Source organism: Anabrus simplex, chromosome 1, assembly GCF_040414725.1.
Source record: "Anabrus simplex isolate iqAnaSimp1 chromosome 1, ASM4041472v1, whole genome shotgun sequence".
Lineage (NCBI taxonomy): Eukaryota > Metazoa > Arthropoda > Insecta > Orthoptera > Tettigoniidae > Anabrus > Anabrus simplex.
The window spans coordinates 437,806,073-438,959,505 of NC_090265.1; the positions used below are offsets into that span (position 1 = coordinate 437,806,073).

At 40.8% G+C, this 1,153,433-nt stretch overlaps 3 protein-coding genes and 1 non-coding gene across 5 annotated transcripts; 3 read left to right on the forward strand and 1 right to left on the reverse strand.

Moving 5' to 3' along the window:
* Positions 1–87,876: 87,876 nt before the first annotated feature.
* On the forward strand, positions 87,877–805,861 carry LOC136867049 (uncharacterized). The gene is made up of 9 exons (XM_067144156.2): positions 87,877–88,505; positions 619,604–619,691; positions 682,832–682,956; positions 690,444–690,694; positions 707,151–707,281; positions 724,017–724,231; positions 738,901–739,035; positions 764,314–764,538; positions 805,178–805,861. The coding sequence occupies exons 1-9, from the start codon at positions 88,407–88,409 to the stop codon at positions 805,559–805,561; spliced, it is 1,653 nt and encodes a 550-aa protein (XP_067000257.2). The 5' UTR covers positions 87,877–88,406; the 3' UTR covers positions 805,562–805,861.
* A 37,759-nt stretch (positions 805,862–843,620) lies between these two features.
* Positions 843,621–878,395, forward strand: LOC136867058 (protein odr-4 homolog). The gene is made up of 9 exons (XM_067144165.2): positions 843,621–843,823; positions 843,979–844,155; positions 844,241–844,446; positions 851,371–851,545; positions 860,864–861,043; positions 875,905–876,030; positions 876,500–876,590; positions 877,209–877,391; positions 877,470–878,395. Exons 1-9 carry the CDS (start codon positions 843,728–843,730, stop codon positions 877,640–877,642), a joined length of 1,407 nt encoding a protein of 468 aa, XP_067000266.2. The 5' UTR covers positions 843,621–843,727; the 3' UTR covers positions 877,643–878,395.
* Positions 878,396–950,725: 72,330 nt separating this feature from the next.
* On the forward strand, positions 950,726–950,797 carry TRNAH-GUG (transfer RNA histidin (anticodon GUG)). The gene has a single exon. It is a non-coding gene; the product is annotated as a tRNA-His (tRNA).
* Positions 950,798–964,913: 14,116 nt separating this feature from the next.
* On the reverse strand, positions 964,914–1,125,905 carry LOC136867067 (organic cation transporter protein). Of its 2 annotated transcripts, XM_067144174.2 has the most exons (12): positions 1,125,830–1,125,905; positions 1,088,427–1,088,478; positions 1,062,879–1,063,108; positions 1,048,656–1,048,821; positions 1,034,168–1,034,271; positions 1,030,961–1,031,115; positions 1,016,592–1,016,760; positions 1,013,514–1,013,655; positions 1,000,256–1,000,458; positions 988,375–988,526; positions 979,553–979,737; positions 964,914–967,032 (listed from the first exon to the last, which is right to left on the reverse strand). In XM_067144174.2, exons 2-12 carry the CDS (start codon positions 1,088,463–1,088,465, stop codon positions 966,853–966,855), a joined length of 1,725 nt encoding a protein of 574 aa, XP_067000275.2. In that variant the 5' UTR covers positions 1,088,466–1,088,478; positions 1,125,830–1,125,905; the 3' UTR covers positions 964,914–966,852. The 2 variants fall into 2 exon arrangements, with proteins under 2 accessions (XP_067000275.2, XP_067000282.2); XM_067144181.2 differs by lacking the exon at positions 1,088,427–1,088,478 and having other exon boundaries at positions 1,125,830–1,125,891.
* Positions 1,125,906–1,153,433: the final 27,528 nt, after the last annotated feature.

Sequence of the window (1,153,433 nt, forward strand, 5' to 3'; positions counted from 1 at the left end):
CTATTCGTCGGAAGATTAATTTGTAGAAGATAACATCGTATACTTTTGGGACACTTCCTTTTCTTTTTTCCTTTTCTTTTTTGTACTGGCGTTCTTTGATTTTGCATACGCATTTCTAGTAATTAATCTCATCCAGTAACAGTACCTTGGTGATTTCTTACCAACGAGGACTCACAAATGATCATGGGAGTGGGTATTCCTTGAAATCTATGTGAATAATACCTCTAGAACTTAGTTTGAGAACATTTTACAAATTTTTTCCATGCCTTAATGCCTTCTACCTCGTGTTTTGTTTCCAGACCTACACCGGAGTCAGTAATGACACCTTACCGTGGGGAATACATTGTGTAATTCAGCAGAGAACATGTTAGATGCTGTTCACTTTTGTACAATTTGCTTTACATCTTACTGACACAGACTGGTTTTATGACAACGATGGGACAGGAAAGGGCTAGGAGTTGGAAGGAATCGACCATGGCCTTGATTATGGTACAGCTCCAGCATTTGCCTGGTATGAAAATAAGAAGCCAAGGAAAACCATCTTCAGGGCTGTCGACAGTGGGGTTCGATCCCACTGCGTCCTGAATATAAGCTGGGCTACCGTGCTGAGATTCAGTGTGCATATTGCGTTGAGCTGTGTCTTCTGGCATAGTCTGGATCAAGTTTGTTACTTTCATTTCTGTCTCAATTTCACCCTGGGCTTTAACGATATGAATGTGACTAAGGTATGAGCGAGGTAACCAGTCCCTTTGGTGGGTGTGAAATTATTGCTCATAGGGTCGGGTAGTGTATGCATTTCATACGAGTTGGCTGGTTGATAACTAACAGCACCTTCTCGCACAATGAGGAAAACAATGGGAAACTACCTCACTCATTTCCTAGTACATCTCTTCAGTAATGCCCATGTTACCTATGATAGCTGATGCTGGATCTGTTGATCCAACCAACCATTGGGCTGAGGCCTCGCTATAGGCTAGACATGTCAAATGACTGACATCACAACACATGTTTCTCACCAAGGTGGGCGTGGTTCTAATTCCAACCAAAGTATATGGTTTCGAATTCCACATACATAAGAAGATCCCGTGACTATGATCACAAACTCAACAGGCACGTAAAACCGTAAGCTTGCTTTTCATTGGCTACTCTGAACGTGCCATTTCCCAGGTTTTCAATATTTTGCTCAAATATACTATGGAATAGTACCTTATTTTAGATACCAGTGCATTTGTCACAGCCCCCCTAGTCCAAATATAGTGATTAAACCCGACCCTATGAGCAATACTTTCACACCATTCACCACAGGGACTGGCTACCTAACGATTTTTTATTTTATTTTTCTGCGTGACGGGAGTATCGGAGGAGATGTCGGTTCGCCAGTTCTGGAGCTGCCTTTCCCGGTACAGCCCGTTACAGTAAGCTACATGTACTGCTTGCTGTGTGAGGGTGTTGATGTAATTGTACGGGGTAGAAACGGGAAGGAAGCGGCCGTGGCCTTGAGAATGGCACCATCCGGGCATTTTCCTGAAACCAAGTAAAATTATTTCGGGGATGGCTGACGGGAGATTCGATCCCACCTGCCCCACGCATGCAGAATTAACAACCAGTAATTACTGGCCATGCCACAACGCACTGAGTTAATCTGTTCCGTTTGCATCAAGAATGACATTACTAACATCGCTCATGCCATAGTCACTTTCATATCGTCAAAGCTAAGGATGACATTACTAACATCGCTCATGCCATAGTCACTTTCATATCGTCAAAGCTAAGGATGACATTACTAACATCGCTCATGCCATAGTCATTTTCATATCGTCAAAGCTAAGGATGACATTACTAACATCGCTCATGCCATAGTCACTTTCATATCGTCAAAGCTAAGGATGACATTACTAACATCGCTCATGTGCCATAGTCACTTTCATATCGTCAAAGCTAAGGATGACATTACTAACATCGCTCATGCCATAGTCACTTTCATATCGTCAAAGTTAAGGATGACATTACTAACATCGCTCATACCATAGTCACTTTCATATCGTCAAAGCTAAGGATGACATTACTAACATCGCTCATGCCATAGTCACATTCATATCGTCAAAGCTAAGGATGACATTACTAACATCGCTCATGCCATAGTCACATTCATATCGTCAAAGCTAAGGATGAGAATGAGACAGAGAATTGAAAGTGACAAACTTGATCTAACTCATATCAGAAGACACAGCGGAACGTACTCTGCACTCTGAGCAGGACTGCAAATATAACACGAGGTAGGCGTCATGAAGTAAAGAAAAAACGGTAAAATGTCCTCAAACTAAGTTCCAAACGTATTAAGCACACTGATTTCAAGAAATGTCCATTCCAATCATCTTTTGTGAGTCGTCGTTGGTAAAAGAGAGCAAGAAACTCTTACGGGATGAGAATTGTCAGCTGGAAAATAGCCAGAAACTTCAAGTTTACTTTAGAGAAGGGTTTACATAATTCACCACTCCTGAAGATTTCCTCAAAAAAAAAAAAAATATCAGTACAGCGCGTGATGAAAACCAGACACATTCATACTGTTGACACACCGACGAGCCTTATGTCATGTATATCTTGGGCTGTAGCAGTGTTGAAAGGAAAGCTTATCATAATATTTAAATGATGCTCAGTTTTAAAATAATTGAGAAAATAATTGAGATGCATTGTAAAGTAAACTATAGAGTATTACGCCAACCCCGCGGAACTAGAGGCAGTGAGCCTAGCTCTTAACCAGAGGCCCTGGATTCAATTCCCAGTCAGGTCCAGGATCGACAGTGAGATAGCGATCCCAGTCTAGAAGGTGGCGTGCCAGATGTGACCGTGTTGCATGCGACCCGTGCCACTAGCGAGCGCATAATCTGTAACCGTGCCGGATGCGACCGGCGTTGACAAGCAAATTGTCATTTGATAAGTTGTGTCATCACCCAAGATAAGGTAAGCTAAACGAAGTGCAATGCCATTTCAATAAGTCATATAAGCAGCTACTGCCCCTACTTTACATAACACATCTGGGGGAAACTCGTTTTACAACACGAAACATGGTGATGCGTTTACGTCTTTTCCCACCGGGCGAGTTGTCCATGCGGTTAGAGGCGCGCGACCCTGAGCTTGCATCCGGGAGATAGTGGGTTCGAATCCCACTGTCGGCAGCCCTGAAGATGGTTTTCCGTGGTTTCCTATTTTCACACAATGCAAATGCGAGGGCTGTACTTTAATTAAGATCAGGGCCGCTTCCTTCCCATTCCTAGCCCATCGTCGCCTGTCTGTGTCGGTGCGACGTAATGCCACTAGCAAAGGAAAAGATCCTAATTCTCTGAAATTATTTACGACTTAGGCCTACTTACTTATCGTGTCCTATTAGTACCAGGAGTGTCTGAGGACATCTTCAGCTTGCCTGGTGGAGGTCTTTGTACCTGATGCCCGTGGGCGGCCTGCGCGTCTGGATATGGGATTATGATAATGAAGTAGGGAGAGATGAAACCTGGTTTCGGCACGTAGCCTACTCATCTCAAATAATACCAAGGGGTCTGCTCAATGCTTTACGTTGCCATCCGACGGCCGAATCACCATCAAATCTCATCACTCCGTTTGAACACTGCGAAAAGGTTTGGATTTGAATCCAGGCTTTTGGCATGCAATCTAGTGATTAGACACTGTCTACCACCAACTTTTCTACCCTGCCGGCCAACATTCTGATGGTGAATTCTTTTTTCATCCAAGGTAAGTGGCTCAGACGGCTCAGACGGTTGAGATGCTGGTCTTCCGGCTCCAACTTCGCATGTTCGATCCTGGCTCAGTCCGGTGGTATTTGAACGTACTCAAATATGTCAGTTTTGTGTCGGTGGATTTACTGGCACGTAAAATAAGTCCTGCGGGATAAATTCTGGCACCTCGGCGTCTCCTTAGACCATAAAAATAATTACTGGGACGTAAAGCCAGCAACATTATTATATTTTTCTTTGGACCAACGCCACTCGAACCTGCTAACCACGGTGTCAGACCTTTATTTTAGGAACGACCATGTTAGCTACTTATAAGCAATCTGCCACTTGGTGACAGCTCTTAATGCAGATCAATTGTAAGTGATTGATGGGTCGCAAGCGGCACGATGCTTATCCACTCGGTCGCTATTGGCACGATGATGGCTGGGTCGCATCCGGCTCGGTCGCATCTGGCATGTAACCGTCTAGAAAGTCAAGAATAATGGCCAAGGGGATTCACCACGCTGACCAACCATCACTTCTTAATCTGAAGGCCATGTGTTCGGTCGCTTTGTAACCCAGTTCCTGCGCCAAGGAAATTAAAATACCAGTACCAGATCTGGAATCGAACCCGGGGCCACAAGTCCAAGACGTAGATCACTCAGCCACAGTACTCTATAAACAAACAAAAATAAATACTATAAACCATATGGTACCGAGCTCGATAGCTGCAGTCGCTTAAGTGCGGCCAGTATCCAGTATTCGGGAGATAGTAGGTTCGAACCCCACTGGCGGCAGCCCTGAAAATGGTTTTCCGTGGTTTCCCATTTTCACACCAGGCAAATGCTGGGGCTGTACCTTAATTAAGGCCACGGCCGCTTCCTTCCCACTCCTAGCCCTTTCCTGTCCCATCGTCGCCGTAAGACCTATCTGTGTCGGTGCGACGTAAAACAACTAGCAAAAAAAAAAAAACATATGGCGTGTCAGCCTTAACGGCCACTGGGTTACATTCTCTGTCTTTGTAACACTTCAATTTGTTCCTGCTGGCCTAGAAAAACTTCCTACTCGTTCTTAAGGGCTACTCTTCAATACGTTTCCTACTTCGTCAAGTAATAGCTGACTTAGAAAGTGATGTGTAGGAATCTTCTTCCTACAAAAATTCTGACTATTACAGTTTTCATATATATTCGTATACGTTCCGTTGTTCTTTCCTATTAAACTCTTAGGAAATTTCCATTATCTGTCCCATGTAGCCTCCCTTTGAGTCCACAGTTGTTTGATACTATTTGGTACTGTAAGGTTTAACTGTTTATTTGGTTTAGACTAGTGGTGATATGACTCAAACTAATGTATAAATTCAACATTTTTCAGGAATGACTGACGAAAAACAGTCCACATTCAGCAGCTTCACAGATTTTAGAACTTGAACAAATGCAATCACGCTCCGGAGGGAATTACAATAATCTAATCGACATGAAAACACATTGCTTAATGGAAGGAATTCGTCACCAAAAGTGAAACTGATTCAGGGGATAAATAGGCTTCTCCTAGTCCAGTAACTTGCAATTTGCTGTCACACAAAATGTCGTATCCAAAACTATGAGTGCATTTCTATCAGATGCGGATTCTTGTAAAGGCGTGGTTCTTGGTGTTCTGGGTGTTTGTGCTGTCTACAACATTGCTTCAACTGACACACGACACTATCGTCCACCACAATAACACGCAGTTTTCCATGCACGGCAGATACCGCCCACCCTCGTCCGAGGATCTGTCGTACGGCCTGAACCAGTGCAGCAATAGCCGGTGGGACTATTTCACAGCAAACTCCAGCTGGAGCTTTGGTGAACTCCAGTTAAATAACTAGTTATCATAGTTCATTTTAGCTTACATCCACAGTTACTTTCTATGCTCACTGCACGATCTCTAGAAACATCACACTTCCAACCACCACAGAGGCAGGGTTAGCGACAGGAGGAATATCTGGCCGTAAAAATAGGATTAATCAATATTCGAGTCAAAATTCAGGGGAGAATAAGAACAAGAAGAAGCAGGAGTTGCTCTTTTGCTAGAAGTTTAACGTCGCACTGACACATCGAAAGTTTTCGACGAAGCAAAGGTAGGAAAGGGCTAGGATCGGGAAGGTAATGGCCATGGCCGTCGTCAAGGTTCAGCCCCATCATTTAGTGGAGTCGAATGTTGCCAGTGCCTTCACGTCACACCGACATACATTGGGCTTATGGCGACGATGGGATAGGAAAGGCCTAGGAGTTGGAAGGAAGCGGCCGTGGCCTTAATTAAGGTACAACCCCAGCATTTGCCAGGTGTGAAAATGGGAAACCACGTAAAACCATCTTCAGGGCTGTCGACAGTGGGGTTCGAACCCACTATCTCCCGGATGCAAGCTCACAGCCGCGCGCCTCAAACCGCACGGCCAACTCGCCCGGTGAGTCGAATATTGACCATCATCGATGTCTAAACTGGTCAGAGTATGTTGCCTGGCGTTTATAACTTCTTATTCGGACATATTTTGAATAGTTACTTTCTCAGTATTTACATTCAATTCATTACTACCGTCAACACTAGTCAGTCGAACTTTATTTGATAATGTTTACACACATGGGTCTTCGTCTGGGAACTCACTTATCAAAATAGTACTCTTATAACTTTCCATTAGTGGTTTCAATCGTTCTTAATCCAAACTCCAACATAAACATCACAATCGTGTCCAAAGTCGTTCTTATTGAAAACTATTTTCATGTATTTTAACAAATCGCTTCACATTTTAATCCCTAATATACTGTAGGGGCCCATATTAGCCCGTACACTGCTACCGATCTGCCCAGTATCGTAACTAAGCCTTCTCTACACTTCTATTTACATATCCACGAAGTACGATTACTTTTGATATTGCACGACTGTTATCTCATCATTTCCGTAACCGCTTCACAATTTTGTCTACATCACAAGGAACGCGCATTACTTGGCCTATAATCTTCTTCGAACTGCCGTAATAACGCAAGCACCTTATTTTCATTAAAGGCAATCTCGGCGATGCAAGTCCCACAGTGATTAGGGTCCAAATGCGGCAAGTGAATCGCCTTCGGTGATACTTACAACCGTCTCTTAAGACACCTTATTATTCTTAACAGAGTTCCAACTTTTTTAAAGCTATTAAGGTCTCCATCAGGGAACTCGTGCATCAATATACTCTAGAAGTTTCCATTAGTACTTTTAAGTCCTTCTTAAACCACACACAATCACAAACATCACAATAAGTGTCCAGAGTCATTGCTACAGAAAATAGTTTCTAAGTATCTTCATGCTTTTTAACAAAACACTTCACATTTTGATCTCTAGAATAGTGGGTTTTTACAAATCTGGTTAACGTCGCATATAGGTCTTATGGCGAGGATGGGATAGGAAAGGGCTAGGAATGAGAAGGAAACGGTCGTGGCCTTAATTAAGTTATATCGCCAGTATTTGAGTAGTGTGAAAATGGAAAACCACGGGGAAACCATCTTCAGGGCTGCCACTATTTCCCGAATGCAAGCTCGCTCGCTCGGGCCCATATCACCCGGTCACTCACATTTAGCCACCGCCACGCCGTTTAGTCAGCATTCTCTGCACGACAGTCTCAAGTCTGCGACGTTACCGTAGTCGCCTTATTCGTTCTGCAGATGCACTTTCGGTCTTACTCAATCGCATTCGTGTTTACTACTCCCTTTGTGTGGGGCACACAGGGGTTGATGAAAGGTGAGACCGCCGACCATTTTATTGTAGGTCCTTTGTCCCGTAACAGGGGATGGGGGTGCAACCTGGTGCAACTGGATGATTATTTTGGTATTTTACGACATAGTAGTGATAACTGTAGTAGTTAGTTGATACTGTGCGGCAATCATGTTTAAACCCCTAATTCAAGAGTTTCTTTAACAGATTTAAAAGAAGTAATTGGAGAAGGCTGTTGTGTTCAGGATGTCACGGCGGAGTTTTTACGGGGTGGGTTGATGTAGTTGGGTAGGATTTCTTTCGAAACTGTTTTCTGGGTGGATTGGTGTAGCTGGGTGAGATTTCTTACGGATTTTTTCTGGGGTCGTTGATGAGTTGGGTGATATATCTTTCGGGTTTTTCCTGGATTGGTTGATATAGTTGGGTGATGTTTTTGTTCTGGGTGTGTTGCTGTAGTTGGGTGAAATTTCTTTCGGGTCTTTCTTTCTGGGTGGGTTGATGTGGTCGGGTGAGATTTATTTAGGACTTTTGTCTGGGTGTGTTGGTGTAGTTGGGTGATATTTCTTGTGACGAAGTTTGAAGGGAGGATTGACATGCCTTAGTGAGTCTAGTTTCCTGGAAATTTCTTGGAAATTGTTGTAAAGTATGCCAAAATTCGTCGAATTTTAATAAAATGTCTACAGTGTATGCCTGTATATTTTATTTTACGGTCATACATTTCTCTGCTAAATATCTTGGAGACAAATCAAATGACACCTCATTTGTCACTTCATGACATCCACACGGCAAGCTTCACCACGCGGTAACCAACTTTCGATTACAAAAAAAACAAAACAAAAACAAAAAAACCTAACTGGGCGGCCATCTTCTGATAACGTCATGTGCATTACGCAAGTACACCCCTGCACGAATATACAAAATATTATTCGCATCCGTCCGCACCTGCGAATGATTATCCGTGGATATTGTTAATATTTAACTGCATTATATTACACCCAAGGTACTGAAACGGATAGACGTGTTAATAGGCCTGATGCCCGGTACCAAACGCCCTACAGTCACAGGTTTATGTGGGATTTTCTCTTGCGACAACTACCGACGTATTCCTTCCTTCCATTAATTGCGGGCAGGAACCAGTAAGGCTACGTTCAGATTTACGCCTTTATGGTCGCAAGGCTCTTTATTTATCACCATTCGCTGCGAAAGGTCGCCTAACCACAAGCAAAGTAAGAATATACCTGAGTGAAAGTCAATAAACTTCATTATTTTTTAGAAATGATCAGCAAAATTATCCGCACTGCTATGCAGTTTGCATCTGCCTAGACTCTAACTTCGCGGATATCCGCACCCATGTTACCGCGGTCATGTCTTTTGCAATCATACTTCTACTTTACAATTATATGTATATATTTCCGGTATATGTAATACTCTTTGAGCTATAATTACTTTTTGATAGGTATATGTAAAGCGTTAAATAGATTTTTTGCTGGAAATCCGAAATCCCAACGTGAAAGATGTTTGGCGTCAAAGGAAAACGTACTGTGAAACAAGTCAGATACACCCCAAGCATCAGGGCTATGAAGATTGATCTAGTAGCCTGTCTTTCCTAGGTGAAGAATCGCTCTGCTCTTAGGCCTATTCTTTAAAACGCAGTCTACGATTTCAACAAAATAGACCTTATACTTGTTTATTTTAGGTGCCAATCAATTTTGTCAAACTGCACTTTTTTATACTCGTACATTATAGAAGTAGCCCTTCTAAAAGGGATTTTGCTTCGTATTCGTATTTAGAGTGATCGTGTTTAAGGTGCATATTGACATATCTGGCGTTAGTGAATTGCACACGGTTGCTCGATACACATGATAAGTTCCGATGAACACATTTTGAACAAGTCTAACACTTTATGGGCATGGTCGCCGGACAATTGCGGTCTCCGGACATTTGCGGTTACTGCAGCAGGGGATTGGGCCTCATTAGCTTAATCTCGGAGTATCCCCGCTAACCTGCCTGAGCACCTGCTCGCTCCTTGCAGGTATTGCTCTCGCGAGCATTATTTAGAGATTGATACCTTCAGCTACAAACACCATTCTAAACCGAAACGTCCTTGTGTGAGTACTGTAGTGTATTTACTATTGTGTGCTGTAATGGAGTTGACATTTACTAATCAAGGAAATTGAGACAAGAATTTACGCTACCCTCATTTGTTGGACATATGTATTTGTGTGTGGGGACTTTATCTACCATTCTCGGCCATTGTTTGAATTGCCGTTAATTTATGCGCCTGAACTATGCCTATTTAAAATGCATATTTTGCTATTGTTACGTCGGTAGCTTCGAAATGTCTGATTCGCCCAATAAACTAGTTGAAGTGCGCGCGCATCCGGTCTACTGCTTTGAACTCAGCGATGTGCTTCTCTCTTACTGGACGCCAGTCTGCTGCTGGCCGGCCGCCATGACATACGCATTGGGTAAAGCTGTCCTGTGCAAGATGCGGTTGAAAGTTGTTGGAGTGGAGTCTGATAATCCAGGCTAATAGCCATGTGAATTAAGGCATTTGACTTACATGTAGTATAATTATGTTTTAGTGTGTTTCATATTTACCGTTCTTTAGTATTAGTGCGGCCGGAATATCTGTAGGAGTGTACTTCATTGCAAAATGGCCTAGAACGTAAGCTATTGTATTACCGTATATTCAATTGGACACCCAAAGATGTAAGTACAAGTATCATCTTAATTGTGTCCGACTCGTTGGCTGAATGGTCAGCGTACTGACCTTCGGTTCAGATGGTCCCGGGTTCGATTCCCGGCCGGGTCGGGGATTTTAACCTTCATTGGTTAATTCCAGTGGCCCGGGGGCAGGGTGTTCGTGCTGTCCCCAACATCCCTGCAACTCACACACCGCACATAACACTATCCTCCACACAATAACACGCAGTGTCCTACAAATGGCAGGTGCCGCCCACCCTCATCGGAGGGTCTGCCTTACAAGGGCTGCAACCGGTTAGAAATAGCCACACGAAATTAAATTAATCTTAATTGTTTCGAAACTGTTCTACTGCAGGATTATTTGTGGAAGAAGAATGTGAGTAACACGCTATCAGTGACATCTATAATATTTAAAAAATTTCGGCAACGCTGCTAATATTATTTCGTGTCTACTCCGCAACTGTAATTGAAATTAGGCCTACAGTTTATGGACATGTCGGCCACCGTTTATTCATTAAATTAAACTAGAATTTCTTCTGCATCGGACATTTTAATGATATAAATTGTATCTTCAAACTATTAAAATGTAACCTAACGAGATTTTCGTAAATTTCTATATCCAAATTATTATAATGGAGTATATTCTGGAAATTGGTATGTGCGTGGGTGAGAGGCAAATTATTCCATTCCTTTTATTTTACTGAGATTATCGTTGTGCTACCTTTTTCTGTTTCTTAAAATTATTATTATTAATTTAGTTGGTGGATTTCCTTCTGCTTTTCTTGGTTCATATTTGTGGTATCCATTGCACTGTTATCAATGTTCTGAAAGACGTTGTGTGCTAGTATTGTTTTCATAATGGATCATTGTTCAATTACTTAATGGGGTGGTTTATTTCCGGTCTTATTCGGGCATTACCGTTTTTCAGAGCCTCCTAAAATTAAAATTTAATAACCGGCATTTAAATCCTCTATTAATATTTGGATGGAGGAAATGTTAAATTCAAAATATGATACAGTATTGTAATATCGTGGTTGTAGGAAACTGAAATTTGTTTCTGCCATTTCTTGTGGATACTTACGTTTACCCTCCTCAGAATATTAGCGTCCGTTTTTTTCTTTCTCTCTTTCATTATTGTGTGTCATACCTTTATCTTATCTGCTGGCACGCTAATTTTGTGTGGGCCTTGCCTGGTGTTGATGTTTATGTTGGCTTGGTTTTAGGAAGCTGCATGCTTCGTGTGTACCATTGTTTGGTTTTCTGTGGAATTTTAATTGTGTTTCCCTTCGTAATGTGTAAATAATTTGGGAAATATTTTTTATTTGGGTTCGTGTTCTTTTAATTATTCACGTGCGGAATATTTGATTGGCTATCGTTGCCTTCAATGTTCTGTGTGATTCCGTGTTTCTGGGATGATTGAAATCCTTGTGTACAGGGTCTGGAAACAAATTTCAGTTTAGTGAGATTTATTGTAGTACACCCGCTTACAAAAACTCTGGTCAGTGGTGTAATGAATTTTATAAAGCACGGATCCGTTTTAACATTTGTCATTTATTGATTGTAATGCAAGCTGTAGTTTGTAATCTGAGTGTGTTTTCACGATTTTAATTATTTTAAAAATAGACATTTGTCTCTTATTTTAATGAATTGAATAATAAGAATTTTTTCTTTCATGGGGTATGTGTTCTTCTATTTACTTATTTATTACAATATAAAAATTATTTTACGTTGTTATCCGAGTCCTCACTCATAGTTTTATTGCTTTAAAAATTTATTTTAATCCATAATTCAAAGAGGTTATTAAAATTCAATTATTTGTTCTTCAGTTTTCATTCATTAATTTTTAAAATTTTCCTAATTTTTAGTAAAGTTCAATTTATTGAAATTTAATTTTGTTTTCATTTAGTTGTTAGAAATATTTACCTGGCAACACCTCAAGTAGTTAGTTATGATCCTGGCCTTTCTGCTTTATGTTCTGTGCCCTCCACGCTAGTATATTTAATGCTGCTGCTGCTGCTGCTCGATGGTAAGTATTTTGCTTCTGGTGCTCATTTGGTGCTATTTATGGGTTTTGATTATCATTCCTGTTTTTATCTTCATCGGGTTGCAGAAATCGTTGTGCACTTTACAAACGTTATATGTACAGAAAGCATAGGGAGAGTCAACCTGGTATCGTCACCTGGGTGTGTATGAAGGAGAAGAACGAGTTTAAATGTTGGTTGAGGACAAGAGGCGAAGAAATACTTCATACCGTCGTTCATCAGTGTGGACCACCTGAAAAAGCGGCCTTCACAGTGAAAAAGCAGGTTCAAGAGGCAAAGAAGGGGTCAATTGAAGAAGCGACTCCACTATCACAAATTTACGTGCAGGAGTTGGGAAATCTGCATAACAGGGGCTACGACTTTTTCACTGATAGGCCAGCTCAAGAAACTCCAAAAAGAACAATGCGTCGGCAACGAAATCATGCACGCGGACTTCAGGCAGAGCCAAAGACAAGTGCTCGGATAATTCTTAATTAAGAGGCGTTAAGGATGGATAATGGCAGCCCGTTCCTTTTAGCTGACGACGGCATGGCATAAAAGTTATAATTTGTAGTGACGAAAAAGGTAGAGAAAGTCTTAGGCATAGTGCGCAATTTTTTATGGATGGCACGTTCAAGAGTTGCAGCAAACAGTTCGCCCAGCACACGATTCACGCAGACCTTGGAGACCGGAGTGATGAAAGCAACGTTTATCCAGTCGTCTTTGCGTTCCTGCCTAACAAAAAGAAAGAAACTTATATTCGTTTCCTTCACCTTATCTTGGAAGCGGTTCCCCAATGGAATCCTAAGAAAATCACTATTGACTTCGAAGCAGCTACGATATCAGCCATACGAGAAGTATTTCCGTCAGCATAGGTGGCTGTTTTATTTACATGAAGCCAATGTCTGTTGAGAAAAGTACAGGAACATGGCCTGACGAGCGACTACAAGGAGAACGAAGATATGTCTCCACATCCAAGTGTGCACTGCTCTGGCATTTTTGAATCCAGATGACGTCAGTGAGGGGTGACTGGTGATACATTCTTAGGCTCCTTCTACAGAAAATCTTATTGGCTTCTTCGACTATTTTGTAGACGTATCGCTTGAAAACAATGAGATACCAATAATTATGTGGAGCTGTTACAAAAAACGATATCGAATAGCAAATGCTGTAGAGGGATGGCATCACAAGATCAACTATTTAGTTGGAAATCCACATCATCGATTCGACGATTTCGTGGTTTGTTTAAAGAAAGAAGCAGAAGCGACGAACTGCATCTTGAAGGTAAGAGGAAGAAGACGACATATGTGAAGAAAGATGATAGGATTGAAGGAACCCTTAAGAAATATGAAAAAAAACAGCGACATCAGGTCCTGCTTAAAGGCAATTTCTTACCTTCAGGTATTCGTAATGTAAGTAGGCATGTACAAAGGAACAAAATGATAACGACAAAAATGATTTTAATACAATCATTATGCCAGTCCAAAGCCTGGATAAAATGTGATGGGAATCGGCATTTTAAAATATATAATTTACTGGCGACCAAATTATTGTATGTACTCGAGCTTAGAGGTTGTGACCCCCTGTGGGTTGGGGACGCAGACGAAGAATACATCCACGGTATCCCCTGCCTGTCGTAAGAGGCGACTAAATGGGGGCCTGGTTCCTGGGGGCTCACAACTTGGGAGCATGGGTTGGCAGGATCGAACCTGCCAAGTTGAGTAAGTAGAGTCCAGAAGGCCAGAGTCTCAACCGTGTGAGCCACTGAGTCCGGCATTTCTAATTCTTTCCCATACCATTTTCTCCGAAAAATATGTTAGCGTGACGTTAGACTACAAGAAATATTTTGTTTTGCTAGTTGTTTTACGTCGCACCGACACGGATAGGTCTTACGGCGACGATGGGACGGGAAAGAGCTAGGAGTGGGAAGGAAGCGGCCGTGGCCTTAATTAAGGTACAGCCCCAACCAAGAAATAAATAAATAAATAAATAAATAAATAAATAAATAATAAATGAGTTCATTTAATTAATTAACGATGGATTAACTTTTGCTTTTCTAAAACTGAAGGACTGGTGCGGAATAAAAACAGTGTCTTTTACCTTGACCTACCTTTAATTATTCCACGATAAATAAATAGGAACCTTATTTTTTGAATTAGCCTCTGATGTTTGTATATAAAAATTCACTTTTTGGTGTATTAGAGTTTAAATATCAAATATACAAGTTTGTATATCATCGTGATTGTTTATATCGTGGTAGCCGTGGGACGTTTTCGTGACGGTGGTGATTACAGTTATTGTGGTAAAGTAGAACGGTGCCGCCATCCTCCCTTAAAAATAACCAGAAAAAAGTCGAATAGGTCCGACTCTCTTTTAGGGAAAAAGAAGGGAAAGGGAAGGACGGACGTGAAAATATAAGACCACCTGGGCTTGGCAAACGTAGTACCGTGTGGATCGGAAGAGAACAAGAGTTGACCAAGAGAGGCCGGGTAGGAAATAGAATAGAAAGTATTTATTTATCACCTACAGACTTGTATGTTTCCAAAAACATGACATGACTTGTTCTCCACCTTCAGACACACCCAGGTGACGATTTCATGTTCAGTTCCCCTATACTTTCTGAACATATAACCATTTGCCTTATTAGTAACTGTCAAATCCATTACAGCACACAGCAGTAAATACTTACACCAGGAAGTTTCGATATAGAATTTTGTGTGTGTGTGTGTGTGTGTGTGTGTGTGTGTGCGTGCGTGCGTGCGTGCGTGTGTGTGTGTGTGTGTGTGTGTGTGTGTGTGTGTGTGTGTGAAGGTACCAGTCTCTAAATAATGCCCGCGAGAGAAAAATGTTGATCTGCAAGGAGCGAGCAGGAGTTCAGGCAGGTTAGTGGAGATACCCCGAGATTAAACTGATGATACCCAACCCCTGCTGCAGTGACCGCAAATGTCCTGTGACAACTGGGGAATTTCTGTGTGTGGGAACAAGTTTATCTCAATAACCGCAAATGTCCTTGATTTTGTGATGATTGCAAATGTCCGGACACCATGAGCATTGAGTGGGTTCCGTGTTAGGCTTGAGGTAAGTCAATCACGACATGCATCCATTTAAACGTTCAAAGAATTCCTGATGCTATGTCTTTACGTTCTTCGCATCGGTAAACAATCTGCACATTTTTTTCTTTTTAGCATCACACAATCATTGGTGGATTTTCGGTTATATTGGGAAGCTGAGTGGGGGTTTAAATAAGATACAACCCTAGTATTTGCCTATTGTGAAGGTTGCTGACAATGGGAAAAAAACAACTTACAGCTACAAGACCCATATCGCGTAGCCAACTCATTCGGCTTACGTTTTTCAAATGCTACAAGATGATTATATTTATTATTATTATTATTATTATTATTATTATTATTATTATTATTAGCCGGCCCTATGGTGTAGGGGTAGCAAGCATGACTTTTACCCGGTATTTCTGCCTGGATCTGAGGGCTTCTTTAAGGTCTACGCAGCCTACGTAAAAACAATTGAGGAGCTGTCTAGCGGTGAGTTAGTGGATCTGGACTAGAATGCCAGAAATAACGCACGAGAGGAATCGTCGAGCTGATCCTGGGCCACTTCATAATCTGCAGGAATTCCGACTCAGCAGTGATCGATTCGTAGTTTAAGGCCCATCAGATCTGTAGTGGCATGGTTTATTATTATTATTATTATTATTATTATTATTATTATTATTATTATTATTATTATTATTATTATTTCCTCCATAAGAGTTGAAGAACGGCAATGAGAAGTTCCTTACATCCACCGTAGAGAAATACGTTTTACCGCACTACTTTGACGTCAAACGCAGTATCATCGATTTGTAATCTCACACTTTCTGGTGTCAACTCTCTCTACTCGTTTTGTAAGGGGAAGTTTCCACTTTTGGCAGGAAATGTTCTTCCTTTTGTTACTGGTTTTAGCCGGGGAATTCCTTATCTAACTTGTCCTCTTGTGCACGATGTTCCCACTCAAGTACACCGGGTCACTGATATTACACGGAGGACCACCCATGCTGGTGTATCATGTCACTTGTTCTAAAGTAAACTAGCAGCCCCTCTGTGAAGCTCGCGGTGCCTGGCTATGTTTACTTCAAACCCTTTAGCTCCCACGCTACTGCGTCCTGCTACCACTAGAATATAATACAATCGTGTTTAGATCGATGTTTTCACGGCATGGAATAACTTGGGTTGTATCCGTGCGAAGGAGACAAATTATAGAGAAACTTTACGATTGGCGAGGTGAACCACCAGTGACTACGACTGTTCTAATAATAAATAAATGTATTTATAAAAATAATCAATTCGTGCCAGATTTATTATTGAATTTACAAAAGGATTTTTATGGTTTATTTTTTATTTTTAAGATTTTCTTTGTCCGCCTCTGTGGTGTAGTGGTTAGCGTGATTAGCTGCCACCCCCGGAGGTCCGGGTTCGATTCCCGGCTCTGCCACGAAATTTGAAAAGTGGTACGAGGGCTGGAACGGGGTCCACTCAGCCTCGGGAGGTCAACTGAGTAGAGGTGGGTTCGATTCCCACCTCAGCCATCCTGGAAGTGGTTTTCCGTGGTTTCCCACTTCTCCTCCAGGCAAATGCCGGGATGGTACCTCACTTAAGGCCACGGCCGTTTCCTTCCCTCTTCCTTGTCTATTCCTTCCAATCTTCCCCATTCCCCGCAAGGCCCCTGTTCAGCATAGCAGGTGAGGCCGCCTGGGCGAGGTACTGGTCATTCTCCCCAGTTGTATCCTCCGACCAAGAGTCTGAAGCTAAAGGACACTGCCCTTGAGGCGGTAGAGGTGGTATCCCTCGCTGAGTCCGAGGGAAAAACCGAACCTGGAGGGTAAACAGATGATGATGATGAAGATTTGCTTTACGTCGCACTGACATGGCGACGAACAAATGTATTAAAAATTAACGAAGAGCAAGAGCCATCGTCACTGCATTTTCACCAAGGCGTCCACAGTTCAGATTCTCAACAATGAATGAGAAATTTTACAAAAGAAATGTCACACCCTTGTGGTTCGAATTCCACGAATAATTGGAGGTCCTACCGGTATGATCACGATATCAAGTCGCATAAAACTACAAGCTTGCTTTATATAAAAAGAGACAATCCAGAGCAACACTGCAGTAATAACAATAATAGTAATAATAATGCCAGACTGACTGAGTGACTCAGAGGGTAGAGCGCTGGCCTTCTGATCTCAGTTTGGCGGGTCTGATCTCGGCCGAGTCCGGCTGTATTTAAAAGTGCTCAAATATTTCAGTCTCATGTCGGTAGGTTTACCGATGCGTAAGAGAAGTCCTGTGAGAGAAAATTCCGGTAACTCTGCTTCTCCGAAAACCGCTAAAGTAGTTACTGGGACGAATAATAATAATAATAATAATAATAATAATAATAATAATAATTGTACCGGGCGGTACACCTCCACTTCGCTAATTTAAAATGTGCGCCTGTTGAAACTCCTCTGCTGGAGGAAGTCTGAACTTTATTGACAGTATTAATTTTCTACCGTCTCAGAAGATGTCACCACGTGGAAAATTTTGAGTTTTTGAACTGTGTCATTTTTGATGTGTTTTTGTTTCGCTTGAAGTAAGAAGTGTGAACTTTCTCTTCTAGAGGACACTACTGAAGATCTACAATAGTGCAACCTAGTGCGGAGTCAAAGAACTATTTTTTTGGAGAAAATTTAATTTCAAGAGTTTGTTCTTTGTTAAATTTCTTTCTATCATTGTTTAAGTTGGCAATATTTACCCCTTTCTTCCCCTTGTTATGAATGTATCCAATCCCGAATTTCTTCAATTAATTTCTATCCAATCAGATGTATCTTCCCCCAACTTGAATCTGTTGCGGGGTCCTATCCAATAAAGAGTTTGTGGGAGGGTGTTTTCTTTCCCCTAACGCCTAGAAACTTCCGCGAGAGTATTTAAACTGATGATTTTTGGGTCTCTAGGCCACTTCTGTTCCATCTTTCAGTGTGTTAAGTACATAGCAGGGGGCGGGAAGCGCCTCTTTCTTCTCCAGCCGTTCAACACAAGGTAATGGCCGATTAATAACTTCTTTCTTTGCTAGCTCAGCAGTTTAACTTTCGGGGCGGGTTCTAAGCGTTCAGCCATGTAACCTTTTCCTAAAATGTAACTACTCCTTTCATATGTTCTCTTTTAAAACGACATATTGGGATAGAGAGTGCTAACCCTCTCGAGCTCCCACTCACATTGTCTTGAGGTGAACTTATTTTCTCAACCTATTTTTCGTTAATGTAAAACAAATTGTTCTTTTCTTAAGTCACCTCTTTAGCATGGGATTAGCCCTTGTATTAACGGCCTAGTGCCAAGTAGGTCTTACTCAAAGTGTATTTGGAGTGCAAGTTCGCCTCCTCTCAAATTGTTATTTTTAGAGGTCATTTAATTAACCTGCTTTTCTTTTAATAGACCTCAGTAGATTGGGTATTTTACCCCTGTGTTTATGTCCGTTGAGGACAACTTGAAGGTGGAGTTCGGCGTGGCCTGGGAGAGGCTTAAATTTTGAGAGCGAGGGGCTCTTTTGAAAATTTATGCCTCATGGAGGTTTTTCAGTGTAATTTGGAGCAAGGGCTCCTAGGTATGAATGGGGTTTTCTCCCCCTCTGTTAAAACTTGTGTTTGAGGTAAAACTGAGCTGATTGCCCAAGCATTGTGAAGTCAGGGCGCGAAGCCCAAATTCTGTAAATATTGTAACTAACCCCTTTTGAATTGCTACTTTGTACCTGCCATGCTTGTTATTTCTTTGTTTTCGAAAAGAAAATATAACCTTGTTAACTTTTAAATTAATTTTACATTGCACTATAATTTCGTAGCTTGAAACCCATTCACACCCGCACCTTCTTTCACCTCTACCTACCACGGAAAAGTCCGTAACAAGTGGTAGCAGAGCGTGGTTGAATGGGTCTCAATTTAGCCCCTTTTGACGGCTAAATATTGTTTGTTCCGAACTCTAACTATTTTCCCAGTTGCTGGAATTTTTTTGAGTTTTTCAAAATTGGTCTGTCATCATGCCCGGCCCTCGCGATGTTCTCCTTCTTAACTATTTGCGTAAGGAGGAGTTGATCTATGAATTAACTATCAGAAATGTGCAATCTGGAGGCACGGTTGCAATAGACACTAACAAACTTAGAGAGTCCCTTGATTTGCCTATTTCTATCCCCAATTTGGGAGAGAAAGAAATTGACGACTCTCTTTCCACGATCACGGAGAATATTACTGGGCTAGCTTCTGTAGTTAGTTTTTTTGATGAAAATGATCCGTCTCCTAATCAAATTAAGCGTGTGCAAGGCAGGCTATATCATTTTTCGAATAGGGTTAACGATCTGTTGTCTCTAAAACTGAATGATGTTCAGAGGAAGGAAGCTAGTACGCTCCTGGAAAATATTTCCGAATTATCTAGTAAGGTCACTCAATTGTTAACTGGGGAAGTTCCTCCCAAATCTGATCAACCCACCATAGTAAATGCAGGTAGTGAGGAAGCGCCTCCCAAGGGAGAAGTTAATAGAATAACCGTTGCTGCTCAAACTATCCCTGCCCCACTGGACAACGAGTCTGAACGCCGTGCATCGCTGAGTAACATCCGTTCTGAATTAACTTCCTTGCCATTGAAACCTTTACCTACTATGTCACCCGGGTTTAGTAGCTTGCCTCATCCATTGGCAATGTTGCTCAGAGGTATATCTAAGTTTTCCGTTAATACCACCAGTGACGTAATTTCATTTTTAAGATTTCTAGTGGAATTTCAGGATCATGCCCTTGTTTTTTCTCTTTCTCCATGTCAAATCTTGCAAATTATCTATCCGTATGCTATTGGTATTCTCTCTGATAAAATCGTAAGAGCCATTGCCGAACAATCATCTATTGAGGATTTCCATGCCCATTTGCTAGCTAACTTCATCCCTGCTAGGGCCAGGTCCTCCCTTATTCAGAAGTACTATTATCGTGTACAGCGCTTGGATGAAAACTTGGCTGATTTCATACAGGACATTAAGTTTTATACTAGGGTGTTTGCCCTTCATTTTCCTGAAGATCAGATTATACAGGCTATTGTAGAGGGAATTTCACCTCCCTATAGGTCATATTTGTGTTTCGCGGCGTGCCCGCAAACTTTCTCGGAACTTGAAGCATTGGCCGTCTCAGCGGAAGGAGTTAGATACGCCGATTCTTTGCGTGTCGCGAAAGAACCCCCGCCTTCCATTAGTAATACTCGGCCTCCACCTCGCCGATCAGTCACCCCCCGTAAATGTTATGCTTGCGGGTCGCCTGACCATCTGCGCAATAAGTGTCCTCTGATCAAAACTAGTAGGGCAAATAATGGAGCTGGTTCATCACAAGGCTGTATTAAATGTGGGGCTTTATCACATATCGCAAAGAATTTTCCCAATTCGAATAGCACCCCCTCCTGCTCAACTTCTGGTGTAACTTCCAACAACAATCAAAAGTGACTAGTGGCTGCGGCTGAGTCAACTAATTCTGCTTCCCAAGGCTCAGCCCCTGGCAAAAAGGTCGAGAATTCAGGGAACGATAAGTCTTCGAATACATCTTTTGAAGGTCCCAAAGAGTGTCTTAGGATTGCGGCGGATTCCCCCGCACCGGTCCCCTTTCTCAAGATTGAGTTAAATAACGAGCCTATAACAGCTCTCTTAGATTCAGGCAGTGTTTGTTCGATTATTTCGGATGAATGGTATTCTAAATTGAAATCGGTTTGTAAACTTCCTGACTATGTCTCTTCTCCTGTTCAATACGTTTCGGCTAATTCATCTCCATTAGAAATTCTAGGTTCCTTACTGGTCAAGATTCGTATTTTTAAGTTTACATGGAAAATTAAATTGTTTGTGGCTAAGCACCTGTCTTGCCCCATTATATTGGGAGCTGAATTTATTTCTCACACTGGTCTTGTGCTCGATCTCCAGTCTAGGTCGTGCACATTCAAATTTGCTTCTAGTTGTAAAATACCACTATTAAAGTGTAATTCTGTGTCATGTTCTTCTATTTCGCCTACCCAGGATGAGATGTTGTTAGACCTTAGACATCTACCTGAGGAGCAGGCTGATAGTATTCGCAAACTGTGTCAGTCGTTTCCCGAGGTGTTCTCTGATACTCTTGGTGTTACTGACCTTATTGAATACAAAATTGAGGTCACGGATTCGATTCCTGTCCGTTTTCCACCTTATAGGCTATCTCCACCTAAAGTAGTATAATAGACGGGTTCGGCGGCCTCCTCCTCCTCCGGCTCTCGGAAGAGGCCTCCTCCTCAGCCAGTGGCCTCTCACCTCCTCCTCAGCCAGTGGCCTCCCAGGGGCCACCTCCTCCTCCTCCTCAGCCAGTGGCCTCCCAGTGGCCTCCTCCACCTCAGCCAGAGGCCTCTTCCAGTGCTGCCAACTTAACCTAACTAGCGCGAGATAAACAAAGCCACGTGCTTTTTGACAGACAACAACGCACCGCTAACCTCAGTACTGCCATCTTGACGGGCCTAAACCTCAGTAGTGCCAACTTAACCTCACAAGCGCGAGGTAAACAAAGCCACGTGCTTTTTGACAGCCACGTGCTTTTTGACAGATTTGTAAACAAAGCCACGTGCTTTTTGACAGCTGTCATCGACAACAACGCATCGCAAACCTCAGTACTACCATCTTGACGGGCCTAAACCCCAGTAGTGCCAACTTAACCTAACTAGCATGAGGTAAACAAAGCCACGTGCAGCTGTCATCCGCCATCTTTGAGCACAGTGCTGCCCTCTTTAGCTACTTACCTTTGAAATGTGGTGGCGGATAATTTGAAAAATGCTTTTTTGACAGCAGCCATATTGCATCGCAAACCTCAGTGCTACCCTCTTTAGCTAGATACCTGTGGTAGCAGACAATTCTACGTGACAGCAGCCATCTTTGAGCACCGTGCTGCCCTCTATGTGGTGACGGCAAATTCCACGTGCTCTTGTTTGGAAACAAACCCACGTGCTTTTTTTGACAGCTACCATCCACCATCTTTAATCAACAGAGCACAGTGCTGTACTCTTTAGCTAGATACCTTTGAAATGTGGTGGCGGCAATTTGAAAAATTCTATGTGCTCTTGTTGGGAAACAAAGCCGCGTGCTTTTTTTTGACAGCTGTCATCCGCCATCTTTAATCAATAGAGCACTGTGCTGCGGGCAATTTCGTTAGCTGTCATCCGCCATCTTTAATCTAGAGAGAACAGTGCTTTACTCTATGCGGTGGCGGTAAATTCTATGTGCTTTACAAACCTATGTGCTTTTCTGACAGCTGTCATCCGCCATCTTTAATCCAGAGAGAACAGTGCTGCCCTCTATGTGGTGGCGGCAAATTCCACGTGCTCTTGTTTGAAAACATACTCACGTGCTTTTTTGACAGCTGTCATCCGCCATCTTTGAGAACAGTGCTGCCCGGTGACGGCAAATTCCACGTAGAAACAAAGCCATGTGCTTTTTTGACAGCTGTCATCCGCCATCTTTAATCCAGAGAGAACAGTGCTGCTCTCTATGTGGTGGCGGCAAATTGAAAAATTCCACGTGCTCTTGTTTGAAAACATACTCACGTGCTTTTTTGACAGCTGTCATCCGCCATCTTTAATCCAGAGAGAACAGTGCTGCCCTCTATGTGGTGACGGCAAATTCCACGTAGAAACAAAGCCATGTGCTTTTTTGTCATCCGCCATCTTTAATCACCGTGCTGCCCGGTGACGGCAAATTCCACGTGGAAACAAAGCCATGTGCAGCTGTCATCCGCCATCTTTAATCACCGTGCTGCCCGGTGACGGCAAATTCCACGTGGAAACAAAGCCATGTGCAGCTGTCATCCGCCATCTTTAATCACCGTGCTACACTCTATGTGGTGACGACAAATTCTAAATGCTTTACAAACCTATGTGCTTTTCTGACAGAGCTGTCATCCACCATCTTTAATCACCGTGCTGCCCCGGTGACGGCAAATTCCACGTGCTCTTGTTTGGGAACAAAGCTTTTAATCCAGAGAGAACAGTGCTACCCCGGTGGTGGCAAATTCTACGTGCTTTACAAAGCTATGTGCTTTTTTGACAAAAAAAATTCTGCTCTCGAGATACTTACCGAACTATACTCACGAAACTGCTCATCACCTTCTTTCTTCTATGAGTAATAAACAAAAACTCTATCCTGCAAATAAGGAGCGGGAGGAAGGTGATACCTAACCTAAAATAAAAGAATATGCCAATTCTGCATTATTTATTTACATCTTGTATGTACAAGTTTTATCTCGAATCATTTCACCCTAGCGTACTTCTCGATGCAATTCTTGAATGTACAAGTTTAGACTTGTCGTACCAGCGTTCCTCCCCGAATTGTGATGTAAGACAGCGTAACGTAAGTACACACACCTCTAGCATAATGTTTATGTAAAGTAGTACTTATCAATACTACTATGCCCCCAGGCTAGCGTGTTGGTAGAATTTGGAATGACAAACCGTTTACAATCATCGCTATTAAGGGCTACCTTACTAATTAAATGAGTGTACAACTGGTGCTTCTTGCTTCTAATGACAGACATTTGCTTATGCAAAACAGGTGGATTACTTTTAATGCAATTGTTATAGTTTTCAAAACTTAGCTGATTCTGAACGACATTCTTTTTAACCCCCTTCAATCTCTTTATTTGTAATTCATTTAAGAGTTTTATGCAATATGACTTGGATTTAGTACCTACAAATGAATCGATAATATTCCCAGCACATTCATCTTTCATTTTACCTAGAACCTTTTTGTTCACTAGCGGTAGATGATATTGATTATCTGCAGGATAGTTACTCGTATCAAACCTACCCAAGTCAGGCTTTATATCATTGTAATAGTCATCAGTTTTGATTTGATAAATAAACGAATCGGTATCTGTGTAGAGCAATTGCGCATTATGCGCGTACTTCTTCATCATATAATCGTAATGGAATTCATACATGAGTGTTTTAGCCAATTCAAGTACTGTGAAGCCGACGTAGGTAGGTTTGTCATACTTAACCTTGACACGATTCATCTGTATAATAACTAAATTCTCGTGTATGATGGTGCAGCTGTGGAAATTTGGTTTACTTATTAAATAGTTAGCACCATACCTTTTCTTAATATTATCCCAGTTTGTAATCAATTTTACATCAACGCGTTTGTCAACATTCTCCATAGTCTTACCAAACACACTGTTATTCATGAGCTTGTAGAAATCTTTTTCAAACTCGTTAACCGCATTCGTTCTTAAATTATTGTTCAGATCGATATATGGCTTTAGCCACGGTGACTGATTAAATTCTAGTACGCGATGAATTTTGGATAACTTCAAACCATGCTGCAAACACTGTTTTAAATTTCGGTAATGAATGATATACTTAGATTTATCGCATAAATTAGCAATGAGCATTTTCGTCGTTGATGCAATGTACGGGGACTTCATATTTTCAGGGCAGAACGGTAGGTCATTATGAGAAGTGTGTAACTCTTTCGGATACTGTAAGTCAACTTCGAGGAAATAACCTTTATCAGCTTCATCACCTAGGGCGTGTAGCTGTAAAGCATCAATTTCGCACTGCGTCAGCCAGCGGAAACCACTCACCGGTAGATGCTGACTCATCGCCCACCCATACTGATTATTAGCATCGAGGTAAACGATATACCGAGATTCCTGACTGGAATCGAAACTCGGCATGTACTTATTATTAGCCCTCGAATACCGGCCGCTGCACTGACTCAGACCGCCTCGAATGGATGCTTTTATAAAGTGCACCATATCGATATCCGTTAGCAGCTCCAAATTCACACGCGTGTATTTTAACATCGCGTCCCAACTTAACCCAGGTGCAGTAAAATACTGACATGGGTCAAGGCTGTAGGTGTTCATGCAAACACAGCGAAAATTTTCAAAAACATCAGCTAACAAAAGTACATCTGTCTTTAAATATAAATCGGAGTATTCACCCAGCGTTTGAATGTGGAACTGCTCCCAGATATGTTGTGCATGTAAATAGTCATCATCACTAATATCTGCTGAATTCAGCGAGCTGTAAAAGGATTGTTTCGATGGTAAGGCACGTTCTTCGAGGCGGTCTAAGCAGTCGAGATATTCGTAACAAAAAACACCCTTACGCCGAAGTAAATTAAACTGCGCTTCTTCAGGGAAAACGCGTCGAATTTCCGTAAATTGTTCAGGCTGTAAATGACTAGAAAGTTTATCGAGGCTACTCGCCATAAAGCGAAACGAGTCAAGGAATCTCAGTTTTATAGAATGCTCAGCATCTACTTTTACAGACTTTGCAAACGCAATGTACCGCTCTTTATTCTGAGGGATTATATCTACTTTTTCATCCGAAGCTCCAAATTGTGAAATGATGAAATGAGAGTCGTAACCGGATAAGTTATGAAAAATTACAGGGATGAATTTAGGAACTCTATACTTAAGATTACAGCTATAATGAGCGGCACATCTGTAGAAACCAGTTAAATGATCATGATCAAAAACTTTAGGGTCATTTTCGGAAAATTCCCCATCACAAATGCTACACTTTGTAGCACGTTCATGATCATTTAACTGAATGTCGGTGAGTGGCTTCATAGGAATATTACTATTTAGAATACGACCGAGACGAACTGCATCACTTTCAAGTCTTTCTAAAAATACTTTAGCAGCATCATGTCCTCGATACAGCTCTAACTTGTTAAGCGTACTATCGTAACTACACTTGATGTAATACGCGAAGCTATACGGGACATGCATGTGCGTAGTATTAGTGAAAGAGTTGTCAGGATTAGGTGAGCATGTGTTGCATGGCGTGAGGATGGCTTCAAAGTCTGCATAAATCACGAACGGTACCCACATCTGCTTGTGAAAATTTGTAAATTTTAAAACATTATTGCCTGTAGTAGGTATCTCTGTACGTACATGATTGCAGTCATTCTTGGAATGCTTCGTTAACTGATCTTCAGTTTTAAAATACTGCAAGCATCCATCACATAGCCACTTTTTACACTTATCTTTGGATAACTGACTACTAACAAGTCTACCCAGATTTTTAATCCAGCAAAAGTGGCTATTCTCACTGTTTTCAATATAGAGTAAATTAACGTGAGTACTCTTCTTATGACATGTATAATACATAGGACCTACTACAGACTTTTTCTCTACACCATACACATTGATACTAATGTTATTTAGTTCCTCAAAGCGCTTAATATCCTTTAACTGTACGGGAAATTCTATACTATCGAAATTTAGCTGCGTTGAATAGTGTGGATAGGATGATGTTCTCTTAGCTACGTCTGATTTCGCAGGATTTAAAGCCGACATCACCGCCCATGCAAAACATGCTTCGTCATTGTTTTGGATGTTTACAACAGCTTCTTTTCGCTGAATCCATGTCGGCAGCTCGATGTACGATGAACCTCGCATGGGATTGTACTTATTGATGTTAACTTCTAGATACATTATTTCAACTAAAGCCCACCCTGATTCCTTTTCCTGAAATTCCTCGCTCTTAGTTGAAATAATGTTAGAGACATCCCTAAGTACATCACCAAAATTAGTCGACTGACTTATGACAAAATTCTTCGTATTAAATGATTTAATGTCCGTTATTTCGGATTCATCCGTGCTTTTAATGTACAAGGCGAAAAGTTCAAAATTAACTTTAAATAAACTATGATTGGACAAAGATTTAGCAAGAAGCTGTTGTACATCCGGTTGAACGCAATTTAAAAAGTTTGAAGTGCTCTGAAACTTTTGACTGGTGCGAATTCGGTAACTAGCAATCCTACTTTTAAATGCTGTATTAATTTCCTCGATGTTTGCGTTACTACCACTTCTACACGCATTATTTTTATGCGCATTACTCCGTAAGTGTCCCTGAAAATGCGAAGATGGTACATCAGTGTTACAGTGCTCGCAGTGAATAGTTTGAAGTTCATTTTTCCTAGGTTTTTTACTACTAGTACTTTCTACAGCTACATCAGTAGCTGCACGCTTTTTCCCTACTACTACCTGAGGGCAAGTAGATATTTGATGTACCTCTGCTAAGTGAGCCTGGTATTGCTCTACATTAGCGAAGTACAGCCCGCAAACATCACATAAAGCAGATGTTATGCTAGGGTGTTTTGCTTTTATATGACGTGCGAGGTTATCCTGTCTTACGAACGTTGCCTTACACTGTTCGCAGGGGAACATAGTTGGGTTATAGTCGCAAGCAGATAGCTGATGATGTTTTGTTTTTACATGGCGTGCAAGGTTGTCACGTCTTGTGAACATTGCCTTACACAGCTCGCATGGGAACATAGTGTCTTCTCTTTCTTCGAATAAAGTGTTTAGGTGAACAGCGTATGCAACAAGTTCTGAAAAGAGAACAACCAATAGAGATTAGCCTAAAGTTGCGATGTTCAACCTATAGAGGTTGGACATGGCTGTGAGTTAGGCCTATAGCATGAGGATTGAAGAGAACGACTAAAGTTACGATGTTCGGAAGAAACCAAGTTTCAACCTGTTGAGGACAGACATAGCTACGTGTGCGTGTTTGAAATTATACCACGTCTATAGTATGTTGATTAAAGAGAACAACTATTTATCAATAGACTAAAGTTACGATGTTCGGAAGAAACCAACTTTCAACCTGTTGAGGGCAGACATAGCTATGTGTGCGTGTTTGAAATTATACTACGTCTATAGTATGTAGATTAAAGAGAACAACTATTTATCAATAGACTAAAGTTACGATGTTCGGAAGAAACCAAGTTTAAGCCTGTTGAGGACGGACATAGCTATGTACGCACCTCGTCTATAGTATGTAGATTAAAGAGAACAACTATTTATCAATAGACTAAAGTTACGATGTTCGGAAGAAACCAAGTTTCAGCCCGTTGAGGGCAGACATAGCTATGTGTACGTGTTTGAAATTATACCACGTCTATAGTATGTTGATTAAAGAGAACAACTATTTATGATTAGCTTAAAGTTACGATGTTCGGAAGAAACCAAGTTTCAGCCTGCTGAGGTCAGACATAGCTATGCGTGCGTGTTTGAAATTATAAGATTAACCTCTTCTATGACATGCAGATTAAAGAAAATAACTATTTGTCAATAGACTAAAGTTACGATGTTCGGAAGAAACTAAGTTTAAGCCTGTTGAGGATGGACATAGCTATGTACGCACCTCGTCTATAGTATGTAGATTAAAGAGAACAACTATTTATCAATAGACTAAAGTTACGATGTTCGGAAGAAACCAAGTTTCAACCCGTTGAGGGCAGACATAGCTATGTGTACGTGTTTGAAATTATACCACGTCTATAGCGTGAGGATTAAAGAGAACAACTATTTATCAATAGACTAAAGTTACGATGTTCGGAAGAAACTAAGTTTAAGCCTGTTGAGGATGGACATAGCTATGCGTGCGTGTTTGAAATTATAAGATTAACCTCTTCTATGACATGCAGATTAAAGAAAATAACTATTTGTCAATAGACTAAAGTTACGATATTCGGAAGAAACCAAGTTTCAACCCGTTGAGGTCAGACATAGCTATGTGTGCGTGTTTGAAATTATACCACGTCTATAGCGTGAGGATTAAAGAGAACAACTATTTATCAATAGACTAAAGTTACGATGTTCGGAAGAAACTAAGTTTAAGCCTGTTGAGGATGGACATAGCTATGTACGCACCTCGTCTATAGTATGTAGATTAAAGAGAACAACTATTTATCAATAGACTAAAGTTACGATGTTCGGAAGAAACCAAGTTTCAACCCGTTGAGGGCAGACATAGCTATGTGTACGTGTTTGAAATTATACCACGTCTATAGTATGTTGATTAAAGAGAACAAATATTTATGATTAGCTTAAAGTTACGATGTTCGGAAGAAACCAAGTTTCAGCCTGCTGAGGTCAGACATAGCTATGCGTGCGTGTTTGAAATTATAAGATTAACCTCTTCTATGACATGCAGATTAAAGAAAATAACTATTTGTCAATAGACTAAAGTTACGATGTTCGGAAGAAACCAAGTTTCAACCCGTTGAGGTCAGACATAGCTATGTGTGCGTGTTTGAAATTATACCACGTCTATAGCGTGAGGATTAAAGAGAACAACTATTTATCAATAGACTAAAGTTACGATGTTCGGAAGAAACTAAGTTTAAGCCTGTTGAGGACGGACATAGCTATGTACGCACCTCGTCTATAGTATGTAGATTAAAGAGAACAACTATTTATCAATAGACTAAAGTTACGATGTTCGGAAGAAACCAAGTTTCAACCCGTTGAGGGCAGACATAGCTATGTGTACGTGTTTGAAATTATACCACGTCTATAGTATGTTGATTAAAGAGAACAACTATTTATGATTAGCTTAAAGTTACGGAAGAAACCAAGTTTCAGCCTGTTGAGGGCAGACATAGCTATGTACGCACCTCGTCTATAGCGTGAGGATTAAAGAGAACAACTATTTATCAATAGACTAAAGTTACGATGTTTTAGAAGAAACCAAGTTTCAACGAATAGAGGTCAGACATACCTTAAAATCTTCGCGCTGCAAACTGTTACTCGGATGTATAAAATGCGTGCGTTCAAGCCTGAAACTCGAATGATAATATTCTGGTCGTACCTAAAAAAAGAAAAAACATATATGAATGTAGTGTAGGGTACATCATCTAACCTAATTATCTTTACAACTCAAAGTTCGAAAACATACCTTTAAAAAAAATGCACGTGCTGCAGGCTGTTACTGGGATGAATAAAATTGTTGCGTACTTTCGAACGGTACCTAAAAAGAAAAGAACATATATGAATGTAGATGTCTAGCGTAGAAGTTGCTTTGCAAATAAAAAAAAAAGGTAATTAACAGTTCTACCTTACCTTAAGCTGAAGAATAATATTCACTGCAGACGGGAGATGCGTGTGTACGTAATAAACGCATACAGAGAACTGTGAGCACTTCGCGCAGACTGCTGCGGCTAAATATTCTGCTTGTTACCAAGCGGATATGATAATCGCTGAGCTGACAACTGCGGTACAGTCGGAACGAATGCAAACAAGAGCTCCTACCTGCAGGCTGACGTATTCAAACCTCCTGTTGATACCGAGGTGTCAGAATTTAAGAGTTCGATCCTTGGAAAGTTAGCGTGTGATCCTCGACTTCTCGAGGGTACATACGCGGTATTCCTTACCTGTAGGTATTGAGCTAAAGCTAGATCATGTAATGACGATCGCGCAGGCCCCCCCCCTCGCCTAGCATTTACGGCTTCTAGTTCGAACCCGCTATCCCCCGAAGTAGTGAGAATGATTGGAGAGTGTTGAGGGTGATTCATTCGTCGGATGGAGGCGTTAAGCTATGTGCAGGCTCCTTCTAGTCAGGGTACGCGATTCAAATCCTGGCAACTTATACCGTCGGGAAGGGCATCCGGCTAGATCATGCAATGACGATCACGCAGGTCCCTCGCCTAACATTTACGGCTTCCAGTTCGAACCCGCTATCTTCCGAAGTAGCGAGAATGATTGAAGAGTGTTTGAGGGTGATTCATTTGTTGGATGGAGGTGTTAAGCTGACTTCTTCGGTAGGAGTAGGCTATGTCGGGATATCGATTTAAAATCCTAGTCAGGAAGGGCAACCGGTCGTATAAAACTATGGTGTGAGGCGGGGTGTGTGTAAAAGCTAGCAATAAGTAAGGGCTGTTGATGGGGACGTTAAACCTTGTGCAGACTCCTTCGAAAATGATTTTTGAGTACATGACTTGACGGTGATTCATTTGTCGGATGGAGGCAATAAGCCTTGTGCAGGCTTCTTCTAGTCAGGAGTAGGCTATGTGTCGGTACTGGGATATCTAGTTATAAAACCCGCTACAACAAATTTATCGCGTATACTGCGATTTAAAATCCTAGTCAGGAAGGGCAGCCGGTCGTATGGTGTGAGGCGGGGTGTGCAAAAAAGCTAGCAATAAGTAAGGGCTGTTGATGGGGACGTTAAACCTTGTGCAGACTCCTTCGAAAATGATTTTTTGAGTACAAGACTTGACAGTGATTCATTTGTCGGATGGAGGCAATAAGCCTTGTGCAGGCTTCTTCTAGTCAGGAGTAGGCTATGTATCGGTACCGGGATATCTAGTTATAAAACCCGCTACAACAAATTTATCACGTATACTGCGATTTAAAATCCTAGTCAGGAAGGGCAGCCGGTCGTATGATGTGAGGCGGGGTGTGCAAAAAAGCCAGCATTAAGTAAGGGCTGTTGATGGGGACGTTAAACCTTGTGCAGACTCCTTCGAAAATGATTTTTTGAGTACAAGAGTGTTGATGCTGATTCATTTGTCGGATGGAGGCAATAAGCCTTGTGCAGGCTTCTTCAGTGGAGTAGGCTATGTATCGGTACCGGGATATCTAGTTATAAAACCCGCTACAACAAATTTATCACGTATACTGCGATTTAAAATCCTAGTCAGGAAGGGCAGCCGGTCGTATGATATGAGGCGGGCTGTGCAAAAAAGCCAGCATTAAGTAAGGGCTGTTGATGGGGACGTTAAACCTTGTGCAGACTCCTTCGAAAATGATTTTTTGAGTACAAGAGTGTTGATGCTGATTCATTTGTCGGATGGAGGCAATAAGCCTTGTGCAGGCTTCTTCAGTGGAGTAGGCTATGTATCGGTACCGGGATATCTAGTTATAAAACCCGCTACAACAAATTTATCACGTATACTGCGATTTAAAATCCTAGTCAGGAAGGGCAGCCGGTCGTATGGTGTGAGGCGGGGTGTGCAAAAAAAGCCAGCATTAAGTAACGGCTGTTGATAGGAGGCGTTAAACCATGTGCAAGCTCCTTCACCAGGAGAAGCCTACATGCCGGTACCGTGCAGGTTCTTTCGATAGGAGTAGGCACTGTGTGTGTTTTAACCTCTCCGTACAATCATGATAGTTTACGTTAGGAACTTACATAGGCTAAATGCTACACATTCCGTGGCAGAGCCAGGAATCGAACTCGGATCTCCGAGGGTAGCAGCTAACTACTGCACTACAGAGGTGGACTATTTCAGAATATTTTACAACCTTAATTAGTACTGTGTTTTAAGAGCTTGAATGGTACTCACATAAGAAGACGTTCGCGAGTTACAAGCCGCTTATCAGTGTCCTAGCTCAAGGTCGAGCCGGAAGATACGTGTACAATTTCAGCTAACACATGCATTCTACACAACTCGCTCAGAATGACTGTGCTGATACTTCGAGGACTGTAGAACAAATCTATAGCCTACAGTATGCATGCCTCTCACCCGGTAGTCTCGGGTTCGATTCTCTTGGGGATAAAAATGTGTTTAAATCACATGAATGTGTTGAGTTATCCTTCCTGATGCAAAACTAGCAGTATCTAACCTCATAGTTTTACGACCGGTTGCCCTTCCTGACAACTCAGATTAAGAATCTGTTTTACAACGTCTAACACGGGGAATCGGGGATTTACAGCTAGATAAACTTCTTAGATTTTAAATAACGAACTATTGTTTTACGGCCGGATGTCCTTCCTGACTAAGATTTTAAATCGCAAGAATTTGTTTTTAAGACTAGTCGCCCTCCCTGATGCAAAACTAGCAGTATCTAAGCTCTTGGTTGCCCTTCCTGACAACTCGGATTAAGAATCTGTCGAGAATCGGGGATTTACAGCTAGCTTAGATTTTAAATCACGAACTAACAAGAGAACGTGGAATTTACCGCCACCGGGGCAGCACTGTTCTCTCTGGATTAAAAGCTTTGTTCCCAAACAAGAGCACGTGGAATTTGCCGCCACCGGGGCAGCACGGTGATTAAAGATGGTGGATGACAGCTCTGTCAGAAAAGCACATAGGTTTGTAAAGCATTTAGAATTTGTCGTCACCACATAGAGTGTAGCACGGTGATTAAAGATGGCGGATGACAGCTGCACATGGCTTTGTTTCCACGTGGAATTTGCCGTCACCGGGCAGCACGGTGATTAAAGATGGCGGATGACAAAAAAGCACATGGCTTTGTTTCTACGTGGAATTTGCCGTCACCACATAGAGGGCAGCACTGTTCTCTCTGGATTAAAGATGGCGGATGACAGCTGTCAAAAAAGCACGTGAGTATGTTTTCAAACAAGAGCACGTGGAATTTTTCAATTTGCCGCCACCACATAGAGGGCAGCACTGTTCTCTCTGGATTAAAGATGGCGGATGACAGCTGTCAAAAAAGCACATGGCTTTGTTTCTACGTGGAATTTGCCGTCACCGGGCAGCACTGTTCTCAAAGATGGCGGATGACAGCTGTCAAAAAAGCACGTGAGTATGTTTTCAAACAAGAGCACGTGGAATTTGCCGCCACCACATAGAGGGCAGCACTGTTCTCTCTGGATTAAAGATGGCGGATGACAGCTGTCAGAAAAGCACATAGGTTTGTAAAGCACATAGAATTTACCGCCACCACATAGAGGGCAGCACTGTTCTCTCTAGATTAAAGATGGCGGATGACAGCTAACGAAATTGCCCGCAGCACAGTGCTCTATTGATTAAAGATGGCGGATGACAGCTGTCAAAAAAAAGCACGCGGCTTTGTTTCCCAACAAGAGCACATAGAATTTTTCAAATTGCCGCCACCACATTTCAAAGGTATCTAGCTAAAGAGTACAGCACTGTGCTCTGTTGATTAAAGATGGTGGATGGTAGCTGTCAAAAAAAGCACGTGGGTTTGTTTCCAAACAAGAGCACGTGGAATTTGCCGTCACCACATAGAGGGCAGCACGGTGCTCAAAGATGGCTGCTGTCACGTAGAATTGTCTGCTACCACAGGTATCTAGCTAAAGAGGGTAGCACTGAGGTTTGCGATGCAATATGGCTGCTGTCAAAAAAGCATTTTTCAAATTATCCGCCACCACATTTCAAAGGTAAGTAGCTAAAGAGGGCAGCACTGTGCTCAAAGATGGCGGATGACAGCTGCACGTGGCTTTGTTTACCTCATGCTAGTTAGGTTAAGTTGGCACTACTGGGGTTTAGGCCCGTCAAGATGGTAGTACTGAGGTTTGCGATGCATTGTTGTCGATGACAGCTGTCAAAAAGCACGTGGCTTTGTTTACAAATCTGTCAAAAAGCACGTGGCTGTCAAAAAGCACGTGGCTTTGTTTACCTCGCGCTTGTGAGGTTAAGTTGGCACTACTGAGGTTTAGGCCCGTCAAGATGGCAGTACTGAGGTTAGCGGTGCGTTGTTGTCTGTCAAAAAGCACGTGGCTTTGTTTATCTCGCGCTAGTTAGGTTAAGTTGGCAGCACTGGAAGAGGCCTCTGGCTGAGGTGGAGGAGGCCACTGGGAGGCCACTGGCTGAGGAGGAGGAGGAGGTGGCCACTGGGAGGCCACTGGCTGAGGAGGAGGTGAGAGGCCACTGGCTGAGGAGGAGGCCTCTTCCGAGAGCCGGAGGAGGAGGAGGCCGCCGAACCCGTCTATTATACTACTACCTAAAATGAAGGCTCTGAAAGAAATTATCGATCAGATGTTGAAGGATGGTATTATTAGGCCCTCTAAGTCGGCGTATTCATCGCCTATTTTTCTAGTCCCGAAACCCCAAGGAGGCTTCAGGCCTGTCATTGATTACAGGGCTCTCAATCGGAAGGTGGTGTTGCAATCTGTGCCCCTTCCTGACCTTCATTCTTGCTTTTCATGGTTTCGTAAGGCCAAGTTCTTCACTATCTTGGACTTGAATCAGGCCTATAATCAAATTCCCCTTGCCGAAGAGTCTAAACACCTTACAGCGTTTGCCACGGACTGGAATTTATACGAATACAACCGCGTGCCTTTCGGGCTCCCCACGGGGGCAGCTGTGCTCACTAGGCTACTAGATAGGGTCTTCTCCGACATCAAATTCGAGTACTTATATCACTATTTAGATGATGTCGTCGTATTTTCAGAGACTTTTGAAGAACATCTAGATCATTTGCGAGAAGTTCTCGATCGCCTTCGTAAGGCTGGGTTAACTGTTAAGTTGTCCAAGGTTGCCTTTGCTAAGCCCTCTATGTCATTCCTAGGGCATATTGTGTCACCCGATGGTGTAGCAGTCGATCATTCTAGAACACAGGCCATCCGTGATTTTAAACCTCCCAAGGACATTAAAGGTATCGCCAGGTTCATTGGTATGGTGAATTTCTTCAGGAAGTTCATTCCTAACTTTGCTAATAGAGCGGCGCCCTTAAACCTTCTTCGTAGGAAAGGCATCAAATTCGAGTGGGGACCTTCTCAACAAGCCGCTTTTGAAGATCTTAAATTAGCGCTTTGTAATGCCCCTGTACTTGCTATGCCTGATTTCTCGAAGAAATTCATCGTCCAAACCGACGCGTCGTCGTCAGCAGTAGCTGCAGTCCTTCTTCAAGAGACTGAACTAGGGAGGCGACCTATCGCCTATGCCTCTAGGACCTTGTCGGCTCAAGAAGCCAAGTATTCCATCTATGAGCTCGAACGTTTGGCAGTCTTATTCGCCGTAGAAAAGTTCCGTCTCTATCTGGAACACGTCAAATTCGACCTGGAGACAGATAATCAAGCATTAAGCTGGGTCTTAGGTAGGCCGCGTCGTACTGGTCGTATAGCCCGCTGGGCTATTCGTATTTCCGCCTTCCAGTTTGATGTTAGACATATCAGAGGTACCGAAAATGTTGTTGCTGATGGACTCAGCCGTATGTTTCATAACGACGTCGAGACCCACGAACCGGTCGACAGTTCATCACCTCCCGAGTCCATACTATCTGGTGTTAATGCCATCTTAACAGATGCTCCCATGCTTTTTAGGGATATTGAGAAATACCAACGTGAAGATCCGACGCTGGCTCCGATAATGGAAACCCTTTCTTCTGGGGAACATGTTGTCCCTTATGTTCTGAGGAATGGTGTTCTATGTTGCCCATCGAGGCATGATAGGATGATGAAAGTTGTCGTTCCAGCTGTTCTTGTACCTATGATCTTCAAGTATTATCATGAGACCCCATTAGGAGGGCATCTTGGAATCTTTAAAACTCGTGAGAAGATTCGTGAAATGTTCATCTGGAAAGGTATGGACGGTGAAATCCGTGAACTTGTAAAAGCTTGTAAATCTTGTTTGCTCAGTAAACCCACCATGTCCACCAAGGTAGGCCTTTTGTCTTCGCATCAAGCGTCGCGCCCCATGGAACGTCTGTATATCGATTATGTAGGACCCTTCCCCCAGTCAAAGGGTAATGCTAACAAGTTCATCTTTGTGTGCGTAGATGGTTTTACCAGATTTTCTTGGTTATTTCCGACTAAGCTGGCTACCGCTCAGTCTACCATTACCTGCTTAAATTCTATTTTTGCTTCTTTTGGTCCGTGTCAATATATTGTATCTGATAATGCTAAGGCTTTTACATCTAATTTATTTCGTAAATTCTGTTTTGACTTATCAATCTCTCATGTAACTACTTCTGCTTATTACCCTCAACCATCTCTGGCTGAACGGGTTAACCGTAATCTCAGGTCCGCACTTATTGCCTATCATCATGAAGATCATTCCAGGTGGGACACGTCCCTGCATTGGATAGCTTTTGCTTTGAATTCGGCGGTTCATGAATCTCACAAGTTTACTCCAGCTTCTTTGATGTTCAAGTTTGTTCCCAACTCGCCGCTCTCTAACCTCTGGTCTCTGAATGACATTCTACCCGAGACAATAGATCCGGATAACATTAAAGATCTTTGGAAGAAGGCTAAAGCTAATCTTAAAGTGTCTCATGAAAAGGTTAGGGAAAGGTATGATCGTGGACGGAGACCCACCACTTTGAAGGTAGGTGACCAGGTGATGGTCAAGAATTTTGTTCCCGCGGGCAAGCTTGCCCCCAGATTTCATGGGCCATGCATCATTCTCGATTTTCTTACGCCGGTTACCTTGTTAGTAAGCAATCCAGCCACCGAGAGGATATTTAGGGTTCACCTGTCACAGGTGAAACCAGTGTAAATTTTGTGTCAACTTGCTTCATATAATTTGATAGGAATATGAAGGTTATATTTTTTTTTGAGTTCCACTCTTAAGGCATTCTGCTCCTTCTATTTTATTTTATATGCAAGCATTTCTTGTAAACCTCCCCGATTGTTAAACTGCCTTCCTGTCCTTACCTCGGCCATTACCACGCTCCCGTCTCCTGCGTCAATACACACAGTGGCTTGACTTAGGCCATGGATATTTGCACGCCGCTGGCCCCTCAACCTCTCCACAAGCCTGCACCCTCAAAGAAGATGATAGTCCAACACAATTCTGCCGCCAAGCTTTAATGTTTCAGTGCCCCCGCAGCCGCGCGGCGCCGTGCAGCTACTGGAGCTGAGGACGGGCCCCCTCGGCCCCAGCGAGGACGACGTGTGCACGGCGAGCCGGAGCTCTCCTCCCGGCCAAGGCTGATGTGCGGCGCACGACCTGCTACTTGCCCGCAGCCTGTATATGTTCACCGCGGGCGCGGCGTGCTTCAACACCTCTGCTCCCCTCATAGTGCGGGCGAGCGGTATCTCAGGGTACTTGAGGGGTCCGAGCGGCCTCCTTTGGACGCAAGCAGCAACGGCCGGTCTGGCCATCCCACTTGATCACCATCTACTTCATGAACAGATACTATAAGTAATGACTACACTTGGGAATTCAACTGCAATATTTGGTGGACTTTGAAATTTTTTTTTTCCTTCACTTTCAAGTATAAAAAGTTATCTTCAGAAATTCAACTTCTACAAATATAAAGTCTTTACTTCATCTGCAACAACAAATTTTGAAACCAAATCAACCCCAAATTAAGAAAATTCTATAAATTTTTTGGCAATCAATCTTCATACCCACAGCATAACTTGGACCTTGTTTCAAACTGATTTCATGTGTCATCCCTGGAGGAACTTTTGGGGGGGGAGGTCTGTACCGGGCGGTACACCTCCACTCCGCTAATTTAAAATGTGCGCCTGTTGAAACTCCTCTGCTGGAGGAAGTCTGAACTTTATTGACAGTATTAATTTTCTACCGTCTCAGAAGATGTCACCACGTGGAAAATTTTGAGTTTTTGAACTGTGTCATTTTTGATGTGTTTTTGTTTCGCTTGAAGTAAGAAGTGTGAACTTTCTCTTCTAGAGGACACTACTGAAGATCTACAATAGTGCAACCTAGTGCGGAGTCAAAGAACTATTTTTTTGGAGAAAATTTAATTTCAAGAGTTTGTTCTTTGTTAAATTTCTTTCTATCATTGTTTAAGTTGGCAATATTTACCCCTTTCTTCCCCTTGTTATGAATGTATCCAATCCCGAATTTCTTCAATTAATTTCTATCCAATCAGATGTATCTTCCCCCAACTTGAATCTGTTGCGGGGTCCTATCCAATAAAGAGTTTGTGGGAGGGTGTTTTCTTTCCCCTGACGCCTAGAAACTTCCGCGAGAGTATTTAAACTGATGATTTTTGGGTCTCTAGGCCACTTCTGTTCCATCTTTCAGTGTGTTAAGTACATAGCAGGGGGCGGGAAGCGCCTCTTTCTTCTCCAGCCGTTCAACACAAGGTAATGGCCGATTAATAACTTCTTTCTTTGCTAGCTCAGCAGTTTAACTTTCGGGGCGGGTTCTAAGCGTTCAGCCATGTAACCTTTTCCTAAAATGTAACTACTCCTTTCATATATTCTCTTTTAAAACGACATATTGGGATAGAGAGTGCTAACCCTCTCGAGCTCCCACTCACATTGTCTTGAGGTGAACTTATTTTCTCAACCTATTTTTCGTTAATGTAAAACAAATTGTTCTTTTCTTAAGTCACCTCTTTAGCATGGGATTAGCCCTTGTATTAACGGCCTAGTGCCAAGTAGGTCTTACTCAAAGTGTATTTGGAGTGCAAGTTCGCCTCCTCTCAAATTGTTATTTTTAGAGGTCATTTAATTAACCTGCTTTTCTTTTAATAGACCTCAGTAGATTGGGTATTTTACCCCTGTGTTTATGTCCGTTGAGGACAACTTGAAGGTGGAGTTCGGTGTGGCCTGGGAGAGGCTTAAATTTTGAGAGCGAGGGGCTCATGGAGGTTTTTCAGTGTAATTTGGAGCAAGGGCTCCTAGGTATGAATGGGGTTTTCTCCCCCTCTGTTAAAACTTGTGTTTGAGGTAAAACTGAGCTGATTGCCCAAGCATTGTGAAGTCAGGGCGCGAAGCCTAAATTCTGTAAATATTGTAACTAACCCCTTTTGAATTGCTACTTTGTACCTGCCATGCTTGTTATTTCTTTGTTTTCGAAAAGAAAATATAACCTTGTTAACTTTTAAATTAATTTTACATTGCACTATAATTTCGTAGCTTGAAACCCATTCACACCCGCACCTTCTTTCACCTCTACCTACCACGGAAAAGTCCGTAACAATAATAATAATAATAATAATAATAATAATAATAATAATAATAATAATAATAATAATAATAATAATATAATATTAATAATGGTCAGTTTTACTGTTTTCTCTCAGGACAAAAATATTTAAAATACCAGACGACCTAAGAAGCTGCCAGTTTTTAGGCGGATATCTCCTGGTCAAAAATAGATCAGGAATAAGTTACTTGATGATTACAACTTGTCCGAGGTGCTCGAAAAAGGAGTGAGGGTTGGGTGGTAGTGGCCGAAAAAATGAAATTTCACAAGAAGTCACTTCCTTTATCATACATACTTCGTGTTCATTGACTTCCTTCACGTGGTGGAATATAACATCGACATACAACATAACACACTACCAACCGGCACCTAATGTAGTATAACAAAGCCAAGTCCACATGTGCGACACGGTTAGAACCACGACCCCACCAGGAGGTGGGAAAAGCGGAAGCAATGATTATTCCATTGAATGGTCTAAAATATTAAAATATGTGAAAACGTTTCAACAAGAAAGAAGAAGTAGGGGCAGAATGACAGGATTCCAAAGAAATCATCATCATCATCATCCTATCCGCCTCCGTTGCGTAACGGTTAGCCCTATTACCTGCCGAACTTGGAGGCCCGGATTCGATTCCGGGGACTGCCAGAAATTTAATAATGGCAGAAGGGTTGGTAAGTGGTTAAAATGGTACATGCAGCTCACCTCCATTGGCGATGTGCCTGTAAGGAACTGCAACATCTCGGGATGAGAACATCATTATCGCCATCATCGCCGTCGTCATCATACTCTAAAGCAGGGCCTCTCAGGGTGCATGCGCTGTGCACGGTGAAAAAGACGACTTCGCTTGGTTGACCCAGACCCCCACTCCTCGATTTGGAGTAATAGCGCTGTCTCTCTCTTTCCCCAAGCCTGTCTCGCTCGCTCCGCCTGTCCCCCTCATCATCACTTGCTCCGTAGCGCTCCAAATCCGAGCGGAGTTGAGCCGAGCTTAGCCGAGTAGCCCAGAGACGAAGCGTTGGTCCGAGCCGAGCCGAGCGGGACCGATGCACTGTGCACAGGAACTCTGCACCGCTGTTTGCACGCGTGAGATTTTGGGCGTTTGAGAGGCCCTGCTATAAAGGCTAAGCCTAGTCGCACGGCCATAGAAGTCATCTATCTTGAGCCAATATCTTCAACCTAGCGTAGGTTTTGCAGTTCATCCGCTGAATCTCGAAGTAAGAAAATTTGGGTCGTCCTCTTTCTCTTTTCCAAGCAATTTTTCCCTCATCATGAGAAAGATCGTAGCAATGAAATTTGATTTTTTTTCCCAGTTTCTTTGACCAAACTTCGTTTTCCTTCTCTCTCTCTCTCTCTCTCTCTCTCTCTCTCTCTCTCTCCCTCTCTCTTTCTCTCTCTCGCGCGCCCGGTCTCTCTAAGAACTTAAGTATTGCCCTTCGTTAGAGCCCAACTTCCTCTGCATTCTCATGGAATTCAACACTAACAAGGTGCCCATTCCACTTTGAGGTCAGGAAAACAGTTGGTTGTCGATGTCATTACAAGTGATAAGCAACGTCTAGTGCATATTTTTATACCGTGGACTACCGGTAATTCTCTTTGCACCGAGCTCGATAGCTGCAGTCGCGTAAGTGCGGCCAGTATCCAGTATTCGGGAGATAGTGGGTTCGAACCCCACTGTCGGCAGCCCTGAAGATGGTTTTCCGTGGTTTCCCATTTTCACACCAGGCTGTACCTTAATTAAGGCCACGGCCGCTTCCTTCCCAGTCCTAGCCCTTTCCTGTCCCATCGTCGCCATGAGACCTATCTGTGTCGGTGCGACGTAAAGTCACGCAATTAATGCATAGGTCTCAAGGAGTGTTTTTCATTTTTATAGCGCATAATTATCACCTGTAGTAAAATAATATCTCTGCTTCGTTTAAAAGAATGTTATTGCAATCACGTTTTCTTCAGTGAAATGAAATGGCGTATGGCTTTTAGTGCTGGGAGTGTTCGAGGACAAGTTCGGCTCGCCAGATGCAGGTATTTTGATTTGACTCCCGTAGGCGACCTGCGCGTCATGATGAGGATGAAATGATGACGAGGACGAAACATACGCTCAGCCCCCATGCCACCGAAATTAAGCAATTATGGTTAAAATTCCCGAGCCTGCCGTGAATCGAAACCGGGATCCTGTGGCCAAAGGCCAGCACGCTAACCATTTAGCCATGGAGCCGGACTTTTCTTCATTGTTACAGTAGGATTTGATCCACACTGCAACAAGAATGCTGCAAACTTGGAAACGTTAGAGCATGTTGTCGCGAGTCTTCTAAGCCGAGATAATACGAGAGGAATGCATTTTCACTGGGAGCCTAGCCTACCTATGATATAGATGTTGATTCCCATAGGGAATCTGAAATATTTGTCCTGAATGAGCAAATTTATAATACCAATATAAATGGTCCGTTATTGGATATTATAAATTTTCCAGCTAGCTCATTCTTGGTTGCCAGCGTTTCGCCCTCGTGTGCTAGGGTGGGCTCATCAGTTGGTACCTAGCACACCTACCAATACGCTGGCTAGTGCATACCGTGGAGGCCACTGCGTAGGCTAACTGGAGCCACCGGCAGTGCCAATGCACTAAGAGACTTTGTCTCATCACTAAAAATTGATGCCTGCTTGGCCATCAGATGATATAGATGTTGATTCCCATAGGGAATCTGAAATATTTGTCCTGAATGAGCAACAACATCTATATCATCTGATGGCCAAGCAGGCATCAATTTTTAGTGATGAGACAAAGTCTCTTAGTGCATTGGCACTGCCGGTGGCTCCAGTTAGCCTACGCAGTGGCCTCCACGGTATGCACTAGCCAGCGTGTTGGTAGGTGTGCTAGGTACCAACTGATGAGCCCACCCTAGCACACGAGGGCGAAACGCTGGCAACCAAGAATGAGCTAGCTGGAAAATTTATAATGTCCAATAACGGACCATTTATATTGGTATTATAGCCTACCTACTTTACGCCCGAAGTTCGCTGACCTGTTGTAAACTTAGTTGCGAAGGGTAAACGTGTAAGCAGTACAGCCTACTCCTACAGTAGTTGAGAAGTGTGAACGTACATTAGGTATGAACGTGCGGAAGTCTTTTTACATTTTTGAATAATTTAGTTCCGTGATTTTTTAAATTTTTGACTGTGTAAGTTTTCAAACTGAAATATAAAAGGTTAACCGTAAGTGAAAAACTGAAAATAACAGAAACTGGAAAACGGTGAGTCGACATCCAAGCTAGCCTGTGAATTTGGCGTGGGAGAAACATCAGTGAGAGACATAAAGATACGAAAGGTAACACTGATCAAATTTTCTGCTACAGTAAATGCGATCGTTCATCGTTCCGAGAATATTTTAACCTATAACTTCCATTTTACTAGGTTTAAAACAAAAACTGGATAATTTGCGGATTCCGGTGATTCGCGCAAGTTGGTGCATTAATTACCACTGTATATAACATCGTATTATGTCTGTATTTTGTCTAAATATACCTGGTATTTATACCGAACAGAACAAAATGAAGAACATGGCAGGTTCGATCCTGGCTCAGTCCGGTGGTACTTGAAGGTGCTCAAATACGCCAGCCTCGTGTCGGTAGATATAGTGGCATGTAACAGAACTCCTGCGGGACTACATTTCGTCACTTCGACGTCTCCTAAAACTGAAAAAGTAGTTAGTGGGACGTAAAGTCAATAACATTATTAACAAAATGATGTCCTATGTGGTATTCAGTTTAACTGTTGTCAGTTTGTGCGTTACAATATCATGGGAAACAGATAGGTGGAGTTTCATGAAACTTAGTATTTACTGTATGTTTAGGATAAGGTCGAGTACGATCTTAGCTACATGTAATTAAAAAAAGAAACAGGTAAGAGGGCCTTCAGAGAGAACCTAAACATTAAAATCCGGTGTATCTCACTTAAGGTTGGTTTTTGCGGGCAAATTGCTGACGACAAAATTGATTTAGAATCTCTCTTACAACTCCTTAGTTCTACACTGTTTCCTGATACGGTGAGCAACAACGTAAATATCCAGTGGTGGTCGTGTGAAAGCTGAAGTCGAACAACCGGTAAACAATGCTACACTGGGGCGAAACGCTAGTATTTCCACGTTTTAGAAAGCCTAATCACTTAAAGAGCTTAAACGGAGAGATACTATAAGGGTCATCCCAACAAAGTTTTAAAGGTTTTATACATCCGTTTATATTGTTTTAATATTAACCTGAGACGGGATTTCTATACTGGAATTTTATAATCCGTATGAGGGCAGAGAGGAAGGCCTGAAACAAAGAGACAGACACTGATCAAAGAGAAACAATGGCGTGTCGTAATAGATTATTTATTTATTTAATAATAATAATAATAATAATAATAATAATAATAATAATAATAATGCTATTTGCTTTACGTCCCACTAACTACTCTTTTACGGTTTTCGAAGACGCCGAGGTGCCGGAATTTAGTCCCGCAAGAGTTCTTTTACGTGCCAGTAAATCTACCGACACGAGTCTGACGTATTTGAGCACCTTCAAATACCACCGGACTGAGCCAGGATCGAACCTGCCACATTGGGGTCAGAAGGCCAGCGCCTCAACCGTCTGAGCCACTCAGCCCGGCTATTTATTTATTTATTTATTTATTTATTTATTTATTTATTTATTTATTTATTTATTTATTTATTTATTTATTTATTTATTTATTTATTTATTTATTTATTTATTTATTTATAAAGTTATGAACATAGGACTCTTGGTCCTCTCTTACACTTAACCACATATAATGTTTACAGCATTAATTTAAAATATCATGATAATAGTTTACAGTTTATGGGATAAGACGAGTAAGTCAGGTAAGGAGTAACAATAACACAATTAATTACGGTTACTGAAAATGAAAACCTACAACCTGTTTTCCAGTCATGACCGGGTCAGGGATGGAATGAATGAAGCAGATATAGGCTATTAGTACGATGGGGTCGCCACTCCCAAAATGATTTATTAATGACTGATAGATGCTATGAAATGAGAATGGAGAGTGTTGCTGGAATGAAAGATGACAGGGAAAACCGGAGTACCCGGAGAAAAACTTGTCCCGCCTCCGCTTTGTCCAGCACAAATCTCGCATGGAGCGACCGGGGTTTGAACCGCGGTATCCAGCGGTGAGAGGCCTACACAATATCAGTTGCTAATGGAAAGCATCTCAGCATGGGAGCAAGACAGATTGGTGCGCATCCATTTGCACTCAGTCATCCTTACATCACGCTTTTCAGGCCATTCCAACCCAGCGTTTGAGGGCTAGGGAGCTCTGACGCTGCCCCGTGTCCGCCTAGGGCTGAACCCCACCGATCCCTGTCGCTGCGCCTGTGGCGATTTAAGAACACATGCGCTGGGTTGCTGTCTTTCCCTTTTTAGCCGACTTTACGCCCCATCTAACCGAGTAAAATGTTTATTTGAATTAAACTATTTTATGGCGTCCTTTTCTGAACATTTTGAGCTGGCGCCAGTCAAATTTCTAAAGAGAACTATTAATAATATTACAGTTTCTACGTCCCACTAACGACTTTTTCTGATTTTGGAGGCGCTGAGGTGCCGAAATTTTGTCCCGCTGGAGTTCTTTTACGTGCCAGTAATTCTACCGACACGAGGCTGACATATCTGAGCACCTTCAACTACAATTGGACAGAGCCAGGATCGAAGAGAACTGATCAGGCTTCTAAGTAACCCAGTTGTGAAACATTTTAAAGGCTATTCCAGGCGACCCCCTTGCATTTTATAAGAACGCTTCGTACAGAAAGAGTTTCCGCGATTCCGCGAATCGAAATGCAAATTAGATAATATGTTTGGCTCTACATAACTTGATATAGTTGTAGATTCCCATAGGGAACCTGATATGTTTTTCCCGAATGAGTAAATTTTTAATACCAATATTGTTGGACCGTTATTGGACATTATAAATTTTCCAGTTAACTCATTCCTGGTTGCCAGCGTTTCGCCCCAGTGTGCTAAGTTGGGCTCATCAGTTGGTAAATAGCACACCTACCAAGACGCATGGCTAGTGCATACCATGGAGGCCACTGCGTAGGCTACTTGGAGCCACCGGTAGCTAACACGATTTTCCCTAACATCACTTAGTTGCTAAAACCAAAGAAATATCAGGTGTCATCCTAAATGCAGAAACAGGGGAATTTTGTCTTGTATTATTTTTTAAAGCAGATTTTCGCAGTTCTTGAATTAATTCTATGTCTCATAAGATCTGTCGTCCATGCACCTCACTCTCTATCTCTCCCCTTCGGGTTCGCACTCAGCCGCTAGCAGCCGCTGGAGCTGTCCACTTCAAATAGCCTGATTTAACTAAGACACTGGAGAAGCTCTATTTTGATTTAAATAGAGTTAACATCAACGCAACAGCCTCCGTTGCTCAGGCGGCAGCGTGCCGGCCTCTCATCGCTGGGTTCCGTGGTTCAAATCTCGGTCACACCATGTGAGATTTGTGCTGGACAAAGCGGAGGCGGGACAGCTTTGTCATTAATCATTACCCCACAGGATGGCGGCAGGCTTCGATAGCCGGCACAGTTCCTATCCTCGTCGCTAGATGGGGGCTTCATTCATTTCATTCCTGACACGGTTGAATTACTGGAAACAGGCTGTGAATTATCATTATCATAACATGAGCGCAGTGACTCTCTCTTCATTCGCTGCTCATGGTGCAAGTTACAAGCCCACTTTGGTCATTCTAAGGATTTGACGGTGAGTGAATGTAACTCCTAACTCAGTCCGGCCCCGCGGTGTAAGAGGCAACGCGTCCGCCTGTCACCCGGGTTCGATTCACGGCTGGGTCAGGGGTTTTAAATTGTAAATGATTATTTGTTTGCTATTTGCTTTACGTCGCACCGACACAGATAGGTCCTACGGCGACGACGGGATAGGAATTGTCTAGGAATGGGAAGGAAGTGGCCGTGGCGTTAATTAAGGTACAGCCCCAGCATTTGCCTGGTGTGAAAATGGGAAACCACGGAAAACCATTTTCAGGGCTGCCGACAGTGGGGTTCGAACCCACTATCCCTCGATTACTGGATACTGGCCGCACTTAAGCGACTGCAGCTATCGAGGTCGATAAATGATTAATATCCCTTGCCTGGGGACTGGGTGTTTGTGTCGTCCTTAACGTTCCTTTCCTCACACTCAACACTTTACACTTCCTCCATTCGAATTACACGCAGGTTCTTATCACATATTATAAGTAGGGGCAAGAGATCTCTATAGGTCGACGCCCCGAACAAATAGCATTATTTACAAAAAATCCAAACATAAAATAGTCATCGATCTCCTGTCACAGGATTTCCCACTAGCAGCTAATATGGCACATGGAAGCTAGATGGTCCATCGAGCTTTCGATAACTAAACTGAGCATTTTGGACCTCGACGTGGGATGGGTCCTTCCATAGAGACAATTAACCATTCATCTCTAAACTGTCCGGCTTCTTGGCTGAACGATCCGAACATTGACTTTCAGTTAGGAGGGGCCGGGGTTTTATTCCCCGCTGGGTCAGGGATTTCAAGTAATTCCATTAGCACGGGGAGTAGCTACTTTTTCTGGTCCCAACATCCCTGAAAATCATACATCATCTGAATAACACGCAGTTTGTCATACACGGCAGATGCTGCCATCCCTCGTCTGAGGGTCTGCCTCACACCGGCCGCACCAGGTTACCAATAGCCTCACGAATTTATAATGACTGTCTCAAAACTACCTTATTTACCTATATGTAAGAATACCGAAATAAAAGAGAACGTGATGGAAGTTACTTTCAAATCAATCAATCAATCAATCAATCAATCAATCAATCAATCAATCAATCAATCATCTCCATTTAGTGCTGTTGCCCAGGTGTCAGATTCCCTACCAACTTGTTTCCCTAGCTTTTTCTCAAATGTTTTCAAGAAACTTGGAAATTGATCGAACATATCCCTTGAAAAATTATTCCATTTCCTTACTCCTCGTCTTATAAATGCATATTTTCCCCAATTCGCCCTCTTGAATTACAGCTTTATCTTCGTAATGTGATCTTACCTACTTTTAAAAAACTCCACTCAAGCATTTTCGTCTACTAATATCATTCCATGCCATCTCTCCACGGACAGCCCGGAACATAGGCTACCACTTAGTCGAACAACTTGTCTCCTTACTCACAAGTCTTGTAACGGTTCAAATCCTGTTCATCTGTATTATTATTATTATTATTATTATTATTAATAATAATCTCTTGGCACAGGCCAGAGTAAAGTGTAGCTTCCACCGAAGTCCCAGTCAACATCCATGGCTGTGACAATATGGAAGTTGCTGGGGTATGAGTAGTGCTGAGTAATGACATTCAGAGCATGACTAGTGCATCTGAGTGTTATGAAAGGTGCTGCTCATAGGGTCAGTTGTGCTGCAATAGTACTGTCTGACCCAGTGAGGAAAGCAATGGCAAACTACCTCACTCCTCATCTTGCCTAGTACGCCTCATTTTGGTGCTGCCATTGGTTTTTGGGGTTTCCTTATAACCGCATAACCTTTGGTGGTGCTATTTGAGGATCCAACCAGCCTGTGGGCTGATGACCTAACAGACATTATTATTATTATTATTATTATTATTATTATTATTATTATTATTATTATTATTATGATTTATTGTATTCAATGTTATCATCTGATTTCGCTATTTATTAATTATTGAACGCTCACTCCATTTTATTTCATCTGTTATGTACCATACGTGTGTGTGTGTTATCATTAAGGGAATGTGTATACGTAGGTCGAGTCATAAGTCAGGCCAACTATTTTTTTCTCGCGAACAGGAGACAACACGGAAAATCTAAGATATGCATTTCGAAGCGTACGGTATGTACTTGCGTATGATGCCACTAGATGGTGTATGTAAACAACAGTGTGGGTCTAAGCATGACCCCAAGTTCAGTGTGTGAGTGAGAGCGTCACAAAATGGAAGTCAACAAGCAGGAACAACGATCGTATACTAAAATAGCAGTTCTATGCGGCATAAATGCACGTTAATGCCATTGCAGAGCTGCGGAAAGCTCTAGGTGTGCATGCCATGCCCTACAGAACAGTGGCGAGGTGGGTGGAGACGTTCAAACGGGGTACAGTATCAACTGCCGATTTGCCTCGCCCAGGCCGTCCAGTGTCCATGGACAAAGATGCACCGATAATGTGCACATTGTCAATGCAGTTTATTACAATTCCTTTTTGTTGTACCAATTGCGCAGTGCAGTGCGAACCAAACGTCCAGATCTTTTGGACAACGCCATAATCCTACACGATAACGCGACAGCTCACACAGCAGCCATCGTTCAGCTTCGCTTACAACGGTGGAGACGGGAGGTTCTTCCACACCCGCCTTATTCGCCTGATCTGAGCCCATGTGACTATGATCTAATCTCCAAAGTCAAGAAGCCATTACGTGGACAACGGTTTGCTAACAAAGAGGACATCGTAACAGCATTTCGGGGAGAGGTGTCACACGTTAGCGATACACATGCAGCGAATGGTATTCGGCGCCTGAACCAACGCTGGCAAGGTTCGACGGTCTGTAACTAGTGGAGACCTGTTCTTTGTACATAGTCTTGTGTATTTGCTGGCTATACCATAATAAAACAATGTTTACCAATGGACTGTGTTCTCTCACTTTCCTATGAGAATCTCCTGAAGTCAGAATTTGTCTTCAGGCACTGTACATAAGTACATCCCCTATATTTAAAAATGCATATCTTAGATTTTCCGTTTTGTCTCCTGTTCGCGAGAAAAAGAAAGTTGCCATGACTTATGACTCGACCCTCGTACAATGAGATTTGCTGCTTAATGTAAGATATTCATTATGTGAACCTGCGTTTAAGAAGTTGCATTAGGTGGTGTAATACTGTTATATTTAGTGTCGAGTCATACGTCACTGCGTTGAGTGAGAAACAAGAGGAGTGGTCAGAGAGTTTACCCTGCCTGCGGCTATTTAAACATCACGTGCAATACATCGACGCTTGGTTTGAGTTAGGTCATGGACTGATTTACCCATGACGTAGGCGTAAACCATTAGAATCTATAAAAGGGCTTATCTCCCATAGTAGTCAGTCATTTGGATGATGAGGCCTCAGTCGGTCAGTCGGTTGGATGGAGAGTCCTGCTCGCTGGAGAGTCTTATTGTCAAATGGTAGTGAGCGGTCAGATGGAAGGAGACTCTCAGTCAGTCGGTCAGTGAAATAGTCAGTCATGTGGACACGAAGTCTTCAGTGATCAGATGTATTAGATGTTCGGAGTGTGTTCAGTGTATGTGTTCGGTCGAGTTCTTGTGTCGGTTTGGTGACAGCCGAAGATTGAGTCTTCGTAATGGAGACTAACAGTTCGGTGGATTACGTTTAACGTTGATTGTGCAGTGTGATTATATTTTTAGGCCATGCTATATCTCGTTTGTGAAGAAAAATGAATGCCACCAAATTAGGTTTGAGATACCTACAGCCAATTCCAAGTAATACATCACAAGAACACTCAAAGTGTCCAAGGTACTATAATGTGAACCAGTGAGGGATAAATTTCCTGTATGTATGTTCAGTCTTCAGCCCTAAGGCTGGTTGGATCCTCAACAGCTCTGCCATCAGCTGTCATAGATGGCCTAGGCATTGCTGAAGAGGCGTACTAGGGAAATGAGGAGTGAAGTAGTTTCCCGTTGCTTTCCTCACCGAGCCAGAAGTTGCTATTAAATATCAGTCTGCCAAGCCCACTGAAATGCATGCACCAACCGACCCTATGAGCAATGTTTTCACACTAATCAGCAGGGACAGGCTGCATATGGAATGGCATTACTAGCATCGCTCATACCTCAGTCACTTTCATATTGTCAAAGCCAAGGATAAGACAGAAACAGATCAATGAAAGTAACAAAATTGCTCTAGCCCATACCAGAAGACATAGTGCACTGTAAACACTAGGTCCTGCGAGCAAAATTTCCTGTACAGATTTCAATTGTCCGGCCGACAGTATTTTAAATTTAATGCCTAGAGCTTCATTCCGTCATAACTTCAGACATTTATATTGTAATTTCATTATCGCAGCAAATCTCACTATTTCAATTTCAAAATTTAATATATTTTGTTCAGTATCAAGTACAGTTAATTGAGGACATGTGTGGACTAACGACTTAAGTCAGAAAATGAAGCTTTTTCATCTCCGTACAGGCCATGAAGGCCCTTGGAGGGGTGGAAGGTAAAGGCTTCCATTATCCGTAACCTCGGCACTTGGTGAGGTAGAGTGGTTAGCTCTACGCCCGGGCTCCTTTGTCCCCCAGGAATTAACCTGGTACTCGTTTTTGGTGTAGGCTGAGTTAACGTCAGGGCCATGTACACCTCCGGAAGTGGAAATCTCATTTCTTACATTTTACGACTTCTAGACGGGGATTCGAACCCACATCCTTCCGGGCGAACAGAGCACGTCGGCCAGGCAGCCCCTAGAAAATGAAGTTATGGATATTAAAGCAGACATCGGGGATTCAAAATTAATAATGGGTGGACTAAGGACTTAAGCCGGCTTAAGTCCTTAGTCCACCCATGTCCTCAATTGTTTTATTTCATGGTAAAACAGGTAGTCCCAAGTTATAGTTGGGAAACAAACGTCAATATCCTTATCCCAAAACCAATTCTAGGTTATGCTGTCAAAGTAAACTTTATTTTTTTTTTATTTTTTTTTTTGCTAGGGGTTTTACGTCGCACCGACACAGATAGGTCTTGTGGCGACGATGGGATAGGAAAGGCCTAGGAGTTGGAAGGAAGCGGCCGTGGCCTTAATTAAGGTACAGCCCCAGCATTTGCCTGGTGTGAAAATGGGAAACCACGGAAAACCATCTTCAGGGCTGCCGATAGTGGGATTCGAACCTACTATCTCCCGGATGCAAAGTAAACTTATTACCCTACACCCTAAACATATTCCAGATTCTCATACTATTAGGTAAGGGTTATTCTGCCCGAAGGCAGGTCCAAACCTCCGCAGAGGTGTTCCTGAGCCGGAGTTTACGTGCGGTAGGGTGGCCAGTTCCTTTCCGCTCCTCCATTCCCTTACCCCCAACTCCTGACCACGCCCAATGTTGCTTAACTTGGGAGATCTCGCGGGATCCGGTGTTTCAACACGGCTACGGCCGTTCTCATACTATTATTGTTATATTTATTTGTAGCTGGCGCCCTTCATCAATTAACGTATTAGTGTTTCTGGATACTGTATGTGTAATTAATCAGGTAATTACAAGGTGAAAGCCCAACAGCAGGGCATATTTTATGTGGAAATCCGAGGGTAAGTACGAAGTAACACCACATAGTGCGAAGATCGAGTATTTTATATCATGCATATTTAATTATGTTAAGAGTTATAATCACAGTCTTCCCAGCCCAAAGTTTGCAGACATTCTCGTAACACTACTCGCTTGCCGGAATTAACCAAGAATAAATCGTGTACCTTTTCCTTGGATCATTTCCAGTTCTCGTATCAAGCAGTCCTAGTGCGGGTCCCATTCACTGGAACCATTTTCTAATGGGTGCCTTAGCTGTCCTTCACATCCTTGCTAAAACCCTCAAATACCCTCGTAACTATGTGAAGTGATCTTAATTTACAACCCCATTAATGTGATTACCCTAATGAAGATCATTCCTTATATTAACATCTATGAGGTATAGTGATCCCTATCAGGTACATCAACATAGTAATTAAAACTGAGAGGATTTTTACTGTTGGTGAAACTAACAGCCTGACGTTTCTCGTCTCTTTTGCCATCGTCTGCTGTCCACCTCACAATATTGTCTAGGTACTTTTGTAGCCGCTCAAAATCCTGTAACATTTTTACTACTTTATACAGTAAAACATCTTCCGCAAATAGTACAGTTCTTTATTTATGTATGCGTTTATTTATATATAATAACATATAAAGGTCCAATCATTCTGCCATGTGGGACCCCTCTCCCTCTTAATCATTACGGGATCAGATAACACCCCACCTAATCTAATTTTTTGAGTTTTATTGAGTTCTATTTTATAGAAATTGAGCCGCCCATTCAACCACTCCCATGCCTAGTCCAATAGACCACATGATCTACCGTATCAAGAGCTGTGGCTAGGTCAGTAGTGATACACTCCTGAATCTATCTTTGTGGAATTCTACTAGTCGAGCCTTACTGGAGTAACCTTTCCTAAACCCGAACTGTGACTTCTATTAAACCAGCTAGTAATTTCGCAAACGTCTAATATAATCAGAAAGAATGCTTTCGCAGAGCTCACAAAAATCACATGGTGCACTGGGGCTACCATTCTAACCCTCCATTCATCTGGTATCACTACTTCACGGAAATAGTAACCAAATAACTATATACCACTATATCCGAAACCATTGGCTTTAATATGTATATACCGAAAAATCGTATTAATCCCAGCTGCTTTTCTAGCTTTCAACACTTGTATCGTTTTGTAAGTGTTTTTATTATTTTAACGCTACTGTGGGGTAGAAGATAAATAAATACTCGACTGGTAACTTTAAGATTTATTAATAATCACTAATAACTACTTACACATACAGCACTCAATTACACTAGTTCAGTCACACTAATTTACACGGACACTTACAATCAAAACACTACACTACGCATATTCCTAAACTGTCACTCGAGCCCTAGAGCAGTTCACAATGGCTCACAGTTCACTATAGTGGCCGCACACGTACGCAACACGGTCACACAAATCTGTACGTGATACTAAGATCACACACACGTGAGTCTTCTTCCGTTATCCCTCGCGTCGCTCCTACGCCCTGCAATCCCTCGTCGTCCACACGCAGCGCTCCATCGCGTCGATACCGTAGCACGCTGATCCAGTATTCAGCGGTAGGTACACTACACACCTCACAGCACTATTTCACTGACTGCACTCTTCGCTCAACAGTTCTGTCTAGCTGAGTCCACCACTGAACCTGCTATCTTGGGATCCTGAGGCGGTCACTCTACCACTGATCCACAGAGGTTGTTATCAATATGAACGTAGTAACAGAAAAAAAAAAATCCAACTGTACAAGACTGTATAAATTCAAAGATCAATAAAGCACTTAGCTAAGAGATCTAGAATCCCCTCATCCATGTCTTTCATCATGTCAAATCACCCTGCCCATCAACCCACTCCATCAACCTCCCAAAATCGCCATATCTCCTGGCCAGGGAGAAGGCGTTACTTTCTAGGGATGAAAACTTTTCCAACGCTAAGCACCACTGACCTCTCCACTCCAGCTGAACCGAACTACTACTCGTACTGGTCATGCCATCCCCACGTTCATCGCATTGACCGTGAGGGTCAATGCGCGAACGTTTTGGCCCATCGACCTTATTGGTCTTGAGTGCATGTCATTAAATGCTGATCCCATTTCAATAATATAGCTGGTGAGTTGGGATATGTGGAAATCTAATAATCAATCGCTGGTCAGAGTGTGACCAGGCGCACTGCAATCATGTACGCTGTAAGTGCTTGTTGAGCATTTGGTAGCAGCGCGGAGGTGGCGAGGCAACAGTGCAGATGTTAGCCACCCATCCAGTGAGTGACCACGCCCGATGTTGCTTAACTGTCTGTGATCGTTGATCCAGTGCGTGTAAGAAGAAGTCTTAGGTGTTGGGTTGGAGGAAAGAGTTAACAAGGCGACTTGTAGGGAGTAGAGGTGGGAGGGGGGGGGGACTGTTTTGGGAGTAGGGAAAAAACTTGAAAACTTGATGAGGGTTAACTGGGTTACAGGTTCTCAGCTACTCGATCCACCGAGGTGGCCCTGTTGTTGTGGGGAAGACATGATATAGTTTTGAGTGTTGGTTGAAGGGGAGGGTACTTGTACTGGCAAGTCTCACGTGTCGTTTATAGCCAGACAGCCCTTTTGATAAAGATTAGTAAGAATTTTGAAATTGTTGAAACTTAAAAAATTTTAAATAAAGGCCTTATTTATTTGGAATAGTTAATAGTTTTTAGTAAGAACATTTGGTCAGTTACAATAGTTATATATACATTAGAGACTTCGGACACTAGGTGGCCGCGGATGTCTCTGGAGATGGAAGGCTTCCTGTTGGCGATTCTCGTTGTTTTTGGTCATCGCTAACGGCTACAGAGCGACACTAGAAGGAAATCGGCACATACCACTACGAGCTCCTTGTTCATTTTTTTTCTCAATCTGCTCTACGTCGCACCGACACAGGTAGGTCTTGTAGTGACGATGGGGTAGGAGACTGCTAGGAGTGGAATCTAAGCGACCGTGGCCTTTATTAAGGTACAGCCCCAGCATTTGCCTGGTGTAAAAATGGGAAACCATCTTCAGGGCTACCGACAGTGGAGCCTTCATCCTGAGTGAACGCGTAGACGGCTCCTAATAACCCAACTGGGACGTCACTGCCGGTGGACGAGGCCAGAGCAGCTCGCTACACTCAGCTAGGAATACAAGCTCACACCTACAGTGACTCAAACTGCGCGTCTTTTTTTCAGAGTCAAGGCGTGTGTTCTCACTAACAACACATATTCACGAAACCCTGTCCGTGTGACACATGAAGTCTTAGTATAGAGGAAGATATCAATCACTTTCGTCACACAAAGTCACTACCGAAAATTGTCCAGAATGCTAGTTAAAATAGAATGACGTTTCATTGAAAGAACATCAGATTCTATCAAATCACACTCACATATTTAGAAATGTATAAAGATTTATGTTTATTTTTGTTTAAATACTTAGGAAATTGAAATCTGGAACTTAATGAAGTCCTCTTTTCTCTCCACTGTAGCATAGAATGCGAGGTGTTGAAAAACTGTCGCTCTGTCATTGGAGTGAGACCAGCTGGATGGCCAGTCCATTGACCTTCCGCCACGCCCCACTCCCTGGTTAGGTCAATGACACGCTGCATTTTACTTTAAAGTGTTCTATTTTTAATCATCCCATTATTGCTATTATTATTATTATACACGTATTACAGTTATTTTGTAGATTACAGAAGGGCTCTTAATTAGCATCTAATGGACGGCCTCTTATACCGGTTACGCCATTTACATTTGGAACAGTACTATCCGCGAAACTTTTAGTGATAGTTCGGGTCCCTAGTTCTGAATCGGTAGACCTCGGTAATCTTCGAGATTCGTATTGGCAACCTCTGACACAGAAAATATGAACCGATTATGCATCGACGTGAGACATCTGGCGATATAATTGCAATACTTTAAATACTGTTGTTATTTAGACAGCAAAGTCAAAATATAGGTTAAGCTTGAACATGAGTGAGGAAAATCAAAGTACATCACAGGAACAACCTAGAACTCCTACACGGAAACGACGGTTTAGAAAATTCATATCGATCGATCATATTATCAACTCAATTCAGTTTTCATTTCCATTCAGTTGGCAGTATTACGGGAACCACTCTGTGGTGCAGTGGTTAGTGTGATTAGCTGCCACCCCTGGAGGCCCGGGTTCGATTCCCAGCTCTGTCACAAAATTTGAAAAGTGGTACAAAGGCTGGAACGGGCTCCACTCAGCCTCGGGCGGTGAACTGAGTAGAGGTGGGTTCGATTCCTACCTCAGTCATCCTGGAAGTGGTTTTCCGTGGTTTTCCACTTCTCCTCCAGGCAAATGCCGGGATGGTACCTGATGTAAGGCCACGGCCGTTTCCTTCCCTCTTCCTTGTCTATCCCTTTCAATCTTCCCATCCCCGGCAAGGCCCCTGTTCAGCATATCAGGTGAGGCCGCCTGGGCGAGGTACTGGTCATCCTCCCCAGTTGTATCATCCGACCCAGAGTGTGAAGCTCGAGGATACTGCCCTTGAGGCGGTAGAGGTGGGATCCCTCGCCGAGTCTGAGGGAAAAACCGACCCTGGAAGGTAAAAAGAAAAAGAAGAAGAAGAAGAAGGAAATAATTTGATCTTATTATAAAAAGCAAAGCAAAGTCACCTCCGTACAGGCCATGAAGGCCCTTGGACGGGTGGAAGGTAAAGGCTTCCACCATTGTTAACCTCGGCATGTGATGGGGTAGAGTGGTTAGCTCTATGCCCGGCCACCTTTGTCTCCAGGAATTAACCTGGTACTCATTTTTGGTGTAGGCTGAGTGAACCTCAGGGCTACATGCACCACCGGAAGTGAAAAACTCGTTTCTTAAATTTTACCTCTTCCTGACGGGGATTCGAACCCACGTCGTTCCGGGCGAACCGAGAACGCCTTTTTTTTTTTAACTAAGGGCCATTCTCTTTTACATTTCATTACCCAAGATCTCAACGCAAGCGCGCTACATTAATGCATAGTCTCAGGGTAGCGTGCTGGAGTGCGGATACTGAATGCAGGGTTTCAAATCCGAGTGAGGCGGAGAAATTTTACTGAATATTAAGTGGATATAAGAGCCTTCGAGGCTCAGACGGCAGCGCGTCGGCCTCTCACCGCTGGATACCGTGGTTCTAATCCCGGTCACTCCATGTGAGATTTGTGCTGGACAAAGCGGGGGCGGGAAAGGTATTTCTCCGGGTACTGCCGTTTTCCCTGTCATCTTTCATTCCAGCAACACTCTCCATTCTCATTTCATAGCATCTATCAGTCATTAATAAATCACTTTGGGAGTGACGACCCCATCGTACTTTCTTTCTTTCTTTCTTTCTTTCTTTCTTTCTTTCTTTCTTTCTTTTCTTAATCTGCTGTTGTTTCCCATTTTCACACCAGGCAAATGCTGGGGCTGTACCTTAATTAAGGCCACGGCCGCTTCCTTCCCAGTCCTAGCCTTTTTCTCTCCCATCGTCGCCATAAGATGTATCTGTGTCGGTACGACGTACCTCCAGGGTTGGCTTTACCCTCGGACTCAGCGAGGGATCCCACATCTACCGCCTCAAGGGAAGTGTCCTGGAGAGTGAGACATTGGGTCGAGGATACAACTGGGGAGGATGACCAGTACCTTGCCCAGGCGGCCTCACCTGCTATGCTGAACAGGGGCCTTGCGGGGGGATGGAAAGATAGAAAGGGATAGACAAGGAAGAGGGAAGAAAGCGGCCGTAGCCTTAAGTTAGGTACCATCCCCGCATTTGCCTGGAGGAGAAGTGGGAAACCACGGAAAACCACTTCTAGGATGGCTGAGGTGGGAATCGAACCCTCCTCTACTCAGTTGACCTTCCTAGGCTGAGTGGATCCCGTTCCAGCCCTCGTACCACTTTTCAAATTTTGTGGTAGAGCCGGTAATCGAATCCGGACCACCGAGGATGGCAGCTAATCACACTAACCACTACACCACAGAGGCGGTCACAGGAGGATTCAACGATGTATTTTGGATAAACCGGCGTAGAATCATCTCTGTGTTTAATACAGCAGGTGTCGGGCGACAGTTGCCTTTGATGTATTCCCAACAACTAGCCCGCCCTTACACTTCCACTTATCAGCGCGAATGAATTATTTTCGCTCCCATCTCTATGGAACTTCACATTACCCACTATCTCAGTACCGCAGTTTGACAGTGATGTGTGGTCTCCGGGTAAAGCGCTGCATTATGAATGCTGAACGCTGGAGTTCGAATCACAATATGGCGGAGATTCTTTCTGAATAGTAAATGACTCTTTTATTTTTATTTAAGCCAATACATTCATTACGTATAATACGTTTACTACATTGAAAATGGAAATCCACAGCCTGTTTCCAGTTATTTGACCGGGTCAGGAATGGAATGAATAAAGCCCCAATCTATCAGTGAGGATAGGAATCGTGCCGGCTGCCGAACCCCCTCACACTCCTCCGGGGCAATGATTAACGAATTACAGCTGAAATGAAATGATGTTGGAGAGTGTTGCTGGAATGAAAGATGACAGGGAAAATCGGAGTACCCGGAGAAAATCCTGTTCCGTCTCCGCTTTGTCAAGCACAAATATCACATGGAGTGACCGGGATTTGAACCACGGAACTCAGCGGTGAGAGGACGGTGCGCTGCCACCTGAGCCACGGAGGCTACATGTATAATACACTACGCCTAATAAATCAAATTCATGGTACTTACACTTGATTGAATGGATCTTTTACCTCCCTTCCCCTTAGTAAGCTGTTGCTTCACGTCCGTAGGTTTAACCTCAAAGTGCACTACACGTTACCCTTAGGTGGTGCTAAATAACAACAACATTGGCAGTCAAACAATCCTTGGAATCTCCTGGCTTAAAATATATCACAATGACAAGTCCTCAGGGAAACGGTCCTTGTGAGGACCAACAATATAGGAACCTAGGTCGAAGTATTCAAATAATGTAGATCAACATAAGGACTAAGCAGATCAAAGTGTCATTTTTTACCAAAACTACCTCTGGAAAACAATATTTCTGTAATTGCTTTACAGGAAACTAGCGTAGCAAATGAATATCGATTGGATACGAGAGGTAAAATACCAGGTTATGAACTTCTCGATGCAACATTCCTTCATGCATACGAAACTGCAACATATGTACGAAATACAGTAGAGGATGCCTCCCTGATCTCCACAAGCATAAGAGATGATGTCCATTCCATTATAATCAAGACAGGAGATGTTACAGTCACCGATATCTATAAACCTCCTGCTTCCACATGGCCAGCACATGTCATTCAACAATACCCGCCCCTGGGTTTGATGGCATTCACCCTGAATATTTGATACACTGTGGAAAATATGCTAGAATATGGCTAGCTAAATTCTTCTCTGACATCCTGCAGAGGGGGCCTATTCCTCGGATCATGAAGTAGACAAAGATCATTGCTAACCTAAAACCAGGAAAATCTAACGATCAACCCAAAAATTACCGCCCAATTGCTCATCTGAGCATAGTATACAAACTTCTGGAAAGGCTACTCTATAACAGAATTAGTTCCATAATTTTTAGAATTTTCCTGTTGAACAATCACGGTTTCAACCAAACCGTAGCTGTACATATCAGGTTTTGTCACTAACGACATTTATTGAAACTGGCTTCAAGAACAACCGAAAACCCCTGTGGCATTTATTGATTTGACTGCAGGTTATGATACCTTGTGGAAACAAGGACTTATTTGCAAACTACTACGCGTTTTTCCATGTAAGAAGATTGTACGACTTATTGATAGCATGCTCACCAAGAGGAAGTTTTGTGTAGTACTGGGAAATGGCACTAGCAGTGAGAAAACTCTAAACAATTGTCTTCCCCAAGGTTCTGTATTAGCTCCTCTGCTTTTCAACCTGTACATAGCTGATATACCTGAAACTAGCTCTAGGAAATTTGGATATGCTGATGATTGGGCTCTGGCTGTGCAAGATAAATTCATGGAAAACACTGAAGAAACAATAACAGCTGATCATACCACCTTGGGACAGTACTTTCGCAAATGGAGATTGTAACCGAATCCAAATAAAACTGAAGTTACATGTTTTCACCTCAGAAACAAAATGGCCAATCGTGAACTGAAGGTTCAGTTTGAGAACACTTGTCTTGCTCACAACATACATCCAGAATATCTAGGTATTACTCTTGACAGAATTCTCTCCTTCAAGAAACATCTTCAGAAAACCGCTGCTAAGTTACGATCAAAGAACATCTTACAGAAGCTGTGTGGAACCCCCTGGGGATCATTAGCATCTGCCCTACGGTCTTCAGCTCTTGGTCCTGTGTACTCTGCTGCAGAAAACTGCTCAGTGATATGGCTTAACAGTAGTCATACCAAATTAATTGACACTCAGCTGAATCACACTATGGGTATGATATCATGGACAATTAGATCTACTCCCACTTTCTGGGTACCTGTTCTGTCCCATATTCCACCACCTCACCTCCGTCGGGAAAATGCTCTCCTACGAGATTATAAGAAAATAACTAACACCAGTCAGTTGTCAGTCCATGGTGGCATAAATGATGCTCTTATTAACAGGCTAAAATATAGACATCCACCTGTTAGAACATCCAGAAACCTAGCAGACGCTAACATTAATCTGCTTCAGGCCTGGATGCAAGTATGGATATCCAGTGCTCCATCAGAATATCACAATCCGCCATGGCTGAAAAACAAACCAGAGGGTTTTTATCTACCACGGAAGACTTTGACAATCATCAAGAGGATTCGCACTGGCCATGGTAGATGTGCCGACTCCCTCCATAAATGGGGAATACTTAATTCCACAGCGTGCAGTTGTGGTGCTGAGAAGCAAACAGTTCGGCACATTGTGGAGCAGTGTCCTCTCACCGCCTACCAGGAACTTCTGCTCTTGCCTTTGTGTGTTGACTATGTAAACAACTTGAACCTGTAAATATTTCAAACTTTAAATATTATGTATTACTACTGTATTTATATGTAATGTGATGTGTTAGCCATGCGTTAAATAAATAAATAAATAAATAAATAAATAAATAAATAAATAAATAAATAAATAAATAAATAAATAAATAAATAAATAAATAAATAAATAAATACCAAGTATCTCAACGCCAACCCCCGAGAGTGATGTAAGGTCTTGAGGTAACGCACTTGAGAATGGATGCTCAGAACTGGAGTTCGAATCCCAGTAGGGCGGAGAATGTTTACTGAATAGTAAATGAATATAATTTTGAGGTATTTGATTACCACGGAAGTGAAAGGTGCAAATCACCCAATAGGAGCAGCTGAGTGGAAGGTGTCATGGGGGTGATATGGATGGCTTCAAAAACTTAAAAACAAATATCTGAAATATGGTGGATGAGAAAATATGAAGTAAGGAATTTTGGAAAACGACAATGTCCATGAAATGGTTCAGAAGAAATACGACCGGGCGAGTTGGCCGTGCGGTTAGGGGAGCGCAGCTGAGAGCTTGCATCTGGGAGATAATGGGTTCGAGCCCCACTGTCGGCGGTCCTGGTCTTCAGTTTTCTTCCATTTTCACAACGGGAAAATGCTGGGGTGGTACCTTAGTTAAGGCCACGGCCACTTCCTTCGCACTCCTAGCGCTTTACTATCCCACCGTCGCCATAAGGCCTATTTGTGTCGGTGTGACGTAAAGCAGAGTATAAATTTTTAACGAAGGTGGAGTAGGAAAGGGCTAGGACTGTGAAGGAAGCGACTGTGGTCTGAATGAAGGTGAAGTTTTAGCATGTTCCTAGTGAAAAAAATAGTAAATTTCAGAAGACGATCTTCAGGGATACCGATGATGGAGTTCGCATCTATCATCTCCCGAGTGAAATCGTGCAGCTGCACGACTCATATGTGTAGTCAGTTCGTTCGGTAACAGTGTACTTGGCGATGGATGCCACTCCAAATGAGTCCACTGGCACACTTTCACAAAACTTAGCAAGTTTATTTTGAAAAGCTTGTACTCCTTAATAATGCTATTTTAAATTAGTGAAAAGGAAACGTTAGTTTGCTTACGGAATTTAATTTGTGATTTACAGATAGACACCATCTATCTACATACACTTTGATTCTAGGTAGCGCTGTGCGAAACTTTGAGAATAGCACTATGTACCATTAGCGAATAAGCTTTCTCCAAGGAGCAGTCGAAGACGACAGGATGTGTATTTCTATTCTCATAGCATCAATAGAATGAAATAAAATTTGAAGGACTGAAATGTTATAAACAATTCATTTGATATTCATTACATCTGTTGTAACCGTCCAGGCTTCTCCAGCCCTACTAATTTAATATAATATCATTTTACGCGATATCATTTGATATCAAGTTTATCCGCCATCGGCAATTATTCCTAATAACATATTTATTCTACGTCAAGCATTTGTAAATAAGGTTTTTGCATTCATATTTTATATATTATAACATCATTTATTATTTATTATTATATTATGAAAGATAGGATTTTATTATGTATTGGATTTGGTTAATATGTTGAGACATAGTTGTTGTCATTTCATCTCATATTTGTGTATACGGAGAAGGTTATTCTTATAGCGTGTAAAAATTACATGACTCGTGGGTTTAACTCATGAGCCAAGGCTAAGAAACAGCGACCCGCGCGCGAGGCTTGCAAGCTGGTCAGCGACATCATCGCCACGCCTACTGGACTTGTCATGAAAGAAGAGAAGGGGAGTTGATAATTCGATCCACGAATCAGATACTTCGTTGTATATGAGTTTTGAGATTGAACTGTTACCAAGAGTGGGGGTGAGCCCGGATATATAGAGATTCTCACCACGAGAACAACCTAACTACAACTTCTGCTGTGAACCTATCTACAACTTCTGCTGTGAACCTATCTACTATTAGAACATCTACTGTGAACGACGTTATTGATTTTTGAAACAGTGTGTGGTCGCTCCGCGACATAGTTATTTTTGTACAATGTGTTATCGCTTCGATAAAGTACTTAGATGCGGTTATGTTATCGGATCTGCGTGAGACGAAACAAGCTTACGGCTTGTGTTATGTTCAGTAAATCTTCTTGGCGAAGAACTATGTTTAGTTCAAGTCTACGGAATTTGGTACAAGTCTGTACCGTATAAATATTATAGCTCAGTTCGATTGAGATTTCTACTAATATGGAAAAATTCATATCTCTGAATTTTCTCCTCATACGACCAACGCTGATCAGTTTCTACAAGTATAGGGCCAATGTCTAATTTTAAAGACTAGGCAATTAGGGAGTGCTAGTCCAGATAGCCCGTACCATATCAGAGAAGGAAGGAAGGATGTCCATGGAGCAAATTCTACATCGAGAAGAAGAGAACGAGTAACCACGGAAACCCGATGACTTCAACGAAAGCTGCAATTGGCGAGCTTCAATTAGATAAAGCAAGCAATTAGTAAATTCAGTAAAGTAAATTCTAAATCCCTCCACGCTTTAAGGAACTTTTCCGATTCATCTCATTTTTTTGTATAATAAATTCATTTGTATTTTATATTGCGTTAATTTTCTTTCTTAAGCGATACTTAATGGTTAATTATTTAAAATCCTACCCCTGTAATTTAAGTATAAGTCTCTATGCTAGTAAATATAAATTTTAGTACCCTGGCGCCCAAAAATCACATAGAGAAATGGGAAACCATGGAATGTTAATTGTTTCTATTTGCGTGGCAATTTGCAGGCAAGCCACAAATAGTTTATTTGATATTCATGTGTCCCAAGGTAATAACTTTCATCTCCCCAAGTGTCTTGATGAGGAGAGCGAACAGTTACACTGTAATCAGACTACAAAAGATGGCATCTAAAGAAAGCAGCTCAAGTAGCTAATCACTCCACATAAGATAGGCTGCTGTCAAGATAACATGGGCCATGTCTTAAATACCTGACCAATGTGCAGGAGATGGTGGTGGTGATTAATGATTTCATTAAATGCCTCCCTGAAAGTTCGTGGGTTTGGTCCTAGCTGAAGTTGGCGATTTTTGAAGAGTGGATAAAACATATAGGTATTCCCATGTCATAGATGTTGGCGTCTTAAAGATATCTGATGCCGTACTTAGTTTCACCCTGAACCCATGACCTTTGTGCCCTAAGAACATTATGCATTATATAACAATTAAATTAAAAGTTGGATTCTTGATAGCATGGATTTGACACGTGACGAGGGGGTGATTACCTTCGGTCCCACGCTCTGGGGTACGTGACGTCAACCACACGTGTCGACGGCGGAAGAATCTCAAGTCATTTTTATGAACTATTTCAAAGCGCGTGTACACGGCGTGATCACGCCAAGTCAAAAAAATATAGTGCCTATCAAAGGAGGTCAATCATCTCACAAATCGAACCCGTAAAATTTTTAAATGTCCATGAACACTACCGCCAGAAATGTAGCAAGCATGTAGTCACTTTCAAAACTCTTGAAATTACAGTTTAGGTAAGTCAGAAAATTTATAACATTTTTCTTGGCGGCAAAGGGAGAGATCCGAAGAGAGGGGGTAACTGCTATAAATATGAAGGGACGCCATGACGAAGCTTCCTTCTCCGGCATTTGTGATACAAAGCGGACGAAAAATTGTTGAGCTGCTCTGCGAAATCAAACCAACGAAAGTAGACTGAGTTCAACTGCAGATTTTAGCCATTGCGGCTAAGTCTTGACTCCATGACGTGATAGTTTTCTTGAGTGAAATAATTGTAACAGATAGGTCGGTCAAAGTACTGAATAAATTCTAATGTGATTGAGTAATTCGTGTGCGGAAATAATTGTAGTCCATCGTGTGCGTTCAAGCAAACGAGTGAAGGGTATTTTCTTTTTTTTATGCTTTATTCCAGGAAACCTGAAGAAACACAATGATATGTACAGCCATGAATGTAAAAATGGCTAAATAAAATGCCAGGGTCGCAGGTGAGCCCTAAGACGAATACTGGCATGAAGACATGAGGTAGGTGATTTTCCATCTTACTACCTCTTATATCCTGTCTCGTGATTTCTTAAAGTGTATTTGTAAATGGGGATATACGACGCAGTGGTCACCCTACTAAGTTTTGTAAATGTGAGTGTACGACTAAAAGAGTCATTTGTTTTATTTTCCACTTGGATAAAATTTTGAAATTTTGCGAGGGCCGTATAATGTTGTAAAAAGTTATTGAATAGGATTCCGAAGTGATATCACGTCCAATGTAGATCGTCATCCGTGTGAGTGTACTGCCTGTATTTTGTGATGTCAAAGTAAGATGTTCATTCGACGTAAAATTCTTCTGTCTGCAATTTGACGTTAATAATAATAATCCATGGTTACTCATTTTCAATCGAGTGGAAGCGCGCTGTCGGGTGAGTACATAGGGAGATGAATTTGGTCACGGAGAGAAACGTTCTTTTTTTAATGCCCATTTTAAACTGTGTCTGACTGACAATAAAAGATCTAGTAGAATGTTTCAGTCATTTCTCGTAAAAATCAAGTTATTAAATACGATATCATTTATGCGAAGTTATTCATGATTAATGCATTGTGCGATATTAGACGTTGGGATTTCTAGTGGGGATTTTATTCCAGTTCTTTGTCGAGGATAATGGTGGCGCTGGGAAACAGAGGTCAGTTTTGTGAATCAGGTTGGACCTGTCATTGAAGCCGGGACACGGAAGCCCGAGGAATGTTTTATATGAGTTGAGATGAGATGTGCGAATCAGGTTAGAGTCCTGTCATTTGAAGCCGGGACATGATAACCCGAACAATATTTTATAATGTTGAGAATGGAAAGAAATTCATAGAAATCCATAGCGGTATAATTGGCGACGCGTATAATTAGTGTGGGCATCTTGAAGCATATCTGTGCATTTTGTTGGTTAGAATATCGTATTTGTTTAATCATGTCGGCAGAGTTTAAAGGGAGCATTTTGAGAAGTCAGTCAGGTAGAACGGACCGGGTGGTTTATGTAACTGCCAAGCGAGCATGGGGTGAGAGACCTCAGCTATGATAGCGGGAGTAGTATAATTGGATGGTTCGGCCGCCACCTCCACCTCAGGCTCCCAAAGGCCACCTCCACCTCCACCTCAGCCAGAGGCCTCCCAGATGCCTCCTCCACCTCCACCTCAGCCAGAGGCCTCCCAGAGGTCTCCTCCACCTCCCGCGGGAAATTTGAATTTGTAAACAAAGCCACGTGCTTTTTGACAGCTGTCATCGACAACAACGCATCGCTAACCTCAGTACTGCCATCTTGACGGGCCTAAACCTCAGTAGTGCCAACTTAACCTAACTAGCGCGAGGTAAACAAAGCCACGTGCTTTTTGACAGCCACGTGCTTTTTGACAGATTTGTAAACAAAGCCATGTGCTTTTTGACAGCTCTCATCAACAACAACGCATCGCAAACCTCAGTACTACCATCTTGACGGGCCTAAACCTTAGTGGTACCAACTTAACCTAACTAGCATGAGGTAAACAAAGCCACGTGTTTTTTTTTGACAGCCACATGCTTTTTGACAGATTTGTAAACAAAGCCACGTGCTTTTTGACAGCTCTCATCAACAACAACGCATCGCAAACCTCAGTACTACCATCTTGACGGGCCTAAACCTTAGTGGTACCAACTTAACCTAACTAGCATGAGGTAAACAAAGCCACGTATTTTTTTTTGACAGCCACGTGCTTTTCGACAGATTTGTAAACAAAGCCACGTGCTTTTTGACAGCTGTCATCGACAACAACGCATCGCTAACCCCAGTACTGCCATCTTGACGGGCCTAAACCTCAGTAGTACCAACTTAACCTAACTAGCGCGAGATAAACAAAGCCACGTGCTTTTTGACAGCCACGTGCTTTTTTGACAGCCGTCATCCGCCATCTTTAAACTACAGAGCACCGTGCTGCCCTCTTTCGTCACCTGTCATCGGCAGTGCTGCCATCTTGACGGGCCTAAACCTTAGTGCTACCAACTTAACCTCACTAGCTCGAGATAAACAAATCCACGTGCTTTTTGACAGCTACGTGCTTTTTTGATAGCTGTCATCCGCCATCTTTAATCTATAGAGCACAGTGCTGCCCTCTTTAGCTACTTACCTTTGACAGCTGTCATCCGCCATCTTTAATCCAGAGAGAACAGTGCTGCCCTCTATGTGGTGGCGGCAAATTGAAAAATTCCACGTGCTCTTGTTTGAAAACAAACTCACGTGCTTTTTTGACAGCTGTCATCTGCCATCTTTAATCTATAGAGCACAGTGCTGCCCTCTTTAGTTTGAAATGTGGTGGTGGTAAATTCCACGTGCTCTTGTTTGGAAACAAAGCCACGTGCAGCTGTCATCCGCCATCTTTAATCAACAGAGCACTGTGCTACTATCATGCGGGCAATTTCATCACCTGTCATCCGCCATCTTTAATCCACAGAACACCGTGCTGCCCTCTTTATGGCTACTACCTTAAGCACGTAGTAGCGGACAATTTGAAAAGTTCTGTTAGCTATCATCCGCCATCTTTAATCAAGAGAGCACCGTGCTGCCATCTTTAGCTAGATACCTTTGAAATGTGGTGGCGGCAAATTGAAAAATTCCACGTGCTCTTGTTTGGAAACAAACTCACGTGCTTTTTCGACAGCTACCATCCGCCATCTTTAATCAACAGAGCATAGTGCTGCCCTCTTTAGTTTGAAATGTGATGGCGGCAAATTCCACGTGCTCTTGTTTGGTAAACATAGCCATGTGCTTTTTTGACAGCTGTCATCCGCCATCTTTAATACAGAGAGCACCGTGCTGCCCTCTTTATCGTAGTAGATGTAAATTCGTCACCTGTCATCCGCGGTGCTGCCATCTTTAGCTAGATACCTTTGAAAAGTGGTGGCGGATAATTTAAAAAGAAAAATTCTACAGCAGCCCTCTCTCGACGCTAATTGCATAAGATGGTGGCTATACATGACTCCTTAAGGGTGCTTACGCAAGATGGCTGCTATACACAGGTTCTTATGAGACGCCCTTGGGATGCTTGCGCAAGATGACAGTTATACATGGCTCCTTATGAGATACCCTAGGGATGCTTGCGCAAGATAGCGGCTGATCTTATGGGACGGCTTAAGGGTCCTTGGACAAGATGGCTTGAGACGCCCTAAGGGTGCTTGCGCAAGATGGCGGACACAAGATGGCGGCTATACGCAACTCCTTATGAGACGCCTTAAGGGTGCTTGCGCAAGATGGTTGCTACTCTTAGCTTAGAGGCTAACGTGTCGTGATAGTTCGATTCATTAAATTTAGGGCTTAAATGCAAAATGTTAAATATATCGAAAACGGTGCACCGTAGAGCAAAACGGACAAAATTTTTCTGCCTAATACCTAGGTTCGCAGTATGAGGAACAAGAAAATCATAGTCTAATGATGGGATCAACGGTTCGGTTCCTACTTAGGCCCTTTGGCATTTGCTCTGTTTTAGCTTGTATTGAAGCGAGTCTTCGTAACATGATCAGGTCTAGCTATGGTAGAGAGTATAACGTACCGTGCAGGTTCGATTCATTAAATTTGGAGGCTTAAATGCAAAATGTTAAATATCTCGAAAACGATGCATCGTAGAGCAAAACGGACAAAATTTTTCCGCCTAATACGTAGGTTCGTAGTATCAGGAACAAGAAAAAACATAGTCTAATGATGAGATCAACGGTTCGATTCCTACTTAAGCCCTTTGGCATTCGCAGCTATCTATTTCTACAAGATGGTGGCTGCTCTTATGAGAAACAAGATGCCTTGAGACGTCCTAGGGATGCTTACGCAAGATGGCAGACACACAATGGTGACTATACATAGCTCCTTATGAGACGGCCTAGGGGTGCTCGCACAAGATGGCGGCTAATCTTATGAAGAAAGCTAGCTTAGAGGCTACTGCGCAAGATAACAGCTGCTGTTATGCATGTGGTGGAGGGCAATTTGAAATTCTATGTGCTTAATCAACAGAGCACCCTGCTGCCCTCTTTAGCTGAAATGTGGTGGTGGATAATTTGAAAAATTCTTTTGACAGCTATCATCTTTAAAAACAATGGCGACTATACATAGGCTGTTAAGGTCTTATCATTCTCCTCCTCCTCCTCCTCCTCCTCCTCCTCCTCCTCCTCCTCCTCCTCCTCCTTCTCTACCTCCTCCTCCGCCTCTTATGTCAAGGCATAGCTTTATATCGAACAAGTTTAAACCTGCATCGCGAAGGCAAGCGTGTGCAGCGATAACATTATTGTGCATGTTTAGACTTTCGAAACATAAGAAGAGTAGAATCAAACGCTGTACTCGATACGACATGTGATCAGAACATTGATTGATGCGTTCAGAAAAACAAAATAAGTGATCAAGACTAGAATCGAACAATGTACTCAATACATCATATGTTTAGAATATGTCAGGGGATACGCTTGTTCTAAGAAGATCAGATTGAAACATAACAAGACTAGAATAGAACACTGTAATCGATGTTGTTAACTTCAACATGTGATCAGAACATTGATTGATGTGTTCAGAACACAAAATAAGTGATCATGACTAGAATCGAACACTGTACTCGATACAACATGTGATCAGAACATTGATCGATGTGTTCAGAACACGAAATAAGTGATCAAGACTAGAATCGAACACTGTACTCAATACAACATGTGTTTAGAACATGTTAGGGGGTACCCTTGTTCTAAGAAGATCAGAATGAAACATAACAAGACTAGAATCGAACACTGTAATCGATGTTGTTAACCTCAACATATGATCAGAACATTGTTTGATGTGTTCAGAGCAAAAGTACAATTTTGATGATTTGCTTAGTGTAAAATCAAAAACTATGGAAACACACTGTGCACATATCGCGTAGCTAACTCGCTCAGTAAGCAATATTGCAAAACTACAACTTCAATGATTTGCATAGTGTAAAAATCAAAAACACACTGTACCCATACTGCGCAGCTAACTCGCTCGGTAAACGATATAGCCAAAGTATAACTTCAAATTATTTACCTTCCATCATTCGTCTTGTGTGTAAAAATCAGTCGAACAAGTTATCGCATAAACATGGCTGAAAAAAAATCGCGATAGGGTATGGAACCCAGGGGTTACATCTTATCAGAAGGGCAAAAAGGATGAAAGGACTCTTCCTCCTCCTTACCGCACATTCCTTGAAGGGCTAATTGGCTGAAGGGCTAATGGGCTAAAGGGCTAAAGGGCTAATGGGCTAAAGGGCTAATGGGCTAAAGGGCTAAAGGAGCAACAACCTCGTCGGTCGCTATCAGCAAGAACGCTGGAACTTAATTAATCTTTATTTGTAAATGGTTTCATGTTCAGAACAAGGAATGGAAAATCCCCGAGGTGCGATGAGTTACGTTTTTCGAACTAGTGTTTGGAACACTGAACTTTTCAAGATGATAGCAGAGAGTTTAGCAATGTTCTGTTGTTGGATTTTAAATTCCGCACTACAACATGCATAAGGTGGTAGCCTTGAGGTTTACCGCCGTAAAGATGGCAAGAGTGAGGTTAACAATGTTCTGTTGTTGGATTTTAAATTCCGCGCTACAACATGCATAAGGTGGCAGCCTTGAGGTTTACCGCCGTAAAGATGGCAAGAGTGAGGTTAACAATGTTCTGCTGTTGGATTTTAAATTCCGCGCTATAACATGCATAAGGTGGCAGCCTTGAGGTTTACCGCCGTAAAGATGGCAGCAGTGAGCTTAGCGACGCTCTATTGTCCTTCAAAGTGAGGTTAGGGTTCGTCAAGAAGACAGCTGTCAAAAAAAGCACGTGGCTATGTTTACCAAACAATAGCACGTGGTCGTGACGTCACGGTCACGTAGTATGTTGCCTCAGCATGTAAAGTTCAATGTCTACACCTACGTAGTTAACACTCTGCTATGTTCACAAGATTTTTTACACATAACTATTCTTTATGCTTTAAGTTCATGCACATAGGCTATGCTAAGATAGCAGTACAAACACATGCGAACTTTGTACATTCTAATGGAATAAGTTTAGTACTGTGTGCATCATGGATACATGATGTGTGCACGCATTTAATCTTGACTATACGTAATGCTGCTGCTTTGTTTACAAGATTTTTATACATTGCTATTCTTTATGCTTTAAGTTCGTGCACGCACAAGCGATACTCGTACGCTCTAGCAGGAGAAGTTTAGTACGATATTCGATACATACATTATCGATAGGTGATGTGTACACGCTTTAGAACATAGCTCATCTTTATGCTTTAAGTTCGTACACAGGGGTTTGGGATACACAAAAGCGATTGCTACATGCTCTAGCGGAAGAAGTCTAGTACGATAGTCGATGCATGTAAAATCGATAGGTTATGCTAAGATAGCAGCACACTTACATGATTTTAGCACAATCTAGTGGAAAAAGTTTAGTATGATAGTCGTTTCGTGCAAAATCATTAGGTAATGTGTAAACGCTTTGAAACAATGCTATTCTTTGTACTTTAAGTTCATGTGTATGAGTTATGCTAAGATAGCAGCACAACCTAGCGGAAGAAGTTTTGTACGAGAGTCGATACATGCAAAGTCGATAGGTAATGTGTACACGCTTTGAAACATGGCTATTCTTTGCACCTTAAAGTCATACGTATAGGTTATGCTAAGATAGCAGCACAATCTGGCGGAAGAAGTTCAGGGTGATCTGTACACGCTTTGAAACAAGGCTATACTTTGTACTTTAAGTTCATGCGTCTTAGTTATGCTTGCGATAGTCGATGCATGTAAAATCGATAGGTTATGCTAAGATAGCAGCACACTTACACGATTTTAGCACAATCTAGTGGAAGAAGTTTAGTACGAGAGTCGATGCTTGCAAAATCATTAGGTAATGTGTACACGCTTTGAAACAAGGCTATTCTTTGTACTTTAAGTTCATGCGTCTTAGTTATGCTAAGATAGCAGCACAATCTACCTGAAGAAGTTTTGCACGAGAGTCGATACATGCAAAATCGATAGTTGATGCGTACACGCTTTAAAACATGACTATTCATTGTACTTTAAGTTCATGGGTATAGGTTATGCTAAGATAGCAGCACAATCTAGCGGAAGAAATTTAGTACGAGATTCGATGAATGCAAAATCAATAAGTAATGTGTACACGCTTTGAAACATGGCTATTCTTCGTACTTTAAGTTTATGTGTATAAGTTATGCTAAGATAGCAGCACAACCTAGCGGAAGAAGTTTAGTACGATATTTGTTGCATGCAAAGTCGATAGGTAATGTGTACACGCTTTGAAACATGGCTATTCTTTGTACCTTAAGGTCATGCGTATAGGTTACGCTAAGATAGCAGCACAATCTAGCGGAAGAAGTTTAGTACGAGAGTCGATGCTTGCAAAATCGATAGGTAATGTGTACACGTTTTGAGACATAGCTCTTCTTTGTTCTTTAAGTTCATGCGTCTTAGTTATGCTGAGATAGCAGCACAATCTACCTGCAGAAGTTTAGTACGAGAGTCGATACATGCAAATTCGATAGTTGATGTGTACACGCTTTGAAACATGACTATTCATTATACTTTAAGTTCATGGGTATAGGTTATGCTAAGATAGCAGCACAATCTAGCGGAAGAAATTTAGTACGATATTTGATGCATGCAAAATCAATAAGTAATGTGTACCCGCTTTGAAACATGGCTATTCTTTGTACTTTAAGTTCATGTGTATAAGTTATGCTAAGATAGCAGCACAACCTAGCGGAAGAAGTTTAGTACGATATTTGTTGCATGCAAAGTCGATAGGTAATGTGTACACGCTTTGAAACATGGCTATTCTTTCTACCTTAAGGTCACGCGTATAGGTTATGCTAAGATAGCAGCACAATTTAGCGGAAGAAGTTTAGTACGAGAGTCGATGTGTGCAAAATCGATAGGTGATGTGTACACGCTTTGAAACATGGCTATTCATTGTACTTTAATTTTATGGGTATAGGTTATGCTAAGATAGCAGCACGATCTAGCGGATGAAGTTTAGTTCGATGGTCGATGCATGTAAAATCGATAGGTCATGTGTACACGCTTTGAAACATAGCAATTCATACTGCTGCTCTGTTCCCAAGACTTTTAAGCATAGCTAACCCTAATACTGCTCTTAACGACGTCGAGCTAAGGATTGATTACGTGACCGTGACGTCACGACCACGTGCTCTTGTTTGGTAAACATAGCCACGTGCTTTTTTTGACAGCTGTCTTCTTGACGAACCCTAACCTCACTTTGAAGGACAATAGAGCGTCGCTAAGCTCACTGCTGCCATCTTTACGGCGGTAAACCTCAAGGCTGCCACCTTATGCATGTTATAGCGCGGAATTTAAAATCCAACAGCAGAACATTGTTAACCTCACTCTTGCCATCTTTACGGCGGTAAACCTCAAGGCTGCCACCTTATGCATGTTGTAGCGCGGAATTTAAAATCCAACAACAGAACATTGTTAACCTCACTCTTGCCATCTTTACGGCGGTAAACCTCAAGGCTACCACCTTATGCATGTTGTAGTGCGGAATTTAAAATCCAACAACAGAACATTGCTAAACTCTCTGCTATCATCTTGAAAAGTTCAGTGTTCCAAACACTAGTTCGAAAAACGTAACTCATCGCACCTCGGGGATTTTCCATTCCTTGTTCTGAACATGAAACCATTTACAAATAAAGATTAATTAAGTTCCAGCGTTCTTGCTGATAGCGACCGACGAGGTTGTTGCTCCTTTAGCCCTTTAGCCCATTAGCCCTTTAGCCCATTAGCCCTTTAGCCCTTTAGCCCATTAGCCCTTCAGCCAATTAGCCCTTCAAGGAATGTGCGGTAAGGAGGAGGAAGAGTCCTTTCATCCTTTTTGCCCTTCTGATAAGATGTAACCCCTGGGTTCCATACCCTATCGCGATTTTTTTCAGCCATGTTTATGCGATAACTTGTTCGACTGATTTTTACACACAAGACGAATGATGGAAGGTAAATAATTTGAAGTTATACTTTGGCTATATCGTTTACCGAGCGAGTTAGCTGCGCAGTATGGGTACAGTGTGTTTTTGATTTTTACACTATGCAAATCATTGAAGTTGTAGTTTTGCAATATTGCTTACTGAGCGAGTTAGCTACGCGATATGTGCACAGTGTGTTTCCATAGTTTTTGATTTTACACTAAGCAAATCATCAAAATTGTACTTTTGCTCTGAACACATCAAACAATGTTCTGATCATATGTTGAGGTTAACAACATCGATTACAGTGTTCGATTCTAGTCTTGTTATGTTTCATTCTGATCTTCTTAGAACAAGGGTACCCCCTAACATGTTCTAAACACATGTTGTATTGAGTACAGTGTTCGATTCTAGTCTTGATCACTTATTTCGTGTTCTGAACACATCGATCAATGTTCTGATCACATGTTGTATCGAGTACAGTGTTCGATTCTAGTCATGATCACTTATTTTGTGTTCTGAACACATCAATCAATGTTCTGATCACATGTTGAAGTTAACAACATCGATTACAGTGTTCTATTCTAGTCTTGTTATGTTTCAATCTGATCTTCTTAGAACAAGCGTATCCCCTGACATATTCTAAACACATGATGTATTGAGTACATTGTTCGATTCTAGTCTTGATCACTTATTTTGTTTTTCTGAACGCATCAATCAATGTTCTGATCACATGTCGTATCGAGTACAGCGTTTGATTCTACTCTTCTTATGTTTCGAAAGTCTAAACATGCACAATAATGTTATCGCTGCACACGCTTGCCTTCGCGATGCAGGTTTAAACTTGTTCGATATAAAGCTATGCCTTGACATAAGAGGCGGAGGAGGAGGTAGAGAAGGAGGAGGGGGAGGAGGAGGAGGAGGAGGAGGAGGAGGAGGAGGAGGAGGAGGAGGAGGAGAATGATAAGACCTTAACAGCCTATGTATAGTCGCCATTGTTTTTAAAGATGATAGCTGTCAAAAGAATTTTTCAAATTATCCACCACCACATTTCAGCTAAAGAGGGCAGCAGGGTGCTCTGTTGATTAAGCACATAGAATTTCAAATTGCCCTCCACCACATGCATAACAGCAGCTGTTATCTTGCGCAGTAGCCTCTAAGCTAGCTTTCTTCATAAGATTAGCCGCCATCTTGTGCGAGCACCCCTAGGCCGTCTCATAAGGAGCTATGTATAGTCACCATTGTGTGTCTGCCATCTTGCGTAAGCATCCCTAGGACGTCTCAAGGCATCTTGTTTCTCATAAGAGCAGCCACCATCTTGTAGAAATAGATAGCTGCGAATGCCAAAGGGCTTAAGTAGGAATCGAACCGTTGATCTCATCATTAGACTATGTTTTTTCTTGTTCCTGATACTACGAACCTACGTATTAGGCGGAAAAATTTTGTCCGTTTTGCTCTACGATGCATCGTTTTCGAGATATTTAACATTTTGCATTTAAGCCTCCAAATTTAATGAATCGAACCTGCACGGTACGTTATACTCTCTACCATAGCTAGACCTGATCATGTTACGAAGACTCGCTTCAATACAAGCTAAAACAGAGCAAATGCCAAAGGGCCTAAGTAGGAACCGAACCGTTGATCCCATCATTAGACTATGATTTTCTTGTTCCTCATACTGCGAACCTAGGTATTAGGCAGAAAAATTTTGTCCGTTTTGCTCTACGGTGCACCGTTTTCGATATATTTAACATTTTGCATTTAAGCCCTAAATTTAATGAATCGAACTATCACGACACGTTAGCCTCTAAGCTAAGAGTAGCAACCATCTTGCGCAAGCACCCTTAAGGCGTCTCATAAGGAGTTGCGTATAGCCGCCATCTTGTGTCCGCCATCTTGCGCAAGCACCCTTAGGGCGTCTCAAGCCATCTTGTCCAAGGACCCTTAAGCCGTCCCATAAGATCAGCCGCTATCTTGCGCAAGCATCCCTAGGGTATCTCATAAGGAGCCATGTATAACTGTCATCTTGCGCAAGCATCCCAAGGGCGTCTCATAAGAACCTGTGTATAGCAGCCATCTTGCGTAAGCACCCTTAAGGAGTCATGTATAGCCACCATCTTATGCAATTAGCGTCGAGAGAGGGCTGCTGTAGAATTTTTCTTTTTAAATTATCCGCCACCACTTTTCAAAGGTATCTAGCTAAAGATGGCAGCACCGCGGATGACAGGTGACGAATTTACATCTACTACGATAAAGAGGGCAGCACGGTGCTCTCTGTATTAAAGATGGCGGATGACAGCTGTCAAAAAAGCACATGGCTATGTTTACCAAACAAGAGCACGTGGAATTTGCCGCCATCACATTTCAAACTAAAGAGGGCAGCACTATGCTCTGTTGATTAAAGATGGCGGATGGTAGCTGTCGAAAAAGCACGTGAGTTTGTTTCCAAACAAGAGCACGTGGAATTTTTCAATTTGCCGCCACCACATTTCAAAGGTATCTAGCTAAAGATGGCAGCACGGTGCTCTCTTGATTAAAGATGGCGGATGATAGCTAACAGAACTTTTCAAATTGTCCGCTACTACGTGCTTAAGGTAGTAGCCATAAAGAGGGCAGCACGGTGTTCTGTGGATTAAAGATGGCGGATGACAGGTGATGAAATTGCCCGCATGATAGTAGCACAGTGCTCTGTTGATTAAAGATGGCGGATGACAGCTGCACGTGGCTTTGTTTCCAAACAAGAGTACGTGGAATTTACCACCACCACATTTCAAACTAAAGAGGGCAGCACTGTGCTCTATAGATTAAAGATGGCAGATGACAGCTGTCAAAAAAGCACGTGAGTTTGTTTTCAAACAAGAGCACGTGGAATTTTTCAATTTGCCGCCACCACATAGAGGGCAGCACTGTTCTCTCTGGATTAAAGATGGCGGATGACAGCTGTCAAAGGTAAGTAGCTAAAGAGGGCAGCACTGTGCTCTATAGATTAAAGATGGCGGATGACAGCTATCAAAAAAGCACGTAGCTGTCAAAAAGCACGTGGATTTGTTTATCTCGAGCTAGTGAGGTTAAGTTGGTAGCACTAAGGTTTAGGCCCGTCAAGATGGCAGCACTGCCGATGACAGGTGACGAAAGAGGGCAGCACGGTGCTCTGTAGTTTAAAGATGGCGGATGACGGCTGTCAAAAAAGCACGTGGCTGTCAAAAAGCACGTGGCTTTGTTTATCTCGCGCTAGTTAGGTTAAGTTGGTACTACTGAGGTTTAGGCCCGTCAAGATGGCAGTACTGGGGTTAGCGATGCGTTGTTGTCGATGACAGCTGTCAAAAAGCACGTGGCTTTGTTTACAAATCTGTCGAAAAGCACGTGGCTGTCAAAAAAAAATACGTGGCTTTGTTTACCTCATGCTAGTTAGGTTAAGTTGGTACCACTAAGGTTTAGGCCCGTCAAGATGGTAGTACTGAGGTTTGCGATGCGTTGTTGTTGATGAGAGCTGTCAAAAAGCACGTGGCTTTGTTTACAAATCTGTCAAAAAGCATGTGGCTGTCAAAAAAAAACACGTGGCTTTGTTTACCTCATGCTAGTTAGGTTAAGTTGGTACCACTAAGGTTTAGGCCCGTCAAGATGGTAGTACTGAGGTTTGCGATGCGTTGTTGTTGATGAGAGCTGTCAAAAAGCACATGGCTTTGTTTACAAATCTGTCAAAAAGCACGTGGCTGTCAAAAAGCACGTGGCTTTGTTTACCTCGCGCTAGTTAGGTTAAGTTGGCACTACTGAGGTTTAGGCCCGTCATGATGGCAGTACTGAGGTTAGCGATGCGTTGTTGTCGATGACAGCTGTCAAAAAGCACGTGGCTTTGTTTACAAATTCAAATTTCCCGCGGGAGGTGGAGGAGACCTCTGGGAGGCCTCTGGCTGAGGTGGAGGTGGAGGAGGCCACTTGGAGGCCTCTGGCTGAGGTGGAGGTGGCCACTGGGAGGCCTCTGGCTGAGGTGGAGGTGGAGGTGGCCACTGGGAGCCTGAGGTGGAGGTGGCCGCCGAACCATCCAATTATACTACTAGCGGGAAAGAAGTGGAGTTGAGATTGTACTGTAATTCTCGGCCAGGGGATACGTTAAAATGCTGGATTTAGTTGAAAATTCATAGCCGGTAATGATCTAAGTATTGTGAAATACTGTAATTGAGGACGTAATGAACGTTTGAAACCATGAACTTTGAGTATAAGGAACAGAGTAACCAAATTTAGGGTTGTCCAAAATATAGAGCGATGGTCGTGATTGATCGGTTTGTCTGTGAGGGGTGTGCAAAATTCATAATGGTAATGACGAGATATGACATCGTAATTATATGGCGAGTTGTTTGGTTTGTACGTAGATTATTATGATATCCAAGTGTTAATAACGGTTAGGACTAGATTAGATTTTTAAGCATGATATCACGAGATAGGATATATATAGCTGGACATGAATGATGTAACAAATTCTTTTCCAGCCAGATAAACATCGCAATATTGAATTCACATCACAGCTGCGTAGAAAGTTGTGAAGAAACCAGAGTCCGCGGAAATAAAATTTACTGTTCTTTAACTTTTCGATAAATCATTTAAATTTATTAAATTATTAAATTCAGTGAAACCACATTTTGAAATAACTTTAATCAAGCGAATAACTTGGAGATGCATTCTGGAAATTTTAATTTGTTGTCTGGGGAATATTAAAAAATAAAGTAAAGATAAAAGGGACATATCCGAAGGAAATGGATTTTTCTGCCACAAAGTTTGTGAGCATTGCTGTTGTTGTAATTATTGAACTTTGATTGATTGAGCAGTGAATGTGCTGGGGATAGTAAAATGGAACTTTGGTCATCAACCGATGTAACGTAATTGTGTTTAGCCTTCAGCTTAGAAACTTGGATGGTCAGGGGGTCATCAACCTCAGTGACTTAGATTAGGGCCATATGCCATTGTAGCATCCTTTCCTTGCGGTCATCATCCACAATGACTTTAAAGTAACTTAGAAGATTAGATGTCGGTCCATGACGTAGACGCAGGTCACATCGATTCAATTAAGGGTCCATGCCGTAGAACCACTGTGTGGCACACACCGATTGGACGGCCTTAATTATAACCAGAGTCCAGAGTTCGTGTTACGAGGGCTGGACCATAACGAATCACTATGATGGTACATGTGGTCTCACATGGAAGCCGAATTTAAGGATTTCCAGACTTTCCTTTCTTAAATGATTAATAATTGAGACAATGGTTTCTAGTAAGAATGTCCATCAGGCAGTTACGTTAAAGTCTCACTCCAGTGTTCTGACCATTATGTAAAAAATGATTGTGGTGTCCAGTGGACACAATTGACTTCTATGATACCATTGACATGCTTCAGAATTTTCCTGAATAAATAGGAATCTTTTAAACAGACCTTTCATTCCGGTAGATAGATTAGAATTAATGAACCCTACCTTTACCTCAGCAAGTGACGAAGAACCCGAAACGACCCAAGAGACAGATCTCATGAACTTTGCTGATAGGTAAGGAAGGTAGGTATCCCTCAATATGGACCTAAAGGGTTCAACCCGAAAAAAACGAAACTCAGCTATTTGAGCCGTCCAGTAGAATTCCGCTTTCAGAATTCTGCCTAGATCACACCACTTCAGATGGTCTGTAACTCGGTAGCTGCGGTCATATTATTATTATTATTATTATTATTATTATTATTATTATTATTATTATTATGTTCAACCCGGCTTTTCTGGACTGGAATGAAATCAAGGTGGACTGAGGATATCATATTCACAGTCCGGCTCCATGGCAAAATGGTTAGTCGATTCCCGGCGGGGTTGGGAATTTTAACCATCATGGGTTAATTTCGCTGGCACGGGGGCTGGGTGTATGTGTCGCCTTCATCATGATTTCATCCTCATCATGACGCGCAGGTCGCCTACGGGAGTCAAATCAAAAGACCTGCACCTTGCGAGCCAAATGTGTCCTCGGACACTCCCGGCACTAAAAGCCATACGCCTTTTCATTTCATCTTATTCATCATTTGGAAGAATCAGACATGAAGGTAGCGAGAATGTTTGTTGGTACAAACAGGTGGGAACAATGGCAGGTAATTTATACTCCTCCATCCACCTCTCACGACCCTACCACATAAGCCGGTCTATTCGTACAGCTTCAGCCATCGAGTTTATTATTTAGGCATTTATCTCCTCATTTCTAGTCCCCAACTGCCAGGCATTTAGCACTGTCTATCATTTTCAGTAAAATATCCATGTATAGTATGAACGAGAGCGGTGAAAGGTTTCAGCCTTGCCTAGCCTCTTTAACTATCCTGAACCTCAGAACTCACTCTTCCATCAGTTCAAATTCGCAGCTCGATTATCAACGTAAATATTTTTAATTGTCTATAATAACCTACCCCTAACCCCCCATCTTGCAGTACGGCTAACATATTTTCCCTTGGCACTCTTTCATTTCATCCCTGCCTTCCTACTGTATTTCACAATTCCAAATCTAATTTCATCTATTCCTACTGATTTATGATAATATCGTTTATTTACCATCCTTTCCACAACACCGGGAGTAATTTAACTGCCATCGTTTTTCTCCTCCTCATAAACTCGTTCGAGAACAATTTCCATTTAGTTGAGAAAATTTTCGAAATATTCCTCCATTTGACCATTGATCCCACGATCTACGTCACTCATTTACAATTTCCCTCCATTTCAAAAATACTCCATTACAGTCCAAAAGGATTATCTGCCCCTTGACGAAGCCTTTCCATGTTATTCCATGTTATTCCTATGATTTCTTCCCGTACTCTACAGTTATTTTATTTTCACTCTGTTTCTTTCATCTGCGCCTATTTTGGAGCAACTTTTGATACACTTGCTTTTTTACGTTAACAAGCTACGCTGAATTCTTCATTTCACTAAGTTATTCTCTTTTTCCCATCTTTACACACAGGTGTTCCTAGGCGTTGCCTTGCCGTTTATAACACAGCATCCCTGTATGCCACCCATTTACTTTCTAAATTCTGAACCTGGTGACTGTCTATTTGAACTTTCCACTAATCATATCCATGTACTTCTGTCTAAGTTCATCGTCCTGGAGATTTTCTAAGCTTATTCGCCTGAAAACAGAATTAACTTGCTGGTGGGTGGGCTGGGTACGCCGGACTTCCTAGACGGTAACACCATCCTTCAGGCAGGGAGATGTGTATTGGTGATGTGATATTACGGAGGGAAGTTTTTACTACCGGTACTACGAAAACGTTTTCATTCCTCCCCTGAAGGGGGAGGCGGGCCTCTTAGACGGTAACGCCGTCTCTCAGGTCGGAAGGATTTGTTACGGTGAAGGAGATGAAAGGAGGTGACGGGGTTGACGACCGTGGCCTATACTAGGAACAGTCCCGGCATTTGCCTTAGTACAGAGGATGGAAAACCATGGAAAACCATTCTCAGGACGGCCGACGGTTGGGGCCAGCCATGGGGTCCAGCCCTGTCCCGTTTCCCGAATGCAGAGGCGTAGAGCCACAATGGAACCGTGGCCATCCCTCTCCTCGGTTGGCCGGCCAGAGTGCAGATCTGTTGGACCACGAACCAGCCGTGGCCACTTATGGGCCGAGACTCACTCTGCATCTACCGACGGAAAGTTTCTCCTTTGTAGGCCTAGTGATACTCAGTTCACTGCAGATGAGATTGTGGTTTGTATAATCGAAAAATCCCCGGAATAACTGTACATACCTAATAGATTATTTTGAATTAAAATTTATGATATGGCCTATTATGGTGCTGGTACCCCCACCTTCCCATGTGTAACGTTGAATAGCCTTATGCTTTAAGAATGAATTCGCAAACGCTCATCCTATAATCGCACAGAACCGTCGGCTGTCCTGAGAATGGTTTTCCGTGGTTTTCCATTCTCCTGCACTAAGGCGAATGGTGGGACAGTTCCTAGTTTAGGCCACGGCCGCCGCCAACCCCCTTACCTTCTCCGAGCATCTCCTTCACCGTATCAAATCTCCCGGCCTGAGAGACGGCGTCACCGTCTAAGAGGCCCGCCTCCCCCTTCAGGGGAGGAATGAAAACATTTTAGTAGTAATAGTAGTAGTTGTAGTAGTAGTAGTAGAAAGCGATTCCCATTCCTATTTGCTTCCATATCTTCTCCATATCCTTCAGGTCTATTTCCAATTCTCGCACTGTGCCTTAGCACATTGTTGAGCTGGCGAACAAATGAAATAAACCCAAATAGGCCTACTGTAGTTTGTGTGTCTGCAATATCTACAGCAAGTAAGAAATTCTAAATCTTTATCGCGTGACTAATGTAGAAATGGCAAACACATATGATTATCTATTTTTATTTTTTATTTTTTTTTACTCTTCACAGCAATACACGAAAGACACACACAAGTAAAACTGTTCGTAAGATGTGGTAAAAGCTTAAAATATTTAGCCTCGGTTGCGCCTGTTATTTGTAATGTTGTTTATAATAATAATAATAATAATAATAATAATAATAATAATAATAATAATAATAATAATAATAATAATAATAATATATTATGATATAATACCGGTATAATAATATATATAATATTATATTATTATTATTATTATTATTATTATTATTATTATTATTATTATTATTATTATTCCTACATCACTTTTCCCCACACACTTGTGGGATCGTGGGAGCGAAATGTGTCGCGTTCGTGGGCATGTCCCTGTTCTACAGCCAGATGCTCTTCCTGACAACACCCCTATATATTCACTATTGCGTGTTTCTGTGGTGATTGGTAGAGTGGTGTGTTGGGTGTATGTGAAGAAAGATGTATTGACAAATAGGAACAATCAGTCCCGAAGTCAGAGAGATTAACCAGGCACAACTAAAATTCTTGGCCCGTCCAGGAGTCGAACCCGGGGTCCTATGAGTCGAAAGTCTTGATGCTGGCAATTCAGTCAAGGAACCGAACATCTTCAGTCCATATTATACCATGGAAGATCTTGGGTTCTACTAGGATCTCCTCCAGAAGGGTCCGTTAGGGTAGGGTTAAAATTTAAGGAATGTTCCCATAAAACATGGGACATTTAATTTTTTCTGTAATTTCATATATTTCTTCGATATGTTTACGCAGTTGTCGTTTTTAATAAGTGAAATGTGGCGTCAACAAGACTGACGACTGTGAGTGAGGGTGAAAGGCAATTCATAGAACAGGCTCCAGTCAGTCAGCAACCTAACTTTAAGAGGATTACAGTCCCCAAGTCTCTTCAGCTATTTCAACCCTTAAATAAGATTTACAAGTGAAATCAACTAAATGACTTCCTGGAAATTTTCTAACGAGAAAATAACAATGCTAAGCCAGCCAGGGTCTTTCAATTTTTCTCCGACACTTGTCACGAGAAATTTACCTTGTCAATATACGAAGGCTTATTAGGTATCCCAAGTCGTATACCTCTAAAATATTTTACATTTACTTTAACCTCTAGCGACCCCTTGTATCATATATGATACACTGGGAATTTATTTTCTCTGGCGTAATAAACACGGTAAGATACATTATTATTGGCGGAATTTCAACATAGTCAGGAGGAAGAAATGATGGTTAACGGATTTTCAGACGGAAATTACTACTACGAATTACATCTCCTTTCGTATACTCAGTAATGTGGAAACCTCCCTGAAAAATCAGTTTTTAATGTTGCCATAATTATATCCTACCATAAGTTGTTCTCACGGGGTGTACCGCAGAATACAGGACAGGGATCCAGCACTTCAACTGCAGAACTTGAGGTAGATGATGTGAATGAATTATTATTTTAAGCGACTTCGGTAAGTAAAGTTTAAATTTCCTTCTTATACTTATTTAGAAATACCAGGTATGGGTAGACCTCGTTTTAATTTTTAACAGATATTTGGGAGTTGGTAGGAAAGGGAAAGAAATTACCAGTGGCAACACTCGTAACAAGCAATCTTTTAGTTTCACATGACTGATATCGAGACATCAAGTTTTACGTTGCCAGAATGAGTCGTTTATGTAGTAGGCTTACAAGTCGTTCAGCTTAAAGCTATCATTCGGGACAAGGTGGATTCAAACCCCCACCGTTGGCAGCACCGAATTTTTTTTGGTAGTTTCTGATTTTCACACCAGGCAAATACTGCGACTATACCTTCATTAGGGCTACGATCGCTTCCTTCCTAGTCCTAGCCCTTTCCAATCCTAGCTTCGCCGAAAACCTGTAAGTCTTAGTAGGCCTACTACCTTACACCACCCGCCGAAAAAAGTTTAATGTTGAATCCGAACCATAAAGATGTCACATTTCATTGTCAAATCCCACATACATTAACCAGGGTTCTCTGGCTTATTCGAGGAATGGTCATCATACTGGCCTTCGGTTCAGAGTGCTCTGGTTTCGATTTCCGGCCGGCTCGGGGAGTTAATCTTCATTTAGTCAATTCTTCTGGCTCGGGTACTAGATATTGGTTTACATTTACCATCATTTAAAAATAAAATATCACACTACCAACCAATTCAGAAATACGGAATAGTGAGACATAAGGTTAGTGTCAGGAAGGGCATCCGGTATTAAAACTGGGCAAAATCCTCACCAAGTGCCAGCCCCAATGAGTACAAAAGGCCAAGAAAAAAAGCACTGTTTAGGGTTCCAATCGTGGCTACTTTGATGATTAGACAGTGCTGATGTCACTCAGTTACTACGCCTATCTCATTAATGAAAGCCGAATTATGATGGGAAATTCTATGGAGATGGGAATAGGAAACAAGTGATTAGGGAAAATATTCATGAAAAATAATATGAAACTAGGCGATCTTGTTTTGTCCATTATAAACTTAATTTCACAGTTCAAACCTATCGAGGGTAGGACAGAGGGAGATCAAGGTGACGGTGGTTAGCGTAAGATTTTAATTATTGAAATATGAAAGTTGTGGAATTAAACGAGGCTTCAAAGGTAGCTGCAAATATAGGACTTTGGAAGCACTTGGTTCATTCTCAAAAGCTGCAGACTGAACGCTGAAAGGCATAACAATTTTTAAATGAGAATGTAGTCCGCCTCGCTGGCTGAACGGTCAGCGTACTGGCCTTCGGTTCAGAGGGTCCTGGGTTCGATTCCCGGCCGGGTCGGGGATTTTAACCTTAATTGGTTAATTCCAATGGCACGGGGGCTGGGTGTATGTGTTGTCTTCATCATCATTTCATCCTCATCACGACACGCAGGTCGCCTAAAGGCGTCAAATCAAAAGACCTGCACCTGGCGAGCCGAACATGTCCTCGGACACTCCCGGCACTAAAAGCCATACGCCATTTCATTTCATTTCAATGAGAATGTAAGTCTGTAAATGATCGAGATTTAAAGCCGATGTGAGTTTCGAATAACACATTAAAATAGCAGAGAATAATATTGCTGTGACCGAGCCTCCGTGGCTCAGGCGGCAGTGCGTCGGCCTCTCACTGTTTGGTTCCGTGGTTCAGATAGCGGTCACTCCATGTGAGATTTGTGCTGGACAAAGCGGAGGCGGGACAAGTTATTTTCCGAGTAATCCGGTTTTCCCTGTCATATTTCATACCAGCACCACTCTCCAATATCATTTCATTTCATCTGTCAGTCATTAATCATCGCCGCAGAAGAGTGCGACAGGCTTCGGCAGCCGGCACAATTCCAATCCTCGCCGCTAGATGGGGGTTCATTCATTCTTTTCCTGACCCGGTCGAATAATTGGATACAAGCTGTAAATGCTCAATATTGCTGTGAATTCTAGGCAGTCAAAGTGTGCTTCCCTCTCCAACGTCTGAAATCAATAGGCATACTTGTTTATTAGAGACAGGGGACGTAAAGTTGAAAGTTTTTATCCCAGAACACAACATTTTGCAAACATCTGTCCCGATGTGTGGCTTTCTACACGCGTTAACACGTGCAGGTATAAATTCAGGCAATAAATACAAATAATTGGTATTTTATTACTCTGATAATTAACTACTGTATTCACTTTCAGGACCATTAACAGTAAGATCCTCGGCAAGATAAGTGAAGAAGTCTTTCATTTGGCTGGTTATCAGGATCACACTTGCCTTGTGACAATTCACGGTTAAAGGGATGCTCAAAACATTAAATAATAATAACAATAATAGATGTTCGTTATAGATTTAAGTCTTTCAAAGCACAGTGTAAAAGTTTCCGTTAATGAACTAAGCACCTCCACAACACACCATTCATTAGTAACACTCTGTCCTTCTGTACACCGATATCTCTTACCTTGATATTATTAAAAACCCAGTCTAACTATCGTCTCGCAGGTCTTTCCCTGCTTCTCTTTCCCTCAACTATATTCCTAGGTACCCTATCCTCCTTCAGTCACCTAACATGACCCTACAATCCAAGTGGTTCATGAGCACACCGTCATCCACCGAGTTCAATTCTTGTCTTAACCTTTGTTGCGAATACTCTCCTCCTATTTTTTCCACCTGTTCGTAATACTGATTTTTTTCTAGCAATCCTTTTTACTGCTTCAAGTCAGTTACTTTAGTTATTAGTATGGTAGTGGCCATGGCCTTAATAAGGTACAGCCCCAGCATTTGCCTGGGGTGAAAATGGGTAATCCAGAAAACCATCTTCATGACTGCCGACGTTGGGATTCGAATCCACCATATCCCGAACGCAAGCTCAAAACTACGAGACTCAAACCGCACGACCAAATGAAATGTTATGTCATATGGCTTTTAGTGCCGGGATATCCCAGGACGGGTTCGGCTCACCAGGTGTAGGCCTTTCTATTTGACTCCCGTAGGCGACCTGCGCATCATGATGAGGATGAAATGATGATGAAGACGGCACATACACCCAGTCCCCATTCCAGGGTAATTAACCAATTACGATTAAAATTCCCAACCGTGCCGGGAATCGAATCCGGGACCCCTGTGACAAAAGACCAACACGCTAACCATTTAGCCATGGAGCCGGACATAATAATAACAATAATAATAATAATAATAGTAATAATAATAATAATAATAATAATAATCATCATCATAATGCCGTGTGGCTTCCGGAGAGGCATGGTGCCGGTTTTCTTATTTGACGTCCGTAGGTGAACTGCGCGTCGTGATGAGGATGAAATGATGATGAAGACGGCACATACACCCAGTCCCCATGCCAGGGTAATTAACCAATTACGATTATAATTTCCGACCCTGCCGGGAATCGAATCCGGGACCCCTGTGACCAAAGACCAGCACGCTAACCACTTAGCCATGGAGCCGGACATAATAATAACAATAATAATAATAATAATAGTAATAATAATAATAATAATAATGTGGGAAGGAACGGTAATTTAATTATATTTGGAAAAGTGAAAGATTCCCTACCTTCGCAATGTCAGTACAATCGCGGGATGATATAAAAACAAGAGCTGATCAATAGAGAGCGGACAGACATGCGACAGGAGAGCCTAGTAGGAGGAAGTAGAATTTAAACAGTGACCCAACTAACTGCTTGTACGTTGCACAATTTGCGAATCGATTCTTTTTTTAAAATTATTGCCTCAAAGTTGTTTGAAAACTTAAAATCTGTAACGTCTCGTAGTTCCTCAATGCTCTTTGAATTAGCCATCCTTCACCTTCGTGCATTCCCAGTAAGATGTACAATCTACAAAACAGACAATGTGCAAAATAATTTCTCTCTCATCATTTTCATAGACAGGGAATATAGTGTCGAACATACGAACCTGGTCCTCTTAAGAGCACCAGTTAATCCCAGCTGTTCCTCTATATGCATTCCACCAGTCGTCTGCAACACATATTTCGAGCTAGACGGGATTCGACTCCTTTCTGCATTTCATTCGCCATCTCGTCCCAGCTCCACTTCCCCTCCACTGCCCCACCAAGCAGAGCCCGCTTAATCCAAGCCGGCTCATGGCCTGCTGGTTCAGTGCGCGCTCGGCAATCTGGCGGGCAGGACGGCCGTAACGGACGAGCGGGTACTTTAACGTACTGGCGTCCGTACGTCACCTAGCATCACTCTTTCGAGTGTATGGACTTTGGTGGTGAATCTAACCTAAAATTTTTCGTCTGTGATACAATAAAGGATTACTTTCTTTAAAAAAATATCGGTACGAAGATTTCATTTACTTTGGCTTTAAGACTTAATATTATCGTTAAAACAGACAATGAGACATATATCTCAACCGTACTTACTCGTCAGTCATCGATGTTATTCATTACACTGATAGTCGTAACCTGAAATAAAACGAATTTTGAGTAGTATATGAATATTATTTAAGGTTGAATATCACTTCAGTTCAGAGTTATTACGGAGTAATATTGGGACCATTATTATGCACCGATTTCAGTCAAGTGAGGAACAACCGTTGACTTTTATATGTGCATTTTTTTCCTACATACGGCTTCTTCGATAGTATATTTTGTATCATCCTGTCGACTGCTGGTATAGAGACTGTGTTATTAGCGAGTGACATTCGATATCCAGCAACCATGTGTTCTACCACAATTCTGCGCTGTTCCCTATGGCTACTTTTCCTGTGTCACGTGGTCATTCTGGCTGCCGCAGAACCAGGTTCAAAACATAATAAGGTAAGTTAGTTACTAACAGATTACCTTGAGGAAATGTACTTCAATTAATCACTAACATAAGTAGTCTGTTCACTTAAGATCGAAGTAAGACCTACTTTCTTTTATGTCATTGATACATTAAGCGTTCCACGTTTTGTAATTTCATACTCATTGCATGTCATTCATTCCTTATTATTCATATCTATCAGAGTGAGTAAATTTAAATAAATACTGATGTTCATTTACTGTCTAACGTCTAAATGCACTGATTGGTACCATATCTGTCAAAACATTTTGGAGTCGTGTAGAAGTTGAAAAGATACCCTAAAAAAAGTAATATATCATTAACAAGTAAGTAAAAAGGAGAGATTTTTATGTTAACGAATTGTGTTACGAGGTTATGAGAAATCTCGTGCTTGAAGCTGTTCGGTGATCAAAACTCGGATATTCGCATGTTGTTTGGGTCATCAGTCTATAGACTGATTCAGCTCCCCGTACAGCGCTGTCCTGAGCTAACCTTATCATTTCTACTCAACCAACACATCTGACTGTTCCGTATTCATGCCTTGGTCTACCACTGCAGTCTACACTTCCTTCAAGAATTAACTGTGTCTTAGGATGTATCCTATCATTCCATCTCTTCTAGACAAAATTCCCCAAATCGTTCTGCTCTCACCAACTCTATTCTATCTCTATATTTGAGATCCGATCCACCCATCTGAATTTCATCATTCTGCTGTAGCACCACATTTCAAAAGATTCTGCTGTTGTTCTTCTTTCTAAACCAGTTATTGTCCATGTTTCACATCCATTCAATGGCACGCTCTGCACACAAATCTTGAAAAACATCCTTCCTATATGCATATCTGAGTTGAGAAAATGTATTTTCGTAAGACCGTCCTTTTTTTGTGTATGAATTTCATGTCAGCCTTGCTTCTACAATTATTAGTTCTACTACTACCTAAATACCAATATTCAACTACCTCCTTGAATATTTCCTTCATCACCAGACTTTATTCGACTACGTTCCACTACTTTTGTTTGGGATTTATTTATACCTTTTACTCCTCCCCCCCCACCCAAAGTACACCATCTCATTGGCACCAAAGGTATATTTGCTAATGGTGGATCTGTACAGGATCCAACTACTCTTCGGGTTGAGGACAAACAAACAAACAAACAAACACACGGTCCTCCAAGACTATGCCCAACTCTCCCTATTGAAATTTCATGCAGGCTCAGGCTAAATAACAATCTTTTCCTTCTTCCACCGCTTTCCCCACATCTATGGGACCGCAGTTTCTAACTGTGTCACACATGTGGATTTGGTCCAGTTTTACGACCGGATGGCCTTCCTAACGCCGACCCTATGTGGAGGTATGTAATTACTATTGCGTGTTTGTGTGGGGGTTGATAGTGTAATGTGTTGTCTGAATATGAAGAGGAAAGTATTGGGATAAACACAAACACCCAGTCCCCGGGCCAGAAGAATTAATCAAACGCGATTAAAATTCCCGACCCGCCCGGGAATTGAACTCGGGACCCTCTGAACCGAAAGCCTCAACGCTGGCCATTCAGTCGGACAACAGGCTAAATAACAATATTTGCAGCATTCCTATCGCGGTACCAAAAAAAAAAAAAAAAAAAAAAGAGAGGTTAATCCATCAAAGCTCAGCTCAGATTTATGAAACAGGTGGAGGAAAGTTCCTCTATCATCGTCTAATAGTCTTGGTTTTACATCCCGAACGAGTTAGCCGTGCGGTTAGGGGCGCGCAGCTGTGAGTCTGCATCCGGGAGATAGTGAGTTCGAACCCCACTAACGGAAGCCCTGAATGTTTTTCGGTGGTTTCCCATTTTCATACCAGGCAAATGCTTGGGCTGTACCTTAATAAAGGCCACAGCCACTTCCTTCCCACTCCTAAGCCTTTCCTTTCCCATCGTCGCCATAAGACCTATCTGTGTCGATGCGACGTAAAGCAAATATTTTTAAAAAATCCCATGAATAACTATTGACATTAGGGTCGCTATACTGACGTTTCGGTGGCAGTTAATTAACGTATAGGAAGCCAGTAACATGGAACTGTCTCATTTAACGCCTTCTAATGTCACCGATTTCAACTGGGAACGAGCCCGCTATGTTGGGAATAGGAGTTCAATGCCAAACTTAGCGGCTCAGGCGGTAAAAGCACTGACAATGTTGGCATGGTCATTCTAGTGGTCTTGGAAGGTGTTATAATACGTCAGCCTCGTATCGGTAGATTTATCGGCATGTCAAAGAACTCGCGTAAGACAAAATTTCCAGCAACTTGGCGTTTTCGAAAACCGTAAAAATAGTTAGTGGGAGGTAAAACTAACAATATTATCATAATATCAACGACGACATACCGAGTGAGATGTTACGCGATTTGGGTCACGTAGCTGTCGGCTTGCGCTTCGGAGATAGTGGGTTCGAACAGCACTGTCTGCAGCCGAGAAGATGGTTTTCTATGGTTTCAAATATTTCACTGGGGCCGTGTCATAATTGAAGGCCACAGTCGCTTTCTTCCCATTACTTTCCCTTCCTATCCCATCATCGCCATAAGATGTATATGTGCTGGTGCTGCGTAAAACAAACTGTAAAAAAAAAGAAGAAGAAACAAGGATCATCGACTACCCAACTGTCTCGGTGAGATCTTCCTTCTCTTTTCTTCATGGGGCCTCTAAATAGTAGTTCCTAATTAGCATCGACCTCTAAGATCTTTTGCTACCATATTGTTCCTTCATTCCCACCTAGATATACCTGCTCCCTTCACAAAGCTGCAGGTTGTTCTTATTGAGTCTTTTTGGATCGGTGAGGTCTATTTTAATGTCCTACCGGGCAAGTGGCCATGCAGTTAGGGTCACGCAGCTGTGAGCTTGCATTCAGGGGATAGCGGGTTCGAGCCCCACTGTCGACAGCCCTGAATATGGTTTTCCCATTTTCACACCAGGCAAATGCTGGATCTATTCCTTAATTAAGGCCACGGCGCTTCCTTCCCACTCATAGCCCTTTCCTACACCTACGTCGCCATAAGACCTCTCTGTGTCGGTGCGACGTAAAGCAAATTGTAAAAATAATATTTAAAAACGTTAATGTCTTCTCTATAACTCAAAAGACTGCGGGGTTTTGGGAAGAATGGAGAGAGGATGAATAGATATCTGAGGATAAAGGTTTAATCCACCAAACGATTTCCATAATTCCCTATTTCCCAGCCACAGAGAACATTTGACTAGCAGCTATCAGAATGGGTATTTTTTTCATTGTTCGTTATGTTATGTCACATCCACACCACAATTTAGCTCGATGGACACATCCGCTCAGGACAAAGCTCAAAACCAATGTTGAAGTAGCCCTATCAGACAGATACTGGGTAAATGAACATGGTTTTCCGTGGTGTGCCGAAGCCTGTCGTACTCTTCTGAGTCAATGGTTAATGACTGACAGATGAAATGAAATTATATTGAAAAGTGTTGCCGGAATGAAAGATGACAGGGAATACCGGAGTACCCGGAGAAAAACCTGTCCCGCCTCCGCATTGTCCAGCACAAATCTCACATAGAGTTGACCGGGATTTTAAGCACTGAACCCAGTGGTGAGAGACTATCGTACTGCCGACAGAGCCACGGAGGCTATAGGTTGTTATTATTTAAAAATAATCACAATTTTACGTCTTGATAACAACTTAAGCTGGTTTTGGGGACGCTTTCATGCCGGAACTTTGTCCCGCAAGAGTTCTTTTACGAGGAAATAAATATGATTGGCACAAAGCTGACTCATCTGAGCACCTGCCATCAAATGCCACTGGCTCTACCGTCTGAGCCACACAGCTTAGCTATTATTATTATTATTATTATTATTATTATTATTATTATTATTATTATTATTATTATTATTATTATTATTCATTTCGAATCGCCCACCTATGGGGTACGTCAGATCAATCACTTCTTAGATGCTTGTACTCTTTTCTTCTCCCAGTAGTTCTTCATTCTAACTGATCTCCTCCTCCTTTTTTCCTCTGATATATGAATCGGTTTTCTGGGGTTCTTAACTTGAAACCTGTTAGTTTTGTCTTTAACCGAGCTCGATGGCTGCAGTCGCTTAAGTGGGGCCTTGAAGATGGTTTTCCGTGGTTTCCCATTTTCACACCAGGCAAATGCCGGGGCTGTACCATAATTAAGGCCACGGCCGCTTCCTTCCAACTCCTAGGCCTTTCCTATCCCATCGTCGCTATAAGACCTATCTGTGTCGGTGCGACGTAAAGCAAAAAAAAAAAGTTTTGTCTTTGGTCACGGTTTTGGCTGTACCATTCTTCAACATGAGTTTGGTAATCTTAAGATCTCTCAGATCCCTCAGATCATTTTCAACTTGCTTAAACCAATCGGGTTTAGCCGTTTTTTTATTATTTTTTTTCTTTTTGTAGAAGAAGTCAAAGATCTGTTTAGTTAATCTGTCAGGATTCATTCGGAATATGTGTCCATAGAAATCAATCCTCCTCCTCATGGTATCCGAGAGTCTCTCCGACTTTACGTAGAGGGATTCGTTTCTATAAAGAATGTGTTTGTTATTTTAGAAATTGGGACGCATAATCTTCCTCAATATTTTCCTCTCCTTGATTTCCAATTTTTTTTTGGTGGGGATAAATCCGAAACAATCATTTTATACTACTGTAGATAGTTTTTTTAATCGCTCTTACATCAATAGGTTTACGGTAACGGTAGGCTAAAAAGAAGGTTTAGAACTGGAAGGTGGTAGACGTGGGCTTAATTCAGGTTTATTCTCTGTATTTCCCTGGCGTGAAAATGGGAAACCTTGAGAAATTACCTTCAGAGCTGCTGTCTGTGATGTTGAAGTCCCCTATTTCGCAAATACATGCTTACAGTTACTGTACATGACCCCGTACCACGTATCTAACTCGATCGATACTTAAACCTTATCCCTTATATTCTGGTGGTTCTTATTGTTTTGTTGGTGGGGGTAACTGTTTTAAGAACAAGTAGACTACAGATAGGAAGCCATCCTCTCTTAACATTAAACAGAGAAATAATAGAACGGGTCGGACCCTTCGAAGAATGAGGGTATCGGTAAACGATAGGGTGATGAAGGATGTGAAAATGAAAAACACTCCAGATCTCAAGAACCTAGCAAGAGTTGACCACGGGAGGATGGATTAGGAGAGATAAAAGTGAGGAGCTGGCACAAGTAACTGGAATTATCAGAATCAGGTTCGGTCCCCGTGGTCACCCATCCACACTTCCAAGTTGAGAGCCTATGGGGTCCCATTTCAGTCGCCTCTTACCACAGGTAGGGGATGCCGTGGTTGTATTGTTTTCAGGAGAAGTACAACTAGATAATGACATCTTCAATCAGTAGCGGGGAATGGAACAACTCGACGTTTCAAAGACTGAAGGTAACAAATATCAACGGAAAGAAGAGCCACGAACGGGTGAATATGAAAGTCACCTTAGGCCTTTTTAACTAGTAGGATGACCAGGCGAGTTGGCCGTGCGGTTACGGGCACGCAGCTGTTAGCTCGCATCCGGGAGATAGTGGGTTCGAATCCCACTGTCGGCAGCCCTGAAGATGGTTTTCCGTGGTTTCCCATTTTTAAACCAGGCAAATGCTTGGGCTGTACCTTGATTAAGGCCACGGCTGCTTCCTTCCCATTCCTAGGCTTTTCCTGTCCCATCGTCGCCATAAGACCTATCTGCGTCGATGCGACGTAAAGTAACTAGCAAAAAAACTAATAGGATGGGAAGAGAACAAGTGTTGGTCGAGGGAAGTAGAATAGGTAAGATGAATCTGAGGAATCTAGCGTAGCCGGATTGATTGGCTGACTGTAGAGCGCTTACTTTTTAGCAAAAGTTGGTGGGTTCGATCCCGGTTCAGTTATTGAAATAGGCAACCTCAAGTCAGTAGATTTACTGGCGCGTAATGTCATTTCTGTAAGACACACAATCTCGGAGAACCGTATAATTAGTAAGTGGGCCTTAAAACCAATAAAAAGTGAAAAATGTAACGTCGAACCTAGAACAAGTGGAAGCAATGCCAAACTCGCCTGGGGACCCCAATTTGTCACCCAGGCTCTCGAGTTTGAAAGCTCCTCTTTATTCGACTTGTACGAGAAAAAGGGAATACAATGGATGCATTCCATCTGCTACCCATAGCTGACACAGCCGAATTGTTGATGCAGGCTGTTTTTTTTTTTGTTCATATTATGCCGCGCTGACACTGACAGTTATTTTTATGGCAACGATGAGATAGGAGGGAGATATTCAATATTCCAGGTCTCTACGGTGGTGTGTAGTGTGGTGTTGTATGTACATGAATATCTGTATTCATATGATTTCAAACACAGCCCCCGACCTGGAGGAATTAACCAAACATGGCTAAAATCCCTGACCTGTCGGGAAATCGAACCAGGAACCTCTGAATCGAAGGCCACTGTGCTGAACATTCAGCCATGGAGCCGGAGATATACATATTCTCTTTGATGATATTATTATTATTATTATTATTATTATTATTATTATTATTATTATTATTATTATTATTATTATTATTATTATACATCTGTTAAACTGCAGATTCTTCATTAGTGGTAAGTGAACTGGCTGCGATGTTTCTCTCGAATGGAATATTGACAAACCTTTCGCAATATCACGACCTGGATCATGGATTTAATACTGGCAGAGAGAATGCCCTTCACCTTCACCTCGACATCTCTAGCTGTGCAACATATTTTTTATTTCTTTTTTGAATGCAACTCACTTGGTAGTCAGAAATCCAACCTGGACCAACAAGGTGGAAGGCTATTACAATATCCTATTTGAAAATTCTGTTCCATGAAATTAAATGTCATGATGTAGTTATTGTCATGTATTACAGATAATATATATCTAATGCAATTATCTAAGTCTCGATTTCTTCCACGAAATCCTGAGTGAAAGGAAAATAACTGAAGTGAGATCTTGTGGCACTTTTAACATCTTTATTAAGGAAATAGCTTCAAATTTTTTTACTCTTATGCCAGTGCAGTTAGGGTCGCGTAGCTATCAGCTTGTTTACAAGTTTTTTTTTTAATTTTATTTTTTTACGTCGCACCGGCACAGATAGGTCTTATGGCGACAATGGTATAGGAAAGACCTAGGAAGTGGAAGGAAGCGGCCGTGGCCTTAATTAAGGTACAGCCCCAGCATTTGCCTGGTGTGAAAATGGGAAACCACGGAAAACCATCTTCAGGGCTGCCGACAGTGGGGCTCGAACCCACTATCTCCCGATTACTGGACACTGACCGCACTTAAGCGACTCCAGCTATCGAGCTCGGTGCTATCAGCTTGCATTCGGGAGATGATGTGTTGGCGAATTTCACTTTCAGCAGCGCTGAAGATGGTTTTCTGTGGTTTCTCATTTGACACCAGGCAAATGCCGGGTCTGTACCTTAATTAAGGCTACGGCCGCTTCCTTCCAATTCCTAGGCCTTTCCTGTCCCATCGTCGCCGTAAGACATCTGTGTCGGTGCGACGTAAAGCAAAATAGCAAGAAGAAACCTCTAGCAAAAAGAAAAAAAAAATCTGGCTCTGCAACGAATTTACAGTTAGTTCAAGGGACTCGAGCAGAGTGTAATCATTCTACTGTGGTTGTTTGGTTTCTCACTTCAACTTGAGACACCTGCAGGAAGGTACTAAGTAACTTACATGGTTTCCAAACATAAGTACAGTTAATTGCATTACACACACTAAAGAAGGCAGATTTCACTCTTTAAGTACTTGGAGCTGCTGACCAAGGTGTCCCAATGTCACAAGAAGCAACAAGAATAAAAACAACTACTTTGACACTGACATGTTAAACTTCCATTTCTTTCAGGTTTATACTATGTATATTATATCACATTTTTAACACACTATGTACAGGACTACAGCTTTGAGACATGCTATATGGCTTTGATGACTGTCTTACATCGTGCAAGTTGGTTTTCGGAGGAGTTCTTGATCTGAGTCTTGACACCAGATAAGATAAAGTCCAGTTAGTCTAATAGCGATTGCATTACGGAATCTTCAGCAAACAGTCGATCAAAATACCTTGGAGTTATCTCACAGGGCACTGTCACTGACCTAGAGAGAGTCTGAAGGACGGATAAGACGAAGTGACCTTACACGTCACACTGTGCAGCCTGTTGAAGTGAAGTACGTACTAACTTCCGGACAGGGCCACCTGAAGGCAGACCTCTTGTATTCTGCGACATGGACATTGTGTCCGCCAAGGAAGGCAGCCGTTGAAGACAGTCTTGATCAGATGTTAACTAGCCATGCTGCCATGGTACTGAAAGTTAACCCGCCAGTGGTCGCTAGGATAAGAGTAACGCGAGTGGTCGCGCCTTGAGCAAAATGCTCACGGTTTGATGTGACGTGTTTACATAGCAAATACCAACAGATTTCAAGCGTAAAAGTATTAACACATTAAATGAACATAAAAATACACTTGAAATCGTTATAAAGAACACTAACAAATACAAATAAAATTACAAATAGCAATACAGTAAATGGATCCGCCTCTGTGGTGTAGTGGTTAGTGTGATTAGCTGCCACCCCCGGAGGCCCGGGTTCGATTCCCGGCTCTGCCGCGAAATTTGAAAAGTGGCACGGGGTCTACTCAGCCTTGGGAGGTCAACTGAGTAGAGGTGGGTTCGATTCCCACCTCAGCCATCCTGGAAGTGTCCGTGGTTTCCCACTTCTCCTCCACGCAAATGCCGGGATGGTACCTAACTTAAGGCCACGGCCGCTTCCTTCCCACTTCCTTGTCTCTCCCATCCAAACATCCCATCCCCCACCAAGGCCCCTGTTCAATATAGCAGGTGAGGCCGCCTCGCCCTTGAGGCGTTAAAGGTGGGATCCCTCACTGAGTCCGAGGGAAAAGCCAACCCTGGTGGGTAAGCAGATTAAGAAGACGTAAGGTAAGGGTTATTCTGCCCGAAGGCAGGTCCGAACCTCCGCAGAGGTGTTCCTGAGGCGGAGTTTACGTGCGGTAGGGTGGCCAGTTCCTTTCCGCTCCTCCATTCCCTTACCCCTCCACCAACAGCGCGTGGCAACCCATTCAATTCCTGACCACGCCCAATGTTGCTTAACTTCGGAGATCTCACGGGATGCGGTGTTTCAACACGGCTACGGCCGTTGGCAATTTTTTAAGAAGAATACACTAAATCGAAAATGGTTATAACTGTATCTGGAAAAAACAATTTACAACTTTCTAAAATAGTGTGTGGGTCTTTCGCAATGCCCTTTACACAAAGAAGATGAGTTACTATATTTTCAGCACAAGTACATGCAAGCACAGAAATGGTGTCCCGACGTAAACAATCAACACTGCCCCACTCCAGTATTGGAAAGGTTGAGAGTGAGTGAAGGGGTGGTGTTGAAGGCCACTTCAGTACCGAAAAGAAGGGGAAGGGAGTGAACGGGTAGTGCTGAAGACACAGTGTGTGTATTGCTGTACATCCTCCACAGTGCCCATTTCAATCACAACAACCTTGTAGCGCGCTGTCTCCCTGTAGCAATGAGTTAAGCGAGGAGGTGGGGGGATACAATGCTTTGTTTATGTCTGGACTCCATTTCTGTGCTCGGGTGTACGTGAGCGTGGATTTCTTCTTGGTGGGTGTCTGCCCCACTTTGTCACCTTATACTGTAGTCAATAAAACCAAGGACGAACTCAGCATTGGACGAACAGTTAGGACAATTTGTGATGAATGCCATCATTTTAAATACTTCTAAAAATACTAAACTACGTCCTTTTATTTGCAAAGTGTTGACATATGTCTGTGAATTATCTAGCGAATATATCTCTGTGACAATGTGTTCTTTCTTTTCGGGCGTGTTGGTATTCTTTCTATTCCTGTTCGGAACCTGCTTCTGTTGGGTCATCCGCCAGAATTACCTAAAGTTTCACTCCATTAAATTACAACAATTGTAATATTTCAAGAATTCTATTTCTTGGAAGTTTCCCTTCGAATAGTTGTTGATTAGCAATTGCAAGCAGTTGAACGTCTTACTCATATAGGTTTCGGCGACAAAGGGATAGGACATGTCCGACCCAACGGTTTAGGTGGCAACGCATCCGCCTGTCACCCGGCGGCCCCAGGTTCGATTTCCGGCCGGGTCAGGGGTTTTAAATTGTAATGATTAATATCCCTGGCCTGGGGACTGGGTGTCCTTAATCTTCTTTTCCTCACACACAACATTCCACACTACCGCCATTCCAATTACACGCAGGTTCATACAATATGGTGCCAGTAGGGGCAAAAGATCCACATGGGTCGACGGCCCGAACAAACAGCATTTTAAAAAATCGGATAGGACAGAACAAGGGCTGGGAATATCACTCATTTTTTTTCCCTCAGGTCTCGCCATTGCCAGTCTAGTTCCAATTAATCTGTCACATTGTGGCAATCCCAGATCCATGTCCGGCGAGTTGTAATGCTTATGGTAGACTATTTCATTTTTATAGTCTATAAGAAATTTCTTACTTTCATTGACCTATCTGTCTCACTCTAGGCTTTGACAATTTGAGGCCCGGCTGAGTTGCTCAGACGGTTGAGGCGCTATCCTTCTGACCCCAATTTGGCAGGTTCGGTCCTGGCTCAGTCCGAGGGTATGTGAAGGTGCTCAAATTCGTCAGCCTCGTGTCGGTAGATTTACTGGCACGTAAAAGAACTCCTGCGGGACTAAATTCCGGCACTTCACAAACCGTAAAAGTAGTTAGTGGGATGTAAAGCAAATAACATTATTATTGACAATTTGAAAGTGACTGAGGTATGACCGATGCTAGTAATGTCATTACTTATGCAACCAGTACCTGCGATGAGTGGTATACAGGTGTCATTCGGCCATTGTTCGCATTTCAGTGGCTGGGCAAACTGATATTTAATAGCACAGTCTGGCTCAGTGAGGAAATCAACGGGAAACTACCTCACTCTCCAGTTCTCTCCCCTTCACCGACGCCTAGGCTATCTATAACAACTGATGGTTGAGCTATTAGAGATCTCAATGGTCCTCGGGCTGAGAACTCAACAAACAAATAACAAAAGACAAGTGAGCTGGCTACACAAATCGGGTTCCGTAGCTGTGACCTTGCATTCGAGGATAACGGGTTTGAACCCTACCGTGGGCAGCTCAGAAGATGTTTTCCGTGGTTTCCCATTTTTACACCAGACAAATGCTGAGGCTGGAACTTGATTAAGGTCACGGCCGCTACCTTGAGAATCCTAGCCTCGTCCCATTCTTCCGTCGCCAAAAACCGTTGATCTGTTAGTGCGACGTTAAATCACTTCCAAAGAAGAAAGGCAAGAAGCATACAAATAAACTAACAACGTACTAGTGACGTAGGTTATTCGTTGCACTCCTCTTCTCGAGATAGAGGACCGGACTCCGTCTGAGGTCGGTGACATTGGAGGGTGTTTAAATGAACTCCGTGTCGTTGGCTTCTAGCATGTTAAAGAACTCCTGCGGGACAGTCGTCTATTAAGAAGATTAGCAGTTAGATTGAGCGTTAAACGAGTAACATTATTATTAATTATCGCCTCTTTTACTCTCTGACTTCACATAATCTCAATACGTCATAGTTACTTCGCTACAGTACGTGACCTAAGTAAGAGTTTTCTCTGTGGGATGAAGGACATAACAGTCTAAAATGAAAATGTTAATAATAATAATAATAATAATAATAATAATAATAATAATAATAATAATAATAATAATAATAATATCATATCTGAGAAAGAAAGGAAGATCAGAAGCGAAAGGATGAAGAAGTTCTGGGAGGAGGAGAAGAAGAAGAATTAAGTTCAATGTGGTCCATAGGTGGCCAAATTCGGAAATAATAATAACAATAATAATAATAATAATAATAATAGAGTTAGTTGGCTCCGCGACATGGCTCATGAAAGTTGCATTAGGGACATGGTGGGTTTGAAGCCCAGTATCAGCAGCAGCGCTGATAATGACTCTCTGTTGTTTACCCTTTTTTTAAATGCCTTACGTAGCACATACATAGATAGGTCTTATGGCGACGATGGGATAGGAAAGACCTAGGACTGGGAAGGAAGCGGCCGTGGCCTTAATTAAGGTACAGCCCCAGCATTTGCCTGGTATAAAAATGGGAAACCACGAAAAACCATCTTCAGGGCTATCGACAGCGGGGTTTCAACTCACTATCTCCCAGATACAAGCTCAAAGCTGTGCGCCCCTAACAGTTTACCATGTTTACACCGTGCGTATATGAAGGGCGTACCTTAATTAAAAACCACAGCTTCAGCCTTCGCAGTCTAGAAGGCGATGCAAACCTAGAAGATTGCATATTGAATGTTTACGTAACACTTGCTGAGATGATTTAACGACTTATGTCAACATCATAGTTTAGATTTGTAGAATCTCTAAAACCTTACTTCAGAAAATATTTTTATCTTAATCATTTATTTCATATCAGTTTTCCTCATTTTTGTACCTGCTAATTATTTTTAAAAGTGAAATTATTTGCGTGATTTTATATATAATACATTTTTGTTATTATTCTTTCCTAAACTCTTTCAAAGTATATTGGGGTCTGCACTTGGCCTGGATATGGCCCAGTTCTACGGCTGATTGTCATTCCTGTCGCCAACCCTACGTGGACGGATTTAATCACTATTGAGCATTTCTGTAGTGGTTGGTAGAGTCGAAAAGTATATCGTATGTAGATGAAGAGAAGTGTATTAAGTCGAACACAAACACTCAGTCTCCAAGCCTAAGTACACTGACTGACAGAGCAAATGCAACACCAAGAAGGAGTGGTCAGAACTTTATGCCAATTGCAGGGTAGACTGACGTCACTGAGGTATGCTCATGATGTGAAATGCGCCGCTGTGCTGCGCACGTAGAGAACGATAAATGGGACACGGCGTTGGCGAATGGCCCACTTCGTACCGTGATTTCTCAGCCGACAGTCATTGTAGAACGTGTTGTCGTGTGCCACAGGACACGTGTATAGCTAAGAATGCCAGGCCGCCGTCAACGGAGGCTTTTCCAGCAGACAGACGACTTTACGAGGGGTATGGTGATCGGGCTGAGAAGGGCAGGTTGGTCGCTTCGTCAAATCGCAGCCGATACCCATAGGGATGTGTCCACGGTGCAGCGCCTGTGGCGAAGATGGTTGGCGCAGGGACATGTGGCACGTGCGAGGGGTCCAGGCGCAGCCCGAGTGACGTCAGCACGCGAGGATCGGCGCATCCGCCGCCAAGCGGTGGCAGCCCCGCACGCCACGTCTACCGCCATTCTTCAGCATGTGCAAGACACCCTGGCTGTTCCAATATCGACCAGAACAATTTCCCGTCGATTGGTTGAAGGAGGCCTGCACTCCCGGCGTCCGCTCAGAAGACTACCATTGACTCCACAGCATAGACGTGCACGCCTGGCATGGTGCCGGGCTAGAGCGACTTGGATGAGGGAATGGCGGAACGTCGTGTTCTCCGATGAGTCACGCTTCTGTTCTGTCAGTGATAGTCACCGCAGACGAGTGTGGCGTCGGCGTGGAGAAAGGTCAAATCCGGCAGTAACTGTGGAGCGCCCTACCGCTAGACATCGCGGCATCATGGTTTGGGGCGCTATTGCGTATGATTCCACGTCACCTCTAGTGCGTATTCAAGGCACGTTAAATGCCCACCGCTACGTGCAGCATGTGCTGCGGCCGGTGGCACTCCCGTACCTTCAGGGGCTGCCCAATGCTCTGTTTCAGCAGGATAATGCCCGCCCACACACTGCTCGCATCTCCCAACAGGCTCTACGAGGTGTATAGATGCTTCCGTGGCCAGCGTACTCTCCGGATCTCTCACCAATCGAACACGTGTGGGATCTCATTGGACGCCGTTTGCAAACTCTGCCCCAGCCTCGTACGGACGACCAACTGTGGCAAATGGTTGACAGAGAATGGAGAACCATCCCTCAGGACACCATCCGCACTCTTATTGACTCTGTACCTCGACGTGTTTCTGCGTGCATCGCCGCTCGCGGTGGTCCTACATCCTACTGAGTCAATGCCGTGCGCATTGTGTAACCTGCATATCGGTTTGAAATAAACATCAATTATTCGTCCGTGCCGTCTCTGTTTTTTCCCCAACTTTCATCCCTTCGAACCACTCCTTCTTGGTGTTGCATTTGCTCTGTCAGTCAGTGTATTTACCAAACCGCAGCTAAAATTCTCCACCCGGTCGGAAACCGAAGCCGGGACCCTCTGAACAGAAGATCAGAAAGCTAACCATTCAGCCATGGAGCCAGACTTACATAAAACACGTTATCATGTAAAATTTTAAACGAATATTTTCAATACTATCTTTTCTCTACAATTTGCTTTACGTCGCACCGACACAGGTAGGTTTTATGGCGGCGATGGGATGGGAAAGGGCTAGGAGTGGGAAGGAAGCAGCTGTGCCCTTAATTAAGGTACAACCACAGCATTTGCCTTTTGTGAAAATGGGAAACCACGGAAAACCATCTTCAGGGCTGCCGACAGTGGGATTCGAACCCATTATCTCCCGAGTGCAAGCTCACGGCTAACCGCACGGCCAACTTGCTCGGTCAATAGTATTTTAAATAACATGTGTAAGGGTGAAAATAGCGGTAACTAAGCAACAAATATGTAAGAGGATAAGGAAATTATTTCACCACATTAAAGAGGAAAATAATAGAGTTAGAATGTTCAATGAAAACGTTTGCTTGCTTGTTGTTTAAAGGGGCATAACATCTAGGTCATCGGCCCTGAAAACCTTTACTCATAGAGGTAACTTTTCATATTTAGGTTTAAATTAATTGTCTTAGTTACCGAAATGTCCGCATTGAGGCCTTCGGTTCAGAAGGTGCCAGCTTCGATTCCCGGCTGGATCGGTTATTTTAATAGCATCTGATACATACTTCTTACTCAGGGACTTGTGTTGGTTCTTGTCTCAACACTCTTCACTCCAAATTCTGACAACACATAACACTACTAACCACCATAGAAACACGCAATAGTGATAACATCCCTCCACATAGGGTTGCGTTAGGAAGGACATTCGGCCGTAAAACAGGGTCAAATTCATACGTGTTATTCATTTCGCACCCGTGACCCCACAGGTGTGGGAAAAGCGGTTGAAGAAGAGTGTCATTCCATCCACTCTCTGAGAAATACGTATAACGACATTCTGAATATTGTCAGGTATTCTAGAACGTAAAGCTATAAATGATTGAGGTATCGTCTGGAACGAAAATGAGGAAGGAAGTCAGGAAAGGACATCACTCTTCTGAGAAAAAACTGTTATTTATGAGTTCTTGAGCAAATATCAACACGAGTGGTAGAAAGGCAATAAATCACCGGGACCACGTTGAGATGGAAAGAGAGAGAGAGAGAAAGAAGGGTACAAAAGGCACCCCATGGAGCCTTTCAGATAGGACCACTATCACAGTCCTGCATCTGTTCTTTGCAGGTGCCACGAGGAACAGAAGAATAGCTCGAATGTCTCCCTTTCACTCACGTAAAAACTTCTCCTGGGTTACACTACACCTAGTAATATGTGTTCCAACTCTACGCCTGCGTCAGAAACGCAGGTCTAGAAGGTCACGACCGAGGAATATGCATGAGAGTTTACCTATCGATTTTGCTGTAATTTATTATAGAACAGTAGCATAACCGTGAAGACGTATTAACGTAAGGTCAGGAATCCAAGTTAGCGGGCTCTAACCCGGCAGAGATAGTCGGATTTTTGAAGGGCGGAAAAAGCTCCATGTCATACGATGTCGGCATGTTAAAGATCTCTGGTGATGCATTTGGTGTTTACCCGACAAAATTCATTAAATCTCAGCCATAGACGTTCAAGAGAGTTTCGGTTTACTCGGTCTGCCATCTAGTGGGCCTAAAGTAAAACGGAATGTCGAAATTAACGAGCAGATAGCCAGATGTAGTCAAATTGAAATGTCTGCACACGGTAGCTGAGGCCATACTATTATTATTATTATTATTATTATTATTATTATTATTATTATTATTATTATTATTATTATTATTCACATGACATAGCATGAGCAGACAAGCGTACAAATCGATGTTTCACAAATAACTACGTTCATGCACCCAGAAGAACTGAACTGTTTTTAGTTTTCAAGAGTAGTTACCAAGTAAAAGCAAAGCAGTCACCTCCGTACAGGCCATGAAGGCCCTTGGAGGAGTGGAAGGTAAAGGCTCCCACCATTGTTAACCTCGGCACGTGATGGAGTAGAGTGGTTAGCCCTACGCCCGACCGCCTTTGCCCCCAGGAATTAACCTGGTACTCATTTTTGGTGTAGGCTGAGTGAACCTCAGGGCCATATGCACCCTCCGGAAGTGGAAATCTCGTTTCTTAAATTTTACGACTTCCTGACGGGGATTCGAACCCACGTCCTTCCGGGCGAACCGAGCACGCCTTTACCGCCTCGGCCAGACAGCCCCTTAGTTACCATGTAACATTTATTTATTTATTTATTTATTTATTTATTTATTTATTTATTTATTTATTTATTGTGAACATAACAGGTCATGAGTCCCAATCACAATGTTCACGACAAATGTTACTTTGACGTTAAGTGAAAGGAAATGGCGTATGGCTTTTAGTGCCGGGAGTGTCCGAGGATATGTTCGGCTCGCCAGATGCAGGTCTTTTGAGTTGACTCCCTTAGGGGACCTGCGCGTCGTGGTGGTGGTGGTGATGATATGAAGAGGAGGATGAAGTGATGATGACGACATATATACCCAGCCCCCGTGCCAGGGAAATGAACCAGTGATAGTTAAAATTCCCAACCCTGCCGGGAATCGAAGCCGGGACCCCTGTAACCAAAGGCCAGCACGCTAACCATTTAGCCATGGAGCCGGACTTTGACGTTAAAAATACAAACTAACAAAAACAATTTATAGATGGAATAATCTTAAAAATTAATTCCAGTGGCACACAAGTCACATTGCTAGCAACAAATTATTATGGTTACATTACAGTACTAATTAATTCTAATTAAGATTAGTGTAATACTTAAAACAATTATTTTAGTCTTTTCACTTTGGAATCTAATAAATTTAATAATATGGTTTACAACATTTAAACTAGTTATCCCTTTTTAAATTTTTAAATAATCTAATAAGTTATATTCAGAAGTACAGTGACGAAGTGATTACCTGGTATTAATCACAAAAAAGGTAGTTGGAAGGCGGAAGTTGCCTTCTGAGAAGGAAGGTTCTGTACGTATGAGTGCGTACTGACTATTTACATATCCCATTTCCGCCAGATCTTCTCACTACCGAAGTACCAATATATGTTACATAAGATACCAACCAGTAAGATGTAACACACTTCTCTGGCTTTGAGCACGGTGGAAATGTTACTTGAACGTCGTATCTTTGGAGAATTAACCCTTGTCTATATTTCACTTCAAGGTCAAACTCAGTCGCAATTGGTAATACTGCTGTCTTGTTTGGATGTAATGGGCTTTCTAAATGAAGAATGACAGAATTTTGGGTTCACCTTGATCCCAATAAATCAGCTACTTAGTCTCGGGGTTAAATTATAACCCACATTAAATCAATAAACACTGACCAATTCTGTCATAAAGATTTTTGTGATCAGACGTCCATATGGGGATATGGGTAGGTTATAGCAAACACTATGTGATCCCAGAGTGATAATGAGAGTTTGAAGTACCTCGAATCTGTTTACTTTCTAAAGTAAAAAATTCCTTAAATAAAATATTTTCTAAGCACTGGTCATTCCTTTTCATAGACTTATTTAAAATATATCCCCTGTCAAAAAACAGGATGCTTCATTCCAAACAGTGCCGTATGAATTGGCATGCTCAGCTATTTGACAAGTTCCAGGTATTTTTCAGGGTCTAGAAACGTGTCTGCAGGTAAAGCGGCCCACACCTGCAAGGTATGGGTTACTGGACTGAAAAGTGACTTGGACCTCGGAGAGGAGCTATGGTAGCCAAAGGGCTTAGTCACTGGCTTATCTCCGTGGTGGCTACGGATCGAATCACCGAGCTCGATAGCTGCAGTGCGACCAGTATCCAGTATTCGGGAGATAGTAGGTTCGAATCCCACTGTCGGCAGCCCTGAAAATGGTTTTCAGTCGTTTCCCATTTACACACCAGGCAAATGCTGGGGCTGTACCGTAAGGCCACGGCCGCTTCCTTCCCATTCCTAGCCCGTTCCTGTCCCATCGTCGCCATAAGACGTTTCTATGTCGGTGCGACGTAAGGCAACTAGCAAAAAAAAAAAAAAAAAGAAAAAAAAACGGATCGAATCCCGGCCAATATAGGCCCTATGCCAGATTATTAAATAGTTGCGTCCATGTGGTTCGCATCCCACGTAAAACTGGAGGTCCCGGAGGCTATGATCACGATATTAACAGTCACGTTGCTTGCTTTGTTTCGGGTCTTGGGAGTATTTGAGTGCATACTTGTACGAAACTTCATGTACGTAATATATTTTATGCGTATTTGTGCGTTTTTTAAACGGGGGGGAGGGGGGTGGTGTGGTTAACTGGTTGTTTGAGTAAAGTTCTCAACCCAAAGGTTTACTCGATTCTGAACAGCTTCACAATCGGTGTATATAGATAGCCGAAACATCAATGCAGAGGCACACTAGGGTAATAAGGAGCAAGATAGTATCCCGCTTGCTTTCCTCATGGAGTCGGAAGGAATTTCAAGCCCTCGAAAATGTACTTAAAAATCGACCTTATGAGTGGACTTTTAAACCATTTCGGCTGAGATTGTTAGCGACGCCCCTACCTCTGCCCTTTTCGTATTGTCAGCCAAGTATGAACTGAGATGTGTCAATGAACCGATCGAGTTGGCGACGCAAATGCGGGTCGCATAGCTGTGAGCTTGCATCCCTGTGGTTTTCCAGTTAACACCAGGTAAATGCCGAGGCCGTAACTTAATTAAGGTGGAAAGTTGGCGCGACTTTAAACCACCGAAACTTGTGCCATAATAAATTGTGAACTGTCAACGTAATATCTTTATACGATTAAATTGGAGCGCATTGAAACATCCCACGACGTAAATAAATTTCTACTGTGACTTCTGTCTGATTAATCATGGATTTATGGATTAATTTTCAAGTTCTCGTTAAGAAACATGGACGTTAGGGCATATAGTCTTTCCGACGTCTCGATGAATGTAGAAGAGATTTTCTGGTCTTGTAGGACGTAGCCGAATTAGGTTATGCTGGTAGTCCACTACTCACCTTGATTGACTTCAGAGAAAGTGGACCATTGAAAATACCGGACACAGTTTTCCAGTGAAACGTTGAGAACAAGAAACCCAATACAGTCACAGCCTCTAAGCCCGGGAAATAATTTCTATTCTCCCTGGTCTTGCTAAGAAGGTTTCCTCTAACTCCAGTGTACCGAGTTCAATAGCTGCAGTCGCTTAAGTGAGGCCAGTATCCAGTATTCGGGAGATAGTGGGTTCGAACCCCACTGTCGGCAGACCTGAAGATGATTTTCCGTGGTTTTCCATTTTCACACCAGGCAAATGCTGGGGCTGTACCTTAAGACCACGGCCGCTTCCTTCCCAGTTCTAGCCCTTTCCTGTCCCATCGTCGCCATAAGATCTATCTGTCTCGGTGCGACGTAAAACCAATAGCTAACTCCAGTGTCGATGGCTGATTTTGACCATGACTTGTGCGGAGAACTCAGTGTATACTAAGTTGTGGGATCAAATCACTGGAGAGTCACTGGAGTTTACTGTACGAGCGGTCATATGCAGAAGATCCCTGTCGATAGGTTTGCTAGAGTGTTGAAATGCCCAATTTCAATGCAAAATGAGCAGAACAGCCTACAAACCTACGTTTCACAAACATCTGCGCCTGATGGGCTCAGAAGACCTGAACTGTTTTCAGTTTTCAACATAGTATTAATATAAATAGACTAACAATATTATCTGGCACGTATCACCAAAAATATATATTCAAGAGAAAATGGAAAATGCCTTCAGAGAAGAAAGGTCTCATAAATCTGATCGAAATTGAGGGGACTTATCATAATAATAATAATAATAATAATAATAATAATAATAATAATAATAATAATAATAACATTTTAACGAACCATATCCACCTGTTAGAACCATGGTTAACACTTCTCAGCTTTTGTGGATTCCCCATGCTCCTTCATCTTGATGGCGAATACAGTTCCTCTCTCTTCGGAACACCTCGCGCCAGGTCTTCAACTTACTTCTTTCTTGAACCAGTGTCCCAAGACACCGGCCAGGTCCTCTTTCGCTGCAGTTGCACATGGAGAACGAGATATTCTGGTGATAGGCATTCGAGGCAGATGACAGTAAAACATAAGAAGGCGCTCCCTCGTAATAAATTAAAGCTCTTCAAATTTACAGTACAGCTCTGCATTTGACATAAAGCGTTATTCACCCTTAGAGCTTTGACATAGGCCGAGGATCTTCAGTAGGAATTTCCTTTCATTTGAATCCTAAGAGTGGTGAGTCAGGGCCGAGTATTCAGCAGCATATAAGGAAGACTTCAGGACGTGCTACTCTGGTGTAATGGTGGTATTTAGCCTGCCACGAGATCGACCTGGATTAATAAGTGGATATGCAGAGGTAAGAAGCTATTTCATGCGTTTAGCCCAATATCTCAGAACTTCTTTTCATGGTGCATTAAAGGAAATAGTATCTCAAAGTTACTTGAAATGGATCCAGCGTTTCATCATCATCATCATTATTATTACTGTTACTGTTACTATTATTATTATCAGCTCATATACCCGTGCTTCACTATGGAATTCTGCATTGTATACGGAATTCTAGGTAAAATACTACACATATTGCCAGTAAGATTTTATTAAATTGCATTGCTCTTAGCGTTAGCTGAGAAACATCCTGGGAGGTCGTCATACGTCGTTTATCATGTAAAGTCAGATTTGGGGAGTTTTCATTACAATGGCAGGCCACATTTCTTACTGCCAGTCACAGTCGAGTTGGCAAGTTTAGATTAAAATTACAGGCCCCCTTTCCTACTGCCATTCACATTCTAATTGGGGAGTTATCATTATAATGACAGTCTCCCTTGACCGCGGGCAGTCACGATTTAATTCTGCCGTACTACTTTCCCAATTATGTTGTCCAAGGTGGTTGTTGAAGTCAGGTTGTTTTACAAAACATCACCGTAAACTACATTTTTCGTTGCCCCCGTGCCTACAGATTCACAAGACTGTCTGGAAAGCTTGCACGTGAACAGGTTACGTACATCTGGACATGGGAAAAACAATCATCGCTTAAATCCACACCAGTAACTTTTAAAGGCTGCCCCTGAGCTTTGTTTGTTGTCATTGCGAAGCATAGTTTAACGGGAAATTGCAGTCGTTTGAATAAGAAGTGGTAGTCTGAGGGTATCAAAGGAATGAGGCGAATGGAATCTGTTTCTCCCGAACCACATTCCGTGGAGATGGTTGCTTCGATCACGTTACCACGTAAAGACTTCACTTGAAGCCTGGTACCATTACAAAGCTTAGAAGATACCCGATTCCCTGGCAGCATTGTGTATTAACACATAAGTAAGTCTAATACAAATGTTAAATAAAGTTACGGGAAAGAAAATAATGTACATAGATTTCTTTATTTTGTCCCTTTAATTTAAAGGAATTCGATAGATATGGTCCATCATTATTTTTGTTATTATGTAAACTTCTTCTTCTTCTTCTTCTTCTTGGCCTTTTCCTGACTGGCACTTGCTGTAGATTTTGCTCCGATTTTTTTGCTAGTGGCTTTACGTCGCACCGACACAGACAGGTTTTAAGGAGACGCTGGAACAGGAAAGGCCTAGAAGTTGCAAGGAAGTGGCCGTGGCCTTAATTAAGGTACAGCTCCAGCATTTGCCTGTCGTGAAAATGCGAAACCACGGAAAACCGTCTTCGGGGCTGCCGACAGTGGGAAGCGAACCCACTATCTCTCGGATGCAAGCTGGCAGCCGCGCGCCCCTAACCGCACAGCCAACTCGCCCAGTTTGCCCAGTTTTACTGTCAGGTAACCTTACTGACGCCAACCCTACGTGGACGGATGTATTCATTATACCGTGTTTCTGTGATAGTTGGTAGTGTTGTCTGTTGTACGTAAATACAGAAATTAACCATACGAAATTAAAATCAAGGACCCGGCCGGGAATCGAAACCTTCTGAACCGAAGGCCACTACGTTGACCATTCAGCCAAAGAGGCGGACATGAAAAATCTCTCTCCTGAAGAGTCACGTCTAGGGTCAATGGAGCCAACCCGTATCATTTTGTTTTCGTCCGGGATTTTAAGGCCAGATTCCCTTCCTGAAGCCACGCGAGTTTTCAGATAAAAATTTCAACTCAGGATCGACGGGGATTCGAACCTCGGTCTTGCGGGTGGGAAGCCAACAGCAAAGCCATTGAGTTAATCACGATCACCTGTATCAATATTATTATGTAACATGTTCCAATCCATTGGTAATATATGTTAATCGCTTATCATTTCCCTTGCAGCTCATTACGATTTATACGTGTAGTGATGCACAGTGTCCGCCTCTGTGGTGTAGTGGTTAGCGTGATTAGCTGTCACCCCCGGAGGCCCGGGTTCGATTCCCGGCTCTGCCACGAAATTTGAAACGTGGTACGAGGGCTGGAACGGGGTCCACTCAGCCTCGGAAGGTCAACTGAGTAGAGGTGCGTTCGATTCCCACCTCAGCCATCCTGGAAGTGGTTTTCCGTGGTTTCCCACTTCTCCTCCAGGCGAATGCCGGGATGGTACCTAACTTAAGGCCACGGCCGCTTCCTTCCCTCTTCCTTGCCTATCCCTTCCAATCTTCCCATCCCTCCACAAGGCCCCTGTTCAGCATAGCAGGTGAGGCCGCCTGGGCGAGGTACTGGTCATACTCCCCAGTTGTATCCCCCGACCAAGAGTCTGAAGCTCCAGGACACTGCCCTTGAGGCGGTAGAGGTGGGATCCCTCGCTCAGTCCGAGGGAAAAACCGAACCTGGAGGGTAAACAGATGATGATGATGATGATGATGCACAGTACGAGCTTCGATACGCAAGATCATATGGATATTTGTTGACGATAGAGGTAATACGTCGTACAGCCTTCAGATCCTCGAGAGAAGAAACACCAGTTATGAGTACTGCTCCAGGATAGCCATCAACTGAGTAGCTGACCATCTGTAACTGTCGGTCAGCACGTGCCAGCCGCAATTAAGAAGTCCACTCGTGTGGCCACGCTCTGTGTTCTTTCTCATCAGCCACTAGCAATCTCTTGTAAAACATCGAGCTTACAGTGCAGAAAGATTGTTATCTACTGTATGCATACTACACAGATCTGTCAGTCCGTCAATGGCTTCTTTAATCTTCTCATACACAGTAGCAGCTATTGATTTTGAATCGGAAACAAATACTTAATGAAATTCATCATCAGATTCACCGATAAGTCAGGTGAGAAGTATGGACCGTGTAGGTGTAGGCTTGCATTTAGGAGATGGTGCGTTCGAACCCCGCCATCGGCAATAGTGAAGAATTCCCAATTCAATACCAGTGAAGTAGTGGCCCCCTCTGTGGTGTAGTGGTTAGTGTGATTAGCTGCCACCCCCGGGGACCCGGGTTCGATTCCCAGCTCTGCCATGAAATTTGAAAAGTGGTACGAGGGCTGGAACGGGGTCCACTCAGCCTCGGGAGGTCAACTGAGTAGAGGTGGGTTCGATTCCCACCTCAGCCATCCTGGGAGTGGTTTCAGTGGTTTCCCACTTCTCCTCCAGGCAAATGCCGGGATGGTACCTAACTTAAGGCCACGGCCGCTTCCTTCCCTCTTCCTTGTCTATTCCTTCCAGTCTTCCCATCCCCCACCAAGGCTCCAGCTCAGCATAGCAGGTGAGACCGCCTGGGTGAGGTACTGGTCATCCTCCCTAGTTGTATCCCCCGACCCACGCCTCATGCTCTAGGACACTGCCCCTGGCTACGGCCACTTGCGTGTTTCCCCGCAAAGGGACTCCGTGATTTTCACGCAGCTTAACGAAGACACGTGGCCACACATGTGTGTTTGTACGGCGTTATTTTATTAGTGCGTTGTATATTGCGAGTAGCAAAACATCGCCATTGCTCTGCATATTGAAGGTATTCCATTTTTAAATAATAATTCCGTTCTTGCGTTATATGCTGCGTTGGTTGTTCTTCGTCGTCGTTGGCATCAAAGAAAATATTGGACCCATCCTATATTAAGTGACAGGTCATCAAGTGGACAATTTGTGCTCCTACACACGTCTCCCCCAAAACAGCTCCCGTTTCTGTTAACCACGCAACTCTTTTCATTTCCCTGTTTTTGAAGTCTTTGTCCATTGTGTCGTAAAGGCACGGGTACCTTTGTACCTCCAAAATTATCAGTTCACAAGAGCACAATAAAACCGCAGCGTCTTCTTCCCGCAAGTGTGGCCAGACACTGCTGAGCGGGAGAGCGGGAAACACGCAAAGAAAATGGACCCCGGCCCATTCTCGAGCGGGCGACCTTGAAAGCGCGCAGTCGGTGCTGCGCATTTTTAGCGCGGGATTTCCCGCAGTCCCGCTGCGGGAAAAGACGTAAGTAGAGGCGGCAAACTATCGATAGTAATCGCCATCGATATTTTCCGATATTATGAGCTCTACTATCGATAGTAATAGATAGTTTTCAAAAAGTGGAACGAATCATACCATTATGCCCGAAAATAGAACATTTATTGAACACAAGCCACAAAAAATCAGTCGAAAGCACAACTATTTCATGCTATGTAATTTCTGAAATTCAAATCGGAATCACTCATACATTTCTTCAGTGGCACGTTCGAGACATTCTCGGGCTGCACGCGCTTGCCCATAACGTGACCGCCCGAGAAATTCTCGTTCAGCTGCAGTGTTCATTTTGCGATCGCCCGACATTTTCTCGGGTATTGTAATGTCTTTGGAAAAATGTTTTACAGCATTCTCAACAGATGGCAGGAGAGTTTTCAGTTGCTTTCATGAAGTCTTTGACCTAAAATGTGCCTTATCATCTCTCGCCTACATGCAGTCTCTGACAACATATCAATGTGATTTTTTGTCCCGTATTGGCATCAACTCAACTAAGGTTAGGTTGAATGGAGAATCCCACCTTCCAAAATGTTAAATAGTCTTTCTGTCGGCACTGAAGTCGCAGGTACGCAGATATACTTAAATGCACACCTATGAATTGGAACAAAAACACACATTCGTATTCGCAGCTCAGCGCTCGTGCAGTGCAGTCCTGTAAGCACTAAGCCCCGGCTACCAAGAACCTAGCACCCAGAACGCTAGATACTCAGCCGCTAACTGCGATACCTACGCTCCAGTCAAGACATAGGGTTCTACCTGAGAGCCCCTTCACCACGGGAATAGGCCACCTGCAATACTGCCTATTTCAAATCAACAATTGCTAACTGCCACCAACAATAGGCAGAAACTGCAACCGCCTGCTAGCCAAGTTTACGGCAGGCCCAAGCAAACTTGTCAGAGCCCTCAGTGTGGTCACTGGTTCGAGGCTTGTCCCGTTGAGATACGGCAAAACTAAACCTGCTTCGACCGTGCCCACTGAGTGAGCACCTAACAGCGCGCCGGTCCTCTTATTGAGTTTGACCGTTCCAGTGTTTTAACATAAACACCCAAGCTCCCCAGCCCATACCAGCCGTCAGGACCACCTTGGTGGACTGAGTAGCCAAGACACTGACGCTCCCATCTCCAACCATGTCCACGAAACCCCCAACCACTCCCAATCTCAAACAGCCATTAGAAATTCGCGCCAATAACCGAAATACCTGGTATGATCCTTTCATCTTTCCCATACCATATGAGGTCTACCTACACAGCGCCCGGCCCTTTCACCGCCAACGCATATATACAGCCATCCAGCCAGTCATACAACATGTCCAGCTCTTGCAGGAGCTCTCTAACGGATGTATCATTCTATTCCCTATGGATACCGAGGGCAGCTATAGCGCCATATTTGAACATCTCAAAACTCAGAACATCCGTTACAGAGTGTGCTCTGGGTACGCGCCAGTCGCCGAAGCAGCTGCCCAAACTGAGCTGGACGCAACACATACAGAAACTCTGGACACAACACATACAGAAACTCAAACCAACCCTACACCACTAACATTCACCAAAATCTCACAAACTCACCCAAACCATGCACACCAGACAGCGCAGACAGACGACCCACCAATCATCACAGACTCCCCCCTCTCCCCCCCACCAGCATCCGAACCCGGGACTGAGACCCCATTAGTCTCACAACCGAGTACGGAAACACACTCCAGATACACTCAGACTAGGAGCAGGCGTAAAAAATCTGCCCCTAAGTCAAAGAAATCACCAACATCCAACACCAACACCACAGAGACTCGAACCCGCACCCCCTCCCACACAACACTCATCACACAGTGTTTCAATTGCCTTCGTCTGAACCACTCTGCAGCCTCGTGCTCAGAGGCTCAACGGTGTAATCGGTGTGGCGGTCCCCATCGTCACACTGAGTGCACTGTACCACGCGGCCAGCCGAGGTGCGCGAACTGCCAAGGCAGTCACGCCGCCTCATTTCCTGGCTGCCCGTTCCTGAAGAGGGCAATTCGGGACCATTACAGACACGCCAGGCACATACAAGCTCACCACAACACACCACAGACACCACTCAGACACGACACTTTACACCACTTGAACCCAGGACCATCTACCAATGCATACACGAGCCAGCCCTGCCAAGCCTCCCACGCCCTGATCAGCCTACTCACCAAGCTAATAGCAATCCAGGATCAACCTCTACTCCCCACTATGCCTGCCAAGCAACTGATCCTAAACTAAATCCCGCCCAGAAAATTGTCCCCGCCAAGTCACAAGCAGCAAGAACCTGCCCTCACTTCCAAACTAAAGTCTCCAAGCATCCCACCCCCGCCAAGTCAACAAGAACAGGCCCTCACTTCCTAAACTGCACAAGCACCTCACTCCCTAAAGCTCTAACAAAACACTGGAACACTTGGACACCGAGGTGGGTGCACTACAACGAACTGCCGCATTTCTTATGCTGTCTACTTCCAAATTTAAGCTGTATTTTTCTAAATTTAAAGTATCAAAACCAGCCGATACACAGGAATATAAACATATTCCAGCGAACAATCCAGCGGCAAAACCCGGTAAACCAAAGCAACACCGGGCGTGGTCAAAACATGGATGGGTGACCGTCCAAATTTGCCCTTGCCGCTGGCTCAAAGATAAATTTAGATATTTAGTTAACATCCAGCCATGGCACACAACGAATAAGGTTGAATTTCACCATAACACCACACAACCGCACCCACCTAACAGTAAAACTTCCACCATTTTTATTATTATTATTATTATTATTATTATTATTATTATTATTATTATCACCCAAATATATTTTATTCTTTTTATACTTATTTTCTACAACAGGCCAGGTGAGGAGCGCGGCATAGCGCACCGGTACTGGCACCGCAACCGGCACCCCCCTAAGGGGTGTCCAAACTGAAAATATGGGAAATATGGGAATTGGAACAAACTCCTCACCAGTTAACTGCAAACAGCTATGCAATTTCTGTTAGCGCAGAAAATAAGCTAATGAGGGAAAAAAAACTATCGTTGACTATCGATAATAGGCGACTGACTATCGATATATGACGATAGTGGTCGCTATCGATAGTTTTCCGCCTCGAGACGCAAGTGTGGCCGTACCCTGAGGCGGTAGAGGTGGGATCCCTCGCTGAGTCCGAGGGAAAAACCAACCTTGGAGGGTAAACGGATTAAGAAAAGGAAGAAGAAGAAGAAGAAGTACTGGGTCTTTACGTTAATTACGTCCACGGCTACTTTTTAACCCAGTGCTAGCCATTTTCTACTCTAACGTCACCGTAAACATGAATGTATTATCACGGAATTGAACCCCTAAGGTTCCCAGATTCACGTTTGTAACTATGTGAAATATATCTTCAAACTTAAAAGAAAGAACCTATGAAACATACAGCCCATAAAAAGCATTCGCCTGCCAAAACGACTGCTACTCAGCCAGATGGCCTGCAGGCAATAGAGTATAAAGTTATCAGCGTGAAGTCTTCTACAGTCACATTGCTAAAGAACCGAGTCCACTGTCTCGAATATTAGATTGCTCCCCAGATGAACTCACGATTCTGATTGAACCCCATTCCAGTCTTTAGTACAATGTGAACCTGTTTTGAATAGCAGGGAATAGAAGCCAGGCTCTCTGTACGAAAGACAGATATGCTAACCCTGCAGCACGTGGTTGGCTATAGAATGCACCATATTGACTGGTGTTCCAAGGGTTACGTGCCAGATGCGACCGTGCCGGATGCGACCCGGCCATTATCGTGCCAATAGCGACCGAGCGGATAAGCAGCGTGCCGCATGCGACCCATCAATCACTTACAATTGATCTGCATTAAGGGCTGTCACCAAGTGGCAGATTGCTTATAAGTAGCTAACTTGGTCTTTTCTAAAATAAAGGTCTGACACCGTTGTTAGCAGGTTCGAGTGCCATTGGTCGAAGGAAAAATATAATAATGTTGCTGGCTTTACGTCCCAGTAACTAATTTTATCGTTTATGGAGACGCCGAGGTTGCGGAATTAGTCCCGCAGGACTTATTTTACGTGCCAGTAAACCCACCGACACAAAGCTGACGTATTTGAGCATGTTCAAATACCACCGAACTGAGCCAGGATAGAACCTGCCAAGTTGGAGTCGGAAGACCAGCATCTCAACCGTCTGAGCCGCCTGAGCCACTTAGCATGGATTAAAAAAAATCACCATCAGAATGTTGGCCGGCAGGGTAGGAAAGTTGGTGGTAGACAGTTTCTAATCACTAGATTGCATGGCAAAGGCCGGGATTCAAATCCAAACCTTTTCTCAGTGTTCAAATGGAGTGAGGGGATATGATGCTATTGATGGTGATTCGGCCGTCGGATGGCGACGTAAAGCATTGAGCAGACCCCTTGGTATTATTCGAGAGGTTTCACCTCTCCCTACTTCATTATCATAATCACACATCCAGACGCGCAGGCCGCCCATTGGGGTCGGGTAGAAAGACTTGCACCAGGCAAGCCGAACACGTCCTCGGACACTCCTGGTATTAATAGGACACGATAAATAAGTAGGCCTAAGCCGTAAATAATTTCAGAGAATTAGGATCTTTTTTATTGCTAGTGGCATTACGTCACACCGACACAGACAGGTCTTAAGGCGACGATGGGATAGGAAGCGGCCCTGGTCTTAATTAAAGTACAGCCCCAGCATTTGCCTGGTGTGAAAATGGGAAACCACGGAAAACCATCTTCAGGGCTGCCGACAGTGGGATTCGAACCCACTGTCTCCCGGATACTGGATACTGGCCGCACTTAAGCGACTGCAGCTATCGAACTTGACTGCTACTGCCAAACACGGTGGGGACTCCACAAATGTGTGGGGTTGCATGAGTGCGAGTGTTGTCGGGGACATACATACAATTGAAGGTATCTTGAACTACCGTGGATATATTCAGATTCTGAAGGACCATCTTTTCAAAAGTGTAGAAGATATGGTCCTGACTACATGTTCACCCAGGACAACGACCCTAAACACACGGCTCTTAATACCAGGCTCTGGCTGCTTTATAACACACCTCGTTATATGCAAATCCCACCTCAGTCACCGGACTTTGAGCATTTGTGGGATGATTTGGAACGGAACATAGGAAACAGATCTATTGCCAACAGTAATAAGTTGCAGGCAGCATTGTTGGACGAGTGGAAGAATATCACAAGAACAACGACTGAAAAGTTGGTGAAGTCCATGACCTGACGATTGGCAGAGATTGAAAACAAACAAGGTGGCCCAAGGAAGGTATTGAACTCCAAAAGTAACGTCGAAATAGCCGGACAAGTGCATGGACGTACGTATACTTCTTGGAGACCAGTTTACGAACTCTTCCGTTGTTTCTGTCTGTTTTGTCAATGAACAGGGACAAGTGTGTAGTATTTTGTTTTTCCTTGTAGCTACTATAGTCTATACATATAAGCAATGCATAGGTCATTGTCTGAATTTACAGTTTTACTTCAATAAATCATCTTGAATTTTGTTCTAACAGAGCGACGAATACTTTCTGGGGCCACTGTATATATCGACGGCAAGCACCAGAAGAAGAAAAGCTCGTCGAGTTCCTTGCCTACTGCGTAGACCAACGGCTAAACGAACTCCTGAAGTGCCACCTGAATAGGGAACATGCATGATCCGAGGTTTTAATTAAAAATATGCTAATCTGATTCAAAATTTCATGCAGAATTCAAAAATGTGATCAGAATGTACAAATAATAACTCCAAACGTGATAAAAATCTACGAAAATGTCACGTCACGCAAGCACGCGATCTCATTGGTCTGACGTCATCGTACAGGTTGACTGAATTAGCAGACGAAATAACACATAGTGTGCTGTGAGAAGCAGGATACACTTCGCGTATTTCTACTTTACGTTAGTGTCTAGTATGGTTAAATTCGAGGTCTATACATTGGATAATAATCTGAGTGGTATATTTTAGACTTAAAATGAATCCTGCGCAGACAGTGAGGCAGAAAACTTATAAATGGTGTAGAGTTCCGATGTGCAATAGCACATCGCATACCATACCAAACAATGCTTATAAATGTTCCAAAGACGCTAAAACTAGGAAGAAATGGATTTTGGCGAGCCGGAGAAATGCTGGTGATATATCGGAAAAGTCTACAGTTTATTTTTATGTTATTTTTTTGAATATTTTAACGTAAGATGAATTTGTTTGAATTTTCAAATCACTTTTCCATGTCAGCTGTTCTAGTGGTAAAACTTTAAATTTTAATGTATGATGCTTTAGTTAAATGCTTCAATTACATCTTGGAATATGAAAGTAATAAGCAGTGCATTAAATAATACTGATTATTAAAGTATTCTCCAAACCTAACCTATGTTTTGGGTGATCCATGTCAAGATAATAAATCAAAGGGGTTATGAACCATTTTGACAGCTCTAATTCTACCAATATATCTTGGCATGGGACAGTTATGTATGTCTTTATTGAAGAGCTTAATTGGTAAAGAAATTTAGGCTATATCTAAATACTCTATAATGTAACAAAGAATAGGCGTGTACATCATGAAAGGAAACAACGTGTATTTAACAAATGTATAACTCTACACAAAACCAATGCTTGTCTGTTGGGGTCTTATAAGTTAACAATGCTCAATTATAATAATTATCATAATATTAATGAAATAAATAACATAATTGCACACAGGTGAAAATAGTGATGTAGGTGTTTAAAATATTATCCAACTTAGCCTAAGTTTTAGGTTATACAAGCCAAGTCAATAAACCGAAGGGTAAAAATACCGCGCGAGTTGGCCGTGCGGTTAGGAGCGCGCAGCTGTGAGCTCGCATCCGGGAGATAGTGGGTTTTGAACCCCACTGCCGGCAGCCCAGAAGATGGTTTTCCGTGGTTTCCCATTTTCACACCAGGCAAATGCTGAGGCTGTACCTAAGGCCACGGCCGCTTTGTTCCCATTCCTATGCCTTTCCTGTCCCATCGTCGCCATAAGACCTATATGTGACGGTGTGACGTAAAGCAAAAAAAATAAGAAGAAGAAGTAAAAGTCACAGCACCCAAAGACATTCCTGTATTGAGCGACTAAAATGTCACCAGGACACTTTTCTTTCCTGATATGTTCAGCTTGTTAAAAGCCAAATGTAATTAATGTTATTGGCTTCACGCCCCGCTAACTACTTCTACGATTTTCGGAGACGCCGATGTGCAGGAATTTAGTCCTGCAGGAGTTCTTTTACGTGCCAGTAAATCTACCGACACAAGGCTGACGTATTTGAGCACCTTCAACTACCACCGGACTGAACCAAGTTGGGGTCAGAAGGCCAGCACCTCAACAGTCTGAACCACTCAGCCCGACTTGTGAAAACTAGATGAAGTCATATTTATCTTTATCATGTTTAACCTTTTCCCTCCACAAAGATATTTAATTCTCTTTCATGGGCCCTGGAAGTGGGAGGCCAGTTGTCCCAACCATAAATATATATATTTTTTGGGAATGATAGATTATAGCCCTATAGTACTATGATATTTCTTTCTTTCCTTCTTTCTTTCTTTCTTTCTTAATCAGTTTATCCTTCAGGGTTGGTTTTCTCTCGGACTCAGCGAGGGATTTCACCTCTATCACTTCAAGGGCAGTGTCCTGGAACGTTGAGACTTTGAGTATGGTGATGAAACTGGTGAGGAGGGCCATTACCTCGCCCAGGCGGCCTCACCTGTTATGCTCAACAGGGGCCTTGTTGGAGGATGGGAGGATCGGAAGGGATAGACAAGGAAGAGGGAAGGAAACGGCCGTGGCCTTAGGTGCCTGGAGGAGAAGTAGGAAAATACGAAAAACCACTTCGAGGATGGCTGAGGTGGGATTGGAAACCCTTCTACTCAGTTGACCTCCCGAGGCTGAGTAGACCCCGTTCCAGTCCTCGTTTTCAACTTTCATGGCAGAGCCGGGAATCGAAACCGGGCCTCCGGGAGTGGCACACATTAACCACTACACCACAGAAGCGGACTCGTACTATAATGCTACCTATATGTTTATGTTAGTGCTGAAATCCGATTTCTTACTTTACTAATGCTGAAAGCCCGAAAATGTAATGTTATTCTTTAATAGGGGAATCAGTCTAGAAGGAAATGTTGAAAGTGATGTGATATCTATCCAGGTTCGTTGTTATCCTAATACTATGGGTTACAGTACATTGCACGTATATAAAAGACGCAACTTACAAACTTGCTTGTTATCCGCGAATTTCTGCGGCCACAAAAGTCGCATTTTTCAAGAATGATGACATCTACATATGGTAGATTGTCTGACTGTGCTGTTTCGAACCTTTCTTCTGTCATTTCGAAGTTACTCGCGATCATGAATAACAAACAATCGGCTTTTAGCAACGGCTGATGCACAACGGCTGGTAGAGCTCCATGCGGTACTGGATCGTGACGTCACAGCGCGCCGCTTACGTCAGAGGCCGTTTCACTCGCCTTGCGGAAAGGCACTATTAAACATTCTTTTTATGGTAGAAAACAAGGCAACATACCACAATGTAATACGTTTACGTACTATTTCATTTGTGTACTTTCCAAAAAAAATATTTTTGAAAATTATGCATGTTCCCAATTATGGAACTGCTACCGGTGTCGTCATAATACAAGTAATTCAGTAGAAGGGTGTATTCATAAACTGAATAGGGGGATTTGAAGACGAAACTCTAGAGCAGGGCCTAGCACGGTGCAAAAGACGACTTGGCTTGATTGACCAGAGTGCAGACCCCCCACTCCTCGATTTGGAGCAATAGCGCTTACTTTCTCTTTCCTCGCGCCTGTCTCGCTCGCTCCGCCTGTCTCCCTCTGCCCCACTTGCGCCGTAGCGCTCCAAACCCGGGCTAAGTTGTGCCGAGTAGAGCCGAGCTTAGCCGAGTAGCCCAGAGACGAAGCTTTGATCCGAGCCATGCCGAGCGGCACCGATGCATAGTGCACGGAGCTCTTGCGCCTTGATCTGCACGCGTGAGATTTTGTGCGTTTGAGAGGCCCTGCTCTAGAGTGAACGATCTCATCAAGTTCTTAAAATCTGAAGCTGAAAAATCTAATCATAAGATTCTGAGGGCCAACTTTAATTTAGGACTGAAAAGGTGAAAGCTGTCCAGGCAGTTGTATGGAAGATATGAAGAGGATACTGATGTTGGAACGTTTCTTACTACGAGATCTTACGTTCTGAAAATTGACCTTGCCAAAAGGACAATATTCAGGATGTATCTAGATTGTACCGATAAAAATCATCAGGGATGATCTTCGTGCAATATAAATAATGATGGCGGAATAAGATTGTTGGAGAAAGTTTTTATTTTCGCGAAAATTAGCTTACTTTGTTACGTCCCGCCGTATTTGCTGCGCCAGAGCGCAAGTAGTTGCCCTCTGCTCTGCTTCTGGGAAGGAAGGGGACGCTGGGTGTCTGATCGATGGTGACAGAAATAATGCTCCCGAAAAAGTTTCTTCGTTCAACTCGCGCAGAATTCTCCTTGTCTCTTACAGGCAATATCCACAGTTTGTTTATTAAGCATCAGTAATTACACACATAGTCACACAGTAATTAAGACACACTTCTGAGTCAAGGAATGCACCCGATCGTGTATCCTCCCGTCTGTTGGTCTCAGTAACGTTCATTATTGTTTAACATGCGCGAAGATGCAACGGTGTCTGCCCATGATCGAGCATTCCTTTAGTCATAACATTTTAAAAGAAATGGCATACTGAACGAAAGAAACAACACGCCCAATAGTTTTATTAGAGTAAATGTTTAATATTCCCCTTCTTCTCATTCTTCTTCTTCTTCTTCTTCTTCTTCTTCTTCTTCTTCTTCGATATTCACGTAACAAGAGAAGTCCACGGGACTTAAAATAGCCGTTTATCTGGCCCACCACGGCCATCTCCCTGGATAGTGATCATTTGAGTGCTGCGTGACACGAAGAGTGAACTGCGGTGGAGTACCACAGAGATTCTACCTAGAAACAGTAGTATTCCTCACCTTTCAGGCGAAGAGGAAGGACATACGACTTAAGTAAATAGCCATCAACAATGCCGGCCCAAATATTGACACTCAGACCGATGCTGAAATGTGCTCACTGCTGTCTCTGTCCGTCCTCCTTCACGCAGTCGCCTGCCAATTGACACGAAATTTGAATGAAGGGGTTGACGCCGATTAGAGTGCCCGAAGCCATAAATCTGTGCTGCTTCTCTCCCGATGCTTTTTGCTGCGCCATGGACTAGGTGCATACCGTGCATACCGTTGCTGTACCTGTTACGGAGCCATTCTCACCAATTTATACCGCAGACCTAGTAGCTAATATGGACAGAACAAATTGTATACTGCCTACTAGAGCTGGGAAGCGACTGCGCTAAATGAGCGAGAAACGTGAGTTTCCACATCGATCATTATCTCTTTCTCCATCTATCATACAGCCCACTTACCCTCCTTTCCCTTCCCACTACTGAAACACAGCCGCGGACAGCGATCTCTGCTCTGGCAGAGCAAATACGGCGAGTTAGTCAATATGAATCACTCGCCCGGGGTAACAAATAACCTCATTTTCTCCGCCAATCAGTATGCGCCGTCGTTTTTTATATAACACGAAGAGCATCCCTGATTTTTTATCGGTATAATTAAGATACTGTCCGCCTAACGTTAGTACATAACAGGTTACCCATAATGGCTGGGTTGCGGTCATTGGCTATTCGAGTGTGACGTTACACAGGTACCTGCTGACTGATTGCAGGAGCGCTTTCCAAAGGAGTTTAGTGATTGCGATGTGTTTTAACCAAAAAATTATTAGCTCGTGTGTCCTCTATACCTGCTCAAACTGACTTTGTAAATACAGTAGTAGATAACGAACACAATAATGTACGATACAAGAGCTAACCGTGTCGCAAGACCGTGGTTATTGCTAATAGAATTTTAGTGGCCACACTACGCTATTTAAAACCAAAAAAGTATTCTGATTTAATCAAAACTGAACATTTAAACATGACCAATGAACAAACAAGCGAAGAAAAGAATGAACAGAAAATTTTATTATACTAATGTGAATCACCGGGCGAGTTGGCCGTGCGTGTAGAGGCGCGCGGCTGTGAGCTTGCATCCGGGAGATAGTAGGTTCGAATCCCACTATCGGCAGCCCTGAAAATGGTTTTCCGTGGTTTCCCATTTTCACACCAGGCAAATGCTGGGGCTGTACCTTAATTAAGGCCACGACCGCTTCCCTCCAACTCCTAGGCCATAAGACCTATCTGTGTCGGTGCGACGTAAAGCCCCTAGCAAAAAAAAAATTAAAGTGAATCTTACCGTAACTGGTAAGTTTCTTCATTTTCTTTTTCTCCTTGACTTTAATCTCCATAACGTTGACACTTTTGCTTCCACTTTTTCCTTTTTTATCACGTTTAACGTTTTATACGACCATATGTCCTCATTTCCACAAATGTGGCTACCAGATCACTACTCAAATTACTATCACTTGACATATTAAAGAAACTAGGTTCTGTATTAATCCCAACTCTCTTCGGATTGTAAATCCGTGATAAGAACAGAGACGTTTCTCCATATCTCGTACAGTCTGTGACCACTCAGCTGTCGGCTCTGTAAGACCACCGTATGACAGACTTCGAACACAGGACCCCGAACAATACGTACTGTTGTATGTTCCTTCTATGTTTTTTTTTTTTGTTTTTTTTTGAACCTGAGTGTGGATGAGTGCTTTCGTGTTTTTTAGCCATCCAACCTGCAATATAATTCAAACCTTCCAAACCTTCAAGCTCCATTTCAGTGTCAGTTTCACCGGCAAATGTTGGAACAGTATCATATTTGCCTTCATCCAAATAGCTTTCAGCAGGAGAATATTCTAACTCACGGCACGTTATTCCGCACTTCCTCAGCATTTGTGATGAGAGATATTCACCAGAGGTTTCTGTTCGCGTGTTCCTGTGTTTCTCTATTCTATCCGTATTACTTCCCAGAATAATCATCTGAAGACGATAAAGAGCGTTCAGCGGTGTAGGGTGGTCGTAGAATCCTCCTCGAGAACGGATCTGGGAAAACAAATTCTCGAGTGAATCTTGGATCAGTCGGTGGGTAAAAATGTACTTCATTCCTGTATTCTAAACTCCTGAGATCAGATATTTCAAGGAGATAGTCACAAGGATAGCTTTCTGGAACACTTTGCTTAACTTACTTCCCCTTGCAGAAAAATGTTCGGAACACACTCGGCACGAATCTGCGTTCCACTTCCCATCACACCTACATCTTTGGATCCACTTCTTTCTTAGTTCCTCATTTTTTGAGAAACTGAAGTATTGGTATGACTTTTGGACGGATCTTTCCTGGTTTTCACCCAGCTGTTGTTGCACACAGCAACTGTACACCTCGTACCAGGCATGTTTATATGCAACCCGAGAAAAATCAATTCAAGTCCATAAAACAATACTGGCATAGGAAAGCAGCTTTGCACCACAAAGACTAGTCATAGAATGCACCATGAAACTATAAAATCAAAACTGCAACTCACTTGCACATATTAAAGAAACTCACACACTACTCACGTGCAGTTTTACTGCACAGACTTTTAGCGAGATTGGCTGTCAAGGTTACTAATCTTGGCGGTGTCCGACTCCATGGCTAAATGGTTAGCGTGCTGGCCTTTAGTCACAGAGGCCCCGGGTTCGATTCACGGCAGGGTCGGGAATTTTAACCATCGTTGGTTAATTACGCTGGCACGGGGGCTGGGTGTATGTGTCATCTTCATCATTTCATCCTCATCATGACGTGCAGGTCGCCTATGGGCGTCAAATCAAAAGACCTGCACGTGGCGAGCCGAACATGTCCTCGGATACTCCCGGCACTAAAAGCCGTACGCCATTTCATTTCATTTAACTTGGCAGTTGGTAAATGGCTGACGTCATAACCGAGCGTAGCCCAATCCCTCCGAACGCAGAAACCCCTGTTCTGGGAAACCTGTTATATACTAACCGTGCTGTTCGCCTCTGTGGTGTAGTGGTTAGTGTGATTAGCTGCCAACTCCGAAGGCTCTGTTTCGATTTCTGGCTGTGCCACGAAATTTGAAAAGTGGTAAGAGGACTGGAACGGGGTCCACTCAGCCTCGGGAGGTCAACTGAGTAGACGAGCGTTTGATTCCCACGTCAGCCATCCTCGAAGTAGTTTTCCGTGGTTCCCACTTCTCCCCCGAGTAAATGCCGGGATAGTACCTAACTTAAGGCCACGGCCGCTTCCTTTCCTCTTCCTTGTCTATCCTTTCTAGTCGTTCCATCCCCCACAACTCCCCTGTTCAGCATAGCAGGTGAGACCACCTAGGCGAGGTACTGGTCCTCCTCCCCAGAGTTATCCCCGACCCAATGTCTCACACTTCAGTGCACTGCAGTTTAGGCGGTAGAAGTAGAATACCTTGCTGAGTCCGAGGGAAAACGATGGACGGTAAACGTATTAAGAAAGAAAGAAAGAAAGAAAGAAAGAAAGAAATATAATGAAGATACATCCTGTATATCAAGAAAATAATAAATCTGAAATTAAGAGAAGGTGTAAACGTTTGATATGACAAGCTAGTTAATATTGCTACATATTGACCTAGGTCTTCCATTGTAGGCCGTGTACGGTTACCCGTGCGTGTCCATGGCGTCCGTGGCTCACTCTACCCCCCGTCTACCTCCCGTCATGAAGCTGGTGCGAGGCAACAAGACGGCTCACTTCAAAGAGTTGAGGTGCCTATTTAACTCGGAGGCACGCAGTTCTGGCTGGCGCTAACAATGGACTTTTTCGCACTATCACTATAGAATTTTTTTTTTTAATCTCAATGTTTTCGTAAGGTATGGACTTTCGAACATCTAATCCGAGCGTACAAACAATGTTATCATTTTATTTATATAGGTGAAATTAGGCTGAGTGGCCGCGCGTGTTAACGCACTATGGTTAAAGAGATACGTGGGTTCGAACCTTACCGTCGACTGTCCTGAGAGTGGTTTCCTGTGACTGGACGTTTTCACTTCCAGTTAAATGCGGGGACAGTTCCTCTTCATTGGCCATAGCCGACTCCTTCCACCTCCTTATCCCGTTTCATTCACTATAATACATTTCGTCTTCATTAGCTTCTCAACTGAGGTTGGTGTAAGTAAGGGCATCCGGCCGTAAAAGCGGGCCATATAAATCCATCTCAACTCATCCCCGACGCCGTATCAAGAAATGAGACTAACAGGGAAACCCTTCCATCTGTATGTCGCCGATCTGATTGAGATTTGGTACGACGACTTCAGTAGGAATGCTTTGTTCAGCCATATCAAAATCAGATACCCATTCGTAAATTTAGCACCTGTTTTAGGGTGTCAAAGTTTGCTCGTTTAAGCACCGCATAGACAAGAGTGAGAGGCGAGAAGCAGGTAGAGGCGCGGCGGCCGGACAGTTCATGTGTAAGTGCTAGAATAGGGAAATTGAGACTAGTTTTCCACGTTTTAGCATGGCAGCTGCCAATCCAGTTGAATCGAATTTGAATCTCTAGTCAACCAGGATTTTTTTTTCTATTGGCTTTACGTCGCACCGACACAGATAGGTCTTATGGCGACGATGGGACAGAAAAGGGCTGGGACTGGGGAGAAAGCGGCCGTGACCTGAATTAAGGTACAGCCCCAGCATTTGCCTGGTGTGAAAATGGGAAACCACGGAAAACCATCTTCAGGGCTGCCGACAGTGGGGTTCGAACCCACTATCTCCCGAATTCTGGATACTGGCCGCACTTAAGCGTCTGCAGTTATCGAGCTCGGTCAACCAGGAATTTAAGACTTGGTTTTAGGGACTGAAAATGGACACTCTCAACCACAAGTAACATAACTGAGAAAAGTGGGAGAAAATTTCACTCTTGGACACCGTAAAACCCTAGAGTGTTTTCGCCATCTCTAGGAGAATGCCAGAATCACGCGTAAGATACAGTCCACTTCTTTATTGAATCCTAAACGGACACACACACACACACACACACACACACACTCGACTTACTGATTTCATTTTTCAAGCCTATTACGAGGCCCGGCCTGACCAGCTCAAGTTGGTGGGTTCATCCAGGCTCAGTCAGGTGGTATTTGAATGTACTCAAATACTCCAGTCTTGTGCCGGTAGATTTACTGTCTGTAAAAGAACTCCTGTAGGACAAAATTTTACAGTTCGTTGACTTCGAAGACCGTAGAAATATTTAGTAAGACGTAAAACCAGTAACATTATTAATATTACCGTAAAACAAATACCGGTACCACAGAATTAGTAGATTGCATCCATGCAATTACTGATCTTCAAAGATCCTTTTAAGGAAGTGCAGTAAAATTGCTTATAAAACTAAAGTAATGTCAGACTGTATCCTTGCAATTTTTTTTTTTTTTTGCTATTTGTTTTACGTCGCACTGACACAAATAGGTCTTCTGACGACGATGGGACAGGAAAGGCCTAGGAATGGGAAGGAATCGGCCGTGGTATTAATTAAAGGTACAGCCCCAGCTTTTGCCTGGTGTGAAAATGGGAAACTACGGAAAACCATCTTCAGGGCTGCCGACAGTAGGGCTCGAACCCACTATCTCCCGGATGCGAGCTCACAGCTGCGTGCTCCTAACCGCACGGCCAACTCGCCCGGTGCAAATCATTATTAAATTGTCCGGCTCCATGGCTAAATGGTTAGCATGTTAGCCTTTGGTCACAGGGGTCCCGGCTTCGATTCCCGGCGAGGTCGGGAATTTTAACCATCATTGGTTAATTTCGCTGGCACGGGGGCTGGGTGTATGTGTAGTCTTCATCATCATTATTTCATCTTCATCACGACGCGCAGGTCGCCTACGGTAGTCAAATCAAAAGACTTGCACCTGGCGAGCCGAACTTGTCCTCGGACACTCCCGGCACTAAAAGCCATACGCCATTTCATTTATTATTGAAGTTTCTGCTCGTGGAAGATCTTTTCTATCAACATATAGTTTGGGGCTGCCTGGTCAAGGCGATAAAGGCGTGCTTGGTTTACCTAGAAGACCGTGAGTCCACCTCCCTGTGAGAAAGGTGGAACATTTAGAAATTATATATCCACGTCTGGAGAGACATATGGCCCTGAGATTTACTCAGCCTACACCAGTAGTGAGTACCAGGTTATGAACAAGGAGCTGACCACACTGTGAGAACAGTGGAAGACTTTAATTTCCATTACTCCATGGGCTTTACGAAACCTGTACGGGTATGGCTTTGCTTTGCTTACTACCGTATTTATAATACCCTTTGACTTCGTTATGAGCCCTCTCATCCTCTTTGGTCACCTTGTCGATAGGCTGGTGAAGTAGGTCAAAAGGTCTCTGTGTCACAATTGGTGAGTAATGTGGAGCCAAATCGTGGTGTAAATCACCTCCATCAAGGTTCAACAAGAACCTTTCATCAATCGTCGAGAGATCCTTGAGATACGAATTGACCTCGCACATCGATTCTTGTTCCATGAAAGCTGCAGCTATATCGTTCTCTGCCAGCTCAACATCATCTTTCTGCAGCAATAACTTTCACTTTTGAAAATGGCTCTAATTATACGCAGTTTCCATTCAGTGATAAGAGCGTCGTTGTTCCTCGTTCTGTACGCTTCATATACCGTTCAAGTTCGGTGATGTCATCTCGATGTTTATGGCATACGAGTACGTAGAAAATGTTCTTTAAGAGTGCACTAAATTGATGTACTGGAAAGCTTTCCATTTGGATGGTAAATCGTAATCGTTAGGAGCACAGAAGTGTAAATTCATGAAGTGCATTTTGAGTTTCACTGATTTGTAACTTTGATACTTAAATATCAATATTTGAATAAGAAAATTGGGATTTTCTTTTGGCTAGTTCATGATAATTGTAATAATTTGGAAGGGGGTTAAAGAATATAAATACATTCGTTATAAATGCAAAATAACATTACCCAAATACTTTGTCTCTTGGCAGACCAAATACTGCCACTATATCATAGTAGTATGACCTGACGGCCTACGCATATGTCTCAGAGTGTTTAGTCATCATTCGCAATGGTAAGGTTGAGGGGATCCAAGTAAAATAATTGAAATTGTTACGGAATTATCCGTGGAAGGCAGAGGTGAAAGAAGGTGCGGGCTGGAATGGGTCTAACTACAAGTCTTAAAGATGAATTTAAAATTTAAATAAAGGTTATATTTTCAACAGATAACAACGGTTAACAATACTCACTAGGTGAAATAACAAAGAACAACCAGGTACAATGCAACTTCACAAATTCTGGGCTACGAGCCACAAAGTCTGAGCTCTCAGCTCACAACCACAAATTACCAAAGGGCAGAAAACCCCTTCATTACCGGGAGCGTTAGCTCCAAAGACACATATTGGGCCTCCTAGAGGCACATCTATCACATCAGAAAGAGTTAGCCTGCTCTCAATTTCTCACGCCTGTTAAAGGCAACAACAAACATTCCTCAAAACTGCCTCTCAAGGCACAATTATAAGGACACAGGGGTATCTAGTACCCAACCTACGGGGCCTGAATAGCAAATTAAAGGTTAATTAAATGGCCCAAACACAAATATAAATGGAGGCGAGTACTTGCACTTCTACACTAAAGTTTGTTAAAACCTATGTGGCGCTAGGCCGATAATACAGGGGCTAATCCCAATCTATGGAGGTGACTAGTCTGCAAAATAAATTTAACACATTAAGAAGGAAGAGAAAAACAGTTACGAAAACGTAGTCACCTCAAATTCCAAAAATGAAGGGGAGCTCGAGAGGGTAAAGCACTCTCTATCCCCGAATTACAGTTCCAGTTAAGTGGAGTATTTACAAAGATTGAAAAGGCTTACATATTTAAAGATATAGGTTACATATTAAAGGTTTCGAACCTACCCCGGGAGTTAAACTGCGGAGCTAGCAAGAAGTAAAGATGTTAAGAGGCCATTACCTTGTTGAAGAGCTGCTACCTGAAGAACGAGGCGCTTTCCGCCCCCTGCTACATATTCACACACTGAGCAAGATGTTATACAGTAAGAGTGGCCCGGAGACAAGAAAATCAGCAGTTTTTATACCCTCGTGGAAAATTCGAGACCTTTCAGGAATGAGTAGACACACCCACTCAATTTTTATTGGTTGACAGCAAAAACTTATACACAAGGCGATGAAGAAACACCTTATTGGTGGGAAATTAATTACAGAAATTTAGGATTGGTTAATTTCAAAACAGGCGGAAAGGAAGCTTAATATTGCTAACCCTCAAATAAAAGAACAAAATTTAGTAAAGACAAAACTTATGAATACAAAATTTCTCCAAGTAAGTTCATTCCTTCGCACCAGAGTGCATAATCATAGTATTTAGTAGAGACCTCTCTTAGAGAATGTCCACACTTCTTGATCAACAAAAGCAAATAAAAAACACCGAGAGACATCTTCTGATAAGCAGGAGAGTTGATTCAGTTGTTACAGTTCAGGGTACCCCCTGTAGAGGAGTTTCAATTGGCGCAAGATTTGAACTTGCGTCGTAGAGGTGTACCGCCCGGTACAGAAGTGACTGCGAAAGATCCTCTTCCACTTAAAAAACCCGAGGATGATTATCGCCTGAGTAGTACTCAGCAGTACTCTAAACTTACAAAGCTCTCACTTTCCATGAAGAAGTGCAATCTCACGTTTTACAGTTATCTCCCTAGAATCCCACCGCCAGAATATCGTGCAAAATTCCTTAGGTTCAACTTGTAAATGTATCCCTCTATGAGTAACTGTAGTGGAAGAGGATTTGACTGGTAACTCTGAGGCACAGGTTGGTTCAAGAAGGAAGAAATTTCAGGACTTGGGTACATCGAGAGAAGGATCTTACGTAAACAGACGGAACAAGAACTCGCACAAAGTGGTCTGAAGAACGAAGAACCACATTCTCCACCAAACTGGAGTACTATAAATCCGGAAAGGTTGATTAGTGTTGGCTGTGGTCTTAACTGACCGATACATATGTACTACTACTACTACTACTACTACTACTACTACTACTACTACTACTACTACTACTACTGCCATACAGAACACAGTCCCAATTTCGACGGATTACTATGCAGGATGTCTTCCCAGTGTCCCTCACCTTCAAGAACACAGGACAGCCAAACCGAAGTGGACAGAGCAGAGGAAGCTGGCATAAAGCCAGGAAATTGAAGCTTTCTGGGCCAAGAGGAAACAAAAGACCCATGTAAAGAGTCAAAACGAGCTCCATGGCCGTAAATAGGCCAAACTGAGAAGAATAATATAATTGTGTTTAATATCTGTTCAGTTGTTGAAGATTTTAATAGAAACTAGAATGCCGAAATTACTTCCTGAAGACGGATTATGAAGAGCTTTTATATACGAACCGAATTCACTTAAGCATTGGACGCGTGCGATGAGGTACTAATAAATTGGGTTATCTATGTGAAGAAAGTGGACCTGGACTGAATAATAGGTGGTATCCTGGAATTCGCCAACAGCCAAAAGTGGCAGAGAAAACCCCTCTAGGATGGTTAGGAATTGAGGGCGAGTGTGCCCTACCCAAGGCCTTTGCAATAGTCTTAAATTCATTATATATGAATCAAACCCAGGATGATGCTTGCATTACTGAGGTGGACATATGTATTTAAATGCACCTGTATTGTAAGTTTTCAAAAATATTATTCTGTCCGAGTCTGTTAGACAGTTGTAGAGAATATTATTGCTAATAGTCTGAAGGCTACAGTGAAGGCATTTAAGTTCTGGACCATGCCTGAGTGCGGCTGCCCACCTTCCTGCGCTGGACACAAGTAACCTCACATGAGGTTGACTAAAAGTGATATCTTTGAGTGTATAAGTTACAACTGGCGGTAAAAGAAACAAAAACTAACAATGGAAAGGAAACAATGTTCAAGAAGAGGAAGTTAGAACTTCAGAATTTGCCGGTAGTATCATTACCTGAATCTGCTGAAAGCTTAGCGAAGTTGCTAAACAAAATACCTCCTGATCCCAACTTGGCAGGTTCGATCTGGCTCGGTCATGTGGTATTTGAAGGTTTTCAAATACGCCAGCCTCATGTAGGTAGATTTACTGGCACGTAAAAGAACTCCTGCGGGACTAAATTCTGGCACCTCGGTGACTCCGAAAACCGTAAAAGTAGTTAGTCCGATATAAAGCCAAGAACATTATTATTACTAAACAAAATAGACGCTTTCTTGGAGGAGGAGTGTAAGATTTGAACAAAACGAAAATTAATAGATACCAAACAAATGGAATGTACTCCTATCAAACCAGGGGACGCGGAATATCTACTGTGTTTCGATAGAGGACGTCTGACATGAAATCCAGTTGTACATGCAATCAATCAATCAATCAATCAATCAATCAATCAATCAATCAATCAATCCAACACCATTGATCTGCATTTGTGACAGTCGCCCAGGTGACAGGTTTCCTGTCCGTTGTATAGCTGGTATTTTCCCAAATAATTTCAAAGAATGTAGCAATTTATCGAACATTTCGAGCCTCTGTGGCTCAGGTGGCAGCGCACCGGCCTCTCACCGCTGGATTTCGTGGTTCAAATCCCGGTTACTCCATGTAATTCTTTTTTTTTTTGCTTTACGCCGCACCGACACAGTTAGGTCTGATGGCAACTATGGGACAGGAAAGGGCTAGGAGTGGGAAGGAAGCGGCCGTGGCCTTAATTAAGCCACGGAAAACCATCTTCAGGGCTGCCGACAGTGGGGTTCGAACCTACCATCTCCCGAATACTGGATACTGGCCGCACTTAAGCGACTGCAGCTATCGAGCTCGGTGTAATATTTTTACTGGACAAAGCGGAGGTGGGACAGGTTTTTCTTAGGGTACTCCGGTTTTCTATCATCTAGCATTCCAACAACACACTGAATATAATTTTATTTCATCTCATCTTTCAGTCATTAGTCATTGCCCTGGAGGAGTGTGATAGGCTTCAGCAGCCGGCACAATTCCTATCCCCGTCGCTGGATGGGGTTTAATTCATCCCATTCCTGACCCGGTCAAATTACTGGAAACAGGCTGTGGATATTTATCGAACATTTCCGTTGGTAAATAATTCCAGTCCCTAACTCCTCTTTCTACAAACGAATATTTACCCCAAGAATTCCAACTTGTCTTCATACAGTATTATGATTTTCCTACTTTTAAAAACACCACTCAAACTTGTCTAGTAATGTCATTTCACGCTATATTTGCACTGACAGCTCGACGCATACCACTTAGTTAAGCAGCTCGTCTCCTTTTCCCCAAGTCTTCCCAGCACAAACTTTGCAACATTTTTGTAATGCTACTCTTTTGTCGGAAATTACCCAGAATGAATCGAGCTACATTTCTTTGGATGTTTTCCAGTTCTCAAATCAAGTAATTCTGATAAGTGTCCCATACACTAGAGCCACACACTGTTGTCTTACCCGAGATTTGCTCTGTCCTTTATATCCTTACTACAACCACTAAATACCCCCATAACAATGTGAAGAGATCTGTATCGATAATCTGATCTGTGCATTTGTTAAGTTCATAGAAAAATTTCAAGAAACCTGGAATCAGTGAACTACCAAGCATGATGATTGGAAAATCTCTTGGAAAAACTATTGGTTTCAAAGGAAAACTAACATATGTGAGTAGGAATGAGAATTGAGCATCCAACAAGGTCAATTTCATAGATTGAAGTAATCAGTTTTTTAATTAAACTAGATAAACATTGTTGCTAGAGTGTACAGTGACCAGTAGTGAGGAAACAAGGACGATATAAAATGTGGACTAGCATACGTAAACACAGTTTCTCTCAACAAAAGCAGACATTTGCTGACGCCAGTCATAGATTTGCTTATGAGAGAATGGGACCGTAGAATTGCAATGGCCTCTTCCTAAAAAGACTCAGATTTTTATGAATACTAATATAGCTCATGACATGAGATTTCCTTTCCTTCAGATTCCTCCAGTGCAGACTAGGTCGAAGACTTTCCGAAAGATTTTCCTTTCTTTTGCTTTTCTATTTCATTATGTTTTTATCGTATTACTTGTATTGTCGTGAGTGTGCGAGAACATGTTTGGTTCGCCATTTGTGTGGCTATACGTACCTGCTGTGTGTGTAGGGGTCATTTATTTATTTATCGTATGACTACAGATTACAATTAGCCATGTAAAATTAACAATACTTTCTTTATATTATAAATACTACACTAAGATATCTAAATTTTATGACATCAGTTGCCATCAGGAAGTCGGCGAAGTCCCCATTATATGAGCTGGTCTTACAGTCCTGTATAATGAGGCGCATGGTCTGCCTGTCAGCTCCACAGTCACATTTTGGAGATTGTAAGTTAACCCACTTATGAAGAGCATCTGCGCATCTGCCATGGTTGGTCCGTATTCTGTTTAAGGCAGACCAAATTCTGCGAGGCTGTTCAAACGCAGGAGGTTTCCTCGTAGTGCGGGGTAGAGTTTGACAGCTTGGAGGGGAGTTTTCTTGCCAGTTTTGGTTCCAGGAAATAACAAGTTTGAATTTTGTCCTAGTTAATTCCCTACTCGTGATAATTGGTGGATGCCTAGATACTAGCCGGTGTCTTTGTAAATCCTCCATGTCATTATGTATCGGAAGCTGAAGGTTGTTTATAATGTTCTTGTACTCCCGAAGAAGAGCGTTCTTCCGCCGAAGGTCTGGAGGAGGTATATGACTCAAGATTGGTAACCAGAAGGTGGGTGTTGTTCTTATAGTCCCACTGATAGGTGTAATTGTACGGGCTAAGAATGGAAAGGAAGCGGCCGTGGCCTTGAGAAAGGTAGCATCCCAGTATTTGCCTGGAGTTGAAATAGGAGTGTGGGTTGGCGACCGCGGGGCCCTCAGCTGAGTCCTGGCATTGCTTCCACTTACTTATGTCAGGCTGCTCACTTTCATGTATACTGTCCGACCTCCCTTACTCAACTCTTGTTCTTTTCCGACCCCGACGATATTACAGCACTCGAGGCCTACGGAGTCTTTCATTTTCACGTCCTTCGTGGCCCTTCTCTTACTTTGGACGATAGCTTCATTTTTCGAAGTGTGGGTTCCCTTCCACTTTTCCCCTCTGATTAGTGTTATATACTGGATGGTTGCTTAGTTGTACTTCCTCTTAAAACAGTAACCACCACCACCACTCCCGAGTACAACGCTAGCAGTCGTAACTGATCGTGCTGCAACGCACTGTTCGGGACTTCTTCCATTACTGACCTGCCTCCAATATTCAAAGTTTCTGACGTATATTATTATTATTATTATTATTATTATTATTATTATTATTATTATTATTATTATTATTATTATTATTAAATACATTGCAGTTGGTTCATATCCCAGTGGCAATACCCATTGGTATAGTATTGAATTTAAATAAATTACATTACATTGAAACAAAATATTACAAGTAATTACACCAAGACCAGAAATTTCGTGATAGTGAAACAAGAATAAAAAGGAAATTATTTAATACAAGAAACAGAAAGCACGGCAGTTTGAAAACTTACTTGCGTGTAGAGTTACATAGTAATTAAAAGCAATTACATAGATATGTACAGAAAATGACTTAGATTTCGTAATTGAGCGTAACATTACGCATTTACTTACAGGTTCTCTGAAAGTTTACAAAATATGGTGGTGTTAGGGAAGAATAATGTAGCTGAAATGGCTAAGTTTGATCACAGATATTCTGAATCATATTGGCGAGTGAAGAATGATTTGTCGATATTTGACCAGAAAAAGAGACGTTTTGACCCACACTACTTGTTCAGTTAGTTTTGATGTGATGACCATGGCTACAATAGGGATGTTACAGTCTGCACATCAGCAGGTGTATAACATAGGAAAATGCACCAGTCTTTCTCTTGCACATCGTTTGAGCGGAGTAATCCTGAGACCATCTCGTCCGCAACTAGCTCCCGGGTGACCCTCTAAGCATGCCACAAGAACTGGTTCAGCGCTACGTTGGAGGTTGATGATAGCCTCATCACTGATCACACATTAGCGATTCGTGCTGTGCTCGTCAGGTGGCCGGGGGCCATGTTTGCCTTTCCCAGCGTCTCCGAGCCGGTCTGGCGCTGAATGGTAATGAGACATTCACAGTGGCACGCTCTCGCACGGCCACGGGCACAAACGTGATGGATAGTTCACACAATATTCGTGACTTGTGCAGTCAATAAAATGATAATTATTACAGTTACTTTGCAGTCGTTAACGAGTAAATGGGTACCGGAGTATTAACTTCTTTCATTCTCTAGGGGTTCATGAGCCAAGGTTTTAAGTTAATTACAACAATAAATGTTCAAGTGAATTGCATTGCATCGCTAATTCCTTCTGTATTTCCAGTTTCTCCTTTTCTTTCTTTCTTTCCTTCTTTCTTTCTTTCTTTCTTTCTTTCTTTTCCTCTTTTTTCTATACCATTGTTTTATTAACATCCATGTGATCGCAGAATATCTTCCGAGAACATTTGATTGAGAACCTTTTATTCTCATTCTCCCGTCCTACGGACACATTATTTCTGCCCATGAGAAAGAGCCTGATCCTTGACCCATTCACTCGTTAGTATGATTTTATCTCACATAATTATCTCATGATTAACTCCCCATATAAGTCTGCAAATCTGAGAAAGCAGTGAGGGATGCAATTGCACTGTATTCTGATATAAGCACTGATGGATGTCATGATTTGGGGGAGATAATACCAAGGATCATGAAAACAATGTTGAAAGCTCTGACAATGGGGAAACTAACGATCGAAAGTGAGTCAAGCGTGCATGGAAATGGTATACGTACAAGTAATTTTAAAATTTCTGCATAACTAGTTGCGAAATTGGAAGAAAAATAACTGAGCGAATTGGTTGCATGGCATGGGTCATGTAGCTGTAAACTGATTTTCGAACTCTATAGTCGGAAGTCCTGAGGATGGTCTTCCGTAAATTCCACTTTCCATTCCCGGCAATTGCTGTAGTTCAGTTAAGACCTATGAACACTACATTCACATTTCTAGTCCATTCCCACTCCACCATTTTTTTTTTTTTTTGCTACGGGCTTTACGTCGCACCGACACAGATAGGTCTTATGGCGACGATGGGATAGGAAAGGCTTAGGAGTTGGAAGGAAGCGGCCGTGGTCTTAATTAAGGTACAGCCCCAGCATTTGCCTGGTGTGAAAATGGGAAACCACGGAAAACCATTTTCAGGGCTGCCGATAGTGGGATTCGAAGCTACTATCTCCCGGATGCAAGCTCACAGCCGCGCGCCTCTACGCGCACGGCCAACTCGCCCGGTCACTCAACCATTGCCGAAAGCACGCATACGTTCATGCGATGTTAAACACTAGCACAAGGTATGACCTAACATACGTATTTATATGACGAACTACATGTTGCAGTAACACTCAATTTGTTTTCACCTCCAAAATTGGTAGGACTAGCATTATTAATAAAGAGGGCTTGAACGATTTCATGTACATCTGTTATACATTGAGACGCATGTAAGATTTATTGAGAACATCCATGCCAAACAGAGTTTGATCCAGTAGAAAAAACAAAGTAATCTTGGAGTTTTATATGACTATGGATATCCTGAGCATTGCCATGAAACCACCAGTTTTACGTAGAACCCAAACCTGCTATTTTATTAGACCCCCGTATTCTGGCAGGGATTAGAACCGTAATTATTTCTGTTAGAAGCCAGTGATATTGTCACTCGGCTAACACGTTCCCCGATCTCATACGATTAAATTCTTATGTATGTATTCTGAAGAATAAAATCTCTATAAATATTGACGTGTTTTATTTACGAATTGTGTTATGAAGTTCAGTTTTGAAGCAAAGATTTAAACAAAACTTGCTCCAAAGAGGTGAAATGAAACTTTCAACGCAGTGGAAAAATGGTTTTAAAGAACAATATTCTCCAAGCCCCTCTTGATAACCTGCGCCAAATAACGCTCAGTAATAAGCCTCTCTGGCATCTCTCATAGCTCAATATTCGTACGAACTAGTAATTGACCGCACGATATAAGCTATTTTCCGGACAGGTGAAAGAGGCTATTTAATGGGAAAGTTTAAAGTTAGACTTATAGAGATTTTTTTTTCGTGATTTAGCGTATGTGTAATATATTCAATAGGACAAGTAGTCACAGAGCAGGATACTCGGTAGATACAGGCATTATTTCTTGAATTAATTTATGTACGATTCCGCTAGAAAAAAGTAACTTCTCACGGTACTTAATGAAATAGACCTTTCCTCATCGCTTCAATAATTTTCTAAAATTATTCCTTAAAGTTTAATTTGCGTTACTTCTGAATTATTTATGTGAAAGGTAGAAGTAAAAATAGCTACAGTATTGATAATCATTTGGTACAGTCCAAATTTCGGGCTCCATGCCTAACTGGTTATCTTACTGGCTTTTGGTCCTAGGGGCCACAGGTTTGTTTCCTGGCTGGTTCGGGGATTTAAAATTTCATTGGTTAATTCCTCCGGCACGGATCAATGTGTTTGTGCCGTCTTCAACATAAGATAACATCATAGCAAGGGGCTCACAGACGTGCAGGACGCCCATGGTCGTGAAATAGAAAGATTTATACAGGCCTCCCTGGAAGCCGTACCCCATTATTATATATATAATTCGCTGGGGCCATCAAGGACCACGTTAAGTCTTGTTGCATTTGACACTGAACTTGGCCTTCTTTAGAGCCCAAATTTCCCTCATTCTTTGTGAGTGGGCCTGCTTACGCTCCTCTGTCCAAGGGGCACCGTGTCCTCTCTTCGGTTGCTCGTCTCGGTTTAGCCCGTTCGTCAATATTTTCTTGCGGAAGAGATCTCTGTTAAAGGGGTCTTCAGCTGAGATATGTAGCATTTGCAGGTCTTCTTTGGTATTTCTAAACCAGGGAATTGTGGCTTTGGGGTTTGAATCAAAAAAGTGAAAGATTTCTTTAGTTAACTTACTTCTGTCCAATCTTTTCAGATGACCGTAAAATCGTGCCCGTCTTTTTCTGATTGTGTCGGTATTTTCTCTATTTTGCTGTAGACTTCCTTGTTGGATCTCTTTTGATGGATTCCATTTCTGTACTTTGATCCCAAGATTCCTCTCACAATTTTGCGTTCTATTTTCTCCAGTTCTTCAAGGAGTCCTTTGTTGGCATTTAGAGACAGGGTTTCGGCTGCATATAGAACTACTGGCTTCAGAACTGTTTCATAGTGACGTATCTTGGTGTTTTGGGAAAGGCATTTTTTGTTGTAGATTGTGCGGGACGTTTGGTAGGCTATTTCCAGTTTGCGTACTCGCCCTATTATTATTATTATTATTATTATTATTATTATTATTATTATTATTATTATTATTATTATTATTATTATTATTATTATTATTATAGACAAAATTGCGAGTACATGATACGGTTACATAATAATTATCCTACAGCAAGAATGAGACATAGCATATATTACAACGGACCTCTCTTTATAAGTCGTTTCCGGTCAACAACAATTAAATTTTAACTTCCGATGAAATCTCCCTGCATGCACAGATTATCAGGGAACTCAAACGGATTTTAATACAGCATCTGAAAACTTCTGATCAATACAAGGATATTAAGAGATATCGTCATTAAGATGTCATTAGGGATTTTCAAAAAATCGTATTTTTTAAAATGAGGTGAAGTGAACACAGCCACCCAGAGGATACAATTCAAATATCGGAATGGAATGGACGATATTTGCGCCGATTATTTAGAATGGACTACTACATATCCATTCACACTGTGTTATCATACCATAAACAGATTTCGGAGACTATTAAATCTATTAAATCCCTTAACACACATAGTCTTACAAAAAGAATCATCCTTGTTATCTTGGGTTAATTTTGCATTAATTTCACACGTATCGCAAAATAAGTAGTTTCACTTTTAATAAACCTTACTCTTGTATTTTTTAAATCCTCTGTTTTATTATCCATAATCATATGATTCGTTGGAATACCGTATTTACGCGAATAATACCCGCATATTAAAAAAACTGACGCACGAAATTGCGGTGTGGATTTTATTTGAGTCAATGTTGGCATTTTTTTTTAAATCAGCCTTCCTAAAATTAGGGTGCGGGGATTATTCGGTGGCGTATTATGGCGCATTTACGCGAATAATACCCGCACATTTAAAAAAAATGATGCACGAATTTGGGGTGTGGGTTTTATTTGAGTGAATGTTGGCATTTTGTTTTTTCAAAATCAACCTTCCTAAAGTTAGGATGCGAGGTTTATTCGGTGGCGGGGATTATTCGCGTAAATACGGTGTTTCAAAATCACTTCAAAATGTTTCTGTTGCGTTTGTCGTAAATGTGGCAAAATGATACTTTCACTAATTCTTCAAAATGTTATGTTTCTTGCTTGTATTCAAACGGTATGAAGGGAAAATATTTCCTTTAATTTGTATTTTCATACATTTATTCTCCTGAAGACAAAATATCCGTTTAGTTTGCTGAGGAAGTCCGTTGACTTATTGGAGTGAGGTCTCTGGACTATAAGAGATAGAACAAACAAGCCAAAGTCTCGTTTTATCTGCAATCGCAACTGCCGGCATATTGGGCTGACAGAACAAGCCCCACCTGCCACAGCATGCCACGGTGTATTAGCATTAAAGATAAAATAGTTCTAAACTGCTGGGTTACTTTTAAGATTTTACTTAAGGAATTCCAGCAGTTATGTTATTATTATTATTATTATTTTTTTTTTTTTTGCTAGTTGCTTTTACGTCGCACCGACACAGATAGGTCTTATGGCGACGATGGGACAGGGAAGGGCTAGGAGTGGGAAGGAAGCGGCCGTGGCCTTAATGAAGGTACAGCCCCAGCATTTGCCTGGTGTGAAAATGGGAAACTGCGGAAAACCATTTTCAGGGCTGCCGACAGTGGGGTTCGAACCTACTATCTCCCGAATACTGGATACTGGCCGCACTTAAGCGACTGCAGCCATCGAGCTCGGTCCAGCAGTTCTTAAAAGGACAACATCTTGGCGTTCGGTCCTTGGGCTACAGGGAATTTAATCTTAAACGGTTCATTCACTTGGCTCGGGAATTGCTGTCCCCAATATTCCTGCGACTTTTACAACATACACAATCATATTAACAAGCAGTTTCCCACACGCAACGCACTATCCATCTTCGTTGAAGGACTGCACCAAGGTAGCAAAAGCAACAGAAACAAAAATAAGAAACACAAATAAACCACAGGATGCTACAGCTCTCACAGGCTTTGACCTACGAAGGACCTGCAGACCACGAGGTGACGCGTGGTCAGCGTCACGAATCCTTTCAGCCATTATTCTTGGCTTTCTAGACCGAGTCCTCTTATCTCATTGTCAGATATCCCGTCAATTGTAATCACGTGGGCTGAGGGAACCTCGAACCAGCCTTCAGATGCAAGTATAATTCCCTGACCTGCTCGGAAGTCGAACGCGAAGACTCCAGATAAGAGGCAGGGATTGATGTACCACAGGGATAGCCACATGAAATTAAATTTCTTATCACTTCTGTCCTGTGATTAAAATAACACCTTATTTTTATTTATCTGAACTTCATTGAGTCGTAAGGTCCCTCGGTCGTGATGAATGATTTTTCTAGATGGACTTTCTTCTGGTGGACTGCTATTCGCTGCACCTTATCAATGACGCCAGAATGTTTGTACTAATTGGTCGGTATCTGACGCAAAAGGAAGTAGGTACCTTATCTGTCGCAAGGTGAAATTTCACACCTTGTTGATGATTGGTGATAATTATGAAAGCTTATTCAAGAGCCAGTACTTTGACACCTATGGCCGTACAGACTTCGATCCGGCTCGATTATGCAAGTTTTGATGAAGCGCCCGTACTGATGCGTTCATCACTCCGTCCTTTAGATGACCTCGAACCTATGCGAGTAACGGTGTCCAAGTCTCATTTGACTGGCGAGGGACTCCTTGGAAACAACTTGGCAAACGAAATGGAATTCGATGGGGAGCTACCCATATTAATGGGTCTTATGGAAGAAAGAAAGAAAGAAAGAAAGAAAGAAAGAAAGAAAGAAAGAAAGAAAGAAAGAAAGAAAGTAGAACTGGCTGAGTCAGCAAAGGGGATGCATCTGTATGTACTAGGATTAAGTGATATTTGGGTAAGGGGAGATAACGAGGAAGAGAGAGGAGATTATATAGTGTACTTGGCGGGTGTTAAAAAGAGAAGGGCAGAGTATGGGGTAGGACTGTTTATCAGAAATACTATTGCATGCAATATAGTTTCTGTTAGGCACGTAAATGAGCGAATGATGTGGGTAGATTTGGCAGTTGGAGGATTTAGGACGAGAATTGTATCAGTGTATTCACCATGTGAAGGTAAAGATGAGGATGAAGTTGACAAGATTTATGAAGCATTGAGTGACACCGTAGTCAGGGTCAACAGCAAGGATAGAATTGTGCTAATGGGCGATTTCAGTGCGAGAGTTGGAAATAGAAATAAAAGATACGAAAGGGTGATTGTTAAATGTGGGGAAAATATGGAAGCTAATGGGAATGGGAAGCGTCTGCTGGACTTCTATGATAGTATTGGTTTAGCAGTTACGAAAACATTATTCAAGCATAAGGCTATTCGCCCCTACACATGGAAGGCTAGGGGTACCAGATCCATAATAGACTATATCTTAACCGACTTCGAATTCAGAAAGTCTGTTAGGAATGTACGGGTTTCTCGGGGATTTTTCATGGTACAGACTATATGATCTGTAGTGAACTAAGTATCTCTAGGCCTAGGATAGAGAAAGTGAAATCTGTTTGCAAACGAATAAGGGTAGAAGATATCCAGGACGAGTAAATTAGACAGAAATACATGGATATGATTAGTGAGAAGTTTCGTACAGTGGACAATAATCAGGTTCAGAGTATAGAAAGAGAATGTGTGGCATACAGGGAAGCTGTACATCAAGGGAAAGCCTAGGAACAACTGTGTGTAAAGATGGGAAAAAGCAACTCTTGGTGGAATGATGAAGTGAGAGCAGCTTGTAAACGTAAAAAGAAGCCTTATCAGAAATGACCCCAAACAAGGGCCAATGCAGACAAGGAATTGAACGTAGATGAAAGAAACAGAGCGAAACATATAGTTGCTGAATCCAAAAAAAAGTCGAGGGAAGATTTAAGCAATAACCTGGAAAGGCTAGGTCAGGCAGCAGGTAAACCTTTCTGGACAGTAATAAAGAATCTTAGGAAGGTAAGGAGAAAGGAAATGAACAGTGTTTCGGGTAATTCAGGTGAACTCATAATAGATCCCAGTGAATCAGTGGTCAGGTGGAGGGATATTTTGGAAATCTTCTCAACGTAAAAGGAAATCTTCCCGGTGGTGTTGCGAACAGCCAAGCTCATGGAAAGGAATAAAATGATGTTGGTGAAATTTCGCTTAAGAAAGTGGAAAGTATGGTAAATAAACTCCATTGTCATAAAGCAGCAGCAATCGATGAAATTAGATCCGAATTAGTGAAGTATAGTGGGAAGGCAGGAACGAAATGGCTTCGTAGAGTAGTAAGATTAGCATGGAGTGTTGGTAATGTACCTTCATATTGGTCAAAAACAGTAATTGCACCTATCTATAAGCAAGGGAACAGGAAGGATTGCAACAACTATAGAGGTATCTCATTGATTAGTATACCAGGCAAATTATTCACTGGCATCTTGGGAAGGAGGGTGCGATCAGTGGTTGAGAGGAAGTTGGATGAAAACCAGTGTAGTTTCAGACCACAGAAGGCCTGCCAGGATCAGATATTCAGTATGCGCAGGTAATTGAAAAATGTTACGACAGGAACAGACAGATGTTTCGTATTTCTAGATAAAGCATATGATAGGGTACCGAGGGAAAATATGTTCGCTATACTGGGGGACTATGGAATTAAAGGTAGATTATTAAAATCAATCAAAGGCATTTATGTTGACAATTGGGCTACAGTGAGAATTGATAGTAGAATGAATTCTTGGTTCAGGGTACTTATAGGGCTGTAATCTTTCATCTGTGCTGTTCGTAGTTTATAAGGATAATCTGCTGAAAGATAAAAAGTAGCAGCGAGGGATTCAGTTAGGTTGAAATGTAGTAAGCAGTCTGGCCTATGCTGACGACTTGGTCTTAATGGCAGATTGTGCCGAAAGCCTGCAGTCTAACATCTTGAAACTTGAAAATAGGTGCAATGAGTATGGCATGAAAATTAGCCTCTCGAAGACTAAATTGATGTCAGTAGGTAAGAAATTCAACAGAATTGAATATCTGATTGGTGACACAAGGCTGGAACAGGTAGTTAATTTTAAGTATTTAGGTTGTACGTTCTCCCAGGATAGTAATATAGTTAGTGAGATTGAATCAAGTTGTGGTAAATCTAATGCAGTGAACTCACATTTGCGATCAACCCGGATGAAACTATCTTTACATCGGCCTGTTTTCAGACCAACTTTTCTTTACGGGAGCGAAAGCTGGGTGCACTCAGGATATCTTATTAATAAGTTGGAAGTAACAGACGTGAAAGTATCAGGAATGATTGCTGGTACAAAAGGTGGGAACAATGACAGGATGGTATTCGGAACGAGGCGATAAAAGCTAAATTTGGAATGAACTCGATGGATGAAGCTATACGCATAAACCGGCTTCGGTGGTAGGGTCATGTGAAACGAATGGAGAAGGATAGGTTACCTAGGAGAATAATGAACTCTGTTATGGAGGGTAAGAGGAGTAGAGGGAGACCAAGACGACGATGGTTAGACTCAGTTTCTAGCGATTTAAAGATAAGCTGTATAGAACTAAATGAGTCCACAGTACTTGTTGCAAATAGAGGATTTTGGCGACGATTAGTAATTTCACAGAGGCTTGCAGATTGAACACTGAAAGGAATAATGGTCTATAATGGTAATGCATGTATGTATTATTGTCCTTCTATAATAGGACAAACAAGAAAGCATTTTTTTTTTCTGCTGCTGAATTGTGTGGCTCGGCTCGGATGGTGGGTCATTGGCTTTCTGAACCCAGGATGCCCCAATATTGCATCCAGAAGTAGTGAAATACGCCAACCTCGTGGTGGCAGATTTATTGACACAAATAACTCATGCAGGACAAAATTTCCGGAAATCAACGCTTCCGAAAACCGTACAAATAGTTAGTGGGTACTTAAATGTCATGCCATTATACCCATTGTTATGTTTCTGTTTCTGAGCTATTCTTGTGTGCTAGTAATTAACATGTTGTGTTCTGAGAATAATCGTGGAGGATTCAAGTCACTAGCTGTTTACATTTTTTAACTAAAGCCGAATCAGGAACTGATGAAAATGACTGCAACATACAGTGTATAATATCCTTTTTCTTGATTACGCGTATACATTTCATGCATTGCAAAATGTCAATGGTTACTAAACACAATTTCACACAGAAAGAAAAGAAGTACATCAGCGCAGGTGCTAACCTCACTGCTCATTGTTGGTGTAGGCTGAGTAAACGTCATGGGTGTATGCCTCCCCGGGAGTGGAAATATAGTGTCTATATTTTTCGACTTCGCAACAGAAATTGAACCTACGTCCTTCCACGTGAACCGAGTGCGCCCTTGTCACCTCATCTAGAAAATTTATTATTATTAATTATTATTATCATTATTATTATTATTATTATTATTATTATCATCATCATCTGTTTACCCTCCAGGTTCGGCTTTTCCCTCGGACTCAGCGAGGGATCCCATCTCTACCGCCTCAAGGGCAGTGTCCTGGAGCTTAAGACTCTTGGTCGGGGATACAACAGGGGAGAATGACCAGTACCTCGCCCAGGCGGCCTCACCTGCTATGCTGAACAGGGGCCTTGTGGAGGGATGGAAAGATTGGAAGGGATAGACAAGGAAGAGGGAAGGAAGCGGCCGTGGCCTTAAGTTAGGTACCATCCCGGCATTCGCCTGGAGGAGAAGTGGGAAACCACGGAAAACCACTTCGAGGATGGCTGAGGTGGGAATCGAACTCACCTCTACTCAGTTGACCTCCCGAGGCTGAGTGGACCCCGTTCCAGCCCTCGTACCACTTTTCAAATTTTCGTGGCAGAGCCGGGAATCGAACCCGGACCTCCGGGGGTGGCAGCTAATCACGCTAACCACTACACCACAGAAGCGGACATTATTATTATTATTATTATTATTATTATTATTATTATTATTATTATTATTATTATTATTATTATTATTTACAAGCAGAATACCCAGAATAGAACAATAATGCCCTTTGCTTGGATATTTTGAGCTCATCAGTATTGTGTAAACGAGTCACAGTATACTCGATACTCGAAATGGTACTTTTTAAAGTCACATGAGTAGCCTAATTGTGGTATTTAGGATTATGTGCAACTATTATACTGTAGTGTGGAGATAGGGTTACGATGAACTCTATTGTACGTGAAACAGTATGCCATATCAGAGCGTATCGGGCAAAATAGTGAGGTTAGATAACCTGCAGCGATCCACGGATGACGTGCATCAGCGGGTTGCAACAGCAGAATATTTTTTTTTTTTTTTTTTTTGCTTTACATCACACCGACACAGACAGGTTTTATGGCGGTGATGAAATAGGACAGACTAGGATTAGGAAGGAAGCAACTTTGGCCTTAATTAACGCACAGCCCTAGCATTTGCCTGATGTGAAAACCGTGTAAAACCATGTTCAGGGCTGTCGACAGTGGGATTCGAAGTAACAACCTCACAGATAAGTGACCCAAACTACGCGGCCAACTCAGCCGGTAACAGCAGACTTGATTGCGTATTGATATGAGCAGCTATATAATATAATGAGTAATTATTGTCATATCTTGAAGTCGGGTTCGAACCCTCGCTACTGCAATGTTGTTGCCGTGCCACACCCTTCACGAACTTTACTCGCTGTGTGTGGCTCCATCCTCCTTGAGGCTACACAAGTAGCTGTGTGCGGGCCTGTGACTCACCAGGTGGCTACATAAAACCGAACAGTTCGCTCAATTGCTCCTCAGTGGTCGAACAGGAGACCAACAATGTATAGGCCTACATACGTGACATCGGCCGAGTTTTATGAAAGATGATGTCACTCGTACGAAGGGTGGAGAGAGTATATAGAACAGGTGAGTTGGCCACGCCTTACGGGTCATGTAGCTATACGTTTTCATTCGGAAGATGATGATTTCAGAATATTGTGGTTCCGAAGTTTCTCATTTTCTTAAGAGGAAAATACTGAGACTGTACCTTAATGGAGCCCAGACGAAACTTTTGTGAGATACGGATTTGAATTTTAAGTTTATTCCATTTGTATGTACAATAATAACATATAAGGCTGTCGCCAATTTTATCAATTCCGCTGCATAGTCCGTGTATCCAGTATCTGTATGACAAAAAGTATATATAAAATCCCATAAAGTGAGGAACATCTACAGAGAATTGGTTACGTGTTTTGCTGCGGTGTTTTGGTGCAATATTAACCGATTGGGCAGAATTTGGTCCAGTGCGTGTCTGTCTCTGACGCAGTCATTATTATCCTTTTCTCAAACCATTGGTGACATGTGACGATAAGTGGATTGAATATAACATTGTGAAAAAGGAATCATTTAAAGAAAGTCAACCTCCAGTAACAGTTCCTAAATCAGGCCTGCAAGACAGGAAAGTACTGCTCTACACTTAGTGGGATAGGAAAGGTATTGTACAGTAAATGCTTTCGTTATCACAGTACACTGTGCCTTATGGAGTAGTCTAGAACACACTTTATTTATTCATTACTTTCACCGCTCTTTCTGAAGTAGGTGAGAGTTGACAAAACAGTAGTAATGATAGTGAGGGTGATTTACAGAAAAAAATGAAAATTATGCAATGATGCTCTTTTTCATTACTTCCTAAGACATTTGCAATGACGGTCAAAAGTCGTATGATTATTTGCTAAACCGTTTTCGCGGAGAAATTTGTTTCTAGAAAAGCACGATTTGTCCCCATTTTGTCCAACTGGAATAAAACATAACGGGGATGAATTAATATATACATAAAACAATTTGGATTTATTCCATTTTTATGCACAATAATAACATATAAGGCAGTCGCCAATTTTATCAATTCCACTGCATAATCCATGTGTCCGGTATCTGCACGACAAACTCTGAATCCATACGAGTTTTTTTTTCTGATTTGGGAAGGAGCTCGTTGTAATACAAACAAGCAGTGTCATAATTTCTCCGGAAGTAGGATCATCACATCACAATAACGTATTTCTTAAACATGTATCCTCTCCAGAGTACAATATGGAAAGAATTAATTAATGTTATTTGCTTTACGTCCCACTAACTACTTTTTAAGGTCTGCGGAGACGCCGAGGTGCCGGAATTTAGTCCCGCGGGAGTTCTTTTACGTGCCAGTAAATTTACCGACACGGGGCTGTCGTATTTGAGCACCTTCAAATACCACCGGACTGAGCCAGCATCGAACCTGCCAAGTTGGGGTTAGAAGGCCAGCGCCTTAACCGTCTGAGCCACTCAGCCCGGCAAAATATGGAAAGAAAAAATATGTTTGAAATAAATAATTTAGATTACTTATATAAAAATAATTATAAACTAGATCCCCATCTTATCTAACCACGCCATCTAGAGAAAAAGGTAACAACGAAAGGTGACAACGACCGATACGCCTCTGAATCTTTATCTTACAATTAAATAAGCGTAATTTTCTGTCGTATACTTAGGTTTAAGTTTTACGTACCACACAGAAGAGACAATTCAGAAGTAAATACTAGTCACAAAAATCTAATGGTCAGAGCTATTTTCTGTTACAACAAGTAAAGCAGCGATGACAGCACGTTCTCCATACTGCGTAGATTCCAATGGACATTTCTGTATTCATAGCAGAAAGTAGCGAGATACATCACCGCCAGATTCCAACACCAGTTTGCTCAGAAAATGGATCTCTCCAGTTCTCTTCGACTACCCTCTTTTATCCACAAATGTATGAGAGAAGATAATATTTGGTGCGAAAATAAGTTCATTCTGCTTCGCCTGGTGAAGCTGTACACCTGCTACACAGCCGAAGCAGAAAGGCGCCTGAGATCACCATAATGAAGTTTACAACAATATAGGTAGCTGTTCACTCGGTTTTCAACTGTCATATCGCAAGCTCTGGCTATTTTATTGTCAACATCGAAAGTTTAAAGGAGTATTTTAGGCACCTTATAGGCCACTCTGCTTATGTTGAAGATGACGTAACAGATCGGAAATGACAGAAGAGATTTTTGAGATTTCGGTCTGGAAATATTACTTTAAAAGACAAATCCTATACAAGGAGGTCTATGAGTACTGCCGTAAATGTTTTTTCAAGTTGCTTTACCTCGCACCGACACAGACCGGCCTTATGGCGACGATGAGGCAGGAAAGGACTAGGAGAGGGAAGGAAGCGGCCGTGGCCGTAAGGTAGAGCCCTAGCATTTGCCTGGTGTGAAAATGGGACGTAAACGATTTAAAGGATTTAATTAAGTACATCCCAAGGATAACAACGAAGGGATTAGCACAAGAACTATACAAACCCGAACCCCATGGCACTACAGCCCTTGAAGGGCCTTGGCCTACCAAGCGAGCGCTGGTCAGTCCGAAGGCCTGCAGATTACGAGGTGTTGTATGGTCAGCACGACGGCTCCTCTCGGCCGTTATTCTTGGCTTTCTAGACCGGGGCCGCTATCTCACCGTCAGATAGCTCCTCAATTCTGATCACGTAATCTAAGTGGACCTCAAACCAGCCCTCAGGTGCAGGTAAAAATCCCTGACCTGGCCGGGAATCGAACCTGGGACCTCCGGGTAATTTTTTTGCTAGGGGCTTTACGTCGCACCGACACAGATAAGTCTTATGGCGACGATGGGATGGGAAAGGCTTAGGAGTTGGAAGGAAGCGGCCGTGGCCAGCATTTGCCTGGTGTGAAAATGGGAAACCACTGAAAACCATCTTCAGGGCTGCCGATAGTGGGATTCGAACCTACTATCTCCCGAATGCAAGCTCACAGCCGCTCGCCTCTACGGGCACGGCCAACTTGCCCGGTACCTCCGGGTAAAAGCCAAGCACGTTACTCCTACACCACGGGGCCGGCACAAGAACTATATTATATAAAATTCCCTATAGTGAAGAGGATTGGTTACTTGTTTTGCTGCGAAAATTTGGTGCAACATGAATCGATTGAGCAGAATTTGGTTCAGCGCGTGTCTTGTCTGACGCAGTCAACATGATCCTTTTCTCAAACCATTGGTGACTGGTGACGATAAGTGGATTACGTATGATAACATTGTGAAAAATGAATCATTTCAAAAAATGTCACCCTCCAGTAAGAGTTTCTAAACCAGGCCTGCACCCCAGGGAAGTCTTGCTCTTTTTTTTTTCTTTTTTTACAAGTTGCTTTATTTCGCGCCGACACAGGTAGGTCTTATGGCGACGATGGGATAGGAAAGGGATAGAAGTGGTAAGGAAGCGGCCGTGGCCTTAATTAAGGTACGTCCCTATCATTTGCCTGGTGTGAAAAAGGGAAACCACGGAAAACCATTTTCAGGTCTGCCGACAGTGGGGTTCGAACCCACTGTCTCCTGAATACTGGCCACACTTAAGCGACTGCAGCTATCGAGCTCGGTAAGTACTGCTCTACACTTGGTGGGATAGGAAAGGCATTGTACAATAAATGCTTGCGATATCACAGTCATAAGTCGAATGAAGAGCTACATATATTGTTGCATTCTTGGTTGTGATGAACTCGGCAATTTCTCTGCCTCGTCTGTACTGCGGGTGTGCGTTCTCTTCAGACGAATCTTCATGGCTGCACTGAATGAACTTATTTTCCCACCAAGAATACAATTCGTAATGCACACTGTCCTTATGATGGCTGCTGTAAAGGTGTCCCTCTTAAGATGATTTGCTACGAGCAATTCAGTGAGTTTAACGCACTCATATGCAATCCCTCTTTCTGGCTCAATGAGGAAAGCGAAAGGAAAGTACCCGACTTTTGCCTAGAACGTCTCTTCTCTGACGCCTGGACGCCTGATGGTGGAATTGTTGAGGATCAAACTATCCTTAGCATCATGACATTAATAATATATACATAATTTCATGTGGCTATTTCTAGCCCGGTGCACCCCTCGGAAGGCAGACCCTTCGACGAGGGTGGGGGACATCTGTCGTGTATAGGAAACTGAGAATACTATATTTGCGGTAAAAGGTAGTGTTGTGTGTGAACTGCAGGAATGCAGGGGACAGCAGAAATACCTAGTCCCTGAGCCAAGGGAATTAACCATGTAAGGTTAAAATCACCGACCCGACTGGGAATCGAACCCGGGGCCTTTTGACCGAAGATCACTGCGCTGATCACTCAGGGAAGGAGCCGTAAATATTATTATTATTATTATTATTATTATTATTATTATTATTATTATTATTATTATTATTATTATTGTATTTGACCCAGTGCTTACTAGAATGTATTGTACCGGGCTAGTTAGCCGTTCGGTTAGGAGCGCGCAGCTGTGAGCTTGCATCCGGGAGATAGTGGGTTCGAACACCACTGTCGGCAGCCCTGAAGATGTTTTTACATGGTTTCCCATTTTCACACCAGGCAAATGCTGGGGCTGTACCTTAATTAAGGCCACGGCCGCTTCCTTCCAAGTCCTAGCCCTTTCCTATCCCACCGTCGCCATAAGACCCCTCTCTGTGTCGGTGCGACGTAAAGCAAGCAGCAAAGAGAAAAAAAAGAATGTACTACCACCGCATCAAGTAGCTTGTGTAGCAGATGGTGATTCCAGAAATATTCTGATGTACTGGTATGGAAGAGAGTTTACTTGCAGATTAAACTGTCACTGAGATGAAGTCGGCTTGTTTGAGCAAGATAACATAAAAATCTCACAAGAGAAGAAAAAGAAAGGAAAGAAAATTGAGACGTTATCACGGATACTTGAGTTTTATTATCTCGTACTTTAATGGTTGTAAACAGATAGAAAGAGTAATACGTCAGTGGCACAGGTAGTTAGTTAGTTAGTTAGTTAGTTAGTTAGTTAGTTAGTTAGTTAGTTAATTAGTTAGTTCGTTTGGGCTGATGACCTAGATGTTAAGCCCCTTTTAAACAACAAGTATCATCATCAACAGTTAGTTATTCTTCGGTTCCCAATATACTGGATTCAAATCAGTGATCTATTATCTGCATTTGGACTGTCGCCCAGGTGGCAGATTTCCTATCAAATGTTTACCCAGCTTTTCCTTAAAGGTTTTCAAAGAACTTGGACATTTATCGAACATTTCTCTTGATAATTTATTCCAATCCCTTAATTTTAGTCCTGTAAATACCCAATTTGTCCTCTTAAATTCCAGCTTTATTTTCATATTATTATCTTTTGCTCCTGAATCCTCCACACAAGCTTATTCGTTTACTAATGTCATTCCACGCCATCTCCCCGCTGACAGCTCAACACGCGCCACATAGTAGAGCATCTCCTCTCCTTACTCTCAAGTCTTCCCAGCCCAAGTTTACAACATTTTCGTAACACTAATCCTTTGTCGGAACTCACCCAGAACAAATCGTGCTGTTCCTTTGGATCTTTTTTCCAGTTCTCGTAGCAGGTAGTCCTGGTGTTGGTCCCATACACTGGAACCATGCTCCAATTGTGGTATTACCAGAGACGTATGTGACCTCTCCTTTACATCCTTACTACAACCCCTAAATACTGTCATAACCATATGAAGAGATCTGCAACGTTTCTTAACAACTTCGTTTATATGACTACCCCAATGAAGATCATTTCTTATATTAGCATGTAGGTATCCCCATTGGGACTAACGATCATCTCAAAGAAGACCAAGGCCCTAAGGATTAACAAACAAACTAGACCCATTTGACCCTATAGAGGATGTGGATAGTTTCACCTATTTGGACAGTGTAGTTACCAAAGATGGAGGAGCGGTACAGGATGTGTCTCAACGGATATAAAAAGCAAATGGTGCCTTTGTTCGGCTCTATCCGGTATGGAATAACAACAAAATATCTATTAGGACCAAACTTCGCATTTTCCGAAGTAATGTCAAGGCTCTTCTACTATATGGGTCCGAGACCTGGAAAGTGACTAAAGTGATTACCTCCAAGTTGCAGACCTTTGTCAACCGCTGTTTAAGGAAGATTCTAAACATCTACTGGCCGGAAATAATCTCCAATCATGAACTAGGAGAAGGACGGGTGAAACCGATATGGCCATACAGATTCATCAGCGAAAATGGATATGGATAGGACATACGTTGAGGAAAGGGAATGATGCCATTGAGAGAGAGGCACTGGCTTGGAACCCGCAGGGTAAAAGGAGGAGAGGATGGCCCAAACAAACGTGGTGAAGATCTGTACACATGGAGGCAATGGAAGAAGGCAAGACCTGGAGAGAGGTGAAGAGGTTGGCTGGCAACAGGATCAGACGGGGAGGGTTTGTTGATGTCCTGTGTTCCACAAGAAACAACAAGAATTAAGTCAAGTAAGTCAAGGTATCCCCATGAGGTACAGTTAACGCAGTAATTAAAACTGAGAGGACTTTTCCTCTTGGTGAAACATGTAACCTGCTTTTCATACCATTGTCCGCTGTCCATCTCACAACAACGTCTACGTCCCTCTGCAGTCGCCCTCATTCACTACTCTATACAGTATAACATCTTCCGTAAGTAACGTTATCTGTGACTCTAGTTCCTTACTCATGTAATTTCTATATATAAGACAATAATACTGGACTAATAATACCGCCCTGCAGGACCCCCTTTCCCACTTAATCAGTATAGGATCAGATAACACTTCAGTTTCTCTAATTTTCTGTGTTCTGTTTTCTATAAATTTAGCCATCCAATCAACCACTATTGTGTCCATGACCTACCTTATAAAAAACCTCGGATAGGTCAATAGCGATACAGTAATTTCACAAACGTATCTAATATAATCAGAAAGAATGCTTTCCCAGAGCTTACAAATAACACATGTCAAGCTGACTGGCCTATAATTATCCGCTATATGTTTGTCACCCTTTCCCTTTACACTGGCGTTACTATTTCAACTCTCGATTCATTTTGGTATCGCTCCTTCATGCAAACAGTATTCAAATATGCAGTTCAGATATGGCATTATATCCTAATCCAGAGCCTTTAATATATCCTCAGAAATCACATCAATCCCCGCTGATTTTCTAGCTTTTAACATTTGTAATTTTTTGAAAATGTCCTTATTATCATGTGTAAATTTCAGTAATTCGCCAGTATTAGTCTCCTCCTCCACCAGGACATTATCTTTATATTCAACTACCTTTACATACTGCTGACTGAATACTTCTGCCTTTTGTAAGTCCTCAGATATGCACTCCCCTTGTTCATTAATGATTCCTGGAATGTCCTCCTTGGAGCCTGTTTGTGCTTTAGTTTTTCCATTTCTCTCTAAAATATATACGACTGCCAATTTCGTTTGCCATCTTGTTATCCTTATCTGATTTTTTTTCTTTTTTTCTTTCTCTTGCTATTTGCTTTACGTCGCACCGACACAGGTAGGTCTTATGGCGACGATGGGATAGGGAAGGTCTAGGAAGTGGAAGGAAGTGGCCGTGGCCTTAATTAAGGTACAGCCCCGGCATTTGCCTGGTGTGAAAATGGGAAGCCACGGAAAACCATCCTCAGGGCTGCCGACAGTGGGGCTCGAACCCACTATCTCCCGATTACTGGATGCTAAATTCAATTTCCAAGTAAGTTCCTTCAATCTCTTCGAACCTTGGAACCCAGACTAGTTCGATAACATTTGAGCATGCTTAAATACGACAACTCAGAGTGCATAACATACAGACCGTTAAAAGATGACAGGGGGAAGAAGTAATACTTCCCTATATATCTTATGATCTGTAGCAATCGATTTTATATTACCGGTATTATTAGCTCTAGTACCCGGATCTGCTCGGGTACGTTTTTGAATGTATAAATTTAGGATCTGTATCACAGGTTCGAAGTGAATTTTTGTAATTTATTTATTCTGAAATTGATTAATATTTTAATAATTCTTTGTTAGATTTAGTTATTGTTATGTGCTTAGTTTAAGTTTGAGATTTTTTGTTTCGCGTTAGGAAGTCCATCTTATATGGGAAGCAATTGATCCTTTTAAATAAATAATAAAAATAAATTATAACTGTATGCATTTTCACGTCGCGCTGTAGATATGTGCACTATTCCGTCTGTCGTTGGGACTGTCAGCATTCAGTTTAGTTACCCAACATTAATAGCGTACATTTTGGACATTAACTTTTTCACCCCTTCTCTACCCCCCATGTCGATGGAAGATGAACTTAAACTGAAACGGGATCCAGTTTGTCACAATTCATCTCAGCGACCCCGAAAACTATTTATGCGAAATTAATATCGGTCGTTTTTGATAGTTTTTACGAGTCACCCCCTCCCTTACGGGTGCTAAGGGTGTCTTACTACCACAATGGCTGTTTTTCAAGATAGAAAGTTTGGTTTAGAGCTATACTGTAAAATAACACAAATACATCAAACATATCGGTCATTTTGAACATTTTCTTTTTTCAACCCTTCTCACTGTCATGCCCATGGGACCGAACTTGGAATTAAACGACATCCGGGCTGTAACTCTTCATGTCAGCGACACCGAAAACTATGGATTATTTTTATATCTTACCCCCTCCTTTCCCCACACCTATGGATGCTAGGGGTGTCTAACTTCGACGGGTTTGTCTCCTGATAGTGTCATAACTCATAAGTGTACCAAGTTTGGTTGAAATTGTTCCAGTGATTTTGGAGATGTGAATATACACACACATACATCCATATATACTATATATTATTATTGCTATTATTATCATTAGTTGGAAGTTTTCTTCCTTCACCTAATAGACGGACATAAAAGCATTGAGTCCGGAAGCTGACTGATCCTAAAATAGCAACATCGAAGGTTATGCAGTTCAAGGAAACTGGAAAAATGATGCCAGAACCATGATCAGACATTCTAGGCAAGATGAGAAGAGAGATAGTTCACCACTGCTTTCAATACTGATTCAGAAAATGCTGTTCCATCACAATCTCTGACTCCTAGGGGTAACAGTTTTTACGGCATCTCATCTATGGTGTCTCATGTATAGAAACTCTTCCATCGGAGTCGTTCGTTCAGTTCAGAATTAATGATCTAGGGCCTCCCGCCTCCACCGTGCCAACAATTCCTCACAGGGTGCCATGGCCATCCATCATCACCCCGTCCAAAACAAACAGTGCCAGGATCCAGAGGAAGTGAAGGTAATACTGATACTAGCGTAAGATGTATAGAATGTCATTACTGGGCCATGCATTCCTCCGAATCAAACAGTGCACTGCGCGCGAAACGGTCTCATTTCCAGACGCATCTACCCATTGTCTTGTACGGCAATCCCGGGGTCACAATGCTGCTCCTGTGACAGAAATGCTATCATGGTGAAGGTGTGATGTCCTGGAGCATCCACGCTATTCATCGGATATGAGTCCTTATGACTTCGATCTGCTCCCCAAAGTGAAGGAACCACTCAGTTAAGGCCATGGCTACTTCTTTAATGATTATAGCCCATTCCTATCCCATCGTCACCAAAAATCTATCCGAGCTAGTGCAAGCAACGAAACCATCAGCAAAAAAGTCAAAGTTGTTATTGAAAAATTAAGAAATTCTTAAATCATCACAGTAAGGCGTTCCGAAGGATTCGACAGAGGCGGCAGTGCTACTGGCATCCTGCGCCGTTAATATATCTGGCAACGGCTTCAACATGTTGCAGGTGATTACATTGAGGGCTTGTAGGGATATGGTAGTTCTACAATAAGTGGTTCCGTATGTTTAATGAACCCTTTGGTCCATATTGAGGGATACCTACCTTTCTTACCTATCAGCAAAGTTCATGAGATCTGTCTCTTGGGTCGTTTCGGGTTCTTCGTCACTTGCTGAGGTAAAGGTAGGGTTCATTAATTCTAATCTATCTACTGGAATGAAAGGTCTATTTAAAAGATTCCTATTTATTCAGGAAATTTCTGAAGCATCACGGTATGTCAACAGTATCAGAGAAGTCAATTGTGTGCCCTGGACACCACAATCACCTTTACATAAACGTCAGAACACTGGTGTGAGACTTTAACGTACCTGCCTGACGGGCATTCTTACTAGAAACCATTGTCTCAATTATTAATCATTTAAGAAAGGAAAGTCTGGAAATCCTTAAATTCGGCTTCCATGTGAGACCACATGTACCATCATAGTGATTCGTTATGGTCCAGCCCTCGTAACACGAACTCTGGACTCTGGGAATAATTAAGGCCGTCCAATCGGTGTGTGCCACACAGTGGTTCTACGGCATGGACCCTTAATTGAATCGATGTGACCTGCGTCTATGTCATGGACCGACATCTACTCTTCTAAGTTACTTTAAAGTCATTGTGGATGATGACCGCAAGGAAATGATGCTACAATGGCATATGGCCCTAATCTAAGTCACTGAGGTTGATGACCCCCTGACCATCCAAGTTTCTAGGCTGAAGGCTAAACACAATTAAGTTACATCGGTTTATGACCAAAGTTCCACTTTACTATCCCCAGCACATTCACTGCTCAATCAATCAAAGTTCAATAATTACAACAATAGCAATGCTCACAAACTTTGTGGCAGTAAAATCCATTTCCTTCGGATATGTTCCCTTAATCGTTACTTTACATGTTAACATTCCCCAGAAAACAAACTAAAATTTCCAGAATGCATCTCCAAGTTATTCGCTTGATTAAAGTTATTTCAAATGCGGTTTCACTGAATTTAATAATTAAATAAATTTAAATGATTTAACGAAATATTAACGAACAACAAATTTTATCTCCGCGGACTCTGGTTTCTTCACAAATTTATACGCAGCTGTGATGTGAGTTCAATATTGCGATGTTTATCTGGCTGGAAAAGAATTTTACATAATTCATGTCCAGCTATATATATCCTGTCTCGTGATATCACGCTTAAAAATCTAATCTAGTCCTAACCGTTATTAACACTTGGATATCCTAATAATGTACGTACAAACCAAACAACTCGCCATATAATTACGATGTCATATCTCGTCATTACCATTATGAATTTTGCACACCCCTCACAGACAAACCGATCATCACGACCATCGCTCTATATTTTGGACAACCCTGAAATTGGGTTACTCTGTTCCTTATACTCAAAGTTCGTGATTTCAAATGTTCATTACGTCCCCAATTACAGTATTTCACAATTCTTAGATCATTACCGGCTATGAATTTCAACTAAATCCAGCATTTTAACGTTTCCCCTGGCCGAGAATTACAGTACAATCTCAACTCCACTCCTTCCCGTTATCATAGCTGAGGCCTCTCTTCCCCCCCCCCCAGCTCGCTTGGCAGTTACAGGAAACACCTGGTTTATTCACAGTTGACTGACTTCTCGAAATGCTCCCTTTAAACTCTGCCGACATAATTAAACAAATACGATATTCTAACCAACAAAATGCACAGGTTATGCTTCAAGGTGCCCACACTAATTATACGCGTCGCCAATTGATACCGCTATGGATTTCTATGAATTTCTTTCCATTCTCAACATTATAAAATATTCCTCGGGCTATCATGTCCCGGCTTCAAATGACAGGACTCTATCCTGATTCGCACATCTCATCTCAATTCATATAAAACATTCCTCGGGCTTCCGTGTCCCGGCTTCAATGACAGGTCCAACCTGATTCACAAAACTAACCTCTGTTTCCCAGCTCCACAATTATCATCGACAAAGAACTGGAATAAAATCCTCACTAGAAATCCCGACGTCTAATATCGCACAATGCATTAATCATGAATAACTTCGCATAAATGATATCGTATTTAATAACTTGATTTTTACGAGAAATGACTGAAACATTCTACTAGATCTTCTATTGTCAGTCAGACACAGTTTAAAATGGGCATTAAAAAAAACGTTTCTCTCCGTGACCAAATTCATCACCCTAGGTTCTCACCCGACAGCTCGCTTCCACTCGATTGAAAATGAGTGACCATGGATTATTATTATTAACGTCAAATTGCAGACAGAAGAATTTTACGTCGAATGAACATCTTACTTTGACATCACAAAATACAGGCAGTACACTCACACGGATGACGATCTACATTGGACGTGATATCACTACGAAACCCTATTCAATAACTTTTTACAACATTATACGGCCCTCGCATGACTTCAAAATTTTATCCAAGTGGAAAATAAAACAAATGACTATTTTAGTCGTACTCTCACATTTACAAAACTTAGTAGGGGTGACCACTGCGTCGTATATCCCCATTCAAATACAAGAAATCACGAGACAAGATATAAGAGGTAGTAAGATGGAAAGTCACCTACCTCATGTCGTCACGCCAGTGTTCGTCATAGGGCCCACCTGTGACCCTGGCATTTTATTTAGCCATCTTTACATTCATGGCTGTACATATCATTGTGTTTCTTCAGGTTTCCTGGAATAAAGCATAAAAAAAAGAAAATACCCTTCACTTGTTTGCTTGAACGCACACGATGGACTACAATTATTTCCGCACACGAATTACTCAATCACATTAGAATTTATTCAGTACTTTGACCGTCCTATCTGGTACAATTATTTCACTCAAGAAAACTATCTCCTCATGGAGTCAAGACTTAGCCGCAATGGCTAAAATCTGCAGTTGAACTCAGTCTACTTTCGTTGGTTTGATTTCGCAGAGCAGCTCAACAATTTTTCGTCCGCTTTGTATCACAAATGCCGGAGAAGGAGACTTCGTCATGGCGTCCCTTCATATTTATAGCAGTTACCCCCTCTCTTCGGATCTCTCCCTTTGCCGCCAAGAAAATTTCTATAAATTTTCTGACTTACCTAAACTGCAATTTCAAGAGTTTTGAAAGTGACTACATGCTTGCTACATTTCTGGCGGTAGTGTTCACGGACATTTAAAATTTTTACGGGTTCGATTTGTGAGATGATTGACCCCCTTTGATAGGCACTATATTTTTTTGACTTGGCGTGGTCACGCCATGTACACGCGCTTTGAAATAGTTCATAAAAATGACTTGAGATTCTTCCGCCGTCGACACGTGTGGTTGACGTCACGTACCCCAGAGCGTGGGACCGAAGGTAATCACCCCCTCGTCACGTGTCAAATCCATGCTATCAAGAATCCAACTTTTAGTTTAATTGTTACATTATGCATAATGTTCTTAGGGCACAAAGGTCATGGGTTCAATACGTTAATGTTGCCACTACTTTATTTTTAGTCCTCGTATATTGCCACAGCCATAAACGAGACTGGCACTTCAATAGAAGGTACCTGTTGCTCTGGCCTGTGCAAGAGACATATGCAAAAGTATTACATCTATCAAGAAATAACAACAAAGTAATAATTAATAAACCATAACCTTTCAGCGAGTGTGTTGGCTACGCAGTTCGAATCGTGTAGCAGTGAGCTGAAATTTGGGATAGTGGGTTCAAGCTCCACCGTTAGCAGCCCTAAAGATGATTTTCATGATTTTCCCTATTTCACGTCAGGTAAATGCTTGGATCGTAACTCAGTTAAGGCCATGGCTACTTCCTTAATGATTATAGCCCATTCCTATCCCATCGTCACCAAAAATCTATCCGAGCTAGTGCAAGTAACGAAACCATCAGCAAAAAAAGTCAAAGCTGTTATTGAAAAATTAAGAATTCTTAAATCATCATATTTAAAACTTCTACATTAACGTATGGCATTACAATTTATTGGAACTGTTTAATACTGCAAAATTCCAACAAGAGACCGCGAGCGTTAATGAGATACGTGCCTTTAATATATGTCTGGTTTAAAGTCAAAAAAGTCAAGGTGCCTTGTTGTTTCATGTGTGCTGTATGGCACAACTAATTAGGCGCTCAACTCCTTTTCCCAAGGTTTTTGTCGTTGTTGATTGAGTCATCAGTCCATAGACTGGTTTGATGCAGCTCTCCATGCCACTCTATCCTGTGTTAACCTTTTAATTTCTACGTAACTGCTGCATCCTACATCTGCTATAATCTGCTTGTCATATTCATACCTTGGTCTACCCCTACCATTCGTATCTCCTACACTTCCCTCAGAACCCAGCTGAACAAGCCTTGGGTGTCTTAAGATGTGCCTATCATTCTATCTCTTCTCGTCAAATTTAGCCACAACGATCTCCTCTCACCAATTCCATTCAGTATCTCTTAATTCGTGTTTCGATCTATCCATCTCAGCTTCAGCATTCTTTTGTAACACCACATTTTGAAAGTTTCTATTCTCCTTCTTTCTGAGCTAGTTATCGTCCATGTTTCATTTCCATAGAATGCTACGCTTCAGATGAAAGTCTTTACAAACACCTTTCTAATTCCTATATCAATGTTTGAGGTGAGCAAAGTTCTTTTCTTAAGAAATACCTTCTTTGCTTGTGCTAGTCTGCATTTTATGTCCTCCTTACTTCTGCCAAGTAGCAGTATTCATCTACTTCCTTTAATATATCATTTCCTAATTTAATATTCCCTGCGTCACCTGACTTCGACTTCACTCCATTACTTTTGTTTTTGGACTTATTTATCTTCATCTTGTACTCCTCACCCAAGACTGCGTCCATACCATTCAGTAACTTCTCCAGATCTTCTCAGGGTTTTCATTTCCTCTCCTTGGATTGTGAATCCCTTCCCAAATTCCTCTGTCTCTCCCTTTACTGCCTGTTGTGTATGAACATTGAAAAGTAGGGGGAACAAAATGCAACCCGGCCTCACTACTTACTGGATTGCTGCTTCTTTTTAAAAGCCCTGGTTTCTTATCTCTGCAGACTAATTTTTATAGAGATTGTAGATAATTCTTCGTTCTCGGTATCGGATCCCGATCACCTTCAGAATCTCAAATAACTTGGTCCAATCAATATTATCAAATGTCTTTTCTAGATCTACGAATGCCATGTACGTGGGCTGGTCCTTCTTGATTCGATCATCTAAGATCAGACGTAAACTGATCAACTTCCAACTCAGTTTCAACTTGTCCTTCCATTCATCTGTAAATAATGAGTGTTAAAATTTTGCCGGCGTGAGATACTAAACTAATGGTTCGGTAGTTTTCACACTTGTCAGTACCGGCTTTCTTCGGAATAGGTATAACAACATTCTGCTGAAAATCGGATGGCACTTCTCCTGTCTCATACATCTTACACATTAAATGGAATAACCTCGCCATGCTGGTTTCTCCTAAGGCAGTCAGTAATTCAAAACGAATGCCATTAATTCTTGTTCCTCTTTAGGTACCTCAAAGCTCTGTCAAATTCTGACCTCAAAATTGGGTCCCCCATTACATCGGCATCGACAGCCCCTTCTTGTTCCTGAACCATATCATCTACGTCTTTACCTCGATACAACTGTTGGATATGTTCCTGCCATCTTCCTGCCTTGTCTTCTTTTCCTAGAAGTGCTTTTCAATCAGAACTCTTACTATTCATAAACCTACTTTTCCTTTCTTCAAAGGTTTCCTCGATTTTCATGGCTTTTTTTTTTTTTTTTTTTTTTTACAAAAGGGCCCTACAACCAAAGGTACTCACTCCTTCCGGCCCGTCAACATCCACGCGTACCAACCACAGTTTATTTTACGTTGGCCCTCCCCATCACATTACCATAGGTTTCAGGAGTACGTCTGACTCAACCTTAAGGACATTACCGACCTACGGTCGTGCAAGAATAACTGCGCCCTGTAATACGTACCCATGGCCAGTAGACAGTAATGTTCGGTCTTTGAATGTTAAAAGCTTAGCGAAAAATCGTGAGAAATCGTATATATATCCCCATTATGGGAAACCACATCACATGCGAGTGTTAAGCTATTAGCCCCAGTTCTAAAACACTGAACGTAAGTTGAACATTAAAGCTTAAATTTTCTTCACCAATCATAAACGAAGAATAATTCATGCAGTAGAGCGTTAAGGATGTAGTTTCCCGTTGCTTTCAGCCGTGTAGCAGTATCAACACAGCTAAGCCATGCTGAGTGTTATTGCAAGGCCATACCAGTCAATCATCTAGACTGCCAACCTTGTAACTTCCGAAAGGCTGCTACCCCCCTTTTCTATGAACCATTCGTTAGTCTGTTCTCTAGACAGATACCCGTCCGATATGGTTGCACTTGCGGCTCGGCTATCTGCTTCATTGGGACACGCAAGCTTCCCCACCGCGGCAAGGTCACATTGCTCGCAGGGGAGGTTATAATACTGAATCTCGCCACAGACACACACTATATTTAAAAGAGTGTAAATATCCCCTGTTAGTTCGCGCATTTTTCACGATGATAATAATAATAATAATAATACTAATAATAATAATAATAATAATAATAATAATAATAATAATAATAATAATAATATCCACCACAGCGTAATGCGTAATTCCATTGTCGCAATGTCTCTTTAAGACCAGAGCCAGTTAAAAGATTCTGGAACATTATTATTATTATTATTATTATTATTATTATTATTATTATTATTATTATTATTATTATTATTATTGTTCCGGGGATTCTGTGGAACGCAGAGGTGTAAGAAGGTGCGGGCATGAATGGATGGATGGATAGAGAAATCAAATTTTCATTTAAAATTCTATTTTTTTCTTTTTGCTAGTTGCTTTACGTCGTACTGACACAGATAGGTCTTATTGCGACGATGGGACAGGAAAGGGCTAGGAGTGGGAAGGAAGTGGCCGAGGCCTTAATTAAGATACAGCCCCAGCATTTGCCTGGTGTGAAAATGGGAAACCACGGAGAACCATCTTCAAATTCTAAAATTTGACATTTTGTTTGTCTCCTAGGTTTTTTGTCTATTCAGATATTAATTTTTGTTAAACAATAACAAATAACAATAGGACAAAGGTTAGCTCGTGAGCACGAGAAACAATACTAGAGTAGCCTAGAACAACCAGACAACAACGATTTAACAGAACTAGCTTGACGCTGCCAAGTTACAAACTTTACAAGAACACCTTTGCTCCCTTCTATAACTCCTCAAGGAGACTGAGCTTCAAAATACACTTCATTCAAAAAGGAGCGTCTTTGTTTCACATACAAATTTCTCTCCAGGAGATTACTCTCAAACTTTCAGAGGCACAATTAGGTAAGCAACAAACTATTTCCACTGTCTTACTCGCTGGCCAGTCTGCATTGCATTAAATAGGAAATGGAATAAGAATATTTAACAGGGGCAATACATGCCCATTCTACATGGCCTTAGTAAAAATAAAAGGTTAATGTTGTGATGTTTGGGACATCACTGTACATTTTTAATTATTGAACTATATATTTAATTGATAAGATGTATATATTTAATCACTGATAGGTCATTTTGAAATTAATATGTATATATAGGGTTTTTATCATCCATTTCACTCATCACTTCATTTCATTGTATCGCGGCTATAACGTATTCTGAACGAACAAATTATTGGGTAAAGTATTTCAACATCACGCATATTTATAACTTGCAGTAAATTTTCCAATAGCCGTTGTGAGGTGACCAGAGTCAGCAGGCTAATTTCAGCCCAATTCCAGGAAAAGTACGTCATCGAGGTTACGAGAGATATTACCCTCTCCACCTCATGAAAAGACAGTTGACACATTATTAACACCCACTTTTCAAACTCAGATTCGAGACGCTTTATTTCAGCGGGAAAGTTCAGCCTATGTGAATGAACGTAATGAAGCAACGTGATGGATGCACAGCTATACAAGGGAGAAGGGATGAGACCTCGAATCTTACTTGACCATGTGATATGGCTGATGGAAGGAGACTTTTGAACCAATATATACCACCGACAAGGGCTGGAGAGGACACTAACATTCTCACATTCATACTCTCTTTCAGACTCACATTCAGATTCAGATTCGGAGATTCGGACATTCTGATTCTGATTCTCACGCTTGGAAGATACTCTTACTACGATTCTACGTCTACACATCGGAGAAGATTTTAACTTAGTTCACTTCGCATCTGAGTATATTCTACTCAAAAGTTACTCTCATTGGGACTTGTTATCTCAATGACGAGAGGTAGTCAACGGGAGACCGGTTCTGACTGGTATAGGGCAGGAGAGCTTTTATTATGAGTTTAGCTACGCTACTGTTCCGTAATTCGGAAGAATACAAGTGTATTCTCTCCATGAACATAACCCATGGTGGTTTTGCACTTAAAATTAGGACTCATTACGACTTTATGTAAGGAGTACAATAGGAAGTGTTAAAGACAGGAAATGTGGATGTAGGACTGGAATCCAACAACAGATGAGGCAGCCTGTACGAGAGATCCACCCATCTTCAGCTTCAAGACAACAGAGTCTACAGTTGGTGAGCTTATGGCATAAGTTACTGCAAGTCTTCGCGCAACAGTTCATTTTCTTAAAGTTAATTTCATTCACTTTTTCTTTTGCTTCCGTAAGTTCAGATTTCGTTAATACGGCCGTTACGTCACGTTTTTCATCTTAATAAATAGCTGTTTTAATTTGTATTTTATGAAATGATTATTAATGATCCTTAAATTCCAAGTTAGTGTACTTAATGATTTGTGTTCCCTTCACCCCACCCCTGGGAGTTTTTTGAGTCTCATTACGTATTTTTATTTATTATTATTATTATTATTATTATTATTATTATTATTATTATTAATTATCTACTTTTGTTTTCAAGCCATAAGCTTGAAGACTGGCGCCCTTGGGATACTGTTTCTGGAGAAACCATGACATACTTACTTACTTACTTACTGGTCGGCGCTACAGTCCTTGTAGGTCCTTGGCCTCCTTTATCACCTGCCTCCATTCATCTCGGTCCTCAGCTTTTCTTCTCCAACGTTTAACTCCTAACTTTCTAAGGTCATCCTCAACATCATCAATCCACCTTTTCCTGGGTCTTCCTCTCCTCCTCCTTCCATCAAGTTTCCCTATAAACACCTTTTTTACGGTGCAGGTTTCTGCCATTCTCTGAACATGACCGGCCCACCTAATTCTTCCCTGCTTAATTTTAGCAACAATATCTGGCTGGCCAAACAGTCCTTGCAGCTCTACATTTGTCCTCATTCTCCACCCATCCTGCTCTCTTACTGTACCGAATATCTTTCTCAATATCTTCCTTTCCCACCGTAACAGCCACTGTTCTTCTCTGGAGGTCATCACCCAGCATTCTGAGCCATACATAACTATTGGTCTTAGTACTGTTGTGTATATTTTAATTTTTGTATTCCTGCTGACATTCCTGGATTTAAACATATTTTGCAAGCCGTAAAAGCATCGGTTTCCACTTGTTATCCTCTCCTGTATTTCCACGGAGGTTTTATTGTCCTCTGTTATTATAGAGCCTAGATATTTGAAAGATGTGACTCTTTGATATTCCTTCCCATTTAATCTTACTGGGGTCCTTCCTCTTACTCCCTCTGTATCTCCCATCTTCATATATTTTGTTTTGTTTATATTCACTTCTAGTCCTAGGTCCCGTGCTTTCCCTTCTAATACTGAGTAGCTCTCTTCAAGAGCTCTTTCATTTCTTGCAATTATTGCTACATCATCAGCATATGCTATCACTTGTACTAATCTGTTCAAAATGGTTCCCCCTGGGTTGATGGGCAATTCACGGATTACTTTTTCCAATGCTAGGTTAAAAAGAAGTGTGGAAAGTACATCTCCCTGTCTTAGTCCTCTCTCCACTAAAAACTCCTCTGACAGATCTTGCTCCACTCTCACCTTGCATACCGTTGTTTTCAAAGTCATTTCTGTTAATCTAATCAATTTCCTTGGGATTCCAAATTCTTTCATAATCTTGTAAATTTTACCCCTATCTAGACTGTCATATGCCTGTTTAAAATCAACATACAGCTGATGCAGCTGTTTGTCATATTCATAAAATTTCTCTAGCACTTGTCGTAATATAAATATCTGATCCAGAGTAGAGCGATGTTTTCTAAAACCTGCTTGGTAATCCCCTAATATTCTTTCCATCCATAATTCCAATCTTAAGGCTAGTACCTTACCAAAAACCTTGTACGTTCCATCCAGCAAGGTGATCCCTCGATAATTTCCACATACTGCCTTATCTCCCTTTTTATGTAATGGGTAAATTATACCCAATGTCCAATCCTTGGGTATTTCCTCCTTTGTCCAAACCTCCTTAATCAATTCATAAACAGCCATTTCTATTCCCTCTCCCCCATATCTCAACAGCTCTGACTCCATTCCATCTTCACCTGGGGCTCTATTACTCTTTAATGCATTAATTGCAGCTTTGACCTCTTCTAAGTCTGGCTCTTTTACTGATTCCTCTCCCAATTCTCTTTCTTCCCCATCAACATTTATATTTTCCTCCTCTCTATCATCTTCATTATTTCCATTGAGTAACTCGTAAAAATACTCCTGCCATCTTCCAAGCACTTTGCTTTTATCACCCAGAAGGTTTCCATCTTTATCCTTGAAGAAAACAGCTCTTGGTTGAAACCCTCTCTTAATGTCTTTTGTTCTTTCATAGAACTTTCGTACCTCGTTTCTATCCTTCATTTCATCCAGTTCTTCAATTCTCTTTCTTTCAAAAGCTCTTTTCTTATATCTACATATCTTATCTGCTCTTCTTCGTTTCTCTCTATACTCTTCTACTGTTTGTCTTGTTCTCCTTTGAAGCATTCTGTTCCTAGCATCATTCCTCTCTTGGATTAATGTTGAACATTCCTCATCAAACCATTCTGCTCTCTTTACCAATTTCTTCTTTCCCAGGGTACTATCTGCAACTTCACTGATAGTTGTTTTCAGTATCTCCCATTTATCTTCCACTTCTCCTTTCTCCCATAATTCCCCTTTTATTGCCAAAGATTCAGCTATTTTCTTTTTGTATTTCTCTTGCAATTGATCATTTTTTAGTCCTTCAATATTGTGCTTTGCCTTTCTTGTTACTTTTTCCGTTCTTGCCAAATCTATTTTTTGTCTGTACTTGACTCTAACAAGATAGTGGTCTGTATCTGCATCAGCACCTCTGCAGCTTCTAACATCCATAATATCTGATGCATGTCGCCTGTCTATGATAACATGGTCTATTTGATTTCTTGTCACACCATCTGGTGAAATCCAGGTCTCCTTGTGAATGTTTTTCCTAGGATGCCAAGTACTTTTAATTATCATCTGCTTTCCACTCACAAAATCAATCAATCTCAATCCGTTATCATTACTTACTTCATGCAGGCTTTCTTTCCCTACTAAGTGTTTGTACACTTCTTCTCTTCCAATTTTTGCATTTAAATCTCCAAGGATAATTTTCACATCATGCCTTTGAACTTTATTAATTTCTTCCTCCAATTTGGTATAAAATGCATCTTTCTTCTCATCTTCTGCCTCCTCAGTAGGGGCGTACACACAAAACACAGTTACGTTGAAGAATTTTGCCCTAATTCTCACAGAGCACATCCTATCATTGATTGGAGTAAAGTTGATCACGCTTTGCTTTACTGACTTATGTATGAGGAATCCTGTGCCATTACTGCCTGCTTTTTCTCCACTGTACATCAAAATATGTTGTCCAGACATCATCATCCCTTGCCCTTTCCATCTTAGTTCCTGTAGAGCTGCTATTTTCACTCCATACTTATCCATTTCATTCCTTAATACTTTTAACTTGCCAGGTCTCTTCAATGTCTTAACATTCCACGTTGCTAATATAATATCATTTTTCCTTCTCTTTAGCCGTTTTTCTTGCCGGTTCGTCACCAAGTTTTCCAGTCCTGCATTATTCATTCTTAAGGTATCCGTAACAGTTGGTTTTTTTTACGAGGTAGGGGAGTTAACCCTACGCTCAACCCCCAACCTGGAGGACCAGGGTATCACTCTTAGTCTGGATCATCACCTTAGACCTGTCCGGCTTGGGTGGCCCTACCAGGAGCAGATGCTCCCGCCGGCATAGCTCTAAGGATCATTTGACCACGCAAGCCTCCAATAAACACCCGGCAAAATATATTTTGCCTTCGTCAAGGTGGTGATACCTTCGGGAGGGAAACCATGACATATCATTTATTTATTTTAATATTAAAGTGACCCGCCACGTTATAAATTGGTCATACATCTGTGGGCAAAGTGGGTACGTCACAATGTTATTGGCCGGAAATCAAAATGTTGGGGTGTGAACTCTTGCGCGCCTTTGAAATACACTTGAAAAATCCCTAAAACCCTATTTAGGCTGATGGCCCTATGTTACAGAGGCTAAGCCTATACTGCGGAGGTGACTAGATGGAGAGAAAGTTTAAATTACAAAGAAAGAACAATTTTAAAGTTTACGAAATCATAACCACCTCAAGACCAAGTTGAAGGGGAATACACGAGGGTTCCCACTCTTTACTCACTAAGTTAAGGTCTTAAACTAGATCGAACATTTACATTGCAAGATTACATTAAGAAAGAATTTTGAAACCTTCCCGTCGAGTTAGCTTTCAGATTACAAGATGTCTGCCACTACCTTGAGCTGGTGGACCTTCCGGAGATGGATGAGGCAAGCCCTCCCCTGCCTCTCTATGAACACACTCTACTGCTGGACTGGAAAGATCAAAAGACAACATGGCCCGAAAGGTTCCAGCTTTTATAGCGGAGAGGAACGTTCCATAAATCTCTGGGCCGAATTCCCGGACACACCCCCTATTCCCACTGGATAATCAAGTAAATATCAAAAATTCCTGATTGGTCGAACATTTAGAAGAAGTAGGAAGAGATACCAGTGCTAATAATCTCAGAACACAAAGAAGAATGTACAGCACCTCAGTGCTGAAAACCTCAAAATTACAAATTTCTTAGAAAATAAATTCTTCATCCTCTTGCCAGAGGGAGCACATAAATCGACAGTAGAGACAACTGACGATAAACTTTCGAACTCCTTCCAGTAGAGGTTTCACAGTTCGTATTATAGATGGCCTTCTAAAAGGTGCAATTATTATTATTATTATTATTATTATTATTATTATTATTATTATTGTTATTATTATTATTATTATTATTATTATTATGATTTCTTTCCTGCGAACCGACCAAACTTAGGACCACGCCAATATCTCTTCACGTCCTTCTTATCATCCCTTCTTCCTTCCTCTTTCTCCACAGTGCCTTCATTCTTTCAGAATGTTGCGCTCTTCTCTCTTCTGTCCATCTTCCCCCTCTAACGCTCTTTCTTTTCTTCAACAAGAACTTTTATGTTGGAAAGTCTTTTCCTGAATTGGTCTCTATCGCGACATTCTTCATCTACAATTCCTAACCCCTTGAGTTCTTCCTTCATCTGCTTGGCATATCTCCCCTGGCTCTTCAAGTAGTATATTTTATTAAAGTTCGTTTATTTAACCTTGCTTATTATTATTATTCATTAGTTGTGAATAATCCCATTTTGAGAGTGCACGACATCTTTCTATGTGCCTATCCTATCTGTGGTCCATGTTGTCGGTTTGTCCTCTAAGTCAACTTTCCATTTGTGAATATTTGATCTATATATCTCCTTGCTTTTCTTCTTCTTACTATTATTACATTCGAATATCGTTCTTATAACTGACTGTTTATATTGCTACATTGTGTATATTCAATCCAGACGACAGGTTAATTGCCCGACGAAGGAAAGCAAAATGACCCATGGAATAATATCAGCATACATCACTGTATGCCAGGAACCCGCAAGTAACGGTGTATATCACAGTTTATTGTCGCTCGGAGAGGTAAACAAGGTCGTATGATAATTTAAGCAACACGCACAGAGTACGAAGTTGAACTGTACGATGACAAGAATAGAGAATTTACGGTTCTATTTGTGAAAACATGAATGTAAATTACTTATTAGAAATCAACAACGAATTAGCGCTCATATCTTACATCTTCGTCCAGCAGTGAGACGCCAAGCGAGTAAGCTGAGTAGGCTGATGCATAAGCCCGTTTTGACGTCATGAATGAACACAAGGAGTCCAGCAGTTACATAGATTCAGACTTCTAAGTGTATGCATCAGCAAGAATGGAATTTCCCATCTTTGGGAACATTCCCTTCTCCAGGTGATCTCGCCTCAATTCGGAGTTCATATTTTTGCTATTTTTGTTATTTCACGACACTTCATCTCAACAAGCCTCTTAGCAATTAAATTATCCAGTTCCTAGGCCTATGATGTGAGGCTTCTGCAATAGTTTCATAAAACCATATCCGCAGCATTGTCTCCCTTGTCTCTGAGGATATTTGACTGCAATCTTGGGTTATAGTAAGTTGATGTTTTTGTGTATTCAGTAATTGACAAAATAGTACTTAGCCATCTAACAAGGTATTGTCATATCCCACGTTCAGTGTTCCAAACGCTGCTTATACCTTTGTAAAGTAACATTTCTTAGAAAAATTGATTGTTCATCCTTTCACCAGAGGGAGCACATAAATCGACAGTAGAGACATCTGGCGATAAACTTATCGTTAAAATATATATTTCCCTTGGACTGTACTCATAAGACTTTCTACTGTACTTTCTGGTTATTCCTATCTTACGTGGATGTTTTGCTAGTCGTTTACCGTTGCACTAACACATCGAAGGTTGTTTTCGGTTACGCCAGGATGGGAAAAGTCTAGGATTGGGAAGGTATTTGCCGTGTCTTTAATTAAGGTCTCCCTTCTCCCTGAGCATATTCGATTGCAATCGTGGGTTATAGTAAGCTGAACACTTTGGTGTATTCGTTAGCTTTTTTTTTTTTTGCTAGGGGCTTTACGTCGCACCGACACAGATAGGTCTTATGGCGACGATGGGATAGGAAAGGCCTAGGAGTTGGAAGGAAGCGGCCGTGGCCTTGATTAAGGTACAGCCCCAGCATTTGCCTGGTGTGAAAATGGGAAACCACGGAAAACCATCTTCCGGGCTGCCGATAGTGGGATTCGAACCTACTATCTCCCGGATGCAAGCTCACAGCCGCGCGCCTCTACGCGCACGGCCAACTCGCCCGGTATATTCGTTAGCTTAGCCACCTAAGAAGATATTGTCCTATCCCGTGTTCAGTGTCCCAAACGCTAATTGAAGTGCACTCTGTCTCTTCTGTTGTCATTCATCTCAAATAGTCGGCATTACTGCTGTAATTGGAAGACACTATCCCACCAACGACGGGCACATTTTACCCGATTCATGGGGGTAGGGGGCAGCACTTTATATGGATTCGGTACAGTTTTACGGCCTGTTGCCTGGTGTGAAAATGATAAACAACGGAAAACTATCTTCAGGACTGCCGACGGTGGAATTCGAACCCACCATCTCCCGTATGCAAGTTTACAGCTACATGACGCTAACAACGCGGCCAACTCACTCGGTTTATTTGGATGTAATCCACTGTACGAGCGAAACTGAATCGTACACTGCATCGCCAGTTAAGTTCCCTACGAATCGAGTGGGTCAACTTTCGGAGCCAACATCTCCTTAATCACTACAAATTTGAATTCAAACGATAATTTTTTAAGCAATGTTTTCTATTCCTTTTTTCTAAATTCAAAACTCTTTGATCGGTGACCATTTCTATAAGGAAATTCCCATGCCAATTGTTTTGTTTTCTTGTAGACCTACCAAAACAACATTTTGTTGACTTGATTGGCCAAGTTGTGATCTTCAATAGATAGATAGAATGCAGTTAAAATGTCTCAAACAATTTAGTCTTTGACAACACTCCTTCATTTTTTAACATAGACAAAATGTATCGCAAAAAGGTAGATCATTTCTTGCATGTTTTAGCACACTAGATAAATAGGAGAAAATCGGAGCAACACGTTACTGTCAATATATCAGTATCTGAAGACTATCCTTATTCTTTCTGCAAACACTGTAAATGCCGAACGGACCGCGAGAGGTATTTAGTACACCAGGAAAAATGATTTAGAATGCTAAGATGTTTTCCATCCTTCAAAATTTGCCTACCTCGGTCGTGATCGAACCCACGACTCTATATTCCCCTACTAATCCATCGTTCGACTCGTTGGCTGAATGTTCAGCGTACTGGCCTTCGGTTGAGAGGGTCCCGGGGTCGATTCCCGGCCGGGTCGGAGATTTTAACCTTCATTGGTTAATTCCAGTGGCTCGGGGGCGGGGTGTTTATGATGTCCCCAAAATCCCTGCAACTCACACGCAACACGTAACACTATTCTCCACCACAATAACACGCAGTTACCTACACATCGCAGATGCCGCCCACCCTCATCGGAGGGTCTGCAATACAAGGGCTGCACCCGGCTAGAAATAGCCACACGAATTTTTTTTTACTGATCCATCGAACCTTTTAACTTATTTATATTCAGTGATTATGCGTATAACTCGCCTATGGTCCTAGAACTCAGTACCTGAATCAATTTTATTACATTTGACTGGAATGAAATAAAATCTGGCAGTGTGACACTTCCTGTACTGAGGTGCACCAAGCATCCTTCCTGACAACTTAATATGACTTTACATATCTCCATCTGTTCCAGGTCCAACACCCACTTAAATTCCTGCCGTAAACGTTTGTCATAAAACAACGCACCCACTAATAACCGTACGTTCTTCAGAATAGCGTAACACGTGCGTGAAATGAGACACATTTCTACGGACAGACAAGCGCAACCCATCTGCTACGGTCCACTGAGGAAAAAACTAATTTTCGTTGTAATTCAAACTACTGTCGCCGGAATACCAGCTTTTTCTCATACAGTCCAACTACCTATTTCTAAAAACTATAACTCCTGTCAATAAACATTTCCTAATGCTTAATTTTTAGGAGCGCGAGGACCATTGAAAGCCCCAGAATTCGATATCAGTGTCGTTACACGAAAATGCACGTTCGGTTGTGCGTAGTGTTTCTATTGTAACTATTAGCATTACTCTCAAATTGGTTTCACTATATAACAGTTCTTGGTGTATAAAAAGCACAACATACATCGCGTGAAGTAGATGGATATCTATTAAATTCCTCACAGGTTTTAAGAAAACTGCTAGTGTCTATTTACCAATCGTCTATTGCAGCACTTATGGTTTTCATGGCAGAATGTAAGACAGCCACACAGTAAATTCAGTGAGTTTGAAAGAGGCCGCTCATCGCCTATCTGTGTCGGTGCGACGTAAAGCCCCTAGCAAAAAAAAAAAAAAAAAAAAAGGCCGCATCGTTGATATGCTAGAGTGCAATGTATCGTTCCAGGGAACTGCACGTTCGGCTGGGCGTACTGTTCCTACAACCTGTGACAATAAAGTTCGGTGAATAGTCCTGTACTATCAATTTAGATGAACAATGCACGACAGTGACCTTGCTGTTCTTCGAAATAGTCCTCTCCCATAACTGGGATCGGCGATACATGTTCTGGAAACTTTGCAAGAAGGCTTCCTTTGGGATGCTGTTCAAAAGCCTCGTCACGTTTCGTTTGATGTCACGTATATCGTCAAATCTCTTTCCTTTCAAAGCGAGTTTGAGTCGTGGGAATAGGAAGAAGTCTGGAGAATTGAGGTCTGGCGAGTATGGGGGATGTTCAAGTTGCACCACCCCCTTTTCGCCATGAACTGTTTGACGATATTGGCCGTGTGTGGGCGAGCGTTATCATGGACAAAAAACATGAACCTTGTTGTGCGTACTGGGGTCGTATTTGATGCATAACTTTTCGGCTCTGACTTTTTTCCGACGAGGGGATCCCGGAGAACGCCATTCCATGCTTTGCCGTTTAGTTTCAATGTCGTAGCTAAGAAACCAGGTTTGATGCTCAGTGATAATATAGTTCAAGAAATTTGGTGTCGCATCCGCCGTTTCGACAAAATCCTGTGAAGCCTCTAAACGTGCCTGCTTCTGATCGTCAGTCAAGTGATGTGGTACAAGACGAGAACACGTTTTTCTCTTTCCGAAATTCTGGGTAACGATTTGTCGCACGTATTCACAGTTAATCTGCAGTTCATCCCCTATCATGCGCACAGTTAATCGCCAATCGTTCGTGATCAATGTCCTACCTGCTCAATGTATTCGTAACTGACGGCGGTCACCGGTCTTTCGGTACGGGAATTGTCAGAAACACTTTCCCGGCCTCCTCGAAAACGGACGAATCACCTCGTAGACACACTTCAAGGACAGTGCTTGATCTTCCTAAACACGTACCAGCATCGCATGCGTTTCTTCCGGTGTCTTGCCAAGCTTAAAACAAAACTGTGCATTGATCTTTTGGTCGTTCATATTCCTCTTCGGCCGGGCTGAGTGGCTCAGACGGTTAAGGCGCTGGCCTTCTGACCCCAACTTAGCAGGTTCGATCCTGGCTCAGTCCGGTGGTATTTGAAGGTGCTCAAATACGTCAGCCTCGTGTCGGTAGATTTATTAGCACGTAAAAGAACTCCTGCGGGACTAAATTCCGGCACCTCGGCGTCTCCGAAAACCGTAAAAGAGTAGTTAGTGGGACGTAAAACAAAAAACATTCTTATTATTACTGTTCGCAGTTCAGAACCAACGCACTAAACACGCACTGTGTCAAACAGGTCTTACACGGCACACACACGATGTTCAAGTGAACAACGTTGGGAGCAGGTGGTTAAATCCTGCTGCTATGCAGGTGCAGCGTTGTGTGTCGCCATTGTTGCCGGATTGACCGTTCTGACTTAATTCACCGAACTTTATTTTCACAGGTTGTATTTGAGCGGAGAGTAAACAAATAATGATTTGACATAGGTTCTACCACTCAGAGATGACCTTCTGGACATCTGACGCTAACACTTATTAGACATGACATTTCCTATTGTGGGGACATCAGTGTGTGATCGTCCTGCATCACTGGTTGCGTTACTGTAACAACGGCGAGAAGTGAACGTATTTTCAATATTGTGTTTAGGAAAATGAGGGTGAATGAACTATATTTAGATGACTATTTCTTTAACGAACACCGAGCGATTTGACTACGCAGCTCGGGCAACTTAGCTGTGAACTTTAATTCGTGAACTTCAATTCGGGAGATAGTAAGTTCGAACCACACCATCGATAGCCCTGAATATGATTTTCTGTCATTTCCCATTTTCACGCCAGATATATGCTCTGACTGTATTTTATCTAAGACCAAGGCACTTTCTTCCCAGTCCTAGCCCTTTCCTATCACATACTCACCAAAAGACCTAACAGTTGGTGCGACATTAAAAAAACTTGCAAAAAGAGTCTTTACCGTGCCTGTAATGTCTTAACACTAGGTGTATCATTATACTGACCCACATGAATTGCTTTACGTACCAGCAATATACGTCCTAACTGGTAACGATCTTAAGACGCTGTTAGTGGTGAAATTTTGATCTAATTAAGGCCACGGCCACTCCCTTCCCACTCCTAGCCCTTCCCTGTCCTATCGTCGCCATAAGACATATCTGTGTTGGTGCGACGTAAAGCAACTAGCAAAAAAAAAAAAGATCTAAAGAGTCTTAGTCTATAATATACCAGAAGCTAACAACTGTTGCATGCAAACACCCTGAAATACACCGACCTCAGATAGGACCGAACCTGAAAACAGAACGCGGTTGACTAAACGACTGTGCCACTGAGGGTGGCTTCAATACTGCTTAGATGTATTACTTATTTTCTTATCTGTTGTACAACCAAACATACCGAGTCCAATATAATAAAAATAATATTGTTTGAGGACCACTGTAACCTCTAACGATCGTAGCAGACGATATGTGAATGTTGTTTTGATCCTCATATTACCCACAATTTGAAGCGTATTACTCACAATAGCGAAATAATTTTAAGATGTTATGAAATCATTTCACATCCTGCTATACTATCCTTTCCACTTCCTCGAGTGTAACTTCACTGCCATCATTGACCTGCTCCCCATAAACTTGTTTGCTGAGGAGTTCAACAGAAAGGTATCATTTTATGTTGAGAAAATTTTCAAAATATTCCTTTAATCTGTCCAGTGATTCTCTGGGATCTACTATGAGTTCACATGATTTACCAAAACGCTATTAATTTCAATTAATTTCAAATCACTGGAGAAAACCTGGAATCGAACCCGGGTCCCCGAGTACCGAAACCCAAGACACTGACCACTCAGCCATGAAGTCAGACTTTGAATGCCATTACTCAGCATCACTCATACCTCAGCATCTTCATAATCGTAGATGGGACTGAGACTTCAGCGGAGGCTATATTTTGTTATGGCCTATGCCAAGAGACAGAAACAAAGAGAAAAAACCAGCTCAGGCAGGAAAAACTCTATAGAAATAATTTCGTCTGTACGCTTCAATTTTTTTCTTCGTGCTTCGCTCTTCTCTCGAATTAGTTACACACAAGTTGTTTGTTTGTTTGTTTGTTTGTGTGTGTGTGTGTGTGTGTGTGTGTGTGTGTGTGTGTGTTTGTGTGTGTGTGTGTGTGTGTGTGTTAACACGGGAAAATAGCAAAACAAAATTTCTAGAAACTCTGTATTTGAGTTATGTGATGGCTGTTTCTCGCATTAGGCCGTAATATTATTAAATTGATATATAGTGGTGTAACAATATTAAGAGGCTGAAAAGAGAAAATGTTATTTTTTTCCATTAATATTAGCTGTGTCGGAAAACTGCAGGTAACTAACTTTGTAGAAAAATTAACTTCTAATATTTTATGTCTTGTAGCCTACATTCTTACCATATGAGCTATGGTGAAATGAAATGGCGTATGGCTTTTAATGCCGGGAGTCTCTGAGGACATGTTCGGCTCCCCAGGTGCAGGTCTTTTTATGACGCCCGTCGTGATAAGGATGAAATGATGATGAAAACGACACATATACCCATCCCCCGTGCCAGCGAAATTAACCAATGATGGTTACAATTCCCGACCCGGCTGGGAATCGAACCCGGGATCCTTGTGACCAAAGGCCAGCACACTAACCATTTAGCCATGGAGGCGGACACGAGCTATGGTAAACCGGACGTTCACGAATTCAACTTTGTGTTGCAAAGTCCATTATCGATGAGCAACACTGGCATGGGAATATCCTTCAATTGTTATGGTAGTAGGTTAACTAGCAGAATGAATGAAAAAGGTTTGGGGGAATGAGACTCCCTACACCCCTGATGCGCTAATCTCACCGACCCTCAAGAAAATAGCGTGAATACCTCCAGTATCTTCAGCCTCCAAAAGTCTCTCTCCTGGAGTTTTTCCCATCAAATGGGGCCCGCTGCTCGGCTACGCTATGGCCATTTGGTTCTGTCTAGGATGTGTTCAGGACGTCCAAAACACATCAACAATAATATTATACTGACTGACTGTTCGTAAGTGCACTCTGTCCCTTCTCTTGTGTCCGGCCCCAAGGCTAAATTGTTAGCGAGCTGGCCTTTGGTCACAGGGGTCGCGGGTTCGATTCCCGGCACGGTCGGGAATTTTAACCATCATTTCTCTGCCACTGGGGCTGGGTGTATGTGTTGTCTTCATCATCATTTCATCCTCATTACGACGCGCAGGTCGCCTACGGGAGTCAGATACAAAGACCTGCACCTGGCGATCCGAACCCGTCCTGAGATATCCCGGCACTAAAAGCCATACATTTCATTTCATTTTTTCTTCTGTTGTAATTCATCTCAAATAGATGGCATTACTGCTGTAATTGTAAGAAACTATCCCATCAACGACGGCACATTTTTCCCAATTCATTGGGGAGTGACACTTTGAGGATTCGGTACAGTTTTATGGCCTGTGGCTCTTCCTGGCGCCAAACTCATATGGAGGGATTTATTCACATTTGCGTATTTCTGAGGTGGTTGGTACTGTGGTGTATTATTAAGGAAATAAGTGAATTAAAATAAACTCCCAGTCCTCGAAATAGAGGAATTAATCATATGCAGTTAAAATTCCCGGCCTGGCCGCGAATCGAACCCGGAATTCTCTGAACCGAAGATTTTTTTGCTTTACGTCACACCGACACAGATAGGTCTTACGGCGACGATGGGACAGGAAAGGCCTAGGAATGGGAAGGAAGCGGCACGTGACCTTAATTAAGATACAACTCCAGCATTTGCCTGGTGTGAAAATGTAAAACCACACATAACTATCTTCAGGACAGCCGACAGTGGGATTCGAACCCACTATCTCCCGGATGCGAGCTCACAGCTGCGCGCTGCTAACCGCACGGCCAAAACCGAAGACCAGTCCGCTGACCATTCTGCCGGACGTGCAGCAGCTAGTCTTATACATTATGTATTCTCAAATTTGTATACATTAATCCCTTTTATGTCTCTCTAGTTAAGTAGGTCACTCCCTCAGCAAATTTTAAAATGTGGAAGAGCTTCTTGTAACTCTACAGCGCGTAATCGCAACATCTTGAGCATAAGGATTTGTAAAGTGATACATACGGGCGCGTGGGCCTCTGCCTATCTCAGAGTGCACATGTTGGGACCTTCTCACTGCTAGTTCTGTTGCCTGGTTGTTTGCACATTGATAAGACGCTTCTTTATTTGCCGTCGTTTAATACTAAAATATGGTGACGAACTAACAATGCGGAAATATGGAAAGAATTTAGGTGGAACAAACATCTTATCACAGTTATATTCAACAGAGATTCGCCGCGAATAGGGAATATAAAACTGAGCGGTTCGATTCTAGGCTTCCGTTATTTTCCAAGACACTTCTGAGGATATATTTAACTGAATGTTCCCCGTCCAGTCCAAAATCTGACTGGGGTAATATTCCAGTCTCTGTCACACCATTCTTGAAATATCTTAGCTCCAAAACTTCACCAGTATAGTATGTTTTGATAAATTTTACGTCCTGTTACCTAGTCGGGTATCAGAGTCGTTCAGTGCCCCACCACCACCACCACCACCACCACCACCACCACCACCACCATTTCTCCTTCTCTTCTTCTTTTTCCATATCCATTCTAGGAGTTGGTTTTCATCATGGCAATTTCAGGCTTGTTATTGGCGTTTCCGAATAGTTTTGCTGAACACATTTGGTACCAGTCTCTCTGATTCCTTAAGGACACTGGCCGTAACAGTCGGTCAAAAAATCGATTTAAAATGTGTTTCTTAAATTCTCCTGTGTTTTCCTCATCCACCGATATATAATACTATGTTTTCTGAATTTAAAGGTCCTAAATGAGCAATTTAAACATGGCGTCATATGGAACACGCCCACTCTGATAAGAAGTGACAGAGTTAAAGCTTAAAATGATGTATCTATGCCACTGGAAAGAGTAATTAAACGAGTATTTCAATAGCTGGTACCTCTGTTGTAGCTGTAGCCACATGGCTACTTCTGAAAGAAGCCACTAGATGACGGATTTCAGGTTATTTGTTGATAGTTTGTATACAAGTGATTTCTTACACTAGTGATTACTGTACGTACCTGGGAATACGTTTGTGTATAATTTTCATGCCTGTTTCAAGTTTTAATGCTATAATGGTTAGAGCGAAATTATTTGACAGAAAAAAAGATATGTGATTAAAGGGCTAAATAATAACAGATATGTCACAAATGAAGTACCTCAACATGTACTCTGTTACCCCCCTGGCACGGATGAAGATTGCTGGTGTGGATACAGTAGGGCATTAACAACTGGAGATAACTATACCCAGAAACATTCTCTTCCAATGGCTGTCGTGGAAGTGATCGGGCCAATCTACAGAGACTTCTGCAGGAAGGATTTGTCACCAAAATGCCTACATAGTAATGCCTATTGCTCACGGTAAGATGTTTCATAAAATTTGTTGTACAATTAATTTTATAAAAATTTGGCGAAAACAAATTGTGTTGCTCGCGGTAAAATTATTTTATAAAATCCGTGGAAGCATCATCATGGCCATCTATGCAGTCACTTCTGAACTTAGATGAGTATATGCTGCCATCTATTGATAAACTTTTAAACCAAGAATCAGCTGTTCAACTTAGTGTGTTTGATAGTATGGCTCCAACTAACACAGCAAAACTTGCTACTTTAGCTGCCATTATATGTTGTACAGTGGTAAAAAGGAAGAAAAGAAATGCCAGGAAATGCTGGAATCGGGATTGGATCAAAAAAAGAGAAGAAGGTACAGGATTGCTGTCCTTGGTCGAAAATTAGTTGAGGTTAGAAGACCAGCATTCATATAGGAATTCGGCGATTATGTTTTCTGCCTCTCTTCTTGCATTTGTTGTGGTCAAGTGGCGTTTTAACTTCGTACAAACAAGGATATTTCTAGTATTCGTCCAGTAAAACACTAACAGCTTCCTTAGTCCACCCGGATTCTACCATTTTAGAGAGAAGTGTTTGTTTACAGTCGAGCTTCTCACGACGTAGCGGCAGCATCATCGTGATGTCAGCTTCGCTGATTAGTTCGTTTCGTAAAATTAATTTTACCGAATAGAACATGTCCTATTTTATGAAAAGTTTCATCAAAGGTTTTATAAAACTTAAATTTGACCGTGAGAAACAGAAATTGTATAAAATTAAATTATTGTACAATAAATTTGACAGAAAATTTTACCGTGAGCAACAGGCATAACACTCAAAACCGTAATGAGAGTTTCAGTCGCTGCACATGGGAGCGTACACACAAGACTGTGTCTGTCGGCCTTAATACCCTAAAAGTTGGTGTTTTAGATTTTGTATAAATTTCAATGATGTCTGTATGGGTAGGATTAAAGTTCTAAAAAATTCGGTCATACACGTGGACTGGGATACTAGGTCTACATTCTCCACCATTGATCTCAGTCCAGTCACCGAAGGAGAAAAATATGCTTAGCAGCTGACCAAGGAAGCTAGGACCTGGAAAAGGAACTTAAGAGGAAGAGGGAAGGTCAGGAATCAATAGAACAAGGAGATTACGGTGCTGGAGTGTTTTGAATCATGGCGAGGAAGCCATGACACGCATCCATTTAGTTTTTTGCATTTTCCCGCAAGTTAAGAGTTTCTGGTACACTTTTCTCAGAACTACTTAAGTTACAGGCCTGATTTTGTGTAATGTGTTGGTATCTGTGTAGTTTTATAGAATAAATGGAATAAATATTAAAAATAATTATCTTTTCAATTTATAAATTCAAAAATCGTACATTTTAAGAGATAAAAATATTTTTCGAGTTGGTTAATTTTTAAACGGCTCATTAATAATTCTAGAAAAAAAGATCTATTCATTTTTTCAATCCACGTGTTCTTTACATTCTACAAAAAATCAAGTTTCCTTGAGAAGAAAAGTCCAAGAAAGTTGTGCCTAACTGGAGGAATGTATACATTCAAATTCTTTTTACTGGCCATGTTTTCGAACACCCTGTACAAAATCAGATAATAATACTTAATGTTTATTGTTAGCAAATGGCTCGGAAAGGTTAGCTGTTTGGTTAGTGCAAAATTAACAACCATTTTACAAACGGAAATACCAGAAAAATAATTTTAAAATGTGCGCCTTAATTGTGTGAAATAATCCATTGTCACAACCCAGTGTCCTTAACCAGGATTCCATCGGCGTCCTCGACCTTCCATCCTGAAAATCTTCCCTTAAATGACGAGTTGGAGTATTCGAAACTTCCGTTCATTCTTCATGATATGCCCAAAGAATTCCAGTTTTCTTTGCTGAATTGTGTTAAGTCTCTTTTAATTGATGCATTCGGCTCGATAATTATTGGTTAGTTACATCTCATCATGCCGGCCCTGCGGTGTAGGAGTAGCGTGCAAGCCTTTTACCCGGAGGCCCCGGGTTCGATTCCCGGCCAGGTCAGAGATTTTTACATGAATCTGAGGACTGGTTCGTGATCCACTCAGCCCACGTGATTACAATTGAGCAGGTGTCCGACGTTGAGGTAGCTGCCCCGGTCTAGAAAGCCAAGAATAACGGCCGAGAGGATTCGTCGTGCTATTCACACGACACCTCGTAATCTGCAGGCCTTCGGGCTGAGCAGCGGTCGCTTGGTAGGCCCAGACCATTCGGGGCTGTTGCGCCTTGGGGTTTAGTTTTGGTACATCCCATTATATTTAAGTACATCGATAAAGCTATGTGCGTGTGGTATTTATGAATTGAAAGCATAGCCCCTGTGAATCGTAAAACTCGATATCCAATAATTATCGCGATATTAAGAGTCGCTTAAAACTACATGCTTTCTTTCTTCGATACCTCCACCTTCTATTCAGATGCTTTAGTCAACTTACAGAACGCATTTCCGTATAGTGACACAGGGAACACGTACTATTAAACTATTATTTTATGTTACCACATTTAAGCTCACATGAATGTCTACTGATCCTGCGGGGATTCAGTTCCACAGTCGTAAGTTCAAGACGTAAGCTACATTGTCCTCTCAAAATGTAGATTACATTTATTAGTCGAGCAGAAAATTAACCTTTGGTGATAGTGTTGAAAGAGATGCAAAATATAAGTATAATCTTTCTCAAGAGGTGAGAATCACTCTGATAATCCACAAAATATTGGTTTTTACTTTTGTGACGCGAGTGTCCGCCACTTCTGTACCTGCTTTTCCCCACACACCCCAGAGGGGGTGAACTACAACTACCGCTATGTGAAGATGTATTTTAAAGGGCTAGGAATGGGAAAGGAGCAGCCGTGGCCGTAAGAAAGGTATCAACCCAGCATTTGCATGGTGTTGAAGATGGATAAATACGAAAAACCTTTTCGGGGATAGCAACGGGATATTCGAACCCATCTGTATCCGAAGTACAGAGCAAGCAGCCATAACTGGCCGTGATGCTACGCACTGAGCTAACGTATTGGATTTTGTCTGAAGTATAGTCATGTAAGGAAGTGAAACTATGATATAACTGCTGCAGAAAGGAAGAGAGTATAGGACTCCACTCTGAGTTAAACACCTTTACATTCTCCTCGTTAGTGGGTGAAGCTGTAATCATTCCGCTTACGATATGCAAATCACTGCTATTCCCTCTTATCACTCCTACCATTGAATACGCAATCGATTTGAGCAGAGAGCAGTTCGGTGAGGAAGTTTGAGTAGGAAGAAGGAAAGGTTTCGAGGATACCTCTTAATAAATACAGTTTTGCCGAGCAAGTGGGCTATGAGCTTGCATTGATGGGTTCAAATCCCCCCGACAGCAGACGTGAAGATGTTTTTCCGGGATTCCAATTTTTAAAGTAAGCAAATGCCAGGACTATAGCGTTGTTGAAGTCACGACCGCTATCTTCCAAATCCTAGCCCTTTTCCATCTCAGCATCACTGAAAACTTCGATGTGTAACCGTGACGTTAAACCACCAGAAAAAATACAATAAAAATGATAGCGAGAAACCAAGTGCGTCGTATTCTTAACAGTCCTGTACGGATTTTTTTTTGTTAGTTGTTATACGTCGCGCCGACACAGATACGTCTTACGGCGACGATGGGAAAGGAAAGGGCTAGGAGTGGGAAGGAAGCGGCCGTGGCCTTAATTAAGGTACAGCCCCAACATTAACCTAGTTTGAAAAAGGGAAACCACGGAAAACCATTTTCAGGGCTGCCGACAGTGGGGTTCAAACCTACTATCTCCCTATTACTATACGGAAAATTAAGCATCAGACTTTGCATAAGCCTACCTCATCTGTCGTAACAAAACAATTGTCTTGCTCTTAATGTGCATTTGTCCAATACACGCTTTGATGTACACTTGTGTAGTTATATTAGCAAAGTAAAAGCTATAAATTCGTATCCATGTCCCGAGGTGGTGCAGCTATTTTCATCCACAATCCCATTGGAGGTGAACTTCATCTACACTCAACCGCACAAAAATTGGCCGACAAAGAAATATTTAATTTTATACATTCTCAAAACGCGAGGATATTCGTTAACTGAGTATCGGCGGTGGCAGAAGAGGTGATACTTGGAATCCTACGACCTGCACATATTCATCCTGTTTCAAGCAAGATGATTTTGAATGAAACTTATTTGTTTGCGGCGGCTAATACTTGGGCATTTGAATTAATCTTTTCAACTACAACATTTTTGGCAGTACCGAGAATTGAATCCCTACCTCTAAGGAAGCCAGCTAATAGTGCTAACACTTACACTACGGAGGCGGACTACAGTATTAGCAAAGTGACAAGCAGCATTAAAGGTGTAGCGAATGTCTTCATTAAAACTCGTTCTAAAAGCAATTTTTTAGTTTAAAGAATGTCTATCGGCATTTCTTCGGATGCACTGTAGACTACAGATTTATTGTACTACCTTGAAACACACCAAAGGAGTTGGTTTAGCTGTTTGGATCCCGTAGCTGTGGGCTTTCATTCGAGAGATAGTGGAGTTCGAACCCTCTGTCGGTAGCCCTAAGTATGGTTTTCAATGGTTCCTTATTTTTGTAATTTTTTAAATTTATTTGCTTTACGTTGCACCGACACAGAGGTCTTATGGCGACGATGGGATAGGAGAGGCCTGGGAGTGAGAGGGAAGCGGCCATGGCCTTAATTAAGGTATATTCCCAGCATTTGCCTAGAGTCGGGAAACCACGAAAAGTCATCCTCAGGGCTGCCGACAGTGGGGTTCGAACCCACTATCTCCCGGATGCAAGCTCACAGCTGCGCACCCCTAACCGCCTGGCCAACTCGCCCAGTGTTCCCTATTTTCTAAGCGGGCAAGTACTGGAGATGTACTTTAATGCCACGTCCGCTCCCTTCCCAGTCCTAGCCCTTGTCTATCCCATTTCCGCCATGTCTGTCATTGTTAGTGTGACGTGAAACAAGGACTGAATGTTCCCGAACATGTTGTTTACCTCTTTCACGCTAAATGTTCGCATAACGCTTCATTTCCATTTGTGAAGCTACGCAGCCTGAGGCATGCCTCTAGGCAAGCAGAGAAGCAAAAGGCAGGCAACATAGCGGCATGTCACTCGCAGATGCAACTTGTGTCATTTGTACTTCTGCGTACTGCGTTGGCTGCGTGCTTGAGAAGACAGTGATGAGTATATTGAGCAAAGTGATAGTCATAGCGGTAGCTGCTGCCATTTAAGTTGTTATGAGAAACGACAATAAGGCATTCCTGTTGGTTAAACAGAAATTTACGAAGAAAAAATGTCAGTTTTTTGTTATAGAGTAAGGGGCTCTGTTTACCCGAAAGTCATCGATAGATTTCGAGAGATTTTTGAACGCTTACTGTAAGTGGTTTAACCACTCTATATCCACAAATAGCGAACACGATCAGGTTGTGAAACATGCACAACAACCGAAGAGAGTCAAAAGACGCACGTGTCTTCCGGTCTGAGATCGGAAGACTTCCGTTGTCTTGCGTCCATCCCTCGCGTAATCTCATTCATACGTCTCCTCTTCCGTACTGTAGCCTCTGAGAATCGTATTGCATGCGTAGTTGCAGAAATGGAAACTGAGCTTTAGCACATTATACGATGGATAGGCTATATTCTAGGAATTCCCATTGTATAGTTTCTTCACAGGTGCGTGTTCTGTGAGGTTTGCTACAGTGAATCTTGATTTAATTCTAATTCACGTCAGTGTTTCAAATCTTTTCCTGCATGGCTCTTTAGTAAATTGTTTCTTATGTTTCCTACCTATGGTTTCGAAATCACAGAAGTGTAACATTCTATTCATCTTGTGTAGATACCTCACCGTGCATTAACTAGCCAAGAAATCTCTGATAACGTGCTCTTCCTTTCTGTCGTGTCGTATTCTGAGACTCAGAAATCTCCAGTCAATTAATTCTTCTCTCACGAAGTGTGCGTAATAAACAGAGTAGTTGTATGCTGCAACAGTATGAAAAATGAAATGTTAGCACATAATGGTGACATTTAAAGCTACAAATATCCCGTATTCGAAACGATGTTTTAAAGAACACTTCATACCCGTTTACTCGTCAGACTGTATAGACCTATACCCACATACAGTATCAGAAATTTATAAGGCAGGACTGATGGCCATTCTGTGTCAATCTTTTTAATGAAACAACTATTTGAATACAGCCTCCCCTCCTTAAAACTAGCTTCATCATCATCATCATCATTATCATGTCTGACTCCATGGGTGAGTGGTAGCACCGGTCGGGTTGTAGACTATCTCAACATTTCCCTGCAACTAACATACATTCCTCAACACATTGCTTTGCAACGTACATGCGCAGCACATGATACGGCAGATGCTGCCTATCCCTCCAACAAGGATCTCCTAGCCTTAATTTGTAGATAGTCACGCCATAAAGAAATACTCAAACCGATACAGCCCTGATGGGTTTCGGGCTACACAGCGACCGCTACTTTACCTGAATGCCTGTAGCCTACAAAGTCATTAGATGTGATGTGATGTGATGTGATGTGATGTGAAGTACCCTCCCAAGAAACTTGGTGCAGGTACTTTTTAGTTGGCGCGCATGGGTGACCTGCGCGTCAGATTGGCGGTGGTGGGGTAGGGAGAGTGTAAAACCCGGTGTCGGCAAATAGTCTACTCTTATCGAATTACGCCAAGGAGTCTGCTTAAAGCTTAACATCTCCATCCAACGGACGAATCCCCATAAACAGCATCATATGCCCCTACTACATATGAACACTGCTGAGAGGTTTAACATTAAACTCTTGCCGGGCTGAGTGGCTCAGACGGTTGAGGCGCTGCCCTTCTGGCCCTAACTTGGCAGGTTCAATCCTGGCTTCGCCCGGTGGTAGTTGAAGGTGCTCAAATACGTCAGCCTCGTGTCGGTAGATTTACGGGCACGTAAAAGAACTCCTGTGGGACCAAAGTCCGGCACCTCAGAGTCTCCGAAAATCCGTAAATAAAACGTAGTTAGAGGGACGTAAATCAAATGACATAATTTTTAAAATTAAAGGCTTTCGGCACGCTATCTAATTATTAGAAATTGTGTACCAGCCGGCCAATATTCTGATGGAGAAGGTTTTCCATCAACGGGACTAGAACCACCCACTCACGAAAGACCGTATAGACGATCATAGCAACCGGCGGGCAGATTACTAGGTTACGCGTAGTAAGGGCGACGAATCCACTTGATTGATATTGTTGGCTTTACACAATCGATCCCCTGTGGGTGGGGGCGGTAGAATAACACCCACGGTATCCCCTGCATTTCGTAAGAGGCGACTAAAAGGGGCCCCAGGGGCTCTGAACTTTGTAGCGTTGATTGGCAACCACGGGCCTCTTAGCTGAGTCCTGGCATTGCTTCCACTTGTGCCAGGCTCCTCACTTTCATCTATCCTATCCGACCTCTCTTGGTCAACACTTGTTCTCTTCCGGCCCCGACGGAGGCCTAGGGAGTCTTCCATTTTCATGCCCTTTGTGTCCGCCTCCATAGCGTAACGGTTAGTGTTATTAGCTGCCGTCCTCGGGGCCCGGGTTCGATTCCCGGTACTTCCAGAAATTTAAGAATGGCAGGAGGGCTGGTATGTGGTTGAAATGGTACATGCAGCTTGCCTCCATTGGGGGTGTGCCTGACAAGAGCTGCACCACCTCAGGATGAGGACACGAGTTTACTTTACGCCCTTTGTGACCCTTGTCTTCCTTTGGCCGATACCTTCAGTTTTCAAAGTGTCGGACCCCTTCCATTTTTTCTCTCTGATTAGTGATATACTGGGGATGGTTGCCCAGTTGTACTTCCTCTTAAAACAATAATCACCACCACCACTACTTTATAGATCGGAGCCACTAACTCAGTCAGATAACTCCTCATTTGTTCCCATATAGGCTGAGTAGACCTCAAACCAGCCCTAACATCCAAGTATAAATGTTTTTCCTAGCCGGGAATCGAGCTCGGGGCCTCAGATAAGAGGCAGAGAACGACGACGACTAAAGAGTACATGCATTCGCAACAATTTACGGAAATCATGTGTGTAAATACTGTAGTTTCCTAGTGCCCTCTAGCATTTAGTGCCTGTATATTGTACAGTACATGTGTTGTGTGAAGGAGACTTTACTGGATACACGCAGTGGAATATACGTTACATCTACGATACACCTTAATTTGAACTTTCTGCTAGGTCATCAGCCCAGAGGTTGGTTGGATCCTAAAATAGCTCCACCAAAGGTTATATGGTTATAAGGAAAGCACAAAAACCAATGGCAATGCCAAAATGAGGTGTAATGGGCAAGATGAGGAGTAAAGTAGTTTGCCATTGCTTTCTTCTCTGGACCATAAATGGCTCTTGCAGCACACTGACCCTATAAGCAACACATGTCGTAACACTCAGACGCACTACAGTTTGTCTCACCATGTTTGAGAGTTGAAGAAGACAATCGCAATCACGTGCATTCTGAAGTACTACCTGTTCCAAAACATTTCTCTTTCGTTCATTAGACTGTTTCGCCTGAGCAAACCGTTTTCATTTCCTATGTGGAGAACAATACGTCTTTTACCCTTGCCGGACGTAGATTTCAACCCATTCGATAATCCCCTACGAAATCCATCTGTACTAGATTTTATAGTTTCATCTTTCCAACGTGGTGGTTGTTTTTGTTTTGTTTTTGCAATTTGCTTTACGTCGCTCCGACACAGATGGGTTTTACGGTGACGATGGAACAAGAAGGGACCAGGAGTGGGAAGGAAACAGCCGTGGCCTTAATAAAGGTACAACCCCAACATTTACCTGGTGTGAAAATGGGAAACCACGGAAAGCCATCTTCAGGGCCGCCGACAGTGGGGTTCGAACCCACTATCTCCCGACTACTGGACACTGGTCGCACTTGAGCGACTGCATCTATCGAGCTCGATTCTAAGGTTGTGGTGGTGATTATTGTTTTAAGAGGAAGTACAACTAGGCAACGATCCTCTAAATAACACTAATCAAAGAGAAAAAAATAGAAGGGATCCGACACTTCATCAAATGAAGGTATCGGCCAAAGAAAGACAAGGGCCACGAAGGGCGCGAAAATGAAAGACTCCCTAGAACTCGGGAACCTAATACCGTCGGGGTCGGAAAAGAATAAGAGTTGACCAAGGGAGATCGGACAGGATAGATGAAAGTGAGGAGCCTGCCACAAGTGGAAGGAATGTCGGGACTCAGCTATGGGGCCCGTGGTCGCCAACCCACGCTCGCAAGTTGTGAGCCCTTGGGACCTTTCATCTTTCCAAATTGTCTTATTAGTAGTGTGCCCTGTATTTACCCACGTTTCATCAAGGAAATAAATAGATCTACCCTCTTCACGAAATTTCTTAATCTGACGTATACCTTCTTCCTCCACAACACTATTTCATTCTTTCCAGTAAGTGTCCACTGGCGATTTCGAGACACTTAAGTGCCTTTGCTGGTGGGACCTAGTGTTTACAGTGCACTATGTCTTCTGGTATGGGCTAGAGCAATTTTGTTTCATTGATCTGTCTCAGCTTTATCCTCGACTTTGACAAAATGAAAGTGACTAAAGGTATGAGTGATGCTAGTAATGCCATTCCTTCTGCAGCCAGTCCGTGCTATGAAATGTGTGAAAATATTGCTCATGGGGTCAGCTGGTGCATGCATTTCAGTGGGCTTGGCAGACTGATATGTAATAGCAACTTCTGGCTCGGTGAGGAAAGCAACGGGAAACTACCTCACTCCTCATTTCCCTAGTACGCCTCTTCAGTGATGCCTAGGCCACCTATGACAGCTGATGGCGGAACTGTTGAGGATCCAACCAGCCTTTGGGCTGAAGACTAAACATACAAGCGAAGTTCATAATTTTCAAAAGTCTGTCAAGAATTGCATGAGAAAATGTAGGCAATGTATCATCACTATAACTGAAGCTAATATGTTATTAAGAGTTGGTACTTCATTTCTTAAAAATAAGTCGTGAATATTTTTACGGATAATATCTTTCGTAAAATTGTCGTATTTTTCACTTAGCTTTTTCGCTTTGCGTGTTTCCTTAGGCGTAACCAGTTTTCTGTCAACCTTAAATAATTTCCTAGCAAGGTAAATGCTCGCCTTAGAAATATTTGTTACATCGGCCACTGCATGTGTTACTTCATCCAGAGTACATCCTGGATTTTCTTCACAAAATTTGGAAAACACACACACGCGTCTTCTCGCCACTCGTTAGGAGTTGTCCTTTTTTATGTTTAATCACAGACTGGTCTGGTTCACAAATGGTTTACAATTACGGCACTCTCTCTCTCTCTCTCTCTCTCTCTCTCTCTCTCTCTCTTTCTCTCATACTCTCTCTCCACACACACACACACACACACACACACACACACACACACGTCTTCTCGCCACTCGTTAGGGGTTGTCCTTTTTTATGTTTAATCACAGACTGGTCTGGTTTACAAATGGTTTACAATTACGGCACACACTCTCTCTCTTTCTCTCATACTCTCTCTTTATCTCTACACACACCACACACACACACACGTCTTCTCGCCACTCATTAGGGGTTGTCCTCTTTTATGTTTAATCACAGACTGGTTTGGTTCACAAATGGTTTACAATTACGGCACTCTCTCTCTCTTTCTCGCATACTCTCTCTCTCTTTCTCTCTACACACACACACACACACACACACACACACACACACACACACACACATATATATATATATGCACGGACGTTTGCAATTCCAACTAGGCCTAATTAAAAATATAAATAATAAGCTTTGTGTATTATTTTTATTCACAATAAACTTAGAACAAACAAACAAACAAGTAAAGAAGTGCTTCAGATCAGCAAACACCGAGCTACTGGCCTCAAAGAACAGTGTTTCTGAAACAAATCGTCGTTTCCCGCAAACTCTTTCATCAAGTGACTTGTCTGTCTGTTGTAACGTATTATATGTTCGGCTTGTTAAATTTCTTCCAAACTATGTAAGTTGAGCAACGTTAATTTTTGTGCAGATGTTCATATAGGGAGTGCGTACCTAAAACCAAACCTCGCACAGATTGCATACCCCGACTCTCTAACATGGTGAGACAGACAGTTGTGCTCTGAATGTCATTACTCAGCACCACCCATACCCGAGCAGCTTCCATATTGTCACAGCCACGGACGTGACTGGGACTTCGGTGGAAGCTACATTTTGCTCTGAGTTGTACCGAGAGATGGGTGCAAAAGTACTGCATCCATCAAAAAATAATCATATATTGAAATAAAAATATAATTGAAAACTTAAAATACATTAAAAATTAAAAATGAAATCAAAACTAATACTGAATGTGGTCTTTCAGAAGTGATAAACGGTTAGTACAAAACGTAGATGATTAAAGGAGGAATATGTTCAGAAGAGTGAATGTAAAGTGGAATTATGAATATACGGTAAGGAAAGGGTAATGCCCAACTTATATACTAAAGTCTTCGTGACGTTTCATACAAAAGTTGACCTGAAGCATTCTGTTGACTGGTAATAACTTTCGAGGAAGCTGCTTCTCTCTACTATCAGTGACGTTTGGTTGTAACGGTAATATTCGATGAGAATAGCTTCATTAAGAAGTAAAATGCCGCGAAATTCTCTAGATATTAATCCAGTTTAACTTATTAGTAGAAAGTGTTCGAACTAAAGCCAAATTCTGCAATGGTTTGCTAGTATCACAGTCTAGGAATAGCGAGTCTCTATCTTACCCGGAGCCCACACATTTCATTCCCGAACAGGAGGGGCAATTTTACCTGGATCTTTAGACTGTTTTCACGTCTACTCAGCTTACGTGAGAACATTTGAGGAGCTATCTGACAGTGAGATAGCAACCCCAGGCTATAAAGCCAAAAATAATGGCAGAGAGGATCCGTCGCACTGCCGGGGTGAGTGGCTCAGACGGTTGAGGTGCTGGCCTTCTGACCCCAACTTGGCAGGTTCGATCCTGGCTCAGTCCGGCGGTATTTGAAGATGCTCAAATACGTCAGCCTCGTGTCCGTAAATTTACTGGCACGTAAAAGATCTTCTGCGGGACTAAATTCAGGCCTAGTTGTACTTCCTCTTAAAACAATAATCACCACTACCACACTTCGGCGTCTCCTAAAACCGTACAAATTGTTAGTGGCACTGATCTCGCGTCACTTTGTAATCTGCAGGCTGACCGGTGGTTGCTCGGTAGCGAAACAACATCCTGGTGATTATATTTTCTGGTAGCACTTTCATATCAGATAATACTGGGAATCTTCAGAGATGCTTAAATTATGGTATAAAATTTTGAGACAGATAGTCACATTGCTTCGACTTGTTTGTGTATGACTAGTCGAGTTCTGTGTGAACTGATGATTCATCTTCACATGAATAAAGGAAAATATTACAGGGAAGACATTGAATTGTTAATGTTTCCAAGGGATTGTCTCTCCCTGCTTACTCACACCTGATTGTCATTCAACTCTTTACTTTCTGTCTCCATTAATTCTTGGCACAAGCACCACCACACCTGTCTTCACCTCAGCTTGAACTTGCAATCCAAGTACGTTTTATTCCTCGGTATTTACAGATGTAATTATTAGGAGACATACGGCATTATACGTTGCATTTTAAATTATTGTTCTCGTTTACAACTCATGATGGCCGTCAATGAAAGCATTTTATATCCTCGGGCAGTGAGGAGGTGTACCCACAAATGCATTACGGTACAATCGTGTTGCGTATGGCACTCAATACGCATGACTGCAAATCAATCAGATCTACGTTAGGCACTGTTTATCAACAAAACTGTTCTAAATAGCTTCAGGATGAAATATAAGATATGAAGTTGAACTTACCAACCTACCAATTGCGATCAACATCGACCTTATCTGACGGTCATGTTTAAACTTTTAAGAGAATAGGGTAAACGAGGAATTCGTCGAGATATTATCGTAAAAGTTCACACATAAGAAAGTGAATTCTCAAAAGAAAGCACGTATATCAGTCAACTGTAAGATAAAATCCTTCACACACGTTTTTTCTACTTCGTAAATCATGTTATATACTACATAAATACGCTCGAATATAATTAAGAAGAGTCGCATTCACTGATGAATTGGTGATGGTGATAATTGTTTTTAGAGGAAGTACAGCTACAATATGCAACCATCACCTTAATAAGAGAAATGAAAAAGTTTCGACATTTGGAAGAAAATATTGGCAAAAATTAACGAAGAGCCACTAAGGTAGTGAACCCCAGGCTTCACAAACTTAACACCGTCGAGATCGGAAGACAAAATGAGTTGAGCAAGGTGTGATCGGATAGGAAAACTGAAACTGAGGAGCTTGGCACAAGTACATAGAACCAATGAAGAACTAACTAGGGGACCCACGCACAAAGTTGAGAGTACCTGGAGTTGCCCCTTTTCGTCGCCCCTTACGGCAGACAAGAGATACCACGGACGTATTCTACCACCCCGTCGGCCATAGGGTGCAAATACTTGTTGGAGATGCGCAAACAAGATTATTTCTAAAGTTTCGTAGTCTTTTTATGTAAAAGATTTGTTTGTCTTATCAGAAGCACTAAAACTGCCTACGTATAAAATGACAAATTTCACAACAAAGCCTTATGTATATATTAACAACAACAAAACATAAATAGGAAGGAAGGAAGGAAGGAAGGAAGGAAGGAAGGAAGGAAGGAAGGAAGGAAGGCCAAGATAGTTGATTTGGGCAGTGTAGGTGACTCTGTATCGAGCACAGCGCTTGGAGAAGATTCTGCGTTTGTGGTAGTTTATGCAAGTAGTGCGCCGCTCGTGGACGACTGTCCATTCATAGTAAGCCTACATGACTAGTCTCTCCTCCAAGGCAGAACACAGAGAGGGGAATTGGGCAATGGTAAGGATACTAAGCCAAGAAGTACGGTCCAGTACACTACTGCTGTTTGTCAATTACGGTTAATCGAAGTTGGAGGAGAATGCGCATCGTGTTGCGTTGTCTCTAGCTAGAGAATCGAATGTACTAAAAGTTGATTACTGTGAAAGCTACAAGCCTCACTGCTCGACCTTCTTTCTCTCCCGGCCCAGCGTAGACTCTGTTACACGAGGTGCACTCAAAAGCCCGGGTTGTACCCACCTGTTGGTGGGGGAGGTAGAAAAACACCTACGGTACCCAGTGCCTCTCGTAAGAAGTGACTAAAAGAGGCCCTTAGTGCTTTTGAATTGGGAGTATGAACTGGCAACCACGGGTCTATAGCTGAATCCTGACGTTCCTTTTACTTACTTGTGCCAGACTCCTCACTTTCATCTATCCTATCCGACCTCCCTTAGTCACCTCTTGTTCTTTTCTGACCCCGACGGTATTACAGCATAGACTCCTAGGGATTATTTCATATTCACGCCTTTCGTGGCCCTTGCCTTTCTTTGACGATACGTTCATTTTTCGAAGTGTCGGACGTTTTTCATTTTTCCTTCTGATTAGATTTAATAGAGGATGGTTGCCCAGTTGTATTTCCTCTTAAAAATAACCACCATCAACAGATTGCAGTACGAAAAGGTCTCTTACACTTCCACCGTTCGCACTTACACTTGAATTGCGTATGTTATGGGTGTCGCTGAGGACTGTCAGTTGCTGTCTTAGTATACAGTTGTAGGACAAAAATGGTATAAAATCAAATACGATGGAAAGATCAGATGTAATCAGTGACTATCGTGCCAATTTTAGATGTCCATAGCGGTAAAGGCACGTGTTTATGAGCCTAGATAGATACTGCTGAAATGAGTACGGCAGGTAACTCGGTAAGTTGTCCTTAGGAACATGTTTGTGGGTCTTGATGCAGATATCTGTTAAGAAAATTTGATTAATGATGCAATTGTGTAGTTGAGAGTTGAGAAACTCGAAACTTCAGAGTCCCAGATGCAGCTCCATGGCTAAATGGCTACCATGCCCAAAGGCCTCCACATTCAATTTCCGGCCGGGTGAGGATTTGAACCTTAATAGGTTAATTCGTCTGGCTCGGGGTTGGGTATATATGGTGTCTTCAACATTCGAAATCATCTTAGGTAGGGCATCCAGGTCACCTATAGGTAGTCTACCGGAAAAAGACCTGCACCAGGCCTCCCCGGAGGCCATTATTATTATTATTATTATTATTATTATTATTATTATTATTATTATTATTATTATTATTATTCCAGATACATCGTCAGGAATGTCAAAGAAATCACATTCAACTTGAAATTTAGCTTTCTCCAATCACGCTTAGTCATGTTGTGGAGTAAATGGGACACTGAGAAAAGATATAGAAGTACTGAAATCCCAAAATTTTGATACATTCATTGTGTTAGTAAAATGGGCTTGTAGTGTATTACCATAATCTCATTTTCGGTGTTTTATGTAAATTTAAATCAGGACTATCAGTTATTTCTAGACTGCATATGGAAGGTCATTCTACATTATCATCAACCAACTGCTCTGAGCCAGCTAGCTATTTTTTTGTAATTATAATTATTAATTATAACGTAAGCGATTTTACGGCAAAACGATCATTACCATTGTATTTAGGATACGTTAATTGTTCGTTCACCCAAGTTTCATTGAAATATGTCTGATTCAATCCAAGCAGTTCCATTCTTAGTGCCATAGACTGTTTAGAAGGGTGACATGATAGTTAAATAGTATAGTCGAGGACTTGTAACAAGGTGTTCGTGGTTCGAATCTCAGTCAATGCATGTGGGATTTTCAAATATAAATTCGCATCCCTGTAATTCGGTTTCGATGTGAAAATGGAGATCATGTGATCTCTTAATGAATAGTCACGTTAAACGGCAACTTCGCTTGCTCCTTTTTAGGCTGCCTTTACCCCTGCCTTTACTCCTTGGAATTAAACTGGTACCGCTACTCATTTTAAGCGTCAGCCGAGTGAACCCCTTCGGAAGTGAAAATCTTGTTTCTATGTTTGAATGTGAAACTTCGTTCAAATTGGGATCGGGGATTCCCTGCGAAAAATTGATGTGAAGCTTTTCATGAAACAATTCAAAATAGCTCTATACAAACGGGAATGATTCTTATATTGTGTTGAAAGTACAAAACGAGATCACGTTAGCTGACCTAATGTGCATGATGCCATATCAAAATGGCCGCCAAATTAAGACACGTTTTCGGTAGTCGAAAGTCACCTACCGCAGGTTGTACCTTGACGTGTAGATGTCGCGCAGAGATGAGTGACGATATACAGTATATAAGAAAACATCAGACGGAATAGAATCCGACCTAATTAAAGAAGCAATTGGAGGTTTTGTGGTTGAATATGGACTAACTTGAACACACTTCACAAAAATGTCCAAATATAAGACTGATAAGCGGATAAAAGCCTATATAAAACGCATGCGTTAGGGAACTAGACTCAGAAAGGGGTCGAATAAGACCAAAAGTACATCTGCGGAACAGATGAGATGGCTACGGGAGAATGCAGTGCGGCTTCTAGTAAAAGCAAATGACAAAACAAACGAAATTGTTTATCATACACCAGTTTCTTCTCACATCATTCTCCGTTGTTCAATATCATTTTGATAGTTGTTAAACATTGGGCAAACGAACATTTACATCAATGAACAAAATGACTTAAACATTTCTAATTAGAATTTAAAGTACTTTTCTCTATCTTGAATATAAGGAATGAAATGCAAAGAAAAACGAGAAGATAGTTATTAATAGATAGTTATATTGATTTCCTCTCCTTATCTTAATAATTCTGAATATATTTTAAGATAATTTGGACACTGCAATGATACATCATAGTAATAAATTCGTGTGGCTGACCCTCGGAAATCAATGGGTGACCTCTTCCATGGAAAGTAAATTGCGTATCACTGTATTGAGTTTTGAAGGAATTTTAAAGAAAGAATCAGCTCCGAGCTCTCGAGACACAATAAATTATACGCGATAAAATCTCACATCTTGGTCGTAAATTGAGCCTCGGCGTTCCGTGGTCCAAAAACCACAATGCTGACCATTTTACCGCGGAATCGATCGTTATGATATCACTGTATTCTATTCGTTGGCGAAATTATTCCTAAATCCAAAAAAAAAAAAATGTTCTGCCTAAAAGCTAAGTTCAGTGCACCGGGCGAGTTGGCCGTGCGCGTAGAGGCGCGCGGCTGTGAGCTTGCATCCGGGAGATAGCAGGTTCAAATCCCACTATCGGCAGCCCTGAAGATGGTTTTCCGTGGTTTCCCATTTTCACACCAGGCAAATGTTGGGGCTGTACCTTAATTAAGGCCACGGCCGCTTCCTTCCAACTCCTAGGCCTTTCCTATCCCATCGTCGCCATAAGACCTATCTGTGTCGATGCGACGTAAAGCCCCTAGCAAAAAAAATAAAGTTCAGTGCACAAATTGTAATTGCTGCGTGCTCACACAATTTATGGGATGTCGTATCAAGAAAATATTCCATAAATTGAAACAAAAACACAAGGTGGATGAAATTTTATTTGATGATTTCATGAATACCAACACAATACACTAATAACTAAATTTTCTGTTGTAAGTCGTCGGAAAGGGACCCAAGGTACAACCTAAGTAACGATGGGCAGATTACACTACACAGTCATATAAATGGAGTAAATCAACATCAACTGAATTAAATAGAGACAATATAGACATATAGAGGACTCTGCCACTGACTAAGACAAACTCTGTTTCTTTTTTCCCTACTCCTAAAACGTAGAACTAACTCAGGGTTTTGGCGACGATGGTATAAAAAGGGCTAGGATTCGGAAGGTAGTGGCCATGCCATCAATTACGGTAAAGTCCCGGCCTTTTTGTGAAAATTGAGATACAACGGAAAACCATCTTTAGGACTACCTACGGTGGTATTCGAACCCACCATCTCCCGAATGCAAGCTCGCAGCTAGAGGACCCGAACTGCGCAGGCAGCTCCCCCGGCGCAGTAACTTAAAACTGCTTTTGATTTTATTATTACAGAAAGTATTTTGGTAAAAGCAAATCAATAATTTTCGATGCTACAGTAGTTTCTAAGTTGTAACATTAAAACTAGGAAAGTATTACTGATGTACTCTTCCAATTTCATTTTAGCTGTGGACCTATTGTCTCTGTGTTTTACCCCTTAATAATAATAATAATAATAATAATAATAATAATAATAATAATAATAATAATAATAATAATAATAATAATAATAATAATCTAGTCGTACAAATAAATATGTGATTATTTGAAGGTGTCATTTCAGTACTTTAAACGTTCTCAAATTATTTCCGGCAATAGACCTACCTATTAGAATTTCAGTAACGTACCTACGTTATTTTAAAGGCAGGGTATGAAAACATGTCTAATGAAATTAATAAGTAACATGTATTTACTGAAAGTTAAGCATAACTCATTTCATGTGATTACAATTATTGGTAAGGAAATTGTTCACTCAGTCCATATCTTTTTAAAGGTATCCAACAACATGTTAATTTATCCTGATATCCAAATCGCTCAGCATAATGGTGCACTATTGCTAATAAGAAAGGAATTTGAAGACATGAATAAAACATTCTATCAGGATTTTCTGCAGCAGAACCAGGTCACTTACGCTATTGAAGCTGTTAACACCGAGATTTGCATTTTGAATCTCCAAATAGACCAGTATCCAAATCTGCGGTTCTTTGTGTTTGTTCTCTGGTGGCATTTCTATCAGCGGGAATGTTGTACAGACACACGCGTGCGGGACTGGGAGGAGTACATCACGATGTCCCTGGAACCGGTCGGTCCGGGGGATTGAACCCACCCTTTAGAGCCGTCTAACGACTTGTCCGTATCGATTCAGTCAACCTTGAATTAGTGTAGTACATTCATCATCAGCGAGGCTGCTCCTTGAAGGCCTCCGTTCACTTGTCATCACGTCATATGAAGGAGCGTAGCCATTTAAGGAAGTAAGTCACTGTCACAATTTCGAACGAACTTGATCCTTTCAAATCACATCTTTCATCATCGTGAATGACCCAGTTCTGATAAAGCAAGTGCTTGTCTCTGTTACCTTCATCATCGTAGCTTATGAATCGTCGCTTCACCGCTAAAAGGTTGTAATCCACAAAGCTCTTCCTATCGATAATTCTCCTTAAGACTGGTCACGCCTCCCAGCCACATATGGATATGCAGCCCATCAGAACAATGTCCGTTGTGTTCGTTTTCCTATGCCGACGAGTAACCGAAAATGAACCTAACATGCATTACACAATAGGAGTGCGTAAATACGTAATGCAAGCATACATTCGTATAGTACGGTACAGTAGTGTTAATTTTCCTTTACACATGGGCATAGGAAAATGAACACAACAAAATTTGTTCTGGTGGACTGCATAACCATATGTGGCTCGGAGGCGTGACCAGTCTTAAGGAGACTAATCGATAGGAAGAGCTTTGTGGAATACAACCTTTTACCGGTGAAGCGACGGAATTATCACTGACCTTTCCCAATTCCTTGGAGTCAATCATGCAAGATTACTAAGCCCAGTTTTACAATCGGATGCCCTTCCTGACACCCACCGTACATGGACATGTATTCATTATTGCATTTTTGTGGTATTTAGTGTGTTGTATGTAAATTAAGGGGCATGTATTAAAACAATTCAGGGGAATTAATCATATGTGGCTAAAATCCCTGGCCAGGCCGGGAATCTAACCCTCTAACCCTCTGAAACGGAGGGCGCAATGCTGGTCATTCAGCCAAGTAGTCTGACAATTAATGGCCGCTGTACTGACCTGATACAGAGTGATCAGGTATGCTGTACTCCGCGCGCGGTGCTTTTACCTGTGGGCGAGCAACTTGTTCCCTGTGTGGGAAGGAGATAGCTCGGCATGCCATCATATATTTTGTTCTTTCACCCCGATCATTGTTTCGTGTGCGCGCACACGCGTGCCAGCCCACCTTGTACACACCGATGTCGCAGTCGTATTTCAACCGTTCCTAAAGTGCGTGTGTGTGTTTTGTTATTTTCTTAATGCTGTGGTTAGTCATAAATGATGTTATGGCTCGTGTGTTTCCAACGACACAGCGTGTCTATGTAAGATTAATATGTGTTACTCAGCTCATGGAGTTCAAATACTTTTTCTAGAAAGATTTCAGTGTTTACGCCCCAAGCCGTAAAACAGTCCATAATCTTTATAATAAATTTCAAGAAACTGTATCCAGCCTAAGAAACCATAAGGGCAGTGTAGGGTTCTCAACGAAGAAGAATTACCTGGCATTGATCATCGTTAAGACAATAATTCTAAACAAAAATCACTTCGTCGTCTTGCAAAACAAGGAGAAATTTCACATCATTCTGTACAAAAGACTACAAAATGATTACACTTAAAGTGATACAAAATAACTACGCCACATAATCTTTGGTAAGGTGTCCCTGTACATAGTTGCATATTTTTAATGGAGTCTAGAAAGTGCATACAATGGAGAAATAAACTCACATTTAATATTCTTTTCGGACAAGGCCTGGTTCCCCCTCTATGGTTGTGTGTGTGTACACAGAACAGTCGTAACTGCAGTACTGTCAAACCAAACTTCGTACATGAAGTGCCCCTCGATGACGCAAAAATCGGCGTGTTATGTGCCCTTAATGGCAAAAGAATCATAGGACGATTTTTATAAATTTTAGAATTCGACTGGTTCTGTTACTTATGTGAATACCATACTAACCCCCTTTTTCTTCCCTGAGAATGAATCGGCGGGGAGCATGATTTTGCATTTTCAACAGTAATCTGAACTGCTCGCACTGTCAATTTTACGACAGAAATTCAGAAAGCGTTTCCCCCGAACTGAGTTCTTAGTAGGGATTTGTGGCCCACTTGGCACTGCTATTTTTTCGCCTGCGATTATCTTTGGGGAAAATTACAAAATGCCATTTATAAGACGAACCTGCACACCATACAAGAACGGAAACCAATACCGTATTTGTCAGTAAATTTCCGGGACTCTTCAGCTACAGCGAGTGATGAATAATTTCCTAATGAGGTGCCAAAAATGTGTGGAGAATGAAGGCGTACAGTTTCAACACTTCCTAATTTGGTAAATAGTGAACTTAAAATTTGTTGTGTTACTGTTGCATAGTTTACCTTCCCTCTACTGACTTCGACCTGCAGACGGCGAACGAGCACGCGCTCGCCCGCAGTGAAAACACCGTTCGCCGGAATAAAGCATATCTGATCACCTAGCATAATAGTGAATAAGTTTATGATGCTCCTGGGGTCGAAGAATAGGTCTTTGTAAGACAGTTGCCTTGGCGAGGCCTTTGTCTTATCCCGGTAGTCGTGAGGAAACTTATATCGTACGAGAAACTCTTGCGTTCTGAAGTTGTAGACCCAGCGTTAATTTTATGAAATGAGAATTTTCTTTAAAGCCGATCCACTGAAATTGTGCAGAGGAACATACTGAGGTTCACCCTCTTAAACTACACCTCGTAATGCTCCTGGCATAAATAAATAAATAAATAAATAAATAAATAAATAAATAAATAAATAAATAAATAAATAAATAAGATGAAAGTACCTTTTATGAAATATTTTATTTCACCTATTCATCTTCATTCTACAAATCCTCCTGCTCCCACATAATATTCTGGTCTTCTTTCCATATGGTTACACTATCTCAATCTACATTCCTGCTCCTGCTAATCAATGGCTTCACCTCAACCGCCCCTCTGATATTCTCATTCCTTATCCTGTTCAATACTGAAACACCACACCTTCAATTTCTTATCCAGCTTCATTATGATACCCCATGCCTCACCAGCCTCCGTACATTATCGCCTAGACCACAATCTTGCTTAACTTTCTTTTCAATGTTCTATTCTCCTTCCTGTTATAACATTAATAAACAGATAAACTAATGAATTAATTAAGTAAAAATAGCCTGGCTGATTAGCTCAGGTAGAACGCTGACCTGTATTCAAGTTGGCGATTTCGATCCGGCTCAGTCCGATGGTGTTAGGAGGTGCTCGCATAAGACAGTCTCGTTTCGGTAGATTTACCGATACGTAAAATAATACCGAGCTCGATAGCTGCAGTCGCTTAAGTGCGGCCAGTATCCAGTAATCGGGAGAGAGTGGGCTCGGCAGCCCTTGAAAGGTTCCTGACTCTCTTACTAATTTTACAAATATATAAAACTGCATTTAACTTGAAAAATCTGAATATCTGCATTTAAAATGGAAATTATGAAAATTAACATTCATTAAATAATAATAATAATAATTTCGTGTGGCTATTTCTAGCCGAGTGCAGCCCTTGTAAGGCAGACCCTCCGGTGAGGGTGGGCGGCATCTGCCATGTGTAGGTAACTGCGTGTTATTGTGGTGGAGGATAGTGTTATGTGTGGTGTGTGAGTAGCAGGGATGTTGGGGACAGCACAAACACCCAGCCCCCGGGCCAGTGGAATTAACCAATTAAGGTTAAAATCCCCGACCCGGCCGGGAATCGAACCCGGGACCCTCTGAACCGAAGGCCAGTACGCCGACCATTCAGCCAACGAGTCGGACATTCATTAAATAAAATACACACTCGTCGGACCTTGTACTCACACTTACTTCTTACCTGCTTACTTACACATACGTTATTTGAAGGGCGCCAGCTGCCACTCAGTGCAGCAATAATAGAATGAGACTCTTGACTATCTCTAGGGTGTAGGGTAATAAGCTTACTTTTGACAACATACCATATAAGTTCTGGGAAAAGGAGATTGGTGTTCGGTTTCCCCATTAATTTTGAGGTTAGGATATTTTACTGTCATTGAAATAAAACTATGAATTCGTTTGATAGAACAAAATATATTCTTTAAATAATATATAAAAAATAGTGAGTCTTGTTGCGATAAACAGATGAGAATATGAAATTATGACATTGCAACTGAAAGAAACTACGCATGAATTTGAATTCTTCTTGACCGGACATTTAACAATTTATACGAAATATTTCCCTCACTGATTCACTTGACTGTACCTTCAACACTTTTAGTGTAATTACGACGTATTCCTTTGATCTGGTGTTTACTGTAGATGTGTCACGCCTAACTTGGTGGTACATCCTTGTGACTGCTTCTTCTCCATATCATCTGACTTCTTTGTAAGTCAATATGGTATTACCTCATGGCAGGTCCAGAGTTGCCCTCTCTGACTCCATGGTAAGCCCTTGCGTCCATGTCTTCAACTAAGTGACCAACTAACTTTGGCCTCACTCTCTCAATGACCAATGATTAATGGCTCACTGAGTATTCTCCATCTCTCGTTCACACTCGTTGACTGACCGACTGAGGTCTCTTCATCTCGTAGACTTCTTCACTGTTCAGCTTCCGTTTAACTAATGACTGACGCTACAATATGCACCCACCTTTTATAGACGTTGGTTGATACAGCTACGTAATCTCCAGAAATAACAATGACATACTCCCACAACGCCTCAAACTGTTGCATGTAATGGTGAAATCACCTGGGGCGGCCGACTCTCTGAGCGAAATGCTAAAAGCTCATGATGACGTAGCCATGACGTGGCGATGACTTGGCAGAATCGCCAGTAGTGCAAAATATAACAACGTCACATCCAACATCTGATACATCGAAACTCTCACTGTACATGTATTGAGTGTTATTTTACACACACGTATATATGCATACATCTAAGTACAATCCTGCAAGCGACAAGCATTGTAAACTGAATTGAATAAGAATTATAACAAAATAATAGTAATCTCACAGATAAAATAATAATAATAATAATAATAATAATAATAATAATAATAATAATACGGACATAATAATAATAATAATAATAATAATAATAATAATAATAATAATAATAATAATATACATATTATCTTGTAACGGGATTTGAACCGCTACACCCTGAAGATGGTTTTCCGTGGTTTCCCATTTTCACACCAGGCAAATGCCGGGGTTGTACCTTTTTTTTTTGCTATTTGCTTTACGTCGCACTGACACAGATAGATCTTATGGCGACGATATACCTTAATTAAGGCTTCGGCCGCTTCCTTCCACTTCCTAAACCTTTCCTACCCCATCGTCGTCGTAAGACATCTGTGTCGGTGCGACGTTAAGCAAAATAGGTAACTAACGTAAAATAATTCCTTTGGGATAAAATTTCAGCACCTGCATCTCCGAAAACTGTAGATGTACTTATTGGAACGAAGAAAACAATTGAAGTAAATTAATAAAACTAATAAATGAAAGCAAACGCAATTTAATGAAATCAGTCATTTTATTTCGACGAGTGACCTCTTGTTCTCTGTTCTCGGTGAATTGTCAAGTCCAGCCACTTCTATCTTCCTCAGCCGGTAGATCAAGGCGTTCATAAATCTGTTTACAACGTATCGCACTCCCAGTCATTTAGCAGCGGAAACCTTTGACTTGGATTCCGCAGACCGCTTTCGAAAACTACCCCTGCATTACAAACTTGAGTGCCACACGACATAAAGCAGCGTTATTTATTTATTTATTTATTTATTTATTTATTTATTTATTTATTTATTTATTTATTTAAAGGAATGATACGGATTCCAGTCTCGAGAGCGATACCATGAAGAATTTCAGTTACATCACTGAACAATAAAATTGGACGCTTGACAGTTTAAACGCAGTTTCATCTGTACGTAGAAATCGTTTCTCTATCTATACACTTTGAATGTTGTTGTTGTTGTTGTTGTTTTAGTCATCAGTCCATAGGCTAGGTTGATGCAGCTCTCCATGCCACCCTATCCTGTGCTAACCTTTTCATTTCTACGTAACTATTGCATCTTACATCTGCTCTAATCTGCTTGTCGTATTCATACCTTGGTCTACCCCTACCGTTCTTACCACCTACACTTCCTTCAAAAACCAACTGTGCAAGTCCTGGGTGTCTTAAGATGTGTCCTATCATTCTATCTCTTCTTCTCATCAAATTTAGCCAAATCGATCTCCTCTCACCAATTCGATTCAGTATCTCTTCATTCGTGATTCGATCTATCCATCTCACCTTCAGCAATCTTTTGTAACACCACATTTCAAAAGCTTCTATTCTCTTTCTTTCTGAGCTAGTTATCGTCCACGTTTCACTTCCATACAATGCCACGCTCCACGAACCTGATATTTGTGTTTCTTACAGGACAGGACAAATAATGGTATATGTCTGGTTCAGTTAAAATTGTATCTGCTTGTTACAGCATCACAAGAAAACGGATAGGTGGATTTCCACGAAGATATTTAAGTTCAGGATAAAGGCGAGTAGGATCTTAGCTATATGCTGTTCAAAATAGTCAGCAGAAGGACTTCAGAGTGTCCCTAAAACATGAAATTACCGAGCGAGTTGGTCGTGCGTTTAGGGGCGCGCAGCTGTGAGCTTGCACCCGGGTGGTAGTGGGTTAGAATCCCACTATCGGCAGTCCTGAAGGTGGTTTTCCGTGGTTTCCCGTTTTCACACCAGGCAAATGCTGGAGTTATACCTAAATTAAGGACACGGCCGCTTCCTTCCCACTCCTAGCCCTTTCCTATATGATAGTCGTCATAAGACCTATCTGTATCGGTGCGACGTAAAATAATTTTTAAAAAACAACACGCAATTCAGTGTATGTATCTTACAGCTCGTTTTACGGAAATAATGGTAGGAAATGCATTTAGAATATTGTTTAGGAATGTTTTTCTTCCTGTATCTTTTCCTGATAAAGTAAAATAAGTGAAATATCGGTGGTGGACGTGTGAAAGCTTAGGTCCAACAGCCGATAACAAACCCTGTGACGAGATGCAATGGAGATAATCCCGAAATCGTTTTAAAGGCGTTGTACATCTGTCTGTATTTTAATATTAGCCTGGTACTTTGCTTTTGTACTGGCATTTTGCGATCTGTGTGAGGGCAGAGAGGAAGTTCTGTACACAGAGGGAATGAGTGAAGTTCCGTCAGACAGTGATCAAACAGAAAGGGTGAATTTTCGTAATGTCTATCTGTTAGGTCATCAGCCCAGAGGCTGGTTGGATCCTCAGATAGCATCACCAAAGGCTATGCAGTTATAGGGAAACCACAAAAACCAATGGCAGTACCAAAATGAGGCGTACTAGGCAAGATGAGGAGTGAGGTAGTTTGCCATTGCTTTCCTCACTGGGCCAGACAGTGCTATTGTAACACAACTAACCCTATGAGCAACACCTTTCAGGACACTCAGACACACTGGTTGTGCTCTGAATGTCATTAATCAGCACCACCCATACCCCAGCAGCTTCCATATTGTCACAGCCATGGATGAGACTGGATTTCAGTGGAAGCTACACTTTGTTCTGGCCTGTGCCAAGAGATGGATGCAAAAGTACTGTATCCATCAAGAAATGACATCAGGAAGAATTAGCTGACTTAATTTACTCTCTGACCTTAGAATTATCATTGCAGTCAGATTTGAAGTAATAGGAGCGTAACTTCAGTTTAGCAGGAAGAAATCAGAGTGAAACATCGTATCAGTGTTGGTCTTCATGTCGAAAATCCACAGCCTATTTCCAGTCAGTCAACCACATCAAGAATGGAATGAATGAAGCCCCATCTAGAGGCGAGGATAGGAAATGTACCGGCTGCCGGAACCTGTCGCACTCCTCTGGGGCAATGATAAATGACAGATAGGTGAAATGAAATGTTATTGGAGAGTGTTTCTGGAATGAAATATGACAGAGAAACCCGGAGTACCCGAAGAAAAACCTGTCCTTCCTTCGGTTTTTCCAGCATAAATCTCACATGGATTGACCGGGATTTGAACCACGGAACCCAGCGGTGAGAGGCCGGCACGCTGCCTCCTGAGCTACGGAGGCTTTGGTCTTCAGGTTACCAAGATATACTATACAGTGCCTGTATCCATATCCTGGTTCCGGATTTAGAGATGGGTACTCTATCCAGCATAACCAACAACAACAATAATAATAATAATAATAATAATAATAATAATAATAATAATAATAATAATAATAATAATAATAATAATAATAATAATAATAATAAACTAGAGTCTGGCTCTAGATAGATCTGTTTCAGATCTTTTGAGTTAACGCCTTATAGGCGACCTACGCGTGTGTGAGAATGCGACCCTATCTAAGATGAATGCTAATGCTTAAATGGTCCGAACACCCAGCCCGCGAGTCAGAGAAACTAACCAATGAAGGTTAAAATCCACGGTCCGGCCGCGAACAGAACCCAGAATCCCTCGGACTAACGGCTAGTCTGTTAAATATTTAGCCATTGAGCCGGATACGAACAGAAGAGAAACCTTGAAGCATGGAGACATTAAACGGATATCCAGATAGACTGGGGTTCCCAAATGGCGGCCCGCGGGCCGCATGTGGCTCGCGAAACCGTATGATGCGGCCCGCGAGAGCATTTTAATGAATAATATGAAGAATAGTTACAAAAGAAAATGTTGTTGGTCGTACAAAAATGTATTAATTTTTATACCCGGTATAGACCCTATTCTGAACAAATTTGTTTCCGTCGTTTTTAAATATTCACTTGATCTGAATAGACTGTTTTTTATTTATAAAAATTTAAAATACAATTTTCAAATAATGATTGGTTTTAAGACCCAATAATTACTTTTGATGGTTTTCGGAGACGCCGAAGTTCCGGAATTTAGTCGCGCAGGAGTTCTTTTACATGCCAGTAAACTTAGTGACACGAGGCCGACGTATTTGAGCAACTTCGGAACGATCTAACATCGAACCTTCAGAAGGCCAGCGCCTCAACCATCTGATCCACTCAGCCCGGCTCCAAATTTCATTCTTTTATGCAATTGTAACATAATGATTACCTACGTAATTAAAAATTATGAAATCTTTATTTCAATTGAATTATGAATGTTATTTCGTAATAGTACTTCCGTAGGTCTACTATACGCAACATTTTACGAAAATTGGCCTATTAGTGAAGTGCGGCGCTCGAACATGACTAAGGTTTCCAATAAGGCCCTCGAGCCTTAGTCCCATTCCTGTGTAGGAAGTTCAATAAATGGTGGACAAAAATGTAATCGCGCACATACTATGTGAATGTACCGTCAATAAAGGGTACAGCAGCTAGTAACTTCTACCACTAGTAAGAATTTCTTATTATTTTCCACACCGAGCTCGATAGCTGCACTCGCTTAAGTACGGCCAGTATCCAGTATTCGGGAGATAGTAGGTTCGAACCCCACTGTCGGCAGCCCTGAAAATGGTTTTCCGTGGTTTCCCATTTTCACACCAGGTAAATGCTGGGGCTGTACCTTAATTAAGGCCACGGCCGCTTCCTTCCCACTCCTAGCCCTTTCCTGTCCCATCGTCGCCGTAAGACCTATCTGTGTCGGTGCGACGTAAAACAACTAGCAAAAAAAAATATTTTCCACTGTCAGATATTACTGTAACTATTTCAGACTGTTTTATTTAAAGGATGTTGTTTCTTGGAGAACGATGTCTCAAGATGTGATCATTATAGGAGCTACACATTCTTTATCGTTGAGATTTCTATTAGTAACTGCAATGTTCGCTAAAAGATGGTTGGCACACTCGTAAATTTGATTCCTTTGTGTTAAAATGCATCTTTCCAACAGACACTTCGGATTCCATTGACCGTTGAAATGAAAGAAAAAAGTATTGCTTTTAAACTTTCTCAGTATGGTTGTAGTTTCGTACTAAAAATCCCTCCGTAACTATTTATATGATTACGATGAGATATTATACTTACAGTTTAGGTGCCGAGGAGATTTGTTTTGAAATTCTTCTTATTTAGGTATAACTGATATCGCAACATCCAAACTAAAATCAAAGGCAAGCAGTCTTGGTACAGATCACAACGTTCCTTGTCGCGGTGAAAGGTAGCCTCGGCACTAGCAGGGATAGGGTGGTTAGTCTTTGTCCGCAACACGCAATTCTGATGTAGTCTGTGTGACCTGCAGGTTATATCCTCTTCGGAAGTGTAAGTCTTGTTTCGAAATTTTTGAACTTCCTGGCGAGGAATAGAACCCACGTACTTCCGAGTGGACCAAGCACGCTTTATCGCCTCGCCTACGCGGCTCCCGTAACATCCAAACTAGTGCGGCATATTCTTTACTGACAACAATTGGAACAATATTTTAACTTACATGTTTAAAATATTAAGATCTAATTTGTACAATTATGTTTAGTCTCTAATACATACTTCGTATGTGTCTTGTTAACATATTACACAGTAGCCTATATTCCAATTCTTGGCATTGAAATACTGCTTGTTATCATGAAATTGTAAAATATGCAGTCTTATGTTCTCCCGAGATGAGGGTGTAGTGACAAAAAATTGAATCATCTGCACTAACGTGGTGGATTCTCAGTTGTGGTGTTTTATAGGAAAGTTAAGTTAGGAGTTTATGCTGCCCTTAAATGTCTTACCCCTGTCGGTGGGGGACGCAGACGAAGAATACACCGCCTGCCTGACGTAAGAAGCGACTAAAAGGGGGTGACCAAGGGATGATTGAAATAGAACCATCAAACTACTTGTGATTAGTACTATCATGCGGGAACTCCATGGGTCGCCTTTATTTGCGAATGATAGCACTATGTTAGATACACAATAGGTTTGTAATTAGCAGCAGCAGAGAATGGGTTCACTATGGGAGTGCAGAACTTGTGATTAGTACCACTATATGAGCGAAACCGTGGGTCTGGGTTGCCTGTGTTTAGTACCCACTATGTGAAGAACACCACGGGATATTTCGGGTTTTTGTGATTAGTACACCTAGGTGAGGAACACCATGGGTTAGAGTTGCCTATCAGTGGTGCCATTATGTGAGAAAAACCATAGGTCTCCATAGGTCTGGCTGACCTGTGCGACGTACATTACTTGTGAGTAGAACCATAATGTGTGGAACACCGTGAGTCTACGTTACTTTTGATTAGTACCGCAACTTGAGAAATACAATGGTTCTACTTTACTAGCGATGAGTACCATTATGACGGGCCGATGGCCTGGATTTTGGACCCCTTTAGACAACGAGCATCATCGATTCGGGACTGTGCTTTGGAAGCAGTCCCTTGGTTAGCAATACTATTGTTCTAAGATAGTTTCTTAGGGCATTGCAGGTCGGATCCTCTGATTATTTGAAGTTCATAATCATAGTTCATCGTCGTCTTTTTGAATTCTAGTCAGTGGATCGATTTTAGAATTATTTTTAATTTTCAGTATTGTGAGTTGGATCCGCTGATTATTTTAAATTCATATTCATCCATTCATTCTTCATCATCACGTTTTGAATTCTGGTCAGTGGATGAATTTTGGATTTTTAATTGTCATTATATTTCGTCTCATTTTGCACCATTAGGGGCCGATAACCTAGATGTTAGGAAGTAAAATGTGGATGTGCCTTAGCTGGCGAGACCTGCTGTTTACTATATCTTCTGGTATAGTAAGAACAAAATAATGTGTAACTTTCATTGACTTGTCTCCCATTCTTGGCTTACATAACAAGGAAGTGACTAAGGTACGAACGATATTAGTTGGATCAGTTGGTACGTGCATTTCAGTGGTCTTGGCAGACTGATATGCAACATCTAGCTCGGTGAGGAAAGCAACGGGAAACTAATTCACACCTCATTTCTCTTGTACGCCTCATCAGTGACGCCTGGGCCATCTATGATGCCTGATGGCACAGCTGTATATGATCAAACCAGCCTTCAGGCTGAATACTCAGCATACAAATTGTGAATGAAGTTTTAATTCCATATACCGGTACCATAAACTGTAGAGTTATGAACATGAAAGTAATGAGAATTAATGTTATTATGATCATGTGACAGAAATGTATTCGTAATGAAGAGGTAAAGGATATTTTTTTTTTGCTAGGGGCTTTACGTCGCACCGACACAGATAGGTCTTATGGCGTCGATGGGATAGGAACGGCCTAGGAATTAGAAGGAAGCGGCCGTGGCCTTAATTAAGGTACAGCCCCAGCATTTTCCTGGTGTGAAAATGGGAAACCACAGAAAACCATCTACAGGGCTGACGATAGTGGGATTCGAACCTACTATCTCCCGGATGCAAGCTCACAGCGGTAAATGATAAGTTAACGGTAAACACGATGGTTGAAAATCTGTGTATGAACCAGCTTAGTGGTAGAATCACTGGAGTTGAAGAGAGGATTGATTACTTCGGAGAATATTCTACTCCGCTGTAGATGGTTTGAAGAATCAGGTCTATAAAATGATGACTAGTTATCGGCATTGCCAACTCGCTCGCTCATGTGACTCTGGATAATATGGCTGTCATAACCACGAGGATGTCAAGTACATAGAACGTTTCATGAGTCGTGGTAGCGGTGTTATATCGTCCGAACATGTGGCAGCAAAAGCTAGTTTTTAGTTTGAAACCCTGAGGCACATGTTGCAGATTACATCTGTGGGCACGGGTGGCCTAGGTACCAGCGTCTGGCACAGTCAGTGTGCACCCGGCCGGGCTGGAAGATGGGTGTAAGTAAAGTGAAGCAGGCCCCTTAAAACACCCTCCATGCGATTTCGATCACATTCCGAAACTGAAGAAGCCGTTGAATGGAACCATCGTATCATTATATCGGCGGCGGGTCGTACAAATTGACGCAACCAAACCCCCGATGTTTTCAGTGCCTTCGTCATCGTTGGCAAGGATGCGTTGACGCCCTGGGGGATTATTGTGAAGGACGATAGTTGTTTGCAATAGACGCTTGTGCATAATACAATACTGGGAAAAATTGAGTTCCCATCAAATAGAACAAAACTGGCATGAATTCATCAAAGTCCAGAAAGAAGCCTAAAATATGATTAGATCCTAAAAACGCAAATATTATCAAAACAGACTGACAGAAATAGATCAAAATTTCTTGAAGAACAATACAAACCGGGCGAGTTTTCCGTGCGGTTAGGAGTACGCAGCTGTGAGCTCACATCCGAGAGATAGTGGGTTCGAACCCCACTGTCGGCAGCCCTGAAAATGGTTTTCCGTCGTTTCCCATTTTCACACCAGGCAAATAATGGGGCTGTACCTTATATGGCCACGGCCGATTCCTTTCCATTCCTAGGCCTTTCCTGTCCCATCGTCGCCATAAGACCTATCTGTGTCGCTGCGACGTAAAGCAACTAGCAAAAAAAGAAATGAAAACAAGAAACTTTTACAAAACATTCACTGAGGAACTATCAAATTACCAAGAACTTACCAAAGAAACTCTAAACTTCTCGTAAACTACTTCCATGAACGTTTAAACTGCAAACCTCCTGTGGAATAACTCTCATTTGAACAACCTACTCCAAATCCAGATGAACTTAAAAATAACAAAGCCCCAGGGAAAGATGGTATTATCGCTGCAATGTTGAAATTAGGAGGTGAAAGCCTAGCTCAAAAAATTCAAGTAATTCTTGAATACATCTAGGTTACGGAGAAAATTTCTGAAGACTGGAAATGTGTCTTTATTCACTCAATCCACAAAAAAGGGGATAAAACTGACATTAACAACTATCAGTTGTGTATAAAATTCGAGGTAGCGTCAGCCCCAGCAAGCTCAAATCACTGTGGCTGATGAAACTAGGAGAGCAAAGGGCTAGGACGTACAAGGTATCGGCCATGGACTTAATTAACGAACAATCCCAGCACCTGAAGTGAAAATAGGAAACCACGGAGAAACATCTTCAGGTCCTGCTGAATGAAAGCCTAGAACTATATGACGAGGTATCTTCAACATACTTCAAGTATAGTACGCATACCTTTAAATCAACTTGATACGGATTCCTCTGCGAACCATGTGACCTTGACGCGGTGGGGAGGCTTGCGTGTCCCAATGATGCAGATAGCCGAGCCGCAGGTGCAACCATATCGGATGGGTATCTGTTGAGAGACCAGACTAACGAATGGTTCATCGAAAGGGGGGTAGCAGCCTTTCGCTAGTTGCAAGGGCGGCAGTTTAGATGATTGACTGATACGGCCTTGTAATTATACTCAACATGGCTTAGCTGTGTTGATACTGCTACACGGCTGAAAGCAACGGGAAACTACGGCCGTAACTACCTCCCGAGGACATGCAGCTCTCTCTGTATGAATGATGTACTGATGATGGCTTCCTCCCGGGTAAAATATTCCGGAGGTAAACTAGTCCCCCATTCGGATCTCCGGGTGGGGACTACACGAGAGGGGGCGATCATCAGGAAGACGGATACTGACATTCTACGAGTCGGAGCGTGGAATGTTAGAAGTTTGAATCGTTGTGGTAAGTTAGAGAATCTGAAAACGGAGATGGATAGGCTAAAGTTAGATGTAGTTGGTATAAGTGAAGTACGTTGGCAGGAAGAACAGGATTTTTGGTCAGGCGACTACCGAATTATCAACACGAAATCAGACAGGGGAAATGCAGGAGTTGGTTTAATAATGAATAAGAAAATAGGGCAGCGGATAAGCTACTACGACCAGCATAGTGAAAGAATTATTGTCGTCAAGATAGACACCAAACCAATGCCCACCACAATAGTGCAGGTCTATATGCCTACTAGTTCAGCGGATGATGAAGAAATTGAAAGAATATATGAGGAGATAGAAGATTTAATACAATATGTAAAAGGTGACGAGAATCTAATTGTGATGGGAGACTGGAATGCAGTGATAGGCAAAGGAAGAGAAGGTAGTACAGTAGGAGAATTTGGATTCGGACAAAGGAACGAAAGAGGAAGTCGGCTGGTTGAATTCTGTACTGATCATAAGTTAGTCCTTGCCAATACTTGGTTCAAACACCACAAACGACGGCTGTACACGTGGACGAGACCTGGCGACACTGGAAGGTATCAAATAGACTTCATTATGATTAGGCAGAGATTCAGAAACCAGGTGCTGGATTGCAAAACTTTCCCAGGAGCAGACGTGGACTCTGACCACAACTTGTTGGTCATGAAATGCCATCTGAAGTTGAAAAAATTGAAGAAAGGAAAGAATGCAAAAAGATGGGATCTAGACAAGTTGAAAGAAAAGAGTGTGAGGGATTGTTTCAAGGAACATGTTGCACAAGGACTAAATGAAAAAGCTGAAGGAAACACAATAGAAGAAGAGTGGAGAGTCATGAAAAATGAAGTCAGTAAGGCTGCTGAAGAAATGTTAGGAAGGAAGAAAAGATAAACTAAGAATCAGTGGATAACTCAGGAGATACTAGACCTGATTGATGAACGACGAAAATACAAGAATGCTAGAAATGAAGAGGGCAGAAAAGAATACAGGCGATTAAAGAATCAAGTGGATAGAAAGTGCAAGGTGGCTAAGGAAGAATGGCTGAAGGCGAAGTGCAAGGATGTCGAAGGCTGTATGGTCCTGGGAAAGGTAGATGCTGCATACAGGAAAATCAAGGAAACCTTTGGAGAAAGGAATTCTAGGTGCATGAATATTAAGAGCTCAGATGGAAAGCCACTTCTAGGGAAGGAAGACAAAGCAGAAAGATGGCAGGAACATATCCAACAGTTGTATCAAGATAACGATGTAGATAATTTGGTTCTGGAACATGAAGAGGCTGTTGATGCTGATGAAATGGGAGACCCAATTTTGAGGTCAGAGTTTGACAGAGCTGTGAGTGACCTAAATAGGAACAAGGAACCTGGAATTGATGATATTCCTTCTGAATTACTGACTGCCTTAGGAGAAACCAGCATGGTAAGATTATTTCATTTAGTGTGCAGGATGTATGAGACAGGAGAAGTCCCATCCGATTTTCGGCAGAATGTTGTTATACCTATTCCCAAGAAAGCCGGTGCTGACAGGTGTGAAAACTACCGCACCGTTAGTTTAGTATCTCATGCCTGCAAAATTTTAACACGTATTATTTACAGAAGAATGGAAAAACAAGTTGAAGCTGAGCTGGGAGAAGATCAATTTGGCTTCAGAAGAAATGTAGGAACACGTGAAGCAATCCTGACTTTACGACTGATCTTAGAGGATCGAATCAAGAAGGACAAGCCCACGTACATGGCATTCGTAGATCTGGAAAAGGCATTCGATAATGTTGATTGGAACAAGCTATTTATGATTCTGAAGATGATAGGGATCAAATACCGAGAACGAAGAATTATCTACAACCTGTATAAAAATCAGTCTGCAGTGATAAGAATCGAGGGCTTTGAAAAAGAAGCAGCAATCCAGAAAGGAGTGAGGCAAGGCTGCAGTTTTTCCCCTCTCCTTTTAAATGTTTACATAGAACAGGCAGTAAAGGAAATCAAAGAGAAATTTGGAAAGGGAATCACAGTCCAAGGAGAGGAAATCAAAACCTTGAGATTTGCCGATGATATTGTTATTTTATCTGAGACTGCAGAAGATCTCGAGAAGTTGCTGAATGGTATGGATGAAGTCTTGGGTAAGGAATACAAGATGAAAATAAATAAGTCCAAAACAAAAGTAATGGAGTGCAGTCGAACGAAGGCAGGTTATGTAGGAAATATTAGATTAGGAAACGAAGTCTTATAGGAAGTAGATGAATATTGTTACTTGGGTAGTAAAATAACTAACGATGGCAGAAGTAAGGTGGACATAAAATGCAAAGTAGCACAAGCAAGGAAGAGCTTTCTTAAGAAAAGAAATTTGCTCACTTCAAACATTGATATCGGAATTAGAAAGATGTTTTTGAAGACTTTCGTGTGGAGCGTGGCATTGTATGGAAGTGAAACATGGACGATAAGTAGCTCAGAAAGAAAGAGAATAGAAGCTTTTGAAATGTGGTGTTACAGAAGAATGCTGAAGGTGAGATGGATAGATCGAATCACGAATGAAGAGATACTGAATCGAATTGGTGAGAGGAGATCGATTTGGCTAAATTTGACGAGAAGAAGAGATAGAATGAGAGGACACATCTTAAGACACCCAGGACTTGTTCAGTTGGTTTTTAAAGGAAGTGTAGGTGGTAAGAACGGTAGGGGTAGACCAAGGTATGAATATGACAAACAGATGTAGGATGCAATAGTTACGTAGAAATGAAAAGGTTAGCACAGGATAGGGTGGCATGGAGAGCTGCATCAAACCAGGCTATGGACTGATGACTCAAACAACACAACGGATTCATCATTTGTACGGTACAGTATGTATGTCGTTAAATCGTTCTTGATACACATTTGTATCTTAAATTCATTTATCTCTGTTTCTTGAAGACTTTTTCATACAATGAACAAATGAACGGCGCGCAGTTGATCTAGTCAGTCGTACCCTGAGGCGCTCATCCACCTCTTGTCATCTCTCGCATCTCTGAGTGCTGTAATAATTACTTCGCGGAAGAAATGTGTTCGTAGTGACGTAAATAGTGTGCATTGCTCCGAGTGATTCACATGTTTGTCAGACAGTCGCAAGGTGCCTTGGAGAAGGCGAGATAATCGACCTTAAGAACAATATGGTACTCGCGTTGACAAGAAGTTTGGCGAACAAATATAAGACATTCCACTATAATGGGATCAGTTGCGTGAGCCATATAAAAATACCGGAATTTCGAAACACAAAGAGGCAGACTACATTAGTTCTGTTGCTCCTGGGCATTAACAACTTTAAGTGATTATACTCCAATTTTATGGACTGTTGTGTCAAAAGGAAGACTTTAAACTTAATTTTTCCCAATCCTTTCCAAGAAATTGCTACTCAAGCTCAGTACAACCTACTAGATAGTACATTGTATTGTAATGTACACGGTATCGTAGAGTTTTCTCGGAGAAAGGGAGTAATGTTGGTAGGATGGTGTGGTTAGGTGAAACCAAATTAAGTTCCGAGTTATTTCATGTACTTGGCAACGTATTTTCCCAGGAAAATGTCAGTGTGCTAAGTAAAATCAAGGCGCTACGAGATCTCAGTGGTCCTTTACACTATGGAAAAGAAGGAAGTATAATTTCTAGACAAACCTATCCGTATATCGAATAATATTTATAACACTACTGCTGAGCGAAGTTGAAATATAAGTGAATCCAGAAAAGTCATAAACTTCAGGTAAATCATAAGAAAATACATACAACGATTAGTGAAACTAACAGCTTGTATAGGAAGGTAGAAATATAGAAGTAAACAGAAAGTATGTATCTTTGCGACAAGTTTAGTGGTCCCCGGGCCTTAGATTCGCACTTTACTGTCCTTGCTGGAAGAACCTCAGCGTAGAGTTCCCAGACGATTTACTTTAGGAGTGTATGTACGCTGTGTGGAGTGTCTACTTTTGTTCCCTCTCTCTGCTCAGTAGAGTACTATTTTGTATTTATTACAATATCTCTACAAACCAATGCATTAAAATTCAAGAACCGAGTGAGCTGGTGGTGCGGTTTGGCTCACGCAGCTGTGATCTTGCATTCGGGACGTGGTGGGTTCGAATCCCACCATCATCAGCCCTGAAGATATTTTTCCGTGTTTTACAAATTTATGCCAGAGAAATGCTGAGGCTGTGCTTTAATTAAAGATACGGCCGTTATCACCCCAGTCCTATCACATTCCCATTCACTGAGAACCTTCGATGCATTAGTGCGACGTTAAACCAGTAGTAAAAAAGAACCGATGTTCTAAGCACCTCTAGTTAACCACTGGCGCTCTACACAGCTTTCGAAAACATCCCTGCTAGTCCGAAAAATGTGCTACACCTTCTTCGGTTCTTTTGTTTTAATGTGGGCTACTTTACCTCTTAACAGTCCGAGGAATATTCTACACATTCAACGATTCTTGTATTGTGAACAAACTACTTCTCATAAAACTATATTTGCTAGTCCGAGGAATATTCTACACATTACACGATTCTTGTGACTTTACATAAAACTATATTTGCTAGTCCGAGGAATATTGTACACATTCCACGATTCTTGTATTGTAAACATACTACTTCTCATAAAACTATATTTGCTAGTCCGAGGAATATTGTACACATTCCACGATTCTTGTATTGTAAACATACTACTTCTCATAAAACTATATTTGCTAGTCCGAGGAATATTATACACATTCCACGATTCTTGTATTGTAAACATACTACTTCTCATAAAACTATATTTGCTAGTCCGAGGAATATTGTACACATTCCACGATTCTTGTATTGTAAACATACTACTTCTCATAAAACTATATTTGCTAGTCCGAGGAATATTGTACACATTCCACGATTCTTGTATTGTAAACATACTACTTCTCATAAAACTATATTTGCTAGTCCGAGGAATATTGTACACATACCACGATTCTTGTGTTGTTAACATACTACTTCTCATAAAACTATATTTGCTAGTCCGAGGAATATTCTACACATACCAAGATTCTTGTGTCTTCACATAAAAATATGTTTGCTAGTCCAAGGAATATTCTACACATTCCACGATTCTTGTGTTGTTAACATACTAATTCTCAAAAACTATATTTGCTAGTCCGAGGAATATTGTACACATACCACGATTCTTGTGTTGTTAACATACTATTTCTCATAAAACTATATTTGCTAGTCCGAGGAATATTCTACACATACCAAGATTCTTGTGACTTCACATAAAAGTATGTTTGCTAGTCCAAGGAATATTCTACACATTCCACGATTCTTGTGTTGTTAACCTACTAATTCTCATAAAACTATATTTGCTAGTCCGAGAAATATTCCATATATTCAATTGTTATTTTGTTTTTTACGTAGGCCTACTACAAGAGTGTGGCACAGGCTTCATTACACAATACAAATCACACCAGGTTAATACAGTACTAAACAATTATTTTCCGTATTTTATACCACATTTAATTCATTTCGTGTGGCTATTTCTAGCCGAGTGCATCGCTTGTAAGGCAGACCCTCCGATGAGGGTGGGTGGCATCTGCCATGTGTAGGTTAACTGCGTGTTATTGTGTTAGGGGATAGTGTTATGTGTGGTGTGAGAGTAGCAGGGATGTTGGAGACAGCACAAACACACAGGTCCCGGGCCATTGGAATTAACCATTGAAGGTTAAAATCCCGATCCGGCCGAGAATCGAACGCGGGACCCTCCGAACCGAAGGCCAATACGCTGACCATTCACCCAACGAGTCGGACTATACCACATTAATAAGTAATTACTACTGTATAACGTTGACTCGCCTTAGGATGAAAATATAAGCTTGTTAGCTACTGGGCTCGTGGTCAATCGAAATGCGAAAGCCTTCCACTCATCCAAGGATCCTATTTTTTGTTTTCTTTACAATTTTGCTTTACATCGCACTGACACAGAGAGGCCTTATGTCAGCGATGGGACAGAAAAGGGCTGGGAATGGGAAGGATGTGGCCGTGGCCTTAATTATGTGGAAATGGGAAACCACGGAAAACCATCCTCAGAGCTGCCGACAGTGGGGTTCGAACCCACTATCTTCCGAATGCAAGCTCACAGTTGCGCGACCCTTACCACAAGACAACTTGCTCGTCATCCCAGGGTCGTCTTTATATGTTTGGAAATGGCTTTCTTTATAATATTGAAGGGAATTAATTTCACACGTTATTGCTTTCGAAGTGGGATACCGTGCAATGTGCGGTAAGTGAGAGGCATTGCTGGCAATCGCTCTTCGCTGCTTCTTTCAGTACACTTACCACATTTGCAGTTACACTTACGGTGGACACGAATCATTAATATTCCATTCATAAACCTTCGTCCATTTTAACTATACAACTATTGCCTTCTAATGTAACATTCGTAGAATCCTCACGGAGATTTGTGCTGATATTAGCACTTGTTTCTACTGCCGACATTTCTAAACGCAACGAACCTGAAAGCCATGGTAACAAGAAGGTGCCACTTCAAGACTAACACATACCCACATTGAAACTCCCTGAAGTAACTATGTAAATGTTATCAATTTCTGACATCAATGTGTATTAGTCACTTGAAGCAGGGGTGTTGGATGGTGGTGGTGGTGGTGGTGATTGTTGTTTTAAGAAGAAGTTAAAACTAGGCAACCATCCTCTATATAACGCTAATCAGATAAAAAATGGAAGGGTTCGAAAAATGAAGGTATCGGCCGAACAAGACAAGAGCCACGAAGGACGTGAAAAGTACATACACCCCAGAACTCGAGTACCTTAATACCGTCGGGGTCGAAAAATAATTAGTGTTGACCAAGGGAGCTCGGATATGATAGATGAAAGTGAAGAGCCTGGCAAAAGTGAGTGTAAGCAATGCCAGGACTCAGGTAAGGGTTCCGAGGTCGCCGACCCACGCTCCTAAGTTGAGTCCCTGGAGTCCATTTTAGTGGCCTCTTACGACAGGCAGGGTATACCGTGAGTGTTATTCTACCACCCCCACCCACAGGACTTAGGCGTGTCAGAGCCATAATCATTTCTGTTCACCAAGGCAACCGTGGTTCGAATCGTAAGTTAATGCATGCGGGTTCTGAAATGAAGAGTCATGTGAAAATGGAGGTCTTTTGGCTATAGTCGCCAAACCTACATCATCCTGAAAAATCTTCCACACATTGGCTAAACTCCATACAAAATGTTTAACAAGTTAATGTGAGTGCTCGATCTCCTTGGATGAATGGTTATGGTAGGGGCCATGGGATCGATGGCTCAGTGGTTGGAGATTTTAGCCGGGGCTGGTTAATTCTGTGTTTGTGTTCGTCTTAATACGCACCTCTTCATTTACAATCAACACACCACGCTGCCAACTACCACAGAAGCATGTAACAAGGAAGGACCACCAAAGGCATGAAAATGAAAGACCCACCTAGGCCTCTCAAACCTAACACGGAACAGAGCAAAACTTGTCCAAAGGAGGTCGGATAGAGAAAGATGAAAGTGAGGAATCTGAAATAAGTGAAAGTGTTCCCAGACTCAGCTAGGGGTCCTGTGTTCTCAAACATACGCTTCCAAGTTCAGAGCCCATTGCTCTTTTAGTTGCCTCTTGCGGACGGCAGGGGATTAATGTATTCTATCACACAGGTGTGGTGATTGTAGTCGTGGTTGTTTTTATTATAAGCTGGAAAACCTCGTAATCAATATCTCATTCTCTTCGGGGAGATAATGAGGATTCGAAATGAGAATGAAAATATAATCGTCAAGCCGTGATGTCCTACATAGTCGTAATAAATCCCTGAAACTTACCAGCAATAGCATTACTAACCGTTGTTACTTAAGTTGTGTTCTTTCACTCTTCTGCTACCATTCATCTACGTTGGCCGGGCTGAGTGGCTCAGTCGGTTGAGGCGCTGGCCTTCTGACCCCAACTTGGTAGGTTCGATCTTGGCTCAGTCCGGTGGTATTTGAAGGTGCTCAAATACGTCAGCCTTGTGTCGGTAGATCTACTGGCATGTAAAAGAACTCCTGCGGGACTAAATCCCGGCACCTCGGCGTCTCCAAAAACCGTAAAAGTAGTTAGTTGGACGTAAAGCAAATAACATTATTATCATCATCTGCGTTAGATGGCATTATTGCTGCAGTTACAAAACCTAACCCGTCAACGTCCACTCAGCAGCTAGAACTAAAAATTAAAACCTCAGAAACCTGCTTATAACGATAAATCACATATGTTCACATATTTACTTTTAAGAGCAGGGTATCCAAACTGTAATTGTGCAGTGTAGTGTAGAGAAAATTTAGGAATGACATGGTGGTTTCATCTGCCCGGATACGCTAACAGAACACTCATGTCTGGAGCACTGACAACCCTCAAGAGTGGAAGGAAATGCCTCTACACGATCAGAAGATGGGGTTATGTTGTGCCTTAAGTCGGCAGCGTGTTATTGGACTATTTTGCTTCCACGATACCATACACGCAGAACGTTACCGCACTGACATTCTGGAAGCTTTCGCGGCCCAGCTCACTGAGCGTGAGATTCAATAGAGATGGTTCCAACAAGACCCTCCAGCAAATGTTCAACAACATGCAGCGTCGTGTGCAGGCATGGGTGCTGGCCACAGGAGGACATTTCCAACGTCTCCTGTAAAGAAAACTACACTTCAAAAAGTGAATACCTACAACCTGTTTTCCAGTCAGTGACCGGGTCAGGGAGGGGATGGATGAAGCCCCCATCTTGCGACGACGATAGGAATTGTGCCGGCTGCCGAAGCCTGTCGCACTCCTCTGGGGCAATCATTGACTGTCAGATGAAATGAAATGATAGCGGTGAGTGTTGCTGGAATGAAAGATCACAGGGAGAACAGGAGTACCCGGAGAAAAGCCTGTCCCCTCCTCTTTCCAGCACAAATCTTACATGGAATGACCGGGATTTGAACCACGGAACCCAGCGGTTAGAGGCCGACGTTCTTCCGCCTGAGCCACGGAGGCTGCACTGCAGAAAGTACCAATTCAAATTTCAAACGTCCAATTTCTACTCCATAGGTACATTTTCGACACCCTGGAAATACATAATTTACACTTATAAACTCCATAATGCTTTTTGAACATCATTGGGTGTGAATAATATAACCACGGAATCTGAGTTTGCTTCGGGAGACCGATGGCATTCACAATCAGGAATTTCTATGGGCTACCTTACTCCATTTTCGGAGAGGGAAAAGAAGCTTCTGCCTAATGTTACGACGAGGGACAAACAGCGGAATCAAATTCACGAGACCTATGGATTTTCAAGCGGAACTCAGAGCGAAGGTTTATTTAGTAAGTAATGAGGTTAAACCACGGCAGCTTCCGAGGCCACCACTGCCAGCACTGGCGGCAGCCGCGTGCGACAAGGCGAGCGATTTGAGAGGGGGGAACTCATCCGTGGGACCGTTCGGTCGGGTACTCCCCAATCCCGATGCGGACAGCCCATTGGATGTATCATCCCAAACAACCCTCAAGTACTTCAAATATATACAGAGGGTGCGCCTCTAGGCGCATTGGAACAATACATGGCACTATTACATTATGCATAGAGGGTAAACGCTCGAGAAAAGAAGAATAATAATGCAGAATAAGAACATATAAAGAAAATAATACAACACACAAGTCCCGCCGTTCAGAAAGCTGGAGTCTCTACTGTCGGTAGGTCGCGTCGGGCGGCAGGCAATTCCCGGGCGTCCTCACTAGGTCGTCCCTCCGGTTGCTGTTCCACTACGGGCCCCGTGCTGCGGCTGACCGCGGGTGCCCGGGTGGGAGGTTGGAACTGGAAACCTGGCGGCAGGTTGACCAAGTCGTCTCCCGTTGCGTTGGCCACCTGGACCGCCATGTTCAGCCCTTTGTTAGGAACAGGTACAGGATCGAGGCCCGTGTGTAGAAGAAGCGCCGTTGTGCGTGGCCCGATTAGATAGGGCTCGACAAGAGGGCCTGAGCCTCGTGCTGGTCTCGTCCTACAGGTATCGCCGGAACCAGGTGCTTCACAGCCTCAGCCAGTCGATATGCTCGTTCGGGCTGCGGAACAGTGAGGCCCGTCGGGTTCGAGGATGGTGCCAATGCTCTCCATGGTAGGGCGTCTGGACCGTCGTCGGCGTCGTCTTCATCCGTATCCAGGTCTTCAGGCGGCTCAGAGCGGCAGCTAGGGGCCGGGGACCGCTCGGGACCGGTGTGCCGGTCTTGGGAGTTGCTGCTCGAGGCGCTGTACTGTACGCACCAACGTCTCCCAGTCGAGGTTTGCCGGGGGTTGCACGGGAGGAGCAGCATTATCAGATGTGTCTTGGAGTTCCTGGGAATCCGTGAGGTCCGTCCTGGACCTTGTGAGCTGCGCGGGGGCTGGGGTGCCTGCCGATGCATTTGACGATGTCTTTGAACGTGCTGTCTTATCCATTCTTTTCTGCTGACGGAAATAGTGAGTGACACTTGCTTCCAGTTTCTTGCTTTCCGCTGTTTTCTTCGACATTACGTAGATAAGAAGACCTTCGTCCCCCCCGTCACCAGCAGACTGCTCAATCACCAACACAAGATTTGAATCATATTCTTTTCAGTTGTTCAAATGTTAAGAATTATCCTTTTTCCGAATTAGTAAAATAAAACAATTGCTGAGCATTGTCAGTACTCGTCTAGCATCCCCTTAATAATAACACGTGCGCCATTATAAAAATATATGCACTTAGAACATTATTAGTTAAATTTAAACCAAAACTTTTGTACAGTGTATTACGCACAATATATTGTTATTTGTTGTATTGTTGATGGGTGTAAGGTCCATTTGAGACCAAATTCAAACTGATTACATAACTTCAGATGAGATGAGTAGTTCACTCTGTAAGGCATTTGTATTTCATGGCAGGATGGCTGGTTTGCGTTAGTACACGTAGCTCACCCTCATTGGGAGTGTGCCTAAATAGAGCTACACTACTTCGGGACTAGGACACGAGTTTACGTCTTGTACCGGACTGACTTAAGAGGAGACGCTATTGAAGTTTTGGCCAAAAATGACCGAAGAAAAACGTAAATATAATAGGAAATAGTAATAGGAGAGGCACTCCGAACTTCGGGCCATAGGGTGATTATTTTTTCCTGTGCGATCTTCTTCAAAGGTCCTGCGGAGATGATTAAATCATAGCTACACGTCACTTTAACCAGGCACGCCGACTCCAACTTCACCATTTCTCAAAAGATACATTATTTGGAATTTAAAATGCTCCGAAAAGAAACAGTTTTGATTTTATTAATTTTTAACTTCACATAAATGTGCTCATTGTGTATATGATTAATAATTTGTAGCATCCATTTTTAAAACAGTTGAACACTTTCGGTAATATCAGCACGTAAAGAAAACATCAACTGCCTTTGAGATACGATACTACTTATTAACATAATGGTGTTAAAACAGAAGATTTTAATTAATAACATGATACTACAAATTGTCCCTCTGGCCCTTGTGAGTTTAAAAAAGTTTCAAATTTAAAAATAAAGATCGGTGTGCCTGGAGAATTTTGAAAAAATATCATACCCCTTCTCTAGAAGAAAAAAGTAGCCATAATTTCGACAGTACTGGCTCAATTTAATCCGGCTTTTAATTTAATGTATCCGATTTTAATCGTTTCCCTATATTTGGTGTAAATCAAGCTAAAAATAATGAAACCGGGCGAGTTGGCCGTGCGGTTAGGAGCGCGCAGCTGTCACCTTCCGTCCGGGAGATAGTGGGTTCGATCCCCGCTCTCGGCAGCTCGTGGTTTACCACTTTCACACCAGGCAAATGCTGGGGCTGTACCTTAATTAAGGTCACGGCCGCTTCCTACCCATTCCTAGGCCTTTCCTATCCCATCGTCGCCATAAGACCTGTCTGTGTCGGTGCGACGTAGAACAAATACCAAAAAAAAAAAAATAGAAAATTCAATAGGGACCCCTCTTACATATTTACAGTGTGAACATAGCTATTTCTATGTTGTTGCAGAAATTCTCATAGACTACTGAGGAGATATATCAGTAGCTGATCCACTTAACGAAATTCGCTCACACTTTCTCCATAGTCTTTAATAAGCATAAAAATTGGTGTGGATTATACTCCTTTGGAAGACAGAGTGTATAGAATTAAGCTCATTGAAGAGGGAGGCTGTGGAAGTGTTGGAATTCCACTGACTGGAAGAGTGAGGCGCATAGTGCACATAGTGAGGCGCGGAAAGATTAATAGGCTTAATGAAACGAAAGGAAAATATTGATAACACCACCGGAAGTTTTCATTCTTCACTCAGATCGCATACAACTTTAATTCTTTATGGTAATAAATCCTATCCTCGTAAAAGATTAACTTTCTCCTCTCACTCCCACGTTAAGGGCCTGACGCAGTACGATAAGGCAGTACTTAAACATGAAAGAGCCAACAGATCTTTGTTTCATCAAACACATTATGGAGGGGACCCAGTATTGCTCATCCTGGTGGAGGCTGCTGTGTTTCCCTAGCAAGTAAGGCTGCAGTGGAGAACGTTGATATTATTACTAATTGGCTATCCACGCTACCGAGTGACACATGGCGATAATGGTAGAGAATACCGCTTTCAGCGGAAAATGACCCCCTCCAGTATAATTACAGAAGTCTGATCCTTCGAAGAATATCGGCGAGAGGAAGAGGTAGGCCATGAAAGGCGTGAAGGGAAATACTCCGTAGGCCTCGTAAAACTGATACTGCCGAAATTGGACGAGAGCAACATTTGACCAAAGACAGTCACATAGGTAAAAGAGAGAAACCTATCACGAGAGCGTTGTGATCGCCACACCATCCTTTGAAACTGAGTCACTAGGAATTCTCCCTTTTAGTCATCTGTTACAACGTTCGGGGAAAGGGAACGGGCACATGCTGGCATCACCACACCTGACAGGTTGTCGGTCGCCGGGGTCCTAGATAAGAAGTTGACACCGTAAGTGGGCAACAACACTGTCTGCCTTTTAGGTAACTCATTTGTTAAGTCAGGCACGGGATACTGTAGGTGCATTCTAGTCCACATTTCACATGTTGAAGGAGGAAAAGTAGGGTTCCGACCCTTCACGAAAACAGGGCATCAGCTCGGATTGAAAACGCAGAAGCTGACCAAGAGATGTCAAACAAATGAATAAATGAATGAAAATTCAAATTCATGTATTCATTGATCATAATTTGGTAGTGAGGCTAATGAGCCCTTTTATGTAGCATCTACATTGAATAAAATGTTCAGAACACTTATTGTAGGAAATAAAAGGAAAAAAACTAAAATATTACGTATTTATACTGATACAAGAACATAAGTTGGAAATCTGGAAAATAAACTTAAACATTATAGCATAAGCTATATACAAATAATAGACAGTGGTTAACCTCAAGTATGAAGAATGTTGGAATTGTTTAGTGGTTTGCAATAAGAAGTTAATCTAATTATCTTAAATATTGTCAAAGGATATTAATCTATTTACAGCAATATAAATTACTAAGAAAATAACAATAATAGTGAGGGTGAGATCGTGTGTAACAGTGCTGCGTCTTATATCCACTTATACAGAAGACCTGTGCTTCGTTTGTGCCCTCCAGGTAATATTTGTGGCCATCTTATCAATTGCTACATTTCTTCCATAGATAACACTACCTAGAGAGTCACTCGTTATATTTTGCCAAAAGCTTTGTCCTAACTGTCACACATTTTGTATCTTTTTTAATTACTCCTATGGAAATCACGAAGAAGATTTGCACTCTACTAACTATCTCGGCATTGTCTAGGTGACACAGTCTGCCAGTATTGTCAGCAATCTTCAAGACGGGCAATATGAGGCTTTTATACTGGACATGGTTAGCTTGCGTGGGGGTTTAGCTCCGAACTGAGTAAGAGCTAAGCACAACCCTGAGTGAGGGCACCTCAACCCCGACACGGCGGGTTCCAATGGCTGATAGGGGAAGATTCGTAGATATGCAGGACAGGTGTGAATAAGGCTTAGCCAAATAAGTTCTCGCGAATCACCTGAGGTAAAGAGAAAAATGTTAACGGTCTCTACGACAGAAGAGGATGTATCCCAATGGCAGACAGGGCGGAAGAATCGATACAAAACCACTTCGCGTCTGACTTGTAGCAAGTGGCAAAGTGGTCAGCGTCTGTTCACCAGAGGTGCGGCTGTAAACATGCTCCAGGAACTAACAATCCCTGGTTCTGCACCACTAGCTAAAGGTAGAAGATTGATTACAAACAAGCATGACTCGTATAAGTAAAGACATTACCCCAAGGGGACGATCCGCCCACGCTAAAGTGGCAACCAAGCATTCGAATTCTGGGGAGGACTTGTACGAGAGAGTATGTCGGAGTGCTCTGGTAAACTTCCACGGAAAACACACACTTATATTGGTAAATTCAACATTCAGACACTGATTCAAACAATAAAACTACATAGTTTCACAAAAGATCTCACGAAGCAGAAAATCCAAATTCTGGCCCTGCAAGAAACACGTTTCACAGATTCAGAAACGATAGACTACAATAATTACAGAATCTTCAAAAGTGGAACAAACAAGAAAATTGAAACCCATCAACAATAGACTTATGACTTTAAGAATCAAACACACCAACAAAAGCTGCATCTTTATCAATGTCCATGCACCAACAAATGATGATAGTACAAAAGAGCCGGGAGAAAATGGAAAGATTCTGGGAAGAGCTTGAAAGAGAGATGGCCAAATTCCCAAAAGATTATGTAAAAATTCTACGCGGTGATTTCAATACACAAAATGGAACTGCGTATGGCTTTTAGCGCCGGGAGTGTCCGAGGACAAGTTCGGCTTGCCAGATGCAGATCTTTCGATTTGATGCCCGTAAGCGACCTACGCGTCGTGATGAGGATGAAATGATTGGGACGACACATACACCCAGCCCCGTGCCAACGAAATTAACCAATTATGGTTAAAATTCCCAATCCTGCCGGGAATCGAACTCGGGAACCCTGTGACCAAAGGGCAGCACGCTGACCATTTAGTTATGGAGCCGGACTTAAGTGCACAAATTTACAGGGAACGAAAATGCAAGAAGTCAGTAGCAGGCTATCCAGCACACAGGTTCACCAACAAGAATGGCACATGTCTCATTGGGTTATGCAACAAACAAATTTAAAATTATGCAACTTCACTCCAGAAAAATCCCGTAAAACAGAAAAACATGGCGATCACCCATCCACCATTTAGGAGAATTTCAGATTGATCATGTGGCAATATCATATGATTATCAGAAGAAAATTCACGATGTGCAGTGCGCAGAGGTGATAACATCGATTCGGATCATAATTTAACCAGGATTAAAATTAAATTCACACCCAAAAGAAAATTCATAAGGAAAATGCCGATGATCCCAAAATAACAGAAGAATGGGAAGAACAACCTGCAGAGAATTGGGAGAAATTTCAAAATAAGATCATGAAAACGGCGAAAGATCTCATCCCTCTCCACAAGAATCCAAAACACCCTTGGTGGAATCAAGAATGTAAGAGCGCACGAGAAGAAAGAAGAAAGGCATTTCAAAACTACAATTGCACCAAATGAGAAGAAACAAAGAAGAAATTTTTCGAAATTCGATAACAAACGTCTAAGATTCTAAGATAAACGGAAATACGTCAACAATTAACTGAAGTCAATTGAAGACGATTTCAAAAATTACAACACACACGATTTTTACAAGACCTTCGCGAGCCAAATTAAATGGCTTTCTCCACGGAACCTTTGCTTTCTGAAACAAGATAGTAAATTGGCCTTAAAAAATAAATAAAATTGCCAGAAACTAGCCACGTATTTTTTACATCTTTTAAACTGTCCAGAACCTACAGAGAGATTCCCAAAAAAAAGCAGCCAGAAATCATACTATAAAATTCGTCACGGCCAGCACAAGAAGAAATGTATTCACACATGAAGATATTGAAAAACGAAAAAGTATCAGGGGAGGACGGAATTGTAGCTGAACTTTTAAAAAATGTAGGCCCAAATTCATTCAAAGAAATTACACAAATAATTCAAAACATTTGGAAAACTGAAAAGCTCCCGGATGACTGGAAGATTTCTCTCATTCATCCACTATATAAAAAAGGGTGATAACTCAGATGTAAATGTTTACAGAGGGATCTCTCTTGTATCTGTCATCTACAAACTTTTATCATCATGTCTCTTGCAGAGAACACAAAAGCAATCAGAACCCAAATTAGCTGAATAATAAGCAGGATTCAGACCAAATAGGTCATGCCACGAACAAATTGTTTAACCTCAAAATATACTCAAAATGCGAACTCTCAGACAAAAACCCCTCGTGTGATTTGTAGATTTGAAAAAGGCTTACGATTCGATCGACAGGCCCTCACTTCTCCAAATTCTAGAAGATAGGGAACTGGATTGCAAAACTCGAGAACTCATGAAACAAACACTGACTAGCACGAAATCTAAAGTGAAATTTATAGGGGAAATCTCATAATACTGCGACATTCAAACAGGAGTGACACAAGGTGATGGACTCTCTCCTATTCATTTCAACTTCGTCCTAGACAAGGTTATGGAATAATGGGAAGAAGAACTGAAGAAATGTGAGTTTTGGAAGCCAATCTGACTTGGCTTTCCCAAAGATAACCTCTATATATCATAGCTCGCTGTTGCAGATGATCTGGCGACACTAATAGAGGATGAGGAGACTGCCGTTAAACAGCTCTAGATACTTAAAGATAGTGCAAAAATGGTGAGACTGCAAATATCATCCGAGAAAACTAAATTCTTATCTTCAAATACAGATATCAAGAGACTGAGAACAAAATATGGTACAATTGAGAGAGCTCTTTACTTTAAATACCTCGGAGAATTTATCATACCGACAGGCCTTGAAAATATCTCACAACAAACTCGTCTCCAAAAAATTAAAAGAGCATTAGGGTTAGTACAGAACATCTACGACAAAAAATGCATGTCAAGATATACCAAAATTCAACATTACAACACAGTCATAAAACCAACAGTCCTTTACGCAAGTGAAACACTGGCGCTCGACAGAAAACAGGAGCTTGAAGATTTTCGAAAAAAAAAAAAAATTATTTTAAAATTAGATTCCAAATACCAGTTTTCAGATTTTTAGTTACAAGTATCCTCATAAAAAGGGTTCAACCACTTTTTCACTTTCTTTTACCCCCCTTAAGTGGATTTTCCGAAAACAAAAAGTAAGTGTTTCTTTACTTTTAAAGGGGATTCCATATGTCAATTTTCACCTCTTTAAACCGCTTTTCGAGATATATATATTTTAAAAATTCTCCCCTTACCGACGGAATATTAAAAAAGTCCCTTAGTGAGCATATCGTAAAAAAATTTCTTTATTTCCAGTAGTCTTGGCTCGGCAATGATGAATCAGCCAGTCAGAACATGTTATTGTACGTATATTTTACGCTTCAGTGAGAGAGATGTGAGAGATAAATGCAACAAAAGCAAACTCTGTTGGAATTCTGTGGTTATCAACTCCGACTTGCAAAATATGAGTTCCGGGGATGTCAGTTAGGGTGCAACCAGATACTCCTTGAATTGTGTTTACCACAGTGTGTCCAAGATGTTGGAATTCAATGGAAAACTAATGAACAAAATCATGTAGAGCATCAGGCCCTCTGATTACCAGCTGAAGAAAAAGAAACGAGAGACTGAGAGATCCAATCCATCGAAGAAAGGTCGTAAAAACGAGATTTTTAGACGTTTCAAGTTAAAACTAACACCATCGATGTCGGAGGAGAACAGACTTACATTTCTGGTACATGTATGTGGAAGAAATGTAAAACTCAGCTATGGTCCTGTGCCTGTAACACACGTCTCGCAACTTCAGACCCCAAGATATTAAATGGGTAAGCCTATATTCCATTCCAGTCATCAGCCTCACAGGGCTGACTTTCTAAATCTTATCAGGAATTCATCCCAATCGATACCACTGATACCAACTTCGGCAGACAAGAAGTACAGTTTATTTATGTCTTCCACGCAAAACTTCAGCCGGGTATGACGAATGGTTTTGTAGCACCAAGAGGAGGGATATCGTGACCACATATCGAATATGTGTTATAATAAAAATAAAAAAATGTTATTTTACATTACACCATTTCCCTGGTGTGAAAGATGGGAAACGACGGAAAACTATCTTCAGGACTGCCGACAGTGGAGTTCGAACCCATTATCTCCCGAATGCAAGCTCACAGCTGCGCGACCCTAACCGCGCAGCCAACTCTCGGTATAATGTATTTACCAAATAATAGTTATGATGTGAATTCCTCCCATAGTAAAATCAAAAGATGCAGGATTATTATATCAGTCAGGTGGGTCAATAAAGTATCATGACGTATAAAATGCATATTTGGGTCTAACCAGATTTTAATGCGAGAAATGGAAATAGAATTACAGGACATGAGAAGGTACAGTGTCTCAAAAAGTATCCGGCTCTCCCTCGGGTATCAAGTTTAAGGATGCACTGTATATACTTGGCAGAAAAGAAAGTAATATGGTGCGCACCTCAACACATTGTATATTGTGACGTAGGTACAAAACATACGTATTCTAGATACCTTTTCTTTCAACGAAAAATAGGTTTGTCGACTTTTGTAAAACGCTTGACCTGAGACACACTTTGCTTAATGATGTATGTCCATACTATCTAAGAGGTTCCTGAACTATCCTTAGGAATCATATATATAGCCATTGAGGAATTCATAACCATCATGGTCTACGTATGAAAAATTCGAAGGACTCTGTTGCACTGTTATTTCGTTACAACGTACATTAATCCAAATCATGCAGTCGCTTAAGTGCGGCCAGTATCCAGTATTCGGGAGATAGTAGGTCGGCAGCCCTGAAAATGGTTTTTCGTGGTTTCCAATTTTCACACCAGGCAAATGCTGGGGCTGTACCTTAATTAAGGCCACGGCCGCTTCCTTCCCATTCCTAGCCCTTTCCTGTCCCATCGTCGCCATAAGACCTATCTGTATCGGTGCGACGTAAAGCAACTAGCAATCCAAATAAATTATGTTTAACTGTAAGCGCCCTGCTTTTCTCTCTTTTAAATACCAGATCATAAATTAATTAATTTGTTTTGTAAGATTTGCAGTTTAGACAAACTGCAGTTATGAGGAAAGCAGAATAAACACTTTGCTCAAAATGAAAGTACAAAGAGAGAAAAATATTCATAATTAAACCACGAACAAGTATTCGTGTGCTATGCATAAAAACATTTCAGAGGGTCTGGTTCTACAATCTTAATACTTGGTAGGTTACCCACTTTTACTTTATTTCCTGTAACTTTCGTGAGTTTGATTTGAACAAGTTTTCTGTTGTTTCGGCAAGTATTTTCCTCCATTCGCCTAATTCCTTCTTGAAACCATATTTGTTCGAGATGTTGTGTTTACGAATTCTTACTTCCAGAGTATACACAATTTCTTAATGGGGTTGGTGTCCGGTGCTTATGGCGTTGTTATACAAAATGGCGTGTTGTACAGCAACAGCAATTTTTGTTAAAGATTGTATACGCAGAATCGTTATCTTTGGTGAAAACATAGTCTTCAATAACACCTATATCGTTAATACTCTTGGGCAGGTTACACTTGTGTTTGTGGACCATAGTACCATCGACGAAACATAACTTGTTAACAGAATTGACACCCAAATACCCCAAAACAAGGCTGGAACCACCACTATGTTTACCTGTGGCTGTGCAATTGTTCGTGTTTAGTTCAGAGTTCATTCTCGCGACTCTGTTTCTCACCCATCTGACTTGAAAACGTTGAGTTTACTTTCAAGCGCAAATACAACGTTGCTCCAGGACTCATGCCTGCCTTCTTTTATGTTCCCCATGACACATGTAAGTTGCTATTGTATTTGCTTCTGGCTAATAAGAGCCTTTTCTTCGGGCAGTTCAACCATTATATTCAGCTTACTAAACTTACTGCTTATTGTTTGTGCTGTAATATGCTTCCTAATTCCTGATCCACTTCAGCAGCTACCTTTGGAACATTCATTTCCGGGTTTACTGTAACTTTTCCAGCTACGTTACGTTTCTTCGTTCTTAGACGATACCAGTGACTACATCTCACTCTGTTGTGATAAGCTCAAATTTGACGAAACCTCTAAATGTTGGTCCCAAATGTAGTGAGGGATCTCATTATGAATTCCCTTACATCTTCGAATTATTTTCCCTTTCGGAAAATGCGTATTGAAACTTGTCTTTCTGCTTCAGTTGTTTCCTTATTTATTCATCCCATTTTTAGTTCAAGTCTGTCACAAAATGTTTTAATGATGGGAGCAAGCTGACTACTCCCTTGTGTGAATGGGAGCCGTGTGGTTCACTGCGTATAGATCACGGTATTTGAGTCGACTAGACGAATACTTGTTTGTCGTGAAAGTCTACTTGCCTTACAATGAAAGTGTCCTGATTGTAAACAAGAAAATCGATCCCATACTTTAATATACAATGAAAAGTACACACTAGCAGTTAATTCTTCATTTGACATACATTATTAACAAGACAATATAATAGATACCAAACCATACGTCATAGCAGCTGAAATTTTGCATGGAACATATGAATAATCTGTACTTCTAATCTGCAGAGATTCATCTCTGTATTGATTGGGAAGGGGTCCTTTGATTGATCTCTCCATACTCCTTACCCCTATAGATTAGTGTTGGCAGGATCATCGAAGAGTTCGTTGTACATCTGCACATTCCTTAAAGCCAGTTTACGCGGATAGGGTAATCTGGCGAGTACTTAGTAGAGTACAGTAGAGTATCTAATAGCGACATGTGTCTAAGTAACTCTACTCTACTATCCCCACAGCCGTCAATATAGCTCTTGCTGTAGCACTTTAACCGTGTAAATGCGCTGTATTCAGTGGAGTAGAGTAGCTGGTAGAGTGAGCATGCTGGGGGGTTACGTTGTGTCAAGTGTGAAAATGAAATTCATGAAAGATAAAACTTTTCAACTTCACATTGAAGCTATATGGCGAATATGGGTGCTTCTGGAATTTAGGTTGAATAAATTACTGAAAGAAAAACAGGACGTCCTTGCGTCTGCGAAAACTGCTCTGTGAAATATTTCAGATGACCAAGTAAATTTCTGTCACCTTGAGGTTCAATATTGTTCGGGTTATAGGCTACCAAAGATTATCATTCTTAATTATACTGAATATGTGTTGCGGATCAGTATTTCTTGGACAACATCGCACATTGCGGTTTTCGCAGGCGCAACGAAGATTAGGTATATCGCTGTGGCTGAAATGGAAAGAATAGAGATGAGGGCTTTGAAGAGAACCAGTTTTGAAATTCTAGCTGAACAACTTTAACCACACCACAATACACTATTGTCTACTGGGTGTGCCGGTCTGAGCGTCTCAGATGGTTGAGGCGGTGGCCTTCTGACCCCAATATGGCAGGTTCGATCCTGGCTCAGTCCGGGTGGTATTTGAAGGTGCTCAAATACGTCGGCCCCGTGTCGGTAGATTGATCCTTCAGGACCAAATTCCGGCACCTTGGAGTCTCCGAAAACCGTAGAAGTAGTTGGTGGGACGTAAAGCTATTATTATTATTATTATTATTATTATTATTATTATTATTATTATTATTATTATTATTATTATTATTATTATTATTATTCTACTGTGTGTAAACGGTCCTTGAGCTAGTATGGCAGAGTGGACGGTAGACTGCATTCTTCTTACTACTCAAAACAAATGAAATAGAATTCATTTGAGAAAGCTGTGGTGCGAAGAAGTACGGAAAAGTCTTTATTTTGCTAAATGTTGCGATAGTTGGACAGAGCGAGTTGTCAGTTTATTCCAAAAAGTTCAAAATCAATCATGTGAACGTCAAAAGGTTTGTAGGGGGCGTTAAGGCGACCGAGCGTCATGAAGCGAATTCCACGCTACTGGAGCCGCAGCCGAGCACGCCCACTGCCCGAGTGGTGGAAAATGATTGGAACACAGAGGTGTGGATACTGATCACTCTGGTGATGATGAAGAGACTCTGGTACACCCTTCGGCGCTCCCACGACTCTGCGTGGTAAAATATACATCCATTCAATTTTCGCGCGTAATATTGACCGCCAGTCTCGTTATATACGGTTTTTTCGTCACACACCCATTGTACACAGATATATAAATTTGTTCAGAATTAAGAAATATGTCAAAATAATATTTAAAACCCATACTCCTGATGTGCCTCCTTGGCTCAGGTGGCAGTCCGCAGGCCTTTCACCGCTGTGTTCCGTGGTTCAAATCCTGGTCACTCAATATGAGATTTGTGTTTGACAAAGCGGAGGTGGGACAGGTTTTTCTCCGTGTACTCCAGTTTTCCCTCTCATCTTTCATTACAGCAACTATCTCCAACATCATTTCATATTTTATCTGTACCGGGCGAGTTTGCCGTGCGGTTAGGAGCGCGCAGCTGTGAGCTCGCATCCGGGAGATAATAGGTTCGAACCCCACTGTCGGCAGCCCTGAAGATGGTTTTCCGAGGTTTCTCATTTTCACACCAGGCAAATGCAGGGGCTGTACCTTAATTAAGGCCACGACTGCTTACTTCCCATTCCTAGACCTTTCCTGTCCCACCGTCGCCATAAAACCTATCTATGTCGGTGCGACGTAAAGCATCTAGCAAAAAATCAATCATTAATCACTGTCCCAGAGGAGTGCGACAGGCTTCACCAGCCGGTATAGTTCCTATGGATATGACCCCTCCTTAGAAAACAACTTGATTGCATCGGCAAACGGCTGAGTCATGGTCGCTAGATGAGGGCTTCATTCATTCTATTCCTGACCCAGTCGAATGAATGGAAATAGGCTGTGCATCTTCATTTTCAATACCTATCAGGCGGTGCGTTTTCTATGTAATAACTTGCGGTCATCACCCACGACACAGCCATGTTCGAATTTCAGTTCAGTAATCTGGATACCACGTTTAACTCTAAAATCAGTTTTCTTCCAAAGTCAGTCAGGCTTGAAAGGATTAAAATGTGCAGAAAATACCTCTTACTGTTTAATGTGACCAGGCTGAGTAGCTTAGATGGTAGAGCGCTGGTCTTCTGAGCTCCAGTTGGCGGATTTGATCCCGGTTCGGTCCGGTGGTATTTTAATGTGATCAACTTCACTTCGGTAGTTTTACTAGCACGTGTGTCCGACTCGTTGGCTGAACGGTCAGCGTACTGGCCTTCGGTTCAGAGGGTCCCGGGTTCGATTCCCGGCCGGGTCGGGGATTATAACCTTAATTGGTTAATTCCTACGGCACGGGGGCTGGGTGTATGTGTTGTCTTCATAATCATGTCATCCTCATCACGACGCGCAGGTCGCCTACGGGAGTCAAATAGAAGGACCTGCACCTGGCGAGTCGAACCCGTCCTGGGATATCCCGGTACTAAAAGCCATACGACATTTCACTAGCACGTGCAAGAATTCCTTCGGGATATCATTCTGGCACCTCAGTGTATCTACAAATTGTTAAAGTAGTTCATCATCTTCTTTGCATTTTCCCATTTATGTAGGGTCTGCCTTCTTGCAATGTTTCCTCGACTTCAATCGATCCCTAGCGTCCTGAGGGCTAAGTTTGGTGAGCCGCATGTCATCTCTCACCCTATTCAGCCAGCATGTTTTAGGTCGCCCTCGAGGTCGGCGACCCTCCACGTTCTTTGCAAATGAGTTTCACTGCTACGGAGTACATGCCCATACCATCGCAGACATAATTCACGCATTTTCTGTGTGACTGGGGCAATCTTAAATTTCTTCCGAACAGCATTGTTCCTGATATGGTCTAGTCGAGTTAGGCCATTGGACCACCGCAGCATCTTCATTTCCACTGCATGAAGTGCCTGTTCGTGCTTCGATGTTGTAGGCCAGCATTCAGATCTATGGAGGGCCACCGGTATAATCACTGTGCGGTAGATTTTAGATTGTAGATTCAATGGAATTTTATTATCACACAGGACGCCAGTAACTTGGCGCCATTTCATCCATGCGGCGCTGACTCATGTCTTCACATCAGGAATCGTACTCCAGTCTGAGGTGATGCATGACCCAAGTTATTTGAACTGGGTCACTTTATTAAGTTGAACCCCACCCACAGTGAATTGTTAAAGTAGTTAGTGGTGCAAAAACCAATAACATTACCGGCATTAGTTCTTTGCGGGCTTAAAAATAACTATTTCGAACGTAATATTTGATTAAGCGTACATATACTTTTACTTTGGGGCTGCCTGGCCGAGGCGGTAAAAGCGTGCTTGGTTCGCCCGCACGGACGTGGGTTCGAATCCCCGTCAGGAAGTCGTAAAATTTAAGAAACGAGATTTCCACTTCCGGAGCTGCACATGGCCCTGAGATTCACTCAGCCTACACCAAAAATGAGTACCAGGTTAATTTCTGGGGGCAAAGGCGGCCGGGCGTATAGCTAACCACTCTACCTCATCAAGTGCCGAGGTTACGGATAGTGGAAGCCTTTTCCTGTACGGAGATGACTTTGCTTTGCTATATTTTTACTGTATTACAGATTAGGTAATCTTATTATCACAACTCGTAAAGCTCCATGTTCAACCAGTAAGGTCTGGCGAGGTACTGTTACAGCCCTTGTTGTGTATGTTGCTGCGGTCCAGCGTCGTGCTGGCTGTATGGCGCTGGGATATCCGACTCCTGAACAATGAATGCGTCATAACAATAGCATGGAACAGTAGTATCGAGTTGCTGGGAGCCACGCTCGTGGGAAATTCACAGGGTCAAGGTCACTGCAAGTGATTTATCTTGCTTGGTGAAAGTGCTGTACTTGCGTCAGTGTGAGGTCAACTGAGGCTAGATATTGCCCTGATTTAATTGTCCTCTGTCCTCTGCATTCTGCGCCGTTCACTCACTCCAAAAGCGCAACCATTCAACAAGTGCGTGCTAGCCTATTACTGTGGCTTGTTCGATCTATTATCCAGTCTTTAATGGTTGTAACCCTGACAGAGGACTCATAGTTAAGCGAAGAAAAAAGTGTGCTATAAAAGCTTACGAAGCACAGTTTTTCTCACGTAAGGTGATCAGTTCATGTTTACCTTAATTAGTGTTCTATACTGTCGTCCTTACCGGCACAGGTTCGATTTCCGAGCCTGTCAGTGATTTGAGATTGATATGCAGTGTCTGATTTATACACTAGTTTGTTGGCACGGGAACAGGATGCCAGATTTTGGGAGGTTCAAAGTTCACCAAATTAATGATTTATCATTACTGTTCTATAAAAGAATGGTATTTTAATGTTAATTATTTACTTTTTAAATTAAATAGTTACTGCATAATTAAAAGGTAAAGACAATAAGCATCTCATCATATTACTTAAACGTTTTCACAGATTTTAAAATAGTTATATTAGTTTCTTCAGTTTTCGAAATGTATACTGTTCTAACGGTCCTATTATCCTTTTCATTTATTATTTCATAATCTTACGATATGGCGACTCCGGAAGCAAGAAACCCCAAGGTTCTGTTCTTGGTCCCCTTTTGTTTGTCCTCTATATAAATGATATCTCCTCTAAAATAAAGTATAATAGATATCACCTCTTTGCCGACGACCTCCAAATTTGCTGCCACGTTAATATAAATGATATATCGAATGCAATAAGGGATATTAACTCCGACCTTCAACAACTCAGTGTGTACGCCAGTGAAAACTCTCTCCTCCTCAACCCCCAAAACACTCAAACAATTATTATCGGTTCTCAGAAATTATTAAGCATCATGTATAAAAATTATGCTATTCCTCCGGTGACATTAAATGCCACTGTAATCCTGTTCAGTAAGGAAGTGAAGAACTTAGTTATGACCCTGACTGAAACTCTTGACTGGTCTGCACACGTAAGAAATACATGTAGAAAGATGTACGCGACGCTACACCCTCTGAAACGACATAAGGACATTTTGCCACAAGACGTAAAGATAAAACTACTCCAAACTTTGATACTACCAATACAAGACTACTGCGACATTGTCCTCATTGATGGAACCCGTGAACAAACTATGAAACTTCAACGAGCATTGAACTCTGGTCTTCGATTTGTTTTTAACTTGAGTTATGATGCTCGCATAACCCCTAGCTACACATTTCTTTCCTGGCTGAAACCCGAGAGGCGACGGAAATTCCACGTACTTACGTTGATATATCGAACTCAGAAGGAAAATCTACCCAAATACATCTCTTCAAAATTCCATTTATTATCCTCATTCTATAATTGTAACACTAGATCTGGCACTTCCCTCGCTATTCCCGTCAACCACTCTTCAATATATAACATATCCTTCGTTGTGGCTGGGTCACGACTTTGGAATTCACTCCCAGCTGCTGTAAGGAACTCAAACTCAATATAGAAATTTAAGACAGCATGTAGAGATTACCTGTTGAATACCGCTGATTGTTTCGTGTGTATGACGACGTATGATAGGTTGTGTGATTATTATTATTATTATTATTATTATTATTATTATTATTATTATTATTATTATTATTATTATTATTATAGTGTAATGTACATAATATTTAGCTTCTTACTCATGTACATAGATCACTTTTATGGCCATACCGTACTTATATTTCCATTTGCTTTATTACTTATTGTGTTCTCTTTATGCATTGCTTATCTTTTCCAGTTTGTATCTTACTTTTTATGACTTGTCTCTTTCTCATTATCTATACGCTCCGAATTTTATTCTATTTTACTTGTTGAACTCTGCTTTCTTTCTTCATTATATGTTGTCCAAATCTGTAATTTTTAGCTTATCTTCGATTTTATGATAGAATAGTACATTTCTTTTATATATGTAATTATCTGTAGATTAATTATGTGGTTAAGTGTAAGAGAGGGCCACGAACCCTAACTTCGCCACTGCTAAAGTCAATAAATAAATAAATAAATAAATAAATATTATAAATTTGTGTGTTTCAACAGAGTAACGAATTTGTGACCAGTTAAACAGAGCAGTAAAATGCCTATAATACTACAATTTGCCTTTATGTAGATATTATTATTTTAGTACCAAATATAGTCCAAAAGCATGTTTTTATTACTTCATCTAACCTTACAAAAGCCGATTTTATATCAATAATTAACTACTCTTAGTACTTGATCTTTCAGTTTTCTTACAATCCTGTAGGCTTCACTTTTAATACTGTAGGAGGGGGGTAGGAAAATGGGCTGTGCCCAGGATGCAGACTTGCCTAAATCCAGGCTTGATGGCATTGCGCATGTAGGTGGCAGTAATTGTTGTTGTTTAAAGGCGAAGCACTATCACATAAATTTAGATTTCATCATATAATGATGATGAAGGGAATAGCCATAAAAGGCGTGAATATGAAATGCTTCCTTAACGTAACACTCGTACCTTCAGAGTTGAAGGATTCTTGGGGCATTGCACACGGAGTTTGTGGCAATGTAACAACTTTTCTGGCTTATCTCCCTAAATTATGGCTTTGCTGGCGAGATGTAGTGTTTACAGTGCACTATGTCTTCTGGTATGGGCTAGAATAAATTTGTTACTTTCATTGATCTGTCTCAGTCTGATCCTTGGCTTCGACAATATGAAAGTGACTGAGGTATGAGCGATGCTAGTAATACTATTCCTTATGCAGCCAGTCCCTGTTATGAATGGTGTGAAAATATCGCTCATAGGGTCAGTTGGTGCATGCATTTCAGTGGGCTTGGCAGACTGATATGTAATAGCAACTCCTGGCTCGGTAAGGAAAGCAACGGGAAACTACCTCACTCCTCATTTCCCTAGTATGCCTCTTCAGTGACAACTGGGCTGTTTATGACAGCTGCTGGCGGAGCTGTGGAGGATCTAACCAGCCTTCGGGCTGAATTATCAATATACATATTCCCTAAATTGACGTCTTAGATATCGTCATGTTCAACCATATTTTTGACAAAAATACTTGTGACTGGAGGTCATGTGAAAATTTGCGTCATTACTTTAGCGATACAAAATGTGTTACTCGGTTTTACCCAGCAACCGTGCAGGATGCGATATGATTGGGTTGTTCTTCGGTGCGCGAGTATGTGTCACAAAATTTTCAGTTACGTTCTTCCTTCGTTTTGGTATTCCTGTTTTTAAAAGATCTAGATGTTTTACGTAATTCAATGTCAACAGTAAATCTCCATTTATACGCTACATGCAAAAATAAAAACCCTCTTGCGGATAGCAGTACAAGAGGACTTCAGAATTAAAAATTACGTATATATGTTCATTTTATGCTGTAAACAATGAATGAAAATTTGAATGTCATTAAAGTACAGAGTGATCGCAAAGTCCCATTACCCCCTATGTATTACATAGATGGTAATGAATTCGTGTGTCTTAGTGTTAGGGGCCAACGGCCGTAGCCGTGTTGAAACACCGGATCCCGTGAGATCTCCGAAGTTAAGCAACACTGGGAGTGGTTAAGATTTGGATGGGTTGCCATGCGCTGTTGGTGGGGGGGGGGGGGGTAAGGGAATGGAGGAGCGGAAAGGAACTGGCCACCCTACCGTACGTAAACTCCGGCTCAGGCAAACCTCTGCGGAGGTTCGGACCTGCCTTCGAGCAGAATACACACTTACCTTAGTGTTGTGGGATCATGGCAGAGGACAACTTTGAGGTAGTGTGACTATTCGTTATTATTTATTTCAGGGTGTCTGTGTATACACCATCATTTTCATAACAGAGTATGATTCTCCTCCATGTACGATGTGAAATTATCCTCAACATTGCTGACGTGATGGTAGTAAATGCACGTCGAATAGCATCCTTAGGTTCGTCAACTGTCTCGTAACGAGCGGCAGCAACCTCCTGTTTAATGAACCCCCATACTGCATTATCGCAGGATGAGAGATCACGACTTCGGGGTGTCCACTCCAAAAGCACAGGCAAATGGACAAAACCACGTCCAATCCATTTATCTGGCAATACATCATTGAGATATTGAGATATTCTCTAACCTTACAGTGAAATCATGTTGAATATCTCTCATTGACTTTCCTGTATGCGGTTGTTCGTGAGCCCACGTGCTCATTACGATCCGTTCCTCCATGGTGTAAGTGGACTCATCCGCCATTATTTAGATGTATATCAACACCTACAACAATAAGAAACAACAATTTATTAATATCAGTGCAATACACAGGAAACAATATCTATGTAATGCGACTTTGTGATCACCCTGTACATTACTATCAATTTGATGCTGTTACTATGCGATACCCCTTGTTCTAGAGCTGCTGTGGCAGCCTGCAGATGCTGAAGGAATTTAAAAACCCGAGAGAGTTAGTTGGGCGTGAGGTTAGGGGCGCGCAGCTCTGAGCTTGCATTCGGGGGATATTGGGTTCGAACCCCATTGTCAGCAGCCCTAAGAATCGTTTTCCGTAGTTTCCTGTTTTCACACCAAGCAAATGTTGGGGCTTAATTAAGACCACAGCCGCTACCTTCCCACTCCTAGCCCTCTCGAATCCTATTGTCGCCATAAGACTATATATCTGTTAATTATTTTAGATGTGTTTAAGCAAGAGAGCACCTAGAGCCCTAACTTCACCACGAATAAAAACGAATTGATTGCTTGCTTGCTTGCAGACCTATCTGTGTCGTTGTGACTACGGACTTTCTCTCTATGGATGGCCAAGACTGAGAAACATATCAAATAGGGGCGTTAGAATATAGACAGTCGATGTGATTTTTCGAGCTGTGGTGTGAAGTAATGATGGATGATAGTCACTAAAAGACATATAGAAGGCTCTTCCATCAATGATGCACCATACTCTAGATCAGGGCCTCGCAAACGCCCAAAAACTCACGCGTGCAAATCGAGGCGCAAGAGCTCCGTGCACTGTGCATCGGTTCCACTCGGCTAGGCTCGGACCAACCCTTCGTCTCTGGGCTACTCGGCTAAGCTCGGCTCGGATTTGAAACGCTACGGAGCAAGTGAGGAAGAGGGAGACAGAGGGAGCGAGCGACACAGGCGTGGGTAAAGAGAGACAGAGCTATTGCTCCAAATCGAGGAGTGGGGATCTGCACTCTGGGCAACCAAGCGCAGTCGTCTTTTGTACCGTGCACAGTGCATGCACCAGGCGCATGCACCCTGAGAGGCCCTGGTCTAGATAACTGATTATTTCATTCGTGGTAGTTTCATATGTTCTGAGTGAGTTTCCCTCTTTCGATGCACAGATCCTTGCACTTGTAGACCCCAAATTCCATACAGACGTGCCTCGAAAGTGATTCGTTAGATGCAAATAAATGAATTGTTGTTGTTTGAGTCATCAGCCCATAGACTGGTTTGATGCATCCCTCCACGCCACCCTATCCTGTGTTAACCTTTTCATTTCTACGTAACTGCTGAATCCTACATCTGCTCTAATATGCTTGTCATATTCATACCTTGGTCAACCCCTACCGTTCTTACCGCCTACACTTCTCTCAAAAACCAACTGCACAAGTCCTGGGTGTCTTAAGATGTATCCTATCATTCTGTCATCTTCTAGTCAAATTTAGCCAATTCGTTTCAGTATATCTTCATTCGTGATTCGATCAATCCTTCTCATCTTCAGCATTCTTCTGTAACACCACTTTTCAAAAGCTTCTATCCTCTTCTTTCTGAGCTAGTTATCGTCCACGTTTCACTTCCATACAATGGCACACTTCAGACGAAAGTCTTCTAAAACATCCTTCTAATTGCTATATCAATGTTCGAAGTGAGCAAATTTATTTTCTAAAGCTACTCGTCCACGATGCAACTAAAATGGCATGCAACTTCGATTTGAGCAAGAAAAGTTGAGTGGCTTCGTGTAAACAGTCATGCAATTCGAAAAGTTGCACGCGCCACTCGAATTCTGCGCAACTTCCAAGTTGCGTGCAAAGTCAAAAGTGGCATCGTGTACACAGCGAAAGAGAGGAAGTTGCGCCATCTGAAAGTGGCGTGAAAAGTTTAGATCATTTTTGTGGCGCAACTTTCTGACGTGGCCGTCTGCTGTGACATTATACTGATGTTTGAGAGGTTCACACTCGGGAATAAATTAACGTAAGTACGTACCTGTATATCCTTTATTGTAAATGAAATATAACATGCCTCAAAATAGATACCCATCTTAGTAATAATTGCATAATTTACGTAAGTTCATTTACACGTTACAATGTCTCAGAACACGAAATGAACGAGGGAGATGACGAGAAAGCTGATATATTTAGTTGAAACACAATAATGTTTATGGAAGGTTGAGGCAACGGACTACAGAAATAAACAAAAACGGCAGAGAGCGTTCATCATGATGTAAATAGCAGCACAAACTTCAGATATTACACGTGAAATAGAGCATGTCGATATCAATGACTGATAACTGTCACCTGTAACAAAACAAAATGTAGGAAATTACAATAAGCTAAAAGAAATGATTCCTTATGTGTACTGTATAAAATCCATATTTTTTTAAAAATCGGCGTACCTGTTGCTAACAAGGCGATCCGTTGGTGATATTCATTTTCTCATTAGTGTGTCTTTCTTTTGTACCAACCGCGCTGCTCTTCTCAGCAGATATTCAAAATCAGCCGCTGACTTTCGCAGGATATTCTTGCAGAAGACTTGGTCTCCCATGTACAATTCCTGTAGCAAGTAATTAACAACACCACAATGTTCACGGCCTAAAATCCGTTCCCTCATCCAACATTTCCGTCTCGCTCTTTCTCGTCTTTATTTTCGTCGCCATAATAAAATCAGCGATAAGCAAGCCGCCGATAACACCTCACCAGAAGACATGCTTGCTACTATAAACACTCACATCCGTTAGAACAGCTGACTAGGAAAGTTGCATGCGAGAAAACTTGCGCCACTTAAATAGCGTGGTGTAAACACTCGGTGCAACATTTCCTTGGGCGCGCAAGTTTTCGTGTTGCGCAACAAGAAAAAAGGCAAACTTGTGTGCTGTGCGTAAACAGGGCCTGCCATTTTTCTTGCGCTACACAAAAGTTGCATGCAAGTTTTGTTGCATCGTGGACGAGTACCTTTAAGAAAGGCCTTCATTGCTTGTGCTAGTCTGCATTTTATGTCCTCCTTGCTTTTGCCATCGTTAGTCATTTTACTACCCAAGTAACAACATTCACCTACTTCCTTTAAGACTTCATTTCCTAATCCAATATTCCCTGCATCACCTGACGTCGTTCGACTGCACTCGATTACTTTTATTTTGAGCTTATTTATTTTCATCTTATATTCCTTACCCACGACTCTGTCCATACCATGCAGCAACTTCTCCAGATCTTCTGCAGCCTCACATAAAATAACATCATCGACAAATCTCAGGGTTTTGATTTCCTCTCCTTGAATTGCGATTCCATTCCCAAATTCCTCTTTGATTTCCTTTACCGCCGGTTCTATATAAACATTGAAAAGAACAAACTGCAACCTTGCCTCAGGCCTTTCAGGATTGATACTTCTTTTTCAAAACCCTCTATTCGTATCACGGCAGACTGATCTGTATACAGATTGTGGAGAATTCTTCGTTCTCGGTACCTGATCCCGGTTCAGAATCTCAAATGCCTTGGTCCTATCAACATTATCAAATGACTTTTCAAGATCTACGAACAACATGTATGTGGGCTTGGCCTTCTTAATTCAATCCTCTAAACTAGACAAAGTCAGGATTGCATCACTTGTTCTTACATTTTTCTGAAGCCAAGTTGATCTTCTCCCAACCCAGTTTCAACTTGTCTTTCCATTCTTCTGTAAATAATACGTGTTAACATTTTGCAGGCGTGAGACACTAAACTAATGGTGAGGTAGTTTTCACGTTTGTCAGCAGCGGCTTTCTTGGGAATAGCTATAACAATATTCTGCCGAAAAGCGGATGTCACTTCTGCTGTCTCGTACATCTTACGCACTAAACGGAATAACCTCGCCATGCTGGTTTCTCCTGAGGCAGTTAATAATTCAGGGAGGATGTCATCAATACAAGATGCCTTTATCCTGTCAAGGTCTCTCGAAGCTCTGTCAAATTCTGAGCTCAAAATTGGGTCCTCCATTTCATCAGCTTCAACAATCTCTTCTTGTTCCAGAACTGTATCATCCTTACCTTGATAAAACTGTTGGATATATTCCTGCCGTCTTTTTGCCTTGTCTTCTTTCCCTAGGAGTGGTTTTCCATTTGGGCTCTTAATATTCATACACCTAATGTTCCTTTAACCAAAAGTTTCCTTGATTTTCCTGTATGCAGCATCCACCTTTCGTAGGACCATACAACCTTCAACATCCTTGCACTTCTTCAGCCATTCTTCCTTAGCTGTCCTGCAATTCCTATCCACTTTATTCTTTAATCGCCTGTAATCCTTTCTGTCCTCTTCATTTTTTGCATTCTTGTACTTTCACCGTTCATCATTCAGGTCTAGTATTGCCTGAGTTATCCATTGGTTTTTAGTTGACCTTTCCTTTCTTCCTAACATTTCTTCATCATCCTTACTATCTCATTCTTCACGACTGTCCATTCTTCCTCTATTGTGTTTCCTTCAGCCTTTTCAATTAATCCTTGTGGAACATGTTCCTTGAAACTGTCCCTCACACTCTTTATTTTCAGTTTGTTTAGATCCCATCTCCTTGCATTCCTTCCTTTCTTCATTTTCTTCAACTTCAGGTGGCATTTCATGACCAACAATTTGTGGTCAGAGACCACGTCTGCTCTCGGGAAAGTTTTGCAATTCAGCACCTGGGTTTTGAATCTCTGCCTAATCATAGTGAAGTCTATTTGATACCTTCCAGTGTATCTATGTCTCATCCATGTATACAACCGTCGTTTGTGGTGTTTCAACCAAATATTAGCAAGGACTAAATTATGATCGGTGCATATTTCAACCAGCCGACTTCTTCATTCCTTTGTCCCAATCCGAATTCTACAGCATTACCTTCTCTTCCTTAGCCTACCACTATATTCCACTATCCCATCACGATTAGATTCTCGTCACCTTTTACATATTGTATTAAATCTTCTCTCTCTTTATATATTCTTTCAATTTCCTCATCTGTTCAACTAGAAGGCATATAGGCCTACACTGTTTTAGTGGACATTGGTTTGGTGTCTATCTTGACAACAAGCATCATTTCACTATGCTGGTCGTAGTAGTTTAACCGCTACCCAATTTTCTTATTCATTATCAAACCAACTCCTGCATTTTTGTTTCATTTTGTGTTAATAATTTTGTAGGCACCCGACCAAAAGTCTGCTCTCCCTGCCAACGTACTTCAGTTATACAAACTACATCTAACTTTAGTCTATCTGCCTTTCCAGATTCTCTAACCTACTACAACGATTCAAACTTCTAACATTATACGCTCCAAGTGGCAGAATGTCAGTATCCATCTTCCTGATGATTTCTCCCTCTCGTGTAGTCCCCACCCGGAGATCCGAATGGGGGACTATTTTACCTCCGTAATATTTTTCCCGAGAGGAAGTCATCAGTACATCATTCGTACAGAGAGAGCTGCATGTCCTCGGGAGTTAGTTACGGCTGTAGTTTCCCGTTGTTTTCAGCCGTGTAGCAGTATCAACACAATTAAGCCATGCTGAGTATTATTACAAGGCCATATCAGTCAAGTATATCGACTGCCGCCCTTGCAACTTCCGAAAGGCTGCTATCCTCCTTTCGATGAACCATTCATTAGTCTGGTCTCTCGACAGATACCCATGCGATATGGTTGCACTGCTATCTCCTTCATTGGGACACGCTTTCCTCCCCACCGCGGCAAGGTCACGTGGTTAGCAGGGGAGGAATGTCAACAGTAAATGTTTAGTTATCATAATAATATTATTCGCTTTTGTCCCACTAACTACTTTTATGTTTTTCGGAGACTCCAAGATGCCGGAATTTAGTCCCGGAGTTCTCTAACATCCCAGTAAATCTACCAACATGAGTCTGACGTATATGTACACCTAAAATACCACCGAACCTGCCAAGTAGGAGCGCCTCAACAGTCTGAGCGACTCAGCCCGGCTCATAGTAACGTTACGGTATCAACTGATGTTTCATTTATTGAAAGACGTATTTATTTGATTTTCCAAAAGCGAAATATGACATCACTGCTGATATTTCCCTGTAGAACATGAAGTTGATTGCAGTGTAGTGGAATGTGACTCTTAAGGGACAATCATTTATACATCATTAAATTAAATTACATTAAATTAAACTATGACGACATTGCAAATACGTCAGCTGACCTAACATAGCCTTCCTGATAAATGTCAACCAATTACATGCCCTTTTTGCTCACCAGTGCTTTAAAATTTGCAGAAGGGATCTTATTCATGACATTGCAGACCAACAAGGGTAGTAATCGAGGTACTGCACTCGGATCTTCATGAAAATCGGTACAGCGGTAGCGGGGAGGATGTACACTCAATCGTACAAAAATTGACCGTCCTCTTGTTTGAAATACAATGAACATAGTGTGCAGGTGATAGGATTTCGAGTATCATCTCTTCAGCCGCTGGCTATCCACAGTTTGCGAATATCCTCGCATTTGTATAGTCTACAGTCAAATATTTCTTTACCAGCCAATGTTATTGCGGTTGAGTGTAAGTTGCTCAAGTGAAAACCATATCGGCCAAAATTAATTTCCAGTGCCTTTGTTACAATACGGATCGTGTGGAAAGATGACGCGTGCCAAGGGGAGCTCGATATTGGAAGCTGAGCAGGAAGTGGATACAAACCGTCGAGTAGGTTTGGACAGCGAACGGCGCATAGGTCGTTATACAATCTCAGTGGATGCAATAACGTAACTGGTGCTGTTCGGTTTTACGTTTCTAGAAACATGTTGGCCTACGTGTATAAAATACTGTATATTCATTTACGGAATTACGAAGTATAGTGTAAAGTAGACCAGATTTTAGTCGATAAAGAAATCCCCACCACCACCACAACCACCACCACCACGGCATGCGAACGAAGCCCATTTGAGAAGGACCGAGCTCGATAGCTGCAGTCGCTTAAGTGCGGCCAGTATCCAGTAATCGGGAGATAGTGGGTTCGAACCCCACTGTCGACACAGTTTTAACTGAAAATCCCACTCCAGCAAGAGAAGGAATCAAACCCCAGTCGCTGGGATGACAGTCAAGCAGCTAAGCCACTATACCTTCCTGTTCCCAAATAACATTAGTGTACCGTTGCTGGTCAAAGAAACCTCGTAACACCTTCCAAGTAAAGTTTACAGAAGCAGCCCAAAGCTGAGCGGTCAGCAGTGGCTGGAGAACTCTTCCTGGCATTTTCAGTGCTTAACGATTGCCCAATTATTCGACATTGGAGTCTTCTGTTCCCTTCTCAGGCAACGCGGTAAGGTTTCACACCCCAGAAGGAGAAATGTTTTCTCATGAGTGGAATCAAATACTTTAAAGTATTTGGTGGAATTACGAGGTTTTAATTACCTAGCAACGATATATATAAGAGTATAATTATTAACGCAACAATTACTATATACATTGCTAGTGAAGGAAAATTGAAGTGAATGAGTGGATTTCGAAACAAAAATTTAAAATAGAACAATGCAGCGTAAGTAAACATTTTTACATATCTAGTCAAAATGAGTCATACCTCATATTTTAGAATTGATAGCTCGGACTCTGTGCAGTGGTTGATAAACACTAAATAAAAACAAGATTTTATGGAAAATGAGCTGGCTCAACTCTTTTTTGAAATGCTGACCGAAAACAGTTAGAAGCTGCAATCATTTTGTGTACCCCTTGAGAGAAGCCCCCCACGTACCCCTGGTGGTACCACACTTTGAATACCACTCCTCTGTGCAGCTACGAATTGCTATCAACAGCTGTGCTACAGTTGAAAACTGGACGCCAACAATGTGTCAAAGATTTATTTAAAATGGTTACTTCTTGTAGGAAATTTATTGTGATACCATGATACTACACTAGTATCCAAAAGTTGAGCATAAGTTACGAGTAAGCAGGGCAACAGGAAATAGACCGCAAATCGCACAACATATGCACCTACCAATCTTACGTGTTCGCTCTGTGTAGGAAAGGAGTTTCCCTCCTTTGACTAGCGGCGTAACCGCAAAGTACTGTAAACACAGCCAGTGCCTGCGCCCCATATTCCCTCAGTCGTGTTTGCTCTGTTATGGCGTGCGAAGTGTAGTCTCGTGGTGAGCGTGACAACATAATGGTACAACGACGCCATTTGGACCCCGTTTTGCAGTGTAGAATACTTGGCCGCCTGGAAGCAGGCCAGACACAGACCGAAGTCACCGTATCCTTGAATGTGCCACAAAGTGTCATTTCCAGGCTTTGGAGACCATTTCGAAACACAGGAGATGTTAGTCGTAGGCCAGTACGAGGTCGAGCAAGGGTAACCACCCCAGAGCAGGATGGATATCTGGCCTTAACCGCCCGACGATATCGGAGTGCATCTGCAAGACAATTGTCGGCGGAGCTTGCAGCCGTCTCAGGGGTTGCCGTTTCCCGGCAAACTGTGTACTGGAGGCTCAGAACAGCAGGGCTGTTTGCCCGACGTCTAGCTGTGTGCGTCCCGCTCAATCCAGCATAGAGATGGGCCCGTTTACTGTGGAGCCGTCAACATCGAAACTGGACCATGAATGAATGGAGGCATGTGCTCTTCACATACGAATTCCGCTTCAGTTTGTTGTGGGGCGGCATCATATTTAAATGGCCCTACGGACCTGCACATCTTCATGGGTGGTCCGAGGAACAATGTTAACACTTGGGTACAGGAATGAGGTACTGAGACCACATGTTCGACTCTTCAGAGGTGCGGTTGGGTCCAGACTTCCTCTTAATGGACGATAATGCCCGACCGCTCCGCTCTGCTCTGGTGGATGAATTTCTGGCTGGCGAAGACATTCATCGCATGGACTTGCCAGCGAGGTCTGCGGATCTGAATCCTGTGGAACATGCCTGAGATGCATTGGAGAGGCGGATTGCATCCCTTCAGCCTCCACCAAGGACCCTCCAAGACGTTTGCATTGCCCTTTCGGAGTAATGGGATCGACTGTCACAAGAACTCTTGGACCATCTGATACAGAGCATGCCACATCGCTGCGAAGCATGTAGGACCGTTAGGGGTAACCATACGCCCTATTAACAGCACATTTTATTGTGGAAGACATTGCCAAGTTTTGTTAGTTGTTGTCAAAGGTGTTCCTTAGCTATCAGAACCTTTCTGACACTGTTTTTTGGACAAGTTGTGTGACATATGGTACGTGAGTCGCCTTCTTTTTGTTCAGCAATCCGTCTGACATTCCTGCTAACGTTTGGACGCTAGTGTATATGGCTAAAAGAGGAGAATTCTAAAGTAGACCAGATTTTAACCGATGAATTAAAAATCCAAAATGTGCAGCAAAATAAAAAAGCGATGAAGAAAGGGACATAGCAGAAGTGGAGAGCATGAATATTCCCTCACACTGCTGATATCGATGCTCTAGATATGTTGCATTATGTGCAATACCGATGGATGCTTGCAAAGCGATTGCATGACAAAGCATTCCTCCGACTTAATCCTTCATTCCGGCAACTAAAATTTCGGTACAGATCCTGTAGTGAGTGATTTTGCGTGTAGGAAATTAGACTATTCTTTTCTATATTAAGGTTTCCTTAAGTGTAAATATTGTGCACAATGCCTTCTTGTATGCACTGGAACATGCTTGTTATTTTCAACAATCTCTCATTTCCTTCTTGACTTTGGCATTGTAGAAGTGACTTCATGTAGGAGTAATAATACTCTGTTTTTGTGATGTATACTGTGAAAGTGTCACCTGTAAGATCAGTTGGTATGTGTATTTTATTAGGCTTGTCAACGTTTGGCTCAGTGAAGAAAGCAATGTGAAACTAACTCGTTCCTTGAATATGCTAGTTTATCGCTTCAGAAACGCCGGGGATTTCTATGGCAGCTGACGGTGGAATTGTTTGGCGATACAACCAAACTTCGAGCTGAGTAGTAAACAAACAAACAAACAAACAAGCAAATAAACAAACAGCCGGGCTGAATAGCTCAGGCGTAGAGTGCTGGTCTTTTAAGCTCATATTGGTAGGTTAGATCCCGGCTCATTCCGGTGGTAATTGAACTGACATACACTAGCCTCTTGTCGGTAAATTTACTGGCACGTAGGAGAACTCCTGCGGATCAAAATTTCGGCACCTTGGTACCTCCGAAATCCATAAAAGGAGTTGAAACCAATAATAATTCAAAATAAACAGACATAAACCAACGCATGCAATATAAAGAAACTGGCCAATGGAATAACTATTTTTATCTAACTCAGGAATATGGATTCCTTCTGTCAGAAACTATGATTCAGTACTCAAGCTTAACACAACTGAATCAATCAAACACTGTAAAACACTTTAATCGTACGGCGATTTACGCCAAACATTTCACGGTTCACATACATTTAGAGAAGTGTTAATTGACACTGTAATCTTGTCCGGGCACGACTGTCGCAGCAAAGCAGGATGTGGTGGTAAACTAGCCCGGCTATCATATGGCTTTATTTACCGCTCTGACTACACGGATGTGACGGAATTAATAGACTGTGTGATGTAAGAGAATGGTTCAGAACGAACATTTAAAGTATCAAGAAGAAGAAGTTTTAGAGGGAGAAAGTACAGGCTATATACCTGTAGAACAGGTATATGTGATGTCACTATTGGGTGAAGAGCAGCTGCCTTACCTTGGTAGAGTTCCACAGGCGAGTTCTCGAGAACTTAGAGTGAAGATTTGTTTAACAACCGTAGCTGATAAGGAACTGAAATTGTACAGTTAAATTATAATTTTGAACATGAAATAATAATGTTATTATTTTTTTACGCCCCAGTAACTACTTTCTTGACGGTTTTAGAAGACGCCAAGTTGCCGGAATTTAGTCCCGTAGGAGTTCTTTTGCGTGCCAGTAAATATACCGACACGGGGCTGAGCATCTTCACATACCACCGGACTGAGCCAAGATCGAACCTGCCAAGTTGGGGTCAGAAGGCCAGCTCCTCAACCGTCTGAGCCACTCAGCCCGGCACTTCAGTTATTCAGTATAACATATTTTCTGTTCGTATGCCTAGTAGGCCATTGCTGGCGAGGTCTGGTGTTCGTAGAGCACTATGTCTTCAGTACAGGTTAGAACAAATTTCTTTCTTTCATGTTTCATTGATCTGTCTCAGACCGGGCGAGTTGGCCGTGCGCGTAGAGGCGCGCGGCTGTGAGCTTGCATCCGGGAGATAGTAGGTTCGAATCCCACTATCGGCAGCCCTGAAGATGGTTTTCCGTGGTTTCCCATTTTCACACCAGGCAAATGCTGGGGCTGTACCTTAATTAAGGCCACGGCCGCTTCCTTCCAACTCCTAGGCCTTTCCTATCCCATCGTCGCCATAAGACCTATCTGTGTCGGTGCGACGTAAAGCCCCTAGCAAAAAAAAAAAAAAAAAATGATCTGTCTCAGTCTCAAGCTTGGCTTCGACAACATGAAAGTGACTGGGATGCGGGCCATGCTAGTAATGATATTCGTTATGTAGCCAGTGACTGTTGTGAATGGTGATAAAATGTTGCTCATAGTGTTGGTTGGTGCTTGACAGACTGATATGCAATAGCAAATGCTGGCTCAGTGAGGAAAGCATCGGGGAACTACGTCACTCCTTATTTCCCTTGTAAGCTTATTCAGTGACGCCTATGCCAACTATGATAGCTGATAGCAGAGCTGTTGAGTATCCAACCAGCCATTGGGGTGAGTGTTCAACAATATGCCCAGTAATTCAAACACTGCCCGTTAGATAACAAACATTATATTCATAATTCCCAAGTGACTGTACCGTTGTCTTACTTCAAGGACCGTCCGGCTCCATGGCTAAATGGTTAACGTCCTGGCCTTTGGTCACAGGGGGCCTGGGTTCAATTCCCGGCAGGGTCAGGAATTTTAACCATCATTGGTTAATTTCGCTGGCACGGGGGCTGGATGTATGTGTCGTCTTCATCATCATTTCATCCTCATCACGACGCGCAGGTCACCTACGGGAGTCAAATCGAAAGACCTGCACCTGGCGAGCCGAACCCGTCCTGGGATCTACCGGCACTAAAAGTCATACGCCATTTCATTTCGCTTCAAGGATCGAAGATAGCTGATTTGCTTTCATTCGTTGTCCTTTTTAATAATGTTATTTGCTTTACGTCCCACTAACTACTCTCTTACGGTTTTCGGAGACGCCGAGGCGCCGGAATTTCGTCCCGCAGGAGTTCTTTTACGTGCCACTAAATCTACCGTCACGAGGCTGACGTATTTGAGCACCTCCAAATACCACCGGACTGAGCCAGGATCGAACCTGCCAAGTTGGGGTCAGAAGGCCAGCGCCTCAACTGTCTGAGCCACTCAGCCCGGCTTGTTGTCCTTTAATGCGTATTATGTTAAAGTGACCTCTTTATTGGATTACTTCTTCCTGAAATTCTGTGTCTATCATGTTAACGCGTGTCAACAAAAGTTGGTGTTATACGGGCAAAGTCATCTCCGTGAATGTTGTGAAGCCATCGGAAGAGAAAAAGGTAAAAGCTATCCCATTCTACATCATAGACTATAAGTGGGGTAGACAAGTTAGTTGTGTAGCTGACAGTCTTTGCCATCCGGAATTAACCTGGTCTCTTTTTTGGCGAAGGCTGAGTTACTCTCAGGGTCATGAGCCCCTCTAGAAGTGAAATTCACCGATCTCGATAGCTGCAGTCGCTTAAGTACGGCCAGTATCCAGTATTCGGGAGATAGTGGTTTCGAACCCCGTTGTCGGCACCCCTGAAGATGGGTTTCCGTGGTTTCCGATTTTCACACCAGGCAAATGCTGGGACTGAACCTTAATTACGGCCACGGCCTCTTCCTTCCCATTCCTAGCCCTTTCCTGTCCCATCGTCGCCATACAACCGATCTGTGTCGGTGCGATGTAAAGCAACTTGTAAAAAAAAAGGATTCAAATTCATGTTTCTAAATGTTTTATCCTCCTGATGACGGGATATCGAACCCACGTCATTTTTAGTGAACCAACCACGTTTCAATTGCCTCAGCTAGAAATACCCACTCGGTTTAGAAGATACTAGACTAAAGCAACACATCCTGTACCGTTCCATTCTTCTTCTTCTTCTTCTTCTTCTTCTTCTTCTTCCTGCGAGAGTCTTGGGATATCGTATTCAGCAACCCCGTGCCCTTCTAGACTCCAGCCCTATGTGGAGGGATGTATGCACTTATTAAACTTTTCTGTGGTGTTTGGTAGTGTGATGTGTTGTGCGTAACTGAGACGGGTGTGTTTATAAAACACTGGCACTCGGAGGAATTAAACGGACACAGCTAACATCTCCGATACGGCCGGAAATAGAACTCAGGTTTCTAAGAACCGAAGGCCACTACGCTGACCGTTCAGCCAAGGAACCGTATTGTGCTTTTAGGGATTTTTTTTTCTTTACGTCGCACCGACACACACAGGTCTTATGACGACGATGGGAGGATAGGAAAAGGCTAAAAGGGGGAAGGAAGCGACCCTGGCCTTAATTAAGGTACAGCCCCAGCAGTTGCCTGGTGTGAAAAATGGGAAACTACGGAAAACCATCTTCCGGGCTGTTGACAGTGGGATTCGAACCCTTTATCTCCCGGATGCAATCTCACGGGAAATGTTTTATCATACGTAATGGAAATTTCCGTAGGGAATTACAATTAAAATTGAGCATTTTACAATTTAAATATCAATACAGTAGTCTACCAATAAATACAATAAAATGAGGTTTGATCGTGCGAAAGTTCCCGCTTGCGTCCACTTAGATGAATTTAGTGGGCAGACTCCTTTATTATTATATATATTTTTCGAGGTGTTTAACGGCGCATGAACTCATCGAACGTTTTCGGCGACGCAAGGAAAGGAAAGAGTTAGGACTGGAAAGGAAGCGACTGTGGCGTTTATTAACGTACAGCCCCAGCATTTGCCTGGTGTGAAAATGGGAAACCACGGAAAATCATCTTCAGGGCTTCTGACGGTGAGATTCGAACTCACCATCTCCCGAATGCAAGCTCACAGCTACGTGACCCTAACCGCACGGTCAACTCGCTCCGTACTCCTTTAATTAATCTCGTCACTATATGTGTTCGTCGGCCCCGTATTCTAGGGGCAGTTTCTACATCATAGACTATAAGCGGAGTAGAAAAATTAGTTGTGTAGCTGACAGTCTTGATGATGATGATGCTTGTTGTTTAAAAGGGCCTAACATCTAGGTCATCGGCTTCCTTCTGACAGTCTTTGCCATCCCGAATTAACCTTCTTCTTCTTCTTGCCAGGGTTTTGGGACATCGTATTCAGAAACTCCGTGCTCTTCCAGACTTCGAATGCCGGTCAAGTAATGGATTTTCATCTGGAACTGGCGGAAGGGGGGGGGGGTGTCGCGGTCCACTCATCCTGCGTGAGAACAATTGAGGAGCTATTTGACTGTAAGATAGCGCGCCCCGTCTAGTAAGCCAAAAATAACGGCAGAGAGGCTTCGTCTCGGTGAACACGCATCACCTCGAAATCTGCTGTCTTTCTGGCTGAGCAACAGTCTCTTGGTAGACTAAGATGTAGTGCCATGGAGTTAAGTTAGGTTTTGGAAAATGACGAAGTCTACATATTAAGTCCGTTAAAATTACATGAATTGTAGAAGAGAACTACGTTATATTTCGGAAGCGGAGTTACGAGTTAACATTTGGTTAGTATTACTACAACTCCTGCCTCATTAAATTTTGAATTAAAATCATCTTGTTACGTTCTGGATAGATATCAGTGAAGAATAGGAACAGCTCGGTAAGGAGGCGTTAAAGTACCTCTTATTTACAAGTGCTGAACTACTGTACTGAAGAGAGGCTTTCGTCTTACACCTTCATAAAAGAAATAAGCACAACAACAAGCTTCATGCAAGTCCAAATTTAGGACTATATCTCGCATATTTTTAGCCTGATTTCAAGAAACTTAAATGCATGAAAGCAAGCTTAAGGATCTTATTAACGAAGTTTCCATTTCCTGGCGATCTATGCAACAATCATTGCAGATTCTTTAAGCAACACAAACAAATAACCTATTATTAAATGAGTTTGTTAAATTTTTCATCAGCGATAACATGATATGAATGTTGTAGAATTAAATCTATGGTTTGTACCCTTACTGTTGTAATTTTTCTCTCCCAACTCATTACCTCATATCTGCTATTTTACGTTAAGAGAGGCACTGAACCAAAGTATCAATATTGAAAGAAACAGTTATTACATTAAAATGGGGTACAATTTATAGAAATCACCGAGCTCGATAGCTGCAGTCGCTTAAGTGCGGCCAGTATCCAGTATTCGGGAGATAGTAGGTTCGAACCCCACTGTCGGCAGCCCTGAAAATGGTTTTCCGTGGTTCCCCATTTCCACACCAGGCAAATGCTGGGGCTGTACCTTAAGGCCACGGCCGCTTCCTTCCCACTCCTAATCCTTTCCTGTCCCATCGTCGCCAGAAGACCTATCTGAGTCAGTGCGACGTAAAGCAGCTAGCAAAATTTTTTTTTTATAGAAATCGCTTTAAAAAGGGTACACAGGAGTGAAACTGGTGGGGTGCTCTGCTCTAGACCTAATGATCGTGCCATTTGCCGTAACAACAGTTCTTTGGTTTTTAAGTTTATAGTTTAAGGGAATTAAATACTCGTAAATCCTACTGATGTGCTTTTCTTTCTAATGTTATTGATTTTAGGCATTTACAGCATAATAAACTACACTCTACACCATTACTCCCTTATTTAAGACCCTCCATCTTAACGGAGCAAATAAAGAAAAACTTTAATAAGCTGTTTAACGTTGCCTTATATCTTGTCATCTACGAGTTAATAGGAGGGACTAACATTTTAAATTGAATCTGTGAACTGACACTTCACTTGGTCACGCTACACTGAATTAGGAGCCCAGATACTGAAGCAGATAATACTGCCATGGGGGAAGAGAGACCTCTAGTTCTGCCATTTGTTACATCACTCAGCTTCCTACGTCCAACGAAGATTTGTAGTCACTTTATAGCAGCTATGAGCAGAGAGATAAATCTCCGGTTATTTTCTTCACCTTTTTCAAGTTACATCATGTGCTTAACATTCTCTAACGTGCGTAGGTTAGCGTGCAATGGGCGTGCATACATTTTAGTTCACGCCCTGTAGAATATCTCTAATGAATTATCGGTGTTAGCGCTAGGTGCTGCTCTATTTCCTCTTAACACAATGGTAGCCACTTTTAGGGGTGTGTAGCATATTCTCATTGCAGAGCTCATTCATACCTCGTGCAACCTTTCAAATTACGTTATTGGTCTATAAATATTCTTTGTTTTAACAGATTCGTCCATCTCTTGTTCGATTTTACAACGAATAAGTATTACTTTTCTACCGATCAATAATTGTGATATTTGTACTTTCTTACTGTACCAATTATAAGAAGAACTAGCTTAACGGTATCGAATTGAAGGTACTTACGAATTTCATAGTAGGGTTGATTCCTAGAAAGATGATGAAACGCAAAACAGTGCCTTGCCAAAACATGGTGGGGACGGAGCGGTTCAGTTCGGAGCAAGCACTGTGACGTCATTACTCGATTAAAGTACAGAACAGAGTACAATTTATGGTGGTAAATTTAAATATTGTGTTGACCTTCTAAGCAAGTGTAATAATAATAATAATAATAATAATAATAATAATAATAATAATAATAATAATAATAATGATGATGATGATGATGATGATGATGATGATGATGATGATGATGATGATGATGATAATAATAATAATAATAATAATAATAATAATAATAATATTTGCTTTACGTTCTACTGACTACTTGTACGGATTTTGGGAAACGCCGAGGTGCAGGAATTTAGCCCCGCAGGAGCTTTGTTTACATGCCGGACACGAGGCTGACGTATTTGTGCACCTTCAAATACCACCAGACTGAGCCAGGATCAAACCTGTCAAGTTGGAGTCAGAAGGCCAGCGCCTCAACCGCCTGAGCCATTCACGCCGGCATACATTAATAAAAATTATGCTTGTTGTTTAAAGGGGCCTAACATCTAGGTTATAGGCCCTATTAATAAAGAATATCATCAATTATTATCAGTGGTACAATACTTGGTACATTCTGCTATTGGTTATTTTCGTATTTTCTATAATGTAATATAAATTTACAATATAACAAACATTGTGGGTATATTGCTTGATATTAGGCATATAAAATAGGCATAAGTAAAGAAATAGACATATAAATGAGTAAATAAATAAATAAATAAATAAATAAATAAATAAATAAATAAATATGTATTAATGTGGATAGGAGTATTCTATAAAACACGTGCTTATCGACGAAACAAAATCTCATTTTTTGAAGTGTGCCTACACTCACATAAACTGATAACTATGAGTTAAAAAGCTAAGTGACACAACTTTGTTAAGATAATATCAGTAATGGAAATAAATAAAGTACTACAAATGAACTCACTTCTTCATTTTGTGACAAGCATTAACATTAGAATCAGACACTGTGCATTGTACACAGGCATGGTATAGAAAGTGCCGTTAGTCTTGTGTATTCCATGGTGCAGGTGTTATATAGGATGAATTTCTATTCAGATATATCAGAGTTTTAGCTCGTCTGAAGAAAGGGACGACCTTCGGTTGGAAATAATTTATCCAGGACAATGAAGCACCTCCTCTGTGGGCAGAGATGTTGCAGGTACGCTGTGGGTAACCAAGGGCAAGTTCACATAAGTTATTTAAATGGTTGGTGGACGAATGGTGAACCGTATCCACCGTGTCTGACAGCGAGTGCATTTCCAGAAATTACAGCATCTCATTGCACCGTCGACGTTTGCTTCAATTGTGCTACTTCTACTATCATGAACGCTAGATCATTTGCAGCCCCTTCCAAATTTGAAGACAGCATACAAGTAGTTGCACAATCTTCTTGCGATTTTGTCGCTCGCTCCTTCAAGCACGCGTTCTTCATCTGTTTCAGCCTTTTCAGCAACTTGGAATGCTACTTTTTTTGTAGAGTGGGTCTAAAAGCGTAGTCCCCCTAGTCACCGAGCGGCTTTCATGAAATGGCATCCGAAATTTGAAAGATTAGCACCACTTCTGTGTACGACTTTCTCTCTGAGACCTGAAAAAATTGTCCTTCAACTAAGGAAATGACTTGGGAGGAAGTTACATACAGAGTTAAAACATTTTAAGCTCTTTAGTTTTTTTCAATCGTGAAATTACCAGCGTTTCGCCCCAGTGTAGCAGTGGCCTCATCAGTTGGGTTCCTACACCTTCCCAAGATACATACAGAGTTGCTTGGCAGAATAACAGTAATACTTTTCGAAGGGTGCAAGATCGATGATACTTCCTTCATTATTTGCCAGTCCTCGGCTTTCAGGGCTTGAGGTGCATTAATTAGTTCACACTGAGAAAGAATAAATTCCAGCATTGTACTTATCATATCTAACTTGCTGTTTCATCTTGTAAGTCACTATTGAATTAGTCGCAATTCTTGAATGCCTGACAAACGTAGAGAGGTCTTAAGTTTTTCTTACGCCGTGTTGATTTGCTTGAAAAAGGTGACAAATCTGGAACAAAGATTCAGTAGATATTCAAAAGGAGGAGTACTTTCGATCATATCGTTAACCACCAAATGTAATATGAGCCATACAGGGCACATGCCGTAGATTTAGCATTTTTAACGCGGCAACCATGTTTGTTGCATTGTCGGTGGTTTCGCCCGGCACTTTTCCTGTTAACGCCTTTCGAAATATCATTTCAGAAAAACGATCAGCAGTATTATATGTTGCTTGATGTCCTTTGAGCTTGGCTTATTCCAAAAAAAGCATACATCAATAACTCATTTGACACAAAATGTCCTTTAACTTCGATATAGGCATCCTGACTTTTGGACGTGCAGCAGTCAATAATGAGAGCGACGTGGTTTGCTATAATGAGACTTCTTTCCCCACTCCCTGTGTCTAATAATAATAATGATAATAATAATAATAATAATAATAATAATAATAATAATAATAATAATAAATTTGAAGTGCAGTCAAATTCATTTGTCCCAATGAAATATTTATGGATTATTGGGAACGTGATTAACTTGAATAACTTGTATTATAAGCTATTTCCATTTTCTGTCTCACATTAACGAGAATGTGAACTTTCTGGCGAGGTTCGATCCACCACTCTCGAAAGTGAAGAACATCACGCCAAGCGCCAGAGGCTGAATTCCAGAAATATCTTGCGTTCATGAATAGTTGAGGGTAATGTTCTGTATTTCAAAGACCAACGTGTCTGTATGGTAATTGTATCCTAGTCTTTTATATAACTGGATATAGGGCTTACTCCAGATGTCTGTCGAATCTTTGGTAATACTACGCTCAGAAATGAGGTACGAATTCCAGAAGCTTACCCTGTCCTCAAGTGTTTTTCTAGAACAAGTTTGTTACTTTCGTTATTGGTCATCGAACTCGGTAAGGATTTATTAGTAAATTAAATGATACGAGACCTTAAGATGGAATTCCTAATTCCAAAATTAATACAAAACCTCACCTCCGTTCCATCTGTTAACACAAACGGGCATAGCTCGTAACGTTTAACCATAGGACGTAGGCTCGTACTTTAATATTTCTTCTTACTTTCTACATTTTTGGGAACATTCTGTATATAACTTCCATGTATCCATGTTATTTAATGTGATCACAGTAATAGTATGAACTGATTTGAGGAGCCATTAATGACCCACCACGAACATGAGACATGTTCATGTTGTCTTGCATTTCTTAATGGGCACATGAGACATGTTAATGTAGTCTTCAAGTTCCCAGTGTTTTGTGCAAAAGTACGAGGAAATAACAATTTAATTTTCAGAAGGTCGAGGTGGATACTGATTCTGAATAACATTCTTGAAGAGCTGGAGAGCGCACCGTATGAAAAAATGACAGTGATACAGATGTACTCATCACCTCTTCTGGTAATGAATAGTTGAGGGTTATGTTCTGTATTCAAAGACAAACGTGTCAGTATGGTAATCGTACCGCAGTATTTTACAGTATATAACTGGATATAGGGCTTACTCCAGAATGGAGACGAATTTTACATCGACCTGAATAACCATTTACTAGAGTCAGAAGGCGAACTTAATATCATTTTTGGATTTTTATTTAAAAGGGGGCGTTTTCCTAGCTGAGCGTTGATACATTTTAGTGTCCAATCTGCAGGTATTGTATTTGTCTGCCCGGAGGCAGGTCCGAACCTCCGCAGAGGTGTGCCTGAGCCGAAGTTTACGTACGGTAGAGTGACCAGTTCCTTTCCCCTCCTCCATTCTCTTACCCGCCACCAACAACGCGTGGCAACCCAACCAAAAATTGACCACGCCCAATATTGCTTAACTGTAGAGATCTCACGGGACCCGGTGTTTCAACACGGCTACGACTATTGGCATGTCTTTAGTAAAGTAGCACAATATTTGATAACATAACTCTTTATCTCAGTTATATGTAGTAAGTTAAACTGTGTAGTGTTCAAGCTGTTTTCATGCTTATGAATGACATAGATTTGTTGTTGTTGTAATTCACTTTACGTCGCACCGACACAGATAGGTCTTACGGCGACGATGAGATGGGAAAAGGCTAGGAGTGGGAAGGAAGCGGCCATGGCCTTAATTAAGGTACAGTCCCAGCTTTTGTCTGGCGAGAAAATTGGAAACCACGGAAAACCATCTTCAGGGCTGCCGACAGTGCGGTTCGAACCCACTATCTCCCGGATGCAAACTCACAGCTGCGCGACCCTAACCGCACAGCCACTTGCACGGCCAAACAAATATTTTGAAGTAGAAAATGATTAAAGTCTCTCATATTTTAATGAATCACCTAATGTAATTTTAAAATTTAAATAAATCTTCTTCTTCTCTTCTTTCCCTCGGACTCAGCGAGCGATCCATCCCACCTCCGCCGTCTCAAGGGCAGTGTCCTGGAGTGTGAGACATTGGGTCGGGGGATACAACTGGGGAGGAGGACCAATAACTCTCCCAGGCGGCCTCACCTGCTATGCTGACAGGGGCCTTGTGGGAGGATGGGAAGGTTGGAAGGGATAGACAGGGAAGAGGGAAGGAAGCGGCCGTGGCCTGAAGTTAGGTACCATCCCGGAATTTGTCTGAAGGAGAAGTGGGAAAGCACGGAAAACCACTTCCAGGATGGCTGAGGAGGGAATCGAACCCACCTCTACTCAGTTGATCTCCCGAGGCTGAGTGGACCCCGTTCCAGCCCTCATACCACTTTTCAAATTTTCGTGGCAGAGCCGGGAATCGAACCCGGGCCTCCGGGGGTGGCAGCTAATCACACTAACCACTACACCACAGTGGCGGACTAAAATACATACTTGTGTGTATAAATGAGTTAAGGCCAATTTTAAAGTAAAAGGCGCCGGACACTCTTGCAGCAGACGATGCTTTAATGTCTTTATCTCCATACGCGGAAATAGCGGTATTTGCTAAGATGATAGCGGTTTTTGTTTCGATGAACAGGACGTTGAGTGATGTTCAAGGACAATAGTTTCGTCAGTGAATGCAATGCATACCCAGAGGTGGTTTAGAACGACACTACATCCATATGAAAACATATTTTTACGACTGTCCATAGTGCATTAAAGCCTCCTTAATGACTGACCTGTCCGCCTCCTAGCCTTTATCTCCTCATTCCGAATGCCCTAAAGTGCCCTGCTTTTATAGTACTCCTCAGTCCGTATGTAGCATATGCTCTACATGTGGTTTTGTCTACTTGCAATAAAACAAAATAATTTAAGGAAAAACGTAATAATGGTAGGAAAGTCAACTTTGCGTCCTGATGTAGCACATATGCTACACGAATAAAACAACTTAGTGAAACACACTAATTTTCTATGGTGAATTTTTTAAAATTATTTGAGCAAAATATAACACATCGAATGCATTAACAGGCTCGGGACTGAAGAGGTTAAAGTAAAAGCAGGGCACTTTAGGGCCGTATTATCTGAATTGCTCCAGTGATTGAGAGTGCTGCGTGTCCTAAGGGAGGCAGGGGCGCGGTCTGCGTGAGAAAGGCCCAGCGGAATTTTCTTAGACAAGTGATAGATTGAGGGAAAGGTTTCAAACCTATTTTATTTAATGTAAATTTCTAAATCTGGTGGTTTAAATGTAGAATTTTTGGCAAGTTTGAGGGCTCTGTTCTATTCCCTACTGGGTAATAGGTAATGTAAGGGAACGAAGAGTGTTGGCCCTCTGCTGTATCCTCTTCAACCTTGCATGGGGGGACTAAGGTTTTCAAAAACCTAAATTTCGTTAACCCTTTTAGTCACGCCAGTGTAGTATAGGATTAGCCTCTGTGTTATTGGGCCATAAGCCCACTAAGCGTTTTAACATTTCTTGAAAGAGTGCAAGAGTTTCGCCTCCTTGCCTTTTGTTTATGGCCGGTAATGTTCAACCTTTTTCTTTTCCCATTAAGGCCATGTAGTATGGGCTATTATGCCCCTGTATATTATTTTCAGAGTGTGAAATTTTCCTTGTGTTGGTTCCATTTGAGAACAGTGAACTCTAAAACTGTTGAGCAATAGATAAGCCCACATCGGGGCAACTGTGCATAAATACTTTAATGTGAGGACAACCGATAGGTTGTCAGGTGGAATTGAAGTACTCCAAAAGAAACTAATGCCTCTGCGAGACGGGAGTATGGTATATTTGGAGCGCAGACTCGCACATTGCAAACCAGTCTGAACAACTGTTACAAACGGTGTGTTGCAGACAGGCTTTCTTTTTTTTTCGATATATAAAAGTGTTTTGTGACCACATTTTCTCGTAATAAGAATGTGTTTGTGCACAACTACAGTATAAATGGTGAGATCTTGCAGAGACTTAAATTAGTAAACGATTTGGGTGATATGCTTGATTCAAAAATTTCATTCTACAGTCATACTCATAAAATTACAAATGATGGATTTAAACAATTAAGGTTTATTATTAGAAATACTCGAGAACTTTCAATGAAGATACTTTAAAAATCTTATTCGGTTACCTTGTTAGAAGTAAACTTGGATATGCATGTGTAGTGTGGGCTCCTCAGTACATGTGTACAATTAACGAAATAGAAGAAATACTAAACAAATTTTTGCGATATTAATTTTAAAAAATATAACCGATCATCATATCATCATAGAGTTTCTTATAGAACTCTACTAAATTACTTTTGCTTAATGCAGCTCAGTACACGTAGAACATTAGCTCAACAGGTATTTCTTTAGAAGACAGTTAATGGAATATTAGATAACCAACAGTTTCTTAAAAGAATCAACTTCATTACCAAGATGGTAACTCTACGTTTGAGACAAACATTTTACTGCCGCTTCTCAAGCACCTCACATCATAAAAATTCACCAGTTGTAAGAATGTGTGGAGTATATAACAGAATAACATCAGACAAATAGATTTGGCTTTATTACTTCCTTTATTTAAAAAAAAATATTTAAACAACATTTACATCAAAATAAATAATTCATTGGAGGAAATTATTTCAGCACTGAAATATGATGTATGTAACGCCACTATTATTTCTGACAATGTATATGTGTTTGTGTATTTACTATTTTTATGATTGTTTCCCACTTTCCCTGTTAATTTGTTTTTCTTCTCCTTTAATTTTGATATTTTATGTACTTGTATGTTTTATTGAAAATATGTTCAAAATATTCTTAATATAGTCATGGCTGTCTTGGTTTTCTTTATTGTTATGTTATTTTGTATATATAGGTACTATTTATATATTGAATGCATTTTCTACCATCTATTGTAATTGGAGATATACCCTGTTATGGATGTATTAATAAATAAACAAATAAAACATCCTCTTGTAAAATATTGTTCCTGTCAAGAGCATTAACGCTATTTCTATATAAATCAATCAAACTGTTAATAAACGCAAATATTTAACCTGATTTCCGGACTTTTAAGTGCCTGTTATTGCTAGAGCTTACGAACTCATTAATATTTTTGCTATTCATTCTGATTTTCTATTTACCGATTTTTAAACTTAAAAAACGGAAAGAAATGCAATTTCGAAATGTGTTGGTGTTAAATTCTGCTCTAGTTAATTCCTTGTCCAGCCATTCAACCCACACGCTTGTTATCCCTCTGTGAACTACGGAAACCCCGGAACAATAATAACTAGCAAATGTACCCATGCGTCGCTACGGTATTCTACACTGTATACGGATATTGAAGTCATTTACTGTACATGCAGTGAATACGATTTTTTTCAGTTGCATGTCTCTCAGCGTTATCCAGAAACAGTAGGGGGAGGTTCCCATACGTTGTTTCCTATTTAAAGTGCGAGTTGTGGAGATGTGATGATAACGGCAGGCTCACTTGCCTACTGCCATTCACAATCGAGTACGTAAGTTTTTATTATAATGGGAGGCCCCATTACTTACTGCGCAGTCAAAATCGATTTGAGGAGTTTTCATTACAATGACAGGCGCCCTTTCCTATTTCCAGACTGATTACAGTTACGGAGATTTTATCATAACAGCAGACACCTTCCCTACCGTCAATCAAAATTTAGTTTTGCTGTTATCATTACAATTACAGGCCCCTTTTCTTAATGACAATCACACCGAGTTGGCGATCTTCCATTGTAATAGCAAGACCACTATGCCTAATGCCAGTCGCATTTTAGATGGGTAAATTTGTTTATAATAGCGGGCACACTTCGCTACTCCCAAACACAATCTGTTAGGAGAGTTTTGAACAAAATTGCATGCTCCCGTGACTTCTGCCGTTCAAATCGATAAGGGAATTATTAATTACAATGGTAGTCCCTCCTCACTAAACTTAGTTACAAAGGAGTTGGAGAATGATCACATTCCTACTGCCAGTCAAAGTCGATGTGGAGAGTAATGATCACAATAGCAGACACCCTCCTGCTGAGAGTCACTATCGATGTAAAATATTAATTATAATGGAAAATATACCCTTTCTACATCGCTACAAATAGACTTCAATGAATGTATATAGATCGATATACGATGTATATGCAAGTTTACAGTATTGGAAACCTTCATTTCCAGATTAACTGCTGCTAAACGATACATCGACAAACTGATTGTACCATAAGACGCTTCATTTAGTGGTCTAGATGGCTGGTTTTAAGATATTTTCTCCTGTCTCATCTATTTATGAGTAAAATTGAGGTATAAATGTTGAGTAGGGTGAAATTTGGGTAAGGTTTTCTCACAGTGCATTACTTTTGGGTACTAATAAGACAGCTACAAACATAGAATTTGACTCACGTGTGGATACCTGGTGGGCCAGTGTTCGTGTAGAATTAGATGATTCTAACTTTCGTATAAGTGATTCGAACTAAGAATTATACGTGCAAACAAAGCAAAATGTAGGTATAATCGAGAAATAGAGACAAATCTGATATATGAGGAATAGAAATATGACGAAACGTCATAGAACCAAAGTTGTAGACCACTTCAAATTGAGCTGAGATTGTGCCATCCGTTTTGTGATACGACGTACCGTTTAGCTGCGATCGAAACGAAGGTCTGCGAATACATTAAATTTACCTCAATATTCCGATATATTTTCGGGGATAAAAGTGAAAAATATAAAGATCTTGGAAATATTCCCTCAGACGCCCCTTTTGTCGCTCTACATGCTGGATCTTAAAAGGTTTTCTCGTATCTGCCATAGTTATGGGTTCGATTGAGTTACGATGTTTGAATGGGGTGAAATTTGGGTAAATCTTTAACATTTTACGTTATTTTTCACATACTTATGTGGAAGCTAGAATCATGAAATTTGGTTCGCACTTAGCCATTGGTCGTATCATTGTGCGAACAAAATTCGATTACTCTGTCTTTCCTATAAGTGTGTTAAACTGTGTAATATATGTGTGAAAAGAACAAAATTTAAGAACAATCGAGAAATAAAGCCAAATCTAACGTATAACGGAGAGGGAGAGAGAGGGAGAGAGAGACAAAATGTCATAGGACCAAAATTGTAAATCACTCCAAATTGAACGGAGATTGTGCCATACGTTTTGTGATACGACTTATCGTTTAGCCGCGAAGTACCTCGAAACGAAGGTCTGGACCGTCATTAAAATTGTCTCCATATTTCGATATTCTTCGGGGATAATAAGTGAAAAATTTGAAGATCTTGGAAATATTCCGTCGGTTACAGGCCAAAACGTATAATTTTGCCTAATTCCAATTTCCTAGCTCGTCTGGCAGATTGTGCCGCAATCTTAATTTTGGGCGGGAGGGGGGAATGTAGGACTTTCAAGAAATTATAGCTTAAAGATATGCAGATGGTCATTATTACCCCTTAAATGGATAGCTGTGGGAAAATTTCGCCAAAATAGTCAATGCACGGACACACGGTCGTTACGATTTTATTTATATAGATGATTAAGGAATTTGCTCCACGTACAGCACCTTTTGGGCTATGTCCGCTGGACTTAGCCTGCAAAACCGACCATTCATAATATCTCCCTTATTAAATCTCCCGTCGAAAAAATGCACATGAGAAAAAAGTTTTTAAAATGGATTTCCATCAAGATTGGTCGATTTCCAGTCTGGTTGTCTTGTATATATTTTGGTAGAGGAAAGTTATTTTCGGTTCCCAATAAACTCCTAGTCCATTTCTGGAATTTGACATGGTATGGACCTAAAACTTACATTTGGACAGGTGGATGCTAAATATGAAGTTTGGTTGAAATATCTCCAGTAGTTTTCAAGTTATAAGAAATACGCTTTACACGCACCCGCTCCTGAGTGAAGTCCGGTGGGATTTGTACTGAAAAACGGTCCGTTAATGATATCTCCTTTATTAATCCTCGTATGGAAATTATGCATGTGAGAAAGAGGTTTAGAAATTGATTACCATTAAGGCAGGTAGATTTCCATTTTGTTTGTGTATGTTTTGTGAGAGTGTAAAATCACGGTTTCGGTTTCGTATAAACCCCCAGTCAGTTCAAGGATTTGGAGACAATATTGGTCTTAAAACCTACCCAAGGACAACTGGATTTTAAATATGAAGTTTGATAGAAATGTATCCCGTAGTTTTGAAGTTATGTACAAACAGACAGACACCAAAGCTCAAAAATATGCTGATGGTCAATATTACATCTGAAACGGATAACTCTACGGAAATTTTGCCAATATTGTCAATGTACAGACACACAGTCGTTACGATTTTATTTGTATAGGTAATGCAGTAATAATAATAATAATAATAATAATAATAATGACAATACTCAACAATATATCATGCAAATTATATACAATGAAATGGTTACCGAGCGAGTTGGCTACACAGTTTGGTGACCGTGAGCTTGCATTCACGAGATCGTGGGTTTGAACCCCACTGTCGGGATTCCTGAAGATGGGTCTTTGTTCTTTTCCATTTTAATGCCACGAAAATGTACCGTAAATAAGGCCACAGTCCTCCTTTTCCCCCTTTTAGACGTGGCAATACGCTCAACTGCACAATTAGGACGAATCATTCTGTTTGGTGTCAGACATTTCCTCAGTTGTATCTGAAGTCCACTAAATTTGTTTCAAACCATTTAATGACACTAAATGAATAAATGACAGGTGTAGCGAAATAATTACTTTTACTTTGTTTCCTACATTTAGGAATTATTTCAAAACGTGTATGACTCTATGGCTCTCTCAAGGAAAGCAATCTTCAGGCTTTCTTTGATGGTTTGGTGACCGATCCGTTTAAGTTGATGGAAGCCCATATATTGTAAAACTATCCTGGTTCGAGAACGTTCATTACTTTCTTTTCAGAGCTCTGAAATCGATCAGGAGTCACAAGGTTGCCATGCTTCAGTTAAGTGTCTGCACCTCTTCTTCTTCTTCTTCTTCTTCTTCTTCTTCTTCTTCTTCTTCTTCTTATTATTATTATTATTATTATTATTATTATTCTAGCATAAGTGTTTTCCCTTCTAAAACATGTTTACACTCCAGTTCGTTAAATACTGTATCAACTATTATCTGGGAAGAATGTGGACATCTCTGAAAAATTCATCAATATCCACCTGAAGTATGCATTGCTCAGAATGGAACCAGTCTTCTTTGGCTCCCAGATTCTCTTATGACTTTTTTCTTTGCTCGCAGGGTTCTGATGGTCGAAGTATACAGTTAATTAATTCGTGCAGACAGATCGACACAACACAGGGTGGTATTAGCTGTTCTTGGTCAATCGCTGGTCAGCAGGAATAGACTTGCTTCAGGCTACCCATCAAAGGAACCATGCTCTGTATTTTTCCATCCAATTCTCTGTGCCCAAGCCTGTTCATTTTTCTAAGAATAGTCAATAAAGACACTGTAATAATTAGATTTTGCCCCTAAGACACCGAATCGGTATATTTTCCGAGAAATCTTATCCTCACGAAGTTTCTAACGTTGTTCGTTATTCTCTTGGCATGTAATCCTGTCACTGAAGGTCTTTCGTTGCGAGACATTTTGTACTTCTTTTTCCTTCGTTTATATTTCTAGAAACCTAGTATAATAATATACTGTATTGTGAGCTTTACCAGAGAATTGTCACTTTTGAATTGGCTATTACTCGGAATCGGCAGCAGACGCGTTGCAAAGCCGTATACTTCGGGTGCAAACTAAGCCTGCCGGCTACACATTTAAATTTTCTAAAGTCCTACGGGTATTTTGTTGTAAAAGTCGACAAACAGAAACAGAATATAACTGGTTTGAAAGGAAAAAGAGAGAAAGATTGAATCTCCTTTCCAAGATTCACAATCTCACAATTCCAGCAATTCGGTTAGTCAGTATCGATCATGAGACTGTTAACGTGGAGTTCGGAGGTTCGAACACCACCAAGAGACGTTCTGGAGACGAACGACCTTCACTGTATCGATCGCTTTCTAGGCTAGGAATTTTAAGACAGTGAGATAACAATTTCATAATATTGGTAGATGGTATGGCAACAAATTTATAGAAGAAATGTTCAACTGTGTACTGATTTTCAAACAGCTGCGAAATTGCAAGTAATGCATGCTGAAAATGTCAATGGCAATATATTTGTATACATAAACTATTATGAACTAACAGTAGATGAATATATTCTGTAACGTACACTGTTGAATACCATACAAAAATAAATATAGTTTCATCGCCCTTCCTCTTCATTCAAAGATCTCCTGAATACCTCGCATCAGTTTACATAACAGTAGTTGAGTTCATTTCGTTTGAATGATTTGAATTTTCTTTAAACATAGCTCTAAGTGAAAAGTGACTGAAGTTAACTGTTAAGTTGTTTTATGTAAATACTAGCAAGATACCCGTGCTTCGCTACGGTATTATACTGAAATTTATAATTGAATGCTTATTATTTTATATAAAATCCGCCGAAATCCGCGATCTGGCTCGTTTTCTGCGAGAATCCGCCAAAATTCGCGATCTGACTGGTTTTCTAATAGATTACGGCAAGTTTCCTCCCATTTTTCAATCTTTCTTTCCAGCAATCGATTTCGTACTTCCCGGGCTAGGTCCAGGTATTCCACCCGGTCAGTTGGGTCCCTAAATCTTTGCCATCTTTTCCAATAAGCATTTTTAATATGGATCAAATCCTTCGGGAGATCGGACGTGGTGTCGTCTTGGGTGTCTTAGCGGTACTGAACCCGCGGCCGGACAGCATTCTTAGCCTTTACCCGTCCAGGACCCGTTTCCACCGCGGTCCGCACATTTGACGACGGTCCAGAACTAATTATTATTATTATTATTATTATTATTATTATTATTATTATTATTATTATTATTATTATTATTATTAGATGTTCTGGACCCCACAGCAACAGCAAGATGCAAGACTGTTACTTGGCGGTAAATTACATCTGCTGCCATTGTTATTGTTGACAATGTGACCAGCGCCATTGACGCTCGTAGGCACAAGTGTGCGGGATTTCTGGCGATACGAATGACATACTTCCGTGCATTATTGACTTTATTATAGATGTGAACAATTTGACGGTCAATGCCATTCCTATCGTTTATTTCAAATCTGTTTAATTTTTTATTTATATGCCAGGAGAATCTACTGTAATCTAAGAACGTTCTCCGAAGGAAAAGATGGCTGTTGAAAACGAACCCAGGAAAGATTAAAAATGTTCGGTTTATGATCAGAATAAGGACATCGAAAATCTACAGCCGGTTTCCAGTCATTCGACAGGGTCAGCAATAGAATGAATAAAGCCCCATCTAGCGGCTACAATAGGAACTGTGCCGCCTGCCGAAGCACTCCTCTGGGGCAATAATCGATGAATGACAAATGAAATGAAATATTGGACAGTGTTGCTGGAATGAATGATGACAGGGAAAACCGAAGTATCCGGAGATAGACCTGTCACGCCTCCATTTTGTCCAGCACGAATATCACATGGAGTGACCGGGATTTGAACCACGGGACCCAGTTGTGAGAGGCCGGCGCGCTGCCGCCTGAGCAACGGAGGCTCCTTATAAGTACATTATGAACAGTAAAATCAATTGGTCTCACCTCCTTGTACACCCCAAATTTATTTACAACCCCCCCCCCCAAATAAAATTTAAAAGGAGTGTTTCTTTATGTTTAAAGGAGATTCCAAATACCAATGTTGACGTCTGTTACCTTCAGTTTTGAGATATAAGTATCCCCATAAAAATAATTAACTTTTTTTCACTTCCTTTCAAACTCCTCCCCCCCCCCCACTTAGTGAATTTTCCGGCAAAAGTTACTTGTTTCTTTAATAGTAAAGGATCTTCTAAATACCAATTATCACGACTCTAACTTCTTCAGTTTTGTATTTAAGTGTCCTCATGAAAGGAATTCAACTCCTCTTCACTCCCGCCACCCAATATGCCCCCCCCCCAAAAAAAAACGCGTTTTTCTTTGTTTTTAAAGGAAATCCAAATACCAATTTTCACATCTGTAACAACTTTAGTTTTTATTAGATGTATGTATTCTCATACAATTAAGTCAATTAAGTTTTCAATTCTTTAACCCCCCCCCCACTTCATTGGATTTTCCGAGAATACGTGTTTCTTTACCTTCAAAGCAGATTCCAAATATCAATTTTCACGCCTTTAATATCTTCATTTTTTGAGATATAAGTAGCCTAATTAAAAGAAATCAACACAATTTTCAGTCACTTTTATTCCCCCCTCCACCGAAAACTAAAAATACGCGTTTCTTTATTTTAAATAGAGATAAAAAATACCATTTTTCACTTCTGTAACATGTTACGCTTTTTTAGATATACTGTAGAATTCTCATTTTAAAATTTCACCCCTTTTTATTTCCCCTTAAGTGGAGTTTCCAAAAACAAATCACCTATGTGTCTTTACATTTACAGGAAATTCCAAATACCCACTTTTTACGTCTGTAACATCTGACGTTTCTCAGATATTCTGTAGATATAGTCTATCGAAAAATTCACCCCATTTGTCATTCCTGTTTAACCGCCATTAATTGGATTTTCCAAAAGCAAAAAATACGTGTTTCTTTATTTTTAAAAGAGGTCCCATATACAAATTTTCAGTTCTGTAATATCTTCAGTTTCTGAGATATATGTATCCTCATTAAAGGCATCCAACCCATTATTCACCCCTTTACAGCCCTCCTATTGGGATTTACAGAAAAAAAAAAAGTGTTCCTTTATTTTTAAAGGAAATTCTAACTACCAATTTTTACATCTGTAAACTTTTAAAGTTTTAAGATGTAGACACACACGTTTTAAAAATTCACCCCCCTTTCACCCCCTATTATTTGGATTTTCCAAAAACGCAAAAATACCTGTTTCTTTATTAAAGGAGCTCCTAAATACCAATTTTCAGGTCAGTAATATCTTCAGTTTCTGAGATATAAGTACCGGTATCCTGATTAATGGCATTCAACCCCTTTTTCACCCCTCCTATTGGAATTTTCTGAAAAAAAAATACGTGTTTCCTTATTTTTGAGGTTTCTAAATACCAATTTTTACATGTGTAAACTTTTATAGTTTTGAGATATAGATACACTCATTTTAAAATTTCAACCCCCTTTTCACCCCCTTAGCGACGGAATATCCAAAAATCCTCTCTTAGCGAGCACCTACATCTTAATATGAATACATCCTCAAAATTTCATTTCTTTACGTCCAGTAGTTTTGGCTAGACGATGATGAATCAGTCAGTCGGTCAGTCAGTTAGGACAAGTTACTTTATACATATATAGATTGCTATGAAGTTGTATTCCCATATATTCTCCAATATGAAGCTATTGCTATAATGCTGTATTTCTGTTTTGCAGGTAAGATACCACACACGGTTGATGGTGAAATTACCACAGACTACAATATACTCGACACAGCGGTGCTCCAGAGTCTTGAATGGTATTTATTTATTTATTTATTTATTTATTTATTTATTTATTTATTTATTTATTTGTTTATTTATTTATTTATTTTGAGATCATTTGGGCCACCTGTCGATCACGCTGCTTGTGTTTTAGCCGTGTTGTTGTTTGCTGCTTTTGATGTTCTTGGTGGTGGGTATTGCGGCCGCTTTCTTCTTGGTGCCTTGTGGTTTTCTGTTCCTCCGTATTATTTTATTTTGATGCTGCCCTGTTTTCCTTTCCTCGGTCAATTTTTGGTCTCATTGTGGTTAGCTTCTGTAAAGGTTGTTAAGAAGGGTCTGGTTTCAATGACTAGACGGTGATTATTTCTGTCAGTTGTCTTGAGTAATACACCACACACATTTTATTTATTTATTTATTTATTTATTTATTTATTTATTTATTTATTTATTTATTTATTTATTTATTTATTTATTTATTTATTTATTTATTTATTTATTTATTTATTTATTTCAAACGGTGATGATATAGGGGTGACAAACAAAAATTTCATCCCTTATGTACTATGTTAATGAACTTAATAACACCAAATAATTACATAACAAATCTGCAAACTATATTCGCTCTAGTTCATCAAATAGCTACAGTATGTCTTAGTACATCTTCCCATTCGATATTAAGAAGTAAAGTCCATCTCCAGAAAGGTATAGAGTAATCAGTATGGTCGAACTGGTGACCCGTGGGGCACATTCGTAAGAACTGTCAATAGCCCTTGGAGAAATTTAGAATGTTATTAAGTTTTTTAATGAAACACGTCCTATATCACATGCAACCTGGTGTATCAAAAACTTCTCATTTTGTTTGAAATGTGTTGTCTGCCCCCTCTATATTCCCCAGACCCCCGTTACGTTTTGTTGTCTATAAACTTTTGTGCCCCCCTTCAACTTCTAATTCCGAACCGCTGCTACTGATTACTTTGAGGTTGAAGCAGTTTTCAATCTGCAACAGGGGAGAACAGGTGGTAACCCGTTCGACATCATCTGGTGAAAGCCGAGGACGAAGCGCCCACACTGAGTTATTTCAGGATCAGGTACTATCGGAAATGGCTCTGATGTTATCAAGTTGTAAGGCTAAGTAAGTGGCTACCCTTGACATGTATAGGGAACACAAGGTCCACGACTTGTAGTCATCACAACTCGTTTGATCCCTGTCTGCATGTCTGTCAGTAACCACATCGTGACCTCTTCGTAGTTCATCGCTCCCACATCAATATTTATAACAGATTCATCATACACTTGAGACTGTACATCAGGAAGCTCAGTAAATCTGTTATTCTAAGAATTAATGTCGTATTCATTTTGAACATCTGTCCCAACAGCTGCAATGAGGAGGCCAAAGCGATTTATTTTCCAACTTAACACATAATCTAATTCCACTATAATATCTGAAGTGATTATAGAATGGTCAAGCAAGTAAGATTAAGCTAAGGTGATCACATCGAAATATGTACTTTGATGAATGAAAAACATTCAAGAAGTCGCTGTCGGTGTTGAAGTTTGCTCGCTGACTCTCGTTTCACTTCTAGACGTAAAAAGCTCACTCAAGCCTGCGATCGTTCTTCTTCTTCTCCTTCCGTTCAGAAATTATGAAAGTACTAAACAGCACGTGACATCACTGTTATTAGAATAGAGCATATTTTTAATTTAGACTGATGGAGAAAGGTTTTCACAGCCTCAGATCATCTCTGTAACTTTCACCTCCTTCCATGCAGCATGGCGATCAAGAACCTAAACAGGCCAGTTGTACAATTAAGTTGATTACGTTTTCCTGCTCAACTCAAGGCTGTAGAGTCGTATACTGACACAGCCTCTTTTAATTTAGAAAGGATTAAATGCTAGAGGGATGTGAATTTACTGGTTCGTTGAAGATCTTCCCTCCGAATAAATTTCAGTACCTGGCGTCTTTACGACGATTAGAAATAAAAAGAATAATAGACATTTACTGTTATAATATAATCATAATGGTGTGTGCCTTCCGGAGAGGCCTGGTGAAGGCATTTCGAGTTGACTCCTTATAGGCGACCTGAGTGTCTGTGAGAATGGAGCCCTGTCATGAATTCTAATTCAGAAAATGGCACGCACACACACACACACACAGCCCTCGGGACATCAGAATTACGAACGAAGGTTAAAATCCCCGACCCCGCCGGGAATCTAATCTGGGACCCCTTAGAAGAAACCCAGCCAACATGCTAACCATTTTGTCATTGAGCCGGGCACTATTATCATTATTATTGTTATTGACGGACAGGCCAAAGCCCTTTCAAGGGCGAAAGTGCCGTGTGGTTTTTATTGTTATTGAATGGTTATGAATTATGATTGTAGGTTTCATGTGTCAGATATATATTTATAACAATGTGTTCGTAATAGGTCAAGAAAGGTGCAATGCTATTAGTGTGAGTGCATTTTTCTCCCATGAGACGTTAATATAAAATTGTTTTTTTGGCCAGGGGCTTAACGTCGCACTAACACATCGAATGTTTTCAGCAACGTAGGAATGGGAAAGGACTAGGATTGGGGAAGTAACAGTCGTGGCCTTAGTTAAGGTACAACCCCAGTATTTGCCTGGTGTGAAAATTGGAAACCACTTCCCTTATGAGACGATGAATGTGTTAAAATTAATGATTATGGGCCAGCACTACGACTATCAGATAAACATCCAAATACGTAGGCTGTTGTTTTGCAGACTGGAAGTTAAATACACCGCCTGACAAAAAATGAATCATCCAGAAGGGGAGGAGGAAACAAAATCAAAATTTAATGGGTTGAGAGTGTATGTGATGTTATTTCAGTGATTTATTTCTGTCAAATTCACGAATATCTTGGTATTACGAGCCCATTTAGTATGATGTCGCATCCCTTCTGGCCCGGATGCATGCACTGATTCGGTTGGGAACGATGTCCTAAAAGAGATATATCCTCTCCTGAGTCAAGCTGGCCCACAACTGTTCTATCTAGTCCTTGATATCCTGGATAATGGCACTGGGATGAAGTTGATGTCCACCGAGCTCGATAGCTGCAGTCGCTTAAGTGCGCCCAGTATCCAGTATTCGGGAGATAGTAGGTTCGAATCCCACTGTCGGCAGCCCTGAAGATGGTTTTCCGTGGTTTCCCATTTTCACACCAGGCAAATGCTGGGGCTGTACCTTAATTAAGGCCACGGCCGCTTCATTCCCACTCCTAGCCCTTCCCTGTCCCATCGTCGCCACAAGACCTATCTGTGTCGGTGCGACGTAAAGCAACTAGCAGAAGTTGATGTCCGAGCTGGAACCACATGCTCTATCGCGGACAGATTTGGGGTTGTTGCTGGCCACACGAGTACCTCAACACCACGCAGACAGTTCATAGAGACACATACCGAGTGTAGATGAGCATTGTCTTGTTGAAAAATGGCACCACGATACTGTCGCGTGAAAAGTAAGACATTAGGACGCAGGATGTGCATGACGTACCGTTATAACTCCAGGGTTCCCTCTGCCACCACCAGCCGTGACCGGAAGTCATCCCGATCGTTCGTCACACCATGACACCAGGGGCAACACGGCTGTGCCTCTCCAAAACACTGGACGAATGGGATCTCTCTCCCCAGGTCGCCACCACACCCGCAGATGATGGTAATTCTGGGGTAGTGCAGAACAGCGATTCATCGCTGAGTACAATTCGACCATTCACCAGCAGTCCATGGTTCCCGGTCACGGCACCACTCCAAACGCCGCCGTTTGTGTTGTGGTGGCAACGGTATGGTGCAGGATGACCCAGAATGTTGCAGGGAGTTCATTACATGTTTTCAGAGTACAGGCGCAGATGTGAAGGGGTTACAATGTGCTTGGTGCTCAATATGATGATGCTTCCTTGTGGTGGTCAGACGTGGTCGACCGGAACCTTGAAACTACCATGTCAGCCCTCACGTTCCCATGCAGTCCAACATGGGGCCACCGTCCCATCTAAAGGCCCCACAAATCTGGGCATTGCACGATTCGACCAGCCGGCCAAATGGAGTCTCACAATGAGGCATCTTCCAAAATCTGTGAGGTGCTGATAACGCTGTCTCACTCGAGTACGTAGCATCTTCGTGTTCTTCGCACTGATCACTCAACATGTGACGCTGTTGACGCCCGTTATACGCCCTACCAGGCCGGTAACAACAGTAAACACGAACAACAATAATGCACTCTGGTGGCCGTTCTTCCTGTTACATAGAATTGCAAATCTAATCATTTACATACCGTACCCACCGATAGTGAGTACGTGTACGAAGCTGCATTGACATCCGACAATAATAATAATAATACCGAGCTGGATAGCTGCAATCGCTTAAGTGCTGCCAGTATCCAGTATTCGGGAGATAGTGGGTTCGAACCCCACTGTCGGTATCCCTGAAGATGGTTTTCCGTGGTTTCCTCATTTTCACACCAGGCAAATGCTGGAGCTGTACCTTAATTAAGGCCACGGCTGCTTCCTTCCCACTCCTAGCCCTTTCCTGTCCCATCGTCGCCATAAGACCTATCTGTGTCGGTGGGACGTGAAGCAACTTGCAATAATAATAATAATAATAATAATAATAATAATAATAATAATAACTGCAATCAAATTAAACAGTAAGGATAGGATAGTGCTAATATGTGATTTCATTGCGAGAATTGGAAATAGAATTGAAGGTTATGAGCAGTGATAGGTACAGGTAAGGAGTATAATATTAGGCTGCAAGATCGAATATCAGGCGGGTAATACAAAACTGAAACAGGTAGACAATTTCAACTACTTGTCATGTGTATTCTACCAGGATTGTAGTGTAGTAAGTGGAACTGAATCAAGGTGCAGTAAAGGTAACGCAGTAAGGAGCTCGCAGATGCGATCAGCAGTATTCTGTACGTAATGATCGCTGGTACAGAGAGGTGAGAACAGTGGAAGGATGGTACTCGGAATGAGTTGATAAAAATAATAACAACAACTTAAACGCAGCCATATGGCCATATACAAGTTCTATTAGGCTAGTATAAATATTCAACACATAATCAACATTATTTTAATTGAATCGTTGTTTTTTTCTTGAAACAGCACATGTCAATAAATCTTAGTTTGGAGATATCCACTTAAAACGTACAGTGTCAGTGACAAGTGCTGTTTCTCCAACAAACTATTATTACCAGGCGGAGCTACCAGATAAAGCAATGCAGTGACGTGTGTAGTTTCTGCAGAAAACGATAGATCTATACTTAAAGACTGTATTACTTGCCTTAACTCAATTGTGGCAAAACTTTGACATGTGTCATTTCAAGAAAACGATTCCATTTTATAATAATGCATAAGGGATTTTGCTAGGACTTAGACTCTACGTTAGACTAAAATTACTCCAATGAGTAGATAGACTGTTAAGAAAGTAGTTGATGGATGAAGTGGTACGCATAAACCGGATTCGGAGGTGAGGTCATGTGAGGCGAATGGAGGAGGGTAGGTTGGCTAGGAGAATAATGGACTCGATCAGGGAAGATAAGAGAAGTAGAGGGAAACCAATGGTTAAACTCAGTTTCTAATGTTTTAAAGGTGTGGAAGTAGACGAGGTAGTTACAGATAGGTTTTTTTTTTAGAATTTGTTTTACGTTGCACCGACACAGACAGATCTTACGGCGACGATGGGATAGGAAAGGCCTTGGATTGGGAAGGAAGTGGTCGTGACCTTGATTAAGGTAAGCCTCAGCATTCGCCTGGTGTGAAAATGGGAATCAACGGAAAACCATCTTCAGAGCTGCCGACAGTGGGGTTCGAACCCACTATCTCCCGGATGAAAGGTCACAGCTCCGTGCCCTTAACCGCACAACCAGCTCGCTCGGTAGTCAGAAATAAAGGATTGTGGAGGCATTCAGTTAATTGACAGAGGCTTGCACACTGGACGCTGAAAGGCATAAGAGTGCATAATGAAAACGTATGTAATAATGCATTAATAATTCAACAATGAATGTTGATAGTAGGTCTGAAAGGGAGTGGCAAGGAAAAAAAGATAAAACATTCATTGCTGTGTTCCAGTATGAAAATCTTGAATTCTCATAAATCTCATTGTCTGAATGTTGCAGCTTAGTTGTGACATACAATGGCAAACACGAAAGGAAAACTGAAATCTCGTTGAAAAATTGCCTTCATGAAATTTCACAATCACATGTTAAAACTGAGGATATTTTAAATTTAAACAAGGAGCAGAATATTGAAACCGGGCGAGATGGCCGTGCGGTTAGGGGAGCGCAGCTCTGAGCTTGCATCGGGAAGATAGTGCGTTCGAAGCCCACTGTCGGCAGTGCTAAAGATGGCTTTCCGTAGTTTCCCATTTTTCACACCAGGCAAATGCTGGGGCTGTACCTTAATTAAAGTCACGGCCGCTTTCTTCCCACACTTAAGCCTTTCCTGTTCCATCGTCGCCATAATACCTGTATCGGTGCGACGTAAAAAAATATACATTGAAAACAGTGCAGATGTTAGTTACAATGAAATGGCGTATGGCTTTTTTTAGTGCCGGGAGTGTCCGAGGACATGTTCGGCTCGCCAGATGCAGGTCTTTTGATTTGACACCCGTAGGTGACCTGCGCGTCGTGATGAGGATGAAATGATGATGAAGACAACACATACAGCCAGCCCCCGTGCCAGCGAAATTAACCAATTAAGGTTAAAATTCCCGTCCCTGCCGGGAATCGAACCCGGGACCCCTGTGACCAAACGCCAGCACGCTAACCATTTAGCCATGGAGCCGGACGTTAGTTACAATATAATATGTACATAAAACGAGTGTCTCATAGTGCATGGTTTCTTTCAAAGCAAAATATACGAAGTTCTGATCATAACAGTCTGTTAGATTTGCAGCTAAAAGCTGGCTTAGTATAGGTGTGTGCCTTCAGTCTCGATCTAGTGCAATGGCTGTAATTGATCATATTGCTGGTGAATTTAAAAGCAAGTTAACACAGGAATTAGTAAATAACAAAAAAAAATCAATTCTAATCGATGAATCGACAGCAATCAATAGGGAATCACTTCTCATTGTGTATCTACGTGCAATTTTAAATGCTCCAGACACCATAATTTTCCTACAACTGCATTATAGAACTAAATGATGATAAAGCTAAAAAAAATATTAAATACTCATCGATTTTAGTTGTCTTATGGTTTTAATGTATGCTATCTGAGGAAACATTTGCTTTGTTTTGCATCTGAGTAGCCATTGTCATGCTTCGAGTCAAGTCAGGGGTTTCCAAGCAGATAGAAGATAAAATTCCTGGTTTGATCATTTGACATTGTTCAATCAATAAGTTTGAGGTACATGAAAGTGACTCTTTGCAAGATCAAAACATTTATAGCTTTGCGTCTGATTTGGGCATAGAAGTGAAAAGATTTGGAAAAAAATATGAGTTTAAGATGGGTTGCCAACAGTTTTACACCTAAATCCGATGTACGGAAGTATGTTGTTGCTATCTGCTTTACGTCGCACCGATACAGATAGGTCTTATGGCGACGATGGGATAGGAAAGGGCTAGGACTGGGAAGGAAACGGCCATGGCTTTAAGAAAGGTACAGCCCCAGCATTTGCTGGATGTGAAAATGGGAAACCACGGAAAACCATTTTCAGGGCTGCCGACAGTGGGGTTCGTACCCACTATATCCTGGATGCAAGCTCACAGCCGCGCGCCCCTAACCGCACGGCCAACTTGCCAGGCATGGAAGTCTTGACCACCTTTGTGAACGATAGTGGAACTAAAGATGAAAGGTCCAAATATATGGGTTTACTAAACGGGCTTGAATCATATGAATGTCTGGTGGATTTCACTTTGCTGTGTGATGCATTATAAGAACTTAGATATCCCTCACTTCAGCACCAAGCCAGGCAATTCAGTATTGCTTGGGGTGACGAATTCATAGAAAAATATGTCATTTAATCTATGCTCTTAAAAAAATGATTCTGCTGGAAAATACACAAAGGCAGCATCGTTGATGAAAGTAACGAATATACATATTCAGAATTATTGAATGATATATAAATCTTAAATCGTGATAGTAGACCGAATGATGTAAACATATTATACGGAAGAAACTTTGTTTCCAGGTGTATTATTAGAATCAAACTCGATGAAGGTCAGACGGTACTAAATGGTTTCAAAGACTATTTAGAATATAGAGGAAGAAAATAGCCGGCTTCTCCGGACCCCGGATCCACTGCGTATTTCCTGTAGTTCTTGAGAATGTGTTCGTGGGTTCTGCTGTAGGAACAATATCCTTATACCATCACCCAATAGGCTGTCATTAACTCATCTTTCATCAATAATGCTCGTTCAGCTTAATGGACTACCTGTTAAGAAATCGAACGCTCTTCAGTATACACCATGCGGTTACCACTATAAAAGCGAAACATATGAGTCGTAAAGCCCCTAGCAAAAACATATGAGTAAAGAGGAGAACAGTGAACTACGATAGACATCGGGCATTGTTTTAGTTTGATAAGCAGTATATTGTAAATAATTACTTTTCAATATTACTTCTTGTAATTCCACTTATTGAGTGTTTATATATTTATGCCCCATAAGTGAAATTAACTTGAAAATACTATTATGTAATATTTGTATAGTAAGTAAATATCTGTTAACTAGGACATACTACTTTCTTAGAAACGCATCGAGCGGGTTGGCTGAGCATCTCGGGTCGTGTAACTGTCAGGTTGCATTTCGAAGATGATGGGTTCGATCTCTACTGTGAGCAGCCCCGAATAAGGAGTTTCCGTGGTTTCCTGTTTTCACACCAGGCAAGTTCTGAGGCTGTTTCCTAAATAAGGCCGTGGCTGCTTCCTTCCCAGTCCTAGGCCTGTCCTATTCCATCGTCACCATAAGACCTGTCTTGAGTTTGTACGACATAAAAATAATAGCAACCAATGTGGTCGTGTCGAGAGCAAAATAGTATACGGAACAAACATGGCCATTTGGTCTTTGTTGGCCATTTTGCTCTGTACGACCTATAGCTGAAAGCCTATTACGATGACATAAATATTTCATGGGACGCCAAGAATGGGATTTTTTATTGTTTTCCTGGGCCTGAGTGTAACCTGTTCTGTATCTTCAAACTAGTCTTAAATTGGTGCTAAAGCCAGGAAACGAACTCAGACCGGTGGATGGGAAGCAAGACTACGACTGAAATTTCCTTTCGCTTAAATACTGGGCTACAAATAAACAGGCGTGTTAGAGTGGCTAATAGTAATAATAATTTAGTGTGGCTATTTCTAGCCGAATGCAGCCCTTATAAGGCAGACCCTCCGATGAGAGCGGGCAGCATTTGCCATGTGTAGGTAACTGCGTGTTGTTGTGGTGGAGGATAGTGTTGTGTGGTGTGTGAGTTGCAGGGATGTTGGCGACAGCACAAACACCCAGCCCCTGAGCCATTGGAATTAACTAATAAATGTTAAAATCCCCGATCCAGCCGGGAATCGAACCCAGGACCCTCTGAACCTAAGGTCAGTGCGCTGACCATTCAGCCAACGAGTAGGATGTTAGAGTGGCTAAAACCTCAAAATATTTTCTCGTGAGGCTGTTTTTGTCAATGTCAATCAACTGGTCCCTTGTTCTCAAGAATCATGCTTGTTAACTCTTGTATCACGCTAGAGGATACAGTTATTTTTACGCGTGAGCAACTTGTGAGCTATATATGGGAGTTTCAAACTGAGGAATGTTGTTAGGATCTCCTGTCACAGTACAGTATGTGGGCTTTAAACTGGAAAGTGCTGGGATAGCACTTGTACCAAGAGAGATTATGTAGTTCTGCACATCCATTGCGGCACATACGTAACCATACCTTCTACTCTGAACCTGTCTTATCAAGCAGCTAAATACTATAGTATCATATATGGTGAATTGGCCGTGCGGTTAGGGTCATGCACCCGAGAGATAGCACTCGGGAGATAGTGGGTTCGAACTCTGTCCTATCCCATCGTCGCCATAAGACCTATCTGTGTCGGTGCGACGTAAAGCAAATGGTAAAAAAAATTAAAAACGTAACTCCTGCATATTTCAAAGAATGTGGAAGCTAGTGAGATGGAATTTCTTCGCAAAAATTCACCAGCCAGTTTTTTATTGAAGCGAGATGTTTAAGAAAACTAGCAGTGAAACTGATTGTTACACTTCTTGAAATATTGTTTCAAGATTAGATCAATGATCTCATTTATTGGAATTATTTTCATTTTCATTATTTGAGAAAGTATATCGAACTGTATTATTCTCTATAAACATGGTAAGTTCATTGGAATTATATTGAATATTCTTAGGATATCACATTCAAAAAGTGGATTTAGCAGATATTATGGAGAATTATTTTTAAGTATGTACTTGTACAAACTTCGTTTGAAAGTCCTTACTTTCAGTGTTACCAAATTACAGTTACTGGTAATTTAAGTTATTGAAAGTGACCTTTCAGTCGGTCAAACACGTAATATATACTACTTTGGCAGGTGGTCGATTTAAATACCGTAATGCAAAATAACAGTTGTTAGATAGAAATAAGTAAAACAAATCTCTGAGAATGCAACCATTATGTTCAAAGTATGTTAAACATTGGCAGTGTTCTGAAACAATTGCCATATAATTAAATAAAATGATATGTCCATTATATTGTTTTTAGGCTGTGCCCTATAATACGTCTATATTCGTTTTATACAGAGACTAATGTGTCAACCACCATGTTAAATTTGCAAGGTTTTAGTATCGTAATATACTTGACTGTCCGTAATGTGAGCACTTTCCCGGGGGGGGGGGGGAGGCTACCAAATAAATGTAAACTGAAATTAACGGCCAAAATAATTAAAAATAAAACTTAAAAAACGTAAAAACGACAAGCATCTGGAGGAGGGCGACAGTGTTAGATAATTTCCACTGTATTATTAGGTTAGTGGGTGTAAAGTGAGACTGACATGCAACTATCTTGAGACCCAGGGATAGGTTAATATTGGTCTCAAATTGAAAAGTCACATCCCTGTTGTTCCAATTCTGTGTAAAACCGAAGGTTATAATCAGATATCAACAGTAAGATAAACCGCAAGCTTGTTTGAATATTTTACTGTCTGAAATACAGTAAGCCGATGATATCATTCAATACTTTTCAACACAGTTTAAAAATCTGGCGATCCTAGTAAGTCACTCACAAAAATAAGCGATCCATCTATACAGCCTTTGGCTGTCTTGGATCTGCTATGTGAAACCCGTTTCATCCCTTAGACCAGGATTGAGATCCTTTGAAAAGCCGGGGTACAGTGGCAGGAAGCAGAGTTTATTCCAACATCAAGTCACCACTCACACACTGCAACAATACGAGGCTAATGCGAATAATATCTCTGGCCTCAAAATAATAATTTTATATGGCTATTAAAACCGGATGCTACCGTTTCGATATTGTTCAACGGCGTCTGCTGTGGATGCGAAACTGCGTGTTATTGTGGACGAAGATAGTGAGTGTTGTGTTCGAGTTGCAGGAATTTCGAAGGCATCATGAATACCCTGTTCCCGAGTCAAAGATTTGACCATTTGCGATTAAAATTCCGCAATCAGCTGGGAATTGAACCCAGGGCCCTAGTCCCCAAGACCAAGACACTGACCACTCAGTCATGGAGCCAGACTTGCCTCGAAATGACTAAAGAATGTTTGACCGGCTGGATAGGGAGAGAGCAGCGAATCTACCACAATGACACGCGCCATTTCCAAGCACAGTGCTGTGCTTTCTTCTCTTCCAGTTCGAAGATTATCAGGCGTGAGATGAAGGGCAAGGACACTGCAGAGATTAATGGTTGTATGAAGCGCCTCTACTCGATGTCAATCACGAATCTGTCGAGTGTTTTTTAATTTTTTATTTCTAGCTCTCAACTTCTATGTTAATAACTTTGGAGCAGACACACTAACTAAACGACTCACGGGCCAGATACGGCCCTTCACGATCTTTATCTGCCTGAGGTTAGCATTCTAATAACATACCATCTACACACTGTGTACTAGTCCTGTTTACAAATACTGAAACCAAGACCAAGACAATGATCACTCACTAAATTATGTAAATTACCGGAACAAAATATAGAGTTCAAGAGCCTTTCTCCCGGTTTGTACGAGCCAGCATAGCTAATCTAGCAAATTCCATCCACTGGATCCATTATTCATTTTTGGCAATTGGCATTTAGAATTTACATCCAGCTGAATTCATTTTAAACTTATGTTTCTAAATACTTATTGACACAAATTGTTGTTTTATTGAAGAATTTCAAAATAAAGTCGTAGTGGATAAGTTTGAGACGATATTTCCACTCTACAGAAGCACAGTGCCGTGCTCGCTTTCCACCCGGACGAACGAGGTTCAATTTACGGTCGATTTTGGGTCGGTACTTTCACTTGAAACATCATTTGGTCAGGAAGTGCATCCGGCCAAAAATCCCCCGGTCAAAACCCAAAATAAGCCAGGTGGGTGAAGCCACACCAGAAATGCCCGGGATAAAGACTAAATAATAATAATAATAATAATAATAATAATAATAATAATAATAATAATAATAATAATAATAATAATAATAATAATTGAGACTATGATCGCCTCTCTTAAAATATGTAATTGCAGCGTTGGCACGACAAAAAGGGCCCCTGAAAATCGTAAAGCTAGATACAATTTTGAGGTCAATCTTTATGTGTTTTAAACCAAAGAAGGAAGGCAATACATCGCTTTGAAGATGATAAATTAAAAGGTGTCCAATTGAAAGTAAGTAGGCTACATACATGAACATTTCATGAAAACACTTTCCGAGGAAAAGTGTAATATATGTCTAAAATAGTGAAGCAGCTCGGGTAAAAATGGACGAAATACGTATAAGTTAGTACTACCATCTCTAAACAAGCAAGAAATATCATTATTAGCTCTTATAAATACTGGTTGACAGCGCAGCAGGACCTGACTAAGTTCATGTTAGTCATTAGGGATGATTCTTTCTATCCAACTCAGGCTGTTGAATTACTTTCATTTTAAGATACCGGCCAGGAAATCTCTGTCTATCTTTACAATCACAGGTTACGGTTGCCATTAACCATGGATCCGCGAGACAGATTTAGCCATTCTTGGTTATCCTTGAAATGACTTCCCGTTGTTGAGTTGTCCAAGGGAGGCCAGACAAGAGGAGCCTGGCATCGGGAAGTGCAAGGAATACCAGATTCAGCTCGGTGCCTGGCTGTTGTCTTTCACGTTTCACCCGTTGCATACCACCTGGGGATCGTGAGGTGGATCTCCGTGTCATTAAAAAAAGACGTGCGTAAAGCATTGCATAATTGTATATTTCTTCAAAAACATAATTTCAATATCTTACGATAAAACAAAGACCAAATGTCAGCAAACCTTCAAAGTTGCCACATAGAAGTGTTAATGTTATCAAATATATATGTCGTTCGGTGCATTGATATGACCCTAAGATCCTAATGAGAGCCCCCACCGCTTTTGTCTGATAATTAAGCAATTAATTAGAACTCCATTTTATCAGACTGATATATTATTTCCATATTTTTATAGGAAATATCGTTTCGTGTCGACAATAAGAATATGAGATCGCAGAATGCTGCACTTAGGTCAGTGGCACATGAAATCAAACGTTATGTCTAGCCTGTCCACATCTCCTTACACTTCCTCTCCTACAAACTGCATTTTTGAAAATATCGAAACCGGCTTCTTCTAAGGTGTTCCCAGCAATTTCCGGTTGCAACAATTCTATGTGGCCCCAGACAAGTAATTTCTTGACTGTACTAATTTCGCGTGCCCGCTAGCTAGCGTGTAGAACAGAGGTGTCTTTTATGAGTGGTGGTTGACTGAGTTGGTCGCGAGGGGAGCTCATAAGTTCAGTCATTTCTTTTAGCTAATAACATACGCAGGAAAATAAGCATTTAAAATTTAGGAAATAGGCAGTAAATTAATGGAAATAATCATTTTAAGTTACGAAAATGGAAGTTTAAATAATAAAAATAGTTTAATATAAACTACTTCTGCATCACGTTTTAGCACTTCATCTTGCGTAGCAGGTATGGGACTCAGCAACCCTCTCCACCAGTTGGCTTTTGGCTTTCAGTAGAGATTTGTGTAATACGAAAATATCGTTTGTGCTAATGTTATATTTTATCTGTTAAATTTAAATGAAATTTCTCTATTATTAGTACAGTACATTGGAATTATATTTTTTTCTTCCCAGTGATACATTTGAATATGTAAATAATAGCAGAATCAGTAGCAACTCAAAAAAGGTAAAACACTAGCATTTAACTTTCAAAGAGACAGCGGAAGATAAAAATAGACACAGAAAACAAAATAACTGATCCTGCCCTTCGCAAACGCATGGAAACATATTTACCTCTATTTGATACTTTCATATATCCACCCAGATCAAATATGCATTTTGCCTAACTTTTGGGCGCTAGTCATGAGACCAGACCTGGCGAGCGGGTAAGATGGAACACAATGGACATTTGAGCTAGGATTTGTCATTTCATCCCTCCCGGCTTTGAAGATGATCCCTTTAACTTTGAAGCTCGTTATACGGGGTGGTTGGGAACAAAGTGAACTGGGTATTTGAGCGTGAGTGGATTTAAAAAAATAATTCGATATCTCGCGCTGTTATAATTTAATCAGCTACTGAAGTTTGCCAATCAGATCGCTTCGCTGGAGAATTCAAATAGGCTTTGCGGGTCGCTCTGCAAGTGGCTGAAGAGCGGCTTGAAGAAACCAGCTGAAGGAAAAACTTCATCAGGGCAGGGATATGAACATGGACAGGATCGCGCCATAGCGGTGACACCTGTTGAAAGCCAAGCTGGGTATGCGTTTGATGGTCATTTCTCGGCTTGGCTCTCAAGCTCGACCAATCCACGAACAGATTTAGAAACACCGCCTCCAAAAGCGCATTTGAATTCGCCCGTGAAGTGATCTGATGGGCTAACTTCAGCAGCTGATAGTGACAACAGCGCGGGATATCGAATTATGTTTTTCATATTATTTTTAATATTATTTTCATATAACCGGTGTACGTTCTTTTCAACCCTAACCCCTACTCTATAGAGTTCTCTTGAGTATAGCCCATTTTAGATGTAATTCTGAAATTCTGTGTTTCTTCTGACGTACCCGGTTGTATGTCGAATGCAGCCATTGAGTTTGAGCTAAAACATGATTATTTATGTATTGCTGATATTTTGTGAGCATTTCACTCGAAATCATCATCTTTTAATATTCCTTATTCCTCCTTATTTTCGACTTTGTTAGTTCGAGGGATTGATGACAAATTAACGTGACTGAAAATGGACATATTTACGTTTTTACACCAAGCACATTGGTTCTTATACTTTGTAATAAAAGGTCGTAACTCAGTTCCGAACCGTCTTGTATGTATCTACAAAATATGGTGGTATATTTCATGTGAAAAAAATGTATTGCCAGTTAGAGTAACCTCGTGTCCTCATCCTGAGGTGGTGCAGCTCTTTTCAGGCACACCCCCATTGGAGGTGAGCTGCATGTACCATTTCAACCACATACCAGCCCTCCTGCCATTCTTAAATTTCTGACAGTACCGGGAATCGAACCCGGGCCCCCAAGGACGGCAGCTAATAACACTAACCGTTACGCTACGGAGGCGGACTATTGCCTGTTAAGAACGTGGTTCTTAATAAAACTTCAACATTTATATGTAAAAGCAGTCAGTGAGACGGAAAACAAATCAAACACCAATATAAATACAGTGGCATTGCTCACTGTAACATTCAGTTAGTCGTTTTCCTTCCGTTCCCAAGAAAGCGGTGTCGATCCCAGGTGAAGTCGGTGTCATTTAATTATGCTCATAAACGACAATTCTATGGCACTGGTTTTCGGCACGTTAAAGAACTACTGGGAGACAGAGTTCCGACATCTCGGCGTCTCTTCAATATAGACGTAGTAAATGAAATGGCGTTAAAGTAATAGTATAATTAATGCATCGTATAACCTCAACTTCCTAACTGCAGGCATCTGATGCGCTGTTCTAAAGGCCTTCGATAGCCGGTTTTTTCAATGTATAGCAACGGAGCAGAGCTATGTCGGGCGATTTCTAAGTCTTTACTTTTATTGAGTGGATGTAGAGTTCGTCAGCATGGCTCAGTAACATCCTAACAATTACGACGTGGAGTATTAAGATTTTTCCCCCGCCCTCTAAAACCTCCTGCAGGAGTTGCTTTATGTCCCAGTGAATCTACTAACAAGAGACTGAGCTGGTATCAAATCCACAATCTTGGGATCATGATTCGGCCGGCCACTTTACCTCTAATAATGGCATGCACGGCTATTGTTGTCCAATGTAGCTCTTACTGTGGTGGAGAATAGTATTGTTTATGAATTACGAGTATCAGAAATGTTGGCGATAACACAAATATCCCATCTTTGAGACAGGAGAATTAACTGCTTACAGTTAAAATTACACGATCCTGCAGGGAATCGAACCTATGGGCTCTGAGGTCCAAAGACCAAGACACTGACCACTCTGAGATGGATACGGACTCTCACCTCTTTACCAAATGATATTATTAGTTTTACATACCATTAATTAGGTTTTCGGAGATGCCAAGGTGCCGTAGTTTTCTCCCGCAGTTCTTTTACTAGCCGCTAAGTCTACCTTTACGAGGCCGACGTATTTAAGCACCTTCCTCCTCCAAGTACCACTGGGCTGAACCGGGATCATTCCCACCAACTTGAGTTCATAAAGTCCTCTTCTGTGCCAAAAAAAAGAAGGATGTAGATCTACCTCACTCCTAGCCACCGGTAACTAAGATTCGGAAGATGGATTACATCACGAACTTGGCATTTAGAAGTGACACTTTTTAGCTGCCTTCATGCGAGGTCAGATGAGTGTTTGTAACCCGATGGTAGCAATTACAGTATATCAAATTATTTTTAACATAAGAGAAGTGTGCAAAGTGCATGGCGCTGTGCATGGCTTAGATAATGTGTTATACATTCCGGAAACTGTGTTTGTCCCTTGAGAGTCTGTCTGGACTTGCACAAAACATTAACATGTCTCAGACTGTCCCAAGTGGCTGTCTGGTCCGTGCTCTGTTGATAAAACAGACATGGTCCTCCTAGGACACGTGGGGGCTCCATCATGTATTATTTAAATGAATGCCCCTTTAGTTCAAGTTCATGTCTGATAAGAACGTTCTATGGCTGTTTAATGTCTTTTAATGACGGCTTACTTTGTTGTGATAGTCACGCTGCTCTTGCTGACAGCATCTGTCATTGGGAGAAAGAAATGGAAAGCAGACTTCAGACCCGAAACGTCGCATTATAAAGCACGGAAAGGGACAGTTACATAAAATAAACTTCTTATTGGAAGCAACAGTAGCTTCCAGTGGATAATTATTGTTGTTTAGTTTCTTCTAAGAAGTTTGGGTCATAGAGCTAAACAGTTCTGCGTACATTATGTGTGTGAATCTATTTGATAGTTTGTCTGAACTGAGAGTACTGATAAGTGTACTTACGATTTGCTGAATTGTTCAGATTATAAGTGTGCTGGCTCTCTGAGTCAAAGTAGACGGGTTCAAAGCCAGTTCAATCCAGAGGTACTTAAATTTACTTAAATACGCTAGCCTCTTGTCGTAGCATTTTCTAGGATGTGAAATAAACTTCTGCAGGACACTATTTTTGGTAACTCTGGCGTCCCTGAACTTCATGAAACTAGCTAGTGTGGTATAATAATTTCGTGTGGCTATTTCTAGCCGAGTGCAGCCCTTGTGAGGCAGACCCTCCGATGAGGATGGGCGGCATCTGCCATTTGCAGGTAACTGCGTGTTATTGTGGTGTTGCAGGGATGTTGGGGACAGCACAAACACCCAGCCCCCGGGCCATTGGAATTAACCAATTAAGGTTAAAATCCCCGACCCGGCCGGGAATCGAACCCGGGACCCTCTGAACCGAAGGCCAGTACGCTGACCATTCAGCCAACGAGTCGGACAGCTAGTGTGGTGAAAAAATTATTATGATTATTATTATTATTATTATTATTATTATTATTATTATTATTATTATTATTATTATTATTATTATAAATGTGGATTAAAAGGTTCAAACATGGGATGAATTGAGAAAATCAGTTCATTTCTTTTGGCAAATACACATCATCAAACACGTAAAGAGTACTAACTGGAAGCAGTAAAACATTAGATATGCTTGTACAGCATCTGCCGAGTTTTAATGAGTAAAAATACGTGTACTAATTACATTTTTCATCATCATCATCAGCTGTTTACCCTCCAGGTTCGGCTTTTCCCTCGGACTCAGCGAGGGATCCCACCTCTACCGCCTCAAGGGCAGTGTCCTGGAGCTTCAGACTCTTGGTCGGGGATACAACTGGGGAGAATGACCAGTACCTCGCCCAGGCGGCCTCACCTGCTATGCTGAACAGGGGCCTTGTGGAGGGATGGGAAGATTGGAAGGGATAGGCAAGGAAGAGGGAAGGAAGCGGCCGTGGCCTTAAGTTAGGTACCATCCCGGCATTCGCCTGGAGGAGAAGTGGGAAACCACGGAAAACCACTTCCAGGATGGCTGAGGTGGGAATCGAACCCACCTCTACTCAGTTGACCTCCCGAGGCTGAGTGGACCCCGTTCCAGCCCTCGTACCACTTTTCAAATTTTCGTGGCAGAGCCGGGAATCGAACCCGGACCTCCGGGGGTGGCAGCTAATCACACTAACCACTACACCACAGAGGCGGCTAATTACATTTTTACAGCAGCTTTAAGTAGCTTGTCTTGTTGTGTAAAATGCATAGTGGAAAAATAACTAAGAAATGGAAACTTCTCACTGTATGCGCATAAAACTTTAATCGTATTTCTGTGCTTGCAGTCCCGTTTCCTCAGATACAGATATTAAAGACAAAATAATTATAAACATTGAATATTCATCATTAAGAGAATAACGGACTATAGAGGAGAAACTGTTGCACCAAAATTATAAAAAAGACACGCTCGCTTTTCTTAAACTCTCGTAAATAAATATTTCGAGGAATATTGCAGTCGTTAGCAAAAAATGTAAAAACACATTCCTCTAAAAACAGTATGCATCTTACTCAAGAAAAACTCAACATCTAATGACTTCAACCAATCAGTCATCACTGATCTGCATTTAGGGCGCATCCGGGAGATAGTGGGTTCGAACCCCACTGTCGGCAGCCCTGAAAATGGTTTCTCGTGCTTTCCCATTTTCACACCAGGCAAATGCTGGAGCTGTACCTTAATTAAGGCCACGGCCGCTTCCTTCCCATTCCTAGGCCTTTCCTCTCCCATCGTCGCCATAAGATCTGTCTGTGTCGGTGCGACGTAAAGCGACTAGCAAAAAAAACATTTAGGGCAGATGCCCAGGTGGCAGTTTGCCTACTGGTTATTTACCTAGTCTTTTCTTAAATCATTTCAAAGAATTTGGAAATTTATCGAACATCTGCCTTTCCGGCTACCAAACCATATCGCGGGAAGCCTTACGACCTGCGACGCAGCCTGGTCTCCGTGGTGTCCCTGGAACCTGGTTTCCGATCCTGAAGAATACGGACACAACCATATAAGCTGGGACCTATTGGAGGGGGCAGGCACATGGCGATGGCCCTCCTTCCTTTCTGCCCAAGCCATGTCACCAATCTACACGGCCCTTTACACAGAATGGACAAATTTCAGTGCATTGCCACATATTTCTTCATATTTCCCAATTATTGCACACTGTGAAAAATTACCCGATAGTGCATCATACGTTAGGTTTCCGTTTTTATTGAACGGGCTTCTTCTTCTTTTACTTTTCTCTGCTCATTCCGCCGATTTTCCCACTCCCTGGTGGAAATCCAATGTTATGGCTTGATGCCTTTCGTGACCCCCAACACTATGTGGTGACATGTGTTCACTATGGCTTATGGCTTGTTTGAGTGGTGATTGATGGTGTGCTGAGTTGTATACGAAGAGGTTTTTGTTGAGACAAACATGAGTACCCAGTCCCCGAGATAGAAGGATTAACCTCACTTCCAGTCAGGAATTGAACCTAGAATCCTTTGAATCGAACGCTGTGACAATGACTTAATTAAGAATTTGGACGCTGTTTTGGTGAACAGCGGTATGGATAAATTCCATTTATACCTACTATTAACCGTTCCCACAGCTTCGCCCGCGCTACAGTGAGCCTTAGCAGCAGCTCTCCCTTGTCACGGTGAATTAATACCGAACTTATGTTAGGTACGCCCATCGTCATAACAAAGAGGTCGATGACACTTTCACCAAAATCCGTTCAGTAATTTTTGTAGTTATCATGGGCAACAGTAAAAACTTCGTCTCTTTATACTAGTAGTACAGAATAAGTGTCATATTAAAACACTTTCAGAAATTATTTGAACAATAGGACATTTTCAAAGACCTGTGACAGTTGTTTAAGATAACTCGTATTTTTTGTCTATCAACAAAAGTTCGTAGGAGGAAAGCAAACGGTCAAAGTCCACTGAGGTCATGGGAACATGATTCTGTTTTGGAATTGTCTACACAGGAAAATCACATTTTCCCATTAAGTCACTTCCATGAGTAAAGAATATGGCACATAACAGCTAGGGTTCTGACCAGTTTAATTTTGGTCGTTTACTTGTCGTTTAATTTTTTTTATTTGTTTATATGAATGCACATGGCGCATTACTGTGTGCATACTTGCAGTGCTCCTTAAGTTCCCTGGAGTGTTTCCGACAACGTTAAACGAGTTTATTTTTTATCATTGCAAAGGTACTAATAAAGGTAACTTTCATTGTTACCATCGTCCGGCTCCATGGTTAAATGGTTAACGTGCTAGCCTTTGGCCACAGGGTCCCGGGTTCGATTCCTGGCAGGGTTGGGAATTTTAACCATCATTGGTTAATTTCGCTGGCAGGAGGGCTGGGTGTATGTGTCTTCATCATTATTTCATCCTCATTATGACGCGCAGGTCGCCTACGGGGGTCAAGTCTAAAGACCCGCACCTGGCGAGCCGAGCATGTCCTAGGACACTCCCGGCACTAAAAGCCATACGCCATTCCATTTCATTCTTACCATCTATTAATATAAAATATTATTTGCCTTCGTACATTTCGAATTTCTTACTGTTACTTCACTGTTATCTTGGATGCGGTGTGTATCATAATCAGTTCAATTTAGCTTCATTATCCCCTGTTTTTATGTTTGCAGAAATATAACACCAAATCTGGCATTGCGACTATCTTTAAAGTCGTTAGCTGAGCGGAATGCATACTGAAAAAAGCATAACAAAAAACCATAGGATAAACGAAAATAATTTATCTTATTAATTGTGATAAGTCGAGCCATTAAGCCATTACTGATATATCTGCAGAAGACTTGTTCAGGTATTTTTCATATAAAAGTGCAAGATGATGATGATGATGATCTTAATGTCAGACTCCTTGGTTGAATGCTCAGCTTTGAGACATTTGGTTCAAAAGGTCCCGGGTTCGGTTCCCGGCCTGATCGGTGATTGTAATTGCATGTGATTAATTCTCCTCGCTTGGTGACTGGTTGTTTGTATTTGTCCCAACGCCCTCCTCTTCATATTCAGACAACACACTTCACTCCCAACCACCACAGAAACAAGCAATAGTGATTACATCCCTCCACATAGGGTTGACGTCAGGAAGGGCATCTGACCGTAAAACAAGGACAAATCCACATGTGCAATACGGTTCACACTCGTGATCCCACAAAGTGTAGGAAAAGTGGTAGAAGAAAGTAATAATAATAATAATAATAATAATAATAATAATAATAATAATAATAATAATAATAATAATAGGCATTACACGATGTACTCAAGCATTATTTTGGCGACGGACAGTAACAAGTAGACCGAGCTCGATAGCTGCAGTCGCTTAATTGCGGCCAGTATCCAGTATTCGGGAGATAGTAGGTTCGAACCCCACTATCGGCAGCCCTGAAAATGGTTTTCCGTGGTTTCCCATTTTCACACCAGGCAAATTCTGGGGCTGTACCTTAATTAAGGCCACGGCCGATTCCTTCCCACTCCTAGCCATTTCCTGTCCCATCGTCGCCATAAGACCTATCTGAGTCGGTGCGACGTAAAGCAACTAGCAAAAAAAAAAAAAAAAAAAAAAAGTAACAAGTAGAAGAAATAATGGCGAGTTAGTGAGGTTCTATTGCAACGTATCCACTATGCCTCGAATTATATCGGCTCTTCGAAGAGCCAGAAATTTTATTGGGCTGAACATTGAAAATGAAAACCTACAACCGGTTTTCCAGTCATTGACCGTGTCAGGGATGTAATGAATGAAGCAGATATAGGCTGTTAGTACGATGGGGTCGCCACTCCCAAAGTGATTTATTAATGAATGATAGATGCTATGAAAGGAGTATGGAGAGTGTTGCTGGAATGAAAAATGACAGGGAAAACCGGAGTACCCGGAGAAAAACCTGTCCCGCCTCCGCTTTGTCCAGCACAAATCTGACATGGAGTGACCGGGATTTGAACCACGGCATTCAGCGGTGAGAGGCCGACGCGCTTGGGCTGAACATTATTGAAGTTAATTTGAATCTAAATTTCATCATTGGTGTTTACGAGTTACTCTTAAGAGTAAACAGAATTAAACCATTTTCATAGCCGAAGTGAAATAAACAAGGCAGGCACACTTCATAAAATGTGTCAAGTGGTTTCTAAGATTGGAGATATCAAGGCTACTCAGTGTTAAGCAACACGAAGCCAAGTCGGTCCAATCAGAGAACGTATACTTACTTGTTAATTGAAACTACCGAGTTAGAAGATTAATGTGTAAACCTTGTTGGGCGGAGAAACTGAGACCACAGTGCTTATCATTCCGAGACAAGTCGTTAACGTGTCTGTTAATGTAATATTATTACGGTTTTTAAGGTTGTCAGGCTCCAGTATTGGAAAAGGAGACTCAGGACTGTTAAGTGTCTCTGTGAGTGATGGGGAGACTAGTAGTGGTATCCGCAATGGATAAAACGAATTCGGTCACGCCGAGGATGATAAATAAAAGGAAAAAGCAGGTCAGAAAGGCCTTTGGAGGAGAGGAAAGTAAAAGATTTTACTATCAATAGTGTGATAGAGTGATTGGCCCTGGGGCTGACCACCTTTGTCCCCAGGAATTAACCTGGTACTCATTCTGGGGAAGCCTGAGTGAACCTCAGGTTTTTGAACCTTTCCAAAAGTGGAAGTCTCGTTTCTAAATTTTACGATTTCCTCACCGTCCGCCTCTGTGGTGTAGTGGTTAGTGTGATTAGCTGCCACCCCCGGAGGCCCGGGTTCGATTCCCGGCTCTGCCACGAAATTTGAAAAGTGGCATGAGGGCTGGAACGGGGTCCACTCAGCCTCGGGAGGTCAACTGAGTAGAGGTGGGTTCGATTCCCACCTCAGCCATCCTGGAAGTGGTTTTCCGTGGTTTCCCACTTCTCCTCCAGGCGAATGCCGGGATGGTACCTAACATAAGGCCACGGCCGCTTCCTTCCCTCTTCCTTGCCTATCCTTTCCAATCTTCCCATCCCTCCACAAGGCCCCTGTTCAGCATAGCAGGTGAGGCCGCCTGGGCGAGGTACTGGTCATTCTCCCCAGTTGTATCCCCGACCAAGAGTCTGAAGCTCCAGGACACTGCCCTTGAGGCGGTAGAGGTGGGATCCCTCGCTGTGTCCGAGGGAAAAGCCGACCCTGGAGGGTAAACAGATGAAGATGATGATGATGATGATGATGATGACGATTTCCTCACCTTTAATCAAACCAGTCCAGCTGAACAGTTCCTTTATAGTTGGTCGATTCTGGCTGAGATTTGTAGCATTCGATAGATTTAAATGCAATAATTTCGTATGACAGGTTTAACGAAATTATTATTATTATTATTATTATTATTATTATTATTATTATTATTATTATTATTATTAAGCAGGTATCGACGAATTTGCCCCTTCCAAGTATGTGTATGCTAATGTTTCTTCATTCTACCATACGTTATTCTCCTCACTAAGTCCGTCAACAGTCCAAAAGTGCTTCTTCCTGTTGTCCTCCCTTTTCATCTTACAACCAATATTTCTGTCTGTAAACGGTTTCTCCCCATAACGTGTCCTATCGGAAACTCTTTACTCTTCCAAGCTGTCTTCATTGCGTTTCATTCTTCTTCAACATCACTCAGTATCTCTTCATTTCTGATCTGTCCGGCTCTATGGTTAAATGGTTAACGTGTTGACCTTTGGTCACAGAGATCGCGGGTTCGATTCCCGCCAGGGTCATGAATTTTAACCATAATTGGTTAATTCCCCTGGCACGGGGACTGGGTGTAGGTGTTGTCTACATCATCATTTCATCCTCATTACGACGCGCAGGTCGCCTACGGGAGTCAAATCGAAAGACCTGCACCAGGCCTCTCCTGAGGCCACACGTCATTATTATTATTATTTCTGATCCGGTCTGACCATTTTATTCTCGCCGCTCTTCGTCACAACCTCATCTCATTTCCAAGTAGACCGGCTGCGGTCACACTCTCCCGCTGCGCAATCGGCCATTTGTTGTTGCTGTTTGTTTCAATTTCCTTACATCGCACCGACGCAGATAGGCCTTATGGCGGGGATGGGATAGGAAAGGGCTAGGAGTGGGAAGGAAGTTGCCGTGGCCTTAATTAATGTACAGCCCCAGCATTTGCCTGGTGTAAAAATGGGAAACCACGGTAGACCATATTCAGGCCTGCCGACTATCTCCCAAATGCAACCTCACAGCTGCACGACCCTAACCGCACGACCAACTCGCTCGGATTTTGTTGCTGTTGTTAGTATAATGTCTGTCAACTTCTCCCCAACACCTATGATCCTTTACTGCTACAAAATTATTCATTCCATCCCTGACCCGGTCACTGACTGGAAAACTGCTTGTAGGTTTCTTCTACTTACATCCCTCATTGTTTATCTTTACCCTGTTTTGGATATTTGGGAGACTGTATTTGGGAGATAGTGGGTTCGAACCGCACTGTCGGTAGCTCTGAAGACATTTCCGTGGTTTCTCATAATCACGGCAGGCAAATGTTAAGACTGTACCTTAATTAAGGCTACAGTCTCCTCCTCCCCATTCCTAGCTCTATCCAATCCTATCGTCGTCATAACACCTGTCTGTGTCGTGCAACGTAAAACAAATAGACTGCTTTAAGCCCGGTAAGTACATCTTCCTTTCTTGAATATACATTTCTTTCTTTCTTTCTTTCTTTCTTTCTTTCTTTCTTTCTTAAACAACTCCATAGTTGGTTCTTCTCTCGGACTCAGAAAGGGATCCCACCTCTACCGCCTCAACGGTAGTGTCCTGGAGCGTGAGACTTTAGGTCTGGGGGGATACAATTGGAGAGCAGGACTAGTACCTCGCCCAGGCGGCCTCACCTGTTATGTTGTACAGGGGCCTTGTGGAGAATGGGTAGCTTAGAAGGAATTGCTAAATAAGAGGGAAGGAAGCGGCCGAGGCCCTAACTTAGGTACCATCCCGGCATTTGCCTAGAGAAGAAGGGGAGAAACCACGGAAAACTACTTCGAAAATGGCTGAGTTGGGAATCGAATCCCTCTCTAATCTCCCGAAGCTGAGTGATCCCCGTTCCAGCCCTCGTATCACTCTTCAAATTTCGTGGCAGAACCGGGAATCGAACCCAGGGCTCCGAGGGGTGACACCTAATCACACTAACCACTGCATCACAGGGGCGGACATCTCTTTATTCAAGAAGCATAATACTTTGCCTTCCTTCATCTCTCAAGTTATATCAATTCTTCGTATATATTCCTCAAAACTTCCATAAAACGTATTTTTGCAGACGGTAGTTATCACCAGCTCCATGTGGCATCAGTGTCCTTGTAACTGTGTCTGCTAGAACATGCATATTAGAGCTCCCTTCTGGCGAGCTGAGAGTGAAGCTGCACTTCGTCCGCACCGGTTTTTGCGTTTAGGCTTGTAAGTGCCTTATCTCCCACTTTGGAATTTTAATTGACCGGAGTGCATCTTTGTTTAAATTATATTACTATAATAACCAAAGACATGGTTATTCGTCAGACACTCCCGCCTAGATGTTCATCATGTTGATAGCTTGTTAATATTGCAGTACTGTGTCATCACTGTTCTCGTCTGCGACAGAAACGTCACTGGCAAGGAAATATTTTGAGCTAGACCAGGCAAATTATGATAACTTGGGCGAATTATGAGGTAATATATCCTAATTATTTTTGAATAATCATTCTGCTACAAAATCAGTGTTGGTGTTATAATGAATTGCTGAAAAATAGCTAGGTGGTTCAGACCAGTTAGTTGATGGCGTAAATGACCTTGTCTATGCCCTGTAGAAATAAACATGTACCTCTAATTGGAAGTTACGTAAGATTCTTCATACGTGTTTAACACGTACAGTATACGGATGTATCAAATATTAGAGTTTTAATACTTTTGTATAATGTATAGGAGTTTTAAAATCTCGGTAGTATGAAGTTTTGGTGCCTATAAATTAACTCGTATGCTATTATAATTTAATTATAATTTGCATAAACGAGGAAATTCCATGGCTCCTATTCATAATACTGCCTGTGTATTAACGGCTTAACTGATCATCCTAACAAATGCCCCTGCAGTCTGTCTGGTCCAACACAAATAGCTCCCATATCACTTGTAATAGATGTAACATATACCTGTTTTAGTGAAGAGAAAAATAAAACGTGGATTTCTTGACTTGAGGTGGGGAGGTATACTTTTTGGAAGATGAAATCTAGCACAATTCAGCTTTTTATACATCAGCAAGTGCAATTTTTGCCTAGAAAAATGTGTGTATGCTTAATATACATTTATTACCATTCGTAATATATTGTACCGTACTGTGGGCATGAAAATCTACCCAGGACGATAATTCCATTTCCTGTCTGACTAAACTCAGGTGGGTAGAGGGTGAGTATAGACTGCCAAAAGGTAAAATAAAATGTCGAAATCAAAACATACTACTTAGTATAATGACAGGAATAAGGGAGACATGTTGAATGAGAAATACAGTTAAGAGGTAATATGGATTTATTAAACGAAAAATAAAATGATCCATGACTAAAATATCCAATCAGTAACAATTAAAATTCGGCCTCAAAACGGTCCCCAAAAAATGTGTCACGCACATCGCAAAGAAAATGATATTATCAAACAAATCTATATAAATGGATTCAAATTTGGGCAACGACCCAAGAAAATCACAAAACATTAAAATATATACATGGAGATACGTCACAGAGTTTGCGAGATCGTAAGGCGTGTGTAAGTGCGTCTGTTAAGTACCGATGTCAAGTGACCTATCGACCGTGATAAATACAGTCCAAGCATTAATTCATGATGTACCGTACGAAAATACTAGTGATACACTGACAATCCTATATTTATATCCGTCACACACGGGCACAACAATGTAACACGCATTGGCACGGGGCTAGTCACTTTTCCATTTCAAAAAGCACAGACCCTAATTGTGACACGCGGTCCACATCAAATGACCAGCCAAAACTGGAAACCGACAATCAAATCGCTTACGAGCTATATCCCATATTAATCAACAAGACATACATATCACAGCACATAGCAATAACACAATCCTTAAAATAAAACAAGTACATAACATCTATATAAATAAAATTGTTTCTGTTTGTCTGTTTGTCTGTCTGTTTGTCTGTTCCACCATCACGTCGAAACGGCTGGATAGATCTCAACCAAACTTCATATTTAGAGTATACTGACCCCGGGGAAGGTTTCGATATGCATATCATTTTAAAATCTTTGAAAAGACGGGGGTTTTATAGGAAAAACGGTTTTCCTCCATTTTCTCTTATACTATTATAGGCAAAATATCGAATTTGTCGTATAAGGACGAGACAAAGCTCAATTTAATCCTCTTGACGCAAAGAACAAAACTCGGTAAGCCCTACGGGCCCGAAAACCATGTTTTAAGGCCCTAAAACCAACCGTTACGGAGATATTGGCACCACACTACCCCTGCTCTAGGAATCGGATAAAGAAATGAACTGCCGTAACCATGGCAACGTCAGCTCCAGGATTCTAGAGCAGTGAGATTATGCATGTACGTTTGGGCATAGCTGTCAACCAAAATAGGTACAAATAAGACTTAATATCTGGGAAAAAAATATACTGTTGTGTAAGGCACTCGTAGGACTCCTTTGGGCGGGGATGGAAAGGGGGTGAAGAACGAGTGTAAAAATCTATATAAATAAAATTGTTTCTGTTTGTCTGTCTGTTTGTCTGTTCCACCATCACGTCGAAACGGCTGGATAGATCTCAACCAAACTTCATATTTAGGGTATACTCATCCCGGAGAAGGTTTTGATATGCATATCATTTTAAAATCCTTGAATAGACAGGGGGTTTATAGGAAAACCAGAATGGTTTTTCCACCATCACGTCGAAACGGCTGGATAGATCTCAACCAAACTTCATATTTAGAGGATACTCATCGCGGGGAAGTTTTCCATATGCATATCATTTTAAAATATTTGAATATATGGGGGGTTTATAGGAAAATCAGAATGGTTTTTCCACCATCACGTCGAAACGGCTGGATGGATCTCAACCAAACATTGTATTTAGAGTATACTAATCCCGGGGAAGGTTTAGATATGCATATCATTTTAAAATCCTTGAATAGACGGGGGGTTTATAGGAAAACCAGAGTGGTTTTCCCACCATCACGTCGAAACGGCTGGATAGATCTCAGCCAAACTTCATATTTAAAGTATACTCATCCCAGGAAAGGTTCCGATATGCATATAATTTTAAAATCTTTGAATAGACGGGGTGTTTATAGGAAAACCACAGTGGTCTTCCTCTATTTTCTCTTATACTATTGATTTTCTGTAAACTTCGTTTACCGTACGTGAAACGTCTCTTCATTATAAACAACTTTCGTTATGTTCATAATTTACCTTACTCTTCACATGACGGAGAAATTTACAATTTTCTGCTGGTATCATGCTCTGCATTTAGTGACCGACAGACCGAGAACGAACCTACAGGTTACCATGGCAACGTCTCTGACTGCATGCCAGTAGGGAAGTAACGTATTGCCATTTTCCTCATCATGCTTTTAAATTCGTGGTTGTTCCTTGGGTAGATGGCAAGAGAGGCATCAATCGGCTCATCTGCGGGATATTGGCGGAATATCGTTGGAGGTTATAACCGCCCTCGAATAGATTAAGTAATAACACCATTAGTCATCTTCATATTTGTTTACCTAAGAATCACTGAACCTAAATTTCTCCTCTGTTAGCGCTTTATTATATCCATAACTCACGGCATTTATTTATTTGTCGTTATCCGGCTGTCCTCAGTTATAATCCATTTTCTATTAGTTTCAACATTCTTAACTGTATTATTTTCTTCCTTAATTACGCCGTATGTACGTGAATGCTAGAAACTACTGGATGCATTTCCACCAAGATTCGTATTTAGAATACACCTGTCCTTGATAGGTTTCAGGGCAAATATTGTTTCTAAATCCCTGAACTAACTGGGGGTTTATACGAAACCGAAACAGTGATTTTGCACTTCCAAAAAATATACACAACAAAAGTTTATGGAAGTCTACCTACCTTGGTAGAAATTAATGTCTAAACCTTTTTTTCTCATGTACATCATTTCGATACGAGGATCAATAAGGGAGATATCATTAAAGGACCGTTTTTCTGTACAAGTCCCATCGGACTTAACTCACGAGCGGGTGCGTGTAAAGCGTATTCCTTACAACTTGAAAACTACTGAAGACATTCGAAACAAAATTTATATTTAGCATCCACCTGTCCAAAGGTAGGTTTTAAACGTAAATAACATTTCATGTTCCGGAATGGACTGGCGGTTTATAAGGAACCGAAATGGTGATTTTACTCTTCCACAATATATACAGAACAAGACCAACCTGACTGGAAATCGACCAAACCTGATGGAATTCCACCTCTAAACCTTTTTTTTCATGTGCATTTTTTCGTCAGGAGGATTAATAAGGGAGATATCATGAATGGTCACTTTTGCAGGTTAAGTCCAGCGGACATAGCCCAAAAGGTGTTTTACATGGAGCAGATTCCTTATCTATATAAATCAAATCGTAACGACTGTGTACCTCTACACTGACTATTTTGGCGAAATTTTCGTACAGCTTTCCGTTTAAGGGGTAATAATAACAATCTCCATATTTTTTGATTTCCTGAAAGTCCTAATTTTTACCCGCCTCGCCCAAAATCCACATTGTGGCATAATCTGCCAGAAGAATAAGAAGATAATTGAAATTTGACAAAATTATACGTTTTAGCCTGTAACGAATGAAAAATCCTATATCATTAAATTTTTCATTTTTTATCCCCGAAGAATATCGAAATATGCAGGCAATTTTAATGATGGTGCAGACCTTCGGAAATTCCTATCACGTAACGGATTGCACAATCTCCGTTCAATTTGGAATGATCTACAACCTTGGTCTTATGACTTTATGCCGTATCTGTATCCCTTTTACGTTTGATTTTTCTCTATTAATCGATGTTAAGTCAATTTGGAATTTTCACATGCATTATTCATACTTTCAATTACTTATATGAAATACAGAATCATCAAACTCTTCACGAAAATTGGCCCACTCAGTAGCCATATGTGAGCCAAATGCTACGTATGTAGCTGTCACATTATTATCCGAAAAGTAATGTAATGTGAGATGATCTTACAAAACCTTTACCCTGTTCCACGTTTCTAAATCTGACCCAAGAATAGATGACATATCATTGGACCAGCCATTTAGGCCACTAAATCCGGCGTGTCTTATGGTATAATCCTTTGTCGATATGACGTACGTTTAGTAGCAGTTAATCTGTAAATGAAGGTCTTCAATATTGTAAACACGCATATACTTTCGTATGTCGATCTATATATATTCACTGATGTCGATTTAGCGATCGAGAAAGGGTCGGTCTGCTATTGTAATCAGTACTCCCCACACCGACTTTGACTGGCAGTAGGAAAGGGTTCCTTCTCCAACTCCTGTGTAACTGTCATTAGTAAGGAAGGCCTACAATTGTAATGAATAGTTCCCTTCTCGATTTGACTTGCAGAAGGTAAGTGAGCATGCAGTTTTGTTTAAAACTCCCCTACCCGATTGTGTTTGGCAGTAGGCAAAGGTGCCCGCCATTATAAAGAAATGTACTCATCTAAAATGTGACTGGCATTAGGCATAGTGGCCTGCTATTTTGATGGAAACTCACCAACTTGGTGTGACTGGCAGTACGCTGGCTGGCAGTAGGAAAAGGGGCCTGTCATTATAATGATAACTGCACAACTCAATTTCGAGTGATAGTAGGGTAATTGCCTGCCATTATAATAAAAACTGTAATCTGTCTGGAGGTAGGAAAGGGGGGCTGCCATTTTAACGAAAACTCCCCAAATCGATTCTGTCCGCATAGTAGGCAATGGGGCCTGCAATTATAATGTAAACTTCCCAACCTGATTGTGAATGCCAGTAGGCAAGTGAGCCTGCCGTTATATCACAAATCCGTAACAAACACTTTACATTGGAAACGTACGGGGACCTCCCCATGCTCTTTCTCGGATAACGCTAAGAGACATGCAATTTTAAAACTATCTTATTTACTGCATGTACACTATTTACTTCGATATTCGAATACAATGTAGAATACCGTAGCGAAGCACGGGTACATTCGCTAGTAACAAAATAAAGAAGGAATCGGGCAACATTCCCGTATTCACTCGGCTGCATATGATTGTGTCGCAGGCTACACAGTCTTCTTCTTCTTTCACGCCACGTGCTTCCTTGTCAGCTGTCAACGTCAGAAACGAATCGATACTCTAGGCTTGGTCTGCTGTTTGGGGAAGGTCTCCAGCGGAACAAATACTTTCACTATCACAGGGGTAGCGGGACATCAGCTGACTGCATTCCTCTCTCGAGGAACCAATTCATTATTCGGCCTCCGGCGGGCTTTCTTTTACGCAGCGGGGAGACAACTACCTCTCTCAAATAATCAATAGTTTCACCGGCCTGGCGTATCTCTAACGACCTAAGCCTCAGTCAAAATCCAATTAAATGTCTACCCCCTATAAATTCATGGCTCTCTCTGGCCTCACATACATACGCCATTTTTAACATACCGTGCTACGGCACGCGCCCTTCAATTCGGATCCATTGGTTCGATTCCCTGCTTGCCTTCGCCCCAAACAAGCCTCCAATCCATTTAAATGATCCTATATTGAAACAACGGCGTACATGCAACGCTAGGAAAATCGTAAAGACTAAAAATAAGCCTACAACATGCAGAAATGACACCCTCACTGAAATTATCTAACCAAATGACATGAAATTTATTCCAACGCAGTGGGTGTATAGCTCGTGAGTTACTTGAAGAACACAACTAGACAATCCTATCGCTTGTAACATTGAGAAATAATATACACTGCACAACAAAACACAAGGAAAAATTCACCATAAACCTAGTGTTCTCTTGTTTCCCATCCAGCTAATTGTTTACAGAAAAGACTGAGCATGCATACCAACCCTGTACAAATTTACATTTAATCAAAATCAAATCTAGCAATTGCCGATCTGGCTGATATTTACATTTAATTAACATATATAATCCCTCACTAGCACTTTACGACCGGGCGAGTTGGCCGTGTGGTTAGGAGCGTGCAGCTGTGAGCTCGCATCTGGGAGATAGTGGGTTCGAACCCCAATATCGGCAGCCCTGAGGGTGGTTTTCCATGGTTTTCCGTGATTTTCCATTTTCACACCAGGCAAGCTGTACCTGTCTCGACTTCTTAACCCATCATGATCACAGGTATTACACGCAGATTCGTCCTGGTTTCAGCCCCTGGCGTTGACATTGTCTTCTTGGTCTCGTTCCTGCTGATATCTGGAAGATATGTAGTATTTGAGTTCACTCTTCACCGCTTAGCGTGCTCGATCGCACAGTAGCGAACCAAATACCGGCTACACTTGTCTTAGTCGTCGTACGGAATATATTTTAGCAAATCGTACGTTATTATACACAAAGCATCTCATAGGTTCGGCACTAGTCTTTGACAGCGGCTCGAAATCATTCGGAACGCACTCGTACAGTTTCTAGTTCGCGATCGCGTACCGACCGATTATAATAATAATAATAATAATAATAATAATAATAATAATAATAATAATAATAATAATAATAATAATAATATTTTGTCGCGTTTGTTACTTTCAATATGCGAGTATTTAAATTATCAGTTTACGTAGTAATCTGAGCGTAATTAACACCAACCTGCACTTAGCAAAAGAAAGTATATAGTTTAGACCAAAATCACGGTATTAATTATTAAAAATTTCACTGTTTCTCACATACAAGTGTACACAAAGGAAAAACACTCCTCGTGGCGACCGCACCACGTCACGTAAAACTCTGTAAAAGTCAACGGAAGAATGATGGTGCTTTCACCTCACGGTGAGCTTAAGTAACCAACAGCAAGTTCGTTGGCTTCGGGGGTTCCCCAGCTGTTTGAAATTACGACGAATCAGTGGCCTAGCCTAGTTCAACAACTTTGCATTTAAACCAATTAATATGCAAAAGCGCTCAAGTCCTCGGTATTTTCACTGAACAGTGGACAATAACTCTGTCCCTGACTTCTGCTTCTATCAGAGATGTATTCACTTTTGTGTGTTTATATGGCGTGGTGTTTTTGTGTATGAACAGGAGTGTATTGGAACAAACACAAACACTCAGTCCTCGAGTCATACGAAGAAACCAGGTGCGATTAAAATCCTCGAACTGGCAGGGAATCTAACCCGGAGCCATCTGAGCCGAAGGTGGCGATGCTGATCATTCAGCCCAGAAGCCGGACTTTTCACTTTTTAAAGTTTAGTAATTTACTGTGAAACATAATCAGATTTGCATAGTTTTTGGAGATATATGTAGTTTATGCTATATATACCTTCAGTGGAAAATAACATTACTCTTCTTCAGAAATAATGTAAAAGAATTGCTTCAGGTATTTCTGCAGAATTTTTTCTTGTACGTTGTACCCTATCAGATTTTTTCACTGGGACTCCTGTTCTTTCATTGTATTTTGTTTCGAGAAAAGAGTCGTGGTAAGTGTTTCATATCAATAAAATAAATTTCCCTACAATTTCTATCCAAATATCTTAAGTATTTTCTGAATTATGATCTTTAAAGTAAAAATTTTAGACACATGAACAACAAATAAAATAGGACGCAGCAAGTGTCATATATGGAAATTTATAGACATATATTTTATTTGCCCCACATATATATATTATTTAAAAAATTGGATCTATAAATAAGAAAAATTTTAAATGTGGATTTCATTCTCTTGAAAAAACGATATCATGAGCTAGAAACTCATTAATTTCGAATTTATGCGGGGTTTCACACAATGTGATATTACATGTACAAGTTCCAACCCGGGATCCATCGGTCGTGGTCGTTTGGATGGAAAGTCAGAAGCTAAATCACCGTGCCATCCTGTGGTGACCAATAATTTTTCACACCAGGCAAGCTGTACCTGTCTCGACTTCTTAACCCATCATGATTGCAGGTATTGCACACAGATTGGTCCTGGTTTCAGCTTCTGGCGTTGAGATCATCTCCCTGGTCTCGTTCCTTGTGATATCTGCAAGATATGCTGTATTTGAGTTCACTCTTCACCGCTGTACCTTACTTAAGGCCACGGCTGCTTCCTTCTAATTCCTAGGCCTTTCCTGTGCCATCGTTGCCATAAGACCTATCTGTGTCGGTGCGACGTAAAGCCAACTCTAAAAAAAATTCACAATGTTGAAAATGACTGTCACTATAAATCAAGATGAAGGGGATGTCGGTGCAACGTAAAACAAATAGCATAAGAAAGCACTTTACGTATACCAAGAATCATGCATTAATAAGACATCGTGGCACTTCACTTTCAGCAGTTTACACTGCACCAGCCAACAGATTACATATCCGCTATGTCTCGACTTCTTAACCCATCATGATCACAGGTATTGCACGCGGATTGTTCCTGGTTTCAGCTCCTGGCGTTGACATCTTCTAGGTCTCGTTCCTGATGATATCTGCAAGATATCTGGTATTTGAGTTCACTCTTCACCGCTTAGCGTGCTCGATCGCACAGTATCGAACCAAATACTGGCTACACTTGTCTTAGATCTGTGATCTACCATTTGGCTAAATACAGTCGAACCTCGATATCTCGAATCACCTCGGGAGCTAAATTTTATTTCGAGATATCGAAATATCGAGATATAGAGAATACCGTTTTTGACCATTATAGGACATACTTGAATCATATGTATCTACGGGCTTATACTGAATACATTATTTTTAACAGTATTTAAAAATGTACAAACAAACTCTATTTTACGACATCACGTTAATTATAACCCTTATTATAGTAATTATTGAGAAGACAGGATACAGTAGTGAAACAAGAAACATACCTCGTTAACACCTTTGGAAAAAATCCGTTAGCCTCTTCTGTTTGTTACTGTTAACCTTTCCTCCCTTCACTTTGAAATATTTCGTCAACACCACGCAATCGAGATTCGTAAAATGGAGCTTGTCATCCGCGACTTCGGAGGTTGCTTTCGTACGTGACTGGTAATTAATTCACACCCGAGAAACAGCGATTCTTCGCCGATTTTCCGATCACTAGAAGTTTTGATATTTCTCTTCCCGTCATATTAGCTCCCAGCATCACTGTGGCCTTTTCCTTACTTGTTAACTGTTCGTCACAAACCACAAATGCCGTGTTGCACAACAGGTCGAGTTACGGAGTACAGTTCGCTTCAAGGGAGGAAATGTTTGTTTCGGGAAATCGAGAAACTCGTGTAACCGAATTTCGAGTAATAAATAAGTACACGTCCGCCTCTGTGGTGTAGTGGTTAGCGTGATTAGCTGCCACCCCCGGAGGCCCGCGTTCGATTCCCGGCTCTGCCACGAAAATTTGAAAAGTGGTACGAGGGCTGGAACGGGGTCCACTCAGCCTCGGGAGGTCAACTGAGTAGAGCTGGGTTCGATTCCCACCTCAGCCATCCTGGAAGTGGTTTTCCGTGGTTTCCCACTTCTCCTCCAGGCGACTGCCGGGATGGTACCTAACTTAAGGCCACGGCCGCTTCCTTCCCTCTTCCTTGCCTATCACTTCCAATCTTCCCATTCCTCCACAAGGCCCCTGTTCAGCATAGCAGGTGAGGCCGCCTGGGCGAGGTTCTGGTCATACTCCCCAGTTGTATCCCCCGACCAAGAGTCTGAAGCTTCAGGACACTGCCCTTGAGGCGGTAGAGGTGGGATCCCTCGCTAAGTCCGAGGGAAAAGCCGAACCTGGAGGGTAAACAAATGATGATGATGATGATGATGATGATGATGATGATGATGATGATGAATAAATACTCGTGAAGATTAGGACAAACGGCCGGGAAATTTAAGTTAGTTCGAGTAACGGAGGTTCTAAATATCGACGTTCGACTGTAGTTTGTGATGAATAATGAAAGAAAGTAAACTTTTCTTAAAATGCCATAGGCCTACTGTCCAAGGTGGTGTCAGATGCAACTTAGTCCAGACATTTAACGTTAGCCTCAAACTCGTAAAATATCATCAAACTTTGTCAGTTCATTTGGCCTGTATTCCTATTTAAATGTACAGTCTTAGCAACAACAAACATTGGTTTCTGCTCCCCGGTAAACGTTTGAACTTTTCACTGTCCATCACCTGTCTGCCCTTCTGAAGAAGGTAGAGATTACCATTCTCGGACAGCCTGAACCTACTTTCAGACTCAGTCACCCTGAAAACTGGTATCCGATTAGAAAAAGAAAAGAGAATATGAATTTTACCTCAGGCTACTTGGAGGAAATATTTACGATTTCCAATTAACTTCTCAAGCTATGAAATGGAATCACTTGAGCAAGTGCACCATTTCTCTCCGTACTTCGTAACGAGATAGTCATTCCCTTGGTATGCTTCCTTATTAGGATGAAGTATGTGGCGCCCAGTGAACAAAACAAAATATCTTTGCTGCGGTAACAAGAGATGCTACTAATTGAGTACAGATTTATATGTGGGACCGTGGTAGGATGTTCATAACGTGGCAAAATTATGACTGACAGCTGGCAGTAACAACACACTGTATCAACAAGTGTAGGCCTGTGAGCATGTCAAGCAACATATATGTTTAATTCTTTCCATAACATACCAGATCGTGACTGTCTCATATGGGAGAGGAATTTAGCAGTCATATCTAGAGCCTGGATTTTTATTTATTATCAAACTGCGAAATATTTATGCAAAAATGTAGCCTATATCAGATAAATATAGAACTAAGTATGTAATATTCATAAAATATATAATTAATATTCATAAAATACGTAGTATTAATCCATTAAATGTGCAAAACTGTACGTGTATTACCTTACGTTATGAAATGAGACATTAAAATTGTTTTAAATACCTCCATATTTTAGGACAACACTTTAGATAATTTACATGGTATATTCATTTCTTAATTTGACAGTAAGTATACTGTAGTTACTCACTGAAAACAAATTAAGGGCATAATCAAATTGAATTAAAATTCACAGTCTGTATCCAGTTATTCGCCCGGGTCGGGAATGTAGTGAATGAAGTGAATCCCCCATGTAGCGATGAGGATAGGAATTGTACCGAGCTCGATAGCTGCAGTCGCTTAAGTGCGGCCAGTATCCAGTAATCGGGAGATAGTGGGTTCGAGCTCCACTGTCGGCAGCCCTGAAGATGGTTTTCCGTGGTTTCCCATTTTCATACCAGGCAAATGCCGGGGCAGTACCTTAATTAAGGCCACGGCCGCTTCCTTCCAATTCCTAGGCCGCTTCCTTCCAATTCCTAGGCCTTTCCTCTCCCATCGTCGCCATAAGACATATCTGTGTCGGTGCGACGTACAGCAAAAAAAAAAAAAAGATAGGAATTGTTCCGGCTGCCGAGGCCTGTCGCACTCCACTGGGGCTATGATTAATGACTGACAGATGAAATGAAATAATAATACTGGAGAGCGTTGCTGGAATCAAAAATGACAGGGATAACCGGAGTACCCGGAGAAAATCCTGTTCCGCCTCCGCTTTGTCCAGCACAAATCACACATGGAGTCACTGGGATCTGAACCACGGAATCCAGCGGTGAGAGACCGCCTGAGCCACGGAGGCTCTAACATAATCAAAAATACTTCAGATATACAAAGAGAACATTATGCACTGTAAAGCGCGGAGTGTATGTCCAACGCTTATCCTGTTTCTCTACGGGTCGGTTATGAAGTGGGACGCATCTTCGTAGGGAGTTTTTACGAGCGGGTGCCCTTCCTGACGTCAACTTTATCAGAGGAGTCAATGAGATTAAATGAATGGCATGATAAATGATAGTAGAAAAAATGGGGAGAAACTCTGTGTCGGCACTCAGACTATTCTTGTCGAATAGCACCAAGGAGTCTGCTCAAGGCTTAACGTCACCACCCGACGAATGAATCATCAACAGTGTCATACAGGCTACCCTCACTCCATATGAACACTGCGCAGAGATTTGGAACTGAATCCAGGCTTATGGCACGGAATCTAGTGACTAGAAGTTGTGTACCACTCCCTCTCCCACCCTGCCAGCCAACGTTTCGATGGTGCAACATTTTTCGACCAACGGGACTCGAACTAGCTAACCACAGTGTTAGACGCCTTAACGAACAAGGCCAGCAGGCGTGCTGCACTGTAAATCGTGGAGTATTTCACACAATTCGTTGTTCTGTCTAATTTCCTGTGGTATAGTGGTTAGTGTGATTAGCTGCCACCCCCGGAGGGCCGGGATCGATTCCCGACTCTGCCACGAAATTTGAAAAGTGGTACGAGGGCTGGAACTGGGTCCACTCAGCCTGAGAAGGTCATCTAAGTAGAGGTGGGTTCGATTCCCACCTCAGCCATCCTGGAAGTGGTTTTCCATGGTTTCCCACTTCTCCTCCAGGCAAATGCCAGGATGGTACCTAACTTAAGGCCACGGCCGCTTCCTTCCCTCTTCCTTGTCTATCCTTCCAATCTTTCCATCCCCCCGCAAGGCCCCTGTTCAGCATAGCAGGTGAGGCCGCCTGGGCGCGTTACTGGTCATCCTCCCCAGTTGTATCCCCCAACCTAGAGTCTGAAGCTCCAGGACACTGCCCTTGAGGCGGTGGAGGTGGGATCCCTCGCTGAGTCCGAGGGGGAAAAACCGACCCTGGATGGTAAACAGATAAAGAAGAAGAGACTAAGCTAATTTCCTATTGTCCTTATGCTCTGAAAATGAAAAATAAAATAAACGTTTCTCAATGTTAATATCGCTTATATGTACTGTACCAGGAAACGTTTTTGGGCAAAGGGCATGAGTAGGACCTCAGGGAGTGGAACTTGGTTTTGGAGCCGATACAGAGTAGGATAGACTCGCAGAGCGAATAATAGATGGTTAAAAATTTTTTTTTTTTTTCAAAACAATTTATTAATTCTTCACCCTGCAATATGATTATTGGACTCAAATCTGGCATTAAAAGTTTGAACGTAATCTTCCTGAATAAATATCACTGATTCCAAAGTCTTTCATATGTGAGAATATGAGGTATTGAATTTCCACCTAAAGTCTTTCCAAACCTAAGCACACACTTGTAATTGTAAGTTGATATGAGAAATTAAATTTCTGTTAAAAGTTTTCAGTTTTCAGTTCGTAAACCTTGATATATATAACACACTTGAAAAGCCTAAAGTCTTTCTGTGAGATATAAAAATGAAATTTGAAATTAAATTAATCACTTCTGAGAAATTATGAGAACTCTGAAATATTTGTTCACACGCGGCACTGGAGTTTCCACTGTTCAAAATTAATGAAAAAAATTTTAGTCAGTTTGTTACTACTCACTTACGGAAAGAAATGTTGCTACAAAATGTCGAAGGATGGACATCTGGAATGTTCCGTGGAGAATCAGGATCGGCGATGTTCCCTTAACACACCATGTTGACGTTCCCGATGAGGTGATGACGGCTGGAACTGGATCATGTAGAATTGCAGCTTGTTAGGGTGATTTTTCGCACACGAAAAATTCACTTAGTGCGAGTAGTTATCACTGACACTGTCATTTAGGCTACTGTTGAACACTATTTATGGCGTAATTGAATTTCAAGACGTTAAATAAAGAATCACAGTCCTTCCTGTATGAAATACTATTTAAAATCGTTACTGAAACGTTCATAATTACACAGTTCACACTTGAAAAGGCAAATCATAGTCGATAATCACAGTCTTTGAACACAGTCATTAAGTCACTAAGGATTATTTTCTGCTTATCTTGTTATTATAACGTTATATTACCTCAGAAAAAGTTCTTAGTTTTCACTCAAATTACTACTGTAAGTCTTATACTGATGTGGCGTGAATAAAGAAATACAGTTCAATACTCGAAAAGAAATGAGTTCTGGTGATTCTACACATTAGTTTCTGTAGAAGTTCAATATCATTTGAAGTAACCTAAGTCTACACGTAATGACATATTCTGTGAACGTTAAATAGTTGATATTTGCACTTCAATAAGTTCACTCGTATTATATTCTTAAATGTCTTTAGGATTAGACTGTAGTCGCGACGCGATGTACTAAACACAGTGCGACGTCTTTTATAATTCTGTCGGCGATATAACTTCGTGTTCCGGAAATGCGACGGCAAGTACTTTCACCGTGACTGCGCGAACATACTGTACGCGGGTCGGTCTCTCCTCTGTCTCACTCACACACAGCTGTATACTCGTCCTTGTACTGGCCTGCTTGCTGGCTGGCCTTGACATATATAGATACCAGCGCTGGGAGGGGTAGCATCTCTTGGCCATGTGACCGTGAGTGCGTAATATCTTTTAGACTTTAAATTATTATAACTCAACAACCATGGGATGAATTAATTCGAAATTCACAGGGATTAACTTTTATGACGTCCGCTACGATTCAGCGTTTGTCCCGTTGAAATTGGTTAAGGCGTTGAAAAGCTGACAAAAGAAAATTCTTTTCGAGAAATATCTCTAGGGGAGGTGAGCTTCGAGCGACAGGTGACGTCACTTGACTCCGCCTAGTGCACTCGTGGGGTCTGGCACATACTGGAACATTCTTTACATAGATGTTCGTACGTCGGTCGAATCTTTTATGCTGGAATAACGTTTCTTTCGATTAATATGGACCAGGACCTAGGCTTTCCTGGTACATCTTCCCCTTGGTTGGACGAAAAGAAAATACGCAGGATTTTCTTTTCCAGGCTTTACTCTTCCTGTGGTACATATTGTTTTAAATTGGCTGAGTTATAAATACCCTCGAAAGTGCCGTCCAATTTTACAATTTCATAAGCCCCGTTTCTCAATACAGTGCGGACACGGTAAGGACCTACGAATAGTGGACAGAACTTAGCGTAAATCCTTCTCTCAGGGTTGGAAGTAGCTGGTCTCCGTATTAAAATAAGGTCTCCAGGATTCAATGATCTTCTGAACTTCCTATTACGCTGGCGTCGTTCTCTGAGGGCGGCTGCATATCTTAACCTGGTCAGCGCGTCGTTGATCTTAACTTGCTGCGGCACAATAGTATTTGGTAGAGCTGGTAATATTCTGTCCCAAGTCATTTACATCAAGATGATATTCGTAGCCAGCTATCTCTCCAGGCTTGTCATCGAATACACATGCAAATTTTTGTAGAACGTCATTTTTGGCCTCCTCCAATTTTAATTTAATTTCCGGGTCTTCAACCACACTGGCTATTGACATTATATAGTCCGGACCTATGATGGAGTTCTCATTGAATAGGGACTCTGCATCGTCCTCACTTTGGTCACCCTTTCTACTTTCTGCTACGGCTGGCGCAACCTCGCTTACAGCGGGCTTAATAATGTCACCATCGGCTTCTTCGAAACGGGCTCCCTTCTCTTGAACTTCCAGGTCACTTCGTCCTACCAGCTGTAGTCCTACGGAATTATTCTTTAATCTTACGAGGTTGGCATCATAGTCAATGGTTCCTTGTTATTTGATCATAAAATCTGATCCAAGTATTGAGTTGAAGTTAAGACGTGATACTACCAAAAATATGTGTTCGAATGTCTGACTGTTAATTTCAAACTCTAAAAATGCCTGGGATTTACATTTAACAATTTTATCAGGAACTATCCCTCTTACTTTAATCTGAGCTGCAGGCAATAACAAAACATTGTTCTGATTTTTAAGCGAGTCTACAAGCCTATCAGAAATTAAAGAAGCTTGCGCTCCAGAATCGATGAGCGTAATCACCTGTAGGTTGCCTGTGCGTACTGTTATGACAGGTAATGAACGTGTAATAATTGGCCTTAGTGTTTGTGCGTCTTCGAATAGTAATTCGGAATCGTCAATATGCCAGTAATTGATAACAGCAGTACAATAATTTGAAATCTCGTCCTCATCGTGTTCTGTAGTTAATCTCCCTATTGCGATATCGGCGTTTTTTTTATAGCGCCTGTTGGTTCAGGATCAGGTGATCTTTGTTCTCTTGGTCCGAATTGACGTTGGTATTCCAGGGATGTAGCTCCAAGCTCATCAGGATTACGATTTCTCTCCCTGATGTATTCTCGTGTATCCTTCCATCTACTTTCAAGTTCTCGTCGTCTGGACTCACGATTTTCTTCAGGAGTGCTTTCGCGCTGTCTCCATAAATTCCTAGGTTCGTAAGGGTGTCTATCCTGATTCCTCTGACGTCTAAAATTCCGGAATCTGGTTGGGTTGGTAGGGCTTAATCTGCCTTCTTCACGTGTCCTGGGTTCCTCTCTCTCCGGCGGTTTTATTTCCGCAGAGTTCGTATTTATTTCTCGACTCCTGTTAGTTTTCGGACTAGATTGGGTATTAGCCGTATCTAACCTACGCAAAGTAGCGTCAAAATGCTCCAATGTTTTAATGTTGGCAGCGACTAGTATCTCTTGAACATGAGGCGGATATTGAAGTGTCAGGATCTGAATAAGTTCGATATCTGGCAAAGGTGGATCTAAAAACTGTAGCTTCTTTAATTGCATTAGGCAATAATCGGAATATCGGGAAGTATTGACTGAAGTATTGTATTTACTAGAGTAGAGTTGCATCTTGACAAGGTGCTGTCTTTCTGAATCCCAAAAGCGTTTAAGAAGTGCCTTTTTAAAGTCGTCATAGTTTTTAAAGTTGCTCTTAAAAGCTATGAACCATGATAAGGCTCGTCCTTCTAGAAGTTTGGATACTACTCTAAGTTTTCTATCGTCATCTACCCTATTCTCTTCCAGGTAATCGTCGACATTTAACAAAAATTCTCGAGCAGTATACTCGTCACGTCCTGAAAATTTGACTGGTTTGTCATCTGGTATTTTAATAAGTGTTGTTGTGCTGTGTACTTCCCTCGACGAACCAGGAATTGTGACGTCAGTCGTATGTTCTTTGAGTTTAATTTGATTCATTTCTTCAGACAAGCTTTGAATTTTAGAATTAATTGAGGTGTCTAAATTTGTTATTTCATTTCTCAAGTCAGTTTTAATGACTTGTACGTCTTTACAGAAAGCAGCTATCTGGGTATGCGTGCTATCTAGCTGTCCTGTAATACGCTTGTCGAGTTCTCCTTGCGTGCTCTTAATTAATCCTATCTCGCTTCGTAATTTACCCACATCGTTCTTTAATGCATCCCGCAAGGTCTCCTGTACCTGAGCTAGCTTTACTTGAGTTTGTGAGATGTTACCATGGGATTCTTGAAATTCAGTCCGTAAATCTTTGAGTTCAGTGGAAAATGCTTGAACGGAAGGAAGAACATTTCTAAGATCTTTGTCTAAAGACTTGACGACCTCTGTCTTTATTTCTTCCTTAATAGACTCTAAGTTTTCAACAAACTGATCCCGCATGTTTTTCAATGTGGCTTCGACTTGTGCACTAGAATCAGTAAGTTTCTTTTCGAGGCGAGTTCCAGCTTCACGGAATCGTTGCTCGATAAGGGCACTAGATTCAGTGAGCCTTTTATTAATGACTTTATCCGCTTCAGCAAACTTAGTGTCCAAGGTCCTGTCAATTTTAGAAGTTAAGTCTTCAACCTTACTATTTGACTCAGTTAACTGCGCTTGAAGTTGAGTATTTTGGGCCTGCATTTGTTGTTGAAGTTGAGTATTTTGAGCCTGCAACTGGTTATTAGACTCTACCATTTGCGTACTGATTCGATCAATCTTGGCATTCTGATCGTTAATGCTAAGCCTGAGAGCTTCGATTGCTGCAAGTAAGTTATCCATGTTTCCGGAATATTCGAATAAGTCAAATACAACAAGTTCTTCGTGTTCGTAATAGTTGCAGTCGGATCCTGTACTCAAAATGCAATTTATTATGACTTGAATCGAACCCTGAATGTTGCGATTATTATTGGCGCATCATCTATTATTATGGCACGGCTCCAAATCGAGCCCTTGAAGTTGCGGCGCCATCTATTATTATACTATCCTCTCTGTACCAGGAAAAGTTTTTGGGCAAAGGGCATGAGTAGGACCTCAGGGAGTGGAACTTGGTTTTGGAGCCGATACAGAGTAGGATAGACTCGCAGAGCGAATAATAGATGGTTAAAAAAATTTTTTTTTTCAAAACAATTTATTAATTCTTCACCCTGCAATATGATTATTGGACTCAAATCTGGCATTAAAAGTTTGAACGTAATCTTCCTGAATAAATATCACTGATTCCAAAGTCTTTCATATGTGAGAATATGAGGTATTGAATTTCCACCTAAAGTCTTTCCAAACCTAAGCACACACTTGTAATTGTAAGTTGATATGAGAAATTAAATTTCTGTTAAAAGTTTTCAGTTTTCAGTTCGTAAACCTTGATATATATAACACACTTGAAAAGCCTAAAGTCTTTCTGTGAGATATAAAAATGAAATTTGAAATTAAATTAATCACTTCTGAGAAATTATGAGAACTCTGAAATATTTGTTCACACGCGGCACTGGAGTTTCCACTGTTCAAAATTAATGAAAAAAATTTTAGTCAGTTTGTTACTACTCACTTACGGAAAGAAATGTTGCTACAAAATGTCGAAGGATGGACATCTGGAATGTTCCGTGGAGAATCAGGATCGGCGATGTTCCCTTAACACACCATGTTGACGTTCCCGATGAGGTGATGACGGCTGGAACTGGATCATGTAGAATTGCAGCTTGTTAGGGTGATTTTTCGCACACGAAAAATTCACTTAGTGCGAGTAGTTATCACTGACACTGTCATTTAGGCTACTGTTGAACACTATTTATGGCGTAATTGAATTTCAAGACGTTAAATAAAGAATCACAGTCCTTCCTGTATGAAATACTATTTAAAATCGTTACTGAAACGTTCATAATTACACAGTTCACACTTGAAAAGGCAAATCATAGTCGATAATCACAGTCTTTGAACACAGTCATTAAGTCACTAAGGATTATTTTCCGCTTATCTTGTTATTATAACGTTATATTACCTCAGAAAAAGTTCTTAGTTTTCACTCAAATTACTACTGTAAGTCTTATACTGATGTGGCGTGAATAAAGAAATACAGTTCAATACTCGAAAAGAAATGAGTTCTGGTGATTCTACACATTAGTTTCTGTAGAAGTTCAATATCATTTGAAGTAACCTAAGTCTACACGTAATGACATATTCTGTGAACGTTAAATAGTTGATATTTGCACTTCAATAAGTTCACTCGTATTATATTCTTAAATGTCTTTAGGATTAGACTGTAGTCGCGACGCGATGTACTAAACACAGTGCGACGTCTTTTATAATTCTGTCGGCGATATAACTTCGTGTTCCGGAAATGCGACGGCAAGTACTTTCACCGTGACTGCGCGAACATACTGTACGCGGGTCGGTCTCTCCTCTGTCTCACTCACACACAGCTGTATACTCGTCCTTGTACTGGCCTGCTTGCTGGCTGGCCTTGACATATATAGATACCAGCGCTGGGAGGGGTAGCATCTCTTGGCCATGTGACCGTGAGTGCGTAATATCTTTTAGACTTTAAATTATTATAACTCAACAACCATGGGATGAATTAATTCGAAATTCACAGGGATTAACTTTTATGACGTCCGCTACGATTCAGCGTTTGTCCCGTTGAAATTGGTTAAGGCGTTGAAAAGCTGACAAAAGAAAATTCTTTTCGAGAAATATCTCTAGGGGAGGTGAGCTTCGAGCGACAGGTGACGTCACTTGACTCCGCCTAGTGCACTCGTGGGGTCTGGCACATACTGGAACATTCTTTACATAGATGTTCGTACGTCGGTCGAATCTTTTATGCTGGAATAACGTTTCTTTCGATTAATATGGACCAGGACCTAGGCTTTCCTGGTACAGTACACAAATGTTACATTCTTCGCATAATTTGTGAAATATGTAATATTACTAAGAATACGCATAAATAAGTCAAGTGAAATCATAGTATAACCAGAACCACAATTCGTCGACAGTTTTCCATTTTCAGTTATCTACAAGTAAAGGAATAAATATGTAATCGTATAAGAATGCGGGCCCTAGTCATGACTTTTTGCAAGTAGCTTTACGTCGCGCCGAGACTGATAGGTCTTATGGCGACGATGGGACAGGAAATGGCTAGGAATGGGAAAGAAGCGGCCGTGGCCTTAATTAAGGTACAGCTCAGCATTTGTCTGGTGTGAAAATGGGAAACCACGGAAAACCTAGCCATGACTGGTCCATGCAGTGAGCTGCTCTTATTATTATTATTATTATTATTATTATTATTATTATTATTATTATTATTATTATTATTATTCCATCAACTACAGACCATACATGTGCATATGAAGAATACACCCGCGGTATCCCCTGCCTGTCGTAAGAGACGACTAAGAGGGGCCCCAAGGACTCTCAACTTCGGAGTGTGGATTGGCGACCACGGGGCCCTTAGCTGAGTCCTAGCATTGCCTAGGGAGTCTTTCATTCCTACGCCTTCCACGTAACTTGGCTTTCTTCATCCGTTACTTCATTTCTTGAAGTGACGGATCCCTGCTTTTTTCTCTCAGTCTACTCCCAGTGGGTGGGACACGCAGACGAAGAATACACCCACGGTATCCCCTGCCTGTCATAAGAGGTGACTAAAACGGGCGACCAAGGCATAATTGTATTAGAACCATGAAACTACTTGTGATTAGGACCATTATGTGCAACACCATGGGTCTACGTTGCCTGCGGTTAGTACTATTGTGTGAGAAACATCAAGGGTTTGTCTGACACCCGTGATTAGTACCACTATTGAGGAAAATCATTCGTATGATGTGAGGAACACCATGAGATTGTGTTGCCTGTGGGCGTTACCATAATGTGTGATGCACCGTGGGTCTGCATTGCCTATGATTACTATCACTATATACGCGACCCCATGAGTATACGTGGCCTGTGATTATTTCCACCAAGTGACGAACACCACGGGAATACCAGCGCCCGTGATTACTACACCTATGCGAGGAGCACCATGGGTCTGCGTTGCTTGTTAATGGTGCCCTCATGTGCGAAACGCCATGGGTTTGTGCTACCTGCAAGTGGTGCCATTGTGTGTGACATACCATGGGTTTACATTACCTGTGTTTAGTACCACCATGCGAGAAACACCATGAGTGTACGTTATCTGTGATTAGTACCACTGTAGGAGGAACACCATGGTTCTGTTTTACTAGTGATTAGTACCATTGTGAGGGGTCGGTGACCTGAATTTTGGACCCCTTTAGATCCCAGTAATTAAGACATTGTGAATTGGATCCACTGATTTTTTTTTCACGATCATTTTCTCATCACCATTCGTTTTAGATTCTAGTCAGTGGGTATATTTCGAAGTTTTAATTTGCACTTCGTTACACCTCGTACCATTAGGGGCCGAAGACCTAGCTCTTAGGCCCATTTAAACAGCAATCGCAATCATCATTACTATACAAAGTTACTGTAATTGGCCGTCTGAACAGCACGCCCAGATCCCGAGTCGGAGAAATTAACCAGACGTGGGTAAAATTCCCGACCTTGATAGAATCGAACCTAGAGTTTTCTAAACTGAAGGCCATTCAGTGAAGGGGTCGGACAGTTCCTTATCCCCGCTTACGCTGATATCCAATGGAAAATGTATAGCTGACTCATGTACAATATTAAAGCTCAGATTTCTCAATAAATTTCTAAAGTTTCAGAACGTTCAAAGTCTGAATTTGTAGAATCGAAATGATAAATTATGAAGATCATTCCCTGATATTGGTATAACCTTTAAAACTTTTAATGGCCTGTCAGAAATATGCTTTAAAATGTATGACGTGATCATATATTATTAGCTATGGGCTCATGGGCCGCACTAGAATGATAAACACCGGGCGAGTTGGCCATGCGGTTAGGGGGCGCGCAGCTGTGAGCTTGCATCCGGGAGGTAGTGGGTTAGAACCCCACTGTTGGCAGCCCTCAAGATGGTTTTCGTGGTTTCCTATTTTCACACCAGGCAAATGCTGAGGCTGTACCTTAATTAAGGCTACGACCGCTTCCTTCCCACTCCTAGCCCTTTCCTATCCCATCGCCGCCATAAGACCTATCTGTGTCGGTGCGACTTAAAGCAAGCTGTGAAAAAAAGAATAATAATATTTACGGCCTTTAAAACCTATTGTAAATAACATGCACATGGACCACGAAACTTTAGGTCAGGGAAATGCATGAAATTCTTATGAAATAACTGATCAGGTTTCAAGGCAGTAAGTAAAAATTCAGAAGGTTTCAAGGTCCGTGAAATATGATTTACCGAAGTGACATTTCCAAGAAACTTTGTTGTCATTTATTGGTGTTTGATCACAATCTACGCCAATGCAGAGAAAAAATACACTACGTATAATATAGGCCTGTTATACATAAATTGTGAGTCCGACTCATTGGCTGAATGGTCAGTGATGAGGCCTTCGGTTCATATGGTCCCGCGTTCGATTCCCGGCAGGATCGGGGATTTTCATCGTGTTTAATTAATTCTTCTGGCTCGGGGACTTGGTATTTGTGTTTGTTCTAACTTCTTCATATTCACACAACACAATACACTACCAACCACAACAGAAAGACGCAATAGTGATTACATCCTAACATATAAGGTTGGCGTTGGCGAACCCTCAGCTGCTGGAAACGCGGTAGAAGAAGATACATAAATTGTGAGTTGTAATTTAATGTAGTCTGTACCGGGCGGTACACCTCCACGCCGCTAATTCAAACATTGCGCCAGTTGAAACTCCTCTACTGGAGGAAGCCTGAACTTTAACAACCATGTTAATTCTAAAGTTTCTCAGAAGATGTCGCTATTGTAAATTTTGAAGAGTTCTGAATTTTCGATTTATATTATTTTTCTCTGTAGTGAGAAGTGTGAACATTCTCTTCTAGAAGGCACTACTGAAGAACTACAATTGTGCACCCTGGTGCGAAGTGAAGGAACTGTTTTTTGAGAAATTTTGTGTTCATAAGTTTGTCCTTTGTTAAATTTCTTTCAGTCATTTTTTGGGTTGGCAGTATAACCCTTCTCTTTCCGCTTGTTTTGAATTTAGCCAATCCCGAATTTCTTTAATTAATTTTTAACCAATAATGTGTGTCTTCTCCGATATGGATATGTTGCTTGATCCTAGCCAATAAAGTTGAGGGGGGTGTGGGTTCTCATTCATGAAACGTCTCTAATTTTCTGCGAGGATATATAAACTGCTGATTTTCTTGTCTCCTGGCCACTTCAGTAACATCTTTCCTAGTGTGATTATATAGCAGGGGGCGGGAAGCGCCTCTTTCTTCAGGCGGCAGTTCATCCATCAGGTAATGGCCTTTTAATAACTTCTTTGCTTGCTAGCTCAGCAGTTTAACCCCCGGGGCAGGTTCGAAACTTTTATCATGTAACCTTCCTTTAAAATGTAAAAGACTCTTGGTATAAAATTCCGTCTCTTTAACTACAAATCGGCATAGAGAGTGCCTAACCCTCTCGAGCTCCCTCTCATATTGTTTTTGAGGTGACTACGTTGTCATAATCGTTTTTCTTCGTTTCATAATGTAATAAAGTTTTCCTATCCTGTCACTTCCGTAGTATGGGATTAGCCCTTGCATAAGCGGCCTAGAGCCAAATAGGTTTTAAAAAGGTGTATTAGGAGTGCAAGTTACGCCTCCACTCAAGTTGGTATTTTGGGGCCATGTAATTGACCTGTTTCTTTACTTAATAGGCCTCAGTAGATTGGGTATTATTACCCCTGTTCTTATGTGCCTGGAAGCCAGCTTAAAGGTGGAGTTTGGTGTGGCCTTTGAATAGGCTTGAACTTTGAGAGCGGGCTACTCTTTCTTAAATTTGGTTTTTGTGTGCCTCGAGCAGGCTTAACTGGTAATTGGGAGCTAGTGCTCCTTGGCATGATTGGGGTTTTCTGCCCCTTTGTTGAACCTTGTTCATAAGTAAAGTTGAGCTCATTGCTCAGGGATTGTGGATCTGGGGCTTGAAGCCCAAAATCCATTAATAAACTGTAATTGTACATTCTTAACTTGTTGATATACAACTGTGTTCCTGTTATTCTTGTTATTTCTTGATCTTGAAAAGAAAATATAACCTTTGTTAAAGTTTTAAAATTAACTTTAATTTCGTAAGTTGAGACCTATTTCGCCCGCACCTTCTTTCACCTCTAACTACCACGGATAACTCCGTAACATAGTTTATCCTCCTTTTATACCGAGCGAATGGCTACGCGGTTTGCGTCACGTAGCTATTAGTTTGCATTCAGGAGATGGTGGATTAGAACTCCACTGTCAGCAGCCATGAATATGGTTTCCCGTGGTTTCCCATTTTCACACCAGGCAAATGCTGGAGTTGTACCTTAATTAAGGCCACGTTCCTTTCTTCCCACTCCTAGCTCTTTTCAATTCCATCGTCGCCATGTGCGTCTGTGCGATGTAAAACAAACTGCTATATCCTTTCATCATGGCGAACACTTTCCGGTTACGAAATATTTGAAGAGTATTAACACTGTTCGGGAGTGTTCTATTTTTACAAATCTAAAATAACACGTGAAAATGAAAAACCTACAACCTGTTTTCCAGTCTTTGACCAGGTCAGGGATGTAATGAATGGGGTCGCCACTCCCAAGATGATTTATTAATGACTGATAAATGCTATGAAATGATAATGGAGAGTGTTGCTGGAATGAAAGAAGACAGGGAAAACAGGAGTACCCGGAGAAAAACCTGTCCCGTTTCCGCTTTGTTCAGCACAAATCTCACATGGAGTGACCGGGATTTGAATCACGGTATCCAGCGGTGAGAGGCCGACGGGCTGCCGTATATTGTTTAAAATTAGAGCATCCTAAAAGGGTAAGGTTCAGATCTTGTAGGCCTATTGATGACCCATCACAAGCACAGTAAGGAGTGTGAACGACATTGATCGGGAAGAAATGGCTTCGGAACTGTGTCGTGGCCGAATCTCGTATGAATAACTGATGTAATAAATTCCAGGTGAGAGTTCCTCTTGAAAAAGCAAGAGTTACGTGTATTATGTGCAAGAAGGTATTGCTATCCCATTGTTGAACAGAATCGTTCCGTTGTTTGTATGCTCTCTGAAAGATGCGTAATGAGGGAGGAATGGGTTATAGCTCTTCGCTGGTGCGTGGTGCTCCCTTAGCTAATCCATAGACCTGCTCTTTGTGGATGAGTCCAGAAAAAGTTAATATGTTGCCTGAGTTCTATGAATTTCTTTCCCGGTCACTTTCTTATTACTTTGACCAATGAAACCTATAGTTTCTATAGTCAGTAACTAAACAGTGTGCACGCAAATATGGTCTCACTTTGGGAGCTTTGAAATACCTGTAGTGATTTATAGCAGGATACTGTTCCCTCAGAGTTCATAACAATATCCCATTCCTTGTCAGTACTAAACAATATCTCGTATTTTACACCCACTTAGATTCCGTAAGATTTATTTCATTCCTCATTACAATAGCAGCAGGCCGAGTTCAAAATATGTTTATGAATTACTTTCTTGTGTGTTGCTCATTGTAGTGGATACAGGTTCGGTCTCAGCTCTTGCAAATATGAACCAATGATAATTTTGTAACTAGCTGGAGACTGTGTCAACGACTACTTTAAATACGAAAGGCTTTGTAGAGGGTACAACTAAATGTACAATACCACGGCAGTGCTAGTTCTCCCTGAAACTGCTGCAATATATAGAATGAAACGTGAATGCTCGTAGGGTGTTACCGTTTCATCATATATGCAATCTTGATGTAGCCTTCAGAAGATAATAGTTTTGCAGTGCATATGTTGTTGGACGGTTTTGATGCAGATCCATTTATATCTCCATTAAGTACCGAGAAAGTTGTTGAGACGGATACAGGCCTCGTAAATATAAGCCTGCATTAAGGAGATGGTGGTTCTTAACCTCCACGTAATTTATATCAATTTTTGTGTATGATCTTTTAGTTCTTGCCCCAAGTTATTTTCGTCTTGAATTAGATATATAAAAGTCAAAAATTCCTTCAACAAGTGTTTTTAATGAAGCTTTAGTCTGTGTAGAGATGTAAAAATTAAAATGAGGCTATTAGCGCCATAGTGGCATAACCAACATTCTTCGATGAAGTTCGATATCGGCCTATATTAACCCTTAAGAATCAGTATCTACAGTAGCCAAAGCTGTCTACTGCCAACATTCAGGATGTGGCAGCTCAACAACATGCTTGTGCACTGGATTCCGATGCTATAAGAGCAATGATTAAGGCCTATATCTCATTTCAGGTAAAAATCTTGGTTAGGCTACTATTGCGCTGATAGGTTCATACATTCCTTACACTTTTTCTGTAATTTATTATCCATATATATTATAAAATGAAGTCCCAGTAGGCATTTGTCTGTGTTTGTGGGGGCTAGTCTCGAAAACTACCAAGCGAATTTTGAAGCAATTTTCACCGTTGTATGGATAATTTCCCGAGGAAGGTTTAGGTGTATGCAACATTAATCTACAGCTAAAGGAAACCGAACAGTAGCGAAGGAAGTCAAAGGAATATAGCTAACAGAGTGCGTTCCTGGCTTACGCTGCCTAAACTGTCGACGATAGGTCCCAAGTGTACATGTGGAACAATTATTGAGCATAAACAGCTCTACGAAAATGTCCGCAACGATATATGCCTTCTATGAAGTTTTTTGAGCGATTATACGTACATCAAAAAGGAAACAGGAAATCTTATAGAGCCTATCAATATAGATTCAAAATTGCTCCCGTACGAAGCAGAGGTGGGTTGCTAGTTTCATATAAATAAACGGTAAATATTTATTTATTTATTTTATTTTATTTTATTTTATTTTATTTTATTTTATTTTATTTTATTTTATTTTATTTTATTTTATTTTATTTATTCTGGACACAGAAGGTCTTGTGTCCCAATTACAGTGTCCATGACAATTGTTACTTATTATTTAAATTTGAATTAAATAAACATCCTTCCATACAAGATTGTATATTAAGTCAGAGATACTACAGGTTCTCGTGGAAGTATTCACGGGATCAGAGTAAAGGATTATGTTACACAGAAGCGTCTTAATGGAGCTTTTCTATGAAATGATATCGAGAAAAGACATCTTTAGGTTATTTATTATTTAATACTTACAGGTATTTGCATTTCCCATAAACTCTTGAAGACCATAGCTGCACACACGAGTAAATGTCTTCAAAAATGGCATAAGCATCACCAAGATTCTAAAGTTTATTAATGTGTCGTTCGTAAGAAATTAAGAAATATACCCATACCTCAACAGAAAATAGAAATGTGAGAGTATATTTGCAGAAAAGTTCTAGTGCTGCACCGGGCGAGTTGGCCGTGCGCGTAGAGGCGTGCGGCTGTGAGCTTGCATCCGGGAGATAGTAGGTTCGAATCCCACTATCGGCAGCCCTGAAGATGGTTTTCCGTGGTTTCCCATTTTCACACCAGGCAAATGCTGGGGCTGTACCTTAATTAAGGCCACGGCCGCTTCCTTCCAACTCCTAGGCTTTTCCTATCCCATCGTCGCCAAAAGACCTATCTGTGTCGGTGCGACGTAAAGCCGCTAGCAATAAATCTAGTGCTGCAGTAATTCCCTGTCCTTGCTACCGGGGGTGGTGCAGCACTTTTAACTACACCTTTAATAGAAATGGGTTTCATGAACGCCAACTAGATTAGAAGGCCTGTGCGCTGAGCAGCGCTCCTACCGAGAGTAGTCATACAAGCTTTGTCCACCGAATAGCAGTTCCTACCGGTAAGCACTTCTAGAAATGCTTTTATCTGCATTACAAGAAATAAATATTAAATTTCTAGTGGCATACATCACTAATTTAATAAAATCAATCTTACATTAATTATTTCATACACTTCATATACTATAACGTACCTGTTTTGACACTTAAAAATCCAGAAACTTGGAAAGATGGCTTAATTAGGTCTATTCACATGTTTTAACTGCACGCATATTAGCATAAGTATGAATGAAAACATTTATACATATTTCTTAAAGTAATAGGTTGTTAATCATAATAGTTATGAGGAATACAGAGTAGTAATGGATAAAAATATGATTACAACTTACATGTACAGTATGTATCGCAACCACATTTCAACACAAAAATTCAGGACACTCTATACAATTAAAGTTCAATTTAGGCTTCACTTACTTTCAAAGAATATCCTTCACTATGCTTTGATTTTTCATTTTCATTTTCATATTGAGAAACATATTGGTTGAAATCCATATTATGTTTTGCAAATGCACTCTATCACATTCTCAGAGCAGTTAATTTATTAAAACTGAATTCCAAGCTAGATTTGAAACTACGCAGGTCGAGTCATAAGTCATGCCAACTATTTTTTCTCGCGAACTGGAGACAACACGGAAAATCAAAGATATGCATTTGGAAACATACGGTAGGTACTTGCGTATGATGCCACTAGATGGGTGTATGTAAACAACAGTGTGGGTCTAAGCATGCCCCTAAGTTCAGTGTGTGAGTGAGAGCGTCACAAAATGGAAGTCAACAAGCAGAAGCAACGATCGAATATTAAAATAGCAGTTCTCCGCGGTAGAAATGCACGTCATTGTCAAGAAGCCATTACGTTTGCTAACAAAGAGGACATCATAACAGCATTTCGGAGAGAGGTGTCACACGTTTGCGATACACATGCAGCGAATGGTATTCAGCGACTGCCCCACCGCTGGCAACGCACAGTGGAAACCTTGGGTGATTATTTCGAAGGTCTGTAACCAGTAGAAAGCTGTCCTTTGTACGTAGTCTTGTGTATTTGCTGTCTATACCATAATAAAACAGTGTTTACCAATGGCGTGTGTTCTGTCACTTTCCTACGAGAATCTCCTGAAGTCAGAATTTGTCTTCAGGCACTATGCTTAAGTACATGCCATATATTTCCAAATGCATATCTTAGATTTGCCGTGTTGTCTCCTGTTCGCTAGAAAAAATATAGTTGCCATGACTTATGACTCGACCCTCGTAGTTCTCTTTGGTTTGTTACTTTAACAAACTCAGTTTCAAACTCATCTCACAATTTCTGAACAATTAGATAAATAGCGACAACCACACTGATGACATGAGAGCAAAGAATGAGTAGTTTTCCTCTACTCATATTCTATGTTAGGGAATACATGGCTTGATCATCTAAAATGTTTGTACAAAAGTCACATTTTGTGTGGCAACAATAAACTAGTATGCGTGTGAGAACAGGCAAATCATTCCACAATTTTACAAACAAACTAATATAATTCGCTCTTTCTATACGGTGAGGTAACAAGTGTTTTTGGCATTTGCTACGACATCACTGAAAATTTGTACATCTAGTTTTGAATTTTGTTTTTGAAAGTTATTCGATCGCATTGCTTTCAAAGCCAGACTATGTTGCCAGTATTTTCATGTTCAAGATCATATGGCTTCAATAAGGTGTCAAAACAGGCATCCTGCATGCAAGAATCACTGTTCTTAAATGCAGATAAATCAAATCATACAAGAATTATTATTTTGCTTTAACCAGTTATGCCAGATGCACTTCATAATGTTTGCCGAGTCAGTTACCAAAAACAAAGGTCTCGTTGAATCTATAGGATGCTTATATATACAGGGGTATTTGAAAATGGTAACATTCCCTTTCTATTAACAGAATTATTATCTGAAATTACGATGCTTTCAATCCTGTGTCTTCGAGACCCAGTATGATTGTTCTAATCCATTGATGCAAGTTAATTTCTTGGCTGGTAAGATATGAACATCTGTAAAACTACTCAGTATACAGCTAATCATGAAAACATATGCTGAGTTTACTTTCAAACATTCACCGTCAACCATCCCAACAGCACTTCCTCCTTTGTAATCAAATTATTATTTTAGATGCATTTCATCAATTACAAGGTTGACATGATATTGAGTACCTTTAATACATTTACCTCTTATATATAACAAAAAATGATTTTCACATTGCTCCTGCTGTGGTCCTAAGTTAATACTAGAATACTTTGAATTGTTGATTGATGAGGGCCTACAAAATAATCATAATCTCTATTAAACCTGTAAGTACATGAAGAAATTCTGTAAGTAAACAAGAAAATATTATTAACGTTGGAGTATATGAAAGTTTCTTTCATATAAATTTTTAACTTTTCAATGATAAAGTTTGTTTTTGATTTTCCGTAGTGAGATAAATAAAGTGACTGTAATATCTAACGAACAGAAATCGCAATTTGCTCAATATAATTTAGTTCATTAATCTGCACATCAGCTTTTTCCATACACTCTAACAGATCACCTAATTTACCCATGCTTGAAACCCAAGTTAAAAACTTATTTCCATTTAGGCCTATCTTGTATGTGCGCTGGTTTAAAACAAATACTGATACATCAAGAGTTTCACTAGCAAGGACAGAATATTTGAATGTTAGCTAACAATTCAGATGTAGAGTTTGTAACGTTACTTCAGAAATCAGATAGTTTTAACTTTGACTGTTTATTGCCTTTAACACACACAGCGATACGACGGATTGAGCTTCCATATACCTTTTTTCTCCTTCAGACTCTCCTGCACAGCTGCCTGAATATTTTCCTCTTTCAAGTTTTAACTGCTGTTGAAAGGAGACTCACTCTGGTGAGTGTGCGAGGTAACTGCTCCATTTCTTCTGTTATTCATAGATGTTCTTCTAATTTCACGAGGAAGAAAATGCTGTTCACATACCTACAACAAGTAATCCACATGACAATTATGCAAACCTTACATGACAATTATGCATGAGGAACTAATATTAGCGAGGGCCTAGTTTCATAACTTACCTTGGGGCCTAAAATAGTTTTTAGAATCTTTCATATTTGTAAATAATAAAACTTACCCATTTATAACTATTTCTGTTAGATAGTTATGATCTATAAGTTGAGTTATTTCAGTTAAGATTATATTACATTCATCATGACTAATCTTTCCCTTTGATAAACAATTCCCAAAAGAATCACTGAAAATGGATGAACATTAGAAATTGTTATATTAATTTAATTAAGCTAGTTCATGATAGATAAGAATTTATAGTTCTTGGATTATTTGTATGTCCCATTCATGCAGAGAAGTTCAGTTGCTGATATAATAACAAGTTAACAGTTTGAAGAAACCAACATAACCTTGCTTTTTAGCCTGGATGAAACCAATGTATTTCTCAATAATTACAGTAAAAAATGAAAGCATTGTGAACGATGCTGTGCTTAGAAAGAAAAAAGTCTTTATAAGTAAGTGACGACTGAATTAAACTTTACTTGTATACTGTACAGTGTGCTGAATTTATATGGTGCATACTCTACATACACTGCCTGACAAAACACGTTAAGCGCCCAGAAAGACTGGTTGAAAGTGAATGAAACTACATATGCCGAAAGACCATGTGCCTTTATTGAACTGATTACAATATGGGATGAAAGAGACAAGGCCGTTGGCAGTTGCAGGTCGAATGTTGGCGCCAGGTCACTAGGGTGTCGCACCCAACCTGGACGCAATGCATGTCCTTATGCGGTTGGAAATGGTGTCAAGCAAACTTTGGATCTTCTCCTGAGGCAAGTTCGTCCACGGTTGTTGCAGCTGTCCCTCCAGACCCTGCAGGTTGGCATCGGGACGGAGTCCCCTTTCAATGTCATCCCACATGTGTTCATTGATGAAGAGGTCCGGAGATCTTGCTGGCCACGGGAGCACCTCAGCATGCTCTAGGCAGTCCATAGACGCACGTGCTCTGTGTGGACGTGCATTATCTTGTGGAACGCTATCCCAGGGTGCTGTGCCATACGTGGTAGGACGTGAGGACGCAGAATGTCTGTGACGTATCGCTGTGCCGTCAAAGTCTGCCGAAGTACTATTAGAGGTGACCTGAACGCATATCCTGTGGCTCTGATGCCAGGGATTACGCCTGTGTGTCTTTCCCTCTGTCCTCGACGCCGCCAAACCCGACACGATGGTCATCGGAGGTTATGGAGAGCGGGTCTCATCACTGAACATGATGTGATGCCAGTCGTCCTCTCTCCATGCCTCCCGCGCAAGCTACCACTCCAAACGCAGGCGTTGGTATTCTGGCGTTAATGGCAACTGACGCATGGTGCGGTAGGACCCCAAATCCGGCGGATGCGAGTCGTAGTTGTAGAGTTGTAGAGGATGTTGTAGAGTCTCCAGTACATGTTCGCGGATGGCGGGTGCCGAAGTTATGAGATCCCGCAATGCTTGATGCACCAAGACCCGAACTTGCACGACGTAATAGGTTGCCCTCATGTACCCATTGAGTCCAATATCGGGCCACTGTGACATCTGAATGGAACATATGCCTGGCAGTTGCACGATACGACCTACCAGTCGAATGCAGTCGCACAATGTGGCCTCTGTCAAATGCTGTCAGGTGGAGGATAGGCTGTCTAATGCGTCTGCGAGGCATCGCGGGTGCTTCGTATTGCACGTAGCCCTCTCTGCACGCCTTACTTAACTGTCATACTCATAGCAATTGACTGGTAACATCTTAACAACAGGACGGTGCCATCACGAATGCACTCTGTTGGGCGTTGTACACATTATAGATCATTGTAAATCTAACAATTTACTCACATATTAATGGTATGCATTTATACCGAAATGGGATAATATTGGACCACTCCTTCCGGGTGCTTAACTTTTTTTGTCAGGCAGTGTATACGATGTAACAATATTTTTATTAATTCTTTAAATCCCTTCTGTATTTGTTGTTGTGATTAACAAAGGTATTACTTAAAAAGATGCATTAATGTTATTATTAAACATGTTCGTTTGGATGTAATTATAAATTAGGCTTAAATAAGTTATGTTTTCCTTTATAAGTTTCTGGATTTTCATGTTAAGAAAAGTAAGATACCAAGTGTGCTATTCCATGAAATAATGATCTAAGAATCAATCCAGATTATATTATAGGTATATAATACTATTATAATACACATGTGTAGTTACAAACACGTGTATATGCCTAATTAAGTTGATTTTTCCCTTTATAAGTTTATGAATTTCAACGTGGCTACCAACAATCGATGATACAGTAATGTTGATGATGATGATGATGATAATAATAATAATAATAATAATAATAATAATAATAATAATAATAATAATACAAAACTGTCCAAAACAGGAAAATTATTTTCTTGGCCTAAGTTATGTGTAAACTTAAGGTTATGCTTCACGTTATTAACTTCATACTGCAGTATAATCGTGAAAGAACTTAAATGACCTATCTTTGTTGTTTTGCTGATAGTTAAATTTTCCCTTTTTCTTCTCTTGAATATGAAAACACTTGCACTTTCGATCCTGTCGAGTAATTTCCTTTACACCCGTTCACACAACATCTGCAAGACATTGTGTCTGTTACTAACACAAATTTGAACTGTGCATTACATAAATAACATTAAAAACAACTCATGAACACTCAGTCTTCAGTTGCCGTCCTCGGGGGCCCGGGTTCGATTCCCGGTACTCTTGGAAATTTAAGAATGGCTGGTATGTGGTTGAAATGGTACATGCTGCTCACCTCCAATGGGGATGTATCTGAAAAGAGCTGCACCACCTCGGGATGAGGACACAAGTTCTTTTATATATTTTAGTTTTCACCTTCACTCTTCTAAAACAATCACACTGTGAAATATTCATGTATTCCTATCCTCAGCATAGAGCTACACAGCACTAGCCGTTTGCTGTTGATATGACTACTCACTCTTGGTATATTCACCTTGTTGTTTGCAGGCCTTCTCTAATCTAGCTGGTGTCACTGAACAGGCGTCGTATTGAACGAGGAATAAGGCATTTCTCGTTTATCGTCTCACCGAACCAGGAAGTGTCTGTACATATCAATCTCTCAAGCCCACTTAAATATGTACACCAATCAACCCTATGAGCAACCCTTTCAAATCACTCGTAAGAGTGATTGGCTGCGAAAACATTGGTGTTTCTGACATTGCTCATACTTGTCACTTTCATACTGTCGAAGCTAAGGAAGAAACTGAAATCAACAAGGATTTAACTGGACGATAATCAGTAACAGTAGTTCGGAAAAGCTGCTAAATCAATGCTGTGTCTTTTTTATTTTATTATTATTATTATTATTATTATTATTATTATTATTATTATTATTATTATTATTATTATTATTATTATTTACAATTTGCTTTACGTCATACCGCAACACATGTCTTATGGCGACTATGGGATAGGAAAGGTCTAGGAGTGGGAAGGAAGCAGCCATGGTACGGCCCAGCATTTGCATAGTGTGGAAATAGGAAACCACGGAAAACCATTTTCAGGGCTACCGACATTGGGTTTCAGAACACTGCCTCCCGAATGCAAGTTAACAGCTGCGCGACCCTAACCGCACAGCCTAATCGCTCGGTACCGTATATGTTAGAAAGTAGCGGAATGCTGCGGTATTAATGGATATTCAGCTGGTAAATACTGAATTCCTTTCCATTATTGGTTCAGATTTTGTTTCTACAGTCCTCGACATCCCTATCATTGAGTGTGCTGTATCCACCCATATAGCCACAAGGCTGTTATGTCTTATATGGAAAGTAAAACTGTGTGATCAACTAAACATTCCAAATTCGAGTATAAGGATTATACCCGAAGACAAAAATAAAGAGAGAGAAAGAGAGGAAACAGACAACCTCTTACCCATTTTGTCAGCTGTCCAACACTTTTAAATATCCACAGCAGAGTGTGAAGTAGCCTTTAGTTCAACTAATTAAATTACGTATCTTATTAGAAGTGATCTTAATAGACTTGATGTTTACTAATCTTACGGGTTCCACATTCCAGTACCGGGCGAGTTGGCCGTGCGGTTAGGGGCGCGCAGCTGTGAGCTCGCATCCGGGAGATAGTGGGTTCGAATCCCACTGTCGGCAGCCCTAAAGGTGGTTTTCCGTGGTTTCCCATTTCACACCGGACAAATGCTGGGGTTGTAACTTAATTAAGGTCACGGCCGCTTCCTTCCCTTTCCTAGGCCTTTCCTGCCCCATCGTCGCCGTAAGACCTATCTGTGTCGGTGCGACGTAAAGCAAATAAAATAGGAAGAAAAGCACATTCCAGTCGTTTGATACGCTACCATATGTTAAGACTTGGTTACCATCTGGCGCTCAGCAAATCACCCCAACTCCCGCAAGAGAAAACTGACAACTGAATCTCACCCCTGAGAATCCGTGTTGAAATGTTAGGCGAGTACCGGTAGTTCTTATTTTCCATTTAAAGCCCTGACTGGGACAGATCATTGTAAGTATATTCTAGTTCATACCAAAAGACATAGTGTAAACGCTGTATCTCACCAGAAATAGATCTGATCGAGATATACAGGGACATTTGAACTGTGAGGAGACAGCACATGTCAACTCTCCTGAAGACACACAGAGGCTGGTCTTACTTTTCCTCTTGAGAGAAGCTCCGCTCTCCATTACGAGCACTCATCAGATACAACCTCTGACAAGACAAGTACTGTCCGGAGGCAGTGAAGCCGGTTTCACGGCTCAAGTGTGTAAAGTTTATTACTTAGATTTCATACATGCAGCCTAGGCTCAGAGATTTTCATAATGGTGTAGTTAACGCAGAACTTGGGTGGTAAGTGGTTGTATAAATCGTCCTCTATGAACCTATGCAGACATGCAGGCCACCCATCACTCGACGACAAGACAATAGAAGCATTTTATTCATATCTGTGAATAACAGTCATTTACATAAGTAGTAAATATAATATAATCCAGTTATGGAAATGCAGATCGTTTCACATGGTAGAAATACTTATGGCTTTGAAGCTTTCGTTGCCATTTTGAGTAATGCCACGTTTAATCGTTCGTACATAAGTTACATCCATTTCTTCAACCTAAAGTAGCCATTATCAAAGCCAAATTCTGTACTAGCTTTCATTTATTTATTTATTTATTTATTTATTTATTTATTTATTTATTTATGTATTTATTTATTTACTTACGATTCCCAGTCCTAACTCTTTTCTCTCCTCTGGTGACGAAATCATGCATTTGTTATTGCGATGTTAAACCAATGGCAAGTATATTGTGCCTTAGATAGGAATACAACAAGGGTTAGTCTCAAATACACCATATCTGTACTACAACTACTACTATTTTTTCTCCTTCCTGTTTTTATTCTATTTTCCTGGGGTCGGCTCTTGTATGAATTTAGCCCAGTTTTACGATTGGATGCGTTTCCTGACGCCGACCCTATGTGAAGGGATGTATTGACTATTGCGTGTTTCTTCGTGACTTGTAGTGTGATGTGTTGTAAGTGTATGAATAGTCCGGCCCCACGGTGTAGGGGGCAACGCGTCCGCCTGTCACCCGCCAGCCCCGGGTTCGATTCCCGGCCGAGTCAGGGGCTTTTAATTGTAATGATGAATATCCCTGGCGTGGAGACTGGGTGTTTGTGACGTCCTTAATCTTCCTTTCCTCACACACAACGCACAGACTACCGCCATTCCAATTACACGCGGGTCCATATAATATGGTGCCAGTAGGGGCAAAAGATCTACATGGGTCGACGCCCCGAACAAATAGCATTTAAAAAATGTATATGAATATGTGTAACGAACACAAATTAGTGCCAAGCCCGCAAGCTAGAAGAATTAACCAGACGTGGTCGAATTCCTCGGATCGTCGGGCAATCAAACTTGCGGCCCTCTGAACTGGCACCGACTATTCAGTCAATGAGCCGGACAGAGTGTATTTATACACGTTTATGTAGGGTAGATACACACAATGATTTCCTAGTGATAAATCTACAACAAAACTATTCAATTAAAATGTTATAGGTTTTGCAACCTACTAATTACTCGACTTTTACGAATTCGGAGGCGCACAGGTGACAGAATTTTATCCCGCAGAAGTTAGGTTACTTTTCTATATATCGACGGCGGATTATGGAAAATAATTAGGACTTGGGATCTTAAATAAATAAATAAATAAATAAATAAATAAATAAATAAGTAAATAAATACCCGAGCGGAGTGGCCGTGCGCGTTAAAGTTCTACGATATGGAGTAAAGCTCTGCATTTGGGAGATTAGTGTTTACGAAGCCTACTGTCGGCTATCCTGTGAATGATGATGCTTGTTGTTTAAAGGGGCATAACATCTAGGTCATCGGGCCCTTGAGAATGGTTTTCTGTGGCATTAATTTACTTTAAATTCGAGGCAATTATCGGGATATTTCTTATTCATAGCCTACAGCCGATTACTTCCACCTCGTTACCCAATTCAATTGCCAATCATTCATTTCATCTTCATTAGCTGCTCAACTGAGGTTGTCGACAGAAGGGCATCGGGCCGTATAAACATGTCATATAAGTTCATGTCACTTCATCCCAGACCCCGCATCGTAAGACAAGTACCTTGAATAATAATAAGAAGAAGAGTTCCAAACCCTTCACGAGGTGATAGACGCTCTGGATGACTTCTTTGGCTCATGTCTGCTGAGTTCTACCACAGCAAAGTAACTCGTGTCCTCCTCCCGAGGTGGTGCAGCTCTTTTCAGGCACACTCCCAATGGAGGTGAGCTGTATGTATCATTTCAACCACATACCAGCCCTCCTGCCATTCTTAAATTTCTGGCAATACCGGGAATCGAACCCGGGCGCCCGAGGGCGGCAGCTAATAACACTAACCGTTACGCTACAGATGCGAGATCTATGGTCATAATTGTTGATGATGGTGAATGGGCTTAGTATCTCAGAAAGTAAAAAGAACTGGTCTTCTGAGTTGAAGTTGGCGAGTTCGATCCCGGCTCAGTCCTATGGCACTTGGATGTGCTTAATTTTACCAGACTCGTATCAGTAGATTTAATATCACATAAGAGAATTGTGAGATAAAATTCCGGCACCTCGGCCTCACCGCAAAACATAAAATGATATCTAGTGAGACGTAAAATGAATAACATTAGCATAACTGTTAACATGTCTGGCAAGCTTTGTGACAAACACTGGAAGTCCTCTGATGATGCCTCTTCCCGTAAAATAAGAACAACGATTACCTCCATTCAGAAATCCATGGCATATTGGAAAGATTTTTTGCTCTTTACCTCCAAGTATGGCCTTGAGGTGATTTAACTGCCTTACACAGGTTACTCGGTGAAAGGTCACGGAAATCCTTGCATGCAAATATAGTCATGGCCTTGTTTAGAATTATAAGCGGGGAAAGGTTTAGGCCAGTCTGATGGCAATGAACTCAGAAATGGGTACGAACGGTTATTTTGAGTTGAAGGCAACTTTCAAGATCAACTACAAAGGTTAAGTTCATACAGCAAGGATAGAGGAAAGCAGTGTTACACAGGGCTCTCGCTAGCACAATCTTCAGAACACCATATGGCTGTAGGATGTATGGTAGCGAATAAATTATCCTTACAATAACAAATTTTCTTTTAAAATGATAAAGTAGAGATAAAAACAAAATTCACATGAAAAGACTAATGGAAATACAATTATCCATGCCGGGCTGAGTGGCTCAGACGGTTGAGGCGCTGGCCTTCTGACTCCAATTTGGCAAGTTTGATCCTGGCTCAATCCGATAATATTTGAAGGTGCACAAATACGCCAGCCTCATGTCGGTAAATTTACTGACACGTAAAAGAACTCCTGAGGGACTAAATTACGGCACCTCGGCATCTCCGAAAACCGTAGAAAGTAGTTAGTGGGACAAAAAACAAATATAATTATATTGTTATTATCCTCCAATCTCTGCTTCACATTGTGATAATTATATTGTTCTCTCCCTCAAAACAATTACCATTATTACCACCGCTACTACCACGACCATTCAATTGCAATCTTAAGGGAAGTGTGACAGTACAGTCACAAGGTTATCAGTAACGCTGTGGTTCAAATAGTGGCTCGATCCAAATGTGTTCCTAAGAAAAGCAATTCACGTCCTAATTGGCTCCGAAGCACTGCTTCAAATGCCAGAGCTGAATTTTATGATTCTACCTTCTTTGAATCTCCGTCCGAAGTTGAATTCTCAATTTTATTCCGCTCATATCAGTATTTTAAAGTCAGTGTTTTACTAGATACAAAGAACAGTTTTAAACAGAGACATTTCTTAAAAGTGTTACGGAAGACTAGAGAGGACGTGATTTACACGTATACAATATCTTGAAAATGGATTTTAAGATTTCCCCGAAAACATCAAGAAGTCGTACACAAATATATGCGAGGATTATTTTTGTTCTCGAATCCATAATACAGGAAGAATAACAGTAATTTATGCTAAAGAGCCATATAAAGCAGTAGAAATGTTAACTATTAAAAGCGGTTTCGGAAACCGAGAGCCAGTTCAGAAATACTGCAAATAGTGGCCAAATTGGGAAGTCGTATTCATGTAGATATTCAGTTCCAGTTAATGATTATCATAAAATACAGTCATATATTGAGGGGCAAGATTATTTTCTTCAGTCGTGAGTACTGATCACTAAACGTCACTAAACCGGGTGAGTTGGCCGTGCGGTTAGCTGTGAGCTTGCATCCGAGAGATAGTGGGTTCGAACCCCACTGTCGGCATTCCTGAAGATGGTTTTCCGTGGTTTCCCATTTTCACACCAGGCAAATACTGGGGCTGTATCTTAATTAAGACCACGGCCGTTTCCTTCCCACTCCTGACCCTTTCCTATAAGACCTATCTGTGTCGCTGCGACGTAAAGCAAGCAATAAAGTCACTATATGTGAGGCCTGCTGAATAGCACATGCCAACAAGGCCTAGTGCAGTCCGTCAGCGTGTCTGAGTGCAAGTTTTTAAAGAACTAAGTAATAATTATTGACAGGTTGAAAGACTCCGTTTTGAGGACAAAATAATAAAAAGTTTGTATGTCTGAAAAGTATCAACGGTTATTTACTATTAATATTATTACAAAAAAAAAAACCGCAGTGTGGACGATATTAAAATGAACATTTTCAGAACTGAAATGTCAGTCAAGACGAAAGCCCCGAGGATAAAATTTCAGATAGGGAATAAATAATTGGAGTGAATATACTATTTCAGAAACTCGGGATATTTAATCTATTAGGATGCTAGCATAGGGAGAAAATAGAATCAAGTTGTAGCATATCTAATGCAATGAGATCTTAGTAACGATCAGCGGCAATCTGCGAGAAGAAAGTGAATTTTTTTTTTTTTTTTAATGTATCCGTAAACTGCTCTATTTTTCAGACCGAATTCGCTATGTCACTTGGGAAATGTTGCCGAATTGAGCTATCATTTGTTGATCATCTAGATACCAAGAGGATCCTTCCATGCACTGGGATTTTAACGTACAATACGTCTACAGTCCGCCTCTGTGGTGTAGTGGTTAGCGTGATTAGCTGCCACCCCCGGAGGCCCGGGTTCGATTCCCGGCTCTGCCACGAAATTTGAAAAGTGGTACGAGGGCTGGAACGGGGTCCACTCAGCCTCGGGAGGTCAACTGAGTAGAGGTGGGTTCGATTCCCACCTCAGCCATCCTGGAAATGGTTTTCCGTGGTTTCCCACTTCTCCTCCAGGCGAATGCCGGGATGGTACCTAACTTAAGGCCACGGCCGCTTCCTTCCCTCTTCCTTGCCTCTCCCTTCCAATCTTCCCATCCCTCCACAAGGCCCCTGTTCAGCATAGCAGGTGAGGCCGCCTGGGCGAGGTACTGGTCATACTCCCCAGTTGTATCCCCCGACCAAGAGTCTGAAGCTCTAGGACACTGCCCTTGAGGCGGTAGAGGTGGGATCCCTCGCTAAGTCCCAGGGAAAAACCGAACCTGGAGGGTAAACAGATGATGATGATGATGATGAATACGTCTACAGTTTCGAAACCGTATCTGGGCCACTGAGTGAAACAAAAACACGAACATGATACAGGTTGTTGGACTTATGCCGTGTCAAGAAAACAACGTGAAACTCTTTATATTTCACCGGGCGAGTTGGCCGCGCGGTTAGTGCGCGCAGCTGTGGGCTCGCATCCGGGAGATAGTGGGTTTGAACCCTACTGTCGGCAGCTCTGAAGATGGTTTTCCGTGGTTTCCCATTTTCACACCAGGCAAATGCTGGGGCTGTACCTTAATTAAGGCCAAGGGCGCCTCCTTCCCATTCCTAGGCCTTTCCTGTCCCATCGTCGCCATAAAACCTATCTGTGTCGGTGCGACGTAAAGCAAATAGCAAAACGAATAAAAAAGAATTTCGCAGAAAACTTGCTTCGCGTCTTCAGAAGAAAATCTGAACTGTCCGCGAGGAAGACTTCTACAATACTTCTTCTGAAGACGCGGACCAGAGTTCTCTACGAAACGTAAAGAGTTTTCTTGACATCCTATAGCTCAAAAGCCCGTATATCTACAAGTACGGGCCGTGAAACAAGAAAGAATGAATGAAGCTCCCATCTAGCGGCGATGATAGGAATTATACCGGCTGCCGAAGCCTGTCGCACTTCTCTGGGGCAATGATTAATGATTGACAGATGAAATGAAATGATAATGGAGAGTGTTACTGGAATGAAGTATGGCAGGGAAAATCGGAGTACCCAGAGAAAAACCTGTTCCACCTCCGCTTTGTGCAGCACAAATCTCGCATGGAGTGACCGAGAATTGAACCACAGAACCCAGCGGTAAGAGGCCGGCGCTCTGCCGCCTGAGCCACGGAGGCTCGAAAGTAAACATGAACATTTTAAAATTGAAATAATGTATTGAACCCTTAACTTACCATTCCATCGTTGGTCGGCCACAGCTGCTACAGCAGAGCAATATTGAACTCTTAAATCTTGGGGTCGTTGCGGGAATGTTTCGGTCACGATCTTAACCAAACGATGGGGTTCAGAAGAGAGCCTAACTACTTGAAATGCTAGCTAGGGGCTTTTACGTCGCACCGACACAGATAGGTCTTATTTCGACGATGGGATAGGAAAGGCCTAGGAGTTGAAAGGAAGCGGCCGTGACCTTAATTACGGTACAGCCCCAGCATTTGCCTGGTGTGAAAATGGGAAACCACGGAAAACCATCTTCAGGGCTGCCGACAGTGGGATTCGAACCTACTATCTCCCGGATGCAAGCTCACAGCCGCGCGCCTTTACGCGCACGGCCAACTCGCCCGGTAACTACTTGAAATGAGGAGCAAATATGTGCTTACTAACTTTTATTAAATTCTTAATGGCACAAAAAAATATTTATATAAATCCTTGAGAAAAAAATGTATTAATTATTAAATGTTTCAATCGTTTTTCACTTGGGATCTTATCTGAAATTTACTGTGCTTCACACAATAATTATCTCGAACCGACCTTCTCCAGGTCCCAACTTTCGGATTTTTAGCGGAATATACTACAGCCTGCCACCTAAATCTCTCATTTAATATACAGCCTGTCTCAAAAATTCTTCCTTGGCAAATATAGCCTGTCTCAAAAATTCATTCTCATCGCCTTCTCATGGCGGTATTATATAAAATATACAGGCTTTCTCTGCCTTCAACTTTCCTACCACTCTTATCTCCACATATATAAATTCTTCGCTCTCAATCCATTTTTCTTGTATTTCAAGACCTTTTCAAACCTCAATCCTCTCGTGAAAAAAATAACCTTTATAAAAAATATACCTTTTATTTTACCGTTACTACAATTTCGGACCTCGAGAATACAACAACACACCGGGATTTTCCATATCACCGACATACACGATGTCACAAAATTTTACTTCCCATGAATGAAACATAACTTTATCAGATTTCACTGGAATTTTCTAGACACTCGCAAACCTTGTAGAACATGCGTGTTAAATCCACTTTTTAACATAGGAAAATTTTATCCCGCGGTAGACATTATTATTATTATTATTATTATTATTATTGATTATTATTAATATTATTGTTACCGGGTTTTGTGGCTGTGCAGAGGTGAAAGAAGGTGCTGGGGTGAACAGGTCTCAAAATACGAAATTAAAGTTAATTTAACAAGGTTATATTTTCTTTTCAAAATCAAGAAATAACAAGAGTGGCAGGTACAGAGTAGCAAAGCAACCAAGCGAAAATGTACAATTACAGTGTTACAGGATTTGGGCTCCGAGAGCCAGACACATAATTCTTGAGCAATGAGCCCAACTTTACTATATACAAGATTGAACAACGGGGCAGAAGCCCCAATCATGCCCAGGAGCTCTTGCTCCCAATTACACAGTAAAGCCTCCTCGAGGCACGCAGAAACAAATTTTAAGAAAGAGCAACCCGCTCTTAAGTTCAAGCCTATCAAAGGCCACACCAAACTCCACTTTCAAGCTGTCCTCCAAGTACATGAAAACAGGGGTAAAAATACCCAACCTACTGAGGCCTATTACGTAAAGAAACAGGTCAATTACATGGCCTCCAAAATACCAACTTGAGAGGAGGCGTTCTTGCAATCCTAATATACTTTATTTAAAACCCACTTGGCGCTAGGCCTGTAATGCAAGGGCTAATCCCATACTAAAGAGGTGACTTATAGAAGGAGACAATTTGCATTACGTTAAGGAAGAAACGGTTGTGAAAATAAGTTCACCTCAACGCAATATGAGTGGGAGCTCGAGAGGGTTAAGTACTCGCTATCCCAATATGTAGTTTAAAAAGATAGAATTGATACCAAGTGTCTTTACATTTTCAAGGAAAGTTACATGGTAGAAAGGCTTCGGACCTGCCCCGAGAGTTAAACTGCTGAGCTAGCAAGAAAAGAAGTTATTAAACGGCCATTACCTGGTGGTTGAACTGCTGCCCGAAGAAAGAGGCGCTTCCCGCCCCCTGCTACGTACTTTACACACTGATAGATGTTACTGAAGTGGCGCGGAGACCCGAAAATCAGCAGTTTATATACCCTCGTGGAAAGTTCGAAGCGTGTCAGGAATGAGGACACCCGCCCACAATCACTTTATTGGCTAATGACGAAAACCCCTACACTAGATGAAGAAGAAACACATTATTGGTGGAAAATTAATTACAGAAATTCCTTATTGGTCGAATTCAAAACTGGCGGAAAGAAAGGGTTAATATTGCCAACTTAAACAATAACTGAAAGAAATTTAACAAAGTTTAACAAAGAACAAACTTATGAACCTAAAATTTCTCCAAAAACACAGTTCTTTCACTTCGCACTAGGGTGTACAATTGTAGTTCTTCAGTAGTGTCCTCTAGAAGAGAATGTTCACACTTCTCACTACAGGCAAAACAAAAATACATCGAAAACGACCCAGTTCAGAAACTTCAAAGTTTACAAGTAGGGACATCTTCTGAGAAACTTGAGAATTAACACAGTAGATAAAGTTCAGACTTCCTCCAGTAGAGGAGTTTCAACTGGCGCAAGGTTTGAATTAGCGGCGTGGAGGTGTACCACCCGGTACAATTATTATTATTATTATTATTATTATTATTTTGACAACAATTTTCTGACTTCAAACGATATTCGAAATTAAGACACTCGCCACGACTACTTTATCATGATCACCTTCCTAATTTTTCTCAATTCGGACACTATCTCAAAGAATATTAACACGAGATTAATCTTCGCATTTTATATTTTCTTAATGTGAATTTTACAACACTAAAGATTTTCACACGCTGACCAGAAATATAATATATTTTCCTGATCATTACAAAATATCAACCCAACACACGCAATGAAAATTGGTAGGGACAAACAATAATCAAACTACAACATTGATTCAAAATATTCACAGACCTGCAATCGTAGCCATCGTCCTGGATTTTGGCTGCATTTAACCAGCAAACCTCGTTTATTTTAGCCTTCCATGGCTAAATTTATCATCATCTTCTCATACATACAACTTAAATTACACAACACTTTCCAATGCACTTTCAAACGTTTAGCAAGCGACGAACACTCTGCTCAAATGACCACATCTACTGCGTTCACGAGACCGCTGCCTCCTTCACCCTACTAAAAGGTCCAGGTGTTTCAACAGATAAGAAACCAGACGCAGTAGCTAACTTCAAACTCCTCTTTAACAAACACACACTGAATACCGAGAGAAATTCAATTACTTCTAAACCTTCAAAGTTTCCATTAGCGGCAGCTCAGAAAATTTCTATCATCTTCCATTTCTAACAGTATATTTGAACCATAGCCACGAACATGTAATAAGTTATTTGGAGACCAAATTTTTCACACTTTTCTGCCGACGAGTGACGCGGGCTCCGCCGCTCCAGAAACCAGACAGACACTGAGAAATATACGGAGGGAGATTTCTTTTATACTCTATGGGATGACGCTACTCACACCATGAAGCTTGGTTGTGCAATATGCTAATTCCGCATCCAATAGACCAATTTTCCTGAAATTTGTTCCATAACTTGGGACAGACTTACGATTTATTTCTGTGTTAATTTCATAATTTTCCCATACTCGCAACAGGCGAAATAAATTATTTTTGCCCGTGCGTTTCGCGGGTTTTCTTCATTCATCGACCTTGGCACGTGTCGGTAGTCCGTGGGTCGGATGCGGATTTGTCTCTAGACTTAACTGCATTTATATTTACTCTGGTGGTTCTGTCTTCACGTAGGGTTTAAGAATAATTTACATTCTTTATTTCAGGATTTACTGTGTTGCCAAAATCTCTTGTTACGAAGAATTCCTTGAATTTGAAAAATTGTTGAATATTCGAAGTCCACCGAAGTGTCCCAGCGTTTCACGAGCTTGTGGCTCGGCTCGACACGGGGAGCTCGTTCCCACGAGACAGCCAGACTCATGAAATGCAAACATGGCTGCTCTCAAACAAGTAACTTTTATTTTAAATAAATATTGAGAAATAAAAAAATTATTATCGTAGAATTATGGGTTTAGTATATTATAGTTATAAAGAAGAACAGACGTACCTAGCAACAAATCTTTTACATAGGTGTGACGTCATCAGCGCCGCCATCTTGAGTTACTAAATAAACCTTGCCTCGCAGCTAACAGTTGATGTAGCCCTAGACCCTGGTGTCGTAACACATCTTGTGAGGTGTTGTTTGGCGTCACCGCTAGTTTTACAAGTTTATGGTGAAAAACCTCAAATTGTGAACATCTGGGATAACTGCTGTGAAGAAGGGTGAACAATTTCTTCATTTCGCAGAATGTCCTGGCGTATGAACAATAAATGTTCTCAGAATTATCGAAAACTCATTCGAAACAATAGAATGTTTTGTCAGAATTATAAAATATCCAAAATCACCAATGTCGAGCGCCAAAAGGCTGATCGAGTGCACGTGAAATGTAATCTAAGGTGGCCAAGCCTCATGAAGAGAGTACCATGCTACTCGACCTCGTTGAACACGTATTCTGATCCAGTGGTGGAAAAATGTCAAATGTCAAACTAGATAATGTATTAAATCAATCATTGACTACTAATCTGCATTTAGGGCAATCGCCCAGATGGCAGGTTCCCTATCTGCTGTTTTTCTAGCCTTTTCTTAAATGATCACAAAGAAATTGGAAATTTATTGAACATCTCCCTTGGTAAGTTATTCCAATCCCTAACACCCCTTCCTATAAACGGATATTTGCCCCAATTTGTCCTCTTGAATTCTAGCTTTATCTTCATCTAGCGGCAATACCAATCCATGGTGCCCCGACTTAGCCCCATTCCAATGTTCTTTATCATACGAGATTGTGAGTCTGGCTTTGGCTGCAATTTCATAGATCTTTCCAGGCAGTAAATTGCTACTTGCCTATTGTTGGCAGAAAATTGCTAGGTTATCTACGAAGGCCACTGTCTGCAGATTAATTTTGTCCTTTTCCGTTCCCAACTTGGCAGTTTCGATCCTGGCTCAGTCCGGTGGTATTTGAAGGTGCTCACATACGCCAGCCTCGTGTCGGTAGATATACTGGCATGTAAGAGAACTCCTGCGAGCCAAAATATCCGGCACCTCCGCGCTCCGTAAAAGTACACTAATGTTCATAAAAACCAGAACACCTTGAAAGACTAGAGACAGGAAGTTCATAATCACAGGACATGTGCATTAGTATGTTCTGAAGAAATGATTAGCATTTGAAGCTTGTCGGCCCTCACGTTCAAGGTCCACATCGATATCTCGGCGTACCACCACCGACTGGTAAAATGTACCTGCGGCTCTCGTTGTCGCTATAAACCGAAGGTAATGAATCAGTGTGACTTGATCAGACATGCAGAATGCCTCGCAGACGTATTCGAGAATCGTACCGTCAAATGAGTGATTTTGAAAGATGGCGCATTATTGGCGTGAGAGAATGTGACGCATCCATCCGGGAAATTGCTCCTCGTGTGCGACAAAGTGTGTCAGCAGTGTAACGGATGTACACAGAATGGTTCACAGAAGGCCGTAGAACACGACGAGATTGGGTCTGCTCGCACCACCCAGTCCACCCCCCGAGAAGATCGACACATAATTGGAATGGCATTGCAGGACAGATCTGCGTTCTCCTGGGCTCTGGCGCAACAGTAGAACAGTGTAACACATCCTACACTATCAGGAGTGATAGTCCGTCGCCGTTTATTACGGCCTGGCTTACCGGCGCGTCGTCCATTTCTCCGCCTACTTTTGACTATGTGCATAAACATGCTATACTGCAATAGTATACGGAACGACGTCACTGCGGACACAAATGGCAGCAGATAGTGTTTTCGGACGAATCCAGGTTCTGTTTGTTTGAAAATGATGGCCGCATATTGGTTCGCCGCAGACAGGGGGAGAGGCATCATATTGACTGCATTTGCACAAGACGTTCAGCGCCAACTCAAGGCCTTATGGTGTGGGGTGCTATTGGGTACAACCACAGATCACAGTTGGTGCGTGTCCAGGACCCTGTAACCAGTTTGACCTACGTGAATGACATCCTGTCACCCGCAACCTTACCCTTTCTGCACGACACCCCAAACATCATATTCCAGCAGGACAATGCTCGACCACATGTTGCTGCACGAACACGTGTCTTCTAGTTGTCACAGTATGTCAGACTATTGCCCTGGCCCGCCCGATCACCGGACTTGTCGCCAGTCGAAAATGTGTGGGATATGGTGAAACGACGGGTGCGGCGCTGTGACCCAGTGCCAACCACCAAAGATGAACTGTGGAACCAGGTGAATGCAGCATGGATGGCTGTACCCCAGGACGACATTCGCGCCTTATAAACGTCGATGCCATCACGCATGCAACAAGTTATCAGTGCCCATGGAGGACCAAGTGCCTATTAGGCAACAGGACTCATGCTGAACTTCGGTGACTGAAATGCTAATCGTTTCTGCAGAACATACTATTGAACATGTTCTGTGAATATGAACTTCTTATCTCTAGTCTTTCAAGGTGATCTGTTTTTTTATGAACATGAGTGAAGTTAGTGGGGCGTAAAGCCAATAACGTTATTATTATAATTTTATTATTTTAATGATCTGCCTATGGTTATTCCTTTAACTTCTTTTTCTAAGGTTTTGGTTACTTTTTTCAGTACAAGAATAAATAATAGTGGGGAGAAACAATCTCCTAGCCGGACTGCCTTTTTAATAGCCAAAGGTTCAGACAAATCAGTTAGAAATTAACTTTTGGAGTGATGTTGGTTAATGTTTATCTAATAAATTCTCTTATTTTTCTGTCTACCTTTAATTCCCTTAATGTATTGTATACGTTTGTTTCTCTATATTCTTACATGTTTCGCGGTATTATTATTCCTCTGCTGTCTGCCCTAAATTTCACAGCCCTAAACAAAGATTCTGTATTATTTGATTTATGCGTTCGGTGCATTGTCTTGATTGAGTGTGAACTGGCAGGTGTGGCTGCCTCCTCTTTGTGATCCATCATGCCCAGTACCTCACGTCTAGCAGCGGTAGTGGCAAGCGACAAGCGCATCTGTCAAGTGGCGCTATCAGAGGTTCACATCAGGACATGCAGACCCACCGCGGGGGTTGAGTACAGTCGCTGGAAAGTATAAGGTACCTTCCAGAAACTTGAGAATTCTCGTCATGACAAAGAACAACTTAGTGCTCTTGCATGAACAGCAGCTACCACACATCGTAGAAGTTCTTTGTAATGCCCTGGTAGGATGGAGTAGTTGTGTGATTGATGTCAGAGAGGTTAACTTCTAAATATGGCCGGGTTTTAAAGTCGAATTTCTCTGTTGAAATGTTCTGAATTTTTGTTTGGTTTTAAGTTATATTCATACACAATAACGATAGGAATCCGGTTCACTATGACACACGATTGTCAGTAACATTAATAAGCAGATTTTTCCAAAGCAAGCTTTAATTTCAGAAAAAAAGGGGGACATGTTTTTCCATAGGGTTCTATTGTTCGGTCCATGGTGATGATGATTTAATAATTTCGTGTGGCTATTTCTAGCCGAGTGCAGCCCTTGTAAGGCAGACCCTCAGATGAAGGTGGGCAGCATCTGCCATGTAACTGCGTGTTATTGTGGTGGAGGATAGTGTTATGTGTGGTGTGCGAGTTGCAGGTATGTTAGGTACAGCATAAACACCCAGCCCCAGGGCTACTGGAATTAACCAATGAAGGTAAAAATCCCCGACCCGGCCGGGAATCGAACCCGGGACCCTCTGAACCGAAGGCCAGTACGCTGACCATTCAGCCAATGAGTCGGACATGATGATGATATGAAGGCCTATATATCGCCTGGCCCTTGACCCTCACTCACCACAGAGATATAAGCAGGATGCAAAAAAAAAAAAAAAAGCAACTTCTACGAAAGATCCTAGGCTCACGTCAAAAAGAAATGAGGGCGAAAATCTCCACTTTCCACTGAGATGGACTGTCTCATATTTTCGGTCATCTCTTTCTCGAATGCCTAACGTCATAATATCACGGAAAATTACTTTAGTCTTCTCAGGACTTGTACAACTCCATGGGCAACTGCAGTAAGTCGAAGACTTCGGTACATGGGGTAAAAGATCTTCCATATGAGTGAGAAGGAGAACTGTTGCAAAGTGGATTACAGAACGAAGAACGGCATTTTGCGCCATGATGGAGTATTGGAAATCCAGAAAGGCTAACAAGTGTTAAGTATGGTCCTAAGGAGCCGAAGCGAGGTGTAGAAAGTGAAAGTGACACAGACTTCGTTATATTCTTGGCAGTTAATTACATCAATTTAGTAGCCTACATTCAGCCGATGTCTGACTGCAGTCTTCAGCAGATGACTTCTGAGGTCTTGCGACCATTACCAAAGAATTAGTGTTACATACAATGATTTCCTGTCTCTATTGCTATCCTGGTGCAACCCTTGTAAGGCAGATCCAGAGACAAGTGTTGGCGGCATCTGCCGTGTGTAGGAAATTGCCTCTCATTGTGGTGGAAGATAGTGTTGTGTGAGAGGTATGAGCGGCAGGGATGTTGGGGATAGCACAAACACCCATTCCCCAAGCCATGGCCTTCCAGGACGTCTCCAATTTGTGTGTGTGGGTTTGATGTCCCTGGGGCCCCTAGGTGAGTCTAGGATTGTTTCCTCTGGCTTGGGCTAGGCTCCTCGTATTCATCCTTCCCTTCCAACTTCAACTCTTGTTAAGCAACTCTGTTCTCTTCCGACCCCGACGATATAAGCTACACAAGGTCTAAGAAAACCTTAATTTTCACACAATTCGGTGGTTGTTACCATCATTCTTCGAAGGATTTGACATATATCTCTTTCCACTGTGATTTATGTTAAGAGGGGATCTTCGTCTCGTTGTATTTAAAACAATTAACATCTCCACTATCGCCGGTTTTAACGGGACGCCACCCTTTGTAGTCAAGAGGCCGTGGAAATTTCATCGTTCGGAGATCTGAGATTCAAATATCAGTGCCGTTGTTGATTGCGGTTAATCTTCGTATGTATCTTCATACACCCAAGCAGTAATCTGAGAGGCTACTTTCACTGCTAATAATTAGTTTTGTACGTTGGCACTGGTATCAAAGATTTAAAAAAGATTTATTCTTTAAATGAAGCAGAAAATTCAACAATGTATAACTTGTAAAATGTATAACTACCGATTTTTCCAGCTGCTATTGATAGAACCCACGAATAATCTCACTATGCAATCAGCTAGTAATATTTTAGGTCAGGCCTATTTCGTAACTTCAGTTCCTTTGCAAAAATAATCTGTACACGTTCCCGCTTTCTGGAAATTCTCACCTGAAGTGTTAAACAATGAGGGGACTCGTCGCAGGTACTTACAGGAAAACTTGTCTTCTGCTAGTGAAGTGCGAATGTGTTTGCTCATCAATTACGGCGATGTAAACATCGCAGGAAGTGTTTGAAGTCGTGACAGCTAAAGTGACCTAGGCGCGAGCAGTATGATAGGTTTGTTTGCCCGGAGCTGGTACACGACTGACCTTGCCAAGACAAACTGACCTCAACCTTCACCGAGCTGCACACTAATCGAGTGATGACTACGGGTATTATTCCCGCAGTGCCTGGCAAGCACCAGCTACTCTAGTCTCTTTAAAATATCTCTAGATTTTGTTTACAGAAACTTGCTGACGGTGAAAGTTGCAACAATCCATGATGAAAATGTATTGTGTGTAATTACATCACCGAGCAAGCGGCTGTGAGATTTAGGTCACGTTGCTACCAGCTTGCATTCTGGAGATAGTGGGTTCGAACCCTATTGTCGCCAGCCCTGAAAACGACTTTCCATGGTTTCCCATTTTAACACCTCGCAGCAGCTAGGGCTATACCTTAATTAAGGCCATGGCCGCTTCCTTCCCACTCCAAGCCATTTCCTATCCTATTGTCGCCATAAGATCTATCTGTGTCAGTGCGATGTAAAGCAAATTGTGAAGATATAAAAATAGAGAAGTCTCCTAAATACAAGCTTATTACAAAATGGCGTGTACTGCGCAGCCAATTCACTCGGCCAGACATGGATTTAATGAAGAAGTTATGGCTGATAATCTCTCCATCGAAATACTTGTGAAATTCGGTAGATATTGAAAATTAACTTGTCGTAACATGTAGTCCTATTAGGAATGGAACGAGAAGGTAGAGAACGGAATTGTCACTTATAATGCATTGTTTCTTGACCCACCGAGCTCGATAGCTGTAGTCGCTGAAGTGCGGCCAGTATCCAGTATTCGGGAGATAGTAGGTTCGAACCCCACTGTCGGCAGCCCTGAAAATGGTTTCCCATTTTCACACCAGGCAAGTCCTGGGGCTGTACCTTAATTAAGGCCATGGCCGCTTCCTTCCTACTCCTAGTCCTTCCTGTCCAATCGTCGCCAAAAGACCTGTCTGTGTCGGTGTGACGTAAAGCAACTAGCAAAAGTTTCTTGAGCCTTAGGACAACGTTGTCAACTATGTTACTGTATATACATCCGTATGACTATTTTCTACAGTAAGGTCCTGTTCCGGTGTGTGTTATAATTGGGAAAGAATTCAGAATATTACAATATATGGCCTTGTGCCGACGTGAAAGGAAACAGGGAAAATCAATCCCAGAGCGACCAATAGTATTTCTCTGATATGTTGTCCTCGACGAAGCCAAATGCTCTTCATTACAAGCACCAGACTTTGCATGTTACATTGTAAAGGAGGGGATCGAACCGTGGACAGGTGTGCGGGAAGTACAGCAACAGCCCGTTCAGCTTTGCTTGAAATGTTACTGAAATTGAAATATGAAAACCAAACAGGTGATATAATGCGATTGTATTAATGATTTTTTAATGGACACCATTGAATATTCCCAAAATAGTACTAATTACTTAATTTACTGACGATCTTGACATTACTTTCAATAATTTGTGCTGCGTTTCTAACAAAAGATGCTATTGGCTTTACGTCGCACCGACACAGTAGGTCTTATGGTGACGATGGGACAGGAGCGGGCTAGGACTGGGAAGAAAGCGACCATGGCCTTAATTAAGGTACAGCCCCAGCATTTGCCTGGTGTGAAAATGGGGAAACCACGGAAAACCATCTTCAGCGCTGCCGACAGTGGGGTTCGAACCCACTATCTCCCGAATACTGGATACTGGCCGCACTTAAGCGACTGCAGCTATCGAGCTCGGTAACAAAAGATGCCCATGATCAAGGAAGTAGTAATACTCGCATGTCTACCCCTCATTCCCTCTTCATGACACGGGGCCGGGGATGAGGTGAGATGAAATTATATGGCATATTTTTTTCGGCACAATCTCAGTTGAGGAGCTAATGATTATATAATGAATGATGGTGAATGAAACCCACAACGATTAACGCATTAAATTTAATGTCCCTTGCGATGAAAACTACTTGATCCGGACCGATTGGATCACATGTTAGAGTGCTGACTCTCTGAGCCCAAGTTATTGGGTTCGATCCCGTCTCAGTCCTTTGGTATTGAAAGGTGCTCAAATACCGTAATAACTTCCTGTCAGTGGATTTACAGGCACGTAAATGAACTTCTGCGAGACAACATTCTGGCTCTTCGGTGTCTCCTAAAACCGCAAAGGTAGTAAAAGCATTAATATTTAGAATGTCTGGAGAATCGGGGAGAAAACTGTAGATATCTCAAGCAAGAGAGCAAAGCAAAAAGCAAAGCCACCTCCGTACAGGCCACGAAGGCCCTTGGAGGAGTGGAAGGTAAAGGCTTCCACCATTGTTAACCTCGGCACGTGATGGGGTAGAGTGGTTAGCTCTACGCCCGGCCACCTTTGCCCCCAAGAATTAACCGGGTACTCATTTTTGGTGCAGGCTGAGTGAACCTCAGGGCCATATGCACCTCCGGAAGTGGAAATCTCGTTTCTTAAATTTTACGACTTCGTGACGGGTATTCGAACCCACGTCCTTCCGGGAGAACCGATCACGCCTTTACCGCATCGGCCAGGCAGCTCCTCAAGCAAGAGAGACGCTGTAATACCTCAAAGTAATGGCGAAGAGAACAGGAATCAAATCTGTTCATGGGTAGACTTCATCATAAAAATAAATAATATTAAGACTTATAGGTAAACAGAGTATTTGATATACCCTTGTTAAGAAGAAATGTGACTCCTTTTTAACTCATTACTGCTGGGGATTTTCAGGCTCCTGGCCAAACGTACTGTGTTAAGGTAACCTGATTCCTTCCACTCATTTCCTTGTCAAACTTTAGAAAGATGGCACTTGACTTACGAGATGGGGAATCCCGTGCTAGTCCACGCCAAGACCTTGGATCCTTGGCAGAGCTGGGCATTGAACTGGAAATCAGTGCTAGTGGCCTGCTATTGTAAATAGACGACCAGGAGGTCGGTAAGAGATGTAGTGTTTACAGTTCTCCACAGGCGACTAGTGCTCAGCATTCAACTATGTGCTATCATTTTCAAGTACGGAAACGAACAAACAATAAACATACCTATACAACTACAGGTGTGTCAGGGGGAATAGTCAATATTTCTGGAGGCAGTGGTAGGGATTATTTCAAGTACAAAATATCATACAAGCATGTTTTCAGTGTGAATTGTGTGTGGAATGGCAACTGTAAAGACACTCAGATTGTTTCTTGATGAAAACATTCTATATAACGTGCAACAATTCAACGCAAATGACCTACTGGTGCAAAAAAACCTTCATACATAATGTGTCCCAGTTTAACACAAATACTTGACGCATTTATTGATGTACAAACCTATATTCTTTGAACAGTTCACGGTCATGTTCAAAAATTCTACACCGACTTCATTGAACTTTTCACTCTCTTGGCATTAGTACGTGTAGCTCTTTGGAGGTCACTGTGGCGTTCCTTTACGCTTTTTTTTGCTATTTGTTTTACGTCGCACCGACACACATAGGTCTAATGGCGACAATGGGAGAGGAAAGGCCTAGGAATGGGAAGGAAGCGGCCGTGGCCTTCATTAAGGTACAGCCCTAGCATTTGCCGGGTGTGAAAATGGGAAACCACGGAAAACCATCTTCAGGGCTGCCGACAGTGGGGTTCGAAACCACTGTCTTCCGGATGCAAGCTCACAGCCCTTCCTTTACGGGGCCAGAACAATTTATAATGCGAGCAACCAATTCATCTCTTTTTCACCTTTCTCTGTAGACTTCTGTTTTCATCAAAGCCAAAAAGCTAATGGAGTAAGGTCTGGAGAACGTGGTGCCATAAAAAATAAATGCATCAATAAACGATTTACGCATCTTATCGAACATGCACACACTGCACATTGGACACAGGCTTACATGATAATTTGCAAATTGGACACATGTTTGTATGCCTTTTTTTTTTTTACTTGAAGTAGTCCATACTACTATTCCTTCTGAAAAACATCTTGTGTATAAAAAATGCATAGTACTTACTCACTGACGAGAAATGAAGTCCATTTGATGGCGAGACCTAGTGTTTAGAGTACACTTTGTCTTGTAGTGGGGCTAGAATATATTTTTTTTATTTTTTTTTTATTTTTTTTTTTATACTTTCATCGACCCGTCTGTCTCGTCGTTGGCTTTAGTGATCTGAAAGTGACTCGGGTATGAGCGATGCTATTTATGGCATATACAGCCAGTCCCTGTTATGAATGGTGTGAATATGTCACTCATGGGATCGGTTGGTGTGTGAAATTCAGTGGCACCGAGCTCGATAGCTGCAGTCGCTTAAGTGCGGCCAGTATCCAGTATTCGGGAGATAGTATGTTCGAACCCCACTGTCGGCAGCCCTGTAAATGGTTTTCCGTGGTTTCCCATTTTCACACCAGGCAAATGCTGGGACTGTACCTTAATTAAGGCCACGGCCGCTTCCTTCCCACTCCTAGCCCTTTCCTGTTCCGTCATCGCCATAAGACTATCTGTGTCGGTGCGACGTAAAGCAACGAGCAAAAAAAAAAAAATAATAATAATAATAAGTGGCCTTGTCAGACTGGTATGTGATAGCAACTTCTGGCCCTGTGAGGAAAAAATGGGCAACTACCTCACTCATTTCCCAAGTATGCCTCTTCGGTGACGCCTAGGTCATCTCTGACATCTGATGGCGGAACTGTTAAGGATCCAACAAGCCTTCGTGCTAAATAATCTCAATAAATAAATAAATAAATAAATAAATAAGTAAATAAGTAAATAAATAAATAAATAAATGCATACATAAGCAGAACACGATGCAATTAGTCACTGTTACAGCAAAATTTCTAAAAGTGTTTTGATTAAGGAATTAAGAGATGAAATATTGAGAAAATGGAAGAGTAAATGGGATCAAACGACGAAGGGTTCAGTAACAAAATCATTTTTTATCAATGTAATATAGACTTACCCAACATAATAATTTAAAACCAAATTTCACCGCAGTGGTAACGGGTCATGGAAAATCAAGAGCTTATTTTCATAGTTTAAAAAAAATGTTAGATTGCCCCATATGTCCATGTAATGCCAGTGATGAAGCAGTTGACCATTCATTATTTCATTGTGAATTACTTGAGAGAGAAAGAAGCATTTTAATTAAAGATATTTTAGGTGCAGAGTCATGGCCAGTGAGCAAAAGTAGTTTAGTCAAAATGTATTTTATTCAGTTCTTACGTTTCACGATCTCAGTCGTATTTGAACAACTGTGAAAAAGGGTATAGTTTTGTTTTCATATTATTTACTTTACTTATGTACGTCAACACAGCCACCGAATTAAGAATGTATCTCACATGTAATTCGGAAATTAGGTTACATCTGTAATATGATTACTCAAAGCATGTAGTATTCTTCCTTCTCTTTTTTCCACCGCTTTTCCCTCAGCTGTGGGGTTGCGGGTGCGATCTGTGTCGTACATGTGCACTGGGTATTGTGAGTGAGTGTCCTCATCTTTTCACTTACTTTCTGGTCCAAATCTCTTTTACGGCCGGATGCCCTTCCTGACGCCAACCCTGTATGGAGGGATGTAATCACTATTGCGTATTTCTGTGGTGATTGGTAGTGTAGTGTGTTGTCTGAATATGAAGAGGCAAGTGTTGGGACAAACAAACACCTAGTCCCCGGGCCAGAAGAATAATCGAAGGTGATTAAAATCCCCGACCCGGCCGGGAATCAAACCCGGGACCCTCTGAAACGAAGGCCTCAACGCTGACCATTCAGCCAATGAGTCGGAGCAAAGCATGTAGTATTACAGTCATGTAATTGGGCAAGCTGTGAATAAGCGATTTTTCTTTCATGCATACGTACTAATATACATATATACGTCGCTGTCGGCAGCCTTGAAGATGGTTTTCCGTGGTTTCCTATTTTCACACCAGGCAAATGCTGGAGCTGTACCGTAATTAAGGCCACGGCGGCTTCCTTCTCATTCCTAGGCCTTTCCCATCCCATCGTCGCCATAAGACCTATCTGTGTCGGTGCGACGTAAAACAATTAATAATAATAATAATAAAGTATTTCGCCGCAGAGCTTGTTGATGACTTCATAGTTGAATTCGATGTTGGCAACTAAATGTCTGTATTCCCCGTTTACGGTCGATTGAACGAAGGTAGTCCTACTCCGCTAGTGAGCGTGACCTATCTGACCGCTTGCCGCTAAACAGTCTGAGCGAACGCACCACATGCGGTCCGACTGATTCACATTCGCAGTCACTACGACATTCATTGCGAACATGGAAGGAGAGTCCAAAGACAGTGTGAAAGCAAAACTTGAGAGGAAAGAATGTGGATTACTAGAGTAAGAAAGGCTGAAGAGCGAAGTGTGGGAATACTTCTCGCTAGTAACAACTGCGAATGGTGAACATGTAAAAGTTGTGCCTCCACATTTGACGTTTGCTTCCACTACCTCACATATGAAGGCACACGAGTGTAAAGTGCGCCCTCGTATAGTATCACATGATATCAAACAAACAATTACACTGAAGTGCGTAAATATGTGTGTAACAGATCTTCGTCCCTTTATGGCTGTTTCGGCAAGAGGGTACCATGTCAAAAACGAGTTAATGTTGGCGCACACTATGGACGAATAAACATTGCCCATATTCGCAATACAACAATTACTTTATTAAAAGATCCCCTTTCTGACGATGATCCCCTTGTATAGTGGAGAATATTAACAGCACTAACATTCCAAGACTTGCTCTGTTAGCGAAGAAAATATCGTCTATTGCAGCCTCCAATGCGGCAAATGAAAGAAATTTCAGTTCAAACCAAATTAGTGATAAAAGGAGCTCGCTTAACCCAGATTGCCAACGGCCGTAGCCGTGTTGAAACACCGGATCCCGTGAGATCTCCGAAGTTAAGCAACACTGGGCGTGGTCAGGAGTTGGATGGGTTGCCACGCGCTGTTGGTGGGGGGTAAGGGAATGGAGGAGCGGAAAGGAACTGGCCACCCTACCGCAAGTAAACTCCGGCTCAGGAATACCTCTGCGGAGGTTCGGACCTGCCTTCAGGCAGAACAACCCTTACCTACCTTAACCCAGATTGAGTAAATGATGCAATACTGCTTCAGTCTGCGCTAAAACAAACGAAATAACAATGGTGAATGTTTGCGACGATGTGAAATGCGATACTAGTTAATATTTTGCGTCTACTAACATGACAAGTTGATCTAGAGTGTTTATAACAAAATTTTAATTACATTACTTCAATGAAAATGTCGTTAAAATAGTAGCATGGTGTGTCCACCATTTTATAGTCAGCCACGTGGTTTTTAAGTTAGTTTCGTCGTAAGTTGGTTGATACCATGCGTAAGTGCATCAGTCGCCTTACCTGAGACTACATGCTGCTAGCCAACCCGCCCAAAGCCGACCGAGATACATTCGACCGTATGAGGGTCGAATGAGCATGAGCGAACGAACTGGCTGGTTTGCAGACCTCTACTGGCAACCATACTAACTGTGAGCATAGCAAGGGCACTAAGCCATTACTGTGACATGGTGTTTCTGTTGAGCAAAGAAACATATCCATTCTGTAGAGTAGCTATCAACGGTGTTGTGACAAATTACATCAACGCTATTAAGAATGCGAAGATCACATAACAGTAATTTATAATTCTGAGAACCGTAATACATCACTTTATTCCATACGTTCTGCGTGGGTTAGTATCTGAGCTGACCTCGTTCCCTGGGCAGTGCACAACAAACACACACACACACACACACACACTTTTGGCGAGTGTTGCCAGGAGGGCAATACCCTGGTCAGACTCGGCCTCCTCCGTGTTGTGTCTGCAGTTAGCGAACATTGTCTGCCTGGTTCTGTTGACTCACTGTGTATAGCAAGAATTTCACAAATCAGCGTTAAACAAATGCTCACTTGAAATCAAGATGGCAGTGACTTACATGATGTTCGCGTGTAATATTGTCGCTTGGAACTATTGAATAATCGGTCATTCTAAGCTAAAATTTACCGTCTAAAGCACCAGAGTGAAGCTGCTAAGTACTTTTGTAGTGAGTGTGGTTTTAAATCTGCGTTGTGGAGATTAGTGTTCATTAAAGGATCACTCTCATACCTATAACCTTATCTTGTTAGCTAACCGATAATGGCCGCCTCTGTTGATGGAGGTCGGCAAGTTTTTTCTAACTCAATGAATCTAAATAATGAAAATCAGCAAGTCTCAAGTAACCTCACGAATGGACAGAATAAAGAAAGCATAATTCCCACCCGTACCGGTGAACCAGGTAACCTCATGACAACCTCTATTACTGTTCCTAACACACTTAATCAATCTCCTAACAACCCAAGGTTAAGTTACTCTGCAGCAATGCAATCCTACCCTACCAAAGATCAAGCTATTGTTATTGAATCTTGCGATGGTATTAGTATCCGAGATTATATACTAGCAATTGGAAAAGTCACTAGCCCTAGTAACATCCGATTTGTCTCACGGATATCTAATGGAAGAATATGTATCTTCCTTGCAAGTCAAAAGTGTGTTGAAGAATTAATTTCAAAACATCCTAAGATTCTCATAAATAATGTCTCCTTGGAAATAAGACCTCTCCTAACTAAAAACAAACGAGTTATTCTATCCAATGTTTGCCCTGTGATTCCTAATATTGTTATTGAAGAAGAATTTCTCAAACTCGGCATTAAACCAATGTCAAAGATATCACCTATTAGAGCAGGTTTAACAATCCCCGGATTTTCTCACATTCTCAGTTTTCGGAGACAGATTTATATTCAAAATGAAGACTTTAACAAACTTCCAGACTCACTCCAAATTGAATATGAGGGTACCAATTACTGGATTTATTTATCCTCTGACACACCCACCTGCTTTCTTTGTAAAACTGAGGGGCACTTAGCTAGAAACTGTCCTGATAATGATGAAATAATAAATGAAGGCTCCTCATTAAATCAAAACAGTCATTCTCGTGGCAAGATCAATCTAACAGAATTTCCCCAACTAGTAGAGGATACACAAAAAATTGAAACAAACTGTCAAGAAAATATTACCTGTACTCCCTCACAAACTACTGTTCAGACAACTGCTACATCTACATCTCTTCAGTGTTCTCAAAATCAAAACTGTGGGCCTTTACCCTCAGGCGAAACGACTCTAACCTCTCATTTGGAATGCCCTCAAAACCCCTCATATGTTCATCTTGCTGGATCAAAGAGACCAATATCACTATCCAGCAGTGAAACTACAGGCAGAAAAGACCTTGATTTTAAGGAACCTCCCCTAACAACTGAACCTAAGACAAGTGAACAGACAGGGAAACACAAGACAAAACAAACTTACAAGAAACCAAAGACAGAAAAAGAAAGCACAACTATTAGTGATATGCTTAAGCCAATTAAGCAAGTTCTAGAAGCCAACCCTCAGTCCTTTCCCCTCAATTACTTACAACTCCAATCCTTTTTTGAAAACAGTATTGGAGTTAATGATATTGCAGCAATAGCTTCCAATTACACCCAAGATCTAGAGGGTTTAGCCCAAGCCCTTCAAAAACTATATCCATACTACACTGAAAAATCTATTAAGAACAGGAGTACTCGAATAGTCAAGAAACTGCTTAAGGCTAGCAGTGAAAACCGAGGTGAAGCAATTAACAGTTTAGTTCCAGATTACTCCAGTGATGACTCTACTTCCCTCTCATAATAATGATAAAATTCCCTCTACACTTGTTTGTCATTCTTATGACTATATCATTACTTCAATGGAACCTCAACAGTTTTCGATCACAGCGAGAGTATTTACAACTTCTACTAAATAAACATCAGCCTTCAGTTGTCTGTCTACAAGAAACTAACTTTAGAGACAACTTTGTTTCCCATTTAAGACAGTTCAACGTACATTATAAAAACCGAATTAATCCAAATCATGCAAGTGGAGGCGTAGCCACCTATGTTAAAAATAATTTACACCATCAAGAGGTTCCTTTAACTACTGATTTAGAAGCAGTCGCAGTTTTATTATACCTTCCACAAGCTATATGTGTATGTAATGTTTATTTTCCTACGAATAGTACATCTCACGCTGATGATTTAAGAAACCTAATACACCAACTCCCCAAACCCTTCATCTTGATGGGTGATTTTAATAGCCACAACAGTTTATGGGGTAGTCGCAATACTGATGCAAGGGGGAAAGAAATAGAGAAGATACTAGATGAATTTACTCTAGTATTATTGAACTCAACTGCTCCAACTCGTTTTGATATAGCACACGGAACATACAGTAGCATAGATTTAACTATATGTACGCCAGACATAGCTGCACTATTTAACTGGTCCATTTATTCAACTCTACAAGGAAGTGACCACTTCCCCATCATAATTAATGATGATCAAAGTTCTTCAGACAACACATCAAAACTCCAATCCTGTAAATGGAATTTAAATAAGGCAAATTGGCAATCATTTAGAAAGATTGTAAATAACTATTTAAACGATCTAACTCCAACAAATAAATTTCCTTCTAAGCATATCAATGATATTGTTCAAGACTTCACAGAAGTAATAATTAAATCTGCTGACCAGAGCATCCCAAAAACAGCTCCTATACCCTTCAAGAAAACGGTTCCCTGGTGGAATGACTCCTGTAAAGAGGCTATCAAAAATAAAAACCGTGCTTACTACCTATACAAAAGAAATCCTACGCCTGAAAATAAAATCAATTTTCAAAAACACCGAGCAATAGCACGAAATAAAATAAAATAAAGTAAGAAAACCTCCTGGTTAACATTCATCTCCTCCTTAACCTGCCAAACTTCACAAAAAGTTATGTGGAATAAAATCCAAAGAATAAGTGGCAAATACAATAAATTCTGTATTACCTCTCTAAGAGATCCAGTCGCTGGGTCAATTGTAAATGAACCTCAACAAATAGCTGATCAACTGGCTAAATCATTTTCAGAAATCTCTAGCGATAACAATTATGAACCTGAATTTCTTCGCATGAAAACAACTCGAGATCCAATAGACTTAAGTGAAACTGTACCTACACCGAACTATGCTTATAATGATACTTTACAGTTACAAGAAATGGTTACAGAACTCAACAAATGCGGCAGATCTAGTCCTGGCCCAGACACCATTCCATATGAATTTTTAAAACAGCTTCCACATAGTGCACTCAATTATCTACTTGCTATTTTCAACTACATATGGAGTTCCAAACTATTTCCAGACCAATGGCGTTGTGCTATTGTAGTGCCTATACTCAAACCAGGAAAGGACATTTTGATCCCAGATAATTATCGTCCCATCGCCTTGACAAATACAATGTGTAAGCTACTGGAGAAAATTGTTAACAAGAGATTACGCTGGTATTTGGAACATATACACTTTTTTAGTGATGCACAAAATGGTTTTCGTCAAGCACGTTCAACAACAGATACTCTGATATGTTTAGAATCAGAAATCCGAGAAGCTTTCCTAAATAATCAGCACCTCATAGCTGTTAGTTTAGACATTGAGAAGGCATATGACATGGTGTGGAAAGACTATCTAATTGAAACACTGATGAAACATAATATTTCAGGAAACATGCTTCACTTCATTTATAATTTCCTTAAAGATCGCCGAATTCAAGTCAGGACAAATGGAACTCTTTCACATGAAGTAACCATTGACAATGGAGTTCCCCAAGGATCAGTCATCAGTGTCACATTATTCCTCGTTGCAATAAATGGCATTGTCTCCAACATTCACCTACCAGTAAAGGCTTGCCTTTTTGCCGATGATTTGACTATACTAAGTGCAGGAAGAAATAAATTAACTACTCAACAGTTACTTCAAGAATCAATTGATAATATCCAAAAATGGGCTAAAGTTACAGGGTTCAAGTTTTCCAAAACTAAAACCAAATGCATACTCTTCTCCAAATGTAAACATACTGTACAAGACCCTGAGCTGTACATGGACAATCACAAAATTGAAACAGTAACAACTATGAAAATCTTAGGAGTTTTATTTGACACTACGTTAAGTTGGATACCTCACCTGAAAAACCTTAAAGATGACTGCTTGCGAAGGCTGAACATAATGAAGATCCTGGCAGCAAAGAACTGGGGGGCAGACTACCAAGTGCTAATGAACACGTACAAAGCCATTATTAGGGCTAAATTAGACTATGGCAGCATTGTATACAATTCCGCAAGAATGTCTTCACTCAAAATCCTTGATTCCATCCAGTCCTCAGCTCTTCGAATTGCTCTAGGAGCCTTCCGTACCAGTCCAGTAGCCAGCATTCAAATAGAAGCAAATGAACCACCACTCACAATTAGACGTAGACAACTAAGTTTGACTTACGCGCTCAAGGTAGCAACTATGAGTGAATCAAGAATTAAGTTGTATGCTTTTCCTAACAAGCATCAAGGTACACTCATTAAATCAGGATCACAACCACAGCCTTTCAATGTCAGAATAGCCAAGTTTCTTGAAGAACTAAATTTAAATATCCCTCCAATACTCCTCACAGACAACTCTCTTAATGTCCCACCATGGACTATTACCCTTCCAAAAATTAACTTTGAAATAAATTACAGTGTCAAAGATGAAACTGACAGATCTCACTACCATCAATTATTTCTTGAAATTTCTAATAAATACCCAAGGCACACTGCAATCTATACTGATGGATCAAAATGTGAGGAAAGAAATGGATGTGGGATTATATATCCTGAACGTACCATGCTATACCGATTGCCTGACTACTATACAGTATTCTCTAATGAGCTGTACGCAATAAAGCAGGCTATGCTATATATTTTGAAAACCAGCACCTGTAATAACACCATCATTTTTTCTGATTCAAAAAGTGCATTAAACGCAATAGAAAGTCCATCATCGAAACACATCCTTGTACAAGAAATACAACTGTTGTTTAACAACATCATGAAAGAAGGCAAACAAGTCATCTTTGTGTGGATACCCTCTCATAGAGGTATTCAAGGCAATGAATCTGCTGATCAAGCAGCTAAAGACGCTACTTACCTCCCGTTAGGCGATCTGACAATAGCTACCCCTCACACTGACATTATTGCCTATGCTAAAACAAAATTATACCAACAGTGGAAGATAAAATGGCTTCAAACTTCGAACAGCAAACTCCACGAAGTAACAACGGAATCTACAGTACAACACTACCTTCACAACCTTCACAGGCAAGATCAAGTCCTAATAACTAGAATACGGATTGGCCACTCCAAGATAAGTCACAGCTACCTCCTTGAGAAGAAACTGCCTCCCATCTGTACAACATGCAATAGTGTGCTGACTGTAAAGCACATAATAACAGACTGTTCACTGTATGACAAATGGCGCCAGTACCACGGTATACCTAAGGATATTAAGGGGACTCACTCATCTCCTTCACTGTGCAAACAAATTATCAAGTTTTTCAAAGACACTGGCCTGTATTCAAAAATTTAACTGTTCAGTTTAAAATATCACTTTTATATTTTATTTTATTTTCCATTCTTCACCCTACTGTAATTTAATGTAAATTCTACAGTTAGAAGTCACGATAAGACCTTAGGGTTAAAGTGACTCTAAATTATCTTAATAAAAAAAAAAAAAAAAAAATGCTCACTTCTCAGGGACATTTCTCTGTCAAGACGGTCTGTTAACTTCCTTGATCATAAGCATCTTTTGTTAGAAACGCAGCGCAAATTATTGAAAGTAATATCAAGATCGTCAGTAAATGATGTAATTAGTACCATTTTGAGAGTATTCAACGGTGTCCATGAAAAAAAAAATCATTAATACAACCGCATTTTATCACCTGTTTGGCTTTCATATTTCAATTTCAGTAACATTTCAAGCAAAGATAAACAGGCTGTTGCTGAACTTCCCGCCCACCTGTCCACGGTTCGATCCCCTCCTTTACAATGTAGGATTCAAAGCCTGGTGCTTGTAATGAAGAGCATTTGTCTTCGTTGAGGACAATATATCAGAGAAATACTACTGGTCGCTCTGGAATTTATTTTCCCCGTTTTCTTTCACGTCGACACAAGGCCGTATTGTTGGAATATTCTGAATTCTTTCCCAATAATAACACACACCAGAACAGGATCCTTTTTTTTTTTAATAAATGCTATTTTTCGGAGCGTTGACCCATGTGGATCTTTTGCCCCTACTGGCACCATATTGTATGAACCTGCGAGTAATTGGAATGGCGCTGGTGTGGAATGTTGCGTGCGAGGAAAGGAAGATTAAGGACATCACAAACACTCAGTCCCCAGGTCAGAGATATTAATCAGAACAATTAAAGAACCCTTACCCGACCGGCGTTGTCCCCTGCACAACAGGGAGAACAGGACCCTACTGTAGAAAGTAGTCACACAGATATATAACATAGTTGACAACGTTGTCGTAAGGCTCAAGAAACAAAGCATAGTAAGTGACAATTCACGTTCTTTACATTCTCGTTCCATTCCTAATAGGACTACAGGTTACGAAAAGTTAAGTTCAATATCTACCGAATTTTACAAGTATTTTGATGGAGAGATTATGAGCCATAACTTCTTCATTAAATCCATGTCTGGCCGAGTGAATTGGCTGCGCAGTACACGCCATTTTGTAATAAGCTTGTACTCAGGAGACTTCTCTATTTTTATATTTTCACAATTTGCTTTACATCGCACCGACACAGATAGATCTTATGGCGACGATGGGATAGGAAAGAGCTAGGAGTAGGAAGGAAGCGGCCGTGGCCTTAATTAAGGTATAGCCCCAGCATTTGCCTGGTGTGAAAATCGGAAAACCACGGATAAACGTCTTCAGGGCTACCGACAATGGGGTTCGAACCTACTATCTCCCGAATGCAAGCTGGTAGCTACGTGACCCAAACCGCGTAGCCACTTGATTGGATTGATTTCTGCCATTGGCAGATAGTTTTCTGTGGTTTCCTCATTTGCATACCCTGTAAACGCTGGGACTGTGTCTTAATTTAGGCCAATGCCAATCCCTTCCCATCTCATCACCACCATAAGTCCATTTGTGTTAGCGCAACTTTTAACTGCTAGCATGTCTGCATTACAAAAGATGTGTAAGGTCTTCGCAGATAATCCGACGAGATTAATAACACCTAGTTGGCAATGAGAAATTAAGAGCCCTTTAATCTTCAAAATGGTGTGTCACAGTTATTTAGGTAGCTCCAAAGATCTTGTGATGTCATCATTCGCCATCACTGATAATTTGATGAAGAATTCTATACGATGACGTTCGGACATTCACTTTTGCGAGAAAGGTGCCAAAATGCCCCTGATTCTTCTTTCTGGCCTTTTCCAAATTAACCTGGGGCCAGCCCTATAAATGAAATTCGTCCAGTTTAACGGCCGCAGCCTTGGGATAGAAAAGGGCTAGGAGTGGGAGGGAAGTGACCGTGGCCTTCATCAAGGTACAGCTCCAGCATTTGCCTGGTATGAAAATGGGAAACCACGGAAGACCATCTTCAGGGCTGTTTGCGTGGTGATTTGTAGTGTGATATATTGTATGTAAATGAAGATGTTTATTAAGTCTAACACAAGCACCCAGCCCCCATGCTAGAGGAATTAACCACATGCGGTCAAAATCTCCGACCCAGCCGGGAATTAAGCCCGGCGCCCTCTGAACTGAAGGCCACTACGCTGACCATTCGGATTCTCTAAATCAACTTTAGTTCATGGGTCGAAGTTTTTAACAGGACTGCTCCAGTACTCGGGAACAAGGCCACTCAAGAAGGCAATTGTTCCAAGTTGATTGGCCATTTGGCAATCCAGTTCTCAGTTCTGTGGATTACAGCTTGTGGTCAGTACTTGGGGGAAATGGTCTACAAGAGAGTCATCGTAATATTGATAGCCTAAAAAGAGCTTTGAAGACTGCTGTAGCCAGTTTGCCCATGAACATCGTGAGTAACGTGATCGACACGTGGCAGGAAGGTTTAAGCCCTGTGTTAGAGAAAAAGATGGGCATTTTGAATATCACCCTTAAAACTCGTAATTATAAGTACAGTGTCTTCGATACTTCATAATAATAATAATAATAATAATAATAATAATAATAATAATAATAATAATAATCCCGGACTGAGTTGCTCAGGTGGTTGAGGCGCTGGCCTCCTGACCCAAACTTGCCAGGTTCGATCCTGTCTCAGTCCGATGGCATTTGAAGGTGCTCAAATACGTCAGCCTCATGTCGATAGATTTACTGGTACGTAAGAGAACTCCTGTGGAACTAAATTCCGCCACCTCGGCATCTCCGAAAACCGTAAAAGTAGTTAGTGGGACGTAAAGTAATTATTATTATTATTATTATTATTATTATTATTATTATTATTATTATTATGTTTATTTAATCTTATTTCAACTTCTGTGGGTCTTAAGAGACGGGTGCTGTACTTTGGTTTTGAAAGTAAGCCTTTTAATGCGCACGGAATTTACAGCTACAAATAGACTATCATGGATTTCATGGCAACCGACTGCGGCTGGATTCGATTGCCAAATCTTGAGCATAGGACGCGAGTAGCCAAGCAAGAGATCATCCTGCATTACTCGTTTTAAGAAAAGTACACGTGATGAAGGAACAATGGTAGGAGTTGGTTCACATCTGGTCTGTGTAGGCTGAATGAATATGGTTAGCAATTTATCGCAATGTAAGGTGTCCACCCCACGCTGTGCTGCATTCCTCAGCCTGAAGCAGTGGACCCCTACCTTGCTACAAGACCAGAACCTGACCCAAGTCCCCCAACCTGAGTTATTAAACGGGTTCTCTCGTTTTATTTGTAGCCATTATGGAGGAGAGGATATCCCTCTTAGCAATGACTTTTGACCTTCTAATCCAATTACAAAGGAATTCCTTGCAGCCTTCTCAAGGTCATGGTGAAGAACACTTTTTCACTTTATTGTAGTGTGCTTATCTACGTAAAGCAATTAGGTGTGATTTAGCAGCCTTGTTCTTCTCACGTCCACAAATTTTCAAGTGAGCTTGCATGTGGAGTGGAAGCACCTGCGGCTAGCTCGAGGCGTGCGCTGGACGTAGGCCTACCAACTTCTTCACGGTGTCAGCTGGCGCACTTTGTTTCACAAAACATTCTGTTTTCTAACATCCGTCCTCTAAGATCTCCATTAAGGAACTTTGTGTGTCGTCAGTGCTTGGATTAGGGTTTCTTCACCGAGGTAGTAAAGACATATTTAGTTCCCCGGAAGGACGTTGGTTCGATTCTCCGTCAGGAAGTCGAAAAATTTACATGCGATATTTCTATTTTTGAAGAATCCCATGTCCCTGAGATTCACTAAGTCTACATTACAAATAAGTACCGGATTAATTTCTGAGGTTAAAGCCAGTTGGGAGTAGACCTAACCACTCCAAAGGTCTTAGTAGCCTACCCGAGTGGAAGGTCTTAGTACTGAGGGTTACGGATAGTGGAAGCCTTTACATTCCAGTCGTCAAACGGCCTTTTGGCTTGTGTGGGGATGGCTTTGCCTTTTGCTATATGTTAATAGAAGAGGAGAGGGGTGTAATAGCGCTCACCATATTAACTATTTATAGAATCTTCACGGAGAAATGTTGCGATTGTGCTGACATCTAGCCAGAGCTCTAGTAAGTTCACACTAGAAATGCGTAAGCCGTATAAGCAAGCTGCAAGCGTGTATAGTTATTAAGTTTAGAATATAATATAATATTCCCATCCCCTAGTCCTGGATCGCTAGGAACTGAGACAGAATAATCATTTATAGTAATCCAAAATATTTGATACATGCATGGTTTTGTTGCAATTAATTTATCCATTACTATCTAAATATTACAATTACGCCTACTCATTAATTACACACACTCTCTAAATTTTAGTTTCTTGAATTTTTATTTTTTTGTCCTAGAATGAGCCTTCGTGGCTCAGACGGCAGCGCGTCGGCCTCTCACCGCTGGATACCGTGGTTCAAATCACGGTCACTCCATGTGAGATTTGTGCTGGACAAAGCGGAGGCGGGATAGTTTTTTCTCTTGGTTCCGGTTTTCCCTGTCATATTTCATTCCAGCAACACTGTCCATTCTTATTTCATAGCATCTGTCAGGCATTAATAAATCACTTTCGGAGTGGTGACCTCATCCTACTAATAGCCTATATATGATTCATTCATACATCCCTGACCCGGTCACTGACTGAAAAACAGGTTGTAGGTTTTCATTTCATTTTTTGTCCTAGACGTTAACAGTGTTCAGTCTAGGACAACATGTATCTTCCCCCTATTAATTCGCGTTAGTGTAAGTATTAAGTTGTGTCACTTGTCTGAACAATGTTATCCTTCCCTTACAAGAGACATAATGAATGAATGATTTGCCTGATTGGGTTATATTAGTAGGCCTACACTGCATGACTGAATGAATGAATGAATAAATGAATCATTGATAAAATGACTTAGATGAATGTATGGCTAATGAATGACCTGGGTTCATGCATGCATGAAAAGACGTCTCTCTCCCAGTCACGGATAACCACCAGCTGGGGAGAGGGCTGTTATTAAAATTGTTTCTGGTGTTCTGTTATAAAATTTCGCCGTTATTTCATTGGTAAAACTTCGTTATACGGATCATGAAGTATAATAGATCGAATATAGCGGCGGCTCTGACGAGTTCACAGGAGCACATAGGATTGCCAACGTCGGCATTATACATAGGTTACAGCTACAAAATATTGGTCTGAATAGGTTAGGTCCGGTTATTGACAAGACCATTGGGCTGGGAACAAGCGAAGGAGGTCTGGGAGATGTACGCATCCCAGGTTAGCAGGCGTCTAGCATCCTTTGTCCAGCTAAAATGTGACAAATTACAAAGTGACAAAAAGTAAGCTTATCCGGAGCACGCTCTAATAAACAACGGCATGTCTGGTTGAAATGCTACTCTTTCCTTATTTTCACCGAATGTGGTAACCCTGCGGCCACACATCATGCAAGCTGTATCTGAGACTATTTGAACATTGCCTTCATCACAGCTGATTACATCTAACCAATATGAACAAAAATAAATTGTGGCTATCTGTAGTTTTAGACTGTCTTGGCTTTAACTCTTCGATATATGTAAGAATACTTTTAGGGGTGGACGGTTTGGTCCCTGTCAGGCATCGAGGAAGAATATCCTCCCTCGCAACATTATGTATCGTAAAATATTATATTTCTATGATCCGAACATCCGAACCGAGTACCGAAGGACACCACTTCATTGAACCTAGGTACACAGACATTTCTTTTCATTCTTCGTATTAATACTGTTTATTTACATAAATTTTGCACAATTAGTTATTAGTTATCGTGTTAACCGTAAACAAAGATGCCGTAATTGAAGCACATTTCAACGGCGGATAATGGCTCAGGTGAGCTCGTTTGACTGCGCCATTGCCTGCTACGCGAGTGTTCTTGGTTGCACTTTGAGCTTTTGCTCGTTTTGAACCTGAAATAAAACATTATCAAATAATTCACTGAACTCAATACTATTGTGGACTCGTAAATTGTCCACATTTATTTAGTATAACAACTTGTTTGATTATTGATTTGAGATGGTTTGATTGTGGCGGTAATTGAAAGATGGTTTAAACTTGAAGTCACTACTTCGGACTGCACTGAAGCTAACCTATTCATTTGCCACTTCTATTTTAAGTCCTTATTTGTATACAAACAGTCGGGCTGAGTAGCTCAGACGGCAGAGAGCTGGCCTTCTCAGCCCAACTTGGCAGGTTCGACTCGGACTCAGTCGGATTGTATTTGAAGGTGCTCAATAACGTCAGCCTCATGTCTGTGGATATACTGGCACGTTAAAGAACTCCTGCAGGACAACATTCTGGCACCTCGAGTGTACAACAGCCCTCAAACCAGAGATAGTATTACAGTTAGCCGCTGCCTCTCAGAAGTTAGTATTGCCGGAAGATTTCACTAGTAATTCTGGACGGGTTGGACAGGTGTTTGTAATTGCGGAAAGAAGTTTGCTTTACGTTGTGGGAGAATCGTTTCAAGTGAAATTAATTTGAGTACTGGTAAAAGTGGTCGCATAATTTTGTATGCTTGTTGTCATACTTAGGTGAACTGCTTGCTATGTAAAAATCAAGAATAGTATTCACATGATTTAATAATCGCTACAATACAGCATTGTAGGAAAGTTGATGTGAATTTTAATTTCACCGAAGTAAGTAGTTTCGGCTAACAGTGGCCACGGCTTTTCAGCTATGTATTCGGAAGGAGGTGGGCTGGTCCCACCGTTGAATGTTCTGACAATGGTTTTCCGTTGTTTCAATTCTCCTCACTAAGACGAATGCTAGGGATAGTTCCTCTTAGCCACGGCTGCTCTCCTCTCACCTTCACCGGAATTTATCTCCTGGCTTCAGAGAAGACGTCATCCTCTATGAGACTCTCCTTACCCCACCAGGGTACAGAATGAAAACAGTTTAGTAGTAGTAATTTTGTTGTACACTCACAGATTAGTTTCAGACAAAATGGATTCTCGGTTATAAGTGTTCTACCATTTTTTTTTTTTTTTTTTTTTTTGGCTAGTTGCTTTACGTCGCACCGACACAGATAGGTCTTATGGCGACGATGGGACGGGGAAGGGCTAGGAGTGGGAAGGAAGCGGCCGTGGCCTTAATTAAGGTACAGCCCCAGCATTTGCCTGGTGTGAAAATGGGAAACCACGGAAAACCATCTTCAGGGCGGCCGACAGTGGGGTTCGAACCTACTATCTCCCGAATACTGGATACTGGCCGCACTTAAGCGACTGCAGCTATCGAGCTCGGTGTTCTACCATATTACAAGTGGAGAAGGAACCGAAAAAATAACTTTTAATGAAACGATTTATTGTTATATTTTACCGAATTGCGCTATACTTTGGCACATTTGAGACGTGAACAAAAATATTGTGAACCCCCCTCCCCCCGCGGAAATGTTGTCACGAGCCACCACTGGACAGAAGCTTTTGTGGAGTTCGCCCTTACTATCCTCATAATGTGATCTGGGCTGTGACCTAGTGTACCTGCATGGATGTTAGCGTATGCACACCACATGTGTACAGAATATTCAATTAAGTCTATTTCATTTTATTAACTATTAGATGCCGAAAACAAGGGGGAAAAGACCACGGTTTAGGCGTCCGAGAATATAGAAAGCATGGAAGCAGCTCTGACTGTGATTGCTTCTGGATCTTCAAGGAGAATGGCTGGCATTTCTTAACCACAATAAAAGGTATGGTAAACGAAGGTAAGGTAAAGCGCAGGATGGTGTTGTGGACCAACATTGCATACAAAATGCATCTTCACAGAAGAGCAAGAGGATGAACCTGTGCAACATGTTGTACTAATTGTTAGATTGAACCTCGTTGTTTCAGCATTCTAACTCGGAAATTTTTCGAATATGCGGAACGGAACAACATAAAACGCAGGTTCAGTAGAGAAAATCGACAAGTCATAAAGGACTGACTATATTCATTCCTGAGAACACATTCTGCTCTGGATCTCAGAAAACCAGAGAACACGTCGGAGTGAACCGAGTGCTGGCATTCAATAAAGACAAGATGAGACCTTTTATCATTTTGAATTTCTGATTGCAAAGTATCATTCCTCAGTCAACAGGACATTCGACGTAGGCGAGGTAAGAATCACAACCGTGCAGACAACTTTATGGATAATCGCACCGAAAGGAATGAAACAGATGGGTTCTATAACAAGCTGGGATAGCTGCAAAAATATATCAGTGTGTTGCGCATTCATTCTTTCGGGAAATCACAGTACATTCCATTGATGTTTGTATTTCCTCGTCAGTGAATGTCCTCGCACATCTTGGGCGAGGAGGACCACCAGGTACATTGTGTGAATGCTTCTCAAGTAGATGGACAACCGTAGTTCAGTGTGGACCGAGCGAGTTGGCCGTATGGTTAGGGTCACGCACTGTCAGTTTATATTCGAGAGACAGTGTGTTCGAACTCTACTATCGACAGCCCTGAAGATAGTTTTCTGTGGTTTGCCATTTCACACCAGGCAATTAAGGTCACGCCTGCTTCCTTCCCACTATTATCCCATCGTCACCATAAGGCCTATGTGTGTCGGTGCAACGTAAAGCAAATTGAAAAAATTGAAAGAAAAACAAGAAAGGAAAATGTTCAGCGTGGTTTTGACACTTTTCCCAAGGCTGTGATGTATCTTCCAAAAACCTTGTTCTGCTAGTTATGAATAATCACTCAAGTCACACATCTTTGCCGTTATATTCATTCCGCAGGTAGAAGGGGATTCACGTTGTGTTCAGTCTTCCACGTGCATTCCATCGCCTCAGGCCTTTATATTTCTCATTCAAGATAGTCCTCAATAAACAATATGGTTTATGAGGACCAATGGATCAGAGAAGATCACTCTAGTCGAGTTTCTTCTCTAGAAAAGGCGGTTAAGAAATGTGAAAGGAGTGGAATTCAACTTTTGAATCCACGTGCGTACACAGGTGAAGGCTGGACAAAATTTGAGTTCCCAGCATATTAAGAGCTTCACAAACACCGACGTAAAATAGAAAATAGGCACTTCAACATGAATTGTCTCCAGTATCTTCCACAATTCTGCTGGAAGACCTGTTCCTGTTCTTCTCATGCCGACTAATTCAATTTTATATTCCTTTGATTTGAACAGGAAGCATGTTTCCGAATCCAGTCTATCCCCCGTACTTGGCCCTTCGAATACCGGAAAAACACCATCGAACAAGAAGCAGCTTTCAGAAATATTGACAGCATTCCAGTGAACACGAGGCTGGAAGAGTTAAGAACAAAGAGAGGAAAGGGTGGAACGCCTAATTAAGTTTAATAATAAACAGAGAAGATTGATTAAAGCCTTCGATTTTTGAAAGGAAATATATTAAAGGAAGAAGTTTGGCCAAAGCTCGGAAAAGGAACCAATCGCGAAAGTGAGCAGCAGCTACATAAAGGAGCAAAGAAAGCTTTTAGTTTAACATGGCTGTTGACATCCAGATTTTACCATGGGACCTCTAGTTTTACGTGAAATCCAAACCACTTGGACGTAACTATTCACTTCAAAAGTACCACGTGCATAGGCCGAGATTCGAACCACGGGGCCTTGATCAGAAACCAGTGAATACGCCACTCGGCTGTCACGTGTCCGCTATATAAGGAACATTACGGTATGACATTCATAAAACCCAAGATGGTAAAATGGGTTGGGCACATTGTCAGAATGGAAAAAGACAATTGCTTCAAGAAACTGACGTTCCAGAAACCATATCGAATCTAGTTCTAGCCCAAAACTACTAGGGTTGCGTGATGTTGAGGCAGATTAAAAGATACTAGCCGTGAAAGTGTAGAAAAGGAGAGCGTTGAACATGGATGAATGGATAAAAGTGTTCAGGAGTCTAAGGCTCGATAAGGGCTGTAGAACCGTACAGGAATGGCGCTAGAATGGCACTATTCGGCTATTAAGATTCTGATTTTTTTTTCTAATTGGTGAGTTATTTCTAGACTATATTATGTCAAATACTAATGATTATTATCATTATTATTATTATTATTATTATTATTATTATTATTATTATTATTATTATTATTATTATTATTATTATTAACAAATACGTCCCAAATGGGAAATACCCCAGTAGCAATGGTCACTTACGTAATGTAATAATAAAGTAAAGTTAACATAATTACACAACAACAACAACAGAAGTACAACAAGCAATTCCATGGGAAAAATTATTGCAAGAAATACTACTAGTTTAACATTCTAAATCCAGCATCATCATATACAATTTCATGCACAGCTTAATTATTCCCAGTATTTAAACACTACGGCGCACTTCGGGAATTACAGTACTTTCTACTAATGTTTGCATTTCATTGTTTCAGCTAAAAAAGAAACATTGTGGATTTTAAAGCAAAGCAAAGCAAAGCAAAGTCTCCTCCGTACAGGCCATGAAGGCCCTTGGAGGAGTGGAAGGTAAAGGCTTCCACCATTGTTAACCTCGGCACGTGATGGGGTAGAGTAGTTAGCTCTACGCCCGTCCGCCTTTAACCCCAGGAATTTACCTGGTACTCATTTTTGGTGTAGGCTAAACGAACCTCAGGGCCATATGCACCTCCGGAAGTGGAAATCTCGTTTCTTAAATTTTACGACTTCCTGACGGGGATTCGAACCCACGTCCTTCCGGGAGAACCGAGCACGCATTTACCGCCTCGGCCAGGCAGCCCCTATTGTGGATTTTAACTAAACGTATTTGTGGTCAGAGTAAAAATTTGGCGAGGATAAAGTTATGAAGTCAGCTTGTCTAAACAATGCCAGTCACCTTATTGATACAGTAATTATGCTACGACTGTAAATCACTTGGCATGATCTCACTCATGGATTAGATTTTAAGTAGCTTAAAAATTCTCTTCACGTTGCTCGAGTAGAGTGAAAACAGCATAAGTCTCTGATTGTTGTTGCATCAAAGAAAGCGTACATACATTTTAATGGCTGCACCCTCGTCCCATTTGCGGAGTGATGTATGATCCAGGATATAACTTCTTATTTGGAGATCGTATCCCAATCTTGAATTATCTTGATGACGAGATTTAATGCGTGACAACAAAGACTGAGCTGCTGAATCACAGATGAGGAGATCGAGCCATATGCGTCCAGTGAATAAATACATGATGTATCAGTTAGAGGATTATTGCAGTTTCTCTTTGAACATGTAAGGAACATGAAGTACAAGAGAAGAAATGAAATATGGACAAACGGCCTCTCCGTTAAAACTTCATGGAGCGTAGTTAGGAGTTGATATGTAGTGTTGTCTTTTTCCATAGGTATTAAATCTGAGTCCGCCTCTTTGGTGTTGTGGTTAGTGTGATTAGCTGCCACCCCCGGAGGTCCGCGTTCGATTCCCGGCTCTGCCACGAAATTTGAAAAGTGGTACGAGGGCTGGAACGGGGTCCACTCAGCCTCAGAAGGTCAACTGAGTAGAGGTGGGTTCGATTCCCACCTCAGCCATCCTGGAAGTGGTTTTCCGTGCTTTACCCACTTCTCCTCCAGTTGAATGCCGGGATGGTACCTAACTTAAGGCCACGGCCGCTTCCTTCCCTCTTCCTTGTCTATCTCTTCCAATCTTCGATCCCTTCACAAGGCCCCTGTTCAGCATAGCAGGTGTGGCCGCCTGGGCGAGGTACTGGTCATTCTCCCCAGTTGTATCCCCGACCAAGAGTCTGAAGCTCCAGGACACTGCCCTTGAGGCGGTAGAGGTGGGATCCCTCGCTAAGTCCGAGGGAAAAGTCGAACCTGGAAGGTAAACATCATGATGATGATGATGATGATGATGATTATTAAATCTGAACTTTTATGTTAGTCAATAATAATAATAATAATAATAATAATAATAATAATAGGTGATTTATTAATCCTGTCCTTTTCCCAGTAATTATGGTTTAAACACATAGTGTGGATTTGGCCCAGTTTTACGGCTGGTTGCCTTCCTAACGCTATCCTTACGTGAAGGGATATGATTGCTATTGTGTGTCTCTGCGGTGTTGGTAGTGTGATGTGTAATGCGTGAATGAAGACACTTTCGTTAAGACGAACACAACAAATACCCAGCGCCCGAGCAAGAGGAATTAACCAAACGCGGCTGAAACCACCTGGGAATCGGACCCGGGACCCCTCTTAATCGAAGGCAGCTACATGACCATTTAGCCAAGGAGCTCGACAATAATAATAATTATAATAATAGCTAAGAGATATGTTTTGCTCGTAGGTGGTAGCAGCTGCCGGTCTTGTCATGGTAACTAGAGGTTAATTGAATTTCTGTATAATCAGTTACCGTAATTTATTCGAGAGTTAAAAAGACTTTACGTATTTTTTAAAAATTTGTAATAAAGTAGATGAACTGTCCCTGAAACATTTGACTGGAATGTAAACCATCTGAACAGTAGCGTGTGACAGTGGTTCCTTGTGAAGTCCTCTAGCTTCCTTGTCCAAAAGTTCCGAATCTTTCCTAATTGAGTGCCAGAGGAATGTCGTAGCGGGAATTTGAAGGCAGCTCTACGAAATTATGATATTGACAAATGTGTGCCAGGAGTTACATTCCTTTAACTCTGTTTGCCATCCTTCATTGTTGTTTTGAATACTACGTTGTTGAGCGTCTTCTGCGGAACTGAAGCTTAAAGTTCAGATAACTGTGAAGAGCATCGTATCAAACTGAAATTTTGCGTTGAACTTGCTAAACTTCTTCCTCACATATCAAATGATGCAGCAAGCATTAGACGGACGGTTTAAAGATAGAACCTTTCAAGGTCCTTTCATTTCTTTAAGTCAGGGCCTGTCAGAAAGCATGCACCAGTGCATTGCGCGGCGCAATGTGCAAAAGACGACTTTGCTAGATTGACCAGAGTGCAGACCCCCACTCCTGGATTTTAAGCAATAGCACTGTCTCTCTCTTTCCCTACGCCTATCTCCGCTTCCTCACTTGCTCAGCAGCGCTCCTTCAACCGAGCATAGTTGGGCCGAGCTTAGCCGAGTCGCCCCGAGACAAAATGCTGGTCCGAGCCAAGCCAAATCGGGGCGATGGACGGTTCATAGAACCTCTGCGCCTCGGTTTACACGCGTAAGATTTTGGGCGTTTGAGAGGCCCTGCTTTATGTGGTATCTTTGTTCTTCAAAAGGTTAAGTCTTTTAAATTTCGCCTTTTAAATTTTCGTCAAGTGGGCGTGACAACCGCGCTGTTTTGTGCCTATGACTACAGCTGTAGCTTGCATTCAGGAGACTGTGGGATTGAACCCATCTGTCGGCAGCCTTGAAGAGAGTTTTCCGTGAATTCCCATTTTCACACCTCATACAAATGCTGGGACTATTCCTTTATGGCTGTGATCGGTTCCTCCTCAGTTCTAGCTCTGCTCCACTCCCATCGTCTCCTTAAGACCTGCCCGAGTCAGTGCGATGTAGAATATCTTACCACAATAAAATACACGGATGATCAAGGTGTTTTTGTCCCTAGATAAATCAAGAGAAACTGTCACAACAGCAATGCGGTATAAAATAAATAACATTATAAATTTCTCTATGCGCTTCACACGTTTGCCTCGTTGTTCACTTTTTCTTGGACAAGGCATACAAAAGTCAAAAATATTGTCAGTTCATTTTTTATCTGTCTGTTCGCTAAGACATCGTGGTAAAACGGCTTAAATGACTTCTCCAAATTCGATATTTAAGTTCAGGGATATCCGAGTTGTGCACTAAGCTATATATTATTTAATAATGATAATGTTAGTTGTTTTTATATCCCACTAAGTACTTTTGCGGTTTTCAGAGACGCCGAGATGCCGGAATTTAGTCCAACAGGAGGTGTTTTACTTGCCAATAAATCTACCGACAAGAGGCTGCCGTATTTGAGCACCTTCAAATACCATCGGGCTGAGCCAGGATCGAAAGTGCCAAATTGGATTTAGAAGGCCAGCGCCTCAACCGTTTGAGCCACTCAGCCCGACTGTATGTTATTTGTTTAATATGCGTAGTATAGCAATATTAAAGGATCCGAAACAGGAAATGTCAAATTTGTCCGTTAATACGAAGGTTGAGCAAATTATAATTTCCAGTATTTTGTTTCATGCTTCTTTAAGGAATAATTGTGGAGATGTTTGCTTTTATTACGTTCTTCACAAACTTCGAACCAGTGATCCGTGCCAGTAAAATGAAGGCTTAAACACCCACCAGAGGTCTCTTCGAGGTTCGAACCATGGACATCCTAATATTACGATAAGTACACTGATTTCAAGTATTATGTAGTGTTGTAAATGTGGGATTTAATTGATTGTAAATATGTAACGTAGGATAGAGTTGTAATAGGTAACTATGGATTTTTAAACTAGGGAGCAACTTTGAGTCGGTCATCGTATTTCCTGTGCACAAATAATTTAGATGGGAAGAAAAACTTTGGAGCATGATATACATTTCAAGTATGTAATACCATGGATAGTGCATACCGTGGAGGCCACTGTGTAGGCTACTTGGAGCCACCGGCAGTGCCAATGCACTATGAGAGAATTTGTTTCAATACCAAAAATTGATGCCTGCTTGGCCATCAGATGTTGATTCCCATAGGGGACCTGAAATATTTGTCCCGAATGAGTAAATTCATAATACCAGTATAAATGGTGCGTTATTGGAGAGTATAAATTTTCCAGTTAACTCATTCCTGGTTGCCAGCGTTTCGCCACCGTGTGCTAAGTTGGGCTCATCAGTTGGTACTTAGCACACGCACCAAGACTAAAATGAGTCACGTTAGCCATTATGGTTTTAAGGTATAAGGTGAAGGAATGGGTCTACTCGGGGGTTGAACGTCAGTGGAGACCAAGTACTGGCGGCACAGGCGCATAGTTCAACGCCCCTTCGTACTGAACCTATACCGTTTTACAACGTAATTAGGATGGCTGAGGATAGACCAAAGCAGTTCAAACCGAAGGGTGGGGGGAACGTGAACATGGTCGATCATCGGGTGTCTCCAGAACGTAGACTCAGGGCAGTGGAAAAGTTCGTAGAGGAGCAGGCCCTTCTGTGGTTTCAGGCATTTAACGGATATGCCAGTTTTAAAAGACTGTTTTTGGACCAATACTGGGGAATGGAAACACATCAAGGATTGCGTGTAGGACTTTATTCACGTCGTTATTCCATGACCGGCCCAACGCGATTTTGTGAATATTTCATCGGCCATTTAGTTAAGATGAAGGAGCTTGATAATCTTCCAGCTGAGACAGAATTACTATCTGCCATCAGCAAGCAGTTCCCAGCTGACGTTTAACGGATGTTGATCGCAGCTAACGGGAAAACGGCCGTGGATGCGGAACATGTCTTGCGACACCTCGACCAGACGTCAAGTGTTCATACATCCCCCTAGGACTAGAAAAATCGAAATGGTCAATTTGATGGGTTGTCAAGGGAATGAAAACAATCTTGGAGTCAAGGCTCAAGGCACAAATACCCGTGAAGCATATACTGATAATCGAAAGGTAAGGGACAACCAATTATAATCACGTACTAGGGGAAAACCTAGACGACAGCATGGTGGACAGCAGTATAGGCAGATGGCTTACAATCGAGATCGTCGACCCTATTCTAGATGGCATCGTCGAAATAACCAAAACTTCAGACAGCAGAGAGAATATTATCGAGGAGATCTCGAGGATACAAAGAGGGATTCACAAGAGAACGTTCGAGATCAGGAAAGGACATGTGGGAAAACCAATACAGCGTCTTGCTCAAACGGCTGAATGCCAGGGAGCCGAACGTCTCGCGGTACAATCCCATAAAGCTAATCAGAATAGATTAAATCCTCGTGCTCCTGAATATCAGGTTAACGAGGGTGTTCATCCAAAAAAGCGCGATTGCTAGATGAGGAGATAGCCGAAATTTCGGAGGCTGTCTATCCTAGTACTCATGAATGGACAATAGGAGCAAACGACACATGGATGGGACAACCGGATGAGCTTTTGGAGGATAAGATCCAGATTAATACCAAGGTTTTAAGAGAATTGCCAGTAATAAACATTTTATTATGCTATTTTGCTTTACGTCGCACTGACACAGATATGTTTTATGGCGACGATGGGATAGGAAACGCCTAGGAATGGGAAGGAAGCGGCCGTGGCCTTAATTATGGTACAGCCCCAGCATTTGCCTGGTGTGTAATAAACATTAAAGTAAATGAAGTGCGTATTCGATGATTGGTGGATAAGGGCGCGAGTGTCAGCGTCGTATCGAAGGCTTAATTGGAAGAACTGAAATCGAAAAGCCACATTCCAGTGATTCCCATATCAAACATCAAAGTTCGCGGCATGATTCCTGACCGAACTACTATCTGTAACGCTCAGGCATAAGTTACTTCGATTTGGAATTGTGAGACAATATCGTCTCACATCAATTTATTGTATTAACAAAGATGTAATACAACATAATGATTGGATCAGACTTTCTCCGAGAATATGAAGCTAATATTAATGTAGAGAGTAATGAGATTTGATTTAAATTTGATTCGATCCAAAAGGAATTAAAATTGAATGATATTGAAAACTTAGATAATGAAGAGATGATATGGAACACCCAGTTATATTCGGAAGAAAGGGAAGAGAAGGGGAGATCCTTAGAAATGGATGAAATTAGTAAAAAGGTATTTGATGAATCTGAAGTTATGATCGCAGCAATGGAGCGGAGGAAGAAGAATCGTCATTTGAACTGTTAGTCCGAAAGAAGATCGATTACAAGAGATTATAGAACAACATAAGAAAGTATTTGGATCACGACCAGGGAACATTCCAAATTTCCAATATATCCTTGTAAATAGTTGAGAACCATTTAGGCAGCGTCCATACCCAGGTGCAGAAAGGTACCATATCCAAGTAAGGCATATTATTAATGAGATGGAAGAGAGTGGATTGATTACCAAATCCCCAAACCCATTTTTAAATCCCCTAGTGGTATTTAAACAACACCAACACCAGCACCACATATACGCATTTTAAAATGCAAACTTTCGGAGTACCGACAAGACACCTCTTCACATCGCCATAACTACTGATCGTACAAACGTACGCTATATATTACAGTGTTAAAACATATTGATTTATTCTATGACTAACAAATGTATCCGTGGTTCGCTACGGTATTCATCATTGTACTCGGATATCGAAGTAAATACTGTACATGCAGTAAATAAGATTGTTTTAAAATTGTACGTCTCTTAGCGTTATCCGAGAAACAGCATGGGGAGGTCACCATACGTTGTTTCTATTGTAAAGTATTTGTTGCGGAGTTATGATGATAACGGCAGGCTTACTTGCCTCGATTGTGAATGCCTTCTGCCATTCACAGTCGAGTTGGGAGTTTACATTATAATTACAGACCCCATTGCCTACTGCGCGGTCACAATCGATTTGGGGAGTTTTCGTTACAATGGCAGGCCCCCTTTTCTACTTCCAGAAATATTACAGTTGAGGAGATTTATTATAATGGAAGGCAACTTCCCTACTACCAGTCGAAATTGAGTTGTGCTGTTATCTTTATAAGGACAGGCCCCTTTTCCTACTGCCAGACAGCTTACTGTCAGTCACACCAAGATGGTGAGTTTCCATTAAAATAGCACGCCACTATGCCTAATTCCAGTCACATTTTAGATGGGTACATTTGTTTATAACGGCGGGCACCCTTGCTTACAGCCAAACAGAATCGGGTAGGGGAGTTTTAAACGAAATTGCATGCTCCCCTGCCTTCTGAAAGTCAAATCGAGAAGTGAATTATTCATTGCAATGGTAGGCCTTCCTTACTAATGCCAGTTACACAGGAATTGGAGAAGGACCCCATTACTACAGACCGGCCAGTCAAAGTCGGTGTGGGGAGTACTGATTACAATAGCAGACACATCCTTTCTCGATCGCTACAAATCGACATCAGTGAATATAAGTAGATCGACATACGAAAGTATATGCATGTTTTCAATATTGCATACCTTAATTTACAGATTAACTGCTGCTAAACGGTACGTTATATCGACAAATGATTGCACCATAAGACGCCGGATTTAGCGGCCTAAATGGCTGGTCCTATGATCTCATCTATTCATAGGTCAGAAACGTTGAATAGGGTGAAATTTGTGTAAGATTATTTCACAATGCATTACTTTTCGGATAATTATGTGACAGCTACATAGCATTTGGCTTACATATGGCTACTGACTGGGTCAATTTTCGGGTAGAGTTTGATGATTCTATATTTACTATAAGTGACTGAAAGTATGAATTATGCATGTTTAAAGTCCAAATTTACTTAACATCGAGAAATGGAGAAAAATTTAACGTATAAGGGATGCAGATACGACAAAAAGTCATAAGACCAAACTTGTAGAACACTTCAAATTGAACGGAGATTGTGCCATGCGTTATGTGATAGGACTTTCCCTCTATTCCACGAACTACCTCGAAACAAAGGTCTGCACCATCATTAAAATTGCCTCCATATTTAGATATTCTTCGGGGATGAAAGTGGAAAACTTAAAGATCTTGGAAGTTTTCCGTCCGTTACAGACTAAAACGTATAATTTTTCCAATTTAAATTTTCTTGCTCGTCTGACAGATTATGCCGCAATCTGGATATTTGGCGAGGGGGGTAAAAATTAGGACTTTCAGGAAACTAAACCCAAAAAATATGCAGATAATCATTATTACCCCTTAAACGGTAGCTGTACGAAAATTTCGCCAAAATAGTCAATGTACAGGCACACAGTCGTTACGATTGTATTTATATAGATAAGGAATCTGCTCCATGTTCAACACCTTTTGGGCTATGCCCGCTGGACTTAACCTGCAAAACCGACCGTTCATGATATCTCCCTTATTAATCCTCTGTCGGAAAAACGCACATGAGAAATGTTTTAGAAATGGATTTCCATCAAGTTTGGTCGATTTCCAGTCAGGTTAGTCTTGCACTGTATATATTGTGGGAGAGTAAAATCACCACTTCAGTTCCCTATAAACCCCCAGTCCATTCCGGGAACATGAAATGTTATTGACCTTTAAAACCTACCTTTAGACAGGTGGATGCTAAATATAAAGTTTGGTTGAAATATCTTCAATAGTTTTCAAGTTGTAAGAAATACGCTTTACACGCACTCGCTCCTGAGGTAAGTCCGGTGGGACTTGTACCGAAAAACGGTCCGTTAATGATATCTCCCTTATTAATCCTCTTATCGAAATTATGCACATGAGAAAAATGGTTTAGAAATTAATTTCCATTAAGGCAGGTACATTTCCATTAAGTTTGGTTGTGCACAGTTTGTGGGAGTGCAAAATCACGGTTTCGGTTTCGTGTAAACCCACAGTCAGTTCAGGGACTCAGAAACAATATTTGCCCTAAAACCTACCCAAGGACTGGTGGATTCTAAACATGAAGTTTGTTGTAAATGTATCCAGTAGTTTCCAAGTTATAGATAAACAGACAAAAAACAAAGAGACACCAAAGCTAAAAAATATGCAGATGGTCATTATTACACCTGAAACGGATAACTGTATTTCACCAAAGTCAATGTACAGACACATGGTCGTTACGATTTTATTGATATAGATAAGCATGGACACTCTAGAAGTGCAGACCTTTATTTCGAGTGTTACTGCTTTGAAATTGTACGCCATGAGACGCTTCTTTCAGTGTTCTACATGGTTGGTCCTATGACATCTTCTCTTATCTCCTATATTTATGGGTTAGATTGAGTTAGAGATTGAATGGGATGCAATTTTGTACGGTTTTCACCCTCTACTTTATATTTTTGATACTCATGTGACAGCTAGAATCATAAAATGTAACTTGAAATAGAGAAATACAGCTCTGTTTAACGTATAAGGGATAGAGATGCGACAAAAGTCATAGGACCAAAGTTGTATATATCTCCAAAATGAAACGCGGTTGTGCTTTCTGTTTTGTGATACGACTTACCGTTTAGCCACCAATTATCCCGACACGAAGGTCTGCACCGTCGTTAAAATTGCATCCATATTTCGATATTTTCCTGGGCCATAAGTTATACATTTGCATAGCTTAGAATATTTCCTCATAGAAAAGAGTGTCCAGCTTTGTGGATTAGCACTCTAATACATACGGAGTATTTAAGGAAGAAAATAACATACATACATACATACATACATACATACATACATACATACATACATTATCATTATAGACTGTTATGCCTTTCAACGTTCAGTCTGCAAGCCTCTGAGAATTTACTAAACGTCGCCACAATCCTCGATTTGCAACTAGTGTTGTGGCCTCATTTAGTTCTATACCTCTTATCTTTAAATCGTTAGAAACCGAGTCTAACCATCGTCGTCTTGGTCTCCCTCTACTTCTCTTACCCTCCATAACAGAGTTCATTATTCTCCTAGGTAACCTATCCTCCTCCATTCGCCTCACATGACCCCACCACCGAAGCCGGTTTATGCGTACAGCTTCATCCATCGAGTTCATTCCTAAATTAGCCTTTATCTCCTCATTCCCAGTACCCTCCTGTCATTGTTCCCACCTGTTTGTACCAGCAATCAGTTTTGCTATTTTCATGTCTGTTACTTCTAACTAATGAATAAGGTATACTGAGTCCACCCAGCTTTCGCTCCCCTAAAGCAAAGTTAGTCTGAAAACAGACCGATGTAATGATAGTTTCGTCTGGGAGCTGACCTCCTTCTTACAGAATACTGCTGATCGCAACTGCGAGCTCACTACATTAGCTTTACTACACCTTGATTCAATCTCACTTACTATATTACCATCCTGGGAGAACACACAACCTAAATACTTGAAATTATCGACCTGTTCTAGCTTTGTATCACCAATCTGACATTCAATTCTTTTGAATTTCTTACCTACTGACATCAGTTTAGTCTTCGAGAGGCTAATTTTCATACCATATTCATTGCACCTATTTTCAAGTTCCAAGATATTAGACTGCAGGCTTTCGGCACAGTCTGCCTTTAAGACCAAGTCGTCAGCATAGGCCAAACTGCTTACTACATTTCCACCTAACTGAATCCCTCCCAGCCATTTTATACCTTTCAGCAGATGATCCATGTAAACTACGAACAGCAAAGGTGAAAGATTACAGCCTTGTCTAACTCCTGTAAGTACCCTGAACCAAGAACTCATTCTACCATCAATTCTCACTGAAGCCCAATTGTCAACATAAATGCCTTCGATTGATTTTAATAATCTACCTTTAATTCCATAGTCCCCCAGTATGGCGAACATCTGTTCCCTCGGTACCCTGTCATATGCTTTCTCTAGATCTACGAGACATAAACACAACTGCCTATTCCTCTCGTAGCATTTTTCAATTACCTGGCGCATACTGAAAATCTGATCCTGACAGCCTCTCTGTGGTCTGAAACCACACTGGTTTTCATCCAACTTCCTCTCAACGACTGATCGCACCCTCCCTTCCAAGATGCCAGGGAATACTTTGCCTGGTATACTAATCAATGAGATACCTCGATAGTTGTTGCAATCCTTCCTGTTCCCTTGCTTATAGATAGGTGCAATTACTGCTTTTGTCCAATCTGAAGGTACCTTACCAACACTCCACGCTAATTTTACTACTCTATGAAGCCATTTCATCCCTGCCTTCCCACTATACTTCACCATTTCAGGTCTAATTTCATCTATTCCTGCTGCCTTATGACAATGGAGTTTATTTACTATCCTTTCCACTTCCTCAAGCATAATTTCACCATTTTCCTCCTCCCCATGAGCTTGGCTGTCCGCAACACCACCATGATGATAGGATACAGTTAAGAAAGTTGAAATTAACAGAAAATGGATTATAAAATGAGGACAGCCGGATGAGGACAAATATGTAAATACCAAGTGAATATATTGGGAAATCGAATGCCCCTCACCAATTATGCTGGTGTGAGTTATGGATATAAGAAAGCGGTAACAGTGGAGAAATTTAGGCGCAGGGATTTTTAGGCAAAAAGATCAGAAGATGACTAATGGTGTTATTACTCAAGCTATTCGAGGACAATTATAACCTTCAACGATATTCCGCCTATATCCCGCGGAATGGCCTATTGACGCCTCTCTTGCTTTCTACCCAATGAACAACCACGAATTTACTGGAATGATGTGGAAAATGGCAATACGTTAATTCCCTGCTGGCAAGCAGAGACGTTGCCATGGTAACCTGTAGGTTCTTTGTCGGTCTGTCGGTCACTCAATACAGAACATGGATCCCGCAGAAAATAGTAATTTTCTCCGTCATTTGAAGAGTAAGGTAAATTATGAACATAACGAAAGTTGTTTATAATGAAGAGACGTTCCACATACAGTTCACGGAGTTAGAAAATCAATAGTATAAGAGAAAATGGAGGAAAACCGTTCTAAACCCCCCGTCTATTCAAAGGTTTTAAAATGATATGCATATCAAAACCTTCTCCGGGATGAGCATACACGAAATATGACGTTTGGTCGAGATCTATCCAGCCGTTTCGCCTTGATGGTAGAACAAACAGACAAACGGACAAACAGACACGAAAAATAAAAACCACTGATTCGTTGAGTTGACCTAAAACGGATAAATATTTGAAAAATTGATAAAACAAAAGAAATTACAGACAGTGGACCCCCTACAACTGTATTTGTATAGATAGAAGTGATTCAGGAAACTGCTAAGAGAAGATACGGCAAACTTGTACAATTAACGTTGTAAATAATGTTTTCCTAAACAATTCATAGCTTGAGTACTCCTCTTTTTTTTTCTTTTACGTACTTTTTTGTTGTTGTTGAGAAACAGGAACAGTTCTCTCCCTCCCCCCCCCTCTCTCTTTCTCTCGCTCTCATACCATGACACCAGCACTGGTTATACAAATAACAGAAAAGAAGTGTTTTGTCAAGCGGTGAGCGGCAAGACGGGACTATAAAACAGCGAGTTTATGATACAGTTTATTCTTAATCCTCATGGACAAAAACAAGAAAAACAGGTAAAAGAAATAAAAAGGAGAGAACAACAGAAAACTTTTACAGTAATTAAACATTAGACATTTGGCGCACATCGAATCTAAGACGTTCGGATGGAAGTCTGCGGTGCTGATCAGTGAACAAGCGATGCTGCGGAGTACGCAAACTTCAGGCTGTTACATTTAAAGTACCATTTTCTCGTGAAATAAGGGCCAATGTCACACATACTCGGACACGACTCTGTTTAATTTTGACGTCTTCACCTCTTGAAGTTCGAACGAATTCCGTGACTGCATAGCTGCAAACCCCTCCAGCTTGTGAATCATTCAGTGTGGAGAAAATAAACTACTCTGGTTTGAAATTACAGTGCAAACGTTTAGCAGACCTATAAATATAAACTCATAATTTTCAAACAATGAATCATGCAAACATTACGTGGTGTAATAGAACTGTGTAATAGTTTCTGTAATTGTTTCGGACCGCCTTAATCTTCGTTGTAGAGTCATAATACTAAAATAATAGTATAATGGAGCCTTATTCTCGTGTGCTAAGCTCCGCATCTCTACTCAAACTACAGTTACAACAATGTGGAAAGTGTGGAAGCTAGTTTAGTAGGATAAGCAACGAGGCCTTAGCTCAAACCAAATGAGCTATCTGCATAATATGATAGATTCCTAAGGTTCTCTCTGGAAGTTCTAGTACTCCAGTCTTCCTCTTGTGTTCTAGTTCACCTCCTGTGGGTGGGGGACGCAGACGAAAAATACACCCACGGTATCCCCTGCCTGTCGTAAGAGGCGACTAAAAGAGGGGACCGGGAGATGATGGAATTAGAACTATGAGATTACTTGGGATTAGTACCACTATATGAGGAACACCATGAGTCGGCTTTACTTATGATTAGTACCACTATGTGAGGAACACCATGGGTCTGCGTTACCTGTAAGTGGTTCCATTATGTAAGGAACACCATAGGTCTGCGTTACCTATGATTAGTACCACTATGTGAGGAACACCGTGAGTCTACGCTACTTGTGATTAGTACCGTTACGTGAGGAACACCATGAGTCGACTTTACGTATGATTAGTACCACTATGTGAGGAACACCGTGAGTCTACGCTACTTGTGATTAGTACCGTTAGGTGAGGAACACCATGAGTCGACTTTACTTATGATTAGTACCACTATGTGAGGAACACCATGGTTCTGCTTTACCAGCGATTAGTACCATTATGAAGGGCCGGTGACCTGGAATTTCGACCTCTTTAGACAACTAGCATCTTCCATTGAAGATTTTGCTTTTTAGCAGTCCCTTTTTCAGTTTATACCATTGTTTTAAGTTATTTTATTGGAAGGTGGGGTATTGCGGCTAGGTTTCACCTATTGTTTTAAGTTCACAATCATTGTTCATTGTCGTCGTTTTTAATTCTAGTCAGTGGATGAATTTTAGAATTATTTTATCTTTCAATATTGTTAGTTGGATCCGCTGATTATGTTTTATATTACCGAGATCGATAGCTGCAGTCGCATAAGTGGGGCCAGTATCCAGCATTCGGGAGATAGTGAGTTCGAGCCCCACTGTCGGCAGCCCTGAAGATGGTTTTCCGTGGTTTCCCGTTTTCACACCAGGCAAATGCTGGGGCTGTACCTTATTAAGGCCACGGCCGCTTCCTTCCCGCTCCTAGCTCTTCCCTGTCCCATCGTCGCCATAAGACCTATCTGTGTCGATGCGACGTAAAGCAACTAGCAAAAAATTTAAAATATTCATATTCATATTCATATTCATATTCATATTCATTCATTCATTCATTCATTCAATCTTCATCATATTTTGAATTCTGGTCATTGGGTGAATTTTGGAATTTTGTCATTACATTTCGTCTCATCCCGTACCGTTAGGGGCTGATGACCTGGATGTAAGGCCCCTTTAAAGAACAAGCATCGTCATCATCATATTCTAGTTCGCGCTGGATGTGTTCAGAAGAGGACTGATTAGCTGAGATATTTAAGTTGTATTCGGTTCAACTAGAGGGCCATGGGTTCGATTGGTCATTAGAAAATCGTATTAGAATCAAGACCGTTACTTCTGGAGTTGCACGTTGTTGTTCTGGGGGTCAGTCAGTCTACATCGCTAACAAGTGGAATGTTTGTTCCGGGAGACACAGGCTCGTATCTCTGTTCTTGCAGCTTCGAATCTCTCAGAATTCAGGTAGTAGGTTCAATAGGGCCAGCGCGTGGAAACAGACAAAAACACCCAGCCTTAAAACCTTGGCCAATACGCTTACTCAGATTGACTTGCTTTACATATAATCTTAAAATGTACTTTATCAACGACCTTGACCAGTCTCCCCCCTCCCCCCATTTCAGTATAGGCCAGTCCAAGCGTTTTAGTTCTAGACAAAGGGCTGGAATGGGGTTCAAACAAACTCATCAAAGGAACTGGAGGACTGTCTGGTTGAGAGGCAGTGGAACTGGTCACGAAATTCAAGTAATACGGCTGAAGATGTCATCACGCTGTTAACTTGTTTTAAGGTTTTCGGAGACGCCGAGGTACCGGTATTTTGTCCTACCGTAAAAGTAGCTCGTTGGCCGTAAAGCAAACATATTTATTATTCGTTATTCGGCCAAGTGGGGACCACGATAAATTTCATTATAAATTCTGAAGTTTATTCTATTTTGGTTTGGTCCAGTAAGTTTTCTTTTTCTCGCTGTGTCGTGCATCCGACCACTCCGCACACGTTGCCCATTTGTCATCTCGGAAATTCCCGAATGTCACGATGCTTGTTCTGAAAGGGTCTCGTTTGTGCGCATCTTCTGGCCGTAGGCCCATTTCTTCGAGGTCTTTCTTAACGTTAACCTACCAGGGAATTGTTTTGAGTCGATTGAAACTGAGTTTTGTACATCGAGAGTCGTCCGTCCGTCTTAGGTGACCGTAGAAGCTAGATCTGCTTCTGCGCATTGTGCCTGTGATCTTCTCCACCTTAGATTAGATTTCTTGTCCGCTTTCTGTGGTTTGGGCCATCTGTGTTGTGGAGAATTTTTTTTTCTTCCTTCCCTATAAGCAAGCGCATATTTCTGAAAGAGAGTAAGGCATTGTAACCTATAGAGAGAGACCGACTTGACGCCAGTGTTTTATTGATGGATTATGGTATCTGTAGAAAAGCACCTTTTGTTATATATGTTCTAGGAAAACTTCCTGTTTTTTTTTTTAATTTACTATTATTTTTTTACCTCTGGCCGCTTGGTCCGTTTGGTTGGATCCACTCACCAACTTTTGCACGCGGTTTATTGTTCCATACTTGGTGTTTTGTTGGTTTTGTTGGGTCTTGTTGTCTTTGATGTTTGATATTACTTTCGACTTTTCATAGGATATTCGCAATCCTGTTTGTTCTGCTACCTCTTTCAGCACTTTAATTTATTCTGTTGTACTTTCAAAATGCTATTTCTTTCTGAACAAGTACGTAGTACCCGATGCCATTCCTGTATTACTTTTTCCAGCACGTAGTTGAATACGAGTAGCGGTCCCGTCTAACTACTGTTCTATTATTATTATTATTATTATTATTATTATTATTATTACTTTAGATATTCAAGTGACCCTTGGCCATTTTGACGACTCCTAAGAAATATTACTTGGCTTTCGTGACTAAGTTTTGCTGTCTCTTAAAATCAGGCAGCTCCTGCGTTGACGTCATGAGGAGTAATGTTTTTGAATATTACGAAACCTCCTCAACACAAGCCTGGGACACTTATCTACCCGCCATCTCAATCCCATGTTTATTATAAAGCTCGAATTTTTTCTGGTTGATTTTCTTTCGATGATCCTGTATCACTAGATTCATCCTTGTAGCAAGCAAATATTTTATGTTCTACGAGAGCACTTAGCAGCTACATCGCTTGAAGAACCGAAATTCAAATACCGACTCAGACAGTTATAAAGTCGAGTGTTGCTTATCTCCTGAACGTTTATCAGTCACTGTGGAAAAGAGCCGAAACCAATCTTAATTCACACCTCTGCTCCTATTGCTTATTTTAACACATTCATACGAACCCTGCAAGAATTTTATATACACGCATGTACATAAGGATCAGAGATGTTATTAATCTAATAATCTGTAACAACAAAAAGTATAAGTCACCTGTCCGGTTCCTTATCTGAATGCTGGAAAACCTGACCTTCGATTAAGAAGGGCCCGAATTCGATCTCCGTTCGGGTCGGGAATTTTAACTGCGTATAGTTAATTTCTCTGGCTTGAGGGCTGGGTATTTGTAGGTATTTTACACACTTCTTTTAATCTACACACAACACATCACACTACCAGTAATCACAGAAACACCATAGTGAATACATCCCTCTACATAGGGTTGGTGCCAGGATCGGTATCCGGCCGTAAAACTGAGCCAAATCCAACAGATTGAAAAAATGCCAAGAAGAATAAGAATAAGAGGCTAATTTCGCCTGATTGGATATTCTGTTCTAGGGTAGTTGTCATGATTCGTTATCGTTATTTCAGATTTTTCATGATCCTCTTATTGTTCAGAGGTGTGATAAATTACATTTTTTGCAGACTGGAGGAAATAAATCCAAATATTTCAATTAACTGTACCTAAGCGTGAAGCAGTCTTTCATATAATCATATTCCACAACCGTAAGGGACGAAAATGAACTCTAAAATAAAAATTACAAATCAGTTTCACACGTGCAGTATTACTGATCGTAAATCAGAGGCGTTCGTCAGTTTCTAAAACTTATTGTTACGGGCCCATGAATATGGAAGAGCTATTTGAATATTTAAATGTGTACTTTCTCTCACGAATTGCTGACTTCTTCCTCTCGTCTTCAGATTGTATTTGCTATTTAGTAAGCTCTCGTGTTCCAGAGTGTTGATCCGATACTCAGAATAACCGCTACATTATCCTATCCTCAATATTCTTAACAATAAATTGAACGAGCTTAGTTTTCTTTCTTTTAAAATGTATGAATTATAGTTAGTATGTATCTCTTTCTGTGACGATCTGTCATTTACACAATACACAGTAGACAGTTAAGTTTTTCAGCCGAGTATTACAACAATTTTCTCTCCTTTTCAGTGATCTTCGAAATTTATTGAAAATAAATTGTTTACAAAAGGACACTGTCTATGTGTTTCCGCCTAAAAGGCATTATCCTATTGATTGATTGATTGATTGATTGATTGATTGATTGATTGATTGATCAAAATAGATAATAACAACTGTAGTATAGCCTCTGCTACCACGTTCATACATATTGCCTTGATTCATTTTTGACCGCCTGTGTGTCAAATTCGACGTTTTGTTTTACTTTTAAAAATGCAATTTGTTTTATGTCCCACTGTTGCAGATACTTCTTATGGCGACGATGGGATAGGAAAGATGGGAAAGAAGCGACCGTGGCCTTAATTAAGATACAACCCCAGCATTTGCTTGGTGTGAAACTGGGGAAACCATTCCGTTTTACTCTAGCAGGTTACGGCGAAATCCCAACTCTGTTAGGCAACACAAGGCTAACTTTCAATCATTTTTGTGGAGTAAATATAAAATCTGTCACCAGAGATTTATACATGCTGACATGCGACATAGAATACCGAAAGGACTTCTTTCCACGCTTCAAATGTCCAACTACCTCTGCCAGGTTTGAATTCGTAATCTTGTTATCCGGAAGCCAACTCTCTCACTATTGAGCAATAAATTGATTGATTGATTGATTGATTGATTGATTGATTGATTGATTGATTGATTGATTGATTGATTGATTTAAATGTGGGAACAAAAACTTCTAAATAATAACCACCTTAAGAGAGATTGTGGCCCTTAAACGTTGTGGGCGGTGACTATAATCCCGAGGAAATAACAATTGGAAAGAAATACTCTGGTGCAAATAAGGGCAATTAGTATAAAGTTCTCTGGGGGTCATGTGAACATTTTCTAGTATTTGAAGAATTATTTTTTCTACAAATATTCTTCACGTGACGTGCAGCAGTAGGGACTGTACATATCTGTTCCATTTGGCATAGATTTAGACTTAAGGGACAAATAACATTAATTGCATAACTCATTTCATTTAATACATTGTCCTGTTCCGTGGTTGAGTGATCAGTGTCATCGCCTTCGATCCCCAGTGCACGGGGCGTTCATGATTTCACCGTCCTGATTTTTTAAAATGTATTCATACACTATGCACATCTCCTGTACTAAAACGTATATGAAAAGGAAACTCAGTCTTTCACTATTGCATGAACGTTATGCCGAGGATAATGAATATGTAGCAGTCACTGTGATAATATCTTATGCTTTTATAACTAAACGTAACTTACTCAATGCAAAAATGATGTAATCCTACATTGTTAATTTTTTGAATGGTCGGTTTTAAAAATAAAAATAATACTGTTTTTACATCAGTATCTTGTGTGCATTTTCCTTATGGCATGGAGCTTACAAATTTCGCTGTTGTCCAATCTGAGACCTTTCAAATTTTTAATGAGGTCTTCCTTTGATGAACATCCCCTTTCTTGCATACGCCTACCCAACAATGCCCAAAGATTTTCAGTTGGGAACGTGTGGCGATTGCGTGATTGTGGAGGTCTTGTCAGCTGCCCAAAAACACTGTACAGCAACCATTCCTGCGTTATATGGATTGGATGATTTGGGTCATTGTCTTTCTGAAAAATGAATTCAATTTTGTAACAATGCTCTGCAAATTCTAGCGGACTATACTCACGTAACCCCTGGCATCCATGTTCCCCTCAGTAACGACCAGTTCTCGCACATCATCTTAGGGTCATACATCCCCATAACATGGCATATCCTCCCCGTGTTTGACGGATGGCACTACGTTCTTACAGTTAAGCTCTTTGTCTTCCTCCACACAAACCCTCGCCACAAACCCAAAGATGCTCTTAACAAAAAAACAGCTCCCAACATTCCAATTGTTTCTTGAGATACGAACGCGAAAATTCTAGTCTTTTTTTGGTCACTCTTTGCGCTCGCTAACTAACTGTTTCTTTCATGATGCTTGGCCTTTGTAGCCAGCTTTATGAATGTAGTTTCTTAATATCTGCGGTGTCACTTCCTTGTCTATTAGTATTGTAACCGTACAACAGGGTTACAGACTCCATTCTGTATTTATTATTATTATTATTATTATTATTATTATTATTATTATTATTATTATTATTATTAACCCGATTCATTAGATTTTATATATTCTGTTTCTCATCATTTAGACTGTAATAATTAGGTATCACGTATATTATTGTATTTAATCATAGGTTAAGTGAAATATGTTTGTAATTATTCTGTATTGTAGTAAGTGAGATTTGTTGGTTTCATATTGTCATGCTGTGGCTTGTAACTTTGGCTAGATGAGCTGGCATAGTATTTTGCAATCGAGGCTATGTTTAACTGGGAATGTTGTGTACAAGGAGATTTCCCGGTGACGCATTCGGTACAGTCATTCTCGGACCGCTTGGGTACGCTTAGACGACGCTTGACTGATGACATCAGTGCGTGGACACGTGATTGCGACCAAGTGTCAGTATTCGCCAGCTACTGTATGTGGAAGTGGAAGGGATGAACAGTGAGTGGGGAGAGGAGTCGTCATCGCGAGGTTATATAAAGTCAAGGCGACGGTGGGGAGAGGTATTCTGTTCTTACTCAGTTCATAAGCAGTTGATATCGTGCAGATCATATGTAACAGTCAGATGTATCAAATGGAAGAAGTGGTCTTCGAGTGATGGTCAGAGCTAAGAGTTGTGTTTTCAAGAGGTCCGGTAATAATCGAGGAGGTCTACAAGTGGTGCTTGTATCCGAGCAGAGACGGGTAATATGCTGATAAAGAAACATCATCTTCTTGTGAGGATGGACTTCACAAGATGTCTCCATAATATTTTCAAATCTCTTATAATATATTGAGTGGACGTAATTACATTGGAGCTCCCTACACGCGTACATGGTATGTAGGCCAACTCCTTGTTATATAAGAAGATTACAACAGACGGCTCCCGACTTCAGCTCACAGGTTTTCCCAAGAATTTCAAGTTCAACAGCGGTGTATGCAGACAACAGGTAATTAAAGCATCAGACATGTTATGCATTCATAACATGAAGAAGAGTGTAATCAGCGGCGATATCACATCTCACTTCAAGTTCATGCCAATAGCTTTTTTTGTTTAGATTAAATTTTCCTTTTCTTTGTACCGCAAATCTCACGATATATTTCTTTTGTTAAATTAAAAGACGTAAATGATTGTTCATTGTGACGTAAATTTAGTCATAAACTCAGTTTTATTTTTAATTATAATAAGTGATTCCAGTTCCATGTACAATCCTCAATTGTGGAAATGCAACAGTAATTTAATATTGTCCTGATCCATATCCCTGTATATTGCCAGATATGTGAGTTTATCACCTTACGCCTTGAGATAATTGATATAAGAGGTATGCTCTACCGAATTTTGTTGTTTTTCTTAAAAAAGCAACTGGCGCTCAAACAAATGTTATTTATATTATGTGGTAGATATGAAGGTATAAGAGTAGTGGTCAGAGTAGCCACAGTATCAATGTCATCAACCAGTGCTCAGGACTAACCCATGAGTCCTTGCGCACTTGCATTGTATAGTCTACCGTGATTCCTTGTCTGTTAGAACTCTAGGTCGTCCAGATTTAGACTCCTTTGCAACAGATCCCGTCCTTTTGAACTAACCGATTACATATAGGACAGTCCGATTCGTTGGCTGAATGGTCAGCGTACTGGCCTTCGGTCCAGAGGGTCCCGGGTTCGATTTCCGGTCGGGTCGGAGTTTTTAACCTTAATTGGTTAATTCCAATGGCCCGGGATCTGGGTGTTTGTGCTGTCCCCAGCATCCCTGCAACTCACACACCACACATAACACTATCCTCCACCACAATCACACGCAGTTACCTACACATGGCAGATGCCGCCCACCCTCATCGGAGGGTCTGCCTTACAAGGGCTGCACTCGGCTAGAAATAGCCACACGAAATTAAAAAATTAACATATAGGACAGTCGTATGAGACAGCTTGGCGACGATTTTCCGATTACTGGCCACTTCTTGCTACAAAGAAACAATCGGTTATGTTAACGAATCGGATCCACGAAATGTCACTGTAATATTTGTCCCAAATGGAATATAATTGCTATTACTCAAATAAAGTGTAAAATCTGCGGCAAATTAATAAATACCGTCGTTACTAGATACACCTATATATACACGTACTTACGGGCTGTAGACAGGACTCCTTTATGTTGCATTCCGCTGCTCGTGCCGTCTTTTGTTTCTTTTTTGAGGTCCAGGGCTAGCACCGACGAATGGGAGTGCTATGTCTGTGAATACTCATTATCTTTGTCCATATGACTAGCGCGGGCAGTTCAAACAGCAAAGTAGCATAATCCCTGGACCAATAAATACATTACTTTTTTGTTGAAAGGAAAATAGCATGATCCTTAGACCAATAAATGTATCGCTTAATGAATGCGTTAGCGTACAAAACGAATGAGCAATATGAAGAAAACGACACCTAATTAATTCAAACAACTTCAGTGAGCAAAGACATCACACACGAAAGTGTTAGGAAGAGCTGCGACGTAGCAGAAAAAATAGTTGTAAGGTAGTAAAGTATGTATCCATATTATTCTCTGCAAGTAAAATATGTCGTACTATTACTTAACTTACCGCAGATTTTACACTTTATTTGAGTAAAAGCAATTATTGTCTTCCATTTGAGACAAATATTACAGTGACATTTCGTGGATCTAATTCGTTCACGCAACAGAAACAATCCTTTCTTTAACACTATTGGTCAACTCGCTCTGTCGCCGTCCCATTGTATTCTACTGCCGCTTCTAAACACGCAAATATTCTGTACACGTCTACTAGTAGGCCAACGGCCGTAGCCGTGTTGAAACACCGGATCCCGTGAGATCTCCGAAGTTAAACAACATCGGGCGTGGTCAAGATTTGGATGGGTTGCCACGCGCTGTTGGTGTGGGTTAAGGGAATGGAGGAGCGGAAAGGAACTGGCCACCCTACCGTACGTAAACTCCGGCTCAGACACACCTCTGCGGAGGTTCGGACCTGCCTGCGGGCAGAATACACCCTTCTACTAGTAGAATAGCGTCAGTGGGGATTACTTATGTACCATAATTCAGTACAATGTGACAGTATGCAAACTTACTAACTGCGCCACTGAGTTCGACAAAATAAAATGTTAAACCTGTCAGTTTATTACCACAGCGGCAGCTGGACCACACTTGGAGTTCCGTTCTGTGTGGAAGGTGATCACTTTTGCGGAATAGAGCACGTGGCGTGATGTGAGACAAAAGAGCACACCCAGCACGATCAGCTGTTCCGGACTATTAACTGAGGTGCGTTGTTTACATGGCCTCGCCCACGTGTTTCTCCAGGAACCCACGCCCGCTTCTCTTGCCTTCATTTAACGGAAGAATTGCTCTAATGAGCCCAAGACAGCTTACTACTCTATATTCATCACGCCAGCCCCGATTTATTGAACGCCCAATAGAGAGAAAAATAAATAGGTAGATAGATTAGTACGCTGAGATGGTTGCGCGGTTCGACCCGTGTAGCTCTTAGCTTGCGTTCGGAAGATGGTGGGTTCGAACTCCGTTAACAGACCTGAAATGCTGGCGCTGTGCCTTAATTAAAGCAAAGGTCTCTTCCTTTCTAGTCCTAGCTCTGTCCAATGCCATCTTTGCCACCTGGTTGTATCACTGCGACGTAAACCCAATAATTGGAAAAGCTAGAGAGGATGTAATGATCGAGTGGGTTCTCACCAAGGTGGCTGCAATTCGAATCCCGGCAAACGCACGTGGGAATTTAGAAATGAAGAAATCAGTCAATGTCGTGGATTCCATGTAAAACCTTTATAGTCCAATTGCCACTTAAAACTATAAGCCTGCGTTGGGAACAAAGTATTATTATTTATTAGTTTAACGTCTAACTATTTTCGAGGTTTTAGAAGACGCTGAGGTAAGTTTCTCCCACAGGAATTATTTTACCTGGCAGTACACCTACCGACACGAAGCTGACTCATTTCAACTCCTTCAAATACTACCGAACTGAACGACGTTCAAGCGCCAATTTGGGTTCAGAAAGCTATAGCCTTTCCGCCTGAGCCACTCGCATTGACTGGGAAAAGAGAATGTCTTATCCTGAAGCTTTTTCGGAGGACTGGACTTCATTACACGCATTATCCCGGTACTATTTCATATCTGTAACATTCATCATCATCATCTGTTTACCCTCCAGGTTCGGTTTTTCCCTCGGACTTAGCGAAGGATCCCACCTCTACCGCCTCAATGGCAGTGTCCTGGAGCTTCAGACTCTTGGTCGGGGGATACAACTAGGGAGTATGACCAGTACCTCGCCCAGGCGGCCTCACCTGCTATGCTGAACAGGGGCCTTGTGGAGGGATGGGAAGATTGGAAGGGATAGGCAAGGAAGAGGGAAGGAAGCGGCCGTGGCCTTAAGTTAGGTACCATCCCGGCATTCGTCTGGAGGAGAAGTGGGAAACCACGGAAAACCACTTCCAGGATGGCTGAGGTGGGAATCGAACCCACCTCTACTCAGTTGACCTCCCGAGGCTGAGTGGACCCCGTTCCAGCCCTCGTACCACTTTTCAAATTTTCGTGGCAGAGCCGGGAATCGAACCCGGGCCTCCGGGTGTGGCAGCTAATCACGCTAACCACTACACCACAGAGGCGGACTCTGTAACATTTAAACTCTTAAATATCCCGAATTCCTTAAGGTATCATTACTATAGGGTAGGGCTGGCTATTGCCCCGGCGGCGGATTAATGGTAATGTTCGATCATGATCCCATGTTCGCGTGTTTGATCCCGACTGAGATAGTCGAATTTTGATGGGCTGTCAAAGATCTCCACGTCATTGTTGCTGGTATGTTGAATATCTTTGGTGGCATACGCAGTGTCACCCTAGAAAATTAATTCAATGCAATGATGCAGTATATAAGCGGCTCAGGCGGCAGCGTGCCGGCCTCTCACCGCTGAGTTCCGTGGTTCAAATCCCGCTCACTCCATGTGAGATTTGTGCTGGACAAAGCGGAGGCGGGACAGGTTTTTCTCCGGTTACTCCGGTTTTCCCTATCACTCTCCAATATCACTTCATTTCTTCCGACAGCCATTAATCATTGCCCCAGAGGAGTGTGACAGGCTTCGGCAGCCGGCACAAATCCAATTCTCGCCGCTAGATGGGGCTTAATTCATTCCATTTCCTGACCCAGACGTATGACTGGAAAATGCTGTGGATTTTCATTTTTTCATTGATGCAGTATAATTCATCTGTCATTGCCAGACAGCAGCACATTCGAAATGTCGAACCTGCCTAGATGGTTCTGTAGCTTGATAGCTGTGGCCACACACATATTATTGATATGAAAACAATACAATTGGAAGTATACTATGGAAATATACTGGAAAATGTCACCTTAATCTAAATCTTCACCAAGTAGATCGTCATCTGAAGAATTATATAGGTTCCTACTCCCGAAATTAAGATAGCTTATTATCGTGTGCTAAAAAATTATGCATTAACTAAAAGGTCGTCGAACATTTCAGAAATAAAATTGAATAAAGTCATTTTCATGTCAGTAATATAGTTCTATTAATTTTAATAATAATAATAATAATAATAATAATAATAATAATAATAATAATAATGGTATTGGTTTTACGTCCCACTAAGTACATTTTTATGACTTTCAGAGACGCCAAGGTGACGGAATTTATAGTCCTGCAGGAGTTCTTTTATGTGCCAGTAAATCTACCGACACGAGGCTGACATATTTGAGCACCTTCAGATACCACCAGCTGAGCCAGAATCGAACCTACCTAGTTGGTCTCAGAAGGCCAGCGCTCTATTGTCTGAGCCACTCAGCCCGGCAAAGTTAATCCTGATTACACCTTGAGCATGCCCCTCTATAAATAATACTCCTCTTACATAACATGCGTTGGTTGTTGTAACCAAGGTTGAAGTTTACAAAACACAACTTTTATTGCTTCACTTTATGATATTTACACAAATAACTGAAATTTATTTTGAAGCAAAAAGGAATATTGAATCTTGAGAAAAGTCTGTCTTTATACAATATGTACAGGTTTACAGTCTTTATATACACTTCTATCTTGAAAAGATAGTCTTTGTGAATTGACACGTTGATAGTCGAGAACTATCTGGCACACTAACATAAATGTATTTGAGAGTCCTTGGTCGTTGAAGTGCCTGAATTCCTAAAAAGCAAGTTCAATTGATTGAAGAAATTCCACCTAGCGAAACTAAGGGAGCTTGCGTAAATTAGGGAATGAAAATGGCTTGTGAAAGAATTACGGAACATAGGCAGTGGAAATAGGTAAGGGAGCGGTGACCAGAGGTGAAACCTCGTACTGCCAGAAATTCAGTCCACCTGGTCGAAGCACATTTTCAAGAGGAGTAGCCTCCGTGCTCGACGTAGGGTGTATTCTGGAGCTGGACACCGGGGCAAGTGGGCAAGTGAGCAGGCAGGGAGCTCCTATTTATAGTACACTCGATGGTCAGGCACGCGCACTGAGAGCTGCGCGTCGAAGCTAGCAGAATGATACACAGGCGCGCGTGCAGCTGGCTGGCGAAGCGAGAAGGGAGCGCCGGACATACAACATTGGTGTTCTTCGAGGATCGAGCCAGCCTCCGGACAATTGCATTATAAAACAACAGCTGTCCTCACCAACTGTTGAAACGTAGGCTGAGGGCGTACGTCGCATTAAAATTCGCTCGATGAATGATGAAAAGTTGGTATCTGACGTGAATATTGAAGACATGGTGCTGAACATCAATAAAGACTTAGTCCTGGCTGTGTTCCAAGAATGGTGTCAATTTGACAAGGAGTGAAGACAGTGACGAGAACATGTCTAGCGTATTCATGACACATTGGTGTCTGTCAGTCGGCTCTGCGGAATGTTGGGAAGTTGGACGAACAGGTTGGCAGCAGTATTATACGCTATTAGAACTAGGTTCTTTAAGTTCCTCATTGGACCTAGAACAGTAAAAGGTCCTAAGAAAAACTGAATGGCGAAGTATGATTGTTCGTTTGGATTTTTCAGGTCACCATCAAGAATTTTACTTCAAAAATGAATCGTAATTAAATTTCACCGATTCCCTTCTGGAAACGTAATTTTTGACACGAAAGCCAACTGCAGACATTTTTTTACAAATATAGGTGCATACTTCCCCTAGTGCATTGTCACTGCATTGTTCTACAAACAAGGCTTGCTGTGGTGTCTTAACGGCGCACTAGGAGCCAGCGTCAGAGAAGTTTGGCGATCGAACTGACGAAGTGGCTGCCACACCGGGACAAACACGGGTAATTTCATGATTGAAAAGGTGTAAAGGGCCCGAGTACTTTAAAAACCGATCGCATAAAAGGTTCAACTAAGATCAAGCACCGAAATTAAAATTCAGTCAAGCTGAATTTAGAATTTTGATTACATAAAAATTAAATTCAAGATCATTTCAGCTTAATCTAAGATCAAATTTAACTGGCGAACTTTCTCAGGTTAACCTGTATGAACCTAAATTATCGGAATCTACAGATGTACTCTTATTTACCTTTAAAATAAAGAATAGTGGTGATATTTATAAATATATGTGAATAAATACGTGTATGGATGACATTTAACAATATTATTCGCTAGTGTATTGTTGTATAATAATGAAGTGAAGAAAGCAAAATATGCATTTGTTATTGTTGTCTTTATAGGTTAACCCTCAAATGGTGAGGTGAAACTTTCTATACGGTAGGTACATAGTGAGGTGACGTCAAAATTGGCACCAACATAAACATGTACGTTTTCTGTATGCAAAAGAGCAAAGACATATTCATAGCGGCACCCTTAGAAGTTATTAGGTAGAATGTGTTAACAAATTTAGTATAATTAATGGACATAATGATATTCTACCAAATTCGATAAGGAATTGTAAGGTCCTAAAAGATCCTAATATTCATATTTAAAGAGATAAGTTATTCCAAAATTTATTCCGAGAAATCAGTATCAAGCCCTATCAGAGTTTAAAAATACAGAAATGAAATATATTTTCCACTTTTCTTTGATTACTCAAGCGGTGAAAGTACTTCGTAATCATTTCTATGGACACTCTCAGCAAAGAATAGAATGGCATTTTTGGCATACTCGATGTCTGCAAGTGAAACAGTACAGTAGTGGTTGTCCGATTCTGCTTCAGAATTTCCAGACTGAAACACAGGATTGTAATCCATCCATCTCACCATTTAGTACACTGTTCACAAAGCCTGGAAAATCGGAGTCAGTGATAGAAATATTTCCTCGAGAGCTAAAGCTGAATAGAAACATGTGAACTTAAATATTTGTACAGTCTGCTGCCACATACGGCCCCATCTCACCATTTAAGAGTTAAATTATTTTCAAATTTCAGATTACTCTGATGTTTATCTGAAAAGGAAGATTTTTAATTTCGGTGGGCTCCTCGTACATTTCAAATCGTGAGGTGAAATTTTCTATACGGTAGGTACATAGTGAGAATAGAGTGAGATATTGTTTGATCTTTTTCTCAAACATAAAGCAATAATTGGAAATAAGAAAACAGGACGCGTGGAAATAAATTGGTGTTGAATATAACTTCAGGGGTTTAATTTCAAGAGATGTACAGTGGTGGTCAAAATAATAGAGCCACCTGGCAAAGGTTTAGAATAAAGTGCAAATTTATTACTAGACATGTTTGTACTATGATGGAAACAAAATTTTACGTTGTACAGGAACCATCACAACAGAGTCACATTGTACCACAGTCAGTTATATAGATAACACAACTGAAACTAATCAATAATATTCAAAATAATACCAGACCACAGGGTCAAAAAAATAGAGCCAATTGACACAAATATTTTGTACTTTGTACTTTGTACTTTGTACTTTTCTGTAATCGTCTGTAAATAATTTTGGTCCATATGTTGCAACCTTTCCATTGACCATTCTCTTACCCAGTGGCCATTTCCCACCACCATCTTTTTCCCCCCTAATGAACGCTCTCAATCCTTATTTCCTCGCACGCCACATGTGTCTTATGAAATTTACAGGAACAGTCGTTTTTGCATGGGAGTGCATTAGTACTTCGTGGTGTAACCCTTGTTTTTGAGGATTTCCCTGCACCTCTTACCCATAGAGTCGACTAAACGCCTGCATTCGTCGCTGCTGATCGCATACAAGGCTCTCTGGATTTCTTCCCAAAGTTTATCTAAAGACGTAGCTTTTGAGCGGCAAATTCTCTTGTCTACGATCTCCCATAAGTTCTCGATGGATTATGCGTCAGGGGATTGAGGTGGCCACTCTAATACTTCGATATGGTGATATTGAAAAAACTGCCTTATGATCCTTGCAGTATGCTTTGGGTCGTTATCGTGCTGAAATTTCCATTTCAGCGGCATTTCCTCTTCAGCATAAGGCAGCATCACATTTGCTAAGATGTCGTTGTACATTTCTGCGTTCATTATGCCGTTGATACGGTGTATTGGACCAAGGCCATACCATGAAAAACATCCCCATACCGTAACACTTCCGCCACCGTATTTCATAGTTTTTAAAGTGTACTTGGGATTAAATTCCTGGTTTGGTGGGCGGCGCACATAGACTTTTCCGTCTGAGGCAAACCTATTATACTTGGATTCATCGGACCAAAGGATGTTCCTCCACCAAATATTGGGTTTGTGTTCATTTCTCCGGGCGAAGGCCAACCTTTTCCGAACATTAGCTTTTGAAACATGTGGCTCCTGTCTCGCAATGCGCCCATTCAATTTTGCGGATCTCAGTCGTCTTTGAATCGTTGAAGTTGATGGTTGAACATCATTTTTGTCGCTAAACAAAATGGCTTTCAGTCGTGGTGGTGACAAAAATGGGTTTCTTTACTTCCCTAGTGATGAGTCTGTCTACGCGAGGAGTAGTTACACGAGGTCGCCCCCTGTTCCCCACCTGCGGCTTTGTTTGTTTTGCCAATCTAATGGCGTTCTGGACTCGTTTTCGCGAAACGTGTAAATCTTTGGCTATTTGATTCATGGATATCCCACTTTTGAACATCCGGAACATTACTATACGACCATCATCACTTGTATGCTCTGCTCTGCCCATCTAGAAGAATGTAAACAAAACCAAACGTCAGTTTACATACAAAATAATATTGAGTGGAGGTTTGTTGACAAATAATATCGCTAGCCCCCAAAACAACTGCAAAAAATCAATTTGAACGGGACTTCTGTAAAACGGCTCTATTATTTTGACCCATAAGATTCTTACCTTTATGCCTCTTTTCGAACGTCTAGCTCAAACGCTTCCTTTCGCACGAGTACAGACAGCAGCGACGTCTTCCCTGATATTGTCTAAAAGGGACTGACAACACGGCACTCGTGGAGATTTTGCGAACTAATAGATATCCTAGTTCTTAATCTCGTCAATAGAGGTGGCTCTATTATTTTGACCGCCACTGTATATTGCAAAGGAGTTGCAAAGTTTGACTAAGTTTATTAATGGCCTGCTAGTGTTAGAAATCACGAATGTAATATAGTGGAATGTTGACGCATTCTGTCTTCTGATCAAGAGGAGTATGTTGGGATTTCATGGAACAATGAGCGTTCCACCCACAAATAGATAATCTTTTAGTAGACAATTTGAAGATGATGAAAGAGGAGCTAATGTCCCTTTATACTTAAGTATTTGCCGTGAGTATTCTCGCCTTCAATCAGGCCGCCATGCTGTCCGCATGAGGCCATACTTAAGAATTTCGCCTTATTTACTTGACTGGATTTCAGTCCCGTAACCTAATTTGTCTTTCCAAGTAAGTGGGTCATCCTGATTTGTTGTAACGAGATATACAAGTTCTGCGTTTATTCAAAGTTGACGGGAACATTTATATTTAATTTTGGGATTATTAAAAATTCTCGAGTGCTGTGTCGAAAGGCAAACTGTACGTGTACAATAATTACATGTATTGAACGTTTTCTTCAAGATAACTATATCATCAAGTGGAGAAGGAAATAATTGGAACTCTTTATATCGTCTTTAAAAATTCAAAAGATCTCCTATTCATGCGAGAGTAACAGTGCTATTTTTACCAAAGTTCAGTTAATTTTCTACATAAATCAAAAAAGTTATGCGTCACCCGCCAAACAAAGTTCTAAGACACTCTTAGACATTGTTGAAGTGGAACTTCAAAAGTAATGCAACTTCCATCTTATTGACGACCAAAACCAAACAAATCACTTCGACTGTAAGTTAACAGAAATACAGATAACTTTTTTAAGATAAGCCCATTGTGTAGCAGCCGCATTCAATACAGAGTAGCTTGTCCCCTTGCGTGAATGTCAGCCTGCACCCTACGCGGTACGCTACCTGTTGTATGTCCGGCGCTCCCTTCTCGCTCCGCCAGCCAGCTGCACGCGCGCCTGTGTATCATTCTGCTAGCTTCGACGCGCAGCCCTCAGTGCGCGTGCCTGACCATCGAGTGTACTATAAATAGGAGCTCCCTGCCTGCTCACTTGCCCACTTGCCACGGTGTCCAGCTCCAGAATACACCCTACGTCGAGCACGGAGGCTACTCCTCTTGAAAATGTGCTTCGACCAGGTGGACTGAATTTCTGGCAGTACGAGGTCTCACCTCTGGTCACCGCTCCCTTACCTGTTTCCGCTGCCTATGTTCCGTAATTCATTTACAAGCCATTTTCATTCCCTAATTTACGCAAGCTCCCTTAGTTTCGCTAGGTGGAATTTCTTCAATCAGTTGAACTTGCTTTTTAGGAATTCAGGCACTTCAACAAACAAGTACTCTCAAAGACATTTATGTTAGTGTGCCAGATAGTTTTCGACTATCAACGTGTCAATTCACAAAGACTATCTTTTCAAGATAGAGGTGTATATAAAGACTGCAAACCTGTACATATTGTATAAAGACAGACTTTTCTCAAGATTCAATATTCCTTTTTGCTTCAAAATAAATTTCAGTTATTTGTGTAAATATCATAAAGTGAAGCAATAAAAGTTGTGTTTTGTAAAATTCAACCTTGGTTACAACACAACTCTATGGCGACGAGGTAAAAAAGCAACTCTACAATTCTTCGACCCCAGTTGCCAACTCTATGGCGACGAGGTAAAAACGCACCAACCTACAATTCTTCGACCCCAGTTGCCAACTCTATAACGACGAGGTAAAAAAGCAACAAACTACACGTCATCAGCCCCAATCGCCAACTCTATAGCAACGAGGTAAACACGACACTACAATTCAACAGGCCCAGTTGTCAACTCTACGGCGACGTGCTAAACAACAACGACACTCCAACCAGTTCTGACACACAGCTTACCTTACTCTTTCTTGCACGCATCTCGCAATGGCTACTGCGGAACAACTTGCTACGGTCTTTCAAGCCTTACAGCAGCAACAACAACAGTTTATGCAACAACAACAGGCAGCATTAATTCAGGCTATTCAAGCTATTTCTGTCTCTACACAGCCATCAGCTATTCCTCCGTTCTCTGCTTTTGATCCAGCTAAGGAAGAATGGTCAGTTTATTTAGCCCGTTTACAACAGCATTTCATCTGCCATTCTGTCACAGATGATCAACGCCGCCGCGCACTATTTCTTAGTTCGGTTGGCAATGCTACGTGTGAATTACTACGTAAATTAAGTCCGGAAGAACACTTATCTGAGGTACCCTTCACGCAGCTCTTGGCCCGTCTCACAGAACACTATGCCAAAGCTCCTCACATAGTGGCTGCTCGCTATAAATTTTTTCAGAGCAGGAAGCAACCCCATCAGACACATACTGAATGGATAACTGAATTGCGTGGTCTAGCTAAACCCTGCCAGTTCATCTGCTCCAAGGACGGTTGTGGTTCATCCTACACTGATTCTCTCATTCGGGACATGATAATATTACATACTCCTGAAGACAAAATACGTTTTGACGCTGTCAAGCAGAGTAACCCTTCTTTAGAAGACGTCCAGCGTATTGCTACGGTTTATGAGCTTACTACCCAGACTGCCGCAGCCATAGCTTCTCCACACGAAGTTGCACAAGTCTCGCCTCAGGCCCGCAAGTCCTCTGCTACAGTGAACCGTACGGATAAGGCGCTCTCCATCCAGCATTCTCGCCAGATTCCCTCTCGTAATGCTACACGGAAGCCCAATTCTACGAGCACCTCGAAACTCCTGCCTTCCTGCCGAGGCTGTTTCAAGCATCATGAACGTCGTGACTGTCGTTTCTTCAAAGCTACTTGTGAACGATGTAATAAACTTGGACACATTAAGACTGTCTGTCACAGTTTGCTCCGCCCTGCTAAGACTACTGCAGCACGCCGGAAGCATATACAGCCCCGCCAAGACATGGAAGTGGATCAGATCAATCTTATTCTTCCCACAAAGGATTCTCACAAAATCATCATTCCTCTCTCATTCTCTGATCGATCTGTCGATTTTCAATTAGATACTGGATCACCTGTCTCTATTATTAACCTGACTACCTACCACGACTTAGGTTCACCTTCATGCTCTCCAGCTGACATCCAGCTCGTGACATTTAACAAGAAGAAAATTGACATCAAAGGTCAAATCAAGCTTCAGGCTAGTTATAAAGGAATTCAGAAGGCCATTCCTCTTCTCGTAGTTAACAACTACACTGCATCAAACATTATGGGCATGGATCTATTTAACTTATTTGGTTTCCAGATACATGACAACATTAACGTCGTATCTACATTGCATCCTACTTCTGACGTTACCGCTCTCCTAGCGCAGTTTCCTGCAGTCTTCGACTCTCAGCTCGGAACGACAAAAGACTATACAGCTCACATACAGCTGAAATCCGGAGCTAAGCCTCGCTTCTTCAAGGCACGCCCAGTACCCCTAGCACTTCAAGACCAGGTCACGAAAGAATTAGAAAGATGGATACAAACTGGAATTGTTGTACCAGTTACTTCTAGTCAATGGGCTACTCCACTCGTGGTAATCAAGAAACCTGATGGTAATGTTCGACTTTGTGGCGATTTTCGATCTACAGTCAACGCACAACTCGACACAGATATCTTTCCTATTCCACGTCCAGAAGACTTATTCCGTCGTCTCTCTGGTGGACAATTCTTCTCTCGAGTTGATCTTAAAGAAGCATATCTCCAGCTACTTTTAGACGAAGAATCTAAGAAATTTCTCACACTCAACACTCCTCTCGGACTGCTCCAGCTCCAGCGGCTACCATTCGGTGTTTCATCCTCAGCGGCTATTTTTCAGCGCTATTTGGCTCAACTCACCGCCTCCATTCCCGGTTGTGCTAACTACCTGGATGATATTATTGTTACTGGAAAAGATCATCAGGAACATCTCACCAATCTACGCCTCCTTCTCCAGAAATTGAAAGACAATGGCTTACGAGCGAATCTCGCTAAATGTACCTTCTTTCAACCTCAAGTTCACTACCTAGGCCATATACTTGATAAGAATGGAATTCGTCCTAGTACACAGAATGTCTCAGCGATAGTAAACATGCCAGCACCTCAGAACCTCAAGCAGCTTCAGTCCTTCATAGGCAAAGCGAACTATTATAATAAGTTCATTCCACGCTTCGCTACAGTGGCAGCTCCATTAAACGCTCTACGTAAAAAAGGTGTTAAGTTTCAGTGGACTCCGCGATGCCAACAGGCATGGAAAACAATCAACAACGCCTTAATTCAAGCTATACAACTCACTCATTTTCAGCCCGACAAGATCATCACGCTAGCTACTGACGCTTCAGACTACGGTGTCGGTGCCGTTCTCTCCCAGAAAGATCGTCATGGACAAGAACGCCCCATCGCCTTCGCTTCGAAAACACTTAATGACCATCAACGTCGATATTCACAGATAGAGAAAGAAGCTTTAGCTATCATCTTTGGTATTCGCCGTTTCAATGAATATCTCTATGGCAACCATTTCCTGATCATTACCGATCATAAGCCTCTCGTACACTTATTCCATCCTGGTAATAAGATCCCAGAGAATTCCCTCAGAAAGCTTCAAAGATGGTCCATGTTCCTTTCTGATTATTCCTATCAGATTGTATATCGAGCCACATCCCAGCATTGTAATGCTGATGCCCTCTCCCGCTTACCCGTTGGTCCTGATACTGCCTTCGATTCTCAAGAATCTGAATGTCTTCAGTTGGACATAGAACTTGAAGATACTGTATCCAGTTTTCCTATTGATGCTACCTGCATAGCTAAAGCTACGGATAAGGACAGTACACTTGCTACTGTACGTACTTACATCCGCAACGGTTGGCCTCTTCAGAGCACACTTCCTGCCCACCTGGCACCTTATCATCGTATGCAGCATCGTCTCACGACTCGTGCCGGAGTTGTATTACTAGAAGCAGGCACCATCTTCCGAGTGGTTATCCCACTTAGCCTACAGAAACAAGTTCTCGAATTATTACACCAAAGCCATTGGGGTATCTCCAGAACAAAGCAACTCGCCCGTCAACACTGCTACTGGCCCGGTATTGATGCCGCCATCGAAAAGCTAATACGTCATTGTGAGCAATGTCAAACGAATCAGAACGCCCCGTCTTCTGATCTTGCTTCATGGCCTCCTGCTACTACTCCATGGGAACGAGTTCACATCGATTTCGCAGGTCCTTTCCTCAATTCCATGTGGTTAATAGTCATCGATTCACTGTCAAACTTTCCATATGTCGTGGATATGCATTCGACTACTACAACCGAAGCTACCATTCGTGCTCTCCAGAAAATCTTTACTACAGAAGGTTTACCGCAAGTACTCATTTCGGACAACGGACCTCAATTTACAGCTACTGCTTTTCAGAACTTTTGTACACATAATGGCATTCGTCATATCCTAGCACCACCTTTTCACCCTCAATCTAATGGTGAAGCTGAACGCTTCGTACAAACATTTAAAAGAAGTATGAAGAAAGCTGTCTCTTCAGGCTTAAATAAAGACCAAGCCTTGCTCCAACTCTTAAACAACTACAGAACTCTACCCGGCGCTGATAATCTCACTCCTGCACAGAAGCTCCATGGACGACCTCACAGAACTTTACTTTCTCTGTTACAGCCTCTTCCGACCCAGCATATGACCTCACCAACGAAGTTCTCCCTCAACGACAAGGTCTACACCAGGACATTCAAATCCAACCCACTTTGGATACCTGGAGTCATCTGCAGATCTTTGGGTCATCGTCTATACGAGATACAGACTACGGAGAAACGTATCTGCCGCCATCAAGATCAGATACGTCTGCGCTACCGCCCCTGTCCAGCTATTGATGCTATTGCTAAACCAGATAAATCTATTGCTGAACGAGCTTTAGATCATTTAATAACAATGGGTTCCTTTCAGGACGAGACAGCGCCACTCCGCCCAGTTCCAGCTCCGGACAATACAACAGCGTCATCAGCAGCTCCGCCCCAGCATCGCAGTCGCCGCCAGCGCCGCCGCCGTTTCACGCCGTACCGGCGTATTTAGGAGGGGAGGGTGTTGTATGTCCGGCGCTCCCTTCTCGCTCCGCCAGCCAGCTGCACGCGCGCCTGTGTATCATTCTGCTAGCTTCGACGCGCAGCCCTCAGTGCGCGTGCCTGACCATCGAGTGTACTATAAATAGGAGCTCCCTGCCTGCTCACTTGCCCACTTGCCACGGTGTCCAGCTCCAGAATACACCCTACGTCGAGCACGGAGGCTACTCCTCTTGAAAATGTGCTTCGACCAGGTGGACTGAATTTCTGGCAGTACGAGGTCTCACCTCTGGTCACCGCTCCCTTACCTGTTTCCGCTGCCTATGTTCCGTAATTCATTTACAAGCCATTTTCATTCCCTAATTTACGCAAGCTCCCTTAGTTTCGCTAGGTGGAATTTCTTCAATCAATTGAACTTGCTTTTTAGGAATTCAGGCACTTCAACAAACAAGTACTCTCAAAGACATTTATGTTAGTGTGCCAGATAGTTTTCGACTATCAACGTGTCAATTCACAAAGACTATCTTTTCAAGATAGAGGTGTATATAAAGACTGCAAACCTGTACATATTGTATAAAGACAGACTTTTCTCAAGATTCAATATTCCTTTTTGCTTCAAAATAAATTTCAGTTATTTGTGTAAATATCATAAAGTGAAGCAATAAAAGTTGTGTTTTGTAAAATTCAACCTTGGTTACAACACTACCCACGAGTTCATTTAACCACTGCTGGTCTAATTTATCCCATTCTTCAGTGGCAGTTCTACACAGCGTGTTCACACAGCTATTTTCAGTCAATCCCAAGCATGTTCCATGGGATTCATATCGGAGGAACATGAAAGCCAATCCAGTCAAGCGAAACAGGCACGATTGTTGAAATCACTAACGATGCCTGCAAGATGGACGCACGGGTTGCTATTCATTAACTTGCATTCTTCCCCGAAATGCTGATGAAACTATTCAGCGATGGATTGGAGAATGGCTGTATTGACGAGCGTTGAGTGTGCTCTGGATGGACAGCAATGGCGTCCGTCGTCCCAACATGATGCCACCCCAGAACATCACTGATCCGCCACCTTGCTGTACTCGATGGATGAGATGTCTCTCGTGTGCAGCATTACCAGGCGCCCTTCACACACATTGTCGATGGTCTTCGGGTGTCAGACATATGCTGCATTCATCTATTAAGGAGCCTTGGTACCAATTTTTGCCGTTCAGCATGGTGTCTGGGTTTAAGGACCGGGCCTCTCCATGGCCGTCTAGAATACAGAGAGGCGTTGTGAAGTCTCTTACGCACAGTGTGGTTGGACACGTGCCTCCAGTGCCCCATGAAGTCATTGTTAATCATGGCGGCAGTGTGGTCGGGGTTCTTGCGAGCTAGAAGTGGCAAATACCGTTCAACTACCGCTGTTGTTGCTCTAGGGCGACCACTACGAGGAAAGTAATGAACACTACCTGTGTTTTAAAAACCATTCCACGTCCATACTCTGGCTCACTGATATTCGCCTCGCAACGTCTCTTGTTGACAGTCCTCGTTGCCATAAAGTAACAATCATTGTGCGATCAAACGTTGATATCCGTCGTCTTGTCATTGCAAAATGTTCATACACTGATTACAAAAACCCTACAGTGTTGTCTGAACGAAGGTACACATTAACTTCTTCACCAACATTCAACGAAATGGGTATGCTTGTGACTTGCAAGAGACGCAAGATTTTTTAAATGTTTAGACAATTTAAAGGGCGAGGTGTTTCGCATCGTGTCAACGTAAGTCGAGGTGGAATGTGTTTATGGCATACACAGCTGATGCATTATTGTTTTGATGTGTGTAGTTGTATTCTGGAAATGTCCATATCAAGGTACAAGTACGCTAGTGGTATATTAGTTAATTTCGTTATTGTGTATTTTTATTTAATGTTGTGTCGTAGTAATAAGTTATATTAGATATTTCTTATATTTCTGGTTTTAATATTTGGTCACTTGACTTATCCTCAGAAGCACCTTTCCAGGTGTCAGCGACGTAAACCTGATCGTCGATTTTTTTTTAACCTTCTTGCTATTTATTTTTCATTTCATCGACTCAGATAGGTCTTATGGTGACGATGGGACAGAACAGGGCTAGGACTGCGAAGGAACTTCCAATATTTGCTTGGTGTGAAAATGGTAAACAATGGCAAACCATTTTCAGGGTTACCGACAGTGAGATTCGAACTCACTATCTCACAAATGCAAGCTTAAACCTACCTGGTAGCCAATTCGTTCGATAAAATTCGTATGTCATCAGATACGACCTAAGATCTATTAACTTCAGTTGTGCCCTATTTGATTTGATTTTTGAACTAGCTGACCCGACAGACGTCGTTCTGTCAAAAATAAATGACAGTGGAACGAACTCAAATTCAGTCTGTACTGCACGCAAAATCAGAATAATGCAAATGACTACTGTACATCATCAACATCAAATGAGTTAATTTTCTACTGCTACCAAAAGTTAGTAACAAACTACTGGAAAAACGTGTTTTCATTATATGCAATATTGATATCTTGATTGTGAATAAGGAAATGCTCAAATAGGTCACAGCATATCGCTCCCCAGAAATAACCCTGATTGACTGTAACGTAGATGTGAACTGTTCAGCAGGTCTTCAAATCCCTCACAGAGGCATATTATCCCCCGTTGCAAATCAAGTAACTTGATAAGTCGATGGCGTGAAGATAATGTAGCCAAACTTACTCCTCTTTCTTCGTAGGAAATAACTATAATAGAAAACACTGATTCCAATCACCACTATGAAGATATTTTTCATTGTAAAGCTTTAAGGTACACGATATATTTTCTTTGATTACCTGGCGCGTAAACTAAACAAAGTTGATGGTTTTCCAACACGGGAACAGGGCAATATCCAATTGGCCATGCGAGAAACATGGGTTTTCAAGATAATTATCGCAAACACTCAACGACTGCCCCTGGGATTTATTTATGCTCATAGCAAAAGCGAGCTTTACTGGAAACTGCAGTCGTTTAAATTCAGATGGTATGTCAATCGGAATCATAGGGATGCATGGTATCAAAACGTCTTCTCCTGTATACTGTACTTCCCCGTCAGAATGGTTGCTTCGATCACATTGTTCAGTAATGTTTTCACCGCTAGCCGTGTGCCTGGCAACCTGAGTCATAGATCCAATAGCAACGCATTGGTAGGCAATGTAGTCAATTGAAACATTGTAACTGCAAGCAGCTCGATTCAGACTTGGAAGATTATTAGCTGAACGACGCGCTGCACGGGTTTGTGATATCCGAATCCTTTCAGTTTCATTTCGCTCTTCACGCTGTGCCCGATTAGACTGAAAATTACCTTTAGCATTTCGAGTTCTTCTACCGAAGTTGCACCGCCGGCGTCTTATAGGCCATATGAGTCTTGAAATGAGTATACTGTAGCCTATATGGAAGTACACACAAAATAAACCAATCAACCAAAGAAATCGATGAACTACTTTGTTGAGAAGCGAAAATTTAAAAACAATGAGGGTAGACAAAGGTCTCCAACTATAAAAAAAACACGACACTGCATGCGACTGTCTGGAGAGCGTATGTTTGATCCGTACTGGCAGTCGAGGTAGCCAGACAGCAAGCCAGGCAGCGGAGTCACGCGCGAAATCAAAACCCAAGGAGACATTCTTCCTGTTACAAACTGAGAACTAGGCGAGATAAGAACTTGGGGTTTGTTTTAAAAATAACTTCCATATCTGAAGACCATTTGCCTCGCTTTGATACACCATGCAAATTCAGTAGCAAAGAAGTTAGCCAGCGACTGACTTTTTCGTGCCTGCCCATAAAAATCTCTGAACATGACTGAAAAGAAACACAAATAGTGCATGTTCTTACCATTTAAATTTAGAAACAAACTTATTTACGTCGAGCTGAAATGTTTCTTTATCAGCAGTGGAAAAGAAATTACAAATATAGTGAATATAAAATAGGAGTTATGACATGATAAGTTCTATGCAATGAAGATTTTGCATTTGACGTAACATTCCATCATTTAAACATTTTCACACTTTTTTTTTAACGGCATCAAATGCGGCCTGAATGTTTGTATATAATCCGATATTCACCCATTTTAACCGATAACATTGACATTTACGGACATTTGGCAAACGCGCTGGATTAGAGGACAGCGCTAAGCGCAAACGTGTGAGAAGGAAAGAGAGACGAACAGTTTGAATGGAAAAAGAGAAATGGGGCTTTTACGTTTTTCCTGGCAATTATTCCAACTTTTTTCCGTCAAAACCTTAATCGGACTTCGGCGAATATTTGAAAAAAAATAGCCGAATTGGTCCAGCCGTTCCCAAGTTTTGTGCTTAGCAACACTTTTTTTGCTATTTGCTTTACGTCGCACTGACACAGATAGGTCTTATGGCGACGATGGGATAGGAAAGGCCTAGGAGTTGGAAGGAAGCGGCCGTGGCCTTAATTATGGTACAGCCCCGGCATTTGCCTGGTGTGAAAATGAGAAACCACGGAAAACCATCTTCAAGGCTGCCGACAGTGGGACTCGAACCCACTATCTCCCGATTGCTGGATACTGGCCGCACTTAAGCGACTGCAGCTATCGAGCTAGGTAGCGATTCATTTTTATTATATAGATGTGTATTTCTTTGACAGTTTACCTTCCTAGCACCCAACAGTTCTTTTATTTTTGAACGGTCACAGCATGGGAGGCGAACGCATAACCAACTACCCTACACAGGGGATCTTTAGACATTTAAATTGTTCAAAAATCTGTCTTTAAATATGAGTGTAAATCAATCGAGTAGTGAGTAAAATTGAAAAATTGCCTTCCTTTTAAAGGCAAAAGAAATTCATAAAATATTCTATCGACATCCATCTCCTGAGGTTACATCTTCCTTATCTTCTTTAAGAAATATTGCCCGATAACTGTTTCAGTACGTCTAAAAGCCTGTTCTGTCTATCTCTGATTTACTGTGGTATTGTCCTTGGCTAATGGTTAATGGAACCTTATTCTCTTGCCTTCCTGTTCGCGTCGCGATTCAGGTACGTTCGATAGATGGGCTCGTTAGGTTCCCTCGCTACGGGATGGTCTGGACAGCTTCATTTGAATTGCCAAGCGTTCTCCCAGAAGGGAGCGAAGACATCATTATCCACAGCATGGAAAGCAAACAGTGGAACCTGTGTGCAGAATGTGACATTCCAGTTATCGTACAAATACAGCCCTTGACTGTTGCTCAGCCGACAAGCGCACTTCCCCTTCGAACACACACTACAATATGAAATATCCATTGTGACTCATTCTCCGTAAATATAGGCAGCCACTAAATCGGTGCAGATGAATAACAAAAATAAAGTGAGGTAATCTGTGATGGTTGATACACTTGTTAAGATGTTAATGTGGACTCATATTGCTTGAACTGTATAATCTACTATACACGCTACATACTCGTTTTCCTGCGATAACGGGTTATTGTAGATGGCGCTAGGTTGGACTCCAGTACTGCGCACCAGTTGTGCCTTCGTGACGTCGGTGCTCTTGTGCCCTCTACAAGCCCTGCAGTTTTGGGCACTGAAGAGTGGTGCATGTTAGGATAACTCTACTATGATCTATGCGATTTTGATAGTCCGATCGATATCTTCTTTCACTTTACACGCATCCATCGTAATAATGTCCGGCTCCATGGCTAAATGGTTAGCGTGCTGGCCTTTGGTCACAGGGGTCGCGGGTTCGATTCCCGGTAGGGTCGGGAATTCTAACCATCATTGGTTAATTTCGCTGGCATGGGGGCTGGGTGTATTTGTTGTCTTCATCATCATTTCATACTCATCACGATGCGCACGTCGCCTACGGGAGTCAAATCGGAAGACCTGCACCTGGCGAGCCGAACATGTCCTCGGACACTCCTGGCACTAAAAGCCATACGCCATTTCATTTCATAGTAATAATTTCATTTTGAGGTACAACAATCAGTGCAAACACACGTGACACAATTCTTATGCGAATGGACTGTTATTATATTTGTTTGGTAGTTATCAACTAAATTAATATTTTTCATTAACAATTTCAACGTGTACAATTCTTGTAATTAAAATATGGTTCCGTCCTGGGAACTTCCCACCTCGTAATCTGCAGGTCTTCGAACTGGGAAACGGTCACTTAATAGGTAAGGGCCCATCAACAGTGTAGCACTATGGGGGTAGTTTCTTAAGTTTTTGTTATAAAAACCAAAGGTTGATGCATATCTTCCCTAGCGCAGTGTCGCTGCGTTATGCCTCAAAGGAGACTTGTAGCGGCGTCTCAACAGCACACAAAACGCCAGCAGCCTGTAGAGGTGTGATATTCCAACCGACAACCCCACGACCGCACTAGAACGAAACGCTAGTTATTTCATGAATTAAAAAGTTTTGAAAGCTTGAATATTTTCGCTATTTGCAATCGGTGAAATTAAATTATATTTCTGTTTCGGGAATTTCATTTCAAAATTTAAGGGCTATTTCTCGAGTTTGAGCAGACGCCACCCACTGAATATACGTTGTTTTATTGATAGCGAAACCGACGCATAAGTCCTATACAATGCAGAACGTGAACTCTCTACGTTGAGTAAAACTTCTTTCAGGAGAGCATTGCAAAGCTTACTCCTCATACGCTCTACCACTAGTTTTTCAATCTGGGGTAAAATTAGGTCAGCTTTGAAATTATTATATCGAGGATTACTCTATCAACGATCATTCATAGTTGGAAGCACTTGTATTATTTTTTTAACGTAAAAGGCGTCCAACTCGTTGGCTGAATGGTCAGCGTACTGGTCTTCAGATCGGAGGATCCCGGGTTCTATTCCCGGCCGGGTCAAGGATTTTAATCTTCATTGATTACTTCCATTGGCCCGGGAGCTGGGTGTTTGTGCTGTCCCCAACATCCCTGCAACTCACATACCACACACAACACTATCCTCCACCACAATAACACGCAGTTACCTTCACATGGCAGATGCCGCCCACCCTCATCGGAGGGTCTGCCTTACAAGGCCTGCACCCGGCTAGAAATAGCCACACGAAATTAACGTAAAAGGTGGTTGGCTGACCGATCTTAAATTTGGCAAGCTTATAGCTTTTACTTGCAATTAACATATAGGTCACAAAATGTCTCATTTTCATGCAGCGAAAGAAAATGTGATGAAGCCAGATGAAAATATTTGCCTGGGGCTCTTGAATATGAATACACTGCCTAAACGTTAAAATGAAATTAATTTTCCTAGAAAAAAATACGTGAATTTTCATCCTAATTCTAACATTTGCCAGGAAATTGGTTTTTATTTACGTATCAAAGGAATATTTCTAGAATGTGGCCCAGGCTTCTCATACAGTCATCGCGAATGCGAAAAACCGGGCTAAATAGCATGCACCAATTTTGTGAAAACCTCCAAGATCTTCACAAAATGAAATATTAAGGAACTGAATTTAATGACGATCAATAATGTATGGTACAGTATGTATTCTCGATCAGAAGAACCGCTCTACGAAGTTTTCAAGAAATCAAACGCGTTTCTTCTACGACATATTCAGCTAGCTACTAGCTTGCCGTGTATTTATATTATATTGTAGTCGTTTATTCGGAGAGATCTGCTAATACCTTCTTATGTTTCCTTACCTACTTCTGTATTGATTTTGGGTAATCGTGAGGACAGCTTTTCCGTATCTTTTGTTGACATTGGAACAGTAGTAAGAGACTAGGCGCGACATAAGGATTATTTTTCCTACTTGCGCGGTGTTGAAGATAAAGGGTGATGAAAGGTAGCCCGCTACTGCAAGATCTATTCTAGGGACTCGTACGTGTCACCTCCACTAGGAACTCACTGACAAGCCTCATGTACCATTCGCATGGAGCGCTGAAGTACAGTTGTTGTCTCACGTGTGAAAAGGTGCGAGCTACTATTGACTGAAAATGATTGTGTTCGAAGCAGCGGGTAGCCTCAAATAACACATGGTTCTCATTTCTCACCAAGCCACGTTGAAATTGGAACTGCTGTTGTGTAGCTACAGAATCTAAAATCTGAAGGGTGAATTGAATTACATTTATTGTTGGCAGCACTTATGACGTCAGTAAAACTATTTTTAAAAGTGGATTATATACCAGGTGGCCTGCCAGCGCCATACTTTCTACTTATACTACTTATAAATGTCCCGCATGCATTGATGATGAATGGGATGCCTGGTAACCGATTTTCACAGGGGTATTACTGTCTGCATGTTAGTAACGTCAGAGTATGAATATACAACCTGTGATAGTAATGTTCGGTGAAGAGTCCTGTACTATCGACATAGATGAGCAATGCATGACACTGACCTTACTGTCCTTCGAAATAGTACTCTCCCATAACTATGCACTGTTGAGATCAGCGATACATGTCCTGGAAACTTTGCAAGATGGCTTCTTTCGGGATGGTGTTGAAAAGCCTCGTCCACGAAGCTACTACGCTGGCGCAGCAGGGGGAGAGGTGATACTCCCACGTGGCGCGTCCCAGGTGGCGGTTGGGGGGGGGGGATCCTAACGGGTTGCCGGCGGACTTGAGGGAAATAAAATACCTCTCGCGGACCAAACACACTACCCCCTGTGGGTGGGGGACGCAGATGAAAAATATACCCACGGTATCCCTACCTGCCGTAAGAGGCGACTAAAAGGGGCCCAAGGGGCTCTCAACTTGGGAGTGTGGATTGGCGACCACGGAGCCCTTAGCGAGTCCTGGCATTGCTTCCACTTAGTTGTGCCAGGCTCCTCACTTTCGTCTATCCTGTCCGACTTCCCTTGGTCAACTCTTGTTCTTTTCCGACCCCGACGGTATTAGAGCATTCGAGGCCTAGGGACTCTTTCATGTTCACGCCCTTCGCGGCTCTTGCCTTTCTTCGTCCGTTACTTCATCTTTCGAAGTGACAGATCCCTTCTTTCTTCTTCTTTTCTCTCTCTTTACCCCTGTGGGTGGGGGACGCAGACGAATAATACACCCACGGTATCCCCTGCCTGTCGTGAGAGGCGACTAAAGGGGCGACCAAGGGATGATTGAATTAGAACCATGAAACTACTTTTGATTCGTACCATCACGCGGGGAACACCATAGGGTGCCTGTAATTGCGAGTAGTACCACTATATTAGTTACGAAATAGGTTTGTGATTAGTATCAGCCAAGAGCCTGGCCTGAGGTTTTCCAGTACCCGTGCGTCGTACACATGTGAGCAACACCGCGGGTCTGGGCGCTGCCTGTGAGTTGTGCCACTATATGAGCGACACCGTGGGTATGCGTTGCCTGTGATTAGTACCCACTACCTGAAGAACACCACGGGATAGTGCGAGTCCCTGTAGTTAGTACACCTAGGTGAGGAACCTCATGGGTTTGCGTTGGCTATGAGTGGCGCCATTGTGTGAGAAACACCATAGGTCTGCGTTACCTGTACTAAGTACAATACTTGTGAGTAGTACCATCTTGTGTGGAACACCGTGAGTCTTCGCTACTTTTGATTAGTACCCCAACATGACAAATACCATGGTTCTACTTTACTCGCGACATGTACCATTCTGTGGGGCCTTAGACGTGGATTTTGCACCCCTTTCGACATCAAGCATCATTGTGCTTTATAAGTAGTCCCTTGGTCAGTAATACTATTATTTTCGATCTTTTTTTGAGTCTGATGCACTGTTTTTTTTTTGTTGGCTTAATGTCCATCCATTCATTCTTCATGACATTTTTAAATTTATTTTGGTCAGTGGATGAATTTGAAGTTTTTGTTATTTCATTTCGTACCATTAGGGGCCGATGACCTCGATGTTAGGCCCCTTTAAACAACAAGCATCATCAAAAGCCTCGTCACGTTTCGTTGGACTTCAGGAATATCGTCAAATCTCTCTCCTTTCAAAGCGAGTTTGATGTGTAACTTTTCGGCTCTGACCTTTCTCAGACGAGGGGATCCCGGAGAACGCCATTCCATGCTTTGCCGTTTCGTTTCAGGGTCGTACCTGAGACAGCAGGTTTTTGATCCTCTGTGACAACACAGTACAAGAAATTCCGTGTCGCATCCGCCATTTCGACAAAATCCCGTGAAGTCTTTAAACATGCCTGCTGCTGATCGTCAGTCAAGTGATGTGGTACAAGACGAGAACACGTTTTCCTCTTCCCTAACTTCTGGGTAACGATTTGTCCGACGGATTCACGGTTAATCTGCAGTTCATCCGCTATCATGCGCACAGTTAATCGCCGATCGTTCGTGATTAATGTCCGCACCTTCTCAATGTTTTCGTCACTGACGGCGGTCACCGGTCTTAAGCTACGGGGATTGTCAGAAACACTTTCCCGGTCTCCTCGAAAACGGGCGAACCACTCGTACAAACACTTCAAGGACAGTGCTTGATCTTCATAAACACGTACCATCATCGCATGCATTTCTTTCGGTGTCTTGTCAAGCTTAAAACAAAACTGTACATTGACCTTTTGGTCGTTCATATTCCTGTTCGCAGTTCAGAACCAACGCACTAAACACACACTGTGTGAAACAGGTCTTACACGGCACACACACTATGCTCAACTGAACAACGTTGGGAGCACGTGGTCAAAACCTGCTGCTACGCAGGTGCAGCGTTGTGTGTCTCCAGTGTTGCCGGATCGACCGTTATGATATCATTCACCGAACTTCATTGCCACAGGTTATATAACAAGGGTGGCCACTAACCTTACTTCTGGGAGACGCAAAATTAGGAGACAAAATTTGGGAGCATGTTTAGAAAATGGTTTATAAAATGAAGACACGCTTTTCATTTTATAACAAGTGAAGGGACATTTCATTTCTACACTACACACATTATCTTTCAGGTACACATCAAGGAATGAGATTTTAGTTTTCAGAAGTGCTTTTTTGAGTGTTCATTTTTTGCTGTTAGTTTTTTTATAATCTGGCTGATAATTGGTAAGCGCAGTTCCCACAAGTTCACTTAATTGTTGATCAGTTAGTTCAGATCGATGTTTAGATTTAATGAATTTAAGCGTTGAGTACAGTGATTCACGCACATAAGTAGTCCCAAAGTTTGAGATTAATATCTTGGCACACTTTTGTTAGTGGGTATTTTTCTTCTGGAACATTCTTCCAAAATTCTATACTAGAAATGCCATTCGTTTGAATCCTCGTAGTCCTTCGTCCTCTTGCAGTTCTAGTAGCTCCAACTCTACAACTGCTGTATACTTTGTTATTGATGATGAAACAAGACAGCCATCGCCCACAACATCAACAGAAAAAGGATTTTCCAGGAATGAAAATGAAGGTTTAAGTGATCTCAAATCATTAAATCTGCCATTGATTTCTTCAGCAAGGCCAGACATTTTACTCATGTAATCTTCAGTTTCCACCTGAACGTCAGGAAGGCTTTCAGTAATTTTCTTCAAACATTTGGAGTGAGAACATGTTTTAGTCTGAAGGTCTTTCACAAAAAGCTTCAACTTGCTATGAAAGCTAAATACAGTCTGGGCCAATTCAGAAGAGTTTTTCTCTTCCTTGTAAAGATATGTTTTAGCGTTTTTAAATGCTGGACCACATCTGTAAAAAAGCCAAATCTAACAACCACTGGGGGTCATTAAGTTCAGGGAATGATTTTCTTTCCATAAACTGTTTGACTGGATCAAGTAATTAAAAAAATCTGTCAAGAACATTGCTTACTGATAGTCATCTTATTAAGCAGTACCAAGATACGTCATCAGGAAGCTCCATTGTTCATATCTTCTATAAAAGATGTTAACTGTCGGTGTGTTTTGGCACATGAGCGAATACAGTTCACAATATTTAGAACTACCTGCATAATATGCGGGTACTGAAAATATTTTGCTGCGAAATATTATCTGTGAATAATATAACGTACAGGTAGGTAGTCAGGAAATGATGTGTCAGCATTTAAAAGCCCAATAAGCCCTTGTTTCGCGCCAGTCATAGATGGTGCACCATCGGTAGCAATGCTGACAATATTACCGACAGGCACCGAGTTTTTCTGTAAAACGCCATCCAGGGCTTCTTTAATGTCACAACCACGAGTAGTATCCTTCAAAGTAACCAGGTCTAAAAGTTCTTCCACCATCTCCAAGTCCTTTGACACATACCTCACAAATATGGCTACTTGTGGTTTATCTTTGATATTAGTAGATTCGACCAGAGCCAGACTTACTGCTGAGCACTCGCTTAGATTTTTTTGTAAATTATTTAAAATATTCGCACTAATAACAGAGAATTGCCTCTCTATTGTGTGTCTAGCAGCAGGCATTTCGCTTATCAGTTTCTGCAGTTTCTTATTTTCGGGTTCTAAATCAGAAATAACTTGTGCCATGTTCTTCTTAATAAACTCTGTGTGAGGCTTTTTTGCTTTAGCAATATTAAAATCCAAGATGAAGCCAGCTTCGGTTGTCAAATCTGCTTCCTTGGTAAAAATTGACATAACCCTACTCTGAACATGAAATTTTCCCTTTAGTGATTTCAGTTAAGGAAAATCTTTGTTGAAACCGCTGTGGTTAGTGTCATGATGGCCTTTTAGATTACTGGCCTTGAACTGTGACAAAGTTATTTGACACAAAAGAGACACTGGCTTACCGTTTCTTTCTACAAAAACGAATTCTTTCTTCCAGTCGGTATTAAAAGCTCGATTCTCATCTTCATATTTACGCTTCTTAGACAGCAACGTAACTGTTCGGACACCAGGCCGCAACAGTACTCAACAGCACACAACAACTGCGCACAGAAAAGTATCGGTACTCGCTATTGCCCATACGTGAATGTGATTGGCTTCACCTCACGACACTGACTCACTGACATACTCTCCCGCTCAAAGCACTATCTAACAGAAGGCGCCGGAACTATCTTCACCTCCCATGTCTTACCACTGACGTACAGAGCTAATAACGTTAAGTCGCACATCGCTGCTACTGACTGCCATCGGCCGTGAGATGTCGTTAGATTCCATTAATTATATAATTTAATTTTACTCTAAGGTTGGTGTCAAGAGCCGCACAAGACTGACTCAAGAGCCGCATGCGGCTCGCGAGCCTCGTTGTGGTCAGCCCTGTTATATAACAACCAGACGGCTGCTCACTACATGTTTCTCAGCGCTACCCGTCAAAAGCGCCCCTTAATTTAGTAAGCCTCGTTTCCGAACGCTCAGTAGTATGCTGGTACAGTAGCACTAGAGTTGTGTCAACATATCGACAGTGTCCGGTGTGTTCAGCAGCGGCGAATACACCGACATTATTTTTATCTATGGAGAATCTGGTCGTAATGCAGCCAAATCTCGCAGACTGTATGCACAGGAGCTTTCAAATAGCAACCTGCCTTCTATACACGCATTTCACCGAACATAGTTGCAATTAAGAGCTACGTTCAAGGCACATACCACACACAAGCAAGTTTTTGTGAGAGTGGAGTATCTGTACGTGTATAAATTAGAGTTTTTAAACTTGATTTTCTGCATCTTTGACCTGTTTAGAAATAAACCCTGTTACAGAATGTGCGTAGTAAAATGACTACTATTTGTTTGATATCCTAAATACAGCACGTTGTAGCACACATCTGTAAACGATCGATTACGCATCCCATTCATCATCATTGCACGTGGGACACTTGTAAGTATAAAGTAGGGGGCTGGAGGACCACCTGTACAATAACTTACTAGTAGGATGTCGTGTATTTCTATAATATTATAGCACTTTATTCGGAGAGATCTATTAATATATTTTAATGTTTCCTTGTTTATTTCGTACTTATTTTGGGTAATCATGAGGAAAACTCTACCCTTTCACTATTTTAAAATGATTCCAGTAATTTTGCTGAAGGCTACTTGAACTCTCTGCAATGAAAGTTTAAGGTTGCATGTTTCTCTCCAATTGGTGTTTAGGTTATAGGCCTATTATATGTGATGTGATGTGATGTGATGTGATGTGATGTGATGTGATGTGATGTGATGTGATGTGATGTGATGTGATGTGATGTTAATGTGAAATGAAAGCTGGTCTTCTCGTCGTTGGTACGTAGCTAGTATTACACATGCAAAGAACACTTCCTAGCTAGCTACCAGAATATCTCTGGTTCAACTTCTGAAAGGGTCTTGTATGGTCTCTTAATGTATTTGTAAAATACAAATCCGACGAGTTTCCTCGGGCGACGGTTATGGTATAGAATCCCAACACAGACAGTCAGTATTTGAGTAAGTTTTAATGTGATGGACTGGTAGACTTATTGAAGTTTAAATAGAATGTAAAATTACAACATTTTACCATACATGAATTTTATTTTCTTTTTGTTAATGGTTTAACGTCGCACTAACGCAGGTTCTCGGCGAAGCTCGAGTGGGAAAGGACTGGGATTGAGGAGGTATCAGCTGTATCTTTAATTACCGGCGGGCGTTCACCTGATCTCAAAACGAGGAACTACGGAAAACTATCTTCAACGCTGCTGGTGGTAGTATTCGAACCCATTATCTACTGACTGAAAGTGTACAGCTACATCACCATTATCAACTGAAGTAACTACCGTATTATTATTATTATTATTATTATTATTATTATTATTATTATTATATCCTGTGGTCATATATTCCATTTATCCATTAAATAATTCATGAAAGACTAGAAAATTAGTCCGTTTCTCCGTCTGACAGTATGCCAATTGCTACTGCTAAAATGGATCTCTCCAAGCCCCTTCATCCTAGGCTACCTTTATTACTCTCCAATCTTCGAGTAGCCACCCGAGAACAATTGAGACGGTGCGTCGTCTCCTGGACGCAAAATACAGGATCACCTCTGCTATGAATACGAAATGACTTGCTGGCAACAAAACGGGTTTGCTGAGCGACCTTCAAGTTTCTACAAGTGAATTATGAGTGTAATTTACAATCGGCAGTTCCTGATCTTTTAAGTCGCTTACACGTCAAGAGAATTTCAGTTGAGGTTTTATATTTAGACCCAGATGTCTTTCAAAAAAAAAAAAAAAAGAAACAATACTACTAACGGACGCCAGTCGGACCACAGTGAAATCCCTCAACCTTTAATAGATTGATAATACCATTAATCTGACATTTTGTTCACGTATTTTCAATTCATTCCCCACACCATCGACGAAGAATGCCCTTAAATGTGTTCATTGCCAACTTGATTGTTTTTAAATGATATTGTTACTGACGGGATGCTGTCCAGAGAAAGAGACAATGGAATCGAAGGTAATTTCGTTGAATACGGCAAACATTGGTAATTTCGTGATAATTTGGAAATTATTTAAATACCGTAAAATCGCGCGAATACTAAAAAAAATATTGCAAGTTGTTTTCGACAGAAATTTCGCTCGTTAATATTTGTGGATGGAATATTTTAATTTACCTGCTCTATGCAACTTACGTGCCGGCCCCGTGGTGTAGGAGTAGGGTGCCTGCCTCTCACCCCGACGCCCCGGGTTCGATTCCCGGCCAGGTCAGGGATTTTTACCTGGACCTGAGGGCTGGTTCGAGGTCCACTCAGCCTACGTTATTAGAATTGAGGAGCTATCTGACGGTGAGATAGCGCCCACGGTCTAGAAAGCCAAGAATAACGGCCGAGAGGATACCTCGTGCTGACCACACGACACCTCGTAATCTGCAGGCCTGCGGGCTGAGCAGCGGTCGCTTGGTAGGTCAAGGCCCTTCAAGGGCTGTAGTGCCATGGGGGTTTGTTTTATGCAACTTTCGTATTTTGTCACAACTGACTGCCATTGGTTGTTTCGTGATATCCTTGGTAATTCCGTGATAGTACCTTGGTACGTTCGTAACGCTTAAATAAGTCCATTTAAATAATATTAATTCCGTTATTTATTCTATAAAATTAAAATATCCCTCATTTTATCAAACAACCGTTACAAAAACGTGAACAGAATATACAATTTGCGGGGATGGGGTAATTAACTAATTAACAAATGCCCGTCACAAATATCATGTCACAGTATCCCTGAGTTCATCAAAATACACAATAGAAAACGTCCGTATTTGCAAAACTATCAAACTGAATCCCAGTTCCTGCATATCGAGAACACATTTCTTTGTTCCATCCCCAACAAAAATAAAGCGGCGAGCCTAGTTTAGGAACGCAGTGCCTGATATCATCTTCACCTTCATTCGGTTTTAAAAAATATTTTAGAGTGGACTGAGCTACCTCACACTCGTCGAAGCATTATAAAGATAATGGTTTTGCTTCTTTGCCAGCTTTTCTGAATTAAACAAGTTTTCGTTTTTTTATTGGCGGTAAATTCGGAGGAATCTAACATGGTAGAGGAAAAATAAGGTTTGGTCACTTCGTGATACCTTGGTTAATTCGTGAAATGTTAATTTAAATAGATATTATGTTTAGAACATATATTAACACCATTATTTATGTAAGAGTAACAAATGGCAAAATTATGGTATTAAATATGCAAAAAGCTGATATATATTTCACCAACGCCATACCGGTTAGTTTTCCCGCAAAATGCTAACATTTATTTGTGAAAAGTTAAGAATATTAAATAAAAGAAAATGTTCACAGTAATATTAAATGTGTTTAAAAAAATACGGTAATGCTGAATGTACCCGCATAATTAATTATTTCTTACCTTTCTTCTCTTTGTAGATATTTTATGAAAATAACGCAAGAATTTCATAGCACAAAAGACAACAACAAACTTAGCCCGCGTGGTAAACATTATCTGTGAACCACGCCTGGTGAAAGCCTAAGGGGATGGTCCCAGAAAAAAGACATACAGCACTACCTGTGGGTGAAAATTTGTACTTCTGGAACGAAGGGTTACTTCAAGAGTGAAATTACCAAGAAGACAATCAAAGGCATTTCTTTCGAAAACCAGTTCGCAGGATGATGTCTTGGTTTAAAGTAGTTATTCATATTCATAGCTTACGTGGATCATTTACATAAAGGTATAAGATGACAGAAGTCGATTCAGTTTGATGGAAGTGTAGCCTGAAAAAGAAGTGCGAGTATGCTATGGAAATGAGCATTTCTAAGAGTGAATTGTTTCAGTTAGGAAGAAACCTATCAAATAGAGAATACCAAAGTTGCATTTGGGACATGGTGGGTTTGAATCCCACCATCGGCAGCCCTGATGATGGCTTTCAGTGGTTTCTTATTTTCACACGAGGCAAATGCCGGGGTTGTACCTTAATTCTGGGAATGGCCACTACCTTCCCAATCCTAGCTCTTTCCCATCTTTGCTTCGCCGAAAACTTTCAATATGTCAGTTCGAGGTTAAACTACTATAAAAATGGAATGCAAAACTGGAACAAATGGATCATTCCACGTACTCAGGAAGTCAGTTATGCCAGGATAATATTCCAGTGAGTGAAACTGAATGAAGGTGTAGCATGCTAATCACGACAAACGCTATTCTCCGAAAAAGAAATGAGCTTTCGGATGAAATTATCTTTACATCAATCTGATTTCAGATCGACTTTGTGACACGGGAGTGAAAGCTGGGTTCACTCAGATATTTCATAATGTACATAAACATGAAAGTAATAAACACGAAAATAACGATAATGATTTATGGGACAAGCAGATGGTTAATTTAGGAATGAACTCGACAGATGAAACTAAAACCGACTTCTGCGGTGTGATCTTAGGTAATCATTTTGCAATTCATGTCAGATGGGAAAGGAGGGGAGGGAAGGTTTGATAGAAATGTCTAAACATAAAACATAAAATCTCTAATATATCCATTATATTACTCTAATGGAAACAAATGTCCGACTCGTTGGCTGAACGGTCAGCGTACTGGCCTTCGGTTCAGAGGGTCCTGGGTTCGATTCCCGGCCGGATCGGGGATTTTAATCTTAATTGGATAATTCCAATGGCACGGGGGCTGGGTCTATGTGTTGTCTTCATCATCATTTCATCCTCATCACGACCCGCAGGTCGCCTACGGGAGTCAGATAGAAAGACCTGCACCTAGCGAGCCGAACCCGTCCTGGAATATCCCGGCACTAAGAGCCATACGACATTTAATTTCATTTCATGGAAACAAATGTTACCAAGGCTATTTTAAAGTTCATTTCCTATCTCTTCCTTGTGCATTTTTTAATACGACTTATAACGAAATGACATGACTAAAGACTGACGTGAGTGAGACGTACTGGGAAGAGGAGGGAACGTTAAGCGTTGGCGAACGCGCCTTCTTGTCTGCTCGACTTTTTGTCTGAGTCATTCCGATATCCAAATTCGTCGTGAGTAAGCCTGTTGAAGGTTTTATTTTTGCGTTAGTGGGTGCCAATGCTTACTGAATTCATCCGAAGACTTTACTGGTCTGCTCTTGTTGATTATTATTGCTCCTTACAGCTGTGCTGAGTTGAATTAGATGTAGAATATGCCGCCATCTATTCACAATTCGGTGCCGATGACCTTAGACTTAGCTCCCTTTAAACAACAAGCATCATCATCATCATCATTATATTCACAGTTCAGTTGTACTTCTCGCTATACCCGAAGTGATTTTCCCATCAACGATGGCTGCTACAGCCAGTTAGTGATTTAAAGGCAAGTGGTGTGGAAATAAACGAGACCGCAGAGTTAGTTGCAAATACAGGATTGCTTATTTCATTGAAGGAGGATTGCATATTGAATGCACCGGGCGATTTTGCCGTGCGGTTACGAGCACGCGGCTGTGAACTTGCATCCGGGAGATAGTGGGTTCGAATCCCACTAGCGGCAGCTCTGAAGATGGTTTTCCGTGGTTTCCCATTTTCACACCAGGCAAATGCTGGGGCTGTACCTTAACTGAGGCCTCGGCCGCTTCCTTCCAACTCCTAGATCTTTCCTATTCCATCGTCGCAATGAGATCTATCTGTGTAGGTGCGACGTAAAGCAACTAGCATATTGAACGTATGAAAGCAGCACAGTTCATAACAATGTACGGTATATATGTGCGTATGATACTGACTAACTAGAATTTTAAAATTTGACTAATATTTAGAGTTACAGGCACAAAATACATATTATCAGCCGTAGTTGGAGAGGAGGGAGTGTCACCTGAAAATTGGAGGAAATGCAAAAGGATCTTGGAAATTAGGATAATCTAAAGATACACCGCCGGCTTCACATATAAAGTATATCGATGATAACAAGAGCTCACTTATAAGGATCACCAGTCTGAGTAGCTCACATGGTAGAGTTCTGGCCTTCTGAGCCCTTGTTAGCGGGTTCAATCACGGCTCAGTCCGGTGGTATTTGAAGGTGCTTAAATACGCCAGTCTCCTGTCTGTAAATTTACTGGAGCGTAAAAGACCTGCTGTGGGACAAAATTCTGGCACGTCGCAGTCTTCGAAAATCTGAAAAGTAGTTAGAGGGGCGTAAAATCAATATTAATTTTTACTGATGAAAGTTAGGTAGAAAAAATATATGTACGGAAAAGCATTTCTGTATGAGAATTTACATAGAGCTTACGCACTGTCTTCTTTACAGGCAAGCCAACCTTTAGAGGTAGGCAGATAGGCCCACTCCACCATGGAATGAAGCAGCTTCACCATCCTAGGATCCAGTTTTCGAATCTTTTCCAATCTTGATATACTACTGATAACACTACATCCCTGAAGGGCCTTGGCCTACCAAGCGACCGTTCCTCAGCCCAAAGGCCTGCAGATTACGAGGTGTCGTGTGGTCAGCACGACGAATCTTCTCAGCCGTTCTTCTTGGCTTTCTAGACCGAGACCGCTATCTCCCTGTAAGATAGCTCCTCAATTCTAATCACGTAGGCTGAGTGGACGTCGAACCATCCCTCAGATCCAGGTAAAAGTCTCTGACCTGGCCGGGAATCGAACCCGGGGCCTCCGGATAAGAGACACGCACGCTACCCCTACACCACGGGGTCGGCGATAACAGTATATCGCCCATGTTATATTTCTTACGTACTGTACTTCTCCTCGCTTGAAACCAAGGAACAACCTGAAGTCCCTAAGTGTAAGGACGACCGTAAGAAAGGTGTTAATTTCCATAGAGACTTCTTGTCTAGATAACATAGTACACGAAAGCTCATTTATACTTATTCAATAAAGGGGTAAACTTCTATACTTTTGGAATGAATTGAAATGATTGACATTCACTGCAAGTTGTGCAAAATGCTGCTTGTCACTTTCATAACATCATATACTGGCATGCCAAAAGTCATGAAATAGGGATTTAGTATCGTGTAGGCCCTGCTCTAGCTCAGCCGAGTGCAGCAACCCGTGGAAGGAACACCTGTGGAGAGATTCTGACCCATGCTGTTTGGATAGCTACCCACTGCTCCCTGTTACTTGTAGGTGCATGGTCTTAGGTTGACGTCCCATGAATGCTCGATATGGTTCATATCAGTCGAACGAGATGGCTGCAGCAGTCGTTTCAATTCTTCATAACGCTCCTGGATCGAGTTCTGGACAACTTGGGCTCGATCCTGCTGCAATATATCATCGTTGTACGGGTACGTAGAGTCCATGAAGGGCTGCAAGTGGTCACCAAGCAGTTCAACGAAGCAGTCAACGACCTATTCAGGTGGATCAGCGGATCCAACCCATGCCACACCATTATGAAGCTACCACCAGCCTGTATGGAGCCTTGTTGACAACTGGGGTCCATGGCTTCATGGGGTTTTCACCATATATAAACCCTACCATCAGCTCATCCGGCTCAATGGCTAAATGGTTAGCGTGCTGGCCTTTGGTCACAGGGGTCCCGGGTTCGATTCCAGGCAGGGCCGGGAATTTTAACCATAATTGGTTAATTTTCCTAACACGGGGGCTGGGTCTATGTGCCGTCTTCATCACCATTTCATTCTCATCACGACGCGCAGGTCGCCTACGGGAATCAAATCAAAATACCTGCATCTGGCGAGCCGAATTTGTTCTCGGACACTCCCGGCACTAAAAAAAGCCATACGCCATATCATGTTTACCATCAGCTTGAAATAACTGGATCTGAACGAGTAGCTGCGCGGCTTCGATCACGAAGCTGTCAGCTTGTATCCGAGAGATACTGGGTTCGAACTCCACTGTCGGGAGCTCTGAAGATGGTTTACCTTGATTTCTGATTTTCACACCTTATTTAAGGCCACGGCTGCTTCCTCCCCACTCCTAGCATTTCCCTATCCCATTGTCGCATTAAGACCTGTCTGTGTGAATGCGACGTAAATCAAGTTTAAAAGAAACACAAAACCACTCAACAGTGACTCATCGGACCAAGCTGCATGTCGCCAGTCCTTCAGGGTCCAATTAACAAGGCCACACACCCAAGTTAGATGCTGTGTCGTTGTGTTACCAAGGGCACTCTGGTAGGTCTTCTGCCCCCATATCCCTCTGGCGTTAAAGTGCGTTGAACTGACCTGCTGGATATGCATCTGGTACCTCCTGCGTTGAATGTGCATGTGATTTGAGCCAGTGTGGGTTGTCTGTTACCACGGACAATTCTAGCCAGCTCCCGCTAATTGCATCCGTGGTCGGCCACTGCCCTGCTCACTTTCGTTGGTAATGCCTTCCATGAGATTCCCGATACACAAGTGACACCGTCGATCGAGAAATGTTCAATGCCATCACAACTTCGACAATATATAGAATATTCTATTCATCTTACCCCCGCTATCATCCTCCCTTCAAAAGACTGGTAATGCAAGTCACCTTGCCTCGACTAGCTCAGACGTTGTTTACACTCACATTCGAGATATTAGATCACATCAGACACGGGTATGAGCACTTTCAAGACGTCACGGTACGGTGGCACCATAGACTACTATACCTCTAATGTATAAAGTTAAATTCTGACATTTCTTAGAGGGAGGTCAGTTTACTGCCTGCCGGGGCGGGATAAAGGGGTATGGTTGCCATGGAAACGACGGTGGGGTGACTGTGGTTGCCAGCTCGTCTTGCTTGGAGTTGCCAAACCTCTCACTTCTGAGTTATATCCTGTCGCAAGCAGTTCAGTGTGAGGGATTCTCCCAAACCGTACCCTCTCTCTTGAACGTTTTTGAGGTAATATTAGTCTATAGTTTTTAACATACTGTAATTATTGTAGCTGCAGATATCCATCGTTGACGTAGCTTTTGTTGTTATGCTATCTGCGTGCTTACTTACGACATGCAGGTCAATGAGGCGATGAAAAGCAAGCCTTATGTTTCATATAATGGATACTGTTACAGAAATTTACGGAAAAGTCAGGGATGTTCGGAGACATGGGTTTGTTTTACCGCTAGATTTACGTTGCAGCGACACAGATAGGTCTTATGGCGACAATGGAATAGGAAAGAGCTTGGAGTGGGAAGGAAGCGGCCGTGGCCTTAATTAAGGTACAGCCCCAGCATTTGCTTGTTGTGAAAATAGGAAACCACGGAAAACCATCTTCAGGGCTACCGACATTGGGATTCAAACCCACTATTTTCCGAATACAATATCATATTTTTGCGCCATTATTATAGAATTATCATTTTTCAACTTATTTTAATCTAAACATTTTCCTAACATTAAGTTCTGGAATCTTGTACATCTAATCCGAGCGTACAGACGAAAATTAATTTTTTTATATAGGTGAAAGTAGGCTGAGTGGCCGCACGTTTTAACGCGCTACGCCTATGGAGCCAAACTTCGCATTCGGGAAACGCGTGGGTTCGAACCACACCGTCGGCTGTTCTCAGAATAGTTTTCTGTGGTTTAATATTTTCACTTCCAGGCAAATTCCGGTACAGTTCCTATCTATAGGCCAGAACTGAGTCCTCGCACCCCTTACCCAATTTAATTCACCATAACACATTGCATCTTCATTAGCTCCTCAACTAAGGTTGGTGCCAGGAAGGGCATCCAGCCGTAGAAACATGCTGTATAAATTAATCGCATCTCATCCCGACCCATTATCAAGAAACCAGACTGAGGGGTAGACATACATACAGACAGAGGAAAGCAGGCTAATTATATTTTGAGCAGCTGTTTACTTAACGTCTCAGTATGAATATTTGAACAGTTTGAGCATTATGCAAGCAGTAATTTAATATTGTCCCCTATTGTATAAGAAAGTGTAAGTTAACTATTAAGTATGAGATGAGCTACAATTGCTTCAAAAAGGGTAGCACTGTCGAAGAAGCAAAGTGTTACAGCAAAATCCTTTGTTTTGAAATCGGAAAGTGTAAAATTCAACGGTTTTAATACGCCTATCTTTTGTCCTACTTCTTAAAACTCATTTAACTGCCTTTACACCCACAACCATTTGATAACTCTAAATACAAAGTTTATTTGAGTCCTGTTCTCTGTCAGTCCCGATATTAACGCATCAGTCTCAAACGGTAAATATAAATAATTTAATGAGTTTCAACATACGATTCGTAAGAATCCCAGTATGTAGTTTCGCCAGTTACTTGAGGGAGGTTTTCTTGTACCAGTCCTTCTGTAAGGAATTCCCTCATAGCAACCTGACTGTTTGTATGTCGCTGATAAGAGTGATCGCAAATGGGACGACACCGCCTGGCCAGGTAGTCTACAACAGTTCACAGCGGTCAGAATGAACGAGGGAACAAGTGAGCCGGAAGCGAAGGATAAGAGAAAGGAATGCTGGAATGTGGCATAGATGTCAGAATTCAACTTTAGTTATTAGAGGTATAGCTTTAAATACTGCTATCACATGACTCTTGGCATATCAGTATGGAACTAAGCAAATGTATTCGCAAAGTGAATATTTCACTATTGTACTAAAGTGCACTGCAAGAAATCAAAAGACCTAATAGCATGGGACGAGGCATACAAAGTTTTATGTTAACTGTTCCGTACAAGTGTCCCCTCGATGAGGTTTTAGTGTCACAAACTGAACTCATTCTCTTGTCAAACGTGAAGATATGAAATTTGTTCTCTGTAATATATGTTCATTACAGGCACCCCGTACGAAACTCTGAGAACTATTCTATGAAGCCAAATTTCTAGGGCTTCCAGTAGTTTCATGGTGGCCTATTGTATGTCAAAGCTTCTACCACATAGACCTGAGAAGACCAAATATGACAGTTGACTATGCGCCGTTGAAGTTTTAAAGGCTCCGTCACAATAAAGTCTTCACACCTGTGAATGATGATGTTTCAATTTTTATTTGGCTCCTGATTTCCAGGTATAGGTTCAAATCATCTGTTATCCAACCATAATTTTATACCAGAAGAGTCAAAAAGTAACCGAACTTGGCTGGCTCCGCCTCGGAATGCAAGCAACTTCTCTGCCTTATCTGCCTGCGGCATTGCCTATGATCGTAGGTGTAAGGGAGAATTTTATCCTCGAAATGGTCTATTATTATTCCAGGGGCTGGTACATATCGTCATATTGTCGCTAAGGAGTCGTATGGCGTTATTCAGTGTCTTTGTGATGCAGTGCGACATAAAAAGCCTCATTTGTTCGCAAGTATTTATTTTAGTGACGGCAAAGCCCCTTCACACTGCTCGTTTCATAACATATCTATCCTTCTTTATCCTCCATACTGTCTCGATCTTGCTCAAGCGGAATACAATCTGTTCCCGAAAGTCAAAACCCTGCTCAAAGAGCGGAAGTTCGCTCTATCGGAGGAGGAAGACACGCTCTGTGGGAAGTGGGCAAACATGGATTGTTTCAGTAAGTGATACGGACGTTGGAAGAAGTGCGTCGCTGCCCAATGGGCTTACTTTGAACGTGGTGTTATTCACAAGATTCCATATAGTCTGTACCGTTTCTATACATGTTCGAATACTGTTTTACTCTGCTTGTATGTATATGTTTATTTTAAATTTCTTTTTAATGTGATAAATATCACGTAATGGCATGTAAAATAATATATCTCCTGTCGTAGTTCGGACAACTAGAGCAGTAGAATGCGAAGCTGCAAAATTCGGATATTTGATGTTCAAACCCAGCGCTGAAGGGGAACATGCTCCATACAAATTCCCATGATATGTTGCTGTAAACCCAGAATTACTTTCCTATTCTTAGACCCTCCATAATTTAACGCACACACAACACAACAAAACCATATACCAGCAGGTGCACAAGTTCCAGTGCACTGTGATTCTTTGTTTCATAGTAATAAGACAGTGAATTTACTTTCTGACTTGCCTGTCTCGTTATTTAACACTGAATGACTGGATATCTCCACAGACAGTGAGAGTTCCCGACCCACGCACAAGTGCTCAGAGTAATCCTGCCCACTTCGTTGCGCAATTCAGTATAAACGTAGCTAGCGGCGCTCTTCACAAGAGATGAATGGCGAGAGTAGCACTACCAGTTCTAGGTTCGAGTCCTGATGATACACACAGTCACAAGAGAAAGTAAGCGAGGTCACAACGTGAAAGTGAAGTAGGCTAGCTCATTAGACTAGACGATCACTCCAAGCAACTCGTGTCCACTTAGCATTTATTTCGTACGTTCATTTGTCAGGCTTACTGTGAAAACTCGTGGAGAGGTTGAGGATTTTGGGTTCATCAAGAACGAACAAACAGAGAGAGAGTGTGTGTCGATAACGTTGTCTGCAATATTCACTCACACAGAAATCAAAAAGCAAGCTGGTAGTTTTACGTAGAATCCGAACCCGCCGAGCGATCTGTCTGCGTAGTGCAGGCCACGTAGCTGTGGGTTTGAACACCACTATCGGCAGCGCTGAAGAGGTCTTCCATAATTTCTAATTTTCACACCAGAACAATGCTGGGGCAGTATCTTAAGGCCATGACCGCTTCCTTCCGAGTCCTAGCTCTTCCCTAGCCCATTCTCGCCGGAAACCTACTTGAGTTAGTGTGACGTCGAATCACGTGCAGCCGGACTGAATGACTCAGCGTTGAAAACGCTGGCTTTCTGAGCCCAAGTTAGTGAGTTCGATCCCGGCTCAGTCTGGTGACATTGGAAAGTATTCAGGTACACCGCCTCGTGTCGGTAGATACACTGGTACATAAAATAAATTCGTTGGGATAAACTTCCTGCACCTTGGCGTCTCCAAAACCGTAAAAGTAGTTCGTCGGACATAAAACCAATAATAATAATAATAATAATAATAATAATAATAATAATAATAATAATAATAATAAAGAAGAAGAAGAAGAAGAAGAAGAAGAAGAATTCGAACCGTAGGGATGTGGCTTTTCATTTCGAAACTTTCACATGCATTGACTAGGATTCGAACTACGGCCACCATAGTGAGAAGCCAGTTCCAAAACTCGTCAAGGAGGAACTTGTTCAAAGCGGGAATGTGAAAATGTATTTGTACAGTTGGGAGTTGCAAATTTTTGGAGGCTTGGGACACAGATCATGTATGCAGTGAGTAGGTTAGGACTGATATACGTTCCGATTTTAATTTCATCCGTTAATTTCACTAATTGTCCTGTTTGTTATTACAATCGTTTCGTGAGTGGAATTCTTAATTTCACGTACTGAGTGATTTTTATTATTATTATTATTATTATTATTATTATTATTATTATTATTATTATTATTATTATTATTATTATTATTATTTATTTGTTTAACGTCCCTTCTAATAGGTAACTCTGTTAGATGACAGGGTGCCTTAATTTTATCCCGGAGAATTTCTGTAATGTATTGGAAGACCACAACACTGAGTTGTCGCAACTTGAATAGAACCCCGATTTTATTGGGAACAGATATTTTTTTCTTAAAATATAAAAATAGCTCATTTATTACGCAATCGTTAAAGTGTGATGATAATGATGATGCTTGTTGTTTAAAGGTGCCTAACATCTAGGACATTGGCCCCTAATGGTACGAAATGAGACGAAATGAAATGACGAATTAGAAGCCCAAAAACATCCACTGATCACAATGCAAAACGCGAGGACGAAGAATGAATGGATGGATATGAATTTAAAACAATCAGTGGAACCGACGTACAGTGCCTCACGTGAACAGAAGCTGGTGTAAAACAATAATACTACTGACCAAGGAACTGCTTCTATAGTACAAAACTGAATCGATGATACTTGTAGTCGAAAGGGGTCCAAAATCCAAGTCATCGGCTTCTCACAATGAAACTTATCGCTAGGAAAGTAGAACCATGCTATTTGTCATGTTGCGGTACTAATCAAGAGTAGCGTAGACTCGCGGTATTCCACACATTATGGTACTACTCGCAGGTAATGAAATTCGCACATGTATTACAGACCTACGGTGCTTCGCACATTGCGGCGCCATTTGCAGGCAATGCAAACCTATGGTGTTCATCACATTAGCGTACTAACCACAGGGACTTGTACTATCCCGTGGTGTTCCTCAGATAGTGGGTACTAAGCATAGGCAAGCCAGAACCATGGGTTCCCTCATCCCATGGTGTCGCTCATATAGTGCTACGAATCACAAACTTTTTTTTTGTATTTGCTTTACGTCGCACCGACACAGATAGGTCTTATGGCGATGATGGGACAGGAAAGGCCTAGGAATGGGAAGGAAGCGGCCGTGGCCTTAATTAAGGTACAGCCCCAGCATTTGCCTGGTGTGAAAATGGGAAACCGATGCCGATAGTGGGGTTCGAACCTACTATCTCCCGGATGCGAGCTCACAGCTGCGCGCTCCTAACCGCACGGCCAACTAGCCCGGTACTACGAATCACAAACCAATTTGGTACCTAACATAGTGGTACTACGCGCAAGTAAAAGCGACCCATGGCGTTACTGATCACAAGTAGTTTCATGGTTCTAATTTGATCATCCCTTAGTCGCCCCTTCTAATTGCCTCTTACGAACATGCAGGGGATGCCGTGGGTGAATTCTTCGTCTGCGTCCCCCACACACAGGGGGTATTGTTAAACTATATATTAAAAAATTTCAGTGCACTTTGAACTTCTCAGTCTAAACTGTGCTTTGAAGTCTCATTAGTCACGAAGGATACGGAAGCATAAGCCTGGTTTTCTGATCTTATTCTCGGTCAAACATCTCATTACATTTTCAGCACAGATGATATCTCACTAGGTATAATTGAAACACATTTGCGTATCAAATCGTGTAGCGAAGGCTCTTCAAAATTATATATCCTTCTTGAATGTTTTTATTTTAATTTCTTTTCCGTTCGACAGTCCAGTTTGAATGGTACACAGAGTTATCAAAATAACAAGCAGGTCAAAGTTTAGTTGCTTCATCCCGGGCTTCAGTAATTATCCTCCCTCAAGAATGCTCTACCACATTGGGGATAACTGCCAATAATATTAAGCATATCTTTAACAAGTGTCTGTCATAATAGTCACTGTAGCAACCGAATTAATCCTTGAAGAGCTGTTGTTTAGAATTTTTATACAAAACTACAGACAGGACTTTCAGGCACATACACTCTTAAATACTAACCGACTGTGATGAAATTTGATCTCGCTAAACTGAATACAGAAAGCAGACGTCTGACCAAGTGAGTCAAGGCAGTATAAGTGTATATTTACCTCGTAAGTTACGGTGTAAATAGTTTGATAAAAATAATTATTTGTTCTTTCTAACAGGAATGTGTGTCTTCAAATAAATATTACTTAAGTGCGGCCAGTATCCAGTATTCGGGAGATAGTAGGTTCGAACCCCACTGTCGGCAGCCCTGAAAATGGTTTTCCGTGGTTTCCCATTTTCACACCAGGCAAATGCTGGGACTGTACCTTAATTAAGGCCACGGCCACTTCCTTCTTACTCCTAACCCTTTCCTGTCCCATCGTCGCCGTAAGACCTATCTGTGTCGGTGCGACGTAAAACAACTAGCAAAAAATATATGTATTAAATGTATTAAATATCAAATAAAATACACATTACTACACTCAAGGTCGCGTCCTACGTGAGGATGGCTCATATCACCCAAAATAAGTACATCTATATATTTTAAATGTTTACTCAAACCAGCTTTTGCAGTCCATCCAACTGTCCTACTGGACCAATTTGCTTCATTCTTTTCTCTCTGGAATCACCTTCCGGTAAATCATCAGTCCTTGACAGGTCTGTGAATTCAGTGAACTTTGAGTAATCCTAAATGACTGTACTTAGTGGGTTGTGAAACTAAACGATTAAAATGACAGGGTCTTACAGGCAAACCTGCAATTTCAATCAAACTTGGTACACATATGACAATTACTATCTAGAGAGAAATGCTGTGGGTGTAAAACATATCTAGTACCCCTAGGGGTGGAGTGGGGAGGGAATGATATGTAGAAGTAATCGAAAACATCTATATAAATATTGAATCCATAGTATTCAGGACCACCGAGATGAATATTGACACTCTGGATACCATGTACAGTAAGTCTCTATCGGCATACAGGACTAAAGGGGTGAAGAAAGATAACTTCCAAAATGGTCGAGATTATGGATGCATGTCTGTATGTTTCAGCATAGCTCTCAACCAAACTTGGTACACATGACTTACTAACTTATCTGTAGAAAAATACAGTGGGTGGGTCGGGGGGGGGGGCTCATGACACCCCTATGGTTGGGGATTGGGAGGCAGTGACATGAAGACATGATCGAAAACAGCTTACTGTCTAATCCATACTTTTCGGGGTAGCTAAGATGAATAGTGACACTCCTGATGCCATTTAAGTCTCCATTGGCAAGGGGTGGCGGTGGCTGTGAAAAGGGGTGAAAAATATGTGAAAATGACTGAGATTTTGGATGCACGTGCTTATGTACAGCATAGCTCTCAACCATGGGCGCCCGCAACGGGGGGCAAGTGGGGGCACTTGCCCCCCCCCCCTGGAATTCTAAAGATGTTGATGTTCAATTGTTTAATATCATACCAGATTATTTCATAAACTGAAATTACTGACAGTCATCTAGCATATGTTATAACTGGAAGTTTCTGTAAACAATTTAATGTTGCTGACGTTATATTGGTTTTTATATTCAAGAAAATTGTTAATGTGCCTCCCCCTGGAAAAGATCCTGCGGGCGCCCATGCTCTCAACCAAAGTTCTCATATGATTTACTATCTGGAGAAAAATACAATGGAGGTAAGATACCCCTAGCAACTCTAAGGTTGGGAATTGGGAGGGAGTGGCATGAAAAAAGTATTCTAAAACGATCAGTATTAGTGTCAAATCAATATTTGTCGGGGTTGCTGACTTGAATAGTGACACTCGGGATGTTGTTAAAGTCTCCATCGGTAGAAGGGCTGAAAGGGGGCGAAAAAGAAAATGTCCGAGGTGATGGATGTATGTGTGTATGTTTGAGCTTAGCTCTCAACCAAATATAGTACACATGGCTTACTATCTGGAGAAAAATACAGTGAGAGGTAGGGGATGACACCCCTACGTTTGTGGGTTGGGAGGGAGTAGCATGACAAAAATAATCAAAAACAACCAATATCAGTGTCGAATCCATACTTTTTGGGATCGTTAAGATGAATTGTGACACTCTGGATACCGTTTAAGTCCAAATTCAGCCTCCATCGGGATGGGATTCAGAAGGGTTGAAAAAGAAAATGTCCAAAATGACCGAGATTAGTGTTGAATCCACAGTTCTCGGGTACCAGTGACAGTTGAAATCGTGTACGCGTAAATACAATTATCACTTATTTTTATTATTTGTCTAAAAACATCATCTACTTCCTAGACAATATGGACTGCAACAAGGACAAACTTTCACGCGAAACAAAATAATGAACAACTAAACCTTTAAATACAAGAAAAATGAAATGGCGTATGGCTTTTAGTGCTGGGAGTGTCCGAGGACAAGTTCGACTCGCCAGGTGCAGGTCTTTTGATTTGACTCCCGTAGGCGACCTGCGCGTCGTGATGAGGATGGAATGATGATGAAGACGACACATACCCGTGCCAAGGGAATTAACCAATTATGGTTAAAATTCCCGACCCTGCCGGGAATCGAACCCGGGACCCCTGTTACCAAAGGCCAGAACGCTAACCATTTAGCCATGGAGCCGAACTAAATACAACAATAACTCGAAAACGGCAAAATAGTTCGCAAAGTATCAATCGATGTCACAATAAAGAAATCTACAAAAATTCACTTCACACATAATTAACAGGTAATGAATGAAAACCTACAACCTGTTTTCCAGTCATTAGTACGATGGGGTCGCCACTCCCAAAGTGATTTATTAATGACTGATAGAGGCTATGAAATGAGAATGGAGAGTGTTGCTGGAATGAAAGATGACAGGGAAAACTGGAGTACCCGGAGAAAAACCTGTCCCGCCTCCGCTTTGTCCAGCACAAATGTCACAATGAGTGACCGGGATTTAAACCACGGTATCCAGCGGTGAGAGGTCGACGCGCTGCCGTCCGAGCCACGGAGGCTCACTAACAGGTAATATAAATCCTAAAAATAAACATCAAAATAAGTATCCGGGCAACGCATGGAGCAATTTCACATAAGACACGTTAATGACCTATTTATAACGAATGCCGAGTAGCTCTGGTTATTATTTTAATGTTAATATTTCGTATTTGTGTAATGTTATTTTTAGACTTAAAAATGAAATGTATACAAACATTATTTGAACTGGATTGGTTTAGTGAAGGGCTACCTGATAATGAAAGAAACTCTGTTATGGGAGGACAAGTAATACAGCTCTATCGTCCCACTTTTCTGGCGACACTGCACATAAGTAGGCCTAAGTCATCTTGGCAGATTCAAGCTTCTTCACAGAATAAATGGTAGATGCTGTTTCCTTTACTAGTAGCCAGATAGTTTCCTCAGGAATTTTCGTAAGTTACCATCGTCACATATTCCTTGAACGCATGTGAAAATAGGCTGCGAAAAATGACTCTCGATAATCCGCAGCAGATACAAAACTCGGAACGTTACACAGTAGTTATACCCATTTTGAGGAAGTTCATATGATTAAGTTAAGATTTTCAAAATAACTCATGAACCTGTTTGAATATGGTGTCATTCAGTTCTCCTTTGAAAATATGAGACAATTAGCAACAGCTTTAACTCTCATAACGTCTTTCTTGTCACCCCGACGCACATAGGTCTTGTGCCGACGATGTGATAGGAAAGGGCTAGGAGTGGGAAGTAAGTGGCCGTGGCGTTAATTAAGGTGCATTTTCTTGGTGTAAAAATGGGAAATAACGGAAAACCATCTTCGGGGCTGCTGCCAGTGGATTTCGAACCCACTATCTCCCAAATACAAGCTCACAGCTGCGCGATCCTAACCGCACGGCCAACTCGCTTGGTCTCATAATTTCAAAATAGGAAGAAGTACACTACAGATGTATCTGCAGCTGACTTTTTAATTTGCTCTCTATAGAGATGGAGAGACAGCAGCCCTCCCACTATCTAAAGACAGTGAATGGAGGTAGCGTTAATCACACCATTTGACCTTTCAACCTGACGGAGTGCCGTTACTCTTGTGCCAAGATGTCAAGACTCGCCCACAAGTAGAGAAAGATCTTCATTGTAAGCAGAAGGCGTAGCGGTCATTGGCTAGTCAACAGTGACTTCATCGAAAACTTTCTGCGAACGGTGTTATGAACGCTGTTTCTTACGGTTCTTTTCCCATTTCATCCCGTCTATCCAGCTCTAGTCAACACTAAGGCAACATTTCTTTAACAGTAATATGAGAGGGACGATGATTACAAAATATTTGCATTCTGGCAACATTAATACTAAATACCGGTAATAATAACAATAATAATAATAATAATAATAATAATAATAATAATAATAATAATAATAATAATAATATGTCAATATAACTTTACTGCGGATACTTTTTAGACGCTTAGGACATTATACAGTAGGTCACCATATTTTATTTCGTTCTGATTCGGCATTCTAGGCTTAAGCTTTCAACGTCCTCTCCTCCTTTTATGATTCCTTACTCCTCCTCATCTTCAACTGATCAATTCTTCACGTCTATTAAACTGCAGTTTTCATAATTATCCTCATCACTATGGGATTATGTCTTAGCAGCTTTAAAGTAATCACGGTAAGAGCCTCTACCATTGCCAGTAATACGATGACAAAACAATATTTTCACGTCAATCTCTAGTGTTTGCCCCTCTAATAGCGACCGTTGCAAATAGGATATTTCAACTCACATGCCTGCGAGTATGCAATAAGTCACAATACTTCGTCTCTACATTATATTTAAGGAGTAATCTAGGAAACTCTTTTTCTCTGAAACAACATTAAAACACGATGTAAAGCGTAATCTATTTATTTTTAATTTTGAAATTGGGTTCCAGGACTACATGATGCTGGTCTTGGCCCGCGACGTTGCAGCTGTAAGGAGAAACTAAGAACTGTCTATAGCTTATAGTGAAATGTAACGTGCACGTATATGTTCTACGGAATGGAATAAATCATACATATAAAACAGATGCAGAAACGTCTGTAACCTACGGAACTAGGACCATGTCACTCCTTCATACAAGCATATATCTTGGCCCTATGCCTCCTCCATAAATTCCTCCATTCTTCACAGTCATATTATCTTACAAGGGGAGGTTGTACCTTGTATACCCACAATGTTAAATTGGTCACTTTTAGGTACATTTTTCTCCTGAACTGTTCATGATAATGTTATAAAATTTTAATAGCTGGTAGAGGAAGGGTTTCTCTTCTTTGACCTATTTATGTAGGCAAGTACCTTTTATCATGTAATTTTTACAGAATTTTTTGCAAGTTATTAAAAGAATTTCCAAAATATCCGAATATTTCACTTTTATTAATTCATAATTTCTGAAATATTAAACTTAAACTCTTCAACAAATGCATCAATAATGTTAATCCCAGTACCTGTGTGGTATTTAAGTTATACTGTTCTGTGATGTTTAGTTCCTGAGAAAAATGTACTTAAAGATTAAAAATATAAAATCTCAGAAAACAGGTTTCAAAGTTGAACATAGTTTGTTACTCACTTTAGAACATCCCTGCACCATATCCTGGGTCATCTGCATTTTCTTTATCCTCCCTGGCCCTTTTAGCATTCCTTGAGTGCATTTTTGCCTTCCTAGCCATCATAGTAACTTCATAATCTGCTTTCTTGACACGGACAGCATCCAACTCGGAACATGCCTTCACCATATTTTCCCCAGGTTTTATGCCTAACCTTTGAAGCAGCCCAACTCTACCAACATTACCACCATTAAATGACACAACTGCATCATATACACCCAAATTCAATGTATCCTTAACTACAAATACTGTTTTAGGAATTCTAGACCATATTACACTATTAAATGATTCATTTGGGTTCTGTGTTTTACCATGCAAACATTTACGCAACAGGTTTTGATCAGTCAAACTTCTAAAAACTGGCTTTATTACATTGCACACTTCAACAGGCAATGAGTGCCTATGACTATACTGTTCACCAGCTGCTATAGCACGGTTGTATTTGCACCATGAGGTTGGTCCTTTTGGGCACAAGGCATGACAAGACTCCGTGTCAGTTGATAGTTTATGAAAATAAATTGCCCAGATATCCTGCTTCATTTTCATCTCACTGTCACAGTTCCTTCTAATAGCCATACCATAATAGTTCTGCAAACTGTCTATCTCCTTGTCTGTGGGTCTACCTTTCCCAGATAGTGGTTTTCCATCTGGTAATTTTATGCCCTTCATATCTTTCCTCAACTTGCGAAGGCGGGTTCCCATCCTTTTCTGGACATGTCCAATACATTCCAGCTTTTCCACACTGACATCTCCATATGGCTTTGCTTCTACCACACTTTTGAAGCTCTTACTGTCTCCATCCCCTAAATATTTTACATACCTTACCCCAAACATATCAACTGACCTGGAAAAAATTTTTACTGCACCTGCAGCTTCCATATTCCCACTGGACCCTTCAAAATTTACACTACATTCAGTACTTTCTTTATGTAATTTAAGTTTTTCATTATCTTTTATAAATCTACACTTATGACAGTACTTACTCAGTACCTCTACATCTAGCACTTTGCCATTATCCATGCTTGTTACAGTTACTACTCCATTCAGACTAGTATGCCCTCTACGCTGCCACGTTCCATCAACAGCCACAGCAATATCTGTAGAATTATCATTAATTTCAATTGCATCACTGACAGCAGCCTTCATAGAGGCAATAGCACAATGCTTAGCAGCTTCACATAATGTACCTGTATACTTCTGGAATCTTGTTGGGCCACTTGGGAGATTCATGACTGCACATAGTATCTTACCAGCTAATTCACCTTTACCTATAGTACGCAATCCATACACAAACCTAATGTTAGTTTCATACCCACTATCAACCTTCCTACTGGTACGAAATGAATACTGAGCTTTACAGTTCCTGCATTTCATAAATAGTTTACTAGCAAGTCCATATCTTGCAGTGGTATCTTCACAACAAAATAAACTGTCACTAACATGGCATGCTTTACAGACTGCAAATGAAGATATGGCAGATGACAACAATTCAATATCTATGATAACATTGCCACTTGTATGTTCTTCATCATTAGATTGAGTACTTACAAAAGATCCTATACTTGAATCAGTATTCAGCTTTCTTCTGAAAGCACTGGCACTAATATTTTCACTGCCAGAATTATCACTCACAATCACTGATGAAGTTGAAGCACATGTTGAATCTAACCTAGAACAGCCTGCACCACTCCCACGGACAAAATCCGTATTATTTGCACTATTATTACCACTAACTACACTTGCTTTCGGCTTTCTTCCAGGCCCTCCTTTACATTTCTTATACACTCTTCCAATTCGAGGCATGTTGTCACAAAAACAAACTTTCGGATGTAAACATGTCCAGAAAACGCGCCGGAAACACAAGAAACAAGTGAAAGTCGTTCCGCGTGAACAGAGGAGCCAACCCTGAAAACGAAATATCTTCACATAAATCAATATACCGCTAAAATTAAATATCTGAAGTTCAAGAAGTTGACAGATGGCGAAAGGGGGCGTGGCAAGTTGTGCTGCTCTTAAAGGAAATTAATATTTAAAGCCTTTAATGGCTAGAATGCCATTCGAAAACATATTTATCTAGTAAAGTACACTCCAAGGAATGTTTATGTGCAAAAATTTTTTTTTGATATTTTGCCCCCTAGGAAGGTACAACCTCCCCTAGTACTTCTCATCCTATCACAGTCATGACACTAGATGTACTAATAATTCCATCCTTGTTTTACCTATCCATGGGACTGCTATTTACGATAATTCATTCACAGTACTTGACTGCCGTGAATGAAGTTCCTTAATTATCAGAGGGATAAGTGCTATTCGCACTTTCAAAGAAGCTCATTGGAGACATTTTATGCACCAGTAAGCCTCCTATATAAACTTTCTGCTACTGACAACTATTCTTCTGTCACGGGTGCCCTGATAGAAGATTAATTTAAAATTATAATCATTTTTATCAAATGTTATTAAATTTCATGCTCTACCTACACTTTTTACGTATAGAAAGTTATAGGCAGTTTTTCTTCCTTCAAGACTGTTTTTAATCCATATGTTAAGTCATCATGTTGTACAAATATTTAATTATTTTAATGGAATATAATGTAATATATATATTTCTGTGTCTGATTAGATGGAAGAGAAGGCCTGAATACCTTGGCATGTAAATTAAAGCATTACTTACTTACTTACTTATCAGAAACAACAAGCATATGCCTTTCTCATCAATTTGTTCTTATTTAGTTTTGTCATTTTATTCCAATAACTTATGTTTAAATTTAGAAGAATAAAGGCCACTAATGTAAAAGGTGACTCCACCAATTCTAATTTCAGGTTATTAAAAGCGTCGGTATAGGGCGACGTTAAACCACTTGAAAAAAGTAAAATAAATCTACCAATTATAATTACAGATCATTTTAAAAATGTCTACAGGGTCGTCGTTCGTAAAATATGACGTATGAGGGGCGGTACCTATTGAAGAAGTATGGAAGCTCTGGACTATATCCATCCTATGAACAATACCTATGGTGCGAGGAATTCTTTTTAAATATTTTACATGGAGGACGTAATAGCTGAATGACACTGTCACCAAGGTAACAGCGAGGATTTTCGAAATGGATGCTCACTCCATTGCGTCTGTGTAATACTTGAGGTCCCGTGGCTATTAGTCACAAGATTATCAGCAATAGAAAACTGTCACCTAACTGTCTTAATCTTAAACTGTAAATTTATCATTGACAATATCAGATCTATGCGATTGATTGATTGATTGATTGATTGATTGATTGATTGATTGATTGATTGATTGATTGATTACTAGCATTTGGGCGGGATATCCAGGTTTCCTTTAATTTTCAAATGAATTAGCAGAGAAAATAAAAATCTCGGTTGACAGATAAAAACACAAGTGCTGCTGTGTTGTAAAGGAGTGAGAAATGATTTGCCATTTGTTGCGATGCCAGGCCGCTTTCTCTGCGAGTACTGCTAGACAGCGGGTCTGGGCGAACTGCTCCGGGCGGTCACGACTGTGTACTTAATGCTTGGGTACATCTGGTTCATGAACCTACTACTGGGATAAAAACAAGTCTTAGTCTGGCGTCCGAACCATGAACTGGAAATGATATTCATTACATTCTTACGTCTACATCATTGCTGTTGCTAAAAACGGATCTGCCTTTCTCAGTGCAGTTCGAATTGTACGTAATAGATCAATTTATAGTTTAAAGGTAAGAAAGTTAGCAGATAGTTTTATATGGCTGATAATCTTGTGGCTAATAGCCATGGGACCTAAAGTATTACATAGATTCCGAGACCCACTGGAGTGAATTTTTATTTCGAAATCCTCGCTGTTAACTTGGTGACAGTATTACTCAGCCATTACGTCCTCTACAGTATATAATACATTTTAAAAGAATTCCTGCAGTAGACATTGTAACGACGATCTTGTAGAAATTTTAAAAATAATATGAAATTAGAATTGGTAGTATTTTCTTTTTTTCTTGCAAGTGGTTTAACGTCGCACTAACACATCGAAGGTTTTCAGTGGGTCAAGGATAGGAACGGGTATTGACTCACAAGGAAGTGGCCGTGGATTTGATTGAAGAACAGCCCCAACATTTGTCTGCTGTGAAAATGGGAAACCACGGAAAACCATCTTCAGGGCTACCAACGGTGGGGAGTGGTAATTTAAAAAATGGGGTCACCATCACCATTTACGTTAGTCGTCTTTATCCTTCTAAATTTAGAAATAAAATCTTAATACATAGACTTTCACGACCACTAAATGATATTATAATATATAATTTTGGGGATGTCAGCATATAACACGACTTAAGTATATATTATAATGTTTAAAATAAGATGATCGAATAAAATAACAAAACTAAATAAGAGGAAATTGATGGAAAGGGCACGTGTTCGTTATTCCTGATCTGTATCTGTTTCATGTGTATGATTTAGTCCATTTCTTAGAATATATATACGTATTGAAGTTTGCATTCTCCTTATAGCCGCAACGTCCCGGACCAAGACCGGCAACACACAATGTGGGAACCCCTGCTCAATGCTACATACCTTTTCCAGTTAAGAATAATTAGACTAAACTTCACATCGTGTTTTAATGTTATGTTCAGAAAAAAAAATCCTTTGAGTACTCCTCAAACATAACCTAGAGACGAATAGAATAGAATTTTATTCAGTTACTAAGTATGTTACATACAATAGACACTGTCAAAAAATAAAATCATAATATACAGTACATACACAAACTAATAACAAATTGTAATTTCTATATATATAAATTTCATTAATTTCATGGTATTCCTGCACTGAATAAAAGGGATGCATGAGTAACCACTTCTTAAGCTTATTTCTGAATATATTAGATGATAGTTATTTTAGATCTGAAGGCACTTTATAAAACATCTTCACCTGTGCAATGAAATGGCTTGAAATCGTCTTTTATAACATGTGACAAGGTACATCGACTTGTTTAGCTGACCTGGTATTATATTTATGAACATCAATTCTGAGATTGATTTTGTCAGTTTCTGCGTATCCATTAAGAAGTGCATAATAAATATAGGTCTACAGTGGGCCATCATATGAGATTTTGTTACAGTACGTTATGTCGTTTTCTCGAGGAGTACAATTTCAGAAATCCGGCTGGAGATTCACCAAAGTAGAAATACGTATTGAAGAATACTTGGAGAAAATGCAACGTAGGCAGTTACAAGATATTTTTTTTTTTTTTTTTTTGCTAGTTGCTTTACGTCGCATCGACTCAGATAGGTCTTATGGCGACGATGGTACAGGAAATGGCTAGGAGTGGGAAGGAATCGGCCGTGGCCTTAATTAAGGTACAGCCCCAACATTTGCCTGGTGTGAAAATGGGAAACCACGGAAAACCATCTTCAGGGCTGCCGATAGTGGGGTTTGAACCTGCTATCTCCCGAATACTGGACACTGGCCGCAATTAAGCGACTGCAGCTATCGAGCTCGGTACAAGATATTTACTACTATTGATAGTTTACTTGAAATAAAGTCAATGTAAGCATTCCAGTTCAAGTTTGAACCTTAATGTATTCCTGGTAATTTCACATGTCGAATATGATGTTTTACTTGATTTTTATTTAAATTATATACAATTGACTGAGTCTTTTCATCATTTACCGTGAGTTTGTTAGCAGAGAACCACTCAACTGCCATGTTCAATGTTTGCTTGCATAGCACTTTGAGTTCTTCGACTGTTTTAGCCTTGTTTAAAAATAGTATCATCTGCATATAAAACCGAAATGGCATTAATTCCTATATTATTAAGTAAGTCATTTATTTGAACAATAAATAGAATGGACCCAAAACCAAGCCTTGTGGTACTCCATGTTGATTATGAAGTTCAATTGATCGAATTCCTCCCACTTCAACCGCTTTCCTTCGATTGCTCAGGTAGGAAACTATAATGTCTAGCTATACACCCTTAACACCACAGTAATTCAATTTTGAAATAAAAAGTGAATGGGAAACACAATCAAACGCTTTGCTGAGATCACACAGAGTGACCTGGACAACTTCCTTGTTTTCTAAAGCTGAAATAACATGTTGCAAAAGATATTCTATTGCTTCACCTGTTGATTTACCTTTGAGATGTCCTACCTGGTTATTGAACAGAAGGCTATTAGATTTAAAATAATCTACTAGTTGCGTCATTACATATTCCAGAATGTTACCAAAAATATGAATAACTGAAACTGCTCGGAAACTACTGGGGTCGTTCATAGGGCCCTTTTTTGAAGATAGGGGTTACGTTTGCATATATCTGGCTACATGAAAAACCATGCCTGTAAGCAATCATTTATATTAACAGTGAGAGGCTTCAGAATATATGGAAATACAGACTTCAAAAAGTTATTCGATATACGATATACATCCTTGCTATCAGAAATTTAAATGGATCACTATACACTTAACTTCATCTTCTGTCACTGTTTTCCACACCATGCCCTGCTCACAAATATTCTGTTGTTGATGAGGTAGCTCAATGCATCCTCATCAGTGGCAGGAATATTTTCATAATTATCATTTACAGATTGAATTAAGTAGTTACTGAATTCATCTGGCGTAATCTAATCTTTAGGCCGACTATATTTAACACTCATATTGCTCTCTCTACTGATTACTTTCCAATCTGCTTTACATTTATTACCTGCACAATCAATATAACACTCATTAGATTTTTGTTTAGCTGCCATTATAGCTTGTTTGTACCTACTCCTTTCACTTGTGTATAAAGTTGAGGTTTCTGGACTTTTATTGCTCTTGGAAACTATATAATAAAGTATAAGATGATTTCTCATTCTTTCAAACTCAGGTGTAAACAACTTCAAGCCTGAAAATCTTGGTTTTGAATGTTTAATATTATAGTCTTTTAATGACTGTAAAACAATCCTCAAACAGTAATACAAATGTATTAAAGAAACTATCAAATTTGTTACCAACCCAGTCTTTTTTTTTTTTTTTTTTGTTATTTGCTTTACGTCGCACCGACACAGATAGGTCTTATGGCGACGATGGGACAGGGAAGGGCTAGGAGCGGGGAGGAAGCGGCCGTGGCCTTAATTAAGGTACAGCCCCAGCATTTGCCTGGTGTGAAAATGGGAAACCACGGAAAACCATCTTCAGGGCTGCCGACAGTGGGGTTCGAACCCACGATCTACCCAGTCTTTTGATACCCCTAATATAGATTCCCAGTCAACCAATTCAAGCATATAAATAAAACCTATAATGTTTTGTTATGAGAAGAACCTTTTGAAAATAATTTTAGTTGAGGGATCATTCTGCGTAGGGAAGTGAAATTTCAACCAAACAGCTTTGTGATCAGAACCCACCACATGTGAAGACATATCTAACGTGCCAGTATTGAAGGACGATGGTTTGACATTGCTTATTATATTATCATTCCCTCGAGTAGGATATTTATTTGCACGGTAGAAGTCAAATGACTTAAGTAAATTCAGCAGACTATTTACTTTGTTTGTCCTGTGTCTCACAACAAGATAATATCCCCAGAATTACATATTTTATACCTTTATTTTGATATTGCAACAAGGCTCGTTATGAGCTTCTGTATCTTTTCAAGAAAAATGTTTGTTTCCATCAGGTGACCGATAAATTGAAGTTACTATTAGTCCTAGATCGTTATGGAGCACTGCTGCCGCCTCAAAGTTGAATTCTACACACAAGTTTGAAATGTCAATAACTTTACTGTCTATATTATTTAGAGTGAATATTGCTACACCTCCATATTTGTGGACCTGTCTGCAATATATAGTCTGTAATTTATAACCAGTAAGTGTTACATAGTCTACCTCATTATTTTGGAGCCAGTGTTCAGTTATACAGAAAATATGAACAGAATTTTGAGTTGAAAATTCAGTTGTATCAATTTTATTTCGTAGACATTGGCTGTTTCATACCACGATATCGTATTCAAAACTAAAATTTGGTCCTAATCTAACATTTTCATTACAACATGAAGTACTTGTAGTATTTACATTGTAATTGAGCCAACTTCCTGGAGAGCTGGCTCCCTCTACTGGGTTCACTGACCACTTATACAATTAAGTGGAATAGTACCCTTCTTAGACTGTAATATTTTTCTTAAGATATCTTGGACTGCTTTGTTGATGTTCTGCTTTCCTAATCTATGAAGGTGTAAACCATGTCTTATATAGCAATCTCTTCCAATTTAGCTGCATCAATAACATGCACATTGCTGAAATGTTTACATAACGATTTAATGTCTCTATTAACTCTATCAATTTCTATGTTCACACAAGAATTCGAAATCAAATCATGTCTTTTTGGAATATTAACTACTACAACATTAGTATGTGTTAAATTACCTAATTTGATAATTAATTCTGTTCTTACACATTCAGCTTCATTGTCGGCCACATCATTGGTTCCTCCGATAATCACACCATCGTTGTCTGCTAGGTCAGGTGTCCTTTCTTCTATACTTTCGACGACTTTCCGTAGTGGTGTACTCGGATGAACTACGTAAGAAGCTGCGACATCATCGGTATTTGTGTCCAATGCAATACCACAAGCTTGGCTGTCACCCACTATCAAAACCTTCGATTGTTTTGTTACTGTTTTCGCCTATAATTTCGAGATGCATTTAGGCCTGGGCCTAAACCTCTCCCTCCTAAAATCCATGCCCCCATGCGGTAACTGACTTGAATATTCGTCCTCACATTCATTGTCTAATACTGAAAAACTTTTCTTCGTACGAGTAGCCCCTGTCTTATTTCCACCTCTTACGACTTGAGACCATCCTCGCAAGCCCTCACTACCAACATCGGCTGCGGCCACGGTAGCTTCTAGAGACATAATTCCCCTTTTAAATATTCACTTCCAACCGAGCTTGATAGCTGCAGTCGCTTAAGTGCGGCCAGTATCCAGTATTCGGGGGATAGTACGTTCGAACCCCACTGTCGGCAGCCCTGAAAATGGTTTTCCGTGGTTTCCCATTTTCAAACCAGGCAAATGCTGGGGCTGTACCTTAATTAAGGCCACGGCCGCTTCCTTCCCACTCCTAGCCCTTTCCTGTCCCATCGTCGCCATAAGACCTACCGGTGTCGGTGCGACGTAAAGCAACTAGCAAAAAAAAAAAATATATATATATATTCACTTCCATTGCTTAGCGACTGCATATCTTGTTGTAGCAACGATACAATTAATACAATATTGTCACTATTCGCAATATTGTGATCTACAGTATAGTCGCAGGCATGTGCGTTGAAATATCCCATCTGCAACGGTCGCCATTAGAGGGACAAGCTCTAGAGACTGACGTGAAAATATTGTTATGCTAACCTTAAAATGGTTTACCATCCTAAAGATAGACAAAGTCTCTGCAGAAGAATGGATTACTCTCTGCCTACACATCGATCACAGCAGGCGTTATATATATATATATCTTCCTAATATTCTGAGTCATTGCTTCCATTACTTCTGTGGTTCTGTTTATTGTTGCTTCATGTAATACGTTTGGCTGAGAGCACCGTATACTTGTGCATAGGAACTCTGTGCGAATATAGAATCATATCTGATGTGTATAAAACCAAAAGGCATGAATACTGTCGGAGGAGTAGAAGGTATCCATAACCTCAACACAAAGTTGGAGAGTGGTGAGCTGTATGCCCGGTCACCATAGCCCCCACGAATTAACCTGGCACTTACGTTTACTGTAGACCGGGAGAACCTCAGTGCCAGGTGCCTCTCCAGAAGTATTTAACTTGTTTCTAAGTTTCTAGACCTCTTAACGGGGAATCGAAACCATGTCCTTCTGAGTGATCCAGGCACATCTTCACTGCATCCTTAGCAACTCCTCTCTCATGTGTACATTTTTAATTCATCTGGCTGGCATTTTAAAAGAAGCAGCAATGACTAACAGGTTTTATGAGATTACTTTCTGCAATTGTCTACAATTGTCAGCGTGGTAACTCCGTCGCGCGTCAAGAATGTGATATACCATTACGGTATATGGAATTCGCAACACCATGAAGAAAGTGTGCCTACAGCGTCCCAAGTGTACTTGGTGGACAGGTGTGAGGCAAGTGCCTCATTGCGAATATGTGGACGCAAGTTACTGCAGAGTGTGCCCACGCCGAGCAGCAAAACATTGTAGTATCTTGGATGATATGGAGCCAATAAAGCCCTGAATCACATCTGCAGAATTAAGGCCTATGATTACTGCACCACAGTTCGGAATTACTTAGGGTAGTTTTGTAAGGGTCTACCCAGAATGTCCCACACATGTTCAACAGGGCTTATGTTCGAACCTGGGATCTGACAGACTAGTGTAAAAGCGTAACATTTTGGAGAGCATCTCTGACTGAGGATGAGTATTTTTCTTGCACGCTCCAGATTGACAACCCTGTCCATGTGCAATTTCACGTGAAATCCAATAGTTCCCCAGACTGTAATGCCTGGAGTTGATCCCATGTGCCTCTCGACAATAAGATCGGCGCAGCCCCTCTTTCCGGCATCTTATCGGACGCGATTGCTACGATCTTTGCGGCCAAGACAAAAGCGCGATTCATCACTGAAGACCACATTATACCATTTGTCAGTCCAGCATGACTGTTCCAAATGCTGGAATAGCCTCATACGACGACGTTGTGGAGTCGATGGAACACTTGTTGCAGGAACATGGGATCATAAACCATCCGAACGTAAACGATTACCACAAACTTGTGATTCTACAGTAGCTCGAATTTCCGGTGCTGTTGTTCGAAGGTCTGTCTGGAACATGCGATTAATGTCTTTCAGATTGGCCCTCTTCCACGTCTCCAAATATGTGTCTCTCCATTTAACCACTGCAACTGTAGATGCATTTTGGCCAATACGTGCAGCCACACCCCGCAGAAATAACTCGCTCTGATGTAGACCAATGTCCGGTCTCTCTCAATCGGTGATAATTGTTGATATCCTGCTCGTACATGTTGCGAGGCATGTTTTACAAGCGAACTCTTCACGCTACTGAACCGCATGTACTACACTTCAGTCAAGCTGTGCTTGGCTTCGCATACTGAAGGCGGTTCAACCTTGACCAGTCAGATGGAAAGGGTCGTATGACCAACGCAGTTGGCCTGCAACAGGTATCATTTGCATACCTCCATTCTATATTTCTAATATCAACACGTATGATTCATTCCATTTTCCCTAGTGTTAAACAATCAGTATAACTAACAATTTAACTATCCAATAAAGAGACTGAATTACGATTACATTCAATCAACAGAAATTTATATAACAATAAGTTACACAAAGTTTCTCACAAACATTCGAGTTAATGCAAAGCACTGTAAGAAGAATAAATACAGTCGCAGTAAGGTTAAAGAAGTTTTACAAGGAACATTGGGAGTAACTCATGTGACTTCGAAGAAATACTTTTAAACATAACAATGGTATAATTAGCAATGTAAAGTAGCGGGTTGCAAACATTTATGAACTTCGTAAGCGTCATGTTTTTTCTAACGAAGGCCATCTAGTGAAATTACAGAGGTTAGTTGAATATTTCGTAAGTATAATATGAATGTAGAGGAAACTGTTGTACCAAGGAAAACTCTTTATACTATAATTGTTTAAAATTATAGATCTAATTTCACAATCGTTCTTAATTTTTTTTTCTTTACAGACTATTTCCTTTCAAATCAGTATTCACTATTGTGTACTCCTTGTCTTCGAGCAGCCTGTAGGCGGAGGAAGAAGTTAACATTTAAAATATACGCATTTAAAGACATTGTATTAGTAACTTTTCTGATCCAATACGTGCATACAATAAGCATCGTAGTTTCCTTTATTTCTTCTTGTTTATATTTTTTCTGTCTTACAGTTCCTTTAAGGATAAAAGAAATATAGCGAGATGTAAAGTATTCCATGGGACAACATGATCGTCTACCATGTACCATACCCTCTTGTACCAAGGAACGGGGGAATTTAGACGGAAGGAACTGTAAGTAAATATTTGAAATCTGTTTTAAATGTACTTGCTGTCATTAATAATTCTTTGTTAAGGAGGAAGGAATTCCTCTTCACGATCGTAACAGCAATGAGGGCGCCGCCTGTGTATTCTGTGTGTGGTCAGCCGGTAAAGGGAGTCACGGTTGTCCAAAGTTTGGGAACTACTGCTTTAGATGTATGACCTTCTCGGAGTGAGTGCACACCATATCACCACCACGAAAGAAGGCCAAGGTCTAACCTTCAGCAGGAAAGGTAATGGCGACAGTTTTATTTGACATGGAGGGTGTTGTGCACGTGGAATTTATGCCGAAAAGCACGACAATCAATCAACTCGGCTTCGTATTGTCAAACAATGAACCGGTTGTGTAAGGCAATTGAAGAAAAGCGGCGGGTTAAATTGATCGCCGGTGTGATTCTGTTGCACGATGACGCAACAACTCACACGGTCCTCCAAACGTCCAAACTGCTGCAGCGATTCACGTGGGAGGTATGGCAACATCCTCCATACAATCCAGACCTAGCACCGTGGGATTATCATGTGTTCGGTGAGCTGAAAAAGGACCTCGGTGGACGACGGTTCCGAAACGATGAGGAGCTGAATGCAGCTGTCTCCGCGTGGTTTCATAGCGCCGGAGGTGACTTCTGCGCCTCGGAATCGAAAAGTTGGTTGACCATTCCGAGAAATGTTTACAGTTTCTTGGGGACTATGTGCAAAAGTGAACTTATATTATATGTTGTCATAGCCGTGTTGCTTATGTGCAAATGGTTTCATAAATAGCCGTAACTTGGGAGTGTAACTTATTTTTGATTTGCCCTCGTATATATGTATCAAAACTGAGAAACAATTTTGGTTTGCCATACCTAATTTAATGACAGAACTGCATTCTGAATATTTAATTAACCAATCATTTAAGAACTATATTCTTAAGAACCATTACGTTAACAGTAATCCTTACATATTCATACATATTCAGATATTTCTGTCTGCTACTTGAGAGCTAGCTGAAAAAATTTCATATAATAAATAATAATAATAATAATAATAATAATAATAATAATAATAATAATAATAATAATAATAATAATTTCGTGTGGCTATTTCTAGCCGAGTGCAGCCCTCGTAAGGCAGACCCTCCGATGAGGGTGGGCGGCATCTGCCATGTGTAGGTAACTGCGTGTTATTGTGGTGGAGGATAGTGTTATGTGTGGTGTGTGAGTTGCAGGGATGTTGGGGACAGCACAAACACCCAGCCCCCGGGCCATTGGAATTAACCAATTAAGGGTAAAATCCCCGACCCAGCCGGGAATCGAACCCGGGACCCTCTGAACCGAAGGCCAGTACGCTGACCATTCAGTCAACGAGTCGGAAATAATAATAATAATAATAATAATAATACTAATAATAATAATAATAATAATAATAATTGTTCCGTGGATATTGTGGTTCACTTTAAAATTGGCAGTTTTATTTCTTTTCTTACCCTTTCCCCTTTTTTTCTTTTCAAAAATCTACCTTTCCAATCAAATGACAATGACAATGTTAGCTCTTGAGCTAGAAATGCAATCTAGAATAATCAGATAATAATTTTACAAGCTGAGTTTGAAGCTCCCAATTACAATTTTTATCTGAGCACTACTTCTCCTTTAAATCAATAGTCGAGGAGACGGATCTCCCAATTTCTTTTACATCAACAGTAAGAGCCTCTTTGCTCTATCAATTTACACTTAGGAATCTATTTTCACACTTTCCAGGCCTATCAACGGCACAAACTATATTTAACAAAATTGAACAGTTTTCACTATCTTAACTGCTCAACAGTCTGATACCTTTAACATGAAATAAATGGAGTTAAACAGGGGTAACCAGTACCCATTCTACATGGCTTTTGTTAAAAACAAAAGGTTAAATTACTGGCCCAAGAATCAAAAATGGTAAGGACACTTGCACTCCTAGAAATTTACATTAAATGCACAAAACCCTTCTTGGGCTTATGCCCAGACGTTACAGAGGCTAAGCCTATACTACTGAGCTGACTAGATGGAAACATATTTAAGTTACTGAAATTACATAACAGAAAAGGTTACAAAATCATAGTCGCCTCAAAATCAAGTTGAGAGGGAATACGAGAGGGTACCTCACTCTTTATTCCCTGATTTCGGTTAAGTTCTTTCGGCTTGTTTGAAATTTACGTTTTAGAAAATGAAGTTGCATTACTAAAGATTTGACATCTTCCCCTCGAGCTAGCTTTGAAAGACTATCAGATTTTAAACTTGATCTGCCATTACCTTGAGCTGGTAGACCTCCCAAAGATGGACGAGGTGCCACCGCCTCCGTTACGAACACACACTAGACTGTAGACTGGGGCGATCACAGAGACAACTTGGTCCGAAAAGTGCCAGCTTTTATAGTAGATGGGAAAGTTCCAAAAAACTCTGGGCTAAGGCCCAACACACACACCCTATTCTCATTGGATAATCAAATAAATACCGGGAAGTTTTGATTGGCCGAAAAATAAATGTACAACAATTTTTATTGGCGGGAAGAGATAGAAGTGTTGTAAAGTCAGCAGACCGAAAACAAAGTATAAACCATTGAGTTTAGGAAACCGTAACATACAGAATTACTCTAGAATTTTAATAGTTCATCTTCACACCAGAGGGCACAACATAAGTTTATAGTAGCGACATCTGTTGAGAAATGTTCAAACTTCTTGTACTAGTTGTTGCAAGCTTTATATTTCAGATGGCATTCTCCAAGGCACTTAATTTAAATGCACGGGGCGAGTGTACCTCCGGTATAATAATAATAATAATAATAATAATAATAATAATAATAATAATAATAATAATATGTCATTATTGGAATTTCAGGCCTACAGTAATTTTTGCATTTATGCGTGAATTATTTTCAGACCCGTAATTTCCTGAGTGAATGGGTTTAAGTATCTTCATCTTTTATGAAATGCACTACATTTTAGTTAGATTTAAATACTTTTTCGTATGTCTTCGGTCCTTTTCTGCAGCGAGATTGTTTCTGAGAATATAGCAGGGTGAACGATTCGGAAATTCTCCTTGCTGAAATATCGTATTCACCTACGGAACAGAGTTGTCTTACTGGCCCAAGGAACTCCAAGCGTGCGAGCGTGAGCTCGTGCTATCCAGAGTGGACATATATTACGTTAGGAAGCAGCCACGTTTGTCGTAAGGTATAATAATTCCTCATTCACTCGAACAATTTATTGATGTTTATTGGCCAGTAGCTTACGGAATACTGTGGTTACAAGAAGGCTAGGGGTATTAATCTTTAGACTGGAGACAGTACAAGCCAATACCCTGCTGAGCATCGCTAAACATCAGCCTGACTTGATCTCACGACCTTCGAGCAAAACAAGACACACCTCGTACTTGAACAGCGACCATGGATTGCGCGGGACATGATCCCACGACCTCTCTACAGTCGTGTTCCACCTTGTTGCACGTGTGAGTAGAGGTCCCTCCAACCCAATGGAGAGGTATGTGGTGCTACACAAGCCATTCTAAATATGCTTAGATTTTGGGAATTCAGAAACACTCCACCCGCTAGGTGGATCTCCTGCTACCTTACATCCTCAATCGGATTAGCGACCTATGAAGCTGGTGGCGATAGTCCTTTGGTGGTTCAAAATGAAAAGAACCAACCGTTCGATTGTAATACATTTGACTGCGCGACAGCCCTAATTGCAGGTCAGTGATGTTTTAATAATAATAATAATAATAATAATAATAATAATAATAATAATAATAATAATAACAATAATAGCGTGTGATCTCCGAAGGGGCCTGGTGCAGGTCTTTCGAGTTGACGCCGTACAGGCGACCTAACCATCAGCGAGGATGGGGCCCTACGTGTAATGAATTCTAATGCTGAAGATGGCTCACAGAGCCAGTAACCAAACCATTGGATTTAACAAACGAGAGTTAAAATCCTCGACCTGGCTAGAAATCGAACCGTGGACCCTCTGTACAAAAGACCAGCATGCTAACCATTTAGCTATGCAGCCGGACATTTTGAAATTTATTAGGGTATAGTTCACTATAGTTTTAATTTGGATCTAACATGTTTCGAGAGATATGTTTTACACAGTTTTTGTACCCTGAATTTTGACAAACCAATAATAATACAGATCAGTTCTCGCATAGGTACACGTACTTGCTTTTAGCCACGAAATATTGTTGTAGTGACTAATCATAATGATCATTTAAACTTTTCGATATGCTGTCCTTTTTGTAGTCGAGCCGTACTAATAATAGAATGAATAATAGAATGAAGGTCTATTTGAACCAAACGAGTGGCTACACAGTTTCAATCACGTAGCTGTCAGCTTGCATTCGGGAGATAGTGGGTTAAAACAAAAGGGTGGCTTCGAATGACATTAGTAGACGGATCAGCTTGAGTGAGGATTTTAACAGTAGAAAAGGGACCATGCAATGAAAATAAAGTTGGAATTCAAGAGGATAAATTGAAGCAAATATTCGTTTATGGGAAGAGGAATTAGGTATTGAAATAATTTACCAAGGGAGATGTTTGAGAAGTTTCCAAGTTCTTCGAAATGTTTTAAGAACAGACTAGATAAAGAACTGTTAGGGTATCTGCCACTTGGGCGACTGCTCGAAATTCAGATCAATGGTGATTTGATTGATTGATTGATTGATTGATTGATTGATTGATTGATTGATTGATTGATTGATTGATTGATTGATTGATTGATTGATTGATTGATTGATTGATTGATTGATTGATTCATAATGAAGTCGCCACGTTATTCTACGTGTTACCAGAGTATAAGAAATGGGCCTACGACCAGATGACGCGCACAAACGAGACCCTTTCAGAACAAGCATCGTGTTTTGGAACTTTCCGAGACGAGAAATTGACAACTGGTGCAAAGTGATCGGATGTACGCCGTGGTCGACACAGGAAGCTAATGAAAACCTACTGGATGAATCGAGAATTGAATTTACGCCACAATGCACAGTATAATGAAACTTATCGTGGTAACTATGTGACCGATTAGCGAATAATAAAATAGTCATAATAAAATTGTGTGAAATTCCCCTTTAAGAAAATCACATGATCATAAATAAGTCTTTCAATAAATGAAACTCAAATTCATAACGATTAATTTATTTGCAACCAACGAATTGTTTTCGATGGGCATCTGTATGGAATTTGGAGTCAACAAGTGTAGACATCTTTTTCTTTGCTAGGGGCTTTACGTCGCACCGACACAGATAGGTCTTATGGCGACGATGGGATAGGAAAGGCCTAGGAGTTGGAAGGAAGCGGCCGTGGCCTTAATTAAGGTACAGCCCCAGCATTAGTGTAGACATCAAAGCTTCACATCACAGCCTACAAGATCACATCCATCATCTGTACTCTAACGCACCTCTTTGACAATGTGTCTCTCAGTCATGGCCATCCATCGATAGTTGACACAATGCGGACCGGTCCCGAGAAAACTCGTGTTTGCATAGCCGAGCGTTACGGACCGGTCCCGAGTTATCTCGTGTTAGCAGCAGACCCAGCAAACTGAACTTTAGTGCTATCTTTAGAGATATACGGGAACGATTTGGAGGTCAATGGTGATAGAACTCTGTTATGTATGGTTCTACATAATCGATAGTCGCATTTCTTTTCGAGTATTCTTCATATCATAGATTTTCTTTGCATTTCTTGACAACATGTTTACAAAGTTCGAAGAACCATGCAAGATGGCAGAGCCCAGGGATCGCACGTGTTTAGACAAAGAGGAAATTATTCGCGAATTATGTGCTGATACAGGCTCCGAATATCTAAGTGATGCTGAATACTTAGAGTTCGATGATGAAATATCTTCTAACGGAAATGATTCAAGTGATGACGAAGATATAGTCTTATCTTCAAGGTGTGGAACTCACGTAGCGCAGAACGAGTCTGATAATTGTATTACGGGTGTAAATATTCTAAATATTGTAAATAATGTAGTGTTTTCTGACAACTGGGTTATGGACAACAGCATGGGCGCCCCCAAGGGGGGGGGAAGGGGGGGCACTTGCACCCCCCCCCTGGAATTCTAAAAATGTTGATGTTCAATTGTTTAATATCATACCAGATTATTTCATAAACTGACCTTACTGACAGTCATCTAGCATCTGTTATAACTGGAAATTTCTGTAAACAATTTAATGTTGCTGACGTTATATTGGTTTTATATTCAAGAAAATTGTTAATGTGCCCCCCACCCTGGAAAAAGATCCTGCGGGCGCCCATGGACAACAGTGAACCTAGGCTAGAGGATTTTGAAGGCGCTCCTGGTATAAAGGTATGGCCTAATGAATCTGGAAACATAGGACAAGTAGCAGGACTTATGTTTGGTGAGGAATTTTTTCAGTATGTAGCCGAACAGACAAACTTATACTATGAGCAGAATTCACATTCGCATAACGTATCCCCTAAAACACTAAAGTGGACTAATGTCACTAGCAGGGAAATTTAAAAAAAAATTGCTCTGTGTATATTGATAGGGCAGGTGAAGAAATCATGTCTGAAAGATTACTGACCAACCGATCCCCTAATAAAAAATCCCATATTTCCGCAATGTGTCATTACAGTTTACGCGGGTGCTAGGTAACATCGCGTCACCCATCGCTACTTTTGTGACGAAAAATTTAAGATGAACCCCAGCCATTTATGTCAATGATTGGCCCAGGCACTGTCTAATGGTATTTGAAGGTGCTCAGAAACACCGGCCTCGTGTCGGCACATGAGCTTCTGTAGATCAAAATAACGAAGAGAAATTTCGTCACGTCTGCAGATCTTTCGACTTAACGAATACTCCACACGTTAGGTATAATTCGTGCCACTAGACATCCATAATCGGATTAGCAACCTCAGAAGTTTGTGGTGATAATCCTTGAGAGTAAGAATGTACATCACTTGGATTTTTATTCCGTAAATACGTTTTGGTCCGCCTCTGTGGTGTAGTGGTTAGTGTGATTAGCTGCCACCCCCGGAGGCCCGGGTTCGATTCCCGGCTCAGACACGAAATTTGAAAAGTGGTACGAGGGCTGGAACGGGATCCACTCAGCCTCGGAAGGTCAGATGAGTAGAGGTGGGTTCGATTCCCACCTCAGCCATCCTGGAAGTGGTTTTCCGTGGTTTCCCACTTCCCTTTCAGGCAAATGCCGGGACGGTACCTAACTTAAGGCCACGACCGCTTCCTTCCCTCTTCCTTGTCTATCCCATACAATCTTCCGATCCCCCACAAGGCCCCTGTTCAGCATAGCAGGTGAGGCCGCCTGGGAGAGGTACTGGTCATCCTCCCCTAGTTGTATCCCCCGACCTAGAGTCTGAAGCTCCAGGACACTGACCTTGAGGCGGTAGAGGTGGGATCCCTCGCTAAGTCCGAGGGAGAAACCGACTCTGGAAGGTAAGCAGATTAAGAAGAAGAAGAAATACCTTTTGATCATTAAGGATTACTTTTGTTCACATAGAAACCGTGTCGACATTCGTGAAAGAATGCTCAATTTCATAACGATTAATTTATTTGCAACTAACGAATCACATGATAATAAATAAATCTTTCAATAAATGAAATAATAATCATAATAAAATTGTGTGAAATTTCCCTCTGAAAAAATCGCATGATAATAAATAAATAATAAAGTAATCTGTAAGATGTTAGAAGATGGCTATAGCTTTGCAACACACCATTCTGTTCCTAGATTTCACAACAGAAGTTTATTTTTGTGGTATTCATATTTCACACATACTTTTTAATTTAACATGTTTGATTACAGTGTGAAGTACTAGCAACTTGCGTATTTATTTACAAAATATCAGACTTATTAGGAGAATGAAAGTTCTCAAAAATATTTCCTTACGAACTAATAAATATTGTAGTGAAAGTCTTATATATTTCTGATACGTGTTAACTGAATTTTCTTTTTGTTGCAGGTAAAATACCAACAGCACTTTTCCAGCCATGAGATACGATTCAAAGAAGGTAACAAGATGTACAGTCGTTCAAAAAAGAATAAGCGCTTAATATTGTATAAATTCTTCGTAGGTGCACTTTTCCTGGTGAACCTAAAAATATAATATTTGTATAGGGTTTGTATCTACATGAGAGCTGAATTTTATGTTGATAATAAATAAAATTAAGTCTGATCAAATAGTAAATTGGAGGAACATACAATACCATGCGTTCGTTCTCTTTTTGAGCAAATATATATAGACTATTTTATTGTATAAGGAGTTGAATTACTTTTCATGGTGAGCCAGACATGAACGTCGTCAGACATCAACATTTGTTTCTTTTTCTTTTCTTTTCGCAGAGTCATTCATAGAATTATTGTCATACTTTACAGGAATTATCACTACCTAAGTATAAGCTAGTTCGGTGAATACGTTCTATTGTAATGTTTATTTTAGTTGCAGATGAATGAAATATTTCACGTATTTCTCTCACTTGTCACAGCATTCGCAAAATCTATCACCAAGCGAGTTGGCCGTGTGGTTTGGGACGCATATCTGTGAGGTTGCATTCGGGAGATGCTGGGTTGTAATCCCACCGTCGGCATCCCTGAAGATGCTTTCCCGTGGCTTCTCATTTTCACATCAGGCAAATTCTGCTGGGGAGGCCATGGCCGCTACCATCCTAATTATACGATCACTTTTCATCCTTGAATTGCCGGAAACCTTTGAGTTCGTGCGGCATAAAATCACGAGCAAAAGAAAAGAGCGCCTATCACTGATGCTTTTCACATTCGAACCACAGGTCTATGAACGGTCCTATTTTTCTATTAAGGATTTACATAACTCAAATTCACTGAACAGTAACTGGTCTGGCTTCTTGGCTGAATGGTCAATGTACTGGGTATTTGTTCAGAGGGCGCTGGATTGGATTCCCGGTCGGGATGAGATATATTTTTATTATTGGCTTTACGTCGCACCGACACAGAAAGGTCTTGTGGCGACAATGGAATTTGAAAGGGCTAGAAGCGGGAAGGAAACGGCTTTGGCCTTAATGAAGGTACAGCCCCAGCATTTTTCTGGCGTGGAAATGGGAAACCACGGAAAACCATCTTTAGGACTACCGACAGTGGGGTTCGAACCCACTATCTCCCGATGCGAGCTCACGGGCCGAGAATTTGTAACTGCGTAAGGTTAATTCCTCTAGTTCGGGGACTGGGTGTTGGTATTCATCTTTAATACAGTTCTCTTCATATGCATACAACATACTACTAACCACTACGGAAAAGCCGCAATAGTAAGTACACCCCTCCACATGGGGGTGGCATCAGAAATGACATCTTGCCGTAGAATTGGGCCAGAACCGTGCCGATCTCAATAAACTTGGAAAAAGACCAGGGAGAAGTATAATAGAGAGTGACTAGGTTCGACAAAATTCGTAGAAAATTGAAAGAAAATCAACCCAGATGTTCTGGTAGCATTGAAGGACGACCAGAGGAGTATGTGGCTCACCGAGTTGAGCAGAGGGTGTACCAACAATGTGATGTCCAAAAATAAGATGGGAGAGCTAGTATTATGAAGAACTTGGAACACTCCCATGTCTATTCTTCCAGGGTCCAAGACAGGAAGTATTGGAATAGAGCAACTGGAAAAGAGCAACCGGGGCAAAGCGAGGTAACAGTAGTGCTGATTGTGATGGTGATGATTGTTTTTTTGCAATTTGCTTTACGTCGCACGGACACAGATAGGTCTTATGGCGACGATGGGATGGGATAGGCCTAGCCTTAATTAAGGTACAGCTCCAGCATTTGCCTGGTGTGAAAATGGGAAACCACGGAAAACCATCTTCAGGCCTGCCGACAGTGGGATTCGAACCCACTATCTCCCGATTACTGGATACTGGCCGCACTTAAGTGACTGCAGCTATCGACCTCGGTGATTGTTTTAAGAGGAAGTACAACCAGGCAACTATCCTCTAAAAGTGTAGAGGTTATCCACATTTATCTTCGATCATTTTTTATGCTTACATCCTCCTTTAAGCAGAGAGTTTGTGATCGCGTTGATGGAAAGTGCGGCTTTAAATTATGTGTTTTTCCTCATAATATATTGATATTATGTGTTCTTGTGTTATCCAAGTTCCACGCTTAGGCCTTTACGAGGCGATTATTCAGATGTATCTTCGGAGTAGAATACACCGTTTTGCATGAGAATGGCTGAGATTACTGTTATTGTGATGAGCGAGCTATATTCTAAACCTATTTTCGTGCGGTTCAGGGCGTTCGAGGTCAGAGTGTCCCTTGTTAATACATTTACCAAAGCCAGAAGAAAGCTCTATGCATCTATTACAGCATCATACCGATGACTTTGCGTACATGTAAAACTTGGAAAATGTCAGCTCATAAACTCAACTTCACTCATCAACTGTTCCTCGGACGAATCCTAAAAGTATGTTACCGTGATCACGTTACGAGCGAAGATGTAATGCGCAGAAGTCCATGTAGCTTGCACAAATCCTTTGCCGAAAGGAGACTGCGATTTTCGGGCACTGTTGCAAGTGGATAGTACAAAGTTAATAAAAACTATTCTGATGTGGATACGTTCATACTGGCGCGGAGGAAGAGGAAGACACGCACACCTGGCACCAGTCATTTGGGAAGAACCTTTCGCAATTGGGAGTCCGCTGGGAAGAATCCGGAAATCTGGCGGCAGACAGGAGTACTTTGAGAAATCTCGTTGTCCGATATGCGACTTAACATAGCTGGAACTAAGTCTTAAGGTGGCAGAAAAATGTCCCAATTATGTATGAGCATAGTGCTTAGTAACTTTCAGTACTACGAATAATTGTTACATTTATGTGTATCACTCGCCAGTTTCCCGGAAAGGCTGGCCAGCACAGCAGTAAGCGTTTCTCAGCTGGACACTCTCCAATTGGAGAAAGTATAGTAAAACTTGGTTTTTCTTTCGCTACTTGTTTTTTAACGTCGCACTAAGCATTTAAGGTTTCCGGCAACGGAACGATGGCGAACGGCTAGGATTAGGAGGGTAGCGGCCGTGTCCTTATTTAAGGTACAGTCCAAGCATTTGACTGGTGTGAAAATGGGAAACCACGGAAAACCATCTTCATGGCTACCGACGGTGGGATTCGAACCCAGTATCTCCTGAATGCAAGCTCACAGCTGCGCGACCCTAACCACACCGCTAACTCGCGCGGTAGTAATGCTTGTTAATAACAGTTGTTTGCTCGTGAAATGCCGGATTTGGTAGTGAAACGTCAAACGAAGGGAACTCGGTGAAAACGAAATTTATTAATGAAAATAGGCACAATTAGATAAAATAAACTTCTTCTAACGAGATAAAAGCGCATTTTATGCCCATTCAATAGACGTCCAACTGTCTGGACGTAAAAAGATCCTCGAAAGTGTTTCTAAAGACTGGTTCTTTGTTAAACCTTTCCCTCGTCAATAAATTCATGTTGGTGAGTATGATAGACGCCGGCCCCATGGTGTAGGGGTAGCGTGCCTGCCTCTTACCGGAGGCCCCGGGTTCGATTCCCGGCCAGGTGAGGGATTATTACCTGAACCTGAGGGCTGGCTCGATTTCCACTCAGCCTACGTGATTAGAATTGAGGAGCTATCTGACGGTGAGATAGCGGCCCCGGTCTAGAAAGCCAAGAATAACGGCCGAGAGGATTCGTCGTGTTGACCACACGATACCTCGTAATCTGCAGGCCTTCGGGCTGAGCAGCGGTCGCTTGGTAGGCCAAGGCCCTTCAAGGGCTGTAGTGCCATAGGGTTTGGTTTGGTTTTTGGAGTATGATAGACGAGTAAGAGCTTTGTAGTGCAAGCTGTGTAGTATCTTACGGTGTTATTCTGAACACACGTAGTCACATGTTCAGTTCCGTTGCAGGCCACGTAACGCGTAAATTCTTGTCGAATAAATCCAGTTAGGTGCAATGCTTCAACATCGTTTGTTTGATCGGATATTAAGAATGATTAACACTCCACGTTAATAAAAGATTTATCCAGTCTTTTCACTGGAACCAAAGCCTCCGTAGCGTAACGGTTAGTGCTATTAGCTTCCGACCTCGGAGGCCCAGGTTCGATTCCTGGTACTGTCGGATATTTAAGAATGGCAGGAGGGCTGGTGTGTGGTTGAAATGGTACATGCAGCTCACCTCCAGTGGGGGTGTGCCTGAAAAGAGCTGCACCACCTCTGGATGAGGGCACGAGTTTACTTTACTGGAACCAAACGCCAAACATTCCAACTGGCAAACTTAGTTTATCTGATACTCAAATTCAGAGAGGTGCACAGCAAACACGTACACTGTTCCTCTTTTATTTAACGTATATTCAGATAAAATATTCTAAGAAACTCTGGAAGATTCAGAACTAGGTTTAAAAATCAATAGAGTTTACAACAACTTGTTCAGATATGTAGATAATAATAATAATAATAATAATAATAATAATAATAATAATAATAATAATAATAATAATAATAATAATAATAATCATTTCGTGTGGCTATTGCTAGCCTGGTGCAGCCCTTTTAAGGCCGACCCTGCGACGTGGGTATGCGGCATCTACCTTGTGTAGAAGATTGCATGTGGAGGTGATTTAGTGTTGTGTGTGGCGTAGACGTTGCAGGAATGTTAGAGCCAGTACAAACACCCAGTCCCCGAGACAAGCTATTAACCAGTTAAGATAAAAATCGCCGACCCGGCTGGAAATGGAACCCAGGGCTTTGTGAACCGAAGGCCGGCCATTCAGCAAAGGGGCTGCACGATACGCAGATGACACGGTACTTGCATGTGACAATACCTGTGTTTTTTAAACCGTGCTGAAGAACATTAATCTCTCATTGGGGATATCTATTCTACAAAAATAAAGTTCATGACCTTCAGCCGTTAATCACGCCCAAAGGTATCTTCTTCTTTTTCTTCTTTTTCTACCGGTGTGAACTGTGTCGCACATGTGGATTTGGCCCTGTTTTATAGTCGGATGCCCTTCCTGACGCCAACCCTGTATGGAAGGATGCAGTCACTATTGCGTGTTTCTGCGGTGGGTGGTAGTGTAGTGTGATGTCTGAATATGAAGAGGAAAATGTTGGGACAAACACAAATACCCAGTCCCCGGGCCAGAAGAATCAATCAGAGGCGATTAAAATCCCCGAAATTCGGGAATCGAACCCGGGATCCTCTGAACCGAAGGCCTCACTGACCAGTCAGCCAATGAGTCGTACAATCACATCAAAAGGCATTTTACATATAAATGGTCAATATATTTAAAGGCTACCTTTAAGTATGTGTGATGCATCATTTCAGAAAACTTGGATCCTGAACGCAAAATTCGCTACCGAATCAAAAAAGCTAAGTAAAGTTTAACAAGATGAAATCGCTGAATTTCAGTAATGACCTCGAACTAAAGATACGTTTAAGAATGTTTAGAAGGTGGTTAGCTTTCACTCTTGTTTGTCATGGAGACAGGGACTCTAAAATCTTTCTCTGTAAAACTGATTGAACCTTTCGAAATACAGGTCCTTATCTGAGGAACCTGTTGAAGTATTACGAACAGCAAAAATTGGGCCAGAATGATTAAAATTGATAAAATATCGAAAATTGGAATAATTCGGTCACATTTCAGGAAACAAATATAATCTTCTACAGCTTATATGATGAGAGAAAATCGAGGTTCGCCTGGAGTTAGACGCAGAAGGAAGTCTGGCTAAATTACATCGAAGAATGGACAAGCATCCACAATTCCCATAGTATTTTCACCTGGCACAAGACCGAAGAGGTGGGAGGCCAACTACAGCACATGGAGAAGAGTGTGAAAAATATCCGCTACGCCCCATCACTGTCCCCATTATCTTTTCAGACGAAGGTTCTAGTCTGTCATGTATTCCTTAGAACTCATCAATATCTAGCCATTGTGCAGATAAGCGTCTGGTATCACACAATACCTAGTTCTCGTCAATTTCTGTTTTGGGAGAGCAGAGAGCAGAAAAGTGCAAACTTCCTGGCAACACTGCAAACTAGAACATAAAGTATTCCAGGAACACACATGAGAATATTTAAACTGTGCTACCCAGTACACTGACACCGTCTGACTGTGTCGTGTAATTTGGAAATAATTTCATTTCGAAATCCAGTATTTCCGGTCAGCAACGTGATATGAGTGCTAATGAATTCAAATGACACTGGAGCGATAGTGTTTCAGTCACAAATCATTTCGATAAGGGTTAATTAAAATCACTATGCTGGAAGGTAGGGAGATGTCTGCGATTCGGCACGCGGCCTTCGAGAGGCCATGGTGAGGGGTTACTGGAGTGCTGAGGGAAGCAAGCTTTGTATCTGGTAAGGGGACTCCACCCAAATTTTATCTCCCCTTTTGTCATACGTCATGTTTCTGAATATAAAATACTTGTCTCCTCAAGAATGCCAAGGCGTCAGGATACGTCTAGTATCTTTCTCACCGGGCGAGTTGGCCGTGCGCGTAGAGGCGCGCGGCTGTGAGCTTGCATCCGGGAGATAGTAGGTTCGAATCCCACTATCGGCAGCCCTGAAAATGGTTTTCCGTGGTTTCCCATTTTCACACCAGGCAAATGCTGGGGCTGTACCTTAATTAAGGCCACGGCTGCTTCCTTCCAACTCCTAGGCCTTTCCTATCCCATCGTCGCCATAAGACCTATCTGTGTCGGTGCGACGTAAAGCCCCTAGCTAAAAAAAAGTATCTTTCTCTCTCATTTCTGACCTGTTTTTTCACTGTATAACTCTTCAGTGACCTAGCAGATCAAACGTCCAAAAAACAAGTTTCACAACCAAGAGAAATCGTACTTTCCTCAAAAAAGATGAATTATTTTAGTCTCTATTTTCTTGACTCATTTTGAAGAACAACGTTGACCGAGTGATTTAGATACGCGGTAGGAATTGAATAGCTGTAGGCTTGTATTCCAACCCCATATCAGTAGCCTTAATATTTTTTTCCGTGGTTTAACATTTTTACACGGAGCAATTTTGGGAACTTTCCACAATCGAAATTCTCTGTCCCAGATCCTTTATATGTCATCCTCGCTGAAAATCTGTATGTTCCATTGCGATGATAAATGCATTGAAAATAATAATTGTTTACTTCATATGAACACGTATAACCGTCGAGTGACCGTAGCTACTGCATGCAGATAATTTGGCATTTATAGGCTGGCCGTTTATCAGTAGTTTATCCTAACAGGTATAGGAAATAAAATGGGGTATGGCTTTTTCTTTTTTTGCTTAACGTCGCACCGACACAGATATGTCTTATGGCGATGATGGGATAGGAAAGGTCTAGGATGTGGAAGGAAGTGGCCGTGGCCTTAATTAAGGTACAACCCCGGCATTTGCCTGGTGTGAAAATGGGAAACCACGGAAAACCATCTTCACGTATGGCTTTTAGTACCGGGAGTGTCCGAGGACAAGTTCGGCTCGCCAGATACAGGTCTTTTGATTTGACACCCGTAGGCGACCAGCGCGTCGTGATGAGGATGAAATGATTATCAAGACAGCACATACACCCAGCCCCGTGCCAGCGAAATTAACTAATTATGGTTAAAATTCCCGACACTGCCGCGAATTAAACCCGGGATCCCTGTGACCAAAGGCCACCACGCTAACCATTTAGCCATGGAGCCGGATACCAGGTATAAGATAAACTGCTGGGGTTTTTTTTCCTGATAAATACTGAATGTGATCTTCTACATGCCATACAATAGACTACTATCTGCAGTGCTGAATGGTCTAGGACTGTGTGGGTAGTCATGGTTTTGATTACTGTACAGCCCTGGTATTTGCCTAGTGTGAAAATGGTAAACCACGGTAAATCTTGTTTAGAGCAGCAGGAAGTGGGGTTTCGAACATATCTCCAGAATGAAAGTTTCCAGCCAGTTGACCATTAACATGTAGGCTATTGGTTCGGAACTATTACCACTACCATGACAGGTTTTGGCTCCGTGATGGTACATATATCACATCCCCGCACTGTATTTATCACCGAGCAAGTGGCTGTGCGGTTTGGGTCACGTAGCTATCAGCTGTATTCGGAAGAGATTGGGTTCGAACCCCACTGTGACCGGGCGAGTTGGCCGTGCGCGTAGAGGCGCGCGGCTGTGAGCTTGCATCCGGGAGATAGTAGGTTCTAATCCCACTATCGGCAGCCCTGAAAATGGTTTTCCGTGGTTTCCCATTTTCACTCCAGGCAAATGCTGGGGCTGTACCTTAATTAAGGCCACGGCCGCTTCCATCCGACTCCTAGGCCTTTCCTATCCCATCGTCGCCATAAGACCTATCTGTGTCGGTGCGACGTAAAGCCCCTAGCAAAAAAACCCACTGTCGGCAGCCCTGAAGATGGTTTTCCGTGGTTTACCATTTTCACATCAGGCAAATGCCGGGCCTGTTCCTTAATTAAGACCAAGATCGCTTCCTTCCCACTCCTAGTTTATCACCGTACAAAGGGTCTAAAAGATACAGAGACATGAACAGTATAATTCTTAAAATCTTTATCAAAACCTGTCCATGAAAACGAAGACTTACAGATCTCAACTGCACTCTTTAAGTTTTCATTTCTCACTGAAGGGTTGAGGCAGACCAGGAAACTTTAGCACAGCCATGGTGAGATATGCGAAAGTGAAGAAATTAGCTGTAATAATAATAATAATAATAATAATAATAATAATAATAATAATAATAATAATAATAATAATAATAATAATAATAATAATAGTTTACGTCCCACTAACTACTTTTACGGCTTTCGGAGACGCCAAGGTGCCGGAATTTTGTCCCATAGGAGTTTGTTTACGTGCCAGTAAATCTACTGACATGAGGCTGATGCATTTGAACACCTTCGAATAGTACCGGACTAAGCCAGGATCGAATCTGCCAAGATGGGCTCAGAAGGCCAAATTAGCTTTAAATTAACACCTTACTGCCATAAATTAAAACCGTTATTCACACGACACGACCTAGGTGTGCATTACTCCTTGAAACTTACTCATGTGTGACGGCTGGTCTGAGTGGCTATGGTGATAGAGCAGTGGCCTATTGAGCTCTAGTTGACGGGTTCAATCTCGGTTCAGTCCGGTAGAATTTGAAGTTGCTCAAACCCGCCAGTAAAAGAATTTCTGCTAGACGCCTTGGTGTCTTGTTTTAGTATGTAGCAAGCGAGACATAAAAGTTTATTATTATTATTATTATTATTATTATTATTATTATTATTATTATTATTATTATTATTATTATTATTCACGGAATATTGCGTGTTGACTCGTCCAAAAGGCATACTCCTTTGTATCTGTTGTCTGATGATGATGATGATGATTATGATGCTTGTTGTTTTAAGGGGCCTAACATCGAAGGTCATCGGCCCCTATCTGTTGTCTGCCACGGACTAGGCAAGCTATAGCTTTCATTGATGCTGCCTTGTTTACGATTCTGGTAGTGAAGGTGGTCGTGGGGTGTTACTCACACGGTCATTCGTGATGAAAAAGCACGTTCTGAATCCGTGAAGAAAGCAATGACAAACCACCTCACTCCTCATCTTACTGTTTTGAGAAACTCAACAGACGTTAGGTTAATGACTAAACAAACCATGTTTTTTCTTTTATTTCCTTTTACAAGTTGCTTTACGTCGCACCGACACAGATAGGTCTTATGGTGACGATGGGATAGGGAAGGGCTGAGAGTAGGAGGGAAGCGGCAGTGGCCTTAATTAAGGTACAACCCCAGTATATGCCTGGTGTGAAAATAGGAAACCGCGGAAAACCATCTTCAGGACTGCCGACAGTGGGGTTCGAACCCACTATCTCCCGAATGCAAGCTCACAGCTGCGCACCCCTAACCACACGGTCAATTCGCCGAAAAGTGAAAGTACAGACATTCATTAAAGTACATTTATGTGGTTATAACATAGTGCACATAATGTCAAGGACACTTTCCTTGTTGAATTCAACACCAAACTAACTCTACGAACTTTAATAAAATTGTAATAGTTTACAAGATGGAATGATAATAAATTTTACGCCCCACTAACTATTTTTAAGGTTTTTGGAGACGCAGAGGTGCCGTAATTTAGTCCCGGAGGAGTTATTTTATGTGCCAGTAAATCTACCGATACGAGGCTGGCGTATTTGAGCACCTTCAAATACCACTGGACTGTGCCAGGATCGAACCTGCAAAGTTGGGGTCAGAAGGCCCGCGCCTCAATCGTCTGAGCTACTCAGCCCGGCTTACGAGATATGACAAATCTGAAGTTGGGAATTTTAGACTACCATTTATTTGAAAGGGGATGCTACTTTTTTTTTTTTTTTTTTTAATATTTTGCTTTACGTCGCACCGATACAGATAGGTCTTATGGCGACGATGGGATAGGAAAGATTTAGGAATGGAAAAGAAGCAGCCGTGGCCTTAATTAAGGTACAGCCCCAACATTTAGCTGGTGTGAAAATGGGACGGTGGTGTTCGAACCTACTATCTCCCAAATACAAGCTCACAGCTTTACGCCCCTAACCACACGGTCAACTTGCTTGGTAAACCGGAATGCTAGAACAGCGCAATGAAAATCGCGGAACACATGATAATTCTATGTAGTTCATTAGGAAATTAACAAAGGTCTGCAAAAGAGCATCTGTTTTGTAGATTATCTTGTTTCACAGACTACAAACGTTAAGAATGACTTGATGTTACTGTATATTATTACAATGGCTTTTGTAAAACAAAATTTCAGAGTCTATGACGGTATGTCTCAATGTCATCAACTGTTAACCTCTCCTCTTTTGTGAAGAAGAAGAAGAAGAAGAAGAAGAAGAAGAAGAAGAAGAAGAAGAAGAAGAAGAAGAAGAAGAGGAAGAATAGTAAGAAGAAGAGGAAGAGGAAGAAGAATTGGGTCTATCGACGTTCAGAAAAATGAATACACGATGCTAATAACAGAGAATGAAAATGTTCAGCTAGGAAGGATGTATAACAAAATAATACAATAATAAGCGACTAGTTGTTGATACGTACAAAAAATTAGTTTTTATGTTTCAGTAACCAATTCCCTAATTTTTGGCTTCGCTCAAGGGCACTGCACCTTTGGACAAATCCACTAGACAGCGAGGATAACCTCATTGTATCTTCAGTCCACTGAGTTTGATGTGTCTTGGTCATGGAGACCCTCAAACCAACAGCGGAGGTGATCAGTGCATGAAATTGACTGTTAATAGACCGGAAATAAGTTGGTCACGTCATTTGCAGGGTAATTCTCCATAAATATGTATGCTTAACGGGGTATTGTTGTCCCAGACGAATAACGGTCCGTATCTTATTTGGGCGAGTGAGCACCTACGAGTCTGAACTATTGACCTTCAGCTCATGTATTTACAGGATCATCTCGAGTTAGTAAGTCTGTCAAGTGTACCCAAAACTGGGCGTGCTACTAAGCATAGCGTGTTGTTTTAACGAGCAAAGAGATGGTCAATCGCTCTCAACAGTAATCGTGGGAGAAATAGTTTTTTAATAATTTGCTCGAGGACCCGCGGTGCTCCAGAGCATTCATTATAAGTAGGTCAGAGGACTCTTCTTGATATGTCTGTCATAGTCATATTGTTTTTGCCTGCCCCTTTAACGGTTTTGACATTTAATAAGCGTGATATGGTATACCGCATTTCGTAGTCAGGATTCATCCATTCTGACGTCATCATGCAATCTATCAATACATTCGCTTTCTCATCCTTCATTTCTTGATGTAAATCTTCGTATTGTGTCTTAGAAGGCAATGGTACACTGCCGGAAAGAGATATCCAAAACGCCATGAAATAAGGGATGTAGAATATGGAAATGTTGGCAGTATATTTGTCGAAATAACATATTTAGTTGATTAAAGGTACAAGATTACAGGTTAATATCTGCGCGAGAAAAGCCATGGCAAATATGCCATGCTGGTCCATTAACAACCGGTGTAATGGTCTGACTGTTGAATGCAGGCATGTGGACGTGCATTCATTGTGCCGTACAAGTGCCGGATGTCAGTTTGTGGGGATGGAGTTCCCTGCTTGTTGCCCTTGATCGGTCAATACAGGGACAGTTAATTCCGGTTGTGGATGACGCTGGAGTTGTCGTCCAATGATGTCCCATACGTGCTCGATTGGGGACAGATCTGGAGATCGAGCAGGCCAAGGCAACACGTTGACACTCTGTAGAGCACGTTGGGTTAAATAGCGGCATTGGGGTGTGAATGACCCTGTTGGGAAACACCCCCGGGAATGCTGTTCATGAATGGCAGCACAACAGGTCGAATCACCACACGGACGTACACATATGCAATCAAGGTGCGTGGGATAACCATGAGAGTGCTCCTGCTGTCGTAGGAAATTGGACCCCAGACCAGAACTCCTGGTGTAGATCCAGTGTGTCGATGCCGCAGACAAGTGGAATGCACTTGGCCTCCTCCTAACCAACACACGGCCATCACTGGCAACAAGGCAGAACCAGGTTTCATCGAAAAACACAACGGATCTCCACTCCATCCTCCAATAAACTCTCTCTTGACACCAGAGGGCGGCGATCTGGGGTAAATGGATTGCACGCCGCAGGGCGTCTGGTTCGGAGCTGTCCTTCAAGTAACCGATTTTGAATAGTTTGTTGCGTCACTGTGGTGCCAACTGCCGCTCGAATAGCTGCTGCAGACTCAGTCTGCTGCGCCACAGCCATACGCCGAACACGGCAGTCCCCCCTCTCAGTGGTGCCACGGGGACGTCCGGAGATGGGTCTTCTGGCAAGCGTACCTTTTCTTGACTACTGCTGCTATCACGCATGGCCAGTGGAGACATTCCTGTCAAGGCGTTCTGCAATGGCGCATAAGGAAAATCCACCTTCACATAGCCCTATTCACGGTCTCGTTCAATCGCAGTGAGCTGTTGATACTGACCTCTTCGCCGTCGTAAAGGCATTCTTGACCCACTCACAGCTACTCCATCCAGTCTCACAGGTAACTAACGCCCTCGCACAGTACAGCCCGTATTTAAAGCAAACTTGATGTGCAAAGTCATGGAGGTGCTACTAGCGCCACGCTAATGGGATTTGCAGGAAATTTGAATCAACGTCATCTTTCAGACGTTTAAACACGTCTACCAACGTTCGTTAATCTAGCACAGCCCCTTCTTGGTGTTCTGTATATTTTTTTACGCAGTGTACTTTTAATCACAGTTCTTCTATATAGAACCGTTGTTTTGCGAGGTCATAGGTTAGTCTCGAAGGAGTCTTTTTTGCTAGGCAAAGAACTTTTCTAGGATACATGGCGTTCACTCTTTCTAGTGCAGCTAGGTTATCCTTCGATAGGTGCTCCTAGATAATGTCTAAGGTGTACGTCATGATGGGGTCTGATTGTACGTAGACTTTTTTTTCTCTTAGGAGCACGTAAGTTATTAGGAATGCTCTTCCATCTGTTCAATATATTTGGAAGCTGGGAAAGGTTAGAGAATCAAAGATAATCTATCAGGGAACAGCATTTTTCCATGATAAGAGGAAGTGTATACTATCTGGCTTGACAGGTAGTAATCTAACTTGGTTGTATGCAGTTACATTACTAAGGATGAAAATCACGTATCAGAATATTAATGAAAGTGTTAGTCGCTTAACAACCTGCTAAGTACAGAGTGTATTGCGGGTTAGGGTAAGTCTTCGCCTGCAATTACTGGAATGAATATTTAACTGTTTGATTTTATGATTACTCAAAGTGGGCTGAACGTAGAGACCTACCAATGTCTCATGATTCGCCAGCAGGTAATTCCAGAGAGAATAATACAAAAATGAAGTACATCGGTCCAGTAGAATGGACGGACGGATTTGCCAAACCTGGTTTAAATATATAGATCATGTTTTACTCTAGTAAGATGCTTGTTGCTATTTCTCGTTTGATGCAGTATTTTTGCATCACTTGGCTCAAACCAGAGCAAAATGTAGTTTTAACTTAATTCTCGGTCTAATTTATGTCTTGTTGCAGCATTTTCATATAATTTTTGGGTCGGCGGTTGCAGTGTGTGCTTCGGCTGGTCCGACGGTTCTGTACTCCGATCGACCAACCGATCAGAGGAAGGGTGGCTGCGACTCTGCTCTGGCTCTACGTCTCTGCGTTCAGGAGACGGAGAGGGCTGGTATCCACCGTCGGCTGGCCTGAGAATGGTTTTCCGCAGTTTTCCATTGCCCACCACTAAGGTGAATCCCGGGACGGTTCCTAGTATAGGCTACGGCCGCCAACCCTCTCACCTTCTCCGCACATCTCTTTGACCGCTAAAAACCTTCTGGTCTGAGAGACGATGTCACCGACTAGGGGGCCCGCCTCCCCCTTCAGGGGAGGAATGAAAACATGTTGTTAGTAGTAGTAGTAATTTGATTTAACACTTGCTGCGGAACCCATCGTTCATGGTTTTGTTTTTCTACAGCTGCAGCAGTAATGCCATTTAGTGGAGGTGAGTTGTAGCAGAAGAGGCAAGAGTCAGTCAGTGTCTTCTTCTTCTTCCTCTACCGCTTTTCCCACAGCTGTGGAGTCGCGGGTGCGAAATGTGTCGAACATGTGGATTTGGCACTGTTTTACGGCCAGATGCCCTTCCTGGCGCCAAACCTATCTGCAGGGATGTATCCATTATTGCGTGGTTCTGTGGCGTTCGGTAGTTTGTTGTGTGAATATGAAGAGGAGAGTGTTGAGACAAATACGTAGACCCAGTCCCCGAGTCAGAAAATTAATCAGATGTGACTAAAATCACCGACCCTACCGAGAATCGAACCCGGGACCCTCTGAACGAAAGGCTTCAATGTTGACCATTCAGCTAAGGATTCGGACCAAGAGTCAGGCAGTGTAATGTACAGTATATAAATCACTCAGGCTGTCAATCAATCAATCAATCAATCAATCAATCAATCAATCAATCAATCAATCAATCACCATGGATCTGCATTTAGGGCTTTCGCCTATGTGGCAGATTCCTTCTCAACTGTTTACAATATCTAGTTTTTCTTGAATGATTTCATAGCTGAATATTTATCGAACATCTCCCTTGGTAAATTATTACAAGCCCTAATTCCTCCTCCTATTAATACATATTTGCTCAAAAGTTACCCTCTTGAATTCCAAATGTTTCTCCATATTATGATCCTTTCTCTTTCAAAAGTTCAGCTCAAGCAAATTCGTCTACTGATGTCATTCCACGCCATCTCTCCACTGACAGCTCGGAAGATACCGCTTAGTCGAGCATCTTGTCCCCTTACTCCCAAGTCTTCTCAGTCCAAAGTTTGTAAAATTTTCTTAACACTACTCTCTTAATGGAAATCACCCAGAACAAATCATGCTGCTTTTCTGTGGACTTTTTTTTTTCAGTTCAAGTAATCATGGTGGGGGTTCCATATACTAGAGCCATACTCTAATTGTGGTCTTACCTGTTGTATACAAGGAACTTGGTATACAAGGCACAACATAAAAGTTTATTGCTTCAACACATTTATACAATATGTACATGAAATAGAACGAAACTTTTCTTGAAGCTTGTTGAGTTGCACACGTTTAATGTTAATATAAGGTAGTAGGCTGAGTCCTGAGTAATATTTACATCTGCACAACTAGAGATTCCTATTGTACCCTGACAGCAATCCCTGTGACCATTTTTGTAAATTTTAATTCTGTATCTCAGTGTTGGGTTAGGCCGCGGCGAAGCAATGCAGTCGGAGATCCATGAAGGCTCCACTCAAGGGACGTGCAAGTCCGACGAGTTGGGTCACAGGTTAATTAAGTGGACTGTTATCATCGTGGCTTTTAACGTAGAATGTAATCATCATTTCTGCCTAAATTACGTGAATATTCCGCAATAGAGTATTAAGAGATCGAGAATATTGGCATATTCGTTAAGATACATTGACCATCATTTAATCATATCTTAAATTAAATAACTAATCTAGTGTTCCTACGCTACTTTAAATGAGAACTCCGTAAAATGTTTTATTTATGGAAGGATTTTCCGTTTAATGATTTTTAAATAACTTCAGAAGTATTAATTACATTATGAGCAAATTAATGGCAACTCAAACGGATATAGGAAGGAAAATATTATGTTAAATAGAAAATACACCCAACTTCAAGCTCTTGTTACAAATAAGTTATAACATCGTCAATCGAAAAACAAAAAGAGACAAAGTGTCCCCCTGCTGAAGGCTTACAGTGAAAAATCAGTTATCAATCTTGCATTTTTCTAAAATAAATCACTGGGAATTATAGAATCATCCACTTCAGAATGCTATTTTCTACCCAAATATCTCACAATATTCCGTCATTTCTCTTTTAAAAATCACCGCATTATATGTCGGTATCTGTCTATCTAGCAACTTGAAAAATACCGTTATTCTAACTTCATAAAATCACCATAAATGCAATAGAAATGTTTGAAAGACACAGGATCGTAACATAATATGACATCCATCAAAATCATGCATTTAAAAGACAGACTCGATCCTCCCATACATTCATCGGTGACTGCGCCTAGATAAAAGACATCAAAAGACATTGCAACGTCTACAATACCCTTGTCTAACTACGTTGATTCTGCGCCTCCGGATACCACTGCGACGTTTGACCAGGAATACTACATTAGCACTAGGCGTCAACTCAAATGATCTACAAAATCCAACTAGCAAAGAAATGTTTTACTTACCATAGAAGATCATATTTCCTTTACGACATGACCTCAATATCTTTACGTTACCGATTATCTTGCGAAGATCCTAAACATCCCTTTAATATCGTGCGCTCTGGTCAATCTTGTATTTAAATAGGATAAATGTGACGACCAACTACTAGTGTTCGTGAGTGCAACATCCTATAACATTATTCTAAAATACGGCCTCGTACCTAAATAAATTATTCATCACGACAACATCAAAATTCACGCATGACCAACATAGTTCCTACCGTCAATACCATCATCAGGACCTTCACATAATATCATCATAAAATTCGCAATCCTAATGACACGTCTATAATCATCACATCTCTCTATCCACGTAAATACTTTCAAAGATCCTACCGTAACTAACACCTTATTACATCGCACAACTCGTCATGCACAGCGAATTCACAATACTAAAGAACAATCTATTCAGGCAATTACGTAAAATTACTAAATACGTTGCCGCATTAACTCCATATCACCACAATAGTATCACACTTCCATTATCAAAACACTGTATTTCCACACAAGCACATAACATTTTTGAAGACCACAGAATCGCACGTCGCAAAATACCGAGCTCCTCCGAGGTATTCTGAGCTACAAGTTAAATTAACGTTCAATACCATAACACCATTACGATACCAATAACATCCATGTCGAAAAATCATTCCGTAAAACCTTGCTAACAACATTAAAGAAATTTTTCACAACCATCGCATATTATCACAACGTAGTCTGGCTCACCACACTAGACGTAACGATCATAAGTATTACAACGCAATGTCCAATAAATAACGGTCGCTTTCAAGTTAAAATTGTTCATGTCAAATCGACAACAAAATAAGTACTACTCTACAACTACAATAAGCAATTACGTGGCGGAATATATAAGATATTCAAGTACTCATCCTGGGTTGTTGCTCCACGACGGTGTCACCTTCCAAGTTCAGCTCTCACTCAATAACATTATCAAGTATTGTCCATCACATTTTCTGGTCAGATCCTTTGAGGTCCCTCTATTTTAGTTGTTCATGTTGATACGTGCACTCATTTCATCTGAATAACTAATTGCTGACGGTTCCATGTTACCTGAAACTCAGAGATATCAATTAGAACAAGGTTATACACCTTAATACAATTTTTACAGTTCAAATGATACACTTGCCTTTTTCATTCAATAACAAGATATCTTGTTTTACAATATTATATGTTTATAATATGCCAATATCTCTTTAATATTTCCTTTCAATACAATCTTTTCCCTATGAATTCTTGCTTCCGATCTTTCTGAGATGCAGATTGAGAGTGTCAACTTCTTCAGAGACAAAACAGATTCTACCACAACATAATAATTGCAGACGGTTTGCTTTTCAGAATTCTTCTCAGCTTCTAGCTCCCATATGTTCCTGACAATTGGAAACATTTGACACATAATGCAAGACGATCTCGTTCAAATCAGCTGTACTAGCAAAGGAACTTATTTAATAATTGCCGCCTCGTATTTAGGTTAGTAATCGACAGTTTCTTTTCTTCATCTCGATCGTTGGATCGTGCGAGACTAGATGTACAAGGTATGGCCCTCTCATATGAATTTATTATTTACATATTTCATGGCCCTCAGTAACATTCTGTCATAGATATTCTGCCGTTCATGCATTTCGGAAAGTTTACTTGAGGAATACGTATTATTCATTTAATCCTGCCCTATGTTTCCCGATGTTTAACTTTCTACTAATATTTCCGAGATACCACGGGGTTTAGAGCTTGTTATCAATCCGCTGATATCTTCAATTCAGCGATGTCGTTCACGTAATTAGACAAACCAACTGCCTTCTAATTCATCTGGAGGTGTGATAACTGGACATAAGATTTCATTGACATTATTTCTCGACATAAACTTCCAATGTGTTCACCAATCTCATCCTGACATACATTGGAAGGTTATACTATATACATTCAATCTTGTCTTGATGAGACAATCTGTTCAAATGAGAGAATGTTCTTGATAGTCGAAAAATATCGGTCATGTATAATAACAAGTAGAACTTGTAGGGAGAGTTCGTATTAGCAGAATGCTAACAGGATGCGCATAACTTGCAAGGAACTTGCGTTTACTGTTCATATATAGCAGAATGTGTCCGCCTCTGTGGTGTAGTGGTTAGCGTGATTAGCTGCCACCCCCGGAGGCCCGGGTTCGATTCCCGGCTCTGCCACGAAAATTTGAAAAGTGGTATGAGGGCTGGAACGGGGTTCACTCAGCCTCGGGAGGTCAACTGAGTAGAGGTGGGTTCGATTCCCACCTCAGCCATCCTGGAAGTGGTTTTCCGTGGTTTCCCACTTCTCCTCCAGGCGAATGCCGGGATGGTACCTAACATAAGGCCACGGCCGCTTCCTTCCCTCTTCCTTGCCTATCCCTTCCACTCTTCCCATCCCTCCACAAGGCCCATGTTGAGCATAGCAGGTGAGGCCGCCTGGGCGAGGTACTGGTCATTCTCCCCAGTTGTATCCCCGACCAAGAGTCTGAAGCTCCAGGACACTGCCCTTGAGGCGGTAGAGGTGGGATCCCTCGCTGTGTCCGAGGGAAAAGCCGACCCGGGAGGGTAAACAGATGATGATGATGATGATATAGCAGAATGTTATGATTGGAGTCGGAGCACTGTAGGGGACTTGAGTGAGTAGCTGAATGCTTGGATGGCTGCTCGACGTGGCTACGGGATGCAAGATGAATGAGGCAATGTCCAGAGGTGAAATCTCACGGCCAGGAATCAGTCCACCTATTCAGAACACATTTTTAAGAGGGTACCACCGTGTCTGACTTGCGGTGTAGTCTGGTCGTTGGACAGTGTAGGAGTCCTGGAGAGGTGAGAAACGTTGCTCCTTTTATAGCGCTGGCTGACGTCACCTGACGATCACGTCAGCGCACTGCAGTCTGCCTCGTGGTCTCTGGAAACATCCATGTGTCGGGCGGGCTGCAGAGATTGTAGGCGCGGAGGACACACACAACATTACCAGTACCTTATTTGTCCTTTCCTTTACATCCTTACTACAAACCTTAAGAACCCTAAAACCACTTAAGTGATTCCTCCATACTACCCCTATATTAATACCTAGATATTTATAAAGATCACTCCATCAACACCGTAATTAAAACTGAGAGGACTTTCCCATATTTTTTGAAATTCACTACCTGACTTTTAACCCCATTTATCACCATATCGTTGCCTGCTGTCCTTCTCACAACATTCTCGAGTTCCTCTAACAGCTGCTGCTCACAATCTTGTAACTTACTTCTTACTCTATACCAGGGCCTCTCAAACGCCCAAAATCTTACGCGTGCAAATCGAGGCACAAGAGCTCCGTGCACTGCGCATCGGTTCCACTCGGCTCGGCTCGGACCAAACTTCGTCTCTGGGCTACTCGACTAAGCTCGGCTCAACTCTGCTCGGAGTTGGAGCGCTACGGAGCAAGTGAGGAAGAGGGAGACAGGGGGAGCGAGCGAGACAGGCGTGGGGAACGAGAGAAAGAGAGAGACAGCGCTACTGCTCCACGTCGATGAGTGGGGATCTGCACTCTGAGCAACCAAGCGAAGTCGTCTTTTGCACTGTGCACAGTGCATGCATCAGGCGCATGCACCCTGAGAGGCCCTGCTCTATACGGTATATAGTTATATTAGTTCCTGGGACTCTTTCTGAGGATTAGTGGTAGACTATTTGTGGATCCCAAGACAGCAGGTTTCTTTAAAACCAACAATAGTGACAATTACATTTAAAGCAAGATTTTTTGAAACAATTCTCAAGAAAATGGACTCATTTCGAAATATCAGCTGGAAACTATTTCTAACCCTTTTAGCCAACTTCCTCCTTTAAATAACGAAATGCCAAGTAACCCACCATGTAAGTTAACACAAATATTTTAAAATATGTGCCGAATTGCATTACCATTTTTACACGAATCTCAAATATACGTACATATTTAATCTGATACTAAATTGTGCTTGCCATGAGAGACAGAACAATACACAATACAGAAAATGAACCAGTGGTTTCGAAGGTCTTAATATAATATGGAAAATAATTATTGTCAGACTGAATGACCATTTTCATACTCTATAGACAAAACGTGTCTGCCTCTGTGGTGTAGTGATTACAGTGATTATCTGCCACCTCCAGAGGCACGAGTTCGACTCTCGGTTCTGCCACGAAATTTGAAAAGTGGTACGAGGGCTGGAAAGAGGTCCATTCAGCCTCGGGAGATCAGCTGATTAGAGAAGAGTTCGAATACCACCTCAGCCATCCTCGAAAGCGTTTCCTGTGGTTCACGTACGCGTTCATACTTCACCCATCATACAAGTCAGCTAGAAGTATTCAGCAAGTGTTTTCGGCAATCCATCTTAAATCTCCTACGACCGGGCGAGTTGGCCGTGCGGTCATGGGCACGCGGCTGTGAGCTTGCATCCGTGAGATAGTGGGTTCGAATCCCATTGTCGGCAGTCCTGAAGATGGTTTTCCGTTGTTTCTCATTTTCACGCCAGGCAAATGCTGGGGTTTTACCTTAATTAAGGCCACGGCCGCGTCCTTCTCATTCATAGCCCTTTCCTATCACATTTTCGACATAAAACCTATCTGTGTCGGTGCGGTGTAAAGCAAACTGTAAAAACAGTAGTAGCAATGTAATATTTCTACAGGCCCTTGTCGAGCAGTGTAAATTTGTTTGGTTTCTCTATGTAAAAGTAATTGCGAGCGGTGTGTGTATTTGTCCGTTTCACTGTGTACTCATATTAGTGTTGATGTACTTGAGGTCAGTGACAATAACGCGCGCCGTGTCGCTGATAACAAATATAGCGCGACCTTGCGACGTCACTATTACCTTGCGGTGCTCGCCCACACACGTTATAAGAAGGCAACATTACGTAATACGGACTTTAACACGCGAGCTCTGGGCGAAATTATTCAGCTCCTCAGCCTTCTAGCTTGTGAACATCCACTTTCTGGGCAATAACGGGCAAGAGAAGTGCGTTCGAATCTTACCCTCAGCGACTCAATAAGTTTTTCTCCAATTTCAGCTACAGGTAAATTAAGGAACGATACTAGAAATAAAAACTTTTGTCACTTTTGAAGTGAAAACTTCTCATTTCGGGATGCTGATTTGAAAAATCGAGTGAGACGATAATAGGGAAATATATAAACTGTGCACAGTACAGTCAACGCGCATATACTGATTAGAAAGCAAAGGGTGAGACTGAGAGTAGATGTATGTATGTATGTATCCTGACACGGCATTGAGGGTGAGGTGAGATAAAATAATATGACGTGTTTTCTACGGTCGGATGCCCTTCCTAACGCCAACACCAGTTGAGTAGCTGAACTACTGATGGATCAGGGCTTTCTCAGATTGTAGCCTCTTTCAATGGCAGATATTAGGACTACGCACTGCAATGGATATCAGAGTCAATTATGATAAACTATTAAACAATTAAACACACTGCAGCTGCTTTCAGTACACTGAACTGTTGTCGGCAACGCTTCACTCTCAAACTTAAGTACTGTACAATGATCTATATAAATAAAGTTGTAGGGGGTCCGCTGTCTATAATTTCGTTTGTTTTGCCAGTTTTTCAAATATTTATCCGTTTTAGACCAACTCAAAATCGGATCAGTGGTTTTTATTTTTCGTGTCTGTTTGTTCCACCATCGCGGCGAAACATTTTGATAGATCTCGACAAAACTTCATATTTAAAGTATACTCATCCCGGGGAAGGTTTTGATATGCACATGATTAAAAACTCCCTGAATAGCCGGGGGGGGGGGGTTATAGCAAAACCAGAACAGTTTTCTTCCATTTTCTCTTATACTATTGATTTTCTTTAAAATCCGTGGACTGTGTACGAAACGTCCCTTCATTATAAACAACTTTTATTATGTTCATAATTTCGCTTACTCTTCAAATGACGGAGGAAATTACTATTTTCTGCGGGTCTCATGCTCTGCATTGAGTGACCGACTGACCGACAACGAACCCACAGGTTACCATAGCAACGTCTCTAACTCCTTGCCAGCAGGGAAGTAATGTATTGCCATTTTCGTCATCATTCCTGTAAGCACGTGGTTGTTCCTTAGGTAGAAAGCGAAAGAGGCATCAAGCGGCCATTCTGCGGGATATTGGCGGAATATCGTTGGAGATTACTATCGTCCTCGAATAACACTAAGGGGCGGTGTTAATATTTGAACAGTACCGGTGTGTCTAGCCCATTATTTCACACCGAAAGATGTTTTCTGGCATTTGCTATAATTTTTACTGTATTTCTATTCTGCATCTGTTTTCCGCTTTAATTTCTTGCATCTGCCTCGCATCTTCTGGTTCAAGTAATAACACCATAGGTGTTCTTATCAGTTTACTTAAGAATCCCTGCGCCTAAATTTCTCCTCTGTTACCGCGTTTTTATATTCGTAACTCATACCATCATAATTTATTGAGGGGTATTGTTTTTTTTAAATACATCCACTTGGTATTTACATATTTGTTCTATCCGGCTGTCCTCAGTTATAATCCTATTTTCTACTAATTTAAACGTTTTAACTGTATTACTTTCTTCCTTAATTACTCCGTATGTATGGGAGTGCTAATCCCGAAACCTGGACACACTTTTCTTTGTGGAAAAATTCCAAGCTGTTCAAATGTATAACTTTTGGCAGCAGAAAATATCGAAATATGGATGCATTTTAATGACGATGCAGACCTTCGTTTCGGGGTAGTTGGTGGCTGAACGGTAAGTCGTATTACAAAACAGAAAGCACAATCGCCGTTTAATTTGGAGAGATCTACAAATTTTCTCCTATTTATCGTCGTGTCTCGATTGTTAATACGTTAGATGGCGCTGCATTTCTCGATTATAATTAAATCTCTCCATCTCGATTGTGATTGGCATTAGGAAAAGAGGCCTGTCTTTATAATGAAAACTCTCCACCTCTACTGTGAATGGCAGTTGCAAGTGAGCCTGCCGTTATAGTAGAAACTACCGAACTCGATTTTGGTTAGCAATGGGAAATGTGGCCTGCCATTATCAACATAACTTCCCCTATGCGTACCTTACATTGGAAACAATGTATGGCGTCCTGACTGTTTTGTTTCTAGGATATTGCTAAGAGACATGCAATTTAATATAATCTTACTCACTGGCTTTACAGTAATTTACGGATAAATCCGTATACGATATAGAATACCGTAGCGAAGCACGGGTACATTTGCTAGTCTTTTATATAGAACCACATAACACAGCTTCGAAAGTAATACGTAGCTTCAATTACTATACTAGAAACCATGTTGAAACTTAAGAATGTAGCGAAATAGAAAACGTTGTTGACCTGCTCTCTTTCCCTTGGTAACGCAATAAGTACACGTAAACTTAAGCAAGCTTGTAATTTTAAGTCATGGTTGATATCGTGATTATAGCCACAGGACCCCCGTTTTACGTCAAATCTAAACCACATGGGCGTAACTTTTAATTTTTAAAATCTCACGTGCATAGGCCGGAATACGTAAACTGAACATACGTCAGTTATCTAAATATTCTAATTTGATAAGTACCCATTAAAGAAACCCGTTATTTGGAAGAAATATATATATACGAATATATTCAATATCTGGTGGGATGAACCATGAAACTGTAAAAGACAACAGCCTCCACTTTCCAACGAATTTGGCAACTTCCGGTTCTGTGAGGAAGTAAAGCATTTGGGAGAATCGGTCTCCTCCCTAATGCCTGCCAGTTTCTCCACAGTGCCTGAATTGTCTTTCCGGAACAATGGATTAGAAACATCCACTGACAGTTGGAAAGAAAATGATTAAAAAGCATTGTATAGACACCCTTAAAAATCGATCACGGTTTGTTCTTGGTCATGGTATGGATCTTCGTAGCGAGTGTTTTCGACCGCATGCCCTTCCTGACATCAGCTTCATCAGAGGAATTAATGAGATGAATTAAATGACGTAATATGTGATAGTAGGAAGGAAAGAGATGAAATGGCGTATGGCTTTTAGTGCCGGGAGTGTCCGTGGACAAGTTCGTCTCGCCAGGCGCAGGTCTTTTGATTTGACTCCCGTAGGCGACCTGCGCGTCATGATGAGGATGAAATGATGATGAAGAGGACACATACACCCAGCCCCCGTGCTAGCGAAATTAACCAATGATGGTTAAAATTTCCGACTCTGTTGGGAATCGAACCCGGGAACCCTGTGACCAGAGGCCAGCACGCTAACCATTTAGCCATGGAGCCGGACATAGTAGGAAGGAAGAGGGTGGAACCCGGTGCCAGCACATAACCTACTCCTGTCGAATAACACCAAGGGGTCTGCTCGAGACTTTACGAACCCATCCGAAGGGCCAATCACTCCATATGAACAAATTTGGAATTGAATCTAGGCTGTTGGCACGCACTTTAGTGATTAGTTGTATATCACCATCACGAGTTTCTGCCACGTTGCACACTTTAAACAAGTTCAAGTTTACTTTCCCGTTCAGTTTAAAGAAGAATCGAGTAGAAACTCTTGTTTTCCGAATATTCAACTGTTGTAACGTTGTTTATAAAGACGGGAAAACTGAACTCCGGGATAACTTACAACGTACACAGTGTGTTATGTGTAAGATTTATACGTAACTTGAAATTTTCAAATCACGTTACCCAGTCTTATGTTGACCTCCGATGGCTACGCCTCGAAGACAGACGCACGCTTCATACCTTGACTTCATTGCACCGAATCCTTACCTTACAATCCGCAACCTACCTGTATGAACGATTACATACCCTTTCTGAACACCATGAGAAAAGTACCAGGGCGCTGAACACGACATTGCTCGCTATTCCTCAGCATAAATTCCTCAACCTGCAACAATTTTTTCACTGTTGCGGCCAGCCATGAATGGAACTTCTTTCCGCTGGATATCAAACCACGCAAGATTTAAAATAATGTGTTCAAAATATTTCCATAAGATGAGCTCATAGTAAGACACAGGCCCATTTAACCTCACACTCACGATAGCGGCTTCCCTTGCAGACTCACGCCGAGCCTTAGTCCACAGAAACACACGAACACGTCGTACAGTCTTCCGTTCTGTCGTCTCCAACCCACCCACTCAATGGTCTCTCCGACACCACAACAACAGCTCCTGGTTCAGACCTCGGTGGGACATTAGCGACGGCCAACACCTCCGTCGCCCTCAGCCCAACCGCCGAACCCCAACACACTGAGTCTCCCACCGACTTCACCACGGAGTCCAACACTGACCCCGAGTTCAGCACCAACACCGTTCCACCACGGAGCCCAACTCTGTAACTGACCGTCCGCGGCTAAATTCCCTTTTTATAGCTCGGGTGATTTGAGCCAGAATTTTCGTGAGGTGGCTAGAGGCTGAACATTCCCGATGAATCTCCAAGAAACTCACAGGCAAGCCGACCGACGAGAACAATACACGGAAAGGCAGGTCCCGTCCCACAATCCGACCGGGAGATTCCAGGTCGTGAGAGCCACTAGCTCCTTCCTGAAGTTCCAAAATGGTCTACCATGGGACTGATTCCCTGTAAAGTAATCCTTATCCCGATCCCTATTTTGTAATGTTTTTCGTCCACAGTTATAAAACGAGAAGGGAAACTTTCATCAGTGTGAAAAATTTCTAGTGTTGAAATTTAAATTGTAAATAATAGTACGGTTATTATTATTATTATTATTATTATTATTATTATTATTATTATTATTATTATTATTATTATTATTATTATTATAACTATTCTCATTTGCATTTTAATTTCTTCGTGGGTAGTTATTGCACTTAGGAGTAAAATGTTTATTTTTATATTGTGTAGTATAATGTATAATTTATGTACAGTAAGATAGCACAGCAGCATTTTGTTTCAGTCTTCTTTTTATGTTCTTGTATTATTCTTTTGTTATGCATGTATTCACTGTTAAGTGCGAGACAGGGGCTCGTGTCCTTAACTTTTGCTAGTTAAAATAAACCATCTATTTGTCCATCTCTCTATATACGAGGTATTTCCTACCCTGGCAACCAATACTCGGAAGGTGAAGTTTTTTCCGCCAAACGGGACTAGAACCGGTTATCCACGGTGCCAGACCATACAGACTTGACGCCATGTATTATTCCTCATCCCACTCATTACTGCTCTGCCTCCCCCTCCTCCGTCTCCGTAAGGGGATGCCCCATGAGTGTGCATCAACATGTACTCGTATATTTCTTTTGCCTGCATTTTAATAAGAGCAGCAATATATAACAATGTTAATATCCAAACCAAACCCCATGGCACTACAGCCCTTGAACGGCCTTGGCCTACCAAGCGACCGCTGCTCAGCCCAAAGGCCTGCAGATTACGAGGTGTAGTGTGGTCAGAACGACGAATCCTCTCGGCCGTTCTTCTTGGATTTCTAGGACGGGGCCACTATATCACTGTCAATAGCTCCTCAATTCTAATCACTTTGCTTAGTGGACCTCGAACCATCCCTCAGGTTCAGGTAAAAATCCCCGACCTGGCCGGGAATCGAACACGAGGCCTCCGAGTAAGAGGCAGGCACACTACACCACGGGGCCGGCACAATGTTAATATAAGTAAATAAATGTAATAATAACAATAATAATAATAATAATAATAATAATAATAATAATAATAATAATAATAATAATAATAATAATAATAATCCCCAGCACTGCTTAAATGTATAATGGCTATACATTGAACCAGTGTCGGAGATTCATACAACCCTGTTTAGGGAACCACAAAAGAGAAATAATTACTCCATGATTGTTGGAAGTAGAAGAAGATTTTCCTAATGCGTTTTCGTTCATGGATCATGGATAATAGGAAAATCAGTGTTTTAAATCAATTTAATCTACTCATCAGTGGTTGTTAAACATTGTTTCACAAAATATTTGTATTAAACATTTATAGATGCACCAGTTTTTCCAGTCATGGCCTGCTTAATCAGTTCTGCTTCCTGATAAATCCATCTCACGGTAAGAACGATGCGGCGGGAGAGGTCTTGATGGATTCTTTCTTAATTTACAACAGTCCGATAGCGTAGCATCAACAAATAGGAATCATTAGCTAGAATGACGTCTTCCCACTCGTGTGAGGAGTTACACACGACCAGCAGTGAGAAGAAAAACGCCCTACAGCACTGCACATTTATTTCTGAATAAGATGGCCACACCTTCCGCGTTTAAAACAAATTTGCATATTTAGCGTCTCATTATTACCAGTATTAATACTATAGACAACACCGAGAGTTGTGCATAATTACTTTACCAAGTCATGGGCAACTTTTCTTGCCAATATTCCTTTAACTGTGGAGAGTTCATTGCTACGAAACTTGTCTCCCTTGGCAAAATTAATTTTAAAAGTTTATAAATGTTATAACAGGAATATATCATGAGAATGTAAAGACATGTACCTAAATGTATATTTGGTTGAATCACTTCTTACTGCCCAGTATACACGTCGTTAAAAAGACACACACAATTAATATAAGGGTTAGTGGCTATAAAACAATACAGCTGTCGATCAGAACCAGCTAATCCATTATTCATTCTCTCTCCGAGCAGCGTTGTAAGAGAGAGAGAGAGAGGTAAGGTAAGGGTGTAATCTGCCCGAAGGCAAGTCCGAACCTCCGCATAGGTGTGCCTGAGCCGGAGTTGACGTACAGTAGGGTGGCCAGTTCCTTTCCGCTCCTCTATTCCCTTAACCCCACCAACAGCGCGTGGCGCAACCCATCCAAATCCTGACCACGGTCAATGTTGCTTAACTTTCGGAGATCTCACAAGATCCGATGATTCAATACAGCTACCGCCGTTGGCAGAGAGAGAGAGAGAGAGAGAGAGAGAGAGAGAGAGAGAGAGAGCAGAGATTTTTCATAATTTTAGTGTCGTGGCTTTCTTCAGCTGTCAAATTCTTCACGCGCCTTTCCTATCGGGAATAAAATATATCATTAAAAATACAGGTCCGCCTCTGTGGTGAAGTGATTAGTGTGATTAGCTGCCACCCCCGGAGGCCCGGGGTCGATTCCCGGCTCTGCCACGAAATTTGAAAAGTGGTACGAGGGCTGGAACGGGGTCCACTCAGCCTCGGGAGGTCAACTGAGTAGAGGTGGGTTCGATTCCCACCTCAGCCATCCTGGAAATGGTTTTCCGTGGTTTCCCACTTCTCCTCCAGGCAAATGCCGGGATGGTACCTAACTTAAGGCCACGGTCGCTTCCTTTCCTCTTCCTTGTCTATCCCTTCCAATCTTCACATCCCCCACCAAGGCCCCTGTTCGGCATAGCAGGTGAGGCCTGGACGAGGTACTGGTCATCCTCCCCAGTTGTATCCCCCGACCCAGAGTCTGAAGCTCCAGGACATTACCCTTGAAGAGATAGAGGTGGGATCCCTCGCTGAGTCCGAGGGAAAACCAAACCTGGAGGGAAAGCAGATTCAGAAAAAAAGAAAGAAAGAAAGAAAGAAAGAAAGAAAGAAAGAAAGAAAAATACAGGGTGGTCATAAACAACGTGAACCGGGTATATGAGTGTTAGAGGGTTGGTCATACCGATAAATAATTTGAAAGAAATAATTCGATATCTCCCACCACTGTCATTTTATCAGCTGCTGAATTTAGCCAATCAGATTACTTCGCGGGCTAATTCAAATGGGCTTTGCGAGGTGGTGATGTTAAATCTGTGCGTGAGAGCACCAATCGAAGAATAAAACTTCGCCAGGGGAAGGGTTTGAATACAGACCTCCGAGCTGACAGGATCGCACCATAGAACGTACGCTACGTTGACACCGGCTGAAAACAACGGGGTGTTTGTGTTTGATACTGATTTCCCGACATGACTATCAAGCCGTGCATATTTAGCAACACTGCCGCGCGAAGCCCATATGAATTCGTCCGCGAAGCGATCTGATTGGCTAACTTGTATATGTGGCCCCAAAAGATAGACCTGATATTAGTATATATACACAGTCAATTCTCGATTAATTATCTACAAGTTATTCGTGCAACCTATATTAAATGTACTTGTAGTGTGCATTATTTTCTATCTTTTGAATTGTTTTCTCTGAGAAGTTGTTAAGAGCGTATAATACCTTTTTATGACAGCAATAAAATCCACGCCGTCTGACAATACAGTACGCTGCTGTATCCATTGTTATCGGAATAGTGTCTCTGAAAATTCAATTCATTTCCGTTTCCTGTTGTTAAGCAATCTGCATGGCCCTCACTTTCATTTCGTAAGAATCTGTCTTAACAAAAAACAAAAATGGAAATTTAGTGAAAAGTTAGAGAAAGGAGAGTCGACTGGAAAGTTGGTCGTAGATTATGTAATAGGAGTCTGCGATTTTAAGAATTGTAAACGAAGTCGATGTATTGTGTGCGGAAAAGTGATATAGTAGTAATACTGGTAGACCTTCAAAACTTATACACGTTTCAAAAGGTCTACTTTTTAAACAATCATTCAATTGAGTCATCCATGTTTCCTGTACATACATTCACTGAGAAATGGGAGCGATATCTCTTAATAAATACGTCACAGAATGACTGATTCTGTAAAAGGACCATGTAAATGTAACAGTGATTTTGCATATTAATTGAAGTTAATAATAATAATAATAATAATAATAATAATAACAATAATAATAATAATAATAATAATAATAATAATAATAATAATAATAATAATAATTGTACAGGGCGGTACACCTCCACGACGCAAGTTCAAATCTTGCGCCAATTGAAACTTCTCTACTGGAGAAACTTGGAACTTTAACTACTGAACTAATTCCACGGTTATTCAGAAGATGTCACTGAGTGTTTTTGAACGATTAAGGAGTGTGGACAATCTCTAACAGATGTCTCTACAAAAAACTATGATAACGCACCCTAGTGTAAAGGAATGTACGCTCCTGAAGAAATATTGTATTCCTAAGTTTTGTTTTTACTAAATTTTGTTCTGTGGTTTGTGGGTTGGCAACAGTTATCCTTTCTTTCCGCCTGTTTTGAATTTAACCAATCACTAATTTTTGTAATTAATTTCTGACCAATAGTGTCTTTCTTTTTCGATGTTGATGTGTAACTTTTAGCTATCCAATAAAATTGAGTGGGGGGTGTGTCTACTCATTCTTGAAAGGTCTCGAATTTTCCACGAGGGTATAAAAACTGCTGATTTTCTTGTCTCCGTGCCACTAGTATAACATTTAACTCAGTGTGTGAATATGTAGCAGGGGGCGGGAAGCGCCTCTTTCTTCAAGCAGCAGTTCTTCAACAAGGTAATGGCCTGTTAACATCTTTATTTCTTGCTAGCTCAGCAGTTTAACTCTCGGTGAAGTTTCGAATCCTTTAATATGTAACCCACCTTTTTAAAATGTAAATTCCTTTTCTGTCTATGTAAAATCTACAAATATATTTTACTGTAAAGCGGGGATAGAGAGTGCTTCACCCTCTCGAACTCCCCTTCATTTTGAAATGGAGGTGACTACGTTTTCATAACCGTTCTTCTCTTCTTTAATGTAGTAAAATTTTCTCATGACCCTAGCTTGGGATTAGCCTCTGTATTATCGGCCTAGCGCCACATAGGTTTTAAGACAAAAACTTTGTGTAGGAGTGCAAGTTATCGCCTCCATTCAACTTTGTATTTTGGGCCATTTACTTAACCCGTTTTGTTTTCCTTCCTGCGAAGGCCCAATAGATCGTGTACGAGGTACCCCTGTACCATTATATGTGTGCCTTGAGGGCAATTAGAAGTGAAATTCGTTGTGGCCTTTGATAGGCTTGAACTTTGAGAGCGGGTCTGCTCTTTCCTAAATTTGGTTTCTGTGTGCCTCTAGGAGGCTTAACATGGTAATTGGGAGCAAGTGCTCCTTGGCCTGATTGGGGTTTTCTGCCCCTTTGTTTGAACTTGGTACATTGGTAAAGTTGGGCTCATAGCTCAAGGATTGTGAGTGTGGGGCTCGAAGCCCAAATCTTGTAACGAACTGTAATTTGTAATTTCTTAATTTGTTGATCTGCTACTTGGTACCTGTTATACTTTGTTATTGATTGATTTTGAAAAGAAAATATAACCTTTGTTAAAGTTTTAAATTAACTTTAATTTTGTAGTTGAGACCTATTCCAGCCCACATCTTCTTTCACCTCTAACTACCACGGATATCTCCGTAACAATAATAATACCAGGCAGAATTCCGGAAAAGAAGATCATGCAGTGAACATATTTTTAATTTGAACTCCATAATACAGATGCGCGCACTCACAGCCAAGAATTTCCTGATTGTATTTGTTGACTTCTAGAAAACGTATGATCCGGTCGACAGAAGAACCTTGATAAGCAATTTGGAGGAATTTGGGATAGATGAAAAAAGTAAAAAATTTAATCAAGGAAACCATCACTGACACTCCATCACAAGTAAAGTTTATGGGCACGTTGTCAAAACCGTTTAAAATTGAAACAGATGTCTGACAAGGGGACGGGATGTCACCACTCCTATTCAATGTTATAGTTGAAGAAGTGACCAGAGAGCGGAGGAAGAGATTGACAGAATTAGGGGTAAAAATGGAATAATACGGAGAGATATGGAATTAAAATTGACTGTCTAGCGTTCGCAGATGATATGGCAATTCTGACAGAAGACGCAGCAACTGCTAAAGTACATATTGAAACGCTTCAAGAGATTGCTGTAAATACAGGACTTCAGATATCGTTTAAAAAAAACAGAACTAATGATTCAGAGCAAAAATTACCCAACAAAAACTATTTTCACTAGGTATGGAACAGTGAAAAGAGCGCAAAAATTTAAATACCTAGGAGAGTGGATAACCCCAACAGGACTATCAGGAATAGCGTTACGGAACAGGGCAAGAAAGATGGAAACAGCATACTATTTACGTCGAAATGTCTATAACATAAAATCAATCTCAATCAATGTGAAACTCAGACATTACAACACTGTGATAAAGCCAGAAAGTCTGTATGAAATCGAATGCATTCCATTGAACAGGAAGGGATTACTAGAGAACATTGAGGAAAAGAGAGAAAATCTAGAGGAAGATACTAGGGCCTAGGAAAGTGGGACAAGAATTTAGACTGCGACAAAATGAGGAACTACACAAAAGGGCCGAAAAATCACATCGTTTTAAAAGAAATAAAATGGCGTATGGATTTTAGTGCCAGGTGTGTCCAAGGACACTTTAAAAAGAGAAGACGTTGCTTCTATGGACACATTAAAATAATGCAAACAGAGAGAAGAGCCAAGAGAATTCTGGAGTACATGGAGAGCAGGAAGACGCAAACTAACTGGCTTAAAGGAATCAAGGAGGACTTGGAAGAAAAGAACATAACACAAGAAGCAGTATACAATAGAAAAGAATACAGGATGGCCATCAACAAAATTAAGGGATTCCAAGATCGAATGAGCAGAAAACGGACTGCCAACACCTGGTCGCTAGAACGCAAAGCAGCCCATTCCTAAAATATGAAGAGGTACTGGGCTGGTGGGAGGAAGAAGAACCAGAAACGAACGATGCTTAACGTGGTCCATAGTAGACCTATCCGAAGACAAGAAAAATAATAATAGTAATAATATGTATTCTGGCATCTCCGAAAACCGTAAAAGTAGTTCGAATCTCAGGCAACGCATCCAGAATTTTTGAAATGAGAAGTAATGCCACGGCCGTTTCCTTCTCAAGCCAAGCCCTTTCCAATCCTCGCGCCACCAAAATCCTTCTTTGCGTTACTATCACGTTAACCCATTAGCATTAAAAAAACTTATGAGGCAGACCGAGAAGACAACTGATGGTAAAACTAACGGAAACAAGCTGTATCAGTCAAAGATAAACATTGCAGATTGTATGGCATACCTCTCTGCCCAAGTTCCAACTAGTTCAGAAGAAAATTGCCGATAGTAAGGCTGTAATGTATGCCTGGGTAAAAGATTCCGTGCTATAATCTATATATATAAAATAAGAGTTTTGTCTGTACATTGCTCAGAATTTGAAAATAATGGTATTTCTGTATCGGTCATGTCCATAGTAACAAGAAAATGCACTTTTTACTTTTCCGTAATTTCTGTCTGTCTGTCTGTCTGTCTGTCTGTCTGTATGTATGTACACGCATCACGAGAAAACGGTTGAAGAGAATTTAATGAAAATCGGTATGTGAGGTCGGGGGATGAGCCTCTACAATCTAGGCTATAAATCATTTTGCTCACGCTGAGTGAAATGGTAGTTTAGGGGAAGGCCTAAAATTGAATTCTCAACTATTTATGTTATTAGTGGTCTAATGAAAATCGGTATCTGAAGTCGGGGGATGAGCCTCTACAATCTAGGCTATAAATCATTTTACTCACGCTGAGTGAAATGGTAGTTTAGGGGAAGGCCTAAAATTGAATTCTCAACTATTTATGTTATTAGTGGTCGTATTTTAAAGAAAATGGGTATGCAAAGTTGGGGAATAAGTTGCTACAATCTAGGCTATCAATAATTGTGTTCACGCTGAGAAAAATGGTAGTTTAGGGGAAGGCCTAAAATTTAATTCTCAAATGTTATTAGTAGTCCTATCTTGATGAAAATCGGTATGCAAAGTCAGGAAATAAGTCACTATAGTCTAGGCTGTAAATTATTTTATTCACGCTGAGTGAAATGGTAGTTTTGGGGGAAGGCCTAAAATGTAATTCTCAAATATTTCTTATTAGAGGTGTAATCGATGAATGCTACATAACTAAGGTTATATAGTATTAAATTTCCTATTATTCATGTCTTATACATTGTTACCGTACTGGCTATGATCACAAAGATATTCATGAATTTGGATTTTTGTTACTAAGTCCATATCAGGGCCGAGTAACGAGAAAATGGGTAAACAGTATTTAATGAAAATCGGTATGTAAAGTCGGAGGGTAAGAAACTACAGTTTATGGTATAAAATATTTTACAAATCACAGAGTCGAAAGAAAACTAAATGTGAAGGCCTACAATATAGAAAGTTCATAACATTGATCAACAATAACATTACATTGACCATTGTTTGTCGTGTAGATAAGATTACTGCTGCGTACAGAGTATTTTTTTATTTCATTTACGTTTCACCGACATAGATAGGTTTTATGGCGACGATGGGATAGGAAAGGGCTAGGAGTGACTTAGGCTTTAATTAAGGTACAAGCCCAGCATTTGACTGGTGTGAAAGTGGGAAACCACGGAATACCATCTTCAGCGCTGCCGACAATGTGGTTCGAATCCATTATCTCTCGGATGCAAGCTCACAGCTGCGCACCGCTAACCACACGGTCAACTCGCCCAGCCGTACAGAGTGTAACAGCCTGCCTGAATATTGATGGGAAGTAGCTGGGGAGTTAGATAACTTTCTTCTTTAGCATGCCATTCCCCTGGTTTATAAATTTTCTGATACTACTGGTACGTAACACACTGGATCATCATAGCATTCGGGCTATTCAATCCCTACTCTGAGGCACTGATTGGAATGAACAGTGTGCATATTTAGCGGAATAATGGCAGATGAGTGTTCATGGCAATCTGCGGCCTGGTCATCCCAGCTCTGGAACTTTGGACTATTAGATTGGCACCGCAATCTAACCGCAGCACTGTTCGTTAAAAGTGATAAAATGTGCGGCTTTCCATTTGATCGAGTATTTTATATGATAGCATTGCTTTTAATCGCTACATTCATACTTATGTTTTTGTAATGACCTATGTTGATTTCAGGTTAGGAAAATCACAAAGTCAGTCTTTCTGAGAATCCCGTAGCGAAGCACGGGTACATCAGCTAGTCTATATATATATATAAAGTAACTTGTCCTGACTGACTGACTGACTGACTGATTCATCATCACCGAGCCAAAACTATTGGACATAAAGATATGAAATGTTGGGGATACATTCGTATTAACATGTAAGTGCTCGCTAAGAGAGGATTATTGGATATTCCGTCGCTAAGAGGGTGAAAAAAGGGGGGGGGGTGAAATTTTAAAATGAGTGTATCTATATCTCAAAAGTTTAAAAGTTTATATATGTAAAAATTGGTACAGTATTTAGAATCTTCTTTAAAAATAAAGAAACTCGTATTTTTTTGTTTTCGGAAAATCCCAGTAGGAGGGGTGAAAAAGGTTGAAAAAGGGGTTGAATGCCTTTAATGAGGATACATATATCTCAGAAACTGAAGATGTTACAGACCTGAAAATTGGTATCAGGGAACTTCTTTAAAAATAAAGAAACACATACTTTCCTGTTTTTGGAAAATCCAATTAATGGGGTTAAATAGGAGTGACAAATTGGGGTGAATTTTTAGAAAGACTATATCTACAGTATATCTCATAAACGTAAAATATTAAAGACGTAAAAATTTGTATTTGGAATCTCCTGTAAAAGTAAAGAACCATAGGTGATTTATTTTTGCAAAATTCACTTAAGGGGAACTAAAAAAGGGGGAGAAATTTTAAAATGAGAACTTCTACAGTACATCTCAAAAACTTAACATGTTACAGAAGTGAAAAATGGTATTTTTATCTCCATTAAAAATAAAGAAACGTGTATTTTTCTTTTCGGTAAAGCCACTTGGATGGGTGGGGGTAAAAGTGACTGAAATTGGGGTTGAATTCTTTTAATTAGGATGCTGATTTCTCAAAAAATAAAGATGTTACAGATGTGAAATTTGGTATCTGGAATCTGCTTCAAAAGAAAAGAAACGTATTCTTGGAAAATCGAATGAAGAGTGCCAGGGGGGGGGGGGAGGTGAAGAATTGGAACATTAATTGAATTAATTGTATGAGGATACTTACATGTAATAAAAACTAAAGTTACCACAGACGTGAACATTGGCATTTGGATGTCCTTTAAAAACAAAGAAGAACGCGTTTGGGGCGGGGGGGGGGGGGGGGGCGGAAATCATCTTTGGGGGGCGGGAGTGAAAAGGAGTTTAATTCCTTTTATGAGGTCACATATCTCAAAAAATTGAAGATGCTAGAGTCGTGATAATTGGTATTTAGTAGATCCTTTAGTATTAAAGAAATAAGAATTTCTTGCGGAAAAATTCACTTAGGGGGTGGGGGATTGTGAAAAGAAGTCAAAAAAGTGAATTATTTTTATGGGGTACTTACATCTCAAAACTGAAGGTAACAGACGTGAACATTGATATTCGCAATCTCCTTTAAACATAAAGAAACACGCCTTACTTTTGGGGGGGGGGGGGGGGTGTAAATCAACTTAACGGCGGCGGGGTGAAAAGTAGTTGAAACCAATTGATTTTACTGTTCATAATGTAGTTAATAGGAGCCTCTGTGGCTCAGGCAGCAGCGCGCCCGCCTCTCGCCGCTGGGTTCCGTGGTTCAAATCCATGTCTCTCCATGTGAGATTTGTGCTGGACAAAGCGGAGGCGGGACAGGTTTTTCTCCGGGTACTCCGGTTTTCCCTGTCATCGTTCATTCCAGCAACACTCTCCAATATCATTTCATTTCATTTGTCATTCATTAATCATTGCCCCCGGGGAGTGCGACAAGCTTCGGCAGCCGCTATATAGGGGCTTCATTCATTCCATTCCTGACGCGGTCGAATGATTGGAAACAGGTTGTGGATTTTCAATGTACTTATTCTGATCATAAACCGAACATTTTAAATCTTTTCTGGGTTCGTTTTCAAGAGCCATCTCTTGCTTTGGAGAACGTTCCTAGGTTACAGTAGAATCTCCTGGCATTTAAATAAAAATTTAAACACATTTGAAATAAACGATAGGAATGATATTGACATTGCAATTGTTCACCTCTATAATAAGGTCAATACTGCACGGAAGTGTATCATTCGTATCGCCAGAAATCCCGCGCACTTGCATACGCGCGACAATGGTGCTGGTCACACAGTCAGCAATGAAAATGGCAGCAGATGTACTGTAATTTACTGCCAAGTGGCGGTCTTGCATCTTGCTGTGGGATCCTGAACATCAATAATAATAATAATAATAATAATAATAATAATAATAATAATAATAATAATATTGTTCTGCATCGTCGTCAAAGTGTGCGGACCATGCTGGAAATGGGTCCTGGCCGGGTAATGACTACGAATACAGTCCGGCTGTGGGTATAGTACCGCCAAGGCACCCAAGACGACACCACGCCGGATCTCCTCAAGGATTTGATCCATATTAAAAATGCCTATAGGAAAAGATGGCAAATATTTAGGGACCCAATTGACCGGGTGAAATACTTGGACCTAGGCCGGGAAGTACGAAATCGATTGCTGGAAAAAAAAATTGAAATATGTGAGGAACTTTGCCGTAATCTCTCAGAGAACGAGTCAGATCGCGAATTTTGGCGGATTCTCTCAGAAAACGAGTCAGATCGTGAATTTCGGCGGATTATATATAAAACGTTAAGCATTCAGTTATAAATTTCAGTATAATCCCGTAGCGAAGCACGGGTAATGAAATGTCGTATGGCTTTCAGTGCCGGGATATCCCAGGACGGGTTCGGCTCGCCAGGTGCAGGTCTTTCTATTTGACACCCGTAGGTGACCTGCGCGTCATGATGAGGATGAAATGATGATGAAGACAACACATACACCCAGTCCCCGTGCCATTGGAATTAACCAATTAAGGTTAAAATCCCCGACCTGGGCGGGAATCGAACCCGAGACCCTCTGAACCGAAGGCCAGTACGCTGACCGTTCAGCCAACGAGTCGGACGAAGGACGGGTATCTTGCTAGTACAACAATATCATTTTAGGTGACTGTCGCGCAGAGAAAGTACGTGACATATGGCACTTAAAAAGCCTTGTGCCTAAGATGATAGAAGTTGAAGCCGACATGGTTCATTAAGCAGTTGGAGGAAGTCACGAATGAGCAGGAAAAGGAAAGGGTTCTAGTTTGTTAACTGTTTCTGGAGCCGTACAGTGCAAGGTTACAGATAAACACAAAGTAAGAGCATATTTATAATTCCGGTTACCATTTTGTATGCAAACTTAAAGAAAGAGATACTTATTTCTTCCGCTCACGGATCACATTTGATTTTATCGTTCAGTCTTGGAATGCTAACGTGCCATTTCCCACTTGCAGAATTAGATCTTGGCACGAGTTGAAAAGCACACCGTACAGCCCATTTGTCTATCCTTCCACGTACTTGTCAAAGACGTCAATAACATCTCATTTCCTTCTATTTACGTAAATGGGAAAGGCACACTGCGGGCACATTACGTGGGGTATGACTGCAGTAACGAATTTAAAAAACTCGTAATTCATACGGCTCATAGAGGATCCATATAAATAGAGGAAATAAATTACTGCAGTCCAGCAAGATAATATTGTGACATGGTTAGTGATTCGCTTTTTCAATAGGATTACTTGACTTTCTTGTACTGATTGCCCGCCTTACATACACTTAAATTCCCCTCCTCATTTTACAGCCCTTAAACAAGCATTAATGTATTTATTATACCCAAAAATCGAACCCGGAACCTCCGGATAAGGGGCAGAGACGCGACCTCTATATCACGCAGCTGACAGTCTTCGAATAAACTAACCAGAAAATAAGAGGGTGCATTTCGGTGACCAAATTTACTTAAACAAGTATAAATAAATAAATAAATAAATAAATAAATAAATAAATAAATAAATAAATAAATAAATAAATAAATAAATAAATAAATAAATAAAAATGCATTATTTTAGTTATGTCATAAGTGACAATGATTTTTGGATACCCTGGAGTCGGGTGGTCCACCCTGAAAATTTTTCAACTAGAAACATGCTGATCATTAGCTCCTGATTTTCTCGTACGGAGCAGTTTTTAATCATCATCATCATCATCATCTGTTTACCCTCCAGGTTCGGTTTTTCCCTCGGACTTAGCGAGGGATCCCACCTCTACCGCCTCAAGGGCAGTGTCCTGGAGCTTCAGACTCTTGGTCGGGGGATACAGCTGGGGAGTATGACCAGTACCTCGCCCAGGCGGCCTCACCTGCTATGCTGAACAGGGGCCTTGTGGAGGGATGGGAAGATTGGAAGGGATAGGCAAGGAAGAGCGAAGGAAGCGGCCGTGGCCTTAAGTTAGGTACCATCCCGGCATTCGCCTGGAGGAGAAATGGGAAACCACGGAAAACCACTTCCAGGATGGCTGAGGTGGAAATCGAACCCACGTCTACTCAGTTGACTTCCCGATGCTGAGTGGACCCCGTTCCAGCCCTCGTACCACTTTTCAAATTTCGTGGCAGAGCCGGGAATCGAACCCGGGCCTCCGGGGGTGGCAGCTAATCACGCTAACCACTACACCACAGAGGTGGACGCAGTTTTTAATAATAATAATAATAATAATAATAATAATAATAATAAATATAATAATAATAATAATAATAATAATTTAATGCGCATTTAACATTGCTGCAATTCTTATATATTTTAAACTACATCAGAGTTCCATAAATTTGGCTTCAAACGACGTTCCTTAACTTCCCAGTGAATCTACTGACCCTCTGTCACTTAAGCACACTTAAATGTCAACAGACTACACCGGGACTCAATCCTGCAATCTCGAGCATAGCAAGCAAGAGCGTAACCAACCGTGCTACTCATCCTGTCGCTCAGAATGTTCTATTGGGCAAATTTATTTCCACCGGGCGAGTTGGCCGTGCGGTTACGCTGCATTTGGGAGATAGTGGATTCGAACCCCACTGTCGGCAGCCCTGAAGATGGTTTTCCCACGGTATCCCATGTTTACATCAGGAAAATTGTGGGACTGTGCCTTGATATATTAAGGCCATGATCATTTCCTTCCCATAGCCTACATGGCCCTTTCCTGTACCATAGTCGCCATAAGATCTATCTGTGTCGGTCCGACGTAAAGCTAATAGTAAAAAATAAAAAACGATATCATCTTAAATTAATGTCACTCAGTAAATTTACGCTTTATCACAGATCTGTGTGTATTCTGTATATTTTTGGTAGAATATTTTCATTCTCGCTCTCTTGTAACTTCTCCTCGACAAGAAAGCATTCTACATCGACCCTCACTTAAGCTTAATTAATTATCAACATTATGTTTGACTGTTTTAATAAAGTATCTAAGATGCAACATTTTCTCACAACCTCGAGTAATTAAGAATATTCCTTATCCAACATGACTTCGGACACTCACGGCATTAAAAGCCATACGATAAATAACAAAATGAAAGTACTACATTAAGCATATTCTACCCGAACTTTTCATAGCATATTCCTACTTAAATAATGTCCGCCTCCGTAGTGTAACGGTTAGTGTTATTAGTTGCCGACCTCGGGGGCCCGGGTTCGATTCCCGGTACTGCCAGAAATTTAAGAATGGCAGGATGACTGGTATGTGGTTGAAATGGTCCATGCGGCTCACCTCCAATGGGGGTGTACCTGAAAAGAGCTGCACCCCCTCGGGATGAGGACACGAGTTTACTTTACTTACTTAAATAATGAATATTTTTTCTCATTATTCAAGTATGAAATGACGCTTTTATTTCATCTTCTTTCCAAAGGTCCTATAAACGATTTGCCTTACGAGACAAGCCCTACAAAATATTACTGTGGAAGTAACAAATTCTTACACAAGAAGATGGAGAAGAACGCTCTAGAATGGCAAATAAATCTAGGCACACGCTGCCCCGTCATTGCTTCAAAAACTTAGTGATACTATTCAGTCAGAGGGTAGCTAACCATTGTACCACGCCAGTTCCTTAATCCTATATAGTCATTCAAGTTCCCTAGCTGGCTCAGTCGTAGAATGTCTTATGATCTTACACGTGGCGTATTCGATCCTGATCGATATGGTGGATTCTTCGAAGTCGGGCAAGAATTTCGGCTCTACTTATCACATTTAAGGATGCATACAAGAAACACTGTGTTAACTCTGGACAGAAAGTCTCAGCCCGAAATAACATCCTCCGAAAACTTGGCTCAAGCAAATGGGCAGCCCATCAAACTGTGTTAAGAACCTCAGCTCTTGCTCTCCGTTTCTCTGCGGCTGGGTATGCATGTCCTGTCTGGTGCAGCTCAGCCCACACGAAGCGGGTGGATACGGCCCCTAATGAAGCGTGCCGAATAGTTACCGGGTGTCTGAAACCAACTCCCATTGACAAACTGTACTACTTGGCTGGTATTCCTCCTCCAGAATTCGGCGAGAAGTGTTTGCAAGGCAAGAGAGGTCGAAGGTGGATCTCACAAACACCTACCCGTTTTTTGGGCATCGACCTCCACCCAGAAGACTGAAGTGCAGGAAAAGTTTCCTCGATGTCTCCAAGGGTCTGGATAAACCAGCAAGAACAACACGTTGTGATATGCAGCGAGCAAGAATGGAGCATCTTTCTGACTGGATGGTGCCTTCTGAATCTCCACCCCTGGTCATCACTTGGAATGGACAATCTGGAAGGCACTGAAGCGATTACAGAGTGGAGTAGGTAAATCCATGGATAACCTAAAAAGGGGGGTTATTTGAAAGATCAGTCAGACTTCTGTGATTGTGTGGAGCAACAAACTACCCAACACCTTTATTACTGTCAGTCCTGTCTTGTTCGTTGTACGGTTCAAGACTTGACTCAAGCCACTGAAGAGGGAATTGCTGTTGCCCATTTTGTGTGAAATATGTTTATGACATAAGGGCTCAGTTTCATCAACACATGTTAGTACTTAACAAGGTGTTAAATCATTTTAACAAACGATTTAAGAAAATTTGCGTTTCATCAACAACTGTTAATATTAAGATATGTTAAATTGCGTATTAAAATAACATCAGCCATTCCCCATTTTAAATGGCTAACATTAGCATTTAGCAACCTGTTCCAAAATGGATGATGTGAATCTTCCTTTAGGTGCGGAATTGCTCTATTTAGATCTTTTACACAATAATCCTGATCGAAGAATTAAGCGACGTAATGACTTTGAAAATTTGATGGATGCAAAATTTCTTCGAAGATACAGGTTATCGAAAATAGTCGTTGCTAAGGCTGTTGACGTAATTCTAGTGAGATTGGAATATCCTACGAAGAGAAACTTACCTCTTTCTCCAATGTTGCAGGTACTGATAACATTACGATATTTTGCTACTGGTTCTTTTCACCAAATACAGTATTTTTCACATAACGGTCAGAGACAATGCTGGAATTTCTAAAGCCACTGTTAGTAGAGTTGTTTGTCGAGTGTCTGCAGCAATAGCATCCATGAGAAGGAGGTATGTAACATTTCCTTCAGCAGAAGAGCGTCAACAAATTATCCGCGACTTCTATGAAATAAGCCGTTTTCCTGGTGTCCTAGGAGCAGTAGATTGCACACATGTAAGAATCCAATCACATGGAGTCAATAGACCCGAAATATATCGTAATCGGAAGGGACATTTTTCTGTTAATGTTAATGTTCAGGTGATTAGTGAGCCTAACCCCCAAATCAGGGATATAATTTGCTAGGTGGCCTGGTTCTCTACACAAGAATACAATATTTAATAACTCCCATATTGGAGCACAGTTTGAAGTTGGGACAATTAACGAAGTGGTTCTGTTAGGTGATAGTGCATACCCGCTAAGAAAGTATCTGTTAACCCATTGAAACCCTCGCGGACTTTCTCCCATGCCTCGTCCTTTTCTTTTATCGTCAAGCCATCTGGGCGCTTGCACTCACTAACTTAAACAACTTTTTTCGAAGAAGGAAAAATATTAGAACTACGACTCCGTTTCACTTCACGCGCCATGTTTAACAGCTGTACTCAAACAATAGTGCATCGGAGCGCGCTGTAAAACCGTATGTTCGTACCACTGCCTCCTTGATTCGCACCAGTTCGCAATGTTGGGAGAGTTAACAGTCGATTAGTTAACATTTCACGAGAAAAGTTTAATGAAACGCAAAAAACCTAACAAGATGTTAATTTTTTAACTCCGAATTAAGTAACTACTTGTTAGTATAATATTTAACATGTGTTGACGAAACCGGGCCAAGACGTACTTTGTTTTGTTTGTATATAATACCTTATTTATACACTGACTGACAGAGCAAATGCAACACCAAGAAGGAGTGGTCAGAACTTTATGCCAATTGCAGGGTAGACTGGCGTCACTGAGGTATGCTCATGATGTGAAATGCGCCGCTGTGCTGCGCACGTAGCGAACGATAAATGGGACTCGGCGTTGGCGAATGGCCCACTTCGTACCGTGATTTCTCAGCCGACAGTCATTGTAGAACGTGTTGTCGTGTGCCACAGGACACGTGTATAGCTAAGAATGCCAGGCCACCGTCAACGGAGGCATTTCCAGCAGACAGATGACTTTACGAGGGGTATGGTGATCGGGCTGAGAAGGGCAGGTTGGTCGCTTCGTCAAATCGCAGCCGATACCCATAGGGATGTGTCCACGGTGCAGCGCCTGTGGCGAAGATGGTTGGCGCAGGGACATGTGGCACGTGCGAGGGGTCCAGGCGCAGCCCGAGTGACGTCAGCACGCGAGGATCGGCGCATCCGCCGCCAAGCGGTGGCAGCCCCGCACGCCACGTCAACCGCCATTCTTCAGCATGTGCAAGACACCCTGGCTGTTCCAATATCGACCAGAACAATTTCCCGTCGATTGGTTGAAGGAGGCCTGCACTCCCGGCGTCCGCTCAGAAGACTACCATTGACTCCACAGCATAGACGTGCACGCCTGGCATGGTGCCGGGCTAGAGCGACTTGGATGAGGGAATGGCGGAACGTCGTGTTCTCCGATGAGTCACGCTTCTGTTCTGTCAGTGATAGTCACCGCAGACGAGTGTGGCGTCGGCGTGGAGAAAGGTCAAATCCGGCAGTAACTGTGGAGCGCCCTACCGCTAGACAACGCGGCATCATGGTTTGGGGCGCTATTGCGTATGATTCCACGTCACCTCTAGTGCGTATTCAAGGCACGTTAAATGCCCACCGCTACGTGCAGCATGTGCTGCGGCCGGTGGCACTCCCGTACCTTCAGGGGCTGCCCAATGCTCTGTTTCAGCAGGATAATGCCCGCCCACACACTGCTCGCATCTCCCAACAGGCTCTACGAGGTGTACAGGTGCTTCCGTGGCCAGCGTACTCTCCGGATCTCTCACCAATTGAACACGTGTGGGATCTCATTGGACGCCGTTTGCAAACTCTGCCCCAGCCTCGTACGGACGACCAACTGTGGCAAATGGTTGACAGAGAATGGAGAACCATCCCTCAGGACACCATCCGCACTCTTATTGACTCTGTACCTCGACGTGTTTCTGCGTGCATCGCCGCTCGCGGTGGTCCTACATCCTACTGAGTCGATGCCGTGCGCATTGTGTAACCTGCATATCGGTTTGAAATAAACATCAATTATTCGTCCGTGCCGTCTCTGTTTTTTCCCCAACTTTCATCCCTTTCGAACCACTCCTTCTTGGTGTTGCATTTGCTCTGTCAGTCAGTGTATTACAAGTTTTTCAACACTCTGACACGAAATAAATAAGTGCATTCCTCATCCACCCGAAAAAATTAACACAGCCTTCGAAGCTTTCAGGCTCTCAGGTAGAGTTCTACTTCACTGGTAGATGACAATGCAATTGGAGCGTCAAGATTGGTATACCTTCTCCCCAATGGCACCATTTCAGAAAGCCTGCAGCCCGATAGCTGGAAACCCTAGAGTTAATTTCGTGTACAGTAATGCCTTTTAACCAGTCATTATGTTGTTCGCCTCTATAATGAACGTTAATCTTACGTTCATCTAAACATATCCCAGCGAAAGTCGTTCATCGGACGTTTTAACTCAGGAGTGTCCGACTCGTTGGCTGAATGGTCAGCGTACTGGCGTTCGGTTCAGAGGGTCCTTGGTTCGATTCTCGACGGGTCGGAGATTTTAACCTTCATTGGTTAATTCCAATGACCCGGGGGCTGTGGTTTGTGCTGTCCCCAACATCTCTGCAACTCACACAGCACACGCAACACTATCCTCCACCACAATAACACGCAGTTACCTACATATGGCAGATGCCGCCCACCCTCATTGGAGGGTCTGCCTTACAAGGGCTGCACTCGGCTCGAAATAGCCACACGAAATTATAATTAAATTATATACTCAGGAGTTACGGAAGAGGTTCCAAATGGGTGCAAGAAACAAAAATTACATACCGAAAGTTCCCTCAAACTCAAACATATTCCACGGAATGTGACTTTTTACCCTACAACTGCAAAGAGTTTTGATAACAGGTGCAATAAGAAGGCCTGTGATGTAGACCACTTTCCTTTCTACCTGCCCTTCTATGGTTATACAGAACCCCAATTACTCATTAATCGGATCATGTTCCCAGTAATAAGTGTTAGAAATTCAATTTGCCTTTCAAATGTTATTTTTGGTGTTAATGTTCATGTTTCAACAGCAGAATTACTGCTAATGGTGTAATAGGAGGTATTACACGGTGTTACATTAGCATACGGTAATTTACTTAGCATATAGAAATACCCTGGTCACACCAGCTAATGGCGCCTGGAGGAGAAGCCAGACAGCTCCATTCTCTTCAGAAGATGAATGGGTGAAGCCATTATATTCCCAGGTTTAAATACTTCTCTATTAACACTCTCTCTGCGTAGTCTTTCAGCATTACATTCCACGAGATACATACTAGATTAATGCCACAAAGCAAAAATTATAGAAATCGCGGGGAATTTTCATGTTCTAGTTTCCACAGTCTATTAAACGGAATATACAATCTTCGTCCGATTTGGACGGTGTTGAACGATGTCGTAGATTTATATACCTAATGTAAGGTTTACCGACGTTTTTAGTACTTTGCATATTGCAGTTCTAATTTTAAAGGCGACTGAAACACTCTATTTGATTAGAGCAGGGCCTCTCAGGGTGATGCGCCTTCACTTGGTTGACCAGAATGCAGATCCTCACTCCTCGATTTGAAGCAATAGCGCTGTCTCTCTCTTTCCCCACGCCTGTCTCGCTCGCTCCCCCTGTCTCCCTCTTCCTCACTTGCACCGTAGCGCTCCAAATCCGAGCCGAGTTGAGTCGAGTAGCCCAGAGACGAAGCGTTGGTTCGAGCCGAGCCGAGCGGGACCGATGCACAGTGCACGGAGCTCTTGCGCCTCGATTTGCGCGCGTGAGATTTTCGGCGTTTGAGAGGCCCTGGATTAGAGCAATCGATCAGTCAATATTCAGCTTCCTAGGAGGATCGGGCAGAGATATTTAATCAGTGGATAACTAGGATATAGTTCAACCCAGACGAAAATAATACATTCAAACTAATGAGACACACAATGTGAAAGACTTGTGCGTTTAACGTCACATGAAACTATGTTTCCTTTGATAAATGGTCGGTGATGATGCCTTCTATCCAGATGGTATGTGGCTTGAATCTCGATTGGATGGGGATTTTAGCCATACCTGGTTGATACCCCTGGCTCGGGACTGTGAGTTCATGCTTGTTTTAATACACATCTATTCATTTACATACACATGACTTCACTCTAACAACGAACACAGAAACACACAATAGCGAAATGCATTCATACACATTGAATAAGTGTTAAGAAGGGCATCCAGCTGTAAAACTGGGCCACGAGTACATGTGGTATACCAACCCCAAGTAATGTAAAATTAAACCAGGAGTGAAACAAAGGACATATCAATGACGCTAGGGTAGGTTGTTGGAGACAGGCACCGTCTTGGTACATGACTACCACAAGAAGCCAATCGCACATGTGCACTGCCACGGAACGCGGCGTTACAATTGGGAGATAACGTCACGTGGCACCAACCAATATCCATTTTTTTGTACCACTGATTAAACATGTAATTGGAAAAGGAATAGGAACCAATAGTGGAAGTCCAGCAAGCCGTCATGTTCCAGCGTCAGAAGTTTGATCCTGATTTCTTTTAAGCCGGGAAAGATGTCCGGATACATTGCTAGATAAGTACAAGGAGTACGCGTATGAATAAGGTTACGGTGACTGATAGTGGCTGCCCAGCCGATTTCCACTTGAGGCCTCGTATCTCTCAAGGTTGTGCACTTCTTTTCGGGCACATCCTTTTAACGACTACTACTAATCTCAAATGTCTGGCAATACCTGGCATCGAACTCGAGAAATACAAGAGCGTGAGATTAAAATATTTCTGGAAAGACACATGGACCCAGGGTTCACTCAGAAAAAAAGAGTACCTGGTAAATTTCTAGGGGCTAAGATGGACGGGCATTGGGTTAACCGCTCTGTCCCACTATGTGCAGAGGTTGTGACTAGTGAAACCCTTTACCATCTACTCCTGTAAAGACTTCATGGTACGAGAAGCATAGTTTGCTTTGTAGGCCCATTACCTCAGAAGGTTTTAGTTTGATTGTCATGTCGCCCTTCATATGTTGTACAAGAGTGTTGAGAAGTTAAACAATTATTTTTCTTGCTATTTCAGGGAGCACGTTATAATTTTAAGGGATTGGAGTTCCTAATATCGGGTAGGGTAATGTGTACTAAATAGGCTACACACAGGAATTTTCCTTATGCCAGAAGAAATGTCTCTGTGATGTAACCAATTTTTTCAATATATTGAAGTGCGATAAAACAGCATTCTTTCGAATATAAAATTATTGATGAATACCGTAAATAAAAGATTTCAGTCCCCTTTAAAATCGACACCAGAACGCGGTTCACGTGTCCGTGAAAGGTACTTGACATGGATCTACTGTTTGCCACTTGTATCCAACTAAACTGAAAATTAAGCTCCCTCAGGCATATATATGATGACTGCAAAAAAAAAAAAAAAAAAAAAAAAAATCTGATCTCAGTGACTTTATAATATTTGACGAATTTCTCTTCCATATCATTGTATCAGAAATACATTTTATTAAAAGTTTTGTGTGTTTATGAACGTTATAATGTGCTTTTTAAGGAATCTTCAATAGTTCATTCTGCAACGTTAAACATTATCGATGGCTTCAAAAGCCCCATCTTTATCTCAATAACTACACTTGCTGCTTCCATCATTGCTTGTGTATCCCACTGCTTTTGCTTTCTGGTACTTCTTGACAATAGCATATGTGTGGAAGAAATAACTAAACCTAATATCGGATTTCCGATATTAAAAATCCACAGACTACCATAATGGAAAACGACACTTTAATAGGTATATCGGGTCAATAATCTAACCTATTTTACGTATAACAAGAAATGAGTTACATATATATTTTTGAAATGCAAGTACTAAAACCATATTTAACATAAAAACATTCAGTTATTTTTTTTTTTTTTTGCTATTTGCCTTACGTCGCACCGACACAGATAGGTCTTATGGCGGCAATGGGATAGGAAAGGGCTAGGAGTGGGAAGTAAGAGTCCGTAGCCTTAATTACGGAACACCCCTAGCATTTTCCTAGTGTGAAAATGGGGAAACCACGCAAAACCATCTTCAGGGCTGCCGACAGTGAGGCTCGAACCCACTACCTCCCTGATACAAGCTCACAGGTGCGCGCGTCTAACCGCACGGCCAACTCGCCCAGTAAAAATAAATCAGTTCTCTTCAGCCGCTTGTTGGTATTCATCGCCGGAAAGAGTTTCGCATCTGTCTCTTGGCACATAATAAAGCAAAATGTAGCTTCCACCGAAGTTTGTCCCGTTCATTGCTATTGCTGTATAAACGCTGCTCAGATATGAGTGATGCAGAGTAATGCCATTCAGAGCATGGCTGGTGTGTCTGGATGTTATTAGAGGTAGTGATGGGCTATACTCTCGCTCGAGAATTTCGAGACTGACACCACAGATGTCGAGACTCTCGCGAGAATCTCGAGACCGATTCTCTTGTGCTGCGGTCTGTGCGATGTCTCAGTAACAACGAGCGTAAGCTTGATAATGTATCGTCAGCGTCATTACGTGAAATAACGTTCTCATACGGAAACGAATGTGCCGATAAGTTTTGTCAAAACCCTGGAGAAGTACTGCGTGTTCAACTATGAGCCCCTTAAAATGGAAGCGAAACAGAATGTCAGTATCTTAAACGGTTCAAGACCTATTTGACGTGGACATCTTAGCTGAATGACCCTGTATAATTTGTTAATTAATTGTAGATAGGTGTACATATACCTGGATACCTCAAGATTGTTGTCGACGGTAGCTTCTTGTGAAGGAGACCGGACCGGAGGAGTTCACTGTAACGATTCCCCTTCAGTGATATGTGTTTTTAAGTGTCGGATCATCCTAGAAGTATTTCTGCTGACGTATTTTACTTCTTTTGAACAAACAGCACAATGACCGAGCTCGATAGCTGCAGTCGCTTAAGTGCGGCCAGTATCCAGTATTAGGGAGATAGTAGGTTCGAACCCCACTGTCGGCAGCCCTGAAAATGGTTTTCCATAGTTTTCCATTTTCACACCAGGCAAATGCTGAGGCTGTACCTTAATTAATTAAGGCCACCGCCGCTTCCTTCCCACTCCCAGCCCTTCCCTGTCCCATCGTCGCCATAAGACCTATCTGTGTCGGCGCGACGTAAAGCAAATAGCAAAAAAAAAAGGGAAAAAAAAAGAAAGAAAGAAAAAAAACCACAGTGGACGGTGCTATGTGGCATTTCTTCAAATTAATCCCACGTCCGCGACACGTTGCGTTTCGGACACCATCTTAAAGTTGTCTCGTACGTTTAGACACAATTGCACATTGCACCGTCCTATACTGAAGTACCTAATTATGTTGCGAATACTCTATAACATTGTGAGGAGTTATTTCCTTCGTTACCATAACGTAAACACAAGCTCTGGTCAAATGTATATTGAATGCGGTATCTGAGAAATTGAGTAATAGCGATGTACACGTACAGTGGCCGTCAGTTTCTGTACTTAGCATACTCATTCGTGTACTTACCGCTGCGCACAATGCCAGAACGCGTATCCTTTATATATATATATTATACTACGCCAATAATAGACCTCAGTAGAAATGAACAGCCTAGTCGCTTGTTCACACGTATTTACGGTCTGGAGAAGAGCTGTGGTTGGCAAGTAGCATACTCGGCGCAAACAACATTCAGCTCAGGCTACCCGTAGGCCTACGAAACGCTGCTCGTCACACAATGCGCAGACAACGCTCTCGAGATTTCTCGACACTACTCGCGAGAAACGGGTGCTTGCGCTATTCTCGAGAAATCTCGACACCCCGTTTCAGAGTTCCAAAAAGTAATGATAGGTGCTATTCATAGCGCCGTTAATGCCGAAACAGCACTTTCTGGCTCAGTTAGGAAAGAACACTTTCAGGCTTAGTTAGGAAAACAATGGCTGTCTAGCTTGTTCTTGACTAGCATTTGTACCCATTCTTAGCACGGAAATTCGCAATGGATCACATATTTCCTCCTTGGATTTATCATCAATCAATCAATCACCATTGAGCTGCATTTAGGGCAGTCGCCAAGGTGACATATCCCCTACCCGCTGTTTACCTAGTCTTTTCTTAAATAATTGAAAATAATTTGGTTGAAAATTTATTGAACAGTCCCTTGGTATGTTATTCCAATCTCTAACTCCCCCTCCTCTAAACGAATATTTGCCTCAATTTGTACTCTTGGATTTCAAATCTTCATACTGCGATTTCTTACTTTTAAAAACACCACTCAAACTTATTGGCCATCTCTCTATTGACAGCCCAGAACATACTACTAAGTCGAGTAGCTCGTCTCCTTTCTCCCAAGTCTTCCCAAACATTGCAACATTTTTATAATGGTACTATTTTGTCGGAGACCACACAGAACAAATCGAGCTGCTTTTATTTGGATTTTTCCCAGTTGTCGAATCAAGTAATAGTGGCGAGGGCTACCATACACTGGAACCATACTCTAGTTGGCGTCTTACCAGAGACTTTCATGCCCCCTCCTTTACATCCTTTCTACAACCCCTAAATATCCTCAAACATGTGCAGAAATTTGTACCCTTGATATACAATCCCATTTATGTGATTACCCCAATGAATATATTTCCTTACATAACACCTAGTTGTCCGCCCGGGTTCGATTCCCGAATCTGCCACGAAATTTTAAAAATGGTACGAGGGCTGGAACGGGGCCCACTCAGCTTCGGGAGGTCAACTGAGTAGAGGTGGGTTCGATTCCCACCTCGTCCATCCTCGAGGTGGTTTCCCGTGGTTTCCCACTTTAGCTCCAGGCACATGCCGGGATGGTACCTAACTTAAGGCCACGGCCGCTTCCTTCCCTCTTCCTTGTCGATCCCTCCCAATCTCCCCATCCCCCCCGCAAGGTCCCTGTTCAGCATAGCAGGTGAGGCCACCTGAGCGAGGTACTGGCCATCCTCCCCAGTTGTATCCCCGACCCAATGTCTCACGGTCCAGGACACTGCCCTTGAGGCGTTAGAGGTGGAATCCCTCGCTAAGTCCGAGGGGAAAAACCCTGGAGGGTAAGCAGATTAAGAAAGAAAGAACACCTAGTTACTTACAGTGATCGCCATAAGGAACTGTCACCCCATCAACGCAGTAATTGAACCCAAGAGTACTTTTCCTATTAGTGAAACTCACAACCTGACTGTTAACCCCGTCTGTCATCATATCATTGCCTACTGTTCATTTCACAACATTGTCGAGATCTTTTTGCAGTTCCTTTCAATCTTGTAAATTATTTATTACTCTATAAAGAATAACATCATCTGCAAAAAGCCTTCTCTGATTTACTCATATCATTTATATAGACATATATGAGAATACTGTCTTGAGGAATTCCTCTATTAATGATTACAGGGTCAGATAATGTTTCACCTACTCTAATTTTCTTTCTGTTTTCTGGAAATATAGCCATACATTCAGTCACTCTTTTGTCTAGTCCAATTGCACTCATTTTTACAAGTAGTCTCCCGTGACCTATCTCATCAAATGCCTTAAAAGATAGGTCAATCTCGATGTAGTCCATTTGACCTCCTCAATGGAAGACATCTGCTATATATTGCTGGAATCCTATAAGTTGAGCTCCAGTGGAATAACCTTTCCTAAACCTGAATTGCCTTCTGTTTAGTCAGTTATTTATTTCGCAAAAATGTCTAATATAATCAGAAATAATGCTTTCCTAAAGCTTTCTTGCAGCACTTGTCAAACTGACTGGTCTGCAATTTCCAGATGTTTATCATCCATTCCTTTATGCACAGGGACTACTATAGCAACTCTCCGTCAATTTGGTATAGCTCCTTCATGCAAACAGTAATCAAATAAGTACTTCAGATATGGTACTATATCCCAACCCATTGTCTTAAGCATATTCTTAGAAACGTTATCAATTCCAGCTGCGATGTTATGCGAAGCAGCACGGCTCTATTCACACGTTTAATACCACAGGTTAAACTGATATTTTCCTCCGAAAGCACGTGGCAGTAACGTGAAGTACGACAAAGAAGTTGAGAGAGAATGAGGACGAATTTCCGAATTTATTGTACGGCACAGTTGTTGGTCCGAAGTTGTGCGAAATTTTCCCTGCTTCTCGGGTTGGATATTGTATCTCTGACCACAGACGTGCTGATCTGACGTTGATGATACCTCCCTTATTATCTTCCCTACCGAAAAATTGCAAAATGGCTCGTTAGTTTTTACCCTTAAGCCACCTTGAAGGAGCATGCACCAGGTGTCCCACGGCACTTGTACTCAAAATTCAAATTTTTGTAAGCATCTCTGTTATTATTCACCTTATCATATATACGTACACATTTGAGAACTCCATGCGATGACCTTGAGGTCATATGCACCTGATGACACAATCCTGAATGAGTAGATTCCAAATACGTAGTTTGGATGAAATATGTCCGGCGGTTTTCCAATTCTAGGAACACAAATAGATAGATAATCAGATAGACAGTCTGACACCAAAGGTAAAAGTTGTACCTCATGTTTCCTCGGTTTTACGTTACGGTACATTAGGAAGGATTAATATTCAAGCAGAACAAAATATTATTCAACCTCTGATTTTCTCCTGTTATTGATCCTTCAAATTACTATTCATCACTTTCCTCAAAATACTTCGGGTTTCAGAAACCACCTATCATCTGCAGTTCAACGCAGATGTTCTACGTGAGGTTTAGTTCATAAAGTGCATATTGCGGCTGGTGGGGAAGTTGTTCTTCTTCTCGCACGACTATTGTAACTAAGATATCAAGATCTCTGATTGTCAGACACATTTCCCAGTCCATTCTTCTTAACAAATTTAGTTCATAGAACTGCTGTCCCCGAAAAATGTGGATTCCTGAGTAAACTGTTTGCAAACACGCTTGTTCCAGATTTAATAAAATGTTATATTATATCCAATTGCTTGATATTGTTCGAATTTGGGAAACAGTATTTAAAATGTGGGACTCCGTAATTTCTTGACGGCGGCATCGAAATTTTCTCATTGTTTTAACCAAGTTAAATTTGGTGTATTATTGTTTCAGTGTCTGCGTGTTCTTTTTGTAGTTCGGTTAAGAACTAAGTATGACTTAAATTATGGCGTCGCACGCTAGTTTGTAGGTAATTATACTAATCACTCGGAAAGGGTATTAGTCCTCGAAAGTCGCTGAACTACTGAGACGTGTTGGTTCTATCGTGATCAACTGGATATCGAGGACGAATTTTTTTGTTGGAGTCCCCTTTTTATTCTGCGAATGTGATTAATTTCAAAAAATTGGAAGGAATTCCTCTGGATCATTGTCAGTAAATGTTTTGAAAGTGCTGGACGACTTCCGATTTGGGCACAGACGCTAAATAATACCTCATAATTTTACCCTCTATTTTCTTGATTACCAGTAGAACTACCTATCATTGAGCACAGATTACGACACAACATAACTGAAATTAATATACATTTAGAATGTGTCATGTACAGGCTCGCTGAAGACCTCCAGTAGATGTACTCCTAACACCGGTCAGAATACTATCCATCACCCCATGTGTGTTCAGTTGATCCAAACAAATTAGTGCCGTTTTCAACATAGCTCGTCTTTCATATATGGTGAGAGCCATTTCCCATGGTACAAGCACTATAGTATGTGACTTTTAACAAAGCTGGAAATCTCCATTTTATTACATTTTTTAAAGAATATTCACCTCTAATGTCCGGCTCCATGGCTATATGGTTAGTGTGCTGGCCTATGGTCAGAAGGGTCCCGGGTTCGATTTCCGATAGAGTCGGGAATTTTAACCATAATTGGTTAATTTCGCTCTCACAGGGACTGGGTGTATGTGTCGTCTTCATCATCATTTCATCCTCATCACGACGCGCAGGTCGCTTGCGGGAGTCAAATCAAAATACCTGCACCTGGCGAGCCGAACATGTCCTCGGACACTCCCGGCTCTAAAAGCCATACGCCATTTCAATTACTTCTAATGACCTTACCAATGTCGGCAGTTAGTATACTAACCTCGGTCCAGAACAGCACAGGCACACCTCGCACATACAACTCAACCGAAATAAAACGTAGAGTTTGTCCACATATTTGACCTCCGTTTAGCAAGTCCATAAATTTCAATTTCAAGTGAAATACACATAAAATCATGTTGTGGCGATCACTGGGTGATTGACCGTTTTAAATGACATTTCTTTTCACTTCGGATTCATTGTACTTGTAATAGAAAGGTCGAGTGGGGAATACTTACACATTCAACATACTGAGTTGATTCATGTTACTTGTAATAAGAAAAGGTCGGATAAGGAAAAATTACACATGAAGCATAGTCAATTCATTCATGTACTCACATGTAACAAGGTCGTCCGGTAAAAGTGCTTAATTAAAACGAAAGCTCTCTTGCCCTGACTTATGATACCTTTAGTGAGTTCTGATATAGACTGACCTTACAGTCTCTATCTTCGCGAAAATGTCTTCCTAGATCTGATCAGACATTTGACGAAATACATTTCAGTTGTTCATGTCGCCTTGCCTTAATATAATTTGGTAAGCATAGAAAAGGAGACGAAGCTCGATAGCTGCAGTCGCTTAAGTGCGGCCAGTATCCAGTATTCTGGAGATAGTGGCTTCGGCAGCCCTGAAGATGGTTTTCAGTGGTTTCCCATTTTCACAACAGACAAATGCTGGGGCTGTACCTTAATGAAGGCCACGGCCGCTTCCTTCCCACTCCTAGCACGTTCCTGTCCCATCGTCGCCATAAGACCTATCCCTGTAGGTGCGGCGTAAAGCAACTTGTGAATTAAAAAATAATAGAAAGGGAGAGATATTTTCTTTGGAGGGGCCTCTCGTTCTCTGGAAAGCCTCACTTGTCACATTGATCCATGCCAACAATATGACCATCTTGTCCGTTGAAAATGAAATGGCGTATGGCTTTTAGTGCCGGGAGTGTCCGAGGACAAGTTCGACTCGCCAGATGCAGGTCTTTTTGATATGACTCCTGTAGGCGACCTGCGCATTGTGATGAGGATGAAATGATGAAGACGAAACATACACCCAGCCCCAGTGCCAGCGAAATTAACGAATTAAGGTTAAAATTCCCGACCCTGCCAGGAATCGAACCTGGGACCCTTGTGACCAAAGGCCAGCACGCTAACCATTTAGCCATGGAGCTGGACACCTTGTTCGTTGTTGACTGTTTATTGCGGCCTCAATAACATTCCTGTGTATCCGGCATGGCTTCTAGTCATCTTCAGATGAATCAACCACGGAATCCAGTTCATTTTACCATAGAAATAGGACATTCTTTCTGATTCGTACTTCCATTAGAGATCTAATTTGAGGTCATCGATGAGAGCGTATAATGCTAATGCATTTCGCTGCCTTTCACACCATGGGACACTAAGATGCTGTATCTAAAGTCAGGTGAGGTTGAGCTTAATTTTCAATCTCCTTTAAGAGTTTGTGATTTTCGTCAGTGCTCCCTGGTCTGTCTTACTGAGCTGAACGTCTTTCTTATTTCCGCTGAACAGTCTGTATTTAGTTTGATGACGTTCTGCTAGCGCCAGCAAATAATCCTCAGTGGCTGGGTTTTCCCATCTAAATGAAATGTCCTTTCTACCAGTTTTATTGAATCCATTTAAATATGGATTATCTAATCCTCCGAGAGCAGAACTTCGGCTTACGATCAGCATTGTACACTGAATATCTAGCAGCCTTCTTCTTAACTGTACCGGTAGAGAGCCTGGCCTCACGCTCTGAAGCTGTCTTGCTGTGCTAGCCCGCTAGCTTCGACTAGCTGTCCCCAAGGTAGTGGATTTGAACTCGTCTCAATTCGATGGCATGTGAAGAGGTGCCACTCGTGGAAAGTTGCAAAGATCATGTCAGCAGATCTATCTGTACTTAAATGAACTCTTGTGGCACAAAATATCCGCCTCCTCGTTGTCTTCGGAAACCTTTTGGAAGTAACTCAACATTATTAAAAGCAGCCTCAGACGCCCTAGATCTTCAGTGACGTTCTCTCTGCGAGCTGAACGTGGCATTGCTCTCTGAATGAGTCACGTTCACAAGCATTCTCAGACGCCCTAGACGTGGACTAGTGTTTTTCAACTTGTGACGATGATTTTCCAAGGACAGTTCAGTTTTTAATGGCCATAGTAAAAGGCACCAACTCTGATTTTTGGCACTACGTATGATCCAATTAACAATACGTTATGCAATTTCATCAGCGAAATCATAGACTGCGAAGGAAAAATGCACGAAATAAATAGTGCATAACATCACTCAAGGAAAGGAGAGTCCGGGTTCCGGGATTAGCACACCCACACATACGGAGAAATTAAGGCAGAAATTAAGACAGTTAAGAAAGTTGACTATAACTGAGGATAAAATCTTAGGACAGCCGGATAGGAAAATTATGTAAATACCATGTGGATGTCTTGGAGAAATGAGATGTTCCTCACTAAATTCTGATCATATGAGTTACGAGTTTTGAAAGCGGTAACAGAGGAAAAATTTAGGCGCGGGACATGCCACATATTCATATAAGATGGCTTATGGCGTTATTACTTAAGCCTAAAGAGGCAAGGTAGAAGTAAGAAATTAAAGAAGAAACCGGAAGTAAGGGGAAATAGAAGTATCAATTATAACATATGCCAGTATACACCTAACAATGTGAAATAATGGGCTAAAATCCGCGGTAATGTTCAAATATTAAAAGCCACACTTAGCCCTATTCGAAGACGATTGTAACCTTCAATGGTATCACATAAATATTCCTCAGGTGGCAGCTTGACGTATCTCTCACCTTCTACCCAACAAACACCACGAGTTTACAGGAATAATCACGAAAGTGGCATTACGTTACATCCGTGCTGGCAAGCAGATTGAGACGTTGCCATGGCGACCGGTAGATTCGCAGTAGATTTGCGAATAAGTCCGTCACTGTATGCAGAGCATGAAAAATTAATTTTTGCCGTCATTTGAAGAGTATTCGAAATTATGTACATAACAAAAATTATTTCAAATTTAGGGATATCTCACATCTAGTCTATATTTTACATACAATCAATAATGTAAGAGAAAACTGAAAAAACTCTTCTTGTCTTCCTATAAACTCCGAATCTGTTTATTGTTTGTTAAATCATATGCATATCAAAACCTGCTCCCAGATGAGTATACTCTAAATATGGATTTTGGTCTATATCTATTCAACCATTTACCCGTGATTGTGGAACGATCGATCAATCAATCAATCAATCAATCAATCAACGCACAAACAGATGTGAAACCTAGAAACTACTGATACGGTCTTGAGTTCACCTAAAACGGATAAATATACCAAAATATGACAAAATGAACGGAATTACACACAGCGGACCCTCTATAACTTTATAACTTTATTTATATAGGTTGATATAGATTGTGCCTCGAACGCCTCATTATGGCAATGCAATGGGATTTTGGGAGTTCCTTATAATCGCATAGGCTTCGGTGGTGGTTTCTGAGGATCCAACAAGCCTCCGATCTGAAGACCAGACAGGCAGGCAGACAGACAGACAGACAGACAGACATCTACAGATATGAGAGCTGAATGACAACAATAGTGAAAGACATTCACCCTTGTAACGTACAGTAGTATATTTCATTGTTGAATGAAAATGAAAATCCACAGCTTGTTTCCAGTCAGTCAACTGGGTCAGGAATGGAGTGAGGATAGGCATTGTGCCGGCTGCCGAAGCCTGTCGCACTCCTCTGGGGTAATGATTAATGAATGATAGATTAAATGAAATGATATTGGAGAGTGTTGCTGGAGTGAAACATGACAGGGAAAACCGGAGTACCCGGAGAAAAACCTGTCCCGCCTCCGCTTTTTCCAGCACAAATCTCACATGGAGTGACCGGGATTTGAACTACGGAACCCAGCGGTAAGAGGCCGGGGCGCTGCCGCCTGAGCCACGGAGGCTTCTATATTTCATTGTTAAATTTCTTTCAGTGATATTAAGATGAGCACGCTCTGCTTAGATCAGGGCCCACCATTAGGACAATCAACGTTATCTCTCAAAGAATCAATATAATTCAAAGATCAGTTGAAAGACGTACTGACTAGCCCACATGACGCACTTTAACCATGTAGTTGGTATCTAAGTAACTGTTTAAAAATTTATTGAAAAAGGTTTCTGATGTATGCACTTATGTTGGCAGAGGCTGAGTGCAGTAAGTAACCTAAGTATCGTGACGTTCCGATGTCCACATTTTCCTGAAGAATGTAAACATATGGAGTTCGACAACAGTATGAAATAAAGTAGATGTTTGTGTGTCCTTGAATCTTAGGTTAATCTCAGTTAGCGTTGTAATTATTTCCCGCCTGTAATTCACTTCCTACCGTTCGAGTTAAATGCCATACGGTTATTTATAACATAACAAAGAGCCTGCATTAACCTTTCATTCGACTCTAAAAAAAAAAAAAGGACCGGGCGAGTTAGCCGTGCGGTCAGAGGCACGCGGCTGTAAGCTTGCATCCGGGAGATAGTGGGTTCGAATCCCACTGTCGGCAGCCCTGAAGATGGTTTTCCGTGGTTTCCCATTTTCACACCAGGCAAATGCTGGGGCTGTACCTTAACGCCACGGCCGCTTCCTTCCAACTCCTAGGCCTTTCCTATCCCATCGGCGCCATAATACCTATCTGTGTCGGTGCGACGTCAACAAGCAAAAAAAAAAAAAAAAAAGTTAAAGGCACTTTGTTCACTTTTGCGTAAGACCATCCACTTTACTTAATTCTTCAATATACCGGGCGAGTTGACCGTGCGGTTAGTGGCGCGTGGCTGTGAGCTTGCATCCGGGAGATAGTGGGTTCGAATCCCATCGTCAGCAGCCCTGAAGATGGTTTTCCGTGGTTTCCCATTTTCACACCAGGCAAATGCTGGGGCTGTACCTTAATTAAGGCCACGGTCGCTTCCTTCCAACTCGTAGCCCTTTCCTGTCCCATCGTCGCTATAAGACCTATCTGTGTCGGTGCGACGTAAAGCCCATAGCAAAAAAATATCCTTCAATACGACCTAAAACACTGCAGAGCTGTTCGACACGACATCTGTTCGTATCAGATCAAAAATCAGATGTAAGGTTTTTCAGGCGTTTGCTCTATTAACCAGCCACTAGGTCTGACACTAGACTCATCAGAGTGGGATGTGTCAGACCCAACCCACTGACGCTGGGGTGTATGCAGGTGAACTTATCAGAAGCCCATTATAAGAGGCACAGTCTGATAACTGCATACGGGAGATCTGTTGTAACCAAGGTTGAAGTTTACAGAACACAACTTTTATTGCTTCACTTTATGATATTTACACAAATAACTGCAATTTATTTTGAAGCAAAAAGGAATATTGAATCTTGAGAAAAGTCTGTCTTTATACAATATGTACAGGTTTGCAGTCTTTATATACACTTCTATCTTGAAAGATAGTCTTTGTGAATTGACACGTTGATAGTCGAGAACTATCTGGCACACTAACATAAATGTTCATGAGAGTCCTTGTTTGTTGAAGTGCCTGAATTCCTAAAAAGCAAGTTCAATTGATTGAAGAAATTCCACCTAGCGAAACTAAGGGAGCTTGCATAAGTTAGGGAATGAAAATGGCTTGTAGAAGAATTACGGAACATAGGCAGCGGAAACAGGTAAGGGAGCGGTGACCAGAGGTGAGACCTCGTACTGCCAGAAATTCAGTCCACCTGGTCGAAGCACATTTTCAAGAGGAGTAGCCTCCGTGCTCGACGTAGGGTGTATTCTGGAGCTGGACACCGGGGCAAGTGGGCTAGTAAGCAGGCAGGGAGCTCCTATTTATAGTACACTCGATGGTCAGGCACGCGCACTGAGGGCTGCGCGTCGAAGCTAGCAGAATGATACACAGGCGCGCGTGCAGCTGGCAGGCGGAGCGAGAAGAGAGCGCCGGACATACAACAAGATCAATCCCTACAATGGAATTATTGCCCGCCTAGCAATTCCGAATGGAAATTATGTGTTCCCATGGAGGGAATTAGATATTTTTCCACCAATAGAGCATATCAAAAATCAGATGTAAGATTTTTCAGGCGTTTGCTCTATTAACCAGCGTTTCGTCTTAGGTCTGACACTAGACTCATCAGAGTGGTAGGGTCTGACACATCTGATAACTGCATACGGGAGATAAATCTCCACAATGGAATTATTGTCCGTCTAGCAATTCCGTCAAACGCCTGAAAAACCTTACATCTGATTTTTGATCTGATTTTTGACATGCTCTGTTGTTGGAAAAATATCTAATTCCTTCCATGGGAACTTAGAATTTCCATCTGTTAGTATTTCATGCATTTAGAATAGGCACTGACAAGTACTAATGTAAGAGTCACTTGAGTCAGTGCTATATATTCAGAAGCACACTAGACCTGATATTCATAATTCACTTAGTCGCGGATGTGAGTACGCTCTTCTATTAGCCTGCCTTCACTGGACTACCAAGTTCTCAGCCTGCCGGCTCCACATGCCATCATGCGTCAGTGAGCTCGAGCGTCCAGCCGTGTTTTGTAGTCTCGCTATTCCGCGTTGGTATCCGATCAAGAATTGAGGCAGTCGCTTTGTGGATCCACATCACGTCGATCGACTTCACAAGAAGTCTGGTATGTGGCGACCTTACAATAAGAGTTCAGAGTAACTAAACGATAATCGTATCCACTCAATTCGTGGTCGTGTTATTCATCAAGGAAGCTATTCAATTTTTTATCCTACTTGTTGTGACTTTCCCATACAAGTCTGTAAGTCATTGGAGCGAATGGCTGTTCTTACAATTTGTGAACAAGTTGAAATGAAGACAGTATGGTGGAAACGCTGAATTAATCCAGTTACTGTTAACAAAACCTGAAATACACCGGATGATAGAACATATCAGTCCAAGAAGGCTATAGTGCGAATGATAACTGTCATTAAAGTTCCAGAACGTGTACTGCAATAAATATAATATTCATTTTATATACCAGTGGTTCCTTGTGCCCTTCACAGTAGCCCCGTCCGTAGTGGACACTCTTCTACTAATTGTCAAAAGATTTTGAAAGGAGTCCCATTATCAGTAAACTGTTTCTGGAACACATACTTCTTCATCCTCGCAGACTTCTGGACAACCGCAATGCCCTTATACCGCCTTTACAGTATTTCAGAGTTCTCTTCATCCTGGCAATTGAGAATAAATTATATGAGAAGTATTAGGAGAATATGGAGGATATGAATGAATGCATGAATGAATGAATGAATAGTATACCCTTTTCTGTCAATCACGGCCACCCAACAGTCGGGGAAGCAGTACGATATGCATTTATTGTAATCATTCTTAATATAGCCTACGTAATTAATTGTTTATAATATACAATACAAAAGATATTCCAGTTAACAACATCTTACGAAATAAAAAGTACTCATTTGCAAAAAGAAAATTGCGCACCAAGAAATATTTGTTGGAAATTAATGACTGATTTTACAGTTGATGTAAGTAGCCTAAGTGATTACAATATAAGAGGAAAAGGATTAATTTATTATGGAAAACTGAACAATTGAAGTGATACTCTAGATTGTGAGTCCACTTCTACGTAGGAGACAAGATACGGTACAAAAGGACAAGGAGACATGCAGGTTTTGTGTGGTATCCTGCGGCATCTCTGTCCATATTTGCTGTAGCTGGTTCTCTAGATTGTGTAAACTCCTAAGCTGCTGATGTTGGTGCGCCAGGCGATTCCAGACATGTTCGATGGGTGATAAAACTGGCGATCGGGCAGGCTACGGAAGTTTGGCAATATTGCGAAGGAATTCCTCTGATACACTTGATCTGTGCGACCGAGCATTATCCTGCTGGAAAATGCCTCTTAGAAGCTCTGTCATGGAAGGGCAATACATGCTCCTGCAGTATGTCCTGCACTTATCGCTATGCTCTTAATGGCGCTAGTATCATTGTGACTTCCCCTTTCGGAGAACAATCATTGAACGAGAAATGCAACCATGCAAGCTAAGGGCGCCAATCTTTAAGTTGATGACTTAAAGATAAAAATTTATAATCAAGCTTGGACGGACTCTTATCACAGGGGTGGGGTGATAGTGCACTAATCATTAAGCTGGAGAATTAGAAATCAAAAGGCTAATTGAGGCAGATTGATTAAAGTGAACTAGAAAAATACTATTTATTATATTGAATATAAATGACGACGGTTTAACGAGAACTGAATTTAAAATAGGAAATGAATTTAACAAAAAGTTGAATGACTCTACTTCGCGAAAACTTGCAATATTTTTAACTCGCTTGCTCACCATGTAGTCTTGTTCTGTTGGTCCTTGGAAAGCTTCCATCCTTGTAGCTGGAACATCACCGGTCGTCTTTGAGACATCATCATCTGCAGCTAAGTACCATTCCTGCCTTGCTAAGTGCACCGACCACTAATTGGAAGATGGCTTCGACACTAACACTCCCTATTATGCTCTATCCCATATATTGGAGATGAGCCCTAAGTCATAGTTAGAAAAACCTCCTTGGGTTATGTGGAGAGGATACTCAATTAATAATCCTTCCAACTTTACTGAAAATGTGCACTGAAGTTTCATTTCTATCTAGTTTACTACTACCTATTGTCTTAGACTGGTATAAACTGGTCTAATACAGAGCTGTTCGTACTTCCTGATGAGAGTGGATATACACCCATCATTCAGAAATTCCTAAGTACCACGTCGTAGTAACGAAGTAATTAATGTAGAAGTGATAAACTATCACACTAGTCCACTATGGTACAACAACCATAAGACAAGTTCTCAGACCTACAGCGAAATACAAGATAGAAGAATCAAGAAGATTAATAATAACGAATGCAGAATGAAGCCAAGAGCTCCAACACGCCCTTTTATAACCTTCTCTGGCTCTAATTACAGGTCGCTACACGTGGTCCAATCAGTTGACACGTCTCTCCCCACTCCAGATATTAGAGTAGATGGGTCCCAACCAAGATATCAGCTGTTCTTCTATTAGCCCTTTCACTCAGTATCCATGGCAACATGACGCTCCTTTGAAAATATAGGCGGTGATCAGTTTGAATTATTCTGGTCGAAATACGGTAGCTGTCGTTACAACGCTTGAACACGTGCTCGCTTTTCCCAGAATTTGATGACTAAATTTGTCTTTCCTCCTCGGTGATGTGGCAAGATAGAGGAAATCTACTGCAAGTTAAATTTAAACGAATGTCGCAAGAATCTAAGTGAATATTAGGATATTCAGCCCTCGTTTACAAGTCGTAGTTACAAAGTAATGAAATGATAGTGAGCAAATGATCAACCATGAATTATAATACAATTACATACCAAGATAAATATCATGACGTTAAATTCCTGAATTAATCACACATAATAAAATGAACATAATTACACTGTGACGTCTGGAACGTTACATCATTATTAGTTGTGACCGACTATCGTCTGGGTTGCACAGACCGATATACCAGGGGTGGGTGCGGTGTGTCGTTCCACAGCAAAGGCAAGATGGGGCGCTTACCACGAGGCCTCCAGACATGAACACGGCCGTCGTCAGTCCAAATAGGGAACTTGGATTCATCACTAAAGGCAACCTTGTTTCAGTCCGTACCGTTCTTGGTTTGTCGTTCATGACATCACTGTGGATTGGTGGTTTGGTGCCAGTGGCAGGATACGTAATTGGTGCCGTGAGACTAATTTTCCCTGAACTAAGCACCTGGAAATAGTTCGGACAGACACAGGGGCCTGTAACAGACGGCAGACGCCGTAATAGTTGATCTGCTCGTGTTCATCGGAATCCTTTCTCCTAGTGGTCAGTTGAAGGGCGCTGAGCCCAGCTGCCGTGCGTGCATGTCAACACACATCTGCTGATCCAAATACACCCTACCAGTCTGATCAGAACGGCCTAATTAGCGGACGATTCATTGTTACGAGAACCTAGCCTCGGACATTCCCATAATGTGCCTCCTCTCAAACCCTGATAACTAGTCGAAATTTACTTTATTGCGTCGTATAGGAATGTCGAATGATAGACGAGCTTTCCTCAACTGGAAGCAGTGTTCCACTACGTACGAGAAACATCTGCGAGTCTTTGAAGTGGCCACTGGTGGCAGCAGGTTCACGCTTCTGGTGGCAAGACAAGTTCAGCTAATCACTTCACTCGCTAATAATTTGAATATCTGCTTGAGATGAAACTACATGCCGATTTTTGCAGCAAAGTTACAGCTGCTTCATGGTACGCATTCTTTTGAAAATTAACGCAGAATAGGTATCCCTGAACAGCATATAGGGCTTTTTTGTAACAGTGGGAAGATATATCTCATGCTTCAAGATTCCAGAGATGTGTTCTATGTATGTTGTTCGATTAATGGATATGAAGATGAAATACTGAGATACATTTAACACCCTGGCTCTTTGATAGCGCAATTGGGACTTGTAAATCGTGGAAGTATTGGGAGGATAATACTGTGGCAGCACGAGATGTGACTAGTTTTCTGCATGCCGACTAACTGGGAGGAGTGGAATGAGTCAGAAGTTAAGAACTGCTGTAAACAAATCAATATAACCGTAGATTGGTAAGACGTAAGTGTATTCTGCCTGTGAAGTGAACAATGCATGGTGCGATAACAACACAGTGGAAACACGTGTAACTTCACCCTAAAAGTACGACCATGGAAACATATAGCATAAGCGATATGATGGCTGTGTATATTTTATTTTTATTTTTTTGCTACTTGTTTAATGTCGCACTAACACATCGAAGGTTTACGGCGCGGAGAGATGATAAAGGGCGAGGATTGGGAACGTCGTGGGCAGGGCCTTAATTGGATGTGTTATTAATGTATGACCGTCACTCAACATTTGCAGCCATTGAACGATGCCTGAGCGAAACGAGATCACTGTAAATTTGCGAACTCGAAAGGGGTTGAGAAACAAGTATCGGAACATCCGACGATGAGGTACGTTTTGAAAACATACCAGGTGCCATCACGAGAATAATAGCAACAGAACTTCAAGTGTCATCCATGACTGTCTGGAGAGTATTGAACGTATCATTTGGAGCGAGTAGAGTATCTCCAACCGGAAGACTATCCACAAAGAGGAGCATTTTGCCAATGCCTCATCGACCGAAGCACGGATCCACAATTTCTTTCGTGTGTATTGTTCAGGAATAAAGCATCATTTAACCGGGGTGGAATAGTGAATTTTCACAAAAATCACTATCACGGTGTATTACAGTAAATACGCCTGCATCAATTCAGCCTGAATACTTGGGAAGAATTTGTGGGTGACTTCTTAATAGGCCCATACATTCTTCCGCGCAAGCTCACCGGAACGAACTGCTGTCGTCCTTGGAGGTCTAGGTTCGATTTCCAGTACTGCTAGAGATTTTTGGGTACCTTTCTATATAACTTGCTTTACGTCTTATCGACACAAATAGGTCTTATGGCGACGATGGGAAGGAAAGGCGTAAGAGTGGGAATGAATCGGTGGTGGCCTTAATTTTAAGGGTACCAACAGAGCTGTTATATGGTTAAAAATGTCCATACACCTTTGGGCGTGTGCCTATAAAGACGTGTACCACCTTGAGGAATGCGGGAAGACGGGTTTATGTATCTTACATAAATGTATTTACAGCCCAAAATATTTCGCTTCCATAGGAAGTCGCGCTCACTGAATCGCTCAACCACACTGCCCTTGCGAAGAAACGAACATGGACAAAACGGTCGCTTGGAAAAAAAGTTACGTAAGGAATTCAAGTCAAAGAATCTAATTCATATTATTATTCCTCCTGACCTTTTTCCCAACTACTTGGGGTAGGTCAAACGACCCAATATCATTTTATATAATGAGAAAGTAGTAGTTACCTGTACATTCGGTTCTTTTTGTCGCAATTTCGAGAGGGTTAATGGCTATCGTCTCCGCATCGTATATACTATCATTTTTGCAATTTTATTTGTCCGTTTGTCTGTCCTCAGTTTAGATTGAATAAATGCAAATAAGAAACTGGAAATCAATTATTCATGTAACTTGATAATATAAAAGTACAGCCATCCAGAATTTCCTGCACTTAGTTTTATCTCATTAAAAAGGAGCAGGGAAGTAATATTTTATACCGCCTTTCAGACAGAGGGAAGCGAACGTCAGCGACTTCCCTCGTGGTCCGCCTATACCGGTTTTCTCTGTTGATATTACGTAGCACCAGCACAGAGAGGTTTTATGGCGACGATGGGATAGGACAGGGCTAGGATTAGAAAGGAAGCGACCGTGGCCTTAATTAAGGTACAGCTCCAGCATTTTCCTGGCGTGAAGATGGGAAATCGTGGTAAATAATCTTCAGGCCTGTCGTCAGTAGGGTTCGAACCCACCATTTCCCGAATACAAGCTCACAGTTACGTGACACAAACCGCGTGCCCAACTCACTCGGTTTCACTGATACCACGCCCAGGTCCACTGCTGTGGTTTCTTGCTAGCAATAGCGGTTGTATGGTACTTCCCTGGCTTCTACTCACTGTGCGAGTTCCCAAGCCATCTGGAGTAACTTATTCTAGCACCATACAAGTTGTTTTGAGAGCTCACTTTTAGTGATGTAACCTAGCGTTTGGAGGAGCCAGTATTATAATTTGTTACCGATCGTGGTGTTCTCTGCCCACTTCAAGCTAGTTTTAATGGATTGTTGGTGTCTCTTCACTCTCTTGTTTCTGACAACATTGAAGTATGAACAAATCAATAGAAACCAACATGTTCCCACATTACTGAAAACATACTGAACGCGTGTTGATACCGTTTAATTAGTATTTTAAATGGCCACATAATTAATTTCCATACATGCAAAGCTGCGGACAGAAGCTAGTATTGAATAGCATTTGAAATCCATTACCTTATTAAAATAATTTGAAATACTAGTGGGCCTGTGTGGTAGATGAAGTATTTTTTTAACCTGCTCAAAAATGCCTTCGAGAGAGGACGTCGTGGCCACCAGATCCGTTTACATAGCGTGTAGATGTCAGTGTTGCCAGTTTGAAAGCAAAAATTTCCCACGAACGAGGGGAAAAATGGACTAGGTTGAGGAAATGTGGGAATTTTACAAGAGTGCGCTCTACAGTAGTTACATAATACTTTCGAAATTCCTGCCTGCGGCTCGGACGTTAACATCCCACCCGTAACATAAGACATCACTTTTCGTTACTGCTATGTATAATATTTTATTTCGTACTGTGGTGAAATGATTTGTTTTAAATTACATTTTTAATTATTAATTTTGACCCTTCGCCACACAAATCATACATGCTTGAATAGTGACTTTTTTAAAAACATTGTTTTGTGTGTGTGTTTTTTATGAAAAAGATAGAGGTGTTCACATGGAGTCATGTGGTAATAAAATTAAATTATTTGAAGCAGTGAGCAGTCCACTAAGCCACCAGAGTCGGAAACATGGTCCTCCAGTCCTGGATAAATGATAGTAATACCAACTTTATGATATACTGTGATATGTACCATACTTGTCTGTCGGAAATAGATGATGATAATAATAATTTCGTGTGGCTATTTCTAGCCGAGTGCAGCCCTTGTAAGGTAGACCCTCCAATGAGGGTGGGCGGCATCTGCCATGTGTAAGTAACTGTGTGTTATTGTGGTGAAGGTTAGTGTAATGTGTGGTGTGTGAGTTGCAGGGATGTTGGGGACAGGACAGACACGCAGCCCCCGAGCCATTATAATTAACCAATGAAGGTTATAATCCCTGACACGGCCAGGAATCGAACCCGGGACCCTCTGAACCGAAGGCCAGTACGCTGACCATTCAGCCAACGTGTCGGACTTCGGAAATAGATTAACCTGTACAACAGTGAAGATGGTCATGGCGGCAGATTACCTGAGCTGGGAATGTGGAGACGCCATTTTTGAAGTAGATGGATACGGAACCAAAGTGTTGCAACCAGATGGAGGAACAACTCAACGAGGTTAAGTTTGGTGGTCACTGATTCCTAATATGTATCCCTGTGACTGTTGGTGCGCTCCGGCTCGCCAGTCAGTAATTGGTAATGTCCATTGCAGCAATGCAAGTACAATATTAAGAGTGAAAATGTGTGTACAGTATAATTATTATTGCGTGTGAATTGAAATGCTAGCCTAAAAAGTAAAGGATGTGTTGGGGTGAATTATTTCATGAAGAAGTGGGAGAACTGGCATATTAGACTAAACGAAACCAAGCCCCATGGCGCAACAGCCCCGAAGGACCATGGCCTACAGGCCTGCAGATTACGAGGTGCTGTGTGGTCGACACGAAAAATCTTGTTGCAAGACTTACCTACAGAGATAGCCGGATGGATAAATTGATGACGACTAAGCGAGGAAAAGGAAAAAAGATGTTATTTTTGAAACCTGGAATGTGCTAAGCCTGTACCGAGAGGGAGCCTTTAGGAATCTGAAGGAAGTTTTAAAGAATTATAAGATGTCGATTGCTGCACTGCAAGAAATCAGATGGAAAGGTGCGGATATTATGGACTCGAGAAATTACACCATCTTCTTCAGTGGGTGATAAAAACCAGCTGGGAACAGAATTCATGGTAGCAAATGATGTGAAGCAAGCGGTTCTGGGATTCAAACCCATGAATGAGAGACTGTGTGTCCTACGCTTAAAGTTCTCCCTGTTTAACATAACAGTATTCTGTGCTCATGCTCCTACGGAAGACTCAAGCGAAGATGTGAAAGATGAATTCTACAGTGTACTTGAGAAAGAATATGATGCAGCGCCAAGACATGGTGTTAAGATTGTTCTCGGAGACATGAATGCTAAAGTAGGAAGAGAAGAAGCATTTAGACCAACAGTTGGACTACATAGCATCCACATGGAAAGTAATGATAACGGACTTCGGCTCGTAGACTTCGCAATAGCACACGAGATGACTATCTCCAGTACGTATTTCCCACGGAAGAATATTCACAAGGTAACATGGAAATACCCCGATGGAGAGACAGAGAATCAGATCGATCACGTTCTTATCGACCGAAGACACGGGTCGGACGTTATGAACGTCAGCACAAAGGGGGGGGGGGCAGATGCAGACTCGGACCACTATCTTGTGATAATGAAGTACAGACAGAGAATAGCCAATATCACGAAGACACAGGGAAAGATGTCTTTGAAGTTTGATGTACAGGCACTGCATAGAGATGACATGAAGGAAGAAAGGTATAGGGAAGTGGTTGCTGAAAAGCTCAGAGGCCGAGAGCAAGAACTAGAAGGAGCTACAGTGACTTAGCAGTGGAAAGTATTACATGATACTTTGAAGAGTGCAGCCGTAGAAACGGTGGGATTTCAGAAACCTGTGAGGAGAACGGAATGGTACGATGACGAGTGTCAAGCAGCAGTCTTAAGGCGTAATGAAGCAAGAGAAAAAACACTGCAGCGAAGAACAAGAGCGAGCACTGAGAGATTCCAACAAGCTAGTCGAGAGGAGAAAAAGATATTGAGAAGGAAGAAGAGAGAGTGGTAAAAAGAGAAGCTACAACAGATCGAGGAAATGCAGAATAGAAAGGAGGTCAGAGCCATGTTCCAAGGAGCTAGGGAAATTAAGAAGGGATTCTAGCCAAGGACAAAATGTTGTAAGGATAAAGTAGGGCACTTGATTGGAGATGAAAATGGAATAATGGAAAGGTGGGCAGAATATTTTGGAGCCCTTCTGAACGCTATAGAGGAAAACATTCAGGAATGGCAAGAGCAGGTGGGAGATGGTTAGTTGGTTGTAGATGGCGAGGAGGAAAACGTGCCTGAAGTGGCCTTAGAAGAGGTGAAGGAGGCAATATCCCTCATACATAATAATAGAGCGCCAGGAGAAGATGCAATTCCGGCAGAGCTTTTCAAGTATGGTGGGGAGGAAGTTTGTAGGAAGCTGCATAATCTCATTTGTGCAGTGTGGGAAAGCGAAGACATACCAGAGTATTGGAACCTAGCGGTAATCTGCCCCATCCATAAAAAGAACGACAAGACGGTATGTGGAATCTCCCTTCTCAATGTGGCATACAAGATCTTATCAAAAGTGCTAGCGAGGAGATTAGAGCATATGCAGAGAAAGAACTGGGTGAATACCAGTGTGGATGTCGACGGAACAGGTCAACAATTGATCGCATTCTGTCATTACGACTAATTCTGGAGAAGTGCCACGAATATAACGTCAGCGTGCATCATCTCTACGTTGATTATAAAGAGGCCTAAGACAGTGTCCATAGACCCAAGCTACGAATAGTTTTGGAGGAAATGCAGGTGCCAAGAAAGATCATCAATCTTGTGGAAATGATATTGAGGAATACCAGAGCTAAAGTGAAAATCCAGGGGAGGCTGACCAGGGAGTTCCCAGTGCGAGGAGGGCTTAGGCAGTGAGATGCTTTGTCGACGACCCTCTTCAATCTTTGCCTGGAGCATGTCATTAGGAAAATACCACTGAACCCTCGGGGTCCCATCTACAACAGTTCGCTTTAGTATATGGCATTTGCGGACGACGTTGTCCTTCTTGGTAGGAACACAAGAGAGTTGACGGAGGCACTACGGTGCATGTGTGAAAGTTCGAGACACCTGGGGCTGAGAATTAATAATGAAAAGACAAAGTTTATGGTGAGCACGAGGGAGAAGAAAAGGTTCCAAGGGGTGAGAGACCTGGAATGGGAAGAAGGAAAGCATGAGAGAGTTCCAGAATTCGAGTACCTGGGTGTCATGGTTACGGAAAACAACTTAGTCAGTGCAGAGATACAAGCACGCATCGCAGCAGGCAGTAGATGCTTCTATGCATTTCACAAATTATTGAAGTCCTCCAGTCTATCCAGAAGGCTTAAGCTCGATGTGTACCGCACCATAATACGGCCAGTAGTTCTTTATGAGTAGTATAATACAGGGATTCGGGCGCCACCACCTCCTCCGGGCTCCCAGGGGTCCCTCCACCACCCGCGGGAAATTTGAATGTTGGCGGAAATTTTGAATTTTGGCGTAAGATTTGAATTTGTAAACAAAGCCACGTGCTTTTTGACAGCTGTCATCGACAACAACGCATCGCTAACCTCACTGCTGCCATCTTGACGGGCCTAAACCTCAGTGGTACCAACTTAACCTAACTAGCGCGAGATTTGAATTGGTAAACAAATCCACGTGTTTTTTGACAGCCACGTGCTTTTTGACAGACAACAACGCATCGCCAACCTCAGTACTGCCATCTTGACGGGCCTAAACCTCAGTAGTACCAACTTAACCTAACTAGCGCGAGGTAAACAAATCCACGTGTTTTTTTGACAGCTGTCATCCGCCATCTTTAAACCACAGAGCACTGTGCTGCCCTCTTTATCGCGGTAGCTGCAAATTCGTCACCTGTCATCGGCAGTGCTGCCATCTTGGCGGGCCTAAACCTTAGTGCTACCAACTTAACCTCACTAGCGCGAGATAAACAAATCCACGTGCTTTTTTGACAGCTGTCATCCGCCATCTTTAATCTACAGAGCACAGTGCTGCCCTCTTTAGCTACTTACCTTTGAAATATGGTGGCGGATAATTTGAAAAATGCTTTTTGACAGCAACCATCTTTGAGCACCGTGCTGCCCTCTTTAGCTAGATACCTTTGAAATGTGGTGGCAGACAATTCCACGTGACAGCAGCCATCTTTAATCAAGAGAGCACCGTGCTGCCCTCTTTAGCTAGATACCTTTGAAATGTGGTGGCGGCAAATTCCACGTGCTCTTGTTTGGAAACAAAGCCATGTGCTTTTTTGACAGCTCTCATCCGCCATCTTTAATCAACAGAGCACCGTGCTGCTATCATGCGGGCAATTTCGTCAGCTGTCATCCGCCATCTTTAATCCACAGAACACCGTGCTGCCCTCTTTATGGCTACTACCTTAAGCACGTAGTAGCGGGCAATTTGAAAAGTTCTGTTAGCTATCATCCGCCATCTTTAATCAAGAGAGCACCGTGCTGCCATCTTTAGCTAGATACCTTTGAAATGTGGTGGCGGTAAATTGAAAAATTTCACGTGCTCTTGTTTGGAAACAAACTCGCGTGCTTTTTTGACAGCTACCATTCGCCATCTTTAATCAACAGAGCACCGTGCTGCTATCATGCGGGTAATTTCTTCAGCTGTCATACGCCATCTTTAATCTACAGAGCACCGTGCTGCACTCTTTAGTTGAAATGTGGTGGCGGCAAATTCCACGTACTTTTGTTTGGAAACAAATTCTATGTGCTCTTCAGCTGTCATCCACCATCTTTAATCAAGAGAGCACCGTGCTGCCCTCTTTGTGGTGGCGGATAATTTGAAAAATTCTTTTTGACAAGCAGCCATCTTTAATCCAGAGAGAACAGTGCTGCCCTCTTTAGCTACTTACCTTTGAGGCGGTTAATTTGAAAAATTCTATTTGACAAGCTGTCATCTTTAATGAAAAGAGCATCGTGCTGCTATCTTGCGGGTAATTTTTACGTCACAGCTGTCATCCACCATCTTGCATTGCTAACCTTAGTGTTGCCCTCTTTAGCTACTTACCTTTGAGGCGGACTATTTGAAAGAAAAAATCTATTTGACAAGCCGTCACCCACCATCTTGCATCGCAAACCTCAGTGCTGCACTCTTTAGTTGAAATGTGGTAGCGGATAATTTGAAAAAATTCTTTTTTGACAAGCACCCATCTTTGAGCACCGTGCTGCTATCTTTATCGTAGTAGCGAGCAATTTAAAATCTAGATGCTTTTTTCTAACAGTTGTCATCCGCCATCTTTAATCTAGAGAGCACCGTGCTGCCCTCTTTGTGGTGGTGGTAAATTCCACGTGCTTTACGAACCCACGTGCTTTTTGTCATCCGCCATCTTTAAACAAGAGAGCGCAGTGCCGCACTCTATGTAGTAGCGGATAATTTGAAAAAATTCTTTTTGACAAACAGCCATCTTTATTCAACACAGTTACCGCTATCTTACATCGCTTACCTCGGTGCTGCACTCTTTAGTTGAAATGTGGTGGCGGTAAATTCGAATAAGTTTAATCATACATCGGGGGAGCTAGAGTAAGCACGTGCTGCAGTGATGACGTCATCATGCATGTTTAGATTTGTCCGTTTTCTTAAGAGTAAGTCGGTGTAAAGGAATGTCGTGGCGGTAAATTCGAACAAGTTTAAACATGCATCGGGAAAGCTAGAGTAAGCATGTGCTGCAGTAATAACGTCATTGTGCATGTTTAGACCTGATCGTTTTTCTTAAGAGTAAGTCGGTGTAAAGCAATGCAATAAGTACAACATTTTTGAATGCGATCAAATATTTATTTACAATTGTACTACAACGGTGTTCGTTTTTGCTGCTGACAAGGTTGGTGTGCTTCTTAACAACGTATGCTTCTGAAATGCCTCCTGCAACATTCAAATTAAACAAAACATTTAGAAATATATTATACTAAGTATGTTATGCTTTACAGAGAAGATCATATACTTCCCACCCTGTTGTTATTCCTTTTCGGAATCATCATCATCATGAGGTACTAGAGAAAGTTCATTCATACACTGTGTACAGTGTTCAATCCTCGGATTTGGTCCATCCCAATCATCATCACTATTTTCTCCTCGATGCTTGTAATGTCGTTCACAAGTTCTGCATAAAGCTACTTCGATCGACATCTTACTGTGTAGAGGAAGGATGTTCCAAAAAGTATGTACGTAAGAGGCAGCGTACGTATATAAAAATCCTGGTGGTAAGAATTGAATAAGATGTTTCGGCATCGACGATCTATGTTTATAGAACATCTTAATAGCCTCACTCACTCATGTAAGATAAATAAGATGTTGCGTATGAGCATGCAAACAGCATGCACATTTACAGTTTTGTTCCATAGCACACGATGTCGAAGCACACACTAATGAAAATGATAAAGATCTATTCTTATTTATAGTCTCGTAACAATATTCGTTAGCGGATGGTAAGTAACATCACTCATATGAATAATAAGACAATAGGCTGCTGTGTTAGCAGGAATGTTTTCAGATGTTTCAAATTCTAAACGAATATCAACTGGAGATTCTTTTATAGATTCTTCATGATAAGAGCAGTCTATAACTACAATCGGTGCTTTATTTTTAAGTTCTTGAGATGTAAATAGCGGACGATCTTCTTTCTGATAATACGATGATTGAAATTTACAAAACATGTCATAGAGCATCCCAAACTTATTTTTCTCAAAGTTAATGTCTATGTTTTCGTAGGGATACGTAATTCCGTTGAGATATAGTCTAACGTGTCTTAATTTGCAGTGATCAAACAGTGAGCTATCTTTTTCGTGATTGAATTTACGACTAGTTTGAAATCCAAAAATAATGTACAAGGGCTTCTCAGTGAAACGTGATGTTTTAACAGCCCAGCTATGCTTGTTTGTAGGTGGTAACACAGGATATTCATGCAGCTCCCAACTTCTAAAACGTATAGGTAATGGTGTATCATTTTCTACAATCTTGAGCAATCGCAGTTTTTCACGATCAGATAAGGTTACATGTGGAATCCGCCACAGTATACGATGCAGCGTTATTTTCGATTTACTGGTGTTTCTACTGCTTTAAGAGAATTGTAATCACTTCGATCACGGATTAGAATAAGCTCTTGTTTTGCGTTGATTATAATACGTGTAAAGTCTTTTGCGAATCCAAAAATATGTTTCAGTGATAACATACCCGTAAACGTTCCATCCTCATTAATCATCCAGTTGTTAGTAGCTTTTGGACACCATCCAGCCATCCGCAAAAGATTACTTTCTTCATCACAGAAAGAAGGGTAGAGTTTCATTGCACTTGTAATACCAACATTCTTTGAACGTAGGTTTCTCTCTCATTGCTACCTTAAAACGAAAATGAGTGAAAATTTCGTGGCTGGACTTCAGTAGAAAATAAATTCGTAAACTAGAACTTTGGTCCCTGTATTGAGGCTAAACTTTGAAAATTGTTACCAGTGATAATAAAAGAAAATATCTCTCCTTCAGGGTGAAACGAGCATGCCTTTACCGCCTTGGCCAGGTAGCCCCTCAAACAGCAAGCAAGTGAAAGAAAATGGCCGGATAGCACCCTGCGCTATTTCATTCTGGCCCCCAGGGGCCTTGGTTTCTTACCGTCAAGTTAAATTTGCTACTGCAACTGCAGCATACTCTATCCAGCAGCGCATTTCAAGCATTACAGTAAAAAGTATGATAGCATGTTGGTGTTTTTTATTCTCTCACTTTTGAGAATGTCTTTTATCAGACAATTGCCTACCTCCTCTTATAATAATTGCAATTGCTTCATTCAGATTAATTTATGATACACAGTACTGTGAGATTTTACTGTTTAACATCTAACTCTGTAAAGAAAAATCAAACAACCAACCAGGCAGAATGACCGAAGATCAAAATCGCCTTAGTTTGTCAAACTCCATAAATTTCCAATGAAATGTTTACTTGATAGTATCAGTTTACGCTGGGATTATGTAGCTGCCGACGACGGGTGATCGTTACGGGACAGATTCAGTGTTCCAAGAATTCAAAAATATTATGGACGGTTCCTAGCGCTGGACAACGCAATATCGATGTCTCAGATCCTTGATTTTGGGAGAGAGGGGAGAATAAAACACGTTTCATTAAAGTTTAAAATCGAGGGTTTAGCCGTTAGTAGGAACGTGGTAACCTGTTTATACTGAAAAACTACTTGCTAAATCTTTGAGTCCTTAGAAGTCTTTTTTTTTTTTTGCTAGGGGCCTTACGTCGCACCGACACAGATAGGTCTTATGGCGACGATGGGATAGGAAAGGCCTAGGAATTGGAAGGAAGCGGCCGTGGCCTTAATTAAGGTACAGCCCCAGCATTTGCCTGGTGTGAAAATGGGAAACCACGGAAAAACATTTTCAGGGCTGCCGATAGTGGGATTCGAACCTACTATCTCCCGGATGCAAGCTCACAGCCGCGCGCCTCTAAACGCACGGCCAACTCGCCCGGTCCTTAGAAGTTATAAGACGACAAACTGTAATAAAATTTTGACAAACATTAGATTGAATTTAAAAAAATTGCATATGATCTGTTGATGTAAGGAACTCGCTCAGTCCAGCGCTGCCTTTGCTGAATGAAACTAAACCAGGAAGACATTTTGTTCAGCATGTTGCCAAGAAACTTATAATCTCGCGAAAGCTAAAAGCAATTTGAGAATGAATGAATCAGATGCCATAGCGTGAAGTTAAGATAAAACACTTACTGACAATTAAATTGTGAATAAATTTCAAACAGCTTCTCTTTCAATGCAGACCTGTTTTTGAGATTTTTATTAATTGTGTCGGGAAACACCGAATGTATCAGCAGAGATCTTTTGCATGCCGACATCTTACGACGTGGAGTGTCGAGTGGACTCACCTCTGTCAGGTTTGAACCCACGATGTTGGGAAACTGAGGCCGAAACTGTATCCCCAATCCACAGAGGAGCTACCTGGTTACATGTACATGATGATTTTATGTTAGGTGTTCTTGAGTATGCAGTCTATTAGTCGCTGCCCTTCAGTTCGCAAGATAGTGGGTTCGATCCCTGTTATATTAGTGATAATTAAAAGCTAAACCCCACGGCGTTACAGCCCTGATGTCGATTGGCCTACCAAACTCAGATGCCTACAGATTATGAGGTAAAGAATGGTCTTGGCAATGGATCTTCTCGACCGTTATTCATGGCTTTTTATACCGGGGCTACTATCTCAGTCAAGTAGCTCCTCAGTTGTTCTCACGTAGGCTGAGCGGACTCGAACCAGCTGTCAAATCCAGGTATAAATTTATGCCCTGGCCGAGAATCGAGCCCAGGACATAAGCGTAAAAATGTAACAATTCTATGTTGCTAAAGCATTGCTGTAAGACGAAGTTCCAGCACTCCAATGGCTCATAAATTCTTAAGCGATTAAAAAGGCATTAAATAATATTAACTTTCATTTTAAGTCTGTTGCGAAACACTCACAAGAAAAACACACAGAGACAGTTATATTTATCGTATCTGTATCGTTGTGTTGAATATGGACGGTGTAAACGACGGTTGTCAAGCTAACTATACTCTACCGAGCAACTCGAACAGCCGATCTCTTAATGACGTCTGCTAATGCATGAAAAACCAGCCTCTCTTCCTGAGGTGGTCTGGCTGCTGAATTCTTTCTCGCCCTGCTCTTTAGAAAACTTGTCCATTTCTTCTGTGCTCCAAATTATTCTTCTCCATTTGACGCTTTAATCACGGTTTAGTAGTGGCCAATAAAATGGCAACACACAGTACAAGCAGCAGTTTTACGACCAATAAAGGTGTGACCTCAGCCGGCTGTACCTTATTAAGTGACAAGTGTTTCACTATGCTAATCAACACGGGCTGTGTTCCCAGTAACATAATACCAAGTTCGTGATTGTGTGGTGGACTCACAAACCTAATATTTGCGGTTCTATTCACGCACAACCATGTCAACAACAGATGTTTTGTCCTCATCGCGTGATGTATTATAGTCTAATCTTTTGAAACACACTCAACCAGGACTACTCAGCCAAGACAAGTTCGAAATATCAAACGCAGCGATACTCAACCAGCTTGGTGGAGTATGATAGTTACGCACTCGCCCTTGTCAGAAGATTGCAGGATAGAATCCTGGTGCTGTAGGCTATCATTTAAGACACTGTTGTGACAAGTTAGGACAACAACATTGAAGCATTCCAGCGCCTCTCAAAGTCTCTGCTGGGATGGACGACGTTAAACACATCATTACTCTTATTCTTATTCTTACCGGACAGAGTAGACCAGACCGCTGGCCTTCAGAGTCCCAAATGGTGAGTTGGATCTCGGCACAGATAGGTGATATGATATGACAGCCTGGTGACGGTAGATTTACCAGGACGTAAAAGAACTCCTCGGGGAATATATTCCAACACTTCGGGTCTACGAAAACCATACAGGTAGTAAGAAGGACGTCAATCCAATATTAATTTTGCTTTATTTTATAAATTAGGAGTAAAATTAAACGTTAAAATATGTGGATTGTGACAATAAACTGTCTTGTAGTTTGTAAATCATTGTTGTGACAAGAACAAGTAGGAACGATCACAATATGAAGATAAAGTTGGAATTCAAGAGGACAAATTGGGGCAAATATTCGTTTATAGGAAGGGGAAATAGGGATTGGAATAACTTACCAAGGGAGATGTTCAATAATTTTCCAGTTTCTTTGCGATCACTTAAGAAAAGGCTAGGAAAACAACTGATAGGGAATCTGCCACCTGGGCGACTTCCCTAAATGCAGATCGGGATTGATTGATTGATTGATTGATTGATTGATTGATTGATTGATTGATTGATTGATTGATTGATTGATTGATTGATTGATTGATTGATTGATTGATTGATTGATTGATTGATTGATTGATTGAACAATCCGTGTGACTCGTGTCCAACAAAACTGCACACTGCATTCTTGCAATCAGACACTTAATTCATCTTCTTTTCCAGTTACCAGCACTTTTGGGACGATCCTTCTCGCTAACAGCACCACGGCTGTTAGTCACTCCACAGACAAACTACAGTAAACAGACTGTCAATGAACAACTTCTACTGAAGCCGGAAGCTTGCGGCCACCGTCATCTTACCTCACTACACTGTTAGTCGCTTACAATGAGGCATACGATGCTGACGAAGAATGAGGTAGTTTACTACTGCTTTCTTCACAGAGCCAGAGCGTCCTTTCAATCGCTTTTGATTTTACGAGTCATTGGAGCGCCAGAAAGTGATATTGCAATAATGCCATCCATAGCATTCAGATATTGTGAAAGAGAGGTTGTATAAATATAGGTATAGTAAGAAAACAGACCATGTGCCGTGGTGATGATTTGATGAGAAGAATTTAAAGTGGGAAGAAAAGTTCTTCTTCTTTTGCTACCGCTTTGCTCACACCTGTGGGGTCGCGGGTGCTAACTGCGTAGCACATGTTGATTTGGCCCTCTTTACGGCCAGATGCCCTTCCTGACGCCAACCCCATATGAAGGGATGTAATCACTATGGCGTGTTTCTGTGGAGGTTGGTAGTGTGGTATGTTGTCTGAATATGATGAGGAGAATGTTGGGACGGACACATACACCCACCCTCCGAGCCAGAAGAATTAATCAGAAGCTATTAAAATCCCCGAGCCGACCGGGAATCGAACCCGGGACCCTCTGAACCGAAGGCCAGTACGCTGACCATTCAGACAACGAGTCAGACTAAAGTGGGGAAAAAATTAATTTAGTTTATCTGATATTGAGTATTCTGTGGAGACGGGTGACTGAGTGCAGTTTACGCCGGCCTTGCACTCAAAGCCATAACGTGTTACGCGACTTTCATAACATCCATTACAAATAAGGATCAATCTAATTCAGCTCCTTAAAGTCCAATCTAGTTTCTTATTACTGTCTTGAGTTATGTCCTTTAATATAGTGTCACAGTAGTGAAGGGTAAGTAAGATGAAAGAGAGAACAAATTATATTTTAAGGCGTATTGGCAAGATAGATCAATAGTATTTCAGGATTTGTGAGTTTTATTGCAGGTGCTTGTCACGTCTTCGGTCCAATTGGACTTTTCATTCAGTACCAATGTAAACAAGGAGTTTGCCCTTACATTCAGATAACAAAATGCATGGTAATCTGCAAGTGGTGAATGAACAACACATTGGACAGAAACACCATTGAGAGGGTGTCGCATCTGAAGTAGCACAAGGAAATAACACAAAAGCGACGTCCGGATGTGGGCATCAAAACCAGAATTGGCACTGCAACAACACTTCAATCATTTACATGCAGTAGGGAATGACATAGTTATTTAGCATAACTGGAGGTACATAGCTACGTTTCCAGAAATTCACATTTCTTCTGATAGTTATAGACTGAGATTTATTACAGTATAGACTGTTTTTACTGTTTTACCCTCCACCTAGTATTGGCGTCAGGAAAAGTATCCGGCCGTAAAACTGAACCGGATCCACATGCGATATTCAGATTGCATCCATGACCCCACCAGATAGTGGGAAAAGCGGTAGAAAGTGAAGTAGTTTAATAGGCTGTTTTAATAGCATGGAAATTGGGGAAAAACCTAGGGGAGAAGGGCAGTAGATAGACTTGAAAGTGGGAAATTTCTGTTTCGGGGCTTGCCAAAGTAGATGACTGCATTTGGGCGGGACTCGGAGACTGGGTCATAGTGGGTCAGAAAACCAGATACTCTGTTGGCAGGTCAGCTGAGGAAACTAGCAGGTGATCGCTGAACACGGGTCGCTGACCATGATAATTAGGTGGTTACTTAAAGGAAGGTGTGCGAAAACAAATATGATAACCCTCCAAGCATGAAGGTTTCTGAATGTATGAGAGAGAGGGGCCCCACCCGAAAATAATTGGCCAAAGAGTTATAGGCACATGTCAGGTTACTCTCTTGCAAACTCTCAAACTTAACATCTGTCTACCGGGCGAGTTGGTCGTGCGGCTAGGGGCGCGCGGCTGTGAGCTTGCATCCAGAAAGAGTGGGTTCGAATCCCACTGTCGGCAGCCCTGAAAATGGTTTTCCGTGGTTTCCCATTTTCACACAAGGCAAATGCTGGGGTTGTATCTTCATTAAAGCCACGGCGGCTTCCTTCCAATTCCTAGGCCTTTCCTATCCCATCGTTGCCATAAGACCTATCTCTTTGTCGGTGCGACGTAAAGCCACTCGCAAAAAGAACATCTGTCTATAGAATTAGTTGCACACATTGTATGTAATGATAAAGATTCTGAGGAATCTTTATTATCCGATATTTTCGTGAGATCTCCGAAGTTAAGCAACATTGGGGCGTGGTCAGGAGTTGGATGGGTTGCCACGCGCTGTTGGTAGGGGGTAAGGGAATGGAGAAGCGGAAAGGAACTGGCCACCCTACCGCATGTAAACTCCGGCTCAGGAACATATCTGCGGAGGTTCGGACCTGCCTTCGGGCAGAATAACCCTTACCTATTATCCGATATGGTGATAGTTGAAAAACATCCTTTCTTAATGAAAATGATTTTTGGAGGTGTGTAGAACAGTTAGGTTGAAGAAAACAAAATCCCGTAATTTTCGTGAACGTTCTTGAGTCCTTCGTTAACCTACTCTATCTTATAAAGTCCTGGATTTCATCTTTGTCCAGTCATTGGTGCTTCTTTTAAAATGTTTCCATCAAGAGAAGCCAAATCCCTCGTACGAATTGTCCTCGCTGTTCATAATGAAATGAAGATCAATGGGAAGCAAATAAACACAGTCCCCTATTCAGTGAGAATACTTAGAGGCACTTCAGTTCCATCTGAACAGTACCAGTGAAGTAAACAAGGAGTTCACCCTTACATTCAGATAACAAATTGCATGGTAATCTGCAAGTGGTGAATAAACAACACATTGGACGGAAACACCATTGAGAGGGTGTCGTATCTGAAGTACCACAAGTAAGTAACACAAAAGCGGCGTCCGGACGTAGAAATCAAGACCAGAATTGGGACTGCAAGGAGCGTTGTTCTGAAATAAAGCATCTTGAGCGAAACCGTCACCTCCAGTTCGAAACTCCTCGGCGTGTCGTGAAGTGTTACTTTACGGCGTCGAAGTATGAACACTGAGGCCTTTGAAATGTGGAAGTACCTCATGTCACTAATGAGGAGGTGTTCTGTCATCATGTGAAGTCTTAACCCTCTAGAAAATGTGGATGTATCTCATGGATAGGCCATGTCACAAATGAGGAGGTGTTCTGTCATCATGTGAAGTCTTAACCCTCTAGAAATTCGGATGTATCTCATGGATAGGCCATGTCACCAACGAGGAGGTATTCAGTCATCATATGAAGTCCTAACCCTCTAGAAATGTGGATGTATCTCATGGATAGGCCATGTCACCGAGGAGGAGGTATTCAGTCATCATGCGAAGTCCTAACCCTCTAGAAATGTGGATGTATCTCATGGAGAGGCCATGTCACCAACGAGGCGGTATTCAGTCATGTGAAGTCCTAACCCTCTAGAAATGTGGATGTATCTCATGGAGAGGCCATGTCACCAACGAGGAGGTATTCAGTCATCATGTAAAGTCTTAACCCTCTACAAAAGTGGATGTATCTCATGGATAGGCCATGTCACCGAGGAGGAGGTATTCAGTCATCATGTGAAGTCCTAACCCTTTAGAAATGTGGATGTATCTCATGGAGAGGCCATGTCACCAATGAGGAGGTATTCAGTCATGATGTGAAGTCTTAACCCGCTAGAAAATGTGGATGTATCTCATGGATAGGCCATGTCACCAATGATGAGATGCTCTGTCATCATGTGAAGTCTTAACCCTCTAGAAATGTGCATGTATCTCATGGGTAGACCATGTCACAAATGAGGTGTTCTGTAATCATGTTTAGTTTTAACCCTGTTTAAAATGTGCATGTATCTCATAGATAGACCATGTCACCAAAGAGGATGTATTCTGCCATCATGTGAAGTTTTAACCCCATTGAAAATGTGGATGTATCTCATGGATAGACCATGTCACCAAAGAGGATGTACCCTGTCATCATGTGAAGTCTTTTTTTGCTATGGGCTTTACGTCGCACCGACACAGATAGGTCTTATGGCGACGATGGGATAGGAAAGGCCTAGGAGTTGGAAGGAAGCGGCCGTGGCCTTAATTAAGGTACAGCCCCAGCATTTGCCTGGTGTGAAATGGGAAACCACGGAAAACCATCTTCAGGGCTGCCGATAGTGGGATTCGAACCTACTATCTCCCGGATGCAAGCTCACAGCCGCGCGCCTCTACGCGCACGGCCAACTCGCCCGGTATGTGAAGTCTTAACCCTGTTGAAAATTTGCATGTATCTCATGGATTGACCATGTCACCAGAGAGGAGGTACTCTGTCATCGTGTGAAGTCTTAACCCACTAGAAAATGTGGATATACTGTATCTCATTGATAGACCATGTCATCAATGAGGAGGTACTGTCATCATGTAAAGTCTTAACCCTCTAGAAAATGTGGATGTATCTCATGGATGGACCATGTCACCTATGAGGAGGTACTCTGTCATCATGTGAAGTCTTAAGCCTCTAGAAAATGTGGATATGTCTCATGGATGGACCATGTCACCAATGAGGAGGTACTCTGTCATCATGTGAAGTCTTAATCCACTAGAAAATGTGGATGTATTTCATGGGTAGACCATTTCACAAATGAGGAGGTACTCTGTCATCATGGTAAGTCCTAATCCTCTAGAAAACGTGGATGAATTTCATGGGTAGACCATGTCACCAACGAGGATGTACTCTGTCACCGTGTGAAGTCTTAACCCTCTATAAATGTGGATGCGTTACATGGGTAAACCATGGCACCAGTGAGGAGGTACTCTGTCATCATGTGAAGTCTTAAACCTGTAGAAGTATGGCTGTATCTCATGGGTACCATGTCACCAATGAGGAGGTACTCTGTCGTCATTTTGAGTCTTAACCGTCTCGAAATGTGGATGTACCTCATGGATAGGCCATGTCACCAATGAGGAGGTACTCTGTCATCATGTGAAGTCTTAAACCACCAGAAAATGTGGATGTATATCATGGATAGACCATGTCACTAATGACGAGGTGCTCTTTCATCACGTGATGTCCTAAACCTCTAGAAAATGTATCTCATGGATAGACCATGTCACCAATGAGGAGGTACTCTGTCATCATGTGAAGTCTTAAACCTCTAGAAGTATGGCTGTATCTCATGGGTACCATGTCACCAATGAGGAGGTACTCTGTCGTCATTTTGAGTCTTAACCGTCTCGAAATGGGGATGTACCTCATGGATAGGCCATGTTACCAATGAAGAGGTATTCTGTCATCATGTGAAATCTAACCCTCTAAAAAATGTGGATGGACCTCATGGGTAGACCATGTCACCAATGAGGATGTACTCTGTCAGCACGTGAAGTCTTAATCCTCTAGAAAATGTGGATGTATTTCATGGGTAGACCATTTCACAAATGAGGAGGTACTCTCTCATCATGGGAAGTCCTAATCCTCTAGAACATGTAGATGTATTTCATGGATAGACCATTTCACCAATGAGAAGGTACTCTCTCATCATGGGAAGTCCTAATCCTCTAGAAAATGTGGATGAATTTCATGGATAGACCATTTCACAAATGCGGAGGTACTCTGCCATCGTGTGAAGTCTTAACCGTCTAGAAATGTGGATGTATCTCATGGATAGACCATGTCACCAATGAGGAGGTACTCTGTGATAACCCACTAGAAAATGCAGAAAAAGCAGCCCATTTCGGTCACATCTTCCCGAAGTGACAAATACAGTCTGACACAACTGATCCCGGAAGGCAAGATAGAATGGAAAATAGGACGTGTCCGGAGAAGGTTATCCTAGATATGGAACCTCCGACATCCACGATTCGACAACTCTGATACGGGAAACACAAAACAGGAAATCTTACTCCGGCCTTCTGTGAGGAAACTGTGCCAAGAGGAGGAGAATTTATCGCGCGATCTTGGAGTCTGATGGCCAATATTCTACCACTGATCAACAGTTGGAAGTACGAAATAATTAACTCCTATGCTGAAACATGGTGGACAGACGCTGTCATACAACTGGTCTAAACTATGTTTCTTTAGATTATTAAGTTCCTAATAAATATTCTTAATATGAGTATAATTTCATCCTTCTTTAACATGATTAGTACCGGGTGAGTTGGCCGTGCGGTTAGGAGCGCGCAGCTGTGAGCTCGCATCCGGGAAATAGTGGGTTCGAACCCCACTGTCAGCAGCCCTGAAGATGGTTTTCCGTGGTTTCCCATTTTCACACCAGGCAAATGCTGGGGCTGTACCTTAATTAAGGCCACGGCCGCTTCCTTCCCATTAGTAGGCCTCTCCTGTCCCATCGTCGCCATAAGACCTATCTGTGTCGGTGCGACGTAAAGCAAATAGAAAAAAGAACCATGATTAGTGTAATACTAGCGAATGTACCCGTGCTTCGCTACGGTATTCTACATTGTATTCGAATATCGAAGTAAATAGTGTGCATGCAGTAAATAAGATTGTTTTAAAATTGCATGTCTCTTAGCGTTATCCGAGAAAGAGCATGGGGAGGTCCCCGTACGTTGTTTCCAATGTAAAGTGTTTGTTATGGATTTGTGATATAACGGCAGGCTCACTTGCCTACTGCCATTCACAATCGAATTGGGAAGTTTACATTATAATTGCAGGCCCCATTGCCTACTATGCGGACAGAATCGATTTGGGGAGTTTTCGTTAAAATGGCAGCCCCCCTTTCCTACTTCCAGACAGATTACAGTTTTTATTATAATGGCAGGCAATTACCCTACTATCACTCGAAATTGAGTTGTGCAGTTATCATTATAATGCCAGGCCCATTTTCCTACTTCCAGCCAGCTTACTGCCAGTCACACCAAGTTGGTGAGTTTCCATCAAAATAGCAAGCCACTATGCCTAATGCCAGTCACATTTTAGATGAGGACATTTCTTTATAATGGCGGGCACCCTTGCCTACTGCCAAACACAATCGGGTAGGGGAGTTTTAAACAAAACTGCATGCTCACTTGCCTTCTGCAAGTCAAATCGAGAAGTGAACTATTCATTACAATTGTAGACCTTCCTTACTAATGACAGTTACACAGGAGTTGGAGAAGGAACCCTTTCATACTGCCAGTCAAAGTCGGTGTGGGGAGTACTGATTACAATAGCAGACCAACCCTTTCTCGATCACTACAAATCGACATCAGTGAATATATATAGATCGACATACGAAAGTATATGCGTGTTTACAATATTGAAGACCTTCATTTACAGATTAACTGCTACTAAACGTACGTCATATCGACAAAAGATTATACCATAAGACACGCCGGATTTAGTGGCCTAAATGGCTGGTCCTATGATATGTCATCTATTCTTGGGTCAGATTGAGTTAGAAACCTGGAACAGGGTAAAGGTTTTGTAAGATTATCTCACATTACATTACTTTTCGGATAATAAAGTGAGCTACATACGTAGCATATGGCTACTGGGTGGGCCAATTTTCGTGAAGAGTTTGATGATTCTGTATTTCATATAAGTAATTGAAAGTATGAATTATGCACGTGAAAATTCCAAATTGACTTAACATCGATTAATAGAGAAAAATCAAACGTAAAAGGGATACAGATACGGCAAAAAGTCATAAGACCAAGGTTGTAGATCATTCCAAATTGAACGGAGATTGTGCAATCTGTTATGTGATAGGAATTTCCGAAGGTCTGCACCATCATTAAAATTGCCTGCATATTTCGATATTCTTCGGGGATAAAAAGTGAAAAATGTAATGATCTTGGATGTTTTCCGTTCGTTACAGGCTAAAACGTATAATTTTGTCAAATTTCAATTATCTTCTTTTTCTTCTGGCAGATTATGCCGAAATCTGGATTTTGGGCGAGGCGGGTAAAAATTAGGACTTTCAGGAAACTAAACCAAAAATTATGCAGATGGTCATTATTACCCCTTAAACGAAAAGCTGTACGAAAATTTCGCCAAAATAGTCAGTGTAGAGGCACACAGTCGTTACGATTTGATTTATATAGATAAGGAATCTGCTCCATGTAAAACACCTTTTTGGCTATGTCCGCTGGACTTAACCTGCAAAACTGACCATTCATGTTATCTCCCTTATTAATCCTCCTGACGAAAAAATGCACATGAAAAAAAGGTTTAGAGGTGGAATTCCATCACGTTTGGTCGATTTCCAGTCAGGTTGGTCTTGTTCTGTATATATTGTGGAAGAGTAAAATCACCATTTCGGTTCCTTATAAACCGCCAGTCCATTCCGGAACATGAAATGTTATTTACGTTTAAAACCTACCTTTGGACAGGTGGATGCTAAATATGAATTTTGGTTCGAATGTCTTCAGTAGTTTTCAAGTTGTAAGGAATACGCTTTACACGCACCCGCTCGTGAGTTAAGTCCGATGGGACTTGTACAAAGAAACGGTCCGTTAATGATATCTCCCTTATTAATCCTCGTATCGAAATGATGCACATGAGAAAAAAGGTTTAGAAATTAATTTCTACCAAGGCAGGTAGATTTAAATTAACGTTGGTTGTGTATATTTTGTGGAAGTGCAAAATCACTGTTTCGGTTTCGTATAAACCCCCAGTCAGTTCAGGGATTTAGAAACAATATTTGCCCTAAAACCTATCAACGACAGGTGTATTCTAAATATGAGTCTTGGTGGAAATACATCCAGTAGTTTGTAGCACTCGGGTACATACGGCGTAATTAAGGAAGAAAATAATACAGTTAAGAGAGTTGAAAGTAATAGAAAACGGATTATAACTGAGGACAGCCGGATAACGACAAATATGTAAATGCCAAGTTAATGTATTGGAAAATCAAATGCCCCTCAATAAAATATGCTAGTGTGAGTTATGGATATAATAAAGCGGTAACAGAGGAGAAATTTAGGTCCATTGATTCCTAGGTAAACAAATAATAAGAAGATGACTAATGGTTGTTATTACTTAAACTATTCGAAGGCGGTTATAACATCCAACGATATTCCGCCAATATCCCGCAGATAGGCCGATTGACGCCTCTCTTGCCTTCTACCCAAGGAACAACCACGAATTGAAAAGCATGATGAGGAAAATGGCAATACGTTACTTCCCTGCTGGCATGCAGTCAGAGACGTTGCCATGGTAACCTGTAGGTTCGTTGTCGGTCTGTCGGTCACTCAATGCAGAGCATGGTACCAGCAGAAAATTGTAAATTTCTCCGTCATGTAAAGAGTAAGGTAAATTATGAACATAACGAAAGTTGTTTATAATGAAGAGACGTTTCACGTACGGTAAACGCAGCTTACAGAAAATCAATAGTATAAGAGAAAATGGAGGAAAACCATTCTGGTTTTACTATAAACCCCCCGTCTATTCAAAGATTTTAAAATGATATGCATATTGAAACCTTCCTCGGGATGAGTATACTCTAAATATGAAGTTTAGATGAGATCTATCGAGCCGTTTCGACGTGATGGTGGAAAAATCATTCTGGTTTTCCTATAAACCCCCGTCTATTCAAAGATTTTAAAATGATATGCATATCGAAACCTTCCCCGGGATGAGTATACCCTAAATATGAAATTTGGTTGAGATCTATCCAGCCGTTTCGACGTGATGGTGGAAAAACCATTCTGGTTTTCCTATAAACACCCCGTGTATTCAAAGTTTCTAAAATGACATGCATATCGAAATCTTCCCCGGTAGGAGTATACTCTAAATATGAAGCTTGGTTGAGATCTATCCAGCCGTTTCGACGTGATGGTGGAAAAACTATTCTGGTTTTCCTATAAACCCCCCGTGTATTCAAAGATTTTAAAATGATATGCATATCGAAACCTTCCCCGGGAGGAGTATACTCTAAATATGAAGTTTAGTTGAGATCTATCGAGCCGTTTCGACGTGATGATGGAAAAACCATTCTGGTTTTCCTATAAACCCCCGTCTGTTCAAAGATTTTAAAATGATATGCATATCGAAACCTTCCCCGGGATGAGTATACTCTAAATATGAAATTTGGTTGAGATATATCCAGCCGTTTCGACGTGATGGTGGAAAAACCATTCTGGTTTTCCAAAAAAAACCCGTGTATTCAAAGATTTTAAAATGATATGCATATCGAAACCTTCCCCGGGATGAGTATACTCTAAATATGAAATTTGGTTGAGATCTATCCAGCCGTTTCGACGTGATGGTGGAAAAACCATTCTGGTTTTCCTATAAACCCCCCGCGTATTCAAATATTTTAAAATGATATGTATATCGAAACCTTCCCCGGGAGGAGTATACTCTAAATATGAAGTTTAGTTGAGATCTATCCAGCCGTTTCGACGTGATGGTGGAAAACCATTCTGGTTTTCCTATAAACCTCCCGTGTATTCAAAGATTTTAAAATGATATGCATATCGACACCTTCCCCGGGATGAGTATACTCTAAATATGAAATTTGGTTGAGATCTGTCCAGCCGTTTCGACGTGATGGTGGAAAAACCATTCTGGTTTTCCTATAAACCCCCCGTGTATTCAAAGATTTTAAAATGATATGCATATCGAAACCTTCCCCGGGAGGAGTATACTCTAAATATGAAGTTTGGTTGAGATCTATCCAGCCGTTTCGACGTGATGGTGGAAAAACCATTCTGGTTTTCCTATAAACCCCCCGTGTATTCAAAGATTTTTTAATTATATGCATATCGAAACCTTCCCCGGGAGGAGTATACTCTAAATATGAAGTTTGGTTGAGATCTATCCAGCCGTTTCGACGTGATGGTGGAAAAACCATTCTGGTTTTCCTATAAACCCCCCGTGTGTTCAAAGATTTTAAAACGATATGCATATCGAAACCTTTCCCGGGATGAGTATACTCTAAATATGAAGTTTGGTTGAGATCTATCCAGCCGTTTCGACGTGATGGTGGAAAAACCATTCTGGTTTTCCTATAAACCCCCCGCGTATTCAAATATTTTAAAATGATATGCATATCGAAACCTTCCCCGGGAGGAGTATACTCTAAATATGAAGTTTAGTTGAGATCTATCCAGCCGTTTCGACGTGATGGTGGAAAACCATTCTGGTTTTCCTATAAACCTCCCGTGTATTCAAAGATTTTAAAATGATATGCATATCGACACCTTCCCCGGGATGAGTATACTCTAAATATGAAATTTGGTTGAGATCTGTCCAGCCGTTTCGACGTGATGGTGGAAAAACCATTCTGGTTTTCCTATAAACCCCCCGTGTATTCAAAGATTTTAAAATGATATGCATATCGAAACCTTCCCCGGGAGGAGTATACTCTAAATATGAAGTTTGGTTGAGATCTATCCAGCCGTTTCGACGTGATGGTGGAAAAACCATTCTGGTTTTCCTATAAACCCCCCGTGTATTCAAAGATTTTTTAATTATATGCATATCGAAACCTTCCCCGGGAGGAGTATACTCTAAATATGAAGTTTGGTTGAGATCTATCCAGCCGTTTCGACGTGATGGTGGAAAAACCATTCTGATTTTCCTATAAACCCCCCGTGTGTTCAAAGATTTTAAAACGATATGCATATCGAAACCTTTCCCGGGATGAGTATACTCTAAATATGAAGTTTGGTTGAGATCTATCCAGCCGTTTCGACGTGATGGTGGAACAGACAAACAGACAGACAAACAGACAAACAGAAACAATTTTATTTATATAGACTAGCAAATGTACCCGTGCTTCGCTACGGTATTCTGCATTGTATACGAATATTGAAGTAAATACTGTACATGCAGTAAATAAGATTGTTTTAAAATAGCATGTCTCTTAGCGTTATCCGAGAAACAATATGCAGAGGTCCCCATACGTTGTTTCCAGTGTAAAGTGCTTGTTACGGATTTGTGATGATAACGACAGGCTCACTTCCCTACTGCGATTCACAATCGAGTTGGGAAGTTTACATTATAATTGCAGGCCCCATTGCCTACTGCGCGGTCACAATCTATTTGGGGAGTTTCCGTTACAATTGCAGGCTCCCTTTCCTACCTCCAGACATATTACAAATTGAAGAGTTTTTATTATAATGGCAGGAAACTTCCCTACAACCAGTCAAAATTGAGTTGTGCAGTTATCATTATAATGATAGGCCCCTTTTCCAACTGCCAGCCAGCTTCCTGCCAGTCACACCAAGTTGATGAGTTTCCATCAAAATAGCAGGCCAGTATGCCTAATGCCAGTCACATTTTAGATGGGTACATCTGTTTATAACTGCGGGAACGCTTGCCTACAGCCAAAGACTGTATGCTGCATGCTCCCTTGCCTTCTGAAAGTCAAATCGAGAAGTGAATTATTCATTACAATGGTAGGCCTGCCTCATTAATGCCAGTTACACAGGAATTGGAGAAGGACTCCATTCCTACTGCCAGTCATAGTCGGTGTGCGGAGTACTGATTACAATAGCAGACACACCCTTTCTCGATCGCTACAAAATCGACATCAGTGAATATATATAGTTCGACATACGAAAGTATGTGCTTGTTTACAATATTTCAGACCTTCATTTACAGATTAACTGCTTCTAAACGGTACATCATATCGAGAAAAGATTGTACCATAAGACGCCGGATTTAGCGGCCTAAATTGCTGGTCATATGATATCTCATCTATTCATGGGTCAGATTGAGTTAGAAACTTGGGTAAAATTTGTGTAAGATTATCTCACATTGCATTGCTTTTCGGATAATTAAGTGACAGCTACATACATAGCATTTGGCTCACATATGGCTACTGGGTGGACCAATTTTCGTGTAGAGTATGATGATTCTATCTTTCCTCTAAGTGATAAAAGGTATGAATTATGTATGTGAAAAGTACTACTTTACTTAAGATCGAGAAATAGAGAAAAGTCAAACGTAAAATGGATATAAATACGACAAAAAGTCGTACGACCATGGTTGTAGATCACTCCAAATTGAACGGGGATTGTGCCATCCGTTATGTGATGATACTTCCCGAAGGTCTGCACCATCATTAAAATTGCCTCCATATTTCGATATTCTTCGGGATAGAAAGGGAAAAATTTAAAGCTCTTGGAAGTTTTCCGCCCGTTACAGGCTAAGTCGTAAAATTTTGCCAAATTTCAGTTTTCTTTCTCGACTGGCAGATTATGCCGCAATACTGGGTTTTCAGTGAGAAGTGTAAAAAGTAGAACTTTCAAGATACTAAACCAAAAAATATGCAGATGATCATTATTACCCCTTAAGCGTGTAGCTGTTCGAAAATTTCGACAAAATAGTCTATGTACAGGCACACAGTAGTTACGATTTTATTTACATAGATAAATAAGGAACCTGCTCCACGTACAACACCTTTTGGGCTATATCCGCTGGACTTAACCGGAAAAACGGACCGTTTATGATATCTCCCTTATTAATCCTCCTGTCGAAAAAATGCACATGAAAAAAAGTTTTAGAGATGGAATTCCATCATGTTTGGTCGATTTCCAGTCAGGTTGGTCTTGTACTGTATATATTCTGGAAGAGTAAAATCACCATTTCGGTTCCCTATAAACCGCCAGTCCATTCCGGGAACATGAAATGTTATTGACGATTAACACCTACCGTTGGACAGGTGGATGTTAATATAAAGTTTGACTCAAATATCTTCAGTAGTTTTCAAGTTGTAAAACATACGCTTTACACGCACCCGCTCTTGAGTTAAGTCCGGTGGGACTTGTACCGGAAAACGGTCCGTTAATGATATCTCCCTTATTAATCCTCGTATTGAAATGATGCACATGAGGAAAAAGGCCTAGAAATGAATTTCCATTACGGCAGCTAAATTTACATTAAGTTTGGTTGCAAAATGACGGTTTCGGTTTCGTATAATCCCCCAGTCAATTCAGGGATTCAGAAACAATACTTGCCCTAAAACCTACCAAAGGACAGATGGATTCTAAATATCAAGTTTGGTGGAAATATATCCAGTAGTTTCCAAGTTTTAGACAAACAGACAAACAAACAAACAGACAGACACCAAAACAGAATATATGCAGATGGTCATTATTACACCTGAAACGGATAACTGTACGGAAATGTCGCCAAAATTGTCAATGTACAGACATACTCTAGAAGTGTAGACCTTTATTTCGATGGTTACTGCTTTGCAACTGTACGACGTATCTACAAACGGACTTCACCATCAGACGCCCCTTTCAGTGCTCTACATGGTTGGTCCTATGACATCTTCTCGTATCTCCTTTATTTATGGGTTAGATTGAGTTAGAGTCATTGAATGGGGTGAAATCTTGTACAGTTTTTGAATGCTACTTTATATTTTTGATTCTCATGTGACAGCTAGAATCATAAAATTTGGCTATAACATTGCCAATGGTCATGTCAATGTGCGTGCCGAATGTCATGATTCTACCTTTCCTATAAGTGTGCCAAATGATAACATATACGTGTAAAAGTACAAAATCAACTTGTGTTTAATGTATTAGGGATAGAAATACGACGAAAAGTCACAGGACAAAAGTTGTAGATCTCTCCAAAATGAAACGCAATTTGCTTTGTGACTTTTGATACGACTTACTGATTAGCCACCAATTACCCCGAAACGAAGGTCTGCACCGCCGTTAAAATTGCATCCATATTTCGGAATTTTCCTGGGCCAGAAGTTATACATTTGCATAGCTTAGAATATTTCCTCAAAGGAAAGAGTGTACAGCATTCGGGATTAGCACTCGCATACATACGTGGTAATTAAGGAAGAAAGTAATACAGTTTAGTAAGTTGAAATTAATAGAAAATAGATTATAACAGAGGACATCCGGATGACGACAAATATATAAATACCAAGTGAATGTATTGGAAAATCAAATGCTCCTCAATAAATTATGCCGGAGTGAGTTATGGATATAAGAAAGCGGTAATCGGAGAGAAATTTAGGCGCAGGGATTCTTAGGTAATCAGATAAGAAGATGAATATTTGTGTTATTACTTATGCTATTCGAGGACGGTTATAACCTCCAATGATATTCCGCCAATATCCCGCAGAATGGCCGATTGACGACTCTCTTGCTTTCTACCCAAGGAACAACCACGAATTTAAAGGAATGATGAGGAAAATGACAATACGTTACTTCCCTGCTGGCAAGCAGTCAGAGACGTTGCCATGGTAACCCATATATTCGTTATCGCTCTGTCGGTCCCTCAATGCCGAGCATGGTATCGGCAGAAAATAGTAAATTTCTCCGTCATTTGAAGAGTAAGGTAAATTATGAACACAACGAAAGTTGTTTGTGATGAAGAGACCTTTCACATACGGTCCACAGAGTTTGCAGAAAATCAATAGTATAAGAGAAAATGGAGGAAGACCGTTGTGGTTTTCCTATAGACCCCCGTCTTTTCAAAGATTTTAAAATGATATGCATATCGAAACCTTCCCCGGGGTGAGTATACTCTAAATATGAAGTTTGGTTGAGATCTATCCAGCCCTTTCGACGTGATGGTGGAACAAACAAACATTTTTATTCTTTTTATTTTGCTAGTTGCTTTACGTCGCACCGACACAGATAGGTCTTATGGCGACGATGGGACAGGGAAGGGATAGGAGTTGGAAGGAATCGGCCGTGGCCTTAATTAAGGTACAGCCCCAGCATTTGCCTGGTGTGAAAATGGGAAACCACGGAAAACCATTTTCAGAGCTGCCGACAGTGGGGTTCGAACCTACTATCTCCCGAATACTGGATATTGGCCGCACTTAAGCCAAACAAACAAACAAACAAACAAACAAACAAACAAACAAACAGAAACGAACAACTTTATTTATAAGATTATTTTTATACCACTCCCCTCGCCCGCTGCCAAAAGGGTGCTAGGGGTGTCTTACCCTCACGCGGTTTGTCTCCTGATACTAATTGATAAGTGTACCACGTTTGGTGAAATTGCTCCAGTGGTTTAGGAGGAGATGTGTCATATACACACCCACACCCACACCCACACACCCACGCACACACATACATCAATTTTTATATATAGTAAGAAGAAGAAGATAATATTTTTATATGTAGTTTTTCGATTAATTTTATATCTCACCCCCTTCGCTCCCCACTTGGATTTGCAAAAAATCCGGAGTAATACTATTCATCTCAGAGACCCTGAAATCTATGGATTCGAAACTGTTTTTAATTATTTCTATATCTCACCCCACCCCCCCACCCTTTGCTCCCAACCTAAAAGGGGGCTGGATTTTAAAAAAATTCTAGAGTATCACTTTTCAACTCAGCGACCCCGAAAACTATGAATTCGACACTATTCTCGATTATTATTGTAACTACCACCCCCCTGACCCTCTCCCTTAAGGGCGCTAGGGATGGCTTACCCCCCACAGTGATCGTCTCCCAATAGTAAGTGATTCGTGTACCAAGTTTGGTTGAAATTGCTCCAGTGGTTTAGTTGGAGATGTGTCATTTACACACACACTTCCATTTCTATATATAGTAAGATTTTTACACTCGTTCTTCACCCCCTTTCCATCCCCGCCCAAAGGAGTCCTATGAGTGCCTTACACAACAGTATATTTTTTTCCCAGATATTAAGTCTTATTTGTACCTATTTTGGTTGACAGCTATGCCCAAACGTACATGCATAATCTCACTGCTCTAGAATCCTGGAGCTGACGTTGCCATGGTTACGGCAGTTCATTTCTTTATCCGATTCCTAGAGCAGGGGTAGTGTGGTGCCAATATCTCCGTAACGGTTGGTTTTAGGGCCCGTAGGGCTTACCGAGTTTTGTTCTTTGCGTCAAGAGGATTAAATTGAGCTTTGTCTCGTCCTTATACGACAAATTCGATATTTTGCCTATAATAGTATAAGAGAAAATGGAGGAAAACCGTTTTTCCTATAAAACCCCCGTCTTTTCAAAGATTTTAAAATGATATGCATATCGAAACCTTCCCCGGGGTCAGTATACTCTAAATATGAAGTATTCAACTTACGTTCAGTATATCCTTGTCATTCCAGTTAGCCGGACACACTTATTTACTAAGTATAAGGCATTATATTAATCCTCTTCTGAATCCAGCTGTCCTGTGTGTTACACGGGTGTCTTTAACTGCTTGAATTCTTACTGGAGGATTTATGCTTCAAAACTGGCTCTAAGTGTTCAGTGATATCATCTGGTTGAGCCGAGTAGAAAACCATCTCGAAAAAGTGAGTCATTTTGAAGATTATTGACAGTACCAGATAAATAATTAAAAGAATTGGAGTTTGATTGTTAAAGCAACTGTTTCTGTTTCAATTTGTCTGTTCATAACAACTTCACCTTGAGTGCGAAATACTATTTAAACGAATCATTGGTTCCTTTAACATACAGTAGCTCTCTTGTTAGAAGTCGGAGAATATTAACTCTGTCATGCTGAAGATCAACTAGAAGTTTTAAACCCCTTTTCGTGATCGAATGCCTTGTTTTGTAGGCTCTGGAATTAAATAAGTGAATGACGAATGTAAACAAGTAATAGCGTCCACCATTAAGCAATAGTTATTTAAATCTGACGAAAATGTATCGAAAGGATATAAAAGCTAAAGAAGCAACTTAAAAATCTTGCAAACGAGTTGTTTCTTTAGTACGTATTGTAATTTAGAAATTTCCAAAATAAAATAAACCTCTACTTTCAAAATAAAGAACAGGGAAATATATAAAATATTTATGCCAGGCTGAGTGGCTCAGACAGTTAAGGCGCTGGCCTTCTAACCCCAACTTGACAGGTTCGATCCTGGCTCAGTCCGGTGGTATTTGAAGGTGTTCAAATACGACAGTCTCGTGTCGGTAGATTTACTGGCACGTAAAAAGAAATCCTGCGGGACTAAATTTCGGCACCTCGGCGTCTCCGAAAACCGTAAAAGCAGTTAGTGGGACGTAAAGCAAATAACGTTATTATTATTATTATTATTATTATTATTATTATTATTATTATTATTATTATTAAAATATTTATTAATATATTGAGAAAAAGAACATACACTTTCAGGATAAATTACTATCCAGTTTATAAAAGGTAATCCGCCAGATAGGTTGGCAAATAAAAAAATATACAAAGAAAGAAGATTCCTTTCTTCTTCTTAAGTCTAAAGATAAATGAAGGAGCAAACTTCAAAGATAAAGCATGCCTAACAATTACGGCATATTTGATAAAAAATATGTTTAAAAATGCAAAGAAATTAAAGTGTATATCAAATGAGAAACCATCTACTATTGTTTCCAGTCTTACTATAGCAGAACTTTCCATGCAAGGTCCATTGGTCTCTTTCCATGTTCTTTTGCAAAGTCTTCATCGATGTAGGACAATATACCTCTCAGTTTATAAGAAATTTGAGCTCATTCTCAACTTAGAACATTACTATTTGTGAACGACCAAAAACGTTTCGATTATACCTTCTTCTGGTTCCTTGGGAACAAATAATTTCCCAATAAATTTAGTGTTTCAATCGTGGGGGAAGTCCGTAACTACAACAATGGGAACAATGTTAGACTCGGCTATACATGGACGTCTCGCCCATTTTGAGTTTAAAAGGGAAACTTTTCTTTGTGTGAAAAGAAGATATAATATTGTGGCAATCAAGAGACGGAATGCGGAGTGGCCGGAAATAATGCCAGCGAGATATGATAATTACGGCGATGTTGCGACGGTATGGATGGGGCCAACAGCGAGAAAGCTATAGCACCGGTGAATTGTCGAGACCCGCGATAAGGAAGTTCCTAGAAGAATCTGAAAGCTCAATAACATGATCTGGAAGTGAGGAATTCTAGAATCTTCTACGGGCCTTCTCAAACGCGTAACTGGCGCACGCCATTCCGACCGGCTGAGTTTGGTATCTGGTTCAAACGATCAGCTCCATTAGTGGTTTTGCACATCGTACAATATATTACGAGGTCTTTCAATTTACGACGTAGCATGCCAGTGGTATTTTTCAATTTCGGTAAATCCTTTGACACTCTCTGGCACGATAATTGTTAAACTCTGGGAGCTATTCGAAGTTTTCATCACCTTGTCAAAATGATTAGTCTTATTTACGAAATACATCTTTTACCACGTACGAAGGTTTAAAATACACTCCTCAGCAACTCCTTGCGGGCGTGCCACAGAGTGGAGTTCTCTCGCCAACCCTCTACGCCCTGTACGTGGACGATCTTCCTAAGGTGGCAGGAATTTAAATTCACCAGCTCCCAGATGACATTGCAGTTTATACCGCCCAGATATGTCGTGTAGATGCCACTGCGAAACTTCAATCCTGTATCAACAAATGTGTACCGGAAATAAAGTCAAAATTAACTCGAAGAAATCGCAGCCTATCCTCTTTTCGAAGAGAAGGCCGAGATTTCGTCATCTCAAAATTAGAAACACGGACTTACCATCGCTTTTTTTTTTTTTTTGCTAGGCCTAGTTGCTTTACGTCGCGCCGACACAGATAGGTCTTATGGCAACGATGGGACAGAGAAGGCCTAGGAGTGGGAAGGAAGCGGCCGTGGCCTTAATTAAGGTACAGCCCCAGCATTTGCCTGGAGTGAAAATGGGAAACCACGGAAAACCATTTTCAGGGCTGCCGACAGTGGGGTTCGAACCTACTGTCTCCCGAATACTGGACACTGGCCGCACTTAAGCGACTGCAGCTATCGAGTTACCATAGTTTGGTATTGTCAAGTACGTTAGACTAAAATTTGACTAGGCCCCAATACCTAGATATGGAATATATAGACCATGCAATCGAGTGGCAACTTTGCATCCTCTGCTCCACAACGGACACCTAACTGACTCTTTTTGACTTGCATCAGATCTATTCTCTTCTACGGCTGTGAGGTCTGCTGCTATATTCGGAAGACGCTACTGCGGCAATTTCAGGTGGTTTAGAACAAGGCCCTAAGACGCATGACCAGCTCTCCATGGTTAAAGTCCAATTTCAAAATTCACCGGGGATTTAAGCAAACCTGAAATTAACCAGAATGACGAAATCTCAGATCACCCAGTGAAACGATGAGGGCATCGCCCTAATAAAATAAACCATCAAGATCAAGAAGCCCAATTACATGATATAAACTAACAATTGTAAATATTAGGCTTTATCTAAATTTCACAACAGCTTTTTCTCAAATTGACATCAAAATTATATTTCTGAAGGAGACACGTTTCCAAGTTCTGAGATATGAAGCACCGGTAGGACAAAGTGATTTTTCCCCCACCAGCGTAGTTAATAAGGAGACGTTTTCTGACTCAACCAGTAACCAAGGAAACAGACGAGTAAAAAATAGTTTTAATCTTTGCCCTTGGGACGGGCTGCCTATGACACCATGTGACGGCAGCAAACACCAGAACAATAAAGAAAACAGGAAATATATTTACTGATAAGGCTTTGGGACAAACTGACCCCAAGAAATATTTTCTCAAAACAGCAAAGATGATATATATATATTTTTTTTTTTTTTTTTTTGCTAGTTGCTTTACGTCGCACCGACACAGATAGGTCTTATGGCGACGATAGGATAGGGAAGGCATAGGAGTTGGAAAGAAGCGGCCGTGGCCTTAATTAAGGTACAGCCCCAGCATTTGCCTGGTGTGAAAATGGGAAACCACGGAAAACCATTTTCAGGGCTGCTGACAGTGGGGTTCGAACCTACTATCTCCCGAATACTGGATACTGGCAGCACTTAAGCGACTGCAGCTATCGAGCTCGGTCAGCAAGGATGACATGACGCAGTGGGTGCCTCCATAAATTGAGTGCAGGAAGAATAGAGGCGTCCGTGGATAGCATAGATTAAATATTTTAAGTGAACTTTGTTGAGACTAACTTTTAATGCAAACCCACTTTTTTTCTTCTACATTACCGAAATGGCATAAGAAAGAAGGGGAAGGGGAGGGGAAGAAAAGACACAATAACAAATAAACTGGTGTGTAAGTATTGTCAAAATATTACTCAATATATCAAATTACTGATAGAGCAAGATAATAACCCTTATCAAAAGGGGTATATCTAACTTTTAAACATTGGACCTTCATCTCCCTGGCGAGTTGGCCGTGCGATTAGGAGCGCGCAGCTATGAGCTTGCTTCCGGGAGATAGTGGGTTCAAACCTCACTGCCGGCAGCCCTGAAGGAGGTTTCCCATGGCTTCCCATTTTCACTTCAGGTAAATGCTTGGGCTGTACCTCAATTAAATCAACGGCCACTTTCTTCCCACTCCTGGGCCTTTTCTATCCAATCGTCGCCATAGGGCCTATCTGTGTCGGTGCGACGTAAAGCAAATTCCGTTAAAAAAAAACAAGGTGACTACAGAAAATCGCTTACACACACTTCAAAATCAACAAAGTCCATTCAAGAAATATTCGGTACGTGAGAGAGGAACAAGTCCGCCTCTGTGGTGTAGTGGTTAGCGTGATTAGCTGCCACCCCCGGAGGTCCGGGTTCGATTCCCGGCTCTGCCACGAAAATTTGAAAAGTGGTACGAGGGCTGGAACGGGGTCCACTCAGCCTCGGGAGGTCAACTGAGTAGAGGTGGGTTCGATTCCCACCTCAGTCATCCTCGAAGTGGTTTTCCGTGGTTTCCCACTTCTCCTCCAGGCGAATGCTGGGATGGTACCTAACTTAAGGCCACGGCCGCTTCCTTCCCTCTTCCTTGCCTATCCCTTCCAATCTTCCCATCCCTCCACAAGGCCCCTGTTCAGCATAGCAGGTGAGGCCGCCTGGGCGAGGTACTGGTCATACTCCCCAGTTGTATCCCCCGACCAAGAGTCTGAAGCTCCAGGACACTGCCCTTGAGGCGGTAGAGGTGGGATCCCTCGCTAAGTCCGAGGGAAAAACCGAACCTGGAGGATAAACAGATGATGATGATGATGATAGAGGAACAAGAACAGTGAGATTATAAAAAGCTTAAATGAGACCCATTCTAAACTCCCTGGCAAGCTCCTCCTGATCTCCTCGAACTGTTAGTCCTCCATCTAGTTCCACAATATTTTCGTCAACTGGTACGTTTAAATGACCTCTCTCCCATTGTGGTATCAATAGACTACAGTGCCCGCATTGTCATCATTTCTGCACAGCCACTTGTTCCAGTCATTCACTTGATTGTTATCATATGCAGCCTGTCGTCTGTGATTCGGCTATGGCTCATTTATAATGCCTCTCATCAGTTCATGACTTGCACAGTTCGAGCTTGTATGTTACAAGAAACATTCGCACAGTACCTGAATGGTAATGGTATAAAATCAAATACGATGTGAAGTTCAGCTGCAGTCAATGCATATTGTACCAATTTTCGTGGCCCATGGTGGTAATTATACATGTTTATGAGTCTAGATTAGATATTAGTATAATAATTAACACGGCAGGAAACTTAGCTATCCTTACGTACACTTAAACATATTTGTGAGTTTTGGTGTAGAAATCTGTTAACACCTTAAGTGCCACGTATGCAGTAAAAAAAATTTCCATCCAGGCCATTCTTTCTTTTTTTACTATAGAGTATAAAATGGTGCACCTTATGACAGAAATGTACCTTTTAGTCACCTTGGGCCAAAATTGTAGTCATAACATTGTGTTGAAATTGTGGTGACACATTGGTCTCACGCGGCCACTGACACTACCTTCCAGCTGTATAGGCTGCGTGAGACCAATGTGTCACCACGTATCCTAGCACAGTTCTCACCTTCCTGACACACTGGTATACGTCTGTCTCATTAGCTCATGAATTACTAAAGAATAAAACTCTTATCTTTCGAACAATGAAATCTAATCGGAAGTATAATCCAACCGATGTTACTAAAAGGAAGTTAGCAAGAGGAAAGACAAGAGCCCGGGAAAGTAACACTGATGTGGTTGTTCAGAAATGGCACGATAAAAGAGACGTCTTAATTTTGACAACTAAACACACTGGTGAGTTGGTCACTATTCAGAGGAGGGATGGTGAAGAGCAAAAACCACGGAGTGTTATAGAGTATAACAAATACAAACCGTACATTGATTTATCAAATCATGAAAAGAGCTATAGTACTCCCCCGAGACGGAGTAAAATGGTACAAAAAATAGCTATATAGATATTGATCGGCACAAGTATAGTAAATGCCATCTATATTTCCAATCAACTTGGGAATGAGAGTATATCTGTTACCCAGTTCAAAGAGGACATTGTTGAACAGTTAACAGGTACCGGTATCAAAAATTTTCACATTCCCCCACAAGCACCAAAGAAACAGGTATTACCCCACCGACTGGAGGATGTAGGCCGGCAGGGAAGACAGAGATGCAGTAAATGTTATGAAGAGATCCATCAGAAATCAAGAAGGCCATATGCCATGAGGAAGACTCTACAGTCTAAGTTCAAATGACCAACCTGTGAAAATTTCTTCTGTTTGGACTGTTTCTTCAAAGTACACAGATTTGTAGTGTGATTGTGATTGTAAAACACAGTTTGAATCATATTTCTTCAGAAAGTCTCATTTGTTATACTTTGAATTCATATGCAAAAAGTGTACCAATTTTGTGATGTGATTGCGAATGAGACAAAGTTACAAATACTTTTTCTAGAAAGTTCTTGTATTTTTTTTGTCCTATGTTTTCAGTTTGTCTATAGGCCCAGACCCTGATATGGGATAAAGAACAATGAGTACACTATACAGTACAATATTTTGTTATTTGTACACATGACACGATCAGAAAACAATAAATAATGTCATAATTTATTTATTGTTGGTGATATATTATAGTGACGTACAGGCTACGTGGTGCCACATCGGACTCGCAAATGGATAGGCCAAGAATAGATTCATGACGTACTGGCCACCTATTTTCATTTAACATACGTTTACATGTCAAATGTGATTACAGTATGGCACCACGGGGCCTGAGACTTTGAGAGTGCGCGCGAGTCCACAGCGGACTCACGCGGCCCGAATGGCATTAAGCTCTGTGAGTCAACGTTGGTCTCACGTGGCACTCAAGGTGTTAAACACAAATGTAAATTGCAATAATTGCGTTGGATGAAAGGTGCATTTATACAGGTTTGAGTTGAGCAACTCGAATCTTAGATGTTCCAGATAACATTGTCAGGAGTACCAAAGGGATCACATTCAGCTGAAATTGTAGTTTTTTTTTTTTTTCAGGCACGCTTAATCATGTTATTGAATAGTGCTGCACTGAACTGATCCTGTATGAGCGCACGAAGGTTGATGATAGCGTAACGGAGCTGGAAGTCAATAACAAGTGCTGTCGAGTAAAAACTCTCTTACGAGAACTTTTGGCGAACTTATTCCTTTGACAAAAAAAAACTACACATCCAAAGGCCGAACAAAGGAAGTTGCACAAAGTAGAATGGTTGATGTATGTGTTTATCCAGAATTATAAACAGATTTTCTTGATGGAGTGAAAATGAATCTAGGAACAGGCAACATTTTGTTCCAACATTAGGAGAAAAATAGTTATCCCGCCATTGCTCAAGAACTCTTGTTCACTTTATTGACTTTGAACAAGTTATATATGCTGTATATATTAGGAGGTGGAATCATGTTCTGTTGCACAAGGGAACTCAATGTCCCATTTGGTTCACATAAGAAGTGGGTACAATGGACTGAATTGTCTCCAACTAAAATATTTGAATGTTTTCTATATGTTTACATTTTTAATCATGTGAAATTAATTATCCCATGCAATCACCATGGTTTTATGCCGAAGAAATCCACAGTAACCAATTTATGTAACTTTGTACAGTATGTATCTAATGAGATTAATAATAGCTCCCAAGTAGACGCTACTTATACCGATTTTTATAAAGCCTTTGACAAAGTAGATCACGATTATTTAGTCAGTAAGTTAATGGATTATAATTTAGACCAGTCTCTTATGTCTCTTCTGGTTTCGTATTTGAAGCATAGAAGTCAGTTTGTAAGTTACAGAAACATATTTTCTTATAATTACATTGAAAACTCTGGAGTACCACAAGGCTTTGATTTGGGTCCTTTGTTCTCTTGTTTGTAAACGATATTTCTAACAAAATTCGTTTCTCAAAGGTATTATTATTTGCTGACGATATTAAATTATGTAAATGAATATCAAATGTGTATGATTGTTTAGAACTGCAAGTTGATTTCAATATAATGTCTGAATGGAGCAAATTTAACAAATTACTCTTCAATATTAATAAATGCTGGAATGTCACTTTTTCAATGAAAAAAGATAAGATAAATTTTACATACTCAGTTAATGATGCCGAATTGGAATAAGTAAATGAAATTAATGACTGATTGATGATTAATGTTTGTTGTTTAAAGGGGCCTAACATGGAGGTCATCGGCCCCTAATAGTACGAAAAAAGACGAAATGAAATGAGAACTTAAAAGTTCAAAATCCTTCACTGACCAGAATTCAAAGCGTGAGGACGAAGAAAAATGAATGGATGGACGGAAATGAATTTAAAACGATCAGTGGAAATGACCCACAGTGCCTCACATGCACAGAAGCTGGCACAAAACAATAGTATTACTGAGCAAGGGACTGCTTCTATAGCACGATGCTGAATCGATTATGCTTATAGTCGAAACGGGTCCAAAACCCAGGTCATCGACCCCTCATAATGGTATTTATTGCTAGCAAAGTAGAACCATGCTATGTGTAATGTTGCGGTACTGATAAAAAGTAGCCGAGACTCGCGGTATGCCACACATTATGGTACTATTCACAGGTAGTGTAATGCGCACATGTAACACAGACCTATGGTGTTTTGCACATTGCAGAGCTATTTACAGCCAACACAAACCTATAAAGGCAACGCAAACCTATGGCGCTCCTCACATAAGTGGACTCACCACAGGGATTCGTACTATCCCGTGGAATTCCTCACATAGTGGGAACTGAGCATAAGTAAGGCAGAACCATGGTGTCGCTAATCCCGTGATGTCACTCATACAGGGGTACGAATCACAGGTACTGTAGGACCCACCTCCTGATTCACACACCTATTGCGTACCTAACATAGTGGTACTACGTGCAAGTAAATGCGACCCATGGTGTTCCCTGCGTGATGGTAATAATTACAAGTAGTCTCATGGTTCTAATGGGATCATCCCTTGGTCGCCCCTTTTAGTCGTCTCTTACGACAGGGAGGGGATACCGTGGGTGCATTCTTCCTCTGTGTCCCCCATCCACAGGGGGGTTTTGTGTTTGGTCCGTGAGAGGTATTTTATTTCCCTCAAGCCCGCCGGCAAGCCGGTTAGGACCCCGCTATCCGCCACCTAGGACGCGCCACGTGGGAGTATCACCTCTACCACTGCTACGCCAGCGTAGTAGGTTCGTGGAAATTAATGACTTAAGACTTTATTTCATACCCTGTTTTGTGTCTATTTTGTTTGTGATGACAACGGCAGGCTCACTTGCCTACTGCCATTCACAATCGAGTTGGGAAATTTACATTATAATTGCGGGCCCCATTGCCTACTGCGCGGTAACAGTCGATTTGGGGAGTTTTAGTTACAATGGCAGGCCCCCTTTCCTACTTCCAGAAAGATTATAGTTGAGGAGTTTTTATTATAATGGCTGGCAAATTCCCTGCTACCAGTCGAAATTGATTTGTGCAGTTATTATAATGACAGGTCCACTTTCCTAATGCCAGCCAGCTTACTGCCAGTCACACCAAGTTGGTGAGTTTCCATCAAAATAGCAGGCCACTATGACTAATGCCAGTCATATTTTAGATGGTTAATGAACCCTTTAGGTCCATATTGAGGGATACCTACCTTCCTTACCTATCAGCAAAGCTCATGAGATCTGTCTCTTGGGTCGTTTCGGGTTCTTCGTCACTTGCTGAGGTAAAGGTAGGGTTCATTAATTCTAATCTATCTACTGGAATGAAAGGTCTATTTAAACGATTCCTATTTATTCAGGAAAATGAAGTAATTTACTATGTCAACGATGTCATAGTCAATTGTGTCCACTGGACACCACAATCATTTTTACATAAATGTCAGAACACTGGTGTGAGACTTTAACGTAACTGCCTGATGGGCAATCTTACTAGAAACCATTATCTCAATTATTAATCATTTAAGAAAGGAAAGTCTGGAAATCCATAAATTCGGCTTCCATGTGAGACCACATGTACCATCATAGTGATTCGTTATGGTCCAGCCCTCGTAACACGAACTCTGGACTCTGGTTATAATTAAGGCCGTCCAATCGGTGTGTGCCACACAGTGGTTCTACGGCATGGACCCTTAATTGAATCGATGTGACCTGCGTCTATGTCATGGACCGACATCTAATCTTCTAAGTTACTTTAAAGTCATTGTGGATGATGACCGCAAGGAAAGGATGCTACAATGGCATATGGCCCTAATCTAAGTCACTGAGGTTGATGACCCCCTGACCATCCAAGTTTCTAGGCTGAAGGCTAAACACAATTAAGTTACATCGGTTGATGACCAAAGTTCCACTTTACTATCCCCAGCACATTCACTGCTCAATCAATCAAAGTTCAATAATTACACCAACAATAATGCTCACAAACTTTGTGGCAGAAAATCCATTTCCTTCGGATATATCCCTTTTATCTTTACTTTATTTTTTTAATATTCCCCAGACAACAAATTAAAATTTCCAGAATGCATCTCCAAGTTATTCGCTTGATTAAAGTTATTTCAAAATGCGGTTTCACTGAATTTAATAATTTAATAAATTTAAATGATTTAACGAAATATTAACAAACAACAAATTTTATCTCCGCGGACTCTGGTTTCCTCACAAATTTCTACGCAGCTGCGATGTAAATTCAATATTGCGACGTTTATCTGGCTGGAAAAGAATTTGTTACATCATTCATGTCCAGCTATATATCTCATCTCGTGATATCATGCTTAAAAATCTAATCTAATCCTAACCGTTTAACACTTGGATATCCTAATAATCTACGTACAAACCAAACAACTCGCCATATAATTACGATGTCATATCTCGTCATTACCATTATGAATTTTGCACACCCCTCACAGACAAACCGATCAATCACGACCATCGCTCTATATTTTGGACAACCCTGAAATTGGGTTACTCTGTTCCTTATACTCAAAGTTCGTGATTTCAAATGTTCATTACGTCCCCAATTACAGTACTTCACAATACTTAGATCATTACCGGCTATGAAATTTCAACTAAATCCAGCATTTTAACGTTTCCCTGGCCGAGAAAACAGTCTCAATACCAAGCCTGTCCCGTTAGATAGCTGAGGTGTCTCACCCCCCTCGCTCGCTTGGCAGTTACAGGAACCACCTGGTTTATTCACAGTTGACTGACTTCTCAAATGTTCCCTTTAAACTCTGCCGACATAATTAAACAAATACGATATTCTAACCAACAAAATGCACAGATTATGCTTCAAGATGCCCACACTAATTATACGCGTCGCCAATTATACCGCTATGGATTTCTATGAATTTCTTTCCATTCTCAACATTATAAAATATTCCTCGGGCTATCATATCCCGGCTTCAATGACAGGACTCTAACCTGATTCGCACATCTCATCTCAACTCATATAAAACACTCCTCGGGCTTCAGTGTCCCGGCTTCAATGACAGGTCCAACCTGATTCACAAAACCAACCTCTGTTTCCCAGCTCCACAATTATCATCGACCAAGAACTGGAATAAAATCCTCACTAGAAATACCGACGTCTAATATCGCACAATGCATTAATCATGAATAACTTCGCATAAATGATATCGTATTTAATAACTTGATTTTTACGAGAAATGACTGAAACATTCTACTAGATCTTTTATTGTCAGTCAGACACAGTTTAAAATGGGGATTAAATAAAAACGTTTCTCTCCGTGACCAAATTTATCCCCTAGGTTCTCACCCGACAGCGCGCTTCCACTCGATTGAAAATGAGTGACCATGGATTATTATTATTAACGTCAAATTGCAGTCAGAAGAATTTTACGTCGAATGAACATCTTACTTTGACATCATAAAATACAGGCAGTACACTCACACGGATGACGATCTACATTGGACGTGATATCATTTCGGAATCCTATTCAATAACTTTTTACAACATTATACGGCCCTCGCAAGACTTCAAAAATTTATCCAAGTGGAAAATAAAACAAATGACTCTTTTAGTCGTACTCTCACATTTACAAAACTTAGTAGGGCGACCACTGCGTCGTATATCCCCATGCAAATACACTTTTAGAAATCACGATACGAGATATAAGAGGTAGTAAGATGGAAAGTCACATTACCTTATGTAGTCACACCATTGTTCGTCATAGGGCTCACCTGCGACCCTGGCATTTTATTTAGCCATTTTTACATTCATGGCTGTACATATCATTGTGTTTCTTCAGGTTTCCTGGAATAAAGGATAAAAAAAAAGAAAATACCCTTCACTTGATTGCTTGCTACATTTCTGACGATAGTGTTCATGGACATTTAAAAATTTTACGGGTTCGATTTGTGAGATGATCGACCTCCTTTGATAGGCACTATATTTTTTTGACTTGGCGTGGTCACGCCGTGTACACGCGCTTTGAAATAGTTCATAAAAATGACTTGAGATTCTTCCGCCGTCGACACGTGTGGTTGACGTCACGTACCCCATAGCGTGGGACCGAAGGTAATCACCCCCTCGTCACGTGTCAAATCCATGCTATCAAGAATCCAACTTTAGATTATTTTGTTACATTATGCATAATGTTCTTAGGGCACAAAGGTCATGGGTTCATATTTCCCCCAAGACACGAATTCCTTTCGCACAGTGACAAGGAATTTCCTTTAAATACTCCAGATGGCGAAATTTCTAATTTTGACGTCTGTTGAAACATGACCTTTGAATGTAAATTCCTTTCCTCTCTCTTATGCAGTTGGTCATCTTCTGGTGTACGGATATTGGTTGATGCCTTCAGCTTCCTGGTAGTTCTTGGTTGCATGGAGAGTTCGGGGTTGCGGGTAGATCTCCAGTAAATTGTAGTTGACTTATTGGAAGTTAGGTGGTTTGTCCTTCCAACTTCTCGACGAACTTGCATTCACATCAAAATGCGAAATTTCTGGGTTCAAATCCTTGTCCTCATTACTATCGTTGTCACTGACTTTCTTCATTTTTGCAGGTTGTTTACCGTTCTTCTTCTTCATCGTTCTCCTCATCTTCTTCATTTTAGCAGCTGGCTGGCCCTTCTTCTTCATCATCATCCTCATCTTCATCTTAGCAGCTGGCTTACTCTTCATCATCCCCATGTTCTTCATGTTAGCAGCTGGTTTACACATCTTCTTCATCATCCTCATCTTCATTTTAGCAGCTGGTTTCCACTTCTTCTTCATCATCCTCCTCATCCTTTTCATTTTAGCAGCTGGCTTACCCTTCTTCGCATTTGCTTTAGCCTTTTTTGACGGACTATAATCGTCATCGCTGGCATCCTCGTCTGAACTTTCGTCCCTCTCATCACTGCTGCTTTTCTTAGGTCTCTTCTTCTTATCGGCACCAGATCGTTTAGGTTTTGCTTTTTCCTCTTCAGACCCATGCCATAGATCAGAATGTCTGGATTTGTAATTATTCCATCTTCTATCGGCTTCATTTCCACAATGGCGTCTACGTCTTTGGTAAGAATTTTCCCGACATCGACTCTGGTTCCTCCTACATGGATCACGGCGTCTATTCCACTTTCCGTACAGGTAGCTAGGCTGTTCCACGTTCTTACTATCCTGGTTTAGTATGGTTTCAAACCCTTGCCCATTGTTCTCTGGTATGTCTGCCTGCGAAACATCCCTTTCCGGTCTGCTCTCTTGGATATGAATTACGACATCCACTTGGTTTTCCACATGCGTAACTACTTGTGACGCTGATTCAGGAGACTGAGTGTTATCTATCCGTCCAAGCATACTGTCTAGTCTAACATCCACTGTTTCCAACCTTACACTCATAGATTTAATATTCTCACTTAAGTCCTTGATCATTTGGACCAACTGCCCTTGGGTCAATTCTCCCTCCTGCATAAACATACTGTACTTAACAGAAAACGATAGGTCATCGGTGAGCCCGAGACTTCAACGGCGTATAATAGGACTACAACGATAAACATCACAACATCCTCCTATCTAACACATCACATTGTTAATGCAACATTCTCTAAAAATTTTATTTAATAAAATGTGAAATTCAGTGTTCACTCGATCAAAGTGATCAGCCAAAACACTCAAACCAGTATTCAAAAATTTGGGAAATTACACTAACACACTTAAGTTATACCTTTCATTCAGTAGATAAATTATTCTCATAGTGGTATCTCCTAGCCTTACTCATCGGGCGTTTATCTATTTCTTCGAGTTCACTATCAACTCTGGCGCACGATTTTATCATCCATAATGTGGCATAGCCTCAACATTATTTCTCTTTTCCCATAGTACACGATTTTTTCAAAATATCCTTATCGTTATCGTGACTTAGGTTCCCTCATCGTTATCGTGACTTATGCCCCATCGTTAAGTGACTGATGCCACCACGTTGGAAGCCATTTTAATGAACCCTTCACTTGATTGCTTGAACGCACACGATGGATTATAATTACTCCCGCACACGAATTACTTAATCACATTAGAATATTTCAGTACTTTGACCGTCCTATCTGATACACTTATTTCTCTCAAGAAAACTATCTCCCCATGGAGTCAAGACTTAGCCACACTGGCTAAAATCCGCAGTCGAACTCAGTCTACTTTCGTTGGTTTGATTTCGCAGAGCAGCTCAACAATTTTCGTCCGCTTTGTATCACAAATGCCGGAGAAGGAAGCTTCGTCATGGCGTCCCTTCATATTTATAGCAGTTACCCCCTCTCTTCAGGTCTCTCCCTTTGCCGCCAAGAAAATTTCTCTAAATTTTCTGACTTATCTAAACTGTAATTTCAAGAGTTTTGAAAGTGACTACATGCTTGCTACATTTCTGACGATAGTGTTCATGGACATTTAAAAATTTTACGGGTTCGATTTGTGAGATGATCGACCTCCTTTGATAGGCACTATATTTTTTTGACTTGGCGTGGTCACGCCGTGTACACGCGCTTTGAAATAGTTCATAAAGATGACTTGAGATTCTTCCGCCGTCGACACGTGTGGTTGACGTCACGTACCCCAGAGCGTGGGACCGAAGGTAATCACCCCCTCGTCACGTGTCAAATCCATGCTATCAAGAATCCAACTTTTAATTTAATTGTTATATAATGCATAATGTTCTTAGGGCACAAAGGTCATGGGTTCAGTACATTTGTTTATAATGGCGGGCACCCTTGCTTACAGCCAAACACAAACGGGTAGAGGAATTTTAAACAAAACTGCATGCTCCCTTGCCTTCTGCAAGTCAAATCAAGAAGTGAATTATTCATTACAATGGTAGAACTTCCTTACTAATGCCAGTTACACAGGAGTAGAAGAAGGACCCCATTCCTACTGCCAGTCAAAGTCTGTGTATGGAGTACTGATTACAATAGCAGACACACCCTTTTATGTAGGGTTCTTCTTTTTTATTATGGAGGTTCCTAGGCTGTCAGCGGACGAAGTGTAAACCGTAAAGTGCGCACTATGTACGACGTACGAGTGTTTATCAAGTTTCCCTTATTAACTTTTGCTTTATGGTAACTACGCTTTTCTAATCTCTAAATTCCTATCCTATCCTGCTTTTTAAACTTTAACTTTCTTTCTTGTCTTAGTCTACGCGTAGTATTGTTTATCCTGTGGCACCGGGCCTTCTGCCCCAATTAGGTTTATGACAAGTCGTGTCACGGGATTACTTGAGGTGAAATGAAATGGGGTATGGCTTTTAGAGCCGGGAGTGTCCGAGGACAGGTGCAGGTCTTTTGATTTGACTCCCTTAGGCGACCTGCGCGTCGTGATGAGGATGAAATGATGATGAAGACACCCAGTCCCCGTGCCGGCGAAATTAACCAATTATGGTTATCGAACGAGAATCGAACCCGGGACCCTTGTGACCAAATGCCAGCACGCTAACCATTTAGCCATGGAGCTGGACATCACTTGAGGTGTTCAGCATCCATTTCATTTTGTTCCCGGTCTTTCGATTAACCTTTCGTTTTCCCTTTTCTTCGCCATCCCGTTTTCTGGGTCCTTCGAACCGTATTTTGTGCGTGATTCCCCTATTTAGTAAGGGCAGCGAATGTTACGTAGTATAAGCGTTAGTGAGCTCTTAAGCGCAATTAAAAGGTACCTGGTGTGAATTCTTGGCCCGTTCGGCCATGGAGAATATTGAAACTGTAGTTCAGGCTTCGAGACTATCCCGATTTGTAATCATCTGAAATTCAGGGTTTGATTCCGCCTTATTTTAATTTGTTTTGGAAACTCTACCTTTTTTCTGTATATTTAAACGAAGTTCAATGTTCAGTTACCCCTCTGAAAGGGTAACATTCTTAATAGAGGCTCTGGTCGCAAGTTTCATTCACTTGACTTAAAAGTCGTGTATTGTAAAATAGGAGTTTCTCTCCTCTGTTAAAGGTTATGATATTTTAAATATCCTTTCTATAGTCTACATTATATTTTATTATATTGTTAAACTGTTATTGAGGTTTTGAAAAGTGAGTAGAAAATAAAAGATAATTTTGAAAATACATTTAAAATTTAAAATTTTCTTGGTGTGTCTTTTCCAGTACCTAGGCATTGCCGTTTCTTCCCTTCTACTCCACGGGTAACACCGTAATAATAATAATAATAATAATAATAATAATAATAATAATAATAATAATAATAATAATAATAATAATAATAATAATAATAATCGTTCTATTCTATTTCCTTACAGACTTTACTGCACGGGAGTGAAGGCTGGGTGGACTAATAATACCTTATGCATAATGTGGAATGGCTGCTAGTACAAAAGATAGAAACAGTGGCAATTCACAATATAGAGGTAAAGACTGCATTAGGAATGATCTCGATGCGTGAAGCTGTGCGTATGGTTCGCCGGCTTTGATCATGGTGTCATGTGAGGATGGAAGATAGGAAACACTGCCGTATACAGTAGGCTAAAAGAAGCAGAAAGAGATCAAGGTGACGAAGGTTGTATCGTCGCTGCCGGGACAAAACCTCCTATGTGAAATATTTGAGCTTAGAACTTTGGCCGGTAAGGTTCTGTCATCTAAGGTGCAATGAAGAAAAAATGAAAACCTATAACCTGTTTTCCAGTCATTGACCGGGTCAGGGATGTAATGAATGAATCATATATAGGCTATTAGTACGATGGGGTCGCCACTCCCAAAGTCATTTAGTAATGACTGATAGATGCTGTGAAATGAGAATGGAGAGTGTTGCTGGAATGAATGATGGCAGGGAAAACCGGAGTACCCGGAGAAAAACCTGTCCCACCTCCACCTTGTCCAGCACAAATCTCACATGGAGTGACCGGGATTTGAACCACGGTATCCAGCGGTGAGAGGCCGACGCGCTGCCGTCTGAGCCACGGAGGCTCTCTCTAAGGTGCAATATTGTGTGAATATTGTCAAGGCATTCTCGCTCTTCATAATGTATGTGCTGCGGGTCAGTATATCTCCAAATATATTATCACATAGGAGGTTTTGTCGCGGGAATGGCGATATTCCTCTTTAAAGTTAAGAGGTATGGAACTAGAAGAGACCCCAGAGATAGAGGACTTTGGTGTGGTTAGTTAATTCATAGAGGCTTGCAGACTGAAAGGTGAATGGCATACACGCTCATAATGAATCGATTAATTTAATCCCACTTCGATATCAATGAAGTATATTGATTTAGCTGATGTAGTTGATATGTCACACAGTGTCTAGTTCACATGCGCTATATTAGCTGCTGATGGAAAACCTTATTCACAAGGGAACGATGGAAACTTTCTTTTGGGTCCTGGGAAATGTATCTGCCTCCGAATAGAAAGGTAATCAATATAAGATTAACTTCTGTTTATTTCTCAAATTGATCATCGGCACAGTTCACAAAAGGATCAAAGCAGGCTTTTAACTTGCACCATGAGTAGTGAATGAAGAACGAATCATCGCACTGACCATAAAAGTTCACTCCTAACTCATTCGGTGTGGTAAACCATTCTTTATAATATGGTGAAGGTGCTCAAATGCGTCAGACTCGTGTCGGTAGATTTACTGGCACGTAAGAGAACTCCTGCGAACAAAATTCCGGCACCACGGCGTCTCCGAAAACCGTCAAAAGTAGTTAGAGACGTAAAAATAATGTTATATACGTTCTTCTGGAGTGACAGTACATCTGATCTACCTGAATGATTGGCAATCCCCTGCTTTCTTGATTTGCAAGTGAGATTGGTTCCTATATATGTACGGCAATATTGCTAGAAACCTTCAAAATTATCTAATGAAAATAAGTGCATCTTTATCCGCTGTTCTCCGAATGAGCGAATATGAACTCTTCATGACAATGACAAATTAACTTAGTACTAGAAGGTAAATTAACCCACTAATTCCCATGATCTCCATTTGGGCATTTTTTTGCTACATAAATTTAGAAATATTCCCTGGGGTGGTAGTGTCGATTTGTTATTTCCGTTGGCATACAGAACTTGTTCAAGCTTGTACATGAAGTAAAAGTTGAATGGTAAAAACATATCAGTATTGGTGTGTTCATCTTCTTCCGGGCCATTCAGAAAAAAATTATCTTGATTTCAGTCTGCCAATGCACGAATTTCTAACTGAATTTCATTGCGCAATCGTATGGAGTCATAAAAATAGGGAAATCTAAGAACTATGTAATGTAAGGCGAAGTTCTATAATATTATGCTTGTACGTGAATTGCTTCAATTCTTTTGTCATTTTACTTTTTCATGTGATTTTTCAGCATATTAAATATAAGGCTCTTTAGTTTTTAGAAAAATACTTTGATATATTATAGGAGATTAGGTTAGATAGAATTAGAATATAGTTTAGATATAAGTACCGCCATATTCATTGTACACTGACTGAGCAAATGTCATGGGATAGCAAAGCACTGATGCGCAGGTGTGTTGTCTGCGCACCACACGCCCTCTGTGCCAACGGCAGTTGTATAGGTGACCTGTGAGCAGTGGCTGTGCATGAGACAGGAACGTCATAAAAACGTCGTCGTGAGCTGACACCGTTCGAATGGGGTATGGTGTCGGTGTCCGACGGACAGGAAGTGAGATTTCGGAAGTGGTGCGGGAATTCGGCTTCACACGATCAACCGTATTGCACCCATAAGCGAATTTGCCTAATTAATTTACAATTAAATGTTGAATATTTCGCATATGAGATACCACAGTAGGCTGGGAAACCAGCAGTCACAAAGGAACTTTCTGGCGCCAGTCAGACGGCAAGAAGTATCCATGAAACTCTTCTCTAAGCACGACCAACTTGTAAACCAACCTAAGGGTTCCTTCCAATAAATTTTATGACACCGCGTAGGAGTGGCGATTTGCAGTTTGGTTCTCACGAGAAAAGCACGAGTTGAGGCCTGACCTACTTAGCTAGGACAGAAGGGACAACGACAATAACCGCCAATCCTTGGGAGGAAGTGGAAGTACCCACGTTTGGAAGAGCGCGAAAGTCTCAGCCAATCAGAAAATTCTAAATTTGAATGAACTGTCACAGCGGGAAATCTACAGTCAGTATTTCGCGATCTGAAGCCCGTTGTGGTGGTGAGAAACAGTGTCCTGATTTCTTTATAATATTTGGTGAATTATCAATGCGAATCTGTGGTTAATTAGTGCCTAATTAATAAAATTTAACTTCACACGGAGGAGTAAGAGGACCTAGAAGAATGAGCTGTCATGGCGGGATGGAGCCATCCACCGGAAGAAAATAACACCAGTGACGCGCGCCGTCGTGTGGATTATCCTGTGATCATTTCCCGCGGCGCATTATCACATGTGAGTCAGACAAAATTTAGGAAGTTCTGCATATAAATTTTGAAAACTATAACCTACGGATGTACGATAAAGCGCTCCCGAGGACTAGATTATTACGCCACATCCCTTCCACGGAACTATTTTCCAGGTGGTGGGAGGACTCTTTACAAAACCCAGCGACCAGAGGGTTGAATTCTCAGTGTGTTTCTTGAATTTTCAGTTGTTTTGAGTACTCTCGATGTGTCTTCAGAATTCTCAGTGTTTCTTGAGTTTTCGCAGTGATTCTGTAATAGTCTCAGTGTATCTACGTTTGACAGAGTGACAGAGTGTGTCAGCAAATTCATTTAGTCAGCTTTACTTTTGGCTGGTAAGAAAGCGATTAGACACTTGTAGGCATTTTGAGAAAGCCTTGTATTATTTACTTGGGAGAGTAGCATTTCAGAAAATGAACACTTTAACAAACTTTTACTGTAAATGCAGAGAGAACAGGCAGGGGCTACACTTTCAACTTAATTAAACTCACATTACGAGTCGAGAGGAACAAGTCCACGTTTTCAGCATATTTACATAAAAACATCTCTACCCAACGGGTAGTTTCACATGTGTTAACAGCATAAATATTCTCCACAACATAAACTGTATTTTAGCTTGCTTCTACCATTCAATAAACTGTTTTAACAAGCGAGATATTTACGGCCAGAAACTAGTAAAGACAGACAGGGAGGAGATTGACTTTTCTTCAATGAAGGCAGCAGTAAAGCTTGGGCAAACAGTTATGTTCCGTTGGGGTTAATGTTCTGTAAGCTGCGAGGTAAATAAAGCTGAGAGACCGGCGCGCAGACCAACAGGTGATTTCCAGGTAGACAGCGAGACGACCGTCCAACTACGCAACAGGAGTCTGCAGTGGGATCGTCTAACTTTCACTGGAGTGAGAGAAAATGCGAGTGTTGTATGCTAATATAAACGTGTGTTACGGCATGGCAAATATGTGTCAAATTTGCGTGTGTAAAAATCTGGAATACCACATCAGCTTGAAGATGGAATTCTAATTTCACCATGACCGAGGCCGGTGGGTGAGCCAGCCTGCCTCCATCACACAGGTATGAGCATCGATAAATAATGTAAATAAATATGTAGGACCGTGGCTAATCGATGATCAATGTAGTTTAGAGTATTAGGTAGGATTGTAAATAATTCACGGTTGATAATGATAACTATAACTATAATAATAATAATAATAATAATAATAATAATAATAATAATAATAATAATAATAATAATAATAATAAATATAATAATAATAATGTTGCACTTTCAGCTAGGATTATTTGTGCACTTTGTTTAGGTAGATGTTTGTTTGCGTGTTGTTGGTTTATTTCTGTAGTATGTCACTTTGACAGTTAGGCAGCTATGATATTTGATCTATTGAGTGTAATGCCGTTTTATTATTATTTTCATCATGTTATTAGATCGTTGTCTTCTTTTTGGTCACATTTTGTTGGAGTTTTGATTTTGTAGATGCCGCCGCGATGATTTCAATGTTTATTTTTGCTATGTTTGCGCATTTCAGTTTGTTTTATTTGTGGAGTCATCCTTCAGATGACCGGTTTTGATTGTACCTATCCCGTGTATTTTGCGACGATTTTGGTAGACGCGAGTATTTATTTCTGTGTAGTTGCGGTTACGCATGTTTCAACATCTGTGTTTTGAGAGGCAATCTCGTCACTTTTTTTTTAAGAAACAGTGAGTGCCATTGATGAGTCAGCTCTGTGATTTTTTGTGATGTGTTAAGCAGAGAATGATCGAGAGATCGAGCTAGATGATTAATATCCCTGATGATCTACGTTGATAATGGAAATATGAGATTTGGACCATGTCATGAATTGTCGTAAGAAGTCGTAATGTGCACGACAGATATTTTGGCCGCCGGATACGATCGAGGCCGTATTGTGAGAATAATGAATAATAATGACGTCGAGAATTAATGAGTAAATAGAAATGTGAAATGAAGAATTTAACCACGAGTGTTAAAGGTGTTACGACATGGGTTATGATAGTAGGCAGAAGCCTGTATTTGTTTAAATAATTCCAGGGAAGGTAGATGCTCGGCAAATAATGCTAGCCAATGTACAATGTGAGCAGAGCGACGAGTCGATGTGTTTTGAATAATCATGTAGAGTCATGGATGCCATGAAGTAACAGTAATTTGTCCATCAAGGTTAAATAGTAGCATGTCCAGACATTTATCGTCTGAGGTTACAGATTGCCGTCAAATTCACAATATTTATATTTTGCTACTCGCAGTGGGGTATATTTTTCTGGAGACTCCGATTTTATTTTGCGCACTTCCATCCTTATTAATTTCCAGTAGGCCGCGATGGTGGGATCTAGTTTTGTTTATTTGTTTTTCATTTCTGATTGTATTTTTTACCGTTCATTTGTAGGACGTAAGCGTATGTGAATTATTTATATTTGATTTGATGTAAATAGATAGGTGTAGATAGGCTAGTCTTGATTTCTGTATTCTCTTTGTCGGAGCAGTGTTTCTCCGTTAATTAATGTAATGATGTAAATAAGATCTCAGATGTTAGGTTTATGGATCATCGATTATGTCACAGTCGAAACTAGAGTAGTGGTATGCTCATACCAGGCATTTATGTAATTACCAAACTTTCCTTTTAAAATCCACTACATTTTATTTTGAAATGAAGCGATCCTTAAATAAATAAATTGTATAAACTGCCGCAATGAACGAGATAAACAAGATGGCATCTGCCTCCATCTAGTGGTGGTACCACAAATATGAGTTGATAATGAAATGCAGTCAGCGGCAAATCCAATAGAAATTTAAATGTACAAGGATCGCTATCGTTTGAAATGTTAATATCAGGCACTTGGCCTAAAATTTGGTTTATTCTTAAGAAGTCCAGTCTATCACAGGTATGCAAGTGAAGTTTAAAATTTAGATGAGTGGTTGGATACACTCAGATTGATGTTTCAATAATTTATTTTGTTTAATCATGAGGTGTTGAATAAGACAAAGGTTATGTAGAAAATGAAGTGTGATGTTCATGGCTGTTTTTCTTCAAATTATTCCTTGCTTAGTGCAGTCCATGATTATTTAAACTTGGGTTTCTTCCCAAATGAGCCACATGTGATAAACATTTGACAACTCCTATGAGTCAGTGGATTGATGATGTAACAAATTTAATTTACTTTATTATGATTCAGTGACTTTAAAAGTTATTTTGAGAGATATTATTTTCTCCGTAATGTAATTCTGTATTTCAAGAAGGTGGTCTTTCTGACCAGAGTTTTAAACTGAGTCATTTTATTAACTTGAAGACAGTGTCAACAGAGTTTGGAATAATTTTAATTAATGTGTTTGACCTTCAGTCAGTTGATTAGGCAGATTATGATGATGTTTTGTAAGGCAGATCTTCAATCTTTAATTTTATTAGTCTCATTTATTTCATTTTGTTTACATTTTTTCACTAGTTCAGTTTACGTTCATTTTAGCATTTTGCATTTTTTTCAATAAATTAGTCTTTTATTTAAATTTTAATTCAGTCTTGGGTACCGTCATTTTTAGTTAGTTTACCCCCCTCTTTTCATTTCCTCACTCCTTGATCAGCGAGTGGCCTCTCCGGGGATAACGGACGGGCACGACTGAGGAAGAAGAGTCTACATGCAGCGGTGAGTATTATTTATATGTCATCTATTACAGGAGCAGCCGGCACAAAGAAGAAGGAAGAGATCACCGCAGTTGTTGCCTTGAAAAGGGCACAGTATCCAGGGTGTATCGTGAATGGTTGAATGCGGGTGTCACCGTCCACAACAGACGAACGACCGGCCGTCCAGCCACCCTCGATGACCGTGACCGGCGACATCTGAGACGGATTTTCAATAGTGACAGACGGGCAACCGTGCAACAAATCACGGCTCAGTTCAACAGAGGCCGTGCTAGACACGTCTCCCAGTGGACAATCCGTAGGAACATGGGTTCTATGGGGTATGCGAGCCGGCGCCGCACACGGGTGCCACTGTTAACCCAACGTCATCGGGCACAACGACGCTCATTTGTCGCCAGGTACCAGAGATGGACACTGGAACAATAGCGTAACGTGATATGGTCGGATGAATCACGATTTCAACTGCACCATGCCGATGGGAGGTACCGTGTATGGCGCAGACCACATGAAGCGATGGATCCCGCCTGCCTCGAAGGTGTGGTCCAGGTTGCTGGTGTCTCTGTTATGGTCTGGGGTGCATTTTCCTGGTATGGAATGGGCCCCCTAGCTGTTCTGGAAGTGACTTTGAATGGTACGCGGTATGTCGAGCTGCTCGGAGACCATCTCCACCCATTTTTGGCCTTCCGGCGCTTAGAAGGTTCTGCGGTGTTTCAAGATGATAACGCTCCGCCACATCGCTCCCATGCCTTTACTGGAAGGACCTAGAGTTTACAGTGCACTATGTCTTCTGGTATAGGCTAGAGCAATTTTGTTACTTTCATAAATCTGTCTCTGTCTTTGGCTTTGACAATATGAAAGTGACTGAGGTATGAGCGATGCTAGTAATGCCAATCCTTATGCAACCAGTCCCTCCTATGAATGGTGTGAAAATGTTGCTCATAGGGTCGGTTGGTGTATGCATTTCAGTAGGCTTGGCAGACTGATATGTAATAGCATTCTGGCTCGGTGAGGAAAGCAACGGGAAACTACCTCACTCCTCATTTCCCTATTACGCCTCTTCAGTGATGCCTAGGCCATCTATGACAGCTGATGGCAGAGCTGTAGAAGATCCCACCAGCGGCATCGCTGACGGACTGAACATACATACGTCGCTCCCACGTCGCCCGGGAATGTTTCCAGGAACATGCAGCGGAGGTCCAACGACTGCCATGGCTACCCAGGAGCTCCGATATGAACCCTATCGAGCATATCTGGGATGTCCTGGAACGCAGGCTCCATGCCATGGATTCTGCACCCACGAACAGACCAGCATTGGCGGCCGCTCTGCAAACGATTTGGTGTCAGCTGCGTCCAGAGGACTACCAGGGACTTGTCGACTCACTTCCACGGCGTCTCACTGCAGTTCGCAGGGCCAGAGGAGTTCTCACACACTATTAGGTGACTATCTCATGACATTTGCTAAGTCAGTGTAGTTTATATAACGTAGTTGCAACTGTAATTGGGACACTAATATAAATAAATAAATAAATAAATAAATAAATAAATAAATAAATAAATAAATAAATAAATAAATAAATAAATAAATAAATAAATAAATAAATAAATAAATAAATAAATACATAAATAAATAAATAATCCCCACTCGCGCTCATGATAGAAAATAATTATTCAAAATGTGTAATAGGTATTATTTTTCTCGGCTACTTAGAAAACTGTTCAAAATTACATGAAAATGACGTAGTTAATGTAAAATTGTGAAAAGAAAGTGTGGACCTTAGTCACAACTTTGACCACGAGTAGTTCAGTAGGCCTATTATTGGTTTTGATAAATATGTCTTAGAGCTGGGAGTTCATCCGAACATGTGTAACAAAATAGTGTCATGTAACAAAATATACGATGCGATGTTATGTAGCAGTAGCTGCACAGGCCATGGGTAGAAAGAGAGTTAGTGGCACGCTCCATGAGTCAGTATGTCACACCACAGCCTGCTCGGCTGCTAGGTAACATCGCATCACACAGTTTATTGAAAGGCACATTTATGATCATTTCATTTTCTCAAAGGGAAATTTTATGTTTTTGCTGTTGTTTGGGTCATCAGGTTTGATGTATCCTACATATTCATGCCTTGGTCTCCCCTACTGTTCTTACCACCTACACTTCCCTCAAAAATGAAATGAACAAGTCCTGAGTGTCTTAAGATGTGTTCTATCATTCTATCCCTTCCTCTGCTCAATTTTTTCAAATCGTTATCCTCTTACCAAGTCGATTTAGTATCTGTTCATTAGTTATTCGAGTTACCCATGTCAACTTCAACATTCTTCTGTAACACCACATTTCGAAAGCTTCCATTTTCTTTCTGAACTAATTCTTTTCCGTGTTTCATACAGTGCCACACTCCGGACGAAAGTCTTCAGAAACATATTTCTACTTCCTGCATTAGTGAGCAAGTTTCTTTTCTTAAGAACGGACCTCCTTGCCTGTGCTAGTCTGCGCTTAATGCCCTCTTTAATTCTGTTGCCGTGACTTATTTTACTATAATTATAATTTCGTGTGGCTATTTCTAGCCGAGTGCAGCCCTTGTAAGGCAGACCCTCCGATGAGGGTGGGCGGCATCTGTCATGTGTAGGTAACTGCGTGTTATTGTGGTGGAGAATAGTGTTACGTGTGGTATGTGAGTTGCAGGGATGTTGGGGACATCACAAACACCCAGCCCCCGAGCCATTGGAATTAACCAATGAAGGGGAATCGAACCCGGGACCCTCTGAACCGAAGGCCAGTACGCTGACCATTCAGCCAACGAGTCGGACACTTATTTTACTACCCTGATAACAATATTCATCTACTTCCTTTAAGACTTCGTTTCCTAATTTAAAATTATCTGCATCACCTGACTTCGTTCGACTGCATTCCATTCCTTTCGTTTTGGATTTTTTCTTTTCTTTTCATTTTGTACTCTATGACTGTACCATGCAGCAGTCTCTCCATATCTTCTGCAGACTCGCTCGGACTCAGACTCACTCAGATAAAATAACATGTGAGCCGGGCTGAGTGGTTCAGACGGTTAAAGCGCTGACCCCAACTTGGCAGGTTCGATCCTGGCTCAGTCCGGTGGTATTTGAAGGTGCTCAAATACGTCAGCCTCGTGTCGGTAGATTTACTGGCACGTAAAAGAACTCCTGCGGGACCAAATTCCGGTACCTCGGTGTCTCCGAAAACCGTAAAAGAGTAGTTAGTGGGACGTAAAACAAATATTATTATTATTATTATTATTATTAAAATAACATGTTGAAGGATAAGAGCTTCAGGTAAGGATTACTATGATTCGTTGGAGTGTTGTTTCTAGAAGCTGAGAAAATTCGATCCTACTTCAGTGTTCCTCTTCAGTAGCAGCGATTGGGAATAAGAAGTAGGAGGGGGGGGGGGGGGGTAAACATCAGAATTGAACAAATAGCCATAAAATGGTACGCTTTTTATGCTCTCTGAGCGAATTTCGATATAGACATAAAGGTTGACAGTCTTTTTTGCTATTTGTCTTACGTCGCACCGACACACATAGGTCTTATGGCGACGATGGGATAGGAAAGGCCTAGGAGTGGGAAGGAAGTAGCCGTGGCCTTAATTAAGGTACAGCTCCAGCATTTGCCTGGTGTGAAAATTAGAAACCACGGAAAACCATCTTCAGGGCTGCCGACAGTGGGATTCGAACCCATTATCTCCCGGATGCAAGCTTACAGCCGCGCGCCCGTAACGGCACAGCCAGCTCGCCCGGTAAATAAAAATTTCAACAAAGGAACAATAATAACACTTGTATTACAATTAAATGGAAGTATGGCGTGACTATACGATTTCAAAGTCAGTTGACTCCACACTAACAAAGTAACAGACGCTAGATAGAACTGAACAGACACGAGTGAGACTGCGTGCGGCAAACGGGTGATATTGGCAAAAATATGCCCCTGCTACCCTTCGTCGCAGAACATGCGAGTCTTTACTACTTGCTGTGGCGCTATACAATTCGGTTAGCTGCGACGAACGACATGTCGTGCGTACTTCCGCTAAGTAGTTTTCTTAATAATTAAAGAAATAATTTTAATAATTAATAATTAATTATTAAAGGGTCCGCCTCTGTGGTGTAGTGGTTAGCGTGATTAGCTGTCACCCGCGGAGGTCCGGGTTCGATTCCCGGCTCTGCCACGAAATTTGAAAAGTGGTACGAGGGCTGGGCCGGGGTCCACTCAGCCTCGGGAGGTCAACTGAGTAGAGGTGGGTTCGATTCCCACCTCAACCATCTTGGAAGTGGTTTTCTGTGGTTTCCCACTTCTCCTCCAGGCAAATGCCGGGATGGTACCTCACTTAAGGCCACGGCCGCTTCCTTCCCTCTTCCATGCCTGTCCTATCCAATCTTCCTATCCCTCCACATGGCCCCTGCTCAGCATAGCAGGTGAGGCCGCCTGGGCGAGGTACTGGTCATTCTCCCCAGTTGTATCCCCCGACCGAAATTCTGAATCTCCAGGACACTGCCCTTGAGGCGGTAGAGGTGGGATCCCTCGCTGAGTCCGAGGGAAAAGCCAACGCTGGAGGGTAAACAGATTAAGAAGAAGAAGAATTATTCAAGGAAAGAATTAGCTGAAAAAACGACAGAGTTTGCACATTTTTAAAAAATAATTCCCACTTTCAGGCGGTAAAAATAGAATCAAATTGTTTCTCCATAAAGTGTCGGTGCGGGGGGCGGCGGGAACTGCCCCCCCCATCGCCACCCTCTCCCTAATCGCCGCTACAGTTCTTCTTTCCCTAGAAATTGCCCGAGAACTAGTGTTCGTTTTGTTTCTATGGAAGTCTGTACAGTCATAGTTACTTACGTCAAGATTTAGCGGCGTTTGCTTACTGGACCGGAAGTAAGGAGCTATGAAGCTTCACTTGCGTGAATGTTGAAACACAGTGTAACACTCGAAACTTACGTCCCAGTGCTACCGAAAGATGTGTCTTACTATGAAGGACTTAGTTGTAAGAACACATTATTGCTCGTTTGTTAGTGTCAAACTTTAGTTCAAATTATACGCCAGACTCTAATACAATATACAAGAACAACTCTCTCCCTGGAATATTCAAAAAGGAGATGCCAAGATTTCATATTCGTGGCACGTATTAGAATTTTGACCTAATAGTCAGGGATGGAAGCAGAGTAAGTTCAGAGTTTTAATTGATTATTAACCTATCTCATATCTCTCGAGGACTGGAGTTTTACATCAAGCTCGAATCACCAGGACGTGACTCAAATCCGACAATCTTACTTGCATCGACCGAGATTCAAATCACGATCACCTTGATAAGGTGGTTAGATGGTGGTGATCATTTTTTAAGAGGGAGTAAAAACGGGCAACCATCCTCTCGTAAATCTAGTCAGGAAATTAAAGTGAAATGAAAGGATGTCTCATCCTTCGAAGAAAAAGTTTCGTTAAAAGAAAGAGAAGGGACATGAAGGATATGCAAACAATACTTCCTAGGCCTTGCAAACCAAGAACTGGGGTCAGAAGGGAACAAGAAGTGACCAAGCGCGATTGGATAAGATAGATGAAAGTGAAGAGCCTAACATAAGAGTGGAAGCATTGCCAAAGTCAGCTAGAGGCCTCGTAGTTGCTAACCCGTGCTGCAAAGTCGTCTATCTCTGGGCTTTAACTCTTTAAGTCGCCCTTACGACAGGCAGGGAACACCGTGGATGTATTATACCACCCCCACCCACAGGAGATAATGACCTCGGTAAGATGGTACCATTGAAGTGGTGGTGATGGTGGTGTGGTCGGAGAGAAAGTGAGTTAAGCATTAATGGAAATCATACTTTGCTTTTTATGAGATTTCGAATGTGAAGTTCTCGATCGATTTTCGATTTAATCTCATCATCGAAACATTGCTATTTAGATTTCTCTAACACGTTCATTCCATAGTATTGCCCCATTCATCTCCAACTCCTCTGTCACCACACGGAAAAATCTTACCCACGATGTTCGCTGTAAACGAAAACCAGTGCACCGCCCAGCATTCCAACAGTGGGTGTTGAAGGAGTGCGCAGAAAACAGTGAAGACGAGTTAATTACGGACATGTCTGACAAGAGGATCAGATGTCTTGGACACGCTGTTAACTCCAGTGAGGGGCGAGTTCTGACAGCATTATCGTAAATCATCCGCCCAGCCCAGGTGAGGTTAGCGACCCCCTTCACACTCCGCTACCCTCGCATTAGCGGCAGGAATGCTAATAGGATGTGGCTCACTAATCGAGAAGACCGGAAGTTTTGTAAGATTCATGGCTCCTGTGTACCACCCAGCTGAGTAGTGATTGTCCCATATTGTTCCAAGTGGCAGGCGCCGTCCGCTCGTCTGCTTGTGACAACACACTCGCTTCATGGTCCCCCTATGTCATAGCGGGTCGGTCGCGGCTGCTCGCTGCTAGCGCTTGAGTCCTGAACCGTCTCCACTTGCAACTTTTACCCGTACGTGCCTTTCACTCGTATGAGCAAGTTAAGGCTCAATTGCTTATTATTTCGCTTATCTCCTTTCAAGCATGGAGGAGAAGAAATAACTAGGGGAGAGAGAAGCTCCTCACAATATACGTCTCGGAGAAAATCGATTAGGAAGTCAAACTTCATTACGAGGTTTCCGTATCTTTATGGGCCAGGGGTTGAAGGAGAAATATGTCAAGATCGAATCCCAGCTTTAATCATGGAAGAAAGAGGAAGAGGTCAGATTCTTCGAGGAATAAAGTTCTATAATATCTCACAACTATTATTCAGTCATTTAAATATAGATCAACCACTTCTCGTGACTAAATAAAATTTTACATGGCAGTTACTAGTTTCTGCACAATTGAAAAATCTGACTTTATTTGCTTTTCCGTGGTTTCCCATTTTCATATTGGTAAATAGTGGAACTGTTGCCTTAAGTAAGGCCACAATTGATACCGTCCCAAACGTAGCCCTTTCCCATCTCAGTGTCGTCGAATACTAGGCTAAAGTGATATGTTGATAAATGTATTGACATGGTCAACGTCGATAAAGAGAAATGTATAATCTGAACTAACAAAGGAACCATTACTTTATAGGTAACAATGCAATTTTTTACCCCTGAGTATAATTCTAGTTCACAATTTCAACACACAAAGTTTGCTTTCACATGCCTCCTAAAATTTCATCCGTCCGAATTCCTGTGGACACGAAATCCTTCTCATCATATGAATCGTGTAAGCTTGAACAGTCCAGTTTGACAGAACCAGTAATGGGCAGTGGTAGTGGTGATCCTTACTAGGCATCAGAAGTCGTGTGGTGTTTTGTCATTCATTCGAACATCTTAGAAAATGCATATTTCCGAATCTCTTAGAAATATGTTCACGTTGTATTCTATATTTGCTCCAGGAAAATCATGTAACTCATCCTTCCCGATAGACTACACCAGATACTCATGACCGACATTTATTTACACTCTAAATGAAACAACTGTGGAGTTGGAAGGGAATAGCATTCCGAGCAGATCCCGTCGGGAAGTCTAAGAGAGCTGGGACAAGACAGGTTCTAACTGCGCGACAGAGATCTGTAGGTTATAAACTGTATTTCGGTTCATGTAAACCAGGAAGTGATTCTGTCTGTTTCTGGACCAGTGAGTTGAATTTTCGCTTCGATTCCCTTGTTTGGGATCAGTCGCCCTCCAAGGATTTAATCCGGTGTTGCGGTGCAATGAAGCTCACCTTGGAGAACCATGAGATTACTAGAGTCGACTCGTCGTGTCTCGGGGAGAAGATACATTAAGCTTGCTGACACAATTGAAGGCCACCCTACGCCCAATTCCAAGGTGTTACCTTATAAGTCAAGTAAGTGTGACTCGCCCACTCGTTACCAAGAGCCAACAGACAGGTCAGTACTTAAGGATTCATTTCTCAAACAGTATTCTGCAGATATAATTTCTGCATTGCAGTGACCTTCAGCAATTCAAAGGTTTTAATAATATGTTTGATTTATCTTTCATCAAGACGTAGCATACTAAAGGCTTGCTCGAATGTTGTATCTCAGTTCGAGACCTTTTTCCAAAGATGTTCAATGCACGTTAATGAATTTGTAGTATTCTTACTATCATAATTTTGATTGTCAAGGAGTATGTTTTTTTATAACAAAGTTGTCCAGTGTCAGGTAGCCTATAACCAGTAAGCATTTTTGTTGAAATTAAATGTAATTGATCACAAAAGGAAACTGCGGCACGGTAACGAGAAGCTCGTCTCAAGAACATAATAGATTAAATACATACATTAGCACGGACATGAACATCACATAAAGTTAACGAAATACATTGGACAATCCTTCCGCACTTATTTTAAGAACCACGCAAGATCCAAAAACTTACTTTAGACAATTTCATTCACTTAAAATCCTAGCCATTTCCTATGCTATCATCGCCGCAAGACGTGTCTGTGCCAGTGCGACGTAAAACAAACAGAAAAATAAGACTATAATGGTGGGAATGTTGATGACGATTTGGGTGATTCCATATGCCTGAACGATATCGGGATCTCAAACTCAGTTACTAAATTATTTCAGGATGCTAACTGATAATTAATCATCGTCTAGATTAGATAGTTAAGTAGTATGTAGGATATCATACTTGTATAGGATCCTTTAAAATGACTGTACTCGAGAAAAGTCGTTGAGAAACTGTGTGGTAATGTAGGTGAACTCAAAACCTGAACCTTGAACAATTAGTACTGAATGTAAACTTGTATGACTGACAAATTCTTTGGCAGTGAGGCAGTGTGCTAGTTATCTCCAAGTCTTTGTGTCTCGTTTCTGGAATGGAGTTGTCCTGCACTACTGCACTAAACGCGGTTCACATACTGAGAATCACGGGAGAACCAGTCGCGTGCAGAGGTGAGGTCACAGGATAATTATGAGGTTTATTTGGTCATATCGTGCCATTCATCACTCAACAATCAGCAGAAGGATGTTAGAATTCCTCGAGCAGCTTTATTGGCACATTGTGAGGATATTGAAGGTTGTGGTGCTTGTTTTGTGAAACTTAATCAAGTGTCTTGTCCAAATCTGGACGTTGGCGATGGTGAGCTCCCTCAGCTAAGTCAAGGGCCAAAGAGAATGAGTGTCAAGGGCCAATGATCTGGAATCCTGAGCCGGAGTTTACTTGCGGCGGGGTGGTCAGTTTATTTTCACTCCTCCTCTAGCCAACCTCACGTGACTACTCATCCAAGTAATGACCACACCCAATATTGCTCAACTTCAGAGATCTCAATATGGCTGCACCGTTGTTACTGTTTCATGAAAGGGGCTTGACAATCATGGTCAATAGCGCTGTACACTTGCAAGGGAACCGTTTGGGTTTAAATTTTAACTCCGTAAGTCAAACGGTTTCATATAAATTAATATTTTTGTCATCAATTTTTTCTCCCCCCCCCCCCTCAAAACTCCTTACAGGTTTATTATTTTAAGGCCACTTATTTAAAATCTGACGTAGAATTTTGTGTGTATACAGGGTAGCAAACCTCCTTTAATATTTACTACTGTGTTAAGCGTGTAGAAATTTGGTTAGTGACATGAGGGTTTAAGCTTTGAAAATATAAACATACAATGTAGGTAAGAATACGCAGATGTCATTAATGGTATAGAGTCTCAAAACTTTTCCTCCAGTTGTGTACTAAGTTTAAGATTATTTCAGTTAAACTCTTCTTCTTCTTCTTCTTCTTTCTTTACCGCTTTTCCCACACCTGTGGGATCGCGGGTGCAAACTGCGTCGCACATGTGGATTTGGACCTGTTTAATGGCCGGATGCGCTTCCTGACGCCAACCCTATATGGAAGGATATAATCACTGTTGCGTGTTTCTGTGGTGGTTGGTAGTGTGGTGTGTTGTGTGAATATGAAGAGGAGAGTGCTGGGACATACACAAATACCCAGACCCCGAGCCAGAAAAATTAATCAGAAGTGATTAAAATCCCCGACCCGGTTGGGAATCAAACCCGGGACTCTATGAACAGAAGGGCAGTACGCTGACCACTCAGCAAACGAGTCGGATATATCAGTTAAACCCCTCGTATTTACTAGTATATTTTGTTTGCAGTGATTAAAAAGAGTCGGAAATTTGGTCCATTATTCTGCCCGTTAGCCTTGATTAGTTTCAGAACTTAATTTCTGCATGATCACAATCCTTATATAAGAGAAATATTTTTGAATAATACCATATTTGAATCTAGGACGTAAAAGTAAAACCTTCTTGTAAAATTAGCATGCCATGCGGTTTTGTAGAGATGGATAATTTTATCATCAGGTTTCATCCCCCCCCCCAGTCAAAACCCCTTAAGGGTGTACTGTACCGGGCGAGTTGGCCGTGCGCGTAGAGGCGCGCGGCTGTGAGCTTGCATCCGGGAGATAGTAGGTTCGAATCCCACTATCGGCAGCCCTGAAAATGGTTTTCCGTGGTTTCCCATTTTCACACCAGGCAAATGCTGGGGCTGCACCTTAATTAAGGCCACGGCCGCTTCCTTCCAACTCCCAAGCCTTTCCTATCCCATCGTCGCCATAAGACCTATCTGTGTCGGTGCGACGTAAAGCCCCTAGCAAAAAAAAAAGGGTGTATTGTTAGGAGCGAGCCACATATTAAATTTTAACAATGTCAAACGGTTTTAGAGAAATGAATGCTTTCCTCATCAGACGTCACCCTCCATTCAAAACCCCTTAGGGATGTTGTTTAAAGATCACATCTTACTTAAAATCCAAGTCATAGAGGAGCAACCCCCATGTGAAATTTCAATCTCGTATGTCAAACGGTTCAAGGAAATTAATATGACCGAGCAAGTTGGCCGTGCGGTTAGATCGCGTAGCTGTAAGCTTGCATTTGGTAGATGGTGGGTTCGAATCCCGCCGTCGGCAGCCCTGAAGATGGTTTTCCGTGGTTTCCCGTTTTCACACCAGAAAAATATTGGGACTGCACCTTAATTAAAGCCACGGCCACTTCCTTTCCAATCCTAGCCCTTTCCCATCCTTGAGTCGCTGCATAATCTTGAAAGTGTTAATGCGACGTTAAACCACTTCTTCTTCTACTGCTTTTGAGTCGTAGGAGTGAACTGTATCGCACTTGTGGATCTCTCCCGGTTTTACAGTCTGATGCTCTTCCTGACGCCAATTCTGTACGGAGGGATGTATTCTCTATCGAGTGTTTCTATAGTAGTAGTGTGACTTTTGTGTGAATATGAAGAGAAATCTGTTGAAACAAACACAAACGCCCGGTCCCCAAGCAGTAGGAATTAACCATACAGGTTAAAATTTTCAGCTCGGCCGGGAATCGAACCTCCGATCCATAAGCAAGTACGTTGACCATTCAGCCAAGAAGCCGGACTGCGACGTTAACCCACTAGGAAAAAAAGAAAAGAAAACTCTCAACAGATGGTTGCCCAGTTCAAAACCCTTTAGGGGCATAGGGCTATTGTTTTAAGACTTTTTAAATCTGAGACAGATCGTAGCAACCACCATGTGAAATTTCACCCTTGTATATCAAACTATTGTCCGCCTCTGTGGTGTAGTGGTTAGCGTGATTAGCTGCCACCCCCGGAGGCCCGGGTTCGATTCCCGGCTCTGCCACGAAATTTGAAAAGTGGTACGAGGGCTGGAACGGGGTCCACTCAGCCTCGGGAGGTCAACTGAGTAGAGGTGGGTTCGATTCCCACCTCAGCCATCCTCGAAGTGGTTTTCCGTGGTTTCCCACTTCTCCTCCAGGCGAATGCCGGGATGGTACCTAACTTAAGGCCACGGCCGCTTCCTTCCCTCTTCCTTGCCTATCCCTTCCACTCTTCCCATCCCTCCACAAGGCCCCTGTTCAGCATAGCAGGTGAGGCCGCCTGGGCGAGGTACTGGTCATACTCCCCAGTTGTATCCCCCGACCAAGAGTCTGCCCTTGAGGCGGTAGAGGTGGGATCCCTCGCTAAGTCCGAGGGAAAAACCGAACCTGGAGGGTAAACAGATGATGATGATGATGATGATGATGATGATGATATCAAACTATTTCTGTAACCGTTAAGGGACAATTACGGTTACACATAATAATAATAATAATAATAATAATAATAATAATACCAGTAGTAAATAATATAAACACATTATAATATGACTAAGAAAATAGTAAATAACGCAGTGGCGGAGTATTCATATCGAAACGTGACAAGTATCCTACGATACGCAAAATTACATCAAATATAGGGAACACTTACAGGCCAAAATGACAACTAAAACAGGATGTGGAAGCAGCAGGAAAACCCTACGAGGTCTATGGGAACGTATAACGTTATGGGGGAGAAAAGACTTACATGAAACACCCTCTAGCTCAATTCTGTTAAAAATACAAATTAAAAAAATTACAAGAGACTAAGTTACATAACAGAGCAGCAGATACTTTACACATTTGACTAACGGAATTACGAAACCAAAACAGAAATGAAAGGATAGTTGATTAAAAGACAGGAGAAAAACTTTAAATTACAAGATCGAGAATCTAGGGCAAACTCAAGATACGTTGAATATTAAACTTTGAAAATTACATTAAGCAAGAAAATACCGAAACATAAAGGAATAAATTAAATCAAACGAAATCAGAAAACATTAATAATAACATGAAAATAACACTGCAATAACACTTACCTCGGAAAGGCAGAACTTCCCGAGGGTAGCCCTCGAGTGCGAACGCTCGCTAGGGCGGTCGGATGGAAAATGACGCCGAGCATACGCATCATTTTTCCAAAGCCGGCAAGAAGACCGGATATGGCCCGATTACAATCAACCAATAAGAAACAATTTCCACTAGATTCTCGTTCGCCAATACATTCGCATGACCATATATGGTGATTTCCGGGCTACAGACGCTAGATAAATTACATCATTATTTCAACATCCATAATCGCACGTGCGGTATAGGCTGTTTCAAATTAAAGCACCTTTACATTAAAAACGTCACCAATTACATCATGATATACAGATCACTTTAACACTCTTGCAATGTTAACAATCCAATCTTGAGGTTTTCTTAAATTACATTTTACTAGTTACATAATTTTTGAATCAAAATACTTCTTGCACCTCGCAATGTTCATACAGTTCAACATTTCTTGCCTATTGCCTAAAAGAAAAATTATTACACACATATTTCAGCTACATAAACAAATATTCCAGCAAAGTCCAGCGTTCTTATTTCTTCATTTCTCAAAATATTACAAACAAAATAAAATCCTTCAGATGGGTTAAATTAAAAAAGACTTTTACATTTCCAAACTCTAACTTCTTGCAACACACAACATCCAGTTCCAGTTCACTGTCCCAATTTCAAAGAAATGAATATTTTTATCATCAAACTGTACCCCCAGTTAAGACCCTTTAGGGGTAGGCCTGTATAGTTTTAAGACCATTCATTTATTTAAAATATACGACATGGAGGAGCAACGTTCATGTGACATTTCAAGTTTCCGAGAAATGGATATTTTCCATTCCGGCATTAACTCCCATTTAAACACTTAAGAGATGAAATATTTTTGAACTTGTCTTATTTAACATCTAGTACATAGAGGAGCAACCATTGTGTGAAATTTCTTGTCCGGTGAATGATTTTGGATGTGGTGGTGATTATTGTTTTAAGAGGAAGTACAACTGGACAATCATCCTCTATATAACAATAATCGGAGAGAAAAAATGGAAGGGATCCGACACTTCGAAAAATGAAGGTATCGGTCAAAGGGTCACGGAAGGCGTGAAAATGAAAGACTCCGTAGACCTCGATATCTAATACCGTCCGGGTCGGAAAAGAACACGTGTTGACCAAGGGAGGTCAGATAGGATAGATGAAAGTGAGAAGCCTGGCACAAGTAAGTGTAAGCAATGCCAGAACTCACCTAAGGGCCCTATGTTCGCCAACCCACGTTCCCAAATTCAGAGCCTCTGAGGCCCCTTTTAGTCGCCTCTTACGACAGGCAGGGGATATCGTAAGTGTCCTTCTACCACTCCCACCCACAGGAGAAATGAATTCGGAGTAATTTATATTCTGGTTTTTCTGAGTTTTACCTCCCGTTTCATACCTTGTGGAGTGGAATATTTGGAAACTCTTTCTTAGTGAGCACCTAACACATAAGACTAACCACCGTGAGAAATTTGAATTTCCTAAATTTTGAGGTTTTAGAGACACAGTGATCTGTGGGTGAACGGTATTTTGCTTTGTGTGTGTACGCGTGTGTGTATGTTTCATTAATCTATTTGCGCATCTTAAATACTGTTAGGACAAATTGTCCTTTAGAATAAAATAGTAAAAGTAGTATAAATTATAAACACTTTGTAAAGAGTTATGTAATAATATTAATAAAACAATAACGTCCGAGCTTTATCCCTTGGTAGTTCATGCTTAGGATAAGTGAAAGTTCTTCTAATAATGGAGTGAGTGAAGTCGGATAGTAAAAAATTATAAATAAAAATTTCACTGACATATTTCTATCGTTTCGTTATTATTAAAATACTTATTCTACGAGTGATGTTTTCACTAAAACTGTTTAAAAATCTTTTACAACTAAAGTAAATAAAATCACTGAATTTTTATACGATCCTTTGGCTCAAATGATTTAAAGACTTTCATTAACAACATTCTCAAGCATCAGTAAGATATTTCCCTAGAAAACACTCTTCTTTCTTAATCGTCATAGATTTTTCTATTTTTTCACTACAATTTTTATGTACTTGTGTCAAAGAGAATAACATAGACCAAGTTGATCGTCTTAATAGAATATATTACTGTACCACGCAAACTGTCGAGCTATGAACTACACACTTATGACAATATGGGACATAACAACGTAACGTACATGGACATTTACAAACATATATTTTGAAGCAGAGGAGATATTTTTTTTAAATGCGGTCCTTGTGCCAGAGTAATTAACCACATGCAGTTAAAATCCCCGGTCCAGCCAGGAATCGTACTCGGTGCCCTTGAAACAAAGTCCAGTACGCCGACCTCTCAACTGTAACTAATACATTCTTGTGAAGACACAGGCTCGTTACACTAACACCTGGACAGGTCCAGGCGATGTCGTGTCTATGGCGCGTATCTCACTTGGAGCCAATTTGTGCCGAGCTCTGGAATGGCAGTTTCGCATCAGGGAGCTGTCAGTAGGTAATTTCTAAATATATGAATGTGGTAATAATAATTACAAATGAATTATAGGGCTGGTTCACTTCTCGTAGGGTATCGCACATGAATCAGAGCCCTATGTGTGTGTATGTTAATACAGTCGGGTTCGTTAGGAACTACTCTGCGAATTCCGAGCTACGCATTGTTAAAAGTTACGTGACGGCTCCGTCAATTGCCATGGATTCACAATGAAGAGAACTTCCACTTCCACTAAAAACTCGATTGTCTTTAGCTGGACGAACAAGTGTATCCTCCAGAGGAAGTCGCCTGGTTTCTTACCACAGTGGATTTGTTTTTAATTTGTGGCCGTGTGGGTCACGTTCGACGCCAGGAAGCAACATAAACGGAATAAATGGACCAACTTATCAGTTGGTGTGAGGCAGGGCCTCTCGGGGTGCATGTGCCTGGTGCATGCCCTGTGCACGGTGCAAAAGACGACTTCGCTTGGTTGACCAGAGTGCAGACCCCCACTCCTCGATTTGGAGCAATACTGCTGTCTCTCTCTTTTCCCATGCCTGTCTCGCTCGCTCCCCTTGTTTCTCTCTTCCTCACTTGCTCCGTAGCGCTCCAAATCCGAGCTGAGTTGAGCCGAATTTAGCCGAGTAGCCCAGAGACGAAGCGTTGCTCCGAGCCGAGCCGAGCGGGACCGATACACTGTGCACAGGAATTCTGCACCGCTGTTTGCACGCGTGCGATTTTGGGCATTTGAGAGGCCCTGGTGTAAGGTATAGGGTAGTAATATACCGAGTGGTACAGCTGCCCCTATTCAATCAATTTATGCAATCCGAATATTATACCTTAACCTAAAAACATTGACCTTGACTACTCACAGCGATGTCTGGTCTTACTACGCTTTCTATCATTCGTTTATTCGTGTCGACGAAATCGGCATTAACGATAAAATACCGAATGATGGTAAAGAATCGTGAAAATTAAGTATCACAAAACTACATGTACAGAAAATATGGTGGTGGCTGAATGATTAGAAGTAGTGTTGATACAACGCTGGCAGACGACAACTTGTGATAGCCGAGCGCGCTTAAAGATAGAGAAGGAAAGCTGTGCTCTTTAGTCGGAGATTCGAATCCGAAACAAGACGATTTCTTATTTCGTTGTTAAATGTTCGTGTGAGTTGCGTTGTTGAAGACAAATATAAATCATGATCAGTTCTCATGTTGCAGGTACTCTGTTATGTTCGTTTCTAAGTAGCTCTTAAAAGAGCTATTTGCTGTAAAATAAGCTATTGCCGACAGAGGTGCAATGGGCTTGTGCATGGCCATTCGATTAATGAACCACATGTTCAAAATGACCACCTCCTCCGTTAATGCATATGTGAGCACGTTAGAGGTGAGTCATTATTTCTTGCCGCACCGTACGTGGTGGAACCTGCCTGCACTGCTATAAAGAATACTATGAGCTGTTTCATGTGCCCTACGTACCAATGAAGTCCAGTCGTTTTTGGAGTCGACCTTGATCGTCGATTTCCTTCAGTCATCTTCAGCAAGAGTCATGCATTTATTGAAGAGCTCAGTCCATGCGTCGATCAGCGGCTCCACAGAGTCTTTCAGGGCCTCACTGGGAATCCCGTCTGCGTCAGCTGCTTTCTTAGTTTTTGCTGAGGCCTGATATCATGTGATGTACTCCGCGTGGATTCATCCAAGGGTCCTGTTAGATTTCCTCCTGAGAGATATATAGGGATCCTTTTGTGCTTCTTCTGCTTCCTGTAGCGCCTGTTTTTCCATCCGTTGTGCCTTATTGTCCCTCAAGAGTCTCTTGTAGTCTTTACTCTTTCTCGCGTATTCTTCTAGTTGATCTTTGCTGTTGTTGTGTTTTGCTTGTGATAGTGCATCTAGATCCAGTTTCTTCTGTTGGTAACACCCGGCATCGAACAATGGTTTCGCCCTCCTGTGCCTAGCTGGAATCATAGCTGCAGTACTAGCGCTATGGATAGTAGACATTGCGAGGATGATGTAATTTTCTTCCAGGTGTCGTTTCGTGTTTTTCAGGGCTTGTGTGTTATTGGATGGAGTTTGCATGTTCAGTTTCCTGGCTTTTAGTTTCGTTTTAGTGATTGATGTGACATTGTTTCTTAACAGTTGAAATTAAATGTGTATAGCTACAGTATGTGTTTAGTCAGTGGTGTGCTTGATGTTTTCCACAGTCCTTCTTGACTCCTGACGACGATATCCTCTCTCCTGTATAGTACTATGTCTATGGTGCTTGTACCGTTATGACTGACGTAAGTCTTGTCTTGTGGCTCGTCAATGAGGCAGCGCCATTCTCCTCTTAGGATATCTAACATCAAGGTAGTTTTGTAGTTGGGTTTGTCTAGCCTGCAATTAAAGTCTCTTGCAATAATTACGTTTCTCTCCGACCTAACTTGTGCTATTACTTTCGGTATCTTTTCTGCTGTAACTTGTATGGATGTGCCGGGAGTGATATACATCCGTATTATTGATAGGTCTCTGACTTTCACGATTACTTTACTTTCTTCTTTCAATATTTTCTTAATTGTTCCTATGGATGGTTTAAAGAGGATGGAAATACCACATTCTGGTCTCCCTCTGGGCTTCTGTTTTGCGAAGGAGTATGCTGTGTAGTAGCCTGTGATACCTAGAAGTTCTGACAGGAATGTTTCTGTGACTATCACTACTTTTTTTCTGTCCATGTATCTTCTAGTGCTGTCGTTATTGTACTTTTCAATCCTTCTACATTCCATGTCATCATGTCCATTTTCTGTTGGTTCAGTAGCTGATTTTCTTCAAAGTAGGAAGGTGCGAAATATTATACAATTTGGCCAGATGTCAGGATTAAACCTTGTTTCGCGTTCTTCCATGGGATTCCTATTTTGAATCACTTGCCTATGCCACGAGAGTGAAGTTATTCACACCCGATAATTTTGGTGATGCCGTTGGCTAGCAGGTGATCTTTAAGGTCTTGCGGCTGCTCTCAGTTTGCCTTTCACCAAGCAACGGGTTCCTTGTTAGGGTGGACTTATTAGTGGGTGTGCGTTGTTGCGCATTGGGTCTTCGTGCCGTCGGGTCTTAGTTGAGGCGGTCTTCTTGGTGTGTTTCCTTCTCCCTTGTGTTGTTCATCATAACGCCTTAGTGCGGATTGTAGTCTGGTCCGCTTGTGGTGTTGTTCGTGAGGTCGCTCAATGTTTCAGTTGCAGTTTGTGGGCTCCATCTATAAAGTTTCATCAAATAATTTGCTATTTCCCTTGTTTCTTTTGGTTGTGGGTTTTGCCTGTCCTTTTGACAGAATGTCTGCTTGGTGCAGTTGTGTCTCCAGAATGAGAGTCATGTTCTTCATTAGCTCCTCGCTTACGTCATAGAGGGTTTTTTCCATTATTTCCTGATTGTTCTCAAGGACGGTTAGCCTTGCTTCTGCCCCATCTGGTAATTTGATTTCAGCCCGCGTGTTTTCAGATGGGTTCTGCACATCCAAGAGAGAGAGAGAGAGAGAGAGAGCTTTTCTTTGATTTTAAAGAGTTATTGCGAGTGTAGTGCATTTCCTGCGGAAGCAGAGGCCGCAGTCTCCATCGTATCTCACTGAGTTCTCTTTCTTGGTCATAGTTGATTCACATTGACAACACTGTGTGTTTTGACTTTGCTCATTGTCGATGTATTTTTTTTTTTTTTTTTTTTTTTTTTTTTTTTGCTGTAATCTGTGAGAGGTTCCTAACTGTCTGACTGTCTTTACAAACATATGAAACTGCATTTAAAATGGAAATTATAAAAATTAACATTCATTATATAAAATACACACACGTCTGACCTTGTACTCACACTTACTTGTTACCTGCTTACTTACACATACGTTATTTGAAGGGCGCCAGCTGTCACTCAGTACAGCAATAATAGAATGAGACTTTTGACTATCTCTAGGGTGTGGGGTAATAAGCTTACTGTTGACAACATACCATATAAGTTCTGGGAAAAGGAGATTGGCGTTCGGTTTCCCCATTAATTTTGAGGTTAAGATATTTTACTGTCAATGAAATGAAACTCTAAATTCGTTTGATAGAACAATATATATTCTTTAAATAATATATCAAAAAATAGTGAGTCTTGTTGCGATAAAACAGGTGAGAATATGAAATTATGACATTGCAACTGACAGAAACTAGGCATGAATTTGAATTCTTCTTGACCGGACATTTAACAATTTATACGAAATATTTCCCTCACTGATTCACTTGACTGTACCTTCAACACTTTGAGTGTAATTACGACGTAATCCATTGCTCTGGTGTTTACTGTAGATGTGTCACGCCTAACGTGGTGATACATCCTTGCGACTGCTTCTTCTCCATATCATCTGACTTCTTTGTAAGTCAATATGGTATGACCTCTTGGCAGGTCCAGGGTTGCCCTCTCTGACTCCTTGGTAAGCCTTGCGTCCGCGTCTTCCACTAAGTGACCGACCAACCATTTGGTCTCACTCTCTCAATGACCAATAATTAATGGCTCACTGAGTCTTCGCCATCTCTCGTTCACACTCGTTGGCTGACCACTTAAGGCCTCTTGATCTAGTAGACTACTTCACTGTACTGCATCCGTATAAGTAATGACTGACGCTACAATGTGCATCCACCTTATATAGACGTTGGTTGACACAACTACGTAATCTCCAGAAATAACAATGACATACTCCCACCTACGCGACAGATATTACACACAGTGGTGAAATAGCCCCGCGGCGATGAGTCGATGCGCGCATATCTAAATAAATACGATGACATAGCCAAGGCGCGGCGATGACTTGGCAGAATCGCCAGTGGTGTCGCAATATAACAACGTCACTTCCAATCTCTGATATATACAACAATTCTCACTGTACAGGTGTTTAATGATAATCTACACATACGTATATATGCATACATCTAAGTGCAATCTTGCAAGCAACAGGCAATTGCAAAATTGAATAAAACGGATAATTACAATAATAGTACACTATCACAGATAACATAATAATAATACTGACATAATAATAATAATAATAATAATAATAATAATAATAATAATAATAAAATACAGATAAAATCATACAATAATAAAAATACAGATATCATCTTGTAACGGGATTTGAACCGTTACATCTGATAGGTTTCTTCGGAAATCAAAAAGAATCTTACGTAACCCGCAGATGAGCTCTCGCGTAATTGGTTTTTTCTGCTAGCAGCTTTGTTACACCGACACAGATGGGTGATATGGCGACGATGGGATAGGAAAGGCCTAGGAGTTGGAAGGAAGCGACCGTGACCTTAATTGAGGTACAGCCCCAGCATTTGCCTGGTATGAAAATGGGAAACCACGGAAAACCATCTTCAGGGCTGCCGACAGTGGGATTCGAACCCACAATCTCCCGAATGCAAGCTCACAGGCGCGCGCCCCTAACCTCACGGCCAACTCGCCCGGTTTAAATGGTTTCAGCCCGGAATGAATCACAGCCAAACTCCTTGTTACAATTTTGGCACTTGAACCCCTTACCACAGCGGGCGCATGAGGATGCTTCCTCTTCTCTGTGGATGTGGTTTAGAATGTCTTGTCGCATTTGTTGCACGAGATGGGAGGTTTTCTTCTGTGTGGTGTTAAAATGTCTTGTCGCACTAGTAGCTTGAGATTAAAGCTTCACCCGTGTGCGGTGCTAGAATATCTTGTTGCACTTGTGGCATGAGGTCAAAGTTTCTCCTCTGTGTGTTGCTAGAATATCTTACTGCATTTGTCACAAGAGATGGGAGTTTCTCTTGCATGCGGTGCTAGGAAGTCTTGTCGCACTTGTAGCACGAGATGAGTCCGTGTGGTGCTAGTATGTCTTGTCGCACTTGTAGCATGAGATGGGAATTTTGTCTTTTCTGCTGCCTGCGTTGACACCGTTGCGATCAAGTTGTTTCGCTGTTCAACACACCGGTATGTAGCTCCAACGTGTCACTTACTTTCTTGAGGTTAGAATTCCGCCAGACTCACGAGTACTGATCTTCACGATTTGTCCACACTTACGGGAGTTTTCGGTTGTTTTCTTCCGTCACTTTTCTTCTCTGTTGTTGACAGGCACCTCCTAAGTATGTAACCTGGTCTTTCATCACTTTTAACACATACATTTACCGTGTTTTTAGTACCGTCCGATGCACGAGTGTTCATCTAGCCGCCATCATCCTATTTAATATTAAATAATAGCCGGGCCTAGTAGCTCGGAGGGTAGGGCGCTGGCCTTCTGAGCCCAACATGACAGATTCGATCCTGGCTCAGTCTGGTGGTATTTGGAGGTGCTCAGATAAAATAGCCTCGTGATGTACTGCCACTAAAAGAACTGTCAAGGGGCAAAATTCCGGTACTTCGGCGTCTCCGAAAACCGAAAAATAGTTAAACGGACGTGAAATCGATAACTTTATTATTAAATAACAATTTTCATTTTTTTTAAATTATGAATTGCATTCCAAAAATATAACCGATATCTTTAAGCCGGTGCCCATTATTGTACAATGGTACTGTGTGATGTAGTTGAGGAAGAAATAGCCCGCCATCATTACTTGTTGGGGCACCTAGAATGTAAGTGGGTATGCTGTTTACCAACATGTGGAAATGCGTAAATGAGTAGGATAAACCGACCTCTCAAAAAATCGATGGTACAATTTAAATAATACAGTGCGTGGTAAAACGAATAAAATTGTGATAACAAACATGCTACGAACATCAAGCAGAATGGACTGTCGCCAGAAACCCGCCACTACGACAACGGATGGAGCTACAGCTCACGCCTTCTGAAGCAACACTTTGGAGATCCCTTAGTTTTCTGCGAAACGGACTTTCCATACCCTACTCACTTGCCGGATTTCACGCCCCCAAAACTCTGAAAGAATCCGTTTTTCCGGTCAGATGACCCACCTTAGAAAGGTTCCCGAATTACGAGAGAAGATACAGTCAATTTTGCATCATTGCAGCATCTTGTGATCATCAGCATGTTCGATCATTTTCAGGATCATTATGAACTATGCGTGAAAGGTGAGGGTGCATATTTTCCTCATGTTCTACCGCCGCAGTTAATTACGTATTGCCGTTGCCACCGTAAACGTTACCTGGATGTTCAGAGCTTGTTTTTTTTTAATTTCAGTACTCTTTTTGTTGATTATTCTTTATTTGTACTTCCTACAATGATAGGCTGCCTAAATCTGACGAATTATACCATAACACTTTGAATATTGAATGTATGTTTAACCATGAAGAATTTTCTGGGGTTAGTCCTTCTCGTATGCAGTAGGCCTACTATAGAGATGACTTCTAACAATTTGGGCGGAGCCTTTAATAGCCAAGGTAGCCGGCCCCGTGGTGTAGGGGTAGCGTGCCTGCCTCTCGGCCGGAGGTCCCGGGTTCGATTCCCGACCAGGTCAGGGATTTTCTCTCGATCTGAGGGCTGGTTCGAGGTCCACTCAGCCTACGTGATTAGAATTGAGGAGCTATCTGACGGTGAGATGGCGGTGGAGAGGATGCGTCGTGCTGACTACACGAATCCTCGTAATCGGCAGGCCTTCGGGCTGAACAGCGGTTGCTGGGCAGGCCAAGGCCCTTTCAAGGGCTTTAAGTGCCGTGGGAGGTGGGGGGTGTTAATAGCCAAGATGGCTAAGTCACTGTAGAAATTCTTGGAAATGCCCACAATTTTGAAAAACTCCACTAAGAATTTTGGTATGGTTCCTCTTTATCCAATGAAAAGTCCTACAACCCTTATTCAGGAGATGATTTGCGATTCTGCTGGCTAAGTTAAGTCGACCTCGAATCTAATTGTGGGGTCCAGATTATATGCAAAGTCCTTTTCTCAGTCAATTGCGATTATATCTATTCTCCGGTTGCTTCCACCATCAGCAACACATGGCACCTCTTCGTGTACCTCGTAACCTTTCTGTGAAAATGGTGCTGCAATTCTAGATCTTATTCTGTTGAGCCTGTCGTTCCCGAGCAAATCCCCCCTCGTTGGCGTAAACCAAGAACATGAGCTACGGTTTCAGCCTCACTGCAGTGTCCATCCCGGTTACGTCCAGGGAGAGCCCGTACATGAACCACGTTGTATTTCATTTTCAGGGCGCCTTTCCACTCTGAACCGGAGAATGAATTTAGGGTGTCGATCTATCGGTTAGCCGCTGTGTATTTCTCATAGAGGATGGCTCCCTTACCGTGAATTCTTAATGCAAACCATTTGCTATGCTCTTTCTTAACATTTCTCTTAACTTCCTTGTGCTAAGTTCTTCGAATTGTGTGTTATCTGTATTTCCTAGGTCCACTGTCTGATCGCACAGTTTTCTCTCTTCTACCAGATTGCGCAATGATGTTATGTACTCATTACCAGCCTTCTCTAGTAAGCAACGAATATTAAGATGTTGAAGTGGTGCCTCCCATTCTGCCTTTCATATCCCAAGCCCCTTTATTTTCTTTGCAGAGTGTTTGCAGGTAACTGAAGAATTTCTTTCATATTAAGAATTAAGAAGTCTGAATTTTCTACTTCTTATCACAACATAAACAAGAGACAGTCAGATGAATGAAACTAACTGCGTGAAACGGTGTGGGAGGATAGCGTAAACTGTTGTTGTGCTGGACAAAGGAATAACACGAACATAGGCATCGGTAGAATTACTTGCATTTTCTGGCGGAGAGCGGACAGAACAGGGACTTGTTTTTAAATTACAGATCAAAATGGCATGTTTTTAATACACTCAATCCTATTTACTTCAATTAACTGCAAATGTTATTTCAATTTAAATTAATTTATTATTTTTTTACAAATCTGAGGTAAAGGCGGGCCTATTAAATGGGAAGATAAGTGGACTATTCTACTCATGTTAACTGTTCACAGGAAGAGAGTAAAAGGGAATATTTAATTCAATGACACTTGACAGATTGGAACAGCAATCGAGCAGGTTCAAGCTTTAATTCTAACGTTTCCCAATTTTTTTAATGGACTTCTTCTCCCTTTATTCATGGGGTCTCTTTAAAAGTTCCTTTCGAAGATATTTTGCTATCATATGTTTCCTTGATCCCCACCTAGTTATACCTGCTCCCTTCAAAAAGTGTTAAGAATGAAGCCATTTTTTTTAGTGTCGATTCAGTGAATGTAACTTTTACACATTGAATTTCTGTTCTATTTAAATTACATTCTATATCACACAATCTAATTTTCATACGGATTTTCACACTTCAACCCATTCTTTTCATGAGCCACCGGGGAGGTGCAAGTGCATCCCCTTACACACCTCTCACGGCGTTCATAAGCACGAACACCTCGTCTTCGAACCACAAGAAATTGTCATCCGCAGTTATAATCTGGCAGGGAATAGAACCAGAGAACCTTAGGACCAAAGGCCATGTGCTACCACTTAGCGGAGGAGCTGGACTGTTTGATTACATTGCTACGTGTCTAAAATAAGATTGCACTCGGCGATGCCAGGAACTAATGCTTGTGTACAGTACGTCCGGTGCTGTGTCATTAGGTACAGTAGCGAGTTAAATCTATGACTGCTCAGTTAGTCGGTCATTCTTGGTGACACAGTGGTTCCTTTCTCTCCCTTCTCTCTAACGTTCCATGAATTGATATTCGTTCATTTTTATGTAGTTTAGCTCGGCGTAATTTTTAGTGTAGTGATTTGTTCGTCACGAAAATTCATCTTGTTTTATCGGTAATGCGAGACTCGTGAGATGTTTGTACTCAGTTCTCTGACGTACCTGTTTCTCGTCCCGCTGTCCTCTACGCACTGTGATAAACACTAGCGCCACCTAACCCAAGCGTAATCGTATTTTGAATAAACAATACATGATGCATTGTTTTCTACAATACATCTGTATTTGTATTACTGTATAATGTGTTTCTAAGTTCTGGTGCAGTGCGAAAGTCCATATCCTTGAGATAAAATGGGATTAAACTGAATATATACAGTATATATTACAATTTGTTTTACGTCGCACCGATGATGGAATAGGAAACGCCTAGGAGTGGGAAGGAAGCGACCATGGCCTTAATTAAAGAACAGCTCCAGTATGTGCCTGGTGTGAAAATTGGAAACCACAGAATACCATCTTCAGGGCTGCAGACAGTGAGGTTCGAACCCACTATCTCCCGGATGCAAGATCACAACTGCGCGCCCCTAACCGCACGGCCAGCTCGCCAGGTAAAAAGTTGAAAATCTGAACTACACTTAGTCTAAATTCAGACACCTAGGCTCAGATTTTATTAGTTACGGGATGAAATGTTAACGAACAATCTTGCTGAAAGTCTATGGTAGTGTTTCTATCTCCTGACGAGCATCTACGGTTTAGCCTCCAAAGAAGCTCAGCATTAGAGGCATCACTTCCAAACGCATTAAGGAAAGAAGTTGCTCAACCTCGGGGCTGCCTATTTAAAAGGTATTCAGGAAGTGATTTGTGAGATATACATTACGAAAAGTGCTACTGCACCGTAGAAGAAGAACCATAAATACAGGGAAGATGTTAATCAAGATAACACGATAATAATATGATCCAAGAACATCTCACTTACCTCTGACAGAATAACAAGCACCGGTTAAGAAACAAAATGGTATATTCCGAGAATGGATGTACATAAGACTGCATATTACACGAGTTAAGGATTGTGACCTCTCAAATTTAGAAACAGTAGGTTTGAAGTTAATCTAGGAGGTCATTTGCTTTATCTGTAGCTGTAGTTTCGGATCATAGGACTTTATAGCCCGCAGAGAAAGAGAGGATCTTGTCATTAACCTGAGCTTCAATGACCTTGCAATGTCGACCTTTTATAAAGTTCTTAAATAAGCATAGTAAAACTATGAATAAACAACTTAACAAATCGTAATGGCCGTGTAACTGTGAGACTGCATTCGGGATATGGTGGGTTCGAACCTTACCGTCACACAGTGGGATATTTCATCAATCTAGCGGAACTTTATTCATTGTTTGATTTATATTTGCTTGTGTCAGGTTTTGACATTCCATTCGATTAAAATAAGCTATTTCTTTCTTAATTAATACTCTATTTGTATTGCGTACAAAGCTATTATTAATTTGTAAACACATATTTGTATTGGCCAGTCTTGCAGTCACTTAATACTAATAATACTAATACTAATAATAATAATAATAATAATAATAATAATAATAATAATTGCTTTTAAGGAAGCCAGTTATATCTAAATAAATCTTCAGTGACAATTAGCGTGTGCATTTACGGCCATATGTAGTAGTACGAAGAATACTCTCTCAAATACGTCCCAAAAAGTCCAAGTGTGTACTAACCAAATTTGTCTGTATCAACCGGGAAACCATAATTTAGCCATTCTAAAATTATATGAAATCTATTAAGTCTACATTTACCCCAGTTACTCTTAAATGTCAACACCACGTTGTTTCTTACCATTACATGGACATTAAACAACGCTGAAAAATTAACAAAAGCTCACCGAGCGAGCTAGCTACACGGTTAGCTTGCATTCGAGAGATCATCTTGTAGGTATTCTGCCTTATGGTAGGTCTTGTCATGGGATGAACCTCTTCCACTGTTGCCTGTCCTGTGCCAAGTTCCTTTCAAGTTATTTCCTTTGATATTGTCCGACATTTGATATTTTTTCCTCCCTCCTCCTCATTTGCCTTCCACCGTTCCTTCTATTCCTTTTTTCAGTAAACAGTCCCTCCTCAAACAATGTCCGATCCACTTCATTTTTCTCCTAATGATTTGCAACATACTTCGTTCTTCTCCAACGCTTCGTAATACCTCCTCATTCCTTACTCGGTCTTCCCATTTCACTTGTTCTGTTGTCGTCCATACCCACATCTCTAATGACTCCAATCTTCTCTCATATTCCTTTCGCAGTGTCCGTGTCTCTGCGCCATACAACGCTACGCTCCAAATGTAACACTTAGCAAGTCTTTCCCTCAAATCTTTGTTTAATGGTCCACAAAGTAATTTTCATTTTTTCTTAAAGCCTTCGTTTGCTATGACAATTCTTTCCTTTCTGTCGAGAGATGGTGACTTTGAAAACCACTGGCGCCAGTAACAAAATGGCCTTTCCATTTTTTTGCCATTTTCACTCTCACATGCTAGGGATGTACCTTAATTAAGGCCACGGTCGATTCCTTCCCAATCTGTATTCTATCCAATCGTCGCCGTAAGACCTTTGTGAGTCCCTGCAACGTAAAAGAGACAGCAATAAGCAACAGCCAAGGTTCATTATTATGCGAATAATTATGAAGTCGATAAAAAATATTCGGAGAAAATATTTTCTCGACTAAGTTAGGGGTTGCGTAGCCAATGTGGTTATAGGGTGCTTAGTTCACTCCGAAGGATGAGGGCTCAGCTTCTCGTTAGAACGTCCAACATTTCGAGACGAGATTGTTGATTCTGGTGAGGTATATGGTCCTGAGGTGCACTCAACCCACACTAAAATGAGTGTCAAGCACTTTCCTGGGCAAAGGCGGCTGTATGTGGAGCTGATCCCTTACCTTCTCCACTTCATTAGTGATGTGGACTTCTGGACATATATTACGTTACGACGGGCTGTTCAGAGAACAACCCACACAACCTGTTGATTACGATGTTCCTTTATGAGGAACAGTGATTAGTAATACAGAATATGTAATTGTAAGTTTTCATCGTAAAAGACACTGAGTATTGCCAGCCAGGAAGAAGAAGCTAGAGACTGGGCTGAGTGGCTCAGCCGGTTGAGGCTCTGGCCTTCTGACTCCAGCTTGGCAGATTCGATCCTGGCTTAGTCTGGTGCTTTATGAAGGTGCTCAAGTAAGTCAGCATCCTGCCGGTTGATTTACTGGCACGTAAAAACTCCTGCGGCACTAAATTCCAGCACCTCGGCGTCTCCGAAAACCGTAAAAATGTAGTTAGTGGGACGTAAAGCCAATAAAATTAGAAGAAGCAAGATTGAGAACTTTTACATTTGTGTTTCTCAAATGATAGTTGACACCTATTAATACGATACACAAAACACGAAATACTTCTCCATCAACTGCTATGACTTTCTAGTAACTTGACTTGCACACTATGACGACCAATGTTGACATTTCAGCTAATTCTGGCCGCTTGGAGAGAACATTTCTCATTAACCTTTACCGTTATGAAACAGTATATTTGTAAGTCTACACTTGCATATTTCGTTCACGAGGTTGTGAGTCGAATTCTGAAGCAATCGGTTCGCATTTAAATGTGCTTAAATGAGAAATACCGTTCATACAATTTCTCGGCAAGTTTTCAGCACCCCGACATCTCTTAAAACCTATAGTATATGCGCATACCAGTGGTCAGTAATAACGATTAGTTTCTGGGGTAGTGGTGACGATCAAAGCTGCACTACAAGCTTTACTTTTGCATGACTGTTATGTCGCGATCGTAGTCACGGGAGCTCCAGCCTTGAGCGATACTCGAATCGCAGGCAAATAATATTAAGAAGAATATTATTAATAATAATATAAAAACATCGCCGTACGAACACTCTAATCAATGGTATTATATAACAGCATCCCATCCATCCATCCATCCATCCATCCATCCATCCATCATGATAGAAGTTACATTTCCTCATGTATTTCTGTACTTCTTGATATAATTGAATGGAGACAACGGAATTTAAAATACTCCAGTATAAAGTTCACAAATTATAGTTCTCAGTAACATCTTGTTATAATATACTTTTAAAATATATAATACATCTTAGGAGTGGAATGGCCGAGTGTGTTAACGCGCTGTGTCTATGGAACCAAGCTCTGCATTCGGAAGACGAGTGGGTTTAAACCCCACTGTCTGCTGTCCTGAGTGTAGTCTTCTGTGGTTTATTTCGCTTCCAGGCAAATGCTGGGACAGTTCCTATTCATAGGCTACAGCTGAATCCTTCCACTTCCTTACCCAATTTAATTCGCCCTCTTCATCAGCTTCTCAACAGGCTGGTGATAGGAAACTTCTGGGCCCCCAAAACATTCCATATGATTTTGTCTCACCACATCCCGGATCACATCTCAGGAAGGGACTAAGGGGTGTACATACGTACGTACAATAAATAATACATACATACATACATACATACATACATACATACATACATACATACATACTACAACTTAACCTTTCTTACTAGTTAACAGCCAGGCTGAGTGGCCCAGATGATTGAGGCGCTGGCCTTCTGACCCGAACTTGGCAGGTTCGATCCTGGCTCAGTCCGGCGGTATTTGAAGGTGATTAAATACGTCAGCCTCGTGTCGGTAGATTTACTACCACGTAAAAGAACTCCTGCGGGACTAAATTCCGGCACCTCGGCGTCTCCGAAAACCGTCAAAGTAGTTAATGGGACGTAAAGTAAGTAACATTATTATTTATTTATTATTATTTCTAGTTGACAGGAGCATATTGTATGATGACGTTATTGTTATGTTTCATGTTGTTAATCTTGGTTGTATGTCACTATTAAGTAATTTAAGAATATTTTGTTAATTATTTAACGTGCATGTAACCATTGTCGTGAACAGATCAGTTACGACTCTTAACGTGTTACATTCACAACAAAAATGTAATATTTATGTAATTCGAGGTGAGGATATGATGACTCCTTCGCCTGAGACACTACAAATAGTGACGCAAAAGCCTTGACACTCTATAATTACAATGCAGATAAATCTTAAAGAAAAATGAGACATTATTCACTGGGCAAATGTCAAGGAGCAAATATGAGGTGAAGAAAATGTAAAAATAATAATGGTGTTGGACGTCTGTCGTGTCACTATCCTCTAAATATTGTGTTGTTTATGCGGTACTTTTACTGCGCAAACCGAGTGCCTAATTACATCTCAGTGGAAAGATACAGGTAATAGTGACATGCAAATGCGGGGTAAACTTTAACCCGAAGTAATGGTGCCCTTCCCATTGTGTTTTCAAGAGACATTTCAGTTCACTTAGGTAATAAGCACGTTAAGACTGCAGTTGTGACACGTTGGTAAAGGACATATAGAAAATGTCAGAGGATGACACTGTAGCTGAAATGTCGCAGCCATGAAATACCCGCCTATTAAGTTTTAGCTAACTCTTCCGTCGTCAAAGATCTTGTCTGCATCCTACGCTCGGTGGTAGCCCACCAACCTTCGGGCCGAGGGAGCACGGCTTCGATTCCCGAGCGCGTTGAAATTTCCGGGACTGGCTGTTTGCACATTCTCTACTCTTCCCTGTAACTCGCACACAGTATATGTTTACACAGTACCTCACATGGTAGACGCTGTTCACCCTTCACAGAGGTACGGCTAAGAAGCGCTGCACCCAGGCTACCATTTACTTCTACTTTTAACCTTCCCCACGTTCATGCATTCTTCTTTCAATGTCCTCTTCCATGTCTTCTTCGGACGACCACGCCTTCGACCACCCCGCGAGTTCTAGTCCAGCGCTAATCTTTTGGTGGCTCCGGTGCGCATTCTTTAAGTGTGTCCTATCCATCGCCATTTCCTCTCCATTATTACTTATTCCGTTATCTCTGATAGTTTTTCATTAAATATAACATCCCCCATATTCTGTTGATAAATTTGTTTTACCAGTATTTACAGCCATAAAGGACCTACAATAACCACTTGAAACTCAAAAATTAAAAATAAATAATTTTCATTTGCTTTTATGGTTATTTTCTTGCTAATTCGCTTTTCCCATTTCCAGAGTCTCTCCCACAAGAAGACGAAAGGGAGAGGAGGAGTGAAAGGTTACGGAGATAGTTCCTTCCAGTACCATAGAGAGGACTCTACTAGTAAGTACCAGTACCACGTTCATCATTGTACGTTCTCATAAAATTAATATGTTGTAACATTTCCAGAAAGGAAATTATTATTATTATTATTATTATTATTATTAAGTGTGTTTGCTTGACATCCGAAAATAAAATATGTTACATCGGTTAATTTGGTGAAATGTATTGTAGTTGGGTTTTTCCCCACAAGCGTAAAATAATATTAACTTGAAAACGAAACGGGGAAAGCTCGCTTCAAGTTCAACATGACTGTAATATTGAGCAGCAATACATGTGGCGTTTTTCAAATGAAAGGTCGCATCACCGTGGTTTGGATTCCACGTTAACTTGAAGGTCCCATGGATGTGATAACGATATAAATATTCACGTAAAGCTACACGCTTGCGTGCCTTTTTTAACAATAGGGAATTGATAATCTCACGTGCATTGGTCGGTATTGAAACGACGGTCGTCTCGGTCGTAAGCTAATAATAATATTGCGAAGCTATCAAAGCATCGTCTTCATTTTTTACACAAGGCTAATGATTTGTCCTCTGATTTTGCTGTACAAGAGTGAAAGTTTGGTCGACAAGCATATCCAATTTCTAAGCCGGTGGTAACATTGAAAATAGACAGCTGACTGAAATAGAGGAAACAATTACAGGAGGCATTTTCAATGGAGTGGTAAATGTTAATTAGGAAGGAAGACGTCAAAGGAAGGGAAGTTGTGTATTCGAACATGCTTCGGTTTCGGGATCATTTAAAGTGAACTGAAGAGGACACGGTAAAAAATAAGGAAAATAGACCAATATAGAGTATTGGGGAACTTTCTAGCCAAAGCAGTAAATGCATCCTCGATTCCTTTGGAAGGATTGGGGTTCGATTTCCATTCAGGAAATCGATAAATATATAAACAAGCTTTCACTTCTGGAGAGGATTATAGCTCTGGGGTTCACACAGCCAACACTTGAAATGAATACTAAGTTAATTTCTGGAGACGAAAATGGCCGGGTACAGAGCTAACCACTCTATCTCACTTTTTACTAAGGTTACTCCACTCCTTAATGCATATACACGATGCCAGTTGATGAGACATTTGTCAGAACACAGTTGACTGGCTTACAATTATTGGCTACACTTCGGTCCAGTGTTTTAGGCAATTGCCCCCACAATTGCCCAGGCTATCGATTGTCTCCAGGAGTAGACTGAGGACAACCAACTGGGCCAGCTGTAACCCCCACCACACGGAGCTCGGTATTGTCGGGACAGTTGGCGCAGAGTGAACATGACAGGCTAGTAGCTGTACATTTATTTTGTGCCAGTTTGGTAATGTCAACCGAGAGGTGCTGCCGCCTGCGTGGTCTTGATCATTTAAATACTTTAAATTTTAAATTTGTAGGCTGTTCGCGTAATTATGGCTCAAAAGTAGGGTGATGATACTAACGTATAATTCATTGAGCTGTATGGTGAACGATGATTTTTGTGCGACCAGCACGAAGACCTGTACAAAGACTCGTCAAGCGGCATTTTCTGAGATCACCGATAACATTAACATTCAAGGATGCGGTGTGATTGAGGCCAAAACTTTGCATGACTGCACAATGAATTCTCGGCACATATAATTACAAAATTTCTGCTGTCGTGACAATAGCTTCCTCGTGTGAACGGGTTCTCGTTTAACTGGACTGGCCAGCGAGTGTCCCGCAATAACTGTCGCCAACTGGCATCGTGTAAAGCAGGGGTTTCCAATTTGTAAGGGCTCGAGGGCCATATTGGAAACCTTAGTCATGTTTGCGGGCCGCACTTGAATAATAGGCCAATTTTCGTAAAATTCTGCATGTAGTAGGCCTACAGAAGTACCATTTCGAAAAAATAATATGCATAATTCAATTGAAATAAAGATTTGATAATTTTAATTACGGTACTTAAGTAAAAGTGGCTCAGATGGTTGAGGCGCTGGCCTTCTGAAGCCAGCTTGGCAGGTTCGATGTTAGATCATTCCGAAGGTACTCAAATACGTCAGCCTCGTGTCGACTGATTTACTGGCACGTAAAGGAACTCCTGCGCGACAAATTTCCGGCACCTCGGCGTCTCCGAAGAACATCAAAAGTAGTTAGTGGGACGTAAAAACCAATCGTTATTATCTGAAATTTGGATTTTAAATATTTAAAAATGAAAAATAATCCATTCAGATCAAGTGAATTTTTAAAAAGAGGAAATAATATTAAAAATTGAACTAGTTCGGACTTGGGTCTGTAACGAATATAAAAATTAATACATTTTTGAACGACCTATTAAATATTATTTTGTAACTATTCTTCACATTATTTATTAAAATGCTCTCGCGGGCCGCATTATATGGCTTCGCGGGCCATATGCGGGCCAATTGGAAACCCCTGGTGTAAAGTATGCATCAGGGATGAGCTTGGCATCGTAGGAGACGATTCCATTCAGTTGATAATGATCAGTGGATAGTGTTAGTTGCAAATACGTAGTAGTGAAAATGTTTGTTGGTTGCAGAATATTCGCTGAACCGTACAAGTGTCTGTAAAATATAATGTATGTTCAATGATGAACAATTGAATTAGCTGCTGTGTAGACGAAATGACGATGTGGTGAATGCAATAGTACGGCGTGGCATGTGGCTCAGGTGTCTTCAGGCTTCGTACTGGACATGCCAGTAATACACATATCAAAATATTAGGGGAACATGTTTTGTAACGTCTGGTATGTGAAGGTTAATTTGGTAGATGGGATTCCAATGGTCGTACAGCATACTTTGAGACCTTAGCTACTCACGGTATGTCAAATCGAAGTTTTACTCCATCTGTAGGCGTAGCCATGTATTAAACTGCCGAGTGACCCCTCAAACGGTGCGTCCGTGTGTCGTTGTGAGGTACACGGACTACTGCGGTCATTTGAGCACGTTGTACGCCAACTAGCACATCCCATGAGACATCTTAACAAGGTTCAAGTTGCAAGGGCATCACTTTGATCCAGGAAGGATGGACTTCTCGTCGTGTTGCTGTGGATTTCAATGTCTCTCCGTCAGTTATTCAACGCTTGTTAAATCACTACAGTGAGACAGGCCAGTTCACAAGGAGTGTTGGACAAGGTGGTGGACGTATGACAACCCCACAGGATGACCGTTATCTGACCCCCTGTGCGTTGCGGCGTCGTTCAGCAACTGCCAGGGAACTGCAACAAGACCTCAGGAGTGTCACTGGAGTCACGGCGTCTGAGCAGACAGTAAGGAAGAGGTTAAGAGAAACGTCCTTACGTTCCAGACGTCCTGTTCGAGTGCCCCGTTTAACGCAGCAACATCACGCAGCTCGCCTTCTGTTTGCCCGTACCCACTTCAACAGGCAACTTCGCCAATGGAGACCTGTGTTGTTCACAGATGAATCCATATTTCCCCTGATACAGCGTGATGGACGTCAACGCGTATGGAGATGCCGTGGTGAGCAGTACATGCCAAAAGTTGTCCAGGAAAGTGACCGATTCGGACAAGGTTCTGTGATGGTGTGGTGTGGCATCAGTATTGATGACCGTACGGATCTTGTCGTCGTCCGTGGTAATCTTACCGCTGCGTGGTACATGGAGCAGATACTGCTACAGCATGTGTTGGTTGCTGCATACGGTGTTCACCCTGAATTCGTACTCATGCACGACAATGCCAGGGATCATGTAGCGCGCATCACCAGAGCTGTCTTGCGAGAACTAGACATTCAAGAGATGGAATGGCTAGCAGTGAGTCGAGGATGTTTAAGATATGCTTGACAGAAGTGTTCGTGGGCGTCATTTTCCATCACAGACTCTCCAAGACCTCGAAGAGGTTCTCTTTGAAGAATGGGGCCTGATACCGCAACGTGACCTCCGTCGACTTATACGGAGCATGCCACGTAGGTACCAAGCTGTGATAAATGCTCGTGGAGGACATAAACCATATTGAAGCTCTCCAAGTGTGATAAAAATCCACCCTGGAGGACTGTTATCACTTTGTTTTCAACCCTATTTGGACATTTCCGTTTGTGTTCTGAAAATGAACTCGAATCCATCGATGTTCTTTTGTATACTTCAACGGTTAAGAATAAATATTTTATATGGTAATATACCTGGGTGTGAGGTATTGTTTCGTGGAGCACGGCATACGTTCAAAAACATGTTCCCCTATTTTTTTTGAACTCTGTAGTTGAGAATGGAATGAGTAAGACACGAGATAGCCTATGCTTACATTTGATCGCAGCTAGATTGTTGGGGCCCGACATTTAGCTCATTCCATCTCCGAATTCGTGGAAGTACTGGGCTATCGAAAGTTCACCATGTCAGGAGTGTGCCGTGTGTATATGGATTCGAGCAAAACTCATTGTCGTAGCGAACAATATGTTAATGACGAGGGTCGTCGTCGGCCAGCTCGGATTTTAAGAGCGAACAACAGAATATGATTGGCCGTACCACACAGACCTTTTCCTCGCAATGGATTACGGAAGCTGCCATGCCATCAGTATACCTCCGCTAGCCGCACTTCGTAAGGCTCAAAGACGGTCATTGGTAAAGTAACAGCACCATTCGACCATGGTGACGAGAGGATCCTGGAGTACGAGTTTCCTGGAGAACCATCCTGGAAGACGATTCGGGAGATGGCGGTTCACTGTACCAAGGTGATATGAATTTTAAACTTGCCAAAGTTTTGAATAAACCAAGAGTTCAAAGTACATTTTCACTTATTGTAGCTAGAACTTATCCTCCTGTACCAAGCTCTAGATATTTTGCCTAGGAAGCGCCTTGGGAACTTTAATTCATGCTATTTTCAAATACCAAGTTAGTACGGGATATCCCTTACTGGTACAATATATATATATATATATATATATATATATATATATATATATATATATATATATATATAGAGAGAGAGAGAGAGAGAGAGAGAGATATCGACATACGAAAGTATATGCAAGTTAACAATATTGCAGACCTTGATTTACAGATTAAGTGCTTCTAAACGGTACGTTATATCGACAAACGGATTGCACCATAAGACGCCTCTTTTAGCGGTCTAAATGGGTGATCTATTTATGGAGTAGATAGAGAAACGTTGAATAGGGAAAAATTAGGGTGAGGTTTTCATACACTGCATTACATTTCAGATATTTATGTAACAGATAGAAATGTAGAATTTGTCTCATATATGGCTACGGGGAGGGCCAATGTTTATGCCAAATTTGATGATTTTGTCTCTCCTGTGAGTGTGTCAAACTATGAACTATACGCGTAAAAGCTGCAAAATTTACGCACAGTCAAGAAACAGAGCCAAATCTAACGCATAAGGGATAGACATACGGCAAAATGTCATGGGACCAAGGATGTAGATCACTCCAGATTGAACTAAGGTTGTGCCATCCGTTTTGTGATACGACTTGCCGTTTAGCCACGAAATACACCCAAAACGAAGGTCTGCACCGTCATTAAAATTGCCTCGGTATTTCGATATTTTCCGGGGGTAAAAAGTGAAAACATTTAACATCTTGGAATGTTTCTGATGGTTACAGGCTAAAACCTATAATTTAGCTAAATTTCAATTTTCTGTCTCGTCATCTTGATTTTGGGGAGAGAGGTAAAAATGAGTACTTGCAGGTAAGGAGAGCTAAAATATATGCAGATGGACTTTATTACAACTGAAATGGATACCTGTACGAACATTTCGCCACAATAGTCAATGTACGGACACACGGTCGTGGCGATTTTACTTAAATAGACAAGTATCATAATAAAAATACTTCTACACTTATTTCACTTTTTTTCAAGCCCCCTTAAGTGAATTTTTCGAAAAAAATACGTGTTGACTTACTATTAATGAAGTTTTCAAACACCAATTTTCGCGTCTGTAATATCTTCATTTTTTGAGATATCAGTATCCTAAAAAAAATTCAACCCCATTTCAGTCCTTTTTATCCCCTATTAAGTGGTATTTCCGGAAACAAAAAATACGTGTTTCTTTTTAAAAGAGATTAATAATAGCAATTTTCATATCTGTAACATGTTAATTTTTTGAGATGTAATGTAGATATTCTCATTTTAATAATTCACCCAATTTTCCCTTTCCCCACAAGTCGATTTTCCGCAAACAAATTATACGTGTTTCTTTACTTTTACAGCAGATTCCAAGTACGTACCAACTTTCACGTGTGTAGAATGTTACATTTTTTGGATATACTACTCTTGATATACTCATTTTTTTAAACCACGTATTTTTCACTCCTGTTCACCCCGTGTTAAGGAGATTTTCCGAAAACAAAAAATACGTGTTTCTTTATTTTTAATGGAAATTCCAAATACCAATTTTCATGTTCATAACATCTTCAATTTTTGAGATATGAGTATCCTCATAAGAGTTATTCAACCCATTTTTCACTATTTTTCACCCCCTTAAGGGAGTTTTCCAAAAACAAAAAATACGTGTTTCCTGATTTTTGAAGTAGATTCCAAATACCAATTTGTACGTCTGTAAACCGTTCACTTTTTAAATATAGATGTACTCATTTAAATATTTAACCCCCCACCCCCCCGCCGCCGCTTTTCACCCCGTTAGTGATGAAATATCCAAAAATCCTCTCTTAGTGAGCACCTATACTGTAATATAAATATATCCCCAAAATTTAATTCCTTTTTGTCGAGTAGTTTTAGCTGGGCGTTTAGACTTTTATATAGAGAGATTATTCCCAGCCAACCTGCCAGAGTAAATTCAGTTGCTAAATATCCTACTCTAGCAAATCCTCGACGTTCTTCAAGCCCTCGTGGAGAGAGTTGCTAGTCTGTTTGTTATAAACTTCGTGAATTTTGTGCTGTTTGTAAATTTATTCCGTGGAATGGCATGTCATGACTTTCCTTCACGACGTGGGAGTTGAGATTTCAGCGCTCTTTTGTTTGAAGAAATGGCTATGTGGCTAGCTTCTGTTGCTGGTACAGTTGCGACTTAATGATGCATGTAGGAGACACGTTCTTGGAACGACGACCGCGAAATGCCAGTCGCCCGTCTGGCGATCGATCACCTCCATGCTTTCTTCGTAAAGCAGTCGGCACTCTCCATTCGCACCAGCTAATAATTAATCCCCCAGCGCAAAACGTACATCTTGTCATGAGATCACCGTCCATTCATCTTCTCCCGAGCTCTATAATGCATTTCCAACATGCCTCAGTCAACGAGCATGACCCAGTGATATCAGTTACTGTTCCAATCAGCTGATCTATAGTTTGATGTAACCAACCAATCCTTCTGCAATCAATGTAATCTGAAATCCCATTGAAAGCTTCTTAACATGCAGCTGGCAATAACTTGTCGAATATTTCTGAACATGATTGGTACATCTATCGAGTGACCACCGTCGTTTGCTAGGGCACACTTTATGCTTACGTCTTTTTTGTACTTAGTTTGCCAGGATTGTATTAAACCGTCAGTATACCTTCTTCACCTCGTCATTATCACGGCAGTAAAAATTCTTTAAACACTCTTTGCAACATCTAGAGTAACTCTGTATTTCTAGTCTCACCATTATGATTCAGTATTTTACACCCACTCGCAGACTTGATAAACAGCAGGCCTATGTCTTTTTTCCTTACCTAAAACTACCCTCGAAACCCGCCATCTTAATTTGTGAACAAAGTCAAACATAATTCCTTAATATGTTTCTAGTGCTTCCTACACTCACTGTGTGCACGTTTACCAATAATAATAATAATAATAATAATAATAATAATAATAATAATAATAATAATAATAATAATAATAATAATAATAATAAATCAAGCAAGCGTCCAAAGAGCTAGATGTTGGACAGGGGAAAATGAAACAAACAAAAGTGTTCAAATAGTTGGGTGAGTGATAGACGCCAATCTCTGTGAGAAGGCAGGTTTCGAGTAAAGAATCAGGAAAGTGGAAATGGCATATAGTAATCTAACAAAGGCCATTTACAACAAGAAATCCATATCTAAAAATAGCAAGTTATGACATTACCACACAGTCATCCGTCCAGAGGCCTCGTACGCTGCAGAGTGCCTTGCAATGCATCGGAAGGGAGTAATAGAAAAGTGGAAGTGAAGGGAAGGAAAATTCTAAAGAAAAATCTCGGGTCCAGTAAAAGAAAACAGGGAATATAGTAGACGGCCAACCACAAACTTTACACCCATGTCGAAAAAATAAGTGACACCATGAGGAAACCGAGAATTACCTTTTACTGCCATATAACAAGAATGAACCCAATGCGATTGACAAATAGGATTTTCACCCACTTTCTCGAAAAGAAAACCAAGGAAGCTTGGTTCACTGAGGTGGACAAAGATTTACAGGAAGTGTGAATTACAAACAATTATATCTGGGCACGTACCTCCCTTAAACAGAAACTAGTAAGACACCGATGTTTCCAAGAAAAACCTTAGCTTCCAGTAGGCAAGAAGTGGACTGAAGGAAGGAAGCAACGGCATCGAGAACTAATGAGAAAGTACTGGGAGGAGGTTAAAGCTCGATGCAGCAAGAAACAGTTGAAATGACGTGGTCCTTAGATCGTCGAATCGAAATAATAATAATAATAATAATAATAATAATAATAATAATAATAATAATAATAATAATAATAATAATAATAATAATAATAATAATGATAATAATAATAATGATGATAGATGAAGCAAGCAAGCTTGTACTTTTATGTGACTGTTGATACTGTGATCGTAGCAATGTGACCTCCAGTTGTACGTTGTACAGAAACTCTTACAATAACATCACTTTTGATTTCGAAAAACCAACGTGTATTGACCGGGATTCGATCATCAGCCGCCGTGCAGAGAAGCCAGTGACGTTAGTTTTCTTCCTAGTGGCTTTACGTCGCATCGATACAGATATGTCTTATGGCGACGATGTGATCAGAAAGGCGTAGGAGTTGGAAGGAATCGGCCTGGTGTGAAAATGGGAAACCACGGAAAACTATCTTAGGGCTGCCGATAGTGGGATTCGAACCCACTATCTCCCGGATGCAAGCTCTCAGCCGCGCCCCTAACCCCTGCTTATTACATTTCCACTAAACTGGATCCCTCCTTGCACCTTAATACCTTTCAATAGAGGGTCCATGTAAATAAACTGTGAACAAGAAAGGTGAAATATTATAGCCTTGTCTAACCCCAGCAAGTACCTTGAACCAAGAACTCATTCTACCATCAATTCTCACTGCAGCAAAATAGCTTAATTTAGTAAGCTATTTGCTTCAGCTCAATTATCAACATATTGTAACTGTTTTGGATTGCTTTTAATAATTAGACTTAATCCCATAATCCTCCAGTACGGCTAACATCTTATACCTCGGCACTCTATCATATTCTTTCTCTAGATCTACGAAAAATAAACATAACTCTCTATTCCTCTAAAAGTAGTATTTTTCAATTACCTGGCGCATACTGAAGATCTAACCCTGACAGCACCTGTGTGGTCTGCACCCGCACTGGTTTTCATCCTACTTACTCTCAACCACTAATTGCACCCTCCCTACCAAAATGCTAATAATCACTTTGCCTGGTATACTGATCAATAAAATACCACGATAGTTGTTGCAGTTCCTCCTATTCTCTTGCTTATAGATAGGAGCTATTACTGCATTCGTACAATCAGAAGGTACTTGACTAAAATTCGTGCTAAACCTATAGCTTCTTTGAAGCCATTTCATCCCTGCCTTACCGCAATTAATCACCATTTCAGGTCTAATTTCATGTAGTGCTGCTGCTTTATGACTATGGAGTTTATTTAAACACCCTATACACTTCTCCATTGTTATTTCACTGACATCATTGTCCTCCTCCGCATGAGCTCGATTGTCCGCGGTCTCAACAGCAAGATTTCCTTTTCCATTGAGAAGTTCGTTTTGTTTCTTTACAATCTCGCACCGACACAGATAGGTCTTATGGCGATGATGGGATAGGAACGGTCTTAACTAAGATATAGCCCCAGCATATTTGTGTGGTGTGAAAATGGGAAACCGCGGAAGAGCATCTTCAGAGCTGTCGACAGTGGGGTTCGAACCCTCTATTTCCCGGATGCAAGCTCACAGCTGTGCGGCCCTAACCGTATGGCCAACTCGTCCGGTCATCGAGAAGATTTTCAAATATTCCTTCCACCTACCCAGCGATCCCCTGGGATGTACTATGAGTTCAACTGATTAACCCAAAACTTCTAATAGTTTCGTTTTCCCCTCTTTCTTTCTTTCTTTCTTTCTTTCTTTCTTTCTTTCTTTCTTTCCTTATTTATTTATTTATTTATTTATTTATTTATTTATTTATTTATTTATTTATTTATTTATTTATTTATTTATTTATTTATTTATTTTATAGAAAGGTTTCCCTTTCTCTTGAACAAGCTCTTTCAGGTTATTAATGTAAGCTTCCGAGGACTTGTTTTTGAATTCAGTTCCGCTGTGTTTCATTCATCTACTTAAAATTCCCTATCTGCATCAGTCCTTGTTTGGAGCTATTTCTGATAAACCCTCCTTTTATGTCTACATGTTGCCCTTACTTCATTATTCTACCATGATATTCGCTTTTTCTTGTATAGTTCCTAGGCATTCCAATGCCGTTTCCACTATAGTATCCCTGTATGCCACCCATGACTTTTTCTATATCCTGAGCTTGGTTACTGTATATTGTTTGAACTTTTCATTAATCACATCCATGTACATTTAATTCCCTCGTCTTAGAAATGGTCTACATTATTCGTCTACAGACAAGTTTCCTAGGACGAGAGTTACTTCGTTCACTACAAATCAAATAGTGGTCTGTATCATCGAAAAATTCCCAAAATACTTGCAGGTTCCTAACATATTTCCAGAATTCAAATTCGGTTAAGATATAGTATATTATGTATCTGGTGCCACTACACTCCCTGTGTCCCGCTAAACGCTTCCCTTTCGTATAAGCTTCCATTTCCTCCCCGTATTTACCCATCACCTTGCCATATCCTTCAGTTCTATTTCCAAATCTCACATTGAAATCGCCCATTAGCATTATCTTATCCTTGCTGTTGACCCTGACTACGATGTCACTCAATGCTTCATCAAACTTGTCAACTTCAACCTCACCTGTACCCTCACATGGTGAATACACTGAGAGAGTTCTCGTAGATTTAATAACTCAAACTGTTAAATCTACCCAAATCATTCACATGCCAAACAGAAACTCTGTTGCGTGCAATAGTATTCCTGATGAACAGTCATACCCCACACTCTGCCCTTTCATTCTTATCGCTTATTTCAAGAACGGTTCATAATCCCATCTCTCTTCTTAGTTATCTCCCCTTACCCGAATATCATTAACTCCTAACACATCCAGAGGCATCTTCGTTGCTGATTCAGCCAATTCTACTTTCTTCCATAAACCCACATTAATATTTATAGCTCCCCATTAAATTCCAATCCGTATGCCAAAGTGTTTCCAACGTGTCCCTCGCCTCTCAAATCGAAGTGAGACTTCGTTACTCCCGTAAGTTCAAGGCTTGCTGAAAACGTTCTGAGAGTGCTCTGTAAAAATTCTGTGAAGCAGAACGCTACCCTACTTACAGATAGTCCCAGTCAGAATCTCTCTTCAAACTAGGTGGGGAGCAATAGAGGATTGTATAATCCTAGCCGCCTGAGCGCAAGGAAGGCTATGGTTCAGAATATGTCCGAAATGCCCACCCCCATTCCATAGCAACTGCTATCCCGATTCTCAGAACCACTTACTAGGCAATCAGCCGTTGCCCATAGTTCACGAACAAGGACGTGACCACAGTGATTCATACCGTGGGAACTATTCGCGATCATAAAGTGGTCAGAGAAACTGAAATCGGGTTACCTTTTCCAACCATTCATAAATTCCTAAGTTGAAATATAAACCGAACTATCGATTTCTGAGGATACAAACTCACACCGCAATGTAGTACGCCCAAGTTCTCGTGTTCTTAGTGCCCTACAAATCAAGATATCTTCTAAGATGGTGTTTTTATTCCGTCGTGTAGAATTATGTAAGAAGTGGAAGTACAGTCAGTGTGGTCCTGTCCTGTTGGCGTTGTCACTCTGACGCAATCCAGAGAGGGGGTTCAAGAAATAGAATGCACGAAGTCGTGGGTCGACCTCAGGCAATAAGTACACGTCCAATCTCCAGTCGGCCACTTCGTAAAAGAAGTATGATAGTTCCCGTCAGTGTTGCGACTGGCCATATAGCTAAACTAGCCTCCATCATCATCACTCGTTGGTTCAATATTATGCATGGGAATTTGCAATGGATTACATCAATCAATCAATCAATCAATCAATCAATCAATCAATCAATCAATCAATCAATCAATCAATCAATCAATCAATCAAGATAAGCATTTAGGGCAGTCGCCCAGGTGGCATATTCCCTATCTGTTGTTTTCCTAGCCTTTTCCTAAATGATTGCAAGAAATTGGAAATTTATTGAACATCTCCCTCAGTAGGTTATTCCAATCCCTAACTCCCCTTCCTATAAACGAATATTTGCCCCAATTTCTCCTCTTGAATTCCAACTTTATCTTCGTATTGTGATCTTTCCTACTTTTAAAGACACCATCCAAACTTATTCGTCTACTGATGTCCTCCCACGCCATCTCTCCACTGACATCTCGGAGCATACCACTTAGTCGAGCAGCTCGTCTCCTTTCACCCAAGTCTTCCCAGCCCAAACTTTGCAACATTTTTGTAACGCTACTCTTTTGTCGGAAATCGCCCAGAACAAATCGAGCTGCTTTCCTTTGGATTTTTTCCAGTTCCTGAAACAAGAAATCCTGGTGAGGGTCCCATACACTGGAACCATACTCTAGTTGGGGTCTCACCAGAGACAAATATGCTCTCTCCTTTACATCCTTACTACAACCCCTAAATACTCTCATAACCATGTGCAGAGATGTGTACCCTTTATTTACAATCATATTTATGCGATTACCCCAATGAAGATCTTTCCTTATATTAATACCTAGGTATTTACAATGATCCCCAAAGGAAACTTTCACCCCCATCAATGCAGTAATTAAAACTGAGAGGACTTTTCCTATTTGTGAAACTCACAACCTGACTTTTATCCCCGTTTATCACCATACCTTTGCCTACTGTCCATCTCACAACATTATCGAGGTCATTTTACAGTGTAAGGCATTTGAAAAAAGAAGTTGCTTTCAATGCCTTGAATCCAACCGGCTGCCAGTCTCCTGACCCTGAATTATGTCACACACCTCCCATCCCCATCTTAGTGAGGTCAATGACATGCTGCACTTCCCTTTCAGGTGCTTTACCCCTAGTGTTCCCTTAGTATTAACATTGTGGTTGCTATAATTATTATTTCTCATATTAGAATTCTTTTTAAAAACTATGCGAGGATTGTTAATGAGCATTTAATGGCCTGCCTATTGTACTGGTAATTTTATTATTATTATTATTATTATTAGTAGTATTAGTATTAGTATTATTATTATTACTTTTTGAATTAGGTAGTTATTGTAAAATGTTTCTTTTAATGACGAATCATCTAAAATATCGCCTTGAGTCGCAAGTTCAGAGAATTTACTACGGAAAAGTATATAAAACCCACATTCCAGACATCGGTTTCCAGAGAAACAGTTTACTTTATAGCATATCTATGTGTAAATTGGGGCAAATATTCATTTGTAGGAAGGGGAGTTAGGGATTGGAATAACTTATCAGTGGAGATGTTCAATAAATTTCCAATTTTTTGCAATCATTTGAAAAAAGCTAGGAAAACAACAGATGGGGAAACCTGCCACCTGGGCGACTGCCTTAAATGCAGATTTGTAATGATTTGATTTACAAGTTTCCTTCATTAATTTATTCGAAGTTATATGCCTGTATGCTGCCCGAAGTTATGCGAAATTCTTCCTGCTTCTCGGTTGCATATTGCTGTTTCTCTGACTACTGGCGTGGCGGTGTGACGAAAGACTCGTAAAGACCGCTCTATCGAAAAGCATTAAATGGCTCTTTAGTTCTTCTCGTTAACCCACCTTGAAGTGACATGCAGCAAGTGTTCCGCGGGACTTAGACTAAAAATCCAATATTTCGTAAGCATCACCGTTATTATTCGTTGTACGATAAATACGTATACGGAATAAATGAACGGATTTAACATATTTTTAAACGTTTTTATGTACAGTATTCCGATATACCTAATTTAACGAAGATATTAGGGAACAGTCTTCCAATAAAGACTAACTCCAAGTGATACCTGGACGACATATGCACCTTATAACACAATCCTGAATGAGTAGATTCCTAATACGTAGTTTGGTGGAAATATGTCCAGCAGATATCCAGTTTTAGGAACACAGACAGATAACCATATTGACAGGTTTATACTAAAGGGAAAATCCTTTACACGTGCAGTATCACGAATGAAACTAATTATTATAAGCAAATTATGCTTATACAATGATTGTACAGCGACACGAGCCTAAAGATTTTATGTAGATTATTATTATTATTACTATTATTATTATTATTATTATTATTATTATTATTATCCAGGTATTCTCACGTTTCCTCGGTGTTGAGTTATATACAGGGCGTTTCAAAAATGGGGGGGGCATCATTTTAGATATGTATTTGTTATATGTAGACAATCAAAATAGTTCATTACAACATGTGCCCGGAAATGCTTCATTTCCGAGTTATGGCGTTCACAACACTGAACTTCACCGGAACGTTTTTCTTCCGCAGGTCATTGTCATTACAGAAGATGTTCAAAATGTCCACTTCCTGCTTGAATATAGACCACACATCGATGTCTCATTGACTTGGATCGAATGTTTCCTGATCGATGGATAGGTACAGGTGGCCCGATTGCTTGGTCTTTACGCTCACCTGATCTGAACCATCTCGTTTTCTACTTGTGGGGCCGTTTAAAATCATTGGTGTATTCGTTTCCGGTTCCTGATGTGGAAACCCTTCGGAATAGAATTGTGGCATCGTGTGAGGACATACGCAATACTCCTGGAGTTTGGGATTGTGTTCGCAGATCAATAATAATATGCATCCCCTCATTTTCTCCCGTTGTGGATTCTTCAGATTGCTCACTAACTTACAGTATTCAGCATATTCTTCAAAATACTGTAGTTCTGCCTTCTACAGTTCAACGTAGATCTTCTACCTGAAGTTTAGATGATGAAATGCATAAAGCGACTGGTGAGGAAGTTGTCATTGTTCTCGCGCAACTATTTTAACTACGAAAGGATGTGTCTGATAAGCAGACACGTTTCCCAATCCATTTGTCCCCAAAAAAATTGGTTTCAAAAACTGTTGTCCCCAACAAATATAAATTCCAGATTAAAATATTTGCAAACTCGCTTGTTCAGATTCAATAAAATGTTATATTTTGTACTAAATATTGTTAAATTTTGGGATTTCTTGACGGTGGCATCACATTTTCCTCATTGTTTAACCAAGTTGTAGTTGGTTTAGTATTTTTACTGTGTCTGCGTGTTCCTTTTATAGTACGGTTAAGAACTAATAAGGACTGTGATGATGGCACCCCACAACAATTAGTAGGCTTTTGTACTACCCTCCCCCCACCCCCACCCCACCACAGAATGGTTATTAGGTTATTATTCCTCCGAAGTTGCTGAAGTACCGAATCGTATTGGTTCTATCGTTCTACTGAATATCAAGAGGAATTGCTTGTTGGCTTCCCCTTATTACTCTTCTGCGAATGTAAGTAATTTCAAAATATTCACCAGTTGGAAGGAATTCCTGTGAATCATTATCAGGAAAAGTTTTGAAAGTGCTGGACAATTTCCGATTGGGGCACAAATGCTAACGCACACATCATTGTTCCTTCTATGTTGAGCTGAGCTGCCCATCATTGATGAAATGACATTGATTTCTACACAGCATAGCTGAAACAGATGTCATGTAGATGCTAAAATGAAAAAAACATCAGGCTCATTGAAGACCCCCTGTCGATGGATTGCTAATGCTAGTCAAAATATAGAGGGGAATCGGGTAATATGGAATAGTCGGGCAATATGGAATACCACAATATCTTGCCTGTAAGGTACTCCTCTCAGGTGGTAACTCGTCGAATTACGGTAAATGTTCTCATGATGCTTTGTATTCAGTTTCGACATGCTCGTGAGTGAGGTTAGTGCGTGGAGCAAGAATATTTGTTTTTCATATTTGAAAAGCTTTTGCAGGTAATTCTTTTAAAGCTTGTATTAATTAGCAAAACTGAGTTTAGTCCTGGGAAATCCAATGTTACATATTGTACAAGAGTTGCTTATATTGCTACACCAGTGTAACTTCCTTGTTGTGCAAAGTTTATGGCATGACGAATCCTTTAATTAAAACATGGTGTGTCGGGATATATGGAATACTGTTTTAGTTTCAAAGTAAAATGACGTTTAAAATTAATTAAAGTTAATTGCATTAATCCTGGTATATTATAACATTTAATTACCTATAGATCTCAGTTTCTGCATCTGTGACTTTTGTCACTGAATGAACAAGTGACTGTAAAAAGAAAACTCTGAATAATTAGTGTATACAGATTATTATTTAAGTTAATTACCAATTTTATTCTTTCGATTTTTTAAAATGTCTGTACGTCCACCTGTAAGAACATTCCTTAAATATAACTGAAAGAATTTATTGAAGCTGTATTTTAATTTACATATTTTTTACCCTACTATTCCATATTAGCCGACTATTCCGTATTACCCACCCAGTGCAACTTTTTGAAAGAAATAATTTTGACGTGAAGACATTAACAATTTACAGTTTAAAATATAGAGAATCTTGGCTAATTATTTGAATTTTCAAACCATATTTATTTATATTTCATAACTGATTTCGGTAAGAAGTTATACTGCCAAAAGCAAATGGTATTCCATATTATACGACTCTCCTCTACCCCTCCCCCTTGTGTGTGTTGTTTTGATCAAAATTCACAAATACGGTTTTGAACTTCATTCGTTTTCATAGATGGCGAGCGCCACTTCAGAGTCCCCTATAGTCCATGCACTACAGCATGTGACTTTTAACAAACCTGGAAAGCTCTGTGTCATTACATTTTTCAGACAATTCAGCGCTAATGACCTCATCAATGTGTGGCAGTTAGTATCCTAACCTCGGACCGTGACAGTATAGGCAAACCTCACATCTGCCACTCGACCGAGGACATAACACGAAGAGTTCATCCAAATATTTGACCTTTGTTTAGTAAGTCCATGAGAGCTTTCGGTTTCAAGTGAAGTACCCATTATACACTGACTGACAGTGACAATGCAACACCAAGGAGGAGTGGTTCGAAAGGGATGAAAGTTGGGGAAAAAACAGAGACGGCACGGATGAATAATTGATGTTTATTTCAAACCGATATGCAGGTTACACAATGCGCACGGCATCGACTCAGTAGGATGTAGGACCACCGCGAGCGGCGATGCACGCAGAAACACGTCGAGGTACAGAGTCAATAAGAGTGCGGATGGTGTCCTGAGGGATGGCTCTCCATTCTCTGTCAACCATTTGCCACAGTTGGTCGTCCGCACGAGGCTGGGGCAGAGTTTGCAAACGGCGTCCAATGAGATCCCACACGTGTTCGATTGGTGAGAGATCCGGAGAGTACGCTGGCCACGGAAGCATCTGTACACCTCGTAGAGCCTATTGGGAGATGCGAGCAGTGTGTGGGCGGGCATTATCCTGCTGAAACAGAGCATTGGGCAGCCCCTGAAGGTACGGGAGTGCCACCGGCAGCAGCACATGCTGCACGTAGCGGTGGGCATTTAACGTGCCTTGAATACGCACTAGAGGTGACGTGGAATCATACGCAATAGCGCCCCAAACCATGATGCCGCGTTGTCTAGCGGTAGGGCGCTCCACAGTTACTGCCGGATTTGACCTTTCTCCACGCCGACGCCACACTCGTCTGCGGTGACTATCACTGACAGAACAGAAGCGTGACTCATCGGAGAACACGACGTTCCGCCATTCCCTCATCCAAGTCGCTCTAGCCCTGCACCATGCCAGGCGTGCACGTCTATGCTGTGGAGTCAATGGTAGTCTTCTGAGCGGACGACGGGAGTGCAGGCCTCCTTCAACCAATCGACGGGAAATTGTTCTGGTCGATATTGGAACAGCCAGGGTGTCTTGCACATGCTGAAGAATGGCGGTTGACGTGGCGTGCGGGGCTGCCACCGCTTGGCGGCGGATGCGCCGATCCTCGCGTGCTGACGTCACTCGGGCTGCGCCTGGACCCCTCGCACGTGCCACATGTCCTTGCGCCAACCATCTTCGCCACAGGCGCTGCACCGTGGACACATCCCTATGGGTATCGGCTGCGATTTGACGAAGCGACCAACCTGCCCTTCTCAGCCCGATCACCATACCCCTCGTAAAGTCGTCTGTCTGCTGGAAATGCCTCCGTTGACGGCGGCCTGGCATTCTTAGCTATACACGTGTCCTGTGGCACACGACAGCACGTTCTACAATGACTGTCGGCTGAGAAATCACGGTACGAAGTGGGCCATTCGCCAACGCCGTGTCCCATTTATCGTTCGCTACGTGCGCAGCACAGCGGCGCATTTCACATCATGAGCATACCTCAGTGACGTCAGTCTACCCTGCAATTGGCATAAAGTTCTGACCACTCCTTCTTGGTGTTGCATTTGCTCTGTCAGTCAGTGTATAATGTTCTGACGATCATTGGGTGACACATCGTTTTAAGCGACTTTTCAAGTTCATGGTACTTGTAATGAAAATATTGCATCGGGAGTATTTACACATTGAACTGATTCATGTATCGTATTTATCAATGTCGTCCGGTGAAACTCCTTGAAAACAAAGTCTTGTCCTGACTTATGATATCTTTAAGGTGAAAGTATCCTTTCGTGAATTATTTTATAGACTTGCCTTACAGTCTCTATCTTCCCAGAACTGATCAGACATTTGACTAAATAAGTACCAGTAGTGGATCTCATCTCGTCTTGCCTTAGTAAAATTTGCTAAGAATAGAATTTTCTTTAGAGGAGTATTTCGTTCTCTAAAAATCCTCGCTTGTCACATTCCTTCTACGCCAGTAACAAGACTACCGTGTCTGTTGTCGACTATTTATAGAGGCCTCAGTGTTAATCTTGTGGGTCCAGCATGGCTTCTAATCATCTTCATCTCCTTCAAATGCAGGCAGCCAGTGATTTGGAAGGTACAGTTGTAGGATCTTACCGACTAAAGCGAATGTTCAAAGTTGGCATATGTCTCTTTGGTAGAGAAATTTGAAATTCTGATGAATGAACCATGGGTTCCCTTTAATTTTGCCATAGGAGTAGGAAATTCCTTCTGATTGCTTATTTTTAATTAATCTCGTGTGGTTTTTTATAGCCGAGTGCAGCCCTTGTAAGGCAGACCCTCCGATGAGGGTGGGCGGCAACTGCCATGTGTAGGTAACTGCGTGTTTTTGTGGTGGAGGATAGATTGCTTACATTTGAGATCTAATTTAAGATGCAGAATGTAATCGATTAAAGGGTTATATGTTAATCGAGTTCGCTGCCTTACACCAACGTTTGATGCTGCCTCAATTCGATGGTATGTGAAGAGCTGTCGCTCGTGGAAAGCTGGAAATCTACAAAGCTCGTGTCGGTAGATCTACCTGTACAGAAATAAACTCTTGTGACACAAAATATCCGGCTCTTCAGCGTCTTCACAAAGCTTGGGACATAAAATGACATTATTAAAAGCATCCCCAGACGCCCTAGATTTGCAATGACGTTCTCCCAGCGAGCTGAACCTGGCCTGCTATCAGCATCGTTCTCCAAATGTCTTCCTAAATCTGGCCGCATTCAAGCCGGCCTAACGTTCAGAAGCATTCTCAGATGCGCTAGACGTAGAATTCTGTTTTAAGTGTGAATGACTATTTTCCAAGGACGGCTTGTTTTTAGTGGTCATAGTGAAAATCACCAACACTTAAAAGTATCCCAGTCTACCCATGGACTCTAAATAAGTTCCAATGAACGGAAAGTTATGTGACTTAATCAGCGAAATCATAGTCCGGCCCCATGTCTAAATGGTTAGCGTGCTGGCCTTCGGCCACAGGAGTCCCGGGTTCGATTCCCGGCAGGGTCGGGAATTTTAACCATAATTGGTTGATTTCGTTGGCACGGGAGCTGGGTATATGTGTCGTCTTCATCATCATTTCATCCTCATCACGACGCGCAGGTCGCCTACGGGAGTCAAATCAAAAGACCTGCATCTGGCGAGCCAAACTTGTCCTCGGACACTCCCGGCACTGAAAGCCATACGCCATTTCATTTCAGCGAAATCATAGACTGTGATGGGATAAATGCACAAAATAAATATCACGTAATATCGCTCAAAGGAAGGAAAGTCCGGGTTTCGGGATTAATACTTCCATACATACGAATAAATTAAGGCAAACATTTTGACAATAAAGAGGACAGCCGTAGAGGACAATAATATGCAAATACCATCTAGATGTTTTGAAAATGTCCCTACTAAATTCTGACCATATGAGTTACGGATTCTTTGAAAGCGAGAACAGTGGAGATATTAAGGTGCAGGCATATTAAGTATTCAGGTAAGAATAAGACTTATGGTGTTATTACTCAAGCCTAACTAGACAAGGATGAGGCAGGAAAGTAAACTATAAAACGGAAGTAGAGGAGAAATACAGTAACAATTATAGCAAATGCCAGGAAACAACTTGCAGTGTGAAATGATGGGCTACACACCGCGGTACTGTTACATATCAACAACCATGCGCAGCAGTATTCCATACGACTGTAAACCTCCAAAGGTATTCCGCAAATATCCCGCAGCCTGCTATACTGATCAATAAAATAACTCGATAGTTGTTGCAGTCCTTCCTATTCCCCTGCTTTGGTTCGGTTACTACTTTTTCTCCAAACAAAAGGTACCCTACTGATATTCTGTGCTGATCTTATTACTTGATGAAGCCATTTCATACTCGCCTTCCACCTATACTTTGCCTTTTCAGGACTAATTTCATCTATTCCCGCTGCTTCATGACGATAGAGTTAATTTACCATCCTTTCCACTTCCTCAAGCGTAATCTCACCAATATAATTATACTCCTCTCCATGAGGTCGGTTATTTACATCACCAGAAAGATTTTCTTTTACGTTCAGAATATTTTCAAAATATTCTTTCTACCTGTTTAGTGATTCCCTGGTATCGACTAGGAGTTCACTTGATTTACCCAAAACACTATTCATTTTATTTTTCCCTCCAAGATTCTTTATTACTGTTCAGAAACGTTTCCCTGCTGCTTGACCTAGCCTTTCCAGGTTATTACCGTTTTTTTTTTTTTTTTTTTTTTTAGTTGCTTTACGTCGCACCGACACAGATAGGTTTTATGGCGATGATGGGACAGGAATGGACTAGGAGTGAGAAGGAAGCGGCCGTGGCCTTAATTGAGGTACAGCCCCAGCATTTGCCTGGTGTGAAAATGGGAAACCACAGGAAACCATCTTCAGGGCTGCCGATAGTGGGGTTTGAACCTACTATCTCCCGAATACTGGATACTGGCCGCACTTAAGCGACTGCAGCTATCTTCCCACGACTTCTTGGGTTCAGCAACTACTTGTTTCGCTCTGTTCCTTTCGTCTGTCTACAATTTCCTCTCTGCATTAGTCCATGTTTGGAGCCAGTTCTGATACGCCTTTTTACGTTTACAAGCAGCTCTCACTTCATCATTCCACCAAGATGTTCGTTTTCTCCCACCCTTACACACACAGCATTCCCTTGCTGCTTCTACTACAGCATCCCTGTATGCCACCCATTCTCTTTCTATATCCTGAATCTGCTTACTGTACATTATTTGGAACTTTCCACTAATCATATCCATGTACTTCTGTCCAATTTCCTCGTCCTGAAGATTACTTAACTCATTCGCCTGCATATAGATTTTACTTTCTCTACTCTAGGATTTCAGTACAGATCAGGCAGTGGTCCGTATCACTGAAATATTTCCAGAAAACCCAAACATTCCTAACATATTTCCTGAATTCAAAGTGAGTTGTCCTTGAAGAATGTATTCATTGCTGTTCATACCATACTAGCACAGAAGTCCAGTAACCGCTTTCCATTCGTATTAGCTTCCATATGTTCCACATATTTACAGTCTCCTTCCCGTATCCTGCAGTTCTATTTCCAACTCTCGCATTGAAATCGCACATTAGCAACATCCTATCTTTGCTGTTGACCCTGAATACGACGTCAATCAATGCTTCTTAAAACGTGTCCACTTCATCATCTGTACCCTCACATTGTTAATACACTGAGACAATTCTCGTCCTAATTTTTCCAACTGCCAAATCTATCCACATCATTCGTTCATTTACTTGCCTAACAGAAACTATGTTGTGTGCAACACTACCTCTTCTTATGAGCTGTCCTACCCTACACTCTGCCCTTCCCTTGTTGACAACCGTCATGACCGCTTTATAATCTCCCTCCTTGTTATCTCCCCTTACCCGAATGTCATTCATTCCTAACCCATATGCACCCTCTTTGCTGATTCAGCTATTTCTACTATCTTTCTTCCATAACCCCAGTTAATAGTAAGCAAACATAAATTTGCAGAGAAACCTAAAAGTAAATATACAGGATGGAAAGAAAAACGCAGAATAGAACACAGTGAACGAAACGAAAAAACATTGTGCTAAATATTGTAAGTTCAAACGCGCTCCGCATAAGGAATCAAGAATTTGGTCTCAGGTTCTGTGTGCAGGCATTTTAATTTGATGACCTAGTAACGAAGGGTGTCCAAACATAATTGGCACACATTATGATCGACGAAAGAATAATTAAGTACAGTGCCCACCACAAAGACCAGACTCGAATAAAGACAGCATATTAGTTTATTTTGCTAGAGGATTAACGTTAACACATGGAAGATTTTTAGCGATGCGAGGATGGAAAATAGCTAGGATTAGGAAGGTAGCCTCCGTAGCCCTAATTATGTTACAGCCCAAGGATTTGCCTCGTGTGAAAATTGGGAAAACACAGAAAACCATCTTCAGGGCTGCCAAAGGTGAGATTCGAACCCACCATCTCCCGAATGCGAGCTCACAGCTACGCGACCCTAACCGCACGGTTAATTCGCTCGGTGACGTCATATTAAGAACAGTTCTCATCTCAAGTAATATGCACGACTACCGACGATAGAAAGAACACGCTTATTCACACGTCTTTATATACCCTACTTTAAACTTAAATTTGCTTTCTTCTGCCAAACTATTCTTGTATTAATGACACTGACACGGAAATATCGTGAGTCACAGATGGATGAGAAGCTCCTGGGGTGAATACGCGGACAAGGAATTAACTAGAGCAGAACTTAACACAACACATTTTGAAATTCTATTTATTTCCTTTTTTTTTTCTTTAGTTAAAAATTTGATGAATAGAAAATATTATTGAATAACAATAATATAAATGAGCTCATCATCTCTAGCAATAACAAGGACTTAATAATCCGAAAATCAGGTACAAAATTTACAATTGCTAACGGTTTGGTTGATTTACATAGAAAAGAACGTTAGTGCTTTTGACAGGTACAGTATTTTAAAAAGTACACTTGTAGGAGTTTGCGCTCCAACTATATCATAGTACAGCTTCGCAGAGGCATCAGTTTCTTATTGCGCACTTAAGTTCCATTTGACAACCTATCGGTCGTCCTCCATAAAGTATTTACACCAAGTTGCCCCGATGTAGGCTTATCTATTGCTCAACAGTTTATAACTCACTATTCCTAAAGGGAACTAACACCAGAAACAATTACCGACTAAACAGGGGCATGATTGCCCAATCTAAATGGCCTTAATGTAAAAATAAAAGGTTGAACATGACTGGCCATAAACAACTGGCTAGGAAGCGAAATAGTTATAACCCTAAGTGGGCTTATGCCCCAATGATACAGGGGCTAAACCTGTTCTACACCGGAGTGACTAAGTAAGAAATATTAAAGCCAAATATGATTAAAGAAATTTGGAGATTTTGAAAAACTGTAGTCGCCCCATGCCAAGTTGAATGGCAGCCGACAGAGGGTAATCACTCTTTGTTCCCTTACATTACATATTTCCCAGTAGGAAATAGGATAGAGTCCTCAGACTTGCCGAAAACCCTACATTTCAACCACTAAATTTAGAAATTTACATAAATAAAAGAGGTTGAAACCTACCCTTCAAACTATGCGCAGGAGCTATCACATAGCGAAGAAAATTCTGCCATTATCTTGAGTTCCTGGGCCTTTCCAACACCACCCACGCCCCTGCCTCCTGGTTCACGTTATTTCACCCTCACACTGGAGCAGTACAGACAATAGGGCCCTAATGCGTCCAGCTTTTATAGTATTTTTGAGGGGACGCTTCCAGAACTCTTTACTGATAGCTTGGATTGCTGTACACACCCCTAATTTTAATTGGGTAGAGAAAATATTTAAAAGTTTCTGATAGGTTGATTACTATTGAATAAGGAACCAGCTGAAGTGTTGACAACTTTGATACATAAATAAAACAATCCTCAAAACCTAAGATTTGCCAACTGCAAAAATAAACATTCCTTTGTAAAATATACATTTAGAGGTTTTGAAAAACTCTAATAGTAGGGAGCAATTAAAGCGATGAGAGAGACATCTGAGAGTTGAATACCAAAATATCTTGTGATACACCAGTTCAAGTTTGTTTACATAGATGGCCTTATAGAAGGCTCGCAGTTTAACTGGCCAGGGAAGGTGTACCCCCGGTACGGACACTATGATTTTGTTTGATTCGGAAATACTACACATTGTTTCTGCATAAATCGATCAATCACATCCTCTTTATATAAATTTAACCCTCAACTAGTGTCAGATTTCTGCAGCGCGTAGATCTTCCTCGAGTTGTAGGGGTAGCGTGCCTGCCTCTTACCCAGAGGCCCCGGGTTCGATTTCCGGCCAAGTCAGGGATCTTTACCTGGACCTGAGGACTGGTTCGAGGTCCACTCAGCCTACTTGATTAGAATTGAGGAGCTATATGACGGTGAGATAGCGGTCTCGGTCTAGAAAGCCAAGAATAACGGCCGAGAGGATTCGTCATGCTGACCACACGACAGCTCGTAATCTGCAGGCCTTCGGGCTGAGCAGCGGTCGCTTGGTAGGCCAAGGCCCTTCAAGGGCTGTAGTGCCATGGGGTTTGGTTTGGTTTGGTTTGGTTTGGTTTGGTTTGGTTTGGTTTGGTTTGGTTTGGTTTGGTTTGGTTTGGTAGATCTTCCACTTTTCCTGCCAGTGAGCCCAAGTTTCTATTAGCTGCCTACCTATTCCCTTTGTCGCTGTGTCACATGGTTGTCTGTTTGTAGCATGAGTTAGCCATTTTGACCCGTACCACACTAAGTGTGTATCTTATTCTGTTCATAACTTCCCTTTGTTCTTTTAACTGTGCCTTCTGGAGCAGTTGCGACCTGTTTCCTTTTTATATCATTTGCTTGCATTGCATTATTTGGTTTAAAAGTCATGTCCGTGAGTTTTCATGAAAAAGTGGAAATTCAAGGCAAAGTATTCCACCAGAGGATGATGATATGAGATCCTCTAGAAGCTGAAGAACTGGCCAGACAATATTGATACTGTAAGTGATTGTGTCCGACGTGGACGGTAGGGAAGAGTAAACAGTGCTATATATGCCCATTACAGATGAACAGGAAAAGAAAGGAATAATGTTAACTGTGGAAACTGCACTGGGAGACTACGCATAAACAGTGACCATAAAAGATTATTTTTAATTTTAATTTTGATCACTTACGAAACGTACAGCATGTTTCTATAATAAAAGAAACGAAAATATGTATTTTGTGCATATCTTAGGGATATTAATTGAGTGATTTTTATGGAGTATATTCTGTCATTATTTATTATTGATTTATTTAGCGTATGATGAATACAATAATATATACAATATGTACATCTACCATCTCAGATTCATAACTAAAGTTCCATGTCAACATTTGAGAGCCAGAAAAGTGCTTGCTTGAGACACAGTGTAAGTCCTCTATAGAGCCTATATAAGCACGCAAAGGACACTCAAATGCAATGTGATCCACTGTCTGCTCATCTTCTCCGCAGTCACATTGCGGTGATATCTTCCATCCCCGTTTGAAGAGAGTGGCTCCACATCTACCTTGGCCAGTCCTAATTCGGTTTAGCGTCCTCCACTGCCGTCTGGGAAGGGAAAAACCATCTGGGCACTTGCAGGGGTTCTCGGTGATGCGATGATGTGGTAACGAGGATTGCTGTTGCCATTATTCTTTCCAGACGTCCGATACATTAAAGGAGGTGTCCTGTAGATTCATTGCAGTACGCCAAGAAGGGTGTCTGGATTTCAGTCGTTTAGCTGGAGAAGCTGCTATGTCAGAATGAATAGGGAGGTGGGGTTTCTTTTCTATTTTCTTCCATAAGTTAAGCAGTGACTATAATCTTCTTAGGGAAGGAGGTGGTATGTGGCTTAGGGTGCGAAGCCAGTGTGTGTTAGTTGGCCGGATGCATCCTGTAGTGATACGCATTGCTTGGTTCAGCCGGGAGTCTACTAATCCAAGTGTGAGCACTGTTGAGCCAGGTAGAGCAGCAATATTCAGCGACGGAATAAGAAAGTGCAAGAGCAGTGGATCTCAGGATTTGAGCATTAGCACCCCAGGATGTACCTGCCAGCTTTTGAAGGATGTTATTCCTGGTCGTGATCTTGGCTGACACATTATAGAGGTGATTCTTGTAGGTCAAAATGACGTGTTAAAGGTCACTTGAGCTGTCATTTTACACCTACCTTAGAAATAAAACCGTAACTATCATGAGGGCCATTTTGAACCGTGCCACACCAGTTACGTTACCAAAGTCCACCACTTTAGTTGAGAGTTAAATATTTTCCGTTTGTGGCTTGTAGCCTCTGACAACTACCTGGAGATTTCCGCCTTAATGCCTGCGTACTGAAATATGTTATAATGACCTAGTTATATCGACTCTCTGATTAACATAGTATATAAAAATATACCGATAGATAGATTACATGTAATAATCTTAACCCATTTACGATGTATTTCTTACATAAATACACATTTGCCTGTAATTAATTGCGGCTTCATAAATTTAACACGCCTATGATGCGCCAGATAATTAAATAGAAATAGAAATTGAAATGGAATTGTTACGTATTTTACCTTCCACAGAGGTGTAACACGCTACAAGCCTATGAAGTTCGTTGGACTACATTATTAGTCCATATTGTAAATTAGTTACGAATCTTGGTGTGGCTGTAAGTGACTCTGTGGTGTAGTTACTTACGTTCTCGCCTTCTACGTTCTACACTCTGGGGTCGTGAAGTCAGTCCACGACCAGTCGATTTGTATTTAAGAGTGCTTGAATGGGAAAGACTCATATTTGTAGATTTAATGACACTTTAAACATTCGCTTCAAATAAGGGACAAATCTATCGCACTCTGGCGTCTAATAAAGTATTATTATTATTATTATTATTATTATTATTATTATTATTATTATTATTATTATTATTAAACTTTACCTGAAAAATTTGAGTAACTTTATAAACTGGAACATCTCTGAATTCGTCAATGTATTCTCGTGTACGCCGAATGAAGAAATAATTCTCATTATTACAAAGAAATTTCAATAACGAATTTCATTAAAAACACAACCACTTTGATATGAATAACCAAATTAGCTGCTCCGCTATGCTAATCGTTGACGAAATCACGGCGTATGTTTTATTCAGTGAGCCACCGATTATTTCACTGCCTTCATTCAAGCGGGCTAGAAGTAATCATCTGAATTTCATAGCATGCATGAAGACATTTATCGAGATGTGAAACGTTCGATTGAAATTTGAATTAATAAATTGTTTTAGGGAGGACTTAACTACAAAATCCTGACTTTTCAGCAGACAAAAGGAAAAAAGAAATATGTGTGCACTGTGCTCTTAGAAGGTGAGGTTCCTCAATTGGTATAGTTAAATACTTATGTATCCTCTTCACATCTCACGGTCGTAGTCAGTTCGTCACATCTTGGTAGGGAATGAGAGGATATAAAATTAAATGCTGAATAGCTAAATTTATTTATTCAAATTGATCAAAAACTAAATCCTGAAGGGAAATAACGAGACGATACTTTGTACAGGAAAATGTATAAAATGAATGAATGTTTGCATCTGACACTGCTTGATATGCTATGACTTAATCTTCTCTTCCTTTTTAAATAGAGCCCAGTGAAATGAAAACAGTAGATGGAAGTTTTAAGGAAAACTTAAAAGAATAATTTTTAATAAAAAGGAAACCGAATTTTAAACTTACTAACTAATATTGTTTTTAGAATGGAATTGTTGTTAATCTGCCAAATTTAGTACTGTGTTAGAATAGCTGCTCCATTGGTTCACATTTGAACTTTATCTCTCATCTGCATTATTAATAATGTCGCACGTGTAATATCAACACAGGAAACAAAAGTAAATCTCAACAGTGACCAAGATGAGTATAATAGGAAATAACGCAAAATACGGACAAAAAATTATCCATTATGACGTGAAGTACACTCAACTTTGGAAAAGAAACATGCATACGACATGATAAGGAAACGATTTTATTTTGATATGAGAGTCTTCTGATTTAGTCAATATTGTTAAAGGTTTTGATGTCTGGTCAAAACTCGTTTTGAACAACTTTGAATAAAGGTCTTTCCGCAATGACTGATTCAATTATATGTAAATATTTTATAGGGCCATTATTGGTTTCAGATCTTAAATATGCTTTATCGTAAAGGTAACCACGAATTGCTAGCAATCATTTATGAAGGTCCTGTTTTAATTCATAATTTTTTCGAGTTAAGAAATTCCGTACGAGCTAAATTCCAGTGTCAGTCTTCACCTTCATTCTTTTGGGATATAACAAACATAGGAAGGAGCATACATGAAAGTGACATCAATATTTTTAAATACTAATGTTATATAATTACTGTCTTTTTTGCCGTTATCTCCATTTAGAACATGTCCTAGATGTGAACAGCCCTCCTTACGGAATATTAATAGCCCACAAACATTGGTCTGTACGATCGGATATCCCGCATGGTTATTAAGTATGTCACACACGCACTCATATAGCTTTCTTATGGAAATGATGTTACAACATTTCAGTTTAAAATTACCTACAGATGTGTGCCTGAAATGACGATGAGATAGACCACACAGATGAAGACACCAGGCTCTGTTGGGAACTCTGAGGAAATGATTCGCATTTCCATCAACTGTTACCTATGTTACGCCACTAACTCGGAGAAGACAGGGATATAGAAGCAATATACGAGGATAACGTCGCATTTGCTGTACTTACCGCGTACCAGTGAACATCGCCATTTTTCTCTGCCCATTAATAATATTAATAATAATAATAATCACCATTATCATCACCGTCACCATCATCTCTATTTCTACTGACTAGTGTGAGCCTTAGCTTTCTGCAGACTTCTCTATCCTACCAGTTGTTCGCTAAAAGTTTTTCCACTTTGTCGAAGACTCCATCATTCCATATAATTTATTCATTTAGTGAGGTACATAGTTTACAGAAAGTACAACTGAGGTTTTGGGAATAGAGATGCAAATATGTACAGGAATATCTACGTAAGTAAAAAAATAATTTGCGTTATTTGCTATTATACTCATCTTGATCTTGTTCCCCTCATCTTGTTCCCCTCTTTGAACTCTTTCAGGTTTCCAGGTTAGATCTCCACAAAGTGTGGTGAATGCTCTTTCATATTCAGTACCTTGGGAGGAGAGTGCTGTGCCTCACTCATGCAGGCTATTTGAGTAGATCCCATGTCCTGTTGAATGTCCTCCAATAGTTCGTGACAGTTCCATACCGACTGTTTTTCTTCATTTTTTACGATTTTCGTTACGTTACGCTGACATAGATGGCGACGATGGAATAGGAAAGGTCTAGGATTGAGAAGGAAGTGACAGTGGCCGTAATTAAGCATTTTCCTGGTGTACAATTGGGAAACCTAGGAAAACCATCTTCAGAGCTGCCGACAGTGGAATTCGAACCCACTATCTCCCGAATACAAGCTCACAAATGTGCGACACTAACCGCACGGCCAGCTCGCCCGATGACTGGTTTCTTGACAGGATCTATGAAGTTCCGATGTTCCTTGGGGGCGGTATTATTTCACATCTCTAACCGCTTAATGTTCGAAGTGATTCTGCTGTCAAGATGGAAGGTTGTCGGGATATTAAGTGGTCCTCTCTTTAGTGTAAATACATAAGAATTGGACAGGATTGCATTTCCTTATATTTCCTGTGCATATCAAGTGGTGCGAAGCCAGTGCAGAAGAGTGGCCTTAGTACATCCTATTATTATCTTCGTAGTGGAATTTAGCTGGACACCTATTTTCTTCACCTGTGGACTATTAAGCCATACTGAAGGATAGTATTCAGCGGCAGAATAGATTAGCCCTAAGAAGAACTTCGTAATGTCGCTGCTGTAACTCCCCATGTGGCTGGGCAAAGTTATTTTGTCTTCTTCTTCTACTACGACTTTTTCCCACATCTGTGGAGTCGCGGCTGCGTACTGTGTCGCCCTGTATTTGGCCCTGTTTCACAGCTGGACGCTCTTCCTGACACCAACCCTATCTATTCCATGTTTCTGTGGTGATTGGTAGTGTCGTGTGTTGTCCGAATATGAAGAGAAGAGTGCTGAGCCAAACATAAACACTCAGACCCCAAGCCAGAAGACTTAATCCGACGCGATTAAAATCCACGGTCTGGCTGGAAATCGAACCCGGGACCCTCTGAACCGAAGGCCTCAACGCTGGTCACTCAGCCAAGGAGTCGGACGGTTCCACGCAGTTACTGTAATATCTTACTGCGTGATCGCAGTTTTGTCGCGGCATTCTGCCGTTCTCTGTGTGCTGTTTGCAAGACAGGGTTCTATCCAGAATAATACCCATATATTTTGGAAAGCCTTGATGATTACGGATTTTATAATTAACGATGGCATTTAGCATCGGCGTTTAGATGGAACCAACTGACTCCAGTCTTGTCCGAATTTAGTGTCAGCCTCCATTTCTTAAAGTACTCGCACACAACGGTTAGGTTAGCTAAAAGGATTTCTTCACTCTTCTCTAGACTTCGCTGTTGCGTTGTAAAAGCTAGATCATCCGCGTAGATGAAATTCCTTGATTTTTGCAGAAGCATGTCTGATGTGTACATGTTACAGAGAAGTGAATCCTCCGGAGATTAGGTCTTTCACATTTCCAATTTTCTTCTAGGCTGTATTTCATAATTTTCCTTATATTTCCTCATCGTTATCCTGAATTCTTTTGTTAGTTTTGACTTCGGTTAGTCCAATCTATTTTTTCGGTTTCCCAGTGATATATTCTTTGCGAGGTGTGATTGTCGGTAACATGCCCAACCCCCTAATCTGGAGGACCAGGGACTTTGCTCTCAGGGTTACCATACATTAGCCAAATTTACCCCGTTTTCTTGGCGTTGGATACATTCCCTCAGCCAGTCGGCTGTGAACTAGGATTCGCTGGTTATATTGATATCCGAGCAGTCAACTCGAACGTTTCTTGAATCTTAATTATTTCAGCTTATCGCTATCAGTGGGCCGTTGACTCAGAAACTAGCCATTCCCTTCTCTCCTTCATCGGGACTTGGGATCTGTAATGGTGTGCACAGACGTACATCCGGAGACGGAGTTCCATCCTGTATCAGTAATTCAATATAACTGTTTCAACTTAAGTTCAAGTGTTAAAAAATATACTTTTGTGACTTCTGCTTTCGTTATGAACGAAAATTGTTCAGGGACTGATCTTTTATAGCCAAATTTTCAGGGCAACCAGTAGTGTTACGTTACATTTTCATTGTGTCGAAATGTACGCGCTCCTCATTGTGAGCGTTCTGAGATGACATTCATTCATATCCTAAAGGCAAGGCCTTGTCGCTGCAACCACATTTGTCTCTCATCTGCTGAGCGTTTCAGATCAACATATTTTTTTCAAATTCAGCCTGTCCATCACGGAATCCAGATACTTCTTCCTCGGTCTTCCTGTTCCCTTCTTACCCAGAACTTTTCCTTCCATCAGAGTCGTGAGGAATGTGTTATGTTGAAGTGTGTGGCCAAGGAATTTGGTTTTCCTCTTTTCTACAGTGTTGATCAATTCCCTTATTTCGTTTATTTCCTTAAGGACCCTATTGTTTGACTTTTTCTCTATCCAACTAATTTTCAGCATCCTCCTCCATATCCACATTTCCATTGCTTCCAGGCGTTTTATATCCTGTTTTGCTAAGACCCATGTTTCGCAACCATACAACAAAACACTCCACACAAACATTTTGGCAAATTCTTTCCTAATTTTAATGTTAATGTTCCTGCTTGTCAAAAGCTGTTTCTTGTTACTGAAGGCTTGTTTAGCTAGAGCAATCCTCCTCCTGATTTCTGTGGTGCACCTGTTGTCCTGAGTGATAATGTTTCCCAAGTAGCAAAATTGACTTACTTGTACTTTTTCATCGCCTACCTTAATGTTTATTAGTATTTCCTCAGTTGAATTCTTGACAACTAATACAGATAATGCAACTGCCATTTGTTGTTGACTTTTTCCCTTTGTGTTCTTTCCCTTTGTGCTACGTGCAAATGGGTGTGTTTGTTTGATGACTCTTCAGATGAAGGATGCCATTCTGGACATATCGCTGACCTGGAGTGAGACATGGATTCTCCAGAGAAGTCCATGGTGCCATCAAATTGTCAGCCCAACATGAGCCCTTTCAGGACTGACCAAAACCACCAGTATATCAAGAGACGGTTCCGCGTTGTGTTTCGAGGGCTTCTTTGGGTACTGTGCATCGCAAATTACTATCATCGGACCGTAGTCGATAAAAACGTGTACTCACAGCGACTGGAACATGTGCAGAAACACTAAAAGGAAAATAAGCCAACACTTGTAAACTGGAAAGTTATTATGTTACAGAAGATCGCGGTGGATGTCTTGTATACACCTTTGTTTTTATTTTTTATTTTTATTTCCCCACCCTGAGGTACTGAGATAGTAAGGCTGAAAATAATTGGCAAACATGAATTCATATATCAATACAAAGTAGTATTTTTACAGGAGTTCATCAGAATGAGCGACTAAACTTGCCAGGTCCGCAATTGTCTCAAGTTTCCGAATATTGGTAGCGTCTCGCTCAAAGAAAGAATTTCTGTGACTACATACTATTTCATTAATAAGAAAGCCGTTTCCATTACGGCGTGACACCAGGCCATCAAAGTATTGACTATGATAGTGCATACTGCATTGACGTACTTGGTGATTTGAAAACTTATCTCTACTCTCCGTGCATTCTCCCCGAAGCCAAGCTTACAGCAGCGATTGCACGAGTCTGACAATACGAAAATTGCAAAAGAATTCTTTGCAGCTGGAAATACTAAAAGAGAAAATGTGCACTTCTACGAAGAGTAGTCCTTACGTCTCCTCACTCAACATTGTCCTTGGTATGCTTAGCATTTGCTTTAACCATCAACAGAAGTCATGGGCAGATTTACCAAAGAGCTGGAATTGTCTCAAATGGGCCAGTATATAGGAACAGATGAACATGCTCCACGGGATGTTACAAATCATCCTACCATAAGAGAAAGGGGCTACATGAACGTGGATGACAAACAAGTACTGGAAGATTATTCTCATATCAAAACGGGGCTGAGTAGCTCAGGTGGTACAGCACTGGCCTTCTCAGTTCAAGTTGGCGGATTCGATCCCGGCTCAGTCCGGAGATATTTGACGATGCTTAAATACGTCAGCTTCGTGTCGGTAGATTTGTCGGCACGTAAAATAACTTCTTGGAGGACAAAATTAATGCTCCTCAGCGTCTCCGAAAATCGCAAAAATAGTTAGTGGGACGTAAAACTGATTTATTCCAGAAAATTTTAGTGTTACGAGTATGGCAGTTAAATCAGACAGTAGGGGGGAGGGGATGCGTAAAATGCTGCAACTAACCTAACCCCATGGCACTACAGCCCTGAAAGACCTTGGCCTACCAAGCAACCGCTGCTCAGCCCAAAGGCCTACAGATTACAAGGTGTTGTGTGGTTAGCACGACGAATCCTCTCTGCCGTTATTCTTGGCTTTCTAGACCGGGTCTGCCTTCTCACCGTCAGATAACTCCTCAATTCTAATCATGTAGGCTGAGTGGACCTAGAACCAGACCTCAGATCCAGGTAAAAATCCCTGATCTGGCCGGGAATCGAGCCCGGGTCCTCCGGGTAAGAGGCAGGCACGCTACCCCTACAGCACGGCGTTAAATGCTGTGTTAAAGTAAAAATGAGCTACGTTCGTACGATGAATAAGTCCGTGTCCGCTGTAAATAGCTGTGATAGCAAAACGCAATTATGTTTTGGAACGTTTATAGCTGGAACTGTATGCGATCAGGTGTACCTTTCTCAAAGTCATCTTCAAACAAATACTGTTAGGCCTACAGCTACTACCGACACCACAATAACACGGTTTAAACTTATATAACATTCAATCGTGTAAATATCTGATAATGTTCTTTTCCGTGCCTCAACAGCTCGTTCCTCTGCCTAATTACCAGCCATACAACGAAACTACTGATCCTTATTATTATTATTATTATTATTATTATTATTATTATTATTATTATTATTATTATTATTATTTTCTTTTATCTGCAAACAGTTTTGAGAGACACCTGAAAATTAGAATTTTGTTCTGAAGGAGATTATATACCACACTGTAACAGTAAGTACATTGATATGCGTCTGTTGATGGACTTTGTCGAGATACGAACCTACAACATACGAGCGAACACGTGAACAACTTAAACATAGCCGGCTACTTACAACAAGACATTAATGTGAAACGTTGTGTGAAGAAGACGCAACTTCTTTTCAACTGTGACTCCTCCCTCTCTTTTTGCGTTCTTTGAACTCTCATCACTTATCTATTAGTGTTGTTTGCCAGCCTCCTTGAAGACATCACATCTGATTATTCACGAGCAATTTGTATGTCTGCAACAACATGCTGTGCGGCCTGCGGACAGATATATCGCACCAATTACTGTGATTGATTTCATCGTTTAATCTCTCCCTGTGCAATGTGCTGGAGATTCGTCTGGCTATTGCGTTACATAAGTGAATTTCTCTAGCAGTAATAAATTCACTAGTAATAACACTATAGCTTAATCACAACTAAAACTGTAGAAGAATTACTGTACTCAATTTTTCTCATATTCTAGGGTTATATGCGAAGAATCACTAAACTCTAGGATCAGAGACAATTTTTCATTAACTTACATTCTTGACTTTAAACTAAACGTAGGTCGTCGGTCTGTTTACTTAAAGATAAAGGGCAGTGCAGTAAACACTCTTGTGGTATAATTATAATAATAATAATAATAATAATAATAATAATAATAATAATAATAATAATAATAATAATTCGGACAGTAGAGCTCGGACGGTATAACACTGGTCTCCTCAGCTTAATAGGTGGGTTCGGACCTACCTCATTCCCGTGGTATTAGAACAAACCGTATGGCGCTACACCCCTGACGAGCCTTGGCGTACCAAGCGACTACTGCTCAGTCCGAAGGTCTACAGATTACAAAATGGCGTGCGCTCAGTGCGACGAATCCTCTCGGCCGTTATTGTTGACTTTCTAGACCGGGGCCGCTATCTCACCGTGAGTAGCTCCTCGATTGTAATCACGAGAGCTGGGAGTTAGATTTTCTGGTCAATAGTAAATTCTCTGAATTTATGCTGCGTCTTTGCTAATCGAGACGTTTTTAGTAGGTTATTATTCAAAACTAAAAATAAGGTCTTAAATGTTACATTTAATTGAGTTCCGTACTTTATCACTACCATGCATAATACACGAGGTATATTACAAGATAAAGAAGCAATACCCGAACCCCCTCCCTTCACCAACATGCACAGAACGAACGCACGCACCTACTTCCTCTCCTCTCTCCATGAAGGAGAGTTATTGTCTTCAAATTTCTCCTCACCCCCACCCCAACCCATCTTAATCGGCTACAAAGACCAAGACCGGTAATAAATAAAGGGCGACAATACACAGTTGCGGATGATGACGGACGACAGCAGGTAAGGTAAGTACCTACTGGAAGATTTCCATAATTTACTAAAGTGACAGTAGACATTCATTATTTGTACACATTTTTTCATAACATCACTAATTCATAATCATTGACTAGTTTACGCAACGTAAACAATATTTTACCTATGCATATGGTTTAAAGTGATGTGAATCTGAGGATGTCCTTTTAGAACGAAACATGTCATTCTTTGTTTAATAGTGTGTATTTTTTCCAGGTATTTTATCTATACTAATATTATAAAGAGGAAAAATGTGTTTGTTTGTAACGAATAGGCTCAAAAACTACTGAACCGATTTTAAAAATTACTTCATCTATAGAAAGCTACATTGCCAGTGAGTAAGATGGGCTGTATTTTATTTTCAAAACAATTCGAGGTGGAGGGCACGGGGGGGGGGGATGTAAAAATAATAGGGTAATATAGGCAAAATACCGAATTTGTCGTATAAGGACGAGACAAAGCTCAATTTAATCCTCTTGATGCAAAGAACAAAACTCGGTAAGCCCTATGGGCCCTAAAACCAACCGTTACGGAGATATTGGCATCACACTACCCCAGCTCTAGGAATCGGATAAAGTAATGAACTGCCGTAACCATGGCAACGTCAGCTCCAGGATTCTACAGCAGCGAAATTATCTTATAAATAAAGTTGTAGGGGATCCGCTGTCTGTAATTCCTTTTGTTTTTCCAAATTTTCAAATATTTATCCGTTTTAGGTCAACTCAAGACCGAATCGGTGGTTTTTACTTTTCGTGTCTGTTTGTCTGTTTGTCTGTTCCACCATCACATCGAAACGGCTGGATACATCTCAACCAAACTTCATATTTAGAGTATACTCTTCCCGGGGAAGGTTTTGATATGAATATCATTTTAAAATCTTTGAAATGACGGGGGTTTTATAGAAAAACCAGAACGGTTTTCCTCCATTTTCTCTTATACTATTTATTTTTTGTAAACTCTGTGGATCGTATGTGAAAGGCCTCTTCATTATAAACAACTTTTGTTATGTTCATACTTAACTTTACTCTTCAAATGACGGAGAAATTTACTATTTTCTGCCGATACCATGCTCTGCATTGAGTGACCGACAGACCGACAACGAATATATGGGTTACCATGGCAACGTCTCTGCTTGCCAGCAGGGAAGTAACGTATTACCATTTTCTTCATCATGCTTTTAAATTCGTGGTTGTTCCTTGGGTAGAAAGCAAGAGAGTCATCAATCGGCCATTCTGCGGGATATTGGCGGAATATCATTGGAGGTTATAACCGTCCTCGAATAGCTTAAGTAATAACACAAATATTGATCTTCTGATCTGATTACCTAAGAATCCCTGCGCCTAAATTTCTCTCCGATTACCGCTTTCTTATATCCATAACTCTTACCGGCATAATTTATTGAGGAGCATTTGATTTTCCAATACATTCACTTGGTATTTACATATTTGTCGTCATCCGGATGTCCTCAGTTATAATCCATTTTCTATTAATTTCAACTTACTAAACTGTATTATTTTCTTCCTTAATTACCACGTATGTATGCGAGTGCTAATCCCGAATGCTGGACACTCTTTTCTTTGAGGAAATATTCTAAGCTATGCAAATGTATAACTTTTGGCCCAGGAAAATTCCGAAATATGGATGCAATTTTAACGACGGTGCAGACCTTCGTTTCGGGGTAATTGGTGGCTAATCAGTAAGTCGTATCACAAGTCAGAAAGCAAATGGCGTTTCATTTTGGAGAGATCTACAACTTTTGTCCTATGACCTTTCGTCGTATTTCTATCCCTAATACGTTAAATACAGCTGTATTTCTCGATTTCAAGTTGATTTTGTACTTTTACACGTATATGTTATCATTTGGCACACTTACAGGAAAGGTAGAATCATGACATTCAGCACGCACACTGACATGACCATTGGCCATGTTTTAGCCAAATTTTATGATTCTAGCTCTCACATGAGTATCAAAAGTATAAAGTAGTATGTGAAAACAGTACAAAATTTCTCCCCATTCAATGACTCTAACTCAATCTAACCCATAAATATAGGAGATACGAGAAGACGTCATAGGACCAACCATGTAGAGCACTGAAAGGGGCGTCTGATGGTGAAGTCCGTTTGTAGATACGTCGTACAGTTTCAAAGCAGTAACTATCGAAATAAAGGTCTGCACTTCTAGAGTGTGTCTGTGCATTGACAATTTTGGGGAAATTTCCGTACAGTTATCCGTTTCAGGTGTAATAATGACCATCTGCATATATTCAGTTTTGGTGTCTGTCTGTTTGTCTATTACTTGGAAACTACTGGATATATTTCCACCAAACTTGATATTTAGAATCCACCTGTCCTTTGGTAGGTTTTAGGGCAAATATTGTTTCTAAATCCCTGAATTGACTGGGGGATGATACGAAACCGAAACCGTGATTTTGCATTCCCTCAAAATATACAAAACCAAACTTAATGTAAATTTACCTGCCTTAATGGAAATTAATTTCTAAGCCTTTTTCCTCATGTGCATCATTTCAATATGAGGATTAATAAGGGAGATATCATTAACGGACCGTTTTCCGGTACAAGTCCCACCGGACTTAACTCAAGAGCGGGTGCGTGTAAAGCGTATTTTTTACAACTTGAAAACTACTGAACATATTTGAGTCAAACTTTACATTAGCATCCACCTGTCCAACGGTAGGTGTTAATCGTCAATAACATTTCATGTTCCCGGAATGGACTGGCGGTTTATAGGGAACCGAAATGGTGATTTTACTCTTACACAATATATACAATATATACCAACCTGACTGAAAATCGACCAAACGTGATGGAATTCCATCTCTAAAACTTTTTTCATGTGCATTTTTTCGACAGGAGGATTAATAAGGGAGATATCATAAACGGTCCGTTTTTCAGATTAAGTCCAGCGGATATAGCCCAAAAGGTGTTGTACGTGGAGCAGGAATCTTAACGACTGTGTGCCTGTACATTGATTATTTTGGCGAAATCTTCGTACAACTACACGTTTAATGGGTAATAATGACCATCTGCATATTTTTTGGTTTAGTTTCTTGAAAGTCCTAATTTTTACACTCCTCACCGAAAACCCAGATTGCGGCATAATCTGCCAGTCGAAGAAGGATATTGAAATTTGGCAAAATTATACGTTTTAGCCTGTAACGGACGGAAAACTTCCGAGATCTTTAAATTTTTCCCTTTTTATCCCGAAGAATATCGAAATATGGAGGCAATTTTAATGATGGTGCAGACCTTCGGGAAGTATTATCACAAAACGGATGGCACAATCCCCGTTCAATTTGGAGTGATCTACAACATTGGTCTTACGACTTTTTGTCGTATATCTGTCCCTTTTACGTTTGATTTTTCTCTATTTCTCGATGTTAAGTAAATTTGGACTTTTCACATACATAATTCATACCTTCCATCACTTATAGGAAAGATAGAATCATCAAACTCTACACGAAAATTGGTCCACCCAGTAGCCATATGTGAGCCAAATTCTATGTATATAGCTGTCACTTAATTATCCGAAAAGCAATGCAATGTGAGTTAATATTACACAAATTTTACCCTATTCCACGTTTCTAACTCAATCTAACCCATGAATAGATGAGATATCATAAGACCAGCAATTTAGGCCGCTAAATCCGGCGTCTTATGATACAATCCTTTCTCGATATGATGTACCGTTTAGCAGCAGTTAATCTGTAAATGAAGGTCTGCAATATTGTAAACAAGCACATACTTTCGTATGTCGAACTATATATATTCACTGATGTCGATTTTGTAGCGGTCGAGAAAGGGTGTGTCTGCTATTGTAATCAGTACTCCCCACACCGACTTTGACTGGCGGTAAGAATGGGGTCCTTCTCCAATTCCTGTGTAACTGGCATTAATAAGGCAGGCCTACCATTGTAATGAATAATTCACTTCTCGATTTGACTTGCAGAAGGCAAGGGAGCATGCAGTTTTGTTCAAAACTCCCCTTACCCGATTGTGCTTGGCTGTAGGCAAGCGTTCCCGCAGTTATAAACAGATGTACCCATCTAAAATGTGACTGGCATTAGGCATACTGGCCTGCTATTTTGATGGAAACTCACCAACTTCGTGTGACTGGCAGTGAGCTGGCTGGCACTTGGAAAAGGGGCCTGTCATTATAATGATAACTGCACAACTCAGTTTTGACTGGTTGTAGGGAAGTTTCCTGCCATTATAATAAAAACTCCTCAATTTGTAATATGTCTGGAAGTAGGAAAGGTGGGCTGCCATTGTAACGGAAACTCCCCTAATCGATTGTGACCGCGCAGTAGGCAATGGGGCCTGCAATTATAATTTAAACTTCCCAACTCGATTGTGAATGGCAGTAGGCAAGTGAGCCTGTCGTTATCATCACAAATCCGCAACAAGCACTTTACATTGGAAACAACGTATGGGGACCTCTCCTTGCTGTTTCTCGGATAACGCTAAGAGACATGCTATTTTAAAACAATCTTATTTACTGCATGTACAGTATTTACTTCAATATTCGTATACAATGCAGAATACCGTAGCGAAGCACGAGTACATTTGCTAGTCTACAATAAATCGCAAAAACCTAACATGTTACAGACATGAAAATTGATATCTGGAATCCCCTTTAAAAATAAAAGATCGCACATATTCGTTTTCAGAAAATCCATTAAAAGGGGTGGGGGTCGAAAAGAAGTCAGGAAGGAGTTGAATTATTTATATGAGGATACATATACCTCAAAAAATGAAGATGTTACAGACGTTAAAATTGGTACTTGGAATCTTTAAAAATGAACGCACTCTTTTTGGAAAATCTACTTAAGGGGGTGAAAAGAATAAAAAAGTGGGATAATTTTTAAAATGAGTTTCTTCTTTTCCTATCGCTTTACCCACACCTGTGGGGTTGCGGGTGCGAACTGTGTCGCACATGTGGATTTGACCCTGTTTTACGACTGGGTGCCCTTCCTGACGGCAAGCGTATGTGTAGGGATGTAATCTATACTTCTATACTAATATTATAAAGAAGAGAAATGTGTATATTTGCTTGTAACGGATAGACTCAAAAACTACTGAACCGATTTTAAAAATTACTTCAACTATAAAAGGTTATATTGCCAGTGAGTAACATGGGCTGTATTTTATTTTCAAAGCAATTAGAGGGGGGCGACGGGAGAGATATAAAATCATTAAAATAATAGGCTAATATAGGCGAAATCGAATTTGTCGTACAAGGACGAGACAAAGCTCATTTTAAGCCCCTTGACGCAAAGAACAAAACTTGGTAAACCCTTCGGGCCCGAAAACCATGTTTTAAGGCCCTAAAACCAACCATTTTGGAGATATTGGAACCAAACTACCCCTGCGCTAGGAATCGGATAAAGAAACGAACGGCCGTAACCATGGCAACGTCAGCTCCAGGATTCTACAGCAGCTAGATTATGCTTTTACGTTTGGGCATAGCTGCCAACCAAAATTGATACACATATGACTTACTATCTGGAAAAAATAAACTGTTGTGTAAGACGCTCATAGCACTCCTTTGGGCGGGGATGGAAATGGAGTGAAGTATAAAAATAATAGCGCCGGAGATTTCCGCAGTACAGCGACCAGCGGTTGCCGACGGGCCTCCGTTTTTACGTACTGGCTTAGGTTTCAGCATTTTGCGGAGTCTGTTACCTATAGTTTAAACTATTTTCTATCAAATCATGGAGTAGTAGGATCACTGATGTTATTAGTGCCGATATTTTGGTCCACTTTTACGATCATTGTAACCATGAAAACAACCTATATACTGTACACAATTGTAAATACTTGAAAAAGTTTCTCAACATTTATACTCAGATTCATTATATGATGTGCGACATGAGTGACAAGCGCTGAGAATTATAATTCTCCATAATTATAGTTCTTTTATGCATCGCATATTTCCTTGATCATTTGTAATAGTTACGAAATGTCAGATCAAACAAATACATTCATTAATATTTATATTTGTGGTACTATCTAGCGGAAGTATACTTACACTAAACCTGCAGATTTGTGAAGGGAGCAGGTATATCTAGGTGGGAATGAAGGAAAAACATGGTAGCAAAAGATTTTAGAGGTCGACGATAATTAGGGACTAATGTTTACAGGCTCCCATGAATAAAAGAAGAAGATACACTCTAATTTCAAACATGACAAATAATTTCTACGTTGTTAAGTAAATACACCAGTGACATAAATATCTAATGAAGTCAGTCACACCAATAGTATGAGTAACTAAAGCCAGTTTCTGATAACCCGTACGAAGAACGGGTACTTCTGCTAGTAGTGTTATATATTGTTTATGAACTTGTGTGTTTAACAGACTGAAAAGCTTTCAAATGCCAAACAGAGACAGACAAGTTTCCGTACGGTTGGAAACGGTAGGATCAGTTACTATTTTGCCTGTCACCTTCCATTCCCTAGTTGATAGTTTAATGTCTTGTTTGAATTGTTGTGCATATTTTCTGCTGTTATTTATGTATTAAAATTAATCAATGGAGAGAAAATAAAATATAATTCCAATGCACTAAATGAATAATGAAGAAATTTCATTTTACCTTAATAGATAAAAAAATAACATTTACTAAGAAGATATTTTCATATTACACAAATGTCTACTGAAAAGCCAACAAGCCAAATGGTCGCGAGGGTGGCCAGAACCCATCCCTGCTACATACAATTACGTCGTTGTTTTAAGAGGAAGAACTTGGTAACCATCCTCTACTAACACTAATCAAAATGAAAATGAAAGATTCGTTACTTCTAAAAGTGAAGAACTGTAAAAGAACGAGAAGGGCCACAAAGAGCGTGAATATGAAAGACAACCTAGGCCTCGAAAACCTAATCCCGTTGGGGTCGAAAAAGAACAAGATATGACCAAGGGAGGTCACACAGGGATAGGTAAGAGCGAGGAACCTGATGCAAGTAAGTCGAAGCAATGCCAGACTCAGCTAGTGGAACCGTGATCGCCAAACCACACTTCCAAGTTGGGAGTCCCTGGCCCCCCTTTTAGTCCCTTCTTATGACAGGCGGGGAATACCTTCAATTTTTACAAGTTGCTTTACGTCCCACCGACACAGGTAGGTCTTATGGAGACGATAGGAGAGGAAAAGGCTAGGAAAGGGAAGGAAGCGGCCGCGGCCTTAATTAAGGTACAACCCCCGCATTTACCTGGTGTGAACATGGGAAACCACAGAAAACCATCATCAGGGCTGCCGACAGTGGGGTTCGAATCCACCATCTCCCGTATACTGGATACTGGCCACACTTAAGCGACTGCAGCTATCGAACTCTGTGCAGGGAATACCGTTGACGTTATTCTGTTCCTCCCACCCACAAGGTGACATAAGATTAAGTATTAAAACGTATACAGATGTGCATTACGTAGCTTATATTAAAGCATCATTATTATTTTAGTGTGGTTCATGTTTGTGGGTTACTGTAGTCACGTCCTAGTTCGTGAACCATGGGCAACGGCTGAGTGGCCTAGTAAGTGCTCCTGAGAGTCGGGATACCAGTTGCTATGGAATGGGAGTGGGCATCTCGGACATATTCTGAGTCGTGGCCCTCCTTGTGCTCAGGCGGCTAGGACTATACAATTCACCGGTGGTCCATAACCCGTTAGAGGAGAGATCCTCACTTGGACTATGTGCAAGTAGGGCAGCATCCTGCTTCATGAATTTACCGAGCTCAGAACACTTTAAGCAAGCCTCGGACCTATGGGAGTAATGGAGTCCCACTCCCATTTGACAGGCGAGGGACTCCTTGGAAACAACTTGACGAACGAAATGGAATTCGATGAGGAGCTATCAATATTAATGGGGCTTATGGAATAAAGAAGGTAGAACTGGCTGAGTCAGCAAAGAGGATGCATCTGGATGTGCTAGGAGTAAGTGATATTCGGGTAAGGGGAGATAATGAGGAAGAAATAGGAGATTATAAAGTGTACTTGACGGGTGTTAGAAGGGGAAGGGCAGAGTCTGGGGTAGGGCTCTTTATCAGGAATACCATTGCACGCAACATAGTTTCTGTTAGGCACGTAAATGAGCGAATGATGTGGGTAGGTTTGTCAGTGGGAGGAATTAGGACAAGAATTGTGTCCGTGTATTCACCATGTGAGGGTGCAGATGAGGATGAAGTTGACAAGTTTTATGAAGCATTGAGTGACATCATGGTCAGGGTCAACAGCAAGGATAGAATAGTGGTAATGGCCGATTTCAATGCGAGAGTTGGGAACAGAACTGAAGGATACGAAAGGGTGATTTGTAAATGTGGGGAAAATATGGAAGCTAATGGGAATGGGAAGCGTTTGCTGGACTTCTGTGCTAGTATGGGTTTAGCTGTTACGAATACATTCTTCAAGCATAAGGCTATTCACCGCTACACATGGGAGGCTAGGGGTACCAGATCCATAATAGACTATATCTTAACAGACTTTGAATTCAGGAAATCTGTTAGGAATGTACGAATTTTTCGCGGATTTTTCGATGATAGAGACCACTATCTGATCTGTAGTGAACTAAGTATCTCTAGGCCTAGGGTAGAGAAAGTGAAATCTGTCTGCAAACGAATAAGGTTAGAAAGTCTCCAGGACGAGGAAATTAGACAGAAGTACATGGATATGATTAGTGAGAAGTTTCGAACAATAGACAGTAAGCAGGCTCAGGATGTAGAAAGTGAATGGGTGGCATACAGGGATGCTGTAATAGAAACAGCAAGGGAATGCCTAGGAACAACTGTGTGTAAAGATGGGAAAAGGCGAACATCTTGGTGGAATGATGAAGTGAGAGCAGCCTGTAAACGTAAAAAGAAGGCTTATCAGAAATGGCTCCAAACAAGGGCCGAGGCAGACAGGGATTTGTACGCAGATGAAAGAAACAGAGCGAAGCAAATAGTTGTTGAATCAAAAAAGAAGTCATTGGAAGATTTTGTTAATAACCTGGAAAGGCTAGGTCAAGCAGCAGGGAAACCTTTCTGGACAGTAATAAAGAATCTTAGGAAGGGAGGGAAAAAGGAAATGAACAGTGTTTTGAGTAATTCAGGTGAACTCATAATAGATCCCAGGGAATCACTGGAGAGGCGGAGGGAATATTTTGAACATCTTCTCAATGTAAAAGGAAATCATCATGGTGGTGTTGCAAACAGCCAAGCTCATGGGGAGGAGGAAAAGGATGTTGGTGAAATTATGCTCGAGGACGTGGAAAGGATAGTAAATAAACTCCATTGTCATAAGGCAGCAGGAATAGATGAAATTAGACCTGAAATGGTGAAGTACAGTGGGAAGGCAGGGATGAAATGGCTTCATAGAGTAGTAAAATTGGCGTGGAGTGTTGGTAAGGTACCTTCAGATTGGACAAAAGCAGTAATTGCACCTATCTATAAGCAAGGGAACAGGAAGGATTGCAACAACTATCGAGGTATCTCATTGATAAGTATACCAGGCAAAGTATTCACTGGCATCCTGGAAGGGAGGGTGCGATCAGTCGTTGAGAGGAAGTTGAATGAAAACCAATGTGGTTTCAGACCACAGAGAGGCTGTCAGGTTCAGATTTTCAGTATGCGCCAGGTAATTGAAAAATGCTACGAGAGGAATAGGCAGTTGTGTTTATGTTTCGTAGATCTAGAGAAAGCATATGACAGGGTACCGAGGGAAAAGATGTTCGCCATACTGGGGGACTATGGAATTAAAGGTAGATTATTAAAATCAATCAAAGACATTTATGTTGACAATTGGGCTTCAGTGAGAATTGATGGTAGAATGAGTTCTTGGTTCAGGGTACTTACAGGAGTTAGACAAGGCTGTAATCTTTCACCTTTGCTGTTCGTAGTTTACATGGATCATCTGCTGAAAGGTATAAAATGGCAGGGTGGGATTCAGTTAGGTGGAAATGTAGTAAGCAGTTTGGCCTATGCTGACGACTTGGCAGACTTGGCAGACTGTGCCGAAAGCCTGCAGTCTAATATCTTGGAACTTGAAAATAGGTGCAATGAGTATGGTATGAAAATGAGCCTCTCGAAGACTAAATTGATGTCAGTAGGTAAGAAATTCAAAAGAATCGAATGTCAGATTGGTGATACAAAGCTAGAACAGGTCGATAATTTCAAGTATTTAGGTTGTGTGTTCTCCCAGGATGGTAATATAGTAAGTGAGATTGAATCAAGGTGTAGTAAAGCTAATGCAGTGAGCTCGCAGTTGCGATCAGCAGTATTCTGTAAGAAGGAAGTCGGCTCCCAGACGAAACTATCTTTACATCGGTCTGTTTTCAGACCAACTTTGCTTTACGGGAGCGAAAGCTGGGTGGACTCAGGATATCTTATTCATAAGTTAGAAGTAACAGACATGAAAGTAGCGAGAATGATTGCTGGTACAAACAGGTGGGAACAATGTCAGGATGGTACTCGGAATGAGGAGATAAAGGCTAATTTAGGAATGAATTCGATGGATGAAGCTGTACGCATAAACCGGCTTCGGTGGTGGGGTGATGTGAGGCGAATAGAGGAGGATAGGTTACCTAGGAGAATAATGGACTCTGTTATGGAGGGTAGGAGAAGTAGAGGGAGACCAAGACGACGATGGTTACACTCGGTTTCTAACGATTTAAAGATAAGAGGTATAGAACTAAATGAGGCCACAACACTAGTTGCAAATCGAGGATTGTGGCGACGTTTAGTAAATTCTCAGAGGCTTGCAGACTGAACGCTGAAAGGCATAACAGTCTATAATGATAATGTATGTATGTATGTATGTATTATTTTAGTGCCCGTTTTGTCCTTATAACTGAAAATCCACAGCCTGTTTCCAGCTATTTCACCCGGTCAGGAATGAAATGAATGAAACCCCATCTAGCGGCGAGGATAGGAAATGTGCCGGCTGCCGAAGCCTGTCGCACTCCTCTGGGGCAATGATAAATGACTGACAGATGAAATGAAATGTTAATGGTGAGTGTTGCTGGAATAAAAGGTAACAGGGAAACCGGAGTACCCGGAGGAAAACCTGTCCCGCCATCGCTTTGTCCAGCACAAATCTCACATCGTGTGCCCGGGATTTGAACCACAGTATCCAGCGATGAGGGGCCGACGCGCTGTCGCAGATCCGCGGAGGCTTCTGTCCTTATATATGCCTATTTTAAATATGCTACTGCCTATTTCCTAAATTTTAGATTCTTATTTGTCTGCCTATTTTAGCCAAAATAAATATCTGAACATCCGAGCTCTAGTAACCACGTAGGCTGAGCGGATTTCGACCCAGCCCTCAGGTGTGGGTTAAAACCCCTGACCTGGCCGGAGTTGAACTCGGAGCCTCCGGGTAAGAGTTAGGCGCGTTACGCCTAGACTGAGAGGCCTGCTGTTTGATGGACAGTAATTGGTCAATTATTTCTTGAAAATCAGACTCTAAGCACTCGCCGGTTTTTCTGTTTTATGTCATTGAAGTTCATGAAAATCCACAGCCTATTTCCAGTCATTCGACAGGGCCAGGAATGGAATGAACGAAGCCCCATCTTGCGGCGAGGATACGAATTTTGCCGGTTGCCGAAGCCTGTCGCACTCATCTGGGGCAATTATTAATGGCTGACAGATGAAATAAAATGATATTAGAGAGTGTTGTTGGAATTAAAGATGACAGGGAAAACCGGAGTACCCAGAGAAGAAGCTGTTGCGCCATGGAGTGGCCGGGATTTGAACCATGGAACCCAGAGGTGAGAGGCCGGAGCGCTGCCACCTGAGCCACGGAGGCTCCCTTCTTTGAAATTCATATTGGCGATTATTTAAAAATATACTGTTAGATTATTATTATTATTATTATTATTATTATTATTATTATTATTATTATTATTATTATTATTATTATTATTATTATTATTATTATTATTATTATTATTTCCAAAATGAGACATTAACTATAACGATGATAACTCGAAACAATATTTAATGTTTGCTGACTGAAAATGTTCTTGTTTTGGTAATTATCGTACCAATGTTATCGTGAGGGTTGGGGAGTGCGATGAAAGTATCAATCCAAGCAGTTCCTAAAATGGTTCATATATGGTGTTTTTGCGTCAGCGGAGTCAACACTGGAGGCGAGAGTGTCTGTTCCAGTTCCAGAGGGAGCAGTCTCGACTCTTCACGAAATCGTTCGCAGTCTATCCCTACAGTCCACAATCAAACAGTACGTGCGTGATTCATCCCCCCAAACTTATCCTTGCGTCTCCACACGTATTTTCACAACATCCGACCTTAAATAACAGCACTAAATATTAATCTGGGCACAAAAGTTTTCACTTTTGGAACACACACTAGATCAGTTATCCTCATACATACTTTGCATTAAATCGGAGAGTTACACGCCGAATACTTCCCTTGTAAGTGATATCACAGACTACTTTCCAATAATGAGGATGAGATCCTTCCTATAATAACTTAGTTGTAATTTTACAACTAATTGTAACTAATTGTAATTTTCCAAGTTTAATTCGGTTTATATCAAGGAAGACACATTTCAACTACCAATTGAACGCCATATATCAAATAGCTTTTCAATGTGAGATGAGAATAATGATCCATGGTATTTCATGAACTACCTCAAGAACTCTTTATTTGAATTCATATCCCAGTGATTACGGTTTGATACCTCCAAAGCACAAAAATAACAGAACTCAAGTAGAGAATTCCTTCTCAAATTTCTCCAAGCACATATGACTCGTCATGTTTTGATCTTTGAATTTTGCGGGTCTAACTCACTCGTCTACTTGTCTTTTAATTGCTTTATACTGGCAAGTTTTAGAACGATGAATTCTGTAGATGATACTTTTAACTAAACTCATGGGTCTGTTCATTATTTCACCTACTAAATATCTTTGAAGGATTTTCCCTTTTTGGGTACTCCTTACTGGAATTCACCTTCCTGATTCAGTTGTTTCCTTATTTTTCGTCCTTTTTTAGTTAAAGAACACAATGAATTTTTTACGCATTAAAACAAAGCTTATAGCTTCCCACGTACATCATTTTTATAATGTACAATCACGGTCAACTGGCATTGTTTTGCCTAGACGAATGCTTGTTTGACGTCAAAATCGACAGCCTTACAATGTTCGTGTTGTGACTGTAAACGCTAGGACATATTAACATTCTGTAATGTTATTTTCGCCGCGTCCGACTCCTTGGCTGAATGGTCAGCGTTGAGGCCTTCGGTTCATAGGGTTCTGCGTTCGATTTCCAGCCTGATCAGGGATTTAAATCGCGCCTGATTAATTCTTCTGGCTCGGGGAGTGGCTGTTTATGTTTGTTCCAACACTTTCCTCTTTATATCAGACAACTCACCACACTACAAACTACCACAAAAACACGTAAAAGTGATTACATCCCTCCATATAGTGTTGGTCTCAGGTAGGACAACCGGCCGTAAAACAGGGTCAAATCCACACGTTCGACAAAGTTCGCACCCACGATCCCACAGATGTGGGAAAGAATGTTATTTTAACCGAATGTTTGTGAGTATATTATGAACGGGACACATTGATATTTAATACTTTGTTTGACACGTAGCATTTACGGTAATATAATGTGACTATAGCCAGTGGAGCACTTTTCTGAGCCATAGAATATAATATAATAACCCTAACAATAACGTACCCATAATATCATATGTTGCATCTAATATTTTTACCCTTTTAAAGTCCCTCGTAATTCAAACGGTACCGCACTGGCCGTCTGAGTTAAAATTGGCGGGATCGATTCCGACTCAGTCCGTGGCACTCGAAGGTACTCAAATACGTCAGCCTCGTGTCGGCGGATTTACTACCCCATCAAACTCCAGCAGAATGAACTTTTGTCACCTCGGTGTCTCCTAAACCGTTGAAGTAGTGAGGTGGACATACATCCAATAACATTAATTATTAAGAGTGTTCCTTCAAGACCGAGCCCGATAGCTGCAGTCGCTTAAGTGCGGCCAATATTCAGTATTCGGGAGATTGTGCGTTGGAACCCTACTTTCGGCAGCCCTGAAGATGGTATTCCGTGGTTTCCCATTGTCATACCAGGCAAATGCTGGGGCTATACCTTAATTAATCCTACGGCCGATTTCTTCCCACTCCTAGCCCTTTGCTGTCCCAACGTCACCATTAAAACCTATCTGTGTCGGTAAGACGTAAAGAAATTTCAAATGTTCCTTCAAGAGCAACAGACTTTCAAGGACCCCAGAGTATCGAAATTTGTCTCGCAGAAATTATTGAACATGATGAAAGTAATCGACGCGGAGTTATCACATGTAAACATCTTCGTATGTCATTGGCCTCAGCCGGAATCAAACTCACTATCCTGAGAATAGCACAACTACCCATCTGCACGATTTATGTCGGCTGTGCGACATACAATACTGTTACGGTCCAAGTTGAGCATATGGAACTTCAGAAACTTTATCTAATTTTAAGTGTAAATACATTATGTAGATTTGCTTTAATATTTACCCTTCTCTAACGAGTTCCAAAATCTCGATGACTCGATTTTTTAAAATTAGCATTCCACCGTTGATTTTTGCATTTTATATTCATTCACCGTAATGTTCACTGCTTCAGTATAATCATTCTTCTTCTTCTTTATCTGTTTATCCTCCAGGGTCGGTTTTTCCCTCGGACTCAGCGAGGGATCCCACCTCTACCGCCTCAAGGGCAGTGTCCTGGAGCTTCAGACTCTGGGTCGGAGGATACAATTGGGGAGGATGACCAGTACCTCACCCAGGCGGCCTCAACTGCTATGCTGAACTTGGGCCTTGCGAGCGGATGAGAAGATTGGAAGGGATAGATAAGGAAGAGGAAAGAAGCGGCCGTGGCCTGAAGTTAGGTACCATCCCGGCATTTGCCTGGAGGAGAAGTGGGAAACCACGGAAAGCAACTTCCAGGATGGTTGAGGTGGAATCGAACCCACCTCTACTCAGTTGACCTCCCGAGGCTGAGTGGACCCCGTTCCAGCCCTCGTACCACTTTTCAAATATCGTGGCAGAGCCGGGAATTGAACCCGGTCCTCTGGGAGTGGCAGCTAATCACACTAACCACCACACCACAGAGGCGGACTTCAATATAATCCAATTCTTTTTTATTTTTGCTTTACGTCGCACCGACATAGGCAGGTCTAATGGTGACAATGGGATAGGAAGAGGCTAGAATAGAAACGACCATGAGATTAATTAAGGTACAGCCCCAGCATTTGCCTGCTGTTATAGTGGAAAACCACGGAAAATCATCTTCAGAACTGCTGATAGGGGACTTCGAACCCACTATCTTCCTACTGCAAGCTCACAGCCACGTGGCTCAAACCACGTATACAACTCACTGTTAAAATGTTATTATTCATTAAGTGTTCACCTAATCTGAAATCACTATAACAAATCTTGAAGGGTTTAAAAGAATTCAATCTTGGAAGTATATCTGTCCCTGAGGTGAGCGTTATAGTTCAGATTTGCTCGAACCTTGTATCGAAATAAATAAAGCTAATCATGAGCGCACTCCGAAATTTCTTCCGAAGGAACCAGTGTTATGGTGAACGTAGAAAACGTCTAGACCAATAGACAGCAAAATATATAATGATGTAGAAAAAACGAGGATTAATGTATTAGAAGAGTGCTACCTAAATTATCAGTGGTACGACACATTATATTGAAACGCTCTGCTGCTAATGAGACTGTCCTGGAACAAGCATGCCTGCATTTCACTAACGTAAGAAAGGTTGCCTACCTACAAGGAGATCGCTTGGGGAAACCAGCATCTCCATACAATATAACGTAGTTACGCCTGTGAAAAGAGCCATGATACATAGTTCAGCATCGATTGGCCCGTAAGGTTCTGTTATTTAAGGTTGAGTATTGTGCAAATATTGTCAAAGAATTCTCGCTCTTTATAATGTGTTGCGGTTCAGTATTTATCCCACAACAGTAGCAATAGCAATTATCGCAGACGCAACAACTACTTAGAAGAATATTGAGGTTTTATACTAGATAAGAAGAGTAGGATACATCATGTCTGTAATTTACACACCAGGAAGTTCTTCCGAAACTTCAGTCAATAATACAAGTCAATAGATCAATAGATGAGAAGAAGGAAATTCAAATCTGTTCACACATATAGTCTCAATTATAGTATACAGCATTCTCTCATCTGGCTTCCACGAGCGATCTCCTTGTAGATAGGTAACCTTAGATCTAAACTGTGGGATGATTACCTCACACACACTCAAACACACACACACACACACACAGAGAGAGAGAGAGAGAGAGAGAGAGAGAGAGAGAGAGAGAGAGAGAGAGATTCATATAGGTTAAAATCAACTTAATGTGTACAAATATCCGGTAGCAGCTGGGACCTATCAATTCGATACCAAAACATAATCTGGATGTTTCGCAACTTCACGAAATTTAGGAATTAGTCTTGGAACTCATCAGTTATCCGGTGTTCGGTCCTTGGCTGAATGGTCAGTGCGGTGCTCTTCGGTTCAGAGGGCCCCGGGTTCGATTCCCGGCCAGGTTGGAGATTTTAACGTTAAATGGTTAATTCCCTTGGCTCGGGGACTGGGTATTTGTGCTGTCCCCAAATCCCTGCAACTCACACACCACACATAACACTACCCTCTACCATAATAACACGCAGTTACCTACACATGGCAGATGCCGCCCACCCTCACCGTAGGGTCTTGCTTACAAGGGCTGCACCCGGCTATAAATAACCCCACGAAATTAAATTATTATGTTATTCTATTCCTGTTTAGCGTATGGTTTAGTCGGCAATATTTACATGAACACGTAATAATTTCACTTATAGGCAGGGCATGAAATTTAAAGTTAGAAGGCAGTGGCCACTACTAAGTTTATTCTTCTGAAATATAATCGAAGTTACAAAACATCGTCTTAAAATATCCATGGTTAACATGAAAATATGTTTCTACGTCTTATCATTATTCTTTTCATAAAACAGAAAGGTGAACTGGCTTAAACACTGTTACAGACTCTCACTTTGTTTCGGAGACGCTTGCATTTGCACTTTGGATACAGTTTGGAAACCACTAATTTCTTCGCTGTTAATATTAGCCCATTTTAAGAGTACAGAAGATCACTTTTATTTCCATACCAGTTATTCAATTTCTATAGTATATGAACAAAATATCATGAAATGTTTATAATAATTGTCGACTTTACTAAACACTGAACTCGTGAAAAATAACGCCAACAGAATATTTGAGCATTTCTGGCACGACCAGAAAATAAGTTCCGTTTGGTATTAAAAAAACGAGCATCTGCGACAAGAAAAAAGACACTGAATTGCTAATTAATTGCATTGGTACAATATGTGTTAAAAATATGTGCCTTCACGTGCCACACATTGTCCATGACGTTCCTGAAGAATATTGAACGTGTGGATGACGAAACGTTGCTGTAAGGACACAAAAAAAGTTATCTTCTCGCGTAGTTCGGGACTATTTGTTGGTGGGTCATCTGTCTTGTAAAACTGATATTTCAACATGCCCAATATGGTAGGGCTGTTACTCCATCTTGCTGCATCCATTCTCGTTTGAGTGGTACGTTTATGGAGCGATATAAATGGCACAAATACCGCACGAATGGGTTGATAATGAGGTCTCTGTACCTGATCCACTGTTCTGTTATTTTTGCCTCCTTACTAAATTGCTCCTCGTACTGTTCTTTAACGTGAAGCAAACTCGGCCCATTCTGACGCTCCACTCGGTATCGCCGGAAATAGAAAAACACATTCGCATCAGTTGTGAGAACCATAATTGCACAAATAAACACAACACTGACCTCACAATAAATAAATAAATAAATAAATAAATAAATAAATAAATACTTCGTCGTTAGGGAAACGTGGACAGCAGATAACCAATAATTTCAATGTCGTATCTTTTGCTGCTTACCGTACCAGACGTGGAAACAATATTTTTATCATTGGATCACAGTAAATGAAAATTAAATTAATAAGAAATCACTGTCGTCACTCATGAAGAGTGAATGTTTTATAAATACTGAAATTTGTTCGCCCATTTCAAATTCCTATCGCCAAAGGCAAGCGGGGACCGGGACTTTAGTGCCCTTCATATTGGTAGGTGGAGAGGCACTTCTTGCGACAACTCTTACTAGTTATACTAATTTTGGTGCATAGAATGAATCACTATCTTCCACGAAATATGGGTAAATATTCCTACATTTAGCCAGTCAGTGGTCATATGATCAATCGTGAATTTCTTTTTAAATACTGTTGTATAGTCATTGTTCTTATCATGCTGAACTTCAAGTCTCGCTCACTAACTACATATTATTATTATTATTATTATTATTATTATTATTATTATTATTATTATTATTATTATTATTATTATTTGCAGGGGTGTTGAGGACGGCACAATCACCCAGCCCCCGGACCATTGGAATTAAGCAATTAAGGTTAAAATTCCCGACCCGGCCGGCAATCGAACCCGGGATCCTATTAACCGAAGGCCAGTACACTGACCATTCGGCTAACGAGTCGGGAATAATAATAATAATAATAATAATAATAATAATAATAATAATCGTATGGCCTTAGCTACCATGTGCAGACATTTCAATTTGACGCCATCTGGCTGTCAGCTCGTCAACTTCACATTGCCTTAATTACTCGCGGATACTGCCAGTTATTCTAATATGAGTTCCTTGTTAACGTAAAGATATTTGAGGTAAATATCCGTTATAGCAACATTTAGTGGAGAAAATCCCCTCTATCTTGCGCTGGATTTTTAAGGAACTATTATTCACCCACAGATGGAGATACGGTGACAACGATCATCATTTTTTTAATCATGTAAAGGTGTAATGTGTTTGATTTAATGATAGAGAGCAAAAGATTTTGCAGTATAGTCTATGAGATTTATAAGAAACGAACATGTTATTACCACAGATTGAACAAAAATAACCCTCCTCTTTAAGTTGGCTTTACGTATGATAGCGGTATATTTTAATACACTGCGCTCTAAGAAAATAAAACTTGTGAACTATTATATGAAATAATCGGTATACTGTGGGGATTTGAGATCATGAAGATCAAGTAACATCAACAACACACAGCAATGTCTTGTTGAAATTTGTTGATCACTTTCTCCTCTGTTTTCAGTTTTTCACTTGCATTTTTACTTCTGTTTTAATAGTTCGCAGAAAAGGGAATGATTTTCAGCATTTAAGGTAATTCCTTGCCGACTTAACAGTCCAAAATCACACTTCTGATAATAGGGTCACATTTATACGCCGATAAACATCGGTGTGGGAATAGAAAACTAATCACTTGGCTGAATGGTCGACATAGTGGCCTTCGGATCTGAGGGCTGTGAGTTGATTCGAGGCTGGACCAGGGAATTTTATCTGAAATGATTATTTCTCTTGGTTCGTGGACTTGGTATTTGTGCTTTCCTTCACATTCCCACAACTTCCACACCAAACACAGCACTATCCTGTCGGGGAGTCTGCCTTACAAGGGCTGTACCAGACTAGCATCAGCCTTGAAAATGAAAGTCCACAGCCTGTTTCCGGTCATTCGACAGGGTCAGAAATGGAATAAATGAATCCCCCATCTAGCGGCGACGATAGGGATTGTGCCGGCTGCCGAAGCCTCTCGCACTCCACTCGGGCAATGATTAATGAATGACAGATGAAATGATATTGGATAGTGTTGCTGGAATGAAATATGACGGAAACCGGAATAGCCGGAGGAAAACATGTCCCGCCTCCGCTTTGTCCAGCTCAAATCTCACATGAAGTGACCGCGATTTGAAACGCGGAACCCAGCGGAGAGAGGCCGGCGCGCTGCCGCCTGAGCCACGGAGTACCATTAGCCTTACGAAATTAAACTGTGAAAATTTTCTTTATGAGCAATTGAATCAGGAAATGTTCAGACTATTGTACTTTTAGCCTGTATCGTACCACTGGTTTTTAAACACTTTCTCGAGTTAATACTCCATCAGAAAAACTCAGTTTAATATCTGGTCACTGAGCGAGTCGGCTACATGAATCGAGGCGTGTAGTTGTTTCGGGAGATAGTGGGTTTCGAACCCCTCTTTTGGCAGCCTTGACGGTGCTTTCGCTATTTTTACACCAGGCAAATAAATGATAGGGCTATTTCTTAATTAAGGCCAAGGTCGCTTCTTTCCAAGTCCTAGCCTTGTCCTAACTCACCATCGAATACTCGATGCGAGGTAAAGCAAATAGCAAAAATAATGTATTTGGTACGGGGCCTTATTTTCGGATGCACCTACTCTCGCTACGCGCTAGACCTAAACCCCATCCGAAGTTGTGGCCGGGATTACGCGCTGCGCATTGAAAGCCTTGTATTTTGTTAAAGGCGCATCAAAATAACGAAGGAAATACTAAACGCACTGTTACAAGCATGAAAAGCACACTAAAGTTTCCTTCTCATCTTTGTATACCTAGGACTGCCTACTGCGAACCACAGACAGGAGAATTAAAAAACACTGAGTGAGTTGGCCGTGCGGTTAGGGGCGCTCAGCTGTGAGCTTGCATTCGGAAGAGAGTGGGTTCGAAATCTTTCGGCAGCCGTGATTTTCACACCAGCCAAATGCTGGGGCTGTACCTTAATTAAGGCCACGACCGCTTCCTTCCCATACTTTCCTATCCCATCATCACCGCTATAAGAGCTATCTATGTCTTGCGACGTAGAGCAACTTGTACAAAGAAACAAGAAGAATAAAAAATAGTGGTTACAAATTATGTACGGTAGCTACTTAGAAAAACTATAGAAGTCGATGTCGTTAAAAGTTGTGAACGTAACAAGTTCAACCGACGTGGTGGTTCAGCAGCTTTCTCCGCGGCTTCACACTTTTACGCCCCGTGTTCGAATCCCAGTTAATTGTTTTTGTTTCATTAATCTACTTTTGTCCATTGATGAATACTACACGAATGTTTCTCATCGAGTTAGTGGATACAAGGGCGTTATGTTGATTATAAAATTACAACTGGGTTTCACAAAAATGTGTTATGTATTTATTATTTATAGCCTATATACAGTGTGATTCAGCAGCCCCTTCCAATATCGTTTGCTGCAGTCCAACAAACGTACACATGGTTATAGGGGTGCTATTCCCCTGCAGGCGTACTGTATGATACTAATGTTCAGTGAGCACGTATTACACACGATTCTGAACCCTAGCGAAGTGTTATATCATCCGTTCGCAAAACATGATGCCTTGAAATCATGTAGCAACTTCCCTTTAACATGTAACTATGTTAATGTGCCGTGCCTCGTGACCGAGTACAACGAAGATGGGAATCGATGCATAAAACTAGGTAATAGTGCAATAATTCATATCTTAAACACCAAACCGTATGGCGTATGTACTCTGCTCTCGTCGTACTACCAGCGTGTTTCCAGCAGTGTAGTGCAGCGGATGTGATAAGGCGTTCGCCTAGCAATCAACGGATTGTGCCAGCGGCGGTTCGAATCTTGTATCGTTCAAATTCTTTTGCAACGAAATGATGTTTGAATACATCCTGTTGCAACCACATCGTCAAACGATCGTGCAGGGGCAGATCCTCCAGCAGTAGTGGGAGTTCCTGACGCAGCAAGTGCAGGTAGCGTGGGCCCGTCCAATGGCCCTCAAAGAAATAAGGTCCAATCAGGCGATTCCCCAAGATTCAACACCAAACATTCACTCCCCATCGTACTTGTTGGGCCGCCTGTCGCACCCAGTGAGGATTGTCCGGGCTCCAATAGGCCACATTCAAACAGTAATGTGACACTGTTATTCATCTTGTGCCCAGCGCATACTCCGCTAGTTAGAGCCTCCGTGTACTGGTATCTCCGCTGTCATTTGGCATGTTTTCCACAGAGGAATACGTTGACATGCTCCTCATTTATGGGTAAGCAAGACAAAACGCGTGCGAGGCACTACGTCTGTACCAGGGAACGGTATCCTGACAGGCGACACCCGGCTGCTACGACATTTCGCCTTGTTGAAAGACGCTTAAGGATAACAGGCGTGATTTCCAACCAGCCACTTGTCAGCGACAGGCCCGTTACATCGGGTGAAACAGAAGAGGTCGTTTTGGAGGCAGCTCGTAATAATCCACACATCAATACAAAGGCGACTGCACGACAGGTGAACCTCAGCCAGCCATCTGTCTGGCGAATACTGCATGAACATAAATTTCACCCATTCCATCTGGAGCTACACCAAGAGCTCCATGGACAGGATTTTGAAGCTCGAATGGAGTTCTGTCGGTGGCTATTAGGCAGGCTGGACAATGATGCAGCATTCGTATTGCATATCTTGTTGTCGGACGAAACGCACTTCCACAATAATGAGAACGTCAATCGCCACAACATGCACTATTGGAGATCGGACAATCCTCACTGGGTGCGACGGGCGGCCCATCAAGTACGATGGGGAGTGAATGTATGGTGTTGAATCTTGGGGAATCGCCTGATTGGACCTTATTTCTTTGAGGGCCATTGGACGGGCCCACGCTACCTGCACTTTCTGCGTCAGGAACTCCCACTGCTGCTGGAGGATGTGCCCTTGCACGATCGTTTGACGATGTGGTTGCAACAGGATGGAGCTCCACCACATTTGACTTTGCCCGTTCGTAACCATGTGAACGAGGAACTGCCAGGGAAATGGATAGGACGAGGAGGCCCTCTTTCTTGGACCGCCAGATAACTGGATTTAATGCCGGTAGACTTCTTTTTGCGGGGACATTTGAAGAACGTCGTTTACACTCAAGCGCCGGAAAACACCGACCAGCTCCGGTAATTCATGATGGACACCTGTCGAGTAATGACACCTGGAATGCTTAAACGCGAAAGACGATCTATTGGACAACGGCACCGAATGTGCATAAATCAAAACGGTCATCACATCGAGCATTTGCTGCGAAAAAACATTGTCAGGGCAGTTGTGTTCCTATTATTTCCGGTCTGTATGTGTCCGCCCCGCTAACTAATCGGGCCCTTCTTCGGGCCACAAACACATTCATTCACACACAATTTGCATGAAAGCGGGTATTGAACTTACATTGCGTGCGGTACGTATTAAACAAATATTTCAAAAATTTGTAATCTTCTCCCCGGACTCAAACCCCACACCTGACAAGCAAGCCCGTTCCACCACGCCTTTACCAACTATTCTACGGTTCCACATGGCACACTGGGCTGCTTATAGTAAGTATTAGGTTTACTGCGGTCACAGTATCAATTTAGTGTTTCGCCGGCGTGTCAGGTTCATATGATCTAAAGGCACACGCATATTTTTTAGTGTTTAATACGAGTATAACGCTACAGCGTCCTATCATGGCGAGGCGGTAAATACCAAGATATTCGATTGTGTTGTCTGACCATACCGGCGGGGCAGATGTTTTCAGGACGGAATGAATATTGAGCGTTGCATAAAACTACATTGGAAGGGGTGGCTGAATCAAGCTGTATATATACTCGCTATTACCCGCGGCTTCGCTCGCGTGGATTTCGTAATTTGATAAAGGAATAATTCCTCCGTACTGCACTAAGACTATATCTGAAAATTCCTAAATTATAAAAACTTACCAAAAAAGTGTTTCATTTACCCCAGAATCTCTTTGTAAACCACGTTTGTGATATTTCCTTTTGGGGCTAGGATAACCATGCGACATACTGTAGAAATTTGTATGTGAGGAACAGTCCTCTTTGAAGTCTAAAACAAAAAATGCATATATATATGTCATCCCTCCATTTAGGGTTGGCATGAGGAAGGGCATCTGGTCGTAAAACAAGGCCAAATCCACATGTGCGACACAGTTCGTACTCGCGACCCCACATGTGTGGGAAAAGCGGTAGAAAAAAGAATAAATGTGGGGGTCATTTTTCAGGGATTAAAATGTTTTGTAAGTTCGTTCTTATATTAATGCTTCAGGGAGATACGGTGCATTCCCTTGGATGATATCGATCGTAGAAAAATTCGAAACATAGAAATTTTGCACACCACGAGCATCGCATGGAGGCAGGTTTGCCACAGTTATATTTCTAGATGGGAATATCGCTCGGGAAAGAAACGTTGTTAATATTACTGAATATTTCACGTCTTGGCAATAAGTTTGCGACAGACCAGGCATAACGAATCATTTTTCTAAAAACTGTTTCAAATAAGTTGTTTCATTCATTTATTGGTGTTTAAAATTCATTTATCAGACATAACATACACGAATATGGATAACGATATTTTAAAATACATTGAACAAAACCATTCGTGTAGTAATCGTCGTCCACCTCTGTGGTCTAGTGGTTAGTGCGATTAGCTGCCACCCCCGGAGGCCCGGGTTCGATTCTCGGCTCTGCCACGAAATTTGAAAAGTGGTACGAGGGCTGGAAACGGGTCCACTCATCTCCGGGAGGTCAACTGAGTAAGAGGTGGGTTCTGTTCCTACTTCAGCCATCCTGGAAGTGGTTTTCCGTGGTTCCCACTTCTCCTCCAGGCGAATGCCGGGATGGTACCCAACTTGAGGCCACGTTAGCTTCATTCCCTCTTCCTTGTCTATCCCTTCCAATCTTACTACCCCCGCAAGGCCCCTGTTCAGCATAGCAGGTGAAGCCGCCTGGGCCAGGTACTTGTCATCCTCCCCAGTTGTATCCTCCGACCCAGAGTCTGAAGCTCCAGGACACTGCCCTTGATGCGGTAGATGTGGGATCCCTCGCTGAGTCCGAGGGAAAAACCGACCCTGGAGGGAAAACAGATAAAGAAGAAGTAGTAATCGTAAATGTACAAAAGTAAATAAGTGAAAAAATCATCGGAATTTGAACACGGGTTGGAATGCGTGAAGCCGCGGTGAAAACACCTGCGCCACCGCATCGTCTCCACCAGCTAAGTGCTAACTGGCACGTAAAGCACGTTGTAAACTTCGACCGTCATTTTCTCCGAAACGATCGAGTGTCCACGGATAAGTCGAAATATGTGTTCGCTTTTTTCGATCCCTCTTTCACCGACCAAAGTTTCTGAGAAATCGGGTTGTTACACTTGGCGGGTTCCCTCGCTAGAGATGAAGTTGGAGGAATGAAGTATAACAACCAGAGATCACAAATGGCTACGCACCCAGCCAGAAGAGTTTTGGGAAGCGTGGATGAAACAATTGCCAGAACAACAATGGAGACTACTTTGCAGGATAATAACTGAAACAAGTGTTTATTGTAAAGTATTTTCTAAAAGAATTATTCATTCCCGGTTGATTTTTTACCACCTTGTGCGCTCAGGCGTCTAGAGATTAATAGGGTACACACAGACAAACAAATTGACCCGAACAGTATTAAATTAATAAAAATAGAAACATGTCCGCCTCTGTGGTGTAGTGGTTACTGAGATTTGCTGCCACCCCTTGAGGCCCGGGTTCGATTCCCGGCTCTGCCATGAAATTTGAAAGGTGGTACGAGGGCTGGAACGGGGTCCACTCAGCCTCGGGAGGTCAACTGAGTAGAGGTGGATTCAATTCCCACCTCAGCCATCCTGGAAGTGGTTTTCCGTGGTTTCCCACTTCTCCTCCAGGCAAATGCCGGGATGGTACCTAACTTAAAGGTACGGTTGCTTCCTTCCCTCTTCCTTGTCTATCCCTTCCAATCGTCCCATCCCCCGCAAGGCCCCTGTTCAGCATAGCTGGTGAGGCCGCCTAAACGAGGTACTGGTCATCCTCCCCAGTTGTATCCCCAGACCCAGAGTCTGAAGCTCCAGCACACTGCCCTTGAAGCGGTAGAGGTGGGATCCCTCGCTGTGTCCGAGCAAAAAACCGACCCTGGAGGTTAAGCAGATTAAGAAGAAGTAGTAGAAGAAGAAGAAGAAATTTCTCTTTAGGAATATGCAGCAGAATTGGTTGGGCAATCAGTGTTGGGGGCCAAATAACAGCGTATTCATATTTCATTTAATATGTACACCTACTGAATGTTACAGGTCGAATACATTTCTTCTGTAAAGAAAAGTCTGCACTAGACATTTAAAACTTTGATATTATTATTATTTCCCAAGTGAAATATAAGTTCTTCGGAATTAAATTAACGATACATTTCACTACAACTTACGAGTGTATTTCTTACAGGAAAGAACCGTTTGACAGGTCGATCTATAATTCCTGGTGTATGGTTCTTTAAATCAAAAATTGCTGACCTTGTTTGTTTGTTTTGTTTTTTCTAAACTGAAACTTACCTTCATTTCCGTAAACTGACTTGCGGTCTTGTCTACATCGTTCGTGTAGCGATGTTTCTCCATGAAAATCTCCGGCTCCATGGCTAAATGGTTAGCGTGCTGGCCTTTGGTCACAGGGGTCCCGGGGTCGAGAATTTTAACCTTAATTGGTTAATTTCGCTGGCACGGGGGCTGGGTGTATTTGGCGTCTTCGTTATCATTTCATCCTCAGCACGACGCGCAGGTTGCCTACGGGAGTCAAATCAAAAGACCTGCATATGGCAAGCCTAACTTGTCCTCGGACACTCCCGGCACTAAGAGCCATACGCCATTTCTTTTCTTTTTTTTTCTCATGAAAATCGGTTGAATGCTTCTGTTGAATATCCAAATTTGAAGATACATATTGCAAGCCAGTATTATCACGCATCGCAAAAAATTTAATGCCTCTACTAAATCCTTCAAAGATGAAAAATTATTTAGTGATATGGTTGGGTTTTCACTTCTTTCACAAGTACTTGATAGGTGGTGATCATACTAATGAATACAGACACTTCCGTAGATAATTCTCGATTATCCTTGTGAATAGAAAACGTATTGGTTCGAGCTCTTTATCATAAACCCTACAATCTTATTTTGATTCATTTTGTAAATTTTCCCTATCCATTTCTTATCCAATAATGTGCAACGGATGTTAATATGTTCCAGCCTCATCTACAAAAATTCTGTTCTACTCTTCGTGGTCTGAGTGGTCCGAGTGCGATCACCGGTGTGTACAGACGAGGAAGCGGCTCTGCCAGAGGCCGAGCAAGTGTGGAAACATCGTGCTTAAAGTGAGTCTCTTTCTTCCTAGTTTTACAATAAATTTCCACTAGAACTACTATTGTTACGTACTGTTGTACTTCTTGCTTGATGAGAAGCATGCTAACACTGCCCAAACTATAAGGAATGTGTGTGAATGTTGTCATCCAACATGCTGTTGCAGACGATATGTTGGCTTATTACAGTAGAGTCGATATACTTCCTTGTTTTAGTCACCGACAAATATGCGTGAACCCACGCTTCTGCCAATCTCCAGTTCTACAACGAAAATATTATTTTCAAGTAACATTAGAAATCAGAGCATAATACTTTATAAGAATATTCCTCTTAAAGCATGCTAGCGCATCGGCTTTTTAGCGCATGTAAAGTCTTGCGACTACCAAACAGACTGCTACTCTGCCAGGTGACCTGTAAGATATAGGAGTGTCACGTGATTAATGCGACTAATTTCTCTTCTGAAGTGCTTGGTTTTCTTGGCTGAATTTACCGTCTTTCACATTAGATAGCTCGTCTGTAGATCCCCGTACCAGCACTCTTTGGACAAGCAGGAATCGACCACGAAGCGTCCGGATGAGAGACAGATACTCCGTCCCTATGTCCCATTACAGAAGATATATAAAGGATTTGCATCAGTCTCACGCATTTACACTTGTGTAAGAATTTCGTCTGATGAACTGTGCTACTGTGGTGATGTCCGACTCGTTGGCTGAATGGTCAGCGTACTGGCCTTCGGTTCAGAGGGTTCCGGGTTCGATTCCCGGCAGGGTCGGGAATTTTAACCATCATTGGTTAATTTCTCTGGCACGGGGGCTGGGTGTATGTGCTGTCTTCATCATTTCATCCTCATCACGACGCGCAGGTCGCCTACGGGAGTCAAATCAAAAGACCTGCATCTGGCGAGCCGAACTTGTCCTCGGACACTCCCGTCACTAAAAGCCATACGCCATTTCATTTTACTGTGGTGATGTGTGAACGTTGTCATTCAACATGCTGTTGCAGACGATATGTCGGCTTATTAGTGTCGATACACTTCCTTGTTTTAGTCACCAACAGATATGCGTGAACCCATGATCTCCAGGTTCTTTTAAATAGACGTCGTAAATGTATTTGCAAATGAGTGCTGGAGTAGTGTGAGAGGAGGGTGTTTCATTGGTCAAACATCATCTAGACATCACATTAGATGAACTCTTCTTTAGCAAGCCTCTGTGGCTCAGGCGGCAGCGCGCCGGTCTCTCACCACTGGATACCGTGGTTCAAATCCCGGTCGCTCCATGTGAAATTTGTGCTGGACAAAGCGGAGGCGGGACAGGTTTTTTTCCGGGTACTCCGGTTTTCCCCGTCATCTTTCATTCCAGCAACACTCTCCAGTATCATTTCATTTCATCTCTCAGCCATTAATCATTGCCCCAGAGGAGTGAGACAGGCCTCGGCAGCCGGCACAATTCATATCCTCGCCACAAGTTGGGGGCTTCAATCATCGCATCCCTGACCCGCTCATTGACTGGAAAACAGGCTATGGGTTTTCTTCAGCAAGTGGTTCTTGGGATGTATATTGAAACCTTGGGGGCATACAGCCCGGCTCGTGTAATCGTCAGTCTATCGTCGACCTTCTGATTATTAGAATAGTCCCCAACGAGGTTTCCCGCATCACAGTTAGGAGTAAATATCAAACTCTAAAAAATTATCGTAACAACCTCTAGATGACCAAATGTAGAACTCACATCTATTTCTATTCAGTTGTTCTCATTTGGTTGAATACAGTCCGTATAAACCCTCGTAACTGGATTCAAATCACCCAAGCTAAAGCGGAGAATTGATACCTGAACCAGCTTGCCAGAAAGCTACATGGCATTGGTCAACTATTCCGTGTTTGGCAGAGCAGCAGCAGCTGACCACTATTCAGATACTGATTCCTATCTCTTGTAGTAATTTGATTAACTTTGGCTGCCTTTTGATTCCGTTAACGCCGAGCTGAATAGCTCAGCCTCCTGAGGCCAACTTGGCAGGTTCGATTCTGGCTCAGCCCTGTAGTATTTGAAAGTGGCACATAAAACCGCTGCGAGACAATTCTGACACCTCGGCCTTTGCGAAAACCTAAAATGGTAGTTAGTGGGACATAGAATTATTATTATTATTATTATTATTATTATTATTATTATTATTATTTTCAGTTTTGGCCACTATGGAGCACGGAGTAAAAGTACAGTATCCTGGATCATCTTTTCCCTCCCCTGGCTTTGATCTTCTGCCAATATAGCTTCATTCGTTCGGTTATCTGCTTCCTTCTTTCTTCTGAAAAAATCACTTTTGAAGATATCTTTTCTCCTTCTCGGAAGCCGCTGAAGTCTGAAACTAATCGTCGAAAGTGGTTCCTGTTTTGGATGTCTTCATGATCAATGTCCATTCTCTCCATATCAGCACGTATCTCCATAAACCACCCGGGAACAATTTTTTCCCCTTCGAAATGTGTAACGAGTTTTCGAGTCAGCCTTTCTTGATCCATACGTAGGAGATATCCATAAAATTGTATTCGTCTCTTCTTCATCGATTATATTATTGTTATTATTATTATTATTATTATTATTATTATTATTATTATTATTATTATTATTATTATTCCAACCGTGAACCTATACTACCTCTATTCACTGCGAGAAATATTCGATCAAACAACCCTCTAACCACATAGCACAACAGCCCTAATGGGTCTTCGCCTACGAAGCGACCGCTGCTCAGCCTGGAGGCCTGCAGATTACGAGGTGTTATGAGATCAGCGCGATGAATCTCCGCGACCATTAGTCTTCGTTTTCTAGACCAAGGCAGCCATCTTACAGTCAGATATCTCCTCGATTGTAATTACGTAGGCTGACCGAACCTCGAACCAGCCCTCAAATCCAGCTAAAACTCCCTGAGCTGACCGGGAATAGAAACCAGGGCTTCTGGGTAAGAGACAAGCTTACTATACCTAGACCGCAGTGCCAGCTCGATCAAACAAAGGTGGTAGTTAAATTTATATCATAATCTTCAACAGTGCTCTAAATGTCAACCTGTTCCTGTAAAAACGAATATTCATCCATACGTATAAACCACGTCCTTCAACTTGGAGCGAATGATTCCCTCAATACATAATGAGGTTGATTTCAGTTCTATTGTATCTCCATGGAAGAGGGTGTATTTGTTGTAATCTGTTCAATGAGAAAGACCGAGTTGCTCTATTATTTAAAGAAATGCATTTATTTCTGCTTCCCCCATTTGGAGGCTGCCAAAAAGACAAAGCTTGATTTAAAAAATTTCAGCACGTGCCTGAGATGTTGTGTTTTGTTGTTAAACTAAGCCTGTAATATAGAAAAAACATAATTCTTAAGTAGACTGTATAAAACCTTGTTTCTTGAATCTTCATAATTATGCTTTACTTTCGTGCATTTTCCTAAAGTTCTGTATGTAATAATGGGATTAGAACCAGTAGAAAAATCCGGCACCTCAGCGCCTCCGAAAACCGTCAAAGAAGTTAGTAGGACTTATAACCAGTAACATTGTTATTAGAAACAATAGAATGATTACAAAATCAAGAGAGGTTTATTTTTAAACTAGCTGTAGGTCCCGGCACTGCTCGGGTGCATTTTTTTAAATGTTTACGTTTAGGATTTTTATTACCTGTTTGAAGTTATTTTCTGCAGATTTCTTTATTGTGACGTTGATTGATAGTTCACGAAAACTTTTATAATTTAAAAATACTGTTATGTGTACAATGTCAGGTTTTATTCTGAGATTATTTAGTTTCGATTTAAACTGTTTCCTTGTGGCACCCAAGGTTGTCTCGGAAGTAGTTGATCCTTTCAAACAAATAGGCTAATAAAAGTTATACCTGTATGTATGGCCGTCATTCGCTGCAGAGCTTGAAACCCGCAGAAAATAGTAATTTTCTCCCTCACTTAAAGAGTGAAATTATGTACATAATATAAATCTTTTAAAATAAAGATTCGTTTCACATATAATCTACAGATTTTACAGAAAATCCCTAGTGTATGAGAATTTTTTTTTTTTTTTTTGCTATTTGTTTTACGTCGCGCCGACACACAGATACGTCTTATGGCGGCGATGGGATAGGAAAGGCCTAGGAAGTGGAAGGAAGTGGCCGTGGCCTTAATTAAGGTACAGCCCCGGCATTTGCCTGGTTTGAAAATGAGAAACCACGGAAAACCATCTTCAGGGCTGCCGACAGTGGGGCTCGAACCTACGATCTCCCGATTACTGGATACTGGCCGCACTTAAGCGACTGCAGCTATCGAGCACGGTAGTGTATGAGAGAATATCAAATAACTCGCTGGTTCTTCCTATAAACCATCGGTTCGTTTAGTGATTTTTGAATAATGTGCATATCAAAATCTTCTCCTGGATAAGTATAATCTAAATGTGAATTTTAGTTGAGATCTATCCAGTCTTTTCACCGTGATGGTGAGACAGACAGACAAACCGACACGAAATCTAAAACCCATTGATACGGTTTTGAGTTAACCTAAATCAGATAAATATCTGCGCATTTGGTACATGAAAGTTATACTTCCTTCGGTCATTTCAAATGTATAAACTCTTTTCTGTTTTCATGTTTTTTCTTCTTTGTGTTTTGTAAATATGTGCATATTATATATTGCTTAGTTATAATTAATAGTAGCAGTAAGTGATGTTAATATTGTTATTTGAAAGTATTATATTTGTAATTGGAGAATTAATAACTCTGTTGATATTATACAAACAAATCAAATCAAAAATAGCCAATTAAACGAGATTACAGACAGCGAACCACCTGTAATTTCATTTACAAAAATTACTATCAATCATGTCCGCCTCTGTGGTGTAGTGCTTAGCATGATTAGCTGCCAACTCGAGAGGCCCGGATTCGATTCCCGGCTGTGCCACGAAATTTGAAAAGAGGTACGACGGCTGGAACGGGTCCCACTCAGCCTCGGGTGGTCGGCTGAGTAGAGGGGGTTCGATTCCCACCTCGGTCATCCTCGAGGTTGTTTCCCACTTCTTCTCCAGGCAAATGACGGGATGGTACCTAATTTAAGGCCACGGCCACTTCCCTCCCTCTTCCTTCTCTATTCATTCCAATATTCCCATCCTCCAACAAGGCCCCTGTTCATTATAGCAGGTGAGGCTGCTTAGGCGAGATATTGGTCCCCCTCCCCAGTTGTATCCTCAGACCCAAAGCCTCACGTTTCAGAACACTTCCCTAGAGGCGGTAGAGATGGAATCCCTCGCCGAGTCCGAGGGAAAAACCAACTCTGGAGGGTAAACGGATTAAGAAAGAAGGAAGACCATAAATCATCATCATCATCATCATCATCTGTTTGCCCTCCAGGTTGGGCTTTTCCCTCGGACTCAGCGAGGGATCCCACCTCTACCGCCTCAAGGGCAGTGTCCTGGAGCTTCAGACTCTTGGTCGGGGATACAACTGGGGAGAATTTTTTTGCTAGGGGCTTTACGTCGCACCGACACAGATAGGTCTTATGGCGACGATGGGATTGGAAAGGCCTAGGAGTTGGAAGGAAGCGGCCGTGGCCTTAATTAAGGTACAGCCCCAGCCAACTGGGGAGAATGACCAGTACCTCGCCCAGACGGCCTCACCTCCTATGCTGAACAGGGGCCTTGTGGAGGGATGGGAAGATTGGAAGGGATAGGCAAGGAAGAGGGAAGGAAACGGCCGTGGCTTTAAGTTAGGTACCATCCCGGCATTCGCCTGGAGGAGAAGTGGGAAACCACGGAAAACCACTTCGAGGATGGCTGAGGTGGGAATCGAACCCACCTCTACTCAGTTGACCTCCCGAGGCTGAGTGGACCCCGTTCCAGCCCTCGTACCACTTTTTCAAAAAATTTCGTGGCAGAGCCGGGAATCGAACCCGGACCTCCGGGGGTGGCAGCTAATCACGCTAACCACTACACCACAGAGGCGGACAGACCATAAATCATTAAATTTAATTATCAGAATGACCTTTAGGATTGCCAAACCTTCTTCTCTTCTTCCGAATTTACGAAATATGTCATAAAAGGGTACGCCAGGCATATCCATATTGAACATTTGTATTAAAGAACGCTTAAATCGGGAATAATACCAATACAATTAATTTTGAAGACACCAAGCCCTTAGTTAGATTTCTAATCCTCCGCGTAATGTTTCAGCTTTCATGTTATTTTATTGTCATATTGTCTGCCTCCATAGCGTAGCGGTTACCACTATTAGCTGCCGTCTTCGGTGGCCCGGGTTCGATCCACGATACTGTCAGAAATTTAAGATTGGCAGGAGGGCTGGTATGTGGTTAAAACGGTGCATACAGCTCACCTCCAATGAGGTTGGGCATGAATAAAGCTGTACCACTTCGGTATGAGGACACGAATGTATTTACATATTTATTGTCATATTTAATTATTTATCTTTCTGTTACATGAAACGAATTTCGTCGTGTTCACCAGCCTAGGTTAAAGCATTTCCTTTCCGCTCACTAAACTCACTACCTAGATGTACATCGTGAAAAAGGGTTCAAAATATAGGGTGAGCAACATAAAGCGGATCCAGTCCCGCAGCTCAGCAGCGCAGCCTGCACATGGGAGGTGTGTACGTGACAGGAAGTCCGCAGTAAATACAGTTTTACGTGAGCTATTTCTAACGAACAACACAACACTAAAAGTACTCACATATATCACCCAGGAGATGTTGAAACTGTCTCGCTTCGTTGTTCAAGCATTTATGGCACCTGCTTAGGAAATATTGTTTATTACCCTCTGCAGTTTCCTCTGAGGAATGGCAGCAATTTCTTGACGAATGTTATTTCGAAGTTCATAAAGTGTGTTGATTTGTTTTGTACACTTTCTTTTTCAATGCCCCCCAGAGATAACAATCGCAGGAGACCGAGGAGGCCATATGTTGTTCGTGATAACTCCAACTTCAAACACTGCATGGATTTCCTGTAAGGAGAAGTGGGCTGTATGTACCGTCGCAGGGTCTTGATGGAAAAATGCGACACTTCTTTCCCTCTCAGTTAATTCTCCAAAAAAACAGCCGCAAAATGGTTTGCATATACCTACCACCATTGACAGTTCCCGAAAAAATTATTGGACCTATTATTCTCTCGCCGCTAACAGCGCAACACACTCCTATTTTTTCATCATGCAAGGATACTTGGTGAAGCTGATTAGGCTTTTCAGTACTCGAATAACGATTATTTTCTGTATTAATATACGCAGTTGGGTGAAAACACGATTCGTCCGGAAAGAACATTAGATTTCTATTCATTCCCACCATACTAGTCCAGTTGTGGAGTTGAGTGTATGTTTCACAGGAAAGGAACGATGTATGCAAAAAGGGGAGTATTCCCGAGCACAGCATGGAGGGGTAAGTTAGAAAGCGCAGAAAAGTGATGCTGGGTAAGTCTCTGTTCAGAACAGTTGTGGGTTCCTTTTGCGCAATTCAATAGACACATTTTAAAATGTAATGTTTCAGGAAGAGAGGCCGTGTCATCACAAACAGCGCGGTCGGAGAAGACAGTGCCACAAGCGGCGCCGCCACAAACACAAGCGGGAAGAGGTGTTTAATGTAGTCCACATGACCACCCCACCTACCGAGCAGGACACCACCTCCACTGCCCGGCGAGGACGAGGACTCCCGCCACACATGAGGTTTAACAGCAAGCTATACGGCCGGTGGAGCCGATGGACGCCTTGTACACGATCCTGTACAACTCAGAGATACAGGTGAGTCGTTTGGCCACAGGTGGCGCCCTAGAGATCCCGCTCTCAGTATAGTGGGTTCGATTCCAGGTAAGCACAATGTTCTTTGGGGTCACATAAACGAAACAAGTCCATTCCGTTAGCTTCTGGCGCGTAAGTGCACTGCTGTAGGACAATATTCCGATACACTGGCGTCACTAAAGTCTATAGCAATTGCAAAAATGTGAAATTATTATTATTGTTACGGAGTATTGTGGATGTGCAGAGGTGAAAGAAGGTGCTGGGGTGAACGGGTCTCAACTTATGAAATTAAAGTTAAGATAAAATTTAACAAGGTTATATTTTCTTTGCAAAATCAAGAAATGACAAGAATGGCAGGTACCGAGTAGCAAAGCAACCAGTTCGAGAGTGTACAATTACAGTGTTACAGGATTTGGGCTCCGAGAGCCAGACACACAATTCTTGAGTTATAAGCCCAACATTACGATATACAAGATTCAACAAAGGGGCAGAAGACCCCAATCATGCCCAGGAGCTCTTGCCCCCAATTACACAGTAAAGCCTCCTCGAGGCACACAGAAATCAAAAAATTTTTGGAAGAGCAACCCGCTCTCAAAGTTCCAGCCTATCAAAGGCCACACCAAATTCCACCTTCAAGCTGTCCTCCAAGGACATATACACAGGGGTAAAAATACCCAACCTACTGAGGCCTATTCAGTGAAGAAACAGAAATATTACATGGCTTCCACAATACCAACTTGAGAGGAGGCGAAACTGCACTCCAAATACGCCTTATTAAAACCTACTTGGCACTAGGCCACTAATGCAAGGGCTAATCCCATACTAAAGAGGTGACTTATAGAAGGAGACAATTTACATTACGTTAAGGAAGAAACGGTTGTGAAAATAAGTTCACCTCAACGTAATATGAGTGGGAACTCGAGAGGGTTAAGCACACTCTATCCCAATATGTAGTTTAAAAAGATAGAATTGATACCAAGTGTCTTTACATTTTAGGGGAAAGTTACAATATGGTAAAAAGCTTCGGACCTGCCCCGAGAGTTAAACTGCTGAGCTAGCAAGAAAAGAAGTTATTAAAAGGCCATTACCTGGTGGTTGAACTGCTGCCCGAAGAAAGAGGCGCTACCCGCCCCCTGCTACGTACTTTACACACTGATAGATGTTACTGAAGTGGCGCGGAGACCCGAAAATCAGCAGTTTATATACCCTCGTGGAAAGTTCGAGGCGTTTCAGGAATGAGAACACCCACCCACAAGCCTTTTATTGGATAATGGCAAAAACTACTACACTAGACGAAGAAGAAACACCTTATTGGTGGAAAATTAATTACAGAAATTCCTTATTGGTCAATTTCAAAACTGGCGGAAAGAAAGGGTTAATATTGCCAACTTAAACAATGACTGAAAGAAATTTAACAAGAACAAACTTATGAACCCAAAATTTCTCCAAAAACACAGTTCTTTCACTTCGCACTAGGGTGCATAATTGTAGTCCTTCAGTAGTGCCATCTAGAAGAGAATGTTCGCACTTCTTGCTACAGATAAAACAAAAACGAATCGAAACTGACATAGTTCAGAACACTTCAAAATTTATAGTAATGACATCTTCTGAGAAATCGTTGAATTAATATGGAAGTTAAAGTTCAGGCTTCCTCCAGTAGAGGAGTTTTAACTGGCGCAAAGTTTGAATTAGCGGCGTGGAGGTGTACCACCCGGTACAATTATTATTATTATTATTATTATTATTATTATTATTATTATTATTATTATTATTATTAAGAGTACATAATTTCAGACTGTCATCTATTCCAAAATGAATTGCGAGTAATAGTATTATTTCTTCTTATCGTTTAACGTCTCACTAACACAGGTACTGTTTCGGCGATGCTGGGTTAGGAAAGGACTACAATTGTAAAGGTAGAAGGCGTGACGTTAATGAAGATACAACCCTAGAATCTGCAGATGAGAAAATAGGAAACCATGGACAATAAGCGCCCGAGCTGCCAACTTTGGGGTTTGAACCCACCGTCTCTCAAATATAAGCTCATATCTACACGACCCGTACCGGGGAGCCAACTCACCTGGTACCGTTAACTCCGATGACGAAGGATAACATTGAACGCGTTAACAAATTGGTATATGTATAAGCAGGCGCATCACAGTGAATTAAATCTGATTGCTTTAGTCAAAACGACAACACAAAAATGGTTATCGGAAGTTGGACTGGGATTCTTCGAACAAGATAAGAAATTTGTTCCACGGTAGGAACAATGCTTGAACAAAGTTGGGGATTATGTAGAAAAGTTGCATACCTTCATGGTGTCTTTCATGTGACTCCAAGTATCTTTCTGACACCTACCCGTAACCATTATGTCAGAAACATGCCATCAAAGAACAGAAAGACACTTTGACCTTAAAAAGGAAAGGACAGCATATTAATAATATTAATACTGTAATAATAATAATAATAATAATAATAATAATAATAATAATAATAATAATAATAATAATAATAATAATAACAAGCAGTATTATCTTACATGTACGTTGTCATAAACACAGAAGCTGGTTGTATCCACAATAAATAAATAAATAAATAAATAAATAAATAAAAAGTAATGTTATTGGTTTTACAACCCACTTACTATTTTTACGGTTTTTGAAGACGCTAAAATTTTGAAACTTTGTCCTGCAGGAGTTCTTTTATGCGGTCGTAAACCTAACGACATGAGGCTGTGGGGGACTTCAACAACTTCAAAATCCTCTGAACTGGGCGGGATCAAACACACAGACTTCAACTCGGAAGGCCAGCACTGCACCATCTGAGGTATTCGACCCTGCTGGATCCTGAAATAGCAATACCGAAGGTTTATAGGCAAACCTTTTCATTTGTTTATTTTTACAATTTGTTTTACATCGCACTGACACAGATAGGTCTTATGCGACTATGGGATAGGAAAGGGCTAGGAGTGGGGAGGAAGCGACCGTGGCCTTAATGAAAGGTACAGCTCCAGCATTTCCTTGGTGTGCAAACTGGAAATTACGGAAAATATCTACAGGGCTGCCGACGGTGAGGTTCGAACCCACCGTTTCCCGAATGCATGCTGATAGCTACGTCATCCAAACAGCGCAGCCGCTATATGCAAACTTCAAACTTCAATTGCGAAGCCATATTGAGGCATAGTGCATAATATATTGAGTGAGGTAGTTCGCCATTGCCTGTCTCATTGAGCCAGAAAGTGCTATTGCAGCACGATTGACCCTGTGAGAAACGTCATTTGCATCCAGAAGTACAAACCGTGCTTTAAATAGTATTACTCAGTACCACCCGACCTCAGCAGCAACCATATCGTTAGACATAAATGAGACTGAACCTTAAGTGAAATACACTTTGTTCTGGCCTGTGCCAAGAGATACAGTAGATGCGGAAATTATATTTATCAAGAGACTAGCTGTAGTACCCGGCGTTGCCCGGATAATTTCTGAATATTTACCTTTAAGATTTGCATTACCAGTTAGTTATGTGTAATGTGAATTTTTAGAGAGTTCCTTTTTAACTTGCAGATTGATATGTTATGATCTATTATGTAGTTTTAAAATTATTTAGATGTGTTTGATTTCAAGTTTTAGATTATTTAGTTTTCAAGTAAAACTTCTTCCTTATGAAAGCTCGAATCGACTGGGAAGTATTTGATCCTGTCAAAAATTAATAAGTGATAACTATATGTATTTAGCCGTCGCACTATAGATACGATGTACAGGATTTCAACTGTCAATGAGACTGTCCCCCTCCCGCCCTCCACCACTAAGAGATATAATATAAAATCTGGATTGTCACCATTCATCTCAGTGACCCAGAACACTGTAGATTCGACACTGTTTTCGATTATTTTTATATCTCACTCCCCCTCACCCACACCCCAAGGGGGCTGAACATGAATTTAAATAATTTCGGAGTGTCACTAATTATTTCAGCTACCACGAAAACTATGGATTCGATAATATTCTGGATTATTGTTATACCACCCCCCTCGCCCCCTGCCCATAAGGGTGCTAGGGGTGTCTTACCCTCACGCGGTTTGTCTCCTGATACTAATTGATAAGTGTACCAAGTTTGGTGAAATTGTTCCAGTGGTTTAGTAGGAGATATGTCATTTACACACCCACACCCACACACCCACGCACAAACATACATCAGTTGTTATATATAGTAAGAAGAAGAAGATAATATTTTTATATGTAGTTTATCGATTAATTTTATATCTCACCCCCTTCGCTCCCCACTTGGACTTGCAAAAAATCCAGAGTAATACTATTCATCTCAGAGACCCTGAAATCTATGGATTCGAAACTGTTTTTAATTATTTCTATATCTCACCCGGGGTTCGAATCCCACTGTCGGCAGCCCTGAAGATGGTTTTCCGTGGTTTCTCATTTTCACACCAGGCAAATGCTGGGGCTGTACCTTAATTAAGGCCACGGCCGCTTCCATCCAACTCCTAGGCCTTTCCTATCCCATCGTCGCCGTAAGACCTATCTGTGTCGGTGCGACGTAAAGCCCCTAGCAAAAAAAATATCTCACCCCCCCCCCCTTTGCTCCCCACTAAAAAAAATTCTAGAGTATTACTTTTCAACTCAGCGACCCCGAAAACTATGAATTCGACACTATTCTCGATTATTATTGTAACTACCGTCCCCCCTGACCCTCTCCCTTAAGGGCGCTACGGATGGCTTACGCTCCACAGTGCTCGTCTCCCGATAGTAAGTAATACGTGTACCAAGTTCGGTTGAAATTGCTCCAGTGGTTTAGGAGGAGATGTGTCATTTACACACACACTTTCATTTCTATATATAGTAAGATTTTTATACTCGTACTTCACCCCCTTTCCATCCCCGCCCGAAGGAGTCCTATGAGTGCCTTACACAACAGTATATTTTTTGCAGATATTAAGTCTTATTTGTACCAATTTTGGTTGGCGGCTATGCCCAAACGTACATGCATAATCTCACTGCTCTAGAATCCTGGAGCAGACGTTGCCATGATTACGGCAGTTCATTTCTTTATCCGATTCCTAGAGCAGGGGTAGTGTGGTGCCAATATCTCCGTAACGGTTGATTTTAGGGCCTTAAAACATGGTTTTCGGTCCCGTAGGGCTTACCGAGTTTTGTTCTTTGCGTCAAGAGGATTAAGTTGAGCTTTGTCTCGTCCTTATACGACAAATTCGATATTTTGCCTATAATAGTATAAGAGAAAATAAAACCGTTGTGGTTTTCCTATAAAACCCCCGTCTTTTCAAAGATTTTAAAATGATATGCATATCGAAACCTTCCCCGGGGTGAGTATACTCTAAATATGAAGTTTGGTTGAGATCTATCCAGCCGTTTCGACGTGATGGTGGAACAAACAGACAAACAGACACGAACAACTTTATTTATAAGATAAGATTGTATCAGACATTGCAATAACTTAAATCCGCTCAAAATCATATATTACTGACTAAGCTCCGTAGCGTAACGGGCAGTGTTATGAATTGCCTTCCTCGGGGGCTCGGGTTCTATTCCCGGTACAGCCAGAAATTTAAGAATGGCAGGAGGGCTGATATGTGGTTGAAATGGTACATGCAGCTCACCTCCATTGAGATGTGCCTGAAAAAAGCTGCACCAACTTGGGATGAGGACACGAGTTTACTTTTTTCCCACTTGTTGGGTGAATGGTCATCGTACTGGCCTTCGGTTCAGAGGGTACGGGGTTCGATTCCCGGCCGAGTCGGGAATTTTAACCTTCATTGGTTACTTTCAATGGCTCGGGGGCTAGGTGTTTGTGCTGTCCCCAACATCCCTGCAACTCACACACCACACACAACACTATCCTCCACCACAATAACACGCAGTTAACAACACATGGCAGATGCCTCCCACCCTCATCGGAGGGTCTGCCTTACAAGGGCCGCACTCGGCTAGAAATAGCCACACAAAATTAGTATTAGCTAAATAAATACACAATTCTCATTTAAGTTACCGTTACGTTTGCAGTTACTCTCATTAGGATATATCACTTGCCAGCAAACGCTACATAATTTAACAGGTTCACTGCCTCGCAATTTAATATTACACTCGTATAGCTTCCTTAATGGGATACCTGGCACAAGCTAACTTACAATTCTTACGAGTCGTAGACTGTCAGACTTCTTTGATTTTAACCGGGCAGATATTACATTGACAACTCGATATTTTACTATTTTAACCCTGGTCTGAACAAACAGACTGGATTTGGTTAACGCATTCATATAACAGGATGAGCTGCGTATCGTAGCTCGTTAGGCGTTCACCTTCTGTGCCCATGATTGCGGGATTGAAACCCATTGCAATTAATTGGCATTTAAATGAGCTAAGCAAGAAACTTGTCAGTAGACTTATTGTAAAAACTATTTTCAGAGCAAAGTTCCAGCAGAGCATGGTCTCTTAAAATACAGTATGTTTTATCGATCTCATTTAACTACTTATGACCCAGTGAATACACACACAATTATATTCAATGATGAATGTCTACAATCCACTTAATTGTTGTCTGTTTACAAGTCTCTCACCTGAAGGATTCCAGCTGGGCAGTCTTTACCTGGTACAGGCTACAATCATTCACCTTTCACTTCCGCTTTCACTTCGCACACTCAGCCCCTTCAACAGCAGCTGCATGCAGACAGATACAAACAAAGGGCTGCTGATCACCACAGTTCACTATGACTGTTGCTTGGACCGACTCCAGAGAAATTCCGCTTCTCACACAATCAACACGGTCAATTCACGTAGCCTCTCCACGCAGTGAACTACTCAACACAGACAACTAACCAGCGGCCACATAGCGGAAACAACTCAGCAGTGCTAAACAGCACTACAGTATTCTTCACAACGACGACATTTAACACTACTGAAATTCTCCTCACATCAACTTTTCTACTCACTGACCCCACGTCGGTACTCCGCGCAGTAATGGTGGGACACTGACGACAGTCAGCACTAATGCTGTCCCAGTCCAACTACTGACTGACTGTTCGTGGCTAGCCTCCTTTTCTATATCCCGATGATGGAGTATTATCTGCGCACTTTTTAGTGATAGATTTACACCCTAGTGCTGAAGCGGTCGACTTTGGTTATCTTCGAGATTCGTATTGGCAACCTTTGAAACACAAACTAAGAATCGCTTATCATCGCTGTGCGCCATCTGGCGTACACTTTAAGTACTCGTACTGTTGTTGTTTACACAGCAAAGCCAAACTATAGAATTCATGCTAGGAACACATTTCGCAACGGGAAATGTTATATAGTATTAAATATTGTGTGTGTGACACAGTTGTTTGCTTAAAATAATAAAGGTTTATAAAATTCATATCGATCGATCATATTATCGATTCAATTCAGATTTCATTTCCATTCAGTTGGCAGTATTGACGGAACCCTTCTTACTTCTTCAACGAGTACAAAAATCTATCACTAAAAAGTGCGCGGATAATACTTGAACCTTCGGGGGTTCGGCTTTGAACGAAGCATTCTCGTTGCACTTAAGAAAGGGCGAACGGGAAATCCGGACGAATAAAACAATAGAGAAAGGGCCGCGGCACTTACTCGGGCCGGCTGGGAGGTTCCCGGCCTGGCTTATACATCCCTTCCAGGAAACACCAAAGGATGCTAAGGCTTTGGCTGGCGCGTAACAGTATTGCCGCTGAGAGGCATCTCCTCAGCAGTTGGTAAGCTGACGGAGAGACATGTGAGCTATTAACTAATGCGCTAACAACAAAAGCGTTGGATGTTTACATGTGTATTCATGTAAGAATACGCCTCTGTTAACAATTTCAGATCTCTGCGTGCCGTAGATTTGGCCGGACATCGCGCAAACACAAACACTTCCTTTTATTATATAGATTTCCGGCTTGGTGTCGCTGACTGTTGCAAAGCACATACACTAATACACAACCTCCTGACAGTCCATATGATTTATCGAACTCGGTTGAACAAGAGAATGAGGTTATGTAACGGGGGGGGGGGGGGGGTTCTTGGTAAGTATCGGCGATTTCTGCTTTTATATGAATGTTATTACCATTTTAAATAATAATCAAGGCCGCATTTTACAAGCAATAGAATAAAAAATAATTTAAAGTACGTAGGTTGGGTGTTGAGAAAGCCTCTAGTAAAGAAAGTATTACCGGCATAGAAATTACTCAAATATACTTCTTATGTAAATGACACAATGCTGCTTTACTATGAAAATAGAATTTCTTTTGCTATTAAGTTGATTAATTTAACAGAGTAACAGCTGGTGTTATCGAGTGAAATAATAATAATAATAATAATAATAATAATAATAATAATAATAATATTTGCTTTACGTTCCACTAACTACTTTTTAAGGTCTTCGGAGACGCCGAGGTGCCGGAATTTAGTCCCGCAGGAGTTCTTTTAAGTGCCAGTAAATCTACCGACACGGGGCTGTCGTATTTGAGCACCTTCAAATACCACCGGACTGAGCCAGGATCGAACCTGCCAAGGTGGGGTTAGAAGGCCAGCGCCTTAACCGTCTGAGCCACTCAGCCCAGCCCGAGTGAAGTAGAATATCCTTTCCTGGGATTTATTTCCGTAATTGACACCGTGCGTAGAACCTTTTCTCTTCGAACTGTTACTTCAGTCATATCCTATTTCGTATACAGGAATGACGGATCTCTCTCTTTTACATGATCCTTATTAATACAGATTACAGATCTCTGCTAAGCTGACCAATAAAATGATTATGTTTCTCATTCCGCGCTTTCAATTGTGCTAGCTTCTCTCATTTGTTGCCGCTTTCGTATTCGTTTTTAATTTTGGCAGGTGGTTGATGTGACATGCTCCGCTCAGGGTAGCCAATGAAGCGTTTCTCCTTTGAATTTACATTTCAATGGTCTTCAATGTAACGCATACACGTAGTCATTGCTTGAAAACTTGCACTATTATAAATGCTTTATAAACGTGGTGCAAGGTTTTAGACTGTTTGTATTTCCCGTAAAAAGCTATTAATCACAAAATCTAACCTAAAATGTTATCTTTAGAACGTCTCTTATAATTCTGGACGCCATAGGTAAACTATCGTGTTAATTCACTAACTTTACAGGAGAGCAGAAAGAAGCATATCGTCGCTGCCGGGACAAAACCTCCTATGTGAAATATTTTAGCTTAGAACTTTGGCCGGTAAGCTTCTGTCATCTAAGGTACAATATTGTGTGAATGTTGTCAAGGCATTCTCGCTCTTCATAATGTAAGTGCTGCGGGTCAGTTTACCTCCAAAAATATTATCACATAGGAGGTTTTGTCCCGGCAACGACGATATTTTGCTACCTTTTAGGCAGGTCGAATCGACAGTTCTGGCCAGCGTAGGAGCCAATACAATAAGGAGTGCGGTGGACGGCATCAGGTTGAACTGTTTTATGAATCACTTACCATTATTTATTGCTGGGTTCTCCTTGCAAGCACGACAGTATCATACCTTATCCTCATTCCTGCGAAACATACAGGGTGGTCTGAAAACAACGTGAACCGGGTATATGAGTGTTAGAGGGTTGGTTATATTGATAAATAATTAGAAAAAATAATTGGATAACTCGCACCGTTGTCATTTTCTCAGCTGCTGAAGTTAGCCAATCAGATCGCTTCGCAGGCAGCAGCGACCGTCTCATGGGTACAGGCGGGGCCTGCACCGTGAGGATTTTAGCCTATCAGCCTGTTGAGGCTTTGAGTGCTATTCCGAAGATTTCTTCTTCCCGGTGCTGGATTTGCTGTTTGATGGCCTGTTGTTGTTATTAGTCTTGATGGGTCAGAATATGACCCGCGCCCTTTTTGAAGGCTGTTTCTCGAAGATGTCCAAGGAACTCTTGTGACCGAGCTCGATAGCTGCAGTCGCTTAAGTGCGGCCAGTATCCAGTATTCGGGAGATAGCAGGTTCGAACCCCACTGTTCGCAGCCCTGAAGATGGTTTTCCGTGGTTTCCCATTTTCACGCCAGTCAAATGCTGGGGCTGTACCTTAATTAAGGCCACGGCCGCTTCCTTCCCACTCCTAGCCCTTCCCTGTCCCATCGTCGCCGTAAGACCTATCTGTGTCAATGCGACGTAAAGCAACTAGCAACAACAACAACAACAAAAAAGAACTCTTGTGACGTAGTCCAGGGATGTCGTAATTAAGGTGAGCGAAGCAAGTGAAGACGTATGGTCAACCATCCAATTGGTGACTACGCTCGATGTTGTTTAACTGTCATGATTGCTGACTCATCTGTTCCAGTGCTTCGGACGAGAAAAACTTGGGAGTATTTCTGGAAGTGAAATCTTAATATTGGTGGGTGAGGGTGGGGTGATGTTTCAGGGCGGGGACTTTATCATAGAGGAGTGTGGTGGGTTAACTTATGATTAACTGTCTTCTGGGCATGGTAGGGGGAGAAAGCGGATTCTGGGCCTGAGTTGTTTGAGGAGAAGTATGTTTAGGAGGATGGGGAAGTGTCTTGGCTGGGATGGATGGTGTGCTCGTAAGTAGGGGACTGGAGTTCGGGGGGGGGGGGGCTTGGAGACTTAATAGAGGGGGGTGTAATGCGTGTGTGTAAGTGTTGTATACTTCCGTAGTGTGCTTTAATTGCCTTTTTAGGAAAGGGCAGCCAGGGAAGGAGGTGGCATGTCTGCCTTGGCAGTTTGCACACCTCGCCTGGTCCCTAGGCACCATACAATCAGTGTGACGGTGAGAACCGCCACGTCTGTTGCAGCGGGTGGGCTCTGAGTAGGAGGCTGCAGAGTGGTTCAGTTTGAGGCAATTAAAACACCGTGTTATGTGTGGAGGTCGGGGGAGGGGGCGGGGTCGTGTTTCTGTAGTGAGGGAGTGGCGTGTTGGTGTTGGTTTTGACTTGGGAGCAAGTTTGTTACGCTGCTTCTAGTCCGCGGGCGACTTCAGGTGGACTTTACGAGGCAGTGTTACTAAATCTGCACGTGGCTTATGACCGGATTGAGTGTGCCAAGAATAAACAAAGTTCTCGAACAAAGACATCCTTCCTGATAGGCTCGGCCCATAGCAAGCGCGCTACGGTGGCATTGGCTGAAGCCGCGGTGTGTTAGTGTTTGATGGCTCTCAAGCCCGACCAAGTCACATGCAGATTTCGTAACACCGCCTCGCAAAGCGCATTTGAATTCACCCGAGAAGCGATCTGATTGGCTAACTTCAGCAGCTGATAAAAAAAGAACGGCGCGAGATATCGACGTATTTTTTTCAAATTACGTGTCAGTATGAGCAACGCTCTTTCGCTCATATACTCAATTTACGTTGTTTTCGACCACTTTGTACACTTACAATAGTGTACCCACCACCAAAACAAGTCACTTACGTTAAAAATCTCACATTTGTCATTTTTGCTTTTACGACAGTTTACATCTGACCTCCTGTTACGAAGTCCTCAACATAAGATGAGTTAAAACCTGGAGTGTTCTTAGTTTCAGTAATTGAGAATCATAAATATAATTATGATATGTCTGATAGAAATGTACAGGAATTACAATTTGCAGAAATTTGGAAAACTGAGGGTTTCCGAAGGTCATCTAGTGAGATTCATAAAACGTGTGGCAAACCTGATTACGCGCGTATTCAGTGTTGCCGACAAAATGCTTGATGCTTTCTGCAGCGTGTTTTTTCATTTCTTCAAACTTTGATTGTTACATTTTTGTGATGCTTATGCCGATATGAAATGTGCTTCAACAACAGGGCGAAAACAGAACAAGTAAAGGCTACTCACAAATTTATTGTCCGTCTCGTCAGTGGCAGAGGAACCGGATTCAACATCAAGTATCGGTGTAGTAAATGATTATGCAGTTTTAACACCAGTGCATTGTGTATCCGGTGAGGCTTCAGCGAGTGAAAACTGAGACGAAGGTGAAGTGGAAGTACAAAGTAAACACACTGGAAACAATGTGGAAAATAAAATTCAAGGAAGAATGATGCAAGGAACTGACATGGCTTAAATATGACAGCGGACCAGTATTTTGTGAACAGCGTGCATGTTTTCCTCATCTTTCTGATTCGAAAGTTCGAAAACGATTCCAAGGACCCTTGAAATTTCGGACTTTTAAACAATACGAGAAATCATCTCAGCATTAAAAAAAAAAAGGGGGTAACAGCATATTCGGTGCAGTTGGCACCAGAAAATACTCCTATGGCAACACGCGTAAAGAAAATGGATAAAAATCTATTCGATCATTTGAAAACACTGTTTAATGTGGCTTATTACATTGTAAAGAGGAATAAGTAATTTTCAGACTTCGAAGGCCTTTTCGAGAAATGCAAAATTGGGAGTTGCATTACCAATGGAAAAAGATGCAAATAATATCTTGTACATATCACAGTGTTGCGGGAGGAGCTTATTTTTGAAATGAAGGATGCTCAGTATGTCAGTTTAATGTTTGACAAGGCAGATGATGAAGAAGAAACTTGGTATGGTAGATTTTTACAACACACTGGAGTGCTGGAAACATTTCTTTCTCTTCTTTCACCTGGAAGTGTTACTGCAGATGGTTATTTAAATGTTATTAACAAAGATCGTGAAAATTTTGGACTTTCAGAATGGCTGTCATCTAGTTCCAGTAAGTTAGTTGACGCAGGTTGACGTCTCTACTGATGATGCAGCAGTATGATTGGGTGTAACAATGGTCTTGTACAGAAAATAAGACAGAATGTGAATCATATTCATAGCTGTACATTGTGTAGCATACAGATTAAACTTAATTGTTCTAAGTTCTCGGAAGAAAAGAAAGTACATCGACGACCTTGATTCAGTTTTTAAAAGATTGTATAAATGTTATCAGAATTCCCCTAAAAGACTGCGAGAGCTGGAACAAGTAGCAGACAGTCTTCATTGCAGGATACAGAAGTTTCAGTACCTAAACATTGTAAGAAGGGTGGCTAGCAAAGTGCATGCTGTTTCAGCTCTTTTATAAGACTGGAAATGTGTTACAATGCGTCTAAATAGCACTGCTGCATAATAATAATAATAATAATAATAGTTTTTACGTCCTAACTATTTTTATGGTTTTCGCAGAGGCTGGGGTGCCGGAATTTAGTCCCACCGGAGTTCCTTTATGTGCCAAGTTGGGGACAGAAGGCCAGCGCCTCAACCGTCTGAGTCACTCAGCTCGGCGGAGCAGAAAAAGATAATACTTCTGTGGCAATGTACGAAGTTCAAAGTTTGTGTTGGACTAACTGAGCATTCTTAAAAACTTATCTCTCCTATTTCAAAGGCAGCAATGTTTCTGAGCCCAGTGGAATGCCATGTGAAAAGTTCAAACTAAAATAATTAAATGTTAAATTAAATCATTAAATCTGAGCCACAGACGCCCAGGAGAGATTTGGTTTACTCTGTCTGCCATCTAGTAGACCTAGAGTAAAACGGAACGTCTAAACTGACGAGCAGGCAGCCAGATGGCGTCGAATTAAAATGTCTGCACACCGTGAGGTCATATTATTATTATTATTATTATTATTATTATTATTATTATTATTATTATTATTATTATTATATCAAATCCTCACAATTATATTTAAATTTTCTCTTGTTTTTCTGTATACTTTGTCCTCATGGCCATTCTCCAGTTAGTAATAGTAGTATTTACTACACATTATTTCTTGAACATTTGTTCGAAGGTTTTTAATTTTATATTACGTTTCTATCAGGTTACTTGTACAATATCAAACTGGCAAATATGTATGTTTTATGGACAAATTTAACACCACTGTTTCCAAGCCTATTCGTACAAGAAAAATCAGAAAAATATATTCATCAAAGTTTAGTTGGTATTATTGAAAAGTTAACATCAAAGCACAGTCGCTAACGTTAAAAAACGTGTTCTTAATTTGGTAGGTTATATTTAAATGTGCATCGGAGAACGCCAACTTTAAATTCTGAAAATGCACATCAAATTAAATTCAGTTTGTTCTTCATTAAAATAAAACTGTATATTAGTAACAAAATTAGTTTCATACGATTCTTTCAGGGTTTCTAAATATTTTTAAATGAAAATATTCTTTTGCATATTTCATTTGTTATTACTGAGAATGTAACACGGTTGGAATTATTACTTTAGCCGTTCAAAAATATTCTGCAAACTTAAAAAAGTTATTACATAAAGGCCAGACTCGGACAGACGATCTATATACGGTCTGTTTAGGACGTCTTAAGAAATAGTCAATAAGTGAGGTAATACGAATCCTTCTGCCAGATGTTACAGCACGCCCGGTGTCACATGTGGAGCCAAAGAGCATCATCTCTGTATTCTAATTAGGAAATTAATCTGCATGCCGCAATGCTAAAGGAATGTCAAGGTTGAGATGATCCATCCCTGTATTTAAAATCTTAATCAAAATGCTATGAATTCTAAGCAGCATTGTGTCGCGGCCTCTTGAGTCGTGTGGCAACTGCCGGCATAACAAGAACTTAATAAAATAGCGGACCAAACGTAATACAATTATTTCCCCAGTTTAATGACTATTAAATAGGCATATTTTGCTAAACTTATTATTCAAATAAGATGTGACCAGTCTCTTTTTGTGCACCACAGAAACTAAGTCGACTTAGAAATATATAATATATCTGAAATCAATGAGAAATCCTCTATTAATATCGGCTATTAGACTATACTACGATGTCTATCCACACATTGATGCTTTTAGTATGATGGAAGCTAATCTTAATTCTTCGTGTAACTCTGTACATCTTGCTATAATTTAATAATAAACGAAATTTAAAATACTCCAGCATTAAACATGCATATCATATTATTCGATAACATCCTCAGTGAAATACTGTTTTAATATTTTTTAAAGATACTGTTACGTCACAGAGTCTGACACCGTGGCTGAATTTTCTGCGAAGTAGCTTTTGGTTCAGAAGGTCCTAGGTCGATTTCTGTCCTGCCGGGGATTTGAGGTGAGTTTGCTTAATTTCTCTAGCTCGGGGACTGGGTGTTAGTGATCGTCTTAACACACATCTGCATTTACTAGTACACGCTACACTGCAAACCACCACACAAACGCACAATACTAAATGCATTCATCCGCAAACGTTTGGCGTGAGGAAGGGCATCCGCCCGTAAAACTGGGCTTAATCCAAATTATCGCCGACCCCAGATCATTGGGGGAAAAGGCCATATAAGAATAATATATGTATTTCATCATAGATTTTATGCTTTGTCAGTAGCATCTTGGATTGTGGTATGATATTAGAGTTATGTTACATTTTATGTTGTTTTTTAACCCTTCTTTTGCGTCAATGACAAGCATTTTAAAGAATACGTTTATTTATTTACTTAATATGTAATATGTAACAGTTGTCGCAAGCATTATAATTGGGATGTATGACCTGTTGTGTTAAGAATAAATAGATACGAGTCAATAAGTAAAAATAGCGTTCCTCGCTGCAAGAAGTACAGTGTCCGAGTTCATCCCAGGAATTTTAAAAAAAACATTTTTTTTATAACGTGTAATACCACGATGAAGAATAATAAGGGTATTAATGGGGTTAAGAATAAGGAATTTTAAAATGCAGCTCACAGTGCCCGTCGGTCTTCCTCCTCTTGGAGGTCAGGTAGCGCACTAGTCAATCTCAGGAGTACTGGACACCAAATACACACTATTAGGCGTTCACAAATTGCGTAAGGTCTAAAAATTAAAAATTAAAAGCATTACATTTTATTGTATTCTTACAAGCAAAGAAAGGCAAACTGGCTGTAATAAAATGTCTGATCGTGTGCCACACCATCTGCTGTTTCTCGAGTAACCTACACCAAAGAGGGTATCTTTCCGTTGAAATAATCGTATTTGTATTGGCTTGGATTCATACCTCGGCAAATAAGGTTAGAGGATTACGATAATATCACTGGGTAATAAAATATTGTGAGAATTACTAAGAATTTATATAACAAAGAAATATTATAGCACACTTTAACATAATTTTTCATTATTGAATTACTCGTCTGTGCCAGAAATGCATCCGTAAACCTTACGAACAAGCATTTGTCTGTTATAAGAAAGAACTACCGCAAGTCATCTTCAAGGCTCGAACCAATTATCTGCTGAGTACAGCTACACAACCCGTGCCAAATAATAATCGTCGATCTCATATGCAGTCAGTTATTCATTGGCCTTCTGTTCTAATGATATTGGGTTCGTTTCCGGCTGAGGTTAGTGGCATTTAAGGGTGCATAAATGTGACAACTCCGAGTACTTGTTAGCTTCTGACACTTAAAAGGAACTCATGAAAGGTGAAATTTGTATAATATGAAATCTGTTAAGAACTTTGACAATTAGAATGGACATTAAACAAATTATTATTTTCACCAGTGTCTGCCATTAAACCATGCTATATCCTTTCCGTCGTTACTACATGTTGTTAGCCATTTCTAAACTGTGTTGTAGGTGGTGCAAACGACCAACGCTGTGTGGCACAGACGTGATCAGAGAGGCTGCTTACTGTTACGTGGAGGGCAGCTTCTGTCAGCGTTGGATACAGCGTCACATCCAGCAGCAGAATGATGAAGACAATGAAGGTACTGTTTTCTATTTCCGCGTAACCTACTGTATACAGGTATTTCTGGTGTGATCACGAGTGAACCAGGTAAAAGCTTCTTGGGGTACAAGTGTTGAGAGGTATAAGGAAAATGTGTTTAAAATAAATGTTCGGATCATCACACAAAGTTGTGATATACACTTCCCATCGCTGTCACTCAATCTATCCTCCTCTCTTCAAAACTTCCTGGAACCAGTGGAACAAAAGCCCGGTTCGTCTTTGTTTTGTTAATACTTAGACTAAAGGACTGCGGGGGATAATTAGCAGATGTATTTCTAAGAAAAGTGTGGACTATCTCTGTCGCTACAAGGATTCTTGTGAGAAGTTCCTCCTTTTATGATCATGCGACTCGTACACCATATCCTTAAGCAAATAATGTCTTGACCATGTGTGCCAAATCTCCACCGACAATGTAGGCATCAAGTTGGAGGTGGACAGTTCGAACCTGTTTTGTAATTTAATGCACGGTATGATGATCTGGTTGAGATGGTGGAGGTTTCTTGACAAAATGTGAAACGCACGTCCGTCAGCATATCCCAAGCGTTTTCAAACTTTTCTCCCCAACCCACCGCACCTAAACCATGCATTTCCGTACATGGATCCCCTCTTGAAAAAGTGATTAATTTGCCATCCCACAAAACATGCTAAGCATTGTCGCATTCATTCTCAATTAATCACTCTCTGTAATTATAAACGGCATGATCCCCACTAACGTGTGCAGGCTGTTTAATTTAGCTGTTCACATGTCAATTTTGACTTTACGTTTCACTGCAACCTAATGCAAGTTAGTGTAATGAGAGATCTTCTTCGCTCGAAAGATATTTCTGTCTCGTGAACTGCAACTAAGAGAATAGCAACTTCACAAAGGACTCCGTGCTAACGGAACAAGACATGCTGTAAGGCAGTAAGCCAAAGTCTCCATCCTATAGCTCATACACGAACGTTTGAGTAAACCGTCTGACTTTCAAAATAACAACATTCTCGTAGACATGACATGGGCCTTTTGGGTTTATACCGTGTCAAGGAAACAAGGTGGAACTCTTTACGTTTCGCAGAGAATTTTGCTCCACGTCTTCGGAAGAAAATCTCGACTGTTCCCGTGAAAGTCTTCTACAATAATGAGGGTTTGAATTTGATTGTTTAACGTTGGAACTGTAGTGGTACGCTTGTTTGTCACCAGGTGGCTCGCTGTGTGCTGGCGCAGCGCTCCAAGCGGGCTCCTCTCTGTTACTTCTCACGGTGTGATGAACATTTTAACTGGGGCTTAATGTTGTCGTCAGCTCCCACTTGTAGCGCTGTGCCAGCATACAGAGAGTCACGCGGTGACGAACGAGCGTACCACTACAGTTACAACGGTAAAACAATCTCAAATTTAAACCCTCATTATTGTAGAAGACTTATTTGGGAACAGTCGAGATTCTCTTCTGAAGACGCAGAGCAAAGTTCTCTGCGAAACGCAAAGAGTTTCACCTTGATTTCTTGACACGGCATAAGCCAAAAGGCCCGTCTCATGTCTATAAGAACGGGCCGTGAAAGCATCAATATTAACAACATTCTCGTTCACTATGGAGAACACAACCGTGAGATTTTAATGCCAGCCTCATTTCTTTTAGGTCACATTGCGCAGTCATTACGGTGGCCAACAGTACGCCACAGATTTGATGCCAGATTTGCGCTCTTTAAGAAACTCGATAAGTAAAGGATGCTGTTCATCAGAATGCTCGGTAACCCAAATGCTCGTCCTCGTTTCCCACCTTCGCTGTTCATATGACCTTACGTACAACTCGTCCATTTCTCACTTCAATATCAATCAATCAATCAATGATCTGCATTTATGACTGTCGCCCAGGTGGCAGAATCCCTATCAACTTTCTTTTTCTAGCTTTTTCTTAAACATTTTCAAACAATTTGGACATGTATCAAACATTTCCCTTGATAGTCTATTCCACTCCCTTACTCCTTGTCCAGTAAATTAATAATTTCCCCAATTTGTCCTCTTGAATTCCAACTTTACCTTCATACTATGATCCTTCCTACTTTTGAAAGCTTATTCGTCTACTTATGTCAATCCATGCGAACTCTCCACTGACAGCTCGAAACATACCACATAAGCGTACGTAACTGATATTAAACAAGCATGACAGCTGCTGCTACTACTACAGTATTCCTTCCGTACCCAGAGGGGTTGGTGGCTAAGGCCTGTACTAGGAACTGTTTCTACATTGGCCTTTGTGCGGAGAATGGAAAACCACAGAAAACCATTCCCAGGACAGTCGATGGTGGGAACCAACCTATTTCCGTCTCCCGAATGCAAAAGTGTAGAGCCACGCTAGAACCGTGGCCACCAGTCCTCTGCTCGGTTGGCCGATCGGAGTGCACAGCTGCCGGGACAAAGTCTACCCTGCAACCGCTACAACTAAACTGTATTCATTCCTCCCCGGAAGAGGGCCAGGAGATTTGTAGTGGTGAAAGAGATGTATGGTTAAGGAGACGGGGTTGGCAGCAGTGGCCTATACTAGGAACTGTCCCAGCGTTCGCCTTAGTGCAGAAGAATGGAACACCACGGAAAATCATTCTCAGGGCAGCCGATGGTGGGAACCAACCTCGCATCTTGCCGAGGAACGTTTGCAAGTTTATTTTGAGTCTGTAGAGGATTTAGAGAAATTGCTGAATGACACAATCTTCGAAGAACACAAAATGTAAACAGACTGAGAACAAAAATAATGGAATATAGTCAATAGATCTTCCGGTGTGAAGCATGCTAATTTATTTACAGCTAGCTGTTGTATACCCTCCGTTGAAGGTTATTTTTTGTAATTGCAGCAGTAATACCATCTAACGGAGATGATTGGTAGCAAAAAAGACAAAGCACACGCCAACTAACAACAATAGTCAGTCACTGTAATGATAATGTTTAACGGTTTGGGACATTGTACGACATGGTTCCTAGTCTCCCTAATTCTTACGAGATTTTCTTCTGATTTAGACAGTCATTTTCAATCTGTTCCTAATGAACAGGAGATAAAGATCACGTGGGTTTGCACGTTATAAAAACAATCACGAAAACAACCACCGTAATCACCAGTTAGCTCGTTACCATACCATGTCATTGATGCTCGCCGTTGGAGGATATGTCTAGCTCGTACGCTAAAAATGTATCAATTACTGCCTGTTTGATATGCATCCGATGGCTGCTTATAAGCAGGCGGTGATCAGATATAAAACATTGGAAATTAGTTTTCTACATTTTTTAGACAGGATTAATATTTGCGAAGACATTTGGAAGTTAATAAATAATAATAATAATAATAATAATAATAATAATAATAATAATAATAATAATAATAATAATAATAATAATCTCAGAATGAGTAATCAGAGATCGACAAAAATAATTCTGAACCTTGCCCTATCAGTGAAAGTAAAACACAATTGCTGCTTGAAGTTGGCAACGACGTCACCTAAATAAGTTTAGTCGGGCTCCTTAGTTGGGCATAACGAGGAAATAATAATACTAATAATAATAATAATAATAATAATAACTCGGTTATTATTCCTTTAACGGTTTAAAAGGCATGAAACATAAACGATTGGTAACTATATTTTACACAGCTCTTGCTATGTACAGTTTTCCGATCCAGCTAATATCAATGGAGAATTCGGTGTTTTCTGTTTTGGCCCCATATTTCTACGCTACTGTATTCAGTCGAATAATGCATAGCCTAGCCATTTTTCCCTAATATCATCATAAACGAATAAATCAACGAAATATTTTTGTATATCTAATGCGAGATAAATACGAAGTGACCGAGCAAGCGGCCGTGCGGTTAACGTCGCGTAGCAGTGAGCTTGCATTCAATCAATCAATCAATCAATCAATCAATCAATCAATCAATCAATCAATCAATCAATCAATCAATCACTACTGATCTGAATTTAGGGCAGTCGCCCAGCTGGCAGATTCCCTATCTGTTGTTATCCTAGCCTTTTCTTAAATGTTTTCAAAGAAATTGGAAATTTATTGAACATCTCCCTTGGTAAGTTATTCCAATCACTAACTCCCCTTCCTATAAATGAATATTTGCCCCAATTTGTCCTCTTGAATTCCAACTTTATCTTCATATTGTGATCTTTCCTACTTTTAAAGACGTCACTCAAACTTATTCGTCTACTAATGTCATCCCACGCCATCTCTCCGCTGACAGCTCGGAACATACTGCTTAGTCGAGCAGCTCGTCTTCTTTCTCCCAGTTCTTCCCACCCCAAACTTTGCAACACTTCTGTAACGCTACTCTTTTGTCGGAAATCACTCAGAACAAATCGAGCTGCTTTTCTTTGGATTATTTCCAGTTCTTGAATCAGGTAATCCTGGTGAGGGTCCCATACACTAGAACCATACTCTGGTTGGGGTCTTACCAGAGACTTATATGCCCTCTCCTTTACATCCTTACTATAACCCCTAAACACCCTCATAACCATGTGCAGAGATCTGTGCCCTTTATTTACAATCCCATTTATGTGATTACCCCAATGAAGATCTTTCCTTATATTAACACCTAGATACTGACAATGATCCCCAAAAGGAACTTTCACCCTATCAACGCAGTAATTACAACTGAGAGGACTTTTCCTATTTGTCAAACTCACAACCTGACTTTTAACCCCGTTTACCAACATACCATTGCCTGCTGTCCATCTCACAACATTATTGAGGTCACGTTCCAGTTGCTCACAATCTTGTAACTTATTTATTACTCTGTTACTCTATTACTCTATTACTCTATACTTTGCAAAAAGCCTTACCTCTGATTCCACTTCTTTACTCGTGGGCTCGAACCCTGCAGTCGGCTGCCCTAAAGATGTTTTCCCATAGTTTCCCATATTCACACCAGGAAAATGCTGGGGCTGCACCTTAATTAAGGCCACATCTGCTTCCTTCCCACTCCTAGTTCTTTGCTATCACATTGTCGCCATATGACCTATCTGTGTCGGTGCGACGTAAAGCAAAAAGAAGAAGAAGAAAAGAACCAAAGTGAAAGGCCAAACTTTGAAGTGCATAGGCGAGATTTTATTTTTTATTTGTATAGATATTCAGTTAGGCCTTTGCTGGAGTGGCCCAGTTTTACACGGCGCTATATCTTCCAGTACGGGCTAGAACATACTTTCACTGACCTGTCTCAGCCTCGTCCTTGGCTTTGACAATATCGAAGTGACCGAGGTATAAATGGCACTAATAACGCCATTAGTTATGTAACCAGTCCTTGTTATGAATGGTGTGAAAATATCGCTTATAGGGTCGGTTAGTACGTGCATTTCAGTGAACTTGGCAGACTGATATGCAATTGCAACTTCTGGCTCGTTGAGGAAAGCAACGAGAAACTATTTCAATCCTCATTTCCATAGTTTGCCTCTTCATTGACGCGTAGGTCATCCGTGGCAGCTGATGGTGGAGCTGTTGAATTAGCCTCCGCGATAATATTTACAGACAGAAGTTAATATGTGGCATTTCCAATCGCAGTGGTATAACAGAAATAGGCATCTGACCGAAAGGACTCCTGTGTATAATACCTCTTCGGCCCTTTATCAACTTCATTCTTAAGATTATCATTGATTATGCCACATCAGGACATGGTGAAATGTCTAACAGTGTAGATGTTGTAAATAAGTTGACGCAGTCCACTTGGAAAATTAGGTAGTAATTCTGAGCCTGAGTTCACTTTCAGGACGGTAGAAATTTCTTACAGTTCCTCCAAAAACGTACACGTCACATGTCATTTAATTACAGCTAACGTCTAGAACTCCTCGGCTGTCGAAGACACCTCATAACTTGGGTAAAATAATGAATGAGTACATTTGCATATCATTATTAACCCAACAATTGAAATAGCAATAAAAACAGTCTGAAAATTATTTTTTGTACGTCTGTCTAAGCAGATACCTACGCTGACGTTTTTGGCCTAAATATTTATAATGATAACAATAACTCTCAGAGGTACCATCGAAATATTCGTGTTACAGGAGTTAATTTTGTTTGATTTTCATTTTGTTAAAACCGTATGCCTGAAAGGGATGCAGGAGGTCGTACTTTATAGCTGTCAGTACACTCGTAAAGGCTGCAGATTACTTGCTGTCGTCTGCACTTGAAGGTCAGCCAGGAACGAGAGCCAAGAGTACTTGTAAGTTACGTACAACTTACCAACTGTTGCCAGAAATACAGTAGTTGCTATACTTATTGCACCTTAAATGAGAAAGAGATTAGACCTCAACAGTATTTCTCCTCACTTGATTCCCGTATTTTTTCGATCATGAATATTATTATTATTATTATTATTATTATTATTATTATTATTATTATTATTATTATTATTATTATTTATTATTTTCCCCACACCTAGTGATATATTGGTTATTGCGTGTTTTCTATGGTGATTCTTAGTGTATTGTGTTTCATGTCTAGGCCTATAAAGAGGAGAGTATTAGGACTAACACAAATACCTAGTCCCCGAGTCAGCGAAGTTAACCATACGTTATTATAATCTATGAGCTGTCAGGGAATCAAACCCGAGACCGTCTGAGTCGAAGGCCGATAACCTAGGTGTTAGGCCCCTTTAACCCTCTACTGCATAGTGTTGCCATCATATACTGTATACTAACTTTTCACCTGTGTAAAGTGGATAGAGATTGTGGACAGAGGTAGTTTTACGGCACACCTTCAACTGTACAGTCAATTAAACACATATACCAGTGACGCCTGGTGTTTTTTCTTTTGTTTTTTGTTTTTTGTTTTCTTGCACAAGAGATGACAAAACAAGTCCTACAACCAAAGGTACTCCTTCCACCCGTCAACATCCTCGCGTACCAACCAACCACCATTTATTTTCCGTGGGCCATCTCCATCACATTACCACAGGCTTCAGGAGTACCTCCGGCTCAACCTCAAAGACATTACCGACCTTCGTTCAAGTATACTTGCGCCTTACAATACGTACCCATGGCCAGTAGGCAGAAATGTTCGGTCTTTGAATGTTAAAAGCTTAGCAACTGACTGAATGGTCAGCGTACTGGCCCTCCATTCAAATGGCCCGTTCGTGGTATTTCAACCGCGTCTAGTTAACTCCTCTCACTCGGAGGCTGGTTGTTTATGCACTTCTTTATTTACATACAACACATCACACCATAGAAACACGCAGTAGTGAATACATCCCTCCACATATAGTGCCGAGTTGGGACTAGGCCAGGATGATGATGATTTCTGAGATTCTGGGGGATTTAAAGTCGGATGACCTTCCTATCACCAAATAGTTGTTCAGGGCTTCACGGGTATCCGTGGCTCACTCTGATTATATTTAAAAAGAGTTAAAGTGCGTCAAATTTACCAGCATGTAAAATAAACTACATGGGACAAAATTCCTGTACCTCGGCCTCTGCGAAAGGCATAAAAATAGTTAGTAGGATGTAAAAATTATTATTGTTATTATTCCCTTGTATTTATTTTAACTTCATTTATTACAATATATTTTCTCTCTAATCTCTCGTTCCTCACGCCAGGAAGATATCTGATGAAATGGGGAACTCGTATCTAGGAACTTCTCATAGCATGGCTGATATTCAGGGGAGCATCCTTTTGAAGCTCTATATAAATGGATGTAGACTGAGGGTGGCTAAAGAACTGTAAACTGCTTATTACTTCAAGAATAAGAAGAAGAAGAAATCCAACGTAATGGTGCGGAAAAGAAAGCAGTAAATGAAAGAATCCGGATAATAGGAATGGCATACCAATTAACAAACGATGAGTGCAATAAGAAATCTATAACTTCGAGAGCAAGACTCTTAACAGTATAACATGGTTGGCAAACAAGAAGCATTTTACGCTGCTGAAACTTTAGATCTAACCAACAAAGGGTTACTAGAATAACTCGAAAGGAAGGAAAGAAAAACAGTCAGGAATATGATGTTGATGGACAACAGAGACTGAGACCGAACAATGAGTTATACAAAGAAACTGAAGGAATTCTGCAATCGATGCGAAGAGACGATTCAATTTCTATGGACATATACTCAGGATGAGTAAAGAAAGGTTCACGCGAAAGAATCTGACCGACGTTGAGGAGAGAGGGGTTGTTTCCAAACAGATCGCCAAAATCCGTAAGGTTATCGAGAAAATTGATATTAGACAGGACGATGTTCAGTATTGGAGCAATTGCTGGAAAATGGTATCAGTTTTCCAAGATTTCCAAGAGGAAATCGGAAAGAGATGTCCATAACTTTTATTTTCGGAAGCATGAAGGAAATAAAAATGCAACAGAATGGAGTGGAACATCAAATTCAATGCAGGAACATGTCCAATATGCTAAAGTAGTTATTCAGCGACCCATAGTGCCAGAGCGAAATAAATACTGAAATGCATATTGTAAATCACAACGTACTTGATTCATCACTTCATCTTTCAATGTTTACATTAAAATTATAGACATGATATAGGCTTTTGGGCTTATGCCGTGTCAAGTAAATATGTAATTCTTTACGTTTCACAGAGAACTTTGCTCTGCGTCATCAGAAGAAAATCTTGACTGTTCACGAAAAAAGGCTTCTCACAGAATGAAGTTTGAATTAAGACGTTATAATAGAAGTAGAAGTGGTACGTTCATTCGTCACCAGATGGCGCATCGGACTCGCTACAGTGCTGACGTTCGAAGCGGAATCTGACGGAACCATCAGAATCATTCTGAGAGGGAGTCACATAACAATAGGAGTACACACATATGAAAGTATGACATAGATACAAGCCTGAAATGAAACATATGGCGATGAGGAACGTACAAATTTGGCAAACACCGAAACGAAATAACAATAGTGAAGGGACAGGGAAGGGAACTACCTACGTAAATCCTTAATTGCTGACAACTACGTATTACTTAATTAGTAGCCAGTGTCCCTGTTGAAATTGTTAGGATTTCTACGTATTTCCACAGCTTCCCGTATAATCCTGGACCTGTAGTGTCTAGTGTGGGTAAGAGCTCGAGCATCTTGGAGCACGACATCATGACCCGTCGATAGAGCGTGCTCAGCTATTGCTGATTTGTCTGGCTGGATGAGACGAATATTTCGTTCATGTTCCTTGATACGAATACCAATGGACCGACATGTTTGGCCAATGTATACCTTGCCAAAAGTACATTTCGTATACCCCAGGATGTAAAAGTGGGGACAGTTTGTCCTTGGTTTTCCCCAGACTGAGCAATTTTAGTGACAGTACCAAACACGGTTTTTATGTTGTGTTTGTGATGGACCTTGGCAATTCGATCTGTGGTGTTGTGAACGTAAGGCAGGTAGCTCTGTACCGCGTCCGGTGAACCATCTGGTGACGAATGAACGTACCACTTCCACTTCTATTATAACGCCTTAATTCAAACTTCATTCTGTGAGAAGCCTTTTTTGTGAACAGTCAAGATTTTCTTCTGATGAGCAGAGCAAAGTTCTCTGTGAAATGTAAAGAATTTCACCTTATTCTCTTGACACGGCATAAGCCCAAAAACGTGTATCATGTCTATAAGTACGGGCCGTGAAAGCATCAATTCGTATATATAAAATAAATTTCTTCTCACAATTACTTTTCTACCTCTGAATGCCAGAAACAAATAAATCATGTGCTTCACAGTAGGCCTGCAGTCCTGTTGTGAATTATGGATATAGCGAGAATTCTGTATTTCCATGAGTCTCTTTAATGAAAGAGTTGACTCGATAAAATTTATCCTCTTGGAATATCATTGTTTAATTCTTTTACATTGTACGAAAGCAACTTAATGTCAGTTAGTCCATTTTTTATTTTGACAATAGATATAAGTAATTGAGTGTTGAACGATATGCTGCAGCAGAAATATAAGTATTGTTAAAACTCTGTGAATTTGTGGAATTTGTTAGTGTAAAATGCAAAGTGCATAGTGCAGTTTTTTTGGTTGCACATAAAGAAAGGTGTGATATTGAATACCGCGTGAAAATAGTTAAATAATTAAGTTCTAAACATTTTGTTGCTTTCAAACATAAGAAGTTTTTGTACAGTTCAAAGTATTCATTTCTTATGTTTCATCTCCAATAAAGCCATTCTTCCGTTTTTTAACCATAAAGTATCTACCTTAATTGCTTAGTTGTTACTTTAACATTTTAATTAAATACGCAAGTTATTTCAAGTTTTTGTAATATTAGCAAAATCAGTGTGAGCATTTAATCAGGTCAATCACAAAATAATGTGGGTTATACCCAAAAAATATGGTAAGCCTGCTTAAGCATATTTTTATAGGTTGATAGAACATTCACTCAAGTCCTATACGACATAGATTTTATTCTGTCGTGAATTTCATATAATCTGCAATCTAATATCTTGGATTTTGAAAAGAGGTATAATGCGTTTGATATGAAAATTAACATTTCCAAGACTTAAGTGATGTCAGTAGAGAAGAAACCTAAAATGATTGAATGTCAGATCGGGAATGCGAAGCTGGACCAGCTGGTCTATTTCAAGCACTTTGGATGTATACTCTCCCAAGATGGTAGCATACTTAGTGAAACTGAATCTCAGGATGCAGTAAAACTAATGCAGTGAGCTCACAGTTGCGATCAACAGTATTCTGTAAGAAAGAAGTCAGTTCCCAGACGAAACTATCTTTACATCGGTCGGTTTTTAGACCGTTTTTGCTACAAGGGAGTGAAATCTGGGTATACTCAGGATATAGTATTCATAAGTAACGGACATTAAATTAGTGAGAAAGATTACTGATAGGAACAGTTGGGAACAATGGTACCAGGATACCCAGAGTTATGGCTAAGTTACGAATAAACTCGAAAGACATAACAAACAATTTGTATATATATATATATATTACACCCTTCCGGGCTTCGAATGGATGACCCACGCATAAGAATGCCTCCACGTAACGGGGTAAACACCCACGGATGAGATTGGATTGAAGAGCGGGTCGAATTGCTTAACGAGCTTCGAACCGCTCCCCTTCCTACTTTCTGTGCCGGCCCGGCAGCCTGAGCACTTGGGGGAGTGGTACGTTCGAAAGAAAGAAAACAAATACTTAAGATGGAGCCTTATGTCTATAATATGAAAGTAGGATCTCTGGGTTCAAATGCCTATTGGATACTGCTTAGCACTGCTACAAATGACAAGAATCATAAAATAGGGGTTACGAATATGAATTTATTCAAATATGACAATTTAAAGAAGTTGACACAGCTCTATACAATGACTCTCCACATATGGGAGGAAAAGAAAATAATAATCACTTTAAAATACGAATCGCCCATGAGCGTCGTCTGCATAACGGTATGATTGAGGTTTTGCGACTTGCTATCGTTCATTTTTCCTCACAGTTCAGACAGTTCATGAAAATTTTATATTATTCTGTCGATCACACCGTGAGATGAACTGATGTCCCTATTCACAAATTACTTGTTGTTCTTAGCACGAACATAACCGGGGCCTACGCTACATATTATCATATTAAAAGAAACATTTACATGATACACAAACGAACACACATACCATTTAGCTAAACCCCGGACTCCTCATCTATCACCAAGACCACACAACGTGCATATAGGTTCTGTTTGAACTCAAAAATATATGCACATAATTACGAAACATACACTGATATATGGATATATACACTTCATACACAAAGGAGAGCCATTTCTAGAAAGAACAGCATGGTTATCAATGTCTCCGGCCCAAGGCGCACGCCTGGAGCAGCTCGCTCAAGGGCGCCATCATAATCCGGAGTCGAACTGGCAGACTCCCGACCGAGAGGTACCGTGGGTTTCTGTAGATCCCTAGAATCGCTATAGTCTCATATCACCGGGTATCTGGGGGAGATCCCTACTCATTAATTAAATACCTTTAAAAGAAATCACCGTGATATTATCATTATACAAGTATTCTTAGCTAAGCCATTTAAACCAACCAGTGGGGCGCGTGGAGAGCCAGGGCTCCAAGTCTTAACACAATGGCAGAAAAGGATTCCTCTGTCACGAGGGCGAGAGCCAGACATTCACAAAAAAAACAAGGAAGGGAGGGCGGTCATTCACTTCGCACGGCCATTTCTCATTCATTTGCCACGCCAGATTCTTCTCTCCCTCAAACGTTCACCCTCTCGTCTCGGGGACACATATCCATGGCCCATTTCATTTGCTTATTCATATTATCGTGGAATTCCCATAAAATACTCTCTTATTCTCTCTCATTATTATCGCTGAGCGCCAACTGTGGGCACAATCACTTCTAACTCATTTCATCGTAAATTACTCGGGCATTCGGCCCTCTCACTACGTCTCATATCGCGTATCTTCTTCCCTTGGGCATATGGCTCTCATGACCCCTCGTTCCTGCCACAGGAACTATACTTATATTTAAATCTTCTGACCAAAGATTAGAGACTCCTGCCTCTGGGCCTCACCCCGACTATAGATAAAAAAAACACTCCAAACCATTTTGGCCAATTAATCAAAGATCACGGGAGACTTGCACATGGTTCCACACACCTATCTAAATAACACACATATACCTCTCTCGGTCGGGATTTCTTCTTTCTTGCTGTACATGCACTGATTAGATGTGTAAGCTAGGCATGCATTGTCTGACTGACCCATGAGTTTCCCCGGCATCTACGACAGCCACGTGGGACAATAACTACCAACATTTTGACATGGTTTTCCCTGCTCGCCAGCACTATTGTTCCAACCACCCCTATGGGAAACTCAAATATTCTCCTAAACTTGTTCCCATATTTACTAGGACATTCTACATATTACTAGAAATATAACCCTCACGATAAGCTAATCATTAAGGGAAAAAAAATGAGTCGTCCGGGAATTTAGCTCCCCTGAATTTACTTCAGCTATCTAAAGATCAATAAAATTTCCATATAGGACATGCATTATCTTACAACATTTTGATATTTACAAAAGAAAGCTAATCCTATCCCCCGGTTATATCATGCTTAGAAATTAAATTTGGACATCACTCATCTGTTTGGTGGCCGTTGTTTCTCCTTCCACGGGAGACCCATGGTGAAGTTCTTAGTACTCCATGACCACTCGGTAGGTGGCGGGCGTGCAGTCCTTCATCCCTGGTCCATACAAGTCCGACATCCTGGGGAACTCGTTCACAGCTGAAATCTTACAGTAATCCAAGATGGGTACACTTTACACTCGTCACACGGCCTCTATTTCAGAGTTTACACCCACGAATAAGACGGTCTTTCAAACCACGGCGGGCGCGTTCACAGTAAGAATCGGGTGGCTCACAAGACTCGAGCCCCTGATTCAAAGTAACACTTTGGGTGATACCAAATTATGAATTTCACTGACTCATTAAACCGGCACTGTCTCAGCCGTATTCTGCTACTTGTTTGTAAATTATGCTCGCGGAGTTACTAGTTTGACACGCAGCACAGAAACAATTCACCTAGGCTCGTTTGGCCTCCCGTTCACTTCACAAAGGCGTGCTGGACACAATAGCACTTTCAATAAGCGGTCAAGGGTTTCTGACTGTAAACTGGAGCACCGCGGGACACAGTGTCCGTCTCAACGACCCGCATGAACAACTGTCTCTGCAATGGCCTGCCCGGCCTATATTATCTTGCCCGCCGGAAGCTTGGGGGCGTCAACGTTCACGGTTCATTAAGAACAAGAGCTCCTTTCATACCAAGAATTGAAGAAATTTAAATAGTGCATCTTGTAGCCCTCTGTCTCCTCTTTCATTTGAGCAAAGCGTGCTGGACCTACGATCGGCAGTTTTTATGTAATTTGCTTCCCGCCTTTGATTAATTCATTAGCGTCCTCTGGAGGGTGGAGTCATCTTTGAGCGCGACTCTTAGCTTGGGTGACGCTCTTGTATACACATGTGTTAGCGATATGTCACCGCTGGACAGCTGGTGACCTCATTTCTTCCCCTGAATAAATTATTACATATTTTTAGTCTGGGAACCGCAGAAAATTCCGCTCTATTCAATGGTGCGTCTCACATAATTTTCCTATGTCTGGATCAAAAATATCATCCCATTTTTACGCGCCAAAATCCGACGTTGGCACCCGTGACACGTGCATAAAAAACCGGAAGTTCCTTCTGTTGGTTTGGAACTCTGGGAAGCTAAGCCACACCTCGGGGCGTATCTGACTACTCCAGCATCGCGTCCCCTTCTATCTCTCTCTGCAAGTTGAGAGCGTATTTCCGCGGGGGCTTGGCTCTTGCCCTGTCCTCCCTTTGTTTCCCAGGCGCTCCTTCGCGGTTTCCGTTCTGGCCGGACGCCGCTCGATCCCCTTCGCCCATACTGCTACCAATGACGCGACCTTTAGGAGTAATTTTAATGAAGTAGAAAGGCCCACATCATTCCCATGAGCTGTACAGGACACTGTACGGTTTCAATATATATATATATGCATGTATTTATTAAATTTATCACCAAAATTGTATTTTCACACACCAGTTGCTGTCATTCTGAGAGGGCAGAGTTACGGTGATGGAACCACAAGCTCAGTCGCTTACATTTCTTGTGCCAAATATTTCACTTTTATCTTTCCTATCCTGGTCAAGATTGGTTCTTTTCTGACTGCAAATGTATAGTAGAAGGACTTTCATTCTCACGATTACGTCGATCCCTTCATTCTTCGAAGGTTCGAAACTCTTCGTCTTTCTGCTATACAAGCAGAGTAAAGAGAGGGTGTTTATCTCTTTCGTCATCGTCCGGCTCCATGGCTAAATAGTTAGCGTGCAGGACTATGGGCACAGAGGTCCTGGGTTCAATTCCCGGCAGAGTCGGGAATTTTAACCATCATTAGTTTATTTTGCTGGCACGGGGACTGGGTATTTTTGTCTTCATCATTTCATCCTCATCACGACGCGCAAGTTGCCTACGGGTGTCAAATCAAAAGACCTGCACCTGGCGAACCGAACACGTCCTCGGACACTCCCGGCACTAAAATCCATACACCATTTCATTTCTTTCCTCACTACCACACACACGCGTGAGTCACATTCCATGCTGAACAGAGGCCGTTCTTCCCTTGCACTTCACATACAGCACACAGTGGATGTATTGCTCCTCAGCTGTAACTGGAAACCAAGCCAGTGCAACATGACCTTCGAAAATTTCGCTTCCCTTGACGAGGATTTGAACTACGGCAGCCTTGCTGAGAAGCTAGCGACCAAGTTTCGCGGTTCTCACGCCCGTTCTCTCAAATAATTATTCTTTCATATTACTGAAGTTTACTAGAGTAACACTTAGCCACGCTAAGAACTCAAGGGACATCCTCCTAAAGAAGGTGGTGTGTTCTTATAGTATGTTCCTGTCCCCAGAGATTATTATTATCATCATCATCATCATCATCATCATCATCTGTTTACCCTCCAGGTTCGGTTTTTCCCTCGGACTTACCGAGGGATCCCACCTCTACCGCCTCAAGGGCAGTGTCCTGGAGCTTCAGACTCTTGGTCGGGGGATACAACTGGGGAGTATGACCAGTACCTCGCCCAGGCGGCCTCACCTGGTATGCTGAACAGGGGCCTTGTGGAGGGATGGGAAGATTGGAAGGGATAGGCAAGGAAGAGGGAAGGAAGCGGCCGTGGCCTTAAGTTAGGTACCATCCCGGCATTCGCCTGGAGGAGAAGTGGGAAACCACGGGAAACCACTTCGAAGATGGCTGAGGTGGGAATCGAACCCACCTCTACTCAGTTGACCTCCCGAGGCTGAGTGAACCCCGTTCCAGCCCTCGTACCACTTTTCAAATTTCGTGGCATAGCCGGGAATCGAACCCGGGCCTCCGGGGGTGGCAGCTAATCACGCTAACCACTACACCACAGAGGCGGACGTTTATTATTATTATTATTATTATTATTATTATTATTATTATTATTATTATTATTATTATTATTATTATTATTAGCGTATGGCACTACACACATATATGATAAGTACACAAAATATCATCGCAATGCATATATAGATACATGAGCAATATGTGAGCAGATCTCAGGAGAAAGTCTGGCAGCCAGCTGCTGACGTTCAGTTCAGTGCTGGTATTCGAATCCAAGTACTTCTGCAGGGGCGCCACAAATAGGAATCAACTTCATCCCATTCCCAAAGATGTGTGTCAGTGAAAACATAGAACACCTCATGACGAGTATTTTTTATTAAAAACCTCATATGTAACGGACATTTATTTTTACATATATCAGAAAGAAAGGGTATTAGTTCATTAAAAACTGTGTCAAACTATGTTAAATAATTGTATCAATGAATATTATATTATATTGTAAACAGCAATTTGCACCAATTTCAAAATATTCTTGTATTAGTTTTAGAAAAACATCATCATACATTCTCTGCTCAATGTTGACATGAAATAACCAGACCATATTTAATTGTCAATAACCTCTATCCGAACTTCCCTTATCAAAAAGAAACACTTTTTGTAAGGGAAGTTCCCAGTAATTTAATGTTGTTCATGAATCATTAAAGAAAATTTTGTTGAAATTTGCATATGAGGTTTTAGAGTAAGATTAGTCTCTCTGGCAGCCTCCAAATGGGGAAGCACAAATGGATACATTTCTTTCCGTATTTTCATCATTTATTGATATAAGAAGTGTAATTAAGAACACTGAATTTCGTACTTTATGGTATAGTAAAGGGAACAATATTTTGATATGCTTGCAGCGGACGGTGACTTGACGGGCGAGGAGACCACGTCCGAGCAGCAGGAGGAGACGAGTGATGCTGGCGACAGTGGATTAGGCACCGAGTGCGGCGTGGTGCAAAACTACACATCGTCGGGGCTGGCGCACTCCTGGCCCCTCATGCGCATTATCGGCGGGCGTCCCGCTACTAAGGGGCGCTGGCCGTGGCAAGTGGCCGTCCTCAACCGCTTCAAGGTACTGCACAATTTAACTAGCAGTGTTAATGGTGTTGGCCAGTCTCGCCTTAGCACAGGGACGACCACAATATCGCATCAGTGTGGTAACATTTTATGTTTAATCCAGGTGGACAATGAAAGTAATTATGAGCTTACACCAGTGAAATCCAAGACCTTCCCTTGGTATGGACGACGTAGGGTTGTGTGTAAACAGAATCACTATAAAGAACTTAGCTAAATATCTATCACAAAACTAATATTATTCTGTTCACTTATGGGGAAGTTGAAGACTCAAATCAGACATATGAAAGCTACGAATCTCGCAAAGATCAGGAACAGCGAAGATGGGCATAAGTGGTGGTGGTGGTGGTGGTGGTGATTATTGTTTTAAGAGGAAGTACAACTAGGCAACCATCCTCTATATAACACTAATCAGAGAGAAAACATGGAAGGTGTCTGACACTTCGAAAAATGAAGATATCGGCCAAAGGAAGACAAGGGCCAACGAAGGGCGTGAAAATGAAAGACTCCCTAGCCCTCGCAAATCTAATAGCGCCGGGGTCGGAAAAGAACAAGAGTTGACCGAGAGAGGTCGGATAGGATAGATGAAAGTGAGGAGCCTGGCACAAGTAAGTGGAAGCAATGTCAGAACTCAGCTGAGGGCCCCGTGGTCACCAACCCACGCTCCAAAGTTCAGAGCCCCTGGGGCCCCTTCTAGTCGCCTCTTACGACAGGCAGGGGATACCGTGGGTGTTATTCTACCGCCCCCACCCACAGGGGGAAGATGGGCATAAGTAACGTATATAAAAGAAATTCATGAACTAAGTTACTATTCTTGTACTTCATAACAGGAAAACTTACGGGTCAGTTTCTTAAATCTATTATAAGTGTCCTACAGCCAACTGTGCGGGAATTGGGTATTTGTCGTCTTCTACTGGATTCTTGGAAACCTAACATGATTTTTTTTTTACGTCTCACCGACACAAACAGATCCTACGGCGACAATGGGACAGGTAAGGCCTAGGAATGGCAAGAAAGCGGCCGTGGCCTTAGTTAAGGTACAGCTCCAGCATTTGCCTGGTGTAAAAATGGGAAACCATCTTCAGGGCTGCCGACAGTGGGGTTCGAACCCACTATCTCACGGATGCAAACTCACAGCTGCGCGCCCCTAAACGCACGGCCAGTTCGCCCGGTTAAAACTCTTTGATTCAATAATTCTGTATGCATCCAACACAGGAAGGAACATAATTTCAGAAATATATATCGGCCTAATTCAGTCTGCTTGTGTCTATTTCTTTCGGCCTTACAAAAAATATGGTGACATTTGTTATGGATACAGTTAAACTTCGTTAAGACATATTATACTCTTAGCACCTAGATTATTTTCATTTCCACTACCACGATTCCCAAATTTAAATTGGTACGCATTCTACAAATGTAATGCCTTTGCTGACGGGACCTAGTGTTTACACTGCACTAAGTTTTCTGGTATGGGCTAGAGCAATTTTGTTGCTTTCATAGATCTGTCTCTGTCTTATCCTTGGCTTTGACAATATGAAAGTGACTAAGGTATGAGCGATGGTAGTAATGCCATTCCTTACGCAGCCAGTCCCTGCTATGAATGGTGTGAAACTGTTGCTCATAGGGTCGGTTGGTGCATGCATTTCATTGGGCTTGGCAGACTGATATGTAATAGCAACTTCTGGCTCAGTGAGGAAAGCAACGGGAAAGTACCTCACTCCTCATTTCCCTAGTACGCCTCTTCAGTGATACCTAGGCCATCTATGACAGCTCATGGTGGAACTGTTGAGGATCCAACCAGCCTTCGGGCTGATGACTAAACTACAAATGTAAACATTTGTCCGAATGGCCTGCATCTTTCGAAACACTTTTCCTTTTTCAGTCCTGCATCCAATTTGTTCTCTCCTAAACCTGCACTGTTCAACACTGGCATTTCTCAAGCGAGAACTCTGAGAGTATCGACTCGTCTTTTTCTTTCCCAATTAAATGATGTTCGTTCTACATGTGGACCGAGCCCAGTATATCGGGTGGATGCCCTTCCTGACGCCAACCGTGTATTCGTGATCTACGTGTGTGGGGGGACTGGTAGTGTGGTATGTTGTGTCTATGTAGAGATATGTATTATGACGAACACAAACACCTAATCCCCTAGCTGGAGGAAATTGACCAGACGCTCCTAGCTCTCCAATCCACTGAGAATCGAACCGAGAGACTTCTGAACGGAAGCCGTTACGCTGAATGTTCAGTCGAAAAGCCGGACGAGTCTCGAGTGACAAAACACATGTTAAGAGAAGTGATATTGATGATGCTTGTTATTTAAAAGTCTAAGGTCATCGGCCCCTTTTAAAAGAAGAAGGGTAGCGTGTTGTATTCGCGATGTCTTAGTTGCATATTAACGTAACAAGAAATATGTAAGAGATAAATAATTGGCTAGAATGAGGATTGCTTTTTCAAAACCATCACATGAGTTCCGTAAAAATGTAAACTAGTTAGGAAACACAGTAATGAAGGTCAGAAATATATTATTTGGCAAAGAAGACAAGAATTTTTTCTAACTTTTGAATTTGTTCATCATGATCAGTAAACATCATGAGGGCAAGGTTTATAAGATCTACTACGGATCAGTAATCACAACAAATTACTGAAGAAACAACTTCAAATTACGCATTTTAAACGACTTTGCTTTGTCATTGGTTGCAGATTGCAGTGGAAACCGAGTAATTTACAGTTTCAGACTTCGTCAGAACAATACACTAACAAAAGCGTTTCTAAATGTATACATTGCACAGATAATGAATGAATGAATGAATGAATGAATGAATGAATGAATGAATACTCTCCTCTCCCAGTCACAGAAGACTACCATCTGGAGAGAGAATATTCGTTTATTGTAATTTAAATGTACATGGAGTTAGTTTTGGTACGACAAAATACCAAAGGTATTCCAATTCATAAAATTTTACAATAATGTTTGAAATAGATGTTACATACCCAATAAACATTAATTATACTACATATGAACGGACGAAGACAACGAACAGAATCCCCCCTCCCCCCCAGTCACGGATGACCACCAACTGGAAGACAGAACATCCGCCCGCCGCAATCATCGATATCACATGCCATTAGTTTTGTTTGTTTAAAAAAATTACCAGACTTATTCCAACTAACAAATTGTCACAACTCTTGATTAAACTATAATTTACTGCTACAGTACATATCCTCTGAACGAATTTAGACATATCTTTGAAAGTTAGACAATTTTATCCTTTTGAGGTATTTCTTGAATATCAACTATCTAGTCCAGGATACCTATTTCTTAACTACGTGTAATTTTCTATGTTTTCATCTTCTTTACATTTCTTTTCCCAAATTCCTTTGATTATATATATATACATATACGTGTGTGTCCGTATATTTCACCTTGCAGTCACAAGTACCCACCGCAGACCACTGGTGTTTGTGTGTGGTAGTAACCTCGAATCTCCCATCGCGTACTATAGTGGTTGCGTATTGGTAGCTATGGTGGTGTGGGAGATGTGAGGGTTGAAAGTGGCCGACTTCGTCATTTAATGTATTAAATTGAGTGAGAATGTACTGAAAGGATCGGAGTCAGAATGTGCTCTAGAAAGCTGTGATGTGTACTCCTTGATTTTATATACCATCTATGATTCATCTGGCAGGAGTATGGTGATCTCATAACCGTAACGGTTTGCAGACTGAGTACATCTGTGCGTATTTTCTGTAGTTATTGAATATAAAGCAGATAGTTACTGAGTAAAAGGTTCACCAAGAAAAATGTAATTGAGGATGATTCTCCCGAACTCGCATGCTCTGGAAAGAGCTCTCCTCCAAGCAGCTCTAAACGAAAGATTGGGTACGTAAACAGTGTAAAGGAATCAGTGGGTTCAGGTTAATTGATTTAGAATGATTGACTACTACAGTAAAATTGGCATGTGTTTGTAAGCAGTATGGTAACAGCAGCTTGGAATTTATAGTACTGCCATGACAAATAGAATACCTAGTGAGGTTACTCACAGAGTTCAAGCGTGCTCCCACAGAGCGGCGCTAGTGAAGCTTAACACCAATGCTACACGTTTAGCTGTTTTACACTGATACGCAAATAATCAAATACAACATATGATTAATACTCTCAGAGAGTTATAAATAATATTCTTAGTCCCCACGAAGAAATATCTTTGAACTTTAATAAAAGAACACACGAAATAAATTGAAACATTACGAAAAGCGAAAGCAATATTGTGCTTTTCATACTTAAAGAATACTTTTTAAGCAGAGTACATTAAACATACACTAGATTGTAAATGACACTTCACACTTTCCTGAAATAAATTAAATGAAGTAAATTACTCGCCAAGACTAGTTTGAGGCAACTTTCGATAGTTTAGGAGTAGAACTAGCAGATTGTCGAGCTTGCAGTTCTCTGCGGATTGCTCTCGCTCTGAAGACGAATCGGCAATTTAAATAGTGGTAGACCAGTTTTGGAATAATGTCCAAAGTGCGTTCAATACAAGAGCCAGCTCCTGATGGCACAACTGAAATCGCTTCAATCGAGTCAAGACACTAGTAAATAGTATCGCCCCACATTAAATTGAATCTCTTCCCTTAGTTTAACCTCGCCGAATATAACTATCCCGTACCGTTTATTCTCGTCCATTTCATCCTTAAAGTAATCTGAAATAACACTTGTGCAATGAGGATTTACATCATAGGGACATTTAAGTACTTTGCAGAGTTTCCTTAAATGGCTTTGTATAAGGGAAGATGTAACAAATTATGCCGCAGACAGTGCTATATCCTTTAGGTGATTTTATTCTAAGTAATAAACTCTCTAATAGAAAATCACTACTGTACCTCATACCATTGGGAGATTTGAATTGGCATTTCTTTAACATTTTGTCTATAATAATTTTCTGCTTCTTACTAAGACATTTACAATGTTTAAATTGAAATTCTGTGATCTTAATCTGCCCCTGTAGGAAATAATCCTAGCTTTGGCTGAGGAAAGACTGCATTTAGCTCCCATTAAATTAAGAGTTGCATTTTTAGTCACCTTTTGAGAGACAATATTGTCTTTTCGGCATCGGTAAGGGAACTAGACTGACCCTGAATTTGACTACAACTAGGCTGACCTTGAACTTCACTGCCTACTGTTGTCATCACTGTTTCACTCACTTCGTGGTTCTTGTTCCTTATCCTGTTGATACTGCCCTCACTCCTTTTTCTACTGGGTGCCTTTCGCGATTTTACCTCAGTGGATAGGTATTTAGGTAAATTTGGAAATATACGAGGCACCGCTCCTGGTTTTAATTTCCACCTCACACGAGGAAGTCCAACGTTTTCTCCATTCACAATGAAACAGTCTGGCTTTATAATTATCTTTTCGCGGAATAACTCTAGCCCACTTCGCAAGCAGATTATTTTCTTTTGGCGGTGTAAAAAATCGCTTCCTTCCGTAACCCGATTTACAACCAGGAACGATACAGTACGGCATTTTCCCGAAATAATAGGAAACTAGTTGATTGCACACACAAAGCACTGCACAGATACTAACATAGACTTTCAGAAAATATTAAAACAAAGAAATAGGCGTTAAAATTATTACCACGACTTCTCGCCGACAGTTTGGCGCACGTGTTGTTGCAGGTGGTTCTTTGTGACTACAGCGCCACGCTCCGGCAGGGCCACCAACTACAATGTTCAGAGAGCGGAGTGATCACACTTGGTATTCTATTCGTCATGGTATTGCCAATATTGCATTCAAGACCTCTGTCTCAAACTTGGTACTACCTGCACGAATACGGATATCTTCGGATAAATCCGTGGATATCCACGAATTTAGTCTCTTGACGGGTGAAAACTGTATAGAATTGCGGATAATTTGCTGATAATTTCCATATAATGATGTTTATTTAGTTTTCACTCAACTATATTCTAGACATCTCGACAGGTTAGTCTTTCATACATTTCATGCAGTTATTTTTGGTTGTGGTGAGGCGATCCTTGACATTTGTATGGGAGAATGGTGATATATAAAGATCCTTGAGTCCATAAAGCCTAAACTCTTAGCTAAACCTAACTTACTTCGGCCCGCAATCAGCGGAAGGAACGAACAAACGTTCCGAAAGAAAACCGCTCAATATGTCTGTAATTGTCGCCAGAGGAAAACCTTCAGAAACTGTACTGTCACTGTACGGGTGTGCCAGGTATCAGACCTATCGTATTATGTTAACAGATCTAGCTTTTTCAATACCTTGGGTGCAATATAGTCAAATAGTCGCAAAATCCGCGGATAACCAATCGCGGATGTGGGGGCGGATGAAGAAAATGCGAATGTGGGGCGGATGCAGATGCCCATGAAATGAAATTTCTTAGAACTGCCCTTCAAAAGACACGACTTGATCACGTAAAAAAGGATGATATCCGATCTAATCTAGGTCTAAATGCATCGATGGAGGAAAGACTTAGGTCTTCTAGACTTAACCCGCCAATGCACGGGTTGGGTCTGTGAGACCCATGCGCTGGTATTTCCAACATTTTCTGATAGACGGTGATAGCTGCATACTTCCGCCTTCTGCTACCTTCCTTTTATCACCGGTGTAGTATTCCTGCAGACGAACATGGAAGTGATTGCTTTAGTACGTGAGCAGTGGTAAGTTAAAGTGCTCTGTGGGCCTGTGAGACCCAACCCGTGCAGTCGTGTAAGTTTTTTTTATCATCAGCATTTTAGTCTTTCCATATTAACCGTGTACATAAAGAAGATTATAGGGTGATTATTATTTAGCGTCTTTTCCAAATTCGTAGTTTAGCTAGCCTGGCTGTCTTTCACCTTAGTTCCTTGGGTTTTAAGTACAGAGGTGAGACTGAAAATGGGTTGACCTAGTCTAATGAGTTCGTTTCTTCGTAGGTCTAAGAAAAAGGAGTGTTATGATGTCAGCAATCCACGTGATATGGAACGAGTTGCCGCATTATTGGAGGAACCATTATCAGATGATGAAATTTACTGTGGTTTTCCTCTCGTCGATGCACAACGACGATAAAACTGAGGAAAGTATAGAAGGAAAGAGGAAGCCTGTAATAGTCACATTCTATAATTCAGGTAAGGGTGGTGTAGGCTGTGTAGACGAAAGGACGGCTCGAAACTCTATAAGTTGGAGAATGGTCATCTTCTATGCGTTGCTGAATATTACAGGCTTTAACGAATATTTAATATTCAGAGCCAACAACACTAACTCTCCGGACGCAAGGAACAGAATAATATTTTTTTTGAAGAGACTCTTGTTTTTTCTAACGGAAGAACAAATAAGAGAAAGAGCTGTCTGAATATATCTTCCTAAGAGCATTCGCGATACTGCAAGAAGGATATCTGGCTTGACGGCAGAAGAAGGGCGTGAAAATACAGAAAATAAGAGGACGTCGTGCATACTGCAAGTCAGAAAAGACCTGCTACTCGTGCTGTTTGTGCAGAAAGTAAATGTATCTTGAACCCCCCGTATTTGTGTGTAGTGAATGTAAAGCTAAAATTTGAATGTTCCAGTGAACATTCTGGATCGTGAAGATTAGGTTATGACGACTTCATAAATTTTGACTTGATAAGTTCTGAATTTTGTGATCAAATAAAATATTGTGTGTAAATTTGCAGTGGTTAGAGAATTGCTTTGTAAAATGTTAAGTAAGTGTTAATCATCAAAGGTTTTGTGACGGCAATGTGTTTATGATGTTATCGGAATAGGAGGGAATGAATACTGAAAATTAAAATATATTAGCATACTATAAAAAAGAAATATGATGATGGGTCTGTGAGACCCAATCCGTTTACTCATGTAACTTTTTGTGACCCGTGCACTGGCGGGTTAAATGGTTTGAGCATGTTAAACGAATGAATAGCACAAGGTTACCATGTGCTTATTTGGAAAAGTGAACAACGCGTAGAAGACCAGCAGGAAGACCAAGAAGAAGATGGATGGAGCAACAGAGGGAAGACGTGAAGGAAGAGGATGGAATTGGGAATCTGCCATGGACAACAATCTTTTTGATTAGGCAACTTTGGAAGACGCTCGTTTTCAAACACCCTACCCGGCTCGCTGGAAGGGCAAACCGATGATGATGATGATGATGATGATGATGATGATGATGATATCCGCGCAGGCTCTAACTGTAAGGCCAATGTAAGGCTGTGTTATGAATTATGGTGCATTGGTACAGGAACGGAAGGGATAATTTATTATGTGGTGAAATTAATATTTTCGTAAAAAGTGTACGGATAAAAGTAAAACGTGAAACATTGAAAAGTAGAAAGTGAAAATTAGACAGTAAAATTTTATAGTGAAGTTTGAGAAGTGAAAATATAAAGAGGAAAATGCCAAATCGGAAGAGAGAAATTTCACAAACGATGCGCGGAGAAATGAAACCGAAGAAGAAAGAGGAGAACGTCTGGCATTGCTACGAGGATATTCTCAACTGAGCAGAAAAAACAACTTGAAAACTCTAACAGAATTATTCAATTCACTAAGTCTGCCTGGTATACCTTCGCATATACTGAAGCTAAAAATTGGATTGCCAGTTATAATATTACAAAACCTTGACGAAATTATGTAATGACTAGGGCCCGGATTTAAAAAAAATGCATATGCGCATATGCAAATGCATATTTCGAACGTTACTGCATATTTTGAGCGTTAGTGCATATACGGACATATTTTTCTCTTATGTGTGCTCGATTACCTAAGATTTCTGAAAAAAATGAAAAATTGAATAACCTTTGTATGTTGTACATCCTTTGACAACATGAGAAGCCTTCCCTGATCACGGAAAACGCTTTCAGTGTCGCAATACAAGCTGGTAGACGGATAATGACGCTTTTCGCAATAGCTATTTCCTTCTTTCTGACATTACTCTTTCCTCCTCCTTACAGTAGCCTCCCGAGATTTGCTTAAACAAGTGCGTTCATCTGTTAACTTGCTCTTCGTCTGCTGCAGTATTTCACCTGATCAAACTGTAAAAATGCCTAAATTTTTACCAGAAGAATGTTCCGAGCAGTCAGTGTCAGTGTTCAAGTATTACCCATCTACGTCCGTCGACGTAGATCGATAATTTTCAGCGTAAATTAATTCTGGCCGACAACAGAAAGTTATTGACTCCTGAAAACATTGAAAAACTGTTGGAACTTACTGACATGCATCATTTTCCAAGGAATTAAACATGTTTATCAATTTAACACAGAGTTAAAATTAAATAATGCGTCTGGTAATTGTATTTTATTTTATTTTTAGTGCATATTTTCGTGCATATTTAAAACATTTTTAGTGCATATGAGCATGCATATTTTCAGAGTTTTTAGTGCATACGAATCCGGGCCTTAGTAATGACACATGGTTATGCTTAAAACAGTTCCTTAACAATATCAATAACGCAGTAATCCTAACCGGCAAAGAAAAAGGAAAATTGGTTTTCATACCAAGAATTCCATTGATCTCGAATGATTTGTCATTTTCTTTCAGACGATTATAATTTCCAGTGAGATAGTATGACTATCAATAAGGGTGAGGGTCAAACGTTCCACTATTGCGAAGTTGATTTGAAAGATTCCTGTTTCTCACATGGTCGACTCTTACGTTGCTTTCTCACGTGTCTAACAAGAAGAAAATCAGTGTGAAGGTGTCTACCACTCATACGCGTTATAGAGACAAGGAAAGGAAATAATTTGTATCCACTATATGGTTCTATACGTAAAGGTACAATCCTAGCATTATTCTGTAGTTGAAATTTAAAACTGTAAAACAAAATAAAAACCCGTTTAAAGGTGGCCGACGATGGCCTACTTGTTCCGTCACCATGGTTGGTGCTCAAGCATCTGAGTTATCCTCGTCAGTATAGGTCCTTATCTGGGATGCCATTCCTATCATTCTCGAACTCTGACTGCCCACGGCATGTATCTGTGCATTTCTCATGTGCAGACAAATGGTTGAGCCGGATTTCCTTTTTTTTTTTTTAAAGAACAACTGTTAGTTTTATCTCGCCGAACTTCTGAGGAGAACAGAAAGATCATCCGACAAGAACAAATAAAACCATGAGTAGCGACTTAAATTTAAGAAAAAAGTTCGCAGGTTAACTGGTAGCAAAAACAGTGAAAGAACTTCTCACAATGGTCATACAGAACATTATATCCAGGTGGCTATCAAACAACAGGTCCTGTCACGAGTTCGGAAGGTAAATTTGCTCAAGGAGCTATCGGAAAGTTATACGACAGAGAGGTTTGGAATGTTAAGTGGATTCACAGACCCCCATTTGCACTGGATCCTCCACAAACATAACAAATGCTAAGCATCTCTTCCACAACTAGGGCTCTAGTAAATTCACATCGCACAACACTAAGGAATATAACTCGGTTCGAAACTATAACCCAATATTTTTTCATTCTCATTTCTGTTTCGCTGCTGTGTCATTCCTGATCATCAAGGTACTTCCGGAAGTACTTGACCTGATTTCTCCTTCATTTCTTCGACTTATAACCTTCCTAGATTGCTTAGAAGGTAGACTTGTGTTGTGCGTGCCTTGCCATGGTTGAGATGGTAAAGAAACACAACGAATAGTTTAAAGCGAAAGAAACGTGAAAAACTTCGATTTCAAACAATCTATATAAATAAAATTTTAGGGGTCCGCTGTCTGTAATTTCTTTTGTTTTGCCAATTATTCAGATCAACGCAAGACCGAATCGGTGGTTTTTACTTCGTCGTGTCTGTTTGTTTGTCTGTTCCAACATCACGTCGAAACGGCTGGATAGATCTCAACCAAACTTCATATTTAGAGTATACTCATCCAGGGAAAGGTTTCTATATGCATGTCATTTTAAAATCTTTGAATAGACGGGGGGTTTATAGGAAAACCAGAAGGGTTTTCCTCCATTTTCTCTTATACTATTGATTTTATGTAAACTCCGTGGACCGTACGTGAAACGTCTCTTCATTATAAACAACTTTCGTTATGTCCATAATTTACCTTATTCTTCACATGACAGAGAAATTTACTATTTTCTGCGGGTATCATGCTCTGCATTGAGTGACCGACAGACCGACAACGAACCTACAGGTTACCATGGCAACGTGTCTGACTGCATGCCAGCAGGGAAGTAACGTATTGCCATTTTCCTCATCATGCTTTTAAATTCGTGGTGTCAATCGGCCTATCTGCAGGATATTGGCGAAATATCGTTGGATGTTATAACCGTCCTCGAATAGATTAAGTAATAACACCATTAGTCATCTTCTTATCTGTTTACCTAAGAATCACTGCGCCTAAATTTCTCCTCTGTTACCGCTTTCTTATATCCATAACTCACACCAGCATAATTTATTGAGGGGCATTTTATTTTCCAATACATTCAATTGGCATTTACATATTTGTCGTTATCCGGCTGTCCTCAGTTACAATCCATTTTCTATTAATTTCAACTTTCTTAACTGTATTATTTTCTTCCTTAATTACTCCGTAAGTACGCGAGTGCTAGAATCTACTGGATATATTTCCACCAAACTTCATATTTAGAATCCACCTGTCCTTGGGTAGGTTTTAGGGCAAATAGTTTCTAAATCCCTGAACTGACTGGGGGTTTATACGAAACCGAAACCGTGATTTCGCACTCCCTCAAAATATGCACAACCAAACTTAATGGAAATCTACCTGCCTTAATGGAAATTAATTTCTAAACGTTTTTCTCTCATGTACGTCGTTTCGATACGAGGATTAATAAGGGAGATATCATTAACAGACCGTTTTTCGGTACAAGTCCCATCGGACTTAACTCAAGAGTGGGGGCGTGTAAAACTTATTTCTTACAACTTGAAAACTACTGAAGATATCCGAACCAAACTTTATATTCAGCATCCACCTGTCCAAAGGTAGGTTTTAAAGGTCAATAATATTCCATGTTCCCGGAATGCATTGGCGTTTATAGGGAACCGAAATAGTGATTTTACTCTTCCACAATACATACAGCACAAGACCAACCTGACTGGAAATTGACTAAACATGATGGAATTCAGTCTCTAAAACTGGAGATATCATGAATGGTCAGTTTTGTAGGTTAAGTCCAGCGGACATAACCCAGAAGGTGTTGTACGTGGAGCAGATTCCTTATCTATCTATATAAATAAAATCGTAACGACTGTGTGCCTGTACATTGACTATTTTGGCGAAATTTTCGCACAGCTACCCGTTTAAGGGGGTAATAATGAACATCTGCATATTTTTTTTTTGGTTTAGTTTCCTGAAAGTCCTAATTTTTACCCTCCTCGCCCAAAATCCAGATCAATCTGCCAGACGAAAAAAAATAATTGAAATTTGACAAAATTATACGTTTTAGCCTGTAACGGACGGAAAACTTCCAAGATCTTTAAATTTTTCACTTTTTATCCCAGAAGAATATCGAAATATGGAGGCAGTTTTAATGATGGTGCAGACCTTCGGGAAGTCCTGTCACATAACGGATTGCACAATCTCCGTTCAATTTGGAATGATCTACAACCTTGGTCTTATGACTTTTTGTCGTATCTCTATCCCTTTTACGTTTGATTTTGCTCTATTAATCGATGTTAAGTAAAGTTGGACTTTTCACATGCATAATTCATACTTTCAGTCGCTTATAGGAAATATTGAATCATCAAACTCTTCACGAAAATTGGCCCACCCAGTAGCCATACGTGAGTCAAATGTTATGTATGTAGCTGTCACATAATTATCCGAAAAGTAATGCAATGTGAGATAATCTTACAAAAACTTTACCCTATTCAACGTTTCTAAATTTGACCAAGAATAGATGAGATATCATAGGAGCAGCCATTTAGGCCACTAAATCCGGCATCTTATGGTACAATCCTTTGTCGATATGACGTACGTTTAGCAGCAGTTAATCTGTAAATGAAAGTCTGCAATATTGTAAACACCCATATACTTTCGAATGTCGCTAAATATATTCAAGGATGTCGATTTATAGCGATCGAGAAAGGATGTGTCTGCTATTGTAATCAGTACTCCCCACACCGACTTTGACTGGCAGTAGGAACGGGGTCCTTCTCCAACTCCTGTGTAACTGGCAGTAGTAAGTAAGGCCTACCATTGTAATGAATAGTTCACTTCTCGATTTGACTTGCAGAAGGCAAGGGAGCATGCAGTTTTGTTTAAAACTCCCCTACCCGATTGTGTTTGGCAGTAGGCAAGGGTGCGTGCGATTATAAACAAATGTACTCATCTAAAATGTGACTGGCATTAGGCATAGTGGCTTGATATTTTGATGGAAACTCACCAACTCGGTGTGACTGGCAGTAAGCTGGCTGGCAGTAGGAAAAGGGGCCTAACATTGTAATGATAACTGCACAACTCAATTTCGACTGATAGTAGGGTAGTTGCCTGCCATTATAATAAAAACTCCTCAACTGTTATCTGTCTGGAAGTAGGAAATGGGGCTGCCATTATAACGAAAACTCCCCAAATCGATTGTGACCACGCAGTAGGCAATGGTGCCTGCAATTATTATGTAAACTTCCCAACTCGATTGTGAATGTCAGTAGGCAAGTGAGCCTGCCGTTATATCACAAATACGAAACACACTTTACATTGGAAACAACGTATGAGGACCTCCCCATGCTGTTTCTCGGATAACGCTAAAAGATATGCAATTTTAAAACAATCTTATTTACTGCATATATAGTATTCGAATACAATGTAGAATACCGTAGCGAAGCACGGATACATTTGCTAGTACTGTTATATTATTACATATCAACTGAAATTACTAATCATTTCATCGACCTGGGCTCGATTCACGACCCTACCACAAATCTAAGACGATTTTGTGGACAAAAAAACCGATATTCTAAGCCTAGAATACACACTTCATACGAGTAGAAGGTGCCTAACATATCGTCTGTGACAACTTCCTTCCCAATGTTCACCCCAGACAACTACAAATACACCATAACGGTGCATCGTCATTACAAGTCATCGAATTAAATCAAGTACCGAGAGCTTTTTACCTAGAAATCGAAAGACCATTACATAAAGCAGGAACAAAGACAACAACAGTAGCAAGGTGAAATTTTTCTGCTGTTCTCATCTTAGAAAATAAATTAGTACGGTAACTTCTTAAGTGTGTGAATGGAATGTTGTTAAACGAACACTAAAAACTTTATAAGAGTTTGATAGTTGCATTAGAATTATACCGAATTTAGAAAGTGTCGTCTATACCTGCGTATCCTTGAAAGTCAGTCCCATGGTAACATGCAAGATGGTGATAGGCCGTCCAGTAACAGGTTTTGTATCTGACTGGTGGATTTATTTTGACTGAAATAATTTCAGATGTCAGTGACTGTCTTTCCAGTGTGTCATGGAACTGTAAATTTATCTCCTGTTCATTACCGGCTGTTTTTAATGAGTAATAATTCGGCACTCAAACGTGATTAGTCACCCTATGCCATCTGTTTGAATGTGCAATAAATAAGTTCCAAAGTCATGTGTTTATGAACATATTGTATCTTTATATACAGTACATCAAGCAGTACAGCGTCGTTGCAGTGATATCGCCACTATGACCGTAGTTGTAACTTGACTGTAAAATACACTCTAGAACAATATGATAATTTTCTGTTCCAGGAAGCTTTCTGTGGAGGCACGCTGGTGGCACCCCGTTGGGTGTTAACGGCGGCGCATTGCATTAGGAAGCGACTATACGTGCGCATAGGAGAACACGATCTGGGAGAGCCCGAGGGAACCGAAGTGGAGCTTAGGGTGAGTAACAAATGAAGACTGTATCATACGTAAGGCCTTTTCCACAGAGTCCTGTAAAAGTGCAATCATTTTTTTAAATATTATAACTTGTGTAAAGCAGAGTTTTCAGCCAAGTTTCGTGGAATTTCGTCAGGACAAAGCACATGAAGGACTGATGCGGTCAGTAAGCATAGACATGCGTCAAGGAACGTGGGAGTCTGTTTAGCGAATCAAGACCATATTATTCACGAGCCCCTATTGGCTGCACCCAGGGATCGTCGCGCTGTGCTGTGGTGGTCGAGAGGGAAGTTACTGACTCGCTACCCTCTGCCGACAGTTTCTGCAGTGCGTTGCTCTGTGCCATTATGTGTATTTCTGGAGTATGAAAATAATCATGTATTTGACAACATGAAGCTGTCATCCTTGTTAAACTGTAACTTTGGGCGCAACTCTATGTCTATGACTTCCCTCATAAGTCGAGCATAGTAGGACTTAATGGTCTGTATTGTAGAAGTGTTCTGTTACGGCAGACTGGCTTATAACATTTACAATCAATAAATCACTACTGATATGCATTTAGGGCAGTCGCCCAGGTAGCAGATTCCATATCTGTTATTTTCCTAGCCTTTTCTTAAATGATCGCAAATAAATTGGAAAATTATTGAACATCTCCCTTAGTAAGTTATTCCAATCCCTAACTCCCCTTCCTATAAACGAATATTTGCCCCAGTTTGTCCTCTTGAATTACAACTTTTACTGTGGAAGATGGATGAGTGACGTTATTAACTGATCTTACAAGTTCTTTCACTCTGGTGCAAATAAGCCTGTTTGTCATGCCAATATACAGTATGAGCGGACACAATCAGACGCAAATTCAAAGACGCCAGGTGTTTCAAGACGTGTTTTTATCTTTGATTGGTCGAAACAGGGATTTGCGCTGCCAGACTGCGGTTTAAACTGAACTTATATTGTACTTCCTAAGAATACGCCCTATTCTGTCATTTATACTTGCACCGGGCGAGTTGGCCGTGCGCGTAGAGGCGCGCGGCTGTGAGCTTGCATCCGGGAGATAGTAGGTTCGAATCCCACTATCGGCAGCCCTGAAAATGGTTTTCCGTGGTTTCCCATTTTCACACCAGGCAAATGCTGGGGCTGTACCTTAATTAAGGCCACGGCCGCTTCCTTCCAACTCCTAGCCATTTCCTATCCCATCGTCGCCATAAGACCTATCTGTGTCGGTGCGACGTAAAGCCCCTAGCAAAAAAAAAAAAATTTATACTTGCCATGTAAGGAAGGAATACTGTTCTTCTTTCTTCTAAAGTTCTGGTTTGTACTATCCCTGTTAGGCTCCTTGATATTTACAACTTGTGCTATGTCTCCTCATGTACAGTCGGTTTCCTTCAATTGATGCTGCCAGTTCTCTTAATGCACTTGAGCGGCTATCAGCGTCTGCAACATTATTCACTCTAGTAAATAACATACGAAGGAGAGCTGCATTTTTGCAGGGTTGGTGGTGTGAGGAATTAGGAATCCCACTAAAAAACTCAATACATAAGTCACTTACCTTGTTAAGAGCTCAAGACTTTCAGGACACTTGCAGAAGACCTTACTGAATTCACATTACGAGTATGTTGCCCCAAAATGAGACAAAATGACTTCACACTAAGACCAATCGTGAATGTCTGGTTCTGCGATCCATGAGTTAGGCTGCTATATTTCATCACTGATACATTCAGAAAATGGGAAGGGAGATCTTCATGTTAGAGATTCGAAACACTTCTTACAGAAGTTACGTGAGCTACAGGTGGACGAAGGTGATATCCTGGTGAGCGTTGATGTTAAGTCGCTTTTTACTAATATGCCAGTAGATGAATCGCTTGCTTGCTTCAGAGGACTTGACTAATCTGGCAACTTTGTGTTTAAAATCTGCTTACTGCTACTATAAAGGGGATTATTACGAACAGACGGAAGGAGCAGCTATGGGTCGTGACGTCACCCGGGGTCGATGACCTGACTAAGGATTTGGAACTGTCTTTGCTCCTGTACTTCAGTGGTTGAGTGTCGGCCTCCGGATCCCAAGATAGCGGCTTTAGTGGCTGAGGGGGTCACCTCTGTTACCAGTGGCTGCACACATTGTTATTAAACACCTTGAGTCTGCTGGATTAAGTACAGTGTCACTGAAACCTAAGTGTTTCTACCGTTACGTAGATTCATCTGGTCACATAGAAGAAAAATATTAAATCAATTTTTGAACCACCTAAAATCTATTAAGAGCAAGATCAAGTTCACAGTGGATATATAAAAATGAAGGTTAATTGCCTTTCATTGATGTGCTATTGTAGAAGAAAAACGATGGTACACTAGGCCATGCAATGTACAAGAAACCTACACATTCTGAAAGGTACCTTCAAAAGTTTTCACACAATTACCCCTGCCAAAATGCAGCTCTCCTTCGTACGTTATTTACTAGAGTGTATAATGCTGCAGATGCTGATAACCGCTCGAGTGCATTAAGAGAACTGGCATCATCCATGAATAAAACAGCTGTACATTAGGAGACATAGCACTAGCTGTAAAGATCAAGGAGCCTAACAGAGATAGTACAAACCAGAACTTCATAACAAAAAAAAAGAAAAACAGTATTCCTTCCTTATGCGGCAAATATAAATGACAGCATAGGGCGGATTCTTAGGAAGTACAATACAAATTCAGTTTTCACCACTATCTGGGAACTCAAATCCCTATTTCGAACACTCAAAGAGAAAAACCTCTTGAAACACCTGGCATCTATGAACCATGTAGTTGTGCTCGCTCGTATTTTGGCATGAAAAAAGGCGTATTTGCACCAGGGTGAAAGAACATGTCAGATCAGTTAATAATGTCACGCTTTCATCTTCCACAGAAAATATTATAAGCGAGTCTGCCATAGCAGAACACTTCTACAATACAGACCACCAAATCCTTTTTGACCAGGCGAGGATCGTCGTGTCTGTAAAAGACTACTATGTTCGACTTGTGAGGGAAGCCATAGAGATAGAGTTGTGCCCAAATACCTTTAACAGGAAATACGGCTTCAAGTTGTCAAATACATGGTGGCTGTATACTCCAGAAATACACACCATGGCACAGCGCAACGCACTACATAAACTGTCAGCAGAGGGCGGTAAGGCAGTAACTTCACTCCCGACCACCACAGGACAGCGCGACGATCCCTGAGTCCAGTCAGTAGGGAGTCTGTGAATAATGTGGTCTCAATTCGCTCAACAGACTTCAACGTTCCTTGAAGTATTTCTATACTTACTGTCTGCAGCAGTTCTTCATATTCTTTGCCCTGATGTAAGCCAAAGAAACTTGGCTGAAAACTGTGTTTTTTGTGAAGTACTTGTTAATATTATACCGCGTGAGTTAGTCGCACCTGACGTTTCTGCTTTTAGGCATCCCAACGAACGTCAGTAGGGTGATGGTCGATTTTCCTTTACCGTATACCAAGCTACAGTCGCCTTTAAAGCACTTACTGTGTCAACACTGCACGGCTTTTGCAAAAAAACATGTATGCGACAGGTATTTACACAATACATCAATCTGCCATAGGGTTATGTAAAATGTACGTGCACATTATAAGCTTTCGATTGGTTATGAGATTATCGCTAAAAGCGATGGTATACTGATAGAAAACGTATGCGAGTTTGTGAAGCGGAACGTAGTTTTACACCAAGTAAGCTTTCTGATTAGCCGGAGACAACAGTCACCGTGGTGTACTGGACCAACCACAGATATGTTGCGTTGGTAGGTGGGTTGGAATCCCACGAGCGATACATATTTTTATTCACATTTTAAACTTTGAGGACCACATAAGAGGTCATTCGTGCCACATTCAACCAAAAGCATGCATGTTGAATGTGTATTGGCCTGGCACTTGGTGTAGCCTATCAGTCCTGGTCATTTCTTCGCCATATATTTAACAGATGAGTATGTTGACATGCTCCTCATCTACGGCGAATCAAGACAGAACGCAGAGGAAGCACAGCGCCTGTACCAGGAAAGATTTCTACACAGACAACAACCAAACGCAAATACGTTTATGAGGGTGGGACGACTTTTGCGTATAACTTCGTCACTTTCCCGAACAGATCCTGTTAGAGAGGCACCAGTTACGTCCACTGAAACTGCTGAGATGGTTTTGGACACTTTACGGGAGAATCCTTACATGAGAACGCGGGCAGTAGCACAACAGGCCAACATTAGCCAGTCATCTGTTGTAAGGATATTGCATTCCAGTTTTTCCGTCCGTATCACCTTCAACTACATCAAGAACTCCACGGACGAGTTTCGAAATTCTTGTTGATTTCTGTGCGTGGATACTGACGCAAGTGGCAAATGATCCAGCGTTTGTATCTCACATTTTATTTTCGGACGATTTCATAATAATGGCTCTGTGAATCGTCATAATATGCACTACTGGAGTGTTGAAAATCCCCCTGCGTAAGGCAGGCAGCATTTCAGTAAATGTCTGGTGTGGTATACTGGGTGACCATCTAAGTGGACCATATTTCTTTGAGGATCATTTGACAGGAGCCCGGTACCTACAGTTTCTTAAAAACCAACTACCATTGCTGCTAAAGGATGTGCCCCTGAGTGAGCGTGTAACCATGTGGTATCAACACGACGGAGCTCCCCCTCACATGTCAGCAGATGTTCACAATTACCTAAATGTTACACATCCCTGCCGATGGATAAGAAGGGGAGGACCTGTCACCTGGCCTGCTAGATCGCCCGATTTGACGCCACTGGACTTCTTCCTATGGGGCTATTTGAAGGATGTAGTGTACCCTCAGAAGCCGGAAAATCCTGAAAGCCTTCGAAACCTTACTACGGAAGCCTGTGAATCCGTATCACCTACAGTGCTACAAAGAACTCGAATGGCAGTTCAACGGCGTGCTGAAACGTGCATTATTGCAGAAGGTCATCTATTCGAACACTTACTGCGCTAACAGGCTGTTGCTCAGTCAAGCGGATTCAAACCCCCAACCACTCTGTCCTCGTCCAGACCTGCTTATAAAACATCCGCATAAGCAGCTCTAATGGCCTATAACAGTGCCAAAATAAATAAATAAATAGATAAATAAATAAATAAATATAATTAATTAAATAACAAACGACGTGAGGGCATTCGGATACATTGGCTCTGTGGATGGTTCTCGAAGTACAAAATGCTAATAAAATTTACAAGCTCAAGTGGGATTCGAACTCACCTGCCAAACGCAGCTGTATTAACAGCACCGCACTTAACCTATGACAACACGGCTACTCCAGCGAGTAGGTTTCCAGAAAGCCTACTAACTAAATGGACTACCGTACTACTTCTTTTGCTAATGGCTTTACGTCGCACCGAAACACGTCTTATGGTGACGATGGGATAGGAAAGGCCTAAGAGTTGGAAGTGGCCGTGGCCTTAATTAAGGTACAGCTCCAGCATTTGCCTGGTGTGAAAGCGGGAAACCACTGAAAACCATCTTCAGGGCTGCCGACAGTGGGATTCGAACCCACTACATCCCGGATGCAAGCTCACAGCCGCGCGCCCCTAACCACACGCCCAACTCGCCCGGTAAACTACTTCCACTTCACAAATACACACACGTTTTCTATCAGTATGCCATCGCTCATAGCTTTCATTTCATACCCTACTGAAAGCTCATAATTGACACGTACTTTTTACATAACCGTATGACAGTGTGATGCACTGCGTAAATGCCTGTCGCATACGGTACATGATTTTGCAAAGGTAGTGGTGCAGTGAGTGTTGAAAGGCGATTGTTTCTTGGTATATGGCAAAGGAGAATAGACCATAACGCCAGTGACGTTCGGTGCGATGCCTAGCAGTATAAAACGTCAGGCGCGGCTGACTCACCTGGTATAAGTGATTTTAAACCAGAAGTAATATTCTTTCAAAAACTTGCTTCACTTGTTAATAATCTTTCCCAGTGGCTCTCAGCTTGGGAACTTGGGGAGATCGTGTATCTCTTGCACCCTACCCATACATCTGGAATTGTTTCTGCTTGTGCCAGTCTCCTTACGTTTCATATTTTACATCTGAAGTCCTGTGGTCAGTTCTTGTTAACTTCCGACCCGGTGGTATTAGGCCTAGAGGGTTTTTCATTTTCACTCCATTTCGCGGCCCTGTGCTTTCTTCTCCCGATATATTCATTCTTCGAAGTGTCAGATCTGTCAAGCTTTTGGCCGAGCTTAGAAGCACTTTTTGCTGGTGAAGAACATTACGATAGACCACAGATATTCGCGACCCTGATTAATATGGTACCCTATTCACAGTACTGTAACGCTGATTGCATATTTGAAATCCCTGTACGTATCCGACAGCAGAGGCTAGTTATGTAAAATGTTCTTGTAGGACCTACAGATACATATTTTGTATTAATGTACAGTTCTTACTTCACTCTAATCGGTGGGAGAGGGGGTCGTGATTAACTCAGTGTCTTAGCTGCTGGCTTCCCCCACAGGAGGACTAAGGCTCTAATCCGGGTCAATCCTGGGTTGTGATTTTCATCTTAAAAATCACATGGCATCGGGAAGGGTATCCGGCCGCAAACCCCCGGCCAAAACCAGAATGAGCACGGATGGCTCCAGCGACCCCAGAAATAACCATGGCAAACTGAGGAAAGCTTTACCACGATCCCGTATCAGGAAACGGGACTACGTGTAATGTGGTTCTATATCGCACATCGATTTATTCTGCTAATGGAAAGCTAATCAAGGCGCAGTACTAACAGAGAAGACCCCGCATAGAAACATATAGGTGAAGCTATCTATCATTATGAATTTCCTTAAGACGAATTGACTGCTAAGAACGAAGCAATTCCAGTTTAAAATCTTCCAGTTATTGTTTAATATAACACTATTTTCAGAAGCTGACAGGAACTCTTTCTTTCATCATTATCGTGAAGTTTTTATCCTTTAACGGTATGTTTCTTCTGAGTCCTAAGCTATTGGACCGATAAGCACGTGCATAAACTTACCGTCGACAGCCCTGAAAATGAGTCCTTGTGGGTTCTAGTTATCATTCCAGGAACATGATATATCTCATAAACCAAGGCCACATCCTTCACAGTTCTCAGTCTAATCCATCCTTTCTTCTGTCCCTGTAAATCCCAAATACTCATTTCTGTCATTGTCTGTCAATCCACCTGAATGGAATATACGGGGTTTTTTTTCTTTTTACAAACTGCTTTACGTCTCACCCACAAAGATCTTATGGCGACGATGGGATAGGAATGTACTAGGAGTGGGAAGGAAGCGGCCTTGGCCTTAATTAAAGTAACCATATTCAGGGTTGCCAACAGTGGGCCTCGAACCCGAATGCAATCTCACAGCTGCGCGCCCCTAACCGCATGGCCAACTCGGTCGGTGATGGTACATGACATGAGATTAACTTAGAGCAGTGGCGGCAGCTGGGGTGAAGCTAATGAAGCTCTACTTACGTATTCATAAATATTTAAATACAAAACGTTCATTTCACTGGTCAAATTATCTTTGTTGAAAGTATGTTACAATGTATCGTTTTTCTTTCCGCATTATATTCATTTGGAGCCATCAAGGTTGGTGGGCGTGTTAATAGGAAGAGGACCGGGCGAGTTGGCCGTGCGCGTTGAGGCGCGCATCCGGGAGATAGTAGGTTCGAATCCCACTATCGGCCGCCCTGAAAATAGTTTTCCGTGGTTTCCCATTTTCACACCAGGCAAATGCTGGGGCTGTACCTTAATTAAGGCCACGGCCGCTTCCTTCCAACTCCTAAGCCTTTCCTATCCCATCGTCGCCATAAGACCTATCTGTGTCGGTGCGACGTAAAGCCCCTAGCAAAAAAAAAAAATAGGAAGAGGGTGTAAAACTGAAAGGGTCCACTATTGCACTCTCAGAAATTCCTGCTTGCCTTTGGCCTGCAGGTTGTGGTTCTTTCCAGAACAGCGATGGATAGCTCCATGTTTACGATTGGTTGCCTTGGCAACGTCAAGTGTTGTCATGAGTTTATGTCTGCCTAAAACGAGTTTCAAGTCGAAGAGCATCTCTTTTTCATATCTTCCTAGGATATTCAGAAGCTCGTTGTAGCCTTCCTTGGTAGTCTGGGTCATTGAAATGGCCAAAAGCGATGTAACGGCACATCTTATGCCATCCCTTATTAAAAATCTCATTCTACTCTGAGTATTTTCATTCCGTGATTTTATTTCGAACACAGTAGGTTTGTATTTAAAGTTCAAGTTAGCTGTTGCGCAGTGAAGTTAAAAGAAATAATAATTTTATATTAATTTAATCAGTATTTTGTTATTAACGTCAGTATATTGTTAATATGACAACTTAGACATAGAATGAATGAATCCGAAAAATGTTACAGTACGTACTGTATCACAGACACCATTTTCACGGTTGACCGAAGAAGTCAAAAGAGATAATATATTGTTAGCGGGGAGACCAATATCTGTCCTTAATCCTTCTACGAAAAGAGAGACATTTTGCCAGACATTTTGAATATGCATGGTACGGTGAAAATGAGTGGTTATGCAGCAGTATTATTTTAACAAATATTGGCCCAGTTTGTTACTGTGGGTGAAAAGAAATAGTGTGGAACAACTTTCATGCTTATAGTAATATGTTGAATGTAGATCGATCATGAATTCCTGTGAAACGCCTCAAGTGCGCGTTGCAATAAAAACACCCCAAAAGTAAACACTTTATTTAGTTTACTTCGAAGAGCAAATAATAAATACTTCCCAGCTAGTTACTGATAAACTTAAGTTATGTCCTCTCGTTGATCCATCTAAATTTCCGTGTTATATAACTGTTTATACTTTAAATAGTATTTCTACCCGTCAACTGCTTATCCGATCTATTTAAGATAACCAGGTTAAAAACTGAACTTCAGCTGTCCTATGTAGATATTAATTTACGTAATACTCTATTAACACAAGCACTTAAGGTTATCAGGAAATAACAGAGATATTTTAAGAAATGTATAGACTATTTTCTGTGGTAGCAGTTTCACCGTCTACGAGCGTATCTGTGGAGCGACGTTTCTCTATCCTCAATCGTACAAATACATTCCACCGGAACGACCCATTACAGGGTAACAGCACTGGTAAATATTAATGAAGAAGCTACTTCACGTTCACATCGTAGAAAAATACCTCACCAGGAAAGAAGGGAGAATGAATTTAAAATGAAAAAGAAAAGTAAGTTGCATGCCAATAATCCTTCTCTTTTCCTCCTAAACAACCATTTTTCCAGGAATTTTAATTTTAGGATAAAATTTGCTAGGGAGTTGTTTAATGTTATAATATAGATTTTGCCTCTTCAACACTTATTTTAATAAGTAACTTTTTAGCTACAGTCTCTAATGTTTGTTGAAATAATAATAATAATAATAATAATAATAATAATAATAATAATAATAATAATAATAATAGTAATAATAATAATAGTAATAATAATAATAATAATAATAATAATAATAAATCGTAACGTTTCGCTTGACTTGCGTACTGTATGAAGCATAATTTCAATCAGCATTGGAACTACTGTACTTTATGGTTGACCATTGTTTACATGAATTCAGTTGAAGTGTGGTCACTGAATCCCTGCTTCCAAAAGACTTGGTTCATCCGGCGAGGCGCTGTTGCCATAATCGTATTTAAAATTGTGGAATTACGGGATAATCTGAAAAAGAGTTAACTACCTAAACGCATGTACTAATTTGGTAACTTTATATCTCAACAGCAATTCACTTATAAAAACAAATCAATGCATAAAGAAAATATGATCCTGTGCTTTCTGGGATTACTGTACAGAAATGCAATTTCTGTTCAAAGAAAAGAGCAATATTCGATGCCAACGAAGGTTTGAGGTAAAATACCGTGTATTAAGAAAGATTAGCACAATTTACATCTCACGAAATTTCTTGAAGCAATGGTGAGTGCAAAGTGGAACAACTGTCGAAGCGCAAGTATGCTTCGTTCTATTCTCCGTCTGTCTGGAGCTATAGAATCCGCACCTTCTCCAGCTCCTCTAGTGTTATAACTAGAGTAGTATAGGACAGTCACAGACGGTAAATATCACATAGAATTGCATACGTTATTCATGAAGCAGATCTACTTTTCATTCCTCAAATATGGCCAATCCTGAGAGCCATTACAATGTACTCGTGTAAACAAACAAGTTGACAAACCTTTTAAATAGCAATATACCAATACTAGTGCAGTATTTTTGTTTAGGTTCTCTAATATCCACACCAAGCAGAAGCACAAATCTGATATGGAGTATCGAAAAGAAATAGTGGCAATTACATCACCCTATAACCACGAAAGTGTTAATAGTATTGAAAGAGCGGAATATGGTTTCAATAAAGAGAAATATCATGATAAATTTGCTTTGCTCCATTTGAAAACACTGGACAGAAAGCACACACGAAAGAAAATATTCAGAGATGATAATCATGATGTTCAAAATGAAGCCACAAGTAGAAGTAAAAGAAGAATAAATATTTCCGAGATCAAAGACGTTCACAGATTTTCCCAAAAAATATGTTAGAATAAATTAGCATCTCATTCACACGTACGTGTCCCTGCTGGTTTGCAGATGTCACTCAAAAGTTAGGAATAGCTGACGTTATATTTCTGTCATGCTATAACAATAAACAAGTCGTGGATATCAACATGTCAGGACGGACACAATAAAAACTCAAACTCGGATCATGAGATGCGATCATCTCCACAGAAGAGAGCAAGGCCAACCGGTCTCAACATTCTGGAGGTTTCTAAAGGGAGTATGACGGCTTAAATTGAAATACGTCGTGACCTTCGCATTTATTTCAGAACCAAGCATACGCCTTGTGTCACTTTAAATTAATGGAAGTTCTCTCGTTCCTATTATCATTCAATGAATGGTATACGAGGCAAGTGATTGAGTGTTGGTACAGCGTGACGTCTCCTAAGGGGCCGTTCAGGTGTTCGGGACGAGGTGGCAGCTGGAGCTGCCTTCACGGTAGGTGATTCAGATCATACCCGCCAACAGTATCCATTAACTTGCTATATATTATCGTGAATCTACAAGTGCAACCGAAGAACATTAAAGTGCGCCAGCATATTTGGCAGTGCTACACTATTTGAAGCTTAAGTTACTCAGGCCTTCAGTAAGATAATTCGTTATCATGATCTAGGAGATATCACAGTGGCTTCCCACATGATCGGCCCTGGTTCGATTCTCGGGTTGACAAGTGGAATTAACTCGGCTTCTGGTAAACAAAGGAAGAGATAAATAGGTTAAAAATCCTACTCTGTGCTATCCCTCAGTTTAATTCCAGAGGAATGAAGCCGCAAGAAGAGGAATATGAAAAGAAGAAGAATAATTTACGAGATCAAAGCCATGCAGATTCTCCCAAAGAAGACGTTAGACATCTGAAGTACAAACGACGATATAATCCTATCTAATTACTTTAAAATACACACATCACTACAATGTCTGCCTTGTGCCGCTCCCGATTACAGCAGTCAATTTTTGGATGATGCGACAGTGATAAACCTCATCATTCTATAACATGATTGTTGGTATATGAAAGACCTGTGCTGGCGCATCTCTGTGTTCACTAGACCCAAATCACTCGGCGTTAAAGTTGCATTTACAAATGGATTGTAAACAGCGTAGTCACAAAACCTAGAAGCTAGCCCCTTCACTATACTATCTCATAAAAGGGATAGCAGAGGTTGACACACAAAATGAAGAGTACCTTTTTTTTCTTTTTTTTTCTGCTATTTGCTTTACGTCGCACCGACACAGATATGTCTTATGGCGACGATGGGACAGGATAAGTCTAGTTATGGGAAAGAAGCGGCCGTGGCCTTAATTAAGGTACAGCCCTAGCATCCGCCTGATGTGAAAATGAGAAACCACGGAAAGCTATCTTCAGGGCTGCTGGCAGTGGGGTTCGAACCCACTATCTCCCGAATGCAAGCTCACAGCTGCATGCCCCTAAGCGCACGGCCACTTGCTCGGTACTAGGACTATTACTGCAGTCAGTACTGTCCCAGGGGTTTATATAAGAGTAGTAGCTGTCTTTGTCACTAGAAAGGTAGTCACTACCCCAAATACTAGCCTCGTGTAAAGCCGCCTTAAGGCCCTTAGGTACTAGCCCAATGTAAATGGGAGGTGGGGGGCATTACGGACTAACATAGTAAGAAAGTTGCAATTCCGTCCCCGCGATGTAGGGGGCAATGCGTCCGTCTGTCACCCAGCAACCCTGGGTTCGATTCCGAGCCGGGTCAGGGATTTTTAATTGTAAATAATTAATATCTCTGGCGTGGGGACTGGGTGGACTGGGTGTTTGTGTCGTCCTTAACGTTCCTTTCCTCACATTCAACACTTTACACTTCCGCAGTTTCCAAATACACGCAGCTTCATAACATATGGTGCCAGTAGGGGCAAATGATCTTTCTAGGTCGACGCCCCAAACAAAAAGTATCTTTTTTTAAAAAAAAGGGAGTTGCATTGTAATGGGTTTCCTCATGTTTCCTGTGTTAAGTTAGGTGACTTCTTATGTATGGCGAATTTCACCTCTTCACCCCTTAACTTTTTTCTAGTATAAATTAAGTTAATAAATCTAAAATTAATGTTTCAACTATAATATAACGTTACAAATATTAATGGAAGTTCACTGAAGAAAATTATTTAATATTAACAGTTATCATCATCATAATTTTATAACCTGGGAGTGTTCGTGAAGACTTTTATAGTTAATATACAGTAAGGCTGAGTAGCTCAGGAATAGAGCACTGACCTGAGCTTAGCTTGGCAGGTTCGATCCTGGCTCAGTCTGATGGTGTTTCTAGGTGCTCAAATACCTCAACCACGTGTCAGTACATTTACTGGCACGGTAAAAGAACTCCGGCGAGACAAAATTCTACCACCTCGTCCTCTCCGGAAACCATAAAAATGCTGTTAGCGGGACGTAAAAACAATAATATTATCATTATAAATTGCAGTTTACGGATAGTTCCTTTAGGGTCTCGAAACTGGAAGACTGGAAGACTAGTAGTTGTTTCTGTATCCTTCTTTTTTTTCTACTAGATGAATATTCGGTACTCCTGAAAGATGTCACTGAGACAGTAGTCTTATTAAAAGGAGACATTGGAATGCAGTCTAACGTCACATCTCAGGACAGTCCACAATGTGTTCTATAACTGGCATCCTTGTATGCAACAAGCACAGAACACAGTTTGTGGTCTATTCAGCGAGTAAACTTGCCTAGACGGCCTTAAAGTATTCGATCGTACGCACGGTGTTACATTGCGTCAGCAAGGCCTCTCCGTGAGGAAAATTACCCATCTGGTTGGTGTGCACCATAGGCCGTAAAATCGCTATCGTATGACACAAAATGTTCCAGGCTCTTCTCGCAGTGGTCACCCGCGGTCAAAAATAGAAGCAGTTGGTCACTACCAGCGAATCTTGATTCGATGGAACTGAGAACATTCCAGAAGAAGCCAGCGTTTTGCCTTTCTGATGAAAACTGGGAAGGCTGTATCTACTCAGACAATCCAAAATTATCTCCATAGGGCCCATCTACACTCCAGAGTTCCTTGGCGAGCACCTGCACGTACAACCTACATGGAGGTGCCAGGTGGAGATGGGGGAGGGAACATTTGGGTTGGAATCCTGCATCATGGCTGATGAGTGCGGAATTTTCTGACGTCTCACAATAGTTGAAGGTGGGTGTGAGAAAGCTATGTACCTTCGGTCGAGACATATACAACATACTTGAGGTCCAGCTGGGGAACGAATCTGTCATGTTTTGGGCCGGCATTATGTATGGACGTCTGACGTCGTTCATAGTCATTAAAGGCACTATGGCAAGTGCAGAATATCAGGACTGAACCCTCCAGCTCATTGTTCGGCCTTGCTGAAATGGCGTATGGCTTTCAGTGCCGGGAGTGTCCGAGAACATGTTCGGCCCGCCAGGTGCAGGTCTTTGCATTTGACTCCAGTAGGCGACCTGCGCGTTGTAATGAGGATAAAATGATGATGAAGACGGCACATACATCCAGCCCCTGTGCTAGCGAAATTAACCAATAATGGTTAAAATTCCCGACTGTGTGGGGAATCGAACCCGGGACCCCTGTGACCAAAGGCCAGTACGTTGTACCATTTAGCCATAGATCTGAAAACATATTGTAAACAGGTTCATTCTCCCAAGGCGGCAATGCGCGCACGCACAGCTCCTACCATGTTAACATCTTTCTCTGGAAGGCCCAGATCAATGTGATAGAAAGGTCTGGGGCGTACGCTGCTATGAATCCCATTGAACATGCCTGGAGCAAGTAGTGTTGAACAGGCACTGTAAATACTTAGGAACCGACCTCTGACTCTGGATGATCTCCGAAGGGCTGCTATACGAGGGGAGAGGATAGAGCAGAACAGCCTCAACCGCTAGGTAAACAGTGATCGAAGCATACCTCAACCTACAGGGTGGAGTAACACCTAACCGCAGATTGTGATTTCCAGTTTTCGTAGACAATGTACTTTTACAAACAATGCCTTATACCTTTCGCAGGTTTGTAATCGTCTCACACTTCCTGTTGGGTCGTAAGCAACTAAATTCAGTAGAGATGATACAGGACACTCTGCGAGATATCAAGGGACTGCGATTTGAGCTCTGCCTAGCGCTATGACCTGGAGTTACTTACCCTGTTATAAGAGCGTGTGTATTAGTGAAGTGTTTGGTGTTATTTATGCGTTTGGAGTAAGTTAATATCAGTAATTGCGGTGTCATTCCTTCATATCTCCTCTCAGCTTGTGTGGAAAGATATGTGCTGTGTTTGGCAGCAATAATTATCAAGTGCAGAAGAATTTGCAGTCTTTCTTCCGTTTCCCTCATGACAAGAAAATGTAAGTCGATATTGTGTTTACATATATATTCTTCCAGTGACAAATAGATTTTATAGCACGGTACTTCCTAAGTTTCTGAGCTACGCGACCCATATTTTAACTGCCTAAAAATAAAATAGCGCATTTTATAGTGCAGCAATTAAGCGTCAATACCTATGTTTTGCTGTAGGTGTGATCTGTGGGTTTTGAAATGTCGAAGAAGTGACTTCGGTAAGGTATACAGAAAGAAGGGACGTTACGCTTGAAGAATAATTGTAAGATCTTTTCATATCATTTCCAAGTCAGTGACTTTAGAAAACCCTGACTGTATATCCAAGATTATGTTATATTCTTACTGTAATAATACGTAAATAGTCCTCAAAACATAACTATCGATAACATTTTCTTGCTTTTCTTTCTTTTATCCCTCATCTCAGATTAAAGCCATAAATGTTAATTCAATGAATAATGTATGTAAGGAATGTGCCGATCTGTTTAATGACAAGTGTCTAAACGTGATGATACAATGTTTTTAAATGAGGAAACAGAAAAATCTAACCTCAGACGTCTAGGCAGGAATTCTAAAGCAAAATAATGCAATGCATGAATGCTAGATCAATCCCTTTCACAACAATGCATATCATATCTTGACTATACTCGTATGTCAATTTCTGTCTTTAAATGATAACACGCTCAATAATTCTTCTTTCATTTATCCAGAATTTCTTCAGCTTCTTTGAACTTCACCTCTTAATAACGTAATTTATTTATCCATATCCATATATGGATTTCCATTGTTATAAGAATTAGACGCAAGTTGCCAGGTCACGCCACTACGAGCGCAGTTTGCGAGTTGTATCACATTTTACCAAGGTTAAATCTGAAAGTGTGTCCTGTACTGTATTTGAAGCAACTTAGTACCACAGCAATCCAGATGGTTCAAAACTTTCTTCGAGGTGTGTAGTTGCAAGAAAATTGAGTTACTTCAAGTCTCATAGGGGCCGATAATGGGTCATAGCTTTCCTGTAGCTTCCAACACAGTTTCTTAGTCACTCCAATTTCGGTATTTATTTATTTATTTATTTATTTATTTATTTATTTATTTATTTATTTATTTATTTATTTATTTATTTATTTATTTATTTATTTATTTGAGTAATGAGCACATAACATTACAAATAAATTAAGTACATTATAATTTACATATGACCTCCGGAGCGGTCTGGTGCATGCCTGTGAGAATGGCGTTCTACCTACAAATGATGTATATAACGTTGAAGACGACACACACACTTACTCACTTAAATCCTGGATCATAGCGTTCAATTCGGTTCATAAAACCTCCGTAGGCCTACACACGAAGGACACTTGGTAAAAAATATTAAGATTGTTTCGTGGAAAGTTACGCACACGAAACAAATATTCGCTCATATTCGTCACAGACTAGCTGCTTCAAGAGATGCTGTGTCCTTTGTGTATAAAGAGCTCTTCTTCTTTTTTTTGTGTGTGTGGAATAGAACAGGTTTGCTGACAGCCCCAATTACTATCCAAATATAAATGTACTGTACACCAGCGTTCAACTTCAATGATACAGTAGATAGCAGTGCGATTGGACCATTCAAATTGGCAGCAAGTTGCATAAGTGGAACTATCTTCATAATGTTATAAGAGATTCTCTCTGTCAGATCCCTTGTGCAGACTTCGGAAGATCGTCATTTCTAATCGTACCATTGGCAGTCCTGAATATGTATTTCTGAAGGTTCCTTCTTTTATATCAGGAAAGTACCGGGACTGTGCCTTAATTAAGGTAGCCTGTTCCTATTCCAGCGTCACGGTCATGGGTAGCATGCTAACCAGTTGGCTAGAGACTACCCATACAGTTTTCTACCACTTGGCCGGCCCCGCGGTGTAGGAGTAGAGCAGGTCCTCTCAAACGCCCAAAATCTCACGCGTGCAGATAGAGGCGCAAGAACTCCGTGCACTGTGCATCGCTGCCGCTCGGCATGGCTCGGATCAACGCTTCGTCTCTGGGCTACTCGGCTAAGCTCGGCTCAACTCGCCTATGCTCGGCTCAAGTCAGCCTGGATTTGGAGCGCTACGGAGCAAGTGGGGCAGAGGGAGACAGGCGGAGCGAGCGAGACAGGCGTGAGTAAAGAGAGAGTAAGCGCTATTGCTCCAAATCGGGGAGTGGGGGGTCTGCACTCTGGTCAACCAAGCCAAGTCGTCTCTTGCACCGTGCACAGTGCATGCACCACGCACATGCACCCTGAGAGGCCCTGGAGTAGAGTGTCTGCCTCGTACCCGGAGGCCCTGGTTTCGATTCCCAGCCAGGTCAGGGCTGGTTCGAGGTCCACTCAGCCTACGTGATTACAATTGAGGAGCTATCTGACAGTGAGAAGCCGACCCCAGTCTAGAAATCCAAGATAACGCCCCGAGGATTCGTCATGCTGACCACATGACACCTCATCTGGAGGCCCTTGTGCTGAGCACTGGTCGCTTGGTGAGCCATGGGCCATAGCCTTTCGGGGCTGTTACGCCATGGGGTTTGGTTTGAATACCACTTTGTATCAATAAAATGAATTCTACTATATATTCATGAGCTCCATGTGACTCTCCCTTGTACAACCGCCTTATACAAAGAGACAGTAACTCAAAAAGAAAAAGATACATTTCCGAGGAGTTAATTTTTCAAGAAAAATCAGTAATATAAAAAGTGGCGAGTTTAATGAACTCCCCTCTTCGGAGTTACAGGGTTAAACATCTGCAGCATTTGGCAGGATTTTCCGCGAAGGTCTACAATCTATGGTAATAGTGTAAGTCTATTGTAACATGTTCTGTGTGGATAATTATCTTTTCATACAAGTGGTGATGACACATGACATGCATGAAGTCAGCTTCATTCTTGAGAGACAGGTTGATAAAAGCATTATTTAATAATTACGCCATACTTGGATATAGCTGGTCTTATTTGTCGTTCAGCTATGTGAGCTGTATTGATGACACCATCTCGAACACCTGGTGAGTCACAAGATTCGTTCCACTGGCAATCATCCATCCTAAGGGGAGTGATGGAGATATTTGAGCATTTGCTCTGCCAAGAAGCAGTCGACTGGATAAGTGAAGACACCCTTGGGCTAACAGCCTATTATGGAACATTCCGTCAGCTCTCAGCCTCGAGAACAAATGTCGCCTATTGCTTCGCAGTTATTTATACATATCACCTGTTGATTGTCCGACTCGTTGGCTGAATGGTCAGCGCACTGGCCTTCGGTTCAGAGAGTCCCGGGTTCGATTCGCGGCCGGGTCGGCTCGACGGCTGCGTGAGTGTGGCGTATTCAGGATTAGAAATCATCCTAGGTAGGGACCTCATCTTCACAGACTTGCAGGTCGCCTAATAGGCCGTCTACGAGAAAAAGACCCGCACCAGGCCTCTCCGGAGGCCATACGCCATTATTATTAGCTGTTGATTGGTCTAGAATCCTAGCAGATATGTAAGTTATAATAGCACCAAGCAAGTGGCCGTGCGATTAGGGTGGCGCAGCTGTGCGCTTGCATTCGGAAGATAGTGGGTTCGAACCCCACTGTCGACAAACATGAAGATGGTTTTCCGTGGATTCCCAACTTCACACCAGGCAAATGTTGGGGCTGTACCTTAACTAAGGCCATGGCCGCTTGCTTCCCACTCCTAGTCTCTTCCTATCACACCGTCGCCATAAGCCCTGTCTGTGTCGGTGCGACGTAAAGCAAATTGCCAATGGCGAGGTCAAAATAGGCAAGGAATAGTATTTGAAGAAATCTTTCTTTCTGAGCTACTAATTCGAAATTGGTTGATCATTTCTCAAATTCATTGGAAGTGTACTATGCTCATTGCGTTCGTACTAGCGACTTGGCTGCGTGGTACGGAACTCGTATTGAAGAGGTGGTGCGTTCGAACGTTAGTGTCGGTAAACATACATGTTGTTTCTGTGTATTCCCAGTCTCGCCCAGATAGATGCTGAGGCTACGTCCTGAAGCCACGGCCGCTACTTTCCCAGTCCTAGACCTTTCCTATCCCAGCGTCGCCGAAAATCTATTAATTAGGTGGACAGGGGAATAAATTTTGATTTTATATGTGGCGGTTTAATGGCTACTGTGCGTGTGTTGTATATGCTGTGCCCAAGGATAAAGAAAAATCACGGAGGTAGAAGAAGAAGAAGAAGAAGATCTTAACTATATGTAATGCTAATTTCGAAAGAAAGTACCAGGATGAGTACAAAATATTCATTCATATATTTTGCAGTTCCGAGTCTAGGCAACTTGCAGCAATAATTCTATTCTTTTTACGTCCCAATAACTAATTTTGACGGTTTGGGAGACGCCGAGGTGCCGGAATTTTGTCCATCATGAGTTCTTTTTACGTGCCAGTAAATCTACCGACACGAGGCTGACGTAGCTGGGCACCTTCAAATACCACTGACTTAGCCGGGATCGAACCAGCCAAGTTGGGGTCAGAAATCCAGCGCCTCGACCGTCTGAGCTACTCAGCCCGATAACAGCTTGCCACAGATGGGACTGGTAATCTAATCATTGTTTAAAAGAAAAATAGAGCTCGGTAAACATCTCTTAAAATATCTAATCAGAATAGAATGAAATAATGGTTGTTCTACTCTTTAAAATACACTGAGTGGCCAAAAAATCATGGGAAGACAATGAATGTGATGTTAATAAAAAGTTGCTCCTCGGCGAGCCTTCAAAACGGCAGCAATACCATGAGGCATCGACTTTACGAGGTGCTGGAATCGCTCTGGAGGGATCTGGACCCATATCTTGCAATGCTACCCACAATATATTGGTCTTGTGTAGTTAGAGCGGGGTTTATGGAGCGTACACCAGCATCGACAGTATCCCATAAATGCTCGATTGGATTAAGGTCGGGAGATATGGAGGGCCAATCCATGGTTGTAACTTCACTGGAGTGTTCCTCCAACCACCTGCGTGCTACCACAGAGCGGTGACATGGCACATTGTCGTATTGAAACATGGCATCTCATCAGGATACTCTAGGCCAGATGCAGGTGGTTTGAAGGAATGTCCACATAACATGCACCTGTCAGTGCTCCCTGCAGCCGGATCATGGGACCTAATTGTGACCATGAGAACGCCGACCATGAGATCAGAACTGAGCCACATCTCACCTGGACACAACTTTGTTGACATGCAGGATCCATAGCTTCATGGGGCATAAATCACACTCCCACGCCCCCATCAGCTCGATACAACTGGAACCGGGGTTCATCGTACCATACCACACGTCGCCTCTGTTCCATGATCCATTGCCAATGTTCGCTGGCCCATGCACGTCGTTGAGCTCTGAGTCGAGGTGACAGCAAAGGGACAAGAGTTGGTCGTCAGCTGGTGAAGCCTATGCGGTGCAGTTACCTCCTAAAAATCCTGGTAGAAATGCGTTCCTGCCTCGCAAAATTCAACTGGACGGTGATCTGACTCACAGTGGCCCGTCGAGTGCCCAGTATGGTTCTGCGGAGACGACGTGATGCCCGCTCGTTAAACACCTGTGATCTTCAGTTTTAAAAATATTACTAAAATTTATTAGGACCAACCTATTCAATACAATTGAGTTCCTAAAGTTAGGATTTACATCTTATTATACTAAAATTTGAAGGGACATGTTTCGCCCGTTATAAGGGCATCATCAGCCTAAGAATACTCATTCTTAATGTTATATAATGTTATAATGTTATAGAATACTCATTCTTAATGTTATATTTTGACCAAAACAATCAGGATCCTGATTTTTATCTTTTAGGTATGAGTGTAAAAAGGCTGATGATGCCCTTATAACGGGCGAAACATGTCCCTTCAAATTTTAGTATAATAAGATGTAAGTCCTAACTTTAGAAACTCAATTGTATTGAATAGGTTGATCCTAATAAATTTTAGTAATATTTTTAAACTGATGTACATTTCAATATGGACCAGACATGACATTTGTAACATGTAACCTGTGATACACGAACAAGTCCTCACTTACTTAACTAACTTCTCACTGCTTGACCCTTACCAATCTGGTTTCAAGAAAGGACACAGCACAGCGACTGCCCTACTGAAAGTAACTGATGATATCCGACAGGCAATGGACGCTCGACAAGTGACTGTACTGGTTCTACTTGATTTTTCTAGTGCTTTTGATACTGTTGTTCCTCAACTGCTACTTTCAAAATTGGATTCATTAAATTTCAGCAAGACGGCAATAAACTTTTTCAGTTCGTACTTCAAAAATCGCCGTCAGTGTGTCAAAGTAAATAAGAGCAGATCTGAGTGGCTTAACAAACCCCTCGGTGTCCCCCAAGGGTCTGTACTTGGACCATTGCTGTTTGCAATTTACTTACACGATGTTGCCAAATCGATTACACATTGCAAGTATCATCTTTATGCTGATGATCTGCAGATCTACTACCACTCAAGAACTGATAAAATTCAGAGTGCTGTAGAAAAAGTAAATGCTGATTTAAGTCTCGTAAGTAATTTTGCATTGAGTAACAATCTCAAAATTAATCCTCTTAAAACGCAAGCAATAATCATTGGTACTTCGAAAAACTTACACGTCTTAAAACAATACGCAATTCCTCCTGTAGCACTAAACAATACCATTATTCCATTTTGTGAAACAGTTATGAATCTTGGTGTGGCTATAAGCGAAACATTGAACTGGTCGCAACATGTGATGAAAGTGTGCCAAAAGGTATATCAAAGCCTGCATCCTCTGAAGCGGTTTAAAAATATATTTCCTCGGTCCTTGAAAATAAAGCTCATTCAATCACTCTTGTTTCCAATTCTCGAATACTGTGATACAGTTTTTATTGATATCAATAACGAGCAAAGCATGAGACTGCAACGTGCCCAAAATGCATGCATCAGGTATGCATTCGACATACAACCAATCGCCCATGTATCCCCATTCTATACACAATTATCTTGGTTACGACTGAATGGCAGACGTAGACTCCACGCAACTACTTTGGTGTATCAAGTGCTTTCTGAAAACACTCCTCCTTACCTATCCACCAGATTTCGCTACCTTAGTTCCCTGCACCTGTTCAATACCCGGTCAAGATGTACGCTAGAAATTCCTGTGCATCGAACCGCAACCTACAACAGATCGTTCACGATCACCGCCACGAGCTGGTGGAATGAACTCCCCAATGACACCAGGGAAGCTAAATCTAAGACTGCCGGGCTGAGTGGCTCAGACATTCCGGCACCTCGGCGTCTCCGAAGACCGTAAAAGTAGTTAGTGGGACGTAAAGCAAATAACATTATTATTATTTAAAATCTAAGACTAAATTTAAAATCCTTTGCCAGCGTCATCTTTTAAGCACTTCCAGTCTTTCTTGAGTGTGAATGGGATGCATGAATGAGAGTGAATATGGTTGTTTATTGCAATGTGTTCCTGTGTATAATTTAGTTATACTTTACTCACCTTAGTTTAGTTAGTGATACTTTAGTTGCTTTAGTTATACTTTAGGTTGTGAAGATTTCATATGTTAAATTTTATGTAAAATATACATTGTATATACATGAAGTGGTTAAGTGTAAGAAAGGGCCGGGAGCCCTAACTTCGCCACAATAAAGACGCTTTAATAATAATAATAATAATAATAATAATAATAATAATAATAATAATAATAATAATCCTCCCGTGTGGCAGTTTACGCGGGTGGTAACATTCTCTCTGCGATATTGAAGATCCACCCTCGACACTGTTGACTTCAGAAACCCGAATTCGCGTGTAATATCTACAATGTTATGACCCATGCACCGTGCGCCGATGATCATCCCACGTTGAAAGTCGGCTAACTCGCGACAAGTTGCCTTCAGGACACTGGTGTCTGTGACAGACTTCTCTGCTACACCGCAGCTAGCCGCAACGCTCGGGGGTAATACACGGCATATTTTCCCGTGACTTTTGGCCACTCAATGTATGAAGTATAGACAAAAGAAAATAACGTGAAGGACGTGAAAGTTAATGACTCCACAGGGCTCCCAAATTTAAAACCGTCCTCGCTCTTCACTTAACCACGGATTCTCACCTTATAGGGCACGAATGGTTCGTTATGGCTTCCAGCAATTGACTTCGTTAGATTCCTTCTGCCATGGTCAATACTTATTCTCTTCTTACCTCTACAGCAGGGCCTCTCAAACGCCCAAAATCTCACGCGTGCAGATAGAGGCGCAAGAGCTCCGTGCACTGTGCATCGCTGCCGCTCGGCATGGCTGGGATCAACGCTTCGTCTCTGGGCTACTCGGCTAAGCTCGGCTCAACTCGCCTAAACTCGGCTCAAGTCAGCCCGGATTTGGAGCGCTACGGCGCAAGTGGGGCAGAGGGAGACAGGCGGAGCGAGCGAGACAGGCCTGAGGAAAGAGAGAGTAAGCGCTATTGCTTCAAATCGAGGAGTGGGGGGTCTGCACTCTGGTCAACCAAGCCAAGTCGTCTTTTGCACCGTGCACAGTGCATGCACCACGCGCATGCACCCTGAGAGGCCCTGCTCTACAGTATTCCACTTTCATTGCCTAGGACGTCCTCTTTTCACTATTTTCATGGTCCTTACCTTTCTTTGCAGGATTAAAATTCTTCCTTTCTTCGTTGTGTGACTTGTTGAAATATAAATCACCTCACCTATACTACCTGTCTGAACTGAACTAAAATCGGAAATTGGAAAACTGGAACAGAGAACGGTTTATTAAAAATATCGAGTAATTTAGACAGCAACAACACTCTCATGTCAAAAAGTAGACGTAGACCTACTGGATGATAGGTGCTTATATTTCAGTTTTGAACTGTAACTCGTCCTCAGTATATTCATTGGTATCAGAAGTCATTCTCATTCCACCAACAGCCAACACGAGTGATACCAACCTGTTAGCACCTGTTAGCCACTTCTAAATTATAGTATTTTGAAAATCCACAGCCTGTTTCAAGTCATTCGACCGGGTCAGGGATGGAATGAATGAAGCCCCTATCTAGCAGCGAGGAAAGGAACTGTACCGGTTGTCGAAGCCTGTCGCATTCCTCTGGGGCAATGATTAATGAATGACAGATGAAATGAAATGATGTTGGAGAGTGTTGCTGGAATGAAATATGACAGAGAAAACCGGAGTAGCCGGAGAAAAACCTGTCCCGCCTCCGCTTTGTCCAGCACAAATCTCACATGGAGCGACCGGGATTTGAACCGCGGAACCCAGCGGTGAGAGGCCGGCGCGCTGCCGCCTGAGCCACGAAGGATATAGTATTTTACGGCACAATAACAATTATATTAAATAAAAATACTTTGATAATTTCTTTCCCGTACATGACAACAGAGACATTAAACATCCTCCTTGGCAGGGTCCAATCAGGACTTGACGTCACGTTCACACACACACATTTTTACTCCTGTTTTCGATGTTTGGGACGTTCATATTTATTAGCATCACAATGGTGTTTCAGTTCAATTTATTTGGTCTTGCGGGGCTTTCATTATCTTCTTCGTTCGATTCCATCTAAATTAACTCTTTACGCTGAACAACTCGCATGTGTATCCACAATACGATTAAAGTACTGCAACTGGTCTCGACAATGAAAATTATAGTAACTGGAAGCAGGTGTTCGTTATTATTTATTTACTTTCCACAATTATGGGCTGTCGCATTAGACAAAGTGTAATATGTAATATATGTAATATATATGTAATAATATGAAACATCACAATTTAAAATCACAATAACACTGTCATTGTTGAGAAGGGAATTCTCGGCTTTGTTTCAGACAACTCTACTCTAACAACTTGCACAGCAATGCCCTTGATGAAATGAAATTGCATATGGCTTTCAGTGACGGGATGTGTCCGAGGACTTCCGCTCGCCAAGTGCAGGTATATTGATTTGACTCCCGTAGGCGACCTGCGCGTCGTGATGAGGATGAAATGATGATGAAGACGACACATACACGCAGCCCCCGTGCCAGGGGAATTAACTAATTATGGTTAAAAGTCCCGACCCTGCCGGGAATAGAACCCGGGATCCCTGTGACCAAAGGCCAGCACGCTAACCATTTAGCCATGGAGCCGGACAATACCCTTGATGAAAAGTGCTGAGAATAATATGTCTATTTTAATTGTTACATTACTTTAATTTGAACAGAGAAATATAAAACAACCTTTTCATACTTCTACGTAGATCGAGTAGGTGCAATGATATCCTTATAATAATAGGCAAATTTAGTATTTTTTGCGTGCCATAATAGGAGTATATCGGTATATGGTACAATCTGTTAAATTATGATACGGTTGGTATACTGGCCAGCACCCTAGTCAGAGAACATCCTCAGTGTGTTGTGTCTTGTTGCAGGTGTTTAGCACCATCCCACATCCGGACTACGACGCCGACACTGTGGACAATGATGTGGCGCTCCTCAAGCTACCAGTGGCTGTTCGTCCAGACCGTTACCGAGGCGTAGCGTGTTTGCCCAAATCACGGCAGGCTCTCCCGACCAACCAGCTGTGTACCATCATCGGCTGGGGCAAGCGCCGGAGTTCAGACGCCTTCGGAACTGACATACTGCACGAGGCACAGGTAACAAGTCCTGTAATAACAGTAATTGTCAGCCAAGCCGAACTACTTAGCATAAGCACAATGGCAAATACAAATTTGTAACTATGATTATGTTCATGCCTTGTTGACGTTTACACTCCATGTGTTCGCGTTATAACACCCTGAATAATGAGACTACATGTAAGGAGAAAAACACTGTATTCCTGATGATCATCAGAAGTCCTATAAAATTATTATTGAATACATCATTTGTTACGGATTGAATTTTTAAATTCCAAAAGTTTAAACACCTCCTTCCTCTCCACCCCCCTCCCTCCCGACCACCTTCAGCACTGGAAATTCTTTATTTACTGGGAACATAAAACAATCCTCTCCCTGGCCTTTTCCCTAATACTTGGTGACGGCACTACAGTACCGGTCAAAAGTTTAGGACCACATTAAAAATCATGAATTCCATCTAGAACCTAAAATTTTGCTACCAGACCTCTGTATTTATCCCCTGAGCTCTCACATCTAATATGATATACGTCGCCTGATTTCAGTGAGTTACGCCAAATACTGTATAAGTTATACATTTTTAACTGTTGGAAATTTACATCAGAAAGTCAACATTTTTTGAAATGATGCGCTATATACTCTAATTGGTTTCGAGTATCACCACCAAGATTCTATTTTATAGACTTAGCAATAGTTGGGGGCATTATAGTATAAATATAAAAATTCAAAAAAAAAATGTGGCATCTATTTTTGTGGGTTTATTTTTTTTGAACCAGCGTTAAAACGATCATTTTTTTCTTGTTCTTGTCATAGGTCTCAGTGTGAGCTATCAGAATCAGAACTGTGTTTTTGGATGCCATCCGCAGAGTGCAAATGAAATTATCAGGGCAGATAAAGTTTAACGCTGATAGCTCGTCCTGAGACCTTGGGCCATGCATGACAAAGGCAAAGACAAATCAACCATTTCGGCCCTGGTTCGAAAAAATAAAATACGCAAAAAGAAAACGGTGCCGCATATTTTCGGACTTTTTATATTTATACTAAAATGGCCCCCACCTGTTGCTAAGTCTACAAAAAATCTTGTTGCTGATACTTGCAACCAATTAGAGTATACGGTACATTATATTACTAATATTTTTTTTATTTTTTGGTGTGACCGTGCAAGAGTTAAAAATGTATAACGTTTATAGTAGTTGGAATAACTCACTGAAATCAGGCGACATATATCCTATTAAATGTAAGAGCTCAGAAAGAAAATTACAGAGGTCTAGTGACACAATTAAAGGTTCTAGATAACATTTCGTGATTTCTTTATGTGGTGCTAAACTTTTGACCGGTACTGTGCGTGTGGATTACGCCCAGTTTTACGGCCGGATACCTTTCTTGGTGCCAATCCTATGTGGAGGGATGTATTCACGATTGCATCTCTCTGTGATGGTTAGTAGTGCGGTACTTTGTATGTAAATGAAGTTGTGTATTAATACGAGCGGGGATCAAATATAAACGGTATTTTATTTTTTAAATTCATTTATTGAAAAACACAAGGCAATTACAATTTATTTTTCCACATAGTTTCCTGCTTTGTAAATGCATTTGTCCCAGCGTATGGGCAGCTTTTTATACCCTCATCGTAAAGAGAACAGAGTCGTGTCACAAGCCAGTTGCGCACGAAGTCTTCACACTCGCGTCGTCTTCAAATCGTAGTCCTCCTAGAGCTCCTTTAAGCGGTCCGAACAAATAGAAATCGCAGGACGATAAGTCCAGGCTGTAAGGAGGATGATCAAACCTTGCTGTAAGCCTCTGACAGACCTCCAATCGTCTCAACTTCAGGCGAGGGACCCATCTGGAACACACTTTACGGAACTGTAGGTCGTTTGTGGTGATTGCTTGACAGCTCCCGAACTGATTCCGGCTTGTTCTGCAATTTCTGATACTGTCGCCTGTCGATCGTCGTCAATAATGTATTGAACCGCACGAATGTTTTCGTCTGTAATGCTGGTCCGAAGACGGCGATCATGGGCGTTAAAAGCATCGCAGAAGCACAGGGCCAGTTCTACCAACTGTTGATGTTCAGGATCAAAAATTTCCCGTTTATATTTGATCGACCTTAGTACAACACAGACACCCAGTCTCCGAACTACAATAAGCAGGCACGGTTAAAATCCCCGCCCGGCCAAGAATCGAAGCCAGAGCTCTCTGAACCGAAAGTAAATAAGTTCATTTCTTACATTCAAAGTAACACTTTCCACCAAACATAACAGCATAATAATAATAATAATAATAATAATAATAATAATAATAATAATAATAATAATAATAATAATAATAGCACTCCAAACACTTCTGTATTTGAGTGCCAAATATTCTTGTCAATGTCCAGTGAGTATATATCTGCTCTACAGATATAACAAAACATTCTTGCTCACATTAGCTTCTAACTGAGTGCAATAGAAAAATGCACCGACTCTTGGTACCGATCGTCAAGAAAACAATACAGACACGCTCCACAGTTAGCGTTAGTAGTAGTAGCAGCAGTAGTAGTAGTAAGAAAACAATCAGAATACTATTAAACAGCATATCAGTCACCAGTCTTAAGAATGAGCCCGACGAAATTCTGCATACGCCACTGAGCTCATATACTGTATGTTAATTGTGAATACTGAGAGATTTGCCACTTGTGAGTCCCAAGCAATACGGTTGAAGAGTCATCATGCTGACCACGTGACATCGCAAAATCTGTAAGTCATCTAGTTGAGGAGGATACCAGTTGTCTTAGCAGGAAAGGGCTGTGAGTGTCAAGCATATTTTGTTTTGTTATGAGATATGACAGTGGTAGTGGAGAATATTGTTTTAAAGGGCAAAAGGACTGCATTTTCAGCACCTTTTAACATTAACCGTAGGAGAAACAGGAAAAGAATAATAGAGATATTTGCTAAAGAAAGAGAAGGACAATGAAAAGCTTGAAAAGGAAAGATTCCTAGGCTTCGATAACCTAATACCATCGCGGGTGGAAGAGTTTACTAAAGACAAAAAATATCAAAAAATGAGAGAGAAGAGAGACACAAGTTAAGGCAGAGCTAGATTGTATAGTCTCCACCCTACACCTAAGTTCGGAGGCACTGGGTGGCGGTTAATTTATTGCAACCATCTACCGTGTCGTGTGTCTGGCACCTTAACTGAATGGTCACCGTAGTAGCTTCGGTTCAGATACCGTGGGTTCGTTTCCGCACCTTATCGGGGATTTTAATCATAAATGGTTTGAGTGATCAGCAATGAGACGTTCGGTCCAGAGGGTCCTGGGATCGATTCCCGGCCGGGCCGCGGATTTTAACTTTATTCGGTTAATTACTCTAGCTCGGGGACTGGGTGTTTGTGTTCGTCCCAACACACTTCTCTCCATATACACTGACTGACAGAGCAAATGCAACACCAAGAAGGAGTGGTTCGAAAGGGATGAAAGTTGGGGAAAAAACAGAGACGGCACGGACGAATAATTGATGTTTATTTCAAACCGATATGCAGGTTACACAATGCGCACGGCATCGACTCAGTAGGATGTAGGACCACCGCGAGCGGCGATGCACGCAGAAACACGTCGAGGTACAGAGTCAATAAGAGTGCGGATGGTGTCCTGAGGGATGGTTCTCCATTCTCTGTCAACCATTTGCCACAGTTGGTCGTCCGTACGAGGCTGGGGCAGAGTTTGCAAACGGCGTCCAATGAGATCCCACACGTGTTCGATTGGTGAGAGATCCGGAGAGTACGCTGGCCACGGAAGCATCTGTACACCTCGTAGAGCCTGTTGGGAGATGCGAGCAGTGTGTGGGCGGGCATTATCCTGCTGAAACAGAGCATTGGGCAGCCCCTGAAGGTACGGGAGTGCCACCGGCCGCAGCACATGCTGCACGTAGCGGTGGGCATTTAACGTGCCTTGAATACGCACTAGAGGTGACGTGGAATCATACGCAATAGCGCCCCAAACCATGATGCCGCGTTGTCTAGCGGTAGGGCGCTCCACAGTTACTGCCGGATTTGACCTTTCTCCACGCCGACGCCACACTCATCTGCGGTGACTATCACTGACAGAACAGAAGCGTGACTCATCGGAGAACACGACGTTCCGCCATTCCCTCATCCAAGTCGCTCTAGCCCGGCACCATGCCAGGCGTGCACGTCTATGCTGTGGAGTCAATGGTAGTCTTCTGAGCGGACGCCGGGAGTGCAGGCCTCCTTCAACCAATCGACGGGAAATTGTTCTGGTCGATATTGGAACATGCTGAAGAATGGCGGTTGACGTGGCGTGCGGGGCTGCCACCGCTTGGCGGCAGATGCGCCGATCCTCGCGTGCTGACGTCACTCGGGCTGCGCCTGGACCCCTCGCACGTGCCACATGTCCCTGCGCCAACCATCTTCGCCACAGGCGCTGCACCGTGGACACATCCCTATGGGTATCGGCTGCGATTTGACGAAGCGACCAACCTGCCCTTCTCAGCCCGATCACCATACCCCTCGTAAAGTCGTCTGTCTGCTGGAAATGCCTCCGTTGACGGCGGCCTGGCATTCTTAGCTATACACGTGTCCTGTGGCACACGACAACACGTTCTACAATGACTGTCGGCTGAGAAATCACGGTACGAAGTGGGCCATTCGCCAACGCCGTGTCCCATTTATCGTTCGCTACGTGCGCAGCACAGCGGCGCATTTCACATCATGAGCATACCTCAGTGACGTCAGTCTACCCTGCAATTGGCATAAAGTTCTGACCACTCCTTCTTGGTGTTGCATTTGCTCTGTCAGTCAGTGTATGTACACACAATGCATCACACTATCAAACGCCACAGAAACACGAAATGCATCCGTATAGGTTTGGCGTCAGGAAAAGCATCCGGCTATAAAATGAGGCCAATCCACGTCAAGTGCCGACCCCAATACATTGGAAAAAGGGCAAGAAGAAAACAAGAAGTGGTTGATTCCCTTGGCTCGGGGAATGGGTGTTTGAGTTATCCCCATCATCCCTGGAACTCACACACCATACACAACACTGTCTTCCACTGCAGCAACATGCAGTTTTCCATGCACGACAGATGCCACCCATCACGGTCTGCCCTACAAGGGCTACACTAGGCTAGCAATAGCCACAAGAAATTATCATTATTGTGTCGCGTCAACGAGTGTAATAAACAATAACACTAGGTACGAAGCACATCCTCACACAGTGCGTAATTCAGAATTGACATAAACCATCAGTGCCATCTATGACACGTTGTACTGTACTTCTCGCATTCAAAATATCTTACACTGTAAAAATCCCTGACCTGGCTGGAAATCGAATACGGGACCTCCGGGTAAGAAATAGCCTAATTACCCCAAAATCGCTGGTTCGGCCATATTAAACCTACTCACTATCTGCGAGTATTCGATAAAGTTCCAAAATTTCAAAGAATTTTATTCCATTTAAAGAGTCTAAGATTGTCACTAAGTTGCTATTCCATTATTTATATGTTTTTGCGAAAGACTACTTCTGGCATTTTCCTTTTTCAACCTCTCTTGATCTCCCCCTCCATTCCAAGAATTTAAAAAATTGAGGGTTTATGTGTCTCTGCGGTATATGCTTACTAGCAATTGTCATCCGTTCATCTTGTTGATGACTTTTTCTGGACGAAGAATTTTAGTCAAAAGACAATAGTTACATTCATGTCTCGATCTTAACTTTCCTTTTTTAACTCAGGTAAGAAAAAATTTCATCTGCTCACTGGAAAACTAGAATAGTGACTGGACTGAGAATTATTTCATACTTGGAGAGAGGACCCAAGGACGTAAATGACAGATCATGAATACTGTAAATAGCGAGTCAATTAACTTTGTAGACCTAGGAAAAAGAGAGGCAGTGACTGTACTTAGAAAAAGGTGCGATTCCCGTAGAGCGAACAAAATAGTTACTTGAAGGCAAGACAGACTAGGCCGATAGAAATACGCTAATTGCTTAAGTCGCACTGACACAGATAGGTCTTATGGCGACGATGGGATAGGGAAGGCCTAGGGGTGGGTAGGAAGCAGCCGTGGCCTCAATTAAGGTACAGCCCCAGCATTTGCCTGGTGTGGAAATGGGAAACCACGGAAAACCATCTTCAGGGCTGCCAACAGTGGGATTCGAACTCGCTATCTCCCGGATGCAAGCTAACAGCTGTGGGAGCCTAACCGCACGGCCAGCTCGCCCAGTGATAGAAATACGACGATGTGTCGTAAGGATACAGCAGAGGGTTCATTTACAAATCCAAAAAGGTTGATATCGTTACCATAGTCATGGGAACTCCAGTGTTACGTGGAATCCAAAAAACAGGGATGTAATTTTTCATTTCAAAATTCCTACGTGCATAAATCGGAATTCCAATCTTCCTTGACGAGAAGACATTCACTCTGCTATCGCGAACCCTTCAGTATAAGAAGATTCGAACTGTTGTCGTATTGGTAACACATTTGAAAGATGCGTTTCAGACTTCACTGGTTGAAATTTAAGAGGGGACAACGTCGTTTCCATGTGTTTCCAACACACTGATTTTCCTTCCTGGAAAATAAAAGTAAAGTCTCTCTCATTTGTCACCGCACATTACAGAGTGGGAGTGTTTGATGTTTACAGCCTCCTGCACATCAATCACCTCCCAACATTAATCTTGTGCTCAACCATAAACATTCGTCATACATTTTATACGAGAGTTTAATGGCGTGCAATAAAGGTAAATCTAGTTACAAGGAGTGCCGTTTGCAAGTTGACAGAACAAAGACAAGGCGCTAAGCGATCGCTTCCCAGCCAACTTTCTTTTACAAAAGCAAACGGCAAACGTCAGGTCAGGATTAGTTCCGGAATAGTTATGAATCCTAACAACACAAAGTGAAATGTATAACGAATTGCACTAAAAATACAAGAACTTCTATCAGTCGCATAGTCACTGCTTCGACTAACCTGCACTAGATTTATCCTTTTATCTTTCCTGTCCAACCTCTCTCAGTCAGTTCTCGCTGTCTTCTGTCTGAGTGTGGTAGATTCCTGAAATCCAGGAATTCCTTCACCTCCCCGTCTTTCATGATACTACCGTGCTGTAGATGATACCCTCGTTCTTCCAAAACTTGGAACTGTGCTGTTATGGGCGCACGGCTGTGAGCTTGCATCCCGGAGATCGTGGGTTCGAATCCCACTGTTGGCTTCCCTGAAGATGGTTTTCCGTGGTTTCCCATTTTTACACCAGGCAAATGCTGGGGCTGTACCTTAATGAAGGCCATGGCCACTTCCTTCCCATACCTAGGCCTTTCCTGTCCCATCGTCGCTATAAGACCTGTCTGTGTCGATGCAACGTAAAGCCACTACCAAAAGAAAGCAGGAACGTGCATACTTAGAACTAAATGACCGAGCAGGTGGCTGCGCGGTTTGCTCTCGTAGCTATCAGCTTACATTTGGGAGATAGTGGCAGTCCTGAAGATAGTTTTCCATGGTTTCCCATACTCCAGGCAAATGCCGGGGCTGTTCCTTAATTAAGGCTACGGCCGCTTACATTCTTCAATCGTTCTGGATCGCTACAGGACATCGCTCCTCTTATACAGCCTGTCTCAGAAATATTACATATCAACTTACACATCATGTCACAAAAATTCCTGTCCATTGAACTACAGGGCCGCTTCCTTCTTCTTCCACCGCTTTTCCCATACCTGTGGGGGCGCGGGTATATGTGGATTTGCCCCTGTTATACGGCCGGATGCCCTTCCGGACACCAATTCTATGTAGAGGGATGTAATCACTATTGGTGTTTCTCTGGTGGTTGGTAGTGTAATGTGTTGTCTGAATATGAAGAGGAAAGTGTTGGGACAATCACAAACACCCTGTCCCGAGCCAGAAGAATTAAACAGAAGCAGACATTACTAAACTGTGTGGTTGAACACAGTACTGCAGCAGGTCTACATTCAAACACGAGGCCTCTATTTCTTATTCATATTACATCATAAGTCGCGTTATTTCAAGATTGTTAAATCATGGATGGCGGTGGCACGAATGGATTTTGCCATTGGCTGAAGATTTACTTTTTTTTTTTTTTTTTTTTTTTTTTTTTTTTTTTTTTTTTTCTATTTGCTTTATGTCGCACCGACACACATATGTCTTTTAGCGACGATGGGACAGGAAAGGGCTAGGAGTGGGAAGGAAGCGGCCGTGGCCTTAATTAAGGTACAGCCCCAGCATTTGCCTGGTGTGAAAATGGGAAACCACGGAAAACCATTTTCAGGACTGCCGACAGTGGGGTTCGAACCTACTATCTCCCGAATACTGGATACTGGCCGCACTTGAAGATTTACTCTGTGAAACGTCACTCCCATAATTCAAGACAGCGAGATGTTCCGTCTTGAGTTATGGGAAAGACATTTCATTGGCGTAATCTTCAACCAATGGCAGAGACCATTCGCCCACCGTCAGCCATGATTACTATGTTATTTATCCTGGCGAGCCTAATCTGAAGTTATACCGTCGAATTCAATCGACATGATATCTTCGAAGACCGCCAAGACCAACTCAAGTTATCAAACCTTAAGGGATGTGTCGATAAGTGAAAAAACGGCTAAGAGCTTTGGCCATGCGTTGTGAGGTTATTAGGTCTTGTTTACGCAATATTTAGTTTATATTGCTTGTGTGTCCAAGCGGAGGAGATCATCCTGTATTCGAGATTTTTGTGTATGTTCAATAATTTTACGGTTCCTTCTATTACCGATTTTGTAGTTTCTGGTCCGTTAATGATATTCGTACTTACTTGGCAGCCTATCTATAACTTTTACCGTATCTTAAGCGTTTCCTGGTCCTTCGGTTGGTTTCTGTGATGTGTTGTAGGGGATATCCATTAAAGGTAGAAAATGTGCTGGATACCAGTACATGTAATGGGTCGTAAATATTTATGCCAAGTTGTCGATCTAATTATAAATGTGCTAATACCACAACTTTTCGATTCCCAATGGTCAAATCATTGACGGGAGAATAGGTTAGGAAGACTATCTTCATCATTCAGAAGTGACTGGTATTACTTAGATATGCATTAAATATTTTATACCAAGTTCAACGCAAGAGACGCAGGTTTTCTTTTATGTTGTGACGTGAATATTCTTTATATTTCATTCAATTGATCAAACATGGCTTGAGGTGTCAATTATCAATATTATTGATCCTGTGATGCAATGTTTACAGACTTCCCCATGTGTCGACTATTGACAATTATGAATATGTATGTTTTCAGTTACAGAATAAATAGATCCACTGGTAGGTTTATGATACATGACCTGATACATGATAGTAGGAAGGGAGAGAGTGAAAACCGGTGCCGGCACATAGCCTACTCCTGTCGAATAGAGCCAAGGTGTTTGCTCAATTCTTAACGTCTCCATCCGACGAACGAATCACCATCAACAGCGTCATACTATCTCACTCCATTATGAGCATTACGGAGAGGTTTGGAATTGAATTCAGGCTTTTGGCATGCAAACTAGTGATTAGAAATTGTATACCACCGCCTCCCCTATCCTTCCAGCCAACATTCTGATGGTGAAATTTTTTCGACCAACGGGCTACCCACGTTGGCAGACCGTATAGAATTCAATGCCTTAACGACCATGGCCACCTGGTGAGCTAGGTTTATGAATTCAGTAAGTGAGAAAAACGTGGGCGGTATTGATCATGAGTGTGAATGTTGTTTCATTGGAAGCAATCATTAAAACGCGGAATGAAGCGAAAGCTTCTTTCTTCTACACCGTTGTGGTTTACTGGTAAATGTTGGTAAATGATTGCCATCTTTGCTAGGTATAGTGTTATGTACATAGTTCGAACATTTGTTTGTGGTTTTAATACGTTTAGACGATACAGCAGTATCATTTTGTGATGATTGGCTCTGGAAACGTGGTTTATGTTGTATGTAACACCTCCTTTACGGAAATTACGGGCACTGAGTGTTAATTACTTTATCTAGGATTTTATCAACAATTACAAAAATGATGTTGAGGATTTTTCGAAGGAAGTTGCTAAGGTCCTCCAGACCAAAAATGTAAAAATAGCAAGCCGAACTGTGAATTCCCAGGCGTAAAGGCAAGGGAATGCGAAATATTGAAACCTGACAGCAAATAATCTTCTTTAGAAAATAACGTGTTACCTTAATTCTACTTCTTTTCGCAAAATGTTAAGTGATATCATTGAAAGTAAACGTATTTCTTACAATACATCGTAACGTGTACATTTAAAGTTGGCTGCTTTACTTTATAGTTATTGATAATGGCACTTCATGGTTCTGGAGTCGGTGTTCTGTGTTTTTTCTATTAAATATATTTTACGCTGTTCTGATAGATGTTGGTAAACGTTTATGATTTTCGGTTTTGATGTTTTTAGGGTTACATAGGTCGAATGTGTGTTCGTGATTTACGTATTTTTTTTAAACGACAAATAATATAATTTCGTGATTTTGAAATTTGTAAACGCAGTTAATATTGGATATAATTGTTCTTCTTTACGGAAATTATGAATATCATCACCGTTAATAATTTTATCTAGAACTTGCGTTCATCGCTTTATTCTTATTTCACAGCAGACCGCAAATCTACGCCAAGGGCAATGGCCCAAGACAATCGGCGTGTTGGATTTTGCATTACGGTATGATATAGTGTAGTTAGTCTCATACTTTCCCGTCTGTTTGTAGGCTACGTAGACTTTTATTTTTCTTAGCAGCAAGTAAGTTATTAGAGTAGAACGCAGCCGTGAAGGCGGTTTGAAGAGGGTTGCGCAGTAACATTCGCGCACTTTGTGGTATGACGTGTTTTCCGCTGAGCCAATAGAATCATTTCAGTAAAAGGTGCCTGTTTGTGCGGGTCACGGGTGAATGTTTCGAGTTTTATTTGTAAATATCATCAACGAATTTAGGGAACTATTTGCGTGTGTACGATAGATCCAGGAAGAGCACAAAGGTAAGTACTCCGTCGACAGACGAGGGAAATAGTATTTGGAGTGCATTTGTATTTTGTAAGCATGCAGCAGCAGGCGTTCATAGGCGGAGAAGGTGAGGACCGCCATGTTGCCACGCTTCAAAAGAAATCTGCACTCGCGTGTGGTATCGGTCTGCGAACAGTACAGGGGATAAAACAAGCTATGAAAATAAAAATAATGCAGTGTTCAGGTCGCCAGGGAAGAACCCTAAGAGGAAGAAGCCAGTGACGGACCTCGATGATTTCAATAAAAATGTTCTACGTACAACAATATTTGATATGTATGAAAAAACGGCGAATATCCTACGGCATTGAAACTGGCCCGCTCATTTACCTTCCTTAATATCTCGAAAATCTTCCTCAACACTTTCTCGGGGTTCGATGTTAAAAATTAATTTTGACTTTCAGGAAACTTTTAAGCCCACAAAAAATATAGGTCATCGCTTTGAAATTAAAGATATAACTGGATGAAAATATGTTTACACATTCATGCTGTTATGAGTAGCCAAATTGGCATCACCGCACCTCATACTCTGCGCAACGAAACCGCCTTCCGGGCTGCGTTCTACTCTAGGAACGTTCTGCCATCTGTTGAATATATTTGGAAACTGGGAAAGGTTAGAGAATCAAAGAGTATCTAGCAGGGAAGAGTATTCTTTCGTGATCAGAGGAAGTCTATATTCTCTGGCTTGACAGGTAGTAATTAAATATGACCTCATGTAATGACATTAATAAGGATAAAAATCACATATATCAGAATATTGATGAAAGTGTTAGTCGCTTAGCACCCTGCTAGGTACAGAATTTATTGCGGGTGAAGGTAAGCCTTCGTATGCAGTTATAAGAGTGATCATTTAATGATTTCATTTTATGATTATTGAAAGTTGGCTGAACTTAGAGACCTATAAATGTCTCATGATGCACCGGCGGGTGATTCAGGACAGAATAAAAAAAGAAATGAAGCAAATAGGTCCAGCAGAACGGACGGACTTGCTTGCCAAAGCTGTCTTAGTAAACTGTTTAAATATATTGAGCCCATAATTCTGCCTTGCTGAAATGTCAGCTACAGCTTGGAGTGCATCTATATTTTTATTCCAAGCTCACCTCGTGCTCCGTGGCATGCTAACTCACAGCGGAAAGCGACCTCCCAAAACACTTCGGAGCTAATGAAATTCTGGCTAATAACCGTCATTGTGAGAGATTTCGGCACTGTCATTAACAAACAGAAATAAGTAATTAAGAATTTTGGGAAATACTTGATGAATATAAATGTTACAGGGTGGAAATATATTTAATTAGGTTTGGAGAGAACTTAACCTTTATACAGGCCGAGTGGAACACACGTGTCAAGGGCATATGGTCAAAAAATGCGGGAACCATCGTGCACGAAATTAATTAATTACGCCCGTTATAGAGACAGGAAAAATGATCGAAAACATCATCGTGGCAGGAAAAATAGGTGGAATCTCTGGGGTGAGTCGGAAAGAAATTGATCCAGCGGTCATCAGATGGGATGATTGCACAATTGTAGATAACGCCACGTAGCGCGTCTCTAGAGAATGCATAAATACTATCTTCTCAAGCAAGAGAGATGGTCATCATTTAATTGGCCGAGAGGGTGAACCTACTTCAGGTGACGTTAAGAAGCAGACTTAAAAGTGTGCGAAGTAGACTTGGAGAATCTCTTTTTTTTTCTAGTTGCTTTACGTCGCACCGACACAGATAGGTCTTATGGCGACTATGGGACAAGGAAGGGCTAGGAGTGGGAAGGAAGCGGCCGTGGCCTTAATTAAGGTATAGCCCCAGCATTTGCCTGGTGTGAAAATGGGAAACCACGGAAAACCATTTCAGGGCTACCGACAGTGGGGTTCGAACCTACTATCTCCCGAATACTGGATACTGGCCGCACTTAAGCGACTGCAGCTATCGAGCTCGGTGGAGAATCTCTAAAGCCAGTTGGCTAGAGGGATGCATATTTTACCAAGAGGTAATGGTGACCGAAGGCAACTTAGATATTAAAACATCGTATTTACGACATCCATCTGTCGGGGGAAAGATCATAAGTTAATAATTGTAGGATTCCTGAATTTCTGCATAGGGAGACAGCAGATTCATAGATAGCTCTTGTGAATTATTGCGGACAAGGTTATTTTGATAATCGGTAAGGGAGGACTATTGTAGTCTGGCAGAGATAAGTTTTTGTCTCACGGTCATTCACATCTGTTGGACACGTGGAGGAAAAGGAGGTGTAAACTTTCCACAAACTTCATCAGTTGAATTCTCGACACGAGGCTTCGCGGTTTAGTTGTTGTATGTGTGTACAGAATAAAATGTATTGTTAAGTTATCGATCGTAAAGGAAATTAATGTGTGTTGCTTCAAGACGAGTGCAGAATTTAGTGTTATAATAAGGTACCGTAGTATTTAAGCGAACAACGCATGTTGCCATATGATGATCTAAGTTCAGAGGTAGCTGGCGCAAGATGAAGCCAAGATAATGCCACGCCAAGCGGCACAATTACAAATCTGTCTAATTTAAATATTATGTTTTGTAGTTAGATATATAAATGCTTGCCCCTTTAAAGTAATTTTTTTTTTTTGCTAGTTACTTTACGTCGCACCGACACAGATAGGTCTTATGGCGACGATGGGACAGGAAATGGCTAGGAATGGGAAGGAATCGGCCGTGGCCTTAATTAAGGTACAGCCCCAGCATTTGCCTGGTGTGAAAATGGGAAACCACGGAAAACCATTTTCAGGGCTGCCGATAGTGGGGTTCGAACCTACTATCTCCCGAATACTGGATACTGGCCGCAATTAAGCGACTGCAGCTATCGAGCTCGGTTTTAAAGTAATTAATTAATACATCATAACATCGCGTTGTATATGTGGCGTGTGTAGAGTTAAGTATATTGCGATGACAATGTTGTGTCTTGTCGTTATTCCATTGTGGAGGCGAATTGTCTGTTATTTATGTCAGCGCGAGAGACGTTAAACTGTGTTTAAATTTCTTTTTTTAAAAAGGGAAGTTAAATATTGCAATGAAAATCAATTAAATGATATTCGGGCCGGTAAAAGTTATAATGATGATAACGATAAAATAACCGTTATGAGGATGATAGTAAAATAACAACGTATCCAATAATAATAATAATAATAATAATAATAATAATAATAATAATAATAATAATAATAATAATAATAATATTCACGTCAGGATTAAACTATGATAATAATAATGCGTTCAACAGTTAGGTAAGTGAGATTTGCTGCTTATATCGAAATCCAGTAAAATATGATAAAGTTTAGCATTTTTGGAAATTTAAATTTTGTGACACCGTGTATTTGTGATACAGAAAAGCACACCATGCTGTTTTGCTCCTGAGGTCCGGAAAAATTTCGAGAAGTTAATTGTGAGATCATTATAAAGTTGTTTGGTCATGGCATCGCTTGTTTTTAAATGGTTTCAACCAAGAAGAAAATGGATTGTAATGGAAATAAAATATTATGAGAATAATTAGGAAGATGTTAAATGCAGAGTAAGCGTGTATTTTATGAGTGGTGTAGAATAAGCAGGACGCCGAGAATAAAAGACCCTGTAGTTCGATTAGTTCGATGGAGAGGTTTTTTGTGACATGATGTGTAAGTTTGTGTAATATTTCCGAGTCAGGCTGTATAAGAGGAGCGATGTCCTGTAGTGGTCCAGAACGATTGAAGAATGTAAGAGTTGTCAAATCCAAGTGAGTGCGTCGTAACGCCTATTTTAAGTACAAGTTGATGTTCTCCAATGATTACTATTTCATGTAAGACCGTAGGTAATAACAGTTAAGTTTAGGTGACGATTCTATTTGATACCAGCGAAGTGCGTTTTGTGATAGCCGACCTCACGAACAAAATACATTCTGGCACACGGTCAAGAAAATACTTAATTATTGTAAGTTGAATTCTATTCTGTATTTTACGAGACGAAAATATCGCTGTCTGGAAGCATTGCGGGTGCGAAAATGAATGATTAGAATGAGTGTTTAGCCTACGTAGTTTGATGAGAAGTTACTTCACTGGACAGTTCACGATGAACATCTGTTTGGAGTGTTGACATGGCAGACGAGTTGGAGCCTCACACTCGAGTTTTGCCGTAAATTTCGTGATGGTTGTAGTTATTGTTTTCAGTGATATTACGTCATATCAAACGAGATTTGAGTTTAGTTTTATTTAGCGAACTTCGCCGCGTGTGTTTAATTTGTAATGAGGAATAGATTAAACTATTCGAACAAGTTGTTTGATTTGAATTTCACGCTTTATCGCAGGAAGTAGACACAGTAATATTTCCAAATTCGAGTTAATTTTTGTAGCGAATTTCATTTCATGTGTTAGTTTCAACGAGGATCAGATTTTAATATCCGGATATTGTGTTAAAGTTTCGATTTCACCTGGCAGTATGAGTGATGTGTATATACCATAACGTTGGCTTAATGATAGTTTTAGGATGCTGCGTGTATTATAATTATCGTTAAGGATGGGGAGACACTGTAACATTGACTCAACGAATTAATGTTTTCCTGCAGGAGGTTCATTGACACATGGTTAGGCACTAGTTCACAACTGCACATCGAATCCATTCAGCCACTGGAACGTCTTCCTGTGATCCCTGGTACATTCTTGCATAATAGTATGTTTGACAGTTTGGTACGCCGCTCAAGAGTCACTGTCAGGCGAGCTAACGAAAGCCCCACTTATGGAGTAAGTAAGCACTTCTATGTTTTGTTCGAATCCTGTTCAGCGATATCCGAATTCTACAACTGAGGTGAAAACCTCGTATGGCGGAGTTGGGATTAAACGTTCTGTAGCACATTAGAGCCGCGTGCAACCACTGATGTTTCCATTCCTCTGCAAAGTTTAATCCTACCTCTGTCAAGTCTTTGGTTGTTCAATATTGATGGATTACGGGAATTCAGTCTTCTGCTACAGAGATCCTTGGTGTCCATGAGGATGGTCCAATAAACTTACAATACTTTATACTTCCGGTTACTTCAAATAAAGACAGAAATGCAGAGATTTTGCCTGGTACAGAGCAAATGGCCGTGCGGTTAGTTTCACGCGGCTGTGATCGGGCAATCGGGAGATAGCTGTTCGAACCCCACTGTCGACAGCCCTGAAGATGGTTTTCTATGGTTTCCCATTTTCCCATTTTTTGGTGCTGTACCCTAATTAAGGCCACGGCTGCTTCCTTCCAACTCCTAGTCCTTTCCTATCCCATCGTCGCCATAAGACCTATCTGTGTCGGTGAAACGTAAAACAATTTTTTTTAAAAATTGTTTGATGACCCTCTTACGAGGGATTTACCGAAAATAGAAATTATTAAGTTGTAGGATTGAAACCAAGTCAACTATGATGAAAATCTTTGATACGCCATGAATAGAGGATCTTCCAGCAAAAAAAAAAAAACAGAAATCAGGGAAATGATTAATCTTTTTCTTCCTGGCCTTTTCCCGAGTTTCATGGGACTGGTACTGTGTGTGTTTATATTCCATCCATAACCGAGTCTACACCATGGTGCAATATATGTGCCCAGTTTTACGGCTGGATGCCCTTCTTGACATCACTCCTCTGTGGGGGGATGTATTTACTTTCGCATGTTTCCGTGGTGACTTGTAGTGTACTGTGTTGTTTTTTAATGAACATGTGTATTGAGAAGTCCGACTCGTTGGCTGAATGGTCAGCGTACTGGCCTTTGGTTCAGAGAGTCCTGGATTCGATTCCCGGTCGGGTCCGGGATTTTAACCTTAATTGGTTAATGCCAATGGCTCGGCGGTAGGTATAGCCCTCATCTTCACATACATGCAGGTCGCCTAAGAGGCCGTCTACGCAAACCTCAGTCCCTGAGCTAGTGGAATTAACCATACACAGTTGAATTCTCTGGCCCGACCGAGAATCGAACACCAGGCCTTCTGAACCGAAGGTCACTGGAATGATCATTCAGCCAAAGATCCGGACGGGATTATAACTATTAAGAATTATTGTTAGTATAGAAATGTTTAGAAAGAATCTCCCAATATCCATAAGCCTTTCTTGTAAGTATTAAGTCCTCAGTACAATAGTGGTTTCGTTTGTACTTACTAGATTTGTGTGTGACAGTTCATATTTCCTAACCTAACCTGACCTACTTCCTTCTAAATTACACCACAGGCGCGTTTATAAGGTGATTACTGAGCTGCGCCCTCGTCACTATTAATCTCGCCGTCCTTTAGTAATTATGATACGGCAGAATTCAACCTAAACTTTAACATGTTAAAATCTACTTCAAAAAGGCATTACTATCATGAATGAAATATTAAAAGCTTGCCGCTATCAACCCACTCTCTCACTCTGAGGTATAAAAATCCATGTTTATTTATCACAGCAAAATTACACGGTTGATAGGCAGCAAATGGCAGGGTCCGACTCTTAAACTTGCATCACGCTGCTTCATTTGCATGTGTTATTGCCAGCTATACACTTTCCCTCCACTTATTCAAATAGTCCATGCATATTGCCGCTAACAATAATTACATCGAGTAACAAATAGTCAGATCATATCGATGACACGCCCTAATCTGACACATGTGACTTTGGGATTAGTATGTTACTGTGTAAAGATGAAAGTTGTACAAATGTTAAATAGACACATCAGGTAAGTGTGAACGAACTTGCAAATGAGATGGCATGTTAGAAGTTCAAATAACAACTAATGTGCAACGGAGCTACGTTGACACGTTTTCGTGTCTGTTTGACACAACACCACGGCGTACATTTAAATAATGCATTACTGAAGTGGACATTAGTACACCTACATCTAGGTTGGTAATTTTATTGAAATACATCAAGTATAGAGAAAATATTAATCCAGTGTTTTCAAATAAGATTATCAAGGTTCCTAAAATATTAGATTACCGAGCTCGATAGCTGCAGTCGCTTAAGTGCGGCCAGTATCCAGTATTCGGGAGATAGTAGGTTCGAACCCCACTGTCGGCAGCCCTGGAAATGGTTTTCCGTGGTTTCCCATTTTCACACCAGGCAAATGCTGGGGCTGTACCTTAATTAAGGCCACGGCCGCTTCCTTCCCACTCCTAGCCCTTTTCTGTCCCATCGTCGCCATAATACATATCTGTGTCAGTGCGACGTAAAGCACCTAGCAAAAAAAATTATTAGATCAATTATTGTGGGTTGGTTGGTTGGTTGGTTGGTTGGTTGGTTGGTTGGTTGGTTGGTTGGTTGGTTGGTTGGTTGGTTGGTTGGTTGGTTGGTTGGTTGGTTGGTTGGTTGGTTGGTTGGTTGGTTGGTTGGTTGGTTGGTTGGTTGGTTGGTTGGTTGGTTGGTTGGTTGGTTGGTTGGTTGGTTGGTTGGTTGGTTGGTTGGTTGGTTGGTTGGTTGGTTGGTTGGTTGGTTGGTTGGTTGGTTGGTTGGTTGGTTGGTTGGTTGGTTGGTTGGTTGGTTGGTTGGTTGGTTGGTTGGTTGGTTGGTTGGTTGGTTGGTTGGTTGGTTGGTTGGTTGGTTGGTTGGTTGGTTGGTTGGTTGGTTGGTTGGTTGGTTGGTTGGTTGGTTGGTTGGTTGGTTGGTTGGTTGGTTGGTTGGTTGGTTGGTTGGTTGGTTGGTTGGTTGGTTGGTTGGTTGGTTGGTTGGTTGGTTGGTTGGTTGGTTGGTTGGTTGGTTGGTTGGTTGGTTGGTTGGTTGGTTGGTTGGTTGGTTGGTTGGTTGGTTGGTTGGTTGGTTGGTTGGTTGGTTGGTTGGTTGGTTGGTTGGTTGGTTGGTTGGTTGGTTGGTTGGTTGGTTGGTTGGTTGGTTGGTTGGTTGGTTGGTTGGTTGGTTGGTTGGTTGGTTGGTTGGTTGGTTGGTTGGTTGGTTGGTTGGTTGGTTGGTTGGTTGGTTGGTTGGTTGGTTGGTTGGTTGGTTGGTTGGTTGGTTGGTTGGTTGGTTGGTTGGTTGGTTGGTTGGTTGGTTGGTTGGTTGGTTGGTTGGTTGGTTGGTTGGTTGGTTGGTTGGTTGGTTGGTTGGTTGGTTGGTTGGTTGGTTGGTTGGTTGGTTGGTTGGTTGGTTGGTTGGTTGGTTGGTTGGTTGGTTGGTTGGTTGGTTGGTTGGTTGGTTGGTTGGTTGGTTGGTTGGTTGGTTGGTTGGTTGGTTGGTTGGTTGGTTGGTTGGTTGGTTGGTTGGTTGGTTGGTTGGTTGGTTGGTTGGTTGGTTGGTTGGTTGGTTGGTTGGTTGGTTGGTTGGTTGGTTGGTTGGTTGGTTGGTTGGTTGGTTGGTTGGTTGGAAAATAATATTAAATATTTAGTATTTTAGACAAAGAAAACTAGTAAGTCAACTTAATAAGACACGAAACAGAGCAATGCCAGACTCAGCTCCTTGACGATCATCTCATACAGAATACGTACTGAATGTGGAATTACTGTTCAACATGGGAGTCATCTAGTGGTAGATGTCTAACAGACAACCAGTAACTTGTACGATTGGGAAGATAAAAGCTGTTGCTGTCTAAGGTAACATGAAGCCCGTATTTAGTGTAAGGGTTTTTTCAATTAAAGGGATAAATATAAAAAACTTCGAAATCCACTTTCTTAGTTTTGTGTCAAATGGGCTCTGAATATTTGAAATAACGGTGCTCTTTCAAGCAAAATTACCCTTGCAATGTGAAAAGATATGTATAGAAATAATTTATTAGCTAACTATCAAGGGTTTAAAAAATGGACTTAACCATTTTTCTCCACAAATAATTGAAGAATGAATTTCTAGACATTTAACAATATTATTACAATAAAAATTTCACAACGACGAAATAAATGTAATTTGAGCATTTTGCATGTACGAAAAAGATATTTTCTGAAGGAGACGGTTTGGTGGTGGTGATAACTGTTAAGAGGAAGTACAACTGGATTACGAACCTCTATGAACACCTCTATGAAAACCGCTCTGGATGGAGACATCTTGTCAAGGTTGCAACAAGGAAATGATGGAGTTATGAGGTCACGACGCTCAGTAATGAGCACAACGACTAATGATGATGATGATGATGATGATGATGATGATGAACACTAATCAGGAGGAAAGTAAAAGAGATCCAGCCCTTCGCAATATGAAGGTATCGGCGAAAGAAAGGGTCCGAAAATGAGAGACTTCCTAGGCCAGCAAGCCTAATACCGTGGGGGTCGGAAGAAAACAAGAGTTGTGGGTATGATGCGCATAGGTATCACCCAAATATCACTATAAAACTTGTCACAAATGGAACATAATAATTGCTTTTACACATATCAAGTGAAAAATCTCTGGTAAATTAAGAAATACCGTCGTTATTTGAGAAATATGAAAACACACTTAAGGCTTGTAGACAGGACTGGTTTATGTCGTATTCCGCTGCTGGTGCCGTCTTTTGTTACTTTCTTGAGGTCCAGGGCTAGCACCGAGGAATGCGAGTGCTATGTCTGTGGATTCTCATTATCTTTGTCCATTCGCTGCTAGTGCCCTCTTTTGTTACTTTCTTCAGGTCCAGGACTAGCACCGTGGAATGGGAGTGCTATGTCTGTAGATTCTCATTATCTTTGTCCATATGACTAGAGTGGCCAGTTCAATCAGCAAAATGGAGGTCAACAGAAAAATAGCATGATCCCTGAACCAATAAATATTTTTATTTCTGTTCGAACGAAAGTAGCTCGATCCCTGGACCAATAAATCACCAGTCCACTGAATTTTTCTTATGTACATTGGCCATACCATTTTGTCGCCTATTAAATATTGTATATCGCGATACAATTCATGAAATGATGTCATTGACAAGTGAAGCAATGAAACGAAAGCAAAGAACTTCAGTGAACACAGATATCACACACGAAATTGTTGAAAGTGTAAGACAAAAGACATACGTGTGTCACTGTGAGCGCAACAGTAAAGTGGTAAAGTACGTATACATAATATTCTCCAAAAATCAAATATTTCTTAATTTGCCAAAGATTTTTCACTTGATATGTGTAAAAGCAATTATTATGTTCCATTTGTGACAAATTTTATAGTGATATTTGGGTGATACCATTGCGCACTATACCCAAGAGTTGTCCAAGGGAGGTCAGATCGGAAAGATAAAGGCGAGGAGCCTGACACAAGTAAATGGAAGTGTGGAGGATTAACGATGCCTTTATTTTCTCTGTGTGTGAATTCTTTGCATCTTCTTTGACGTCACTATGTTTTTCTCTTGGTACGAAGTGAAGTGCAATAAAGAAAACTTGTTTATATATACGACATAATTTGGTGCCGAAACCCGCCTCTGGAACTTCAGGGAAATACGGAATTAATTACGAAGGTATACGAATACGAGACAAATTTGAATACTTCCACTAGTTGACTTCAGAATTGGCGAAGAAAGTGAACGAAATTGTCAACATTTTATTAAACGAGCTTCACATCACGATCACAAGGTACTCCGCCACGAAACATCGAGAACGCTGATAGCCTAAGTATCCAAATTACCTATTTGAATTACTTTGAGATATTATACGGGAGTTATTCATTGAAAGTTTGCCAGTGAAGGGTTGATTTGAAGTTGTATAGCTAAATGCTAGATTCCTTTATTTGCGAGAGAGTGGCCAGTAATATTGAAGGGAAAGAGCAGCCATCTTGTTTTCTTAGATGCAATGAGTGCTAAAGGAATGTAAGAACGTATATGTGACTAGTGCTGCTATCTATCGGATACTTATAGCAACATAATCAACAAGAACTTCCCTTGCAGTCTGTTTAAAGTAATATTTCACGAGTATGACAGACGATAACGGAGATAAGGCGTTAATGTTGATGAAGAGAAAACGAAAGACAGTGCGAGCAAACATAACCAAATTCAGTAATGACATTACAAAGGCAGCGTCATATGCAGAAATAGATCACGAATATAACCGGTCGAGATTGCGAGAGACCTTAGATCAACTCATTTCCCTCGGTAATGGCATTCACGAACTTCTATCAGACGCCGAATATGACGCAGACGTCATAGAGTGTGAGAAATACATCGAGGTCGCGAAGCGCGCGATATTTAATTCGACACGCGTCATTCGTGACAAATTATCTGAGTCGTTCGGAAACATGAATCTTGACCCTTTCAGACCTTTATCCGCAGTACCAGAGCCATCACACTTTTCCATCACGCACTCCGTAAAATTACCCACTATTAAACTAGAACCATTCGCAGGAGTTGTAGAAAAATGGTCCCGATTTTGGGAGCAATTCCAGTCAGTGGTAGACAACAACCCGACCATCAACACTATCGACAAACACGTCTTCCTTCGTGGATACCTGGAGGGAGAACCTAAGGAGCTAATCGATGGTATAGCGGTGACTGCAAACGCATTCGAGGAAATAAAGAGGATTTGTATTGGACGATAAGGCGATAGGAACCGCATCATCCAGGCGCATCTGGATTACCGGGAGACCATGAGACCTGTTCGCGATGCTACTCCCGACGCCCTCAATCGTACATATATAGAATGTAATAGACGTATTCAGGCTTTAAGGGCATTAGGGGAAACGTCTGTAGAAGGTGGATCATCTACGCGAAGAGAGAAAAGATTTCCGAAGCGCACATAACGAGGCTTATGGAATTCCTCAATGAAGAAGTGGAGGGCGCAATGACGGCGCAGAAAATCAAAGGAGACAACGCCATCTCAAACTCATATTACCCAACTGCTGCTGCCTCGCAAGTCACTACTAGGACGGGCCAGACATCCAAGAAGACAAAGACGTCACCTTTTTGCGTTTTTTGCGAAGGGAAAGACCATTGGGCTCAAAATTGTACCAAGATGACAGATGTCAAGCAACGCATAGACAAACTGAAGTCTACTCAGTCATGACTTTTATGCCTAAACAGAAGTCACACCTTGAGAAACTGCAGCAAGAAGAACAAAGTGTCCTGCACTAAATGTAAGGGACCACATCACATCTCCATCTGTGAAGGACAAGTGGGAGTAACTGTAGGAAAAATAGATGTTAGCATAGCGAACTTGACATACCTCCAAACAGCTCGAATTTGGGTAATCGGACCAACCGGTCTTGGGAAAAGAACACGTTGCATTCTGGACGCCGCAAGTCAGTCAAGCTTCATCAGTTCGGAACTGGTAGATGATTTGAAGCTGAAAGTCATTGACAGGAGAGATCTGTCAGTCACAACATTTGAAGCACCATTAAGTACATCGGTGACTCGCAGATTGGCCAGCTTCAGCATAAGTGGAATGTGGACGAAAGATTCCGTGCGAATCTCGGCATTCGAGAGCTGGAACACCTACTCATCACACCCAACCGTCCCACGTGACATCCAGAGTCTATCACGCCTTCACAAATTGCAACTAGCAGATCCTCAAGATGATGCAGACGATCTGATGATTGAGGTCCTGATAGAAGGAGACCAGTACTGGCAGGTGATGAAGGACGAACAGCCAATACGCATCTCGATTTCCATCTTCCCTCTAGGTTTGGTTGGATTCTTAGTGGGAATAAGTGTGGTACTACAGTGAATCACGTGTCCGTAAACCACGTAAGTATCAATGCAGAATTACTATCTTCCGAGGACAATCTACTCAAGTTTTGGGATCTAGAGACACTAGGGATAAAGGAAGATCAGCAACGAGCACTCACTGCGAGAGAGTCTGCAATCTTGAAAGGCTTTCATGAGTCATTCAAAATGGAAGACGGGAGGAGGGTTGTCTCCCTACCAAGGAAGGAAGAAGTAATACTGCACTCGAATTGCAAGAACGCTGAGAAACGTTTTTATTCCCTGAAGAACAAACTTAATGGAAACAAACAGTTCCGAGAGGTATACCACGCTTTAATGACCGACTACTTTGCGAAGGGACATGTAGAGATAGCCCCCGAGGCTGAATCGGTTACCAACACCTTCTATTTGCCTCGCCATGCCATAAAGAAGCAAAGAGACGGCACGACAAATTGGAGAATAGTTTTTGATGCTTCATCTCACGTAAAGGGTTCTCTATCACTCAATGATGCCCTAGAGGCAAAGCCTAATCTCCTCCCTTGCAAAATTGCCAGGAACCACCGAGGAGACGAAATAGAAGCGCCCCTACCTGTGAATCGCATACAAGCCACTAAACCTTTCACGGTCACAGGAGTAGACTTCGCCGGTCCACTGTATGTCAGGTTGGGGAGCTTGTTACAAAAATCGTATATTGTACTGTTCACTTGCGCCACTACAAGGGCTTTGCACCTGGAATTAACATCGGACATGAGTACTGAAAAATTCATCATGTCGTTCAGACGCTTTTCCAACAGACACGGATTACCTCACACCATCTACTCGGACAATGCGAAGACCTTTCAAGCGGCGAGCAGAGAACTGGCGGAACTTTCTCGGATCCTCACGGACCCACGTACGAGCCAGCATTTCGCCCACAACGGTGTGTCCTGAAAGTTTATTGTTCCACGGGCGCCTTGATGGGGAGGCTGGTGGGAACGAATGGTGGGCACAACAAAACAATGCTTGAGAAAAGTGTTGGGCACGTCTCAAGTGGACGAGGAAACTCTGAGAACAATACTGGCAGAAATAGAAGCCGCCATTCAACAGCAGACCAATTATACAAGGCGGTCCCAATGTACTGACACCAAATCACTTCATAAACGGGGGACTATTACCTAACAGCATTACCCAACGGTCCAGAACCTAGCGTCAACACAGATCTGAGAAAAGAAGCGAGACTAAAGGCAAAAATGCAAGACGACTTCTGGAAGAGGTGGAAGAAGGAGTACCTTTTCGCCCTAAGAAGTTTCCACGAGGTGCGGCAACCAGACAGAAGATCGACGAAGTGCCGGAAGGGGGATGTCGTCCTGCTTCAAGACGATCTGCGTCCACGTCACATATGGCAACGAGCTCGCATCACTGGAGTGAGACCTGGCCGTGACGGGAAGGCGAGGACTCTCGTCCTCCGACTCAGCGATGGAACGGAGATAACCCGACCGGTACAGCTGGTCGTACCATTGGAGATCGACCAGGGTGGGGAGGATGTGGAGGATTAACGATGCCTTTATTTTCTCTGTGTGTGAATTCTTTGCATCTTCTTTGACGTCACTATGTTTTTCTCTTGGTACGAAGTGAAGTGCTATAAAGAAAACTTGTTTTTATATATAAGACAGGAAGCAATACCAGACTTAGCTAGAGGACCCATGGTCGCCAACCAATGCTCCCAAGATGAAAGCCCCTGGGTCCCGTTTTAGTCACCTTTTACGGCAGGTGGGTATACCGTGGATCTATTCTATCGCCCCCACTCATAGAGGGATTGAGACAGTTAGGTAGTAGAGTCTGTTTCTTTATTGCTCTCTTGATTTTATGCTTCGGTGTACTACTCTGTTAAATATTAATGGCCCTGAAGGTGGCTTTCCGTGGTTTTCCAGGAAAATGCTGCGGCTGTACCTTAAATTAAGGCCACGGTCACTTCCACTCCTAGGCTTTTCCTATTCCTTCATCGCCAAAGACCTATCTGTGTCGGTGCGACGTAAAACAAATTGTAAAAAGAAAATTACTTAGGCTAACCGACTTTATGTTAAATTAATTCATTCATTCATGTATTTATTTATTTATTTATTTATTTATTTATTTATTTATTTATTTATTTATTTATTTATTTATTTATTTATTTATTATTCTTTCGAATAACCCATTTGGAGGGTACGATGAATCAACTTTGCTTACTTTTCATTTGTTCAATTTCCTTTGCCTCGAAATTTCCTTCATCCTTCGAGTGTGTCGTTCCTTCTCTTGAGTCCACTTTCTTCTAGTTGTTGGTTTCTTCCGCTCCTGAAACGCTGCCTTTTGAACTGCTTCTCTAAAAAGTGTTCTGTTTTTTATTGTACCTGTTTTAATTCCAGCGTTGTTCATGTCTTTCTCAATTTCAGTGAACCATGTGGGTTTTGATTTGTAACTATTCAGAAGGTTGAAGATGCGCTTGGTTAGTCTGTTGTCATTTATTCTGTAAACGTGTCCAAAAAATTATTTGTAGACTTCTTTTCCTCATTACGTCAGTTAGTTTTTCAATTTTCAAATATAGCTCTCTGTTTGGTCTTAACTTGTATTCTGCATTATTATTTCGTTTAGCTCCCAGTATTTTTCTAAACATTCTTCTTTCAACCTTCTCTAGTTTTGTGAGATCTCCAGTTCTTGTTGGTTTAAGTGTTTCTGCTGCATATAAATTTTCAGGTCTGACTGCTGTTTTGTAGTGTCTCAATTTTGTGTTCCAGGATGAGGATTTTTTGTTGCATACATTGTTTATCATGTGAAACATTTATTCCATTTTGTGTACTCTAGTTTCTGTAGCTGTTTTTCTTTTGTGTCATTTGTTATCCACTATCCTAAGTATTTAAAGCAATTTGTTTAACATATTATGTTGTCATGAATTGTCGTATATTGCGGGGCATCACCGATGTTTGTCGTGAACTTTGTTGTTTCAAATGATATTTGTAGTCCTATTTTAGCTACTTGTTTTTGTAATTCTCTGATTTGTTCTTGAGCATTATCCAGTGAGTCAGTAATTAACGCCATGCCATCTGCAAAAGCTAGACAATCTACAGTGATTTTATTTGGATTTCTTCCTAGTTTAACACCTTTAGTATTGATGGATTTCCTCCATCCTCGAACTATCTTCTCTAATGCGCAGTTGACTTTATTTTAAAAGGTTTTGAGAGTTTGCCCCTAAATTTTACTTTGGGTGTTGTGTTTGTTAACGTTGCTTTAATTATTTCAGTTGTTTTATTATCGAGTCCTAATTCCTTTATAATGTCAATGAGTCCAAAGGCGAGCCGTTTCGATGGCTTTCTTAATGGCAAGCATCAATTCCTGCTCGAAACACGAGTATGGAAAAGAAGGCGCTAACAAATATGATAGGCAGTTGAGTGATCTCCACAAATAAAAGTCCTCGTGGTCAGCCGGAATTTCTTCGCTCGGCTCCATCCAGTCTTGATTATTAGGCTTCCACAAGGAAAGCCTAGATTTATCTGGAGATTTTTTGAAGGGAAGTAACACTATTCCTAGATTTTAGGCTGGACTGAGGCAATTGATAGGCATATAGGTGGTGAGCTTGGATCTTCTCAGCCGTAAGTCGTTTACGATCAGCTTCAACTTCACGACGAATACATGGAGGTACAATTCCAAAATAGTAAATTCCACAGAAGTTGGTTTTAGGCATCCTATGATCAACCGGAAAGCTTCATTCATAGCCGGGTCCACAGTTCTGGCGTGTATAATTACATGGAAAAATAGCTCTTCTTTTTCTGGTACATACTGCAAAATATTCATGATATCATCTTTTTTTTAAATTCAGTGCAACATAGCTCCCAATAAAATAAGGATCAGGTGTTTGGTGTTTTACTCCCTCTGCGGCATTTAGCTATTTTATATAGAGCAATTTTGTACATTGTTTTGGTTTTTCTTTTCTTTTTTTCATGTTTTCTCCTGCCTCGGGTATATGTCCCGTGGGAAAATGAGCATTCCACCACTTGACTATGCCTGAAGCACACAGATGATTTTAAATCCTTACTGAATTAACCTTTCCAGGCTAGCACCCTAACTTGTCATTCATAATCTACTTTTCCATCAGCTCAAATGCTGTTATACAAAAGCAGCCTGGAATGGAGATATAAAGCATTAACACTAACGATTAACCAAATGGTTTAGGATAAAATGGATGGTGAATCCATTATTGAGTATACTATATCCATACATATTCCGTAACATATGTTCAAACACTCTGTATAATAGATAAATAATCCATGATAATCACAGTGAAGAGTTGTTGTGCATCCCTTAGACTGAATGTCAATTTCTTGAGAAATGAGTATCTTTAAAGGATATTTAAACAGAATCATAGTATCATCTAAAGAAGTGAAAAAATCTTTAAACAGAAGGAATGGAAGACTCCCTGGGCCCCATGTGATCAGTATTGCCAGTTCCTGAAATGAAAAGGCACTATATTTCTAACGACAGAAAGCAATATACGATATAACGTAAATGTGAGAGAAAATTCGTATGTAATCACTTTTGTCCCTTAAAGTTCTTCTTCGGTTATAGAGACTGCTATGCATTTAGAGCATTAATATGGACTAATGCAGCTCTTCATAGCTTATTCTATCAGTATTTATTCTCATTCTTCAGCCCAAGTCGCTCTCTCGAAATGGAATGGAATTTCTGAATTTTCGTTCTGTTTCTCTTTTCTTTATTGCATTTACCTGACTGGAAACACTCTCAGCAACAGCATTTGAGTGCAGAAAAGAAAATATGAAAATTGCAATCTCTGCTATATTGCCATTTGGGTTTTCCCTACTGCACTACGTATGATGCTACCACCGAAAAAAAAGTTGACAGCATCTCTCTCACTTCGATCCATTTGTTGTGGTTGTGAAATTTATACTAATATTTATATTGTTGTAATGGTCTCGCTTCTCGGTTGAGTGGTCAACATAGTAGCCTTTAGTTCAGAGGGTCCTGAGTTCGATTCCCGGCTGGGCCAGGGATTTTAGCCGTTCCTGGTTAATTTCTTTGGTTCGGGAACTGGGTACTTGTGTTCGTCTTGATGTACACCTCTTTGTGTATACAGCACATCACACCACCAACCACTACAGATACACACAATAGTGAATAAATCCCTCCACGTAGGTTGGCGCCATGAAGGGCATCCACCCGTAAAACTAAGTTAAATTCACATGAATTGCTTGCCAAAAAATAACTAGGGAAAATCGAGGAAGAAGTAGTATTAGTGAGGAACTCTTCTCCCCTGACTACTTTTACTACAGGTATAGGCCTAACTTTGAAATGGACTGAAATTTAAGCGAGTTGTGGAAAGCTCAAATGCCATCAGAAAGCATACAGTGCGAGCGTGGAAGTTCAAGACAGATGACGCAACAACAGTAGATTCAGCGAGTAGGCACAAAACACAGCAGTGCAGCAGGTACAGTTTGTCGACGAACAAAAGAATAGGTTCAAATTATAGTAAATATTCTCTTCCAACTGTTTTTATTCAACAAACTCAATCGTAGTACAACGGAATAAAGGACAAAAGCTAACATTTGGTATATATTTACGTATATTCTGTATTCAAGTCATAAAAGTAATTAATAGTAATAATATAAAATTACATTATCTTTAGCACTGGAAAAAGAAACACAGATGGAAATACTTATTATTTCTGTGTTATACGTGTAATTATATCTGATTATTTTAATAATAATAATAATAATAATAATAATAATAATAATAATAATAATAATAATAATAATAATAATAATGAAATGAAATGTCGTATGGCTTTTAGTGCCGGGATATCCCAGGACGGGTTCGGCTCACAAGGTGCAGGTCTTTCTATTTTACTCCCGTAGGCGACCTGCGCGTCGTGATGAGGATGAAATGATGATGAAGACAACACATACACCCAGCCCACGTGCCATTGGAATTAACCAATTAAGGTTAAAATTCCCGACCCGGCCGGGAATCGAACCCGGGACCCTCTGAACCGAAGGCCAGTACGCTGACCGTTCAGCCAACGAGTTGGACAATAATAATAATAATAATAATAATAATAATAATAATAATAATAATAATAATAATAATAATAATATCCATAAACGTAAACCACATCCTGAGTTGTGCTTGAAATTGTAGCAAGTAATAAATGTTATCACCTCTGGTTTAGTAGTAGTAGTAGTAGTAGTAGCAGTAATACAGCCATAATAAAAAGCAAGTTATATTCCCCTTAGAGCATGGTGCAAAAATACGCAGCCAATATTGACACAGTGCCGTCTTACAACTGACGTGGCGAGAGAATCAACCCTGGAGCTCTTAGCACCAAGAGTTTTTGGGCACAGGCTCGTGGCAAAATGAGAGCGAAAGTCACCAGTGGCCGATTTTTCACAACGCTGCCTTAAGCCACGGGACAAAAATGCCAATTTGGAATTAAGCCATTTTATTTTTCGCGCAGTGCATTGATCATTCGAGACACTGCTACATAGCACGCGTTGAAATTCAATATTTTGATTTTTAATGGATAAGAAAGTGTAAGAGAACTCGCCTCCCTACTTGTCTATCAATGAATGTGGAGGTCCTTTTATGGAGTGATCACTGTTATTGCTATAATTAATGTAATCTTTATCGGTGATCTCCTAAACAGACGTTCAAATTTCAAGTTAAGAAGGAGAATGGGTCGGGCCAGTGGCTGTCAGTCGGGACGCCACCGTATGGGTTTCTCTTGAATTATGGATCCAGGCTACCCGCTCGCAGGCAAGTACGTGTGACTACCAAGGACACCAGCTATAGCAACGTAACTTCTGTGTGCCCTATCAAGAAATACAAACACATAATGTGCAAGAAGACATGGTGAAACTGAGTAAATCAGTAGCTGCAATCTCCACCTCCAATGTAGAGGAGAACTATCGTCATGTTGATCTAACCAAAATAAAAGTGTGTGTGTTTTTAAATTTCTGGCGAACCATTTAGTGATTTATTTGTTACGATGTGCACATTACTGCGTTACTTTTCTATGAGCGGTCGCTTTTCCGGAGTAAAACTATTTTGACATAGTTCAAGTGGTATTTAACGTAGTGAAATATCCGTGGAGCGCAGCATATTAAGTGGTTGGGATAACGCAACAACATAACAGCCGCTTCGTTGGAAAATTTTGAGCAGAATCTCGAGGCCAAAACGCTTCCCATTTCACATAATATAACTGTGAAACTTTAATAAAACATACAAAAGCCACGCGGGACTTAGGAGATTGTCTCGAAAATGAAACTGTGCCGAATATTAACGGTACGCCACTGCTGATTTCTAATCTACAATACACTCTCTTGTGAATATTGCTGTTGTATGAAGATGTTTTCTTGTTGCTTATTTTTATGGAGGGCTAAGTCCACTAGAAAACTTGAATTTGTGTTTGTAAAATTTCCGGCAATCTCTTGCTTTTTTCTGTGGTCTTAGTGAAAAATTTGCGAGACTATGATAAACCAGAGAGAAAAGACTCAGCACTGGGCAGAAATATATAGAAAATAATAGGGAAACCAATCGCCTTACTACAAGTAAATTCTAGCCTTTATGTACCAGTTCCATGGCTGGCTGAATGAATTCAATATATTTAGGCTCTATTTAAAGTGCTAGGGACATCTTAGTCATAAACCTCGTTTACAAGGTGTTGGACACGCTCTAGTGCCACTAAATTGACAAAATGTGCTTCGAAATTCGCCAGGAATGTTGAAACACTGCGAAATTGACGTGTAATGCTGCGAGCATTAAAAATGAAGTTCCTAGTGATGTTTTGAAATTGAATATTGACCGGACAAGTTGGCCATGCGGGTAAGGGCGCGCAGCTATAAGCTTGTGTTCGGAAGATAGTGGGTTCGAAACCGACTGTCTGCAGTCCTAAAGATGGTTTTCCGTGGTTTCCCATTTTTCACACCAGGCAAATGCTTATGCTGTACCTTAATTAAAGCCACGGCCGTTTCCTTCCAATTCCGTTTCTTATCCCATCATCACCATAAAACCTACTGTATCTGTGCCGATGTGTGTTTGACAGCTGAGGGACAATATTTTGAACATCAAATGTAATTCCATGTAGGTTTTAGACTAATTGTTTCACTAGATATAGATTTCTGTAAGTGTGATTTGCCGCGAGTAGTGGGGAGGAAAAGCGCGCATTATATCGGCTAGCGACAGAGTGTCGTTGCGCCAGTCGTGCCATGCTCTGAATGGTGCTGCGGAGCGAGCCAGAAAAAAGACCCTATATTATCTGCCATGTGTGATCACTAATTCAGCATAAAATACAGATAGACAGAAGTGTCCTGGAATCCAGTGATAGTACATTTGACCGTCAGGCAATGTTAGCCCCCAAAGGAAGGTATAAGAAAATTTAATAATAATAATAATAATAATAATAATAATAATAATAATAATAATAATAATAATAATAATAATAATAATTGTTTTGCGTCCCACTAACTACTCTTTTACGGTTTTCGGAGACGTCGAGGTGCCGGAATTTAGTCCCGCAGGAGATCTTTTACGTCCCAGTAAATCAACTGACACGAGGCTGACGTATTTGAGCACTTTCAAATACAACCGGACTGAGCTAGGATCGAACCTGCCAAGTTGGGGTCAGAAGGCCCACGCCTTAACCGTCTGAGCCACTCAGCCCGGCATAAGAAAATTTACTGTATGTATGTATGTATGTATGTATGTATGTATGTATGTATGTATGTATGTATGTATGTATGTAGAGTGGGGTTTCTGTGTTCGTCGTGTAATACACATCTTCATTTACATACAACAGTTCACAATAGCCGTGTTGAAACACCTGATGTCGTGAGATCTCCGAAGTTAAGCAACATAGGGCGTGGTAAAGATCTGGATGGGTTGCCACGCGCTGTTGGTGGGGGTAAGAGAATGGAGGAGCGGAAAGGAGCTGGCCACCCTACCGTATGTAAACTCCGGCTCAGGCACACCTGTGCGGAGGTTCGGACCTGCCTTCGGGCAGAATAAACCTTTACCTTACCTTCACAATACAAACCAATACATACACAGATACGTACACATGTCATAGTGAATACATCCCGCCGCAATATTACTGTCACCATATGTTTTCTTGCAGGTAGTTTAAAAATTAGTTTCGGCAGGCTGAAGAGGTTAGCAGTTATAAAATGGATATAAACTAACAGAGGAAACCCATTTGCACTTTCTCAAGGAAGACATCAGCCAAGTTGATCTTCTTTCTTTAGTACTATATGCAGTAATAAATTAAGTAGACTACATTATTTTAAGAGTTGGGTTCTACTACGCAGGAAAACATATTTTAGGTGTTGTAAATCACTTTTCGAAAATCAGATAACTTTCACTGAGCTGTACAGTTTCTCCTCATAAATACTTGGCACATGCGGTACGAGATGTCGGAATAATCAGACGGCATGGACGTGCTGCGTGGGTATTGAAGTCCTAAGCCTTGCTTGTCAGTAGAGTAGATCAGAACCACACAGATTATGGGCGTCTTCAAGGAAACTGAGATCAAGCTGGCCTTGTGGGAGTAGACTAACTTCACAAATATTCTACTACTAGCAAGATACCCGTGCTTCGCTACGGTATTATACTGAAATTTATAATTGAATGCTTATTGTTTTAGATATATAATCCGCCGAAATTCGCGATCTGACTCGTTCTCTGCGAGAATCCACCAAAATTCCCGATCTATTATTTTACGGCACGTTTCCTCCCATTTTTAAATCTTCTTTTCCAGCAGTCGATTTCGTACTTCCCGGGTTAGGCTCAGGTATTCCTCCAGGTCAGTTGGGTCCGTAAATCTTTGCCATCTTTTCCTATAATATTTTTAATACGGATATAATCCTTCAGGAGATCCAGCGTGCTGTCATACTGGGTGCCTTGGCGGCACTGAACCCGCGACCGGACTGCATTCTTAGTCATTACCCGTCCAGGAGCCGTTTCCATCGCGGTCCGCAATTTGACGACGGTCCGGAATATTATTATTATTATTATTATTATTACTATTATGTGTTGCTGGAATGGCTGATGACAGGGAAAACCGGAGTATCGGAGAAAAACCCGTCCCGCCTCCGTTTTGTCCAGCACGAATGCCACATGGAGTGACCGGGATTTGAACCACGGAACCCAGCTGTGAGAGGCCGGCGCGCTGCCGCCTGAGCAACGGAGGATCCTTATAAGTACATTAATAACAGTAAAATCAATTGGTCTCACCTCCTTCTACACCCCACCGCCGTTAAGTTTATTTACAGCCACCCCCCCCCCCCCCCCGAAAAAGAATTAAAAGGATACTTGTTTCTTTATGTTTAAGGGAGATTCCAAACACCAATGTTCACGCCTATTACCTTCAGTTTTGAGATATAAGTATCCACATAAAAATAATTTACTTTTTTTCACTTCATTTCACAATAATCTCTCCTCCCCCTAAATGAATTTTCCCGCAAATAATACTTGTTTCTTTAATAGTAAAGGATCTTCTAAATACCAATTATCACGACTCTAACTTCTTCAGTTTTTGATTTATGTGTCCTCATGAAAGGAATTCAACTCCTTTACACTCCCGCCCTCCAAGATGGTTTCCCCACCAAAACGCCTTTTTCTTTGTTTTTAAAGGAGATCCAAATACGAATTTTCACGTCTGTAACAACTTTAGTATTAGATGTATGTATTCTCATACAATTAAGTCAACTAGTGTTTCAATTCTTTCACCCCCCCCCCCCCTCCCCTTCATTGGATTTTCCGAGAATACGTGTTTCTTTACTTTTAAAGCAGATTGCAAATATCAAATTTCACGTCTGTAACATCTTCATTTTTGAGATATCAGTAGCCTAATTAAAAGAATTCATCACCATTTTCAGTCACTTTTACCCCCGCCCTCCACCCAAGTGGTATTTCCGAAAACTAAAAATACACTTTTCTTTATGTTTAATGGAGATAAAAAATACCATTTTTCATTTCTGTAACATGTTAAGTTTTTTAGATATCCGTAAAAATTCTCATTTTAAAATTTCACCCCTTTTGGGTTCCCTTTAAGTAGAGTTTCCAAAAACAAATAACCTATATTTCTTTACATTTACAGGAGATTTACACCCACTTTTTACGTCTGTAACATTTTACGATTCCAAGATATTCTGTAGATATAGTCTTTCAAAAAATTCACCCCAGTTTGTCACTCCTGTTTAACCGCCATTAATTGGCTTTCCAAAAAACTAAAAAATACGTGTTCCTTTCTTTTTTAGAGGAGATTCTAACCACCAATTTTTACATCTGTAAATTTTAAAGTTTTAAGATGTAGACACACTCATTTTTAAAAATTCACCCCCGTTTTCACCCCCCAATATTTGGATTTTCCAAAAACGAAAAAATACCTGTTTCTTTACTTTTAAAGTAGATCCAAAATACCAATTTTCAGGTCTGTAATATCTTCAGGTTCTGAAATATAAGTATCCTCATGAAAGGCATTCAACCCATTATTCACCCTTTTACACCCTTCCTATTGGGATTTTCCGAAAACAAAAGAATACGTGTTTCTTTATTTTTAAAGGAGATTCCAAATACCAATTTTTACATCTATAAACTTAAATATTTTGAGATATAGATACACTCATTTTAAAAAATCACCCCATTTTCACCCCCCCCCATTAATTGTATTTTCCACAAACAAAAAAATACGTGTTTATTTATTTTTAAAGGAGATCCCAAACACCAATTTTCAGGTCTGTAATATCTTCAGGTTCTGAAATATAAGTAGACTCATGAAATGCATTCGACCCCTTTTTCAACCTTTTTCACCCTTCCTATTAGGATTTTCCGAAAACAAAATATACGTGTTTCTTTATCTTTAATGGAGATTCTAAATACTTATTTTTACACCTATAACCTTTAAAAGTTTTGAGATATAGATACACTCATTTTAAAATATTACCCCTCTTTTACCCCCCTTAATTGGGTTTTCCAGAAACAAAAAAATACGCCTTTCTTTAGATTAAAGGAGATCCCAAACACCAATTTTCAGGTCTATAATATCTTCAGTTTCTGAGATATAAGTAGCCTCATTAAAGGCATTCAACCCCTTTTTCACCCCTTTTCACACCTCCTATTGCGATTTTCCGAAAACAAAAAAATACGTGTTTCTTTATTTTTAATGAAGATTCTAAATACCAATTTTTACATCTGCAAACTTTAAAAGTTTTGAGATATAGATTCACTAATTTTAAAAATTCACCCCCTTTTCACCCTCCCATTAATTAGATTTTCCGAAAACAAAAAAATACGCGTTTCTTTATTTTTAAACGAGATCAAAAGTACCAATTTTCATGTCTGTAATATCTTCAGTTTCTGAGATATAAGTACCGGTATCCTGATTAAAGGCATTCAACACATTTTCCCCCATTTTCACCCTTTTTCACCCCTCCTATTGGGATTTTCTGAAAACAAAAAAATACGTGTTTCCTTATTTTCAAAGAAGATTCTAAATACCAATTTTTACATTTGTAAACTTTTAAAGTTTTGAGATATAGGTGCACTCATTTTAAAATTTCACCCCCCCTTTTCACCCCGTTAGCAACGGAATATCCAAAAATCCTCTCTTAGCGAGCACCTACATCTTAATATGAATGTATCCCCAAAATTTAATTTCATTATGTCCAGTAGTTTTGGCTCGGCGATGATGAATCAGTCAGTCAGTCAGGACAAGCTATTTTATATATATATAGAGATTACTCAGTTGGCTGTTGGTAGGTCTATCTCCAAATTGAAACAGCGCCAGTTGTCCTGAGATAACCACATGGCCTGTGGAAAACGCTCCTCGGAGTCGACATGGTTCTCCACTAAATAATTGGTGAATAGAGCAGCCGATCGGACATAGAGCAGTCTGCAAATGCATGTTGTAACCCGCTGAGAGGCAATAAACACAATCAACCTTGTGCGCTATTTGACAATGCGACCGCGATGTTTAAATTAACCGTGTGACCATTTGAAAGGGCAACACAAGATAGCTTCAAAAAAATAATGTAATAAGAATTCCCACGGACAAAAATTATTTTACAGACAGATACAAGGCTACACAGTTTTCCTGCTCATTGTCTGAATGGTCAGCGTACAGACCTTCGGTTCAGAGGGCCCTGGAGAATTTTAACCTTTTCTGGTTAATTCCTCTTTCTCGGGAGTTGCGTGTTCATGTTCGTCTGTATTTACGTACAACACCACACACACACACACACACACGCACTCACGCGCGCGATAGTGAGTACTTGCGTCCACATAGGGTTAAATCCATACATGTAACGATCCCAGGGAATTGGGAAAAGGACACGAAGAAGAATATATGTAAGGATAAGTACTAGTAGGGCACTGTTACACATTACTACTCGTATTCAGCATAGTCACCATTCTTGTCCAAGCACTTGTTCCAACGGTACACGAAGGCTTCGATGCCGGCATCAAAGATTTCTACGTCCAGTCCTTGAAACCTCGTCATGGTGGACTGCTGAGCGGCCGTATCGTCGTGGAATCGCTTCTTCAACGGTCAGAAGAGATGGAAATGGCTAGGTGGTACATGGGAGCTGCAGGGAGGATAGTCCAGTATCTCCCTATGGAAGAACCGTAACTGTTCACATGTGCTGTTGGTTGCCTGTTAAGAGAAATCCAGGTCTTTTTCTGCGGATTGCTACCCGCAAACGCTCCAGTGTGTTCCATTGAAGTTCTCGCAATTTCCTCCTTAACGATCGTCGACTCAAACGTCAAGCAGGACCGTCCGTCGGCTCGACTGCTGTCCAGTAGCAGATGGCTCATATACGACTGTCTGTGACAGACTCGATTGTCGCAGTGTAGACTTCAAAAGCGTGCCGGGCGTTAACGAGGAAATTGTGAGAACTATAATTGGCAGCATTCACTGTCGCTCCCCTGGTGAGGAAATCTACCAACTAGACCAACCTCTCTTCAGTCCCGACCTGGCACCCAATGATTTCCATATCATAGGATCGTTGTAGAAACACGTGGATGGTAAGCGATTCAACGAAGATACAACCGTTCAGTATGCCATCATGACGTGGCTTCAGGGACTGGACGCAGATTTCTTCCACGCTGGCAACGGTGGCTTGGTTTACCGTTGGAACAAGTGGTTCGGCAAGAATGGCGACTACGTCGACGAGTGGTGCGTATCAGTACCCTACTACAGTGTATCCTTATATGTCTGTAAAATAAAGCGTGTCTATGCGAGCTCTTATTACATTATTTTTGGAAGCGCTTTTTGACTCGGAAATTTGTGTTCAGTGTACCCCTCTGCTAATTACTTTATTAAACTTAAATTAGTTGTGTCAAAGAAAGGAGTCTCTGAGCATTGTCCTCACATAAATAAAATGCATTACTGTACAATGTAAAATGTCTTCAAGAGTCTTTGGAATATGTTGAAAACGTTGGGGTAAAAAACGTAAGTTACGGATATTGAGCAACAAACATACGACAGAGAGAGACGTAGAATGTGGTATACATTTAAAAGCGTATATTTTGGAGTAGTGGAGATTTTTCAAAATTGGCCAAGTTAAGAAAATATATTCTATAAGAAAAAAGGAAAGTTGCAATATTTTTGCCGATAAATATGTACATCTCCTTTAGCTGAAAAGTTGGTATGTTAACCATCTTTGTAGATGATCCCGTTATCTCGAACACCACAATAAGGTTGAGAAGCCACACCAGTTGGAGATATGAAGCTCGAAACCCAGCGCTAACAATAGTTATAACAACAGTGTGTCACCCGACATATACCTTTTCTTGGAAAGTCCTGCGTCTTTCAAACGCAAACTAATGAGCCTCTGAAGATACTTAACTTCGTAGCAGAAGTCTTCTTCCCCGTTTCATGTTCTGGTTAAAATAATGTTTACTCCGTGTTACGTATGAATAATATATTGTTTTCAGTTTATAGACATTACGTTCTTTGTTAATGAACAGTTCTTATTCTGTGTCACTTTATATCAATAAAACGTATACGTAGATCTGCCCGCTAACGGGCGAGTTGGCCGTGCGGTTAGAGTCATGCAGCTGTGAGCTTGCATCCGGGAGGTAGTGGGTTCGAGTTCCACTGTCGGCAGCCCTGAAGATAGTTTCCCTTGGTTTCTCATTTTCACACCAGGCGAATGCTGGGGCTGTACCTTAATGAAGGCCACGGCTGCTTCCTTCCCCTCCTAGGCCTTCCCTATCCTATCGTCGCCATAAGACCTATCTGTGTCGGTGCGACGTAAAGCAACTAGCAAAAAAAATCTCTCCGCTACCCGGAAAAGCATAAAATCATGGATATGTTTTTGGGCTTTGAGTACGTGAGAGCGAGTATAGACTTTGGAATATTCCCCTCTTAGTAGCCTCTTACGGCATGCAGGGTACATATCATGCATCCTTCCACTTCACCCACAAGGGAGAAAAAGAGGTCCTATATATCGAAAAATATGTCGCACCATAATCCACGGCTAACACTTTAAGGTACAGCCCCGGCACTTGCATGATATGGAAGTGGGAAAATAGGGAAAACCATCTTCAGGGCTGCCGACAGTGGGATCTGCGCCCGCAAAAATCTGAAATGTTGTCTTTTAGTGCCGGGAGTGTGCGAGGACAACTTCGGCTCGCCAGGTGCAGGTCTTTTGATTTGACTCCCGTAGGCGACCTGCGCGTCGTGATGAGAATGAAATGATGATGAAGACGACTCATACACCCAGCCCCCGTACCAGCGAAATTAACCAATGATGGTTAAAATTTACGACCCTGCCGGGAATCGAACCCGGGGCCCCTGTGACCAAAGGCCAACACGCTAACCATTTAGCCATGGAGCCGGACCGCAAATCCCTAATACAAGCTTATAGCTACACCAGACCTGTACAAACAGCCACTATCTTCTCAATTGTGGCCTTGCATTTGACCTATCTTTGCTGCATTGGCACACAAGCAGACGTTCGTTAGTCTACGTAACCGATCATAGACATGCAAAACGAATGCAAGAGCTCGATAAAATCCAGATAGTTGATTTATTTTCAACAGGTCATTCATAGCAAACTTTTGTCGAGCAGTTATGTATCATAATAATGTTATTGGTCTTTCGTCGTACTACCGAGCTCGATAGCTGCAGTCGCTTAAGTGCGGCCAGTATCCAGTAATCGGGAGATAGTGGGTTCGAACCCCACTGTCGGCAGCCCTGAAGATGGTTTTCCGTGGTTTCCCATTTTCACACCAGGCAAATGCTGGGGCTGTACCTTAATTAAAGCCACAGCCACTTTCTTCCATTCCTATGCCTTTCCTATCCCATCGTCGCCATACGACATATCTGTGTCGGTGCGACGTAAAGCAAATAGCAAAAAAAAAAAAAAGAAAAAAATAGCTTTCGTCGTACTGTACTTGTAGATTTCCGGAGAGACTGATGGCGAACATTTGCCTCACAGGAGTTCTTTCACGTGCTGGTGACATGAGGCTGGCGTATTTGAGTACCTCCAAACACCGCCGGACTGCGTCGGGATCGAACCGGACAATCTGAGCTCAGAAGACCAGCGGTCTATCATCTGAGCCATTCAGTCCGATAAGTCAAGGTAGTATGTCTTAAGTGCAGAGAATGATTGGTATCGTAGCGATTGTCGTCGTGTTACCACGCCACGTCTGGAATGGTATCTCTAAACAGTGGGTCGCAGGCAACATCTAATGCAATGTCTCTTTAGATCGAAATTCATCCCAGCTGCAGGGGTTCATGTTTCAGATCAAACTGTACGTTGAAGTTTGTATGCAGTTGAGCTCCTCCTGCCACTCTTCGGGAGCTTACCGGTGCGGCCATAGAGGAGTAGGAATGTTTACCACTAGAACAATTTGATGATCCGATACTGAGCAAGCCTGATAAGATGCAAGAACTAATTCTTTTGCAAGGACGACACACCCATTACTATTGCCATTACTCTCCTGTATGATTAATATCTCACACAAGTTTGCATATTGAAGTATGTGAGTCATTGGTCAAAATTGTTTGCGCTTTTGTGTTCAGTACTAGTGCACAGTTGTAAATGGGAAGAATATGGCATCAATAAAATCAAACCTATGGTATTCGTAACTTTTGGTGAGGTGTCAATTTGTACAACTAATTTTCGTTATCTTCTCGTTTCAGGTACCAATTGTCAACACTGAAGAGTGTCGAGATGTGTATGAAGACTACCTTATCACTGGTAACATGTTCTGCGCAGGCTACAAACGAGGTCGTATGGATTCCTGTGCTGGGGACTCCGGAGGCCCATTGCTCTGCAGAGAGAACCACCGTTGGACAGTATTCGGTATTACGAGTTTTGGTGAAGGCTGTGGGAAGAAGGGCAAGTATGGTATCTACACGCGTCTACCCAACTACGTCAAGTGGATACAGCGTGTGATCCGAGGCGATAACAGCGCCCCTTCGCAACAGTACCGCACTGCTTCTGCCAATAACCACCATTATCAGAACACAGCCTTAGCGGCTCCACAGACGTACGGTCGATACGGACGACGAAGATCAGGATGATCTGCTAAAGACTTGTCGTTAGAACGCGGTGTAAAATATCAAAAAGAAAATTCTATATCGAAGAACTGCAACAAGACGCGAACTTTCTAGTTCCTTCAAGCAGATCAGATATAGTTCGTAACAATCACGACGATACGTATTGCTTTTCATCGCTGAATTCATCTGTATATACGAACATCGAACATGTTGAAAAGTTCATTCGAAGATTATATATTGGAAGAAGACTTGCCTTTCGTTCGCCACTAGACAGTACCTTTACTCTGAAAGGTCCTGGTCGTTAGTGGTCAACCAACCAATCAATCAACCATCAGTTATCTGCATTTAGGACTGTCGCCCAGGTGACAGATACCCTAACAACTGTATACCTAGCTTTTTCTTCAAATTTTTCAGTGAACATTGAAATGTATCTAGCATTTCCCTTAATAATTTATTCCAATCCCTTACTCCTCGCCCTATAAATGAATAGTTGCCCCAATTCGTCCTCTGATGTCTTAAATGGTGTCAAACCATCCACCTCAGAAAGATGCCACGGACCGAAATAAACTATAGTCAGAAAGTGCAACATATCGACGGTAATTTGGATGTCGATTCATCAGATTTCTAAATTATCTGTTGAATTATTTTTTCCCACTGTACTAGAGCAGGTTGGATTTACGACCTTGAAACTCTGACGTGAATCGACCGTTACATAGCTCGCGGAGTACGGTACCTATCTGTATTTCGTTGTGTGTTTTAATGTCAACAACACACACTACTTCAGCGTTAGATATACTAGTCAACTTGCATCAATGGCACAGTGAAGCTCATGCACTATCGTTTCGTAATAAGACATGAAAATCATTTGGATAATAACTTGTTATTGTTGACATTAGAGCACAGATCGAAATGCAGACAAGTACGTAACGGACATTTCACATCATAGTTTGAATATCCACATGATGTTTACAATTTTAATCCGGTCAGGAATGGAATGAATGAAGCCCCCATCTAGTGGCGAGTTTCAAAGTCGTATATTCAACCTGGTCATCCTCGTACTAGAGCACTGTATTGCTGCAACACAACGCGATTTCTCTTGATTAATGCCAGTAGCGTCATCTCAAAACGTCGTAAAACCGATCCAGTTGCTGATAGTAGAGCTCATCACAAACTGTATGGTTACTCGGAACCAAATCAAAGTGAGCAACTCGTTCAGAATTACTTCTCCAAATACAAAACAATCACCCTTTATGTGAAAAGGACTTTGACAAACTACTGATTGAGCTTCTTCTCCATTAGATATCCACTGCTTTCTCAGATTTACGTGAAAAACCGTTTCTCAACCTGGTAACTTCCACTGTATTCTTGAGAAGTAATTTGCAGATCAGCCCATATGCGCTATGGTGAGCTGAAGGAGAAAGCTTAGCAACTGTATCTTTGAAAACGGACATGCTTGCTGACAAATCACACTTGCTGGCAAGAGGCAATTCTTCAAACACCACACAGAATGTTTTTAATAAGTAACTGGTGTCCTGAGCAGATTTGTCTTCAGGCTAGAATTTCCTGAATGAATGTTGACGCATTCTGATACTAGCTACTCCTTGGCCTTCTATTTCTTGTAGTTCTTTTGTTGCTGACTTTCACGTAAACGTTTTCTCCCGACTAATCGAAGCAGCATCTGAATTGACCTTTTTTATTGGGCCGGTATCTTTAAATATGGAATTGTTTTTGAGATTCCACATAGCTACAATTAAAACCATGCTCTCCTGTGAAGGGCTTCATCCTTACTCCGACGTCGTGACGATCCCATTCCACTCGATGTCTCCAGCAAAACCCTCTGTCGAAAGGTCTTTTACCATCAGACTGTCCAGTCAGAGCTCGGTTTATTAGACCATTGTTACGACAAATATGTACAAACCATCTCTACTACTGCTACTGCTACTACTACTGCTGCTGCTGCTGCTGCTGCTGCTGCTGCTACATTGGTTTCATGCCATACCCTGAAGGTGTATGGCGGATCTCGTACAAGGTGACGCCTCCTCTCAGGCAAAGGAGTGGTGGAGGAGATGTACGGTGAAAATTAGGGTGTCGGCACCCCTGGATCGTCCCGCCTTAGTGCCTTAGTGCAGGGGAATGGAGAACCACGGAAAACCGTTATCAGGACAGCCGACGGTGGGGACCATCCCCTCTCCGTTTCCCGAATGCAGATGTCCTCTGCTCGTTTGCTCGCTCCGAATGTTGAGCTGTCTGGCTACGGTCCAGCCGTGACCACTCGTAGGCCGAAACCTGTTCTGCATCAACCAACCAACCAACCAACCAACCAACCAACCAACCAACCAATCAAAGAACACAAATATATAACCAACCATCTCAGTCATTGACTTGGGATTAACGCTGTAACGTCTGGTTTATTGCAAGATGATTTTGTGTACTGAAAGCTACGAAGTCTTCAGGTATTGTTTCCTTAGGTGACTCTTCTATAATTTTCAGCGTCCTACAGAAGAGCTGGTGTATCGTTAAACCTGAATTTTGTATTGTAGACTAGCTATTGTGTATCCGTCATGGACGATTAGTTTTTATAATTGCTGCAATAATGTCATCTAGCGGAGATGACTGGCAGCTGAAGAGACAAAGCATACAACTAACAGTAGATAGTCAGCGCAATGTAGATCCACCTCTGCAGCGTAACGGTTAGCGCTATTAGCTGCTGCCCTCGATTCGGATTCGATTCCCCGTACTTCTAGAGATTTAAGAATGGTGGGAAGGCTGCTATGTGGTGCAGTTTACCTCCCTTGGGGGTGTGCCTGAAAAGAGGAATACGAGGATTCGAGTTTACTAGTGTAATGTTACTGCTTAAGGGGCTTGGAACATTGTAGGCCTAGGTCATCACATTTTATTTCCTTCCGGCTCGGCGATATTAGGACATTGAAGGCCAAGGCTTCCAAATCCCCACTCCCACTAAACACACACTTATATCTTTCTCCCTCATTCTTCGAGTGATCGGTCATTCACATTTCTTTTCTCATTTAGGTAGTCATTACACCTTATAAAAACTCAGTCACAACAACCACCACCACCCAACACCATCGCCAGTTAGCTTGTTACCATGACTACTGAAAAGTATTTCCATGTGTAATAAAAACCTGAAATTCGTTATATATCGCCGTTATTATAGTTCATGCGCTTAAATTGTATCAGATATATTAAATATTGGAAATGAGATTTTCAATAATGGAGTTTGGTACACATTCGAGATATAACTAACTCTTCCGGAGATACATGGAGGTTTGTAAGAGATCTCCATTATTATTCCTTGCACTGTAAAAATGTTTCAAACACAACAGATCATAAATATTGTTCATAAATTGTGTTATGTGACTTAGTTTTTGATGCAGATGATATTAACTTAGAAATTTGCCGTTTCTTGTTTTGTCGCCTTTAATTGCTACACCAGAGTGCACTAATCAAAGGAATATAATATAGCGTTATCCTTGAACTTAAATGCCGAGTTTTGAAAAATATGTTACGCTATTTTCCTCTGATGTCACAGAAGACAGACAGACGGATAAAAATTGATCTGAACCTGAGTATCTTCGAGTTTTGTATACCTAATCCGAGTTAAAAGCCAAGAATGTGGCAAAACAGTTAGTGTACAGAAAAACTATCATTTTATTTATATGGATAGTAAAATTTTGAGCTTAGAAGCTTCCTGACACTAAAGTAGCTTTTATTTACATTTGTGACTCGAAGTTAGTTTACATCTTCTAAATTTCATTCAATAAATTTCTTTCCCTAGATATTTGATATTCAAAACTTTATCAGATGAGATATTCTGCACTTGTAAGGATATTAATTTAATATTCTACAATTCCTGGTGATGAGAACGAGCTTTATTTTCCTCACTGGTATTAAGAAACAATTATTGTTATTGATAAATATATCTGCCAGGCATATGACGTTTTCATCACCACCAGCTAGTAATGTTAGTGTGACTCAAGTACCAACAGCTAATATACACAAAAATGATATGTTGCCTAACAATTCATAGACAGATGAAGATATATAAAAATACTTATCAGCCATCCTAACAATGATGACGTTCTATAAATTTTGCCCAATTGGGTATATACAAAGCAAACTAAATTTAAAGAGACTTCTGTTAAAACTCCAATGGTTACAGATTGCTTAAATACTAAATCATTCAGAAAATACATCTTTTGGCTGTTGAGTAATACAAATCGATTGATGTTGACAGACCTTTGAAAGACAATATTTAAAATCAAAGTAAGCTTGTAGTATATTGTTCTTGCTAAAGTGATCGCAGCCTCGGAACATCTTGTCTAACATGGTATACGAACCACACGAACATGAACTTTCACTTCCAAAATACCACATGCATTAGCCAGGACTTGAACCGCTACTGCCTTGGTAAGAAGTCACTCAGTTAGTTTGACCCTCAATATTCTTAATTATTTTTGTACTGCTGTATCATCACATTATTTCAAATAAGAGTTTTAATTTATTGATAGAATTGCTGTTTTAACAGCTATTAAGAGTTCATTTATTTATCTTCTGTGATGAAAGTTTTGATCGTTTACAGTACTGAGAAAATGCACCACAAATACCAATATTTATAAAATAAAAAAAAGTTTACATTAGTCACGTATTGAAATGGTATATCAGTGGAGTAGATACGTCTTCTGTTTGGTTCAGATTGGCCGCTTCAAACTGCAGCTGCTATAACTAACATTACACGAACCTTAACGTACAGCTAAATATGAAGACATTCCATTAACGCTATTATTTCTAACACGCCTCACTCATGATATTGTAGGAGCACGCACTTCATTGTCGACATAGAAACGAGAAAGACTCAAGAGTGGTGGTGGTGGAGGTGGTAGTGGTGATTATTGGTGATTATTTTAAGACGAAGTACAACTGAAAGACTCAAGGTTTGTTGCCAACAGAACAACTTCAGCGTAAAATTCAATCGATATAAGCTAAAACAACTTTTGAGTGTGGTGTCAAAAATTTACGGTATTGGAAAGAGGTGTCGTACAACTAATTTTCCGATATTTTTAAACACACATGACCGTCTTCTTCTTCTCCTTCCACACCCGTGGGATCGTGGGTACGAACGACCGGGTGTCCTTGACGCCAACCCTATGTGGTAGGGTGTAATCATTATTTCGTGTTTCTGTGGTGGTTGGTAGTGTGGTGTGTTGTCTGATTATGAGGAGAGAGTTGGGGCGAATACAAATACCCAGTCCCCGAGCTAGAAGAATTAATCAGACATGATTAAACACGGCCCGACTGAGAGTCGAACCCAGGACCCTCTAAACAGAAGGCTAACCATTCAGCCATGAAGTCAGACACATGAATAATTGCTTAATTTATGTTTTTATTATTTTATTATTATTATTATTATTATTATTATTATTGTATATTTTTAATCTCTGCAGGTGGTTGAGACGCCCCAACCACCACCAACACAAGAATGAATTGCATTAGTCTTGAAATAGCACTTTGCATAGATTATTTTTCATCACATAATTACAAATAAGTTATTTAATTTATTGATAGGATTTCTGTTTTGACAGCTATTTAGAGTTTATTTATTTTCTGTGTTGAAAGTTTTGATTGTTTACAGTAATGAGAAAGTGCACCCCAAATGCCAACATTAAAGAAAGAGCAGGGAAGGTTACAATATTTTTCATGAAATTCTCCTTCACCATGCATATCCAGATCAGTATGCATTTACTGTAATTCTATTCACTACAGTCTAAGAGATACAGGTTGTTTTAAAATATTTAACATTACACTAACTTTGAGGTCTTCAAGAGTTAGCCGTGACTCAGTACATAAATATTATAAGCTTCCTATTAAACCAAGCATTTATTTGAATCTAGGAAAATGCATGTGAGAGGGTACATCTATTCAAATTTAGTCATAGTCTTTGAATTAAAGATATCGCAGACCCCCAACAATATTAACAACAACAAAAGGAATTATATAGAATTATATTTTCCCTGAGTGATTATATTTTGTTACTAGCAGTTACCCGCGGCTTCTCTCTTCGCTCTTAGCTCGCGTGATTTGATAAAAGTAATCGTTCCTCGGTACTGTACTAAGACATTATCTCGAAATCCCTAAAGTACGAAATCTCACCGAAAAACTGAGTTTCATTTACGCCAGAAACTCTTTGTAAACCATGTTTGTGGTATTGCCTTTGACCATGCAACATAGAACTGTACATGTGAGAAACAGTCTTCTCTCGAATCGGAAATAAAACAAAATGTTTATTTTACCTAAGTGGATTTACCAAAAACAAAAAAATACATGTTTCTTTCTTTTTAATGGAGATTCCAAATACCAATTTTCATATCTGTAACATCTTTAGTTTTTGAAATATAAGTATCCTCATACAAAGAATTCAACGAATTTTTCAATTCATCTCCCCTTAAATGGATTTTCCGAAAAAAAGGATATGTGTTTCTTATTTTGAAAGAAGATTCCAAATACCAATTTTCACGTCTGTAATTTTCTCACTTCCTTTCACCCTCCCCTTAAGTGAATTTTCCGAAAACAAAAAATACGTATTTGTTTATTAATAAAGGAGTTTCCAAATACCAATTATCACGACTGTAATATCTTCAGTTTTTTAAATAAATGTATACGCATAAAAATCATTTAACTCATTTCCACCACATCCACCAGCCCCAACAATTTGATTTCCCCCAAAAAATGTGTTTACTTTTAAAGGTGATTCCACCGGGCGAGTTGGCCGTGCGCGTAGAGGCGCGCGGCTGTGAGCTTGCATCCGGGAGATAGTAGGTTCGAATCCCGCTATCGGCAGCCCTGAAGATGGTTTTCCGTGGTTTCCCATTTTCACACCAGGCAAATTCTGGGGCTGTACCTGAATTAAGGCCACGGCCGCTTCCTTCCAGCTCCTAGGCCTTTCCTATCCCATCGTCGCCATAAGACCTATCTGTGTCGGTGCGACGTAAAGCCCCTAGCAAAAAAAAAAAAAATTAAAGGTGATTCCAAATACCAATTTTCGCACCTGTAACATCTTTAGTTTATATATATATAAGTATCCTCATACAAATAATTCAAGTAATTTTTCAGTTCTTTCACCCACCTTAAGTGGATTTTACGGAAACAAAAGAATGCGTGTTTCTTTATTTTTAAAGGAGATTCCAAATACCAATTTTTACGTCTGTAAACATATAAGTTTTTGAGATATAGATATACTCATTTAAACAATTCACTCATCTTTTCGCTCCCTTAGCGACGGAATATCCAAAAATCCTCCCTTAGTGAGCACCTACACTCTAATATAAATCTATCCCCAAAATTTCATTTCTTTTTGTCCAGTAGTTTTGGCTCGGCGATGATGAATTACTCAGTCAGTCGGGACATGTTATTTTATATATAGATATTCATACTCATTGCACCTCGTATAGGGTAATTGTCCATATGTGGTGGTATATTTATAGTCATTGCTAGTCAAGTTCCTTGGAGTGAAGGAGGTATGCTCAGCCACCTCTTAATTTTCGGTGGTGTGAAAATCGAGTGTCGTCTGGACGTAAGGATTCGTCATGAACATTGATTAAATTACAATAAATATTAAAACTAAAATAATTCTGGAAGGTGGACTGTACACCACAACTTCGTATCCAGATTTTTTGTTTAAATACTCTTCTGAAGAATTATCATATGTTTGAAGTCTAGGAGATATGGTTCATTTTGTTCATTCTGGATTGTGTCCTTATCTAGAAGTACAAAAAGTACCTCGTCCCTTTGCACTATGCCCACCAACTTCACTTCCCAACTTAATATCTTTTCACTTGTGCTGCGAAAAGTTAATCCATCATCACTCTTGGTGAAAAAGCAATCCTCTTTAATCACTATACCAGAAATGGCTCCTCACTGTAGTTATCCCGAGAAAGAATAGACGACAATAACTTCTTACCTTAAATGATTCTTCCTGAAGCACGTGTTAATCATGGTAGCAAAAATTAAAGGAGATACAATTGAATGTTATGCAGTGCAGTATAAGAGTATCACGTCTGTTCTTTTTCTAATCTCTCCATATACATATAAATGAAATAAACGAAATAGAATTTATAAAATATTATACAGAGAACGAATTTAGTAACATCATTTGCCCTCGCAAAGACAAAGAAAGGAGTCCCTCGCATAACACATGGCCTGTTGCTGTCCTCATGATTGTTGCTGTGAGATGTGTTACTTCATACTCTTAAAATCTTCAAGTAAGCGGCACTTTAAGTATCTTTCCTACTTCTTATTGTTAATGATTGATGAAAAACATCATTCTACATCATGCAACTTTTATATACTACTGTACATTATTCAGCTTGTTGTATCCATAGCTCTTTATTGTACAAATATGTCACTCATTGCTTTTTGTTACGAGTTTGTCACTTTTGGATAATAAAATAGTTATAATTGTGCATCACATGTTTTGTCCTTTATTTCTAATATTCCTCATCTGCAGTTCCTGGACAACAGTTAACTGTGTCAGTAAGTTAAATAATAAGGCCACGCTATTATTATTATTATTATTATTATTATTATTATTATTATTATTATTATTATTATTATTATTATTATTATTATTATTATTATTTAAATTACTCACACATGCAAGAAATAAAATTAGGTGCCACTGCACAGGATAAGGCCCAGACACAAATTACTCACCTTGTAGCTGAGTCGTGTAGCTATAAGCTTGCATTGGGAGATGGTGGGTTCCAACCCTATTGTCAACAACCATGAAGATACATTTCCGTGGTTTCTCATTTTTCACTCGAGGCAAATGTTGGGGTTGTACTTTAATTAATGCTATGCCCGCTTCCTCCCACATCGTCGCTGTAAGACCCATGTTTGTCCGTGCGACGTACAGCAAATCGTAAGGGAAAAGAAAAGAAAAAACATTCTTACGACGCCGAAAAAATCTTTGATGTGTTAGTGCGACGATGAATTAGTAAGTGCCGACATCATGCAACTTTTATATACTACTGTACATTATTCAGCTTGTTGTATCCATAGCTCTTTATTGTACAAATATGTCACACATTGCTTTTTGTTACGAGTTTGTCACTTTTGGATAATAAAATAGTTATAATTGTGCATCACATTCGGGCATTCGTAGAATGTATGAATAATAATACACTGACTGACAGAGCAAATGCAACACCAAGAAGGAGTGGTCAGAACTTTATGCCAATTGCAGGGTAGACTGACGTCACTGAGGTATGCTCATGATGTGAAATGCGCCGCTGTGCTGCGCACGTAGCGAACGATAAATGGGACACGGCGTTGGCGAATGGCCCACTTCGTACCGTGATTTCTCAGCCGACAGTCATTGTAGAACGTGTTGTCGTGTGCCACAGGACACGTGTATAGCTAAGAATGCCAGGCCGTCGTCAACGGAGGCATTTCCAGCAGACAGACGACTTTACGAGGGGTATGGTGATCGGGCTGAGAAGGGCAGGTTGGTCGCTTCGTCAAATCGCAGCCGATACCCATAGGGGTGTGTCCACGGTGCAGCGCCTGTGGCGAAGATGGTTGGCGCAGGGACATGTGGCACGTGCAAGGGGTCCAGGCGCAGCCCGAGTGACGTCAGCACGCGAGGATCGGCGCATCCGCCGCCAAGCGGTGGCAGCCCCGCACGCCACGTCAACCGCCATTCTTCAGCATGTGCAAGACACCCTGGCTGTTCCAATATCGACCAGAACAATTTCCCGTCGATTGGTTGAAGGAGGCCTGCACTCCCGGCGTCCGCTCAGAAGACTACCATTGCCTCCACAGCATAGACGTGCACGCCTGGCATGGTGCCGGGCTAGAGCGACTTGGATGAGGGAATGGCGGAACGTCGTGTTCTCTGATGAGTCACGCTTCTGTTCTGTCAGTGATAGTCACCGCAGACGAGTGTGGCGTCGGCGTGGAGAAAGGTCAAATCCGGCAGTAACTGTGGAGCGCCCTACCGCTAGACAACGCGGCATCATGGTTTGGGGCGCTATTGCGTATGATTCCACGTCACCTCTAGTGCGTATTCAAGGCACGTTAAATGCCCACCGCTACGTGCAGCTACGTGCAGCATGTGCTGCGGCCGGTGGCACTCCCGTACCTTCAGGGGCTGCCCAATGCTCTGTTTCAGCAGGATAATGCCCGCCCACACACTGCTCGCATCTCCCAACAGGCTCTACGAGGTGTACAGATGCTTCCGTGGCCAGCGTACTCTCCGGATCTCTCACCAATCGAACACGTGTGGGATCTCATTGAACGCCGTTTGCAAACTCTGCCCCAGCCTCGTACGAACGACCAACTGTGGCAAATGGTTGACAGAGAATGGAGAACCATCCCTCAGGACACCATCCGCACTCTTATTGACTCGGTACCTCGACGTGTTTCTGCGTGCATCGCCGCTCGCGGTGGTCCTACATCCTACTGAGTCGATGCCGTGAGCATTGTGTAACCTGCATAAACATCAATTATTCTTCCGTGCCGACTCTGTTTTTTCCCCAACTTTCATCCCTTTCGAACCACTCCTCCTTGGTGTTGCATTTGCTCTGTCAGTCAGTGTATTAATAACAATAATAATGTGTGGTCTCCGAAGATGCCTGGTGCAGGTCTTTCGAGTTGACGCCGTATGGGTGAACTGTGCGTCTATAAGATGCTACACCTACCCAGCCCACCGAGCTATCAGAATTACCAAATGAATAAAATCCCCGACCCGGCTGGGAATTACAAAATCTAGAATCAGTCAGCTTAGATTGCGCCTGCACACACGCACATTATTTATGTGAGAATCAGTTGTTACCAATCAAAGACTTGTTCACCCAGTTGCTAGAGACCAAATAGTTATTGAAGTCTCAGGCTACCAACACGGGCCTTGAGATTTGCAGTGTTAGTATCGCAAAATATTATAGTTGCAAACTTGACATAGCATTATCAAATTTATTACGCTCAGCAAACCTGACGGATCTGATTATTCTTGTAAACATGTAGCTTGCATGAGTAAGATGTGCGAAGATAACAGTAACATAAAACGGCCTGCCTGCTTTCGTTCGCTTGCCATCATCATTATTGTGAACCTAGTAGCCTGAGACAGGGTGCGAAATCGGGAAAAATGGTGGGGGGAGAAGGATAGTACGGCTTAATTACTGGTGTTTATTTCAAACAGTATATATGGGTATATAATTCCCTTCTAAAGTAAATTACCTCTCCCCTTAAAAATGTAAAATTAAAATGTTTTTGTTTGAATTCTGTTGTTATAACAAGAATGATGTTCAATGGAAAATTATTCCCGGGTTTCAGATGGACTTGCCAAAATGAAACGAAAAAATGGCTGCATGTGCGGAGTTGCCACCGCTGCGTTGTTTTATTGCTCAAGGTCTGGCAGTCATCCTATTATTTCTATCTTATGTGTTTATTTATTTATTTATTTATTTATTTATTTATTTATTTAGTCTGATCCAGGACACCCTAGATTTGCCATAAGACACAGAATAATACACAATAACAATTTTGAGGGAAGATAAAAAGATTAATGTTATAACAACAGAATTCAAACAAAAACATTTTAATTTTACATTTTTAAGGGGAGAGGTAATTTACTTTAGAAGGGAATTATTGTTGCTGTTTTTATGAAAATATGCACAGTAAAAGACATTGATTTCAGTAATATGTGTTATATTTTCCTCAATTTATAATGAAAGAATCCCCCCTGGGAAATTTTAGTGGGGTAGGGGGACCATTGAGACTACAATAACTATTCGGTCTTTAGCCACTGGGTGAAGTACAGGTCTTTAATCAGCATAGCTCACATAATTATGTGCGTGTTTGTAGGTGTAATCTGGGCTGACTTAAATATTCAAGAGTTTGTAATTCCCGATTGGATTAGGGATTTTATTCTTCATTACGTAATTCGTATAGCCCAGGGGCTGTGCAGGTGTAGCATCTGATAGACGCGCAAGTCACCTATACGACGTCAACTCGAAAGACCTGCACCAGGCATTTTCGGAGGGCACACACCATTATTAGTATTGTTACGGGGTTACCCGTGGAACGCAGAGGTGAAAGAAGGTGCCGGGGTGAATGGATCTAACTACAATGTTAAGAAAGGATTTAAAACAGAAATGGAAGGTTATATTTTTGAAAAGCAACAAGATAACAAATTCCCACTTAGTGAGATAACAATGACAGAAACAGAAAAATCCAAGATTACAGTACTTTAACTCTCTTGGGCTACAAGCCCCTAGTTTTACAATTTTTGAGTTCCCAACTCAAATTTACACAAGGGCAGAAATCCCTCAATACATGGAGCGCTTGCTCCCAACACACAATACCAAGCCTCCCAGAGGCACTTTTACAACACTAGAAAAGAGCGAACGTGCTCTCAGTTCTCCCAAGCCTACTCAAGGCAACATTACATGAAAATCTACTAATCACAGGCCTTACAAGGTACTATTCACAAATTTGAAACAGGGGTATATTGTACCCAACCTATTGGGCCGTTGCGGAAAGAAACAGGTTAAGTAAATGGCCCGAAACACAAATTGAATGGCGGCGAGTACTTGCACTCCTAAATATGCATTCTTAAAACCTAAGGGGCACTAGGCCGATGAAACAGGGGCTATTCCCAAACTATGGAAGTGACTCGTATAAGAAAGCAATTTACCACATTACAGAATGAAAAATAGCAATAAGCGTAGTCACCTCAAACCAACATGAAGGGGAGCTCAAAAGGGTACATCACTCTCTATCCCCGATTTACAGTTAGATTTATGAAATTTTTACATGAGTCGAAAGGAGATTTACATTTTAAAGCAGTTGGTTACGTAGTTAGAGTTTCGAACCTTTCCCTCGGGTTAAACTGCGGAGCTAGCAGAAAAGTAAGATGTTAGATGGCCATTACCTTGCTGAAGAACTGCTGCCTGATGAAAGAAGCGCCTCCCGCCTCCTGCTTGACACACACCCTTAGTTAGATGACGATAAAATGGCCAAGAGACGTGAAAATACGCAGTTTATAAACCCTCGGGAAAAGTTCGAGACCTTTCATGAATAAACCAGCCACACCCTCTCACTTTATTGGTTAAATTCAAAAGTAACACTCAGAATCGAGGAAGAAGCCTGTGATAGGCGGAAAATTAATTACAGAAATTAGGGATTGGCTAGATTCAAAACTGGCGGAAAGAAAAGATAGATATTGCCAACCCAAAAATAAATGAACATCATTTAGTAAAAAAAACTTATGAATACAAAACTTCTTTAAATCAAAAGTTATTTCACTTCGCACCAGGGTGCATGATCATAGCTTTTAGCAGTGACATCTATTGAAGAAAGTCCAAACTTCTTGATGAAGGACAAACAAAACAAACAGAAATTCACACAGTACAGGAAACTTTACGATAACAAAATTTCATCAGATTTCTGTAGTGACATCTTCTGAGTAAAGGTTTAAGTAGGTCTAGTTTCAAGTTCACGGTTCCTCCAGTAGAGGAGTCCTTTTAGGCGCAAGATTTAAATGTGCGGCATAGAGGTGTACCTCCCGGTACAAGTATTACTGTTGTTATTATTATTATTATTATTATTATTATTATTATTATTATTATTATTATTATTATTACTACGTGGTTCCGTGGCTGACAGAGAAATAGAAAGCGCCTGGGGAGAATGGCTGGACAAGGGATCACTTAGAGCAAAATTTTACTTTAACAAAAATTGGAAATCTTACTTGTTTCCTTTCTTAAAATTCAGCTAAAGTCATTTAATCATTATAACAAGAAACAGTTGAAATATTACTAGGGGATATTCACATAAACAACGAGCTAGACAGCTCCAACAATGCATTGGACTTAGAAGTCCTTAATCAGGTACAAGATTAATTGGGAGGATCTCCCAGTCGTTAACCTACGTATGAAAGAGTATAATTGCTCCTGACAGGTAAAATATTATGAAAGAGCATAGTTGCTCTGAACACGTACAATATTATAGAGTCTGAGCGCCAATAAACTTATACGTAGAGACTAGCCTCAATCAAGCAATCAGTTGCTAATTGCACTTCCAATTACACTAGTAACAGATTGGGTGACCCCAAATTCGTTTTGATAATATACACGTTGCCCCATGGTGAGCTAATCCATTACAAGGTTTCACAATCAGGTTAAGCACTGTTACTCAAGGGAACCTAAACGTAGACACGGTTACCCGAAGAACCATAATGAACATACAGGGTCATATTCACCCGTACTACAAGGCCTAAATAAAAAAGAAAAGTTTACACGAAACAGGCCATTACCAAAAGGCAAGGAGGCGAAATATCAGCACTCCAACGACATTTGGGAAAAGACAAGAACCTAAGTGGGCATAAGGCCAAATGACAGAGGCTAATCCACTACTAAAAATGGTGACTAAAGGGGGAAATTTAAAGGCCGAGATAATATTTTCCAAAATTTACAGGTTAAAAACTTTACTCACCCAGCTCAAAAGTAGAAGGGGAGATTTCCGAGGGTCACCACTCGTGTTCCCTTACATTATATGTTTCCCAGTAGGGAATAAATAGAGTCCGAAGACTGCACAGAAGATCCTACATTTCAGCCTAAATAGTCAATATTATATACTAACAAGATACCCGTGCTTCGCTACGATTTTAAACTGAAAGTTATTATTCAAAGTTTTACATTTTGGCGAGTCCACTGTCAGCTGAGCCTGCAAAATACGCCCTCAGTTCGTACGTCAAACGGTTTTTTGGAATAATTATTTATTTTGTGATCGAACACTCATTTGAACCCCATACGGAAAAATTTGAATGTTTTAAACACTATAATATTTAACATCTAGGATGTAAAAGCGACTAACCTGTGAAATTTTGATTTTGTACCTCAAACAGTAATGGACGTTTATAAATAGTTATGAACATATAGGATATAGAAGACCACCCTTCCTAAAAACATAAGTTCGTGTCCGAAACAGTTTCGGAAGAATGGATATTGTGCTTTTAAGGGTCAACCACCATCTAAACCACTTAAGGGAGATATATTTTGAAGTACATGACATTTTACATCTAGGACAAAATAAGACCCTTCTCGTAAAATTACAACATTGTACCTCAAACGGATGAATAATTTCGTTACGGAGCTAACCTCATTTAACACTTCAGGGGTGGAACGTTAAAAAATATTTTCTATTTCATGCCTAGGATTTAAAATACATACGGCTATTTGGAATTTTGTCTTCGTACGTTAAACCGTTTCCGAGGAAGGAATGAATATATTTGTTTTCGGATCTTAACCTCCATTTAACTATCTGAGCGGTTAAATTTGTTTCAAACATTCTGTTATTTAACACCTAAGATATCATTTGGAATGTTAAGTTCATGACTCAAACGGTTTCATATAAATGCACATTTTTTTCATCATTTCTCACCCCCAGTCAAAACGTCTTAGGGGTGTATTGTTTTAAGTCCGCTTCTTATTTGTATCTTCATAAAAAGAATTCAACTCCTTTTACACCCCCTTTAAGTTGATTCCACCCCACCCCCTTCCCGCCACAAATACGTGTGTCTTTATTTTTAAAGGAGATTCCAAATACCAACTTTCACGTCTGCAACGTCTTCAGTACTTGATATGTAAGTATCCTGTTAAAAAGAATTAAACACTTTCTTCAGTTCTTTTCACTCACCCCCCCCCCTTAAGTGGATTTTGCGAAAACAAAAAAATACGTGTTCCTTTATTTTTAAGGAAGATTCCAAATACATATTTTCATGTCTGTAACGTCTTCAGTTTTTGAGATATAATTATCCTCATGAAAAGAATTCAACCCCTCTTTTAAGTCATTTTTACAAGACCCTTAAGTGAATTTTACGAAAACCAAAAAAATACGTGTTTCTTTATTTTTAAAGGAGATTCTAAGTACCAATTTTTACATCTGTAAACTTTTAAAGTTTTGAGATATAGATACACTCATTATAAAATTTCACCCCCCTTTTCACTCCCTTAGCGAGCACCGACATTGTAATATAAATGTGTCAACATTTCATTTCGTTATGTCCAGTAGTTTTGGCTCGGCGATGATGAATCAGTCAGTCAGGACTATGTTCTTTCATATACCGGTATATAGATTAGATAAGAAAACTGCTGAAATCTTCCTCTCGTAACACACGCCGGTACAATCACATGTTTAAGTAAATTCTGCCATCACCTTTCTGCGCTGGATCTTCTTTAAGCCGGTCGCGCCTAGGCTAAATTTCCATACACTCCCCGGGTTTGATTGGCTAGAGAAATTAGTTCCAGGCATGTGATTGGCAAATTGCTTTAGAGGAGGAACCAGATGGAGTACTGACAACTTAGGTACATAACAATAACAATCATCAGAAAAAAATGTTTACCAACTATAACAAATTAATTTTCTCTGGTGATTAACTGGCACTTAGCCCGCCAGAGATCTCTAAAATAGATCGCAGACCCATCTAACCTTCGGAGAAGAACGCTTTAGGAAGTTTTACAAGTTCATGTTCACTGACATAGCTGGTCCTAGAGGAGGCGCGCAGTATAAATAGCCGGGAAAGGTGTACCCCTGGAACAATTAGTAGTAGTAGTAGTAGTAGTAGTAGTAGTAGTAGTAGTACGAGTATTAACACAGCCTACGAATGCCCGTAATCTCAGCACTTAGTAGTTTAACGTCGAACTAACACATCGAAAGTTTTTCAGCCACGTAAGAATGCTTTCATTTTTATTTTATTTTCTGTTACGATTTGCTGTATGTCGCACCGACAGAGATTGGTCTTACAGCGACGATGGGATAGGAAGCGGCCATAGCCTTAATTAAGGTGCAGCACCATTGTTTGACTCGAGTGAAACGAGAAACCACGGAAAACCATCTTCACCGTTGTCGACAGTAAAGTTCGAATCCGCCATCTCCCGAACGCAAGCTTACAGATACGCGACTCAACTACAAGGTGAAAAACTTATGTCAGAGACTTCTCCTGTGCAGTGGGTCATACATTTTACTTCTTGCGTGTGTGTAATTCAAATAATAATAATAATAATAATAATAATAATAATAATAATAATAATAATAATAATAATAATAATAATAATAATAATAATCCAGCTCAGCTATGGTGAACAGACTGCTAAGCAAATGCATCACAGTGTCTAAAGTACATTTTAAAGTACTTAAAGTGTTTAATGTATATTTATAATAATAACAATAACAATAATAATAATAATCTAAATCTCCTACGAGGGGATAGTTTGCTCTGGCGTATATTAAAATAGAACACTGAAACTGATGTTCAGACAGCCTAAATGGCATCAAATTGAAATGCTTGAACATGGTAATAGAAACCATGCCATTATTATTATTATTATTATTATTATTATTATTATTATTATTATTATTATTATTATTATTATTATTATTATTATTATTATTATTATTGTACCGGGAGGTACACCTCTACGCCGCACATTTAAATCTTGCGCCTAAAAGAACTCCTCTTCTGGAGAAATAGTGAACTTGAAACTACACCTACTTCAACCATTACTCAGAAGATGTCACTACAGTAATTGGACGTAATATCCTTATTTTGAAGTTTCATTTACTGTATGAAATTCTACGTGTTTTGTTTACCAGTCATCAAGAAGTTTGGACTTTCTTCAACAGATGTCTCTGCTAAAAAAAACTATGATCATGCACTCTGGTGCGAAGTGAAAGAACTTTTTGAAGAAGTTTTGTATTCATAAGTTTTTCTTTATTAAATTTCGTTCATTCATTCTTGGGTTGGCAATATTTATCCATTTTCCCGCCAGTTTTGAATTTAGCCAATCACGAATTTCTGTAATTAATTTTTCGCCTATCACAGGCTTCTTCTTTGATTTCGTATGTAGCTTTAAGGTAACAAATAAAGTGAGAGGGTGTGGCTTGATTATTCATGAAAGGTCTCGAACTTTCCCCGAGGGTTTATAAACTGCAGATTTTCACGTCTCTTGGCCAATTGATCGTCATCTAACAGTGTGTGTGTCAAGCAGGAGGCGGGGGGTGCCTCTTTCATCAGGCAGCAGTACTCCGACAAGGTATGGCCACTTAACATCTTTATTTCTTGCTATCTCTGCAGTTTAACCCGAGGGAGAGGTCCGAAACCTTAACTATGTAACCTAACTTTCTGAAAATGTAACTTCTGCCAGCTTACGTAACAACTTCAAAAAATCTTTGGCTGTAAATCGGGGATAGAGAGTGAGGTACCCTCTCGAGCTCCCCTTCATATTGGTTTGAGGTGACTACGTTTTGTAACTGGTTTTTCTTCCTTTCCGTAATGTCTTAAATTTTTTCTTATATAGTCACCTCCATAGTTTGGGAATAGCCCCTGTTTCATCGGCCTAGTGCCCTTTAAGTTTTAGAATTCACATCTAGGAGTGCAAGTATTCGCCTCCTTTCATTTTGTGTTCGGGCCATTTATTTAACTGTTATTTCTTTTACACGAAGGCCCTATAGGTTGGGTACGAGATACCCCTGTTTCCGTTTGTAAGCTGGGCCATGGAAGGCCAAAAAGGTGTAAGATATTTTTGGTGTTGCCTTGAATTGGCTTGAAAACTGAGAGCCTGTTAGCTCTTTTTCAAAGTAATATTACTGAATGTCTTTTGAAGGCTTGATATTGTGAGTTGAGAGCCAGCGCTCCATGTATTAGGGGATTTCTGCCCTTGTGTAAAATTGTACTCTTTTGTAAAGTTGAGCTGAGAGCTCAGGAAATGTAAAGCGAGGGGCTGAAAGCCCTGATTATCAAACAGTCACTAAAGTTTGGGTTTTTTTGCTTTGTCTAAACTTTGTCATGGCAGCTGATATATCATTGTTATCTCACTAAGTGAGAATTTTGTTAACTTGTTGCTTTTTGAAAATATAACCTTCCATTTCAGTTGAAATTATTTCTTGACATAGTAGTTAGACCCATTCACCCCGGCACCTTATTTCACCTCTGCTGGTCCAAGGGTATCCCCGTAACAATTATTATTATTATTATTATTATTATTATTATTATTATTATTATTATTATTATTATTATTATTATTATTATTATTATTATTATTCACCGGGCGAGTTGGCCGCGCGGTTAGAGGTGCGCGGTTGTGAGCTTGCATCCGGGAGATAGTGGGTTTGAATCCCACCGTTAGCAGCCCTGATGATGGTTTTCCGTGCTTTCCCGTTTTCACACCAGGCAAATGCTGGGCTGTACCTTAATTAAGGCCACGGCGGCTTCCTTCCAACTCCTAGGCCTTTCCTATCCCATCGTCGCCATAAGACATACCTGTGTCGGTGCGACGTAAAGCCACTAGCAAAAAATTATTATTATTATTATTATTATTATTATTATTATTATTATTATTATTATTATTATTATTATTATTACTTCTGTAGGGATCGGTAGTAGTGTGTCGGTCTCTAGATTCGTAAGATTGAGGGTTCAAACCTACCGAGCTTGTGTGTGGTATAGAACAGGGATTTTCAAACTTTTTAAAAGTTGTACCCCTAAGTCATGACTAGTTTCCTATTGTACCCCACCATAAATTTTCAAACTTAAGGTTGAAAGATGACATAACAAATAATAGTAATATTACAAATGTGACAAAGTAATTTTTATTTAAATAATTCAAATGTTGTAGTTTAACATGTGTTTTAATATCGTTAAAATCAGTTTTTAAAATTTTTAACTTTAAAGTTCCAATAATATATTTTTAAAATGGTTAAAAATAATGAAAAAGTATTAACATACACTCTCTTACCTCCAAATTTAAATAAAATTATAAAGTTCAAAATTGTTATTAATCAATGAAATATTGTATTTCAATGGGAAGGATTGCCTGCATATCTTGACACAGTTTGCGGATGTCCACTTGACCAGACGAGACCTTCAAGTGGAGGTCCGGCTCTACTGTATATTTATCCCATTGCGGTACGTATTTTTCAGGAACAACATGGATGAAGAAGCACTCTAACATAGGGACGTTGTGGAGAAAGGCATCATGAACTTTATAGCAGACGATGTTAGGACACTCGACTTCTTTCTAAAGCCAGAAGTTTGTCAAAGATGTTTTCTTGAAACTGCATTTGATTGTTTCTTCACAGAACAGTTCAATGATTTCTTCCTTTAATTTTCATGAAAAGTTATCTGTTAGCCTGATGTCTCTCACAGCGGAAAAGGGGTCGCGAATCTAAGAAAGTCTTCGCCAAAATCTTCCAGGAGACACTGCCCTTGAGGTGGTAGAGGTGGGATCCCTCGCTGAGTCCGTGGGAAAAACCAACCCTGGTGGGTAAACAGATTAAAAAGAGAAAGAACATTAGGGGTGGTAAATTTCACTGGGTAATGCATAACTTATAAGGGATCTGGTCAGAAAGGCATTCAGGTAATTGCACATAGTAATGCAGATGTTAAAATGTGCAAACAGGTCCATAAAAGAGGTGGCATATTTAAACACTTGTTAACACAACTGGGGTAACTTATTAATTAGGGGTCGGGTGTGGGATATATCAAGAATGTTTTATAAAAATAATTGGAGTGGGTATAGAGGAAAGCAAGTAAATTTGTGATTAGGTGACCGCAGAACGACTAGCAGTGTTAGTAACACGTTAAAGAAACTTCGGTGGGAAAGGAGGTCGAGTGCAAGAATAGGGGTTTTATACTTGGTATGGTACTGGGGAAAGTCTTTAGGAGGATACAGGAAAGAGATTAAAGACTGATGGTGACGATTTGATAATGGGCTTTAATACTAGGTCAATGGTACAATTACATTGGGGGAAGTATTCATTTGTGACAGGGATGAAAGAGAATGGAACATATTCAACCCTTCCCAAAAGATATACATTCACTCAAAGGTAGAATGAGTTCATGCGAGAAGAAAGTAAGAGCTCAGCAGCGAACAATATTCTGAGTAGTATGGTATTGATATATGTAAATTTGTATATAAGATACTTGTTTTGTAATTCCTTATGATTCTGCCACTGGGGAAAATACCCCGTTGGCAAAATAAATGTTCTGATCTGATCTAATCATTTATGCTGTGACAGTATGAAAGCTTCTGGAGTGTGAGTTATGCTGAGTAGGTAAATTTGGAGCATGATTTGTGCATCTGGATGTTAGGAAGGGTACTACTCATAGAGCCAGTTGTACTACGTTAGTTCTTTATGGCACAGTGAAAAAGTAATGTCAAACTACTTCATCATACCTTTTATATCTAACATTGGTGTCGCCATCAGTTTTTGAAATTTCCTATAACCACATAACCTTTGGTGGTGTTATCTGAGGATCCAGCCAGTCTTTAGCCTGATGATCTAACAACCAGACAAATGATATAAACATGGGAGTTATATATTAAAAATATGTTTTTTCAAAATAGTCATATTTTAAAATTCTGTTTCAGAGAAGCATGATTTAAAAGTTTTTACGAGGTGTATGCATAAATCTTTACTGACTATTGTGGTAAAGATAACACGTAATTTTCAAGGGAAATATATATTTTTATTCAAAATATTGGCCATCGGCGTCTACACAGTTCGCCCATCTTTCAGGTAAGGTACGAATACCATGCCAGAAAATCTGCTTGTCTTTTGTGGCAAACCATTCTTCGAACCATTTTCCTACTTCCTCAAAATTGCTGAAGTGCTGCTCTGCGAGCGTGTGCCCCATTGATGCAAAGAGGTGTTAGTCAGATGGCGTCAGGTCGGGGCAGTACGGCGGGTGTGGAAGGATGCCCCATCCAATCGATTTCAAGGCGTCTTTCACTGGTTTTGCTGTGTGAGACGGGGTATTGTCGTGTAACAAAGTCACTTTGCCATGTCTTCTAGTCCATTCCAGTCGTCTTTCGATCAATGCGTGATTTAAATTAATCATTTGTTGACGATAGCGTTGTGCATTAACGGTTTCGCTGGGCTTCAAGAGTTCATAATACACAATACCGCTCTGGTCCCACCAGTAACAAAGCATGGTCTTCTTGCCGAAGCGATTTGGCTTTGGTGTTGAAGACCGGCTTCGCCAGGTGACAGCCACGATTTTCTCCACTTCGGGCTTTCAAAATAAATCCAATTTCGTTGTCCCCCGTCACAATTCGTTACAGAAATGATTATCTTTCCTGGCGTTGAAGCAGCATTTCACAAGTGACTTCGTGATTTTCCATTTGCCGTTAATTCAAATCGTGTGGGACCCTTTTACCGAGTTTACTGATCTTCCCCATTGCTCGTAAACGTCTGCTGATTGTTTCTTGTGACACATTTAATGTATGCAGTGGCGTATGCTGCAATTAAGACATGGGCTATTACTAGAATTAGGTTACCCATTTTCGATAGCTGGTTTAGTGAACGTGAAGCCTTAAGGGTTTTGAAATGCATCTAATAGCCATCGGAGTAGCCTGCTGTGTTAAGGATAGTTCACAAGCCCTAGCCTCTGCTACTGCCAATACTCAACACCTCATCAATGTAAATGGTAGCTAAAGAATCAGCCTCCTCGTGCTCTTAATTCCCCTAGCTCCGGGAATGGGTGCTTATGACGTCTTCACCATTCATTTCATCAGGTCAACATCAAGCCTTTCCAGAGGCTACGCATTATTATTATTATTATTATTATTATTATTATTATTATTATTATTATTATTATTATTATTTCTTAATCTGTTTGTCCTCCAGGTTGGATTATCCCTCGGACTCAGCGGGAGATCCCACCTCTACACTCAAGGGCAGTGTCCTGCAACGTGGGTCGGGGGATACAACTGGGAAGGAGGGCCAGTACCTCGTCTAGGCTACCTTACCTACTATGTTGAACAGGGACCTTGTGGGGATGAGAAGAGCGGAAGGGATAGACAAGGAAGAGGGAAGGAAGCGGCCGTGGCCTTAAGTTAGTTACCAACGCGGCATTTGCCTGGAGGAGAAGTGAGAAACCACGGAAAATCACTTCGAGGATGGCTGAGGTAGGAATCGAACCCTCCTCTACTTAGTTGACCTCCCGAGGCTGAGTGGATCCCGTTCCAGCCCTCGTACCACTCTTCAGATTTAGTTGCAGAGTCGGGATTCGAACCCGAGTCTCCAGGGGTGGCAGCTAAACACACTAACTACAACACCACAGAGGCGGACATTATTATTATTATTATTATTATTATTATTATTATTATTATTATTATTATTATTATTATTATTATTATTATTATTATTATTACGGAGTTACCCGTGGAAGGCAGAGGTGAAAGAAAGTGCGGGCTGGAATGGGTCTAACTACAAGGCCGAAAGATGAATTAAAATTTCAGTAAAGGTTATATTTTCAATAGACAACAAGATTTAACAAATTTTCACTAGGTGAAATAACAATTAAAAAACACAGGTACAATGATAACTTTACAAACGAAAACACAAGTTCAGGGGTCTTTCCAAATTCTGGGCTTCGAGCCCCAATTTCACAATCCTTGAGCAACTAGCCCAACTTTACCAAATCACACATTTGATCAAAGGGCAGAAAACCCCTTCATTCAAGGAGCATTAGCTCCAAAAACCATATCTGGCCTCCTAGAGCCTCTTTACCACATCAGAAAGAGCTGACCTGCTCTCAATTTTCCAAGCTTATTAAAGGCAATGCCAGCCTTTTACACATGATTGCCATCAAGGCACAACTTACAATGAAAGAGGGGTATCTAGTACCCAGCCTACTGGGCCCAAATAGAAAAATAACAGGTTAACTTAAATGGCCCTAAACGCAAAAAGAATGGAGGCGTGTATCAGCACTCCCAAATACACATTTTAAAACCTAAGGGGCACTAGGCCGATGACACAGGGGCTATTCCCAAACTAGGGAGGTGACTCGTATAAGAAAAATTTTAACACATTAAGGAAGAGTAGAAAATCGGTTACGAAAACGTGGTCACCTCCAATCAAATGAAGGGGAGCTCGAGAGGGTAAAGCACTCTCTATCCCCGATTTACAGTTAAAGTAATAAGAAAATTTTACATAAGCCGGCACTAAGTTACATTTTTAGACAGTTAGGTTACATTGAAAAGGTTTCGGACCTTCCCCGAGGGTGAAACTGCTGAGCTAGCAAGAAATAAAGATGTTAAACGGCCATTACCTTGTTGGAGAGCTGCTGCCCGAAGGAAGAGGCGCTACCCGCCCCCTGCTACACGTCCATACACTAAGCTAGAGGTTGAAGAAGTGGCGAGGAGCCGTGAAAATCAGCAGTTTTTAAACACTCAGGGAAGATTCGAGACCTTTCATGAATAATTAAGACACACCCACTACATTTTATTGGTCGCTTAAAGTTACACATCAAAATCGAAGAAGAAACCTATGATTGGTTGGAAATTAATTGCAGAAATTACTGATTGGCTAAGTTCAAAACTGGCGGAAAGAAAGATTAATACTGTCAACCCACAAATGAAAGAACAAAATTTGCGAGGAATTTAATGTCTAATTTCCAAGTGAGTTTCTTCATAGCAGCGTGCTATGTGAGTTGTTACTTTCCTCACCAAGTTGTGCCTTAAGGCCGGCCATACACGTTGCGGCGTACCGGAGAGGTTTACCTGTACTTGAGCAGTAAACCTTTACAGGCGACGACCTCATACACGGTACGGTTTGCCCATCAGTTGACCTCTCGGATTCCTTCAACTTTGTCAATAATTTTGTATAAGTGGCATCTCTCAGTGCACGATTATGATACTCCCTGCTCTTCACACGCCACAGACAAGGTTCAGATTTGTACAACTCGATAAACTCCTCTAAAACTTAAGTTCGCTTACAGTTTGATATGTTTCATGTAGTATTCTATGAAAACAAAACAAAAAATCACCGCTAACCAAAAAGAAATTACAAAACAAAACAAACCGAGTGGTTTTGTAAAAACAAATGAACAGACCGCAAGACCCTCTTACTGCGCTTGTCCTGCTTCAGCTGAGCTGAAATCTGTGAAACCTGTGGGTTTGATTAGTCTATAATCCGGATCCTTCACTGAATGGTCAGTGTAGTGGCTGGCTGGGATTTTAATCTTAACTGGTTAATTCCTTTGGTTTGAGGACTGGGTATTTGTGCTGCCCCCAATTTCCTTGCAACTCATACGACACGCACAACACTATCCTCCACCACAATAACACACAGTTTCCCATATACAGCAAATGCTGCCCACACACTCATCGGACCATCTGCCTTACAAGAACTGCACGCTAACAATCATCCTCACCCTCCATCTTTCATAGCTGAAAATTGTTGGCCCATTATTACACACATTTTACAGTCAATTTCCATTGTTCTCCATCGTCTTCTAATGCTGAAGACAGCACAAACACCCTACTCGCGAGCCAGAAGAAAAAACCAATGAAGTTTAAAATTTCCTACGGGGCCGAGAATCGAAACCCAGACTTCTTGGATCAAAGACCAGCATGTTAACCATTTGGCCGTGGAGCTGAACAAACCTCGTACACGCGGCCCGCGGTGGTAGAGCTTTCTTGAGACACTTCCACAATGGAAGTGAGCTACATGTATCATTTTAACCACATACCAGCCCTCCTCTCTGTGATGTAGTGGTTAGCGTGATTAGCTGCCACCCCCGGAGGCCCGAGTTCGATTCCCGGCTCTGCCACGAAATTTGAAAAGTGGTATGAGGGCTGGAACGGGGTCCACTCAGCCTCGGGAGGTCAACTGAGTAGAGGTGGGTTCGATTCCCACCTCAGCCATCCTGGAAGTGGTTTTCCGTGGTTTCCCACTTCTCCTCCAGGCGAATGCCGGGATGGTACCTAAGGCCACGGCCGCTTCCTTCCCTCTTCCTTGCCTATCCAATCCGATCTTCCCATCCCTCCACAAGGCCCCTGTTCAGCATAGCAGGTGAGGCCGCCTGGGCGAGGTACTGGTCATTCTGCCCAGTTGTATCCCACGACCAAGAGTCTGAAGCTCCAGGACACTGCCCTTGAGGCGGTAGAGGTGGGATCCCTCGCTGAGTCCGAGGGAAAAACCGAACCTGGAGGGTAAACAGATGATGATGATGATGACCAGCCCTCCTGTCATTCTTAAATCTCTGGCGGTACCGGGAATCGAACCTGGACTTCCAATGACAGCACTAACAGTTGCGTTGCGACGGCCGCTGTTTCGCGAGTATGCAGCGCGAAAAAAATGTTCTTTGTTAAAAATGGAGGAACCCAATTTTTACACTATAATTACCGGTATTATAAAATGTGTTTACATAGAAGCGTAGCGAATGATTCTGACCGGCTTGCAAAAAACAAAATTGGACCTCCTGAAAGAAAATGGATTTTTTCTTTCTTAATCTGCTTACCCTCCAGGGTTGGTTTTTCCCTCGGACTCAGCGAGGGATCCCACCTCGACCGCCTCAAGGGCAATGTCCTGGAGCGTGAGACATTGGGTCGGGGGATACAACTGGGGAGAATGACCAGTACCCCACCCAGGAGGCCTCACCTGCTATGCTGAACAGGGGCCTTGCGGGGGGATGGGAAGATTGAAAAGGATAGACAAGGAAGAGGGAAGGAAGCGGCCGTGGCCTTAAGTTAGGTACCATCCCGGCATTTGCCTGGAGGAGAAGTGGGAAGCGACGGGAAACCACTTCCAGGATGGCTGAGGTGGGAATCGAACCCACCTCTACTCTGTTGACCTCCCGAGGCTGAGTGGACCCCGTTCCAGCCCTCGTACCAATTTTCAAATTTCGTGGCAGAGCCGGGAATCGAACCCGGACCTCCGGGGGTGGCAGCTAATCACACTAACCACTACACCACAGAGGCGGACCTTTTCGTGCCTTTTGTTCAAAAATTAAATCTAGAATTATTCAAAGTTATTCTAACGGTAATATAATTTTTATAAAGCTATGTTATATTTTACAAAAGTAGTAAGACGTACCGGTAATTAAAACACCATGAAAACACAATAAAGGCAGTTAACAATGCGTGACGTAACTAATTACATAACTACACTGGAGCTTTCCACGAATTTCTTGAACACTTCTCGGATCAAGCGATTTTCGTTCCTTTCTGCTATTTATATCGTCAAATCTAAGAGCTAGCAGTAAGAACTTGAAACGCTTGAGAGCCATACAATTTCGAAACAATTCTACACCAGTGCCAACTCATGCCCAAAGATCTTCCAAATTCAGGTGGGAAGCTTACAGTATTCCTGACATATACAAAAGACGGCTTGAATTTCTCCGGTCGCTCTGTTCACTGCGTCTCTTTCGCGCGAATTATTACTTTGATTTTTCTATATCCATGTGTTTGTAAATTTGGTTACGTCACTCACCATATCGTCAGTAAAAATGGGCACACATCTACTGGAGAGCATTATTCAACGACGGATAGTCTCCGCATGTTGAGTTAAATGGGTTTGTATTTTTACTACAAGCAAGAATGCTAACATTTTAGGCATTTTGTGAATGTTCCAATATGTTGTCCTATCTCTTCCAGAACCACACGGGTTGGTTTATTGCATTTACTTTCTCATCTAGTTTACCTAATTCCTGTAATTCAGCAACATAAATTTCGGAATGGGATTCGTCTTCCAACACATCAGCATCATCATCAATTGGCGTCTCTTCTGCCTCTTTGACGAATAACTGTCTTCGAAATGGACCTTCCCTATTTGCATTTAGCAGTCCTTGCCGCTCCTCACGTTCCACACTGTCCAACAGTCTCCGAATTCTTTTGTTTTCTTCTTCCATGTCCACGCAGATTGTCAGAAAGCACTACACTACTGAAATAATTACACACTGAGTATAAATGATTGCGTAATTTTCGTAACATAAGAGGTCGCACACGGATAAAAACTCCGGCTTGCTGAGAAACGCGCGGGGTCGCACACGGAGGAATGTTCCAGGATTTCACGGAAAGGGCGCTTACACCGACAACACGATTGTTGCCGGGCTAAAACTTCCCCCACCAGTAGCCAACACTTTGAGGAAAAGGTATTGAAAGGGACAGCCCGTAAGCACAGTCCTATGACATTCCACATTCGTAATCGTTTAGAGTCCGAACGAAAACTCCGTTTGCGACTTCTCACGGGTTATGAAAGAACAGCTAAATAACAAAACCAAGCACAAATAAAACACACAGCAAATTATTTTATCAGTACAAGTTATGCCATGACGTATCGCTGCACACCGCGATACCAAAATCTTCAGTAATAACTTCTGTACAGTACGAAAATAACAGAACGCACACAAATACTGTGCAACATACAACCAACTCTCACTCAACACAAGACAAGTACGCACTGATTTAAAACCCAAAAACGCACACGCAAAAATAAATACTGTAATGACTTCATTACAGAAGTGAGCTGCCGGCGGTTCACAGAGGGAGGGACTACACGATGCTCGCACCACAGACGAAGGAAAATGAAGGAAGGCAACGAAGCGATGGCTGTTCCTGCCATTGTGTTTCATCCCTACGAATATGTTTATTAAAAATAAAATGTTATGTAGTTATTTTAATAACTCATGGGCAAAAATGCCTCATCCCTTTTATGTCTTTCATAATACATTACAAATTACAGTATAATATATCTTAATCGCGAGGAATTATGGGTGTCTCAGAGGGGGTGTGTTCACTCCTTGTAGGTCCATAACAGCAATAGGCTACTATTTTCTTAACGTGGAATGAGGTATAGAAATATAGCAACCCATTCAGTCACTCTTTCGAGGCGGCAAAAAAAACCCCCAGCTCGCTGGAGAAAGCTGCGAACAGATTGTCGAGAGAGCTGTACTTGGCTCGACGAAGCTGTTTGCAGTGTTTTAAACTTGATAAAAGGCGTTCTAAGGAATAATAAGAAAATGTAAATACAAAATATGTTTTGCTCCAGCAGCGCTGGGGTGGATGGGGTTCAATGCACGCAACTGCTGATAACAAAATGTGTCAAAAAGTGAAGACTATAATAAGTGTACAGTTTTCTTTTTCTGTATTTATCCTATACGACGCCAATAAAAGGCCCAAGTAAAGCATTTTAGACAAGTATTCTTGGTCTATAGTGTAAATAATTGAATGATAGCGCAAAATTTATTGAAAGCATTAAAATAAGCAAATCCCATCAAAACTAAAATTTTCATTTATTTTATCAGTAAATTTGTTAACTGTAGACTAATAGATAAAACATTAAAGACGGCGCTCCGTAGCCTGTAGAATATTACCGGCAGTGTAGCCTGATATTCAATTTCAGTACGGTTCCGGATGTATTGGTCTGTTGTCTTATACCGATACTTGAATTTTAAGTTTTCTCCGGTACCTAAAAATAGTACGGTAGGCCTGTCTATAAAGGGAATTTTTATTCCTTCCGCCTAACGTATTTAGACACCCTTTTATTTTAAAACTTTGCTGTACCAGTACGTTGTTGGTAAAAATTTAAATGTAGCGGTATGTGAAATTGTGAGTAGCTTTTAGACTATTGTTATCAATCAATCAATACTGATCTGCAGTTAGGGTACTCGCCCAGGTGGCAGATTCCCTATCTGTTGTTTTCCTAGCCTTTTCTTAAATGATTTCAATGACACTGGAAATTTATTGAACATCTCCCTTGGTAAGTTATTCCAATCCCTAACTCACCTTCCTATAAATGAATATTTCCCCCAATTTGTCCTCTTGTATTCCAACTTTATCTTCATATTGTGATCTTTCCTACTTTTAAAGACGCCACTCAAACTTATTCGTCTACTAAAGCCATTCCACGCCATTTCTCCGCTGACAGCTCGGAACATACCACTAAGTCGAGTAGCTCGTCTCCTTTCTCCCAGTTCTTCCCAGTCCAAATTTTGCAACATTTTTGTAACGCTACTCTTTTGTCGGAAATCACCCAGAACAAATCGAGCTGCTTTTCTTTGGATTTTTTCCAGTTCCTGAATCAAGTAATCCTGGTGAGGGTCCCATACACTGGAACCATACTCTAGGTGGGGTCTTACCAGAGACGTATAAGCCCTCTCCTTTACATCCTTCACAACCCCTAAATACCCTCATAACCATGTGCAGAGAACTGTACAATTTATTTACAATCATATTTATGTGATTACCCCAATGAAGATCTTTCCTTATATTAACACCTTGATACTTACAATGATCCTTGAAACGAACTTTCACCCCATCAACGCAGTAATTAAAACTGAGAAGACTTTTCCTATTTGTGAAACTCACAACCCTACTTTGAACCCCATTTATCATCATACCATTGCCTACTGTCCATCTCACAACATTATCCAGGTCATTTTGCAGTTGCTCACAACCTTGTAACTTATTTATTACTCTGTACAGAATAACATCTGCAAAAAGCCTTACCTCTGATTCCACTCCTTTACTCAAATCATTTACGTATATAAGAAAACATAAAGGTCCGATAATACTGCCTTGAGGAATTACCCTCTTAATTATTACTGGGTCAGATAAAGCTTCGCCTACTCTAATTCTCTGAGATCTATTTTTCTAGAAATATAGTAACCCATTCAGTCACTCTTTTGTCTAGTCCAATTGCACTCATTTCTGCCAGTAGTCTCCCATGATCCACCCTATCAAATGCTTTAGACAGGTCAGTCGCGATACAGTCCATTTGACCTCCAGAATCCAAAATATCTGCTATATCTTGCTGGAATCCTACAAGTTGAGCTTCAGTGGAATAACCTTTCCTAAAACCGAATTGCCTTCTATGGAACCAGTTATTAATTTCGCAAACATGCCTCTTGTAACCGATAATCTTTACATACTGCTGACTGAATACTTCTGCCTTTTGAAGATCCTCACATTACACACTCTCCTTGTTCATTCATTATTCCTGGAATGTCCTTCTTGGAACCTGTTTCTGCCTTAAAATACCTATACATACCCTTCCATTTTTCACTAAAATTTGTATGACTGCCAAGTATGACTGCCATCATGTTAACCTTAGCTGCCTTCTTTGCTAGATTCAATTTCCTAGTAAGTACCTTCAATTTCTCCTTATTTCCACAGCTATTTCTAACTATTTCTTTCCAATCTGCACCTCCTTCTTAGTCTGTTTGTTTCTCTATTATAATAAGGTGGGTCTTTACCATTCCTTACCACCTTTAAAGGTACAAACCTGTTTTCACATTCCTCAACAATTGCTTTAAACCCATTCCAGAGTCTGTTTACATTCTTATTTACCGTTTTCTACCGATCAATTACTTTTTGTAAACTGCCTCATGCCTGCTTCATCAGCCATATGGTACTGTTACACATTCAAAATCCTACAGGAACCAACCCCGATATCGAGACTTTTGCCTTTGCGAACATAAGTAAGTAAGTAAGTAAGTAAGTAAGTAAGTAAGTAAGTAAGTAAGTAAGTAAGTAAGTAAGTAAGTAGGTAAACCTTTATTTTTCTCCAGATCATACAGTTACACAACCTAATCGATCTTAACGGAGAAAAATAACAATTTTCAATTGGAAAAAAGAAAAACATGCAAAACTACGACAGTTACAGCAAAAACAAAGAAGCAGGAAACCAGGTGTCATAGACAATACATTATTAAGATACAATGATACCCCACACTGGTGGGCATAACAGCACAAAATAAAGAGAACAAGGGAAAGTCAGTCCACTGGCCTCTCGGCCAGCTGAATTAAAAGTCAAATTAAAAGCGCAAAGTACGGCAAATACGGCAACCCCAGGTTTAAACCACCTACTTCCCGCATACGTGATGGCATGTGTCACCCGCCTGAACTAGCATCTATTACATATGCCAGTGAGTTTCTCTGTGGTGGCACATGCCAGCACCTCCCCTCCTTCCTTCCCTGCTACTAGTCAGCAGCTAGGAAGTTCGACAACTCCACTGTGCAGATTCAGTACATTGCTTGTGTCATGACAAACCACTACACTATCTTCCTTCTCTTGGCACAACTGAGACTTTGCCTTTAAGGCTACTGAACATTTGTTTCTGGTTTTTGTCAAAAACCTACACAAATTCCCAGCACTTTTCCATTCCGCCACTAACCACTTCAAAAGCTTATCATCATTGCACGGATGAGAAATCCACTCTAACTGTTGTTTATTAAACATCCGTCTCTCTTCCAGCGTTCCTTTACACTCTGTCAGCAAATGAAAGTCTATCCTTTCTTCACCACATAATACACACAACGTATTTACTTTTAACTTAGTCCAGCCTTTATTAACATATACACCTAACAACCACCAGATTAGCCCTCTTCTCCCCCCACCCCTATTTACATTTGCCACTCTCAGATTTAGCATCTGATTAACTCTCAGAAACATTTTTTGGGTAGCCTTCTCCCGGCATTCGGCCTCCAATTCTTGTTCAGCAATATCTCTCGCCCTCTTAATCACGTGTTTCCAATGTGTGCCCTTACTCCCGCCCCATTTAACGTTATAAAACTCGCCCAACCCCAGTCTATCTAAGGTGTTTTTCACCTTGTCCACCCAGTGGTCACCATAATTATCCTCCATTTGACTTTGGTAGGCCGACTGTAGGATGAGGCCCCCTACCCCTTCTCTTAATCTACGCCAGTAACCAAGCACTCTTTTTAAAATATCGATCTTAATATACTCGTTTCACGCCTGCACTCGCGGTGCACAAGGGTAGGCCTGTAACAATCCTGCAGAACCTACTCTCTACCTGCTCTAATATCACACACACTTTTTCTACGCCCCAGACCTCCGAAGCATATAACATTTTACCCTTCACCACCGTGTTAAATACCATACTTTGTACCGTATAGCATAGCTTGCTCTCCTAAATTTATTTTCCAATATCCTATTTATTGAGGGTGCAGCTTGGCCTTTCCATTTGACATGCCTAATCTGCTCCATCCAACTACCATTTCTACTCAGCATCACCCCCAGGTACTCCATCTTTTCCACCACCTCAATCTCTTCCCCGTTTATTGCCCACTTTACTCCCGGTTTCTTTTTATTTCCTTTCCTGCATACCATCACCTTAGACTTCTTACTGTTGATCTTCAATGACCATGTCTCCGCAAAAACTCCCTACTTTATTCAAACTTTTTTGCAAACCCCCAGCTGTCAACGACAGCAACAACACGCCATCGCCAAAGATTAATCCTGGAATGTCTTGTTTGCCTAGAACCGGGTAAGCCCGTTTTCTCTCTACATGGCCACCTAGTAGGTCGTTTATAAACAATAGGAAAAGGATTGGCGACAATTTACATCCTTGTTTCAATCCAACTTTCGACTCATTCACTCCACCCATCACCCCTCCTTCCACCCTGATGCTACAATAGACTTCCTCGTATATACTTCTGATCGCTCTTCTCATCTTCTCTCCCACCCTAACCCTCCCCAATCTTTCAAACAGGGCCTCCCTGCTCACTGTATCGAACGCATTCTGGAAATCAATTGTGGCAATAAACACTTTGGCACCTGCTTTTCTCACATGTCTATCAATTATGGTTCTCACGATCATTAAATTATCGGCCGTCATCCTCCCCTTCCTAAATCCATTCTGAAAGCATGATATAACTGAGTAATCCTCTGCCCACTTCCTCAATCTATTTCCTAGAATACCCGTGTACCCCTTGCTCAGGGAGTCCAGCAGGGTTATACCTCTATAATTACTGGGAATAGTCCTGTCCCCATTATTTTTATAAATAGGACATATAATCCCCTTCTGCCATTCTTTAGGGAATTTTGCCCCTTCAAATACACTTAAGAAAATGGTAATTGCAACACCATGAAGGCATTAGTCGTTTGTGTTGATTTTCAAGATATGAGACGATGCCATATAGGTATGTAAACGATCAAAGTTTCAGACCCATTGGATTGTTGCTACAGGTCTCCCCACGTGATTGGTCACGGAGGAATCAACTCCAGTGTACGGACTCTGGTGTAGCGTACTTGACTTGCAGTCTGTGCAGTGAAGTGTTCCCCGTCAAACATGCCTCGACGACAGAGAAGACCACGCTATCAACAACTGTCGCCGTTTGAGAGGGCTCGGATAATTGGGCTGTGTGAGGCTGGATTATCGTTAAGGATTGTCGCTGCACGTGTTGGCCGACAAGCATCTACGGTACAACGTGTATGGCAGTAGTGGTCAAATGAAGGTACCCACACTCGTAGACCTGGCACAGGCCCAGCGCGACAAACAACTGTGAGAGAGGATCGCCGCATCATTCAGATGGCCCGGATGGAACCCCATGCAACAGCAGCGCATATTCGAGCAGCTGTGGCACCCCACATTACACAACAAACAGTAGGTAATCGCCTGCGTGCAGCTGGCTTACGAGCCCGTGTCCCTGCAGAAGGTGTTCCATTGACCCCAAAACAGCGACGTGTAAGGCTGACCTGGTGTCGTGAAAGATCGACGTGGGTCAACGAATGGCTTTAGTGATGAATCGCGCTTCTGTCTTGCACGCAGTGTACGTCGGAATCGTGTGCGCCGACGTACCGGGGAGAGGGGCCGCCCAGATCTTATTGTCGAGAGGCACACAGGGCCAACACCAAGCATAATGGTCTGGGGTGCTATTGGCTTCAATGTGAAATCACAATTAGTGCTTGTTGAGGGCACTATGACTGCTCGACAGTACGTTAATAGGGTACTCAATCCAGTGGTTGTCCCTATGATAGCGATCATTGCTAATGGGATGTTTCAGCAGGGTTCACACTGCACGCATCTCCAGAGAAGCTCTCCACGACATCACAACCTTAGAATGGCCCGCCAGATCCCCGGACCTCAGTCCTATTGAGCATGTGTGGGACATGATGGGTCGACAACTGGCCAACCGTCCTCAGCCACCCACAACTCTGGAACAACTGACCCGTGCAGTGCAGCAAGCATGGACCACAATTACTCAGGAAACGATCCAGGGCCTTATTGACTCCATGCCTCGACGAATTAATCAATGTATTGCAGCTCGTGTTGGGCACATCCTGTATTGATTGTTGTCCAATATTGCGATCAGAGGGACGTGAAAGTGTAATCATCGAATCACAACCGAACACTCGTCCTGTATGTTCAATTGCAGCAATGTAGCATCACTCCTTCTGGGTGTTGCAATTTCCATTTTCTTCAGTGTATCTTGATGAAGAATGTTAGCAGACACTTTATCATCTGCTTATTTTCTGCTACTTCCTTCCAATACACATCAGTTATCCCACTTTCCCCACCCACAGCCCTGGTCTTCAAATTCTTTATCACTCCCCCTCACCTCCTCACCTGTTAGTCTCTTTTCCAGCTCTTGGCAGCTCCTCTCTAGCCCCCTATCTACTTTATCACCTCCGTCGACCCTTACTCACCCTTCTTGTTCTCCTAATAATTCCTGGAAATACTCTACCCATGTTCTATATCCGATTTTCGGTTTCGTCACTCTACTCGTCCCCCTATTAATTTGTTTAACCCTCGCCCACACTTTTTCTCCTTCCCTGTTCTTGCACTCCCTATTTAAAGCTTCCGTTTGAGCCTCCTGCCAAACCTTTTTCTTCTCTCCTATCATTTCCTTGAATTCTTTCTTCATCCTGCAAAATTTTCCCCTTAACACCCTCTCACCATATTTCCTGAACTCAACCAACGCTCTCAACACTGTCTTCCCTTTTGCCTTACATTCCTTATCGAACTAACCCTCTCCCATCTCTATATTCTTATTCCTGTATGATTTCTCCTCCGCTATTTTCCTCTCCGGATACTCCAAAAGCTCCACAGCTCTGTCAATATTATTATCTTTTACTGCTACCTCAATCCCCACCCTGATGATCTGGAATTCTTCCTCCTCCAGGTATTTGCTTAACTTCGCACTCCCCTCCTTTGACCAGATATACTTAGGAACTCTGCGACCTCTCACACTCCACTCTCTTCCTGAACCCTTCTCTTCTGCAGCCCCATCCCTATTTACGATTATATCCTGTTAATTCTGTCCAACATATCATCCGAACTCATAATCAGATCAATAACACTACCTCCTTCGTATGTAATATAAGTCATTTTTCCTTCCCTATCGCCCTACCACCACCCATTTAGAATATACAAGTCACACGCCCCACATACTTCTAACAACTTCTGACCGTAAACATTTCTCACTTTATCTTCACTTTTCCTATCTCCCATCTTTACTCTCCTTTCCTCTTTACCATACTCTGGACAAGAGCTTCCTAGTCTTGCATTTAGTTTCCCTAACAAAATCAGTCCATCCTCTTCGTACTTTCCACTAATAATATTAATTCCCTCTATCAGGCCATCGAAGAAGTAATCATTCGCATATATTGATCCCCTTGGAGGGCTGTATATAAAACCCAAACACACATTCTTTCTCTCCACCACCAACCCCTCCCCCATTTTAAAACTAACCCATAATACCTCTTCTAGCTCATTTTCTATATCTATGACTTGATCACTTAGTTCTTTAACTAATAATGAAATTCTGCCCGAAGTTCTCCCCTTCTTTCCCTGTTTTTTCTTCGTTTTATTTCTTATCACGAACCCCTTCCAGGTTAGATTTGTCCCTTCTTTTAGCCATGTCTCTAGAAGAGCCACTATATCAAAACTCTCTACCATCTTGCAGACCTCTTCATTCCCCAACTTACTTCCCACCCCTTCAATATTTATCACGCCTATCTTCCACCCTAGCTACCTACTACCCTCCCCTACCCCCTCCTTATCGCCCTTATTTTTATTAACCTCAGCAGCCTTATTTAACTTACCTACTTCTAGTTCTACGAAGTCCTTCTGTTTCCTCTCTGTTCTCTCCCTTCTTAACCGGCCTTACAGACTCTTTGTTCCCCTTCTCCTCCTGCCCTTTATTTCTCTCCCCCCATAGATCTTTCAGACTTACACTTCTAGTTCTGGTCGTTACCTCTCTCCGGGTACTTGCCGCTTCTTCCACTCCTGCACTTTCCGGTGGTGCACGACTGTTTACGTCATGCTACACTCCCTGATCGTCCTCTTCTTCTTTCCGGCCATCTTCACTCTTGCCTCCTCTTCCTTCTTCACGCTGGTCCTCGCTCGCCCTCTCGCCAACGGCCGTTTCTCCCTCATCCACCACCGAGCTCTCCTCTTCTCTTGTCCCGCCTATCGCTCTCTTTTCTGTAATCGTCTGTAAATAATTTTGGTCCATATGTTGCAACCTTTCCGTTGACCATTCTCTTACCCAGCGGCCATTTCCCACCACCAACTTATGTCCCCTAATGAACGCTCTCAATCCTTGTTTCCTCGCACGCCACATGTGTCTTCTTAGCACTTTCAACTCCCTGCTCGCTTCACTACCTATGTCCTGTCTCAGTCATAGCTTCTCTTCCTTTAAATTCCCTGCGTTCTTTAGGATAATGTCCGCCATCAGGGTATGACATCAGCGTGAGCTTAATTTGTCTCCCACCTCCGCCTTTCACTCTTCCCACTCTCTGTGCTTCATCAATATCTACTTCCTTCACTAAAATTTATCTTCATTCTGTCCCGTATCAAGTTCACTAGCCTATCTTATAAACTAAAGCCACCTTATCTTCTTTCGCTGTTTCTTCAACTCCGTATATAAAAATGTTTTTTCTCATTCGTACCTGGATCCCATCAACCATTTATCTCTTTAGTTTCGCCACCTCCCCCTCCAGCACCAGGACTTTCAATCGCATTTTCTCCATTTCCGCCTCATTTTTCTCCACATTCTCCTTCAGCTCGTCCACCTCACTTTTAACGCACTGTCGCAAGTTCTTTAGCTCCTTGAAATGGTCACGTATCATCTCCTTCAGTTGGTCTATCTGACACGCCACTATCTCTTCCCACCCTAGGGATCCAATTGGGCCTGGCCCTGGGTTTAACTCCACTCCACCTATTATGAACAGCGCTGATAGCACCATCGCCACCAGCAGCCGTGGCAACACCCTCTGCTTCCTCACCTTTCATCCTCTTGCTCAAGTCCGTTTTCTTCTTCCTCCTGCATTACCAACTCCCAATCTTCACTCGATAGAGCTCTAGCGCTATCCCCATGCATCAGCACACACTCAGCACATCCGTCCTCACTGCCTACTCGATTGAGACTGTTTGCGAACATAAACTCACATCAAACCACTACGTTTGGTTCAACACTGACAAACGGTTGTTTAGAAATTCAACTTAACATAATTGAACGTACTCGCATGACAGAAACAAAACACTCGCGGAAGGTGTACGTGTGAGGTTATAGGCGCACGACAGAAACGCGAAAGTAAATAGAAGGAGCTGAGAATGTTTAGGTTATAATTTAATATAAAAATATGGTTAGGTCAGTAGTTGCAGAAGAAAATATTCTCCCTTATCTTACACGCCTGACACGGCAAGAGGGTTACGATATTGGTCTAATCCTAGGACAAGTAAGTTTTAGGATGATTCAAATGACATATGGGCGGATATCTAACCATTATTTGATTTTGTTACTGTCAGGTGAAATTGCCTCATCCATGGGTTGATGGGTAGTACTTCAAGAGAAATAAATGCTCTTTGTGATATTAAAGGATTTCTTTTGCAGACGACAGAAAATCGTGATTATGTGGTACATTTAGCACGTACTCCCAGGACTTCATCGAAAGGCACCAAAGATGACACATCGGATTCTATCGAGTCTCAGACTTCAATAGTTGAACCTTCTCCAATAAAATCAATTTCAGATATCCAGGAATCTTGTGTTGCTGATCATGCTAAACATGTAAGTTGTACTGGTAAACGGTATAATGAACGTCTATAACCTATAAAGTGTATAACACATGTTGTGTTTTACGTTGTTTACATAGGTTACACGGATGTTACCTGGAGGAATGTTCGTACTTGGCATATTTGTTGTTGGTCCCGGCGATGTGTTTGCAACAGATGGATCAGTTGCAAGATTATGTACCATTCTAGCGCGAATAAAGAAGACCTTATCAAGCAGCCGATTCCTGTATGGCAATAGCCCTAGTTCAGAAAAATTGGTTCTGCATTTAAGCAGCAAAACACACAGGTATATTTTGACTGAGACAGTTGTTTAGTTCTAAGAATAGGATTTGCATGTGTCATTTGCCTGTTATTATTTTAATTTGTGTGTCATAAGAATGCACATCCATTGTTAGAACAGCCATTCTGTGTTAAAACTTTTCCAATAGGCTCTACATCAGTATCACATGGTAATTGTTGGTGTCGGTACACAGACGTGTGCTGCCCACACTCCACCACCTAGACATCCAGTCCTGTGGTGCATTATCAGGTGTACGAACTTCTGGCAATACTCATTCCTCAAACTGTAAGGTTATGTTGTTGGAGGAAGCAGCAGCCCCATTCTTGCAGGCACCTTTCAGTCAGCCAGTGCTGCCTGCTCCCTTGTTAGGTACTTCATGCAGTCACTTCTCTACTGCTTGTCTCCTCAGGGTCAGGAAGGTACTCAGGTGATTATGTCTCAAACTTCCTGTATCCTTTATAAGCCTGTGTGATGTTCTCATGAAATTCGGCTTGATTTCCCAGCATGGAAAGAAAAAAAAATCAAAATGGACAGGAGAAATAAAAATTTAGGTAAAGCAGAGGGAGTACATAACAAGAAACTTTCATTAAATCTGCACAAAAATTACAAAAATACTGGTACAGATGACTGAAAGTTTCAAGTTTCTACATTCCATTGCACAAAGCTGTAAGCTAGTAATTGTTGAGAAAACTTAGCCATCAGTTTTGTAAATTGTAGTCGGTAAGATGGCAAGAAGTGACAAACAGCAAGCCAGTTGGCACCTTCACCAATCTGCCTTAGACATTCACCTACACTGCTGCTGCCCAGCAATGGAGAACAGACGCTGCTTTATGGGTTCAGGTGGCATTTCACCCACCCTGGGGACCATCACCCCACCTAAAGGGACTCATCCGCCGTAAGCCGTTGGTCCCCTTAGGGAGTTGAGTTATTTACCACCGCTCAACACTCGGCGTTGAGTCGCTGGCTGTACAGTCTACTTCATTACCATAGCAGGATATAGATGTATCTAATTTACATCTGTTCTAACCATATTATCGCGTGTTGTAGGAATGAGAATGACCAGTCAACAGGTATTTTCATGCATGTGTAATGTATGAATTCCATACTATAATCCTCTCAGCGAGCTGAGGATCACCCATAACATGGTGGTATGCACATGGACATCTCTTCCCCAGTCACATACTACTGCGCTGCCAGCAGTGTGGCGCATGGGATAAATCAGTTCATACATAGAAAAATAGCGACACATAATAAGGTAAACACAATGACAGGTCAGCATTGGAAGAAGGAGCAATAAAAAAGGAAACGAGGACACATTTTCATACACTGCTGTATTAAAGTAGATAGGCTCCCCTTTCTTCTTATCTTACACTTCCCACATCAAGACTGATAATCTGTCAAGATGGTTCTGCAATGAGTGTTTAAGTGTGCCGTCCCAATTAAGCAGAGAAGCAGAAACAAGCTTGTCGTGCTGAAAAGGAATGGATATAGAAGAACAGAGATTTATGAGAAGAAAGCCTTTCTACCTGAAGGCAGTTTATGATGATGTGGAGATTGTCCTTGTCCTATAATATGTTTTTCTGTCTCTTCTTTCTATGCTCTTTCTTCCAATGATGGTATCCTATTATGTGTTCCTCATGTTGCTATTTTTCTATATGATGATGTCGTCGTTGTTGTTGTTGTTGTTTTAAGTCATCAGTCTGTAGACTGGTTTGATGCAGCTGTCCATGCCACCCTATGCTGTGCTAACCTTTTCATTTCTGTGTAACTACTACATCCTACTTAGTTTACATTTTAAACATTAAGATCTTCTGAAAATGTTCCATGAATGAGATTTACTAAGTGTGTGCTCATTGGCAAATCCATGAAATCCATATTGTTTGAACATTCATTTAAAATTAACACAAATTATTTCACTTTTACTGAATAAGAGTTTTTAGAGTAGAAAAATATGAAGTCTGAGAACAGGTAATCCCTGACAAAATGCCTTCAAAAGAAAGTGACATTTGTGTACATTATACCAACTCCCATACGTGTTCAAGTAAAGGTCTTCTCAATTCCTGGCATATAATAGCTGAGTGATATTGTCAGTGGCTTCTCACTACTGCATCTGATTCCAAGGGATTCATAAAAAGGACATTTCCCTTCGGTTAATAGTTAGCACAGTTGGACTCTCCTGTGTATGCTCTGCTTGAATTGCTTCATACTCGCATAGGACAAAAATAATCATGCATTACGGACATGCTGTATTTTATGAATAAGTGTTCAACCTTAATCTTTCCGTCCAGTGCACTTTCAGTGAGTTTGGATATGGAGTTCATGTTCATGAAGTTGGTAATGTCTACCAGTGAGCAGCTGTTCCCTTAAAACATTGCCATCACTGCATGTTTTCTCGCATTTTTTTGTGGAATGGGCAGTGTTAAGAACTGACTGATGATGTCTCTATGAGAAGTCCACTTTCACCATTAGTGGCTTATTTCTTTGTGAAGCGCTTTTCGGAGAAGGTGTAATGGAGGTATGTGGATTATTCATTTGTGGTATAAACATGAAGTCTTGAGATACTTTCTCTATTCCTGGACCATCTAAATCAGCCACTCCCTTCAGAGCTTTTCATGGTTTAACATCTTTACTGTATGCAGTGACAAGATAATTAAATATGATAGATTGTAGCATTTATAAAATTAAATTTAGTATTTTCTAGCATTATTAATGTTAGCATTTTATAGGGTTTTACTATCAAATTGATCATTCAAATGGAGGATGTTAAAATATAAATGTATCATTTGCTGGATTTTCTAGTTTGAATTCAAGAAAATAGCTAAAGGAGCATATAAAATTGAAGTGAAATTGTGAACATTAACAAACATATACATTGTTGCCATTGATGCTTTCACAACCCATACTTATAGACATGATATAGGCTTTTGGGCTTATGCCATGTCAAGGAAATAAGGTGAAATTCTTTATGTTTCACAGAGAACTGTGCTCTGCGTCATCAGAAGAAAATCTCGACTGTCCACGAGAAAGGCTTCTTAAGAAACGTAAAGAATTTCACCTTATTTTCTTGACACGACATAAGCCCAAAAGCCTATATCATGTCTAAACATATACATTGATATAGACCTGCTTACTTATATAATATAGATACATTTTGAATTTAGTATTCAAGGCTATAAATAATTATATTTCATCGTTTGAACACGGTTATTAAAAGTTTAACTTAAATTATTTCAATTTTACTTTTATTTACATTTTTAGCCTGACATTCAGTAAAAACATCACTGTTCAAAATTATATGTGAACCTACATCATTTGAAGCGCTAGCTGAAGTGACAGTTAAACAAACAACAGATTTCGTAGAAGGTAACAAGACAGATGCATGAAGGGGTGACCAAACTACTTGAAGGAAAGTCGGCACCTGTGCCAGCCTTCTGATTTAAAAGTTAATTGAAAATGTAATACAGACTCATCATGGCTGTTTTCTTCTTATACATGAGAATGTCTAATGAAAATTTTATTCCCTTTTTCATTGAAACACATTCATTTCACATTTTATACTTAATTTTTCATTTTATCGTGGACTAGCTGATGTATCCATGCTTTGCTACGGAATTCTCAGAAAGACTGTCTTTGTGGTTTTCCCAACTGAAGTCAACATAGGTCATTACAGTGACATCAGTAGGAATGTAGCAATTTAAAGCAATGTTATTTTATCATATAAAACACTCCATCAAATGAAAAACCACACATTTTCTCACTTTTAATGAATAGTACTACCTTTTGACCAAGAAAGTAGTGGAGGAAGAAAAGAGGAAAAGTTGGGCCTTATTCACACAGAAATTGAGAGATTATATGCAGGGCAGCAAGAAATTACTGTATGGTATTTAAGAAACAAAAAGAGAGATCAAGTAAACACCAGATTTGTGAAGGATGAAGGCAGCATAATATTAACAAAGCCAGAAGAAATAAGAAATAGATGGAGAGAGTGTTTTCAGAAGTTGCTGAACATGAGAACTAATGACAGTCATTCAATGGACGACCAGAAAAGGCAATTAGTTGATGAAGAAATGGATAAAGAAATTACAACGAATGAAATTGAAATGGCAGTAAGAAAGGTGAAGAATGGAAAAACTGCTGGAATAGATGAAATTTCAGTGGAGATGATAACGGCAGCTGGAGCTGTAGGCCTGCAGTGAACATATTGAGTTCTCAGGATATTCTGGGAGAATAAGGAGGTCCCTGAGGATTGGCAAAGAGGAATAATCATCCCAATTTTCAAGAAAAGTGATAAGAAAGTATTGAAGAACTACAGGGGAATTACTCTGATATCCCATGTTGCTAAGATAATGGAGAGGATACTGGAAAGTAGAGCCTCCGTGGCTCAGGCGGCAGTGCGCCAGCCTCTCACTGCTGGGTTCAGTGGTTAAAATCTTTGTTGCTCCATGTGAAATTTGTGCTGGATAAAGCGGAGGCAGGACAGGTTTTACTCCGGGTACTCCGGTTTTCCCTGTCATCTTTCATTCCAGCAACACTCGCCAATATCATTCATTTCATCTGCCATTCATTAATTATTGCCCCAGAGGAGTGTGACAGGCTTTGACAGCCGGCACAGTTCCTATCCTCGCCGCTAGATGGGGGCCTCATTCATTCCATTCCTGACCCGGTCGAATGACTGGAAACAGACTGTGGATTTCATTTCACTAGAAAGTAGGATAAGGTTGAGGGTTGAAAATCAGATACAGGGAAATCAGTTTGGTTTCAGAAGTGGAAGGTCAACAATAGAGCCCATTTTCATTATGAGACAACTAATGGAAAAGTAATGGGAGTATGGGAATGATACGATGATGACATTCATTGACATTAAAAAGGCATATGACAGTATCCCCAGGACTAAAGTTTGGGACAGTCTGGTGCAAAAAGCAATTGGACAGGGATTAATTAAAATGAGCATGGCAATGTACAAGGAATGTTGTAGTTGCATGCAAACACAAGTTGGCAAGACAAATTGATTCAAAATCACTAGTGGGCTGAGAAAGGGAAGTTTTCTATCGCCAATCCTGTTTACAGTAGTAATGGATGACATCATGAGAACAGCAAAAGCAACATATGGAGGAAGAGAAATGAATATCATGTTATTTGGAGATGATATTGTGATTTGGGGAGAAGAGGACATGAATATTCAAGAACATTTGGATGTCTTGAATGGGAGGATCGAAGAATGTGGATTGAAAATAAGTGTAGAAAAGAGTAAAACTCTTGTTATGACTAGAGAGGATAAAGAAGGGAAAGGTCAGATTAGACTTGCAGACAAGCCCCTGGAATAGTGGAGATGTTCAAATACCTGGGGAGTGAATTAATGGAGAATGCTCGACTGGATGCTGAGATTAGTAAGAGGATTCAAGCTGGAAGCTGTTTCTGTCATAGTGTAAGAAACATTTTATGGGACAAAGATGTGCCAATGGAAGCAAAGGAAACTATGTACAAGATGTATTACGGACCCATAACAACTTATGGAGCAGAAACTTGGAGAGTGACAAAGAAGGATGAGAGTCGAATACAGGCAGCCAAAATGAAGTTCTTGAGGAGTATGATACAGAAGAGTAGAAGAGACAAAATAAGGAATGAGAAAATCTGGGAAGAAATTGTAGTGGAAAAAATGAATTTGGGCACATAAAGTAAATGAGTGATGAAAGAATGCCAAAAAAAAAGGTGATGGAAATGCAAATACAGGAGAGGCCGTGGACGACCACGATTGAGATGGGAGGACACAATCCAACACCCAATTATAGAAACTTGGACTGGGACACTCTATTGGAGGAGGAGTGGTGGAAAGACCGAAGAAAGTGGAGAGGAACCATATTTGCCCCTACCCGACTACAGCTGGATAAAGGGAAATTATGATAATGAGTACTACGCTGCCGATCAAACAGTCCAAAGTTCCAATGCTGGAATGACCAGGCCGCAAACAGCCACGAACACTCTTCTGCCATTATTCCTATAAGTGTGTACACTGCGCATTCTAATTAGTGCCTCAGAGTAGGGATTGAAGAGCTGGAATGCTTTGATGAATCGGTGTGTTAAGTACCAGTAGTATCAGAAAATTTATGAACCAGAGGAAGGGCATGCTAAAGAAGAGAGAGATCTAACTCCCCATCTACTCCCACCAATATTCAGACAGGCTGTTATACTCAGTACGTAGCAGTAATCCCATCTATAGGAGATGAGTGGCAGCAGAAGACATAAAACACCTCACAACAAACAATGGTCAATGTAATGTTATTGTTGATCAATTTTATGAGCTTTCTATATTGCAGGCCTTCACATTTACTTTTCTTCTGACTGTGATATTAGGGCATCTTATAAAATTATTTATAGCGTAGACTGTAGTTCTTTATTCCCCGACTTTACATACCAATTTTCATTGAATTCTCTTCAGCCGTTTTCCCGTGATGCACTTACATACATACAGACCGACAGAAATTATGGAAAATTAAAAAGTGCATTTCCTTGTTACTGTGGACTCGACCGATACAGAAATACAATTCTTTTTAAATTCTGAGCAATGTACAGACAAAACTCTTATTTTATATATAGGCTATAGTTTTAAAAAACTCGGTGATATACTTAATTGTCTTTTAAATGTCAAACACACTTACTTTTACAGCATATGATTGTATTTCACATTTATTGCAATTGCAAAAATCTTCCGTCTCTAAAGATAATGCATAAATTGAGATTTTCATATATAATATTCTGTAACACAAGGGTAAGCTTCCTGTGAGGGATCAGATTGTATGTTTGCTAAAGACTTGGCGAAAAAAGGAATCCTCCCACTTTAATGTTTTAGTGTTTTTGCATATATTTATGTGGTTGACTTGCTTTATATGTTATTTATTACTCTGTTAAGTAATAATTAAGGTCTTCTTTCAGGTTTGTGTGTAAAATGCTTAATCCTGACAGTGCCCATAGTACACCTATTACAATTGACTGGAAATTCCAGCCTAAAGCAACTAAATGGCATCAGATAGATTGTCAGTATGAACTAGATCAGCAATTTCCCATTCCGATCGATAAAGTGACCCAGCCTCTGAAGAAAATATTACAGGTATTATATCTTGTTACATATTGTGAGGTATTTCAATGTATGTTTGTTCACTTTCAGAGAATTGTTGGCTCCAAATATATCAAAGACCACAATTAGATATTTGGAACTGGATAGTGATATTTGACATCTTTTTCTCTTTTTTCCTTAACAAATTACAAGAATTTTTTATTGTTTTTATCCTGATAATTTGTAAAATACTTTTGCATTCTTGTAGTGATGATTTATTCTGTTAACCATGATCAACTGCTAACCAGCCTAGTAATTTATGGTAAGAATCGTGATACCAGATATTAAGAAATATAAGAGCAAGGATCATCAGTATATTCTGAAACCCTCCTTAACACGTTGAACACCAGACAAATTTTTTAAAACCTTATTGGACCATGATTTTTTGTATTAATCTCTTCTCAAATGTAGAAAACGGTAGGCTAAAATATAAATACAGTACATATAAATGTAATAAAAATATGTTTACTGGGAGAGTTGGCTGTGTGGTTAGGAGCGCACAGCTGTGAGCTTGCATCCGGGAGATAGTGGGTTCGAACCCCACTGTAGGCAGCCCTGAAGATGGTTTTCCGTGGTTTCCCATTTTCGCACCAGGCAAATGCTGGGGCTGTACCTTAGTTAAGACCATGGCCGCTTTCCTTCCCAGTCCTAGCCCTTTCCTATCCCTTCGTTGCCATTAGACCTATCTGAGTCGGTGCAACGTAAAACAAGTTGTAAAAAAAATGTTTTTTCTGACAATATTTATAGTGGTCTCTAGGGACCGCCATGGTCCTGTCATAAAAATGTTCTGCTGGAACCAGTGGTCCCACTTTACGGTCAGGGCAAATTTCCCTCACATTTATCAGAAATACTTTCATTTAGATATTTTTGGGTCATTCGTGCTTCAGCAAGACAGCACCCAAGGTGGTGATTTAAGTTCATTGTTCTTTTATGTCATATGCAATCATTCATTTTTATGTCATATACGCTTTTATGTAATCATTGTTTTGTGGTAGCATTTCTATGTATGTAGGTGTTTGCTGTTGTTATCGTAAAAATGTCTGAGCGTTCTAAGAGAAAGTTGAAATGGCGAAGTAAATGTTGCCAGATAAAGACTTTGTTCGTTACTGTAAAAATATGAATAAAGTTTTTGCGTAAGAGCATATCCATTTCTAACACATTCCACTTCTTCCTAGAATCTTCCGAATCAGAGGTTGAGGAGAAATATCTACTTTCTTCTACCAATTTCACTGGAAGTCCCTATTTTCTGTATAAGTGACCTCTCCCAAAATGATTCTTCTGAAGAAACATATTCTGCGCATTCTGTAGAAGAGAGCACCATAACAGAAAGGCCTTCTGTGTGTAACATTCAAGGCACTACTTCTGCAAACATTACCTTGCATAATGTTGATAGGCAGTCAAGCTCTGATAGGCTTAACACAACAGTTCCTTTACTAGCTGGTTGAATCTGCAAAGGAATCATTTATATTTTGAATTCATTGGTCAACCTGGTGTTGAACCAGCAGTAGCTTCTCTTTTACCAGAAGGAAGTCCATTCGATTTCTTTTCTTTATTCATAGATGATATGTTCTTGACCTAATGGTGAATGACTAATATTTATGAGACACTGTCTTACTTCAAGTGATGACGTTGCTGATTTGTCGCAGTTACGTTTGCGGCAACCTACAGACAGGTACGAGATGAAGACATTTTTAGGTATAGTTCGGTATATGGGTTTGGTAAACATGCTAAATTTACACCATTATTGGAATAAAAGAAATATTTATAAGGACAATATTGTTTCTAGAATTATGAGTAGAAAGAGGTTTGAAATGTTACTGAAGTTCTATCATTTCACTGTTAATGATCTTTGTCCTGAAGGTGATCACTTGTACAAAGTAGAACCACTTGTTTTCATTCTGATTGAAACATTTCAAAACGTGTATCATCTGCTCATAAAACAATAAGGTAAGATAAGGGTTATTCTGCCCGAAGGCAGGCCCGAACCTCCGCAGAGGTGTTCCTGAGCCGGAGTTTACGTGTGGTAGGGTGGCCAGTTCCTTTCCGCTCCTCCATTCCCTTACCCCCCACCAACAGCGCGTGGCAACCCATCCAACTCCTGACCACGCCCAATGTTGCTTAACTTCGGAGATCTCACGGGATCCGGTGTTTCAGCACGGCTACGGCCGTTGGCATAAAACAAACCCACAAATACTGAATCAAGCTATGTTGTAACGGTAATTACACTTGAACATAAAGACCTATGCAGGGAGGGAGCAAGATGCCAGAAGCTCTGTTCCTACAAGCATTGTTATGAAATTTTCAGAAAAGCTGCTGAATAATGGAAGGACTGTTTTAACACCACAAACTATTACACCAGTATTGAACTAGCCAACAAACTTTTTGATGACAACAACACACACCTGTTCGGAACACTTTGAGCCAACTGAAGGAAAATCCGAAGGAGGTTCCCAGTAAGAAAGTAAAGAAAGGCAAATTAATTGCCGTGGAGAACGATATAAGTGTGTGTTTCTACAGTGGAAAGATACAGTATGTGCAACATTTCAATACTATCAACGAAACATGGTGACCAGAAAGTGATGAAAAACTGGCGATCTGGTGCAGTGGAGAAACCTCTTGCAGTTGTGGAATACAACAGTGGAAAAAGCCCATTTGATCTTTCATTTGGCAAGCTATAAAAGTGCGCAGGAGGACACTGAAGTGGTACCGAAAGATAGCTATTGTAATATTTGCTGCACGTATTGTGAACGCACACATCATCAGCAAGAAAGCTCACTGGATCTTCTATTCGCATAACAGATTTCAGAAAAAATATAATAGAACAATAACTTCCAAATCTTAGTGCACAAAGTGAAAATGTAGAGTCTCAAAGGAAGTAATTCAATTCGCATTCTTTCTGAAAACATGAGGGTCCACAAAAGTAGGAAATATTGTAAAGGGTGCCACTGAAGGAAAATTTCTGGAGCTTTTCCTAAAAATCAAGTGAAAAAAGTGTCAACCTACCGTGATCAATGTGGAGGAAAGCCTCAATTCAGTTTGGAGTTTTTTGAAAAACTTTCACAGTTAGTAGACCTGTCTTATGACCATATGCATCCTCCTGCATTCTGAGTTTTGTTTAATACTTTTGCTTGTTGCTTTTTATTTAATTCATTTAACTACAGTTTTTAATACCTGTATTAAATGAACCTTGATATGTTTCGACAAATGTATGTTTTCCTTGACCGGTAAAGAGTAATGCAATACAATAGAGTAAAATAATATATTATTATTGGTCCACCTTTTCAATACAAAATGAAAATTACATAGGGACTAGTTTCGACCTAGTAATAGGTCATCATCAGCCTGAAGTAAATTAAAGCGTAAATATCAAAGAAAAACATAAACAATGTAAACACAAGTACAGTCTTTTTGAAGGTACATACCATGTGGGAATTTGAGTAGAGATATATTAAAAATAATAACTCTTCCAATTGACGAAGCACTGAGCGGAAGTTATGTAAAGTTCGGTGCGCCATATATTATAAAAGACCACTGTGCACTAAATGATGTAATAAAGAAGAAGAGTAGGTTGAATGCTGGCTTCTTCTTAGCTGTTGTATATTCGAAGAAGATTACGTCGTATTTTATAAGGTATTGAAAGACGTCAAAATACAAGGATGTTGGAAAGGCTCTTCATTTTTTGGAACAAGGCAATTGTTGCGCGAGGAGGCTTAGGAAACCAGAGAAGTGCTATATTATGTTAAAAAATAGAGATCCTTAAAAAAGTTCCGTGCGTCGTATAAATTGTGGAAATGGAAATCGAAAAAACTTGGTTCTTAAGCGATAATGTTGTTCATTCAGAGATCAATTGAAAATAAGGAATCGTAACATTGTCTTCTCAAGATGTTTATAAAGTAGAATTAATAGACGATGCGAAGTATGATACTAGGAGAAAGCTCTTCTGCTTCTGGAATCTTGAAGGACGATGGATGCAGTCGAAGCTCTCTTCTGCGGACATCATCGGTTGCGTGAAAAAACGTCCATTACGAGAGATTTCCACTAAAACAAGGTTGTAAAAATTAATAGAACAATTTAACAGCTAAGAACATCCACCTTAAATATAAGCTTACATTATTATTTTGATTATTCTAAATAATTTATAACTAAATATTTGCTTGGGAGATTTAAGAAGTGATTTTACAGCCTATACAATCATTACAGCTTTGGGAAGTAATCATTCAGCTGGGTGTGTAAATCTACCACATTTTTTCTTTACTGCAATGTTCTCAAAAAGGGAATTACAACCCAGCATGACACACAAATTCTTTAGTGAATTAATCTCACCTTTGAGAGTATTTGCTATTTATTGTGTTTTTAGTTGTAATATTGGCCCACTCACTCACAGTTCCTGTGCTCAAACACATTTGAACTACCCATACACTGCAACGTCCACTTCTGCGAAAATTGACTCCCTCATGCTTTTCACTCCTCAGTTCCTATCTTCCTCCCACACACTTAAAATTTTATTTTTATCATCACAATTGTGTTTATGTGTTTGAGTTTTCCTGCAGGGACCTTTACTCACTGAAAGTCCTTTCGCAGTTTATGTAAATAATTACATGTTTTCTTGTTTCGAGAGCTAGACACGCTCTTCCTTGTCAAGTTTAACCGAACTAGCTGACCTCGGCCTTATCAGCAACAATCTGAGTTATGAATGGAATGATGTAAGACAGGTTGGATAATCCCTTCATAATTTGTGAGTAAACAGTCACTGGCACTATTCCCAGGCAACTAGAATTCTCAGAATGTACACTAATTAGAACACAAGGCGACCCTTACGAAAAGTTTGGAAAGAGCCCTGTACAGAACGATTAACTTCACGGCTATTTCAACATTCATATGTAGCCTACATTTCTTTCTGTCTTTTCCTGGAAATCAAACTATATGAAGATGTTCCGAGTGGATATTTAATCACGTTGTTTCAATTTAATCAAATACATAATAGTCATGTAGTTATGACATAATTCTTCAATTGTATCATTCTGTGCTCACTACTTTCAACCACAAACCATGATTGTGAAAACTTTATTCATGTTTCTAGAACGGAACTTTTGACATAACTTCTCAACTAGATGATGTGTTCATAATCAAGATGGTGAATTTTAATCTTCATGTTTTTACAACAGAACTTTTAACACTCATTTATTGTATATATTCATGTCTTTGACTAGCCAATTTTATGGCTCTCATGGCTGAAAAAGACCTCAATGGAGGTCGAAACTAGTACCATACTGTTTTAAGCTTTTACATTATTAATAAAAGTGTACAGAATAGGTGAAACTCTTTCTTTTCATTGAATCAAAATAGTACAAATATGTTGGCCCATAGCAGAAAATCTGTTGTATTTAATTGCATTGATATGTTCTGAATACCATGTAGTAAAGCTTCTGATGGTTTGGTCAACATAAGTGGCCTCACAACTACTGCATTTGAGTTTATAGAGCCCCAATTTAGAAAACCTATATTTTGATTGATAAAATAGTTATTATGAAAAATAGAGGCATTGTTATTGGTTTTGTAGACTATTTTTTGGTTTTACTTCCTAAAGAAATTAGAGATCTGATGAATGTTTTCGTTATTGAATGTGAAGGTGGAAAATGTGGTTTTGGGCACTTTTTCTCAAGCTAAAGTGGTTGAAGGGCAGTGTTTGTTTTGGTTTTTTCTCTCTTATAAAATGTCTACTATAACCATGTAATCTTTTGCCCCTACTGGCATCATGTTGTATGAACCTGCGCGTAATTGGAATGGCAGTAGTGTGGAATGTTGTGTGTGAGGAAAGGAAGAGTAAGGGCCGGTATTATAGTAGAGGTTTAAACCGTTGGTTCAGAACAAAGGGACTTCGAAGATATTTTTGAGGTGTTTGAAGAAATACTAAGCTATGATGATGAAGTATGTATGTATGTTCAGTCCGTCAGCGATTCCGCTGGTGGGATCCTCAACAGCTCTGCCATCAGCTGCCATAGAGGGCTTAGGCATCACTGAAGAGGCGTACTAGGGAAATGAGGAGTGAGGTAGTTTCCCGTTGCTTTCCTCACCGAGCCAGAGTTGCCATTACTTATCAGTCTGCCAAGCCCACTGAAATGCATACACCAACCGACCCTATGAGCAACATTTTCACACCATTCATAGCAGGGACTGGCTGCATAAGGATTGGCATTACTAGCATCGCTCATACCTCAGTCATTTTCATATTGTCAAAGCCAAGGATAAGACAGAGACAGATCTATGAAAGTAACAAAATTGCTCTAGCCTATACTAGAAGACATAGTGCACTGTGAACACTAGGTCCTGCCAGAAAGGGCATGATGATGAAGTGGTCCAAATTATTGAACGACCAGGGGCACCACCAGTTTTTCGAGCAAGGGCATGCCACTTTCACATATGGAACGAAACAGAGTTTTTTAAAAGGTTTAGGCTTACAAAACAGATTGTTGTAACCCTATTTCAGCAAATTGGTGCTGGAATAAAACATGCAACGAAAAGGTAAGAATTAAAAATTACTTTTTGAACTGTTTGAATGACAAAAGTGTAAATTTTAGAAAATAAAGTAACTTCCTTCTATTTCAGAAATCATGCTGTAGAACCCCTCAGTCAGCTACAAAGAGCATTGCGGTTTTATGCCTCCGGTAGTATGTTTATTACAATTAGAGATTTCGGAGGAATTCATAAGGTCACTGTTTCACGGACTATATAAATATTTTTGTACTAATTGCACAAGCAATTCTATTTCCGTACAAGTAAAATTTGGACAATGTTTATTGTTTTTATCCGCCATTTTATCTACAAGAAGTAAACGAAACATTATCGATAGTCATCTTTTCTTGCAAGTCACTGCAAAACATTATCGACAGTCATCTTTTAACGTAAGTCACTGCTATCAGGATCGTATATTTCCTTCTTAACCTCAGTTTAACTTAGGCCGGCCATTATAAGACTCAACATTGGTTTAAACTCAAGTTACAGTTTAACTCAATCTTCAGTTTAAACCTTCATTATAATACCGGCCCTTAGGACGTCACAAACACCCAATCCCAGGCCAGGGATATTAATCATTACAATTATAAAACCCTGATCCAGCCGGGAATCGAACCCGGGGCCGCCGGTTGACAGGTGGACGCGTTGCCCCCTACACCGCGGGGCTGGACCTCACCAGGACTACTTGATACAAGAACTGGGAAAAATTCAAAGGAAAGCAACGCGGTTTGTTCTGGGTGATTTCGGACAAAGGAGTAGTGTTACGAAAATGTTGCAAACTTTAGGCTGGGAAGACTTGAGAGTAAGGAGAAGAGATTCTAGACTATTTGATATGTTCATAGGTAATAAATTTCATATTATTCTGTATTGGAGCAATATAATGTAAAACAAAAGCTAAAGGTTTCCACCTATTTCATTATTGAATGTGAAGGTGGAAATTGTGGTTTTGCGCACTTTTTCTCTTGCTAAAGTGGTTGAAGGGCAGAGTTTGATTTTTTTTTTTAATTTTTCCTATAAAATGTCTACTATAACCATGTAGTAAGGATATAAAGGACAGGGTGTATAAGTCTCTGGTAAGACCGCAGTTACTGTATGGCTCCAGTGTATCACCCAGAACAAACCATGCTGGATATCTAGTTGACTTGGTCTACTACGGTATATTTCTTCAAATTCTTGTTAACGATCTCACAGATTTCATTTACTGTGATGATAGGGTACATGTTGGCTCATTTTAAAAGAATGAATAGAGTGGCTTGTTTGAATTTTAATATTATTAACTTTATCAACTAATTCTTTGGTATTTCTAATAGATTTTTTAAAACTAAAATGCAGTAATTTGTTTTAGGAACCTATGGATAAATTGAGATACTTTATATAATGGACTAGGTCTAAAGTTGATGATGGATCTCATGGGAATGCCGGCCTTGTCGATTTTGGGCAGCACTCTAGCTTTAGGTAATCCGGGATTCATATTAATAAGCTTATTGCGTTCTCGGTCATTATAACAAAGGATAATCACTGTATACCGGTGACCAAATTGCAATGGAAGATAAAGAAAAAGGGATCTTGCCATCATGTAGTCAATTGTTATTTGGCTTGGCATTATAAGATTTTTCAGTGAGTTTGGCTGATCAAATTTGCTGACCTGAAAGGAGTTTTCACAGGAAAATAACTGAGTTTCTCTGGTAAAACTGAATGTAAAGTATCAAGATTTTTAACTCGTGTAATTAAATGTTTGAAGCCAGCTCCAGGTCTAGCTTGCCTGCACCTCACCCTAAAGCCCCGGGTTTGATTCCCGGGCAGGTCAGGCATTTTTACCTGGATATAAGAGCTGGTTCCAGGTCCACTCAGCCTACATGATTACCTTTAACTGAGGAGCTATCTAATGTTGAGATGGTGACTCTGGTCTACAGAACCATGAATAATGGCCAAGAGAATTCATCACAGTGATCATGTGTCACCTCGTAATGTGCAGACCTTCAGGCTTAGCAGCAGTCGCTTGGTAGGTGAAGGCCCATTAGAGCTGTTGTTTGGTTTACGAGGTTTTGTAAGATTATAATTATACATATTTCATTTTTGTGACGTTTAGCCAAATTGTTGATGGTTTTAATTCATTCCCGGACTTTCTGTTTTCCCCTGTTGTACATATTTTCCAGAGTCCAAAAACAGAGAATTGAGTTTCCACTCTATTCATGTCTTTGACTAGTCAATTTTATGATTCTCATGGCTGAAAATGACCTCAAAGGGGGTCGAAACTAGTACCATAATATTTTAAGCATTCACATTATTAATAAAAGTGTATTGAGTGGGTTGGAACCCTTCCTTTTCTTTACTAGAATTGTAGGGAGTGTGCTCCCAATAGCTCTATATAGCATGTGTTAATGTACAGTACACCTATCTTAATCTTTTATAAGCGGCCTTTGACAGATTGAGTTATAAAAATGTAGGTCCCATAAGAATTAACTCTAATTTTGTACAAGGAAACTGACAGTGTAGTACGATTTCCTCTATCACATTTATTTCTGGCAGTACCTTTTATTTGGCTGCTAGTACTTTGTTTACCTCTATTTGTAGAATTCCAGACTACTAAACTAGACCATCATATGAACTAAATTCCAATACATTCATATAAGTTATATGACGATTGTTAATGATTTATATATTAGTGTCATACATATCTAAAAACTTACTAGCTCTGTGATGTGTCTCTAAACTGCCCCTGTCTCTGTAATTATATTAGTAAGATGTATTCTTTTGAACTCTTTTGCTGTATTGATAGAGAACATCTTTTATTTACAGGATGTCCTTACTAATGTGAGTGAACAAATAAAACTAGCAGTTTGTATGATTGATGGTGAGGTGAGAGAATCTTCAGAAATCATTGAAACTATAGGAAGGAAGAAGAAAGGAAAGAACAGCTCTAAACCAGTACCTCAGGAAGAAGGAAAACTTCTTTCTGCTAGCATGTACATTCCCTGTGTAAGTTGACTTCTTAGAAAGTTAAATTAGTCTCTATCCTCTCTGGGTAAACAGACATAGCAAGTTAAATTTAGATGGCACATTTTTATCTTTCACCATATGGAATCAGATTCTTGAATTTAGCTCAAGTGATATTTGTTAAAGACCAAGCAAGTTGGCTGGGCAGTACAGGCCGTGTAGCTATAAGCTTGCATTTGGGAGATTGTGGGTTCAAACCCCACCATCAGCAACCCTGAAGATGGTTTCTCGTGGTTTCCCCATTTTCACAACAGTCATATACTGGAGCTATACTTTAACCCGTTAATGTCATTAAAAATGTCATAAGTGTGGCAATTTTAATTGTTTCATATGCGAGAATAAAAGCAGCATGTCTCGCTTTTCAAATAACACTTTTAATCTCATTCTTGTGTCTGTTTCATTTGGATTTTCTAATATGTTGCTAGAACAAAGTGGTAAAGGCAATTAATTAGTGATGTGTCTAGTGAGGGAAAGGTACAGAGATGAAAAAACTAAGGTCATGAGCCATAGTGACAAAACCTACTGAAGCCTTCTCTGCATTGTCAACGTAGAACAAGTAGTAAAATAAGGGCTCTAGAAATGACCCAGTATTCATATAAAATTACTGAATATCCCAATGAAGTGCAATTGCCACTCTTCCTATTTGGTAATTTAGGTAGCTTGAGTACATAGATTATGGAGCAGTTTTAGCCATCATACAGAATAGCGTACGTCATTCAATGTCCTGTGCACTTTATTGTAATGCAAAGTGCTAATAATGAAATAGATTTATAAGGCATTTGAAAGAAAATACATGTTTAAAAAAAATCACTCACTGCTATTATCAGCACTTTTCATATCTTGCGCTGGAGTGATATATTTAAAACATTCTTAACCTCTTAACTGGGTATTATTGATGTGCTTGGTGTAACCTGCCCTGTGTATTTTTTCAGCAGATTGTTGTTCCACAACAGGATAGGCAGAAAAGTTAGTCATATCATTCACCTGTGGTACAAAAAGTAAAATAAAAACCATTTTAATTAGTAAATTTGAATGTTAGAGAAATTTTTAACCATTTTTACATTAACTGCAAGGTCATTTACCTGGTTTGAATTTGAGAGTTTGGCCCATATTTTACAGTCAAAAGTTGAAACAAATAAAAGCAAAGGGTATTTATAAATATCATATAATGCATGTGACATTCTGAACCAATTTTCATTAACTGCAAGGTCATTTACCTATTTGAAATTTGAGTGTCTTGTTCATATGTCCATATGTTAGCACCTAAAATTAAAACAAAAAAAGAAAGGAATATTTACGAATTACACATCATGCTATTGACATTGTGAAAGATTTTACATTAACTTCACGGCCAGTTACGTCATTTACCTCACTAGAATTGCAGTGATTTGTCTCAGAGATAGTTTTCAAAAAGTGAGGGGTTGCGATACTTTCCTGTTTGGAGAAGTACATACTGTTTTCTGGCTTATGAACTATCCCCTGCAGAATTAGAAGTCCAATTAGAGATTTTATCTGAGTTAGATTTGTATCCACCCAATCTCTCGCTCGTGACCGTAGTTTCAAGTTCGGATAGGCTTCTAAAAACTGTTTAGCATACACATGGGTCTGTTCGGCAATAAGTTGAAACATGTCATTTTCTATGAACTGTTCAAAATATTCCAACACATTGGATTCATCGTCGAAGTCCACATTTACACCACTAGCACCAGAAAATACGAATTTCTGACGTGAAACACCACGCGGCGGGAAAGGTTGAAACATGTCTAGCACTTGGTCTTTATCCGATACGTCATATTGTTTATCTTGTTCTTCATTCTCATTCTCTGAACCACTTTCACTATTAGACTCATCATCATCTGTATCAAGCCACTCATCTTTGGAATTCTGAGAACATAAATCGTCACAATCGTTCTCTGAGTGTTGAATAATCTCGTTTCCTTTGAGCGTTTCGAACTTACGCCTTGAACTAGATGCTGCCATATTTGGCCTACTGCGGACGAGTAACACCGTACAGTTGTAAAATAAAAACCAACAAGTTTCAAGAAGCGTGATATGTGGTATTTGCTGCCATAGTGCAGGAAAAACATCAATTAAGACGATAATACACGACGCGGCAAAGTAGTTCGTCATGCCCATTACCCTGTAACATTCAGCGTACGAATATATACGTCATGCCCAGTTAAAAGGTTAATAAGAATTTACATATATATTGTCCACCTGTCCAGCACAATAACACGTTACCCCAGTTAAATGGCCTATCTAAACATTATATAAGGACATGTTTCGACTTGTGTTAACAGTAGTGGCGATTGGGGGGGGGGGGGGTGGAGAAAAATATATTTTTATTCAATTTTAGCCAGCTGAAACTAGGAATTATAGGATTTTAAGAAACAAATTTGTACAAGCCCTGTTGTCTTATCAGCTAAATCTTTCCTCTACTTTCTTTAATTATTAACAAAATTATTAGTGGAATTACACACAGTGTCATTCGTCACGGCTAACCGATTTGTATAGCACCACAGCAAGTAGTGGCGACTTCGTATGTGCTGTGAGGAAGGGTAGCAGGGGTATGCATTATACCAAGAACGCACGGTACGTGCCGTATTTGTTAAGAGCAATGTCGTGTAATTATCATGCGTGTCAAGAACTCCAAGCTCGCTGTGTTTACATCTGCCAGGACGAGGCAGCAAGCGAGCGAACAGCTATGCGTACCGTAGATGCAGGAGCAAGGCAGTCTGGCTCATCCAACTCATCAACCTACCTCATGGCAAGAACTGGATGCATCTGGAATCCATGAGTCGTGCGTTCAAGAATTTTCGATTCAGAAAGTTACAAAACTTTTTTAATAATGGTCGTATCGCCTTGGGAGATACGCCATTCTCTAGCAAATCACAAGAATGTCTCTGTTGTCAAATCTCAAGCAATTCCATCAAGAGATTTTTGAGTAAATCTCTTTGAAATAATCATGTTTATCATATGACTTTTAGACCTTGACAGTATAAAAGACGGGGCTACTCAGCGATAGACAGACATTCTTCGGCAAGGGATCTGTCTGGTCAGACCCTGTGTTATTCTGTCCATCGGAAAGTAAAGTCAAGTGACAACGTGGTGATTGTAAAACATGACTGATAAATTCTCATGCCGAGAATTGAACTTAGTGTAATTCTCGAATGTGGAACTTAATGTTTCTTCGATCGAAAACCAAGTGAAGTATTTAACTTATTTTGTTTATTGCAAGTATTAGAACATTACGGTATTTAATATATCAGTAAATGTGATATTTGAAAGTGTTGGAGATATTTCATAGTTATAACACAAGTGTTCGCATATTTCTTGCCATTCAACACTTGTGCTCCTTAACTAGTGATAAACTTTGAGTACGATAGACTGTGCCAACTGTACTATTAAATACGAGTGATTTAAACTGATAATCCATTACGGTGTTAATCTTAACTGGATTCAAACCGACTTCGGCACATAATTGTATATAATTGATTCTAAATATTCTTCAGTGACTTTGTTATTTTGTGAGACTCACTGTGCTAAGAGTGACTGACTAGTTTATTTCATCGCTATTAGCAGTGTCGTACAGATAAACTCTTTCACAGCTCTTTTTTGTGTGTCAATTGCGACAGTATTATTTTTACGTTGTGGCATGTAACCACAGACAGTAACCATAACCATAAACTGTGTTCCATCATTATTTCATTTTTTGGGGTAACATTTTCACTTCTTAAATCAATGCTATCCGCATTTTCAACTTTAACATTTTGAAGTGACATTCACTAATTTCTATCTGCAAGTGTCAAGTGAAGTTTATTGGCATATTCCAAACAATGTGTTGTCTGCCTATATAAATTAAAGGCAGTACTTTGCAAATTTTTGGTGACAAGTGATTGTGAACGTATCTGTGGACTGTACGACTGTGGACACTTGTATAAAGCTAAACCACAAGTGATTACCCCGTATCAAGATCGCTATAGACCTCCACGAGTCCAATTCCATGGTGACGAGAGAAACCTGGGGTACGAGTACAACCCCATGGTAACAAGAGGACCCTGGCGTATGAGTTAACTGGAGAACCATTCTGGAAGACTATTCAGGAGATGGCCGTTCACTGTAAAAAGGTGATATGAATTTCAAACTTGCCAAAATTTTGAATAAACCAACAGTCAAAGTACATCTTCACTTACTGTAGATAGAACCTATCCTCCTGTACCAAGCCCTAGCTATTTTTGCGTTTGAAGCACCTTGTGGACTTTAATTCGAATGCTCCTTTCAAATAACATGTTAGTACAGGCTATCCTTTACTGGTACAATATACATTTATTTATTTATTTATTTATTTATTTATTTATTTATTTATTTATTTATTTATTTATTTATTTATTTATTTATTTATTTATTTATTTATTTATTTATTTATTTATTTATTTCACTGGGCTGAGTGGCTCAGATGGTTGAGTCGCTCGTCTTTTGACCCCAACTTGCCAGGTTCAATCCTAGCCGGTCCGGTGGTATTTGAAGGTTCTCAAATACGTCAGCCTCGTGTCGATAGGTTTACTCCTGTGGGAAAAAATTCTGGCATCTCAGCGTCTCCGAAAATCATCAAGACGTGGTTAGTGGGACATAAAAGCAATAACATTATTGTTGTTGTTATTATTATTATTATTATTATTATTATTATTATTATTATTATTATTATTATTATTATTATTATTATTTTACCAAGGTTATGAGCACTGATATACTATTCACCCACTTTCCATGCGCATTTGTCAGTCTTGCAGTCTCTTTAGTGTCTGTTAGTTTCATATTGTGTAGTCAAATACTAAATGATTTTTTAATTGTACGTATATTCACGTCATACTCCTCTTTAATCGTAATACATGTGTAATTTTGTTCTTTTGGTGAAAGTTTTATTTCATAGTATTCAATCAAAATCTTAAAAAAACTATTATTACCGCACTTAATTTGGTAAACTGTCAGCCATTACCTCTCTGTCGAAATTTGCTCAAAGAGCATTAAAAACTTACCATTTTGTAGGTTTTCTCAGTTTTTATACCCCCGCCCCCTGCCCACTATATGCCACAAACCTGGGTAATTTTTGTTGTCTGTACACTTTTTTGCCCCCCACTTCTAATTCTCAATCACTGCTACTGTGTGTTAAGGTCATCTTCATCTTGATGAACAAGAAATAAGACATATGTATAAAACAGTAGTACATGAGAATAAAGCTAATAAGAGAAGAAAATTAACATGCATACATACATCGTCATTATAGACTCTTATGCCTTTCAGCATTCAGTCTGCAAGCCTCTGTGAATTTACTAAACGTCGCCACAATCCTCTATTTGCAACTAATGCTGTTGCCTCATTTAGTTCTATACCTCTTATCTTTAAATTGTTAGAAACTGAGTCTAACCATCATTGTCTTCGTCTCCCTCTACTTCTCTTACTCTCCATAACAGGGTCCATTATTCTCCTAGGTAAACTATTCTCCTCCATTCACCTCACATGACCCCACCACTGAAGCCAGTTTATGCGTACAGCTTCATCCATCGAGTTCATTCCTAAATTAGCCTTTATCTCCTCATTCCGAGTACCCTCCTGCCATTGCTCCCACCTGTTTGTACCAGCAATCATTCTCGCTACTGTCATGACTGTTACTTCTAACTTATGAATAAGATATCCTGAGTCCACCCAGCTTTCTCTCCCGTAAAGCACAGTTGGTCTGAAAACAGACCGATGTAAAGATTGTTTTGTCTGGGAGCTGACTTCCTTCTTACAGAATACTGCTGATCGAAACTGCGAGCTCACTGCATTAGCTTTACTACACCTTGATTCAATCTCACTATATTACCATCCTGGGAGAACACACAACCTAAATACTTGAAGTTATCGACCTGTCCTAGATTTGTATCACCAATCTGACATTCAGTTCTGTTGAATTTCTTACTTACTGACATCAATTTAGTCTTCGAAAGGCTAATTTTCATACCATACTCATTGCACCTATTTTCAAGTTGCAAGATATTAGACTGCAGTCTTTCGGCACAATCTGCCATTAGGACCAAGTCATCAGCATAGGTCAGACTGCTTACTACATTTCTACCTAACTGAATCCCTCCCTGCCATTTTATACTTTCAGCATATGATCCATGTAAACTATGAACAGCAAAGGTGAAAGATTACAGCCTTGTCTAACCCCTGTAAGTACCCTGAACCAAGAACTCATTCTACTATCAATTCTCACTGAAGCCCAATTGTCAGCATGCCTTTGATTGATTTTAATAATCTACCTGTAATTCCATAGTCCCCCAATATGGCGAACATCTTTTCCCTTGGTACCCTGTTATGCTCTCTCTAGATGTATGAAACATAAACACAACTACCTACCATATTCCTCTCGTAGTATTTTTCAGTTACCTGCCGCATACTGAAAATTTGTCCGGCTCCATGGCTAAATGGTTAGCGTGCTGGCCTTTGGCCACAGGGGTCCCGGGTTCGATTCCCGGTAGGGTTGGGAATTTTAACCATCATTGGTTAATTTCGCTGGCACAAGGGCTGGGTGTATTTGTCATCTTCATCAGCATTTCATCTTCATCACGACGTGCAGGTCGCCTACGAGCGTCAAATCAAAAGACCTGCACCTGGCGAGCCGAACATGTTCTCGGACACTCTCGGCACTAAAAGCCATACGCCATTTCATTTCATACTGAAAATTTGATCCTGACAGCCCCTCTGTGGTCTGAAACCACACTAGTTTTCATCCAACTTCCTCTCAACGACTGATCTCACCCTCCCTTCCAAAATGCCAGTGAATACTTTGCCTGGTACACTAATCAATAAGATACCTCGATAGTTGTTGCAATCCTTCCTGTTCCCTTATAGATAGGTGCAATTACTGCTTACCTTACCAACACTCCATGCTAATCTTACTTCTCTATGAAGCCATTTCATCCCTGCCTTCCCACTATACTTCACCATTTCAGGTCTGATTTCATCTGTTCCTGCTGCTTTATGAAAATGGAGTTTATTTACCATCCTTTCCACTTCCTCAAGCGTAATTTCACCAACATCATTTTCCTCCTTCCCATGAGCTTGGCTGTTCGCAACACCACCAGGAAGATTTCCTTTTAAGTTGAGAAGATGTTCAAAATATTCCCTCCACCTCCAGTGATTTCCTGGGATCTGTTATGAGTTCACCTGAATTACTCAAAACACTGTTCATTTCCTTTTTCCCTCCCTTCCTAAGATTCTTTATTACTGTCCAGAAAGGTTTCCCTGCTGCTTGGCGTAGCCTTTCCAGGTTATAACCAAAATCTTCCCGTCGTCTTCTTTTTGAATTCAACAACTATTTCTTTTGCTCTGTTTCTTTCACCTACGTACAATTCCCTGTCTGCCTCGGCCTTGTTTGGAGCCATTTCTGATAAGCCTTCTTTTTACGTTTACAAGCTGCTCTCACTTCATCATTCCACCAAGATGTTTGCCTTTTCCCATCTTTACACACAGTTGTTCCTAGGCATTCCCTTGCTGTTTGTACTACAGCATCCCTGTATGCCACCCATTCTCTTTCTATATCCTAAACCTGCTTATTGTCTACTGTTCGAAACTTATCACTAATCATATCCATGTACTTCTGTGTAATTTCCTCGTCCTGGAGATTTTCTACCCTTATCCGTTTGCAGACGGATTTCACTTTCTCTATCCTATTCCTAGAGATATTTATTTCACTACAGCTCAGATAGTGGTCTGTATCATCGAAAAATCCCCGGAAAACTCGTACATTCCTAACAGATTTCCTGAATTCGAAGTCGGTTAAGATATAGTCTATTTTGGATCTGGTACCCCTAGCCTCCCTTGTGTAGCATTGAATAGCCTTATGCTTGAAGAATGTATTCGTAACTGCTAAGCCCATACTAGTACGGAAGTCCAGCAAACGCTTCCCATTCCTATTAGCTTCCATTTTTCCCCTTCCCCTCATTTACCAATCGCCCTTTCGTATCCTTCAGTTCTATTTCCAACTCTCGCATTGAAATCTCCAATTAGCACTATCCTATCCTTGTTTTTGACCCTGACCATGATGTCACTCAATGCTTCATAAAACTTGTCAACTTCATCCTCATCTGCACCCTCACATGGTGAATACACTGAGACAATTTTCATCCTAATTCCTCCAACTGCCAAATCTACCCACATCATTCGCTCATTTACATGCCTAACAGAAATTATGTTGCGTGCAATGGTATTCCTGATAAACAGCCCTACCCCATACTTTGCCCTTCCCTTTCTAACACCCGTCAAGTACACTTTATAATCTCCTATCTCTTCCTCGTTATCTCCCCTTACCCAAATATCACTTACTCCTAGTACATCCAGATGTATCCTCTTTGCTGACTCAGCCAGTTCTACTTTCTTTCTTCCATAAGCCCCATTAATATTGATAGCTCCCCATCGAATTCCATTTCGTTCGCCAAGTTGTTTCCAAGGAGTCCCTCGCCTATCAAATGGGAGTGGGACTCCGTTACTCCCATAGGTCCGAGGCTTGCTTAAAATGTTCTGAACTCGGTAATTTCATGAAGCAGGATGCTACCCTACTTACACATAGTCCAAGTGAGGATCTCTCCTCTAACGGGTTATGGACCACCAGTGGATTGTATATTCCTAGCCGCCTGAGCACAAGGAGGGCCATGACTCAGAATATGTCCGAGATGCCCACTCCCATTCCGTAGTAACTGGTATCCCGACTCTCAGGACCACTTACTAGGTCACTCAACCGTTGCCCATGGTTCACGAACTAGGACGTGACTACAGTAACCCACACCATGAACCATAAAATATACAATAAAAACTAAATTTTGTTTTATAGTATATATCATTCTCCAATCTTGCTGTGATTAAAATTAATGCTGGTTTGACTAGTCCAGAGTTGAACAAAAATTGGTTGGCAGTTTTGTTTAAATCAGGTGTACACTTTTCAATGGAAATGTCAAATATTATTAGTCATCAGAATGAAATTTAGACTCCGTATTTCTTAAGTGAAAAATAAAAATGTTGATCAGGTATCTGAAGGGAAATAAAAAGTACGAAGTGTGAGAACGAGATAAATTTGAAGAAACAGAGTTATTAAATAAAATACCGAAACATGTCTTACTCACTCTCTCCTCCAGCCCTGTACTTAAGTTGTTGTTCAGGTCGGGTTGATGTTGACCTTTGCACCAACTGGGGACTGCTCAGAGATTATGTTCATTAGGGGAAGGAGCGGGTAAGGGCAGGGACAGTGTGTTGAAGGACGAGGAGCTGTACATGTATTGCATGTTGTGGCAAACTTGCTTGTTTGCTGATTCAGATCTCTTTCAATTATTATATCAACAAGAATGTTTATCTTTTCCTGAATATCATTGAAATTGTGAATGGGATTTGATTGTTGATTGAATGTTTATGTGAACGTTTTCCAGAATGTTTAATAAAGTTCCTTTCTTGGCTACATGCAGGATATTTAAATCTTTATCTGAAAATGAGTGATTGTAATCTCTCATATGTTCACTCATAGTGGTAAACTTCCTGTATGTATCTGCATTGAAATGTTCTTTATAACACATTAGGAAACTCCTCCCTGTCTCTCCAATTTAGCTGGCATCACAGTGATTACACGTTAACTTGTAGACCCCCTGATTGTGTATATTTGTTAGATTTATTAAGAGTATTTGTGTTATAGTTAAGTTTGGAGGTGGTGGTGGTGCTTCTGAAAGCAATGTTGATGTTTTGTTTTTTAAAGATGTTTTAGATTTGGTACAAATTATATAATTAAAAGTAAAGGTAACAAAATCCCTTTTTTCTTTCCTTTCATTTCTGAGTGTGGTAATGGGTTTACTTTTATCTTATTTAACATTTTGTCGATGAAATTGCTATTGTAACCATTGTTGCATGATAAGGTATGGATAATGTTGATTTCTTTCTTGTAAGCCTTCTTAGACATGGGGATATTCAGAGCTCTCTGTATCATGCTATAAAAAGTGGCCTTTTACGGATGCCGGGGTGGAGCGAATCCCGCCTGACTGTATTTATTGTCTGAGTGGACTCCTAAATATTTCAAACTTGAGATTGTTGTCACTTTCTCCCAATTTTAAGTTCAAGAAAGTTTAGAGTTCTATCCATTTCTGAATCGACGGTAAGTTTAATATAAGGGTCACAAGTATTAAGTTTTTCACGGAGGGTTTTTCTATCGGTGATACGTTGATCAATAATAGTAAAAACATCTGCATAACTTGACCAATCGAATATTCCTTGTTAGTTGTTAATCTTGAAAAACTTGCTTATCTATGTAGATATCTGCCAGAATTCCAGAAATAGGGTATACCATGGGGAGTCCTTTCTCCAGATAAATTTTATTATTAAAAGCGATAATTATTGTCGAGGACAAACTTCAGAATATTTAAACATTCTTCTATTTATAGTTTACTCAAATAACTATATTTGTTTAAATTTTCTTTGACCAGATTAATAGTTTTGACTATAGGAATACTGGTATACATATTTCTGATATTAAAGGAATGCATAATATGATGTGGATGTAATTTAAGTTTCTTTGTGATATTACTAAATTCTATGAAGTTTTTAACAGAAGTTCTACTAGAAAAAGTATAATACTTGGCCAAAAATGTTTGTATGTAGCTAGAAATATTATAAGTTTAGAACTATTTTTAAAGTTAAAAATAGGCCTGATGGGAACATTGATCTTGTGGATTTTAGGTAAAGCCCTAGCAGTAGGGAGTTTAGGATTCATCAAAGTAAGTTTAGAAATTTATTGCTCATTAAAATTGGTTAAAGTATTGTTCAAGATTCCCTTTAGGTTCTTTTGAATCTTATTGGTAGGATCTTTAGTTATGATGGAAAAACTCTTATCGAAAAAAAAAAAAAGTTCAGTTTTACTGATATAATCATTCTTGTTCATGAAGACCATGGTATTTCATTTATCTAACTTTGTGCGGCCAGTGTCCAGTATTCGGGAGATAGTGGATTCGAACCCCACTGTCAGCAGCCCTGAAGATGGTTTTCCGTGGTTTCCCATTTTCACACCAGGCAAATGCTGGGGCTCTACCTTAATTAAGGCCATGGCCGCTTCCTTCCCACTCATAGCCCCTTCCTGTCCCATCATTGCCATAAGACTTATCTGTGTCAGTGTGACGTAAAGCAACTTGCAAAAATTATCTGCCTTTGTAACTATTATTTTATTATTTTTATTTCAATTTTGAAATGTGTTTATAGGAATGTTAGGTTTTCAGAATGTTTTACTGTGAATGATTACTATAATTTTTCCTTGACTTCATATCTTATTTCATTTTTTTTTTTTAACAGGTAATTTGCTAATGGCCAATTCAGATTCCTCTATGATGTTAATTACAGTAGAACCCCTATTTAGCATTTTTACAGCGACCTGATTTTTTTTTTAACCTTAAATAGGGGTTTACCTTAAATCGAGGTTTCAGTAAACAGCACACCTTTTCCAGAAATCTTTGCCTTTATTAACATAAATTGTACCATCACACATTATTTACACAGTGACAGAAATAAAACAAGGAGGTAATTACCCTACACACTATACCATAGTTACAGTTTTGTACTGTTTGTGCTGAAGATTACTCTTGTGTTAAACTGCCCCTGTTACCTAACAAGAGACCTGTATTACACCGTAACTGGCTTTGGCTCAGATTGTTCTTTGAAAATAAATAAATGAATAAATAAATAATGCATGCATGCTTCGGTACAGCCTAACAAATTTGTTCCTTTCAGATTAACAGACCTATGCTATTTGCAGAACTCAGCTGAACAATTGCTGAAGGCTATGGTTGATGATCTTCACCACATACACAGGGAAATGTGATTGCTAGATGACGGATCATTATCTCATACATACATCTTCATTGTACACTTTTACACCTTTTAGCATTCAGTTTGCAAGCCTCTGTGAATTAACTAAGTGCTCCATTTTTAACCAGCTTTAGTTGCACACCTCTTAAAACTTGGTCTTAGTTGGTTAAGAAATTATTTTCAATGTTATTTAGGAAGATGTTAGTTATTATTCCTGATAATGGTGAGCCTATGGTTAACCCTTCCTTATGACAGTAGTTTTTGTCGGCGAATGCAAAACTGCTTCAGTTTAAGGTTGTTCTTATAAGGCTATACACAATTTTCCATAAAAGTCATAAAAGATACCAAACTTGCTTAAAAACACATTAAAATCAGTATGAAACATCAATCAGTTTGTTTAAAATTTTTGCGGGTGCATTAGCACGGTATTTTCTAATTCCAATAGTCTGAACACTCATATTCAATTTCATTCTTAACCTAGTTCTACAGCGTACATATTATGAAAACATATTTCAAGCTCCCTGTAGAGTAATATCCTTTTCGCTGTAAATTTACATGGGAAAAGCCTTTCTGAAATTTAACCAGATGCGAAAGTACATAACCTAACCTCATTTTGTACAGTCCATATTGATGGATATTACTTATCTTTTATTGAAAAGATTTTATTATCCACCTAATCAATACCTTAGCAAAAACAGATTGTCATTAATTCATTTTGGACTAGTTTTCACTGCTGAACCTGTCATCTTCAGCTATTTTAACAAGATAGAAAAGAAGGGACATAGCAATCTTAAAGTAAAAATAAAATGTCTTATTAAAAAGTCAACTAGGACCATAAAATCTTCAAAGTTATAAACACACTAAGTCAAAAGGAAGATGGTTTTCCTTGGTTTCCCATTTTCACATCAGGTTGTACCTTAATTAAGGCCACGGCCACTTTCCTTCCCACTCCTAGCCTTTTCCTATTCCATCATCATGAGACGTATCTGTGTTGGTACTATGTAAAGCAACTTGTGAAAAAAATTGTTCCTAATCTGTCTCTACAATAAACACTTCAGTTTAGTGAGAAAATTTTTGCGTCCGTAATATCACTTTTCAGCCATGATCCAATTCCTAAAATAATATCTGGTAAATACATATATATATATATATCAAATTTAATTTATTCTTTTCCTTTCTATACAATACTCCTATAGTTTAACTAACAGTGTTATGCCATCCTTACTTGACTTCGTGCTTCCGATAACATCATCACTGCTCCCTAGTCCACCCCGTTTCTCTGAATGTACCTTCCTATAGCTCTTCTAAACAAGCCCCATAACTTATATGTACCAGTGTAGATCAAGTGAGGGCAATTTCAATGTAGATCATTATCTTCTTACCAATCCATTAGGATTTACAAATCTCATTCCCAATTTCCCACATAGCCATTCCATAGTCTCATTTAAATCCTCAATCACCCTCCGGTTAGTATCCCTACTGCACAGTATCCCACTGATAACAATCTCTGCTTCAGCACCACATTCCTTATCAGATAATAATAATTTCAAAGAAGTTGGAAATTTATTGAATATCTCCCATGGTAAATTATTCCAATCCCTAGCTCCTCTTCCTATAATCAAATATTTGTCCCAATTTGTTCTCTTGAATTCCAACTTTGGACTCCTGAGATTGACATTATAGCACAAATCAAATCAAGGTGTAGCAAAACTAATACAGTGAGTTCACATTAACATTGTTTTTTAAAGAAGGAAGAGTTCACTGACAAACCCTTTCCTGCATTACTCTGTTTTAAAGTCAACTCTGTACTCTTCAGAATTAGAGCAAAGTAGAGTCAGAATACCTGATAAACTTGAGGTAACAGTTATGAGAGTTGATGGTTGCTGGTATTGATGGGAACAATGACTGAGGATATTTGTAATGAAGATGAAGTCCATTTGAATCAAACAGAGGTAAATTTGTGTTTGTAAATTTGAATCGCTGGTTGAGTTATATCAGACTAGTGGAGGAGAGTAGCTTACATAAGAGAGACTTGGCCATGGAGAGTAAGAGAAGCTCAGGGATATGTAAAGATGAGAAAAGTTGAAACCAATAAAGGGTTATCAAGGCTCTGAGTTTCTTCACATAGCCTTGTAAATTGAACGCTTAAAGGTATCCTGAAATCTTGAAAACAGTCCATCCATCATCTGTCTGTCCAAATAACAAACTTGGCCTTAGAGGGTGTGAGAAGCAAGGAATACTTGAAGAAGAGTCTTGTAAATTGAATGCTTAAAGATTTAATTATAACAGTCTTGAAAGTCAGTTCATTTGCCATCTCTTTGTTACACATGATAAAAGCTTATCAAGGCTGTTGGCCTGGCAAGACTACTGCTGCCCATTTCAATGGCCTGCAGTTATTGGAGTGTCGTGTGGTGAATGTGTCAGCATCCTCTTGACCAGGCTATCCGTCCAAGAGGCAGAATTTAAGGAAGGTTCTTAAAAGAAAAATTGGGTCTCGATAAATTGGTTCCTTCCTAAATGTAGTAATGTCTGAAAGTTAATAATGATGTGGCAGAAGATTTGAAATGATTATACACCTATATGTGCAGTTTACATAAAATTTTATATAACAATATTACGCTAGAATGTTGCCAGATGTTTCACATGACATCAAAATTTTTGGAAACAATAAATTATAAAACCCATGGTAAATACTTTATTCAGAATTACATAGTCTACACGCCTGACTTTTTGGCCTTTATTTCTTTTTATCAACATTGTGTGAATGTAGGATGTTAGTTTGCAGAAAATATGTGACATGATTGGTGATTGCTCTAGATATTTAGTTTGGGCAGTATCATTCAGTATGTAGAGAAGGGAATTGCATTCACATTATTGTGTTATCAGCTGTTGTTGAGTTGTGTTGGCATTGTTCCTTTAATAATTAGGTAGCAGAAGTTATGTAAAACATTGAATATTCTTTTATGTAGGATAAACAAGTAGACAAGGAGACTGAGATGTTAGTCCAAGAATGCTGTGGAGAGATGAAATTCCAGGGTATTCTAGCTAGCAGAGTGTTCCTACATCAGAAAGCCTCTGTGCAAGAAGCCGTCCAAGTATGTATACCAATTTAAAGTATATAGTTTCAAAAATAAATATGTCTGATGGTTAGTAATAAACCAAAATTAACATTGAAAATTTATAGAGCAGTTTGAAAGTTGCTGCAGTTTATTTCACCCACAGAATATTAAAAAATTTGTTCACAATAATATCTCTTGTTATCCCATGTAACTACTCTCTGAAAATTTTGGGATGTAGGGAACAATTTGGTCCAGTGATTGAAGATAGGAGCTGTATACTTTGACATGAAATGGTAACCCAGTATGTACATGAAATTAATAAGGAGAAATTTCAAGTGAAACTATAATCATGATAGTTCCTCCAAGTTGCCATGCCATGGAATCAAATTGCTCTAATTTGCTGTCTTACTCCTAACAAGGAATGTGTGTGTACAGGTTTAGGAATGAAAGTGGATCCACTAAACTGTAACAAACAGTTCACATTGTTTTAATGTATTTGTTTTAGGCCCTGAAAGAAGACATTGTGCGTTCATTGGCATCACGTCTAGAAATGCACTGGGATTCTCTAATAGAGGAGGAGCAGGGTTCACCTGAAGGTAATTAACTGGTTCATTTCTTATGTTGATATTGGTTTCCTTTATTGACAAAGCCACAATAGAAGTAATTCGATTATTATCATATTGTGCATATGTAATGGTGCAAATATTTTTAAAATAGTGATCGATCATTTTCAATCAAAAAGATTTTTTTTCTGATTTTTGTGCTTTGAGAGCCATAACATTTTGTGTACCTAACATTTTTCTATTATTTTTTCCCAATATTCTTTCTGAAATAAAACATGGTATTTCATTTCATTCAACATGAATTTGCCTCTGAAAGACATTATCTGACCAAAATATATGTACAAAGTACCAAAGTTGATGAAGGTTATTGCCTTTGCCCTAAGCAAGCCACTGCCTTTATGTAGTATACATCATTCATAGATTTGTCAAATAAGGTACCGGTAGTGAATTGCAGATTGTTAACTTTCTGGAGTGTTCAGCCAAGTGTTTTCTTTACTACGATCTTTTCTTATTCTTTACTCACACCAGTACATCTCAGACTTCTATTTTCCAACATCTTATGTTTGTGAAACAGATATCTTTCATAGATCTGATCAATGGCATTGTTGTAATTGCATTGTAATTTTATAATCATTGTTCCTTACTTTTCAGAGCATGTCACATTACATGAACCTCCCAGGCGAGTTCTGGTACCCCTGCCGCACTGTCGTGTCTCGCTGTCAGACTACTTATTTCCTGGGGAAGGACCATCAGAAGCCCTAATTTCTTTGCAGGAGTTGCTAGATCTTCGCGTGAATGAATCAGATGTCCAGAAAGAACTGGAGATGCAAGCAGGTAAAAACATATCTAATAGTCCCCTTGGTATGCAACATTCAGATTGACAATTGACTGAAAAATGTTTCTTTCTTACAGACCCTTCAGAATACTACAGTAGTGATATTCAAATTGAGAATGATGCCTCTGAAGATCTTCTACCTGTCTCTATGTCAAAATCAACTGTTGTATTAATTGCATTGACTATTGCAGTTGCTATATTGGCAGTATCAATAGCCTTGCAATTTTCAGGGTGGAGGGATTCCAAATAACTGCCATAGTGTGGTATGTTTTTTATTCTGAATAAAATATCTCATAAGAGGAATGTGATGAGATTTCATGAATCATTGCAGCTGAAAAGGGAAGAACTAAAATAAGACTTGGAAGAGGAATAAGGTATAAGTCTGTTTCACTGTGTACTTGTCTCAAAAATATTTTGAGATAGTATTAAAAAAGTGATGAGCTCCAGGTTTTCAGATATTTCATGAATTTTGTCAGATCGAGTACATGAATGAGCTGTGAGGTATGTTTACTGAGTGACGTTTTATAATTGTGCATTATTGTGTCATTACCTTCAATGTAATGAAGAGAGAAAAAATTATTTTTTCAAGAGAGCTTGTTGGTAAGACTTTGAAACTTAGTGCTCTTGAAGAATCCATTGGTGAGAAACACATGCTTTGGTCCCAAGTTGTGATGCAACATAATAAATGTTACATATTCATGGCAAGATGGAATCGTCTTTCAACAAGTTCTCTCAAAGAACGTAATTGCATACTCTTTTATCAGATAATTCCGTTAAAAATGCATTTATAAACATAGCGTGTTGTTAATATAAAATATTAACATGGGCTCGATTACTATTCTGTTTATATTTTACCCTGCATTTTCCCATTTCTACATTTTGAGATAAAACTTAATAGTACTGTGTACTGTATGTGTGGATAGAAAAAAGATTGGTCTTGATTGACATGATGCTCTCTGACTTCATTATTCTTGATTGAAATTTATTAAATCTCTTCAGAACTAATAGTTTGCTGTGTCTTTAGTGTGTATTTGTGTTTGTCTATCAACATCTGTGCTCACCCAGTCTTGCACCCTACTGTGAACCAATGAAGACATTTTGAAGAATATACTTAAACAGTTAAAACGTCCTTAAAGTTACCCTTCAGGCTTATGCATGGTGTTAAGCTATATTTTGTTCCTATTTTAAGAGAAAGAATTCAGTCTACTATAATATAGTAATCTCTTAATCTTATGAAGAATAATGACATCTTTGTGTCTCATGAAGATTCCTTTAGAGGTGTTCCCAGTGTATAACTCTGTTCTCCTGGAAGTGTCTTTTTGGTGTCTCAGAATGAAGGCCTATTTAGATTAAAGAAATACATAAACTTGCATAGGAAAAAGGGGGTTATGTTGGAATACCAATATAAATTGTAAGCCTGGTTCAGTATAGCCAAGCCACTATAATTATCACCTAAAGAACTGATTTACCTGTAAACAGTCGGACTTGGAAATAGTTTCTACTTTCATTGCTCGTCACTGTTTGAAATTACAAGCATGACAATTAATAAAAAATACACCAGTATTTAGTTAATATGAGGAAATAAATATTTCTTGGTTTACTGGTGATATTGTCTTCAGTAGGAAGAGGTATATGCATGAATATTGTTATTATGATTATTATTACATCTTTGTTAGTATGTGTTAATGGCAGTCACAAGTAAATGACGATCATTAGTTATTGCTGCAATGTTTGTATCAATTATAAAATTCTCTAAATAGAATTAAAGAGTGGGGGAATCAAGGATGAATAGTGAGAATAGTTTCTAAAGTATTTTTTTAACCCCCTGTGGGTGGGGTACACAGGCAAAGAATACATCCACGGCATGCCCTGCCTGTCGTAAGGGGCGACCAAGGGATGATCAAATTAGAACTGTGATACTACTTGTAATTAGTACCATCACACAGGGAACACCATGGGTCACTTTTACTTGCGCGTAGTACCACTATGTTAGGTACACAATAGGTTTGTGATTAGTAGCGACAGTGCGTGCTCAGGATGCATTTGACAGTACCTTTGATTCGTACACTATATTAGAGACACCACGGGATAGTGCGAGCCCCTGTGGTTAGTCCACTTATGTGACAAACACCATAGGTTTGCGTTACCTGTAAATAGCGAGACACCATGGGTCAGTGTTACATGTGCGTATTACATTACCTGTGAGTAGTACCATAATGTGTGGAATACCGCGAGTCTACGCTACTTTTGATTAGTACCGTGACATGACAAATACCATGCTTCTACTTTCCTCATGTTCAGTACCATTATGAGGGGCCGATGACCTGGATTTTGGACCCGTTTAGACTACAAGCATCATCAATTCAGTATTGGGCTTTGGAAGCCGTCCCTTGGTCAGTAATACTATTGTTTAACGCTAGTTTCTAGGACTATGGGGCATTGTGGGTCGGATCCACTGATTGTCTTAACTTCATATCCATCCATTCATTCTTCGTCCTCACCTTTTGAATTCTGGTCAGTGGGGGATTATGGATTTTTAATTGTCCTTACATTTAATCTCATTTCATGCCATTAGGGGCCGATGACCTAGATATTAGGCCCCTTTAAACAACATCATCATCTCAGAGTATCTTTTAAGTGGTATATATTGTTTTATTTCCGTGTGTGGCCAAACACTTTGAAAATCATTAATTTACCTTTAGGTTTGCCTTGTCATTAGCTAATCGAGTGTATCCTTTGCCCAAGGATGATGAAGTAGAGTACAAGTCATCAGATGCTCCATCTTTTGAATAGAATAATGCTGTACTTGCATAGGACCTTTGCTTCAAGTAGCAAGAACCTTCATTACTTCAAGTTCATTTTATATTTGAATACTCCTTCACTTATGCGAGTTAACACTCTGCAAAACTGTGTACGATTGTTTACTGCCGGAGCCTAGTTCTTTAAACTGGATGTACTAATTGCCCAAATCATGCCTTGATTCAGCAATTCGACTGGTGTTTCTGTTCTAATTAAATTTGACCCATCAAGCTCATGGGCTAGTATCAAAGCAGCTAATAGTGGAGATCATTTCCTCTTTGTTTTTCTCTGCATTTGGTGCAACTTACTTTTAATGTGTAGACTACAGTAATCTGTCTTGAATGATGCACTTATTTGAGTGGTGATATCTGCTTTATAGAAACCTAAATCAGTTTCTTGCCAGAAGTTTCTCAAAGACTAGTGGAATACATTAGAGGAGTGAGTGTTTCTCCCATTCTTTAGTTGATGTTTGGCATATTAGAAACTTCTGTGAAAACTGATTAACATATCTGCTAAAGAGTAAACAAATTAAGGCAAAAGGGAATCCATTATACTTGCAAGATGCATTTGTTCAATTATTCCTTATCTTCTGTCCTCTCATTTTTGTAAAGTATTAAAAATGTAACATTCACTGTGGGGGCATGATTAGCACAGGGCTTAGCTGCTGGCTTCCCATCCAGAAGGCTGAGGTTCAAATTCTGGTTGATCCTAGGTTGAGATTTTCATGAATCACACAGTATCAGGTACTGTGGTAATTAAAAATAAATGTGAAAGAAAGGAAGGTCTTAAAAGTAGGACTGTTAGGCAGTACCATATGGCTGATAAAACAGGATTGAGGGAGTTTTTAACAAGTAACTATGATCGGTGGAAAATGGTAAATAAAAATGTAAACAGACTCTGGGATGGGTTTAAAGCAATTGTTGAGGAATGTGAAAATAGGTTGGTACCTTTAAAGGCGGTAAGGAATGGTAAAGATCCTCTATATTATAACAGGGAAATAAAGAAACTAAGAAGGAGGTGCAGGTTGGAAAGAAATAGAGTTAGAAATGGCTGTGGAAGTAAGGAGAAATTGAAGGAACTTACTAGGAAATTGAATCTAGCAAAGAAGTCAGCTAAGGATAACATGATGGCAAGCATAATTGGTTGCCACACTAATTTTAGTGAAAAATGGAAGAGTATGTATAGGTACTTTAATTACAAGTTGTCCCTTTCATGACCGTATCGATGTTTAATCAAGAAGTAAGTATAAATAACCACCTAATCGATACTTTATTAATGCCTCAGGCAAATTGAATAAAATTAAAACTTACAGGACATGTTTCGACCACTTAGTGGTCCTCTTCAGCTGTATAAATAAAGAACTGGAAAGAAAAACATTATGACAATAAGCACAAATAAAAGTTCTTTGGAGACTCCTTTGATAAAAATGGAAGTCATCAGAATAGGTCATCTTGCCTCTCGTTCTTGTTTGGAAAAGATGTTTATTCTGCGCTGTCTAGAGGGTTTGACTTTGAGCGCGACCTGGTGAAGTAACGATGTGATACAGTTTGACAGTTCATGGAAAGCTCTGGAGAGAAGGGAAGTAGAGTTTTATCGTCATCTAAGATAACATGTGAGGGAGGAGGGAGATTGGGCAGTGCTTCTGCGATGTCGTGTTTGATTATATCTCTACAAACAACAACACGAAACATAGATTCTTTAGTCATAATAAACTTAAAGATGACGAATTCCAGGAATCGGGTATTTATAAGCTGACTTGTGCTCAATGTAAAAAAACTTACGTGGGACAATCTGGAAGGAACTTCTCAATTAGATATCAAGAACATGTCAATGCTGAAAGATACAAAAGATTCTCTGCCATGGGATCCCATATGAAAGAGTCCAACCACAAATTCACCAATATAAAACAGGACCTTCAAATTATCTGTATGATTAATAAAGGTAATCTTATGAACAACCTAGAAAACATCCACATCGTTCTTGATAAATTGGAAAACGGTGAAGAGAATCTCAACAAAAACAACGAGCATAAAAACATCTTATATGAGAATATTAGCAAATACTTAGAATGGGTAGACATGAAACAGACTAGACGAACAAGAGATATAATCAAACACGACATCGCAGAAGCACAGCCCAATCTCCCTCCTCCCTCACATGTTATCTTAGATGACGATAAAACTCTACTTCCCTTCTATCCAGAGCTTTCCATGAACTGTCAAACTGTATCACATCGTTACTTCACCAGGTCGCGCTCAAAGTCAGACCCTCTAGACAGCGCAGAATAAACATCTTTTCCAAACAAGAACGAGAGGCAAGATGACCTATTCTGATGACTTCCATTTTTATCAAAGGAGTCTCCAAAGAACTTTTATTTGTGCTTATTGTCATAATGTTTTTCTTTCCAGTTCTTTATTTATACAGCTGAAGAGGACCACTAAGTGGTCGAAACATGTCCTGTAAGTTTTAATTTTATTCAATTTGCCTGAGGCATTAATAAAGTATCGATTAGGTGGTTATTTATACTTACTTCTTAGGTACTTTAAGGCAGAAACAGGTTCCAAGAAGGACATTCCAGGAATAATTAATGAACAAGGAGAGTGTGTATGCGAGGATCTTTAAAAGGCAGAATTATTCAGTCAGCAGTATGTAAAGATTGTTGGTTACAAGGATAATGTCCAGATAGAGGAGGTGACTAATACTAAAGAAGTATTGAAATTTACCTATACAACAATGACACTTACAGTAAGATACAAAAGTTAAAAACTAGAAAAGCAGCTGGAATTGATAAGGTTTCGGGAGATATACTAAAGACAATGGGTTGGGATATAGTACCATATCTGAAGTACTTGTTTGATTATTGTTTGCATGAAGGAACTTTGCCAAATGAATGGAGAGTTGCTATAGTAGCCCCTGTATATAAAGGAAAGGGTGATAAACATAAAGCTGAAAATTACAGGCCAGTCAGTTTGACATGCATTGTATGTAAGATTTGGGGAAGCATTCTTTCTGATTATATTAGACATGTTTTCAAAATTAATAACTGGTTTGATAGAAGGCAGTTTGGGTTTAGGTAAGGTTATTCCACTGAAGCCCAACTTGTAGGATTCCAGCAAGATATAGCAGATATCCTGGATTCAGGAGGTCAATTGGACTGTATTGCGATTGACTTATCTAAGGCATTTGATAGGGTAGATCATGGGAGACTACTTGCAAAAATGAGTGCAGTTGGACTAGAAAAAATAATTACTGAATGGGTGGCTCTGTTTCTAGAAAATAGAACTCAGAGAATTAGAGTAGGTGAAGCTTTATATCATCATCATCATCATCATCATCATCGGTTTGCCCTTCCAGCGAGCCGGGTAGGGTGTTTGAAAATGAGCGTCTTCCAAAGTTGCCTATTCAAAAACATTTCGTTGTCCAGGACAGATTCCCAATTCCATCCTCTTCTCTCCACGTCTTCCCTCAGTTGGTCCATCCATCTTCTTCTTGGTCTTCCAGCTGGTCTTGTACCTGTTATTCTCTTTTCCAAATAAGCACATGGTAACCTTGTGCTATTCATTCGTTTAACATGCCCAAACCATTTAAGTCTAGATGACCTAAGTCTTTCCTCCATCGATTCATTTAGACCTAGGTTAGATCGGATCTCATCATTTTTCACATGATCAAGTCGGGTCTTTTGGAGGGCAGTTCTGAGAAATTTCATTTCACAGGCTTGAATCCTACTACAATCCTTTGATGTTAGTGTGCAGGTTTCCAGAGAATATGTAAGGATGGGAATGAAATATGACTTGTACAGAGTCATTTTTGTTCTTTGTGGGACCTTCTCATACCATAGTAGGTGTCTAACGATACTGTAAAAGTTAGAGCCTTTGGTTACTCTGTTTGTTATTTCTGTCTCAGCTCTGTTATTACTAGCCATTACGCTTCCTAAATAACTGAACTGGTGTACTACTTCAACTTGGTGGTCCTGTATTTTTATGTTGCATTCTGTATTATGTCTGCTGATTTTTAATGCTACTGTTTTTGATGGGTTCAATTTCATTCCATAATCATCAAACTTCTTACATCATGCATTCAGATTATTTTCCACTCCCTCCTCTGTTTCATCCCATATTGCCACATCGTCTGCAAACACCAGAGCCTGAAGATCTTTATTACCTTTTCCTTTTAGTTCCTTGAAAATGGTATCCATAACTGCTATGAATAGAAGAGGTGATAAGACACTTCCCTGTTGTACTCCTTTGGTTGTATTGAACCATTCAGAGTGACCATCTCCAATTCTGACACAGCTTTTGCAATTAGTATATAGCATTTGGATCTTCCTAATAAGGTACTCCAGTACACCAAGTTTTCTAAGACTTTTCCAAATAGTTGATCTAGGAACATTATCATATGCCTTTTCAAGGTCCATAAACACAATAATTAGGTCTTTTCCTCTTTCCCACTGTTTCTCTCCCAACATCCTCAAAGCAAATATCAGATCTGTTGTGCTTCTTCCAGTCCTAAATCCATGTTGTTCCTCTTCTAAGATAGGCTCTAGTATATCCCTTACCCTGGCTTCAATGATCTTCTCCATAATTTTAAGGCCATGTGATAAGAGGGTAATGCCTCTGTAATTTTCACTTTTCCTTCTACTCCCTTTCTTAAAGACAGGAACTACCACCCCTTTTGTCCAATCGTCAGGTATTTCGTTATCCTTCCATATTGTTCTGAGAACTCTATACATCCACTGTATTCCTGGCAGACCAGCAGCTTTAATCATGTCAGCTGTAATTTCATCAGCTCCTGCTGACTTACCACTTCTCATCCTATGGAGAGCTTGCTCTACTTCTGTCCATGTAATTGGGATATCTTCCTCTATTATTTTCTGTCCTACATCCTCAACAGAGATCTCTTTAGGGCCATTTAGGAGCTTGTCAAACTACTGCCCCATTGTATTCGTGATATCTTTCATATTGCGAACTATATTCCCATCTGCTGTCTCCAGAGCTGTAATTACTTCTTTATCTGATCTTTTATTTTTTACTATTCCATTAATCATTTTCATATTCCCTTTACTGTCTTCTTCGAGTTTAGTTGTAAATTCTTTCCAACTTTTCTCTTTTTCTTCCCGTACAATTCTCTTGACTTCCAACTTTCTGTATCTATATTCCTTTACCATCTCTTCCAATTTATTGTTGTCTATTTGGTCGTTGTTGATTCTTCTGTCAGACTTAGCCACATCCAGAAGTTTTTTGGCTTTATTCCTTTTCATTATGGCTTCTTTCACTTTATCATTCCACCAAGATGTTCTTTTCTCTCTCACTCTTCTGCTTGTTCTTCCACATATTTTATCTGCACTACCAACCAGACTTGCCTTAAAATCATTCCATTCTTCATTACCTTTCTTTGTGTCTGTTACTGGTATTTTAGCTCTGATTTCCTCTTGAAACTGCTGTTTGACTTCCACATCTTTCAATTTCCAGTCTTTAATTCGTGGTTTTTTCTTCTTGTTTACTTTAGTAATAGGTTTGGTGACTTTCAGGTCTGCAATGAGGAGTCTATGGTCACTATCAAGGCTCTCACTAGGTATCACTTTTACATCATGCACCTTTTCTCCACTTGACCTATCTGTCCCTGTCCCTGTAAAAATTAAGAGGGGAATTCCTCAAGGCAGTATTATTGGACCTTTATGTTTTCTTATATATATATCAATGATATGTGTAAAGAAGTGGAATCAGAGATAAGGCTTTTTGCAGATGATGTTATTCTGTACAGAGTAATAAAACCGGGCGAGTTGGCCGTGTGTGTAGAGGCGCGCGGCTGTGAGTTTGCATCCAGGAGATAGTAGGTTCGAATCCCACTGTCGGCAGCCCTGAAAATGGTTTTCCGTGGTTTCCCATTTTCACACCAGGCAAATGCTGGGGCTGTACCTTAATTAAGGCCACGGCCGCTTCCTTCCAACTCCTAAGCCTTTCCTATCCCATCGTCACCATAAGACCTATCTGTGTCGGTGCGACGTAAAGCCCCCTAGCAGAGTAATAAATAAGTTTCAAGATTGTGAGCAACTACAAAATGACCTCGACAATGTTGTGAGATGGACAGTAGGCAATGGTATGATGATAAACGGGGATAAAAGTCAGGTTGTGAGTTTCACAAATAGGAAAAATCCTCTCAGTTTTAATTACTGCGTTGATGGGGTGAAAGTTCCCCTTGGGGATCATTGTAAATACCTAGGTATTAATATAAGGAAAGATCTTCATTGGGATAATCACATAAATATGATTGTAAATAAAGGGTACAGATCTCTGCACATGGTTATGAGAGTATTTAGGGGTTGTAGTAAGGATGTAAAGGAGAGAGCATATTTGTCTCTGGTGAGACCCCAACTAGAGTATGGTTCCAGTGTATGGGACCCTTACCAGGATTACTTGATTCAGGAACTGGAAAAAATCCAAAGAAAAGCAGCTCGATTTGTTCTGGGCGATTTCCGACAAAAGAGTAGCGTTACAAAAATGTTGCAAATTTTGGGCGGGGAAGACTTGGGAGAAAGGAGATGAGCTGCTCGACTAAGTGGTATGTTCCGACCTGTCAGTGGAGTGATGGTGTGGGAGGACATCAGTAGACGAATAAGTTTGGATGGTGTCTTTAAAAGTAGGAAAGATCACGATATGAAGATAAAGTTGGAATTCAAGAGGACAAATTGGGGCAAATATTCATTTATAGGAGGGGAGTTAGGGATTGGAATAACTTACCAAGGGAGATGTTCAATAAATTTCCAATTTCTTTGCAAACATTTAAGAAAAGGCTAAGAAAACAACAGATAGGGAATCTGCCACCTGGGCTACTGCCCTAAATGCAGATCAGTAGTGAGTGAGTGATTGATTGATTGATTGATTGATTGATTGATTGATTGATTGATTGATTGATTGATTGATTGATTGATTGATTGATTGATTGATTGATTGATTGATTGATTGATTGATTGATTGATTGATTGATTGATTGGGAATCTGGCATGAAATGCACAGCCAAAACCAAACTTAAGCCTGGGTGGCTTCAGCAACCCCAGGAATAACTGAGATAAACTGAAGAAAGTTTTATTAACACTTTAGAAATCATTAATATATTTATTTATTTTTTTCTGTTCTTCATGGAGGTTTGTGTATAATTGGAATAACTTGATAATTCTTCTGTGAGATGATAATAATGATAATAATAATAATCACATGGTCTCTGCAACTGTGCGCAGGCATTTATGATCTGACACCATCTAGGCTGCCTGCATACCAATTTCTACATTCCATTTTACTCTACCATATGGCAGATTAAACCAGATCTCTGTTGAGTGATCTATGGCTGAGTTTTAATTAATTTTGTTGGGTGAACACCAAGTGCTTCGCCAGAAATCTTTATATACCCACATCATATGACATAGTGTGTCGAATATATATTTTAGCACTCTTCAAAACGCCTCCTACCTCTTTACTTTAATATTTTAACCATTATGGTTTGTTTTGGTCTGTATTGACTTTTATTTAATAATTACAACACTGAAAAATCACTGGTATTAGTATTGTATTGACTAGGTGAACACATAACATCACCAGTGAATTTTTACTGTTGTGAGTATCCTACCACCTCTGTCCAGTTTGAACCCACAATTTTGGGGTCCAGAGGCTGACACTGTACTACTGATCCACAGGGGGAGCTTATTTTATGATATTTGGCTTTTCTGAAATAATCTTAATGACGTTTCAGAAAAGCCAAATATTGTTTTTGACCTTCTAATTCCCATTTTTGGAAGTGTCAAACCAACAAGTCATAATTCAGTTTTTCATAATATTCACAGCACCTTTCCTCAGCAGCCATCCTTTTTCCCACATCCTTCAGCCCTGCCTTAATTCCCCCCTTCCTTCCAACCCCCTCTCCTTCACGACCTCTCGCATTGCCCCACCTCTCCCTCCTTGCCTGCCCCTTCCTTTTCCTTTGAATCTCACAACCGTTAGTTTGAGGCACACACAACAATGAGAGAGGTAAGTCTCATATAACCTATGCCATCTAACCAACATGCTCTCCTTCAATTCATTAATTTAATTTTATCTCATTTTATTCAGGTTAACTTCATGGACACTGCAGTGAATTGCAAATTTTATACCAGACACAACGTATCTGTTTTAACCCCATCTGTAAGTGCTGTCCTGACAGTGTCCAACAACATTTTCAGCATGATTTTAACAAGCACTATGAGAGCATTTCATTTTATTACGTTGATTGATGTTGAAACACCATCTAGGAGTTCTGCGTCAGCTGGTGGTTATTTACAGCGGCATCCAGTGACTTACATATGGCTAATACCACTCAAGTAGATTTGGTGATTGACTACAGGGTCAACAATTACCAGTTCCCATTATACAATTGAAATTGTAATGATTAGCAGTGATGGAACTAACAGTTCTATGAATATTAGTACATGAAAGAGTCTCGATGTTGAGCATACTCAAGATGCTAAGAATTTTGTGCCTAATTTTTTTCAAATTTACTCATAATTTCATCCCAGTTTTTAATGTTAATTGTATATTTGTTCATTTGTTTTATGTCAGTTGTGTGTATGTACATTTGTTTAGTTATTAGATGTTTTACATTAAGGCTGAAGATGGCCAGCCCAGGCCGAAACTACTCCCTAATTAATATAATTCAAAATATTGCATATAATAGTATTGAAATGTGGACCATTACGACATTAATTTAATAATTATTATTGTGATTACAATTCAATACGGATCAGAACCATGAAGTTTATATCCTATGAGCCCCATTTTAGGTTACAGTATTGAAATACCAATAGTAAGATGTATTAAACTTATTCTTTAAATACAGGGAAAGGAAGTGAAACATCTGACAATCAGGCAATCAGAATGGAAACTTTTATTTTGTAAAGTAATAAGAACTTAAGTACTTTATTTTAACATTGAATTTAGAAAACACCATTGTGTTCACCTTGAATCACCACATCAGTAATATATTAGAGAAACAAATCTTCATCAAAACACCGCTACTGATACTATTAATATTGAATTTGACTACCACGTATTAAACAGACCGGTGTCTGTCCGAAGACAGGTAGCTAAACTTAATGCGTGCAAAGAACATGTTCTCTTTACACTATCTTCACCAACCACTCACCAAAACACAGGAATAGAGTTTGGGAACGGATAACATTTATTGTCAATGGTACCAAATGTCAATGGGTTTGGTAGCTTGGAATGGACATCACACACATCAACAATTTTGTTTTCTGCTTCATCCACTGCAAAAACATTCCACATTCGATTGCATGGCTTCAGAATGGTAACTACAACTTTTTCATCCCTCACATTTCTGACTTGGCAAACACATTGGTAATACTGATTCTTTCTATTAGAGAATGAAGCTAAGAAAAAGTCTCCTTCATGAAGATTTTTTTCAGTATGTTGGTATTCTGGCAGGATTGCACTTTCTTCTTTACTTTTCTGAGTCATTTTTGGGTTTTGTGTGAAGTGAGCTGATGTTGATGGTGGTTCTTGGTGGTCGTTGTTTATATTTGAAGCTGCCTGATCATTATCTGTATATTCGGGTGCAGTTTTATATTGTTGATGATTTTGAAACTCCCTGATGGTACAGCTGCGGTTGGTCCAAGTACATCTTCCTCAAATGCTATTCCTGACAGTTCAGACCCAGCCGGGCTGAGTGGCTCAGACGGTTAAGGCGCTGGCCTTCTGATCCCAACTTGGCAGGTTCGATCCTGGCTCAGTCCGGTGGTATTTGAAGGTGCTCAAATACGACAGCCTCATGTCGGTAGATTTACTGGCACGTAAAAGAAATCCTGCGGAACTAAATTCCGGCACCTCGGCGTCTCCGAAAACCGTAAAAGAGTAGTTAGTGGGACGTAAAGCAAATAACGTTATTAGTTCAGACCCACATTTTTCACTTTTGCTAATGAGTTCTCTATTTTCACTTTCTCGTTAGCTTTCTCTGCTGATGGGAGCTTCTACATTTTCCACATGTTGACACCTGTCTTGACCCATTTTTCCTTTGTTTCCAACTTCTTCAACCACTGATTGCTCATCACCACAGTTTGGTATCTGTTTGATTCCTTTGATGTGACCTGATGATTCTTGAGGTTCATTGTTTTTAATTGAAGCCTCTTTGATGTTATCTTCATATCCTGGTGCAGTTTTATATTTTGTAAGGTTTTCAACACTCCTTGATGTTTCAGCTGCTGTTGATCCAAATAAATCTTCCTTAGGTGCAGTTCTTGAACTCCTTCTTCTCTTAAATAGATGTTGCTCTCTTTTACTGGTAAGTTTTATTTTGTTACCTTTAGATTGGTGTTTTCTACTAAAGAAAGCTTCTATATTTTCTGGATATTCATATCTGCCTTGACCTGTTTCTCTATTGTTTCCTACCTCTTCAACCACTGATGGCTCAACATCACCAAACTCATGTTCATTTTCAGAGTCCAAACATAGGCTTGCGTCATCAGTTGAATTTCCCGAAGGCCTCCATGAATCTTCATCTTCTGATGAATTTTTCGGTACGATCTTCTTCTTCCTACATGTCTTCTTCCTTGGTAGTTGCTTTTTTAATTTATTTTCTTTTTCTTTTCAGTTCTTCTCATTCTTCCTTTTTCTTTAGTCTAGCCACCTTGAGCTCTTCCTTCAGCTTTGCCATTTCCAACTTCTTGTTTATTTTATTTGCTTCACGTTCCCGCCATTTCTTAGAAGTTAATACCGAACAGTAGGCTGTGGATATCTTCTTTCTTCAAGTTTCTTTCTGATGTTTCACTGACCACACTAATGCCCGTTTAAATGGACTTGGAATCGTTAACATCTTGGAGCAACATGGAGTATCATGATTAATGCCAATATTATCCTTTCCCACGTCCGAAGTAACAATGATATCTTTACAATTGTTAGGCTGATCGCTCCTTTTCAAGGCATCAAAAACAGATTGGGTTTCTGGAGGAGATACATGAATGTTACTCTCAGTGACAATGCTTTCATATCCTTCAACTTAGTCTTGTAAGAAATCATCTGTTAAAGAAATCTCAGATTCTTGGGCTTCTGAAGGATAAGATGGTAAGTTAGCAATCATAGACGTTTGGATATTATCTTCTGAAGTATCTTCGCTCTCCTCTATTTGTGCAACTGGAAGATCATCATTACTTGATGCATCAGTTTTGATCTTATTCCACAAATAAAATAGGTGTTTGTCCTCAGGTGCACCAGTCTACAGTGCACTTTGATTAAATACTATAATTTGTCTTTGCCTGTATAACGTTCAGTCACTTTCAACGCTACTTTAAGTTCACTCTTGTTCACTGAAACCTGTGCAGAATCAAGGGAATCTTGCTTAAAGGTCTGCAAGGGGGCTGATGGATTCCAAGGCACTAACCTACTTTTCTTAAAGCCATTTTGAATTATTGTAGGTGTTATTTTATCATCAAGAACCTGTTTAAATAGAGGCAAAAATCCTACTTTTTCAACTCTGGTTTTTCCAAATGCTGAAGCCTCCAATGGTGTACTCCATTCTTCCAGTGTTCCTTCAATGAACGAAATACAGATGCATCCATCGGCTGAATAAGGTGAGTAGCATTCAGAAATAAAGCCACCAATACAATGCCATTATCACTGCATAATTGGCTTGTATGTAATGTTAAGTGGGATGTGTGACCATCAACAAACAAAATAACAGGCAGTGGGATGTTATTGGTGAGTAACCAAGGATGGAACACATTCATCACATATTGATAAAACAGTTCTCCATTCATCCAACCACTGTCGGATTTGACTAGTCCCCAGGTGGAGGGAACACTAGTAATTATGTCATGTGGTATTCTACCGTATTTAAAAACAACTAAAGGAGGCCCTAATTGCTCTGCGGCATTAGCATTGACAAGGACAGTAACACACTCTTTCCTGTCAGAACTGACTTGCTGATAAATGTGTTTGTCACCTTTTATGGCCAAAACACGATTCTTTTGTGGATTTAAAAAGAATGCACTCTCATCCACATTGAATACTCGGTTAGGTTCCTCAAGAATAAACTGGAAATTTTGACTTTTCAAGTAATCGTAAACTCCTGAAAACCAGCATATTAAACTTTCCTTTGTAACTGATGCCCTGCTAATCGTCAAATTTATAGTGATTCTTGTTGTCACACTTGGATATCTCGTTATAAATCTTAAAAACAAAATTCGGCCAGGGCGATCATTTTCAAAAGAATTTTCTCTATTCATTTCTTTTAAAAGTTTTTGGATGCTATCTAAAAGATCAGTTTGTTTTACTGGAAACCCTGCTTTAGCAGCTGACGCTATCCAAAAAACCAATATTTCTTCTTGTTTTTTTTTAGTACTGGAGGTAGCCCCATTTTCTTGAATTCCTTCCTCCTACCTACAGCAACATATCTTCGAAGGGTAGTTTGTGGAATGTCATACTTCTTTGCAGCCACAGCTACTGGCATTCCTTGTGAGATATCCGCAGCCGCATCCTCCAACTGCTTCGCATCATTAGCCCAAAATGTTTTCTTTTCTGAAGGCATTCTGGAACCTGCAGGCAATGTCACAGAGAAGTTAAAATTAGAAACCACTATAAGGACTTTATGATAGAAATACCAGTGAAATAGCCCCCCTCTCATTTCAAATTACCTTCATTTTCTCCAGAAAAGTAATTGAAACCTCTATGGACAGGCTGGAAAAAATAAGCCAGGATGTGATTCAGTAGTGGTCACCCAATGGCCACTACTAGATAAAAAAATTATATAACAACAAAAACGAGACAATATTAAGTAGGTTCATTTATGAGTTCATGGAAAGCAAAATCAAGTTGATAGGTTTGTAACGTTCCTACCCCAGTAGTAGCCCAGGCCACTTCTGAATATCGTAATGTTTTGTGTGTCAGTAGTGGCCACATAACCGCATAGCAAAAGTAAGAGCTATTTCAAGCTAAAACCGTCATAAACATTATATCTACATATTTGATGATGTGGTTACAATATAAAAATTCTATTTCAGATGGTTGCTTTCGTCCGTAACAAACAAATCTCGTACTTACTTTCTTAAGAAGAAGTGTTAGGAGACAGGTGAAATCTGATGATGACCTGAGTTCACCATATTGAACTCATGATAGCAAAATCCCATGATGCTGAGCACTATGTTCGTTCTACTTCTTACCACCAGATGGCATAAGCTCCATGTTCTGCAAGTTTGAAGCAGTAGCCAGTGGCCACTACCAGTGTCTTTACCTTAGTTGGTTTTTATTTCTGTGAGGTGAAGTAAAGATTGTGCAGTGTTGGTGAAAAACACATTCAGCTTGAGTGATTGTCAGGTAACATGGACATCATTCGCAGCCAGTTGTGTGTCCTTTCTGTCCTACGTACACTTCCTATATCCTTCTGGAAGGATTTTAAGATTGGCAGGAGGGCTGCTATGTAGATGTAGCTTACCTCCAATGGGGAAGTGCCGGTAAAGTTTGAACTCTACAGGTTTGGCGGAAATGAATAAAAACAGTAGTTGTTCTTTCTGTACCGAGCTCGATAGCTGCAGTCGCTTAAGTGCGGCCAGTATCCAGTAAACATATCAGATGTAAGATGTTTCAGGTATTTACTCTATTAACCAGCGTTTCGTCTTAGGTCTGACACTAGACTCTTCAGAGTGGGATGTGTCAGACCCTACCCACTGACGCTGGGGTGCATGCAGGTGAAGGACCAAGGATCAAGGGGGAAGTTTTCATTCCCCTTCCTGAAGGGAAGGGGCGGGCCACCTAGAAGGTTACGCCTTCTCTCTGGCCAGGAGATTTGGCGGGGTTTGGGGATTTGGTGGGGTTTGATGATAAAAGAAGGGTGTTTTTGTTTGGTGATGTGACGATGGGGCCTCTTGGCTAAGGGTGTAGATCTGCTCTTTTGCTTTTTGTTGAGTTTTGGTTACAAAGGTTATTACAATTTGGTTACATTGAGTTACATTATGATTACAGTACAGATATAATTAGTCACTATTGGGAGGTTGGGAAAAGTAAGTTGAAGGTTTGCTGGTAAAGTGAAGAGAAGTTTAGTAAGGATATGAGGAGTACCTGGAGAAGGTAGGAGCGGTTTTGTAGGTTGGACAGGTGGGATTGCGGGTTGGGAAGCCGGGCACGGTTTCGCGGAGTGGTGGGGTGGGAGGTGGGTTGCGGGGGAGATCGAGATGGCTCCACTCGGTGGTGACGGCCGAAAAGTTTTATCCCCTGCTGTATGAGTCGCTGGACTTCCTCTGTAGTTTGGAGTTGGAGTCGCAGCATGAAGGTGGGCCCGATTTCGTTGTGGATTCTGGTTGCTCTTTTTAAGTGGAGTCCGGCGAGGCGCAGTTCCTGGCTAATGAGGTTTGTTGGTATTCCTGGGTTTACGCCCCTCACAACACAGCTGGGGTTGCCTTCTGGTGGTGGTGATCTTCTATTGGATTAGGGCGGTGGTGGTGGTGTTGCTGGTCTTGCTGTTTCCGATTCTTCCTTGGTTGGTGTGGGTGGCCGAGCTGATTGGGGAGGTAAAAGCAAACTCGTGTCCTCATCCCGAGGTGGTGCAGCTCTTTTCAGGCACACGCCCATTGGAGGTGAGCTGCATGTACCATTTCAATCACATACCAGCCCTCCTGCCATTCTTAAATTTCTGGCAGTACCGGGAATCGAACCCGGGCCCCCGAGGACGGCAGCTAATCACACTAACCGTTACGCTACAGAGGCGGACATTGGGGAGGTGGAGATGGGAGACATCATTATAGGGAAGGTATGTGACGGGACAGTGGTGGTTATAGGTGTTTTGCAGGAGGTGGGGGTTAGATAAGTAGCGGTAGTGGTGGTAATGGTTACCGTTGGGTTTGTATATGTATAGGACGGGAGCTGGTGTGGCGGGATGTAGGGAGGTGGCTGGGTGCAAGGTTTCGGTGATGGTGGAGTAGGAGTGTAAGTAGGCGGCCGGGTTCCCGGTTTCGGTTCAAATTCTTGTTCCAGATGTTGCGGGCAGGGATCCGTGATGAACTGTCTTCCATGAATGTATATTCCATATATCAGCGACTGATGGACGTCTTGTGGGGTGGCTAGTTGTACCAGGAACTTGTCAGTTGGCAGGTTGTTTTCCAGTATCCTGGAGGCATTAGTGGCTGGAACGCCGCTGTTACGGAGGGAACGGAGAAGTGATTCGTCCGTGAGACTGAGATCAACGCCTTTGAGGATGATGTTAGGCATTATGGGGAGGCCGACTTCCTCTTGGTGTCTGGCCTAATTATGCTAGTTAGCACGGCAGGGTACAGAAGTTAAAGATGAGGTGTTCCCCTGCCGTAATAAAAATATAGGCATGATCGTTTCCGTCTAGTGTCAGACCTAAGACAAAACGCTGGTTAATAGAGTAAACGCCTGAAAAATCTTACATCTGATATGTTTTTGACATGCTCTGTTGGTGAAAAATATTTAGAATTTAGAATTTTCCATTCGGAATTGCTAGGCGGGCAATAATTCCATTGTGCAGATTTATCTCCCGTATGCAGTTATCAGACTGTGCCTCATAAGAGGCTTCTGATAAGTTCACCTGCATGCACCCCAGCGTCAGTGGGTAGGGTCTGACACATCCCACTCTGAAGAGTCTAGTGTCAGACCTAAGACGAAACGCTGGTTAATAGAGTAAACGCCTGAAAAATCTTACATCTGATATGTTTTTGACATGCTCTATTGGTGAAAAATATCTCATTCCCTCCATGGGAATTCAGAATTTTCCATTCAGTATCCAGTATTCGAGAGATAGTAGGTTCAAACCCCACTGTCAGCAGCCCTGAAAATGGTTTTCCGTGGTTTCCCATTTTCACAGGCAAATGCTGGGGCTGTACCTTAATTAAGGCCACGGCCGCTTCCTTCCCACTTCTTGCCCTTTCCTGTCCCATCATCGCCATAAATTTTGGGGTCATTCACAAAAGTAAAATCTATGGTATCCATAAAATAATCTGTGTTTATTGATAGAAATGAAAATTTGGGGCCATTCATAAATGTGAATTCAACTCAGATATTGAATTGAGATTTAAGCCTACTAATGCGGCTATTATGTTGTTGCAAGTGATAAAAATCATTGTTAATCCGTATTGAAGATACTGAATGTAGGATGCTAAATGGTTTTTTTTTTTTTTGTCACCTCTTCAATACATATAAATTTTTACATTTAGGAATTTTTTATTAATTCCACTTGAGACATGTTTCGCCCTTCATTGAGGGCATCATCAGTCAAATCACCTCCTCAAGGCAAAAATCAGGTACCTGATTAGTATTTAACATGCACACATTAATATACATTACAATGGGAAAATTAAGTACGAGAAACACTTGTACAATGGTGATAGTTGACAAAAATGTAAAAATTTATATGTATTGAATAGGTGACAAAAAAACCCATTAGCATCCTATTATGTTGTTGGAAAGAAACTGGAATTTGCTGGGATTGAGTGGTGTAATACACACAGTTAAGTACTGTGTACTCTTCTTTAGTTACACTCGAAAGAAATAATATGTATTTGTTAAAATAAGAAACCTCCTCAGTCAACAGAAATATTAACTTAATTTTTCCCAAAGAATACAAGTGTGACATTGCATTAATGTAATACTATAGCAACATTGTATATGGAAAGTTTCAGAGATGAGCTACATACTGAATGATAGCCAATAAATAAAAGGTGTAATGGAACTTCTAATTTAAGTACAAAATCATTATGCTAGAGCATCTGGCAAAACAAACTTGTCCTTGGACACTCCCAGCACTAAAAGCCAGACTCCATTTAATTTAGTATGCTAGGAAAAATAACCTAGCAAATTACTCCAACAAATATTTGTTTAAAGAGACTGAATGTGTTCACAAGGATGAAGTATGTAGATTGAAAAGTTGAGTTGGCTCTTAAATAGCTATCTTAACATGGAGGTGGTGGTTATGTTTAAGTGCTGCTAAATCTGAAAAACAGCCTACATAAAACAACTAATTCATATATTTAAGCTGGTAATACTGTTTATTATAGTATGTGGTAATATATATATATATATATATATATACAATTTTTTTTTTCTACTACTGGCTTTACGTCGCACTGACACAGATAGGTCTTATGGTGACGATGGGATAGGAAAGGTCTAGGGGTTGGAAGGAAGCGGCCGTGGCCTTAATTAAGGTGCAACGCCAGCATTTACCTGGTGTGAAAATGGGAAACCACGGAAAACCATCTTCAGGGGTAATATAATTTGAATACAGATTTAGGTAGTTTACACAAAATTATAAAATGATTCTCATCACTCATAATAAAAATACTGTACGTTTAATGAGACTGAAGTAGGTTCAAGACTTTGTTATATGTGAAAAGTATAGACTAAATTAATATAAAGCCTCAAATTCCACAGAAAAATTTCTTCACTGAAGATGACACTCCAGTTGGATGTTCTTACGCATCATTAGACCAAGCGCCAGGAGTTGGTTTCGGGATATTCCCAGTTAACTTTTGGTTTATGTGTAAATTCAAGCAAACATAATTTTACATAATTTTACTACATCTGGTATTCCTGGTGTTGCAGGATAATAGATTGTACCTTCTGTCCAAATTTCAACAGTTTTATAGTCACAGTACATATAATTTTACTTTATTTTTAATGGCAATTTAACCCCTCAAGCTTGACATTGCAATACCCAGGGCTGTGTCCACAGCATGCTTTAATTCTAACCTACTCCCAAAGCTGAGTGTGGTATCGTATAAATTTCATTATAATTTCCAAATGAGCAGGTGCAAAATGATCAAAAAATCATAATAACAATAACACATTACATAATGTTATAAAACATATGCTAAATTGTCACCGGGCTTAGTGGCTCAGTCGGTTGAGGCGCTGAATTTCTGGCCCCTACTTGGCAGGTGCAATCCTGGCTCAGTCTGGTGGTATTTGAAGGTGCTCAAATACATCAGCCTCGTGTCGGTAGATTTACTGGCACGTAAAAGAACTCCTGTGGGACTAAATTCCGGCACCTTGGTGTTTCCGAAAACCACAAAAGGAAGACGCAAAGCAAATAATGTTATTATTAAACTCATTGTCCCTGGACAGCTGTGCATCAATACTGGGACCAATGGCATATGCTAATATCAGGAAATGAGCTACCACTAGATTCAGGTTACCCCTTTTCGATGCTTTGGTTTAGTGAACGTCAAGCCTTAGACATTACAAAACAATGAATTAGATTGTACAAGATCCACCTTTTCAATATGTGTTGTTGGTTAAGATTAGAACCTCATTTATTTATGGTACCAGTTTCAACATCCATGGATGTCATTATCAGCCAAGTAGGGTCATTATACAAAGATACATAGTAAAGCCAAGACACACAAAATTGACCCTCATAATTAAAACTGTCTGTAACAAGTTAAAATACAAAGCATATTAATGCTAAATATCCAGGTTAAATACACAATTTGTACAAGTTTGACAACTTGTTAGTCAAAAATAACAAACTGAAGCTGAGAAGCCTTGTAGAAAAACAAGTTCAAAGCCTTTAGCACTCTTGGAATTTTTTAAAAAATATAGATTTGATTCTTTTGTGCGGCAGAGAACTGTGTGCTGAGTAGTTGGTGTTCCTTTGTGAGCGTTGAAAAAGCGACAATAAGTCAATTGGTAATATATACAAACTATCTTCATAAAATACGATGTTATGTCGTGTTATATTGGAGCAAGTGGATCTTGTGCCAGCCCCGTGGTGTAGGGGTAGCGTGCCTGCCTCTCACCCGGAGGCCCCGGGTTCGATTCCCGGCCAGGTCAGGGATTTTTACCTGGACCTGAGGGCTGGTTCGAGGTCCACTCAGCCTACGTGATTAGAATTGAGGAGCTATCTGACGGTGAGATAGCGGCCCCGGTCTAGAAAGCCAAGAATAACGACCGAGAGGATTCGTCGTGCTGACCACACGACACCTTGTAATCTGCAGGCCTTCGGGCTGAGCAGCGGTCGCTTGGTAGGCCAAGGCCCTTCAAGGGCTGTAGTGCCATGGGGTTTGGTTTGGTTTTTAAGTGGATCTTGTGGCCGGAGCTATGTATAGAAGATGTTAAAAGCAAAATTCACGATCCAATGCGGGACCTGTAGTATGAAAAATAAAAACGAGTTAAACTCAGATAGTGGAAATGGGGCAAGAAAGTAAATAAATCTTTATGAAGAGACTCACCTCGGCTGGCTGGCTGGTTGGTTGGTCGGTCGGTCGGTCAGTTTGTTGGTTGGTTTCCATTCAAAGAAAATATTTCCAGGTTCCTACCAATAATTTTAAACCTGGAGTTAGCAATATATCGAGTACTTTTATAACATAGTGCAGTACTTCTGTATCTGTGCCACTAATGGCGATAGGCAATAGTTACTGTTTAATTTCCATAATGAATATCCTTTCGTTTCTTGTTGTGGCCAATAACTGAGAGTGGTGGTATATCGGCTAGCGATATATAGAGTGGGTTGATTGCAAACTGAAACTGTAGAAGGTCCTGCAGAAGAACCTGAAACTTTATCACTAATTAGAGGTTATTTCTTCGTCATGCGCAAAACTGCTGCGATACTTTTTTTGCCCTGTAGGTGTTCCATAACTTGAGATCCTTTCCCACTTGGTTGTCAGAACAGGACGCATCCATCTGAACTAAAATTATCCTTAAATTCTGCAACATATTGCTGCAAACTATAACTTCTTGTTGCTTTTACTTTAAGCATTGTAGTATGGCACTTCCCTGATCTGGTCTCATGAAGTGGGGAGGAAGTTCAGACGCGTGATGCAATATGGCTGTGGGCAAGGGAGTCCCTGGCTTCTGCCGTGAGTGCTACTGATAATATAAGAAACATACAGCTACAAGATGATATGCAGGAACAGAATAACATACACTCTGCATTTAGGGCAGTGGATGTTTATGTTAAGATTAGATAACTCGCAGGTTCCTCTCCGTTTAAGTAAAATCAAACAGAAATGCAATAAACTGAAAGATCTAGCATACTGATTTTTTAAAAAATGTTATTATTATGTGCTAATAACTGAAAAACAGGAATATGTGCAATTCTAGAAAAAAATGTTTAAAATATGTATTTACCTAAAAATCCCAGCCCTATTAATGTATATGTTGGAAGTTTAAATAACAGAGGAATATTTAGGTTACCAGCATCTATTTTAAATAGCTATTTGTATTGATAAAATTAATTGTAGGGAAGGTAAGATATGGTACTAGTATAATATTTCGTCGCCATAAGACCTATATGTGTCGGTGCGACGTAAAGCAACTAGCAAAAAAAAAAAAAAAAAAGTATAATATTATTATAGTAAGGGAAAGAGGTATACTGTGGTTAACTTTATTTGATTGATATAATTGATAGAATACCAGTAGAATAACAAAAATTAAAAGAGCTCTTATTATCAGCTAAGATGTAAACAAAGAAAATTTTAAAGATGTATAGCTAAACTGTTTGCTTTGAATTTGTTATAAAAATTAATGATATAATATGTTTAGTATAAATTTTCTAAACCTATTTTCATTATCTAAATGCTGTAATATCATTCTTTGATCTGCGCTCTTTGATCTGCGCTGAACTTGGTAGTTAACTGGATGTTCAAGATGCCGCATGTGCACTGGACTTCTTCTGGTTTCATTCACTTGTATAAAATAGAGAGAGATAGTCTTTGAAAGAGACCAAGTGTTATGAGTGCATTTTCTAACTGACTACCGCACATTATATTAATGGATTTTTCTAGAACTGTCAGAATATACTATAAAAGATCTCCACAAATTTTGATCATACATAGCCTATAGTTGATTTCAACATTGATATTATTCATCCCACTGTTTGTGCATTTCTACAAAAGGGTAATTATTTTATAAAAGAGAAAACGCAAGATGAAATAGGTAAGAAAATCCTAAGAAAAGGAAAGCAACTCTGTTTGTCCTGGATGATTTCTGACAAGAATAGCATTACAAAAAATGTTGTCAAATTTGGGCTGGGAAGACCTGGGAAAAAGGAGGCAAGCTGCTCCACTAAGTGGTATGTTCCAAGCTGTCAGACAAGTAAGTTTGAGAGATGTTTTTAAACACTACAAATTGGGGTGAATATTCGTTCATAGGTACAGACGTTAGGAATTGGAATAATTTACCAAGGGAGATGTTTGATAACTTTCCAAATTCTTTAAAATTATTTAAGAAAAGACTAGGTAAACAACTGGTAGGGAATCTGCCACCTGGGCAACTGCTTTAAATGCAGATTGATTGATTGATTGATTGATTGATTGATTGATTGATTGATTGATTGATTGATTGATTGATTGATTGAAAAAACAGTAGTTCTGAAATTTTAAATGAATATCTCAAAAATCACAAACCAATTGAAAAGTTAGAGAATAATAACAGAAAAAAATTCAAATTTGCCAGGCTGAGTAGCTCAGATGGATGAAACGCTGGCCTTCTGACCCCAACTTGGCAGGTTTGATCCTGGCTCAGTCCGATGGTATTTGAAGGTGCTCAAATCCTGGCACCTCGGCATCTCTGAAAACCGTAAAAGTAGTTAGTGGGACGTAAAGCCAATAACATCTTTTTAAAATTAGATTTCAAATTAAAACTTAATGAAGTTATTAGAAATAACAACATATCGATTGTGAGAGGAAAATAAGAAAAAATCTACAGCTGATTTTATATGGTATGGAGCACATTTGGGTACTAAAAGGACAGAGTTATGATAGTTAAAATTGAACAAAAATTATTTTACAACATGTTTTTGTAATTTACTGTATTTTTGTGCAGACATTAGTTAATGTAATTTTATTTTTTATATATAAAAGTGAAAATGTGTACAATTTGCTGGGAAAGTATATTAATCCAGGATTTTAGTAGAGTTAGAAAAACAAGAAACAAGATGTGACTGTGATGGTCTTTATCATTGCAAGTGTGATTATGGATATAAATGTACAGATGAAGAAGAGTATGAATTATTATGAATGTATGTCAAAGTAATTAGAAATTTGTTTGGAAAACTTGTGCAGTATATGACTATAATATAGATAAGATAAAGATGAATAGTGATGCAACCATTCATTTAAAATCATTTAGTAATATGTGACCTTAAGTTGAAAATTATTTACTATTCTTATTTTTCTTAAACATGTCCAGCTCCTTTGCTTAATAGTCAGAGGGCCCCGGGTTAGATTTCTGGCTGGGTTGGAAACTTTGTGCCTTTAATTCCTCTAACTTGGGGGGCGGGCTGAGTGTTTGTGTTCATCTTAATACACCTTGTCTTCATTTACACACGTCACACTACAAACCACAACAGAAACGTGCAGTAGCGAATACATCTGTCCGCATAGGTTTGGTGTCAGAAAAGGCATCTGGCCATAAGACTGGGATAAACTCATACAAAGTACTGACCCCAGATAATTGGGAAAAGACCTGGAAGAAGGAGGTTCTTCCTTTAGTATGAAGAATCACCATCAATATAAACCATGTAACAAATGAAAAGTTGAGTAGGTGGAGAGCAAAATTCGTCAATATGACTCAATTATTTTAGTTTACTTTTGGCTTAACTTCCAGTTCTGAATGGTAAGACAACTCCTTACAATTTTTAATTTATGATGACATGCATAACAAACCTAATCTTACAATTACTTTAAATGAGATTAGATACTGAAAAATTACTTACTTTCAATAAATGAAAAATGAGAGTTATGTAAAGAATACCACAAGGGATGTTTGTCAACATTTTAAAATTACAGAGATATGTTCAACACAAATGGAAACATTGATTTAACAATTTATTTTAGTACTGGTATTCTAGAATATAATGAATCCCTATTTATATTAACAACAAAAAATGTAATAACTATTTATATATGTATAATACATGGACATAAACATACATTAACAAATTATTTTGTATTTGGAGGTGTGCAAAATTGTTGTTAAAATTCCAGTTACAAACTGTTATGGTAAAACTGCAGTACTGCGTATATTTTTCTATGTAACTAAATATAAATGAGTGATAATATAAAAGTAGTCCCAACATACTACAAGGTAAAATTACCAGTACTGCATATATTTTTATGTAAATAAATATAATGGGTGATTATGTAAATATAGTTCCTACATACTACACAAAAACAAAAAAATACTAATTTATGATTTGCAAAAATAAAATAAAAACCATTATAAATCATTTACACAGGATTTAAGAACAAACAATCTCAAAGAAATATACTAAGGAAATACAGTAACACAAATTAGGAACCATAATTTAGCAATAAATCATATAAGTTTAACGTCTAAAAATAAACAAAACTGACTTTTCTGATAATTCTTAAAATAATGGGATTAAATCATTAGGTATTAAAATTACACATTAAAATAGAATAAATCTGAATAATCAAGAATATAATAGAACTAATGAGACTACACTAGAACCAAAAACTAAAACTAAAATATCTAACAAAAAAGGGCTTTTTAACCCACGATTACAGATATATTGATGAATCAAACAGTTAAAAATCCAACATCTAACAAGTTAAACTCTGAAAATTATTTTACAAGCAATATTGTTATGTGATCAGTAGATTAGTGAAACGAGTGAAACAACAATATTGACTAAACACAAAAATGTCCAACACCAGTGGCGAAACTACTTGGAGTCATTTGAGGCAATGCCTACCCTAAGAAATACGATTAAACATAAATATCATAACAAATTTATCGGCTGTTGTTATTGTGTTAAATCAACAATAATCTCTCTTTGGTATATGCTACATGATGACAGCAGATGATGTGGTTCGCTGATCGCCCCGCTAGATGGCAACAGCAGACTACTTGCTCTGACAGCGAGGCAGTCTGTAAGTTGTCTCACCCAGGCCTTTTTGTTTTGTTTCCCTTCAGTCAGCTTAAAGAGTGGCGCGGGGCAGTGGAGGGAAGATAGGTTTGCCGCCCGCACTCCTCTCTCCATAAGGTCTAGACCCCAGAGAGGCAAGCCTCCTGTGTTATTTGAGAGCGTAGTAACTCCCAGTGTGAAGGTGACAATGATGTAGTGGTACCCTATTGTTAAGTGTGTGTTTTTCTTTGAAATTTGTGGGAAATCCATGCATTACGTGATTGGCTTTATTTGTAACAATTCAGACATGGATTGTTAGTTGCGTAAAACAAGACTGACATCATCCGGTTGAAAATCGGGTTGAAATGATATGTGATGTAGGCCCCTTCGGGAAATTAACGAGTATTTTGAACTCTTTAAAACGTAAACCGTTCTCATCTTGGACTTACAAAGAGAAGAGTGAAGCCAAATGCAAAAGATGTATGCCTAATTTGGTTATTAAGTATTTTGACGGTAAAGTAGTGAGAAAATTTCAATTTTCTTGGTATGCACGATAATCGTGGTTAACAGCCTGTTCCGAAAGCAAATACCTGTTTTGTTATACTTGTGTTTTGTTAGGTGGTGACACCTTAATTATGCAAATGGAAATACGGTTTGGCAATTTTGAAAGCATCCGGTTTGTTGAGTTGTTGGATCCAAATCAGTTCATAGTTTACAAAGACAGCTTCCCTGCTATTAAACTGAACAGTCTTATGAACATTTATCCCTTTTTAATAGGGAATTATTTGAAAATGAATTGATTAACATTTATTCCGTTATAGAAAAACATTTGTCTCCTCTTAAAATTTACATTATATTGTCCTCAATGACCTCGAACCAGTGTGTGAAGAAGTATCAAAAATGATTCATTTAATATTAACATTTCCTCTACCGGGCGAGTTGGCCGTGCGGTTAGGCGCGCGCACCTGAGAGCTTGCATCTGGGAGATGGTGGGTTCGAATCCCAATGTCGGCAGCCCTGAAGATGGTTTTCCATGGTTTCCCATTTTCACACCAGGCAAATGCTGGGGCTGTACCTTAATTAAGGCTACGGCCGCTTCCTTCCAACGCCTAGGCCTTTCCTATCCCATCGTCACCATAAGACCTATCTGTGTCAGTGCGACGTAAAGCCGCTAGCAAAAAAAAAAACATTTCCTGTGACCACGGCTTCCTCTGTAAGGAGTATGATCACTCTGAAGAGGATAAAAACATTTTTGCGTAAGTCAACGAATATTGAAAGACTCAGCAGTCTTAGTACCATTTCTACCGAGAAAATGCTTGTGAAGGAATTGATGAGTGATCAAGTGCTGAAGGGCCGTGTGGTTGACCATTTTACAACCAACAAAACTTGACTTAAGGAACTCCTCAACAAGAAACTTTAAGATAAGATTTCCTGCCTACCCATTAATTAACTGATAGCTTCGCCACTGTCTAACACCAACGGCTTAAGCTTTAACAACCACTTAACTGTACACGACGAAGAAGAGAACAGAATAACTACTTATGAGCTAGGAGCATGTGATCCAGTAGTCATGCATAATGTTAATGAATGAATTAATTATTATTATATCTGCCTTTATTTATAGTGAAGAAGTTAGGGTTCATGATCCTCTCTTCCACTTAACCACACTTCACTAACAGTGAACACTTCAGATGAAAGTATTCAAAAACATCTTTCTAATTCGTATGTCAATGTTTGAAGTGAGCAAATTATTTTCTTAAAAAAAAAAGCTTCCTTGCTTGTACCAGTCTTTATTTTATGTCCTTACTTCTGCCATTGTTAGTTATTCTACTACCAAAGTACCAATATTCATCTGATTTCATTTGACTGCACTCCATTACTTTTGTTTTGGTTTTGCTTATTTTCATCTTCTACTAATCCAAGACTGTGGTGTCCATTCCATTCAGCAATTTCTCCATATATAAACCTAACCTATAACATATATGAAAAATTGCTTTTGAGTTAATACGTGCACAACCTAACTTGCATCAGTATATAAGTAATGATAGGAAGAATGGCGTTGATGATGTGGTTTACTATGAACGTGGGTATCTCATCAAGTCCTATAGGAGATGATGTAACTGATAGTAGATCGTGTTTCGTATCAATCTCTGTGACTTCGCAGAATTCAAGGAATGGCCTATCTGGTGGTTGTTGGCTCAGCTGAGGGTTTATAGTCTGAGATATTATTTACAGTTCTAGTTTAATTTTTATTTCAGAAAAATGAGCATTTTGATCTCTCCAGAGACATGTCTGTATAACATGGCTGGGGTAATGCTTTTGCAACACCAATGGAACAAAGTTGTTTCCAAGTGCTTGTCACATTTAAATTTCCAGCGAGGTGTTGGTAAAAGGAAAGTTTTTATTTTGGATTATTACTTTACTTCTATTCCGAAGTTTCCAATACTTTTTAAGCACGTTGGGAGAGAGCGTGCATTTGTGAAGCCAATGTAACGCATCATGGTGGGACATCATTTGTTTAATGTTATTGGTGAGCTCTGGGGAAGAAGGTCGGGGAGACTTTGGCTGTGTAGTTAGGGGTATGTTTGTCAAGGAAGCCAGGTATAAGTGTACTAAAAGTTTCAACTTACTTATCAATATCGTTTATACTTTTTACGTCATCCCAAGGACTATTCAAGGCATATCCACTCTAAAGTGATCTACATTTATATGTTTTTTTTTTTTTTTTGCTAGGGGCTTTATGTCGCACCGACACAGATAGGTCTTATGGCGACGATGGGATAGGAAAGGCCTAGGAGTTGGAAGGAAGCAGCCATGGCCTTAATTAAGGTACAGCCCCAGCATTTGCCTGGTATGAAAATGGGAAACCACGGAAAACCATCTTCAGGGCTGCCGATAGTGGGATTCGAACCTACTATCTCCCGGATGCAAGCTCACAGCCGTGCGCATTTATATGTTTAATGTCCTTGAATGTTAGATATCTATTTTTATATCTGGGTACTTTGAGCAAGTAAGACAAATATATTAAGTCAAGTCACTGTGCTGAGAGTAAAGCACAATAATTCAAACTTAAATTAATCGTCACTTTGATTCATTGTCTGTGTCTAGCCTGTTGAAGAGAGAGTCTTGTTCTGCGGTTGTGTTGTTAAAACATCAGCAGAGTTTCTTTTATGGACTCGCTACCTATGACTGTAGTCAATGCTCGGCTTCTCCTCCACCATGTTGAGCACCTTAGCCATTAGATCTTCCTCTGGGCATTCCAGTAGAGGAGGCAGTTTTTTCTGAACAATTTTAAGAGGGAACTGAAGAAATAAAATATATTGTATTAATGAATTTAAGACATAAAAGTTGATTATTTAAATGATGGAAAAAATCTAGGCAGTTATCAAAGTGTCATTTATGCTCAAATTGCAAACTATTTTGTATCTTTATCAGGAGTTTTAGATAAATCTAATGAGCTTTAGAGCAATGCCAAGGAGGAGAATTAGGGTGAACAACGAAAGAACTGAATGTTTTAACAAATTTTTGGTATATATTAACTAATGAATTGGAGCCTCCATGGCTCAGATGGCAGCGCATCGGCCTCTCACCGCTGGATACTGTGGTTCAAATCCCGGTCACTCCATGTGAAATTTGTACTGAACAAAGCAGAGGTGGGACAGGTTTTTCTCCGGATACTCTGGTTTTCCTTGTCATCTTTCATTCCAGCAACACTCTCCATTATCATTTCATAGCATTTATCAGTCATTAATAAATCACTTTGAGAGTAGCGACCCCAGTGTAATAATAGCCTATATATATGGAGGTTCATTCATTACATTCCTGACCCGGTCAAAGACTGGAAAACAGGTTGTAGGTTTTCATTCATTTTCTTTAACTAATGACTTGCAAAAATCGTTTAGACAAAACAGAGATAATGATCTTATGGTTGTGAGAAAAGACAAGGGTAAAGGTAAAAACTGTTTATAAATGACTTTGTTGCTAAGTATTTTTAAAAAGCTAAATAATTACACTTCAATAGATGTATTTAATGCAGTTATGAATTACAGTCACATTAAACTCATAGATCTGGATAAAGCTAAACCTCAAACAAATTTTGAACAATTTATACTTAAAAATCAAATAAACTTACTTTTGTATTACATATCTTAAAACACAAATATCACAAGCATACTATTTCTTTTACCAGCTAATGTTATGCTAGTATTTATTTTAAAGTTTAAATAAATATACAATATTAAAAAATTAGTTAAGTTGTTGAGAAACCAGCACAAAATCCAGCTTGTTCCACTGGCTGATTCACATCTAAAATGTTTGTAGATCTCCTTTATAAAGTCTTTGTAAAGAACTTATAAATAGCAGACATAAAGTTAAATGGGTTTGAGTTTTCTGGAACCTTTCTTGTGGAGAAGGACTATGCCTTTTATTTTCCACTGCTGTGGTATTTTGCCTGTTTGTAAGATTTTGTTGAGCCAAGCTGAGTGCCTGTGATGGGTGAGGCGCTGGCCTTCTGATCCCAATTTGGCAGATTCAATCTTGGCTCAGTCCGGTGGTATTTGAAGCTGCTAAAATATGTCAGCCTCGTGTCAGTATGGTGGGTACCCAGCTCACAGTACAAGTATAGTACAGCTTATCTTGAACAAATATTTCCGGATTGCTGGATTGGGTGAAGAGGACCTGTAAGCTGGCTGGCCTGTCCCCCCTCCCTGCTGAAGACCTCTAGATATTCTTCTGTGGGCAAAAGTAAAAGGTGGTGAAACACCGGACTGGAGCAGCCTGTACATATATTTCCTCTGAAATGCTACAACATGTGCAGCAATATTTGCCTACTTGGAAGTATATATTGTGACTAATGGCCATAATTTTGGACACCACTTGTAAACGTACACATACAGGTGAGGTAGGCATGTACTGTAGTAGTGACCGATCAGTTGGAACGGACAGCACTCGCAGGTGGAAATGATGATATTTCATCAACTATTTGCACTAGGACCCAGCAACAAAAGCCATTGTGATTTCATTATCTCTACTTTTATATTCTTTGTGTTAATAGGCATTGTTCCATTTAAAACATTAACTTCATCCTTGAAAACCACTCTTTGATCATTATTGGAATCACAGTATAGGCTACATTTATGAGCCCCGATATGTACCTCCATTCTGTGAAAACAAAACATCAGTTGCACATCTCATTTTGAAAATATTTGTGGTGGTATTTTTAGGTGATTCACCCTGTATATTTACTCACAAACTTGTTTAAAATTACACTTTGGGCATTTTTATTGTATATACCTGCTTGCTTACAGTGATACCTCATAGCTGAAGCTGAAAGTTAATTAATGTTTCCAATCCTCTCTTCTTCATCTTTGTTGACTTGAATGACTGACAAGAGAGGTGGGTGAGGATGTTGGTTATACAGCAGCTATGGGCATTCTTTTCATTTAAAACACTTAGTTTTTGTCATATTTTGTCACTTCTTTTCAGTTTTGACTCAGTCAATTTGTAACTGTTAGGTTGTTCAGTCTGTGGAAACTAATTTATGAATAAATAAAATTGATGAACTACCTGAAAAAGAAACAACTTAATTAAAGATAGAATGACATGTTTTGTTTTGAAAGAACATCATATTGTATTAAATCACACTCAAAAATATTTAGATATGTATAAACATTTGTGTTTAAATTCTTAAATACTTGAAATTTGGAACTTACCTTAATCAAGTGCTCCAACTGTGCTTCCTCGCTCCTTACAAGTCTACAGTCCCTGGCCAAATTAATATGACCCCCTAAGGAAACCTAGGAAAATAAACTTTAATTTGCCTTTATGCATTTCATTCATATTTTATTTATCTTAATTGTGTGAAATGTGACTAGACTGATACATATACACACAGAATAACACAACTAATCACAAAACTCAGATTTCAACCCTCATTTAATTGTCAATACTAGTATTTTGTCAGTCCTCCTTTTGCTGCAATAACGGCCTGCACTCTGCGAGGCATGCTATCTATGCATCGTAAGCTCATATCCTTCAATTGCTGGTTGTGGTTCCAGTGGAATATGATCCGTTCAAGTAAATGTATCCTCGTAGTGACATTGTCTTTTGCCACTTCCCTCTTTAACAGTTCCCATACATTCTCAATTGGGTTGAGGTCGGGAGAATTACCTGGCCAGTCCAACAGAGGAACTTCCTTTTCCTTCAAGAATCTTTTGACAGTCTTTGCCGTATGGCATAAATATTTTTTTCATCTCCTTTGAACCAGTCCCGGAGTTGTGGAAGAGGTCGAGCTTGCAGAACATTGATGTACTGTTGTTGTTTCATCGTACCTTCAACGATGTACAGCCTACCCAAACCTCTGCCACTAATCACTGACCATATCATCACCGAAGTTGGATGTTTGATATTCTTTATCACACAATCTTCACTGAATTTTTCCGATGGCCTTCTCTTAATAAACTGAGCCTTGTTCATTAAAATCTGGAAGGTGCTTTTGTCACTAAAGCATACTTGAAACACAAAAGCACTTAGAAAATTTTTAAAACCATGGATAATTTTCAAATCAAGTGAAGAGTTGGAAAACATACTGATCTCCAGTCTTCTACAGTGAAGTGTTTGTGCGCCTTAGCCCATTCCAACCGTTGCTTCATCATCCTTGGATTAAGTCTGGGCTTGCGAGCAGGTCTGCAGCTTTTGTAGCCCAAGTCTGCCAGTCTCCGCCGAACTGTTCTGGTAGACACTGGAATTCCTGCATCGTTTAATTTCCTTCTTATGATGCTGTTCGTTGCTGCTCTATCTTCTATTATTATTTTTCTCAACATTCGTTCACCGCGAGGTGACAGCACCTTTTTTCTGCCGCACCTGCCCTTACGATTCGATGCCAGAGTGTTCTTTTCACGTAACCTACGACTGATATTAACCACTGAAGTTTTTGAAACTCCAACTTTTTTGCTATTTCTCGCTGTGAAAGATTAGTTTCAGTCAAAAGACCTTGAATCATTCCCCTTTTGTTCGGTGACAGGTCCTTTCCTAAGACCATTTCTGAAAACATAACGATTTGAGGTTAGAATTGGAAAATTTTGTTAATTTTCCCCCAAAGGAGCATAAACTTATCTTGAACGGGCATGAAATATAGGTACACACAAGCAGAAATGAAAATAATTGATTAGGTTAAACTTACCATTAGAATTTTACCTTTAAAAAGCAACTTGTGTGCAGAGAAAATTAATACAAGAGCGACATGCATTTCCCTCCATAAGTATAAATTGGCGCCAAAATGTAAACAGTGTGACCAACATACAATATTTTTCACAATTCTCCGACTTAAATGTTTCCTTGATATATAAATGCACTTACAGTCCTCCTACAAACACTTTCCAGTGACAAAAATGGTTAAATGAATCCATAAAGAGAGAAAATATGAGGTGGTCATATTAATTTGGCCAGGGACTGTAGCATAGAAAGCAAAGTGGTGTAATTCTGTGTCATTGGAATGAGTCCAGCTGGCTAGTTTCTCGGTTAACATTCCATAATGAGGTCAACAATATGCCCAACTGTACTTTTAGTTTTTTATTATTATTATTATTGCTCGCCTCACTATCGTTGTTATTATTGCTATTATTATCGTAAATTGCTTTGTAAATTGTGTAGGGGTTCTTTAATGAGTATTTAACCCATTTATGCCCAAATTATTTTTTTCTTCCAGTATTGATAACTTTTATATATTGTAATGTTATAGCGTCCGCCATGCCAACTTGCTATCAGCCGTATCGGCCCCACCCCCCTTACGTTCGACCACGCCAATCACAAGCAGCGATTAAGTGCTGGGCGGGCCCTTCTCTCTTCTGTCCGTGGTCGTGCCGCATGGGACGACGGAAATTACTCGACTATTAATCTGGAGTCTTCCATCTCGCGAGATTCCTGGATACATCTAGCATCCGGCCTGTTCCAGAAGGGTTGGCGCAGCTATATAAGAGAGGAGTGACTTACCTGGAATCAGTGAGAGTTAGTGAGTGAGTGAGTGAGTAAGAGCGAAATTGAGTTTGCTGGTAGAGTTAGCGAAGAGCCTGGGCTGAGATGTCAGCCTGATGGAGTATCTGCCTGTTGGAGCCAAGGACTCGTTCCTGTTTCCCTGGGGTGTGCGTGTGTGTGTCCGTGTGTCCGTCCCTTGAGGCTGGCTGCTGGAGGAGAACCTGGAGTGATCTGGAGCAGCACGAAGGGAACACTGGGTGCCGACGTGTGCGGACTGCGAATGGGGTTCGACGGATTGAGTGAACAGCGGATACCATCCCGACCTGCGAGACTGATGTGCAGGCTGTGGACCGTGACAGCGCTAACGAGAGTGGCTGAGTGAGTGTAGTGTAAATAATCGATGACTGTGTGTGTGTGTGTGTGTGTGTGTGTGTGTGTGTGTGCGTGTGCGTGTGCGCGCGCGTGTGTGTGTGGCATTGTAGATGGAACATAAGAGAAACTAAGAGAGAGAGCGCGCGAACCATGTAAGTGTGTAACCATGTAAACTCGGCTATCGTCTGTGTGTGTGTAAATCTGTAATTGTAGTGCTTAGTTAATAAATCTTAGAAATAGGACGCTACCAGGTTCTGTACTCATTTATTTACTTATTTACCCCGTCAACACGTTACAACACGGTACTTAATATGACCCATTATTCATGTACAAATGAACAGAACCATATTTACTTGTTTAGAACCCATATAAACAAATGGGTTGTTAGCGACCCGCTAAGCACTTGCTCGGGAAACAGGGAGAGAGGATATTCTGAACATCAACCTTAGCAACAATTTATTTCTACAGACTTACACTTCACTTACCTGTAGGAACGAGTATTATAATGACACAAAAAGCAGATTGTCATTGTTCTGTTTAATTATAATAATATTTAGTACCCAAAATACGTAACTTCAGACTCCATAACTGTCAGTGGAACTGAGACTCACTCATGGTAATTTACAAAACACCTGTCTTGTTTTTGTTTTTTTTTTATTTGTTTTACGTCGCACCGACACAGATAGGTCTTATGGCCACGATGAGGCAGGAAGGGGCTAGGAGTGGGAAGGAAGCGGCCGTGGCCTGAATTAAGGTACAGCCCCAGCATTTGCTTGGTGTGAAAATGGGGAAACCACGGAAAACCATCGTCAGGGCTGCCGACAGTGGGGTTCGAACCCACGATCTCCCGAATACTGGATACTGGCCGCACTTAAGCGACTGCAGTTATCGAGCTCGGTACACCTGTCTTGAAGGGGAACATTACACCTCGCACAGGCCTTCACTGTTTTTTTATTGTTTTGTTTTTTGCGACAAATCTTGCATCAGCCTCTAGGTCACTGACTTATCAGCAGGTGCCCTCGATGGTCCTTCCTCTGGCGTTCCTTAATAATGTCCAGTGATGTAAGTCGACTTCTTCCCTTAGGAGCTGTCCCATATTTGTAGAGAATTGCCTTGGTTGCTTCCCGACAGAAAGTTAGGGCATCAAGAGAAATACCGTACCATAGCTTCTGCTAAGAATCCAGGCCAGGGCCTCTCAAACGCCCAAAACCTCACGCGTGCAGAGTGAGGCGCAAGAGCTCCGTGCACTGTGCATCGGTGCCGCTCGGTATGGCTCGGATCAACGCTTCATCTCTGGGCTACTCGGCTAAGCTCGGCTCTACTCGGCTCAACTCAGCCTGGATTTAGAGCGCTACGGGGCAGAGGGAGACAGGCGGAGCGAGCGAGAGAGAGAGGCATGAGGAAAGAGAGAGTAAGCGCTATTGCTCCAAATCGTCTTTTGCACCGTGCACAGTGCATGCACCCTGAGAGGCCCTGATCCAGGCATTGCTCATGCATAAATCGAGCAACCAAAACAAAATAGGAATGTACCATTTTTTGCCACAAATTGAAATTTGAAAATCTGACATGTTATGGTTCATAAGATCAACTCCACCCATGCTTTGGTTGTACACGGAAAACATTTGGCTGTTTGACTTTTATTTTCCCCTGTTGGTTGACTGAGTATCCTGTAACCTCTTGAAGGGCATCTAAACCAAACTGATTTGACATAATGTTCACTATACCATTGTCTTTCCAAGACACAACTATCACACCATGCTCTTTATCAAAACAAGATTCAAAGCAACCACGCTCTTTCTTTTCAATGACAGGCTTACCAGAAATAGGGCACTTTAGCATTCTGTTGCTTCTGAGAGTTCCTGTAGCATGATGGCCTTTTTCAGAGATCCTACATAGAAGCTTAGCTGACATGAAAAAGTTGTTGAAATAGAAAGAAAAAGCAGTCGCAGGAAATACTTCAGAAAGAATATCCACAAATGTCATCACTACTGCTTCACCTAATCCCACTCCTTTCTCCCTCCTTTCTCCTCCTTTATATGCTTGGTAAATGTCAGCCTGGAGACAGTAACCTCTCCACTGAGCAGCTACCCAGCCTTTGAAGCCAAAACGAATTGGTTTGCCACAGATAAAGTGCTTAAATATGTCTCAAATATGATTACAATATTTATAAGTTCATATGTCAACTTCAATACAGAACCAAAATGAGAATAGTTACTTGTAACTAAAGTGCTTACACTCATGGCGCCTAAATACGGGATCATAGACTCATCCATAGATACTTTGTCTTCATTGGGAGCATTTATAAGAAGCGACTTGTTTAGGTGATATATAAAATTTCTCAATTTACCCATTTTGTCACCTGCCGGAAGATCTAAATTGTCACAAACATGAAGAAATTTGAATATTTCCTCAAACCTATTCCTACGCATGCTGTTCTGAACAAGTTCATTTCTAACACCATCTGAGTTCTCCCAAAACATCCTTCTTCATGGTAGGGGTACATATCCACTCAGAAAAAGTGTGTCGAAAAAAGAATACATCTCTTCCAACGATAATGGAAACTGTGGATTATTAGTGTAAGAGGCATAACCAATGGGTATATTTCAATATTTGAAGAACTGTATCTTCTTTGAGAAATGCATCCAAAAAATCCATAGGGCGTGATTGGATCATAAAATTTCTTTTATCTGGATGACGAACATTGGACGAAGAAGAGGGTGGGAATTTCATATCACCTATTTCTTAATTGAAAGAGTAAGATTTAGCTGTACCATTAGCACAATTTATGTCCAAGTCACTACTGTCAACCTGTTCATTTTCTGGAAGTGGTTCTGGTTCATCACTGAATTTGGGAGCAAGTTCTGAATCAAAGTTACTGTTTATTGGTACCTGCATCACTAACTCTGCTGGAGCTTGAAGCTGAGCACGATTTAGTCCGTCAGGATCTGAACAATCTTCATCACCAGAGTCAGCATATGTTTCTTCTCATCCATCTTCAGGCAGCCCAATAAAGATATCAACACCAGAGTCGCGGATATCTGAAGGACCGGCTGCTTCAAGCTCATTCAGAATTTCTACAATGGTTAGTTACTGAACTCTGCAATAAATTACAGAGCAATTACTAATTATGTAAGGTTTAAACTAAATATATGGTGATTATCGAGCGAATGTGAAAGTCCGTGATAGTTCTCGGGTAACTGTCCAGTGGGTCATTAGTGACCCACACTAGGTTCTATTGAAAATACCGGAAATTCTAAGCAAGTTATGCGGATATCAAATTATGTATGTATATTATTGAAGATTTAAATAGTAAATAAGTAAATACTGCAATAAATAACATGCCAATGAGAACAGTTATCATTTCTATTTACATTCTTCTCCCGCGTGCAGAGGGCTGACAATCCGTCTTTCTTCTATTGACACCAGATCAAGAATAACGCCAACAATGAATCAAATTCCCGCCTAAACCATATTACAAAATATATAATGGTTATCTTGATCGATCTTACAAGTGTCAACAATGTGATAGCTTAAAGAAGGATAGCATAATTTGATGGGTCAAAAACGACCCACCTGGGCATAAATGGGTTTTAATGAGCTGGTTAGTTTACCAGTAATTTTTCTTTTATGTCATTTTCCATTGACGTCAAAATCTTTTCAGGTACTGTACTGTAGGATTATTATCATCATAATTGTATTTTATTATTATTATTTTTTCAACATAAATTTTGATATCTTGTTTGTCAATGTACTTGCTTTTATTTCTGATGTGTCAAATTTTTAGATCTGTGTTGATGTCTTTGCACTCGTATGAGTTGTCATATATATGCTCGAAGGCTGAATGCAAATTGTATCTAATTGTATTTTTGTATCTGGTCTATGCTACCCTTATTATTATTGTTATATTATTGTCATATTTTAATTGTTATGGGAAATTATTTAGGGGTTGTTTAATGAGCTTTTAATGGGCTGGCTGTTTTTCATTATGTCATCTTTGATTACGTGAACACCTTTCATGGAACTATAATCATATTATTATTATTATTATTATTATTATTATTATTATTATTATTATTATTATTATTATTATTATTATTATTATTATCATTATCATCATCATCATCACTGTCATCATTACTATTATTATCGTTATTATTATTGTGTATTAGGAAGTAATGATTTGTTAATGATGTTAATGATTTGATGGAATAAAGTAGGAAGTGAATGAAAGAGTATCTTTTAAAAGGCATTATTTTGATCGATAAATGTGGGCAAGACACATTATTTTATATATATTTTCATAGAATTAGGACATCAACTTTGTAACCTTGCAGTTGATATTCACAGAAAATTTTCTTCTATATCTACCTTTTAACTGCCCTAGGTGTGTACATAATTTCATGGTTTCCTTGTAGATTATAATTTTACTGCAACCGCTTTGGTTGCCATTTGTAACTTTACAGCTTCTACTTGCGTCACAGTTGGGCATCATATGAAATTTAAACAACTGTACTTGAAGTAAATTATGTCCATTAAAAAACTTTAGGAAAGATCCATCCCCCCACAAGGACCCTGTTCAGCATAGCAGGTGAGGCCGCCTGGGAGAGGTACTGGTCATTCTCCCCAGTTGTATCCCCCGACCCAGTGTCTCACGCTCCAGGACACTGCCCTTGAGGCGGTAGAGACGGGATCCCTCGCTGAGTCCGAGGGGAAAACCAACCCTGGAGGGTAAACAGAGAAGAAAGAAAAAAAGTTTAATGAAAACGTATTCGGTTTTATTAATGTTAAAACTGGTAGCCTGTACTTAGCTGAAATTGCGTAAAGATCGATCTTACCATGTGCGGAATACATACGTTTAAATCAGCTGACGGGACATTTGGCTAAAACATGGCGGAGCCAATCAGAGTGAAGCACTCGTTGGCCACACTGTAGCCGGTACCAGCCCACTGACATGCCCTAATATGCTGGTCAAATCTGTCAGCTTAAAAGTTTTCTTCAACATATTAATGAACTTATTGATCCACTAGGGCTTTTCCCAATTAAGGACTTCCAAGTACCATGCTATTGTGACAGGACTCGATCTCACAACTTTAGACACAGGAGGCTTCACACCATTAACCATTTAAAAAATGGTGGTAATTAAGTACCATAAGAAATTGGAAGTTATAATAGCAATCCAGTGTGCCTTCTTATTTCATGAACTTCTTCTTCTTCTCCATGTACCCCAATTTTTGGACTCGGTACTTAACGTGAATTTGACAGTGGCGTATCCTGGAATCTCCATTGAGGCATGCAACTAGTAACCAAGCAGTTAACACAATGTATTAAGTAAATTTCAATTCTACTCACCCTAATTACATGTAGGTGAACTCGAGCCAAACAGTTTTACTGTAAGTTTCTGGATTGAACGTGCGTACACAATTCTTGTTTTCTGTTTTTAAATTTACGAGGGTCCGCCTCTGTGGTGTAGTAGTGTAATTAGCTGCCACTCCCGGAGGCCCGGGTTCGCTTCCCGGCTCTGCCACGAAATTTGAAAAGTGGTACGAGGGCTGGAACGGGGTCCACTCAGCCTCGGAAGGTCAACTGAGTAGAGGTGGGTTCGATTCCCACCTCAGCCATCCTCGAAGTGGTTTTCCGTGGTTTCCCACTTCTCCTCTAGGCAAATGCCGCGATGGTACCTAACTTCAGGCCACGGCCGCTTCCTTCCCTCTTCCTTGTCTATCCCTTCCAATCTTCCCAACCCCGCAAGGCCCCTGTTCAGCATAGCAGGTGAGGCAGCCTGGGCGAGGTACTGGTCATCCTCACCAGTTGTATCCCCCGACCCAGAGTATGAAGCTCCAGGACACTGCCCTTGAGGCGGTAGAGGAGGCATCCCTCGCTGAGTCCGAGGGAAAATCCAACCCTGGAGGGTAAGCAGATTAAGAAGAAGAAGAAGAAATTTACGAGGGAAGGTAGAGGTCTCGCGGCTTTAACTATTTGCATCTTTTCATCAAACGAACGGCCAGTAAATGGCTTTTCAAACTGATTTACAATTATATCCGTTTTAGACTCATCCATCGTTAAGACCACATGTGCGCAAAATATAATAAAACACCGAAAACGACGAATAGCACAGGAACAGCACACACAGAATGAACTCACTAATCAGCAAAACACACAATGAATTAACTCACTAGTTAGCCACAACTCAAGCACTGGAGGTAAGTCATCCCAGTGGCATTGGTCAGTTTCGTCACGTTGGGTTCTCGCTGGGGGGGTAATCTGTGTGTCACGTTCGCTGTAAACATGTCGACTTCTCCAAGTTGCTAACAGATGGCAGAGGGTAGCACGGGTATGGGGTGACAAATTCTGACCAAGTTTCAATTGCAGCGAAATCGTTCGGAGGGTTTCAGAACTACGTCTGCCACTGAATGCAATTTTAAGATTGAAAGCCTTACGTCGTCCGCCTCTGTGGTGTAGTGGTTAGCGTGATTAGCTGCCACCCCCGGAGGTCCGGGTTCGATTCCCGGCTCTGCCACGAAAATTTGAAAAGTGGTACGAGGGCTGGAACGGGGTCCACTCAGCCTCGGGAGGTCAACTGAGTAGAGGTGGGTTCGATTCCCACCTCAGCCATCCTCGAAGTGGTTTTCTGTGGTTTCCCACTTCTCCTCCAGGCGAATGCCGGGATGGTACCTAACATAAGGCCACGGCCGCTTCCTTGTCTATCCCTTCCAATCTTCCCATCCCTCCACAAGGCCCCTGTTCAGCATAGCAGGTGAGGCCGCCTGGGCGAGGTACTGGTCATTCTCCCCAGTTGTATCCCCCTACCAAGAGTCTGAAGCTCCAGGACACTGCCCTTGAGGCGGTAGAGATGGGATCCCTCGCTGAGTCCGAGGGAAAAACCGAACCTGGAGGATAAACAGATGATGATGATGATGCCTTACGTCCGTAACTCCTACATTTGCTGTCTCTTTCTTCCGAGAGTGGAGTAGACGGCGAGACTACACCATCACCACACGTAATCAAGCAACGGAACTAGTACAGTTGCGCGGACCTTTTGAACTTCTGAGAGATGGAATCGTTAATATTTGACCTGAAACAACCTAAAATCGTAAAATCAGACAGTTCTTTGAGTTATCATAACGCATGCAATGAATGCCTTGCATTCAAGGAGAATACGCCCCTGGAATTTGACCTTATTTTCCTGACTTCAACACTTTGTAGAGGGATGTATTCACTATTGTGTGTTTCTTTGGTGGTTAGTAGTGTGGTGTGTTGTATTTAGACACAGAGAAGTGTACTAAGACGAACACAAACACCCAATCCCTGAGCCAGAAAAAATAGCTATACACTTCTGTCACTCACAGTGGAACAACTCGGTTCAAAATCTGGACATAATAGAAAAATGGATATAAAATCCTACAAAACTGTGTTTTATCTTTTAGATTTTTGGGGTGGCTGATTACGAATACGATGTCGGAATTACGAAATTCAAAATGGCGGATCAAAAATTATAAATTTTGTGGATTCAAGAAAACTTCGGGTACTGTATAAGGTATTTTGAGGTCACTTGATAATGAATTAAAATTCGGAATTGCGGTATTGAAATGTTTTATTCGAAATGTTACATTTTCAATCGAAATCGTTGTAACATTCATCGCTTGCGTCATCATCGCTATCAGAAGGGTCGCTAACGGGCTGTCCAATGGGAGATGGTTCGAAAAGGAGATCTTTTAGCTCAGGAGACATCTGTTTATCTTTTTCAATACTGTCATTTTCTAGAAACTCGAGATAAGTGGATCCGAAGATGCCGGAAGCCGATGGAATACGTCATGCATCGTTTCCTCCCGGGAATATTTGCGCGTAATCTATATCTGTATATATAGATAGATATGTGTCGTTGTATGTATGTATTACATCTCCTCCTAAACCACTGGAGCGATTTACACCAAACTTGGTACACGTACGACGTAGTATAAGGAGACAAACCGCGTGGGGTAAGATACCCCAAGTACCCTTAGGGGGGGCGAGGGGTCACGTTGAAAATATTCGAAAATGGTGTCGAATCCATACTTTTCGTGGTCGCTGAAATGAATCATGACACTCCGGAATTTTTAAAGTCCATTTTCAGCCCCCTTTGGCGTGGGGGGCGAGGGGGAGTGATATATCAAAATAATCGAAAATAGTGTCGAATCCATCATTCTCGGGGTCGCTGAGATGAATAGTGACCTCCGGGTATTTTTGACAAACCGCGTTGGGGTAAGACACCGGAAGTACTCTTAGGGGCGGGGGGCGAGGGGGTCACATATAAAAATATACGAAAATAGTGTCGAATCCATCGTTTTTGGATTCGCTGAGATGAATTGTGATTCTCCGGAATTTCTCCACGTCTAAATTCAGCACCCTTTTGCTTCGGGGGCGAGGGGGGATTTATGTATCAAAATAATAGAAAATAATGTCGAATCCGTCCTTTTCGGGGTCACTGAGATGAAAAGTGACACTCCGGATTTTTTGACAAACCGCGTTGGGGCAAGACACCCGAAGTACCCTTAGGGGTGGGGGCGAGGGGAGTGACATTTAAAAATATTCGAAAATAGTGTCCAATCCATACTTTTCGGGGTCGCTGAGATGAATATTGACACTCCGGAATTTTTAAAGACCAAATTCAGCCACCTTTGGGGTGGCGGGCGAAGGGGAGTGAGATATCAAAATAATCGAAAATAGTGTCGAATCCATGCTTTTCGGGGTCGCTGAGATGAATAGTAACACTCCGGATTTTTTTGACAAACCGCGTGGGTAGTACACCCCACGTACCCACAGGGGCGTGAGGGGGTGACATAAAATATTCGACAACAGTGTTGAATCCATCCTTTTTGGGGTCGCTGAGATGAGTAGTAACACCCCGGATTTCTTTTGACAAACCGCGTCGGGGTAAGACAACCGACGTACCCTTAGGGGCGGGGGGGGCGAGGGTTCACATATAATAATATACGAAAATAGTGTCGAATCCATCGTTTTCGAATTCGCCGAGATGAATAGTGATACTCCGGAACTTTTCCAAGTCAATGTTCAGCCCCTTTTTGGGTGGGGGCGAGGGGGGAGTGATACATCAAAGTAATAGGAAATAGTGTCGAATCCATCCTTTTCGGGGTCGCTGAAATGAATAGTGACATTCTGGATTTCTTTTAACAAACCGCGTGGGGATAAGACACCCCATGTACCGCGAGGGGCGAGGGTGGTCACATATAAAAATATACAAAAATAGTGTTGAATCCATCGTTTTCGGATTCGCTGAGATGAATTGTGATACTCCGGAATTTTTCCAAGTCCAAATTGAGCCCCCTTTTGGGTGAGGGGCGAGGAGGGAGTGATATATCGAAGTAATAGGAAATAGTGTCGAATCCATTCTCTTCAGGGTCGCTGAGATGAATAGCGACACTCCGGATTTCTTCTGACAAACCGAGTGGGGGTAAGTCACCCCATGTACCCATAGGGGCGGGGGCGCAAGGGAGTAACATGTAAAATAATCGAAAATAGTGTCGAATCCATACTTTTTACGGTCACTGAGATGAATAGTGACATTCCGGAGTTTTTAAAGTCGAAGTTCTTCCCCCTTTGGGGTGGGGGCGAGGGGGGAGTGATAAATCAAAATAACCGAAAATGGGGTCGAATCCATTCATTTCGGGGTCGCTGAGATGAATATTGACACTCCGGATTTCTTTGGCAAACCGCGTGGGGGTAATACACCACCACGTACCATTGTGGCGAGGGGGAGAGGGGTTGACATACAAAATATATTTGAAAAAGTGTCGAATCCATACTTTTCTTGGTCACTGCGATGAATAGTGACACTCTGGAAGATTTTTAAAGTCCAAATTCAGCACCCTTTCTGGTGGGGGCGAGGGGGGGAGTGATATAAGGAAATTATCGAAAATAGTGTCGAATCCATACTTTTCGGGGTCGCCAAGATTAATAGTGTCACTGCGGATTTTTTAAGTACATATTCATCCCCCATTGGGGCGGGGGCGAGGGTGAAGTGATATATCAAAATGACCGAAAATAGCATCGAATCCACCCTTTTCGGGATCGCTGAGGTGAATAGTTACACTCCTGATTTGTTTTGACAAACCACTTGGGGGTAGTACGCCTCATGTACCTATTGGGGAGCGGGGGCGAGGGGGTGATATATAAAATATTCGAAAATAGTGTCGAATCCATACTTTTCGTGGTCGCTGAGATGAATAGTGACAATCTGAATATTTTTAAAGTTCAGTACCCTTTGGGGTTTGGGGCGCGGGGGAGGTGTTAAGTCAAAATAAACGAAAATAGTTTCGAATACATAATTTCGGGGTCCCTGAGATTAATAATGACACTCCGGATATTTTACAAATCATATTTCATCCCCCTTTGGCATAGGGGGAGGAGGGGCAAAACAGAAATGGTCAAAAAGGACCGAAATATTGGACGTAGCGTAGCCTATGTGTGCTACAGCGTAGCTTTCAACCAAAATTGGTACAAGTATGACTTACTATCTGGAAAAACTACTGTTTACGAAAAGACACCCTTCGAACCTCTAGAGGAGGGGTGATTTATATGCGTAACTAAAAGCGAACACTAATACTTTTCCGGACTACTGGAGCGATTCAAAAAAACTGGTACACTACTATCAGGAGATAAATTGGATGCGGTTATGACAATTTAGCACCCCTAGGGGTAAGTGTTGGAAAGGGTAAGATATAAAAATAATCAAAACTAGAGTTACATCAAAATTGTTTTCGGGGTCGCTGAAATGAATAGTGACACTCCGGTAGTCGCTTAAGTCCAAGTTGATCCCAATTGGCAGGCGGGTGAGAAGAAGTGAAAAGAAAATATCCAAATGACCGAGTTTAAGGATGTTTGTGTGTACGTTCCAATATAATTGTCAGCTGAACTTGGTACAAATATTACCTACTATCTAGAAAAAAATACTGTGGGGGAAAGACACCCCTAGAAGCCTTAGACAAGGGGACGAAATATAACAATATTACTGTTGAATCCATACTTTTCGGGACTACGGGAGCGATTTCAAACAAACTTAGTCACTTATGACTTATTATCAGGAGACAAAGTGCGTGGAGGTATGACAAATCTAAGCACACCCACGAGGGTGTGAGATGTAGAAATAATCGAAAATAGTGTCGAATCCATTCTTTTCGGGGTCGCTGAGATGAATAGTAACGCTCCGAATTTTTTAGAAGTCCAATTTCTGCCTCCTTTCGCATAGCGCTGAGAAGTGAAAAACAAAATTTCCAAAATGACCGAGATAATGGACGTATATGTGTATATTCCAGCATAATTCTGAACCAAAACTGGACCTACTGTGTGTATGAAAAAAAAACCTTTAGGGTAAGAGGAACCTAGCCACTAAAGTAGAGCTGAAATGTTAACATTAAACGATAACGACCGATATCAGTGTCTAATCCATAGTTTTGAGGATCGCTGAGATGAACTGTGACACTCTGGTTACCGTTTAAGGTCAAGTTTAGTCATAATCGGCAGGCGAATTAGAACCGGTAAAGAAAAGAAAGTGTCCAAAGGGACGGAGTTTAAAGACGTATGTGCGTATGCTCTAGCATACCTCTCAACCAAACTTGCTATACAGATGACTTACTATATAGGAAACATTACTGTGGGGGGTCAGATATACCTAGCACCCCTAGGGGCGAGGGTGAATTATAAAAAACACAGAAAGACGGGTGAAATATAAAAAAATAATAGATAACGACAAATATTAGTGTACAGTCCATACCTTTCGAGGTCGCTGAGGTGATAAATGACACTCTGGTTGTCGTTGTTCAGCCCCTAATTGCATGGATATTAGAAGGGGTGGAAAGGAAGATGTTCAAAATGACCAAAAATACGGATGTATTCATCCAGCATAGCCCTCATATAAAAATAGTACACGTTTGACTTAATATCTGAAAAAAATATTGTTGGGGTAAAACACCCCTAGCACACCTAGGGGAGATGATGAAATATAAAAATAAACGGTTTTTACTGATATTAATGTCGAATACGTTCTTTACGAAAACAGAGTAGATCTGTGACACTCTGGATGGTTAAGTCATACTTCAACCGCAATCAGTTGAGGCGGGGTGAAAATGAATGTAAATGTAACGGATATTATGGATGTACTGTATGTGAGTATGTTCCAGAATTGCTCTCAACGAAACCTGGTACACATCTGACTTACCATCTTAGAAAAAATATTATGGAGATGAAAATCACGTCCTCCGCTGGGGGTTGGGAATGAGAGAAGATGTATGTATGTATTGTGACCGTTCACCATCATGCCATGGAGATGTTAGGAGGTCTGGCTAATTATATATGCCGTTTTCCGCAACATCCTGTGATTTGTAATGCAGTAGTTAGCATTCTGTATGTCAAACCGGGGTATGATCCGCGACGCGCCAGTCCGGAAGGAGCATTTTCCTACGCTGTAATGAGAAGAGGGCAACGCAGTATTGCTAACCTTGAAACCGCGCTCTCTTCCCGAGCGAGCGAGAAGGGATGATAACCCTACGCACGGAGATGGAGGTTATTGGAGACTGGGCCGAATTAAGGTGTGTTAACTTTTGAAAAATAAATGCCCACTATAAATTCAACACCGCATTCATTAGTACCACTTCACCATAATTTACGAAAAAGAGGAAGAAGAAGAATACTTCTATATGAAATAATTTTTCTAAATTTATAAATCAGGTCCCATTCGAACCAATGTATCTTATGCTGACTGTTAATGCATATAAATACAATACTTTAAATATGGATCAGTAATGACGCCTATCATACAGTAGTACGCAGATCAAAGGCGACTACTGAAATCTGACAACATGTGGAAAAAGGTGGGGGATATTGCATGATGAAACGACGCATGATTTTCCAAAAGGACGCTTTGGAAATTATGAATAACCTACTGACGCTTTGGTTTCACATATGTTCAGTAGAAAGTAGGGGTCATAAGCTTTAATTCGACTGTTATCACGTCGTTCAAAGACTCCGATTACCGGACCGTCATTTTCAACAGGAACATAATTCATCTCCCCCCTGACCATTTTTCCGGAGGTTATAAATATAGCCTGGACCCAGATACTGTATCTCATTCTCATCCGTGTAGCTGCAGTGGTAACACGTTATCTTGTTGTCGTCTGTGTAGTTGCAGCTCAACATATTAGAAGCGGACCTGGATATCAGTTACTTGGATATCAGTGTACCAAGTGTTGTGCCATTGAAGAAACACTTCAATGTGATTTAATATTTTTTACGGAATAAGCCGTGTGGTACAAGTTAATGTACATAATTGCCGAATAGAAACCTTAATTTGGCATTTTAACATCACAATCGTGGAAGATAGTTAGTTATGACTTATGGTGCAATCACCAACGGAGGGCAAACGCTTCAGGTTATTTGGCGTAGTGAGACAGTCAATTAATCTACGAGGGTTAAATATCACCGCTCCTGAGCATGTAAGAACAAGTGACATTTTGGCAAAAATGAAATAACTGTTCTTGACAAAATTAATATTCGCATCCTCCAGGGACATTCATTGTGATAGTCTGTGTGACGGTCAGGGAATGAACAGTGATTTTTACAACTTATCACTACTTGCGTTAATCTATTTCAACTTAAGAGTGGAACTTGTTACAAGTAGACCCCTTTGAAAGTGCATAAAACAGTATTTGATAACTCATTCTCCATTTTTCTGTATGTTCGTGAGTGGTCGTCGAACCCCAGACTCGGAACCTACAAGAGTCGCGCCTGAGTGCCTGCGATCAGCTTTACAAAGATCGTCCAGAAATTCAACTGAAAAAACAACAGTTGGAGTCATGGATCGTCGTATGAAGAGGAATCGAGGACTACCAGGAACAAGAATATTCTTCATGTTCGTGTAAAGATCTAAGATGTACCCTAGATGACAGCAAGCCTTACTCACCAAGTGTTAAGTACATACTTTTATATACCCTAAACACGAGAGATGCATGCCAGTAATAATAATATTTGGAAATATTATGTCATAATTAAATATTAAATATGTAGGGAACATTATGCGCGTATGACTGGGAAAGATTTATTATTATTAGTTAGGATCATCAAGTGATTTTTAAGATAATCATTGATATTTAACAAAATTCATTTGCATGAATTATTATATAAGACTCCAAAGTTCTTAGCTTATATGAACTATCTTTGGGAAGAACGGCAAGTTAGCTAAATTTATATTTCTTCGTCTGGTAAAGATCTTCAGAGTAGTTTGGATATAAATTATACGTTTGCAATTCAGGTATTTGTAATCCCGGATAATATTAGATAATCATTGGAGTTGATCCAAACCGAGGTGTAATTAATTTATAATTATATATGAAATGTGAGAAGAATCAAATAGCCTAAAAGAAAGTGTCCAAAGGGACGGAGTTTAAAGACGTATGTGTGTATGCTCTAGCATACCTCTCAACCACACTTGCTATACACATGACTTACTGTGAATTAAATGAACGGATTGAGATACGATGGCATGACATGAGAGGGCGGAGCTGTAACATGTTATGTTGTTGGAGTGATAAGGAAGAATAAATAGTTATAGCTGTTGTGAGATATTAAATTGGGCTGAATATATAGCCAGATAACGAGTAATAAGAAATAATTGCTTTCAAGTGAGTGCATACTTGACAATAAGCCAAGATGATATGTAAGGAAAATGAAAGAGAGAGTGACGGACGATTTATGGTGTCCAGAGCCTAGGGTTGCTTACAGCTGTTACTGTGATTGGTAGGTATATCCCGGTCGGCCGTAGGCCGAGCAAACTTTGCAGTCTCCAGCAAAACGATGTTAACGGGCCAAGCTCTTTTCATTCACCAAAGTAGTCTCAATCCTATTCTAATTATACGTTGCGAGCAACACGGATAATTTCCGGATTTTGTGAAGGATAGATCCCTTCTCATGCTAAGCATTAATTTAGCCTCTGATTGGAGTTCAAAAATGTTTACCTTGGAAGCTGAAGCCTGTTGGTTCGAATGATGCTGGAACAAAGATTTAACCAGATATTATGGCTTGGTTACGCCATATCTTCAAGATGTGTTGTATAAATATATTTGATATTTTTTGTATGTATGTTTCTGTGTGTTTTATTATTTCCCAAAGTATACTATGGTGATGGGTTTGATTCCAGCTTTGACTGATTTAAAAAAATATAGAATCTGTTAGGTAAACCCAGGATACGCACATATTTGTTCAGCGTGTATGTTCATCGTAAGTGTTCAATGTAAATATACATTTGTCGTGGTCAAATGGATCACATGTTCGATACTCGGCAATGCAATCTCGTGTGTATAACAGATGTGCTTATATTGTGTTATACTTTTTTCTCTTTATCCAAATCATGACTAGTAAATAAAGGATACCTGGTTCTTACCCAGGAGGCTCGAGTTCGATCCCCGGTACCGGAACCATATTTAATATCCATTTGTGACGAGAGTTTTAACAAATAAAGGATACCATTCAATATCCATTTTTTATAAATAAATAAACTCATATATCAGTGTATGTTGATCGAATGAATTGGTGTACGTCAAGAGCTAATTATGCCTGGACAATTTCAAGAAAGAAGGCATACGATGTATATAATTGTGTCAGTTTAATTGTTTCTTTTGCACACATGTTGAGATAGAACATTATTTGTGTGGTTCACATCAGTATAAATAAAATGTTTAGAATATATGCTTAACGGAGATTCTTCTCATTTAACAAATATTAGCATATTCCTCTCATATTATAGAATCCTATTTTCATTATTTTAGATAGTGCCTATTTTATTTCTTTATCGAACATTCCATTACCCATATTGCTCTCCGAATTCAGCCGGTGATGTTATGAAAGTAGGGAGGATGAGACTTCAAGCCTGGTAAGTGACTTCTGGCGGTTCTCATACAAATGTTCCATCTGTACATCTGTTTGTGAAACCAAGTTAAATAATATTGCCCTAATTATATCCAGTGTAAGCCTCATTTGTTCCCCAACTAACGGGGCCAGTTTCATTTTGTCGCCTGTTGTGTTCAGAGCTGGTTCATACTTAATTTGGTGCGACGAATAAAGCCCTAACGGTTGCAGTATGTATGTATGTATGTATGTATGTATGTATTGTGCCCTTTTAAGGCACCCGATGCGGTATTCTTCTTACTTGTTTGATGCGCCGGCTGCTCCTGTAAGGAATGACATAAAAACAATACCTACCGCTCGCGTAGACTCTAATCTCCTCAGGCGTGGTACGTCCTTCAGCTCCCTCGGGGTTGACAGGCCACAACATCGGGGGTGAGGAAATGAAAGATAGGGGTCAGTTAACTAGTAAATGACGGTACCCATAGACTGAATTAAGTGTAAATTAAAAATGATTTATTAACAAAAATAGGAAAAATGTGAAAAATGAAATTTAAATGGATTGAGATCAAACAAAATAAAATAGAATTATTGAAATTAAAATAATATTAAATGTTCTTCATAACAGTTAAACATCCGCCTTAATAACTTCGACTGAAGGTCGATAAATTTAATAATGATGATCATCATCGAACTAAAGTCTCTCATGTACATGACACGACCACAACAGACTGCTGGTCTAACAAATACACTGCCTCATTTGAATAACCACTCCTGAATACACACTTGAATCGTCCTTTCAGTGAACTGAATCTGGATAAATTAATAATTGATTAATTAATTAATTATTCCGACCTTTTAATTTAAGAACTTCTTAAGTTTGTTAAATCCAAATTCATATCAAATTGGCAAGCACCTAACTATCCAGCTCCACTGGTGTACAGTAACCATGTGTAAATAAAGGCAGTTCCATGAACACGGTATCCCTTACCGTTTTATATAAGTTTGCCACACATTTAATACTTCGTGGCTGAACCAAGAAAATCATCACACCAAACACTGAGTAATAACCACCACATATTTAGTTGATTTACGTCTTATTAGCTGTGATAGTCTGGACACTTAAATAACTAAAACAAATTAGGCTAAATGCCAAAAAATATTATCTGAATAAATGAGTTCGACCCTTTTACAAATTAGTCTTTTATCTAGTCTGCCTTTACCTGTATTTCCTTTAGGAATGAATAAATTATGATCTCAACTTTGATGGAGGCGGATTCCATCTTGTTCAGTTAATTAATTTGCGGCACTCATGACAGAACTCATCATTAAAGGTCGATTCATTTACCTAACCGAAATTTGTAGTGGATTTCAAAAACTTGTTAGTTACAATTGTCTTACGGCTTGAGCATACCTACTACATTGATTATTGACTATGAACCATCAGTGATCTATTAACCAAACACATGAAATATTTATGTACAAAATAACATAATAAATGGAGAAGCAACTGCTCCAGAAGAAACAACTAAACTCAAAAATAACCTGACTACTCTACTTATTTACATGTATAAACCATCACAATATTCACGTACTATCAGACGTTATAAAAAAATATGGTAACGAAATACCCGCCAAGGAAAAGAAAAACCTAGCAAAAGAATCTCAAAATACACGTGATCACTGCCTATCAAATTTAAAATACCACACGCAACATCGTGATGTGGAAATAACTACCAAATGATTCAAATAACAACTAAGTGAATTTGATGGCAACCTCTTAATATCAGACGTAACTGAGCATGACATTGCTCCATCTTTTACGGATAATAACATTTGAATATTATGTCATCAATGATTACCAATGACTATCAAAACTACCCATTGTTCGGTCGCTCTGTTCATGACTCGGCTCGGACTCTAATTTGTCTGTTTCCGAGCACCATGTTGTCCCTGGAAAATATTTGAAATGCACAGGCTTTCCGCCTACAACTATCACACATGTCGAAATCTTAACTTTGTCAGTTATTTTGTTTATCTCTCAATTCTATTATTCATCACATTATTCTTATCGTAGCACTTCTCAACATAGCCTCGCTCATATCACGCGGGCGAAATAACTTCAGTAACACACTGTGTCGTTCACATACTAGTTATTACGACACTATTATACAACATGTTCCTCAAATCTCACATTTATCATTTCACAATTATCGTCATCAGGGGCATTACCATCTCTTTATTCATCATTTTACCTTATCTCACTCTCACACGTCATGAATTATCAGAGCTGAATGTCAACGGTTTCCCTGTCTTTATCTATCGACTGTAATAACAAGATTGCCTGCCATATACACCGCTACCAAAAATATGAATCCAAAGTACTCGTAAAGAAAAGCGAGTTGTTAAACGTTATATCACAAAAATAAAAGGTATGAGACATACCGCAAACGGTCCTCTAACAACTTGATCACGCAAAGATGAAATACTAAATTGGTTGCGCCATAACTACTGCTAATTAAACATCAAAATAATGCGGCAACATCCATAAAATCAAATGTCATCAAATAAATTCCAATTACTATTATTATTATTATTATTATTATTATTATTATTATTATTATTATTATTATTATTATTATTATCAAAATCTGCAATTACACTAGACATGAATTATATAATAAATATTAGGATTCCCATATGCCAGACAATAGCACACGCTAGAAATGATTCAAAAAAACTCCTGAGAAAAGTACGAAGATTTATCTGACTATCATATTTATCATATTATTATTATTATTATCGTGACACCATGGCATTTATATCCCGAATCGTTAGATATAATTGTCTTGGCCTCACTCCTAACTCTAAATATAAATGATATCAAAAACTCTAATTATATCATCCGGTACGTGACACTATTATTTACAAGCCTACCTAAATTGCTAACCTACATTTGATCACTGATTGTTCATAGTCCTCAATTATTTACATTTTTAAGTAATGCTCATTGCTTTACCTTTGTGCTGGGAGGCAGGATGGATCATCTGCCGGCCTCCTATACATGGGTTTAAAGCTCCATCTTCATCGCGATGTGGATATCCGATACTTCAGGCACACGCACTGGATCCATTTTATATTTGACGTTACACACGATAAAATTTTATACAAACACACGCATTTTAAACACTCATGTGAAGTAATACAAATTACAGCGTGTAGCACCTGACGTATGGACGTTGAAAGTCTGGAACAAGTTACCTGCCTGCTCGCCTCTGCGGTCTCTGCTGTCTGCTCTCACAGTTTGTTTGTATAAGGGATTACTGGTCGTTCACCCTACTCTGACAATAACACTGGATCCCAGTCCTTGTACCGTTGCCTTCCACTAGTAAACAAGGTTACCCTCGCGTAACTAGCTCTACTAATATTCTGCTCCCTAGGTCTCAACTTGAATGGCAGTTCTATGAGACTGTGGAAATTAAATACAACGTTCCCAGTGAAATACGGAGAAATCTTATAAGAAGAATACTGTCCTCCAAAACTATAATTTCTACACTAGAGAATTAGCATATGAGTTAACGTGACGAAAGAGAATGTTCTACGGCTACATGTTATTAAATTTTCAATGTTCGTCTCTGTTCCCGCCGGTCATATGACGTTATGAGTCCTTTTATGAAAGTCTCAAGCAATACTACCATTGTAATTTTAAGTAAAATGATTGTCTAATTATCTTCCTATATTCCGATGTTGAATGAAAGTTCTGCCTAACTGTTCATCTTCTGACCAAAGACTTAACTCACTTAAACAAAGACTTTTACTCACTCGACTGCCAAAGCCGTCTCTTAGCGCCTTCTGAAGAGTCACCTCTGTACACTGAAATTTCAAGTGAAACTGAGCACTCAGCACTCTGCTGCTAGTGGTTTTGTAAACACTCACACCCCCACCTCAAAAATAGTTCCACTGGAAAGGATGTGGCGGATTACTACGGCACCTTGGATCATTTACCACTTGTCCGTATGTCAAATATTCAGGAGATGTGTTCTAAATATTCCAACCTTTGATCCGATTGACGTGTTGAACTGTGCTGTCATAAATGGTCGTAGGTTATTTAATAAAATGAAATGCGTCATCCGACCTATTTACTGTCAGCGTATGGCGCTTTCCCGCCATGACAGTTTGCTTCCTGGACGAAACCACTCTTCTGCACAAAGTTGAAATTTTAATATTTAAGAGATAATTAACCTCGCATTTACTTGAATAATTCCTCAAATATTATTCACAGATCAGGACACCGTATTTCACTGCTATTTCTGTCACTAAATAGCGAAATACTGACTGCTGATTCCCGCTAGGATGAGGCGGCAAATTTTGTAATTTTCTGATTGGTTGAGATCTTCCCGCGCCTCGCAGCTTGGACATTACCACTTGACTATCGAGGTGTGATAGGTATTATTGCTTTCTCTCTTCCACGCTAGGGTAGGGCACATTCCAACGTGCCGGTTCCCGTGAGAAATCCCGATAGAAAGTTTGCATTCTTCGGCATAATAAAACTGTATTGGAGAAATCACTTAGCCAGCTACATCCTGTACGTGACTTAAAGCGTGCTCTGCGGATATTTTTCCAGCCAGTACGTCTCCTTGGGTGGCGCTTTGTAAAATTGCAAGCTTTTTCTTGCCTTCCGTACTATTCACATATGCGAATTTCAATCATTTAATTTATGCATGTAATATGCCCATTCGAACATGGGTGCAGTATCTATGTATGTATTACATCTCCTCCTAAACCACTGGAGCGATTTACACCAAACTTGGTACACTTGCGACTTAGTATCAGGAGACAAATCGCGTGGGGGTATGACACCCCAAGTACCCATAGGAGCGGGGTGTCGAGGGGGTCACATATAAAAATATACGAAAATAGTGTCGAATCCATCGTTTTCGGATTCGCTGACATGAATAGTGATACTCCGGAATTTTTCCAAGTCCAAATTCAGCCCCATTCAGGATGGGGGCGAGGGGGGTGATATATCAAAGTAATAGGAAATAGTGTCGAATCCATCCTTTTCGGGGTCGCTGGGATGAATAGTGACACTCCGGATTACTTTTTTACAAACTGCGTGCGGGTAAGACACCCCATGCACCCACATGGGGTGGGGGGCGAGGAGGGTCACATATAAAATATATGAAAATAGTGTCGAAACCATCGTTTTCGGATTCTCTGAGATGAATAGTGATACTCCGTAATTTTTCCAAGTCCAAATTCAGCCCCCTTTTGGGTGGGGGCGATGGGGGTCACATATAAACTTATACGAAAATAGTGTCGAATCCATCGTATTCGGATTCGCTGAGATGAATAGTGGTACTCCGGAATTTTTCCAAGTCCAAATTCAGCCCACGTTTGGCTGGGGGGCGAGGGGTGAGTGATATATCAAAGTAATAGGAAATAGTGTCGAATCCATCCTTTTCGGGGTCGCTGGGATGAATAGTGACACTCCGGATTTCTTTTGAGTAACTGCGTGGGGGTAAGACACCCCATGCACCCATATGGGCCGGGGGGCGAGGGGGTCACATATAAAATATACGAAAATTGTCGAATCCATCGTTTTCGGGTTCGCTGAGATGAATAGTGTTATTCCGGAATTTTTCCAAGTCCAAATTCAGTCTCCGATTTGGTGTGGGACCAGGGGGGTCACAAATAAAAACATACAAAAATAGTGTGGAATCCATCGTTTTCGGATTCGCTGAGATGAATAGTGATACTCCGGAATTTTTCCAAGTCCAAATTCAGCCCCCTTTTGGGTGGGGGCGAGGGGAGAGTGATATATCAAAGTAATAGGAAATAGTGTCCAATCCATCCTTTTCGGGGTCGCTGGGATGAATAGTGACACTCCGAATTTCTTTTGACAAACCGCACGGGGTAAGACACCCCGCGTACCCATAGGGGCGGGGGGCTAAGGGAGGAGAGATATAAAATATTCGAAAATAGTGTCGAATCCATCCTTTTTATGGTCACTGAGATGAATTGTGATATTCTGGAATTTTTTAAAGTCCGAGTTCTCCCCCCCCTTTGGGTGGGGTCGAGGGGGGAGTGATATATGAAAATAACCGAAAATGGCGTCGAATCCATCCTTTTCGGCGTTGCTGACATGAATATTGACAATCCGGATTTCGTTTGACAAACCGCGTGGGGGTAAGACACTCCACATACCCATTGAGCCGGGGGGGGGGGCGAGGGGTTGACTTATAAGATATTCGAAAAAAATGTCGAATCCATACTTTTCGTGATCGCTGAGATGAATAGTGACACTGGTATTCTTTTAAAGTTCAAGTTCAGCCCCCTTTGGGGTGGGGGCGAGGGGGCAGTGATATAAGAAAACTATCGAATCCATACTTTTTGGGGTCGCTAAGATTAATAGTGACACTCCGGATTTTTAAAAGTCCAAGTTCGCTCCCTTTGGGGTGGGGGCGAGGGGGGTGTGATATATCAAAATGACCGGGAATAGTGTCGAATCCATCCTTTTTGGGGTCGCTGAGATGAATAGTGACACTCCGGATTTGTGTTGACAAACCGCGTGGGGGTAAGGCACCCCATGTACCCATTGGGGTGGAGGGGCGAGGGGATGATATAAAATATTCGAAAATAGTGTCGAATCCATATTTTTTGTGGTCGCTGAGATGAATAGTGACAATCTGAATATTTTTAAAGCCCAAGTTCAACCCCCTTTTGGGTGGGGGCGGGGGGAGTGATATATAAATCGAAAATAGTGTCGAATACATAGTTTTCGGGGTCGCCAATGTGAATAGTGGCACTTCGGATTTTTAGTATCAGGAGAAGTACCGCGTGGGTGTAAGGCACCCCGGGAACCGTTTTGATACAAATATCATCGAAAATAGTGTCGAATCCATACTTTTCGTGTTAGCTGAGATGAATAGTGACACTCCAGAATTTTATAATGTCCAAGTTCAGGCCCTTCGGGGAGGGGGGGAGGCGGCGATGGCGGGGAGTGATATATAAAAATAATTAAAAATAGTGTCGAATCAATAGATTTCGGGGTCGCTGAGATTAATAGTGACACACCGGAATTTTTTAAAGGACGATTTCTGCCCCCTTTGGGGTGGGGGCGAGGTGGAGTAATATATCAAAATAACAGAAAATGGTGTCGAATCCATACTTTTTGGGGTCACTGAGATGAATAGTGACACACCGGATTTGTTTTGACAAACTGCGTGAGGGTAAGACAACGCACGTACTCAATGAGGCCGTGGAGGGCGGGGGGTTGACATATAAAAATAATCGAAAATAGTGTCGAATCCGTACATTTCGGGGTAGCTAAGATTAATAGTGACACTCGGGGTTTTTAAAAGTCCAATTTCAGCCCCATTTGGGGGCGAGGGTGAGTGATATAATGTCAAAATGACCGAAAATATTGTCGAATCCATTCTTTTCGGGGTCGCTGGGAAGAATAGTGACACTCCAGATTTCTTCTGACAAACCGCTTGGGTGTAAGACACCCCATGTACCCATTGGGGTAGGGGGCGTGAGGCGAGCGGGTGACATATAACATATTCGAAAATAGTGACGAATCCATGCTTTTCGTGGTCGCTGAGGTGAATAGTGAGAATAGGATTATTTTTAAAGTCTAAGTTTGGCTCCCATTTGGGATGGGGGCGGGGGAGTGATATATAAAATTAATCGAAAATAGTGTCGAATACATAGTTTTTGGCATCGCCAAGGGGAATAGTGGCACTCCGGATTTTTAGTAAAGAGAAAACCGCGTGGGTGTAAGGCACCCCGGGAACCGTTAGGGGCGGGGGACGAGGGGTGAGATATAAATATAATCGAAAATAGTGTCGAATCCACACTTTTTGGGGCCGCTGAGATGCCGAATAGTGACACTCCAGAACTTTTTAATGTTCAAGTTTAGCCCCCTTCGGGGTGGGGGCGATGGGTGAGTGATATTTAAAATTAATCGGAAATAGTGTCGAATCCGTAGTTTTCGGAGTCGCTGAGGTGAATGGTGAGACTAGATTTTTTATAAGTCCAAATTCAGCTCCTTTGGGGTGGGGCGAGTGAGGAGTGATACATAAAAATAGTCGAAAATAATGTCGAATCCACACTTTTCAGGGTCGCTGTGATGAAGAGCGGCACTCCGGATTTTTAGAGTAATGAGACATACCACGTGGGGTAAGACACCCGAGGTACATTTTAGGGGACGTGGGGCGAGGTGGGTGAGATACAAAAATCATGGAAAGCAGTGTCGAATCCATACTTTTCGGGGTCGCTGATATGAACAGTGACACTCCAGAATTTTATAAACCAAGTTCAGCCCCTTCGGGGGGGGGGGGGGAGACGAGGGAGGAGAGCTATACAAAATAATCGGAAATAGTGTTGAATTCACAGTGTTCGTGGTCGCTCAGATGATTAGTGGCACTCCGGTTTTTCTTCAGTCCAAATTCAGGCCCCTTTATGGTGGGGGAGAGGGGGTTTGAGATAGAAAAATTAATCGAAAATAGTATCGAATCCATAGTTTTCGGGGTCGCTGAGGTGAATTGTGGCACTTCGGTATTTTTTTAAGTGTAAGTTCAGCCCCCTTCGACATGGGGAAGGCTGCAGTCGCTTAAGTGCGGCCAGTATCCAGTATTCGGGAGATAGTAGGTTCGAACCCCACTGTCGGCAGCCCTGAAAATGGTTTTCCGTGGTTTCCCATTTTCACACCAGGCAACTGCTGGGGCTGTACCTTAATTAAGGCCACGGCCGCTTCCTTCCCATTCCTAGCCCTTCCCTGTTCCATCGTCGCCATAAGACCTATCTGTGTCGGTGCGACGTAAAGCAACTAGCGACATGGGGAAGTGGGGAGAGTGATATGTAAAACTAATCTAAAATGGTGTCGAATCGGTAGTTTTCGTGGGCACTGAGATAATTCGTCTCCGAATATTTTATAAGTCCAAGTTCAGTCCCCTGTAGAGTTTGGTGCGCGGGGGAAGTGTTAAGTAAAAATAAACGAAAGTAGTTTCGAATACATAATTTCGGGGTCCCTGAGATTGATAATGACACTCCGGAATTTTTATAAATCATATTTCATCCCCCTTTGGCATAGGGGGAGAAGGGGTAAAACAGAAATTTTCAAAAATGACCGACATAATGGACGTACCGTAGCCTTTGTATGTTACAGTGTAGCTTTCAACCAAAATTGATACAAGTATGTCTTACTATCTGGAGAAAGTACTGTTTACGATAAGACACCCCTGGAACCTCTAGAGGAGGGGTGATTTATATACGTAACTAAAAGCGAACAATAATAATTTTTTCGGACTACTGGAGCGATTCAAAGAAACCTGGTGCACTTATGAATTACTATCAGGAGATAAATTGGGTGGGGATATGATAAATTAGCACCCCTGAGGGTAGTTTTGGAAAGGGTGAGATATAAAAATTATCGAAAATAGGGTCACATCAAAATTGTTTTCGGCGTCGCTGAAATGAATAGTGACACTCCGGTTGTCGTTTAAGTCCAAGTTGATCCCCAATTGGCAGGCGGGTGAGAAGAAGTGAAGAAAAGAAAATATCCAAATGACCGAGTTTAACCCTTTAAGTCCCAAAAGTACAGAAAATGGAAACAATGCAATTTATGTCCTTAAATGCTTTAAATACCATTCAAATAAGACACACAAGGAGTATTTTCAAAATGCAACAATTCCAAGTATCCATTTTTTTCATGGTAGGACTCTGAAGTACCCTCAGTCCACTAGTGACTGGGAACACAATCTAGCAGTTGAACTTTTAAGTACCGTCAGTCCTCTAGTCACTCCTTCAATATAATACATCAAAACTGCTGAAGGTCATAAATTTTTACTAAGGATATTCTCAAAATGAATGGGAATCAATACTAGTGGTATAAAATTTGCAAGACATTATAAAATAAACATAATAAAGAAGTAGTAAAATGAAAGCAATCAATCAGTCTTACAAAAAAACCTAATGGGAATGTTCAATGCGTTTTATACGTCTGTTTGGAGTATTCCACAAAGCAGATCTTCTTCTCGTTGACACAAGACACCTCTTTGACACCTTGTAGTGACTGCATTGAGAAAGTGGACGTGACTGGACCTACTTCTTACTGCACACCTCATATCGCCCAAAAATCTCCACAAATTTAGGCCAATGAATACACATGTTTCCCATTCTGACATCTATTGGGACAGGGTGCTCTATCTTCTTTTTTTTTTTTTTTCAGGCAGGGATGCGGTTGACCGAAGTATTGTCAAGGAATTCCTCTTGTTTTTAGGGTTTTTCATTGACAAAATTATTTTTGCCACCATCCTTCGAAACTGGAGGACCATTGTCTTACCGAACATTTCACAGTAAATTGCGTAGGCATTTACACACATGCCAAGAAAACCTCAGAAGAGCCCCAGCCACCATTTCTTCGACTTCCCGTCAATATCATGCAGGGTTCTAAAATGGTCGGCATGGTCAACTCCTCTCATGTACAGATTGTAGTCATATACAACTACGGAGCATGCTGCACTCTGTTTGGATCCATCTTTCTGAGTTCGTTGCACATAAATTTGTTCTAACCTATGGCAGTTGGATTCAAAATGTACAGGTTTGTTGTCTTGCCACGTGAAGGAGTCCAAACCACTATTGGAAAATCTGTAACATACTCTCTTCTTATCAGGCTCTTCTCAGTTTTAGATTTTTTTGGACAACCCTACCTGTCAGATCTTTCTGTGCCACATGCCAAGGTCCTGTATAGTTTCAGCCTTTCCAAGTGTCAATGATAGGTAAAATAATTGTTAACAAAATATAATTTTGTTCTTATCCCACGGATGTTTTGTCAGAGACAAAACCACCCTCTTACCTAACCTGTGCTCTCTGAACTCTTCTTCAAGATACTCATTCTTTCCCTGATAGATTTGAAATGCGAGAATGAATCCCTTCTGGTCAGCTAACCCCGCTTGATGGGCTTGGCAGTATTGTACTGTTTTAGAGAATTGCGACCTTTGAATAGCACAACAGAATCGTCCATACTTACTTCCCGAGTCCATTCATGTACAGATTGAAACTTCTTATTACTAAGAAAGGTTCACTTGTGTAGAATGTCTGACTTCTCTATCGACACAGCACTGTTATCATTCCCATGAATATATGATATGGTCGCTTGAAATCTTGTCCTCATCATTGTATCGGCGACTAAATCCACACCAAGGTCTCTAGCAGATGACTAAAATTTTTGTAGGATGATAATCTATGGTAACCCATCGTAAAATTAAGACCAATAAACCCTAAAAACTCACCGTCCCCATTTCTTCCGTCTAGGCCACGTGTTTTACAAAGTCTTTTCATTACTATTGCAATCACATCAGATAATGCTCCATTATCTGTTATACCAGCCAGTAAATCACTGTTATCATCCACTGATCTTATGCTTACTCATGATGTTCTGTTATAGAGTTCATGTATAATGAACACAACACAAAAACACAGCCTGCAACAACCATATCTGTTCAATATAAACAAACCATGGTTACCAAAGAGAACAAGAAGCATGGGACACCTATAGTTCTGTCGGTACTTAGAAGTACACACTACATTTCAAAGAATAAAAGCTAGTTTAAGTGACCCTACAGCACGCTAACTGTTTAATTGTATACTTTACAATGTCTCACACAACAATATGAAAAATAATTACATATTTCTGGCTTCCATCAACGAAAGAGAAACGAAATGTCAGTGCTTGGATATGAGATGAAAGTTTGAATAACCGAAGCCAATTTAGTGCTTCTCTCTGGTGTCATTATTACGAATCCCACCACCAAAGACACTCTAATGTCTTCTGCAGGTACTGGAGAGTACACACAGAACACAACACAACTGTCCTTGCCTACTGTAGTTTTATATTGGACTAAATATGAGCCGGTACTTGAAAGTACCAGCAGGACACAAAGGGTTAAGGATGTTTGTGTGTACGTTCCAATATAATTGTCAGCTGAACTTGGTACAAATATTACCTACTATCTAGAAAAAAATACTGTGGTGGAAAGACACCCCTAGAAGCCTTAGACAAGGGGAAAAAATACTACAATATTAGTGTTGAATCCATACTTTTCGGGACCACGGGAGCGATTTCAAACAAACATAGTCGCTTATGACTTATTATCAGGAGACAAAGTGCGTGGAGGTATGACAAATCTAAGCACACCCACGAGGGTGTGAGATGTAGAAATAATCGAAAATAGTGTCGAATCCACTGTTTTCGGGGTCTCTGAGATGAATAGTAACGCTCCGAATTTTTTAGAAGTCCAACTTCTGCCTCCTTTCGCATAGCGGCGAGAAGTGAAAAAAAAAATCCAAAATGACCGAGATGATGGACGTATATTTGTATGTTCCAGCATAACTCTCAACCAAAATTGGACCTACTGTCTGGAAAAAATACCTTGGGGTTAAGAGACTCCTAGCTTCTAAAGTACAGCTGAAATGTAAACATTAACCGAAAACGACCGATATCTGTGTATAATCCATAGTTTTCAGGATCGCTGAGATGAACTGTGACACTCTGGATGCCTTTTAAGGTTAAGTTTAGTCCTAATCGGCAGGTGGGTTAGAGCTGGTATAGAAAGGAAATTGTCTAAAGGGACAGAGTTTAAAGATGTATGTGTGTATGTTCTAGCATACCTCTAAACCAAACTTGGTATACACATGACTTACAATATAGAAAACATTACTTTGGGGGTCAGATACACCTAGCACCCCTAGGGTCGAGGGTGAATTATAAAAAAAAGGTGAAATATAAAAAATAATAGATAACAGCAAATATTCATGTACAGTCCATAGTGTTCGAGGTCGCTGAGGTGAATAATGACATTCCGGTTGTCGTTGTTCAGCCCCTATCTGGATGGATAATAGAAGGGGTGGAAAGGAAAATGTTCAAAATGACCGAAAATACGGATGTACGGTATGGTATGTGTTTCTCATCCAGCATAGCCCTCATATAAAATTGGTACACGTATGATTTACTATCTGAAAAAATTATTGTTGGGTTGAAACACCCCTAGCAACCCTAGAGGAGATGGTGATGTATACAAATAAACGAATTTTACTGATATTAATATCGAATACGTTCTTTACGAGGTCACAGATTTGATCTGGGACATTCTGGATGGTTAAGTCATACTTAAACGGCCGCAATCAGTATGGAGGTTGAGAAGGGGTGAAAATGAATGTAAATTTCAATTCAATTCAATCAAATAACGGATATTATAAATGTACTGTATGTGGGTATGTTTCAGAATTGCTCTCAACGAAACTTGGTACACATATGACTTACCATCTTAGAAAAATACTATGGAGATGAAAAATCACAGCCTCCGTTGAGGGTGGGGAATGAGAGGGGCTGACGTGCAAAAATGATGGAAAATAACCGATATTAATGTCGAAATCCATTTTTTATGTGTCTCTTATACGAACTGAGACGCTTTTGATACCGTTTAAGTCCACATCCAATATTCTTTGAGACAGGAGTTGAGAAGGGCTTAAAAATCATATAGTATAAAATGACCGAGATTAGTGTTGAATACACTGCTTTTGTGGTCAGTAGGCTGATTGTGACGGGTAAATACATATAATTATTATTTTTTTCTTTTTGGAAAGAATCAGATACTTCGCAGTCAATTCTAACTTCCACAAGGACAAAGTATTACTCGAAAATTAAATACCGGTAATCTAAAACTTGAAATCAGATACATCTAAATAAATCTAGAACTACATAATACTGTAGGTACCGAGCTCGATAGCTGCAGTCGCTTAAGTGCGGCCAGTATCCAGTATTCGGGAGATAGTAGGTTCGAACCCCACTGTCGGCAGCCCTGAAAATGATTTTCCGTGGTTTCCCATTTTCACACCAGGCAAATGCTGGGGCTGTACCTTAATCAAGGCCACGGCCGCTACCTTCCCGCTCCTAGCCCTTTCCTGTCCCATCGTCGCCATAAGACCTATCTGTGTCGGTGCGACGTAAAGCAACTAGCAAAAAATAAATAAATAAATAAATAAATAAATAAATAAATAAATAAAAATACTGTAGGTCGTAAAATCAATATCTCAAAAATAAATCAATAAGCATCCACTTCACACTTAACTAACTGGTGATACATACTAAAGGTAAACATTCAAAAGGTACCCGGACAACGCCGGGTACTACAGCTAGTTATTATTAATCACCGTGCATTATTGCAAAATAATTTCCACAATATTGTGCATTAATGCACAATAATTTTCTGCCCAACGGTAGAAAAATGACCGTCCACTAAAAACACTCAAATATGCGCAAGCAAATACATTTGAACTCCTAACTACCGGTATACAATTAGGGTAGTAGGAGAGCCATTTACAAAAGTGGAGCCACGCAGAGGAAATGTTGTAGCCAACGATTTCGGATAATATCGTTAGTACGCGAAGCTGGTTAAAATGCACTTTACTTTTAAGTAGATATACCGTATTTTATTATACCTGGTAAAAACGTCATAAACATATCGGGTACCTTATGGAGTGCCACCCATCTTATTTTATCCTGACAACTGGACAGGATCGCTGTCATATATTAAAATAAGACGGACATACAAGTAAAATCTGAAAGAAAAAAAGTGTCGTTTTACGATTCAGTGTTTACCGGCAACTGTCGCGGCACGTAGGACCTATCATATAGACTTGTGACTAGAATGTAAAAATGTGCGCGAATGAACACCGGAGTCGCGAAAGTCGACTTCCTCGACTCCAAAGGGAGAGTCGGTTCGAGTGTATCTACCCTGAAGGCTTTGCGCGTCATTTGAATGTGAGCGAACCGCGTGAGATTGCATTCGGGATGTAGTGGGTAGGTGGGTTCGAGCTCCACTGTCGGTTGCGTTGAAAATGGTTTTCCGTAGCTTTTCATTGTCATGCCAGACATTCGCTGGGGCTGTACATCAATTAAGGCCTCAGTCGTTTCCTTCCCAGTCCAGGCGGTGCGTTCTATATGTTCAGTGGTTCAGTGTAAGCCCTAGAAATAGGTAAGTCTATGTAAAATGGTTTATTACTGCCTATTCCCTTAATAAGCTCTGTATATCCACGCGCGTAGCGTTATTTTTGACATCAACACACTGTTGCTCTTCGGAACCAGCGAATAGGTTCAATCAAATACAGTAAAGACAATACGCGACACTTACGGATTTAGCCTTGTTAAAATGGGAGACAATTCGACGGTGGCGCTCCTAGTGACTTGACTTGAAAATTCGCGCTAAATTCAAATATCAATGGAAATGCATATACGAAAATGAATAAGTAAATTACGTCTAGAAATAAAGTCTTATTGAGATGTTAACTTCGAAGTTGCTAAAGCAATTCTGGATAAATGAATGAAGGATTATTTAAAAGGTTATTATTTAAAGACTGAAATTAGACATATAAACAAGATGTGAATTGGCTTGATCTTTCATTTATGCATTACTTTTTTTGCTTTAGCATTCCTGCCTGAACTTTTACGGTTAGATTTGTCTTTTTTCTCATTGGAAAAACATTGTATCATCACATTAAGACACTTGTCAATAAAAATATCGGCACATTCCTTACACACATGATGCAATGAATTAACATTTAAAAGCTGGACAATTTTCGTCTTAACATAAAGCCTACTAACAGAAAGAAAATCTATAAAATCCCGGCTTTAATCTAAGAAAAGGGATAAAAGAAAGAAAAGTATGAAAATGTCGATAGTGATGCTTTGAGGAATATTTACGTACAATTAGAGTAAAAATGTAACATACCCTTGGCTGTATAGTTGAGGATTTCTAAAGTCGCTGGCCTGGAAATGATCTGAACAGATCTTATAATTCTTATATAAGCGTAACGTCCCTTCTTTCTTGTACACCTTATCCAAATCACTTCTGTGACATTTCAAAACCCACAGATCACACCTACAACAACACATCGGTATTGAAGGTTAACTGCTGCACTATACAATAAAATATGCGTATTATATTTTAACCCAGTTAAAATATGGGTCGAGCAGGTCAGAAGATTATGAAGTACTATAAAAATCTTGGTCACTGGAAGAATATATAACATGCAAACACAATATTACTTACATTTTCTTGTCACGGGAGAAGCGAAAGAAAGACCGCGCATTCTTCTCTACTTCATAGTTACTGCAGCCAAACACAGCACATACCTTTCCCCTCATATTGAGAGGAGATATCAAGGAATGGCACACCCTACTATTTAATTATGTCAACTCACTGAAAACGCATAAATAACACCAAAAGTTTCACACACAAATACACGTACTCTTATGACAGAATCACTAGTTCTCAGGTCTACCCGCTAGAGAGAGCTCTAATAGCTGTCCCTCGATATCTCGCTGAGTGTCGCGTATTGTCTCTGCTGTATTTGGTTCAATTTCCGGACTGTAGGAGCGGGGCCGTGAGGCGTAAGGAGGGTGCACAAGGCTTGGGGCTGTGAGAAGCAGGGAAAACATAGCCCAGGAATCGCTGGCTACTGGACCGGCGATAGACACGAGTTACATCGAGCAGTTCCGAAATTAGCCGAAGCACTGTCAAAGCGCGCGGTTAAAGTTTGCCGTATGTGGTAGGTTTGGGAGGGGTTTTCATTTCACGATTTTGCAATTCTGATGTAATTAATCGCAATGAGCCAGAATATTTTGGTAACTACGTTTTGTATAGCATCAATAGGCGCACGTAGCCTAAGTTTATGTAATTAATGATACGTTTCATTAGTAAGTGGTGATGGTGATTATTGTTTTAAGAGGAAGTACAACTAGGCAACCGTCCTCTGTATAAAACTAATCATAGAGAAAAAAGGAAGGGATCCTAGACTTCGAAAATGAAGGTGTCGGCCAAAGAAAGACAAAGGCCACGAACGGTGTGAAAATGAAACACTCCCTGGGCCTCGAGTGCTCTAATACCGTCAGGCCGGAAAAGAACAAGACTTGATCAAGGGAGGTCGAATAGGACAGATGAAGATGAGAGGCCTGATGCAAGTAAGAAGCAATGCCAGGACCCAGCTAAGGGCCCCATGGTCGCCAAACCACGCTGGCAAGTTGAGAGCCCCTGGAGCTTTTCATTAGTAATACATGTTTTATGAAAAGTAAGCAGCAAAATACAATACATAAACAACAGTAGTCTGCCTAACACGTTCTTGAAGAAGTTATTTGTACGCAAGCCACGTCTCCAAAATCAGTGGAAATTGGATCAGCTTTAAGTAATTGCACCTCATATCCTCTGTCTTTCATCTTCATTGTTTTGGTAAATTCTTCGAGCTGTAGCCGTGTCCCTTCAAAGGAAAGTCACGTTTCTAATCAAGCAATGTCACTATTTTACATCTATGTAAACATCAAGTAACAATAAATTTCAACACGTTATTTTCGACAGCAGTGAACCCCCAGACGCTTTCTCCACGCGCCGCACTGACATCCCCACATATACTTTCTTCATAATTATATGGCATTATTCGCCGCGTAGCGGAACACATCGGAAATTTCCGTCTCCCTTTGCACCGGACGGAAAGAAGCGTGTCTAGAATGAACACAGCAGTGTCAAAGATAGGTGTCCGAGGGTTTTTGCAATTGGCTCTTATTTAACGAGAAAATGGTTCGTTTAATTTATCAGCCCGAACGTCTACCGATTAGCATTCCGAAATTCCATGCAAGCATCTCGTGTTTGAAGTTCACCAGAGCCTAATGTTCGTTTATTTCTCTCTTCATATTTTGTTTCTTGCTTTCTTTCTTAATCCGCTTACCCTTGAGGGTTGGTTTTTCCCTCGGACTTAGCGAGGGATCCCACCTCTACCACCTCAAGGGCAGTGTCCGGGAGCGTGAGACATTGGGTCGGGGTACACAAGTAGGGAGGATGATCAGTACCTCGCCCAGGCGGCCTCACCTGCTCTGCTGAACAGGGGCCTTGGTGGGTGGGTGGGAAGATTGAAAGTGATAGACAAGGAAAAGGGAAGGAAGCGGCCGTGGCCTTACGTTAGGTACCATCCCGGCATTTACCTGGAGGAGAAGTGGGAAATCACTGAAAACCACTTCCAGGATGGCTGAGGTGGGAATCGAACCCACATCTACTCAGTTGACCTCCCGAGGCTGAGTGGACCCCGTTCCAGCCCTCGTGGCAGAGCCGGGAATCGAACCCGAACCTCCGGAGGTGGCAGTTAATCTCACTAAACACTACACCACAGAGGCGGACCATATTTTGTTTACTTTTACTAATTGTTGTTACAAATCCATGTATTATCATAATTACATCAATGGTTACCGTATGCAAGAAGCGGAAAGGTGAAGATTTAACAAACCACAGCTTATCGATACATTTCACAGTCTACATGGACAGATAAGAAAGATAGATGGACAGATAAGAAAGAAAAAACAAGATGCAAAAAAAAAAAAAAAAAGAATGGCACTGGTCCGCCTCGAACTCGACGCGCCCGCATGACAACGTTAACCACTTGCCCGACAATGATGCGTATGTTTACTAAAGCGCCTTTCCTGTTAAATAATAGTTAATGGTTAATTGCTTCCAGCACATACTGCATCTGTTTATTTTTGACGAGCATCAGCCTTCTAGTCCGCCTCTGTGGTGTAGTGGTTAGTGTGATTAGCTGCCACCCCCGGAGGCCCGGGTTCGATTCCCGGCTCTGCCACGAAATTTGAAAAGTGGTACGAGGGCTGGAACGGGGTCCACTCAGCCTCGGGAGGTCAACTGAGTAGAGGTGGGTTCGATTCCCACCTCAGCCATCCTGGAAGTGGTTTTCCGTGGTTTCCCACTTCTCTTCCAGGCGAATGCCGGGATGGTACCTAACTTAAGGCCACGGCCGCTTCCTTCCCTCTTCCTTGCCTATCCCTTCCAATCTTCCCATCCCTCCACAAGGCCCCTGTTCAGCATAGCAGGTGAGGCCGCCTGGGCGAGGTACTGGTCATACTCCCCAGTTGTATCCCCCGACCAAGAGTCTGAAGCTCCAGGACACTGCCCTTGAGGCGGTAGAGGTGGGATCCCTCGCTAAGTCCGAGGGAAAAACCGAACCTGGAGGGTAAACAGATGATGATGATGATGATCAGCCTTCTAAAGTTCGAACGACTCGGTGACCCTACAGCCGTGACAAGGCTCATGTTGGTGACATACAATTTGCTCGGATACTCGCGCGATGGTTCTGCTTGTCGGCTTCGAGTCGACTCTTCGCGACTCCGTTCGCAGCCCATCTCAACTGAAATGTCTCCGGCCAACCGCAAAAATTGGACAAGTATGCACCAGGCAGTGCCATCTACACAAGATTTCACGCCATAAGACCTATCTGTGTCGGTTCGACGTAAAGGAACTAGCAAAATAAATAAATAAATAAATAAATAAATAAATAAATAAATAAATAAATAAATAAATAAATGAATAAATAAATAAATAAATACTTTGGGGATTAAAATGTCTTTATCCGCTTCCATTTTACTGTACAAAAGCAAGAGTGAGAACAACGTGCGCAGTCGGAAGATAAACAGCAGACAGACCGAGCGTGTTGGGCGGTAAGCGGTTCAAGCGGGGAAAAGAAATAATATTTATTTCCTGTTAAAGCGGGTAGAAGCGGTTTGAGCTGGTTAATGCAGGTAGGCGGGCGCACTATGGCCGCCCCAATCAGTTTTCACTATTTTTTCTTTCCCGCTCGCCCGCCGCGATAAAGCAGGAAGTGGGAAGCGGTGCACTATGGCCGTACCCTTACGTCGGAAAGCGCACCCCTCCTCCCGTATTCTGTCGAAGGGTTTGTTGATCCACTGTGACTTGAGGAGCAGCTCGCTGTGGAGAAGCTGTCGGGAGTGGTATTAGGGAGATATGTGCTGCTAGGAGTACAGTAACAGCACTCATCCGTACTACATAGCTTTGACAACACAGCCAACCAGGACGCTTGGAGTACAGTAACAGCACTCATCCGTAATACATGCTTACCTTTGATTACACGGTCAACTAGGACGCTCTAACATTAACATATTTAATTATACCCCCGAGCGTAGCCGGGGGCGGGGGACTGTAGGTTAGATCACTCCTATGGAATTTTTACAAAATAAAATAAACAGAAATAGACAGTAGTAGACAAGTGAAAACTCGACTGAATGGGTTGATCTCTTGAATCTATTTCCTAAGAAACCTCGAAAGTTGGTTTTTAGATTGTAATCTGAACATATCATTCGCCATACAACTGTTCACCTTGATCATATTGTTCTTATTCTGTATTTTAACGTAAGATTCTGTAGTGAACTGGTACTGCAATTTTTTTTTTGCTAGGGGCTTTACGTCGCACCGGCACAGATAGGTCTTATGGCGACGATGGGATAGGAAAGGCTTAGGAGTTGGAAGGAAGCGGCCGTGGCCTTAATTAAGGTACAGCCCCAGCATTTGCCTGGTGTACTGCAATCTTATGAGAGCCGCAGACGTTTTATTTTCGAATTCTAAACAAAATCTGAGCTAAAAGAAAAACTACGAATAAGGGAATAGGTGCTTTAAAAAGCGTCATACAAACTTATTATTATTATTATTATTATTATTATTATTATTATTATCGTCGTTGCGTTGTCGTTTTTCATATATAATATACAACCTGTTCGCCTCTGTGGTGTAGTGTTTAGTGTGATTAGCTACCACCCCCGGAGGCCCGGATTCGATTCCCGGCTCTGCCACGAAATTTGAAAAGTGGTACGAGGGCTGGAACGGGGTCCACTCAGCCTCGGGAGATCAACTGAGTAGAGGTGGGTTCAATTCCCACCTCAGCCATCCTGGAAGTGGTTTTCCGTGGTTTCCCACTTCTCCAGGCAAATGCCGGGATGGTATCTAACTTATGGCCACGGCCGCTTCCTTCCCTCTTCCTTGTCTGTCTATCCCTTCAAATCCTCCCATCCCCTCGCAAGGCCCCTTTTCACATAGCAGGTGAGGCCGCCTGGGCGAGGTACTGGTCATCCTCCCCAGTTGTATCCCCGACCCAGAGTCTAAAGCTCCAGGACACTGCCCTTGAGGCGGTAGAGGTGGGATCCCTCGCTGAGTCCGAGGATAAAACCGACCCTGGAGGGTAAGCAAATTAAGAAGAAGAATATACAACCTTGTACTACGAAATAAACTTGTAACTTTCCTTATCAGGAAACGAGGGGTCCATTTTCAATTATTGCGGCGGGGGTGAGCTTCTTAATAATAATAGAGGAAAATTCGCACAATGTGCATAAGTGGTACAGTCAGTACCGGTATATTGTTAGTTGACTCTAGCACGGAACGAAATCAGTGATTAAGTCCTTTGCTTGCAAAACATCGTATCACATGGCCCACCACAGCGCTTGCACACACATTCTTGTCCTGGAGAATGGAAACCTACTTTCTGGCATAATAGGTGGTGAAAACCATGTACTGCAAACCGAGTCGTCACATGTCTAAGGTCATAGTTTGGTTGTTTCCAATCTTGTATGATCATGGCGTCGGTGGCATAGAACTCTTCCCAGATTTCTTCTCACTTTGATGCAAGTTCCATCATGGTAGATTTGTACGCGGGTGTGGCTGGAAGTAGAAATGTTAGCCTTATTTCCTCTAAGGGCCTGTACTACGACAGCCAGATAAACATCCAGAATAGAATAGGATAAAACCGACCTGGAGGGTAAGCTTCTCAGCCCCACTACTGAGTGTGTACAATCTCTTGGAAGTATGTAATACAGTGAGTGAGTGATTTCTACTCTTAACTCAATATTATAAAAAGGCTAACCTAATGGGCGATAATATATTGAAAGAGCCCATCTAAATATAGAAGAAGTGATCAAACCAAGCTGTTATTCTACTGACTACAACACTACAAATATTGGGAAGTGTTGTATAGGCCATACTTCTCCTTTCTCCATTTCCTCCTCCCTTCTGTTTTGTTTCCAGCTACCGGTACCATATCTGTTAGATTAAAAAATATATCCTTTGTACGGTACGATGCATTCTTTGAGCTATTTGTGGTCCTTTAGAATGTCGACATTTGCGAGTTGCTTGCTCGTGCTCACACTTAAACCGCCTGCCTGTCTATTCGACGGCAACTGCTGCAGCTACACAGTAAAGTAAAGGTTTCAGTAACAGGCACACATACGATATAAGAAGCTTAGGTCACTGTATTTCCGTAAACTGATGAACTTTCCTGTAACAGGGTTATGTTAGCCTGATCCATAGCGGCTGACAGCAGTTACATTTATTGTAAGAATTAAAAGGAAACGAAAAGAAATAATATATGGTTGGATCAGACGAACGATGTTGCATACAACTGTACCATTTTGCTTATTGGCATAGTGTCTATGTTATGATTTTGATATCCAGTCCACACATTTCTACGAGAGAACAAATACTAGCATGAATTGTAAGAGTGCGGAAGATAAACCAGTAAAATGTGTGAGCCCGTGTGCCTCAAAATAGCCGTGATCGTCTAGTGGTTAGGACATTGCGTTGTGGCCGCAATAACCCAGGTTCGAATCCTGGTCACGGCAGTGGTAAAACACTGTCACGGTAGAGGCTTTTTTTAATTTTTTAATCAAAGTCTTGGTGTCGGTTTATGAATTTGTAGGGAAGATCGTGCGATTGGACCTTGCTTCGTGATACCTAGATACTAAAAATTTCAACCGATTTAAAACGTGGTAGGTTGAAGTGGACGATAGAGAAAACCACGTGGCGGCTTGATGCAGTGCAATTTAGATAAATATGGCCGTCATTGCATCTTCGAAACCAACTTCGTATTGGTATTGATTAACACGTACCGTATGTAGACAGGCGTCCAGCTCCTTGGGTGAATGGCCAGGATAGAGGCCTTCGCTTCAGAGGGCCCTGGGTCAGATATTTCAATATAGGCCCACGGTTAATTCTCTCAAGAGAACAGGCAGCGGCTATTTGTACTAGAGTCAGTCCCTGCAACTCTCACACTACCCGCAATAACCCAGGTTCGAATCCTGGTCACGGCAGTGGTAAAACACTGTCACGGTAGAGACTTTTTTTTCTTTTTTAATCAAAGTCAAACATATTAACACTCTGTTTCTTATAGATGGCAGATGTCACCCTCGTTGGAGAGGCTGCTTTACGAGGGTTGTACTAAGAAATAGTCACGTGAAGTTATTATTATTATTATTATTATTATTATTATTATTATTATTGACTAAGGCGACCCATTTCGGATTATTTAAAGAATTTGTATTATGAAATAAAGGAATAATAATAATAATAATAATAATAATAATAATATGTCCGCCTCTGCGGTGTAGTGGTTAGTGTGATTAGCTGCCAACCGCAGAGGCCCAGGTTCGATTCTCGGCTCTGCCACGAAATTTGAAAAGTGGTACAAGGGCTGGAACGGGGTCCACTCAGCCTCGGGAGGTCAACTGAGTAGAGGTGGGTTCGATTCTCACCTCAGCCATCCTGGAAGTGGTTTTCTGTGGTTTCCCACTTCTCCTCCAGGCAAATGCTGGGATGGTACCTAACTTAAGGCCATGGCTGCTTCCTTCCCTCTTCCTTGTCTATCCCTTCCAATCTTGCCATCCCCCACCAAGGCCCCTGTTCAGCATAGCTGGGGAGGTCGCCTGGGCGAGGTACTGGTCATCCTCCCCAGTTGTATCCCCTGACCCAAAGTCTCACGCTCCAGGACACTGCACTTGAGGTGGTAGAGGTGGGATCCTTCACCAAGTCTGAGGGAAAAATCAACCCTGGCAGGTAAACGGATTAAGAAAGAAAGAATGATAATATATAGGGTGACCCAAAAGTCCATCAACATTTGACAAAGTACATAAGAAGTTGCAATGCTAAAAGTCAACATCCAACAGCAATTTCTCAACATACCTAAGTGTATGCTCTACAGTGGTGTTCATAACATTGCCTCTCAGCTAGAGGTATTGTTGATGAATGACGGCCAACATGTTGAGCATGTGTTATATGTGTTTGCTAAACCTCTATTGTTATGCTTATTGCTTGTGTATTGTATGAAGCGCCATCTGTTGGTCATTTTGTGTCAATAAAACCCCATGTCCTGTCAATCATGTGTGTCAATTATTACCTCTCTACCTCCAATATTCCGTGAAGTATTGCCTCATCATTGTTAATGGACTTTTGGATCACCCTATACTACTAATATTACTATTACATATTATGTTTTCATATAGGCTGCACACAACCTACCACATTAGACATCAGACACTGCCAACCACCACAACAGAGAAACACAGTGAATACTTCCCTCCACGCAGGGTTGATGTCGGGAAGGGCGTCTGGCTGTAAAACGGGGCCAAGTTCACATGTGCAACACAGTTTGCACCTGCAATCACTCCAGCATATGTTCAAGTGATGGAAGAAATAGATAATGGTTATTTTTATATATAAATCTAGATTTCCAGTTATTGTCATAATGGAATTAGATGCTCCTGGCTATGAGTTATGAATCGATTGAATCAATCAGTCATCATAGGTCTGCATTTAGGGCTGCCACCCAGGTGATGGATTCCCTATTAATTGTTTACCTAGTCGTTTCTTAAATGATTTCAACGAACTTGGAAATTCATCAAACATTTTCCTTGATAAATACGGTAATTCCAATCCCTAATTCCTCTTCCTATAAATGAATATTTACCCCAATTTGTCCTTTTGAATTCCAACTTTATCTTCATGTTATGATCTTTTGTACCTTTAAAAGCTCCACACAAGCTTATTCAACTACTAATGTCTCCACTGACAGCTAGGAACATAGTACTTATTGCAAGAAATCAGCTTCATTTTCCATATCAAGTCTTATTTACATTAAATACATACCTTATCATTATAGACCATTATACCTATCAGCATTCAGTCTGCAAGCCTCTGTGGATTTACTAAATGTTGCCATAACCTTCTATTGCAAGTAGTTCTATGGCCTCATTTAGTTCTATACCACTTACCTTTAAATTGTTAGAAACTGAGTCTAACCATCGTCGTCTTGGTCTCCCTCTACTCTTGCCCTATATAACAGAGTCCATTATTCTAGGTAACCTATCATCCTCCATTCACCTCACATGACCCCACCACCAATGCTGGTTTATGCGTACAGCTTCATCCAATGAGTTCATTCCTAATTTAGCCTTTATTTCCTCATTCCAAGTACTCTCCTGCCATTGTTCCCACCTGTTTCTGCCAGCAATCATTCTCGCTACTTTTATGTCTGTTACTTCTAACTTATAAATAAAATATCCTGAGGCCATCCAGTTTTCGCTCCCGTAAAGCAAAGTTGGTCTGAAAACAGATCGATGTAAAGATAGTTTCATCTGGGAGCTGACTTCCTTCTTACAGAATACTGTTGATTGCAACTGCTTGCTCACTGCATTAGCTTTACTACACCTTGATTCAATCTCACTTACTCTATTATCATCCTGGGAGAACACACAACCTAAATACTTGAAATTATCTACCTGTTCCAGCTTTTTATCACCAATCTGACATTCAATTCTGTTGAATTAAATAAGTAAATAAATAAGTATATTAAATAAGTAAACTTCCACCTCTTTGCTTTAAGCAAATTAAATATTAGTAGCACAAATTGTGCTGCTTTCCTTTGGATCTTTTCCAGTTCTCATATCAGGTAATCTTGCTGTGGTTCCCATACACTGGAACCATACTCTTTAATTGGAGTCTTACCTGAGACTTTCAGAACATGTGAACAGTGATAGTATTAAAGAAAATCTTGATGCCCTAATTGTTCATATTGGCACAAATGACATTCATAATTTGTCAACACCTAGTGACATAATGGCCGAAACTAATAGACTTATTACTGCGATGTAAAGGAGGTTTCCAGCGGCAAAGCTTTGTCTCAGTGGCATTTTATATCAGCACGATGTTGATTATCGCTATATAGATGCTGTAAATTCCACTCTTGACTGGTTATGCCACAATGGAGATATCCTTTTTGTCGATGCTAATAGTTGGCTTAGAGACAGTGATTTTGGAAACGATGGGCTGCACCTTAACAGAAAAGGAATCTCTAAATTTGGCAAACTTCTCAATAGAATATCTAGAAGAATGCTCTCGGGAAACTAATTAAGAAAATGAGGGGGTTGCTAATCCTAATGGTGAAAACTTAAGTGATACAGAAAATGATTTAGAAAGTATAACTTATATCAGGAATGAAATAAAATATGTAGATAGGGAATCATTTCACAGAGATCAGATACACAATACTAAGAAAGCACCAAAGACATCAATAAAAAGGTTAGTTGAACACATTAGAGGATACTATCAAAATGTGAATGGACTTTGAAACAAACTTACTGAGCTTAGAATTTCTTCATGTTTAGCTGACTACGACTTCATGATTTTAACTGAAACAAACTTAAATGATGAAATTAGTCATGAAGAACTCGGACTCGAAACGTATTCAATTTTCAGATGTGATAGGTCTTCTTTAACGAGTATGATGACGTCCCATGGGGGTGAATGATCTGTATTAGCAAGAGGTTTAAACCTACTCTGATACTGTGCATTAGCCAAGTTGAACAGTTGTTTGTGTCCCTGACTTTTAACACCACAAATTAATTGGTGCTGTATACATTCCACCCAAGTCTCCTGTCCAAAAATATTTCGAACATTGCATTGCTGTTGAAAAAAATTATGTCAAATCTTGACAACCATTTATTGCTCCTTGTGGTGACTACAATCTACCACATCTTAATTGGATAGTAAATGAAGAAACATTTTCTGGCCTTGTGTCAGTAGGTAACCTCACGGTGCAGTTCAGTTTAGTTATAGACACATTTTCTTTTCTCTGTTGAAATCAGTTTAATGCTATCCCAAGTTTTGGTTTTCAGTAACTCCAGTTTCAGTGAAGTAAAATCTAGTAATGAAAGTATTGTCCGCATCGATAGACACTACCCGGCATTAGAGATTTCTTTACCTATAAATGAGCTATACAATTCCTTACCTGCTGATAGTTTTTATTTTGACTTTTCAAATGGTGACTATAATGGACTAAATTATTACCTGTCACAGTTCAGCTGGAAGGTGATGTTTCAAAATGTATCAATTGATAAAGCAGTAGAAACCTTCTATTCAGTACTACATTATGGCATGGAATTTTACATCCCTATACAGAAATTTAAGACTCCCAAATTCCCAGAGGTATAATCATAAATTGAAGTCACTGATTATTGAAAAGAAGAAAGCACACAAGCGGTACTAAATATCAGGTCTAAATATTGATTATTTATTTATTTATTTATTTATTTATTTATTTATTTATTTATTTATTTATTTATTTATTTATTTATTTATTTATTTATTTATTTATTTATTTATTTATTTATTTATTTATTTATTTATTGTTTGTTTGTTTGTTTGTTTGTTTGTTTGTTTGATTTATTTATTTATTTATTTATTTATTTATTTATTTATTTATTTATTTATTTATTTATTTATTTATTTATTTATTTATTTATTTATTTATTTATTTATTTATTTATTTATTTATTTATTTATTTATTTATTTATTTATTTATTTATTTATTTATTTATTTATTTATTTATTTATTTATTTATTTATTAAGCACAAGATACAGCTACACTGAGAAAATTTCACTTGCACTGTCAACAGACTATTTAACAAACGTAACTTTCATAATAAAATATAACAAACATAACAAAATATAACAAGATCAGGTACACATTATCAGCAATTCTCGAAATTAAGAAATGAATGCAAGTCTGAATCCAAATCTTGCTATACGAACTATGTCTCTAACTGTGAACAGAGTATTACTTCCAATCCACAGAAATTCTGGCAATATCTAAGTTCTAAAAGGCCATGTAATAATATTACTTCAACAACGCTAGACCAGTTACAATTTCTTCTCATATTTCCGAAATTTTTGACTCAATAATTCTTGACAAGATCACACCTCTCTTTAGAAACATCATCATGGATGACCAACATGGATTCTTTTTAGGGCGGTCAATCTGTAGCAATCTTCTTTTATTCTATCAGTTCCTCTTGGATGCAATAGAAAACCACTCTCAGGTGGACGGCATTTATACAGACTTCTCAAAAGCTTTTGACACTGTTGACCACGATATCTTGCTGCAAAAGCTAATAGGTTACAGAATTAATGGGCCTCTCCTTTCCTGGTTTGAATCATATCTTAAAAATCGCCTGCAGATTGTTAAAATAAGGAATCATTTTTCTGCGCCTATTATTGTTACCAGTGGAGTTCCTCAAGGGTCTCACCTTGTGCCCTTACTTTTTACTCTCTACATAAATGTCGTTTAAAAATATACTTAAGAATTCTGAATTGCTTTTGTTTGCTAACGATGCAAAAAAAATTTTATGCAAATTAATTGTCCACTTGATTGTTTAAAACTTCAAGACGATCCACATCATCTGGAAAAGTACCGATACTGTATTCATAATGGGTTGAAACTTAATCAGGAAAAATGTAAAATAATATTGTTTTTTAAAAACAAGAAGAAAATATCATTTCAGTACAAATTTAGTAACAACAACATTCTGACCCCTGTCTCACAGGTTAATGACCTTGGTGTTTTATTCAGTTATAACCTATCGTTTAATGAACATATTGAAAATATTTGTAAGAAATCATTACAAAGATTGGGTTGCATTACAGATATTCCAGAGAATTTTCAAACTTTGCTACCTATCAATTGCTGTATGTGTCTATGTGCCTAATAGAGGTTATGAAATGTAAGTGATATTATAATTACCGATATATTTGTACATTGTTTTAAATGGGTAAAATAATCTATCTTAATGAATAAATCTTGGAAAAACATATCGTATATTATAGTATTGCAAAACCGGGAACAATGTGTCTGGGAGATCGCATTGGTCACAATGTGCACTGAAGAAGGCTCCAGGTAAACTGATCGTTATGCTTTCAAACAACACTAAACAAGATACAGCTACTCAATAGCACTACTGATGCTGTCGTGTAGGAAGCAAGAGAGGAGATAGAATGTGAACACTGTGCCTATTAGATCCAGTGGCGTATTCTGAAATCTCCACTGAGGCATGCAACTAGTAACCATGCAGTTAACACAATGTATTAAGTAAATTTCAATTCTACTCACCCTAATTACATGCAGGTGAACTCGAGCCAAACAGTTTTACTGTAAGTTTCTGGATTGAACGTGCGTACACAATTCTTGTTTTCTGTTTTTAAATTTATAAGGGTCCGCCTCTGTGGTGTAGTGGTTAGTGTGATTAGCTGCAACCCCCGGAGGCCTGGGTTCGATTCCTGGCTCTGCCACGAAATTTGAAAAGTGGTACGAGGGCTGGAACGGGGTCCGCTCAGCCTCTGGAGGTCAAGTGAGTAGAGGTGGGTTCGATTCCCATCTCAGCCACCCTCGAGGTGGTTTTCCGTGGTTTCCCACTTCTCCTCCAGGCAAATGCCGGGATGGTACCTAACTTCAGGCCACGGCCGATTCCTTCCCTTTTCCTTGTCTATCCCTTCCAATCTTCCCATCCCCCGCAAGGCCCCTGTTCAGCATAGCAGGTGAGGCAGTCTGGCGAGGTACTGGTCATCCTCCCCAGTTGTATCCCCCGACCCAGAGTCTGAAGCTCCAGTACACTGCCCTTGAAGCGGTAGAGGAGGGATCCCTCGCTGAGTCCGAGGGAAAAGCCAACCCTGGAGGGTAAGCAGATTAAGAAGAAGAAGAAGAAGAAGAAGAAGAAGAAGAAGAAGAAGAAGAAGAAGAAGAAATTTACGAGGAAAGGTAGAGGTCTCCCGGCTTTAAATATTTGAATCTTTTCATCAAACAAACGGCCAGTAAATGGCTTTTCAAACTGATTTACAATGATATCTGTTTTAGACTCATCCATCGTTAATACCACATGTGCGCAATATATAATAAAACACCAAAAACACAATGAATTAACTCACTAGTTAGCCACAACTCAAGCACTGGAGGTAAGTCACCCCAGTGGCATTGGTCAGTTTCGTCACGTTGGGTTCTCGCTGGGGGGTAATCTGTGGGTCCCGTTCGCTGTAAAGATACTGACTTTCTCCAAGTTGCTAACAGATGGCAGAGGGTAGCACGGGTATGGGGTGACAAATTCTGACAACTTTCAATTGCAGCGACATCGTTCGGAGGGTTTCAGAACTACGTCTGCCACCGAATGCAATTTTAAGATTGAATGCCTTACATCCTTAACTACTCCATTTGCTGTCTCCTTCTTTCTCGAGTGGAATAAACGGCGAGACTACACCAGCACCACACGTAGTCAAGCAACGGAACCAGTACAGTTGCGCGGACCTTTTGAACTTCTGAGAGATGAAATCGTTAATATTTGACTTGAAACAACCTAAAATCGTACATCAGACAGTTCTTGGTGTTATCATAATGCACGCAGTGAATACCTTGCATTCAGGGAGAATACGCCCCTGATTAGGTCACTTCAGTCGATGGAAGGTTAATGATAATTCTGTTGCTGCCTGCATATTATTCCTGTGAATAGGGATGTAGTGAATTTTATTTGCTGTAAAATATTAGTGGTAATGAATATTATTAAGAATTAAATTTGCCAGTTCTCAGAAAATAATGTGAATTAACTCAAAAACAAATGTTAATTTCAGATAGCAAATAAGCGAAGTGAGTGTTAATATCAAGTACTTTTGATGATTTTTATTTGCAGTGTCTAACTTTATGGACCTTTATGTTTCCTTGTATATATCAATGAGTATGTGTAAAGAAGTGGAATCAGAGGTAAGGCTTTTTGCAGATGATTTACTCTGTGTAGAGTAATAAATAAGTTACAAGATTGTGAGCAACTGCAAAATGAACTCGATAATGTTGTAAGATGGACAGCAGGTAATAGTATGACAATAAATGGGGTTAAAAGTCAGGTTGTGAGTTTCACAAATAGGAAAAGTCCTCTCAGTTTTAATTTTTTTTTTTGTTAGGGGATTTACGTCGCACCGACACAGATAGGTCTTATGGCGACGATGGGATAGGAAAGGCCTAGGAGTTGGAAGGAAGCGGCCGTGGCCTTAATTAAGGTACAGCCCCAGCATTTGCCTTGTGTGAAAAAGGGAAACCACGGAAAACCATTTTCAGGGCTGCCGATAGTGGGATTCGAACCTACTATCTCCCGGATGCAAGCTCACAGCCGCGCGCCTCTACGCGCATGGCCAACTCGCCCGGTCAGTTTTAATTACTGCGTTGATGGGGTGAAAGTTCATTTCAAGGATCATTGTAAGTATCAAGGTGTTAATATAAGGAAAGATCTTCATTGGGGTAATCACATAAATATGATTGTAAATAAAGTATACAGTTCTCTGCACATGGTTATGAGGGTATTTAGGGGTTGTAGTAAGGATGCAAAGGAGAGGGCATGTAAGTCTCTGGTAATAACCCAACTAGAGTACGGTTCCAGTGTGTGGGACCCTCACCAGGATTACTTGTTTCAAGAGCTGGAAAAAATCCAAAGAAAAACAGCTTGATTTATTCTGGGTGATTTCTGACAAAAGAGTAGTGTTACAGAAATGTTACGAAGTTTGGGAAACAACAAGCAGCAAAGTTTGCAATGTTTTCATAACACTAATCTTTTGTCAGAATCACCCAGAACAAATTGGGCTGTTTTCCTTTTGATCCTTTTTTTTTTTTTTTTTTTTTTAGTTCTCGTGTCAAGTAATCCTGGAATGGGTTCCATACACTAGAATTATACGGTAATTGTGGTCTTTCCAGAGACTTATGTGTCCTCTCTTCTACACCCTTACTACAACCCTTAAATACCATCGTAACCATGTTAAGAGATGTGTAACCTTTGTTTACTACCTTGTTAAAGCAATTGTCCCAATGAAGATCTTTCCCTATACCATATTTTATCACATAATTAATGCCCCTGCATAATTTATGAGAGCCTCCGTGGCTCATGTGGCTGCGTGCCAGCCTTTCACTGCTGGGTTCCATGATTCAAATCCAGGTCGATCCATGTGAGATTTGTGCTGGACAAAGTGGAGGTGGGACAGGTTTTTCTCTGGGTACTTCAGTTTTCCCTGTCATATTCCATTCCAGCAATACTCTCCAATATCCCTTTCAGACCTGAAAGAAAACTGGTGGTGTGAATTTTTGTTTGTATGTCAAAAACTGACAAAAATGCTTTTAAATACATATATTTTTAGTTTATTCTACAAAATAAAAATTAACATCTGGGAAAAAAAAAAGTATCCGCACAATTGTGCATGTCAGGACTTACTTCACTACTTACAAAAAAAAAAATTACCTCAATGCATGTGAATATACATATGTACATGATCAAATGTTCTATTTTACAGTGGGGAATAATTTAAAACAATTAAATCTTCGTTCAAACACAAGTAAATGTTACATTTTCTACATTGAGGAGGAGTTTTGCTATTACTGCCCTTTTGGCAGCAGCAGCTTGTCGTCAGACCTGAAAGAAATCTGGAGATGTCAAAACGTCAAAAGCTTACTAAAATGCTCTCAAATACATGTTTTTACAGTTTATTTTACAAAATAAGAACTATCGGCTGAAAAACAGAACCCACACAACTGTGCGTATCAGGACTTCATTCACTACTTGCAAAAAATAAAAAAATTAAAAAAATTCAACTCAGTACATGTGAATATGCACATATACATGATCAAATGTTCTATTTTACAGTGTGGAACAATTTTAACTCAATTAAAATTTTATACATTACATTTCTCATGTAGAGTACGAGTTTTTCTTTCACAGTCCTTTCTGTGACAGCACCCAGCACTCCTGCATGCATTGCCTGTAAGGAAACCTAGCCCACACAGATGTGCGTATCAACATTCAAAACCTCGTGGTAATACGTACAATGTTGTAAGTTCAGAATTTACGTTTGCTACACAACCTACACACTTCATTGATTATATTCTGATATTCAGTAAAGCTTCTAGATTAATATGAATGCAATAAATAAATAAATACTTACTTTAGGCATTACTGCTTCCCGCCATATTGCTAATGAACTGTATTTTTAAACTCTTCTTCCTGCCCCCTGGTGGTCAAGTACTAAATAAAAACAGCTGAAGTACATGCTACATGTCCCGCACAAGCACTGCAGTCCTGTCTAGTGCCAAGAAAACATCAAATAAGCTCAGACATAAATAAAACACTAACCCGCACAATTGTGCATACACGGTCTGAAGGGATAACATTTCATTTCATCTGTCATTCATTAATCATTGCCCCAAAGGAGTGCGACAGGCTTCGGCAGCCAGCACAATTCCTATCCTCGCTGCTAGATGGGGGCTTCATTCATTTCATTCCTGACCCAGTCAAATGACTGGAAACAGGCTGTGGATTTTCATTTAATTTCATAATTTATACATCCCAATATTTTGGTTCTGTTCCGTGGTTATCCATGGAACGCAGAGAAGTGAAAGAAGGTGTAGGCTTGAATGGGTCTATCTACGACATCAAAGATTAATTTAAAACTTTAAAATAAAGGTTATACTTCTTTTCAGATCTCAAACTTAACAAAATTCTTCACTTTGTGAAGGAACAAAATGTCAGGTACAAAATAGCAAACAGGAATAGAAACCCAAGGGTAGAAAATTACAAGTTTTGAGCTTCCAGCTCCAATTTACAAGTCTACAATGTCGCAAATGTTGCCTTTGGTTAGATCAGGAGAGATATCACCCAAGACACAGTTCAAGAACACTTTGCTCCAAAGGTTACAAGAAAGGCCCCACTCAGTATTACACCAATATCAGAAGAGAGCTTACACGCTCTAGAAATTCAACCAAGGAGGCTGTGCTCCCAATTCCTTACAGCCTACTCAAGGTAACATTACACAAAACGTTACAATTTCTGGTCTCTCTAGGCACAACCTACAATTTACAATACCTTTACACAGGTATCTGGTACCCATGCTACTGGGTCTTCGTGAAAAGGAAGAACAGGTTAAATTACAGGCCGAAACTCAAAAAGGTATGGAGGCGTACACTTGCGCTCCTAGAAAACCACGTTTTAAAACCTTACTTGGGCTTGTGGCCCGATGATGCAGAGGCTAATCCCATACTACTGAGGTGACTAGAAAGAAAAGTTATTTAATGCTTTACAGGAAGAAAAACAGTTACAAAATCATAGTCACCTCAAGACAAATTGAAGGGGAACTCGAGAGGGTAACGCACTCTCTATCCCCGAATTAACAGTTTAAGTCTTTATGAAATTTTACATTAGCAAGAAGTAATTTACATTTTTAGGAAATGGGTGGTTACATAGTTAGAACCTTCCTCTCGAGTATGTTTGCGGAGATAGCTACAGAGATAAAACTGGTGACCATTAGCTGGGCTGATGTTCTGCCTGCCAAAGAATGAGGCACCCTGCCTCCTGTCTTAACACACACACTCAGAAATTTGACGATCAATAAGATAAGGTAGCTTGAAAAAGGCACAGCTTTTATACTCGAGAGGAGGGTTTGAGAAGGTTCTGGACTAAATCCAGACACACCCTCTCATTTTTATTGGATAAACCAAATATCTACAAGAAGCCTATAATTGGCTGAAAAATAAATACAGAAAATTTGTTATTGGCCAGACTCAAAGCTGGCAGGAGGAGAATGATGTGTTGCAAACCTTGAAGTATCAAAATAAATGAAAGTCAATTTAGTTGCAAAAACCTATAAACAAAGAAACTTCTTTAAATTATTCCACCTTGCACCAGAGTGCATGACCTCAGTTTTTATAGTAGAGACATCTGTGGAGAAAAATTCAAACTTCTTGATGTTCACCAAAACAGAAAAGAAATCCAGTCAGTTTAGGAAACTTTAAAATAACATATTACTCAGTTATTCAGTAGTGACATCTTAACTTTATGCATTAGCAGTTCCAAGTTTTGTTTGATAGATAATGTTTTTAAGGTGCTTCTTTTTTTTTTTGTGCGGGGTTGAGGTGTACCTCCCGGTACAGGTTCCAAAGTGGAGAAGAAGAAATGTTTGCATATTTGATGCATCCACTTCTTCGATCATTCATTACACAGTTCCAGATGCATGTCAAAATAAAAATGTCAACGACTCAAGTAGCAGCCTATTGCAAAACCAGGCATTCCAAATATTGTGCATTGTGCTGTTATCAGCCGGTAGGAAGTACCACTGCACTAGTTCAGTGAGTGAATCAGCACAGAAGTGACTAATGACTCTATTCCAGTCTGGTACAAACATAAATTTTACGAGTTTTTCGATGTGCCACAAAGTCAAACAATCGATAAGAAAGAGACATTGAGTGCTATCGTATGCACTACCAGAAGTGTAAAACAATGATGTATTGTAATGTTTGCTGTAACAGCTGATGGCAGAAAGCTTGCACCTTACATTGTTCTAGAATGAAAAAAATGCCTAAAGTAAAATTTCCGCGAGGGATCCGCGTTCGTATTGAAGCAAAAGGGTGGATGGACATGTCACTCAAACAAGATTGGATACGAATGGTTTGGGGAAATCTAGCAGGGCCCCCCTTTGATGCCTGGCTCTTCTTGTGTTGAACAGTTTTTGTGGACACCAAGAAAATGGATTGAGCAGTGATTCCTGGTGGACTGACGGTACTTCAACCCTTGGATGTTTCGATACATAAACCATTTAAGGACAATGTGCAGAAACTCTATCAGTGCTGGATGGCAGAAAGTGTGCACGAACTAACTCCAGCTGGCAAGATTCGGAAACCACCCGTGGAACTCCTTTGTGAGTGGATACTGTACACTTGGGACTTGATTTCTTTGAAGATGATTGAAAAGAGCATCAAGAAAACAGGAATCTCAAATTCATTAGATGGGAGTGAAGATGACCTCTTATGGAGGGATGTGAGGAGTGACAGCAGTAGCACCAATTCTTCTTGCAGTGCTGGTAGTGAACTAGGAGACGGTAGCCTATAAAAGGTAGGATATTTCTTTTTGCCAGTATGTCATTATTATGAATTTTACTTTTATTATTTCATATATATATATATATATATATATATTATTTTTTTTTGCTAGGGGCTTTACGTCGCACCGACACAGATAGGTCTTATAGCGACGATGGGATAGGAAAGGCCTAGGAGTTGGAAGGAAGCGGCCGTGGCCTTAATTAAGGTACAGCCCCAGCATTTGCCTGGTGTGAAAATTTTATGCCAAATGATGATAACCACAAATTAGCTGAAGCAATTGTGTGTATATTATATATGATGCATCTTTTAAATGTAAATTAATAGTTAATTTTTTTTTTTTTAAACATCTAACTTCCTTGGATAATTTATGCATCCAAAGTTTTTGCCTGAATTTTTTGTCAAAAAAGTGGATTAATTATACAAGAAAATACGGTAGTAACACCTAAGTACTTACAGTGATCCCCATGAGGAACTATCATCATATCAACATCATCTTAGATTTGTTCTTGTCTTTTACCATGTGGACTAAAAAAAAAAAGGCACAAATTATGTATAAGCTGTAACATAAACTCATTTACTGTCATTCTATCTTGCCACTCGTGGCATGCTTGACAAATCTTCACTTTTTCTGTTAACCAGTTGTGGTAAGATATGGAGAATGAGAGTGAATCTATTTACATTTTTTCAACAAAATATCAATAAAAAAAATTAACAGTCATTCTATGAATTGTTTTGAAAAAGTTTTATTGACAAAGTTAAATTACAAGTTGACCTTATCTTTTCTTGGCAATTTTGTAAATCACTTCCATTTGTCATAGAATAAATCAGTGTGAGTTAACATTGTGAGATATATCATACCTATGTATGTTCTTCAAACAAATACGATATGAATTGGACATTTATTGGAACACTAACACATTTTGGTTTTGTAATTATTGGAGTATTATACTGCATTATTTAAAAACAAAAATTAGTACTTGTCAGTGAATATCAATGTTCTTTCAAGTCAATTAAAGAAAAGGGATAGGAAAATAAAAAGGGACTGGTACACATTGAAAATGAAACTGAAATGCCCAGGTAATAATTTTGTGTGGCTATTTCTAGCTGGATGCAGCCCTTGTAAGGCAGACCCTCCGATGAGGGTGAGCGGCATCTGCCATGTGTAGGTAACTGTGTGTTATTGTGGTGAAGGATAGTGTAATGTGTGGTGCATGAGTTGCTGGGATGTTGGGGACAGCACAAACACCCAGTCCCCGAGCCAAGGGAATTAACCATCCAACCCAGCCGGGAATCAAACCCAGGACCCCTGTGACCAAAGGCCAGCACACTAACCATTTAGCCATGGAGCCCAGGTGGAAGTCAGGGATGCTGACAACTTGACCTGCAGTACTGCCGATAACTTACTCGCACACAAATTGCTAACTTATGCAGGCTGTTAAATTTAAAAGGCTATTTTCTTGTTAAATAAAGGCCAATGGCATAAATCCTCAGACATTTGTCTGTTTATATTTGACATAGATCAACCTCTGAAAATTTGAAAGAAAATTCTGACCCCATTTGTGTGGCTCCCCTTGTTAGTTTTAATTAATTTTGTCAGGTATAGCAACAAAAGTGTCACTAGAGAGCCTACATTTGTAGCACCAGTGGTCTAGTCATCAGCATTCCTGACTTCCATGTGTTTCTTCATGCTGATAACATTGAACGGCATGGAATACCAAAAGGACTTCTTCCCTTCAAAAATATCTCTGCTAGTTTGAGCCTGTGATCTTGGAATTCAGAGGCCAACATTCTATCCGCCAAACAATAAACCTAGTTATTTAAAGCTTTATAACTAAAACAATAGATGCCCTGTGTTCTCATATGGCATATACGCAAAGGTTCAAAAAGATGTACTCACAGTTTTATAGTCCACATCTTCTGACAATTTTGACTTGCAGGTACAATTTTTGGCACTCAGAGAGAGTATGTTATATGTTTGAAATGACCAACAGCAGCTTCTAAACAATGCCAACTCCACCGAACTGCAGACTGAATTACAGTTGTCTGTGCATCTAGCATAATGGCAGCACATGGTGCTACGATTTCTCCACATGAACGTGAGGGTTTACAGGAGACCAGTAGACACAATTGTGGTGGATGGTACCAGTTTGAATTGCGCCTTGTCAAACCACACAAATTTCCTTGCAAATTTCTCATTCTCACAAACCATGTGCTCAAACCATTCACATCATAGCGTCACGTGCTGCCATTATACAAGATACCCGCACAGCTGTAATTCAGTCTGCAGTTAGGTGCCATCAGTGTTGTTTAGAAGCTGCTGGTGGTCATTTCAAACAAATAACATTACTCTCTCAGTGCCAAAAATTATACCCACAAGTCAAATTTGTCAGAGGATATGGATTATCAAACAGTGAGTACATTTTTTTGGACCCCTCTGTATTAATGACCATTAATGTGTCAAGTTGCTCTTGCTGTGCAAAACGTAGTTAAAGGAGATTATTCTGAGTGTGCAAAACAACTTTCAGTTTTGGAAACTGTGGAGTTATAAAGCACGGGCTTACATTTTATATTCAAAAGCATTTTGCTTCGAGAGTAGCATTCTTTGTTTCCATAACCATTACAGTAATGTTGTATGGAATAAAAACTCTTTGATATTTGATTGTAATATGGGTCATTAACAAGATAAACAGTTCTTCATTGTTACTTTATCACCTTTCTTTGCTCTTGCTTCTGTCTCTTCAATTGTGTTGCACAATTCTTTTCCTCTGGTTTCAGGAAGGAGCAAAACTAGAAGTCCTCCAGCTAATGAACACCCTGCACAAATGGTACTGGGGATGAACCACTGCACAGCACCCTGAGACAAGAAAAGTAAGGAAATTAGAAAGTTACAAATTTCCAATGTATATATGGAAATTTGGAAACACCTTAAGCCTCACGTGCAGCAAGATCTCATTCTAAGATAGAACATGGAACAAAATAGCTTTGCATGCTTTTGTCAGTATTCACTCTAGGGAAATATACAGACTTACAGGATGAGTCAGCTTAGCACCTCAAATTGACTCAAGTGTGATAAACAGATATAACTTAATACTCTCTCACCCATGGGTAACTAATGCAAATATCGAGCTCAGATTATTATTATTATTATTATTATTATTATTATTATTGTTATTATTATTATCTATATATTAATTTTTTTTATGAAAACTAAAGTCAGTCAGTCCGGCCATTCTATCTGGTCGATTTTCTTCATTTTTCTTTTAACTGAAAGGTATTCATGCACAAATTTGTCATCAGGTACTATAAATCACTTAACTTCCACCTTCCTCAAATTATTTCATTTTTTCAATTTTTTGTATCTTTGAAGCAATCATATCTTTGGTTCTAATTGAGGTACAGAGTTCGTTTTGGCCTAAGAACACTCAGTGGATCAGGTTCTTTCATTTCAGCTCTTAACTATTCAAATTGGTTCATTCTGAGCAAAGTTATGAGTGCACATTAAATTTGACGTCTCATTTCTTCAACATTTTTTTTCATTGAACCAATCATATCTTTCGTTCTAATTGAGGTACACAGTTTGTTTTGGTCTAAAAACGCTCAGTGGATCAAGCACTTTCTTTTGAGGTAATAACTACTTACATTGGTAGATTATGAGAATAGTTATGAGTACATTTGTCTCCATGACGAAAATCTTTGAAGGACTTTTTAATAGTTCGGCGCATAGTGTTGTTCCAAGGAACGTTTAATTCAATTTCTTCGTGTAATGTATTTTCAAGTGTTTTCTTGACACAATATTACATTCTATTACCGCAGCAGATCATGTGATTTATTTCATTAAGTCGGAACTTTGCAAATACATCCGTGAGGATAGTAACGAACAACACCATACATTGTACATTGCGGGCAGAGCCAGCGGGAAACTGCTAGTTATTATTATTATTATTATTATTATTACATCATATGTACATACGATACAGTCACGTTGTTTGTGAGGTTATGTCATGAAACATGCACTGTGTATAGACATTTATATCAGTTCAATTAATGTAAGAACCTGTATATAATTCATTCTTAACTGTATACCGTATATAATTTGTAACCCATAATTGTGAAACACACTGTAACTTCCAGAATGGTAAGAGGTAGACGAGAACGATTGAGAATATTCTGTACACTATGTCTAGACACTCTAGAAGGTATTTCTTGTAACGTATCTTTCTGGAAGTCTGGCCAGGACATATATAAGGAGACGATCTTGACGGTGACAGTCTCCATATTGAAGTGACATGCAGTTGTTTTAAAATGGTAGCTTTGTTGATGTTCTTGGTGCAAAGTGTTCTGTTTGTGATACTGTGTTTAAGGGTATGTGTGTGTTAGTTTGTAAATAGATATGAATAAATAATTGTACCAAATGACATCATCTCGTGCGCGTCTTTGTGGATACATTAAAATAACTCGTAAACTTTTAAAGATATCAAAACTGTTTTCACTTTTAGAAATGGTACCAAAGGGCTCATAATTGAACTTGCAGCACTTTTCCAAAGTGTCAAAATCTGCCAAGATAACGGTACTAACTTTGAATTTTTAAATGGATCATCGCTGTCTTCTACACTTACCATTAGGGCCAAGAACATTGCAAATTCAGAAGTGGAATAATTTTCAAAATACAACAAGAGCTCCTCAAGAAACTGGAATATCTTCAAATGTGCTTCATTTGCCAGTTGTGGGTTGCCCTATTTCAATGAATCGCTAACCAGGTGGCCCCAAGGCACATGCTATGTATTTATTCTGAGCCTGCAGACATACAATGATCCTTCACCTTCTTCTGACAGCTCAGTATTTACTCTCATTTGCTTGTATATACACTACGATAGCATTGTACGGAGGTTTGCTTCCTTCCAGAGTAATGTATCACAGTATTCTTGTATGGAAGAAACACACTTTGATATTGGATTGCAATATGGGTCATTAACAAGAAAAATGGTTCTTCATTGATTCTTTATCACCTTGCTTTGCTCTTTCTTCTGTCTATTCAACAATATTGCACAATTATTTTCCTCGTGGTTCAAGAAGAACCAACATTAAAAGTCCTACAACTAATGAACACCCTGCATCTTTCCCCAGTGTGGACGCTGATAAAGCATACAAAAACCAGGTGAGTTGGCCGTGCGGTTAGGAGCATTCCGCTGTGAGCTTGCATCCGGGAGATAGTGAGTTTGAATCCCACTGTCGGCAGCCCTGAAGATGGTTTTCCATGGTTTCTCATTTTCACACCAGACAAATGCTGGGGCTGTACCTTAATTAAGGCCATGGCCGCTTCCTTCCAACTCCTAGGCCTTTCCTATCCCATCGTCGCCATGAGACCTATCTGTGTTGGTGCGACGTAAAGACACTAGCAAAAAGAAAAGCATACAAAACTATGTTTTTCCATGTCCTGTCCTAGAGTGAGACATGGCTGCATACCAGGTTTAAGGTATGATTTCAAATTTCAAGAGCAAAGCAAGGTGATCAAGTGTCATTGAAGAACTGCTTTTCTTGAATTATGATCCATATTAATATCCAATAACAAATAGTGCGTCTTCCATACAAGAATCTTGTAGTGGTTATGGAAACAAGGAACATTAGGCCTACTCTGTAAGCAAAATGCAAATATTTTGTCATAGATAAAGGAAATACAGACATGGAACTGCTTCTAAAGGACAAATTATTATTGTGACATTTAAGTGTTACAGATCTCTTCATACAGTTATGTACTGTATTTAGGGTTTGTAGTAAGGATGTAAAGGAGAGGGCATGTAAGTCACTAGTAGCACCCCAATTAGAGTATAATTTCAATGTATGGGAGCCTCATCATGATAACTTGATTCAAGAACTGGTAGTGATCCAAAGGAAAGCAACACAATTTGTTCTGAGTTATTTCTGACAAATGGGAAGTGTTACAAAAATGTTACAAACTTGGGCTGGGAAGACTTGGAAGCAAGGAGATAAACAGCTGAAATAAGTGGAACGTTCTGATCTGTCAGCAGAAAGATGGCTTGGAATGACATTAGCAGATGAACTTGAATGGAGTTTTTAAACATAGGAACATAATAAAAAAATAAAGTTAGAATTCAAGAGGTCAAATTAGGGAAAATACTTGTTTACAGGAAGAAGAATTAGTGACTGGAATAATTTACCAAGGGAGGTGTTTGAAAAATTACCAACTTCTTTGATATTCTTGAAGAAAAATTTAAGGGGATCTGCCACATAGGTGGCAGCCCTAAATGCAGGTCAATGGTTATTGATTGATTGATTGATTGATTGATTGATTGATTGATTGATTGATTGACCTTGTTAACAATGAAAATAGTTTGTAAGTTTGTTTTCATTGTTAATTATTATTACTGTACAATGCATGTCAGCATTGAACACCCAGTAATTTTAAACACATCACTTCTTATTTCACCTATTCATGTTGCTTTGCTCTTAAACTGACCTTTCCAGGATTTTTTCATAAAATTATTATATTGATATATTTATACTGTATTCATATTGGTAAAAGAAGAATTTGTAAGCTACAAAATTTAAAGATGAAGAACATGAAATTCTAGGCATAAGACTTATCTGTAAAGTTGATGTTTTTGGGGTATACAGATCTGGCAAGACTGGCGCAGATGCTAACGTGGAATTATTTGATATGTAATGAGCTCCCTATAATCACAAGGAAGAAATTGTTCTGTACCTGCTCATCGCCCTTGTGCCTGCCATCTTCGCCTTCCAGCTTTAGACTAAGCATGTTGAACTTGCATCAGCTTCTTCGACCATGTGACTTGTGATGTCAGCAAACTTTTTCAAAGCCGCTCTATGCTTCCTTTCTTACAGGACATTCCTTCTGTCCTCCTATCAATACTTGAACTGTTTCCCTCACAAGTCAGTCCAGCTTCGACAGCGGTCTGCTGTGGAGCGCCTCCGAGAGTAGCGCGTATTTCTGCACCTACCTTTTTAATTCCAACTATCTGGAATTCATCATAGTTTGATGCTGGGTGAACTAAAAACTTATGTTTAATTGAGCATTGAACGTGGGGGGCTTGTCTCCCATATTGCTCTTCAGGCCTTAACTGGAATGAACAAACTTATGTTTAATTGAGCATTGAACGTGGGGAGCTTGTCTCGCATATTGCTCTTCAGGCCTTAACTGGAATGAACAAACGAACGGACAAAGAAGTTATTTCATTCCCAGCTCCCAGAGTGGGAAGATGGGCAGGTCAATCAGCTAGACTGGTAGCTCTTTGGCCTTATGATAAGTGAAGGATAAGAGATTAAATAAATTGTAGAAGGTATGTGTAGTACATAGGTACGAGGGCTATGCTGAAAGTTTTTAGCAGTGTGTGAGAAAAAATTTTTATTTTAAAAACAACAATTACAACTTTTCAAAATACTCTCCATTAGCATGTATACATTTTTCTATTCTCTGAAACCACTTAGAAAACATTTCAGTCCAAGCTTCTTTCGGGATGTCGCTTAGTGCACTCTCATACACTGCAATGGCCTCTTCATCTGACGAAAACCGCTGCCCACGTATTTTTTCCTTGGTCTTAGGAACAGAAAGAAGTCACATGGGGCCAGGTCAGGTGAATAGGGGGGATGAGGTGACACTCGCACTTTTTCCCTTTCCAAAAAGTCCATTGTTCTGGCAGCCCTATGTGCAGATGCATTGTCGTGATGCAGCAGAAGGTGCCCACTCTTGGACTTTGGGTGCTGTGACCTCCAAGTGGCGGGGACTTTGGGAAGAAAGTCATTCACATACCATTCAGCATTGACTATATGACATGTGTCACAGAGGTGAGAAGCCCCATTTTCGTAAAAAAAAAAAGTTGCCACCATCTTCTTTCCGGAGCTCTGACTTCGTCAAACTTTTGTGGGTGCTTCCTCCCCTGGAAAGCACCACACGGAAGACTGTCTCTTCATTTCAGGGTCATAATGGTAGACCCATGTTTCATCACCTGTGATGATATTGTAGGTGTCTTCGAACTGCCCTGCATTGAATTTTTCCAGCATGAAATGACACCAGTCCACTCTCTCGTCCTTTTGGCTTTCTGTCAGGGAACGTGGCACTCAGCGGGCACATCTCTTGGTAAGGCCTAGATAATCATGAACGATGGTCTGCGCTGCTCTTGACCCAATATTTAATGTCCCTTCAATGTCACAAAATGTAAGATGTGGATCTGCTTTGATCAATTCCCTCACAGCATCAATGTTTTCTTGAATCACAGCTGTTGCTGGGCGACCGGGATGAGGTTTATTTTCAATTGACTGCCGACCCCTTGAAAACTCGCAAAACCAATTTCCAACTGTGCCTCTAGAAGGGGCAGCCTCACTAAAAACACACAGCAAAGAAGAATGGCATTCTTCGGCACTTAATTTCTTTTTATAATCATAAATAATCATTGCTCGAAAATCGCAGTGCGACAGATCCATCTTGCATCGTGTCTGACTTAGCACTGCCTGTGCTTTCTTCCCTCGCTGTGGAGAACGACCACTAGGAGTGGTTGTGCGCGCATGTTCCAAGGTCAAAAAACATTGCTCTTTCAAATGAAAATAATCCCATTGTCCTCAGAATTACGGTTTACACGCTGCTAAAATCTTTCGGCATAACCTTCGTAAACATGACATGGCGTGGAGGTAACCGCGGCCGACAGGACAGACCCCAAAGCGAGGACCACAAAGCACCTCCTCCCACAAGCAGAACCCCCACAAATACCCCATTTATTGGTCATGAAAGTACATTTTTGAGACAGGTAGCACACTGACATATAAATAAATACATAATTATAAACATGTTGTGGCAAGTGTAATGACCTGGTAATGGCGAGTTGCCAAGTACGAATGAGTGGGGAGTGGCAGCCAAGAAGTTCATTGTCCTCAGGTCATTGAAACTTGAGGTGAACGTTCGCTTGTTCGTCGCACTGTGCGTTACTAAGTGAAATCAAAAAGAAACACTTTCTTGACATGAACTGAAGAGATACAGACAATGAATAAGAGAACCATACTCGTGTCCAGGGTAAGTCTTAAAATCACTGGGAATACAAATGCAACATATACGAGAAATAAAGGTTCACTCCTTAGAATAATAGTAGTTAAAAATAATTAAAGTTATAGCACAGTGGACACAGGTAGTGGGTAATACAGAAGAACAAGAAGTATTACAGTGATGAAAAGAGGTAAGAAAGAAGCATTCAGAATATGCATAATAATAATAATACAAGTAATATTAATAACAATTATAATAATAATAATAGACATGATATAGGCTTTTGGGCTTATGCTGTGTCAAGAAAATCAGGTGAAATTCTTTACGTTTTGCAGAGAACTGTGCTCTGCGTCATCAGAAGAAAATCTCGACTGTCCATGAGAAAGCCTTTCTCTTTTTTGTTTATCATGTCATCTCCATTTTCCTTTCTCTTATATCGCGCCTTTCTTGTGGACAGTCAAGATTTTCTTCTAATGATGCAGAGTAGAGTTCTCTGTGAAACGTAAAGTATTTCACCTTATTTTCTTGACACGGCATAAGCCCAAAAGCCTATATCATGTATATAAGTAGTACAGGCTGTGAAAGCATCAATGGCAATAATAATAATAATGAAAATGAAAACCTACATCCTGTTTTCCAGTCATTGACCGGGTCAGGGATGTAATGAATGAAACATATATAGGCTGTTAGTACGATGGGGTCGCCACTTCCAAAGTGATATATTAATGACTGATAGATGCTATGAAATGAGAATGGAGAGTGTTGCTGAAATGAAAGATGACAGGGAAAACCGGAGTACCTGGAGAAAAACCTGTCCTGCCTCCTCTTTGTCCAGCACAAATTTCACATGGAGTGACCAGGATTTGAACCACGGTATCCAGCGGTGAGAGGCCAATGCGCAGCCGTCTGAGCCACGGAGGCTTAATAATAATAATAATAATAATAATAATAATAATAATAATAATAATAATAATAATGATGATAATAATAATAATAATCTAATAAAGCAGTTGCATTTTATTTTAAGAGGCTCCAATTTCTAATTCACTTGTCATTTTGTATTATGATCAATAAAGCTCAAGAGGAAACACTGGAACATGTAGGACTCTGTTTACCTCAACCAGTTTTATGCCATGGCCTGATATATGTTGCAGTGTTGAGAGTTTTATCTTTTGACGCCCTTTACCCTGGACAGGTGGTGCTCATCAGTGCAACGTCAGGGATGGCGTAGGGTACTTTCTGACCACTATGATTGAACTAGTTTTAATAACAAAATAACTCATTTTTATTCATCATGTATTGATGTATTAGATGTATTAACTCAATAGCATGATATTTTATCAAAAATAAATGTAAATACCCAATACTAATTAGCTTCACAGCATATAAACTAAAAAGTCATACTTAGGATTAATTGTTATTAAACACACACACACACACATACATAACATTTTTTTGCTAGTTGCTTTATGTCACACCGACACAGATAGGTCTTATGGTGACGATGGGACAGGAAAGGGCTAGGAGTGGGAAGGAAGCGGCTGTGGCCTTAATTAAGGTACAGCCCCAGCATTTGCCTGGTGTGAAAATGGGAAACCACGGAAAACCATTTTCAGGGCTGCCGACAGTGGGGTTCGAACCTACTATCTCCCGAATACTGGATACTGGCCGCACTTAAGCGACTCCAGCTATCGAGCTCAGTCATACATACATACATACATACATACATACATACATACATACATACATACATACATACATACATACATACATACATACATACATACATACATACATACATACATGCATACATACATATCCCACGTCGTTCCATGGGTTGGCGAATGAGGCTTCTCCACCAGTTCCGGTCTCTGAACTTTTCTCCTTCTTCATTGCTTTCCAAAGTATGTCCTCGCTGTTCAATGTTAGTCTTCACCATGTCCTTGTACCTGAGTTTTGGTTGCCCTCTTGGTCTTTTGTCTTCAAGTTTCAGATCATACATTTGTTTTGATAATCTATTATCTTCCATGTGTTGGATATGTCCATAGTATCTCAGTCGCTGCAATGTTATTCTGTCCTGCAGTCTGCTTGTGTATTTTCTCATTACAGACTCTGTCCCTCCATGTCTTACCGATCATCCTACAGACAAATCTCATTTCTGCTGCCTGGATTCTACTGACATCTCATGGCCAATGTTTCACAACCATAGGTCAGAATTGGTACGTAATAGGTTTCATATATGACTCTCTTACATTTTGTTGGTATTTTCTTGTTGCATATTAACTATTTTGTAGAAGTTGCTACATGTCTGAATTCTGTGGGAAATTTCCTTGTCTATAGAACCAGTATCAGAGATAACACTTCCAAGATACAGTATTTGAAATGATGGTTCATCTGTAGCTGTTTCTCCTCCATTTCAGTGTGTCCCACTGGTTGTCCATATCTTTTCATGACCATAAACTCACTTTTTCCTTGGCTGAAGATGAGTCCATATTCTTTAGAAGCTTCTGTCCAGGAGTTTATTTGTTCTTGACGGTCTTCTTTAGAATCTCCCCACAAGCATAAATTGTCAGCGAACAAGATAACTTTCATTTTCTTACCTCCCATGGTTTGATGTACTTTTCTCTGAATCTCATTCATCACAGTGATGAAAAGAAAAGGAGACAAATTACCACCCTCTCTTAATCCAGATTTTATATCAAAAGTTTCAGTCATTCCTACAGGTGTTTGACTTTATTACAGGTATCTTCATACAAATTCTTGATCCTGTGTATCATGTCATCCTGTATTCCAATTTTCTTCAGTGTTTCTCATACCTTCTCTCTGTTTACACCATCAACTGCTTTCTTGATATGCAGATAGGCTAACCACAAATCTCGGTTGTGTTCATAGTATTTTACCATTAATTGACGGATGGTAAAGATTAAATCAGTTGTTGATCTCCCCTTCCTGAATCCATACTGTTCTTCAAAGGGATTCTCTTCAATAAGGGATCTGATTTTACGCTCTATAATTCTTTCATAATGTTAACCAACTCGAGATGTTAAAGTGGTGCCTGTATAGTTGAAACATTTCTATCTCATTTCTTGAAAACTGGAATTATGATGCCTGTTTTCCAATCAACCAATCAAAACCATTGAGAAAAAGGTAAATCATCATCACTAATATTTAATTCTTCATTAGCGCTCTGTTGTGTATCATTGTTAGAATCTACTAGTTCTAATAAAAAAAAATTTTTACTAATTTCTTTATGTCGCACCAATACAGGTAGGTTTTATGGCAATGATGAGATAGGAAAGATCTAGGAGTGGGAAAGAGGCAGCTGTGGCCTTAATTAAGGTACAGCCCTAGCATTTGCCTGGTGTGAAAATGGGAAGCCATGGAAAACCATCTTCAGGGCTGTCGACAGTGGGGTTCAAACCTGCTATCTCCTGGATGCAAGCTCACAGCTGCGTGCCCCTAAATGCACGGTCAACTCGCCCAATCTCAAATAAATAAATTCATCTTCACTCTCATTAAAACTTCTTGCTCCTCCACAGACTGTAAGAGAATATAACGCCCTTGCCTCATACTCTTGATAAATCATTTCAGCAATAAGGGATTGACTGAATGAATTCCTATCATGATTACACACGTAAATCACTGGGTACACTCAACATTGCTGCTGGAGTTTTCGATGAACGGGACTGGTGGCGTGGGGTCTAACAAGACAGTTTATTGCACCACTAGACAATAATCCCTCTTTCACTACAATGCTATTGACCTCAGACAATAGGCAAGGAATGTAGGGAGAGGTATGTGGCAGCCAAGGTCTCCAAGTTTAAAAATAAGCACAATCGAAGAAAAATTTGCACCAGGTCACAAAATATCCTGCGCCACCACTCCCGGGTCAAAGTTGCAACAGTGCTGAAAAGAAATTGTACAAAGGAATGAAGTCGTAATGAAATTAAAAGAGTAATGGAGATAATGGGTGCTTGCAGAAGGGTTAAATTAGAACTGTGGATTTAAGAAGATGGGATGATAATAAATTGAGAGAAGAATCAAATAGATTTTTGAACAGGAGAGTAAACTCATACTCAGAATACCCACTCAGATGAGTGCAAGTACCTGAAGGGAGTTGCTATAAATAGCTGTGAGTAAGTGTTGAAAGTGGATATATATGCATTAAACATATTGGGAGTATTGTAAGAAATGCATACAGATCACTACATGCTGGTGAGAGTTTTCCAATAAGTAAAAGAGAGAGCTTACTAGACATCAGTACAGTCAAAGTTAGAATATGCAGAATAGTGTATGGGATCCATCTTATGAATACCTAGTGAAAGAATGACAAAATTACAATAAAAGATTAAGTAGGTTGAGTAAATAATATATATATATATATATATATATATATATATATATATATAATAAGAGTTTTGTCTGTACAGGGCTCAGAATTTGAAAGGAATGGTATTTCTGTATTGGTTATGTCCACAGTAACAAGGAAATGCACTTTTAACTTTTCTGTAATTTCTGTCCTGTCTGCCTGTGCATCTGTCTGTACACTCATCACGAGAAAACGGCTGAAGAGAATTTAATAAAGATCGGTATGTAAAGTTGGAGGATGAAATACTACAATCTAGGCTGTAAATAATTTTATTCACACTGAATAAAATGGTAGTTTAGGGGAAGCCCTAAAATTTAATTCACAAATATTTATGTTATTAGTGGTACTATCGATAAATACTACACAGCTAAAGTTATATAGCATTAAATTTCTGATCATTTATGTCTTACACATTTTTACAGTACTGGCTATGATAAGAGGTACTCATGAATTTGTATTTTTGTTGCTAAGTCCATTTCAACGCCGAGCCACGAGAAAGTGGGTAAGCAGAATTTAATGAAAATTGGTGCATAGAGTCGAGGAATAGTAAACTACAGTCTAAGCTATAAACAATTGTATTCACCCTGGATTAAATGGTAGTTTAGGGGAAGGCACCTAAAATTTAATTTTTAAATACCTATGTTATTGGTTCTATTGAAAAGTACTACATAACAAAAGTTATAGAGAATACAGTTTCGAATCATTTATGTTTTATTCAGTTTTACTGTACCAACTATGATAAGAGTGGTATTTCAGAGTCGGTAGAAAACTAAATGTGAAGGCCTACAATATTGAAGCTCATAACATTGATCAACAATAACATTATATTGACCGTTGTTTGTTGTTATGTTCTTTGTCTCTTATGCTGCCACTCGACTCCGATAGATGGGATTACTGCTGTGTGCCAAGTATAACAGGCTGACTGAATATTGGTGGGAAATAGCTGGGGAGTTAGATAGGCCTAACTTTCTTCTTTAGCATGCCCTTCCTCTGGTTCATACATTTTTTGATACTCCTGGTACGTAACACACTGGTTCATCATAGTATTCCAGCTATTCGATTCCTACTCTGACGTGCTGATTGGAATGAGCAGTGTGCACACTTAAGGCAGAGGCTCACTTATGACCTGGTCTAGAATTATAATTTCAGCGTATTTCATATTATTGCACCACAATTCACTAAACTCAACAACCCTGAAAAGCCATTTCTTAAGAAAATCTTCTTGCTGTTCATTTTTATTAAATTCTACATTTATTCTATTCAAAATTAGCAGCAAAGAGGGGGTTTCTCCTCTGGCTTGGAGGAAAAATTTGCCTCCAAGTCAGATAGTTTTTTTCCCCGCCAGTGTAGTGAATTGAGATTTTCCGACTCATCGGGTACTCCCAGGAAACAGATTAGTAAAAGGACATAGTTTTTGCCCCCTCCCCGCCGAAAAAAGAAGAGTGTTCACGGATCACAGCTCTCTGTGGCCTGGTCATTCCAGCTCTGGAACTGTGGACTGTTAGATCGGCAGAGTAGTACTGTTCATTAAAAGTGAGAAAAGGTGTGGTTTTTCATTTGATCAAGTATTTCATATGATAACATTGCTGTTAATCACGCCATTCCTACTGACGATATAGATGTTTATTCCTATAGGGAACTTGAAATGTTTGTCCCGAATGAGTATTGATATTATTCCTACTGATGTCGTTGTAATGACCCATGTTGATTTCAGCTGGGAAAAGCACTAAGACAGTCTTTCTGAGGATGTAAAAAGGCAGATGGAGAGTGAGTGTCTGCCTTTACTATAATATAATATAATATAATATAATATAATATAATATAATATAATATAATATAATATAATATAATATAATATAATATAATATAATATATGCATTGAGGGAAAGGAAAATTAATGTTGTATTTGAAAAATGTAACCAAATTAGTAGATAGTAGATGTTAAAATATGGATGTACTTGTACTTGAGAACTGTTTATTACTGATGTGACTCACCAATAGATCCACAAGATATGGTGATGACATTGATCCTGCATGTGATATCATGGAACTAGAACCAATTGCTGTGTTCCTGTTTACTGTAGGAAACAGTTCACTGGTGTAAAGAATAATTACTGAGTACACTGCACCAATGCACAGCCGCCCTAGCAGAGCCACTGTCATAATGGCCATAGGATATTCTGAAATGAGGAATTAATTACAATCAAAGTTATGATGTAATACAAGGTATTCAAGAAGTTTCTGCATTCATATTTAAATATATTCAATTTGGCAGGTTTTACCTGGGAAAATTTGTTCAGCTAAGTTTGAGCTCTTTTTAAAGGTTTTCATTGTCACTTTTGGCACCTCATTGCATGTACAAAACTATTTTACTACCATATAAGATGAGCTTATATACCAGGTGAATCCACTTCCCCTATCAATATTTTGTTCTATAGCCTAACAAACATGTAAGATCATTGTGAGGTCAATATTTCTTTGCTAGCATCTCAAATTCTTTATAATCATTTAAGAAAAGGCTAGGAAAACAACAGATAGATCTGGCCACTGGGTGACTGCCCTCAATGCAGATCAGTGTTGGTTGATTGATTGATTGATTGATTGATTGATTGATTGATTGATTGATTGATTGATTGATTGATTGATTGATTGATTGATTGATTGATTGGAAGCACATCCTGCAAATGATTCTGAACACTATTATAGTTCCCACCATGTGACCAGAGACCATTTGACAAATAGTACCGGTATGTCCTTTCATTTTTTTATTGTACATCAGTCTACCATGTAACTATGTTAAGATGACATTCCAAGTGACCGGGTAAAGCAGTACATAAAATTAATGCTTAAAATTATGATTCAGTGGCATGGAGAAAGTACAAAACAGCGAATTGGAGGAGTTACCTACCGTAAGGCATTCTTTATAGAAGTCTCAGTCTTAGCGCACGTGGTGAAACACTAGTCTACAATTAACGGAACGTAGTACTGATAGTTCGAATAGTGCATTGTACAAAAAATTTGCATCGTTATGAAGCTTTAGCGGTTAAACATAGGCCAGTGTGTGCCACCCACAAGCTATTATTGTTCTTGTGTGTGCACTGCTATACAGTCAGAATGAAGTCACTTCAGTCATTCGCCATGTATTCAGTGGATGAATGTGTTGATATACTCCTTATCTATGGGGAAGCAAGAGAGAATACATTACAGACACTAAATCTGTATCACAAACGGTATCCGAACAGGCGGCATCTGACTGCAAAGACCTTCTGCAGTGTTGAAAGAATTTTGTGAACAATAGAGGTACTTCAGATGATACCACCTGTCTGAGAGAAGACCATAACATCTGGTGAGAATGAGGAGGCTTTTCTGGACACAGGCCATACTAACCCTTACATGAGTACAAGGACAATGCACAAGTGAACTTCAGCCAGGCTTCCATACTACGAATACAACATGCAGATAAATATCACCCCTATCATCTACAGCTAAACCAGGAGCTCCATGAGCAAAGTTTTGAAGCCTGAATGAATTTCTGTCCATGGTTGTTAGGAAATCTGGAAAACGATGCAGCATTCCTATTGAAGATTCTGTTCTCGGACAAATTGCAATTTCACAATAATGGTATCGTCAACCAACACAACATGCATTTCATTGGAGTGCTAATAATCCCCACTGGGTGCAACAGGCAGCCTATCAAGTATAATGGGGAGTGAATGTATGGTGTGGAATCTTGGGTGATAGCATCTTACTGAACTGTATTTCTTTGAAGGCCATTTAACAAGTGCATACTACTTGGACTTTCTACACCATGAACTCCCACTTCTTCTGGAGGATGTGTCAGTTGGAGAACATTTAATGATGTGGTTTCAACAGGATGGAGCTCCACCATACTGGACATTAGCTGTCCATAACTATAAACATCCAGGAAAATGGATAGGACCTTGTCTCTTAGCCCACTGGGTCACCAAATTTAATGTCTCTAGACTTGTTTCTGTGGGGGCATTTGAAACAAACAGTCAGGAACCAGAAAATCCTGAGTGCCTTTGACAACTCATCGCCAAAACCTGCAGATCAATAACACTGGCTATGCTACAGCTCATTAGAATATCCATTCAGCAGCATGCCCAGAGTGCATAAACCAAGCAGGTCATTACTTCAAGCACTTGTTAACGTGTGTAACCATTGTTTAGTGCAATTTGGTTTGCCATCCACAAACCCCCCCTCCCCACCAAATGCTTCATCTTCTTCTGAATAATAGAAACCATGAGTGCACTCTCTAAATGATCTGATATGTAAATGAAATGTCTGTGAAACGCGAAGTGGATATTGTGACAATGGGTATATACAGGGTCTTCATCTGACCCTGATGCCTGAAGACATATTGGCCCTTTTTAAGACCTCATACCTTTCATTCACAGAAAATAAACATAAAAGGAGATATTTCACGTACATTAAGAGATGGTAAAAAATTAAATAAATTAAAAAAAAAAAAAGACAGTAAGGCATACTGTAGCATTCAGCTTGCTCTTACCATCCACACTATACTGCACCATGGTACAATACTTGTAGATTACAGCTCGTATGATATTTTTAACATTGTGAGATATCTTGCTAGAGATATGCTTTTGCCTTGGCAACTGCCTTGCATCTTTTTCACTGTCATAAACTATCTTATTTCCTAATTATTTTTCTATTTCTCTGACTCTTTTAACCCTTATAGTTTGAGCACTGGTGATATGGTATAAATATAACACATGTAAAATGTTACAGTACTCTTTTAACAAAGTGTTGACATGGTAATGTTTTGATATTGTACAAGACACAAAATTTAAAGGAACGTGCACAGTGCTCAATGATATGAGAGAGTTGCTGCAATATTGCCACTGATTAGCTTAGCAATGGGCATTGGACCTGTATTTGTTCATTAATAAACAAAATTAATACAATAGTACAGCAGCAGCAGCAGCAGCAGCAGCATGCATAATGTGACAGCTATATTCAGGCAGTAATCTGGAAGAGCAGAGATATCAGTTTGGCTACCAAGTACAGATTAGTCAAAGCGATTACATTCCCACTGTTCATGTATGGATGTGAGAGGTGGATGCTGAAACAGGCAGACAAAAGGAAGATCAATGCTTGTGTTCTGGTGTTGGCAAAGAATCTTACGAATACCATGGACTGAAAAAATCACCAATAAGGTAGTTTTAGAGTGCATCAAGCCCTGTATGTCATTGGTTGGTAAGATTATGAAGCTGAGGCTAGCTTACTTTGGCCACATTATATGATCAGATGCAATGGAAAAGGCAATCATGCTAGGAATGATCAGCGGTACAAGAAGACCAGGTCACCAGAGGACTCGTTGCATAGACACCATTAAAACAGACACAACCCTCACCCTGGAACAACTAAAGGAGGCAGTGTGGAACAGGACAACTTGGAGAGCGCTAATTAATAGAATCGCTGATGGTCGGATTCGACTGAACGGATGACATCATCAAATCATTACTTACCGTAAGTCTTGTTCATAGCTTGTCACTGCGTCACATGCGTGCGCATGTGATTTATAATGGAACTGCTAAGTTGTCCTCGTCTTCTCCTTCCCCTTCGCTTCTGCTATCACTTAAACCTGATTCGTCACTGTCATTTCTCAGATAAACAGAAAATGGTTGCTAAGTCTCATCTCAGATGATTTCCTCCTCTTGCAATAGTTCTGCATGTCAAACATGTGAAATCCAGTCTTCCTTACAACTTTATCAATTGCGTCATGGATTAATTTTTCAACGAATATTGAATTTTCACGACCGCATTGTAATCGAAACCGACTTTCAACCTATTAGGTCGTGTTACGTACATTTAGTACGTGTTGAAGAGATGTTAAGTACAGAACAAAAATAGCCAACCAGACACCAGTGGAATCCGAACCCACAACCTCCTGATTTCGCGTCGGTTGCTCTATCAATTGAGCTATGGTGGCCTAGGCCATCTTTGTTCTGTTGGAAAGGATCTGAGCTAAAGGTCTGGTACTACTACCATCACACTGTAGAGTGCGTTTATGTTGCCTGTTGAGGGCCAAGTCAGTGAATATTGAATTTTCACGACCGCATTGTAATCGGATCCCACTGGTGTCTGGTTGGCCATGTTGGCCATTTTTGTTCTGTACTTAACATCTCTTCAACACGTACTAAATGTACGTAACATGACCTAATAGGTTGAAAGTCAGTTTCGATTACAATGCGGTCGTGAAAATTCAATATTCATTGACTTGGCCCTCAACAGGCAACATAAACGCACTCTACAGTGTGATGGTAGTAGTACCAGACCTGTAGCTCAGATCCTTTCCAACAGAACAAAGATGGCTTAGGCCACCATAGCTCAATTGGTAGAGCGACCGACGCGAAATCAGGAGGTTGTGGGTTCGGATCCCACTGGTGTCTGGTTGGCCACTTTTGTTCTGTACTTAACATCTCTTCAACACGTACTAAATGTACGTAACACGACCTAATAGGTTGAAAGTCGGTTTTGATGATAATTTTTCAACGTCTGTTGGTTGAAAGGTAGAATTACGTTCAGAAATTTCACCTTTGTGCATATCAGTTCAATAACAATATACTGACAGTGCTAGGGAGGTAGTTGAATGATATGATGGCCCATATTTTCTGCTATTTGATCAAGTTTGTAAACTTTGCTTGCTATTTTGAAAGGAACAATGTGCAAAAGTAATTCCAATTTTGTTTCAGTAGGTGAAATTCAATATTTCTTTCCTGCAACCAGTCTTGAATATCTTCTTTTCAGTGATGTAGTGTTGGGTATTTGTTCAACACTGCAGATGATAACTTGTGTTGCTCATTATTATTATTATTATGGATGGTTCTTCTGGGTAATACAGAGACCTGTTTTGAAACCAGCCTTTAAAACTTTCTGAATTAATTTCAGTAAGGTAGCCTGAATCACACAAGTGTAGTTCAGTCAATCACTCACTACTGATCTGCATTTAGGGCAGTAGCCCAGGTGGCAGATTTCCTATCTGTTGTTTTCCTAGCCTTTCCTTAAATGACTGCAAAGAAATTGGAGATTTATTGAACATCTCCCTTGGTAAGTTTTTCCAGTCCCTAACTTCCCTTTCTACAAATGAATATTTGCCCCAATTTGTCCTTTTGAATTCCAACTTTATCTTCATAGCTCGATTTCCTACTTTTAAAGACACCACTCAAACTTATTCATCTACTAATGTTATTCTACGCTATCTCTCCACTGACAGCTCGGATCATACCACTTAGTCAAGCAGCTTGTCTCCTTTCTCCCAAGTCTTCCCAGTCCAGGCTTTGTAACATTTTTGTAACGCTACTCTTTTGTCAGAAATCACCCAAAAAATTCGAGCTGCTTTTCTTTGGATTTTTTCCAGTTCTTGAAACAGGTAATCCTGGTGAGGGTCTCATACACTGGAAAAATATTCTAGTTGGGGTCTTACCAGAGACTTACAGTATATACCCTCTCCTTTACGTCCTTACTACAGCCCCTAAATACCCTCATAACCATGTGCAGAGGTCTGTACCCGTTATTTACAATCCCATTTATGTGATTACCCCAATGAAGATCTTTCCTTATATGAACACCTAGGTACTTACAATGATCCCCAAAAGGAACTTTCACCCCATCAATGCAGTAATTAGAACTGAGAGGACTTTTCTTATTTATGAAACTTTTAATCCCGTTTATCATCATACCATTACCTACTGCCCATCTCACAACATTATCGAGGTCATTTGACTTTTTCTCATAATCTTGTAACTTATTTATTACTCTATACAGTATAACATCATCTGCAAAAGCTTTATATCTGATTCCACTTCTTTTCTCCTGTCATTGATATGTATAAGAAAATATAATGGTCCAGTAATATTGCCTTGAGGAATTCCCTCTTAATTATAACAGGGTCAAATAAAGCTTCATATACTCTAATTCTCTGAGATCTATTTTCTAGAAATATAGCCACCCATTCAGTCACTCTTTCGTCTAGTCCTGCTGCACAAAATTGTGAACAAAATACCTATTTACTCCCCTTAATGAAACCTCTCTTTGCTGAACCTACATGACACACAATAAGTTTGCTTTCTTTCCCTGGAGGAACTTTTAGACCTCCCTTCCCTGATGATTCCTGCCAAATATATATTTTCATGTGGTTCTGGTTGACCCATGTTTCATCCAGGTAAAATATAGGGCATTCATCTCCTGATAATCTCAAATTATGTACTGCTCTCAAGAATTTAATTTGTGTGGCAACTATATCACCACGTTCCATGAGGAACTTCTGACCATCATTTGTCTTCTTGTACTTAAACCCGATTGATTTTAGCTGTGAATACATAGAAGACACTAAGTCTGGGTAGTTAATTTTTTTGTTCCATTTCCGAAGTAAGTTTCTTTGCTGTAGGATATTCCCATTTATCATAATATGAAAAAATTGTCCTATGCAAAACATCCTTTTCAAAATCATCAAGATTAGTGACATGCTTCTTCATCATGTGTTTCTTTCCAGGAGATCTGAATATGTGAGTAATCCCCTTTTGGAGCGACTCTTTTGCCTCAGCATTCTTGTCACTGTGTGTAAACTCTCCTGTTCAAAAGTTTCAGTGGTCAGCTCTTGTGCTTAATAATAATAATAATAATAATAATAATAATAATAATTTATTGTGACATAAAACCATGTTTCATAGTAGCTAATATGTAATTAAGAAATTTTTACATAAGGCATAAAATAGAAGCTGGCAATATGAATATCAAATTATAGTATTGTAGAACAAAGAGGCTAGGTTAGTAGGTTACCTATACATATAATTTTCTAGCTTTTTTCATAAGGTGAGAGTGTAAACAGTCAAATATGTCTATATCCAACTTATTCATGTTTCTCATAATTCTTTGCAATGGACTATGGAAAGCATAGTTTGTTTTATACCATTTTTTTACAGGCTGATTTAATCTTGTATACCCAGGAGGAACATAAAGATTAACTTTCTCCAATACAGTAATTCAGAGCAATTTATATGCAAATGGAGTAATTTATAAATGAAACTAATATTCAAGGTCTCACGTCTTTCGCGAAAAGATTGTAATTCCAGGTAGTTTTCCAGTTCTTTATGTTCTATACAGTCATATGGGATACCAATTCTGTAAGAATAAATATGTAAAACTTAATGTTGGACAGACTCTATCCTTGATATTGAAACAATATGGTTAGGATTCCATATCTGAGTGCAATATTCCAATAATGTATGTACCAGTGTTACATATGGGTATGGTGTTTAAAAGAGCAAATTGGTAAACTCTCTGGAATACCTTGTTATGCAGCCAAGTCTGCAAGGATTTTTTTACATGTCTGTTCAACGTGATCACTGAAATTCAGAGTATTTGTGAAAAATACATCTAAGTTCAACAGAACTCACAGGAATTTTGGAATTTAATTTATAATCAATGGAATTTTTTTGCTTCATCCTTCTTATACTGTTGATCAGATGTTTGTTGTTGTTAAAATTAGGCAGCTTTAGCTAAGAAAGTGATTGGATGACCATTCCTTTGACTTCCTTCATTAAAATCACCACTGCTTGGCTCCTTTTTTGTCATAGATTAATATTTCATGCACCTAAGCCTTCCTCAAGAAATGTTCTATTGAGGACTACCTCTTACAGATAGGTATACCTATCACGGACATTTTTGCAAAGCTGCCAATGCTTAACATTGTATGGTTGAATACAACATGGGTGGATACAATACATTTTCGTTCCTATAGAATGACCATTACCACTTAAGAAAATTGCACAGTACAACACCATTGAGTGTTAACAGTGAATGAATGGGACCTGATAAGGGAGTTCCTTTGTGTCTTTTGTGACAGAACCAAAACCATAAGGAATTATCAAATATTTTTATATTGGTTTTTACATTTTTCTGGTCTCTAAAGCCTGTTCCTCCTCTGCTGGTGAAAATCACATCAAAATCCATATGTCAGTTCTCAAGATTAGCTTGCACAAATACAGAAATACATCTGCCAGGGACTTTATAATATGCAATGTGTAAACTGTAAATAATTTCAAATTTAAAGTGATAAAAGTGGTAGCAATCAAATTCTTTACACCATTGAGAAAAAATTATGTACCGTACGCACACCTTTTAGCGATACATGGACACCCTTGTGTTGAATAGGTCGACTTCAGGTATCTTCGAGATTCGTATTGGCAACCTTTGAAACACAAACTATGAATCGCTTATGCATCGCTGTATGACATCTGACGTACACTTTACGTACTAGTACATTGTTGTTCACACAGCAAAGCCAAACTATAGAATTCATGCTGGAAACAAGATTCACATTGAGAAATGTTATATAAAGTGTGTATAACACAGTTGTTGGCTTAAGATAATACAGGTTTAGAAAATTCATATTGATCGATCATATTATTGACTCAATTCAGATTTCATTTTCATTCAGTTTGCAGTATTACCGGAACCGTGATAGCTCCCTCCTTACTCCACCCTCCGTCCAAAGAAATATCGCTAAAAGGTGCGCGGACTATAGAGGACACACATACACATTGAAATGACATTTCTCAAACTCATTAGCTGTGATCCTCAGCTTCTTGTCATTCCCCAATATGCAAGCATGCAACCTGGCTTTTCCTTTGGCTTAAAGAGATATGGGTGGGAGCATCTTGACTTTCACTTCTAGAGGTTGCTAATTCTCTACACTTTTCTCTGTCCTTTCTATATGATTTGTAATGAGAATTTTTAAAGTGATATTCAGTACACTAATATTTTATACATACCATAAGGCACAGCCAAAACAGAGAGCAGTGCAATCCCAGTCATCAAATAAAGAATGAAAGATGTAGGGCGGCGACCCAAGAACCGTAAAATGGGAATTGGCAAAACATAGCTCACAGCTTCTGCAGCACCAGCTCCGGCAATGTAGATGTACCTAAAAGTAGAATAAAGAGAGTTAACAACTACATGGTTGAAAGAAAAGACCAAAAAATAAAATTCCCAGCTGATGTTGAAAATTATGAGGAAACAGCTTGAAGAACAAAGTAATGTTTACCCATACTGGTATGTGAAGTCATTTCGTAGACCTTGTCTAAAGAGGAATATTAAAGGAAACTTTTCCCCAAATTGCTGAATTGATTAGAGCTGTAAATCATCATACCATAATTATTTCCCTTCTACCTACTACTTTCATCTCCAGGCAATCTCTGCCAAATGATTAAAACAGTGAATAAATAGTACTCTGTTGATAGAATGTTGTACTTGTGCAAGAAGAAACATTTAGAATGAAACTTTACCCTTTATAGCAATAAATGGAGGTTAGAAATATTAATTTTCTTCTAAAGATCACTCAATATTAGTTTCATTTGACATAGCCTAGATAAATAATTATTAACATTTGAAGACCAATGCCTTCAGGATATAAAATTATACCAAACTTTGGATATCATTTATAATTTATATTTCATTATTTAACCTTGTAATACAGTTTTTAAATAGAATTATTAACAATTTCCTTATGTTTCACTCCTTAGCTTAATGATCAGTGCAGTGTCCTTGCGTTTAGAAGGACCTGGATTCAATTCATGTCTGGACTAGGTTTTTAACTGAGAAAGGTTAATTATTCTGGCCTGAGGACTGGTGTTTGTGTTTGTCATAATACATGTCTCTTCATCTACATAAAACATACCACCAACCACTACAGAAACACATAGTAATGATTACATCCCTCCATGTATGGTTGGTATCAGGGAAGGCATCCGGACTTAAAACTGGGCAAAATCCTCATGCAATACTCAGTCCTAATAACTGGGCAAGAGGACAGGAATAATAATATTATTATTAATTATTATTAATACAACTTCCCCCATAAGAAGGCTGCCACAAGGACAAAGTATGTCGAATACACAGTATTTTGTCTTCTAAGTTATTGATGAGTTTGCTAGTGCACTAGACAAAAATAACCATCACAGGACTCAGGAATAAATTTGGAATGTGGCATGATGTACATCTCATCAAATGTTATATAGATGATTGTGGAGTATGGTCATTGAACCTCGTATTGCTGCAATAGCAATGTCGTGAATTCATGTCTGGTTGAGACTGAGAGAATCCCATAGCTGTACAAGAAATTTAGAGATTGTGCCTTGAGCTCCAATCATGAGTCCAGGGACGAAAATATTGTCTAGGTGATATCTGTCTTAATAGTAGTTCACGGTTGGCTGGTAAATCGACTTCTTCTTGGGCCTGGCCAATGTGCGACTCAAAGCATATTGTGGGATCTAAGATTAGTCCTTGCTTGCTACGTGGTTGAAAGGCTATCTTGTCAATACGTCTGTTACTCCCATCAGTAGCTAGACCAGAAACCTCTTCGTGCATGGTGAAACCGTGAGCCCTCAGCGAGGTCGCGGTCATGTGTCATACTGAATGATGGCAGGAATTTCTCAATACCTCCCCGTGAGGACAGGCACCAAGGACATGGGCAAGAGTTTCGTGCTCTCTGTGGCAACGCCCACAGAGGGTGTTGTCCTGGGACCTTCCCAGCACGGAGCGAACGGCGCACACATTCGCTGTTATCTTGATGGCCTCTCTCCATTCCACACAGCATAAGCCTCGGTGATCTCTTATCCATTTGTTCCCAGTTGTGTACTCCTGGAAGAGTCCAATGCCCTTCCCTTTGTGCAGCAGCTTTGTCCATGACTGAGCTTCTCTGTCTCATAGTATCTGTTGGACCTTCCTTACATTGGGAAGATGGATTTTTTTGGACATAACTTGATCATTAATTTTTATGCCTAGATCTTGCAAACAAATTATACGTTCTTGCTCCAAGTTTCTAGTTGCATTAATGTAGCCATTATTTGCAAGCGTTCATTTATTACAGATGTTAATATACTGTAGTTCACTTCCCAAGTGGTGCGAAATAAACCAAGGCCTTTATACTTCTTTTTGGTGTACACCATGTGATTGGAACATCTGCTAGTAGTTGTAATAATTCTTTAATTCCACTCTTTAATATTTTATCCACATCTGATAGAAAAGTTTGAGGGATCTTGTTTAGGGGAGTAACTTGAAGTGGGTAAATAAGAGTAGGTAATATTGAACTATTTAAAATTCAAAATTTCTGGTCTGATTGCAGCAATGGTGAGCTAACAAGTGTGTCAGTCTTGTTTCACATCTTGTCAAGTACGCCTTATGGATCCAGTTTAAGTTCATTAATGAAGTTCACACCTAAGTAGTGAATCGCACTTCCATTGCACTGTGATTTAATTGTACAATCATCAATCATGATGATATTCTCCTCCATTAGCTGACCTTTCTTGATAGAAAGACAAGCTGATTTTGAAGCGCTGATGCCCAGGCCGAGTTCTTTAAATCTTTCTATGGTGATCCTGGCTAGTTCGGCAGCAGATTCGGTGTTTTTCCCAAATATTACTGTATCGTCAGCGAAACACATTATAGTGAGGTTAGGCTGCTCGTTTGCAATTGAGTAACCATAATTCCCTGCTAAAGAATCTTCAGATAGTTCTTCCACAATATGATTGGTAGCAACGTTAAATAATGACGGTGATAAAGGGGAACCTTGAAGCACACCGCGATTAATTTGATGGGTTTTGTTCCCTGTTTTTGGGTCTGTATCTGTGTTACGTTTCCATCTTGTAGAGCAATTAGCAGCCTCGTCAGTTTTTCGGGCACTCCGACCAACTCCAATGTGCACTGGAGGTGTGCATGTCCGACGTTATCAAAAGCTTTCAGATCGTCCAGAAATATAATGTATGCATCGTCCTTTTCTTGCTTAGTGTGCTGTAAAATGGCTTCCAATTTCGAGGTATTTATGTAAGTACCGGGTGTATTGGTGAAACCCCTTTGATTGTCATGAAACACAATGTAGTTCTGAAGCTGTTTATCAAGAACTTTCTCGATAACTCGTCTAATAACTGAGCATATAGTAATTGGATGTCAGTTACTGGGATCATTTACATCACCACCTTTATGAACTAGAATTGTATGGGTCTTCTTAAAAGTCGTGCTGTTTTTAATAGCTCGGGCGATTACATGGTCAGGACTGCTTGCAATGCCTACCTTGATTTTCTGTGTTGCCTGAACAATGTCTTCTTTAGATATAACTGGATTGTATAAGTCATTAGTCTCCATGAGTTCACTCTCAGTGCCCTTTTGAGGGTACTCTGGTCTTTTGTGGTTGTTCGGCCTAGAAAATATGTCTGAAAAGTATGTGTGCAACACTTCTTTCAGCCTGCAAATTGGTTGTTTGTTTGTAAACACGTTGTGTATGGCTTTTCGCCACTGATTGTAATTACATAAAATCAGCTTCATGGTCCGTATCGCACTAAGGCAATCATTGTATCGACTAGGTGGAAAATAAATAAATACTTCATTGTGAATCTACTGATTGTAATAGTAGAACTGAGTTAATTCATACATATACTTCATTCTTCTCTTCTCTCTTCCCCTTTTTGTTGATCTTTCAGGGTTTGAAGAGGTCCTGTATGAACGTTGGGCAGAATTAAGTTGGCCTTTTCTTCTCAGTTCATAATATTTCTGAGCGGGGTGTTTTGGTGCGGGAAGAATAAGAGGCACTGAAGCTAAGAATTGGACAAAGTCATTAACAGCATTGCTGAAGTCGCCATCTGTTAGGTTTTCAGAAAACTTTGATTTCCATTTAATCAGCTTGCGGTTGTACTCATTCATATTCGGGGCTGGAGTAGTAGTGACATTGGTTGTGGCATCATTGGACTGACGATTCTCTGGGGAATTTCGTAAAATACTGACTTTACTTTGCTTCTTGACCAGGATATCTCTGTGTACTGTAGGGTGAGCTCTGCTAATGTGTATGCATACATCCATATTGGATCAATAATATTTTCCACAGGGTGTGCATTGTACACTGTGTGAATGTTGTTCTCGGAAAGATGAATATGTATATGTGACCATATAACTTTTAATTGAAATATTCTTATCGATGCGTTATTATCCAGAAAAGAATATAAAATGAACCATGCGATCTTCTAACATCACTGCTATATTGACTTGATTTTCTCAATGAGGCAATGGAATACTAAAATATATAACAAGCGACAATCACATAACAAGAGACATGAAACGTTTAACTATCAAAAATCTACACCACACAAAAAAAATTAAAACTATATATACTTCTAGTCCTCTTGGATAAAGGATGTACTCCACAAGCAAAAACTGTAAAAATATGTAAGTTTAAAGTAATAAATATCTTCCTTTATCATTATCTCCATAAAACTGGGTCACATTTAATAATAATGATTTAACAGTTTCTAGATCTTGGCCACTGAGTAAAATATTCAGTTAGATTGTCAGTTTGTATTGTCCCTATACTGTAATTCAATTTGTACCATTACAAACCAAAAGACTGGACTGGAATATAATTACTGAGAGGAATGGTGAAAGGAGAGGTAACAGTGGAGAAGTGCCATCAACACCCAGACCTGGCAGAAGCTGGTCAAGGGGAAATTAAAATGATGATAAACCAAAATGCCTCTTGTGATTGGAAAGGATATTCTACAGACTCTACCTTATACAGTAGACCCTTCCGTATCTGTCTCTTATGGAACTGAAACATGGCTGGTACAAAAAAAAGGGTCAGACAATCCAAGAAACAAACAAAATCCTCTATTATAACACAGGAAGTTTTATAAAATAGTTTACATTAACTTCTTCATCTTGCACAGCTTCCAGCCACTGGCAGGGTCTATTTAGAAAACGAGCCTCTCCACCATCTTCTGCCCTCCCACCAAATCACTAACTCGTCACTTAGGTTGAGTACTCGCCCTGTTTTCTCCCCCTGCTCCTCCACTCCTTTCAATCATCTGCCCCTTAGTCTTCCTCTTGATCTCCTGCCTTCAACTCTCATCTCAAATACCTTCATGGGTTTCCTCTTCTCCATTCACAACCATGCCAACTAAGCCTTGATTTCTCTACCCTATTCTGCAATGGTTCCACTTGCACTAATTCTCTAACCTCATTTCTTATCTTATCCATTTTTGTTACTCCTATTCTACTTCTCAAAAATTGCATATCTCTAGCCTGGATCTAGCTTTTCTCTCTTCTCCTTAGTACCCAAGTTTCTGAGGCACATGTCAGTATTGGGGTGTAGTATGTCTGGTATATCACTCTTTTGCTGTTTTGGGGGACATCTTTACTCACTTTTATTTACACTGAATTTCATGCTATATCCTTGTACTATTTCATTCAATGCATCCAACTGCTCCTGAACTTCCTCCTCTCTACTTTCCTACTTCATCAAATCGTTTGCAAATACAATTGCTTTCATCTTTTCTTCCCCAATTTCCTATGCCACTCATATCACTATAATCTATTACTACAATTAAAAGTAATGGGGAGAGTGCACTTCCCTGTTTCATATCATTCTTCTGTTCTAGCAAATCTGTCCTCTCTCCTCCTACTTCCACACAACTCACACTCCCTTAATACATTTCCTTTACCGTCTATGAAGTCTGTTTCCCAAATCTTTTGTTTTTCAAGAGCTACATTTTGCTTCTATGTACACTATTATATGCCTTTTCAATGTTCAAAAAGGTCATCAGTAGATCTTCTCGTTATTCATAATGCCATTCCTGTAACTGCTTTACTGCAAAAATGAGATCTACTGAGGACCTTTCTGATCTGAAGCTATATTCTTCTCTCAGACCACCTTCTACTTTAGATTGTAACTGCTTTTTCAGAGCTTTATTAAAAAATGTTTGCATAGTGACACATTAGAGTGACTCCTCAATAGTTTTTACACTCCCTTCTACTTTGTTTCTAAAGATAGGTACAGTTATTCCCTTCTTCGAGTCTTCTGGTTCTTCTTCTCTTTCCATATAACTCTCATAACCCCATATAACCATAGTTTCCCCACTACTCTAGCTGCTATCTCCACACTATTTCATCCAAACCTGGTGCCTTCCCTTCTTTTATCTTCCTCAATGCTCCTTCCAATTTCTCCCATCTTCTTCCTACTCTGAGATTCCATTTGGATTTAGCAATTCTTCAGAGTACTCCCTCCGTATCATTTTGAGTTTCTCCTTCTTCTTCTCCACCTCCTTGCCATTTTTATTTACTATTTTGACATACTCTATAGAATATTTCCTTCTCTTACTTTTAACCATTACTTCCTTACTACCTTCACTAACTCTTTCCACCATCTTGGTCCACTCTTCCATCCACCTTCTCCTCTCTTCTGCCACCACTCTTATTGTTTGTTTTCTTCTTTCTTTCCTTCTATTTTGACTGATAATCTTCTCTTGCTTCCACTTTTTGGAACCATGTTCTAAAATCACTATATCTATAATTCTATTGTTCCACCACAGGATTTCCCTCCATCTTTTCTTCATACTAGTCCTTTTATATACTACTTCTGCTGCCTCACTTAGTGTGTTTCTGAATATTCTCCATTCTTCTCCCTTTTTGGTTCTTCTGTTGGCATGCTTTCCTCTACTCTTCCCTAGTTCTCTCTTTTAGTTTTCATACTTTTGTTTGTCTCTCTTAATTTTCTGTTCCCTTTTTGTATTCAGTCCCTCTCAGCTTCATTACCAGCAGTCGATGGTCAATGTTTAAGCTGTCTCATGGTATTACATTGATGTCCATAATACCCTTCTTCATTTTGCTGTCAAAGAGTGTGTAGTCCATCACTTACTTTCTAGCCCAGTCTCTATTGTACTAAGTTATTTTCAGACTCTGTTTCTTTTTGAACCAAGAGTTTCCAACCAACAACCCATTCATTTCACAGATCTCCAGCAATTTCTCACTGTCTGCATTTTGACTCCTCGAACCCTCTGCTTCAAATACATTTTCATATCCTTGTATTTCTTTTCCAATGTATGCATTCAAATTCCCCATTACTATCATGTTCTTTCCTCCCAGTTGCTCTGTATTTCTTCTTCAAAGTCTTCTTTTGACATGAATATGTCTTATGGCTGGAGGTCATCTAAAAATTTACATTAGAAAATTGTGTGACAGAAGTGTAACCCTAGCAACCGTGCAGGCTGTGATATAAGGTATGGATGGATAGCCAGACACTGTTACCTAGGAACCATGCAGGCTATGGCTTATGATTGGCGGTCATCTGAAATTAACAGCCATTGACGGATCACCATGACCAAGAGACATGTTTGCGGTCATTTGATTTTCACAAAGGGATAAGTTTCTTTTTTCTTGTGACATGTAGCCTTCTTGTGGTGCACATACTTGCACTATTTCCAACTAGTGCTATTTTAACTTTTAGTATTCTGTCACTTATTCCCTTTACTTCCTCCTTTAAACCATCTCTCACCACTATTCCCACTTCATTCCTTCTTCCTTTCAGATTTCCAATCCAGTATAATTTAAAATCTCTTGTCAGTTCTCTCGTACTTTCCCCTTTCTGTCTTGTTTCTGCCATTCCAAGTAAATCCAATTTTCTTCTTTCAATACATCTATTATCCCTTCTACTTTCCCAGTCATTGTTTCTATATTTAATGTTTTAATCCATAGTCTTACCATACTTCCTTCATTTTGTCTACCTAACCTAACTCCATAGCACAACAGCCCCAAAGGGCCATGGTCTACCAAACGTCTGCTGCTCAGCCTGAAGGCCTGCAGATTACCAGGTGTCATGTGGTTGGCACAGCAAATCCTCTTGGCTGTTATTCTTGGCTTTCTAGACTGGGGCTGCTGTCTCACCATCAGATAGATCCTTGATTGTAATCACGTAGGCTGAATGGACCTCAGACCAACCCTCAGATTCAGGGAGAAATCCCTGACCCCACTGGGAATCAAACCTAGTGCCTCTGGGTAAGAGGCAGGCATGATATCCCTACACCGTGGGGCTAGCTTATTTTATTTCTACTATTATTCCCTGAATTAGCTTCCAGCTCCAAGAAGTCATCATTTTTTTCAAAGGTATGAGAAGAAGAATACTGGTCACACACTGTGTTTTACTATTCTTTCTGAAGCTCTGTTTCTTTTCCTTCTCCTTTTGGAAACAACTTTTACTTTTCTTTTTACCTCTTCTGCTAACTTGCTAGACCTATTGCAGTTGAGGGTTTCTCTGTGTGATGGTGAATTCCCTTAGCATTTAACGGTTCCCTACTTCATATATAAGGTAGCAGGTGCATTGTATACCTACTGCCAGGTTTTGACCATGGCTGTTTTTTCTAGATTACATCTATTGATTCTGCTTCACCAAAGTACAGATGCTGCTAGGTGGAGGCAAAGGTAGAGGAATAGAGGAGCAATACCTCTCTAAAAAAAAAAATCTTAGCCTAGCTGGTAGAACATTGTAAAGACTCCTCACCAGGACTATAGGAGATATTATTTAGGGAACTGTGTATGGACTATCTTAATACTAAAATTAAAAGTAATGCCACTCTACTGCAGGTTACAGATAATAACTATCTTCAAATAGTACATTTTTGATGGTAACACTTTAGTTTTCCTTACAAGGAAATAGGACCCAGAAAATCTCCTTGGATAAAATTACAAAGGCTTTTGAAGTTTCCAATTGGAAATATAGCTTCTGATTCTGTTTTTTTTTAAATGGAAATTCTGTAATGTTCATGCATAGACATCAAGCAAGTAATTTTCTTTTACTTCCTGTCTAAATTAGTTTTGAAGTGATGAGAGTCTCCTTAGTCCTTTTAGATTTTGGCCCAGTTTATGGTTGAATGTATCATGATTTTTCAGGTGATTATTCCACCTTGCTTTTACAGGGATTTGAACGTCAGTGTCAATGATTGAGAATGGTGGTCATGGTGATCTTTGTTTCAAGAGGAAGTACAACTAGGTAATCATCCTCTCCGAACAAACTGAGTTACTGAGCTGCCATATAGACAAATTGTAGCAATTTTGTTTTAAATAATAATAATAATAATAATAATAATAATAATAATAATAATAATAATAATAATAATAATAATAATAATAATAATAATAATAATAATAATAATAATAATAATAATAATAATAATAATAATAATAATAATAATAATAATAATAATCATCATCATCATCATCATCATCATCATCATCATCATCATCTTCATCATCTTGCTATTGCCACTTCTTGATAAGTGCAGTACTTTTTTTATCTGTCCCTCGGTACAGCTCAAAGCAAAATGTACCTTCCTCAAAGTCCTAGTCCACAGTATAGAAGCTGCTGAGGTTTGGGTGATGCTAAGTAATGACTTTCAGAACATGACCAGTGCGACTGAGTGTTATCAGGTGTTACTCATAGGGTCAGTTATGCTGGCAATAGGACTCTCTGGCCCAGTGAGTAAAACAAGAGTAAATTACCTCACTCCTCATCTTACCGAGTGTGACTCATTTTGGCGGTACCATCAGTTTTTGTGGTTTCCTTATAACTGCATAACCTCTGATGGTATTATATGAGGGTCTAACTTAACTAGACTGCGGGCTGATGAACTAACACACAGAATAATAATTTACTTAGATATTTCATTAGTACAGTATTGCTGTATTAATCTGTTTATTGCATTTACTTTAGTACCTAGGTAAACAGCATGATGACTCCAATTTTATAATTGAAAAATATATCATATAAAGTTATTTTACCTATTTTATGTAGAATTAAAAAGCTAAACAATGCACAGCCTGAATTTTGGCATAAATTTATATAATGGATTCTCTTTTGGAGGGCATGATAGCAGTGTGACATAGTCACCAACTTTTCATGAAGGTGACCATGGTTTGAATTGTAGCCAATGCATGAGGGATTTTTAAAATGAAAAGTCACCATTGTGGGGCTCAGATTCCATGTAAAACTGGAAGTCTGTGGTTCTGTTCATGACATCAACAATCATCTAAAATTACAAGCTTCTTGCTTTGCTTTTAATTCTCTTTATCAGAATGTTTCAGGATAATAGATTCTCATATTAAGTACCTGATTCTTAATTTGATATTCCTGTATCATTATTCTCTGAATTCATTACAAAGTATATGACAAACTAAAATAATTCTTTTGTTGGGTGTGAACCCCAGGATTTTCAGTTTGGCTCCTATTATGACTATGAAATATGAAGACAAGTCAAATGAAAACCTTAATTTATTTAAAAACTTTATTTTATTGAGCGTAAGTGGTACACAACTGTATAATTTAACTATGTAGTCTCCATTACGTTCTTTGATGGTTATGAATTTCATGTTTTTGGTCCGTATTGAACAATATATAATAATAATAATAACTTAAATGTTTCCACCTTTTCACTTTAATGCCAGTCATAATCTCAATGAAATCTCAGAGAAACCCAACATACTCTTCGATCTATTTATCACTTTCCTCAGAAACAATAATGCAGCCAACCTAAACTCAATCCTAAATTTAATCAAAGGTACTTTTCCAAGACAATTACACTTTCTCCCGCACCCTTCAGCCCCACCTTAAGCCCTCTTCCTAAGCCATATTTCATTTCAATACAAGAACTTACTGATTTCCATGATTATAATTTTTACAACACCCCATTTATACTTTATTCTTTGTTAAAAACCTCTTATTATGTATATTCCTTGTATTATTAACTATTACCATAACATCTCATTTCACTTGTTATTCTTTAAAATAATATTGTCTTAGGATTTCGCCACAAATGATCTTTACTCCAATACGGCTGATGATGACCCCTAGATGGGTCGAAACTAATACCGTATAATTTTGTAAATTTGCCGTATAATTTTGTAAATTTGTGAATATATTGTATTGAAAAGGTGGAAACATTTAAGTTATTATTATTATTACTTCCATTACGTTCATTGCAAGTTTTCCTAGTGCTTACAAAGTGTATGGATTCTTGTAGAAGAAATACTTTTATTGTCTGTGAGCCACTCGTGCATCACCTTCATCCTTCATCCTCAACCAAATGGGATGTCTTTCCTTACAGTCCTCTACGAATGGTCCATATCTGTGACAACCACTAGGGGCAAGGTCTGGTGAAGTGAATATGCTGGATGTGAAAGACACTTAAAATGCAGGTTTTGATCGGCCATAACTATTGGGTGGGCAGTATGGGGCTGACAAACATGTGTCACCATACTGAATCGTCATTCATCGTTGAATTTCAATGACTTTCACACCTTCCATATGGGCCTGATCTACTAAGTGATCACTGCTCAGCCTCAAGACCTGAAGATTATGAGGTGACTCATGGTCAGTGCAACGATTCCTCTTGGCCATTATTCTTAGTTTCCTAGATCAGAGTCGCCATCTCACTGTCAAGATAGCTCTTCAATTGTAATTATATAGGCTGAGTGAACCTTGAACCAACCTTCAGGTCCAGATAAAAATCTCTGACCTGGCCAGGCATCGAATCTGGGGCCTCCAGGTGAGATGCAGGCATGCTACTCCTAGACAACGGGGCCAGCTTATCCTTCACTACTCATAAACCGAATAACAGACTGCTGTTCTACTTTTATGCAGGTGTTACACTGGTAATTTGATAGAGTTTCCTTGCTTGTACAGTGCTGCCACCTATAGGATGTTCATTAAAGCCTTTGTAACAGTACTGTTAACGGACAGAACCGTGGCACAAATTTTGAATCTTTGTTATACTTTCAAGGTTTTTCACTTGACTCACCTTTGTATGATTTAAAATATCAGATCTTTCTGGATATAGAGTGTACCTGTTGGCAGTGAAGTTGTCTGAACTAAGTGAAAGAGCGTAGTAGGTCATAGAAGTCACAAACCACAAGTAATAGCAAATGAGGAGACGTTTAAGTAGTTCACACTTTGTCAACAATGAGCCCATTACACGCATTGAAGCTATGAATTTTTTCATCACAGGTTCTGGAATCTCCTCTGCAGTTGAAGACATGGGAACTGGATCCTGAAAGATAGCAACACAAAGGTAATCTGTAAAGTAAATCAGAGTACTGTAAATGAACATGCATTCATTCTTCATGAAAACTTTAAACTATTGTACCGGTATGTATTTGGTTAAAAGATTTCTTCCTATTATAAAAATTTTCAAATAGCTTTTATATTGCAGTTGGTGTTTTGTTGATTATTTAGTATGGAGGAGAATTTGTCTAAAAGACTAGTTGTCCCAACCTATTGAATGCTTTTCAAATGTGCCCAGTCTTTTGTCATTGTCCTCCCTAAAACTATATCTTACAAGTATAGACAACTCTTCTACATAAAGTTTGAATCTGTTTGACAGTAAAGTTTCTCTTCCTCTTCTAAACACATGACTTCAAAATATTTTATTGGTAATTTTAAGATATGTGCTAAAAGTAATGAAAAACAGATCATCATCATCATCATCATCATCATCATCATCATCATCATCATCATCATCATCATCATCATCATCATCATCATAATCATCATAATCATCATCATCCAACATCTCCAGCTGTCTGGCTACATTAGACGAGGATTTTCAACTGGTAAATAGGCCTGCCAGTTTGACCCAAAACTGTGATGTATTAAGCCAGTTATCACCCACTTCATGTCACGTATGTTGTACTGTCTTATAAGCCTAGAGCCACTATACCCTCAGGACAGGAGAAAACATAAAGGGTAAACATAATGACTGGTTAGTGTGGGAAGAGAGAGCAACAAAAAGGAGAATCAAGTATAGAAATGTAAACATAAAAGAACAAGGACAAATACTAGCCACAAAGGAGCATATGCTTAGCCTTTCTGAGATCCAGAGAGGGAGATCAATTAGTTCCCTGCCAAATGTATTGAGTTGTGATAGGGGTGAGCTCTGGAGCATTGTCATGAAGATAAACAACAGTCAAGTAAGCTAAACACATTTTTTGTTTTGGATTGCATAGAGCAGGTTCTTTAGTCTCTTGTAATAGCTCTATACCTCAGCCTGATATGCTCTAAAATTACTCAAAACTTAATTAATACACTGACTGACAGAGCAAATGCAACACCAAGAAGGAGTGGTTCGAAAGGGATGAAAGTTGGGCACGGACGAATAATTGATGTTTATTTCAAACCGATATGCAGGTTACACAATGCACACGGCATCGACTCAGTAGGATGTAGGACCACCGCGAGCGGCGATGCACGCAGAAACACGTCGAGGTACAGAGTCAATAAGAGTGCGGATGGTGTCCTGAGGGATGGTTCTCCATTCTCTGTCAACCATTTGCCACAGTTGGTCGTCCGTACGAGGCTGGGGCAGAGTTTGCAAACGGCGTCCAATGAGATCCCACACGTGTTCGATTGGTGAGAGATCCAGAGAGTACGCTGGCCACGGAAGCATCTGTACACCTCGTAGAGCCTGTTGGGAGATGCGAGCAGTGTGTGGGCGGGCATTATCCTGCTGAAACAGAGCATTGGGCAGCCCCTGAAGGTACGGGAGTGCCACCGGCCGCAGCACATGCTGCACGTAGCGGTGGGCATTTAACGTGCCTTGAATACGCACTAGAGGTGACGTGGAATCATACGCAATAGCGCCCCAAACCATGATGCCGCGTTGTCTAGCGGTAGGGCGCTCCACAGTTACTGCCGGATTTGACCTTTCTCCACGCCGACGCCACACTCGTCTGCGGTGACTATCACTGACAGAACAGAAGCGTGACTCATCGGAGAACACGACGTTCCGCCATTCCCTCATCCAAGTCGCTCTAGCCCGGCACCATGCCAGGCGTGCACGTCTATGCTGTGGAGTCAATGGTAGTCTTCTGAGCGGACGCCGGGAGTGCAGGCCTCCTTCAACCAATCAACGGGAAATTGTTCTGGTCGATATTGGAACAGCCAGGGTGTCTTGCACATGCTGAAGAATGGCGGTTGACGTGGCGTGCGGGGCTGCCACCGCTTGGCAGCGGATGCGCCGATCCTCGCGTGCTGACGTCACTCGGGCTGCGCCTGGACCCCTCGCGCGTGCCACATGTCCCTGCGCCAACCATCTTCGCCACAGGCGCTGCACCATGGACACATCCCTATGGGTATCGGCTGCGATTTGACGAAGCGACCAACCTGCCCTTCTCAGCCCGATCACCATACCCCTCGTAAAGTCGTCTGTCTGCTGGAAATGCCTCCGTTGACGACGGCCTGGCATTCTTAGCTATACACGTGTCCTGTGGCACACGACAACACGTTCTACAATGACTGTCGGCTGAGAAATCACGGTACGAAGTGGGCCATTCGCCAACGCCGTGTCCCATTTATCGTTCGCTACGTGCGCAGCACAGCGGCGCATTTCACATCATGAGCATACCTCAGTGACATCAGTCTACCCTGCAATTGGCATAAAGTTCTGACCACTCCTTCTTGGTGTTGCATTTGCTCTGTCAGTCAGTGTACAAGACTATAGAAGTGAAAGCTTTATATCTTAAAGACAAGCAGAGTAGAATTAATGTTTGCAGCTGGTTTCTTAAGCCCATACAGGGTGGAAGGCAAGTGATGCACCAAATGAACAAAATAATAGATCTTGGGGGAGAGGATCACAAGTTTCAGGTTTGTAGGTTGTGGCATTATGCCATATTATAATGAAATCAGGGATGTAAAGGGTTTATGGTTCACTTATTGAGAAATGTATTAGAACCAACTTTGCAATACAATTTGTGATGTATTAGATCACTAACTTAACAATACACATTTAAAATTAAAGTACAGGTTTCATACCTTTATGGGACATCTTCAGCTACAGAAATACAAGACTGAATAACATATAGTTAAAATGATACTGTTTACATATTGAAGTGGGGATTTATAATGATGAAGTGTACAAACACCTAGGAATAACTGTCAGAACAAATGTTTATTGGTTATTTGTCCTGTATCTCAATGCATTTAGCAGTAATTTTTTTTAAAAAATGTTATGATTTGAATGGTAGCAAAGAACATGTGGCATTGCAGCTACAACGAAGCGAAAGGTGGACAAGGTCAGTAGCCTTGTTGAGAGGGGAGAAGTGACTTGTGGCGTAATGTTTACAACCCAGACATGACTCATAACACTTAGCCATGGCACAGTTCACATTGTGGGAATATTTTGACATTTATGATGAAGTAGGACAGAATGCTCATGCAGCTGTAGAGATGTACACTGAATGATTACCTCAATGAAGAGTTCCATATCAGCGTATAAATAAATAAATAAATAAATAAATAAATAAATAAATAAATAAATAAATATATAAATAAATAAATAAATAAATAAATAAATAAATAAATAAATAAATAAATAAATAAATAAATAAATAAATCAATCAATCAATCAATCTATCAATCACAATCAATCAATCAATCAATCAATCAATCAATCAATCAATCAATCAACATTGATCTGCTGTCGCCCAGACTGCAGATTCCGTAGCAATTGTTAACCTAATATTTTATTAAACGATCTCAAGGAAGTTGGAAATATATAGATATTTCCCTTGGTAAATTGGTAAATTATTCCAATCCCTAATTTCTCTCCTATAAACAAATATTTACCCCAGTCTGTCCTCTTGATTCCCAACTTTATCTTCATATTATGAATTTTCTTACTTCAAAAAAACTCCAAGCATATTTTGTCAGCTAATTCTATTTCATGCCATCTCTCTACTAACATCGTGGAACATAACACTTAGCTGAACAGCTCGCCTACTACTTCCAAGTCTTTCCAGCCCAAAGTTTGCAGCATTTTCATAAAAATAAACTTGTACCCTCGTCCTGAGGTGGAGCAGCTCGTTACAGACACCCCACCACCCAATTTGAGGTAAGCTGTATGTACATACCAACCTCCTACCAATCTTAAAATCCTTCCAGAAGGGTATAGAAAGTGTACATAGGACAAAAAGAAAAGGACAGGTAAATGGCTGAGAATGACATCCACATTACTTGACAATCGCTCAGGCTGAATGTTCACACCTCTCACATCTAGTTTAGTTCTAAGGAATACAGAAAGAGAAAATGAACTGATGTTGTGGAAGAACTGCACTTGCCCACATTTTATCAGCACTTCATTTCATCCCTTCCAGTGAGAGACTGTCTATCCTAGTCCAAGGTTTAACTTTTCTAGGTCAATAACTTCACTTCAGTCTGTTCTCTTCCAGTAAGAGGTTGTCTATCCTAATACACAATCTGACCTCTCTACATTCCTGTCTCTTCCAGTGAGAGGTTGTCTATTCTAATTCATAGTCTGACCTCTCTAGGTTTTATAGTGAGAGGTTGCCTGTCCTAGCACAGTCTGATCTCTCTAGGTCAACAGCTTCACTTCATTCTCGTCTCTTCTACTGAGAGGTTGTCTTGTAACAGTTATTGGAAACGTCATGCCCAGGTGTGAAGCTGGTGGGGCTAGATGTGATCTTTGTGCAGAGGACTGGATATTAAAACTTATTGGAGAGGAACCTGGCAGGAGTACTCACCAAATTGTGGCAGTGGTAAAAGTGTCCTATTGGCTATCCTACAAACATTACAGGAAGACTGGAAATATCTGTACCATTTGCAGCGTGTTCAGTACCTATCAGAGAGAGATTATAAACCGTGCATGGCCTTCTGTGAATGGGTCCATCATCAACCCAAAAAGTTAGTGAATCATATTTTGTTCATAAATGAGGCCTCGTTTATAGGGAGTGACATCTTCAGTTTTCACAACACACATGTGTGGTCGGAGAAAAATCCTCATGCTATGGGACTTTCCTACCATCAGGTTCTGTTTTCTATTCATTTTTGGACAGGGTTGTTGGGAGGCATTATCATGGGACCTATGGTATTACCTCATAGACTGATTGGCATATCTTGTCTACATTTTCTGGAAGGCACTCTACCACTACTACTAGAGAGGATACCCGACAGCACATGTGGTTCCAACATAACTGAGCACCCCTACACATCACCAATGCAGTGCGTTGCCACTTGGACGCCACCTATCCACAGCAATGTATTGGACATTTGGGCCCTATCGGTTGGTCGGCAAGAAAGCCCCGATGTGAAACCCTAAGATTACCTCTTTTGGGGGTACATTAAATCTAAGGTGTATTGTAGATAAGGGGATACCCTGCAAGAGCTCCAGGAATGTGTCCTGGAAAATGCTCAGGAGTCAGTCAAAACCATGAGCTATTGAGGCAGGTCAACAGAGCTTTCTCCAAAGGTGCTGAGTATAAATTACCATGGTGGACATTTTGAACACCTGTTGTAACAATGTACACCATTTCCCATGACCAATCTGGTCGAGTGTGTCACACTCTAGGTATTAAACGCTTTGCCGTTGTGTTATAATTTTTTCTATTAAAATGGTAAGCTACACTTAGAGTTTTATGTAACCTTTACTTTTATGATCATAAGCCACAGGACTTCTATTTTTATGTGAAATCCAACCCATAGGAGATGACATTTCCTTTCATAAATCACACATGCATTGGCTGGGAATCAAATCTGGACCGCTTGGTGAGAACTGAACAGCAATACCACTGGGATTGTTTCTATAACACCCCATTTCATCCAATTTTTCCTGTGCAGTCAGGGGTTGTAAGAGATTTGGCACAGCCAGATGTCCTTCTTGATGCCAACTATTAGGGAAATGTTGTGTGTTGATGTGGTGGTAGTGAGTATCTTGTCTTGTTGAGTGCTGCTTATGAGTGTTGAAGATGACAGAAACACCCAGTTCCCGAGCCATAGGAATGCACTTGTTAATGCAATATTCCCTGGCTTGGACGGGAATTGAACCTGGGGCCTCAAGGATGGAAGGCTATTATGCAGCTGGACAGTTGTGTTCTCATAATGGTATTATTTATTAATGGGCTGGCCAACCCAAGCAACATGGCACAGTTGTCAGCAGTCTGCTATTCTGGCATGTTTGCTGCAACTGGATGGCGAGTTGCTTGAATCTCACTGCTGGCTGTCTTTGACGACAGTGTTCCGTATTTTCTCATTTTCACCTTCAGAAGACAAATAAAGGCCAGGAATCATCGGTGGAACAGGCTAAGTTATGCATAATATCATATTGTTGAATAATTACTAAACATTCATTATGGTTGTTGAGTATAAAGCGTGAAGTTACGTCCTGTACTGTTACAAAACTCGGTCAATGCACTAGTGCTAATCGTTCATCTGGAAAGAGGATAAGCTTGTTGTTATTACTTTTCTTGGCAGCAGACACTCGACCTTGAAGATACAGAATGCTGCAACTGGATTAAACACTTATTCATGTACTCCGGTAGCCTCATCATTAGCCAGTACCAGCTGCTGCATTGCAATTCTTGAAATTCCCAAAACACAACTTTTCTTGAGAATGGTGCGAGCTACAGACCTGAAACTTGTGACATTGTGATCGTCTCCCCAAGTTCTATCATTTGCATTAATTTGGTGCACCAGTTACCTTCCATATACACTATCTATAGATATAAAATAACTTGTCCTGACTGACTGACTGACTGACTGATTCATCATCGCCGAGCCAAAACTACTGGACATTAAAAAAAATGAAGTTTTGGGGATACATTTGTATTAACATGTAGGTGCTTGCTAAGAGAGGATTTTTGGATATTCCGTCGCTAAGGGAGTGAAAAGGGGGGGGGGGGGGGGGGTGAATTTTTAAAAAGACTGTATCTGCAAATCTCAGACACGTAACATATTACAGATTTGAAAACTGGTATTCGGAATTTCCTGTAAATGTAAAGAAACATAATTTTTTTTCTTTCAGAAAATCTATTTAAGGGGAACTGAAAAAGGGGTGATTTTTAAAAATTAGCATATCTACAGTATATCTCAAAAACTTAACATGTTGCAGACATGAAAATTGGTATTTGGAATCTCTTTTAAAAATAAGGAAATACGTATTCTTTGGTTTTCGGAAAAAACCCATAACGGGGGGAGGGGGATTAAGGATTGAAAAATTAGTTGAATTATTTGTATGAGAATGTATATATATATTCTAGCAATTACCTGCGGCTTTGCTCGCGTGGATTTCTTAATTTGATCAAAGTAATCATTCTTCGCCATTGTACTAAGACATTATCTGAAAATTCCTAAAGTATAAAAACTCACCCAAAAATTGAGTTTCATTTACTTTCATTCCTTTGTAAACCATGTTTGTGGTATTTCCTTTTGGGAGAAACAGTCTTCTCTCAAGTCAAAAAAATAAATACATGTTTCTTTATTTCTAAAGGAGATTCCTACCGGGCGAGTTGGCCATGCAGTTAGGGGCGTGCAGCCGTGAACCTGCATCTGGGAGACAGTGGTTTGAACCCCACTGTCGGCAGCAGCAGCTCTGAAGATGATTTCTGTGGTTTCCTATTTTTACAGCAGGCAAATGCTGAGTCTGTACCTTAATTAAGGCCACGGCTGCATCTTACCCATTCCTAGGCTTTTCCTATCCCATCGTCGCCATAAGACCTATCTGTGTCGGTGCAACGTAAAACAAATAGCCGAAAGGTGATTCCAAATACCTATTCCCACGTCTGTAACATCTTCAGTTTTTGAGATATACATAGGTATCCCCATAAAAAGAATTCAACCCCTTGATCAATCCTTCCTCCACCCTCACCCCCATCTAAGTGTATTTTTCGAAAACAAAAATACAGGTTTCTTTATTTTGAAAGGAAATTCAAAATACCAATGTTCACGTCTGTAACAGCTTCAGTTTTTAAGATAAAGTATCCTCATAAACATATTTCAACTCCTTATTTACTTATTTTCAACCCCACACCCCTTACGTCGATTTTCCGAAAACAAAAACAAATCCGTGTTTCTTCATTTTTAAAGGAGATTACAAATACTAATTTTCATGTCTGTAATATCTTCAGTTTTTGAGATGTAAGTAGGCATATACTCATAAAAGTAATTCAACTTCTTTTTCACCCGCCTTCCTACCCGTTAAGTTGATTCCCCCCTCCCCAAAAGTGTGTGTTTCTTAATTTTTTAAAGGAGATTGCAAATACCAATTTTCACACCTTTAACATCTTTAGATTTTGAGACATAAGTATCCTCACACAAAGAATTCAACTAATTTTTCAATTCGTTCACCCCTTTAAGTGGACTTTCCAAAGACAAAAGAACACGTGTTTCTTTACTTTGAAAGAAGATTCCAAATACAAATAATGTTCATGCCTCTAACATCTTCAGTTTTTGAGATATAAGTATCCTCATAAAATGAATTCAACTGTTTTTTCACCCCAGCCCATTAAGTTGATTCCCCCCCCTCCAAAAATGCGTGTTTATTTTTTAAAGATGATTCCAAATACAAATATTCTCATATGTAAACTTAAGGTTTTGAGATATAAGTTTCTCCATAAAGAGAATAAAATTATTTCACCCTCCCCCCTTATGTGAATTTTCCGAAAACCAAAAAAACTTGTTTCTTTATTTATAAAGTAGCTTCCATATGCCAATTATCATGACTGTAACATCTTCAGTTTTGAGATATAAGTTATGCATCCACATACAAAGGAATTAAACTCCTTTTTCACCGCCCCCGCCCCAAGTTGTTCTCCCCCCACCAAATGCGTGTTTATTTATTTTTAAAGGAGATTCCAAATACTAATTTTTTCATCTGTAACATCTTTAGTTTTTGAGATATAAGTATCCTCATGCAAAGTATTGAACTAATTTTCAATTAATTCACCATCCTTAAGTGGATTTTCCAAAGACAAAAGATTACAGTTTCTTTACTTTGAAAGAAAATTCCAAATACAAATTTTCATGTCTGTAACATCTTCAGTTTTCGTGATATAAGTATCCTCATGAAAAGAATTCAGCTCCTTTAACATACCACCCCCGCCCGTTAAGTTGGTTTCCCGCCGCCCAAACAAAGCGTGTTCCTTTATTTTTAAAAGAGATTCCAAATACCATTTTCCACGTCTGTAACCTTCGCTTTTGAGATATCAGTTTCTCCAGAAAAAGAATTCAATTTTTTTACTTCCTTTCATACTCCCCACTCAAGTGAATTTTCCAAAAACAAACAGTACCCGTTTCTTTAAAAGAGCTTCCAAATACCAATTATCACGACTGTAACATCTTGAGTTTTTGAGATATATGTATCATCGTAAAAGGAATTCATCTCAGTTTGCACCTATTCGTTACGGAGGTGATAGTATGAACACGGTACTTTTATTTTCTCTATGTCAAGAGCTGAATTTCACATCTTGGAATGTGTTTCTGTGTATATATATATATTACATTGGAATGGTCATTTCATAGAGTGCTTCATAAGAAGGGCCATGTGTTTGCACAAAAATTGCTCACAAACATTCGTATCATCTTACATTGCAGAGCGCAATACTGTGATCAGCTCCATGGCACCATGTAACTGTTCAGCGGCAGAACCTCTGAAACAAATGAAGTGAGCACACTTCTTCTATACACTATGCCCTGTATAGAAAATAAGATCTAGAAATATTACTTCAACTACAAAGCAGCTTCGGAAACAAATTCAGCCAGAATTTTATAAGTAGAATTTTAACATGTGAATCAAAATGTTTAGATGGTTCAATATTAGTCTCACAGCAAGTCATCTGAAAATGAAAATATTTTTACATGTTTACAATGTTTTATTTGCAAAAAATGTTCTGCTGATTATCACTCCCAGTTCATCTCTTAGTTGTTATTTATATTTCATGTTCTTCATTTTTGAGTCATGATTCATGAGAATATATGTGTTTTGGGGTAGTGTGTATGTGCTGAATGTAAGATAATAATATGTGGGGCTGTGCCTGGTCTAAGTAGAGGCTTCTGTACATCACAGTTCTACAGCCAACATGATGATGCAAAAGGGTAATACCGTGTTTATTATATAATTGACTTTCTAGGTACATGATGCATACTGACTTTATATAATGAGGAGAAGAAAGAACCTATTTTTTTTGAAGCTTCATAAGTATCAACATTACTAGGAGAGTTGTTCCAATGAGGATTATTGCCTAAGTCATGGCAACCATGTTATATCTTCTGATAAATAATCAGCAGTGTGTTTAAAGGCCAGTGAAATGTGCTTCCCATTGCTAGCACCGAATTGGGTTCAGATTCAGGAACTAATAACAAAGGGCTACCGAAAAATGAAAATGAGTAAATAGAAATCATTGTTTTACTGTGGACAAATTTAACGTATTTCTCCGAATCCAATACGACATAATTTTCTTATGTGAAAAATCAGGGGGATGACATTCTACTAGCCTCTACAAAAATGTTTCTCAAATCTGCAGAATGGCATCAAAACATTAAGGCCTACTCCCTTGAGCTAATTACAAGGTGGACCATAATGTACTTCCGAGCTCCACCTGTGCAGGAAATATCATTTGAATTGGAATAGCAAGGATGCAACCCTTAGAATTATTAGAAAGGCCATGATTACTCAGTGACAGAGTTATAACATGTCTACTGTACCTGACGCTTAGTAAAAGTAACCGTTTTATACAGAGCAGAAATATTTCCACGATGGATCGTCGTATTGTAGAGACACGTGGCACAGGTATTGCCGATAAATTTTCAATGGGTTCTCGCTGATTTTATGATGCCAGTTTTAAGTTAATGGTTATTAAACCTGCGTAAATGAAGAATAATTGTGCAGCCCCAAGAAAATACGGTATAACTAAAGTCAATGTTTGGTGTTAGCATGAAGCCAAAGCTAGCTTACAAAATGCGTACTGTACAAAAAGTGCATTCAGTGGCCCACAACGAGGACGCTTTACAGAAGTAAAAAATGAAATTGTGAGGTATGTGCGCAAAAAATGCAAAGGCGGAATGGTCATATCACGGCGCACAAAACTTGTTGACCTTCAACATTCGCATCTTTATTAAGCCACAGTGACACTATATAACTAGCTGTTGAAGCCGGCTGTAGCTGGCAAGCGAGACATGTGTCTAGCAGCAGCCAGTTGTACCTGACATTTAGTAAGAGTTTTATAGACAACAGCAATATTTTGGTGATGGATCGTTGTATTGTACAGACACGTGAAACAAGTATTGCCGGAAAATTTTCAGCAGGTTCTCTTCAATATTATGATGCCAATTTTAAGTTAATGGTTATTAAACACATGGAAATAAAGAATAATTGTGCAGCCGCAAGAAAATATGGCATAACTAAAGTCAATGTTCGGCGTTGGTATGAAGACAAAGATAGTCTAAAAATGTGTACTATAAAAGAAAGGCATTCAGTGGCCCATGACAAAGACGCTTTAAAGAAATTAAACTTGAAATTGTGAGGTGTGTGCACAAAAAACACAAGGTCGGAATGGCGATAACACGAGATGCGATACGAATGCGGACTTGCAAATACGAATTCCCTGAACTTTCAAAGGCACTATCAGATACCTCTAATGAAAATAATTAGGGAAGTATGTAGGATTTACATGATACTTGTGTGTGTTTATTATATTTCTCAAATTAAATTTGAAATTTGTTACTGGTATAAATAAAATTATGATTTCATAAAGCACTTTTTAAGCCCAATTTAATTTTTTAAAAGGTAAAAGTGGGGGTCGTCTTGGATTTGGAGAACTACAGTAATACAAATCTTGCACATTTGTAAGGTCTGTTGTAAAATTCTGAATATCTGCAATACAGAAATACCCATATGTATAGATGATTCCTGCACAGTCCAAAGCCTGTGTTCTGTTAACACTTTTCAATAATGGTCACTGACATCTCTGTGTGAGCGGACACGAGATGTCCACTGTGCAACAGTTCAACAGTTGCTACTTGTTTACTGAACACATATTTTAGCTCCACATGACAATGATGTGAATTTGTACTACAGAAAGCGGTAGTCTTCACGTATAGCTACAGTTCAACTTTACTTACGTACATCTTGGAGCACGACTGGTAGCAGATTAACATTTTTATGTGTTGTTAACTAGCCACCAATGCATAGAAACTCCATCAATTGGTGGCATTCAGCAGAGTATGACACAGGTTTTCAAATACAGTATATTGGACTTATCATGCTCCCACATGTTCAGATGACATAACACAGTTGCCATGATTCATGAAATGATCTCCGTATATTTTATGTTGATATAAAAATTGATTATAACTTATAATGAGACTGAAGTGGTAGGAGCGTGTGAAAAAAGTGGGAGGAACACGGATCCCAGAGTCAACACTTGAATTGGAGATTAGGCGAAAAGACTGAGAGGCAGACTCAGGAAACAGTGAAGGGAACAAATTGAACAAAACAAGAAAGAGTGGTGTGCTTCCAATATGTCTTTGATAGAGAATAATGGAAGACAGAGGTGGAGATCAATGATCCACAATCCACTCCAAGATCAAATTGGACAAAGGCAACAATGATGATGATGATGGTGATGAGGAGGAGGAGAAAGAAGAGGATAAAATTTCAGGGACGATGGCATATTTTATCTTGAATAGTATTGTAAATGTTTTGGTATTTGATAACTTTATAAAGGTTTAGGCAAGGGAAATTAATGTTTGAAATAAATTATGGATATATTTAGGTGATTCATTTTAAGGGGCACTAATCTGAGGTCATCAGCAATATATCATCAATACTGCAAGAAGAAATAGGATGGAACATGTATTTAAATATGATTTAGGTGATTCATTTTAAGGGGCACTAATCTGAGGTCATCAGCAATATATCATCAATACTGCAAGAAGAAATAGGATGGGACATGTATTTAAATATGATTTCTTTGAGTAGCTGTAGGCAATAAAGAGACATGGATTTGCATAAGCCTCATTGCAGCACTTTATGAGACCAATTTACTATACACAATATCATATTCTTTTCTTTATTTTTCTTTCTTTAGTATTTTTATTTCTATCATGCATATGATACTGCTGTGATCTTACCAAAATAAAGTACTCTTTGCTTATATTTTTCTATTTGTTCTGTTTTCTAACTTGGAAGAAAATGTGTTTAGGTCGTAATATTATACTGAGCTTGATTCCCTGACTAATTTTTAGTTATCATACTCTTACTAATTTACATGGATTTCCCTCCTCTTAAATGATGAACATCACTGTGTTTCATAGACAAACCTTCGTGCTGGTATTAGTATCTCCAGTGGCAGGTGGCATGGTGTGCCTTCGGCCAAGCATCTTATTAGCACGTTGAACCACAGACCAAGCATCTTTTCTTCGTCCATGAGACATCAACCAGCGAGGGGACTCAGGAAGAAACCTAAAAGTGCAAAGATGGTCTAAAGTTCTGAAGTCCAATATGAAAAAATGCCAAACTGACATTGGCAACTTGAAGGATGTGGTGACATATTATCCGCAAGGGTCCAGAGGAATAAGTCTGTTAAAATACATTCAAGAAAACCAGAGAAGAATTAACCACCAGGCTCCACAACAACAAGGATTTATCAGGTGTGATGTGTCAACATTGAAGTACAGTGTGGTTCTAGATAGGTTTATTTAGCCATTTAAGAATCCATAATTCACAACATTGATGTACTTAGGAGACAAACATTATTGCCAGGGAATGAATGCCAATGATTAAAGCCCGCCGGGTGGCCATGATCATTGAGGCGTTGAAGTCTAAACGGTCTCACACCGTGTTTTGCCGATTTGAGTCCTGTTGGTCGAAAAAATTTTCACCATCAGAATGTTGGCCGGCAGGGTAGGAGAAGAGGTGGTATGTAATTTCTAATAACTAAATTGCGTGCCAAAAGCCTGGATTAAATTCTAAACCTCTCCACAGTGCTCATATGGAGTGAGGGCATATGACGCTGTTGATGGTGATTCGTCCGTCGGATGGAGACGTTAAGCCTTGAGCAGACCGCTTGGTGCTATTCAACAGGAGTAAGCTATGTGCTGGTACCAGGTTTCACCCTCTCCCTTCCTACTATCATATATCATGTCATTCATTTCATCTCATTAACTCCTGTGATGTGGTTAACATCAGGAAGGGCATCCGGTCATAAAAACCTGCCATGAAAGATTCATCCCACCTCAAACCCACAAACAAACAATGAATGCCTATGATGACAATAAGGATGGTACTGAACACCTATCTCTCTTAACATTAATACTAAGTCACCTAAAAGCAAATCCAATTATTGTCCAACTCATTTTCCGCTTGTGGGTGGGAGCAGTAGAATAACATCCATGGTATTCCCTACCTGTTGTAAGAGGCAACTAAAAGAACTAAAAGGACTAAAAGAAGCTTCAGGGATTCTTAACTTGGAGAGCATGAGTTGGTGATCATAGGGCTCTTAGCTGAGTCCCGGCATTGCTTCAACTTACTTGTGCCAGGCTCCTCGCTTTCAGCTATGCTATCTGACCTCCTTTGGTCAACTCTTGTTGTTTTCCGACCCCAACAGTATTGGAGTATTTGGGGCCTAGAGAGTTTTTCATTTTCACACCCTTCGTGGCCCTTGTCTTTGGCTGATACCTTCATTTTTTGAAGTGTCGAATCCCTTCCATTTTTTCCCTCTGATTAGTGTTAATAGAGGACAGTTGCCCAGTTGTACTTCCTCTTAAAACAATAACCACCCACCACCATCACCACCAATTTACTCATTTCCCATAGATTACTAGCATTGCCAACTTCAGTTAGTAGCAGCTGCTGGGGTGTAGCTAGTGAAGTACCATTTCACCTAAACTGTTTATAAATACTGTATGTAAATACTAAATTTTATTCCGTAATTATAATTCCATTATCTAGATGTCTGTATTGGAAGTATGGTCCAACTTAACATTTTTCTTTCTGCATTTTATTCAGTTTGAGCCACTAAGCCTGGTTCCGGTACTAGTAGAAGTGCATCTGTATTTCCAGATCTTTCTGAGAGATTGAATTTAAGTACTGAATTGTAGCCTCCTTTGGCAGTCTGGTTCATTGACACAGCCAAGAAGGAAGTAGCGGTTACATTTTAAGCCAGTTAACTTATCAGTGATTGTCTTTCGAGCAGAGAAGTTAGCTTTGTATTTATGAGTATATGTTAAAGTGACTGAAGTTCAAAGAAAGAGTAATTTTATATTTTATTTGTCTTGTTATAAGTGATAGTTTAAATTATACAGTAAGTAGTAAATTAAAACATTGGCATTGGACTTTACTTTCATATTGAATATAGTGTAATTGCAAGTGACAATAAATTTAGGTTGACCTTTATTCATATAAATTCAACTGATGGGATAAGGGTGTGGGGTTACAAAATCACTGCTTCAAAATGAGCTTCACCTGCGGTTCAGTCTGAGCTGCTATTGGCTTGACTGTCTTTTTTTGCCAAACCCTCCTAATGTGATGCCAACTGCATCTATTTCACAGTTGCACACTATTTGTTATTCAGTCCCTCAGGACACCACCAAGGAAATGGTGCTACTATTATCTTTTTTCTTTGCAACTTTTTATGAATTAGTAAATTATTTTTGAGTTTTAATTATTTCCTTATCATTCCTGTATGCGGCACTTACTACTGTATCTGAATTTGGTCATTGCTTCCACACAAAACAAAACTCTCTAAAACTAAAACTTGTAATTAAACACACTACAATAATTCTAAAACAACAACATAGTTTGTAAAATATCAGACATCATTACAATAAAGAAATCTACAAAAATTCACATGACACATAATTAAAATGTAATATAAATCCTAAAAATAAACATTCAAGGAAATACCTGGGCAATGCATGGAGCAATAATATTTCATATCAAGACACATTAATTCACCTGTTCATAATGAATGCTATGGAACAGCATGGTTCCTCTAATTACTTTTAAAAAGTTAGGCACTGGCCTACACTTCAAATTTAACAGAATTTTAAGTCACTCCCTATACAAACTGCAACAGTTAGTATTCTGATTGTCATTATAAAATAAAAAGAAATAGATGAGTTGGAGAAAAGTGGTAAATCTGGAGTGGATGAAATAAGTGGACCCGTTGTCAGTGAATGGAAAATAAAATAGACAAAATGTCCTGTTCTGCACAAACAAACTCACATAGATGAAATATTACTATGGACAAATTTGACGTGACTAAAAAAAGTGGACGAATTGCCAGTGACCGGGAAAGTAGTGGCCAAAATGTCCTGGCAGCATTTATGCATATCATGTTCATTATTATTGCTAACTTTGTGTATGTATGTGTTAGCAGATGTGATGAATGAACTTACCAGCAGGAGATGAGCAGCAGCACAGCTGGTACTGTTAATGATAGCATTAGAGTTCTCCACTGTCGTATAAAATAGGCTATGAGAGGCAGTAATAACATACCCACTGGGTAGGACATGTTGTACAGTATACCTATAGTTGATCGGTACCGCACATTCAATATTTCCATCACTGAAACAATCAAAGGTAACTTCTGTAACATCTATTTCTGATAGATATTAATGATAAGGTACAAGTGATATATGAAGATGATATCCACAGATTGATAGGAAAAATAAAGAAGTCCTTATAAAGTGATTCTAAGATAATTTAGCTCTTAAAAGCAATGTCATGGTGCCAGGATTTAAGGGGCAATATTTCTTACTCAGCAGGATGATATTGTCACATGCCAGATCTGTGGTCCCCTTTTGGTACTTCCTCAAAGGGACAAGTAAACCAACCAGGAGCTCCTAGCCAGCCTGGAGGGCATGGCTGGTCTTTCCATTCATTATTCTCTTCATTTGGTTTCACCGAGTGTTTCTGGAAGGTGCAGCAAGAATGTTTCATCTCTAGCCACATTGCAAATATTCTGGTACACATCACCTGAACTATAAAAAGGGGGCTAGCTGCGAACAGCCAGTCAGTGTAGGACTCAGAGTTGGAGCGAGTGTTGGAGCCAGTTTTTGGAGTTGGAGTTGGACTCGGTGTGTTGGGGTTCAGTGGCCGGGCTGAGGGCAACAAAGGTGTTGGCTGTCCCCATCATCCCACTGGAGTTTGAATGAGTTGTTGTTGTTGTTGTTGTTGTTGTTGTTGCATCTGAGTGTTGAGTGAGTAGGTGGACTGGGACGGCTATTGGCTGCCATCAGTGTTCCATCGGAGTCAAGGTATCATCGCGTATGGAACGGAATACAATGTGTACTGCCTTGGAGTACTGTGTTTGTGCATGTGTCTTTCTGTGGACTGAGGACTGTCATAGAGTCAATGATGGATCAGCTATCATGAATGTAATTGGAAAAGTGTTAATGGTCATTGTTGTGGAGAGTATTGCCATGCTGTTTAGTTGTTCACTGTGTTTGACTGTGTGAATCACTAGACTGGCTCTGGAATCAAACCAAGGAACAGTAATCATGTGTTGTGTGGCCAGTGGCCGTGTGTTCAAACCTAGCGGTCTGCACACAGCTGCTGTACGGGGTGACTTGTGGGTGCAAGTGACAGGAGTATCAATCAAGATTATAGCCTCTGTCAGGTAAGGACTGTCCATCTGCAGGCCTTCTGTGAGAGACTTGTAAATAAATAGCAATTAGTAAGTGTGGTCATTCATGGTTGAATGTGATTGTGTGTGTGTGTGTGTGTGTGTGTGTGTGTGTGTGTGTGTGTGTGTGTGTGTGTGTGTGTGTGTGTGTGTGCATCTATTGAATCATCTTGAAATAAATTAGTGATAAAACAGATGGTGTCATGTTCATAACGATATGTTACTGTACAGTTTTCTCTTGATACACTAAAAGTTCTTTTTTTTAACTGTTAGGTACTTCAGTCTTCCAAAAATAATTTTGAGTAATCAATTTATAAACTACCTGAAAAAGGAAAACATACATTAAAAATTAACGGTTAAAAATTAGCTGAGTCAAAACTGAAAAGAGATGGCTTCAGATATTACAAAATAAACCCACTACAAGTTTGAAACATTTTTGATTCTCTCCTACTGCAATCAAAAATGATTCTTGTTTAAACATTTCATTTGCTTTGTTTATAACCAGTGTAGACTATTATAAATTTGTTACATTATTCTGGTTCCTTGTGTCAAACAATAAATTAAAAATATGGATGCTAGAAGGGGAGGGGCACTCCTGATGGGTTTTTCTGAGAACATTACCTGGCGTAAGTCAGACTTTGGATGAAATGAAAGACATGTTAGATAGTCAATCCAATACAACTTTATTTACAAATAGCTGCTGATAATCACAATAACAGACAAATATGTTACTGATCATTTTTATTGAGAACTAACTTATCTGGCTGATCACCAAGCCACATGAATGGTTGATTATACCACCATCATGCTAAATTTATTGTTGTGGCATTTAGCAAAGGTCTTGAGTTACAGGATACCAGGAGAGGAGGGAATCTAATGAGGTGGATGGAGCTGAGGCTCTGGTCATGGGAAACTCTAGTTAGGCATGTGGGGAAAGTGAGTGAGCAAAATTAAACTAAGCCAGAGTGTTTTCCAGGAATTAGATTAAGGGAGATGTTAAGGAAAATAGAAGTTAAGGAGAAGGGTAAGAAGAGTTTCATGTTGGAACTCCAAGCAAGAATAGGAATTAACATAGTTGGGGATGTAAGGGATCTGGTTATGACAGCACAGGAGAAGTTTAAGGGAGTGGAGATTGTTATCAGTAGGATGGGAGCTGCAAGTCAAGTAAGGATGACATCAAGTTGTAGTGGTAAACTGGAGAATGTTGTAAAGAAAGGAATAGGATTATTTTGATAATGTATTATACCTATTCTATGTCCAACTCCTGTCCTGTTTCTTTATGGGGTCAGGTATGGTGTGAGAAAAATCTTCATAACAAGCTTTTATGATCAGATGCCAGCCAGGCTGAGCGGCTCAGACAGTTGAGGTGCTGGCCTTCTGACCCTAACTTGGCAGGTCTGATCCTGGTTCAGTCCAGTTGTATTTGAAGGGGTTCAAATACGTCAGCCTCATGTCGGTACATTTACTGACACGTAAAAGAACTCCTGTGGGACAAAATTCTGCCTCTTCGGCATCTCTCAAGACCATCAAAAGTAGTTAGTGAGACGTAAAAACAGTAACATTATTATTTATTTATGACTGGATGCCTTTCCTGATGTCAACCTCAACAGAGGAGTTAATGAGATTGATGAAAAATGAAAATAGCGAAAACACACATTTACTTCCAGCATAAAACAAACAGAGCGTAGAGGCGCACGGCTGTGAGCTTGCATCCGGGAGATAGTAGGTTCGAATCCCACTATCGGCAGCCCTGAAAATGGTTTCCCGTGGTTTCCCATTTTCACACCAGGCAAATGCTGGGGCTGTACCTTAATTAAGGCCATGGCCGCTTCCTTCTAACTCCTAGGTCTTTCCTATCCCATCGTCGCCATAAGACCTATCTGTGTCGGTGCAACGTAAAGCCCCTTCAAAAAAAAAAACACCAGCTATTATTTTCATTAAGTTTCAAAACATACACACAGAATATACATAGAAAAAGAAAATGTGGAGTTAAGTCCAGCGCCGCTGTATGACGTTGATGTAGTCAAAGATGGCAGCTACTTTTGACATCTAAGAGAAGGTTTTCTTCATTCCTTCCGGCTGACACAGATTCGAAAGTTCAGTACTTCGAGAAACCTAAATCTTCCAAAAAATGGTTCCTGTTGTAACGGTTTCGTAAATAAACATTACATGTTATAATTCTCATGTTAGATCCGTATTGAAATGTATGTAAATACAAAGTATGTTACAAGTGTTATTATTTTTTTATATCCACCTATTCAATACAAAGAGATCGACGCTGATAGAGCTCTTTGGTGTGAAGTCTGTTTCGTAAATAAATCCGCCAACATCATATTAGAAATCAAATATTATTATATAATGTTAAGCGACATGTTTTGCCCATATTGAGGGCATCATCAGCCTCAAACTCAAACCTGTATGGTGAAAAATCAGGATCCTGATTGCTCTTACAAGTCATAAAAAGAGGATATCAATGTAGGTGTCTGTCCAAACATAAAAATTATTAGAATGCCCTTGGCTAAAATCGCAGTATCAAACTGCATGTCGAAAGTTTACACGATTATACTTCCCGGAGCTTTGAGTCAATGCGCCCAAAAAAAAAAACTTGTTGGGGGTAGAGCAATAAACAGCTCAATCTTTATAATGAAACAGAAATGTGCCTCTTTGAATACTCCTGTTAAAGGCTAAGAAAAAGCAAAGCTGATAGACTGTTACAGATGCCAATTTCGTATATTGTGGTAAGACAACAGCCCTCTTAAGTGGCTGTTCAACTGCCTATAGTCTATTTAACTGTCTGAAGGAGTGAAAGTCGAATGAGTTACGATAAGATAACAGTCTTCCTTAAGTAGTTTTGGGAGGAAGGAAAAAGCATTCGGTTGTCTATAAACATATTTATCTTGCTTGAAGGAGCAAAAGTCAAAGGTATATCGATGCTGATAGAGCTCTTTGGTGTGAAGTCTGTTTCGTAAATAAATCCGCCAACATCATATTAGAAGGACAGTATTGAACATTTATAATTATCTTCTCATGCAGATCCTGTAACAGATGATGACCGACATTGATATGTTTAGTTCGAGCTCCAGAAACACTTCTGATAATCTGTAGTCTTGGAGTAGTTTCACAATTTTTGCACTCTGGTTTAACAAAAATGATCCATCTGTTTTTCATTTGATTTGGGCCCAAATAATGTTTTATATCATCTAAGTCTTTCAAGTCAAAATATATGACTAGTTCTTGACCAACCCTTGCTGTTAATTCTGAAGATCTACTAGTTACCAGAAAGTCGTCCATGGATAACAAAATATACGTAATAGAAACATCTTATTGTCTTTGGGAATACAGACACTGATGAGCCTTTTCTTGTTGACACTTTAGCTTCAATAAAACTTCTTGAGCTTTTTTATTCCTGTTGTGGTTGACTGCAGTGCTGTCTCCAAGTCATTTCCCGGCTCACCTGCTTCGACATGTCTTGGATAATACCAATATAAATGGTCCGTTATAGGAAATTATCAATTTTCCAGCTAACTCACTCCTGGCTGCCAGCGTTTCGCCCCCTATGTGCTAGGCTGGGCTCATCAGTTGGTACCTAGCACACCTACCAAGACGCATGACTAGTGCATACCATGGAGGCCACTGGGTAGGCTAATTGTAGCCACCAGCAGTGCCAATACACTATGAGAGACTTTGTCTCACTACAAAAAATTGATGCCTGCTGGGCCATCAGATGATATAGATGTTGATTCCCATAGGGAATCTGAAATATTTGTTCCGAATGAGTAAATTTATAATACCAATATAAATGGTCCGTTATTGGACATTATAAATTTTCCAGCTAACTCATTCCTGGTTGCCAGCGCTTCGCCCCCTATGTGGTAGGCTGGGCTCATCAGTTGGTATCTAGCACACCTACCAAGACGCATGGCTAGTGCATACCATGGAGGCCACTGGGTAGGCTAATTGTAGCCACCGGCAGTGCCAATGCACTATGAAAGACTTTGTCTCACTACAAAAAATTGATGCCTGCTTGGCCATCAGATGATATAGATGCTGATTCCCATAGGGAATCTGAAATATTTGTTCCGAATGAGTAAATTTATAATACCAATATAAATGGTCCGTTATTGGACATTATCAATTTTCCAGCTAACTCATTCCTGGTTGCCAGCGTTTCGCCCCCGTGTGCTAGGCTGGGCTCATCAGTTGGTACCTAGCACACCTACCAGACGCATGGCTAGTGCATACTATGGAGGCCACTGCGTAGGCTAATTGTAGCCATCGGCAGTGCCAGTGCACTATGAGAGACTTTGTCTCACTACCATTTATATTGGTATTATAAATTTACTCATTCAGAACAAATATTTCAGATTCCCTATGGGAATCAACATCTATATCATGTCTTGGATACTCGTTGAGTATTTTTCCTGTTACGTACTCCACAGTTAAATCTGCTCTGTCATGACTTTCGAGAGCTGTAACGAGCCTGAGTATATTTCTGAGAGGTTCAACAATAACACCACGATGATTTTGTCATTCTCGAGAAGCCTACCTGACGAGCGCAGCAATCTGACCACTTCTATGATGGCATCAATATGCTTGTTCATCGAGCTGCCATGATAGTGTATTTCATACAACTTATGACAGCCTGCTGCCAAATGTGGATCTCTCATCTTTTTTTGACCTTGTTTTCCATGCATCGCACACATTTTCCAGGTGAGCAAAATGAATGAGTTGGCTGTCGTTAGCACCTAATATAATGTACACTATAGCCTTGTTCTTTTTTTTACCCGTCATCATTTGTATCTTCAGGTTTTGGCTCACTGACAACTACCCATAAATCATCATGTACATAAATAGCTCGCATCTTTGATTCCCTTAATACATAATTGCCATCATTCAGTAATAATAATAATGTTATTTGCTTTACATCCCACGAACTACTTTTATGGTTTCTGGAGATGCTGAGGTGCCAGAATTTAGTCCTGCAGGAGTTCTTTTACATGCCAGTAAATCTACTGACATGAGGCTGCAATATTTGAGTACCTTCAAATACCACCAGACTGAGCCAGGATCGAACTTGTCAACTTGGGGTCAGAAGGCCAGCGCCTCAACCGTCTGAGCCACTCAGCCCAGCTCCATCATTCAGTAATGGGATATTTAACCTTATACTGTCATTAATTATGCTGCACAATTACGGTACTTTTTTATAAAGAGGTCATAATCTACTCACTTAGTTCATGATCCTGGGCCCATAAACTGATGAAAATAAAAATAGCAGATGTTTACTTCCAGTATAAAACAAACAGCTTTTATTTTCACTGTTTCAAAACATACACAGAGAATATACATAGAACAATGAAATGTGGAGTTAAGTCCAGCGCCGCTGTATGATGTTGACATAGTCAAAGATGGCGGCTAGTGTTTTCTTCAGAGATGAAATAAATGATATGATATATTATAGTAGGAAGGGAGCACATAGTCTACTCCTGTTGAATAGCACCAAGGGGACTGTTTGAGGCTTAACATCCCCATCCGATGGACGAATCAACATCAACAGTGTCATATGCCCTCATCCCATATGAGCTCTGTGGAAAGGTTTGGAATTGAATCCAGACTTTTGGCACACAATCTAGTGATTGGAAATTGTATGCTACCACCTTTCCTACCTTGACAGCCAACATTCTGATGGTGAATTTTTTCGACTAACGGGACTCAAACTGGCTAGTCAGACCATGTAAACTTGATGCTTTAATGATCATGGCCACCAGGTGGGCCTATTTTAATAATTATCCATTATCATTTCATAGCATTTATCAGTCATTAATAAATTAGTTTGGGAGTGGCGACCCCATTGTAATAATAGCCTATATATGGTTTATTCATTACATCCCTTTCCCGGTCAAAGACTGGAAAACAGGTTGTAGGTTTTCATTTTCATTGAGTTGAATTGTGACTCGGAAGTGATATAATGGATGCAGAAATGTTCTCATGGAACTGGATTGTTCATTACAGAGACAGGATAGGAATAATAAGAAGAGGAGTATTCATACTGGTGACAGAAGAATTTGTAATGTACAAACAAGTTATGGATGAAAAACCTGAAATTATAGGTGTAAGGTTCATCTCTAAAGATAATGGGCAACTTGATGTTTCTGGCATGTACAGACCTGGAAAGGGTGATGCTGAAGCTGATGCAGAATTATTTGATAAGTTAATCAGCTATGTGGGGAATGACACAGAAAGGAAAGTTATTGTAGCAGGTGGTCTCCATTTGCCAAACATTAACTGGGAAGGTAATAATCATCATCATCATTATCATCATCATAATTTTTCAGCTCCTTTTTTCCAGGTGTGGTGTACAAGCACTCGCCTGTCAAAGTATAGTTTCTGTTCCTCTATGTCCTCCCACTTGGCATTCCTCTTACTGACCTCAGATTTCACTATGTCTAGCCATCTATTCCTGGATCTCCCAACTGGCCTCTTCCCTTTCATTTCTCTGTCAAAGTAATTTCTTGCTGTTCTTGTTCCTTCCATCCTCATAACATGTCCAAACTGTTGTAGCCTGCGCCTTTCTAAAAACTCTGCAACGGGTATTTTGATGCCAGCCTCCTTCCTGTTTGCTTCATTTCTAATCTTGTCCTTCCTGGTCTTTTGGTTCATTGTTCTGATGAATTTCATTTCTGTTGACTGGATTTTACTGCTTGCCTTGTTATGTAGGGTACATGTTTCCAGTCCATACATGAGAATTTGAATGAAATAGGTATAAAAGAGGGTCAGTTTTGATTTCTGGGGTATTTTATCATTCCAGAGTAGATTTCTAAGTATTTCTTGGTTTACTGTGTTATCTTTTGAAATGATACTTCCAAGATATTTGAAGTTAGAAACAGACTGCAATAGGGTTCCCTCCAGGAAAATGTTTGAATCTATGGCTTTACTGTTGATAATCATTTCAACAATTTTTGTTTTACTGATGTTTAGTCCATATTCTTTAAACCTGCCATTCCAAAGATTTAATTTCTCCTGTACTTCTGCTTCATTTTTAGTTTCTCCTGTACTTCTGCTTCATTTTCTTCCCAGATGAGAACATCATCTGCAAATATTAGAGTGTTAGGCTCTTTGCAATGTTCTTTGATGGACTTTATGATCTAATCCATAACAATGATGAACAGGAGTGGCGACAAGGCACTTCCCTGCTGGACTCCTCTTTTGGTTGTATAATAGGAAGCAATCTTCTTTTGGTTTCAAACCAATCTGATCTTCCATCCCCTACTTGGACACAGCTTAAGCACTTTTGATAGAGCATCTTTACTTCATTGATCAAGAAGTTTGGCACACCTATACCTTCTAGGCATTCCCAGATTATCTCTCTAGGCACACTGTCATAGGCCTTCTCCATGTGCATAAAAACTACCACTAAGTTCTTACCATATTCCCAGTGTTTCTCTGTTAGCATTCTATTGGCAAATATCAGGTCTGTTATGCTTCGGTTCTTCCTGAACCCGTGTTGCTCCTCCTCCAATAATGGTTCAACTATATTCCTGATTCTTCTTTCAATTATCTTCTCCAGAAGTTTAAGAGAGTGAGAAAGTAGCATGATACCCCTATAATTTCTGCATTTCTTCTTGTCTCCCTTTTTATACAGGAGGATAATGATACCTTTCGTCCAGTCCTCTGGTATCCTGTTCTCTTTCCAGATGACAGAAGATAATATGAATGACAAAAAGCATAAACAATAAATGGCAAATAAGTTAATCTGGGAAGGACAGCTGAATTAGAAAGTGAGGGAACAAAGTAGAGGATAAAATTCACTAACAGTATCTTTCTTGTAAATGTCTTTATTATCATAGGTAATTTCAGTACTCTTCTTAGCTAGCCAGCATTAGTCATCTCCTGAACCTCCTTAAATCCAACTGTGTTTACACACATGCAGACTGAATACTTTTTCCTTCTTTAAATCCTCATATGTATACTCCCCTTGTTCCTAGAATGTCCTTCTTGGAACCTGTTCTGCCTTAAAGTACCCATACATACCCTTCCACTTTTCATTAAAATTAATAGAAGGTCATGCCATCAGTGTATTTTCCTCCAAAACCACACATATGATTCATTTCTGTAGATGGATTTCACTGAAGAATGCTCACACCAGGTTGGTAGATGTGAGAAGGGGCTTCATCATGTTGGTAAATGAAGTCATTGCTATTGGCCTGTTGCTGAAGCATGCTACAACATATCAACTACATCATGCCTGTTATTCTAGCTTCCATGAAGAAGAAGGGATTCTGCATTTTAGCTTGTAACACAGTCAGAATATGTTTAGTTTGGTGAGTCTTGTGCGTATTTGAGAACTGCAGTTGGTGTCACAAATTCTAATGTCATGTTGGTTGACTATCACAGAAGTCAAAGGTGCTCTCATAATCAAATACTAGGTTATCCATAAAATCATCTTGTTCTCTTCATTTCTGGAAATAGTAGCAAATGCAGTGGTGCTCTATGAAAACTTCTTCTCCGCTAACATCTTACGATAATGTCAGATTTTGTTTCATTAAACTTAAGGACTTGCTTTCTCCTCTCTGGATGCTACCATTTTGCATTGCATGCTCCTGGAAATGAAGTATGGACTCATGGTGCACAACCCTATTCGAATAAATCTTATGGATATCAACGACAGATGTACACACATATCAAGTCAATGTATTCCATACATTTCTCACAATAAAATCATGAAATTGAGGAGATTTTTTGAATAAATATTTATGTATACCAGTATGCGTAATAATTTATCTTCAATATCTCATGGAACATTCCCTTAGCAAATAAGCGATGGTAAGAAAAGAGAAGAAAGTACATTCTCTGAAAAAGAAAAAAAGAAACCATAAGCAAAATTCAGCAAATCATTCTCTTGTTGTCTCAGTGAGACACCTGTTAGCAACACTATGTTTGATTTATTATTTAAGTGAAGGCACTATCTTGATAACTAATTTTCCTTTGAGTCCAAAGAAATGACATCTAAATAAATTTTGTCTGCAAACACCAAACTTATGCCTTGCACTTTCTATTTATCTCGGATTAGGTATACTATACTTGAAAATAGATTCAGCTCCGTTTTTTGTCTGTCTGTTTGCATTAACATCGCAGGAAAATGGCTTAACAAGAATTTCTCCAAAATGCCATATTAATAAACTGAACACATTATAAGTCTGATCTTTTATGTATCATGAATTTTCACTGTGAGAGGAATAGTAATGGAGATATTCGTACCGAGCAAGTTGGCCGTGCAGTTAGGACCATGCAGCTGTGAGCTTGCATTCGAGAGATAGTGGGTTCAAACCCCATTGTTGGCAGCCCTGAAAATGGTTTTCAGTGGCTTCCCCATTTTTGCTCCAGGCAAATGCAGGGGCTGTACGTTAATTAAGGCCGTGGCCGCTTCTTTCCCACTCCTGTCCCACCATCACCATAAGACTTATCTGTGTCGGTATGATGTAAAGCAAATTGTAATTTAAAGAAAAAGGAGATATTTATGATTGTTATATTTTTCAGAAACTTTCAAATATCTGTGGAAATATTAGTTTCATCTAATGGAAAATCAAATTTCCAATCATTTATATCTGATACATCTTTACCATATGAGCTACATTCAACAAGCTTAATTTTTATTACTAAACCCATCAACACCAAGCACAGAGGTATTTATCAGTCGGTAGTGGTTGGTGGATATTGCACTAGAGCATGTGCAAACCCAGCCCTTGAACAACTCATAGGCTTCATTTCCTTTGCTATGTAAATCAGATGATACTTTTAAGAACTATGTATTTCCAGATGCATAAACGCCCCTTCGCTGAGATATTCTCATGCAACTTAGCCATATGTTTGTTTGCATCAACATCACAGGAAAATGGCTTAACAGGAATTTCTCAAAATTCAGTTCAGGAATAGGCAGGGTTTTATTCCCTGAGACTCTAAATCAATTTAACACATTCTCTCTCCTCCTATTGGTTCCATATAATAAATTAGGTTATATTTTATACAAATACACTTATACTCTTACCAAAGAGATTGTAAATATGAAGTAAAAGGTTCTATAGACTATCACAAGACAGCAGGTAAGTCTACTTTCAAATGACCGCACCTCAAACAGCTGTAATGTGGAACTAAAATGGAGTGCATGTAGTGAAAAACTGTTTTGGTCAATAGCATTACTGCATGATAGCACTTTTGATGAACCGCTGCATCAATAGCACCTTGAACAGCAGGAATGTAAAACTCAAAATGTGCGCACATAGCGATGAACCATTTCATCAATAAGATTATCGCGTGGTAGCACTCTTGATGAACCATGTTGTCAGCAGCACTCTGACGGTTTGTTTCCCAAGCTCAACAGCACTCAGAACTCCAAGATTCTATTTCCTTGCACTTTCACATGCAAATAGCATGAGGGTGAGGGGAAGCAAAGTGTGTGGAGAGAGGGAAATGTGGCGCACTTGCCAATATGTGTGAGTAGACCCACACATAAAAATCTCTATTATGTGTATGCTTCTTGTACTATACGTAGGTCGAGTCATAAGTCATGGCAACTATTTTTTTCCTCGCGAACAGGAGACAAGACGAAAAATCTAAGATATACATTTGGAAACGTACGGTGTATACTTGCGTATGATGCCTCTAGATGGTGTATGTAAACAACAGTGTGGGTCTAAGCATGCCCCCAAGTTCAGTATGTGAGTGAGAGCATCACAAAATGGAAGTCAACAAGCAGGAGCCGCCTTATTCACCTGATCTGGGCCCATGTGACTATGATCTAACCCCAAAAGTCAAGAAGCCATTACGTAGACAACGGTTTGCTAACAAAGAGGACATCGTAACCGCATTTCGGAGAGAGGTGTCACACGTTAGCGATACACATGCAGCAAATGGTATTCAGCACCTGCCCCACCACTGGCAATGCACAGTGGAAACCTTAGGTGATTATTTTGAAGGTCTGTAACCAGTGGAGACCTGTTCTTTGTATGTAGTCTTGTGTATTTGCTGTCTATACCATAATAAAACAATGTTTACCGATCGCCTGTGTTTTGTCACTTTCCTATGAGAATCTCCTGAAGTCAGAATTTCTCTTCAGGCACTATACACAAGTACATGCCCTATATTTCTAAATGCATATCTTAGATTTTCCGTGTTGTCTCCTGTTCGCGAGAAAAAAATAGTTGCCATGACTTATGTCTCGACCCTCGTACATATGACATAAATTCTTCAGTTTCCAGCAAAGCGGACAGAAAAACATTAATGTTAGTGAAGTAACTGCTTTGATAAATAGCAAATATTCTGGTAATTTACCAACCCTGGTCAATAAATTTATTTAAATACTTGAAGTGCTTCCTCAATCAGAGTTGTTATTTTTAAAAGTGCATAGTGTGTGAATGATACTTATTTGTATTATTATTAAACCTAAAATATAGCAGTTTTCTTGGATTCAGGAGGTCAAATGGACTGTATTGCGATTGACCTGTCTAAAGCATTTGATAGAGTGGATCATGGGAGACTATGGGAAAAAATGAGTGCAATTGGACTAGACAAAAGAGTGACTGAATGGGTTGCTATATTTCTAGAAAAAGATCTCAGAGAATTAGAGTAGGCGAAGCTTTATCTGATCTTGTAATAATTAAGAGGGGAATTCCTCAAGGCAGTATTATTGGACCTTTATTTTTTCTTATATATATATAAATGATATGGGTGAAGAAGTGGAATTGTAGATAAGGCTTTTTGCAAATGAAATTATTCAGTGTAGAGTAATAAATTACAAGATTGTGAGCAACTGCAAAATGACCTCGATAATGTTGTGAGATGGACAGTAGGCAATGGAATGATGATAAATGGGGTTAAAAGTCAGGTTGTGAGTTTCACAAATAGGAAAAGTTCTCTCAGTTTTAATTACTGTGTTGATGAGGTGAACGTTCCTTATGGGGATCACAGTAAGTACCTAGGTATTAATATAAGGAAAGATCTTCATTGGGGTAATCACATAAATATGATTGTAAATAAAGGGCACATGGTTATGAGAGTGTTTAGGGGTTGTAGTAAGGATGTAAAGGAGAGGGCATATAAGTCTCTGGTAAGACCCCAACCAGAGTATGGTTCCAGTGTATGGGACCCTCACCAGAATTACTTGATTCGAGAACTGAAAAAAATCCAAAGAAGAGCAGCTCGATTTGTTTGGGTGATTTCCAACAAAAGAGTAGCATTACAGAAATGTTGCAAAGTTTGGGCTGGGAAGACTTTGGAGAAAGAAGATGAGCTGCTCAACTGAGTGGCATGTTCCGAGCTGTCAGCAGAGAGAGATGGCGTGGAATGACATCAGTAGACAAATAATTTTAAGTGGTGTCTTTAAAAGTAGGAAAGATCACAATATGAAGATAAAGTTGGAATTCAAGAGGACAAATTGGAGCAAATATTTGTTTATAGGAAGAGAAGTTAGCAATTGGAATAACTTACCAAGGGAGATGTTCAATAAATTTCCAATTTCTTTGATAAAATCATTTAAGTAAAGGCTAGGAAAACAACAGATAGGGAATCTGCCACCTGGGCGACTGCCCTAAGTGCAGATCAGTACTGGTCGGTCGGTTGGTTGGTTTGCTACTGTGGTATAAAAATTATATAACTGGCAGTAGTGAGGGTTGTTGTGCTTATTGTTCTTATACGCTGCAAAACTGCTTGGTCATTAGTCAATATTCATCCAGAAGATAATGAAGATGACTAGTAGAATGATGAGAAAGACTTTAAGGAATGATCACTTGAAGAATTAGGGAAAACAGATTCACATAAGTGGGGAGGGGAAAAGTGGATTAAAAGCCCTAATACTGCAGAGCTAGAAGAAAACAAAATATGATGGCCTACAAGTTTCTAAAACTTTAGCATTACACTGACTGTCTAGTGTTGATAACTGAAATGTACTCTGTCTCTTCTGCTGCCACTCATCTCCATTGGATGATGTTACTGTCACAAGTACAAAAATCTAACCCTTCAGTGACAGAAAATAGCTTGTATTTTTTTAATATTCAACTTTACAATTCATTACCCAATGTGAAACTTTTAGATTTTTACATTTTTCAGTAATGCCATCTATTGTCTTTTCTTAAGGTATAGGCTACTTACCTAAAGTGAAGCCACAGTTAAAACATCCAGATCCTGCCATTCCTAGGGCGAAGCGACACAGCAAAAACAGCCAGTAGTTAGATATTACAGCAGTAACTGGCCCGATAATGATGTATATTCCACAAGAAATGACAAAACTCATCTTTCGGCCCCATCTTCAACAGTTTTGGTAAAATAAATGAAAGATTTCATTATCCTTGAACTTACTGTAAATTCCTGTATTGTAGCAACTTAAGTATATAGTAGGATACAACAGAATTATGGCATTATTACAATATTTTGTCTTGAGTACCATGTGTAATCTTGAACTCCTCAGCGTCACTAATTCAGTACAATCAAGTCATATAAGGAACATACACTGGAACACGTGGTAGGACAAACACAAAGGCAAGACAGCATCAGAAGGGGAAACAAAATGCGGAGAGAGCTCATTTATTTGAAGAGAATAGTGTATGATGGTGTGGAGATTATCTATACTAATTTTATAAAGAGAAAAAGATTTGTATGTTTGTGTATCTGTTTGTAATGGATAAACTCAAAAACTACTGTACCAATTTTAAAAATTCTTTTGCCTATAGTAAGGTACATTACCAATGAGTAACATGGGCTGTGTTTTATTTTCAAAACAATTAGAGATCCCTACAAAAATTGAAATAATATAACCCTAGGTATAAAAAATTTGCTTTCAAGAGATATTATAGGCCAATATAGACAAAATATTGAATTTGTCGCACAAGGATGAGACCAAGCTCATTTTAAGCCTCATGACATGAACAACAAAAGTCTGTAAGGCCCTATGGGCCTCAAAAATCATGTTTTAAGGTCCTGAAACCAACCGTTATGGAGATTTTTCCATCACACTACCCCATTCTAGGAATTGGATTAAGAAATGGCCAGCCATAACCATGGCAACATCAGCTCAAGGATTGTACAGCGGAATATAGGCCTGCGGTTCAAAGTTTATTTTTTTGCTAGTTGCTTTATGTCGCACAGACACAGATAGGTCTTATGGTGACGATGGGACAGGAAAGAGCTAGGAGTGGGAAGGAAGCGGCCGTGGCCTTAATTAAGGTACCCCTATGGGTGGAGTTGGGGAGGGGGTGGCATAAAAAAATAATATATGAAAATATTTTTAAATTCATAGGTTTTGGGGTCGCTGAGATGAACAGTGACACCCCGCATGTCGTTTAAGTCCAAGTTCAGACCCATTGGCATGGGGGGTGAGAAAAGTCGAAAATGGCCTGGATTATGATTATGTGTGTGCACCCCTCTGGGCGGGGGTGAAAAGGGGGTTAAGTATCAGTCAACGTCACAATAACGAAATCTACAAAAGTTTGCTTCGTACATAGTTAACAGGTAATAAAATACCTAATAGTAAACAATCAATAAAGTGCCTGGGCAGTGCCGGGTAATACAGCTATTCCTTGTATATTTGTAGTTTTCATGTTTGTACTTGTCTCCTTTTCTATTGTTCCCTCTTCTGATGCTGACTTGTTATTTTATCACGTTATGCATTTCTATAAATGACTTGATTTTGTCACTTATTTGTTCCTTTTCAGTACTTATCTTAATACAGATAAATACTGAAACATTCACCAACATCTGCCAGTAGCATTACTGCAGCAAATGGTCCAGCACCATGTTCTACAATATATAATTAAATTCTACTTGTGACCTCTTCATTAAGTGTTACCAGTCCCTTTACTATTTCTGCTTAGGAATTTTCAGTCTTTCCTCATGTTATTTAGAATTTTATTGTATGGAATATGTACATATCAATGTATTGAAGAGCCATGTACCCAAGAAAATATTTTCTTACTCAAATATTATGTACACTTATGTAAAAAAAATTGAAGATGATATAGGTTGATGTTTTTCCATACGTGAAGAGAAACAAATACAGTAGCGCCAGGCTCATTGAAATAAGAACAGAACTTTGCCCAATAGACCATCTGGCATAACCATGCCATACCACTGAGTGGTAGAATGGTGATAAGTTAGTAGTCCTCCTGAACAGTGATATGGCTCCTATGATAAGAACAACATTGTCCACAACACATCCATATTTCAAAGACCTGCATTCAGTTCACTGATGAAGCTCTTAGCATCCATTCTTTGATGCCATAAAGCAGTGTCAGTAACACACAGCACTTCATGATATGCCAACAGGATATTCAAATTTCTTGCAATACTGATTCTGGTACTCACTGAGGCTATATTGTGTATTTATCTGTATTAAAATAAGTACTGAAAAGTAATGAATAAGTGACAAAATCATGCCATTCTGCTGCACAGAATTTCTACCAAGCAGCTCATAATGTTTTAACCAAGCCTTGGACCTACTGGAGTGATGGAGTCCCATTTCCATTTGATAGGCCAGAGACCCTTTGGAAACAACTTGGCAAATGAAATGGAATTCCATGCAGAATTATCAGTATTTACAGGATAAAGAAAGTACAATTGGCAGAGTCAGCAAAGAGGATGCATCTGGAAGTGCTGGGTTTTAATGATATTTTAGTAAGGGGAGATACAAGGAAGAGACTGGAGATTATAAAGTGTTCTTAACAGATGTGAAAAGAGGAAGGGCAGAGTGTGGGGTAGGGCTGCTTGTCAGGAACACCATACCGTGCAACATAGTTTCTGTATGGCATCAAAATCAGCAAATGATGTGGATAGATTTAGCAACTGGAGGAATTAAAACAAGAATTGTCAGATGGTGGTGATTTTTGTTTCAAGAGGAAGTACAAATAGGTAGCCATCCTCTAAAAGAATTGTCACAGTGTACTCTCCATGTGCGGGTGCAGATGAGGATTAAGCTGACTTTTATGAAGCGCTGAATGACATTGCAGTGAGTGTCAACACCAAGCATAGGATAGTGGTAATGGGCATTTCCAAATGTTAGTATAGGATTAGCAGCTAAGAATTCATTCTTCAAGCATGAGGCAATTCACTACTACACATCAAATCGATAACAGACTATTGCGTAATAGTGGGTCACCTCTGTAGGTGCATATTTTTATGAGTGTGGTATGCAGACCTTTGTTCTTCATTAAGAGAAAAATATACCGAACATAAGTAAATATTCTCTTTAAAATATAATGTTACTCTGCTCTTTGTATCTGTTGCAGTTTCCATGGCAATAAACAGGAGGCTTTAGTTTCAGAGGGACTTTTTTAATTAACTAAAGATTAACTTAAGATACTGTACTTGTCAGCCACTATCCCGAAGAGTAAAGCACCCACGAACTTGCCAAATGATACCACCATCTGCACTGTAGAGCGTAAGAAGAGTCGATCACACACTAGGTTCCACTGAAACAGCAATAAAGTTGAGAAAGTTTGGTAGAGATTCATGACTGCCCTGAAAACGCTTCTTAAATTAAACAACATAAGGTAAGAGAAATCCTTTTCAATTACATGGTGGTGTTTGGAAGGAGCAACAAGACCCACGGATAAAAATGAGCTAATACTGTATTTATTTTATGAAAAGGCTTCATGGAAAATAAAAGAATAAATAAACTTTACAGCAGAGATATTAAAATTAAAAATAAATTCTGTAAGGAAAATCAGAAGGCTTCAATTTTCTAGAGATATTTTATTAAAAAACATTCAAAGAATGAAATTAAAAGGGTGTCTATAAAGTGTGGAGAAAATTTTCAACTTATGGACTGTAAGAAACCATAGACATTCTTCCTTAGTTCCAAAATTACAAAGTTTGTTTTGTTTTTATGGACACTCCAGGGTAGTCTCTTCTACTTAACAAATTCTGATTTAGGACCTACAGGAAAGACTTGAGGTCACCTGAATACTTTACTTTATGTAATTCTTCATAATTCAGGTGGTGTCTCTGCAAATATTTTAATTTGGAGTCATAGTCCTCGGTTCATATTAGTTGTACACAATATGATAACTAAAGCTGGCACTTTTATGTAGTATCAAGTGGTAAAATATGTAAAATGAGTAAAATGTAGTATTTATTGAAATTAAACACAATGTGTACATATGTGTTAAAGGTTACAGTTTGTCATTATTTTCTTTTGGTACATCACTTCATTGTTGTTGTTGTTTTTTTTTTTTACCAGTCCTTGGCAAGTGTGCCGATGCGTTGTGTTTGTTCAGTACAGTTCATCAAGTGGTACCTAGGACAGGTCATTCCGCAGAGACGGCAGATACATTCTTCGTTTGGGGCATGAAATCTGTTGGTTAGGCATATTTTCCCGTGGAATCCATGGACACCGAAGCGTGTGTATACATGGTGTAGTTTGTAGTTTGGGTCCTTCCATTCACTGTTCTTCATTACTTCAGTTTCGTAGAAACCTTCAGGTATCTGCTGGGCTTTCTGTCTCCTTTCTTCAAGGACGGCAGTCGATGCGGCGGTGTCTGATAGCCCGAATGTTTGTTTGACGTCTTCCAGAAAGAATGTTTTGTCTGCCATTATGTATGCCATTTGATTCTCTGTAAATTTTGAGATCTGTAGGATTCGTTTCAATGTAGTATTGCATATTTAATATAAACTTGCCATTGTGTCAGTTACAACACACAAAACATGCTTTACATTACATTATGTAGCACAGTGAACAATTATGTATTTTTTTATGTTCTCTGGAGTCATATTATCTCAATATACCAGACTTTATGCTTTGATTAGCTAATTTCTCGCTCACAAAAATAAGATCAGGGTTGTATCCATGTTGCCATCTACCACTATTAAAAGATGGAGGAAGTTTATTATCATGGATCAAGGATAGTCGATGCAGTTCTGTCCACTCTAGTATAGCATCTCCATTTGAATTATCTTGAGAATAGCCCCAAACAGTGCTATGACTATTGAAATCACTAACAATAATAGATGGTGTCCGACTGCTGAAATTAGCAGGAGGATTAAATGAGAATACCTCATTGGGAGGCTTGTAGACAGAGGAAATTACAAGATTACTAACTTCTACAGTAATTATTTCAACGTTATTTTGTTCTGTGATGGAAGTTGTAAGAATCTTAAGATATGGTTTGGCAAAGATAGCACTACCATATCGGCTGTGAGGTCTTTCGACCACTAATTTCATTCCTCAGATCTTAGGGCGCCATTGATGAATGTCCCTATGTGTTTCCTGAACACATAAATCACATTTGTGGGTGTAACAAAGGTTTTGTAATAGCTCTTCTTTACACATTGATAATCCTTCTATGTTTACAGAAATAATTGTAATGATTGGCTCTGATATGAGCCCTTCCCGATTGTTGGAAAACATCTTACTCATCTTATATGAATTGTATTGTTTCTGAAATGCTGACGTTTAGTTAGGTAACGGAAATTCAATTCCGACTACCTATGCAGGGGTACCACGAGCAGGAATCAGCTTCACACAACACCGTCCAATTATGTGTCAGTTGGTACCAGCAATCCGGCCACACACCGTGCACTTGAGGCAAAGATACAATTTCAAGAAGGCAGACTGGCAAAAATTTACCACAATGCTTGATGAGAGGATTACAACAATTGATCCTGTACCAGAGGAATATGAAGAGTTCTTGGAAGTCGTCCAGTATTGCTCCAGAAAAGCTATTCCTAGAGGATGTAGGGCCAGTTACATTCAAGGTCTTACCTCTGAAACATCCACTTTGCTGAAAGAATATCAAGACCATTTCAAAAAAGATCCTTTCAGTGACGAAACTATCCGCAGCGGACAGCGTGTTATTTCCTCCATTTCAGAATCCAAACGTAACCAATGGATTAAATTAATGAAAGAGCTGAATATGGGAAGAAACAGTTACAATGCACGGAGGTTACTTAGGCACCTCAGTAATGATACAACTAAGACCTTAGTACATAGCAACGTTTCTGCAAATCAAATAGCTAGTCAGCTCATAGAGAGCGGCAAATCAAATAAAGCTGGGAGAGCATCAAAACAAAAAGAAGAAAAGCTGACTAATCAGGTAAACAGCATTCTCTCTAAACGGTTTGCTTTGGAAGATCTACATAGAGTGCTGAATAAATGCAAAAATGGTAAGGCGGCGGGCCTTGATGACATTTGTATTGAGCAACTCAAAAGATTTGGTCCTGTCAGTAAGCAATGACTCTTGGACTTTTTCAACAACTGCATCAAATATTGCAAAATTCCTAAACTGTGGAGAAAAGCAAGAGTTATAGCAATACTTAAACCTGGGGCAAGAACGCAGGTGATCTGAAGAACTAACGACCAATCTCTTTGTTGTGTCATTTATACAAAATCTTAGAAAGAATGATTCTGGACAGACTATCTGAAGTGATAGACCCATTACTCATACCAGAACAAGCTGGCTTTCAATCAGGGAAAAGTTGTACTTCCCAAATACTGCACCTCACACAATATATAGAAGACGGCTATGAAAACAACGAAGTTACTGGAGTAGTTTTTGTTGACTTGACATCAGCCTATGATACGGTTAATCACCATATACTGCTTCATAAAGTGCACAGTATAAATAAGGACTATAAACTCACCCAAATGATTGAGTGCTTTCTACAGAACAGAAGGTTTTTTTTGTTGAATTCCAAGGCCAGAGGAGTAGATGGAGGAACTTAAAGAAACCCCTTCCACAAGGGAGTGTGCTAGCACCTATACTTTTCAACATCTACACCAATGATCAGCCTGGCCCACAAGGGACAAAGAGCTTTATTTATGCAGACGATGTTACTCTGGCAGCTCAAGAGGAAACTTTTGAACTAGCTGAAGAGAAGCTCTCCTATGCTCTACAAATTCTAAGTGGTTATTACGAAGAGAATCAACTAAAACCAAACGCATCAAAAACACAAGTCTGTGCCTTCCACCTAAAAAATCGACAGACAGTGAGAAAATTGTAAGTGATTTGGGAAGGTAAAATATTAGAACACTGTTTCACTCCCAAATATCTAAGAGTAACTCTTGACCGAGCACTAACCTATAGAACACACTGTCTGAATACCAAAAGGAAGGTATTTACAAGGAACAACATTATCTGGAAATTATCGGGTTCAACCTGGGGGATGCATCCTCTCCTTTTTAAGAACATCAGTAATAGCCCTCTGTTATTCAGCAGCAGAATACGTCTGCTCTGTCTGGTGTAGATCTAGTCATGCTAATCAAGTAGATGTCGCCTTAAATGAAACCTGCAGACTCATTACAGGATGTTTGAGATCTACACCACTTTATAAAGTTTATTGTCTAGCAGATATCCCACCTCCAGATATTCATTGTGAGTGTGCATCCAGACTAGAGAAATCTAAAGCACTGAACCTGATGACCCATACTTTATATGGGTACCATCCAGCAACCTAATGGCTCAAATCAAGGAAAAGCTTTCTCCATACAACTGAAAGCCTTACTGAATCACCATCAAACTTCAGAGTGAATTCATGGCGTTCCAGATCCAGCCACCTTGCAGGATGGATGACACCTTCCGAAAGACTTCCTCCAGGTCACGAGGAAAGCTGGCCAATATGGAAGACGCTCAACAGGTTGCGTTCAGGAGTTGGAAGAACAAAGACCAACATGAGAAAGTGGGGTTTTGTTTGCGACTCCACTCTATGTGAGTGTGGTGAAGAACAGACAATAAGCCATCTTCTTGTTTGTAACTTGTGTCCAACTACTTGCTCTCTCCAGAATGTGATCGACGCTACCAAGGAAGCATGTAAATTAGCCGCTTATTGCTCACACCACATTTAATTAATTTTGTATTTATGTAGAGCTTAAATCACATCGTTACCTGCCATCATCAGAAATGATTAATGATTATAGTACCAGATTTGTTATTGTCCTGTATAATTGTAAGTATAATGTATGTTTCTGACATGATTAAATTAATAAAAAATTCTGTTTTGAAATTTTTTGTGTTGTATCAAAATTATCATTTATATGTGAATTTTAATTTTTTTTTGTTAAAATTTGTGAAACAGCATGTACCTACACATGCTGTTCTAGAGGCATATTTCCTGTTGCGTAAAAGAACTCTCTTGAATATTTGTCAACAAAAATGAAGAGACTTCTGATTGATGAAAATAAGATCAAATGTAATTGGTGAATATGAAAGTCGATGATAAAGCCTGTATTTTGATTGGTTCTTTTGGTGTTTGCACCATTTCCTGTTTCTCGATCTTACCTGCTCCTTTGGTGGGAGCAAGGTAGTCTCTGTGACTTTGATTTTTTACCATCCTAGAGAGCGAACGTGCTCCCGCACTTGTCTCGTCATGGGATACCTGTCTCGGGGTAAGCACTGTTTCTTCTTTTATTTCGGACATTAACTTCATTTAAATGTAATAACTTCTTTACTTGTGCAGGAGTTTATCCTCAAGATTCACATTCACCGCTAAAATTGTCAAAATGACTTAACTTCTCAGTTAAGATTGTGTACATTTTGTTTTAGAGGCAATTCCCTTTTATTAACCTTGTAACTAACATGTAATTTAACTTTTTCCTCGGGTTTGCCTCCCGTAATTCTGCGACACTTAACACACACACCTAAAATCTATGCTCATTACCTGAAGCGTTTTAGGTACTGATGCAAGTTTTCTCTGCCTCTTTGTTAGGATTTTACTTTTTTATTTTTTCCTACATTGTGTAGATTGGGATTAGCCCTCATTTAAATCATCATGTATCGTAGGATAGTTAAGTGATGCTTATAATTTCTTTGGTACATTGCACATATCTGCAGGCGCAATTAACACTTACATTTACTTTATATCTTTGAGTTTTGTTTAGTTCTTTCTATGTTGAGTTTTTGTTTGTTTCATTTTAAAATAAAATAATATATTCAAGGTAATTATCATCTACATTTTCTTCCTTCACAGAAGATATGTTCCATTTACCTCGCAGAGTTCCCTGACGCTTTCCACATCCATTCTGTAGTTGTCATGTTTCCCAACCTGTTGTTTATGTTTTGTAGTACTCTGCTTCTGTTGAACCTAGAGTTTACTTTGTTCATAAAATTTATTGTTATCAGTATTATTTGATATTAATTGTGTAACCAAGCCGTTAACAGGTTACACATCCAGTACAAACTTATCACTTCCTTAGTTACAACATTCAAAGCTTATTTACAGCCTACATTCAATTTTGTAGCACAAGTCAGTAGATGCAGTGTGGATCTTGGTCCATAAGTGGCCATGGCTGGTCTGTGGTCCAACAGCTCTGCACTCAGACCAGCCAACTGTGCAGAGGAGGGGTGGCCACGGCTCTACCGTGGCTCTACATCTCTGCATTCAGGAGACAGGACAGAGCTGGAGTGCGCGGCTGGCCCCATCCATCGGCTGTGCTGAGAATGGTTTTCTGTGGTTTTCCATTCTCCTGCACTAAGGCGAATGCCAGGACAGTTCCTAGTATAGGACACGGCCGCCAACACCCTCACCTTCTCCTTGCATCTCCTTCTCTATAACAAATCTCCCGGCCCGAGAGACGGCATCACCATCTAAGAGGCCTGCCTCCCCCTTCAGGGGAGGAATGAAAACGTTTTAGTAGTAGTAGTTGTAGCACAGTGAGCAGTATTTTTCTATGTTCTCTGGGGGACATTGTATGACATTTGTCACTCCAGACGTTCTTATATGCAGAGAAAGATCTCTCAACCTCACATGATGTAAATGGGGCAAATTTTAGGACAGGAATATTTGCTCCAGAAATGTCCTCAGGTGGGTGAACATAATCTCCATTTAGAAATTCGCACATGCTATGAAATGTTAAATAACCTTGTTGCAATTTACTCATTACACTTACACCCATTTCTCCATGCACAGGACTCAGTTTTTCACTAGCATCTTCTATGACAGCAGTAGAATCTTGCAGTGGCAGTCTTGAAATTTCTAAACATTTGATGCTTTGTGGAAACCTGCTGAAGTTGCTGCTAATCCCCACATTGGAGTCACTAAATGCAGTTTGTGATTCACAAAATGGATACAGCATTTTCAAGATCAAAAGTATCTCCAATAATCTTTATTGTATTTAGATAATCACTACAGAAGTTACCTGTTTCTATCCATATTCCGCACTTCATTAACACTAGTTCTGGGGCAGTGGTATCTCTGGCAATTGCTGTTTGTAAGATATCACTCATTGTAGAGCTTTTAGATAAACCTTTCTTGTTTGCTGAAATCAATCTGTTCACTTGCAGAAACTAAGCTCTAATATCTTTGGCAACACATTCCAGTCCATGAGCTATGAGCATGAAATGGAGCATATTGGGATAAAATACTTTCAGAGCAGTGGCAGCTTTAAGCATATATGCTGCAGCATCAGAATACATCACTAATACCTTTTTCTTTTGCATCTCAGTTGGTCACAGAGGATTTAATCCATCATTCGCAACTTCCACAATAGTTGAGTGATTTATATAGTACAGGTCATTACAGTGGATCAAACACGGTTTTGAGGCACTGTCAGTTTCTAGTCTCTTGCCACAAGATTTACAATAAATCTATCCTTAGCATCCACTGTTTCATCAAAAGCATAAAAGCATTTCCTCTACACTATCTTATGTTGTACATTGCTTTGTCATAGCAGACTTGAAGATAATTCTTGCATAGTGCTGATTGGGAGGCCTAAAGAACATGTTGCTTGCAGTATTTTTCCAGAAAAGATGTGAATTCAGGCACGTCAAGTTTATGCCATGGAATATTGGCTGCAACCATCGCTCTGCATATGTCTTTACTCAAAGGTGAGGGCTGCATCTATGTTACAAGTATCTGTTTCTTCTGTAGACCTAGTTGTTGTTGTTGTTTTTTTCTATGCAGAGCACTTCATGCATGTTGTTCAAGCTGGTATTTCATGGAACATGCCATATGTTTGTTGCATGCTTGATAAATGACTACTTTGCCATCGGTTGTAAAGCACTCATCAAGATTTTAACTTCGAAGCCAGCGAGTACGGAACTGGTGCGGCATTGACTCTAGAGAAAACTGATGTTCTTCAACTCTTTAAAAGTAACTAAAACCTAGTTGAGACATTTCAAAAGAAGAAATATTTTTTTGCTCTTTGCTTTACGTCGCACCGACACAGATGGGTCGTATGGCGACGATGAATAGGAAAGGCCTAGGAGTGGGAAGGAAGCAGCCTTGGCATTAATTAAAGTACAGCCCCAGCATTTACCTGATGTGAAAATGAGATATCATGGACAACCATCTTCAGGGCTGCCGACAGTGGGGTTCGAACCCACTGCCTCCCGGATGCAAGCTCACAGCTGCGCGACCCTAACCACACGGCCAACCTGCCCGGTGAAGAAATCTTTAAGAATAGATTTAGAAATTCCTAAGTAAGAAAGAGGTCACTGGTTTGACAAAAATATACAAGTGGCTAGTTTAAAAGCAATTAACTCTAATCAGGATGAAAGATGTAAAGACTGGCACATAGTGCAGTAACAATGTTTCCTGTAGCTAATTGGAACCTTTGGAAAAACAGATTTCGCAGGTGTCTTTACCTGCACTTGTCACCCTTTCAAATACCTGTCACTCATTATCTTAATCCCCCTGTTGAGGCAACTGATAACAGCCCCACATTAAATGTTGAACTTCAGCAAAGCAATTTATATAATACTAGCTGTAATACCAGTCATTGACGGGACAATCGTATAGCCTGCACAAAGTTATCCAACTCCCAAGCTAGTTGCTGCCAATATTCAGGCATGCTGTTTTACTTGGGGCACAGCAGTAATCCCATCTGTTGGAGATGAGTAGCAGCAGAAGAGACAAATCACATCAGAATAAATAATGGTCAGTGTAATGTTACTGTTTATCATTTTCATGAGCTTTGGATATTGTAGACCTTCAAATTTAATTTTCTTCTGATCTGTGATATTAGAGCATGAAATGTATAGGGACTCCTTCCTTCTCTCATGACTCCCTCTTGTCTTATTCTTCAAGTGACCGTTCCCTTTCCTCATTTTTTATAATTGATAACCATGTGGTTTTACACCTTAAGACAATCACGACAAAAACCACCACCAGTTAACATGTTTGAACAATATTTCCTCGTTAACAATGCCGGCATTGATATGGACTAAGCAACAAATGTCTAAATTCATGAATTCTACCATTATAGTCCATAGGGTAAAACTGTATAAGACACAAATGATTGGAAATTGCATTCTCTATAACTTTTGTTACTTTTTGATAGGACCAATAATATAGGTATTTAAAAATGAAATTTTAGGCGCCTTCCCCTAAACCATTTCATCCAGCGTGATAAAGAATTATTTATGGCCTAGACTGTAGTGCCATATTCCATGACTTTACATACCAATTTTCATTAAATTTCCATCACCCATTTTCTTCTAGTTTGGCGCTGATATGGACTTAGCAACAAAAATCGAAATTCGTGAATATCTCTGTTATCATAGCCGATATGGTAAAAAATGTATTAACCATAAATGATGGGAAATTTAATTCTATATAACTGAAGTTTTGTAGTATTTATCGATGGGACCATGAATAAAGATATTTTAGAATTAAATTGTAGGCCTTCTCCTAAACTATCATTTAACTCAGCGTGCACAAAATTATTTATAGTCTAGATTGTAGTGCCTCATTCCTCGACTTCACATACCAATTTTATTAAATTCTCCTCAGCCATTTTCTCGTGATGCACAGACAGACAGACAGACAGACAGACAGACAGACAGACAGACAGACAGACAGACAGACAGACAGACAGACAGACAGACAGACAGACAGACAGACAGACAATTGAAAAGTGCATTTCCTTTTATTCTGGACATGACTAATACAGCAATACCATTCTTTTAAAATTCTGAGCAATGTACAGACAAAACTCTTATTTTATGTTTGTCCAACCCTTGTCCCGTTTCTCTACGGGGTTGTGTATGATGTGAGATGAATCTGTTGTGGCAGGTTTTTATGACTGGATGCCCTTCCTGATGTCAACCTCATCAAAGGAGTTAATGAGATGAAATGATTGACGTGATATACGATAATAGAAAGGGAGAGTGTGAAACCTGGTGCCAGCATGTAGCCTACTCCTGTTGAATAGGATCAAGGTGTCTGCTCAAGGCTTAACGCCCCATCTGATGGATGAATCACCATCAACAGCATCCTATGCTCTCTCTCCATATGAGCACTTCTTCTTCTTTCTTCTTTTCCTACACGTATGGGGTCGCACATGTGGATTTGGCCCTGTTTTACGGCCGGATGCCCTTCCTGCCGCCAACCCCATATGGAGATATGTAATCACTATTGCGTGTTTCTGTGGTTGTTGGTAATGGAGTGTGTTGTGTGAATATGAAGAGGGGAGTGTTGGGACGGACACAAACACACAGTCCCTGAGCCAGAAGAATTAATCAGAAGCGATTAAAATCCCCAACGCGGCCGGGAATCGAACCTGGGACCCTATGAACCGAAGGCCAGTACGCTGACCATTCAGCCAACGAGTCGGACCATATGAGCACTATATATATATGAGAATACTAAAAATAATGATGTAATTTTATGTAATATCACTAAGAATATGTAGATAAACACATAATATATTTTAAAAATATATAAAATGAAGTTATAATAATGCTAACATAGTAATTTGTGAGCATATAACGTCTCCCTGCATCTAAAAAGCAAGGAACAAAATATGCAATTACATAGAAATCCAAGCTCTAATGATAACATTAGCTTTAATGTAGATAGGTACACAAGAAAAGATTCATACTTTTCAATTTTGTCTTCCATTTCAAGGTAAAAAGAATAGTACATTGAATTTTTATATCAATTTTCATTGTATACAAGGTGATGGAAGTTTGTAAGTACAATATTTAACATCTGAACTATTACCATAAGTTACTTCAGAACTTAATAACACAGGAGACTATTAAAATGTATTTTTACTATTGAAGATACTAATAATCTGTTTGTTTATGATTCTGTTTACTTGCTAGAAACATATGTTGTCAACTTTGCTTTTGTGGGTACAGGTATAAAATATGCCCAGACTGTGATGTCTATTCTAGAAAATATAACTGAAATAATTTGGGCCTGGTGTTAGAATAAAAATTGTGGTAAGGTTTTGGAAAACCTAGGAAATACCACACCTATAATAGCTACAGAATGGTCTTTTCACCTTTAGCTTCCCCCTAGAGCATATTGTAATGGTTATAGAGTCCGCCATGCCAAGTCGCTACGTGCCGAGCTCGTCACCTATCGCCCCACCCCCTTAGGGTCGAGCGCGCCAATCACAAGCAACATTTAAGTGCTGGGCGGGCCCTTCTCTCTTCTGTCCGTAGTTGCGCCGCATGGGACGACGGAAATTACTCGACGATTAATCTGGAGTCTTCCATCTCGCGAGGTTCCTGGATACATCTAGCATGCGGACTGTTCCAGAGGGTCGGCGCAGCTATATAAGAGAGGAGTGATTAACCTGTAGTGAGTGAGAGCAAGAGACGGAGTTAGTGAGTAAGAGTGAGTGAGAGCGAGATTGAGTTCGCTGGAACGCAGTCAGTGATGGCCTGGGAGAGTGCAGCCTGATGGAGCATCTGCCTGTTGCAGCCGAGGGCTCGTTCCTGTTTCCCCGATGTCGTGTGTGTGTGTTCCTTGAGACTGGCTGCTGGAGGAGAACCTGGAGTGTTCTGGAGCGGCGAAGAAGGGAACACTGGGTGGCGACGTGTGCGCACTGCGAACAGGGTTCGACGGATTGAGAGAACAGTGGATACTATCCCGACCTGTGAGACTGATGTGTAGGCTGTGGACCGTGACAGCGCTAGCGAGTGTGACTGAGTGGCTGAGTGAGTGTAGTGTACATAATTGATGACTCTATGTGTGTGTGTCATTGTAGATGGAACATGGGCAACTAAGAGAGAGAGCGCGAACCGTGTGAGTGTACTTGCGTAAGTTGTAATCTCGGCTATCGTCTGTGTGTGAGTGTAAATCTGTAATTGTAGTGCTAAGTTAATAAATCTTAGAAATAGGACACTACCAGGTTCTGTACTCATTTATTCATTTATTTACCCCGCCAACACGTTACAATATCTTGGAGGAGCATGATGGTCGAGTGACAGTCACTGATTTTCCACCAAAGTGGCTGCAGTTCAAATACCACCCAATGCATGTGGGACTTCTTAACGAAACGTCACGTCCCTGTGGTTTAGATTCGACATAAAATGGGATGTCTAGAGGCTGTAATAATGATATCAACAGTCACATAAAACTTCTCTCTTGCTCACTACCTTTTTTTAAAAATTCTGTTTTACGCTTGAATGTTATTTCATTTTGAACTTTTGATTAATTCATCCAATTCAATGTAATTTATACATGCCTGTGTGTTGGATTTGGTGCTGGATTCAATTCATAAGAGTTGTGTTCTTGATTATCAATGTTATATTCCAATTTTCTGAATTTTGAAGCAAAAGAGAGCAAAAGAGTGTGCGAGTGTTGAAATATCATTGAGTGACATGCCTGTATGTGATATTTTATGTTCTCTAGTTTGTGTTGGAGGCTGTCCATTAGAGTGTGACTGTAATCATTAATAACTGTTGGGTACTTAATGGAGTGAAATTCTTCATTGCAATCCTCTGCAGAGTGTGATGTGTTTGTTGGGTCTATTGAGTCTGTGTAACAGATACCTGAATGATGAATACTCATGTCATTTTGAAGTGAAGTGGTTTGAAGTGTTGTGAATCAGAATATCAGACATCTTCAGTTTATGTTTCTGGTATGGTAGTTGCCTTTTGTGACAGAGACATTTAGGAAGCTGGAATCATATTCTGCTGTGTATTGTTATTGTAGGACTTTTTGTATTCTGTTGAAGTTAGTGATTATGTGCATGGGAGCACTGAAGAATATGATCAAGGGTTTCAACGTAATATTTCTTAGCACATGGGAGAAACACTGTTAGTCAAGTTACTTCAAAACATAGTTTTATGTTTTGATGTTGATGATGATGATTGTTCTTTCAAGGGGCCTAACAGCCAGGTCACTGGCCCTGTTTTAAGTTTTAAATTACAAATTAATGAGAGGAAATGTAAGGTGACATTCCATATGAAATTGGACAGCAAAATGTATTTTTTTTCTTCTTAAAAAGTTTTTTAGTGAAAGAAAGCAAATAAAAAGCAAAGCAAGGTCACCTCCGTACAGGCCATGAAGGCCTTTGGATGAGTGGAAGGTAAAGACTTCCACCATTGTTAACCTCGGCACGTGATGGGGTAGAGTGGTTAGCTTTATGCCCGGCCGCCTTTACCTCCAGGAATTAACCTGGTACTCATTTTTGGTGTAGGCTGAGTGAACCTCAGGGCCATATGCACCTCCGGAAGTGGAAATGTTGTTTCTTAAACTTTACGGGTCCTGACGGGGATTCGAACCCATGTCCTTCCAGGCGAACCGAGCACGTCTTTACTGCCTCGGCCAGGCAGCCCCTAGTGAAAGAAAGCAGTTGGAGATATTCATATGTGTTCAATACCCATGTCATCATAGTAAGTGTTGAGGGCCTCCACCATTCTGTGTTAAAATCAAGGTTGTAGCAACGCACTAAAATTAGTATAGCTCGCAACTCTGTAGTGCTAGACTGTTGCAAGTGATATCGTTAGACTTGTTTCATAGTACTCTCTCGTACTAGCTACTATTGGTCATTATAACTTCCATAACTTCATGACCAGGTCAGTTGAAAATTAGCAAATTATAATTAGTTTGTAAAATATCTAAATATATTCAGTCTAAATAATCAGAAACTACTGAAAATGCTTTCAGGAGGATAGAGGGAAATCGTTATATTAAGTGTTGAGTGTAGTATATTTTTCCAAATATTATGAACAGTTTTCCCTTCAAAGCAAGAGATGAACTGTATACACAAAAATTTGGGGGGTCTTTAGTGAATTTATTCATTCATTTTTTAAATCTTGCACCTTAAATTTATGCAACCCTACATGAACTGTGCCTGACAGAAGATTGCAATCTCTCTGTACTGCAGTTGAACATGCTGCCTGCTTGTTGAATACCTATATGCTTCTAGTGGGAGGTCAATGTCACCATAATTAATCCACTGTCTTCCTTAATTTTTGTGGGTGAAACTCAATTGGTTTTAGAATTGACTATACTGCCAATAAAGTGGAATAGTATTCACCAAAATTATATCAAGGTTGACTTGCATGAGATGATATCCCAGTGAAAGAGGAGGATATGTATTGCGAAGATTTTATATTAAAGTAATAAGTTTTATTTCATTTGCAATGCTTTTATTTGGAATTTTTTTTTTTGTTTTTGCTACGGTATTTGTTTTATGTCGCACCGACACAGATAGGTCTTATGGCGACGATGGTATAGGAAAGGCCTAGGAATGGGAAGGAAGTGGCCGTGGCCTTAATTAAGGTACAGCCCCAGCATTTGCCTGGTGTGAAAATGGGAAACCATGGAAAACCATCTTCAGGGCTGCCGACAGTGGGGTTTGAACCCACTATCTTCTAGATGCAAGTTCACAGCTGCATGACCCTAACCACATGGCTAACTCGCCCGGTAAACTAACCCTTATTTAAAGGGCTAGAGGAATAAATTCATCAAATGGGGAATTCATTCATCTCTTCCCATTTCCCGTTAGTTTCACATTAGGTCCAAAATCAAGTGTAGATAGGTGCTTAAAAATGAATAATTGTCACTTACAGTGTTAGTTAACACCCTTTTAACTCTTGATGGCCTTCATAGATGCATTCATTGAAAGATGAATAGCTGATAATTCAGGGAGTGAGTAAGGGAATTTCTTGCAACTCACCTCAGATACAATGCTGGTGCCTTCGTCCTTGTAATCAAATTTTACACACTGCCAACTGACGGATGTAGGATTATCAGTTACTTCTTGTAGAGCATCATCAAATGACATTTCAGCTAGCTGGGAATAATTATAAGCTGGGGCACTGCAGCTCTTGCCTGTTTTACTCCTGCCAACAGATACAAATGCAACAGCATCTATTACAAGAGATTTGATATTTGTTCAATGTACTACTACGAGGGCAAATCAAAAAGTAAGTTACACTTCCAAGTTATGGCCATTTATGTAACCACCTACACACATAGGCAACACGACTATGACAACATACAACGTTAAGTTCACTTTTTCATGTAGTCCCCACAAGACTGTAAACATTTCTCGGAACAGTCAACCAACTTTTCAATTCCGAATGCGTAGAAATTATCTCCAGCACTATTTAACCACCTGGAGACAGCTGCTTTCACCTCCTCATCGTTTTGGAATCTTCGTCCACCAAGATCCTTTTTCAGCTTATCGAACACATGATAATCGCATGGTGCTAAGTTTGGACTGTATGGAGGATATTGCCATACCTCCCACTTGAATTGCTGCAGCAGTTTAGATGTTGGGCAGGCCATGCGAGGTGTTGCATTATTGTGCAACAAAATCATACCAGCACTCAACTTTTCCCACCGCTTTTCTTTAATTGCCTTACGCAACCGGTTCAACATTTGACAATACAAAGCTGAGTTGATTGTAATGCCTTTTGGCATAAATTCCATATGCACCTCACCCTCCATGTAAAAGAACACTGTCGCAATTACTTTTCCTGATGAAGGATAGACCTTGGCCTTCTTTCTTGGTGGTGATGTGGTGTGCACCCATTCCATCAATGTTGTCTTTGTTTCTGGGGTGAAGTGGCGGAACCACATTTTTCATCCCCTGTGATGATGCGCTGCAGAAACTCGTTTTCCTCCACATAATGCGTTGCAAGAATGCCAGTGACGATTGGAAACATTATCCCTTGTGAACATCGGTGAGCAGACATGGAACCCCTCTTTGACACAGTTTATGAAATCCAAGGTGCTGCTGAACAATGGAGAACACACTGCCACACGAAATTTTCAGCATGCAGGCAATTTCCTGCAGTGTTATGCGCCAATTCTCTCTAATGATCCCATCTACACGGTCAACATTTGGAACAGTACTCGACGTTGCGGGCCTGCCTTCACGATATTTGTCCATGAGGTCCATGCGTCCGGTATCAAATTGCTTACACCACTTTACAATACCTGGGCAAGAAATTGCATGCTCACTATATACAGGAGTGATTTTACAATGAATGTCCGTGCAATTGACAAAGAAGATTGTTGTACACACCTCCAATTTGGAGTGAACATCCAGTTGACACGCCATTGAGCCTAGCCTGCTCTGCACACACAACATTACGGGATACCACACCGGCCTTCCTGTTGGAAGTGTCAGCAGTTACTGTAGCTTGCTCCATATTGGCCACAGTCACGACACACAACGTGCTCTCGCAGCAAGTTAGTGTAACTTATTTTTGATTCACCCTTGTAAAAGCAATAGAACTTCATGATTTTAAAATTAATTATCCTTATTACTGAAATTTGATGTCTGTTAAGTAGGTTTTCTGTTGTTTGAGTCATCAGTCCATTGACCGGTTTGATGCAGCTTTCCATGCCACCCTATTCTGTGGAACCTTTTCATTTCTATGTAACTACTACATCCTACATCTGCTCTAATCTGCTTGTCATATTCTTGCCTTGGTCTGCCCCTATCATTCTTACCACCTACACTTCTCTCAAAAACCAACCATCCAAGTCCTGGGTGTCTTAAGATGTGTCCTATCACTCTATCCTTTCTTCTGGTCAAATTTTGCCAAATCACTCTCCTCTCACCAATTCAGTTCTGTGTCTCTTCATTTGTGATTTGATCTAACGATCACGCCTTCAGCATTCTTCTATAACACCACATTTGAAAAGCTTCTACTCTCTTTCTTTCTGAGCTAGTTATCGTTCTTGTTTCACTTCCATAGTACCACGCTCAGTATAAAGTGGTATTATCTTTAATAAAGTATTGTTATATATTGTTGATTTTATTTTATTAGAAATATGATTGCACCTGTGTTTGTTTATTGCAGTGGATAGAGGACAGCAAGGCAAACAGTGAGCATGTCAGTGGACCAACAGTCTCACATTACTGAAATGACAAGATGAATTTTAAAGAACAATTTTTGAGTGCTAAAAATGCAACAATAACGCAAATTCAGAATGACATGAATGTTGATCATTCAGGGTCTAGCGACATTAGAGAAAAAGAAACCACTGTATCACCAAAGACCATAGGCATCAAATTCAGGGATATTTGCATTCTGAGCACATCCAGTATTATTTATGTGCTGTGTATCTTCAAATTTCCAACCTCTTGCCACAGTTGCCCAAAATCTATGAGGCTATTTCTTGCAATATCAGTGTCTACCTCTACTACTGAGTGTTTATTCTCCTCTCCACACAGAATTAATTGCTACAGCAGGTCTATCATGGGCCAACAGTTAGTGAATGATGTACCTAAATCAGGGTAACTTTGGGATGAGGGATGCAACTTTGGTACAGTGCATAATTTTCAGCATTTTCATTTCCTGCCAATGCTATTCATTTTGAATTGGCACACAATCACTGCCATCAGAACCGCTAGTATGTGCTGACATCTCACAGCACTGTTTAGAAGCTGTTGCTCCACATTTGACTGAACACAGCCTACTTGTTTCTCATTTCATATTTTCAAGTTTCCTTGTTGCTGCAGAAACTTTCATATGCTAGAAAAAACTGTGCATATTATAATATTGAGAGGTATGTATTTTGAGAAGTATATGCTTTGATACCTATTTTATTTTATAGTAGATTTTTTAATACATGCACGTTACTTTATAACCTCAGCATTGTAAATAGTCTGCCTTGTCTCAAAGTTACCCCACACAGTGATCCTAAATGTTATTTAATGTGGTTTTTTAAAATCCAGAATCAAAGCTGACCAATCATGCAGAGAAATCCCAAATCTGCTCTTGGAATACGTCTGTACAAGAATTACACAGCAAGCGATCAAAAACAAAACTTTGTCTCTTTGCCAAGCAGCATCGAAATTTGGCATTCTGAAAAACACCTTGCACCTGAAGAGCCAGGAAAAGCACAGTAATCCTGTGGGTTGGGCTCCTGTTTTACAAATGAGGAGGAGCTGCAATTTGTAGCTCACATTGTTGCTGTGTCAGACTACGGATTTCCCGTTGATACAGTTGACCTTCGATGCATTATGTAGTCCTACCAGGACCACTGTGGGAAGAAGGAAATTCGTTTTAAAAACAACTACCCAGGAAAGAATTTATGCAATGACACAAAGCGGTGTTAACACAGAGAACCGCGAAAAACATTTCTCACTTGAGAGCAGTGACGGATGCAGAGGTCGTGGACAATTTTATTGATAATTTGAAACAGGAGGTGAATGGAATTCCTCCTAGCAATATCTGGAACTACAATGAAACTAACCTTGTCGATGATCCTGGCGCTGGGGAACCAAGTACCCCGAGAGGATCCAAAATTCATCAAAAGCGTGCACATCAATCATGATGTGTGGAAATGCAGCAGGGGATGTGGCGCCGCCTTACGTAAACTATAAGGCAGAGAAAATTTGGACAACCTGGCCCAAAAACGGTCCCTCTGGAGCTTGTTACTACCAGACCAAATCAGGTTGGTTTGATGGGCACACCTTCGAGGATTGGTTCAAATCATTACTGTTGCCTATTCTGAAATGCCAGGAAGGACCGAAGGCCATTATTGGTGATAACCTTAACTCCCACATTAACTTCGAAGTACTGTGGCTCTGCAAGAAAAACAACATAAAATTCATAGCACTTTGACCGAATGCAACACATCTCCTGCAGCCACTGGATGTGGCATTTTTTCGGCCATTGAAAGTTGCTTGGCAGAAAGTGCTGAAAGAGTGGAAGGATGCGGCCGCTGGAAGTTGGTGTACATCTGTACCCAAGGAACAATTTCCCACAGTGCTGAAAAAACTCTGGGGTAGCCTGCACACACAGGTTCAGAGAACTTGATCACTGGATTCTGCAAGTCGGGAATTTATCCTACTGACAGACAGCCGGTCCTGAAAAGGTTGCCTTTGCAGAGCTCGGATTCAGCTTTCTTCCATCATTGCGGACAGTTTCTTAGAGCAAATTATGAAGAAACGGGAAGAAGTTGCCAAAGGCAGTCGTCAAACCATGATAATTTTTTTTAAAAATGCTATTTGCTTTATGTCGCACTGACACAGATATGTCTTACGGCGATGATGGGATAGGAAAGGCCTAGGAGTGGGAAGGAAGCAGCTGTGGCCTTAATTAAGGTACAGCCCCAGCATTTTCCTGGTGTGAAAATGGAAAACCATGGAAAACCATCTTCAGGGCTGCTGACAGTGGGGTTCGAACCCACTATCTCCCAGGTGCAAGCTCACAGTTGCGCAACCCTAACTGCATGGCCAACTGGCCCGGTAATCCACGAGAAGGAAGAAGCTTAACGTTCCCCCGGGAAAGAGTATTTCAGTGAAAGAACTTGAAGCGCCATCTGAAACCCAACCTTCAGCAGTGGATGGTGTGGGAGCACGACAGCAAGTACCATGGTAGAAACGACCAAGAAGAGAGAGCAACAGCAATAGCAATGATGGTAGCACTGGTCTATCACTTACAACACTGACCATTCAGTCAATGAGTAGAACAAATATATCAGAAATTGTTGGAGAAAAATTTACAGTCCTAACAAATTCTTTCTACTATTTGTTCTGACTGGCACTTACAAGACACTGATGACAGCATGACCTTAAATGAGGAATTCAGCTACTGTGACGATGAACCCACTCCTTCGACTTCATATCCACAACCTGAAAGTAGCCTCCAGAGTTTGAATGACCGTGGGACATTATGTTCTGGTAAATTATGAGGGTTAACTCATCTGGGACAGATCACTGAGATGAAAAACAGTGACAAAATATTTAACAATACGAATCAATCTACCCAAACAACTTGACCGCCGAAGCATTTACAGTGTAAATAAGCTTGAGACCTATAACGAACTGTTCAGTTTTTAAAGCAATTAATTTTAGTTAGAACATTCATCTAATTAATATCAATTTTTAACTATGTCATTTACGTCAGATGTTTTTATGGAAATTGTAGGTCCATTGATTACAGAAAGAAACTGTACTAACTGAAATTTACTTTTATTTTTACTGTCTCAGATGTTCATAAATAAATGGCTGAAGAGTAAAATTGGGACAAATTGATTTCTCCTACTCCTTCTGAGTGAAAAATTGTACTATCCCGATGTTTCCCTACATAATGGGGTAAGATTAGGACACCGATAGAAGGCGATTATAATGAAATCATTGCGGAGCTTGTTATGTAGGTGAGACAAAACGTCTGATCTCCACCCGCCTAAAAGAACATATCCGTCACACCAAGAACCAAAACACAGATATTTCAGCAGTAGCCAAGCATTCCTACGAAACTAGGCATGGAATATCATTTGACAAGACCAAGATCCTAGCAGCTATCCCTTGGAATCTGGAAAGGAAAATCCGCGAGGCTATCGAAATCAAGAAATATCCGAACAGCATAAATTTAGAAGAAGGATATAAAATCAGTAATTCTTGGATGCCTATCATTCATAGTTTAAGACATACAGACCACAACATAAACACACGGGCCGCAACCCCATTATATAACAGCGCGGGCAAGTCCCCACTACCTGGCTGTGACGCATACTTTCCAGAATTCTCACGAGACAGCCAGGGCTTACATCAGCCAGAAAGACTAGGATATAAAAGGCCAAGATCAAGGCCACTCTAGTAGTGTAATTTCTGCCTGGGAGACTGATTACCTCGGATCGAGTAGGGGTATTTCAGTCGCCTTGACAAAGAATACTGCAATGTATTCGAAACGTCGGCAAACTGTATGTGATGTGCGTACAAGTACAACACGGTTCAACCCGGAAATTAAATTAAATAATTCTTCACACCGTGGAAGCTTCACTTTTAAGATGCAATTCTTTATTATATAAGAATCATTATACAGTTTCTACAACCTACAATGTCTTTTAAAGTATAATAATAATGTCCGCCCTTGCTGTGTAGTGGTTAGCGTGATTAGCTGCCACACCCGGAGGTCCGCGTTCGATTCCCGGCTCTGGCACGAAATTTGAAAAGTGGTACGAGGGCTGGAATGGGGTCCACTCAGCCTCAGGAGGTCAACTAAGTAGAGCTGGGTTCGATTCCCACCTCAGCCATCCTGCAAGTGGTTTTCCATGGTTTCCCACTTCTCCTTCAAGCAAATGCCGGGATGGTACCTAACTTAAGGCCACGGCAGCTTCCTTCCCTCTTCATAGCCTGTCCAATCCAATCTTCCCATTCCTCCACAAGGCCCCTGTTCAGCATAGCAGGTGAGGCCGCCTGGGCAAGGTACTGGTCATTCTCCCCAGTTGTATCCCCTGACCCAAAGTCTGAAGCTCCAGGACACTGCCCTTGAGGCGGTAGAGTTTGGATCCCTCGCTGAGTCCGAGGGAGAAAACGACTCTGGAGGGTAAACAGATTAAGAAGAAGAAGTATAATAATAATAAAGCGATCTCATATATAGGCTGTGAAGGCCTGTGAAAGGTAGGTTACATGATCTGTAACTTCAGTAGGTCTTCTATAAGTAGGATAGAGCAGTTAGCTTCATGAGCCCTAGGACGTAGAAGTGACTGTATGTATGTTCAGTCTTCAGCCCTAAGGCTGGTTGGATCCTCATCAGCTCCACCATCAGCTGTCATAGATGGTCTAGGCATCACTGAAGAGACGTACTAGGGAAATGAGGGGTGATGTAGTTTCCCGTTGCTTTCCTCACCAAGCCAGAAGTTGCTACTACATATGTCTGCCAAGCCCACTGAAATACATGCACCAACCGACCCTATGACCAACATTTTCACACCATTCATAGCAGGGACTGGCTGCAGAAGGAATGGCATTACTAGCATCACTCATATCTCAGTCACTTTCATATTGTCAAAGCCAAGTATAAGACAGAGACTTATCAATGAAAGTAACAAAATTACTCTAGCCTATACCAGAAGAGATAGTGCACTGTAAACACTAGGTCCTACCAGCATGACTAACCTTAAAATGTTGACTTCGCATAGTAATGGAGGAATGAATGTTTGTGTTTAAGAAAAAGTTCGTACATGAAACGGTTTAGGAAAAATGAATATTATGATTTTAAGACAGTGGGGTTCTAACCCACTATCTTCCGAATGCGAGCTCACAGCTGCACTCTCTTAACCGCAAGGCCAACTCGCCCAGTGAAGTTATTCTCCGTCGAACTTTGTCTTCCTGTAAACATCTGACAGTGCTACTAAATTGGGCACACGGAACGCCATTCTTCACGAATTTCTGGCTGTTCCATGCTTCGCACTTCAGCTATTAGGTTGGTTTATTCAGTAACAGAAAACTGTTCTGCAGTGTGGATGAACTGCTTACAAGTCTGGAAGATTGATGTTGTCCTGAATCAAACCATGCGGTTTATCACTGGAACAGTTAAAATCCACCCTTCTTTTCTGTTTTTTTAATATTCAGTAACACTGAACTGCGTAGACTAAGGAAAATAAAACAACTTTGTCTGAATTATAGTCCCACCGATGAAAACATCTCAAGAGAACACTTTTCAAGCAACTTCATTGCTGCAAATAATGGCGCGAAGATTGATGCAGCAAAGATTCTCATGATTGGCAGCCATTATTTAATGTACGCCATCCCCTTCCTGGTTTTGTTCTGTCACGGAAGACGTGGGTTGCTATCAACAGGGCTCGAGCCGGCAATGGACGATGTGCTTCATCACTTCACAAGTGGGATTTGCGATCTTCCCTTAGCTGCGATTGTGGTAAGGTGGAGCAGACAGTGTGAAAGAAAGGCATTCTCCGGATCTGCTACTGCAAAAGTACCTCGATAATGTTGTGAAATGGACAGCAGGTAATGGTATGATGATAAACAGGGTTAAAAGTCAGGTTGTGAATTTCACAAATGGGAAAAGTCCTCTCTTTTTTAAATTACTGCGTTAATGGGGTGAAAGTTCCTTCGGGGATCATTGTATGTATCTAGGTGTTAATATAAGGAAAGATCTTTATTGGAGTAATCACATAAATAGGATTGTAAATAAAGGGTACAGATCTCTGTGCATGATTATGAGGGTCATAATCTATGAGTTTCATTTCCATATTGATTATAATATTCACAAACATGAAGTTTTGAAGCTTCCACCTAATCAATACATATGTTTATATATTCTTGTTCTACTGTACCGGATTTCGACCTTGTAAAGGTCATCCTCACCAGGATTACTTGATTCATGAACTGAAAAAAATCCAAAGAAAAGCAGCTCTGTTTATTCTGGGTGATTTCCGACAAAAGAGTAGCATTACAAAAATGTTGCAAAGTTTGGGCTGGGAAGTCTTGGGAGAAAGAAGGCGAGCTGCTTGGCTAAGTGGTATGTTCCGAACTGTCTGCGGAGAGATGACGTGGAATGACATTAGTAGATTTATAAGTTTGAGTGCTGTCTTAAAAATTCGGAAAGCTCACAGTATGAAGATAAAGTTGGAATTGAAGAGAACAAAATGGGGCAAATATTTGTTTATAGGAAGGGGAGTTAGGGATTGGAATAACTTACCAAGGAAGATGTTCAATAAATTTCCAATTTCTTTGAAATCATGTAAGAAAAAGGCTAGGAAACAACAGAAAGGGAATCTGCCACCTGGGCGACTGCCCTAAATGCAGATCAGGATTGATTGATTGATTGATTGATTGATTGATTGATTGATTGATTGATTGATTGATTGATTGATTGATTGATTGATTGATTGATTGATTGATTGATTGATTGATTGATTGATTGATTGATTGATTGATTGATTGATTGATCTGTGAAAGAACGTATGGCAACTTTAGTGCAGGCCATACGGTGGCTGGACAATCTGGACGTTATTCTGTGAAATTCTTTTGAATTGTTGATTGTCTCATTGTTTAATTAATTGTGATTTTTGTGTCTGTCTAGGTATTATTACGGGTAGTGTACTTACATAATATGTGTGTAGTGCCATAAGATGATGATGATGATGATTATAATAATATTATCATCAATACAACTCATTGGCTGAATGGTCAGCGTTGAGCACAGGGTCCCGGGTTTGATTTCCGGCCGGATTGGGAATTTTAATCGCGTCTGATTAATTCTTCTGGCTCGGGACTGGGTGTTTCTGTTTGTCCCTACACTTTAATCTTCATATTCAGACAACACACTACACTACCAACCACCACAGAACCACGCAGTAGTGATAGGATTGGCGTCAGGAAGGGCATCCGACCGTATAACAGGACCAAAACCACATGTACGACACAGTTCGCACCCGCAACAATACAATACAATCAATACTGATCTGCGTTTAGGGCAGTCGCCCAGGTGGCAGATTCCCTATCTGTTGTTTTCCTAGCCTTTTCTTAAATGATTACAAAGAAGTTGCAAATTTATTGAACATCTCCCTTGGTAAGTTATTCCAATCCCTAACTCCCCTTCCTATAAATTAATATTTGCCCTAATTTGCCCTCTTGAATTCCAACTTTATCTTCATATTGTGATCTTTCCTACTTTTAAAGACGCCACTCAAACGTATTCGTCTACTAATGGACTGATTGGTTGATTGATTGATTGATTGATCTGTGGAAGAATGTTATGACAACTTTAGTGCAGGCCATACAGTGGCTGGACAATCTGGACGTTATTCTTTTGAATTGTTGAGTGTCTCATTGTCTCATTATGAGAAGTGCGGTAGAAGAAGAAAAAGAAGGAGAATAGTATCATCAAACCACATGACTGAGTATTTAATTTAGGCTTGTAGTACTCAGTAGTGCATATATTGAGGACTGAACATTATCATTTATTCTAGTGAGTATTGTTTGCAGCAGTGGCACTCCAAGTATCCCACAAGCACTGCAGCCTAATCACCCTGGAATGGAACTTTGCCGACCTACGTCACCCAAGTTTGGCGTGGGCAAACACTGTCGAAGTCCTGAAGCTATTCGGACGACTCCAATTAGTTTCATGTCTTCATCCTCATTAGGGAGCTCATAACTGTGTAACCCCGCCAACGTTCGCATGTACACTGACATGCCAAAAGTCGTGTAATAGCATTATTTAAAGGTAATAGTTGGTGGCGACACCGTACCGTGTCGTCTTGGAAGTGCCCAGACCTGCACCAGGTGTGATTTGAGAACTCTGGTCGTGGAAAGGCGACGTCAATTATCGCCTTTCGAATGGGGTATGATAGTGGGGACCAGATAGAAGAAACATTCCGTTATCGAAATTTGTGGACATCTAACATTCCTCGCCGGGCTGAGTGGCTCAGACGGTTGAGGCGCTGGCCTTCTAACCCCAAGTTGGCAGGTTCGATCTTGGCTCAGTCTGGTTGTATTTGAAGGTGCTCAAATACGTCAGCCTCGTGTCGGTAGATTTACTGGCACGTAAAAGAATCCCTGCGGGACTAAATTCCGGCGCCTCGACGTCCCCGAAAACCGTGAAAAAAGGTAGGTAGCTAGTGGGACGTAAAGCAAATAACATTATTATTATTTACTAACATACCGAGCTCGATAGCTAAAGTCGCTTAAGTGCGGCCAGTATCCAGTATTCGGGAGATAGTAGGTTCGAACCCCACTGTCGGCAGCCCTGAAAATGGTTTTCCGTGGTTTCCCCTTTTCACACCAGGCAAATGCTGGGGCTGTACCTTAATTAAGGCCACGGCCGCTTCCTTCCCACTCCTAGTCCTTTCCTGTCCCATCGTCGTCATAAGACCTATCTGTGTCGGTGCGACGTAAAGCAACTAGCAAAAAATTTACTAACATTCCTCGATCGACGGCGTCACGTGTGTATCGGGAATACCTCGTCGAAGGCATTACCGCCGACAGTGAGCGCTGCAGTGGCCGACCACAGATGCTTAATGATCGCGATTAGGGACGTCTGACTAGAATCGTCCGTGGTAAGAGACAAGCCACACTGGCTCAAATCGCATCCACATTCAGTACAGGAGGTACCAGACGCATATCCAGCAGGTCAGTGCAGCGTTCTTTAACGCCGGCGGGATATGGCAATAATAATGTTACTGTTTTTTTGTCCCACTAACTACATATTTACGGTTTTCGGAGATGCTGAGGTGCCGGAATTTTGTCCCATGGAAGTTCATTTACGTGCTGGTATATCTTCCGACAAAGGGCTGACGTAGTTGAGCACGTTCAAATACCACAGAACTGAGTCAGGATTGAACCTACCAACTTAAGCTCAGGAGGCCACCTCCTTAACCGTTTTTTGAGACACTCCACCCGGCCCAATGGGGTATGGGAGCAGAAGACCTACCAGAGTGCCCTTGTTAACACCACGACGCCGGGCACAGCGTCTCACCTGGGCACATGACGTTGCTTATTGGTCCCTGAAGGAGTGGCGAACACTATTCCAGTTGTTTCGAGCTGATGGTAGGGATCGTATATAGCGCAGGCCTCACGAAGTCATGGACCCCAGTTGTGAACAAGGCACCACACTGTCTGGTGGTAGCTCCATAATGGTGTGGTGTGTGTTCACGTGGCATGGGCTGGGTCCGCTGATTCGCCTGAACAGGTCGTTAACCAGTAACTGCTACCTTGAACTTCTCCGTGACCACATGCTGCCCTCCACGGACTTCACGTACCCCTACAAAGATGAGATATTCCAGCAGGATAATGCAACGCATCATCGGTCCCAAGTTGTCTAGAATTGGCTCGAGGAGCATTCTAAAGACTTTCAACGACTGCTGTAGCCACCTCGTTCGCCTGATGTGAGCCTTGTCGAGTATTTATTGGACGTGGTGGTGAGACTCATTCACACCCAGTACCCTACACCTACAAATATCAGGAAGCTTTGGTTAGCTATTCAAACGGTATGGGTCAGAATCTCTCCGCATGTGATTCTTCCACTTGTAGTTTCGATGCCGGGGTGAGTCGCTGCATTTGGCCGAGTTAGAGGAGGGCCTCCACGATACTACATTATGATACACGATTCGCCAGGACTTTTGACATGTCAGCGTATAGCTACGAAAAGATGTCAACAGTTAACCTGGAAGATGCTTGTAAATGTACAGTAATTATGAAATGTGTTATAGTAAAAGTAATAATGACGTATGACCTCCGGAGAGACCTAGTGCAGCTCTTTCAAACTGAAGCCTGTAAGTGACCTGAGCATCTTTGATTATTAATTCTAATGTTGAAGACAGCACACACACACGCAGTCCTCGAACCACCAATTAAGGTTAAAATCCGCGACCTGGCCGGGAATCGAAACCGGGACCCTGTGGACCAAAGACCAGCACGCTAACCATTTAGTCATGGAACCAGACATGTAATTTGATTAACTGATGTTATTGACTGAACATCTCACTAACTACTTTCATGATTTCGGAGGTGCTAAAGTGCCTGAATTTCGTCCCTTGTGATTTCTTTTACGTGGCGGAAATCTACCGATACGAGGCTGTCAATTTAAACACCTTCAAATACCACCAGGCTGAGATAGGATCGAACTTGACAGCTTGGGGTCAGAAGACCAGCTGAGTCACTCTGCCCGTCAAAAATGATTATTGTATCAGAATGGCGTGACGGGGAAGGGGAAGGAATCGGTCGTCTATTACAGGAATCACTAAACTAGGTAGGCCTATCGGGCCAACAGCGGCCGTATAATATAAGGAAATGAATACAGTATTTACACGCCAGGGATATGAAAATGAGACGTAGTGTTGTGGTCGGATGACGCTGGGAAACAGCGTGTCGGAAATGAAAAGTAGCCTATGTCTATTGTCTGTTAGACAGAATGCAACTGATTCTGAAGAACTTAGTCTAATTTAGGAGTGAAGATTAAACAGTATAAAATATTATCTTAGAAGACTTCTCGAACTCGTCTTAATCCATCTAAATCTTCAGTTTGAGAATTGTAGAGAAAATATTTATGATCTTATCTTTAATCACTAATTCTCGTTTAAAGTACAAGACTATATTATCATTGTTAGCTCTGATGCTCTAACGAGGTGATACCATCATGTTGTTTAGATTTTAATGCTAAGAAACACGATGCTGAGTCATAAGCATTCCGGTGCAATGCAAGGAAAACCTCATATCCATGGAAAACAAGTTTTAAGAATGCATTTTTGTATATGAGCGAGTTGGCAACGTGGTAAGCGCCGCTTAACTGTAAGCTTGCATTGGGGATATGATAGGTTCGAACCCCAGCGTTGGCAACCTCGCGGATGGTTTTCGGTAGTTTTTATACCAGGCAAATGCTGAGACTGTACCTTAATTCATGCTTTGACCGGTTCCTTCCAAGTCCTAGCCGTTTATCAATGGCGAAAACCTGAGTTAGTGCGGCGTTTATGGCATATAATACGTCTTTGTGGCAGAAAATGAAGTAGATCGGAATAGATGTAACAACAATATATACCACAGCCTCCGTGGCTCAGGCGGCAGCGCGTCGGCTTCTCACCGCTGGATATGAAAATGAAAACCTACAACGTGTTTTCCAGTCAGTGACCGGGTCAAGGATGGAATGAATGAAGCCCCCATCTTGCGGCGAGGATAGGAATTGTGCCGGCTGCCGAAGCCTGTTGCACTCCTCTGGGGCAATGATTAATGACTGACAGATGAAATTAATGGAGAGTGATGCTGGAATGAAAAATGACAGGGAAAACCGGAGTACCCGGAGAAAAACCTGTCCTGCCTCTGCTTTGTCCAGAACAAATCTCACATGGAGTGACCGGGATTTCAACCACGGAACTCAGCGGTAAGAGGCCGACGCGCTACCACCTGAGCCACGGAGGCTTCACCGCTGGATACCGTGGTTCAAATCCCGGTCACTCCATGTAAGATTTGTGCTGGACAAAGCGGAGGTGGGACAGGTTATTTCTCCGGGTACTCCGGTTTTCCCTGTCATGTTTCATTCTGAGAAGCAAACTTCGGTCATGGTCATACTCGACAAACATGAACCGAGCATAGAGCGTATTTTGCATGACACTACTAGCTATAGGAACTGGGAGTCCTTACAATGTTACATTAGACATACCACCAACAAGGTGAACAATTTATTCAACCACTTACCCTGTAATGATGATCCTTATTTGCTCATCTGTCCAGTTGGTAGCTTTTAACTCCGGTACGTAACACCAGTGCTCCAGTTCTGCACCAATGAATACGTACGATGTCAGGGCCCAGATGTTGAATATCCCCGGGATACTGGCCATAAAGAACACCGCCCACATCCAGCGAGAGAGACATCCGATCTCATCCAAAGCTTTCTCCAATCCATCGTCGACTGGAGGTGTGACGTCCTTGAACAGGGGATAATCGTTTATAGTATTTTTGACATTTCGAAAGAAGTACTTTGTGTAACATTCCTGATAGTCAGACACCCTAGTTTATGTTACAATCTAAGGAGCAGTTTTGAGAAACACTTCCAGTCCTGGGAAAAAAATCGTCCTTGACAAACCTCGAAGCGGCTGGCCAGCGATTACAGTGACAGAAGCCAACAAGAGTCGAATCAACACGCTCATTAAAGAAGACATTGAGATCACAACACGTGAACTCGGTTACATGTTGGATACTGGAAAACCACTTATAATCATTATCGTTAAGGAGCTTAGTTACAGAAAGATTTGTTCCCTGTGGGTCCCGAAAATGTTGACTGACGAGCATAGAGAGATCTAGAAAGATATCTCGTGCGAACTTTTGCAACAGTACACAAACGAGGGGGAATTACAAGAGATGAAACTAGTGTACACAATTAAGACCCAGAGACGAAGAGACCGTCCATGGAATGTTGTACCATACTACTTCACCACATAACAAGAAATTCATGTCAAGAGTGTTCAGGGATAAAGATGGAATATAATATTGTTAGGGGATTTTATGGAGATAGGTAGCATGATTAACTCAGAGTGATATGTACTGTAGATGCACTGAAAGAGCTGAATACACGCATTCACAGAGTAGGCTTACAATGGAACTATCGATACGGTCATATCGAAAACGACAATGCAATTTCGCTGAGAGGATGAGGAGACCATAAAATAACAATGTACAAAAATTTATTTTCTTTTTCGAACTGGAAAGTTTCGAAATTTTGATTCAAAATCCGTGTAACAACGCAGCTACTGGACAACCCTTGCATCTTGCTGGCGCGGCGCGCAGTAGAGTGGAGTTGCAGTTGTGCCGGAGACAGAGAACGAACTGGCAGGATACCGTGGGCCAAGGTCACTTCATTGTTAGGGAACGAATGTGAAACATAAATTAGGTGCGTTAATCGCTTGATAAAAACACAAATATTTTTGGCACCACGCTCAAGGAGCATACATTTTAAGGCCACGTTCTTCTTTACAGATTTTCTTACTTGTTTGAAGACAGTATTTCGCAGGCACTTCGAACTCGGGAGGTCTGTCCGTTGTGCAATTGGTTGCGAAGCGCAAATATTGAATCACCTCCTTGAACCGTGGGGAAGAACATTGAAAATGAATGAAGGTACGCATTTGCAATGTGCCGTTCCTCTGGTAAACATCAAACTGAAAGTCTTCTCAAGCCGCCTTAAACGGCGATGCAAAGGCGGAAAAATGAACTTACCCAAGGGCTATATTTTCCCTGAAGTGCCGGGAGGAATCTGGAGAATTTCTATATTGTTGCCTGGAGGAATGTTTTCAAAAAGCTTCCGTGAATGGGAAGAAGGCTTCAAATCTATACTTGAATTCCTTGTTTCTTATTTTTCCTGATTTTGTGGCTGTTATTACAATTATATTTTCAGCATGAAATACTGTACGTCTTTGGAAACTCTCGGACAGAAAGTTTTAGTTGCCTCTTGTAGCATAATGAATCATTTCGGGAAAAGAGAACCGGCCGTAATAGCTGTAGGCATAATTGTGTGCGAATGGGTGAGCGTACTAATTGATTGAACAACTGTTTCTGTATGTTCCCACCAACAAACAGTATCACTTCCACTTTCATATCGCGCACGAAACCTCTTTGATCTGTATTGTATATTGAAGATGAATTGTAGTCTACAAATCGCTTTGTAGCTGCTCCCAGAATTTCTTCGTGACTTTTTTCTTTTTCTCTTCTTCTTGCAGATACTTACGGGAAACAAATTTCGTGATTTTTCTACTTTTGATTTTGTACATTTTTGAACCGATTCAACCACCCAGTAGATGCGCTGAAATTACTTTGTTCCATCGACATCTGTCTTGAAAGTTCCAAGGCCCATAGTCGCGGTTCTTCATCCCAAATATTCCGCTTCAACTTCCTTGCTGCGGCAAAGCGAGAAAATACTCGTAACTCTTATAGCCTACATCAGTTTCCTGTGTTAAATAGGACTTATTGACGTAGATTCTAATTGGTTTTCCACCTGTACATTGTAGTGATATCACCATAAGACAATTTTTTGCGAAAGCCGCTTCTTACACCTTACCCCCTCTTATTTACCATAAATGTAGAGCTTTCCTCTTGTACGCAAGATCTACGGCATGTTTCACTTTCTTCTATGAAATGAAAGAATAGCTTAAACTGGTAGATTTGTCAAGTGACTGCGGTGTCGTTTCACTGAATTGACGGGAATCGGACTCTGGGCTCAAACTCGAATCTGTAAGATCTCTCGTGGCAATGGCGTGCTGCCTTGTCTTTCAGATAATGCAAAGGAGGTGTCACTGCTTCCACTATCACTTTCGCTACCAATGTTTCTCTGCAGACACGTCTCCGAGACAATGCTGGCACCCATGGCATGATTTTCAATTAGTTTGATCACATGTCGACCCACCTTCCTTTCTTCCGAAGTTATTTCACTGGAAAAGAGAAACTTTTTTCACGGAAATAACTTAATGGATACTCTAGAATATTAGCCGGATTCATGACTACTCTCTCGAAGAAATCTGTGTTAACTGCCTCGCACCGAAAGCTCACGGTAACGAGGTCGCTTCACTTGGTCACTAGGGCTACCCACGTCTAGTTATAGCCTATGCTAACACGATACTTTCGTATCGATTTCGGGACCTAACATCTCGAAATGGTAACTAACTGTTTGCACATTGCTTTCTTATGGTCCCTTCATCCTCTGTGAAAGTTCATTGTCGGTTTCTATATGACGGAATCGATAATTCCCTTATTAACTAAGGAGACATGGATGACATCCTGCTTCCCCACGACTGAGCAAGATCTCGTGTCATTCTCCAACAAGAAAATATTAAGACTAGTATGAAGTGTTGTTCCTTATTCTGCACACAGCCCGGATCTGGTACTTTCAGATTATCATAGTTTTATTCACGGCCATCCCATGGGTGAGGCTAGTGGAGTGGTCACCCAAGGCCCCGCACCACAGAGGGAAATTGACGTTTACTATTTCTAATTCATTCTTGGGATTCAAAATACAAAGAAACTAGCAGTTCCCCGCTGGCTCCGCCCGCAATGTACAAAGTATGGTGTTGTTCGTTACTATCCTCACGGATGTATTTGCAAAGTTTCGAGTTAATGAAATAAAGCACATGATCTGCTGTGGTAATAGAATGTAATATTATGTCAACAAAACACTTGAAAATACACCACACAAAGAAATTGAATTAAACGTTCCTTGGAACAACACTACGAGCCGAACTGTTAAAAAGTCCTTCAAAGATCTTCAAAGATGTCATGGAGACATATGTACTCATAACTTTTCTCAGAATCTACCAATTTAAGTAGTTATTACCTGAAAAGAGAGCGCTTGATCCACTGAGTGCTTTTAGACCAAACTGAACTGCGTACCTCAATTAGAACGAAGGATATGATTGCTTCAATGAGAAAAAATGTTGATGAACCATGATTTTGCAAGGCATTTTTGCGACTGTATAATATTAACGTTCCGAAGTTCACTCATAACGTCGGCATTGGCTGCATTAAACATCACTGCGAAAAGGGCTACTGTACAGTCTGGTTTAGGGTAGCGTGTGTGTTCGTACAGTACGTACATTGTGGAACACTGTGTTATACAAGTGAATAGTACAGTGTTTATAGAACGTTGTGTAGGTTTATAATATTTAATTCATAGATTCCATCAATATAATTATATATGTGTTTCTCCTCATCCTGCACACAGCCCAGATCTGGTACTTTCAGATATATATATATATCACTATCTGCTTATTGTGGGTTCGAACTCCACAGCGTCGGCAGCGCTGAAGATGGTTTTCCGTGGTTTCCTATCTTTACACTAGGCAAATGCTGTGACTGTACATTAATTAAGGCCACGATCGCTCCCTTCCCACTCCTAGCACTCCCCTATCCCACTGTCGCCACAAGACCTATTTGGGTCGGTGTGACGTAAAACAAATTGAAACAAAAAAAAGTATATACAAGTCATATCTTAATTATACCGACAAAAAAGTCAGGGATGCCCTTCGTGTTACGCAAAGAACAATGGCGCAATCGGATTGGCGGAGAAAATTTTTCTTTTAAAGAAACTTAGGTTGCTTTGTTCAGGGGTGGTGCGTGGTAGTATTGCACAACTCCCAGTAATTTTACACTTCATTTATCGTCTTTTCTTCTGTTGTTTTAGTTTAATAAACCTAACATGTATTCGAAAACATGTTAAAATCAACGATGTTTGTCTTTATGCTTCGTAACGGACCAATAAACGCTGCTGGCTTCGAATCAAACTCAGGGAGTGTGCTTTCCTACGGCAACTCCCTAGCGGACACCGCGGCGCAATGTACCTCAGCAGGGACGAGCCTAAGCCTGCATAGCATCAGGTAGCATGCTCGGCGGCATCTGTCTCCGGGAGTTGCACGCAAAGAGGATAGAGGTTGCACGAGACTAGCAAGTCCCCTATCGAGAAACAGTTCCAAATGTCCCCATAAGACAGCGCCACTCTGCGGAGATTACTTCATTCCTACTTTCCTCTCGCAAAGGTAATTTCATTTCCATTTTTTAAATTTACAATTTTTGCTTTACGTTGCACCGACGCAGATAGGTCTTACAGCTAGGGCTAGGAGTTGGAAGGAAGCGACCGTGGATTTAATTAAGGCACGGCCACAGCATTTGCCTGGTGTGAAAATGGAAAACCGCGGAAAACCATCTACAGGGCTTCTGACAGTGGTGTTCAAACCCACTATCCCCCGAATGCAAGCTCATAGCTATGCGACGTTAACCACGCTGGGCAATTTCTTTCCCCCGCCATACCAGACCACCCACAATATTACCAACATCTTGCTTCAATGAAAAACAGGGCGGCAAATTTTCAGTTCAAGTTAGGCAAAAGTAACTGTGCCAGGCTAAGTGGCTCAGACGGTTGAGGAGCTGGCCTTCTGACGCCAAAGTGGCAGGTTCGATCCTGGCTCAATCCGGTAGTATTTGAAGGTGGTAAGTCAGCCTCGTGTCAGTAGATTTATTGGCATGTAAAAAACTCCTGCGGGACTAAATTCGGGCACCTCGGCGTCTCCGAAAACCGTAAAAAGTCGTTAGTGGAACGTAAAGCCAAAAACATTATTGAGAGTAACTGTGGTTATAGGTTATTTCCTGGGTTGAAATTGCCAGATATATTTCAGTTTTAGTAGGAATGTAGTTCATTACTTAAAGACAATGAGTCTCTTGTCATTTCTGTAAGCTATAAAAATGTAACGCTGAAAATTTTGGTGCAACACCCAGCTTCAGGTACTACCAGTCGCCACTGACTTTGTTACTTCCAGACGGGCGATTCAAATTGTCGAACTCGGCGTATTTGCTCTGCCAGAGCGCAAATCGCTGCCCGCTGCTGGGCTTCAGAGGAGGGAAGGGTTCGGAAGGAAAGTGGGGTACATCTAGTGGCGTATACTGAGGGCTACCAAGGCTGTCGGTGAAGCCCAAACCTCAATTAGAACGATGGAAGTCTAAAGCATATTATAATGTAAGCATCTGACACACTGTTCCATTTTCAAAACTTGAAAGCAGTGAGAAAAAACGTCGCACGTATTTCTGAGAGCTAAGCATCGGAGACTGATATCGCAGCCCAGACTCTCGTCCCTCTCCCCTTAATCACCCACAGCAGCTTGATGCTGTATATCAGATTGGAGCGGGGACCAGGGGGATAGGTGTGCTAGGCTTCCGTCCGTCAGATCGCCACTACTATCAACCATGCGTTACTCATCTCATACTTCTGACTTCATCATATAGATAACAGAGTGCACTGTTACCAACTTAGAGGTTTTACCCCTAAATTTAGGGGGATTTAATCATTCCAGAGGGAGAGCTGTGGGGATACGAGTCAGGGAGAATTTTAGGGGGGAATTACTTTTTGAGGAATTTTGAGGGGCTATGGGGATGACATAATATTATTTATTTCATTGCTATAGCATGCTTGCATCCGCTAGTGTGTCGATTTTATCTTGAGGTTTAATATTTTTGCTGTTTGGCAGCCCGTCTCAGATACTGCAGTTAATCATGCAACGTCATGATTTTCTCTTCTAGCAGCTCTAAACATACGAACCCTTCACGTGTCTTGAGATTCCCTCCTCTTGCCTCTTTTACGAATGCAGCAGCCGCCTTATTCTTTTCTTTCTTTCTTTTTGTATTGACTACTAGCAGATAGGTGTATTAATATATAATCTGCTGAATTTTTTAAATTAAATATTTACTACCAATACATCATAATATTAGATACATGCATATATCTTGCCTTCTCTCTCTCTGTCCCTCCTTTCCCTCAGTAACCGCAGCAGCATTTCTTTCTTTCGGTAAATGTTGAGGGGAATCACAGACTTCGGGTCTCACACATAATTCATTGGTCCATTGGTAGAGTAAATGTCACTAGTAGTCAACGTCATGTAGGAGGGAAATCCCCGCAATACGTGAATATAGCAGTATGATAACGTAACTCGAAGCAGTTTTGACTGTGACTCTAACAGTTCAAGTAGTTGTAAGGCCATTTGCATGGTGTTTTTACAAAATAAGGCAATATCTGTGATATGTGAATAATATTCTGTGGAGTGATTTATTCCTTTTGTGAATAATGGCAGCATTATTATTATTATTATTATTATTATTATTATTATTATTATTATTATTATTATTATTATTATTATTATTATTATTATTATTATTATTATTATTATTATTATTATTATTATTATTATTATTTGGGGGTTATTGTCTCATTTAAAGGGTTTTTATAAGTGATCTGATGGAATTTGGACTTAAGTGTTGGCAACACTGACAGAGTGCTGGTATTTCACTCCCGTTTCCTTCTACATCCTTACACACCCTACACTGCGGGGCTGCTGACACAGGAGCAATATAGTTTTATTTTTATAGGTACAACTGCTAAAATGAAGTGCAATCTTTTAGGCTCTCTTTTGTTGGTTGGAATCGAACCGGTGATCATGGGTCAGACACCACCACTGATCTCCCGAGGAAACTAATGAACCAGTGAACGATGGGCACGACCGCTGTAAACTGATACGGGGGCATCGGACCAAAGGCAAGCATTCTATCCATTTAGCCACAAAGCCGGACTTTAATTTGCTAAACCTTCGGCTACCATCTCCACTGATCAGGGGTTGAGCATTGACTGTGGCAGAGGCCAGGGCAGTAGCTTGTGAAGCAGGTTTCACAACACGACAGACCTCTCCGTTGGCTATTGGCTGCAGCTCAAAACACTGAAGGCTTGACGTTCAGTAAACCTACCAACGAAAAGGGGTAACCTAAGTCTACTGGTAGCCCACGTCTTGATCTCAGCATAAGCCACTGATCAATCAATCAATCAATCAATCAATCAATCAATCAATCAATCAATCAATCAATCAATCAATCAATCACCACTGATCTGCATTTAGGGTAGTCGTCCAGGTGGCACATTCACTAGTCTTTTCTTCAATAATTGCAAAGAATTTGGAAATATATTGAACTTCTCCCTTGGTAAATTATTCAAATCCCTAACTCCTCTTCCTATAAACCAATATTTGCCCCAATTTCCCCTTGAATTCTAACTTTATCTTCACACTTCCTTCCTATTTTTAAAACACTACTCCAACTTATTCTTCTAATTATGTCATTCCACGCGTCCGGCGCTATGGCTAAATGGTTAGCGTGCTGGCCTTTGGTCACAGGGGTCCCGGGTTCGATTCCCGGCAGGGTTGGGAATTTTAACCATCATTGGTTAATTTCGTTGGCACGGGGATTGGGTATATGTGTCGTCTTCATCATCATTTCATCCTCATCACGACGCGCAGGTCGTCTAAGGACGTCAAATCAAAATACCTGCACCTGGCGAGCCAAACATGTCCTCGGACACTCCCAGCACTAAAAGCCATACGTCATTTCAATTTTCTATTCATTCCGCGCGAACTCACTATTGACAGCTCGAAACATACCGCACAGTCGAGCATCTCGTCTCCTTACTCCCAAGTCTCCCAGCCCAAAGTTTGTACATTTTCGTAACACTACACCTTTGTCGTGAAAACACCCAGAACAAATCGTGCTGCTTTTCTTGCTTTCCTTTGAACTATTTCCAGTTCTCGTATCAAGTAGTCCTGATGAGGATCCCATACACTGGGGTCTTACCAGATACTTATACGCCCTCTCCTTTGCATCCTTACTACACTCCCTAAATACCCTCATAACCATGTGGAGAAATTTGTAACCTTTCTTGACAACCTCCTTAATATGATTTCCGCAATACACCTTCCCTGTACTATTCCTTAGTTTCTAGTCAAACAATTAGCAGTAACAATGTTAATATTACGGGAATTACCTCCAGAAGACCAGAGATCTGATGCTCGCCATGCCGGCTATTTCTCTTCTACCAGATGTAAAGTTTGTGGGAGAGCATATACTTTAACTTGCCTTGTGGGTGGGGGCAGTAGAATAACACCCACGATATCTCCTGCCTGTCATAAGAGGTGACTAAAAGGGACTCCAGGGACTCTTAACTAGGGAGCGTGGGTTGGTGACCACGGGGTCTTTAGCGGAGCCCTGGCATTGCTTGTGCCAGGCTCCTCACTTTCATTTGTCCTACCCGACCTCAGTGATCAACTGTTGTTCATTTCAGACCCCAACGGTATCAGGTCACGAGGCCTAGGGAGTCTTTCATTTTCATGCCCGTAGTGGACTGTATTTCTTTGGCCGATACCTTCATTTTTTCTAATTGTCGGATCCCATCTATCCCCCCCCCCTCTTAAAACAATAGGCTATTCAGCACCACCACCAGCGCTGTGACAACAATGGTGCAGCACCACATTCTCTGTGCGGTCCGTCATTAATGTTATAAGTTGTGGCTGCAATAATATCCTGATTTGAAGGGGGTATGCGAAGTAGCTCCTTTGGGAAGAGCTTTCGCATTACTGGCCATCCGCATGGTCATTTGCAAGACTACTTTTTATTTATTTATTCTCACTCGACCGCGCGTCAAATTTTTAAAAATTTTATTATCTTCTCCATTTTCTACCTTGAAAGCCTTGCAGGCGGCCATGGACCGCGGGTGACAGTGGCTCTTGAGCGGCAGTGGTCTAACGCCGGGGATGTCTTGGTATGACCGCGACAGGGTAACCAGTGCCGAAAGGAGATATGGGATTGCCTGGTGGGTTTAGGGAGGTTTCTCATAACTTCTCCTTTACGGAGGGGTGGAAGTAGCTGGCAGAAGACTAGCCTTTGCACCTCAAGTTATTCTGTACTCTTGTACTAGGCTATGTTCCTGCGTTAGTACTCGCTTGTCGGTCATTTGTCCAAACAGGTAGGTCACCACGGGCTGTGAGGCGGGGCGGAGCCTCACGGCACCCCCCCCCCCCCCACAAAAAGACACTAACACACCTCTATTCTCTTTATCTCACCTAGAAAAAGGCAAACCTTGTCGAGCTGGGCTGAGCGGTGATCGTTGGACCAGGCCTCCAGTGATTTCCATCTCTTCGGATCGTTGATGAAGCACGAGGATGAAAGTCATGACGTGGCTTCAGAAACTGGAAGTAGATTTCTGTCTTATCAACATCGATGTCTTGATGTAGAGGAACAAGAGCTTGGATATGAATAGTGAGTATGTTGAATGGTTATGTATACTACTATGTATTATTTTATCTGTCTGTAAAATAAAATACTCCGTGTAAGATCTTGTTTCCTTACTTTTTTAAAGGTACATTGTACTTATAACACATGGTGCCCGTCATCGTTGAAGGGTCTGCCTTACAAAGGTTGCACCACTCTTAGTAATAAGCCATACAAAACACCCTGGGGTGTACAAAATTCCCTGTACTTGCGGCAAGGTATATATTGGCCAAACATTCCGGTTCCATTGATACTCGTATTAAGGAACACCAACGTAATATCCGTCTCAACCAGCCAGACAAATCAGCAATAGCTGAGCACGCCCTATCTATGTCGTGTTTCAAGATGTGCGACTTCTACTAACATGTTTTCATTCCTTCCTTGAATGGGGAGGTGAGCCTCTTAGACGGTGACGCCGTCTCTCAGACCAGGAGATGCTTGGAGAAAGTGAGAGGGTAGGCGTTCGTTGCCTATACTAGGAACTGTCTCGGCATTCACCTTAGTGCAGGAGAATGGAAAACCACGGAAAACAATTTTTAAGACGGCTGAAGGTGAGGACTAGCCCCTCTCCGTCTGCCGAATTCAGAGGCGTAGAGCCGTGGCTATCCCTCCTCTGCACGGTTGGGTGGTCAGAGTGCAGAGCTGTTGGACCATGGACCAGCCGTGACCACTTGTAGGCCCAGACTCACCCTGCATCCGGCGACCCGATGTTCGAGCTCTTACCCACACTAAGCAGTACAAGTCGGGGATTATACGGGAAGCTGTGGACATACGTATTTCAACAGGGACACTCTTTGTCACTTAAGTAGTACGTGGTTGCCAGCCATTAAGGTTTTATACAGGTGTCCTTTCACTATTATTATTTCTTTCCGATTTTTCCAAATTCGCATTCTCCTCATCACGGGATGGTTCGTGCTGCGCACAGGGAGCCATCTAGTGGCGAACGAGAGTACCACTTACTATAGACAACTGTAAAGCATTTTAAGTTCAAGTCATTCAAACCTTCATTTATTTTTAGAGGTCTTACTCGTGAAGAGACGAGATTATCTTCTGAAGACGAAGAGCAAAGTTCTCTGTGAGAAAAAAAAGCCCAAAAGCTTATTATCGTATCTACATACAAACTATTATTATCTATGTAACGTCATCAACATTCATTGTGCGAAATTTGAATCAGCAGTATACTGTATTTCAAGGAAAGTGTGAGTTTGGTGGTTACTTACAGTAATGCGTGTATTTCATGTACATAATCCTTTAATTGGTCAGTTTCATTTGTAAATGGTCGGAAGGAATGTAGTCTTTTTTTCCTAGGGGCTTTATGTCGCACCGACACAGATAGGTCTTATGGCGACGATGGGATAGGAAAGGCCTAGGAGTTGAAAGGAAGCGGCCGTGGCCTTAATTAATGTACAGCCCCAGCATTTGCCTGGTGTGAAAATGGGAAACCACGGAAAACCATCTTCAGGGCTGCCGATAGCGGGATTCGAACCTACTATCTCCCGGATGCAAGCTCACAGCCGCGCGCCTCTACGCGCACGGCCAACTCGCCCGGTGGAATCCAGTTTATCAAGTTTCTATTGACTCAAGGGGAAGTATAACTGGACAACCATTCTAAGCAAAATTTGAAAAGTTCCAACAATGCTTAGAATGAATGTATTGTCCAAAGAAATACAAGCACCATAAAGGGCTTGAAAATGAAAGACTCCCCAGGCCTCGGAAACCTAATACCGTCGGAACAGAAAAAGAACAACAGTTGATCAAGTGAGGTCGGATAAGAATTATGAAAGCGAGTAGCCTGACACAAATAACTGGAAGCAACGTCAGGCTCAAAAATGCTACAAAACTGAAAGCCTCTGGAACCCCTTTTAGTCTCCTTTTACGACAGGCTAGAGATACCGTGTGTGCATTCTACCGGCCCCGCCCAAAGGGGAAAGTAACATTATTATTGCTATTAATATTCCTGTCCTGTTACTAAATTCGTTAGATAGCCCGTATCGTAGTTAGGTGTAGTTTTACGGCTGAATATCCTTCCTGACGCCAACCCTGTGTGGTAGGACGTCATCAGTATTACGTGTTTTTGTGGTGGATGGTTGTGTGATGTGTTTAGTGTGTATGAAGTGTATGAAGATGATGATGATGATAATAATAATAATAATAATAATAATAATAATAATAATAATAATACGAGCGGTTCTCCGGCTATTTAAACTGCGCGCTTTCTCTACGGCCATCTGTGCCAACGGACTTGAACTTGTAAACTTCCAAAGAATTACGTCTTCTACAATTAGATGGCTCTAACATCCATTTGCTATCTCACTCTCACGCACCATAAACAAACCTAGAACTTAGGAGATTTCCTTTTTGTTACTGGTAACCTTTTTCTGAAGACTATTTTTAGTGTACCGAAGTTGTTAACACTTCAGCTGGTTCCTCCTCTACCGTAATCTAAATATCAGATGCTTGTAAATATGTTCTCTAGCCAATCAAAACCGGGGTTGTGTACAGGAATCCAGCCTATCAGCAAAGTGTGGTTCAATTTAATTGGGAAGCTTCCCCTTACAGAACTACACAAACAGAGCAATTTAGGGCCGTCTTGTCTGAATTGCTCCAGTGCTTGGGGTTGTAACTTGACGGAGGCCTAGGGGGCATGGGCGCGGCCTGCTTTAAGAATATCCAGCGATACAAGGTAATGGCAGAATTTTCCTCAACATGTGATAGCGCCTGTGGGTAGTTTGAGAGGAAGGTATTAACGGGTTTTTAATGTAATTTTGTAAACTGGTGGTTTAAATGTAGGATTTTAGGCGAAGTCTGTGGACTCTGTTTCTATTCCCTACCGGGAAATATGTAATGTAAGGAAAAGAAGAGTGGTGACCCTCTGCCGTCTCCCATTCAACCTTGCAATTGGGTGACAAAAGTTTTCAAATTCTAAATTTTGTAAATCTCGTCTCGGCTTTAAAGGTTCCTCCTTTAGTCACCCTATTGTAGTATGGGATTAACCTCTGTACGTTTGGACCGTAAGCCCACTTAGGTTTTTAGTAATTTCTATAAGGAGTGTTGGAGTTACGCCTCCTTGCCTTTTGTTAATGGCCGGTTATGTGCAACCTTTTCTCGTTTATTCTTAAGGCCATGTAGTGTGGGCAATTATGCCCCTGACCTATATTACGTATTTGTTTAAATTTCCAGTCCTGGCCCATTCATTCGCCACCCATTTTATGATTTTCCGTTCGTCTCACTGCTTAAGTAGAGTTTGCTCCCTAGGACTCAATAACTTATATCTCACTTTATTTAAAGCTATACATTAATTCACCAAGTGAAGGGCATTGAACACATTCTCACACAGTAAACACCGTAAATTACCTGCACTTCTAGTCCATCCCTTATTTCTGTACAGTCCCGTAAACCACCATAACATACCTCTCCTCTCTGCTCTATTTACGTTGGTAAGGTTTATTCTTTCAACTTTCGTGATTCTATTGTAAAGACTAAGAGAATCTTTTTCCCTCACTTCTTCTATCAGACGCTGCCTTTAGATGTCCTTTACCCTCCCTATTATATCTCTCTGTCTGCTATTCCCCTTTCCGTTCCAAACTATCTTCCAAATATCCCCCATACCGATCCTATCCAAATACCTTTTGATTTTTGTAAGCCAACACCCCGTATACATATGTTTCAACTGTTGTTGTTACACTGCTTGAAAAACCAAACCCCCTTCTCCCCTTTTTAGTCTCTTCCAATAGTTCAGTAACATTTTAACGCAGTCTGCTTCAATAAACTCCCTGCACATTAGTAACGCACCGGCATTTGCCGTGCACTGCGGTAGTTGCATTATTGTTTAACTAAATCTACATATAATCTGCCTTAACATGTCTATTTGTCCTCTAAGCCCCATACTTCCACCCCATACGGTACTCTGCCCAGCACCAACGTCTGTAGCACTAATCTTTGCAAACTATAATTGATACTAGTGAATTTTGATTCTAGGATGTTGACCACCGAAAAACTGCAGTCCCCTTCCATTTCGCCCTCTTAATTTGGTCCTCCCAGCCTCCTATCCTGTTTATAATTACTCCCAAATATTCCAGTTTGCTTACTTCTTCAATCTTCTCTCCCCGGACCGCCCATATCATTTCATTCCTCCTATTCTTGTTGTTCTTACTACCATCACCTTCAACTTGTTTCCATTAATTTTCAGGGAGCACTTCCTTGCGAATTCTTCAACCATGTTGAGACTTTTCTGTAAGCCTCCCCTGTTAGGGCTAGAAGGATCACATCATCGCCAAATATTAAACCTGGTATCTCCAAGCCATTTACCGCCAGCACAGTCCATTTATTTCCTCCGTAACCCTGAAGGATGTCGTTAATGAACAGAAGAAATAATATGGGCGATAACTTACAGCCCTGCTTAAGCCCAACTTTACATTCTATTTGACTCCTCGTCTGATTTTTCTCCAGTCTAATACGACAATATATCTTCTCATATAACGCCTGAATCACTTTGATAATATTCCCTGACACCTTCGCCTTCCCTAATTTTTCGATTAATTCACTTCTACTTACCTTGTCAAACGCTTTCTCAAAATCTACTGCCGCTAAGTACACTTTACTCCCTTTCCTGTCCAGGTATTTTTCTTTGATCTTTACAGTAATTATATTGTCTATTATTCTTCGTCCTCTTCTGAACACCCCTCGAAAAATTGACAATATCGACTGTCTCTCTGCCCAGACACTTAACTTGTCCGCCAATACTCCTGTGTACACCTTACTCTGCGAGTTCAATAGTGGTATTCCTCTTTAGTTCTCTGGTAAATGTCTACTACCTTTCATTTTATAAATTTGGCATATTACCTCAACTTCCCACTCTCTGGGTACTTACCCCCTCGAAGATTCTGTTAAAAGTTTAACTATACCCTCTATCATCTGTTAGTGTTTGCCTCTTCCCTTCCAAAAACGTTGTTAATAGCATTACATCCTCCCGTGACTTACTGTTAAGATTACTCATCACCCTTATTACTTCATCCCTTGAAAACTCTTTATCAAGTTTCTGAATTTGAACTTCTAAAATTCTCCCAAATGTCAATTCCATTTTCCCCTGACTCCATTTGTTTTCACCCCCTAATACCACTAGATCCCGGAAATAGTCAAGCCATTGGTCGTCAGCTATATTCGGTTTGCCAGCCTTTTTCCCTCCCTTATTAATTTTATTTATTCTGTCCCAAACCCTCTCCAATTGATTCATCTTGCACTCCATATCTATTTGCTCGGCTTGCTCTTTCATCAAGATTTTCTTCCTCTCTGCAATTTTCAATTTGTACTCTTTTCTTAGGATACAAAACGCTATTCTTTTTTCACTCCCTCCCTTCTTCCAACGTTCTTTTAACGCCTCCATCACTAATTCTCTTTTTCTTTACATTCCTTGTTGTACCAACCCTCTTCATTCTTCTTCAACTTTCTCGGTACTCTATTCGCCTGTGCTACCCTTTTAATTGGGTATTCGATTAGTTCTAACGCCCTATCAATATTACCTTCTCTTAAGGCCTTCGCCACCCACACCTAATTAAATCCAGCTCCTTTCCTAAAAGGGCGTTTAGTTCCTGTTTTGTCTTTTACATCCATCTGTATTTAGTATAACTGATGCCCTTCTAAGTGGACCTCCTCTATTTCTCCCTCACATCTTTCTATCATCACTCATACTGGTGCGTGATGGGATTCCGCACAGTCGCCGACCTCTATCTTTTTGATTTTCTCTAACATGTCTTCTGAACACAATACTAAATCAACCACACTCCCACCCTGTCCCGCAATGAATGTCAGCTTACCCCCCTCCCCACTATCTCCTTCCTACCATCCATTCAAAATATAAAATTTGCCTGCGGCACATAGCTCCAACAGTTTTGCTCCATAACCATTCCTGTATTTATCCGCACTTCGCCTTCCTACCCTCATCATCATCTCGTCTGCTTTGCTGTTAACAGGGCACAGTTCTCCTATTCTAGCATTCCAGTCCCCAAATAACAGCATTCCATCTTCATCAAATTTCCCTCTTATGATACTTGTTTCTAGTAATAATTCCTCATAAAAATTTTCATTCGAGTAAGCAGAGTTCTGGGGGTGACAATATGCAAAATTCAAGCCACGTTTCTAGGAGCACCGCAGTGTCAAAGCCTTCCACCGTTTATAAAACTACTTCATTACCTAGCTTATTTAATAACCCTTCAATATTTACATACCCTATCTTCCAATCTAGCTATGACTTACCTTCCCGTCCTTCCCCATTTCCTCCATTATTTTTACTTCTCGTTAATATTGTAACCGTCCAGGCTTCTCCAGCCAGACTAATTTAATATACTACCATTTTACGCGATATCACTCGATATCAAGTTTATCCGCCCTCGGCAATTATTCGTAATAACATATTTCTTCTACGTCAATCATTTGTAAACAAGGAATCATAATGTATATATTATAACATCATTTATTATTTAACTTATTATTCATATTATAGATAGGAATTCATTATGTACTGTAAATATGGTCAATATGTTGAGACATAGTTGTTGTCATTTCATCTCATGTTTGTGTATACGAAAAAGGCTATTCTTATAGCGGGGGAAAATTACATGAGTCATTGGGTTAAACTCATGAGCCAAGGCAGTAAACAGCGATCCGCGCGCGAGGCTAGGCTTGCAGACTACATCATCGCCACGCCTACTGGTCTTGTCAAGAAGAAAGAAGAGGGAGATGATAATGCGATCTACGAATCAGATGCTTCGTTATATATGAGATCTGAGATTGAGCTGCTATCAAGAATGGGGAGAGCCCGGGTATATTATCAAGTGCGGAGCAACCCTCGATATACAATACGGAGTTACGGACGCGAAGTCACGGATACTCACTCACATCGCTACTTCTACTGTGAACATCTACTTAGAACGACGTTATTGATTTTGAGACAGTGTGTGGTCTCTCCGAGACATAGTTATTTTTGTACAGTGTGTTGTCGCTTCGACACAGTACTCAGCTGCGGTAATGTTATCGGATCTGCGTGAGACGAAACAAGCTTACGGCTTGTGTTATATTCAGTAAATCTTCTGGACGAAGAACTATGTTTGGTTCCAGTCCATGGAATTTGGTACAAGTCTGTACCGTATAAAATGTATGGCTCAGTTGGATTGAGATTTCTACTAACATGGAAAAATTCATATCACTGAATTTTCTCCTCATACGATCAACGCTGATCAGTTTTTACAAGTATAGGGCCAATGTCTAATTTAAAGACTAGGCAATTAGGGAGTGTTACTCCAGATAGCCCGTACCACATCAGAGAAGGAAGGATGTCCATGGAGCCAATTCTACATCGAGAAGAAGAGAACGAGTAACCACGGAAACCAGATGACTTCAACGGAAACTGCAATTGCTGAGCTTCAATTAGATAAAGCAAGCAATAGTAATTTGAATAACGTAGATTCTAAATCCCTACAAGCTTTAAGGAACTTTTCCCATTCATCTCATTATTTTTGTATAATAAATTCATTTGTATTTTATATTGCGTTAATTTTCTTTCTTAAGCGATACTTAATGGTTAATTATTTAAAATCATACTCCTGTGATTTAAGTATGCTAAGTATGCTCTATACTAGTAAATATAAATTTTGGTTTACAGTTTTGTTTAAAACTGTAACCCTGGCGCCCAAACATCACATAGAGAAATGGGAAACCATGGAATGTTAATTGTTTCTATTTGCGTGGCAATTTGCGGGCAAGCCACATATAGTTTATTTGATATTCATGTGTCCCAAGGTAATAACTTTCGTCTCCTCAAGTGAGAAGCTTAAGGACGAACAGTTACAATATGGTCCTATTCTCTTCTATTGCCAATACTTTCTTTTTTGTACTTTGCAGCGCACCTTTATTTTTCTTCCCCCATACGTCTTTTAGACTCAAACTTCTCCCTTTATTCAAGGCGTCTCGCCCTCTTATTTCCTCATATGCTCCTTGTTCTTTATTATGCACTTTCCTATTTACGTTTGAGCTTTCGGGTTCTTGTGAGTCATCTTCTGTCAGCACTTGCTGACTCCCCACTTCTGCTCCTGAACTGCTCGTAGGACTGCTCGGTACACTGACCCCTGGCGTGCGTTTCTTACTTGCTTCGTTGTCCCACGCTGCTTCCTCTGCCGCCTGCCTGTCGTCTTGACTTGATTCCACGATTTCTTCTCGCTTTAGCTTGTCATCGATCATCTGCAACTTTGCCACTGGCCAGCGTCTCAACCACTTTCCGTTAGAAACTATCAACTGTTGGCCCCTGATATGTGCTCTAAGACCTTGGTGTCTTGCCCTCCCTAGATGTCTCATTAAAGTATTTATGCACTTACTGCATTCACTCCCCATATCTCTTCTCCCCCATGTTTTTTCGCCTTGCAAATTGTCCGCATCCCTCACGATGATTTCCGCCATCAAAGTTGATAGAAACTCTGATTGGCCTATTCCCTCTCACTTTTCCGGCCCTTTCAACATCGTCAATATCCACTTCGCTAGTTGATCTTCATCTTATTCTGAATTAATTCGACCACCTCATATATGAGATCTATTTTAGCCTCTTTTACATCTTCCTTCACTCCATATGTGAATATACATTTCTTCAAACGTTCCTGACTACAGTTCGCCTCTACTTTCTTCAATTTCGTCAACTCCTTTTCTCCTCTTCCAGATTTTTATTTTCCCTTTGAGTTTCACGATATCTGCTTCATTACTTCCCGTCTTTGCTGCTACCTCTCCTATTTTCTCCTTTAACCATCTCTCCAACTCTTCAAATTTCTTTGACTGGTTCTCTAACATCTCCTTTAGTTTGTCTGTTGTACAAACATCCTTCACCACCTCTCTCACTATTCCTTTAATAGCCTCCATATCGTCCCAGCTCATATTGCCGCTAGCATTCGGACCAAGGTTAAGTTCCACGCCCCCAATAACTAACAGCGTCGTTACCACCACAGCCAACAGCACCATCACTCCTATCTTCCATAAATCACTCTTGTATTGCCTTTTCTCAGACGTTTTCATCTTCATTCGCCATTGCCACCTCCTTATCGCTGCTTGGTATTGTTCCACACCAACCAATTACTCTACACACACCACTCAGTACGTCCACTTCCGTGTTAGCTTGAGTTAGACTGGTGCAGCAAATGGCAACGGAAGAGACGCCGCACTGGTTTATGACACCCGGCACCCTAATCGCCGCCAACCTCATCACTCAACCTTCGTGACCATTGTCAGGCCACTGCGTGAAGGAGGGCGGTATAAATCCCTCATGTGACAGAAGTGCGCACATTTCAGCATTGGTTTACGTGTCAGTATTTGCGCCGGGATTGTTGGTGACTATTTACTCGGTAGAATCACTGCCTGGATTATTGGAAGATGTTCTTCTGAGTATTAGGCTGCGAATGTGGCTGTGTCGTAATGGTCTTCCACCGCATTTCCTTCGCCGTGTCACGCAACACTTAGGGAGATGGGTAGGCCGTGGTGAGCCAGTTAAATGGCCTCCGCACTCGGCCTGTTTTATCTCCCGTGGAATTTTCTTGTAATGTGAAGATAGAATAAGAAGAAGAATAAATGTTGAAGATTTACTGTGATGAAACCATTCGGCGTATTGCTTCTTTCGTTCAGTATTTCATTCCTTTTACAATGTTGTGAGTAAAGGAATGTACTCGTGTGGCGGCAGCGAACGAAATGATCGGGTGCATTTCTTGACTGACAAGTATGCCTTAATTATTGTGCATTCTTGTACTGTGTGTGTGCAATTACGGCTGCTGAATAAACCTGTGGATATTGTCTACAAGAGACAAGGACAATTTTCTGCGCGAGTCGAACGAAAAACGTGTGCATTCGCGCGGAGCATTATCTCTGTTTCCGTTTAGCATACACAACACTTCCCCACCCTTCCCCGAAGCTCAGCAGCGAATTTTACAGAGGACATTCAAGTCCAAGTGAACAGTGTTATAACAGACTGGGACATGGCCGGGGAGAAACAAATGTGTAATGCAATGCCAAACAGGTTTCTGCTAGGTTTTTAAATTTTTTAAATTTACATTTCGCACTCATGTAGCGCGCGTCACCAGAGCTGTATTGCGAGAACTGGTCATTCAAGAGATGGAATGGCCAGCAGTGAGTCACGACCTTAATCCCATCGAGCATGTGTGGGATAGGCTTGACAGAAGTGTTCGGGGGCGTCCTGTTCCACCACAGACTCTCCAAGACCTCGAACAGGCTCTCATTGAAGAATGGGACCTGATACCGCAACGTGACCTCCGTCGACTTATACGGAGCATGCCACGTAGGTGCCAATAATAAATGCTCATGGAGGACATACACCATACTGAAGCTCTCCAACTCTGATAAAAATCCACCCTGGAGGGCTGTTATCACTTTGTTTTCGCCCCTATTTGGACATTTCCGTCTGTGTTCTGAAAATGAAAGCGAATCCATCGATGTTCGTTTGTATACTTCAACGTTAAAGAATAAAGGTTTAGTTGGTAATATACCTGAGTGTGAGGTATTGTTTTGTGGAGCATCGCGGCATCCGTTCAAAAATATGTTCCCCTAATTTTTTTGAACTGTGTACAGTAGGAGACACTGAGTTTCACCTATGGACAGTCTTCAATCGAATGCAGCAGTGGCTTCTAGAAAACGTATTGGATCTTCCCACGAACAAATCTACAGCGATGATATTTACTCGCAAGAGGAATAAAATAACCAGTGTACAGCAAGAAGCGTGAAGATTTTAATTTTTAGTGAAGTCTGTGGGGAAATTCTTGGTTTAATTTATAATTATTGTCTGTCTTGTGCAGCCCATAGAACAGATTTGATTACTAAAGCAGTACAATTCGTCAACATACTTCGTCTCTAAATATGAACATGATGGACGCTCATCCTTCCACTTCTCGTACACTGTATCGTTCTATAATGCTAAAAAAATAGATTATGGCAGCATATTCTACCATTCTGGTAACAAGAAGCACAATCACAAACTGGATACACTTCAGTACCGTTGTTCGCCAATTTGTTTGGGAGCTATGAAATCAAACCCCACTAATGCTCTTCTGTTAGAGGCTGCAGAAATGTCATTTCATATCCGAAGACAGCTACTCTCAGATAAATTCTTCCTCAAGCGCATCAGCACCATCGACTCTCATATCTTGCCAAAAAATACACAGCTCTGTCATTTGGTGGACAATCGTGGCCAGTATTCTATCAAACAAGAATTACCTCTCCTGATCAGATATATTGCAATTTGCTTCATGTCGCACCGACAAAGATAGGTCTTATGGTGACGATGGGATAGGAAAGGGTTGACAGTGGAAAGGAAGCGGCCGTGGCCTTATTTAAGGTGTGAAAATGGGAAACCACGTAAAACCATTTTCAGGGCTGCCGAAAGTGGGGTTCGGAGCAACGATCTCCCGATTTCAAGCTCACAGCCGCGCAATTCTAATCGCACGGCCACTTGCTCGGTCAGATGTACTCACCTCGCAGATATCATACCTATATTTTTTATTATTTGTTTAAACTTTCTTCAGCCTGTGGTAAGTACCACTATGTGAGGAGCAACATCATGAGTATACGCGACCTGTGATTAGTACCTCCATGTGAGTCGCACCATGGGCCTACGTTGTTTGTGAGTAGTACCCTTACGTGAGGAATCTCATGGGTCTGCGTTGCTTGTGAGTAGTACCCTTGTGTGAGGAGCACCATCGGTAATTAATATTGATATGAGAGGAACATTATGGTTCTCCTTTACCAGTGATTAGTACTATTGTGAGGGGCCGGTGACCTGGATTTCGGACCCCTTTGGACAACAAGCATCATCCCAAAATATAAAGCATTGTGAATCGGATCCGCTGATCGTTTTGGATGTATCATCATTCGTTTTAGATTCTATTCAGTGGATACATTTTGAAGTTTTAATTATCGTTACATTTCATTTGCACCTCGTATCATTAGGAGCCTGTGACCTAGCTGTTAGGTCCCTTTAAACAACAACAATCATCATCATCATCATCATCATCATCATCATCATCATCATCATCATCATCATCACTTCATCATAATTTCATCCTCATCACGACGCGCAGGTCGCCTACGGGAGTCAAATAGAAAGACCTGCACTTGGCGAGCCGAACCCGTCCTGGGATATCCCGGCACTAAAAGCCATACGACATTTCATTTCATTTCATCGAGTGAAATGACATGTTAAGCCTAGATATTCTTTTTACGAACGTGACAATGAAAATAACAATGATAAGCCGGAGTATTCCAAATCGTAATCAGCAAGACAAATGTAGCCGAATATAACTTAAATACGCGTTATTTCCTGTCGATTCTTGATTTGGCTTTAAGAGCGATTAGTGTGATGTTTGAAGAACTTGGAGAATATCCAGTACGATTTGATTTTCTGTTTTACATTAGTAAATTGCACCTTATGACAGATGAGTTAAGAGGAAAACTGTGGAAAGTCGTATGCAGCACTTCAAGATGGCGATTCCTTAAATGTAGAGAGCGAAGACCTTTTATCTGAGCTACAATTATTCAGGTACGTCGTTCCAGTGAAGTGAAAACGGCACTGCAAACCCTTTCTTGAAGCCCTCATATGACTCTTTTCCTATGACAATTTCCTACCACGTTCTCCACAACATTCCTGTTACAGTCGCATATGGGAAACACAGATACTCAAAGCGTAAAGCAATACAATATTACAAAAATGGTATCTGCGAGGCAAGACCGACTTGAATGGACTGACTTTTACTAACAGTGTAATAATAAGGTTGCAGAAGAACTGATGCAGGATTTTGCTTGACAAAAAACAAGAGGAATGTACGCTATCTTCGGTCAAATCAACAGTATAATAATAATAATAATAATAATAATAATAATAATAATAATAATAATAATAATAATAATAATAATAATAATAATAACAGTGATAATGGTAATAATTTAATCAATGTCTTAGACATCCTTTACAGAATAAAGCCTATTAGTGTTAGTAACTGTCAACTTGAATGAATTGTTATTCAATTTAACTGTTTTCCTTTCAATGAAAAATGCAGACAGTGTGCTTCTATATAAAGTTTGGATTGTGTTATAACTAGAAATATTTTTTTACCATACGAAAGGTGGTTAAAGGTGTTTAACACATATAAAGTACTGTACTGTACAGACTAAATATTATGAAGGCGATTGTATTATTATTATTATTATTATTATTATTATTATTATTATTATTATTATTATTATTATTATTATGTCCAGCCCCATGGCTAAATGGTTAGCGTGCTGGCCTTTGGCCACAGGGGTCCCGGGTTCGATTCCCGGTAGGGTCGGGAATTTTAACCATCATTGGTTAATTTCGCTGGCACAAGGGCTGGGTGTATGTGTCTTCTTCATCATCATTTCATCTTCATCAGGACGCGCAGGTCGCCTACAGGTGTCAAATCAAAAGACCTGCACCTGGCGAGCCGAACATGTCCTCGGACACTCCAGCACTAAAAGCCATACGCCATTTCATTATTATTATTATTATTATTATTATTATTATTATTATTATTATTATTATTATTATTATTAATATTAAACACTTTGCCATTTTGAAGTATTTACGTTATGGACAATCACAGGCATTGATATGAAGCATTCTCACCTACATCATTGGCCCCGCAATTTACTTTCGCCCCGGGCCCTGGTCGCAGTTTGACTGACGCGAGGAAGTGAAAGAAATTGTTCGTGCTGTTCTGCGGAACCGCAGCAAGACATTTAACGAGGTCGGAATACAGCGTTCTGTCGTGGGCGCAAGTGCATGCAAACTGGTGGTGAGTGAGTGACAGTTTCACAGAGTGTTCATGAAAGATGCCGGAATACATTAGGTAAATGTTCTAAGAGTAGCTATTACAGTTCTTGAATAATAATAATAATAATAATAATAATAATAATAATAATAATAATAATAATAATAATAATAATAATAATAATAACCTCATACTAACTACTTTTACAGTTTTCTGAGTTGCCGAGATGCCAAACTTTTGTCCCGCAGGAGTTCGTTTATGTGCCAGTAAATCTACCGACACGAGTCTGGCGTATTTGAGCACATTCCAGTACCACTCAATTAAACCGTGACGAAACCCAGAAACGTTAACTCAGAAGGTCAGCACTCCGCCATTTCAGCTATTCAGCCCGGTTTGGGAAAGAAACAGGAGACAGCACATTTCGTACTGCTCCTAAAACATAGGTTAACATTAATGATGAGACGGAAAGATTCACTATTGTTTTGTATTAAGAGCGGTGAACATTGCGTATACTGTACTATCATCTAAGCAATAATTTATAAGTAGCCCCACTGATTTCGAGGCTATAATTTCTGATTCTTTATGAGTGAGGAAAGAACTCCACGATTACAAATCTCTTGGAGTTATCACCTAAATACACCTGTTTTACTGTATGTGTTCAAGGTGAACGAATTTCCTCTTTGGAGATTTCTCTGCAATGAATGCGATTATCTTCAGCATTATTGACTCCAGGGCAGAATATCCAATGTATAACATCACAGCACTCAAGCACAACGCAGAACTTGCATTTGGCAACCACTGACTAGACAACGAACACCAACACAATTGACATTCTCCACATAGACCGAAAATGAACACCTTTATCCCTCAAGGTCAATATACTCTCTCACACACATAAGCACCAACAATGCTAGCACTCTATGCCCGGTCGCCCCTGTCTGTCGTAAGAGGCTACTAGGAGGGTTAACCTCAGGAGCTCTCATCCTAGCTCCCCTTGTAGATGGGGGAGGGTAGAATAACACCCATGGTATCCCCTGCCAGTCATAAGAGGTGAGTAAAAAGGGCCCCAGGGGCCCTGAACTTGGGAGTGTGGGTTGGCGACTATGGGGCCCTTAGCTGGCATTGCTTCCATTTACTTGTGCCAGTCTACTCACTTTCATCTATCCTATTCGACCTCCGTTGGTCAACTCTTGTTATTTTCTGACCCCGAGGCTAACGGAGACTTTAATTTTCACGCCCTTCGTGGCCCTAGTCTTTCTTTGGCCGATACCTTCATTTTTCGAAGGGTTGGATCCCTTCCACTTTTCTCTCTGACTAGAAATTTAGGAATAATTGTTACAGAAATGTACATGTATGTCAAGCAGTAAAAGAAAAAATAATATTAAAAACGGATTATTGGTTTTGGCAACTATTCCGCTACTTTTGTTCGACTGATAATCCCAATCACATGGTGTGAAACAAAGAATATACAAGCTGGAACAAGATCGTTGGCATTATTTTGAAGGAATATTTTACCTCTAGAGTGCTGACCTAGGATTTATCAATAAAGATAACAGTGATGGGATGTATGAGAAGACTAAGAAGACTGGAGAGTTCATGAATGAATGGTGTTCTGGCGAGGAACTAATTACAATAAAATACGTGATGCTGTAACGACAATAATTATTCTTGCCGCGCGGATTCCATTGTTAGTTGACATGGAAACAAGCTGTTGATCATGCAATTTGACTTTTAAAACTATACGTTGAATATGATGGCATGCTGTGCAGAAAACGAACTTACACACACAATCCAGACAACTCACCTCATTGACGACCTTCTGGGAGGAATCTGGGCTTTCCATGACCGAAGAGATCCTACGAAAGATAGAAGAATTAGATGTTGACTCCATGTGTAGGAATGAAGCTTCGCTTATTGTTGGTATCCCACCTCAAAACTGATGAGTGTGGGATTGCTTCCACGTACTTGTTTCAGGCTCCCTTCTTTATACACAACCCGCTGTTCATCAACTGTTATCCGTGTGGCCCTGGGATTATTTGAGCTATTTAGGCTAGGAGTAATCAGTTAAGCTGAAGGATACTTCTAGAATTTACGCCTCATGATCTCTCAACTAGAACAGTGTAGGTCAAATACCAGATGCGTGCCAATTTCCGCCATGTATTCGCTTTTGCTCGTAGAAAGCCCTAATCGCTAGCAACTATCCATTCTATCAGATTCTGTAAAGAGAGGATGATGCAATAGGCGATTGCACGCGTGAATAAGATAAAAATACGACCGTCGGTAGGTATTCTATTCTTAAGACCTTAATTTTGTCACTGCAGATATTAATTGTATGAACTTTTGTCTCCTATTTTCCTTCTTACCGTTAGTATACATAGCCAACCAAACGTTATTTATTACAAATTACTGCTTTTCCGTGAAAATGGAAAGTAATTCGATACATTATCTTACTGTATATGATGATGCCATTTTGCTCATTCTAGATGTCGTGACAGGTGACAATAATGAGATTCAATGTGATGTTTTTAGTGTGGAAGATACTCGAGATGACAACGAACAGTCGACGAACAGATTACTTAGAAAGGTTAATGACGACAATGTCCAGTGTTTCTATGGAAAAAGCACTTATCCATCCAAATGTTCAGATTATTTTCCTCCTCATCCAAGAGAAAAGATTCCCGTGTCTAATCTAAGGAAGAAATTTGCAGACGTTACCAAAAGAGTAAGAAAATTTAACTTACTGGAAAACAATCATCCCGGTCATTTATTTCCATTAATAAAATATTTGAAGAACAACTTCTTCTCATAGAATAAATTAAAATTGGTACCTATCTTTTTTTTTTTTTTTTTGCTAGGGGCTTTACGTCGCACCGACACAGATAGGTCTTATGGCGACGATGGGATAGGAAAGGAGGAAGGAGTTGGAAGGAAGCGGCCGTGGCCTTAATTAAGGTACAGCCCCAGCATTTGCCTGGTGTGAAAATGGGAAACCACGGAAAACCATTTTCAGGGCTGCCGATAGTGGGATTCGAACCTACTATCTCCCGACTGCAAGCTCACAGCCGCGCAAAGTACCTATTTAAAACCGCTCGTCGGAACTAAAGCATACGCGATGTTGTTGAACTAATGCATTTGGTAAAAAGGATGCAGTGTTTTCAACTGTTGGAACCAACTATGAAATCTTCCTGGCTACAAAGCTGTGTTCTGCTTTTTGCTATGTTTTCTGTGCCAACTGGTAGTGTACCAGCACCTCACGAAACTTTTACCAATGGATAGGCCCTGCGCTTGAGAATAAGATTGGAATATTGCAGTATGCATTAGGCCCTACCTGTGAAAATTCTCGTAATAGATAGGTTTTGCATATTCATTACTTTTAAATCAAGGTTCATTTAAAAGGAACATGTTAAATTTATATTTAGTTAGTTACTGATTTTATTCGGGGTTGCCTAGCCGAGGTAGTAAAGGTGTGCTAGTTCACGCAGAAGGAGAGTTCATTTCGCCGTCAGAAAGCTGAAAACTTTAGAAATAATTTCTACTTCTGATTAGTCTCATGGTCCTGAGGTTCACCTAAAATGAGTACCAGGTTAATTCCTATGGGCGAAGGTGGTCGGGCATAGAACTAACCAGATGTCGGCGTTACCGAAACTGGAATTCCAGACACATCGGAAACTGCGCGAAGCAGATCCCGCGCACCGGTCCGAAGACCTCACTAAATCATTCAATCGGTAGTAGTGACGGGCGGTGTGTACAAAGGGCAGGGACGTAATCAATGCGAGCTTATGACTCGCGCAAACTGGAAATTCCTCCCTAGACTCTGGCCTTTAATCCTTATTGCTTTGGATTTCACTGCCTGCTGTAGTTGAGAAGACATTCTCGTAAAAATGGGAAGTTGGATAGGGCAAAATTAAATGTGTTACTTTCTTTATGAATTTGTTCCGCTAATGCAAACCAGAAAGCAGAAACAGATCGATCATCTTAATTTTGAGTGTGGAATCAGCGTAGGGACCAGTGCATTCCTCGCGTTCAGTAACCACGATATCTTTCTTCTCAGTGCTGCTAAATCAAGCGACGAAACGATCTAATATATAAACTTGTGGGAAGAGTTGAAAAGAATCAGAGCTATAACAACAACTATAGAGATACTCAAATGATTCCACCAATACGATAATTCCCTTCTATTCTTAACCTTAACCTTAATTACCAACCACAAAATTCTCTGTATTGCCAATGTACGACGTGCAATTGATACTACTCAGAAATGTTATAGATATTTAATCTAGTTTACACCGCAATACGTATATCACGCTTGCGACTTAGGTGTCTCCTTATTACTTTGGATTTCACTGCCTGCTGTAGTTGAGAAGACATTCTCGTAAAAATGGGAAGTTGGAAAGGGCAAACTTAAATGTATTACTTTCTTTATGAATTTGGAATATTGTTCCGCTAATGCAAACCAGAAAGCAGATACAGATCGATCATCTTAATTTTGAGTGTGGAACCAGCGTAGGGACCAGTGCATTCCTCCCGTTCAGTAACCACGATATCTTTCTTCTCAGTGCTGCTAAATCAAACGATGAAACGATCTAATATATAAACTTGTGGGAAGAGTTGAAAAGAATTCGCAAAATGTAAGAGCGCGTGGTAGTAAGTTCCTCGTTAGATACACTTTTCTCAAAAGCAACTGGACCTATAGATATGTTTGCTATGGTTATCCACAAGGTTTGTATCTGTATGGAAGGCGAAGTGTATTTTTATAGTAACTAGCTGAAGACAACCCGCTTCGCTAGGTATTTTTGTACATTCATTAAAAGACCACTCTTTTCCTGTTCCTTCTTTTATTTTTATTCTCTTTTCGGGGTACATAAACATCTTGCATTCTAAGTAATTTCATAAAAATACATCCTCCTACACTACATTTTACGTCTTGTTGTTTGGCGCATGCACAAACAGATTTTCTGCTTGTTCGACACGTGAGAAAGCAACGTAGAGCTGACCATGTGTGAAACACGAATCCTTCAAATTAACTCCGCAATTGTGGAACGTTTGACCCTGAGCCTTTTTTCATACTATAAGCCTGGGCCTCTCAAACGCCCAAAATCTCACGCGTCCAAACTGAGGCGCAGAGTTCCTGTGCACAGTGCATCGGTCCCACTCGGCTCGGCTCGGACCAACGCTTCGTCTCTGGAATACTCGGCTAAGCTCGGCTCGACTCGGCTCGGATTTGGAGCGCTACGGAGCAAGTGAGGAAGAGGGAGACAGGCGGAGGGATCGAGACAGGCGTGGGGAAAGAGAGAGACAGCGCTATTGCTCCAAATCGAGGAGTGGGGGTCTGCACTCTGGTCAACCAAGCGAAGTCGTCTTTTGCACTGTGCACAGTGCAATGCACTGGTGCATGCACTCTGAGAGGCCCTGCTAAAGATAATCTCACTGGAAATTGTAATCGTTTGAAACAAAATTATAAATCATTTGAGATCAGTGGAATTCTTGTTATGAAACCGATTTTCCTTTTTCTTTGCCTGTTAGGATTACTGCCTCAATGACATTGTTAAGGATCTGTTTCAGTAAGTAGCTGTTATATATTCAAGAATTACAGAAAATACAGATGTACTCAAGCAGCAAACTGTTATGGTTACGAGATCACCATACTCCTGCGAGATAAATCAAAGATGGTATATAAAACCAGGAGTACACATCACAGCCTTCTAGAGTACATCTCACTCCAATCCTTTCAGTACATTCTCACTCATTTCCATACATTTAATGACGAAATCAGCCAATTTCAAGCCCCACATCTCCCACACCAACACAGCTACAGACACGCAACCACTATAGCGTACGATGGGAGAATCGAGGCTACTACCACACACAAACATGAGCGGTCTGCGGTGGGTATTTGTGGTTCCAAAGAGAAATATACGGACATACGCGTCTATTTTTATATATAGTCGGGCACTTTCAACCCCCACATCTCCTACGCCAACACAATTACCGACACACAATCGCCATAGTGCAAGATGGGAGACTCGAGGCTACTACCACACACAAACACCAGTGTTTCTGCGATGGATAGTTTTGGCTGCAAGGTGAAGTATACGGACACAGACGTCTAATTTTTTATATAGTTGGCCACTACCAACCCCCACATCTCCCACGCCACCACAGCTACCGACACGCAATCATCATAGTGCATGATGGGAGACTCGATGCTACTACCACGCACAAGCACGAGTGGTCTGTGGTGGGTATTTGCGGCTCCAAAGTGAAATATTCGGACACACACATCTATTTTTATATGTAGTCGGCCAATTTTAACCCCCATATCTACCACACCACCACAGCTGCGGACACGCAACCACCATAGTGTAGGATTGAAGACTCGAGGCAACTACTATTTGTGGCTGCAAGGTGACATATACAAACATACACATCTATTTTATATTGCAGTCAGCGACTTTCAACCCCCACATCCTCCACAACACCACAGCTACCGACACACAACCACTACCGGTACAGTGTATGATGGGAGACTCGATGCTACTACCTCACAAAAGCACGAGTGGTCTGTGGTGGGTATTTGTGGCTACAAGGTGTAATATACGAACATACACGTCTATTTTTATATAGTCGATAATTTCAACCCTCATATTTCCCACACTACCACGTATACCGACACAGAACCACAACAGTGCACGATGGGAGACTCGGCTACTACCACACACAAACACCAGTGGTCTGCGATATATAGTTGTGGCTATAAGGTGAAATATACTAACACGCGCGTCTATTTTTATATATGGAAATATATAGAAATTTGTGGATGCAGGAGGAGAACATTTCTAACATCTCCTGTCATAAAGTACGAGCTTATTTTCTTAATTCATAGTTAGGCCTACTAATTTTATTAATTATTTTCTTAATTTTAATTGTTCTCGTGTCATGCACGGATAAAGTGAGCGAAGTGCGGAGCGGGGAGTGATGAGTCAACTGGAGGCAGATAAGCTGGGCGCGCCTGCCGGCCAACCGATGAGAGAAGCTCACTGTATAGATAAAACAATTGACACTGGAATATTATGCGATAGTAAGCTATGTAATTTAACACGTGTTCTTATCAGTGTTTCTATAAATCAAAATGTTATTGCGAGGTCTCTAGGTCTCGCTATTGGAGCATGGACCAGCCAGCTGTGGAGTGCATCTGTATTTCCGAACAAGCAAGGTTGAGCGGGTGCAATACAATTAACGTGCTCTTGGGCGGCTGTCTATTGACTGAGATACTTTTTAACAGTCGTTAAACGGCTGTAATTGCATTGCACACACCCACGGAGTAGGCTAATGTATGTAACTCACAGTGAAGCTTAGATTGTCTTTCATTTTCACCCTTTTCGGGGCCCTTCGTTTCTTTTGTTGATACCTCCATTCTTCGAAGGTTAGGAACTCTTTATTTTCCTTCTGTGAGTGTCTGTTCAAAAGGTGCTATTTCCACTTAGATTTTCTTATTTTTTAGTATTTCGTCTACATACATTGCAGTAGTTCATACTATCGAATGCGATGAGCAATCCAGACCAGAAAAATATTCTTTAAAAGTAGAACCATACCCGATCATGGGTACGTTCCATATGCCTTGTATTATATATTTCCTTGCGTTTCTCCACAACTTTCTTAGGATGGCTTTTTTTCTATTTGCTTTACGTCGCACCGACACAGATAGGCCTTATGGCGACGGTGGGATAGGAAAGGCCTAGGAAGTGGAAGGAAGCGGCTGTGGCCTTAATTAAGGTACAGCCCCGGCATTTGCCTGGTGTGAAAATGGGAAACCACGGAAAACCATCTTCAGGGCTGTCGACAGTGGGGCTCGAACCCACTATCTCCCGATTACTGGATACTGACCGCACTTAAGCGACTGCAGCTATCGAGCTCGGATTCTTAGGATGGAGAAAGCGCCTTTTGAACAGACACTTCTCAGTTATAGTTAATAGAGGATGGTTACATAGTCGTACTTCCCCTTAAAACAATGATCACCGACGGATTTCTTCGAATTTCACCTTTCATACTATTTCACTTTCTTTACTCGATACCTTATTCTTGAAGAGGTAATAACTAACCCTTTGTCTTCCCATATCCTGATGGGCTGTTCCTGAAAATAACAATGATTATCACCCAGACCTTTGACAGGTACAATCTACATTTACGTACTTAGTCGTTGCATCAAGCTGGATTTTCTCAAGTTGTCTCTCGTCAGACCAATCGAGAACCATCGACACAATCGAGTCTTCATTTCAATCTGGAGCACAGATACGTGGAGAAGTGTAGGAACTTCCTACGCAAACCGGTGTGATGGACAAGTCTAGTTCGTTGGATTGTTTCAACTGGCGAGATGGCGCTGAGTGACAGTCTCGTTTAACGTTAGCTCCTCGGTTTTAGTGAATCTGCAGGTGTAATAGAAAGAAGTGACTGGTAAAATAGTAACAGACAGTTACCTTTAAGTGCATTATTTAATAGTGTTGACTAAGTTTTTAAGTACAATTCCGTGTACTCAATAAGTAAGTAATTATTGAATCAGCATGGGACAAAGCAAGCAGTCCAGCGAGTGCAGCAGTACCAACAGCATTGAGGAGGCAGCACTAAAGGTTTTGACGCAGAGCCATCTACAGTTAAAGCCAGAAGGTACGCTTGGCAACGCTGTACCTATCTGTCAAGCGGAGTCCGAGAGAAAAGGGGAGTGTCCGACCCTGAATGACTTCACATATATTCACTACATTATTAGAGGAAGGCGCGGTTAGGAGGAAGATCCTTTCGAACAGCTCATTTTATCTGAATAATAGTAGTGATTCCTTGGGAGTGGCGACCTCATTGTAATAAAAGCCTATATATGTTTCATTCATTACATCCCTGACCCGGTCAATGACTGGAAAACAGGTTGTAGGTTTTCAATAGTAGTGATTATTGATTTAAGAGGAAGTACACTTCTATTCCTCTCCCTTGTAAACAAAGTTTCAATCATATTATTTTTTATTGTGTTAAAACAGGGTTTGAATTCATATTTTTTCTCCTTAACGCAATGTGATATAGGACAAAGGTAACCCCTGCTAAGCAGTAAAATCATTTTATCTGCACAGTAGTATGATTTTTATTCTGTTACGGTAACTAAACAGATTTTTTTCTGTTGCATGGGTTCGAATCCCACAAAATCCATCTCCTTAGGACAAAAGTATCCTCTGCTATGTAGTAATCATTTTATCTGCAGTGATTAAGAAGAAGTATGTCATATGGAGATATACAACATTTGCAATTCTATATGTGCGCGTTGATTGCATAAGAGTGTGATTATATCAACAGAGAGATTCATCTTATAATGTTTTGCTTTATAAGTTTTTCTGTTCTGAACACTGATAGCCAACATGTCTTGTCTCGTTCTACAATCAATTCTAGTGTGTGCTAATTGTAACTTGTCTTGACGAGTAGAAACATATAGCGCAGTAGCGATAAAAGTTTTCTGTTTAATAGTCAACATGTTTTGTCTTGTCCGATAAAGACATACAGCATGTCAATTCTATATTTTTACAATTGCATTCTGTAACTAAATTGAACCTGTTTTGTTTTGTCGGATACAGCATTTACTTATCGTACAATATTTTTGCATTCTGAAAAAAGTATTACCTTCTCCTTACCGCCTCCTCCTCCTACCACTTTCTTCTCAATCGAAAAGCTTATGCGACGAGGACAACACTACATAAAGTAAGTATATTTGTTTGTAATGTAACGTTTAATTCAGGAAAGCATCTGTCTGTAAGAGGAGGGATGGAGCTAACCTCAGTAACTGTAAGGAGGAGTCCTTTTGTCCTTTTGCCGGGAGGAGGAGCTCTTTTGCGAGGAAGAGGAGCCCTTTAGCCCTTTTGCCAGGAGGAAGAGCTCTTTTGCCATACAGATAAGGAGGAGCCCTTTTGCCCTTTTACCAGGAAGAGTAGCCCTTTTGCCCTACAGATAAGGAAAAAGTGTTCTTTTTGCCCATTTGCCCTTTTGGTAAGAGGAGGTGCCCTTTTGCCCTTTTGCTAGGAGTAGGTGCCCTTTTGCCAGGAAGAGTAGCCCCCCTACAGATGAGGAGGAAGTGTTCTTTTTGCCCTTTTGCTAGGAGGAGGAGCCCTTTTGCCCGTTTTCTAGGAGGAGGTGCCCTTTTGCCAAGGAGCCCTTTTGCCAGGAAGAGTAGCCCTTTTGCCTTTTGCCCTACAGATGAGGAGGATGTGTTCTTTTTGGCCGTTTGCCCTTTTGCTAGGAGGGGTGCCACTTTGCCCTTTTGCTAGGAGGAGGTACCCTTTTGCCAAGGAGCCCTTTTGCCCTACAGATGAGGAGGAGGTGTTCTTTTGGCCCATTTGCCCTTTTGCTAGGAAGAGGTGTCCTTTTGCCCTTATGCTATATGGACGAGGAGGTGGAAGGTGGCTGTGTCCCTTCGGAGGTGTAAGAGGCCATAAGAGCCTATGTATAGCTGCCATCTTGTGCTGTAGCCTCCTGGGCTAGCTTTCTTCATAAGGGCCTGTGTATAGCCGCCATCTTGCGCAAGGGCCCTTAAGCAGTCTCCTAAGAGCAGCCGCCATCTTGCACAGTGACCTCTGACCCACGTTCTGGGAGTTAGCCTCATAAGAGCTTGTGTATAGCCGCCATCTTGCACAGTAGCCTCTAAGCTAGCTTTCTCCATATAAGCCTGTGTATAGCCGCCATCTTGCACAAGCGTCCATGGCCATCATCTTTCTCCATAAGAGCCCATGTATAGTCGCCATCTTGTGCAATCACCTATGGCCGTCTCATAAGAGCTTATGTATAGCCGCCATCTTGCGCACGCGCCCTTAAGCCGTCTCATAAGAGCAGCCGCCATCTTGCGCAGTAGCCTCTAAGCTAGCATTCTCCATATAAGCTTGTGTATAGCCGCCAACTTGCGCAAGCGCCCTTAGCCGTCATCTTTTTCCATAAGAGCCCATGTATAGTTGCCACCTTGTGCAATCGCCCATGGTCGGCATCTTTCTCCGTAAGAGCACATGTATAGCCGCCATCTTGTGCAATCACCCACAGCCGGCATCTTGCGCAAGCGCCCTTGGCCGTCTCATAAGAGCCTATGTATAGCCGCCACTTTGCGCAAGCGCCCTTAAGCCGTCTTATAAGAGCCTATGTATAGCCACCATCTTGTAGAATTAGATAGCCGCCATCTTGCGCAAGCGCCTTTGACCGTCTCATAAGAGCAGCAGCCATCTTGCGCAAGCGTCCATGGCTATCATCTTTCTCCATAAGAGCCCATGTATGGAGCTGTGTATAGCCGCCAACTTGTTCAATTGGCGTCGGGAAGAGCATCCAGCCGTAAAACCGAGGTTAGGCTCCTCCATGTGATTAGGTGTGCTCTCTTATGCTAATCTCCATTGCCTTGCTACTCAAAATAACGTCTCGAGAATACCCATTGCCCTACTACTCAAGATGGCGTCGGGAAGAGCATCTGGTCGTAAAATTGATGTTATGCCCCTCCAAGATAGCGGTTATGAGGTTAGAATTGCTGTCTTGCGCGTAAAAAGTAATGTTAAGCCCCCTCCAAGATAGCGTCTGTGAGGTTAAGCTCGCTCTCTTATGCGTCAGGAAGGGCATCTGGGAGTAAAACTGAGGTGAGACCCCTCCATGAGGTTAGGCCTGCTCTCTTACGCATAAAAAGTAAGGTTAAGCCCCTTCAAGATGGCGTTTGTGAGGTTAAGCATGCAGTCTTGGCCAGCACACTCAATGAGGAGGAGGTCTCTCTTGACAGCCGGAGGCGGAGGCGGCGTTAGAACCCGTGAAAAATAACTACTCAGCCCGTTTAGGACCTTGTCCTACCAAGATGTCCTGCATACGCTGGAGTGGTCAGCGTAACCATATACTCAGCCGTATACTTAGCTTCCTTGACTGGATGTGCTGCGTCTCCATAACATACAACTAGTCATTAGACCTCACAAGACGAAACAAACCCCTTTCCAGCTTTCAGTGCAATATTACTTGGAACTAAGGACTTCTGTTTATAAGAGACTGATCACCATGAGGCTGGTGCATTTATGCTTCACTTCATACAATACTGTTGGAAGTATCTGACGACAAAGAGGAGGGACCGGTATCGGTATCACTGTTTCGATCATCGAGCATTTCTTCTCCTACGGTATGTTTTGTTTCTCATCACTAGACACCAATATAAGCTTGCAACTATGTTGCAAAAAGCGGTGATATCCACTTAAGTATGCCCTTATTTTCATGCCATTAAACACCTGTATGAAATGCAAACGTAATATTCCTTTACTAGGCTCACGCGATTCACCCACACCAGTACATAAAATCATGAACATGATTAAACAACTGAATGAAACAAAAGATCTCCAACTCTACTGACAGCTGCAGCTGCTCCACTAGTGCATAATTTGTGAGACGTATCAGTCTCTCGGTATTCACTGTTAAAACATATGACCGAGCTCGATAGCTGCGGCCAGTATCCAGGAGAGAGTGGGTTCGAGCCCCACTGTCGGCAGCCCTGAAGATGGTTTTACGTGGTTTCACATTTTCACACCAGGCAAATGCCGGGGCTGTACCTTAATTAAGGTCACGGCCGCTTCCTTCCACTTCCTAGGCATTTCCTATCCTATCGTCGCCATAAGAGGTGCGACGTAAAGCAAAAAAAAAAAACAACATATGCACACGTCGCCTAGATAAGACACTGTGTGTTAAGCAATACGCATGATAGATCATAATTAGAAAGGCTGTAAGAAAACACAAACGTGTAGAAATACACTTAAATATACATTCCTCTTTCATTTTGCACCGCACACCCTACTTTCCTGTCCGTAATTTGCTTAGTGTCCGACTCGTTGGCTGAATGGTCAGCGTACTGGCCTTCGGTTCAGAGGGTCCCGGGTTCGATTCCCGCCCGGGTCGGGGTTTTTAACCTTCATTAGTTGATTCCAGTGGCCGGGGGGCTGGGTGTTTGTGCTGTCCCCAACATCCCTGCAACTCACACACCACACCTAACACTATCCTCCACCACAATAACACGCAGTTCCCTACACATGGCAGATGCCGCCCACCCTCTTCGGAGGGTCTGCCTTACAAGGGCTGCACTCGGCTAGAAATAGCCACACGAAATTATTATTATTATTTGCTTAGTAGTACACTAGAACAATCTTCTCCAAGTTTTCTTGTATAAGTCTGTGGCGTTTTTCTGTTAAAATTAGCTTCAGTCCGGAGAATGATCTCTCTACACCCACGGATGTGACAGGACAACACTTGAATTCGGGACACGCTGTGTTCTTGTCTTGATTATTTTTTCTTTGAAATCTTACTACACCTGTAACGTTCATTCAGATCAAGGCCACTCATTCCGCAAGAGTTCTTGGTATTAATTACTTTACGAAGATTGCTTGTAAAACGTGTTAAAATATGCATAATAAAAGTCGAAAACATACACAGTAAATCCGAAATTTGTAATTATGCTCTAATATAAAATATATGCAAATATGCACTATTAAACTTAATCATTCGTCCTATTTCACCTTCAGGTGCACTTCCTTGTCAGTTTTCTAGGTCTACATATCGGCAAACAGAATATGCCCCCACCCAAACCCCATGGCGCAACAGCTCCGAAGGACCATGGCCTACCAAGCGACCGCTGCTCAGCCCGAAGGCCTACAGATTACGAGTGTCGTGTGGTCAGCACGACAGATCCTCTCGGCCGTTATTCCTGGTTTTCTAGACTGGGGCCGCTATCTCACCGTCAGATAGCTCCTCATTTGTAATCACGTAGGCTGAGTGGACCTGAACCAGCCGGGAATCGAACCCGGGGCCTCCGGTAAGATGCAGGTGCCCAACTGTCTGGATGAATCAGTGGCCAGTTCCGTCTGAACAATGGTCGGAGAAGGTCGTGTTGATACTGCTTCGTGAAGTACAGACACACGTATAAGTGAAGATACATTTTCACGCCCTTCATGGGCCTTGTCTTCCTTTAGCCGATGCCTTCATTATTCCAAGTGTCGGATCCCTTCCATTTTTCACTCTGATTAGTGTTATATAGAGGATGTTGCCTAGTTGTACTTCCTCTTCAAAGGGCAATCACCACCACCACCACACTCGAGTGTTTTATTCATTTGAAAGTGTGTGAGTGATGTTCCAAAGAATAAGTAAAAACGTACAAAACAAAAATGCACAAATCAAGAAAAAATACTCTTAAATACCCTTTTAATCGAAATTTCAATCGTCCCACTGCAGCCGAAATACACGTATGGGTGGCGGGAACATTGAAGATCAATATGGGCCAATTGGAAGCGCTGAAGCTTGATTCGACCACCAACTTCGTTTTTGTAAAGGCAATATCTCGAAATATTTTGGATAGAGTTTTGGACAATTTTGGAGAGCAAAACAATGTTACCTTGTTTTCTGGTGAAAGGCTCTCAGTTGAAATAACAGCAGCTAGAATCGAAGTGACTAGAGAAATATTGTTTAATATTCCACCAGAAATACGGAATGACAAGATACTAAACTACTTTTCTGAATATGGCTTGGTTAAAAGTGTTACGGATGAATAGTAGTCACAGGTGTACGAATTCCCCGTCCCTAATGGAATAAGGTAAATTTATATCGAACTAAAACAACAAATCCCGTCCTTTGTTATGATAAAAGGATACCGTGGTCAGATAGTTTATGATGGGCGAGATAAAATGTGTGCAATCCGTAATGCAACTGACCACTTGAGTAACCCATGCCCGCGCCGTGTGCTTGTAATCCGTAGCCGTACATCTCATCCGATATCCCACAGCCCAGGACACAATAGATAAGCAACAGAAACAGTATATCGGCAACGCAGATTTTCTCCGTTGAGTTGTCGGTCCCCGCAAGCCTAATCAGATACTCAGACACCAGGACAAACTCACATCAACAGAACCTTCTGTTCATACCTTGGAAGCTGAATATAAACAGATACCTCACCCCAGGAACAACAGCTTCGACAACAAAACCGGATTAAATAATTAAATAATTCTACACACGAGCAATTTGTAAACAGTACTTCAACATCGATAATCCTGGAGGTCCCCTTGATCTCGAGAGCTGAAAACGAATTAATACAAGATTCACTAGTGACAGTTCAGACGTAATGGGAAGATGATATGTAATAAAATACATGTCAGGTCACACTCCGAAATACGGGATATCTATATATATGAAATAACCTGTCCTGACTGACTGACTGACTGACTGACTGACTGACTGACTGACTGACTGACTGACTGACTGACTGACTGACTGACTGACAGATTCATCATCGCCGAGCCAAAACTACTGGACGTAAAGAAATGAAATTTTGAGGTTACATTTATATTACAATGTAGGTGCTCATTAAGGGAGGATTTTTAGATATTCCGTCGCTAAGTGGGTGAAAAGGGGATGAATTTTTAAAATGGGTGTATCTACAGTATATCTCAAAAACTTAACAGTTTAAAGACGTGAAAATTGGTATTTGGAATCTCCTTTGAAAATAAGGAAACACATATTTTTTTGTTTTCGGAAAATCCTCTTAAGGGGGGTGTGAAAAAGGTGAAAAATATGTTGAATACCTTTTATGAAGGTAATTAAATCTCAAAAACTGAAGAGTTACATTCATGAAAATTGGTATTTGGAATCTCCTTTAAAAGTAAAGAAATGCGCTTTTTTTTGGAAAATCTACGTAGGATTTTAAAAATGAGTATATCTGCAATATATCTAAAAAAATTAACATGTTACAGACGTGAAAATTGGTATTTGGAATCTCCTGTAAAAGTTAAGGAACGCACATGATTAGTTTAGCGGAAATCAACTTAAGGGGAAGTGTTAAAGGGGGTGATTTTTAAAATGAGCATATCTACAGTACCGGTATGTCTCAAAAACTTAAAATATTACAGACGTGAAAATTGGTATATTTCATCTCTTTTGAAAAAGTAACACGTACTTTTTGCTTTCGGAAAAAAATTAAGGGGGTAAAACTACTGAAAAAGGAGGTTGCATTATTTTTATTAGGATACTGGTATCTCCAAAACTGAAGATATTACTGACGTGAACATTAGTGATTGGAATCTCCTTTAAAAATAAAGAAACACGTATTCTTTTGTTTTCATAAACTCCACTTAACTCGTTTCGTAACCTGGTAACGTATCCTATTCCATCACAGTAAGCTGTTCCAGAAATATTGCTTCGTGCCAGTTCTGTGGTAGCTCCTTTGGATACTCTCAGCTGGCCTGGAGGGTTGTGCCGGCATTTCCGTGTATTGTTCTCGTCAGATAGTTTCCCCGTGAGATTCTGCGAGGTGCAGTGAGAATTTTCCGCCGCTAGCCACATCGCGAATATTCCGGTACACATCTCCCGAGCTATAAGAAGGAGGCTAGCCGCGAACAGTCAGGTGTGGGACTCAGAGGGTGGAGTCAGCATTGGAGTCGGAGTTGAACTCGGTGTGTTAGGGTTCGGTGGCTGGGCTGAGGGCGACAGAGATCTTGGTTGTCGCTAGTGTCTCACCGCAGTCTTAATGAGGAGTTGTTGTTGTTGTTGTTGTTGTTGTTGCGGCAGTGTGCCGAGTGAGTAGCTGGACTGGGACGGCTGTTGGCTGCGGTCAGTATCCCATTGGAGTCAGGATATCGTCAGGTATGGAACAGAAGACTCTGTGTGTGTGTGTGTGTGTGTGTGTGTGTGTGTGTGTGTGTGTGTGTGTGTGTGTGTGTGTGTGTGTGTGTGTGCGTGTGTGTGTGTGTGTGTGTGCGTGTGCGTGCGCGAGTGCGTGCTTCTGTGGACTGAGGACCGCCGTAGAGTCAGCGATTGAAGCAGCTATCGTGAGTGTAACTGGAACCTTTTTAATGCATGTTGTTGTGAGGAGTAATGTCCTGCTGCTTAAGACCGTGAACTGTTGCTGTTTAGTTGTTCACAGTGCTTGACTGTGTGAATTACAGGACTGTCTCTGGAGCCAAACCATGGAACAGTCATCGTGTGTTGTGTGGCCAGTAGTCTATGTTTAAACCCAGCGGTCTGGACGCAGCTGCTATACGGGATGACTGACTCGTGAGCGCAAGTGAATGGCCTGTCAGTCAGAATTACGGTTTCCCAGATAATACGAACGAGTCGGACTACCTGCTATGTGAAGAGAACAGAAACTTTTAATTTTTTTTATTTACAATTTGCTTTACATTACACCGACACAGATAGCTCTTATGGCGACGGTGGGATACGAAAGGCCTGGGAGTGGGAAGGAAGCGTCCGTGGCTTTAATTAAGGTAAAGCCCCAGCATTTGCCTCGTGTGAAAATGGGGAAACTACGGAAAACCATCTTCAAGGCTGTCGACAGTGGGGTTCAAACCCACTATCTCCCGGATGCAAGCACACAGCTGCGCGCCCCTAACCGCACGGTCAACTCGTCCGGTTAGAGAGAGACTTGTAAACAGACAGCAATGAGTAAATGTGGTTATTCATAGTTGAGTAGAATTATATGTATGTGTGCACTCATTGGGTCATCCTGAAATAAATTAGAGTGATCAAACAGACGCTAACATTAACTTCCACCGGAGACTCTAATACAAAAGCAATTGTCCCAGCGAAACCAAGGGAAGGTTACGGAGTTTCTAATTGGCTAATGGTTATTAGAAAGCACAGCAGCCCGCTTTAAGCGCGCACTCCTGCGCACGCGCGAGCGATAATTTTGCAACAGTTGGCCAGTTACAGATATTCCTTAGTTATTAGAAGAGCTTATTAGGCTTACTAGCGGTAATACATACAGAAGCGAAGTTCCTCGAAACAGTTCCGCGTGGTCTACCCACTTGGCATCTCGTGTTTTACGCTGTGTTGTGGACAATGAGCAAAAGATCCGGTATCATTTGTGGCAACAAGACCTCAATTACAATTAAACGGTTTCTGATTTGAAGAAATGCATTGAAGGAAGAAACCCAATAATAATAATAATAATAATAATAATAATAATAATAATAATAATAATAATAATAATAATAATAATAATAATAATCCGCTTCATGTAATTCTGTACATGGTACTCAAATATCAGGTTCTGAAAAGCTATCCCAAGTGTCATCACGTGTATCTGTCACTCCTGAAACTTCGTCATCGACTGCAGCCTGTGGGGTAGTGCAGCAACAGTTGCTATCATAATTTGTAATTGGGAATAACCTGTTGGTGGTTAATAAATCTATCTATCTATCTATCTATCTATCTATCTATCTATCTATCTATCTATCTATCTATCTATCTATCTATCTATCTATCTATATATATATATATATATATATCTACATATCTACTAGTACAAAAGAAAAGGAGTTGGCTGAATTGTCAGCGATGAGGCCTTTGGTTCAAAGGGCCGTGAGTTTGATTCCCGGCCGAGTCAGGGAATTTATTCCCGTGTGATTAATTCTTCTGGCTCGGGGACTGATTGTTTGTGTTTGTATCAACGTCCTCCTCTTCATATTCAGACAACCCACCACACTGCCAATCACCACAGAAACATGCAATAGTGTTTATATACCTCCAGATAGAGTTAGTTGGCGTCAGAAAGGGTATCCGGCCGTAAAACAGGACCCAAACAATATGTGCGACACAGTTCGCACACGCGACCCCACCTCGTATGGGAAAGGTGGTAGAGGAAGATGAAAAGAAGAGGAGTGATATACAGAAAAAAGTCGCAGGACATGCCATTTACACAGTCGTTTACCGCACATCTCCAACATTTTAGTATGATTACAAGTAATGAACTTCATTCCGGTTCCACATTGACTTTAAATATCGAAGATAATATTCTTAGATATTTTCGTATGACACAAGACGAAGATTCTGAAGCCTTCTCTACCGGATTTTCCGAGGGAGTTGTCCACGTGGTTTCGTTCACGTAGCTGTTTGCTTGTATTCGAGAGGTGGTGGGTTCGAACCCCACTGTCGGCAGCCCTCAAGGTGCTTTTCAGTGGTTTCCCATGTTCACACCAAGCAAATGCTGGAGCTGTTCATCAGTTAAAACCACGGTCGCTTCCTTCTTATTCCTGTTCTAACCTATCCCATCGCCACCGTAAGATCAGTCTGTGTCGGTGTGACGTAAAACATAAATCCCCCACGGTACTTAACGCCCTTGAAAGGGCTTTGGTGTGCCCAGCGACCGCTGCTCAGCCCGAAGACCTGCAGATTACGAGGGGTCGTGTGGTCAGCACAACGCATCCTCTCGGCCGTTATTCTGGGCTTTCGAGACCGGGGCCACCATCTCACCGTCAGATAGCACCCCAATTCTAATCACGTAGGTTGAGTGGACCTCGAACCAGCCCTCAGGTCGAGAGAAAAATCCCTGACTTGACCGGGAATCGAACCTAGGGCCTGCGGGCAAGAGGTAGGCATGCTACCCCTACACCACGGCGCCGGCACGTAAAACATAAATACAGTAGTAAAATAAAGTACTGGATTAATCTCTGCTTACGTTCTGCCTGATGGAGGAACTATTTCCTCATCCTTGATTCTGGCAGGGTATGAACAGTGTGACACTCATTCATCAATAATGTCGGGTCCTAATGTCTGTCTTAACTACAGATCCTTGGACAGATCCTTGGCCCGGACGGGCCCATGTTTTAACCAACGGCCGTGGCCGTGTTGAAACACCGGATCCCGTGAGATCTCCGAAGTTAAGCAACATTGGGCGTGGCCAAAGTTTGGATGGATTGCCACGCGCTGTTGGTAGGGGGTAAGGGAATGGAGGAACGGAAAGGAACTAGCCATATTACCGTACGTAAACTCCGGCTCAGGCACATCTCTTCGGAGGTTCGGACGTGCCTTTGGGCAGAATACACCCTCACCTTACCCAGTGGTCACGGCGCTTTTTATAATGAAGATTTTGAAGTATTAGATCTCGGAGTGAACAGTAAATGGATCATTGCAAACACTTCCTAAGGATAGTTCAGAATGTGAGTGGCGAGCTGGTGAAAGGGACAGTGGGAGAAAGGAAAGCGAGATGGAATGATAGAGTACTGCTATTTATGTACTTAATAAGGTGAGGCTAGCGCCTGCATGAGGCAGCAGGTACAGTGACTGTTCCTCCCAAAAATTCATCTACAACTTGTATTATGTTTCTTTTATAGACTAATACTCCAATCTAATCAGTGGCGCCGACTTTGGGGGGTGGGGAGGCATTTTATGCCCTTCCCCCAAATAATCTTAGGGGGAGAAGAATGCCATTTTGCCACCTCCCTCACCTCAAAAAATTCTCCTAGATGTCAAGTCTCCGTAAAATGTGGTTTGTTAGTCTTCGGAGGCTGCTAAGACGTTAAATCTGGGGAAGGAGGTAGATGGTTTTATATCAAGAAATGAGATAAGAAAGCAGGCATTCCGTCAGAGAGTTACATACCGAGCTCGATAGCTGCAGTCGCTTAAGTGCTTCCAGTATCCAGTATTCGGGAGATAGTAGGTTCGAACCACACTGTCGGCAGCCCAGAAAATGGTTTTCCGTGGTTTCCCATTTTCACACCAGGCAAATGCTGGGGCTGTACCTTTAATTAAGGCCACGGCCGCTTCCTTCTCACTCCTAACCCTTTCCTGTCCCATCGTCGCCATAAGACTGTGTCGGTGCGACGTAAATCAAATAGCAAAAAGATAATTACATTTCCCAATGGAGACTGTTTAGGCGGTACATCTGGTGGTAGAGCTTTTCACATTTCATATCATGAAATGCATAATATAACAGTAACAGGACATTTGTTAAGAAAATGTATTTATGAAACGTTCTATTTTTTTTACTTGTGATTATTTTTTATAGCTTCGTACATAAAACATTCCTCCAAAATTATTTATTTAGGAATCAAGTTATATTTTTCTGTTTTCTTGTCAATAGTAAAGAACACTCCGTACATATGACTCGTTCAAAACTGTATTTGAGAAACAAGGTCTATTATTGTTCTGTTTTCTCTTTTTGTTTGTGAATATTGTTATTATATAGGAATGTTTGCATTAAAAGTTGTTCCTCATTTCACATGCCTATGTTCATCTTAATCATGCCCCCACCCCGAAATTATTACCCGAAGTCGGCACGCCTGAATCTAATACTACAGTGTGACGGGTACAGAGGAACATGATAATGGAAAGTAACCATTTGTCCCACCCCTAAATAATGACCTCAGATACCGTATGCAAGCATTTTAATTTGACGTAATCTGGTGGTTGCTCGTCTATTTCGACTTACCGTTTTACTGTAGGCTACTAGATGGCAGAGTAAGCCGAATCTTTCTTGGGCGTCTAAGGCCGAGTTTTTAATTAATTTCGTCGGGTAAACACCAAATGTGTCACCAGATATTTTTTACGTACCGATATCATACGACATGTCCGGCTCCATGGCTAAATGGTTAGCGCGCTGGCCTTTGGTCACAGGGGTCCCGGGTTCGATTCCCGGCAGGGTCGGGAATTTTAACCATCATTGATTAATTCCGCTGGCACGGGGGCTGGATATATGTGTCGTCTTCATTATCATTTCATCCTCATCATGACGCGTAGGTCACCTACGGGCGTCAAACCTAAAAGACCTGCGCCTGGCGAGCCGAATTTGTCCTCGGACATTCCCGGCATTAAAAGCCATACGCCATTTCATTTCATCATAAGACATGGAGTGTCGAATGGAATAAAAATAAAAATTGTATTATTATAAATGAAATACCCATCCTTCCCAGAACTGAAAGCTCTTAGACACAGGGAAAAAGGGTTGCCTTACTTAACTGAAAATTAATATAGGTACTGCAAATGGCAAGTTGTTGCAGTTTGCTTTTTGTTTAATGTTGGTATTTAATACGGATAACAAGACATTTCTTCAGATAAGTACTTAAATAGTGTTATAAATACATCACACCAAGATATCGTTTGCTGCTTATCTGTGGGAATAATATATTACTTAATAGTCTAATCTTATAGATTGAGTTCGTATATTAGTAATAAATATTTAAAAGGATTCCGAGCAAAGGGTACCTAAATATTTCAACTGAATGTCGATTATTTAAAATAATAATAATAATAATAATAATAATAATAATAATAATAATAATAATAATAATAATAATAATAATAATAATGTCATATGGTCTCCGTTACCGTGAGCAGCCGTTTTAATTGGACGCCATCTGGCTGTCTGCTCGTCACTTTCGACGTTCCGTTATACTTTAGGCCTATTGGATGGCAAAGCAAACCGAAGCTTTCTTGGGCGTCTGTGGCTGAGTTTTAATTATTTTTTCGAGTGAACACCAACTGTGTCACCAGAGATCTTTTACATGCCGAAACCGTACGACACATGGACTTTTTCTGCCCTTCAAAAATGTCACTACCTCTGTCGGGTTTGAACTCGCTGTCTTGGGGTCCGGAGGCCGACGCATATGGATTAGTGGGTGTCAGAGCTGATCTCTTGTCAGACATTATATTAAAATACGTTGAAGATGACCTCTCACTATCAACATTACTGACTGGGATCCATAAATCCTTCACAGCAGCTTCCACAAAATGTCCATAATCTGATTTCAGAAAAAGAAGAACAATCACATGAATATCCTTACCTTCTCTATATGAACTACTAACTAGATCCCTAACCACTGTTGAAAGTTCTCGTAGTATGGGAATTTGCTTTACCAGATGAGATATTCCATCATGATCTAAATCGTTCGTTCGTAATCTGTTTACCCTCCAAGGTCGGTTTTTCCCTCGGACTCAGCGAGGGATCCCACCTCTACCGCCTCAAGGGCAGTGTCCTGGAGATTCAGACTTTGGGTCAGGGATTCAACTGGGGAGAATGACCAGTACCTCGCCCAGGCGGCCTCACCTGCTATGCCGAACAGGGGCCTTGTGGAGGGATGGGAAGATTGGAAGGGATAGACAAGGAAGAGGGAAGGAAGCGGCCGTGGCCTTAAGTTAGGTACCATCCCGGTATTTGCCTGTAGGAGAAGTGGGAAACCACGGAAAACTACTTCCAGGTTGGCTGAAGTGGGAATCGAACCCACCTCTACTCAGTTGACCTCCCGAGGCTGAGTGGACCCCGTTCCAGCCCTCGTACCACTTTTCAAATTTTGTGGCAGAGCCGGGAAGCGAACCCGGACCTCCGGGGGTGGCAGCTAATCACGCTAACCACTACACCACAGAGGCGGACATGATATAAAACACCTTTCATAATGCTTCTTGGATCAAAGAATGATTCCACATAATTTCGTCAATCATTTCGCGATTTTGTTTAAATATAAATAGTTTCGTGTTTTGAGCCGAATTTGTAAAATTTAGCAGAATTTTCACGATTTCGCGCTTTGCGAAAAACAGGTGTCTCTAGTGATCAGATGTTCTATAGCCTACCAGTAGTATCCATGGGAGCTGCTCTGAAGCTTGGCTCAGGACACGTCCGCGAAGAGAGGACGTGGTTGGGAGTGTGGCATCACTGAATGGAGGGACAGATTGATTAAATGCTATATTGTAATGTTTTCGAATAAATTTTGTCAAGAATTACATGAGTCCGCCTCTGTGGTGTAGTGGTTAGCGCGATTTGCTGCCACCCCCGGAGGTCCGGGTTCGATTCCCGGCTCTGCCACGAAATTTGAAAAGTGGTACGAGGGCTGGAACGGGGTCCACTCAGCCTCGGGAGGTCAACTGAGTAGAGGTGGGTTCGATTTCTACCTCAGCCATCCTGGAAGTGGTTTTCCGTGGTTTTCCGTGGTTTCCCACTTCTCCTCCAGGCAAATGCCGGGATGGTACCTCACTTAAGGCCACGGCCGCTTCCTTCCCTCTTCCTTGCCTGTCCTATCCAATCTTCCTATGCCCCCATAAGGCTCCTGTTCAGCATAGCAGGTGAGGCCGCCTGGGCGAGGTACTGGTCATTCTCCCCAGTTGTATCCCCGAACCAAAAAGTCTGAAGCTCCAGGACACTTCCCTTTAAGCGGTAGAGGTGGGATCCCTCGCTGAGTCCAAGGGAGAAACCTAACCTCGAGGGTAAATAGATTAAGAAAGAAAGAATCAGGTGTGCAAAATATTTAAGAAACTATGAAAAATATAGAATACTAGCTGTAGTATCCGGCGTTGCCCGGATAGTTTCTGAATATTTACCTTTAAGATTTGCATTACCAGTTAGTTATGTGTGATGTGGTTTTATAGAATTCCTTTTTGACTTGCAGATTGATATATTACGATATATTATGTAGTTTTAGAATTATTTAGATGTGTTTGATTTCAAGTTTTAGATTATTTAATTTTCGAGTAAAACTTCGTCCTTATAGAAGCTCGAATCGACTGGGAAGTATTTATGATCCCGTCAAAAATCAATAAGTGATAACTATATGTATTTAGCCGTCGCACTATAGATACGATGTACAGGATTTCATCTGTCAACGAGACTGTCCCTCACTCGTCCCCCACGCCCAAGAGATAAAAAATCAGGATTGTCACCATTCATCTCGGAAAACTGTAGATTCGACACTGTTTTCGATTATTTTTATATCTCACTTCCCCCCCTCACCCACACCCCAAAGGGGGCTGAACATGAACTTTAAAAATTTCGGAGTGCCACTAATCATTTCAGCGACAACGAAAACTATGGATTCGATAATATTCTAGATTATTTTTATACCACCCCCCTCGCTCCTGCCCTTAAGGGTGCTAGGGGTGTCTTACCCTCACGCGGTTTGTCTCCTGATACTACTTGATAATTGTACCAAGTTTGTTGAAATTGCTCCAGTGGTTTAGGAGGAGATGTGTCATTTACACACCCACCCACCCACCCACCCACCCACACACACACACGCGCGCGCGCACGCACGCACACACATTAATTTTTATATATAGTAAGAAGAAGAAGATCAGATTTTTATATATATATTTTTCGATTATTTATCTCACCCCCTTCGACCCCCACTTGAATTTGCAAAAAATCTCAGAGACCCTGGTATCTATGGATTTGAAACTATTTTTAATTATTTATATATCTCACCCCCACCCCTTTCGCTCCCCACCTAAAAGGGAGATGAACTTGGACTTTTAAAAAATCTGGAGTATTAGTTTTCAACACAGCAATTCCGAAAACTATGAATTCGACACTATTCTCGATTATTTTTATAACTACCCCCCTGACCCCGCTCCCTTAAGGGCGCTAGGGATGACTTACCCCCGCAGTGCTCTTCTACCGATAGTAAGTATTGCGTGTACCAAGTTTGGTTGAAATTGCTCCAGTGGTTTAGGAGGAGATGAGTCATTCACACACACACACACACACACGCACACACACACACACACACACACACTTCACCCCCTTTCCATCCCCGCCCAAAGGAATCCTATGAGTGCCTTACACAACGATATGTTTTTTCCAGATATTAAGTCTTATTTGTACCAATTTGGTTTGCAGCTATGCCCAAACGTACATACATAATCTCGATGCTCTAGAATCCTGGAGCTGACGTTATGGCAGTTCATAACTTTTATCCGATTCCTAGAGCAGGGGCAGTATGGTGCCAATATCTCCGTAACGATTGGTTTTAGGGCTTTAAAACATGGTTTTCGGGCCCGAAGAGCTTACCGAGTTTTGTTCTTTGCGTCAACAGGATTAAATTGAGCTTTGTCTCGTCCTTATACGACAAATTCGATATTTTGCCTATATTAGCCTATTATTTTTATATCTGCCCCCCACCCGTGCCTTCACCTCGAATTGTTTTGAAAATAAAATACATCCCATGTTACTCACTGTCAATGTAGCTTTCTATAAGTGAAGCAATTTTTAAAATCGGCTCAGTAGTTTTTGAGTCTATTCGTTACAAACAAACATACAATTTTTTTCTCTTTATAACATTAGTATAGATCAATAGTGGAATGACACGAGTTATCACGCACTCTTAACGAAGAGCAACTGGGGGTTCCCAACGAGCAAAGGCGAGTCTATGTAATCTATCTACAGGTATATATATATATATACATGTCATTGTATGTGATATGTATGTATTACGTCAGCTAAACCACTGGAGCGATTTCAACCAAACTTGGTATACTTATGACTTAGTATCAAAATCTCGTGGGGGAAAGACACAACACGCACCCTTAAAGGCAGGGGGCGAGAGAGCTGAGTTATAAAAATAATCGAAAATAGTGTCGAATCCATATTCGGGGTCGCTGAGATTAATAGTGACACTCCAGATTTTTTAAAAGTCCAAGTTCAGGGGAGAGGGGCGGAGTGAGATATAAAAATAATCGGAAATAGTGTTGAATCTATAGTTCTTGGGGTCGCTGAGATGAATAGTGACACTCCGGATATTTTATCCCTTAGGGGTGGGGGTCGAATTGGGGAGATATCAAAATAATCGAAAATAGTGTTGAATCCATGAGAAGGGGTGGAAAAGAAATTGTCCAAAATGACCGAAATTACGGATGTTTCTTCCAGCATAGCCCTCATACAAAATTGGTACGCATATGACTATCTGAAAAAAATATTGAGTAAAACACCCCTAGCACTCCTGGCGGAGGTGGTGACATAAAAATAAACGAAAATGGCTGATATTAATGTCGAATACAATCGTTTACGAGGTCGCTGGGTTGAACTGTGACACTCTGGATCAGGGCCTCTCAGGGTGCATGCGCGTGGTGCATGCACTGTGCACGGTGCAAAAGACGACTTGGCTTGGTTGAACAGAGTGCAGACCCCCACTCCTCGATTTGGAGCAATAGCGCTTACTCTCTCTTTCCTCACGCCTGTCTCGCTCGCTCCGCCTGTCTCCCTCTGCCCCACTTGCGCCGTAGCGCTCCAAATCCAGACTGACTTGAGCCGAGCATAGGCGAGTTGAGCCGAGCTTAGCCGAGTAGCCCAGAGACGAAGCGTTGATCCGAGCCATGCCGAGCGGCAGCGCTGCACAGTGCACGGAGCTCTTGCGCCTCTATCTGCACGCGTGAGATTTTGGGCGTTTGAGAGGCCCTGCTCTGGACGGTTAAGTCATATGAGTACCGTATGTGGGTATATTCCAGAATAGCTCTCAACGAAACTTGGTACACATATGACTTATCATCTGGAAAAAGAATACTATGGCGGTGAAACATACCAACCCCCGCTGGGGATGGGGAATGGGAGGGGACGGCATTTAAACATAATGGAAAATAACCGATATTAATATCGAATCCATAGTTTATGTGTCGCTGAGTGTAATTGTGACGCTCTGAATACCGTTTAAGTCCACGTTCAGCCTCCATTGAGACGGGAGGCTGAATGGGGTTTAATAGTAAATAGTCTAAAATGACCGAGATTAGTATTGAATCCACTGCTTTTGGGGCCGCAAGGCTGACTGGTGACAGTCTCAAAGACAGTTGAAATCGTGTACGTCATATCTGTAGCGTGAGGGATAAATACGTGTAGTTATTATTATTTTTTTGAAATAAATATTTTCCAGTCAATTCGAGTTTCCACAAGGATAATGTTTTACTCAAAATTAAATCAAACCCCTATAAATAATAGATGGTAAAATTCAATATCCCAGAAAGGAATTCTATAATAATAATAATAATAATAATAATAATAATAATAATAATAATAATAATAATAATAATAATAATCGTATGGCCTCAGCTACCATGTGCAGACATTTCAATTTGACGCCATCTGGCTGTCTGCTCGTCAATTTCGACGTTCCGTTTTACTCTAGGCCCACTAGATGGCAGACCGAGTAAACCGAAACTCTCTCGAGCGTCTATGGCTGAGATTTAATGAATTTTGTAGGGTAAACACCAAATGTGTCAGTCACCAGAGATCTTTTACATGCCGACATCGTACAACATGGAATATCGAATTGACTTTTTCCCGCCCTTCAAAAATCCGACCCGACTACCTCTGCCGGGTTTGAACCCGCTATCTTGGGATCCGGAGGCCGACACTCTACCACTGATCCACAGAGGCAGCTAGGAATTCTATAAAAATTCACTTCACTTATAACTGATAATACAAATCTTAAAAGTAAACATGCAAAAACCAACCGGGCAACGCCGGATACTACAGCTAGTAAATTATAAAATAAAAAAAGCCACTTGCTTTTAACAAAATATCATCGATATAAGTTCCCAGAAAGAACCCACAATTTAATTTTATTGATTGCAAATGTTAAAAACATTTAAGCGCTTTAGGCCTTTTCAACCATCTTGGAAGAGTCTTGGAAAGGTCGCATTCAATCTGACGAGCTCACTGCTACACTGAGGCGAAACGTTGGTTGTTTCACGATTGCAAAGGCTTAAAGCACTTGAATGTTTTTTCATAAATATGTATAAAAGGATAGGGATTCGTACATTAACGCTCATTTCTAGAGATCTACCGGGCCAATTTCAACAATTTTGGTGTCATTGGAAAGTTTTTTGCTGAATACATACATGTAAATGAATGTTTGTTTGCATGACTCGAATGGACTCAAAAACTACAGGACCGATTTCGCTGAAATGTTCACAATTTGTTCTTATTACTCCTGGGAGGGTTTAGGAAGTGTGTTTTTATTTTTTTTACGTCGCACCGACACAGATAGGTCTTATGGCGACGATGAGGCAGGAAGGGGCTAGGAGTGGGAAGGAAGCGGCCGTGGCCTTAATTAAGGTACAGCCCCAGCATTTGCCTGGTGTGAAAATGGGAAACCACGGAAAACCATTTTCAGGGCTGCCGACAGTGGGGCTCGAACCCACGATCTCCCGAATACTGGATACTGGCCGCACTTAAGCGACTGCAGCTATCGAGCTCGGTGGGTAGTGGTTTGAACGAAATCCGATGGGTAGATATTTTACGATGAGTATTTTTATGTCATGAATTTTATTGCTAAGCCGCACCAAGATTGGGTCGACTTGATGGACAGATTGTCGCTAGGCGACAGCAGTTTACGCTATAGCATTATAGTCCGGTAAGAAATGCTGTACAGTATATAGAAGGATGGGAACACGTCACCATGTCTTGGTTATAAAGTACCTTTCTTGCTAGGAGATTCATGAGTTCATGACTGTGCATGTTATTTGGAAATAGCAAACCAACATGCCGTGATCGAGATGTACTTTCATGTCATATGACCAACTTTGATAGGTCTACCCAATTTGAAGAATGTAGGTGTGCATTAGATGTGAAAAAAAATAGAAAATGTGAAAACTGTAGAATATCAACAGTGGAATGACACGAGTTATGACCCACTGTAACCTGACAAACCCCGGTCAGATATTATTATTATTATTATTATTATTATTATTATTATTATTATTATTATTATTATTATTATTATTATTATTATTATTATTTATTCAAGTGTATATTTCATTTATGTGTGTATTTAGCCGTCGCGGCTTAGTAACTCTTTTTGGAACTCTCGTTATTATGGATACTCTCTATATTTTATTTGGGACTAGTGTGTTTCGATCACTCAGTTTATCTCCCGGTTGTGTACGTGACGAGTCTCCGAGCGGGGGTTTACGTGTTGACGGAGCTGAGGTGGAAAATTCCAGGAACTGGGCTATTTTAAGATGCTGTTGTGTTGGCTTGGGCTAGTGTGGTGCAAGCACGCGTCGGGAGTTGGAAGTTGCAGCTTGCAGTGTGCAGATGTGATACTGGTGGTAATGGGAGAGGTGTTTTGTACGAGTTGTGGGAAGATGTCCCATGCCATGTTGGGAGTTCGAGATCTGCTGTTGAAGGAACCAGGGAGAAAGATGCTGGAGTGTAACAACATTCTATGGTTATGAATGTTAGCCATATATAATTCTACGGAGAGTCTACGTAAGGTAACGTGTTGGGCCTTTTCAAACTATACCAACGCCATCAGCAAAGTGGAGTCCATTCTTGAAAAATGAGTCATGACTGCGTGTGAATATTTTGCGTTGCGGAATAAACTGAGTACCAGTTATTGAGAGAGAGTTATTTCATAAATTAAGACATTTATTATTTATATCAATATTCTCTTTATTTTGTTATATATGTTCAAGGGTGTATCACGACGAGCTCTGCTCGGATTTCTAGGTAAATACAGGTTTAATTGACTAAGTATATTGTATGAGATTAATATATATTCTGTTTAATTTCTATGGGTGGGGGTAATTACCAGATGGACTCCTTTTCCAATATTAATTTTTTAGGTATCAAGTGATTCAGATCTCCTTGTCACAAGGCAACGACCCTGAAGATGAGTTTCAACAGCCGGCAAAGTTTAAGAATTATTTATTTGTATATTTATGGCTCCCAAATTCCATTAGTCATTATTATTTATATTTATATTTAATAGAGAGATTTCACCACACCTAACGAAGAGCAACTGGGGATTCCGAACCAGCAAAGGCGAGTCTATATTATATATACTGTACATGCCATTGTAAGTGTGTTTCACACCTCCTCCTAAACCACTGCAGCGATTTCAACCAAACATGGTACACTTATGACTTAGTATCAGGAGACAAACCGCGTGGGAGCGAGGGGGGATGAGTTATAAAAATAATCGAAAATAGTGTCGAATCCATACTTTTCGGGGTCGCTGAGATGATTAGTGACACTCCAGATTTTTAAAAGTCTAAGTGTAGCCCCTTTGGGGTGGGGGAAGGGGTGAGGGGGGATTGAGATATAAAAATAGTGTCGAATCCACAATTTTCGGTGTCGCTGAGATGAATAATGCCACTCCGGATTTTTTAACGTCCAAATTCAGCCCCATTTGCGGGGGAGCGGGGGCGAAGGGGTGTGAGATATAAACATAATCGTAAACAGTGTCGAATCCTCAGTTTTCGTGATCGCTGAGATGAATAGTGACACTCCGCATTTTTTGAAGTCCCAGTTCAGCCTACTTTGTGGTGGGGGAGAGCGGGGGGGTATAAAAATAATCGAAAATAGTGTCCAATCCGAGGTTTTCAGGGTCACTGAGATGAATAGTGACACACGGATTTTTTCAAGTCCAAGTTCAGACCCCTTTTTGCATAGGGGTTCAATCAATCAATCAATACTGATCTGCATTTAGGACAGTCGCCCAGGTGGCAGATTCCCTATCTCTTGTTTTCCTAGCCTTTTCTTAAATGATCGCAAAGCAATTGGAAATGTATTGAACATCTCCCTTGGTAAGTTATTCATATCCCTAATTCCGCTACCTATAAACAAATATTTGCCCCAATTTGTCCTCTTGAATCCCAGCTTTATCTTCATATTGTGATCTTAAGGGTAAAAAATAAATTGTCCAAAATGGCCGAGATAATGGACGTATGTATGTTCCAGCGTAGCTATCAACCAAAATTGATACAAGTATGACTTACTATCTGGAAAAAGTACTGTTGTGGATAAGACACCCCCAGAACCCCCAGGGGAGGGATTAAATATAAATATAACAAAAAACGACCGATATTAGTATCGAACCATTGTTTTCAGGACTATTTAAATCTAACTTGGTACACATATAACTTACTCTCAGGAGACTAATCGCGTGGAGATAAGACATCCTTAGCACCCTTAGGGGGGGATGAGATATGAAAATCGTATACAGTGTCTAATCCATCGTTTTCGGGGCCACTGGGGTGAGTAGTGTTACTCCGGATTGTTTTAATATCCAAATTCCGCCCTCTTTGTCATAAACCGCGGGGTAATATGACAACCTTAGTACCCCTAGGGGTAGGAGTTGGAGGTGGTGAGATATATAAATAATCGAAATTAGTGTCGAATCTACAGTTTTCGGGGTCACTGAAATTAATAGTGACACTCGGGATGATGTTAAATTCCAGTATGAGCCCCAGTAGGCATGAGGGTTGAAAAGGGGTGGAAAAGTTAATGTCCGAAATGACCAAGATTGTGGATGTACGTGCGTATATTCCAGTACAGATCTCAACCAAAGTTGTTACACATATGTCTTACTATAGGGAAGAATTATATGGGAGTAAGACGACCCTAGCACGACTAAGGGAGGAGGTGATATGTTAGTTTTAAGTCAACGTTCAGCACCATGGTGAGTGAGAAGTGGTAAAGAAGAAAATGTCCAAACGCGCCAAGATTTGTGTTGAATGCACAGTTTTTGTGTTTGCAAGGCTGATTGGTGACAGTCTCAATGACAGTTGAAATCGTGTACGTCGTATCCGTAGCGATACGGGAAAATACATATAGTTATCACTTATTAATTTTTGAAAGGATCAAATACTTCCCAGTCAATTCGAGCTCCCAGAAGGACAAAGCTTTACTCGAAAATTAAATATTCTGAAACGTGAAATCAAGCACATCTAAAAAACTATAAATCTAAATAATAGTTAGCAAAATATCAATCAACATCTCAATAAGAAATTATATAAATATTCACTTCGCACATAATTAAAAGTGAACATTCAAAAACTATCGGGCAACGCCGGGAACTACAGCTAGTACTTCATAAAGTGTAGTGTTGGAAAGTTCATTGGAAAAGTACGAAAACCACTAACTCCTTAACCGTTAAGGATATCGATTTGGGTCTTTCTTTATTTTATTCTCTGAATCTAAAAGGAAATTAGAGACGTATTGTGTCAAAACGGAAATTCGATCAATGTTACCCATTACCATTTTTCAAATGTAATACGATAATGGATGATTTGAAGAAAACTACTAAAAGCGCTCCCTTTGTTGTCAGAGGGCAGCAAAGTCGATCACCACGAAGGCCATGCCAAGCAACGTATTTAACATAAATATTTGTAACACATCACGTTATTGCGACGTAACGTGAGAAAATAATTAACGACTTCAGGTCAACCTTAGCAGCGCCACAAAACTCGATTTCGCAGTCGAAAAAAAAATCTTGGTGCGAGTTTTCCTCTATCGGTACGGCTGTTCTAAACGGTTTGAATGATTTAAAGGTATGCCAATTTAGTCACTATGGTCTGAGTTATGCTTAGAGGAGGATGTGATTTGCAGGCGTTCGGCTCAAAGAGTTGAGAGACAATAAAACGCCAAATAGTCGTAATATCATATAAATTACGTTTAAATTAAAAATAATGAAATGGAAATAAGCCTGAGAAGGGGTCTACACGTCTTTCCGTGTTAGTGAAAATACAACCATTTGCGTATTTTCGGTTTTCAGTTAAACAGATGCTAAGAACACTTCTTCCCAGATCCCGTTGTAATTTTCGTTGTAAACCAGTACAAATTATTAAATATAGCGTACAGTACAGTACATTAAAAATAAATAAATAAATAAATAAAAGGGACATTTTTCTTCTAAGGATACGCCTTAATATACGATATATCTACTATTTGTGTCTGTGCAATATGGCGTGAAATATCTGGACAGATTGATCTACTTGAATACAACCGAATTATATTTCATAACAGGGAACTTTAAATGATTCCTTACTTCAGTTCAACCTGTGCAGGGCCACAAAACTCAACTGCGCAGTCGCATTAGTATGCTCTCTGACATGCTCCCGCGCCGTAAAGAAAACCCCTTGGTGCGAGTTGCCCTCTATGGACACAGACTGTTCTATGTGGTTGAATGATTTAAAATCATAGTATTTTAGTCCTTCATTTGTAAAATAGAACATGCATAGCTACTTCCGTTAATGTAGATTTCTGGGTATTTTATCAGGTTGTTGCTCACGAAATGTAGAATTTGGTAGTGACATTTCACGCAGCGAGAACTCTGCGACACCTAACCACATTAAATCTAAATAGGCACTATACACCTCATCCAACGAGAGACAAGGCTTTCATACTCGTTTCTTGGAAGGCCGATTGTCTCAGCGTAAGAAATTCCTTGAGGGAGTTTCTTTTTTTTTTTCTTTTTACAATTTGCTTTACGTCACACCGACACAGGTAGGTCTTATGGCGACGATGGGATAGGAAAGGCCTAGGAGTAGGAAGGAAGCAGCCGTGACCTTAATTAAGGTACAACCCCAGCATTTGCCTGGCGTGAAAATGGGAAACCACGGAAAACCATCTTCAGGGCTGCCGACAGCGGGGTTCGAACCCACTATCTCCCGGATGCAAGCTCACAGCTGCGCGCTCCTAACCGCACAGCCAACTCGCTCAGTGAGGGCGTTTCTGACGGTTGCTTCATTGTTGAACAGTTTCCCCACAACAAATCTCCAAATGTCGGTTGGCGAAAGGTTCGATGATGTGTAGTGGATGAAAAAGGGTCTTATAATGCAAATTCTACAGTTTTTGGACTACAAGACAAGACCAGTCACATGCAGTCATGCTTTTCCATGAAGCAGAATAGATAAAATATATTGACCCATGTAGGTAACTTAACGCGTGATTGTTGATGAATTTCATCCAGCTAAGTACAATGCTTCTCCGTTTTAACGGGTCGCACACTTCAATAAATTATTGTGAATGTTACCCGATGCACATCACTAACTAGTTGTAAAAAAAAAAAAAAATGAAATGTCGTATGGCTTTTAGTGCCGGGATATCCCAGGACGGGTTCGGCTCGCCAGGTGCAGGTCTTTCTATTTGACATCCGTAGGCGACCTGCGCGTCGTGATGAGGATGAAATGATGATGAAGACAATACAAAAACCCAGCCCCGTGCCATTGGAATTAACCAATTAAGGTTAAAATCCCCGACCCTGCCGGGAATCGAACCCGGGACCCTCTGAACAGAAGGCCAGTACGCTGACCATTCAGCCAACGAGTCGGACACTAAATAGTTGTCATTGTCTTCCTTGGAAGAAGGTTCAGTTTCAGCTTCTATTTTGCGCCCTCCTCAATGCGTATTTTTGTACTGGAAATAAAGAACATGATAGATTTGTCGGAAATGAATAAAATGGCCGCTCCTGTTTGGGCTTAGGTGACAGAATTGCCGTTGCGTTCTACTGATATTTTATGGTAACATCACTGTTACAACGTAACTTTGTTGAAATAAGTAACTTAAGCAATGTAATGATTATCACTCTGTTTCGCTCATTGGGGGCTCCGCTCCCGAACCCCCGGGTACTCTACAATACAAATAATGGACATTTCGAAATAGACTGTGATGAAATGGTATGTCGCATCGACAAACAGTCTTTGCCAACGGACGGACCTTTTACTGGCCGGCATGTTTGGTGCTAATGTATTTTCTCGTATATTGGCGATGTATTGTATGGATAGGAGTAAACTTTTCGATAGGCGGCAAATTTCACAAGTTGAAAAATTAGTTTCTTCACTTAATAGTCAGCTACAGTCTTGAAACTTTCATAGGACCAAATTTATAAATCTCTTCATTCCAGAGGCAGAAAGTGCGATCCAGTTTTGATTGCAATTACTGTTTAGTCAGAAAGTACTTCGAAACGAAGGTCTGCAACGGCATGAAATTTGCCTAATATTTCGATATTTTCCAGAGGTAAAAAGTTAAAAGTTACAGGGTAACAACTATAATTTCGCCAGATTTCAATTCACTGGTGTACCCGGAAATTGCGTCCGCCATTATGTTTGTCGGAGAGGGGTAAAAATTTAAAATTTAAAATTAGAATTTTTCACTGGTTTACATCCTAATATTTATCAGATTGCCGATAGGGCCAGGGAATGTGCACGCAAAATAGTGCAGACTTTCATTTGGAAAGTTATTGCTGCCAAACGGTACGTCGTATCGAGAGACAGACGGATTGCGGCATCAGACGACCCTTTTAGTCACCTACATTATTGTCTTATTCATGTTGTTGCACTTCCGCTATTTATACCATATAAAGAAGTGAACGTTTCTATCCATGTCAAATTTCGTCCGCTTTTCACAAGTTGAAAAATGATTTTACCAACTTTACAGACAGCTACAATCTTGAAACTTGACAGGCATCTCGAAACGAATGTCTGCACCGTCATTAAATTTGGCTTAATATTTCGACTTTTTAGTGGGTAAAATATGAAATATTTGAACTTGTTGCAATTTCTTCGTCGGTTACAGGCTAGGAGTTATAACTTTACCCAATTTTAATTTTGTACGGCACTGCATTAAGGCGTCCGCCATTTTGTTGGGGGAGGGGGCAAAAATTAAAAATTTGAACTTTTTGGAATATTTCGTTGGGTTACAGCCTAATAGCTATCAGAATGCCGAATTTCTAGTTCCTAGCTCATCTGGAAGTGTCTAAGCCGAAATTTGAGTCCGATAATTTGATTGAGGGGGTGCTAAATATGAAAAATTTGAACGTTTTGGAATTTTTCTTTGGGTTACAGCTTAATAGCTACCATATTGCCGAATTTCAAGTTCCTAGTTCATCTGGAAGGGTCTAACACGAAATTTGAGTCCGATATTTAGATTGGACGGGGGACGGAGCTAAATATGAAAAATTTGAACTTTTTTGGAATTTTTCCTTGGGTTTCAGCCTAATAGCTATCAGACTGCCGAAATTCAAGCTCCTAGCTCATCTCTTAGTGGGGAAGAATTAATGTCAGTGAATGAGTGAGTGAGTCAGTTAGCCTTCTGGCTTTATGTAATAGGGATTTGTGTTCTATGTGGAAACAAATTCCGTTCGTTCTTCGTCATAAGTTCTTATTAGTAGGCAGTATTTCATCCACCCTGTTTTGAGTCTATTGGTTGTTGCTGTTATTTTTATTCTTGTTAAATGCTGTATTTGTTATAGGTTTTCTTTATCCGTTAATTTGTTTTGATAATTTTTGGAACGGTGACTAATCGTAGAGTAAGGAATTGAATTTGCTTTTTTTTTTTTTTTTTTTTTTTTTTTTTTTGTACAAAATATATTCAAGTAGCTTGGCAGCCAAATAAAAACATGTATGTTACTGAATATGTTAAACGCATAGTATAAACGGGTGGAGGTGCTTATTCTATGCCACAGCGTTAGAACATTTCTGTTTTCCGAGTAGCGGAACTCGTCAAGCCTCAAACCCCTCCTCTACAGATAATAACAATATTTCTTTGTAAGATAGTTATAGGTCCACCTTTGTGGTGTGATTAGCTACCACCCCCGGAGGTCCGGGTTCGATTCCGGGCTCTGCCACGAAATTTGAAAAGTGCTACGAGGGCTGGAACGGGGTCCACTTAGCCTCTGGAGGTCAACTGAGTAGAGGTGGGTTCGATTCCCACCTCAGCCATCCTGGAAGTGGTTTTCCGTGGTTTCCCACTTTTCCTCCAGGCAAATGCCGGGATGGTACCTAACTTAAGGCCACGGCCGCTTCCTTGTCTATCCCTTCCAATCTTCCCATCCCTCACCAAGGTTCCTGTTCAGCATAGCAGGTGAAGCCGCCTGTACGAGGTACTGCTCATCCTCCCCAGTTGTATCCCCCGACCCAGAGTCTCTAGCTCCAGGACACTGCCCTTCAGGCGGTAGAGATGGGGATCCCTCGCTGAGTCCGAGGGAAAACGGACCCTGGAGGGTAAACAGATAAAGAACGAACGAAGATAGTTACAGTTTAGTATAGAGAGGGTTTTGCCCCTTAACGCATTCGTTAATATATTATGAAGAACTGCATAAACTGAAACAATAAATAATGAAGTACCGTGAGATGATATGTGTGTAAAAACTGAGTTTGAGATTTAGTATCTTCTACATAAAATATATCCGGCTCTTGGCTGAATGGTCAGTGTACTAGCCTTCATTTCAGAGGGCCCCGGCCTCAGGACGGACATCCGGACGTAAAACTGGGCCAAATACACTCTTTTTCTGGCTGCAATAAGTTGGAGAAAAAGGCCAGGAAAAAAAGAGAAAATATAAAAAGATATGAAATTCTAGAAAATATGTAGAGGAGGAATGGCATAATGAGTGTTTGTATGGGTTTAATGAATTTCATTATTGAAACCATTCCCCAGCTTGTTTAACTCCAAAGCGTGTGTATCGTTTACTATGTGTGTGATATGAGTGATAACCTTCGTTACTCTAGTGTATGTTCTGGCGTATGTATTTGTTATTAATTGTCGTTAGGATAACGATGACGTGGAACGACATTACTTGATGAATAAGCCTGAATGGAGTTTTAAAAAGAAGGAAATAATATGAAGATAAAATTGGAATTCAAATGGACTAACGTTTGTTCATAAAAAGCGAAATTAGGGGCTGGTATAATTTACCAAGGAAGTTGTTCGATAAAATTCCAACTTCTTTGAAATCATTTACTGTAAGAAAAGACTAGGTACACCACTGATAGGGAATCTGCCACTTGGGTGACAGCTTTAAATGCAGATCAGTGGAATTACTTTGTAAACAAGAAAACCAAGGAATCCTGGTTCACCGAAGTTGAAAAAGACCTTCAAGAAATATGGATCACACATGAAGACATCCAGGAACGTGTTCCTCTCCAGAAGAAAGTTCGAGCATACCAGCGATTCCAAGAAAAACCGAAATTGAAAACAGGCAAGAAGTGGACTAATGAAAGAAAGGAGGCTCACAGAAAGCGAATGCGGGAATACTGGCAAAGATTTAAAGCTTAAGGATGCAAACGGTTGATATAACGTGGTGCACAGCCGGCCGAAACGAATAATAATAATAATAATAATAATAATAATAATAATAATAATAATAATAATAATAATAATAATAATCTTGAGAAAAACACCGTATGTTTATGATTTCCTGAGCTGATGTAAGAAACCCCACAAAAACTATTTCAACAACAGCCTATGGCAGGATTTGAACAGCCAGGTTGAGTGGCCCAGACGGTAGAGCACTGGTGTTCTGAAGCCAAGTTAGCGGGTTCGATGCCGGCTCAGTACGGAGGGATTTGAAGGTGCTAAAATACGTCCGCCGACACGTAAAAGGACTCCTACGGGAAAATATTCCAGCACCTCAGCTCCTCTAAGAAGTGTAGAAGTAACCACTTGTTACTAGGATTTGAGCAGACAGCTTGTCGCCCAATCTGAGCCCATGAATACAGATCATCGTGGCCGGCGCTTAAAGGCTTTGAACTATATAACACAGTTCACAAAATGTTTTACAGTAGCATATATCAGAGGAGTACTTTCTTATAACACTTCGTGACAACTTTACATTATTTACCTACATTTATGTTTATGAGAAAGACACTTAGGATATTTTATTTTGAATAACTTGCAAGGGAATGGACTAGAGAGATTTCAATGAAATTTGGGTGAGTGATCAATTAACAGTAGTTAAAATCCCCAGCCCAACAAGGAATCATCCTCGGGGCCCTCTGACTACGCTGATTATTCATCCAGGGAGCCTATTAATAATAATAATAATAATGATAATAATAATAATAATAATAATAATAATAATAATAATAATAATAATAATAATAATAATAATAATAATAATAATAATATGATGATGATGATGATGATGATGATGTAACGCCTACCTTCACTTCTTGGTTCATGTCTGATACAAGCCTACTGAAGACGTGTAGATATCCCGCGTTACTTTTCTTCACTGCGCTGTCTTCTCTTGGGACGATTACAGAAGATTAAACTCACATGAGCAATGCTGCCAACTCTGTATAAAGGAATAGAACTAGTCTTTTGTTAAAGGTGGACTGAGTACCTTAGATGGTACAGGGCTGGCCTTCTGATCTCAAGTTTTCGGATTCAACCCCGACTCAGTTCGATGATAGTTGAAAGTCTTCAAATACGCCAGCTTCGTCTTAGTATATTTGCTGGTACGTAAAAGAATTCCTTCGGGACAACATTCCGAAATATCAGTGTCTGCCACAAATGTAGTTGGTGGGACGTAAGACCAATAAAATTATTATTATTATTATTATTATTATTATTATTATTATTATTATTATTATTATTATTATTATTATTATTATTATTATCGTCATCAATGGGGTCAGAACTTCGTATGGATTTAGCACACTTTTACGGCTGGGTTGAGTGTTGAGTGTTCCTGTTGTGGTTGGTAGTATGGTGTGGTGTCTTTAGTGAAGGGGTGTATACTGAAACGAACACAAACACCCAGTGCCCGTCGTGGAGGAATTACCCATACACGGTTAAAATTCCCCCAACCGGCAGGGAATTGAACCCAGGGCCCCCTGAACAGAATGCCATTCTCCCGACCATTTATCCGGACATTATTATTATTATTATTATTATTATTATTATTATTATTATTATTATTATTATTATTATTATTATTATTATTACCGCTATTATTATGATTATTATTATTACCGCTATTATTATGATTATTATTATTTCCGACTCCTTGGCTGAATGGTCAGTGTAGTCACCTTCGGTTCAGAGGACCATGGGCTCAAGGCCAAATCGGAGATTTTAACCTTAAATTGTTCATTCCGCTGCCTCGGGGACTGGGTATTTATACTATTCCCAACATTCCTGCAACTCACACACCACAGACAACACTATCCTCCACTACAATAATACGCAAGTCCCATACATGGCAGATGCCGTCCACCCTCATCGGAGTGTCTGCCTTACAAGGGCTGCGCCAGGCTAGTGATAGCCATATTATTAATTATTTTATTATTAATGTTATTGACTTTACGCCTCTCTACCTAACTTTTTACGGTTTTCGGAGACGCCAGGATGCCGGAATTTAGTCACGCGGGAGTTATTTTACGTGCCAATAAATCTACCGACGTGAGGCTGACATATCTGAGCACCTTCAAATACCACCGGACTGAGCCAGGATTGAACCTGCCAAGTTGGAGTGAGAAGGCCAGCGCTCAACCGTCTGAGCCACTCAACCCGGCATTATTATTATTATTATTATTATTATTATTATTATTATTATTATTATTATTATTATTATTATTATTATTATTATTATTACATCATCATCATAATCGAGGTCAGCACTTCGTATGAATTCGGCTCACTTTTACGACCGGGTGCTCTTCCTGACTCTAATCCTGTGTAGAGCGATATGTTCACTGTTGAGTGTTTCTGTGGTGGTTGGTAGTGTCAGAGAGAAAGCCACGTGTGGCAAGAAGAGATCTAAATTTACAATGCAAGTTCTTATACTACCTTAAACACCGTAATGCGAAGGTTGACATTCTCGTATTATTCGTATTATTCAGAGTAAAAATCTCAAAGAAACAACTATTAAAAATGAGTATTTTATACTATTTTGTCTTGTAAGCTGTACGGTATACAGGCAGCTTGCGAATGCCTTAAAACTCTCATCGTCCAACTGGTCGTCACTCAACGTGGTATTGCTGGTTGAAGGCTTCAGTTCTTCTGTGAATTTAGTTGCATTGCACTCACCGCACCTGCACATAAATACGGTTGAGCGCTGGCCTTCTCACTCCAACTTGGCAGGTTCGATCCTGGCTCAGTGCCGTGGTATTTGAAGGTGGTCAAATATGTCAGCCTCATGTCGGTAGATTTATTTATTCCAAAGGATGTTACAATACATATATGTGGCATTCTTTGCCACACCTTTTCAATCCAATTCGTACTGCCAATTTTTCCAGCAGAAAGAGAAAAATGAAATGGCGTATGGCTTTTAGTGCCGGGAGTGTCCGAGGACAAGATCGTCTCGTCAGATGCAGGTCTTTCTATTTGACGCCCGTACGCGTCGTGATGAGGATGAAATGATGATTAAGACGTGCCGGCGAAATTAACCAATTATGGTTAAAATTCCCGACCCTGCCGGGAATCGAACCCGGGACCCCTGTGACCAAAGGCCAGCACGCTAACCATTTAGCCATGGAGCCGAACAGAGAAACAGAATATGCATTCTGCTTCTCTGATTTGTTTTCACGAAGTCCAATGACCTAAATATCCACTGAGAATCTGCTTTTGAATGAGGAACGTTTAGCATTCATTAAACAAAATTGTTCTGCTCTTTAAATGGGTTTGCTCCGCATGAATCTTAATAATTTAGGACGTCACACCAGAATTGTTCTGTACTCGATGTATTACTGCAGCTCACATAATTTGACTTTCCAATTGGGCCACCTCAGAGTGAGGTAGAGAATGAGCTACACTGTCACTGCTAGGTTTCTCGGCTCTCGTACAGGTTTCATTTAGAGATAAGCACTTAATTTTTTCAACACATTTTTCAGGTAATCTCTGTCGCAACTGACTAATTCAATCCTGCACAAACTGTATACCGACACACTTCACATAAACTGCATTGAATTTGAAAATTCTGGTTCTAAACTAATAACAAAGAAAAGCCTTGCGATCTATGTAATCATCACGGTGGGGTCGTAATACATCAATGTGCTGCGCTCGTACGGTTATTTTGTAGCTTCATGATTATTTCAATTTAATTAGATTTAAATTAAATTAAATTAGAAAAAATTGGCAACGTCCTTTAAAGGATTCTAAGTGCTTTTATTTCTTTATTAGGCCTGTGTTACGGTTGAATCGGAAAATCAGTTATGGATCTCTTTAGCAGTGATTTCGTTATTGTCTAGAGAGGACACGATAACCACGAAAACCGGGAAATTGGAGTGAATGGTATTACTAGATTCTGTACTTTAAGCTGGCAAAAACAGTATTGACCAACTATGACGGTGTCATTATACACACCTATCGCGCAAGGTTTGCTACAGCTTAAATTTCTCTTCCTGATAAATTTTTAATCATTCACGATACTAACAGCACTGCTCTCCTGAAGTTCACCTTAGTATTGGAGAAAGAACCCATTCCTACTGCCAGTCAAATTCGAAGTGGGGAGTATTGATTACAATTGAAGACGCCCTCCTCCTGACAGTCACTAAAGATTTCTGAAGTATTAATCATAATGGCAGACACACCCCTTCGAAATCGCTACAAATTGACTTCAATGAATAATATATAGATCTACATACGAAAGTATATGCATGTTTACATATTGCAGACCTTCATTTACAGATTAATTGCTGCTAAACGGTAAGTTATATGGTCAAATGTATTGCACCATAAGACGCCTCTTGTAGCGGCCTAATGGTTGATCCTGTGACATATTCTCGTATATCCTATATTTATGCGTTAGACTGAGTTAGAAAATGTGAATAGGGAGAAAATTGGGTAAGGTTTTCACACACGTCATTACTTTCCGGATACTTATGTGACAGCTAGAAACATAGAATTTGGCTCACATGTGGCTACTGGGAGGGCCAATTTTCGTGCCGAATTTGATGATCCCGTCTTTCCTATAAGTGTGTCAACCTATGAATTATACGTGTAAAAACCGAAAAATATATGCACAATCGAGACATACAGCCAAATCTAACGCATAAAGGATAGAGATACCACAAAATATCATACGACCAAAGTTGTAGATCATTCCAAATTGAACTGAGATTGTACCATCCGTTTTGTGATACGACTTACCGTTTAACCACGAAACCCCTTTGAAATCGCTAGACCCTACATCGAAACGAAGGTCTGCACCTTCATTAAAATTGCCTCCATATGTCGATATTTTCTGGGGGTAAAAAGCGAAAAATTTAAACATCTTGGAATTTTTCCGTCGGTTACAGGCTAAAACCTACAGTTTTGCCAAATTATATTTTCTAGCTCGTCTGGCAGATTGTGCCGCATCATGATTTCGGGGAGAGGGGTAAAAATGAGGACTATCAGGAAACGAAAGCTAAAATATATGTGGATGGTCATTATTACACCCGAAAAGGATAATTATACGATCATTTCGCCAAAATAGCCAATATACAGGCACATGGCCGTTACGATTTTATAATAAAAATACTTTAACCCCTACATCACTTCTTTTCAAGCCCTCTTAAGTGGATTTTCCAGGAGAAAATACGTGTTTATTTTTAATGAAGATTCTAAATACCAATTTTCACGTCTGTAACATCTTCAGTTTTTGAGATATCAGTATCCTAATAAAAATAATTCAATCCTTTTTTCAGTCCTTTTTATCCCTCCCCCTCTTTAAGTGTTTTTTCCATAAACAAAAAGTACGTGCTTCTTTATTTTTAAAAGAGATTAACAAAACCAATTTTCACGTCTGTAACATGTTAACCTTTTGAAATATACTGTAGATATGCTCATTTTAAAAATTCACCCCCCGTTTTCACTTCCCCTTAAGTGGATTTTCCGAAAACAAAAAAAATGTGTTCCTTTATTTTTAGAGTAGATTCCGAATACCAATGTTTACGTCTATAGACTGTTAATTTTTTAGATATAGGTGTATTCATTTAAGCAGTTCACCCCTATTTTTACCCCTTAGCGGTAGAACGTCCAAAAATCCTCCCTTAGCGAGCACTTACATTGTAACATAAATATATCCCCAAATTTCATTTCTTTATGTCGCGTAGTTTTGGCTGGGTGTTGATTACAGCCAGTCGGAGTTAACCTTTCATATACAGAAATAATAATAATAATACAATAATAATAATGATAATGATAATAATAGTTTTATGTTCCACTTACTTATTTGACGGTTTTCGGAGACGCAGATGTGCCAGAAGTTTGTTCCGCAAGAGTTATTTTATGCGCCGGTAAATTTACCGGTACGAGTTTGGTGTACTTGAACGCCTTCAAATATCATCAGACTGAGCTGGAATCGATTCGGCCAACTTGGCTCAGTAGCCCAGCGCTCGTGCGTGTGCGTGCGTGCGAAACGTTTTCATTCCCCACCCTGAAGGGGTGGGGCGGGCCACCTGAAGGGTTACGCCCTCCCTCTGGCCGGGAGCTTGGGCGGGATTGGGGAGATTTGTGAAAAGTGGGAGATGGGAAAAGGCGATGTGAAGAATGGGGGATAGAAAAGGAAAGGCCTCTTGGCTAAGGGGGGTTTAGTATTAGGATTTATTGTTTTCATTGTATTACAATACAGAGATTCAATATATATGATACAGAGCATAGATATAGCTTAATGATTTATGAGAGTGGGCTAGGGAAGAGGGGCAAGGCGAAGGTATTGTAGAATGAGGAGAAGTTGGTAAGGGAAGTAAGAAGAAGGCGGAGTATATCAGGGGTAGGTGGAGTGGGGAGGAATAGGGTGGCAGAGGTGGGACAGTAGGTGATCAAAGATGTGGACAAGATGAGATAGGAGGAGGGTCAGCCGGGGACGACTGCGAAATGTGTTCGGACGGTGCAGGGGTTGTGGGGGAGAATGCGAAGGTTCCACACGATGATGGGGACCACAGATGTGAATTCCGGAAGCGATGAGGCGCTGGGCGGCGGCTGAAATGGGTAGTTGAATCCGCACCAGAAAAGTAGGTCCGTCTGAGTTATAGATGCGGAAGGCGCGCTGGACAGGGATGTCTGCCTGGCGGAGGTCGTGGGCAAGGACGGCGGGCGCTGTGCTGGGATTGACCCCTCGGATGACGCAGCTGAAGACAGGTGGTGGTGAGTGCGGAGGTAGTCGAATCACGTTCTCTGGAGAAGCGACGGTATGTTCCTCGGCAGAATGCTGCGTAGAAGGAGGATGAGGTGTTTGAGCAGCGATGGGAGGGAGGGAGGGAGAGAGAAGCGTGCGAGAGGAGAAAAGGATGAGACATAGTCAGAGTAGTAAGAGAAGCAGAGGTATGAGCGACAGTGGTGGTGGTGGTGGTGGTAGTCATAGTAGTGGTGGTGACAGATACGATACAAGTAGTAATAAGGGAAGCTGTAGAAGATGCGGTGGTGGTAGTGGGAGGAGGGGAAGGGCAGGAAAACACTGGTAAGGGGGGTGGTGGGGACTGGGGAGGCGTAATGTCAGCACTAGCAGCCAGTTCTTCGTCTGCTTCAATCTCAGCTTGGATGTGAGCCGGTGTAAAAACCATGGAGTAGAGGCGGTGATGGATGAGAGCGCCGGTTTTCTGGACTGAGAGACAGGCAGTGGCAGATGTGTAGTAGAGCAGGACCTCTGGTGCTGGATCGGTGCCTTGGTAGAGGCGTTGAACAAAATAGACACCGGTCGAGAGAAGGGCTTCACAGATATCCTCTTCCGGGATAGCGGGATCAATGTCCTGGTTGATGCAAGTAGATAACATTGCTGGGGAAGGCCGTCAACCTACTTAGGGACAGGCAATATGCTATTTGGCCCGGCGAGGTGAGAGGTATAGTTGAGGCGTCACCCCGGCCGCACAAAAATATAGGATATGTGAGAGAATATCTGAGTCCACTTATAAGGAGACTTCGACGAAAAGCCCCCAGCGCTCTACTGTTTGAGCTATTCAGCCCGGTATAAACGTATTCTGTTTATGTATATAAGTTATTTACAAAGTTTACTAAAAGCAACTTTGTCCAATCCGTCCAACCGTTCTACTGCACCGCTTTGCTTAATTTTTTTAATTCTCTCCGAAATTACCTGACGGTGATCATGAGGCATTGATAGGTCTCTTAAGTTCAGTCAAGTTTGAGTGATCATAAAATTAAATCACTAAATGACCATTCCAATGATAGCAGGCTAAGGCTTACTCTAGCCCGCAAAGCATTCTGTACTTAGCGGGTTGCGCACAGTTAAGGGGCAATATATTTACGTATAGATACCGGCGAAAGTAAACGATTCAACTGATGGCGACTATGGGGAAACCTGAAATTTCAACCAAAATTTCATAAACATATGACTTACTGAAAGGAAAATCCACAGCCTGTTTCCAGTCATTCGACCGGGACAGAAATGAAATGAAATGAAATGAAATGAAATGAAATGCAATGAATGAATGAATGAATGAATGAAGCCCCTTCTAGCGGCGAATATAGGAACTGTGCCGTCTGCCCAAGCCTGCCGCACTCCTCTGGGGCAATGATTAATGACTGACAGATGACATGATATTGGAGAGTGTTGCTGGAATAAAAGATGACAGGGCAAACCGGAGTACCCGGAGAAAAACCTGTCCAGTTTCCGCTTTGCCCAGCAAAAATCCCACAGGGAGTGAACGGGATTTGAACCACAGAACCCAGCGGTGAGAGATCGGCGCGCTGGGCGCTACACATATGACTTACTTTCCGGAGAAATATAAACTTAAAAGTTTTCCAGTCTGCCGAACACACAATTTCAGTACCAAATATTACACTCTAACCTACCCATTAAAAAACACATTATTAAACAAGGAATAAAACACACACTATTTAACTCTGTGTACACACATTATTAAACAAGGAATAAAACACGCACTATTTAACTCTGTGTACAAACATTATTAAACAAGGAATAAAACACGCACTATTTAACTCTGTGTACACACATTATTAAACAAGGAATAAAACACACGCTATTTAACTGTGTGTACACATATTATTGAACAAGGAATAAAACACACGCTATTTAACTGTGTGTACACACATTATTGAACAAGGAATAAAACACACGCTATTTAACTGTGTGTACACACATTATTGAACAAGGATTAAAACACACGCTATTTAACTGTGTGTACAAACATTATTAAACAAGGAACAAAACACCCACTATTTAAATCTGTATACGCACATTCTTAAACAAGGAATAAAACACACACTATTTAACTCTGTATAAAACACACGCTATTTAACTGTGTGTACAAACATTATTAAACAAGAAATAAAACACCCACTATTTAAATCTGTATACACACATTATTAAACAAGGAATAAAACACACACTATTTAACTCTGTATACACACATTATTAAACAAGGAATAAAACACACACTATTTAACTCTCTGTACAAACAGTATTAAACAAGGAATAAAACACACGCTATTTAACTGTGTATACACACATTATTAAACAAGGAATAAAACACACACTATTTAACTCTGTGTACAAACATTATTAAACAAGGAATAAAACACACGCTATTTAACTGTGTGTACAAACATTATTAAACAAGGAATAAAATACACACTATTTAATCTCTGTACAAACATTATTAAACAAGGAATAAAACACACACTATTTAACTCTGTGTACAAACATTATTAAACAAGGAATAAAACACACGCTATTTAACTGTGTGTACAAACATTATTAAACAAGGAATAAAACACACACTATTTAAATCTGTATACACACATTATTAAACAAGGAATAAAACACACACTATTTCATCTCTGTATACACACATTATTAAACAAGTAATAAAACACACGCTATTTAACTGTGTGTACAAACATTATTAAACAAGGAATAAAATACACACTATTTAATCTCTGTACAAACATTATTAAACAAGGAATAAAACACACACTATTTAAATCTGTATACACACATTATTAAACAAGGAATAAAATACACACTATTTAACTCTCTGTACAAACATTATTAAACAAGGAATGAAACACACACTATTTAAATCTGTATACACACATTATTAAACAAGGAATAAAATACACACTATTTAACTCTCTGTACAAACATTATTAAACAAGGAATAAAACACACACTATTTAAATCTGTATACACACATTATTAAACAAGGAATAAAACACACGCTATTTAACTGTGTGTACACATATTATTGAACAAGGAATAAAACACACACTATTTAACTCTCTATACACACATTATTGAGCAAGGAATAAAACACACACTACTTATTCCTTGTTTAATAATGTTTTTTACAAGATTGTTATAGTGTAATATTCTTCTTTCTTTCTTTCTTTATTTCTTCCTTTCTTAATCCATTTACCCTCGAGGGTTTAGTTTTTCCCTCGGACTCAACTAGGGATCCCACCTCTACCGCCTCAAGGGCAGTGTCCTGCAGCTTCAGACTTTGGGTCGGGGGATACAACTGGACCAGTACCTCACGCAGGCGTTCTCACCTGGCTGTATTGAACAGGGGCCTTGGAGAGGATGGAGAGATCGGAAGGGATAGACAAGGAAGGGGGAAGGAAGCGGGCGTGGCCGTAAGATAGGTACCATCCCGGCATTTGCCTGGAGGAGAAGTGGGAAACCACAGAAAACCACTTCCAGGATGGCTGAGGCGGAAATCGAACCATCTCTACTCAAATGACCTCCCGAATCTGAGTGGACCCCATTCCAGCCCTCGTACCACTTTTTTAAATTTCGTGGCAGAGCCGGGAATCGAACCCGGGCCTCCGGGGGTTGCAGCTAATCACACTAACCACTACACCACAGGGGCGGCAGTGTAATATTTATAGTGAAAATTTGTGTTCGGCAGAATGGAAAGTTTTTATATTTATATTTAAACCGAGTCGACACTGAAAAGTATGGCTTTCTTCTTAACAAAATATCTGGTGAAAAATACTGTGGGGGTAAGACACCCCTAGCACCCTTGCGGTTGAGGGTTGAGAGGGAGGGACATATAACGATAATCGAAAAAGACCAATATTAGGGTCGAATCTATACCTTTGGGGTCACTGAAATGAATTATGACACTCTTGATACCTTTTAAGTTCAAGTTTAGCCTCCATCGGTATGGGGGAAGGTTGAGAAAGAAAATGTACAAAATTATCGAGATTAGAGTTGTTACCACAGTTTTCGGGTTCGCTACGCTGATTGGTGACAGTCTCGATGACAGTTGGAATTGAGTACATCGTATCTACAGAGAGATACGTAAATATATAGAGTAGCAATATTACGGGGACCAAAACTAGAAATATAAAATTAGTATGTTAATATCAGCTGTATCGAAGAACTGTAGGTAGTAAACGTTGTGTAAAATATATCTTCCGATCTCTTATGTTCTATGTGTTTTTACCACACCTACAAGGAATCATAAGGGAGATAGATATACGTGACTATTACATTTTTCACGAAGTTCACATATGAAGGGCCTTCGTGGCAACAGAGTGGTGTACTCCTACTAACCATATGATCGATAACGTGGTGGATAGTACAGCTAGCATTCCATATGAGTCCCGAGTGAAACATTCTGAACTCTTTAAACTGCAAATACATTACTTTTCAGCATTTCAATTTCCGGTTTGACATTCGAAAATAATAATTCATGTATTATTTTGTCTGCGTTGTTGAACATTGTAGCCATTGCGTGTTAGATTCAGTTTCACCCTCAGTTTGGGCTTGTTTTCCTTGACATCTTCTCATATTGAATGTGACGTGTCTTTCTTCTTTTATTCTTCAGGAAACAGGTAGGGCTGATAACCATCGCAAATGAATTTTATGAACAATTACTCATGGATAATCCATCGATAAGATAATTTCTCCTTTAACCTTGTTTGTATCAGTTCTGTAGCCTTTTGAAGAAGAAATACTTCCTTATCCGTACGTGATGAGTCGCGTGTCGTAGCGGTATGGAAATAGGTAGGAGTGTTTTAACTGAAAGTACAAGGAAGCAGAGCATATTTATGGTTTTACTGAATGTTGATATCGTGATCGCTTCGAGAGAGTGGCTTGGGTCACGTACATGTGGATCCTGCATTCGGAAGATAGTGGGTTCGAACCGCACTGTCGTCATCTCTAAAAGTGATTTTCCGTTGTTTACCATTTTCACACGAGTCAAATGTTGGGGACTGTACCTTAATTAAGTTCTACGATCACTACATCCACAGCCGCAGCTCATTCCTATCACATCATCGCCGTAAGACATTGGTGCGACGTGAAACAAATTATACGGGACCTCCAGCTTTACGTGGATTCCAAACCACTTTTCGGTTCAAAATTCCATAAATGGGCTGAGTTTCGAACCACGGCCTTACTGGTGAGAACCAAAGACTACGCCTCTCAGTTACCACGCACCTTAGGAAATATAGGTAGATCATCATCCCTCTCTTAAGTACCGGACGAGTTGGCCGGGCAGTTAGAGGCGCAGAGCTGTGAGTTTGCATCCGGGAGATAGTGGGAGATAGTGGGCAGCCCTGAAGATGGTTTTCCATGGTTTCCTATTTTCACACCAGGTAAATGCTGGGACTGTACCTTAATTAAGGCCACGGCCTCTTCCTTCCCACTCGTAGGCCTTTCCCATCCCAAGTTGAATGGGAATTAAAAGAGGGTGAACACTCTTTACTTCCTAAGTTAGAATAAAGTCCTTAGATTTGCTTGAAAATTTACATTGAAAATATGACGTTGAGATTTACATTAAGAAAGAATTTTGAAACCATCCCCTCAAGTTGGGTTCTGAAACAATCACATACTTAAAAAATGTCTACCATTACCTTGAACTGGTGGGCCTTCCGACAACGAGCAAGGCTTGGCTCCTACCTCCACTACGTACGCACTCTAAACCTCTCGACTGGAGCGATGGAAAAGACATGGCCCAAAAGTTCCCAGCTTTTATAGCGGAGGGGAAAATTCCAGAACTCTCTGCGCCGAAGCAGTTTAAACACCCGCAATTCTGATTGGCTAATTTAATAAAAATCCAACATTTCTAGTTGGTTGATAATTTCATGAAGAAGGAAGAGATAGCAGTGCTAGTAACGTTAGAACACCAAAGAAATCTACAGATATTTCAGTTTTGTAAACCTAGAAACTACACATTTCTTTGAAAATTAATTGTTCATCCTCCCACCAGAGGGGGCACATAAGTCGACAGTAGAAACATCTGAAGATAAAGTTCGAAACTTCTTCTGATATACAGTTCACGCTTTATAAAACAGGTGGCCTTCTAAAAGGCGCTCAGTTTAAATGCGCAGAGTAGATATACCTTCGGAATAATAATAATAATAATAATAATAATAATAATAATAATAATAATAATAATAATAATAATAATAATAATGTTTTATTTGAAGATATAGCGCACAAGTTGTGCACAGAGTTGAGAACACACCAGAATTACTGACGTCACTCACTTTTATAAAAGATCACAATAGAAGACCTCCGATTTGTACAAGGGAGTACATGGTATTGTAGATATTGTAGACCGCACAACTTGCATACGCAAGATTGGTCTGGGTCATGGAAGTACTTGGTATTACTCAACTTTTGGTGGTACCCATCCGCCATCGAGTTAACAAAGTGTCGCAGGTCTTGGTTAGTGTTTGTTCATGCCCTATTTATTATTATTATTATTATTATTATTATTATTATTATTATTATTATTATTATTATTATTATTATTATTATTATTATTATTATTATTATTATTATTATTATTATTATTATTATTATTATTATTATTATTGTACGAGTGTACAAGGGTCGGCAGACTCATCACCATCTTCTTCTTAATCTGTTTACCCTCCAGGGTTGGTTTCTCCCTCAGACTCAGCGAGGGATCCCACCTCTACCGCCTCAGTGTCGTGGAGTGTGAGACATTGGGTCGGGGGAAACAACTGGGGAGAATGACCAGTACCTGCCCAAGTGGCCACCTGATATGCTGAACACGGGCCTTGTGGGGAAATGGGAAGATTGGAAGGGATATACAAGGAAGAGAGAAGGAAGCGGCCGTGGCCATAGGTTAGGTACCATCCCGGCATTTGCTGGAGGAGAAGTGGGAAACCACGGAAAACCACTTCCAGGATGGCTGAGCTGGGATTCGAATCCAACTCAATTCATTTGACCTCCCGAGGCTGAGTGGACCCCATTTCAGTCCTTGTACCACTTTTCAAATTTCGTGGCAGAGCCTGGAATCGAACCCGGGCCTCCGAGGGTGACAGCTAATCACACTAATCACTACACCACAGAGGCGGACCTTATCTATCTCATTAATTAATATATCAACGACGTTTATATTTTAAAAAATCTATTAAGTTAGGGGTGATAAAAATGTTATTCTAAAATCAAACTGACAGCCTTCAACTATTAAAACCTGACAGTAGGTACTCTTAATATAAAATGAACGGAATTGCAATTAATACAGTTTTTAAAAAGCTGGTATATTAACTCATGTACTTAATGTATAAAAGTGGTCCCCAGTTGAGTAAAGTTTTAGAAACACTGCTCTATGCGAAAATAACCCATTATGTCAAGTGATAATTTCATATTATAATCTTAGTTATATCGTTTAACATTGTTATTGTTGATGAGCGACAGTATCAAGACCTATGCGGAGATTTCATTTCACAGTATAATTTAAGCTGTAGAATGTCATGATAACAATGACATTTACAATAAGATACAAAAGTTCAAAACTAGAAAAGCGGCTGGAATTGATAAGATTTCTGGGGATATACTAAAGACAATGGGTTGGGATATAGTACCATATCTGAAGTATTTATTTGATTATTGTTTGGTTGAAGGAGCTATGCCAAATGAATGGCGAGTTGCTATAGCAGCCCCTGTGTATAAAGGAAAGGGTGATAGACATAAAGCTGAAAATTACAGGCCGGTAAGTTTGACATGCGTTGCATGTAAGCTCTGGGAAGGCATTCTTTCTTAGGAAAGGTTATTCCACTGAAGCTCAACTTGTAGGATTCCAGCAAGATATAGCAGATATCTTCGATTCAGGAGGTCAAATGGACTGTATTGCGATTGACCTGTCTAAAGCATTTGAAAGGGTGGATCATGGGAGACTACTGGCAAAAATGAGTGCAATTGGACTAGACAAAAGAGTGACTGAATGGGTTGCTATATTTCTAGAAAATAGATCTCAGAGAATTAGAGTAGGCGAAGCTTTATCTGACCCTGTAATAATTAAGAGTGGAATTCCTCAGGGCAGTATTATTGGACCTTTATGTTTTCTTATATATATAAATGATATGAGTAAAGAAGTGGAATCAGAGGTAAGGCTTTTTGCAGATGATGTTATTCTGTATAGACTAATAATTAAGTTACAAGATTGTGAGCAACTGCAACGTGACTTCGATAATGTTGTGAGATGGACAGCACGCAACGGTATGTTGATACACGGGTGAGTTTCACAAATAGGAAAAGTCCTCTCAGTTTTAATTACTGCGTACCGGGCGAGTTGGCCGTGCGGTTAGCTGTGAGCTCAGATAGGTCTTACGGCGACGATAGGACAGGAAAGGGCTAGGAGTGGGAAGGAAGTGGCCGTGGCCTTAATTAAGGTACAGCCCCAGCATTTGCCTGGTGTGAAAATGGGAAACCACGGAAAACCATTTTCAGGGCTGCCGACAGTGGGGTTCGAACCTACTATCTCCCGAATACTGGATACTGGCCGCACTTAAGCGACTGCAGCTATCAAGCTTGGTTTTACATTATTAGCTTGCTGTAAGTACGAACCTGGTGATTGTTTACATTATTAGTTTGCCGCCCTCCGTTAACTGCTTAAGGGCCTTTTTCCTAGAGACAGACCTGTTGCGTCGCGCCGGACGCAACGCGCCCTCCTCTCCTCTATGTAAAAGTAGTGTTGATGTTTTCCTGCAGAGCGTAAGACGTCCTACGCCAGTGACAAACGCTCGGCGTGTTAGGCCGACTGGTTCCGAACGACTCACGGTATTGCGTCTCGCCCAGAGTACTATTTGCGTATTTGGACTCAGAATTCATCACGTGATATCACCAGCCAATTCATATTTGTTACACATACACAAATTGACCACAATCACACAGCTTGCACGTTTCAGTGCTGCGTAGGATGAATTATTAATTGAAATAGTCAGTGGCCATCCAATTCTGTGGGAGCTGAAGAACTCGGAGTACAAAAATACCGTAAAGAAAAAAATGATTTGGGCATATATCGGCAATATGATCAACAAAACAAATAAGCACCTACATGAAAAGAAATATTTTATTGACAGTACATTACATGAAATAATTCATTATTGTTTATTAATATTTCGTGCACAGTAAAACAAATGAATGAATATAAGTAAACATTAGTATCATTATCTACAGTATATGTCCTGACTGACTGACTGACTGACTGACTGACTGACTGACTGACTGACTGACTGACTGACTGACGGATTCATCATCGTCGAGCCAAAACTACTGGACATAAAGAAATGAAATTTTGGGGATATATTCATATTAAGATGTAGGTGCTCGCTAAGAGAGGATTTTTGGATATTCCGTCGCTAAGGGGGTAAAAAGGGGGGTAAACTGTTAAAATGAGTGTATCTATACCTCAGAACTTTAAAAGTTTATAGATTTAAAAATTGGTATGTAGAATCTTCTTTAAAAATAAGGAAACAAGTATTTTTTGTTTTCAGAAAATCCCAATAGGAGGGGTCAAAAAGGAGTGAAAAGGGGGTTGAATACCTTTAATCAGGATACCGGTACTTATATCTCAGAAACTGAAGATATCACAGACCTGAAAATTGGTACCTTTGATCTCTTTTAAAAATAAAGAAACACGTATTTTTTGTTTATGGAGAATCCAATTAATGGGAGGGTGAAAAGGGGGGTTAATTTTTAAAATGAGTGCATCTATATCTCAAAACTTTTAAAGTTTACAGATGTAAAAATTGGTATTTAGAATCTTAATTAAAAATAAAGAAACATGTATTCTTTTGTTTTCGGAAAATCCCGATAGGAGGGGCGAAAAGGGGTGAAAAATGGGATGAATGCCTTTAACGAGGATACTTATATCTCAGAAACTGAAGATATTACAGACCTGAAAATTGGTGTTTGGGATCTCCTTTAAAAATAAAGAAACACGTATTTTTTGTTTTTGGAAAATCCAATTAATGGGGAGGGGGTGAAAAGGGGTGAATTTTTAAAATGAGTGTATCCATATCTCAAAACTTTTAAGTTTATAGATGTAAAAATTGGTATTTAGAATCTCCTTTAAAAATAAAGAAACACGTATTTTTTTCTTTTCGGAAAATCCCAAATGGAAGGGTGGAAAACGGTGAAAAATGGGTTGAATGCCTTTAATGAGGCTACTTATATTTCAGAATCTGAGGATATTACAGACCTGAAAATTGGTATTTGGGATCTACTTTAAAAATAAAGAAATATGTATTTTTTTGTCGTTTTAAGAAAATCCAAATAATGGAGGGTGAACAGGGGAGAAAATTTTTAAAATGAGTGTGTCTACATCTTAAAACTTTAAAAGTTCACAGATGTAAAATTTGGTATTTAGAATCTCCTTTAAAAATAAAGGAACACGCATTTTTTGTTTTCCTGTAAATTCCATTAGGAGGGGTGAAAAAGGGTGAATAATGGGTTGAATGCCTTTAATGAGGATACATATATCTCAGAAACTGAGGATATTACAGAACTGAAAATTTGTACATGGGATTTCCTTTAAAGATAAAGAAACACTTTTTTTGTTTGAAAATCCAATTAATGGCGGTTAAACAGGGGTGACTAATTGGGGTGATTTTTTCGAAAGACTATATCTACAGAATATCTGAGAAACGTAAAATGTGACAGACGTAAAAAGTGGGTACTTGAAATTTCCTGTAAATGTAAAGAAACATAGGTGATTTGTTTCTGGAAACTCCACTTAAGGGGAAATAAAAAGGGGTGAAATTTTAAAATGAGAATTTCTACAGTATATCTCAAAAAACCTAACATGTTACAGGAGTGAAAAATGGTATATTTTTTATTCTCTATTAAAAATAAAGAAACGTGTATTTTTAGTTTTCTGTAATACCACTTGGGTGGAGGCGGGGGGTAAAAGTGACTGAAAATGGTGCTGATTTCTTTTAATTAGGCTACTGATATCTCAAAAATGTAGATGTTACAGACGTGAAATTTGATATTTGGAATCTGCTTTAAAAGTAAAGAAACACGCATTCTCGGAAAATCCAATGAAAGGGGGCGGGGGGTGTGAAAGAATTGAAAATATATTGTATTAATTGTATGAGAATGCATACATCTAATAAAAACTAAAGTTGTTACAGACGTGTCAATTGGTATTTGGAGCTCCTTTAAAAACAAAGAAAAACACGTTTTGGGGGAAAACCATTTTGGGGGGCGGGAGTGAAAAGCAGTTGAATTCCTTTCATGAGGACACATAAATCAAAAACTGAAGAGGTTAGAGTCGTGATAATTGGTATTTAGAAGATCCTTTACTAGTAAAGAAACAAGTATTTTTTGCCGGAAAATTCACTTAGGGGGGGGGGGGGGAAGGAGTGTGAAAGGAAGTGAAAAAAGTGAATTTTTTTATGGGAATACTTATATCTCAAAACTGAAGGTAATAGACGTGAACATTGGTGTTTGGAATCTCCTTTAAACATAAAGAAACACTCCTTTTAATTTTTTTGGTGGGGGGGGGGTAAATAAACTTAACGGCGGTGGGGTGTAAAGGGAGGTGAGACCAGTTGATTTTACTGTTCATAATGTACATATAAGGAGCCTCCGTTGCTCAGGCGGGAGCGCGCCGGCCTCTCACAACTGTGTTCCGTGGTTCAAATCCCGGTCACTCCATGTGACATTCGTGCTGGACAAAACGGAGGCGGGACAGGTTTTTCTCCGGATACTCCGGTTTTCCCTGTCATCATTCATTCCAGCAACACTGTCCAATATCATTTCATTTCATTTGTCATCCACTAATCATTGCCGCAGAGGAGTGCGACAGGTTTCGGCTGCCGGCACAATTCCTACTGTTGCCGCTAGATGGGGACTTTATTCATTCTATTCCTGATCCTGTCGAATGACTGGAAACAGGCTGTAGATTTTCGATGTACTTATTCTGATCATAAACCGATCATTTTTAATCTTTCCTGGGTTCGTTTTCAAGAGCCATTTTTACCTTCGGAGAACGTCCTTAGATTACAGCAGATTCTCCTGGCATATAAATAAAAAGTTAAACACATTTGAAATAAATGATAGGAATGAGATTGATCGTCATATTGTTCACCTCTATAATAAGGTCAATAATGCACGGAAGTATGTCATTTGTATCGCCAGAAATCCCGCACACTTGCCTACGCGCGCCAATGGTGCTTGTCACATTGTCAACAATGACAATGGCAGCAGATGTAATTTACCGCCAAGTAACGGTCTTGCATCTTGCTGTGGGGTCCAGAACATCTAATAATAATAATAATAATAATAATAATAATAATAATAATAATAATAATGTTCTGGACCGTCGTCAAATGTGCGGACCGCGCTGGAAACGGGTCCTGGACGGGTAATGACTAAGAATGCAGTCCAGCCGCGGCTTCAGTACCGCCAAGGCACCCAACACGACACCACGCCGGATCTCCTGAAGGATTTGATCTATATTAAAAATGCTTATAGGAAAAGATGGCAAAGATTTAGGGACCCAACTGACCGGGTGGAATACCTGAACCTAGCCCGGGAAGTACGAAATCGATTGCTGGAAAGAAAGATTGAAAAATGGGAGGAAACTTGCCGTAATATATTAGAAAACGAGTCAGATCGCGAATTTTGGCGGATTCTCGCAGAAAACGAGTCAGATCGCGAATTTTGGCTGATTATATATATAAAACAATAAGCTTTCAATGTTAAATTTATAATACCGTAGTGAAGCACGGGTATCTTGCTAGTTGTTGAATATAAATAGCAGGGGCGTATTCTCCTTGAATGCAAGGCATTCATTGCATGCGTTATGATAACACAAAGAACTGTCTGATTTACAGTTTTAGGTTGTTTCAGGTCAAATATTAACGATTTCATCTCTCAGAAGTTCAAAAGGTCCGCGCAACTGTACTAGTTCCGTTGCTTGATTACGTGTGGTGCTGGTGTAGTCTCGCCGTCTACTCCACTCTCGGGAGAAAGAGACAGCAAATGTAGGAGTTAACGACGTTAGGCATTCAATCTTAAAATTGCATTCAGTGGCAGACGTAGTTCTGAAACCCTCCGAACGATGTCGCTGCAATTGAAACTTGGTCAGAATTTGTCACCCCATACCCGTGCTACCCTCTGCCATCTGTTGGCAACTTGGAGAAGTCGACATGTTTACAGCGAACGGGACACACAGATTACCCCCCCAGTGAGAACCCAAAGTGACGAAACTGACCAATGCCACTGGGGTAACTTACCTCCAGTGCTTGAGTTGTGGCTAACTAGTGAGTTAATTCATTGTGTGTTTTGCTGATTAGTGAGTTCATTCTGTGTGTGCTGTTCCTGTGCTATTCGTCGTTTTCGGTGTTTCATTATATTTTGCGCACATGTGGTATTAACGATGGATGAGTCTAAAACGGATATAATTGTAAATCAGTTTGAAAAGCCATTTACTGGCCGTTCGTTTGATGAAAAGATGCAAATAGTTAAAGCCGCGAGACCTCTACCTTCCCTCGTAAATTTCTTCTTACCGAGCTCGATAGCTGCAGTCGCTTAAGTGCGGCCAGTATCCAGTATTCGGGAGATAGTAGGTTCGAACCCCACTGTCGGCAGCCCTGAAAATGGTTTTCCGTGGTTTCCCATTTTCACACCAGGCAAATGCTGGGGCTGTACCTTAAGGCCACGGCCGCTTCCTTCCCACTCCTAGCCCTTTCCTGTCCCATCGTCGCCATAAGACCTATCTGTGTCGGTGCGACGTAAAGCAACTAGAAAAAAATCTTCTTCTCCTTCTTAATCTGCTTACCCTCCAGGGTTGGCTTTTCCCTCGGACTCAGCGAAGGATCCCTCCTCTACCGCCTCAAGGACAGTGTCCTGGAGCTTCAGACTCTGGGTCGGGGGATACAACTGGGGAGGATGACCAGTACCTCGCCCAGGCTGCCTCACCTGCTATGCTGAACAGGGGCCTTGCGGGGGATGGGAAGATTGGAAGGGATAGACAAGGAAGAGGGAAGGAAGCGGCCGTGGCCTGAAGTTAGGTACCATCGCGGCATTTGCCTAGAGGAGAAGTGGGAAACCACGGAAAACCACTTCGAGGATGGCTGAGGTGGGAATCAAACCCACCTCTACTCAGTTGACCTCCCGAGGCTGAGTGGACCCCGTTCCAGCCCTCGTACCACTTTTCAAATTTCGTGGCAGAGCCGGGAAGCGAACCCGGGCCTCCGGGGGTGGCAGCTAATTACACAAACTACTACACCACAGAGGCGGACCCTCGTAAATTTAAAAACAGAAAACAAGAATTGTGTACGCACGTTCAATCCAGAAACTTACAGTAAAACTGTTTGGCTCGAGTTCACCTACATGTAATTAGGGTGAGTAGAATTGAAATTTACTTAATACATTGTGTTAACTGCATGGTTACTAGTTGCATGCCTCAGTGGAGATTCCAGGATACGCCACTGATAAATAGTCATAATTAATGAATACTTTTGTTGAAGACTATCGGATAGTGTGCTCAAAGATCGTCTGAGCCACCAAAGCGAACAAAATGTGCACTGTTGAAATAATCTGTAAATCTGCTTCTTATCTGAAATCCTTCTGGTTTCGCAAAACCACCTGTCCCTGCAAGAGGGATCATATTCTTTGTAGGGAAATCCTCTTCATAGGAATTCTGCGGCACCTTCACGGCACGGTAATGATAATTTCATGTGGCTGTTTCTAGTCGGGTGCAGTCCTTGTAAGGCAGACCCTCCGATGAGGGTGGCGGCATCTGCCATGTGTAGATAACTGAGTGTTATTGTGGTGGAGGAAAGTGTTATGTGTGAGTTTCAGGGATGTTGGGGACAGCACAAACACCCAGCCCCCGAGACATTGAAATTAACAAATGAAAAAACCCTGACCCGGCCGGGAATCGAACCCGGGACTCTCTGAACCGAAGACCAGTACGACCATTCAGCCAACGAGTCGGACTAACGGCACGGTGAGGTGATAAGTTTTCATCCCTCAGAGCATATTATGTAAACAACAGCACACGGCAACTAACATATCTATATAATATGACGCTGTTTTTTGTTTTGCAGTGTGTCAAACTTAAAAATAATATATATACCTTTAAATTGACAAACAACAAATTAGTAATTGAACAATGACTAATCAGAAAAAATCAAAACACTTTTTGTTTTTAAAGTACCACACTAATTTCAAAAATAAATTAAGCACATTCAATAGATTCACTGCTCCTTTAGTCCATTCCTTTTTCACTTTCACACTTTATGCCGGAGCGCGCAGTTTGTGGAACCGCATTGCATTAGGTTAACATAGACCAGCTAGTTTACTGGCAAATTTCCCGAGTCACTTCCTTTTCGTCGGAGAAGTAAGAGCTTTCCGTATCCACACACTCATATCCGAGAAGATATCTTCTGCACTACCAGGATTTTTAGTGTGTAACAGGCTGTGCACATAACACCCTAGTAGCAGCGCTACTGCTCTGTTCAGTTCAGATGGCCTCAAACTGAAGGTTGGACGTATTAGCCAGTCAGATGCAATGTAGACGTCGGACTGGTTTATAACGGTTTGTAATAGCCCCTTAAATGTTCTCCACACCTTTTGGATGATTGCACACTGAGCAAATCTGTGATGTATGGTATCACTACAGTTCCTACAGAAGTGCACAAATCGCTTTCTTTCATATGGATGCGGTGTAGCTTACTATTCGTGGGTATTTTATCATGGATTACCCTGTACCATGTATCCCGAGGTGTTTCGGGAACTGCACGATTCATGCATTCCTCCAGACATGGTACCAGTTGACAATCAGCGCCGTCTTCATGATGGTACGGGCCTGATATTGTTGTCGGAACATATGGTTGTACAACTTCTTCGTTGTTATTTCTGTAGATGTAAGGAGGTCCCGGGGAAGATAACTCAGTTCACATCTTAAGTATCTTGCATGGGGCGCGTGGTGATTGATATCATGCACTGCAGGTGGATTACTACTTTCACTGGGGTTGCACCATTGCTTGAGGAATGTTTTTGATGTGGGTTGTCCAAGTGATTGCACAAATTGTAAATTTCGTTTAAGGAAGAGCGCTTTAGTTTTTGTATGCACGTCAACAAGAGCGAGTCCTCCTTCAGACCTAGCTAGTGAAAGTGTACCTCTACCGATCCGGAATATGGCACCCTGCCATATGTACCGTCCTATTGCAGAAGCTATCCAAATGCCTATCAGTCATGACATCATGACATAAGCAAAATTTGATTTATATGCCAGATGTTCACATACTGTATTCTGTGCTGCAGGAGTTGTAATTTATATTTAGCTTGTTGTAGAACGCCTTTCACAGTGGTGAGGGCATTAGACCAGTTCTTCTGAATCATCTTCTGCACGCTATTGAAAAAGTCACTCCTAATATCTTATTTTCTCTGTGACATTCATCCAAGGCGGAAGATCTCTGTACTCTACTTCTATTACCTATCAGCATGGTCTTGGTCTTCTGAAAATCAGTGACATCATCAGCATAAGCAAATATATCCAAGGTTCCTGGTGAGAATGTGTGCTTTAAATTACTAATAAAGGATTCTAACGAGATAACAAACATTACCATCGATAAAGGACAACCCAGCCGAACTTCTCTCCCAATTCTGATTGCACATGTTAGGAAGCCATTCACATTAATCCTGGATGTTCCACCAATCACTATTTTCTCAAGTACTGACGTAAATTGGGCGTTGAAACCCAGAGCTTTAAATACCTCCAGCAGATATCTGTGATTTACTCTATCAAAAGCATGGTCAAAATCCAGTGAAGTGAGCTGTCTACGTTGATTTTCCGTCAATGATTTGCTTATTGTGTCTCGAATGTCACAGACAGTATTAAGGATACTGCGTCCTTGGACTGCACCGGATTGATGACTGAATGTTGCGTCCTCAACAAAAGCGCTAATTCGACGTTTCAAACATCGGGTAAGTATCTTGTAATCGAAAGATAAAAGAGTTATGGGACGATAGTCAGCTGTAGACTTGGGATGCGTCATTTTTGGAACGAGTACTATTCCACCTTCTTTCATCCGATCAATATTCCTTCCCGGTTCAAGAGTATTGTTTAAAGCGTCAATGAGCTCATTCTTGATGACTGGCCACATCACGGCATAGAATTCTTTTCCCAATCAATCTGTCCCAGGAGATCTATTTGACGCGCTTGTTATGATAGCTTGGTACACTTCTTCTGTTAACAACATATATAAGTTGTCTTGATTGCGAAGCCGTACTCGTCCACGTATGCCGTCAAAAAACCGGTCTTGGTGATCCACAGGTGTATTGGAGTCATCCCCGTACACATTTTCAAAGGAGCGTACAATGGTGTCTGAAATTTGTGCGTGCTCTTGGATCGTCCTTCCTTCAGAGTTAGTAAGTTTATGAATGCATTTCTGGCGTCCCCTGCGACATGCTCGGATTAGATGATAAACTGAAGGCGTTTCCTCACTATTACATTGATTGTCTCGAGCGCGTATTTTTAGTCCTTCTTGGTACCTCGGGTGCAATGTCAGCAACTGGGCCCTTACTTGTTTTATTCTGTGATAAATCATGGGGTTGGTGGGGTCTTCTGCATATAGCAGGCGTAAACATTGATAGTAAAGTCAGTTGTGTGCCTATACATGCGATGGCGCTGGGAGCTATACGCCTTCATGAATTTCATAACTCGGGGTTTCGCATATAACAGCCACCAGTCCAAGGTGTCGTTATATCGGTGTATTTTTCGTCCCCTTCTTTGCCATTCTGTGGAAAATTGTTCTTGCAACTCTTTATCCAGTAAGATAGTTTGATTTAGTTTCCACGAGCCTCTTCTACGGGCTGGGCCTAGGGGTGGTTGCCGTAATTTGCATATGTATGCACAATTATTGGTAAATTCCGCAGGACATACATCCACGTCGCGTACTTCTCCCTGCAAATTATTGCTAACATAAATTCGATCTAATCGGGAGGCTCCTGTATTGTAGAAATAAGTGTATCCGGCAGATGGCGACCTTTTTAGTTCCCAAGTATCTTTCAGTTGTAGCCCTTGTATCAAAGCAGTCAAAGTTGGACAACTTTGATAAGAACCAGTTTGGTCTTTCGCTGACAGGGCGGCATTAAAATCGCCCCCAAGTATCATGTTACCTTGGAACTGTTGAATAAGAGGAAGGATATCTATTGTAAAAAAAATGTCGTCTTTCAAATCTGGGCTGCGAACTGGAAGGTGCATAGATATTAACAATCAGTAGATCTGTAACATGTATGCTGATCCCTCGCGCGTTCAAGAGAAAAATAGGGTCAGTGTATAGGATGCTGTCCTTAATGAATATAGCGGTACCTCGTTTATTCTCGTTTTTTACAAGAATTTCGTAGCCAATAATGGGCTGCAGATCGACTGATGAAACTTCCTGTAGTAGAGCACTATCAATGTCCTGGTCTCGGATGAGTTGTTTTAGAAGCAGTTGCTTATTTACAGTTTTTATACAGTTTATATTCAGTGTCATTATCGTACTTTAATAACATTGCCATAATAACAAAAGTGGTTAGTGTATGTCCCATGTGCAGCATCGATCACCTGAACAACCTGAGGAGTGTCTACTTTTTTAATCTTGGGTCCTTGGGGCTTATGTATGGCTGCGTTGCCTTGTGTGAGTCCTCTTTTGAGGACCGTACTGTTTTTAGTTTAGAGGGGTTTTTCACCGGAAGCGGACTTTGGATAGAAGGCGAGTTACTGATCTCCCTCCCTGTGTTGCCTGACTCTTTCTCTTCGACGTTGTCTACATCCTCTAACCATCGATTCAAAGGCACCTTGAGTTCACCAGTATCACCTGTTGGAGAATATAGTGGGATACCATGGGTTGACTGTTTACGTGTCCTATCGTAGACGTTCTGCAGAGAATCTGCACTAAACTGAGTTGTCATTTCACTTGTGTGCCCGTCATCTATCGGTGTGTTCTCAATATCTTGTCTAATACGAAGTTCCGTATCCATGTAAATAATGCCCTGTTGGCTAACATCAGAACTGCTTGTTGTTTGTAAGTGTATCTGTTCATTCTGAAGTTGATTATTTTGTTGTGATTCAGGCTGTGATTCCTGTTTCCGGGACATGTTTGCCTGCATGAGCGGCCGCAGTGCCTCAGAGCTTTGTTTACTTTCTAGCGCCTGGGGTTGGCTAACCGGCTCTGTGCTGTGTTGTGATTCTCTAGTATCTGGGGTGTTAAATGCAACTTTCTCCGTGGTGTAGTTATCTTTTAATGGCGTATTTGATAACGGAGGGAAATCTGCATTATTAGTTGTCTCTGTTGTTCGTCTTGGGTATTATTGGGTGGAAATACCGATGGGGATGGTGGTTGACTAGTCGTACGAAGTGTTTCCAGGCGCCTCATAGGGTATGAGCGCCGTGGACATGTACTACGGAGGTGATCGGGGGCATTACATATCGCGCACGTCTTTTCTTGTCCGTGGTAGATAGCTTGACTTCGAAACCCTTCTACAGTAATAAAAGATGGAATTTGTTGTTTTAATTCAATTTGGATTCGCCTAATTCCATTAGCAACAGGGTGTTTGTAGTGTTGGGACCAATATTCATCCGTGATCCTTTTAACAATGCCGTACTTAGATAAATGGATACCGATTTTTTCGTTAGGAATTTCCGGAGGAATATTAAAAAGTCTGACTCTCGTAGCCTCTATGCCGGCTTCAGTTATTTCCACTGAAACCCGTTCACCATTAAACAAGGAAACACTACTTTGTCCAGCATAGTTATTCAGCAATCTATCTAATATACACTGACTGACAGAGCAAATGCAACACCAAGAAGGAATGGTTTGAAAGGGATGAAAGTTGGGGAAAAAACAGAGACGGCACGGACGAATAATTGATGTTTATTTCAAACTGATATGCAGGTTACACAATGCGCACGGCATCGACTCAGTAGGATGTAGGACCACCGCGAGCGGCGATGCACGCAGAAACACGTCGAGGTATAGAGTCAATAAGAGTGCGGATGGTGTCCTGAGGGATGGTTCTCCATTCTCTGTCAACCATTTGCCACAGTTGGTCGTCCGTACGAGGCTGGGGCAGAGTTTGCAAACGGCGTCCAATGAGATCCCACACGTGTTCGATTGGTGAGAGATCCGGAGAGTACGCTGGCCACGGAAGCATCTGTACACCTCGTAGAGCCTGTTGGGAGATGCGAGCAGTGTGTGGGCGGGCATTATCCTACTGAAACAGAGCATTGGGCAGCCCCTGAAGGTACGGGAGTGCCACCGGCCGCAGCACATGCTGCACGTAGCGGTGGGCATTTAACGTGCCTTGAATACGCACTAGAGGTGACGTGGAATCATACGCAATAGCGCCCCAAACCATGATGCCGCGTTGTCTAGCGGTAGGGCGCTCCACAGTTACTGCCGGATTTGACCTTTCTCCACGCCGACGCCACACTCGTCTGCGGTGACTATCACTGACAGAACAGAAGCGTGACTCATCGGAGAACACGACGTTCCGCCATTCCCTCATCCAAGTCGCTCTAGCCCGGCACCATGCCAGGCGTGCACGTCTATGCTGTGGAGTCAATGGTAGTATTCTGAGCGTACGCCGGGAGTGCAGGCCTCCTTCAACCAATCGACGGGACGGGAAATTGTTCTGGTCGATATTGGAACAGCCAGGGTTTCTTGCACATGCTGAAGAATGGCGGTTGACGTGGCGTGCGGGGCTGCCACCGCTTGGCGGCGGATGCGCCGATCCTCGCGTGCTGACGTCACTCGGGCTGCGCCTGGACCCCTCGCACGTGCCACATGTCCCTGCGCCAACCATCTTCGCCACAGGCGCTGCACCGTGGACACATCCCTATGGGTATCGGCTGCGATTTGACGAAGCGACCAACCTGCCCTTCTCAGCCCGATCACCATACCCCTCGTAAAGTCGTCTGTCTGCTGGAAATGCCTCCGTTGACGGCGGCCTGGCATTCTTAGCTATACACGTGTCCTGTGGCACACGACAACACGTTCTACAATGACTGTCGGCTGAGAAATCACGGTACGAAGTAGGCCATTCGCCAACGCCGTGTCCCATTTATCGTTCGCTACGTGCGCAGCACAGCGGCGCATTTCACATCATGAGCATACCTCAGTGACGTCAGTCTACCCTGCAATTGGCATAAAGTTCTGACCACTCCTTCTTGGTGTTGCATTTGCTCTGTCAGTCAGTGTATTTCGTGAGATTACCTTTATACATACTGTACCATTTCATTGCCCTGATTAAGGTGAAACGAGGTGTTAGAATCATAACTTCTGCCGTGAATTGCGATAAATGTCAGAAATCATGCAGTAGAAAAATATGTTACAAGAAAATATAGACATATAGAATGAAATAGGCCGTGAATATGTTGAAAGGAAACACAGACATGTCGAATCAAGTAGGTCATGATCGGGAAGTAAAAATGTTCAGACAAACGGAATCCAAATGGCCGTGATTAAGATAAATGCAGAACTTTAAACCAAGACCGACTACAATATATCAGATCTTAATGTTACTATCGATTGGGAGGAAAATGGCGAATTCGTGGGCGAGCTTTTGAGACATGTGGTTGGTTCATATCTGTG

Coding starts and splice junctions, on each gene's coding strand:
- LOC136867049 (XM_067144156.2), top strand. CDS start 88,407: ATGTGTTCTACCACAATTCTGCGCTGTTCCCTATGGCTACTTTTCCTG. Junction 690,695..707,150: donor TGTACAACTCAGAGATACAG/GTGAGTCGTTTG, acceptor ACTGTGTTGTAG/GTGGTGCAAACGACCAACGC. Junction 707,282..724,016: donor GAATGATGAAGACAATGAAG/GTACTGTTTTCT, acceptor ATATGCTTGCAG/CGGACGGTGACTTGACGGGC.
- LOC136867067 (XM_067144174.2), bottom strand. CDS start 1,088,465: ATGGAAAGCCCAGATTCCTCCCAGAAGGTCGTCAATGAG. Junction 1,000,459..1,013,513: donor ATACTAATACCAGCACGAAG/GTTTGTCTATGA, acceptor GCTATCTTTCAG/GATCCAGTTCCCATGTCTTC. Junction 967,033..979,552: donor CATATCTTGTGGATCTATTG/GTGAGTCACATC, acceptor TTCTTGTCTCAG/GGTGCTGTGCAGTGGTTCAT.
- LOC136867058 (XM_067144165.2), top strand. CDS start 843,728: ATGGTTAGGTCAGTAGTTGCAGAAGAAAATATTCTCCCTTATCTTACA. Junction 844,156..844,240: donor TTGCTGATCATGCTAAACAT/GTAAGTTGTACT, acceptor TTGTTTACATAG/GTTACACGGATGTTACCTGG. Junction 851,546..860,863: donor CTCTGAAGAAAATATTACAG/GTATTATATCTT, acceptor TTTTATTTACAG/GATGTCCTTACTAATGTGAG.